The sequence below is a fragment of the Emys orbicularis genome, chromosome 10 (assembly GCF_028017835.1).
Source record: "Emys orbicularis isolate rEmyOrb1 chromosome 10, rEmyOrb1.hap1, whole genome shotgun sequence".
Taxonomy (NCBI): domain Eukaryota; kingdom Metazoa; phylum Chordata; order Testudines; family Emydidae; genus Emys; species Emys orbicularis.
In genome coordinates, this window is record NC_088692.1 from 11,217,996 (window position 1) to 12,371,428 (window position 1,153,433).

The window sequence follows — 1,153,433 nt, forward strand, 5'->3', positions numbered from 1 at the left end:
CTGCTTCCTTACGAGTAAACCAACCCCCCTCTTCCCCTTGCCAGCTCCCCACAGACACTTTTTGAGAACAGCCTTCCTTCCCCTTTCTGAGGCGCTGGAATCCAGCCTCAGCTCTGAACATGGTGCAGTATCCTATCCCCTGCAGTTTGGAGGAGCTACAGTTCAGCTGGTGTGGTCCTACTCCTTCACACCACAACCAAGTTCTCCACAGGCATGAGAGAAGAGAGGGCTGTATGCTGAAACAGGACTGGCTGGACAGCCTGTCACTCGTGGGGAAATGGGACAAGCAAACCTGCCCCCATCCTTGAGGACATTTATGCAGGTACGTCTTTGTACGGGAGTGATGCCAAATACTCAGGATGCAGTTCAAACTAGAGACAATAACCATGTGCCAGTGATCAGCAAATAGGCTGCTTTATTGAAAGCAAAGAATGATGGCTACCACAGGGTTTCCATGGTAACTATCAGGTGTAATTCCCTGAGAACACGTGTCATTTCTTTTCCAATCTATTTCTTTTAAACACATACTAGTTATGAAAAGCAGAGAGTGACGTTCCAGATACTGGAACACATAAATTAAGGTAAGTGATCGTTAGAAGACATTTCAATTTCATTTTCAAACAGATTCTCAGAAGGTTTTTTTTTTTCCGATCCACAGAAAATGTATAAAAAAATTTCAACCCTAGATCATTCTGAATTAACAAAAAAAACAGCACAGTAAAAAAAAATTACTGTCGCAATAAGATATTTACAGACGCACCCATTATGGGCCATTTTCACTCAGCCTCTCATTGGAAACATACAGTTCTGCCTTTGCCCACTTATCCATGCAGAGAACAATTAGCCCTCACCCACTGAGTGAGGAAGGCTTAGGTCAATGTTAGTGCAGGAGCAGGGGATTTGCACAAGCCAGGAGCGTCTGTCCACTGGAGCAGGTTATGCAGTGAACTACAGTTGTCTCCCTTCAGCTGCTGATCCTCCATTGACCAGAGGGGGCACTGTTGAGCAGTGCAATGCGCTCCTTTTCCCAGATGCTAAGGCCACGTCTACACTACCCGCCGGATAGTAATCGATCTATCGGGGATGCGATAAATCGATCCCCGAATCGATGCCCGTACTCCACCTCGGCAGGAGGAGTAAGCGGAGTCGACGGGGGAGCCGCGGCGGTCGACTTGCCGCCATGAGGACGGCCAGGTAAGTCGAACTAAGATACTTCGACTTCAGCTACGCAAATAGCGTAGCTGAAGTTGCGTATCTTAGATCGATCCCCCTCATAGTGTAGACCAGCCCTTAGTATAGAGCTTCCACAGCACTAAGGCCCAGATCCTCACAGGGATTCAAGCTTCTGACTCCCACTGCGTTCAGCAGGCTAGCAACCATGATCCAGCATTTATCTGGAGTCTCCAACAGGCCCCTAGCTACTGGGCCAGCCCAGAAATGGTGCTTGGGAGAAAGGGGTGTTTCTTGACAGCTGCTTGCCCAACTTCTCTCCTCCCCTCAAGCTCAGTGGTGAATGGGACCAATAGCTGTGGCAAAGACTTATGCGTTCAGGGCCTAATGCTGATCTCACAATAGCGACGGGACTAACTCCATTGTAGCCAGTGGAATTGCACCAGTGGGACACCCGCATCGGACCCTTAATGGCAATCCTCCCAATACTCTTTATTTACCCTCTGCCTGAGCACCTAATGCCCCCGGACAGACCCAGCCTGAATGTTTTCGCTCCACTGAACCTGAAGTATTCATTGGTATAGACAGTGCATTCTACATACGTTAATTGGCCCTGATAGACACTAGTGTTAGGGACAAAACATGTGTAGCACTTTTTCCCCTCCGCGAAGATGCTCCAGAGGCAAGGGTAAGTGGGCAGAGACTTTGCACTGAAGGGAGACGTTATGTCTCCATATAAATATAGCATAAACATGGACACAGCATGTATGCATCTCTTTGCAAACCCCCCCCCCACCCCCTTTATAAATGTCTTTAAATTATCCTATATAAATACTGCATAGCTTTATAGTACTGAAAATATTTCAGCGAGGCATAGGGAACTCCAGTGAACAGAGTTAACATTGATTCTCGGCTTCCACCACCAACCCCTCTCCTTGCTCCTCTTCCCCCAGCCTGTCTCCCTTCAGTGCTACAGTGAGCTGGGATTCGGAGAGTCCAGCTCTAAACACCACAAAGTACAAAATTCCTCCAGGGCATTTCCTGGACTCAGCTCCAATGTGTCCAGAGAACTGCCCCTGGAGCCAGCAAACTTCCCCTGCTCCCCCCAAAATACAGCCAGCATTGGAGGGAGGCAAGAAAGGGGAGCAGAGGGGTGGAATTAACCCCCCCTCCTGCCACAACTATTATCAATGAACCTTCATCTGAAACAGTATCCGGAGCCGAAGGATGAAGGGTTGGGGGAGAAAGTGAATGGGGTGGGTAGGTAGTGGACTAAAGCAGGTTGGGTTTATGGGAAGCAGGAAGAGAAGGGAGTGAGGGTTGGGCAGAATGGGATAGAGAGAACATTTAAAAGTAAAATTCCAGCGGAAAAAGAAAGCCGTGGCCGTAACGAGCCGGCCCAGGGCACACACGTATTCCACATACATTCTATGAGAATTGCAAACACTGCAAAGCAACATGGAGAGCCACGCAGGCTGGTGTTCAGGACACTTACCCTTCACAAGCCAGCCTGGCCCCTGGGCCACACGGGTAAGTGCTCAGGGCCTAGCCTTTCCCACGTACCCCCGGCCTGTCAGAGGAGGAGGCAGACAGCACCCCAAAAATCTGCTCTCCCCACCTGTAGGGGAGATGAGGGGCCGCACAGCAGCCTATAAACCACACACACTGTGCATTAGCACAGCAATAATAACCATTCGCCTCGCAGCAGGGAAATCACATGCACACATACAGGTCCCACAAGCCCTTCGGATACCAGGGAAACTTGGGACGAGGTTGACGGGGACATGCGTCTCCTAGTACACCACATTCAGGGGGCACCATGGCGTGTCTGGGTACAGCAAGCAGTGAATGGAGCGGAACCTGCAAGAGAGGGAAAAACCAGCGATCAGCACCCGAGTCAAGACCTGCTCACAACACTTACACCTCTTTCCCATAGCTGCATGCAGCAGCCGTGCGAAGGCTAGTTCTTTGAGGGTCTGTCTACACTGCAGCTCAGAAGTGGGACTGCAGCACGTGTAGACAAACCCAAACTAGAGCAAAGCTAGCTTGAGTAACGATCGCAGTGAAGCTGCACCAGCATGGGTGGTGGCCATGTGAGTATGGACCCAGGATCCTACACAGGCAGCTTACAGCTAGCCCAGGTACGTCTACAAGTGCTGCAGTCCCACCTCCTGATTGGCTGAGGGTCATTTCAACTGCTCTTTGCCTGCCTTTAAAGCCCAGGCTTCCTCGTTGTATGGGGGTAAAAGGAGGAACACGTCTGGTTGCACACGAATGTGGGGGTCTGAGGAAGACGCAGCTCACCTGGATGGATCCTCATCAGCGGAGAAAGCTCCCTTCATATGGATGGAATTCCTCTTGTTTTCAAACATGCCATAGCTCAGCGTCACCTGGAGAGCACAAAGGTGAAGGTGTTGCTAGGGCAAGACGCTGCTCTTGACAGAGGGGCAGCATGGTCCAGTGATTAGGGCACTAGCTGGGACCTTGGAGACCTGGGTTCCAGATCGTGCTCTGCCACAGACTTCCTATGTGACCTCGGGCAAGTCACTGCGTCTCTCTGGGCCCCATCCGTACAATGGGGATAACAGCCTTGCCCTGCCTCACAGGCATGGTAGGAGGGCAAATACATGAAAGATTGCAAGGCACTCAGACACTGTGATGAGGTACAGTAGCGAGGTCGCTGTCTCATTTACAGCACTAGAGAAAACCCCAAAGGAGAGCTCTAGCAGAGATAACCATGCCCCCTCCCGGGGGTTTGGAGCCTCCTTCCTGCTGAGGTGGTGTCATTATGGGTTCAATCCCAGGTTCTCAAGAGTAATTTCTTAAGTTCCTGGCCTTCCTGGCCCATCGTGCACTGGGGTAAGAGGCCTACTGCTCATTTCACACAGCTATCCTGGTTCTGTGCTCATGCAGGAACAGGTGAGAACAGAAATAACCCCGCTCCCCTGTTCTACCTGTGATCATTGCCAGGGCTCTAGGATCTGACTATGTGGCCCTTCCCTGGCCTCTGCACTAACTCTAAAGTGCTTCTTGGATGCAGCCAGGTTTACCTGTTTGTGAATTTCTGTCTTGGGCACCTGGTGGAGGTTCTCCAGGTGGGAGTGGAAGAGATTACTCCGGATAAGCTTCACTCCTAGCACGGACTCTATGATGTACCCGATGGTGCAGTCATCTGGCAGGCGGATCTTCTCTGCTGTGCTCATGAAATGACCCCCACTGTAGGAGACAGAAGGGAGCATGTGAGTTCACTCTGCACCGAGTTAACTATCCTCAACGCTGCGCCAATGGGTCCCAACCCGGAGTTGGAGACACGCCCTACCTCCTGATGGGGTGGGGGTAGGAGGAATTCAGCCTCTCTGCCCTGTCAAATGACCTCAACCCTGGCTTACAGAGAGAAATGTCTTTAGGACTAGAGCAATTTAGTCTCCCTCCTAGCTTCTTTGTGGGTCTCTTCTGAGCACCCAGCCGGATGATGTGGACTTCAGACCACTAGATATTGGGATGGAATCAACCAAGTCCACAAAGAGTTGGACTTCAGGATGCAGTTGAATTTCATTGATCTTTGATCTCCTGTATCCTCCTCCATCCTGACCTGCACAGAGGTAATCCAGGATTTTCTAGAAGTCTTATGAAACATCAGTGCCAAGTGCTGATCCCCTTACCTCGCCCACGGGCTCATCTTCAGCGCCAGCCCGCGACTAATACAGAAACCTGCTCCCCCAGTGGCAAACCAGAAATGAACAGGATGCTGCGAAAAAGACAGAAGGAAAACAGCGAGGCTTAAAACCAGTCCTTTTCCCTGCCTCCTCGTGGACTTCTTACTAATTTAGGCAACACAAAGAGAATTCTCCCAATTGTCTCGACTGCTCCCGGGTGGGTTAAACTGACCCAAACCTCCATCCCCACACAGGAGGCACAGCCAAGCCTGGTGTTGAGGAGTGGGTCCCTGTTAAAGTCCATCTCCATTCCGAAACGATGACATTTTTCAACATATCACCAGCTCAGTGAAAGCTGGAAACCCCCCTCTTTGGGCTCAGTTGGCCGCTGGACTTTTGCCTCCTGTTAGCCCTAGTAAACCCACTGTCCTACTCTCTTACCATCTTGTTCTCACTGATCCTCTCTGTGGCTTGAATGGGTCGGTCCAGACTAGGTTTGCCGATGTAGATGTCCTGTGTGTGGGGGTAGCCAGACAGCAACTTCACCAGGGTCCGGACATTCACATAGTTATCATCATCCACATGGCAAAACCACCTGGAGCAACAGAAGCAACCCAGTTAGTCCGGTAATACTCAGCACTCCCAGAGCTCCTTCCAGCAGATTGCTTTACAACAGTAGATAGCTGTTATCCCCATTCGGCACAGGGAAAATGAGGTGCAGAGAGTTTGAGTGATTTAATCAAGGCCACGCAAGCAGAACCCTCTCCTAACCCCCTGCACCAGTCACTAGCCCATTCTGGGGCAAGGCCTGTCCGTGGAAACGGAAAGAATCAGGCAGCCACATTGTAGCTGGTCACCAGGAGGCTCTGCAGCTTGAGTCCTCCCCCGCATTCCCAGCACTTTCACCTGGCCACACATGCAGTCTCATGTGTGTACAAACTGGCATGCATACGGACACACCCCACACGCACTCTCTCGCTCGCTGTCTTTCTCTGGACATTAATTTCCTTCTTACTTTCTCCCGGACTCGATGAACTTGTCGTATTCCACGGCCATCTTGCAAGACAAAGCCTGGCGGCTGTGGGCGGCGGAACAGTTGGTGTTGATGACATTGGCTGTGGTGGGAAGAGGGTGGGGGAGAGAAAAGGGACAGTCAGTCCGATGAGTCTCTCTCTCGCGCCAAAAACACAATCAATCTGCTTGAACGAACGAAACTGCCTGTCCACCACCCAAGGCTGCCCAGGAAGCAGAGGTGGCAGGGAACAGCCCCCTCACTGAGTGCAGGGTTCACAGACAGCAGCAGGGGCAGCTACTTTCCTCGCACATAAAAGGGAAGGGTGGGGCAGAACGAAGACAGGCCAGAAAGATGCCGACAATCCTGTTAGCCTCTCTGCAGCTGGCCCAGAAAGGCCAAGACCCCCCTAACCTACAGCATGGCTAAGGCCAGCAATCTCGGATCCTAATGAAAAGAATACGGCTGTATTTCACAGGCCTAGTCCAAGTCACTGCAGTGTTCTGTACCGGGACTGCATATCCTTATAAAAGGCTTGGCACGGCCCCTGTCTAAAGTATACAGCAGAGAGCGTCCTCGGGGGAAAAGCCTGGAGTCCCCAGGGAATTGTTTCCAAGGCTGTGTGAGATATCGGCCCTATCTGAGCACTACCCGTGCTAAGCACACATTGGGCCACCACATCCCTGCATTGCAGGGCTGTGCACTCAGCCCCCAGAAAGGGGGCGGGTGAAGCCTGTGAACTGGATCCTCTACTGGGGTCTGTTAGCCAGAATCCTGGCCTATTCATCCTGCATTTTCCCAGCACCGGCCACCTGTTATTTGCTGGGCCATCTCAAAGGGAATTGATTCAGGGCCTGAAAGGGAATCATTTACATCAGAAGAATAGGGAGGGCCTGCCCCAGACTCGAGAGGAGGGGCTGCTGAATAAACACTCACTGAGTAAGTCCCTTTCCCGCCCTCTGTGGAAAGCTACTTGGGTTCTAGTTAATCACAGCGCTCTGATGGGAAAAATCCCTAGAAAGGCACCTTGTTGCTCTCCCCTGCCTCAGAAGGGAGACACAGGATCAAACCGCTGCAGGGCAGATGGCTGCACTGACCGCTTTACCAAGGGCAGGTGGGGGAAGGGACGACGGCAGCATCGTTTGTGACCTCCATTATCTCTGACAGGGGAATCTCAGCTGGGTATCTTCCCCAGAGGCCACCACTGTAACAAACCGCCTCGTTCTCAGAGCAGCGTTCTCCTCCCCCTGAGATCCTCAAGGGGGCGCCACCACTGCATTCAATTTCTGCCCCGGCCTTGAAAGCCACCACCGCATTCAATTTCTGCCCCGGCCTTGAAAGCCACCTCCTGAGTCCTGGCTTGGAGTAAGACCAGGCCAAAGGGCACAGTCGGGGTGCTGTGAATTAGTAAAGGGGACGGCCAATGATTTCAGTGGTGTCACACTGACATAACAGAGGCCCAGACAGCCACAAGTGCCCAGCACCCACCAGCTCCCTTTGTGACACACAGGGCCAGCTTTTTCAGAACAGGTCAGCACCCAAACTGCTCAGCTGTTTCGAAAATCTGGTGCCAGCTGTGGGCGCCTCTGAAAATTTCAGCCCAAGTGCAAAAGTTGGCCCCTTTAAGAAAAGTTTTCTACCATCTAAAGCTCCCCCCATCCCACCCCCCAGATGGTTTAGTCCCCTCGTTCCTGAAATCATGGAGCGGGAGGGAGGGAAGTAACCTGGGAGGCTGAACTAGTCCAGCCTCAGAGAGCAATGACGTGTGCATCTTGCGCTTACTGCTGGATTCAAAGAGCCCACTGAGGTGCCTAAACTTCTACCAGGCTCGCGCCAGCCAGAAAGGAGACCAGAATGGGATTGGTTGACTCACCTGTGCGTTTCTTCAGTTCCTCATCCTCCCCATCGGTGAAGATGAAGGTCTGAAAGAGACGATAACACGTCATTAGAATTGACATAACACGGGCCTGTGGCTTTGTGCCTTTCCCCTGGGGGAATTTACTTCTGCTGCATTCCATTTTCCAAAGATTTCCAGGCAGCAGGTGCTGCTGGAGGAAAAGGGCCTGCTACTGACCATGGCTATTGCCCGACCACCCTAACTGCGGGGTAGGAAAGGGCAGAAAGTGACTTCAGCACTATCAAGGCCTGCTGGAAGGGGGTGTTGATCAAGCTTTTTGTAATGGTTCTGTCTTAGCTGCACTAGAGGCTAAACCATTCAATACCAATCAAGGGGTCAGGGGGAGTGGGTGCTTGTCACCCATTTCTTCTTAAGGCCCAAACCTTAACCCTAGATCCAAGCACCCCTGAACTTGGAGGCAATTTGGAGGCCAGCTCTGTGGCTCCAGCCCATCTCTGCTTCTCTTTAAGGAAGCTATTGGGTTAAAAATCTCAGCCTAATGAACATATTGATCACAGCCCATCATAGAGCTAGGATAACAATCAATACACTCATTGGAAGTGGGGAAGAGGGTGGGCACTAGGGCTGTGAGCTGGGATCGCTGGACTGAAGGAAATTTTGAAAAACGGTAGGATTTGAAGGATCTCAATGAAACACACACAGCAAACTCCTCCCTGACAAGAGGGAAAGGTGCCTAAGGTTTCACCCTGAAAGCAGGTGTTTCCCCTTAAAAGTAGCTGGGTGAGATGCACACCCGCTGCGCCTTCCTCTGCAGGGAGCCAAGTGTCCTCATTTTAATCCCCCTCTCTGCCCACCCCCTATAAAAAAAATAAACAGCACAGAAGGCCTGACAGGGAAGCAAAGGGTTAAAGCTTCCCTTCCCACAGGGGAGAGAAAATGGAAACTCTGTCTGCACCGCCTGCTTCCCAACCTCCTCTGCGGTGGAGGTGCTGCCCCCCCAGTTTGAGCTGCAGTCACAGTTACTTGGGTTTCACTGTGTGTGTCTGCCCAGATCTCTGGAACGTCATTTCACTGCCAGGGCCCAAGTGTGTAACAACATGGGCCTTCAGCACAAAGCCACAGGGCAAGGGGCACAACCTAAGAATGCAGCGGAGGCAGCCGCTTGCAAGGCGGTGGCCTTAGTTTCTTTAATTGTGTTGAGTTTTCCATGATCTTGCTGTTAAACTACAGCATATGCTGTGAATAAGCACCAGTTAGATGTGGGGTGGAGAGGAATGTGGGGCTGAGTGGAGGGACCTACAGTCACATGTAATGAGATGCAGCTGAGCTGTGGCCTCACGTAGCGAGACAGCATGCTAAGGAGCCACTCTTGCTCCCATTGAAACCAGTGGGGTTCTGTCACTGACTTCAGTGCTGGCTCAGGCCCTGAGGTTCACGCATGGAACTGAGTCCTTTCAAAGGCTTGCCCTGCTCAGCCCACCTGGCTCTGCTAAACAGTGTGTGCACCGGCCTCTGCATGGCTATAAGCAGGTGTGTTTGCACTGCTTGCCCATGGTGTGCGGAGGCGGCCTGCTGGCTTCATCCCACACCTGTGTCAACAGCATGTGCCCACTTGGCTGTGTCCCGGCACCCTGAGCTAGCACCTCCGCCCCCTTCTGAGGCCTCCACGGCCCGTCTCATAGCCTTTGTTTATTGAGCTGGAGGTCAGGTGGCAGCAGCTGCTCCGCTCTGGCACGAGCCCGGCTTCGCCCAGCTTGCTGGGGCCGGGGTGGCAGCCTTGATCAATGCAGCTCCCTGCACCTGTCTGTGTGCTCGTGTGTGCAGAGCGGGGCGCACCTCCACCCCTGCACTCAGCCAGCTTCCCAGGTAACTGAATCGCCTTCAACTGCCGCTTGGCCTGGTGCCCAACGGCAAACTCCCCACCCCCCCCTCCTCCCCCAATTACCTGAGCCACCTGCCTGGCTGCACTCCCTTATTTACATAGCTAATTCTCAGCGTATGTTGGCTGGCTCCAAGGGACCATCTTACTGGTTTACCCTGGACTTTGGGGGGGGGGGGGGGAATGGGGAGGAGGGAGGCAATAGAGGGGGAGGGAGGGGTGAGAAAGCAATCTCAATCAATCAGCGTGTAGCAAACAAAGCCAGAGAGAGAGAGAGAGAAGAAACCACAACCAGCTGCCAAGCGCTGTAAAAACCAGACACGCACAAAAGCGCAAAGGAAGAAAGACAAAGAGAAATTGGAGGGGGGGGGGGGGCAGAGGCCTGGGAATGATGAATTACAAGTGAACTGGAAATTCATCGCCACCCATCAGTCAGTCCGGCCCCACAGTGGGCTTTTTTTGTTCTAGAAGTGGGGGACAATAGCTTGAATGCGTCTGCCTGACTTTACTCAGTCCAGGAGAGTTAAGCAGCAATGTGTTTGCTCCCCCATTAGCATACAGCTGGGCTGGTTAACTCGGGGGAGAGGGAGGGGAAGCCAAGTTTGTTTGCTCAGGTCCCCGGGGCAGGGAAGTGGCTGGGAAGAGCAGACATTACAGGGCTCCTGAATGGAAGGGGGGGGGGGGCTGGGCTCTGGGCTCACTGGGCGGTGGTTGCAAGTGGCCTTTTTGGTATAAGAGAATAGAGCTGATCTGAGGTGTGAAAGCCAAACTGCCAATGAGAGCGTGTAGTCATCAAGCAATTGCATATGTGCCAGTGCTTCCAGGAAAGGCACAAGATGGCTCGGACAGACAGCACCTGAGACCGGGGGGGCGGGGGGGCAAGAGTGCACATGGGCTCTGCTCCTTCCCTGAGAAAGGGGATCCCGCATGGGGGGAACCTCAAACAAAGGGCTAGATGGTGTTACAACGCCTAAGAAGAGTTTGTTACGCAAAGCAAAATAAGGAGGCTCAACTCTCAGGGTTCACAGCACTAGCTGCTCAGTTACAGGGGCCATGGAGGAATGTCCCTTCTCATAACATGGGCTAACAGGCATGGGGCAGTAAGTTGGAGGGAGCGTCATGGAGGGCAGGGCATACGCATCGCCTCGCTGTCAGTGTCAGGAGCAGGATGCGGCACTAGTGGTGGTATGGCCCATGCTAGGTTCGGGGCTGGGGAACGGGACAGTATGACTTGGCACAAAGGCAATCGCTCACCTGGCCTTGGGGGCATGGAGGGAAAGGGCAGGCAAGAGAGACACACTGGGGCTGGGGCCTTCTCCTGATTGAGGGAGTCTATAGAGCCCCCACCCCGAGGAGGGGCGAGGCCTGTGGCTGCGCCGGCATTCTGAGATGAGTTTGTTTGGTCTCAGTCACGGTGACCGCCAAAGGTGTGCACCCTCCCCCCGGCACTTGCCTTCCCCTCTGCCCAGTATCCATTTAATCAATCTCTTTGGAATGTGTCAAAGGGGGCCAGCAGACGGGGGCGGGACACCAGAACCCTTGCAGGATATGCCCACTGGGGATTTAATACAGAGGAAAATGTTTGCTTGATTAGATCAGGAACACTGTCTCCAGCAACTGTCTTTGCCTGCTCCGAAAATAACCCCCAAACTAATCCTCCAGCTCAGCTGCTATAAATAGACCAAAGTGGACATTTGTTTATTATTAGCCAGCATTGAAAGTTGTTATTCTGATGATGCCGCCCCTCCCACACACAGGAGACAATATAACTATCTCCTGGCCTCTCAGAGAAGCACTCTGCCATTCCTCCTGGCAGGCAGGGAACTGCACGGCCCCTTGGAAGGAAACTCCGGAAAGTCAGCCTGCCCGCCTGTCTCCCTGCTGCCTGGGCAGGAAGGGTAGAGCCTGCACCCAGCCCTATGTGATACCTCGGAGGGACTATCTCGCCTTTGCAGGTTCACCGCCTCCCACCCCCTTCCTGCATCTCCGCTCTCCGCAAAGCAGGAACCCAGCCAGAAGGTTCAATTAAAACCAAAACAATGACAGCCTCTCTCTTTTTTTTTTAATTAGCTTGTCTACATTTCTTGTAGATGAGATCTCCCGTTCCTGTGACCTCCCCCCCTCCCGGGCAGGTTTCCAGGATCCACTGTAGGACACAGGGCTCTATAGGCAGGTCAGCTGGGAGGAAAGATGTCTGGGGAGAATGGAAGGGAGGAAATAGACCAGAAGAGAGGAAAAGTGGAAAAGAAAGGGGGATGGGTGCGTGTGTGTGTTTGCTGCCAGGATTACAACAAAACCAGGGGATTCGCTGCCTCTCAGCAGCACACTTCATCCTCCTTGGGCCTGGAGAGTCCCCTCTTTAAGGCAAAAATAACAGGAGTACTTGTGGCACCTTAGAGACTAACAAATTTATTAGAGCATAAGCTTTCGTGGGCTACAACCCACTTCTTCGGATGCATAAGAAGTGGGTTGTAGCCCACGAAAGCTTATGCTCTAATAAATTTGTTAGTCTCTAAGGTGCCACAAGTACTCCTGTTATTTTTGCGGATACAGACTAACACGGCTGCTACTCTGAAACCTCTTTAAGGCAGTTATATTCTCAGATCTGCTGTGTGGTTAGATATTCAATGGATGCAGCGCCCCATCCTTAACACTCTCCCCTTCAATTTAGATCCTCTGCTCCTTGTGCCTGCTGGGCTCTTCATTGGAAGGAGACTGGGGCTGCGGGGGTGGAGGCTGGGCATAGGTAGCACCATGCCCACAACACTCAACTGCTTGCTTAGATTAAAAGCTTTTCTAGTCTCTCTCTGCACGTCCCAGATACCCGAATCTCCAGCTGTGATGCTCAGGTCACCCTCACAGGAAGAGAGCCAGGGCATATGCACAGCTGAAGCTCTCTTGCTAAACCACAACAGGACCTTGCACATTCCCACTGATGACTTGAGACCCCCCAACACGTATTTTGAAGCTGCTAGGAGATGGATACAATGAAAAGCCAGGACAGTGCCTCCCAACATGGTCTTCGTTCGTTGGGCAGCCTCATTTAACACTTGAAGAGCCTTCATGGGGATCCCAGCAAATACACAGCAGCAGTGCATTGTGTAAAAGCCACAGTGTCCCAGCCAGAGGGAGCTCACTACAGCGTCTGCAAGGAAATCTTTGGTGATAGGTGGGGAGATGCTTGATTTTCTGTGTAAGCCGTAAGGTGCGAGGATTAGTAGATGCACGGATTAGCCTGTGCACACGTACGCACACAGTGCATCTCAGCTCTGAGCCAGATTCCCCTCTCCCCCCAGTGTAACTCCCCTGACTTCAGTGCAAGATGCTGGACCTGAGCAAAGTTACTCCTGATTGACAGTGGTATAAATGGGAGGTGAATCAGGCCCTGTAGGCCTCAGCTCGATCGTGAGTTGCACCTCCCTAGATCTAGGATTCAGTTCCATAAATGTCTGGAGGACCAAAGCACAGGCCAGCCTGCTGTTAGCGGGCAGAGGTGCTCTGTGAACGCTCTCCCTTCCCCACTCATTCAGAGGCTCTCTCTGGGCATTGGTTATAGCTGCTTCTGCTTTAGGAGAACAAGGAGTTACATGGCTCTTTTCTCCCCCACACTTAAGTCCCCTTAAATTGGTAAAAGAAAGGGCTTTGTCTCCGCTTGCTCAGTGGCTGCATTGTCTGGCCAGGGACCCTGACTCAGGACACACAGGAAGCCTCATTGTTCTAAAAGCTGCAATTTAAAGAAACACAGGATGCCAAATCCTTCTCCAACAATAGCGGCCACCAAAGAATAAGGCCGGGACAATGCACTTTACCCCGCCAGGTTCCTTAAACTGCTGCATAACGGGGCTTGGAGAGACACACCAGGCCACTGGCGTGCGCCTCCCCCCCTTGTTCTGTACCACAGGGATTTGCTAGAGGAACTCCGCTCCCAGCACAGGGTGCTCTATCTGTTCTGCTGCTGTACAGCATGTCCTGCCCAGCCTGGCCCAGCTCCCTGCATGGGGGAAGGAGAGACTGCCAGTCCAGACTGTCACAGGGGGGAAAAGGTTTTTCCTCCATTTCTCTTTTCTTAGTGACTCACTTCCCCTTATTTGCAGTGAAATCCTAGCTCAGCCCTTGCAGTTACTCACAGCTCCCTGGCTGATCTTACTTGGTGACGAACAACAGCGTGGATGGCAGGATCCAGCCATAAGGCTCCTACTCCACCCACCTAGCAACCAGGGAAAATTGGTCCCGACCATCTCTTTTCTTGGCCTTTGCCCAAGACCGAGTCTCAATTTTATTGCATCTTAAAATGGACCAGAAATACCTACAGGGATGACACAGTCTCAGGAGACAAACGTCTGTGTCTTACTGCTGACCCTCTCCTGCATCAATTGCATTGAAAACAGGAACCAACGTGATGCATGTTGCACAAAGGACCTCATGACCATCCATTGCATAAATCTCATCCTTCCCTTTCCCGGTACTGGTGTCATTTCCCCTTCATCATGCGTGACGCTTGGCCTGATCTTGTAAGGGGCCGAGCACCGTCAGCTCCCATTGAACCCAAGGAGAGCTCAGGTGTATACAGCTTCTAGGGCCCAGGCTGGGGTTATACAGTCCTTGGAGCAGGGGCTTGCCAGTGTTATGTGTCTAAAGCACCATGCTCTCCTGCAAGAAAGAATGCAATGACTTTAACCTGGAGGACCGTACCTAAAAGGAGACAGCCCTCCCTGGCCCTAGGATGTTTCGGGGGGGGGGAGGACACCTGTGCGCATTGGCTGATCTGACAGGTGCCAACGGTGTCATTTTGAAATTGGCACTGGGAGGATCGCAACAGGTTTGGCTGGATGGTTCCAGTTCATTGCTGTATCCTCCAGCTGGAAAAGTCACTACTCAGGGGAGGAAGGAGGAGAGAATTAGCAGCTGGAACAGGTTCCTGCCTGGCTTTTGTCCCCTTGCAGCACATGTTTACTGCAAACAAACACAGCTCAAGCCCTGATGGGCCAAACAGCAAGTACAAAACTAAACAAAAAAAAGGCAGTTGGGGAGAAAGTCACCAGCTCATTTCAATGATTAGTTTGATGGTCCAGGCCCCTTTCTTGCCTAGCTGTCTGAGCTGTGACTTCCCCCTGCTGCGGGGGCTGTGGCTGGCTCAGAGACCCCTAATCTCAGAACATGATCCTTTTAACGGACAGGAGCCCGTGAATCCTGAGGTTAGAAGGCATTCCCAAACAGGAGTGGAGCTCGCTCTCGCCCCTTCGCTTTTCAGTAACAGGAAGAGTCCTCCTCTCTGTAATTTAAAATGCTATTATTTTTAATAATCCCCCTTTGAACAATGAGCTCCTTGTGCAATTAGGGACCCACCCCTCTCTCCCCCCAGCTCACGCTCCACACGTGTCTTTCGCAGACTTATATTTCAAGTGCTTTTATTGAAGTCTGAGTAGAAATACCTCATTGCTTGGGGCATGCAATTAAGAGCATTACACGCCCCCAGATCATCGGGTGTCCAAGGATAACCCTGCCCTCCATTTAAAACAACCACCATCTCCCATAGAATACACCCCTGCCTGGGAGATCTGCTTTCATACGGGCCTGAGCCTGAGCAGGAATGAGCATCTACAGCTCCTGTAGACATCAGCTGGTGTTGCAGGGGGCTTAGCACCTCCCAGATTCAGGCCCCATATGTGTTTGTCTTTAACCTGCCCAGGTTTGAAGGGAGAGGAGCTGTGCACTTAACCCAGGGAGCTGTCACTCCCCTCTGGACGGGAGCTGCCACTCCCCTCTGGACGGGAGCTGCAGTGGAGTGGCCAGAACTGGCTTGGCGTAGCTCCAACAGCCCAGTTCCACCTGCTGGGTTGGACAGAGCCCACACCTGTGTTTGGAGTGTAAACAGGACACAGAGCTATACTTGCTGTGTACACATGAATGCATAAGGCCCATTGGGAGCATGTCAGCACACAGCACACCCCAGCAGGCCGTTACCCCCGAGGACAGGGATTCTGGCCAAGGTGCTAGGAAAATTTGGGAACTGCCTGTGCCTCTCTGGAAGGTAAACACATTCCTCTCGAGTAAACTAGCTGGAATAGGTATCAGGACCTGCAATTATCTGCCAGACTTCTGGAAATGAGAATATCCTTGCAACAGAGTTAATCACGTTGCTCTTCCATGCATCTCCTGGGAGCAAGCCCACCAAGCTGCTTGGAGAACATTCACTCGGGGCCCTGTACAAGAAGCGTGGTCCTTGTGCAGTCCTGTCACTGCAACTCCTCAGCCGGAATTCCAGGGGGGGGGGGGCCTGGATGAACTTGCATTTATGATTTTTTCACAATGTTGGGGCTTTTTTTTTTAGTGCAAACACTCCCCAGACCACTCTGCTGCATGTAAAGTATTCAAAGTGCTGAGTCAGCCACAGCTGCAAACTCTCTTCAAAAGATGCTGGCGGGGCGGAACAACCTCTCTCCAAAAAAACAGCCTGTCTGGGCTAGCTCATTTGAAGCAGGGGACTAGGTGCAGGATTGGGGGGCAGGGGTGAAGCCAAGGCCTACCCACTGCTCAGATAAAAGGAGGAAGGGGGGGGGTCCCTACCACGTGATATCATTGCAATATCTTGGATCAGACAGAACACAGGAAACTGAGGCTATTGTATATTGAACAAAGAGTATCCAAGAAGACAACACAATAGCAATTCCCCCTTCCTATCATCTCTCCAAACTGGAACCACCTGGCAAATTTAACCCCTTCTCCCCTATTTTACTTAACCCTTTAGCCGTTCATTTAAAAACAGACATAGCCCTGGGTGTAATTACAAAGAGGAAGGTTCAGATTTTGATTCAGAAGGGGAAAGGGGGGACGGACGGACGGACAGGGAGGGTTGTTCTCTGCTTTGGCAGAACTAGATGTGTTTATTAGCCAAAGGGGATTCTGGGCGAGTCCCTAAGAATTTCCACTTCTGCCCTGCAGCCAGGGTGCAGAGTAACATGAACGCTGAGAGGCTGTTGGCAAAACAAAAGAGAAAGCTGGTCCAGGACCCAGAGAAGGGAGGCCTGACTCAGACTGAGAGCCATACTTTTAGCACAGGCAACTCCTCAGCCGAAAACCCCCCTTTACCAATCCAGAGCATTGTTCATATGAAGCACTGAGCTTCAGCCAGCTCTCTCCCCAGGAGAAGCTTCCAGCAAAAGTGCAGAGCCCGAGGGCAGGAACTCACCACTATACCACCCACACCTCTAGCCCCCCCCCCCCCGCACACTACACTCTAAGGTGCGCAGATAGACCGTAAGCGAAAGCAAAAGAGGAACTAACGGTTGGGGAAGCCAGGGTGCCCCAAAGTTGCTGTTACAGGGCTTCTTGGTAGGAGAGGAAACTGTGCAGGCAAGAGACAGATTCGCTTCCCTGCGGCCTCTCTGGAAGGGGGCAACAAAAGCTGTCAGGCCCGTTGAGATGGAGGGTCAGTTTCCTGGTTACAGCAGCTAGGCCAGTGAGGAAAGACTGGGACACATTCCCACCACCCCCTCGCCAGCTCGCTGTCCTTCCTCCTGCAGGAGTTTTCAGTAACTTCAACTCTCTCTCTCTCTCCAAGGCTTGTCCCTCAAGTGCTGTACAAGAGCATCACTCAGCAGCTTGTCAGTTGGGCACCTCTCTGAGCTGCAGCCCCCCTGGCTTCCTGGCCCTCATCTCTAGGCAACCTGACCTGGACACTGCAAGCTCCAGCTCCCCGGTTCCCATGGAAAGCACCACACAAGAGGCTGTGAAGCCTTTTCTCTGCGCTTGGGAGAAAAGAGGCTTTGTTAGCTTGCCCAGGGGGACAGCGTGAGAGCTGAGACTCAGGACGCTGGGAATCCAAACGGACAAACGAAACAAAACAAAAACCCAGAAGAAAGCCAGAGTCCATGAGAAAAAGAGAACAGCCATTCCCAGGATCATCTGTAGGTGCTCAGGGCATTTATCCACCTCCAGCCCACCCCCCTTCCCAGAGGCTGCAGAACATAAAAGAGCAGCTAAGAGTTTCCACTAACTAACCATGGCAGGGAGAAACGGCAGAGCCACTGCCAGGCCTTTGAGATCTCCGGAGTAAAGGAGCAGGTCCACTCCCATAGAAGCCAGCGGCACTCACAGTGACCTTACAGCTTGTCAGCAGCAATGTGTGACTGAAGTGTCCAATGGAAGTGATGCCGTAAGTCTGCTGCAAATTATTCCTGAGTGAGAAACATGAGCCCACCTCACCGCATGGCAGGCCCAGAGAGAGCCCGTAAGGAAATGGGTGAAGATGGAAGGGGATGAATTGGGGGAGAGAAAATGGGAAAGTCTCATTCAGTTAAGAACAGGCATAATCTGCTTGGAAAGCTGTTTGATGATCAAAATAATTCCAGAGTAAGGAGAGCAAATGGCAAAAGCAAGTTTCCTAAGGAAACAAGTGGATTTACTTTTTTTTTTTTTTTTTAATAAAGTACTAGAATAATGGATAAGACACTGGTGGAGAGTGAGAGACAATTGGTCACGAATACAGGAGGCTTGGGGGGAGAGGGAGAACAGATCAGGGTGGTGGTGAATTCTCTCAGCCAAAGTATGTACTGGTGGCCAGACTAGATGACTAATAATGGTCTCTTCTGGCTTTAAGCTCTACGAAATCCCACAGTATTTCTGGTTACCAAAATTCCCACCCAAACGGACTGTATTCCATAGCGCTCTCAGCCCCAGAACCTGGGGTCAGCTGGTCTCTCCCTCTGTCTGTGCATTTTGAGCACACCCACCGCAGCAGTATCTGGGTACCAGAAATCTACCCAGTACCCTGCAAATGTCATCGTAATTCAGACTCGGCCTCGCACTGAAGTATCTAAGTACATGCCTGGCTTCTGAGAGGATACCACAAGAGGAAAGACATCTCCTTAGGCACCAGAGCCAAGGTGCAACAGTCTACAGATGTTGGGTTCTATTCCTGGCTCTGCTATTGCAACTTTGTGTGTTACTTTCCCTATCTGCAAAACTGGGATAATGTTAGTCACCCTGGTAAAGTGCTTTGAGATCCACTGGTGAAAAGGTGCTATAAGGTGTTATTATTACTGCCTAGGCTCTATATTCAGGTATGGGCCAGATGGTGCCCTCTGAAACAGAAATGCTACTTCCCCGCCATGCAGGAGTTGCTGAGATATCCTTGTGAACAGGCTTTTAATGCAAGTGACACTTCTCTGAAAATGCTGCTTAATTCCTTCTTTAAATAGTGAGCTGACAGCCTAGACATGGCTGCTCCAGGCGAAGAAAAGGGGTTTGATTCTTGCGGGGTCCCCCCCCCCAGCAGTCTCTAAACAACCCTGAGAACTCTCAGTCCCCTCCCCTTTTCTTTATGCTAAAGAGCTCTGGACTTCAGCCTCTGTTTTACATCTGACAAGTCCAGGCCAGCGACACAAATTGCATTTCATGCTCCTCATCCCCAGTCTCCTGGGGGTGGCGGGTAGAGGCAGCGAGATGGGGAGGAATAAACAGGCACCTGATCACTGAACACAGGGTCTCGTTAAAGATCCCTGCTGCTGAGAGACCAGAGCGGCTACGCTTCAGAGGCACTTTAACCCAAAGGCTCCGGAGTGTGTAGGGCCCAGGCCCAAGGTAGGAACGCGTTTCAGAGCCGATTGTGCCGGTCAGCTGTGCAGGGACACTGAATCCATCAGGATGCACCTGAATCCTCCAGCTGGGGGAAGCAGAGGGCCCCTGCTGAAAAGAGGTGAAACTTCTGCTTCACGTTAACTCCCTGGGCAGGCCAGGCTGGGGGGGGGGGGGGGGGGGAAGATGATCCTCCCAAAGCCCCCCCTCCAGGTTTGTCAATAGAGATCAATAGCAATGGAGGGAGAGGAGGGTGGGGCATTGCTGGAATGTGCCTCAATTTCCCTTCCCCGGGCCAAGGGCGGGAGGCTCTGCTTGGAGGCGCTTGGGCGTGCAGGCACTAGCCAGATCATTAGTGCTTCCCAGCGCGGCCTGGCACGGCTCCCTGCTGCTCCCGAAGGCTGGAGAGCAAGCCCCGGCCGCAGGCAGGCTGCAAACCCCCCGCGCCCCACTGGCCCCGGCCCCGCCGCTCACCAAGTCTCTGTTCCGGGAGATCCAGGTGTCCAGCAGCAGCTCCAGCCTGGCCTTGTGGAACTTCTTGGTGGTCTTCACCGCGATGAAGACATCCTGGGCGGTGATGTCCTCCAGGGCCGGCCTCGGGGTCCCCTCCCGGCTCGGGGCCAGGCTGCCGGCGTCCTGCGCCTCCCGCCTGCCTCGGCTCAGCTTGCTGAAGTAATCGGTGAAGCTCTTCACTTCTCGGGGGGCCAAGCCGGGCTCGCCCTCCTGCAGCTGCGGCTGGCGGGGCAGGCCCTTCGGCTCGCCCGGGCTCGCCAAGCTCTGCAAAGCTCGCCTGCCCCCTTCTCCTCCCAGGTCCTCCACCTGCCGCTTCTGCTGATCCGCCATCAGGACCAAGAGGCAGGTGAACATGCACCCGACCAGGAACAAGAGCAGTTTCCTTCCGCAGCTCTTCAGCATCTTACCAACCCCTCACTCGGCTCAAGGCAACGCTGGCTGCACACAGCTGGACTGAAGCGACTCTGCCAATGCCGCTCCTGGTGACTTCCAGATCAGCTGCCTCGCTAATCCCTGGCAGGTGTCACCGCCTGGTGCTATGCCTGGCCCTCTGGCCTCGCTCTCTCTGCAGCGACTGCTCCAGTCCGCCCGCAGCTCAGCGGCAGCAGCAATTTAAAAACTCCTCTCCCCACGCCCCCAGTCCAAACTCCTATGCCAGGCTTTCTTGGGGGGGCGGGGCTCTCCCAGGCCGCGCCCCTAAAGGGGCGGGCTCAGAACGCAGCCACTGTCCTTTGGGCAGGGCTCCGCTCGTTCTTCTTTGGCGGCGAGTCTCCCACGTGGGCGCGCTGCAGGGGGCTGGGAGCAGAAGCCACGGTACTAGCCCGGCCATTGCCAAGTTCTCCCTTATACACCAGGCAGGTTGAGATGCTGGTCCGTGACACCCTCTCTTGAGACAAAGCAGGAGCTGCGCTTAGTGGGTGTTTACAGACCAGCGCCGAGGTGCTGAGCTAGAGAGGGAAGGTTGTTGCAAGAGCTTTTTCTCTCCTGGCAATGCCATTTTTAAGGCAGAGTATTTCATGGGCATGGTCCAGAAACTCCAGCCCTATGCACAGTGCTTGTACATACATGTCACCTCATACAAGGAGTGTTATACACCCCCAAGAAGTGAGCCAAATAATAAGCATAATGATAATAATAGTATTATTATTAATAAACTACTTTAAATTGTAGCCTCGAGATATGCAAACATCTACCCTAAATCACCATGTGATCCTCTTACTGTAATCCTTATCCCTTCCTTAACCCCACCCCATCCCTTCCCTGCTTGTCACATCATTAACACTATCTCCTGATCCCACCCTCAGATCTACTCTCACAGACCCCTCTTCCCCCATCCCCGACCTGGGTGGAGCAGAGCCCACCTTTCTGCCCTAGCAGATCCGATTGCAGGATCAGGGCCTTAGGGTGTAAACTCCTTGGGGTGTAGACCATGTCTTTCTATTTGTTCTGTAACGTTCCTAGCACTCTTCTTGGTGTTGAAATAATAGTAATGTAGCAATGAGCATGTCCAGATTTGAGCACCCCTGAATGTTGGCGGTTTTAAAAATGTAAACTTGGAGCCAGATCTAAATTTTGCAAATGGATTCTCTCTTTAAATGGACTAAACCAAACTCCTGATCTGAATACCTTTGAAATGTAGAGCTTTCAAAGTCCAGATTCAAATGTTGCTGCTGGAGCTCATCTCTAATGGTTATACAGTTGCAGAAGAAAGGTGTGAAAATCAGTCTCGGAGCCAGCTGTATTGCCCAATCGACTTCGCTTTGTCAGCTGAGCTCAGGAATTATGTAATATTATCATAGGGGGCATTTCTCAAAGTTTCTAGACACATTATTCCATTGAGGCATCTCAGGGTAGGCAGTGAAGAAATTGCCTTCTCTACTTTGCATGTGGTACACCAATGCAGCCTTTACCAAAGTGTCTCTGTCTGAGCAATCCCCTTGCCACCCACTTTCAGCTGTCTCTAGCCTCCAGTAATTCTTTCCTCCTTGCCTCTACACTTGCTGTTATTTCACAAAGGTACCTTCATCCTCATGATCTCTGTGGTGATGTTGAATAGTGTCTGTACAGCCCTATTCATTCCCTCCGTATCCCAGACTCACCATCCTCCTCCACTCACGCATGGCGATATCTTTAACTGAATGGAAGCTCTACAGTATCTTTCTCTGTGGAACTGTTCCCTGCTTCCTTGTGCAGGAGTTGTCAGCATTGCCTGCCCTGGCTTCTGTCCAGTTATTGCTGGCCCCAGACCCTGAGATTCTAAAGCTGTGTGTTGATCTGGGACTTCTACATGGCTGTGTAGTGTGACCAAACCAAACAGGGAACAACCTTGTTATAAATTGAATTACCTCTTTGGTTTCTATTTCCCCCACTTTTCAATTTCTGCCTGATTTATTATGGCAGGCAGAACAGTCAATGCACAGGGACACTGATTAGCAGAGACCAAAGCAGGATTGGGCACAGTGGGGTTTTCTCACAACTGTATCCAAGAGGTTACCATGAAGCGGACCACCCAGATCACATACTCAATTCATACTGTAAAGTTTCTCACCGGCCTCTTCTAAGGCTGGCAGTACTAACTCCTCCCTCCCCCCCTCCCCAACACCACTTCATTTCATATTGATCAAATTGAGAATCAGGAGTTTGTTCCCATTCTTGTCTATGGGAGCCTGGGAAAAATCACAGGTTAACCTCTCTGGGTCCTGTCTGTACTAGGATATTTGCTGTGATTCCCCACTGTCTCAGCTCCACTTTACTGTAGGAGAGCTAGCATAGATGGTGCCCACTGGCATTTTAACCATGTCATGTTCTCCTGCTCTGAGCGAGGATAGATGACCTGGTGCTTCGAACACCAGCTGCCACCTGGAGCTCCGCATACACAGTGGAGCTGAGATGGTGGGACATTTTAGCAAACATATTCCTGTGGAGCTATGTGCTTTCAGTTCCCCATGTGGACAATGATCCTTCTTTGGGAAGCTCTTTGAGATCTACGGATGAAAAGTGCCGTGTAAAGTATTGTTACTGGTGTTTAGTTATCATAATCCTCCCTGGAACTATTACTGGAATCTGTTGCTGGGTAGATAGGCAGGGTGGTCCAGTGACTAGGATGTTGGCTGGGTACATGGGTTTGTTTCTCAGTGTATTTGCACTGTGCCTAGCACAAGGGGACTGAGTTTGCCTGGGGTCCGTAGGCACCACCATAATACAAATAATAATGGACTACAGCTTTTTGGGGAACGGACCTTGTCCTGTTCACTGTTTTATGCCATGTTCAGCTCTGATGCTGTATAAACAATGCTACTGATACCAACAGAGACGAAGGCAGGGAGAATATTTTCCAAGGCAAGCATGACTGTTTGCATTTCCCCATATTTATGATATGCATTGCTCTGCTCAACCCTTTAATCATATTCCTGGTGTAGGGGATGCACAGGAAGCCTTTAGACATGGGTTTGTTTTGCATGGCACAGAGAGAGTCTGAGGAGGGAGCCATCAAAAAAACCCTCAGAGAAGCCTTATTTTAATAGACATCAAACCAAACAAATACAGTAACCGAATCCCAAACTCATGACTAAACATTATTTCTGCAGCTTGGGGTTTTGATGTATTTTTTTGGTCTCTGAGTTGATTGCACAGAAACCTCCTGTCAAGAGGCTGCAGAAAAGCACCATAGGCAAGATCCTGAATAAAAACAGAGCCCCTTTCTAAAGGCGCCAAAAGGGAGGAAATGTACTTTCTCCTCAGCCAGCTGCTCATCCATTCTCGAGGTCTCGGAAGTGGCTGGGGATCAGCGCTGCAGACAGATGTTCAGGTCCCTGTCAGGCCAGCTGCTGCACGGCTGCCAGCCTGCCGTCCATGCCAGCAGTCACTGCACAATGACAGCAACAATAACGAGTCTGTCTGCTGCTGGGCTCCGAACGATGTGTCGGGAGTCTGTGGAGTCTCAACACTGCAAACATCCAGACAAGGCTCCCAGTCTTCAGGGCACCATGTAAACTGATTACTGGAGCCCCCCGTCCCTGTTTGCTGCAGGCGGGTAGCTGGAGGTTTCAGCTGTATGCAGAATAAAACCTTTCCACCGAGGGTTAGTGGTCAGCCAGCTGATGCCAACTGCCTGGCAGAGGAGACGCCTGACTTTCTTTTTCATTGTTCCCTTCCTCTTTGGGGAATATGCTGAACTCCAGCTGCATGTCCACAGACTTCCTTTTCAGGCATCTCTCTTCTGATTCCGTCTTCACCCACAGTAGATAAGCCTCCTGCAGGGGACCTGTTTCCCCACCTCAGCTCAGGAACGTCTAGCCGATGGAACAGCCTCTGGGAGATTCTTCTCCTCCCACCTGCTTGTGCCCATCCCAAGATCAACATGGTACCATCCAGGCCTTGGAAGCAGGAGACTGGTGTTCGTGATAAGCTCTAAGTTAATTCTTTCCTGCCCTGTTCATTTCTGTGTAGCCACCGTGGAGTTTGGCATTCAATGGCATTAACCTGTCTCCACATATTTCTCTGTTCCCTGGGTAATCAGGGAGAGGCTAGCATTGCTAAGGTGCCAGCTAAATGCATGCCTTAAGGGAGAAGAAAGGAGTATTGCTTATTTTGTCTTGCACCAACCACTATAGTGCCCCTTTCTTTTGACCTGCTCTGACCGGGAAAACATGCTAGACAGACAGCCCTGGAGACTGGACTCTCCTCTATATACTCAAAACAGGCCCAGCACAGGACTGCAAGCAGGACTGCAAGTTCCATCCCCCCCACCCACACACACACTGCCTCACCAATGTATCCCAGCCCCGATCTAGGGGAACCACCTCTTGGAAGAGAGGGGAATTTGGGCTCTATGATGTCAGCATTTCTTCTTCTGGGTTCTTGCAAGCATGATGCCATTTACGTCCTTGGTCTCCTGCACAGTCAGGCTTGGCAGCCCTAACAAAGAGAGGCACTCTGAACTGGATTTTCTCAGCCTGCCTCCTACAGTTGAGCTGCCAGAATGCAGCCCCCAGAGCGTATGCCCACCCTTGCTCTAGAGCTGCAGGGCAAGAACAGAACTGATGAGCTGCAGGTTTATATTTGAGATGGCTGAACCAAACCCACCCAACTCTTGTTCCGTTTGGATCCCCATTTGTGACTAGAGTAAGATAGATGGGTCAGAGCAGTTGGGGCTGAATTCCCTCCCACTTTGGGGACATTAAACTCTAGCTCCAATGTTTGATTGTGCAGGCCCATGTCTGGCCTTTAACTGCTGTTGAATCCAAAGAACGATCCCTTTCTATAGGTCTCTGAAGACAAATACATTTTGCCAGGGCTGCCTCTGTCTCACCAAGTTTGAGGACCTCTGTCCTACAGGACTGTTGAGCAGGTGGCTTTTGCAGTTAGTTGTGCTCCTGAGGGATGAGTTGCAGTCTCCCAGTACTATTTAAAAAAATTGCAAATAAGCCCATAAGAGTAAAAGTGAATTGATCATCAGAGAGAAATGCTGGGCTTGGCGTGTATACTCTGAACAACTTACATGCTTCGCTGGCCATAGCTTCGAAGTTCTCTCTTGAATACGTCAGTCGCTCTATTATTTATTATTATTTTTATATGCAACCACACCTGGAGGCCCTGGCCTCACTGGCCTAGGCACTAACACATTAAAAGTTGGCCCCTGCCCTGGAGAGGTTACAGTCTAAGTATAAGACAAGAAACAACAGGTGGATACTGTGACGTTGTGCAGTCTACATGGTTTTATAAAAACATGATAATAAGTGAATATAATGTAACTGGGATAGTTTTATAAAAAAATTGATAATAAGTGACTATAATGCAAATGGGATATGCTTTGTGCAAAAGGTCTCTTGTAAGGTATCATTACAAAGCTCATAATCTACTGAGTGTGATCATTCTATTTGTAGAAATGTACCACTCTTGTATCTAAAACTAGAAATATAAAATGTAACTCTGAGAGCCTATTGTAATTATGTAAAGTGTGGGCCATTAATGATGGTTTGGAATCTTGATGACTCCCATTGTCTGCAGATGGCTGTTTACCTGTGAGTCTCCCTGTATATGTGTGTGCTGGCAAGTGAGTAATGAAGTCTTGCAGTGACATGTGATCATGTCACCTGAACTGGAATCCATCTTTAACCTGGTGCTTTTCCAGTGGGGGTGGGTGGAAACCCAGAGGGACAAAGGGTTCCCGCCTTATGCAAAAGATATATAAAGGGGTGGAAGAGAACAGAGAGGGAGAGGAGCCATCATGGAGAATCCCCTAGCTAACACCTAAGCTGGAACAAGAGCTGTACCAGGGGAAAGAATTGTGCCCAGGCCTGGAAGGTGTCCAGTCTGAGAAAAACTTACTGAAGCATCTCTGAGGGTGAGATTATCTGTATTTAGTTTGATTAGGCATAGATTTGCGCATTTTATTTTATTTTGCTTGTGACTTACTTTGTTCTGTCTGTTACTACTTGGAACTACTTAAATCCTACTGTCTGTATTTAATAAAATCACTTTTTATTTAGTAACTTACTCAGAGTATGTATTAATACCTGGGGGAGCAAACAACTGTGCATATCTCTCTATCAGTGTTATAGAGGGCGAACAATTTATGAGTTTACTCTGCATAAGCTTTATGCAGGGTAAAACGGATTTATCTGGGTTTAGACCCCATTGGGAGTTGGGCATCTGAGTGCTAAAGACAAGCACACTCCTGTGAGCTGGTTTCAGGTAAACTTGCAGCTTTGGGACAAGTGATTCAGACCCTGGGTCTGTGTTGAAGTGGACTGGAGTGTCTAATTCAGCAAGACAGGGTGCTGGAGTCCTGAGCTGGCAGGGAAAACAGAAACAGGGGTAGTCTTGGCACATTGGGTGGCAGCTCCCAAGGGGGTTTCTGTGATCCAACCCGTCACAGATACATCAACCAAGGGAGGGGAGCACAAGGTAGCAATGAGATGCAATTTCAGATGTAGCCTTCTTCCTCCTTGGGTAATGATCTTTTTCTTCTTCTCATAGCACAAGAGTTGCATTAATTACTGTTAGAAAAACAGTGGCACCATATTTACCCTTCTGCGCTCTCCACTCTTGATTTTAGTTAACTTCTCATCATCGCTTTCTTGCTGTAGCACAATCAGGACTCTTGGGTTCTATTTCCAGCTTTGTCATTGATGTGGTGTGTGACCTCGGGCAAGTCGGATTGGCCTCAATTGGGTTCAGGCCCTGCCGGCCTCAGCTTCACACATCCGTCTAATGGGGCCAGTAACGCTTACCCCACAGGGGTTTCGTGCGGCGAGATCCACATAAAGCGCTTTGAGATCCCAGGAGGAAGGCGGCTATAGAAATGCAAAGCATTATTATTTCATCAGGCTGAAGACGAAGCCTGAGAAAGGTTGAGCAAAAGACACAGCGAGAGGAGGAACAGCAGGGGATTTAGCTACTGAAAAGGAGTTGGGAAAAAAGCAGAAGAATCTCATTGTGTGTTGGGCAGAGGGGGTCACAAGCAAGTTAAACTGGTTAATGTATTGGAGCAGTTTCCTCAGCACTGCTGTAAGAAAGCAAAGCAGCACGACAAAAGGCCCAGGGAGCATTCTTGTGGTGAAAGTGGGCTCTTTTTAAAAGGATTTAATTTCTTTTCTGTCAATTGAATGGAATTTAGTGGTGACTCCTTCAGGTCTAAGAATTTTTTTTCTTTGGTGGTGGCAGCGGTGGGAGGGGATGATTTCTCCCCGCCTTCCCCCTCCCCTCCGCATTCTTCTCTGTGTGGAGACATTTACAACCCCCTTGCCCTGAGATTATAGCCCTCATTGTTGCAGAGGGAGATTGGCTCAGGGAACACAAATGGTCCCGCCAAAACGCTGATCCCAAAAGAAAGCGAGGGGCACAGGGCCATCCCCGCTCGGCCTGGTTTCTCATGCTCACTATTCAGCCCGATTTTGGCGCGGGAGGGAAGTTAAATAGGGTGAAAGGGGAAGAAAAGAAGGTGTTAGAACATCTCCAACTGATTAAAGGCTGCTCTCCAGCTCTCTCTGAGGCAAGGCCAAGATTGCTCCTCAAGGTCTTTGCCAGCACAAGAAGTGTGTGTGTGTGTGTGTGTGCGCGCGTGCGTGCGCGTGTCTGCTTTCCTTTCTTGGGGAAACTCATTTTTAATTTTAAAAATATGATTCAAGCTAAAAAAGAAGGGGGGAGGGGAAGCCACCTGCAAGAACGATATGGGCATCACTAATCCAGCTTTCACAGATGGTGCATTTATACCATTTCCAACAGTGACTCTGGCTGAGAGAGGCTGGAACTGGACTATCCATGGCCCTCCACACAGCATTCATTCAGCACACCGATAAAGGCTGGGGTTAGACAGAGCCAACATTCCTATACCATTCCCGGCAGCGATACCTATTGGGAGAGGATGGGGCTGGAGGAGCTGTGAGACATCAGACTGCATGCAGCTTGCATCTCACTGGCAATATCTTTTTATCCCAGCTGACAGCAGATAAGTGAGGCTGGGCATGTTTTCGGGATGGAGTGTTCTGGGCCACAGCATTGCCATGACAGAGTGAAATTAAAAGGCAACACACATTTTAAGTCAATAAAAGAAAATTGTTAATTTCACAACGCTTAATTTACTTGTGGGACTCATTGCCACAAGGTATTAATGAGACCAAAATTTCAGTAGGATTCAGAATGGGATTAGAGACTGAGGCTGGGATTTTCAGAGGCGCCTCTGAGAGTTAGGCACCCAAATCTCATTGCATTTCTGGGGGACTCGGACACTTAACTCCCTTAAGCTCCTTTGAAAATCCCACCTTTCTGAATAACACGAATAGCTGCAGCTACCTGAAGAGGGTAAATGTCGAGAAGGGATTAAAATGTCCATGCTTTAGGACATACACTGATCAGTAACTGCAGGATGCTAATAAAAGAACTTCCCCAATGGGCTTATACTAGTGCCTACTTATCCATTCTAGGGGTTTACGCGTTCTCTACAGCCCCTGGCACTGGCCACTATCAGACTCAGGCTCCTGGACTGGGTGGACTGTTGATCTGACCCGTTAGAGCAATTCCTAGGATCCCAGACAGCACAGTGCTGACATTGTCCTGATAGTTCAAGGGTCTAGGGTTAGAGCACAGAACTGTGAGTGAGGGATGCCCAGATCTTCCACTGACCAGGCCCAACTCACACAGCCAGTCCGTGCCTCAGTTTACTGATTTGTAAATCAAGTGCAATTACAAATGTCCAGCGGAACAGCCTAATTAATGCTTGCCCAGGGCTTGGAATATTTCAGATTGAAACGCTGATATTACTAACGGCTGAAATTATTTACTAATGAGGCCAACTAGACATCCCCAGAGAGCTGGAGGGGCACAAACTCTGCTTGCACACTGCATTTAGGCCATGGATTTGCTTGTGTACAAGGCAGGGCAAAAGTGCTGCATGATGACATCACAGTTTATGGCACTGAGCGTGGAGGATGGCCTTATTGTCATGAGAGTAATCGGCCGTTGTAACCATTCAGTGCCGACTTCCCTAAATGGGGAGCCCTGGATTCCAGTTCTTCCCTGTCCTCCTCCGGACCTGTTCCCCTCCCTACTGCTTTTCCAGAGCTGAGTCGGGAGTAGGGAGGCTGGGTCAGGCAGGCTGGGGGCAGGGGTCCCAGCAGGGAGCTTGGGCATGTTGGCTCTTGTTCCTCTCAGCCTGCTGCACCTGTCAATGACCAAACCCCTTTCGCCTCCTTCTCATTGCATCCCTGCTCGTCTCCACAATAAACATCTAAGGAAGCAGCTGGTTCCCAGGTGACCTTCACCAGTCCCCAAAGGGTTAAAGGATTTGGTGGCATGTGCTGTAGCATGGATACCAACCTGTTGGGGTGAGGCCACCCTTTTGAATGCAAGTGTTAAGGTTGGGAACCTGCAGGGAATGAGTTCACCAGCCCATTACAGACAAGGCAGAGGTAGCATTAGCAAGAAATGGCATCTGGTAGGTTTCTGATGCCAATGCTTTGCCCTGAGTCCTGGACAAATGGGCCCAGGAAGGGCAGGACCAGGACATAAGGGAGGGATGAAGTGGAAGCAGGTGGAGGCGCTGTGACACCACAGGCGGAGTCAGACTATTGGCCTTGGACACTCCACACTTCACCCCAGCCCCCTGCACTTCACCCACATGTGCTGGCTGAGTGGGAGTCACAGACACCCCATGGCTGGCTGCCCTCTCCCACCCCCTTTTCTGTCAGGATGTGACATGAACTCAAGGGGTGAGGGAGGCACTGTGGCCCCAAGGTCCTTCCTGGGTCCTGCACAGAGAGCAGGTGACCCATCAGACAGGCTCAGCTGTGCCCAGGCGGCCTGCAGCTCATTGCCACATGGAAGACTCCATTTCATCACGGGCCTGGGTCCCAAGGATCCTGCCATAATAATTCCCTTAGCAACCACAGGGAAGGACATTGTAGGGCCCCAGCACCCGTTGCTTTAAGGCCCAGATGTTCCTGTAGATTCACATGTGATGCAGTTGCTAGGCCAGCTTCTGCCCTCGTCTACGTGCATGCGACTGAAAGCAGAGTTGGTTCTGCACTCAGTGCAGTCCCTGTTCTGGTTATTCGCTTTGTTCCTTGTTACAGCCACCATGTGCAGTCCCTGAGTCAGGCTGTGTGCTGTGGTTATTTAATGGCTCTGGTCACTGGAGATGTTTTCTCAGTACAGTCACTTCCAGTCTGTCTGTGCGATTAATGGGCACAGCTTCTGTATGTGGTTTCAAAATGCAGCTTGCAGCGTCTCCAGCCGTCGTCACTTTCATTGGCTTCCTCTCCATCTCCAGAACTAATTCAAAATTACCCTTCTGCTTTCCAGAGCTCTCCACGAACCAGTGCTGCTCTCTTTCTTTGGCCTCACCCACCCACTCCCCTGGGCACCTGCCCTGCCTCTTCTCTGCCACTTGCCTGCAGCTCTTGGCAGACAGAGGCTGGTGTCCCCCTCCTACTGACCTCCAGCCCCCTGCCCTGCAGCGACCTGGAACTGAAGCCAGAGTCTCTTTAAATACTTTTGCCTCTTTAAACCCTTCCAGGAGAAAGAGCAGGCCAAGAAGTCGGGCAGGTCATGTTCAGACCTCAGCCTTGCTTTCACTGGGGTTGCATGTGTTTCGCTGGGTTTGCATGGGGTTGCAATGGAGGTTAGAAGTCCATGGACATACAATATGGAAGCCATGCAGATTCAATCCCAGCCTCCCTCTGGTGAATAGCACTGGCCCAGGGGACTGAGGCACCACCCCTACAGAAGTCCCTGGTGCAGGGGACATTCTGGGCAAGACAGGGGCATATGGCCAGAGGGAGGAGTGAGTTGAGGCATGGCTGGGGTAGTTCTGCACCACAAGCTCCATAAGGGCAGTGGGAGATAGAAGTTAGGGCCACCTTAGCCTCTGCCCTGGCAGCTCCTAAATAGGGGAGACGCATACTGTCACCCCGCAGTCCTCGTGCCAGCCCTAGTGCTGGCGCAGGAATGAACTTGTCTGAAAGAATAATGGGAATCCCACTCCCAGCTCTTCCCCCTTTGAAATAAGCCTCAGTGTCTCTCCCCTTAGTGCCGTCCCACAGGGACATGCACCTCCAGCCTGCTCCTTATGCACAGTATAGCTGTAGGGAGCTGAGAGAATCCCAAGTCTCTACTCCAGATTGCCCAAGAGGTCCTGAGTTGCCACTCTAAAGGCCCCACTCTTTGCGCTGCGATCAGGTGGGGATGCTGGGTAGACCCATGGCAGTCGTAGCCTCTACAATTGCGAGTGCCACTTGTATGTCACTGAGGCTTCATTATGCTCTTGACAAGCTACATCTAAATGTTGGCTTCTCCCAGGCCCCTGGAATAACTGGCTTTTCTCTGGCCCCCATAGTTCTCGGCTTCTTCCAGGCTTCCAGGTCCCCGGCTGGGCAGTTTGTGATTTGTCAGAGGACTGAAAATAGGTGAATTGGTGAGGTGACATTTAGTCAGAGCTTTCCCCTGCCGTTCCTTTGTGGTCCCAGCAAGAGACTTCTCCACTGCAAACCACAGAATTTGCCTGCCCCTTCCCCATTCCCCTTGCAAATGGGCATAAAGTAACTTCGTTTTTCATTGGATGTTAGTTTAAACAGGCATCTAACTGCTCAGACTTTGCATGATTTCAGGGAGCTCTTTATTGGAGTAGAAGAGAGGCTGATATTGCTTTGTGAAGGGGGTGGGAGTTGGGGGGTGGAAGACAGGATTAAAACAGCTCATTAGAATTTCTGTTTTTGGAAAGCTCACAAAAATGTTGATATGTAGCATGACTAACACAGTGCAAATGTCAGCCCTGCTCTGTGATTAGGGGCTCTCCCTCTGCTAGCAACAAGCTGGCTCCCTTTTAAGGCAACCCTATACAAGAGGCACAATGCATGAATTCCAATGTGGAACGCTAATTGTTCCCCATTCGCTGCTGTTAATTGCTCGGATGAAATGCTTCAGTACACTGGGCTGGAGCCCACATGATTTTCAAATTTAACTGGAAATTAAAAGCTGACACCAGAAAATAGAACGAGCTAATAGAACTAGGAGTCGAGAAGAGAATCATGTTACCTAACCAGAGAGAGAGGGACACTACTGTGACGGGTTGGATCACAGAAACCCCCTTGGGAGCTGCCACCTGACGTACCAAGACTACCTCTGCTCCTGTTTTCCCTGCCAGCTCAGGACTCCAGCACCCTGTCTTGCTGAGCCAGACTCTCCCATCTGCTCCAACACAGACCCAGGGTCTGAATCACTTGCCCCAAAGCTGCAAGTTTGCCTGAAAACAGCTCACAGAAGTGTGCTTGTCTTTAGCACTCAGATACCCAACTCCCAATGGGGTCTAAACCCAGATAAATCCGTTTTACCCTGCATAAAGCTTATGCAGGGCAAACTCATAAATTGTTCGCCCTCTATAACACTGATAGGGAGATATGCACAGTTGTTTGCTCCCCCAGGTATTAATACATACTCTGAGTAAATTACTAAATAAAAAGTGATTTTATTAAATACAGACAGTAGGATATAAGTGGTTCCAAGTAGTAACAGACAGCACAAAGTAAGTCACCAAGCAAAATAAAATAAAATGCGCAAATCTATGTCTAATCAAACTGAATACAGATAATCTCACCCTCAGAGATGCTTCAGTAAGTTTTTTCTCAGACTGGACACCTTCCAGGCCTGGGCACAATTCTTTCCCCTGGTACAGCTCTTGTTGCAGCTCAGGTGATAGCTAGGGGATTCTTCATGATGGCTCCTCTCTCCCTCTCTGTTCTCTTCCACCCCTTTATATATCTTTTGCATAAGGCGGGAACCCTTTGTCCCTCTGGGTTTCCACCCCCTGGAAAAGCACCAGGTAAAAGATGGATTCCAGTTCAGGTGACATGATCACATGTCACTGCAAGACTTCATTGCCCACTTGCCAGCACACACATATACAGGAAGACTCACAGGTAAACACAGCCATCTGCGGATAATGGTCCTTGTTAATGGGAGTCATCAAGATTCCAAACCATCATTAATGGCCCACACTTTACATAATTACAATAGGCCCTCAGAGTTACATTTTATATTTCTAGTTTTAGATACAAGAGTGGTACATTTATACAAATCAGATGATCATACTCAGTAGATTATAAGCTTTGTAATGATACCTTACAAGCAGGGCCGGCTCTGGCTTTTTTGCCGCCCCAGGCAAAAAAGCCTCCGGCCGCCCCCCCCCCCCCATGGGGGGGGGGGAGGGAGGGCGGCGAGCCCCGGCGGGGGGGGGGGGCGGCCGGGGGGAGGGCACCGGGGGGGAGGGCGGCTGGAGCCCCGGGGGGAGGGCGGCAAGCCCCGGCGGGGGCTCCACTCTCCCCCCGGCGGCCGGGGGGGAGGGTGGCGAGCCCCGGCGGGGGCTCCGCTCTCCCCCCGGCGGACGGGGGGAGGGCACCGGGGGGGGAGGGCGGCTGGAGCCCCGGGGGGAGGGCGGTAAGCCCCGGCGGGGGCTCCACTCTCCCCCGGGCGGCCAGAGCGCCGGGGGCAGGGCGGCGAGAGGGCGGCGAGCCCCGGCTGGGGCTCGGCTCTCCCCCCGGCGGCCAGAGCGCCGGGGGCAGGGCGGCGAGAGGGCGGCGAGCCCTGCCAGGGCTCGCCGCTCTCCCCCCGGCGGCTGGGGAGAGGGCGCAGGGGGGGAGGGCGGCCAGAGCGCCGGGGGGAGGGCGGCGAGCTCGGCTGTGGCCCCGCTCTCCCCGGCGGCCGGAGCGCGGCGCCGCCCCCCTCCAGGTGCCGCCCCAAGCACAAGCTTAGTGGGCTGGTGCCTGGAGCCGGCCCTGCTTACAAGAGACCTTTTGCATGAAGCATATCCCAGTTACGTTATATTCACTTATTACCATATTTTCTCTAAAACTATCCCAGTTACATTATATTGACTTATTATCAAGTTTTTATAAAACCATATAGACTGCACAACGTCACAACTACATCAACCTTCCAACCTGGTCTGCAAGGGACTCTGTGAAGCTAGTAGCTGGCTAGAAAGGGACAGCACCTTTCAACATGCTAGATTTTGTGGTATGGAAGCTGTTTAGCCCCAGTGGGAGAGAGCAGAGGTTTGAGGTGCCACGACAGTTCTTACCTGTTGCAGGACAGAAGGAATGGGAGAGGCTAAACGGAGACATGCTCCCTCTAACCAGAAACAGTTGAAAGAGATCAGACATCTTCTTCCAGCTGTCCCGATGACCACTGTGAGGGTAACACACAGTTGAATCCTGTTTAACTCTTCACCTTAGTCCATGATTAGCAGATGCTGATCTGTAGCAGATAGCAGGTACAATGGCTCCATCACCCCATGGAAACGGGGTAAGGAGGGAAATGCAGGAAGTGGCTTAGTTTAAGGGATCTGTTCATCTAGTTGCTCACCATTTTGTCTTACCTTCTAGGGAAACTGGAAGTTTAACTATATCCTTCCTCTTGCAGGTATTCATGTAAAACAGCTTCATCAGATTAATGCACGTGGACACTTTGACCTTTGCTGCATTGGACTCCAGTGTGTGTGTGCTTCCTTTTTAAAGAGATCAGGGTGAGAAGATGAATGAGATGGAGCCTGCATTCACCAACATTTCCTCAGAGCAGTTCCCAGGCACTCTGGGAGTAGTCTATACGTACAGTTGCCTCTGTATCCTTTGGGGTATATTTGTGGAGCTCCATCGACCGCAATGCCAATTTACACCCAGGGGAAATTTGGCACTGTCGGTGAAATCCTGGCTCCATTGGAATCAGTGGGAGTTTTAGGCAGGATTTCACTGTATATGTCCAAAGCCCCAATCTACAGAGGGTGAAAAGAGACTGTGGCTGACCAGGAAAGCTACAAAGCAAGGGATTGAGTTAACAACCTATCCCCTGTAGAAGAATATGGTTTTCTTATCAGTACCACTGGGGAACTGTGTCCTCCCAAACTCAGTGCAATGCCACTGACTATGTTTACACTCCTGCCTTTGCGATCAAAGCACAGGATCGGCTTGGGAACTTCACAGAAGCCACTCATCTCCTCCATGCAGAGTGGTGTGAAAAGCAGGGTTTACTATTGACTCCCTGTCTTTCCTCCCCATCCTTCCTAAGGACAGATCCTTCCTCTTCCCCCAAATATCCATGGCCCCCGGTAAGCCTGCATCCAGCCTGTGCAGTTATCTAGTGCAGAAAAACCAGCTAGTATAGAGGAATCACTTTGCCCATCACTGAAGTGCCGCCGTCTCTGGAGTGAAACCTAGCAACACTACAAGGTAACTCTTTATAAAGGCAAATAGGGTGGCTCCAGTAGCCAAGAATTCCTTCCATGGGGTTCATAGCTCACCTTATGTGACACCCCAGGATCACTGTGGTTGGCAAGAAGTTGCCTGGCTTGCCTATGCCAGAGAAACTTGATTTACCATTCCCAGTTGGTGCCTCTTGCATGCATGTAACCCACTACTTTTCCATGTGCTAATGTTCCCAGTGGTGCACACAGGCAATCATGCAACTCTTTAGATTAGCCGTGCCCTAATCAAAACTAACTGCTGTGTGGTTCTCCCTTGTGGCAGACTCCCCTGGTGCAGAGCCAGCTCTTCTCCTAGGCAGCATTATTGTGCCAGGTCTGGGGACTAAGCTCAATCATTAAAGTGCGACACAGCAGGATTGTGGTGCTGCTCTAAATGCAAACCTCAGTGCAGCCTAAACTACAGTGGTGCTAGTGACACCGCCATAATATATGTGCTTGGATGGCACCTTTCACCTGGATGCACTTTACGGACTGATTGCACATGCTATATAGGCGGCATAATTCTTCCCTCAGCAACCTAGTGAGGTATCACCTGTGGCTGGCTCCACCTTCTCCTTTGGGGTGATGTGTGTGGCCCTTGCACAAGTTTTCAGGTGGGGAGGGGTGGCTCCTTCCTTCCCACCTAGCTTCCCACAAGGGCCACTGACATTCTGGCATATGGTATATAGGACTCACTTCGCCCATCACTAAAATGCAGCCACCTCTGGAGTGAAACCCAGCAATGGCTTCACACCACACAGCAATGTTAGGAGTAGGGTGACTAGATAGAAAGTGTGAAAAATCAGGACAGGGGATGGGGGGTAATAGATGCCTATATCACAAAAAGCCCCAAATATCGGGACTGTCCCTATAAAATCGGGACATCTGGTCACCCTAGTTATGAGGCAGTTTAGGACAGGAGGTGAAGAACAGGTTATCCATTTGAAACTAGCAATGCAGACTAGACCAGAAGATAAAGTCACAGGCTGGGCCTAAGGGAGCCTACAGGTGGGGGAAGGGCATGTGTTCCTGTTTTGCAGCACTTGGCTGCAGCAGTGAATGTTTGTATACTTTGGAAGAAGGGTGGTGAAAGCAAGATCAGATGGGTGAGTGCAGCTCACTGGGCATATCCGTGTTACTTATGATTGTCTCTGGATTGGATAACTGAGGCCATTAAAGGAACTTACCCTGTGGTCAGATACTCCATTTTAGCCAATTACAGTCCCGGCTGTGTGTGCAGCCTATCAGCCAAGGAGGGTTGCCAATTTTGGTTGGAGGTATTCCTGGAGGTTTCATCACAAGGCATAATCTCTCATTAAAGATTAATCTGTAATTCCTGGAGACTCCAGGGCAATCCTGGATGGTTGGCAACCCTACAGCAAAGATTCAAACCAAGACTTTGATGGGTCACTGAGAGCTGCTATACCAGGTGGAAGTCTTCCTGGAAACTCAGCTGGTAGGAAGTGTGCTAAGTATCACTTTGCTGGAAGCTGATCTTGCATTTATCGGAGAGAGGGGAAGGCAGAACACAGATCATGTTTGAGCATATATGATCATCAGTGAATACAGTGGATATGACTGCGGAGAAATCCTAAGAAAACCATTCATTTCTGGCTATGTGGGAGTGCAGGTGATGGCAAATTCCCTGACACATTTGTACTGTAGCAAGGGTGAGCAAGTCCCTACAGTCATTAAAATGAGCACACCCATTCCTTAAGGCAAGTCTACTCACAAATATGCAGTTTGCATTATAAAGGGATTTATTCCAAAGAAAGGCTCCAGGGTGAAAAAGTACTGCTGCGTGTCTCTTTTTAAAAAAAATTCTTTGTAAATGCAAATTGAATGCTTGTAAGTCAATATCTGCTCTTGTGATATTGGCATGCACTGAAATAGTTTCTCAACAAAAACATATTGTAACACAGCTGCTTGTGGATCTGGCTAGTTGAGAAGTACTCAGCTCCAATTGTGAAACTCCATTAAAACTGTATTTGTTTAAAGCCCTTGGGGAGTCGGAGTCGTTTATGACAAGTCCTTCTCTCCATTCAAATCCACCAGAGCTACGCAATGTCCTCAGGGTAGCTAACTCAGCATGGAACAGCTCCTTGGGGAAGGGGATAGTCTGAGCCCCAAACACACACAACTCAGAGCAAATCCACACAGCAACAAGATGAACTTTCAGAAAATTCCTTCAGAAAACGGATGCTTTTTGAAGAGTAGCCAAATGAACACCCCAGAAGAAATGGGCTTGAATATTGTCTCTTGTACCTGCAGATTCCTAGGCCAAAATGTTCAACCATGGCCACTGATTTGAGGTGGCTATGTTTCTGCGTGCTCCCTGGGGACTAGTATTACTGTATTGAAATCACTTCAGCACCTAGAGGGCCCAACTGAGATCGGGGCCCCATTGTGCCAGGTGCTGTATATACACATGGTAAGATACAGTCTCGGCCCAAACAGATTCTAATCTAATCAGACAAGCGGAAGCCAGTGGGCCAGTCTGTTGGCCCGGGAAGGTAGACTAAAGCTCCCAACACCCGCTCAGGCCAAGACCCTTTCCCCAGGGCTGGCTTTATTTACAAACAGTAGTGCAAGTAGGGTGGTACTCTCCAGTACGCAGTACCGGGAAGAGATTTTTAGGGTGTACGGGGTACCGGAAAGACTTGGGGCTGCGCTCTGCTCCTTAAAGGAGCAGAACACAGCTAGGGAGGGCATTCATTCTTTATATGGCTTTAACAGCACAATGCATATGCTAACAAACTTAAACAAAGCAGAGCGCAGCCCCACCCCACCCCTGGACGGGGGGGGGGGGCTAGCCCCAAGTCTTTCCGGTACCCCGTACCCCCTAAAAATCTCTTGCCGGTACTGTGTACTGGAGAGTACCACCCTACTTGCACTACTGTTTGTAAATAAAGCCAGCCCTGGGGAAAGGGTCTTGGCCTGAGCGGGTGTTGGGAGCTTTAGTCTACCTTCCCGGGCCAACAGACTGGCCCACTGGCTTCCGCTTGTCTGATTAGATTAGAATCTGTTTGGGCCGAGACTGTATCTTACCATGTGTATGTACAGCACCTGGCACAATGGGGCCCCGATCTCAGCTGGGCCCTCTAGGTGCTGAAGTGATTTCAATACAGTAATACTAGTCCCCACGGAGCATGCAGAAACATAGCCACCTCAAATCAGTGGCCATGGTTGAACATTTTGGCCTATTTAACAGCCAATTTAACAGCACAATACATATGCTAACAAATATGCACAAAGGCTTTGTTTAAGTTTGTTAGCATTTGTATTGTGCTGTTAAATTGGTCAAGAGTCCTCAATGGGGTCTGTGGGGGGGGGGGGTGAGAAGATGTTTAAACAGTGTTTTTGATTCTGTTTCTCCCCATTGGTCTGAATTATCCACGACATTCATACTGCATCACATCAAGTCCAAATCATTAGAGGAATGCCTCTGCTTGCACTGACCAGAGGATGTTTGGATTCTGATGTCAGCCCAATTCTGCAGCCTGACAGGAATCAGGTGTTGTCCCCAGTGTACATAGAATTCTTCTTTGCAGCCAAACTAGTCTAACATGCATTTTGCTAACTGGAACTGGAGCAGCAAAACAAAGAAAACAAATGCCTCATTTTCCAGCTTTGTGGGTGAGAGAACTATAAGTGAAGATTATAATGCCGGACACTGACGGCCTTAAACCAGCTGCCTCAGGAATCTGCCAAGAACTTTGCTGAAAATATGTCCCTCATCTTAGCAATGGAGCTAAGACTTATCACACATCTGCCCACCTTTATTCGATCTGACAGCTTCTTCTGATCTGACAGCTCAGGCATTGTCAATTTCATCTAGAACAACTTACAAACTTGGAACCTAATCCTGTAAACCCTTAATCATTTGATCAATCCCATTGAAGACAATGGGACTATTTGTAAGTCTATGGACCACTTTTGTGGTAAGAGTTTGAGGAGTCTGTTCTGTTCCTATAAAGGAAGTTGAATCTCCCATTAAAATGCAATGTTTGGGTACAATATCATAATGCAGTTTAGGATACAGTTCTACTTAAAATTTGTCTTTTAATAAGTCATACATATGCTGAAATGACTCCTCACCCAACTCCCATATTCCATATAAACAGACTGAAATACTACATATTTTGGGGGAAAGTGAGTAGTTAAGCATGTTGATGTTTGTATATACAAACACTCATTTCATCACTGTACTGGAAAATATAGCTGAACTTAATTTTCTATGGAATATGAAGAAAGTTTAACAGCCCCAATTGTTTTCTGTGGTAATCAGTGTGAACCTGAAAAAATTACATGCCTTCTAAGAGAGAAGAATCAGTCCACACTTACTGAAAAAAAATTCCTTCCAACTGGTGTTCAGAAGAGTGCTACAAGACACATACATAACTTCATGCGCAGAGGGCGGAGAGGAGACCCTCCCACATTATGACCAGCAAAAAAAAAAAAAAAATCTCAAAGAGGCAGAGGTTCACAGATTTGCAAACCTAAAAACCTGTGTTATGCTTTAAACCACCTCAGCACATACCAGGTTTATGAACATTAAAAAGTGAACGGCAAAGGAACACTGAAGCCCATTAACCTGAATGTGTGCCAGCCCTCACTGACTAAAGGTGCAGTCACACCTGAACAGCTAAAAATTAACCTTGCCCTTTTAAGCTAAATGGAGTCATGTCACTGGCTCCATCTCTGTCCTTACATAACAGATAACAAAACTCCAGTATCAGGGGGTAGCCGTGTTAGTCTATATCTACAAAAACAACAAGGAGTCTGGTGGCACCTTAAAGACTAACAGATTTATTTGGGCATAAGCTTTCGTGGGTAAAAACCTCACTTCAGATGCAGGCATTATATACTGACACATGGAGAGAAGGGAGTTACTTCGCAAGTGGAGAACCAGTGTTGACAGGGCCAATTCATTCAGGGTGGATGTAGTCCACTCCCAATAATAGATGAGGAGGTGTCAATTCCAGGAGACAGGGCCGGCTCCAGCATTTCTGCCGCCCCAAGCAAAAAAAAAAAAAAAAAAGCCGCGATCGCAATCACGACCGGCGGCGGCAATGGGGGGGGGGGGAAAGCCGTGATCGGCGGCGGCAGTTCGGCGGCAGGTCCTTCGCTCCTAGAGGGAGTGAGGGACCTGCCGCCCCCGAATTGCCGCAGGTGCTGCCCCTCTCCCTTGGCCGCCCCAAGCACCTGCTTGTTAAGCTGGTGCCTGGAGCCGGCCCTGCCAGGAGAGGAAAAGCTGCTTCTGTAGTGAGCCAGCCACTCCCAGTCCCTATTCAAGCCCAGATTAATGGTGCTAAATTTGCAAATGAATTTTAGTTCTGCTGTTTCTCTTTGAAGTCTGTTTCTGAAGTTTTTTTGTTCAATAATAGTGACTTTTAAATCTGTAATAGAATGACCAGGGAGATTGAAGTGTTCACTTACTGGCTTTTGTATGTTACCATTCCTGATGTCCGATTTGTGTCCATTTATTCTTTTGCGGAGGGACTGTCCGGTTTAGCCAATGTACGTGGCAGAGGGGCATTGCTGGCACATGATGGCATATATAACATTAGTAGATGTGCCGGTGAATGAGCCCTTGATGGTGTGGCTGATGTGGTTGGGTCCTCTGATAGTGTCGCCAGAGTAGATATGAGGACAGAGTAGGCAACGAGGTTTGCTACAGGGATTGGTTCCTGGGTTGGTGTTTCTGTGGTGTGGTGTGTAGTTGCTGGTGAGTATTTGCTTCAGGTTGGGGGTTGTCTGTAAGCGAGGACTGGCCTGCCTCCCAAGGTCTGTGAGAGTGAGGGATCATTTTCCAGGATAGGTTGTAGATCATGGATAATGCGCTGGAGAGGTTTTAGCTGGGGGTTGTATGTGATGGCCAGTGGTGTTCTGTTATTGTCCTTGTTGGGCCTGTCCTGTAGTAGGTGATTTCTGGGTACCCATCTTGCTCTGTCAATCTGTTTCCTCACTTCCCAAGGTGGGTATTGTAGTTTTAAGAATGCTTGATAAAGATCTTGTAGGTGTTTGTCTCTGTCTGAGGGGTTGGAGCAAATTCGGTTGTATCTTAGGGCTTGGCTGTAGACAATGGATCGTGTGATGTGTCTTGGATGGAAGCTGGAGGCATGTAGGTACGTATAGTGGTCAGTAGGTTTCCGGTATAGGGTGGTGTTTATGTGACCATCACTTATTTGCACTGTAGTGTCCAGGAAGTGGATCTCTTGTGTGGACTGGTCCAGGCTGAGGTTGATGATGGGGTGGAAATTGTTGAAGTCCAGGTGGAATTCTTCAAGGGCCTCCTTTCTGTGGGTCCATATGATGAAGATATCATCAATGTAGTGCAAGTAGAGGAGGGGCACTAGGGGACGAGAGCTGAGGAAGCGTTGTTCTAAGTCAGCCATAAAAATGTTGGCATACTGTGGGGCCATGCGGGTACCCATAGCAGTGCCACTGACTTGAAGGTATAAGTTGTCCCCAAATCTGAAGTGGTTGTGGGTGAGGACAAAGTCACAAAGCTCAGCCACCAGGCGTGCTGTGGCCTCATCAGGGATACTGTTCCTGACAGCTTGTAGTCCATCCTCATGTGGAATATTGGTGTAAAGTGCTTCTACATCCATGGTGGCCAGGATGGTGTTTTCAGGAAGAACACCAATGCATTGTAGTTTCCTCAGGAAGTCGTGGTGTCTCGAAGATAGCTGGGAGTGCTGGTAGCGTAGGGTCTAAGGAGAGAGTCCAAATAGCCAGATAATCCTGCTGTAAGAAAAACTCCAGTGGGGCATGGTGCTGGCACATAGGGTCTCAGGTACGTAGTGTGATTTTTCAGAATCTCTTTTGGGAATAGTCATGTAGGTGAAATAGCTGGTACTTATGATTATGCTATTTCTATGCATGTATATTCATCTTGGTATCTGAAATTATCTAAATACCTTGTGTATCTGAAGTTATCTAAATACCTTGTGGGCGTTACCACAGGAGCAAACATGTAGTAAACAGAGCTCTGTTTACTACATGTTTGCTCCTGTGGTAACGCCCACAAGGTATTTAGCCAGCACATGAAGGGATATGTCAAGTTGAATGGCCCATTAAGGAACACTTAGCTCACAATGGACCTTGGAAAATGCCTGTCTACACTTAATGGACTTTTTGTGAATGTTCTAACTAGAACATGGGTGGGGGTGATGGACATGTAACTTCCCATGTGACTCCAAACAACATCTTTCACAGTAAGAACAGATTTCCCTTTACTTGGCCCTTGGCAGCAGCTAAAAGGCCCTGGCTTGGAAACATATCAATTTTGCCTCTTTCCTGCTCCAGCCTCTGGACTATGAACATATACTAATGGCAGGGCCGGCTCCAGGCACCAGCCAAGCAAGCTGGTGCTTGGGGCGGCAGATTGTTCGAGGCGGCATTCTGCCCAATCCTAGGGCAGCACGGCCGCTTTTTTTGTTGTTGTTGTTCCGCTCTGGCCGCCCTGTAGGGGGCGGCGGCGCAGAGAACCAGAGCGCCCTGCAGGGCAGTCCTCTTCCTTCCCTCCCCGCTGACCGGAGCGGAGCCCTCACGGCAGGAGGCGGCGCAGTGGGAGGGGCCGCGTGGCAGCGCCCCTGCTGTAGCCCTGGCCGCCCCCTTCTCTCTCTCTCCCGCCCGCTCCCTCTCCTCCGCCCCCCCCAGCCGGTCCCCCTGCACCCGCGCTTTTTTTTTTTTTGCTTTGCCGCTCTGGCCGCCCCATTTTTTTATTTTTTATTTTTGCTTGGGGCGGCCAAAAAGCCAGAGCCGGCCCTGACTAATGGGAGCATTCTAACCAAGGGACTGAGGACTTTAAGGTAATCTGAAGCCTTCATATTTCCTTGATCCTTTGCAGATGAACTTATGAGTTGGATATGGTACAGAGACTGTTCCAGCCTCATAGATTGCTGATTTCTCCCTTGCAATGGACAAAGATCAGATCTCTGCTGACTTTCTCACGAGTCAGCAGCCTTTGGTACCTGTAGTATAAGCAGCATAGCCCTTGCTTGAGTGGTTTTGTTCTTTCCTCTCCAAATGTCAATGCCTGTTCCCATTGAACTTAATAGCAAAACTCCTTTTGATCTCAATGGGAACAGGATTTGGCCCCAAGAGATCAGAGAATGTGATTTTGATCAATTGCTTATCTGTCCAGAGACAGTTCTCAGGCACGTTCTGCCAAGTTGATTTTGATTGCCCCTCCTGTATGTCATGCTGAGGAAAATAAGAAAACAATTTGGGCTGTAGTTCTATCAAGATGTACATGGCACACTCAGTTCTATGCCTCTTTTCCATCAAACCCAGATGGTGCAGCATCTTTGCTTTCCTAGTGCCTGGTGGAGAAAGGCAAGCTGGCAGAAGCTTAGTTTGGACATAAGGGAGGCACTGATAGTGTGTTAAGGGAAAGTGGGGTGATTGTCCTTCCTATCCTTCTTTTATTTAAGAAGTTTTCAATTTGGGGTGCTGCTGGATCCTCAATGACACCTGGAAGTACAGGTGGCACCAGGGGCCCAAAGCATCATTTTACAATGATGCAGTTGTAAAATTTTAGCCAGGTAAGGGGGGTGTTGGATGGGACGGGGAGAGCGTGGCGGCCCCGGGCTGGGGGCGGAGCAGGGAGGAGTCACATGGAGGGTCACATGGGGAGGTCACGTGCCCTCCCTTGTGTCCCTCCCATGAGTGCGGTACTGGCAAGAAATGATTTCTATTTGCACCACTGTTTGCAAACAAGGGCAAACAAACTCAAAATACTGGGGTCTCATCACTCAAAGCTTTCCCAGCTGGGTGGGGAGAGGACCCACACCCTTCCTGGCTAATATGGAGAGACCAACACCAAGGATCTCTTCATTCTGGGTCTCTCCTGCCTCCTGTCCAAGCCTAAGAGGCAGGAAGCCTTATATCTGGCTTCCTGTAGGCCAGCTGTTTGCTCCTAGTCATATGCTCTGTGATTACAGCTCCCAGTTTTAGCAGGCCTAAGGGCTGTAACAGATGCACTGGGATGCAGGCATGAGCCTCCAGGCTGACCACCCTGTTATAACAAGCATAGGTGCCGACTCCGTGGGTGCTCTGGGGCTGGAGCACCCACGGTGAAAAATTAGTGGGTGCTCTGCACCCACCGGCAGCCAAGCTCCCCGCCCCGCCCCAGCTCACTTCACCTCCGCCTCCTCCCCTGAGCGCACTGCGTCCCCACTCCTCCCTCCCAGCGCTTGCCACCGCCAAACAGCTGTAACAAGCTCCGGGAGGGAGGGGGGAGGAGGCGGGGAAGAGGCATGGCTAGGGCGGGGATTTGGGGAAGGAGTCGAATAGGGGAAGGGAGGGGGCAGAGTTGGGGCGGGGACTTTGGGGAAGGGGTTGGAATGGGGGCGGGAGGGGTGGAGTCGGGGCGGGGCCAGGGCAGAGGGGGTTCGAGCACCCACTGACGCCATTAGAAGTCGGCGCCTATGATAACAAGACAGACAAAGAGAGGGAGAAAGGAAGTATCATTGTCTTCATCTCACAGATGGGGACCTAAGGCACAGAGAGATTAAGTGTCTTTCTCAAGGTCACATAGGGCGTCTGTGGCAGAGCTGGGAATTCAACCTAGTTCTTCTGTGACCCAGTCCATTGCCTTAACTACAAGATGTCCCAGCCTCGGACAAACCCCAAATCAGTGGCTACTGTTAAAAAATGCGGTCATAAAAATGGGAGCGGGGGAGACACATTCTTCCATTAAAATCCCATTGATCAGGACTACATATGCTAAAAAGGTAAGAAGGAAAAGGATTTAGTGTGTGTGAAAGGGGCTGGACTGAGAGCTCCTGATAATAAAATCTTCTTTCTTTATCCACAGAGTATACGGTATCCCCTTTACCCAGGCCCATCAGCTGCAATGCCAGTCTCCTCACACTATGTGCTTGAACCCTGAGCCAGAGGGAAAGCTGCTAGGGATGAGAGGATCATTTTTTCCTATTTCCTTTGAGGCCTTGTCTACACAGAGGGGACTAGCTATTCCAGAATGGAAGGGTGGGTACTCTTCTCCAGAATAAAAGTCACCTTCTGCTACTGATCTCCTTTGTAAAGCGCTTTGAGATCTGCAGCTGAAAAGTGTCGTATAAGAGCTATTATTATGCCAGAATAATGACTATGCTTTGGAAGTGCCCTAATTGTTCTGGAATAGCATGTCCACACAGGGAGCTATCCCACAATAGCTACTCCAGTCAATTTCCCCATGGAGACCCACCCTCAGTCACTGGCCTGTCTTCTGAAACTGCCAACCCATGAACCATGGAGGTGATGTGGACACCTGCCCACTAGAATCAGGATAGCAGCAGCCAACTTCTTTGAGACAGAGCCCTGAAGAGCCGTCAGAGAGGAACAACCTTTGTTCACTATTGTCCTAGGAGGATTCAAACTGGCAGTGAAGCAGCAAGAGGAAACCATAGTATACCATTATCCTCCCACTGCTTCCCTTCTGCAGTGTCCGCTTCCAAACAGAAAAACACAGCAAGACATCACAACATGCTGCCTGAGCCCATCAGCTTTGAGCATGTGCCAGGGCAGGTGGCTATTTACCACAGTAGGTGGATGTATGGCAGGGCTGGCTCCAGGCACCAGCCGACCAAGCACGTGCTTGTGGCGGCACCTTGTAAGGGGGGGGCTGTGATGGGTTGGATCACAGAAATCCCCTTGGGAGCTGCCACCTAATGTGCAAAGACTACCTCTGCTCCTGTTTTCCCTGCCAGCTCAGGACTCCAGCACCCTGTCTTGCTGAGCCAGACACTCCAGTCTGCTCTAACACAGACCCAGGGTCTGAATCACTTGTCCCAAAGCTGCAAGTTTACCTGAAAACAGCTCACAGTAGTGTGCTTGTCTTTAGCACTCAGATACCCAACTCCCAATGGGGTCTAAACCCAAATAAATCCGTTGTACCCTGCATAAAGCTTATGCAGGGCAAACTCATAAATTGTTCGCCCTCTATAACACTGATAGAGAGATATGCACAGTTGTTTGCTCCCCCAGGTATTAATACATACTCTGAGTAAATTACTAAATAAAAAGTGATTTTATTAAATACAGACAGTAGGATTTAAGTGGTTCCAAGTAGTAACAGACAGAACAAAGTAAGTCACCAAGCAAAATAAAATAAAATGCGCAAATCTATGTCTAATCAAACTAAATACAGATAATCTCACCCTCAGAGATGTTTCAGTAAGTTTTTCTCAGACTGGACACCTTCCAGGCCTGGGCACAATTCTTTCCCCTGGTACAGCTCTTGTTCCAGCTCAGGTGATAGCTAGGGGATTCTTCATGATGGCTCCTCTCTCTCCTTTTGTTCTGTTCCACCCCTTTATATATCTTTTGCATAAGGCGGGAACCCTTTGTCCCCCTGGGTTTCCACTCCCCTCCCCCTCACTGGAAAAGCACCAGGTTAAAGATGGATTCCAGTTCAGGTGACATGATCACATGTCCCTGCAAGACTTCATTGCCCACTTGCCAGCACACACATATACAGGAAGACTAACAGGTAAACACAACCATCTGCGGATAATGGTCCTTGTTAATGGGAGTCATCAAGATTCCAAACCATCATTAATGGCCGACACTTTACGTAATTACAATAGGCCCTCAGAGTTATCTTTTATATTTCTAGTTTTAGATACAAGAGTGATACATTTCTACAAATAGGATGATCATACTCAGTAGATTATGAGCTTTGTAATGATACCTTACAAGAGACCTTTTGCACGAAGCATATCCCATTTGCATTATAGTCACTTATTATCAAATTTTTATAAAACTATCCCAGTTACATTATATTCACTTATTATCATGTTTTTATAAAACCATATAGACTGCACAACATCACAGGGGCCAATCTTCGGATGGCGGAGTGGCGCTCGGGGTTTTTTGTTTTTTTTTTGGTTCGGCGGGATGGCGCTCCGGGGGGTTGTTTGTTTCGGTGGGGCGGCACGGCGCTCGGGGGGGGTTGTTTCGGCGGGGCTGGGTGGCACTCGGGGGGGTTGTTTCGGCGGGGCAGCACGGCGCTCGGGGGGGTTGTTTCGGCGGGGCCGGGTGGCACTCGGGGGGGTTGTTTCGGCGGGGCAGGGCGGCGCTTGGGGGGGTTGTTTCGGCAGGGCGGGGCCGGGTGGCGCTCGGGGGGGTTGTTTCAGCGGGGCAGGGCGGCGCTCGGGGGGGTTGTTTCGGCGGGGCAGGGTGGGGCTCGGAGCAGCGCTTTTTTTTTTTTTTTTTTTTGCTTGGGGTGGCAAAAAAGTTAGAGCCGGCCCTGATGTATGGAATAGAGCCCTGTAAAACACGAACTGTAGTGAAGGCAAAAAGACAAACTGCAGGTAAATGCAGGGCCAGCAGCCATCGCCTTTCCCATTGCCCCTGTACTCTGAGCTCCCTTTCGGTTAAAGCCCCTTATTGTCCTTGACGAGAGAAAGAAAGGGCATCAATGTGGAATTCACAGCAAAGAGCTCAGGAAAACAGGGCAGCAGAGAAACCAGGCCCTTCTGCTTCCTTCTTGATTTCACCCAAATAATACTTGGCATTTACATGAGGGATTTGTGCTTAAAACACACAGTCATACCCACTTGACAGATTCATGTCAGGAGGCTGGGCAGGAGAGCTGTGTGTGAAGGAAGGATTGGAATAGTTTAGATGAGGGATTTTCAGCCTGGGGCTTGCAAACCCAAGAGGAGTCACAGACAGGTGACAGGGGGGTCACAGTCACACTCCCTCCCCTTACTGCTAACTAGGAGGGAGGATCCTGTCTATCCCCGCTATAGAAAAGGTAGGAAACCACTGGTTCAGGTCCACACCACCTCCTGCAATGGATGATGATGGTCAATTTACAACTCGCAGGGTTGATAGGACAAGCAGCTCTGGTTACTGTCAGACACTCGGGAGTGTTGTCTACCCTTCCCCAGGCTGACCCATCACAACAGCACAAAGTAGAAGCAGGTACAAATAAGAATCGTAGCGGAACAGCGACGATAAACCTTCCCAAGATGGCTGCCATCATGCTCTGTCCGTGTGCTGCCCCCTCATTCCAGTCCTCTCAGTTTAAGCTTCTGATGTCTCAGTCCCTTCTGGTGTGTGCAGAATGCACGCCTGTTAACTCTGGCCATCCAATCCATTCACATGGTTCCTGCACAATCTCTCAAGGGCAACAGAGGGTGTTTCTCCTCTTTTCACTTCAAGGAAACTCATAAGCTGGTTTCACATTTGTTTTTGTTTTAAACTTGAGGCTTTGCAGATATTAAAATATAATCCGGGAAGAATTTGCTTTGTGAGGGAACCATGTGGGATTATTTTTGGGAAGGAGGTCAATCGGGGGGCTGATAGGGGGAGGGGGGAGAGATTTTCATTTCCCCTCGGTGTCCCCTTGGGATCCATGTTTATTCTTGCCTAGAAACAATAGCAGCTGGTATGGGAACAAAGTCAGAGACATTCAAAATATTCCAGCTTTCACAGAGCCTCCTGAGCAGAGAATACCCTGTGTGAAGCAGAAACACTAGACCATGCCATCTTGGGAGACCAGGGCTGGGAAAAGAAAAAGGCCTCCCAAAGGGGATGGATGTTGGGGAGAAGCAACACAGGAATATCAAAGCGGTTTAGACCAGGCTGCTACTTCACAGATGACAGGGCAATAGGGACCCGGGGAAGAAAAGCATTAAAACAAAAATTGCTTCTGCTATTGGGCTGTTGAGCCTGGTATAAAGAGTTAGTACTCTGTGCTATAGGTGAAGGGAGGAACAAAACACTGGGTATTGGAAGCCATGAGCCCTCTCCAAATCCAGAGACATGTTCAGGAGATAAACAAGAATTCTAGAAATGTAGAGAGGCTTAAGGTGATTACCCAACACATGAGGAAATAAGGGCAAAAACCAGATCGCAGTGACAGAGGAAGCGCTAAAAGGGCAGGCTGATAAGAGCAGTGAGGTCATCACAGCAGAAGTATTGTAGGAAGACTTTCCGAACATAGCTAGAAGACCAAGTTACACTTACACCCAGCTACATCAGAAGCTGTGTCCTGTTTTTTCAGCGATGTGTAGGCAGTGAAGGTCTTATTAGCCCAATATTTATATTTGATATGAACAGAGGGCCAGATTCATCCCTGATGTAATTACACTGAAATCAGTGGAGTCATGCCAGGATTAATCATTTGACCTAAGATCCTATTATACAGCACTAAGCATTTTGCTTTATTTTAAAGGGAAATGGCTGATTTGATAATTTTTTTTTAAGTATTGGGTGGTGCAAGCTATTCCCTGGGTTTCAAAACGTGGGTGGCCCTGATTCGTAAATTCTTATAGTTTGCATACAGACCTTACACCATGTTGGGCAACCCATTTAGTGGAAACAGCAGGCTCTAGGGGCTTTGGCTACACTGTATTAATAGAAGCCCTTATACACTATACTTTTAGAAAGCGCGAGCCAGAGCCTTAGCTGATGTCAAACTGTGTAGCTCTGCTGACTTTAGTACAGAGATACTGATTGATAGCCACTGAGGGTCTCAACCCTTGGGAATGTGCATTTGAAGCCATTCAAAACAGCCATTTCTCTTGAATGAATATCAGTACGGGACATGGACCATAGTCAGAATGAATTTGAGAAAGACAAGCTGGCATCCTGGCTGTGGATTTAAGTATGACCCACAACATATGGTGAGATCACATTTTCTGCTATGCTAAATATCTTTTAGGACTGCAAGGCACACTAGTGGGATGGTCTCCAATCCACTCTAAAGCCAAATGAGTTTGGGTCAGATGGTTTGTTTGGGTTCCTGATATTTTCGATTCATCTAAGATTGGCAGTTAGGATGCATTCTGCCCTTGTTGTCTGGTCAGTAGCAGTTGTATGTTCAGACTGCTCTTGCTCTGCTAAGTCAAGAAGCATCCCTAAATCTCTGTGTGACGCACAAGTTCAAGGCTAAATACACTATTGTCCCATAATTCTCTGAGCTACCACTTTGGCCATTTGAACCTCCACTGACATTAGTAAACACAGAAGTCCCAAGTACAAAATCCAATAAGATGGCCAAAATAAATGTAATGATCTTGCGAGAAGGGTCAAAATTTTCTTTGTGGTTGTTACTGAAACATTTTGGCAAAGGACAAGGTTCACTTCTTTGCCGGAAGTCTTCCATCAACAGCAACAACATAACGGCCAATACTTGGCTCAGCAATGCTGTTTCGGCACTTAGCTCTTCAGTAGCCTGTTTGAGTAGTCACAGCACAGTTGACGGGTTTTCTATCACAGTCCACTCTAGCCACAAGAGCGATTCATCATGGTCCCCTTCTAAGGAAGCATCCTGGAATGCCACCACCATTACTTTCACTGCCATGCCCTGTGTGCAAATCTCACTACAGTCTCACTACCATGTAGAATTCCATTGGGTAAGTACATCCCGAGCGCGTTTGTCTTGGGGTTTGCTACTCTGCGTTTGGCATCCTTTCAGAAGTTCCCCTTATGAAGCCAATAGAGAACAGCTATATCTTTTCCTTGCAGTTATATTAGACCCATCGTCCCTCTTGGATCACATGCCAGAAAACCAGACTGAGCTTCTCAAGACTCATTCATTTTCCTGTGAGATGTGTTTTTCCAGTGAGCTGTAGGAAGAGGAATCCGATTCAGAAGGAGACTGTGTACATTATGATTGTTTGTGCTGATTGCCGCTTGATCAGATTTGTTCCTCTATTTCGTTAACCCTTTGCTGCTCTTCCTCCTCTTGTGCTAGATGGATCGCTAGAGCCCTCCACTGAATGGTACTTTTTCCAGTGGTTATTTAAAAGCCCTGGAAATCAATGGAAAGACCAGCATTGACTCCAGTGAGCTTTGAATCAGGCCCTGTCGCTAGTAGAAAATCCTTAGTTCTTGCCTCTTCTGAATGCTGTTGGAAAGGGCTGAGCTGAACTGGGCATGAGCTCAGCCCTGCTTCCCAGGAAGCACTGGGAGAAGAACAGGGGTAAAGAGGACCATGTGTGAATGGACACATGGAGCTGATCTGCTTTTCTCCACTTGGACTGAGGAGAGGGAGGTGAGGAGGACTGGATTCTCCAAGGCTGTTTGAAGCAGATGCACAGCTAATAGTAGCTGCACACATTAAAGTGTTTGTTTGGCTTTCCAGAAAGCCTTCGATAAAGTTCCACCTGGCAGGCTCCTGCTGGAACTATACAAGCTCCAGGAATCATGGGAACAGGAAGAACCATCTGTCCATCCGTGCGAGGACTCGAGAGAGAGACTGACCAGCCAAACGTCCACATGATTCATTTAGCTAATCACAGATCCCTCCACCAGGAATAAGGAAGGAGTGAACAGAAGATTTTCCCCTGCTTATGTCCAGGCATTATGAAGGAAGCAGAACTGAGAGCTCCACATGCACTATGCCTGGGTAGGGTTGGTAGACTGAGGTTGGCAGGAAGTCAGGAGAGGGAGATAGAAGGTGAACCTGTGCCCATGGAGAATCCTGTAAACCCTTTCATAGTCACTGTGGCGAGCTGCCCTTTATTTCCTCTCTGGCTGCTGGGTGAAGAATGTTTGCTCAGTAACAGATCCAAAGAAACCGGCTGCAATCCATTACTCTCAAGCCACTGCTCTAATCTTGTAGCAGCACCCATTGCTGGGCCCTGTGAGGATGTCTTACCTAAGATGTCTCCTGTGTATTCCTATCATCTGCCTTCCTATTCCCTTCATCCAGGCCAGTGCAAACATTTAGAAACACCCCTCTTCATGCAGACTCGGCCTGTCATGCCTACGCCCACGGAGAGCCCTCTCTGCACTCCTAGGCTGTTAGGTAGTCCAGGGGATCATTCCTGACAGAGCACCCCATTACAAATCCCTGCCTTCGCAGTTCCAACCTGTTATGCACCCAGTGCTACACATTTCCAGCCCATTAGGTGTGGAGGGTGATCATCCACCACCATCCCAAAGAGAGGCACCACTATACATGGTTTTATATACACTGTATGCACTGCACTGTACCTGCAGGGGGACTCACTCCTCACTGAGAAGGTGTTTATACTCATTGACTTTAAGGTCAGAAGGGACCATTGTGATCATCTAGTCTGACCTCCTGTACATCACAAGCCACAGAACCTCATTCACCCACCCACTCCTGTAATAGACCCCTAGCCTCTGACTGAGTTACTGAAGTCCTCAAATCATGGTTTAAACACTTCAAATTACAGAGACTCCACCATTTACACTAGTTTAAACCTGCAAGTGACCCATGCCCTATGCTGCAGAAGATGACCCACTACCACCCACCGGTCTCTGCCAATCTGACGCATGGGAAAATTCCTTCCCGACCCCAAATATGGTGATCAGTTAGACCCTGAGCATGTGGGCAAGACCCACCTGGCAGATACCTGGGAAAGAATTCTCTGTAGTAACCCAGAGCCCTCCCCTTTTAGCATCCCATCAGCGGTCGTTGGAGATATTTGCTGCTAGCAGTTGCAGACTGGCTACATGCTATTGCAGGTAGTCCCATCATACCATTCCCTCCATAACTTATCCCGCTCAGTCTTGAAGCCAGCTAGGTTTTTTTGCCCCCACTGCTCCCCCTGGAAGGCTGTTCCAGACCTTCACTCCTCTGATAGAAACCTTTGTCTAATTTCAAACCTAAACTTGTTGATGGTCAGTTTATATCCATTTGTTCTTGTGTCCACATTGGCTCTTAACTTAAATAAGTCCTCCTTGGTATTTATCCCTCTGATGTATTCATAGAGAACAATCTCCCCTCAGCCTTCTTTTGGTTAGGCTAAACAAGCCAAGATCTTTGATTCTCCTCTCATAAGGTAGGTTTTCCATTCCTTGGATCCTCCTAGTAGCCCTTCTCTGCACCTGTTCCAGTTTGAATTCATCTTCTTAAACATGGGAGACCAGAATTGCACACAGTATTCCAGATGAGGTCTCACCAGTGCCTTGTACAATGGTACTAACACTTCCCTATCTCTACTGGACATACCTCGCCAGATGCATCCTAGGACTGCATTAGCCTTTTTCACAGTCGCATCACATGGGCAGCTCATAGTTATCCTATGATCAACTAATACACCTAGGTCTTTCTTCTCCGCTGTCATTTTGAACTGATACGTCCCCAGCTCATAGCAAAAATTCTTGTTGTCACTCCCTAAATGCATGTATTTGTAGGGCCCAGGTCATAAATCCACTGGTTAATGGTCTGAATTGGATGTAGGGGCTGAGGAGGGCAGTATCTATGCTCATTGTGAAATACGTTTTCCATGCAAGAATGATCAGTTCAGCCACCCATGCTCATTTGTTTTCTCCCCACTACCCATAGCCCCCCTCCCCACCCCCCGTGTCCCACCTCCTACCAAACAAAACAGGAACAGAAGTATATCAGTACTGGAGAAATGCGGCCTTAGGTGGATTAACCCTTTCACTGCCATGCCCTGTGTGCAAATCGGCTGTACTCTGTGACTTACAAAAGGAAGTGGGCAACCGCAGGCTGTCTGCACAAGGACCTATAGGGGGTTTGGCCTGCACTGAGCTCCTCCAGGAACATCCCAGGAGTCAGGAAGACACATCAGCAGCCTCAGGCCCCAAACCAGACCTGAATAAGGAGGGTTCACAGCCAGGACTAGGTGCCTTTAAACAGGGCAATAGCGAGCAGGCATAAGGCAGCATTGGAAGGCGGTAGTGGCAAAGAGAAGTGAATGCAGGCTTGGTCTTCCTCTTTTGGCAGCCTCTGATAACCGCACTCATGCATTTCCGCTTCCCTTACATGCAGACAGGGTTGCTCACCTACCTACAGTCGGGGTCAAACAGCTGGTGGGGTAGACGTACACCACGGCCACCCCAAAGTACACCATGTCCCTTCTGAGTGTCGCTAGAGCCGTGACCCAGTTTCATTGCGGCATGTCACAACCACAAGCTTTTTCCTCTCCGCACTTCCTCGCCTCCCCTCCCCCTCCCCCCACACCGGCATTTTACTTTTCTCCTTTGATGCTGACTTTCAGGTCTGAAGAGACAGATCTTACCAGGGTATTGTGTCCTCCCAACCTTTCCCCGCCCCATTGTCCTCCCCTGGCATTTGGAAACAAGTGTAACATTCAGGGGAGCCAGCGCAGACAATGCCTGCCTGACAGGAATAATACCTCAGGCAAGTATATCGGGTATCGGCTGGCGCAGGGCACCCGGTAGCTTTTCACTGCAGTCTTTTTTAGGAAGAGCTTTCCCAGTCTCAGTATCTCTCAGATTAGGTTTTATCCCCAGAGAAACTTGCTGTGTTTCCATTGTATGGCAGCTGTGGGAATGTAGAGGCACAGGTTTTGATTGGATGGTTAGGACAATGGAGAATGGCATCAGCATCTTTACTTTGCCAGAGATAACTCTCTTCTTTTAACCCAGATGGCCTGTCGCTCTCCCCCCTTCCCACCCCCACACACTATAAATGTAGAGATGTATCAACATCTGCTTCTTCCTGCTCTCTTTTCTGTATACGGAGACACACAGATTCAAACAGTTATGTACACATGCAAGCAGGAGTGCTGGAACAATTTGTATAGTGGGGGCGCTGAGAGACATTGAACCAAATTGCAAATCTTGTATAAAATGGGAACCACTTCCAGCCAGGGGGTGCAGCAGCACCCCCACCACCTATGCATGCAACCACACAATGCCACATGCAAACATATACACACACATCCAGCACATGCACACACCAAGGGCGAGTCTGCCATAGACACATTCTATCTAGGTTTGCTTATAAAAAAGGAAATAATGATACTCCACAAACCAATGTTGGGTTTGAGGATGCTTAGCCCAGCAGGGTTTTGTAAGGGGGAAGAGAACACCTGGAGGACAATATTTCACCCTTTGCGCTACCACTGCCCTGTGAGGCTGGGAACGCTAGTGCTGACAGTGGCACTACTGACCCCATAAAGGGCAGGGAAGGATATGGCTCTCTCAGGATCCTGCCTCCCAGGGTATCAGTCACATTTTTAATTCCCATAGGCCCTGATCCAGCCAAGCATTTAAGCACATGCTTAGCTTGACTTCAGTGGGACTATCCATGTGCTTACAGTTAAACCTGTGTTCAAGTATCTGGATGATCAGAGCCTTAATCTTTCTGCATAGCCTGCACTCTCCAAACCTTTTGCCATCCTGGCTGTTCTCCTCGGCATCTTCCCCAGTTTCTCCCCTCTATAACCCAGCAGCCCAGACTATATGCAGTTCTCTATCTGTGGCCTAACTGGCTCTGTGTGAAAGGGGAAAATTATTTCCTTGTAGATGAGGAACCTGTTTATATGTCCCCAGGCTGCATTTGCCTTTTTAGCCACAGACTCACACTGACCACCCAGCTTTCTTTTCCTATCAGCTTTTCTTCCCAGAGCTGTTTCTGCATCACAGCTGTTAGCCAATGAGTTCCCCGTGATGTGCTTATCATCGCGGTTCTCCTTTCCGATTGCACTTACCCTTGTTACAGTTCACATTACACACATTACACACCAAGCTGGAGTGTTGCTGTATCTTCAAGAATGATCAGATAGTCTCCCCGCACACACACCTCACACCCAGGCACACTTTTATGTCAGTACAGGACTGGGGGGGGGGGGGGGGGGGATTTGGTGAATTAAGCATTTTGAGCCACGTGCAGGCTTAGTGGGGAAACTGGGAGCACACACACTTTGGGGAGAGAGCAGGCTCCCAGTGGGACTTCCAGAAGTGATAGCTCTGAACGAGTTATCATGGCTCAGATGCAATCACATCTCGGGGAGGGGGAGGGGAGAGCTGTGCCTGTGGTAGAAGAAGAGGGTAGATGGGAGCTCTCTTTTGGCTCAGAAGTACCTCCTGCTCACAGCTGCCAACTTGCCTTGGGAAGCGTGCGAGTGTGTGGTCACAGGGCAGATGTAGACCTGACACAGGGGTTTGACACAGGGTCCTGACTCGTGCAAACTAGGCCAGCTGCTGTGCTGACATCCTCAGTGCAAGAAAAAGGCTCCTTGGCAGAGATATGTATACGCGCCCAATGGGCAGGTCCCTGGATAAAGCCACTTCCCTCCAACACATCTGGAAAATTGATCCCATCTTCTGGCAAACAGACTTTCAGAGGAGGGACTGGGCTAGCAGTGTCCTCCCTTTGGGATATAATAGAGCCAAGGTAGGAAAAAACACACTGCGAGTGGAGGATATAGCTGTTCCGACTGTAACGCCTGCTAAATATTTACACTGGAAGCAAGGGGACCTGATGAGGAAGGGTTATGAAGGGCGTTGTCAGAACCACTGATTCCAGTGAACTTTCTTCACGCTTGCGAAAGGGACCCAAGGAAGAAGCTGTTTCCTAAACAGAGAGAAACTCAAAACAAGAAAGGAGTTGGGACAAAAGTGCTTGACATGAAAGGGAGGCGGGTTGGATATTAGGGACAGATGCAGGGACTGGCACCAGGGAGGCCAATGGGAGGAAGACGAGTCTCTGCAAACAGAAAGGAAAAGGGCTGAGTATTTCCCTGTACCCTAATCACAGCTCCAGGATGAGCAATGGCATGGAATGTGTTTAACCACAAGCCGAGGGAAATGCCAGGAAAAAGGAAGAGAGAGAGAGAGAGAGAAAGTGGAACTGGGTGGCGAAAGATTGCTAATGAGGGGAGCTGGTCAGGAATTTCCCTCAAAATGGTTTTTTGACGGAAAATAGTTTCTGAAAAATTGAAGTTTTCTGGGGGCGGGGAATTTGGATTTCACCAAAATGTTTCCATTTTCCATTGGGAAAAATAAAAACGAAACGTTCCATTCTGGGTGCCATTAGGGTTACCATACGTCCGGTTTTTCCCGGACATGTCCGGCTTTTTGGTAATCAAACCCCCGTCCGGGGGGAATTTCCAAAAAGCCGAACATGTCCGGGAAAAATACTCCCAGCTTTGCCGGCATCCCTGGCTTACCTTAGAGCGGGCTCCAGCGACTGCTGCTGCTCCCTGACTCCTCAGCTCTGTAAGAGCCGAGCTGCCCGAGCACTACCGGCTTCGGGCAGCCCCCATGCCTCCGGACCCTGCGCCCCCAGAGCCCGGGAGGGGAAGTGCCCGGCCGGGAGTGCAGGGTCCGAAGGCATGGGGGCTGCCCAGCAAACCGTGAAGCCGGTAGCGCTCGGGCAGCTGTTTCGCGTGGCTGGGAGGGAGGAGGGGGAATGCGGGGCGCTCAGGGGAGGGGGCGGAATTGGGGCGGGAACTTTGGGGAAGGGACGGAGTTGGGGCAGGGAAGGGGCGGAGTTGGGGCGGGGAAGGGGCGGGGCCAGGGCCCTGTGGAGTGTCCTCTTTTTTTAATTTTAAATATGGTAACCCTAGGTGCCATTGATCCAGGTGGAAACATTTTGGATTGTCAAACTGAACTGAGAAGACAAATGGACCCAAAGAAGCATTTGGTGGCTATGCAGTGAGGTACGTGGAGTGAATTTCCTCCTCGCCTTCGTTTCTAGTGGACATGTGTCCACATTGGCAAACCATTCCATTCGCTCAGCACATGGAAGAGGAGCTTCTGTCTCAGCCCTCCGAGGTCCCCCCAGATCAAGTGTGAAGCACATTGGTGTGGCCATATATTGGGGAGGCTTGCCTGGCTGATGTCCCCCCTTGTGTAGAGAGAGGGCAGCAGGTCTCCAGGTGTGTCAATCTGACACCCTTTATGACCACCAAATTCAGACTCAACGTTGTTTAGGAGTGTTTTCAAAGCATATTCACAATAGATGGAGAAAAAGAAAGAAGATTAGCATCATGGCCTGGTGCCCGCTGCTATAATGCACCAACTGTAGGTAAGCCAATGCAACAGGGACATGGAAAGAGCAAAAATTAGCTTGTCACAGAGCTGCCCATTCTCACAAGGAGAATTGGTGAGAGAGTGGTTTACTCTGCGCAGAGACAGTGGGGATTTACTTAACTCTCTGGTAATAATAATTCCATTGCCGCTGCCGGGGAGGAGGCCCACAGCTATTTTGTTAGCAATTGAAAGTCCAGATCTGGATAAATAAGGAAGCTTGAATCTCTCTCTAGAGGGGGATAAGAAAATAGCTTATTCTCCGGCTTCAGAAGACAGCTAGCCCTTCCTGCTTGACTGAGGTTCAACTCCAGGGAGGATGCTGGGAATGAATTTGCACCTTTTGTCTCAAATTCTTTGTGTTGGCCTGGAATTCTCCCTGGTGCCCCAACCCCATCAAAGCTGAAAGTGCTGCCATGTTATTGTTAATCAGCCAGAGGGCTTCTTGCAAATTACACCGGCTCCTTTGTCTCAGTCGCCTTTGGGAGAGCGGCTGTACAAGGCTCTGGAATGCTGGGACAATGGGACCGGTCAGTTCTTAATTAGACTGGATGCAGAAGAGAGCTGGCCCAGAGCATTGGTGTGTTCCAATCCCCTTGGAGGTATTGGGGCAAGAGGAATGTATGCTGGGAACTGGTGAGCAATCCCGGGGAAAAAAGCCAATGAAGGGGCATGAGGGCGCATGCTGATGAAAGGAGACGTGCAAATGGGAACTTGTTTGTTTCCTTTTCATGCTGGAAATGCTTCTTACAAAGGACCAAGAGTCAGCTGTATCTAAGAGCTACTTGGGGGTGGGAGGCTGCAACTCATGAAGGGTAATTTTTACATCTTGTTTTCCGTAAGGGGCTGAACTACCTGCTATCTAGGGAGCCAGCCAGTGTGTCATCTTCATTAGAAAGCAGGGGGAGTCTTTTGAGTAATGGGGCATGAAACAGCACGTGATTGAACATAACGTAAGAACGGCCGTACTGGGTCAGACCAAAGGTCCATCTAGCCCAGTATCCTGTTTACTGACAGTAGCCAGTGTCAGGTGCTTCAGAGGGAAGGAACAGAACAGGTAATCATCAAATGATCCATCCCCTGTCGTCCGTTCCCAGGTTTTATCAGTTCTTTAGTGTCTCATAGCAAGGCTCCGCACAATGAAGACAGAGATGAACTCAGAGGTTTTGCAGGGTTATGTAGTCTGGTCTGGTCCAGTCCAGGGTACAGACGCTTAAGAACACCATGCAATGTACAGTAAACGCATGCTTGATTAACCCTGCAGTGAATAGGAACATCGTGGTGATGTCTTGCTGTGACCTACTGCCTTTCTAGGGGCTACCATCCCAGGAGCCTCTCTTTACAGCAAAGAGAATCCTTCGATAAAATGCAGGAGTCACCCTGGCTTAGCTTTGATCTGATCAGTTCAGCTCCAGTTCCAGCAATGAAGCATCATGCCATAAATCTTTCTGCAGCATCACATAGACCTTTATCCACATGCATGGACCATACTCACACGGCCAAGGGCGCAGACGGTTCCGTGTGTCTAAGACATGCCCAAGGGAGCGAGCTCATGGAGAACAGGCTTTTCTCAGGGGAATCAGCTGATAGGATTGGGCTCTCCAGAGGAGCCTGAGGGGCAGGGCCAGCGTCTCCAGAGGAGTCTGAGGGTGCCGTGCCCGCTCCGATGATAGGGTTTGATCTAGGACCTGCTGGGCATGTACAGCACTTCAGAGCCAGGATCTCAGCTCTCTGCAGTCGGAGTCACACGATCTGAGCATTTCCAGACACCACAGCTGTGATTTACAAGACTGTTATCCATAAGAAAAAGGGACTGTGACAAGCACTAGCATGATGAGTCAGATGCATGAATAGTCAGTGGCTGGAGCAGCTGGCAGCAGGGCTGCCTCCCAGTGAGATGGGAGCTCACCCCACTGGGGCAGCCGGAGCCCAAAGGACTTTTAAATATATACTTTGAAGGGTTTTTTTAAAATGGGGGTTTGAGGCCTCCCCTCCTCTCCCAGTTCAGGCCCAGCAGCGTCTCCTGTGGAATCTCTTAACAAAGGCCTTCGTTCAGCGTCAGTTAAAATGCACCACCAGAGCCTCCCCCCATCTTGCCACATGGAAGAGGACAGGCCCATCTGCTCTGGGGAGATGCACAGGGTTCTCGGGCTCCTGTGTACAGTACCAGCAGGTTGGGGGAAGGGCTGCTTAAACAGCAATGAATCCTAAGACCAGATGCTCTGATTTGCTAAGGGGGCTGAAGAAACCCTGGACCCAGTTCATGGGAACGCTCCCTTGCCCACCACATGCACATTAACCTCTTCACTGCCACTGCTCTCTGCATGTGGCTCCACAGCCATCCTTAATGCCATGCCCAGAGAGGAAGGAAGGCCTTGTGGTTAAGGCACAGGCCTGGGAGGCAGGAGACCTGACTTATATTCAGGGTTGTGCCACACACTTCCAGCATGACCTTGGCCCAGTCACTTAACAGCTCCGTGCCTCAGTTTCCCCACTTATAAAATGTGGATAATACTAATCCCCTACCTCAGCATGAGGCTAAACTCAGTGTGGGATCTTCAGATTGAAGGTGCTATGGCCCTGCAAGGCATCATTCTTAGTGACTATCGTTATTATCCATTCGTTTGGCGGAACCACTGGGATACAGGAGCCCAATTGTTCAAGAGGGGAAAGGATCTAAAGCCAATACAGTACAGCAGGAGATGGAGGAAGATGGGAAAGGGGCATTGTAACATGGGATTTCACTTTGGTGGTGGCTCACTAAAAAATAAAGCTGACTCACTCCTACTCCCCTCATAGCGTGATTTCTGAGAGCTGGTGCAGCTCCTTCCGCCAGGGCCTTTATTCAAGGATTCTGCAACCCAATCAGCACATGCAGGGAGGGAGGCATGACCAGAACCTTCATCCTCCAGCTCCAAAAACAGGTCCCTTCACTGGAACTGCAGGAAAAGCCATTTAGAAGGTCCCATTAGTAGCGCCCATAGCCTCTGTGTGCAATTCATAAGCAGCTATGAAGCCCATCGGGAGGCACTCACTCAAAGAGAGCCAGTACATGGCACAGCGCCCTTTAACGTCTGAATTTGGGCACAGCTGGGGTGAGGCGAGAGGTGGGAGGCCCTGCTGCAACCATACATGGCAAATTACTTAGCATTCTGGGCACCTTGGTACCCGCCAAGTCTTGATGAATTGGAAAGGGAGCTATTCCCTCTCCCATGCATAGCTGCATCGTAGAACCTGGAAATGCAATGAGGATTATGATGCCAGGTGTTTCAGATCTGATGGGGGAGGAGATGAGCCTGATTGCTGTGATAATTTCTCTGCTGCTCTGGTGTCCAGCCCAATCTGTCTGCTTGTTACCATCCCCTGCCTATTGTTCAGGGTCACCCCTACCCCAGAGAGTACAGCCAGCAGCTCTGCTCCAATTAGTGAGAGCTGGAAACAATGAAGTCTGGCGTGGGGGCACTGGGTGCTGATTTGGCCTCATTTGATTTCCCCACGGACCCACACTCTGGATCGGAGTTTGTCTCTGTGATCTTTCACATCCGCCATCTCTCCGACAGGCACCTGCCATACACAAACACACACTGAACATGTCAGCTGCCTGCCTGCTGCCTGGGGGACAGAGGGGGCTCTATCTGGGCCAGCAAAGACTTTGAAGGGGTATGTGAAAATACCAGCTTGATGGAATGTCTCCCTGTGATACAGGAGCTGCCTCTCTCTCCTTGTGTCCTTCCTGTCACCGTGCACCATGAGTGACCCATACAAACCACTGGGTCTGACTCTCCACGGCCTTGCCCGGTATGGAGCCATTTACACCTGCATAAAATGCTACTGTTCTGATGCACTCGCATGTTCCCTCTACGTTGCACAGGTGGAAACGATAATACAAAGTAAGGCATGGGGCAATCAAGCCCATTGACTTCAATGGTGCTACTCGCATGAGTAGAGGCTACTCCTGTGAGCAAGGGTTTGCAGGATTGGTTAGTTTCACTAGTAAACCTACATTCACCAGGATCTTCTCTTTACCTGCAGCCCTAGAAGCTCCCTTACCTGAGATGAACACTGAACAGCATGGCAGTGTTACTTTATACAGCCTGAAGTAGCAAACAACTATTCCCCTGCAAAGCAGATCTTCAGTATATAGCAAATAGCTGTGTCCTATCAAACAGATATTACTGGTTCACAAGAGTTAAGGTTGGGGCTAGCTTACTGTTCAACAGCTGATTTTTCTAAGTTATACATCCCGGCTCCCAAGCATATATTAGCAAAGATGTATCTGGCGCATACTATGCATACATATCCATTAGCCCTTGTAGATGCAGCAAAAGACAGCAGGGTCTTGTGGACTGACTATGTGACTTGGAACCAGAACTGCTGAGATTGAATATTGGCTGTGCCACTGATGAGCTGAGTAGATTTGAGCAAGACACTTAACCTTGCTGTGTCTCAGTTTCCCCCCCCATAATACCACTAAAGTGCCTGTCTGATGAGGGTGTAGTGAGGACTAGTTAACTATACGTGCTATAATTATTGACTGTGGTAGGCAAGATTTAGGGTTTTTTCTTTTGTGCCAGAGGGGCCAGTGTGTTTCATTTAGGGGCAGGGGACATGTATGGCTGGGACCCCCAACTCCTGTCAAATTGGCACTAAGTATTTACCAGGGAGTCAGAAACTTTTGACTGCTCCTGAGCGGGTTTGAATTCAAACCAGTAACCTACAGGTGAAAGGCTTTTAATCCCTTTATGCAGCCCCCTAGCCAACCAGGCAGCCCTCGTTAGTAGCTCTACTTTGCTTCTTCCCCCTCTAAATTCCTTTTCACCAGATAATGCAGTCCCTCCAAGGCCTTTGCGGTCCCAAGTCTCACTCCAGGAGACCTTACAGGTGGGATGTGAGCCTCTCAGGCTCAGGGTCCTGTTTGAAAAGGTCTTGACTACTGAACCCTGAAAAATCTCGCCCTTTCTGCCGGCTCCTTCCATGCCGCTGGTTCCCACACAGTTCTCCAGCAGACATGTGCCTCCTGGAGAGTCACATGATCTCCCTTCTATCTAGCTTGGTGTTGTGGGAATCCGCTTAGCAAACGGCACTGGCTCCGGGATTGGGCAAAGTTGGGCAAGAAAAGGGCTAGTTCCTGGGAAGTGTTTTCCCACAGTCTGTTCCCCCACAGCAGTGACTGCAGAGGAAATCGTCCATATCTAAATGTGTCCTGATAGCTGCACTAATCTAAGACTGAATATGCAGCTTGTGGTGGGCTTGTTGGCAGTGAATAGGGTATTAGTGGAACACATGGCCTGCATTCAAGATAAAACAATGGGATGTATTCTCTTTGGGCTGTCCCCCTCCCCAGCTCTTGCCTGGCCTATTCAGACTTTAACCTCTCAAGTGGAAACACTGAGCCGAGATCTCCACGGAAGAGGGAAGAGGAGAAATCACTGAGAAATGGGGCCGTGAGATCTGGGGCTGCCAGGCGTAACATTCAAACGTCAGGCGTCTCTTCTTATCCTGAAGCTTCAGGGAGCTTCCTCTGCCCACGCACACCTTCCATTACTGATATCACGGTGCCTCACAAGAACCTTACTCACAGGCATGGACGCTGTGGCCCGGAGAGGGCAAGGCCAACGTGTTCAACGAGTGGCCACTGAGCTGGAGTTCCGCAGTTTCTGGGTGCCCAGGTTGAGACACTGGGGGTCTGAGTGTCAAAGGTGCTGAGTCCCCCAAACTCAGTCAAAGTCAATGGGAGCTGTGAGTGCTCAGAATCAGGCCCCAGGGAGTCTCGGGCTGGACACCCAATGTAAGCAGGTGCTTCCAGAAACTGCGTGCTAAGTGACCTGCCTGGAGTCCATTCTGCTCTCCAAGTCATCTCATAACCCTGCCCTGGGCTCTGTTCTCCACCTGCCAGCCCCAGCTCTGCCCCAGCCCTCTCCCTAGAGCTCCTTTTGCTTCCATTGCCAGTCTTCATGCCTGGAACAACCTCCCATCTAAGGGCTGTCAGGTCCCACCCTCTCCTTTCTTCGGCAAACTCACCTGTTCTGCTGGGTTTTAGTGACTGCACCTTGTTGTCAAGGTTGGACAAGTTGGAGCTGACTGCTTTGGTGGGGGCCCCAGCTTCTGGGCTGACTGGAAATGCCACAATACCATCATCTGAATTTTGAAAATGGAGGTGTTTAATTAATTAGAGGTGAAAATGAATCACATACTCAGCACAGCGCCCCCTGGCTTATTTATTGTGAGGTTACATGCAATTTGTTTTGTGCTGGCCCCACGGTTTCAGTTTTCAGTGCCATAGATCATAGAATCATAGAATATTAGGGTTGGAAGAGATCTCAGGAGGTCATCTAGTCCAACCACCTGCTCAAAGCAGGACCAACACCAACTAAATCATCCCAGCCAAGGCTTTGTCAAGCCGGGCCTTAAAAACCTCTAAGGATGGAGATTCTACCACCTCCCTAGGTAACCCATTCCAGTGCTTCACCACCCTCCTAGTGAAATAGTGTTTCCTAATATCCAACCTAGACCTCCCCCACTGCAACTTGAGACCATTGCTTCTTGTTCTGTCATCTGCCACTACTGAGAACAGCCGAGCTCCATCCTCTTTGGAACCCCCCTTCAGGTAGTTGAAGGTTGCTATCAAATCCCCCCTCACTCTTCTCTTCTGCAGACTAAATAACCCCAGTTCCCTCAGCCTCTCCTCATAAGTCATGTGCCCCAGACCCCTAATCATTTTTGTTGCCCTCCGCTGGACTCTCTCCAATTTGTCCACATCCCTTCTGTAGTGGGGGGACCAAAACTGGATGCAATACTCCAGATGAGGCCTCACCAATGTCGAATAGAGGGGAATAATCACTTCCCTCGATCTGCTGGCAATGCTCCTACTAATACAGACCAATATGCCGTTGGCTTTCTTGGCAACGAGGGCACACTGCTGACTCATATCCAGCTTCTCGTCCACTGTAATCCCCAGGTCCTTTTCTGCAGAACTGCTGCTTAGCCAGTTGGTCCCCATCCTGTAGCAGTACATGGGATTCTTTCTTCCTAAGTGCACTTGTTTGCATGATGTTTGTACTGGCAGCACACCGCTACACTGGAGAAATTGTTCTGGGGGAAGCTGAAAGGTTTGGCAGCTGGGTAGGGGCAGCTGGAGTTTCTGGAGTAATGGGAGGCAATTTGGATTTGTGCATAAACAGATTAGCTGGGTGTTTCTGCCAAAATGATCAGCAGTGAAGTAGTTAACAATGTTGCCATGTTGAGGTTTCAGGGTTAACACCCATTTGAGACTAATGGGGCCGTTTGCACTTGTCTGAGAGCTATTGTTTCAGGCTGTCTGCAGACTCAGGCAGACATCACTGCATTGGTTTGCATTCATGGCATGTTTGCAAGGTTCACTTTACAACCATAAGGACTAGAGACAATGTGGTTTGTTTTTAAATGAAAGTGTGGACTGCAGAACACTTCTCTGTGTGCAGGGCTGGGCTTTGCAATACATCCCAATACTAACCATACTGTACCCTCCTGTGCCAATGGAGACAAATCCTGCGGTCCTTACACAGGCAAAATTCCCACCTCATGCTCATCCCAGGAAGGGGCACCATGCAGTACAGGTCTGAGCCCCGGCCCCGATCCACAGGTGACCTCTGTACATAGATCGGGGAAGGGAGTAGGCCCATAGCGTGTATATGGCAGAGTCAGGAATGGAATCCAGCTCTCTCCTCTAAGCTCCTTTTAACTAGCATTAGCAGCAACAGCGAGAGCACTGTTGATACCACTCCCTCAGCAATACCCCCTTTTCTCTACTCCTGGCTCCCTTCTCCACGCCACCCCACGCCCAGCCTCAGTCCCAGCTGTGTGAAATCCCTTCTGCCCACCTTCCCAGCAGAGCCTGGTGGGCGTGAGCCAGGCAGGTACAAATAGGGGATGGTGCCACTGATTTGATCAATGGAAATGAAATGATCATCTCAGGATTCAGTCAGTGTTGTTAGGGGCACAGGAAGACAGCAAGTTGGCTGGATGGTGAATCCTCCAGCATCGTCCTCCTGGGCCCTGTTGAAATTCGCCTGTTTTAACTTGTCTGTATGCCTCATTGGGGAGATGTACTGGAAAACACAAGGCAGATCCAAGCAGCTTTCTTCACAGGAAAAGCTTTCATCACATAATAGTCTGAGGCTTGTTTGATGCCTGGTTTGAAATGCAGCTGAATAAAAACAGAGAAGGAGTCTGAATACTAATGGCCAGCTGGAATGACAAGAGGCTTTTTCTTCCCTCTTCTGCTGTAGAAAATACCACAGAAATTTTTTTTGGGGGGGGAGAGGAGTGAGGGGTGTTGATTCACAGTTAATCTTAAGACTACGGCTTCCACTGTAAATGAAAGTAAGCACTCATATTCCAGCCTTGTTGCTATGGAGAGAGCAGTTTAATTAACCACAACCCTAATGCCCTTCATGCCACAAAAGTGTCCAGGAAAATATTACAGAATTCTCTATGAGATGCTTCAATTCTGTCATTATTTTCTTGGTTTTTGCTTAGTGCCAGAATTTGCTAGAAGTCCTTGAAGTGCTTAGTACAATATAGTGCAACACAGCTTTGCAAACTGAGCTGGGATGCTGTTGCAAGAAATATGGTATAAGGGACTGGGTTAAACAGAAAAAGAATTACATTTAGACTAAATACATAAGACCAGTTTCCCTGGTAGGGTCTCTACACTGGCTGTGGAACTTGCTTACTGATGGGGCATTCCCAGGGAGAGAGAGCCTGTCCCTCTAAGCCCCCTTTATGTTGCACTAGGACAATACAGAATTGGACTTGTAAGCTCTTTATTTGAAAGTACGCACGTGGTATAAATTTGTTTGGTCTCAGCTAAATTACCTGTGGCCAGTGGAATCCATTTAACTAATCTTATGGACTGTGGCTTAAACAGGACAGAGTGCTGGGGGTCCCAGCTCCTTGGAGCAAACTCCCTTGGCCTTGCATGGCCTGCACATCAAGGCAGGATGTACATCTCTGGCAGTGCCCAAGATTTTACTGAAACACAAGCTCGTCATCCTGAGCACAGCAGCAGAGAGACTCTAGCCTAGCGACTGCATGGAGGGGTCTGGGGCTGCCAACAACACTGAGGTGAGGGACCTGGCACAGGCACAGGAAATACAGCTGTCAGGAAGACTCCAGCATGCCCACCCATCCCTGCCCTGCAGCTCCCCTTTTTGAAGAGGAGAAGTGCTGTTTGTGTTTCAGACAGTGTTGATCCTGTTGGCCAGCCTCTACCTGCCAGCGTCTGTCAGACACTAAAATAAAGAGTAACCCCAGGGCATGAACAGCCCGCCACAGGGACCCCACCCACAGAAACCTCTCCTCCCCCAGTGATGCAATGCCTTGCTAACCCAGCTGCTCTCCTTCACACCAGCCGCCCTGGGGCTCTGCTTTATAATGGGTGGCGGAGTGCTCTCCTTCATAATAAGTAAGAGTTTGGCAGATCCTCAAACATTTGCTCAATCCCAACCTTGAAACTGAATCCACCTCATCAGCCCCAAGGAAACACACCAGGGTGAGGAGCCACATTCCACTCTGCGCTGCAGCCCCTCACAGCATGTCCGGTCACAACCCGGCACAAGGGCTAGTGGTTCCTTCCTTGCAGGAAGGCTGGTCAGCAGTTAGGACGCTAGCCTGGGGTTTGGGGCTCCTGGGGGCTCAGTTGTTCCCTGTTCTGCTGGCTGCCACAGACTCCCTGTGTGATCTTGGGCCAGTAACAATGTCGGTGTCGCTGTACCTGAGCTTCTTGTGTTGCACTGTCCTACTACATGAAGGCCTGGTCTACACTACGCCTTTAATTCGGACTTAGTGGCTTTAATTCGAATTAACTCTGGAACCGTCCACACAACGAAGCCATTTAATTCGAATTAAAGAGCCCTTTAATTCGATTTCTGTACTCCTCCTCGACGAGAGGAGTAGCGTCAAAATCGGTATTGTTAATCCGAATTAAGGTTAGTGTGGCCGCAATTCGATGTTATTGGCAATTAGATGTTATTGGCTACCCACAATGCAACGCTCTGGAAATCGATGCTACTACGGTAGCTTGGACGCACACCACCGAATTAATGGTGCCTAGTGTGGCCGAATACATTCGAATTTATAAAATCGGTTTCCTAAATTCGAATTATATAAATTCGGATTAATCCTGTAGTGTAGACATACCCGAAGATAGCTACATTAAAGGTTGTGAGGTGCTCAGACACTATGGTGATGGTGGCCATATAGGTACCTAATGAAGCTCTTAAAGGAAAACTCTGCTTGACCCTAATCTCCATTGCATCCTGCCATTACAGGGGAACTTTCAACTGAGGATTTGATTTAGGAAGGTGCCAAAAGAGCTAGCCTTTCTGAAGGCTTGCGGTTACAGCCCTGGCCCTCTGCTGCTCAGGTCCTGGACTCTTGGGACCTGTCCTAGTCTGAGGGCCATAAGCCAGGTAAGATGTGCAGTAGCAAAGGCACTCAGTCAGATGGGATAGAGAGGGTAGTGGGATTACGCAGCAAGGGGCTGAATTTATGGCACCCTCTGGCCAGAGAGCTCTGTGACCCAAAAGCCACTGGCTTGGAGACGATGAAAGGCTCAAAGATGATTATCCCCATGGGCAACTGAGATTCAAGGCTGTTAAGTGGCTTGCTCAGGGTCACATGGAAAATCAGTAGCAGAGCCAGGAATAGAACCTAGTTTTCCTGGCTCCCATCTAACCTGCACACACACTTGTGAGCATGGGAGCATTGCTACTAAGCAGAACAGAAATCAACTCTCTCTCTCAGACTGTGGGGCCTTCCTACGCCACTCATGCCATGGTGCGATGGAACACTGCAGTGCTGCATAATTCTGATCGCTGGAACCTGGATCGCTCGGGAACATACAGCCACGGAGAGCTACCGTGCAGGTCAAACCAGGAGCTGGCACAACTGGTGCTGACAAGGCACACCTAAAACAGGTGCCAATAGAAAGGGCTGTGTGCAGTCACTGTGAGCTCCCAGGTACAATGGCAAAATGTAACCTGCCTGGTTGGCTGTGCTTTGCCTCCGCCACAGGGAGCAATGAGGCCAGTTCTTCTCTGACACTGGTTAGGAGTAACGCCACTGAAGCCACCGGTGTGAAGGAGAAGAACAATGGGCCCAGGAAGCCAAGCTGGCTCACTTCTAACTGGACTTAAATCTGAAGATTCAGCCCTGGTGGTAAACTAGGTAGGAGAGCCTCCCTTGGCACAGCAGGAATGGGGAGAGCCCATGTTGTGCGGGTTTGACCTTTCAGTGCCATGGGATGGCACACCCAAGAACTCAATAGGATTAAATCTGCCATACCACGCTCAGGGGCATCAAAACCCAGTGCTGATGCAAAAAAAAAAAAAAATTTGCCTAGTACAGTGAGATTCTACAGGCAAGGTTTTATCAGCCAGATCCTGATCTCAGTTACTCCGGTGTAAATTTGGAGCAACTCCACTGAAATCCGCTTAAGGCAATAGAGTCGATAGACATAAGTGGGTTTATTGGAGATTTACCTCAGTGTACCTGAGAGCAGTCTTTGGCACAGAATCCTAAGGAGAAAACTGGGCTAGCTGGCAGACGAGATGGGAGATACAGTATAAAACAGGATCCCTAGTGGGAGAAACTTGAGGTATTGTAGATGAGGAAGGGCCAGCTGGCAGCTCAGCATTTTCAGATCATCTTGACCTTGTCTGGAGGGACTCACTTCTCTGCCTCAGTGAGGGGGTATTTTTCCCTTGGTGCTTCCCTAATTTAGAACCTCATTTCCATACTTGTGCTCTCTTGAGAGAACTGAGGATTCCTTCACTGTTTTTACAGTTTGTGCTGCTTTCTCTCTCCCTCTGTTTGCCTTTTCCTCTCACCAGTGACATGAAACTGAATTAAATCTTGTTGGGGGAGGGGGGAGGGAGACAAAGCATCTCCTGGGCTTTGTGGTTTCTTTAAATTTTCCAGAGATATAGACCTGATTCAAAATGTCCCTTGAGGTGTTGTCAGACTGGCTCGAGGGGGTTTGTCCTAAGGCCAGGAATGGGTGGCTGCAGAATTAGTAACACACTTCATTATTTCACTCAGTGGGGTTCTCAGTTCTTTTGGTTCAGGTTCTGATCCGATTCTGCCTGCAGCCCCTGCTGAGGGAGTGAGATGCTGGAGTTGGTAGAATTATTTTTCGGAGATCATGCTGCCAGTACCCTCCAGGTACAGGAGAGAGGTGCTGAGTTTGTAGTGCTCCTGTTGCCTGTAGCCTGGGGCGAGCTGGTGAGACTATAGGTCAGCAGGTCTAGTGCTACTGCCAGGTGAGCCAAGCAGATGGTGAGTCTATGACATTGGCGTCACTGAGATGGATTCTGTAGCTGTCCCAGGCCTAGCCAGCTCTGTGATGGGCTTGTTGTACATTTGTGCAATGGTCTGTTACCTGCACACTGTAGGGCACCCACCTTTACCCAGTTCCTAGGGCTCAAGGCATAACCCGGTTGATTTAGGCACCCCCACCCGTGCCCAGTTCCCTAGGGCTCGGGGCCACCCATACCCAATTCCTAGGGCTCAGGGTGTAATCTGGTTAATTTAATTACCCACCCATACCCAGTTCTTAGGCTCAGGGAGTATTCTTCTGCAGGTTTGCAGGGCCTTTTACCAGTGAAAGAGCCTAACACGGTAATATCCTTAACCTCTATTTATTAACAGTTACCAAAACAGAAAGCGAACCCTAAAGCATACAATGCTCACCCCTCCCAATACGACAGACAAACTTTTCCTGATGGGACTCCAGCTTCTGCACGGTGTGGTTGGCAGGGTGTTGAGGTCAAGCAGCTCCGATCTTGGGGCTGTGTCCTGGAGTTGGTTCCAAAGAACTTGCTTTTGGACCCCAGTTTATATAGTGAAACTTGAGTTCTGCCTAGCTGTATCTTAACCAATCATTTTACTAAAGTCTTACAAAATAATTCTTTGATCAATCCTAACATACTGTGAAACAATTCTTTACCCAGTCATACCCCACCACCTTAGTTGATTTACACCTTGCAAAATTAGTTATGTAACAATCAAAAACCAGACAGAAACCAGACAGATAAACAAAAGAGAAGTAGGGACCATAAAGGTAAAAAAATAAAGAAGTAGATCTTTCACACCCACAACTGTTGATAAGTGATTCCTTGCCAGACAAAATGCTATCAGACTAAGTTTTCTTTAAACATCTTAAGAGATTCCTTTCTTATCTGGTGATGGTGGGTACTATTAGGAGGGGTACCTTCTTATCAGCTCCATATTACATTGTTTTGATATAATTTAGAAGGAATGTGAGGATGTGATTTTCTGCCTCCTGGCTCATGGCTGCTGCTGTCCTAATGTGGCTGCAGGCCTCAGACCTTACAGGTCAGAGTATTCAATGCCTTGCTGGTGCTGCTTACCCTAGCACTGGTTAGCTTGTCTCACCTTGCTCTTGTGGTGACCACCATCTTGGCTGACACACCTGAGACTGAAGTCAGGGGCTCCAGCATTGAGAGCAGCTAGAGCTAGACAGCCCAGCTCTGGAGCTGGGGGCTGAAACAGACTCAAATTGTCTGCGGATCAGCACAGAATAGGACACGCAATTCACACTGACCGGTGTTACACTCTCATGCGTATATGTTAATGTCGTGTTTGATGTGCCGCCATTCTGTCTCGTTGAAAGCATGCATCTCTTTCCAGTGAGGTTGGCATGGAGACAGCATGAAGACCGCGTATACTGTATTGCACGAGGAAGCTTGCATGGTAAGATTCCCCTCTTCCTTGCCTCATTCACCAGCTCAGGGACACTGTCGGGGGAAGAACACTCTTGGGAACTGTCCTAGTTTGAGGACCATAAACCGTGGACAATGTGTAGTAACCAAGGTCCTCAGGTAAATGGGGCGGCCGGGCTAAGTGGGATAATGCAGAGAGGGCTGAATTTATGGCACCCTCTGGCTCCTTTAGAGATTGCCGCATTTGACAGAGAACTAAAAGCAACTGACTTGGAAGGGGAAGGATGAAAGGCTAAGAGAAAAGAAAGGATTATCTTTTTTTTTTTTAAAGCAGCGGAGGAAAAGAAGAAACCATAGCAACAGTGGGGGTCCTTTGGACTTAACACTCCACAGACAAGGCCTTGATGTTAACATTCTGCCTGCACTCAGTTTGGACAATCCTCAGTAAATCTTGTTAAGAGGCCCATTTTCCCCCCCTCCCCCAGCTCCACACACCCACACACCCCTTCTGTTCCCTGACCTGCCGTTAGAAAAGTGGTTTCCAGAAGATGGAATCAGTCACAGCCCTGTGTTCCCATCTTCTCTGTGCAAAGGAAGAGGTGGTGGTGAAGGGGGGGCTGAGGGCGAGGGGGCGATCCTGTTAACAAACCTTGGCTAAACAGGCTGCCTCAGGCCTTCCACACAGAGTCTGTCCCCTGGCATTGATATTGAAATAAGGTGCAATCCATCACGCTACCAATAGGCCCCTTTCACAGAGGCTGAAAAGAGCCACTATCAAAAGGAGGGAGAAAAACTTGTCAAGGGGAAGGCCAGACTAAAGCATGGCAGGTGTGGTATGGAGAGGGAGCCTGCTGGAATGAGAGGGTGATTCATTGCCCTTGTCAGGGCAACAGCTTCATGCACTTGCCAGGAAGGGCTCCGTCAGGCAGCAGCAGAGCCCTGTATGCAGCTCCAGGGTGGGGGCGAGGTGCCCCTTGGTATCGGGAAGGCAACAGGAGAATGATCAGATGCAGAGGAATGGGGAGACAGCTGGCTCTGTACAGGCCCAGAGAGAGCACTGGCATGTGGGATGGAAAATCGCCTTTTTTTGTTCATATTTATGGGAATCCCCTTTCTGTAGGCGTCTAAGTAATTTGGAGAGTGAGATTGGGGAATTCTTGTACATTTGAAAGGGAGGCACCTACCTGCATGGTGATGGGGACAAACATCTACTGAGCAGGGCTAGACAGAGACCACCAAACTCCTTTCACTTGTGACCGGAGCCCAGGCCTCAAGAAGCAGCTTTGTATGTTCACCTACTGCACCTCCTGGAGCCACACAAGAGCGAGACCTTGGATTACTGGACATTAGCAAATGCTACTGTGCAATCCCATCACCAAATTAACTGGCTCTAATCCCCACCCTAAACCCCGTTTTAATCCATGTTGCTCCAGTTCGCTTGGGACCACTTGGTTGCCTTATGTGTTCAAGCTTCACAGTGGGATTAGGCTGGTACCCAGTGCCGGCGCAGCAGTCAGGGAGGTGCGGCACTCGACGTTTGGTGATACACTCACCCTGTGCTGGTGGCTGGGCATGAAGAAGTTGAAGATCACATGGCACTTTTTGAAAAATGTTGGAGACCCTATGAAATGAATGACTTGGGCAATGCCATAGACAGTGGTAGAATTAGAACCCAGGAGCTGATGATGCTAAACTCTGGGCTCGAAGTGCTAAACCACTGTGTAGGGTCTAAAATACCTAGTATAACTTAGAGTCCATTCCCCCAATAAGGGTGGGCTATATCAGACAATAAATGGTCTCTACAAAATAGATCCTAACATCCAATGCTATGTACAGCATGAGACACTGCTAACCACACAAAGGCTACGGCATTGCAATATGCAGTCACTGCACTCCCAGTGTCTAACTACCTGAAACCAGGTGCAATGGGAAACCTTAAGTCCTAGCAAACTAGAGATAGACCTGAACCAAAGCACCCAGATGGGAAAACCAACACAGTTTGGGGGAGCAGGGCGGTCTCTGACTCCAGATCTAGAGCTGAAATTCCTAGCAAGCCTTTTGCCTACAATGGGCTGAACTCAAACCCAGGACTCAAACACTCTTGAACTTTGGGGTATTCAAGACCCAGGTCTCAGTTTTGTAGGTCTGGCCCATCTCTGTAAAAAAATAATAGAATTTGTTCTACGCCACTAAGGGCCAGGTCCTGCTCTGAGTAACACTGGGGTCACTCCAGAGTAACTCCATTTCAGTCAGCATAGTTACTCCAGACTCACACCGGGTTTGTCCCCAAGTCTCTATATTCAGTGAGCACTTGGCCTCAGTTCTACCCACCTGGATGCCATCAATGAGCCATCCTGAGAATGCGAAATGACCATCGAGATCCAATTATATCCAATCCACCAGCAGCTGCTGTTTATTTACTAGGCTGCTTCCTACCTATGAAAGACAGAGCAAGGGGACGACGTGCTTCTCATATCCGTTGAAGGTGCAGCTAACAAGGAGCTGTGGTGCACTGGCAGGGCCATTGTTCTGAAGCTAACAGAACTGACTGTGACACTGGATATTTCCTCCTCTAAGCTGTAAACATTGTCAGGCCCTCGCTGCAGCAGGTTTGGCCTTTCCCACAGCAGACAATGCTGATATGTGGGCTAGGGCCCTGGGGAAGCCCACATCTGCCTGCAGAGGAGGGCGGCCAGCTAGAGTGTCCTGTGGGGGAGGGGGCTGGAGGAAGGAAAGCAGGAGGCTTGCAGAACCACACTAGCCCAGGGGAGGCTGAGGGAGGGGGAATTTATTGGTTTATTTATTTAAAGAAAACCATATAAACCTTGTCATTAATTAAGCAACAAACTGAGACACTGAGATCCTCTGGCTTGCAGCTATGAGAGCATTTCGGCTTCAATGGAAAAATCACTCCCCTTCTTACAGTCTTTGTCATGCTGGTGCCATGTTCCAAATTCAGCCTGGGTCTCTCCAGGCAGCAGGCAAGGATTGCAAAACACCCTCCAGAACAGGGATGGATGTAGCCTCCCTATTCAAAGGGGGCACTAGGCTATGCTCTTCTTCCACACGAGGTTGTGTTGTATTCCAGGGAGCAACGATTACTCCCAGCAGCTCCCTTCACCCCATCCCTAATTCTGGCCCACTGTGGAAGGGAGGGACTGGAGAGCGAACCTGCCCTGCACTCACCCTGTAGTGGTGGCTCCTGTCCTGCTGGACTGGGCCCGGCTCCCTGCTCTGGGGGTTGCGACCTGGCACACAGGGTCAGAGCACCATTCAGGTTTGGCCAGGCACCCCTCCGTCATGATGGAGGGGCAGCTGGGCCAAATCTGAGAGAGTGCCACTGCAACCTGGCACATGGAGTTGCAGCCCCACTCAGGTTTGGCACCCTGGGTTCAATGATATCTCTGGGTATGACTGACCCATGAACCCACGCCAATGCCTCCCTTGCTCCAGAACGTGTCCCATTTGCCCCCTTCCTCAAACCTGCACTTTCTTCAGCCAGTGCCCAGGATCTGTGTGAAATCTACTCCTAGAGCAAAGTCCCTGGGCTACATCCCCAGCCCGCACAAATGGATGTTCCTCTATTGACTTCAGTGGTGTGGTCTTGAGTTGTACTAGCAGAGGATCTAGCTGCCTGTACAGCATATACCCAAGTGTCTCCCACCCTTTGTCCGTCTTGTTTATTTAAATTGTGAGCTCTTTGGGACAGGGCCTGTGCGTGCAGAGCACCTAGCTCAATGGGACTCTAAGCCCGGCTATCACACTAATACTAAATCCGATGAGACGAGTCAACTGAGGGATGTAACACGACAGGGGAGTCTACGGAAGGAATCGCCAGTTACCACATCTTACCGGAATTAGGGCATTTATATTAGGACTAGAGCTGTGCAAATAATTACTTTTTCATTTCCCTGGCTGAAGCGAACGACCATTTTTACACAATTCACCTGGGGTGGACCCGAAGCAAAATATTTGACCTTTTTTTTTGCAAACTGAAAAATGTTGGGAAAAAAAAGTAGTTTCGGGGCCAACAAACCATTTTGTTCGCCGCAAAACAAAATGTTTCATTTTCTTTTTGCCTTTTTTTAACCCTGTTAACCAACTTTAATGAAACAGAAGCAAATTTCAAAAGGCAGAGTCATTTTGACTCGAAAAATCAAAGCGTTTTGTTTCAAAATGTTGACACAAACGGTTTTTTTGGAACATTTTCCCCTTTGACTGAAACCATCTGGTGAATTCAACGCAAAGTCTCAAAGAGTTTCGGTTGCCTCGAATTTGCATTCTTCAGCGAAAAAAGTTTGCCTCTGAAAAATTTCACCCAGCTCTAATTAGGACATAGGAGCTGTCATAGTAGACCATCAGGTCTAGTACATTCCTGCCTTAGCATCTTTCAGAGGAAGGAAAATAACCCCATAATGCCTCTGTGCCATTCTGAACATTGAAGGGGCTGGAAAATTCAGATGACACCCTGAACCATGAGATTTGATACCCCTTATTTAGCATGAATAATGAAAAATTCTTATTAGCTATATTATCCATTCCCTTTTAAGACACAGTGCAATGTTTAGCTCTGTGACCTCCTCCTTATTGTTACATATCACAGAGCAACTCACTGTTCCCACAAGTGCTTTACCTATCACTTGAGGGTTTCACTGCAGTACCACGGGTTCATTCTTGTTCCCCACACGTCCATTTTACTAGAATATTTGACAAATGCCTTTTGATTATCTGCCTGTAGACACTACTTTATGGGTGAGATGCGATTTGGTGGGTGGGAGAGGGAAAGAGAGATGGGGGAAAAGGTAAATGCCCTCTTTGCTCCTCCCCAGAGCTTGCCGCAGCTTCTGATACACAGCACATTGCACTTCTGTGACAGCAATCCCCTATATACTGGTGGCCATTGGAACATATCAACAGACCACTCAGTCCATTCCCATACACAGCAGTGTGCAGCCTCCTTTAATCCCTGCTGCGTGTGTGTGGCAGAGGTTGGAGGAGAAGGAGGTCACAGATGGGGTGTCTGTAGCTACCATGAACCTGTGAAGCCCATTTCCTTGCTGAACTTCACAGAATGTTCCCAGGCCAGGGAAAGTCTGGCTGTGGAACAGAGGCTCCCTGCCCTGGGAATAAGCTGCATGATCTAGACATAGAAGTATGAACGCCTCTGTACTGAGTCCTGCCAGTGGAGCAGGCCTAGAGAAAATGAGCCGATTCTACTGTGTTAGACAAATAAACACAGATCTCTGCGCTCACTGGGTTTCGAAGGCAGTGACCGATGGCAGTTTAACAGGTCACCGGGCCTCTGCAGCTACCATCTGCTACTGCAACCTGGGGGTCCCCGGAGACAGCAGCGGAGGAATGCGAGCCGGAATGATGCGTATCTGATCCATCCGCTTGAGGGGAGAGGAGCTTGCCCTCGTGGCCTCAGCAAGTCAACGTACAGGCACAGCACGGGAGCCTCTCAGTGAAACCCTTGGTGTGCGGACAAGAGGGCAAGGAGAGTGCCAGCCCCTAGTGGTAGGGGGAGGGCACAGAGGCTGTGATGGGAGGGAAATGGGACAAGGCAGAAGGGAAAGATGAAGAGAGGAATGGTAACAGGAGAGAGCGATAGAAGGGGGAAGGAGAAGAGAAGAGAAACCACTCGATGTATCTGGAAAGCCAGTGCTGTCCTGAGGCTTTCAGAGACAGTGTGAAAATGGACTGCACAAGGGGGCGATTTCTTTTCCTCTCTGTGGTGTATTGAGGACGGTGTAGGAATTGCAAGCTGTCACTTTAACTGTGTGTGTGTGTGTAATGTGTGTATGGGGGGTTCTGGTGCTGCTTGCAGGCTAGGAGACTCTGTAGGGAAGTGTGCGATCAATTTATCTGCAGAGAGCCAGCAGAAAGCAACGTGGGGTGAATTGTACTTCTTTGCTTTATGGAGCAGCCTGCTTTGTCTCTCTCTGGTTTTAGTTACTGTGTGTTATCATACTAGAGTCTAAGAATAAAAGTAGCGTTATGTTGCAGCCTTCCAAAAGAGTTATATTTGTATCTAACTTTTCTGTGAGTATGCAGAAACATAAAACTCTCCAGCTCCCCGTCCTGCTGTTCTCCCTATATTGTTTCACACCCTTAAGGAGAAAAGGATGCAGAATTCCTCCATTGGTTTCCTTTCTCCTTCCACAGCAAGTTCATCCTTGCTTGCAAAGCTCTGCTCCCACTTGTATTTCTCACCTCTTTCCCTTTGCTCTGGCATTGCACCCCTCAGCCCCTGCCCTGCTTTCCTCTTTGTGCCTTCTCCCTTGCTGTCCCGGCACACTTGGCTCTCCCTCCAGTCCCAGCCTGCCTGGCTCTCTTCCTCCTGTTTTCAAATACCTTCTCAAAGCTCATGTTGGGCCTGATCCAAAGTCCACTGAAGTCATTAAGAGTTTTTCCATTGACTTCAATGGCCTTTGGGTTGGGGGCTTTGTCTTTGAGATCCACAGACATTAGCTCACCTACACATTATAATCCATGGACACTTTCTACCCCCAAAGAAGTGCTGTAGACCGGACCCCTCTTCTGAGTCTGCCAGTCACTTGGTGCCATTTTCTGTCATTCACACTGCAGGCTGCTCAGGCCAGGAGTTGCGTCTGCTTCTGTTTCCTGAACAGTGCTGAGCTCACTGTCAGTGTCTAACAAATAGCACAGAGCAAGAGTGAAGGAAAAATACACCGATTTCATTCCCAGGCCCATCCCCGCATCAGGGGGCCACTGACAAAGGGGTGCCATTGTGGTTACACTGTTTGCCCATACTTAGTATCAGCTCTGCGACTGCATGAGTCGGAACCCGAATCTTTGTCCCCGGAGCTTGCTGGGGATTCACCTCTCACCCGTGCGCCATTAAAGCCTGATGGAATCCCTAGGGTTGTCTTTGTCCACTTGAGAGAAAAGCTAGGACAAGCTGAACTGGATTTCCTAGCCCACTTGGCCCAGTCTCTGGTGTTTACAGGGAGCAACACTGCAGCATTGTAACTGAAGAATCCATTTTCCAAGAGAGCAAAGAAGAAGAAAAAACAAGCTAGTGGCTTGTTTTTAGCTCTCCTGTTAATATAGGGACCATTACACTTGACAACAGTTAGGCCGCTGGTGTGCTGATACTACTGCCTATCTTGCTGGCCAATACTGTCTCATTGTTTCCCGGTAGTCCCCTGTGACGTTGTGCAGTCTATATGGTTTTATAAAAACTTGATAATAAGTCAATATAATGTAACTGGGATAGTTTTAGAGAAAATACGGTAATAAGTGAATGTAACGTAACTGGGATATGCTTCATGCAAAAGGTCTCTTGTAAGGTATCATTACAAAGCTTATAATCTACTGAGTATGATCATCTGATTTGTATAAATGTACCACTCTTGTATCTAAAACTAGAAATATAAAATGTAACTCTGAGGGCCTATTGTAATTATGTAAAGTGTGGGCCATTAATGATGGTTTGGAATCTTGATGACTCCCATTGTCTGCAGATGGCTGTTTACCTGTGAGTCTCCCTGTATATGTGTGTGCTGGCAAGTGAGTAATGAAGTCTTGCAGTGACATGTGATCATGTCACCTGAACTGGAATCCATCTTTAACCTGGTGCTTTTCCAGTGGGGGGGGGTGGAAACCCAGAGGGACAAAGGGTTCCCGCCTTATGCAAAAGATATATAAAGGCGTGGAACAGAAGAGAGAGGAGAGAAGCCATCATGAAGAATCCCCTAGCTATCACCTGAGCTGGAACAAGAGCTGTACCAGGGGAAAGAATTGTGCCCAGGCCTGGAAGGTGTCCAGTCTGAGAAAAACTTACTGAAGCATCTCTGAGGGTGAGATTATCTGTATTCAGTTTGATTAGACATAGATGTGCGCATTTTATTTTATTTTGCTTGTGACTTACTTTGTTCTGTCTGTTACTACTTGGAACCACTTAAATCCTACTGTCTGTATTTAATAAAATCACTTTTTATTTAATAATTTACTCAGAGTATGTATTAATACCTGGGGGAGCAAACAACTGTGCATATCTCTCTATCAGTGTTATAGAGGGTGAACAATTTATGAGTTTGCCCTGCATAAGCTTTATGCAGGGTAAAATGGATTTATCTGGGTTTAGACCCCATTGGGAGTTGGGCATCTGAGTGCTAAAGACAAGCAAACTTCTATGAGCTGTTTTCAGGTAAACTTGCAGCTTTGGGACAAGTGATTCAGACCCTGGGTCTTTGTTGGAGCCAGACGGGAGTGTCTAACTCAGCAAGACAGGGTGCTGGAGTCCTGAGCTGGCAGGGAAAACAGAAGCAGGGGTAGTCTTTGCACATCGGGTGGCAGCTCCCAAGGGGGTTTCTGTGATCCAACCCGTCACAGTGGCGTAGTCGGCAGGATCTGTGCACAGCTGATTGCTTTGTGATACTGGTAGTGATTTTAAGTGAGTTTTAAGTGTGGTGGCTGGAGAACAGACAAAGTGGTTACTGGTTTGTTATTTTCTGTTTGCTTATTTCGGGCAAGGGAAGTAGGGACAGAAAAGGAAGCAAATTAAGTAAGAATGAAGATCAAAAGAAGCTAAAACTAGACAAATTGCAAATTGCCCAGAAAGACTGAACAATGGGCGCTGGGAATGTCTGTTAACTAAGAAGCCCCTGAGCTGAGTGCATCTCAGTTTCAGTGAACTGAAGATGGGTGTGGCCCAATCTCTGTCTGTGCTGAAGCTGACTGGAGTGTCTAACCTAGCAAGACAGGAGGGGAGGGGTGTCTGTTCTGGCAGGAGGGTGTTCTCTGTGGTATCCCAGCTCATCAAGTGATGGTCTCAAGGGAAGACAAATGGAAATTGATGTACAATTTGCCTGGGAAAAGGCTGACCTGGAAAAAGAAAAGGCTGCCCACCAGCCTGGACTTAAGAGACAAAGCAATTAAGACCCAGAAGCATGACCTGGCCGTAATGGAGTGGAAGAGGTGCACAGAGACATGTATCCTGGAGCTGGAAGTTGGGGTCCTGGTGACTGCTGCAGTGGGAACAAACCCCAAGGACTCTAGCTGGAAGTGAAAGGGGGGGGATTTTGCCGGCCAGCGAAAGGTCTCTCATAGCTTGGAGCTGTGAGCCTACAACTGGATCAGGGTCTCTTTCCCTTTTGGGGGACACAGGAGTGTCTGCCCCAGAGGGGAGCCCAAAAACGAATTTTAGGTATACTGCCTCCGCCATGGTCAGTGTCCAAGTCTCTGGCAGTAAGTTCAGGAGGAGGGTGTGACGTTGTGCAGTCTATATGGTTTTATAAAAACTTGATAATAAGTCAATATAATGTAACTGGGATAGTTTTAGAGAAAATACGGTAATAAGTGAATGTAACGTAACTGGGATATGCTTCATGCAAAAGGTCTCTTGTAAGGTATCATTACGAAGCTTATAATCTACTGAGTATGATCATCTGATTTGTATAAATGTACCACTCTTGTATCTAAAACTAGAAATATAAAATGTAACTCTGAGGGCCTATTGTAATTATGTAAAGTGTGGGCCATTAATGATGGTTTGGAATCTTGATGACTCCCATTGTCTGCAGATGGCTGTTTACCTGTGAGTCTCCCTGTTTATGTGTGTGCTGGCAAGTGAGTAATGAAGTCTTGCAGTGACATGTGATCATGTCACCTGAACTGGAATCCATCTTTAACCTGGTGCTTTTCCAGTGGGGGGGGTGGAAACCCAGAGGAACAAAGGGTTCCCGCCTTATGCAAAAGATATATAAAGGCGTGGAACAGAAGAGAGAGGAGAGAAGCCATCATGAAGAATCCCCTAGCTATCACCTGAGCTGGAACAAGAGCTGTACCAGGGGAAAGAATTGTGCCCAGGCCTGGAAGGTGTCCAGTCTGAGAAAAACTTACTGAAGCATCTCTGAGGGTGAGATTATCTGTATTCAGTTTGATTAGACATAGATGTGCGCATTTTATTTTATTTTGCTTGTGACTTACTTTGTTCTGTCTGTTACTACTTGGAACCACTTAAATCCTACTGTCTGTATTTAATAAAATCACTTTTTATTTAATAATTTACTCAGAGTATGTATTAATACCTGGGGGAGCAAACAACGGTGCATATCTCTCTATCAGTGTTATAGAGGGTGAACAATTTATGAGTTTGCCCTGCATAAGCTTTATGCAGGGTAAAATGGATTTATCTGGGTTTAGACCCCATTGGGAGTTGGGCATCTGAGTGCTAAAGACAAGCAAACTTCTATGAGCTGTTTTCAGGTAAACTTGCAGCTTTGGGACAAGTGATTCAGACCCTGGGTCTTTGTTGGAGCCAGACGGGAGTGTCTAACTCAGCAAGACAGGGTGCTGGAGTCCTGAGCTGGCAGGGAAAACAGAAGCAGGGGTAGTCTTTGCACATCGGGTGGCAGCTCCCAAGGGGGTTTCTGTGATCCAACCCGTCACATCCCCCATCTGTATCCATGACTAGGGTTGCTAGACGCTACAGTAATACAAATAACAATAATAATAAACATGAAGGCTGTAGTAGGCTTAACTCTGTGTCCCACCCACATAGCTCAACACCCTAGATAGTGCATATTGGTACCTACTTGGATTGATAAAATGGAGTACAAAGGAGTTAGGCAAATGCACTGTCCACCAGTAGAGTTTCACAAGGAGGGTCACGCAGTGAATTCGATGGACAGAGATTGGGTGAAGCTAGCAATACAGGTGCACAAATTCAATCTTTCCCAAATGTGTATGGGCTTCTCCAGCCAAAAAACTAGACAACTAAAGTGCCAGGCGAAGAGAGAGGAGGAAAGATAGTCTTGTCGTTAAGGTGCTGGCCTGGGACTCAGGAGATCTGCCTTCAATTCCTAGCTCTGACGGTGCAAGCATGGTGTCATAGGGCAGCCCTACCTGGCGCACTCTCCTACCTCAGGCCACGACACAACAGATGTGCCTGCCTCGGTTTCCTCTTTCGTCCACCCAGGAAAGGAACATAGATTCTCAGTGGCCAATACAAAGCCCACCTCTGGGCATTCTTTATTGATATACGTCAGTGCAGTCACTCCCCCAAAGCCTTGTAGTAAAACCATTCTCTAGCTCCCACCGCAAGCATATGCAAATACAGCAGCATTTTCCATTCCCTTCTCCAGGGACATCACCTTCCAAGTCACCCACCCGGAGTCAACAGCAGCATTTTGTTCCCTGTTCCTTTGGTCCCTGATCCAGGACCCCACTCTCCAGGCCTCCCTGCCAGACAGACAGTGACCAGTCTCCTTGCAGCCCTTCCCTCAGGTCTGTATGGCTCCCCCTCATGCAGTATTCCTCCATTAGGACTCCCTGCCTGTGAGTCCTACCCCGGCTCAGGGGATCCACTCTCCTTCAGTAGGCCTCTTGCTTCAAGGCTCAGCTTTCCCCAATACAGTTGGATCTTTCCCTTTTCCGAGGGGCCACTACCCGAGCCTTCTGCACATGCGGAATCCCCTGCTTTGGTCAGTTCTCACCAACACTTCTGTTACAGCTCCCATCCAAACTCAGCTCTTTCTCTTGGGTTTCCTGGAGCTCTCTCCTAAGCAACTCCTGCCAGCACTTCCTTGCTGCTTCCTAGCTCTCGGAATCTCAGGCAGCCCTCACCTGCACCTGACTCTCCCACTCTCCTTCCCTCTCGGGCCCAGGTGCCCTCTCTTCAGTCTACAGGGGGGGTGAGGTGGTCACTGAATGTCTTCCCTCTTGAAGGGCCAGTGCTGTACTGTGACACATGGGTAGGTCATTTAAGTGCTCTGTGCGTAGGTTCCCCATCTGTAAAGTGGGAATAATAATAATACTTTTGTGCGCCATTTTTAAAGATAAAGCCACCAAGTCTTGGGAAGGACTCCGGTGTTAGTTATGTGAGGGTAGAGATATAAAATGTCCTATAACTGTGTAAATTATAGTGAGGGATTCCCAGCCTTGAGACTAGAAAGACTCTTATGAGGACCCAGGGTCAAAATGACCCACAGCAAAACAGTAGCTAGCACATTTTGGACTGTGCAGAGGGACGAGGTTTCGATAAACTGACACAAACCACTGTTTATCTCCAGAAGAAGTTCTGACAAGGCAAACGCACACGGAGCCATAAATTACCTGGGAAAAATCCCACTGTGTAGGAAGTGGTGCATAAAACACAACCGCAACTCACCGTTAATAATTCAAGGAAAGTCACTCTGGAGTTTTTGTTCCCTTTCGACATACAGTGCAGCTATAAGAATGCCTCACGTCTGATTTTAATGAGAGACAATCATATCCTCTCAGCCCTGAACGTTGCAGAGGGGACCCATAGAGATAACTGGCTGAGTCACACAGTGATAAACATGTCAAGAGAATGAAAACTACAGCTTTCTTTAAAAACAAAGGTCCAGATGCTCCGCTGGTGTAAAGCAGCGTGGCTCACTGAAGTCAATGGAGCTGCACCAGTTCACACCAGCTGAGGATCTGGCCCCGCCACACAGAGTGTGATGAAATGGCGCCCGGCAACCAGATTTTCAGTGTGACTGGAAAGGCGTAAGCCAAATTCTCATATTTCCTTATCCAAAATAAACTGTTTGGTGACTGTTATGGATGGGAGCGATTTAGGGGAGGCTTGAAGGCAGATAAGCTGTAGGCATATGTAAAAGGAGACCAGAATTTCAGTGATGTAGGCAAGGGAGAAAGGATGAGTTTCTTGCTGAGATCTGACAAGAGATGGAGAGTGGGTGCAGACAGGGACAAGGAGGCTGTTCCATTGGGCAGAAGCAGCAAAGGAGAAGGCTCCTGCTAAGCAGAGAGCTAGCACAAGCTCCCAAATGAAGCTCTGCCTGCACTATGCCTCTCCCTGGACTCAGTCCAAAATTGCTGCATCATCCCCCTGTTCTTCCAGGCCTGGACTCCAGCATGGCTTTGCCAAAGCAAGGCTATTCCGACCTGACCCATCCCAGCTATTCCAGCCCGGGGCCCCTCTTGAGGGGAGGCTGCCAATGTTGTTGGGTCTGTAAGGTGGAAAAATGTCTCCTGGGAGCTCAGCTGCGATCAGCAACTCCTCTAACGGGTGGCCCAAGTAGTATCTGAACCTACGTCTCCAGAGGAGAAAAGCTAGCGCACTAGCTCTGCCAAATCCTCTAATAACATCTTTAACCATTAGCCTGTTGCCCCACAGGCTTCTCTTCCTAGGCTTAGCAGTGCACGGCAGGGCCTACCAGAAACTGTGTGTGGGTCCCAGGGAGCTAAGCACTCAGCACTGTCCTTCATGTTGAATAGGAGTTAGACCAAAGCCCTTGCTACACCTACTCCCTCCCGCTCAAGACCAGGCTGGGTAACAATGAAGTGAGGTCTGGGCACAGTTGTGGGGGGGGGCTGGAGGGAGACAAATGCTAAATGTGATCCTGTTAGCAAAGGAGGCGCTTAGCTAAGTGCTCCTCTCCTAGGCCTCAGGCTGGCCAGCAGCACCCTTGTTAATGGGGGATCCTTTTGTTCCATATCCTTGGGTGCGTGACAGCGATTCAAGCCGAAACCAGCTCTGCATAAAATCTACAAAATAGGAGGAGGAGAGGGTGTCCGAGGAGGGGATGAGACATATCCAGGAGTGTGTGTGTGTGTGTGTGTATGTATGTGTTTGGACTGCCCCTCAGGGTGTCTTGGGAGGGTGCGCCTGGTTTTCCATGTGGAAGAAGGAGAGATGCAGAACTCCAGCCTTGTTGAAATGATCAGGGGCAGGACGGGGAAGTAGGAGGCTGGCGGTCACCTCCTTTGCAAGATAAACTTCCCAAGCAAACAGCCTCTTTGCTCCCCATTACAGAAGCCACTTGCGCCACTGACAAGCTGATGTGCTTTCCTGTCTGCTCATGGCACTGTCGTAAGATGGGAGACTCAGTGACGACCCCCGTCAGCAGGAGCGTGTGCAAGTGGGATGGGGGCGGGCAGCGGTATTATCCTCAAAGATGCCCCCAGCACATTGCCTGGGTAAAGCACAGATGTCAGCTGGAAAGCTGCTGAAGAAAATGTTGTCCTCGGTCCTCTCCCCATGGCCCTGAGATGAAAGCAGCCAGCAGGCGCTCAGGGCTACCAACTAGTCACTGATTAACCAGCGCTGATGGGATATCGGTCTGTGCAGCCTGGCAGGAATTCCAGGGACAGAGAGACATCCCGTTTTATTGTATTTGCACAACAACTGGTGGTTTACTATTCCCCTCTCAGCAGCAGATGTTTCAGCCACACTAGGCCAAGACTGGGGGACTTGGCTGGGGGAAAAACTCAAGAGACCAAAACAATCTCCCTCGCCTTCCTCCCTGTCCCCCGCTCCCCAATTTCCTCATTCTCTCTCTTTTCCTGTCTTTCTTTTCCCTTCCTCCCTGTTGCTTCATGGCTCTGTCTACTCCCCACCCTATCCTACATGATCTTAAGCCTTGGCATCACGGAAGGGTTTAGCTGAAAGACATGCCAGAGGGGACAAGTCAATGCGCTGCAAACACACAGATGCACTAATAAGACACCACAGCTAAGTGTGTTGCAAACAGCCCTGTTTTATAACTCGCTGTCCTCTATGCAGTACACTCAGTGAAACATGCAGCAAACACATTAGTTATCTGCCCAGGCAGAAGGAAAGTGACAGGAAGGTTACAAGAGAGATAAATATGAGGAAAAAAGGGAAGGAAGAGGAAAAAATAAATATCCCACCAGTTGTTTAGGTAAGACACAAGACACCAGTCTCCAGCAACCACCTAGGGGGAGAGAAAATAGACAGTTGCTGGAATCAGGGGCAGTCAGATTTTTCCCTCCCTTTTATACTTTCAATTAACTTTCATTTTGTTTGTGGATTCTTTTCCTGTCCAGAGGCCGCTGCCAAGTGCTCAAGTCTCAAGGAATTCCGCCGGTGCTGAGAGTGCTCAGCAACTCGCAGGATCAGGCCCGTGAAACACATTGACCAACAGCTTAGAAACCGTGTGCTGCGCTTTCTCCCCCCACAACTGTTTGAACAGAGCTGATTTCCACACACAGACTCCAGCCTGCAAGAGCCCATAAACACAGATTAGTTCTTATCTCTGGCACGCAGCATTGTAGGCACAAGCTCAGTGGTAGAGGGGGGGCTGAGGCGTGGCCCCGGGTGTTCTTGCTGGGAGAAGAAAATTCATTTGAAGACTAGAAGACAAAGGACCTGGGGACAGCGTTTCCTGGGAGAGGAACCCTGAAAAAATGATCAAACCAGAAAGTCCTCTGCTGAGAAGCAGCCCCCAGAGCCCTGGGAAGAGAAGGCAGGCAGGAGATGAAGCAGGGATTAAAAAGCCTATGCGATCAGGAGGCAAGAAGTGTGATCAGAGGAAAATATTGGACTGTTTTATCATTCTTGATAATCAGCTGACAGATCATCCACAAAGGAGGTACCAGTCCCTTCCTGTGGTCTCACCACTCCACACCGCCCTGGCTGGGCCCACACCATGCTGTGCTGCCCTGCCTGTACCGCCCATACAGGCACACAGGACTGCTCTGTATCCATCTAGTCTGCACATGAACTGCTGCTCGGTGTCCACCCTGTCATATACGATGCATGCAACACTGCTCTGTATTATATTATTTGTATTGCAGTAGTGTCCAGGAGCCCCAGACATAGACCGGGACCCCATCGTGCTAGGTGCTGTACAAACACAGAACAAAAAGGTGGTCCTTATGCCATGAGCAGGCATCTGTCCTTTAGGGAGACATTGCTCGGTAATCAATTATGAGCTCCTCAATGCAACACAGCTCTGTAGCCCTCCACGGGACATACATTTGATGTTTATACATCCCAGGGGACACACATGCTACACTGAGCTGGTCTGGATCCAGCTGCTGAATGTGTATACAATGTTCTGCTCCTGCTCTTATGTGCAAAATGCATGCACCACCCACGTACGGTCCTCCAAAAGGAGAATTTCTAGCTTCCTAGAAAGAGGCATGTGACACAGCTCTGCTCTGTCCCCATAGAACACAGCTATATCATCCAGAGTTCATCCTTTACTATGATTTCTACCAGTCAGTAGGACAGGCAAGTATATATATATATATATATATATATATATATATATATATATATACATACACACACACACACACACATCTCTACCTGTTTCTGTGTACAATACAGGGAGAGTGCAGGAAGAACCATTGCTTGGGACATTTAAAAACTACATTAGCTAAAGCACTAGAAGATGCACACCAGAGAGCAATCCTACATTGACCTGGGAGAGACTAGAAGTCCCAGCCATTTCTTCCACCAAATGCCATTCACCAAATCTAGCATCTCAAGCTTGCCCACCAGCCCCTCGCCAAGCCCCATACTCACCACCCTGCCCCCAGCACCAGCACCAGGACCCTAAGGACCAGCCACCCAACACCATGGTTTCTTGCTGTAAGCTTAACCTCATCATCCTTTGTGGATGCAAAAGGACTATGAGGCTAGGGTGATTTTGGGGTTCTGGGTGGGGAAAATTGAGAACTAGGGGACAAGATGGCCGCTTCCAATGTTCTATGGCTCTCATCATCTGTCTCTGTCCATGTTTGTATTTCACAATGTTGCAAGATGGAGTTGCGGTAACTCTGTTAGGGCTGTAGACAGCGAATAAAGAATCAGAAGAGGTTGTAGAGGGCTATCCCTTTATTAGTCTACATAACAGTAACACGGGCAAGCTTTTTGGAGTCCCACTCTCTTTACAAGGGGGAGGGATAGCTCAGTTGTTTGAGCATTGGCCTACTAAAGCCAGGGTTGTGAGTTCAATCCTTGAGGGGGCCATTTAGGGATCTGGGGCAAAAATCTGTCTGGGGATTGGTCCTGCTTTGAGCAGGGGGTTGGACTAGATGACCTCCTGAGGTCTCTTCCAACCCTGATATTCTATGATTCTATAAGGGCATCAATAGGCCTTTGCTCTGGTTTCTAGTCCCTGAAGAAAAGAGGGTGATGATACAGGAAAGCACATTCACTCATTTGGAGCTGTGTGAGGATAGGTGTACTGTTTGTTTAAATCCAGGCAGGAGGGAGGTTCTAGGCAGAGAAACAGAGAGGTTCTATTCAAATAAAGCTCCTTGTCCAGTGCTAGAAGAAAGCAACATGGTGATTCTCTACCATTATCACACAACAGTCGGATTACTCATGCCAGTAGCCTTTGCACTTGGGAGTGAAGTCAAAGGGCCTATTTGCATGAGCAAGGGCTGGTCATCAGTGTAAGAGTTTGCAGCATCAGGCTCTTGCTTTTAGTGAGTCCACGGAAAGGCACCACCTAGGAAATCCTTGGTTCTTATGTCTCAGCCAATTAACACTAGTTGTGCTGTGGTTATAAAAGCAGGAATGCTGGAAGAACACTGAAGCCAGCCTAGTGTGCACACCTGGTACAGATCACGCAGATGGACAGGGGATCCATATGCACTATTAAGAACACAGGGGACAATTTTGACTGTCATTCACAGCAAAACACATTTGCTGATCCCCTATTCTCCTTACTCAGTGATTTTCATCAGGTTATGCCAGTGTAAGCAAGAACAGAGTTGGGCCCTCCGCAAGCCACAGAGAAGAGAAGAGAAGAGAAGAGAAGAGAGAAAGAAAGACCTTTTTGGAAAGCCCTAAACTGGTCTCTTTATCTCCCTAATCTGTATTTCCCCCCTAAAGTCCCTTTCTGTACAGGATGAAAGCGGATTTCTCCCCATTATTTTCGTTTTCTGTGCCCTTTAGGAAGGCACTTGCTTGAGACTAATTGAATTTTCTGCCCATGGATAGAAAGACACGTTGTGGAGTGAGTTAAAGTCTGACGTCAGGATGGGGCGAAGAAGCCGTGTTAACTGGTGTGGGGACAGCCCCTCACTTAACAAAAGCATTTGATTCTGTCCCCTCTTGTTAAGAAGGAGGGGATATTTATTCTGTTTCTTTCTCAAGGTTTTTCCTTTCAGGTCACAAAGTGCCCCCCACGACCAAGCAGGCCCCACCCCACCCCCTTCTCCTCTTTTGTGCCAGAGGCAGCTGGTAGGTTGCAAAGGGGACAGCTTTTGTCTCTGAACACACTTTAACATTTCTTTACAGAACCGGGAAAAAGCTCTCCCCTCCCCACCTCATTCATTTTGTTGGGGGAGGAGGGAGGTAGTAGGCAAGTTAAGGCAAAGGAATGAGAGGGGGTGAAATGTCACAATAGAGCCCAGGATCCAGAGCTTTCACATAGGGGGAGAGAGGAAATACCTAGCTTTGGTGAGCAGATGGTGCTGCGGGGTGGGGGACATTACTGAATTCAGAGGAGGCTTGTGTTGAGCAGCCAGCTGAAGAAAAAGAGAAAGAAAGACATGAAAAAGGCCAGAGCCCAATAAAAGGGGAGTTCAGGGGCAGCTTCTTCCCAAATCCAACAAAGAAACCTCTTCTTTTCAATCATTACCATCCCGGGACCAGGCCCCCAATTAATCTCCCGGCTGCGACATGTGGGGGATTCGCTCGGTTTGTGCTACAAGCCTGTAGGCGAGCCCCTTTTCCTGTAAAAATCACCATCAAGCCACTAGGGAAGGCGATGCAAGCCCCTGAGTCACCCCGGAGCCTCCAAAGCTATTCCAGGTGCAGGTGGCTCACTCTCTGGGCAGGAAACTGTTCCAGCTAGGCGTGAACTGGGTCATTTTACAAGCATGGGCGAGATGCAGCATTGCGGTACTCCAGCTTTACGCCAAGGTAACTGGTGATTTCAGTAACTTGGTGGAGTAACTCAGTGATGGAGCAACCAGGGAGTAACACAATGGTGGAGGAACCCTGGAATAATGGGTGAATCGGGCCCATTCATTTTCTTCAGATGTCTCTGGCTGAATTCAGTGTTCAGCAGCCTGAGGAACTGACAGAAGTTTCCAAAGGGAGGGATAAATTAAATACATAGACATCTGCTTGGCTCGCTGATTGAAAAGTGGAAGGGGAATGATGGTTCAGTCATTAGAGCCGTAACTTCAGACTTAGGAAACCTGGGTTCACATCCCTGCTTCGCTACTGATTCCCCGTGAGACCTTAGTTAAGTCCCTGTGCCTCTCTGTGCTTCACTTTCCCATCTACAAAGTGAGGATAATACTACTTCCCTCCCTCACTGTGGGGTTGTGAAGATAACTGTGTTAAAGCTTGTGAGGTGCTCAGATGCTATGACAATAGTGGCCATATAAGTACCTGAGCTAGACAGGAGATTAAATATGAGAGAGCAGGGGGCAGATTCTCAGCCATGCCAGTGGATATATATTTACCTCAGTGGTCTTGTCTTCCCTGGGGAAAAAAAGATGTATTTTTAATTCAGATTCAGTAGCGTGAGGTAAAACCCCAATGAAAAGTCTGTAACAGTCTCCTCCATAGCCTTTAACTTTGCTTGCTAACTCGTGTGAAAGCTACAAACTGCCTTGTGGTCACTGGGACTTTCCCTCACGTTAGGTAACTCGAGTTAAGAACACACCTTTATTTCATTGTGAAGACGATGCCCCAGGAGCCTGATTATAATTATTACATATTTACATTATGGTAGCAGCTGAAGGCCTCAAATGGGACCGAGGCTCGACTGTGTTGGGCGCTATATGAACACAGAAGAGAGACTCTCCCTGCCCTGAAGAGCTTACAGTGTAAAGGCACGTGAGATGAAATGTACAGATGGGGATTCAGCAAATGAGCCATTCTGCTCCCACTTACAGTGGGGCAAATTAGGAGTAACTCCATTAGGAGTAGTGCCATTAGGGATTATGCTGGCCTAAAACTGGTGTGAGTGAGGACAGATGCAGGTCTTGGGTTTCAAAGTGCAACCTTTGTCACTCACTGGCCATTTCCAACGTGCTTTGAGAAACATCTGGTTCCCACAGGAGTTGGAGGCCTGGCCCTCAGGAAAATCCCTAGTACATAGAGATGTTCATTAGCCAGATTCTCTCATTTCTATGGTGATGCTTGCTCGAGTAAACCCACTTCGGAAGGTGCCCTCACTGCTTCATAACACACCAAAGGTAAATATTTAGAAAACATATGGAGCAGGAAACCACCTTTTAGCGTACCTGCAACAGCTGCTGTGTCTTGAACTACCCATGAATCAAGGTGCTTATGCCTAATCAGGCCAAAGGGGGGGAATTGCCTTCTGAATGGGGAAGAATGTCTTATGTCAAAGGCATCATCACAGCCCTGCCAAAGCAGATCACTCATGGAGCCTGTGTGGTAGCTTTCATTTCTGCCTTCATGAAGGATTTGTAACTACTCAACCCCGGTCACTAGGACTCACGGTTGCATTTAGTCTAAGATGGCATTATTCACTTTCACATTTACATAGAACACCCCCAGTGATGTGTCCCATGTTCCCCTGTGCAGCCCAAGTGCTAAAATAGGTCCACATGTAAATATTTGTCTAAACTATTATTAGAACAGGAGCGTCCACCCAGACAGCAACATTTCTACATCTTACTTTACACGGATGACTCCGCTGAAAAACACACCTTTGGAAACAGTGGTGGATTCCTGACATTGTTCTGCAGCATAACTCTATGGCTTTGGTTTTCCAACTGTGGGGTGTACCCCCCCCAGGGGAGGGCATGATGAGGTTATTAAGGGTGGTGAGGTGGGGCATGGGGCTGTGGATGGCCAGGGCAGGGCAGCAGCAGGGAGCCTGTGCAGGGGGTCCTCAGTGTTTGAGGGCAGGGAGCACACCCCTGCCTTGACAGCAGCCTGCTGTTTCCCCCCTCTTCCCCTCTCTGATCATTGGGGACTTCCTGAGCACTCTCACAGCTGCTGCCCTGCCCAGGCCCAGACACCCAGCTAGTCACAGCCCTGCATATTTTAAACCCTCCAGAGCCTACAGGAGCGAGAGGGTCTGGGCAAGAGGGAAGGGAGAGAAAAATCCTGGTCCACCCTGCGCCATGCTGCCATGGGTTTCTCCAGGGATTGATCCAGCTGGGTCCTGGCCCGCCCACCCCCTGGGGTGTCACTTTCTGCCCTGGATAGGCAGGAGCTGAGGGCGGGAGTGTTATGTGACTCCCACAGAGACACAGGGCTCAGCAAAAAAAGTTAGGGAACTCTATGGAGTGCTCATACAGCTGGGCAGATGGTACAGTAAGTATCTGACAAAGGGCTTTTCAGCATGTTTGCAGATACAGCATCTTCCTTCAGTAAGTGTGTAGTTTTATACAGAAGTGTTGGGAATTATATGGGCAGGTAAATCTATAGGTTAGACCTGCATGCAGGGGAGTAAGCAGCATGAGGCAGGTCTACATTCTTCATAGGCCCAGGTGGAGTGGAAATGTTTTAAAATGATTGAAATATCTCATGTGTAGACTGTGGCCCAAATTCATTGCTGGAGCAAACAGGAGCAGTTCTATTAAACTCAGTTTTCGCCAGTGGTGAATCTGCCCTCTGTTTGCTCAGAGGCACTCATTAGTCCAAAATCTGCTCTCACATACACCAGTGTAAATCAGCTTCAACAGCAAGGGAGAGCAGAATTCTCCCTCATGTGTAGTGTTCATGCACATCCTTAAGGACTCACCAATGCCTATCTTCACGGCAGAGTTCTCTCACCCTAGGAATGCACAAGGAGATGCCTTTACAACCATGCAGCAAGCTAACCACAGGGCCTCTATAAACTTCAGCGAGACAAGTTTCCCTTTCAGCTGGGGGCTGATGTTTTTTACTCATGTGAAGTTCAGATTATTATTATCTATTTTAGGCTAGTTGCCTGGAAGCCCCAGCTACAATCAGGGCCCTGTTATGGTGGTCGCTATACAAAGATAGTAAAAGACAGGCCTTGCATGGAAGAACTTACTATCTAAAGAAGTGCTAATTTGCTTCCTCTGCACCTTGCAGACCCAAAGCTGGGGAATTTGGGGGGTGGTTAGCTCTCCGAAGCATCTCAGAGACAAGCTGGGGTTAGATTCCCTGACAGGGTCTATTTTTTCCATACTGACTCATGTTTGAGAAGTTAAATATTTACAATAGCTGTTAAATATTTATACTGAGCTGCCCCTCAAGTAAGAAGTCACCCTGTTGTAGGCTTCCTTGGGTCTGCCACCATGTCAGTCACATGTCTGCACTCGGCCCATCTTGGTATGGCTCCCAAGTGCAAAAATGCCCATAGCGATGGGATGAAGGGTGGGAAGTTCCTGGGGTGGTAGAAGGGAAAGGGAGGAGTCACGAACTTCAGGACAGTAAAGCCACCAAATGACCAGAAGGCCAATTATTTTGGGGTAGGAGGAAGCTGTGGGTGTCTCCCATGCAGTGAGGGGACAATCTGCCACAGAGGGGTTTATACTTCATAAGGTCACAGAGCATGAAAAGGACTTGGGGAATAAGAGTGGCGGGAGGAAAGGGAATCACACAGGACAGTTGCCGAAAGAAAGAACCAAAGGCTACCAGGCTTACAGCTGCTGGGGAGCGAGTCTTTCATTCCAGGCCCCACATGCACCAGTCTGTGTTTCACAGAGAGAACTGCATGCCTTGGTTCATGTATTGGAGTGCTGCAGCCGGTCTGGCTAAGAGAGCCACGTGCACCTGAGTCATGGAGAACGCGTGTACGTCATAGAGCAGGACTAACCTGCGTCAGTGGGTGGGCGGGTGTGTGGGAAGGCAGAGGAAGACAGCGTGTCTGCTTAGGGGACGCTGGGTTCTGTTCTGTGTCTGTGAAAGACAGAAACATGTTCCTGTCTCGGGAATCTTTGCCCGTTTCCATTTGCAACAGATGCCAGCTGCACCTTTGTCTTCGTTTCCTAATCTGTCCAGCAAGCTGCATCCCAGTGCAAAGATTAGGCTGCACTGCAACACAGCTTTTCCCTACAGGAAACCCCCCGTACGCTTTCTAGATCAGCGGTTCTCAAACTGTGCGTCAGGACCCCATTTTAATGGGGTCGCCAGGGCCAACATTAGGCTTGCTGTGACCCCGGGCTGAAGCTGAAGCCCGAGCTCCATCACCACCCAGGGTGGCGGGGCTCAGGCTCCGGCCCCTGTCCCCACAGCTGGGCTCAGGCTGTGCTCCCTCTCTCCCTACCCGAGGCAGCGGGACTCAGGTTGTAGTCTGCCCCCCACGGGTAATGTGACTTTGTTGTCAGAAGGGGGTCATGGTGCAATGAAGTTTGAGAGCCCCTGTTCTAGATAATCAGTGCATAGCTCCTTACTCAGACCAGGGGGCTCGGTGCAGATGTTTGGTGTGACCAACAGGAGCGTCTCTGTTTGGCTACACTCTGGATTGCCTGCAGTCTGGATCCTCAGGTAGGAGGATGCTGCAGGCATCTGGGTATTGCAATGCAGATTACGCCAATTGGAGAGCAGCAGGGCATGCGGCATGGCAAACACTCATCATTCTCCTGATTTGCTGGGCTCCGAGCAGCATGTGGGAATATACCAAAAGCTGAAGGCTGGTGCAAACATAGGGATCCTCATCATAGTCTCACAGACTTCTTTACATGACACGCAGCCTGGGCGTGGCACGCGAATAGTTGCTTTTCATGCAGGGAATGTCGGTGTGAGGACACCAAAGCTGCTTGCTAGGAAAATCCTTATCATGCTGTTCTACAAAGTGCAAGCAATTCCCAGCGCTTCTGGGAGAAACCTGCTTGACCCAGCAGGGAGCGAACACCAGCCTCTGGAGTTTGTTTCACTCCCGTCTTCTAAATCTGGCCTGTCTGGGGTTAATGTCTGTTCCAGCCAGAGTGCAGTCTCTCTGCTGGAACAGGGCCAGGGGAAAAGGGCCTTCATAGTTTCCCTGTTTGCTTGGAAAACAGGCCCGATGTTTTCTCCAAAGGGCAGGAGGAATGGCGGCAGAGCATTGTTTATCTTGGGCCTGATTCAATGCAGTCTCATCACCCCTGACTCCTCTGCCCCTTGCTTCATCCTGCCCTGGATCAGAAGGAAGGAGGAGAGGCAAAACCTCTCCAGTGTCAGGCGTCTCCTCCCCACGCCAGGGTCAACCTTCTGAGGGCGTCTGCCTTGTGTGAGCCCTCGGAGTGCGCTCTGCACTGCCCTTCCTGTTCCTGGCCCTTTCCTTTCCTTTCTGTTCCAGCATCAGGCTCAGGGCTGGGCCCGCCCTTTCCTGCTTGGCATCCCGCTTGTCGGGGACAGAGAGGATGCCTGTCTAAAGCCAGCAAATTATTCCTGCCCTCTTCCTCCCGCCTACCGCAGGATCCTACCCCCCCAGCATCGTCCCCAGGACATTCAGATTAAAGGACATTTAGGAAACTCTGGCTTTTATAAATCAGTAATTGCTACTGATCTGCCCAATTCTATCCCTAAACCTCCCACTGCTGCAGGTGTGTGTGTGTGTGTGTGTGTTTTCTTGCTCCCACTGCTGCAGGATGCAAGGTGTGTGTGTGTGTGTGTGTGTGTGTGTGTTTTCGTGCTCTCCTTACCCACGCAAACCTACCACTTGTTTGAGAGTCTTGCCTGAATGAGGACATCATGGTCTGGCTTTTTCAGTTCACATTATCAACCTCTGTACCATGCTCTCAGCCTGGTGGGGAGGGGAAAGGAAGATGCATATTTTGGCTCAAGCTTCCTGAAGAGACAGGGGAGAGAAAACACACACATATTTGGCTAACTTTCTAGCCAGCGATTTTCCCAGCGGAGAGATAAAACGAGACAGCAAGAGAAATATCACAAATACAGATCTTCTCAGCTGATCAGAAGTTGTCTTTGGGCCTGGAGGGGCAGCGGGGGAGAGGAACGCTCCACAGGGACATTTTTCAAAAATAGAGTCATTCTGGTACAACTCCAGCAGCACGATCCATCAGACATGACATTACAGCTGCCCCCGCTGCCGAAGTAAAGCTGTGAGGAGTCCTGACCTGGCTGAGACACGCTTGTAGCTCCTCGAACACCCCCTCCCCCTTGGGGTCTGTGACAGCTCTCAGGATGAACAGGAGTGCATGTATTCCGGCACAGAGCAGCCTGGGAGCCCAACGGCAGAAAGGGATTGACCCGTTCACTTCCCGAATGGTCCAGCAGTCACCCCCTCTTGCTCATCTCTTCTCCAGCACGGGCCCTTTTGTTCACTCTCACTGAACGTGCCCATTTCTCCCCCAGCATGGCGGTGTGCAGCTCCTGCCTCTGAGTCCTCCTCCAGAGGGCACCCTGTCTGGGCACTCCGCGGCCTGGTCCACTGTGCACGGGCAGAGGCCTGCTAGTCGTCTTTGCACCAGGATGTTCCCCACACGTGAGCTATGGCTATGAGAGCCAGGCGGCACAGAGTGCCCTGGGAGAGCTCGCTAGCCAGGAGTCAGGGTGTGAGGCAGCACTGGTAGGAACCTGCCCTCTCATCCCCTCCTCCCAGCATGCACCTATCATGACCTCTCTGGTTATGACCCTACCGCCTTGAAAGATCATCTTGGCCACCCAACCCTTTCTGGACCCAACCCATGATCCAGGCAGGAGCTGAGACCCTCCATCAGTCCTTAAAGACAGAGCTATGATTCAGTCTTCCATGCCATCTGCTGATCCCCTCCATCTCCACCCACAGTGGCAAGTATCTTGATTCTCCTCCCCAAGGGTGAGCTCCCCCCGACCACCACTTAGCGCCAACCTCTACCCACACATGTTACATGGGCCCCACAAAGACTAGGGCTAACAGATCATTAGAATCCCCAGAACATCCTCCAAACTCCAATGGCTTCAAACACTGGGCCCCCTAAATTGACAGTTCCCCTCTCTGGGCTTTTCTCAGCGCAGGTAAATGTCCTGGAATGCTGTTCATGTGGCCCAATCTAGCACAAACCAGAAAGGGAGGAGGGATCGGTAGCCCCACGAGAAACACCGAAACGCCCGGTGATTTCTTCTTTCACTGGGAAACGTGATGTTGAATGCAACAGAGGGTCCTGTGGCACCTTTAAGACTAACAGAAGTATTGGGAGCATAAGCTTTTGTGGGTAAGAACCTCACTTCTTCAGATGCAAGTAATGGAAATCTCCAGTATAAATCAGTATGGAGATAACGAGGTTAGTTCAGTCAGGGAGGGTGAGGTGCTCTGCTAGCAGCTGAGGTGTGAACACCAAGGGAGGAGAAACTGCTTCTGTAGTTGGATAGCCATTCACAGTCTTTGTTTAATCCTGATCTGATGGTGTCAAATGTGCAAATGAACTGGAGCTCAGCAGTTTCTCTTTGGAGTCTGGTCCTGAAGTTTTTTTGCTGTAAGATGGCTACCTTTACATCTGCTATTGTGTGGCCAGGGAGGTTGAAGTGTTCTCCTACAGGTTTTTGTATATTGCCATTCCTGATATCTGACTTGTGTCCATTTATCCTCTTGCGTAGTGACTGTCCAGTTTGGCCAATGTACATAGCAGAGGGGCATTGCTGGCACATGATGGCATATATAACATTGGTGGACGTGCAGGTGAATGAGCCGGTGATGTTGTAGCTGATCTGGTTAGGTCCTGTGATGGTGTTGCTGGTGTATAAAGAGGATAAATGGACACAAGGGGGGAGGGGTAACAGAGCAGAGAGGTGAGGGGGGTAGGGGTAAGAGGGAGAGAAAAAGAAGAATAAATCAGTCACTAGCTGAATAATAATTAATGAAGAAAGAGAGCAAAGTGGTATGGAGAAGAAAGTGTGGGTAGAGTTGCCCTTTGGGTATAGACAGGCAGAGACGAACTGCCGTTGATGTGGTAGGAGCAGAGACGGTGCGGTGCCCTCTCTGTCACACACACATATATCATGCAGGGCTAAGGAAACCCAAGGCGTCAGATGGTTTGGAGCCGGACCAGCCGAACTGCTCCGGGGCACTTCCTTTCAGGCCCAACTTCCTTATAATAATAATTTTCAAAATCAAGAGGGGATTATGGTGATGATGATCATCCTCATTAACCTCCTTTCATCAGTGAAATTAAGCCACCCAATAATCCCCTGATAGCAGCTCCAGTAGGGGAGAGATAAGCAACAATAACAAAAGGAAATTAACCTCTTCACACTAACCTTTAAAGGGATAAAGGTCAGCATGCACTCCTAGCCTAATACATGCAGATATTCCTGGCTATTATGCCAAAGAGAAACATCTCCTCACGTACCTTTCCAGCTTGCTCAAAACCCCCAGCCACAAACATTTGGTACTGTACCCCAGTGGGCTGAACATTCCTACATCACCCCCTGATGTGAGGAACTGGGATTGGAGCAGCTGGGACTCCCACTAACCCTGCTGGGAATAAAGAGCTCCCCAATAACCAGCACTCTTAGGCCATTCCCTGTGGTGACTCCTGTTAGGGGAAGCTAGAACTGAAAAGGCTGTAGACACCCAACAGCCAACACTCCCTACGGTGACCCCCTGTTGGGAGCCATTGGGACTGGAGTACCCTGAGCTCCCCCACACCTGGCACTCTTGGACCATGCCCAATAGTGCCTCCTGCTGGGCAAAATGGGAGTGGAACTGCCCACTACCCAGTTTTCCCATACCAGCCCTCCCTAGAAATCTCCTGCTGGGAGGAAAGGAGACTACAATAGCTCACAGTTAGTGCTCCTGCACTATTCCCAACAGTGCCTCCTGCTGGTGCTGGCAGGGACTGAGCTCACTGCAATTCTCCCCAGAGCCATGGCCTTGACAACATTTTCTCCAGTGCCCCCTGTTGGAAGAGGCTGTGACTGGAGTGAATTCCTCCTGGGCTACCTTCTTATACCCCCTCAGTGCTCCTAACATTGCTCAGTGCTACCCGCACTTTATAGTCTTTCAGAGCCCACATAATGAGCATCGTGTGAGAGGAAGGAAAGATATTAGGGGAAGAGGAAAAGGAAGGGGGTAAACAAAGATATTTAATTAGTCCATGTCAGAACCTACATGGCTGAACTCAGCAGATGTTAGCAAGACATATTCACAACATTGACATGACAACGATATGCTAAGATCAATGTGCCCTGAATAGGTTTCAGAAAACACTTATCATCCTACCCCATCTCTCTCGCCTCCTCTGCCTTCATTTGCTCTGTTTCAGCTCCATCTCTCCCCTTTCTCTGTGTGGTGTAGAGGGAAGGAAAGGTTATATACAGCAGGCATGAATCTAGGACTCAAACTGGGGCTCTCTCTCTCTTATCTCCGGACTGGGCCACCTCACACTAGAGTGAGTTGCAGATCAGCCTCCCAGCAGAGGGGCTCACGATGAGGTAGACACACAGCCCTTGGGAGAGGGAAGGAGGAAAGAAACGGATGAGGCCACAGGGGATGGCCCTGCTAATAGAAATCCTCTGTGTAAACAGGGAGAGGATCCGACAGAGATCAGAGATGGTTTTTCTTTCAAGAAAATTAAACATTTAAAAAATTTGAGAACACACGCCCTCACCCCCTGGACAGTAATTAACTTCTTCCTGTGCAGAATATGGAGCAGTTTCCAAAAACGGAGCTAGATGGATTATTTTTCAAAGGAAATGTTGTTGAAAGAATCTTCTGTTATGTCCTAAAGTGGGGAAACAGTCACAGTGACCTAGGAAGAGCGGTCTTGATACACGTGCAGCCACTCTGGATACCCAAGCACACGGTGGCACTGATGGGGACCGAGTCTAGTGCAAGCTGGGGAGGCTCCAATTTTGTGCATTTGGTGTCTATCCAGTGAATATGCAGCTGTTCTGCAATGACTAATTGGAAAGTCCTTGTTGAATGGTTACAAGACTGTACAAATCGATGCAAGGAAAGCTAGTCGACAAAAATCAATGTGGTTATGGAGAAACTCCATTGCTGGTGGATAATTCCGTGTCGCGACAACTTTTGAGGTTTTGACATTTGTTTTCGTTCCTCACTGGAACAAAAACAAAACCGGACTTGTGTTGAAACAGCAGTTTCCCTATCATAGATCTTCTCCCTACCAAAAGCCCGATTGCTCCGTGCAGTTCCTTTATGTGGACGTTGTCCAAACTCGATTTAAGCATCACTTTAAGCAATGGCACAATCTAAGCCCTGGTCTACACGATGAACTTATGTCGGTATAACGGAAATCGCTCAGGGGTGTGGAAACCCGAACTCCCAGTGTGGACAGAACTATGTCAATGGGAGAGCTTCTCCCAGGGATATAGCTACTGCCTCTCGGGGAGATGGAGTACCTATGCCGACGCTCTTCACTAAGCGCTACAGTAGTGCAGCTGCAGCACGGTAAGTGTAGACAAGCCCTAATCAATTTCACTTCTTGAAAGCTTTTCTTGATATGTAGCTCGAATTCTTCTCTTTCATCATTTGTCCTATTACTCCTCATTATAATCCTGCCCATGCTAAATAATTCCCAGCTCTTTCAGATATCTATATACTGCTATTTGCCACCTCAGTCTCAGTCCAATAAAAGATATTACCTCACCCACCTTGTCTCGCTAATATCCTGAGACCGACGCGGCTACAACATTGCATACCTCAGTCTTTACTTAGCCAAGCTAGAGATTTAGCTCTCATAATCTTCCTCTTAAAACAATCCCTACAGCCTGCTGATCATTTTTTGGTGCCTTTCTGTGAACAGCTTCACAACTGGCCAATATCATGCTGGTAATTAGGTGCCTAGACCCCAGCTCCAAAGAATCATTTCAAACACTATGCATGTAGGTGGGAGGACAGGGAGTAATGATTCAAAGAGAAGAGAGAGATTCTCCCTTGGGATTGGGACCAGGTGCATTGAGGGAAAGACTAGGGATGGTCAAAGAAAGAAAGAAAGAAAGAAAGAAAGAAAGAAAGAAAGAAAGAAAGAAAGCCATTTTGATAAGGTACAAGGTTGCTCTGTGCCTGTGAGTCTATGGAGCACAAAGGAAGGGGAATGTGCATTGTTGTCTCCAAAAGTGTTGCAAGCCAATCACCTTTGGCTCTTTGTTCTCTGCTCCCTCCCTGGGTATTATGTTCCCAATGCCTTCAGGCAACTCACTCTCAGGCTCTCTCTCCCCACCATCTGCCACTGCAAATTCCATCAAGCTTCTACTCTCTAGGAATAGAGTTTCAGGCTATTGTAGAAGTAAGTGTGAGAGAAACCCAACCTGGGATTGCTGTAGGGGGAGTAGGACAATGGGCACAGGGTATTCGGTGAAATGCTAGGGTATCATCTGTTCCCAGGTCACTGAACAGAGCTCTACTGTATTCTGGTACATTTCCATCTCACACACAGGAGACATGTGGGTTTAGGAAACAGAACTCCCCATTTTTTGCTTCAGTCCAGAAGGTGTAAGGGTAGCAACCAAGCTACCAGCAGGTGCTATGGGGCTGTGGGGTCCCCTGGCCTAAAGCTTTTGCACCTGGACCCACTGTGTCAGTCTCTTCACCGAATGTCCTTTCTCGCTGACGGACAGATATGGAATGTCAGCCTGTGCCTGCAGCATGATCCCACTGCCTTGTACGGCTGGAGCCATCGGCCACACAGTCCATGCTAATCCCACTGTTTCGAATTACAAAGCCGCCAGAATCCCATGGAGCCACCTCCGATCAGAGGTCAGCGCCGCTGGGCTGCTTTGAAATCTAGACAGGGGTGTCTCCAGCAGGCAGCTTTTAAAACAACAGCTGGAATCCTTCCCAGCAGGGGACAGCGTTGGATGTTGGGGACGGGGATTTGGGACATGGAGCCAAACCCCCTGGTTTGGGCTCGTCCATAGGTATAGCCATCAGTGTCACCAACAGAGTCAGCATCTTACCCACTTCCCCTCTTCTCATTCAGTAGCACTATCAGTGTTGCTGCTAGGAGCAAACACCCAAAGCCTGTTTCATTAGCTGAGATGATATTTCAGTTTCCAACATCAGATGTTGCATGCTACGTCAGTTGTCCTGCTATGACAGGCAGAACAGTGCTGATAGGGGGCTGTATTAATTCAGCTGCAATGGTACTGCCAAATCTGTTTCTCTAAACTGGGTTTCAAATACCCCGAAGTGTGAGGGGTTCTGATCAGACTTTTGGTTTCACCTAGGTTATAGTAGCTACCAACCAAATTCAGATCCATATGCTGAACCCCACTGAAGTTTGAGGGTGTTTGTAGCCAGGGATTTGATTTAGCCAGATCTCTAGTAATAGCAACTATCATTCACAACTTAATAACTAAGTCAGACCAGATTCTCTGCATAGATGTTCTGCCACTGTGTCTTACCGAGGTTGTTTCTGGATCCAACTCCTCCAGATATTCCCCACACATCTAGGACTGGGTACATCATACGGAACCTGGCCCTGGCTCTTTCTGTTAGTGCCTCCTATTAGCTTCTTGTGGTCCTTGGTGTGTCTGTTTCCCTCCTTTGGAGCCACTTGGATTGCCAGTGGCAGGCATCTTGCAGGGCACAGTGGCACTGGGAAGCCGGCAGGCTGAGCCAATTCTTCATGCATTGTAACTCCTAGATAGGGGGTCTGAGGATGAGAGTGCAGGACCATCAATGGGACAAACTTGGTCATGCCCGGCAACATTCCTGCCTTCAAAAGGCCCCTGGGTGCAGGGGCCTCAGTGGACAACAGCCTAAGAAGATCACGTTACTCAGGGGCCTTTGTATATTTAACATCCATGACAGAGCAGCAAAAAACTATTGGAGCGTGTGTGACTGAGCGGGAGGGTCAGATGAGAAACGATCCTGCAGCGCTCAGCCCAGCTTTAATACCTCTTACAGATTAATGACACTTACTGCTTTGAAGAAGAGAAAAAGGAGATGGGAGACTAATTGGGAAGTGATGCAGGGGAAAGCCTGAACCTAATCTCCATCTCCTTCAGCCAGGCCTCAGGGGAATGACTTCTTTCCCTCTGTGCCCCTGGTCCCTTATGCGGGATCTCCAGTCACCCCAATGCTAGATGTGTGTCTTGTATATCAACAGCAGTGGATTTCCGAACGCTTTGCTGCTACTCACTCACCTAAACGTGTTCTCAAGAGAAAACAGACTAATTTCTTGGGTGCTGGGAATCCCTCTGAGCTTGCTGGCTGGGCCACCAAATCGAAGGGCCAAAACATTCCTCCATTGGGAGGATATTACAGACCCAAATCTCTGGAAGGGTATGTGCAAGAACAGAGGGCTACAGTGTCCCTGACTGAGAAGAATCCAGATACCCCCAAGTGCAGGATGCCTGAATACCGTGAGATAAGGGCCTGGGTGAGAGTTTTAGCTTGAGTTGGCCCAGAGAAAAGGTTGGATCTGAGAGACATTGTGCTGGAAGCAGTGGTAAGATTTGGGCACAGCCTGAATGTGAGGAGTGGGAGAGAGGAACGAGTTCAAGCCAGCTCGCAGGTTATAGGCCTGGGGGATGGAGAGAATGGTGGGATTTGAGAATGAGAGGCTGGGGAGCATCTGTGAGGAAGGATAAGGAGTTCTGCTTTGGCCACGTTGTTTTTAAGCATCCAGAAGAAGATGTTGAAGAGACAGGCTGGAATATGGGTCAGGATGGAGAACGAAAGCTCCCAAGTGGAGAGGTAGGTTTGAGAGGTGCCGACATAGAGATGGTAGTTAAAATGGTGTGAGTGGATGAGATCACCCAGCAGTCAGGTGGAGAGAGAGAAAAGGAATGGCCAGAGAGGTAGGTCCACCAGGAAAGGACTGTGCGGCACCAGCCAGCGGAGGACAAGCTGTTGAGTAGGAGGGTGTGATCAATAGTGTCAAACACAACAAAGAGGCAAAGGAGGAGGAGGATGGAGTGCAGACCCGGACAGCTGACCAGTAAAGACCTCCCTTCAGGAGTGTGAATAGGATGGAAGCTGGGATGAACTGGAGGAGAGGAATTCAAAGCAGCGGTTGGCTCTTTCATAGATTCTAAGGCCAGGAGGAGGGACCATTGTGTTCCTCTAGTCTGACTTCCTGTATAGCACAGGTCATGGAACTTCTCCAAAATAATTCCCAGAGCAGATCTTTATACACACCCACTACATTGGCAAGGCCCAAATGCCCACTTGCATGGCCGGCTCTATCAGAGAGTGCAGGCCTGATCCCACAGATAACCCTGCCACACAGCCTGCATACCCAATACGCCATTTGACATTCCAGCATCAGAGACACCCCTATGCCAGTGGCTAAATTCAGAGCTTGAACACGCTTCTTAAGCCCTGGTACACCCATACCTCAGAACCAAGTGCTGCCTGGATAAACTCTGCCTGTTTGCACAGTGGCTGGAAGTATGTTGGCGACCAGCCAGCTTATCTCGGACCCGACTGTCTCCCCTCCACCCACTGGATAAGACACACTCGGCCTGGGAGGGAGTGACAAGCAGGTGACTCACTTCACAGGGTTCTCATTCCTCTTGCCAGCTCCAGTGGCACCACTGGCCCAAGTCAGCATGTTTGTACAGCCTCCCTGCCCCCACAGTGCTTTGCTCACTCCCGATGTCCATCGGCACGTTGCTGACGCAGCGCAGCAGAAGACAAAAAGCACAGAGGGACTGAGTCTGCTGAGGATTCAGCACCTCTTTCAGGATGCTGATGCACCACTCAGTTCCCCGCTGCCCGCACTTCAAAGAAGGAGGAGCATCATTTGCAGGGGTCAGGAATTCCCTCGTTCCTAGTCTTGAGTTTGCCCTGGAAGAGTTGCCATCTTGGCTGGCCTGGCACCAAGGGACTGAACTGGGCCCCATCAATGCTCAAGGCATGATTTCTTCCGCCTAAAGTGCTGAAACAGCCCCATAATCTCCGTGGCTGAAGTACGCAGATACCAGAGGGACACACACTCCCATATGCAAAGCCTGAAAGGCGCTAAAGGATTATCTTTTGCCCACTCTTTAGCTGTATCTGTTTTTCCACTGCCTGCAGCCACAAACATCCCCAGAGCTCGAGCTGCTGAAGCCATGTGCTGCTCCAGAAGAGGGACTAAAGGTCAATTTACTCCTGCCCTTTACAGCAGGAGAAGCGCTTAAGCCTTACGAGCTATATCTGGGCCACTGTGGGCAGGAAAGGAAAATAAACAGGCACGGGAGCTCTGGGCAGCTCTTCCTCATGAAAAAAACAGTCAGAGGGTCAAATCTTCCAGTCCTTAATCAGGTAAAACTTCTATTGCCGTCAGCGCCTCCACTCATAGGTATAAACATGTGCTCAATAACTACCCGCTTCATACTTAAAATATCTGAGCCCTCTTAACCAGGGCTGCACATCCCATGTGCATTGGCTCAGAGACTACATTTTCTGGCATCTGCTGAACAGTGCTCAGCACACAGATGGTGCCCAGTGAATAATACAAATCAGGACAATAATCGTTGACTTTATGGACTCCGTGGATGCAATTTCTGTTCTTTGTTCTGGAATTGGCCTGGATACAGCTGAAACCTTAAGAATTTGAGGCATAAACACATCTGATACTCAGACGACGCTCTCTCATTCCTTCCTTTTCTCAAACTCGGAACAAAAACCAAAAAAACAAAATGGTTTTCAGTTAAAACGTAACATTGCCCAGCAGCCATTGCCCTACACCCAGCATGGGGCAGAATCTGCCAGCCCTAGGGAATGAAGTGATCTCCTCTCATCTGATTCACGTTCTCTCTTTCTTCATCCTTCCTCACCTCTGTGCTGCTTTTCATGCTGTCAACCATAGGAGCCAACTCCGTGGGTGCTCTGAGGCTGGAGCACCCACGGGGAAAAAATGGTGGATGCTGAGCACCCACCAGTAGCCCCCCATCAGCTCCCCCCACCCCCACAGCACCTCCCGCCCGCCGATCAGCACCTCCCACTCCCTCCCAGCACCTGTTTCGTGATGTGCAGGCAGGAGGCTCTGGGGGCAGGGGGGAGGAGTGAGGACGCGGCACACTCAGGGGAGGGGGGTGGGACTGGGTGGGAAGAGGCGGGGCAGGATGGGGCCTTGGGGGAAGGGGTGGAGTGGGGGCGGGGCCTGGGGCAGAGCTGGGGGCCAAGCACCTCCCGGCACTTTCGAAAGTCGGCTCCTGTGCTGTCAACCATGACAGCTTTCCCAATTGCCTGGGACCAATTGCTGGAGTCTCTGAGACTTGGCCTTCTTGGTTTTGCTTCCATCTATCAGAGTCCTCTTTTTTTTCAGCATGCAGCAGAGAGATAGGCTGGTCTGGTGGATAGGGTGCTAGCCCTGAGAGACGTGGGTTCATTTCCATAAGCGCCAACTTTTCCCGGCGCTGGTGGATGCCAGCCTCCTGCCCCGCCCCTGCCCCGCCCCCATCCCAATCCCTTCCCCAAAGTCTCCGCCCCCTCTTTGCCCCTATTGGACTCTTTCCCCAAATCCCCGCCCTGGCCCCACCTCTTCCCAGAGTGTGCTGCGTTCTCCCTCCTCCCCCATCTCTCCCAGCGCTTGCCACTGCGAAACAGCTGTTTTGCAGCGGCAAGCACTGGGAGCTAGGGGGAGAAGCGGGGACGCGGCACACTCAGGGGAGGAGGCGGTGGCAGAGCGGTGGTGAGCCGGGGGGGGGGGCGGGGAGCTGCCGGTGGGTGCAAAGCACCCACCAATTTTTCCCCATGGGTGCTTCAGCCCCAGAGAACCCACGGAGTTGGCGCCTATGTTCATTTCCTTAATGCCCCTAGGGACTTCCTGTATGACCACAGGCCAGTGTCTTAGGGACAGAGTTTCAAAGGTTTTCAGGCATCTAGTGGGGTTTACAAAGAACCTGATCTTCTAGGCACTTTTGAAAATCCTACTAGCTGCCTAAATACCTTTGAAAATCTAGCCCTTAGTCTCTCTGTGCCTCAGTGCCCCACCTGTACAATGGGGATAACAGCACGGCTCTACCTCACAGAGGGGCTGTGAAAAGATATAGGTTAGACATTGTGAGGCGCTCAGATACAACGGTGATGGGGCCACATAAATACCACAGGTAGAGTGGAAACTTCTCTATACCACTGCTCTCCCTTCTCCAGGTACTTTTGGCCCCTTCTTTTCTCCTATCCCCCTCACAGCTCCCTCCCTTCTGAATGTAACCTTGGCTGTATTTCTTCTATGCTAATACTATAATCCCCTGAGGTCTCTCTTCAACACCCTTGTGCAGAGTGATTCCTGTTTTACAGATCTAGGAACTAGAGTGCCTGGCAATGCTTTCAGGCTCATCTAAGGACTTCCAGATCCTTAATTTAATTTAATTACCAGGCCTTTCTTACCTTAATCACCCTGCCTCTGTTTATAAACAAAATACTGCCTCCCTGCCCTGGGGGCTGCAAGCTGGGAGCAGAACCTCTCTTCTGCAGAACTCATTACATTCCACACTCTGCTCAGTGCCTTCGCCAGATGTCTGCACCGAAAGTCATGCAAGCTGGGACTGGAAATCCCACCCAGTAATGAACATATACTGGATGCTTTGCTGCCTCAGCCCAAATTTTCAAAAGTGGCTTCATATTTTGGGTGCTTCCATTTTTGGGTGCCCAAATTGAGACACATCCTTCTCCCCCTTGAACCTTGGGCCCTCACACAGCAACAGGGACATGGCTGTCACTGTGACGATTGATGATGAGACACTGTCCCTGTCGCAAGGAATCTAGGACTCCATTTTCAAAATTGCTCATTACCCAGAGACTCGTATTGTTTTCCCTGGAAGATGCAGGGCGCTGAGTTCTTTTGAAAATCTGGCCCTTCCAGGCTAAATAATCCTGTCATGACGCACCCTGGCTATTTCAGTCTTAGGCCTCTTCTGAGCAGAAGTTTGGAATCCTTCCAACGTGGTGTTTTTTTTTGGGAGGGTGATTTTTGTCCCTGTGTGAATCTAAATTAATTCTAATCTGGCCAAAAGTTGCTAACTCGACCACTGTCCCTATAGAATTGAAATGAATGTCCACAACCTGGAGAGAGAAAGAGAGAGAGAGAGACCTGGAATCAGCAGAAGAAGAGTCCGCATGAGGCAGAAATGGAAACCAGCTTTGGAGTGTACGTCAAAGGCTTCCAATAAAAAAAGCACTGACAACATTTGTGCATGTGTAAATGCAGGTTTTTCCACGTGCAAATGGATACTGTTGTCAGTTCAGTGAGTGCATTTGTGGAAGCCATTGGAAGTTTTACTTCTTAGTTATTCAATGAGAACAAACCCAGATAAGTGCTCCCTGACACCAATGCACTGCTCCAGAACCTGACTATTCCTCTGGAAACAGAGCTGGACAGGGCTGCATGGGATGGAGGAAGATTCACGTTGGAGGGGAGGGGAGCTGAGGAGTTTAACATCCTGCTTTTATTTTCCACCATCTAGAACTCTCTGCAGTATCTGCTTTGTTACTTAAGCCTCCCTTATGAATCTGCCCTTCCAAATGCCATCTACACTAGAGAGGCGACATAGTTGTCTCCTGATCTTATTACAACATGGTATAATGTAGACAGGAGCTAACTGTGACGTAACTGGGTTGGGTAACCAGGCTAAAGCCTCGGACATGCCCTGATTGCAACCTGGAGTAGTCCCATCCACACTACAGACTACAACTGTGCTGACACTGGATCCCTGGGCATAGCTGTATGTGAAGTGTAGACTGAATCCCTCGCGGATTGTCACCAGCACGCTTGCTTTGCAGCCACTGGCCAGAAATGTTTGGGAGCAGCTGGCCCCTTCTTATGGAGAACATTAACTTTTGGTTGTTTTGTTTTCCTGAAATGCTGATCTCTATTAACCTCGCCTTTCCAATCGAGAGCTCATCTTACAGAACGTCCTGGGTCACAGATTGCCATGATTCCTTTGCATCATGCTGGGTGAGAGACAGTCATGCCTGAAGCCCAGATAATGCAGCCCAAGGGACAGGTACAAACCAGACATCACCAGACCACAGCTGGATGACACAGAATTACCCTGCACCAGGCTAGTGCAGGTTAGATGATAGCCGGGGAAATATGAGCATATGCACTGGTAACCACTAATTCAGGAGAAAAGGAAATTCAAATGGAGACAAGGACACATGAAGTCCAGAGTGTCCATTTGTATAAAACTTTTCCATAATGCTCACATTCCAGCTCTGAATTTCAGAGAGGATCATCCCAGATCTCTGCAGCGAGAAGACCTTCAAAGTTAGGATTGCCCCAGATATCTGGAAGGAGATCACCAGCTCTTGGAACCACAGCAAGGTTAAACCACAAACCTTCGGAAGAGAAACACCATTCCTCAAAGCTTTGGAGAGAACCTTCCACTCCCTATAGGGCATTCAAAGGGCTGGAGTAGCAGCCAGAGGGCAGGTATGTTCTGAACCACAAGTGGGGCGCTCTTCTTCCTGTCGTGCTACTGCTGGTTTGAGGATGCAGAGGTTTGTGAACAGCCTTAGAAGAGGCTGTGTGAAAAGCCCCTTTGTGTTTGAGGTGAAATCCCATAGAAACTGCTTGGGATAATTCAGGTTGTTCAGCAGATCCCCTCTGACTGTGAGCAGAGAGTAGGGAAGGAGCATGGCAGAGGAATTCATAACTGGCCCCCTCACCAGTAGGTCAGAGGTGGCACACAGGTTTTTCTTATGATAGCTTTGCCCTGGGACCAATCAAGCCTCTTTAATCACTGTTCATCACACACACACAGACTCACAAAGGCACATGCAGAGCAAGCATTCAGAGACAGACGCACCTAGCAAAATCGTTACTTGCCACTTTAATTTATTTCAGAGCTGACAAAAAAACCCCAAAAACTCACACAATAGTTAAACTTCATAGGCCATGATTAAAGTGTGCAGAGGTCAGCCACTATAAACAGATCCCACCCACCTTCTCCAGATAACCTTCCTGCAAAACAAACCCCGCAGCAGAGCTCAGAATTTATAACACTCTATGCTCCCCTCGCACCTTGCAGCCAAGAAGCGTAAAGGGCCTCACAACCCAGTAATTAATTAAGCCTTAAAGAACCCCTGCAAGGTGGATAATTATTATTCTTCCCATTTTTCAGATGGGGAAACTGAGGCACGGGGCAGGCAAGTGACTTGCCCCAGACCACACATCAAAGTCAGTGGCGGAGCCAGGAGTATAACCTCATAGTCCTCACTTATAGGCCTCTGCTCCAACAACTAGAGAACACCGACGCCAAGTATATAGAGTAGAAGCAGACAGATTCTCGGAGCTCGGAGGCATCTCATACCAGCATAATTCTACCTGTACAATTATACCACTATAACTCCCCACATGAAGGCTCTAATAAGAGGCCTTTTCCCAGTTTAGCTTATGTCGCTTTGGAAGTGACATTTATTAAACCGGAAAAAGGCCCTCCCATTCCAGAATACAAGTGTACAGGTGGGCCATTATAGGAGTATAATTGTACCCGGTGCTCTGACGGCCAGCTTCACCACAGCATTGGAGTGCCTAACAGTTATTTCTGGATTTGATTCTTTCAGCACCCCCGTGAGGCAGGGAAGTATTGTTTCCACTGTACAGCTGGGGGCCTGGAGCATAGGATAGATGGAGTGACATGCCCAAGGTCACACAAAAAGTCTTTGGCTGATCTGGGAGTGGAACCCAGTTCTCCCAATTCCAAGGGCAGAGGCCTAGCCAACGCTCCTTCCCATGCTCCTCATCCCTTATTCTACAGCCGCCACTAGAATCCATGCACAGCGCACATTTTGCATGGGACAATCACAGCCTCTCCACTCAATGCTACGTGCTGTAAACCTGGGGCAGGAGAAGGCCATGACTGCTCAGTCCAAGGTGGAGACAGACTTCCCCGCACCCCTTGGCACAAAGCGACAAGCAAGAGGGAAACTCAGCCTATGTCTGCCATCTCCCCCAGTCGGAGCCCGCAATGATGGGGGCCATGAAAAGGGAAAACAGTCAGACAACATCCCCTCCACCCCCGCCATCCCTGCTTCATTACCCGGGAGACCCATAAACCGGACTGGCAGCAATAAAAGCTTATCAACTTGTAAAACACCCCCCCCCCCCCCCAGCACATATCCTGGGGCAGCTCTGTGATAAGAGATTCAAATGCAGGAAACAGGAGTGAAAGCACAATAGAGAGGGCTCCATAACTAGGTTCTTACATAAACAATGACTGGTCTGCGTGTTAATAAAGGGAAGGCGTATACAGCACCCAGTTCATTAGCTGTGTGTGTGTGTGTGTGTGTTCTGCACAGTAGCTGGCACAGAGGCAGAGGGCCTGTTTATTGAATGCTTAGTTCTCAGCATCTGGCTTGATTTCTCCACTTAATTCTATGTTCTCAGTCCCACCTGGCCACCTAGAACCAAACTGAGCCCTGCAGTAGTGAATGCAGCTCCCGCTGAAGTCAATGAAAGTTGTGCCAGGGCTGACCTTGTCCCTGAGTGTTTATGCCCAAGACGTCAGCTGCTAACGGGAAGGTTAATTGAGGGTACAGAAAGGCCCCGTCTGCCTCGGAGAGTCAGGACACTGCGCCCAGTAACTGTTATTTAAATATATGCAAAGGCAGTCTGGTGTGATTAAGTCTGACCTCAGCTTTGTCAAGTCTTTTCTTTAGCCTTGGACAGATAGACCAATTTGGAAGTAAAACATTTTGTTGGCAATTTAGTTCATTCAAGACTTTGGTTTTTTCCCCATGGACCAGAGAGCTGTAGGTTGAAGTCCTTTATCAGGCCTGAGGCTCACACTCAGTGTTGACACTGCAGGGCAGCACTGGTAGACGTGCCAGCCTTCAACTGGGGATATTTAACCCAGGTGCCTCGTACCAGCTCCAAAAGCTGCCCACGTGGAAGTTCAAGACTCCGTGGTACTCACTGGACAAGTGCAGGATGTGCAGGTCAGTAAAACAGTTTGCATTTTTCAAGAATGTGTGCAAACTGTTGACAAGCTGGAGCAAACTAACAGCTATATGAAAATGATTCGGGCTGCAAGGGCATGGGCAGCTGGTTTTCTTCTGAGACACTCTCACTGCTTCACAGAATGGGAGCAACCCCTGGATCTAGGGCACCAAAGCCTCCACCCTGCCATGTACAGCCCAACTCCACATGCAGGTGTGAACATGACTTAGTGTTCATTAGAGCCAGGTATGGTATAAGCTAGATGCTCCCCAAGCTTTTCACAGAACTCTGCCAAAGCAGACCCTAACCTGTAGACTCTCCTGCTGTTGCAGTCCTCATCCACCGCAGGGCTGTGCACTTTAGTCTTGTCTTGCAGCTGCACAGTCGTTCCAGGCCAGGCGTCTGGGGAGCAGAGACTGCCAATCATACTAAGTTGGGCGGTGGTTTTGTCACATGGACAAATGGCCCCTGGGAGTAGCATGGAATCTTCAAACCCATTTCATATGTGAGCTGAGTCAGGCTTTGAACCTAGGTCTCCAAAGGCGATGGTCTAGTGCATTAACCCAGCTCGGACCCCGCTTCCACCGGAAGGAACAGATTCCACTCCAGCTCCATGAGCTGTTCCAGATGCTTTGGAAACTCCTTTGCTATTCACTAAAAGCTCCAGAAAAATGCCTTAAAACAGCCCAATTTAAAAAAAAAAGAAAAAGAGGCTATGAAGAGCACAACCAAACCCTGGGAGCCTGGAACCCGTCCCCAAGCTGAAATCTGCCTAAAATGCAAAACAGAAGAGACGGGGAGTGCAGGCAGCACATACAAGCAAGAAAAAGGTTCTTAGAGGCCAAAGAGAACACATAGAGCTTTGCCATTGCTTTCAGGCCAGAATTTCACCCACACGCTTTTTCAAGGGACTGCCCCAGGCATTGCTGGGTTAGAATCCCAGATATCAGTCTGGACTGCAGGACAGAAGACGTGTTCTAGCGGAAGTAACAGCCTTGATCCCCCACAAGGAGGGTGACCGCCGCGCTTAACTTCAGCGTCCCCTACTTGTTGGCTAGAGAGCAACATTAACAATGGCCTTGAAAATGTTGGGCTTCAACCTCCCAGATGAGTAAACCACAATGTGGGGGTGGGGGTAAGAGGAGAGACTGCAACATCCAAAGGGGAAAGAAGCTCTGGTGAAGGGGCAATTGATTGAAGCTACCCTATGCATGCAAAATAGGGACTATAACAGAGTCCTTTTTCTTTTAAATAGCCAGGGCCTGGGTTTTGTGAATCTCACAGCCCACCTTGTGCTTTTCCCTCTGGAAATAGAGGAACTAGCTCCCACTGGAGGAGAAAGCTCTAATTGCTGGAGCTGTTTGAACAATCCAAACCTTGTCCCATCAGCCAACATCTCTGTGCAAGGGATGGAACAGAGGGTCACAGGTGTGTACTGGTAGTGTAGCCAAGTGAAAGCCAAACAGCTGGAACTGCAGCATCTAGCACCAGGAGGTTCTTTTGACGTGTTCATTTTTGAGCATAACTGAAATGTAGCAAGTACAGAGCAGGGGCTTGAGTCATGGCTCACAGATTATACGCAGCAGCGTATCTATTCCTGCTTGATGCAAACACAGATTCCCATACTTAATATTGCTCCAGGAGCAGCAAAAACTTAGGCTGGGATTTTGATTGCCTCTGATGGAATCTGTTTGTGGCCCCTTACTGAGCTAGTCTCAGACATCCAAATCCCGAACGTGCCTCTGAACTGTCCTATTTCCTCCCAGTTTCCATTGCTTCCTTTCTGTCTGAAATCCTGATCTAATAAGTGGTTGATTTATAAAACACCCCTTTTTGCCACCACCTCCACCCAAAGTGCTTGGGTGCTGCACAGGAGTATCAAAACCAATGCAATCAAACACCAGAAAGCGAGCGAGACCTGAACACCACCCTGGCTCCAAACACCACCAAACTCTAGAGACGTTCACAGCCAGAGCTGCACTTATTTTCAGCAAGAAAATAAATAAGACGCCAATACTCCAAGGTGCTAATGCAATGCAAATAAATAAATACATAACAATACTCAGAAAAGAGTGGAGGGTCCTAGGCTGGATCAAGAGAGATTAAAACCGTTGAACACATGTGGAAAAAACGGTGTGTTCCAGATGTTTTTAAATTCGGGGAAGAATGATCAGAGGCAGACAGGTGGCTGCAGCAGATCCCCAGTGCCAGGCCTTTGACTCAAGGAATCTTTTCGCTTGCACAAAATGAGGAAAATGTCTGGGTTGCCATCCACTAAGGAGCTCTGTCTTTCAAGAGAAAATGACCCACCCTTGCGCCAGGATTTGAGAAGTTGAATGTTAATAAGTCAGTGCTGAGTCACCTCATGTTGAGTCACCCAGGTCACACCAGGAAACATATGAATTCAGTTCCCTAAATAAAAGGAGATCTTTGCTAACCTTTTCATCTTTCCAGTTTTGTTCTTTGTCAACCAAAAACAAAAAATAAAAAACGGAAGCCCCATCTGCCCTAAAAAGGTCAGAGCCACGTCTCTCCCTAGCAACTGTTTATAGATATAAAGTCTCCAAACCTGCTGCAGAAGTTGCCTGAGCGGAGAAGCTGGATCTGACCTTCCCCAAAGTCCCAGGGCATTTGGATTTCATGCTCTGGGTCAAGCATGTCTTTAAGTGGGGATGGGGGGAGGTGTCACATGGCTACTGCTGCACTTTGAGTGGTGTAACGGGGCCAGTCTCATGCAATATGGAGTCTCTGGGAAGGGCAGGGCTAGAGCTGCTGGGAAAGAAAAAATAGGCCATGATTTGCCTCCTTGTGCATTGGTCTTACTGCCAAGGGGTGGGTGGTGTCTGATGGTGAGTTTTTGCCTGCTATGCTCTGATGCCAATAACTGAGGTAGGTAGAGCTGGCCAGTGAATGGGATACAGAACTCCTAAATGAGGGGCCCCTGCCTGTGTGGCCATCTGCTTTGCTAGTTGCTTAAGGCTGACCTGGCGTTTCAAGGCATTTAACTCCCAATACCAGTGCCTGTCCTAGGCTTCACAGAGCCCTATGCAGAGTAACACTTGCATCATCCCATCAAGCTTCCAGCTCACACGTGGCTAGGTGCTGCTACCGCTATGCGCTCACCCCCACAGAGGTCACCTTCTGCAGGCCTGCAGGCCCTCTCTCACGGGCTTGTGAGTCTCCGTGGCTTTGCTAATCCTCCATCAACCCCACACCTCCCAGGAGAGTCAGCAGGGGCAGTCAAAGCGTCACTTTACAGGGGACGAGGAGAGTGGGGTTTAGGAAAGGGTGGGTCTGATTCCAAACTGTACCTCTCAGGCCTCGTTTTGTGCTGCGCCATCTTTGTACCTCCTGGATTCCTTCTGCGGGCTGGAGCAGTTCCTGGGGTGAGTTGAAGCAACCCCGAGGGGCTGATGTAAATCAGAGCAAGCCCCAGGGGCTGCTCCAATTTATGGCAGCCTTATTCCAGGCTGCCTCTGGGTTAATCAACACCCAGAATAGCTGCAGCAAAAAATGCTCCAACTATTTCATCTCCAGCTCCATCCTTACACTAGGGGCTGTGAACGGGATGAAGCGTAGGGTTGCATATGGTGACTCTACACCACAGCAGTGCCAGGAAAATTCCCCTGGGGCCATTGTAGTCCCTTGACACCACCACAGCTGATTAAAGAGGCCACTGTGGGGTTGGAATCCAGCCTGTAATGTCTGTTGCAGCCTGCGGGTGGGATCAGAGGTGGTGCTAGGGGTGGGGACATGGGGAAGAAGGAATGGGGTATGGACCTTCTGGAGGAGGATTGGTTCCCAAACCCAACTGCAGCAGGCTGACATTGCAAAAAACAACTACAGTGTGCACCAGTAGCCAAGCAGCGGCTTATTGCTTAGTTCCTAGATGCTTTTCTCTTCCAGGGACCGGAGCTCATCCTCTGCTGAGCTCTGTAAGCCGTTGATGTCACTGAGTTCCTTTGTTCTTCAGATCTGGGCGGGGCTCATGCATCTGTCATCATCAGCACTACTAACAAGTCCATAACCTGAGCCACATCCTATTGTGTCCCAGGACTATCCACCGTTGATCTGCCCCAAGGCAAAACCGCACATCCTGGTCTCCATGCAGGAGGCCCGTAGGTGAGAACGGCTTTGTTGGAATGACAGCCCTTGCCAGCAGCTCTGACCCCTCCTAGGCTGTGTGTTTGCTGGGAGATTGTTATGGCAGCAGCAGCCAGGGCTCACACACCTTTCTGGTGGGTAAAGACCATTTGCATGCTTGGAAGTGTGGGAAAGGCCAGTCAGGATTAGGAGGAGGCTGGCATCTGATTTAATGGTGCTGGAAACCTTGTGAACTAGTTGTTCACACGAGGGATCAGCCTCAAATGGTGGAAGCCTCTCAAGGTCTTTTCCCCATCTCTCCCTTTTGGATCTGACCCCAAACCAATGTTGTAGGGCAGTTATTCTCAGCTATACCAGGGCTCCCCCTCCCATCTAGCCAGTGTCCCTCCAACACACACACACACTTTAGTGATATGGGAAGGATAGTGTGGTCACAACCCCCTGATGCACCTGTTTGTAACAGCTAGGTCAATAACCAGCTGCTCTAGGAACAGATTTCCCTCTCTAAGGTACTTAGATGGCCCCTTTACGGTGGTATCTGAGCACCACGCAATCTTTGTTTAAATGTATTTCTCCTCACAACGCCCCTGCCAGGCAGGGCAGTAATTTATCCCCATTTTACAGATGGGGAACTGAGGCACAAAGAGGCTAAGTGACTTACTTAAGAAGTCTATGGCAGAGCAGGGACTCAAACACATGTCCTCCCATTCCCTAGGCTAGCGCTCTCACCACTGAACCATCCTCCCTCTCTGGAGCCTCAATGACATAGTCAAGGTAAGCGGGACTGGGGACCTGCTCTGTTTGGGAACCTGTGTTCTAACTCACTGGGCTTCAAGTGGATGCTCAGCCACATTCCACTAGAAATGAAGAAGCCCCTTTGGCTGCAGATTCACAGAGGAACTGAGCCTCCAGAATAGCTATTTGCTTAAAGCAGGGCTGTGTGGGGGAAGGAGCGGGAAGCAGGCGCATACCGCATAAGGAGAGAAAGGTGCTGATACACCCCTATCCTTGTGAGACAACACCGCTGGGGTCAAAAGGGGTGGGGACAATGCTCCTCACCTCAACGGAGGAAAGAGGGCACTCTGGGCTTTGGGGCTGTACCAGATGCTGTCTGAAGAACACTCCTTTCCAGGGCGTTGAGGTACAGAGACAGCCCCCTCCCCATCGGGGCCGGCTCCAGGCACCAGCAAAGGAAGCAGGTGCTTGGGGCGGCCAATGAAAAGGGGCGGCACGTCTGGGTCTTCGGCGGCAATTCGGCGGCGGGTCCCTCAGTCCCTCTCGGAGCGGAGGACCGCCACCGAAGACTGAAGCGGCGCGGTAGAGCTGCCGCCGAAGTGCCGCAGAGCGGGCTTTTTTCCCCCCCCGCTTCACCGCTTGGGGCGGCAAAATAGCTGGAGCCGGCCCTGCTCCCCATGTGGGACAGAGTGTGCTGAGATGGGAAGAGGTTCTAAGAGAATGCTCCAAGTGAATTATGTCTCACTTGAGCACTCTGTCTTTTCCACTTGCCTTTCTTGTTGTTCTCATTCCCAGCTGCTGAATCACTGAAAGCTGTGTCCCACCTTGCACTACAGGTTCTTACAGCTCCCAGGAGTAATGAGAACAGCTGGTAGGAAAACAGCACTGGCTTAGTCATCTGTAACTTCAGAAATCCTGAAGTTACAGATGACACTTTCCATCTAATAACCTTCAGAATGATCCTCGCTGAGTGCCGGGGGGGGGGGGGGTCCTGCCACCCAAAATACACCAGCCAGTTCCAGTACAACACCACTTCATTCATGAATACTTTGAACCCATAGTCGCCTGGTCTGGTCACTTATTCCTCCCACCTTCTGACTTCCTGCTTCACCCTAAACCCACTTGCCCCAGAGACGAGGCAGGTGCAATGTATCCACTGCTGCTGGGGCAGTGACCAAACAGGGACCGGACCGTAGATGAATCAAACCCTTGAAAGGGTGGAGTTTAGTGCCCACGACCCCCTTATGCCTGGTGCCATATGGAAAGTCAAGTTCTTTGGAGAGGTTTCCAGGTTCAAGGTAAATTACACAAAAGCTGCAGCAGATCAAGTTAGCTAGACATTGACATGCCATTATTTGTACCCACAGCTGATTGCAGGAGCAAAGCTGGAGGCCAAGCCAAGGCCCCTCTGGAAATGTGTCCCTTTGCCTTTTAGGTAGGGGTAAAAAACAGGATTAGCTACTAAGGGCTGCAGATCCCCCCATATTCAATATAGTCTCTCACATGCTAAATACACTAGGAGTTGTGGGGTGCCTTATCCTGAGGGGGCAGGACCTATCGACTAACTCTGGCTACATACTAGTGGGAACCCAATTACCTGCCCTAGTAGCCAGGTATCACAGAGACCCTGGATAAATAGTGAACAGGCTGAATTACCACATGGTCTCCCTCCTTTCCCAGGATCTGTCATTGTTTTAGCTCTAAGCCAGTGACCACCATGAATGGGCACATAGCACACACCCACGTGCAGCCTCAGGAATATGGCATGGGCCAAAGCCAGTCCTGCGACGTCTCCGTTAGCCCTAGTTAGGAAAGACACAAACACCTCTCTAGGAAAGTATCTTGGAGCAGCAGGAGAAATCAGGTCTGCACGTAATAGGGCAATTATTTCAGGCTGATCAACTGTTGGCTATAGAAACCCTTTGCAATAAATGTCATTCCCTCCCAGTCCTACTGTTGACTTTTCTCCAGCTCAGGCCTAACACATTGAGCCACCAGGCTGAAAAGGATTTCGGGAACAGCAGTAATGATGCTCCAAACCCTCAGATCTAGGGGACTGATTTCCAGATTCTGCAAGGAGTCACCCAAATAGGGACTAGAGTCAGACCCTACACCTACTTGTATAAACTGATGAGAGATCCCTTGATAAAGAGATGCCTCTCTAGCCTCTAACATCCTCCCCCTGTGTAACTAACAGGAGAATCACTGGTGTTCCAAAGGGCCTCACCTCTTAAGAAAATATAAACAGATCATTTATATCACTGATGTAACCCACTGACTAGAGCATTCATGTAACAGGTCCTGTCTGTGCTGATCTGCAGAGGGTATGAATTGTTGCAGAGTCCTGACGCTTTAGCTCAAGCTGTAACAGCAGATGATTTTAGCTCTAGAGGTCCCTGTGTGTCAACCACGAGAGTGGCTGTCACACTGACATGTTGGTAGGGATGAGGCAGAAGGGTCACTTTACCCACATTTAGGGGGAATCCTCATATGAGTCTATTAATCCCAAATCATAAACCGAACTCCCAGAGTAACATTTCCTAATCTGGAGTGGTGTGGTCTTCCTTTACGGGGCAGCTTGTCTTAAAAGAGAAACACTTTGTATTTCTCTAGCTCCTTCCATCCAAGGGTCTCAAAGCATTTTAAAACACAGATCCCGGTCAGTGAAGGGGAGTTTTACCATTTCCCTTCAGTGGGTCCCAGCTGATTCAGGCTTGTGGGGCTCAGGCTGCTGGGCTAAAAACTGCAGTGTAGACGTTTGGGCGCAGGCTGGAGCCCAGGCTGTGAGCGGGGGCGGATCTCAGAAGCCAGGCTCCAGCCCAAGCCTGAACGTCTACACTGCAGTTTTTAGTCTTGCAGGCTGAGCCCTGAAAGCTGGAGTCAATTGACCTGGGCTCTGAGACTCTGTGCCACAGGTTTTTATTGCAGCGTACATGTACCCTCTGATCCCTAGTCACTTGTCTGAAAACAATCTTTCCTCCGTCCAACACAAACGGAACTTCACAGTCAGTGGCTCCAGCAAAGATGCAGCCTGGATGAGCCTTGGGGGAAAAGAGAGCCCCCGGCTGCTGTTGCCTAACTGAGAACACTGTGGGACACTGTGATGACAGCCTGAATAATGGAAAAGCTGACAAAACAAATGAGCAAAACCTCAAGCGATGAAGCAATTTCCCATGGTTTGGCTGCCCCTTGTGGACTATGACAAAACGGACACGTTAACAACATATTTGAAACGCCATCAAGATATTTTAATATGAAGCTTGACAGATACAGGGCGGGCCTGGGGGTGTTAACTCTTGCCGCTTCTCTTGCTATGTTGCATGATGCACTATTTTTCTGGGATCCTACTGGTCTGCATCTTAATTATGGCAACCATCTGTCTCATTTGAAGAGAGAGAGAGAGACTGTTGCACACTAAGGGGCTGATCCAAATCCCATCAAAGCCAATAGGAGTCTTTCCATTGGACCATATGGGCATTGCATCTGGCCCTTACAGCATTAGCTTTGTGCAGTATTTTTATTACTAATATTTTTTGCATTAGGGTAATGCCTAGAGTCCCAACTTAGACCAAGGCCCCATTGCATTAAGCACTGTGTAAGCACATAGGATGATACAATCGCTGCCCTGAGGAGCTTGCAAACTAAAGGGACAAGACAGACAAAGACTGGGAAGTGAAAGAGAGGCAAACTGACTTGCTAGTGATCACGCAGGAGATGAATGGCAGAGCTAGGAACAGAACAGAGTTCCCCTGTGTCCTACTGCAGCAGCCAATGAACCAGGCCATACTGCATGAATACCTGCATAGGAGTAGCATATAGAGTGATTTTTTATTCCTTTTACTCAGTTATATGTGTGATCATCCTGTTGCACAGGGCCCCAAATAAGATACATAAAGTAAGATCTTAATAATGTGCATGCCCTCAAATAAGGCACGTAGGAAGTCAGAGTGCTTCATTAATGTATTATTAATAATGATCAGTGTTAATATATTGATGTGGCTATGCAGTAGAAACTTGTGTGATGGGGACTGTGGTAGACTCTCCTGTACTCATGTGATAGTGTCCTTGGAAACAGTGCAGGAAGCTTTAAGGTGTTGCAAGCTACCCACCTGGTACCCTCATCCCTCCATCCACAAAGCCTTTAAACATATTTATACGCTCCTCCCCTAGTGGCTAAACAAACAGTTGCTAAGATCAATTGTGCATAGGGCCACAGAAGGAAGACTACAGGTAGGTAAATAAAGGCACACCTGTCAAACTGGTCTCTGGTTAAGCATCTTTTACAGGTCAGGTGAATGGTGTTTGCTTTCTTCCCCAGGACACATCACTCACAGCAGCCATTTGCCTTCAGAACAACAGAGGCCTTTTCTTCCACTGAACGTGTCGCACAACGTGGGGCCTGCTGTGCAGTAAGTGCTGAACCACCCACCCTCTGCCTTCCAGGCCCCTTCAAGGTGTCTCAAGCTGGGCGCCCAAAAATCCGTTTAGGCTGCAACTTGGTGGATGTGTTGATTCCCAATTTCCCACTGTTGCTACTCCTCGTGCACTGGGACGACAATGGTGAGCACACGAGCATAATCCCACTCCATGTTGTAACTCCCATGCCCTTGAACCCTGCTCAGAACAAGCATAGAGGACACGTTAGATTACAGCCCCGGTGGGCCGTCTGCGCCAGCTCTCCCGCCATTTCCAGCCCTCACAGAGCTTCTAGGGATTAAATGGAAATTAAATGGAAATTAGCTTGCCAAAGCTACCATCTGTGGCGGGAGCTCCTGCGTGCCCATGTTTTGTGTGCTAGAACTAGGTTGGGATTTGATCCTTCCAGGACAGGCCTTTTGCCTGTCATCTAAGTAGGTATTTATAAAGGCCTCTGATTCCAAAAAAAGGCTGCAACAGCTTGTGCAGAGAGAGAGAGGTATAGTGCCCATGTGACTGTAATGAGACTTAAATATGGCACCTCCATATGTAGAAAGAGATATGTTTCCACTTTAGACCCTTCCATTGCCCCTAAAACAGGCTCTGCTAAAACCCAACACAATGGCCTCCTTTGTTTTTAGTCTGGCCTTTTCACAGGAGAACCAGACTGAGAAGGGACAAGCCGGGACATTTTGGAATGAGACCTGTAAGTCACCGCCAGTGGGAAAGCAGGAGAAAGAATGAATCTTATCGAGTGTATAGTCCAGCGCCTCTTCTGGAAAGCAATAGGAATGATTCTGAACTGCCTGCAGCTCGGGATTCCGCACAATGAACGCCGTGTGAATAGCAACAGGCCAGTTCACAGACTCCGAGGAAGGGACAGGGTCTGAATTTGGTAACCAGTATAGCATTGTCTTGAGCTTTGTCTCATGATTCCCTCCCTCTGTCCCCTGAAGCGGTCTCAGATTCCTGCCTGTATTGTGTTGCCCGATGCTGCCATCTGTAGCATAAAACTGGTATTACTGCTCCAGTAGATTTGTTTATTGCAAACATTGCCAGCCGCCTGTCACAATGTGTGTATTTCTCACTGCCACCTAATAGTGAGGTGAATGGAGACTGTTGAATAAAGATGTCTGACTACACACATATCTTCCACAGGTTTCAGAGTAGCAGCCCTGTTAGTCTGTATCCGCAAAAAGAACAGGAGTACTTGTGGCACCTTAGAGACTAACAAATTAGTTCTTTGTAGTGCTGTTGTAGCCATGTTGTCCCAGGACCTACCTCGTCTCTTCCATACTTATCTTCAGACATACGTTTCTTTGACTGAAGGTGTTTCTGTACTTATTTTTAGGCAGCAAAGCAGGTTGATAAAATCATGGACTCATAATTACAGATGGAAAAGACCTATCAGATCACTCAGTCCCACTCTCCATACAGCGCATTATCTTGTCTCTTTTTCAGTCTAGTCTAAAAAAATCCCAAGCCCTGGCACCTTTACCATCATTTTCTTTGGGAGATTATTCCACAGTCTAATAGAACTCATGGTCAGGAAACTTCCCTGCTATTCACCCAAGAATTTCCCTTCCCTATTCCAACCCACTACTTGGAACTTTCCGAGCTTCCAGCACCCTATTTTCTCCCCATTCTGGGTGTTTACACTTTTCAGATAGTGATAGATGATCTTTCCTCTCTGCAGTCACCTCTTAGCCCAGCTATCCATATCTGGTGGGATTTTCAAAGGCACTCAGTGACTTCAGGGTGATCAGGTTCAGGCAAATGCGCAGAATACTTGTATCCGCTGGTGAGACAAAATAACCCATGATGATGTGTTACAAAGGATTGGTCAACAGACTGTAGAGACAATGATTTGAGAAAGAAGGCTGAAGAGGTTTGAGCAGATTGCGCGGTATCAAAAAACTGTATTCCTAGAAAAGTCCTTGACTGGATACCTCGTGGTGGAAGATGGACAAGAGGAGGACAACAGAGGACAGCTGAGAAAACCACTGAGAAAGATGTTGCTGTCATGAAAGCAGACTATAATGGAGCAAGAAATGTGGCATTAAACAGAGGTGGAAACACTGGGATGACTCATGTGTCACAAGGCATCAGAGCGTCTAATCTAAAAAATGTATAACAATGCCAATTGCTCTGGTAAATCCCACCCATTACAACATAGCTGTTTTCATACTTGCTCATGTCTCTCCCGCCAGGCACCTGGTACTCTGTATTGCTTTTCTCTGACTCCCTCCTGCCTCTTGGAGTCTTTCTTACCATGTGCTCTACAAGGGGCCGCATCTTAAATCAACTTGGAAACCACAGCTGGAGCAAAAGACCTGCTTCTTAAGTGTTATATGACCGCAGTGTTCTGGAATCTGCCCTGGCTGCTTCTTGGTTGAGTCAAATGATTTTGACCTATAAAGCCTTAAATGGTCTCGGATCTCCTCCCTGAGACCTCCTCCATGCCATGCAACAGGAGCTCAGAGGGGTGGGTGCTTGAGCTGAACCCCCTGTGGTGAGAAAGGAATGAGCTGGTAGCAGGGTTCTCTCCGCAAGTGGCATTGAGCTCCCCAACTGGTCTAAAATAGCCTGAACTTGTGGGTCTTTAGGGCCTCCTGCAAAGCCTATTTGGGGAGGCCTGACATTTGCAGAGTGGGGGTGGTTTGGTTGAGGGTGTGGGGGGGGATTTTTAGCTGAGGGGGTTAGGGTTTTGTGGTAGCACATCTCAGGTTTGTAGCTTGCCTTCTTTAGCATCGAAACAGGTTGTTGGTTTGTCTTTCTGTTGGACTATGTTTTTAACAATCTGTCCAGGGCACCAGAGCCTGGGATAAAAGCTCTCTTTACGTGCTGGAATCAAAACAAATACATTAAACAACATCAGCCTTGAGGCCCTGCGTGCATGCAAGGAAAAAGACACCGTACAGGTAGGACATTCTAACCACAGCCTGTGAATTCCTGCCAAATCAATCATGGAACATCCCAGGCTACCACTGGGGAAATATAGCACGTGTTTCTTATGCATTTGTACCATCAAAGGAGGGCAATGCACTGCAGCCAGCCACTAGCAATCCCAGCAATTGAAAGGACTTGGGGAAACAGCAAGATGGCACAAGGCATCCCTCAGCTGACACGGAAAACCCTTCCCCTGGCATGGAAAGATCATCCACCTGGAAGGGAGGAATCCTGCAGCTGGTATGGCAAATTCTTCCAAGTCGTTCAAGGAGGTCACCAGAAGACATAAGGAAATCCCTCACAGTGGCCCAGTTAAACATCACTGGCCTGGGAAACCCAACACCTGGCATGACTAATCCAGTTATCTAGTATAGGAAGCCCACCTGAAACAGGGAAACCTTCCAGTAAGCGGGGGTAGAAGAACCCATCCAGCAGGGGAAACCTAGCCCCAGTAAAATCCCACCATGTAGCACAATATGATCCATCCTCCGGCACAGGGAACCCAGGGGCTTGCACAAAACAGCAGCCTGACTCCCAGATGGCACAAGTTACAACCCAGCTGGTTGGGATGATCCTTCTGGTTTATCTGAGGTTTCCCTACAACTGGCATTGGGAACATGCAGTAGGCACAGAAAGACTCCTCTAACCCCCATCTTGGCACAGGGAGTATCTGGCATAGGAGGCCAGTTGGTGCTTGAGAGAAGAGGCATCTATTTGCTTTCTCCCTTTTGGGCAGGGGTGGTGGAGGCATAAATCTGTGGGTTGTGCTGGTGGTGGTGGATGTTTGAATTCCTCATTTCTTACCCCAACTTCCTTTGATAGCAACCAGCTGCCTCAGTGAACCACCCCCATATCTGCCAGTGCTACAGCAGCAATGACGGATAAGCAGGGGGGCTAGATAGCTGTGCTTGAAGGATCACTGGTGAAATATTTAATGTTGATATTAAATGTTGCTAGGCTTTAGAGTTAACATCATGCTGAAGTGAATGGAAACAGTTCACACTTCTCGCAGAGCTATTGTTTCAGGCTGGCTGCAGACTCAGGCAGATATCAGGCAGTATACTCTAACAGGGGGGAAGCAGTGTGGCCTAGTGGACGGAGCACTGGCCTGGGACTGAGGAGAACTGGGTTTTATTCCCAACTCCACGGCTGGGTACCTACCTATTGTTGCCTCAGTTTCCCCATCTGCAAAACAGGGATAATGAAACCGACCTCCTTTGTAAAGGACTTTGAGATCTACTGATGAAAAGTGCTTTATAAGAGCCAGGTATTATTATTAGTGTCACTGCATCTAGTTACCTTCTGTTCACATTTTTACGGTTATTGTTGCAACCACAAAAGCTAGGGGCTTATGTTGTAAGCTTAGATACAGGAGTACATTTATGCAGTCACTTAAAAAACCCTGCAATATGCAGCTGTTATACATGACAACCTAATCACCTTATAGACAGAGGCGTACCTATTTTGGGGGGACAGGGAGGCAGTCCTACCTGAAATTCTGTCTTTGGACAGGTGTAGAGGTATTCCCTGGCTGAAGTTAATTCATGTGGAGATGTATGTTAAATAGGCAATTCCTCACCATGCTTCCAGCTGAGAGAAAGTGACATTACAACAGCTCAGAGGTGCTGGAATTAGGGGTGCTGCTGCACCCCGCTGCTTGAAGGAATAATAACACCCCAAATACATGGTTTCTGCCTTCAGCACCCCCAACTATAACAACTGTTCCTGCACCACTGCAACAGCCATGGGATTCCCCCACAGCCAGCGCTCTGCAGCAGTGCTGTGCAATATGGGTCCCCTGCACTCAGCACTTCTGCGCCGTCCCCCACAGCGGCATTTCCAGAACATTGCAAAGCTGAGCCCCCCCACCTCAGGAAAAGGAAACCAGTTGCGCCCCCGTTCAACCCGCTGTCTTAGGAGGGCAGCCCGGGGAAAGCTTTCACTGCCACTCTTCACTCCCCTCCAGGGTGATGCATTCCACATGCTGGGGAAGGCTGCTCTACAGTGACTCCTGCTGGGGGAGGCGGGGATAGGACTAGTTCTGATTCTCCCATACACACACACTCATGTACATAGATTACTGTACTCCTCCTGCACCATTCCCTATAGTGACCCCTGCTGTGAGAGGCAGAACTGGAATTGCTGGGAGAGCCCCTCGCAGCCAACCACACTCTTACACCAATCTCTATAGCGACTCTTAGTTTTCATTTCATTGCTGTCCTTTGCTTGGTGCCTTTCAGCTCTGGGAAATATCTGCTCAGCCCCAAAATACATGGCTTGCACTGTGCGAAGAGAGGGGTCAATGCAATGTGCTGTTATCAGCAGAGTGTTAAATCCTAATGCGCTGCTGACAAGCCAGGCTTTGTCCGGTTCTGCCTATCGGAAGCAGCAAGGGGGCTGTGAGGTGGAAAAACGGCTGTGACAGAGCTCGAATCAGCTGATTGTAAGACAGGATTACAAATTACAAAGAATGAGAGAAAAACAAATGGGCAAAATTCCTCCCGCATACACAGAAATCATCACCCTCTGGCGGGGGCAACACAGAGGAGGGGGAAGAGGGAAAGAGGCATGGTTACTATTTCCCCCCGAGTAGCTATGTGAACCAAGAAGGCTAATATTTTCCCAATCATGTCTCCCTCTGCAGTCCATTCCTGCCCAGGGCATGGACCACTGGTATAATCAAACTCTCCCCCCCCCAGGTGACTTCTCCCCAGTCACCTCTCTCTCCCCAGGAGTCTTGTCCTAGCCTGTGGCAGAATCTCCCCGGGGATTAACCCACAGGGATTTCTTCCCAGCCATCTCCCCATCCTAACCAAAGGGAGGCCTAGTGCAATAAAGACCAGGTGTTATCTAGGCTTGCAATTCAAACTCTCTACCCTTGCCTCACTGTAATAAAATGATGCCGCCATGTCACCATTCTGGATTGTTTTGTTGCTGTTGCTATTGTTAGCAAGAACACAAGGTCTGGATTAGTGCTGAGAGAATGAACAGTCTGACTTTGCAAGGCAGGCAGGGAATGGATTTTTCCATTCTTCTCCTCCCACCAAGGGTCAGGAGGCTAGCTCGCTCCTCTGTCTCTGATAATTGCCCCACACACACACACGTGGTCAGCAGCCCTTATATCAGGCCTTGCTGGCTGCGCATCCCACCGTGGATCGGTCTGACAGTGGAAAGGCAGGCGAGCAGGATGGCACTGCGGGTAAGGGAGAGGGACCAGCATCTGGCATAACTCACCAGCTCAAGCTGGTGGTCAGTGTCTGGGGTCTGATCATTCAAGCACAGGATAGATAAAGAAAGAGCATTGCAGCTGGGGAGAAAACCCAGAAATCTGGCCAGAGCAAAGCTAGAAACCAACAGGTTCATGGGAGTTCTGCTTATGGGGCTGCCCTTCTGTTTCAGTAATGAGCCCCAAAATGTAGCTCTGTTGTAATCAAGTACAGAAGGATGTTTTAGGGCAACTGGCCAGATTGTGGTCTCAGTTAGACTGGTGTATATCCAGACTAACACCACTGACTTCACTGCAGTTATTCCAGAATTACAGTGTTGTGCTGAGATCAGAATCTGGCCCCCCGTCTAATGGAGCAACCTGAGCAGGTGTCTTTCTTTTGGATGTTAAAATAATCTCTCCCGGGACAACCAGTAGCAGAGAGGAAGTTGCTGTTGCGTGGATGTGGGGCATGTTTCGCTGTATATGCTGTAGTGACTTTAGGGGCAAGATCCAAGTGAAGCCCAGATTGGGATCCAGCATGACTTCCAGCATGACTTCCACCCCGCTTACACCTTACAATCAGCTTTGCATGACCCAAGTGTTTCTAAGGGGGCAAAATGTGTGAGTATCATCATATCCGCTCTGTGTGTATGTGTGTGTATGTGTGTGTGTCTGTACGAGGGAGAGACAACCAGCAGCATGAGAATGGCGGGGAAGTGTTTAGTGGGCTCCGTCTTTAGAAGTAGCAAGACAGGAGGCTGGAGATTAACAGTGGGGCTGTCTGAGATGATTGCGTCTCAGCTCCTGCCCTAAGGACGTGTGTGTCCGGGAGACGCTAGGCAAGGTTTGAATGGAATCCAGTGGCAGAGTAAAGGGACTAGATAAGTGAAGCCCCGGAGTGAGAGAGACTGAATGCTTTACATGACTGGGAGTGAAAACTAGGACTGGAGCAGAACCCAAGTGTCTGCCAAAACCAGGAGTGATTTCTTCCAGTGATGGGGATGAGCATCATTCAGTGGGGGGTAAGGGGGTTGTATAAAAAGGGACCATGAGAGTTTATTATTTATTATTTGTGCTGTGGTAGCACCTAGGACCCCCAGTCACAGACCAAGACCCCTTTGTGCTAGGCACTTGACAAACACAGATGGTCAGTTGTGGGTAGAGTGGGAATACCACTAGCGAAGGGAAGCAGGTATCATTCCCCTGGGAGTATGGGGAAGAGAGAGAGCTGTTTCACATGAATTCATCACTTACTTCAGCTCCCTGTTCCAAATCCTTATGAGGAAGGTACGCTGAGCCCCAGTTCACTGGATGAGGATCTTACTGGGGAGACTATGACACCTCAGGTCTCATCTGCTCAGCATGGACATGACAGATCCCAGGGTATTTTCCAGAAGAATGGTGGCTTGACTAATTTTTCATAGCCAGAATTCCTCTTTTTCCCATTGTGTTGTGCTGAGCTGTGGGCCCGTTTGCTCCTGCCCTCCACCCTTAGTAGAGCCGGCTGCATTTCGGTGGTGCTTCTGCTGTGTGAAGCACAGGAGAGAGAGTCGGCTCATAGGAGCATCAGAAAAGGGAGGAAATGTCAAGCCTTTCTTATGAAAAATGAGTTAGTCAACAGATACATAAATTATTGAGAAACGAACCTGCTCTTTCGTCTTTTACACGAGTTTAACTCCTGAGACCGGACAAAGATCCCAGCCTGGAAAGCATGAGGAGTGTAACAGTGAGTGAGGTGACACTTATCCAGCTGCCCATGTTCCACTGACTGGAAGGAAGCTGTGAACAAATAGGAGAGAGGCCAGAGGAGAGCAACAAAAATGATAAGAGGTTTGGAAAATATGACCTCTGAGGAAAGGTTGAAAGAACTGGGCACCTTTAGTCTAGGGAAGGGAAGGCTGAGGAGGAACAGTTTTCAAATATGTAAAAGATTGTTATAAAGAGGATGGTCATCAGTTGTTCTCCATGTCCACCAAGGCCAGGAGAAGAAGCAATCAACTTAGTTTGCAGCACAGGGAGATTTAGGTTGGATAGCTGGAAAAACTTTCTAACTATAAGGAAAGTTAAGCACATGACCAAGTTACCAAGAGAAGCTGTGGAATCTTCCTTAGTGGAGACTTTTAAGAACAGGTTAGACAACCATCTGTCTGGGATGGGCTAGGTATACTTAATCCTGCCTTAATATGGAGGGATGGACTAGGTGACCTCTTGACGACCCTTCTAGCCTGACATGTCTATGAATCACTATTCCCCTCTGATCAGTTCCTGCCATTCCAACCATCCCTCAAAGCACCTCAAAGTCTCATGCTCAGGCCTCTGAAGATTTGGCACTGTCGAGGATGAGGAGGGGAAGAAGGATTTCCTTGATTTCATAGCAAACAGGATTTTATGCAGGTTTTTTGCAGCAAGAGCTCTGGCATTTCTCTGCCAGTTGGTGCAGAGCAGTGATTTCTTAGCTATCAGCAGATGAAATGGGATTTGCCACCTCAAAACATCTTTTATAAAGAGCTGGGCTGGACTGGAGAGAAAGGGGAATTCTGAGAGCAAAAAAGGTTGAGCTGCTTTATGTTTATTTTATGGCATTGCTGAGTGATAAAGAGCTGGAGGGGAGAGAGGAAGAGGAAGACAAGAGAAAAGAGGAAGAAAAGATGGGAAAGAGAGAGAGGATGAAAAGTGACCCAGTAATAAAGCTGTGGAGGGAATGGGAAAGGAGAGAGAGGGCAGGGGAGAAAGCTGAGATATGTTTCTTTATTGCTGGAAAGCTGGTCTCTCTCACCCACAGAAGTTGGTCCAATAAAAGATATGACCTCCCTCGCCTTGTCTCTCTTCATTGCTGAGTATCACTGACTTGTGTTTTTTTCCGTTCACAGTTCGAGGCATCATACCCAGAGGGGCTGTGTCCTGGTTGGAGTGTGATAGTTAAAGGTGAAACAAGCTCCAATGCAAATATGTAAGGGCATTATTTGCAGCCATTTTTCAGAGCATCATGGTGTCTCATGGGACCCAGCTGCCAGGCTTCATGGGTTTGAATCACTCATTTCTCTCGGTTTTTAGGTTTGAAATTAATTTCCTCTGCAATGCAGGAGACCAAATCGCTTTCCACTTTAACCCTCGCTTCTCTGACTCCAAAATCGTCTGCAACTCCTTCCTATCCAACCGCTGGGGGCCAGAAGAAGTAACTGACACCTTCCCCCTAAAAGCAAAGGAACCTTTCCAGGTAATTCAATATCAGCCCACAAATCTTCTGGGGACACTCCCTGCTGGGAGAGACACATGACTGCCAGCCCCGGAGTGGGGACCAGCAGTACAAATCATTCAATCCTTCCTTCAATGCACAGTTCTGCTCAGTTACACTGTTGTAAACCTGGAGTAACTCCACCGACTTCATTAACTCCAATGACAAAATAGGAGAACAGAAATTTGACCTCGTTCGCACTCTGGGCCATATCCAGCCTGGAGTAAAGATGCAGGTGTAACCCCCTGGGCTCAGTTTAGCAGGGATGTAAATGGTAAGGTCAACTACACATCAGTTATAAGATGACTATAAACAAATGTAAGTGGTTAAGTGGTGTGACTTGCACTGCCATGCTATACAGTGTCTGTGCAAAACAAGTGTAATGTACAAGGCAAGTGGATGGATTAAGGGTATGTGTGATTAGCAGGAAAATCAATTAACAAGAGGGGGTCAGACAAAGCATGCCCCCCTTCACACACACACTCTAAATTATACCCACAATGCCTATGGGGAACTGCAGACCTGATTTATTCTCTCAGAACACCAAAAATCAGTGTAAGCCAGTGGTTCTCAACCTTCCTAGACGACTGTACCCCTTTCAGGAGGCTGATTTGTCTTGCGTACCCTCAAGTTTCACCTCATTTAAAAACTATTTGCTTACAAAATCAGACATAAAAATGCAAAAGTGACAGCACGCTATTACTGAAAAATTGCTGCCTTTCTCATTTTACCATATAATTATAAAATAAATCAATTGGACTATAAATATTGTACTTACATTTCAGTGTATAGTATATAGAGCAGTATAAGCAAGTCATTGTCTGTATGAAATTTTAGTTTGTACTGATTTTGCTAGTGCTTTTTATGTAGCCTGTTGTAAAACTAGGCAATATCTAGATGAGTTGACGTACCCCCTGGAAGACCTCTGTGTACCCCCAGGGGTCCGCCTACCCCGGTTGAGAACCACTGGTGTAAGCTACATTTGTTTTGCACACTCCCTGGATGCCAAATGGGTGCTAGTTACTCTGCTTTGCCATTTCCCATCTCCACCAATGAACCCAAAGCCCCTGTGTCTGCATTCAGTCTAGTCTCTGGGCCGTGGTTTCAGCTACCACTAAGCAAAGGGGTGTTATAATTGTTTCCTTAGTTAGCCTGAATGGAAGGTGCTAGCACACCCATCGGTGTCCTAGAGGTTTGTCATTGACCACAGATCAGACATGCTTTCATTTGTGCTGCATCAGCTTCTCCGGTGATGTTTCAGACCAATACCTGGAGATCCTAACTCTCACTCTCTCTCTTTCAGATTGAAATCTACTCTGACCCAGACTATTTCCATGTTTCCATTGATGAAAACAAAATCCTCCAGTACAAGCATCGGCAGAAACAGCTCTCAGCTATCACCAAACTGCAGGTCGTGAATGATGTCAGAATTTCTTCAATGGAAATCACCAAACGTGGTCTTTATTAGGCACTAAAGCTGGGATGGGATCTCCAGCCTACCCACCCTTAAGAGCCCTGCCCCAGTAGGCAACTGGTTACCCTCTCTCCTCCCTCTCCCACCCATCATCTGCTGTCTCCAGCAGGAAGGATGTTGCTGGAGAACACTATAGCACAGAGTTGTCATGCCCATGATGTACTGTATCCTAGCAATACAATGGCAATACACAGTGAGCTCATTATGTCAGTCAGTCCAGATCCCTAGAGTCATTCTGACGCCATGTGCCCTATGGTGGAGAATTGGAAGTCTAGGCATTTTCATCCTTGTTTGTCGTAATGAACAATGGCATTCCACACAGCAGTTTGTTGTGTGTGGCAGTCTGCACTGAATGGTAAGAACATTTGAATTTTATCCAAGCAAATATTCCTACTCTGGAATAGGGTATGGATTAGCTACACTGCTCAGATGTGGAGGCATTGATCTAGGGGATGTGTAAGAATGATGCCAGCAGAGAGGGGCATGTGCCTACTGGAGCTTGGTACAATGTCAACATGATCACCAATAAAATCTGAAAAATGGCACCGCGTGAAGTGGCTTCTATATTTGTTGGCCCCGTGTCCCACCTCGCAGGCAGCCCCCTGTCCTCCAGGAGAGGAGGTGATTCCTGACAAACGGTAGCAGAGGACTCTGCTCCTTGCTCCTGCCCTCATACAGAATGAGGCCTGTCCAGTCCCTTAGAGAAAGCCCTGGTTTAAAACTCCAGCAGTTGGTCAGGTCAACTGGATTATTCCTCCCCTGGGGCTCTAGCCAGGGTCTGATTCTCCAGCCACAGAGTACAAGCAACTCTCATTGACTTCCGAGGGAGTCACTTGTATCCAACAGTGGGAAAATAAGGCCCTTTGGCAAGAAAGGAGGGTGTGAAACCAAGCTCCTGTTCAGAACCTGGGGAATAAAATTTGTCACATAACTGTTGGTCAAAAAGGGGAGGGGCTTAAAGGAGCACTGAGCCAAGATGATTTCGTCAGAACGCAAGGCAGGCACAACTAGAGTCCATGCCAAGGGATCCTAGAAGGACCGAGTTCTAGCAATTATGTTTTTCAGGATAAGCACAAGGTGCCATATTTTTAGCGGCCAGACTCAATCTCTCTCTCCCTTTTCTTCTTCCTCCCTTCTCAATCCAATGGAATCAACGCACACTCACTTGTTCTCCTGTTTCTCCTTCCCCTTTTCCTCTCTGACATTGTCCACCTCTTTCTCCTCTTTTGGGGGTATTATGTGTCTGACCCCTTGACTGCACTCCAGCAGGAGAAGGGCTGCTAATGGACAAACTTGCATCCAGTGACATAAACACGTCACCATTGTTAAATATGAACATGAATTAATTCAAAAGGGCAACTACAGCTGCCCTCAAATCATCCCCTTGCTCCCTAGGCGTTAGATAGAGTGTGTTCCAAATGGCAAGCCATAAAGAAAGAGAACAAATGGCTGCTATCTGCCATTGCTGCCAAGAGGGATAGACTGTGTACTCATCACAGCTCCTGTACTATCTCTGGTCATTGGAAGGAGTCATTGGAATTATTATCTGTCCAGTGAAAAGTCAAAGTTTTGCTCTGGCCTTTTCAGAACTCTTTAGTTTGATTGGCTGAGGTCATTTTCCTTTCCTTCTATTTATAGTCATAATGATCTAAGAGGAAGGGGTGAATAGTCTGCCAATCACAATCTGCCAATACTGCAAAATCTACATGAGTCTTAAAAGTGTGCGGTATTTCCAGACTATAACTCGAGGACATTATGTTCTCATTGCAAAGACTGTACTGGGAACATAGGAAGGCCCAGAATAGATGTGGTCACATTAAAAAGAATAGAAAATATGTTTTGTAAATGGCAACCAGGCCGGTTACAAGACAGAAGGTGGAAATTGTGATAGATGTACCTGGGTGACAGGAGTCAGCACTTAGTCTCCTTGTTCATCAAGTCCTTACCACAAGCCGAGTCGCACCTTGACCTGGAGAATCCCCCTTTTTTGGAAGTGAAACACTCTTTCACTCTCCTTGTTCATTCCTTTTTGGAGCTTCCAACCGCTCTGAAGTAAAACAACCACTCCTGGGTCCCACTGCCCAGCTGGGGGTCAGTCTCAGAGGAGCGGGCTTATTTCCAAAGGAGCTGCATTTATAGTCTGATCCAGATCCAAGTTACAGTGGCTGAAACCCACAGTTAACTCTGCTGAAGTCAATGCAGTTACACGGGTGTAAAACAATGCAAGTGCAATCAGACTCAGGACCTTTACAGCATAAAATTCGCCCTGTCTGTCCCTGATAACGCTGAACTATATTTGGAAGAAATTGCTCTTTTTATTTGTCCCTGGTGGGAAGTTTCATGATGCTGATTATGCTTCATGGGGGAAAACTGATGAGGCAATTCAGAATAATAATACTTTGCACTAAGCCCCATCTATGTCCCACCACTATATAAATATTCCATTATTCCAATTACTTCAGTCATTGAGCCTGGATGAACAGGGCAAACATATTTCAAGTACAAATAAATAAAAAGAGGTGCCATAAAAAATTAGCCAGCAACATCCGATTGCACCGTGTCTCTTCTAACACACAGTCTCCCTCAGCCTGCCCAAGAGCTGATTGGCTGATCTTACTCATGCATCATCTGCACAGGGAAACAGAGCGCAAACGTTCCTGACACATCAGTGGAGCTGCTGTTGGGGTAGAAATATTAACCACTCCATCCTCACACTGAAACTTTTGCTTCCCTGGCAATGAAAGGTACTTGATGACTCCTGGCTATAGCGTGTCTCATTCTTGCAGATAGAAATGCTGATATGGAGCAACTAATAGCCAAAGAGGATCCCTGGAGGCAAGACATACACCATAGCTCAACTAGGGTGACCAGATGTCCCAACTTTATAGGGACAGTCCCGATATTTGGGGCTTTTTTTTATATGGGCTCCTATTACTCCCCACCTCCGTCCCGATTTTTCACACTTGCTGTCTGGTCACCTTAGGCTCAACGTTATGGAGTTTTCTCTCTCTCATGCCTCAACTGGGACATACCCTCTGGCTCAGAGTCACCCTCTTCGCCCATTTGTTGATCACTACACTTGAGAAGGAGCGTGAGACAAAAAATTAAGCACCCTGATTTTTATGGTGATTTAGGCTTCCTTTGCTGGCCTGCCACTGCCTGCATCAGGCCTCTGGATCAGTGTCATCTACTGCTGCTCAGGTTAGCCTGAGAGGTTTGCTGAGCCCCAGTAGCCCTTCTCAGGAGAGGATGAGGCATGCTGATGGTGGCAGGAGGCTGCTGATTACTGGTCTTTTGGCTACAAGAAAAAGAAACGAGGCCTCTTCCCCCAGCTTTAAACGGGCCTTCATATTAATGGTTAGGGAGCTGAAACAGGTGGGAGCTGATGAACAGGACGCTCCCCCGTAGATATATATGAATCCCTTGGAGAGTTTAAAACCCTGTTAGAAGACAGAGGAGCAGAATCAACATATGTCCTGCAGCCCTGACGGAGATTAATTCACCCCCAGTGCCACTGTTAACACCCCTAGTCTTATGCACCCCCAAAGCAATAGCTTCATTACGTCCCATTTCAAATGACTGTGCACAAGAGCTGGAGCCAGGCTCCGAAGCATCACAAAATGCTCCCAGATCCTGGATATGTGGGGAGAGGCTATCTGTTCTTAAGCCTCCTTAGTGGGGTAAGACATGACTGTAGTTATAAAAACAGAAGCTGCTGCTGTTACTGGTTTACGTAAAAGAGAGAGGAAACCTAAAAGAGATGCTTAGCTCCTATCCTAGAACCGCAAGAGAGAGGAAGATTTACAGGCTGGAAGAGACCATGTGTCTGACAATAGCTGAGACCCCATGATTTCCAGGCTGAAGGAGTCCTCTCCCTGCCTGATACATGTTCAGACTGATTTAGCAAGAGTTTCTGGCCTGTAACTGTCTCAGGTAAATCCCCAGGCTAGAGTTTCTTGCCCAGGAGTTTCCTTACTAGGAGGGAATGCTGAATCTCAATGTACAGGTCGATGAGTATCTTTTTATTGACAGTGTAATTTTGTCCCTAGATGTTGCTACCTGGGGCAATAGAGAAGAAGTCCTCATACCTGTAGCAGGGCCTGATCGTCCTCTCATTTATACTGGTTTTACATCGTAGCTCCAGTGAGTTCAATGGAGAAGAGAATCAGACCCATGATCCATTGCCCCTGATCCTTGTAATGGATTCTGTGCCTGCTCTGCTCCTCTGCGGTGGCCCCCTGGGTCAGGGCCCCTCAGGGCTTCACTGAGTCAGGCAGCATCACAGAAAGGAGCCCGGCAGGTGTCTGACGGACATGGTGTCCGCTGATGCCTGTGACATTGAGAGTCTGGTCATGACTCTGACACTCTTAATAATTGTCACATTTCTCTGTAAACAAGCTCTGGCCGCTCCCCCACAGCCAGGCGAGCACCCTGGCTCACTAATCAGTGACAGTCACGTCCAATCAGCAGAGCATGCTGTCCAGTGACATCAGACTATGTGGTGTTCTCTCTGCCAGCCTTAACAATGGGCTCTTCTCTGACCACATGAGCTGCTGCGTAGGTCCTACCTTGGGAAAGCTAGTGCAGGATGCGGGTGGGATGGGAGAAGTGGCTCATTGCCAGTGCTGACTGGCAATGAGGAATACTGAGGCCTCCTTCTAGTTCTGGAAGGCAGAGGGGGAAGGATGGGAGTGTTTAAAACCCATTTGAAAGGTGGAGATGCAGAGCCAGCACGAGGTCTGCAGCCTTGGACAAGACTGATTTACCCCCACTGCCACTGTAATCCCTTAGCCTTGTTACTAATTCTCCAGTGATCAACTTCTATCCTGCCTTGTTTCATTCCCTGGGCAGTGACTCCTGCTGGAGAGAGCAGAGCTGAGTGGGGCAAGTCACTGAATTTTAGCCAGCAATTTTCTGTGAACGTCAGCCTGTGTTTCTAAATTACTGCCTGGGCCATCATTCTATGACACTTGTAATCCCCCTGCCCTTCCCCCCGCACACCATTGTCACTGAACCTGGTGCTGGGGAGAGCAGAGCTGATTAGCAACAGGCATCTTCCTCACCCACCACCACTCTGAACTCATCTCCGGATCTAGCAGACTCCAGCCTGGGTTTCTCATTTACTGCCCAGGCCTCGAAGCCCCATAAATCCACAGGATTTGTGGTTTCTTTGTGAGGGAACTGAAGGAAATGTGCCTTCTTTCCAAGAAAATGGGTGGGGGGATGGAGAAGTAATTCACTATTCTAGGGTGAGACAGTTCCTAGTGCTACCGGCCAGGCCCAACTGCATGAGGTCTGCCACAGTTTGGATTAGTGAGTCTCAGTGGAGACTGAGTGTGCTGAAAAGGGGGTAGATGCTTTTTCTTATGGAGTTTGTGGGGAAGGGGATTTCTTAAAAACACAGGACAAAGCCTGAAGCATTTGAATCATTTCAACTTGGATGGGACACTCCAGCCTCGTGGCTGTGGGGCTAGGGGTGAGGGCAGCTACCAACCTCAGACACTTGCTGCCTGGTGGCTCTGGAGATTAAAAGCAGGCTTGAGAGAGATTATCTGAAACCAATAGACATAATACAAAGGGCCTGGTATTGGAAGCTGAAGTCCTCAGCTTATTTGACAGTTATACTATTATATAATACCAGTGACCACGGAAATGTTATTTATTAGCCTATCAGGATCCATGTTTATTACACACTCCAGTTCTTGTGGTCTGCTCAGAACCCTCCCCCCTCAGCGTATTTGGATGCAGCACCACATCACGTGTAGCACTGCAAATTAAGGTAATAAAGCTAATCAAATCTCTTGCTTCATCAGAGCAGAAGATGATTGCCTGTTGAGATCAGGAATTAATTCTCCATCCCATCCCCTGAAATAATAAAAATACTTAGCTCCTATATAAAGCAACAGAGGGTCCTGTGGCACCTTTAAGACTAACAGAAGTATTGGGAGCATAAGCTTTCGTGGGTAAGAACCTCATTTCTTCAGATGCAAGTAATGGAAATCTCCAGAGGCAGGTATAAATCAGTATGGAGATAACGAGGTTAGTTCAATCAGGGAGGGTGAGGTGGTCTGCTAGCAGTTGAGGTGTGAACACCAAGGGAGGAGAAACTGCTTCTGTAGTTGGATAGCCATTCACAGTCTTTGTTTAATCCTGATCTGATGGTGTCAAATTTGCAAATGAACTGGAGCTCAGCAGTTTCTCTTTGGAGTCTGGTCCTGAAGTTTTTTTGCTATAAGATGGCTACTTTTACATCTGCTATTGTGTGGCCAGGGAGGTTGAAGTGTTCTCCTACAGGTTTTTGTATATTGCCATTCCTGATATCTGACTTGTGTCCATTTATCCTCTTGCGTAGTGACTGTCCAGTTTGGCCAATGTACATAGCATGTGCCAGCAATGCCCCTCTGCTATGTACATTTAGGCTTCCTTTGCTGGCCTGCCACTAAAAACTACTTGCTTACAAAATCAGACATAAAAATGCAAAAGTGTCACAACCATACTATTACTGAAAAATTGCTGACTTTCTCATTTTTACCATATAATTATAAAATAAATCAATTGGCATATAAATATTGTACTTACATTTCAGTGTATAGTATATAGAGCAGTATAAACAAGTCATTGTCTGTATGAAATTTTAGTTTGTACTGACTTCGCTAGTGCTTTTTATGTAGTCTGTTGTAATACTAGGCAAATATCTAGATGAATTGATGTACTTCCCTGGAAGACCTGGGTGTACCCCAGCGGTATGCCTACCCCTGGTTGAGAACCACGGGACCAATAGATAGACCCAGGATTGCAAACCCAATGGGCAAGATCCCGTTAAGTCTGTTTTGCACCACTCAGCAAGCCAGGTCCCACACGCTGTGTGTAATGCTAGACCACCGGAGTTAGAGAAGGGGCCTAGGCCTGTGAGCAGTGAATTAACCTAAGGTGCATTATCTTCTGCTGCTACCTGCTTTTCTTTCTATGCTCGGGGCTATACCTTATCCTTTCTCCTACTTCCTTTGTTTCAGATTCCACACTAAGTGCTGATCTAACTGCCATGCATATCCAGGTTTACTTTCCTCTTCTTTAACACAACATCCTGTCCCAAAAATAAGATGTCTGGGTGATTTACAGCACCAGCTGCCCCTTGGCTGTCAGAAACAGGAAGAAAACCGAGGCTCAGCCATTTCAGCACTTAACCTTGGCCTTTGCCCTAAGCGCTAGCTGTGTTGCTAGCACATATTGGCTGCCACACTGAGCCCAGAGGTTGCTACCTTCCAGAGGCCCAGCAGTGGATGACCAGCTATACCTTCTGTACATTACCTGGGGTGCTTGTAGGAGAACCACTTCACTAATATAGATTATGCATTATTACTATAGAGAAAAGGCGATCTCCTTGGGGGATCCTTTTCTTATCAAGGACTGAAAACTGTGGATTTTGAACCTCTCAGAATGTGGGGGTGTTTGGTTCAGCCTATTAGAGAAAGCGGAAATATTCAGATCCAAAAGTTGGGTACTCAGATTCCAGGTAGGTCTCCCTTTGTTACCCTGCTAAAGGCTGCAGAACAGGAATCCTCACGATTTCCTGAGTTTGTATAGAAAACATATCAGGTTTTATTTGTAATACATGTCATTTGATCTCCAGACATTGTTACAAAAATGGCCCTACTACAGCAACTATAGCTAACCTAAACCATATAAACCCCAGCAGATCCAAGCAGAAACAAATAGAGTCAGGGTCAAAATGTCCCCTGGGAGATAGACTTACTCCCTCCCTTTGTATTTTACTCGCTCTATTCTCCCTGAAACCCTTTACTGGCAATAACATTTTTATCCCAATAGCTCTTTTCCCTCTGCCTTTCCTTCCTGTCTCTTTCTGTTTCCACTCCATTTCCCTCTGTGCCTGCAGCTGGGAGTGGGTAAACCACACTGTCAAATTTAAAGCCTTTGTCATATAATGCCCCCAATTAGCAGTCAGCTGATCCAACTGAAAATCCTTTGTCATGTGATGACCTAGTAGTCAGTTGCTTCTGCTTCTGGGTGTAAACAGAGGAAGTCTGTTACAGTTTTGCAAGCTTGGAAGTGTTTAGGTAGACTGAGATTCATGTAGTGCCTTGGTGATTGGGAAATTGATGGTCTCTGGATAATCTAGTAGCTCTTTGCCATCCTGGGCTCTTCTTCTCAGTTGTACTGGCATTATTCAGGTGTAATGCCACTGATGTTAATAGTGTTACACCAGTGTGAAACCGGTGTAGCTGAGAGGAGAAGCAGAACCACCTGACTGCTGAGGTTCACCAGGTCTTGTTTATTTGGGCTTCATTTTCAGGCAGGTTCTAAGTATTTCTCCCTGGTGATGAAGGAATGTGTGTTTTACTAAGAGAGTGGATGTGTCACTGGTCATCTAAAAAGAGAAAGAAAAACAAACCTTCACTTCGTTAGACTGACCTTAATTGTAGCCCAGGAGAGAGAAGGTGCAAGATGCTAGTACAGCCTGTTGCTTTCCTGCTGGGATAGGAGGCGCATATAGATTAATGCAACCCTTTGGGGAAATATATGGGTCCTTGAAATTAACAGGAGCTGCAGAATCACAGCCCCTCTGGAAACTTGCATATAAGGTTTGAAATCCTTGACTTTATCAGCAGGGGGGAATCTCAAAAATATCAACATCTGATTTTCACGAGCACCAAATTCACCTCCTCCCCCACGCCCCAAAAAATCCTGAGTGAAACAAGCAGTGGCAGCAAGGCTGGTGCTTTGCCTGAGAGTTTGTTCATCTGGTTTTCCCTTTCTTTCCCAGACACCTCAGTGCATTGCGGTGGGAAATTCACGGCTCCCCTTTGAAAAGCCCATCATGTTATAAAACATATTGATCTTTCGGATGGGGTGAATTTCATGAGAGATGGGTCTGGCTGAATATGAGCTCAAGATCACTTGACAATCTTGCTTGTGTATTTGCGCTGTAAGTTAGATACGTACAGTATTGATTTCTACTGGCAACTAGTTTCAGAGTTAGTACAGCTCTGCTGTTTATATTCACTGGCTCGCTTTTTAATGAGGTTGGGTCAAATCCCCTCCTTCCCACCGCATATGACTCCATTCATTTACATAGAGGTCCTACAGGGGTGAATTTGGCCCAGTATTTCTCTATCACTCCACAGATTTCTATGTGCTTTCCCTCCTGCTCAATCCAACAACAAACTATTTGGGGGAAAATCACTCTTTCAGTCACACTAATGGCAACATGACACGTTGTTTGGTCTTGAATCAATGAACACTAAATCAGACCGATTCCTGTCCATATAGTTATCTTTTTATTCCAGCCATTGCGTTTCTGTACAGCTCAGTCCATGAGACTCCTAGATAACAAGAGTGGCAGCTGCAGAACTTGGCTTACATGTATGTATAAAAACAGGTATCCAGGCAATTCACAGTCATAGACCCAAAAAATGACATATTGTCCATTTAAAGTACTTAAAAGGACACTCAAAAACTTAAAATTAGTCATTCTTTGATGCTTGTAATTATTCTTAGGAAATTGAAAAAATGTCTCTCAATATTGTTCTCTTCCATTTATCAAACACTGATTTCCCATTTGTTTGTTTTTAAATAGATCTGAAACGTACTTAGCTGTTTTGGTGTATTATCTTTAAATGATATAGCAGATGCGAGTCTGACCTCATGCTAGATTTACACTGATGTCAATCCATTAACTTCGGTGGAGTTACTCTTGATCGACACTGATGTGAATGCAGAATCAGGCCCACAATGTCTTGTGCACCAACAGCATCCATCACGCCAGAACATTTCTGGAAATGGATCGTGTTTGATTAGCCAGCAGAGGGAGCAACAAACCCTGGTTTAGTAGGTCCCAGAAAGATGGTTCTTTGTTTTTTTGATGGCTTGGCTATGACTTAGTATGGGCTTTTTGAGTAATGAGGTACTGAGACTCCAGAGGACTTACCCTGTCAGGGTAACTTTGGAGGAGGGTAACATTTAAAGCTAAAGTACTGTAACATCCTCCTTAAGGATATCGGTCCATACACACATAGAGAGAGAGGTCTCTATTATTTTGTTGCTGCCATTGTTCACTCTGCTTGTGTGTTCTATCCCTTCCTCCACCCTGTGTTTGTCTTGCCTATTTACACTGTAAGATCTTTGGGGGAGGGACTTTCTATGCCTCTGTTTGTACAGTGCTTAGCACAAAGGGGGTCCCACTCATGGTTAGACTTAGGCTCACCATAATAATAATAATTTGTATGATATTTAACAGAGATAAAAGAGCACATGGGCCCTGCCCTTAGAGTAAAAGGAAAATAGCAGCATGAACTAGATTCAGGCCAGGGCATGGAACTGAAACGGCATTAGTGACACTGATGGATGATCTCCTCCTCTCAGTGGATAGAGGGTCCACATCCAATTTCAGCCTCCTGGATCTCTCTGCAGAATTCAATACTGTAGACCATGAGACTCTTCTGTCATGCCTGAGAGAGATGGCAGGGGTCCAGGGGAATGCACTAAAATGAGCTGAGTCCTTCCTGGAGGAATGCACCCAACCACTAGTGATGGGAAACTGCCCTTCCACTACTAGATCTCCCACTTCTGGAGTCCACAAGGACCAACTCTCTCTCTCCAGACCTTTTCAACATCTACATGCAAACACTAGGTGAATGATCAAACAGTAAGGACTCAAGTCCCAGCAATATGCAGGTGATACATAGCTCTACCTATCCTTTACCACATACAACCACACCACTGCCACCAAGATGGCCTGGTGCTTGGATGAGATCAGCTCCTGGTTGAAGAACGGCTGGCTAAAGCTGAACCCAAGCAAGACAGAGATGCTGCTGATGGGCAAAGGAAAGCACTTGGAAGAGCTTGCAGCCATGGTGCTGTCTCCTTTGATGGAAGGTACACAACCACAGTTAGTCAATTCAGTCTGCAGCTTGAAAGTTCTCCTAGATTCTTCACTGATGCTAAACTTTCACATAACATCTGCATGTAACGCTCTCTATCACCTCTGGCTGGCTAGGAAACTCCATCCCATCCTGGCGGATGATGACCTGGCCTCAGCTATTCACACCTTTGTCACCTCTCAGCTGAACTACAGCAATGTGACAGACCTGGCCATGAAGCCGTCAGCACCTAGGAAACTCCAACTAGTACAGAATGTTGTAGTGAGTCTTGTCAGCAACATAGGCTACTGTGAACATACCATGCCTGTCCTCTACTCTCTGCATTGGCTTCCCATAGAATTTTGAACCAAGATTGGGGTCTTGGTCCTTATCTTCAAAGCGCTTCATGGTCTGGGTATCTCAAAGACCACCTAAAGCCCTGGGATGAAGACTGTGGTTGACAACTCTGCACTTGTGGCACAATAGAGCTTGCTACACTAAGAGAAAGCTCATCTGTGTCAGAGATAGAACTTTCTGGGGGACCAGTCAAATCTGTGCAATGAACTCCCCCAAGAAGTAAGGACCACCTCAAACCTCACTACCTTCTGCCCCAAGTGTAAGGTGCATTTCCTTTACCTTGCCTTCTTGAACACAAATACAGAGCAACATGTAAATTAAAAAAAACACCTAAAGCCCTACCAAAAGAAGACACTCCACTGCACACTCTTCTTCCCCCTGGGCAGTGGATGAGAGAAAAAACGAAACATGACAGATGTGTAGTCAAGTTGTTTAATGCACTGGAAGGCACTCAGACACTATGGTGATAAGCGTGGTATAAGAACCATATAGAATAAGGGCTTGTCTACATGCAGGGTGAAATCCTGGCCCCATTGAAGTCCATGGGAATTTTGTCATTGACTTCAAAATAGCCAGGATTTTACCCACAAACTTTAAGTCGGTTCATTACTAACATAAGCTAACTTAATATAAGCCATTTCTTAACCATTTTACAGAATGTCCACTCAGGGGTTTGCAACAATTTAACTAAACTGGTGCAAGTTTGTAAGACAAGCCCTAACTAAACCTCACATCACCGCTGTGAGGCAGGCAAGGACCATCCTGTCTATTTTCCAGATCAACTCAGAGGATCCAACTGTCTATTTTCCAACTCAACTCAGCTGAGAATAACACTTAATACCCTTATATTTGGAGAGGAGAAAAGTTTAATTGTGGGGTGTCATCACTTGAGTGGTTTGCTGTAACTGTATGCTGAACTGAAGGAGCTACTCCTCCGTTGCACTCCCAAGTCTAGAAGTAGCTAGGAGTCAGTTTGGCCACTGGCATAAACTAGAGCAGCCTCAAGGCTTCTCTAACCTATGCTGATTACAATGGGTTTTAGGATTGCCAGAGCAAATCCCATTCCAGACACATAACTTCCCGCTCTACCACACAGCCCTGGAGCACCCCTACACTATGGTGTCAGGAAAAGGTGGTATTGAGCCAGCTATGCTGCATTTGCCCTACCCAAGGATCTCTTATGCAGCTGATGCAAAAGGCACAGTTCAGGTTTGAGCATTTGCATTATGTTTACATTATATAGGGAACTACTTACTATGAGCTCTTCCAAAATGCCGGTAAAGCCCCAAAGTGGCTGAATTGGCCTGGTTCTCCTTTCACACCAATCTTGCACAACTGTAATTCCATTGGCTTTAATGGGGTTACTTCTGAATCATGCCTTTGAGAGACCAGAGTCAGACCCATAATATGCAGAAGTGAAGAATGGACTCCTGTATATTTGATTTGGCCTTCATACCAGTGTAAACCAGGAACAGCTCCACTGAAGGCCAACTGGTGTGAGAGGAGAGAGAGAGAGAATTTGATGCTCAGTGTGTTAGCTTCATTGGGATGCTCTAGCAACTTCCTTCTGGCTGCATGCCACATCTTGAGATATTCGGTGACTCTGAACTTGTTATCAATATCCTTGTTCCTCTCTCACCATTATATATTCCTCCCCCCTGCGGTAATGTGTCCTCCTGATCCATGAGTTAGAGATGATTAGGCACTTGTGCATCATGCCAATGCAGTACAAAGTTAGATTCACTGCCAGTACCTTAATTATATTGCACCACTGATCATCTTAAAATGTTGTTTGATATTTTAAACTTTAGATTTTTCAGGCTTCTTGACAGTGGGCCATGTAGGTTGTCAGTAGAGTCTGTGGGGGTTACTACAACTAAATTCATTAGTTTGGGCTTTTGGAATCTTTTAGTGTATGAATATAGGCAGACATAGTCCATGATCTAAGTATAACATCTCTTAAGGGGCACTGGCACATCTCTTTGTTCCTGGCCTTTTATTAACACCCTGTTAGAGTTGTATGTCTACTTGCCTCTGCCGTGTTAATGTTGTGTACAATGACATGTCTACCTTGGGAAAATATGTGATGTGTGAGCAAGGCCTGGGGGCTATGTACATTTCAAATGTTTAGCTCTGGCCTTAGTGATGTAGCCATTTGCTTTTGGCATAGGTGTGAAATTATAGCAGATGTCAGGGATCCAAAAGGGTATTTGTGCATTGCACCGGGAGGGCTGTGTGTGTCTTGCGCTTTGAGGAAAATAGTAGAAGTTGTTTGTCTCTGGTGTCCTACAAATACAGGTATGTGAAACTGAAAGGAAATGGATTTTCACATGACCAGAGCAAACACTGTTCTAAGGCATGCCAAGAGATTTATACCCAGATCACATTTCCCCCTCAGACTTGAGGTTCTATTGCTGATTTTTATTTCATTTCATGGCAGGCAGACTGGAAATATTTCTCTTTCCCTTCACATAAATAGATGAAAATAGATGGAGGTTTTTCCACTGAGTTCAAGGGCATTTACAATTCATTGACAAACAGCTTCCACCTGTGAAAAGGGAACCTCAAAACCAGGACTGGATTATCATCCTCGCCAGCCTTCTCTTCCTCCCATATGGGCAGCATATAGGGAGAATTCATACTTTTTTTCCTCTGGGGAGGCAAAAAGAAGAGAATAAAGACTAACACCCCCCGTGTTTTTAATTGTCTTACCCCCCCCCCCCATGCCATCACTTCAACTTTACTCCCTGATGGAGACCTCACACTTTTTAGTGACTTTATTCCATGATTTAGGCCCATGTCTTAGGGCTTGTCTACACTTGCATAGGTACAGAAATAGGTAAGACAATCCCTTAGTCTTCAAAGTTTTGTTCAGGCAAGGACAAGATTCATCCATCCATCTCTGGTAAGTGTTTCTAGAGGGCCTATTTGCATGTCTGTTTATTGATCTGAATTAACCATAAAGATAGGATTAACCCTATTGTACAGTAAAATTAAGCAATAAGATTCCCAAGTCTCTCCCACAGGGGGCAGGGTTGTGGCTGAGCCCAAATAATCAACCATATCTGAAGCTCCCCGGCTGTCATTCGCTTCTGATCCATTAGCTAGTTATTAAACCTCTTTATCTCTTATTGCTGATCGAAGACCCACTGCCAAACAAGCTTAATTCAGTTAGCTTAAAAGGGAGCATAGTTCGGCCCTGATGGCTTGGAGTTAATGGCTTTTAATAAAACAGCATGAGAAGGTGCTTCAAGTGGGGGGCTGTTTTCCCCCCCTGTAAATGTAAAGCAAGTAAGGAATTTCCTCTTGGCGCGGGGTGGGGTGAGGAATTTAACCCCAACTGAGCACCGTCTCAATCAACCACTGAAGAGTGGGACTGGAGCAAAAGTAGCCGGTGTCCTGCTTTGGACGCTGATTGGAGACATTTGTCAGCTCTTTCAAGCCACTGAATTGTTTCCAGCAGCGAATCGATCCCTTTCCTTCCCTGCTCTGGCTCTGGCTAAGCGAAGCACCGTTTCCAGCCCTAAACAATCTTCTCTCGCAGCGTCTCTCCCGGCTCCCAGGTGCGCGCTGGCTGTAGGAGTAGGGGGCATGAGGCAGCGTTGGCTGGGGCAGAGGTTGCGGCTCCTGGGCAGAGCCCAGTGAAGTAACACCGAGGGGGACAAAAGACAGAGGCTTGCAGCAGGCGGGCAAGCCCTGGCTCCAGGGCCGGCGGGCCGGAGTTCCAGGGACTCAGCTCCCGAAGCAGACCCGGCGCTGGAGCAAGGGGGCAACAGTGGCCAGCCGCCCGCGGAGCAGGAGGGGAGAGCTCGGGGCTCCGGGGCTGGCGAAGGGGCAGCCGGGCTGAGACAATCAGCAAACCCACTCCCGCCAGGCGGGGCGAGCCGCAGGAGCGGATTGGCTGGAGCGAGGGGCTCGGCGAGGAACATGCCCGAGCTGCTGCCAGCCTGAGCCACGCCAGGCAGAGCGGCGCCCAGGTTACAGGCTGCCCCGCCGGGTTCGGGGCTCACTCGGCCACCGCAGCCGGGCACGGAGCCCGGGAAGACGGGGCGCAGAGCGAGTCCTGGGCCGCTCCGCCCTTGGAGCTGTCCGTTCAGCACCCCGGGGATGCGCCTGCCCCTCCGCCAGCAGCCGGTCACTCCAGCCACCAGCCGGGGCAAAGCCCGGGGGCAGCCGGCAGGCTGAGCCGGGGGCCGGGCCGCTGCAACCGGCTGGGGCTTTTCATGGACAGCCCCAAACTTTCCTGCTCGGCGCCTGAGACGCCCCAGGGGTGGAGGAAGCAGCAGCTCCCAGCCGGGCAGCCAGCGCAGGGACTGGGGCAATAGGGAGCCAGGCACAGAGCCGGGGTGTGTGTGTGTGTGTGTGTGTGTGTGTTGAGGGTGTGTGGCTGTTGAGCGATCTGCGTAGGGGGAGTGTTTGTGTAGAGAAGGAAGTGTGAGTGTGTCTGTGTGTGTGAGAGAGAGAGAGTGCAGGGGGTGAGGGGGTGTGTGTGTGTCTGTGTGTGTGTGTATAGGGTGTGTGTGTGTAGGGTGTGTGCGTGTGTGTGTGAGAGAGAGAGATTGCAGGGTGTGTGTATGTGTGTGGGTATAGGGTGTGTGTGTATATGTGTATAGGGGTGTGTGTGTAGTGTGTGTGTGTGTAGGGTGTGTGTGTGTGTGGGAGTGCAGGATGTGTGTGTCTGTGACTGTGTGAGAGTGTGCAGGGTGTGTGTATAAGAGCAGGGGGTGTGTGTCTGTGTGTGAGAGAGAGTGCAGGGTGTGTGTGTAAGTGCAGGGTGTGTGTGTCTGTGTGTGAGAGAGAGTGCAGGGTGTGTGTGTCTGTGTGTGAGAGAGAGTGCAGGGTGTGTGTGTAAGTGCAGGGTGTGTGTGTCTGTGTGTGAGAGAGAGTGCAGGGTGTGTGTGTAAGTGCAGGGGGTGTGTGTCTGTGTGTAGACGGCACTGTGTGTTTGGGCGCAGAGGGGAGCGCGTGTGCATGCCGTGAAGTGTGTCTGATCGCGTGTGCGCCCGAGGGGAGCGGGCAGGGGTGTACCAGGTCTGCGGGTCAATGGGAGCAGCTCTCAGGGCCACTCCCGGGAGTTCCCCGAGTTGGACCCACCGGTCCCGTTCGCTGCTCTCCGCGGCCAGGCGCGCTGTGCTCTGCGCACAGCGTCGGGCATCAATCCATCAGCTGCAGCGCCGTTCGGCCCCGCTCCCATCTCACAGCCGGCTCTGTGCGCACGGTGAGTGCCTGTACTGCGCCGGGACGGGGGGGACGGGGACTGAGCTGTGCGCAATGGGGAGCTGGGCTTGCCCAGAGAAGGGGGCAGGGCTGCTGGACACGGGCGAGGGGAGCTGTCTGCTCAGCACCACACCTGGGGCCATGCGGAAATACAACTTGAGGTGCCAGGTGAAAGTCCAGCTGTGACACAAGCGCAGGTGGAGGCCTTTCCACCCTCCAGGGGCATCTCCCCCCAGCGAGCGGGGCTGACAGGCCTGGGCTCTATCTGGGACAGGATAGTTTGATACTAACAGGCATGGCTCTGGGCTTCTTCCCGCTCCTATCTCTGGGCGATGCGGGAGGACCCGTTTTTCCAGGGATGTAGTGTCTGGAAATAACCACAGACTCCTACAAGCAATGACAGTGCTGTCCAGGGGTCAGAGCCGGAGGTGTCTGCCCAGCATTTACTCAAGCACTTTCTATGGGAGGACATCAGCCAGCCTGTGAATACTGGGGCTGAAATAAAACCTCTCTCTAGTGGCAGGTTATTCCATCGCATGCAGGGTTCTTACACCTTCCTCTGAAGCATCTGGTGCCAGCCATTGTCAGAGCAGGATAATGGACTATGGGTCTGAGCCAATCTGACAATTCTTTTGTTCCTAAGGCTTTAAAGGCTTCGCCCTATGCATGGAGCTGATAAATTCACGGGGAATCCATTTCTGACTATGTACAATTCCCCACACATGATTGAGCAACAATTAAGAAAGGAAAATATTTACAGTAGAACATTCTGACCCCTCTTCATTTACTCTCTTTCCCAGGCTTGTATGAGTCCATCGAAACATGCTAGAACCGCTCAGGGTCCAGTGGTGGCAAAGGAGCTTCCGGGTCATAGCATCATAGAGTTCAAAGCCAGAAGAGACCACCAGTCTACCCCTGAGAGGTGGTGTTTCCTTGGCTGCTTCTTTGTGGCTTGTGGGGAGCAGCAATGAATTCCTCCTTCCCTTTCCCAGAGAGCCACCTCCGCCTGCAGGAGCTTTTGAAAGGAGAGAACGTGTCCCTGCCTGGAGTATGGAATGGGAGCCAGGAGCTGGACTGGGAGGAGCTGGAAAAGATGCTCTTCCTGTTTGCAAAGGAGCCTGTCACCATCAGCCTGACCATCCTGTACCTGCTCTCTTTTGTGGTGGGATTTGTTGGGAACATCATGTCCATCAAAGTGCTCACCAGGAAGCGTAGCAGTCGGATGCCCAGTCTGAGTGCCACCAGGAGCCTCCTTATCAACCTGGCCATCTGCGACTTGATGGTGGTGTGCGTCTGCATGCCCATCACGGTGGGGAACTTGATATACAAAGCCTGGGTGTACGGGGACTTCCTGTGCAGGGCTGTGCCATTCATCCAGGCCGTGTCTGTCTCAGCCAGTGTGCTCAGCCTCACGGTCATTAGTGTGAACAGGTATTACAGTGTTCACAACCCTCTGAATGCCAGGTCCTTCTTCACCCAGAGGAAGATCCTCAGCGCCATCCTGGTGGTGTGGGTCCTGTCCTCTGGGATCTGCATGCCCCTTATATTCATGAACAAAAGGGATGAGATTGGGGCAGTGGAGGGACTGCCATTGGTGTTCCCAATCTGCAGGGAAATATGGCCTCAAGAGAAGCTCAAGCAAGCCTACAACTTCCTGCTCTTCTGTGCCCTCTACTGCCTGCCCGTGCTATTCAATATGGTCATCTGCTTCCTGACCGTGCGAAGGCTGTGGAGCTGCACCAGCCAGTTAAAGGAGTGCAACTCACTGAACCAATCCCTGCCAGCCTCCAGGCTGAAGATCCGCAAGAAGGTGGCCCAGATGGTGGTGGCCCTGGTCCTGCTGTTTGCCATCTCCTGGCTGCCCTTCTACATGATGGACATCTGGATTGACTTCAACATCCCCAACTCTTTGCAGGATGTGACTCCATCTCCCTGGGTCCTGCAGCTCAGACCTTTTGCTCAGTGGCTAGGCCTCACCAACTCCAGCCTCAACCCCATATGCTATTGCTTTGTTGGGAACCTCTACAGGTCAGCCAAAGAAATGAAGAGCAAATACCACCAGAGGATGGTCTCCCTTTTTAACTTCTCTCTGTCTGAAGGGACTGCACTTTCTTCTGTGCCTGAGTTGCTCTCTTACAGGAACTCCACGGACTCTGCAAGGAAAGAGTCCAGCTGCACCCTAGGAATGGGCAAGAGGTGTCAGGGGGACTCTGACCCTAAGAACAACTGTGAAACTTCACTAATGTCCTGCCAGCCTCTGTCTCTAAACACCATGTCTAGTGAAAAGACTTCTCTATAATCTTGTTCAGGAAGAACACCTATTAATACATTCATCCTTACTAAGAGGTGTATCAGACACAGCTGATGGCCATGTAGTAGGTTTTTCTGAATCTGATATTCTAAAGAGGGAGAAGAAACCTAGCATGCCTTCTCCCCATCTCCCTCGCCCCCAAATAAAGACAGAGGAAGGAAAGAGAGATAAAGAGAAAAAACGCGGAGAAAAAGATTACTTCTATTTTAACTGAGATGAACTTACCAAAATGGACAAATTATCTCTATCAGAGACACCTGGACACAAGAAATGCACAATCCTCTCTCGCGTTAAAAGCTTTCACACTAAATAGATAAACTTCCAATCAGATGTTCTCCTCCTGCTGCTCCATGCAGGTTTGATACATTAGCAATTGTACTTTGACCGCTTGCTGCTGCTTACCCTGAGCTGATAAAGTCCAAATGGAACAAGCTTTCCTGGCTGCAAATCACATCAATCGTAGTTGCAAGCAGTAAAGAAACTCTAGAAACCATATAACATAAATAGTATTAGCAGAGAATTTCACACGCTGTGCCACTTGAGATGTCATTGTCTGATCTGCAACACACCAAGCTGCCATACAAACAAATGTTACTGAAGTGAGTTGTCTGTGACATAACCATTACAGTTCTATATTTGGAAATTCAGAAGAGATAATGTGGCCCCAGAGCCCCTCTGAGAAGTGCAGTAGGAAAATGGGCTCTTTTGGATTGGGAACATTTCCCTTTTGGTGGTTTGGATATAACTGGATTTCTGTTAACGCATTTTACACTCAGAAAGTCAGCTCGCCCACCGCTCTACCTGTACAAAGCAAAGACAATGGCATGTGAAAATAAAAGTAAAAGGTGTTTTATAACAATAAAATCAGAACCAAACTGTAATCTGTAGTCCTGGTATATTTCTCTGGGGAGGAGAGATTCAAAGTGCTTTTATTTTCCTAAAGAGGAAATGCAGGTTAAACTGTGTGCTATTAGCACTTCTAAAGGAGTCTTTGCTAGTAAAATAGTAATGATTGTTTCTTTGTACTATAGTAGTGCCTAGAGCAGAGGTGGGCAAACTATGGCCCGCGGGCCACATCCGGCCCGCGGGACCGTCCTGCCCGGCCCCTGAGCTCCTGGCCAGGGAGGCTAGCCCCCGGCCCCTCCCCTGATGTTCCCCCTCCCCCGCAGCCTCAGCTCGCTCCGCCGCTGGCACAATGCTCTGGGCCACAGGGCTGTGAGCTCCTGGGGCAGGCAGCTACAGAGCCCGGCCTGACTCGGTGCTCTGTGCTGCATGGTGGCAGTGGCGGCGTGGCCTGGCTCCAGCCAGGCAGCATGGCTGTAGCGCCGCCAGCCACCGGTGCTCCAGGCAGCAAGGTAAGGGGGCAGGGAGCAGAGGGGAGTTGGATAGAGGGCAGGGGAGTTCGGGGTGGTGGTCAGAGGACGGGGGTGTGGATAGGGGTTGGGGTGGTCGGGGGGGAACAGTGGGTTGAATGGGGGCAGGGTTCTGGGAGGGCAGTCAGGAAGGAGTAGGGGTTGGATGGGGTGGTAGGGGGCAGTCAGGGGCAGGGGTTCTGGGGGCAGTCAGGGGACAGGGAGAAGGGGTGGTTGGATGGGGCAGGGGTCCCAGAGGGGCCATCAGGGAACAGGGGGGGTTGGATGGGGCAGGAGTCCTGGGGGGGGGCAGATAGGAGGTGGGGGCCTCCCCTAACCGGCCCTCCATACAATTTACAAAACCTGATGCGGCCCTCAGGCCAAAAAGTTTACCCACCCCTGGCCTAGAGGCCCAGGCCCAAATTGTGATTTCATTGTGCTATGCAGGGGTTCTCAAACTTCATTGCACCATGACCCCCTTCTGCCAACAAAAATTGCTACACAACCCCAGGAGGGGGGAGTGAAGCCTGAGTCTACCCGAGCCCCACTGCCCCAGACAGGGGAGGGTCAAATCCCCAGGGCTTCAGTCCCAGGCGGGGGGCCTAGAACCTGAGCTCTGCCACCCACGGCAGAAGCCCTTGGTCTTCGGCTTTGGACCCGGGCGGTGGGGCTCGGTCTTCAGCTTTGGCCCTGGGCCACAGCAAGTCTAACACCAGCCTTGATGACCCCATTAAAACGGGGTCACAACCCATGTTGGGGTCCCGACCCACAGTTTGAAAACGGCTGTGCTAGGGATTCTCAAACTGGGGGACGTGACCCCTCAGGGGGTCGTGAGGTGGTTACACGGGGGTTGCGGGGCTGACAGGCCTGAGCCTGGCCATGCACGGGGCTGACAGGCCTGAGCTCCCATTAAATTAAATTAATATTAAATTAAATTAACTTCCCCATGTTTAATTTCTAAGGGGGAGTCACAGTCAGAGGTTTGCTGTGAGAAAGAGGTCACCAATAGAAAAAGTTTCAGAATCACTGGTATATATTCATAACCAAAGACCAAGCCTCTTCCAATGATCTGACAGTCTGAATAGACACAACAGGTAAAGGGTGGGAGAGAAAGATACAACATACAAGTAGAAGATTTGGATGAAAGTCCAGGACCACCTCTTACTATATGTCTGCACAGGAGCGGCGTCAGCTTTTCTGGTGGCACCTTAAAGACTAACAGATTTATTTGGGCATAAGCTTTCGTGGGTAAAAACCTCACTTCTTCGGCATCCGAAGAAGTGAGGTTTTTACCCACGAAAGCTTATGCCCAAATAAATCTGTTAGTCTTTAAGGTGCCACCAGACTTCTTGTTGTTTTTGTAGATACAGACTAACACGGCTACCCCCTGATACTTGCCAGCTTTTCTGCCGCCCTAGGCGGCGGAAGGTCTCGCCCCGAAATGCCGCCCCCAACAGAGGCGGCGGAAGGTTCTGCCGCCGAAATACCGCCGCGGTCGCCGCCCCCAAATTGTAGTGCCCTAGGCAACCGCCTAGGTCGCCTAATGGGTTGCGCCGGCCCTGTGTCTGCACTAGGGTGGCCAGACAGCAAGTGTGAAAAATCGGGACGGGGGTGGGGGGTAATAGGAGCTTATACAAGAAAAAGACCCAAAAATCGGGGCTGTCCCTATAAAATCGGGACATCTGGTCACCCTAGACTCTGCACAGTGCCTACCACAATGGGGCCCCAAATCTGGCTGAGGCCTCCTGGTGCTACCATAATGCTTTGTTCTCTGCTTACTCACTCAGCAGCGCTTGGGAGAGTAGGGGTGTTGTGTCAGTGAGCAGCAAAATGAAGGAAGCAGCCTTTGTGGTAAAGGATTTCACATACTGTGAAACCTAAACTTTGGAAGACTAGAAGCCATCTTATTAGAGAGCAGGGGACTCAGTGTTCTGGGGGAACATACGATTCAAGTAACATTCCACTGCCTCCCAGGGAGCCTTTTGCTTTGAGAGTTCAGAGAAAGCCAGACCGAAATAGCCATCTGTCCCAGCAGGATTTCCACCTTTTTAATGATCATTAAATAACATTTCATGTTACTAATGATATGCCTGGAAAACAAAGGATTGTCTCCTAACAGACAGTTGCATCCAGAGTCTGTTTTCCCTTCTTTGTGTTAAACGGGCACAAAATCACAATTAAGCATTTTTACAGCGAGTGATAAATGTCTCCTGACCGCTGTGCTCAGTGTGAAAATGCCATTTGCATTTCTGCAGGTGATAACTCATGGGACATGGACAGCGCCTGTTGCCGGGTACATAAAAAGCTGGCCTTTTAATACCCTTCAGGGGAACATTTGCAATGATTTTATTTTTTCTTTCAAAGCATATGTTAGTGTTGGTGAAAGATGCCAGGCTGAGGAGCAGTAGGGGCCTAATCCAAAACCCATTGAAGTCAGTGGGCTTTGGATCAGGCCCTATAAATTGAAATCCTCTACCCACAGACCAGGTGCAGCACAGCACTGCAAAACTTCCCTTATGTTGCCTTGATAAATGTACTCAATCTTGTTCTGAAGGATCTGTGTCTAGGGAAATGAGGGGAATATAGGAGTTGCCATATCAGATCCATCTGGTCCAGTATCCATCTTTGAGAATGGCCAGTAGTGGATGATGCAGACAATGGTACAAGGACTCCGCAGTGAACAATTATGGTATAACCTTCCCATGGGAGAAGTTTCTTCCTGACCCCATCATTTATTGGGTTTATTTGTGCCCTGAAGCATGAGGCTTTATGTATCCCGTAACAAATTCTTTAGAATCCTATTGAATGAAACTGTGGGTGTTGTCATTATCGATAAACATTTCTAACCCTTTCATGACTCCTACAAAGCTCTTGGCCTCAGTGATATCTTGTGGCAATGAGTGCCACAGGCCAATCATGCCTGCCTAAAAATATTTCTATCACTTTCAATTTTATTGAACATCCTCTTGTTCCTGTGTAAAAATAGGAGTGTCCAGTTTACCTTCTCTGTACTATTCATTACTTTGTCTCCTTCAAGAGGAGAGGAATAAGGGGGAACATCATCAACTACAGCCTCGGTCTTTCCACAGAGCAATCTCTCCTTGCTTCTTATCATCATTACTGGTACTGGAATCTCCTTCCTGCTCCATACCCATTCACTCCTTGACCTCTCTGCTGAAACTACCCAGAGGCCTATCAATTATCATGGCTTGTTTCTGGGACATGCACACCTGTTTACTACGGAGAACACCAATTTATTTTACTCAATCTACCCAACAACTGCTAAATAGTAATGATTTTCATTCACTATCACCCCAGGGCAGATTTGAATCAGTGATGTAAGAGGGAAAGCCTCTGTGTCCCATGAGACACCCTGTCCCTCAACAGGTCTGGGTCATTCAGCCGTGTCTGTGTGACGCACGCTAGCTCGCTGAGGCACAACCGCAGCATTTGGGAAGGTGGCTTTTTTCCTCCCTGCTCTCTGATAAGACACAGCTATTTATAGCAGACCAGATCCCCTTGGGGTCCTGCAATATCCTTGTTTCTAATGCCTGACAACCTGACAGGCGTCTAAATGCCATTAATGCTTCAGGCCCTGTGAGGAATACACAAGAGACACATCTTCGTTTACCGAACACAGATGAATTCCCTGCAAGGAGCCAAAGCTAAAGGTCTTGCTCATGGTGTGTGGATTAGCAAACTTTTTTCTCTGTAGACATTGGTCAGCGGGGGCTGGATAGTCTGGGAAAGTGCATTTTAAAGATACTGAATCTTTTCCTAGGAAAGCCCCAAGAAGTCCAAAGGAAATGTCGTAACTATCTAATAATCATCAGATAGTCCCAGGAGCAAACGGGCCCAGTTTAAAGAGCTCTGGAAGGAAAACGAAGATGCAGCCAACAGTCGTCATGGTTTCACAGTCTTTGTTTCTCTTTATCCCCATCCGTCCTTGTTTGCCTCTGCTGAATCCCTCACTCTGGGAGCAGTAGGACAGGATAACGATGACCAGAGGATGGCATTGCTGGGAAGCTGAGTTGGCCTTCCTCGTTCCTAAGGCCAGTGGGCCTTGCTGAGTCCAAACACATGAAGGCTTTGGCCCTGGGCCATAAGAACAGCAGCACAGGATGCATTTTGGCTTCTTGATTAAAAGACGACTCAAGGTAACCACGACCAAACTTTCTTCTGTCCCTCCCTAGGGCTCGTGGGCAATCACTGCCCAAAGGTGGATTTCATCAACTGAAAACACACCCACACTTGGATCTTGGTGCTGAATTTAGTGAAAGGCTCAGAAGTTCAGCTTGAGGTTTGGGGTTCTTCTTATTTGAGCTACACTCATTGCTGGTCCCTAGTTACTAACCTCCCATCACATCACATAGCAACGACCCAGGACATGAGGGCTTTGTGAAAGGAGAAATCTAATTATCCAAGCAGTATAACTACTAACTGTTTCCACAGGAAACAGACAGTGAAATAGGTTAAGGGCATTGACTCATTTTCCATTAACAATGTTGTTAATACACCCCAGCTCCACTGTTTACCCTACAGGACCTCACCCTATTCTACACTTTGCCAGACTGGCTGCAATTTTGCCATTTGAATCAATATGGGCAAATATGCTGCAAGGTGGGTGGGTTTAAAGTAACTTTATCTGAATCTCTTTGCTGCTGCAGGAAATCACAGACGGTTGCTCTGTGGTGCCTGGACTGTCCTACTGTCTCTTCCTCTGCCAGCAGTCCTGTGCTCTCAGTTCTGTCTCAAAGCCTTCAGCACCTGCCAGTGAATCACTGAGGAGACACAAAGCTTTCACAGTAATCTTATTCCAGAGACACTGGTTGTCTCTAACTCCTATTCATAAAGACATGGGGGGCTGAATTCAGACCTGGTGTAACTCTATTAAAGGCAGAACTTTATGGGTTACATGGGACATGAACTGTACATTAACGCTGACACAGCAGAGACTGGGGAAAGCTCTTTCATTCATTGACAAAACAAGTGAGTGCTGCTGGAGATGCTGCAGGGGTGCCCCCCCTCCCGCTTTCCTCCCTTCACCCCATTTTTCTTCACTGCTCCCTCAACTCTCACCCATTCACTCCACCCCCTCGGCTTCTCCTCCATCATCTGCCCCTCTATTCCCTTTCTCCATCCTCTTCCCCAATTCTCCATCATTGCTCATCAATGTATTGTTTATTATTTATTCCTCACAAGTATTAGTAATTATTATTAATAATAATAAGTGTGTATATGTTGAGTCACTGATGTGCATAGCCATGAGCAGAGACATTTAATATTCTGGTCCCACTTACACTGCTGTAAATCAGGAGTGACTCCTTTGGAAGCCAAAGATGTTATGTGGGCGTGAATGAGATCAGAATTGGGCCCATGATCCTGCCCCAGAAGTTTGTCATTTACATGGATTTCCTTCAGTCTTCACCGCTTTGATTTTCCCCCATGGCTGGTCTCCAACTGCAGGCCCAGATCCTCAGCTGTGCCAGAGCACCCCAGGCTGCAGATGAGGACAGCGGAGGAAGCATACATCACTGTCAGCCATCTTTCTACTCCCCTGAATTTGGGACAGCTAAGAACCAGTCAAACCCCTGGCATAAATTAGAGCAACCTCAGGAATCCCCAGCTGCCTGGTTTAAAGTTGCTATTCTGGGGGCACAAAGCAGCCTTAGCAGAGGTCAGGATCTGACCCTGTCTTATGATTCACCATCACTTACCCCTCAAGAATCTCAGAGGGCCTGCCCCATCCTTGGAATAATCCAGAGCAGGGCAAGAAGAGAGTTCTCCACAAAGGGGGGAGAGTTCTGTTTGCTCATATTTTACTTAACTAACCCCTGCCCCTCCCCAGAGATGGAAATATCAGGCAGGTTAAATGCAAAGCCAGCAGCACAGGGGTCAGCTTTGTGTTTCTCCTTCAAAGCTCTTTTGCTCTAGTAGCAAGTCCACCACCCAGACACTTGACATACTCTAAACTTAAATCAATGGGAACCGCAATGCCACAGACTGACTGTGGCCTCCTACATTTTCTTATGTCCCATATGGTGGAGAAGGAGGAAGTTCTCCATATTATCTTTTTAGGAATATCATCCGCACCTCAGTTTTCCCATTTGATATTATCCTCCTGACTGCATGGAATTAAAGCAAAGGAGGCTGTTGGGAGGAAACAAACAGGAAATGAAACAATGACAAAGATATGGTACTGCCATAGCTTAAGGAATACCCAGGGCCCTTAAGGAAACAATGGGGGAGCTATTAATTAGGAAGTGCTCACCTGCCTGGTTCCAACCATACTTGCAAGTTAATTTTTCCCAGGCCTGAGCCTACGATCCAGGGGACACCAAACCACTAAAGACCCCTGTCTAGAGAGGAAGTGGGGTGAGCAGGCAGCAGTGGCTGGAGATGAGTCGCTAACAGAGAGAAACATGCAGAGAACCCCCGTCTCTCCCAGGAGCAGAGGGCTGGGCTGAATGGAACTTACCCAAAGCTTGCAAGGTAAGAATAAAAGTTAGGTCTGACCCAGACGAATAGGCCCTTTGTTGTTTTATCCCTATGCTCTGAATGCTATATACCTGTGGGTAATAAATCATATTTTGTATTGAAGAAGCTGTTTGAGCCACTTTAATCAGCTGCTGTCACAGGCTCCCTGAGGAAAGGGGCATACAGGTGCCAAACACAGTTGGGTCTGTCACCTTATCATGGTTGGTAAACAGGGTGACTGCAGCCCTAAGACCCAGTCTAGGACCACGTGGCTCTATCCAGAGGTGAAGGTACCACAACCTGTCACTAAAGAGATGCACTAAAAAGGGTCTAAAGTGCGGCTCGCCCTGTAACCACGATCTGTGTTATTAGTGAAATCCTTAAATCAAGCCTTTGGATTCAATGGTAAAGTATCATGATTGCAGTATATGAGTGTTCTTGTAACAACGAATACACAGCCAAAGTTCTGTCCCAGCATGCACTGGGCTCAGTATAAAATCTGGGATGAACACTGTCAGAGGGAGCCTCATCTTTTGTTGGTCTAGGATCCTGGTCAGGCACGTGGAAGGGGTCCCCAGCACATTACATTCATCTCTCCATTATGCACCTTTTTTGGCATTCATAGGGGACATACTCCAAAACTAACAAGTGGGGCTGTTCCTTATACTTGCATATCTCCTGCACTCCACTCCAGCCAGCAGCTGTCCCAACAGTCCCTTTACCTTCCCTAGCAAGGATGATGCCTCCAGATTCCCTTACAGGGCAATCCAGGATTCAATTCTCTGCTTTCTTGGCAAATCACTTAGTGTCTCAATGCCTCAGTTTCCCATCTGTAAAATGGGAGGAATGGTACTCCCCTGCTCACAGGTGTGTTGTAAGGATAAGTCTACTAGAGACTGTGAAGTGCTCAGATACTACAGTAGTAGGGACCATATAAGTACCTAGATAGATTCAACACTTGCAAACTAACATTTTTCCAAGTGAGGTGTCTCCAAATCAAAGTCCTTCTGCTTGGTGCCCCTTGCTGATTGCAAGAAGCAGCCTGAAGAAATCAATGCCTGGAGCATTACAGTAAAGAAATGGTCTGGGGCTGGCAGAATTCAGGGCTGGTTAGTTTGTCATCATCATCACTGAATGGGGGAAGGGAGTTTTCATGGCGCTGAAGTGTAACCTTTGATTTTGCATGTTTTCAGTGCAGCAGCCTGTTCCTGTTGCATAGCTCCACGTTAGCCAACACACTGCATTTTGGCAGATCAATTAAAAAAAAAAAAAAGGTAAGTACATTTCAAATATCTTTTATGGGAGATGTTTCCTGACCTCTGAAAATACTCAGGAGGTGGGAAGCATTGATCCCTTCCATACAAGCATACAGACAAGAGGCAGATCGGAGCGTACTGTTCCCCACAAAACTCTTCCATGGAGAATTGTTTTATAATAGGGAAGCAGTTATCACTGGGCCTGATTTTCAGAGGTGCTGAGTTTCCATTGACTTTGGCTGGGTTTGTGAGCGTTTAACACCTTTAAAAAATGAGGCCTTTATTATTTATAAACGCCTCTCTGCTCACTGTGCAGTAGCTTCCTGGGTCTAAAATGGGTGTTTCTTTGTGTATGTCCAAATGTGATCAGATGTGTTTCTGATATGCAAATCTTTGCAAATCCTCTCCTGAACGTAAACTGATCCCCATCCATCTCAGGTGCAGATGGCTCCATACAAAGTGAAGGGTTCTCTAGCTTGACTTCCCTTCACCATGCTGTGCAGCCCAGAATTTTGTCACTCTTAGTCAGTGCAGGTTGGTGAGGCAGTGAGACTATTAGTCATTTCTGATTACCTTAGCAAAGCTGAACTTGCGAGGGATGGTCATCCCCGAGAGCACCTTTCAGAGGATCTCCACAGCTGCCTATTGACTATGAGTCAGAGATCCACCATCTGTCTCTGACTCCTGCGTCAGATATGGATTACACATCAAATGCATCCAACTCAGGTGTTGCATAATCCATTTTCCACTTGAGGGGTTTGTATTCAATTCCCAGGTTTTTTTTCTCAGCTATTTGTTGCAGAAAAGTGTGGCTGCTTATGCAAGATGTGAATAAAAAAAAAAGTGTATGATGAATGTATTGTTTAGGCAGATTTATCCCATTATCTAGTGCTCACAAGCCAAGGAGTTGTTATTTCTCAGGGCAGTGAAGGAAAGTGTAATACGCTATATGGAAAATAAAAGAAAGAAAGAAAAAAGAAAGGAAAGATCTAGACAGTGAAGTGAAACCATCTTAAACTAGTTACTGGCAAAAAAACAGAACTGCCAATAATATTAAAGCTCACAAGTACCTGCTTATACATTACGATAAAGATCTGGACAGTTAAACTAATAAAGCTATTAAATCTGCAACAACCACACAGCCTGAGGATCTCAGAAAGCCGTTAACTCTCAGAAGAGGCCTTTCCACTTCCAGAGAGATAAGGACATTTCCAGATATTAACATGCATAAGCAGCAACAGGTAGATGGTATGTGAAGCCCAGATGACAGTATCAACCTAATCCCCTGAAGCTCCAATATCTTTTTAATTGTCTCGACTTCCTCCAAAGAAGTTTGCAGGTTGATGCATGTCAAACGTATTAGTAGGGATGGGTCCAAAGCACCTCCTTGCCTTCCTTCTTATCTCTCACAAGAAGTTTCATTATTTCATTACTTCTGCCTAGTGCACGGGGATCTTTCTGCAGTTCAGAGCATACTCTGCATAACAACTAGCATGGAACCTGCTGTTTTACAGGCTATCTGCCTAGGTACCTAAATGGCACCATTATTGTAATTCCTCAGTGCTTCATGATCATTAATAAATTTATCCTCTCTGCGAGATAGGAAATTAGAATTATCCCCATTTTACAGACAAGAAACAGAGCTGCAGTGACTGGTCTAATGTCACACGGGGTCTCTGGCAGAGCAGGGAAATGAACCCAGGTTTCCTTTGTCCCAGCCCAGTGCTTTAATCACAAGACATCCTTCTTCTAGACTCTCTAGGCTCTTTTGGGGTACACAGTATTTATAGGAAGAACTGACAGGTTCCTTTACAGCTCAATAGTCAAAGCTGGAGTGGCTCACAAAAGCTCATCTGGGGATGGGGAGTACCGCGTAAAAACTGATGGCACAATATGGCAGATGAGCATCAGGGAGAAGATATGCTACAAAGACAGGAAAGGCAAAAATTCTCCTCCTAGAGCCACCTTGGCAGTAGCCAGATTCGGTATTCTGCTCTTCCTACACATGCAGGACTCCCATGGAAACCTGCACATGCAAGGAGAGCAGCACTGCAAAGTCAAGCCTTATCATGAGGCTTGTCCTTTATGGGATGGTAGGTGTCCTCTTGAGAACTAGAGGTTCTTCAAGTGAAGTTGTAGGCAGAGGAGTAGCTCTGTAAGGATAACAGGTTGGCCTCCAGGATTATATGTTCTCAGGAATTTGCAAATCACTTTGTTCGGCGTACAGGTCAAGCAATGATTTTTCTGACTGCCAGCCCTGTAAGCTCCAACTGCGATCTGAACATCAAACAGGGCTCTGTCTGCCTCCCACACTAGCATTATCAGGAATAAATATAGTTGAGCATTTTATTGATGCTCAAGAACCCAGCCTGCGTTCCCATGCCAGTGTTGGTTCTGCAGTGCTAACAGTAGCAAAAACTCATTTGTTTCAGTAGCGTAAACAGATGTAATTCAGTGACTGAAAACACACAGGGCTTGATTCTCCTCCACTCATTCTGCACCAGTGTAACCTGTTGACTTTGGTATACTTATTTCTGTTAGTGTGAGATTGGAACAAGGCCCGCAGGGAACAAAATACAGTAGCTGCGAAGTTACTGTCATACCAGTTGCTGTAATTCCATTGACTTAATGTAGTTACTCCTGATTTACAAGTCAGAGCTGGATCAGGCACTAGAGGCAGAGTAAGGTGGTGCCATTTTTATATTGTCAAATTTACTTCTGAGAACAAATACTAAAACAGCACTTCCTAAGAGTTCCTAGCTTCAATGTGCTCATTATTCTGCCTATGAAAGGATGGAATTCTCATTAATGCTCTCAGGTAACCCTGAAGTCTCAATGTCTGATGGTTTGCAGCCATCAATCTGCTCTGCATGTGCCCTCGGGGACTGACAGGGGCAATTGCATCCTTAAATAAATCTTTAGGCAATTTGTGGCATTGGGTATTGAGTTGCCCTCCTGTTGTCTGGTATTTCCGGAGAACAATGCAGTGGCATGATGAGGCCCCGTACAGTGATAATTCCAATAATAAAGAAAGAGCGAGATTTTCATCCAAATAGGCTTTTGTTGGAACTTTCAGGAACCTGATCCCAGCTAATAATGACCTCTCCATCTCAAGTTCCAAACAGCCCCATTCTGCCCAATTCAGTGAACACCTGCCTGACTGCAGACTCTGCAAACAAGTAGCATTTAATGGGCTATACCAGCCACACACTGTAAACCAATAATCCAGTACCAAGTCGGAGCAAAGCTGCTGCCTCCACACAGCTCACTCCTTTTTAATCCCCCAATAAGGAGCATCTGGTCATAGGACACAGAAATAAACCATTGTCATGCTGGCTACAACAGCGAGTGTGAAGCCAGTATCATAATCCCTGCACTGAACCAGTAATAGATAATTCCAATGCAGAAGTAAAATGCCCATCAACATTGCCAGGGTATATACACTGCTATGTATAGAGGGTGGGGACATAGATGACAAAAAGATATTGGAGTGAAGAAGCTCACACTGGTGGTACCCCAGCCATTAGCAGAGGCACATACCAGATCATAGCTGTTAGGGCAGAGAACTGCTGAGGAATATATCACACTGCTTAGGTGCACATCTAATCCAGTCTATTTCAGGTATTGCTAGGAGAGCCACTACAGGAGTACCCAAGCGCCCTACACACGCATTACATTTCCCATACCGATGTTTGCCGTGGGCATTGGGATGTCTGCTCTTATAGAAGGTGAGTGGAGTTAAACTGAAAAGGGGGGACTGTGCAGAATGACTAGACACAGTGTCCTGGAGAAACCCATTCTACAGTAGGGAACAAGCAGATGTATTGCAGTAACTCCTCAAACAGGGACTTTTCCTTGCTGTTAAGGTAAAGAACAGTTAGTTCTCTTGGACCCTGTCATGTGGTTCACTACTCAGGTGCCTCCTTATGGCCGTACCTTGGGAGTAGCTCTTGACCAATCTGACGCCCCCTCCTTCGGTTGCTCACTCCATCTCTCTCCCTCTCTGGACTCAATTGCTCCCTCTTCATGGCTCGGCCCTTTGAACAGGTCACTATAATTTTCCCCTTACAGGATACCAAAGTTCCACTGGACAATCTGTCTCAGGCAGTCTTCCGTTCCACTGCCCAGACCATGCCACATCTCTAGTGGCTGGCAGGGAACCCGGGCCTGCCCACTACTCTAGGATCCAGCACAGGCATCCTATGCCCAGCAACCATGGTCTACCCAATCTCAGACCTATTGCTGTTCCCCTGGGCTCTTCCTTTCTTCGTCTACTGGCCCACCCCCTAGGTTACCACTGGAGCCTCCTATGGTTACTTCACCCTCTCTCAGGTTCTTACCAGCTTCTGTATTCCGAGGCAGGATCCCAGGGCTTACACTCCCCCTAGACCTGCTCCTTGTCTCTAGCCCACTCCCCTCCTTTCTAGGAAGTGACTGAGAGTTCCTTCCTGTGCCACCAATTTCCTCTCTATATGCCTCTCCCAGGTCTTCACCCAGCTGGGCTTCACCAGCCGTTAGGCCCAGCCAGCCCTGACTCTCCTCCAGGTGCAGCCTGTCACAGGGATAACTGGCCCTTTTTACCTGCTCAGGCCTTGTCCTGTTGGGTAGACCCCCCCCATCCTCCACCACAGTGCCATTCACAACATTTCCTGTCTCAAGTCCATGAAGGAGCGCTCAGAAGCCAGAAGATTGATATAACCGTCAGGCAGGCAGTAAAGTGGGACTAGAGTAACTGAGCTTCCCCTCCACACCAGCATCAGCTACTTCAGTCAGGAAAACAAGAGATGATGCTGAGTATCATCCAGTCCCATTGCCTTCAGGATGTCCGGCCTCTTGTGGCTGGTAATGTTTATGTTACATGGTTCTGAATATACTTCTACTGGCCACCGAGTTGTGGCAAAAATAAACTTCTTTCTACCTTTTTCTGTCCCCAAAGGCTGATGTGCAGTGAACTGTCAGCTGCCTTTCAGTGTAGGGTCAGCTGTCTATAATATGGGCAACATGACTGAATGGCAAAGACCAGAAAACTGATAAACTGATCATGTACCAAAAAAGCTTAAACAACGACCCATAGGCACTTAGGCCTAGAACCATTGGGAGTTAGTTACCTAAATACTTTTGAGGAGCTGGGCCTTATTGGGTTTGTTATAGGAAGTGACAGGGTGAAAATCCTAATAACAGGAAAGGAACATCAAACAGCAGAAGTTCTTTGTCTGACTGAGATCTATATCCTGCTTCAAGACAGCAAATTTCTGTCAGTAAGATGGACAGAAAGGAAATGAGAAAGAGAAAAACCACAGTGTTTCATTTATAACCCTCCATTTTCTGCATGTGCTGATGAGCCCAAGCATGTTCAATCAAGAGGCTTTTGTCCCCAGTGGGTATGTTCTGATAGATTGTTTTCTCAAGTCCTTCTTCAGCTGAGAGAAAAGTTAAGAACTTTCTTTCAATATCTTGGCATTCTGTGCAGTACAAGAGAATTCTGCAACTAAATTGGTTCAGTGGGTGCTGTGTTTCCAGACACACAGACCCAAACATGCACTATGAGTCTAAAATGACTGACTGCAGATTAAGGAAAACTAGCAGCAAGAAAGAACGAATGTAACGCATCCAGGAGAGAGCACAGTGTGTGCCTCTCCTCTGTTAGTAGCTGCAGCCACTCTAAGAACAAGATGGCTGACGGAAATTCACCTGCAGAGGGTTAGTGCCAGGTCTACGCACTGGGGTGAATATCCCACCCCATAGGGCGCTCTTGTTTGGGTAGAACTTTTCTCTTAGGCTGGATTAGCAGGTCAGCAGCATAATGTGACAGCTGCATCTTCATATGATATAAATGCAATGTTTAAAAAAATTAAAGCTGAAAACATGCAGATTAGAGCAGAAGTGGAGGCAAGGCCACAGAGTGGTGGAATACAGGTTTTTTTTGCATGCTTGTGATTTTCTCCCATTCCTGCATATGCAGCTGAGGGTGGGGCTGTTAACGATTATTAATAATGAGCATTAGGCTGGAATGGTAGCTTTACCACCAGCCCTGGCAAAGGGCAGTGCTTACTGGGCTGCCCCTGGAGCAGAGTGAGATGCTAGCCAGTGCACTGGGGGGCAGGGGCAGAGCCCAGATCCTGTCCCTTCCCCACCATCCACCTGCACAGTAGGGAAGGGCGTAGTGGCTCTGAATTACTTGCTGTCTTCCTCATGCTGCAACCTGGCACAGGTAGCCAATGCAAAGGAGTGAGGGACGCCTTCCACTCCCTTATGCCGCTGGGCCATGAGTTAGTCCTTATGTAGCACTTTGAAAGGGGCTTTACAGAGATATCAAAGACATATGGTTCCAGCTGAAGGGATTACAATCAAAAGCCTCAACCTGACAAAGAGTGGATTGGGGCCATGCAGATCCCACTGCAGGATCAGGGCTTTTATTAATGGATGGTTGTTCACATATATTTGAAAGCATTGTTGTTCACCGTTTCCTTTCTTTTTTTCTCTCCTTTTATTGCCAGTTCTTTAAATTACAGAGATGAGATCTCCTCTGGTCTCTTGTCCACGGATCCATTAAACAAAGCATTCAAGCAATCCATATCTATTAAATAAAACACTAAGAAAAGATAAACACATTGAAACTGCCATCCATTAATGCCTGCTGTTCCGAGGCAAACATAAGGATCAAATTAAAGAGGAAAAGCAAGAGGGGAGGCGAAGACAATTACCTCAATGTGTCCCAGTGGCATTCTCCAATAAGTGCGATAAGAGAATTAAGCATCATTTCGATATACGCTGCCTATTTATGAGGTGTTTGCACTGCACAAAGTCACTACGCAAAGTAAAAGAGGGAGAAGCAGCAGCGGAAGAAAAACAATTAAGTAAATCCAGGCATCTACGCAGCCCACAGCAGCATCACCAAGTGCAGGGTCAGAACCCAGATCTCCTCTGGCTAGTCTCTGTGCTCCTAGGGCCCAACCTTGTGAGGTGCTGAGAGCCTTCTGCAAGATGCTCAATGGCTTCAACTCCCATTAATTTCACTGGGGAGCTGAAGGCACTCAGCACCTGACAGAATCAGACCTCTAAGAAAAGACTTACCGGGCCAGATTCTGATCTTGACTCCAGCCCCTTTGCACCTCTCTGGCAGGGAAAGGGGGATGGAAAGGTGGCAGCTGTGGAGGAATCCCGAGCAGGCTCACCCGGGTCTATGAAATGTGAATGCCAGAGGGCACAGGAGAGGATGGGAATTCCAGAGATGGGAGAGGCGCTGGAGTGATCGCCAGCTCTCTGAATGGCCCTTGGGGGCAGGTACAAGTTGCCAGCACATGTTGCATCCCTGAGGAGCTCTGGAGCAGCTGAGGGTCCAGCCCTAAACTATCATCAGATTGACAGAATACGTATAACCCCTTTGTATATCAAGTGTAACTTTGCCTCCTGGGGCCTGGTCCCCCTCCCACCGCCCCCCCCCCCGGCACCAATTTTACACCAGTGTAACTTCATTTCCCACAATGGAGCTGGTCCTGATTTATCCCAGCAAGAGGAGACTCAGATCCTATGCATTTATGCTTTTCACACAGTCCTTCATGGAGGACAAACATCTTCCTTCTATTCTGAGTATCATTCTATCTAGACGTGCAAAATATTAAACTCGCTGACCCTGGAAATCTCCTCCTTCCACATGCCAAAGCTGATCCTTCTCGATAATGGAAGAAAAATAATTAATGCAGCACCAGTAGCAGGTTACAAATCCAAGGTTATTTCCTCCGAGTTACTGGCTGGCATATAAAGGTAACTTTCCCTGACTGAATTATGAGTTTATTAGCCATGTGAGACATTCCTGCAGCGTGAACAGGCGACACGAAATGCAGACACAAACCCTCGGCCGGTAATTGTTCAGCATCCCTCTCCTGTCCAATTGTCAGCCCCAAGATTTGTACAGTGTATAGCTGCTACTTTGAATCAGAGTTTCTAAAAGTTCAGACTCCTATCTCCCCATTCATCTATTTCCCTTGCTTAGCTGTTTATAAATCGCCTAATACCTTAGAACCTCCACTTAGTTCTTTCCAATGCAGTGTAGTGTTTTAATGAAGACACTCTAAGCCGATGGGAGAGAGTTCTCCAGTCAGTGTGGTTAATCCACCTTCCCGAGAGGAAGAAGCTACGTCAGTGGAAGAAGTCTCCCGCCCGCATAGCGCCGTCTACTTGGGGGGTTAGGTTGGTATAACTGCATCGCTCAGGGGTATGTGGATTTTTCACACCCCTGAGTGACCTAGCTATACGGATACAGGTCTGTAGCGTAGACCAGACCTCAGATTCGGTGGATGCGACATCCATTCTCTCCTCTAATCCTCGGAATCTTGAAGCAAGAGTCACTTTCCTGCTCCACCAATAAATGGCTCCACTTTTTAAAGAGACCCCGCATCCCAGCTTCCCATTTTGTGCCTGCGGTTCTGACCCCTCAGATGACTACTGGAGTGATTGATTGTATGCAGACAGCTGCCTCCATAACTTGCGGGGGCAACTATATAGTCAGGCAGCACTTGCACACGTAGTTAATTGTGTTGCAAAATCACTTCCATATTCACAGAAAATTCCAGGCCCTTAACATCAATTAATCATGTTGTTAAAGTTGCTGCTTTATATGGACTGGCTGCCTGGTCAGTGTGAGGTGTACAGAGGTCAAATATGCCCTGAATATATATTGTTAATAAGTTACTATAACTCCCTTTCTGCTTCAATCAGGAAGCAATCAGTCTATTCCACACTCTATGACAAGCAGGATTTAAGCAATCACCTCTTCGCTTTAGTCAGGAATAATTGAGTGTCCTGATTTGAAAAGTACTGTCCAAAGTAAAAGTAGATGTGAAAAGAACCTGGGGTTAAAATTAGCAAGCTAATGCTCCTGAACTCAAGAAAAATGATCATCACCTTTTTGGCAAATCCGGGAGGGATGTGACCTCCTTGCAAATCAAGCACCATCTGTACTGATCTCTGGCAAGGAGCTTAAGATGGTCTGATTGTATATTAAGTTTCTGTTCATCACTGGCAATCTTCTCCTGTTATTACAGCTTTTGGTGGCCACATGATCACGGGCCATGTAGTGGCATTCCTTGGTACACACGCTTCGGAATTCTTTGGTCTTCCTTTCTTATATGTCCCTACCAAGTGACTCAATGAAATCAAACACATAAGGTCTTTAAAACATCTAAAACTCTCTTTCACCCATTAAATGGGATTGGCTTTTTAAAAATTCTATACTGAAGTTCAGGGCTGGCCTCTCAGTCTGATACGGTCAAATTTTCAAAAGCGCCAAAGTCACTTAGGAGCCTAAGGCCCATTTTCAAATGTATCATAGGCACTTCAGGGGCCAGATTTTCAAAGGTATATAGACAGCTGAAGAAGCAGACACCCAGTGAGATTTTCAGGTGTTTCTTTGAAAATCCTGCTAGGCACCTATCTGCTATTCTGACACCTAAATACCTTTGAAAATCTAGAGCCTAAAAAACCTAAGTCTTACTGAACATCAATGGGACTTAGGGTATTGAAGGAAAAATTTTAAAAAGCAACTAAGCACCTTAGAAATATAAGTCCCATTTTCAAAAGTGACTTAGGAACATAGGAACCTATTGATTTCAATTAGCTCCTAATGCCCAGATTTGTAAAGGTATTAAGGTATTTAGGCATTTCTGTGCTCAGCATTGAAATTCCTAACTGATTTAGAAGCCTAAATATAATTTTCAAGAGGGTTGGAGATATTTAGGAGCCTAAATCCAATTCACAGTCAATGGTATTAAAAGGAGACTTAGGCTCCTAAATCAATTAGGTGTTGCAGTACTGAGAGCCGTAATGCCTAAATACCGTTTAAAATCTGGGCCTATGTGCTTTTGAAAATTTTGCCCTAAGTCTCTTTTGAAAATAGGTCTTAGGCTCTTTTGAAAATGTTATCCCTAGTAGCTTATTTTCTCAAGCTGATGCAGAATTTACCTTAGGGCTTGTCTACATGAATACTTAGTTTGCGGCAAGCTGGGGGGTAAACCTACCCCGCACTAGCTTGCCATGCTCTAAGTGTCTGTCTGGGTGGACCCTGCTGCCGTACACTAAGAGTTCCCTAGTGTGCTTTAATCTATTCCTGTTTCAAAACAGGGTTTCAAACCCTCTGTAATGGGTCCTTCAAATACTTTGGCCGATTCTGCATTAGCAACTAACCCATTTTCTACTCCAGTTGAGGGAGCACTGGAGTCCTGGTTAACACCTGTTGTCAGACATGGGTCCGTTTTCCTAGAGTAGCTAGTCAAACACTGAGGTCTGTACTTTGCTCTGTCATCTTGGTCACCCTGACTGGTAATAACGTGGCCGTGGAAGCATTTTGTTACCACTTACTAAGCCAGTGCTATGCCTCTCCTTACCCGAAAGCAGTGGGGGTGCCGGAGTCTGGAGGGCAGAAGCTCTCTTGCTCTGATGCTAGCACTGGTGTCTTTTCAGTCTCTGCTGCCCAGGTTTTATTTTCACCTGCTCAGATGTAAGGAGGGAGGGGGTTGGGGCAGAGCTGGCTGTCAAATGCAGGAATGAGATGGGAAGCATTTGAATTGGTTTGGGTCTCATTGACTGGTGGGGCAGGCTCACAGCCATCCTCCTGCTGCTCTCTTAATGAGCCAGAACTCAAGCTGGACATCTCTAATGGCAGGAAAGGGATCGGCAGGCTGGATTCCAAAAGCCAGGAATAAAACACTTTCTTGAAAGCCCATCAGAGGGCAGGGCACATCCCTCAGGCTTCTGCCCCTTCCAAACCAGCCCCTTTCCTACCTACCTTAGTACTTAATTGCTCCTGTGAATGAGTTACGTTGACCTAAACTGTTGGTACCAACTGCAGACACAACACTGGGCCATAAACTGCAGGTACAAGATGGAGGCCAGACAGCAAAGTGCTGCTTTCTGCTACCTTTGACTACCTCCATGCCTGCTATAGATCCCTGATTGCATTCCCCTCCCGTCTATCTCTGTATGTCGTGCTCTCACGGCTGCATCCCCGGGCTATGGAATTTGGGATCATGGCAGAGGCTGGCTACATTGAATCCATGTGATGAGCATGAGAGGACAGTAGTGCAGCAGCTCTGTGCAAGACAAGCTTTCTTTCCTGAATGATTGTAACTCATGGAGGTTATTCGAGGTTGGAAATACAGCGGGGACAAACAGATCTGGCAACATCACCTCATTTTTTCATGGAGCACTGCAGCCCGTTTCTGGCAGTCCAGGGGTGAGGAATCTGTTGTGCAATGACTCCCAGTTCCCTCTCCCCCACCCCTGAGGTATTGGAGGAAGTCTTGACCATGGTCTTCGTACAAGCAGCCAGTATCGGAGACAGATAGCAGCCATTCAGGGAATTTCTCTCTCAGAGGCCAGACACATTGGATAGCAGGTTTTGTGGAGACTCTACCCTGTCATAATTATGGATAGTGAACAGTCACCATCACCTGTTCATAGAAGTATGTAACATCTCTCTCTCCCCTCCCAGTATTTGAGATCATGTTAGTAATTTAATCCAAGCCAAAGTCATCTTGGACTAAAAGACGTACACCGTGCTCTCCGTCAGTACCAGAAGCAATGGTTCCTGAAGAGTCTAGAATGGCATGTCTCCATGGTACCTACTAGGGGATGTTCTCCTCCAGCCGGTGGGAAAGGAGACCCCAGACTGAGTATGTGGAGAAAGAAAGGATCACGGGGATAGTAGCCTGGGTTGTCCTGCGCTGGGTGGGTTAAAGGACATTGAAGAGGCTTCTGGGACTGAGATTATGAACAGGTCTACCTGGTAGCAGCAGGAGCTGGGGTTGCTCTCCTTAGGTTGGGAATAAGGCAGGGCATACTGTGCTCCAGCAGGGCCATGAAATAAACCTCTAGGACAACTTGGTAAAGAATCCCTAAAGTAGGCTTCAGTCCTAGCCAGGAGTGGGCTGAGGACCAGAGCTCCTCTTCTCCTCTGTCCCACAGAGCTACATCCCCCACTCTCATTTACCATTGAGGTAGGAGGTTTGCTGTAAAACTCACACTGTATCTTGCCCAGAATGTCGCTTACTGACGGGCCTGGACAACTCTGGGTGTGATTCTCCTCTCCTTCACCGCTTTAACCCTCGTGTCTCTCCAGTGACGTCAGTGGCATTACTGCAGACTTACGGCACGGCAGTGTAAGTGACAGCAGAATCAGACTCCCAGTGTTCAGCCTCTGCTGACAAACTGAGTGGGTTCGGCCTCCCACCTTTACGGTGAGCTTGGAGCGGGAATGTGATTAGGGAGCCAGCGCGGCACATATCCTGTGAATACCAAGAGGAAATAGCTTTCAAGGGTGCTTCAAGCCTCACCTTTCATGAGAACAAAAAGTCCCCACCCCTCTCGCCCTGACATCAGCTAACATACACTTTTGGTGAACAACACCTAGCGATGGAGAGATGAAGGATTCAAAGCAGAGAGCATGGGTCCTGGGATTAATTGTCTGAAATAACAGAATTACATAGTGCGACAAGATGATTACATACTATGCTCTGTGTGTACCAACCAAACACCCCAGCCAGACTGGGAAATACACACACACAAAATCTGCTACAGCTGCTCCTCCACAAGCAATCAGTGACCCCAGCTGGAAAGGTCACTCCTTTCTTGTAGTTCAGCTGTTCCCAGTTTTCTGCTAAGTCCTTTACCCACCTTTGTTGGCAATGGCCTTCCTACACCCCCAGAGACAAACGCAGGCTCATAGTGACCCGTGAACAATGCCCTTGGACTCACACACTCATCTACACTTAGGCTTTGTCTACATTGGACTTTCGTCGGTAAAACTTTTGTCGTTCAGGGGTGTGAAAAAAAACAAACACACACCCCCAAACGACAAAAGTTTTACCAACGAAAAGCCGCTTGTTGGGGGTTTCATTTTTTTGTCAGTGGGAGAGCTCTCTCCCGCTCACAAAGAGCGGCTATACTGCGCACCTTTTAGTGGCACGTCTGTGCGTAGTGTAGACACAGCCTAAGCCATCTTCGCCCGTCAAACGCACAGGCATTCACTCCATCAAGCACAAGCACAAGCACAGATTGAGGCTATGTCTGCCCTACAAACCTTACTGAGGCACAGCTAAACTGCTACAGCTGCGCTGCTGTAAGGTCTCCCTTGGAGCCGCTCTTTGCCGCCAGGAGAGAGCTCTCCTGATGGCATAATTAAACCACCCCCAACGAGCGGCGTTAGCTATGTTGGCAGGAGAGCCTCCCTTGCCAACGTAGCAGTGTCCACGCCAGCTCTTTTGTCGGTGAAACTTATGTCCGTCGGGGGGGATGGGTGTTTTTTCACGCCCCTGGCCGACAAAAGTGTTAGTGTAGACAAAGCCTTAGAGCTACACACACAGACATGAGAGACATAACGTACCCAACCACAAAAATCAGCCTGCCCCACCCAATTATATACACACAAGCTCTTTGGGACAGTGACAATCCTTTTGTACAGCACCTAACACAATGGAGTCCTGGTCTATGACCATACAATAATAATAATATAGAGGCAGCCGCACGTCCATGTGACACTGTCGTTCACACATGTACACTCAAAAGGATTGATTCAACCCTAGGATAAGCAGTTGGTGGCGCTGGAAGTGGATGTGGGATGACAATGATTTAGTAGTGATGGTGTGACGCTCAGGAAGGGCTTAATCCTAAATCCACTGAAGTCAGTGGAAAGACTCCCCTTGATTTCAGTAGGCCTTAGATCAGGCCATTAGTGTTCAAGTCTTACTCCATGTGCCTGTCTGAGATGAGTCAAAAGGTGCATTGATTGCTACTGCATCTTGGGTTTAGTGGGAATGTGACAGGGTGGTTGCATTATGCTGGGGACGGGGCTGAAAACCATAGAAGTGATGGCCAGATGGCTTGGTAGTGGTGGTGGAATTTGTGTACCCCTGGGGGTCATGGGCATGGTGATGTGTTGTTTTGTTTGCGTGAGGAGGGCGGTGGTGGTGGGTCTGATGAGGTGTAACTAAAAGGTGCAATTTGAAACATGTTTAGTTAAACCAGTGCAAACTCCAGTGTGGACATTTTTAATTTGATTTAAACCTAGCTCCCAGCTGTTTCACTTAGTTCTGCTGGCAAATTTACAGGCACAAGCTCACCCAAGAGAATCGATTTTAAACCCAGCTTTGTCCCCCCCACAATGGTTTTGTGTTGATTTAAGTGCATCTTCGGTGTGTGCACATGGCCCAGGGGCGTCCGTAATTCTGCCAAGCAGAGAGTGTTTTGATTTTGTGTTACGAGGACATTTTGGAGACTGTGTGATGTATGCACTTGGAATGTCATTGATCTCCTGTAAGTTCCATTTTCACTGCAGTGACCCAAAGGTTAGCAGCTACCCTGCAACTCGGATGCTTTAGGCCTACGTCAAGGAAGACAGATGTCAGGGCTCTACTCTTAATTTCACTGATTATGTGGAAGAAGAGACTATAACCTTCATTCAAGTTTCCTTAGCAAAATTAATCCATGTTCCTTATACTATGGTTGGCAGTAACATAGAGTAACCCCAAGGCCCTAGCACGGAGGGGACAGTAATTCACTGTGACCGTTCAGCTTTCCTTATACACTATGTTAACCCAAATCTGGCTGGAAGTTCTGACACTGACCGACAGCCCCGGGCGCTCAATCAGGAACTCCACACTGCTTCTGCAACAGGCTGCATAAAACACCGCGGAGTACCTATCCGCTAGTCCTCCCTGGGTATGTGCATAGCACCCTGTCACTATGGTCTCATTTGGAGCACCCTAAATAATTCCCTCCATCCTCTAACCTTTCACATACTTGCACTCCTGGGGCAAATCCTGGCCCCATTGAAGTCAATGGAAATATTGCCCATTTTGAAGTCAGTGGGGCCTGATCTTTAGGGAAAAGAAAGTGCTGAGGGTGCATGGGCTGGCTTAACACAGGCTGCCTTTGCCGGGTATGGAGTCCATAGCTGCTGCTGGGGACGGGGTAGCCCTGTTACCCAAATTGAAAGAAGTGAAGCACCCCCATCTACTCAGCTCTTTGCCATTGTTTTTCCCCTCCCTGCGTTTGCTGTTTTCTTATTCCACTGGAATCAGCCCCTCGGTGTGATTGGTGGATCTGGCAGTTTCAGCTTTTAATACGTCCTCAATCATTTCTGGCTTCCCTTCCCTGACAAAAGTGCTCCCTCCCTTGGCCATAAAACATCGCATAAAGCATTTCCCCTCATAGCCTGGCTGGAGAGAACTGGAACAAACCAATGGAAATTTCATCCTGCAGGCTGTTTTCTTTAACCCTGAGCGTGGCACATTCCCCAAGTGTGTCCACGTAATGATGATTCTTGCACTTATAGAGCCCCTTTATTGGATGTCTCAGAGCACTTTATCCCAATTTTACAGATGGGGAAACTGAGGCACAAGCTAGGTAGGTGACCTTGCCCAAGGTCGGTGGCAGTGAGGACAATGGCCAGGTCTCCTGACTCCCATTACCACCTATTCTATTCACCAGAATAAGCTACCCTCCTGGTAGTATCCATGGAGGTAACTGTGGGCCACGGGCCTGCCCTGCTGCTGGCCAGCTGTAATAACAAGTGACAGTAGTGCAAGGGGCAAGTGGGGAGGGGGGTTGGGCTGGAAGGATGGCAGCTCACATACGTATCCTCAAGGACAGTAGACTTGAGAATAGGATGAAATTAGGGGCAAAGTATTCTCACAGGTCTGTCAGGGATGCAGGAGATTCTGGAATCGCTTACTCCCCAATCCATGCTGCGTGACTGGAAGCCATTCAACCCTACCTGAAATGATTACAGGGGGTAGTGCTATCCATTTCACAGGTGGGCATACTGAGGCTCAGAGAGGCCATGTGGCTGAGTGAGTCCGGGGCAGAACCAGGACCACAGCTCAGGCCCTGCACTCATTCCTTCAGGCCAGGCTGCTATCAGGGAAGTTAAATTAAAAGAAAACAAAGCCAATGTCCCTTAGAGCTGGGGGGAGGAAGGGAATAACTTCACAAGGAGCCACGTTGGCCAATACAGCACTGCCTGGAACTCCCACCCCAACACATGCATGGGGAGGGAGCTCTCACCCCTGCTCTCCCCAGCTCCCGGATTGTCTCGGCTGCATAGTCAATTAACCACACAGGAAGGTGAAAGTCAAGAATCATTTTGAATATCTCCCCGCCCCAACCCAGCCTGGTTCTTGTTCTGAAACCAAACCTTGTGAAGCCAGAGAGAGCAGCTCCCCCCCTAGAAACCAGAGACAGACACAGAGGTTTGGTTACTCCATATCTCTTGGCGTTGAGCCAGCAGGTGTACCGACTGCACTACAAACAAGGAAATGAGCGGTAATTTTCCTGTGAGCGCTAGATCTATGCCAGTGGGCACTTTGCACTGCGCTAACCACACGCAGGGCCGTGTAGCCGCAGGGCAGGCAAAGCCATCTTCCCCTGGAAAGATCTGCAATGCAGACACAAGAAAAGTAGATCTGTATAGCAGGAGCGTTTTCGGGAGACCAACGGCACCACCCAATTCAATGTGGTGTTTGGAGTGGGAGACGCACCCCTGCCCATTACTGAAACCTTATTGGCTGTCTTGGATGAAACTCTGGCAGAGATGAAGAGAGACCTGTACTTTTGGGGTGGGCTTTGGAGACCCAATTACAAAATTCAAGCACTGGTGTAGGGGCTTTGTCCATCGCTGGACATTTTTATGTTAATAGAACCCTTGCCAGAGCACCTCTCTCCAGAGAAACGTACCTCTCCACATTCTAATCCAAATGATTAATAACATCCACGGTGCCTGGGTGTAATCTGGCTCTGAGTCACCCCTGGGGAAGAATCTTTGGCTTCACAGGGATCAGTGGAATCTGATAACCCTCATCCCGCATATAGATCAGGACAATAGGCTTACTGCTTCTTCACGGGCAGGTACCAACCCTCTCATCCCCAAGCAGAGAACAACGGATGCATGTACCAGGTAACAGGACAACGCATAGGCGTTGGTTCTTTGTCACAAGGGGAACCAAGAAGGGCACTGAGGTGAAGGAGTTTGCAGTGCTGGATTTCTAACTGGCCCTGAAGCAAAGAAGCCTCTTGAGTTGGCAAGGGCAGATACTATAAAGGACACACTTGGCATTGGGCACAGCTGCATTCTTTTACTTCTTCTTTTATGTTTTGGTCGAGTCCTGCAAAGCTCAGGGATTGAGGCACAAAAACTCACAACACAGGAAGCAGTGGTGCCAATTCAGATATTTCTTGGATGGGGCAAATTCCAGTCCCCGCCCTTCCAGCAGGGACCCCCTTCCAGTCCCCACTGATTCCACTCCATAGGCACCCCAGGTCTACCTTGACCATGGAGTCTCCCCTCTCTCTTACCCCCACAGTGCATGAGCTGGTATCGTCAGGCGTCAAGTTCTTGACGTACAGGAACAGACTCCCCGTGCACCAGGTTCCCATACCATTTGGCCCGGGCGCTCCTCTAGCTGGACGGAGGGGCAGCCAGGCCAAATTTGACTGGCATTGCAAACCTATGTGCCACTCGCTGAAATCTGGCGTGCTTGTAAACTCCCTTGCTTGAATATTCAGAGAAAGTGAATCAGATACCAAGAAGATGGATGCTGAGAAGATAAAGTTGCCAACCCTCCAGGATTGGCCAGGAGTCTCCAGGAATTAAAGATTATGTCATGTGATGAACTCTCCAGGAATTTGTCCAACCAAAGTTGGCAACCCTATGAGAAGACCCTAAACGCACGCACGCACGCACACTAAGAGGTACAGGCACCTGCCTAGGGAACTGAGATGCATTACACATTGCAAACCTGACAATGTCCTCAGCCCACCATCTTGCTTACGGCTAAATATCAACTCAGTGAAACACACAAAGACACAGCTCAGACAGAACAGGGAGCTCAGCAGAGAACAATCAGACAGGCACAGGAAAGTGACAGCAGCCAGGCAGACTAGAGGAAATGGTAAGGGGGATGGGGGCGGCTCTGGCTTGCTTGGTTTCTGAGGCAATTCTGCCCTCTGGTGGTCCACATCATTGACAGTGGTGGAGAGCAAAGATGCAGAACTTTCCTCTGGGCACGTTTCCTGCAGTAACTCTGCCAGGTTCAGCGCTTTGGGTCTAGCTGGTTTGCCACGAGGAGATGCTGTGATGGATGGTGGTACATAGAATGCTCATAGGTTCAGAGGCCAGAAAAGGACCGCTGTGATCATCCTGTTTGACCTCCTGCATAACACAGAACATAGAACTTTCCCTAAATGATTCCTGCTTGAACTACAGTTTCCGCCCTCAGTGCTGCTGCTTCTGTCATTCTGTCTCTGAAGGGCCTGGACCACAACTCAGGTGAGTTTTCAAGAGCAGAGGGGTGTGCGTTTGTGCCTGGTGAAGCAAGAGATACTGGGTGTCTTCCTAGAGTATATTGCTGGGAAGTGGCCAGCCAGCTCTGCATATTAACATGGGCGTTTTAAAGGAAGAGAGAGAGACTTGGAACATTTTCACAATTTGGGTTTGCACAGCACTTTGAAAGTGCACAGTATCATTGGACTGGATGCTGCTGTCCTTGCTCAGCCAAAACTTCCCCCTGAAGTCATGATATAATATTATTTTAATTGGGCAAATGAGACACAGGAGAGGAACACCGCCCACTAAGAGCTGCCATGAAATTATTTCATGCTCCTGGATTTTAAATAATCCCCCTTCTATTCTCCCTCTTGACACCATGAGGGTTACTGTGAATTTACCACATCTTCATATAACTTTTCTCCTACTTCTCTCTCCAACACAGACCCCATCCCCACAAAGACCCCATCCCCACCCTCACTCCCTACTTTACCAGCTTCAACATCATATTAAGTGGTAGCAGGGTACACAGGGTGACCAGACAGCAAGTGTGAAAAATCGGGATGGGGGTGGGGGTTAATAGGAGCCTATATAAGAAAAAGACCCAAAAATCAGGATTGTACCCTATGGGTACATGGCATTAATCTAATCCAGTCTTTCTGCCTCTTTTATCCTGGAGAGATTGTGCTCATTGGTGTTTCAAGAGACCTGTCAACTTCTTATCGGAGTTCACATTGCAATGAGGCATTTTCATTTTAGATCTCCAACTGTTTTTACAGCTGAGGAAACGGAAGCAACAAGAGGTTAAGTGACTTTGCTGAAGATCAGAGCATGACCCAATGGCAGAGCTAGGAACAGAACCCCAGGCTCCTACTTCCTTAATCATATGTCCTGGCTGAAAGACAGCCACCTTCGTAATGCTTGGTATGCTCAGAAAAGGGTAGATGAGTGTGATTCCAATACACGAACACCAATGTGGGGTTTATTAGTCATAAACTGCCAGTTAAACAGCACAGGAAGATGACTCAAATTTCCTCTCACTTCATTTTTTCACTTAGCATGTTACAAGAATTCTCTCTATTTACAGGGAACATCTCCCAGACGAGGATGAGGATGAGAAATGTTATTCAGTGGAACAGAACCTTTAAAAGTCAACAGGCTGCCAGTTAACTCATTGATTGCTAGCATTTTCCATAGTGCCAGCCGAAGGAGAGCAGAGGATAACAGACAATGTATGTCTGTGTATATTTCAGAGGGGTTACTTGCAACATCTTTCCAAGCTGAGTTCCTGATAAGACCTTGCTTCATAGTGATAAGGAAACTATGTTACTGTTAGGAAGACTGCCTCCTTATCTGTCTCTCTTAAAGCAACAATTACAGATGACTGAGTTAAAGTTGCTAGGGGGCTCTCATCCCAGAACTGAACTTTGCAGACTCACCTAGTAAAACCCACATGTGCTGACGTGTTCTCAATTCTTAGCCCAGGGTAAAGTGAAGGTTCATTCTTTTTTATTCTTTGTGCCTCTGAAAAAAAATAATTAAAAACAATCACCTCACTGTGACTTTATGGATGAAAGGTTACACAGGGAAAACTCACGAAAGTCAAAGTTAGCCACCGCAACTCTATTCAGGCCCCTTGCCTGGTGTTCTCTAAAGTTATATATAGTAAGGAATAAAAGTTAGGTGCAGTGTAGCAGTTACAGTTACCATGGGAACCATAACCAGTGTGTGTGAAAGTTCCACACCAACCGTTTGCATCGAAACAGTTTCTTGCATTTAAAACAACAGGAGTGAATGACCATCAACCAAAACTACAAGCCTGGCCCTACAAGGAGCTGATTTGCTTATGGCAGGGGTTCTCAAACTGGGGGTCGGGACTCCTCAGGGGGTCACAAGGTTCTTACATGGGGGGTCGCAAGCTATCAGCCTCCACCCCAAGCCCCGCTTTGCCTCCAGCATTTATAATGCTGTTAAATATGTAAACAAGTGTTTTTAATTTATAAGGGGGAGTCACACTCAGAGGCTTTCTATGTGAAAGGGGTTACCAGTACAAAAGTTTGAGAACCACTGGCCTAAGGTCACCTCGAGCTAGGAGCACTGAACCCACGATACAGATTTTACTAGCCATGTTTTAATCACTGAGACATGCTTAAGAACATAAGAATGGCCACACTTGGTCAGACAAATGGTCCATCTAACCCAGTATCCTGTCTCCCAACAGTGGTCAGTTCCAGATGCTTCAGAGAGAATGAACAGAACAGAACAATTTCGAGTGATCCATCCCCTGTCGGCCAGTACCAGCTTCTGGCAGTCAGAGGTTTAGTGACGAGGGCTGGCTCCAGGCACCAGCCGACCAAGCACGTGCTTGGGGCGGCACCTTGTAAGGGGCGGCCAATCTTGGGGTGGCGGGGGGCGTTCAGGTGTTTTGTTTTGTTTTTTGGTTCGGCGGGGCGGCCGTTCGAGGTTTTTGTTGTTGTTGCTGTTTTTGTTTCGGTCGGGCGGCGCTGGGGGGGAGGGGTGTTGTTTTTGTTTTGGCGGCGTGGCGCTCGGCTGGGGGGTTCGGCGGCGTGGCACTCAGCGGGGGGGGTTTCGGTGGCACGGCGCTCGGCGGGGGTGTTTCGGTGGTGCGGGTTCGGCGCTCGGCGGGGGGTTTTTGGCAGCATGGCGCTGGGAGGGGGGTATTTTGGCGGCGCGGGGTGGCGCTGGGGGGGGGTGTTACAGCGGGACGGTGCTCTTTTTTTTTGCTTGGGGTGGCAAAAAAGTTAGAGCCGGCCCTGTTAGTGACACCCATAGCATGGGGTTATGTCCCTGACCATCTTGGCTAATAGCCATAGATGGATCTATCCTCTGTGAACTGAATTCTTTTTTGAACCCACTTATAGTTCTGGCCCTCACAACATCCCCGGCAACAAGTTCCACAGGTTGATTGTGCGTTGTGTGAAGAAGTACTTCCTGTTGTTTATTTAAAACCTGCTGCCCAGTAATTTCACTGGGTAACCCCTGGTTCTTGTGTTGTGTGCAGGGCCGGCTCTACTGTTTTTGCCGCCCCAAGCAGCGTGCTGAATTGTCGCCATGGACGGCGGGGGCAGTCCATGTGCCGTTACGGCGGCACACGCGTTTCTGCGGCGGCGGCAATTCGGTGGCTTCTGTCTTCCGGCTGAAGACAGAAGCTGCCGCCAAATTGCCACCGCGGGCAGCTGAACATAGAAGTTGTCGCTGCCGCGGAAATGCGCGTGCCACCCTAACGGCACATGAACTGCCCCCGCCGTCCGCAGCGGCAATTGGGCACGCTGCTTGGAGCGGCAAAAACACACGGACTGCCGCCCCTTGCAGACTGCCGCCCCAAGCACCTGCTTGGAATGCTGGTGCCTGGAGCCGGCCCTGGTTGTGTGAAGACCCTGGTTCTTGTGTTGTGTGAAGACCCTGGTTCTTGAGTTATGGGAGGTGCAGAATCTCTTCATTTTCCACTGAAATCAGAAGTCTCCTAGGTGAAAAAAGCAGCCAAATATTTGTTTAAAGTATGAATGAAGCCCCCGTTTTCCTCTCCATACTCCCTCCCCCACCCCAAACTGACTGTTGCTGATCTTCCTGGGGAAAATATTTTCTTTGGGTTTAGACCACGCAAGAAAAAATTTCAGCCTGAGGGTTAATCTTTGTGGATACTTCTAAAAAAGGCTTAAAAGGACAATGCTTCCAGCTCTGACCTCAGCACAATGCAGTCGAACTGCTGCTGCTGCACCAGTGAGCTGCAGAAGCAGAGTACCTTGAGATTTATTTTGTGTGTCAGAAAGGCTGCCCGGAATCCAAAACTCTCTGGGTTTCCCCCTTTTCTAGGGCTCTGCTTATTCAGAGAGAGAAATAAAGCCGCAAAGTCACCAAACGAGATCCTGGGCAGCATCAAGCAGTCAGCATTGTAATGATAGAGACTGATTCCAGCTTTGTCAAAAGAAACTCCTGCAAGAAATCCTTGAAGCTCAGTGTGACAGATGTCAATTTCCCAGCAATATCCTGGACAAACCTCATTGAATTAAGCTGAAGTATTTTGGGGTCCATTGTATTAAAAATGCAATTGTTTGTGTGTTATGGTGAGACTGTATGCTACTTCGCTAGGAGGAGGGGGGTTATGCTAATGAACTTCCTCCACTGATCAGCTCTTTGAAGCTTCACCCTGGGGAGTGGGCCCATTGTCTGGCTGATTACCTATTCAACATCTCTTCAAAGGTTCAAACTGGATTCTCTAGAGACTAGCAGACAAAGAAAGGATGTTGGGATAAAGAACCTGGTGGGGATTTGACGCAGGGCTTTTGTTCTTATGCAGCCAGGTCCTCTGATCCACAGAGGGCCCCAATCCTTAGGGAAGGGTTGGAAAGACTTTGGCCTATGAAGGCCCCTTAAGACTGGGTTCTCATTTTGAGCAAAAAGTGTGATGAACTTGAAAACACAGGGGAAATCCCTGTGGGGGAAGAGGGACGTTTTGAAGGGCTGCTCCTGCCAGAGCCCTTGTTGGAGAGGGATGATCTCTACTAAGCTTATTCGTATGCATGTAGGTTATTTTATTGTTTCTAATATGTTTTCTCTGTAGTGCTTTTACCTTAAGAATAAAATAGACTTGCTTGGAAAGAACTGTGTGGTAACTTATAACTGGGGCAATTATCCTGTGTACCCTCTCTGAGGGGAGAGGCGAAGCAGGCCCGCTTAGGCAGACTGTCTTTTGCTGGGAATTACACAGTGACGGCAGGGACGTGTTCAACCTGGAAATACCCCGGTCAGAAGGGAGAGAGATACAGGCCTCCACCCAAGAGAGGTGATGGCTGGGAAGCCGGAAGCCTACAGTGGGTGATGCTCTTAAGGACATAATTAAGGCCATACTTTGTCAGACCAATGCTTCATCTAGCCTAGTATCCTATCTTCCAATACTGTGCCCTTTGCTGGACCTCTGAGGGGAAATAAAGGTGCAGTTGCCTACAACTGTGACATTCAGTGTTTAAAAAACAAGTGAATGTCCATTTGTTCCTCCAGGCAGAGGATAACATCATCAAACAATCGACACTATTTTAACCAAACTGAATCAATAGAGAAATTACATTTGGAAACTGCTCTATGCTGGAAATTCTCTCCCAGTCCCTGTCCTTCCAGAAGTCTTAAGTCTTTAAATGTCTCTTGTAGAAAGAAGCCAACACTTTCAGCATCTACAACTGAGACAAAATTAGAGATGAACATCCCAGCTCAGAGGCTAAACTTTGCAGCTGGGCTGTATTGCTACAAGCTGAACTAAAACCCTGTATATTAAAAAAAGGCAAACTTTCTGAAAGTTCAGAATTGTAGGCAAACTTAATGGCCCTTCCCCAAGAGAAAAAAAACCACCTATGTAATAAATAGAAACTGGGACACCATTTGGAAACTGCTTGAATTCATATTCACACTTGCTGAGGACTGAAGCTCAGCATCATCTTCATACAAATCCACTCTCTCAGATACTGAAGTCATGTCTACACTAGAAACTGCTGTGCTGGGGGAACGCAGTTCAACATGGTCAGCAATGGTAAGGTGGTGCAATAGGAGAGGCCTAAACTGTATGCGAAGATACGTGTCTAATCCATGATGTATCCGTGCTAAGTGCAAGGCTCCAGTATGGATCAGCAACATGGCTGGGTTCCATCTCATCAATGCTGCAAGGTGTTTTACTGTGTAACAACCTAGGCCCCTATGACCCTAGTTTCTACAGCAGAGGGAGAGCCTAAATGTGCAGACAATGCAAAATGAATACCGAGGAGAGATCGATACTCGGATCTGGAGGTATCAGTGGAGTTACACCAGGGATGATATTGGCCCACTGTATAATGTATTCTTTGTCCAGCTACATGCGATGGTGAGGGCTATTACAACTTGATGCAAGTTGGGAGAATACAAAAAAAGGATGCAAGAGGAGAAAGACGAGTCTTATGGAGAAGAGGAGAGACCGAGGTCTGACTCCAATATGATTTCGGCTTCAGCATTCTGAGCCAGGGACTGGCTACAATCGCTATAAAACTAGGATTTGCAGCAATACCTAAGTCCCTGAAAGAAAAACCTTATCGTGGACTCTGCAGCCACCTACTACGGATGTGTTTGGTTTAATGTTTGGCTGCTAACGCTGGCTCGGTTTCAGTCAGGAAAAACACAGCCAGGCTGTAAGGCCATGGCTGGAGAAATGTCCACACCCACTTATAAATACAGCGTTGACTCTCCCACGCCCATTGCAATAACAGCCTGCAGCTTATGGTTACAGAATCTGAACATTTCCAGGACGTGAGTATTTTTATATACAAGGGGACTCATTTGGAGAGCACATGGAGAAAGTGAAACTCCCTTAGTAGAAAAGTAGAACAAAAGTCCTCATTTGTCAGTGCATCGCAATATACTAATTGCAACCCTAGATCCGATGCCCCTCTGCTTACAGTGAAGTTATTTTGGGCGAGGGAGTGAATGGCTTTGGAGTCCAGGTGAAATTCACTCCTGCACAGAAGCTAAACCAAGGCTTGTGTATGACCTAGGCCAGGGGTCGGCAACCTTTCAGAAGTGGTGTGCCGAGTCTTTATTTATTCACTCTCATTTAAGGTTTCGCGTGCCAGTCATACATTTTAACATTTTTAGAAGGTCTCTTTCTATAAGTCTATAATATATAACTAAACTGTTGTTGTATGTAAAGTAAATAAGGTTTTTAAAATGTTTAAGAAGCTTCATTAAAAATTAAATTAAAATGCAGAGCCCCCCGGACCGGTGGCCAGGACCCGGGCAGTGTGAGTGCCACTGAAAATCAGCTCGCGTGCCGCCTTCGGCACCCGTGCCATAGGTTGCCTACCCCTGACCTAGGCCCTTTGTTGAGTGATTCTCAGGCCTAAATTGTGTTTGCCTTTTGCACAGGCATGAATTTCACTCTTTACGAAGTTCCATTGTATCTGGTCGGGCAATTCTGACATGCTTGTTACCGTGGGATCCGAGCACTCTGTTACCCTGCGTGTGTCTCCGCACAAGGCAAAAATACATATAAAGATGGTGAATCTCAAATGAGAACAAAGAGAATTATGTTAATGACAAAGCAAGACACACTGGTCTAGGATTAATTAAACCAGTCTTTAAAGTTTATGTAGGAAACTGTAATCTGGGATATCTATGAGGAACACAAACCTGGATCTGTGATGTATTTGTATTATGTATTATCAAGATTGAGGTCCCATTGTGGGAGGCACAGGAGATGCCTACACCCTTTGAGTTAACTGATTGCTAATTAACTCAAGGGAGCTAAAGCCTTTGTAAAAGTTAGTCAGGACACTTCCAAAACATTTGTTCCAGGCTACAAATGTTTGTGGTTTACACTAGAGATCGGCCTACCCCAAAGAAAAACAGACCAGACAGACAAAGGTTGTGTGACATAACCAAGGTTATGCAGGAGGTCAGTGGCACAGCATACAATCAACTCCAGCTCTCCGGTACCCTTATTCTAACCAACCACCGTGCTGAACCACCTTAAAATATACTACTTTTAACAAAGCGCCTGGGGAGCACATCGCTCACTAGAAGCTGGCTTGATTTTTTCTTTTAATATTTTTCTGTGCCATTTTCATTCCTTATCAAAGGTGCTGGGTTAAACAACAGGCTCAGCCCTTGAGGCCCATCCCCTGCTTGAACTTGGAACTTGCAGAGAAGTTTCAGAATTGGCCTAGGACCTCACAGCAATTCCTACACCAGCAGACCAGTGCCACAAACACTGAGCGTATTGCAGGTCGGGCTGGAGAAGCTGGGCTGTCAGAGGGAACCTTCTGATTCCAATGTGGGTGAGAAACGCCCTCGACTGCTGGCAGAGTAAATTGCTTTTTGCAGAACTGCTCTTCACTTCCAAAGTCTGGAAGCCCCAGCCATCTCTCCTAAAGCAATCACATTTCAACGGCTGGCTGCCCCTGTGATCCCAGCACCCATTCCTCAGCTTTTGTGCAGTATGTTTTGGCAAACTCCAACCCAGGTCAAATTAATTATTTAATTTCTATGCTATTTCCTTATCATCTGCCCTGGGCTCCCTGCTCTTAAAAAGCACAAGCCTTGATGCTATTCAAGATTCCATATGCTTTCTTGATATTCCCTCTAAGGCCTGGTCTACACCACAAACTTATGTCGGTAAAACTACATTCCTCAGGGGTGTGGAAAATCCACACTCCTGAACAACAGTTATACCAACCTAACCCTCAGTGTAGACAGAGCTATGTCTACAGGAGGGCATCTCCCATCAACATAGCTACCACCTCTCAGGGAGGTGAAGTACCTACACGGACAGAAGCTCTGCTGGTGGCATAGGTAGCGTCCTCACTAAGCGTTACTGCAGCGCGGTGTAAAAGTATTTATCCATCGAGCTGTAACCCTGGTTTTAACAGCCCTCTTGATTTTCCTCCTCCCCAGTCTCCTGTCCTTTATACTTTGCAGACCCACAACCCCAGCCCTGCTCCACTCCCTGTTGAACACTCTGTTGGCTGCTGGCCTGCTTTTGACACATTGGTTTTATTGGCTCTTCTCTATCCCCAGAGCCCCTCCCGTTTTTTCACAGAGAACTGTCCGGGGTCCAAACAAAACAAGGCTCTTTTCCAATCTCATTTTCTTCCCTCCATTTTGAATTCCTGCCACCCAGGGAAATAAACACTGACACTGGAGCTTCTTTGCTGCAAAGAGCAGCTCTCCGAGGCTGTGCCTTATTCATCTGCTTGGCAAGTAAAAAGACAAGTCAAGTCACTGAACTGCGCCTTTTTCTCGTCTGTCAGGCATTCCAATCTGACTTGGGGTGAAAAGACATTAGATGCCGACATGTTTTGGCACCAGGATCCTGCCTAGATCTGATCATTTTAGTGACAAGGGTCTGTGATAAAATATGGAAATATTAAAGACAAAAAGCAATGGCCCCTTAAAGTGATCAGTAATGTCCGTAGCCGGCTTAGTCCCTCTGCCTCTCCCTGCAGCACTGGGGAAAAGGCAGAGCTATGCAGCATTTCCCTGCCTTTCCCAAAGGTTGGGAGAGGGACCAGTTACCAAGATGGAGCTTGGAAACTCAGCTGTGCTGCTTAAACATCTGGGGTAGCTTGGAAGCCATCCCAGATGTGGAGTGCTAAATAAAACTCTGACCCACACACATTTCCCAGTCTGACTCTTCTCTGGGGACAGTACAAGCACTTGAGCTCTTTGTGGGGCAGGCCCTTCTGCAGCCAAGAGCCAGTATGTTAGACTCTCATGTGAACAGCCTTCCAAGTTCGCTCTTTGGTAAAGGAAGTCTGAACTGAGAGGTGTTGCTGCACTTTACATAAGACCAACCATGTTTCACTATCGCTTGCACCAACATAAAGAAGGGAATAATATAAACCTCACTCTGCTCTCTCACCTCCCAGGCAAAGAGCTCTACAAATTAATGAATCACACCCTACAACCCCCCATGAGGCAGGCAGCATCTCGCCCCCTTTTACAGATGGGGAAACAGCACCGCACGGTTGAGTGCCTTGCTCAAAGGCATACAGCAAGGGGAACAGCAGAGCTGGGAGTACAAACAAGCCCTTCTAAGTCCCTGGTCCTGTGCTTTCACAGCTAACTCCTGGTCCTTCTCAGATAGCTGTGTCCTGCGAGGTGCCAAGCTCTCCAAATTCCCACTGAGCTCAAGGACTCGGGCCAGGGGCACTACAACCACTGGATGATGGGGCACAGGGGGCATTTAGGACTCAGCGCTGTGATGATTTCACAGTGATCATCAGTGAGGCAGGAAGAGTGTGTTTACACTGCACCTGGGAGTGAGCTTCCCAGCCTGGGTCCACAGACTCACTCTAGTGCGCTAAAAAGAGCTGTGTAGACAGCGCTTTGACGATCCAGCTCTGGTGCTGAAGCCCAGCCTCCCAAGCCGGAGTTCCAGCTGGAGCTGGAACGTCTACACGGCTGTTTCCAACAAACTAGTGCGAGCCTGTGAACCCAGGGTGGGAGGCTTGTTCCCAGATGCAGTGTACACGTAACCCTTGGGACCTACTGCTGGGCAAACCAGATGTCCACATTAGGAATGTCTGGGCCTGTACTCAGCTGTGTTTGCACCAGCAGTTTCTGCAGAGCTCTGAAATATTGCTGTCGCACTCTGCCAACTAAGCCTGGGTTCAGCTCCCTGCCCTCAGACACAAAGCTCCCCATATGCATCAACAAGGAAGATGGCTGGTGAGAGCCTATACACAGTGGAATGAACAGGATCAGAGTTCGATAGGGGAGCAGTATCTCTCTTGACTATCCAGTCACATATCCCCCCCATGAAATTCTATTAGACTTACCCAGAGATGAAACCAACAGGGTTCTACAGAAATTACTCTACGAAACCCAGAGATTTGAATAGTAATCTCCTTTCTATAGGCTTTTTGGATCCATCCTGCAGAATTCTGTAGCAGGGGTGCGGTTCTCTGCTCAGGCTGACAGGATGGCTCAAACAAGCCGCCAGAAAAACCGCCATTCTCTGCTAAGTGCTACAGCAGCTTTCCACAGCCTCAGCGCACTAGCCTGTCCCACACACCACTCACTGCTCCCCACCAGGACTGTTATTCACAAGAGAACGAATCGTGACACTGAGGCAACGGAAAACAGGATTTCTCCTGTAGAAAAGGAACCGTCAACCGCACGAAGCCGCTTTCTCCTCTGCCAACTGCGTCGGCACCCTCCTGCTGGGTCTTTGGCACACTCATAGGCCTTAGCTGCAGGTCATCACCTTGGGCATACAGCACTGCTCCCATGCCCCTTCGAGTTTAGCGGTACCTTTGCATTTGGGGGAACTGTGTTCTCTGGGCATTGGGGAGCCGGGCCTTCATAGTGCGGCTGAGTGTTAAACTACGTAGGTTTTATTTAGGGTGGAAACATTCAACTCCATTGCTATAAGAAATGCCATGTTTTCAAAGGAGACCCGACTCTGCCAGAACCTCATGGCAGCCTCAGTGGAATTCTCTCCCCACGCAACCAGAATGGCTTTCCATGTGGAGAATTCTCTCTCCTGTGGCTTTTTTAAGGCCAGAGCACCAGATCTAACAGCAAAAATCACACACCAGTCTTGATACTTGCATGATCCTGCTGCTATGCATGTCCCACTTACATTTACTACATCATGGAATAAGGAAAGGAACCTGCTGCAAAAGCAAAGACGAAGAGAAAGAATTAACCAAAGGGTCCTGTTAGAACTGGAACTTCCCTTAGCCCTTTGAAGGGTTTCCAGGGTAAATCCAGTGTGAGCAGATGATTAAGCAGAGGCCGCAGGGCTGGTGTGACATCAGGTCTCTATAACAAGCATTGTAACAAAGGAGGCTACCCCACCTAAGGTACCAGAGGGTACGCTGACGGAGCACTTGGGAAGTTTTTACTTGTCGGGAAGGAACTAACACCAAGTAGGTATCGGGGGGCCTTCAGCACCTACAAAGACAACCAAGGGCCCAATTCTCAGCTACATCCTGCAGGGATGGGAGGTGGAAGGTGGTGGGTTAACATAGCTTTAAACCACCGTTGCATTCCCATATTTGGAGCTTTATGGCGGCTTTAATTTATGCTCTGCTTCCCACTGGTCCTGGGAAACACAGAGTAGCCATAGTGCAGTGCAGGGAGGGCACGGAGCCTTCAGGCCAGCCAGGTACTGACCCCTGCACAGGAGGTAGTTTCCACTCACTCCGAGGCTCCTCTATGCTGCCAGAAGAGTGTAAGAGGGCCTTAGTATAATGAAGAATTAGACCTCCAATTTCTAATAACGTCCTTGTATTGACAAGCCAGCGGCACACTGCAGCGGCAATGGCAGTCTGGTACAGACATGGTGGAGTGGGAGCAGAGGGCAGCTATGTGCACAAATCTCCTACCCACTGAGATAACAGACTCTTCCCCGCGCTTCACAGGTGCCAGTGCTGGAAGAGACCCTCCTAACCCTGTCATCCCTGAAGACCAGCTTCAAAGCCCAGCATTATCTTTGCAGATGCATGCACAGGGCTCCCCCCGTCTCTGGCAGGCCCTTATTGCCCTCTAAGGCCTTATATTACTAGTAACATCTGGTAACAGCAGTTTGCCCAAATAAAACTCCCTTGAACATTTCATCCTTAGTTCAAGGCAGAGCTGTGTTTACTTTGGTAGTTTAACTAGCTTCAGGCTTCTCACTCTGACAGGATGGGGAGGGCTGCACTGGCCCATTTGAGAGCAGGGACGCAAAGCGCAGGTTAGAACGGTCGGAGCCTTGTTCAAGCAGCCAAGTGTCCCTGAAAGAAGATGTTTGAGATGTACCCATTCTGGGACCCACGCTCAGGGGAAAGCGAAGCGGTGGATAGCTCTCCGTGGGAAACAGGACTGAGAGCAGCAAGTTTATTGTGCCTGGGCCATCACAGCCATCACCTGGCACTGGTTTTCTATCCCTGCTGCCCTGGCCCGCGCTGTGACCAAAAGCGAGAGGATCTGCAGCCCACATCCAGTCCTGAACCATGCATTCCCCTTCCAGTCATCTGCTATCAGACTGCAGCATCTCATTACAAACCCACCAATTTAGCTGTGGCTCCCAGCAAGGTCTCACACAAAGAAATCTCTCTTCTAACTGTGCCCAATCCTATCAAGCTGTTCTGATGACAAACCTCACGCCCCCATAATGGGAAGCGCATCCTTAATTTACACATTAACTTAATGCTCTTTGTGGTTAAATTAAAAGTGCGCCGCTCACCCTTTGGTCTCTCAGATACACATGATCCTCCCCTCTCCTCACCCACCCAGGACCCACCATTCATTTTTATCCTCGGCTGGAGAGTTTCCTAGGGGAAATAATGTGGACAAGCCTTTTAAACTAGTCACATGATCTCTTTCCAGTCACTGCACACAACCCCCTCCCCGGTTTTATCTTGTACCTCAGCAGCATGAGATACCGACAGGACACGAGACGTCTCTGCTAACTGCGGCAAAGGTTCTGCTTAAGCAAGAAGAATCCCCCCACACATTCTTCCCCACCCCTTCAGTACTGGCATCCCTCCCCTGCGGATGCTCATTCTGAACCCCACCATAAGGAATTCAAGGGCACGGTCACAACCTTGTGTTTCGCAGTCTCATGTTTGTTGGCAGATCTACCCCACGTTTGTCCTTTGCTATCAAGATGGCTACTCTGCCCTCCTCCCCCTAACTAAGCAGCCAGGTAAATCTTAAATGGTTAAAGCAGCTGCCAACTGAGATACAAACATAATACACACATCAAGCCCTTAGCGGGTTGTAGTATAGCCAGGAATTATACAGACAGTCTGTGAGGCAAATGCCTGTACAACTTTACAAATGTGGGTCTAGCCCTGCCATCCTTATCTAGACCTTCCAATGATTTCAATGGGAGCGCTAGATGGGTAAGGACTGCAGGATCAGACTATGTACATCACGCTGCAGCAGTGCACAGTACATCATGGCGTGTGCAATTGCACTTACAAAACGGTTGCATGGAACACATCAGCTGAGACGCTAAACTGACACCATGTATGGTCTCAGTCACACACATCTTGGAATTCTTCAGTCAGACTGTTCCTTATAAAATCCCGGTATGTTCATGCATCTACTCACAGGCTCAGTCCAGTTAGAAATGCAGCACAGCTTTGGGCAGGTGATCAAGCCTGGACAAACCTTACTTTAGACACGGAGTGCATCTGACAAAGCCAACTTTACTCATACATTTGAATGGGGTGGCTTGGAGGCACCCAATATCCCCCAGGAAATTAGTACTGCCATTACAACTGTCTCAAGCATTGCAGTCAGCCAAGGTTTTAGCCCCTCTATTGGTTACAGTATCAGTACAGGTGCTCAAAAAGATTTCTTCCCCTACCAATCAGTCCTTTTCCATTTGCCAGGCCTGGCTTCCCTGGGTTTCTAATGGAGCTGAAATTAACATGCCTGGTTGTACTCCCCACAGCCCCCATTTGCATCATCAGAACAGTCCAAGAAGTGTGTGGCTTAAACCCACATCCACGCTCACAAATCAGGAGGGTCCATATCTCGGCTCTGGGAACACAGCTGTGTCACCCCAAGGTTCTTGGCGCTGTCTGTAGAATCTCTGGCTTTTTAACCACAATTTCTCAGCAGCAGAGGGGGAGAGGCAAAACAGCAGCAATGAACGGATATTTTGAAACTGGAGGCCATTTCCTGCCAGATGAATGTCCTACGGAAGGTCAAATTTCAAGCTTTATTGCTCTACCCTGTAAGGTCCTGAGCACCCTAAACTCCCATTGGTACCAGCGGTGCCGACAGTGCTCAGCACCTCACAGGTCTGTGGCTATGTCTACACTACAAGCTAGGGGGCTGATTCCCAGCTCATCAGATATGCTCACCTTGAGCTAGCGTGTTAAGAAGAGTAGTGTAGCCACTGTAGCATGGGCTAATGGTGCCTGAAGCCCATGAATACGTACTCAGCGTGGCTAGCTGTGCCACCGCTCCCCATGCTACCACAACTGTACTACTGTTTTTAGCACACTAGCTCGAGGTCTAGCATGTCTATGTGAGATGGGAATCACGCCTCCTGCGCCTAGTGTAGACATCCCCCTCAGTCCCAACTGTGACAGTCATCCTGCTACTTGGCTTTTCCGACTCCAAGGAGCTTTCACGCAGTAGAATGGAATTAACCATAGCCACATCCTAGACTTATGGAGCGGGAGGTACTGGAATTCTTTCTCCAGCAGGCACAGCAGAAAATAAACAAAGGCAAAGGGATCTCCATGCCACCCTTGTGTCTTCCTGATTCTGGGCTGCTGATGAGGCCCCCGGCATAAACTGGAGAGCCTCATGCTGCTCTCATTTGCAGCAGCCTTCCAAAAGTTGCTCCATAACTTGGAGCAGCACAGAATCTCCTTAGCATGCCACACTATGGAGACTCCCCTGGCATCCCCCTCCCCCAACCCAGGGCTTGAGGGAGGATTGGAGAAGCAGTGTGGGGATGACTCAGCACCAAGGATAATCTCCCCTGGCCAGCTGTGCCTCTGGAATGGGGCACAGAGGCTGTGGTGGAGGGGAGAACCTCTCCCCATCTCTCTGGGGAAATACCACTGGGCTCTGAGAGGGTGGAGTAGTTTGCCATTCAAGTCTTGCTGAACATCAGCAATGTGGGGTTTGCAACTGTTTCATGAGCTCCCTGACAATTGCAAAACCAGCCCACTGCCATCGAACATGACACTGCACTAACGAAAACAGTCCCAACAGCAACCGCCTAGCAACCCATTTCTACTCTGTCTGGATCAAGCAACATGCCTCTGGTGATCTTAGCTGAGACCCCAGTGGACTGTGTGGGGGAAATAGGAGGAAATGCATACGGCACATGATGTCTATGGTATGTTTAGCACTAAGTCTGCATTACATTCCCGGCCTCTCATATCCACAAATATTTGACACCCATTAAATTCACCAGGGTAAAAAAATAATTGCCCAGAAGATGGATGAAAACATCCAAAATGTATTTTTAAAAAGCAGGGTTGACCGACTCTAGCTACCCCGCCCTCCAGAAATTAAGGAGCTGGGAATCATCAAGAGACCCCCATTACTACTCATTAAACAAGATGAGATTCTTGAGCATCTTTCAACTTCACAGCAATTTGCTGGGGATTGAAAAAATTAACAAGTGATGAAGTCAGACTTGATTTATTTTTTTAAAAAAAGCTTGGAAATGGTCGCTTCCCTTTAACCCTTCCTTTTCGGTTCACTCTCACACACTCCAGTGCAATGGAGGGCTGAAAAACACTCTGAGGACCTGATTCTGGTATCCCACTGGTGTAACTACACAGGCAGGATCAGAATCAGACCCTCCATTTCTAGTCTGGCCACGAGGTTTCAACCTTTCACTTGCAGGTGACAAGTTTACTGCAGTGGCTGAGTATTTATCAAGAACTGGAGCCAGGAGCATATCTAGCAGAAAGGAGGGGAGGGCAGGCAATAGCAGAACATCTGGGAGGCAGCAACAGGAGGACACAAGAACATGTAAGGAGGGCTGGAGAGAGCCAGAGAAGACGGAAGGAGAGATCCATGCCTGCAGACGCCCCTGGAAGAAAATGAATAAAGGTAAGAAATAAGGTAAGATCATGAGGCCAGGCATGGTGGTAGCATCTGAGGAGCTGAGCAACAGGTAAGTTACCAATATCACTTACAAGCCTGTGAAAGGGTTAAATACTGTAGCCCACAAAATGTTCACCAGCCAATCCAGAGTGCTGGATGGCAAGTCCTTATTTAGTAAGAGCGATGAAAGAAAGATTCAGCCAGAGACTAGAATATTTCTAAAAGCATAAATGTCCTTTGGGAACAGCCCACATGCCTCTGGCACGGCAAGCAACCATCACTCCCTGCAGCGGTGTCCATCAAAGCAGATGATTAAACCTACATCAATCATTTGGTGTAAACAGAGAGTCAGGGGACTAGGACATCATGTCATGAGCAATGGCAACACATCTCTCTGCTTTGCTTTAACACTCATCTGGCAGTAAGTATCCCAGCCACGCACCCCAGCCATGTTCTCTTAATGAGTTTGGGGCTGTGAATGCGTCACATGTCTAGAGATTGCCTGTGTTGAATTAGAGGCCAAAAAAAAATAGGGTCAAGCGGCCTGGCCCTAAAAATAAACACCCAGACTTAGATGGATTGATGCTCCCAGGTGGCTGTTCTCTGTTTAGCTGCTTTTTGTTTATCTGAAACCCAGTTGCTGATATCTGCAGACGGCTTCATCCAGGAGCAAGCTCAGCACACAAGCACGTGGACAGGTAGAAACGACCACATAAAAGAGCGAAGGAATACAGCCTCAGAGCACTAATAATGGCAGATCTGAGAGAACAGCTCACTCCCACGCGGTTACCACAGAACAGGATGCTGTTAACACAGTTTGACTGAACTGCCACACTACCGCTGAGGAAAAAAGGCTTTATAAGTGATCTGGACTTCCTATGGGTGAAACTCCCACCGATGCCTATACACTCACACAGGCCCAGGGAGAATTTCTTCCTGAAACAGGAAAGGGTCTTTAACACTTGGGCCCCAAGTGTCCCATCCCCTCTTCCAGACCCGCTCTCTTTGCCCGACCTGCCTTTGCCAATTCACCAGTCACCTGCTCTGGTCCCCATGCACCATCCTGTCATTGATTGTACTCCAGCTGTGCAACGTCATGCTCAATATAACCTACTGGGGGCCAAATTCATAGACTCATAGACTTCAAGGTCAGAAGGGATCATTATGATCATCTAGTCTGACCTCCTGCACAACGCAGGCCACAGAATCTCACCCACCCACTCCTGTTACAAACCCCTAACCTATGTCTGAGTTATTGACGTCCTCAAATTGTGGTTTAAAGACCTCAAGGTGCAGAGAATCCTCCAGACTCGGCATAAGCAGGGACAAGTGCCCTAAGATCAACGGGGCAGTGCCTGCATACACCAGCTCGGAGTTTAGCCTCGAGTGTTTTGTAAACCCCAGGCACTCCCGGAAGCGGTGCCTCCACAGCACACAACAGCACTGAGACAACACACAGGGGCAGGGACATTGTTTTTCACTCCACCTCTCCCTTCACCACAACGCGCAATTTGTATTAAATATTTTAAATATATTAATTTTTAAAAAGTATTAATAAAAAGCGACCGAAGGACATGGCCGACAGACTGAAAGAGGAAGTCTTCCGATTGCAAAGGGAGGGTGGGGGGTCTTCTGGTGATGCACAGCTGGCTGGAGTATCCTGGATTCTTGCAAATTTGGAAGGGGATGAGTAGAAAAAATATACTTAATTTTATCTTCCTGGGTTGGGAGATTAAGAGGAGGATATTGTGAAGTTTTAAATATTTTTGGTAATCCCCCTTCCCCCTCCTCCAATTTCCAATTGCTTTTAGTCTTTAAGCAGATTTTCTGGTTTGGGGTAGCCAAAGAGTACAAAATCAGCCTCGTAAAGTTTGTAGAGCTGCTGCCTCCAGGCCAGAGGGATTTTGGCAAACCAGTCCTCCTCCCAGCTGCTGGCAGTCCTGTTCCGGTAGCTGGGGGGGAAGTGGAGGAGCCTGTCCACCTTGAGAAGCTGCAGCAGATGAGCTGCGTCTTCGTTGAGGGTCTCCAGCTTCCCAACAAAGTCATAGTCTATCTGGCACGGGTGGCACAAGCGGTAAACCTGCCTCCAGTGCTCATTGAAAGGGGCCATCTTCTCTGTCCGGGGGTCCAGTAAGTACTGGATGAAGTCAGGGAAGGAGACTTTGAGGCCCGCCCTGAAGGCCTCGCTAACAGAGGTGGGGAGGTTGGTGTGGTTGGAGTAGAGCTTCAGCATGGGTATGGCAAAGCGCCGGTAGAACTCCTCATTCTCCAGCTCAAACTTGCTGCGGAAGGCAGAGATGAGCCGCACGAAGGGATCGCGTACAAAGAGGAACTTGGTGTATTTCTTCAGCTTGATCTTCATGAGGTGGCGGGAGAACTTCCCATAGCGGCGCCAGAACTTGTTGAAAGTCAGGTGGGTGCTGGAGTTGTGGACGTGCTCTCGGGGAATGTCCAGGGGGTCCCGGTAGGGGACACCCTGATCCAGCAGGCTCTCACTCAACACGATCATCACCCGCTTCCAGTTGGTGCAGGCCACCTTGGGGACATAGCAGTAGATGATGCCGTGGCGGTCGTCCACGATCAGGTGGTTCAGCTCGTAGTTGGGGATGTCGTCAAAGGAACGCTCCTTAGCGGGGAAGGCGAAGCTGGAATTGGCACAGAACTCCCGCAGCATCCTCCGCCGTTCAGCCTGCAGCTTCTCCTGGTCCAGGCTCACTCTGGCAACGCGGGTGGACCAGTCATAGCCTCTCACATTCTCCTCCAGATTGCCCAAGACAGGCCTGCTGGAGCCTTGAAGTGGGGCCTGCTCCATCTTTCTGTTCAAGGGACCATTCTGCCTCAGGCCAGAACTCAGTAGCTTTTCTAAAAACTCATCCATGTCCAACAAGTCTTCGCGGTCTTCATCCTGAGCAGCGGTGGGCGGAGTGCCCAGGGCATGAGGCCTGGAGAAGGACGTGTGCAGGTAGAAATGAGCCGTCCCCACGTTGTCCCAGTACACGATGATCAGCAGGATCATGAAGACGGAACCCAGCACCACCGAGAGGCGGAACAGCCGTGCTTTGGTCATCCTGGCTGTTGCTGGTGTGGTCTCTTTCTCCTGAGTTCACCTCAGTCTCACACAATGGTGCTTGGGATACCACATTGTGCTGCTGACAAGGAGCCTGGAAGGGTACAAAAACCAAAGTTAGTCAGTCTCCTGAGCACTCTGATGTAGAGCGACCCTGCAGGGTAACGGCTTCCATGTGGCCGTACGTACTCCTCACCGTAAGGTTTTGTGTGACAAGTGCTGTATGAAACATCCTGTTCCCACCCAACTACACACAGACCACTGGCCCTCACGGGGTTAAATGCAGGCCTTCCCCCTTGATGTGGCCCAGCATCAGACGTACAAGTCGACAGCATAACCAGTTGCTGCTACCCCACTTACTGGGTTGCAGGCGGTTGGGGATCAGAAAGTGAAAGTAACCGGCTCTTAGGCATGGTGCTGCATGCATCCAGGTTAGTGCGGACAGGCTCTGCCAAGAGAGGGCTCTGGCTACATTAGAGGATTGTTGGAGTCAAAGTCAGTTGTCATCTCCTGCAATTTTATCGTGAGTGTTGCAACAGTCGGTGTTTTTCTTAAGGACTCCAGCTCCGAGAGTCATGTGATTACTTGAGACTCTCCACTTCCATTACAAAAAAAATAAAAATAAGATTCCAGCCCTCATGAGAGAAGCTTGAAAACATAAACCCCGAAGTCTCAAAAAGCAGAAAAAGTAAAAATTAGCCAGAATTTATTTTTTTTAAACTCATTTTTTAAACCAATATTATTCATGTCGGGGGCCTGCCTCATGATTTTTGAATACTTGACGTTAGCAATCCCATAACGTGGTCTGACCTCCTTCATTCAGATGCCCCTAAAGCCACAATACTGTGTTGAAAATCGAGATTCTATCAGCTGAATGGGCATGAAGGGTGTCATTGCTGGGGACATCAGAGGTCAAAATTCACCTTCCTCTATGGACTGTGAGTTGGCCCAGTGCTATGCTTTATCTAATCTCCGTTTGAATGTATCCCACGGATGATAACTCAATGACCTCTCTTGGCAGTTATTCCCTTGTCTATTTGCTTTTGCCACAAGGAGTTTTTCCTATGATTTAATCCAAACTTGCCTCTAATTTATAAAGGGACCTGGCCCCGATAAAAATCCTATTTAACATTCCTCAGGGTTTTACATTGGCTGTATGACTACTGAGATCATGCAGCTTCAGGGTTGCTCCAGCCAAGAGAAACCTTTCCTGCTTTTCTGGAATGTGTTGAGCAGGGCGGGCCTCTTGTCTGGCCCAACATATTTTGCATTTCTTATAGCATCCAAGCCATATTAGCTAAGCCTCACACACCCCGTGGCAGGCGGTGCTATCCCAGTTACAGATAGAGAAATTGAAGCACGGAGGTTAAAATACTCACCCAACGTCTGTCAACATAGATTGTGTCAGAGTAGGGAACAGAACCCAGATTTCCTAACTTCCCCTCACTAGCTGCACACATGGTCCCAGAGGGAGGTTTGTGGAAGGGAAACAGCTGTATACCCCACTCCCAAGCACGGATGCATTTTTTCTAATCAGGGGATCCATGCCAGGTGAGGGCTGGGGAGCCAAGCAAGCTGAATGCAGTGGCCTCAGCTCCTCCCCAATTTAGCTCTTCATTTAGTCAGACAAGCAGCGGGGAAAAAGCTTGAGAGCTCAGGACTGCCCCACAAGCAAAGCCTGTCCGGTGGCTTAATGGAAGGTAGGAGGGAGCAAGGAACAGACAGCATGGCCCAGTGGACAGGACACTGGATTGGGACTCAGGTTCTCCATGGTCTATTCCTACCTCTGCCACTGACCCGCTGTGTGACCCTGAGCGGTCACTTCACCTCCCTGGGCCTCTGTTCCCCCTCCCATCAACTTTCTGTCTGTTTTGACTATAGAATCATTATAGCAGGAGCTCTCTCTTATAATGGATTTGTACAGTGCCTAGCACAAATGGGCCCCATCTCACTTGGGGCCTCTAGATGCTACTGTAATACAAATGATCAATAATAATACACAAGAGGGGAGAGAGACACTGAGTTGCCTTTTTGCACCTCACTCGGCATGGATGGGGAAACTGGCCAGCTCTGTTTATTGTCAATTTCACGTCTTAGTCGTGATGCAGGAGCTGGATTCTGCAGCATTCAGCTCTCACAAAATCCAAACTGTTTGCACTGAAACCAATTTATTTATTTACTTTTAAGTTTCATGATTTCCCCCCTCCCCCTAAAATTCTATTTATTTTCTGTAAACAAAACCGAGGTTTTGGGGATTAGTGTCGTTCAAAGGTCATCACTCCTGATCTTCACCCCCGATCAACTGCAAATAAGTCTTCTCCTTGCCCTCTTGCAGTATATCGAGACTATTCGGCCACTCTGTCTGCTCCTTAAAGGACCTTAGAAGCATCTTAGACAGTGCTCTTTTCATGAAGGTCAACTCAAACTAGTGAGGGAAGGACAACAGTTCAAACAACTGAGCTGGGACTAAGTTGGTGACATTTGGAAGTTCAATTCATAAACCCCAAGCAATTAGTATTATTCTTTGAATAGCTGTAGTATCTAGGAGCCCTAGTCATGGACAAGGAGCCCGTGGTAGTAGGTGCTGCACAAACACTGACCAAAATAGATGATCCCTGCCCCAAAGAGCTTACAAGTAGCGGTAACACTGTGAGCATTTGTGCACAAGTTAACTTCCTGCAAAATACACGTGATGCGTCCCCCTCATTGATATTAATAGCACTACATGCACATGTACAAAGAAAACAATTCTGAGCAGAGTCATGTTTGCAGCCAGCAGGATAGCAATGCAGCTTGCTTGGCTCAGCAGCCAAGGGAAAAATGGTCTTGCAGTTAAAGCAGAAGGTCAGGAGATCCAGAGTCTATTCCCAGCTCCCTATGGGAGCTTGGGCCAGTCAATTGCAGCCAAATTTTCAAAAGTGGCCTCTGATTTTAGAAGCTCAGCTCAAGACACCTTGAGCACTCTCAGCGCCCACTGACTTCCAATGGGCGCTGTATGCACTCAACATTTGTGGAAACCGGCCTCTTGTTGGGCTCCCAAAAACTGACCTATCCAAAATAAGTGACCACTTTTGAAAATGTTGGTCTTGGCCTCCCTGTCTCCGTTTCCCCATCTGTAAAATAGGTACAATGTAGGTGAGTATTATGACAGGGTAATTATGCTGTTTAGTTCATTAATCTTTGTAAAGCCCTTTGAGATCATTGGATGGATGGCAGGCAGGGGCCAGGGAAGTGCAACGCATTAGAGTGGTTAGAAAGTTCCCAGTATTTTGAGAGAAAGAATCATTTTTCTTTTTTAAAACCTCTCTCTCGGACGAGATGTTACTTAGGAAGGTGAATAAAAAGGTGTTAACTGCACAATCTCACTCCCGAGGAGCATTAAGGCTATCAACAGAGAAAAGCACCAATTAAAAAAACAAAACCCCTAAAACACAAAAGCAGCCCTTTCTGCTGACATCCCCATTCTGTTTAACAGCCTCAAAACAAACCATATCCACATCAATTATGAAAACAAAACCATTTGTGCACATTAAGTAGCTCTGAAAGGAACCTTTTCAAAACCAGCGCTGGGTTTCTTTCCTCCCAAAATGCTGAGGCTGATTGCCAGCCAGTTCACACACACACACGGCCTCTCAGGGCAGCAACAATTCCACGTTGTAAAGGGAGAGAAATTAAAAATAAAGAGCATCGGCCAAATCCGAGCAGCGCCTGGCAACGGTATATTTGATTTAAAATACAACATCTGAAGCGTATTGGGATTCATGGCTAGGAGGGGGTTCTTCATGGAACCTCATGTTCTGCACCCCACCCAATGGGCACGGAGACTGGGATTGGTTAGACAAACTGTGAAATCATCGGTAGTGAATTTTCTCTACATATGGGAAATTTGTAGGGAAGGGAAGAATCTAAACAAGTCAAGAGCAATTGTGGGATTGTTGGCATGCAAAGTTAGCATGGGGTCAGCATCTGCTTTGAGACACTGCTCTCCATCCAGATGAATCAGGATAAACAAAAACAGCAACCAAACCCGTCCCCGGTTTGTAAACTAAACAAAAATGGCGCAGAGGGAAAACTCCACAACAAAGTCCAGTATCACAGCTCTGGGTACATGTGCTCTGGAGATAAGCACACTTCCCTTTTTCCCACGTGCGAGCCAAAGCATCATAGAATCATAGAACTGGAAGGGACCTTGCGAGGTCATCTAGTCCAGGCCCCTGCACTCATGGCAGGGCTAAGTATTATCTAGTCCATCCCTGACAGGTGTTTGTCTAACCTGCTCTTAAAAATCTCCAATGATGGAGACTCCACAACCTCCCTAGGCAATTTATTCCAGTGCTTAACCACCCTGACTGTTAGGAAGTTTTTCCTAATGTCCAACCTAAACCTCCCTTGCTACAATTTAAGCCATTGCTTCTTGTCCTATCCTCAGAGATTAAGAAAAACAATTTTTCTTCCTCCTCCTTGTAACAACCTTTTACATACTTGAAAACCGTTATCATGTCCCCTCTCAGTCTTCTCTTTTCCAAACAAACCCAATTTTTTCAATCTTCCCTCATAGGTCATGTTTTCTGAACCTTTAATAATTTTTGTCGCTCTTTTCTGGACTCTCTCCAGTTTGTTCACATCCTTCCTGAAATGTGGTGCCCAGAACTGGACACAATACTCCAGATGAGGCCTAATCAGCACGGAGTAGAGCAGAAGAATTACTTCTCATGTCTTGTTTACAACACTCCTGCTAATACATCCTAGAATGATGTTTACTTTTTTTTGCAACAGCGTTGCACTGTTGACTCATATTTAGCTTGTGATCCACTATGACCCCCAGATCCGCAATACTCCTTCCTAGGCAGTGATTTCACATTTTGTATGTGTGCAACTGATTGTTCCTTCCTAAATGGAGTACTTTACATTTGTCCTTATTGAATTTCATCCTATTTACTTCAGACCATTTCTGCAGTTTGTCCAGATCATTTTGAATTATAATCCTATCCTCCAAAACACTCGCAACCTCGCCCGGCTTGGTATTGTCCGCAAACTTTATAAGTGTACTCTGTATGCCATTATCTAAATCATTGATGACGGTATTGAACAGAACCAGACCCAGAACTGATCCCTGCGGGACCCCAGTAGTTATGCCCTTCCAGCATGACTGTGAACACTGAAAACTACTCTCTGGGAATGGTTTTCCAACCAGTTTTGCACCCACCTTATAGTAGCTCCATCTAGGTTGCATTTCCCTAGTTTGTTTATGGGACGGTCATGCGAGACAGTATCAAAAGCTTTACTAAAGTCAAGATATACCACGTCTACAACTCCCCCGCCCCCATCCACAAGGCTTGTTATCCTGTCAAAGGAAGCTATCAGGTTGGTTTGACATGATTTGTTTTTGAAAAATCCATGATGACTTACTTATCACCTTATTATCTTCTAGATGTTTGCAAACTGATTGCTTAATTATTTGCTCCATTATCTTTCCAGGTACAGAAGTTAAGCTGACTGGTCTGTAATTCCCTGGGTTGTCCTTATTTCCCTTTTTTATAGATGAGCACTATATTTGCACCCTTTTCCAGTCTTCTGGAATCTCTCCCGTCTTCCATGACTTTTCAAAGATAATCGCTAATGGGTCAGATATCTCCTCAGTCAGCTCCTTGATGAAATACATCCTAGAATACTCAAGCCCTGCTGACTTGAAGACATCTAATTTGTCCAAGTAATTTTTAACTTGTTCTTTTCCTGTTTTAGCCTCTTCTGATCCTACCTCATTTTCACTGGTATTCACTATGTTAGATGTCCAATCACCACCAACCTTCTTGGTGAAAACCGAAACAAAAAGTCATTAAGCACCTCTGCCATTTCCACATTTTCTGTTATTATTTCCCCCACCCCCCTCATTGAGTAACGGGTCTACCCTGTCCATGGTCTTCCTCTTGCTTCTAATGTATTTGTAGAGTGTTTTCTTGATACCCTTAATGTCTCTAGCTAGTTAGATCTCATTTTGTGCCTTGGTCTTTCTAATTTTGCCCCTAAATACTTGTTATTTGTTTATATTCATCCTTTGTAATTTGACCTAGTTTCCACATTTTGTAGGACTCTCTTGATTTTTAGATCATTGATCAACTCGGGTTTGTACCCCCACAAATGCATAGCAATGCAGACAGGCTACAGACCAGGCCCTCTGTTGCAGCACAGCTGCTTAATGCTGCACCAATGGCAGACTGTGGCTGTAAAGCTGGATGATCCATCCCCAATGGGAATCCTCTGCCTAGTGACAGAGATGGGGCTGAACTGAAATCCCCAGGTCGGAACATCCCCAAGCTGTGAGGAAGTTCAGATCCAGGTTCAAATGGGCCTCCCCCTTCTCTAAGGGGCCAAACTAGCCATCCAAACACCCACAAACTCGTCCCTGCTCTCTGAACACTGCCATAATCATCCCAATTAGCATTTTGACAGCACTCCACGCAGGGCTCGCAAAGTGCTTCTCCAGCTTTAACTAGACTCCCTCTGGGAAGACCATTTCAAAGCCAGGAAACAGTCTGGATTTTCAGAGATGCGAAGAACCCACGCTCTCACTGACTTCAAGTGGGGTGGTAGGTGCCCAGCACCTCTGAAGTACACACAGGCCAAGGCGGCACAGTGGGTCAGTGACAGAATGGGATTAGAACGCAGGAATCCCATTACCTAGCCCCTGGATCTACCCACTAGGTTACCCCATTAGGACTAGGCTAAATACTTGCTAATAAACAGAAGAGCAGTGAAAGATTAGGGCTTTGTATCAGCTTTTTAGCTCAGTTTGTCCGAAAACACTAAAAATGCACCATTTAGGGATTTTTTTTTAATGCATTTGCTTGCACTGATGAGGTATGAAAGAGCCAATGACCAGGAGTGGCTGGTGATCTAACTATCGCTTTGCACTGCAGCACCAAGCATTGAGATATGGGACTTGGACTCAGCCTCTTGTTCTGTAGGTCAGCAGGGGTTGGAAGAGGATAGAATACATGCCATTCTGAAGAGTAAGAAGGCAGGTATTACTCAGCAATAATTCTCTAGGCGAGGTCAGTGAAGACGAGGACTGACTGGATCTAAGAGTTGCCTAGGAAGATGCAAAGGGGGCTAAAGGAGGGGTAAACTGTAATGTGTGTGTAGGCAGGGCTGCTGGAATTAGGGATGCTGGACGCACGGCAGCACGCCCTGGCTTGAAGTGGTTTCCATCATATACAGGGTTTACAGTTTGGTTCAATGGCTCTCAGCACCCCCACTATACAAATTGTTCCAACGCCACTACATGGATGTGTGCGTGTTTATATGCCAATACTTAGGCTCGCAGTCTCAGCCCATTCCTGGAAGATTTGGAATGCTGCTGCTTAGCAAATTGCTTTTTTGTTGTTTGTCTGTACCTGTCGGCCTGTCTTGTCGGTAAGACTGTGAATTCTTTGCAGCAGGGACTGTTTTCTATTCTGGGTATGTACAGTGCCCAGAATAGTGCGTTCCCCCAATCCTGGCTGGAGGCATTAGACGCTACCGGGATGCAATTAAATAATAATAATAATGTTTCAAAGAGAATCATTCACTTGCAAACTCTACCCTCCATAACATGGTGCAACCACAGCAGCCTGCCAGCACTGCTGCGAAATCTCCCACCCCAGGGCGGCCTCTCTCAAGTAACGGAAGTGTTAGCCTTACCAAAACGCAGTGTTTAGCACGGTAACAAACCCTCGCAGCCCTCTGGATCATTGGACGGATGTTCATTTTGAAAGCCACTGAAAACATGCAGCTTTACCCAGCCCACCCCAAAGGCTCAAGCCTGCTTTCCAGGGGACAGCACACCATCTGCTAGAGAACAGATTGATTTTCCAAGCTACAGAGCAATGATCAGCGGAGGATCAAACCAAATCCTCTCCTGTTAACTCGGGCAGTGCCATATTCACGGATGGGATTTCGATCAGAGACCCATAATGGGACTTAGTTAAACTAAGCCAACTAATGCCGAGGGGAAAAAAACACATTCTGTCAATTGTTATTTTCTCTCTTTTTCAGTGGCAGTGTGATTTTAGTACAAATAAAAGATGCCAGGCTGAAAGCATTGGAGACTAAAGGTCTCTATATATACACACACAGAGAGAACAGGGCTCTGAGACAGGTGCCTGAGCCATAACCTGAAGAGACAACCTCTACAGGTGAGTAGGGAGTTCACACTATATGGCCCATGCAGCCCTTGGTCTCAAAGCTGAGAATGCCAGCAAGAATACCCTTCAATGCCAATTAAGGTGGTGGTATTTGTGATGTGGATGCCTGCCAAGTGGGAACCGGGCTGAGCACCAAACTCATTTCATACAGGCCAGTTAACAGCCATCGGATGGTAATAACTTTTAGCTACTACTGACCTGGCCTGGATTGGAACCAGTGACTGGCTCTCCCTCTCATTAGTAAGCGCGGCTATTTATCTCAGGTGACAACAGTCACAGATGTCACAGTAACCACCAGAGACAGCAGCTCCTAACCTCTGGCATAGAGCCGGGGTGTTTATCATAGGGGTCAGTGGCCACTGACTCCAGTGGTTATTATTGCAATGGATTCCACGACTCCCTCTTCCCCACTCCTAGGACTGCTGGCTACACTTTCCCCTCCAGAGAAGCTGAAGATGCAGACCAGGCCCTCATCAATAGGGCTTAAGAGCTGTTGCTATGACCCATTTTCTTCTGTTCCTGGTCCTTTAACATTTTTTTTTTGGCGGGGGGAAGGGGTTTGCACGATATAACAGGACATGAGACTTTAGAAAAATTGTAGCTTGCATTTTTTGCCAAGACTTACCACATTTCCCCCCAATGACTGCCAGGGAACTCTACTGTCCGTCACCTGAGCCATCCAGCCCCCTGACTCATAAATCACCAAACCTCCAGTGGGATATGTTTAGTCAAGCGCATTTCAGGTTTTTATTTCAATATATGGTGTAAGACGTTTGAGACCAACTCAGTTCTGGTGATCTGCTTTCTCCAAGAGGGGAAACTCAGCAGATTCTGACATCAGTCAGACCAGGACTGTGCTGACTTAAGCAAAATTCTTTCTTGGTTTTGGTTATTTTCCCAACATTCAAAATAAACTGCTTCTCCCCCACGCTGCAAAAATGTAAAGACTTGTCTAGACAAGGCAAATTTGCATCAGTGTAACTACATAGTGTAGTCACATTGATACAAACCCCTAGTGCAGACACAAATCGGGCTTACGCTAGTGCAGCGGTTCTCAGACTGTGGATTGGGACCTCAAAGTGGGTCGCAACCCTGTTTTAATGGGGTCGCCAGGGCTGGCTTAGACTTGTTGGGGCCAGGAGCCAAAGCCCGAGCCCCACTGTCTGGGGCCGAAGCCAGAGGGCTTCAGCCTTGGGCAGTGGGGCTGAGGTTACAGGCCCCCCGTCTGTGGCTGAAGCCCTTGGGCTTCAGCTTTTGCCCCTTTCCCCCCCGGGGCAGTGGGGCTTTGCCCCTTTCCCCCCCAGGGTGGCAGGGATCAGGTGGGCTCAGGCTTTGGTCCCCACTCCTGGGGTCGTGTAGTAAGTTTTTTTGCTATTGCATCTTAGCACAGTGTGGGCTATATACCCGGGGGGGGTTGCAGAAGGCTGCAATTCATATTGTCTGAGTTTACACTAGAAACCCCTTTTGTAAGGCCAACTGTCAAGTGTTTATAGATTTAGTATTTATAATTTACAGCTGTGATATTTTACTCTGTACTGAAATTTTGCCTCTTGGGTTTCAGGGCAAGTAATAAATTGCTTTATAGCTTAGTAGCTTTATAGCTTAGTAGTTGAGTGGGTTAGCAAAGGGCAAGTTCTGATGGCAACACTAGCTTGCAGCAGCCCACATGTTTATCAAAACAAAGATTTCCCAGGAAAATGGTAATTTACCATTTTTCTTTCTGTCATATCTGATCAAAGTCTGCTGTTCTCTGGTCATTAGAGCCCAGAAGAGGGGGCACAGACCTCAGGCTATTTAATACCCTGTCCCAACTCAAGAGTGAAAGCTTTTTAAAATGTCAAATGGGCTATTTTAAAATTATAACCCTAAGAGTCAGAGAGAAAAAGAAAAGCATAAAAACACCAGAGTGGGGATTTCCCCATCCATTCACCACACCACAAACCCGTGAAGACCAATTAGGGACTGCCAGTTTCCAAAGCCATGGAAATGACCTGAGCTAATATAGGAAACACACGACTGAGTTACAAAACCCATTACACAATGTATTGAAACAAACATGTTATTTGGCTGCACTTGAAAGTGCAGAGTTCCAACACATCCCAGCCAGCCAGGGCTAGGACTATGGAGGAAGATGACTGCATCACTCAAGTATCCTCTAGGACAGTGGTTCTCAAACTTTTTTTTCCACGGACCACTTGAAAATTGCTGAGGGTCTCAGCAGACCACTTAATGATCTTTCCAAATGTGGTTTGTACCATTAGCTTTACCATTGTAAAGCGCTTTGGATAAAAGCGCTATATAAAAAACCCCCTTAACAATAAAACTTTTTTTGTTCTACAAAATAATAAAAGCACACAACTCATATTTTAATATCAGTAGTCTTACCTTTCTAATGCGATGGATGTGCTGTCTCTACCCTGCCACAGCAGCCCCCAAGCTGGGGCTGGGAAGGAGGGGGGTCTCTCCCTCTCTCCTCCACCACAGCAGCCCCCGAGCTGGGACTGGGATGGAGGGGGGGTCTCTCCCTCTCCGCAACAGCCCCCAAGCTGGGACTGGGATGGAGGAGGGTCTCTCCCTCTCTCCCTCACCCCGGCAGCCCCAAGCTGGGGCTGGGAAAGAGGGCCGTCTCTCCCCAGCAGCCACAGTCCTGGAGCTGGGGAAAGTCGCCATTTTCTCTCGCCGCTGCAGCCCTGCATGTCCCAAATGCCCCCCACCCCCTTTTCTCACCCCACTGCCCCCTCCCACCTACCCCCTATTCCCCCCAAGGCCACCACCTCACCTTACCTGCACATCTTCTCCAGGGTCCAGGCCAAGCCTGCGTGGCTCCACTAATTAGGTGGGTGGCCCTTCATTCTCTCGTGTGCAGCTGCCCAGGCGCGCACCTTAGAGGGAACTATCCGCGGACCACCTGAGTGGAGCTTGTGAACCACTGGTGGTCCGCAGACCACAGTTTGAGAACCTCACTCTAGGAGTTAGCCACAGAAGAGAATTACAACTTCAAAAGGATTTACCAGCCCTTTTAGGCATAGCATACCTGCTGCTGATCCACTGGTGAAGGGCTGGGCTACATAAAGGTCTCATCATCCAGGGCCTAGATGCATGAAAAGAAGATACGTGACCTACTACAAATGGCAGTTGATACAGATTATCTTTTATCAGATTTCTGCTCCCTTCTAAATTTCCATGCTAAATCCATGCAGTTATTTAAAGACCTAATATTACAGATCTGATGTCCCAACTGTAGCCAGAACTTGCAAACGTCTCATTTCATCAGCCTGATATAGGGTAGTGAGGCACTGAGCTAACCCTTTGATGGTTGCAGTATAAATACAGAGTCTCTCTACACCGGTTTGGAACCAGAGTAACTTCACTGGCTTCAGCTGGGTCACTTGATTTACAGCAGTCTAATGAGTGGTGAATCAAGCCCAAAGATTAGATGGGGCTAGAATAAGGGCCATAGATTCCCACATCATAAGACTAGTGCCTTTCCCATCAAGGACAAAACATAAAACTCAGTCTCCACGTAGGCACTTCCACTCCTCCCCAGCTATTAGTCTGCAATCTCGCTTCTATTTCTAGCTTCCACTGATTTGCGTTCAGATCCAAGCAAAGAAGGAAAAAGGCAAACGGCTGAATACACAAGAAGGGGTGGGGAATATAGCAGGTCCAAAGTGATGAAGTACAGTTGGACTACATAAAGGGGAAATCACCCACCTCACGCCCATATCTGTATCAAGCAAAGTCCAGTCACAAGTGTAAAAGTTGCTTTAATGCCACCAAGTTCCAACATCTGGGTTTGACAGAGATCAACAGAGCCACCCCCTGGTCCCCATTCCTGACAGTCAGCCGCTTCCAGCACCCTTGATATCCACAGCACTATCTCCCTCCCGACTCTCTGTCAGGTAATATCAGGAGCCCTGTCTGGAGCCAGGCTCCGATGCTGCCCAGAGCCCCCTGGAACCGTGGCCAGCAGCATTCCTAGCCTATTCTGGGGCACCCTGAGCTACGCAGAGCCCTCTGAAAGCCTCACCCACAGCACCTGGCTTTCTGCCTTGAGTGCAGCTGCAGGCACAAGAAGTCACCCCCGCGCTGCCATCCCTCTGCACATACGCGGGCCACCAAGATCAATGACAGGAAACTGGACAGCTGGAGGAGGAACTGAACTGGTGCGTCTGAGCTTCCCCGTTAGTATTCACATTAACAAAACCGACCCAGCATTAAATCCATGGAAATAAACTTGGGGTCGGCAGCACCAATGGCCAGCTGTGCCTAGAGGGGAGGGTCAGGTGCGCTGCACCCCAGGGGTAGTAGGAAGCCAGCCTGTGCCCTGGTGGAAGGGGCAAACCACATACTGTTGGCCAGTTGTGCCCGGAAGGGAGGCGCTGCACCCCGGGAATGGAGGGGGGAACCCCAGCACCGCTGGCCAGCTGTGCCAGGAAGGGAGGCGCCGTTGCACCCCGGTGATGGAGGGGGGAACCCAGCACCGCTGGCCAGTTGTGCCCGGAAGGGAGGCGCTGCACCCCGGGAATGGAGGGGGGAACCCCAGCACCGCTGGCCAGCTGTGCCCGGAGGGGAGGGGCCGTTGCACCCCGGTGATGGAGGGGGGAACCCAGCACCGCTGGCCAGTTGTGCCCGGAAGGGAGGCGCTGCACCCCGGGAATGGAGGGGGGAACCCCAGCACCGCTGGCCAGCTGTGCCCGGAGGGGAGGGGCCGTTGCACCCCGGGGATGGAGGCGGGAACCCAGCACCGCTGGCCAGCTGTGCCCGGAGGGAGTGGGACGCTGCGGACCCCTCGCACCCTGGCTAGGGGGGTCACGGCTCCATCCCAGCGCCCGGCCGGAGCCCCCGCCCCCAGGTCCCGCTCTCACCTCCGCCCGGAGCCGCTCGGCTAGCGGAGCCTCCGGCGGCGGCAGCAGCCCCGACTCCTCCCCCTGAGCCGCCGCCTCTCGCGAGAAGCCGGCCGGGGGGGGCCGGCCAGGGGGGCCGCAGCGCAGGCGCCGCTCGGTCCAGCCGCGGGCGCCCTGCGGGCCTGTCCCTCCCCCCCGCCCCGCGCCGGCCGCTCGGCTCCCCGCGGAGACCCGGCCCCTCGCTCGCTGGAGCCGTTGCACTGCGGGGCTGGAGCGGAGCCCGGGCGCGCAGATCCTGCTTGGCTCCCCCCGCCGAGCGAGGTTCGGCCCCAGCCCCGTGGGTGCAGCCCCCCGTCCCTCTGCTGCCTGCTTCTCCCCCGACCCCGATGCGGGGTACGGAATGGCGGGTAAAAGTCAGGGCACGCCGCAGGGGTGAACTCTTCCAGGGCATCCGCGTTGGAAGCGTTTTCACACGTGGGAATTCTCTAGGCCCAACTCGGTTCAAATTCTGCATGAGTTGGATGGAAGTTGCAAGGGCTGCTACGCCCCCTTCTCCCACGATAGCGGCACTCCTTGCATGGGACCATGGGGATCCAATCCACGGGAACCAACACGGTCTAATGATGGCGGGGGCGAGGGAGAACTGGCTTCTATTCTCCACTCTGCCACTGACCTGCTGTTCATCCGTGGTCAAGCTGCTTAACTTCCATGCCTCAGTTTCCCTATTTGTAAGATCTGGGCAGTACCAGCCTCTGTAAAGCACCTCGAGGCTCATGTGAAAGGCATGATATAAATGCAGAGTATGGATCCAGGCAGAAGGGCCCAGAGTATTTGGAGTTCATCCATCCAGGCTGAACGGCCTCTCTGTTCAGTCTCATTCACTGAGTGATCTATTCATATCGCCTTAAAGCAACTGTCTGCCAAGTCCCTCGCCCCTTCATTGCTTACTGGGACAGCTCTGCTCCCTTCTCTGGGATTTTTCCATGTCTCTTTCAGGGTGCAAATATTTCCTAACGGAACTAAATTGTTTATCCCTGTGGGTGGCTCTCTCTCACATATTCATTTGCATCCTAATAGCAAACAAAACTTCCCCCTCTGCACTGGACTGGAGTCAGCAGGAGAGTTTGTATGTAGCATCTGAGCTGAAGGGCTGCCAGTCAAGCAGCAATGGCAAGCCTACAAAAATGCTATACAGCTTCCCCTCTGTAAACCAGGCCAGAGACTGAGGGATTATAGTTGGCATCGGATTAGAAGGCAGTTTCCATTAATATGATCTGTTGCTTGTGGCTCAGGTGCCAATAGCAACAGGTACTCAAAATAATTTGTGGGAAATGGGAAGCCAAGGATTGCTCATATTCTCCTCTCAAGCAGACGAAGCTAGACGAATATGGGTATAACAATTACAAAAAGAATCTTAGCTCTCTTAAAAGATTTATGGGAAACCCACTGCACTGTAAAACTATATTAACCAGTTACTGGTAGTAGGAAAACTTGTTAGTAGTTATAGTAACCTAAAAATCATTGTTGAATTGGTTACTGATTTTGTAACCACCTTGAAGTAGAAAAAATACTTTAGGCAAGTTTATTTTGTGCAAGTATTTAGTTTTGTGTGGATCGTGGAATGCCGGGTGCCTAGAGATGAACTGACAGAAAAGACCGGTCGTGCAGCAGGGCCTGTTTCTGTTGCAGGCTGGTGTTTTGGTTCTGTGCTTTGGGGGAGAGAGGCCACTTAGAAGTGACCTGCTCCGAGGTAGGCATCTTGGTTGTGCAAATTTGCACGGTGAGACCTGTGATCTCTGCCTGCTGCACCTCCTGTGAAGATGAAGGCAGCTACAAGCTATCCCATTTGTGCAAATTCGGTGCAGCCCTTGGGCTTCCAGCAAGTTGTCAATTATGTGAACCTTAGGTGGGCAAAGTTTGAGCTCTCCTAATTTAACACACCTAAAAGTTATCACACAAAAGGCCCAGAGGAGTTTAAATTCTTGTCTCTTTCCTCACACGTAAAAGGCAAGAACAGGAGAGTCCGTCATTCCAGGTCAGAGGCAATGTCCTTCATCTGAGTTCTGAACATTAGTGCCCTCTCTCTCCTATGATACAGACACTCAGCTTCAAGAGACTGGAGACCGACTCTTTGGAGTGCAGTAACACAGAGTTACTGACTCCAAGTGGCTGAGGTCTTCTTTCTCAAATCTCTACATTCATATTTTTTTAACTTAAATGTAGGAAAATGATTAAAAAACATTGCATACAATGGCTCCGATTCATCTTCAGCTGTGTGGTGTTCCTGGAAAATTAGCATCAGGTTCCATTTGTTTCCAAATGCGCAACCTCCAGTCTGAGTTATGTCCACAAACCAGTGCCTTAGTGTCAGGATTCAAAGTAGCAGCCTGTGAGGGGAATAGGATCTAGCTTCTGAACACTGTGACTTTTCAGAGTGAATCAGCCCAAAGGTATTTAGCAGAGATGTACACATTTGGAACATTCATGGTATTCCATCGTTTCTTGCTCCCATCTGGTTCAGATGGTGTCCTGTAAATAGAAGACTGGCTCAAGGCCTGCTGGAATGGGTTTATTTTCACATGGTCTGTGCTTATTTTATCTAGGTGTGCTTTTTATTTCTTTGCAAGTTCTCCTGGACCCTCTTGTCTACAATGTGACTCATCAAGCTTTCTGCTGTTTAACAGAGAACTCAAAGAGGAGCGTCCATCAGACCTTATTACATTATACTGAAATAGTGAATAATTCTTCATAATACATACTTTGCACTTGTATTGCATTCCATTCAAGGATCTCAAATCAAGCCTCCCAATCCAAGGTGAAGTAGTGGATTATTACTATCCCTAGTTGACAGATGTGGAAACAGAGGCCCAGAGTGGTTAAGTGACATGCCTAAGGTTGCATAGTAAATTAGTGGCAGAACTGGGGACAGTATCTAAGCATCCTGACTCCATTGTCCTGTGCTTTAGGTGCACAAAGACCTTTCATAATTTACATCCCCTTTGAAACTGAATGAAGCCATAAAGATGACATTTCCTTACATGCTTGCACTGAATGCCAAGCGGGTGGCAAAGTGGGTGTGGAGAGAAGCTATTCATATTTGGGAAATAAAGGCAACATTTATTCAATGGAATGGCCACTCTGTGCCACTTTATTTGCAACGTGAAGAAAATAGCAGGGCCAAGAAAGGAAAATGGTAAGTCTAGTATTGATTTACAAAATGCATGTCCCTCCAAGAAACGAGGGGGAGAACTGCTGGAAAGAGGGGTTTGGTTTTTAAGAAGAAAAACACATTGCCTTTGTTCACCTCCAACCCAGCTCATAACAAAGTCTCTGCCAGCCACCAAACCTCTTTTTCAAGCTCCTGTCAGATCTGAAATGCTCTGCACGTGGCCAAGTGCTTAGAACGCCGCTGGCTGCTCCCACTGCCAAACATCTGCTCAGCTGAGCAGCATTCCAGATAGGCTTCACCTTTTCTAGCTCCAAGACAATGCGTATAAACCTCTGAGAAGAGGGCAGGGGATACTTCAAAAGAGTCTGCAATTTCGTTTGATAATTAAATAGCCTCCCCCCCACCCCCATACGTGTGGGAGGTTTCCACAGAAAAGAGAGGATGTGCTGCATGCAGAATCCCAGATGGTGGACTCCATACTGCTGTCTCCTGGACTAAGAATGCTGATGGACAAATGGGGTTTCCTTTTCTTTTGCATGTTATTAACAAAAGAACCCGCAGTTCATCTTAAAGGAAACTAACAGCTGGAGCACAGTGCAAAAAAAAAAAAAAAAAAAAACTGTAGAGAGGCTGTGGGGGAAGCACCAAAGCAGTGTGCACACCTCCCCTTCCGCTTCCCAGCCTCAGAGCATACTGCTTAAAATGAGTCTTAAGAAAAACCCTCCCTACTTTTTAGTACCCCTGTAGTCCTGGTCCCTCGGGAACAGATGGAATCTTGCTCTCCCTGGTGATTTTATTTTGACCTCGGCAGGTTCTTGAAGCTTGTGATTGGTTGGTTCTTCGGCTGGTTGCTGGCACCATCTATGGGCCCTACGTGCGAAGGAAGATTGAGATGTTTTTTATCATCATATTACAGGAGAAGTGTCTTGCCTCAGTGTTCCAGAGTAAAGGAAACACTAAGCCTTGAACCTCACTGGCACGAGGCACTCTCAGCATTGGTCAGAGCTGGAAAGAGATACTGGTAGTTTTGGGGCCAGATGGAAAGCCAGCTTTTCATTCACTTCCTTAAGCGTCTGAGAGAATCTTAGTACAATGCATTAAATAGCAGGAGCACATTCTCATATTACAGCAGTGCTTCCTACATGGATCAGATGGGGATTGTGAACACATCTGAAAATGTTCTCCTCTCCCCCCAAAGGAGTTAGTTTTGGCCAAAGGGGAGGAGGAATGTAACAGAGATGTTTGGAATGTTTTGAGTTATCTGCTGAAGCGTGTGGCTTAAAAGTTTGGCTGTAAGAGACATACCCACAGGATTGCTTTTCCAAGCAAGCAGCTTGTGTGGCACCTACAATGCATTCAGTTACGCCTACTACAGAGCAAGCGTCATAAGGAAGTATTTAATAGCGGAATATTGATGTCTTCCATACTGACCTTTGACCCGCTTTTGTAGGACCTGGCCTCTGGTCTGACCTGCATTGCTCTGCTGAACAGTGCTTGGGGGAGTGTTGCTTATCTCCAGCACCTGTAATGGATTTTCTTCTTGATAGTATGAGAGAGAGAGAGAGAGAGAGACAGAGACCTTTACTAGAAACAATGGGAAAGGAACACAGCTTATGTACCAAGCAATGACCATTCAGTATAGGATTCACTAATGGACCAGCTGAAATAAATGGAAGGGCTGCAAATGAAATGTTAACAGTATCTCTCTTTGGGAAACAAACTTAAAAGGGAAAGAATTTAGCAGTGGTGGAAGGGACCAGGATGGGGATTGAGACTTTCAGAGTCTCCACAGGGATCTGAATGCCTGACTCCAGTTAGAATTTAATGGAAATTGGGCATCCAGTTCCCGACCCTAACCAGCTTTGAAAATCCCACCCTGAAGTCCTCTGTGTTCAGCCACAGATCAGGTGTAGCAGTCTGAGCACAATGTGCCTCAAGCCTGACCTGGACTGGCTAGCCCTTGGGCTGTGAGATGGTTATACAACAGGCTTATTCAGTTTTTGGCCTCTGCTGAGGATGCCAAAATGGAGGCCAGCCAGTTCCAGTTGTGGACTCCTGTCTGCTGGGCACTGGTCAGAAACCAATAACTTGTTTCATATATGACACTGAACAGAAGTGAGATGATAACTTTTGGTCACTACAGTATGGGGACATATTTGAGCCAGCCACTTCCAGAGGAAACGCTTCTGAAATCCCATTACTCATCAAGTCTACCTGAAACACAGTTTTTGTGCGTAAGTATCAGGCTCCTTAGATAAGTTCATTTTCAGCATAAACCTCTGCTGTGGCTTGTTTCTCAAACACTAATCCACATGTTGCTGCCATACAGATGGAGTCACATCAGGAACCTGGGGTCCTACCTGTATGGTGACTGATGGGGAATTTGACCTTGGTGGCAGCAGGAGTGGCATGGGATAAGTTGCTCATGATCTTCAATGGCTGGAAGAGTTTAGCTCGGGGCAGCTGGTCCTCAGAAACATTGTCCATATTGTGGCTCGAGGGAGTCCGATGCTTTGCTTTCGAGATCTGAAAGACACCGTCAAGGATGCTATTGACTTAAACCTCCCAATTCAGGAGGCTCTATTCTCTGACCGTGGGCCACATTACACCAAAACAGGTTCCCTCACTCCCTTGTCAGTCTCTTTGGCTCAGGCTGCCCTTTAGGAAGGGGATAGAAATGGTGTTGGGGATGTGTGACGTGTCAGCGTGAGTTATTCAAAACATTATCTGTGTTATAGCTCAGTGCTCCCTCCATCCTTGGACATAGCTTTATCCTCTGGCACTACTGTATGTGGCCTGTTTCCCCACCCACCTCTGTCTGCTGCTGCACCTATCCCCAATGGCTTCCTTTCACTACTGCCTCCAAAACCACGTCTGCTAAGTCCTCCACCTGGTCTCTACCTCCTGATCTACCTATCCCCCCTGAAGGAAACATACAAAGTGTCTACCTTTTGGGAGATTGGTTCAAGGGAACGAGATCTTTTCTTCCTGGCTTTCCTCTCAGCTGATTTCTCTCGTTCTCGATCCTTCTTCAGTTCTCTCTTGGCTGTGTAGTACAGCTGCTCCTTTCTCTGGGACTCCGCTGAGAGGCTCTCGATACTCACAGTGTCTTTCACGTGAGGCTCTGGAGTGAAGCTGGACTGCAGATATTTCGGCTCCAATATATCCTCCTCAAAGAAATGCCCCGAGGCGAGTTCACTCCCATGATCTCTGTGTCGGGCTCTGGAACGCCGTCTGGCTGCAATGCGGGAGATGCTTTTGGTGCTAACAGCAATCTCCGTCAAGGCCTCCAGACTCAGTGGGGCAAGAGCGATCTCTGCAGCTGACTTTCTCCTATTTAAGTCCAGGGAGGTGGGGGAACATAGCTTGGAGGTCATCTTTCCTACAGCAATGCCAGTTGGTTTCTGCTAAAAATCAAAGCCATGGAATCAGACAATTTAGGATTTGCTTTTTACTTAACACTTAAGGTGTTTTTCATCTTCCAAGCATGTTAGAAACATTAATCACACTCTAGAGAAGTTGGTAGATGTCAGTATATCCATTTTTGCAGATGGGGAAACTGAGTTAGAGAGAGTAAGGGAAATACCCAAGGTTACAAAAGGAGTCAGCCTTGGGATTAGAACCAGGAGTAATTGCCTCTTGGTCCTGTGCTCAGGCATTAGGCCATGTCATAGACTCTCCCAAAGTGTCCACAAATTAGCCCCAAAGGAATCATATGTGATTAGATTCTTAAAAGAATTTTACAAAGGCATCATTACATGAGATGCACCAGAAAGTACCAAACTCCATCCAGCGTCAGCTTTTGTGGGGAACAAGCAACATTCCTGGCCTGAGTATTGCAACATCAACACAACTGTCAGAGAAGCTTGACACCTGAGCAAGAGTCACTTCATCATCTTCCTCCCTCCAGATAGACACAGGTACAAATATTACTTTGTGCCTTTGATGCGCTGAGTAGAAAATACATTGGTCTACAGGAACTGGCTATTGATCTAGAGGTATCTGTCATATCACTTCCCTGTCCCATAATTTATGTTGTATCTATCAAGGTATTTATATGACTCTCATCACAGGAGTTACTGAGCATCCCATGAACATTCATTTATCCTTCCCGCCTGTGTGGTAGGGATTACTACTGTCCCTGTTGTACAGATAGACAACTGGGGCCTGTAGAGATCAGGTGATTTGCCTAGAGATCAGGTGATTTGCCTAAGTCTGTCGTGGAGGTGGGAGTAGAACCCACAGCACTTGAATCCCAGCCTTATTCCTTATCTTCCTCATCTAGAAAACTAGTCTTGGACTCCTCACTGCATCATACAACTTGCAGCCACGATGGGTCTGACTGCTACGTGCACCCTGCTCTTGTCAGAGGAAAGTGCTGTCTGTGGCAGCTAGACCTTGAACTCTGTGCCTGCCAGTACTGACCTGGTGCAGTGGGGTTCTTGGCAAGCGAAAGAAAGTAGGGCTGAGATGGGTATCTGGATTCCCCAGTTTCCTAGCAGGTGTCGTTTTAGATGATCTGTAGCTGTCACTGTGAAAAACACACACACACGGAGGCGTGAATAGATTGAATTACATGTATAAGAGCCAGGCACTGGGCCCTGAGGGGAACGCTAGTCAGCCCTTCTGGAGTGTTTGGAGACACCTGTTTGGATTAACTCCTCCAAAACGTAGGGGAAACCAGGACTGATTTAAAAGCAGGGGCAGGGAGGGAAGATCCAGGGTGGAAAGAGAACTTCAGAACTCAGGGAAACATAGAGAGGACCCTGAACCCACTTAAAAGAGCTTCATTAATATATATTGGTTAAACTCTTTCACTGATTGGTTTAGAACCGAAGTCCCACCCACCCCACCCCACCCCACCCCATCCACTCACTCCCTGGAGAAAATTCTAAAACACAGAGCTATCTAGCAATTGCATAATACAACAGGGACTTCTTTCCTATTGGCTCCCTTTTCTGGGGGTTCCTCTAACATGGTCACTCGTTTGGGGATCTGGCCTCTAGAAACCAAGTCTGGCTTGGGACTCACATTGGAGAGACTTTGGGGGGCTCTGCATCATTGGGCAATGTTCACCTTAGTAAGTATGTTACTACAACATCTTGGTTTCCCTTTTCCTCTCCCCTGCCCTGCCCCCATAAAAAGCTCAATGCAAGCAGCTGGCTGTTTGTACTGTCTGTCAAGTTGCCTCTCACTCCTGTTTTATTCTGTCATTGGTTTGATCTCCGCACAATAAATTGCAATTTTATATTTTCCATGTCAGGTGATACCTTCCTGGGCCTGATCCTGCTCATACCGAAATCAATAGGGGTTTTGTCACTTAGTTCAATGGGATCAGAATTAGGCCCTTCGTGGAACATCTGTGTTATTGAACCAGTGAAGGACTAAATCGGACGGGGTGGGGGCAGAGGTTTCCTAAAGGCTACAAGATTTTTCACCTCTGTGCTTAGCAAATGGCATGTTCGGAAAGTCCAGGACTAGGGCAGGACATGAAAAGACTGCAGAGTTCAAACCAATAGCAAACCCCTGTGGCACATGAGATTCACATCCCTAATTATGTGTGGCAGACTGATATTCCTTTCAACCCACCGATAACAGCAGATAGTCGGTGCTCCAATACATCTGTTAGTCTTAAAGGTGCCACAGGACTCTGTTGCTTTTTACAGATCCAGACTAACACGGCTACTCCTCTGATACTTGATAGTATAAAAGGACAGTGCCGACAGACCTCTAGCCATAGCAGCACAGGTAACACTCTGAAATTAACTGCTGAGATGCAAGGCCCGGGAGAATGGGGCTGATGATGGGCACGTGGACAGAATAGATGGAAATGCATTCACCTCTCTGACTCCAAGACAATGGACGGAAGCTCAAACTTTGCTCCAGAAGGAAGACCCTTCCTGTTGCCAGATAGCCCTTTTCTGGCCTCTTCTTTGTTTAGGTCCAGCTGCTGAGCTATATTCAGAGCAGAGCCACCCTGGGGCCACAGAAAAAAAGGAGGTTGGTGGGACTGTAGGCAGACACAGCATAGATTTTTTTCAGTACAAACCCCTCTTCACTCAGTCGGCTTCTTTACACACAGATCTCCTAATGCAATAGCCACCTGCCCTCTCTCTTGAATCCCTCATTACAACCTGTATTTTATTTTCAGTTTGAGACATAGCTTTGGCCTGGCACTGAAGGAGCAAAGAGAAAAATCTGAAAGCAAGGGGCATGTAAGAGGATTTCCCCACTTCATCTGCATCTGTAAACCCTCCAGCCCACAAACCTAATGGGCTTTGTTTGGCTCAAAAGGCACCAATCCACAGCACAGCACAGCTTCCTACACATGCCCAGTTACTGTTGGAGCCTTTGCAACAGAGCTAGCCTCCTAATCAAATGCAGGGAAGTTGGCTGATGAAGCATGTGTGGTTTCCTTCTTCAGGATTCAAAGCCACAACCTGCCATCACCCATTAACATTAAAGAGAGTGTCTGGAATAATTTTGGTTTCTGTATATCAACGTGACTGACAGCAAGTTTATTATTCAGAGTGAAAACCAATTCTGTGTCAGGTTTATCAGAGACGAGTCATAATAAATGTGAGGAGCTGCCACTGGGGAGTCCCACCTGTTATTACAAGACATTAAGAAGTTGTCAGTAAAATATCACCATCTCAAGAAATACTCACAAAATCTGCAAAATGAGCAGAGACTGGCAATGTATTCCCTTTTCCTTCTGACCAGGAGTTCCTAGGGTTCGAATGCTGGCTGTGTTTAGCATGCAGGACGCCTTTAGAGGTGATGGACACCTTTGGTTATCAGGGGAAGTAGGTTTACCCACAGTAACTCTGGCTCTCCAAATGTATTGTCTCCACAGAGGTCTGCTGTAGGAACTGACTGCCTGGCCACAGAATCTTCTGAGTCGTAGTTGTCAGTGAGGGGGGCATACATATCCCTCAAACCCAATATGATAGGGACTGAGGGGAATACCCTGCCCCTTCCAGCTGTCTCCTGGTTCCTCTCTACCTCCAGAAGCCCTAGGCCTTAAGCTCTGAGACAAACAAGAGTGTAGATCCACTAAATAACAAGAGTATCTCCACCTAAGTAACACCTGAACACTAGCCATTCCTCAGGAGGTGGGCTGAAGAGGACCATCTGCTGAATGGTGACTGACCTATTATCTTCCCCAAATCAGCATGCGATGTGGTATTGAGGCTCCAATCCAGAAAAGCACTTAAGCCTGGCACTGAATGGAATTCGCTGAGCTGGGTTCAGCTCTGCCTTACCCTCAGCGTGCTGGACATCACAGAGTGAAGCAGGAGCAAGCGGGTCAGGGTCCCCTCCTCTAGCTCACGGCAGTGCAGTTGATACAGCGTCCCCAGGGTCTCTGGGACAGGGATGTCATGGCCTGGAGTGGGGGGGGTGGGAAGGGAGAAAGTTAGGGATCACAGCAGAAGCAACAGCTGGCCTGATTTTTCAAAGGTGCTGAGCACCCACAGCTTACGTTAAAGCCAAGGGAGGACAGTGCAGAATTTGGCCCATGAGCAGGAAGGCCTCTAGATGGAATTATTTCTAATGTTCCCCATTTGTCATCAGCTGCTCTCACTCCAGAGCAGGAGCAGTGCTGGAATTTTACCTTTGATCAGCATTTGCTGCTGCTGAATGATTTCCTCGCAGAGCAGCCCATGCTGCTGCTGCCGCTGGATGACAAAATCCTTCTGGCACAGCAGATTCTCCTTGTACAAGGCATTCGCCTGCAACTCCGTGTTCCCCACCTCCAGCTCATGAGCCTTGCAGAGAAGTCTCAGCACCTCTCGCTGGTCCTCACTGGTGATTTGTTTGGGTAACAGCTTCTCCATCTGGGAGGCTTTTTTCTTGGCATTGGCTAAGCGCCGCTCCAGCTCCGACTGAAAAGGAAAATGAGGGTTTGCGTGCACCAGCGGCTCTGCACTGAGGTTTGGTAACATTTATTTATTAAATGCTCAAGATACAGCTCTGGTATCTGATCCGGTCCAGCTATCTGCAGCAAGAGATTATACTTCCCTCTTCCTGGAAATGGGACCTAGGCACATTTTGTTTAGCAGTGATGATGAAGATCATTCATGTTCTGGTATTGCTCACAATGTGGCTAGGTAGTGTCCAAACACACAAGAGGAGACAGTCCCCAGCCTGAAGAATTTACCAATGTGAAATGCTGTCTAAGCATAAAGAATTACTGGAGTACCCTACAAACACCAGCTAATGAATCCACATAGCACCCCTGAGAAGGAGGTACAGAAATATGATTATCCTCATTTTACAGATGGGGAAAAGGAGATAGAGAGAGTTTGTGACTTGCCCAAGTAAGAAGAAATCAGTGACAGAACCAGGATTAGAACTCAATAATTTCTAGCCCCTACCTCCGCTCAGTATCCATGTTATCCGTATTTAAGTTCCTGTAAACATCTCTGCATGACCATCTTAAATACTGGTGTGGTAATTTCCCAAAGCAACACTCCTCAGTGACTCATAACAAATACCCTCTGCTTCCCAGGGGGAAATACAGGTACAATCTCTTCCCCTTGGTTTTATCACCGTAAGTGCAGCAGTGTCCCAAAAGCCTGTGTTACAGAGCCGTCTGTATACTGATACCATATTCTCAACCTCTCAGCTTCAACCTGCAGACAGGGCTCCCAACATCCATCAGAACTAGGGTTATATGCAGAGTGGCCAAAGGGTACGAGAGGACCTCTGCACAGAGTTGACTGCTCGTGTGCATTTTCTATTTCCTCTTTCAGGTCCTCTAGTGTTTAAAGTGCTGGCTCTGCCTCCATGTGATGCCCCACTATGCTGCTGACATCATAGCCACCCTGGGACTCCAGCTGGAGCATGGAACCAGGCTATGGAGAGATCAGGTAAGTGCTTTATGCTTGCTCTCACCTTTAAGGTTGCTGTTTTTCGCAGCTCTGCCAACAGCATGTTGATCTCCTCTCTTGCTACAGTGACTTCATGAGGTTCAGGGGAACCTGCCCCCTCTACTTCTCTGTCTGCCTCCTCCATGTTTTCATCTTCCTTTCCATTCACCAGCTTGTTATAACACTTCCGAGCATGCTGAGTCTTCTCTCGTTCCCAGCTGCCAGCAAAAATACAAGAGTGAAAACCATTAACCACTAAGGGCCCAGCAACAGTCACTCAAACACTAGTTAGCCAGTGACCCAATTCCATATTTGCCCAGTCTTCTGGTGCTTTCCCCATTTCTGCTTGCATGGCAACAGCTGAACTAACTACACTAAGCCTGACAGCACCATGGTCAAGAACATCACGTATAGTAGCCTGCAAACAATGTCCTAGTTTCTGGGGTGGATATAAAGAGAGTCTCCAGTGAGATGTTTAAACAGCAAAGGGAGCACTGCCTCTGCCATCACTACAAGCTGCTGTAGCAGCAGCTGTAGAGAGATATTTACTGGACATACGTAATCTAATGGAGATTGTTTTTCTGAAACTTACCTGAATTTTATAGTGCTATAAAAATGTACAAAGGTGTTGAACAGACTGACAGATAAATAAGCACTGTACTTAGAACTTACCACAACTCATAGTTTGTCCAGTAGCAAGGACTGGTTTAGCTCTATTTACAATGGGAACGTGTACAGCTGCAGTATGGGAAGGTGGAGAGAACACAGCAGAAGTACAGGGCGAGATACCCCAGAGTTGAGGATGTTAAGGCCAACAATCCAGGTTTGCCATGACGAGATAACATAGATTTCAATGAAAATTCAAGTCCAGGTTAGTGATCAGACACAGGCTTTTTTTTTTTTTTGGGGGGGGGGGGGGAATCTACCATTTGCACTCTCAGTTGTGGCTCTAAACTTTATGCTGGAGAAAACTGGCCGAACCACCTGCTCAAGGTAGCATCATTCCTTTGTATGAATGATACTTTTGACCACATGCAGCCTCTATGAATGAAGAACTAGTTTAACTCCTCGCTTACATTTCACAATGGCGGCTAAAGCCACAGAGTTTCCCAGGCTGGAGATCCAGTCCCTCTGGAAAGACACCACCATCTTACATTTCTACATATTGATGTTGCAACTGTAACTGATAACTGCAGCGTGTTGAAACCTGACCTCAACCGTGCTATCTCACTCCCCTCAGAAGCGCTAGGAGGGATTTGGTGCTTGTGTCCAGATGGCAGAATCTCCCTCCTATCATCGTGCAGCACCCAATTAAATCACTATGCCTCTATTAGGTTATTCTGCCCGGCGGTCTGAGACTCTCCTGCCTCAAGACCATGTTGAACTACCGTGGATGTTTTATCCCTTTTATCCAGAAAAGTCTCGTTTCCAAACAAACTCAGATACAGATTTATATATTTTTAAAGGAGTCTCTTCCCCCTGCAGAGCCCTGAAATAGTGATAGCCACCAAATTCTTGCCCTGCAGAACCCCCTCCCCACCCTGGGGAATGAACACATGCAGGATATGCAGGGAACAACTGACTTCTTGCTGGATAAGAGACATTGTTTACAGCAGGGGTCGGCAACCTTTCAGAAGCGGTGTGCTGAGTCTTCATTTATTCACTCTAATTTAAGGTTTCGCGTGCCAGTCATACAGTTTAACGTTTTTAGAAGATCTCTTTCTATAAGTCTATAATATATAACTAAACTATTGTTGTATGTAAAGTAAATAAGGTTTTTAAAATGTTTAAGAAGCTTCATTTAAAATTAAATTAAAACACAGAGCCCCCCCAGACCGGTGGCCAGGACCCGGGCAGTGTGAGTGCCACTGAAAATCAGCTTGCGTGCTGCCTGCGGCACACGTGCCATAGGTTGCCTACCCTTGGTTTACAGGCTCCATCTGTAACAACCCAGTGCAGCAGTAGGAATTGAGGGCACTTGGCTGGAGATGCTCATGTCCGTGCATAATCAGCTCGAAGGTTGCTCTCGCCTTGTTAGTTCAATCTCTCTTGTGCACAGACTTCCTCTAACCACAACTGCCAAAGGGACAGTTATGTGAGCTGTTCTGTATGCCTATGTATGAGACTGGTGTGTGGCATGTAGTGAACCAAAAAAACGGATCGGCAACACTGTTTCTTACTGAAAACGTAGGCTACGTCCACACTGCAATTGGGAGGCAGGATTGCAGCACATGTAGACATCCCTGAGCTAGCTCACTACAAATAGCAATGTGGCTGTGCTGGCCTGGATGGTGGCACAGGCTGCCTGCCTGAGTAGGTCCTCAGGGTCCCAGGCCGGACTGTACTCAGTTGGCTAACTTGTATCGCCAACAGTGCACTGCTATTTTTAGCAAGCTAGATCCACGGACTCATAGAATCTCAGGGTTGGAAGGGACCTCAGGAGGTCATCTTGTCCAACCCCCTGCTCAAAGCAGGTCCAATCCCCAGACAGATTTTTACCCCAGTTCCCTAAATGGCCCCCTCCAGGATTGAATTCACAACCCTGGGTTTAGCAGGCCAATGCTCAAACCACTGAGCTATCCCTCCCCCCATCCAAGCTAGCTTGGGTACGCCTGTACCTGCTGTAGTCACCCCTCCTGATCACTATGTAGACACACTCTAAGTGCCTTTGGCAGGGAGCTGCAGCTATGTTACATTAGGGTTTCTCATAGTGATGGCAGGGATCTGCATATTAACTTTGTGCTCATCAGTAAGCGCCCAGCTATGCAGTGCTCGTACTCACTCGGCAATCGTTAGCAAATGCCTGGAGGTATCAATGTGTAGCTCAATGTTGGTGTGCTCCAGCTCCATGAGGCTGCGGCGCATCTCCATTTGCTCCTTGAAAGCCCCGATCAGCTGCTCCCGTAACTTGTTCATCTCTTGCCGGCTGTACGCCTCCGAATCCTGATGTGCCTCCACTGGGGGAGAAAACAACAGCTCTTCTGTTTCCAATCTGCCAGCTTCTCAGAACAACCCCCTGGGACCGATAAGGCCCAGAAGAGATTCCTTGGGGGCTATCACCCATTCCATGTGTTATGAGGCATGCCTGATACGAACCTTTGTTATTCAGCAATCCGTTGGGTCAGTGGTAGCGTTGTACTTTGAAGCCAATGGGACTATTAACTTTCAACATGTACTTAAGTGCTATGTTGTATCATGGCCACTTAGCCCAAAATAGTTTTCATCGGTGTTGCTTGGGAGGGAGTGGTGAGAAGAAGCCTGCATTGCAGGGGCACTTACCTAACTCTCAGGGAGGGAAAATCAGAATCTGCTGCATTGTTTTCCCCTTCCTTGTTACTTGGGAGCTGTTTTCTCTGAAAACGGTCCAGAGTATTTTTGGCTGAGATCCACTAGCCTTTGGGGGCAAGGGGACTTGTCTATCAGACACCTTTACTATTTTCTGTTATTGGAAGGAACATTCCCCACGGTGAGATCAATTGAAAAATTATTCTGAAAACAAAGTACTCTAGGAACTGAAACAAAGCTCTCTGGCTTGACACAGTTAGTATCAGAGCCTGGAGATGGGCAGCAAAATAATAATGACATGATATCATTTGCCCTTATATATACACTGTTGTCACAGGATCTCAAAGCACTTTTCAAAGGCAGATAAACCTCATTTTCCAGTGGAGGAAATTGAGACACAGAGAGACCAAGTGTCTGCCCAGAGTCACACAGCTAGTCAGTAGTAAAGATTGGAATGGAATCCAAGTTTCCTGACTCCTAGTTATCTGCTCGGACCACTAGACATTGCTGCCTCTTCCACCTTTTTAAAAGCACCATATGTCAGCTCTGTAAATTTAAAAATGGGACAAGGGAAAAGACTTGAAAAGGCCTCTGTAAAGGAGACAAAGACAACTCAGATGTGATAAAGGGAGACTAGAGGGGAGAGTTTGATGAACCCATACTATCATAACTGTATAAAAAAAATGGTTTGCTACAAATATATGATCAGCAACTGGAAAAGCTAGAGCCCGTCTACAGGAAAGCCTTTAAAGAACACATGAAAGGGACACTATGGAGGGTGTATGATAATCACTCTAATCAACAAGATGATTACAAGGAGGCACAATAGACAGAAATGGAACCTGGATGAGACCAGCATCTGCTCCCAGCTCTACCTTGTACATCCCTGAGGTCAGAGCTGGTTGCACTCTTCTCCTTTTCCTGATTTTCAATCTTTGCCTTCAGACCCTCAGTCTCCCTGCGTAGATCTGAAATGATGCTGGTGTACTGTGCAATGTGATAGGAGACATTCAGCAGGTTGCGTTTTACCTGGTGGGTGAGAACACACATGGTCATTAATCCCACAGCCTGCTTTGTCACTTGTCGCACAAGGGCTGTAAAATAAAACATCCCTTCCTAGGAGAGGAGCCCTAGCTCACTGAAAGGGATTCAGTAACCCTCATTCTATGGGATAATTGTTTGTAGATCGTTATCTATCTACCTTCACCCCGCAGGCCTTTCCTTCTGCCACACTCATCAGCCTTCCATTTTCTCTGTCTCCATTCACTCCTTTCTGCTGTCCTCTCACCCATTATGGTATCTGCCCACTGCTTCTTGCCATACGCATTGCTATCTTCCTTCCATCACACCCCGTATGCTGTACGTTGTCCTCTCCCTTTCCATTACACCGGCTTCCCCATCCTTTCGCCATGTTACTAACTCCCTGCTGCCTCATTGTTAGGCCTTCTCCCCACTGCTTTCTTCTGTGTTCTTCACCTTCAACCAGGCAGCCTTTGTTCTCTCTCCCATCAAGCTTTCCAACATGCATGCTGTGCAAACCACTTGCCCTTTCTCTCCCCTGTCATACACTGTTCCTCCTTTCCCAGCTCAGTATGTTTATCCTCCTTTCCCCCCAGCATACCTTCCTTTTCCCTGGGCATGCTTTTAGTCTACACAATTTAGCTCTTGGATTGCCTGCTTGCTTACCCTTGTCTTGATGTTTTTTGCTCGATAAGCATAGCTCAAGGTTGTTCGAGATTCTTCAAAGTAGATGCTGGCAGGACTGATGTGGGCAATCATAACTGTCCTGCTGTTCCCCCCTAATGAGTCCTAAAGGAATGCAACATTTCCACTGTTTAGCTTTAAAAGAATAGAGGCCAGGCATGTTTGAAGAAATAGGAAAGGCATGCACCTCTACCTCGATATAACGCTGTCCTCGGGAGCCAAAAAATCTTACCGCGTTATATTGAACTTGCTTTGATCCACCGGAGTGCGCAGCCCCGCCCCCCGGAGCACTGCTTTACCGTGTTATATCCGAATTCGTGTTATATCGGGTCGCGTTATATCGAGGTAGTGGTGTACTACGTGAAAACATACAGACCCTAAAGAAACACTCATTAAGATGCTCATTTAGATTCCGATGGAGGATATCCACTAAAGGCTATAGGAAAAGCTGGTCAAAACATTTTCAACAAACAGCTTTTTTTGATTATCTGGGATTTTTGCTGGAAAATCTCTGTTTCCATCAAAACACCAAAAACATTTCACATTTTTGATTTTAAAAGTCTACACATTATTTTAAATATTGTTTGTTTTTCAATATTGTGGGTGTGTTTAAATATATTTTTCAACCAGCTATAGCAGTAGGATCAACACCACGTACTTGGGCTGAGATTCATGCCGAAAACAATGAAAGCACCCTAGGATCCATAAACAAATACACCAAATGGCCATGGTTACTCAAGTCACCTCTGAAGTTCACCATGTTACCAGTAACAGCGCACTAGCATAGTCCAGGACTTCCAAACCTTGACCTTTTATTTATGTGGTCACAATAAATTACTGGGTGGGTTTGAAATCCCACACAAGATCCTGGAGTGATTTCCTAAACTTAGAAAGGATAAAGGGGTCAGGACATGAGGATCAGCTCTCAAGTGCCACCAGATTTGTGCACCAATACAAGCCAGCAACCCAACGTGCGGATTCCCTTCCTAACCAGTTGCATACAGTACCTTCAACAAGCGTGTGAGTTTGCTGTCTCGAAAATTGACATACTGGGCCCGACTTCCTCCCTTTTCACTCAAGGCACTGATGCAGTTCCCCAGAGCTAGCAGCGAGCGGTTGATATGGGTTCCCTCCTTCATTCTCTTGCCTCGGTTCTGAGTCTGCTTGGAGAGGGAGAGAAGTCACTTCAGAAAGACAGAGTTGTACTGTGGGAATGGATTCACCCATGCAACGTTAACTTTAGGATCTGCATTTCAAAGCCTGAGCTTCTCTCACAAATCTACATGGAAACCAGGACCAGTCAGCTCTGACATAAGTGGGTGCAGTGTCCATTGAAATCTCAATCTTAATCTGACCCATGGTCTTCATTAGATGTTTTGCAGTAAACTAAAAATCACCCTCCCATGACTTGTTTTCTGCAATTGGGGTTGCAGAACATAGAAGATCTAACATCTTTCTGTGGAAACAGCTTTCCATCCATTCATTCCAATACTGGTCTCCTCAACCGCCAATCATTTCTGTGTATCTCTGTTGATATATAATAATAATGCCTAATTTATACAGCATTTGTCATCAGTAGATCTCAAAGCGCTTTACAAAAGAGGTCAACATCATGCTACCCATTTTACAGATGGGGAAACAAAGGCACAGAGAGGTGAAGTGACTTGTCCAAGGTCACCAGCAGGCCAGTGGGTGAGCCAAGAATAGAACCCAGGTCTCCTGAATCCAACCAAGTATAATGCCTTGACGGCATCCAGCCGTCTGCTTATCCCACCCTTCTTGTCATTGACCCTCCCACTGATTCGTAAATTCTTCCTTCAACCAAGAGGAGTTCAAGCCATGACCTGGATGCTGCTGGAGTCCCTGGAGTCTTAAGCCAAGGCCCATCACCAGCATCATCACACATTTTCAGGGTGAGGACAAAGCTAACCGTTTGTAGATTTTTACTGCTGATTAATTCAAATAGCAACAGATTTATATTCATCTTTCAGGAAGCCACAGGCAAATGCCGTTGTGTGTAGTGTGTTTTGTACATCCTGCCAATTGCACAGCTTGTTATATGTCTAGTTATTTTCTATTTTAAAATTTCATGTACATTTACATGCATGTTTAGTGCAGTCCTTGGGCTCTTGGCAAATTGTCTTGGTGGCCTTTAGTACTGCAAAGTGTCAGTACTTTGCTCTAACCACTGATCTGGCCACCTCTCCTTCAGTATCTCCTTCCATCCATCTAAATATCACTTATCCCCATCAAGTGGTAATGAAGAGTACCAAGAAGTGGCGATCAAAGCCTTCAATTCTCCTGCCTGCTTGTCCACCTCTTTCCCACCTAGTTCCGTATTCAATCAATACATTTTCACTTTCCTTTTGACGTCCATCTACCATTCTGAGCCCTTTGCCTAAGAGTCCATCCGTCTTTTCAGACAGACTGCATACCAGTCTTGTGCATCCATCCTTTGCCTTCCAGCATCTGTCCATGCAGTATTCAACATACGCAGTACTCAACATGTCTATCCTTCCAATAATTCATTGTCTTCTATCCTCTTTTCTATCTTCTCTTCCTTCCTGCAATCCAATGTTGCACGTAGGTTCTATTTATTCTGGCTTCCATCCCTTTGTCCTTCCAGCTACCTACTTATCCATACTCTCTTCATCAATGATACCAATCTACCATTTCTCCTCTTTCCAAATAGCTGCCACTTTTTTTAGGTATCATTTTCAAATTTTCACATTTTGCAGTGAATCATTCACTAAGATGAAACATTCTGGTTCTGATCTCCTGCATTTCTTATCTGTATTTCCTCTATATGCAGTCTATGAAAAAATATTCACAACTGTCTTTGTACGGGTCTACACGTCAACAACACACAAAGGACAATGCATTTAGTTAATTCCTGCACTAAAAAATACATGGCCCACATCACCTGAACTGTGTTGTAATCTCACAGTTTTTAAAATGTCAAATACTCATGCAGTAAGCTTTTCCAGGAGAGTAAAACATGCTCTCTCTCTCTCTCTCTCTCACACACACACACACACACACACTGTGTGTGAGCTCTTTCAGATCTACTCATTTCATGACACGCCAAAGAATTAAGACTTGTCTTGTGAAAGGCTGGTGAACTACAAGCTGTACCTGGGCTGCTCTCTCAGACCCTGCCAAGTCAACCATGAAAAGCCTCCCCACTCGCACTTCCTCATTAATATTCTTCACCCGACTCTTCTGTTTCACTGTGACCTGGAGAACTGCATGTGAGCGGGAAGATGTCTTGTTGGCAGCGGTGGGTTCCTGAGTGCGTTCTTTGTTTCCTTTTGTTAACAGCTGCTTGATCTAAACAATGCAGAAAAATATGCAGAAGTTTAAAGATCTGCTCAGGTAATAGTATGACTCTCTCCTTCAATGACAGCCTCCTAGAGGTGTGATAATGAGTAAGCAAACAAGATAAACCATCCTGCGTGTTTGCCAGCATTGGACCAAGTTCGGGTCTCACTGAAGTCGATGGGAGTTTTGCCTTTGATCTCACTGGGACCATGACTTGGCTCATTGACTACTAATTGTATAATTATTGGGGTTTCACTTTAGGAGGCTTTACAATGGGCTGAGATACGTTCCCCTGGGATGCATTGTGCCTTGGCATGTTATCTCACGTTCAACGCAAAACAACACTGCATGACATAATAGAATACAATAACATGATGCTCCCTAACCTGGTAGCATGGCATAACCTTAGAAAAACTGCAAATCAAAGGTCACGTTAAAGTCCTAGCATAATTTACCTCACAGTACACATCAGTGAATTACAAAAGCGTGTTTCAGTTATCTCCTCTCTAGCTACAAACAATTTTGTTTGATAGGGCTTGTGAACACAGGCCTTGGCCTTCCTATCCTTCCAGAAAACTGGCAGTCACTTAGGGTATGTGTACACAGCAACAAAACACCTATGGCTGGCCCGTGATAGCTGACTCAGGCTTGTGGGGATTGGGCTGTTGGGGCTATTTTAGTGCCATGTAGACTTCCACGCTTGGGCTGGAGCCCAGGCTCTAGGACCCTGCGGGGTGAGAGCGTCCCAGAGCTCAGAAGTCTACACAGCAATGGAACCGCCCCACAGCCCGAGTCAGCTGGCATGGGCCAGATGTGGGTTTTTCTTTTCTGTGTAAACATACCCTTAGCCTATTACTGACCCATGTAGCCGATCTTTACTGCTTAGCTACGGATTTCATCCTGGTTTCTACTATTCTTGTGCCTGCCTGATTACTCCTATCTGAGCAACTCACTTCATTAAGTAAGTCCCCATAGGATCCTGTTACATGAGATGTCTTACACCAAGGAAGGCTATGCCAATATGTAGATGTGAGAGCCTCTTAAAACATCATTATTCTAGCGCACCGAACACCTCCCTCCCCCTGGAATTTCTTTCAGATTTACCTCCTGCGCATTTGTAGTGGAGACTTCAGTAATTCCTGCTATCTGGATGCTACCCCTAGCATCCTCTCTGAGGTCTAGGAATCCAGAGGATGGATTCAGGAGGTCACGGATCACTTCGTTATAAATCTGAAGGTGGAAGAGAAAGGCAAAGGAAGTCTGTATGTTTGCACTGTTTTGTCCTTAGGTCAATAATATATTGTGCTATTTAAAATATATTGTGCATTACATTGGCTTGGTACTTTTTGTATTTCCCTGGAGAGGAGAAGAGGAGAGGCTAGCTGAGCCCCACTCCAGTGCATGGCTGATACAGGAGATAACAGAGATAACATGAATGGATGATTGAGGAAACCACTCAAATGCCTGTTACTACTGAGAGCTGTCACAGAAATAATGGCAGATATACCACTTCTGCTTTACATTTTTGTTACAGGGAGTGTGAGGCAAAAAGCCATTTATCAACTCCTTTATGTATCTTAAATTATACACAGGGTGAGTGCAATGCATTTGTCACTGTCCCCACCGTGAGTCACCAGTAGGGAATGAGCCTGGGATTATCAGCACCAGAAGCGCAGGCTCTTACCACTTAAACCAGAGGCATAATTATTAGCCGGTAAAAGTAGTAGGTTCTTATCCTCTATGTGAACCAGCCTCTCTAGGGACAAATGTCACATTTAGCAGCATGTTATGCATTAGAATAAAAGAAAAGAAAAAAAAGAAACAAGAATTCTAGACTCAAGGTAGGAGTCACCATAGGGGAATGAATGCAGGAGCCCTGGCTCTGGATTCCCAGGTTCTAGATTTATAGTTTCTCTCCCAGCAGGAGTGTCTCTAAGCTATTCTTTTAAAGCATCTTCTACACAGAACTGGTCCACATGACAAAACAAAGACACCTCACCTCTAGGTACGACATGGAGACGGTGTAATCCATGTTGTCACTGGTTGCCTCAATGGCTTTAAAGAGGTCATTTAGGGTGCGGATGTAGATCCCAGGATCACAGTCTGTCCCTAGCATAGTGTAGGTTTTCCCTGCCCCTGTGAAAGATACAGGGAAGAGCCGCACAGATCAACTTCCAGAGAAAAAATATCTTCTAATATAATCCACGGCAGTTTATCAGCAGCCGGATCTGCCCTCCTGTGTGATTATCACACAGACTCAGCCTTGCACAGAGAAACCCTCCTTTCCCTCACCCTTTTTGGAAAGGAAACATTTCTCTCCAATGTTAAATCTATTTTCAAAGTTACTACAGCTTTGCTGTTGCTTTAACTTTTAAACTAAAGATTCACATCTCCCAGCCAGAAGGGTATTTTTGCTGCTCTGCTCTGAAGTGATCAGTTAATTGGCCTTGTTACTTCAGATCAAGTCCCTATAGTTATCGCTCCCCAACCCTGGCTCCAAATCCAGTCCCTGCAGCTATTGCTCCCCCTGTGGTACAATATTTTATTTATGTTACCTGTTGGGCCATATGCAAAAATGGTTGCATTGTATCCAGAAATGACTCCTTCTACCAAGTTTTTGGTCGTGGACACGTACACCTCCTCCTAGTCAGTCAGAAACAGCATAGGTCTTGGGTCAGGCATAACAATATTTTCCAGCTGACACAAGTATCCAATGTCTAAACTTGTCACAACATCCCTCTCTTGTTCTCTATGGTTCACTCAGCACATTCATTTTCTCTTTACAAAGTCTATGGGCTTCAAAACCATTTCTGGCTTCATAGAACAAAATGATTTTGCCAAATCATCAAAACAACTAATAAGGTAGAGGTCTTGCTGAAGTATCTAAAGATGCGTGCGGCATGTCAGGGTCCAAAAATAAAGTTTGATTATTTTCTTAGATTTTGAATTGGGAACGTTTCAGCTAGATTCTTTGCATCAGTGGAACAAAGATGAAAATACTGTTTGTGATCATGTCCTCGCTAGTGCCATCCATGCTTCAGCGGACTGTTATGTTTGCAGCATACACACAGAGAAGTTAGATAAAAAACACAAACACTCTTGCTGGAAGGTAGCAACGTTACCCTACTTTATTTCTTAGAATTCAGAACACACAAGAAGTGGCAGCATTTAGTTCTAGTACAGTCCTCAGTCCACCACAGACACTCTTTAAAAAAGATACTTTATTATAATATAACCACAGATGGGGAAGTTACATACAACACAGAGAATAGATGAGGACACACACACTGCATTCTCTCTCTCACACATACACATATAATATATTTTCATAAATATACAATATACTAATTATCATATAAGGCAGTGTTTCTCAAACTAGGGTCCACAGACCCCTAGGGGTCCACAAGGGTAACACCAGGGGGTCTGCCAGCCCTGCTGATCAACTCCTCCCCCTCCCTCCCTCAACTCCTCCCTCTCTCTCCCAGTGCCTCCTGCACACCAGGGAACATATTTAGTGGTGTGCAGGAGGTGCTGGGAGGGACGGGGAGGAGCGGGGACGGGATGCGCTCAGGGTAGGGGGTGGAAAGAGGAGTGGAAGAGGAGGGGCAGGAGTGGGGCCTTGTGGGAAGGAGTGGAGTGGGGGCGGAGCCTGGGGCTGAGCAGGGGGCTTGAGGGTCTGCAAAAAAAATTAAATCAAAATGGGGGTCCTTGGGTTGCTAACGTTTGAGAACCGCTGATCTAAGGGAATACTCTGTGGGGAAGTAGAAAGGGTCTGTCGCCACTCTTCTGAGATGATTGCATTACTCACAGGAACCGCGGCCATGTGTGTAATACAGACCATCCCGAATAAGTGCCGATAAAGTCTTCATATCACACCATAGTGTAGATGCCAAATACAGCATAACACAACATAATCATTAGCTATATGTTAAATATGTTAAGGAAAAATTCTTTATAAAAATGCATTGGAACTCTTTCTTGTATCCCTCTGCCTGTAAAGCCAGGCACCTTAGCAGGAATTGGCTGTGCCGGGCTCAGAGAGAGAGAGAAAAATTAAAATTCATAAATGTAAAATCTTCAAAAAATGACCCAATATAGATTTGCTGACAATAAATATCACTGTTCTAAAGTCCAGTACCCCAGGCCCTTCCAGGGCTAGAAGCAGGGGCTGTGACCCACTGGAAAGCTGGAATTTCCCCCTCCCAATGGTATAAAGCTCCCATTCTCCTATATCTCTCCCCACGGGGCCATGAGTTATTGGAATTTAATGCAGCGACATTTTTATTTTAAAGCTGCGGACTGAATCTTGTCCATCCTGGACTTCAGACAAAGGTATTATTCCACATGCAAGGGGAGCCCTTAGGGAACCTTGTCTGGCAGGTTGTTCTAAAAGAATGAAGTTCAGGGCTCCATTGCCTCCAACAGAGCCGTGACTATTTCTACCAGCGGTGGCTCTTCCCCGAAGTGTCTGTGTGAAGCTGCTAACAGGTTTGGAATATTCAAATAAGTCCCAGGGAGATGGGTGAACAGGTGTTGCAGGCATAGACCCGTGATAAACTGCACCAGGCATGTCACCTCTACATGCACATGCAGTATTCTCAAGGGGGTGTAAGTCTGGAATGAGCTACCAGTAAGAGGGACCAGTAAGTCAGACCCTGGCCACCTTCAGAACATGCTATGACACCCACCTAGTTAACAAGCCTTCCAAGGCATATCATGTGTCAGGAATACACTGACATGGGAGGGAATAAAGAAATACTCTAGAAGACTCCCTAGAACCTCCACTATGCAGTCAATTCTGGACCACATATTGTGGAGATTAAATACTTGTTGGTTGCTTAGAAGATATTATGATGATGGGCTCTCCAGTAAATCCTTAGATAAATAAATTGCGATGTCTTGATGTCACTGTGATAGACCCGTTAGACATTTGCAGATAGGCAGAACAAGTAACTTCCCTAGAGTCCATTATTTCATACATTAATCAGTTTCTCACCCCTTCTATCGCAGCACACAGCTGTGTGCATCAGTCCTGCCTAACTGGACTAGGGTTCAGGAACATGCCTCCTTTTACAGAGCCTTGTCCATAAAAAACAACAGAGAAAGACAAGAGGAGCACACACAATAGAAGGACCCAAACAAGGTAACTATGATCTCATTCACCAGAGGCCCCAGGAGTTCTGGCTCTCAGCTCCAGAACTCTGCTTACTCATAGTGTAGAGCTGGGTGATGCTGTCCCTAAGGAGGGAGAGATAAAGAGTGAGTTGTATACTGCAGATCACAATAAAGAGAAGAGAGCCTTTGCTGCCTGCTTCTACTTAGCGCTACTGCCTTTTCACTGGACACCACGTAGATTCTGGGATGCACATTATTACTGACATTGTCAAACCAAATATCCATGGAAAGGAAAGATTCCCAATTGTAAACCACACCTTTTGGAAAGGGAGGGAACGTTACCTGGGTCGCTTTGTGATCAAAAACCATATCAAATATAAATGTCTTCTCTCGGGATCGATTGGCTCGCAAGATGTCGTCTGGATCTTCACTTGGGTCCATCAGAACCACCATCTGTGACAAAATAAAGACAGAGAGAAAATCTTTACATCCTTAATTGGGTCTGTAACGGAAATCAAGTGGAAGTTGCAATCAAGAAAAGCCAGTGATTCTCCCAGCTATCTATCTTAGGATCTTCTATAACGTCAATCACTAGTATTCACGAATCATCACAGGAGTGTTGCATTATGGCAATATGTGGAAAAAAACACATACATGCATAATACCAAGTCTGAGATGCTTTGGGGCCTAATTTAGTCACACTGAAGCCCTACAACTCATACAATCACCAGCTGAGGTCACATGGGTAACTAGCAATTATGGCAGAAGACCACCCCTTACTGTGAATAAGAGGAGAATTGGCCCCTTCCATTTTTATTGTTAGGCAAGAGGGTGGGAATTGGAATATTCTCAAATGACAAGGGAACCAATAAAGAAACAAATTAAGTTCACTGGGATCAAAATTGCATGAGGAAAATCCCCCCAAACCTTTCCTGTGTAGGGATCAGTGGAAGTATCAGCTCTACTCAAGGCCAGAAACTTGCTCCTTTTGTGACTTTTATTAGAAAAAAAGGGGGAAAACAAAAGAAAAATATTTTATGGCAGGTTAGAAAACAGGTTTTGTTTTTCCTGATTCCCTTGGGACCAATTTTGCTCACTCACATAAATACATAATTATGGTGGAAAAAGTGTATTCCTTCCCCTCTGCTGGAACAGCTCATAAGAGGTGTTCTGGCCTCAAGGGGGATTAGAGGGGAAACCATGCACCATATCCTCCCCAGGAGCTTTTGCCGTCTCTCAGATAAATACCTAATTAAGTGTTTACAGTGCAGATCATCAACCACCTGATCTACAAAATAGTTACAGCATTTGGTTGCTAATCTGTAGTAAAATCATGTAACTAGATAAGAAAGATGTAGGGCAAATCCCCAGTAGCTGGTCTGGAAACGTCAAGAGCTTGGCGGGGTTTTCTATTCCTCTCCCCCAGCCTAAAATTCCAAAAGTATCCAGTAAACATCCGAGGCTAATTACTTTCACAATTTCACTTGCTAGAGAAAAGCAATTTTTTCTGAGCTAGGCAGATGAAAAAGAATTGAAAATAGTAAATAGGGGCAAATGCCCAAAAGACCCTCTTGATTTGTGCCCATAATCTGTAGTTGCACATGCAAAATGGGTAAATGCATAAGTGTCTGTCTGTGTGATTTAACATTGGATTCCACCCATACAACTGGGCACAGAGAATTTACTTTAGGCGTTTTCTTTGGAAATGTGGGCTGTAATACTTTTAGGCCCTGATCCTGCGACTGATTTCATGTGGAGTCGGGATCTTATATTCCACCTCACTTTAAAGTTTATTTTTAATTAGATAGCAAAAACAAAGTTAGCTTCATTCGTCCAGGGTTAATGCCTTGTTTGATTGACAGGCATTATGAAAACATACACAAAATTATAAACCATTCTCTAGTGGACTGAACTACTGCGGCATAAGCCTTTCAGTTTTGTTTTAGGCATCAGTGAAGGGGTGTAAATGGCTCCAAGTAAACTATACTTGAGATCAGAATAGTAACGTTATCTAAGAAACCACCAAGGATATTCAACTGCCAAAGAACCCATGTTCACTTCATTTGTTACGGTCATTTTCATGGCTAGGAGAGAGAGATTCTCCAGGGTAAAAATTATCCTTAAACCAATGCAATATCTGAATCCTTCCCTGTCCACTGGAGGAAAACAGAGCTCAGGGCTGGTGAGGGGGTCTCTAAATAAGCTATACAAAAATAAAGTTTGTGATTGAGCCAGCGTGATGGCCTTTAAAGAATGATGTGCCACAAATAACTCAGTAAATGGAAACCAGGCTTGTAAGATAATTTGTACAGGGAAAAATAGATTTGTTCCCTTTTCACTTCTTTATGATGTAAAAGGCAGCCTGGATGTTTCACAGCAGTTCCTTGTTCCCACATGACACAGACCTAAGGTCTGCTCATCTGGAATACTGTGTGCAGTACTGTACTGGTCACCCCACCTCAGAGAGGCTATTGCAGAATTAGAGGGAGTTCAGAGAAAGCTGATGAAACTGATTAGGGACCTGGAGAAAATGTCATACGAAGAGAGATTGAAAAGAATGGGATTGTTTGCCTTAGAAAGGTGATGATGAATAAGAGGGGACATGATGAAAGTCTATATAATAATGAATAATCTAGAGAAGGTAAATGGGGAGCTTCTGTTCTCCCTTCTCATAACACATGAACAATGGGACATTCCATGAAATTAAAAGACGGCACATTCAAAACTGATAAAAGAATTTCCCCCCACACACACAATATGTGCTGAAACTGTGGAACTCATTGCCACAGGACGTTGTTGAGGCAAAGATTTTAACAAGATTCAGACAGAGATTGAACATTTCTATGGATATAAAGAACATCCAGGGTTATAACAGTTCATGTTAGCATAAATTTGAGAAGGAATATTAAACCGAATGCTTCATGTTTAAAGCAGCGGGTCTCAAACTGTGGGTTGGGACCCCAAAATGGGTCACGACCCCATTTTTATGGGGTTGCCACGACTGGCATTAGACTTGCTGGGGCCCGGGACCGAAGCCTGAGCCCCACTGCCTGGACGCCCAGGATGGTGGGGCTCAGGCTTCAGATTTGTCCCCCGCTTAGGGTGGTGGGGCACGGGCAAGCTCAGGCTTCGGTCCCCCCTCCTGGGGTCGTGTCATAATTTTTGTTATGAGAAAGGGGTTGTGGTGCAATGAAGTTTGAGAACCCCTAGTTTAAACCAGTCTCTAACTACTAGGTATTTAGAGACCTGATGCAGGAGAGAGATTATCCCACATCTGCCTAATGCAAGGTTTCTTGCATCTTCCTCTGAAGCTGCTGGTACGGAGCATTGTTGGAAACAGGATACTGGACTAGATTGATCTTGGGTCTGAACCAATCTGGTATTTCCTATGTTTTCAAAGTTTCCAAAATTCACAGTTTTGTCTTTGGATATCATGTCTTTCAAGCAGCCCTGGTGAATCCTCCATGGTTTAGTTCCTGGGCAGTTTCATGAACCTAGCCCTGCAGGCAATTCACACAGGTTGAGAATGAGCCAACTCCTGTAGGAGCTCTCTCAAGGGTAATCCCCTCTTCTTCCCTTCCTTCCCCTCAAACAAATGTCATGAAAGTAGCTCAGTTGCCTACCTTCCTCTTGGCTCCCAGCCCTGGGAATCTGGGGACTTCTCAGGGGTCTGCAAATTTTGTAGCTGCCCTAACAACCACTGCCCAGGTTTGCAGAACTTTTAACATCTCATAACCCTTTCCGTGTTCAAGTGAGTCACTGTGTTTGTTCTTCATCATGACAGAGGCACTAACACTTAAGACCCGGGGTTCTCCTTCCAAGAAGCCATTAGCTACCAGCTAAGCTGTAAACTCACCTATGCTGCTTTGCTCAAACCTCACCTGGTCACCCACTCTGTGGGCTATGATAGCAGCGTTTTCCTCCAGCTCAGCTTCATTGATTGGACGAATCCGAAGAGCCACCTGCACACATACACAGGAATTGAGCCGGTTATAAATACTCCCCCAGCCCGCTCAGACTGATCCATCACTGAGTCATTCTCTCTGTTCAAGTGACATGATCACCTCCTTAGAATAACTTTATATTGATATTTTTATTCTCCAGGATTTTTTAAACCACCAGAGAAGCTTAAAATATTTAATTCCCCAATAATTTTCACTTTTTCTTTCGACAAGTGCGAATTCCCACTGCCCCCTCTGTTTCTAAAGTAAGAAAACCCAAGACCATTCCGTTTTGCTTACTTCTCTGCCCACCAACGCCATTGCCATTCACTGATGTGGGGGTGTTTCTGGATGCTGCAGAGCTGTTAGACACACTGTGTTTCTATTGTGTCCCCAAAGCACTGATTACAATTATGTTATTTACTTCTTGTTGTCAGAGTAGTCGAATGTAAGATTTGAACATTTTGGCCTTAGAATTTGAACATAATAAAAAAATTCTCATCACTTTATATATTTAAAAGGGCTAAAACCTAAAACAAACATTAGCTGAAGAAACTAAAGAGGAGCCCTCAAATCTCTTATTTGTTTAATTTCACAACCATATGGGTGAAATTAACCCTTTTGCAGGACCTACAAAATCACAACAGTTTTTGCTCTTTAGCGTCCTCATCTGAAACTATAACGAGCAATAGACTTACAAATCCTTTTCCTAGAACACTGCTGCTAACATCACAATGCTGCCATACAAACTGCAGCAGCCATATGCATTTTAACTATCCAAAGCTCAGGGAGAAGAAAAATAAAAAAAAACAAAGAAGACACACTTAGGAAAGATATTTTATTTTCAAACAGCTGGAGAAAATGCTACCCAACATGCGATTGACACTACATCTGTGATACAGCAGACATTTAACAAGGTTTAAGATTACATCATGTTATGCTTAGTGTGATGTAGAGAGATAGGGCCAAATCAAAATCCCAGATCTAAGCACCCCTGAACTTTGGAAATATTCTAGATTTGAACTCGGCAGCTTGGGGTCTGTAGTAAACTGTTAATTAGTTACCCATAAACAATACATAACTCCATAGAAATCTATGGCTATGTTGTCCCAGACACTCCACTGTGCACATGCCCATAAAACACTGTGTAGAATATATTATGAAAGAGCTCTAGAGCTATGCATATGTAAATAGTTCATAGATAAGGTAGCAAAAGACAGTGTCCAATAATATGTAGCATGGTTCCAAGATTTTGTAGGTCTAATAAATTTGTTGTTGTGGCCTGCAAGTGGCTTCCTATGTGCAGCTCTTTACATCAGCTCTTAAACTATACTACACAAAATACATTTATTGTACCAAATTTACTGCCAGAAGAACACAATACCCAGTTACTTATCCCTGTGTAACAATCACTATGACCCTGATCCTAGGATGAGTTCTCAGCGGGTCTCAAACTTTTGTACTGGGACCCCTTTCACATGGAAAGACTCTGAGTGTGACCCCACCTTATAAATTAAAAACACTTTTTATATATTTAACTGCATTATAAATGCTGGAGACAAAGCGGGGTTTGGGGTGGAGGCTGACAGCTCACGATCCCCCATGTAAGAACTTGTGACCCCCTGAGGGGTCCCGACCCCCAGTTTGAGAACCCCTGGTGTAGATTGACACCTAATCTGTGCAGAACCCCACTGGAGTCAACGGGATTCCACCAAAGTCTGGAGTTCGGGACGCGGGACAAAGGGCTAAATAACAGGACAGTCCCAATTTTATCGAAGCGCGGGGCCCGGGCTGGTCTCCCCGATTTGCCCTAGCCAAGGGATAGGTCTGGGACCGAGGCACTTTTGAAAATGTTACCCTATCTATAGCAGTTCCTCCTCATGCAGAGCGTGCAATGGTGTAAGACTGACAAGCCTCTCTTGCATGTCTGTAACTGCTCACATCCCAAAGCAGGTAAATTAAAATAATTACTTGTAGCCACCAAGGGAAGACAAGAAAGCATGTGGTGAAGGATCAGACTCAGTATTAAGGACTTACTGGCATTATAAGGGAACTCAAAATATTTTACATGCTATTAGACATTATCACATAAGAGATTCCCGTGCCGTGCAATAGTTACTATATGGTTTAGAGCTCAAAGCAGAGATTACTGCACATGCAATCATGTTTCTGACACAAGGTCATGGCAAAAATAAGTCTGAGGAGTGAGAGATTTTTGTAAATTATATCACACACACACCCAGAAACGTGGGAGCAGGATTAATTAAAGAACTGTCTCTGTGCACAATCATTACTGAAAAAACAGTAAATTCCCATGATCCACACAGAGACATGTCAAAATCTTGGGACTCTGATGAGTGCAACCTACCTGCTTTCTACAACAGGCAATTTCAATTCAGATGGAAAAGCTCACACGCTCAGTTGCCTTGGAAAACTCTTATCCCAGGAGTTCCAGCAGGAAACATGGGGCAAACCTGCTAGCGTATCCTGTCCCACCCTCTACCGCTACAGGTCTGTCCCCTGCAGGGTGTTTTCTTTGTCCAGTCCAGTGCTTTCAGCCCTCCGAGGGTTTGTTTACAGGCACCGGGGCTGGAGCGGAGCTGCACGGGGCTCGCAGAAGGGGTCTGCGGGTGCAGCCGGGGATTGCAGAGTAGACGGGAAGGCCGGGTGCCTGACTGCGCCCAAAGCAGCCTGAGTGCCCCGGGGCAGCCGGACTCACCGTGAGCTGCTGCTCCACGCTCGGATCCTTCATGGCCGAGCTGGGGCTCGGAGCCAGGCCTCCGGTCCGCCTCTGCCCCGCGCTGAGAGGGCTGCCCAAGGGGGAAGCCATTGGGCTGTAGGATACAGGGAGAGCGGCTCGCAGGCGCAGCCCCGGGGAGACCTGCGATCCCCGGGCTGCAGGTGACATCAGCGCGCGGCTGTAGCAGCACGAGGCGGCGGCGAGCAGCTCCGAGCTGCACCAGCCCCAGGGAGCCACCGGGCGGGACAGAAGCGCTCGCTGCCCCGCCCCGCGGTGCTCCGGGCGGTGGAGGATGCAGGGTTTCGGCACGACTCCCGCATGCCCCATCAGTGCCATCCCCTGCTGAGGCCGGGTACGGAACCGGCCCAAAGATGCTCAGCACGTGGGTGCGGCCCACACGCCCTCTGCCTGCAGGCTAAAGCGCCTCTGGGCTGTAGGGGGCCTTACCCGGTCAGCGCCTGCAGCTCCAGCGCTGCCTGCTTTTAGCGCAGTTAAACCCGGGCTCAGCCCGGCGCTGGCGCCCTAGCAGCACAGAGCGCAGCGCTACTCGCCTTCTGCCTCACCATGAAGGCAGGGCACCTCCTCTGCCCCCAGCCCATCAGACTCCGCTGCTGCCCCAGCTCCTCCTGGCACTGCAGCTCGGGAAGAACAACGTTCAGGGGGCCGGAACACCAGGAGCCCTGCTGGCCCCTGGGAATTATTCAAGGTGCAGGGGAAAATAAACCCAATCGCTAGCTGCATGTGTCTCCTTCAGCAGGAGTCAGGGACAGCAGGGTTGAAGATGCCTGTTTTCCCGTGGACATTTCCCCCCCCCCCCCCATACTTAAGCACCAACCCCTCAGCTGTAGCAGTGATAGATGTTTGAGGTACAGCCCCTTAGTGAAATATTTGAGTTTAAGAGACTATTGTCCTTTTTCCTAGTGCGAAGTAGAACACTTAATATTGGCAGGTGAGAGGGGTAGGCCTTGCAGCTCTTGGATTTCCCTCTCTACAGTTTGCTGCAAAGTGAAAAACAAGGAATATGTGTTCTATTTTAATTACTGGGGTTTATTAGCATAGAGAATTATACTAATTAAGACTGAACTGGATGAAACACTAGAGCTTTAATTTAGAAGTTAGAGGGCCTAGGGGTAAGAGACAACCACTGAGGTTAGTCAACAAATAAGAAACAAAACTGGGTCCATCTACTTCCATTCACAGCAGGCAGAAGGAAGAGGGATTGTTAATGAAAGAAAAAAAAAAAACACATTTCAGGAGAAAGCCCTTTTATTTTTTTAAAGATTTTAAAAACTGTTTAGATAAACACAGAACTTGACCAATTTTTAATATAATGGGCCCTGAGCTGTTTGTCTTATTTTAACAGTGGTGGGATTAGAGGTTATTGAGAAGTCAGAAAAAAATAACATTAAGTGATTGAGGCATACACACTTTAAAACACAAAACAGGATAGAGCAACTACTAGATAAGCGGAAATTTCAGGATAGGAGATTTTTTTAATAGGCCAAGACCTCTTCTTCCCAGTACAACTCCTACAGTTGTCTAGTGCCCTATCAGATGGAAAATATTGGGGATTTATCACACACTAAGCACACTGGACCGTGACACTCTTGAAGGAGAGGCAGGAACTATAGGAATGTAGATGTTTCCCCTCTAGATAGAAACATTGCAAATGTTCACAGCCTCTCTCTTTTTAAATGATTAAAGAATCTATGACTTTTTCATAAAAGTGTTAGCAGCACTGTTCCAGGTAAAATGCTTAGAATTTTCCTAAAGTCAAGTGTTGAGTAATGTTGCTCTACCACATTGTTGAACAGCTGCATGTCAGTGGCAGGCAGAGAGATTGCAAACTGTGTAGTATAGTAAAAACACTTAAGGTAAGTGCTACAAAAAAAGAAACTCATCTAGAGCAGCAGCATAAGTCACTAGTGTCAGCAGTCAATATTGAAGTTAAAAAACCCAACTAATTATTTGTTGAAAGAGTACTGACTGGACTTCCAAAGTGCCTCATACAACATGAGCATAAGTAACAGACTTTACTACGTCATAAATATTTAAAAAAATACTCCTTGTTCACTGGTGACCTGGAGAGATAAGATGTTAATATCTTTCATCCTGAAGGAGCCCAAGGTTCTTTACAACTTATACAAACTGTAGTATATAAAGGTCTCACTTCATGCATCAGTTGTGTGCTCTGAGAGGGAGAAGGAGTAAAGCATAATAAATCTACTTAAAACCGGAAAGGAAATACAATAGACAGATTTCTTGGCTTGTGATTGCAAGCAGGGCCGGCTCTAGGCACCAGCAAAACAAGCTGGTGCTTGGGGCGGCACATTTTTAGGGGCGGCATGGCCAGCGCCAGAATGCCGCCCCTAAAAATGTGCCCCAGCCGCCCTAGCTCACCTCCGCTGCTGCTGCCACGGCGCGCGAAACAGCTGATTCGCGCGCCGCTACTTGCCCTCCCTCCCAGGCTCTCAAACCTGGGAGGGAGGGGGAGATCCCGAGCGGCCGCGGGGCGCGAAACAGACGTTTTGCGCGCCGCTGCTCCCCCTCCCTCCCAGGCTCTCAAACCTGGGAGGGAGGGGGAGACTCCGAGTGGCCGCGGCGCGGGCGCCGCTTCTTCCCCCATCTCCCTCCCTCCCTCCTAGGCTTGAGAGCCTGGGGGGAGGAGGCAGGGCTGGGGATTTGGGGAAGGGGCGGAGTTGAGGCGGGGTAATTAAAGAACGGGGGCGGGGGGGACGGGACAGCCAAAATGGTTTTTGCTTTGGGCGGCAAAAATCCTAGAGCCGGCCCTGATTGCAAGGTACAAAATGGACACTTGATATTATTTGCATTAGTCTAGTGCAGTGGTTCTCAACCCTTGGCCTGCAGACTGCTTGCTGCCTAATCAGCACACAGTTGCAGCCCATGTGACATCCTCAGGGTGTGTGTCTCTCTCTCCCAGGATCATGATGCTTTAGGTTACTATATCCAAACATGTGTCCAGCAGATCTGTCTCTAGTAGTTTCACTGCTCATTATTGCCAAAAAGTATAGAGTATCCTGTACCAAAAGGTAAAACTAGAAGGCATATTGGACAAGACTAAACTTATTCTTCAAACCCCAAACAATTAAACAGAAATTCAGATCACAACAACATGTTAGGGGAGAATATTTCCCTCTTCAGAAATAGTCAGAACATATACCTGACTAACACTTATCTAGCTGTCAAAATGGCAGACAGTTTGACATTTCGCAGTAATGCGCTTCACAAGCTGAGTTCTGGGACTGGTGATGGGTAGAGGACAAATCACCCCCACTACAGGAATTACTTCAGTCCCATAATAAATCCTGTATGCCAACCCTGAACAACATCTTTGGACTTCCACAAGACAGTTTCTCACTACTGAAGTGATATTAAAACTACTTCCCTTATTTAAAAAGTTACAGTATTCCTTCAACATGTTATAACCTTGCAGAATCACTTCTGAAAGATTAAAAAAAATAAGATTAAGGGATAAACTTGATTATGGATTATCTAAAAAAATTTAATTATCTACATTCAGTGTGGGTATCTGGAATTCTGTTTACATCACCCATGATAAATATTAATTGCTTATTTTTCTGAAGGATGAAAAGTTGATGGTACAAGACAGACAGTATTGACTTGTATTTTCACCATAAAACATGCTCATTTAAGAGCTCTTATCTGCTAAGAACTAGATTCTTAAGGTTGATTTGGTTTTGCTGCTGCTGCATGGAAGTCTGCTCAAGAGGAGTTGATCCAGAAGTTAAGTATTCTGTACTTTCTTCACCACAAGGCATAGGGCTCCAGACATCAGAATATAGGCTTCCTTGCATATCCAAAGGCACACATGAAGAGTGTGTTCCTCTGAATAGATTTTCAACCAAAGCTTGCAAATAAAACCCAGGAAATCTCCCATAATCCTGCTGTTGCCAATAGCTACACCTTGTAAGTAGGTCTCAGAAATTCACACACTGATCTTCAAATCGTTGCACTATAGTTATTAAAAACATGTAAGCCGGTCTGCCACCTAATACACCATGGACTAAATAAAGATCAGTGCAGCCATGAAGGAACTGGGAAACAAAAAACCAAATGCAGTTGCAAATTCTGAACCCTGACAGATTCATATTCAGATAATGATCAACTCTGGTCACTCAAGGGAAGATTTCTACAGAACACACGGACGGCCTTTTTTTAGTATAGGTCTGCTTTTATTTCCACGTTCAACCTGTTGAATCCTGTCACAATCTGAATGGAGGAGGGTACAGCCCACTGTAGTGCTGCTTCAGCACACTAACATACATCATATGAAAAATGGTTTTCCTGCTGATCTTTCCCCATACAAAACAAACACCTGTCCATGCACCTGGGACATAAAAAGAGTCCTCTGCAAAGAGAAGCATTGTGAGCGTGCAAGGTACTGGAAGGTGCACGGATAATGCTCACCTACTGGCAACTGTTCAAAATTGCCAACTGGTAAGCAATGCACAGGAGTCAGACAGCAAATACTGGTGGTGGATTTAAAAAGAAAGACAACCCCCTCCCAAATGAATTAAAATTTAAAAGCAGTGCCTTTCAAATAGCCCCACTGCTAGTTTAAAGGCACTACAATATGTCAGAATGGAGAGAACCTGGTGCATTCACCGTCCAGAGTGAGAGAATATGGATTAAAAATTCCGAAGATGGTGTAGGCTTTCTGAAAATAAATGAACCCTTTTTCAGTACAAGATATGGCGGTGCTGCAGAGAAGGGGAAAAAAAGGAAAAAGTCAGTACTGTGCCTCACACAAAAGACTCAGAACTCTCACAGCTGCTAGCAAGGGAAAGGCAGTTCTATAACTGCACTCCACTTACCCTTTGCTGCTGGGCTTCCCCAGTAACTCATTAGCTGAAGCCTATTTAATCCAGAAGACTGCTTCTCCCCCTTTCTTACCTCCACTCTTCCACATCCCCCAAATACTGGCAAGAGAACATACTTGGCCACTGGAACTAAAAACATATTTAGAGGGTTTAAGTGACATTTGTGCATTTTTGGATGGGTGAGGGGGTTTTAGTATTCATCCCTTACGCTGCTGCGTGCGGGTCTGCTGCTGCCTTAATTCCAGTCACTATGTGGTGAAGTGACTTACCCATGGTCAGACAGATGTCTGAGATGTTACAGGGAATTGAACCCAGATCCCTTGAGTCCTGGGCTAGTGCTGTAACCACTGAACAATATTTCCTCTCTAACACAAGTACACATTTCTCAGATCCAACAACTAGGGCTCTTGTGACAATTTGGGGAATCTGTCTGTATGATTTAGGAACTCAGATGATGAATTCTATGCAACTTTATCAAGCTGAAAACTCCATTCTGAATGACTTGCCCTTTCATTTCTCTGCCACCTTTTTATTACCTCCATGTTGGACTGAAATTCCAAGATGTAGTGGCACAGGGCTAACAGTTTTGATGGTCCTCTATTGAAAAAACAGCATCTTGAGACAAAAGCCTGGCTCCTACCCAGGAGAACTGTCAGGGGAGATGTTGCCTGGCAACAAAGTTACCTGCAGGGGTCTGTAATCACCTGAGGAGGCTAATCAGAGGTAACTTGACAGAGGAGACTAGAAAGTTAGAGGGCAGGAGCTGCTATACTTGGGGTCTTCAGCCATTTTCCCTCAGTTTGAGCTGGTGAAGCTGCTGCAGAAGCCAAATGAGACAGGAGGAAATTCTGCCTATCTGAACACAGATTGTCCGTCAAAGTAAGGGTGTGCTAGAGCAAAGGGTACTGCATTCAGGGTGTTATCTTCTAAGTGATCAGTGCTTTCTTGCTGAAGTAAAAAGCCATGGTGTCTTTAGAATCGCACGCAAAGTCTGTGTGTTTTGTGCTACACCTCATGTTTCCCTGAAGAGTCAACTTGGAACGAGAGCACCCACTGTGGCTGGAGTTCTGGGAGAGGTGTGTTTAAGCTACAAGGGAGCCTGAGCGGTCAGCACTGGTCCCAGAGGATAGGCTCTCAGGAAGGGGTGCTAGAAAGAGGAACTGCATCCTAACAGTGTGCCTAGACACACCAAGCCAGACAAGTGCTCTGTTCAGACTCCGGAGGCCTACAGTGGGATTCAGGGTTTGCATCTCCTTCACAACAGTCTGGCAAGTATCCAAGAAGGAAAGCTCCACTAGATCTGCAACACCTATTGCCAATATTTGGGGGATATATTGGAGTATGCAGCAAGGTAAGCAGCCTTCTGGATTAAAACAGGCTTCAAATAAATGCTTATAATGAATAAGCACTTTCAGTAACACTAAATACAAGTGTTTGTTACATGTTGAAATCTCAGTGGCATTTTTAGGAAGAGGTAGCAGAACGCATGAGGACTTTTGTCATTTTAAGAGCAATACCTGACTTAAGAGTATGCAACAAATTTGTTCAGTAATTAAACCTTCTTACATAGTGCATCAGAACATTGTTTACACCAATTCAAGGTTATATGGTTCCAATAACCAGAACACAAAATTTACCTCTCCACTAGCATAATTATAAACATTTCTCATACTGCATAGGCACTTTCATCAAGTGCCTGCAATGCATCATGTTTAAGAATTGGCTCAGATTCTCAGTCTTTGAAAGGATCAAAAAGAGAAGGACGTAGCACTCTGCAAAGTACCAGTAGATTTACAAGCTGACCTAACCATTCACTTTGAAGAAAGAAAGAACTTTATCATTTCTGGCCACTGGCACTACAATTGGCCATTCAGAACCTTTCAACTGAGAGCGAAGTACAAAAGCCAAGTCAAAGGTATAGAAACATTCATTTTTGCACTCTATAAGCCTTAAGCTTTCCCAGAAAGTGCTTTTACGCAGATTGGAGGTATGCTGCAACAGCTGATAGGAAAGGTATTTCTCAACTGAAAGGCAATCTGTCTTACCACAGTTTTATTGGACTACTCTGGTTCTGCAATGGTAATAATTTCTTCATTGATAAAAAACTCAACCGTCTCCTCTTCCCAGTCATCTACATTGCTGTCCAGCTCATCTGTGTCCACTCCTGGAGGAAAAGAAGAGGCATTAGTCCTGAATACCTCCACCAAGAAGGCAAAAATGCCTAATGTATTTGCTAAAAAGGAAAATACATAGCAGAGAAGCACCTTTAAAATAAGGCATTTTAATATCATCACTGGCCTCCAGCATGTTATGTGCAAAACCATCAGTACTGACCACACTGGGCAGCAACAGTAGCCTTCTCCCTACTCACCACCTCAAGATAGCAGATGGAAAAAACAAAGAATGGGAAAGAGAATAGCTGAGGAGTGAGCAAACCTGCTAGGTCATGAGTCGAGGGATTATTTTTGGCAGGAGGGGGAATGTTAAAAAGGGACCCCAACCCACCAAAGAGGAGGTCTTCGACTCCCAAACACTGATCCACTACCAAAGACTGCTTCTATAGCCTGAGTGATGTTTATTTGGTGCTTTAAAAAAAAATTACTGATAAAGCCACATCTTTACAATGCTGCTAGTGGCTGGTTTACCTCCTCGCAGCTCTAGACGCTCATTCTTCTGTTCCAAATATAATTCTTGTGCCATCTTGCGGTATTTCTTGAACTCCTCCATCATTGTACGTCTTCTTTCTACGAGCTCCTACAGAAGCAAAACAAGAGGTTAATAAGCCCATCAGTAAAGTGAGTCCTTGTGGGATGCATTTGGAAGTGATCTAGGGGTTTTCTGCTTATGAATGCAGCTACTGACAGATAATCATCAGCATTTAAGACACCTTTCTCCAGTGTGGCAAGATGGGTTTATGGTTTCTGTGAAATTTTTATACTAAAACTGGCTAACAGGCAGCCACCAGGAACCCACAAGTCCCAGCCAAGATTATTTAAGTATCTTTACTTAACTCAACAGAAATTCTTCCCGATTCCTCCTCCAACATATACCAGTAACACCATGCTTCAGTTTCTTCAAGTGAAGAACCAGCAAATTTTGCCTTACTGCCTTCCCTACACATATGCTTGTGCTTGAGTTCATAATGTTCCTGGCTGGGTCATGTGGGGACTGAATCTGGGAAACCTGGACCTAAAACACAATGGCCTCTCCTACTTGACATAAGGGATAATGTCTATTAAATTGGAGGCAGCAGCAGACTCAAAACTATATGACCCAGTCAGTGAAATGAGACAAAGACACACTAGATTAGTATGGACTACAAGTGCATCAGCTGCCTTTCATTGATTCATTGTGTCCCAGAAGCGTCTTACCTTTGAGGCTTTGGTTTGGCTTAGACGATCCTTCTGTTCAAAAATCTTGGAGTACCTCTTCAGGTCCTTCTTAATTTGCTGCAACAGAGAACTTATGTCAACCAGTACTAGAGACCACCATAATGTATAAGACAGTGCTACTTCAGGCATGCCTCGGCATACACAGCATTTTTGCAAGTTTCCTTATGTCTATAAAAAAATCCCTCTTCTCTATCATTTATAGTTTCTCTTCCTTGCTTAGGCCTATAGATACCTTCAGTTTTTCTGTACCTGGGCAACCACTGGAGTTTGGATAGCCAAAGTCTGCTCCTTATCCAAGTTTTCAACAGTCCTCTCTGCTCCTAATACCTTTCCTTCTAGTTGCCTCAGAATGTTCTCCCCCCCACTCCCCACACAAAAACAAGTTTGTAATAGGAATAGTGACAACTCAAATTGAGTACTGTTACATACACAGAACCATTTCAACATACAGATTCCTCCAGTGAATTTGTGAACAGCTCTCACATTGCCTTACCACTAAGCAGAGAGAGAAAACTCTACAGCAGTTTTCCATTCCCCAGTTTAAGCCACACCCTTGTGTGACCACTCTTGAATTCTCTACACCAATGCCCACACCAGAAGAGTTAAACTGAGATACAACACCTTTATCTGATCCTGGCTGAGCAGGGTTGGAGGTCGGGGTCTCCACAGTAGCTGGCAGAACCGGTCTTTATTGTTTTTCTGGAGGAGACGACCCTGGAAGGTCCACAGCCAGTAGGCATTGTCCACCTGGAAAACAGTAAGTGAGAAATCTCACTCATGTCTAAGGGTTTTATACTGCGCTACCCCATTGCCATATATCTGAATGCATTTCATGGAAAAATCAACAGGAAAGTCCCTAGTGGGACTCAGTCTCTGGAACGTCTACCTTTTCAGGGTGAACACACTGCTTGGGGTAGGTGTGGGTTTCCCCCCCCCTTTCTTATTTTAACTTTAAGTTGAAGTAATGTTCCTCCAAAAAAAAAAAAAAAAAAAAAAAAAAGTTATATTGCTTCAAAAATGAAGCACCTATGAAGTATCCAAACCAGAGGTGTCCACCAGCACTTCCAAGATATCTGAACTGCAGTAAGAAAGCTCCTGAACTAATCCCAAAGACTAAAAACCTTATACTTGCATATAGAAAAGATACAGTACACTAATTGGAACAACAAGGAAGTAGTTCATTGACACAGGAAAGCAATGAGTTGATATGTGAAATAGGCATGTAAGCGATTACACCAGGAGCTATTACCCACTGACAGATACAAGCAACGCTCTCTCTCTCTCGAGTAGTTAACATAGGAAAAGCCAGATTGACCCTCTTAAATACCCAGGGAGACATCACAGCAGAAACTTTAGTACCTTGTGGCTCCACCAGGACACAGATGTCACAATGTATCGGCCTGTAGGATCCCACTCTACATCCGAGGCTGTATAGTGTTCAGCAATATTCATCACGGTGCAGTCTGATGTATCAACAAATGTTAAGGCACCATTCATGCTGCAAAGGCAAACAATGAGGAACAAGATGGAAAAGTGATCCATGCCCGCTGACTTTCCTCCTGTCCCGTCCGTCCCTCCCCCCCCCCCCCCCCAAAAAAAAAAGATCAGAGGGATCTATACTAGGAGGTGACATTCTTTATGAACACACCCCACAAAATCCCATCAATATTAACAAGATTACCATTTTTTTCATTGCTGGTGTTTAAATGGGTTCTCTCAGGGTTTTTAAAAATCACACCTGTTTCTTCATATTTTTGTGAACAAACAATGGGGAATAGTTTTAACCCTTGTATCCTTCTAGGCTTAAAGTTCCTTAACATGTTTTTTTCCCCCTCCAAAGTCATAAAGAAACCACATTATGAATGCACTTGGGGTACAGACAAAATTTCACAACGATGGTGTAAATATGGTTATTTCGGTAGCAAAGAAAGTAAAAAATAAAACAGATTTCTAAATGAGAAGCAGGGCTTTTCCATTAACATGTGTAAAACCTAGTTGTACACAGAATAACCACATTAGTTTTCATAGATTCCAAGGCCAGAAGGCCATTATGATCTGATCTGATCTCCTGTATAATACAGGCCATAGAACTTCCCCAAAATAATTCCTAGAGCATATATTTTAGAAAAATCTTAACTCTTGATTTAAAAATAGTCAGAGATGGAGAATCCACCACAAACTGTTCCAATGGTTAATTACTTTCACTGTTAAAATTTTACACACTGGATTGTGTTAAACCTGTTAGACTGAAGAACCCATTGTTAAATATTTGTTCCCCATGTAGGTACTTGTAGACTGTAATCAAGTCACCCCATAACCGTTTCTTTGTTAAGCTAAATAGACTGTGCTCCCTAAGTCTATCACTATCATAGCTGAGTGACAGACACCACCGATATGGTCGACTTAGTGTACCCTCTCTAAACACATGCACATCATTTGAAAGCTTATGATGTCTACTTTAAGATGAAGTATGATAGAACGCTCAAGTGGTGCCATTACCACAGAAACAGGGATAAACAATGACACCATCAACATGTTGAAACGACCACTTTGAAAAACGTGTGTGTTATGACCCTATGTATTATTTCAAGGCATAAAATTGGATTTTTTTGAGGTCTCAGAACATCGCAACAATCTAAAAGGATAAAACAAAATAATCAGTTTGTACAGGTGTAACTGAAATGTAACACTGTTGGTGACATTTCTAGTCAACATCATCTTGTCCAGCACGAAGTGTTGAGAGCACATGGATTACCAGCATTCACAGTTCTGTGCAGTGAAGATTGTTCCGACTACAGACAGCTGATTTTGCAGTGACCCTTTACTAGTAATGGCACAAATAAGGTCTTGTAGAAGCTTAGGTGCCATTGGGCCCTTGAATATGGAAGTAGTTCATCCACATTGCAATGGTGATCCAATATTTGGTTTGCCTACGCATAAAGACATCCAAATCTTTGTTTGACAAGATGCTCTGCTGACATACTCTTCAAAACGGTCCTCACATAGTGGGAGTTTGGCCAGTGACTTGCCCTTTTTGATGGCTAGACTGAAATGAAAGCAATTCAGGTCTCTGTGGGTCTCCTTTTCTCTGTCTTGTAATGCAGCCCTGCTACCAGATTCCTTGCTGCAGAAATGGTCACTGGTCAGTCACCGCTTCAGAGATCTCGCCAAATGGGGAGTAAGTTCCCTGTATTTCTACAACGTTAAATTCCGATTCTTTCCGCAATATCAACTAGGGAGGACAGTCACATCCTATTAATGCATGGACAGCAGGAAATATGTTGCAGAAGTCAGGAGGGAGTGCATCTAATTGTATGCACAGGTATGAAGTGACACTTGTCAGCGGTGCCGGTAATGGTGCCAGTTTCAATCCATATGTTATCTGCATGTTCCATTTTTGGAAAGTAATGAACAGCAAGGACCAAACCTCTGTATCAATATGGTTCCTTTGACATCCAGAGACCCAAAAGCGGTACTGGTACATACAGCATTCAGAAGCATCTTTGTCTCTGCTTCCTCTTGAGTACTGTGCTAGTCTGAGCTTCTTTCAACACCTCTACTGGTGATGTATTTTACTACTTCCCCATTGGAAAAGCCTCCAGCAAGAAGGTGTATTTGTACTCTGGGTGCTCCTACACTGGTGCATTTTGAACCATATATTCACAGAGGAATTTTACAAGTGACTGCTTTTTGGACACCAACTTTAGAATCTCTCCATATGGAAGCAGAGGGCATCCAATTACTTGGTATTTCTTGCATCCCACTTTGGAACCTGCCCGGCGTGATCTTCCCGCACTTTTCACAGTTACAGTTATATCTGTCAAAGAGACTACAGAACTAGCTTTATCAAATCCTTCTAGGACCTGCCTCAAGTACTCAGCAGCCAATTCACTGAATGAGTGAAATTTGTCTCCAGCCATCATTTGTATGACCGCCATTGCATCTCTGATGTACACCGTGGAAAACAATTTTTGGACTAATAACTGCTCTGATGGTCTCTCCTTCTCCAGACTTAAATTTGGTGGTCTTGACCATGTGAGTAAATATCTTAATGCCAGATTTCTTGACTGGGCTGAAGCTGTGTCTCCTATCACAATCAAATGCACCTCTCACAAGTCTTCCAATTTGTTCTTCAACAACATCTGCTGTTTTAAGTAGAGACTCTTTTATATCTGATGTTACATGCAGTTCAGTAGATATGTTGAGAAGCACCTCCAGATGTGATTCAGGGTCAAAAGGGTTTGTCATATTGTTGGTAAGAGCTGTAACCCATCTCCAGTACAGAGGCAATGACTTTGTCTTCACTATTTTTTTGTTAAATCACTTCTCATAGCTGTTGCATATTCATAATATGAAGCTGTATATTGTCCTCTCTGACACGGATATGTGCATTGTCACTGAATTAAAAAGCTAGTTTCTATTCTATTTCAAAGGTTAGTACTGCATGGACAGGCAATTACAAATTAAAACCTTCTACCAGGCAGACTCAATGCTATACTGTAGACACAAAAGCTTACAAATGGAGAAGCATTACATTAGGAATTCATATGCGTTTCTATCTACCCACTATGCAGCACAAACTGTGGGCATGCAATCTACTCCTACTGGTGCACAAACTTCAGTGAGAGACTAATCTGGTCAGCAAGTTTCAACTGAAAATATAGAAAACTATGATAATCATTTATTCTTAATTGTCAAAATATCTCACATGTGATGTGAGAACATTTCATGTTAGTATATTGCAAAACATGGATATTCACCATTTTTGCCACACGCTAAAAAGCTTCATCTTTTCTGGAAAAAAAAAAAAAAAATACTACCCATGCAAATCCAATGAAAGTCTTAATACATTTTCATTTGGTAGCTTTGACCAATAAACACTACATTAAGGTGTTGAATTTAACAAACATTAAAAGCTGTAGTCACAATCGTGCTGCAATGTTTCTGGAACTGTGCACAAGAGGACACTCACTTTGGGTTCCATTGTTTCACCTTGCCTAAGGCTTACAGCACCACTTGACACCTCCATATCATACCTCAGCTAAATGTACATAGCATAAGCTTTGAAATGACATATGATGTGGGTGTAAATAAAATAAATATATGAAGATATACCGATCTCATAGAACTGGAAGGGACCTTGAAAGGTCATTGAGTCCAGTCCCCTGCTTTTACAGCAGGACAAAGTACCATCCCTGACAGATTTTTGCCCCAGATCTTTAAATGGCCCCCTCAAGGATTGAACTCACACCCCTGGGTTTAGCAGGCCAATGCTCAAACCACTCAGCTATCCCTGTCTGTATGTATGGTGGGTACATTAAACTCTAAAAACATAGCTTTTTGGAGAATTGCTGCATGCCTAGAAGGCAAATTTTCTAATCTTTCTCATGGCTCTTCTCTCAACCTCTCCAGTTTTTCCAACATCCTTCTTGAACTGTGGGGGGTGGGATAGCTCAGTGGTTTGAGCATTGGCCTGCTAAACCCAGGGGTGTGAGTTCAATCCTTGAGGGGCAAAAATCTGTCAGGGATGGTACTTTGTCCTGCTGTAAAAGCAGGGGACTGGACTCAATGACCTTTCAAGGTCCCTTCCAGTTCTATGAGATAGGTATATCTCCTTTTAAAAATAAATAAATAAAATAAAATAAAATAAAATAAAATAAAAAACCTGAACACTGTATTCCAGTCACACCAGTGCCAAATATAGAGGTGATAAAACCTCCTTACTCCTACTAGAGATTCCCATTTATACATCCAAGGATTTTAAATAACTGGCTAAGAGAATGGTCTAAGAAAGTTACAACTAACATTAGTATGGTTAATGAAAAGGAAAAATGGTATGTACAGGGCATTTATAAGGACATACAAGAAATCTTTACCTTAAGAAGCCAAGACCTGAATGCAATCCCTAACTTTTTGAGATCTTATATGACAGGAAGACAGACTTGAGGAAGAAGTGATTGCTCCCTTCAGTATCAGTTATACTTAGGCCCCTTACAAATTCACAGCCATGAGAAAAAACAAAAAAAAAACAACGACAACAAAAAAACCCACCTCAGACTGTGAAATCTGACTGTTGTGGGGGGGGGGGGGGGGGGGGGTCACGGTAATGCCATCCTTACTTCTGTGCTGCCTTCAGAGCATGGCGGCCGAAGAGTGGCAGCTGCTGGCAGTGAGCCCAGCTCTGAAGGCAGAAGTGATGGTAGCATATGGTATTGCCACCCTCACTTCTCCACTGCTGCCTGTGAAGGCAGCACAGAAGGTGGCAATACTGTGATCACCCCCTCTCCCCACAGTTTTTCGATCCTATTTTGGGTCAGATCCCCAGTTTGAGAAATGCTGACTTAAGGGCGTTACATGTTTTAACTACATATTCATGATTTATGACAACGAAGAAATTTAATATTTAAATGTGTAACCATGAAATTCAAGATGATTTTTAAATGCTATGACTGATTTACCAAAATTGACAGGGCCCCCTAGTTATATTAAAGCCAGAAAAAGCCCTGTTATTTTACCTGAGATTTTGAAAATTCTTATAAAATAAGTCATTTGTATTGCTGCTGGGGGAGAAATCTGAGGGGCTCCCTGAATAAATACATCTTTATATTTAAACTAAGGAAGTAAACAGCTGAAGTGAATTCTAAACTTAGCCAAGAGAACAACATGGTGGGTGAGATTAGAATAACCTCATTCCTCATCTTATATGATAGCAGAAGAGATAGCCAATATAAACACAGGCATCTCATTAGTTGTTTTTATAGACTAAATAAAAATGGATTTTCTGCTAGCCACAGAACAAGAGGTGTTATCTTATCTACTGAACTAACTACCTTTGCTGTAAGGAGGCCAGTTACTTCAGGAAATTAAATTTCAGGCAGAAGAGGGCAAGATGCATATGAAAATACGTAGACGTTACAAACAGGTAAATTTATCTTCAAGAAAAACTCAATCGCTTGCAAACAAATTAAAATCCATGTAGACCTTGGAAAGGCCAACTGACAGATTACCGTATGTCAAAATTAGATTCTTCCAAACAAAAATAATCCTCTTAATACAAGCAGGTTTTCTACCAGAGAATTGACAGATGGTTAAGATTTTGGCTATTTGTCTTACAGATGTCTTTATACAGTAGTGTGATGAAGACCTTTTTTTAGATCTTTGAGAGCATTACACGGGCTTAAAATGAGCTCTCTCAGAATGTCAAGTAGTGATACCCACCTTCTCAGGCCAGCCAATACTAAAAACTGCCCTTGTGGACTCCAGAATATCGTATTTGCCTGCTGCTTGTCAAACGTTTCTGAAAGGAAACAGAATTTGTATTTATGGCAACATAAAAACGATGGAAGTCTCCACCCAATGGTATCAAGAAGCTTAGTAGCAACCACACTGACAGACATTCTAGAGAGTCCTCAAAAAGGCACCTCTGAGCTCTGCAATTAACAAACAACATGTCTACTATAGTAGTATTTTAATTGGAAGAATGAAACCCAACATGGATCTGCTCTCACTGATTAAACTGAAAAGAATGGGATGATCAAACATTCAAAAAAGTGCATGTGCAGGCAGGGAGAATCAGGAATCCTCAAAACCTTAGCACACAAATTGTACCAATTTAACTAAAATTGTTTAGAAATGGATGTAGTTAAATTGGTGCAACCCCTTATGTGGATACCTCTTTTGGCATCAGAGTGCTTTTTCACAATTTACTTTAAGCTGATTCCTTGCGGACTTAAGTTAAATCAATATAAGGCACTCTTAAACCAAAATGGAGGGCAGGGAGAAGGAGAGAATGTCCAAACCGAGAGAGGGAGGAAATCCTTAAAATATTGGGGAGGAAGTATAGAGAAGGTGAATTAATGGAGAGAGGAAAGGAATACCACAGAAAGGTGGTATTTAACTTTGCCAGCAAAAGGGGTACATTCTGCAGCTAGGCAAGGCAGCAAGATTAATATTTTACCAGTGATCTTTTCAATCCCAACCCCCAGACTCTGAATAAAATGGTAATTTGGCCCTCATTACAGAATAAATTGACACCCCTGCCCTCGGGGCTGTTCTCCCAGCCCAAGACAGCTAGAGTGCAGCATGCTCAAGACATGTTCCCTCCCATGCCCTCTGCCAGGGCCCAGAAGTATCATAATCTGTCTATGAAAAAGCAACTGTAAGAAGTCTACAGGGTAAACAGGTTGATACCACCATGTAAAGTGCTTAGTGCCTAGATTCCTCCACCTGTACTCCTGCTGTCAACTCTACTTACTGATGAGCTCTATTTTCCCATTGTTTTTGACATGGTAAAAGGAGATAGAAATTCGGGGAGGCTCTCCATGCAATACAGCAAACTTGCTTCCATTTGGTTCCCAGGCAAAGGCTATGATACTTTCTGCAACAGATGTAAAGAAGTGTCAAAACCCAACATTGTACAAAGAGACAAAATTATTGAGTTAAGTCAGTCATGCTCTACACAACTTCAATTCCAAGCAGTTACTGTATACAGGACTGAAGAAATCCTGGATGCGAAAGAGAACATCCATTATGATGAGCAATTTGGTATTAAAGTACAGCAACTGAAGCAGAAAACAGTCTGCCAGGCAGTCTTTTTAGATTAAGAAATAGCTGGGCAAAGAAAGAGAAGTTTGCCACCCAATTGTCCTTCATCTGTTAAGAGCCATTAGTTGTAGCATTTTACACAATATTTTGTCAGTTTATTCACTGATGAATACTGTACGTATAAATACACAACATCAGCAAAATAGCTAGCACATGTATCTCTAGGATTTACCTTTCATTTCTACCACATCCACAGGGACCTGCTTCTCTCTCATTCGGAAGATCTCAAAGTTGGTCACCACACCCTGTGAAAGTCCACAAAAGGTCAAGTATCTAGTATAATAATTGTACAGAAAGTCATTTTAATACAGGACTATGAGGATGACTATGCAACTAGCCTAGTTTAATACTTCAAGATAATAAATCTAGACTCTTTGGTGCTCATTTCCTTAGAGGGTGGAAGATAACACGGAAAGATCACTTATTTCTAAACAGCACCTTTATTAAAATAGGATTTTCTTCAGCAAGTTGTGCGTTAACAAAAAAGGCTTTCTCCGGCACAGAAGCTGAGACTATTTCAAGAGGACAAACGTATGGTAGCTCATGCAGCGTCACCTGTGGGACCAAAACCAGCTGAAACAAATACAACAAATGCTAAAAGAAGGGGGTCAGAAATAAGACAGGCATACTTTCATTGATCTTGCAGAACCCTGATGGATAGTGATGTCAAGTCCAATGCTCATTAAGTGCCCATGGCACCTCACACATAGCCCTTAAAAACCTAACTGAAAAAATTAGAGGGTTTTGACACCAAGTAATTAATTTACACATTTCTATCAATCCATATTGAAATGCAAAAACCAAAGCAGAGACAGAATCAGTTTTATGAACACACCTAGGAAGCACATACCTGTGTACCTTTAGGAGTCCTGTCTACCTTCACACACAGATAATCTCCATTCTTTTGCCAATGCAGCTTGCAATCCACTACATTGAACAGGTTCCGCACACGGATTTCTTGTCTGGAGGGGAGCTGCATCAGTGTCACCCTTGCTGGGATATCTTTGTCTTCAGGCACCCAAAACGCAATTATGTTACCCCCTGGAGACCACGAGAAATCCCTACAGGATTGAAAAGAAGGAGACAAGATGTCATAAAAAAAAAGTCCAATTTAGTAATCAGTTAAAGATATGTTGCAGCATTCTGCGTTACATTTGATACGTTATGGTGAATCGATCAATCAGTTCCCAGGTAGCGTGATACTAAAGCTAGGCTACAGACAGGAATTCTAACGCTAAATTCAAGTGCAATGAGAACGATTAAAAATAAATTTACCAGGACCAGTTTGGTGACCCTGCAGAAAACCCAGGTTTGATTTGCCATTCACAGGTGGACAAGGAGTGATGCAGAAGCAATACATTTACATCTAGGAAAGGTAGAAAGAGTACCTCATCTCATACTGCAGAATCCCAAGTGATTTGGGAGACAGGTTGATGAAATGAGTTACAAAAAGACAACCCATTAAAGTATGTTAAAAGTACACTTCTCTCCTACAATCTGTCATACTTAGATTTCTAGCTCCCTTGTTAAGGAAGCTACTTCAGAGATCCCCATTCTCTGAGAGGCCTTTTGGAACCCTGGAAAGGTGAAAAAAGGTCAGTCATTTCGTTAGGAATCATGATGAGAATCATATAGAATTGTACAATAAGCCCAGCTACCTCAGTGCCAGCAGGTAAAGTATAGTGCACTGTTACTAAAGACTATGGAAGGCCAAATATCAGACAAGATATCCCTTTATTGATGTAATATCCTTAACTTGAGTTAAATGCATTTTGGTTTATCAAGGAGTACCATTCTGCCAACATGCAGCAGGAACATCAAAAGTTAGGTCCTTAGATCATCAAGCAATTAGATATTTCAGGCATCATTGCTAAGTTCACAAATTGTCACCAACGCATGGAAAGAGAGAAGTAGTAACAAACAGATGTCTTTACTTCTTCCCCATAGGTAGTTTCTCCACAGCTGCAGAACACACAACAGGATCATCGTCAATGAAAGTATAAACATTGACAAGAAACATGCTATCCTATTGAAATTCTAAGTATTAGTTCTATTACTGCACCAAAAGCGTAAGAGTTGAAGAGTAATATTATTCCAGTTGACTGACAGCCAACACACACTGACATAGGCATCTTCCTCAGCAAAAGACAGATTAGCGACTCTTACTGCTGACCACCAATATAGGAAGCAGATGGTTCTGGACTAGATATTAATTCTTCATTGTGTAACCACTACACAAATGCAAAGTTTTCAGTGCAAATAGATATCAGGCTGAAAGGCTGATCCATGACCTAAGAAAAGGGGATGTTCTGGGAAACAGCATTTAACACTCTCCACCCAAAACTACCTCTTATAGAGAGAAAAACTGAAAGAGCTCAGTCTGCTTATCTTTGAGAGGCAAGTTGATTACACTGTATAAGTATCTTCATGGGGAGAAAATACTGGGTACCAAAAGGCTCTTTAATCTAGTGGAGAAAGGACTAACAAGAACCAAATGATCAGAAGCTAAAGTAAAAAACAATTAAATTAGAAATAAGGCACACAGATATGGTTTATTTTAACAGTGAGGGTGATTACCATTGGAACAAACCATCAAGGGAAGTGGATTATCTTTCTTTTGACGTCTTCAAGTCAAGACTACATGCCTTTCTGGGAGATATGTTTTAGTCAGACCCAAGTTGTTGGCCTCAATACAGGGATAACTAGGTGAAATGCAATGGCATGTAATATATAGGATCTAATGGTCTCTTCTGGCCTTGAACTCCATGATACTAGAATCCTAACACAATATCTCAAGAATAAAACAAAAGAAAGCAGAACTCTTCACAAGAGAATAAACTTACTTTATCCCATTGATTTTCAAACTTTTCTTGTCCAGCAAACCCATGGACTGCAAAAAGAGAAAAATCATGAATTTGCAAGTTAGGAATACTTACATAGGTAGGTTATTTAAATTAACACCCTTAAGGAGGTAGGGAAATGTCCCCATTTCATCACTACCTGGATATATAGTATAAAACACTTGTCACTCATCCCCATAATCCTAATTCTTGCATTACCCACCTAGTCACCATAACTCTACAAATTAAAAATATGCATTAGGATGATGAGGCATACTGGTAAATAGAGCAGGTTGCAAGCAACAGTGTTTCCATTAATGGATTTAGGGGGGTTTTCTGGTAGTGATCTGCTGACAAAAGTTGGGAAGTATTAAACAACTATGATACTGTAAGGCTATATTTTCTACACTCCATTAAAAAAAATTAAGTTGCTCTCCTCATCTACTTCCTTCCAACCTTTACTACCTCAGTGGAAAATTAAGGAAGGGGAACAAAACAAACAAAACAAACAACCCCTGAACAGTGGGGATGTTGGGAGCCCAAGGAAAGAGCAAGACAAGAGAGAGGGTGGGTTTCTCATCCTTTAATAGGTATTTACTGGAGAGTCAGATATTTCCTTTAAGCAAATTTTAGCAGTAACTCACTTCAAAATAAAAAAAAGCACCACTTTAGGTACAGCTGACATTATAAATCAGGTTTTATGTAAAAATGCACTTACAGGTGTTTCATAGATGCTGAGGGTGTCTGATGTCATTCGGGCAAAAAATTTACCATCATGACTCCACCTGAACAAATAAGAGGAAGACGAAGCATCAGATCTATCATGTTACCCCTCTAGTAAGAAGAGGCTAGTCATTTAGTGTGATCTGTCCTCTACTACTGTTACCCAACCTACTTAAAAATAGGCCAATGGGCTGAGCTTTCACAGTGGAACCCTCGCTTCTTCTGTCCAGTTAGGGTATCCCAGATGATTATGGCCTGAGGGTCATCTTGTGTGTCCATTAAAGGGCTGAAGGTCACTAAATACCTACAAAAAGGGGAGAGGGAAAATGACTAGCTTCACTTTTCATATGGTGTAACGATCATTTCAGCACAAATATGCTTTCTTCTAATTGTGACAAGAATCCGCTAAGCAAAGTTCAAGAGGCATGCACTGAAAGAGGACACAGCCAGAATTGGGGAACGGGTAGAGTACAAACACTTTTCTCCAATCCACCCCTACACAAACTAGTGAGGGAGTTGAGGGATGGCTTGAGTACACCTCTACCCCGATATAACGCTGTCCTCAGGAGCCAAAAAAATCTTACCGCGTTATAAGTGAAACCGTGTTATATCGAACTTGCTTTGATCCGCCCGAGTGCGCAGCCCCCCACCCCCCCGAGCACTGCTTTACCACGTTATATCCAAATTTGTGTTATATCGGGGTAGAGGTGTATTAGATAGCCACCCATACACCCCTTTTTAATAGAGGGGAAGCTCTCTAGGAGTAGAGTAGTGGAGAGCCTTATTCACCCACCTCATGAACCAGCAGTTACTATGGGGATGTGGAGCAGTACCACAGTGTTCCTACATGTTCTGTCCCTTCTCTTTCAAAAGCTAGAGGGGATGAAGCTTTGTCAGCATTTAGATAGACTGTCTGATGAGATCAGTGTTCCCAGGCAGGGTCCAGCACTCTTTCCAGTACCTTTGTGTGTCAGGGGTGGTGTTAGGCATCCAAGCTATGGTATTGCCTCTGGATTCCTCTGGCCAAAAAAACCACCCAATTCAAGCAAGAAACCCACCACGCCTGGGTGTTGTAAAGGGGAAAACATCATCATCAATGTATGACAACTAATGAGGTACACAGTATAAAACATGATGGCTTGGAGACAAGAATTTACCAGATGGAAGCTTTCAGGGCAGGAACAGGTTTTCCTATTAAGAGCCCAAGCACATCTTAACTACAATAAAAATCTAAAACCAAAATACTCCCAACAAGTCAATCTTTTCATTCAGAAACACAAGACAGAAGCTTAAGCTTCACAAGAGAAAAATAGGTGAAACCTTCACAAAACCATTTGCCTGACAATCTCCACAGATGCCATCATAAAACAAAAAGCATAAAGAATTATTCATCTGAAAATTACAACCCTTGAAGATGCTGAAAGACCAGAACTCAACTCACAGGCATCACTGACTGAGTTCAAAGAGAGAGAGTGTGTGTACCAGACAAACTGAAGTAAATGGGAAGATTTTATTATTAAATACTGTAGATCATTACTCAGTATTTAAAGAACACAATCCATTTTCCAACTTAAGAAGTAGAAAGTCATGTCAAACAGAATTATGGATACACACAAACATTCTAAAAATATTTAATGAAAAAAAGGCAGCAATTCCAAAGAGCAGAGAAATGAAGATTGAAAACCCATGATACCTAAAAGTAGATAAGGCAGAATAAACATGCTTGGTGTTCTGTTCCCTAAGGCGTTCTCTCAAACTGCTTTTATACCATACCTTTCACAAGGTGAGAAGTCGATAAGCTGTACCCCTTGGTGACTGAACCTCTGAATCTGTTTGAACTTCTCTCCTCCCCATAGAGCAATGCCTCTCTGATGGAATGTAGCCAGGTAAGTACCTTTTGGGGACCAGCGTACATAGGTTTCCGTCCACCGCTGCAGATAAAGTGTACAGTATACATCAGAGCTGAATTACATTCAGAAGACTCTCAGTATGTGCAGTTTGTAGCTTCACTCTCCCTCAAGTAATCCAGCAGCCACCATTTACACAAGCTTAAACATGACTGGAGTGCAATTCTTATTTCCTTAGTCTGATTGTTTCCTGGAAAATGCCTTTGAATGAAACTTCAAGTTTCAAACACTCACTAACCAGAAGAATAAAACTAGTGAGCTAGAGGTGGATGGTAGTGGGAAGCCTTCAGTAGTGTCCAGCGCTAGTGAGAAGCTCAGCATGCCACTTGTTCTCTGACTACTGGGAAGGGTGTGTTTTAATCTTCCTAACAAAACGTAGCTCCTGAACCTCACCTAGTGTGAGGGAAAAAGGCATCTTCTATATGAACCTTGGTTAATAAGCATCGGGTGATTTGGAATAATGTTCACCACCCCCAAAATCAATTTCTCTCTACTTCTTGCCTTCCCCTAACCATAACAGAGGAGCTCCTTGTCATCAAAAAAATCTTGTTGAGGTCTCCTTCCCTGGCCTCTAGAGCAGATGACATGTGAGCTGCTGGTGATGGACTGCCTCTAGTACCAAGCCTACCACAAATCTTCAGTGCTCCTTCTCTCAGCAGAGACACAATAAGAGGAGCTAGGGAGTAGCATGCACTCGACAGCAGTAAACTCCCACTCACCACTGATGTGCAAAATCAGAGTTTGACAGATCTCTGCTCATCTAGATCTTTTGATCCGAACATCTTAGTCTGATTTTTATCATCCCTAATTTATAGATAGGGAGGTTAATTGAAATCACAGCAAGGTAGTAGTAGTAGTAGACCAACTCAGTTCACATTCAACTTTATTTCCTTTCTAAAACAGGCAACCCTGCCTCTAAATGAATGACATTATCTCCTTTAGAAGATTAAAAACAAAACAAACAAAAGTACTCTGAACAGCAGGAAATGGAGAAGTTGTTTTCATCAAAGAAAGTCAGTGTTACAACTCTATTCTGCACATCCCAGCACACAACAATTGAACAAGATAGTTATGTCACTACTGCCCCAGTTTCCTGAGTTCACCACTTTTTCAGAGCCTTAATGACCATACTGCATTTGGAATATGCAGCTGTTCTTTCAGGGACACTCACTGGTCTTTCCTCAATTGCGACTGGTTCCTTTGCATCATTCCAATAGATGCAAGTGCGGTCTCCTGACTCAAAGATCACACTGTATTGATCCCTACAGTCTGGGTCCTCCAACCAGTAGCGAAGATTCCCCTAAAAACAGAGTCAGGAGCTAAGGAAGCAAATTCTCAAAAATACCATATTCATAAAAATTCTATTTTATGAGCACATGATAAAAAAAAACAAAGATAATTACAAGCCACAAGTTATTTAACTACAGATTTCAGCAATTTAATTCTCTAGCTATTTTGGCAAAACACATTAGCAATTTGAAATATCAGGACCTCATTTCCCTCTTTGCCCAAGAACTATGGCAAGTTCTTTGGATGGGCTACAGCTCTCCATCATGGGGAAGATAATTCTTAAACAGTAGCAGCGGTCACTATGAAAGCAACATAGCTTTGTTCTGTATTTTTTGTACGAATGCCACAACAATAAGGAGTTTTAGAACGTGGAATATTTTAATTCAAAGCTTCATGTAACATATCCCTTTCATCTTTCAAACAAACAAAAACATACCAAGTCTTTAAATGGCTGTTTCTCTGGGATGTCCCATTCTTCACTGATTATCATGTATCTAGAAGAGTGATTTGATCAGTTACACATATTACAGATGCCTTTGATCAGAAGTAGGCTACAACATGATCTTTAGGAATAAAGACGAGAGAACATGATGGCTACACTCACTTGTCAAAATCAGTGAAAAGGTTGACTCTGAAAGTGTGCTGCTTGTCCAACTTGTATCCATCTGCATTTTTCACAGCATCCACTGCATGTGCTGGGGACATGTATTCCAGGAAAATATACCTAAGATAAAAGAGATAAATGCGATTACTCAGTAGCAACCTGTCTGTAGTCAGCATTAGCCATATGGTGGGTGAATTAACTGAAAAGCTAGTACTCAATCCAGAAGGCAAGATTGAAGAAGTTGCCTTCTCCTATACCAGAACTGGCAATTAATCTCCACTTTGCTCATATAAGTATTTTTCTTAATCATATATACATGACTTGGATCAAATTTTTCTCTGCCTTCTTGAAACTGCGTGGAACAGATTATGAAGGCATATTCACACACAGCAGAACTGCAATAAGTGCTACCATCAGGTAGATGGGTAAGCAGCTCTTCCCATTAGAATGGCAGGACATGTTTGAGAAGTGAGCAAATTCAGAGAGATACATAAAACTTTTCATTCATATGTTCTGGGCCCTCAAAATACAACTACTACTCTCCACCAATGTTCCCTCTAATTTTTATATCCATGTGCGGAATTAATTTTGTCATGTGCACCAATATGGAGTTGTGTGTGGCGAAGGTGGGGCCGAAGGGTTCAGAGTGTGGGAGGGTGCTCAGGGCTAGGGCAGAAGGTTGGGGTGCGGGCTCCGGCTGGGGCCAAGGATGACAGGTTTGGGGTGCAGGCTGCCCCAGGGCCAGGGGAGAGGCGCCTCTCCCTGGCCGTGGCCCTGCACACCCCCTACCTCTCTCCTCTCCAGTCCAGGCCCCTGTGGCTGCACAGCCCTTGATAGCCTGCTGTGTAGCCACACAGCTTAGAGGGAATTTAGCTCTCCACTTAAAAACAACATTATAATCAAACTCCTCCTTTCCAAGTGGAGTCCAGTCTGTAACTTAGAAGAAGCCAGAATTCATGGAACAGTGGACATAGGACCTAATAATGTCCCACAGAAAATGATTTTCAAGGTACCTGGATTTGTTTTGTAAAGTTTATCCTGACTGAGCTGAAAGCCCTCCAGCCCACAGGAATTATTCCAGCCCTACAACTCTAGAAAGCATATACTGAATATTTTGACAACAAATTACATTCTCTCATCTGCCATATTAGGTCTCCAAACCTCAAAGAGAAATATGCTACTCTCCAGCCACCTTAGCAGTCTCATTGAGCTGAAATCTGGGATAGTGATAATCAGAAGAGAAAAAATAGCAAGTAACTCAGTATTGCAAAACAACAACAAAAATACCACCACCCAAAGTCTGTAATTACCTTCCCCCAAGCCCAAGATGTTTGTTCCCCATTTGTTCAACATGACTACAGCTATTTTCCTATACAGCTATAGTCTAGGAAACAATTAAGCCCTTCAGTGTCCTCAGGATCTTGCGTCTGTATCACTGAGATAGCATGCCAAAGTGCCTCTATGGACATCATCCTATTCTGTTATGTCAATGTCAGAATTTTAGCCCACAAATGTCTATTAGCATTCAAAGGATTACCCTGAACAATGTTTCAATCCCATTTACAGCAGGAGTTCTCATTACTCACCCCTTTGTCTTCCCATCTGCTTCTGGGTAAAATTCATTGGTAATTTTCCCAAACTTGGAAAAGATTTTGTGAATCACATTTTTCAGTTTCTCAAGACGGTCTGGTCCAACTTGGGGAACATTATCCACTACAATTACTGAATCGATTCCATCTGCCTCCTGTGGCTGGTCTTTTAGCACATCACCAAGTAATTCTGCAAAGAGAAAGAGGGAAAAACTCAGCACCAATCTCTGGATTGAATGGGGAAGGGAGGAAAGAGATGAGAATTCAATAGCTAGTTACCTAACACCCTTCTCAAACACCTTTAAAAAGTTCAGGAGTAACTGAAAGCTGTATGGAACACTGAGCTTGACTGAGTTTAGTAAAACGTTACCAAAATCCCCCCCGGCCCCACACCATTTTAACATAGGTGTACTCTACTAGGACATGCTCGCTATAGGGCACAATTTCCTGAAGATCACAGATGCTAGCTTGACATGACAGACCAAGTTCCATTGTTTCTCTGGGAAAGATCTCAACACTTTATATTTAAAGACATTGTCCTACAAGTCCCCCAAATTGCTCATGAATCAGAACACTACAACAGTTACCCACAAACCCACACTGAACTAAATGCTGACATCAAGAAAGAAAGAATTTTGACATCACCTTTCCTCCCACATCAAAAAAGTCTTAGCATGATTCTCCATTGGAAGCCCTGTATGTTGTAGCATCACTGTAATTACAGTTGGGAAGTCATGCTCATTCTAAGCCTTTAATTAGAACTTCGGCGATGATGCATGGGGGGGAGGAGCACGTATGTCCCCTCCCCCCCAGATTTCTGCCAAGGAGGGTTCACACCAGAAGGTGGCCAGCAGCAGCCTTTCAGCACTGTGCTGGCAGGAAGGGATGGGAGCTGCTTCCAGCTGGGGTGAGGCCAGGGATGAGGGGTTTGGCGTGTAGGAGGGGGCTCTGGGTTTGGGGAGGTAGGGGCACTGGCTTACCTCGGGTGGCTCCCAGTCAGCGGCGCACCGGGACTAAGGCAGGCTGCCTGCCCTGGCACCGTCCATGCTGCGCCCCAGAAGCGTCCAGCAGGTCCAGCACCTAGATGGGGGAAGGAGGCGCCACATGCTGCTCTCGCCCACTGGCACCACCACCCCAGCTTCCATTGGCCGAAGTGTGGAGCCGATGCTTGGGGCAGGGCCAGTGTGCGGATCCCCGTGGCCCCCCTGCTCAGGAGCCGTACCTGCTGGTCACTTCCGGGATGCAGCCTGGTGCCAGGACAGGTTGGGACTAGCCTGCCTTAGCACCGCCAACCGGACTTTTAACATCCCGGTCGGTGGTGCTGACCGGAGCCGCCAGGGTCCCTTTTCGACCAGGTGTTCCAGTCAAAAAGCAGATCCCTGGTCACCCTATATGGAAGTGAGGAAAATTTGTTAAACCATTTTAAACACGTGGCAACTGAATGCGTCTTCTCAACCCTCTTGACATTCTGACAGGTCATCCGTATCCTGCAAACCCTCCTAGCCCCTCTCCTACAACACCCTTTAAATTGTCTGAGAAAAAGCTTAGCTGGTAGGATGGTACAGTGAGCCTGTGCTTCAAGTTTCTATTTGGAAGAGGAAGTTAAAAGCAAAATAGTCTTACTCTAATATTATGGTTGAGGTTTTACATATACAGAACTCAGGAAATTCAGAGGTATAGTTCCTACAGAATGGACACTACAAATTTAGTTCTCACTAGGGAGACAGTGGTAGTTCAAGCTATAACTGAACTTCTATTCTAATCCTCCACTTTCACACACATATATTAAGGCATAAACATTATGTATGTGCAACGTATCCAAGGTACAATTGCTCTGGGAACCATAACTTTCACATGCACATAAGTCACAGAGCCTCAACAACAATGTTGCATTCATGTAGTTTTTCCATTTCATATAACGCAAGTCGGATTTCTGGGTATCTAATTCTAGGAGTGTCTAGTATATCTGCTTTACCTAGCAAAGCCCAAGATTTATAAACAGTGCATCCCATTACCTCGTTATACTATAAGACAGAAAAATATCTCCTTCAGTTTTACCAAGGGTTCTAGTTATGCTATCTATCTGACTGAGTGGAACAAAGTCTATTGATGAAAAGGCTAAATAGGGGCAGGAAAAGGAGATCTGGAAACAGCAGAGCAGAAATAATTCTGACAATCCTGGTTCCTTCACATACTCAAATGATTATCTGAATTCACTCAATTTATGCCTGTAATTTCCAAAAAAGATGAATCATTGCAAAAAACAACTAAAAATTATAGCTCTACAGAAAAAAGAGATAGGTGTCATTTCACTTTTGAAATGCAATTTAAAGATGCAGTCTGGAGAGTCAGACTGTGTAGACAGCATTCAGAGAGCAGGAAGATTTAATAAGCACCATGAAAACACAAATACCAGAAAACATTACAAGGTGTTGGTAGTGCTTAGAGCTTTAACCACCAGCTTTTGCCAGTTGTCTAGTAACTGACGTGATCAGAATTTTTGAATTATTTACCCAGAGGCTGAAACTGGGAAAGAAAAAAAAGAGGACAGTGTTGGGAAATATCTGGCATTGATAAATGCTTACTCAATTTCAACCAATCAGAAAACAGAAAATTAGGCCGTGTGTTATTTTTAATTTAGTGAATATACAATTAAGTTGTCTGTTAAGCCTGCTATAGTTTGTTCCAAACTGTTCAGGTTTATGCATAACATTACCAAGATTACACAGGACTGACAGTTACTATACAGTTTTTGGCAAACTGTGTTAGCACCACAGTATTATTATAATGAAGGGTAGATAAATGCAAATTATTTTTTTGCTTCTTTATGATGCAAGAAGTCTAAACTCAGATTCCAAGGCCAAAAGGGACCATTGTGATCATCTAGTCTTACCTCCTGTATAATACAGGACACAGAACTACCCCAAAATAATTCCTAAAGCATATCTTTTTGAAAAACATCCAATCTGTATTCAAAATTCACCAGTGATGGAGAATCCACCATGACCCTTGGTAAATTGTTCCAATGGTAAAGTACCCTCCCTGTCAAAAACGTACACACAGTTTTCAATCTGAATTTGTCTAGCTTCAATTTACTGCCACTGGATATTATATCTTTCTTTCTGTTGGATTGAAGAGCCCATTATTAAATATTTGTTCCACATATAGATACTTATAAACCAGCCAAGTAACCCCTTAACCTTCCCTTTGTTAAATTAGACTCAAAGAGCTCAATCTATTTATCACTAAAAGGCATATTTTCTTATTCATTAGTCATTTTTGTGGCTTTTCTCAGAACCCTTACCAATTTATCAACATCCTTCTTGAATTGTGGGCACCTGAACCAGACAGTATTCCTGCAGCAGTCACACCAGTGCCAAATACAGTGATAAAATAACCTCTCTAGTCCTACTTGACATTCCTGTTTATCCATTCCAGGATCACATTAACTCTTTTTGATCACAGTGCAGTCCTGGGGGAATTCTGCACCACTGTGCGTGCGCAGAATTCATGTCCCTCAGCAGAATTTACTTCCCCACAGAACATGATGGGGAAGCAAAGGAAAGCCACACAGGGTCGGGGGCAGGGCTAGTGATGCCCATGCGCATAGTTTTTTGGGGGGGGGAAATTGCCCCCCAAATAAAGGCAAGGCATGTGTGTGTGTGTGTGTGTGGGGGGGGTGATCATATGGGGTCACGTGCCACTGCTTCCGCCATTTCTGTGAGCGCAGAGCTGCCCACCTGAAGGAGTGTGCGGCTCAGCTCTGCTAACTCTGCAGCTGGATGCCACCTCCTGGGTCCTAGTGCCAGTCATGCTCCCTTTCTGTGTGTTGGGAGCCATCCTGTTATCTGTACAAAAGTGAGGGCCTGCAGTGGGGCAGGGCAAGGAGGGGCGGGGGAAAATGAGGGAAGGAGGATGGGATGTGGAAGAGAAAGGGATGTGGGAAGTGGGAGCCCAGCATGTGGCGTTCTCTTGGCAGTAGCTGCTGGGGATCCCCAGTAAAGCAGGCCCATCAAACCCCCACCCCCCCTGCACCTGGACCACCCCGATGAACCCCACGCATCTGGACTCCCACCCTACTGAGTCCTAAGCAACTACACCTGGATCCCCACTCCCCCAGCACCTGGACCCCCCCCCCGTGAAGCCCCCTCCTCCTATGCCTAGACCCCTGCCCCCTATGAGCCCCAACCACCTGCACCCAGAACTCCCCCAATGAGTGTGTCTGAATCCCCTACTGAACTGCCTTCACCCAGATTTCCCCATACAGAATCCTCTCATCCCACACCTGCATCCCCCCCAACATTAGGGTCCTGCTGGGCGGAGCCTGCCTGCCCGCACCTGGAGTGGAGGGGCAGGCTCATCCCTTGTGCTACGTTAGGGTCAGGTGCAGCAGGGTGGTCTCCCACCTCCATGCAGCCAGTGGCCTGTGCTCCCCCACTGCCATGCTGGAGCCTCCACATTTATGTATTGACAAAATTAGTAGAATTTTAAAATATCATGCACAGAAATTTTATTTCGTTGGCACAGAATTCCCTCAGGAGGGACAGTGTCACATTGGAAGCTCATGTTCAGTTGATGATGCCCCACGGCCCTCAAATCCTTTTCAGTCATTTCTTCCCAGGACAGAGTCCCCCATCCTGTAAGTATGGCCTATATTCTTTGCTCCTAGCTGTATACCATTTACATTTAGCTGTATTAAAACGCACATTATTTGCCTGTGCCCAGTCTATCAAGTGATCCAGATGTCACCAGATTCAGAGCACTGTCTTCACTATTTACCACTCCCCAATTTGTGTGTCTTCTGCACACTTCATCACTGATGATTTTGTGTTTTCTTCCACATCGTTGATAAAAATGTAAATAGCATAAGGCCAAAAACTGATCCCTGTGGGACCCCGCTGGAAAAAAAACACCCACTTGATGATGATTCCCCATTTATAAAATACACTGAGATCTATCAGTCAGTTTTTAATCCATTGAATGTGCGCCATGGTAATTTTATATCATTCTAGTTTTTTTTGTTTGGTTGCTTTTTTTAAAAATCAAAATGTCATGTGGCAACAAGAACATAAGAACAACCATACTGGGTCATACAAGTAGTCCATTCAGCCCAGTATCCCGTCTTCCAACAGTGGCCAATGCCAGGTGCTTTAGAGGGAATAAACAAAACAGGTAATAATAAAGTGATCAATCCCCTCTTGCCCATTCCCAACTTCTGGCAAAGAGAAGCTAGGGACACTTTGGAGCATGGTTTTTCATCCCTGCCCATCCTGGCCAACAGCCATTGATGGACCTATCCTCCATGAACTTATCTAGTTCTTTTTTTGAACAAGTCAACCACCACTAATTTTGGATAAAGAATGCATTTGTTAAAAGATTAGACATGTGTCCCCTTCAATTCAGGTGTTAGAGATCACAAAACAACCCTGAGACCCAGCAGAGGTCCTCCAGTGGAACCTGGGGAGATTAGACAACATTAAAATAGGTAACCTTAAATTTTTTTATTTTTATTTTTTTTTAAACGATCTACTATCCGAGTAACAACTAGGATAAGTGAGGAAAGGTTAGAGAGCAACCCCACCTCCCCTTTTCCATTTTGTTGTCTTTGCACACTTGACAGCAGTATGCATAGTCTATGTCACTGTTTCTGCTGCATAGTCAGTTTCTCCTGTTTGTGTTGGGATTTTAAAAACAGAGGAAAGAAACATTCAAAATACACACAACTGTAAAACCATAAATTGCCAGGAGGAATCACAGCATAGGTGAACTACATTAAAACTATTTCTAAATAATTGTTGAAACCAACTACAGTCAAGTTGATAGTACCTATTTAAAAATGACAGATCATATATTTAACAAATTTCAGGATCTCTCAAATATGCGTACTACCCATATTGCTATACATGTCAGAAACCTAGACCCTGCTACAGGCAGACTTGGAGACGCTAGAGGCATTCTATATGGGCTGTCAGTACCGAATCCTGAGTAAAAAAATACGGTTTGACTTTGTGCAAGATGTCAATCTCACAAAGACCTAGCCTCCCTTCACTCATCATATCCAAAAGTGGCATTGCATGCTTTTCAGCCATGTCACCAAGATGGACAAAAGCATCCCAGGACACTGTGCGCTCTCCAATTTCCACTGACATGATAAGGGGTGCACATACTGACCCTACCTGGCATTGCCTGTGGTGCCACCCCAGAGACACAACAGTCCTTAGTAGACTGTGCATTGTATCATGGGCAATGGCATCACACTCGGCATTGTGTAGCGAATTTCTCAGAGCTTAATCCTATGACTCAATGAATTTCTGGGGCAGCATGTAAGAGAACATATTAGCGTTGTGAACACTGACAAGAAGAGAAACAGTACTTCACAAGTCTCTTGTCAAGTCACTACATGGTAGGCCCTTAGGATCTTTAAATTTTGCTTGATCTTTTCCCAGTAAGTTATTTATGTGGTCTTATCCTGCTGATAGCCCACAGCTGACACAGAAGCATGTTTAGCAGTTAATTCCTCCTCACATAGAGGTCTGGGGCAGTGACCATCTTTTTGTTGTGTTTGTGCAATGCATAGTACAGTGGAATCTTGGTCCATGACTAGGGCTCCTAAACACCACCATCACCAGTCTGAATACTACTTGCTTTTAAGGTAACATTTACATTTAGAAAGGGGTCTACTGTATTGCTGACAATGGCGATCAGCAACAGGTCCCCTATGATGGGCCAGTTGCCAAAACTGATTTAACTGCTATTGAGTGAAATCAAGATCATCCTCCACGGATTCCCAAATCACATTTTCTGCAGTGGTGTTGAAAATAGGTTCACCTAGTTTACATTACCTCTTAGTTCAGGACAAACTGATGCAGATGACTACTGTCAGAAACAAATTAATTTTCTAGTGCATACAGGGCTCTCAGGATGAACATCCAGAGTTTGCAATACCATTCTCCTAGTAGCCAAGACAGCAAAATACATGAAAGACATGGAAGTGTAATCACTCTTGTCTGGGATTTAGGTGTTGGTAGTTTAGTTTGTATATGCAATAGACACTTCAGGCCCCAGAGTGAAAGAAGGAATTTTGAAATCTCTGCAGGGACATGACAGCTAACCAGAGAGGATGAATTTTAATCAAACACCAATGTGTTATTTACAGTATTTTTCCTTGCCTTAGCAAGAATTTATATATATAAATATATAAAGAAAACAGAAATGGAAGCATTTCCCAACAAGAAGTGACCAAAGGCCAAAGAAGAGAAACTCCACTGAGAAGAAATGCAAGACATGTTTATGATCAGACAGAACCACTGATTGTATAAGGAAATCTCAGAGTTAAGATTTCTGAATGTCTTAAAGTCTTTTGCATAATCAAGTTCCTAGACATCTAGATAGACTGAGTAATACATATTTAAACTTGTTTTCGGTAGATTCTCCCTGCTGTACTATATACACAAACACAGCTTTATCTGGATTGAATTAGGGTTGTACTGCAAGAAAGACCTACCAGACCAGGTTCCTTGGCCTGCTCCTCTCATGCGGCTCTTAGCTAGCACTAGCTCATAGGGCACAGAGCTAGTATAGCCGGCATGTATACTCCACCCTACAGTGCAGACAATCATGTCAGGCAGGGAGAGGTGCTGTGCTCCTGGAATCTTCAAATGGCAGATGTTCCCTTGGGGACCATTACCAGATGATCTAAACTAGGGAGGGCATGCAGACATTAGGAAGCCATAACTGACTCCCTGATGTACCCCCCCGGCCCGAGATACCTGACATAGCAGAGGATTTGGTCCACTGCAAAGTAAAAGGAATTAACTTACCAGCACAGTCACAATAAGTGAAGAGTCAGTGGATCAGAGTGGAGAGGGTGGGGACTAAAGATATTACAGAAAAAAGGCTAACGTTTCCAATGGCTTTCCACAAGCACAAGATTATTCTTAGTTCAATGACTGAGATGGACATATTACTTCCTTTTTCCTTCAAAAACAGATCATCAAGAGAAAGGGAGAACAGTTCAAGAAGCAGTGAGCAAAGATGCTAGCGCGCCAACCAGCAAGAATTAGATTAAAATCCTGTAACCAGGTTACTTATATGACATTACCTAAACACCAAAAAGAGTTTAGCCCTTAATAATGAAGTGGGAAGGGAGAGCCTACCTGGTTCTGGAATGGAATGAAGATAAAAATTAACACAGTCATTCCAAACTCAGCACAGGGTATGTATACTCCACAATTTAAAAACTCACAGCAGTTGACTCAGGCTCACAGGGCTTGGGCTAAGGGGCTATTTAACCACCTTGCAGGATCCTAGAACCCAGGCTCCAGCAGGAATGTCTACATCCCAATTAAGCAGCCCCTTAGCCGGCACGACCAGCCAAGGATGTTTAATTGCAGTGTAGACATACCTAAAGGGCATCTCCCAAGATGGGGTTAAAAAAAAAAAAAAATAATCTAACCAAGCAGTTTTCACTGTCTGCTTTAACTACTGCACAAGTTTAGAAAAAAAACAACAACATACAAATAAGTTTTAGTCTAAAGCAATTTTTGTACAGTTTTAGAGTTTAACTGTTCCAATGTAGTAAAGTAACATCTCACTGCCCTGCAATATACACACCATACATGTATAGTTTACTAGTGGAAATAACTGATTTTCTTATTTAATTTATATGCAAGTCAGACACTGCACTTAGTAAATATAGGCTCTCATAATGCTGTCTGTTTCAATATAGTAAATACAGGTACAGCACAACATTGCTTACAAGATTCCACTGTGTGCAAGTTTAGCTGGTTTACCAAGGTCTCACTATAGTAAAGAAATGTTTTTTTGAGTAGTTTCTCCACCCCACCCCCAACACAACAAATTATATGCATCTCTAGATAATTACACAGGATAGCATTCAACTACATTTTCCACATAGCCACACAGCTTGGATTCACTAGTACACCTCTACCCCGATATAACACGACCCAATATAACATGAATTTGGATACAATGCGGTAAAGCTGTGCTCCGGGGGACCGTGCTGTGCACTCCGGCGGATCAAAGCAAGTTCAATGTAACACGGTTTCACCTATAACGTGGTAAGATTTTTTGGCTCCCGGGGACAGCGTTATATCAGGGTAGAGGTGTACTAAATAAATTGCTCTTCAGCTATTGCATTCTGAAGATCACATAAGAGCAACCCTATCCACTCACTGATGCAATTACCCCTCCCCATCCTTCTCAAAACATTTCACTCCGTAGACTTTGAGGAGGGGTCCACCAATCACTGGTGTTTGACAGGCAAGTCTGAAAATTCCAGTGCTAGAAAATCCAAAATAACTAAAGGATGAGATCTGGGAATGATCAAGTGAATTACTTCATTGTCTTGGGGTGGCAAATATGCAGATACTTATAAATGTTAGTGGGTTTAAGAAGAAAGGGCAATTAGGTTTACCAAGTATTTTATGGTACATTGATACGAAAGGTACTTAATAGGTTTGGTTTAATAGGTTTTATATGATAATAAAAACACTTCTCTTAACATACTTCTTGTTTAAGTGTATTCGAAAGCAGTACTAATACATTGTACTAATATAGTACTGCTCACATGCACAGAAGTCATCTGCTAACATTGTGAGCCCTTCATGATAGAGACTCTATCCCCACTGTGCATTTGTATGTATAACGAAGTGAGGACCCTATCCTGAAGGGGATTCTGAATATGCTGCTGGAACAGAAACAACACATACTAACAGCGTGGCTGGCATATGCTGGATGTAAGAGACGCCTGCTCTGGGACCCCGGGTGCGAATGCCAAGTAACACTACACACCGCGCAGCAGATCATGGGGGCTTGTGATAGCATCAGCTCGAGCTGTACTCCCCCCCCCCCCCCGGTGCAATCGGACCAGCTGGCACGGGGGGGAACCTGGGGTCTTGAGGACACGAGCCTCCCCCGCACCTCCAGCGGCTCACCAGCTAGTCAGCAAGGGGACCAGGATCCACGGCCCCTATAGAGCCGCGTCAGTGGTGCCCCAGCTTTGCTCTTCTCAGCACAGGGAGCGCTCGGCGAGCCGGGCCTAGAGATTCCCGTCAGGCCGCCCACGAGCGAGAGCTCAGGCAGGACACGGGCGCTCGCCTCCCTCACGGGACGGGAATCCAGGGACCAACGCAGCACGGCCTAGCTTGCGGACTCTACGCCCCCCGCACCGAGGCCCAGGCAGGCACCCAAGGCCCCGGTCTCTGACGGCTCCGCAGACCCGTGGGCCCTGCAGCTCGCCCCTTCCCGCCTGTCCAGTTCTGCGCTGCTCCGGCTGCCTCTGGAGGCCCACCCCCAGACCCGCGCGCCTGGAGGCCCAGCCTGACCAGGCCGAGGCCCCCGGCGGCCCAGCCACGCAGCCCCGGCCTCCGCACCTTCCTCGCTGATGTCGTCCACGAAGTCCTCGGGGTCGCTGAAGGAGATGTCGTCCTCGGGCTCCTCCGCGGGCTCGGCTTCCTCCCGCTCCTCGGCCTCCTCCCGGTCCTGGGGGGTCTGCTGGCCGGGCGGCTCCTCCTGGCTGACGACGGCCTCCTCAGCAGCGGGCGGCTCCTCCTGCGAAGTGGGCGATGGCGGCGTCTCCTGCGAAGTGGGCGATGGCGGCGCCGACTGCTCCTCCTGGGAGTCGGGCGATGATGGCGGCGGCGAAGACTCTTCCTCCCGCTGGGGGGGCCCGTCCGGCAGCTCGGGCTCGTCCCCGGACCCCTCGGCTCCGGCCGCCGCGGGCGCCTGGCTCTCCTCCGTCTCCTGCATGGGGAGGGGGTCGCTGCTGGGCCGGCCGCGCTCGGTCAGGCTCTCCGGGGAAAAGCAGGGGGGAGGGGAGTCTCCTACTGCTGGGCCATGTGCGCGAGACCCGGCGGGCATGGCGAAGCAGAACACACCAACTCCTAGTGTGTGGGGGGGTGTAATTTTTCCACCCAGTACCTTCCTCTCGCCACACGCTCTATAATCACCCGGCCCTCTTCTCCCTCCCGCTCCCGACAACGCCGATCGCGACTTCAATCCCTATCTCCCATCAAAACCAATTCTCCCTTTTTTCATACACCAGTTTGGTTTAGTCCAACATGGCCGCCCTCGTCAGCGGCCCTAGGTGAGGCCTGACTGAACCATCTTGGAAGGTGGAAAGAGAGAGATACCAAATACCCCTCTCTGTATAGATTAAAAATAAAATGCACCCTGGGTATCAAATACCGCAGCATATTTAAGACGGGGGGTAAAGTGAGAAAACGGTATAATAATAGGATAATATATCCCTGGTACTCCTACAAATGTTGTGTAATGGACTTGTCCAACGCGTGGACGCTACCAACGCCAATCGAAGGGAGGGTAATATGGGGCGGTACAAGGAGGAGACACACAGCAAACATTAGGAAGACTATTTGAACCCCCAGTAAGAAGGGGTCACGTTCAGGATGGTACGGTCCAACAAGGGCCGCCACATCAGCGCTCGCTCTCCTTCACGTGGTCGGAAGAGCACTTCCTAGGGAGGTTCCAAGCGCTGGGAGCAGGGACGTGTGACCGCCATGACACTAGAGGCAAAGTATGAGCTTGAAGTGACCCTGGTGTACCAGGGTTATGATAAGTATCAGGGGGTATCCGTGTTAGTCTGTATCTACAAAAACAACAAGGAGTCTGGTGGCACCTTAAAGACTTATGATGAAACTCTGCTTTCTGTCTGGGGCAGGGACCTTGGGAAAAGGGGTACGGAGTTGTTCATCTCCAGGCAGTCCTCGTCCTAATGCTGCACCTGAAAGGGGCGAGGGTATGGGATACAGAGCAATGAAGCTTTAGGGCACCATCTGCAATCTAGCCACAGCCTAAATAAGGTATGGGATGATGAACCATTCACTTGGGGCCCCGTGTGCAGTGAAGTCCTAAATGGATGGCCCTGAGTACTGACATGGGGGAGTCACCGCCTCATCAGAAACAATAGAAACGGGACACAACTGTTTTCTGTTACTGGTGCCTGGATAAGGAGTGGCTGAAGGTACCATTTGCTGATGCAATGAGAGAGAGTGGCTGCCTTAAAACTATTTATTTAGAAGGACACCATCAGTTTGAAATTTAGTAATTTTGTAAATATTACAAAAGTCATTACAGGTGACTACATCAGTTGCTCTGCCAATTTTTGTGATTTTATAATCAATCAGATTTTCACCCTTTTAAAAATATTTCTGTCTCCCCTACCACCAGCAAGGACACTGTCTGATGAAATGACTATTCAGGAGAAACACTGAACGTAATTCTATGTAAAGTGCAGTCAAAGTCATAACATAAAACTGGAAAACAGGAGAAAAATTATTTTTCTCTAAGCTCTTTCCGTGCTCTTTAAGTGTCATTTGTAACAATATTGGGTTTTAAATTTCAGTGTGTTGCCCCTTTAATTCCCACATTTCCTACAGAGGCGATCGGCAAATGATTTTCTGAGCAAGTCCACTTATTATTTATGGGTGCATTACCTGCCAAGAAGCCATGTAAATTCTGGTAGGAACTCTTCAGGCCTAAGGCCAAAGGAAAAAAATGTGAAGTACCATTTGAAGTTTGCAAAAATAACAGGAGTACTTGTGGCACCTTAGAGACTAACAAATTTATTAGAGCATAAGCTTTCGTGGGCTACAACCCACTTCTTCGGATGCATATGAAGTGGGTTGTAGCCCACGAAAGCTTATGCTCTAATAAATTTGTTAGTCTCTAAGGTGCCACAAGTACTCCTGTTATTTTTGCGGATACAGACTAACACGGCTGCTACTCTGAAACCTGTCATTTGAAGTTTGTGACACAGTATGATGTATTCAGAGTGGCATATAAAAGGCAGGATGTGAACATGGATCTTAGAGTTGATTGTGGATATCTTCTCAATTTTAAAGTGACATTTAGGAAAAGAAACTTGAGGGGGAAAAGTCAGGAAATCCAGACTTGTTATTTTGCAAACTAGTCACAAGATGTCACTCTAACTCCTTTCAAATCTAGCTGACTTGGTGTACAGTAACTCCTCATTTAATGTTGTAGTTTATGTTCCTGAAAAATGCAACTTTAAGCGAAACGATGTTAAGCGAATCTGATTTCCCCATAAGAATTAATGTAAATGAGGGGGTTAGGTTCCAGGGAAATCTTTTTCACCAGTCAAAAGACTATATATGTATATATATATATACACACACACACACAGTATAAATTTTAAACAAACAATTTAATACTGGTACACAGTGATGATTGTGAAGCTTGGTTGAGGTGGAGGAGTCAGAGGGTGGGATATTTCCTTTACTGCTAAATTATGAACTAGCAATTGGCTGAGCCCTCAAGGGTTAACTCTCTCACTACAAGGCAGCAGGAATGGAGGGAGGGGGTATGTGTGTGTGTGTGTGTGTGTGTGTGTGTGTGTGTGTGTGTGAGAGAGAGAGATGCGCATTTCCCCTTTAAGTACACTGCCTTGTTAATTAGATCAGCTTGCTGAGACCAGCTGCTGCAAGCTCCCTCCGTCCTGAGCCCTGGTGTGTCCTCCCTGCTCTATGGAAGATGGGGTAAGCAAGGTGCAGGGGGGAGGGAGACACCCTGACATTAGCCCGCCCTCTTTGTTCCCTCCAAGGCAGAGGGCAGGAGCAGCACATGGCAGTGCGGGGAGGGACAGCTGCAATTGCTAGCCTGCTGGGTGGCTGCAGCACAGGGAGCTTAGGGGAGCCAGGAGCTGATAGGGGGAGCTGCTGGTCCACCCTAGTTCCAAGCTCCCTCCAGCTAGCTGCAACGGGCTGCTCTTCCTGCAAGCAGTAGACAAAGCAGGCGGCTGCCAAACGACGTTAGAAGGGAGCATTGCACAACTTTAAACAAGCATGTTCCCTAATTGATCAACAACGAAACAATGTTAAACGTTAACAATTTTAAGTGAGGAGTTACATATTCTTCCCTGGGCCCCAATCCTCAATGGTATTTAGGCATCTAAATAACTTTGAGGATCTAGGCCCTGAAGCTCTTAAAGAAGGAAATTTAGAATGGGCTATTTTTATGCAATGAGGGATCCAATAATAGATTTTTTTTTTTTCAGTTAAATTATTGTTGATTTGCATATCAGGATCTTGACTTTAGTTTGCAGCAACATTAAGTGAAGGTGCTGGGGATGGAGCAGAGCTACCTTCAAACTAACCATTCTTCCTTTTGTTACCACTCGGATTAAACACATGACCTTTTCCCCCTCTCTTTGCCTCTGCAGTCCCCCTTCATTTGCAGTAACTTTCAGCTTCTCTTCTTTTTTTATTTCTTTCCATTTCTATTGAAACTGCTCTGCTGCCCATATGCCAGCTGTTTTTCACTGCTTTTTCAAGGTGTCTCTTTCCATCCTTAATCAGCATTTCAGGATTGGGTGGGTGTGACAGAATGTACCCCTGTGTCCACACAATACACACTGTTGTAATAATCTTTGTATAAAGTATGCCTTGTGAGGTATCATCTGAAAACTCATAATTTGCTGGTCCATATTGTCCTGATAAAATGTGTGTGGCAACATTGTATGTGAAGTTATAAGATTTCTCTGTATAGTGTTATTAACATGTTCCAAACCTGGCAAACAGGTCTGTCTCAAACAAAGGAATTTGTGCTCTGCTTAATTTGCATTTCAGTAGCAAACAGCATCACCAGGCAGGAAGGGTACACAAAGAAACCTCAAACCGGTGAGGAAAAGCGGCAGGGAACATCCTTCTCCATAGACTGTGTCTTGAATCTCAGCCGGAAATGTTTTCCAAGAGGGGGACTGACACTATAAAAAGAAGGAACAAACACTCCAATGTGCCCTCCCTCTCTCTTTCTGTCCATTGATTCACTGCACCAGAACAGATAAAGAAAGCAGCCACTGAACTGCAGAAGGGGTCCTGAGATAAGAAGTTTAGTTAATAAGACTGTTGAGAACATGTGGTGAGAAAACTTTGCTTTGAATTTAACATAGTTTGTTAAGTTGGGCACCAATTGCATTTTATCTTTATTTTTTTGACCATTTCTGACTTTTAGTTCTCATTACTTGTAGTCCCTTAAAGCCTATCTCTTTGTACTTAATAAACTTGTTTTATCTAATGCAGTGTGTTTAAACTGAAGTGTCTGGGAAATTCTGTTTGGAGTGTCAAGTATGTGCATATTATTTCTATTAAAGCAATATCAGACATATATATATATGTCTTGAATTGTCCAGGAGTGGGCTGGGCAGTACAGGACATACTCTTAGATTTCCCCCTCCCTCCCCAAGAAATGTAAGTTGGGGTCACCCTGCAGTATAACTGAGGTTGGTATGAGCCAAGGTATGGTTGGCTAGCTGCAGCACACATAGCTGGGAGTAATTTGCCTACTGGAAGCTGTTTATAAGCAGTCCAGACTGGGCTAAAGCAGCAAAGCATTGTAAAGGGTACCCCAGGTTAGAGAGTAGCGATGACACGGCTACTCATTAGTCTGGATTGTACACTGGTATGTCACAGTGGGGGAGTTTCTAATGCCCAGGGTTTTAAGTACTGACAGTTGGGGCTGATCCTGTAAACTCTCTACATACAGGAAAATGTAGGTAAATACCCACTATGTTTGTAGCATTGAGCTCATTGGCCCCTGCCATCTCCATGGTGCAAATGACCCAAATGTTTTTTTTTCCCCTCGCTCTAGTAATTTATTATTATTTATATTACACTAATGCCTAGCGGTGTCCTATCCATTAGTCCATGTTGCCTCTTATTGCGTTTATCGTAAAAATGAAGGGTCAGTGGCTTATGCTAAAGAAGACCTTTTAAACCCTATTCAAATACCATTTCTGCAGTTGGATTATGTTTTTTCACAATATTTTTCTGCGTGACTCCACCTATAGTGTGCAAAAGCAATTCTAAATGCAGAATGTCATATTCGTATTGGGGCATAATAATAGTTTACGAAGATAAATACAATCCAAGACTGATGGCTAAATTATTCTGCTGTACATTTTGTTTACAAATTATACTGTATATCTACACAGAAAAGAGCATGGGGCCTGATTTTTAGAAGTGCTGAACATTCACAACTCCCTATTCCCTTCCTGTCTACAAAAAGTACAAATGGCCTAGCAGCTCAGATATCCTCATCCCATTACTATCACCCTGTACAGAAAAGGGCTGATCAGCTTCAAGATAGTCCTACTGGTTTGTTAAGAAGATGGAGTATCTGTGCTGTATTCTTTTAATTGAATAGTCAGTTTTACTCCGCTTCCTATTTTATTGGGGGAGCACAGCATAAGAAGTGATAGGGCAAGAAGGAGAAGGAAAAGGAGAATCTTTGGGTCATTCACATCTTTTGGGTGAGGAAGCAGCATGAAAAAAAATTCAAGGGAGAGTAGCATGCTCATGATTACCGAGATCTACAAGTCTCCCTTTGTAAAGTACCTTTCTGTGTCTCAGTTTCCCTATGTAATAATGGGGATACTAATTACCTATCTTGCAGGAGTAAAATTAAGATTAATTAGTGAATGTATGTACAGTAGTTTGTAAATTAAAAGTGAAAAGTATTACTGTACTGTAGGTCGGTAGCATTGTAATGAGAAGATTCAGAATTCATAAACGTTAAATTTTACATTCCCTCTGCTTTCTTGGATGTGTTTTCAAAAAGACCATCATGCAATATGTCTTATTTATTTATACTAGAATCAGCCATATAGTTCCAGATTGAGAAAGAGCTATTGGTAAAATAAAATGGAGTTATGCATGTCTGAAATCCTCATCTGATGTACCTTTAGAAAATACATCTGTATGACAAGTTTTCTCGTGTTTGTATGCTTTATGATGCATAAAGCATACAAACATTAGTCTCTACTGTATTTGTATCTCATGCCTCAGTTTTCATTCTAACAATAACTATTGATACAATATTTTTCCAATAACTTTGGAAAAGATGTTAGATACTTATTTCAGTTGTTTATAGTGGTGTTGCATAGAAGTTGACATGCATCATAGGTTTATAGTGGCTAGAAAGCAAAATATTTTATTGAAAATATTGAATTTTAGGGACATTGGGGAACTTTCTGATTATGTGATCAGATAGCAACAAAACTTCCATGCCATTAACAAAAATTTAGACTCTGCAACAACAACAAAAACCAAAAGTTTTCCTGCAGTCTCTCAAAGGGCAGGGCTATTGAGGTAAGAAATTTAGCCCCACTTTGACATCAATTACAGGTACCGACAGCACTGAAGGGGCTGAACTTTTCAATTCATTATTGATACCAATTTATTTGGCTGCTTAATTTGTTTCTCATAGTATGTGTGGTGATATCTGCAAGGAAGTTTATATCTCCAGTAGCCACTCTGGAGAGCAACCACTTTATAGTATCCCCTTCTGGTTTCCAGTACAGTGTTGGTTCTACCTTTAAGCAAAGGCTGTCTTTGTCAGGTAACTGCTTCTTGTACTGGTCACTTACATAATGTTTTTTTTTCTACATTTTATGTCGTCGTAATGATTTATTATGAATCAATATTAAAATTCAACTGCTTTTACAGTACTCCAAGAACCTCAGTCAGCAGGCAGAGATTACTACCTGTTCTAGTATTTTTGAATTTAACAGGGTTGACTGTGAGAAAGCTGATGGGTCCCAAAATTATCTTGAAGCCATGAAACTTAAGTATGTGTTTTAAGCGCTTTGCTAAATCAGGGCCATTGTCATGAAGTGGTGTTGTGATCGGATGGAATACAATGCTGTCTGGATGTGATGTACTCCTGTCAGAACATCACAATGTTGTGTTGTGGCAGGACCACGCAGCATAATGGTATGGCCTCAGAACGCTGTGGTATGGGTGTCCCCATCTTTCCCCCTCTGTGCCCCCTCCCTGCCTGGGGACCCCCCCCCCCCCCCGTGCTGTGCCCCTTCACTTCTCAGCCTACAAGGCCCAGCAGCCCCGGACGCTTCCCCTCAGCCCGACCCAGGGCAGGCGGAGTCGGACTCTCCAGCCCCCGCTCCGCCCCCTCAGACAGGCGGGCGCTGAGGAGGAAGGGGAGGGAGGGAGGCCGCTGGGATCCCGGGCTCACATGACCGCTGGCGAGATGGACGGGGAGGTGCCCGCAGGCTCGGGGGGAGCCGGCACAGGTACGGAACAGGGGGGGGCTGTGAGGGCTGCTTCGCCCCGGGAGCCGGGGCTGTCTCCCCCCCCCCCCCCCGCCACCACCACTGCCACCCACGGGAGTCGGGCGCAGGAGGATGGGGAGTCAGGGTTTGTCTTCCCCACCACCACCCAAGGGAGCCGGACGCAGGAGGATAGCGTGTGTCAGGGCTGTCTCTGCCCCTCTCCCCCACCTAAGGGAGCCGGGCAGAGGAGGAGGGGGTGTCAGGGTCTGTCTCTCTTCCCCCCCCTAGACCCAAGGGAGCTGGGCGCAGGAGGATGGGGAGTCAGGGTTTGTCTTCCCCACCACCACCCAAGGGAGCCGGGCGCAGGAGGAGGGGGTGTCAGGGTCTGTCTTCCCCACCACCACCCAAGGGAGCCGGGCGCAGGAGGAGGGGGTGTCAGGGTCTGTCTTCCCCACCACCACCCACGGGAGCCGGGCGCAGGAGGAGGAGGTGTCAGGGTCTGTCTCTCTTCCCCCCTAGACCCAAGGGAGCTGGGCGTAGGAGGATGGGGAGTCAGGGTTTGACTTCCCCACCACCACCCAAGGGAGCCGGACGCAGGAGGATAGCGTGTGTCAGGGCTGTCTCTGCCCCTCTCCCCCACCTAAGGGAGCCGGGCAGAGGAGGAGGGGGTGTCAGGGTCTGTCTTCCTCCCCGCCCACCGAAGGGAGCTGGGTGCAGGAGGAGGGGGTGTTGGGGTCTGTCTCTCCCCAGGGCCGGATTTCCAATTAGGCACAGTAGGCATGTGCCTAGGGGCGCCTTACCTCTCTAAAACTGTGTGCAAGACGAAGGTCAGCTGGGGGGACGATGCTGAAGATGCTGTGCCTAGAGGCACATAAGGTGTAAATCTGGCCCTGTCTCTTCCCCACCCCCACCCAAGGGAGCCGGATACAGGAGGAGGGGGTGTCAGGGCTGTCTCTTTCTCTTTCAGTTTAACTGGGGGTGTCAGGGATGCCTTGCTTCTCTTGGCCTCCCCAAATGAGTTAGGCAGGGGAGGCTGTTTGTCAGGGCTGCCTTCTCCCCTGCCCTGACCCCTGAAAAAATGCTGAGAGGAGGCATGTAAGAGCTGCCTCCCCCTCAGGTAGGGTGACCAGATGTTCCGATTTTATTGGGACAGTCCCGATTTTTGGGTCTTTTTCTTATATAGGCTCCTATTACCCCCCACCACCTGTCCCGATTTTTCACATTTGCTGTCTGGTCACCCTACCCTCAGGAGAGCTGGGTCGGGGCCATGTGATGGTGTGTTCCAGGAGTGCCCCATTCCAGCCATTTCCAAAGAGAACTAGACTCAGTGTTGGTCTGCAGAGATGCCTCAGCCAGTCCCATTCCCCAGGGATTTGGGCTGAGGGGTATTGATGTGCCCTCCCCATATCTTGGCGATGACCAAGCCACAAAGAGGCAAACTGACTTGCCCAGTGACTCTGTGGATCATGGGCTCTATTAGTACCTGGTTTACTGGACTAGTCTTTCCAAGGTTTTGACCTCAGGCATGAGTCGAGTCCATTCTCATCTTGTGTTTAGCCTGCCTCCTTGTGTAGGGAGAGAGCTGGTAGTGAGCTCGTGTATCTTGGCTGAGGTTGGTGCCTGCCTGTAAGGGAAGCTGTTACCACTGGAGGGTAGAGAGGGCTAATGGATTGCAAAGTCGAGTATGTTTTCTATTGAATGAATTGTGAACAAGACCACAGTACGTTCAGGGCACTATTTGCATTTGTTAAAGATGTGGATACATTTTTAATGGTTCCCTTCTCCATAATTTAATCTGAAAACCCAATAGTCTAGCAAACTGTGAAACACTCTCACTGGGAGTTATATAGCTGGACACTTTCATAGCTGCTAAAATGAATTTTTTTAGTGTGTTTTGTTTTACTGTGGCTATGTAAGTGGATTCAGTGACACTTTAAACACTTGGTGAAATTTATGATGCATTCTGCTAGGCACCGTCATCATAGACAGTCTGGGCAGACTCTCCAGGATGTGGAACACTTCTCCTTTCCCAATTGACGCAAGCCAAAAATAAATCCTAACTTGAAAAAGACATTCAGCTGCATTTTCTTAAAACTTCAGCATTGGGAGCTGCTCTTAAGATCATGACGTTGGGTGAAACTTGCAGCACTTTCTGCCAGTGTTGGTTATGCAATGAGAAAGGGAGGGAGCTTCTGATGTGCCTTATTTGTTTATTTATTTATAATATATGTTTTTTTAATTCACTAGACTCCTGGTAAGTAAAGATGAGAGGGGGGAGGGACAGTTGTATGATCATCTCCATCTCTCTGAAAGGCAGTGTACGGCCCACTGAAAGCTGATCTATTGGATATTAATCAGATATCAATTGCAGAAGGACACTTTTCTGCCAGTTTTCTCTTTGAGGGAGGAAAGAGGGATACGGTTAATTAATGCAGCTTCAGACAGCTGATCACTAATTATTGTTCTGTGGGTAGTGTTTTGTGTCTGCTCGAAAACACACAAAGGTAGAGTTAACAAAAAGTAAGTAGGTTTTATGCATGAAAGAAATCATAAGTTTGGTAGGATTGCTTCCAGCATCAGGTATGTGAGTCCTTTTGTTAACCCTACAGATATGGGGTTACTGCATTTCTCCCCCTTGGTCATGTTTGTAAAATAAATCTGGGCTGTTGCTGCCAAGGACCAGTGTAAGAGATTAGAACAAGTGTCTTTGTGAGACGGTGTTCTATAGTGCCAGAGAGTAAGCTTGGTTAGGTGTGTCTGTTGTGAAAAGTTCTGATCTGGCTGCTTTAGGAGGCTTATAATGATGAAACAGTGATGGTGTTTTGACATCGGTTGTTTCTAATCTGATTTTCTGTCTAGTGCTTCTGTAACTGACTGACCTGTTCAGCTTCATTTGTCTTCCTCTCAGGGCCGGCTCTAGGCACCAGCAAAACAAGCTGGTGCTTGGGGCGGCACATTTTTAGGGGCGGCATGGCCGGCGCCAGAATGCCGCCCCTAAAAATGTGCCCTGGCCGCCCTAGCTCACCTCCGCTGCTGCTGCCGCTCGCGCGCCGCTACTCGCCCTCCCTCCCAGGCTCTCAAGCCTGGGAGGGAGGGGGAGCAGCGGCGCACGAATCAGCTGTTTCGTGCGCCGCGGCCGCTCAGGGTCTCCCCCTCCCTCCCAGGCTCTCAAACCTGGGAGGGAGGGAGGGGGAGACTCCGAGTGGCCGCGGCGCGGGCGCCGCTTCTCCCCCTCCCTCCTAGGCTTGAGAGCCTGGGGGGAGGAGGCAGGGAAGGGGCGGAGTTGAGGCGGGGCCGGGGGTGGGGTAATTAAAAAACGGGGGCGGCCAAAATTGTTTTTGCCTTGGGCGGCAAAAATCCTAGAGCCGGCCCTGCTTCCTCTGACAAATATTGTATTGTAAACTGTAGGAGTGAATCCTTATTGGGTTTTAGTGAAGGAAGCCTTGGCTGTGGAAGGGAGGGTAGACTGGATGAACTTGCAACGTTACTTTTATCTCTAGCATCGTGGTGTGAGTTTGATGGTCCCTGTTTAGTTTGAGATGGTTGAGCTCTTCTGTAAACCACCATAGTTTGGCTGTGTATGCTCTAGGAAGGCCCAAGTCTGATCTTCTCTACAATAGTGAGGCTTCAGACAGGCTGTTGATGGATTTTCTGTAGCGGGACAGGTGGACTACTAATCTATTTGCCTTTCTTTGTCCCTAGAATGAAAGGTACTTTTTAACAGAATCTAATTATAGAAGGTTAAAAAGTAACTTATATTATTGATGCAAGTCACTCTTTCAGAAAATAGCTGGCACTAGTAAGTTAACTTTTTGGTTGTTTATGCCTGTATTGCAGCTTCTTTGGAGTTGATGATTATTATGGCTAGTCCTGAAAGCCAAGTGCACTGCTAAATCCAGATGTTTATTTTTCTTTAGTGGTAAATCTTTAACTGTGTGTGCAGACCTTGTGCACCAGAGAGGAGAGAATTGTACTGGTTGCAGGCAAGTGGAATTTGCAGTCCCCCCTCCCCCTGAAGCTTTCAGTTCTGAACATAAGGTCTGTAAACGCATTGGCTGGGAATTCTACTCTTCAATAATATTTGGAAGGGGGGGGTGAGAGATTGGTTTAATTGGTGTTGTCTCCAAACTGGTCTTTTGCCAATGCACTTATTTTACTGCATGATAAATCTATAGTTAAAATACTTTGTCCCTAGTTTTCCTCTTAGATAGCTGCTTCATGTGCAAGGGAGGAAAGAAATGATAGTAGAGCAGGATAGTTGTTTCCTTTGGATGGGGTTCTCCAGGCCTGAGTAAACGGGGCAGGGGGACTGCAGAAGCTTGACAGTTTCTAACTTTAGAACTTCTCGTGGAATGTACTTAATGCAGTTTCATCTTGCTGGGGGATTCTAGCAAGGCTGGTGACTTCCTGAAAACCATCTTCAAACAGGAAAGTCTTTTGGACAGCAGTTACATGCCTAGTCATTAAACTCAGGTTATCTTTTGAGTTTAGGGGGCTAAGCTTTGTTTCAGTTACTGTTTACTTGCTTTTTATCTCTTGCCACACCCATACGTTAAGAGCAACAGTTTATTGATCTTGAATTGAGGACTGAAGTCTGCACTGGCCATGACTTTGCTCTCTCTGTAGTCCATGGGAATATTCCTCAGTGGAGTCTTTCCTATAATCCTGCTATTTCTCCAATTTGTAGCTGTATCTCACTTTATTATTATTATTATTTTTATTATTGTAGCTGCACATTGGGACTATGATCTTCTGCCTTGTTTGTGGATGCTCTGTGTACGGTATAAGGATTCCTTGTCTTATCGAGACTTGGAAAATCACTTGGAGAACAAGCAGCATGGTTGAGTGGACAGGGCACAAGGCTGGGATTCAGGAGGCTTGGGATCAATTCCTTGTTCTCCCACACAATCACTGTGTGACATTGGCCAAATAATTTAATTTGGCATAGGTTTCCCTTCTGTAAAATGGGGATAATTATACTTATCCTTTTTTGTGAAGCATTTTGAAGTCTGTGACTGAAAGGTGCTGTAGAAATGCTAATTGTTATTATTTTATTAAACAGTCTTCAGGTAAGACAGTACCCAAATGTTTTGAGTGGTGCCATTAACTCCCTGCCTGATCCACAGAATCAGAAGTGAAGGCTGGAGCAGCCCTTGCAAGTGCTGAAGCTCCAAGACACATGCTTGAGACTAAAAGGTCTTCACCAGGAATGCTTGGGTTGGACAGCCATGAAAAGTGAAGAGCAAGATCTTTCTAGTCCCCACATCATAATGCTTTGTAATTATCTATTATGGAATTGAATAGGTGTCCTTTTTGGGTGTGTGGGAGGTCGGCGTGGGATGGAGGTTGAAGGCAGCTGTATGTTGGAGAGAAGGGAGGAGCAAAGATAGTATAATTCACGCGCCCTCAGCTAACAGAAGTTACAGCTGAAGGGAAACCTAATGGATAGCTTACTTTGAACCTGGTCAGAAGAATGCCTTCTCTTTCATGTTGAACACAGACCTGCATAGTAAATAGAAGATTCTGCTGGACAAAGTGGACTGTGTTCTCCTGGGTCTCGCGCTGGTAGCTTAGATGAATTTACAGGAGACTTAAAAACAAGAAAAACTCCTGACAGCTGAGTATCAAAAGCATGCTAGGCCCCTTGTTGGGGAAAGGATGGGCTTCCTTACAACACACTTTTAGAGTTACTGTTTTCTCTTTGAGATTTCAAATTATGTAAGACCTTTCAACATAAGATGAGGGAGGGAAAACAAATTGAATTTTCAGTTGGGGGACAAGCCAGATGTTCAAGGAAGGTTGGTATGGACAAGAAAAGGGGGAATTAAGAGGTGAGGGGATTGAGAGGGGTTAACTGATATAGTAAATAGATTAAACATACAATCTGTAACTCCTGAGGTTTTTGTGGAAGGGGATGGGAAATGCTGATGAATGATACTTATATTATTGTTTCAATGCTCCTGGCTCAGAAGTGTAAGTGAAACATCTGTTTTTGCCAAGGGGAAATCTGAGGTCTCCCTATGCATAAATGTACAGCTCTGGCTTCCCTCTTTTGAGATGTGAAGCCACCTCTTCTCCCTGAGGCTCTGACCTGTGATAATGATGAGGAAATTTCAGCTTCCTTTCCTGAAGGGTTAGCTTTGTTGCTTCCAGAACGTTTTTTGTCTTCTTGTAGGAAATCTGCTGTTGCTAACATAACTACTTCTATGGCACCTTATATTTGAGGATGCCTGAGCCCTTTAAAACCATGAATTAATTCAGCCTCAAAACACACTAGTGGGGTAGGGAGTTGTTAGTTTTTATCCATCTGTAAAATGGGGATAACAAAGTTTGAGAGTTTGACTTGACAAAACTTGACCAGGAATAAAACTCCTACCCCTTGATTCTATGTCCTGTGCTTTAACCACTAGACCAGGGATTGTCAGCCTTTGGCACGCGGCCCGTCAGGGAAATCTGCTGGCGGGCTGGGACTGTTTGTTTACCTGCAGCGTCCGCAGGTTTGGCCGATCGCCGCTCCCACTGGCCGCGGTTCACCATTCCAGGCCAATGGGGGCTGCGGGAAGCGGTGGCCAGCACATCCCTCGGCAGCACATTACCTGCGGACGCTGCAGGTAAACAAACAGTTCCGGTCCGCCAGCGGCTTTCCCTGATGGGCCGCGTGCCAAAGGTTGCCGATCGCTGCACTAGACAAACCTTCCTCTTTTTAAAGTAAATGTGCATATATGCATGCATACAAAATTGAGGTAGTGTAGCAAAGAGACCTGTACTGGCAGGTGGAATCTGCACAATATGGACTTGCAGGTCTTGTGATCCTATGGATGACCAATTATAGAGAGTGCAGATTGGGAGTCTTCCTGTCTTGTTGAACTAGGTGCATGCACACAGGAATTTATCAATGAGCTGCCATTACTGCAAGGGATGGATGGTATCCGTGACTATTTTTACCCAGATTTGTGTATCCTGACATAAGAGTGCAAAAAGAGCAGCTTCCTTTGAGTTATTCTCTAGGTAAAGGGATGGATTGCAGAAGGTAGCAAAATCCCTTCTGTTTGTTACTAACACTCCCTTATGCTGTCCTGGAGCACTTCATACCTGATATCTCTGGCATATATACTGTCCTATATATGTAAACCTTACTATATGGTGGTCTGCTGAAATCAAAGGGAATGTTTTCACAGGTGTAGCTGTGCAGTTCTACACAGGGCATACATGACCAGAAGGGTTAAATATTTTATTATTTCGAAGAGGGTGCTTTTAACTTCTTCTATCAGTTGGCTGAATGCAGCTTCTCATACCAATGCATTCACACCATTATCCACTAGTTCTGGCCAAGAATCTTGGGTCTGTTCCTAAACTGGTTTCTTTGTCAGTAGAGTGAAAAATGTTTAACAGCTTTAGAGTGTGTTCTGTAGGGTTAATATTAATTCCCTAGTAGTGTTTTTCCCAAAATACTGGCAGCTGTTCTGAAGTTATCCTTTTGTGTTCTCTGACTGTTGGTCTGGGAACACAAGCAGCACAAGTGCAAGTTTAACCTGCTTTGTCACCCAGGTTGTATTACACATACTGATGTTTTTGAACAATTATTGTTAATCCGAGGGCTGTCAAGTGATTAAAAAAATTAATTGCACGATTAATTGCACTGTTAAACAATAATAGAATACCATTTATTTAAATATTTTTGGATGTTTTCTACATTTTCAAATATTGATTTCAGTTACAACATAGAATACAAAGTGTATAGTACTCACTTTATATTTATTTTTGATGACAAGTATTTGCACTGTAAAAAAACAAAAGAAATAGTATTTTTCAATTCACCTAATACAAGTAGTGTAGTGCAATCTCTTTATCATGAAAGTTGAACTTACAAATGTAGAATTATGTACAAAAATAACTGCATTCAAAAATAAAACAATGTAAAATTTTAGAGCCTGCAAGTCCACCCAGTCCTACTTCTTGTTCAGCCAATCCCTCAGACAAACAAGTTTGTTTACATTTGCAGGAGATAATGCTACCTGCTTCTTGTTTACAATGTCACCTGAAAGTAAGAACAGGCGTTCTCATGGCACTTTTGTAGCTGGCGTCGCAAGATATGTACGTGCCAGATGCGCTAAAGATTCATATGTCCCTTCATGCTTCAACCACCATTCCAGGGGACATGCATCCATGCTGACCCACCCATTCTGGGGTTCTGCTCGATAACAATCCAAAGCAGTGCAGACTGACGCATGTTCATTTTCATTATCTGAGTCAGCTGCCACCAGCAGAAGGTTGATTTTTCTTTTTTGGTGGTTCGGGTTCTGTAGTTTCCTCATCGGAGTGTTGCTCTTTTAAGACTTCTGAAAGCATGCGCCACACCTCGTCCCTCTCAGATTTTGGAAGGCACTTCAGATTCTTAAACCTTGGGTTGAGTGCTGTAGTTATCTTTAGAGATCTCACGTTGGTACCTTCTTTGCGTTTTGTCATGCAGTGAAAGTGTTCTTAAAATGAACAACATGTGCTGGATCATCATCCGAGACTGCTATAACATGAAATATATGGCAGAATGTGGGTAAAACAGAGCAAGGGACATACAATTCTCCCCCAAGGAGTTCAGTCACAAATTTAATTAACACATTATTTTTTTTAACAAGCGTCATCAGCATGGAAGCATGTCCTCTGGAATGGTGGCCGAAGCATGAAGGGGCATACGAATGTTTAGCATATCTGGCACGTAAATACCTTGCAATGCCAGCTACAAAAGTGCCATGCACATGCCTGTTCTCACTTTCTGGTGACATTGTAAATAAGAAGAGGGCAGCATTATCTCCTATAAATGTAAACAAACTTGTTTGTCTTAGCGATTGGCTGAACAAGAAGTAGGACTGAGTGGAATTGTAGGCTCTGAAGTTTTACATTGTTTTGTTTTTGAGTGCAGTTATGTAACCAAAAAAATCTACATTTGTAAGTTGCACTTTCACCACAAAGAAATTGCAGTCCAGTATTTGTATGAGGTGAATTGAAAAATACTATTTCTTCTGTTTATCATTTTTACAGTGCAAATATTTGTAATAAAAAATAATATACACCAATTTCAATTACAACACAGAATATAATATATATGAAAATGTAGAAAAACATCCAAAATATTTAATAAATTTCAATTGGTATGGTATTGTTAAAACTGCGATTAATTGCGATTAAAATTTTTAATCATTAACTCACAAAAATTAATAATCGCGTGAGTTAACTGCGATTAATCAACAGCCCTAATTAATACACATTTATGTGTGTGGTATCATAATTGATGCATGCATAGACAATCTTGCAATTTAAATAAGCTACAAAACATTTCAGGAGAGATTGAGTCTGGGGATTATTGATGAGGAGAAGGGATTCACTGAAGAGTTGGGTGTTGGGCAGGGGACTAGAGAATAAGCGGGTGCTTGATAATAGATGAAGACAGGAAGAGTATTGCAGGTTTTAGGAGTAGCATGCTAAAATTGCAATGGGCAACACATGTCTTGCAGAGATCCTCAAGATGGGGTTTCATTCTGCATTTTTTCCCCTAGTGTGCAGTGTGAGCTCTAAACCCCAGGAGGAATCTAAGGGCCATTCACATTATTAACCCTTTGGGAGCTGAATACTTTTCATAAGGTTGCTCTGAACATTAATTTGGGTGGATTTATGCCAGTGTTCTGAGGGTTACAGCTAAACGTTGGAGGATTCAGGATTCCTCCTGCAGGTTCTTTCCCCCTATGGTCCTCAAATTTTGGATGCCCATCTTTCCCCTCCTGTCTGTTTCTAAGGATTGCCATTTCTTGCTAAACCTCTGGTTTGGAGGAGTGCAAGTGTCTTATTGTGGAATTTTTACTTTATTTTATATGTCGGCAAGTAGGATGATGGGGAGTGAATACTGGCATACAGAGGAGGGGGTTTTACATTAGTGTTGGTTGACCCTGTCCTCTCAGGAAATGGGTGGGTCACATTTTAACCAGTCCCTGGTTAAAAGATTGTTTTCCTGTCTTTCTTCCCCTGAACATGAGTTACTCACATGACAGCGCAGAGAACCACTGAGTTCTGTTTGAGGTGCTCAGATAGCCCTGAGTCTACACATGAAATAAGTTATTAAATAACCTGAAGGTGGAAAAGGGTACTCTCAGCAAATTGGGTTTAGGTATGGGGTGGTGATAAGATAAGTCCTCTCTACAATGGGATGTTCAATTGCATGTTTTTATAGATTCACAGATTTTTATTACCAGAAAGGACCATTAGATCATGTAGTCTCATCTCCCTGTGTATCATAGGCCACTAAATTTCACCCAGTTATCCATGTATTAGCTTGTGTTTGGCTAAAGGATATCTTCCAGAAAGGCATCAAGAGATGGAGAATCCACTTACCCTAGGACAAGGGCTGAAATGCTATATTCTGCATCTGGAGACAGTTACTTGAAAGCATGCCCTTGTGCCAGGCCTCGTTACTCTGTAATTTGGAACAAGCACTGGGGTATTTGTTATGTAAATGGTGCTGCCTGTGTATACTGCAGTGGGAGAACTCTGCCAAATAGAAAACCAGTCCGTGTCCCAAGGAGTTTCCAGGCTAAATGCATGAGAGGGTACAAATCAAGAGAACAAACTCAAGCTGTCCCAGTATGGTCACTATTGCTAGAATGCTTCCTGGGAATAGGTGGATATTCAGAAGCCTTTTGGTGATGGTGGTGGTGAGTTTGGTGTGCTTCAGAGGGCTGCTCCAGATGTCTGAGGCAGCATGGAAGAAGGCCTGAAGTCAGAAGTGGGTGAAGTTGCTGAAGAGTGGTTAGGAGAGAAGCTTGGATGGCTCAGAGGGCCTGTGGGGTGTGGAAGGAGAAGAAATACCCAGCTTTTTACACTCAAAGAGTTTCTGAAGCTGATCTAACTAGTGATTAGTCTCCTTGATGAGACAGCATCTCTGTGAAAGAAGCTGTGGCCCCAAATTGTACACCTCCTAAGAAGGCAACCAAGTAATTTAAAATCCCTCTTGGTGTTGGATTAGGAAAGGAGAAATCATCTCTTTCAGGGGCTCTTCTGGTTGTAGAAATGTGAATTAATTCTGTGGATTGATTTTAACATTATGGGATGATTTGTGTCTGTTGGGTACTGTTGACTGAAGGCATTTAATGTCATTGCGAAGCTGAAGTGGTACTGCCTTTGATAAAAGATTTACATATCAAAGTGCTGCCCTATCAAAGATGAAATGGGGGAGGATTCTTCTACTGCATTAGAGAACCTGCCTTTTACCTCACTACCTTTGTCCTGACCTCACTGTCTTCTACCTCTCCTTCCCTCTTTCCTAGTCCAGTAGAAGCCTTTGTAGCATCTGCCTCTTGGCTGGAAGGACAGATATGTTGCAATGTCATCCAGGAGTAAACAATATTAATATTAAATCAGATTGCAGTGATTTCTTCCAAGTTACTGGCATGTAAATCTTCTAGAAGCTATTATATAGGCAGTTGCCAGGTGATTTGTTATCCTGAGCAATGCTGAGGTTTCAAGGCTCGCTTCTTTGAGTCACATTAGCAGGAATCTGACGACTAACTAGACTTGTGGGGTATGGTCATTTGTCCTGGATTTGGTTTGCTTTACTTAAAAAAAGTCAAATATCTGCAGAAAACTGAACAAACTGCCTGATCTCTATCTTGAAGCAGTGTGTCGGTGGAATTGCAGATGAACTAGTTTTTTGCTTTATCTGGGCTTACAGCAAACAGGATGTAAAACCTTATCATAAGGACAGGGCTTTCAAGTTAGGAAAAGGAACCTTTGATTCTGCCTTCTGTGAATGAATTTCCTTTTCCATACCCTAGTGTTATACCCTATTCCATACCCTTCTGTTGAGCTATTGCTTGAAGCCCCTCTGTTACGTCACTGGAGGATGTTAACATCTATTGATCCTAAACCAGCCAGATCTTTTCTGCTCACAAACGTTTAGCCCAGTTCAGCCAGGTGGTCCAGCTCCTGCCTGCTTGGAAGGATAGCATGGTTATAGCTTCCCTTTACAGTGGGATTGGAAACAGGAAAGGAATCTCTATTTCCCATGACTTGGGAAGCACTTATATGAATGTACCTGTTGCATAGTACACCTCTACCCCGATATAATGCGACCCGATATAACATGAATTTGGATATAACGCAGTAAAACAGCGCTCTGGGGGGCTGCGCACTCCGGCGGATCAAAGCAAGTTCGATATAACGCGGTTTCACCTATAATGCGGTAAGATTTTTTTGGCTCCCGAGGACAGTGTTCTATATGGGTAGAGGGGTATGTGTAATTATGCAGTAAAGTCAAGGTGTGTAGCTGAGCTGCAGTATGTCTAGTAAGGGAGTACCCCAGATTATCACCCCCTTTCTGTATTTGGTTGTTCCCCGGGGAGGTGGTCTGTATTTCAGAGCCATTCTGAGTCACTGATAATGTATTGCTTAGAATTATTGGGGAACCGATCTGTCCAAGTTGCACAGGTGGGTGCTTGATTTCATTGTAAGAAGCTGCACCACCTAGGATGCATGACCCTTGATATGTGAAGTTGGAAGCTTGCTCTGAGTGAAAATTTGCCCAGTTGGCTGCCCTATTCAAGAAGCCTCTTGTTTGGAGCTTCAGTGCACGGAGGTGCTAAAGTTATTAATGGGGCTAATTAATTCCCACATACCCCACTATACTATCATAGAGATTAATTAAGTTCTGTCAAGTGAAGTGCCTCCTTTCTTTCTAAGGCAGGGGCGGGCAAACTTTTTGGCCTGAGGGCCACATCGGGTTTCCAAAATTGTCTGGAGGGCCGGTTAGGGGAGGCTGTGTCTCCCCAAACAGCCAGGCGTGGCTCGGCCCCCGCCTCCTATCCAACCCCTGACGGCTCCCCCGGGACTCCTGCCACATCCAACCACCCCTTCTCCCTGTCCCCTGACCACCCCCGGAACCCCTGCCCCTGACTGCTCTCGGCCACCCCATCCAACCCCCCCCTTCCTGACCCCTACCCCCATTCAACTCCCTTGTTCCCTGCCCTCTGACCGCCCCGACCCCTATTCACACCCTCACCCACTGACCACCCTCCCCCCAACGCCCCTGCCCTCTATCCAACCCCCCCTGCTCCCTGCCCCGTTACCGCACTGCCCGGAACACCGGTGGCTGGCAGCGCTACAGCCGCGCTGCCCGGAGCACTGGGTCAGGCTGCAGCCCTGCAACTGCGCTGCCCGGCCGTCCAGAGCATTGCGCTGGCGGCACGGCGCGCTTGAGGCTGCAGAGGAGGAACTGGGGATTAGCTTCCCGGGCCGGGAGCTCAGGGGCCGGGCAGGAGGGTCCCGCGGACCGGATGTGGCCCATGGGCCGTAGTTTGCCCACTTCTGTTCTAAGGACATGTGAAAGTAATATATTAATTCCTACTCTGCAGTTTAAAATAACAGTTTCTTTCCTTCCACAATTTGTTCTAGACAGGATCCAAGAGTGCTGAGCTCGGTATTCACTTAGCTTGGCAGATTCTGCTGCGGTGGGAGCTGCACAGACAGGAAATGCAGGCCTCATAGCTGATTCACAGAACAAATCTGGCCTGTAACAGAGAAGCAGAGCTGGCTTCATGACTAAGTGTAATAGGCGATGCTCAGGGTGTTGTGGAGAGGGCGGTACCAAGTATGCTAAGAGTGGGAGAGGTAGTTAAATGGGCAGAGCCTCCTGTGGAAGGAGTGCCTTGGTTGCTCTTCTGACTTGTGTTGAGGTGCTGTGAGAGGACATAGCAGAGGAACAGGATATTTTAAGACTCCTTCTTTCACTCCGTTTTTCTTTCAAAAACTGCAGTTTTCTCTTCTTTCTTTTAGACTTGGCAAAGCCTCCAGTAATTGAGCCAAAGGATCCGGAACAGCTGCTAATGCAGACGCCCCAGGGAAACCCGCTGCTGCTCTCCCACACCCTACAAGAGCTGTTGAGCAAGGACACTGTGCAGGTGGAGCTTATACCTGAGAAGAAGGGCCTCTTTCTGAAACACGTGGAGTATGAAGTTTCCAGCAAGGTAATGTGGGAGAACACTGGTGTCTGGGAGAACGTGTTCCCGTAGGAGTTTCCATGCAGTTGTTTAACCTGTATTCAAAAGCCAGATACTTTTTTTTGAATCTGTTCAATGTATTGGTGATGCTGGTTTGAGTCAGGCATTCATGTAGGTATCTTTTACAGTTTTGCCACTGCAGCTTAATCCGAACTTCTGCTTTTCCAATATTGGGCCTCTCCAAAGCAGGGACTGACAAATACTGTTGTCGTTTTGTAAGGTGAATGGACATCTTCTGAGGACTAGAGTGTAACTACCAAACTCGCTTGAAGACTAGACTGTATATGAATGCACATATGGCACAGCCAGCAGCAATGCAGGTTCTCCCATGCCACTCCCAATTCACTTCCCCAATCCTGACTGTAGGGACCACCTTTGGAGCAAGAGGGGAATTCAGTTTTTATCCCCTTTGTGAGACTGCTCACTAGTGTCTTCTGTGATGGGGTGTTGTTGTTGTTTTTTTTGGTTTTTTTTTTTTTGATGAGGCTATCTGTCCCATAAGAACTGGCCCAAGAGCACCAGCTCACTCCACACAGGTCACCGAAGAAGCAACTGTCTGACAGTGTTGTAGCAATTTTCAGTGACTACTGTCCTTAGCCAGAGTCATCTTTGGATCACAGGTTTGAGAGACTTCTTATCCCATTACCAATTCCCTGAGCCGTCATTCTTCCAACAGTTCTCTTTCTGTGTAATGAGATTTTTCATAAAGAGGCTTGGGCACCAGCTCAAATCTCCAAGAACAAATCAGACGGCTGATTGCAGAGCAGATACGAGGAAGTCCTAAGAGCTGTCTCCATTGTGCTCCAGTTATTTGTCTCGTTGGGTTATTTCTGAAATTGCACAGCTCTGCGATAAGAACTAGCAGTGTACGATGCAAATGTAATGTGGATGGAGGTGATGACATTTAGTCTTTTCAACATGCTATTCCATCAGCCAAATGTGTTTTTTAAATGACTTGTCAATGTGCCTTTCAAGTGTCTCTCTTTATGTGCTACATCACTCATTTTGGACCCAAATTAATCTCCAAAACCTGGGTGTTCTCACTGTTCATTCCTGCAACCTGACATCAGAAATGCAAAAATCTTGAAACTAAGGTTATAAGGAACTTCAGGCTGTTTTAGGAATCCCACAACAATTCCCACTTTCTCCTCATTCTGCTGCATGACTCACTAAAAAAAGGTCAGAGAGCTGGGTTTTGGAGGGCTGAGAATTATGTTTGCTTAAAGCTATTTTGCTTCCCCTGGCATTAGACCTGGTTTGGTGGATGTTACCAGGAACTGGAATCGTGACTGGAGTACATCAGCATTGAAATACTCCTTAATGATGATAGGGTGCTCATTGCAATTGTATTGTTCCTTTATGTCTTTGTGTGATGCAGAAGAGAGAGAGAGGTTTGGTGGAGGAATTATGTGGAATCACAGCAAGTTTAGGGACATCTATCACCTCCTTCCAGTAAACCACAGAAAACATCTCCCCTTTCCTTTATAAAATGTCTTTGCCCCCATGTTTTGTGTGTATGGAATTTGAAATGTGCCCTTTGCTGAAACTCTTGTTCCCAAAGGGACCTAACCCACCAGCAAGCTATCCAATTTATATTAAGCCATCCAAGTGCATAACTGAGAGGTGGCTGGAGGGTTCTGTGTGACTTTTTTTTACTGTTAGCTTAAAGCAAGTGATCTGCAAATCCAAGAAATGTACCAGCCATTCTCTTAAGTCCCACATGTGGCTTTAACTTTACTGAAATGCTGCTATTGTTTCTGACTGAGTATTGTGAGGTTTCTTTCTCTATTGCAGCGCTTCAAGTGCTCTGTGTACAGGCGATACAATGACTTCGTGGTATTCCATGAGATGCTGCTTCAGAAGTTCCCATATCGTATGGTGCCTGCACTTCCTCCAAAGAGAATGCTAGGAGGTAAACCTGGGTCTTCCTAGTGACTGAATGGGCTCTGGTATGAATGTGCTCATGAGAATACAGTCAAGAATGCACGTGTCTCAAAGAATCCATAGCATTTGTTGTTCTCTGGTTCAAAAAGCAGTGCTGACAGTGTAGTGCGTACCTTGGGGAGGCCAGCACTGCATTGCTGGAAGTCATTTTCAGATAAGACATTAATGTAAAGTTCCACTGGTGACTCTCCAGGTGTCAGTTGAAAATCCTATGGCATTCATGAAAAGAGTAAGGCTAGCCCTAGAGTGAGGGATAGACCTAGAATAGGGTAGAGTTTCAGCTATTTCTTCCCCAGTAAAGTAGGTTATAATGTCGGTGGTCCTGACGCACATTGACGAGCGCAGAATGGCTACTGTACCATTAAGCAGTTGCAGTATGTGCTGTAGCACATTGCTTTGTGAAGTGCTCTGAGTATGAAAGATGCTTTAGATACCCCTTCTCTCTTCTGTGGTGGGAGAACCATAGAGATGGAAAGTGGGGAAAATTATTTGCATATGAAAAGGTTTAAATACTCCAAAAGAAATTAGTTTATAAAAAAATGTTCACATCCCTCAGTGAGAGTGTGGCTTACTCCAACTTTTCTTTGTTCAAGCTTATGGCCTTTATTTACAAGCACAGAGACTGTAAGTAAATAGGTTCTCCAGGCTGTGTCATCTCCCCCGGAAACCTTTCTATACCAATATTGGCCACATGAATAAAGTAACTGTGCATATATAAAAGGTATCTTCCTATCAGAGAGATTCTTGTTCTTCTCTTACAAAAATCACCTATCTCAGGAGTAGCTTTTTTCTTGTTCTGCTTTAAAAACAGATTGTCTAGTTATGTAGAGTCAAAATAGAAACTAAAAAAGATTAATGATGGGTTTGGAATCAGACTATCACTTCCTTCATATTCTAATGGTTACAATGTACTTGTGGATAGTGAAATACTCCAAGCTTGACTACACATCAAAGCTACTTTGGATATATTTTTCTCTAGTCTGAAATCTTGATACTGTTTTTAAGTTATATTTTTATTATTTAATACATTACATAAGTCTTTTATACAGTTTTGTTTTGTTTCTGCTTTATCTGCTAAAGAACAAGCCTTTCACTGTCTTGTCTTCTGCCCATATTGCCAAGCTTAACATTTCACAATAAATTATTCATTTAATTTAAGGAGTCCACATTATGCCATAGAAAAAGAAGAATCAGAAATTAGTGAACGGTTCTGGCACAGGGTTTAAAGTGAACCAGAACAGGCCAGAATGATAATTCTGGAGCTACTCTGGTAGTGTTGTCAATTTCTGCAGAATGTAAGATGTCAGGGGCGTGTTTTTTTTTTTTTTTTTTTTTTTTTAAATATAACTCTTGAGGTTTCAAGGATAATTATTGAATATGATCTAATGCAGTGCAGTCTGTGAGAATTTGAAGACCTACAGCCTGAAACAATACCTGTGAGAAGAGTGACCTGCTCCTGTTAATATTAGTGGAGAGCTGACGCTTAAACCTAACAATAAAATGGCAACAATACTGAATGTCAACACTATTTCACTGCTGATCATTTTATTTAAGAGGATTTATCAGTGAGTACAGATATCATAGAAGTTAGAGACGCAAAACATCTACAAGGTTATCGTTTTCCAGCCCCATATTAGTACTGGATTATTCTCTACTATATATCTTCCACTCCTTTATTCTGTGTATTTCTAAATTATCCAAATGTTGGCACTTCCATCATTTCCCATGGGAGACTATTCTGTAGTCCAACAAATCTCACATTTAGGAAGTAATTTGCCTTCTGATTTTTTCCCCCATCTTAATTTTTCCTTTTTTTTTTTTTTTTTAAATCTCCTTGTTGCTAGTTCTCTCCAGGGTTGTGTATGAGCCATAAAGAAAGGGAGTGGCAGCAGCCACTAGATGGAAGCAATTGGAACGGAGCAGAGTTTCACCACTCTCTCCTTCCCTTCCATGCACTTTGACTTGAGTTTGTCTTTCCATGTGTGGTAGTAAGTACTGATGACCTAGAAAACTTTACAAGAAACAGAACTACTGTTAAAATTCGTCCTGGTAATTGCTGTTTCACTGCATGTTATCACTGGGTGGATATGTCTAGTTAGATTAATAAAACAGGGAAGCAGAATTGCAGAGCACATGGTTTTAGTGGACTTGTGACTCAAGCAACTGAAAATCACTTGGTAGTTAAGGATCATTATGGGACCGCTGGTGGCCAACAAACTCAAGTTAAAGGTGAACTGGGAAGCAAAAGGCTGTGATGCCCTTCACTTGTCCCTTTATGATGTGAAAATGTTGCCAGGGACAATTCTAATAAGCTGTGGTGTGGGGGTCTCTAGGCTATTTGTGTACTTAGAAGGCTGCATGGTTTTCTTTGCAACCCTTTCTTCTCCCTTAAAAAAACAAAGAGCTGCTATTTTTTGTTTTGTTTTTGTTTAACTTTACAAATATCAGCTCTGGCCTTCACTTCTTCCTGGAAGACTTTAGCATGATGTTTGAATTACTTGGATAAGGACATGACAATAGTCTGAAATCTGAGCCCCTCCCATTTCCGGGAGGATGAGTTGCTGAACTTCTTGTAGCCTGACAATTAGGATCTAGGAGAACTGCACCTTAGGGTTTAGTTTATTGTGAATTGTCCTCCAAAGGTCTCAGCAAAGTCTTCCATAGAAAAGAGGAAAACCAGTTTTAACAAAACAAAAAACAAATTAACAACAACAAAACACAACACACCAAACAAAAACAAAGAAAAAAATCCCAACCCAAACAATGTATGGGGCAAGGGAAAATACTTTGAAGCCATCTTTCCACAACATAAAGGAGCAAAAAAGGGTACACATGTTAATTTTGCTTTGCACGTCATCTATTAAAGATCTGGGATGATATACTTGTCGTTGGACCAGAATTTGTAGCTGGTGCTTATAAAAATGATCTGTATTGCAGTAGTGCCCAGATGCTCCACACAGGATAAGAATCCCATTGTGCCAGATGCAGCATAAAAATAAAGGAAGAGAAGCTCCAGCTATGTCTACACTATAGACCTTGCAGCGGCCGCAGTTGCGCTGCTGTAAGGTCTCCCGTGTCGCCGCTCTATGCTGTCGGGAGAGAGCTCTCCTGTCAGCATAATTAAACCACCCCCAACGAGCTGCAGTAGCTATGTCAGCGAGAGTGACTCTCTCACCAGCATAGCGCTGTCCACATTGATGCTTCTGTTGGTGAAACTTAACGTCGGTCAGGAGTGTGTTTTTTCACACCCCTGACTGACAAACGTTTTACTGACAAAAGTGCTAGTGTAGACATAGCTTCTCTGTACACAAGAGCTTGCAATCTAAGGCTCCAATCCTGCAAATTCACACGTGCTTAACTTGACTCACCCGGGTAGTCCTGTTGAGGTAAATAGGTGCAGAAGGGTTTGCGGAACTTAAGGCAAGCTGTAACAAACCATTTGAGGGAGTGGGGGTTTGCAGTGTTCTGTTAATCAATGGCTAGACCAGTGAACCCAGCAGACCTGTTGCATGGAGCTGCCAGAAGGCACAAGTAGTACTGTTCTTGGGTTTTGCTGCAGATGTAAATGCAAGGGAGCAGTTGGACTTGATGCTGCCTTTCCCTCTTTCTGAGCCTGTTGCAATGCCTGATGCATTAACACTAATGTAGTGTTCCCTCCTGTAGCTGACCGAGAATTCATAGAGTCTAGGCGGCGGGCTCTGAAGCGTTTCATTAATCTGGTGGCTCGACATCCCCCTTTCTCAGAAGATGTGCTCCTGAAGCTCTTTCTCTCCTTTAGTGGCTCGGTGAGTATTTGTTGATGATGCCACATGTTTGCATATCCTCCTGTGCACTGGGAAACAGTTACCGAGTTTAGAGCTGCCTATGGCCTGCACATTTGTCATGCCCACAATTGTGATCCTGGCTACAAGGGGCTAGTGGAGCATATCGTCCACACTAGGTACTTCTGACACTGGACAGTGAGATGTGTCATCTCTGCAATGCTGTAGGCATGATCTCTTGAAAATAATGCTCTTTCCTATGGCAATATATGTCACACCACTCCTTATCTCGGATACTCCCCAGAAAGGTATTTGACCAGGGGAGAGCTAAGAAACGTTGTTCTAGGACTTCTCAGTCTCCTAATGCAGACTTTTAGCACAGGAAGAACTTTCTCCTCAGACGAATGCAGCATTTGAGGTGGAGGGTTAACATTTGTATGTGTTTAAATTTTAGGGGAAGAGGGTGATACAGGAGTTGGAAATTCATAGAGAGAGATGGGTCAGGGCCTACAAATGGGCTCAGTATATGGAATCACTTTTTTCCTCTGCCGCTTTGGCATGAGAGGTTGATTTTTTTCCCTCCAGGAGGAAGGGTTAAATGCCATGAAAAGGTGGACCCTTTCCGTGTGTAATAAAAGCAACCATCAACTGTGGATTGTTGCTTTAGTGCATGAGGAGGCCCAGGTTTTAACAGAATTGAAATTGACTTTCATTGTCACTGTGGGAATTGCCAGATGGGTTTAATTGGTTGGTTGGTCGTTTCTTTTGCTTTTCCAGGATGTGCAGAACAAGCTGAGGGAGTTGGTCCAAGGAGTGGGAGACGAGTTCATGACTTGCCAACTAGCCCCCCGGGCCAAGGTATTTTTCTTTATGGTGCATAATTGCAATCTTAATCCCGGTAGCCCATGTTCACAAGGTCTTGTATCTGTTGGGTAAAAGAGAGGGGCTGTAGTTGAAGAGGAAAGGAACAATTTCCACAGAGAACTGTAAGGGACCTTCTTTTGACTTGATCTTCTGTTTTCTTCATCACAAAACATATAGTTGGTTATTTCCAGGCCCAGAATGTCCAGCCTGGGTCTGCTTAGTAAAATGGTACAAAATTAGTATGAGAGAAGTCTTTGTCCAAATGCACATAGTTTGAAAGTTCATCCTGTCGCTTGCTATTCCTTTGTGTCATAATCCCTCTCTGTCTATGAGAGAAGCTATGAATCTCACCATGGTTCATTTGTTTGTTTGGGGAAGGCTGCTGTACCCTAGTTGTGTATCATGCTTGCTGAACCTGACATCACTGCTCCCCTGAGTTGCTTGCTTTTGTGGAAGTTCAGCCTGGGGTGAGGGGAAAATAAAGCAGCGAGTGAAGGGTTAAATGTTGCTTATGGGTTAAAAAAAAAAAAGAGGCCTTTACAGCACCTAGCATAATGGGGCTGTGGTCTGTGACTGGGGCTCCTAGGTGCTATCGCAATACAAATAAATAATAAAGATGGTCCCTTTATTATTCAGCAGTCCTGCCCCCTATGTGTGTATTATTCACAGTGCTTGACACTAGGGACGATTCAAACTTTTACTGATGTTAGCTCTGCAGAGCAAACCCAGCTATGGGAGACTGAGGTGGATCCTATTGTGGCCCATGCGTCACGAGTGGAATTGTTAACTAAGCTCTGGTTGCACAATCTTTTACTGATGAGGTACAAGCCAGAAGCAGCTCAACTCAGCTTGTAATACCTGGTTGAGTTTGCAGGGCTGGAGTCACTGATAGGCCTGGAACATCATAATGCCATTTTCAATGGCTCCTCTCAGAGCATAAAACCATTTTCGGTATCACCAGGTTACTACTCCTAATCTCTCTCTCTGTGACTTATCATGCAACGGAGTCCATTACTAAGCTTTCTTTTGCTGCCTCAGGACTTCCTCCCAGCCGACATCCAGGCCCAGTTTGCTGCCAGTCGAGAGCTTATCCGAAACATCTACAACAGCTTCTACAAACTGCGGGACCGTGCAGAAAGAATAGCTTCCCGAGCCATTGATAATGCCTCAGATCTTCTCATATTTGGAAAGGAACTAAGGTAGATTAGGGTGTGAGGATGCCCTCTAGAGCACACTTCTGTGAACAGCCTTGAGTTTTAAAGAGAGCAAGAGATGTACCAGTAGAATGTCTATGGGGCATGTACTTCTGAAGACGCATGGCACAAACCAGGTTCACTTTTTCCTGTTGCAGAGAGAAGAAAACATAGTGGGTGTGTTCCCCAGGGTGAGGGAGAGAAAACAGCATTGACATTCTGCATCTGATTTACACTTGCATGAAATGGTGCAGCCCCCAAGTACATGGGTGTGTGGTCGTGCACATTCATAGACCCTTTTACGTGCTGTATATGTTCACACACTCCGCATTTTTGTTTTAAATTGAAAACACTAACGGGCTTGCTAGTGCACAGTTCCTTTCATTTTCTCTCGTTTGTGTGTGCATCCACTCACCCACATATACATATCCCAACCTGCTATCACTGCACTTTGCTGCTAACTTGACCTTCTTGGGGAGTAGGTATAAACTTATTGCCACCTGATTGCTAGGGGACTCTATTTCCCCAGAGCCTACTAGTGAGTTTTGAGAGGGGGAAACTTCCAGTAACTGCTGGGATGGGTAAATCATCAGACCAACCTAGCTGCTTAGTGGGATCTTACTCACTGCCTCTTCTTTCCTCTGCCAGTGCTTTGGGCTCAGACACGACACCACTTCCCTCCTGGGCTGCTCTGAACAATAGCACGTGGGGGACTCTGAAACAGGCCTTGAAAGGCTTGTCTGTCGAATTTGCGCTGTTGGCCGATAAGGCTGTACAGCAGGTGAGTTCCTCTGCCATTTGCTTTTCCTATATAATCACAATTGCTGCATTGATAGAGATGTTTTTTGCCTAGTGTCGCCTCTTGATTCAAAGGCCTTCTAGGCATGGGTGCCCGAGAAATTACTCTCCCTTTCTTAGCAGCTATGCAGGCATTAGTCTAAAGCCATGTCCAACTGGCCAGATATGCTACTGGGCTACATGTTCTGACTGATGGAATTAAAAAACTCAAAGGTGTTAAATGAGGAGGGGAAAAGTGTGGGGGGAGCCTTTTTAAAAAGGTTTAAAGAATAAAGTAAATAGTGACTGTCCCAAGCTGTCCAAGAATCCTGCAGTCTGCCTGGCTAAGATCATATGGTGAATATAGTCCGGCAAAACCTGTTTCTGTATCCAGTTGTGACCTTCACCACTTGTTAAACACTACATGAAACTCATTCCGACAGAACACAAGAGGTCTTATTGCTGTTGAAACGGCATAATGTGATGACGAATAACACGAGCACATGACAATCCAAAAAGACAAGTGATAGTTTCTCTTCACTGCAACCATCACTTCATGCTGCTAAAGATGTTCTGGGTGCTTTACAGATAAATAAAACCAGTTTCCTGCACCAAGGAGCCTAAGTTCTAGAGAGCCACATTTGTGACACAGACATAGGCAGGGAAAAGGGGCATAAGAAACAAACAAGCAAGTGCGGAAGTTTAGCTGGTGTCTTGTCAGCTCTGCTTTTTGTTTCATTAAGTCTTCTAAGGAGGAAGTGCTGGTCACCTGGAATAAGTGTGTCTTAAGGAGGGAAGATGAAATCCTGGTGGATTCTATGAGTGCAGGGGTTCCAGACAGAGCTGCATGGAAAACCTCAGAGGACTCATGATGCCAACTTCTTGTTGCAGTGATCAGGCAATCCGAATGCTGTTCCTACTCCAGTTAGTTCTGTGTTCATCCTGGTGTCCAAGCTTAAGATCTCCAGTCCCACTGTGAGAGCTGCTTGATGTAGCTATGTAATGGCTGGTTTGCCCTGGAGATTCCTGTGGAGGGTCAACATACTGAGTGGGTTTGAGGAGCTGTGATGTGAGCTCTTGCCAGGCTTATATGAAATGTACTTGTCTCTTGTTTTCTAGGGAAAACAGGAAGAGAGTGATGTGGTGGAGAAGCTGAACCTTTTCCTGGATTTACTCCAGTCCTATAAAGTGAGTGCTGCTGTTTCTCTGCCAGTGAGACAGTTGTTTAGAACAGTTTTGTGCTTTTTAGAGGGTGTAACGCCAAGTGAATGGAAAACTGGCTGGACAGTCAGTTCAGAGGCAAACTGGCAACATGTAGAGTGAGGGGAGTGATTCTCCCTTGGCTAGCTCTGAAATGTTACTGATCTGTTCTTGGCTCATGAAAAGTTTTGTGGACACCAGACCTTGCAAGGAGTTGAAGATATCCATCTGCTTCACTTGTAGGAATCCGCTAATCTTTTTCATAAGTCAGCAATTTTGGGGGAAGAGGAAGAGAATGAATGAGTGGACCTGCCTTTTACATGTGAAGACATTAGTTCAGTTACAAGTGAAATGAGTTTTACGATCTCAGCCTACTCCTTCAGGGAAACCCTGCAAAAAACAGCTAAATACAGTTCAACACAGTTGGCAGCCTTCCTGAAGAGGGGCCCTGTCCAGGATTGGAATAGCAGGGCACTGCAAGCTAACAAGAGGTTAATTAGCAATGTTTAATATTGAAAAGGGATACCCAGATAGGAAGTTTGGTGTTGGTAAAGTTCAAGGCACATTCACAGAGATGCAGCTTCAGATCACCTGCTGTATCCTCTGTTTTGGCTCAGAGCAGTTCTGGTTCTCATTTAAAAAAAAAAAAAAAAGGCTTTATTTGAAATACTCCACAGTTTAGAAATTTCATGGGACACCTTTCATGCCCTCAGCTGTGTACCTCCCAGATGTGCACGTTCTCTTCTCCCCACCCTCTCCCATGGCCCGCTTTCCTGTATCTAGGCTCTGGTATGGGGTGAGTACTAGTTGTTTCCCTTCTTCCTGAAGGATCTATGTGAGAGGCATGAGAAGGGAGTACTGCACAAACACCAGCGAGCTTTGCACAAGTACAGCATGATGAAGAAGCAGATGATGAGTGCCACTGTGCAGAACAAGGAGCCAGAGTCCGTGGAACAGCTGGAGTCACGAATTGTGGAGGTAGGGCAGATGTTTCTGTGTGTGGGAGTGATGGGTAGCATGTGTGTTGGATGGAAACCTCTTCCTAATACTGCCATAATGTGGCTTATCAGTGCTTTTGGAACAGGCAGAAAGGGTCACCCATAGATCTTGGTCTTATTCAAATTAATTGCTGTGCTGTAAAGAATTTGCATTTGTTCTACTGAACACTTACTGCTGGTGTTTGGTATCCAAAACAAGGTGGTCCAATATAGCTGCCTGTAGGAGGTGCAGAAATGCACAGTCTGCATGGTGGAAAGTGCTTGCTATGTGACCTCTCCAGTTGCTGCAAGCAAAATGGGCACAGGACTGCGTTTTTGATTTTTGGTAAGTGCTTGAGTTACAGGGTAGAGAGGAGAACTTGTGCTCTGCTGGTGTGAGTGGACACTGAGGATGATGCATTTCTTCTGCGACTCTTGCATCACCCTTCTGGGCAATGAGGTTAACTGGGTTTTTTGTGTCTCAGCAAGAGAATGCCATCATGACCATGGAGCTGCGGAATTACTTTTCTTTGTACTGCCTCCACCAGGAGACACAGCTAATCCATATCTACCTGCCTCTCACTTCCCACATCTTGGGAGCTTTTGTCAACTCCCAGATCCAGGGCCATAAAGAGGTAAGTTCTTCAGTCATCTTGCCTCCCTTTCCCCAGTTGAAAATACGTATTTGAGCTGTTTGTTTTTCCCTCTTTCTCAAAGAGTGGGGCTGTCCTTGGGAAGGTGGTGCTGACAAACCCAGGGGAAGTGTAAGTGTGTATGTGTATTTTTTCCAGTCCCCGCACTTCCCAGGGTGACTTTAGCTTTGGAGCTGTCTGAGATAATCATCTGTGGAATGCTGGGTTATTCAATTGTGGATGCTGTATATTTGCTAGATGGATTTGCTTTTTTGCTTTGTGTTAAACAGAAATTATATAGCAAGAAAAAGGACCTAATACAGGGGAGGACAAACTACGGCCCGTGGGCCGCATCTGGCCCATCAGAGCTTTTAATCCGGCCCTTGAGCTTCATTGCCCCACTCCGGCCAGGGAGTGGAGTTTGGGGCTTGCTCCGCTCCAGCGCCCTGATCCTGCTCCCCAGCAGGAGGGAGGGCAGGGGGAGTGGGGCAAGCCCCCGACCCCGCTCACTGGCTGGAGCACTGGTGGCGGAGTGGAGCAAGTGATGGGGTGGATGATGCCCTGGATGATGTGTGTGTGGACCACGGCCCACCCAGACCCACCTGTGGCTACGTCCTGGCACAGCATGTCTTTTCGGATTAAAAAAAAACATTGTCATCACAGCTCTTCGTTCATGGCCTGCCATACAATTTCCATACCCAGATGTGGCCCTCAGGCCAAAAAGTTCCCCCCCTTCTCCCCCCCGCTCTAACAGGTTGCCTTGTTATGTGTTTAAATAAATCATTCAGCATTTCCTAGGTTCAGACTTCTTTCCATGCATTGCTTCATGGAAATGTGTGTTGGGGGAGACAGTTTCAGTGGAGGGCTCTAACCAAGCCTTCAAAACTCTGTCTCTTCCCTGCCTGCCTATTTTGGTAAGGATGACAGGATCTTCAGAGAGCTGCATTAAAGCACCAGTTTGGTGGAGAGGTGCTCTGGATTTACTGGTTTTCCATATAACATTTCTGCATTGGCTTTTGACCAACCTCCAACACAGCTTAGTGCTACCATGAACTCAGACCTTTGAGTGTGCTGTGTGACAAGGTGATGACCCACCAAGCTGTTTTGCTTTCTCTCCTCTAGATGAGTAAAGTTTGGAATGAACTGAAGCCAAAGTTGAGCTGCCTGTTTGTGGGACCCCACAACATGCCAACACCACCATTGTCACCCCCAGAGGGCAACTTCTTTGCCAATTAACGCTCTGAGATCTGACACTGACCAAGTCGAAGTGTGGTCAAGAGTGTGACCTCTATCTCCAGATATTAAAAGGAATCCTCCAAACAGCTATTTTTATACTGCTGCTTTGAGCTGCTCTCTGACTTATGGACAGACTGGAAACCGAATCACATACAGAGAAAGAGAGAGACCATCTCCTGATTTTTGTTCTTTATTTTGAAGTGCCTTGGGGCACGACTGAGATTCATTGCCCCAGAGGCCCTCTGCCTAAGGACTGGAAGTGGCTTGGTACATCACGTGCTGCAGTTCAGCTGTTGCTGAAGTCTCATGCTGCTCATACTAACTACCCTCTTACAGCTATCAACACATATACTGGCCAATGTGTAAAGTGCTGAGTCGCACAGGGTGTCTGAAGCATTCCTTGCTATTTAAGCTTGGGGCCCAACCTAGAGGCATATGTGGGTAAGGAGAGCTGAAGGCTAGCCTCCCTTTCTCCCCAGGTTCATTGGTTAGATGTTTGATTTCATATTGCTAGATCCACATGCAAAACAGGGGGAAACTTCTGGTTGGCTCTCTAGCTCTGCTGGGTGGGTCAGTGCTGGATGTGATGTTTCCCAGTGTGGGAGTTGAACTCATGTCACAGGAGAGCACAGGGCATATTTGCTCATGAATGGTAATGTGTGGCCAAAGATGACCTTGCTGAACAGCATTTCTTACGGGAGTCTGCCAGTCACATGTGTAGAAAATAGCTGATTGAAACTACGATACATCCCTTAGAAAGGGATAACTTTTCATACTGTTGAAGCAGGGCAGTTCTGGGGTGATCAACTTTCCTGGGAAGAGCTGGAGTCTTCACTCCTGGGTGTCTGTTACACGCTGGTATCCTCAGAGGACGGCTGCCTGTAAGATCCCAAACTGGCTAAGGCTGATGTTCCCTCTGATCTACTATCAATTGTTACATAACCAGGACAGGACTGAAAATGTTCAGTTCATCAGCAAGAGTCAGTATTTATCATGGTGATGCTGCCACTCTTTTCTGGCAGTACCACCATGATCATCGTCTCTTGAAGATGAAGACAAACGCCTTGAGGTGAAGGAGGCAATAAGCTTCAAGTGAGTGAAAAGGAAACACACTGACTAGGAAGAATGAGCTGTCAAATTTGGACCATAATTATTTCCCTATTCTAGGTAACTTGCCCATGAAAGGGGGATATATTCAACTTCTCTAATTTTAGAATTCTGATTCTTATATATAGTGTTGGCTAGTTTCTGCTGCAAGAGGAACTAGGATTGAAATAACCAAAGTTACTTGACATATGTCAATAAGCTAATCAGTGTTCTGGTGTCTGGGACAGGCAGGACCCTTCCATCTTTGAGAAATCACCACTGTGGGACAGGGGCTACACTAGATTGTCCTACATAGGACACTGAGTTTGTCTACACTGCAATCATCAGATGTGACTACAGCATGTGTAGGCATAGCCAAGCTCGCTTTACTCTAGCTAGCTCAGCTACTGGGAAAGTGAAGCCCTGGCAGTGCACAATTCAGCGCTGACTGTACAAATGTGTCCAGAACCCAGGTAATTACTTGGATGACTAGCCCGTGCTGAAACCAATGCTGCTCTTGCTTCACTCCTACTCACACACAAGCTAGCTTGATTAAACTAGCTATGTGAACTGCAGCCACACTCTATTAATGCAGTGTAAATGTGCCCGGTGTGTGTCGATTTCTTGGTGCTGGGGCTAGGGAGAGCTGTGGCTTTTGACACTCTTAAAGGGGTGAATGTAAAAACAGGTCTTACACAGAATGCTTTGCTTGTTGCGTGTTAGCAGCTTAAGTGCTAACTCTTTCTAATGCTTGCTCAAAATGTTTCCCTTGCAACTAATCTACCATGCTTTGCAAGAGCCTGAGACAGGTGCTAGCGAATCTTTGGCAGAGAATACAAAGCAATACAGAAGAGATTCTATTCACAAACCAGGACAAATTGCTAAGACCATAAATGTATGTACAGTGTAATAATAAACCACCATCCTGAGTGGTAGACAGGAAACATTTCTCCACTTGACCTTGTTTAGACTAGGAAGATAGGTTGTTTTATGTTAGCTTACATTACATTTTAATGTGATTTTAAACACTAGTGCAGACAGTATCAATGCTTTTAAAAATGTGTTGCCTGGTTGTGGTCAACCCCAGCTCCTGCGCCCCCAGCATAAATCTTTTTATTTTTTTGGTAATCAAAGAGTAGTTTATTTGTTTAATTTAACAGTAGACAATCAAAATAAGAAAATGCTGTACATTGTCTTGGAAAAGTTTGGATCTCCCATATAATCAAATGGGGAGCTGCGTTGCCTGTATCAGTTGTCTGATAGAGGGTGATCGTCAGCATAGCAAAGAGTTGGCTCTAGTAGAAAGAAACTTTGCCCTTTTCACAGTTATAAAAAGCCTGAAAGTGTAACAACTATTTCTAAACTCTTAAGCGCATATTAAATAGTTAGCTGTCCAAGGGATAACTGCTCATTGCTGTTCTTTAAGCAGCAGCCCTTTCAGGCTCTGCCTGTGGAATTCAGTAGGATAATCAGCTTTATATATGTCACAGGCTTAACCTATCTTAAAAAGAAATGTTTAATTGGAGTGGCTCTGAGTGAGAATACATCCATTCGTGCAGTCGCCTTGTCCTAGCCCCTGAATGAACACAGGGATGAGCATACACTGCTTCACCGAGGACTGCAGTTGCCGTTCAACAACATCTGCTGTTTTGGGCAGCTTTCAAGAGAGAATGAGTGCCTCGTGTTCATATACCTGATACAGCCAATGCCACATCCTGGGGGACTGCCCTGGTTACTACTCCCTCTGTGGAGCATCTTCCTCTCATATTGTGGTTCATACAAGCTTTAACTTGCAAACCTTTTTTTATAGACTTAGCCATTCTGGTCTGAAAGCCAAATGGTGGTGGCATGACTACTTCCAGCAGCAGAGAAGGGGCTTCTGCACTTGTATTCTCCTCTCAGTTTAGGGTCAATGCAGTTTGCAGAGATAGCGTCTATTTCAACTTCTCTGCTGTGGAAGAGTGCAGGGTAGAAAAGTCCAACTGACTTCAGTTCTCTATGTGCCATATGCAATGTAGAGGAAAGAGAACCAGCTGCTTCCATGGTCCATGCTATGTTCAGACTAACAAACAGAAATAGTGAAAACAAAACATAATGCATTGAATAAGCAGTTTCCAACACCAGAGCTGGTAGGGCATTAGCTTGCCAAATTTTCTGATAACTGGAATTAGTTTTGAATTGATGTTAAGCACAACAGGAAATGAGTTCAACAGGGCATGCCAGTTAGCCAAGACCTGCTGCTGCTGTAAGCTCTAGCACCAAAGAGTTCATGTGTCTTTCTGAATGGAAGCTTTCTCTGCACATATTGACCTCATGGGGGCTTCCACCCATTTGCGATGTGACTTTGTAGATAAGGCATCCAGACTTATAATTTTCAGTGCAAGTGTCTCTGCACCAGAATGTCTTGAAGAAGCCAGGTCTGTAGATGAGTATGAAGCCGGAGAGGAGAACCTGACTCTTCAGTACAGAAATTAGTTTCCTTTCCACCAAAAGAGCCATGTAGCCTGCCTTTCCTATTGCCACCACTGTTTCTAACCGGAAGGGGACAACATGTGGTGCCCACTCTGACCAGCTGCACAGAAGGGTTTACAGATGGGGAAACTTCCCAAAATATCAATCTCTCTTTCCCCCCCCCCCCCTTACCTGTGACTTGCTGATGGGATCACTATGTTTAAACAGTGCCTTGCTCTCTTCTTGTCTCTGCTCCATCTGCTCTTCCTTTTTGATCATCCATGGAAGTCACTGCTGAATTTGTAACAGGCTAGCTGCACAAGTTCAAGACTGTGACTTTACTGAAAGATGAAGCAGCAGCTCAAGTGAGGACAGAATTCAAAATACTGGTCTCTGCAATAGTATCAGAGGGAATAGAGTGTTTGTAATACAGAATGAATGGCAGGGGTACAAGGCACGAACTCTTATCCTTTGCCTTCAAGCCAAGGCTTGCCACGTGCATGAGGAATGGCACTTTGACTAGTACAGACTATTCAGAGCAGCTGGACGGAGATAGGAAGAGGCAGGCTTGGTTGGAGGATGTGAATTTTACCTGCTTGGGAAAATCCTGTATCTTTGCTTTGCTCAAATAGTCTTATGTATGAAGCACTTTATCAAACTGCAGGAATTAGAAAACTATTACTACAGCTGATAGACTGGAAATGTTTACAGATTATATTACATTCCAAGATTCTATCTCCAATGTGTTTAAAAAATATGTATTTGTAAGACAAAAAAAAACTTGTATAAGAAGTTTAAGAGTGGCTTTATTATTTCTGGTATGGACTGATTAAACTCATTGCCCTGCATGCTGAGTTGGGAGCAGACCCAAGCCCGGTACGGCTCACCTGCTGCTGTCCTGGGGTGAAACCTATTACAAAGCCCCTGCTGAAGGTTCTGAGCTTTATAGCACTTGTTCACTTGTCAGCATGAACAGTTGAGCAGGAGGGACAGTTAATAACCATTTAAACAGTGAATGAATAGTTAAGGTTAAGAGAAATGAGAACCTGGGCAGGGCCTAAGCAATGCTATGCAACCACATTGCTTTATTTTACCCATTGCCACAACCTCCTGCTGCTTTGAGAGGAAAAGAACTAGAGCCATGCACAGTTCCATGCCCAGCCTCCCCAAAATGCTCCACCCTCAGCTGGCCCTGAATAAGAGGAAGCAACACACTGTCCCAGTTTGGAGGATGGGTGGGGAAGAGAATTAAGGGGAGTGCTAGTTCCAGTGCTGTAGCACTGTAATAGTTAACCACTTTCTTCACAGAAAGTGGTTAACTATTACACTCCAGTCTCTATGCTGCCTGGGGGCAGGTCTCCTGCTTCTGGACTATTTTTAAGGGCCTTTCAGAAATCATCTTGTCACTTCCCTGGAACATGAATCAGACCGTGAATCCTATATTCATTTTAGTATTTTAATGTAAAAGAGGGCCATCTGAGAAGGAACAGATTATTGATCTAACTGTTAAAGGAGAAGGGATACCATTGAATTATGGGAGTCATTACCAAGCCATAACTGAAACACCCCACACCTTGGAACTGCACCAGCACAAGAACTGCTGTCTTTTGTTCTCCCTCAAGAGAAAAGCCACTTTTTCTCCTCCACCCATCCAGTAGATAAGTCTCCTCTGCTGAGAAAGGAGCGCATTGCATAAAATGGCCACTACTATGGCATGTTAACACCTAATAGTTGGGGCCTGGCCCAATATGGGCAATGATGTATTTGGTGAGGGCGGAATGCTGCTGTTTCCTCTTAAACCTCCTCCACTTGTCTCAGCGTGTGCTCCAGAATAGTGTCTAGCCCCTGGAACTTAAAATAGCCCTGGAACGACTTCTTTTGGAGCAGTAGGGGGAACCAGTAGACATCATCTGGCCACATGTGACTGAAAGGCACCTGATCCAGTTGAAACCACTGCGGACGCATTTCTAAAATAGGAAGAATAAAGAGGTTTGGGTAAACTTATTTCACTGCTCTTTTGTTTTGATGCTGGGTGTCCTAGGAGGGAAGGAAAGCACTTCCAACAACTATGATCCATAGGCCTGCACAGCTAGCTGGCTTCCTTATGGAGGGATTGTAGGGGGAAATTGTCCAGAGGAAGAAGCAGGACTCAGGGAGGCAATGGGCTGCTAATGTTGCTCAGACAACACAGCCCTACTCAGCCACCACCCGCTTTCTAGTAAACGCTGGCAGGACGCTTCTGGTCAGGAGAATGAGGGCTGAGAGTCCAAAACTAATATTGAGGGTGTGGGGGGGAGAGTAATTCAATGTGCATCATAGAGGCCCACATAAGTATGGGACCAGCATCACCCCTTCTCCACATATGCTTTTAAGTATTAGGAAATAGGGGCAAACAAATCTTTGTGCTGCCACTTGCCCTGTGCTCCTACCATCACTTTCTGTTGGCTCTCCATGAAAGCTGTCTGTCCGGAAGATGTGGACTTCCATGAGCTCAGAGTTACCTACAAACTCGAAGGTGATCTGACCTATCTTCTGCAAGTTGTCTACGGTCAATCCGCTCTCTTCCAGCAGCTCCCTGCAAGAGGGACAGATATCTTTGCATGAGGGTGAGCAGTGGGAAAACACAAACTCAACAGTCAACGTCTGCACACGCACACCACTCTGGGGTGAAGGCAGAGAGACAGCCTGCATCTTTTGCACAAATGTGGACAGAGAAATTGAGGGGGGAAGTTGACAACTTTAAAGCAGGAGTGCCTAAAACTTCCTCAGCTTACGGTCACATTGGCAACTTGTCAGGAGGGTGGAGGATGCACCTGCCAGTGTAAGATGAGAGCAAAATGTAACTCGCAAAGTGCATAGGTCCCAGCAAGTAATGGTCCAGCCTGAATGCCAAATTGCCAGCCTACTTGGACCAAGATGGCTCAGAGCATGCTGGGACCTGCAATCTGCTGGCACCACGCACCTGCATTAGATAACTATTAGAGCAAGGGCTAATGAGCCATTCCTAAATGATGCATCATGAAATCCAGAAAGCAGGGAATTGTTAAAACTTTGTGTGTGTGAATTTTGCTGTTTGGATAATGATGGCGTATTCCAGAATCTACATGGGAGGATTGGCAGAAAATGGCACCCTGTGAGTAGAGATCTCGGTGGATTTAGGACAAGCCTACTGCCCATTGCCGGAAGCAGGCTTATTAAAAACGTTGTATATTCTTGTTATAGGAAAAAATTCAAGTTTAAAAAAAAAAAAAGGGACATTCTGGAGAAATTGGGTAGAGGAAAGATTAGGTTTAGCCTTTTACAGTTGAACTCTGTACTTTTGTATTAAATCGAGTTATTCAGCCATTACTCCTCTTGCAAGGGGCAGATCCTTTTTAAGATACACTACAGCTGGGTGAAAACTCTCCCCACCTCCAGCCTCACTTTTAATACTGAGCAGCTCGATGGGATCCTTCCCCAAGGCAGCACATAGTGCTTTGCAAATATCAGTTTAGTTAAGCCCTCAGACATCTTGGTGAGGAAGGTAAGATATATAAGGATGTCTGCATTTACCAATGGAATTCCGCTACTGCCGAGGCTGAATGAAACTGCTGTTTAATAGCACAGGATACTAGGTAATGGTTCAAGACAGGAAGTCAATACTATATCCAGCTGAAATGCAGGGGGGATTTTGGAAGGTTGGATGCAATGATCAAAGCTGAAATTTGTTCAGAACTGTTGGGTTGGTTTGCCTATTGTTATGAAAAGTGTCAGTTTCTTCTCTGATGAGCACAAATAGCCAGGATTACATCTTATCTGAAAACACCATGCTGGGGGCCATGCCACTGACCCAGAGAAGAGTGTCTCTTTTTTGACTTGTCATCTCCTCTTCCAATGTGCACCTAAGTACCACAAAAGGTCTCTCATTTAAGTATTGATCTGGCTCCCCTTTTAATTCAGATATTATGAATCTTCAGCAGTATTTTATTGGTCAAATATGTAACAGCTTTCACTTGCAGGTCTGAATTGCCAGTACAAAAACCTGTAGTGAACTGTGTTCAGAGGACAGAACTGCTGGGCTTCATTCCAATACTGATGCAGGATATCACCACAATCCATGTGATGCCAAATATTTTACTTCTTATTTAGACCAGTGTAAATAGTGTCAACCATTATGAAAAAGCAAGCAGTGACTACAGTGAACTTTCTGTGTACACCCTATGTGAAAGTATGAGAGGCTAAAGGATATACTTAAAATTCTGCTATGTCTTCTCTGAAGTTGCCAGCCAGCCAGTTCCCCACTTCATCACACAGGGCTTGGGCCACTTGGGGGGAAAAAATAGATTAACTGCTTTATTTATCTTAATGCACTTTAGGCATTTTTTTGCCTGCCCCTGACAGACTAGGTATGGAACTGTGAGCTTAGTCCAGGGCTCTTCCAATGTACAGCAATAACTAATAGTTTGAAAGCTACTGTATATTCAGCTGCAGTATTTAATTAAAGTTAGACCTGACTTTAAAATGAATGTGTAGTTGGATTTTTTTCATTATTTTTGGCAGGGCAGCAACTCCCAAGTTAAGTGTAATGGGAACCCTCCGTAAGGTATCAACCTCTCTCTGGCATCAATCCCATTTTAGAATTACACACTGATTTCACGGTTTGACTAATTTTAGTTGATCTTCCTGGAATAGATTATAGTGTCTAAAATAGATGTTTTCTCAGTAATAGAGCTTAAAGCATCATTTCACAGGCTTCATTTCACTGGGTGTGACACTGCTATGGCTTTCTAAGCAGTTTGATACAAATGTGTACAGTCCAGTTCCCTACACAGTGGCTGGAAACATAATGGGTAAAAAATTAAACTAGAAATAATGAACCAGTTCACTGCTCCCTTAATAAGCTAAAGTGACATGGTGGGCGTTTGGGGGCTCTAGGGGATACTGTGTATCAAGTGAGCTACAGTAGCTGTTGAAGCAGGAAACATAATTTGATACATGTCTCAGATTAACAGTTAGTCATTATGTATGCTAAGCCCCTACCCAGAGACGGGATGGCACAAGAGAGAGCCAGATCCAACAGGCTGGTGCAATTGGTGGCTGAGTTAGTTCCCCAGAGTGACACTGCTGCCAGCTCTGATGAGCTGCTCCAGGAGGGCTCCAGCTCAAACTGCTACATACAGTCCAGAGCAACATCCTTTGTCGGGGTGCTGACCACCCTGCTTGTGATCGCTGAAACATTCCAAATATGGCTAAAAACTCCTACATGTTAAAGCCAAAGCTTCTAAATCCAAAATGGTGCAAGTGGCCAGTGTACACCTATGAAACACGACATGTTGGTCTAGTAACTTTAGAACTTCAGTGCTGGTGTGAGGCTTAGTGTGTGCAGTACTTTGAGAACTTTACAAGTACTTATTAAATGCTAAATTATTCAAAGCATCCATCCCATTTACCCTATTTTCAGCAGTAGCAAGAGCCTAACAAACCAACAGCACGCTGAAGAAAGGAGGCTTATCTCCCTCCCTCCATAAACTGTCAGTAACTTCTCTGAAAGGCTGTTATATAAAATGCAGCCGAAGAAGCCCTGTGAGAGACCAGTTCTCTGCAAAGTAAACTACTCTATGCAGAAGGGAGCTTTGGAATACCCAGAAACAAACAAAACTAGCCAGTGTAACATACCCAGAGATTTACTGTAGCAATGCCAAACTCCCTGCCGTTCTGAAGGAAAATTCAGGCATTTGTGAAAGGGCTGGGAGGTTGGGAGACATGGGCTTATGTCAGAAGAACTCTTCTATATGAAGCTGACATTCATTTTTATATGAAATTACTGATTCAGCGCTCATCTGCCATGTTACCTTCTGCTGCAATCCCAACAGACCTCAAGATAAATAGGAGTGGGCTGGTTCAATCAATAATTGGAGAGAGACCCAAGTGCTGCAGAAAGTCAGTACTGGTGACTCAGTAGCTGGCACTCTTCCTTTGAGCCCTTACTGAAACAATCCCACAACACAGCCAAGGCAACACTGTGCTGCTTATCTTTTGGATGAAATTTAAAACGGGTTTACCAGAGAGTCTCTGGCACTTTTAGTAAAAGAGATATTAACTTGGTATCCTGTCCAAATTACAACTCATGTAATTACATTGTTTAGCACACTATTCATCAGTCATGTCCTCAACTCGTGTAGTGCATAGACGAGACTATTGCAATAGGTGCTACTTACTGCTCAAGGATTTTCAGTGATGGGTGAAGTGATTCTCTACATAACCCTTAGCAACCTGCCATACTTAATTAGTTTACAAAGTGCTCAGTGATCTTTTCACAAAAGGCACTACAGACTTGCCAAGTAATATTTAATTGGGCTGAGGCTTGTGTAATAAATTATGTAAGCAGGGGGAAAAAAATCACCTGATCAGTGCTGCCAACTCTTGCGATTTTATCACAAGTCTCCTGATATTTGATGTTTTTCTTAAAGCTTCAGCTTTTATTTTTCAAAGAAAGTTTCCAGCCCTCAACATTGAAGGTAAAAAACTTGAAAAACGCGAAAGATTCAAAACCCAAACAGCAAATAACCCACCCCCCAGTGTTTTGGCTTTAAACATTATGATTTAAACAATCTCATGATTTTTTAAAAAGGGAGGCTGACTCGTGGTTTCTAAATGCTGGAAGGTGGTGATACTCTCTTGTTACACACCCAACTTGGAGATGCCTGGCCAAATGACACTTTGAATAGTTCAGGGAGAGGGATCACCCATTCTGCCTGCCTCTTCTGGTTGAATAAGGAGCCACCAACTGACCTATCAGCGCCCCATCTGGTCTTGCCTCCCACATCCCCACGGCGCACGTGTGCCCACGCAGTGCCCCGCCCATCTCACCTGTGGGCTGCCTGCTCTATGGTCTCACCCGCTTGCACTTTGCCCCCGAATCCATTCCAGCGCCCAGCCCCGAATCCACGTTTCTTCATGCCCAGCAGCACCCGCTGGGGCTGCACCACCAGCACCAGTGTGAAGAGCTTGCTTGTGAACATCGCACCTGTCTGTGCAAAGGGGAGATGGGTCTGAGCCGGGCACTCCTGGGAGACTGCGATCAGACACCGTGGCCTGCGCCCGCAGCGCATGGGACACACAGGCAGGGGCGCTGGAACAATTTGTATAGTGGGGGTGCTGAGAGCCATTAGCCCAAACTATAAACCCTGTGTATGATGGAAACCACTTCAAACCAGGGCGTGCGGTAGCACCCAATGGGTCGTGCTGCTGTGCCCGGACCTGCCCCCCACTTAGCCCCAGAGATTGCTGATTAAAGCCAATCACCCTCCGCCCTTCAGCGCCCAGCCCATCACTGACCTATCCGCTCCCGGCCCGGCCGCTCTGCCCCCCCATCATTAACCTGGCCCGGCCCGTCTGGCCCCCATGACTAACCTGGTCCGCTCTTCCCCCCCACCCCATGACTAACCTAGCCCGCCCCGGCCTGTCCCGTCCCCGGCTCGGGCCGCTCCGACCCCCATCACTCACCTGGCCCGCTCCGCCCCCTGGCGAACCCGGCCCACGTGGAGCGGCGCTGCGCCGGCGGTTGCTCAGTTGAAAAGGGCCCGACGGGCAGCAGAAGCCGAAACGGGCGCCCGAGAGAGGCTGCGGCGCGCAGAGCTGGAAAGCCGCTTTCTCCCCACCCGGCGCCGAGCCGGAACCCGCGGCGCAGAGCGTGTTTCTGGGCGGGGAGGCCTCGGAGGAGTCACTGGGAGCCGGGCGGGGGGCAGCGGGCGCCCTTCGCTGTGGGCCGGAGCCATGAGCCGGTGAGGGGCCCGGTGGGGGGCTCTGGTGCCCCTCCCCGGGGCGTGGGGGGAGGGATCGGGGAGCTCAGCCCTGGGGTCCTTGCGCGGTTTGATCGCTTTGTTCTTCCTGCGTTAGGCGGGAGGTGTGAGTGGGCGGGCAGGGGGCCCAGCGAGGCGAGTCAGACAGCGGGGAGCAGGGAATTGAATCAAGTGGCAGCCCGGTCCAGAGACACTTGTGACTAGCCACAGTACCGTCCCCTAGAGAGAGGGGTTTAAGGGCGGTCGCTGCTGCTGCTCACAGGGTGCTCCCTGTCGCCGTGGTGCATTGCAGGGGGGCGGGCTGTGACTCCCCAGTGCTAGAATAAGACTTCATTCCATATCCCTTGTTCTGTTCTTCTCTTTTCCCATTGAGCCCCTATTTGGGCCTGGAAGAGAGAGGTGTGTGTGTGTGTGTGTGTGTGTGCGCAAACACCCTTTCCCCAAGGCCTGTTGCATCAAATAGGGCAGGGGTACCACTTTTGTTGCTTTAAAGGAAAAAACTTCAGACTTGTTAATATTTGAAATCTAGAAATAGGGACAGTTGGGGGAGAAAAGGCAGGGAGTCATTGTTGAACTCACTCAATGAACTCCGTTTGAAATCTCTGGAACTGAAAGAAATTTTTGGAAGCAGAGGATTAATGCAGAGGATTAACCATTGTATGCTAAAACAATTATGACTGTCCCAAATGGGGAAATCAGTATGTTATGGGGATGAAATTCTACTGCATGAGTCTGACACTGTGATGTTGATCTGATCTATTCCTTTGCAGCATTATTACATACCATGTGACAATGGGTCATGGCCCCTGAATAATGTGATACAATGTGCCAATGCTACACAGGCCCAAAGCTGATATTGGAATTTGTGATTGTCTCAAAAGCAGCACTTATATGTGGAGTTACCCAATCAGAAAATCTAATCCACTATTTGTGGGGCTGTTACCCTGTCTCTGGATCACATGCAGATTTCTGTTACTCGGTACATATAACTTTTAACAGTGAGGGTGATTTTACCATTGGAACAGCTTACAGAGGGATGTGGTAGATTCTCCATCACTTGAAGATTTAAAACAAGATGGAATAGCTTTCTAAAAACATGCTGTACCTCAGACACAAGATAAGGGTTGGATGCAGGAATTACTGGGTGAAATTCTATGGTCTTGTTATGCAGGAGGTGAGATTAGGTAATCATAATGGGTGGTCCCTTCTGGCCTTGAAATCTATGAATCAATGCTTTTAAAACTGCTGTTATTGGGAAAGATGAAGGAGAATTTACACTAAGTTTATTAGTGGGAAAATGGGACTTTTGGAGGAGTAATGTTAACTAACCTTCTTTCTTAGTGAATTTAGTGTTGGGGTGAAGTTCTTTAATGACCGCTCTGGTGACTGAATGCCTCTCTATATCCACAGAACAGCTACAACATGGTGTCTTTTTACTATGTTTGAAGAACTATTTTTAGGAGAAAGAGGGGCATCCAGATTCATTTGTTTCACGGTACCTTTGCCACTGCCAACAAAGATGCTCCCTGTGCTAACAGTGATGGGGTATGTGTTGCAATAGGTGAACACCTATTCCCTAGAAACTGGACCAAGAAGAACCATTTAGCTTCACATGTGACTGTCTCACAGCAATCCGACGGCCTGGTATTCAATAGTATCGATCTTGCAGAGTTGTTTCAAGGACTGGATAATGTTGATACTGTTCTTAGGATACGAAAATCTCACTGTAAATGCTGAGCTGTTTGGGGGCACGGGACCATCCTTTTGTTCTGTGTTTGTACAGTGCTGTTGCAGAATAGGATCCTGGTCCATAATTGAGACTCTTGGATGCTACTACAATGCAAATAAAAAATAATTATAATAATTAACTGCAGGTGCCCAATAGTCTCTAAAATGAGTCAGTAAATTTCAGGAGTCCCATCTGTAGAAGAGCTTACTGATAGATTGAAAGGAATGAGGTTAGAATTGGAGTCTGTTACTTTAGAGACATATGGTTGTCAAGTGCACAGTGGTTATGCAGAAACAGATTAACTTACCTTTCTTTTTTATAGTTATCAGAGGTTGGTGAGCACTTCCCTTCAGTGCCAAAGGTTCCACACTGCAGCAGGATGTCTAAAGAGCAAAACTGGGGCAGAGCACCGCTGGCTGGAGCGGCATCTTAAGGATCCATTTGTGAGGGCAACAAAACAACATAATTATCGTTGCCGGAGTGCTTTCAAACTGCTGGAGATAGATGACAAACATAAGGTTCTTCGTCCAGGGCTCTCTGTGATAGACTTCGGGGCAGCTCCTGGAGCTTGGAGTCAGGTTGCTGTACAGCGAGTCAATGCTTTGGGCACTGGTGAGTGCACACGCTTAGCACCCAGAAGAACTAGACAAAGCTGACTCAACCTGCAGTCTGTGAGGAGTGTCTTCTGCTCTACTAATAGATTTAGCTGTGCTGCAGACAGCTGAATGTGGGTGTGTGCTTACATTCAGTACAGTCATTAATAGCTGTTTAAAGTATGTGGGGCTTTTTGTAACCATGATGGTAATAAAGAGGAGCAATTCCTATGGGGTGGAGAAGCCATCTTTAGGGAGTACCCAGCATTTTTCAAATGCGGCCACCTGGGCTTTTCTTGCGACCACAGCCTCCTGGGCAGTGATGGGGGTGGGAGGGGGGTAAAGCAGCGGCCCCTCCACCGGGACTGCCAGCAGTGGTTGGGCCCTGCTCCCCTCTGGAGAGACACAAGCTGGAGGAGCAGACACCTAGTTCCCCACCTTCCCGGGGGCAGTGAAGTCAGGCTTCAGCCCTGGGGCTTCGAGCTTCATTCCCTGGCCAGGTGGTGGTGGGCTCTAGCCCTGAGTTCACCTCCCCCCCCCCCCCCCCCCATCACCCTGGCCCCCTCTGCCTCCCCCCAGTGCCCTCCGCCCTGGCTCCCTCTGCCTCCAAACCCACCACCCCCTCTAGGGCTTGCTGGGCGGCTGAGTAAGTCTGCTGTGAAAAGTGATATTTGTGTGTTTGTTAATATCACTTTTCACAGACTTAATATCTAGCAAGTCTTTATATTATTTAAAAAAAAAAAAAAAGACAAGAATGTGCAAAGCACCATATTTGTGTTTCTGTTCTGTTTAGGTCCAGTAAAGAATAGAGACAACTGTATGCTGTTTTTATTATTGAGTTTGCAAAAAAAATCCTACATAAATAAATTACAATGATTAGGACACATATATGCATATATCCTAATTTTCTCTGTACCCCGGGGAGTGCTCAACCCCCCTTCTGCCCCAGGCCTGCCCCCACTCCACATCTTCTCCCGAGCCCGCACTCTGCCCCAGGTCCCGACTCAACTCCACCCGAAAGCCCTGTCCTGCTCCTGCTCTGCCCCCAGCCCGGCCCCCACTCCACCCCTTACGCCGAGGTCTCATCCCTGTCCCACCTCTGCTCTGCCACCGCCCCACCTCTTCCCGCCCCCTCCCCTGAGCATGCCCCATCCCTGCTCCTCCTCTCCCTCCCAGCGCTTCCTGCACGCCGTGGAACAGCTGATTGTGGCAGGCTGGGAGGGAGGGGAAAGAGTTGATCAGTGGGGCTGCCTGCAGGCGGGCGGGAGATGCTGTGGGGGAGCTTGGCTGCCGGTTGGTGCTAATCATCTGCTAACTTTTTTCCGTGGGTGCTCCAGGGCTGGAGCACCCCTGGAGTTGGCGCCAATGCCTATAGGTGCATATTTTTGTTTTTCCTAAAGTTAATTAAGTATTTTAGGAAAAACTGTCAGAGCGGCCACCAGCAACAGTGGGTGGCCACACTGTGAGGCCACCAAAAATGTGTTGTGAGAACCCAGGAGATAGCTGATCTATTGTAGAAGTGGGTAAAGCTCTTACATTGAGCTACTCTATGGGGTATTATAGAGGGTTGGGCATAGGGGAAGAGGGGGTCTGTCCCCATCTCTGCCACTAGCTTAGGATATGTCTATGCTAGAAACATGCTGTACTGTAGATACTTACTACAGTGATGGAAGAGGTTGCTCCATCGCTGTAGTAAATCCACTTCTCTGAGACCAGCCCTTAGTGGGTAACCTTAGGCAAGAAGCTTAGCTTTTCTGTATCTTAATTTCCCTTTCTATAAACATGGTGGTAACATTGACCTCCTAGAGGTGTTGTGTTTTAATTCATTAATGTTTGTAAGATGCTGTATAACAGGGCAAAGAACTGTTGTTATTGGCTGACTCCAGCACAGTCTCACTGTTGACACACTGGGTAGAGATGGATGAAGAGGTTTTCTGGAATATCGATCTTTAAAGAAAGCTTGCTTTTATTTTTTTTTAAATTTGCTAAAAATAACTAGGGTGAGATGAACATAATAAATGAGCATTCTGGTTATAGGAGGACTAGACGGCACTTTGTCAATGTGTGGTGTAGGTTTGTGTATTGAACTCTGGGGAAACTCACGAATATGACTTGTATTGTTAGCAGCTCTTGTAATAAGAGTGATTAATTTGGAGGTAAGGAGGTGTCTTGCATCTTCCATTCTTGCATTAACTCTTTGTTTCCTAGATCCTAACGCCCCTGTTGGTTTTGTCCTTGGAGTTGACCTTCTTCATGTTTCCCCTCTGGAAGGAGCAGTCTTCCTTCCCAATGCTGATATTACAGATCCAGTCACGCTTAAGAAGATCCAGAAGCTCCTTCCTACAGAGAGGGCAGACGTTATCTTGAGTGACATGGCACCTAATGCCACAGGGATCCGAGAGCTAGATCATCAGAAGTTGATTAACTTGTGCTTGATCCTTTTGGATCTGTCCCAAAGTATCTTGCGGCCAAGGGGAACCATCCTCTGTAAATTCTGGGATGGACGGGAAGCCCATCTTCTCCAAAACAGACTAATGGAGCACTTCCAAGACGTGCGAACTATAAAGCCTCAGTCCAGCCGGAAAGAGTCAGCAGAGATCTATTACTTGGCAAAACTGTACAATGATGGAGTGAAACATCAGAAACAGTGATGATTGTGTCTGCCATTATTGCAGTGGTTGTCAGTCACTGACTGGATACTTTGATTTGAAGTGTATTTAAAAAAAAAAAAAAAAAAAATCCCAGCATTGAGACTCTGAAATTGAATTGCTTTATTGTTAAGCCTAACTTGGTGAAATCTGTCATTTCTATAACACTATAGGTGTCCATCGTGGTTTATAGATACAAGGTTGTTGCCCCACTGAGTTTATAATCTAATTAGGCAAGTAAGGACATCCAGTCTAACTCCCCACCTGGGAAGAAAGCTCTTGGAAATTTATATAAAACCTGCCTGTGGGGGATGGAAATAAAAATTAAAACACTAGTTATAGATTTGTTTACATGTGTATGTTTATTTCAAATTGCTACTCTGCGACTGTAGTCATGCTTTGGACAAAACGTAAGGCAGTTGTCAATCTGAGAGTGAAGAGAAGGGAACTATGAGTCAGTTTTACTTCCTCTGCATTTTTCCTAAAAGTTTGTGCAATGTATTAGTGCACTTTTTGCCAAATAACCGTATGGGCTGAAAATTTCCATGTCAGCTGTCTGCCTCAAGCTGAAGTTTTCTGGAAACTTCAGCCAAAATGGTTAAGCTCTTTCTAAGAAAGAGGCTAGGAAAAATGCATGTTTTACCTGTATTAAAAACTTCAGGTGATTTATTCTTTGAGAAGGTCTGTTGTGCCCAGGCTTTGGAGCAGGGCCTTGAAGCTTGGAAGAGGAGTGGCCTTTTTGTCATGGATGTACCTTTTGTTGTCCCTATGACAATCCAACCACACTTAACCAGCTTACAAGCCTCTGAAAAATCAGTTTTTACATGTGCTCAAGTCGAGTCCTGTTAGAGCTTAGTAGCTAAATTCCCCAAAGAGTTTGTTTTCACTTGGCATGCTCCAGTCCTGGGCTGAGCAGGATTTTCCCTGCAATTACAGCTCTTACCTGCTAAGCCCCAAAGTCATAGAAAGCAAAGTGGTGGAGGCTCTCTCATGCAGCCTCGGGAAAGAGCTGGTCAGAGTCACTTGTGCGCGTAGGGGAAGCATAGCTGGGAATCCCAGTTTAGCAGTGTAAGAAGGTTTACAAAGTTCACATTTTAGTTATTGTGGTTTATTTTGGATTTCTGTTTAAACACTTGGTTTGATTAAACTGCACCCTACCTCGAGAGTGGGATAAGGGCATGAATGGCTGAAGCTAACAGTGGGCATCCTTAGTGCTACTGCTGGAGAGGGGAGACTGGGGTGTGAATTGCTGAGTTTCTCAGCCTTGTAGCCATCATTTCTCGGCAGAGGGGGCAAAGGTGCAATTGCATACCAAAAAAGGGTGAGGAAGGAAAGTGGGAGTGAGAAATCATGAATTCTTTATCTACTTACAGAGGGACAGCAACAGGATCTTAAAAAGGGACACAGCTCTTCATTCCCCTCAGGCCTCTTCCTCTTCCAGTGTCAACAGTGCGCTTTGGGCATATTCTTCTACTCCTGACAGTACTAATGCTGGTCACGGGTGTGATTCCAAAGCCAATGCATGCACAGTTATATTGCTACTAATGTTTTTAGTCCAGGTTACTCATTTATTTTCCTCATTTTCTAAGCTCTTCATCTCTTCTGGGAAGGAAGCAAAAAACGTGCTCAGTAGAGGACAGAAATGTGATCAGGTCTGGCTGGCCGGAAATGGGGCCTGTGGGGGGGTGTATGATCCTAGGAGTCCCTCCTGCTGCTTCTGTCGGTGAAGCAGTGGCAGGGGAAGGTTCTCTGCAGGTGTCCTGGTCCAATCTGATAGCAGAACTGCACGGTTCAAAGGAGGGAATGCAGGCATTGTTGTCACTGTGGTCAGGAGTTGTGAAGATCTGGGTGGGCCAGGTGGGTTACTCACTCTCCATGTGGCATGCTGGCAGCACAACTGGAGCATGGTGCCTCCTGCCTAGTTGGAGGAGGGATGGTCACTTGCAGTGGGGCCTCATGCCCTTTCTGGAAGGGGTGTGTGTGTGTCCCCCCCTATTAGAATAACTATTGTTGTTAAACATTTGTATTGCACTAGAGCTGAGAGGCCCTAAAAGGAGTCCAGGTCCCAGGGTGCTAGGCACTGTATGTACACAGCGTGGGAGACAGTCCCTACCGGGAATAGCTGATACAGTCTAAACTACCCAAGGAGGGGAGAGAGGAAATATCACACAAGCACAGAGTGAGCAAGGTCACACAGCAAAGCTGAGTCTGGAACCCAGGTCTCCTGAACCCCAGGCCAGGGTCTGAATCACAAACTCATCCTTCCACTCCGGAAGAAAGTGGCAGGTCTCCCATATACAACGTTGCTATGATACTCACGGGTTTACTCTACCGCGCTGGGGAAATAGGAATTTCACGCGTGCTCCCAGCATTACGGTAAGAGGAGAACGGAGGAGCTACAGCTAGGATACAAGTATAATCCCAACATTACGGTAAGGGGAGGGACTGGTCTCGCGGGAGCTGGGCGCGAGTTCTCGCGAGATCTCGGTGCAGGACAAGGAGGGAGATCCAAGCAGGAGTGAGGGAGCCGGCTGTGGCGGGTGAGTGTGAGAGGCCCGCGCTGCGCCCCGCCGGCCTCGTCTCCAGGGCGGTAACTGGACTGGCCGCCCCCTCCCGCTCCGTGGCATCACGGGACCCTCTTTCCCACAGACCCCCCCGCCCGGGCATCAGCACAGCCCCCCCTTCCCAGAATCCCCCCGGGGCAGCAGCGCAGGGCCCCGCCCCCCTCCCAGAACCCCATTCCCCGGGGCAGCAGCGCAGGGCCCTGCCCCTGCCCCCCCCCCCACAAAACCCTATCCCCCAGGGCAGCAGCGCAGGGCCCCGCCCCCCTCCCAGAACCCCATCCCCCGGGGCATTAGCACAGGGCCCCCCCGAACCCCGTCCCCACAGAACCCCGTCCCCTGGGGCAGTAGCACAGGGCCCTGCCCCCCGACACTGACCCTCCCCCACCTGGGCAGCAGCACAGGGCCACGTTCCCCTCCCCCCCAAACTTCTCTGGGGCAGCAGCAGCACAGGGCCCTGGGTGACATGGAACCGAGCCCCCCAGGGGGGCAGCAGTGCAGGGCCCCGCTCCCCCTGACACTGACCCCCCCCCCCCCCACGGAGCAGCAGCGCAGGGCCCTGCTTCCCCCGACACTGAATTCTCCCCCGGGCAGCAGCGTAGGGTCTGTCCCTCCCAACACTGAACCTCCTGGGGCATTAACACAGGGCCCTGCCCTCCTGACACTGAACCTCCCTGGGGCAGCAGCACAGGGCCCCGCCACCAATGTGCCCCTCCCCTCAGGGCAACAGCATGTGGGTTTTGGCTCCCTCACTTTTACTGTGGCTGACAATTTTGGTTTTGCATGTTGTATGTGTAGGGCCCTACCAAATTCACGGTCCATTTTGGTAAATTTCATGTCAGAGGATTTTTAAAATCTGAAATTTCAAATGGTTGTAACTGGGGCTCCTGACCCAAAAAGGGGTTAAATAAATGGAGATATCTTTATCTCATAGAACTGGAAGGGACCCCGAAAGGTCATCAGGGTTGTGGAAGGGTCGCAAGGCTATTGTAGAGGGGTCACGGTATTGCCACTCTTACTTCTGCGCTGCTGCTGCTGCCTGCAGAGATGGGCAGCTGGAGAGTGGCAGCTGCTGGCTGGGAGCCCAGCTCTGAAGGCAGCGCCACTGCCAGCAGCAGTGCAGAAATGAGGGTGCCATGGTATGTTATTGCCACCCTTACTTCTGTGCCGCCACTGGAAGTGGGACTGACCCGGCTCTGGGAGCGGCCCGTGCCAGGGAAGCGGAAGTCCCGTCCCTCCACTGCCTGGGCCGGGGCTAGCAGCTGGAGCCTGGAGCAAAGTAGGAGTCCCTGGCCCAGACGCCCCCAGCCCTGCTCCTCCCAAGTGCTTGGGTGTTAAAGGGGCCTTGGGTTGGCTGTGGGTGGGTGACCATCGCATCTCCGCCCCCCCCCCCCCGCCCACGTCACCCACCCATAAGGCCGTCCCTGACTCCTCCCAAAAAGTGATGCCTCCCATACCATGCCACCCTCACTTCTGAGTTGCTGCTAGTGGCAGCGCTGCCTTTAGAGCTGGATGCCCAGCCAGCAGCCACTGCTCTGAAGACAGTGCAGAAGTAAGGATGGCAATACCATGACCCCCCTACAATAGCCAGATTTCACGGTTTGTGACTTGTTTTTCATGGCCGTGAATTTGATAGGGCCCTATGTATATGGGAAGAATGTGGAGTCCAGAGCAGGGGTTCTCACAAATTTGTTGGTGGCCTCAGAGTGCGGCCACCAACTCTTGCTGGTGACTGCTCAGACAAAACTGTCTCTCTGTCCCTGCCTCCCACGGCCCTTCAGTGAGAGCCTCCTCCCGCATCCCCACCCCAGGTGGGTCAGGAACTCACCGGCTGCCTGTAGAGTCCCCGGTTCCCCATGCCTGTCTGGGAAGGAGTGGAGGAGCTGCCTGGGGGAGCACTCCAGCAACTGAAACCTGCAGCCATCTCCTCTGACAAGAGCTGCCTCCAGCACTGCACACACCATGTCTCCAGAGGCACTGCCTGGGGCCCCCGAGGAGGCTGTGCTGTGCAGGGTACCGGTCCCCGCTGCAGGGAGGAACTGCTGCTTTGCCCCCACAATCTGCTCCCCCCCCCAATGCTTTGGAGGCTGTTGTGGCTGAAAAAAAATCCACTAGTGGCTGCATATGGCCCCGGTGGCCGCATTTGAGAAACACTGCTCCAGAGTGACTTGAAGAAAGGGTTCAGAGTAGCAGCCGTGTTAGTCTGTATCCGCAAAAATAACAGGAGTACTTGTGGCACCTTAGATTTGTTAGTCTCTAAGGTGCCACAAGTACTCCTGTTATTTTTGAAGAAAGGGGTATGCCTTTCCTGAGTTACAGCAGTGAATAAGACTGTAAGCTGCCCTGGATGTTTCACTTTTGGCTTTGTATGTGTGTGTGTTTACAGCAGAGAGCTCACCATGGAGAACCTGGAGGATAATACAACTGTGTTCTCCACCCTGAGATCTTTCAATAACTTCATTTCTCAGCGTGTGGAGGGGGCATCTGGTCCGGCCACGCCAGGATCATTTCAAAGTACCTTGCATATGCAGTACCAGCAGAGGGTGCAGGTGAGACATCCCTGGCTCACTGACAGCTGTAGTGTCACTACAGTCAAGAGTTTAGATTTCATTTGATCTTATGCATGGAAATGTTTTTTTTTAGTTAGGAGATGAGGGCTGTCCCTTCTTACATTGCTATCCCTACATTGTCAATGATGGAGATAATTTGCACCCAAAATAAAACTCTTTAATTCCTTTCATTTAAAAAAAAAAAAGGTGAGTTATGGGCCTGACTGTTTGTCCTGGTTAATCAAGGGGCTCCCTTGAATTCTTCCCCTTTAAGTTATCTGTAGGCCAACACAGGCATCTGTATTGTGATTTCCCGTCATCCTGCCCCACAACGGAGCTTAACTGATGGCTTGCTTGCAGGGTTGGACAATTTTTCCTGGCTTGCATAGCTCTCTCTTGAAAACGTTCTGTCAGCTGAGCTAAACTATCTGTGGTGTGTTTATGATATTGACTCTGAGGACTGAATTGAGATCACCAAATTCATTCCATTGAGGCCCTTTATGTGGGCCAGAATTGTAGCCCTGGAAGCATAAATGTCCAATTTACTAAACCAGTCTTCATGGATATTATGGTGATGGCATTTCAGCAATACCTAAGAGATCTTAGACAAATCTCCCTTAAAGTTCTTGTGTTCTGTAGCTTTGTTTTGGATCTCTAGTTATGTCTCTGAGTGTAAAGTAAGGGTTTGCCATGTTTATTTTAATTTCCATTGCATTTAAAGTTCTGACTATAATATTTTAATCTCCTTACTCTTTTTTTGTGTGACACATCGCTGATTGTGGAGTCTTTAATGAATGCGTGTTGAGGTCTGGGATTCTGATTGTCTTTATGAAACATGAATATTTCCTCCATGTTCAAAGTGCTCTGTTGATTCCTTCAGTGCTCCTAGATTACACAGGAGTACCAGCAGTAGTTTTACACAAAAAATACATTCATGTAAAAAATTAGGTTGTACCTTGTATGTCTAATTGCAGTGGGGAAAAACCTGCTACTTTGCTCAGCACTTAGTTTCACAGATGTAAGTATGGGGCCTGATCTCTGACCCTTGACTAGCTCCTGTTTCTTCTTCTTTGAGAAGGCCAAAGAAATCTGTAATAGGAGTCTTTTTAGTTTTGTATGTGGTAAGTGTATTCTAGAAGGGAGCTTCTGTAATGATTGGTGTGGGAAATTTGGAGTCAAGTTCCCAAAATTCACCCACACTCCCATTTTTTAGCTATCACTGAGTCCCTGTGCGACCTTGGGCATGTCACTTAACTCTTGGTCCTCAGTTTCCCCATCTGCTAAATGGGTAGTATGATACTTACCTACCCCATATAGGACATGATGGGCTAAATATATCCAGGTTTGTAGAGTAATTTGAAAGCCAAAGCTGGAGGGCATTGTAGAAAGGCAAAATATTATTGCTTTTCTGCTGATTGTGTGTTTTTATGTCTCTCTTCACGTGGAAACTGATCAGCTGGAGGAAGAAGCTGGGCAAATCCGTTCCAAATCTCAGCTCCTGCAAGTGGAACGGGAGAAGATGCAGATGGAACTGAGCCACAAAAGAGCTCGCATTGAGCTGGAGAAGGCAGCTAATACTAATGCTAGGAGCTACGAGGTAGGTATGGCATTCATGCTATCTGACAGCCAAGGCTCCAGTCAGAGCATCTTGAGATCACTAAAACTTTGTTGCATGGCTGACAAATAGTCTGATACTGATCTGACCACCGGATATTCTATAAATGTATTTATTTAGCACTCTGTTGCTCATCAGTATAAAACAAAAGGAGATTCAGGTCTGCTGCATTAAACCTTGTTTCTTCCAGAAGCGTTTAAACTTAATTTGGCACAATTGCAAACATTTGGTATGTTTGACTGTAATGAACTGGAATGATAGCAACACCTGTCATGCAACTGCCATACAAGAGAAGCTGCATTGATAAGACGCTGAGCTCTAGTCAGCGACTATTAGCTTCATTGCCTTCTGGTTGTGTGCCCAAATGTGTTGGCTTAGCTATGTTACTAAAATAAGCAGCAGAGTTTGTGGGCTTTGTCATCCTATAAAGCTCTTAGCATCACTCCAAAGTTCAGCTGCTTTAAAAAAAAAAAAAAAAAATCAATCCAGCAAAATATTATAAGATGCTGGGAGACAGATTTACTCTGTAGCTGTGAAATGGTGGGTCACTGAGTAAATTCCTGGTTCTGCCTCAAGTCAGGTGATCTTGCGATTAAGCCAAGAACAGTTCAAACCTGAATCTAGCTGAGTCAGTCACAGAAACCCTTAAAATACTGGCACAAAAAGGGAGCATCACTAATCCAGCAGTGTGGTAATTACCCTGCTCAAATTCGGTGCTTCATGAGTCATGTGGATAAAGGTTTCAGGAACCTTGCATTGCTTTGCATAATCCTTGCTTAGTATGTAAATCTGTGGCCCGATTTGCTTTGATTAGCAGAGCAATTTGCTTTACATTTTTCAATAAGTGCTAATCAATTTGAGTTAGAAATGAACTTGAAATGGCATGTGAAATGCTGTCAGAGTGCCAATAAAATAAATAAATCTAGCTGAAAAAAACCCAACTAAATCTGCCCCCATATGTTTTGTTGCACTGGTTGTTTATACTGTATGTTTAAAGTTGACTTATTTAAGTTTAAAATATTTTAGACTTAAAATGCTCTAATGCAAATAGAAATTTCACAGAGAAACTTGTCTTGTTACTCCAGATATTAAGGTCCCAGGCTCAGTGAAATAAACTTGTTGTGCAAGGGTAATTGATGTATCCAGGGTTTTCATGTTTGAGCCTATGTAAATTACGCTGTGCAAACCAGAAGCCAACTCTGTGTGCTAACGTCCAAACATCAGTTCAAGAAATGCTTGGAATTTGTCTAGTAATTTTCTGGCTTCATTACCCTGTGTTTCATTCCCCTGTCATTGAGAAGCTTTGCTAGTGAGGGGGGTTAAAGAGTTTGGCTCTGAAAAGCATTGGTTGGTGGGGTTGCCTGTGGGACTATAATGAGGAAGGGGGCAAAGAGGAAAGGACAATGTCTTCACCGTTATGGTTCTTTCTTCTTTATGAAGTCCCTTTACATTTTCCCTTCCCTAGCGAGAGGCTGACCGTAACCAGGAGCTCCTCACACGTATAAAGCACTATCAGGAAAAGGAAGTGGAGGCTGAGGCTAAGCTGAAGGAACAAATGGAGATGAATAAAACCTATAAGAAGAGCATGGAGACTGTGAGCAAGAAGCTGCAGGAGAAGGAGAGCAAACTGGCTGAAGCTAATGAAGTAAGAACATAGCAATTTCTTATTTCACCCAGTGCTCTAGGTGACTTTGAGGGTCACGTGGAATCAGAGCAATCCACTCTTGTTACAATAATTAAACAAACACAGATGAGTTGTGTCCCCTACTCCAAAGAGCTTACAGTCTAAACAGGACAGGAAACGGGATAACAGTTTGGGAGAGGTGAATATGGGGAATATGAGACGACATTGCTTGGAGAAGTGGATTTGGAGGAGAAAAACAGTTGCAGGGCAAGGACATGGAGAGTGTTCTGGGCATGGGGGAAATCAGGATAGAAGTCATGAAGTGGAGAGGGCGGGAAAGCAATGAAGGGAGTGATAAGATGAGAGGGAGTGAAGGAAACGAGCAGGAGAATTGGAGGAGCTGAGATTTAGGTCGGACCAAACTACCAAGAGGGGACATCTTCCAAATAGGTCCTAAATGGCAACTTCCTTTACTAGCATTTGTTAGCTAAGCACCCAAAACTTAGGGACCATGAGGAGGGGTTCAAATGAGTAGATTTAACTTACCAATTGGAATTTGTGGCAATAAAAGTATGAAGACACTGTTGGAGGTTGGAAGAAAAACTAAACCAATAATTTGGAGTCCCGGCAACTGACCTATTTCTATGCCAGTTTTATCCCCACATCCCTCAAATTTGGGTCAGGGATCTTGTCTCTTTAATGCATCTAACGCATTTTGGGTGCAATCCGATATGTTTCAGAATGCTAAAGGTGGGAGTGAGGCATGAGGGTCAGGTGAATAATGGTTATTTGAGCCAATGTGGCTTATTCTTCAACTTTGTGAAGTTCCTTCCTCTGCTTTGCTGTCTATATTTGCTATATAGGGTTCGTCAGTCAACTAGTTTATTTCCGACTTGGCAGTACTGATGTTTGTCCCTCCTTTCAGAGTAGCAGCCGTGTTAGTCTGTATCCGCAAAAAGAACAGGAGTACTTGTGGCACCTTAGAGACTAACAAATTTATTAGAGCATAAGCTTTCGTGGGCTACAGCCCACTTCTTCGCTGAGCCTAGTAGCTTAGTAAAGGAGTAATGGCAAATGCTGCTGTGAATACTGTCTTAGCCATATCTGTTCCTTGTGCCAATCACCATGGTAGCTAGACCTCTACTGAGGACTTGTCTCTGCTATTACTTGGCTGGTTGAAAATATTTGGGTCTCTGTTTTGAAACCCCGCTGCTTAGGAGCATGTGGATGAGGTGATGGTGGGATAGTTGTCAACAGTAAGACAGATCCTCTTGTGAGCACAGGTTCTGGCTTTGAGGTTTGTTTTTTGCGTACCAGTTTGAGGTCATACACTTAATGAATAATGGAAATGTCAATTTGGGTGGCAGATGAAAGAGAGCAAAGAATTTTCTTTGACTTTGTTCTGAGGTGGGTTTGCAGGTCTTATTGTGAATTATTTCTAGATTCAGTGTTTCACATTAGTTAGTTGTTTGATCTCAGCAGTTTGCATTCCATAATGTTCAGCCTGGAGGTCCATTGGTCTATTTGTGTGTTGTTTATTCTTCCCCATCTTTCTGTGAATCCAGATGATCAGCGTATTGAAGGGGAAAATATCTGAGTTGCAGTGGAGTTTAATGAATCAGGAGATGCAAATGACAAGCCAGGAATCTCAGAAGCAGGAGCTGATGGAACAGCTGGATGTGCAACACAAGTGAGTAGGGGATCAACAACTGCCAGGAAAAAACAAACCTTCAGTCTTATGCAGCTGCTGTCATTCAGAAAACGTTCAACAGCTTTTTATTTTTGCTGTTCAAAGGGCTTTTTTGATCTGGATGTGTAGGTTATAAAATTTGCCGGAAACTAGCACTGAGCAGCAATTTAATTCTACCTTAGTAAAAAAAAAAAAAAATCCAAGCTTAAAACCTCCCTTACTTTTCATATTCATGTTGATACTTGATTTTGTACTATGTGTAGTTGAGGGGTGATTAGAAGATCTGATGAGGTGTGTGTCTCCTCTTTCAGCTCCATGTACCAACACTTCTTTTTAGGACCAAGGTTTAAATGACTTTTTATATTATGTAATGTAATCATGTATTTGTTGGTGTGGGCATCGGGTAACTTGATCGTGAGGATCTCTACGGATATATGGAGTCAGTATTTTTTTTTATATGAATGAATATTTCTGCTTTCCTAAGTAGGGGTAATCTGTCTCCACACTGAATATCTCAGTTGCCCCAGAACCTTAAAGAAAGGTCTTGCGGGGCAGTTCTTGCTTTTACACCACAACTGTCCTTGATCGTGGTGGTAAATGACGCTTGAATAAGTGTGTGCCTCTAATATACTTCTATATCTATAATAGATTGTTCCCATCAAGTGATTCTTGTATGTAAATGAATCTCCTATGTCTGCTTAAAACAGAAAATGTCAGGAGGCCAACCAGCAAATCCAGTTGCTGCAAGCAAGCCAGTCTCTGTTGGCAGAACACGAGCAGAAAATTAAGGTGAGAGTGTGTGAGACCCATGCTGAGTGTCTGCTTTTCATTTTTACATAGGAAAAGTATCTGAAAGAGTTACCCTTACAGTAACTGAGAGCCACTCTGTCATATAAATGGCTTGCCTGTTAGGTGGCGTAGAGCTGAAATTGCCTAAATTCAGATTTCAAGGCACAGAAATTAGAGGAGTGGATTACACAGTCTATAATATTCAGCACTTGTACAATAACTCCTCACTTAACGTCGTCCCGGTTAACGTTGTTTTGTTGTTATGTCGCTGATCAATTAGAGAACATGCTCGTTTAAAGTTGCGCAATGCTCCCTTATAGCATTGTCGGTTATTTGGCAGCTGCCTGCTTTGTCCACTGCTTGCAGAAAGAGCAGCATGTTGGAGCTAGCTAGTGGAGGTTGGGAGCCAGGGTGGACCGGCATCCCCGCATCGGCTCCCCTAAGTTCTCTGTGCGGCAGCCACCCAGCAGGCTGTCGATTGCCTGGCAGTTCAGCTGTCCCTCCCCCCACTGCCCTGTGCTGCTCCTGCCCTCTGCCTTGGAGCTGCTCCTGGGAGCCTCCTGCTTGCTGTGCAGAGTGGGGGGAAGAGGGGTGCTAATGTCAGGGTGTCCCCCGCCCTCTACTCCTGCCCCCCCACCTGTACCCCTTCTCCACAGAGCAGGGGGTGCAGGACAGGGCTCAGGATGGAGGAAGCTTGCTGCCAGCAGCTGCTGTCTCAACTTGCTGATCTACTTAAAAAGGCAGCGTACTTAGAGTGGGGTCAGCTTAAAGGGGCAATGCATGTCTCTTTCTCACACACATGGTGTGTGTGTGTGTGTGTCTGTGTCTCTCTCTTACACCCCCCCCCCACACACACCCAATGTGTATCTCTGTCTCTCTCTGCCATGCTGTCTCTCCTACCTCCATTCATACTGCCTTGTAGAGTGTGAGGCTACATTAACAACAATGTGTTAACCCTTCATGGCTCAGCTGAGTGCTAGTTCATCATTTAGCAGCAGGGCCGGCTCTGGCTTTCTGGCCGCCCCAAGCAAAAAAAAAAACCGTGGCGGCCAGAACAGCAAAGCAAAAAAAAAACAACAACCTGCAGCGCGGCCGGAGCCAGGGTGCAGGGGGACTCCCTGCCCTGCAGATGTGCCCCGGCTAGCGGGGGGAGGGGGAGGGAGCGGGGGAAGAGAGAGAAGGGGGGCGGCCAGGGCTTCAGCGGGGCACTGCCACGCGGCCCCTCCCGCCATGCCCCCTACCGGGATGGCTCCGCACCACTCCGGTCGGCTGGGAGGGAAGGACGAGGACTGCCTTGCCGGGCTTGCTGCAGGGCGCTCCCGTCCTCCACGCCGCTGCCCCCTACAGGGCGGCCGGACCGGAACAACAAAACAAAACAACAACAACAAAAAGCGGCCGTGCCGCCCTAGGATTGGGCGGAATGCCGCCTCCTACAAGCTGCCGCCCCAACCACCAGCTTGCTCGGCTGGTGCCTGGAGCTGGCCCTGTTTAGCAGTAAGACATTCCCTGAGAAATATCCCACCCTCTTCCACCCTATGACTTCACCACTTCAACCAAGCTTCACAGTCATTGTTGTGTACAGTATTAAATTGTTGTTTAAAACGTATACTGTGTGTGTGTGTGTGTGTGTAATATATATATATATATATATATATAATATAAAAATATAGTCTTTTGTCTGGTGAAAAAAATTTCCCTGGAACCTAACCCCCCACCCATTTACATTAATTCTTATGGGGAAATTGGATTAGCTTAACATTGTTTCGCTTAAGGTAGCATTTTTCAGGAACATAACTACAACGTTAAGCGAGGAGTTACTGTATAACACTCTTTGTCTTTTCTGTATCAGAGAGTCCAACTGGTCAGAAGCTGTACAGATCCCTTCTGTGTAGATAACTGCTTTGCATCCTTATGTAGCAGATTATTTGGATGCAAACTCAGCCTGGTCTTGTCTGGTCACTCAGGGCTCTGGCACAAATACTTCTAGACCTGTTTGCTTTTTCATGGCAGATGGTGAGCCTTGCAACTCTAAGCTCAGTTCCTGTTCCTGGGGAAATCTTTCCACTGGTGTCAGGGTATCCTTTTTAATATGCATACAAAGTACAGTTAGCTGCAACACTTTTGATTGCAGGTGGACTTGTTGGGGGAAGTATGGAGATGCTCTCTGTCCTGCCAAACTAACTTCTAGGCCAGTTAGGAGTGATTCTTTTCTGTGGTGATAGAAGGCAGTAGAGAGAGAAACAGATGGAGAGAATTAAACTTGACTTTGAGGGAATGCTGATTGTGGAGTTTCCTTTGGTTGGCATTGAATAGAACAAGATTGAAGGGCAGCAGCATTGCCAATTCTACATGGATGCGTCAAGAGAAACTTCTACAGCAGGCAGAGTGACTGGAAGTGGAGGTGGGGAAAGAGGACAAACTGCAGTACTGCTTTAAATAAACTCTTAGTTTGTTGGAAAAAACAATGTGTAAAGTTATACCAACATGAAGAAGGTGTGGACTGCTTGTTGCCCTCTGTCTCCATTGTGTGTGTATGTTCTGTCCTCTCCTAATAAGTCCATCAGAGTACTAATTCCTCATATATATTACCTTATGGTAGGTGAGAAGAGCCGACCTTTGGCTTATTACTCCTTGACAAATAGGGAATTGATGTGTAAGAGGGAGGGCTGATGTCCTTTTAAATGTTAACAGAACCCATTGCTGATGTATGTTGGAGTTAATGTAAGGATAGAGAGAGTGCTAGAGAGAAAAGGATTTGGACAGGTTTAGCAGTCCAGTGAAGAGGTAGCTCTGAGCCTTCCTGAGCTAAACTCAGTTGTCGGCTTGTTCTCATGTCCTCACTTGCCTTCCAGGATCTGGAACAGAAGCTCTCCCTGCAGGAACAAGATGCTGCAATTGTGAAGAACATGAAAACAGAGCTGGCCCGATTCCCAAAGATGGAGCGGGAACTGCTCCAGCTCAGGGAGGATAATGCCTACTTCAGGTGAGAAGGAAAGATCTGCCTTCAATATGGGGCATATGTCAAAAATGGCTATCTTCTGCTGTGGTCCATCCTCCTATAGCTGTCATTTTCTGACTTGGGTGCTTTGCATTATACAGAATGGAAATTTCCAAATAGAATGCTGTGGAAGGAAGTTTAAAGGTCTTCTGTATCTACTGTATATAAGGTTGAGCCAGTGTTGTAATGGTTACTAGTTATTGTGATTTGGAGGGGTCTGGATAATCTCCTTTTGCACAGAGTGAGGGGATCATGAAATGAGGATTGGTCATTTTGGAAGGTGAGACATATTTACCTTCTAGCTTGGATCAAAGGGAAGGTTGTGCATAGTAAAGAGGAGATTGGAGAGGGATCTGATACTAAAGATACTTGCTGATAATAAATCCTTTCTATATGGGATTTGTGATGGGCTATCTCTTCAATCTCACGGCATTTCTAACATGTCTATCCCTGTAATATCTTGGCAAAGATTTTAAATTCTTATTCTGTTACCAGCCAGTCAGCATTTCCATTAATGTTTTGAAGGCATTCTTGTGCCAGTGTATCATTTTGAAAGACTGGCTGCTGAAGTTTATAAATTGCTCAGGTGCTGCCTCTTTTAGAATCTGTTCTGTAGGTTTCCAAAGTACTAATGAATTTTGAAACTCAGTTGTCCTGTGTTATGGAGTAATCTGGCATTACTTTGATATGTTGTTATCATGAGAGAGTTTAATTTCAATCTCTGTGTAAAGAAATGCACAAAAAGTCTGAAGTACATGAGTATCTGATCTTGCCAGCTTCCCTTTACCACAATTTAGAAGACTGGAGTCTAAGCAGGCTCCTTTGAGTTTGCTCTTGATTCAATGACCATTTATCATTGAAACTTTCCAATTGCCTCTATGCAATCCTCTCTGTGTTTGGAAATGTGAAATGTATCGTAGCAGAGTGGAAACAGAAGCACGTTGACAGTTAGTGGTCTTATTTTTGATACCATTGGACTGACTAATGTACCCCCACAAACCCTATATTAAAATAAACTCTGGGCTGAAGAAATCTTCGTATTTGTAAACGGACAAGAGCACTAACTCTTGCCCGTTTCCCTACTTGCTGAGTTCCAGACCTGCATTCATATTGACTTGGGATCATAATGTCAAGACTGTTGTGTTACTTTAAATTCTGTTTTTGTACAATCGGTAAAGCGGGTATGAAATTTTAATATGTTTGGACATAACTCAGGGCATTTGGGAGTGGGAAAACTCAGCCCAGCGAACGCTGCCTCCTGTGTAACCGTCACCTTGTAGCAAAGGTTATAGAAGGTTACCACTTTGGCTCAGTGTCATAATGGCTTCTTCAATGCCTTATGCTTCCCTGTAATTGTGTGTGTATCCAGGAATTTGCACAAGAGAATTGAGTTGCTTTGGTGGCTTTTTAATGGCTTTGCCCTTTCTCTTTTTCTCAGGGAAACGAAGGAAAACAATGGGTTACTTAGAGAGGAGGTGGAAGGTCTCCAGAAGAAATTGGAGCGCTATGAGAAGGTTCAGGCAGCTCTAGTGACCCTTGAATTGGAGAATGAGGTGAGGAGCCAAGAACACTTGCTGTATACGTAGAATTGGGGCCACTACTCTTGCTTGTGTGGGCTTTTAGGGATCTTTAGTTCCTCTATGCATAGTGAGGGTGTAGACAGTGATTGCTGTGGTTCATGGTTCATACTGGCCCAACCCCAAGACGTAGCCTAAGATGTAGAATACCCATATGAGGGGAGTGTTCGTAGTGAGAGAAAAACAAAAGTCTGTCCATTGTTCATCTTAAAGACTTCTCCAAGTAGCAGCCCATCTTCATTGTGGCATCTCCCTTTCACTTTACTCCACCTGCGAATGCCCTTTTGGTTCCTGTGTGCTTACCAGAGGTATTGGTATATGACAGACACATAACGGGAGCCTGTAGCATACCCTCAGATCAGTGCTGCTGGTAGAAGGGGCCACGTACAGTCTTGTATCAATACAATTGATTTCTTTGTCTTGCTGTCGCCAGCAGCACCCCTTTCTCCCCACCCTCTGTCAAAGGTAAAATGATTTTTCAAGATGATTACCTGGTCAAGAAAATTCTTGTGGTGCAGAGCTATTATAAGGGCTAGATCTGACTTGGGCAATCCAATCTGGTACTGGGATTGAAAGCATAGAGAGTTGTGATGCATATCCCTGTGGTGGGGGAGGAGAAATGGGCACAGCAGCTGGTACAGAATTGGCATGTTTGGAATACCGCTTTAATTTCTTTGGTCTCCGCAGTAACAGGATCTAGTACAGTGGGGGTTAATTCACAAGGATAGATAATGGATGGCACAGAAATGGTACATTGTGCCATATAACTGTGGTGGTTGGGAAGGTTAGTGCTGCTGTTAATAGTGTCTTGGGTACACAGAATGATGTTCCAGCAGTGCTGGGCCATGCATAGACGATAAAGTCCACAGGAAGAAAGTGGAAAAGGCTAAGTTGGAAGGAATGGAAAATGCAGCAATAGGAGCTGAGATGTAAGAACGCTCACTTGGGTTTCTTTATTGACTTCTTTTGCCTCCTCCCTAGAAACTTCTGGGAAAGCTGAAAAGCTGGGAAAAACTAGATGAGAGCACTGGCTTAAATATCAGGTAGGTGCTGATGGAGTTAAACCTTCTGTTCCACTTGCTTTACTTCTTAGTGATCTCGATGGCTTAAGCTTGTCAGGCTGTCCACCTTATCAGTCCTCCCGTGGGCAAAGTTGTCTGTTGGTACTCCTCTCTCTCACTGCTATGCAGTATATATGATTATGCCTCGTTAAATACAGTCATACAGTATCTTTTGGGGATTAATTTGTGAAGTGGTGACTAACAGCCTGACCCGGTCCGTTTGAGACTGAGGTGGGTGGGGAGCTGGTTCAGCTCTTAGTTCTCTAAACTTCTTGCATATAACTACATTCATATTAAGAAGGAATTGAGTTAGTGTGACCATATTAAGTGTGGCGCGTTTCATGAGATGTACAGCAAGTCATTTATATGAGTCTGTGATGCATTATTGTAAATATAATTCCTGTAATGAAATCCCAGGAATGTTGCATTAGACTGACCTGACATGTTATTTTCCAAAGTAGCAACTTAGCTTAACAGCCCTTTCTCTTATTATCCTGTGTTTTATATGATGGTAGAGGTGTAATAAACATTTTTCACTTCTAGTGCTGAGAAAATTTCTCTAGGGACAGTGAAATGATTGTAACACTAGTCAAAGTGAGAGTTGATGTGTAACACTGTAGATCAGGGGTTCTCAAACTTCATTGCACTGCGACCTCCTTCTGAAAATAAAGTTACTACATGACCCTGGGAGTGGGGTAAGTGTGGGAGCAGAGCTTCAGCCCCAGGTCCCAGCAAGTCTAATGCTTGCCCTGGCAACCCTATTAAATGGGGTCGCAATCCACTTTGGGTTCCCAACCCACAGTTTGAGAACCGCTGGCTCAGTGGTTTGAGCATTGGCCTGCTAAACCCAGGGTTGTGCGTTCAATCCTTGAGGGGGCCATTTAGGGATTTGGGGCAAAAATCTGTCTAGGGATTGGTCCTGCTTTGAGCAGGGGGTTGGACTAGATGACCTCCTGAGGTCCCTTCCAACCCTGATATTCTATGATTCTATGATACAGAGATTGACATCGTTTAGCATTGAACTAGATCACAGTCCTGGCTCTTCTGATTTGTCTGTGATGTAACCAAAGAGTGGGATATGATGCATCTTCTTCCCAGGGATAGCTGCTGCTTTGCAAGAAGAGTAATCTGCGAAATTAGGGCCATGCTCAGGTGTCACTTTTGCAAGGGCTGTGCCTCTCTACATGTTTCTAAAAGTGTGATTGTGTTTATTGGTGGGAAGAGAGGTGCTTTGCCTAAAAGAACTGCTTTCCTTTGTGCATCCTTGCGTTGAGAGCTATGCTTTAGACAAGAATTAGGCTTGATCTACAACTTTTACCCCAGATCAAACTTCCCCACTCAGGCCCCTGTCCTTATCCCATCAATTGCAGCTGCACAACAAACAAAAACAGTGGAAGTTGTGCATGCAAAATGATGGCATAATTTGGGCCTAGCCTTGTTTGGATTTGGGATACTATATTGGGTACACTGCTACTTTAGGTAAAAGAGGATTGTCTCTCACAAGCAATGTCCCCTTAGTTTTCTCATTCTTTGTGTTGTTCAATGTATGTGATGAGCTACCTCTTCCTTAATGCACATCGGTAGAGAGCACTGCTGAGACCGTCTCCTGCCTCTGCTCAGGATGCATATGTTCAGACTTGCAGGAGAGCGAAGTATTGAGTTCTTCCCACCAAACTTTCTCTCTGCCAGACAGTGGTATGGAAGCTTTTACTTACGTCAAGCTGTTAAAGGTTTAATGAGGTAATTTCACAGTGGGAAGGAAATGGAACCAAGTGACTCTTCCTGCTGAAGTCTGATAACCTCTTCATTTAAAATCAGAATATTCGATGCAAAGTGTTAGTGAGGTTTTTGATTGTGCCGCATTGTTTAGCAGTATTAAGGGTGTTTCTTTGTACAGAAGAACAAATTGCTCTCAAGAAAATCACCTTTTGCATGTGATTGCACCAAGTGGAATTGGGGCGAGTTTTTTATCCAGGCTTCTTTCAGCATGAATTATGTTCATTTTCAGCCAGGAGTACAAGAACCAGTATAAAGGGAGATCATTGTCCCAATCATATTCCTGGAGCGTACCTCTTGTGAAAGCTTGAGGAAAGTTAATTGCTAGACAGTGAGTAGGAGAGAATGGGAACAGTTGGATGGTTATCCCAAAGAGCCAATGCAATGTGCAGTCTGTCTGCTAATAACTAGATAAGCAGGAAGAAAGGGAATGCATTATGTCCCTGTATCTCTTCTTATTAGTTTCTCCATTTATACATGGAATGCAGGGTGCAGGGGAAGAGCGCACAGCCTCTGGCTTTTTGGGGGAGGATGGTTTCTCATTTCCTCCAGCTGTTCTCCAGGCTTCTCTTCTGTGTGCTCGCAATGGCTTTTGTTCACTGATTGCATGGTCCCTGCATGTTCCCTGTCAGATTAGTTTATGAGCAGGCCATTTGGTGTGTAATTTTATCTAATAGTATTTGGAAGGGGCGGGAGCATCTTCTTGGAGTGTTAAGGCCAAACATCTCTGTGCTTATCTTTTTGGGGAATTTTATGGAAGATTTGGTGGTTGTCTTCCAATGCTGCAACTTTGGTGGAAATAAACTATGAAAAGTGCAAAAACTAGATACCTTACTCAAAGGTTGCTCTCCCTGTCCCATAGTCCAATGACCACAAGTTCTGAATTGTTGCCATCTCAACCGGGTGATGGGAATCAGTTCCATCTTCTTTGAAACACGTGATTTCCCCCTTGCCTAAACATTAGAAATTATAGAAGACTGGCTAACGTTGTCTCCTAGCCCTGAATTGTTTTGTGTTGTCCTTCCACTGCTCCTTTTCATCCTCTCCAAAGTTTTTCCTACTCTTATGCTGGTAAGAACAGAACATGCTGTTTTTAATTATACCCTATGTATAATGCAGCATAACTTCAACAGTTTACCAATATGATGGACTTATAAGTTGCGCCCCTCCATACCCAGATCATAAAATCGCAAATGGCATTCTATCTGTTACAGTCCATTTGTACCCAAATCATGAAGCTGTCTGCAGTCTCTCATGCATTTGACCAAGGATTCCTCTATATTCATGTCCTAATGCTGTCCACTTTCCAATTTACTAGACTCTGCTTCTTTGTTAAGAGTGGTGTAGTTTGGGTTTGCAGGAACTCCGTCAGTATTTTGTGTGCCCCTTTGTCATGGACTCCCAGGGATGCTAAGCCTTCAGTTATCCCAAATCTGCAGTTCTTCTGCAACATTAGTTTTCATCTGCAGAATAAATCTACTTGCTGTGTATTAAGTGTATTAGCCTCTTTATTTTGCTCTACAGGCAACTCTCTTTAGAAGAGGCACGGCTGGCTGATATAAACTATTATAACTCTTGATTGCTAGGAATGAGCTGTGATTCTATTGTTCTGTGTCAGTAAAGTGTGTTCCTCTTATTCTGTCTCTCTCCCTGTGGTGCATTGATGACAGTAGATTTTTACAGATCATTGTGGATTGGGTGACCAGGTGGTTGGTTATTTTCAGAGAAGGACTTAGTGAGGGGCACCAGTACAAAACTTTCATAGACTTCAGTGAATATTTGCTTTGCCAGAGGTCACCATAACCTCAGAGACGCCTTCTAATGTAAATAAACCTTGCAGGTGTGAGGCAAGAAATTATTTTTGCAGAATAATAGTGTTTCTGGAAGGGAGTAGGCTTTCTGGGTTTGTAAAAAAGAAATGCATTTAATTTTGATGTGAGTGTGAGGAACTTCCCGCTAGATGGCACATTTTCTCTTGTTGTATCAGAAAAACATTGATTTCACTCCATTGTGGTATGCTCTGACTCCTGTACAAACATCAGTTGGGCACCGTAAAAAGGTCAGGCATTAGTCTAATTAAAATTGTTGGCTTGTTAAAATCAAATGTTTTAAAATCTATTTTAAAACCACACCAGTGTGATCACTTTCTCTGTGTGTATGTCTAGTGGAGTTCCTGTTTGTTGCAGCTATTCTGAACATGAACAGAGATCCACACACAGTTTCTCCAGTGACAGAGTGCAGTACATATCTCAGTTTCTCACCCATCTCAGCAACCCACTTTTTCTCCCTGACTCCCTGTCCTTTCTTTCTTCTCAGACTTGTTCAGTCTAGTTCTCTTCTTCTTCACTGTTATCTCCACAGAATCATCCTTAAGAGGGAAATGTTGTTTGAAATCTAATCATCCTGCCATTCTTTCCTTCCCATTGTTCTTTGTTTATATAATGCTCAGAGTCTATGAGGCACTTGAGAAATCTTCTAATCCAGTGATTTTTCAACCTGTGGTCTGTGGACCCCTGGGAACCCTCTGACTATGTCTAAGGGGTCCACGCAAGGTGGTTGTTACCATAAAACAGTGGTTTTCAAGCTGTAGTCTGCGTCTGCAAACTATGTCTAATATTTCCAAAGGGGTCTGTACCTCCACTCGAAATTTCTTGGGGTCCGCAAATTAAAAAAGGTTGAAAACCACTGTTCTAATCTAAATAAGTTTATAGCTCATCTGGCAGCTCCCTCTTGTACCTGCCTCTTCTTGTCTCTGCTCAGCTGCTGTCTCTTCAGCTACCGGTAAACCACTCACAGCTTAGTGTTTTTCACTGCCAGATCCATCCCAGAATGCTGGTTGCAATAGTTCAGCACTAGAGTAAGGGTGATATGCTTTAGGTGGCTTGCTTTAAAAAGGAGGTACAGCCCAAGATAGGCTGGCTACTAAAATGTTCCCATCTGTTGTTGCTAGTATAGTTAGTTCTGAAGTGACCTCATGCATGCTCTCAAAGCCAGGAGATTAGTGTTTGGAAAGATTCCTGGAAGATTATGCCCATTCCTACAGTCAGATGGGGGGCAGAAGTGCCCACAAATGAGAAGCCACAGGAAGTCTAGGGTTCTGATCACTCCAGAAATCTCTCTCTTTGAAGAGAACTGGTGCAGAGAGAAAAAAAGCAGACAGTTGTGTTCTGTTTTATTTTTAAATTGGTGGCACTGATTTCTGAATCGGACCACCACAGGTAAGATAATCATACAGATCTGTGTCTGTGCAGTAGAACGAATCTCTTAAAGCTGTGGAGGATTATGACATTGGAGGACTGACTGGAGCGATGAAGTGGGGCAGCTTAGGCTTATACAAACTTCTCTCTAGCTAACTCGGTTTCAGAGCTGCGGCTGACCCACAGCTATTAGTACTGCCGTGTGGTTTATTGGTGGTTCCCTCTTTCATGGGCTTTGCTGTCCTGTGAGAGAAGTCTGCCTGCTCAGCCCAGGAATCAGAGGGCAATGGAGTGTTTTGCATTGCTCTCCAGGATTCTTTTCCTTCTTTCTATTTCCATGCCTGGCTGACTCTGGAGGGAGCAACATCTATCTTTCTTCATAGGAAGAAAGGTTCTAGCCTGTTTGTGTAGTCAAATGGGAATGAGGGATAAACTGTGGGTAGAGAGGTATGAGGGAAGCCTGTATATTTGTATCGAATTAGGAGTGTTGTGTTTAATATACTGTGATAATGCTCAGAGGTCACAGTCAGAATTTGGGCCCCATTGATCTAGGTCAGGGATCGGCAACCTTTGGCACGCGTCCTGTCAGGGATAGCCCCTGGAGGGCCGGGCTGGTTTGTTTACCTGCTGTGTCCGCAGGTTCGGCCGATCGCGGCTCCAGGCCAATGGGGGCTGCGGGAAGGGCAGCCAGCACATCCCTCAGCCTGTGTTGCTTCCCGCAGCCCCCGTTGGCTTGAAGCAGCGAACCACGGCCGGTGGGAGCCGTGATTGGCCGAACCTGCGGTCGTGGAAGGTAAACAAACAGGCCCCACCCGCCAGGGGCTTACCCTGACGGGCTGCGTGCCAAAGGTTGCCAATCCCTGATCTAGGTCCTATACAAACACATAGGAAGACAGGTCTTTGCTCAAAGTGTTTACAGTATAAAACTGTATAAAACAGTATAAAAGCTGTAGCCCACGAAAGCTTATGCTCTAATAAATTGGTTAGTCTCTAAGGTGCCACAAGTACTCCTGTTCTTTTTGCGATACAGACTAACACGGCTGCTACTCTGAAACCTGTCAGTATAAAACAAGTAACATATGAAGGGTGTCAGGGAGAGGAATGCAGGTGAGTTGAAGAGCTAATTTTTAAAAACTGAAAGCCAGGTGGAGGAGGAGGAGGAGGAGGAGGCCTCAGTCAGCATTGGAGCATGATGTCCCATGGAGGTCTTGGGATTGATTATCCCCATCATTTCTAATCTTTGCATTTGCTTTGGGCTGAAGCCATCCCATCTCAGTGTCTGGTGTTTAATTCAGCAGTGACACTCTCTGCACGAGACATTTAGGACTCGAATGTCCCTTTCTGTAGTGATGACCCTGTTAGTGTGCCGAGGGTGCCCTCTGAGTTAAATGAAAGAGGTACCAGTGGATTTATTCTTGTACTGAAGGAATTCTTGGTTTAACTGAGTAAATGAGGCAATAGGGAGAGATCATGTGATCTTTAAATCACAGGACTAGGGTTGGCTAGCTTGTGCAATGATATCGCATTAGGGCTGCTTTGCCTGCTTGGTGTCCAAGTGTATAAAGAGAAGCGCAGATTTGACAGGAATTCAGGCCAACGCTTAAGGAGCATTTTCACTTTCCGTGGAGCCTGCCAGCTGCAGGCAGCAGACACCAAACTGCTGACCTGTCACCTAGAGCCAAAGAAGTGAACCTATTAGTCCTGACCTGGTTTTCTTCCTGAAACATCTGTGTGCTGGCTGGCTGACAGATCTTGGGGACTGGTTTTCTGCAATGTCTGAAACCAATTAAGGAGAGGAGCAAGTGTGTGGGTGTGTGCATTTTCCTCTAAGAAAGGATCTAATTAAGTGACAGGTGTCTCTATTTAGTACACTGGTTAGCACAGTTGTAATTTGTAATTACACAGGTGCAGTACTGAATACCGGACTTCCCTTTAGCCAGGTTCCCCTTTTGGAGCGGGGGTGAGGTGTAGGGGCAGGAATAGGGAATCATGTTTCTTGATTTCAGATTTCTTGATTGTGGATTAGTTTCTTTTGCAGTGTTGGGGAGGGAGGAGTGCATAGGAGTTCGGTATCTTTCACTTTAAATCCTGGTAATTATACTAGGCCATACCAAATTTTCTTCCATCTAAAGCTCTGAATGTACTTTGCAACCACGAATGAAGTCTCATAATCTCCTCCTCTCCCACAAGGCAGTAATCTACCTTTCTATGAATGTCCATCTAAAATAAGTGACTGCCAGTAAAAATAAATAAATTTCTGTATAATTATGCTCATGTGCTGACTTTGCTAAAGCTGGACGCCAACATGTTCTGCCTAGCAAATCAAGATTGTAGCAGCTGACCCCTGGAATTACTCAAACATACTCCCACTGCACTGCCAGTTTAATACTGGGCACAGATTAGTGGCATTTCAATGGCAGCCCACCTTGCCTGTTGGCTGAGCTCCGATAGCAGCCAGAGGCACACTTAGTGTTGCTGTCTACCTAATCTTCTTGCCATTTGGCTTCAAGTTATGGCTCTCGCCATTTACGGGTGATTGGGAAGCCAGCTACCTCTAGTGACTGATCCAAACTCCACAGTATTTGGCTCTTCTGTCCCCCTAACTGCCTAGCTCCTGTGGTTATATATTGTCTTCAGAAATAATCTGTGCAATATTTTTGTAATTTAATCAGGAAAATCCCACTCTAATACTCCTCCTAGTACATTAAATACAGAAATAAACTGTAACATGGGTTTATTGGTGCTTTTTTGCCTTTGGACAAATTGTAGATAATATTTTGTGTATAATAATATTTATGTAAAATACTGTGGCATCTTGTTTGTACTCTAGTTTTGGATGAAAAATCATTGTCAATCTGAGAATACAGTCCGACAGTTTCCCTCCTTTCTAACCACTACACAACAACCTCATTATAATTAACTGTACTGAAGGGGGTGGAATGCAGCCATTGTATTTGTTTTTAAAGAAAGTGTAGGGGGTGACCCTGGACATCACAGACCAATTGAAACAGTAGGTTTAAGAATAGTACTTAAATTAATTTATGATAGAAAGAAGGTTTCTGTAAAGAAAATTGTGCTTCCCCAATCTATTAGAATGTTTTATGTCATCAAATTAATAAATAAAGGGACCTAGAAAGCTTTTGTCAAAGTCCCTCACAACAAGTATTGTCATGAAGCTATGTATTTTGTGGCTCAGAAATTGGTTAAGAGACAAAAGACAAAGAATAAACAGTCAACTTTGTTACGTGGCGAAAAATTTAACAGTAGATTATTGTACTAGGTCGGGGGGTGTTTAATATATTCATTAATAGTTTTGAAAAAGGGATGAACGATGAAGTGGCAAAATTTTCTGAGACAAAATGAAGAACGTAAGAATGGCCATGCTGGGTCAGACCAATGGTCCATCTAGCCCTGTCTTCTGACAGTGGCCAATGCCAGGTGCTTCAAAGGGAATGAACTGAACAATCATCAAATGATACATCCCCTGTCCTCCACTCCCAGCTTCAGGCAACAGAGGCTAGGGACACTCAGAGCATGAGGTTTTATCCCTGACCATTTAAGGATAATCAAGGTAAAAAGACGGAGGAATTCCACATGGACATAATAAAGCTAGAACAAGGGGAAGTTCAGTGAAACTGAAGAGCTAAATTGAAAATTGATAAGCGGAAATGTGTAATTAATTTGTGGAATTCATTGCCATAAAATATTGAGACCAAGAGTTTTGCATGATTCAATACAAGGTTAGATGTTTATGTGGATAACGAGACCATCTGCAGTTTAATTAGCCAAACTAACAAAAGTGCTATAAACTCCCATGTTTAATCCAACCTCTAACTGCTTGGTGTTAGGAAGACACTTCCCCTTGGGGCTGATCATTTCATAATTATGCATTTAGAGATTAATGCACCTCTTTCGGAGACATCTTATGCTGACTACTGTCAGAGAATGAACCACTGGTCTGATCTTGAATGGCAATGTCTATATTTTTTTGACCTCTTTCTCTGGTTGGGGTCATGGTGACCACTCTGTTTTAGAGCTAAGTGGCTCTAACTGGGGAAGAAGACAGGTTACTACAGATGTGGCATGTGGAAACTTCATATAATGCATGTAATATATCTGTAATTAATTGTAATTTACGATCTGCGAACATATTGTAACTTGCCTGACTGCTGTTGACAAGGCTCCCCACCTACAACAAGCTGTCTCATCACAGTGGGAATTCCCTGGGTACAGAAAAGAAAAACAAATACAACATGTATGGGAACAATTTAAAAACTACCACTACTATTTTTAATAAGTTACCTCTTTGCACTTGCAAAGGCTCAGCTAAAAAACCCCATGGAATGAGCATTTTATGCTCTCTCCTCTCATGAACACACACTTTTGGTTAACTATAAAATATAGTATTTGTATTCCCCTGTGGGTCCGGGGACAGAATAGGCCCTCTGCTCCTGCATGTCGTAGGAGGAGCAGACTAAAGGGGGCTGCCTGGAGAGGGATGGGCTCTGCCAGGTTAGAAATTTTCCTGAGACACACCATATGATGAGCAAGTCAACCATGTCCATACTGGATTGGTCACAGCCTGGGTTAATAATGACTGCGCCATCCATCTGCCACCAGGGCGGACGCGACAAGTATACTATTTGTGTAACCCCAACAAAGAGGATCCGTAGAAGAGATAACATCACCATAGCCACATGAAATGTAAGGACATTGAGACAAATAGGGAAGTTGAAAGAACTCGTGTACAAAATGGAACAATACATCTGCCACCTCCTAGGAATCTCTGAGGTCAGATGGAAGAACTTTGGAGAGGTACTAATGGAAGAAGGCCATGTACTCTATTACAGTGGAGAGGACAAACATGTCAATGGCGTAGGATTTCTTGTGCATAAAGATATCAAGAATTCAGTATTAGGATGCAGCCCAATGTCCATCAGGCTTATTTCCATCCGTCTAAAGGCAGTACCGTTTAAAATCACAGTGGTACAAGTCTATGCCCCTACAACAGACTACGATGATGAGGAGGAAATTGAGGATTTTTACAATCAGTTCCAAGACATCATTGATAAGGTACACAAGAAAGATATCCTGATTGTACAGGGAGATTTGAATGCTAAAGTGGGCACTGACGCACAGGCAGATTGGCGAGATTATTGTGGTCCTTTCTGTAATGCAGTAACCAATGAGAGAGGATTGAGACTTTTGGAGTTTGCCAGCTATAACAATCTGGTTCTTGTAAACACATTAGGAGCGCATAAAGCATCCAGACAATCAATGTGGCACGCACCTAATGGTCTACATCACAGCCAGATCGACTACATCATGGTGCAAAACCGATTTCATTCTGGGATTAACAGATCTAAAACAAGGAGCTTTCCTGGTGCTGATATTGGAAGTGATCACAACCTTGTGATGCTAAATTTTTGGCTGCGGCTAAGGAAAATCGTCAGGCCAAAGTTCACCAGAACCAAGTTTGACTCAGAGACTGAAACATTGCAAAGTCATTCCAAGCAATGATCGGTGGAAAATTTGCCCTGCTGCTTGCTCTAGAAGAAGACGAGGAAACAATGATGAACAATTTCAACACTGTAATGAATGAGGCAGCAATGGACATCCTTGGGAAACATCTTAAGAAGACAAAACCATGGGTAACAAATGAAATATTACAAATGTGTGATATTAGAAGAGAACTTGAGAGACAAGAACAGCACTGAGGGAGCTGATGAATACAGAGCGATTGGCAGAAAGATCAAGAAAGGAATGAAGGTGGCCAATGAGATATGGATTGAAAAACAATGCTCTAAAATTGAAGAGTATATCGATAATAAAAATAGCAAACGAGCCTTCCAGGTTGTAAAAGATCCAACGAATGAAAGATGGACCAAAGCTAACGCAATTCAAGACAAAGAAGGGAGCAGTCTTACAGAAGAAAGGGACATCATCAATAGGTGGACAAACTACTGCTCTGATCTATACAACCACCAGACAAATGGAAATCCTAGTGTCTTAGCCCAGATTCAACAGAGGAGGATGACTTTCCAATACTGCGTGAAGAAGTGGAGATAGCTGTGAAATCACTCAAGAATGGAAAGGCTACAGGTATTGACAGCATCCCAGCCGAATAGATGAAATTCAGAGGAGAAATAGTAATGTACTCACCAAGATCTGCAACAAGATCTGGCAGACCAGTGAGTGGCCCTCCACGTGGACACAGTCACTAATCATCACTCTGGTAAAGAAAGGCAACCTGCAATTGTGTCAAAATTACCGGACCATAAGCTTAATTAGCCATCCCAGCAAAGTGATGTTGAAAGTCATATTGAACAGATTGAAGCCACAAGTGGAGAATATCATCGCTGAAGAACAGGCTGGCTTTCGTGCTGGAAGAAGTACCACAGAACAGATTTTCAACCTTTGTGTTCTATGTGAGAAGTACTTACAACACCAGCAGGACATCTACCACAACTTTATTGACTTCAAGAAGGCATTTGACTGAGTATGGCACGAAGCTCTCTGGGCAACCATGAAGAAGTACAATGTTGGCTGTAAGCTTATTCTTACCATTAAACAACTGTATGCCAAGGCCAGCAGTGCAGTTCTCGTCAATGGCACAATAGGAGAGTGGTTTCGCACCAGTGTTGGAGTCTGGCAAGGCTGCCTTCTTTCGCCCACACTGTTCAACATCTACTTGGAGCGCATAATGACTGATGCCCTAGAAGATCGCATATGCACAGTCAGCACTGGGGGGCGAACAATCTCAAATCTTCGGTTCGCTGATGACATTGATGGCCTGGCAAGCAGCGAAGATGAACTTGCCAATCTTGTGAAATGATTGGATGAAACCTCTGCAAAATACGGCATGGAAATCAGTGCAGAGAAAACCAAGCTTATGACAAAAAAACGTGACTGGATCATCTGGAGACAGTGAAACAGTTCAAGTATTTGGGAGCAATTATCACTGATGAAGGATCCAAGGCAGAAATTCTGGCTAGAATTGTGCAAACAGCAGCAGCAGTAGCAAAGCTAAAGCCAATTTGGAGGAATAAGAACATCTCCCTGGAATCCAATCTGAAACTGCTGCACGCATTGGTCATCTCCATTTTTCTGTATGCGTGCGAGACATGGACCCTTATGGGAGAACTTGAATGGAAAATACAGGTAGTAGAGATGAGATACTTCTGTAAAATCCTGGGCATCTCCTACTTTGAGCACGTCACTAATGAAGAGGTCCGCAACATCATCACTCAATGCACTGGGTCATATAAAGACCTCCTGATGACCGTGAAGAAGCGCAAGCTGAAATGGTACGGCCATGTAACAAGATCATCTGGCCTATTCAAGATCATCCTCCCAGAGACAGTAAGGGGAAGAGGAGGTAGACAGATGAAGAGATGGATTGACAACATAAAAGGGTGGTCAGGAATGGACTTTGCTGAGACTCAAGCACTGACACGCAATTGTCAGGGGTGGAGACAATTGGTTGTTTGCTCATCAGTGATGGTGCCCCAACGACCAATGCAGTTATGGGAATGATGATGGTGATAGTATTTGTGCACTTCTAAAAGTAGCAAAATTTATCGTCAAATGTTTTGTCCTTCACTAAAAGTAAAATGATACAGGCTAAGCACTGTGGTGAAATTCACGCTGTGCAGAGACCAGAAAAATTCTCACAAAAACTCTCAAAATAGATAAGGACTTTTGCTAGCCCTCTGTACAGTGATAAGTGCTGTGCAAATGTCTGTTGCACAATTCTGCCAGTGCAACTCAGTCTTGACCTGCAGTGCTCATGCTCTTCCACGTTGTAAGGTAGTGGGGTGGGAATATATGGGAATGGTGTTCCCACACTCCCATGCAGTGTACATCTGAAGTCACACTCCATGGAGGATGCCATTTTAAACAGAAATGCACCAGGAGTGGGAGGTCCCACTGATGGGGTGAAGTACCTGCACTTAAAAAATCAGGACTGCACCCTGCTCTGATGCAGGTTGGGGTCAGGAGGAGACTGAAGAGTTGGAGTTGAACTGGAGGAACTTAAAATCTTTGTGAGACAGAAATCTTTGGACAGCTCTAAGGTAGGCAGTTGTCTCTAGATCTATCACATATAATTAATTCCCTCCTGAAACTTGCAGTTATCTAATTGTGGTTCTGCCCTTTCTGCTGAGGCCACCATTCTAAATATGGAGAGATTTTGGAGGTAGCCATAATGTACAGAATGTGACGTGCTGCATCTGCTGGAGGATTGCTCCAAGCCTTTTCCATCTTAGCCAGACTGTCATCTCATGCTAGAAGTCACGTCATTCTTTGCTTTGTCACTGGTAGCCTAGAATTTAGCTGTTCTTTGTGGGATGCCTTTGGCTTTTGAAAGGGAAAAAAAAAGTCACTCGGGCAGATCAAAGCCTAAAGTCTCTTGTTTTCATAATGGTCAGAATGAAGTTTTGGAAAGCATTATGCCAAAGGGGGATTAGGTGGCCTAGTGGATTCATTTATTAGTATTTTACCTCTGGAGGTCTGGCTTCAAATTTTTGCTGTAGTTCACAAATGAAATAGTTTGGTCTGTCCTAGTCCCTAATGGGCATTGGTCCATATAATCAAGTACAGCACAATTTGACCCCAATGACTGCCTCTGCTCCTAGGTGTGTAAAATCAGAATGTTGTAGATCAGGTCTGAAGTGCCTTATTCAGATGATGGACAAACTTTCCCTCTATTAAGAATAGAAACATGTGTGCGCATGATGTCTCTTCTATGGCGGATCCTCTGTGAGTAGCCAAAATCCCCATTTCCCAGCCCTGGAGGGAACCAGTGCATCAGACACATCATTGCCCATTGCTGCTGTATTTCTTGCAAGTGGCGTTGAGAGTCGGTAGAAAAGCAGTTGGGTGAAAGTAGCTTTTTCTCTTTTGAGAGGGTGGTGACCCTTGTATTATGTAAATAGCTTGAACTCTGGTGCTCACTCTGCGTGAAAGGAAAGATTTCCAAAGCGCAGACCTTTTTAAAAAAGCCACTTTAACGCAAACAGTACTGGCTTAATGTAACTAAAGTGAAATTATCATTTAAATAGCAGAGACTAATCAGCAAGGGGATGGTGTGCTGCTGTCAGAAGGCTCAAATGCTCAGACTTTATTTTTATTCAGCCTTTCATTTTGACATTTCCACAAACACAATAACTGCTAAAGTCGCTAGCTCGTGTAGAATTTTAACCTTCCATTTCCATTTAAGTGTGTCTCGGTATTTCACCTTTGAACTACACTGCCCATGTACTCTCCCCTCTCCTGTGCTACAGTGTGCAGCACATAAAAAGTCTTCATGATAGAGAACTGTTCTTAACATAGGTGTAAAAAATTACTCCTGCAAATGCCGGTTGGACATGCTTATGCCGGATGGTGTTGATGGAGCATGACACATAATCTGTTCTTTAAAGCCATTCTCAAGATAGAAATGTGAACATATTGTAAAAACTACTCATTAATTATTATATACTTCAACAAAAAATGTGCCCCCACCTTTCAGAGTCTATAGACACAGTTCCTGCCCCGATGACCTTGTTATCGGCCTTATCTGATCAAATAACAGTTTACCAAGGATTGTGGTGGATTCTCCATCATTGCCAATTTTTAAATCAAGATTTGAGGTCTTTCTAAAATATATGCTCTAAGAATTACTTTGGGTAAATTCTATGTCCTGTGCTATATGGGTCTAGATGATCTACAATGGTCCCATCAGACCTTGGAATCAGTCAAATCTATGAAGTAGTGTATGGGTAACAAATAGTATGGCAGGGAATGGGCAGGATAAGGGTTGCAGTAATAATAACATGTAATAACCGTATTTAAACATACACACTTCTTGATGGCTAATTAAGTGTGATTTAATAAAAACCACACTTATGCTCCAGTGATACCATCTGGCATAAACATGTTCATATTGATGAAGAAACCATTTTATACCAGGATTTAAAAATGGTTCCCTAACATGGGGGAGTGGGGGAGAGAGTCTCTAGTGCAGGGGTGGGCAAACTTTTTGGCCTGAGGGCCACATCCGGGTATGGAAATTGTATGGCGGGCCATGAATGCTCATGAAATTGGGGGTTGGAATGTGGGAAGGGGCTCCAGCTCCGGCTGGGGGTGTGGCTTCCAGGGTGGGGCCAGAAATTAGGAGTTCGGGGTGCAGGAGGGGGTCTTGGGCTGGGGATGAGGGGCTTGGGGTGCAGGAGGGTGCTCCGGGCTGGGACCGAGTGGTTTGTAGGGTGGGAGGGGGATCAGGGCTTGGACCGGGGATTGGGGCATGGGAGGAGGTCAGGGGTGCAGGCTCCGGGCGGCGCTTGCCTCAAACCGCTCCGAGAAGCAGTGGCATGTCCCCCCTCCGGCTCCTACGTGGAGGTGCAGCCAGGCGGCTCTGTGCGCCGCCCCATCCACAGGCGCCATCCCCGCAGCTCCCGGAAGCAGTGGCATGTCCCCCCTTTGGCTCCTGCACGGAGGCATGGCGCCGGCCAACCGGCTCTGTGTGCTTCCCCATCCACAGACGCCGCCTCTGCAGCTCCCATTGGTAGAACTAATCTAAGAGCGATGTGATATTATTTAAGCTCTTTGTTTAACAACTGAAATCTTTCTTCTCCTGCAGCCCCTGTATCAGTGAATATTTTAAAATTAAGCTCGTATGTTTACTAGGAGATTTCCCCCTGCCACCAAACCCTCTTCTCAATCCATATTATAAGAAGGTGTGTGCGCACAGATTCTTTTTTGGGAAAAATATGTATTTCCTTTAGTAGGAAAGACATGATATTTTCTTTAGCATATCTTTAAAGGCATATCTTTAAAGGCACATAGTGGACTTGACAACTTAGTCAATTAAAAATAATTAGAATGAGCACAAATTAGTTTGATTTCTGCCCATGAGACCCCCTGCCAATTGCATTTTCTTGTTTTTAAAGAAGTAGAACATAAGAATTACCATACTGGGTCAGACCAGTAGTCCATCTGTTCCAGTTTTCAGTCTCTGATATTGGCCATATGAGATGCTTCTGAGCATCATGTAAGAATTCTGTAGTCGACAATTATTGGGGAAATGTGTTCCTAACTCCTTTCAGACTGGCTTATGCCCTGGAGCATGAAAGCTGCTTAAATCTGTCTTTCTTTTTTCTCTCTTCTGCTGCTGTGTGGGAGACCCAGGCAAATGGGAAACTGACTGTACACAAGGTGCTGTCAGATGCACAAAATTAACAAACAAAATATTTTTCACTTCTCTAATCTTTCAGTTCTTTGACTGCTTGTCTGTATGTATTTCACTTCTGGTGTGCAAGTGCCCTATGTTCTTGATATCGGATTCTTCTGGCTACCAGTGTCCGTTGAGCTGCACCTGTGCCACGCATTTCCTTGTGGCCACCCACTCTCCACTCAAGGGTATAAAGGGTAGAATAGGGCCCATGGCTGTAAGATAGAACTGAGAGAGCAGTGTCCCTGTGTCTTGCACTTGAGATTTAGATGTGGATTTTGTATAAAGTTACCATCAGTGTAGTTAGATGGGTTCTTAGTGGTTGGGGTAACTATTATAAGCTTTAGTTTGGATTAATGTCTTTTTAATCACCTGTTACTGGCTTTTCAGCCTTAATTACTCACCAGAAATCCCATGGTTTTAAGCATTATTCATTATGCAAGGTACTCATTTCTCTAAATGACAGACTGAATGTTTTTTTGTTTTTGTAAGGGGCATGTCACTGAGAAATATTTTTTGTCATTTGTTCTTCAAACAAACTCCTAAAGTGAGAGATGCTTGTGTAGTGCTTGCTTAAAATGTTTGTAAACAAGTCAATGAGACCTTCAGACCCAGGGAAGCAGGATCTGATTGGTTCTGAAAAAGAGCTCTGTGTATCTTGAAACTTGTCTTTTTCACCAGCTGAAGTTGGTCCAATAAAAGATATTACCTCACCCACCTTGGTTCTGAAAAGTCATCTTCTAAAACACCCTGGCAGGCAATACTTCTGCCTCAGCCTCCAGGGCTCCTGCATCCTCCTTGAAGCAATCCTCTGCTGCTCTGTCTCCCAAGCCTTCCTCCTTGTCAGAAACGGGTAGGTCACAGCACTGCTCCTCTAAGGAACACAAATGTGGGTCTCTGTTCCAAGGAGCTTCTAAAAGACTGAGGGATAAATCCCATCTCCACTTCTAAAAGGCATAGCTTAAGGCCTCATCTGGGTCCCTCTGGCACCTGGAGAGACCCTGATACTAAAACTCCGGTCTAAATCTCAGTCTTAATTTGACTTTGGTATGGAGTCCATGGTTACGTCCAATGAGCTTCCCCAGTGACTGGGGTTTTCTGCCCCAGTGCCGACGTTGCTGGTACCAATAACCTTGAGCTTATTACTCTTGGTACAGACGATGTTGGCACTGAGGTTTACAGTGCTGGTGCATATGACTATCCCAGCAGATCCACTGCTGTTATCTTCACTGGTGGAATATATCTGTGTTAGTACCAGGACCTTCCTTGGCATCGAGTAGGGTTCCACCATCTTCAGATTCCTGCAGGAGGAATATGCCTCAGATCATAGTGTAGAAGACTCTCCTATATACTCAACCCTATGGCCCCTACTTCTCAGAAAGGGATTCTAGGGTTAGGAGTCATACTGAGCGTAAGAAATATTAGAAAGGTTTGGTACCCCCCTACCCCCAACCCTAGCCACCTGCTCAATACCTGTACGGTCTTTATTCCTGGCCATACTGGCAGCCTGGAGCATGCCCCATGACAGGAAACCCGGTTCTTCTGTGCCATCCGTAGTTAGGGTTCCTTGAGGTTTCACTAGCAATAACTTGCTCAACTCTCCTATTCAGAAATTTCACAGTTGCAAATTTCAGAATAGGAACACCGACAATCTTTGGAGGTAATCTCTGCACACATTTCTTCCTAGCTGTCAGGCAAGACTGTTGCACCAACTGAATTTCTCCTCATGATGACTACGGAACTTTCCAAGACGTTCTGTGCAGGATGGCCAAGGTGTTGGAGATTCCTGTATATCTTCACTTGAAGGACTTGCTGTGCTGGTAAACGATGGATTTTTAGAACCTGCACAATTGCTGTGGCAAATGTCAGCATCAATCTCACTAACTTCGAAAAAAGTAAATAAGAAATACTAACTCCCCTCTGGGATTTGAGTATTTTTACTCTCACTAGTTTCTATTAATAGTTACATAGGTCAAGAAAGAACGAGGCAGCAGACTTCAAAATCTACTCTAAAGGAGAAAAAGCTGAAAATTTGAACCTCTTTGGAAGAAAAAGCTCTTTATCAGCTAGTGTACTACTTAGAATAAGCAATTACCAGTCTCTCCTTTCCAGGTACAACAATCTCAGTTGACATAAACTGTAGAATTCTTGGCTAGAATGCCACAGGACCTTAAGGCGATTGTCACAGAAGGTTAGATCATTGCATGTACCTCTTTACAAGCTGCTATCAATGAGTCAGGCAGTGTGTAGCACCAGCGTTAACTGTGTGCTGGTCCTGGCTTCAGCCTTTTGGAATTCCTAGAGAAGTCCAAAATACCACTGAAGACTTTCCTTTTGAGAGGAATGAACTTTTTCAGTGCCAAGACTAACTCTGCACTATATTCTTCAAAGGATTCTAAGACTACGCTTAGATCCTTGTGCATTTACACCCCTTCAGGCCGGAAGAAAACAGCCGAAACAGCAGCCATACTTGAGGCAACCTCTTGTTTCTTCAGGCGACGCATCTTACCAGAGACCAGCCAGGCCACTCAGAAGAAGGCAAAAGTTTCATAGGAGAAGGCTTTGTCTACTGTAACTGGAATCTCAGCAAGATTGATGCCATCTTCTAGGCAGTCCGTTACGGTTAAATTGAGAGTCCGTGTTAGAGGATCCTTACCCTCTCCCCACTCCATTGGGGGATGGCTTGAATTATTTTTAGGGAACTTGGAATGCTATTACTAGAGATCAGTGGTCAGAGAGATGATACAGAAAGGTTATGCAATCCAGTCCCAGGAGCTTCCTACTCCCCACCCACCTTTCCCATCTCTTTTCAGGGATCCCTGTCATGAGAGACTGTTAGATCAAGAGGTACAGTCCCTCCTCACTCTTGGAGTGATAGAAGAGGTTCCACCTCTGGAAGTGGTTTCTATTCTGGTTGTTTTCTAGTTCTAGTTCCCCCGAGTCAGGTTTTTTTCTAGTTTCCCCCAAGTTGGCATCCCATTCTTGACCTGCCACGTCTGAACTCCTTTGTCCGTAGGTTAAAATTCAGAATGGTGATCCTCGCTTCAATAATTCCTACCTTGGATACTTTAGACTGGTTTGCAGCTCTCGATTTGCAAGACACACATTTCCATCCACCTAGTCCACAGAAAATACCTGAAGTTCATAGTTGGGAAGGCACACTACCAGTGCAGAGCATAGTTGGGAAGGCACACTACCAGTACAGAGCATTGTCTGTTAGTTTGCCAACAGCCTCCAGGGTGTTTATGAAATGCCTGGTTGTAGTAGCAGCACATGAAAGCAAGGCATTTTAGTGTACCCGATATCTTGACAACTGGCTGATTTGGGGAAGTTCTCGGCAGGTCACAGACAACATTCAATACATCCTTAAGTTGTTTTCAACTCTGGGCTCAAGATCAACAAGGGCAAGTCCTCTTTTAACAACTACTCAAAGTTTAGAATTTATAGGAACATTGATAGACTCCATTACAATGAAAGCATGTCTGTCTTGTATCAGATTTCGACAACGTGGCTGTTCAGCCGATCAGTGTTCAGCTGATGGGGATTTCCAGACACAGACTTGCTCATTACCAATGAGAAGAGAAAATTCAAAACCATCTGTTCCACAGTGAGTTGGAGTCCTGGATCTCAAGCAGACACATTCCTTACACCTTGGTCTTGATAGCTGAAGTATGTATATCTACTGATTCCTCTCATTCCAAGAGTGTTGAAGAAGGTCAGACAAGAAACAGTATTGATGATCCTCTTAGGCCTGGTCCACACTACCCCCCCACTTTGGACTAAGGTACGCAAATTCAGCTACGTTAATAACGTAGCTGAATTCGAAGTACCTTAGTCCGAACTTACCGCGGGTCCAGACGCGGCAGGCAGGCTCCCCCGTCGATGCCGCGTACTCCTCTCGCTGAGCTGGAGTACCAGCGTCGACGGTGAGCACTTCCGGGATCGATTTATTGCGTCTAGACAAGACGCGATAAATTGATCCCAGAACATCGATTGCCTGCCGTCGGACCCGGAGGTAAGTGTAGACGTACCCTTAGCTCCAGCCTATCCCAGACAGTATTGGTTTCCAGAACTGATGAAGCTCTCATTACCACTGCCCATAGACATGATCTCTCAGGATAAAGGAAAGACTGTGTATTCACACTCAGTATCTCACTGCCCTGGATGCTGTTGTTTAATTGACTTAGAAAGAACTTATTCTTGAGATGTGCAGAACATCTTAATCCATAGCATGAAAAGATGCTACAGAACTTAATTTTTTTCTCCAAAGCCACATTCTTCTGGAGGAGAAGCCACACTCCATACTTCAGATGTTCTTAGAGCCCTATCTTTTTATTTGTATAGAAAAAAACCATTTGGGGTCTCCCCAAGACTATTTGTTGCCTTTGCTGAAAGATCAAAGGGTCAAGCAATGTCAACCCAAAGATTGTCTAAATGGGTTGCAAACTGAATCAAACTTAGTGATAAGATAGCTATCTTAGATCCATCTGGTCAAGATGGGGCTTGTTGCACCAGAGCACAAGCAACTTCTGTAGCTTCTTTCACAAGTGTCCCTATTGTTGACATATGTAAGGCAGCTACTTGGAAAACTATCCATACTTTTATTATGTGTTATTCTTTAGTAGAGACGACATGATCTGATGCATGATTTGGCAGAGCTGTTTTACAGGCCTTAATTAGACTCCCTCTATCAGGTTACTGCTTGCGAAATAAATAGAAATAAATTACATAATATAGACAAGTATTCAAAAGAAGAAAGATACTTACCTGTACAGTGGAGTTCTTTGAAATATGTTGTTTATGTATTCCATGCCCCATCCTCCTTCCCTGCTATTATGGAGACTTATAATATCTGGACTCGGTATTGGTGAAGGAACTAAGCATCTGTTGGCCTTGCTTTGTCTTTTATGCCCTCAGGAAGTGAAAGGATATGTAGGGCACGGACATGGCTCAACAGATGCTGCTGACCCAAATAATTCCGATCTCAAGTACATATGGTATACCAGAAGTGGAATACATATAGGCAACTTACCTCAAAAAACTTCAGTTACTGTACAGGTAAGTAACTTTATAAATAATCTTGACTTGTTACAAGAATAGATAAATGATTTACAGACAGAAGTAGGGTTGTTAAGTTGATGGTGTCTCCTGAAATCAATCCTATTCTTCTTGCACTTTTAGCTGAGGAGATAAAATCAAACACACAAACCTGGTTGTAAACTTGTGATCTGATTTGTTTCTTGCTGCTTTCCCGCCTCTCTCCCTTGCTCTTTGATGCTTCATTTGATATGCTGTTAAATGCAGTATTGTGGGTTTGCTGGCTTACACCTCTGTTCTTCCAGAATTGATGGGGAAGAGTTGCAGACTAGAAAGAACTGCCTGAAGCGAGCAGGCTGAATGAAAGCAGACACTGAACTGGGTCATCCAGGGAATTCTGCCTGAGAAATTTGCAAAGATTTATGTTTTGAAAGCAAAGATGGGAGGTGATGAGGCCCCAGTGAATCTGTGTGTTTAGCAAACACCTGAAATCAATTAGTTTCCTATGATAATTTTGAAAGCGCTGACCTGGACTGTTGAAATGAAATGTTCAGGGCTGCTGTTTTAAATTAGGATTTCTGAGGGACTAGAATGTTAAATGTGTAGAAAATGGAGCCAAGCCTTCTCAGCAGGAGGCAAATAAAACCTGTCCACAACTCAGTGCAGCCTAATCAATTACTATAGGAGGGGAGGGCAGGAATACCCGCTGTCTCTTATGCAGTCGGGTCCAGGGAGCATAACGAGAAACTTTTTTTGCAAGTTTAGTGGTTTTTGCCTAATGGCTGCTGATGTACTGGAATATGTTTTGCAAACTTTCCTAGTATAGTCACTTGACAGTGGAACATTCTCATACTGAAGTCATGTTCTATACGGAGCAGCTTTGCAGTATGAGACTCATGAGCTCTGGAATGGCAGGTGCAAAATACCTAACATTGAAACAGTTCTTAATTTTTATTGTACCTTGTTATAAAGGGAGTTTGAAGCTATAGAGTTGACTCTGAGCACCATCCAGTGTATATGCCATTTTGGCCTTTCTAGAAATGTCTCCATTGTTTTTGAATCTGTCTTCTCTCCTTTTCTGGTTCCTGCCTCATTCTCAGTTCGTATCCGTTCCCCTCCTTATCCCATCCTGATCTCTGATGATGTCAGCCTGGTTTACAAGTGCTGTGTCTTCTGATCAGTGTAATAGAAAATGATTCTCATCATTGTTGCATAACTTAAGAGGTCCTTTTTGGAGTTTGTAGACTGCCACTGAGGTTGAACTCTACTTACCATTTCAGTTCTATTCCAGAAAACCTGATCACATCAGTGATTTTACATGTGAGAGGTCAGGCTCTCTGGGAAAGTGAAGATAGTCAGGAAAACTTTTCTCCATGGCAATGGAATATTTGGGGTAAGGAGAAATCTGAAATTCCAGATTCCCACTCAAGACATATCCTGCTGACAGGAGAACTGAACAATTTCTCCTTCAATGAGATCTCTTCAGCCATGGGTTGGGATAGGAATTGTCCCTCTGTTTCTGTTGTATACAAAAAGCTTTTAAGGGAGGTCTTGGTATCCTGCTGGCTTTTCTTTGGGAGGGCAAGTGCAGGGCATCGTGCTCACTGTCTTTGATTGGAGGTGTTAGTGCTTCATATAGTTGTCCTGAGATGGGGACTCAACTTCTAGTCTATTCATCAATTGGCTTGGGTAATTTCCTGTGATTCTTCACAGATCTGCTATTGACTCAAGTTGAAAGTTGATAGTTTAATCCAGTTAGGAATTCTCTTTTATTCTGTTTGGCTAGTGCATGTCCAATTGGCCAAATTACATTTTGCAGTTGGTCAGTGATTTCTGTGCGCTATTTGTATTCCCAGACTCGATGTTTTGTGGCAGCTGGAGGTTGCCTGCAAATTGAGCATCCACAGAGTTCAGGGCGACGTTGATGACATGAAACCTGCTGGTGATTAGCATCTCATTTAGTCCTGATCGCTTCCAGTGGGATTTTGGCAAGATGTCTCCTGCCTTCTGCATAGCTGGACCACTTGTCTTGGTGACCGAGTACCTATCATCTTGTCTGTTTGGAAGTGGTTGGAATGCAGTTGGCAGTGCCCACAACTGGTATATCTGAAAGTCTGTTAGTAAGAAATAGTTAATTGGAAAAAGAAAATGGTCTAACATGGTATTTTATTTCCATATTTTACCGTGGAGGTGGTAGGATTAGGTGGCTGTGTGTACTATTCTTTCTATACCTTATGATATCTTCAATGATAGAACACCACACTATTTCTCAACTAATCCATTATAACATAATCCAAATTTTTCTTTAACTGTAGATGTGAAAAAACATCTTGTGATATGTTGACATTCGTATATACTTGCACTGTTTTAATTGTAATGGTCCATTATATTCTTACAAACTTGTATTCTTCCATAAGTTCTTTTCTCTCTAAGGTTTTTTTCTTAATTTTTGTTCCCATGTCCTGTATATTTTTATTTCAACCATGATGCAGCCTTACTTAAGTAGAATTCAGGGGATGTGGCAGTTACTTGTGATGCTAACATAGCTGCAAAGTAGGTGGCTTATGGATGACATACTTATAATTCTACATTGTTGTACTTAATCTATCTATAGTATATAGTTAATTGACTGTCCCCAACATAGAGTACCTAGTAATATAAAGTGCGGCACAAGTGTATCTAAGGCTGTAAGAAAAATATGATGATATGTTTGAGAAATTGTGTGTTCACATAAGTAAACTATTTTCAGGCCCTGATTCAGGCAAGTGTTCCTACTTAAGGGAATTTTAGCACATATTTAAGCATATGGTTAAGTTCCATTTAAAGTTAAGCATGTGTTTAAGTGCCTACCTGAATCAGGACCTTAATGCATATACTATAGGGGGCAGAGCTAAGGTTGTGCTTACAATCTTAACGTTGCAATTTACTGACTTTGGGGAGCTTAACCATGCAGTTTTAATATTTTCTTAAGGTATTCTTATGTGGATTTATATAATACTACAATTTTGTGATAATTTGCAAGAAAGAGAGAGACAAGTTCCTCGCACTAAAGAGCTTATACAAACATGACAGGAGATAAAAGTAAGGTAAATGAGATACAAAGAGATTATTGGTGACAAAAACAAGAAAGGAAGTTGTTGATTAAGAAATGAGTCCGAAGGGGAGAAAGACAGTGATTGGTCGATTGGAACTCGGTATTGTTTCAAGAGGAAGGAGCAATATGAAAAGAGGCATAAACCTGAGAGGGGAGAAAAGGAGAGAGGAGTAGGGAATAGGAGCGAATGAGTGAAAATATGTTAGAGATTGTATAGCGTTTTGACTTCTGCTGGGATCTTCCCTGCCTCTAAACAATGTTCCTGTGACTTTTCAAAATGGAAAACTTCTGGCAGCTCGTGGGTGCGTATTAGATTTGCATGTTTACATTCTTCCTACTGCTTGTACAAAGTCCACTTGTCTGTCTGACTGTGTTGACCAGGGGACGATGGTCTACTTTTGATGTCAGATTGGGATTTAGACATGGTACATGGGGCCAAATTCATCCCCCATTGACTTTGATGTAATTACACCTGGTATGAATTTTGCCCATGATCTCTTAAAATCATCTGTTTCTCTCTTTCCCTAGAGAGAGGCCCCTGCAGTCAGATCATTTTTAAACCTTTTCTGTTTATAATGGTTTGAATTTCTCACATCTGTGGGTGTCGTTGCTTGCATTTTTCATTTCCTGCTCTCTCCCTGGTGAGTTTAAGGGGCTTAGCTGAAGAGGGTAGGAAACACCGACCCCCATCATTGCTTGTGTCTCCTCTGTAACCTGTTGTGTTTGTCAGAGGCAGCTTGAGAGTCCAGGTCATCTCGCTGTTGTAGAAGAGCTGCAGTTCCCTTCTGTCTGAACAATAAGCTTTGTATCTGTTTGTACAGTAATGAACTGCTTTTGTTTCCTTCAGAAACGTGCTCTGCTGACTGGAGTGTTTCCATTTACAGACAACCCTTGCCAAATTAATTTTATTTAATTATCTCCCAGGGCTAAGCTTGAATACATTTTGTGTTAAATTCACCATTTCTCCCTCTTCTGAACGGAATGGACTTAATATCCTTGTTAAAATCTGATTAAAACTAAAATTGAGTTTTTTGAAGTCTGATTATCCCATGAAATGGAATTTTTAAACCTAATTACGAATGGATTTGCATACATTTCTCAGCACCATTGAAAAGAAAGTTGAAATAAATTTATTAATGAAATCCTCTTTTGCTGTCTCCTTGGGGCATGACATGATTGCAGGCGAGTGAGGGTGTGAAGTGGGAAGGAGGAGGAGAAAACCCCTCCTTCTTGTGAAAATTCTCTCTTCCCCAAGAAATTAGTTCCAGAGCAGCCCTGACCCAGTCTCATATTTATTCCTTTCTCTGTCACATAGCCAATTTGGGTAATTGATGGCTTTTCTGAGGGTGACTACACAGCTGAGCTGTTTTCATGTATTCAAAGCTTTATGCTTTTTTGAGGGGAGGATGTAAGAGGGAGGGGGACGTGACTATTATGTTCTCTTCACCCTCTTGTCTGAAGTAGCCCTGATGTGACATCAATAAGCAGCTCCCCCTCCTTCTCTGTGGGCAGCTTTATACTTAAACATTTTTTTTAAATTAGGTAAACTGGACGGCTTTACACAAGTGCTGGTAAATGCGCATGTGGGATTTCTGATTATTTAAATGCTGGCCAGGGTTGGAAGATGGAGCTTCCCTGAAGGAAATATTTGAATCTCCTATAGCTGGTCATGCTTGCTGCACTAGGAGTTTGAGCATGGTCCCTCCAGTGCTAGTGGAGAACACGTCTGGTTCCAATCTTCAAGGGTAGCTGTAGTTGGGAGACAAACATACAGGATAATGTTGGTTTTATTTTAGAGGCTAATACTTCTAGCCCCTTCCGTATTCTTTTATTTCTTAGGGCTTGTCTACACTACCACGCGCAATCGATCTAAGATACGCAACTTCAGCTACGTGAATACTGTAGCTGAAGTCAACGTACTTAGATCTACTTACCGCGGTGTCTTTACTGCAGTAAGTCAACAGCTGACGCTCTCCCGTCGACTCCGCTTGCGCTCCTCGTTCTGGTGGAGTACCGGAGTCAACGGGAAAGTGCTCAGTGGTCGATTTATTGCGTCTATACTAGATCGCTGCCTGCCAATCCAGCGCGTAGTGTAGACAAGTCCTTAGAGGGATTTTCCTCTTAGATGAGAGGTAGAGCCCCTGAAAAGACTTGACGTCTTCTTGGTCATTTTCCTTTGTTCTGTGGGATAGATCCAGTCCGAAGAATAATACCTGCGATTAGGCCTTTTATAACTCCTACTAATCCAGTCCAAAGAGTGCATTGTCTCTCTTCAGTATGCTGCAGATTTTGTTCAGTGGTATGATGAGGCTCTTCAGGACAATTCATTATCTGAGTCCAATAATCCTGGATATATTACATGATTGTCCAGTGAATAAAGCACTAACATTTATGCAAAGTGACTCTTAAGCAAAGGAACTTGGCTTTCTTAGGCCTTTTTTTATCCTGTTTTTGGCAGTTTTGTTAATTATGAAACATAACAAGAAATGTGCAGTTCTTATCTTTCCATTCTTGAGAGAGAGTGCTGAAATCAGTGGGTTTCATTAGGGAAAGCATGGCTCAGCGGGGGAGGGAGGGCTGAGCTGGGACTGGAGGGTGCCTTTCCACTAACAGAGGATCAAGTTGAATTCCCAGCACTGCTGAAGTGGTTTGAAACACTCCTTAGTAAATAACAACAAAGTTTGGGATCCAAAGGAACTGAGGAAGGGAGGAAGCCAATGAAAGCAGCTGTGTACTGGTGACTCAAATCTGCCTACTGGTTTCATGGCAGCTTTATTTATTCATTTGTATGTGTTCTCTGCACCCATCCCAGGGGCTGCATCTGTTACAAAATTTATGTAAAACAATTTTAATGCTAAACAGGACTCTCATCCAGGCCCACATTCCAAAATACAGATGGCCTACAATATCTCCCCAATCTCAGACAACCTCTCCCAACTGTGACCAGCCTCAGTTGGCCTCTGAGGTCCTGTGCATACGTGATGCACCCTGGCTTCAGTCATGAAAGTGTTGTATATGCCCTTCGTAGCCAGACTACTAACATGCAGGAGCAGCAAGCCCCAAATCCCAGGGAGGGTTGGGTCTTAGTAAGTAGGAAATGGACAGCTAGCTGAAATCCAGTCTGAGGCTCAAAATCTCTTCATAGTTGAAGCTACGGTGACTGGCTCTGGAATGGCCTCACTGCTCCCCCAGCCCCCCAAAAAGAATAGTGGGTTATAGGTGCCTTTTTATATTGTGGTTTACAGCACACAAAAATCAAATCCTAATGCAGAACTTGTGTTTATGAGGGAAGAGCAGAGAAACAGCAATGTAAAGGATAAAGCAGTTACAATGGTTTCTCTTTCTCTTTACTGGGAAGAATGTGCAACTCTTCTCTAACCCATAAATACATTTACTATTTTATAGGCTGTAGATTTGTTAAGTTTATTAGTGCCTCCCATAGTAGCTTCAGGCATTGAAAGTGACTGAAACTTTATTATAGCAGTAAGCCAAGATGGTGTCAGAGTGCTTGTGACACCAATCCAACCCTTATCTTAATCCCAGTCACAGAAGCCTGTGGCAGAGACGCAGGGAAGTTGTAATTGCTTTTGGCTGTTCTGAACCCTGTGCCTGATGCAGGCAGCTGAGCTGACGTACGGGTTTGATGGAGAGTGAGCTGGCAAAAGGAGAACAGTAATTGCTGAAATGCTGCTGTTTACATCTTTAATGCGATTACACTCCAGCAGTTGCACTTTCTATGAATGAGTCTTTAAATCTGTTTGTTTCCTTCTGAAATGAATTATTCATTATTTGTGGGTGATGGTGATGGGGGTTTGGCTTTCACTGGAGGGTTTATTATATCCATTTAGCATTGAATGCCTTTGGCACACTCCAAGACACAGTTAGTTCCCCACCATGTGCACTTACGTCCATCACTCTTTTTGATGTTGAAACTTTCAGACTACATAATGCAAACTTTTTTATTTTTTGGGAACAGAAGGCTGTTGTGGGGTTTTGCTTGATCTGTAGTGCTAGGCATAAAATGACACAAGGATTTCATTTAACTGATGCATGCTGATGAGATGAGAGAAAGTCTCTGCTGGCATCTTGGGTTGGAGGATTTGGCACGAGGAGGCTTGGAATTGGGGTTCCGTGGAGTGGATCTCCAATAAGGCAGAAGTTTGGAACTAGATGGGTCTTCTGCCAGTGGGGCTGATGTTTTGTGCCCCGTAGTGAAGAGAAGAGGTTAGGGGGCTGGTAAGATTTTTGTGGTTTGTGGCACTGGATTGGGAATTGCTCCTGTCCTGTCCTGGGGGTCATGTTGGGTGTTCCAGCACCCCATCAAAAACTCGGACACTTCTCTGGTTCCGCTTTCTATTCTAGAGATTTGACCCAGCCTAATAGTGCTGAAACTCCTGCATTAGATCTTGCTGAGTCATTTTACATTCACCAATGCTGATGTACTAGTGGGCTTGCATAAAACTTTTGGTTTGAGCGATTATTTGTCCTTCACTTTGAATATTAATTTTTTTGTAAACTAAAAAAAAAAAAAAGTCAAGCGAGAGCATTACTGCATTTGTTTAAAGTTCTGAAAGCTTTTTTTAGCTAAACAGTTCAAAGAGCGCATCTCACTAATCAGAGGAATGTTTCTTGCATCCCTGGGGTGGTCACACTGTTTTAATTGGAACTCGGGCTTCTTTGAAGTCCTTTTAATCCTCCCTGAGCTGGGGGAGAGGGTTTGAAGGCAGCTACTGTAAATCTGAAATTTCTTCATTTTATTTACGTGTGTCTGGGGATGTGTGTAATTCATTTTCCTGAAGTTGTTCAGCCGAGTAGCCAGCTTGTGGACAGCTGAGCGAGAACGGTACTTTGATTAAGTCAGAGGCCTGAGACTGATGGTGGAGGCCTGCTCATTGTGAGAGGTTGTGCGCACAGTGTTTGTTAAAACCAGGACCTGACAAACGAGCTGTGAATGGCCAATGAACAGAGTGGGGAGCAGTGTGGAAACCATGCAATAGCTGAACAGGAGGTTAAGGCCATGCAAAAACCTGAGTCTCAAGTTGAGGCCGGATAAAATGGTAGACTCCCAGAATGCACTTGAAGGGAGGGTCCTTTGGTTAAAGCACTGGTCTGAGATTTGGGAGACCTGAGTTCAGTTTATGGATTATGACACAGACTTTTCAGGTGACCGTGGGAAAATCACATAATCTCGTTGCCTCAGAGGGTCCCCATCTGTAAAATAAGATTACTTTCTTTCTCTCACCCTTTGTCTTGTCTATTTAGATTGTCAGCTCTTTGGGGCAGGGGCAGTCTTAGCTAGATGTGTGTGTTGTACCTAGCACATGGGGCCCCGATTTCAGCTGGAGCCTCTAGGTGCTACCATAATACAAATAACTATGCAACAAATATGCCACTGATCTATGCCAACAGCTTCCTTAACTATTGTCTGTTTGTTATTTTTGTTCCACTATTGATCAATAACAAACATTGGCACAAGCCATTGATTCTTCACATTTCCGTAAGGATTCTTACCTGTTTGCTGAAACCAGCATGATTCACTTTCTGTCGCCACCAGTGGTGAAACACCTGTTGTTACAAACCTTGAAGTAGTCTTTGTGTGAGTTGAAACAGCTTTTAATTCATAGCAGCAGCATAACCCCATTCCCCTACCTGAACATTTCCTAGCACCCCATTTAAACCCACATAAGCACTCTGTTCTTCATTCTAAGTCTAATTTCCCCTGTGACTAAAAAAGGGGGGAGTTTTAAAAAAGAAAAGCTTTAACTAAAACGGTAGCTCTAACTCCTGTTGAAAATGGCAGTTCTAGCTGTGAGACAGAAGAGGTATGTGATTATAATTGGGTGTAAATAAGAATAGTACAGGAGATGCCAAATAATTTCATACGAAATGACTAAAAATATAGTGTAGACTCTCACAAGGACCTGCAGACAGTCATTAATAATAGTTCCTCTTGCCTCAAGATCAGGGATTTTGTGCTACTGCTTGCTAATATGCAGGTCTGATAGGAATCTAGGAACACATTGTGATCAGTAAAAATTATGAAAAGAATGCAAAACTTAAGTAAATGAGTTTACTTTACAAGGATTATCGCAGGCAAATATTAACAATGCCAATCCATAAGTTCTGTGAAATCTATAAAGTAGACAATCAAATGCACATTGCATGTCAGTTGCCAGTTTGAGTTACAGTAGTTAACTCCCTTTGCTATAAGAGAGCAGCTCTTAGAAGAATAATACTCTTGTAATCTATAAAATGAGGCCTTTCTGCTGTGATACCTTCCCTCTGGGGAAAAGTTGTGACAGAAAGGTGTATGTTTGATACATGAGTTTTATCTTAAAAAGAATTCTACTTGCTCTGTCTTGCCCTTCTAGGTTCGTCCAAATAACAAGGTCTTATCCATGCTATTCTGGAATTTAACAAAACAGTCCGGCCCTAATGCACTAATACTTGATCTTTAAGCCTTCCCTAGATAATTCTGGTTGCTGCCTGAACAATAATTTCCATGTAAACTAACTGATGTTAAATTCTAGCAATACCTCGTGCACCCACCCATCAAGTGATCTGCCTTCAAAGCTAAGTTGTTCTTCTGTAGCATAAGGCAAGTATTGTCAAATGTCTTGGGAAGTATCTTTGCACAGTAGCACCATCAGAGGTTCCATAGAATTGCTTGAGGAGCTGTAGGAGAATCTAGTTCCTTGCAGCTGTTTGTCATTGTCATTCCTTTGGTTAATTTGGAGGTTCAGGAGTTAAATTTCCCAGCAGGGATCCCTCCACAGAACCTGTAATTCCATAATGGTTCTCAGGCTAGTGGGAGTGGGGTCTGTTTACTGGCTTCTATCCACTGGTTTGAGATCTGGAGAGAGTGACTTTCATGAATGGTTCCCATTTAGTAGCATAACCCGATTGATGGTCTTGCAGATTCACAATTTCACCATGTTCTGACTGGTAGGAGGTTTTCCTGGGCTTCTCATTTAAGCCCAGTTGTTGGCCAAGGATCTTCCTCGGGTGTTCTAATGACCCTCTATTCTTTGAATGGTTGGACTCATTTGCATATGCATGCTTAGAATTCACTTCCAACTGATATATCTTCAAATTCATTTTGGTCTGGGGTTTTCATATACTATTTTTTGCTCACAATACTTCAAATATCCTGAAAAAATCCATTGCTGGGGTATCGATGTGGGTAGTTTTTATAGTTGTTCTGTTGATTCTAGATCTGTTCTTTAAATTTTTCTTATGGAGCTCTCTCTCATAATTATTTAGCATTTTCCTCTGACATATCTCTGAGTTGTCACAAAGATTATTCTGAGCCCACAATTTCAAATTTAGAACTTTAAGAGTAACTTCCATAGTGACTTCACCATGAAATAGTATACACTAAACATTGGGCACTTCCTTCTACTTTGGCTGTTTCTTTTAATTAAATATTTTACATGAGCTCAGATTTTGTTAAAGTGGTATTGACTGCTGCTATAGTACATTTTACAAAGAAAATAATTTAATTAAACAATAGAGCATTGCATTATTAACAGTGTTTATATTTCATGTTAGAATCTTAAGGACAATAGGTGTAAGATCCCACAGTGCAAGAATATCCTTTCAGCATCAACATTAATAAATATTAGGTTTGCTAGATTAAATTGCAAGTTCGGAAAAACATTTACTCCTTTTATTGCAAAGATTTTGCTAATATATGTTACTCCATGAGTGGCAGTGACCACTCTAGATCAGTGGTCTCCAAACTTTTTTGATTGTGCACCCCTATCAGTAAAAATTTTTTGAGCGCTCACCCCCTGCCGCGCCGGCTCTACCATTTTTGCCGAAGTGCAAAAAAAAAAAAAAAAAAAAAGCCGCTCGGACTCCTGCCCGAACTGCCGAAGCGCAAAAAAAAAAAAAAAAAAAAAAATGCTCCTGCCGCGCGCCCCCAAGAATCCTCTTGCGCGCACCCCACTTTGGAGACCATGATATTTGTCATTCCAATCCCCTGGATTCAGGCACTAATAACTTGCTGAAACTTCCAGATTTTGAGCTGAAATTTTCCAGACATGATTTATAACAGGAGTTAAACTTTTGGAAATTTGAACAAAAATAATTGTCATCCACAGAGTTCATTTTAGAACCTTTGAAAACAATATAGGCCAAAGCTTATAGTCTCAAATTTACTAAAGCCTAGGATTGTCCTTAATACTGAAAAATCCTCCCTGGACCTTGCCATAGATTTTTCATACAAAACAAAGTTGTGAGAAATCCCGGTCGGTGACAAATGGAAAAGACTGGGGAAAAAACAATCATGCCTGCAGGTGCTATCTGGCTGTAGGAGGAATTCTGTTACATATTCTGTGAGAATGCTCTGGGGCTAATGGTGTATCCCAGGATTTCCTACTCCCCCTCCTCCCCAACAGCTGTTCATACTGAGAGCATTTCCAAGGGCTTTGTCCCTCATTGACCCCCCAAATACACTGGATTCTCCCTGCTTCCCTAATAGGGCATGTCTTCACTACCCGCCGGATCGGCAGGGTAGCGATCTATCTATCGGGGATCGATTTATCGCATCTAGTGTAGACGTGATAAAATCGATCCCCGATGGCTCTGCCGTCGACTCCGGAAATCCACCGCGGCGAGAGGCAGAAGCGGAGTCGACGGGGGAGCGACAGCGGCCGAATCGCCGCCGTCCTCACAGCCAGGTAAGTCGACCTAAAATACGCAACTTCAGCTACACTATTCACATAGCTGAAGTTGCGTATCTTAGGTCGACCCCCCCCCCCATAGTGTAGACCTAGCCTAGAGTTAAAGAAAAAATGCTGCAGAGATGGAAGGCCTCAAACATCCTCATGCAGAAAATAGTTGAATTAAGAACTATTTTATCTGGCAGATTCAGAAAAGATGGCATACAAATGACTTGAGAAGTTTGAAAACATAATCTTTATTCCTTGACGTGTATGATCAGTGATCCCTTGTTTACACTGTAAGCCATGTATCACACTTTCACTTTATAGGCTTGATCCAGCCTATTGAAGTCAAGTTCTTTTGCATCAGTCTGTTGCGTGGTTGGCTTAATACACACAGTCCTATTTAAATAATCCATAATGTCACTCTCTCATTTGTGTCTCTGGAACAATGCGTAGTGAAGTGTGATAGTTAGGGCTCTGTGTCTGTCACAGAGGTCGCGGATGTCATGGATTCTGTGTCTTTCCGCGACCTTCTTGACTTCTACAGCAGCCAGTGTGGCTGACCCCAAGGCTGCCCAAGCAGCTGGTTCTGGGGCCAGCCACACCAGAGGCTGCTGGAGCGGCCCCGAGCATGGCCACACCAGTTGCTGCTCTGGTGGCTCCCGGCAGTGATCCCTGGTTGGCTGACTGGAGCAGCCGCAGTCCGTGGCCCCAGGCAGCAATCCCCCCCCCCCCCCCCCCCCCGGTGGCTGGCTGGAGCAGCCACTGTCCACAGCCCCCAGCAGCTGGTGCTGCTGGCTCCGGGCGCCCTCGGCCCCAGGCGCCTCCCTCCCCCGACGCCTCCCCACAGCAGCACACCCACTCCCGAAACCCCTCCCCCAATTTAGTCACCGGTATTTTTAGTATGGCCACAGGCTGTGAATTTTTGTTTATTGCCTGTGACCTGTCCATGACTTTTACTAAAAATACCCATGACTAAATCGTAGCTTAGTGATAGTATATGTTGCCATCAGGACTTATTGTCTGATGTTTCATAATATTTTAAAATTCCAAAAAACAGTTTCTTCTTGTGATGGTTTGGGGGTGGGGGAGGAAGCATCAGGAATCTAGAAAACTATATTTCTGGGTGCTTTATAAATACCAGGGAGAAGTGAAGGATTTAGAATCGGCAGTATTTTTTGAATTATTCATGTAATAAAGCATTAGCTTCTGTGCTGAAAAATCAAAACCCATTCAGCTAAACAGAGAGAAAAGAAGGGTTGCCCCCTGTCACACTTCCTAGTCAACTCTTTGCTGGAACCCCGATAATGTGAAACAGCAGAGCAATTAAAGGGCACTCCTGTGGGTTAGCAGTACTACAAATTGAGCTTATATGTGGATGTGCTTGTCATTATTAAGAGCTGGAGTCTGTTCCTCGTTTCCAGCAAACTTATCTGTGTAGTGACTTAATTGGAATAAAATCTGTATAGTGATTTAATTGCAATAAATCTAATCTCTTGAACATCTCCATAAGGTTAGATAAACAACCTGTTCACACATTCTCACCTCAGAGGGTACAGAAAACATACTGTTTCTGGGTTTAAAGCTTCAAGTTAACTTTGACTGTCAGTAAAGTCCAGTCTTGTATCACTAAAGAGAATCCTTAGGAGAGACAGATGTCAATGACTCTCTTTTCTCTAAAGTTGATAGAGTGACAATGCATATAGCCTCCGGCATTACATACCTCCCAGGAATTCTTCTTGAACATGAAAGTAGACTTCCCAGGAGGTGCATAAAGCCAGAGGCAATATTCACTACTTAGCAAGGGAAAGAACAGTGGATATCTGGTGAAATAGGCACTGTTGGACCTCTCAGCAAATTCTTAAGAGCCAGGCTAACAGTTCGTATGGATCTCCTGGATTTGTGCTTGTATCATCTGCCATGTTCCCTCTGCCATCTGGCCAGATGGTTCCAGCTATTAGAATACATCACTGCCAGTTTGGCTGCAGAGAGATCTGGAAGCCCATAGTGATGACTTGGCTGAGCTGCATCCCCTTTGAAGGACAAATCTCTTATTCATTGCAGCCTGAAGAGCATTGTAATCCTGCCTAAACATTTTCAAATCTAACTTTAACAGCTCTGCTTTTCTTTCCCTGTGGGGCACCTCAAAACCGAAGATTGGATGTCATGTTATGTGGAGTGCCGTGACTTCCGTGTTAAAGGCAAGCATCATCGACTTCATTGTTCTTGAGAATAAACAGAAAACATTGCAATCTTTATTATCAGTTGTGTTCTGTAGTACACAACAAAATATAGCATTGTGCCTTCTTTAGGACTCTGAAGCTTTTCACTTGCAGGGTACGTTGACATATACAATGTGTGTTCTTGCTGAGTTTTGTGTTCCACCCTTCTATGCTTGACATTTGAACAGAATGACCAAAAAAATAGGATGCTACAATAAAATGCAAATAGTGTGTAGCTCCCTATTCTTTAGATTTTTTTCCAAAATGAAAGACTAAGCAGATCCTGTTGAACCCTGGCATATATTGAAGGCAGGACTGAAACACAGGAGACCAGTTGTTGGGATGCCCATACTGATTTAACTTGTGGGATGTGGGGAAACACTGTTTTGGTCCAAAATCTCTGATGCTGAGTGGAATCTCTCTTAGCCACTTGTCTCACTCTTGTTCCCAAATTATGCATTTTTTGATTCATTGGTGCTTTTGTACTTGGTCCAGCAGAGAGTTAGCAGTTAATTGTCCTTATGTTTTCCAAGAGTCCTGCTAAAACACTTTCACACAAGTGAGTCCCTTTCCTGCTCCAAATGGTTAGCCAGACTTTCAAATGTTGGATTTATAGATGAATTCACTTTTCACTTTTGCCAGAAGGAACTGAATTTGCTGATACTACTGTCCAAATATGGAGAGCATTTTCTAGAGGAAGAGACCTCTAGAAGTTGGGATTGCTTGTGGCTCCCTCTTTCTTTCAAACAGTAGTACTATTCCATTCACTGCTCTGTCCCGTCCCCCTCTCCCCCTTCTTTTTTTAAGTGCAGAAATATTAAGCATGTGAAGACTTGTCACCTTTGATTGTGCTGGAGGTATAAGTTTAGGTTTTTTGAGAGTTCTTAAAACCTTAAATTTGAAGAGGTGACATTTTCCCTTATTCAAAATGTCATTAGTCAACCATTAAAAGTTAAATAGGTGTTTAAAAAGCACCAAAATAGGTGTTAAATCACACACAAAAAGTTTTAAACAGACTGACTTAGGCTGTGTCTACACTGCCACTTTCAGCTCTAAAACTTTTGTTGTTCAGGGGTGTGAAAAAACACCACCCTGAGCGACAAAAATTTTAGTGCTGAAAAGCGCCAGTATAGACAGCGCTTTATTGCCGAGAGCCCTGATCCCGGTGATAAAGCTACCACCGCTCGTTCGGGATGGGTTTTTTTATCACTGGGAGAGCTCTGCCCCCGCGATAAAGCGTGTCTACACTGCCCATGTCACAGCGCTGCCATGGCCATGCTGTAACGTGGGCAATGTAGACATACCCTAAAAATCCCTTCCTACCTCAACTTTCAGTTCACTCTTCTTGTGAGATTGCCACGTTACTGTCAGACATCAGAGGCCTGGTCTACACTTAGAAATTTTGGAACGCTGGTTTACACTTAAAAATTAGATCAACTTAGCTATGTTGCTTGGGGCTGTGAAAAATTTCATGCCCTCAGTGCCGTAGGTAGGTCACTCTCATTCCCCAGTATAGACACAGCTAGGTCAACAGAAGGTTTCTTCTGTCAACAGAGCTGCTGCCGCTTGGAGAAGCAGATTTAAAAATTGTATTAAGATGATGTTAAACAAAATAGTGAACAAAGTTTGAGCATAGAAGTTTCTGGTTATCAGGGAATAACATACAGATTATCGAGGGTGCAAAGTTTGGTTTAGGATAAGGTGGCATGAGGAATACATAATCTGCAATATCCCCGATTGGGGGTAAAAGGTTGATGGGTCAAAGTACAGACATTGAGATATGAGGGTATGAAGTTCATAAAGTGGCTATGTTCGGGTATGGATAATAATGAGTGGATATGATGATGAGGATGGATTGACCCTCATTTGGTGAGATTTAATGTTCAGGGAGTTTATGGTTCCAGTTCATATGATCCAACGGAGAAGGTCACTTAGTCCCTTTCTTGTAGTGGGAGAACGATGTCACTCTGACTCACAGCTCCTGGTACTGTCGGTGGCCGGTGATGTGCTCGATGTAGATGTCCCTGGACCATCGGATGGCGTCTGAGACCATGAGGCGCCGCATGAGACGTGCGTAGCGTCGACCGATCCCGCAGGTCCGCAGCACACGATCATTGCAGGGGTCCCAGGCGCCCAGGGCTCCGACAATCAGGGCGTCCATCTGCACCTCATAGCCCTTCGCTCTCAGGGTGTCAGCCAGGGGGGCGTACTTTTCCAGCTTACGAGCTCGGGCTTCGCGAAATGCCGGGGTCCTGTTCTCAAAGGAGACCGTGACGTCGACGAGAATGATCTTTTTCTGGGCCTTGTCGGTGACGACCAAGTCAGGTCGTAGCTGGCTGTCAGTACCGGCGATGGTGCAGTTCACGGAGATCTCCCCTAGGCGTGGCGCGATGGCTTTCACCAGGCGGTTCTGGATGGCGTTGTGGCGCAGCTGCCAGGCTCTGGAGTGGGGTTTGCAGCTGCACAGGACGTGGGGCAGGGTCTCGTTGGGGTAGCCGCACTTTCTGCAACGCTTGTCTCGGTTCCCGTGGTGGACGGCTCCGTTGAGCGGGACGCAGTTGAGCCGGGCACGGTGGATGAACCGCCAGTCGGCGAAACGGGTGAAGCCGCCCCCGGCGAGGAAGTGGTTGCTGGCGTCCCACTTGCAACTACATTGACAGAAAAATCCTTCTGTCTGTGTAGGACACTGATACGCTATAGTGTAGACATGGTCATAGTTTTCCAGCCGGGAAGGAACTTGGATTTCAAAATGTAAAAGCAGAAGAAAAACTTTTTTTTTTTTTTTTTTTTTTTTTTTGGGATAGTGTTGGAAATCCTTTCATGATGCCTTAAAGAAAGAAAGAAAAGCACACACCAAACCTTTTTTATTTTGCAAGTGCCTTTAAGGGGTGAGAGCATTAGCAGGGTTTGGGGATTTGATGAAGAGAAGCAGTAGTGCCTGGTAATCCGTTTCTAACGTTTGATTTTTGTTAACAAGCGTTCCATGACTATCTTTTGTCAGTAACTGTGTTCTAGTCTGTTGACTAGTCACTGTTTTATACTACCTTATGGAAGTGGTTTCTTTAAAAAATGGATTAAAATAAAGTTTTGTGCCAAAAGTTTGGGCATGCCTTGCTTCAATTCAACATGACTTCAAATTAGTGAGTTGCAGAACCCGGAGTATATGTCTGTCTTCCTGCAGAGTTAAAGCAATATGCAGAAATGTTGCATGAAGAGACTTTAAACCCGTTATGCATGAGCAAAAATCACTAATTTGAGCATTTTAGTACAGTGCACTGCTTTGATAAGAATCGCATCCGTCCCAGATGATCTGAGTCTTATAAGCGGTTGATTCTTACAAGCTGTGTATTTTAGTTAGTATAAGAGTGATTTTGTCCCAGTGGTTTTGATCACTATATGTGGTTGATTCTTCTATCAGTGATTCTTATGGAGTGCACAGTATTCTACAAATGTAAATATCTTGGTAGCTTCAATAGTTTATTTAAGAACCAAAAATCTAAAAGGCCTCAATCCTCAAAACACGATAGCCCAAATTTTTTTTTAAACAAGTTAGTCTTATTTTTGCTTTGCACATCCATAGCTAAAGAGTAACTTCAAAGATCTAACTCAAGTCAAATCTTTTCCCTTTGCTATATGACTTTGAAACACCTGCAATAAGATGTGGATGTTCTAATAAATTTTAAATTAAAAAACATTTTAACCAATTTTACTTTTTTTAAAACCAAAAAAAAGTTAGCATCTAGGCTGTTTACTGAGTCTCAGCTCAATGCTTTTAAAAACAGCTAGTTCTAAATGCCAAAGTATTGGAGTTTATAATGGAAATGCTAATAGCCTCTTAACTAAGACAGCACAACGGAGAAACTTTTTGGCAGTTTTCTACAAAATTCCAGTTGAGTGGATGAAGAAAACCGTGGCATAACATTTGCCAATGGAAGCCTGAAAGCTCATTGACTGAAGCAGAGTAACTTGGATGGGCATCCCATTAAGTTAATTTTTCACTTCATTTGAGCAGTTGTGGATTTTTTTTATCATTATTAAATTGCTCCTTTTCAAATTATCTGTACTTCAAAGAAAATCGGAGTGCTTTGGTTAAGTGTAATTTTGTCTCTTGACTTCCTTACTCCAGTTCTAAGCCTTGCTGGGCTAATTTGTACCTTAGGGCAAAAACCTTGTTTCTAAATTGGTATCAAATGCTCTTGACTGTTTGGTTATTGCTTCCCAGACACTGAAAAGGAGGATTTTGCTTTGAGGTTTATTGCAGAAGGAGATTTGATCTCTGAGGGGGGAAAGCAGCATCCAGATTTCAGCTCCTTGCATTTTGCTCAAGAGAGTCAGACAGGAGTTGAATGACTGGAAATCAAATACAGAAGCTGCTTGGAGTCTTTTCATTTGCCCTTCTGTCCATTCTTTATAGTCATTTAGTGGATGAGTAAATACTAACAACCTTGCACCCCAAAATCGGGTCACTAAGTCTGTGTATATAGTTGTGCAATTCAATCAAACTTGCATTGTGGAAGCACAGGTCTGAGTTCTCCATTATACTGTGAAAAATCCTTGTCCATGAGTTTGCGCTGGGTACATGTTACACAATATGAGGAATGGCCTGTTCCGTATGCATGCCTGAGAAATATTGGGGATAAAGCGGGGAGAAACGCTAGATGCTTTAATTTCTTTGAAGTAGCACTGGGTACTGGGAAAATATGGATATGAGGTTGGTTGCTAGTTTTACAAGGCAGATCCTTTCAAAATGATCTGGCTGATTCTCTAATAATCACTGGTATGAACTGTGTTATAGGTACTGGGTGGTGGTATGTTCAGTGAGGCTAATGAAAAGGCCTGAGGCAAACAAATGCAGGAGCGTTCAGTATGTACTGGGATGCTGACAAGTAGTTGCCATCTTTTCATTCACCACTATTCCCATATACCTCTGAAGAGAGAGGACCATTTACATCAGTGAAGGTCCATTGCTAGTAGAGTGAAATGTGGGCTCTGACCTGCCCTGTTCAGTACCAAAGCTGGGCTGGTTTAGTTTCATTGCATGTGCGTATGTTTAAAAAACAACGTGGGAAAAGTGCGAGGAGTTTGGCTTTGATGACCTAGAAGGCACCTTATGTGACCTGGCTGGGATTTTGATGTGAATAGTTTTTGGAATCCGTAATAAAGGTGTGACATAGACGATTACTTGCAAGAGCCTGGTTTTATTTCCTGGCTCCCGTTATTTGTTTAAGTTTCTAGAAAGCTAATACCCTTGTTACATGGCAGAAGGTAATATCTATTAGCTTAATTATCAATGTTCACACTCCTTCTTTTAAATCAAGTAAAACATGTCAACCAAAAATAACCACAATCCCCAAAGCAGCCAATTAATAAAACTAGGTTGGAGGTTATATTGTTGACCTGAACCCTGTGACAGAGGAGGAGGATTTGGCCTCTGATTAGAAATCTGTTGGTAGCTGCTATCTCTGAACATCATTGATTTTCTGATCACTTTCCATTAAAAGACCTTGTTTTGTAGTTGCTTATAAGTTTCCCAAACTTTAACTGAAATCTTCCATGCTGGGAGTCTGCCTAAAGCTGATTTTTTTTTTTTTTTTTTTGGTAAGTTTCAGGCATTTCTCAGAATGAACTTAGAGAACTTTTGTTTTGTTCATGTTAAAAAATTCTTACAACTGTTTCACTGAGAAGTTTTAGTAATTTGGAGCAGGGACACAGAATTTGGCAGCAGTGGTCACCCTGCTGTCAGGGATTTGCCTTTTGCCATTCTTGTGAAAATCTGCCCACATTTGGATGAGTTGTAAGCCTCTGAGAATTGCAGCTCACATATGTTGCACTGACTGGTTAGTATTTGGCAGCTAAATTCTCTGAAGATTCGGCCTGCACTGAGAATGCTTCTTCCACTTACAGCTCTGTGTTGACCAGCCTGAGCGTGCACCTTCCTCACAGAGCATGTGCCATCCCAGGGCTGAGCAGAATTTTTCCTATAATTGCTCCTCCTCATTGTTGGGGCTGCCCTAGTGCTGGGCACCAGAACTGAGAGCCAGGAGATGGTCTCTCCTAGCCGTTCAGTGCTCCCTGTGCTGGTGCCAAGGCAGCACAGAAAAAGATGCAGCCTGTCTGAAATAGAGAAGAGTGATGAGCTGGTGGGGAGACTGAGACAGGAGCTGTGCTGAAGATCTAAAGGTCACAAAGTTTTTGTGCTTGGTACAGGAGTAACTGGATGAAATTCTATGGCCCATGTTATCCAAGAGGTTAGCTGATAAGATCTAATGGTCCCTTCTTGCCTTAAAATCGATGAATGACTTAACTTTGCTAATGCAAATGCAATATGGCTCCACATGATGAAATTTCTGATTTTCAGTTAGCTTTTTATAAAAAACAGTATATTACAGAACACACATACACAACCTGCCTCTCCTAACATTAAAAAGAACATTAAGATTACAAGGGCAGGCACTCAAAAATTAGAAAATTCCAGAATGAAGGTTGCCTTTACAAATGTGATTCATCTTCCTTGTGTGTATGCATTATGATAATCTATAATTACTTGATAACATACTATATTTTCCACATCGGTTTTTTTTGTATGTAACACAACAAATAATTTGCCCTCTAATTGGTCCATCTTTTTAATTGTTTAAATTTGAATGTCTTAGCTTGCATACAAAGATACATAATGATCAATAGTCTCACTTTGCACCTGGTTTCTTGAAACTGTGTCTTTCCCAGGTGACATTTTTGCATGGTATGAATGGATGAAATGTTTGAATAGACAGCTTTAGATTACAGTGATGATTTATCCTGGATATACAGCCACCAGTGTAACTTTGCCAGTGGAAACATCTACTACAGGCAGGCAAATCTGCTATTAGGGGGATTTGCATGGATGCAACTTATCCCAGTATCAGGCAGGGGTACAAATAGTGGCTTACAGCATTTTTACCTGTCTACAGTGTAGGGGTTTACACTGGAGACTTGTCACTGATGGCTGAAATCCCCAGAGTAGACACGGCCTTAATCTGTAGGTTTACAGACTCATCTTTCTTGGTTCCCCTCCCTTCCCCTCTTATGCTGCCACTGGAATGAATTTAGATCTTCAGTGTCTCTGAACCTGCCACATATGTGCATGTGGAGGATTTCAGTCTCTTGATTTCTCTGCACTGCTCCTTGCTCCCATTAAATCTTGGAAGTGCTGCCATCCCCCATCCCTCCCGGGTTCTCTGTCTCATTCCCTTCCAAGTTGGGAGATTCAGATGGCTTAATTTGCTCCATTTTTGCCAAAGGTATAGTTTACTTCTGGCACCATGTAATATGTGTGACATGTAGGAGTTCTGGTAAGAGACTATTTATTTCCTGGCCTTAGTTACAAGACCTGAGTCAGGGTTTCAAAATATTATATCCTTGACATATGGCAGGGGTTCATGTCTGCTGAGTCTAGTGAGTACTGTTACGGAACCACCACTAAGTGATAGAGAAGGTAGTGGAAAGGAAAACATAATTGGTTTGTATGAAAGCAAATTCCCCTTGTCAATTGTAATTCCCCCTGTCTTATCTCTTTTCTGTTTATTCCCACCCCAGCACAGGACATTCTAGGTAGACAGTGGGGAAAGAGAATCAGCATTTCTTGTGAATTGGATCAGAGTCCCAGAGGCTGAAGCCTGGTTTCTGCAGATTGGAAATTAGAGAACTGAATAGCAAATGACCCATCAAGCTAGAGGAAAAGTAGTCTTTGTTATTAAATCTATTTTCCTTCAGATTATGGGAGCAAGTGAAGTCGGCTCTCCACCATTTACTCACATCCGTAACCCTGTGACTCTCCTGCATGCTGCACTGGAAATAGGTGTGAAGCCTTTAACTCCAAAAACAGTGCTTGCTTGATGTGTTATATACTGTGTCTCTTCTTTCAAGCTCAGCTACGTGAGCTAGCCTGAGGTGTTCCATCCAGTAGAGGGCAGTGCTGCTCAGTGTATCAGAACCTCTCCGCATGCAGGCTCAAAGATTCATTTTCTGTCTCTTTTTTTGTCAGGAATTGAAATTCATTTACTTTCTTGAGTTTTAAAAAGTAAACCAAGCAGAATCTGCAGTCTTTGGTTATCTTGAATGTTTAGTCGGTTTGGCAACACTGTTAAGTGAATTCTGGGTCTTGAGACTATTTTTGGTATAAAATCATTGTGCACCATCTACTTCCACTGTGCTGTAAGAAGACTCTCTTTATAGCATGCACTTTCCTATAGCATACGTGCTCATTGGCCATATAAACAGAAGGAGCTGTGTCTTTAGGAGATGTTCTGTGGCATTTGGTACAGGCAGAGATAATTGCAATGCACTTTTTGGCAAACGCTCTTCTCAAGCAGGGAAACTTAACTATCTTAGGATAGGAAATGTGGTCTCTTAGACCCAAGTGAAGTGATGGGGCTGATGCCCCCTTGATTGGAAGGGGGTGGATTAGAGTGCAGCAGGGGCTTGATGTCCTAATGACTACAACTGGCTGTGTGTGCTTGACAATACACAAACTTGTGATAGTTCAGCTGTTGTAATGGACCGTGGCAGCCTTAGCCTATAGCAACAATCTTGTCTGCCTCTCTGTCATTCTTTTATTATGGTCATGTCTGGGACTTAATTGTTCAGTCACTGGCATGTCTATATTCGTTAACTCTTTCCATTATTGTTTTAATTGTTTAGGACCCCTGATGATCTCTCAAGGCAGATTGTTGCCCTGCAACAGAGGGAGCTTGTGCTGAAAGAGCAGAATTCTACCATCACAAACAGGTAGGTGCTGCCAACAAAGAATGTCGTGTTGCAGGAATTTGTTACTTTTAATACAAGTAAATAGAAAATAAAAGGCTGCAGTCCCAGATACTTTTTGTACTTGCTGCTCTTCATTTTGTCCTACCACCTCCAAGAAATCTTCTGTATCATCATTATCTTTACTATGCTGATGGTGAAGGTTACATTTGTGACTGTGACTTAAAGGAACACCATAGATTTTGGAAGGGTCTTGGGGACTGGAGATGTAGAAATGTGTGGAGCACTTTATCCATGCTTACTTCCTAGGCTGAAATGATTTCAGGGTGCAAATGGAATGTGAGCTGCTTTCCCAACCTTTCTCACCATTAAAAGGGATATTAAAGCTAAAGCGACCAGTCACCTGGATGTAGAGGAGGATTAAGAATCCTTGGGTCCATGTGACTGTGATTAGGCTAGTAGAAAAGATCACTTAAAAGACTTGGAAATTTGTCTTGATGGGTGATGGGAGAAGACTTTGAATTTCTGGCTTCAGCTAGTGGCATTCTGATAGTAGGTTACTCTTAGACATTCAGAGGAGCCTGGGTTACTGCACCTTCGGCCCTCTTCCTGAATTTGGGGTTGGGAGTGTTTTTTGCAAGCTAATTTGTTGCCATGATATAGCGGATATAAAATTATCCAGACTCTGCCACCGTAACTAGACTATATAGGCACTGTGGTATTTTACATTGGTGTGGGAACAAGGGAGATATAATCAGTGCATCTGCTGCATTTTGCAACAAATTGTCTTGTGTGCTAATCACTGTTAGACCCCTGATTTACGGTTGGTTTAGTCCAGGTTCTAAGTGAGAGTGTTCAGAGTTTGAACTATAGAGCTCCCTGAAGATCCAACACTGCTTCTTGCACCCTAATATGTAGAACTGGTTTGAGAGGGACATGTCAATTCTGCTTTTTTGGTTACTGAGTCTGGTCAAGCCAGGTTGGCCTGAGGACCAATATCCTGAGATTTCTGCAGGAAATACTTAAAGATCTGGTTCCTTGAAGTAACTCTGTTTGACTCCCTATCTGGATAGACCATCTATATCAAAAGGTATGAATTGTATATTTTGCTTCTGACACCCAGAAAAAGTAAAGGTTGTGTTTTCGTTTTGTTTAACCCTTCCTGGAGATATGACATGAAGGGAAGGAATTTGCTTTAACTTTGGAATTGCAAAAGTTGTTGTCTTAATTCTGGCATCCCACGCAGACTTAACCTATGATAAATATACCTCATTCAGTAGTGGGCCTGTGATGACCTTATCATTGATTGAACTCTTCTGTTGGGATTATTACTTATTTTGTAAGGAGCCACAATCATGGACCAGGACCCGATTGATCTAGACACTGTACAAACACAGAATAAAAATACAGTCCATTTCCCAAAGAGCTTACAAACTACGTAATGACTGAGTCCTTTGTTCTTGGACCCTCTCCAGAGATCTGCTGACTGTACCGTTACTGCTGCAGCCAAGAGTAGAAAAGTATATTTTGACGCAATACAACCTTTAATGTTATATACTTAGATGTTTCATAAGGGGACTGAGTTTGTTTGCCAGGCTGTATCTGTTTACTTCGCAGGCTGAGATGGTTACAGGTGGCAATATTTTTTAGCATGGCTACTCATTGCAAGAAGTAAATGTGATTCTGCTGTCAAGTGTGCTCTCACCCTCAACCCATGTGCTCTCTCTCTCCTGTTTCCTAAGCCATTGGTTTCCTTGAATCCACATGTCTGTTCTTGTTAGAAGCAATACCACAACATGTAGCTAAAAGGTTTTTTGTGTTTGTGGCTTTTTGTGTTGCCCAGGTGTTGGCTGAGATGTCCAAGCAACAGACATGTCTGTGCCCTCCTTTACTAATGACCAGCAGGATTCAAGCAGGGCAATAAAAGCGTAGTATAAATACTCTATAAGTGCTACTGAAACTGTTTAGCCAGTTGTTAAAATTGTTAGCCCAGGGTAAAATCCCCTGGATGCAGCCAGCTAAATTGGTTCATAGTTTGTTGTCAAGAGGCTTAAAGGGGAAAGCCAGTTTGATATCTTTTAAAAAACAAAAACAAATGACCGAAGTAAAAATAAAAGTGGTGGTGATAATGTTTAACAGTTATTGATTTTGGAGGCTGCTGCTCACAGCCTGCCAGAGAAAATGATTTTGTCTAATTTATTAATCGCCAGGAGGAATCTTTTTGTTGAGAAAACAGCCCTTTGGAAGTGCCTGTTCATGCTGGTCACAACTGGATCAATTTAACTTAAAAACAAAAACATGATCAAAATTACTTTTTGATTTTCAAAGGTGCCTTCAAATGAAACAGGCAGTAAAAACTGGCTCAAATTAAAAATTTTAAAATCTTCTAAGACACAATCCTGTGAGTTCAGTTTCTAAAACTGACAAGTTCTCCTTTCTTCTGTCTAATATTTTATTCTGTCTTAAAATACAGGCAATCAGGTACGTTCTAAAATCTTCCATTACGGAGTATTTGAAAGTTCCTAGGAGTCTCTGACAGTAAAGTGCTTTTTAAGAAAGCAAATCTGATTTTTCTTTTTCCTTGAACGACATCCAGAATCAGCTGATTATCTATTCTTTTATTATTTGTTTCCTGTAGTATCCAAAATGTGCCTATGTAATACAATGGCCTAGTGTGTGTGATTATGACTCCCTCTAGTGGTTGGTCCCAATAATTATACAGCCTTCTACTGTCTCATTACTAAAGTAGTTCTCTTTTAGCTTTAGTGGTAGGATCTTGGGTTTTTGGTGCTGAAGGTCTTAGGGTTGAGCCTGCTGACAAATGTGTTACCTGCCTATGTATGGGCCTGTGCACTGCAAAAACATCAAGGAAGGCAGGGTTCCTGCTCCAAAGAGTTTTGATGAGTTTTCTCATTAGTTGCTAAGAGAATGATTTTGGGATCTCTACTACCTGGATACTTAGGAAAATCATGACCAGAAGTCAGCATCCTTATCTCTTTTGGGTAGTGGAGCAGGAAATCACTTATAAGCCCAATTTCCATATTGTTATGGTGAGAGACCTGATGGCCGACAGAAGAGGGTTGAGTGTAAGGTGTGGTTAGTGATGAAATTACCTGCTCATGGACTTATTCCTCATTAGTGTATCTAACTTTTGCTCCTTAGTACCAGTGGTGTAAGAAAGGGCTTTAATAACTAACTGATCAGCAACATCCCACTTGCAGCATGGCAGCACTTCCCAAACGACTCGTGATCCCGTCTGCATATTCATTAGGTCTGGATATGTTTGGTGAAGGTGCTATTGATGGTGGTTGAGTTTTATGGAATAGCTTGTGTGAGCTTTTACAATACTAGTATCATTTTCCTGATACTCATAGTATAATTTTTGCTGGTATTTTATTTTGATTGGGGGAATCTCCTCCCACCTTCCCTGTATGCTGATTATTGTAGACATTTTTCAATCTGCTATTCATCCTGCAGTCTGATAAACAGCCCCCAGTTTCCTTTTAATGGAGAAGAACTGATTGCTAATGTAGTTGAGTATGAGCAGGACTGGGCTTCAGAAAACAAACCATGCATGGAAATGATGGAACGGGGGTAATTTGCTACATGCGATCACATCTTTCCTGCAGAACTGGAGAGCAGATTTAGCTCTATTTGGAGCCTCTTTTTGTTCAGTTTGCCCTGGGAGATCTAGAAAGAGGAGGGTGGAGAGGAGGGGAGAAGACATGGGTAAAATGTGTACACAACAGCATATTGCATCTATGAGGAATGAACAGACAAAACCAATTTCACTTAGCACTTCCCTTGAATTTCTATCCCTCTAGTTCTATAGCAGGGGTTCTCAAATTGGGGGTCGGGACCCCTCAGGGGGTCGCGAGGTTATTACATGGGGGGGTTGTGAGCTGTCAACCTCCACCTCAAATCCCACTTTGCCTCCAGCATTTATAATGGTGTTAAATATATAAAAAAGTGTTTTTAATTTATAAGGGGGTTGCACTCAGAGGCTTGCTATGTGAAAGGGGTCACCAGTAAAAAAGTTTGAGAGCCCCTGTTCTATAGTGCTCCTGTGGTGCCAGTGTTTCCATTATTAAAAAAATAATAAAAGGCCACTGTACCATAAAAGGTTACATTATCGTAACATTACAGCTCTGGCTTAGTGTTTCTTTTTCTGGCTTTTGGGAGTGTAAGCACAGCCAGTGAACGCAAGAACATAAGAACGGCCGTACCGGGTCAGACCAAAGGTCCATCTAGCCCAGTATCCTGTCTACTGACAGTGGCCAATGCCAGGTGCCCCAGAGGGAGTGGACCAACAGGCAATGATCAAGTGATCTCTCTTCTGCCATCCATCTCCACCCTCTGACAAACAGAGGCTAGGGACACCATTCCTTACCCATCCTGGCTAATAGCCATTAATGGACTTAACCACTATGAATTTATCCAGTTCTCTTTTAAATGCTGTTATAGTCCTAGCCTTCACAACCTCCTCAGGTAAGGAGTTCCACAAGTTGACTCTGCGCTGCGTGAAGAAGAACTTCCTTGTATTTGTTTTAAACCTGCTGCCTATTAATTTTATTTGGTGTCCCCTAGTTCTTGTATTATGGGAATAAGTAAATAACTTTTCCTTATCCACTTTCTCCACATCACTCATGATTCTATATACCTCTATCATATCCCCCCTTAGTCTCCTCTTTTCCAAGCTGAAGAGTCCTAGCCTCTTTAATCTCTCCTCATATGGGACCCGTTCCAAACCCCTAATCATTTTAATTGCCCTTTTCTGAACCTTTTCTAGTGCCAGTATATCTTTTTTTTTTTTTTTTTTGATGAGGAGACCACATCTGTACGCAGTATTCGAGATGTGGGCGTACCATCGATTTATATAAGGGCAATAATATATTCTCAGTCTTATTCTCTATCCCCTTTTTAATGATCCCTAACATCCTGTTTGCTTTTTTGACTGCCTCTGCACACTGCGCGGACATCTTCAGAGAACTATCCACGATGACTCCAAGATCTTTTTCCTGACTCATTGTAGCTAAATTAGCCCCCATCATATTGTATGTATAGTTGGGGTTATTTTTTCCAATGTGTATTACTTTACATTTATCCACATTAAATTTCATTTGCCATTTTGTTGCCCAATCACTTAGTTTTGTGAGATCTTTTTGAAGTTCATCACAGTCTGCTTTGGTCTTAACTATCTTGAGCAGTTTAGTATCATCTGCAAACTTTGCCACCTCACTGTTTACCCCTTTCTCCAGATCATTTATAAATAAGTTGAATAGGATTGGTCCGAGCACTGACCCTTGGGGAACACCACTAGTTACCCCTCTCCATTCTGAGAATTTACTATTAATTCCTACCCTTTGTTCCCGGTCTTTTAACCAGTTCTCAATCCATGAAAGGACCTTCCCTTTTATCCCAAGTGCTTTGTGTAACTTGTTGTATGTCAGTATTTCAGGGAATTGTAGAGAATAGGTGATGATGCAAATCATATATACGACACTACCTAAGCAAATTGGGGCACTTGAGACACACAGAATCATAGGACAGAATTTCCTGATCTGTGAATTTAAGTCAATTTCTTTTGACTGTGAGTTGATTTTTTGCTTGTCTCTGAATTATATGGAGTCTCTTGGAGGTTGTTAACATTTGTTAGGTAGGAGAGGAAAATTCCTCCTATAGTGCTGGTGAGGAAGAGAGGGAGAGGGTCGCTGCCACTCTTCCACTGGGCACATTAACTGCAGCACAAAAACTACTTCAGCACAGCTGATTATTGTAGCGGAAAGCGCCGTTAATAGCGCATGATGGAATCTCACCTCTGTTTTGGAGCGTGTTGCTGTGAGTTGTGTAAATAGAGTAAATTATACTTTAGGCCGCAGCAGCAGGAGGTATTGTGGAGCCTGGGTAACTGTAGAATAAAGATAACAATCCAAAGGCTTAGAGGAACAGAGGATAATGAAGACTGCTTTGGGATCACTTTGATAGCTTGATGAGATGTAGCCTATGAGAAATTGGCCTTACTTAGGAGGAGAACTGTGTAGGTAATGAAAGAAACAAGTTTAATTACTAGGCCCATTTAGCTACTGTGATTAGCTCCTTCCCTTTTCCTTCGCTCCTTCTGAGTACAAAATTAATGTTCTAGAAACATGTCAATCGTGGCTGCCTTCCGCCGTAAGCATGTGCTGTGATGAGCTCCCATGCATGTCATCTTCAGGAGATAAAGGAGATGCAGAGAGAGAGAGAGAGAGAGAGAGAGAGATTTCTAAAATCCAGATCTTAGACTTAATACTTCCTACTACTTGTACCTTACTCTTCTTAGTGAGTTCAGTCAACCATTAAACTTTTTCCACTCTGCTTGTCCCCAACCATATTTTTTTTAACTCAATTGGTTGCTCAGATGCTATGGTGACAAGTGCCAGAGAAGGGCCTATAAATCTCCTCTTCATATATTGCACAGCAGTCTTGTGTGTTTATAAACAAGTGTCAGGGCATGTGTTGCTGCAACCTTGACACAAAGAAAGCGCTAGAAAGGAAGGTAGCCCAAGTAAGTGCTACGGAGGTGAGTTGCTTTGGAGGAAAGCTCTGAGCATAAACATTTGCAGACTCACTATGTCCTCTTTGAATAGGCCTCTGGTCATTGGCAGGTCTTAAGCCACAGACTCCAAATATTTTGCAGCAGGTTTGCCTTGGTTTTCTCTTTTCCTGGAACCGAAGCAATCAGGTAGACATGCTGGTAGTGAGTTTAGAGAAGCCTTCCATTAAGAGGTCTATCTTTCTATTGTTTGGCTCTTTTAAATAGCAGTTTCACCTACTCTCCTCCTGATGTCAGACCTACTTCTTGATTAAATTACTTCTGCATATCTCTGCTACAAGAGACTCATGAAGTGCTTTGTGGTCTGGGAACAGTTCTAAAACAGTTCAATGGGAAAGAGGTATGTGAACACTGACAAATGCATCAAATGTTCTTCTTTGAGTAGAAGCAGTTGTGTATTCCATGTAGGTGGGGACACCCAGCTCACTGAAGCAGGAAAACTTTGCCTAGCAGTACCTGGAGGGGCGATGCTCATGGCCTGCAGCCCTACCCCTTCCCCTGGCCATACAAGGGTGGCACCAATTCAACCCCTTCAGTTCCTTCTCATCAGCCATGGATAGAGTTGGTGTGGTGTCTTCACCTCACACTTTTGGTCTCAATTTTCCTTGTATGTAGTAGTAGAAGTAGTACCTTAGGTTTAGTTCAGTGTTAGTTTGCTGCCCTATGTGAAGCCCTCACCAGGGTTCAAGCATTGTCCATCATGTAAGGGTGCTGTCCCCAACAGTGACCCTCACATGAGATACTTGCTGTGTCTTGGCAAGGGATACATTAAAGAGCAGTGCTGCATCTGCAAGTCGTTCAGAAAGAAGACTCAGGTGGCAAGAGACTTGGGGATAAAGCAGCACCTTTTAGAGCAGGCCATGAGGCCTGCTTTAGCACTGAAGCCCTCTTCTGATCAGCAGTCGCCTTCGGATCTGGCAAGTGAACCCGCTCCACACTCAGGTTCGAATGTTTCCCTGAAGATGAAGAGGGGTCGTTCCCCCATCCTGATGCAGTGAGAAAAAGGTCCCATAAAATGAGTTGGTACATTCCAGGGCTCAGGGAGACTCCTCCTCATCTTCTGAGAGAAGTGCTGACCGGCATTGTACTCCCTCCCGCATGTGGGATGGAGCAGGCCTGTCCAATTAGTTCCTGGTACTGTGACGAGACCAGAAATGCCCATAGTGTTGACTTCAGTTCCGGCCATGGGGCATCTGTTGAGTCCGGTACTGATGACATCGGCACCAGCACCAACTCTCTCCATGCTGGCAGCATACCAGGCGGCCTCAGGCCTGCTTTGCATCTCAGTCCCAGACTCTCTACTGGTTCAGGAGTTCTCTGGTGCCATGGCTTTTACCAGGACAGATGCCAGGGGAACAGACTCTCCAGACATGGTGTTTACTCCTTACTGGGCTGGGAAAACAGGCCAGTAGCCCAACAGACTGAGCCACTGACGGCAGAAACCTAATGTTATGGTTGGATTCAGTTCAATAACAAGAGATGACAAATAGCTAGGCTTACTCAACTTTATGAATTCTAGTTTATTAGTCAAAGATTAGAACAGCATGCCACAGAAAGGAAGATCAATATGTTACCACTTCTCTGGGAGATGATAGTACAGCTGGCCAACTGACTCAGAATCTGAGCTGCACTCTACCTCTGTATATACTAGGGTTGAGGGTTTTCACCATTTCTGAGCATTACTTCTTATCATTATCTTCAACATGTTTTCCAAGACTCTTTACAAGGCTTGCACAGACCTTCAGTAAACATGACAAAGTTTGTAACCAGTTGATTATCTTGTTTTGACTGTTCCAGAAGTCAGCAAAACCTTAGAGACCTACTTCACAAGTTATAGCGTGGTGCAGGTCAACAAAATTTTGACTTGTCCTTGTTCTGTGTCTGTACCTAAAACTGAAAATACAGTACTTCACATCTCTCCTTCGTTTAACAGCTTAACGTAAGTGAAAAGCATTTGGTGAAAAGCTGAACATGAATAAAATTAGTAGATACACAAATACATATGTGCTATATATAATATTGTATATGATGCTGGCTAACACTGTAAATCTTCCAGAATTTCTCTTATCTGGCATCATACATATTTGCAGTAGCAGAATACCTAAAGACTAGTGGGTTAAGTGCCTTTCTCAAACCTTGTTGTGTTCTCTTGCTACATACAGAGCAATCATCATCCAGAGGTTACAGCCCCTAACTGTAGTACAGTTTTAGAGTTATATAATTCAGCATTCTAAATATAATATACTATACTTCTTCACCATTGGCTACTTTCTTATAGTGATTACATAACTTCTCATTTTTAATCACACTTATAGCTACAACAAACAAATTCCATGATTTGATTAATACATTTTGCTTGTCAGCTGAATGCATCTATTTTGTATTAGTTAGCAAAAAGCGGTTTACATTCCTGGTTAATAATTCTGTTTGTGAGAGCTGTTTTCCTAATATATTCTGTTTACAAGAGCTCCACAAACCTTGATTACGTCCATTCCTTCTCTGGTAACTACCCCTTACAGCATTTAGCAATGTATATAGCTAAATGTTCACAAGCGGTGTATTTCCATTTTGCCTTTGGCCTGGCTACAAACATCATGGTCCCTTGGATTAGTTCAGTCAACACTAGTGTATCTGTCTGAAAGTGTTCAGATGTGAGACTCCTGTCACGTATGTCCAGAACTTTTTAAGCATGGCTAGAGCCTTGGGTCTATGTCTCACTTCTTTTCCAGGTGAAGCCAAGACTCTTCACAAGATGAATTTTTCTTCTTGGCTCATGCTTCCCATTGTGTTGGTTCTTTTATCTCTTCTCTTGGAAGTTCCCAACAACACCAGGAACAGAAATGCTGTCAAGCCAGGGTCCTTGTTACAGCCCATTAAACCCATATGGCTCTTCTGGCTTCATTTTAAACCTCCTTAAGACTCCTCTTTAGAGCGTCCTTTGAAAAGGAAGGAACGTTAGAAGGAAGAATTGCTATATTATTTAGCCCATAGGCATCCTAAATCTGGAGTTGAGAAGCCATCACATTCTGCAAGTTCATCTGAGCTTGTCTACTTAAGACAGATCTTTGATTCAGAAGAGGAACAGGTTTATTTTTTCAACATTTTTGTCACTTTAACAGAATTTAATGCCATCTTTAACTCTTCATCTTCCTTCTGGTTTCAGTGAGGACTTCCAAGAGATAGTGATGTATTTAGCTCAGGGTTTGGACATTCTAGGTGCTGTCGGCCAATAAAAGCTTCACAAACTTTTGTCATTTTGGAGACGTGATATGGACCCTGCAACAAGGATGTGATATATATTTTAATTCCAGCATACTTCCCTGATGTCTTTGGTCTTTGCTCTGGCAGCCAAGTCTATGGGTGTAAGATCTCCTAAAACAAATCCGAGGACAAAGCATCCAAGAATCTGAAATGCTGGGGAAGATCTTTCTTCCCATCTATTCTTTCCTGTGAGAATTGCCAGTTGGTCCAGCAGTGATGGCATGACTCAACTTATATTTTTGGAATAAACTCTTCGCTGTTGTGGATTTTCACTCTGACCCTTACAGGCATGCTGTGAAAGTGGATTTTTTGGACTAGGATTTGGCCAGACACACATGGCATGCAGACTACAATACCTCTGAAGCAACAGTGTGTTGAATTGCCTCTGCTCTTATGATCAGGAAGCATTCTTAACTTGGAACCTTCAAAATGTCTGAAGAACCAAAGTAAAGGTGCTAAGAAGTCCATGAGTCAGAATGCTATCATCTTGAGCAGATTGAAACCAGAACCAGTTCTTATGTGGAAGAGTAGGGATGTCTTTGTTTAATCTATTTCCTGTTCTTCCCTCGCCTTTTTTCTTCCTCCTAAAGAACATATCAAATAGTGACTTTATTTCAAGAAATCTATTTTAAATGGAAAGTTCCTTTTAGGGGCATTGAGGAAAGGACCCTTTCCTGCTTGAACATGCAGCTTCCTGTGAGGAAGATGATTCTGAAAATATGGCTGATTAAATGTTTTCCTTCCCAGAGTGCTCAGAAGACTTCTGTTCTGTTGGCGCTCTAGCATCACATTTCTTCATATCCATCACAGGCTCCATTTGTGTAAATCAAATGTGTGTGATTTACTGATTTACTGTCTCAAAGAACCTGCTCTCTCTGGTTTTGTGTATGTATATCTTAAACAAACCAACCACTTCAATGAAAGCAAGGGATAGAGAGGCTGCAAATTCCACAGGAAATGCCTTTGAGTTAGGCAGCAGGGATTCTTTTTAAACAACAGTGAGTGAATTATAGCAAGCTGGGAGCTGTCTATCTCCTCAAGTACTAAGTCAGATCCGTGTCATAAACCATCATCCACTGTCTGTTTTCCTCACTTCCTTGGATGTCCCAGAGAACGTCCGTCACGAATATAAATGGAGCCTGTCAGACTTTCTCCCCTAATCTTCTTTAGGCTTGGACAGAAGTTTAATTACAATGAAATGTCCTTTATCTAAAGGAGGAGAAAGTGCTGGATTTTTGATAGTTTCTGTAAGTTATTTTGCTATCAGGAGAAGCAGTTAATGTGTCATATGGGTTCTAGGACAAGGACAGGCTTGCTTTTTTTTCTTTTTCTTGTTTATATATACGGGGCGCACACTCTGGTGTGGTTTATGTGTGGATGTGTGTACGCACATTTACATAATACTAGACTAATGTTTATGTTCACAGCACTTCAGGGCGGTATTAAATACTTTCCAGCATGTTCTGCATTTATATTTATGAAAAGACTCCAGTTTATATTAAGTTTTGCACAAACCCACCCTTTTTCTAAAAACGTGCACAAAATAGCCACTGTGGACCTGAAAATAGTTGTCTTTAACAAATGACCAACCCACTCTTCTCTCAGCAAATACATTCAGATTGTAAGCTCCATGGGGCAGGGTTCTGTCATGGTATTTGTCTCTAAAGTGCCGTGCTTAACAATAGTGCTGTAGAAATAATAAATTGTACACTTTTCATTTCCCCCTTATCCTACATTGGTCCCTATTAGAAGGCAAGGAGGCAAAAAAGAACCGTTAAGGCCAGTATAAAGGCACTAATCTCCTTCCACCTCAATAGGTTTCCTTTGTCCTAGAATCATAGACATCAGCCCCAGATCGTGGCTCATCATACTCATCTTCATTGTTCCCCTCTCCCCCCCCCTTTTCTTTCCCCCTTGAGCTTGGTGCAGAGAATGTTCAGAAATCCTAAAGAAAACAGCTGGGGCGGTGTGATAAGTTTACCCTAATGGTGAGTTTCACTCACTTCTTGGAGTTAAAGTTCATAAAATGTCACAATAACTTATAACAACACATGTTGCTGGGGAAAAGGTATGAAAGGGAGACAGACTGAATTAGTCCAAACCAAAAGGCCTACTGATACCATTCAAGGACTGTGTTAAGATTACGTCTTGTTAACAAGAACTGTGTGAGACTGAAAATCAATTGACCAGAATTGGTGTGTTGGAATTTAGGTCTAATTGGTGGGCAAAATAATAATGGGATGGGCTATTCCACCCATCACTCCCTTTTGGGGTCCTTTGAACAAAAGACTTTGGAGAGAAAAATTGGCTACTGGAGCGAGCTTCACCATCATGCCTGCCACCCCCACTGTCTTCTGGGACCCCCGGACTACTTCATTCTGAGACATGTCTTGACCAGACTGGGCCTGAAAGAGGGACCCAGAAGACCTCATCACCTCTACTGACTCCGGCTGAATCCCAAACACCACTTAGTATGGAGACTTTGTCTCCTCTGCTGTATCTTATCCTTCCCTACCTTATTTCTTCTCTTTCCAATTTCTCTCCTTTTTTCCTTCTGTCTGATAAGCATTTGTCTTAGCTAGCCAGGACTGTGTATTTTGCAACATTGCTATATACCAAACTCTGAACCTTGTTTAAAACTGCTTAATGTTAGGGAGTTTCGGGGTCATGTTAACATCTTTGGCTGTTAGGGATCATATATTCCATCAAAATTAATAACCCCCCCACCCAAGTCATGATTGGGGCCCCATTGTGCTACCCACTGTAGAAGCACATGAAGACATAGAGGATCATGCCCTGAGGAGATGGTGCTAGGATAGCTGAGAGTGGCCACTGTTGTATTATTTTAGATGGAATATATGGGCCAAAGGTGTTAATGTAACTCAGTCACTGTCCAACGTTAAACAGTGTTAAGCAAGGGTCGGGATTTGGTATACAGAGACCGTAGCCTGCTTAGTAAAGTGGCAAACACACCATTAAGCGCTCTAGTTTCCGGTGCCATCCTGCAGGGATTGGATTTTGGCCCTGTGCTATTTAACATTTTTAAATCATTACTGATAAAGTTTGCAGATGATACAAAAATTGGGGGAGTGGTAAATAATTAAGAGGACAGGTCACCGAATCAGAGCGATCTAGAGCACTTGGTAAACTGGGTGCAAGCAAACAATATGTATTTTAATACGGGTAAAATGTATACAAATAGGAACAAAGAATGTAGGCCATACTTGCAGGATGCTGGAGTCTATCTTGGGAAGCAGTGATTTTGAAAAAGATTTGGGAGTCGTGGTGGATAATCAGCTGAACAAGAGCTTCCAGTGTGCTGCTGTGGCCAAAAGAGCTAATACGATCTTGGGATGCAGAAATGGGAATCTCAAGTAGGAATAAAGAGGTTATTTTAACTCTGTATTTGACACTGGTGTGACCTCTGCTGGAATACTGTGTCCAGTTCTGGAGCTCACAATTCAAGAAGGATGTTGATAAATTGGAAAGGATTTGGAGAAGAGCCATGAGAATGATTAAAGCATTAGAAAACATGCTTTATAGTGATAAACTCAAGGAGCTCAATCTATTGAGTTTAAAGAAAAGGTTAAAGGGTGACTTGATTACAGTTTGTAAGAACCTACATGTGGAACAAATATTTAATAATGTGCTTTTCAGGTTAGCAGAGAAAGGTATAATGTGACCCTATGGCTGGAAGTTGAAGCTAGAAAAATTCAGACTGGAAATAAGGTGTACATTTTTAATGGTGAGAGTAATAAACCACTGGAACAATTTACCAAGGGTCACGGTGGATTTTCCATCACTGACAATTTTAAAATCAAGATCAAATGTTTTTCTAAAAGATCTGCTCTAGGAATTATTTTGGGGATGTTCTATGGCCTGTGCGATGTAGGCGATCAGCCTACAGGTCCCTTCAGACCTTAATCTATGAATCTTTTAACCTTCCATTAAAGATACAGAAAAGAGGAAAAACAGTTAAATCATTTGAAATGTAAAGTATTAAATAAGCCTTTCATTTTAACATCTCTTGTTCCTTTTCCTTTGAGCTGTAGAAAGCTTTTAGAAGAAAAAAAAATCCCTTGTTCGAAGTCTCATAGATGGTGGTAACTATTCTTTTTGGGGAAAAAAGTTAAGATGGACAGAACTGTTGCTGCCACTGCTGTTAAAGTCCGATCCCGCTTCCTAGAAGACAAAGCAAGAAAAAAACACACAAGAAGGAAGAGGAGAACAGCAAAAATAAAAATTGCAGCTTCTGTCTCCGGTGTCTCACTTGGAACCACACAGCTGGAGAAACAGAGGCCTGGCATGTGGTCTTACCAGCGACTCCGAGACCTGGCAAACTTGTACCAGCATCTAGCTATTTAGGGTATTGCTTTTAGCTGCCTCTTTGGTCACAGGCTCACAGCAGTGCTGTAAAATATAAAGGCTTGGCCTGCTAAGCCAGACTCTTATTAAACAGATGGCAGAAGGTGAGAGAGAGGAAAGAGAATAAGGTAAGCAAGGAAAAGGACACACAAGATGGGGTGCGAGGGCGAGTGTGGGGGGAGAGCGATAGTCTATCAAACCAGATGGTGTTTGGGATTAGCCAGAGCGGGAGGAGGTGATGGTGTCATTTGAGTTTCCATCTCTTTGGCCTGGTCTGGTCAGGATATCTCTCAGAATCAGGACAGTGAAGGTGCAATGGTATTAGAGTGCATCCCATGGTCCCAGAAGATGGTGGATGTGGTGGATATGACAGTAAAGCTTGTACCTTACCCGTCTCTCATTTTCAGCCTGCATTCATATTCATCCATCTGTTCTCTCCCTGTCTTTTTCTTTTTTTTATTTTAAGAACCCCGAAAGCCAGATTCATTATTTTGTTCACCAATTTTGGTCCATTAATTTCTGGTCTCAGGCTTCTCTTGTTTACTAGATATGATATTAACACTGTTCTTGAGTTATATAAGTAGGCATTTTTGTTTGGACTAATTCAGTCTGTGTGTCCTTTTGCACCTTTTCCCATCAATGCTTGTCGTTGTAAATTATTGTGACATTTTATGAACTTTCACTCACTTTTCACAATTAAGCTCACATTAAATTTGTAGGCCCAATTATTACAACCGAGGGTCCTCTGGATGTTACTGTCATATAAATATTAAATAATAAAAGGAGCTAGACCTGATTTCAACAGTGTCTTGCGTTGTGCCAGCCACAGGGAAGTGGGGAGAGGGTGACAACAAATGATCTGTATTAAGATCTTCTCACAGGGACCAACTCTCTTCTCTCTTCCAATTCTCTTGCACACTAAGAGGGAATATGAGCAAATTTACTAATTAGGATGAGGATTTTTCTCATGGTACGTTCTCTCTGAGGCCAATCTCCTTCCATTAATTTTCTACTTGTCTATACTGTAGAGACCATTGCCCTTTATTCCCTTGTGGTCTCAGCACTTTCCATGGAAATCTTCAAATGCAAAACCAGTCGAATCAATAAAGATGGCACATAGTTCCTCCATCTTATGTTTCTTATGCAATGCCTTTTTTCAGAGATCAGAGCATTGAATGGGAGTTAGTGTAATTCTGCAGCTCTTTACTCTGGTTATTTGTGATTACCTAGCAAAGGTATTTGTAAAAGCTGATTTTTTCCCCACTGTAATTCTCACATTTTGTTCTTAATTATCCATGTTCTGGAAGTTTGTTGATTGAAATGGTATGGGTCCACTGAGTCTTTATTCTAGCTTCTTGTGGCTCTTATTTTGTTGAAATAGAGTGAATGATGACTTTTGTGAGCTAGTGCACTTATATATGAGAGGATGTCTGCCCAGCATTTACCTGTGCCATGCCTGGTTCAAGCCAGTGTCAAAATCCCTTGCCTTCGTGAGAACAACATTCACTAGGCCCTAGATGAAATACACTGTTAAAATTGTTCTGGAATTCCTAGCAACTAGAAATGATATTTAGAGTGAAATCCTCCTTCTTTAAATTACTTCTCTCTTCCTTTTATCCATTTCTTATTACCCCATCTTGGTCATTACCATTGTTTTTGAATAGCTATGTGTGATGATCAACCTAATGATTAACTCTGAGCTGATGAGGGAGAGGAAGACTGTCCCATGTCCAAAGCATCTTTGATGCATGAATACAAAAGGAAGAAATTACAATCGCCTGCTACACAGCAGGCAACAGCACAAAAAAATTTGGCTCTGAAACGGCACTAAAATGTAAAGTCTTGATTTCAGCCTGTCCCCAAGCTTTGTCTAGAGCTCTTGGAATTGCAGTGACTTAACTTTCAAACTGCCGAAGGGGTTCTCTTTTATTTCTCCAGCAAAGTTGCAAAGTAAATTCTGGGGAGTTTTATGTGAACTGCAAATGAAGAGGCCCTTAGGTTTGGTTACTACTTGAAAGTTAGGCTTGGAAGAATAGACCTGAGGATAGGGCAGTGGATTGGAATCCAAGAGATGTCCTGGCCAAGCCAAACTTCTGTGCATCCTTGAGCAGGTCACTCAATCTACATTGTGCCTCAGTTCCTCATATATAAGGGAAGTAGTATCCCCATATCTCACAGTGATGATAAATTCATTAGTGATTGTGAAACACTCAGATATGATGGTTGTGAGGGCCATATAAATTAAAACAAATAAAATCCCTATTCCTCTGCTGCTTATCTAGTCTGGACCTCACAACTTAACTTTTTTAAAAAAAGTAAATTAAATAACTTAATTCATATCTATCTTCATAGAATCATAGAATATCAGGGTTGGAAGGGACCTCAGGAGGTTATCTAGTCCAACCCCGTGCTCTAAGCAGGACCAATCCCCAACTAAATCATCCCAGCCAGGGCTTTGTCAAGCCTGACCTTAAAAACATCTAAGGAAGGAGATTCCACCACCGCCCTAGATAACCCATTCCAGTGCTTCACCACCCTCCTAGTGAAAAAGTTTTTCCTAATATCCAACCTAAACTTCCCCCACTGCAACTTGAGACCATTACTCCTTGTTCTGTCATCTACTACCACTGAGAACAGTCTAGATTAATCTTCTTTGGAATCCCCTTTTAGGTAGTTGAAAGCACCAATCAAATCCCCCCTCATTCTTCTCTCCTGCAGACTAAATAATCCCAGTTCCCTCAGCCTCTCTTCATAAGTCATGTGCTCCAGCCCCCTAATCATTTTTGTTGCCCTCCGCTGGACTCTTTCCAATGTTTCCACATCCCTCTTGTAGTGTGGGGCCCAAAACTGGACACAGTACTCCAGATGAGGCCTCACCAATGCCCAATAGGGGGGAATATCACGTCCCTCGATCTGCTGGCAATGCTCCTACTTATACAGCCCAAAATGCCGTTAGCCTTCTTGGCAACAAGGGCACACTGTTGACTCATATCCAGCTTCTTGTCCATTGTAACCCCTAGGTCCTTTTCTACAGAACTGCTGCCTAGCCACTCGGTCCCTAGTCTGTAGCAGTGCATGGGATTCAGTGATTTACATAACCTAGTAAATTAAGACTAGGGTAGTAGCCGTAATTCTCAAACTCTTTTTCCTTAAGTGTTCGAGGCAGCACACTTGAACAGTCGCAACTAGATTGTGTAACTCTTTGTTTGATGATTTGTATTGGGCTGTGTGTGTTAAAGCTTTCTTGAGCAGCAGAGAGATTCTGAAGTGGGATAGTTGAGAGACTGTGTTGGCTTTATGCTTGCAGATACCTGTATATCATGCTGCAGTTGCTGTAATGCTAGCTGTACAGAATATCTTGGACTTTCAGAAGCTTTTCAGGATAGTGTGCATTTTAAATAGGGGAATGATGGCTTCCTAATGGGTTGTGAAGAAGGGGGAGAGTAATAAAGTAATTCCAGAACGTGCTGAGTTACTTTGCAGAGGTAAATGTCTGTGATCTGAAGGTTTTTAGAACTACTATAAAGCACCCATCCACGGCAAGGACTGGCTGCAAAATATTTTGTCTAAAAATAGATTGTTTTAGCTAGGGTGTCTCAAAGTATTTAACAATAATTGTGTGTAAACTTCATGTTCTGCTCTGTAGTTAATCAATAGCTTATCCAGTTCCCATCTAAACTGTACTCATGCCAGATCCCTGGTGTATACTAGAACCTCAGAGTTACGGACACCTCGGGAATGGAGATTGTCCGTAACTCTGAAATGGTCCATAACTCTGAAGAAGATGTTACGGACTTCAGCCTCTGGGGGAGTTGGGGCTGCAGCCGCAGGAGGAAGGGATGGGGGAGCTGCGTCCCCAGGGGAGTCGTGGCTTCTGACCCTAGGGAGCACCAGGGCTTAGGGCTTTAGACCTGGGGAGAGTGCTGGGGCTTGGGGCTTCAACCCTGTGGCTCCATTCCCGGCTTCAGCCCCGCAATGCCAGGGCTCCACTCTGTTTCAGCTGGGGTGGGGGTGAGGGGGAACGCGCTGGGGCTTGGGGCTTTAGCTATGGGGGGAGCGCTGGGGCTGAAACTAGTGCTCCCCTTGTAGCTAAAGCCCCGAGCCCTGGCACGCCCCCTGGTTTAAAGCCCTGAGCCCCAGTGCTCCTGAGGATCAGAAGCCCCCACTCCCGCGCAGATCTCTGACCTTCCCTCACAGCTGCAGCCCCAACCTCCCCCCTCCCTCCACTCCCCCTGCGGCTGAAGCCATGAGCCCCAGGGTAGTACAGTATATGCTGTTTGGAGGGGTGTCGTGTCCTTCTCCCTCCTCCCCCCCCCCCCCGTCTCTGCTGCCCGTTTGATGACTTCTGGTTTCACAGTGTGTCCGTAACTCTGGTGTTCGTATCTTTGAGGTTCTACTGTCAGACTTGCAGCCTGATATTAGGAATGCTTGAAATAGTACGGCTCATTATATAAACTTGTATATAGTATTTGGAGACCATAATGTAATGTACAGTGTGGAGCAAATATGGTAAAACATAGATGATGTGCAATGGTATTTTTAGTCAATTGTAAATGTTTCCCTAATGCCATAGTTTACCAGTCTGTACAAAAGACTTATTGCCTGCAAAGTTTCATTTAAAAAAAAGTAGGCTGTCTAGTTTTTAGCTGTTTATGGCAAAAAAACAAATGGTCATAAATTGCAAAAAAAAGCTGCATTTTTGCTGCTCTGAAACTTAAGTGACTAAATTGATGTGCATAATTTATTTGAGCATCTGGGCTGAAAACTTGCATACCAAGTTTCAGTTCAGTTTGATCAACAATGGCTGAAAATTGGGATTTATAATGGAAATGCTGACAGATCTGAACATGTGTAAGCTAAACCGGTGCCTGACAAACCTTTTTATTGTGCAGTGCTGATTGTTAAATACATTTTTTTCTGCTTTAATTGCATTTTTCCACTCTCTGCTTAATCTAGGCCTTTTCAAGTCTAGTTGTTTTAGTTGCACGTCAGATTTAAACTCTGTTTTTCATGAATCTGCATAAAACTTGTCAGGTGACTCATGATACTTCTAAGCAGGAAGATTGGCCTGGAGATGTCTCATGCCTTACTTACCATGTTGGCGGTGGAAAGAACAGCTGCTGGAATGTAACTGTTCTATGCAGTAACATGCTCTTAACAGAAGATGGTGCCTTCAGCCTTTGCAGGTGTTTTCTCCCCTCCCCCACTTTTTTTTGCCTAGCACAGCCAGAATGCTGTCACTAGGATTATAAATTCTGGAGCCAATTAGATTAAAATATTACAAATGAAAGGAAAAATACCTAAAAACGGGAGAATATCTTGATGTGCATATGCCTGTCTCAGAGAGCTCTTCCTGGGGAGTGCTCAGATGTGGCCTTTCACCACAGCTCTAAAAAAACTTCCATTAAAGCATGAGGCACTCTTAAGGCATCTGTTGAACTAAGCAAGAGTTAGCTGGAGAAAGTCTGGAGTAAGGGGAAGACGGGCAAGGAAATTGCACCATAATAGCTGAATGTGTGAATTAGGCTCTATTTCTAGGGTCTTTGATTAGGAATTGTAAGGATCCTGATGGGTGTATTGGTGCCTTCAAGATATTTCCTCCCTCCCCCACTCATGAGATCCAATACTGTGGCAACTTTAGTTGGAGGATGACAGGGTGGGTCACCCTTGAGAGCCCATCACACCTCTTCCTAGTTTATGTACAGGCATCACAGGGGAGCAATATGGTGACTAGTCAGTTCCTCCTTTTTTTCTTAATTACAAGAGAAGGAATTTTAGGAGGTGGCAGTGCTCTCATACTAGTTTTTTGCTGCTTGACCCTCTGGTAGAGTATTGTTTCTTGGATGGGATCCCTAAGAATTTCTAACTGCTCTCATACTTCTGCATACATTTGGCATTCCCTGGATTGTGTGGTGCTTTGGCTGTGAGCTAGTTTACTGGTGACAAGGCTTGTCACCTTACCAGTTTTCCAAGACGTGTGCTCAGGGCTACTGTTCTTCATCTCCAGTCTTTCATTTGTTACCTTTGTGTGCTGCTTCAGTGGGGATTTGCTGCCCTTTTTGTGTTTTGGCCTTGGCAACAGGGGGATGGCTTTATAAAGTAAAGCTGTAGACTCAAGTGCAGTGATCAGCTTCTGTGTGCATCTCTTCTTCTGTCTTTTGGAAAGATTGGTTGGCCATCTTGGGAACCTGTCCTTTGTTTCTGCCATGAATATTTTTACCCAAAGTTCAATACTTACTTAGCCATAAATTTCATTGTCTGCAGATTAAGGAGGAATTGCTGGCAACTGGTCAAGTTCTTTTGCTGTAGATAGATGTAAACTCTTTCCCCTGGGTGTCTAGATCCGAAAGATTGCATTTTTTTTTTCAGTATTGTAGTGGGACCTGGCATTTCAATTCCCTTTTAAGTCTGGATGGCTGGTCAGAGTTCACAGGCCTCATACATCATTAGAGCTAGGAATAACATTCTTGAAAAATGTAATTCCATCCCATTAATATGTATGTACTGTTTATACATATTTTCTGTGTTAATATTTAAAACATTATTTACATATTCATAGGTCTTTTAAAAAATTTTATTGTTAAAGGAGGTGTAAATGGGTAAAAATATGAAACTGCTTTTAGTCAAGCAAAAAAAATCAAATCCCCATGAGTAAAATAAACTTTGGAGAGCTTTTCTGTTTCTTAGCCAGGAACAAGATTTTGAAATACACAGGGAAATGTCTGGTTTATTTCTGTTTCTGGCATCTGCATATGAGGAAGTATCAGACCCAACCAGTAGAGTTGCAAGAAATATATTAAAAGAAGAGAGTGAATGTTCACATTTTAAGAAGACATTGTCAGAGTATAACTAATTTTGAAAGGGCTCAGTTGTCAAAGATGTCACAAACGCATATGATAACCGTAATAAAAACCCCTTTCCTTACTCTTGCCCCCTCTGAGCATGCCAAGGGGTATTGTATTAATTGACTCCTGGAAAGCAGAGTGATCATCTTATGTAAACTTGTCTTCACCAATTCCAAGAGCAGAAGTCCTCCCATAGCCCCGCATCTGTATATGGCAGTGTAGTTCTACTTGGTTCCCTTCCAGTTGAAAGCTTACCCATGTGCCATTGATGGTATAATTGTAGTACAGGTTGTCTGACTGGGTCACCCCTCCAAATGTAATGGTTAAATTTGCTCAACTATGTCTCGTGCCTTGTTTATCTATCACACTCTGGTTTTTATCGCAATCTTGCACCAGTGTTTATTTGAGCTGGTTGACCCAGATGGACTTCGATTTCATTCAGAAAGGAGAATCCCTCTGTCTAGCAGAGCATCCATGAGGCAGGTACAACATGTATCATGGTTACACTGGGGCCATCTATACACACATAACTTGGTTCACTGACTCAGAACTGATTAGGAGAGCTGTAATTTAAGGGTCTGGGACTTCAATTTTGTATTAACTAAAAATATTCTTTTCTTTATTGTCAATGAAATCATTTTTTATCATATTGTTTGACTTATCTCCTCTGGGCACGCAGCTGCAGCAGCCAGCCTGAACCTGCCATCGCAATGACTGTTGAGTGAGTCTCGCCTCGTTTGGCTGAATGTGTTCTAGGATAAATGTGTTTTCTAAGAGAAACAATTTCTGCCTCTGGGAGTTGTGAAAACAGTACTCTGGGAAAGGTCTGTTGTGGATACTGGGCAGGGGAGTTTTTGTAGCAAAATCAATTGTAAATCTGAGTAATCTTTTTAAATTGGTGGTGTGGTCTAAGCAGTTTGTATGTTAAATTTAAAAAAATATACTTGTGCTTGTAAATGTTTTATCTACACTTGTTACATGTAATACCTAAGATGACTAGTTGAAAATGTAGGTTAAAAAAAACAACAAACTTTTCCCTCAGTTTAATTTGTCTGTTTGGTAGCACTGTGTATAATCAGGTTCACTGTTTCACCTTTCAAGTCAATGAGTCAGGACTCCATCTTGTTTGTGGCTCTATCATGTGATTGTAAAACCACAAAAATACAAAGGGGAATTGGGGCCGGAATAGTACCTGAAACTACTTTTTGAAAAAACTGATTAAATTTCATGTTGATGGTGTTCCTGTAAAAAGCTTTGATTTGCATGGATTGGGAGTTCAATTAGGAAGTGTCTGTGCTGCAAGAGAAAACAAAGTATAAGGCTGTGTCTACACTGCCACTTTCTGCACTAAAACTTTAGTCGTTCAGGGATGTGAAAAAGCTACCACACCTCGTTCTGGGTGGTTATTTTTTATTGCCGGGAGAGCTCTCCATTGGCGATAAAGCGTAACTATGCTGCCCATGTCACAGCAATGCCGCACTGTAACGTGGGCAGTGTAGACTGTGACAAAGTTCCTCCTCTATCTTGGTGGGTCCTGCGCTTATTGGCGGATTTTCTTGCCTCAGAGATTCACCATGTGGGTTGGGGAACAGCACGGAGACCTTCCCCTCTGGAAGAACCCACAGTCCAGGTCAATTGGGAGGTTTGGGGGGGAACCCGGGCCCGCCCTCTACTCTGGGTTACAGCCCAGGGCCCTGTGGACTGCAGCTGTCTATAGTGCCTCCTGTAACAGCTGCATGACCGCTACAACTCCCTGGGCTACTTCCCCATGGCCTCCTTCAAACACCTTCCTTATTTTCACCACAGGACCTTCCTCCTGGTGTCTGATAACGCTTGTGCTCCTCAGTCCTCCAGCAGCACACTCTCTCACTCTCAGCTCCTCACACTCCGCCCCACAAACTGAAGTGAGCTCCTTTTAAAACCCAGGTGCCCTGATTAGCCTGCCTTAATTGATTCTAGCAGCTTCTTCTTAATTGGCTCCAGGTGTCCTAATTAGCCTGCCTGCCTTAACTGGTTCTAGCAGGTTCCTGATTACTCTAGTTCAGCCCCTGCTCTGGTCACTCAGGGAACAGAAAACTACTCATCCAGTGACCAGTATATTTGCCCTCTACCAGACTCCTGTACCCCACTGGTCTGGGTCTGTCACAAGACATATACCCTAAGTTATGCACTCCTCTCATTAAACTGAAGTGCTGCTTCCTGCATTGGTTTCTCTGCCTATAGAATGTACATTCAGAGGCTCATTTTTTCAGAATGTTATTTAAAAATGTTTGTTCTGATAACGGTAAGGAGAAGCATTGTCCTATGGAGGAAGGGGATTAGGTTGTATCATTCTATAATGTTTCAGGGGTGGGGTGTTAAAAAGTATTAGAGGGACATAGCTGAATTAGTTGGGCAACCACACATTAATTCTAAAAAGCCAGGGTAAGTGTGAAATGATTCCAACCCTACTGTGAAATTAGTGTTTTAATGGCAACCTTTCATTTACTATGGAATGAGAAAACACAAATACTGGTTCAAGTGTCCTTGTAAGTTTACAGCAGACATTCTTTAGCGCTTGTAGGACCTTGTAGCTTGTAGCTAAGGAGTGTTTTCTCTTGTATCTTATAAACAAAATCTAAAAATATCACCTTCTCTAAATTAGTGATGAAGTAAAATCTGGAGTAGACTTTGGGAGAATAAGGATGGATGAGGTTTGAGTAGTCTCCCCTCTCCACTCTCTGAGGCTTTTCTTTCAGTTTTGAGTGAGAACTTGACTAAAGACAGAGCTTTGGGAGCAGCTCGTGAATAGTGAAGCTGTCATGCAGACTGACAGGAGTGTAGTATCTACTCCCTGTAAATCTGACAGTGCTGGTCAGATGTCCTCTGACTCCATTGGTATTGATAATATAAAGTGAGCGACTCTGTTTGTGTGACATCTTTGTTAACTTGTATAGACTTCCAAAAGAATTCTTCATGCGCTTGAAGAATTTGTCAGTTCAAGAGGTCCAAACTTTTCCATCTACTTTGATTTACCCATGGGTTGCCTGATGAGTATTGACCTGGATCAAACCAAGGAGTTAATATAGAATTTGCCACTTCTGATCTGGAAGCGAGCGACCAAGCTAGTTTTTAATTCTGTTCCTTGCATGGTAGCACATATCAGGCTATCCTACAGGCTCTTTAAAAAGTACAGGTTCCTTCCTTCCCAGTAGTCCCCACTATATGAAATTTAAGGCAACCAGTGTTTCCTGTACAAGGTACGTACACAGTGTGGTCTGAGAAGCATGTCCTGTCTGGAATGCTCCCTTGGGTTTGAAAGACTGACATCTTTAAATGAGAAGCCTGTACTCGCAACCAAGCCACCTTGGGTGAAATCCAAGACAGGCTTTCACTCCACTGTCATTGTAGAGCAGGGGTCGGCAACCTACGGCACGCGTGACAAACACGGCATGCGAGCCGATTCTGAGTGGCACGCTGCCTGCCCGGTGAGAGGAGGAGGGGCGGAGGGGCAGGAAAGCACCAAGCTGGGGGAAGAAGCGGGGGAGGGGGGGGGGCTTGGCTGCCGCAGGACCAAGCTTCTGCCTCCTGCCCCTGCAGGGGAGAGCGGGGGGGGGGGGGGGAGAGGGGATGTCCCGGCCCCCTGCCCCACTCAGCCTCCCCACCCACCGCTCTCCCCTGCGGGGGCAGGAGGCAGAAGCTTGGTCCTGCGGCAGCCAAGCTCCCCCCCCTCCCGTTTCTTCCCACAACGTGGTGCATTCCGTCCCCCTCCTCATCGCCCCTCTCCCTGCCGGCGATGGCCCTTGCGAGGGGGAGCCGAGCCGAGCGGCAGTGTGCTCCCTGCTCCGTAGAGGAGGCAGAGAGAGGTAGGGACGGGCCTTGGGGAAGGGGGTGGAACAGGGCATATCCCTCCCAGCCCCCTGCCATGAGCCGCTCAGGGCAGGGGGCTGGGAGCACCCCCACGAGCCGAGCACCCCAGCCCTCTGCCCTGACCTCCTCCCAATACCCAGCCTTCTGCCCTGCACCCCCCACACCCCCCCAGCCCTCTGCCCTGACCTCCCCCCAACACCCAGCCTTCTGCCCTGCACCCCCACACCCCCCCCAGCCCTCTGCCCTGACCTCCCCCCAACACCCAGCCTTCTGCCCTGCACCTCCACACACACCCCAGCCCTCTGCCCTGCACCCCCCACCTAGCCTTCTGCCCTGCACCCCCACACACACCCCAGCCCTCTGCCCTGCACCTCAAGTCGCCCCCAACACCCAGCCTTCTGCCCTGCACCTCCACACACACCCCAGCCCTCTGCCCTGACCTCGAGTCGCCCCGCTCAGCCCGCTGCAGGCCTACGTGAACAGAACCCCAGGCTGGAAGCGGGCTGAGCAGGCTGGCGGCGTAAGATCAGCATTTTAATTTAATTTTAAAGGAAGCTTCTTAAACATTTTGAAAACCTTGTTTACTTTACATACAACAATAGTTTAGTTATATAATATAGACATATAGAGCGAGACCTTCTAAAAAACGTTAACATGTATTACCGGCACACGAAACCTTAAATTAAAGTGAATAAATGAAGACTCGGCACACCACTTCTGAAAGGTTGCCTACCCCTGTTGTAGAGGTAGCAGTTGAGCACTGTGACGGTGACGAGTCTACTCTCATTCAGTAACAATTTCTATTGTTTCAAATTGGGATGAACCATTCAGCTAACCACCAAAAAATTCCATATACCCAAAGCAGAGTTTTTATTCAAAAAGGGAGAAAAGCCAGAGACCCCATGCAGTCCACAAGAAATGTCACTATTGCTATTGAGTTTATGTGGAAGGCATTCAGATACTACAGTATCTGATATGGTTTTATACTGCCAACTGACTTAAATAGCTGCATTGATAAAGTGTAGAAAAAAGCACACTTCGTTTGGCTGGGCTAGAGGGCAGACATGGTGACCAGTGTTCCCTCTAATTTTCCCCACCCATGTGCGGAATGAATTTTGTTATGTGCACCAATATGGAGGTGATGTGTGACACACAACAAAAGTAATGTGGCAGGGTGGGGCCAAGGGGTTTGGGGTGGGGAGGGGCTCAGGGCTGGGGCAAAGGGTTGGGGTGCAGGGGTGTGAGGGCTCTGGCTGGGGGTATTGGCTCTGGGGTGGGGCTGGGGATGAGGGGCTCAGGACTGGGAGAGGAGGTTGGGGTGAGGGCTCTGGGGTGGAGCTGGGGATGAGGGATTTGAGGTATAGGAGGGTGCTCTGGGGCTATGGCAGAGAGAGAGGACTCCCCCAGCTCTCTCTCCCGCAGTGTCACCTGGGCTCAGTGGGAGAGGCACCTCTCCCCGCTGGGGCAGCTCCAGGGCTGCCGGATAGGTGCCCCAGCAGGTCCAGGCCGGGGGCTGGGTTCGGGCCGGGGGAGGGGTGCCCCGGCCATGCTTGGGTCCATGCCACCCCGGCCGCGCCTGGGTCTGGGCCGGGCCACCCAGACTGCAGCAGAGTTGGGGCCAGGGAGGGGCGCCGCGGCAGGTTGGGGGCTGAGCTAGTTTGGTGCTGGGGGAGGGGTGCCCCTCCTCTGGCTGCAGCAGGTGCCCGGGCATGTTCCCTTAGCGCCTGCGTGGCGCTAAATAGGCTGCTGGGTGGCTGCGCAGCTTACAGGGAACTTAGATGGTGACCCAAACCCTGTATATATCATAGAGAAGGTTATGTGCGACAAAGCAAGTGACCTATATAACCGATGTTATGGAGAGGTGGAAGACGGGTATAGTAGATTGAAAAAATGTTTTCTTTTACAAAATTCATTTGAGGGGGAAACTGACAACACTTCGGAATGTTGTGTACCCACTGTGCACTCTTGACTGGCCCAGCAAATCTCTCTGGTACAGACACTACTGTACAGTTCCTTCCTAAAGTACTCAGTAGTGAAAGCCTTCATCATTGCTGTCTGTCTCATCTAATACAGTGCTTTGTAGAAAGTGAAAGGTTTCTCTAGCTTACAGGGAGGAGGAAGATATTGGGATGAAAATTCAGAGGTTGATGTAAGGATTGGGTAAAGAAATATCCAAAACTCAACGGGCTATACCAGACAATATATTTTTTTTCTTTTTTAGCTATAGCTCTCCTTTAGCTTCAGTGGGGAGTTCTAGTTAAAAATTGATGGCTTGATATAAAGCCAGGGTTTTTGCATGAAATACAGTGCGTCTTCTGCATTGTTTTACTAATTGTTTCCAGCTGCTGTCATTGTTAAGGGAGTTCTCATGATCTATTGGTTAGAGCAGTGGTTTTCAACCTGTGGTGCATGGACCCCACGGGGTCAGCAGACTGTTTAAGATTTCCAAAGGGGTTCACACCTCCATTCGAAAGTTTTTGGGGTCTGCAAATGAAAAAAAAGTTGAAAACCACTGGGTTAGAACAAGAAGACCTGGGTTTCTAGTCCCAGCTCTGACAGACTTGCTATGTGACCAAATCAACTAACCTCTGTGCCTTAGTTTTCCAATCTGTAAAAAGGGATAATATGTATCTCTGTAAAGCAATTGATTTCTGTAGATTGAAAAGTACTATAAAAAGTACAAAGAGCAAATATTTATTTGATTATTCATTAAAGGATATTTTTGGAGGCTGCTAGAACTTGCTACTTCAGGACAGAGCATAGGAGGTATCTATCTGATATATTCTTCTATAGTTGCCCAATGGAATACCATGAGGAGAAGCCACTATACCAGGGGTGGGCAAACTTTTTGGCCCAAGGGCCACATCAGGGTTCCAAAACTGTATGGAGGGCTAGGTAGGGAAGGCTGTGCCTCCCCAAACAGCCTGGCCCCTGCCCCCTATCCACCTCCTCCCACTTTCCGCCCCCTGACTGCCCCCCCTCAGAACTCCTGACCCATCCAACCCCCCCTGTTCCCTGACTGCCCCCCGGGACCTTCTGCCCCTTATCCAACCCCCCACTTCCTGCCCCTTTGACATGCCGCTCAGAGCCCCAAGACTGGGAGCCGCGCTGCCCAGCCGGAGCCAGCCACGCTGCCGTGCAGTGTAGAGCAATGGTTCTCAAAGCCGGTCCGCCGCTTGTGCAGGGAAAGCCCCTGGCGGGCCGGGCCGGTTTGTTTACCTGCCGCGTCCACAGGTTCAGCCGATCGCGGCTCCCACTGGCCGCGGTTCGCCACTCCAGGCCAATGGGGGTTGCGGGAAGTGGCGCGGGCCGAGGGATGTGCTGGCTGCCCTTCCCGCAGCCCCCATTGGCCTGGAGCGGCGAACCACGGCCAGTGGGAGCCGCGATCGGCTGAACCTGTGGACGCGGCAGGTAAACAAACCGGCCTGGCCCACCAGGGGCTTTCCCTGAACAAGCGGTGGACCGGCTTTGAGAACCACTGCTCTAGAGCATCCGTACAGGCCGGCAGCTCTTGTAGCTGCGCTGCCCGGCAGGAGCTTGCAGCCCGCCGCCCAGAGTGCATGCAGCACGGCGAGCTGAGGCTGCAGGATAGGGGAGAGGGGAGGGGAGGGGCCGGGGGCCAGCCTCCCCGGCCGGGAGCTCAAGGGCTGGGCTGGATGTGGCCCGCAGGCAGTAGTTTGCCCACCTCTGCGCTTTACAATACTGCTGTACATCCTGTGCAGTTTCTGGAGTGGTGATAGAAGGGGTAAGAATGGTTGTGATGATAACTTTGTCTTGGCGCAGTGACACAATTGGTTACTAATTAGATCTATATCTGTTTGCTTCTATGTGGACTTGCTTGTTCAATTTGCATTGTGAAGCTTCTTGGTGCTGTATATTCAATGAATGTGAGCATGGATAAGTCAGGGTGCAAATAAATAGAGAAGAAACAGAGATGGGGAGGGGAGCTGAAGTAATTTTCTCCAGCTCTATCTTTTAAGAGAAATTGGGTGGAGTGGGAATTGAAGAGAAAATGTGCATTCATTACCACTGAACCAGTCTATGTTGAACACAGGTATGGGGATGACAAGTGATTCATAAATATTTCAGATCACCATTTCATAAACAAATTTAAGAAAACAAGCATGAAGAGCTGTGGAAGCAGTGCTGGGGAGGGAAAGGCGGGGGAGAGAGGACGTGTGTGTGTGTGTATGTGTGTAATGTCCCCTGGGACTGGGGCTGTGGTAGGCAGGAGATGGAGAAATGATAATTTGAATTTTAAATTGGCTTAAAGTCCCTTAGATTTTGCAGTCTCTGCCTGCTCCGTATGTATTGCCACTGGAAGACAAGCAAAGGATGTTTAAGACACCCTCATTTCTATGCTCGGCTAATTTTATTGTCCTCCAATATTTTCTAGCTGTAAAGGTTGCAGACTGTATTACATTTAAACCAGTTTTAATATAGTTCGTCATAAAAAGGTGAGAGGCAGGAGAACAGAAACATTGCCCACTGCAGTGATGTACTCTGTGCAGGGCCAGTGCTCTTTAGTCATTGAAAGGCTTGCTTTAAACTCTAAATGATCAGCACTTAGCTATTGTAGGTGGTTCAATAAAAATCAGGAGTCTCTCTCCTGCAGTCGAAATCAAGTTTCATTTTGTGATTAAAAAAATCCTCCTTCATCCTTCTGCCAGTCGCTCTGTTGTCTTCTACCACACACAGATGTGGGGTTTGCACTCTTGTGCATAAATACAAGCGTGAAGGGAAGAAGGTAGGATGGAAGAGAAACGCAGTTTCTTTTGTTTTCATATAAAGATGCCCAGGAAATTTGTAAAAATGGAATGAAGCTAGGGCCCTTCACAGCTGATTGCTCATTTTTGCCCAAGCATTATGAATGGTTTCCCTTGGTATCTGGATTTGTTTTCCCTTTGGATTTTTCTCTATTCTTAGAAGAAATAGAGAGTCACAAGAGACCACTACTTAAAGCAGGCACAAAAGGGATGCTATGCCTACGAACTGAAAGTAGACAGTGTAGAGTTTCTGCTTTCCCACATTATGAATTGGCTGTGATCAGTGCCAAGTGCCATACATCTGGCAGCTCTGTCATAACTTCTCACATAGCAGCTAAAATGTCAATATATTGAGAGGGGGAGGAATAGGGCAGGGGAGAGACCCTTTCCACAAAATACACTGTAGCCCAGGGGAATGTATACTGAGCTACAAGCCAAGAGACTGTAAGTTATAGCCGCAGCTTTTCAGCTGGCTGCTGTCAGTGTGTCCTTAGACTTCACAATCCATATTAACTCAGGCTCCTGCACCTTTCCTGGTGGAGGTAACTATCATCAACCCATTTTAAAGCTAACATAACTGAGGAAACTTAATTTAACTTTCATAGATAACCTTAATTATGACATTTGCTAACTCTGAATGCTTGGCTTTGCAACCTTACCATTTTTTAAAGTATAGATTTAAAAAAAAAATCGTATGTATCTATAGGAGCCTATCTTAAGTTGGTGTGGGGACCTAGTAATGGTTATAGTTGTTGAAATTACATTGCATCAGAAGACATATTTAGAAGTGAATGTTATGTTTTTATTGTTTGTATTTTGGTTGATGGGAGCTGTCCTTTTAACAGCAGGTTGTGGTACTTGATTGTAAGATATGTTTGCAGGAACTTCAGAATAGGGTGTGAGAAATGTTGCCTGTGTCCTGAGAATGGAAGATCCTGCCTGTGTGAGTTCCAAACAGGTCAGAGCTTGGTTTAATAAACTTACTTTACCAGAAAGGAAGCTTCATTCTTGAAAGTGAAACATTAGCCCTGACTGGGGACTGGATGCCTGAGAGCATTGCTAATGAGCTGCAGGGCCTTTCACCTGTAGTTCACCAATTTGAGTCCAGCCCTGCTCAGCAGAAATTTAAAAGTTTTCCCCATAATGGCCTGTTTGGTGGGTCTCACTTCCAGCTTCCACATTACAAACTTGTATCCATTATCAACCACTTTACACTAATTGGCCCACTTGGAACAGAGGCCAAGAAATGCCCAGGTCATGGAGACAAGCCTACCCTTCGTCTGGTCCTTTGAGGAAGTCTCTCTGCCCTACCCCAGATCAAAGTGAGGCCTGCTTGCCAGGGTATCGTGTTTGGAAAATGTGACTTGTCTCTTCCTTGTAGATAGAGGATTTAATTAATCAAGGCTGTTAAACTGACACCTTTCATGACACAATTAGATCCACTCAGTTTTTGAGAACTGAAGTTTGATTATATGTATGTTATTTGTAAATATGCAAATGAGCTAATTAATACATTTGCATAAAATGTAACATGGAGCTGCACAAAATTTGGTAGTAGTCACATGTGGTGGGGCTGAGTGGGAAGCTATTATTCCCAAACCCTTGGTGGTGGGTTGGGATTATGATGATGTGGAGATTACTGTGTCTGAATCCATGTGTCTGAGTAGTTTTTGCTAATATGTCTGAGTAGTTTTTGCGAATGGTTTAATATAGCTTCAGCTGTATAACTGTGTTTAAATTATTTTAACAACTGGCTGAGGGCATCCACACTATCCTTCTGGGAGCCATTTCAGGTTGGCTTTGGAATGCATGAAACCGGTATCTCATGATTCATCAGATCATATCCCCATCTGACCATGTAGTTGAGTGGGTTAACCCTTTTCTTCCCTTTTTAGACTTGCATTTTGTCCTGGTTCACTAGAAATGCCCCCAGTCTCCTCTGTATTAATTTCCTGCTGTGAGAGTGATCACTGTGTTTGATTCTGCATGCATCTTGTTGCATTTTGAAGATTTTTTCCCCATATTTTAAAGGTTACCTGAAAGGAGAAAACAAATAGTGTCCTATTTGCTGCTTTATAAAGTCTCAAAATACCTTTTTTTAACACTTTTTTTAAAACAAGAAATTCCGTTTTTGTCTACTCTGTTTTTCCTGGAAGACTCTTTATGGCTATGGCTGGAAAACTAGTAGGATTATTAGATCACATGTAGGAAGGAAGTAAACCTTTAACAATTGGGAGAAGAATGGGATTTAGACAGACTATTTAAAACACTTCAATATTGTTTAACACTCTCTAACTGATGAAGCCTGCTAAACAACCAGTGGGGCCCCTTGACGATGAAAATACAAAAGGAGCGCTTAAAGATGATAAAGTCATTGCGGAGAAACTAAATGGATTCTTTGCTTCAGTCTTCACGGCTGAGGATGTTAGGGAGATTCCCAAACCTGAGCTGGCTTTTGTAGGTGACAAATCTGAGGAACTGTCACAGATTGAAGTATCACTAGAGGAGGTTTTGGAATTAATTGATAAACTCAACATTAACAAGTCACCGGGACCAGATGGCATTCACCCAAGAGTTCTGAAAGAACTCAAATGTGAAGTTGCGGAACTATTAACTAAGGTTTGTAACCTGTCCTTTAAATCGGCTTCGGTACCCAATGACTGGAAGTTAGCTAATGTAACGCCAATATTTAAAAAGGGCTCTAGGGGTGATCCCGGCAATTACAGACCGGTAAGTCTAACGTCGGTACCGGGCAAATTAGTTGAAACAATAGTAAAGAACAAAATTGTCAGACACATAGAAAAACATAAACTCTTGAGCAATAGTCAACATGGTTTCTGTAAAGGGAAATCGTGTCTTACTAATCTATTAGAGTTCTTTGAAGGGGTCAACAAACATGTGGACAAGGGGGATCCGGTGGACATAGTGTACTTAGATTTCCAGAAAGCCTTTGACAAGGTCCCTCACCAAAGGCTCTTACGTAAATTAAGCTGTCATGGGATAAAAGGGAAGGTCCTTTCATGGATTGAGAACTGGTTAAAGGACAGGGAACAAAGGGTAGGAATTAATGGTAAATTCTCAGAATGGAGAGGGGTAACTAGTGGTGTTCCCCAAGGGTCAGTCCTAGGACCTATCCTATTCAATTTATTCATAAATGATCTGGAGAAAGGGGTAAACAGTGAGGTGGCAAAGTTTGCAGATGATACTAAACTACTCAAGATAGTTAAGACCAAAGCAGATTGTGAAGAACTTCAAAAAGATCTCACAAAACTAAGTGATTGGGCAACAAAATGGCAAATGAAATTTAATGTGGATAAATGTAAAGTAATGCACATTGGAAAAAATAACCCCAACTATACATACAACATGATGGGGGCTAATTTAGCTACAACGAGTCAGGAAAAAGATCTTGGTGTCATCGTGGATAGTTCTCTAAAGATGTCCACGCAGTGTGCAGAGGCGGTCAAAAAAGCAAACAGGATGTTAGGAATCATTAAAAAGGGGATAGAGAATAAGACTGAGAATATATTATTGCCCTTATATAAATCCATGGTTCGCCCACATCTCGAATACTGTGTACAGATGTGGTCTCCTCACCTCAAAAAAGATATTCTAGCACTAGAAAAGGTTCAGAAAAGAGCAACTAAAATGATTAAGGGTTTAGAGAGGGTCCCATATGAGGAAAGATTAAAGAGGCTAGGACTCTTCAGTTTGGAAAAGAGAAGACTAAGGGGGGACATGATAGAGGTATATAAAATCATGAGTGATGTTGAGAAAGTGGATAAGGAAAAGTTATTTACTTATTTCCATAATACAAGAACTAGGGGTCACCAAAAGAAATTAATAGGCAGCAGGTTTAAAACAAATAAAAGGAAGTTCTTCTTCACGCAGCGCACAGTCAACTTGTGGAACTCCTTACCTGAGGAGGTTGTGAAGGCTAGGACTATAACAATGTTTAAAAGGGGACTGGATAAATTCATGGTGGCTAAGTCCATAAATGGCTATTAGCCAGGATGGGTAAGAATGGTGTCCCTAGCCTCTGTTCGTCAGAGGATGGAGATGGATGGCAGGAGAGAGATCACTTGATCATTGCCTGTTAGGTTCACTCCCTCTGGGGCACCTGGCATTGGCCACTGTCGGTAGACAGATACTGGGCTAGATGGACCTTTGGTCTGACCCAGTACGGCCTTTCTTATGTTCTTATGTTCTTATAATAGTTGGGAGGAAATACAACATTCTTGCTCTTTCTAATAGAGACTGAGAAACTTGCTCCAGCTTCCTGAGCCTCCAAGGGGAACACTGTCAAAACAGGAAAGAAATGACTTGTTATTCCTGATATTTCTGAAGTATCAAAACATCTTTTTTTTTTGTTTTTTTTGGTTGGGGGTGGGGGGAAGGAAAATATTTCAGGCCGCCTTTATACATACTCAAGAAACAAAAAAGGGCCCAAACCAATTTTCTGTTGGTTGCTGCTGCTTCCATCTGCTCTGTGGTGTTGAGATTGACTGTTCTTCCCTCGGTGCTAAGGGTTCTTCTGAAGGTTTCTCTTGGGGTATCTCACTGCCTCTTACCAGTTGGTTTCCATTTGATATCTTTATGTGGGAGCCTGTATATTGGCAGCCAGAGTACATGGTCCAAGTATGTTTAGTGTTTCTCATAGACTTTAAGGCCAGAAGAGACCATTAGAATAATCTAGTCTGACCTCCTTCACATTGCAGGCCAAAGAACACCCCCCCCCACATCCTCATAATAGACCCATAACCTCTGGCTGAGTTACTGAAGTCCTCAAATCATGATTTAAAGACCTTGTTACAGAGAATCCACCATTTACACTAGTTTAAGTTTGAAAGTGACCCGTGCCTCATGCTGCACAGCAAGGCGAAAAACACCCAGAGTCTCTGCCAATCTGACACGGGGAGAAATTCCTTCCTGACCCCAAATATAGCAGTCAGTTGGACCCTGAGCATTTTGGCAAGACCCAACAGCCAGAGAAACATGGGAAAGAATTCTCTCCAGTAATTCAGAGCCCTCCCCATCTAGTGTCCCATCACTGGCCATTGGGGGATATTTGCTAATAGCACTTGCAGATCGGCTATATGCCATTGTCATACCATCCCCTCCATACATTTATCAAGCTCAGTTTTGAAGCCAGTTGGGTTTTTTGCCCCCCACTTCACCCCTTGGAAGGCTGTTCCAGGACTTCACTCCTCAGATGGTTAGAAACCTTTGTCTAATTTTAAACCTAAACTACTGCTTCTGGTAGCAATGAGCTGCTGATTGTGGCTTCTCTGATCTCTCTGTTGGTAATGAAGATTTTCCAGCCAGTGCCCAAAATCTTGTGTAGGCACTTTATTTTTGAAGGTATCTGGTTTTCTGTCTGACATCTTGGTAGATCTGCAGGTTTTGCAGCTGTATGTTAGCATTGAGCTTTAGTGTGCATTGAAAATTCTCAGGTTTGTTCTGGTGCTTTATGTCTATGATTTCCATAGATTAAGTTTGTATATGCTATGGATGGCTTTGCAATCCTTGATGTCACTACTTTTTTAAGGTCTCTATTGGCCAATATGGTGCTGCCCAGGTAGATGAACTGCTCTACTTTCTCGATATTTTTGCCTTCTAATGTGATGTTTACTGCTTGATATCTGGGTTTCAAGGATGTTTGTTCTAGCATAACTAATTTTGAGCTCTGCTTGGCCTGCATTTGTTGCCAGGTTGTCTGTTTGGGCTTTTTGTATTTTTTGGAGGGTGCTGCTCAGTACTGGAATACCATCAATAAAGTTTAGGTCTTCTAAGCTTTTACCGGTCTGCCCATTCTATACCAGTGTTTGTGTTGCTAATATACTTTGTTATCCAGTCTGTGGAAATGTCAAACAACAGTGGGGATAAATTGCCGCCATGTTTCACACCAGTGTCCATGCTGAACCACTCCGCTCTCTGGTTGTTCACCTTTACAGAGCATTTCACATCTCTGTACATGGCCTTCATGACAACTTTGGCTGGGATTCCGTAGGACTGAAGAATATTCCACAGTATGTGTCTGTGCAGGCTGTCAAATGCCTTTTAAAAATTGATGATGAGTGGAGCTTGCCATTCTATACGTTTTTCTATGGTGGTCCTTATTGTGAATATTTGATCTACACAGGATTTCTTAGTCCTGAATGCAGCCCGTTCTTCTCTAAGCTTTGCATCCACTACCTCTTTCATCCTGTGTAATATCAAGCTGCAGAAAGCTTTCCTTACAACAGAGAGTAGTGTAACCCCATCCAGTTGTTACAGGCAGTAAGATCACTCTTTTGGGGTATTCTGACAATGAGTCCATATTTCCACTGGTCAGGAGGGGTGTCTTTTTCCTAAACTTCATTGAACAGTTTGGCCAGTTTCATTAGGATGATGGTCTAAAGTGCTTTTAGGATTTCTGTGTGATTTGGTCATCTCCCACCACTTTATTTTTACTTTCTTGATTGCAGCCTGTACCTTGAGTGTCAAGTTACTTTCCTTGAAATGGTCTAAAAGCTGTAATGAAGGCAGTGTTTAAAGCACTCTGTGGGGAAGATGGGGTTCTGTTGGCTGGTGGGACAAGAAGAGATTGACTTACACTTGAGCTCTATGTGGCTCTGCGGAGGTTCTGTCTGTCAGTTGTTATGGTGAGCTGCCTAATACCAGACTTGCATCTTATATGTGAGTTCGTGAGCGGTGCATGCAGTGTCCTGAAGAGGCAAATATTGCTCTGGAGACCATAGCTTGAATATAAGATGCCTGGAATCTTGTCATGAGAGGAGATTTTATGAGTGGAAGAAGGAAGATGATGTGACCCAAAGTTCAGGCCATTTGAAGGAAGACAGAAGAAAGTGAGGAGGGCATTGTTAGGGCCTATGGTTAGAATTTTGATTTTATACTGTAGTATGCGCGGGCATAAATTGATGTCTGTGTCTCACCATTTAACCCTTTAGTGGTGGTTAATTTTCTGTTGACTAGGCCAGTAAGACTGACTGCAGTAGCGGTTACCATCATACTGTTTGATAAGAGAGAGCGACTCCATGCATCTGAAGAAGTGGGTTTTTTACCCACGAAAGCTTATGCCCAAATAAATCTGTTAGTCTTTAAGGTGCCACCAGACTCCTCGTTGTTTTTATAAGAGAGAGTGGAGACCCTTGTATGCTGCTGATTCAAGCGGAATCTCCTGGAGATAATATATTCAAAATGGGTAACCCTCTGCTGGGCTACTTTAAAATCTTTCCTTTTGAAGAATTTGTAATAGGTACTTTGCTATCTAATTTGTATTTTAAAAAGTTTAATTATGGAGTGACGTGTGAATTGACTTTCCTTCACCTCTTGGATCTGGTGATTTCTCAGGATCCATTAGTGGAGCATTGTGTTCAGTAAATGTGGAAACTGAACAGTCCCTTTCACCTCAGAAGAGTAAGTTCCCTTCAGAAGAAGGTTGAACAGTGTGTCTTGTATCCCAATGCTTATGTTTTCTGATATACAGTAGGGGTGATCTTTTTGGCTTTGTGGTCCACTTGTTAGCCAATTCGGCTCGTTTCCCCCTGGAGCTTGTTCAATTACCCCAAGGAGGCACGGAGACAAGGATACGGACACCAAGCTTTTATTTACGATCAGCTGACGGGTGCTCTTTCATAGCCACTGCCAGAGGAAAGAGACACACCTTACTGGCTCAGAATGCCCTCTTATATACTAGTGTACAAACATGTTTACGTGCAACGGTATACATTTCCTAAATTTCTTTTTGGACATACTAGGGGTCTGTTTAACATCTTTCCCCTAGGTATTTTTGTGTACGTGTATCTAAGAGAGATTACATACATGCAGAGATCAACTGGGATAATAAACAGAGGGTGTGGATTAACTGATGTGATAAGCAAAGGAATGCCCCGAGCGAATAGCTGTCTTGTCTTTAACTATTTCTCTATCAGTTATCCCCCCTTAAAAGCATTTTGAGAGCTTCTAGACCCCCCAGTCCTCCGTTTTTACTGGTTGATATAGTGCCATCATTCGCTGATATACAATCTGATTAGTCATGCGTTTAACTAATGCAACTAAACAAGGAGCAAAGCAAGCTAGGGTTAATAGGGTTGCGATACAAAATACAACAAGGAGGAAACCCTTTCGGAGCCATCCTATTTGTGGTAGCCAGGAGGTAAACCAGTCTGTGTCCCACCCACCCCAAGTTTGGACTGGGACATGGGTTAACTTTCTTATTTCCTTTGTTAGCTGTTTTACCACCTTTTCATTATCATCTATTTGTAAACAGCAATTGGACTCGTTTAATTTTGCACAGACCCCTCCTTCTTCTGCCAGCAAATAATCAAGAACCATGTGGTGCTGATAAATTGCATTTCTCATTTGGGTTGACTGATCAGCCAAAAGGTCGAGTGCTGTGGCTGTCTGGTTAGTGACTATTTCCAGCACAGCCTGCAATCTAATTATCCGGTTTAGGTTATAAATAGGCTCCCTGGCCCCAGATACTAACTCGCTAGGGTTCCAAGTGGCTGGTCCATAATGTTCTATAATTCTTTCAGGAGGCCACTCCTGAGCTCCCCACTTTTGGGAACTCCCGGCGGTTAAAGAGGAGTCCACGAACCGCTTTTCTCTAACTAGGTCATTATATACTTTGACTCCCAACTTATTTCCCAGTGTTTGGGGTAGCAAAAAGAACAGGGGCCTAATGTACCCAACATAACATATGCCCGTCCAATTTGGAGGCAACCTCCTGTAAGCATATTGCCCGCAGATCCAATAGTGACCTTTTAGGGCCCAAGTCCCTTTAGCAAAGGGACCATCCCAGGTTTCAGAATCCTCCAATGTTGTGTCAAAATATAAAGAATTGCCAGCTCGAAAAGGCGCTCCCGTAATGGTAGGTTCACCTTCTGAGTCACAGTAGTGGCATTTCCAAGCTCCGGCCCCCGCCTTCCAGATACAATTACAGCCTCGTCCGGGCTTATCGGTGCTAGACCAAAAATGATTGAAGAAGGTCCGGGTCCCATTATGGTGCTGCCATGCCCACTGATACCACCGTACCACATGATCTTTACTAGTGGTATTGTCTCGCTGACAACTTAGAACGAGAGCATCAAAGAACCCGTCTAATCCTACTGCCTCACAGCCTTTGCCCCTGTGATGCCAATAGGAACATCTTACCCAGCTGCTATTAGAAAGTTTCACATGGGTAAGGTTCCATCGTCCTTGGTACCTGGAACAATCATACGTGTTACAGTTGGAATCATAGCAATCGTATCCTAGGGATAAAGTCCAATCACATTTGCTTTCTCCTAAGTACACTCCCCCTTGCCTCGTCCGGTTAAGGCAAAAGGTTCCTATTCCGGAAGAATAGAGTCGCCAGGGACTACTATCCTCAGTCCATATTCCCGTTCCTTCGTGTACTATACTTAAGTTACTGACCCACCATTTGGGTTGCACCGGCTGAGCTACCCAAGGCCATTCATTTAAACCTCCTGGACCCCCACATACCCAACATTTACTAAGATTAAAAGAGCTTGCTACTGTTTCCCCTAATTGTAAAAACCTATTTTCCCAACCATAGCAATAATGGGAATACATAAACAGAAATATTATAAATGACTTCATTGCTTCTTTCTTTTAAACAGTCCCTTTAGTCCGTCTAATCCTTGGTACTCCCAGATGGAGTCTTCGCCTGTGCCACCCCGGGCTTCCGGTGCCAGGGCGGGCAGAGGGCTGGTGTCCTCTTCTGTTGGCTCGTTCTCCTGACTTTCCTGGTTAGGGTTTAGAAAACGTTTTACCCGTGTATGGTGTGTCCACTTGTCGCTTCCAAGGATCTTAACTGCAGTCTGGCTGATGAGGGAGACAGTATACGGGCCGTCCCAACGTGGAGTGAGGGGATCACGCTTCCACCTCCTGATAAGGACTTGATCCCCAATCTGGAACGGATGCACGGGCTGATCCAAGGGGAGGGCCTGGAAAGATGCCGCGTATCGATGTAGCTGTAACAAAACAGATTGCAGCCCAGATACCTGTTTCCATAAAGAATCGTTCCCCACTTCCCAGTTTACATCTTCCCGGAATCCTGGGATAAGTACTCGGGGGGGAAACCCAAAGACCAGTTCAAAGGGTGAAAGTTTAAGACCCTTACGTGGGGCCCTTCGAACGCGGGTCAGGGCAAGTGGTAGAGCATCGAGCCACTTTAAACTGGACTCTGTACATATTTTAGTAAGAGTGTCCTTGAGAGTTCTGTTCATTCTTTCTACCTGTCCTGAGCTTTGCGGCCTCCAGGGTGTATGCAATTTCCACTGTATACCGAGGGCCCGAGAAACCTGCTGAACCACTTGTGAAGTAAAGTGGCTCCCCTGGTCAGACTCAATTACCTCGGGGAGATGGAAACGAGGAAGTATTTCATGTAACAAAGCCTTAGTGACAGCTCGGGCTTGACAATGTCGAGTGGGATAACATTCTACCCATCCAGTGAGCTGATCCACAAACACGAGTATGTATTTATAGCCCCTACAAGGAGGCATTTCAGCAAAATCAACCTGCCATCTCTGAAAAGGGAAAGCAGCCCAGGGCCGTCCTCCCATTGGGGCAGGAGGGCCGCACCCTTTTTGGTTTGTTCGCTGACAAACAGGACAATTACTGACAATTCTTTGAGCTTCCATGTGCATGCCCAGCCCCTTAAGGGATCGGGTAGCTAAATCAACCATGGCTCCCGACCCCAGGTGTCCCTCTCCATGCAAAAGCCGAAGAATTTCCTGAAGCACTGGCCGAGGGACAAAGATTTCTCCCCCTGGTAATTTCCACCATCCAGAGGAAATCTGCCTGGCTCCTGCAGCCTTCGCATGGCAAATTTCCTCAGCTGTATATTGGGGAGGAGGAGCCTCAGCCTCTGTGTCCTGGACCATCAGAAGCCAAGAGGCCCCGTCTTGGGCGGCCTCCTTCGCAGCCTGATCAGCTAGGTGATTATACCTACGCTGCTCGGCCTCAGGGGCTTTTCCATGGGCGCGCACATGTATCACGGCGACCCGGAGGGGAAGCATCAGTGCCTCAAGAAGCACTTTAATGAGACTTCCGTGTGCAATCTTCTGGCCTGAAGCTGTAATAAACCCTCTTTCCTTCCATAGGGTTCCGTGCGCATGCACCACCATGTAGGCATAACGACTGTCAGTGTACAGGTTAAGAGTTTTCCCGGTTCCCATTCGGAGAGCCTCTATAAGGGCCACTAGTTCTGCTGCTTGAGCGGATAGATTAGGGCTGAGTTTAAACCTGTGCACTCCCTTGCCCTTAATCACTACCGCTGCCCCAGTAAACCGCTTGCCGTTCACTACATAGCTAGATCCATCAACATACCCCTCGATATCGGGATTGGGCCAAGGCAAGTCCGAAAGGTCAGGGCGGGGTTTGGTTTCCTGTTGCAAGACTTCAACACAGTCATGAGTGGGGCTAACCCCACGGGAAGTCTGGGGATCAGGTAGCAAGGTAGCTGGGTTAAGGGAGCTAACGGTCTTAAAAGTTAAGTTAGGGGCCAGCAAAAGCCCTACCTCATACCTAGTATGTCGGCTGGGATTTAAATGTTTTTCTCCTGCGCCTGTTCCCAGTATTTGAGGTACCCCGTGGGGGACCACAACCTCAGTGTCCCCACCCAGGGTCAATTTTTCGGCTTCCTGGACAAGGAGGGCAGTGGCCGCAACAGCCCGTAGACAGGCAGGCCACCCCTTGGCGACAGGGTCCAACACCTTTGAATAATATCCAATAGGTTGCCATGTTGGTCCCGACCTTTGGCATAGGACTCCAGCTGCTACCCCCCCTCTTTCATGAACATACAAGGTGAAGGGTTTCCGGGGATCTGGGAGGGCTAGAGCTGGAGGCTGAACCAAGGCTTCTTTAAGCTCTCGAAATGCTTTTCCCATTTCCCTACTCCATGTCCAGTGAAGCAGACCCTCCTTAGTCAAGGATTCATATAATGGTTTAGCCTTTCCCCCATAATCAGGGATCCAGAGCCGACAAAAGCCAGTCAATCCCAGGAAAGCCCTTAACTCACGGGGATTCCGGGGTTCAGGGCTGTCAAGTATAACCTGGATTCTTTCCTTGCCCAAACTACGTTTCCCTTGGCATATATGATATCCGAGAAAGGTAACCTGTTGTTTAACCAATTGAGCTTTTTCCTTTGAAACCTTATACCCCTGTGCCCCGAGGTAGTTAAGGAGTTTTACTGTCTGTTCTTTACAGGCTGCTTCTGTTTCAGTGCTTAAAAGCAGATCATCGCAGTACTGAACTATATTGCATGAGGGGTGGTTAGCCAAAAACGGAGCCAGGTCCCTTTTCAACTGGCTGCCAAAAATCTCGGGTGCACAAGTAAGTCCCTGGGGGACCACAGTCCAAAGATACTGAGCCTTGTAGTGAGTATCTGGGTCCTCCCATTCAAAGGCAAACAGCCTTTGAGATTCCTCATCAAGGGGTATAGAAAAGAAAGCATCTTTTAAATCTATCACAGAGAACCAGCTATGGTTCTTAGGGACCTGTCCCAAGATAGTATGAGGGTTTGGGACTACCGGATAGGGGGCCTCTATTAGTTTGTTAACCTGCCTTAGATCTTGAACCAATCGGTATTGCCCATTAGGTTTAGGGACTCCTATTATCGGGGTGTTATATGGGGACGTACCTTCCGTGAGCCACCCATACTGCAGAAACTTTTGAATAAGAGGTTTTAACCCAATCCGAGTGGTTAGCTTAAGGGGGTATTGTCGAATTTGAACCGGGCTGCTCCCTTCCTTAAGAGGGATATGCACCGGTAAGGCATTTCTGGCACGGGCTACGCCTCCCTCCTCTGCCCATACTTCTGAATGGACCCCTTGCAGCTGGTTCTCATCCCTCCCCCGACCCCCCGGAGAGAGATTTCTAGCACTCACGAGTGCCATCTGGTAGTTAGAGGCTTGTTGCTTAGGAAGCCTGACCTCCATAGTTCCATTATCAAATGAAATTTCTGCCTGTAACTTAGTGAGGATGTCTCGTCCAAGAAGTGCTATGGGACAGGAGGGGCTACAAACGAATTGATGGGAAATCTGATGGTCCCCTATCTTTATGAGGAGAGGCAAAGTCTTTTCCAAAGCTGTAGTTTGTCCCTCAATACCCTGTACCATTGCACATCCCTGAGCCCTACCTCGGGGAGCCTTGTTAAGGGGGAGCAAACTAAGGGTGGCCCCAGTATCAATAAGGGCTTCTATTGGGCGGCCCTCTATTCTGATTTTTACCGTGGGATCCAGGCTGGCGGCTTGTGCTGCCAGGAGGGGCCGCTGGGTCCCCCGGCCTCCCTATGGGGAGGATTCTTTCCCCGGGAGTCCTGTATTGTAGTAGAAGATAGGGAGGGGCGGAGTTCTATCCTTACACTCCTTTCCTGTAACCTGTCGTTGGGGGCATTCATTTTTCCAGTGCCCTTCTTCCTTACAGATGGCACACTGATTCCGACCCAGACGGGGGCCTTTTCCCTTTCCCAGTGGCCCTGTCCGTCCCTTACTTTTGCCCCCTTTTTCCTCATATCCTCCCCTCAGGGCCATGGCCAAGGCGCGGGCCCCTTTCTTTCGCTCTTCATCATCCCTTCGATCGTAAACCTTCATGGCAATTACTAACAGTTCCTCTATATTTTTGCCCACCGCCCCCTCCAGCTTTTGCAGCTTTTTCCTAATGTCCTCATAAGATTGCCCAATAAAGAGAGGAATTAGTACCTGTTTCCCATTAGCACTTTCAGGATCTAAGTCTGTGTATCTTTTACAAGTATTACAGAGCCGCTCATAGAAAGCAGCTGGATTTTCGTTCTTTTCCTGTCTTATGTTATACAGCTTGGACCAATTCGGGGTTTTTTGGATACAACGTTTCATTCCCTGTACTATGGCCGCGGCGTATTCTCTATGTTTAGGCTCGCCAACTTTATTCTGTGGCCAGTCAGGGGGGCTCTCAGGCAGCAGAGCATCCACCTCAGCCGAGGATTTCCCTTGCTCAAGTAACTGTTCGCGAGCTTTTGAGAGAACCAGGCGTCTCTCTCCTGCGGTTAATAGAGTATTAAGCGCAACTCTCATATCGCCCCAGGTAGGGTTATGAGCCGTAATTAAGGTCTCAAATACCGCAGTTAGTGGGGCGGGGTCCTCCGAAAACGGGGGATTCTGCTGCTTCCAATTATATAAGTCACTAGTGGTAAAGGGAACATATATCATTTTAAGGTCACCACCGTGGTCCAAAACCTCTCGAAGGGGTGCTTGAAATACTGCGTCACCCTTTTTACCCGATGGACTAACAAATTTTATCTTCGTTTCCCCAGGTGGATAAGTGGAATCTATGTCCCAGTTCTGGGAGCCAGCCTTGCCCCTCCTTGTACGACTAGCTATCGGGCTGCGTAGGGGGGTTGGGGTGGACTCTTCTTCGGAGGAGTCTTGGCTACTTGACTTATCCGCTGCTTGGTCACTCGGCTCCTTTTCAAATTTTACGGGTGAAGGGTCACTTGATTCCTTTCTTATTTTTACATTTGGAGCGTTATCCTGAGGAGGCGGGGAGGGGCCCCCATTTTGGGGTGGGGAAATGGGAAGGCCAGGGTACAAGGGAGGAGGAGGCATCGGATCGGGGGCCGAAGGAATTACAGCTGGCGGGCAAGTTTTCTTAACAGGAGGACAGGGTTTCTTAATAGGGTCACGGGCCAGTAAAGTTTTAATGGTCCTTGCCTTACATTTTTGTAACCATGGGGGAGGGCTAGCCACCAGGTCCTGCCAGATGTCTATATAGGGGTATTGGTCCCAATGCCCATCCCTGATCACAATACTATGTACTGCCTGTACGGTCTCTGGCTTGAGTGTCCCCCCCTCAGGCCATTCTACCCCAAATGTTGTCCATTCAAGAGTACAAAACTTTACAAGATTATCCTTACATAATGCAATTCCATAATCAGTATGGTCTCTAAACTTTTTCCAGTTATTTAGCATACATCTTAAGGGTGTCCCGGAGGAGGTACTCTGTCCGGACCCCATCGTGCTCTTATCCAATTTTCGAGATAAGGAAAAGACAGGGCTCTAGCCCTAATTTAGGGAGACACTTGGTCACGAGGTTCGGCTGACCCCCCTTGCAATCAAGATATCCTGGTCACCGGGTTTCCCCTCGCAGGAGTCTTGGGGCGGCTGAAGTCAGCTTAAGCCTCGGACCTGGTCAGTGTTACTTTACATAAATAAAATCACAGTCTTTTATATTTTTGGTTTCCAGCTGATCATTAAGAGGAAAAACAAGATTACTCCTCCTATGAACAGGAGCACTCCCTGGGGCTTTTCTAAGTCCCAGTAATTATCCAGAATGGCCCACGGACTCGTAGAGTTAGTGGAATTATACATGGGCCATTCCTTATTTACTTAACAACACAATAACACAATAACAAGGTATACACAGAATACAACAATGCCAATATACCCTTCCTTTCACAGGCTGCCTAGAGGGTATCTACCATCCAACCCACACTTCGGGGGCGTTATTCCTCAAAACCCAGGAGGTAAACGCACTTACCGCCCGGAGTGGCCGCGTCCGGCAGTTGGATCTTCCCTTCTTTGGAGCCGTCCTGCTTCCGTGTCTTTTGGAGTTCTCTTTAGAGGGGACACAGCCGTCCCGGCCAATTGTAACAACCTGAGGCCCGAGCAAACCAACGCTCAGGGTGGCCACTCCTCAGAATTGCTCTTGGTCGTCGGTCAGAGTCCCCTACAGGGAGAGAAGTCCCGGCGGAGTCGCCATTTTGTTAGCCAATTCGGCTCGTTTCCCCCTGGAGCTTGTTCAATTACCCCAAGGAGGCACGGAGACAAGGATACGGACACCAAGCTTTTATTTACGATCAGCTGACGGGTGCTCTTTCATAGCCACTGCCAGAGGAAAGAGACACACCTTACTGGCTCAGAATGCCCTCTTATATACTAGTGTACAAACATGTTTACGTGCAACGGTATACATTTCCTAAATTTCTTTTTGGACATACTAGGGGTCTGTTTAACATCTTTCCCCTAGGTATTTTTGTGTACGTGTATCTAAGAGAGATTACATACATGCAGAGATCAACTGGGATAATAAACAGAGGGTGTGGATTAACTGATGTGATAAGCAAAGGAATGCCCCGAGCGAATAGCTGTCTTGTCTTTAACTATTTCTCTATCACACTGATTGAATCATTTTCGAGAAGCCTAAACTTGCAGACTAATTTGCCAGAAGAGATTGGAACCTCCAGGATAAAGTATTTTGACACAAGGAAGTGTAGTGAACTTTGCAGTCACCATTTCCTCTGGCTACAGAATCCTGCTAATGATTCTGCTCAATGTTGCTGGGAGTGAAGTTTGCTTGTTAGTGTAATGATCGCCTCTCAACACAAGTCTGAGTCCCAGGTCGGAGGATCTTTTAGAATTGTCAGGGATTCTATCATGGTAGCGTGCTGGATGTTTCTGTGCAGATGTTCCAAACCCTACCAGAGATGTCTTATGATTACATTGAACAAGTCCCTTCACCTGTGCATACCTCAGTTCCCTCATCTATGAAACGTCCCTCACCAAGATGTGAGCTCATTACATAGTGTTTTGACATCCTTCAGATGGAAGGTGCTGCAGAAATGCAAGGGTAAGTGCATTTTGGAGGTGGGTGAAGAAATCCTATATCCCTTAACTCCGGAGTGTGTTTGTGAATCTTAACTAGTATTTGAAAATATTTGTCTGAAAAATGCTATATAAGTAATGCTATATTGTCCCTCTAACTGAACGAGCCGCCACTGGAGCCTGAAATCCTCTTGAGAATATTAATCTCCATGAGAAATTTTTTGAGTGAGGCTGGCTCCTTTGGTACTGGTGCCTTATTGTTTCTTCTGGCTGCCTCAAGTAGGTGCCATGCAAGTTGGAGTTTGTATTTTCATATGTGTTCTTTTGGTCTGAGTGAGCAGGTGAGCTCAGCAGCCCCTTATCGAGCGCCATATACTTTGAATAGTGACCAGACAAACGCTGAAATAAACTAAGCAGCTCACTGAGATGAGGCTAGCTAGAGATAAAAGGAAAATGCTGCTTTTACTGTGGCAGTCAAACCTGGCAAGTTGATTGAAACTTAATGTATGTATGGCACCCTCCCCTGTACAGAAAGAGTGTGAGGGAGGGACATGTCCCTATTATTACGACATTATTTGTATTCCTGCCTTAGTTCTGCACCAGGACCCCACGGTGCTAGGCGGTATACTCCATCAACAAGAGTAGCCAACATTGCCAACCTCAAGAGATCAAAAATCCTGTCAGGCTCCAAAAAATTGACTTAAAAATATTGTGGGTTCTTTTTATTTGCTTTCTGTGTTTTGAGTCTTTAGGTTCACACCTGGGTCACATTTTCAAGCATTTTTCTGCAACTGCAAGGGTTAGAAACTCTTATTTGAAATGAAAGTTGATATTTTCATGTCATCAGCTGCCTCTAGGAGCCGGGGCTACAAGAAAAACACCAAATTTTGCAAGTTTTATAATAAAACCACAAGCACTGGCAACAGATCTAGATACAGTACACTTCCTCAAAATGGGCCATCAGCATATTTTTAGCACTCTAGGCCACTTCTGTGAGAGTTCACCTGAGAGGAATGGTTATTAAAGTTCTTAATCTTCTATTTGAATCAGGACTTTCCTGTATGAGTGGGGGATGGAAGTGTGATGAAACCATTTCTAAGTGCCTCTTTAATTAGGGGAGAGTTTTCTCTCTAGCCTTTTGCAAAAATTGAAGCATACATTTAAATCTGAAGACATTGCTGACTTCCAGGACAAAATTCAGTGCTTTCCCTTCTGGAGTTACAGGTTTTGGATGATTTTGAGGGTTTGAACTCTGAGTTAGCCAGGAACAGGAGGTCTGGAGGGGTTACTGAATGTATTATTAAAAAGCGACAAAGAGTCCTGTGGCACCTTATAGACTAACAGACGTATTGGAGCATAAGCTTTCGTGGGTGAATGCCCACTTCGTCGGATGCATGTAGTGGAAATTTCCAGAGGCAGGTATAAATATGCAGGCAAGAATCAGTCTAGAGATAATGAGGTTAGTTCAATCAGGGAGGATGGGGCCCTCTTCTAGCAGTTGAGGTGTGAACACCATGGGAGGAGAATCTGCTTTTGTAGTTGGCTAGCCATTCACAGTCTTTGTTTAATCCTGAGCTGATGGTGTCAAATTTGCAAATGAACTGAAGCTCAGCAGTTTCTCTTTGAAGTCTGGTCCTGACATTTTTTTGCTGCAGGATGGCTACCTTTAAATTATTGTGTGTCCAGGGAGATTGAAGTGTTCTCCTACAGGTTTTTGTATATTGCCATTCCGAATATCTGACTTGTGTCCATTTATCCTTTTACTTAGGGACTGTCCAGTTTGGCCGATGTACATAGCAGAGGGGCATTGCTGGCACATGATGGTGTATATTACATTGGTGGACATGCAGGTGAATGAACCGGTGATGATGTGGCTGATCTGGTTAGGTTCTGTGATGGCGTCGATATGTGGGCAGAGTTGGTATCGAGGTTTGTTGCATGGATTGGTTCTTGAGTTAGAGTTACTAAGGTGCGGTGTGTGGTTGCTGGTGAGAATATGCTTAAGGTTGGCGGGTTGTCTGTGGGCCAGGACTAGCCCGCCTCCCAAGGTCTGTGAAAGCGAGGGATCGTTGTCCAGGATGGGTTGTAGATCACTGATGATGCGTTGGAGAGGTTTTAGCTGAGGACTGTAGGTGAAGTTCTGTTGGTTTCTTTCTTGGGCTTGACTTGCAGCAGGAGGCTTCTGGGTACACGTCTGGCTGTGTTGATTTGTTTCCTTATTTCCTCGTGCGGGTATCGTAGTTTTGAGAATGCTTGGTGAAGATCTTGTAGGTGTTGGTCTCTACCTGAGGGGTTGAAGCAAATGCGGTTGTACCTCAGCGCTTGGCTGTAGACGATGGATCGTGTAGTGTGTCCGGAATGGAAGCTGGAGGCATGAAGGTAGGCATAGCAGTCGGTGGGTTTTTGGTCTAGGGTGGTGTTAACGTGACCGTCACTTATTTGTACCGTGGTGTCTAGGAAGTGGACCTCCCGTGTACAGGGCTGGTGCAAGGATATTTTGCGCCCTAGGCGAAACTTCCACCTTGCGCCCCCGCCCTTCCGCACATTGGTTCATTGAGGGGCAAATCCCAATGAGCCTTTATAGACCCCAGGGGCCAGCCGTGCCCAGGGGCTGCTCCCCAGACCAGGTTCCCCCCTCCCCGCCCCTTGAACTCCCCTGGAGGGTGCACAGCCGCCCCCCGAGTCCACTCACTGGCTTTGCCGGGCTTGGGTCGCTGCAGCAGCTCGGCAGGGAGGAGCCGCCTTCCGGAGGCACTGGAGAGCCAGAGCGTCCTGCTTGTGGCGGCGGCGAGCCCCAGTCATGGAGGAGCCGGTGCGGCGCAGGGGGCAGCAGCCCTGCAAAGGTGGCGGCGCGGCTAGCGGGGAGCATCAGTGCCTCCTGCCCAGGCTGCGGCCCGGTGCCCCCCCCAGGGGCTGCTGCCCCCCTGCGCCGCGCCGGCTTCTCCATGGCTGGGGCTCGCCACCACTGCAAGCAGGATGCTCTGGCTCTCCGGTGCCTCCGGAAGGCAGCTCCTCCCTGCTGAGCCAGGGCACCGCTTTTTTAGGGTTACCATATTTCAATAATCAAAAAAGAGGACGGGGGGGAGGGGAAGAGCCCCACCCGAGCCCCGCCCCCATCCACTCCCTCCCACTTCCTGCCCCCCTCTGAACTCCCAACCCTCCCCCACCTGCTCCTTGTCCCCTGACTGCCCCCTCCTGGGACCCCTGCCCCTAACTGCCCCCCAGGACCCTACCCCCTACCTAAGCCTCCCTGCTCCTTGTCCCGACTGCCCCCTCCTGAGACCGCCCCCCTAGGACCGTACCCCCTACGTGTCCCCTAACTGCCCAAACCCTTATCCACACCCTTGCCCCCAGACAGAGCCCCGGACTCCCACGCCCCATGCAACCACTCCCCGCCCCCTGACAGGACCCCCAGAAAACTCCAGACCCATCCAACCCTCTCCCTGTCCCCTGACTGCTCCGATCCCTCTCCACACCCCCGCCCCCTGACAGCCCCCCCAGAACTCCCGACCCATCCAACCCTCCCCCCGCCCCCTGACTGTCCCCCGGGACTCCCCTTACCACCATGCCGCTTGAGCCGCTGGCTCCACATGGAGCCAAACCAAACAGGCTGCTGAGCACACAGCCCCTTCCCTGCAGAGTGCTGCGACGCGACGCTGAGGCGGGGGGATGGGGGGGAAGGGGTGGAGGGGGTCTGCCTGCTGGAGGCCAATGGGAGCAGCTAAATCAGGCCCAGGCGCCCAATCAGCCACGCCGCACTCTGTGTGAGTGGAAGGGAGGGGAGGGAGGAAAAATCCCAGATGCCCCCAACTACTTGGCGCCCTAGGCGACTGCCTAGTTCGCCTAGTGGTTGCACCGGCCCTGCCCGTGTAGATCCTCCACACACAGCTGTACTTTTAGGTTGCTTGTATTAGGCTGTTCTGGAAAAAGGATATGTAAGTAAGTAGAATGACTAAACAAAAACCAATAGGCAGCAAGTTCTGTTCAGCAGAAGAGAACCTTATAAAAACAAATTGAAGAAAAGTGACAATGTCTCTAATCTGGGGATCAACCCAGCCCTCAGAGACTTGCCTTCCCTCAAGCATTCTCCCCCTCCTTTCTCTAGCAGTACCTCCTTACAACCTTTGCCCTGAATAGTGAATACCTGTGAAAGGGGAGGGGAAACTGGAGGTAACCCCTTGTGTGCTAGATTCCGGGTAGTGCCGCTACACCCTTATGCAATATATGTCATAGGAAGCTCTTTAGGGGGTGACTGTTCATTATTTCACTATTCAATTACAGAGGTCAGGAGTTACTTAAATTTACCTTAGTCGCCTTTAATTTCTGCTCTTACTTCGAACATTCATTATCTTTAACTTTTTTTTTCCCCCCTTCCTTCATTTCTGTCCTTTCTTGTTTTTCCTTTGTACTAGGTCAGTCTATTGATTTTTGTCCTTTGTTGTTGTTTTTTTTTTTTTAGCTCTGTATTAGTCAGCCACTACTTAAAATGATCAGCAACTTCCACAACAACTTTTTTTTTTTAAAGTTTCCAATATCTGATTTAAAATTACCAGTTTGAACTGACCATTGGTTGACATGTAATGTTCATTTCTCTACTGCATTGGTTAAGTATTTCCCTGACTACAAGAGCAGAAAATTAGAGAGCTCTGGTTAGTGGATTCATCCTTGTCCTCACTCAGCATGGCCCCCTATATAAATCTCAATCATTGGCTTCCTCTAGCAGCAGGAACAGAGATTCATATGATGCTGTGGTCATTCAATCAGCGTTGGAAGTGCTTTCATCTTTTCCATTCCATTCCATAAATGCTTTCTTCCTTGTTCTGAATTGTAGATCTCTGGTGTCCCCATTGTTATAAGGGTAGGGGAGGAAGAGAGGTCATCCCATCCAGTTAGGTGTTAGTTGTTCAGTGATGATGCACCCTGTTATTCCTAGAGATTCTGAAGGACATTTTTTACGTGGCCCTAGTGGGGAGGTGCAAATTTCGAACCCTTGAATGCAGTTGGGGAAAATGAAGTATAGGATGGAAGACAGAGAAACATCTGGATATTGGCTGGTTACCAATTGTGATCTTGCTAAAACCAGGAGAGCTTTTATTCAGCAATTCATTTATTTTTACCTCTGATGCAACAGAAATCAAAGCCGGCTGTTGGCGGCAGCCTGCAGTTTTGTGTTCTGCTGACTGCCGAACAGTTGCAGAGCCCTACATCCCTGACCTCTGCAGCCACTTCACACATCTCATACAACAACAGCAACTGGCTACTCGACAGACAAGTGAAGGTACAGGCACCTCTGATACAGAGGTACCACGTATGACCTGAGGGTTGGGGCAGAAATCTAGCATTCTGTGAGGCTGTGGATACTTAATCTTTTTTTTTGTTTCTCTTCATAACAGCCACACAGTAGTGTAACACAAGCATCTACTTGGTTGCTTTATTTTGCTCTATTTGCTGTATTGACGTGAGTTAATAGGGCAGAAGCAGAAGACAGGCTGGGCTCAAAGCAGAGAGATTTTATGACAAAAGGGATTGTAAAATAAGAATTACAGTACAAAGGGTGAGTACAGAAGGGAGCTAATGGCTGGCCAGACCACACGTTAGGCCTGCAGTAGAGAGAAGCCCGGAGCCATAAACTCCTTTTTGAATGAAATATTTTTTTCTTCGTTTTCAGCAAATCAACATATGCCATATAACATTAGTCATTAAATACTTTTTAGTTTCTCTATTACTGTCTGTTTGGTTATTACAATAGTGTAGATTTGTGATGGGGTTCAGGGTGCAATCCAGACCAGTAAGGGTTTGTGTCCCCACTTGCCCTGCAACCCGGGTGCCTTACAATGCTTTGCTCCTGTAGCGCTCAGTATGGGATGCTCACAACCAGCCTACAAACATGCGGGTCGCAGCCTGAGTGCTTGTGTGTAGACAGACATGGTTCAGTAGCTCTGACCCAGCAGTTTGTCTGCAGCCCCACTCTGACTTATCCACCAGCCTTGGTTACAACCAGCAAGGTGACCCCAGCTCACTCCTAGTCACAAATTTCCTCAAAACCATGTGCTTTGCGTTGTTCAGCCATCTCCTGGACAGTTCAGAGAAATAATATGGTTGGTTTGTTTCCCTACAGACACAAAAACACATCACAACTTATTAACTGGGGTAAATATACCCTTCTATTTAAACAGTACTGAGTTGGTGTATAGTAAGAATTAAAGACATTTATTAACAGGACAAAGGTTAAGTGATGCCAAGTAAAAGGATTAAAGTTAGTAAGGGTTACAAGCAAACAAAAGTGAAAATACACATCTAAAATTCTAAAGCTTAGTCTAGCAAGATACAGTCTTTGCTTATGCAGGTTTCTCAGCTATAATCAGCTCCCAGAGACTTCAACTACCCTGCCCTTTGGTTGAAAGACCCATCTTTCTCAGCTTGCAAGAGCTCTGTTCCTTTGTGTCTATCTAATGATGGATGCCAAAGATGGCTTCTCTCTTTGCTTATACAGTAACTCCTCACTTAAAGTCGTCCCGGTTAATGTTGTTTCATTGTTACGTTGCTGATCAATTAGGGAACATGCCTGTTTAAAGTTGTGCAATGCTCTCTTCTAACGTCGTTTGGCAGCCGGCTGCTTTGTCCACTGCTTGCAGGAAGAGCAGTCCGTTGCAGCTAGCTGGTGAGGGCTTGTAACCAGGGTGGACCGGCAGCCCCCCTATCAGCTCCCCGCTCCCCTAAGTTCCCTGTGTTGCAACCGCCCAGCAGGCTATCAATCGGCAGTTCAGCTGTCCCTCCCCCCACTGCCATGTGCTGCTTCTGCCCTCTGCCTTGGAGCTGCTCCCAGAGACTCCTGCTTGCTGTGCAGGGGGAGAAGAGGGAGGGCTAATGTCAGGGTGTTCCCCTCCCCCCTGCTCCTGCACCCCGCTTACCCCTTCTCCATATAGAGCAGGGAGGGGACACGGACAGAGAGAGCTTGGGGCAGCAGCTGCTGTCTCAAATTCCTGATCCACTTAAAAAGACAATGCACTTGAGTGGGTCAGCTTACTTAAAGGGGCAGTATGCATCTCTCTCTCTCTTCCACACACAAGGTGTGTGTCTGTCTCTGTCTGCTATGCTGTCTCCCCTCCCTCATGTTCGTGCTGCCTTGATGAGAGGCTACATTAACAACAATGTGTTAACTCTTGAGGGCTCAGCCGGGTGCTAGTTCATAATTTAGTAGCAAGGCATTCCCTGGGAAATATCCCTCCCTCTTCCACCCTCTAACTTCACCACCTCAACCAAGCTTGACAACCATCATAGCTGTGAACAGTATTAAATTGTTTGTTTAAAACGTATATTGTGTGTATATCTATATAATATATAGTTTTTTCTCTGGTGAAAAAAATTTCCCTGGAATCTAACCCCCACTATTTACATTAATTCTTATGGGGAGATTGGATTCGCTTAACATCGTTTCGCTTAAAGTCACATTTTTCAGGAACATAACTACAACGTTAAGCAAGGAGTTACTGTATCTTCCAAAGTTCAATGACTTTGTTTCAAGAGACAGGGTGACTTCATGTTGTTCTTCCCTTCCTCTGAACGTCCCATCCCCTTATATGTAAATGGAGCTTCCATTGTTTTGATTTCCACCATGCTTAATTTACACAGCAGAGGGTAAATAGCTGCCTTCTCTCCAAGCTGGGAGGGAACCTGTTTCTCTGTTTGGCCACAGACTTTAAAACATAACGTTAAGTATCCATATTTTACTCATATATTGTTAATACAAACATTTCACAATGATATTAATCACCAGTGTATCCCTAGCTTTCAGAAAACACCTCGCTCTGTAGTCTTTTATAATAATATAATATTGTATACAATCAGTTGATTCAATTACTTATCTACTGACATACAGCCTTCCCTTGTTTATAGACCAGTAAACCTTTGAAATGGATTCTTCTGAGGGTTACCTCTCAAAAGTAAAGTTTATTCAAGCTGTGAGGGAGGCAACATGGACTCTGGTGGTGAAGGAAGCGCCATGCTTTTTCTTCTCCCACTTGTGTTTGCTGAAATGCAAATTGTTCTGTTTCCTGCCATCTCTTCCCTGTGGTGCTGATGATCCTCTTTATTGCTTATATGGAAATTGAGGTTTAGGATAGACCGGTTTAACAACCAGGACCGGCTCCAGGGTTTTTGCCGCCCCAAGCAGTGGGGGGGGGGGAGCCGCGATCGCGATCGGCGGCACTCCAGCGGCAGCTCCACCGCGCCGCTTTCTTCTTCGCCGGGAATTCGGCAGCAGGTGCTTCCCTCCGAGAGGGACTTGCCGCCGAACAGCCCGACGTGCCTCCCCTTCCCCTTGGCCGCCCCAAGCACCTGCTTGCTGGGCTGGTGCCTGGAGCCGGCCCTGTTAACAACTCCCTCTGACATGCCTGGTTAAAACATACTTTAATCATAATTTTAGCATATATCCATAACTCTTAATACCCACCACGTACATACACTGTGCAAGAATATTAACGATCAGTGAGTTATTAGTTTTCAAATGATATTTCACGTCATATTTTTTACAGACATTATTACAGTAGTGTGTAGGGTGTGAATGTAGTGGTGCTTAGTGTCAAAAGATTGTGGTCCTTTTTAGTACTTGTCACAAAGCTATTTTCATATTGCTCTTTTATGAGTCATTGTTTGATAGATGGATCATTTTATTAAAGCAGAGAGACTCCATTTCTAATGACTTTAGGCCCACATATTCCCTTGATTTCGCACTATACGGTATGTTAAAAAAATGGAAATGGGTGTTTTAAACAAGATCTCTAAATCTACAGATGATTAGAAGTTGAAAGCAGGACAAATTCTGATTAACAGTATATTAAGATCCGAAATGATTTAGATGATTGACCAATTGGCATATGCAGTGCAAAGTGAAAAAGTTTGAAAACAAATAGTTTGGAAAAAAGGAACTAATTAAAAAAATATGAGCTTGTGATACACGCAGCTAAAGAGGATTTTGGGGGGTTCTTGTGTTCAATTGTTAAAACATCATCCTAGTGTGCAGCAGTAGTCTGAAAGGCAAGTGAAATATTTGGTTGCATTAGCAAATGGTTTGAACATCAAACAAGTTGATAATGTTACTGTACAAGGCATTGTTGGATCCTCATTTAGAATGTCAATGAATTTTAAAAAGGATATTGACAGGGCTTAAAATCAGCTGGAGCCGAGCTCCAGTAAATATTTTCAAACTCCTGTGTACAGGGAGACTTTGGCAAACCAGTAAAGTGCCTAAAACCACTATGGCTTATTGTTAAAAAACAACCTAGTCAGCAAGCTGTAAATTAACCATTCAGCAAACTCAGCTTGACCAAGGCAGGAGGGGAGGGGTTTTTGGGGTGCCACGGAAGGGACAGCTTGACCCCGCATCCTTCCTGATAAGAATTGTGTTTAAGTTGCTGATACATGCATTTTAAAAGAGCAAGAATGTCTATTGGGGTCTCAGAGCTGCAGACTCTGGAAAAACCCACACCTGGTTAATCAATAATCAGAAGGAACCTCTTGCTTGAAACTGCTTACTTAACAAGAATAACAGGAGTACTTGTGGCACCTTAGAGACTAACAAATTTGTTAGTCTCTAAGGTGCCACAAGTACTCCTGTTATTTTTGCGGATACAGACTAACACGGCTGCTACTCTGAAACCTTACTTAACAAGGTTTCTTTAAGGGACATGTCATTCTATTACTAGTGTATAAATAAGGGGAAAAAGCTTGAGATAGTTGGACTCGTTTGGGGACTCTTTTGGACTCTCCCTCTGAATACATCTTGCGGTCCCCACCGGCAGACGGAAGATTTGGCCACCGGAAGTCTGCCGCTGTGTCACTCGAAAGCCCCACTCAGCTTTGGTAATTATCAAGGATTGGGGGTGTTTTACTAATCTTGTTGCAGACTAGTGTAAGTGCTTGAGACTAGTAAAGTTTAGCTTTAAGTGAAAGCACTCTTGTGTTGTCCTGTTTGTGCCAGCCATCTATCGGTCGGACGGCCGTGTCTCCCCTGATTTATTTCCTGACGCCTCCTCGCACAGAGTAAAGTTACCAAGAGCTTTGGGTTGAAAGAACCCTGGGTAATACCTGGGAGCCCTGGCACCGCTCTACAGGGCTGAAGACCCGAGCCCTGGGGCTCCAGGAAATACTCGGGGAGAATTTAAGCCCTGGATATTGATATTGCCTTAGGCAGAGAGCAGCCTCGGATAACACATTAGAGCAAGTGTAAAGAACCCAAGTTGTTGGGGCAGTTTTAGAAAGTTGGTCTGCTGCTCACTGAAGAATAGATGAAAGGAGACATATGATATCTTTTTAATTATGAAGAGAATGAGTTTAGATCAGACATGGGCAAACTATGGCCCGCGGGCCATATCCAGCCCATGGGACCGTCCTGCCCGGCCCCTGAGCTCCCGGATGGGGAGCCTAGTCTCTAGCCCCACAACCGCTGTCTCCCCCCCCCCCGCCGCCACACGGGCTGCACTTTGGCCTGCCGCTCCTGCTGGGCAGCGTGGGGAGCGCAGTGGCTCTGGCCGGGTGTCGCGACTGCGAGCTCCTGCTGCTGGTAAGGGGGCGGGGAGCGGGGCAGTCCTGGGGGGGCAGTCAGGGAGGAGGGGGCGTTGGATGGGGCGGAGGTTTGGGGGGGCAGTCAGGGGATGGGGAACGGGGAGGGTTGGGAACGGGGAGGGTTGGGAGTGGGAGTCCCGGGGGGCCTGTCAGGGGCGGGGATGTGAACAGGGGTCGGGAGGGCAGTCAGGGGGCAGGGAGCGGGGGGGTGGATAAGGGGGTGGGATCCCGGAGGGCAGTTAGGAGCGGGGGGGGGTCCCGGTAGGGGTTGGTCAGGGGATGAGGAGCAGAGGGCGGTTGGATAGGGGGCGGGGGTCCCGGGAGGGGGTGGTCAGGGGACGGGGGTGTGAATAGGGGTTGGGGCAGTCAGGGGACAGGGAGAAGGGGGGTTGGATAGGGGGCGAGGGTCCTGGGAGGGGGCGGTCAGGGGACAAGGAGCAGGGGGGGTTAGATGGGTTGGAGGTTCTGAGGGGGGCCGTCAGGGGGTGGGAAGTGGGAGGGGCGGATAGGGGGTGGGGGCCAGGCTGTTTGGGGGGCACAGCCTTCCCTACCCGGCCCTCCCTATCCGGCCCTCCATACAGTTGCGCATCCCCGATGTGGCCCTTGGGCCAAAAAGTTTGCCCACCCCTGGTTTAGATGGTAGATTATTTAGATAGCATGACAGAGTGCTGGGAATGAGCAAGTGAACCAGCACTCTGGTCACTGTTTAACCAGTTAGGCTCCTGGAAGGGCCTGATTAAGGAGAGAAGTCATTATCAGATAAGGTTGGGGCTGGGAAGCTAATGAGCTAATTAGCCTATTAACAATGAGACTGGATAAAAGAGGTGGTGAACCGGGGGTCTGGTTGGGGGAGTGGAGAGAGTGAGAAAGAACAGTAGGGCCCAATAAAAGGGAGTTTAAAGGAGACTTTCCTCACCTCACCTTTGGAAAAGGGGTAGTAAAACTGGAGGATATTGTAACTAAGTGTGTCTGCACAGTGTTGAAGGTGATGGAGTGAAACACTGTAAATAAGCCGCATGGTGATATCGACACAAGAGAAGGTCTCTGGGTGGTCTGTGCGAAGCAAAGAGGATGGGAGCAGTAGGTACCCCATCACAGATGGTTTAGGAATTAAAAAGCTAGAGCTTCTATTAAACATTAGGAAGCTAGGAGTGAATGGGATGCTCAAGCAGATCTATTTGATACAAAGGATGATAAATGTATGGCATAGTTTATGGAGGAAGGAGACTGAAGCACTGGGTAGGTACAGTGTAAGGTCTATTTATTTGGCCAGGCTTTTGATTAGTTTTCTAATTGGGTTTTGTGGTTTTTGGTAGCAAGTGGTTAGCAGGTGGTTCTGTTATATTCAGGTGATTGGTAATTGATTGTTTTTATTGATGTCCGGTGCCTTGGCAATGAGCACAAATATACATTAAAAAAAATATAATGAGACCCTGACTAGTTGAGCTCTCAGAATGCTCCTGCTGTGTCTGGGTGTGTGTGTGTGTGGGGGGGGACAATTTGGGTAGAACTAGAGGGATAGAGACGTCTCAGTGAAATGAAGACAAAAATATTAAAAGTATGCCTCAGATTAATAATGTAATACTCCATAGTTTCTCATGTGAGAGAACCCCAGCAGGAGTCTTTTCATCTCAGTGACTATGATCATCTCAGGAGAACAGAGAGAGAGCAGCAATAAATGAAGCTTCCTTTTTACACCACCTCAAATCTCATTTGTTCAGTGGGTGAAAACTTTTATAGCTATACATACAGTACATGGACCCCTGCTTGGATGATATGGAGATATGATAATAGGACAATGATACAGGTATATATGTAAATGTCTTGGTGGGTGTGCATTTCACATTGAACTTTAAATGGGGCATAATCTAATTGGACTAAAGGCTTACTGACAGGTATTGACTTTTTAAAATTGGGTAGTGTCTTAGGGGAGAGAGGTTTTCAACTTAGAAAACAGCTGTTGCTGCTGAAGATTCAGTCTACAGAACTAGCAGAAATGGGTGGATATAATGGATTTCTGCAGACTCTGAGGGCATGTCTACGCTTGCCATTTGAAGCTCAGAAAGTCCCTTTTTTGTGCAAAAACCGCAGGAGGGTCTACACTTTCTAATGACTTTTTGCGGTGAAACTCAGAAGTTTCACCGCAAACAGAAAACCACCTCCACAAGAGGTGTACAGTTCTTACCGGTGATACTGTTGCGGTGATGTGCAAGTGAAGACACGTTCTTGTTGTCTACACATATTTTAGCCTCCGAAGGATATCCCACAATGCCTAGGTGACCACTCTGGCCAGCCGCTCTGCTGCTCTGATGCCAGGTAAACAGACGTCCACCCCTCCCCCTGTAAAGTCCCGGGAATTTTGAAACTCCCCTTCCTGTTTTCTTGGCAAGTGCTCACTTATCATCTGGCCAGGTGACAATGGCTGCTCCACAGAGCAAAGGATCCCCTGCTTGGAGCAACGCTGAGCTACTGGAGATGATCAGTGTTTGGGGAGAGGAGGCTGTGCAGGGACCCAGGATGCTCCACGCTCACCCCCTTCCACAAGACCTATCCTCAAAATGGAGAGAGCTGAACTGTGGGATAGCTGCCCTCAGTGCACTGCTCTCATCGGTGATGGAAGTGCTGAAAATGTGAACATGATCTGATGCCTGTGGAAGTAAGTGAGAACACAAACCAGCGCTTTTCTTTTACCAGTTCCCTATCACCGATTAAACTGACAGTGCAAGTGTAGACATAGCCTTAGAATGCTGTGGAAAGCACAAAACTAGCCCACAATAAGTCTTTTCAAATGTGTGTGAGAATTGGTTTTGTAGCAAGATTTTTCTCTATTATATTTTATTATTTTGAAATTAGATTTTAAAAAAAGGTAAATCAACATCAATACAAAAAAGAGATGGAGAATATACAGTTAATTTGCTAGTGATATTTTTGAAAAACTTGCCCCTGAGTATTCTGTTGATGAATGTGTCCCCCCTCAAATTAAAGTGAATAAGATCATTCACAAAAATAAACAATAACGGAAAACAAATGAGTCTTCAGTCCCTCAGTACAATCCCTTCACACCATTCAGTGTAAACGTATTCTGCTGTCTGTTTCCTCCAAAGTCAAAACTTTTCCCCAAATGGCGTTATATTTTGATATGTCTTCCTAGAGCTTGGAGACTAGGGTGACATCCTGGTCTTATGGCAAAACTCCCCTTGACTTCAGTGTTCATTTGAGTTGAATTTCAAAATCTGTTGCAGTCATCGGTACCAACTTAAGTTATCCTTTTTAAAAAAATTGCTTGATATTGATAGAGACAAAAATAACCATCTTCTGAAATGTAGTGGTTTTGCTGCAGTAAATTTTTATGGAATCAGTTGCATGGCCTTGGTTGTCCTTTAAAATCCAATTTTCTCCATGTTATATGTGATATTAGTCCTAGTGGAATGAACTATTCTCACCTTTAGTACCCACTAATTCTAGGCCACGAGCAGAGAATATGCAAACATATGTAGTGAGTTGTTAATGTTAAGTATTATAATTTTCTTTAGTTGGTCTGGCAGGAAACATGCATGAGTGCCTTTAATTTTCAAATACCTTGAATAGTAGGGAGAAGGGGCAACATTAATGTAATTATACTTGGACGCAATCTTACTAGTGGATAGCTGGATCACAGTCCGTTTAATGTGACAGTCTGGTTCAGAACTTGATGTGAAGTTAATACCTCATCATACGTTTTCTTGGTTTTGTGGCTCAGTGCATTAAACGAGTGAATAGATAGAGTGGATGAGGTTTCCATATTTGTGGTGGGGCAGGTGGTGGCTGAAGCAACATGGATGAGACGGTATAAGCGCCCTTATTGCCAGATATTAGTAGAAACAATCTACTTGCAGGAATTGGAACTACTGGGAGGTGGCTTGAAAATGGGCATTGAGAGGCCTCACTGTAATAACTATCAAGATGTTGCCTTGTGCATATGTTACAGTATTTTTTGGTCATGGTAAAGGATAGCAATTGAATGAATAATGGTAAATTGTATGGTGCATATCAGCTGTAGCATTTTAGGCATCTTATGCATAACAAGATAAAACTCATTAAAACATAATGATTATAAAATTGCATAAATTCAGCTTAAATCATAGCAAGCACCATGGTAAATGCTTTTCTAAATAGTCGCCAAACTTCTTGTAAAATAGCCCGAATCTGTGGTGTTTCTCACTAACAAAGGGAGGGCATGCCACAGACTGCAGGCAAGTGGTACTCAAATATGCAGAGTACCTGAACTGTCTTTGAAAATCTTACACTTTCTGCCCCTAGAGGTGAGATGGCAGGTGTCAGAAGCTCTGGAGGGGATTTGGAACCCAGTACATCTCAGGTTTTAAATGTTTTAGTACCTAAGGCTGGGTTTTTCAAAGGGCTTTTAAGAGAGATGCATGCCTAAATCCCATTGAATTTCACAGAGATTTGGTCACTTAACTCACTTAGGCTCCTTTGAAAATTCCACCCTTAAACTCTATTCAGTCACCAATAGGCAAAGCAAAAGAATGACAATAAGTAAGCCTAATCTCTCTTCCCAGTCTCCTCTAGAGTCTAGACAATGGTTCAAATGCTGAATTTCTGTCCCCAATGCAGGTGGTGGATCCATTTCTAGCAGACCTTACTGTATCCAGAATGCATTGCAACATTTTTACTGTAATGTGAAGGAATGCATTGTGACTGCAAGATCAGTATAAGGAGAAGGGCTGTAGTCTGGTAACGTTTATAAGATGAAAAAACAATCCTGTCCCTCGTGCCCCAAGCTGACACTTGATTTTTCCAAAGACCGCACTCGGTTGAGGATCACACCTAAAGTGTGCAGCAGCTCAGTCTGCTGAAGCTTCTTCCCATCAAAATCAGGAGGCCTGGGGAAAATGTTGCTCTTTTCACACCACCTGCCTGAACCAATTATCATAATTTCAATTCTTTTGAGATTGTCTCTGCAAGTTGTCAGCTACTGCTGAATTTCAGAAATATAATTCCTTAGACCTCATAGGCCTCCTCTCAAAGTTGGACAGTAGAGGAAATGTAGCTGGCTGTGGGTTGCATAGTAATGATTATCCAAGCCATATCTTTCAGATATCTCACTCAAAGGTGGTAGAGATGCAAAAATGTATTGGAGCCTGAACTGTTTCTGAGAGCACACCTTTTACAATCTGAGCCAAGCTGACAAAAAATTCCCCTCCATCAGTGTCTGGGTCCTCTTTGTCTCTTAACCAAAACCAGTTCAGTACTGTCCCATTCATACACCTCAGATGATCAAGCAGAATACAGTGATCAATCATACTGAAAGCTGCAAGCAGATGATGTAATATAACCCTCTCCCTCCCTTCTGTGCTAGCCAGATCATTCAGAAACCTGATAAAGGCAGTCTTGCTACTTTCTACACATTTTGATTGATAAGATTTTGTACTTTTGAATTTGATTTTAGAAAAACATGTCTGTCCTTAAGCCTCTGGGCACAATTACACGAATAGAACATAATTTAACATTTTGCTGCCCGCTATTGGCTGCAACAAAGAACAGTCCTCAAATTTACAACTACTCTCTCTGCCATCACAAGTATGACAACCGCAGTCTGAAACTTGAGCAGTCCTACAAACGATGCATCCGTCACAATTAATCTGTCTCTGAAAAAAAGCAAAGCCTTTGTGAACAGATCGGGTTTTCATTGTGGCCTGAAGGTTAACAAACTCAAGCTGCTTTTGGACCAATAGAAGAAGCAAGTACCAGAGTAAAAGACTGTCAATCTGGACTGGAATTTCATAGGTTGTTACTTTCCAGATGTTCTTGTGGCTTTATTGACACAGCCTTTTTCTAGTTCTGCATCTTAACCAAATGCTACGTGGCAAGTTACGGACTGGTTGATAATCACAGTAATTTTCAGCACAGCTGGATAAAGCAAGTCCTCTATTTAGATAGAATAAAAAAAAAAGCAAGCATCATAGCTATTGCCTTTTCTAGAGTCATGGCAAAATGCCCTTGCTGCTGTGGTAGCTCGCGTATTGACAGTTTGGGCATTGGTGGCAATCAAAAAGGGAATTTATTGGCCAAGGATACAGGCCATATGTGGAGGGATGGACTTATGTCAGTGGTTCTCAAACTGTGGGTTGGGACCCCAAAGTGGCGTTAGACTTGCTGGGGCTTGGGGATGAAGCCAAAGTCGGAGCCCCACCGCCCAGGGCTGAAGCCCACAAGCTTTGGTGCTTCCCAGGGCGTTGGGGCTTGGGTTTTGGCTTTTTCATGGCTGACTATATAAACTCTTTGGGTGTGACCCAGACCACCAGCAAAGTCTACGATGTTGCCCCGTTGCAGTTGCTATACAGCCACGCTAAATCCATTCCAGCAAGTCCATTAGCTAGTAGAACTTGATAGCTAACTAACTGGAGTTCTGCTCTTCTTGGATACTGAATTCTCTTATAAACAGGGACTCTCAGGTTTACAGTTACATGATTGAGATGAGCTCTGCAAGTGCTTTGAGGAATGCCATGCTGACATGTGACCAATCAATCTGGAGAATCCTAAAGCTTTGTCCTACCATGCATGTAAAGGCCAGATGCTCAGTATATCTCGTCTTACACCTGAGCTATGCTCTACATTCATTATGAGATCAGATTGAAACTGATTAAATGTTCACTGTGTATTTATGTTTGTTCCATCTTTGAAGTGAGGTCATTGCTCATTTCAGTAATTTTCTTAGGAAAATTGAATATGCTTTTAACTTCTCCAGTGTTTTGTAATACCCAATTAGATGCCTGAAAATAAAATTTCTCTACTGACTTGGTGATTTTTCTGGTTGCCAGACAGTGGGTTTTTTTGTTTCAAATGTCCAAATCGTCTAGTATTGTTCACAGGTTGGTTGGTTAATGTCTCAGGTAATCTTACTAAAAGTTGCTGATTACTGGGTTTGAAAATTCATCCATTATGTACTGAATTGTTTTCTGCTAGAAAGAAGAGATTTCTGAAGTAATAGGGTATTTTTGCAGTATGCTTGCAAGTTTCCACTGAGAAAGGGGCTCATCCATGTCATCTCAGACCCTGGACTGAACTTGGTGTACATTAAAAAACCAACAAATCCCTAGTTCAATTGCAGCATGGGTTTTTAAAATCCTCCTTTTTGTATCTGGGAGTAACTCCGATGAAGTGGGCTGTAGCCCACAAAAGCTTATGCTCAAATAAATTTGTTAGTCTCTAAGGTGCCACAAGTACTCCTGTTCTTTTTCCATTAGTGGCTTGCTTTGTTTTGCTATGCCTGTGTGTTCTTTCTTTGCTCTAAGAAGTGAGCTGAAACCATCAAGTCTCACAATAGCCTATTGGATGGTGTGTTGCTGGATGGTGGATGGTGTGTTGCTGTATGATTGAAATATGACCATGTACATCATTGTTGCTACCACTGTTAGACACTTGCAACAAATCTTGTACAAAGTATGTCATGTAAGGTGTCAATGGAAAAGTTATGTTTGGCTAAATATGATTATCCTGTTTAAATCCATATGTTATCACTTTAGCTGAAGTTATGAATATTGACTGTGTATCTATGGGCTGGTCTACACTAGGGGTGGGGATCGATCCAAGATGCGCAACTTGTAGCTGAAGTCGAAGTATCTTGGATCGAATTACCTGGGGTCCACACTGCACGGGATTGACGGCTGCGGCTCCCCCGTCGACTGCGCTACCACCGCTCGCTCTGGTGGAGTTCCGGAGTCGATGGTGAGCGCGTTTGGGGATCGATATATCGCGTCTTAACGAGACGCGATATATTGATCCCGGATAAATCGATTGCTACCTGCCGATACGGCGGGTAGTGAAGACGTACCCTATGTCTTAAATGTGTTGTTCCTGGGGTAACACCCACAAGGTAGTTTACATCCAGCCTAGCCAGCACATTGTGAATGGACTTTTCAAGTTTAATGGCCCATTAAAGGACACTTCACTCTAACAATGGGCCATAGAAGAAGCTTGTCTTACCTGGTGAGTTTTCTGTGGGCGTCTCAGCCAGAATATGGATAATGGCTGCCCCTGTGGGTCAGCAAGCCCTGTAAGGACATGTGATATATTCATGTGACCCTGGACTCCATTTTGTGCCAGTAATTTTCCACAAACTGCTGTGAGCTTAGTTTTGGGACAGTAAAATTCCAAGCACATGGCAGAGGGTATAAAAGACCCTTGAATCATCTCCATGTTGCCTCTTTCCTGCTCTGATTCTCTGGACTGTGGATTTACAACTAAAAGGAGCATTCTAATCTATGGACTGAGGATCTTCCAGTCTTTTGGAAGTTACCATTGACTTTACAAGCCAGCAGTTTATTCCATCATTGCTACAAAACTGATATAAGAACTTTGCAATGATTGTATGTATATGATCTTTTAACCATTTTAACCTGCTTCTTCTTTTCTCGTATCAATAAACCTTTAGATTTTAGTTACTAAAGGATTGGCAGCAGTGTGATTATTGGGTAAGATCTGAGTTATATATTAACCTGGATATGTGGCTGATCTCTTGAGATCGGAAGAACCCTTTGATTAAATTGGTTTTCGATAACCACTCATCATAAACTCTAGTGTCTGGGTGGTGAAATAAGGGCTGGAATGCCTAAGGAGACTGCATTTTTGACTTCTTGTTAACCAGTGTGGTGAGGCAGAAGTTCACTTTTGTTACTGACTTGGTATATCTAATGATAGAATAACCACCAGTTAGGGGTGAGTCTGCCCTATTTCTCATCAGTTTGTCCTGATTCTGGTATTCTCAGCTGTGACCCACTGAGGCACGGTGACAGATGGTTACAGTTTTGTCACTGTTTGACCATGGCTGGATTTGAAACAGTTGTTTCGTAGTGAAAACCTCTGTATCCCATTGCTAATCACCAGACCCTTCCAGTTCTTCCAGAAACCCACCTGAGGATAAATGTAAGTGATGCATGTTCTTTTTTATAATGTACAGTGCCTTTTCAGGTACATGTAAAAGTGTCTCATCTGGAGCTTGACTTGGCTGTTTTATGTTTCAGGAATTTGTGTCTAGGAACTTAAGGATGAACTGAATCTCAGATTAGAATGATAGCTAGAAATTGTGGTGATGTGTTGATGAGCCTTTGCTTGCTTGCACCTGTAGATGTACACCTTTAGCTCAGAGAATTTGCCTGTGGGTCTGGATTTTAATCTTGCCTCCATCTTCCTATATTTTAACGAGGCGTTTGCCTGTGTATTTAAGATAGGCCTTCGGGAAACTTATTCTGTCCTGATACTCCCTATGCTGTACCTGCACTTCATTTCCTGGGCCTGTCAGTCCAGCCTCTTCGCTTTAAGAAAAACAAAATCTATTTGAATCTGTATTGTGCTGCTTCTATGCATAGGCAAAGTAAGCCATATCTAAAGGATCTTGTCTAATGACTGCTTTTTTAATTGTAATATTTGTCTCTGGAGAGACTTTCTCTGAGGCTAGGTCTACACTGGGGGGGGGGGTCGATTTAAGATACGCAAATTCAGCTACGCGAATAGTGTAGCTGAATTCGACGTATCCTATTGGACTTACCCCGCTGTGAGGACGGCGGCAAATCGACCGCCGCGGCTCCCCTGTCGACGGCGCTTACTCCTCCTGACGAGGTGGGAGTACGCGCGTCGATTCGGGGATCGATTTATCCGTCTAGATGAGACGCGATAAATCAATCCCTGAGAGATCGATTTCTACCCGCCAATCCGGGCGGGTAGTGTAGACTAGCCCTGAGATCATAGTTGATTTTCTTAAACCTTTTTCCTATTGACTTTTTTCACACTGGCCTGCGATGTCTTAATAGCTGCATTTCAGTTTGAATAATTTCTGTGCTGTATTTTCCTAGGATGTTCCCATATATTTTTCAGGCTTGGCAAGCTTGATGTTTTGCTAATTTTAAAGGGGTTTGTGGTAGAAAAATGTAGGGCAGAGAGTTCCTAAAGTTGGTGGGCTCCTTCTGACATATACTGTTTTACGTGTGTATTGAATTCCTTTAGCTTTTACTTTTTCATCATGAACCTTGACTTCCTTTCCCTGCTATTTAATTGCATAACAAGGTGCTTGCACTGCTTCTTTTACCACATCTGGGTCTTGTGGGGCCTGTGGGAAATGTAAACAGTTAGGTTTTCCCTTTGCAAACAGTAAGGAATTTTAGGAATGTATTGACTCATATCAGCAGGTGGGAAAGGAGGAGAGAGAACGGGTTTCTTCTAGGTACATATGTACATACCCTCTCACTTGGGTTGCAAATGTCATTTTATTAGACAGGCTGGCACAACACTTCTGAATAGCTCACAAAGTTTATGCTCCCCACACAGTGTCTCCCCAGACAATGTCTCTGAAATTAATTTGTGCCTTTTTATATAGAGAGAACACCATAAAATATCCTAGTATATAAAACAGCGCTACATATATTTTTGGATTATTGTATTGGAAAATTTGAGTGAGAGTATATAATCTTATATTTATAAATCACTCCCACACAAAATATCAATTTACCAATACCAACAAACATGCAATTAGATCTATCTTAAATTGTCCCTAAAACGGTCACTCATTTATATTTCTTGATAAGTTGATGACCAGCGCAAACTTGTAGACTTCAGGTACAGAAAAGACAAATGCCATCTATGCAGATTTTCCTTTGAGGCCTGTTAGTGGAAGATACTTTTGTGCACACTCTCACAGTTCTGACTGTGCTTAGGGGCTCATCTAACAACGTCAGTTTAATAAAAATAGGCTAACTATTTACACAACGTTTTCCACAGGGGTAGATGGGAATGTGGTTGTACTCATATTCTACTCAAGCTCTGCCCACAATACCAGAGTAGCTGGACGTTTCCAATTAATTTTAGCAGAAGCTAAAAGGCACTTAACTCTGAAGTCTACTGATAATTTATTAGTCCCTTGAGAAGAATGGGGTATTCCACATATCTGTGTCAGGTTTTCTGTCTGAAGGCGTATTAACAGAGCAGTGTACTAGACACCGAACAAAAATATGAGCCAGTGCTTGCCTCAGAAGAGTGTTACATTCTTGTTACATCTTGTATTAAATTGGATTGTAAAAACAAATAAAAGCAATGGGAGGGGGAGAGTGAGGGTAAGAGTGATAAGAAATGTAGCTCCATAGATTAGCTGTATGCACAACTAGATGGTTTCAAGCCTGGGAAGAGTTTTAAGATAACAGAAATCCCTGGTGGACACTCTACCATTTTACAGGTGAGGAAGCTGAGACAGAGGATACGTCTACACTGCAATAAAAGACCCACAGCATGGCTGAGGTTGGTCTGAGTCAGCAGAGTCAGGCTTGTGGGGCTTGGGCTGTGAGACTATAAAATCACAGTGTAGACGTTTAGGCTTAGGCGGGATCCTGGGCTCCAGCCTGAGCCTGGATGTGTATGCTGCTATATTTAGCCCTGTGGCCTGAATCAGCTGACCTGGGCTCTCAGTCTCCCTGCCTTGGGGTTTTTATCGCAGTATAGACATACCCAGAGAAGTTCAGTGACTTGTCTGAGGCTAACCAAAGGAGTCATCAAAGCTGGGATTAGGACTAAAGCAGTCCTTACTCCCAACTGTGTTCTTGCATCATTGAACTATGCAGTTCTCAATAAAACACTTGGAATATTGACATTTTTGGTATATTGTATAAGGGAAACTGTTTCCCTTGGGTTGAGGAGGTGGTCTGCCATTGGCACTAATACCTGAATCAACAAGTACATCCAGATTCAGTCTCTAAGGTGCCACAAGGACTCCTCATTGTTTTTGCTTCTCCAGTTATTTTCTGGGCATTGTTTTGCAACTCTAGTTTGTAATAGTCTTCTTCCCACATTGGTATTTGAGTTGGTCTTTCATTTGCAATCCCTGTCCCAATTATAAAGTTTATTCCCACAAGGCCCTTGGGTTTTTCTGATCCTTTTTTACTCACGGGGCTAAGCTTTTTATTCCTTTTGAATCTCTTCTTGCATGGTTGAAGGGGAACTCCAGGACTGATACCAATTCAATCTTATGATTCATTTGGATGGCAACTTGGTCTAATAGATAAGGCACTGGGCTGGGATCTGGGAGACCTGGGTTCTGTTTCTGGCTCTACTGCTGATTTGCTGGGTGATACTGAGCAAGTCACATCCTCTTTCTGTGCCCTGCTTTCCCATCTGTAAAATGGGTGTAATGATACTGACCTTCCTTGTAAAGTATTTTGAGATCAACTGATAAGCTGTATACAAGTTAGATAGTGGTAATATTATTGGGTAGGTGGTTTGTAAGAGAAAGGGCAAGTCAGTATTTTTCTCCTCGCTTTTGCCTTCTCAGAAGCTCACATGCCTGAGTCATCAGCACAGGAAAGAACGTTTGGGTGCTTCCCAAATCTGGTATCATGCCTGTGACCTGCTTGAGTTTAACTGCATAAGGAGCTGTGCTGAGACCATTCTGAGCTTGGGTAATTCATTGGCTGAACACCACAGAATGTCAGCTTGGGGATTTCACATACTTTTTAGCTACTGGATGTCTTACCTTTCCCATCCCTAGTCGTGGGATTTTAGGTCTCTAAAATATGGATTATACTGGGTGAACCTTCGGATGGTCTCCAACACTTTAAACTCATAAAGCAGACAGTCATGATTATGACCCCTCTCTCTCTGGTTGTTGAGATTGACTTGTTCAGCATGCATAAACATTGAACACTGTATTATCTGGATCAGATGTGGTTTAATCAATAGTGACGCACAGTTGAAAAGCTACTGGTGAAGATAGGACAGGCAGAAGTAGAAATCATAGGTGAGTACTGAGGAACATGGATGCATGTATCTCTGCATCTTTATCATATGGTAATTTTCATTGAGTATATTTAATTTCATTGGAGCCTCTCAAAATCTTTTGGCAACATTGTGTTTCTTTCCTTTGAAGTAGATACTATCTCAATTTTAAAGGTGAATAAAGTGTGGTCTTGCCTATGCTGGGTATTTTGCCCTGATTATAGTCGTCGGTGGCTATTCACCGATGTGGTTGCACCAGTGCAAATCCCTAGCATAGGAAGTCAGAACTTCTATTCACATTGGTGTAGTTTTAGTCCAGGTTGAAACGGGGTAAGCTCCCCCACTACTTAGTGCCTTTGCTTGTCTACTCTAGGGGTTTTCCCTAGTGCAGCTGCATCAATGGCTGGCCATGAATGGGTGTCAGAGTAAATCTGCACTATAGGCAAGGTCTAAGAAGTTAAGTCACGTGAGTCAATGGTAGAGCTAGGAATATAAACCAAGAGTCCCGACTCTGTCCTCTTCTGTAACCACTTAACATACTTTTTCCCTACCCGTATACATGTTAGTAAATAGTAACTTTTATGATTTTTGTATGTTAGACACTTATTCTTTTATATGTTAACCACAAGCCTTTTTATTTTGTGTCTATATATTTATTGCCCTATATGTATTTAAACTAAAAAGTTCTTTGTCCTTCAATTGAACCTAATGGGTGAAGGAAAAATGAACTCAATAATCGAATGTGTGTAATCTTTTAACCCTGGATTTTACCCTGACTTTACTAATGTAGCCCAGGTGTCCAGGGAAAAGACCTTTCAAACTAATGAAAGTGTCCACAAAAGTATGTTATAAACAAAACGGGGTTACTTGTTATTGCAGATGGGTTCTGTAATGGCGTAAATGACCTATTGAAAGATGTTTTTAACTCATTGAAAACTATTGGTTGTGTCAGCTGTTAGTAATAATGACTGGGTTATAGATTCCTTTTTACTAATCAGTCAGGTAAACTGAGAACCATAAAGACAGGTTTCAGAGTAGCAGCCGTGTTAGTCTGTATCCGCAAAAATAACAGGAGTACTTGTGGCACCTTAGAGACTAACAAAGGCATCCCTATATGCATCCGAAGAAGTGGGTTGTAGCCCACGAAAGCTTATGCTCTAATAAATTTGTTAGTCTCTAAGGTGCCACAAGTACTCCTGTTATTTTTGAGAACCATAAAACTGAACACATGGTAAAATTAATCGGGGGAAAGGATTTTTCCATCCAAAAAAAGGAGTTTAGTTGTGTCTCATCCTATAAAAGGAAAGAGGGTTGGAAAGTTAGACTGGGAATGAACACTGTCAGCATTCCACCAGGTTCAGAAGAAATGACCATCTTCCCTTCACCATCTACAGGGGGTGGGAAAGCATATATTCTTTCTGTATTCTGTATAATTAGAGCCTTGCAAATCCACGGATATCAGTTTTCTATCCGCATATATCCGCATCCGCTGATGCAGATATCTGCGGATTGTTTTTATAGATTGTGTATGGATGCGGATCCAAATTTTATATCTAAAGTCCTGCAAATATGTGCTTTATATCCGCAGATCATTTCTGCAGATTGTGAATCAGATGCGGATACAAATTTTGTATACATGCAGGTCTCTATGCATAAGGTTGTATTAATCTTTCATTAATAATATTTGATTAAATAATTCCATTTGAGCGTATTATTTGACTCTCTCCAATCATTATTAAGTTCAAACACGCAGCATGTTGTGTCCATGCTTTGTTAAATATATTAGAATGAGTCTTCTAGTTCAATACTAGCATGTGGAACAGGTTGGCAACGGCCACTTTCTCTCCAGTGCTGAACTATCCTGTATGAAATCTGTGGTAAAGCATAGGATGGTCAATATTGCTATTTCTGTGTCCCTCTATGCCGGGGTGGGCAAACTTTTTGGCCCGAGGGCCACATCTGGGTGGATAAATTGCATGCAGGGCCATGAATGTAGGGCTGGGGCAGGGGTTTGGGGTGTGGGAGGGAGTGCATGGTGTGGGAGGGGGTGTGGTGTGCAGGAAGGGGTTCAGGGCAGGGGGTTGGGGTGCGGCAGGGGGTTAGGGTGCAGGGTGCAGGAGGAGTTTGGGGTGCAGGCTCCAGCTTACCTGGAGCAGCGCCGGGGTGGCAGCAGCGTACAGCGGGGCTAAGACAGGCTCCCTGCCTGCCCTGGTCCTGTGCCACGCCGCTCCTGGAAGTGGCCGGCACCACGTCCCTGCAGTCCCTGGGGGAGAGGGGGTAGCTCCCCCGAAGCTCCCATTGGCCGCAGTTCCCCGTTCCCACCCCCACCGTCCTCAGGGGCTGCAGGGACGTGGTGCTGGCTGCTTCCGGGAGTGGCACGGAGCCCGCTGCGCCACGGGGGGGGGGGGCAATCCCACGGGCCGGATCCAAAGCCCTGATGGGCTGGACCCGGCCCGCATGCCGTAGTTTGCCCACCCCTGCTCTATGCCTTTGAATAATGTGTGAGCAGTTTGTTTATATCTGATATTTCCTTATTTGTGCTCAGTGCTGTCATATTATTGGTATAGGATGACATCAGACTCCTACATTTATCTTTTAACGAAGTGCGAGTGCAGTGCTTGCTGTTAAGCCCTGTGCTGCTAATAGCATAGACTGTGGAAACAAAAGGGTGCTGCTTAATTCTGAGTTTTTATGTATTATTTTTTGTTTGTTCCTGAATTGTAAACAGATTTGCTTCCTGTGTGGGAGTAGAGCAAGGCACTTGCCTGATTGATTCGTTACTTGCAGGGACATAGAGCCAGGGGGATCTATTGATTCCCCCCAAGCCAGCTGAAGTCAGTCTGTAATGCACTTATTTGCCCTTTAACAGACTTCACTTTATGTACTCATTTCTGAGTTTAGAAAGAAAGTTCTTTGAATTCACAGTCTTATTTAAGATGATGTTCTGCATATTATGGTAATATCTTTAGTGAGTGAAGGACTGCTGGCAGTGACTGTTCCCAGGTATAGCATGAGCCAGTGCTATGCAGGTTCTCCATACAATTCAGCCAATCTCTTTGATCTCTTGACATTCCAGTCTTTGATTCCAAATAGCTCTGTCACTACCCTTCTGTTCTGATTTGCCCCATTATTCCCTTCTTCAGAGATTGTCCTTTTCTGAACAGACTGCCAATTATTCTGAATCTGTGGTGTGGTGTCTTTTGTTGTGTAGACAAATCTGTTGGAGGCTTTGTCTACAACACTCAAGTAATTTATGGCTAAACTCTAGAGTCAAATTCTGGTCTCCACTGTTGGTGGCAATGACTTTCGGATAACACCTCATCCTGTCTCACAGGGAGTTAGGATTCATCATATAACCCTCTCAGGTAGATTTATTGGGCTTCAAAATTGAGTAAACGCCTATTATGCTTAACTGTCCTCTTAATTTCTTTGCCCTCTGTTGCAGCTTTATAATGTGTGTGTAGAAGGCCTGAAAAGTGTTAACTATTTTGCCTGTTTTTTTCATTTTAGAAATCTCTGAAATGTAAGTCAAGGTGTTTCCTTGTTTTCCTGGAGAACTGTGGAGTCTCATGTCTTTTGAGCTCTTACACCTTAATTGGGGTGAGGGAGTATTGAATTTGTAAATAAGACATTGTTTCCCTGGTGTTCATTAGTCCCTTGAGTTAAACATGTTAACAAAAACAAACAAAAGCCAGAGTTTAGGCAGTGTGACTGAAAATTCCTTCCCATCTCAGTAACTCAGTGTCTGACTCATGTGATATCATTTCACTAGTTCTCCAATCACCCGCTTCCAGGGTAGCAAAAGACCTGTATTTCCAAGGTGGATACAAAAACCAACAACTTTTCAACAATCTGCCTTTATCATAAAGAGGAAACCCCCCCCCCCCCAACCACACATGATTTTGATTTCCTTTTTTGGATATCTTTAAAAATCAAATGGCCATTATTAGAGCAGCGCTGAGTGGGCTGTGATGTTTGATGGGACTGTAGGCTGCCTCTCCCTCCTACCCTCTCAGGTGCTGTGTGACCTTGATGCATATTATCTCATACTTGGCTGTGTGCAGCCTTTCTGTCAGGGATAGTGATGGAAAGAATAAAAGTAGCTTTTTAGATAAACTTCCAACTTTTTATCTTCTAAACTCAGTCCAGCCTTGGGCGTTGTGGATAAAATAGCTTGGAAAACTGGAAGATGTGCTTTTTCAAAGGCTCTTGCTGATGCTGGTAAAAGGACATTCTTTGTAAGAATAATCTATTTCGTGGCAGCTGAGTTTACATAGAGCTATCTGTATTTTAGCAGAGGGGAATAGGGTTGAATGGGCATAACACTAAAATGCATTTTAGAAAGATTCCTGAGTTGGTTTGAAATACACAGCATCTGCCATGAAAGCTGGGGTGGAGACCAACAAATGGCTGCAATTTCTCGCCCAATTATTTTAAATGGGAACACAGTGATTTGAAGCCCTCTGAATTTCTTCACTGGCAATTCCATCAGTGTCCTAACCTAGAACTCTAACTCCGGCCCCTTTTATGTACCTCTATCTTGAGATGTAATCCTTGAGAAGGCAGGAGAAAATGTCATAAGTAAATAATTTTGCTAATGAGTTTTCCTCCCTGAACAACGAAGCGATGCCAAGCAATACATTGGGAAGTGCCAAGCAGGAGGGTAATGGCTCCTCTGTGCAGCCTGTTGTAAACAGGATGTGGTTTGTTTACTGGCCCTATCTGCTCTCTGTAGTCCTCCGGTCAGAGCTGTGCAGAGATGACTCCCACTATGGCCCAGAGGAATGGGAGGTTTGTGAGCAAATATCGACTATCTAGTCAGAGGAAAATGTGGCTTCAGGTTTAGGAGCAAACAAAATAAAGCTGTGTATCTTGGACTCTTCCATGCTGTCCTGGGGTATTTATCATTTTGACTGCATGGCTGCATTGTAGTTGACTGCAGTGCAAAGGGAGTTTATTAAACTGGGAATAACCACTCTTGGGTGACTAACTTTATGAGATTATCTGAAAGATGGTGGTGGGTGGAGATGGGCTGGGAGTGATGGCTCTTTTCTTCCTCAGAGAGTTGCATTAAACTTTGAAGAAATACTTTTGTATATATTGCAAAAAGAGTCAACTCTTCCCCTGCACTGTAGGTTGATCAGTAATTTAGCTCATTAGCCTTTCCTTTCTGGAGATCTGGGTAGAAATGTTGCATTGGTTCCAAGAGAAACTAGCATAGTCTCCTGCTAATTGTGAGTGGATATAGTTGGCTGTTTAAAAAAGGGTTTGGTATAGCTGGCAGTTTTTGCCCACCCATAGCCCAGGACTGGTGTGAGGGAAAATCACATAACCCCGGCTCTAGTCAGTGATATTAGTTCTTCATTTTCATGAGTGCTGAACTGACTCTCAAAAAATAAACTACTTCCTGTAACAGGGTGTTGTAATCTTCTGTAGATCCACTCTGTGATCAGATGATGGAGCTCTGCATGAAAATATAGGGGAGGTGGTGTAGTGGCTTTGTAGGTAGAAGGAGATAGGTTCTGGGGCATGTGGATCCTGGAGGGAAAAACCCAGGAGCAGCCTCACTTAGGTTGAGCTTTATACTCTTATTCCAAATGTCAGTAATAGAACCTCCCTGGGAAGATAGGTGAATTCAGGCTCTAGCCCTAAGATGTGTGTTCTTCATTTAAGCAGGCTAAGGATTTAAGGTAAAATTTTCAAAAGTGTCTAAGTGGTTTGGGAGTCTGTCCCATTTTTTTAAAAGTGACTTAGGCACCTGGTAGCCAAAGTCTCATAGAAAGTCAATTGGATTTAGGCCCTTAAATCACTTTGGCACTTTTGAAAAATTTGTCCTTCGTCCATTCATGCAGCCAGACCTTGTACCTTGATAAGGAAGGGCTCTCAATGAAAGTCAGTAGACCCAGTATTGTTTCTAAGTATTGTATGGGGTCTCCTAACTGTGTGTGTTCTAATTCACCATGTATTTCAGCCTTTCAGTACAACAGGTTGGGGCAAGAATGGAGCCAGCAACATGAAATCTGGATCTGTCAGTTAATATTGATGTATTTTAATTTTTGAGGTTTAATAGATGCATGCAGTAAATCTGTAGTGCTACTTATATCATACATCTGAAAGTCTTTATTTGTGTATTTCGGAATTTTCCAACACCTTTTAAAATCTGTTCCTTGGTTCCGAGGCCTTGTGTTATCAGTTTGGGATTTATCCAGGTATCACGGTTCACATTTTATTTTCTGGGTTGCACAGACTGCTAGCTGTTCCTGTGTAAACAGAACCTTTCTTTTTGACAACTTGTCTCTCTTACACTTTTCTGATAGTATGCTAATAATTCAGTGTGTTCTCTTTGCCACCTATAAAGCTGAAAAATGAATGGGTTAATTGGGGCAAGGAGTAGAGAGGAAAAATATGTATATGAATTATGTGCTGTGAGCTAAGGTGATCTGCTTGTATAGTATTTCTCAATCTGAAACTGAGGAACAATTTACCTTCAGAATATGAACAAATTATTCATCTAGGTTCCACCTAAACCCTCTGTGGTGCAGATCTTTTAAAGGTCTGTGGGTGAATTCAGAAGGTCTTGGGCCTGGTTTATCAGAAAAGTTTCTGTTATGTCCTATTCTGAATTCATTCTGACAAAAGACCAGAGGTAGAAGTATTGTGGGCAGGCGGAATTTATATGCATATTTTTCCTTTTCTTCCCCAATAATTAAGAATAATTTAAAATAGAATGAAGTCTGTGACAGCGTACCCCATAAGGCTTTATGGGGGGGGGTGTTTATAAATGTATGTATGATATAACTGAAATATGTTTTGTGCTGCCTGTGCCATGTAACATATCTCCGTAAAGGTTATGGTCTACTATATCTATTCATCCTTTGTACTTCTATACCATTTTCTACTTGAGGTTAAGAATATGGGCTGTATGCTTGCTTGATTTCTAAGTAAGCTTGGTGAGGCATTTGGTCAGCTTCTTTAGGAAGGAATTTGCCAGGTTAAGTACCTGATCAGGAAACACTTGGGGAACAATGCATCTTGGAATGCTCCAATCCACATAAGAAGTCTTCCTGGAGACATGCAAGATACCATGTGGACAATGGCGTCGGCCTGTAAAGACTGAGTCATGCAGGGGCAGGTGACTTGCCCAGGTGCCTCCAAAACTCCATCTTGGAGCTGGACTTTGCATAGGAGGGAGGAGGGGGGTCTCCTCCCACAAGAGAGAGCCTATTTAAGCCTGGGGGAGACCCCTCCATTTTGTCTTCAGCTGGCTAAAGAAGGAGCTTCTCCACCCCCCCCAGGATACTTGAAAGAAACTGAAACAAAAGACAGACTACAGGGGTTGTGAGAGATTGCTGGACCCAGGCTAAAGGGAAAGTAGCCTGTAAAAGGGAGCATTCTGGAACTGGTGAGGAACTTATCTGTATTTAGTTTGATTAGGCATAGATTTGCGCATTTTATTTTATTTTGCTTGTGACTTACTTTGTTCTGTCTGTTACTACTTTTAACCACTTAAATCCTACTGTCTGTATTTAATAAAATCACTTTTTATTTAGTAATTTACTCAGAGTGTGTATTAATACCTGAGGGAGCAAACAACTGTGCATATCTCTCTATCAGTGTTATAGAGGGCGAACAATTTATGAGTTTGCCCTGCATAAGCTTTATGCAGGGTAAAACGGATTTATCTGGGTTTAGACCCCATTGGGAGTTGGGCATCTGAGTGCTAAAGGCCTGGTCTACACTAACCCCCCCACTTCGGACTAAGGTACGCAAATTCAGCTACGTTAATAACGTAGCTGAATTCGAAGTACCTTAGTCCGAAGTTACCGCAGTCCAGACGCGGCAGGAAGGCTCCCCCGTCGATGCTGCGTACTCCGCTCGCCGAGCTGGAGTACCAGCGTCGAAGGCGAGCACTTCCGGGATCGATCCGGGGCACTTCCGGGATCGATCCGGGATCGATTTATCGCGTCTTAACCAGACGCGATAAATCGAACTCAGAAAACCGATTGCTTACATCCGGACCCGGATGTAAGTGAAGACGTACCCAAAGACAAGCACACTCCTGTGAGCTGGTTTTCAGGTAAACTTGCAGCTTTGGGACAAGTGATCCAGACCCTGAGTCTTTGTTAGAGCAGACTGGAGTGTCTGGCTCAGCAAGACAGGGTGCTGGAATCCTGAGCTGGCAGGGAAAACAGAAGCAGGGGTAGTCTTTGCACATTGGGTGGCAGCTCCCAAGGGGGTTTCTGTGATCCAACCCGTCACAGTGGCGTAGTCGGCAGGATCTGTGCACAGCTGATTGCTTTGAGATACTGGTAGTGATTTTAAGTGAGTTTTAAGTGTGGTGGCTGGAGAACAGACAAAGTGGTTACTGGTTTGTTATTTTCTGTTTGCTTATTTCGGGAAAGGGAAGTAGGGACAGAAAAGGAAGCAAAATAAGTAAGACGGAAGATCAGAAGAAACTAAAACTGCACAGGGTACAAATTGCCCAGAAAAGCTGAACGCTGGGCACTGTGAAAGTCTTGGTTAACTAAGAATCCCCTGAGCTAAGTGCATCTCAGTTTCAGTGAACTGCAGAGGGGTTGTGGCCCAGCCCAAGAAAGCAGGAAAATGAGTACTAGTGATCTCAGTTTCAGTGAACTGCAGAGGGATTGTAGCCCAGCACAAGAAAGCAGGACAATGAGTACTAGTGACGCTGCTAATAAACTAAAGCTGGCCAGGCTGGTAGCAAAAGAGAAAGAAAATGAACATAAGAGACAGTTGGAACTAAGACAATTAGAAATTAGTGCCATGGAGGCAGAACATGCAAGGGAAGAGGCTGCCCACAAGAGAGCTATGGAGGCGGAGGCAGCGAGGGCAGCAGCGAGAGCGGAGGCAGAACATGCAAGGGAAGAGGCTGCCCACAAGAGAGCTATAGAGGCAGAGACAGCTGCCCACGAGAGGGCTAGGGAGGCCCAGAAACATGAACTGACTGTTATGGAGTCGAGGAGACAAAACCCTCCCCCTGCTGGCTCCGCTTCCCCAAAAATCCACAAATGGGAGCGACTATGTCCACAGTATGACGAGTCCAGCAATATCGCCGAATATTTCATCACCTTTGAGAGACTGTGCACCCTCCATGCCATCCCTGAAGATCAGAAAATGACCACATTGATAGCAAAATTGTCTGGCAGAGCTCTGGACATATTCAATAAGATGCCCATTAATGATGCTTCAAACTATGGTAAATTTAAGGAACTGGTTTTAAAACAGTTTCAGGTTACACCTGAAACCTACAGGGTTAAATTCAGGAGCCTTAAGAGGGGATCTGGATTAAGTAATGTGGCTTATGCCAATGAAATGAGAGATTTGGTAGATAAATGGGTGCGGGGGAGAGGCATTACCAGCTTTGAAGGGATGTGTGATCTGGTTACTCAGGAACACTTCCTGAATATGTGCAGTAATGAGGTAAAACAGTATTTGTGGGACAAAAAGGTAAATGCAGTGGGTAAATTAGCTGAGTATGCTGACTCTTATAAACAAGCACAAGCTGCAATCAAACATAAACCACTGGTGGAGGGGTATAAGGTTGGGGGAAAGCAGAATCACCGTTTTACCCCTGGGTCTGGGAAAAAGGAGGCTGGGCAGTCACCCCCCCATTCTCCTGTTACTCGTCCCAAATTTCCTGCACAAGCAGGGGATCTCAGACGGTGCTTTCACTGCAATTCCCCAGGGCACCTGAGGAGTAGCTGCCCCAAATTGAAGGAGAATAAACCTCCCTTGTCCCATGTTAGCTCGGTTGCCTTCAGCCCTGAGGCCCCAGAGGGCACCCCCACCTCTTATCACACCAGCTTGGTGGACATGGGGCCCAGTGAAGCGGACAGGGAACACATCAAGGTTGTCAAGATCGATGGCATGGAGTGTCTGGGATGGAGGGATACGGCGGCTCAGTTCTCTCTGGTTCGACCAAGTGTGGTCCCAGATGCTAGTGTTCTGACGGGGCAGACGACCCACATTAAGGGGATGGGGCCGCAGAGGTTCCCTGTGCCCCTGGCTAAGGTTCATGTGGAATGGGAAGGTATGGAAAGGGATTTACTGGTGGGGATGCTCGAGGACATCCCCGCGGACATGTTGCTGGGAAATGATTTTTTCAGCAGAACTAGGACTGTTAGTGTGGTAACTCGCAGCATAAAAAAAGGCTGTGAGGGGGAGGCTGTTCCGGCTGATGACTGTAGGTCTGATGCAGCTGAACAGCCAACACCTCCTGCCCCAGGGAACATGGTGGTGGGTAACTCAGAGGGAGTCCCCAGGGATGGGGCGGGGACCTTGGAACCCATAGAGGAGTTGGGGAAGGGTCTCATTAACAGAACAGTGCAGGGAGGCGGGGTACTTCCAAATATGGGAGAGGCAGAGCCAGGCCTCTTTCTGGCTGAGGACAACAGGCTCCCAGGGGTGGGGGCAGGGGAGATGCAGTCAGTGCCCAGGGACGCTATCTCAAGGGTTGTCTGTCAGGAATTTGCAGCTAAACAAAGGGCGGACCCCTCCCTTGAAAGTATAAGAAAGTGTATCTCGGAGGGAACTCCAGGAAGGGAGGGGGGGGAGAAGTTTTTTGAAGAGGACGGAAAACTGTACAGGCAGGCCCCTGTAGGGAAAAACCAGGGTCCCGGGCAACCCTATAAGCAGTTGGTTGTACCCAGCCAACACCGGGGGGAATTAGTGCTGGTAGCGCATGACGGTCCCTTTGCTGGTCACTTGGGGGTACAGAGAACATATAACAGGCTAAGGAGGAATTTCTACTGGCCAGGGATACAGAATGATGTGAGGGATTATTGTAGGACTTGTGCGGTGTGTCAGGAGAGGAAGAAGCCGGGGGGACCCCAAAAGGCTCCGCTTCGTCCCTTGCCCATCATCCAGGAGGCATTCCAAAGGGTGGCAATAGACATAGTGGGCCCTATGCCACGCCCCACCCGGAGAGGGAACAAGTATATCTTGGTGGTAGTAGACTTCGCCACTCGGTACCCTGAGGCAATTGCACTGTCTAACATAGAAGCCGAGACAGTGGCAAGAGCCCTGCTCACCATATTCAGCAAAGTGGGCTTCCCTAAGGAAATTTTGTCAGATCGGGGGGCAAACTTTATGTCGCAGTTGTTCAATGAGCTATGAAAGGTGTGTGGAGTGAAACAGCTTAAGACGGCCCCCTACCACCCCCAGGCCAATGGGCTGGTGGAAAGATTCAATGGGACCCTAAAATCCATGCTGGGGATGTATGCCAAAAAAAGGGGCCAAAGTTGGGATGAACTATTACCGTTCCTGCTGTATGCCTACAGGGAGGTACCCCAAGAGTCCACAGGCTTTTCTCCATTTGACCTTCTGTATGGAAGGAAAGTGAGGGGACCCCTCGATCTCATCAGAGATACCTGGGAAGGATGCAACACGGTAAGGGAGGAACCTGTGACTAAGCATGTCCAGAGGTTCAGGAGGGAGTTGAAAGACATGATGGAGATTGTACAAAACAACCTCCAGAGCAGTCAGGCCAAGCAAAAGGCGTGGTATGATAAAAATACTTGTAAACGCACTTTTGATGTAGGAGATTTGGTCATGGTACTCGGCCCTGCCAAAAAGTTCAAGATGCAAAACTCCTGGGAGGGGCCCTTTGAAGTGGTGGAAGTGGCGAATGAGGACACCTATAAAGTTAAAAAGCCCCTGGATGGTGCGGTACCCCAATTGGTACATGTAAACAGACTCAAGGCCTATCACAGCAGAGTGGCCGAGGTAAACATGATCTGTTGCGTCGAAGGGAAAACTGAGGCACACCCACTCACTGATCTGATGGCTGAATGCCAAGACGGGTCGTCCCTTGAAAGTATAAAAATCTGTAGTGAGCTAACACCACTCGAAAGGAGGGAAGCATTGTCAACACTGCAAAAGTACAGTAAGGTATTTTCCAACAAACCAGGGAGGACGCACTTGCTGTCCCATAGGATCCTCACAAAAGGGGCTCAACCTCCTCCTTCCAGGCCTTATAGGGCCACCGGCAAGGTGAAGGAGCAAATTCAGGCTGAGATACAAAGCATGTTGGACTTGGGGGTAATTAAGGATTCCGACAGTGCATGGGCTTCCCCTGTGGTCTTGGTCCCCAAAAGAAATGGCACCGTTAGATTTTGTGTAGACTATAGAAAACTCAATGCTGTCACTGTAACAGATGCATACCCCATGCCAAGAATTGATGACATGCTGGATGTGCTGAGCCAAGCCAAGTACCTTAGTACCTTTGATCTGACCAAAGGTTACTGGCAGATCCCTCTGGAGGGAGAGGCGCAACAAAAATCAGCTTTTATCACGGACATAGGGCTCTATGAATTCACAGTGTTACCTTTTGGTCTGGTAAATGCGGGTGCCACCTTCCAAAGACTGGTCAACAGAGTGTTAAATGGCTTGCAGCATTATGCTAGGGCATATATAGATGACATTGCTGTATTCAGCAACACCTGGGGTGACCACAGAGAGCACCTAAAAGTCGTGCTATCAAAGCTCAAAGAGGCTGGGCTAACTGTGAAGCCCTCCAAGTGCAAGATAGGGGCAGCCAAAGTCCCTTATCTGGGGCACTGGGTAGGGGGGGGTAAAATATCCCCCGACCCTCTTAAGGTGGAAGCCATCGTGAAATGGCCTGTACCCCAGACTAAAAGGCAAGTCCAATCCTTCATAGGCTTGGCAAACTATTACAGGAGGTTTGTGGTGGGGTTCAGTGACGTTGTGTCCCCAATCACGGACTTATGTAAAAAGCATCAACCTAATAAGGTCAGTTGGTCAGAGGCATGCCAAAAAGGCTTCAACAAGGTAAAAGCACTCCTGTCCGCGAAGCCTGTGCTGGCCAGCCCTGACTTCGAAAAGCCTTTTGAGTTGTGCACTGACGCGTCAGACACAGGGTTGGGTGCTGTGCTGATGCAGACAGGGAAAGACAGTAAGAAGCATCCCATTGCCTTCCTGAGCAAAAAACTGTCCCCGGCCGAACAGAATTACTCTGTCATAGAGAAGGAATGCTATGCCATTGTGTGGGCCGTCAAACAATTAAGACCTTACCTTTTTAATAGGAGGTTCAAAATTCTAACTAACCATTCACCTTTAGTATGGCTTCACCGAACTAAGGGCACCAACTCCAAACTGCTACGCTGCAGCCTGGTCCTACAGGAGTTTAACATGGAAATTACTCATATTAAAGGAAAGGAGAACTGGGTAGCAGATGCCCTGTCCAGAAAAGAGGAACTTTAGGTATACTGCCTCCGCCATGGACAGTGTCCAAGTCTCTGGCAGTAAGTTCAGGGGGAGGGTGTGACAGCGTACCCCATAAGGCTTTATGGGGGGGGGTGTTTATAAATGTATGTATGATATAACTGAAATATGTTTTGTGCTGCCTGTGCCATGTAACATATCTCCGTAAAGGTTATGGTCTACTATATCTATTCATCCTTTGTACTTCTATACCATTTTCTACTTGAGGTTAAGAATATGGGCTGTATGCTTGCTTGATTTCTAAGTAAGCTTGGTGAGGCATTTGGTCAGCTTCTTTAGGAAGGAATTTGCCAGGTTAAGTACCTGATCAGGAAACACTTGGGGAACAATGCATCTTGGAATGCTCCAATCCACATAAGAAGTCTTCCTGGAGACATGCAAGATACCATGTGGACAATGGCGTCGGCCTGTAAAGACTGAGTCATGCAGGGGCAGGTGACTTGCCCAGGTGCCTCCAAAACTCCATCTTGGAGCTGGACTTTGCATAGGAGGGAGGAGGGGGGTCTCCTCCCACAAGAGAGAGCCTATTTAAGCCTGGGGGAGACCCCTCCATTTTGTCTTCAGCTGGCTAAAGAAGGAGCTTCTCCACCCCCCCAGGATACTTGAAAGAAACTGAAACAAAAGACAGACTACAGGGGTTGTGAGAGATTGCTGGACCCAGGCTAAAGGGAAAGTAGCCTGTAAAAGGGAGCATTCTGGAACTGGTGAGGAACTTATCTGTATTTAGTTTGATTAGGCATAGATTTGCGCATTTTATTTTATTTTACTTGTGACTTACTTTGTTCTGTCTGTTACTACTTTGAACCACTTAAATCCTACTGTCTGTATTTAATAAAATCACTTTTTATTTAGTAATTTACTCTGAGTGTGTATTAATACCTGAGGGAGCAAACAACTGTGCATATCTCTCTATCAGTGTTATAGAGGGCGAACAATTTATGAGTTTGCCCTGCATAAGCTTTATGCAGGGTAAAACGGATTTATCTGGGTTTAGACCCCATTGGGAGTTGGGCATCTGAGTGCTAAAGACAAGCACACTCCTGTGAGCTGGTTTTCAGGTAAACTTGCAGCTTTGGGACAAGTGATCCAGACCCTGAGTCTTTGTTAGAGCAGACTGGAGTGTCTGGCTCAGCAAGACAGGGTGCTGGAATCCTGGGCTGGCAGGGAAAACAGAAGCAGGGGTAGTCTTTGCACATTGGGTGGCAGCTCCCAAGGGGGTTTCTGTGATCCAACCCATCACAAAGTCATTCCCCAAATAATCTGTACTACTACTACTACTAATAATAATAATAAAAAAAAGCTAGCTACATGCAGCAACTATAACAATACAGTGGCAAGTGCTTCAAGGGGCAATTTCTCACATAACTCTTTAAGTATGAAGAGATGCTAAAGATTTTTTAATGTGACTTGAAAGAGAAGGCCTTCGTTCAGATTGCAGCAAGCTAACAGCACTCATCCCACAAGAACGTGGTAGCTGCTGTAATTAACCCTTGTATCAAACTACAACTTAGAATGTATTTGTGCTTCTGATTGCATTTGACCACTGTGCTCTCCTGCTCAACCCTGGAGGAAAAGTAGTTTGGCAAGAGAAGAGTCTTCATGAGTAAATTAAACACTGCAAAAATGAAACTCTTGTCAGCCCAGCATGGGATAGCCTTCTTTTGTGAAAACACCACTTAGCCATGAAAAATTTAAGATTTTCACATCTTAGTACAGGAAATACATGGTTTTTTTACTTGTCAACCAGCTAGCAATCTGTGGAGGAAGATATAAACCTGACTATTAGTAGTATTACGATGATTACCTGTCCTTGATTGTAGGTTGTTGATAGCTAAGGGAAGCAGCCAGGGCATAAGGTCTAAGTATGGTGTTCTTAGGAATTCTGAAATGCGTCTTTCCCCATGAAATTATAAGAGGAAAGAGAAATGTGAAAAAATAAACAAAGAATTAAAAACAAAAAGGGTGTGATCTATTCTGCCAGCAGTGAAGGAATCTAGATGTTGATGCTGGGTTTTGAGAGCCAGTTTATCAAATGTTATTTGGGAAGCTTGAAGAATCAGAGTGGCTTTTTGCACTGAATATGTCCTGTAGAGCAGTACCATAGATTTGTTCAAAAACCTGACACTTCTGTTAAGATACCCAGAAGATCATGAAGTTTTGAATGATGGTGTTCAGCCAGTGTTGTTTGCTTCTCAGGCAAGGGCTAGTATGTATGTGTCATTGCTTTCATCTAGAAACAAAGGGATGCTATAAATTAATTCAGTAAGGCAATAACTTTTGAGATATCCCTGACTGATTAAACAGGAACTTCGTGCTGGAATAGACCAGTTGTCCATCTAGTCTGGAGTCCTGTCTCTGTCAGTTATCTAAATCAATGAATGCTTCAATGGAATTTGAAAAACACTGTAGTGTATCCGTTCAAATATGGAGTACTACCTAGACAAGGACTGGCTTGTGTGGTAATTTCTTCATAACCCTGGAACTTTTATCCTAGATGGTGTAAATGTAGATGCTATTTAATCATAGCAATGTCTAATTCTTTTCTGACGTTTACTAGTCTATTTGTGTCAATATGAAGTAGTACTGAGTCCCTTTAATATGTGCGTTGCTAAAAAGTTTCCCCTTTTCAGTTTAAAATGTGTTGCTTTTTAACTTAATGAGTGTTTCCCCCTTTCCGCTTGTCATGTTGTGTGACATGGAGACCTGAACAAAACTGAAGGTAAATTTTGGACTTTGGAGCTGATGTGGGACCCTATTAAAACCTCCATTCATTAATGTGGGCATGTGATTTTTAAAAAGTGATGGTACTCTGTTGTTTGGATTTGGTGCTTTCTGTGCCTTCAGTATACCTGACCTTTTCCTAACATTTTCTGTTATCTATTCAATACCTAGCTCTGCCTCCTGTTGTCCTTGGAAAATTGATTACCAGTGTAAGCAGAATCCCACAGTCTATTCTTGTAAAGATAGAAACAGAGTACCTGTATCTATTTAGTAAAAATATTTCGTTATCCTTGGTAAAACTTTCAATAAAATGGCACAATGTTTTTTATCCTTTGTCTCTATACCTTGTATATTGGAAATTATGCTATTTCAGGTACTTTCTGAAGTTTGCTGTTAATCCTTTGTGCTCCTTTGTTTTTTCTTTTGGCTTTTTTAACTTTACCAATCTTCTACTTTCCCAGATTCTTTGTATATTTTTTTAAAATGTTCTTTCTTGTACTGTTATTTACCTCCCTACTTAGTCGCATTGATTTATGTTGCCCTTTTAGCTTTTTCGATTTTACAAGGAAGAAGCTTGATTTGTAGCCTCCCTAACTGTACATTAAATACTTTTCACTTACCCACTGTTGATTTTCCATACATATTATTATTGAATTCCAGGCAATTTCCTTTAAAGCTTTAGAACTTTATAAACAGACTTAAATTTAATATTATTTTAAAGTCCCATATTTACTTACCCTTTCTATGCATCCCCATTGACATTTCACATCTTATGATCTCTAGAGCCTAGGTGTTCTCCTATATAAATCTTCTTTACACCTGGTACTAATTCTTTAGCAGTGACACTCTATGACTTGTTATATTCATGGTGATCTTCATATGGGTCATGCTATTGTCTAGGATTTGCAGTCTATATTGTCAATAACTGCCCTGCTTCCACAGATATCGTCTCTGGTCCAAGCTCTAGGCCTTCTTTGAACTGTTTTTAGCTTTCTCACTTGTATTCCTCTTACCTTGGAGCAGCCCACATACTTCTGCATTATGTCCCATGGCATAGGATCATTATAAGTCCCCTTTTCAGCATTTTGTTATGAAATAGGTTATTAGACCTATAACTTTGCATAGTACTTACCAGTGAGACTTAAGGTCTCTTATAGTTGTATTGTACATTTTGTAGCTCAAACTGTATAAATTTGCATGGAAATTTCTCCCCTTCTCCTTAACAAAATCTAGAATTTAACAAAATTTGGTCATTTTTGACTTTCATAAAAGTGTGGGGGCAAAAAACCCCATGATTTCTATAATTTGGTTATTCTGTAAATTGAATATATGTATTGTGTTTGGAAGGGGTTTACATCATGGATTTCCCACTACCTATGTTATTTTGATAAAGCAGCTTTAAGTGCCAGCTATTTTCTTTTGAAAAGCATTGACTGATAATGTTTAGGAAAACTCTCTCTCTCTCTCGCCCCCCCCCCCCCCCAATATAACTGATAATTGATCTAAAGGAGCAATCAGATCAGGGAACTAAATAGAAATATCTTCAAACATCATTGATGCAGCAGGCCATAGTGGCTACTGACTCGTTACAGATGACTTAAGTGAGCATGAAAACCGTAAAATTGAGAGACAATTAAAATTTTAATGAAAGAATTTTGACATCAGTGAGTTACATTAATTTAGTCCTTGATTTGCCACAGCCATTTTAATGATCTTTTAGGTCAGGCTTTGAGCCAATGGTCTAAATAGGTCTGGATTTTAAGGCTTTCATGCTCACTTAAGACTCATCTGTAATGAGTTAGTAGCCACTATGCTGCATCATTGATGTTTTGAAGACATGTTTAATTCTTTGATCTGATTGCTCCTTTGGATCTGTTATTGTCATTTTAATAATTCCCTAATTAGATGTTTACCTGATGGTCTAAATTAGTTTATTGTGGGGAGCATGCAGTTATGGAATATAAAATTATATAATTGTTGTTCTTTTTTTAAAGCTTTCTTCCATGGATAACACAGAAGGAAATACAAATATAAAAACTATTTAAACCCACAAAATAATTTTTTTTTTCTCCAGTAGTCACCCAGGAAAGCTGCACTGAGGTTAAACACAAAAACAAACTCCCTCCCTCATTTTTGTACAGCTCTTGTAGGGAATGAACACAGTTCCATTATACATGTGACACTGCAGAAATGAGTGTTGAAGCTGAAGGTCTGGGCAGACATTTGGGCCCTTAATTGACACCAGTGGACCTTTTGTCTTAATGTACTGTGACATTTGGTTAAAGAGCCCTTCTTAAATGAGCCTTAATTCTAGCATTCTTGGCTTCTGTGGGTTTGTTGGACCTAAAAAATCACTAAGTAGTATGTGTCACAGTTCAGGGAAAACACTTTTATTTCCCCTCTATGGTCCAGCAAGGGTTCCCACTCTTACGCTTCTCGCTGCCCAGCCATTGCCTCTCTTGGTCAGAGACGTGCTTCTCTCTCTCTTCTGACTGGGGTATTTCCAGGCTGCACAGCTCCCTGCCAAATCTGTGAATCTCATGAGTCTGTGAGCTCCTTCTTTGTACAGTTCCCCCCCCCCCCCACCCCCCCCCCATCTGTCCTGATGTAACAGATCCTCCTAGAGGGATGCAGGGAAACCAGCTTATCTTTAAAAGTTCATTGTTGTCTTTGCCCATTTTTCAAATATTCGTTTGAAGCTCATAACACTTCCCAAGGTTTACATTAGTCACGTTACATACGATCCCATAAACATTTGCATTTTTAATACCAGCTCCTAAGATACCAAACCTTAATTCAGTAAGGTTTAACTTAATTCAATAAGTTAGTCCAGGATATTGGAGGAGATTGCAATATCTGTCCCAATAGGTTTTATACCTGAATATTTTGTTCATCCAATTACTGTTAATATTAGCAGTGACTCTCTCTGCTCACAAACAACCCAAGAATGGAAGAATTTGCTGAAGGCTAATGTTATGCCCATAAGCTATCATTTGTATTAGTAGGGGTTCACTTACATTGCTGGTGGAGGGGGAAAATCCTCTTGTATTTTTCTTCATTTACCTTGAATACAAAAAATCCGTGCAATTAGTAAAAATGGTTGTTCATTTTGTGGTTTGACATCTGAAAAGTGATGCAAGGTTTTTCTTTTCAAAAGAGAACCTAGAGCAAAAAACCTAGATTACTTTGAAAAACAGGCCTTTCCTGGTAATCAAGTGTTTACAGAAAGATGTTTTGTTCAAACTCTTTCTGGGCTCTGTATGTTTAAACAAAGAGATTTTAGACTTAAACACAGCTGTTCATTTGAAAATGAAAAATCAAATTAAGCAGAACCCGCTTTTGAAAGCTAATGCTGTATAGCAACTGAAACAAAGGAAGAAAATACTGTGTTGTACATTTCACTTAAATAACTTTTTTAAAATAAAGTTTTCAACTAAAAAGTGTGGTTTCAAAGCCGCTCATCTCTTGCTGTATCCCGCAATAGAACATCTGCGCTCATTCTGATGCGGATGAATGACATGAATTAAACTAAAACCGTTGAAGTGCTCTTTTTAACATAATTACACCTTGTTCATTTTTGAGACACAATGCAGGGATGAAATGCCAATTAAGCCTGGTATGTTAATGAGATTGAGACTGAATAGCGGATTAGAGCGGACACAAATCCCACTGGAATTGATTTGATATAATCCCTCAAGTTTGTTCTGTTTTAATAGAAATGTTATCGTACATGTGAAAATCTCCAGGCACAGTTTAAAAAAAAAAAAAAAAAATCTTGATCCACTTTGTTGGGATTTTACTCTGGAAATTGTAAAATTGGTTCAGTCTAGGTAAAAGTTGGTTGGTTTTGTTGTTGATATTCTCATTACTACTGAGAAAAGTTTTTCCTAGGTGGTTAATATATGGAGATATACCTATCTCATAGAACTGGAAGGGACCTTGAAAGGTTATTGAGTCCAGCCCCCTGCCTTCACTAGCAGGACCAAGTACTGATTTTTGCCCCAGATCCCTAGGTGGCCCCCTCAAGGATTGAACTCACAACCCTGGGTTTAGCAGGCCAATGCTCAAACCACTAAGCTATCTCTTGCCTTGTATGTTGGCTCAAAATTTCCTTTTGCATGCACGTAAGATACAGCATGGAGTGCCAAGCAATGCAGATGTTATTTTGCTACGTAGCTCTCAGCTTGTGAAGGCCCGAATATGCAACTCCAAATAAGGGAAGAAATGTAAAGGGATGTATTTCTTCAATAAGAATCATGGTTTCTAAGCATCAAGATTCATCTTTTTTTAAAAAGTTATTTTGCTAAATAGAAAGATGTAGAAGAGAAAATATATAGACAACAACGCTTTCAAATGTAATTTAAAAGCCAGGGATTGGTGCATGCATATGTTACATGTTTTTGAAATTATTACACAGTGTAAATTATTACAGACTAACTTAATGACCTCATTAAAATTAATTAAAGTAATTTTTCACTGGTCCCTATATTCTAAGGAAAGACTCCTTGTTATATTTAGAAGCATATGTGTTCTCTGATGTGTACACTGTAAGGATGGAGTGCATCCATTAGTCAATATACTCAGTCTTTCAAGTTCTGCAAAATAACTTCATAATAGCTGTTATTGATATATCTGTTTTCCAATGGTTGAGTGGTTCCTTTATGGTGAGTGGTTCATGTACTAATAAAAACATATTCAGTGTTAATTCAGATTTTTATACGTTTTTGGGGAATGATCTGTTACTTTTCCCCTAAACAGAGAGGTGGTGAGACAGTTTGACAGAGTGAACGTAATTGCTAGATGTAATGGGTAGCATCGAGTATAATATTGTATCTAGTGTCCTGGTAGATTCGTGAAGTAAGAAATAGGACAGATGATCTAGCTTTTCTGATATGAGCGATATAAAGTACCAGCTGCTTGTGACAGAAGTAAATTTGGGTCCACAAGAGACTAGAATGAGTGATAACGTTGAGATGTTAAGCTCTATTATGAATCATTGCAATTCCTGGCATCAAGTGTTTGCATCCTGTCCTATTTGTAGGGAGTCAGCTAAAGGGGCAAATAAACAGACTAAGCTAAATGTTGCCCTTCAGTGGTAAATAATGGGGTCAAGTCTCTTAGAGAAGCCACCATCTTCTTTGGGTTTACTACTTTACTACTTCCTTTGCTCTATCTGTTCTTCATAATGTAAGTCAACATGACTGTCAACAAGCTTAGCCGCACATTTGCTCAAGACCAGCTCCTGAGTGAACAGCTGATTGGTGTTGAACCTGAACATGGTAAATGTCCTGGTGGTTGGCAGAAGAATATACTCTGAGGAGTTTTCAGCCACTGTGCAGTCTCCTCTGGTTGAAGATTCACATTCACAATTGGTAAAATTGATCCACACCTTTTCACTGCTCCTGAGTTCCTCGCTGTGGCTAAGCTCTCACCTTTCAGCATCCGTGGGTAATGCATACTACCATCCACCTCTGGCTCCTGGTGGACGATGACCTAGCCTCAGTAATGCATTCCTTCTTCGCTACTTGACTGGGCTAGAGCAATGCAGGTTACCAGAGCATGAAACCACCAGCCCTCAGGAAGCTATAACTTGTACAATATGCAGCAACATGCTTGCTCATTAATGTGGTCTATGGGGAGCAGATCAAACCTGCGATCCACTCTTTATGTTGGATCATCACTGAATATCAAATAAAAATCAAGGTCTTGGGCCTTATCTTCAAGATGCTTAACTGTCTGGACCTGAGATGTCTAAAAGATTGCTCACAGTGATAACTGAGCTCCTTGGGCACAATGAAAATGTCTACTGTCAAGACAAAGATAATTCGAAATGAGAGACAATTTTCTTAGGGGCTGGCCCAAGACTAGAACAAACTCTCTGGATCTAAGAACCACCACAACCATATTGTACAAATGCAAGGTGCATTCTTTCAACTTTGCCTTCACTAATAAAACAACACACATTATGTTGGAAAAAAAATAAAATGCAAATTTTAAAAAACTACATGAATTGTTTCCCCCTGGGGCAAGGGAGAGAAAAGGAAAGAACCATGTGCATTTTGTGCAGTACTGAAAGGTATTCAGATACCACAGTGCTGGTCATGGTATAAGAACCTGAATAGAGCAGAATACATTGTGAAAAAGAAAAACCAGTTCTGTAACTCAGTGTATCATGCACCTGTGCAAACTGCACTGGCAACTGTTTCATTGCCCTGGACCTGATTCAGTGCGGGATTATCGATATACTTACAAGATGCTGGTTTTGACTTGTCTCTTTACAGATTAATTTAATCTTTTTTAATTTGAAAAGTGAGGCATTGGAGTGTCCCAGTTCATGGCTACTGTCTATGCCTGTGAGTAGGATAAGGGAGGAGTCCCATTTCTGGACTTCTAATTTTCCATGGTGCTTTAGGGTAATGCTGTGCTTGGGAAGCTGACACATCCTAGCATCCGTATCACTTAAAAATAACAGGCTGCTTGCCTGCTGTCTGCTGAGTGGAACAACAATGATTGATACAGCTAGCATAAATCAGATTCACCTGTGTGCTGATAATTAAAATGGGATTTGGAACTGATGTCTTTAATATAAAAAACATTAGGAAAGTCGAAATGAGGCATGTAAGTATAAAACAGTTATGTTTTCAGGCTAAGAACTTAACAAGAAATAAATTCATTTACCAAGAGAGATGGCTTAACAGGACTGCCTGATTATAAAATGTGTAACTGCAGCTCTCTCCCTGACACTTAACATTTTTTTCTCATTTTTATTTCAGCCTGCTACAGCTGCGGGAGGTTAAGACTGGAGTGGTTATGAACTCCAGGATAGCCTGGTGCTCTTATGTTGCCCCTAGACTAGAGTAACTTCTGCTGGCAGAGGTTGGGTCTGGAGTTCATTGTCAGCTGTCTGCTTTCAGCTGCTCTCACTTTGTATATTCAGCCCAGCTTGTGTTGGAACTGTGCTTATTTTCTGCTCTTTTCCAGGAATGCTTCAATACATTATTTTTTAAAACAGAAGTCTGGGAAAATGAGCAACATTTTATTCCATGTTGAATCTTCCAGGGTTTGTTTTGTCTCTATTGAATGTAAGACATATAATTTACACACAGAGCTAGAATCTGCCACTGAACAGCTGGGGTTAAATTGCTGTGCTGTTGAGCAGTCAGACACTATTATCTGTGGTGCCTTTGTCCCCACTCACTTAAAATGGGGAGATGATCCTTATTTGTTTCAACACAGGTTTCTTGTAATCAAACCTCAGTGACTTTAATAACAGATATTGCCTGTCATGCAAGCTGGGCTGTGAAGCGCTGATCATTACTTATCTGACTGTAGAAGTTTCGCTCCAGGCAGCTGGTTAGATAAATTCCTATCTTTATCTTTAGGTTTCTAGATACTAGCTACATATTCCCTTCTCCATGATTCTTTTCTTGAGTGTTTTGCAGTGAAGGTTCCCCATGGTATTTACTCACTCTTCGATATTATCGGGGTCTAGATACACTATTAAAGGGGTCTGCGAGTTTTGGGACCCGGTTTTGTCAAGTTTACAACTAGCTAGTAGTTCAGCTTTGATGTGTGTTACTGAGATGTTATCTGTGTTTCTGAAGTACAGAGCAAACAGAACTAAGATTAAAATTAATGGCACTCTTAACCTATTATTATCCCAAATGGGTAGTGGAATTTTCTGCTCTAACTGAGGCATTGTTTGGAAGCTCTCTCTCTTCAATGGCATTTGTTTATTACCAACAGTTTATCATGTAGACAACTGCGAAAGCAGCCTGTTATATTTACCGCCTCAACGATAATTTATGACTCTATTCCTGAAACATTTGTGCATTTTCACTTCTGGTTTAGATTTTGCATTACAGGATCTCTGCTGTCTTTGGTTTAGGTTTTGTAATGGCACAATGGTTAAAAGAAGAGGGTAGTGAAGTTCTGGTCTAACCGTAGCCATAATGCTATTTTCCTGGGCATGTGAGTTTGAAGGTTTCTCAGAATCAGATGTGTTGATAGTACTAAAGCACGTAGTGCCAAATGCTGCTCTCGCTGAAGTCGGTGGTATAGTTTCAGTTCATTTGGTGAGACCATGATTTGGCCAGAAACTTTGCACCAGAAACCCTGGTATAATGGTAGTTAATGGATGGAACAGTAATAATTATATTCAACTTGTCCATGCTGATCTGAGTGCTCAGCTGTGAGGCAACACACTTCTGAAAGGACAGCATATGGCTTTATAATAAATTAAATGAATGTGGAGTTTCTAAGACTGTGTGTTTAACCTGGGAAGGAAAAAATATGTCCATAATATAATAATTTTACCAAACTTGGATCTTCTTAAACATTTCCTCAGATTAGGAATATAAAAATATACCTGGCAAAATAAAGAGGGGCAGTTGCTGCCAAATTTAAGTAAAATTAAAAAGCCTTTCCTGAACATTTTATTCTGATCGTTGGTAAGTTATAGAGATGAGTCTGTTTACTTGTTTTCTTTGACCATGTTCTTTTGGATTAGTCATTCATAATATATGGTGAATATCTGTTAGAATCGGAGCAGAAATTGAGACTTTTGTTAGAGCCCATTGAAAATGAAACATTGTTTCATTGGAGCTTTCCCTAATTTAAAAGGAAAAGAGCCTAACAATTCAAAGTTGGTGTTGAGAACTCCTGGTAATTAGAAAATTATTCTTCCAGCTCACATCTGACAGGGAATTGTAAATTGCATACATTTACAAAAGGGGAAGAGAAAGGAATGGAGTACAAATTGGCACCTCCTCTCCCCCTTATCCTCCACTGATGGGAAAAGCAGTTAATTAGGTGATTTTTCTCTTCCTCTGACATGTGTAAATGAGAATCTGTTAATAACGGAGCTGTAACATAAATGATAAAAATTAAAACAAAAAAGTCAACTTGTCAAGTATGCTCAGGGTGTGAAGGTGAGTCTCTGGGGAATGCTCTAAGTGGAGTGTTCTGAGATTACCATGCTTGAAATGCTAGGCCCAAGCCAGTACCATCTTTCCAGAAATCCCTCCCATAAGTTACTGGGGTTTACTGCTCTGGTGATAGTAGTGAGAAATCTGTCATTTGATGCAGTCCTTCTGAGCTCCTTCTGGTCTGACATAATTTATTTTTTAAAACGTGTGTGTGTGTGTGTGTGTGTGTGTGTGTGTGTGTTTTTCCAAGATGAAGTTAAAATAAAAGTGTGGTGGTGGAACTCAAGGAATGCTTGGTGTGCTACTACAGTGGCAGTATCATTGGTGTAAAAACAATACAGTGCCATAGTTGTGTTGCCCACATTGATGGCAGCAACTATCAAAATAAATTTGGGGTACATCTGAAACCCTAATACTGCCTCCTTTTATTGTGGCTGGTGTTGCAGCAGCAGGAGGACATTCAAAAGAGGGGATAGAAGCTGTAGTGACCTGTTGTTGGGCCATAGTACTGAGATGGCTAGTCCTCTCCTGCTTCTGAGTTCAGTTTTAGGGTTTGGGCCCAACTCTAATACCCTTTTTTTAGGAGGAGGTGGCATCCTCTCAATCTCTTTGCCTTTTCATTGTATTCACAGTACGGATCCCACAGTTCTATGCTATTTTGCTCCTGCCCGGCCACTTGGAAGCCACATGGGAATCAGCCTTCTCTTAGTGATAGCTTTTGGAACCCACAAAAATCCATCGTTGCTTCACTCTTTTTCACCTCTTTTGTCATAAGGGATAGGAGACTCTCATGAATGCTAATGAATCTGCCTAGCCTTCCATGACCGGTGCTAGAAGTTGAATGCCCGTCTTGTGACAGCAGCATGCTGGTGCTAGGATGTTCATGGATACAGACTTCACTTGCCATGTAGAATGCTTGCTGTTTATTGCAAATTTCAAATAAGACTTCATTTCCTTCACTCCCCCCCCACCAAAAATAGTTTGAACATCTGAAAATGGAGATAATATTTCTAATGTTGGCTATCTGCACAGCCTACAGAAGAAGGCAAGAGAGGAATAGATGTTCAATGTGAACCAGGGAAAGCCATCAATAGCCATGATGGGAATGTTTGCACTTGCTCAAGGCCTGAATTAAACTGTTCCAGGAATACTACTGGCAGAGAACCAGAGCCCTCCCCCCTTAAACCAATGTTTCATATCATGAAAGGGATAGGCTGGCTGTTGATTCTTTATATTAGAAAAGGAGAATTACCAAGGCTTACCAAACAGTGAGTGTCGTGATCAGAGAGACTGTAGGTACTTAGGTTACATTACGTTAATTCTCTCCAGAGACGCACCAGCACACTTCTAGCGAGGTGACTGTGAGACTTTTGGGAATTCACAGGTCAGGTCTCTTTCTTCCACTTTTTCCTTATGATTTTGGTTGCCATTATCCATGCAGTAGGATTCATGGCTCAACAGCTAAAGAACTTGCTTTGTTTTTTTGAAAGGAGAGGCAAGCAGGTGGCAGATTGGCTCATCAGGGCAGTGAGCTCTCTAACTGAGGATAAAAAAACTTTCCTCAGTGCCTCTAGTTCATCTTAATCTATAATCTTGGATCTGGAATGTCATTATTGGTGGTAAAGAGGGACATGGAACAACATTGGGCTTGCTGTCCTCTGAGCTCAGCACGTGTTTTGTTTCAGTGGCAGAGCTATTGTCAGCTCAGTGACCAGTGGGTTTTTAATCAGCCCTTTCCTTTTTGCGTTTGCACTCTGCCCTACTTTCCCATTAAATGGTGATCGTGCATTGTTGAAGAAAGCAGTCAAGTGTAAATTTCATTTTTTGCTTCAGCTAATGCCACAGTTAGAGGCGGATTTACACAACTGCGAATATTCCCTGACTCCAGGCAGGAGGCGTAAAATCGATACAGTTTAAATGTTTTAACAAAATAAAATATGAGAGGGGGTGGTGGTCTATAGGAGTGATTTAGAGAATACTGACTGTGTTGATTACAGAACCTTTCCAGTTTCACCTACTAATGATGGCTTCTGGTAACTCTAACCGTCATGCCAAGTTTACATAAAATAAATCGAACAATACATGTTTTCCCTCTTCATGAATTTAAGGATGCAAAGGACATTAAGGTATGGGTTTATTGGCAGCAGCGGAGGACCTTGCTGTGGGTGGAGTTTCTTTCTTAGCCAAGTGTTTGATTCTTTTGCTGTGAAAGTAAAAGGGATAGAAGTGAGAATGACTTCCTCGATTGGATACTTTATAAACTTTGTTAAATCAGGGAGAACTGATTCACTTTTCATTGACTTCGACCTCGGGGTGGTAAAAGTGTTGTTTAAGGTGCTTTCTTCACATCTTGCAAATTGACAGTGCCCTAAGTTTTCTGTTAAGGGCTGTATGTGAGAGAGTGAGCCATAGGCTGAATCATAGAAGTTAGAGATGAAAAAGAATGTTGCATCATCCAGTCTGTTCTACCCAGTGCAGGATTGTTTCCCTACAGCCAGGGGTGGCTCCAGGCACCAGCGCAGCAAGTGCGTGCCTGGGGCAGCAAGCCGCGGCGGGCGGCGTGCTGGTGGCGGAGAGGGCGGCAGTCAGGCGGCATGCCTGCGGGAGGTCCGCCGGTCCCGCGGCTTTGGCGGAAATTTGGTGGCGGGTACGCCGAAGGCGTGGGACCGGCAGATCACCCGCAGAAACGCCGCTGAAGGCCGCCTGACTGCCGTGCTTGGGGCAGCAAAAAACATAGAGCCGCCCCTGCCTACAGAACATTCCCTAGTCTCTCTTGTCCAGCCTAGTTTTACAAATCCAAATCCTGGGGCTTCTGTCACTTCTCAAAGGAGACTGTTATATAACCCAACAGCTAAAGACACCGGGGGTAAGTCAGGGCTTTCTTTCTTCTCCCCATCCATACTGGACCCAGAAAGACACTGCCAGCCCAGCAGCTTTTTCTCCCATCCTCTGTATGAAGAGGCATATCGGCAGCTGGGAGAAACTTGCATTTGAGGGGGAAAGCTGCAGACTTTCAGTGCTCATTCACCAAAGCAGGCAGCACCACTTATGGATAAAGGCGCAGAAAGTATTTAGGCACTTCCCAGCTCCCCGAGTCTTCTCTCACCTTGCCTCGCCTCCCCTTCGATGCAAATCCTCTGGACTCAGTGGTACCCATCTGGGAAACCAGACTCACAGGGACCTTCATAGGCTCCTAACAGCAGCATATTCACTTGATTCTGAGACTTGAGCTCTGGACACTTTTTTCTCATTGGCTGTTGGTCCCCCTTCAGCCTCACACTTCTCCTATCAGTGCAGTCCTTTACCTGCTCAAGCCCTCTCTACTAGCTGCTTCTCCCCCTCCAATTCTTCTCTCCCTTCACCAACTTCTTCCTTAATATCTTCTTCCCTGCTTCTACCCCAATAGCTCACTAATATAAATTTAAAAAGCTAAAAATATATTTTAACTGGGCAAGGGGGCGGGGAGGAATCCTTCACAAATAAAATGCCCATTAAGCTGCATGCATGCATAACTAAGGGCTTGTCTACACTACAAAGTGAAGTTGACATAAGGCAGCTTATGTTGACCTAACTGCGGAGGTGTACACACTGCAATGCTCCTCCCGCCGATTCAACTCTCATGCTACGCCAACATAATAAAACCACTTTGACGAGAGGCGTAATACTTAGGGCGACGTAGTTAGAGTGCCGCAGTGTCAGTGTAGACCCTGCATTGCTTATGTTGCCCTAAGTGGCCTCAAGGAGGTGTCCCACAGTGGCCACTCTGGTCACCAGTTTGGACTCTGCTGCCCTGCAGTCAGGAACACAGGCATGCGCCCCTACCCTTTTTGCATTTTTGAAATTCTTCTTCCTGCTTGCTTGGCACGGAGCGCTCACATAGCATCTGCGTAGCTGACCATGACGGCTCCCCGGAGCAAACACGCTCCTGCCTGGAGTACACCAGAAGTGGTGGATCTGCTGGGTCTGTGGGGAGAGGAGGCTGTGCAGTCACAGTGCTGCTCCAGCCGCGGGAGCTTTGATATCTAAGGGCAGATTGCTCTTGGTGTGGGGAAGGGGTACGATAGGGACATGCATCAGTGCCATGCAAAGATCAAGGAACTGAGGCAGGTGTCCGAGAAGTCAAGGGAGGCCAATAGTCATTCTGGTGTGTCACCAAAGACATGCTGCTTCTTTAAGGAGCTGCAAGCTATCCTTGGTGGCGACCCCACGTCCACCGCCAAGAGCCCCAGGGATACTTCAGGGGGGCTGGAGACAGTGGCCAGGTGAGTGAACCCTGAGTAGGACGTGGTGGGACAGACGACAGGGACATATGATGGCACGGTGAGCCAGAATCTCATTTTAACTCCAGAGGGGTCTAGCGAGTCCCAGCACTCCAGCTCTGGCGTGCCTGATGCAGGAGAGGGAAGCTCCGGTAAGTACTCGTGCTTCGATACTGTCGGGAGATGTGAGATAGTGCTCTGCTTTTTTTTAATCAGGATAGAAGAGGGGTTGAAATACAAACTGCACCCTATGCTGGTTATGTGCTTCTCATTCCCCTGTGCAGCTAGGCAGAGCGGGTCCTGCGGAAAAGTTTGTTTATGCCACACTGGGATGTATAGTAGAAAGATGCAGTTAGAGCATTCTGCTGCTAAGCAAATCTATATATTCCCTTCTGCTGGAGATACTCATCCTTATTGCCTGCCTTCCTTCCTCATTACTCACTTTTTGATCATTTGTGCTCTCTTCACTCGGGAGGTAATATTTTGTGGTATCTTCACGTCGTATGTTTGTCTAATATAGTTTATAAGCTCTTCTGGGCAGGAACGGTTTCTTAAAAAAAAAAAAATCTGTAAAGCTCCATGCAAAGTGTTGACAATATATAACTGTTTAATGATCCAATCCAGTAATCAGGGATCCACCTTCTATGTAGGAGAGTATTAAGCAAGTGTCCAGTTTTCAAATGAATTCCTAAATATTGACAGGGAAAATTCATTTTACTTTAGAACTAGTTGGGATTGAAACCTTCATGCTTTGAGATATAGCTACACTTCTGGCTGCATGTAGAGAGGACAGATACTGCACTGTCAGCTAGCACGGTTATAAATAACCGTGTAAACGGTGAGACACCGCTTAAGTGTTTAGAGAAGAGTGCCCCTTGTGACTGAATGGCTACATGGACTCTTTTTACACCCAAGCAGTGCCTCCATGCTGTTTTTAGCAGTGCAGCTCCCCGCTGCCGGAGCCTTTTCCCCTACTTCCCCCCAGCCAGAGCCTTTCCCTACTGCCTCCCTGCTTCCGGAGCCTTTAACTGTGGTGCGTAGCTACACACCGCAGTAACAAGTGTAACACAGCCTGCCTTTCACTGTGGTGTGTAGCTACACATATAGTGCCTGTAGTGTACGCTCTGCCATAAATGTAGACACAGCCACAGTGTGTTATCCGCCAAATCATCCAGCCACTTACAGCCTGACTGCGTGTTTAATTCACAAACCATTTAAATGATCTGTCGTCCTTCACAAAAGAACCCCAGCATTTACAGCCCTTGTGCATGTTAAACTTTCATGAAACGTCTTCAATTAAAATGAACCTTTTGGAGCTCATACTGTTTATATGCAAAAAAATGGTTATTGCCATAAAAATCCCAGGAGGGGAGCTGAAAAATGCAATAAAATTTCACACTGTTTAATACTTATCACCCCTGGGTATCTAGTAGGTTTCCACTAACTAAATGTGAATGTGAATTCCATTTTCTTTAGCTGCTGAATCTGCTTTATCAGCCAGTGTGCTTGTGTTGCTGCCCACGGAGAAGACTGTTATGAGTCTCTCCCTTTGAAATGCATTGCATTTGTTCAGATTTCCTCTGTCCTCACTTAGTGAGCTACGTTTCTTTAAACTGGTTTATTTCCAGTGACATGACTGAATCTCATATTTGGGCTCATTTGGTCAATTCTTGGCTGCTTTTGGACAGAACTTTGTAGAAAGTCTGTAAGGAAAAGAGAAGTTGATTATCCTCCCTTCTCCCCCAGGGCAGCCTGAAGTATCAGCATCAGAGCTGGATGTCCCAAATTTATGGTTAGGATCCCAAATGGGACCCTCTGTTTCAGCTTCTGACAAAATACGCTTTAAACACCACTTAACCTTTCAACTTTGCTGAAGGGCAATATAGTGAAAGTTTTGAGCAAGCTGATGCTTCTCTGGTTCCTTCTACCTCATCCAAATCTCCAAACCCCTCCTTCACCCAAAGTCCTAGGGAGGCTGCAAGAAGAGTGTTTAGGCTTCCTCTGTCTTCAGTAATTCAACCTCAAGTGTGCTATGCACACCATTAGGCTGGACAGAAGCAGCAAAATACTTTTCGTCATGAAGAAATCACTGTGCTATCCGCGCCACCTGACGCCACCATCTCCGCCTCTTTCCTTCCCTTCCATAAATCATAATTACTGTGTATTCTCTCTAGCTTGGCTTCCACTGAGACAACAGGGGATACCCAGTTTCCCATCCATAACCTTGGAACAGCACTAACCAGATTTGTCTGCTCTCATTTCTCTTCCGTTATCTGAAATTAAGGTGATTTCCCCCCCTAGCTGGCTGTCCAGATCCCAGGCCTATATCTCTTTTATTTATTGTATTTCTGCATTGTCCCTACAGATACTGAGTGAAGACTTTGCCCTATCTTACTTTTGACACTTACTCTGTAATGACTTTGGTGCTTTATGAGATTTTTGCCTTTCACAGGGAGGTATTATTATTCCTGCACTAAATGTGATTACAACAACAGTGTGGCTTTTCTGTTGTATCCTATATATCTGTTTTAGGTACTGATATGGTTTCCATTACCATAATATCTGAGCTCCTCATAATTTTCATAATGCATTTATCCTCATGCCTTCCCTCTAGGTAGGGAAGTCCTGTTATCCCCATTGTACAGATAGGAGACCTGAAGCACAGAGAGTCTTAAGTGACTTGCCCAAGGTCATACAGAAAGATTGTGGTAGAGCAAGGTCTTGAACACAGGTCTCCTAAATCCTAGGCTGGTGCTTTAACCACTGGGCCATCCTTCCTCTTGCCCGTGTCATTTCTGCAGTTAACTTTTAATGACTGATACAAATGCAAAACATGAAAGCAGTGAGTGGGAAAGCACAAAATGCAGTAGCTATTGCCCCATCAGTTACAGATGGAGGTGACTGTCAACAACGAGAGGTTCATTCCTACTTTTTGAAGTAAAGTATTATTGCAGAAGCAAAAGTAATTGCCATTAGAGTCCTAAGTCTGGCTTCAGTCTAAATAAATCCCAGTCACATCAGATATTGGTAGCCTATTTTGATTCATACTACAGGTAACGTTTCGCTGAGGGCTTGCATGCATGCTTTTGAAAACCTGTTAAATCATTAACTTCAGTTGCAGCCAAGGTGTGAGAGAAAATCCTTCTAAAATGTGATAAGTTCGCAATGGTATCAGTTGTCCAAAGGAACTGTCACCACTTTAGAGAAGGTTTTTGCTTTTAGAATTAGTCATTTTTAGCCATGGGGGAATATGAGCATTTTAAATATGCAAAAATTACATTTTTGTAACTCCAAAACCTAATAGGTTGACCACGTTAACTTTGCTACCATACTGAGAACTCATATAATGGCACAACTTTGATTGTAGAGGCACATTGTTTCATATGTATAGACAAGTGTATGTACGGTATACAGTTAGGAGTACACTTTGTAATTACATTGCTTATAGTGCTAGTAGCCTCTACATCAGTGGCTTTCAACTTCTTCCATGCTGTGGGTCGCCCATCCATTTTGCCATTTCCGAAAGGAAGTGGTCACACATCCCTTAAGCCTCTTTGCAACTCCCATATTGAGAGCTCATGCTCTATCTGTTTCCTCCATATAGGTATAGACAGTGACAGCTGAGGAGGCTGTTTTCTTCCCACAGAAATGTAGCTAGGTGGGGAAAGGAAAGTATAATAGTATCTGACTCTTGCATGACACTCTTCATCCATAGATCTCAAAGTGCTTTAACAAAGTAGGTTAGTATCATAGCCCAATTTTACAGATGGGGAAACTGAGGCACTGGCTTTCTTTGTATAAGGCCTGGGTCATGAGTGAGAATAGTTTGTATGAAGATTGCATGTCGGGAGTGTTATTTCTAACACCAGATATGTGTAAGTGTGTTAAGGGTTTGGGACCCTAGGGGTGAAGAGTGATTTTATTTGTTGTTGCTGGCAGATTAGTCTGAAGTTTTTTGGTACTCAGGGTTAAGATTCATCTTAGTTGAGGTGTGGCAACAAGAACGACAACACTGTATAAGTTAATTGGTTAGGTATACGTGTTGAATTCATCCAACCTCTTTTTGTTTATAAATACCTGCTATGTATCATATATACACTATTTGAAAATGCAGCATGAAAGATCCTTTCAAGATATGAATGGATATTACCAGCAGCTGTTGTACCTAAAATAAAACCTCTGGAGGGGGAATCTAAGTTAGGCTATGCAGTACGTATTGTTTTGTTCTTTTTATACCACTCACTTGCCAGTTTTCCCCAATCTAGGGCAATTCTAATGGAAACTTTGACCTCATTTCTATATGTCCTAGCAGAGGGTAAAATCTCTTGGTCTTTGTACTACTGTGCTGTTCAGTACAGGTGACTTCAGAGTTGCAGTGGTCTGGAATTTGGAGTAAGAGCTTTACAGTTGAGTTTTGTTAGATGACTGCTGGCTGACTGGGCGTTTAAATGACTGCTCTTTGGGTTTTAATGCTCATGCAGTGTATAGTGGTTGCATGGGGGAAATAGTGTGCTGTTTCACACAGACAAAAGAAAAAGGGTGTTTAACACCCTGCATGAGGAGATTTGCATTGGAAAATGAGATGAAAGTAGAGAAACACAAAAAGCTAAATTAATCCCCTCAGCACAGAATGGGTTTCTCATCTGACTTTAGGGTGGGTTAGGCTGCTTGCCCTCTCTGTTACCATGAAAAATGAGGAGTCCACTTACATCTGTAGATTTTACTGTTTTGTTTCATACTGGATCTTGTGTTCATTTGGAAAGTGTGAATGGCTGGACTGGTTTTTAAAGTGCTAATGTCCGCTTTTGGTCCAGATCTCTCTCATTAACCACTGCATTGCAAGAATCTAACAAAATTAGCAGGAGTGCTGTAAACAAATAATTCTTCTGCTCTACTCCACGCTGATTAGGCCTCAGCTGGAATATTGTGTCCAGTTCTGGACTCTGCATTTCAGGAAGGATGTGGACAAATTGGAGAAAGAGCAACAAAAATGATTAAAGGTCTAGAAAACATGACCTATGCGGGAAGATTGAAAAAACTGGGTTTGTTTAGTCTGGAGAAGAGAAGACTGAGAGGGGACATGATAACAATTTTCAAATACATAAAAGGTTGTTACAAGGAGGAGGGAGTAAAATTGTTCTTAATTTCTGAGGATAGGACAAGAAGCAAAGGGCCTAAATTGCAGCAAACACAGTTTAGGTTGGACATTAGGAAAAACTTCCTAACTGGCAGGGTAGTTGAGCACTGGAATAAATGGCCTAGGGAGGTTGTGGAACCTCCATCATTGGAGATTTTTGAGAGCAGGTTAGACAAACACCTGTCTGGGATGGTCTAGAGATAATACTTAGTCCTGCCATGAGTGCAGGGGACTGGACTAGAAGATGACCTCTCGAGGTCCCTTCCAATCCTACGATTCTCTGATTCTGTGAAAATATACATTTTTTTTTTACTTCAGTTTTAAAATATTCAACATAAAAAGCCAAGGTAGGAAAAAAAGTCAGTGATGTAAAGAAGCAAAAGGCACCAAGTTTAAAGATGTTTGCCATTTAACTGGCCAAGATAGGAGAGGGCAAATTTGTTTCGCCTCTACTCCCATCCCACAGTCCTGGCATTTATAAACCCTTCAGAGGGACCATTGATACCACAAATTGTACTTTCATCTTGATCACTTCAGTGACTTTCTCATAGTTAATTTGGTTCCTTTTGTGGGAAATACACATTTAGGTGGCTTCTTTTCAGCATGTCTATTTTATCTGGCATTGCAGAAAGTTGCTTCTTTACTGTGTGGGGAAAATGAAATGGACTAAATTGGCATCATTCTTGCCTGGTCTGGTAAAGCACTCAGTCATTACTTATAGAACTTTGAAACACAGTGCTATTGAGAGATATACACCAGATCTTTTGAATCAGTCTCTACACTTGTCCATTTGCGAGAGAAAGCAATCGAAAGGTAGCCTATTAGACTCACTGTACCTTCACAGATATTGTAAAGACATCTGGCTTATCAAGCCAGAAATTACACCATCTAAAGAAGAATTTTTAGTTGACCACATGGTTGTAGTGACACCAGACAACTCACTCAATGACATGCAAAGTCATATTTTAAGGTGCAACAGTTATGGAAAAATGCATAGCTGAGGAAAATCATGTTATATGTGATCTTCCCTGTAATCCTACACTAGAATTTAGTCATCACTATTCCCTGGTTTCTGGTGATCTGTTTCACCCTGGCGTCTGAGATTATTTCTCTTGAAATGGACAATTTCTCTAGCAAATGGACAAGTTTGGAGACTGATTCAAAAGGTCTGGCGTGTTCTAGGTCTGCCAGTTGGAGTGTGTTTGGTTTATTTCACTTGGTGTGAGTTCAGATATCCTGTGAAAAGGTCAGATTGTATGGGTGAGAGGGAGTGATTGTGCCAATGAAATCTCAGTTCCACTCTCCATGCTAGGCCCCAACCACAATCAGAGAAGCTGGATGTTTCCACTAAAATTATCAGCTCTGAAATTTACATTTCAGTATAATTAATTATCATTACTATTCTTCACAGTTAACACACTAGATTAATGGGGAATTTCACATTTGTCTTTGAGCTATGTGTGCAGACTTTAAGGCTGTACTGATTATATATCTGTCATGTTACCTTCCCAACCATATGGACTATAAGGGTACGTCTTCACTTACATCCGGGTCCGGATGTAAGCAATCGGTTTTCTGAGTTCGATTTATCGCGTCTGGTTAAGACGCGATAAATCGATCCCGGATCGATCCCGGAAGTGCCCTGGATCGATCCCGGAAGTGCTCGCCTTCGACGCTGGTACTCCAGCTCGGCGAGCGGAGTACGCAGCATCGACGGGGGAGCCTTCCTGCCGCGTCTGGACCGCGGTAACTTCGGACTAAGGTACTTCGAATTCAGCTACGTTATTAACGTAGCTGAATTTGCGTACCTTAGTCCGAAGTGGGGGGGTTAGTGTAGACCTGGCCTAAGCTAAACAGCCTTTAAAATCCTGGAGAAATGGATAGGGCCAAGGGAGAAATTCTGTTGTGGTGTATCCCCAAGTACCATCTTAGTCTGAATCCTGATCTGAAATGCCTTGGGTGAAGGCACACCAACCAAGCACCCTGTCTGTGTACAAAGCCAAAAAAGAGTAAGAGCTGGAATTTAAACATAACATCTGTGTACTTTTAAGATTAGACTAGAAGTTCAGCAATCGGAGCTGTTCTCTAAATGTAAACTGGGGTTTAGGTAACATGGCCACAGATTACTGTACCAACAGGTGAAACCAAGGTAGTACATATTTTAAATCTTAAATTCAGTTGTGCAAAAACCCGAGGCAACTGAAGTTATTATTTGCTCTTAGCCCTTGTTTTGCTCCCTTAATATTTAAAACTACTGCCACATTTTCAAAAGTAACCACTAGGTCTTTGTTCCTTGGTTTCTGGGTGTCAAACCCAGGGTCTGAATTCCGGAAGTGCCGAGCACTCACAACTCCTATTGATTTCAACTGGATTTATGGGTGCTCAGGACTTTTGAAAAACTGGGGCCAATATAACTTGAGCTCTCAAAAACGAAGGCATCCAAAATTGGCTGTTGTCATTCCCTGAAAATGTAGGGCCCTAGTCTCCCCCATAGACTCGCACTCCTTACCTTTCAGTCAATTCAGGTGTTACTTTTTGAGCACAGTACCCCACCAGCTTTGCAGGCCTTGGCTTCCCTGTTTCTGTACCACCATTCACTTATGAAACAGGTGAGAATAACAGCAATTAAATAATGTGAAACTGATCTCTGTTTGCAAGATTCAGCAGGGAGTCTCATGAAAGCAAGTGCAGATTGGTCATGCTGCTGTATGGATTAGTTTGCTTTTCTCTCTTCAGGCTGCTGTTTACTGGCTGAATGATTAAGATACCAATTAAAATACATTGTTAACTAGTTTTATAAAAATAGGTTTGACTATATTTAACACTATTGCTTCCAGTGCTCTTACAGAAGCTTGAAAATGAAATATTTCCCAGACTAATTTGTTCAATTTCTACATGACGAATATCTGTGTGTGTTTCTCTCTCTCTCTCTCTCTCTCTCTCTGTCTCTCTCACACACACACACACACACACACACACACACACACACACACACACACACACACACACACACGCCTTTCTTGATGCTTCTAATGGAGTGAAAGCCAACATGGCTACTGTCATTACTTGCTTCTGCAGTGGCATCTACAAGGGCAGGAGGAATGTGCACAGTGCTGAGTGTAGTATTTGCTATTTAACTGATTATTGTAGGACCTCATGGGGAGCTTATAATTGTATTTGCTGTTTCAAACCAAATTGTTGGCACTTCTCTTGATTGAGTGGTGGATTAAAAAAACATTTTTAAACCAAGTAGAACCTGAGGACATTTTGGACTAGCCTATAACAGTTCTTAAATGTGCATAAGAAGTTGTAGACTAAATGAGAGCATCCTATTTTAAACAAAGATGCTGAAGACACTGATTTAGTTACACTTTCCATCTTCAATTTGTGGAAGGGGGAAAGAAAATGTCATTGAGTGTGTCTGCCCTGGGTGAAGATATTGGATCTTATATTTGGCACTGACAGGTCTTTTTGGATAAAAGAACTGTTGACTACTAGGGGCCAAGCAGTAGCAGTTTGGGGTGTAAGATGGGAGATGACAAGGTGAAATTGTTAGATGACTGGTGACTCAGTGAAGGTTTTTCCTACACCTACAAGGAAGCTGGCAATAGGTTTGTAGTATAGAGTGGTCCATGGGGCATTATTGTTTCTCTAGCTTTTTTTTCTTTCTTTCTTTGTGTGCATGGAGATGCTAGATGTTAAAAGTACTGGATACCATTACAAAGTTTTATTTTAATTGCTTTTGATGTGTCAACTGCACTAGAATGCTGAGGGCCATTTATCTGTCTTTAATTTGTATCACGTGGTTAACTTGGGTGTGAGTATTTCTTGCATTCTAGAGACAATATTCAGCTTCAGGTTGCCCAAATTAGTTCAACCTTGCAATATGCCATGAAAATTTACCCAGCACAAAATTTACTTGTATATCCTTATCCTGTTGAAGATAATGAAAAAGCTAACGACACATTACTTGTCTGTTTTAAAAAATAAATAAATACAATGACTTGTCTCAGGTGAGCAGAAGTTTTTTAATTGTACGGCATTTGGTGCTATGTAAATGTTAAGGATTATTATCCATATGGGAATCTGCATTCTCTTATTTCAAGGTAATGTTTTTTTTTTTTTATAACATATACATCACCCCAATGGATGAAATTAACTGTTTTAGAAACCCCTTAAAAGAACTGGATTCACGAAATTTCAGTTCTGTTCAGAAAACATTAAAGGAAAAGTGTTCATTTTAAATTTGACTCTAAATAAAATTCTTTGCAAAAATAAGCTCTGCAATAACCTACAGCTAATAGAAATGTTTCCACATATTTTGTAAAAAATGAAAGCAGTTGTTTTTAAACAATTTCCCCATCCATATTAAAAACACAGATATTGGAGCATTGATGAAAGTGAAAGATGATAAACAAAAGTGAAGCTGACTTAATTGATTTTCATTGCTGAGGGAAGTGAAAGATATAGCACCAATAAAGACAAGTAGATTGGGTTTTTAAAATTTACGTAACATAATCCAAAGTTTTATAAACAACATATGTAAAGCTTATAACATATAATTTTGAAGTTTATAGCATCTCTTTAAAATGATTCTCTCACGTTTAAAAAACATACAATCAGTAATTTTGTTTATTGGAGCCATGAAATCATTAGCCTCTAATCAGATTTATGAATTTGGTAGAACGAGGGCTATTTTATTAAACTGGTTAAAATAATTCTGTGTGGAACTTTTGTTTATTGAAGATATTTAACAATTGCATTAAACTGACAACATTCCTGTGAAGTTGTTTGACTTATCTGACCATTATGTCAAGCAGATTTGCATTACACTAAAACATCTATTTGTAGAATACATTGAACATGTGAAAAGTATATAACTTTTGTGATTGTGATTTGTCTGATAGATAACCATGGCAGTAACCTGCCACGGGAAAGAACTTTGACTGGTTGTATGAGTTGACAAACTGGTAATGCCAGTAGCTTTTACAAAACTGATTTCAGAGCTATGAAAAGCTATATGCATAACTTCAGTATGTCAGCTCAGGCCTTGGCTACACTTGGGGATTCACAGCGCTGCCGAGGGGAATAGCTTGCAGCGCTGCGTGCAGCGCTGCAGGCGCTGATTACACTGGCGCTTTACAGCGCTGCGCTCAGGGAGGGGGGCGTTTTCACACCCTTGAGCACAGCAAGTTGCAGCGCTGTACAGCGCCAGTGTAGCCAAGGCCTCACTTGTGTTTTTAACTTGACCAATAGTGATGGCATTCAGAGTTGCATTGCGAGTTACCCTTAACACTGGAGCATTTTTATGCAGAACACTTACAGGAGCATTTCACAAATCCTTGACTGCTTTCATCACAGAGCTCATGTAGAGTTTCCCAGCCGCAGAGCTCTCTGTTTGGAGCATCATAGTACCTTTTAGATGAAGTTTAGCCATAACCAAAATTCAGTCTGTGAACAACCTCACCTGTGTTCCAGTGAGAGATTAGTGGGGTGATGTCTTTTCCCATAGTTTGTAATTGTCTCCTGAAATCATTATATATATATTTGCTAGAAACCAACCATAGTTCAGCTTGGAATTGCCTTCATTGTTTTCACACAATGGCTAATTCTTTTTTCACTGGGTTGATGAATTTGATAAGATGGCTGGTTTAATGTATTTGTGCAAGACTCAGAAGAATTTTAATTATTTAAAAAAATGGATATTTTTATGGTTTCATGAAACTATTAATTCTTACATCAGTTTCATGAAACTGTTAATTCATCCATTTGTTCTAACACATATTTTAAGGTTTGGAGTAGAGACATGCAATCTGGCACATTTGCTGTAGCAGATATCTGTCTGTAATGTATGAATCCAGATTTTGAGAGTGATAATCTCACAGACAGATGGCAATACTTTAAAGGTATTTTCAACAAAGAAATTGTATAGATAGAAGCTTTCTCCTTTTTAACTAGCCTGCTTCGCCTGCCTGATTTCTTTGGTGATTTGTTGTTTGAGCTCCAGTGATAGTGATATCACAATTTGCAACTGTGGCAGTAACTGTATAAATGCACCAGTGATGGAAATCGGTGCATTCCCTAGTCCCTCCAGTCAAAGCACTGTTGAATCCTGTCGGTAGGCTGTCAGTAATGAAAGAGACAGAGCGTGATTGCTCATTGTGCCTAAGCTGGAGCTCTTGGAGCTGTTTGTTCTTTGCAGAACTTGTTTTCTGTCTCAGTCATTATGTAAAAGGCCAGGAGAATACCAACCCCCTGGTTTGAGTCCCTAAGACCCTTCTGAAGTATCTGCAGTAACTCTAACCTATTGCAGTTGCAAATCCTCCTGCCATTCTGCAAAGTGACTGGAGAGGATGTGAAGTGCAGGATGCCGAGTTGCTGAATACTTCTTCCCACTTTCCTCCTGCACCTTCCTCTTGAAGGAACACCCCCCCCCCCCACACACACACCCAACAACAACCAATTTGTCTCATTTAAGAAGAGCAACTAGGGTAGAATAAGTGTTTCCTTCTTTGAAAACTGCACTCAGGAAATTGCATGTAAGAATTATTTAACCCAGCAGACTTTATTTTTTTAGAAACACCATCATTTTACCCAAATCACCCACCCACTTCACTTTTTCTGCCTTTCTCTCTCCAGTGAGTCCAGATTCTTGTGAATAAAGTAAAATAGAATCCCCTCCGCGCGCCCCCTCCCCCCCCCCTCCGATTTTTTTCTTCTTGCTTGAGAGAATTGATATGGAGAGAGAGCTTGCTAAAGGAAAACTGCACTGTTATTAATCACCTTAATTTCCATCTCCAATTAGAAAGAAGAAATCTTGAAACACATCATATAATAAGATGGCAATTTCCTGTTGCCCTCTAATGTTTAGTCATATGTGGGTTAAGACCAAGGAAATGTAGTTTATAATACTTATACAATTACAGTATGAAAACTAGTGCTTTACATTTTCAAACCACCATACAGAGGTTAACTAAACTCACTATGCATCGGGCTTATGTTTTTCAGACTTGTAATTTTGTGACTCACAACAAAAGTTGGTGGCTAAACACTGTTAAATCAACCATTTAAAATAATTGATTGTACAACAGCTTGGAAAGTGTAAGCTTTTCTCATGCATTCCAGTGGTGAGCACCTTTTTCTGTGACCCACAGCAATCACCTGTTCAGCAGAAAGCCCAATCTGAAGTATCAGTCAGAAAATGGCAGTACCACACATGATAAAACAATGACAGCTATTTCTAAAAATGGTGGATTGAAAAGTATTATATGTATACTCTTAGTGCAGCTCTGATACTTGGGGGAAGACTTTTTCAAAAGCACAAATAGCAGTTTGATGCCAAACTCCCATTGACTTGCAATGTGGGTTAGGTTCGACCTTTGAAAATCTCTCCCTCTGAAATAATATACCTGACTGAAAACTACAGTTTTCCTTTATGACTCTGATCCCATCTCCAGAACAAATTACCACTTCCCTTTCTCCTCTCCTAATTTTTCTCAAGGCTTCGGACTAAACTATACAAATGCTGACAGGTTGGTTTTATTATCAATAACTTCAACCTATGTTGTACGGCTGTCTGTCTGTTTGCTTGGAGAGTCTAAAATAAACTTTATATTTAGAAAAGAAATAGCACATGTTGGCCAGAGCAGCCTTGGGAACTCCTTGGAAAAGTCATGTCTCCTTAAGTAGGTTCATCCTAATTTGGAAGCATTTCTTTTCTGCTACTACTGATGGCAGAGTAATAATTCATACTGTCCATTGGAGTTTTCTGAGATTACTAGATCCTTAAATTCTAGAAGGCATCATCATCTAGAACATTTGACATCATCAGTAACCAAAAACTCCTGAATTTAAATCCCAGCTCTGCAATGACTTGCTGTGTGACCCTGGGCAACTCCCTTATCCTTCTGTGCCTACATTCCACACTGACAGGGTGGTGATGCCTACCTGCCTTACAGAAATGTGGTGAGGAGTACGTAGTTAATGTCTGTGTAGCGTTTTATAAATTCAAAACGCTATATAGGCTGTAAGTACTATTAACATGCCAGAAAAACAAGCTTATTTGCCATTCTTCAATATACACCTCTACCTCGATATAACGCTGTCCTTGGGAGCCAAAAAATCTTACCGCATTATAGGTGAAACCGCGTTATATCGAACTTGCTTTGATCCGCCGGAGTGCGCAGCCCCGCCCCCCCGGAGCGCTGCTTTACCGCGTTATATCAGAATTCGTGTTATATCGGGTCGCGTTATATTGGGGTAGAGGTGTATTCCCATATCCATTTGAGCTCCAGATATGCTCCTCATGAATTTCCTTTTGTCAGAACTCTTAGCCTGTCTTCTTGTTGCAACAAAACTCCTGAATTGCCTTTAGTTGAGCATCTGATGGGGTTAACTATATGGTGGGCTTGAAGAGGGGAGTGTTCTGGCTATTAGTGTGGCAAAAAGCATTATCTATTATTTGTCTCGCACTTCCATAGTGTCTTTCTTCAAAGAACATGAATGAGCTTTACAGAATGTTTGCACCATATAAAATACGATCACTCCCTTTTTACACATGGGCAAACTGAGTCACAGAGATTGTGACTTGGCCGAGGTCACATTAAGTCAGTTAACTATTCAAAAATAGAATCAGAGTCCTAACTCCTGGTGCCCTGCCCTACACTACAAGAAACAATCACACTGGTCTTATTTTGTTTTCTAGTTGTAGTGGTTTGGTTCCAGATTCTAGGTTCTGATGTCTTGTGGCCTAATCTACCACTGTTTCTCTGAGGTTATGACTGCTGTCTAGAGTTTACTCATTCTAAATTGGATTATAGGATTATCATTGCACAATTCATCTTCTTTTCTCAAGCCTTGCAAATTGGGTCACCAGGTCTCCAATCTAGTGTCCCATAACTGATGGAACATTGGTGGAGTATTATGTTCTGCTTGCCTGTGGTGAGAAGTGGGTGTTTGTATAGGAGGTTTGCTTAGTAGCTCTCCCTACTGTGTAAGCCGAGAACACTTTTATCAATTCCTACAGGAACTAACCCTGCCTTTTTAAAGGTCACTCCTGTCTCAGTCAGTTCTTAAAGTTCAAAAGGAAATAAACTACTTAGGGCTGGCATTTTTCAAGTCAAGTGTCAACTTTCCAGGCCCCCAAGACAGGGAACACGGAGGAGGTAGAGATTAATAACTGAGCCGCTTGGCTGATACAGTGATTGTGCAGGAGCATTCCCTGTTTCTTCTTGGTTCTTTAAGGGTGTGGGGAATCAAATGGAAACATTGCTCAAATAGCTCACTTTCTCCTTTTCACTTTGCAATATCAGAAGCTATTTAGAAGTTTTCTTTTTTCATTAGCGCACTGACAGCGAGTGGAGGGTTTGTCAGCTGCAGTGAAGTAGGACACAAGGAACATTTTATGACAATGCCAATACCTAGAAGTGCCTTCAACCCCAGAGCCCTATTATGCAGGGTGAGGGAAAAATGAGGTTTCAGGAGGCATTTGTATGGTGAGGTCTCCAAGCAAGTGCTACCCCTCACTGCATTGACTTCTCTTGCTTACGCAGGGGACAGCAAAATCAATAAGGAAATAAACAGGGAGAATGGGCTTTATTAATCAGGTACAATGGAGGCAGCAGGGGAGATTATAATGGAACACAGGTGGCAATCGAAGGGAGAGCTGAGCATAGACAATCAACTGTAGGCTGCCAAAGTGTCTGTATTGATTGTGGGAGATGTAGGGTACAGAAATATCAGAGCTGCTAATTGGGATGTTGGATATCTCCAGAGAGTGAGCAGTGTGGATTCCTGTTGTAGTTTTTTATTGCATTTTGTAACAAAATTTCCCCCTTGTGTAAGTGCTTTGCTGGCACATGAACACTCTCATTTAAGGCACACATACACTCTTCTTTACAGGTGGAGACCTGGATATTCCCACCTTCACACACTTTCAGGATGTGAGTGAGGGAAAATAACTCTTCTTCCTTGCAATAGGGTTTTATTACAAAAATAAGGTTGGCAGCAGAATTATGTTCCTTCTCTGCTTTACCTCCAGAAAGATGAAATAGAGAACTGTTTTTAAAGATATAAGTAAAGGGCCTTAAAGTTTTTCAAGCCAGGCACTAATCTACTCTTAGCCTTACTGTGTGGGCTGAGACAAGGTATTGTGATAATGAAACAGCTATCAATACCTTGGGCAAGTAGAATGTTGTTAGTTGGGCTCTGTCTGAGATTTTTCCTTGGCTTCTTTTCTTTGTTCATTTGTTGACTGAAATGTCTTAAAAAGAACATTGTCCATCTACACAAAATGTCATAGCGAGAAATGGATCCTGAGTAAATCTGGGGGCAGGTATAATGAAAAAAAGATTGGATTCAGAGTCCTTTTTGTCCATTAATCCCGTTAGACCAGAATGTTTGTGCTGTGCACACAAACCTGATTGGGGGCTGGGCACAGATTAGCATGATTGATTTGGGGACAGAATTTCTACTTCTCTACCCACTACCCTTATCCTAAGTACTGTATGCAACAGACCAGGCACCACAATCTTAGCTCTGTCTCCTACCAACACCAGTCTTCTATTACCCTTTTACCTGACCTTCTGCATGTACCCGGTTACTTAACTAACGGCTTCCCAAACCACCAATTGTTATGCCCATCATTCAAAACTACAAGAGTTGGGTAAGAATAATCTGATAAAGGGATGTATGCAGACAAGGGGAGAATTAACAGTATGGTGTATGTGGTTTGTGGTGTATGGTCGTCTTGGTAATGGTAAGAGGTGTGCTTACGGGTGGAGCAATAGAGGGTATGTACTATTTTAATTTCCTGGCTTTTGTGGGTTGTCAGGAATGTTGTGTGTTGCTAAGCGGATTCCAAACGGGTGGGTTTTTTTGTATTAATAAATATACGTACATGTTTCTGCAGTAGATAAAACCACAGCAATTGACTCTAGGAGAGATTTGCATCCAGGATGCCCCGTGCTTTCATCTGCCTTCAATGTTTTGGATGCTACATTTCCGAAGTTCACCTTCTTATCACAGCGTCACAGAAAAATAAAGAGCCTGACCTTTCTGCTCATCCAGTAGAGATCTTGAAACATAAAATCTCAATGTAAGGGCTGTTTACTCCTCCTCCTGACTGATTTCTGTCTGAAATATTCATTGCTGGGAGGCATCATGGTATATAATGTTGTTTTATTAGTCATTTAGAAATATGGATGCAGTAGAATTGATGTAACTGAGCTCTGAATTTAGTTGCTCTGACCGTTCATTCTTCTATACACGATAGTTTATTCCTTTAGCCTGGTGTTGGTTTAAAAGGCTCTTTAGGCCAGTTGGGTGGGATGAAGTGGCAGTGGGTAGGGCTTTGTGCCCTGCGGGTAACTTGCAAGAAGCGTCAACCCTGTGAAAGACCCAAGTAACACAAGTGACCTTGGGCTTCTATTTTTCTGGGCCATATAAGGCATGCTATGCATTTGGAGCTTCTTGGGGAGTAGGGGCGGGTAGGATTCCATTAACTGTTCTTTAATTTAGCATCCTATAACATTGGATCCTATCGTTCCATACTAGAAAGAATTGCCACTACAACATGTGGTGGCTTTGAGAAAGGGTTTGTCTATGCTTAGCTATCTGGGGCATAACTGGCAAGCAGAGTGAGGGATTGTAGTTGCACTGTGTAGCCAGGATCTGTGAAAAGTGGGCTTGTAGAAGTGCGAGTCATTTCAAACAGACTCAACTACAGGTAACACTGCTCTACAGCCAAAATGCTTCTGAAATAAATGTAGTCAAACTTTACTAATTCTGGGTCACTGAGAACGAAAATGATGCTTAAAATTGTTGATTGGCTCTAGTTTTCAAGATATGCTATTGGGTCAGTATATACGACCCTTGACTTGGGAATGGTGGAGGATAAGTACGTTATAAAGGGAAGGGATCTCAATTTAAACCAGAAATGACTAAAATACATCTTTGACTGGATCTATGAATAAATCTATGACTGGGTTTGGACAGTACTTGCTTATTAGGCAAAACAATGAATGATGCAATCTGAAGCTGGTATTGCGTCATACATGATCTGAATTGCATCATGTTATTCCCAGAAGTCATGGATGATGCAATCATAACGAAGCTTACATCACTCTGCTGAACAAATTGCCCTATATCAGCTCTAGAAATCATACAGTGTCGTGCTCTCTTATTTGTCAGTGTTTGATTTTGCAAAGGGACACATTTCTGTCTAGCCAAAGTGAGCAGAGATGCCTCGTACTTGTGAGAACAGTGCAGATAACTTCTGCTATGTTTGTGGTGAAGTGACTTTTGCCTCACAAAAGCGCAGTATAACCACTATGGTTAAGAAAGCCTATCACCTTTATTTTGGCTGCAAAATTGGAGATCAGGACAAGAGGTGAGCCCCACACATATGCTGCAACACTTGTGCAACAAATCTTCGCCAGTGGTTGAACAGGAAAAGGAAATCTATGCCTTTTGCAGTGCCAATGATTTGGAGAGAGCCAACAGAACATACCAGCAATTGTTACTTCTGCATGGTGCCTCCAGTTGGGAAAGTTGTGTCAAAGAAGAAAAAGTGGACTGTGCATTATCCAAACATTCCATCAGCTATACGCCCAGTACCCCACGGAGAAGGACTGCCGGTTCCTGATGCACCAGAATCATTCTCACTTGAGTCGGACGAGGAAGAAGATGAAACTTCTGGTCCTGAACCATCAATGTCACAGGACCCACATTTTCTCCCATCCTCCTCCTCTGAACCACACCTCATAACACAAGTGAACTGAATGACCTTGTCAGGGATTTGGAACTACCCAAGAGTAAGGCAGAGCTGTTGGGCTCCAGACTACAGCAGTGGAATCTCCTGGCAGGTGATGTTAGGGTTTCCATGTTCCTTGACCGTCAAAAGGATCTTGTCCCATTCTTCTTCATGGAAGGTGATCTTGTAGCCTGCAACCACATCGATGGTGTGATGGCAGCCCTCAACATCGTTCACGATCCAGATGAGTGGAGACTGTTCATTGATTCATCGAAGACGAGTGTTAAAGCTGTTTTACTGCATAACGGCAATGTTTTGCCATCAATTCCAGTTGGTCATGCAGTCCATATGAAGGAAACCTATGACAACATGAAACAACTTTTGAGGTGCATAAACTATGACCAACATCAGTGGCAGCTTTGTGGCAATTTGAAAGTTGTTGCTCTCTTGCTTGGTCTGCAGACTGGATACACAAAGTACTGCTGTTTTCTCTGCGAATGGGATAGTCGTGCAAGAGATTCCCACTACATCAAGAAAGATTGGCCACTCCGACAGTCATTGGAGCCTGGGAGGAAAAGTGTTCAGCATCCACCACTTGTTGAATCAAGGAAGATTTTGTTACCACCCTTACACATCAAGCTGGGTCTGATGAAGAACTTTGTCAAGGCCATTGACAAAACACAAGCAGCTTTCAAGTACCTCCGTGGAAAATTTCCAAGGTTAAGTGAAGCTAAGATAAAGGAAGGTGTCTTTGTTGGTCCTCAGATTCGTGAACTTCTTCGAGATGATGCATTTGACCATGCACTGCGTGGCAAGGAAAAGACAGCATGGAAAGCCTTCCAGTTAGTGGCAATAAATTTTCTCGGAAACAACAAGGCAGACAACTACAGGTTGTTGGTGGAAAACCTCCTCAAGGCATACAAAAGCCTTGGTTGCAACATGTCACTAAAGATACATTTTTTGCACTCTCATCTAGATTTTTTTCCACCGAACTGCGGAGCAGTGAGCGACGAGCACGGCGAGCGATTTCACCAGGACATTGCAACAATGGAGAAACGCTATCAGGGCAAATGGAGCCCATCAATGCTTGCAGACTATTGCTGGACAGTGACAAGAGATGCTCCATTTAATGAATACAAGAGACAAGCCAAGAAGCGCCGAGTAGACACTGAATAGGACTAAACTATGTACAGAATAGTTTTTTGCCTTTTGTTTCATAATACATGTTATTTATATAACCCTTTTGCTGATTTTTAAAGTATTACATAAACAGGACAGGTGAAATATTATCATGTAAAGCAACCATAAACACATGAAAAGATCTAGGTTTACAATTTATGATTAAAACTCTACTATCTACACAATATACATAGACATAAAATGTAAAAACTTAAATATCTTAGAAACAGTAGCCAATCAGTTGTTTTAATTGTCATATTTGAATTCAGCGCATCAAAATACATAATAAATAGCACATTTTATCTCTGAAGCAGACGACTTCTCAAAAATTGTAGACCAGTGTAATCAGTTTGATACTCATTCAGATTGTTCTCCTTTGGACAGATTCCAGCTCTCTTTTACTGGATGGCTGATACCAGACACTTAAAGCCTGATTTTCATCCACCTTTATAGCTGTGTAAAGTGGATGTGAAAAGTGGTTAAAATAGATTGCAACAAGCTAGGTAGCTCTTGCTGCACCAGCCAAGGAGGTGGGGGAACTATCCACTCTACCTCCTTTACTTTAACCCTGGGCATAAAATGCTACCATTCCGACCTGGTAATGTTACATTCAGTTTGCACAGGTGCAGATGCTGGTGCAGGGCAATATTAAATTTAACGGAGGTCCCAAAGAGTTCTGGAGTGACTTCTTTGGGAGGTATAAGTTGTGAAATCCAGAGTTGCCCAGTGGTTGACAAAGCAGACTTTTAGCATGCTTTTGTTTGATTGGCTGTTTTTAATTTTTTTTTTTTAATATTCTTCATTCATTACTTTTAAATAGCACAACATCCTCCTGTGCTGCTATATTTAGTGCAGTTACTGTCACTCTGGACTGCTTTGCTATAAAGTTCAGAAAGTGGCTTCAGTCACTGCTGTCCAAACAAGTGAAAGCCCTTTTTGATTTTCTGGGGAGGATGAAGGGATGAGGGAAATATGTAGTGAAATTAATTTGATGCTATGAAAGTGAAGGATAGAAAACACTGACTATATGTAAGCATTTCTAGTAGTTAACCAGATGCTTTCCCAATCATCTCTGCACTTTGATCCTAACCATCTATTCTGGACAGATACTGTCAGTGGTGCCTAATTGTGCGCTGGTTATCTGTTGTGGACAAGTATCTATTAGGAACTCGGTTGTGATTAGGGTGACCAGATGTGAAAAATCGGGACGGGGGCGGAGGATAATAGGCATGTATATAAGACAAAGCCCCGAATATTGGGACTGTCCCTATAAAATTGGGACAGCTCGTCACTCTAGTTGTGATATTCATACTTATTGCATCTTGAGTCAGACTTTTAGAGACAAAAGGCCAGTGTTTAGTTCCTGGGCAATAGTCTTGCATTTTACTCAGAATTATGATTGAAGTCCCAGTTGTCAAAGAATAATTTTTCAAGTATTCTTTCAGAAAATTCTGTTTCTATAAATGCATTCAGTAGCCTAAGAAAAGCATTCAGCTAAAAAATGTGAGTGAACAGCAGTGTATGATGCTCATTTCATGCTGGAATACTATAATACGCATTGGAAATGAAGTCTGATTGGAAAAGGTCATCACAGACAGTTGTGTGGAGCCTTCATTAAGCAGTAATGAGTCACGAGTCTGTAAGGGCTCCTTGTCATTAGATTGCAATGGAGGGTTTAAGGTTTTGTTTTTATCATCCAAACACTTTCTGACCCTCTCTTTATTTTATTGAAATAAGCTATTATCCTATTGTCAAGAGTGTAGAATTTCAACAGATTCGTTTACTGACAAGTCAATTCTGTTTTCCCATTTCCCTCCTCCTTTCATTCCCAACCTCCAGGCAGATTTTTGTTCTTCACTCCTCTCTCTGTCAGTCCCCTCCCCCTTTATACCCTGCAGCCTCCTCAACTCTCAGACTGCCCTTTCCAGAATGATGTTCCTCCTCTCACTGTAGGTATTACTTTGACTCTATAACAGAATCTTAGAACATTTTCAGTTGTTCTTGATCTTTGAGCCCTGTGCATCTCCTCTTTACATGGACACTGTGGACTTGAGTTCTGGGTCTGACAGCTGGAGGAAAAGGAGAGTGTTCATCAGATTTGGAGCAGTACAAGGAAATTCCCAGCTAATATTATTATAATCATATTTATTACAGTAATGCCTAATGGCCACCCAAGAGTGAGGCCGCATTGTGCCATGCATTGTAAAGTAGTAGACAATCTCTGCCCCAAAGAGCTTACATTATAGATAGACAAGATCTGCAGGGTGTGAGCAGAGCTAGAACACACAAGCAGAGTGAACAAAGTGATGGCAGCAAATGTCATGTTAGTTCCACATTTTTTGGGGTGTGTGGTGGGTGTAGTTAGGAAGGGGATCTGTTAAGTGGAAAGAGAAGGGAAGGAGGGGTGAGGGGGGCAGGGGAGAAGAGAAGCGAGAGGGGCAGGTATGGGGTGAAACTGAGGTGAGAAGATAGGGAGGGAGAGGGTGGAATGAAGAGTTATCACAGGGTAAAAGAGAGTCTGCCAAAATTGTAGAAAGTTCTCTGATTGTCTAGAGGTTTCTGCTTTTGCTCCTATTCGCTCAAGTCTCTGGCTTGCTCCTCTCTGCAGTTTTTCCCTGTGGGAGAAAGCACTGCTTGCATCTTAGTGCCTCTAGAATAGGGGAAGCCCCCTGCATAGTTTTGGGTCCAAAAAGGTGGCCGTGGCTGGTCCCCATTTTATCCCCTCCCTCCAGTGCTGTTAACAGAGAATTGTGAAAGGGGTGAGAAAATAATCTCTCTGTGGGACATAGCCCTCTCAGTCTCCACTTCAACAATGCAGTCAGCTGAGATCCTCCAGGCAGAACTGTGCAATGGTGCCTCTCTCGGGGCATTATCCCCCTGTGAACAGACAGTTGGCTGGAACAGTACTGGCAGGGAAGTGCAACAGGGCTGGTAAGAGCTCAGGACAAAAAGTGTCAGGCACTGGCTCTCTTCGTCTCCTGCCTGGCATGAAAGTGTGTTCCTCCAGCACACAAGTGTGTGATTACTGGTTGGTAACTGATGGGGCAAATTGCATTATTCATTATGGTTGGGATTGAATTGAAATTGCGAGGGCAATTTTCTCTCTCACACTTCAAGGTCAGATGAGAGTATTTACCGTTCTCTCTCTGTTTATCTGTGAATGCAAATTGAATTTGGTGATGCAAATTGATGAAATGTTAGAAATATAAAACTCATCAGAGGTGACATGGAGAAAAATTACTGGGTAGAGCTGGCCGGTGGCTTCGCCATCCCATAAATGGGCTTCTCCTTTGATTAGTAATTATTCCAGTCTTTGCTTTCTTTCATTCTCTTGGTTTTAGTTGTTTTGATTTTTTGTTTTCAAAAGAAAAACCGTAGTGACACTCTGAAGCATTTAGAATCAGAATTAGATGGTGCAAATAAAGCCAGCTGCAGAAAGGCTGCTTGTGTTACAACAGGGTTTCTCTTGAACTTCCTTTTGTTTGTTTGCTTGAAGTGTTTTTCGGTTCACTTTCCTTTCTCAGGAATTTTGCTTTCACATGCCCAGGCTCCCAAGGCCTCCACAGAATGCTTCGTCCCTGATGGCTGGAGTGATAACTGAAAGAGAAGATACAGGCGGTTCTCACTTCTAAACATGGCAAACTCTCTGAAGACTCCTTGTATTTCCTTATTGGCACACAGCTGTTGGGAAGAGGTGGGGAGAAGTTGGCCAACTTTTCTCTCCAATCACTGTTACCCATGGGAGTAAGTACACAGGGCCCAAAGGTTTGGATATCCAAAGGGACCCAGTTCCGTGTGACCCATTGTCTAAAGCACGGACTAGGAACCAAGGGAGCTGGGTTCTGTATCTGGCTCACTGGGTCACCTTGAACAAGTCACTCAACTCCTCTGCTGAGTTGTGTGTCAGATACCACTTAGCTGATTGACCAAGTCTCCTGTAAATCAGGGAGATTCTTCTTTACAACCAAAAACCTCTTGACTCCTGATTTAATCATGTTATTTCCCACATACACATAACTACAAGCATCCATTTATGCCAAATTCAAAAATTCTTCTACATTACCCAGAGTCCTATGCATCAGCCATACATGTGTATCAGAATATGCTGTGAAGTCAGAGTGGAGGGGCCACCCAGACAATGGCCTGATGACCTTTTTGCTGGATGAAACCGGAGTGCAGCGGTGGCTCCAGGCACCAGTGCTCCAAGCGCGTGCCTGGGGCGGCAAGCCGCGGGGGGCGCCCTGCCGGTCCCTGCGAGGGCAACAGTCAGGCAGCCTTCGGCGGCATGCCTGTGGGGGGTCTGCCAGTCCCGCGGATTCGGCGGCAATTTGGCAGTGGGTACTCTGAATCCGTGTTACCGGCGGACCTCCCGCAGCAGGCATGCCGCCGAAGGCAGCCTGCCTGCTGTGCTTGGGGCGGCAAAAAAGCTAGAGCCGCCCCTGCCAGAGTGGCGCTGCAGCCCCGTGGACCAGATAGCTACGCTACACACTGAAAATTTGGCCCACCCACCATCACAATTCTCCCTGAAATTAATTTGAAAATGTTGGTCAGTGTGCTCCTTAGTCCAGACAATGTTTACTACTAATAATAGCAAAGCTTGACAATTATCTAGGGCTGCTTATTTTTAAAGAATTTCACAAGCATGGACTGATTAACCCTCACAACTCCCACTCAGAGGTATTATCCCCATTTTAAAATTGGGTCTCAGGTTCAGGTTCCCTGTGTGGCATGGCTAGCAGTGCAGAGGTAGGACACAGGTGTTCCTGTTTCCCAGTCATGTGATCAGGCCAATTGACCACACTTCTCTGGTATAGCAAAAGCCCTTAAAAAAACAATGAGGAGTCCGGTGGCACCTTAAAGACTAACAGATTTATTTGGGCATAAGCTTTTGTGAGTAATAAACCCACTTCTTCAGATGCGTGGAGTGAAAATTACAGATTCAGGCATAAATATATATTGGCACATGAAGAGAAGGGAGTTACCTTACAAGTGGAGAACCAATGTTGACAAGGCCGACTCAGTCAGGGTGGATGTGGTCCACTCCCAATAATTGATGAGGAGGTGTCAATACCAGGAGAGGGAAAATTGCTTTTGTAGTGAGCCAGCCACTCCCAGTCCCTATTCAAGCCCAAATTGATGGTGTTAAGTTTGCAAATGAACTGTAGCTCTGCAGTTTCTCTTTGAAGTCTGTTTTTGAAGTTTTTTTGTTGAAGAATGGCTACTTTTAAAGCTGTGCTGGGGCAAGTCCCTTAAGCTGATTTTTCCCAGAGCCGATCTCAGTGTCTGTGTCTTTCTGCAGCAGGGTGTGACCCAGCTTGTGTGTGTGCTAGAGGAGGTTTAGGAGCCTGGCTCAGCAAGACAGGTTAAAGGGGGCGTATGCTAACAGAACAGGTGGGCTCCATGGTATCTCAGCACATCAGGTGGTATCTTGAAGGGGGGCAACCTGTCACGGGGTGCTGAAATGTCAAAGATGAAATATACTTTCTGTACAACAGTAAAGTTCTGAATGCCGGCCTGCTCTTTATTCACTGCATCTGTCCATGTCAGTAAAAGAGTTGTCCTTACAAGGTTCCTTTATTTCTAATCCTAGTATGACTCAAGACTTCCTTGTGTGTAGGACAATGGAGTGATGTGAACTGTTTCCTTTCAGGTAATTTGGGGTTTATGAAAGGCAGAATGATAGGTGATGACTAGACCAGTGCTTGTTTAGGAAAGTGGAGTTAGTATAGAGTAGGCAGGTGGGGTGTTCCTTTCCTCCTGACTCCTTTGCAGGTTCTACATAATGTATTTATTATACAGTGCATTTGGTATTTTCTATAGCTCTAAAGCTGGTGTGTCCAAACCTTCTGGCATATGTTGACCTACACAGTGATTTTAGTTTAAGATACTATGCTGAAGCTATTAACAATATTCGTTATTGTTACTGTCCTTTACAAAGGTAAACTATCTGAGTAGTAGATGGGGTAGTTATGGGCCTCACCACCTTCCATTGGTGTGCAGTGTGATGGTAACTTCCAGGTGGAGAACAGTGATGGGCACCACCATTACAGATGATTGACAGGTGAGTGGAGAAGAGGGGAAGCAGAATAGTGCCAATAGAAGAAGCTGAATTTGGATCCCCACCTCCGGGTATGAAGGAAATATGCAATCTGGAATGGTTTTATATCAAATAAGGTCTCCTTTCAAATGTTTGTTTTCTAGTTGGCCTGCCTTAAGATATGTTGATTTAGGCAACCTTGTTGCTTCTGCAGTATCCTGACACTGGCATTGTCCCATTTAAAAAAAAAAAAAAAAAGGCAGCATTTAATGTCTGACCACAGAATTTTTTTTTGTCATGGGAAAAATTTTCTGTCTCACTGATCTCAACCTCATGGTTTTTCCCTTATGCTCTTTTTTTCGCTATCCTTCCTTTTCATTTTCTTTGGCCTTCTCTTACCTGATCAACATTTTGTTGCTCTTACACGCCCCTATTGTCCTGTGTATTGGTCATTCATATCCTGATAGTTTAACCAGAGACAACGCCACATGCAAAAGATACAGGATTGTTGTATCTGGACTTGGAGACTGAGCTGTTTCAACACAAAATCATTGGCTCATTGGAGAGGACCAGATGTGATAGGATCCATGCAGGTGGGCTACAGGCAAAAATATTCTGTTGTCAAGTCGGCAACATGAAATCTTGATGGGCTACAATTTGGCCTCTCATTCTCTAGTGTTGATTTATAAAATGGGGGAGAAACAGGAAAGGGAATGGGACATTTCAGCTTACTTAAATCTTATTTACCAGTCTCTCATTTAATTTAGGTCCCTTTGTTTTCTCTTGCCATTTATAGATGGACAGACACTGTGTGAAGGATGTATATAGCCTGGATCCTGATTTGGGGAATAACTTTCCTCTAGCAAATGTATTGCTGCAGCACACCTGGCTTTTCTTTTATCTCTTTGTTAGTGTGTGGCATGTGACCTGTTTACCTTTGCTTCTGTAGTTCTTGCAGTGCCTTTGTCTCCTACATTTTCCTTTTTCTATGTCCCTGACATCTTCTTTCCCTCTGTTTTTTTACGGTACTTTTAGCATCCATAGTATGTAATGTGGTCAGTGCACTGTTGTTTGTCACTTTTCTTCCTATCTGCTGTCCCTGGCAATGTGTCTCTGTACCATGTTCTTCTGAGTTGCTGCATGACTCGCACTGTGTTCCCTTTTTTTGACATCGGTGCACTGTGGTTGGCCTGTGATTTTCTCCCTGATTGGCTGTATAGAACAATATTTCTAGCTTCTTGTTTGCCCTCTGTGGTGGTTTTCGCAGTATTCGTTGGGTGTTAGGTTGGTTACTGAAAAGATTCAATGATAGAAACAACGATAGTTTTATGGTTCACTGAAGGAGAGCTGACAGCTGCTTTTGTAATTTTTAAGGAGGTTATTAAAATGTATCTTAGCTGCTATATTCATTGTCTGCCTTTGCTGTTCTTTGAAAGGCTAAGTATGGTCTTGAAGGTGAAGTTTTATCATTAAGATTATATTTAAGAGTAGAAAGGAAGAGCGAAGTATGAGGAGAGCTTCTCAACAGTTCAGCAAAAAGAACGAGGAGTACTTGTGGCACCTTAGAGACTAACAAATTTATTTGAGCATAAGCTTTCGTGGCAGTTCATTCAGTGGATGGGGCAAGGAGCATAGGGACTGATAAACAGAAACAAATTTTCCATGTGAAGGCCAAGATGATTTACTTTGAACTTGCAAAGGTTTTGGAAAGTGGCAGCATGCTCAGCGTTTAACTGAACTTTGGGAATTTTGATTTTTTTAAATTAGTTTGGTTTGAGTGAGTGAGTGGCATTAAAGAGCCAGAAATGTCATCAGCATAGAAGAATGTCTGGGAGTAGTGACATAATGGAGTTTGTTGCCGTAAACCTGGCTTTGAATCCTATTTGTGTCACTGGGGAGGGTAAGTTTGATATTGTCCACCTAGTTTATAGAAGACATCTGTTCCTGTTATGATCGCTGTACTACTTGGTAGAATTACCAGTCTGTTCTTAATGACTCAATCTTTGCTTAGGCAAGTCCAGATTGTGGTGTGTTGGAAGACTTCTGAGGACTTTAAATATTGGTTTTTCTATTGTGTGGTAGCCTATGAATACTAAAACTCAGTCCAGAGGAATGAAATTGCATTACTTTCCCTTGGACAATCAGCTTCCCACACTTAAATTTTAACTGACCAGCACAATTGACCTGAGACCGAAAGCCTAAATGACCTACCTCAGTTTCCCTCTTAACACCACTGAATGCAGAAGAAATGGACAATCTGCTCATGTGGCCATTTACTTTGCTGTATTCTTCCTATGCTTACTCATTTGTCTCCCATACTGCAACTGAGGAAGAGCACACGGGGCTAGATGTGTGTGCTCTCCCTGTAAACACTTTTTATTAATGCTAACAAGGAAACTAGGCAGGAATCTATTTTCATTCTGAGCATCAAGTGAGAAAATATCAGTCAGTGCACTTAGGATTTATAAAAGCAGGTCAAAACGTTGAGGGATATACACACAGTTTAATTAAAACAAACAAACAAACCCTTCATTGGGCTCAGGTCTGGAACAGTAGATTAAACCTAACCAGTAAATTTAGCAGGGAGGAGAGGATTTCTATATCATGTCAGACAATGGGTGGGTCTTGCATTGTTATTCACCCTGGATCATACGTAATTTGAAATGTGCATGGGAGGATTTTATTCTTATTCTTATTATTTTATTTTTTGTGAAATTGGTATTTAACAGTAGAACTTTCCAGATTGACAATAAATGTTTGAGTGTTTCTCTAGTCTCCAAAGGGTTACAATAGTTTTATTAATGTGGTACTCATCATATGTTAATAGCCTGATGTGTTCTATACTTTCTGGGTACTCTGTTTTCCCACAGGATTCTTGATCATGTTTCATAGTATTAGAGGACTGGAATCGGGCTTTCTAATGTTGACAGCTGAGGAATATCTTTTTGATAGAGATTGATTTCTGCACATTTGCAGAAGGCTATAATGTAATGGTGGATTTATCCAAAAAATGAACACAACAAAAATTAGATTCTCTATTTACCATCTGGAATCCTTGATTGCTGACCAGGAAAAATGCTGATATTTCTATTAAAATCCCAATGAATTTGGGATATTTGCACGGAGCTTATGATGGGAGAGGGAATCAGCCTGTTAGTGAGAGGCAGACACCATCTATGTCCCATCAATTTAGACGATGCTGTTGAGCACCGATTTCTTTTTGTGTAACTAATTAATTAAAATAGAGCCAGGGTAATAGTGGGACTCTGGTAATTAAATTATTCATTTTCAAATGCAGATTTAAAGCCCTCTTAATGAACTTCCCACCTGAATACACAAGTGAAGAATCTGTTTCACACTGCTGGATTATCAAATTGGTCTGTGAATGGTTCCAAATTAAACTGGAACTTTAAATAGCCTTTTAATTAATCTAGAGTTTTAAAATGCATATTTGTTGTTAGAGGGAAGGATCAGAGGTCGGGAAATCACGGATTGTGGATTTATGGCAATTTCCCAGTAAAATTCCCAAAGAGAATAAATTGTTCTGGCAATCAGGATGTAGGAGTGCCACTTTTCTGACATATCTAAACAGTTCCTGAATAATGGTGATATTTTATTTGTTGAAGGATATTTCATCTATTTTCTTTTGATTTATAATGATAAAGAGCACCTGATATTGGTGCTTTTAGTCTGCTTGAAGTTTTGTGTTTGGTACACAGTAATTTTCACTTTCAGGGCTTGTTCACACTGAAAATACAACTGTTTTTGTACTCTGGTTGTGAAACTCTCTTCTGCCTGAGTTAAATAAAGCTGAGTTATTCCTATAGTGCAACTTTTTTTCATGAATCAGGTTTGTTGCCAACATCTACTATAATGCCTAACTGCTTGTACTAGAGCATTATGGGTGAATATAGACAGCTATCCAGTGCCTCAGCAAGGAATAGGGAGCCCAGAGGATATGCGCACAGAGCAGCTTCAAGAGCATGTCGGTCAATGCTGTTTGAGATGCCTTGCTGCACAGAGAGCTGAGAGGAAGGGGAAATCGGCTACACAGGCATGGTTGGGAGTTCTGTTCATGTTGCAAAATAAGTGCTGTTACCCAGTCACAGGAACACAACCTATGTGCCAGCTTAGGCTGCTGGCAAGAACACCACATGGATAGTTGCCACAATTACTAACCAAATATTAGCTATGCTTGAATGCAGATCAGGTTTAATGGCAATCACTTCTCTAACTAGTTAATATTTAAAAGTTGTGGTAATGTCTAAGATCCATTATTACACTGACGCTGAAGAGTTAAGTATTTATCCAAAGGTAAAATAATCGATTTTCAGTGTAAAGTATATGTAGTGTTTTATGACTTTGTATATGTAAAGCAATATAATTGTTTTGGGGCTAAGCAGTAAGCTTGGCCATTGGCCATTTCTAATATCTCTTTGAAAAAAATGCTGATAATGTGTTCCATTGCTATTAGTACCTCCCCTAAGTTTTTCTGACCTACATGGGTATGAGGTAATATTAAGATCTGACAGGTATCTTCTGTCTTTTAGTGCCAGGATATTAGAGAAGGCTCGGCACCAGCTACAGGAAGAGGTATTACGGATCCAGAGCCAGCTACTGGATGAGAAGAAAAAACGTGAGCAGCATGAAGGTCTTGTCAGACGCTTGCAGAAACGAGTGCTACTGCTTACCAAGGTATGGCATCTGGACAGAATTTAGGAATGCAAACCCTTCTCCCCACCCGTAGATACTGTTCCTGCAGTCCTCTTATTTCTTTCCTTGTCTGCTTTGTAGTTGATGATTCAGTACTACTTGGTCTCAGTGTAGTGGATGCTGTAACAATGACTTAAGTCTTGTCTTTGGGTCTGCTCAGAGTAAATACACGAGTGTCAGTGCTGGTGCGTGGTGCTTGTGTAGGCTGCGGTTATGTAGGTGACACACCTCTTAATGTCATCCTTGGCATCTGTGTTAGGAAAGAGAGTTAAGTCTATGTTACCATAGGTGTATTTGTGTCTGAGTCACTGAATGGAGTTTAACTTCACTTCTCTAAGCAATCTCATAAAAGTCAATAGGGCTGGTCACGTGAGCAAACTTACACACATGTATGTTTGCTGGATCAGGCTCTAAACTAGATGTGCCAATAGCTGGGAGAAGCAAGACAGTAGGAAGGAGAGATGAAGGTAATAAGTTTATGTGGTAGCTCAGCTCAATGAGAGCTAATGCACAAGATATAGTGAGGATGGTGGTGATGCAGCTTTATTAAATAGATGCGTTATTTGGATTTGAAGGTTGAAATTAGGCAGAGTAATTCTTTCCAGCATAGTACAGGGATGTGGCCCACCAAAAAAAAAATAAAAGAAAGGAGATGTTGTGCTGCTACTGCTTCAGTCTTGAAATTAGAATGTTGACTATAGGATCTTGATTTGCCTTAATTGTTCTGTGCTCAATTCTGTAATTCCGTGTCAAAGCTGAGCCAATGAGGCTGTGATGTATAGTGTACTAAGCAGGGCTTTCTGGAGCGTGAAGCAGCTGTTTCACAAGAGGATATTAGTTAAATCTCTTTCTGGCTGCAGTATTTGATACCATGGAGAGTCCAGTAAGTGAGAAAGAGACAGAACTGCTGTCGCTTTTCTTGACACATTGTGGCAGGCATTGCATTCTGAGTGGCTGGCAACTACGAGAGGAAACCGTTTCTCCCCTTGGCTCACTGAGACGACAAGCAGCATAGACAGGATTTTCCCAGCCCTATACACTTCTGGTTTTGGTATGGGCTGTAATGGGATATCTGTGGTTGTAGACATAGTTGGGTAATTCCAGGTATTCGGAAAAAGAATACAGTACTTGATAAGACATTGGCAGCCTTTAGATACCTGTACTATATATAGATATATAGATATATAATAGAACCTCAGTTATGAACACCTCAGGAATGGAGGTTGTTTGTAACTCTGAAATGTTCGTAACTCTGAACAAAACGTTATGGTTGTTCTTTCAAAAGTTTACAACTGAACATTGACTTAATACAGCTTTGAAACTTTATTCTGCAGAAGAAAAATGCTGCTTTTAACCATCTTAATTTAAATTAAACAAGAAACAGGTTCTTCAGAATAGTGTCAGACCTGAGCAAGCAGTTATAAAAACAGTTGCCCAGTAAACTACCAAAATATTTCTTTTGTTAGCCTATTTCCACTCTTCAGCTGACAAATATGTTTTGTGGTAGAACAATAGGATACAGATTGGTTTTTAAAGTTCTGGATTGAAAGATCACAGACCGTTCCCTGCAACATACCATGTGGTGGTCCATATCCTAATTTCTATATGGAAGACATGGAGCCCCTTTGATTTGTTCTTCTCTGTGGTTTTATTTCTCACAGAAAAGGAGAAATCACTGGAAATGTCCTACCTGAATTCATAGCAAATAAACTTGCTTTTTGAAAGTTGAAGCTTTCAGTGTGTTGTAGAATATTTCATCTGAGCTACTTCAAAGGAGAAAGGGATAACTTTGTCCTCAGAAAATCTGTTTTGTCCTGGATTATATGGGATCCTTTGTGTAGAACCACACGCACGGTCAGAGCTAGGGCAGGAATTTAGGCATTGTTTCCTCAGCGGTGTTTCTTTTAATGGTTGCGCTGCTCATGCAAAATTAGAAAAAGGAATTTAATTTAATTAAAAAGAAATTATGATCTTGTGGTTTAAAATGAGATTGAGCAAATAGATTGCCTTTAAAAATAATAATTTCACAGTGAAAGCGTATCACCTAGAGTAGTATTTAATCATCTAATTAGTGGCATCAGTAGTAGACTGTACTGCTGTCTGTGTCGTGAATAGAAAGGAGGAAAGAAGGAAGGGGAGTTCACTTATCCAGCTCGCTGGTGAATCTAGTGTGATTTGTTAAACAGGACTATAAAAATCACATTTTGGGAGAAGCAATATTGTGTGTGACGTGGTCCTTACTGCTCCCTGGTAGTGTGTGTATGTTGTGGTTGTCACCGCCTGCTCCTTTGAATAGGCAAAGAATCAGTTACCCTATCCTAGCAAATAAGGAGACCCAGCTGATTTGATAGTAAAAATGTTATGCAATGACTGTATCTTCCTTTCTTTGTGGATCAAGGCAGACCTTGTGTGTCATAATTCTGTATTTATCACTTACTTAAAATCAACCAAAAAGGAGAAGCTAGTTCTTCCCTTCCATTGTAGTAGTGTTTAATATTAATGTAAAAAAGGTATCCACTCCTGCTCCTTGACGCTGCTCTAGGAGCAACTTGCTCTGCTGCTCTGACCCCTCCTCAACCTTTCTTGGTCATTCTTTACCTCTTCCTTTAGTCTCAGTCATTATTTTTTTTAAAACCATTCTAAAGTCCTCGCTTCACTAGGCCTCTCTCCTTCATTCCCCGCCTGCCACAGTGTCTCAGCCTCACTTGGTGCTCTGATCTCCCTGTTTCAGTGTCTCTATCCTCTCCTCCCTTTGCTCTGGGTCTTCCTGCCTCATTTGCCCACTGGTTCCTTGCTCTTTCCCATGCACTATAGACGCTTCACTGTGACTTAGTCAATAATCAAGATTAGCATAATTCTCTGCCAGCTATCAGTACATGAAATTTTCATGAATCACCTCTGACTTCCCTGGACTGCAAGTGCTAGGCTTGGAAAAACAAGTGTCTGGGCATCGGTCTTGGGTCTTTGATACAGCATCACTCAGATTGCTACTGCTAAACCACCAGTCTGGCTCTATCATTTCTATCTCTACCAGTGGAGTAGGTTCTAGCATGTGATCCTGGGCTCTTGGTGCAGACAAACAATCAATTAAGACGCGTTAGTCCGTCTATACTGTGTGCCTGGCAGCAGTTTCCTGGACTTGAGTTCAAATACAGTTTTTTACATGCATGTTTTAAATTAAGTATGAAGGCTAGATTCGGTCGCCCAAGGATTTTTCCGATATCAATGTTGGTTTAAAGGCTTCCCCGAAAGCCACTATCCTTGCTAGACAAGAAATTGTTTGAAGGGGTATATTCATTCATTTTCTGTCTGCCACAGTTCCCCTTGGCTTAATCCTGTGTCTGTTTTGGTGGTGAAGTTTCTCTGTGTAGCTTTGTTTATGCTCAGAATTTTAGAGAAATCTCTCACAACGGCTCTAACTCTGGAGCAGCTCCACTAATGGTAGCAGTGAGATTTCCCTGAAATTTGGTGTGACACAGCCTGCCTCTCTTGTCTCGCCCTCCCCTGTTTGATTTGATGCCAAATTGGCTTTGAATGCCATATTTACTAAGGTAGCTTTTTGTTTGACTTGTGTGTTGTCCTTAAGCTTGTGTGTATTTCTTTCTCCTTTTCAGAGTTTTGCACAGAGCTTATGGTCTTTGCTTTCTTTGTAGGAAATAAAAGGCAAAGCTGCCACAGCTGGAGTTGAGTCTTTTAGATTTTTTTTTTAATGACATTTAGGTCTCTCACAATTGTCCCTTTTTGAGATCCCCGGTCTGAATATAAGCTGCTGACTGAGTTTGATAAAAGCAAAGCCCTGAGATGCTTGTTTATTGCGTGATGTGAGGACAGCTTTTGACATACATTAGTGGAGGTTCGAGGACAAATTGAAGCAGGAGTCAGGTTAGAAAACAGAAGGGGTGGTATACTTCCATGCTTCCCAGAGTCTGCTCAGGTGGGGTGGTCAAACTGGGATGCCACTCGTAGTAGTTTGGGTGGAGCTCATGATGTGGTCAGACTTCACCTTTCTTGGGTGTTTTAATCAGTAGTAAAACAGCAATTAACTATTTTGGCATTTAATGTGCCATTGAGTTTCAGGGTTAACTCCCTCTTGAGGGGAATAAGGACAGTTTACACCTTCCTTAGAACTATTATTTCTGCTGTATGCAGATTTGGGCAGACATTATGGCATCATTTTACATTTGGTTCCCTTTAAAGTTAGGGCTAAAGAAGCAGGGCAGTTCTTTGGTGCATTTGGCTCCTTGCCCCACTGTGGCAGCACAAAGGAGCTAGAAAGCAGCTGCATGTAGTCATCTGAGAATTCCCTTGATACTCAGGAGTTCTCAGCTGGTGCAGTGCATCACTTGCCTGCTCCTGGACCACCTCTCATGGCCAACCCCTGGCACAGGGATTGCGACAGCGCCTGGAAGGTTGTGCTGAGGGTGTGGCCAGAGTGCAGTGTACTCTGAATATTCACAGCTAGTCGATGCTGGTTCTTTGGGGCCATTGCTAGCTGCCACAGGTCAGAGCTGGCCCCAGGCTCTTGTAATCTGTACGAAGACTGAGACCAGCATGGATTCTGAGAAATAGGGACTCCCTGATGGCACCTGACCCTCACTTGCTGTGGTGAATTGAAACATGGCACAGCAGAGAATCTGGTAATTTAAAACAAAGGAGAGCTCAAAATCTGGAGCCCAAGAATTGGCTACCAGATAAAAATATTGTCAAGCCCCTGCAAGCTAGTCTAGATCAATCCCTGGACAGTAGACTTTGACTTGAACTTCCACTGCCCTGGTCTTATTCATTGCTCTCATGTAATGAATTTACACCATAAGCGAATTAGCCTTATTTTTCTGAATGTTGTTCTGTTTGTTTGTAGTGTCTCCTTCCTGTTTGTAGATTGTCTACCTTTGGGTACTCTACTCTCAGCGGGAAAGGCCATAAATTTCCATTCTCCTTTCAGTGTGTTCAACCAGATCATGTGTTCTGCTTATAAATCTACTTTTAGTGAGACATAATTTTTATGGTGGTGGTTTCAGTTTAGGATTAAGTAAGTATTGATTAACTAACACACTGTCTGATTTACACAGATTGTCCCTGGAAGGCATCTTCTCAAAAGTCAATACTAACTGTATGAGTGAGTCTCAGAGCCTAGAACTGCAGAGATCCATCAGAAATTGAGCTGTGTGATTAAATTGTTCTTAAGCATGGCAGATTCAGAATTCCTGACTTGATTTACCACCCGATTTGTTTTGTAGCTGCACAGGATTCAGAATAACACTGTTGGTTTCTTTGCCACGTTGGACTCTGTGTCCAGCTCTTCCTTGGGATAGTGAATGCTCTTTTCTTGCGGCTGGTCCTAAGGAGTCAAAAAGGTTCTTCCTACTCTGGGAGCTCAGTGAGATAACCCCTTTTATACTGATCTATAATTTTATTTGGGCTGTGAACATATTTAACTCTGCCAACTTGATTGTTTTCAATATAGCGGATGGATTGGTTAAACAAAAGCTCTGCAACAGACTTTCCTCTGGGTCTCCCAGTGCATTTTGTGGTGCAGTTCTGTTTAGACTGTAAGCTCCTTGGGGCAGGGATCATGCCTTTTCTTCTATGTCTTGAATAGTGCCAAGCTCCCCATTGGTCCTTAATGAAATAAGAAGTAATGGTTTCTAAGCTGGTTCCCACCTCTGATTCAGTCTATGATCTCTTATGGATCATCTTGAACACTGGCTTGTGTTCTACTGAGTCTCAACTCTTCCTCCACTGAAACCCTTGCCCCATGCTTTTATTTTCTCTCATCTTGACCCTTGCCACTCCCTTCTCTATGCCCACCATAAGTCTGAGCTCTGCAGATTCTAGCAGCCACACAATGCTTTTGCCTAACTTTTTTGTATACGCAAAGAGGCATAACCACATCAGCCATATTTTCAGACAACTCAGCTGCCTCCCCTTCACTTTTTGATTGAGTACGAAATTCCACTCCTTATTTTGAAAACTCTTTCTGGACATGCCCCACATGCTTCACAGACTCCAGGCCAGGGACACCCCAGAAGCAAGGGTTACCTCTTCTGTGTTTGGGTGGCAGCTGCATTCAGAGGTCTTCACCCATGGGATAACACCACCCTGTCCAGGAGGATTTACCAGGCCTCCTTAGGAAAGGTGCTGAATGAGATTGGCCCCTCCTCTTCTTTAATACATAGTCTGTACTTATGATTGAATCTGAAAATACTGTGCAAAGGAAGGTACACATTATTATCCTTATTTCACAGATGGGGAAACTGAGGCATAGGGGGAAGTGACTTACTAAAGGTCATGCAGCAGGGCACTGGTGCAGTTGAGAATAGAACCCATGACTTCTGTCTCCTAGTCCTGTGCACTATTTCCTGGAAGATGTTCCCTTCCTTGGCCCACCAATTCTGCCAACTGGCTCCCAAGTGGAATGGGGTTGTGGGTTCCTCCTCTCCCTAAGGACTTTCTGCTGTGAGGGCTCACAGAAACCTGGCCTGTCATTTCTCTTCCTCTCGTTTCTCCCTTTTCATGTGTGGAACTGGCCTATTCATCTCTCCCCAACTATTTTGCCATGCTTAGTACAAACTTATCCTCTGAAGCTCCTGCCATTTGGAACAGCTTTTCGTTATCTGTATTGTTGATTCCAATTCCAAATCACTCTTCAGATCTCAGGTTTTGATATTGTCTTTCATGGGTGTACCTCTGAATTTCTGTCTGCCTCTGTTTTGTTTAGCTTGATAAATACGTAATGGAGCTCAAGGGTAAAGCATTTGGGGATGTGGTGTGCATGGAGAATGCTGTAGAAAGAAAAGTTTTATATTATTGATTTGCATCAGTGTAATCTTTGCTCTTTTAGTATCATATATACCACTCTTCTCAATGGCATATGGAATGTTTTTATTAAATAAAGCAGTAGAAACCAAATAAGGCTGATCTTTCTGCACCCAGTTTCCCTCACAAACTAAACTCAACAGTCCCAGGAATCATTTTGGTTACTTCTCAATGCCCCATTACAATCTTTAGTCTTCCTATAATGTGGTGATCAGAATTACACAATACGCTCAATGTAATCTTAGAATAGTCTTATATAGTGCCAGAATAAGTTATGCTGATTTATACTTTGTGCTTCGTTATATTCATTGCAAGTTCTTATTTGCATGCTTGACATTTAAATATACTGTATTTTGAATGTGTGATTTTTATTTTGAGACCTTTATTAAGCAACTCCAGTCTAAGGGTTTAATTGTTACTGATAGCTAAGAGTATAATTGCCTTGATAAAATATCATGACTATATTAAGCTAATGGAAATTGCTTCTAGAATTGGGTGAACACAAACCATTTTACTATTTGAAAAAGGCTGTTTCAAGAGAGCCACTAATATCATTCACCGATACATTCGCAGAATCTCTTTATTTTAGAGAACGAACAGACGAGATGAAAGGGATGTGTTCTGGGAGGAAGCTGTTTGCAGTAATTTAGGGGCAGTATGCGAGAACAAGTATAATTGGAAGGAGGAGGCATCTTCAAATTAAAAAGAAAATATTGTAATGGATACCTAGTTGGAGACCTGAAGTGCTTTGAGTGGGGAAGAGAAATCAATATTCCCTGATACAGACATGCTTTTCTCCTGCTTCATTTTTCCTTTGTAAGCCTAATCTATTTGCCTGATTCCATGATGTGTGTGTACCTGACTCTGATTTCATTTAGTTCCTCTACTTTCCAGCTAAGAAAGTGACAGTGGAATGTAGTTCTGTTAGGCTCTTGTTAGTCTGCCACAGAATTACTCTTGAAGGCTTCAAGGCTCCCTCACTTGCTGACTTATCGGACTGGCATTCTGGTTCACATCTACATCTTCATGCAGTTCTAGGGCCAGAAGTGGTCTCCAGACCAGAAATGATTCCTTCTACCTCTGCTTCACTTACTATAACTATTGGAGAGACAAGGTGGGGGAGGTTATATATTTTATTGGACCAACCCCTGTTGGTGAGAGAGACAAGCTTTTGCGCTTACACACAGTTCTGTGTAAGCTCGAAATCTTATGTCCAATAAAAGATATTACCTCACCCACCTTCTCTCTCTAATATCCTGGGACCAACACGTAGAGCCCTCTGCAGATACAAAATCTGTATCTGCATCCGATCTGCAAAAATGATCTGCAGATATAAAGCGGATAGCCACTGATTTGCAGGGCTTTAGATATAAAATTTGGATCCGCATCCAGCCACGATCTGCAAAAATGGTCCACGGATGCAGATATCTGCAGATATAAAGCACACGTCCATGCATTTGCAGGGCTCTACCAACACGGCTACAACAACAGTGCATATAACCACTAGAGCAGTTTGAAACCTTGGGCTGTCCTTGTATTGCTTCTCTTTTAAGTTTGTTTTTCTATACTAATACTGCTCAGACTTGTCTTGGTAATATCTCACATAACTGATTCATTTTATTGTCCTAATTTTTCACAGCTAGAGGGTAAATCCTGCTCTGACTCTGACCTTGGAGGTTTCCTGATCTAGGTACTGGTGGAGGGCAGGATTTGGGGGAGGCATCCAGGTGGTATCTGTTATGCTGGGAGGGGATTTACTGCTACACAGGTCTTCCCTGACTTTCCCTGTAAGCGGGGAGCCGTGAAAGGGCCCACAGAGTTGACTCCAGCCATTGCTCTGGGAAGAGAGTTCTTCATCTTGGCCTCTGTGCTCCAGCAGCTTGCACTGGGTTCTGGATTTGCATCAAAGTGCGCAAAAGTACTTATAGCAAGTATCAGAGATGATTTCTATGCAGAGAGATGCTAGATTACTGTGTCTATTGTGTTTTATAAACACAGGCTTGTCCCTTTTCTCCTATTGATGGTGTATCTGACAGTATTTTTAATTACAACAAAGGTGTTTAGAGCCTTTTAAATGTGCTATAAACCATGGGGTCTATTCTCAGGGGTTTAGAAGTAAGATTCCTTCTCCCTGAATGATGACTAGGTTCTGTTTTCTCCTAGCAAAGGAACATTAATATATTCTAAGAGGTTAGATTATGAAAATTAGAAATACACTCATAAAAGAGGAATTTATTTGACCTTCAGTCTCCACATTTCCTCTCAATAAAGGTCTTTGTGGCCTCAAAAGCTAAAATATTTTATATTCAATAAAAGAAAACTAAGTTAATCCAATGATATAGCTGAGAATTTAAACACACCAAAGTCAGGCAATTCAAAGTTATGGTTCTCTCAGCAACCAACCTTTTTATGCATCTCCTGTGCTCTCTTGCTGCATGTTCTGTGCAGTTTATGCCTTAAGCCCCCAAGTCTTGAATTATGAAAGGTGGTGAGTGGGGATAGAAGAGAAGCCTGCTGGGAAGTAGACTGGGGAGGAGGAGCTGCAGTTGAGGGAAGTAGGGCAGACAGCAGAGACATCTGGTGAGCAAGATGAAGGCTGACGTGAGCTGGTAATTACAGTAGCTGATTGAAGTGGGTGGGGAAAGGCTTGGGCAGCATCTAAGGGTAAGTGAGGGAAAGGAATGATTTTTGGGCAGGATCCAAAAGCATTTAGAGCATGGTTGTGATGGGATCCCCGGTGTGCAGCCTGGGACTGTGGGACCGCTGTACCCTTCTTAACTCTCCAGCCTGGGTTGTCTCTCACAACGCTTTGCTAGTGACAAGCAGCAAACCCCTCCAGGTGCTATCATCACTCAGCACAACTGTATGTGGAGTCCCACACCCAGCTAGATTGCATGAATGCTCTCAGAGTCACTCATGAATCACACAGCGTAAGGCACCAGCCAAATCCCCCCAGCTCCCAGGCTTGTACCTCAGGAATATACTGTTTTGCACTACTCAAGACGAGCAGTGCAAATTTATTAGTTGGTTCACCACTTCATATGGAAAGTGGACATACACCAACCTTTGGAAACCTGAGCAGGTTCATCAGACACTTCAGGCAAACTCACTGGTAAAGATAAACCGTTAAACAAATTTATTGACTACAAAAGATAGATTTTAAGTGATTATAAGTGGTAGGTTAAAAAGTTAGAGTTAGTTACCAAAATAAAATATAAGCACGCAGTCTAAATTCTCAACCTTATTAGACTGGGCAACATCTAGATTAAACAGTTCTTCTCACCCCACTGGATATTGCAGTCCTTAATATACAGGTTTGTCCCTTAAATCTGGGCAGTCTCCTCTGTTGGAGTCTTCTCATTGTCTTTGTTGCTTGCAGCATAGGTGAGAGCAGGAGAAAGGCCAAGCATGGGGCCCCTGTGTTCTGTTGTATAGGCTCAGTCCCATGTGCTTGGAATACACAAGTCCAGGCATGTCTGGTGGGCATTGCTGAATCCCCAGGCAAAATTGAGCAATCCCCTGGTGTGGCCTTATGCTGGTGAGTCATTGAATTGTACAATGGCTATTGATGGTGCTTTGACACCCACCCAGGCGTTGGTTACTTTTCTTTCTGTTGTCTCTGGGGAGCTAATATCTGAGCGCTTCTCAAACCCACAGCATATTTTAGTGACAACCATACAACACGCTCTCATAACTTCATATGCATTAATGATATACATATTTAGATAGAACAGTGACTTTCAGCAGATCATAACCTTTCCCTTGATACCTCACACTGCCTACTTTATATGCAAGATCATAATTATATATAAATAAGGAATATGGGGGTTACAGGACATTCCCCCAAGACACAGAATGTCACAATGTCCATTGTGTCTACGATAGGGGATCAGCTGTGTGAGAGGTTTACACAGGTCTAGCATAAGTATGAAGGTGTTAGTATCTCTGTGCCATTTAGAGAGTTACCTTCGCTGTGAAGGCTACAACATTGAATTCCTCGACTTCTGTGCTTTTAAATCCTCAGATGTAAAACTGGGCTAGCAGAGTTTACTCTTTTTCTTTTAAAAAAAGAAGTGGAGAGAGAGACAATCAAGTGATTGCACAATTGGCTTATTTCATGGGCGATAGGAGGCTCTAGTAGAGTTACACCTCCATCATCAGCCAGTCAGAGTATCTTTCTTTCAAACAATGTCCAAGGGTTCACTGTTGAATTTTAAGGGGTTTTAGAATGGCTCTCCACCTAGTATTGTTCAATAATAACTTTCTTGTTCAGTGCCTGTTTGCAGCACCTCTCTTCGACTGTTGTGAATATTTGATTAATATTTTAGAAGGAAAATGATTCATCTTTGAGTGATTGCACATGTGCATTCCACTCTTGGTGTGCGCTCACCCCACACACCATTCTTACCCCCCCATGATGGCTGTTGGAATTGCATGGCTTACCTTGTCTAGCTGATAAGTATTTAATTAATAGTGTAGATAGGGTTAGATTCTTTTCCAATCCCTAGTTTTGGGGTTTCTGTTTCTCAGGTCCAAGGGCTGCCTTGGTCACCAGGCTTCAAACCCTGCATTTCTTGTGCTTGGCTGTTGCCGATGAGCAATCCACACTCAAGCTGCTTGAAGTGTTTAGGGAAAGCTCATTTTCAGTATCGTTGCCAGATTTGCAAAGACTTTAAGCCCAGGACAAAGAAAGACAGAAAAGCCAGGCTAAAGTTTTTGCTCATGGAGGTGGCCCTGAGACCTCTGTCAAAGCCTAGCCGTTCTGACTCAGCACCGAGTGCTTCGACATTGATCAGGAGTGCGCCTCCTATGTTGTATAAGACCCAGCACCGCTTGCCCTCCCCAGTGCTTAAGAAGAGATATAAGGCCTCTAAACAGATCATTGAGAGAGGAAGTTCGCGGCACCAAAATCTTCTCAGCATGGGGATAAGCGTAGAATGCAGCTGAAACCCAAGCACTCCTCTATACTGGTAGTGCAGAAACCAGCACTGTTGATTCCAGCACCCACCCACGGAGTGCAGGGCCCAGAGGGGTGCCTTCTATGTCTGCAGTACCTCAGCAACCTGAGACTGTCTTGGTACCGACCATGCCCCGTGGGTGTTTGTGGCAGCAAAAGATCTGCTGAGCCTATCAGTACTGGTGTCGCTGGCAGTGCAGGAGACCGTGCTTTTGGTACCAGCAGATGGAAGGGCGCCAATATCGTTGGTGCAGCACACGGTACCGCGACAATCTGCATTGTCTCAGACTTCACACCTATGGTACCATGAAAGGAAAAGCCCACAATGTTGGCTGCTCTTCACTGACATGGCACCAGTCTCTGGCACCATCAGGAGCAGCCTCTCCTGGGTCAGCAGAGGGTGATTCTTTGTCCTCGGAATTGGAGATTGGCTCCTACGTTTCCCATCTCACCCCTGCCGATGCGTATAAAAGAGCTATTGAAGAGGTTGGTCTCAAGTTTGGGGATCAAGGTGGAGGAGGTTGAGGAGTCCTTACTGATATTTTGTTCACCACAGAGCTGTTACGGGTGGACTTACCTATTAATGAGGCAATTTTGGAGCTGGTTAAGTCTCTCAGGCAGAGCCCTTCGTCCCTTCCTCCCACCTCAGAAAGGGCTGACCTTAAATATTATGGTCCTTCTGTGACGTTATCTGATTAAAATATGACCATATAGATAATAGTTGCAACCACTGTTATATATTTGCAGCAGATTTTGTACAAAGGTTGTCAAGTGAGGTGTCTATGAAAAGGTTGATTTGCTGGTTATGATTATGCTATCTGTATGCATGTATCATTTTTGTATTTGAAGTTATAAGTATTGGCTCTGTACTTGGATTTCGAATGTTTGCTCCTGGGGTACCGCCCACAAGGTAGCTAGCCAGTACATCTTGGAGGGACTATTCAAATTAAGTGGCTGATGGGAGACGCCCATCTACACTGAGTGGACTGTCATGTAAATGTGCAGTCTGGAGTGTAGGTAATGGCTTCCTGCAATGAGTGAGCGAAATTGGGCATGAACATGTGACTTGCCCATGTGACTCCAAACTCCATCTTGTTGCTGTAATTTTCCACAGTAAGAACAATGGGATGCCCTCCACATGGCAAAAGCTATAAAAGGCCCTGGAAACACCTCCATTTTGTCTTCAATCCTGCTTCTTACCTCTGGAGTAACTGCTACAAACTGAAGCTCTGAACAAAGGACTGAATGACCCATCCAAGCTGTGGATGTATTCCAGAGACTTGACTTAAATCAGCAGTTTATTCCATCACTGCTACAAGCCTGAACCAAGAACTTTGCAATTATTGTATCTATTTGATTTTTTTAACCAATTTTAACTCTCACTTTTCCTTCTTTTTATGAATAAACCTTTAGATTTTAGGTTCTAAAGGATTGGCATCAGTGTGATTTTTTGGGTAAGATGTAAGTTATATATTGACCTGGGTATGTGGCTGGTCCTTTGGGATCAGAAGAACCTATTATTTGATGGGACTGGTTGTAAAGAACCACTCATCTCTGAATCCAGTGTTTTTGGTGGTGATATAAGAACTGGAATGCCTGAGGAAACTGCCTTTGTTTTCTTGTTAGCCAGTGTGGTGAAACAGAAATTTACTTTTCTTGCTGGCTTGGTATATCCTATGGGGGATTAGCCACCAGTCTTGGGGTGTATCTGCCCTATTTCTCAGCAGTTCCTCCTGTATTTGGCATCCTCAGTTGTGACCCACTCTCATTTTCTCAATCCCCCTTAACCCCCCGATTCTCTGGTGGTGGTAGCAGCCAATGAACAGGAACGGCAGGGCCAACAGGCGGCAATGCCCACATCAAAGGATAATAAAGAAACATCTGACGAAGTGGGTATTCACCCACGAAAGCTTATGCTCCAATACGTCTGTTAGTCTATAAGGTGCCACAGGACTCTTTGTCGCTTTTTACAGATCCAGACTAACACGGCTACCCCTCTGATACTAAAAAAAAAAACCCTAGATTTTCTTGGTAGAAAAGTTTATTCTACTGGCAGGTTCCAATTCAGAATTGCCAGCCAAGAAGCCCTTTTGGGACATTATGATTTTAATGTTTGGGGCTCCATGTTAAAGTTTAGGGACATGTTGCCAGACGGCGCTAGACAGGAGTTCTCCACTTTAGTTTATGAGGAGAAATCTGTAGTGAGAACTTCACTGCAGGCTGCACCAGATGTGGCATACTCGGCTGCTAGGACCATGGCTTCTGTGGTTTCCATGCACAGGAGCTCTTGGATGGAGTCCTCGGGGCTTCTGCAAGAGGTCCAACAAACAATACAAGATCAGCCCTTTGAAGGATCTTCACTTTTTTCAGAGCAAACAGACTCTAAGCTCCATGGCTTGAATGACTCTAGGGTGACTTTAAAGTCTTTGGGGTTGTCCTGGGACTTGATCAGGCAGGCATTTCCCCACCAAGCAAAGTGACTTTGTGTTCCACAAGATCACTAGCTCCCTCAGTTGCATTTCTTGTGCAAGGCCCTGTCCAGGAAATTTTGTAGAGCGGCAATCTAGTCTTCCTTCCACACCTTCGCATCCTGTTATGCCATCACTCAGCACTCTAGGCACAATGCTAAATTTGGATGAGTTGTACTCCAGTCTGTGTGTTTATAGACTCCATTCACTCCTCCTACCTGATAGCTTGTGAGTCACCAAGAGTGGAATGCACGTGTGCAATCATTCAAAGAATTAAAAACAGTTGCTAACCTTCTGTAACTGTTGTTCTTTGAGATGTGTTGCACATGTCCATTCCATGACCTGCTGTCCTACCCCTCTACACTGGAGTTGTCAGGCAAGAAGGAACTGAGAGATCTCTGGAGTGGCTGCGCCCTTTACACTGGTATGCAGTGGCATGCAACAGCACAGAGAGCATGAGCCACCCCGACAGATACCACTGAGGGAAAAATTTCTGACAATTGTGCATGGAGTGCTCAGACTTGAAGAGTGGAATGGACATGTGCAACACATCTCAGAGAGCAGTTGCGGAATGTTAGTAACTTTTTTTTAAAGAAACACAGGATAAATTATCTTTGACCCTAACTTGTTGTATAAAAGAGAAATTAAATGGTCCCTATTTCATGAGTATTTTCCACGCTTGTATTTCAAACAGAGAAGGCAGCATGGTTTAGTATGCACTGAGCTATGTGGGGCACTAGTTGCTGGTGGTCTGTGGAGATCTGGCTAGTCATAGGATTCTAGCTGCCACTCCTTATTTTCAGCAGGCATTCATCTTAAATGTCTAAGAATAAATTGGGTAAATATCTTCCTAAAATTACTTCTCTGTGTAAGGAATTGTGTAGTTGCCACAAGGCTATAGGATAAGATAGTGAATTGCACAGGAGATGATCAGTAACTGGAGAGGCAGTGCCTATTAAGTTGTGAACTATACAGTGAAAATGCTTGAGAATCCTTGGTATACTGAACTGAGCACAGGCCTGGGAGCAAAAATTGACTAAATTATAATTCTGCCTTTGACACTGACTTGCTGTTTGGTCTTGGGTGAAGGTCATGTGTACTCTGACTGCAAACAATGGAATTTACCTAGAAAGCTGGCATTTTGTTGAACTGCTGTGGCATTCCATGTTTTGGCTGTTGAATCTGCCATTTCTCTCTGCTTCACCAGGACTTGGCTGTTGCTTCTTCATTCTGTGAAGCTTTCACCACAAGGGGGAGTGCATTGCAAAGCTCTTATTCTGATGTGCTGCTGCCTGTAAAAGGGGAGCCATAAAGTAGAAAAGCAGTTCTTCTAGAAAGTCAAGTATAAAAGTATAATAAAGCAGACCAAGAAAGAATTTGAAGAACAGCTAGCGAAAGAGACAAACAGTAACAGCAAAATTTGTAAAGTGCATCAGAAGCAGGAAGCCTGCCAGTCGGTAGGGACACTGTATGATTGAGGTGCTAAGAAAGACCAGGCTGTTGTGGAGAAGCTAAATGAATTCCTTGCTTTAGTCTTCAGTGCAGAGGATGTGAGAGAGATCCCCATATCTGAGCCATTCTTTTTAGGTGACAAATCTGAGGAAGTGTCCACGATTGAGGTTGTCAGTAGAGATGGTTTTGGAACTAATTGACAAAATAAACATTAATGAGTCACCAGTACCAGATGGTATTCACCTATGAGGTTTGAAGAAACTCAAATATGAAATTGCAGAACTACTAACAGTGGCATGTAACCTATGGCTTAAATCAGCCTCTGTAACAGATGACTGGAGGATAGCTAATGTAATGTGGATTCTTGAAAAAAGGCTCCAGAAGCAATCCTGGCAATTACAGGCCGGTAAGCCTAACTTCAGTACCAGGAAAATTGGTTGAGACTATAGTAAAGAACAGAATTATCAGACATATAGAGGAATATGATATGTTGAAGAGTTAGCACAGTTTTGTGAAGGGAAATCCTGCCTCACCAATCTATAACATTTTTTTAAAGATGTCAGTAGGCATGTGGACAAGGATGATCCAGTGGATATAGTGTACTTGAACTTTTAGAAAGCCTTTGACAAGGTCCTTATGTGACAGGTTGGATCACAGAAACCGCCTTGGGAACTCCCAGCCAATGTGCCAAGACTACTTCTGCCCCTGCTTTCCTGCCCTGGCAGCTTAGGACTCCAGTACCCTGCCTGGTTTGAGCCAGACCTGCTAGCCTGCTGCAAACCCAGACCCAGGTCTGGACCATGTCCCCTAACAGTTGTAGGCTTAAACTGAAAGCAGCTTACAGAAGTGTTTCTGTCTTTAACACTCAGATGCCCAACTCCCAAATAAATCCGTTTTACCTTGTATAAAGCTTATACGGGTAAACTCATAAATTGTTCACCCTCTATAACACTGATAGAGAGAGATGCACAGCTGTTTGCCCCCCCGCCCAGGTATTAATATATACTGAGTTAATTAATAAGTAGTAGTAACAGACAGAACAAAGTGAATTACCAAGTGAAATAAAATAAAACACGCAAATCTAAGCCTAATAAAGTAATACAACTGAGTACAGATAAAATCTCACCCTGAGAGATGTTTCAATAAGTCTCTTTCACAGACTGGACGCCTTCCTAGTCTGGGCACAGTCCTTTCCCCTGGTCAGGACCGGCTTTAGGCCGATTCCGCTGAATCGGGCCCCGCGCCTAAGAGGGCCCCGCAGCTGTCCACCCCGCCCCCAGCTCACTTCCCCCTCCTCCCCTCCCCTGAACGCTCCGCCCCCTGCTCCTCCCCCTCCCCTGCTTCCCGCGAATCAGATGTTCGCGGAAAGTCTGAAAACAAGCAGGGGCAGGCGGCAGCAGATAAGCTGGGGGGGGGGCGCGAGGAGGGATCCGGGGAGGCGCGGCCCAGTCCGGTCCCGGCCGAGCGGCTCCCTCCGGCCCCGGACCCGGCCGAGCACCCCCGGCCCGGCGGCTCTGGCTCCAGCCCGGCTCAGATCCCGGGGCGCCGGCCCCAGAGCCGGCCGAGCACCCCCGGCCCCGGCCCGAGTGGCTCCAGGCTGGGTCGGCTCGGCTCGGGCCACAGGGCGCCGGCCCCGGTTCCGGCCGAGCGCGCCGGCCCAGCCCCGCGGCTCCGGCCCCGGTGCCGGATGAGCACTCCTGGCCCGAGTGGCTCCGGCCCGGCTCGGCTTGGGCCCCAGGGTGCCAGCCCCAGCGGCTCCGGCCCGGACCCAAGCCCCGCGACCCTGGCTGGAGCGTGGTCCGATTCCTGGGGGCGGGGCTTACCAGCGGCAAGCCCCGCCCCCAGGAATCGGGCCCCGCTCTTGCTAAAGCCGGCCCTGCCCCTGGTACAGCCCTTGTTCCAGCTCAGGTGGTAGCTAGGGGATTCCTCATGATGGCTCCCCTCTTTGTTCTGTTTCACCCATTTATGTATCTTTTGCATAAGGCAGGAGTCCTTTGTCCCTCTCTGGGTTCCTGCCCCCTCCTTCTCAATGGAAAAGCACCAGGTTAAAGATGGATTCCAGTTCAGGTGACATGATCACATGTCAGTATAAGACTTCATTACCTACTTGCCAGCACCCACGTATACAGGGAGACTTACAAGTAAAACAGAGCCATCTGCAGACAGTTGTCCTGGTTAATGGGAGTCATCAAGATTCCAAATCACCATTAATGGCCCACACTTTGCATAATTACAATAGGCCCTCAGAGTTATATTTCATATTTCTAGTTTCAGATACAAGAGTGGTACATTTATACAAATAGGATGACCACACTCAGTAGATTATAAGCTTTGTAATGATACCTTACAAGAGACCTTTTGCATGAAGCATATTCCAGTTACATTATATTTAAACTCATTAGCATATTTTCATAAAATCATAGAGTGCAATGTCACACCCTCACCAGAGGTTCTTAAGCAAAGTAAGCAGTCATGGGACAGAGAAGGTCCTCTCATAGATCAATAAGCTGTTAAAAGATAGGAAACAAAGGTTAGGAATAAATGGTCAGTTTTCAAAATGGAGAGGGTAATAGCAGGGTCTCCACGGATCTATATGGGAGCCAGTGCTGTTCAACATATTCATAAATGACCTAGGAAAGGAGGTGAACGGTGAGGTGGCAAAATTTGGAGATGATACAAAATTACTCAGGATAGTTAAGTCCAAAGCTGACTGCGAAAAGTTGCAAAGGGATCTCACAAAACTAGGTGACTGGGCAACAAAATGGCAGATGAAATTCAATGTTGGTAAGTGCAAAGTATTGCACACTGGGAAAAAAAATCCCATCTATACATACAAAATGATGGGGTCTAAATTAGCAGTTACCATTCAAGAAGATGATCTTGGAGTCATTGAGGATACTTCTCTGAGAACATCTGCTCAATGGGCAGCAGCAGTCAAAAGAAAAAGCTAATAATGTTAGGAACCACTAGGAAAGGGATAGATAATAAAACAGAAAATATCATAATGCCATTATATAAATGCATGGTATGCCTACTCCTTGAATACTGCATGTAATTCTGGTTTCCCCATCTCAAAAGAGATATATTAGAAACAGAAAAGGTATGGAGACGGGGCATGAAAAATAATTAGGGATATGTAACAACTTCCATACAAGGAGAGATTCAAAAGATTTGGGACTGCCAGCTTAGAAAAGAGAAACTAATGAGGGGTATGATAATGGTATATAAAATCATGACTGGTGTGGACAAAGTGAATAGGGAAGTGCTATAGACCCTTTCACATAACACAAGAACTGGGGGGGCGGGGTGTCGCCCAATGAAATTGATAGGCAAAAAGTTTAAGACAAACAAAAGGAAATACTACTTCACTCAGCACACAGTCAGCCTGTGGAACTCATTGCCAGGGGATGTTGTGAAGGCCAAATGTCTAACTGGGTTTGAAGAAAAATTATATAAGTTCATGTGGGATAGGTCCATTAATGGCTATTAGGTAAGATGGTCAGGGCTATGGGTGTCCCTAAACTTCCAACTGCCAGAAGCTGGGACTGGGACTGGATGACAGAGGATGGATTTCTTACAATTGCCCTGAATCGTGGCACTGGCCACTGTCAGAAGACAGGATTCTGGGCTTGATGGACCTTTGGTTTGACCCAGTACGGCTATTCTTATGGCTAGCTAGGACCACCCTTGCCTATCTTGAAGGTAGGTGCCCTGGAGAGAGAATGTGGCAGCCAGAGCTGCAGGTGCTGATTAGAAATCTGTGTGAGTGGCAGCATGAGTCGCATCCTCTTGGGAACAGCAGGTGCAACAGCAGGGATCCCTTCTCCCTCCTCCTGTCTCTCCCCATGGAAAGGTATGGGTGTCAGCAGGGCAGAGGGTCCAATACTTACCCAGCAGCTGGGTGGGTCTGTTTGGAGGGCAGGGTAGGAGTAATGAGGATTAATTCCATGTGCTAAACGTGAGGATTTAATTTAAGAAACTGCATGAATGTGCAGTAATTTACTCCAATTTATGCTATATAAAGTGAGCATCCACAGAGTGCATGCTGAAAGAAATAGTGATCCATTAATTGTATAAATACCAAAGTCATTTTAGCTCTAATTTAACATGTTCCATTTTAACTTTAAAAAAAAAAAAAAAAAAGGTGTCTAGCTACTTCTGCTTTTTGGGAGGCTCACCGGTGGAACAGACGGCAGACGCTTGCTCACTCTTACTAATTTAGCATTTGCTCTACTTTGTAAGATTGTCCTTTCACTTTCACAAATGAGGAAAAGTTCCTTTTCATTTTAAAATTTAATTTTCAGGTGTTAATATATTGCCCTTTGAGGCTACCTTCCTGGGCTGACATTTCTATTATAGTCATTTAAAAAAAAGCAAAAGTCCTGCCTATTTTGTTACTGGGAAATACCATTTGTAGTGTTATTAGAAAGCTGACTTTTTCAGAAATATTGTTGCATTATCCCTCAGGAGGTCAGCTGCAACTTAGCGTTGAGGAAAAAAATACAGAAAGAGAAAAGCAATTTCAGGAAATATAATGAAATCTAAACAAAATGCTTTTATCCCTCTCCGTTGTGAAGGTGTTTATTAAGATAGGGTTTGTGGGAGTTTTGGTGCCTGGAAGAGAGGTGCTTGTAAGCTGCCTCAGGCAGTAGTTTAAAAATGGAAAAGGGGGACGGGGAGGAGTTGTGACCTTTTGCATGAAGTGAATGTGAAAACGCAAATGGCATTGCTTACTCCAGTGGCATCTCTTCCCCTCTCTCTCCTAATCCACCCCATGATTTTCCCTTTTTCCGACTGAGGTGTGAATATGCACTCGAGAGAGCGAGAATGATCAAAGCCTCTTATTTAAGGCTATGTGACAGCATTTGACAGAATTTCTGTTGCTCAGAGCAGTCCTCTGGAAGTAATTCATTCTGCAATCCCTTTAAGAAAAACCTTACCTTTAGTTCTCTCATTTGCTCCCAGAACAAATGCCAGGCTTGTCACTCTTTCCCCCCCTCTTCTTCATCCCCAGTTTGGTGCGACTGTGCCTTTTATTCTCCCTGAGCCGATGCTTTTCGTGTTTAGAGCATCTTCTTGGGGACCAATGCAAATCCCATGGCAGCTCTCTGCTTTGGGTAAGTGTGCCATTTGTGCTGCGTTAGTCAAAGGAGCTTTAGTTACTGTTTGCTACAAGGAAACTCCTATTTAAATAATTTTGTATATTCCCAAGCAGAAATGTAACACATAATGGCCATCTCTCTGTGGAATGCATTGGCTATGACAAGAGGCAGTGACAATGACAATAGCACAGCTCACAGGTAGGTCAGCAAGAACAGAGGGAAGGTGCATAATGGGGCAGGTTTATCATATTAGAGGCTACAACTTCAGCCTCTTCTACCAATCAAAAGAAACCATTAAAAAAAAGAAAAGTAGTTTTTAAATAAAAGCAATATTTGTTATCGGCCAAGATGTTTAGCACTGAACATCTTTGCACATCAGTTTCCCACATGAGATGTTGATCTGTGGCTATCTTTCTGGCCACCTACCTCCATCCCTTTTTCTACTCTCATAAATGTAAGGGAGGAGGTTGAAAATGCTGGCATTGGTGAGTGTCTCCTGAGTGGAATGCTGCACAATTGTAAATAATAGCTGCTGTATGCTGGCGTTTGTCAAACCAAGTGTGTGTGTGTGTGTGTGTGTGTGTGTGTGTGTGTTTATTTATATATATATATATAATTTATATATATATATAAAAAAACAGGGTGATAAATATAGACACTGACTATTCTATTTTTTACTTGATACAAAGTTAAAATTATCATATGGAAGATAGTGTTAATTGTTGTGAACTCACTGGCACGGAGTGTTAGTAGTAAAACTCAGAGGAAAGCACATTCTACTGAAATCTGCTTTCAGTCACAGTGACACCGGGATGGTGGAGGGAAATCTTTTCACTTGCAAAGGCGATGGGGATGTCTTTTGGGCTGTTTCACTCTTTATACTTTTTCATCCTCTTCTGTCAGAATCAAGTCCAATCCTGCTTGCTTCCAGAGCTCATTCCGTTCCTACTTCATTTCAAGGCTCACTAAAAAACCCCAAGTTCTGTGTTCCTTATTCAGACCCTAGTATGTTCACTAACTTCTAAGAAATGTAAATCTTGACACTACTCAAGCACTGAAGAAAAGTAGGTCATGTGAAAATTGATTGTGGCATTCAGAAAGCTCACAGACGATACAGCTTCCAGAGGTTTTCTGTTAAAATAGGTTTAATTTTTTTTAAATCTGAAAGCAGTTTGAGACTGTTCTGAAATATGACAAAATGCAGCACTGGGTTAATTGGTTTCCAGCAACTATTCAACAGTAGCCCTGGCTTATTAGAATTGCATCTACGTGGAACTTGACAACAGATTGAGAAATTAATGCCTGTGATATAATGTGAAGAAAGCAGTTTGGGTTTGTTTGTAGAAAGGGGCAGTATTGGGGAGTTGGCCCAGGATTCTGAATTTCTTCCACTTTATTGCCACCATTCCTGGGCTCTCTATTGTGATGACTCTTCTGTGCCTGAGTTGGTCAACACTACTCAAAGTGATACAAATGTGTGTTTCTGGTCCAACTTACTTGAGCCAGCTCTTGTATAAAATGAAGTTAGTTATGGATTTAAAAATGCACTTTTTATACATATGTATCATCTTCTTGAAAGACAGCATATCTCAAGAAATGGCATATACATTTGTAGTAATGAAAAAAAGGTGTGACATCCATGGGTTGTTGAGTTGTACCTTTGTGCTGCACATGTCTGGTGTTTCTTTCCCATTCTTCATGTGCTTTGCACGAGGGGTCATACTGGAACGTGTAGATTTACCCATTACCTTTTTTTATTAACTGTTTATTTCAGAAGTTTTAACAGATTTTGATATTTACATGGCATAGATTTGTAAAATAAAACAGTAATCATTACAACAGTAAGCTTTTGTTTAAAGAGACATTCTACAGGATTATACTCATCAGATCTGTCTAACAAGGTATTACCATATTACAGAGTGAGCATCATTACAACATCTGTGACATGTCGTTTCTAGAGAGTTTATGAAATCGAATGGAATCTCTGATTACACATATTTAACAGACCAGGCATGTCTATCAATTGTTAATATTCAGAAAAATTGGACAGGCATGGTGGTTTCTCTGCAGGTGAATGTACTTTGCTGAGTATTGAATAAATGGTTACCAAATACCTAAATATCTATTTACTGTCGGTCTATTTTGTTTGGTGCATTAATATTTCCATAACAACATTTTCTATATTTTTCTGAACCTTTCTTCTAGAGTTGGACTACTTTTCTTTTTCCAGGAGAAAGATCTCAATAGCCTATCAGTTAGTAGCAGATGAGAGATTAATTCTTCATTTTCTTGTGTGTGACCATTTCCATTAGGCAGCCCCAGGGGGATTATCAAAGGATCGTTTGTAATAAACATCCAACAGTTTGTGATATTTGGTTATGAATTTCATCCCAATATTGTCTAATCATTGGACATGACTACCGTATTCATAACATCTCCTATTTCTCCACAATTTTGCCAACATTTATCCCCATTCAGTATCTATATTTATATCTATAATAACTTGACTGGTGTGAGGTACCACTGAAATAATATTTTAAAGACATTTTCTTTTACTGTGCTACTGATTGAAGTGCTTGTTCTCTATCCTGTTCCTCTCGGATAATTTGTCTATCCAGATCCTTTCCCCAGCATATCAGATCTGCACAATTTTTTTGTTAGGAAAGTGGTCTGAAAAGATTTATATAAATTATTTATAATTTTTATTTACTAATTGGCAAGATGCCATTGCATCTGTTAAAGTTAGCTATCTGTATATAATAACATTTCTAGAAAGTTGACAAACATAATGCCTAACTTGAAAGTACTGGTACCATGGAAGTGTGGGCCAGTTAAATTTAGTTTTGAGCTGTAAATGAACAATGTTTCTTTACTAAATAGCTGGCCAATCATTTGTATTCCATGGCTCTTCCAATCTTTAAACCTCTCTGGGTCGTGATTTGCGTTAAGATCTGGATTATTTGCAATGAGTGTCATTGGCGAGGGAACAGAATTTATCTCTAGTTCTATCCCAAACTCCTAGAGCAGCGTTTGTTTAAAGCATGTGTATAAGTTTCTGGAGGGTGTGATTTTTTTTTTTTTATTAATCCATGGTAGCCTCGTGATGTCTACTCTGCCACAGTTTTCTTGTTCAATAAAGACTCAGTTTTTGGCTGGGTTAAAGTGCCCCCAGTCCACTACTGCTTTGAGCTGGCTGTATTGATAGTACCCTAGAACATTTGGAATACCTAGTTTACACTGTTTAATGGTCTCTACAAGGTATCTGCTCTCACTCTTGGTCTTTTCATACACATTCTAACAACATCCTCTGTATTCCTAAGGTTTTATCTGGGATGATTACAGAAAGATTTTGAAACAAGAAAGATAACCTTGGCAAAATGTTCATTTTGACTGGAGCTATTTCCTAAACCAAGAATGTGCTTACTTCCCCCCAGCACTCCAGAACTTTTTTCGTTTGCTGAAGCAGTGGTTTCACGTTTAAATCATAGAGCTCTTCTAGGCAGGTTGAGATTTGAATTCCCAGGTATTTTATGGAATTTGTTGTCCATTTGTACCCAAATGTTTAGGAAGAATAACGTCTCTGGATCTGGCAAATTTGTAGCTAGGTTTTCAGATTTGGCATGATGTACTTTAAATCCAGATGCTTTTCCAAAGTCATGGATTTCTTTAGATACTAATTGTAGGGAAACATTTGGTTTAGATAAAAATATTACATCACCTGTATATAAAGCTGTTGTCTGATGCGTTCCTGCAAGATTTTTCCTGTGATAGATTGATTGATCCTAATCCTCTGTGCAAAAGGCTCTACTCATCTCCATCTTTGTAATATGTAATGGGGGATAGAGGGGAAATTTTGTACCTTATTTCACGAAGACTCACTGGCATGCAGTCACTTCCAAAATGTTCATCAGTTGTCAAACAAAGCAGAGGGGAGAGGAATGTATAGGAGAATAAAGAACTAGATGGCATTCAGTGTAGCAATACTTTCAAAGCGTGATCTTATATGGTGTGTGATGACATGAACTAAGATAATTTTACTGTCAGTCAAATAAATACTTTCTTCCCAGTGAGAAAGTTCACACTTGTGCAAAGGGTCTGCATGAGGTCTGCACCCCACTTAAGTCCCATGTAAGCACTCAAAATAGGATGTAAGTTGCACGTAGTCCTTGAGCTGACCTTCTGCAATGAATTTTATTCAGTGTAAATAAATCAGCTTATAACACAGTAGAACAGAAAGCTACCAGCAACTTGTGGTCTGCTCTACTTGAGAATTCACTCATATTGTGAGTTACATTTTTACAAATTAGTTAAAATTGCCACTTTCTTCATGGAAAACTTTCAGAATTGCTAGGTGTATTGATCCAGCATACCTAATTCCCTTTTCACACAGCTTTCTTTCCAATTGTTGTGAATAACCCTTGGAAGAGAAATTCCCCTTGTTACTTATCTGTCCCTTCTGTTTTGCTCCTGTGCCAGGGTTGATTTTTTTCCATATGGTATGTCTAATGGAGGGACGTTCTAGCTATTAATTTTAGGTACTTATATGGCCCCAATTACCATAGTACCTGAACGCCTCACAATCTGCTCAAAGTCCCACAGGAAGGCTGTGGTAGAGTTAAATCTAAGCTGCTAAATCTTTGGCCAAAATAAAAGGTTGCTTTGCTCCCATTGATTCTCTCATGGAGCCCTATGATGCTTAGATCACCTGACTCCAATTTTTCCTTTTACCTGCTCCTCTCTTGAGAAAATCACCCTCCTTCAAGGCTTGACTTTTTTGTTGCATCACATACGTGCAGCTCTACATCCCTGATGTCACCTCTTCCACAGTATTAATATTAGCACACTTCTGCTTTGAGCCCTGTCACATCTCAGGGGAGATCCTGGATCATTTTGGGGAATCTATATTGCCATGGGAGGATATTGTTGAACTTGGTTTGTATTTGGAGATGTTGGTTTTTTATTTATGTAGACTGGCTGGAGTCCTGTATTTGCAGTGATGAAATCCCTACTTTTGGGCTATAGGTTTATTGACCAGTTATCTTCTCAGGTCATTGTGTCCCACAGGGAGGCCGAGGTCACTTATGAGAGAGATTGCACTTAGTGTAAAAGCTGTATATGTGCACAGTGCAAGTAATGGACATTTCCCCCCCACTTTGTATTAACCTGCACTTGCCTGTGTTCAGTTTATTTGCCTTGTTTCCCAATTGCTAGTTTTGTTAGGTCCTTATGGAGTTCCTCACAATCCTCTCTAGATTCAGTTAACATTATTAACATTTTGTGTTGTCAGCACATTTTGCCATCTTGCTTTTCACCCTCTCTTCCACACTAATATATATACTGAATGAAACTACTAGTACTAATCCCTAGTGCAACCTGTCAATTGCTTTCCATGCCAAGAAATAACACTGGTCTACAATTTTTGAGAAGTCGTCTGCTTCAGAGATAAAATGTGCTATTTATTATGTATTTTGATGTGCTGAATTCAAATATGACAATTAAAACAACTGATTGGCTACTGTTTCTAAGATATTTAAGTTTTTACATTTTATGTCTATGTATATTGTGTAGATAGTAGAGTTTTAATCATAAATTGTAAACCTAGGTCTTTTCATGTGTTTATGGTTGCTTTACATGATAATATTTCACCTGTCCTGTTTATGTAACACTTTAAAAATCAGCAAAAGGGTTATATAAATAAAATGTATTATGAAACAAAAGGCAAAAAACTATTCTGTACATAGTTTAGTCCTATTCAGTGTCTACTCGGCGCTTCTTGGCTTGTCTCTTGTATTCATTAAATGGAGCATCTCTTGTCACTGTCCAGCAATAGTCTGCAAGCATTGATGGGCTCCATTTGCCCTGATAGCATTTCTCCATTGTTGCAATGTCCTGGTGAAATTGCTCGCCGTGCTCGTCGCTCACTGCTCTGCAATTCGGTGGAAAAAAATCTAGATGAGAGTGCAAAAAATGTATCTTTAGTAACATGTTGCAACCAAGGCTTTTGTATGCCTTGAGGAGGTTTTCCACCAACAACCTGTAGTTGTCTGCCTTGTTGTTTCCGAGAAAATTTATTGCCACTAACTGGAAGGCTTTCCATGCCGTCTTTTCCTTGCCACGCAGTGCATGGTCAAATGCATCATCTCGAAGAAGTTCACGAATCTGAGGACCAACAAAGACACCTTCCTTTATCTTACCTTAACTTACCCTTGGAAATTTTCCACGGAGGTACTTGAAAGCTGCTTGTGTTTTGTGTTTTGTCAATGGCCTTGACAAAGTTCTTCATCAGACCCAGCTTGATGTGTAAGGGTGGTAAAAAAATCTTCCTTGATTCAACAAGTGGTGGATGCTGAACACTTTTCCTCCCAGGCTCCAATGACTGTTGGAGTGGCCAATCTTTCTTGATGTAGTGGGAATCTCTTGCACGACTATCCCATTCGCAGAGAAAACAGCAGTACTTTGTGTATCCAGTCTGCAGACCAAGCAAGAGAGCAACAACCTTCAAATCGCCACAAAGCTGCCACTGATGTTGGTCATAGTTTATGCACCTCAAAAGTTGTTTCATGTTGTCATAGATTTCCTTCATATGGGCTGCATGACCAACTGGACTTGATGGCAAAACATTGCCGTTATGCAGTAAAACAGCTTTAAGACTCATCATTGATTCATCGAAGAACAGTCTCCACTCATCTGGATCGTGAACGATGTTGAGGGCATCACACCATCGATGTTGTTGCAGGCTACAAGATCACCTTCCATGAAGAAGAATGGGACAAGATCCTTTTGACGGTCACGGAACATGGAAACCCTAACATCACCTGCCAGGAGATTCCACTGCTGTAGTCTGGAGCCCAACAGCTCTGCCTTACTCTTGGGTAGTTCCAAATCCCTGACAAGGTCATTCAGTTCACCTTGTGTTATGAGGTGTGGTTCAGAGGAGGAGGATGGGAGAAAATGTGGGTCCTGTGACATTGATGGTTCAGGACCAGAAGTTTCATCCTCTTCCTCTTCCTCGTCTGACTCAAGTGAGATTGATTCTGTGCATCAGGAACCGGCAGTCCTTCTCCGTGGGGTACTGGGCGTATAGCTGATGGAATGTTTGGATAATGCACAGTCCACTTTTTCTTCTTTGACACACCTTTCCCAACTGGAGACACCAGGCAGAAGTAACAATTGCTGGTATGATCTGTTAGCTCTCTCCAAATCATTGGCACTGCAAAAGGCATAGATTTCCTTTTCCTGTTCAACCACTGGCGAAGATTTGTTGCATAAGTGTTGCAGCATATGTGTGGGGCCCACCTCTTGTCCTGATCTCCAATTTTGCAGCCAAAATAAAGGTGATAGGCTTTCTTAACCATAGTGGTTATACTGCGCTTTTGTGAGGCAAAAGTCACTTCACCACAAACATAGCAGAAGTTATCTGCACTGTTCACACAAGTACGAGGCATCTCTGCTCACTTTGGCTAAACAGAAATGTGTCCCTTTGCAAAATCAAACACTGACAAATAAGAGAGCACGACACTGTATGATTTCTAGAGCTGATATAGGGCAATTTGTTCAGCAGAGTGATGTAAGCTTCGTTATGATTGCATCATCCATGACTTCTAGGAATAACATGATGCAATTCATATCATGTATGACGCAATACCAGCTTCAGATTGCATCATTCATTGTTTTGCCTAAAAAGCAAGTACTGTCCAAACCCAGTCATAGATTTATTCATAGATCCAGTCAAAGATGTATTTTAGTCATTTCTGGTTTAAATTGAGATCCCTTCCCTTTATAACGTACTTATCCTCCACCATTCCCAAGTCAAGGGTCGTATATACTGACCCAATAGCATATCTTGAAAACTAGAGCCAATCAACAATTTTAAGCATCATTTTCGTTCTCAGTGACCCAGAATTAATAAAGTTTGACTACATTTATTTCAGAAGCATTTTGGCTGTAGAGCAGTGTAATCCTATAGTACTACTTTAACTAGCTCTTTCCCAGAGACAGTTGTTTAACTCTCATACTATGGTTATCAAATCAGGGATGCTTGTTAGTTTATTTAGACTTTGAAAACCTGTGGCAATCAGTTCTCCTTTGTTAGCTCTACCTAAGAATTCTAACTAGCTAGGAGCCTAAATTACTCTAACAAAAGCTCATATTTACCTGTCTATATTTTATCCTATTACATTCAACTGTAGCAGATGCTGTGTTATTCTCTGAGCCTTCTCAACTAATTTTCCTGGTTCTCAGGTAAAGTTTGCTGGTTTACGACTGTAATTTTCCCAGATCATCCTTAGCTCATTTTTAAAAATCAGATATTTTCCCACCATAGTAGCTGCTGTTCTTAATGACAAATTACATTTTTTGTAAGCGCCTCAGCTACTCTGGTCTTGGGTCCCTTTATAGCTCTTGGGTTATTACATCTGTTCCATACTGCAGTTTAATTTCTTGAGAAGTTTTGTTATCTCTATATCCAGTAATGCTTTTTCTTCACATTTTGTGAAGAGTAAGTATGGGGGTAGGAATTCCATCCCCTACACCACCCCTCTGGTGAAAAACATAGTGGAGAAATAATTTAGCTTCTCTTCAATCTCCTTATCTTTGATGGGTCACCTTTTATAACCTGATGGACTAGCAACCACAGAGTTACTCAAATGGTTCTTATTTCTGATGTACTTGGAGAATTTTTCTTTATCTTTAGCTATTCATCTTAGCTATCCTCCTGTAGTGTTCTATGTCTACATTGTGGTAAGTCTGGATGCCTTTTAAATTAAAATGGAAACCATCATTTCTGCATATTCATTTCCATTCAAAAAACCCTCTGTTGCCTAATAAATATATTTCCATACCTGCTTTTTGTATGCTCATCCAGGCACTGAGCCTCTTTGAATCCCTCAACGTAGATAGTCCTCCACATGAAACTGATAACATTTTTAAAGAAATACTATCAATCTTGTGGACTTGTGACTTCTTTCTAATTGATATGTAGGTTCCAGGATCTCTTGCTATATCCTATTTCACTATTAGGTACTGATGTGTATCATGATCATAGTCACGTAGAGATAGCAGAGAATGAACCTAACAGCCTTGCAATCAGTAGGCAAATTATGGTTCTCCTGGTCAAAGCAAACATAGCTAGATTGCCTGTCTTTTGTGAATGAAGTGATATTGGGCACTCAGCAGCAACTGTAGGCAGCACTATTGGAGGACTAGACTAGAGCTGTTCTGTATAATCCTATCTACATTTCAAATACTATCCACAGTATTATTGAGATCTTTGAATTTGTACTTGATTTTGAAATAATTGAATAGTCTCATTTCTGATGTACAGTCTCAGATTGATGGTGGCATAATAATCCAAAGCAGAGCAAGCAGATAGCAGAGAAATAAATGTCTTTGGACGATCAACAGTAACAATACTGCTTTTCATTTTACTTGTAAGAATCAGACTACAGTTCAAAAATGGAAACCCCATGTTCTCTTGTCAGGAAAACCGATTATAAATCTTAGTTGCCTATGGAAAAACAATCAGATCCCCCCCCTTTCCACTCCCAACCCACCCCAAACAACCTGGTTGTTTCAATTCCTTCCGTTGTGTACTTGGCTGTAGTTCACAAGCTTAATTCAGATAGAGCATGTCTTTGCTAGAAAATTTCAATCAAAGTTAGAACATGAGTGACTCCTTGAACTCATGTTAAATAGTACATTGTTAAACATGGTTTAGCAGTCATAGAGATGGGGACTGTTGTGCTTCATATCACTCAGCTGATCATGGGTACACAGCTTATCATTTAAGAATTAACTTCTTATTAGAGATTGCTCTCTTATACCAGCCAGAATTGGTTATGCTGGAATTAACCATGTTGGAATTCACAGTTACTGCCTCATTAGAGGACTTGTTCCTTTTTGGTCACAAAATCTCTTGAGTCTACCATGCTGTTAATCCCCTATGCTTTTTGTACAGAAAGCTGGTGTGGATTCTGTGGATAAAGTGAGGTGGTAGCTCTTGATAAAAGAACTGCATATAAAAGAGGGGGAAAGAACTCCACAAACTTTGACATTTGGTCTTTATACTTATTGCTGGTTGAATGACAGATAAATATGAAATGGTGATGAGACTGATGGGCTTGGTGAAGCAGTGCATGAGACAGTTACAGACTGATGCTGTATAACTGTTTCCTGACTCTGAATGTTGTTTCTTCTCTCTGATACACTGTTGTGCGTCATCTTTCTCTTGTTTCCTGTGGCTTTCTTCTTTACTCTTTGCATCCTCTGGGTGTAAAACAGACCAAGTGACATTCCAGGTGTACTGGATGGCTCAGGGTATTGGAAATGGCAGATAGAGCCTTCCATTTCTAACATAATTGCTCCCTTCTGATGGCTCTTTGGTGGCCTCTGGGTCCTGGTGGGCATATGTCTGCATCATAAACACTACTAACACCACTGACATAACTAGCACCCTTACGGGACTCAGATTGAATGGTCCAAAGAGATATAACTACTCACCCAGCCCTAGAGTTGGCCTCTTCAGCTCTGAGTTGTGACATGGTGGCTGGGCAGTGTGGAGAAGCCTGCTGCTTCCACTTCCAAAGGCCCATCTGACCTGCTAAATATGGTCTTTGGAAACAGGTACAGAGATCTCAAGTGACTTATATTTAGCCAGTCAGATTGGCCTTTGGAAGTGGAATCCTGCTGACTTATGGGAGTGGGTTTTGGCTATTTAAGAGTGTCCACTGTCAGAAGGTTTTGTGAGCGGAGAACTGCCCTCCATTTCTGTTTGGTTTTCTGCTTCTCCCTCCCTCAAAATTTGCTTTAAATTTACTGTAGTACAGAGTAGAATGAATAATCTTGGCCTCTTGAGGAGCAATTCCAGTTTGTTGGTTTTTAGTTATACTGTTATACTTGTTTCTACCCAAGTCCTGAAGGACTGTCTACAACAGGGGTAGTGAATAGGCACATTATGGGCCAAATCCAGACCCCCCAGATGCTTTTGAACGGACCCCAAAGTCTTTTATTTACTACTTATTGTCATTATTATTATTTTCTCTGGAGTCTGGATCTTGACTATACCTTGACCAAGAAATTTGGACCTTGACAAAATATACTTGACTATCCCTGGTACAGGGATAGCTGCCTCACTCTTCAGTATCTAGGAATCTCCCTTTCCTACAGGCTGAGGATGGAGGTGTAGTACTGGCACCTTGGAACCAAAGGCTGGTTAGCTGGCTGGGTGGTATGTGTGTGAATGGGATTTGGCGCTGGTGCCCCTGAAGCAGAGGAGGATTGGATTGCTGGTATGAAGAGAACTGTCATCTTGCTGATGACATCTTTGCTTCCCATCCAGACTTGGACTGATGACAGGTTTGATAATAGCAGATGGCAGTCAACGGGGCAACATTTAATAGCAGAAAAATGTCCAAATATTGTTTCCAAAGTTGCCTTTTTTGTTCTCTGCACTCGTTTTGGTCTGGCAAGGATCCAGAGATAGCATTGAGGGACCTCCTAAGAAGATCCTGTGTAGAAAACTGTCAGAACAGATTGCTGTACGGATTTGCAGAGGATTAAAGTTAATTAAAGAGCTCTTCCTTGCTTTCATTTCCTCGTATCTGCCAGCTATTTACATGCTAATGTAGGGCCTGCCAGGGAGAATAGGAGAGGTGTCAGCATTGGGCATATTATCATACACGGAAAAAGAAAATAATGAGATGAGCAATTTATATATATATATATATATATATATATATATATATAAAGACTTCACAATTGAAAGTCAGTAGCACTGTACTTTTGCATATTTTTGGGAGTGTGATCTAGCTGAATATAATTCACTCCATTAAGGTTACATCTTGCACTGAATAATTTAATACATTATACACTGTAATATTTCAACATAAGCAATTTTATAAATAAAGAGAATGAAGTGGGTAAAAAAAATCACCAAGTTCTAAATGAGAAGCTGTTTTCTGCAGAACTAATAAGTGATTCTGTCAGGAAAGTTCACTTAATTTCCTGGTGGGATTGCTATAAGTGCTTACCTTCTGTTGGAATGATAGGGCTGAGTGCCTGGGGAGGAAATGAAGAAAGAGGAAGTGGTAGTTTTCTGCTCCCTTATGCATCCCACTTTTGCCATCATTTCAGGGGTTTTACTAACAAGTGAGTTTTTCTGCAAGTTGCATTTGAATGCTGTGCAAAAAGATCAGAAGACTTGCCTGCTACAGAAGAGGCTGAACAATATTGATCCATATTAACAATTCATCCTGCTCCAGTAGAAAGAAAATAATTTTTTAAACTTAAAAATCAGCCCCTTTTCTCCCACCACCCCAAACTCACAGAAAGAAATAGATGCTTGAGGAAAAAATATAAACCTTATTGATTACATTTTAAAAGAAAACAATCAAAAACCCTGTACTGCTGGGCATAGAAAAGGAGGACTTCCAGGTGCCCAAAGCAATCCAGATAGTTTTGATTATTCTATGTAATTAAATTCTAAGGAGCAGGGGCAGTCAACTACAGAATGGTTTCCTGCAGCTTGTTTTCCATTGTGCAAGTGAAATATTAAGTGATTGGGTTAGCAGAATAAAAGATGCAGTTGTGGTAGGATAACACTGAGTTGTGATTCTTCCCAGGCTGGTATCTCTTTTGTTACATGTGATCCTTTGATATGAAGCCTCTGTTGGAATATGCCTCTCCCTTTGTTTTAGCCCTTTTTGGTTACTGCCGTGGGGGGGAAAGAAGATGGTTTTGCTGAAACATGTCAAATGATTTTATGGATTTCTCAGGCCTTGAAAGTCAGTGTGACATTTGCGAAAGAAGAACATAAGAACGGCCATACTGGGTCAGACCAAAGGTCCATCTAGCCCAGAGGTAGAGAGTCTCCAAAGGAATTCCTTTCCTAGGTGGAAGAACTGCAGTCCTAACAAAAAAGTTGCAAGTCATTCTCCGTAGCTTTTAAAAAAGTCTTAATGCATTTTTCTAAACAGATGCTGAGAGAAGGATGTCAGAAGAAGGATGGACTGGGATTTTGGCGTTTGAGTTAATTTCTTGTACTTGATCTGCTCAATCCTGAGCCAGCCCAAAGGGACTCAACAAGATGAGATGTTCCCATGCAAGAGACCTCCAGCTAAATTTCTCCCTGATGTAATACCACTAGTCATCTGAATTATATCAGGGGAAAAAATTGGTCCCTGGTATCTAGAATTTGCTAAAGGCTGGTTACCAAGACCTGTGGAGGTCTGAATAAATCAGAGGTCAACATGTTGCAATATATTTCTCAGAACAGGGGAAAATAGTCTTTTCAGTATCTCTGCTGGCTAAATCCTATGGTTAAGCTGAATTCAGTGGGAGACCTTGGTTTTAACGGCCAGTGGGAAGAAACGAGAGTTAAATTATTGATGAAGGGGAGCATAGAGACAAAAGAGAGTGATGGTCAGTGTGAAGGAAACAAATAAGCGGAACCAGATAACCTGTAGAATTTCTGTAGGATCTGAGATGCAGCTGTCTGCCCTCCAGTAGGGAGGTCTGACAGTCCTTTGTGAACCAATAACTAAAGGAGGTGGGAACCAATGCAATAATAAACATAATTTATTTATAAAGCTAGAGCTAGTAGATCTCATCCTTTCACACCTGGTTTTTATTTATAGATTTGAAGAGGGAAACAAATGTTCCTGCTTTTTGAACTCCAAATCAGTTTCTTAACTTGGAAGGAGCTGGTTATTGAACTAGTTCAATAAGCTGAAATGATGAAAACATTCTCTCTGCACCTGCAGAAGAGCCTACTGGTGTCAAAAGCTGGTTTAGCATGTCAGCAAACTCTGATTTCAGGTATTTAACTAGTGACTTCCACCAATTCAATACGTCTGACTTTCTGTAAAACTTTGACAGCAAACATATAATTATCGACAGGGCCATTTTTGAGCAAGTATGCAGGAGTCCAGTACACTCTTGATGTGATTTTTAAATTATTGAAATTTCATTATGAACTCACTAGCAATTTCTTGTAGAGCAATATAAAACAGATTTTCAAAAACGCTACAGCAGGGGTCAGCAACCTTTCAGAAGCGGTGTGCCGAGTCTTCATTTATTCACTCTAATTTAAGGTTTCGCGTGCCAGTAATACATTTTAACGTTTTTAGAAGGTCTTTTTCTATAAGTCTAAAATATATGACTAAACTATTGTTGTATGTAAAGTAAATAAGGTTTTTAAAATGTTTAAGAAGCTTCATTTAAACTTAAATTAAAATGCAGAGGACCCTGGACTGGTGGCCAGGACCCGGGCAGTGTGAGTGCCACTGAAAATCAGCTTGCGTGCTGCCTTTGGTACGCGTGCCATAGGTTGCCTACCCCTGCGCTACAAGATTAAATAGCTTTACCCCAAGTGAGGATAGGGTAAAGAAAATATAGGGCCCCTACCCAAGATTTTCAAAAGATTTTGGGTGCTTATATTGAGAAACTTAAAGGAACCTGATTTTCAGAAACTGCTGAGCTACAAGCCTCTGATGAAAAATCAGCCCCCTGCAAGGTGACTCAAGTTAGGCACCCAAAATTCACCCACTATTGTCCCACCAATAGCCTGAGAACGGTAGCCCATGGACCTGTTAGGCTGGGCAGAGAGAATGTGCAGAGATGTCACCAAGCAAGCATGATTGCATGAAACTGCTGGTTTTTAATATTGCTTATAACTTTTATTTTTGAAACTGTTTTTTGCAATCCTTCCATGCTTACTACCTTTCAGATCTTACACGGGTGTGTGCTCACGCCAAGGACAAGGCTTTAGACGTGTTGGATGTAGCCCCCATTTTATTACATTTTTGACAAGGGGCCAGGGGACAATGAGACAATTTTTCATTCACCCGTAACTCAAAAATGACCGAAAGATTTTTGCTGAAACTTAAACAAAACAGCACTTTTAAGCAGAGCTCCAATCTGGTCTGTTTGAGCCCCAAAGGGTACTGGTTAAGAAGCAGTGTGGATAAAAATCAATTAAAAAAATAGATTTTTTTAAAATTTAAATTATATTATTTTTCTTTTAAAAAACAAACCTGTTTAAATTTAATACAAAATATACCAAGGCCTAAATTTAATTTAATCTCATAACATATTTAAGTAAAAAATAAATATGCTGAATCCATGAACTTCTATCAAAAACTTTGAGTTAAAGGCTGTTTTTCTATATAAAGAAATAATTAGGAAAAACATCTGATGTCCGAGGTCAAGATTTATAAATATGGCACAATAGTCAGCCTAAGTAATTTAGCAGACTCCCATTTTGAAGAGACTTAGGCAAGTAGGAATTTAAGCTCATGTCACTTTCATTTACGCATATTTGAAAGGTTTCCCAGGCTGACCTGAAATAATCACCTGAAATGACCTAGAGAAAAGCTCTGTATAGCTCAAAAGCTTGTCTCTTTCACCAACAGAAGCTGGGCCAATAAAAGATATTACTTCATCCATCTTGTCTCTCTCAAATAATCAGTTTAATTTACTGACTACAGTTAATCCTTCTGTTTAATAAATCATTTAGTTGTACATGTGAAACATGTTTTGATAAGAAAAGCTTATGTATCCAAAACACTGAAGGTAGTTTAGTTTAATAAAAATAAATTTTATATGCAGTTTTGTGTGGTTAATTAAATTCCAGTTACCATCCTAATGCAGCTTGATACTAATCATGAGCAAAAAGTTAATTATCTAGTAAATAAGCTTGTAAATCGATCATTCACCATTGTATAATGTACTAAAATGTACAATTAATAAGAATCTGAAAATATGAAGCCTTATAATTGCTTAAATAAATGTAAATAGTTTTAGCGGACCCTGCTAGGTAGCAAAAAGATGCATCAAATCTAGCGTAAACTAGCATGTTTTAGTGGTTATGTCAATTTATGTCAACCAATGAGAATGCACGTTGCTTTAGAAAATAATTGAAGTACAAATGGAGAATTTGATTAAAATTGTTAATTTAAACTGAGGTTTTCTACTTGGTAATTTAAATCGCCTTGATTTAAATCAATCCACCCTGAAGTTATGTGCATGTGAAATTGACCATGTTTTCAGCCTTCACTAGTGATTACTGCTGATCACTGCTGTAAGAGCCAGTGAAGGGTTTGTCAGAGTATCCAGTAACCTGATGTCTAGCAGAAAAACCCATCTAACCCTATGAATGTTAAATGTGTATTTTGCTTCTACTTTCTGCAACATTTCAATCTCTGTGGAATGTCAAGTCCTGACAAACGTAATTTTTTTCCCATTGGGAGAAAAGCATAAACAAACCTTCGTAGAGCATCTCATCAGAGAACTAATAACCCATCAAGTGCCTTTGTGTCTCATTTATGGGACACTAGTTTTTCACTCTCTCTCTCTCCCCACCTCAGATACTTCTAATTTGTGCTTTTGTCTGTGGGGATTGAGGACAGCGTATGGTCTTCAGAATACAGGTGAATGGAACAATTGTAACTACTTAGAGTATTTTCCATTGGCAGGTTGATCTTCTGATGGTTTTTTCATGATTTTGATTTCTGGATTTTAGGGCCAGGGGAAATGGAGATGGAATAATGCTCATTCACATACTGTCTGACTGATCCTCTTGAGCTGTCAAGTCTTGCATCGAGAAGAACCCTGATAAGAATAAGCTTATTTAAGATTTGTCATTCTAGATTGAATGGGAGATCTTCCTTCCAGTCTCATTTATCCTTTTAAGTGGGTTGTAGTACTGTGGCTGAGGGAGTTCAGCCATTGGATAGGAATGCAGTTTGGTCCTTCATATTATGATTTTATCATGGTTTTTCTATAACCAGAGTTGGTGAGTCTGGTGTTTTGTTTTTCTTATAGTCCTTGAATATGTCAGTGTTTCAGGGGGAGGGATAGCTCAGTGGTTTGAGCATTGGCCTGCTAAACCCAGGGTTGTGAGTTCAATCCTTGAGGGGGCCACTTAGGGATCTGGGGCAAAAATCAGTACTTGGTCCTGCTAGTGAAGGTAGGGGGCTGGACTTGATGACCTTCCAGTTCTATGAGATAGGTATATCACCTTATATTTATGTAGAGGTGCTTAAAAATCTGAGTAGATGTTATGAGTTTCCAACTTTGGGATTCATTGTAGCTCTCAGAATTTTGCTGTCCCAGTTGCCAGAATAGAATGCTGCTGCTATCACAGTGTCGCATTGGGTTTGGAGTCCAGTATTAGGATTTGTCTTTTTGATGCCTTCACTGCCTCTCTGGTACTACCCTGATTCTTCAAAGGGATCTGCTACTGCAGGTCCCCACTGAGTTAGTATGCTGCACAGGGGTAAATTTCTGTGCTAATGGATTCCACTGCAGGATCAGGGCAGAAGTCAATATTAACACATTATTTTACCATCTCTTTCTGGGGGCCAAGTCTAAACTACCTAGCCTTCCTTCTGTTGACCTAAAGAACAATGGTAACCCCTGCCCACCATCCACCCCATCTGTTGAATGTCTCCTTGTTTGTCTGATTTCTTTTTACAAAGTGTTTCCAGAAGGTATCACCATATTTTTACAGGGAACATCTATTATTACAGCCCTCTCACATGTCCTCTGGATAGAGCATTTATACAATAAACATACCAATACCTACTGGTAAATCTTTTAATCCAGCACATTATATAACCATTGTTCTCCATCATTTGCCATCTTGACTACTGCAACCTTTGGCTCTTTACTGTTCCTGACATGCAGCTTGCTTCCTCAGGTCTATTCAAAAAATATTGCTACTAAGATCATCTTTCTGACCTATTGATCTGATCATACACCTTGGGGGGAGGGATAGCTCAGTGGTTTGAGCATTGGCCTGCTAAACCCAGGGTTGTGAGTTCAATCCTTGAGGGGGCCACTTAGGGATCTGGGGCAAAATCAGTACTTGGTCCTGCTAGTGAAGGCAGGGGGCTGGACTTGATGACCTTTCAGGGTCCCTTCCAGTTCTATGAGATAGGTATATCTCCATATATTTTATTTGGGTTACTCCTCATGCTTCCTCTTCTTCACTGCATCAAATACAAGTTTCTAGTTATTAACTTAGCCTCTCCGCAACTTAGCCCCTTCCTAGTTAACTTCTCTTTATCATATTCTGTTGCAACAATGTCAGAAGTGTCCACCTATGTTTCTAATTTGCCTATAAGAACCTTTGTGCCAAGCTGCCCTGTGTGCATGAAATACCTTCCCTGTACTACTCCATAGCTCTGCACATTGCCCTCTTTAAGATCCTTTCTCAAGACCTACTTCTACTATGATGCCCGTGGGAAACTGCCCTCTGATAGAGTTTTTATTTTGTCTTTTTTTTATAAGAAAATAACTGATTCAAAATCAGTTAGCTGTGTACATATCTGGCCTAGGCAATCAATACTTAATATTTATTATTTGAATTATTCTTATTACTGTTTTTCATATCCTCCCATCCCTATTCCTTCTGATTGTTTTACACTCATTTGATCCATCTTGTCTTAGACAGGCTCCCTGCTCTCAGTTTGTGTCTGGCCCCATCCTGGTCTTGAGCAGCTAGTAGCTGCCATTACAGGGAGAGCCTGGTTTTGTTCCTGTTGCCCTGGATTGGCACATGCTCAGTCGCTCTGGGGAGAGGATGGTGCATTTGCAGTCCAGTCCGGTGAAGGAGCTAAGGCATGCTTGAGCATGCCCATTAAGGATGAAATCATCGGTGAGTTTAGCAGCTAAAATAAAAAATCTCTACTGAGCATGTGCAAAGTGACTTTTTTTTTAAAGGGCTTATAACTTGGGCAGATTTTTCACAGGAATGGCAAAAGGCACACAAAGGTTACCCCTTGTCAAATTTTAAGCTCCTGCTTCAAAGTATGGGGGCACTAGAGTTGTTTAAAGAAAAAGTTATTTTTTAACATCGACAAAACAACGTTTTTCCTTAGCCTTGTTCTCAGAAATGCCTGAACTGTTTTGGCTGAAATTCCTCTCCCCACCCTCCCCAAAATTAATATTTTATAAAAGTCTGTGACAGACACCTGGCATGGAAAATTTCAGCCCAAACAATTAAAGTTTGGCAAAGTTATAAGCAACAAAATATAGGGTTTTATAATGTGAAGTGTTGGGCAATCTTAATAGGGGATGCTACCAGCCCTGCCTGTAACAGTGAGGTAAGACTCAATATGCTGCTGTAGCAAAAGACACTTGAGATATTATTTATATAGAAAATAAATAAAAATAGCGGCATGCTGGATGTACAATAGGTATCTTTTCCCTTGGCAGCATTTTGTTTGTGTCAAGATCTGTGAGATTCCCTCATGGGTCCCTTGATTTAGGAGGCATAGCAGAACATGTGCTTCCATTTAATTTGAAAGGATGTGATCATCAGTGTGGTATGTCTGCAATTTGTAGGCGGCCTGGATGGTGGTGGAAGCTTGTTTCCTTTGACCAAGGAGCATAGGTGTGTGGATTTTGAGGTGGGTAGTTGGAGGCGATGCTTTCTGGGAATTCAAGGTTTGGCAGACAGTAAGAATTCACACAGTGTGGGCCAATGGAAAGCAATTGCATCTATTATTTTGTTCCTTGCTTGATTTTAAGTCATGAAGGTCTTTCTTTTTTTTTTTTTTTTACTCCCCCTGCAAATTTTAATTTTTAATAAACTTTGCCCAAGTAGGATTTAAAGCTTATCTCACAAGACATATTTAGAGCAGTGCCATGGTGAAGTGATTTGGGAAAAAAATACATACAGCTGAAAATAGGATATTTCTGCATGCCTGCTTCAAACTCTAGCAAGAGTTTTCATTATGGAATAACTTGTCGTCAGACTAGTCACTGTGCAAGACCGGAATTACTAATTAACAGTCAGAACTTGTGCCTTTTGGGCGTGCCGCAGATGGGTTTTACTGTAGCCAAGAGTTCTGTAGCCCCCGCTTCAGTGATGCGGGCAGGCAAGGGGTGGTGTAGAGGGAGGGAAGAGCAGGCAGTTTCTGTTTAAATTCTATAGATGAGCAGGAAAGGTTAGTCTGTTGATAGCAGGCTGTGTGTTGACTAAGCAAGTGCCTTTCAGGGCTATCAGCAGCCTTGGATGAGGGGGAGGGGGACCAGAGTTGGTGAAAAGTGTAGACACTGGAGGCTGTAACATTTTGTAGACTAGCCTGGGGGGACAATCTGTCAAATGGGACAGGGAATAAGGAGGTGGAATTTTGCCATAGTCTGACTGGAGAGGATTTAAAAACAAGAGTTACCATTGCTGGAAGATAAACAGAGCTTGTCACAAATCTGCCAGTCCTCAGCACTTGCGAGACTTTGTAACTAATTCAAAATAGTTAAGCTTAATTGTGTGCATGGCAGAGGGAGAATTCAGTGCATCTGTTTTAAAACTTACTGAAAAGCTCTTATGAATTATAACCCTGCAGTCCTGAGTTTTATTCTGCTAGGAGTTAATTATGGGAAGATATGGTTTGAAAACATAGTAAGTGCTCTGAGATCTGTGGGACATTCATGCTGGAGACAGGAGCAGAACCTGTGCCAGGGCAGGTGGTTTGAGCCTCTGCGTGTTATCTGCAAAACACAGGGAAACACGTACAAATGTTCTGACCTCTCTCTTCAGAACAGCATTACAGCTATTCAAAACACTGACTGCCAGGAAGAGCTTTCTTGTTTAACCAGCTTCCTCTTAGGGTTTATCTGAGTGCTTTTATTTGTTTTTTGTGTTTTGGACTAACCTCACTGTGTGCAAAATTCTTCTGTGTTATTACACTGACAGCTGATCATTTTGGCCACTGCTTGGATGCTCCCAAATAATGACGGGCACTTATAGGAAACTGGAGAGGTTTTTCACGGGTGAGGATTTAATGTGCCTCCTTATGGATTTCCCATATTGCACCACCAGTGAAACCTGAACCCCTGAGTGTGTGTGAGGGGAGTAGGGTTGGCCTTTTCTGGGTTTGGAGAGGACTAAAGTCTCTTTGTGTAGCCAGTCAGCTGTGGGCTTTCCAGCTTCTCCAATAAACTAGTCCAATCCCAGTGCTGACTAGATGAGACAATGTGAAAGGGAAGAGTTGTTGAATCACCGTTGCAGTATTTATCACATTAAAACTGTGTTTTGCAGTGTCTCCTGTTTGTTTCTTCTTAGATAAGTATCTTGTGGGGCATGCAGAAATTAAAAAATAAATAAATGAACCAACAAAACTTAATTTCCAGACTGAGATTTTTCTTTTTTCCTGAACCAGGGGCCATGCTGCAGATGATTTCCCTGTAATTAGAGCAGGCTTGCTAATTGGGCAGGTCAGTCTTGACCTTTGCGCTCTGCCTGACTCTGTCTCATCAAGCACTTTTATTTCAGCCTGTAATTAGTCATTGTGGAACAAATAACCATTAAGTGGAATCTCCCTTAATCTGTATGTTTAAAATGGCACCTGAGCCTCTTAAGCTTTTTTCAGTCACTTTGGGTGTATCTTCTTTGCAGAGTTAGCCTGGGCTCTTTTTTTGGTCCTGGAGGCACTGCAATACCAGGTCAATGCATGGGGTGGACAGAGCAAGCTCCTATTCCATCCCCCTGTTTCAAAAATCAATTACCAGGCTGTTGTCCCTAACTTCCCTCCTGTCCACACGCAAAAATCTCTCACCTGAGTTTAGTGGTGCTTTTAACCTGGTCTAGCTGGCACGGCTGGGGATATAGGTTAGAGCCCAGGTTCCACTTTCACTTGGGATGATAACCTCCCACTTGGCAGTGAGGACACTGGCTAAATCACAAAGTCCTGATAGTCCTTCCCACAATTCCATGTGTGTCTAGAAGGACAGATAAGTTCTCCCACAATTCACTGGGAAAGAATCACTGAATGGCTCAGTTTATTGCAGCACAAAGAACCATGGGACCTGCCCCTGGAAGGGCCTAGTGATGCACACAGGGGAGACACAGTAACTTGGGTAGGACTTTGCAGAGTGACTGCTCACAACTTAACCTGCGTGCTTAGACTCATGTGCCAGTCACATGGGCTAACTCTGCAGTGAAGACATACCCTAGGGTATGTCTACACTGGAGCTGGAGATGTAATTTCCAGCTCCGGTAGATGTACCCATGCTAGCTCTGATTGAATTAGTACACTAAAAACAGACTGTAGCCATGGCAGTGTGAGTGGCGGGATGAGATTGCTGGGACACTGGGTAAATCAGAGCTAGTAGGGGTATGTCTACCAGAGGTGAAAATTACGTAACATAGGAATGGCTGCAGTGGGTCATTCCAGTGCTCCATCATCCTGTCTTCTGAGAGTGGCCAATGCCAGGTGCTTCAGAGGGAATGAAGAGAACAGGGCAATTATCAAGTGATCCATCCCCTGTCATCTAGTCCCAGTTTCTGGCAGTTAGAGGCTTAAATTCACCCAGCACATGAGGTTGCATCCCTGACCATCTTGGCTAATAGTCATTGATGGACCTATCCTCCATGAAATTATCTAATTCTTTTTTGAACCCAGTTATATCTTTGGCCTTCACAACATCCCCTGGCAACGACTTCCACAGGTTGACTGTAGGTTGTGTGAAGTATTTCCTTTTTGTTTGTTTTAAACCTGATGCCTCTTAACTTCATTGGGTGACTCCTGATTCTTGTGTTCTGTGAAGAGGTAAATAATATTTCGGTATTCACTTTCTGCATACCATTCATGATTTTATAGACCATTATCCTATCCCCTGAATCGTTTCTTTTCTAGGCTGAACAGTCCAAGTCTTTTTAATCTTTCCTCCTTTGGAAGTTGTTCAATACCCCTGATAATTTTTGTTCCCTTCAGTGTACTGTTTCCATTTCTAATATATCTTTTAGGACATGGAGTGACCAGAACTGCACATAGTATTCAAGGTGCGAGCATACCATGGATTTATATAGAGGAATTATATTTTCTGTCTTATTTCCTAACATTCTTTTAGCTATTTTGATTGCTGCTGCAAACTGAGAATAGTAACAGCTAATTTAGACCCCATCATTTTGTATGTAAACTTGGGATTATGCTTTCCTATCTTCATTACTTCGCACTTATCAACATTGAATTTCATCTGCCATTTTGTTGCCCATTCACCCAGTTTTGTGAGATCCCTTTGTAACTCTTCACAGTCTGCTTTGGATTTAACTATCTTGAATAATTTTGTATTCTCAAACTTTGTTGCTCCTTTTTCCTGACCATTCATGTATGTCCTGAATAGCATTGTTTCCAGTACAGATCCCTGGGGGACCCTGCTATTTACCTCTCTGCATTCTGAAAACTGACTATTTATTCCTACCCTTTGTTTCCTATCTTTTAATCAGTTACGGATCCATGAGAGGACCTTCCCTCTTATCCCATGACTGCTTACTTTGCTGAAGAGCTTTTGGTGAGGGATCTTGTGAAAGGCTTTCTGAAAGTCCAAATACACTGTGTCCATTGGATCATCCTTGTCCACATGTTTGTTGGCCCCCCTCAAAGAATTCTAATAGATCCTTTGTTTCGGTCTTCACCGAGAAGTGTGAAGGAATGCCTAACATAGTGAATGCTAATGGGAAGGGGGTAGGTTTAGAAGATAAAATAAAAAAAGAACAAGTTAAAAATCACTTAGAAAAGTTAGATGCCTGCAAGTCACCGGGGCCTGATGAAATGCATCCTAGAATACTCAAGGAGTTAATAGAGGAGGTATCTGAGCCTCTAGCTATTATCTTTGGAAAATCATGCCTCTAACCATCTCTTACTCTGTTGTTTAGGTGTGGTGGCATTTTTCTTTCTGTGTTTCTTTTTTGGGTGTATATTTTTTTTTGGACATTTCTCCCCCTACACTGATGTTTAATTTAATTACATTTTATTTCTTTTACTGAGTGGTTCTGCTCTAGTCACTTCTTGGACCAGATCCTGTACTCCACTTAGGACTAAATCAAAAATTGCCTATCCCCTTGTGGGTTCCAGGACTAGCTGCTCCAAGAAGTCGTCATTAATGGTATCTAGAAACTTTATCTCTGCATCCCATCCTGAGGTGACATGTACCCAGTCATCTCTGCATCCTGTCCTGACGTGATTTCAGTAGCTGAAATCCTCTATCACTGGGTTTTATGTTTTTGTAGCTTCTCAAATCTCCTTGAGCATTTCACAGTCATTGTTGCCATCCTGCTCAGTTGGTTGGTAGAATATTGCTACTGCTATACTCTTATTACTCAAGCCTGGAATTTTTATCTATAGAGATTCTGTGGTACAGTTTGATTAATTTAAGATTTTTACTGCATTTGACTCCGATTTCTTTCACATATAGTGCCACTCCCCCACCAGCGCGATCTACTCTGTCATTAGTATGTTTTGTACCCTGATATTACCATGTCCTATTGATTATCTTCATTCCATCAATTTTCTGTGATGCCTATTATATCAATATCCTCATTTACCTCTCCATCTCCAGTATAGACATATCCTTAGTGGGAAGGGAGCTGTTCTGAGGTTTTGTCAAGAAGTTGCAGGACATGGATCAAGATGCAGGTCCCTCTTGCTGGGAGTTCTTGCTTCTAGTCTCCTCTCTCCCTAGAGGGAGGAACAGCATGGATCTGGTCAATCTCAGTTATGGGCTTCTGCTGTTGCTGATTGAGTCTTTGGATCTGAGAGGGATTATAAAAGGGGTGCTTGTTTGCAAGGTAGGCTGAGTAAGGATATAGTTCAAAGAGGAGGAATTACATTGGTGAATGAGGAGCTATTGCTTATGTGGGTATTGGCCCAACTGAAATTTGTATATATTTTTTGAATGGCTTGATCATGTGCTTCAAGCTTTGGAGAGGCTCACTATAAACATCAAGATAAATAAATTTTAGGATCTTCCTTCATGTAGCAGTTGAAAAGCAACATTACAGGTCAACGTTCAAGTTTGTCATCCACTCTGTGGCATCCGTGACATGGAATTAATAAAGGGTGTCTCTCTATAGAAGGATTTTAGAGAGCAGGGATTCACTAGAAGTTCCATGGGCATGTTTGGGTCATCTCGATTATCACTTCAAAAGTTTTTTTTCTCCTGCTGATGATCGCTCATCTCAATTGATTGGCCTCTTACAGTTGGTATGGCTACTTCCACCTTTTCATGTTCTCTATATGTATAAATATCTTGCTGTATGTTCCAGTCTATGCATCCGATGAAGTGGGGTGTAGCCCACGAAAGTTTATACTCAAATAAATTTGTTAGTCTCTAAGGTGCCACAAGTACTCCTGTTCTTTTTGCAGATACGGACTAACACGGCTGCTACTCTGAAACCTATCTCACAAATGTTGCCAGTCCGTGTTTTGGGTGGTGTTGGCTTGATGCTAAGTGATATCCTGGAATGTGATATTTTGATGGATTTTTCTGTATCTGATAAGTGAGTCTCATGTAACATGAGGACATTGATCTTCTGTTTGTTTAATAGCTTGGTCAGGTAATTGCATTTTGCAAGAGAGCGGCCTTCTGCATTGAGGCAGCATACACGAAGGTATGTTTCACTTTTGATATTTGCCCTGAAAAGAGGCATTTCATTTGAAATTGTTGCTTGAATTGCTTTCTAGACTGCAAGACCTTTGATGAGTGTTTGGTTGCCATGTTGATGGTATTGGTCATGTGGAAGCACTTAACAGGAGTGAGAAGGCTTAATATAGGACCCCTGGATAGAGCAGCAAATCCTAGAGGAAACCAGGAGAGCTGAGAGAGGATAGGATGTATCTTCCCTTTTTTGTGAGGTTGCAGTTATCTTCAAGAGTCTTGCAGCATTTAATCTGTTGTGGTTCTCTTAAATATCTCACTCTTCCCCTATCTTCACCTATCCCCAGGGCTGCAAGTCACCAGCACATGTCTTTCAGTGTTAATTTGTCCCAGTTTGCAGTGATAGCATCATTAGTGGAATGATGCTGCTGCTGTAATTACTGTGGGATTTGTACACAGCAGTGCGCTATTTCATTGTGGCGTCCCAACTCTTTAATCTACGCAGGCCATCTGCTTTATTTCTTAACTAAAAGTTGTTTCATTTCTGCTTTGGAAGAGAGAGTCTGTTGCTCCTAATCTCTGCTCTTTAGAAAAACAGTGCAGCAGGAGTAAATAAAATTGTACACTGTTACTCAAGTGGAAAAGAAAATCCCTCTTTGATAGGTCATGTTCATTTTCTGAGACTTTTTTGAGTTCATGCCATATATTTTTGCTGTGTGTAAGTTTAGCTCTCCTCTATGGCTTCAGTGACATTAAGATCAGAATATTATTAAGCCCAGTCTACAGTATGGATAGCAACAACTATGTTTAAGGCTGACACACATGCCCATATTATAAAACCCATCCGTTGACTCTCCAGGGAAACTGGTCTGTATTACAGTTAAAACCAACCAACTTTCAGGGGAATTCCTGCTGAAACACTGCTAGCAATAACGGTTTTTTAAACCTGGTCCTAGCTAAACATTTACAATTGTAGTGCAGCCAGAGCCTGAGATTTCAATATGATTGGAAGGTCTGCTCCTTTCCTTGAATCATGTAGGCCACTGTCAGAGATGGAATACTGGACCAAATAGAATTTGAATTCCAGTCTAGTAATTCCTATGTTCTTCAGTCAGAATGACTGGAATGCATTGGGCTCCAGCCCCTTCACCCCTGATATATCCCCTGACTTTCCCCAGAACAGCCTCTGTGCATAGGACTGACTATGCCAACCATTCATTCATTAGCTGAGGATTTCCTTACCCTAAAGGAAATTCTCAGGTGCTTCCTTAAGATGCTTACTCCCCTTTGTGCCACACTTAAGAGGGGCCTGGCTTCTGATGTTTAAGGGAATGTTATTACCTGAATTTTGATAGTCTTCCTTTGGTTTTAGGGTACAGCCAGGCCATATGATAGTGATATTGAGTGATAATCCTTGCCATGCAGTTGAACAAAGGGTTTCATGTGTTTGGGAGGAGTTGAAATAGTTGTAGAGTAGCTGGTAAAGTGTTTGAAAGTGTTGGGGAACTGGAATCCTGAGCTGTTACTAGCATCCTGAAAGGTGTGATGTGTCTCTGAATTTTGCTTGTGCCATCTAATATGCTTGTTAGAGTTTACATATTTGTCCCTAAATGAAATTAGGAGTATGGTGACCCATGTCTGTAAATAGTACAGAATGTGTTTAAGGAATAATCGCCTGTGTCTATAACAGTTTATTTGTCTCCTAACAAGGACATAACCTATTCCTGGAGTCTAGTCTTTCCTGAGCACTGGAAGCTGTTACAGTCTAAGACAGTAGAATAGTGACATTAAACCTCTAAGGTATGCATTTATTTTTTTAAAAAAGACATTTTTTCTTATGTTAAAGTTTGGAGTGGAGCAATCATTCAGAAAATGTAAACCTCTTTGTTTTGGATCCTCTTTTGTTTCCCTCTTTAATCTAAGCTGCTGTCTTTCCCCTTCCCTGTGGGAAGTCATAGAGGGTAAATAACATGGAAATTTATTTGAAGATGGAGACATCAGAGGTTGGCATGGACAATTAATTCATTGTTAGACAGAATTAATTTTATTTGATCCCTACATGGTGGTGGTACTGCATATAAATGAGTTAGCCCACAAGTGAAATCACTGATAAAAGCTTGTTGAAGGAAGGGAGTTTTGTGGTGGAGGCAGCAGAAATCTCCCTCCCTTAGCATAGAGTCAGGAACAGATCACCTTCAAGTAATTAGCTTCACCCACTGGGGGAGAAAGTAAATGTTAGCTGTCATCTCCTGGGGGTGTCTGACCTAAAACCCACCCTCTTCTGCTGGGCAGTTGACCAATGGATCCTCAGGTTCCTCTTTATTGTTTATCATCCAAGTCAATCTACTATTGATCACTTTAACAGAACTTAGTTTGGCTGGATCTGTTAGTACTAACCAGTGACTTAAATGGAAATACTGGAAAGGAGAACCCTCCTCTCTAATCTCCTGAGCACATCAGGAGATTGGGGATGGTGGAACAAAAAGCATTTTGGAAAAGTTTATAGTCCTCAAATATGGTTACTTTGGGTAATGGCCTGATTATGACCTTGCCTTTCACCAATAGCGACCTCAAGAAAGGCAGCATCTCATAGATGGTCAGCAATCAGCTTGTTCCTAAATAGCCACAGTTTCACAAATATATCAAAATATATGTTGTATTATTGCTGAATTCTGTTCCTGGTTTTGCCACTGATCTGCTGCCTGACCTTGGGCAGGTCACTTCATTTCTCTGTGCTTCAGTTTCCTCATCTGTAAAATGGAGGTGGTGATATTGACCTGCTTTGCAATGTACTGATGAAAAGCACAATAGAAGAACTATTTAGTATTGAAGTTATTTAGAACAAGAAGTTGCTGGGAATTCTCTTTAAATGTCCTTCTCTTTACATGTTCATCTTTGCCTGCTTTCTTACTCCTTGTATTTCTCCTGTTTGCAGCCTGCCCTGCTTGCTCTGCCCATTTCTCTCTAATCCTGCCTGTTCTCTCTGTATCTCCTGCCTGTGGAGAGTTGTGGTACCAAAGATGAAAGGTTTTGAAAATAAGAACTATGGGATGAGGTGGGAAGCACTAAACACGGTCAACTCAGAGAGACCTATGGGAAGACTCTAAGTATGTGAGGAGATGTTATAAAGGGGGACAAGATCAATTATTTTCATTAGGCAGTGAGATCAGAAGAGGAAACAATGGGCTTATTCTATAATTGGGAAAATGAGTCCTAAAATATTTAGACAATGGGACAAACCGGGGTGTGGAAAAAACCAGGGTATGTGAAGAAATTCAAGGCTGAACTGAGCATCCATTTGTCAGGGATGCTTTAAGGGTAATGAAATCAATTCTGCCATGACCAGGGCGGAAGACTGTAGAGAGGAGGAAGCGAAAGAGAGCCAGATACCTCCTGGTGTTACATACCATTAGCTGGAGGTGGAAGAGTGGTGTGAAAACAAGCATTAGTGTTCAGTAACTGTCCTCCCACTTGTCAGTGAACTGGAGGTATGCACTATTTAAGTGTGTAATGATTGCCTTAACCACCTAGCACAGACAAGCAATCATTTCTTGGTCAGTAGCCTTGTGATTGTATAATGCATGTTGGTTAGAAATTCAGTGGAAGCCACATGGATTTTTCTTAACCCTGAAATGAGCCCATTTTACATCTGTTTCCCATCGCTCTCTCTCCGATGTGAGACATTCTGACCTTTGTTAGTGTATAAGTGACTACACTTGTAACATACCAGTGGATACAGGTGCAAATCTCTACTGTGTAATTTCTACATACAAATTAATATCAAGCTGAGAATAATCACTAACATAAATAACCCATTTACATAAACATTGCAGACAAACATTTATCAGAGCCATCCTTTGCTATGCAACATGATGTCTTTCATATGCGCACACATGTGCTAAAATACGTGGTGTAATTTATGTAAGTCACACTGCCCATATATTAATAATTGAAACGCCTGAACTTAAACCAGTAAACTTAGTCTGTGTTCAAGGGTGCCTATTTCTTGTTGTGAATGGTGGAAGGGAGGTAATTAAGGTTGATAAAGGGAAGAGATGGTTGGAGTGTAGATGTGGTGTTGCTTTTCTCTGTTTGCATTGTGGGATAAATAGTCCAACAACCTTAACTCAAAGTTTTAAAAGGTGAGGTTTTGGGGTGGGGGTGGGGGGTGTTGGTGAGGATATATGCCTATATCTGTAATAATCTTTGAAGTACTAGAGCATTGAATGTAAAGAAGAATCATATTCGCAACTCAATGCAGTGGCTGATATTAAGAAGGCAATTACATATGATTTACAAAATAAAAAGAGCCCAGTCGCCTTAGTGCATGATACCTGCAGGGTTTAACAGCATTCTCTCTAATCTTAGCTAATAAGAGTGGTATATAATATTAGAATTTCCCTGGTCAGAGAGCCCATTAGTAGAACAGTGTGAGAGCTATGTGTGTGCTGCAAAATGAGAGCAGCTGCTTGCTTCTTGTTGCCACAGGAGGAGGTGGAGAGGCTGTTTCTAAAGGGTTGGTTTCCCCGCAGGGTTTTTATATATAGTATTCAACTGTTAAGATGTAAAATTCATATGTGTCAGTAAGAACTTAAAAACAGGTATTAATAGTGTGAATTTTACAAGCTGCAAATGGAGATGGTCTGCCTTATTTATTTATTTTTGTTCCTCTCAAGAGTCCTGAATTTTGCAAAAAGTTTGACTTTTCTTTTGAAATGAAAAAGGAAATTGCCAAGAAGTTCAGACTCCATATTTCCCTGACTCTTACCAGCTACAGATTCTGTTCATGTCTTTATCGTTCATACCCACTGAACTGATATTCTTCTACCTGCGCAACTCAGAATTTAAAAACTCAAAACAATTGCAGTCTGCATAGTGTGTCCACAAAGAAAGATATCCGCACACAATCCACAATCAAAGCTTTAATTGTGAGGGGGCTACAATTAAGATTGGATTTGTTTTAAGTTCCAAGCTATAATGATCAATATTAAAACCAGGTGGGTGTAACCAGTAGGATGTGCAGCTTTAAAAGCTCTGTAAAATTTGGGGCCTGAACTACTGTTTAGAATAATAGAAGCTGACACTTGTGTTCCACTTTGATTTGTAGTGTGTCTCCATGTGGTTCCTGTATTTTTCTTTATGGCAGCTATGGTAGTCTACTCTGTGTGATGTGCTCTGAGTTTTCAATGACTCAGTGCTTTTATGTTATTACTCCCCTTCCCATTCATTCCTGACTCCTCTTGTTCATAGGGTTGGATGACTGTGTTTTTGAGATGCTGTAATGGCTTCTCTTGGTTCCTGGAGCCAAACTAATAAATTGCTGACCATCTAATGTGGAGCACAAGCCACTCAAAAGTGATAGTGTGGGTAGCTCCTGTTTGACTCCTAGTTTGGAAGAGAAGTAAATCATACAATTAAAATAAATGAGCTGTAATTTGCAAGAAGAGATCAGTATGAAATTCAAGTGGAAGTGCATTAAGAAATCTGTTCCTTCTTCTACCTGTAAATTTTGCGAACATTTTACTAGAAGGTAGAAATTGCACAAACATGCCTATTAAGAAACATGTAGCACTTCTGTATAATCCACCCAGCCCTTTCAGGCATGGAAATGGGGCTTCACCAATAAAGATGAGAAATATATAGCACCATTGTACCATCTCCTAATATCTTCCTACAAGGTAGTGTGGCCACAGAACTGAAGAGACCTCCTTGCTTTGAGAAAGAAAGATCAGCAATCTAGCAGAGAAATGTCTGAAAATGACATTGTCCTCGAGGAACAGAAACCAAGGCAGAAGTTGAACTCTTCATATTGGTAGGGGAAGAGGAGGCAATAGAAACTTGTTTCAGAGTGGTAGCTGTGTTAGTCTGTATCAGCAAAAACAACAGGGAGTCAGTCCTTGTGGCTCCTTAGAGACTAACAAATTTATTTGGGAAGTGGGTTTTAGGCCATGAAAGCTTATGCCCACATAAATTTGTTAGTCTCTAAGGTGCCACAAGGACTCCTCGTTGTTTTTGCTAATAGAAACTTGATCATACTGCAGCTGGTAATGGGAGACATGAGTTACCTTTTGAGCTGCTACTGTTGTAGTTCTGCCAAAAACGTGTTTTTAAACCTGGCCCTTCCCACTAATTACTTTTATGTCTGGGGAGATTTGATATGCATAATATAGCCAATACTGTGTGCCCAAGTGACTGGCAGACATTTCAGCTATGATAGTAGTGAGACAGTAGGGATTGAGCAAACAGTTGTCCAATACTGCACGGAAACAGCCCTTCAGAAAGAGGGTCAACCTTCATTTAAAAAAAGATACACCATTCTACAATAAGCGTCCCAAACATTTCAGAAATATGATAATAAGTTAAAGTGATTTGGGGCTATTCCTGTGGAGTTCTGCTGAATATCTTTTACAGGGAAAATGGTAATTCCTTTGTATAGAATAGAAATAAAACTTGCTTAATTTGTGAGATAGCACTGCATTGGTATTAAATTGCTGAGTAGGCTATTTCTGAAGTTTGGTGTGTGTGTACCGTGACACTGTGGGAGACTAATTTTAATAACTTCTAGAATGGGATTCAGCCCATTTCTGGGGTTGCTACCAGATCTAAGGATCCAGTGTTGGCACCTGCCCAATATTGTGTTGCGAGCTTGAGAGGGAGGACCTTTGTCTGGCTTTAGTAGGTTCTCTTCCCACCCCCCCCCATTTCTCGGTAAAGTTATGTGAACTTGTTCTAGGGCACTGGCATTAACAGCTGCAGAATAGACTGATAGGAACATCATCTACAGCCACAGGAGTCCTCCCTTCTCCTCCCTCCAAAGTATCTCCTTGGATTCCTGCTATCTTAAATCCAGATGACAAATCCTGTGAGCTAGCCTGTCCATTCCGGTGAGTCTGAGATGGGTAGGATCGATATTTCTCTAAATGTAACTGTCAGAGCTCCAAATGTGTGGTCAATGACAGACCAGTTAGTCTGATACCTACCTTTGTGTGTCTTGTCTCATTTATATTCAGTCTTGAACTTGCCAGTAACTTTCGCAGTATGTTTCAGAAATGCCATTGGAGATGTTATGCAAGGAGAGCAAGCCCAGCATATCTTCAGAAATTGTATGATTTCAAAGAAATACACGTATACACTTTTGGTACTTGCAACTTGCTAGGGTTCAATAATGGCTACTGTCTAATGTATATCTCGGTTTAAGTGGGTGCTAATTATAAACTATTTCTCAGTAACTCATCACATTCAGAAAATAACACTAAAAGGCTTCACACATAATTGAAAACACTCTCTTGCCCACATGTGGCTTTGAAACAGATGCTTTGCCATGGGCAGGCTGTCCCAGTGCTTCCATATGGTACTGGTTGAGTTTGTCATGTCTTGCATAGTGTGATGTGCATACAGAGATCAAAGCTGAAAGCATTTAGAACTCTCTGCTGCTTTTTATGCATTCCTTTTCTTGTGTACTTCATCAGTTGTGTGGAAAGTTCTAATGCACTGGTAATCTCTTCCAGTGTATGGTGGTGATGGCAAAACAATGTATTAAGGAATAATGCCAAAGTTACGCCTTCTTTTGGTATGCTAGTGGTTTTAAACGTGTTGAGTTCATGTGTATTGGGGTGGGAAGTCAGATCCAGAGTCTAAAAAATAATGGTGGCCTGTGAAATAGAAAGACTTTGCTTTGAGGTGGGTGAAGGGAGCTTTGATGTGGTCATAAAGTCTCCCAAAGTGATTTGGTCTTATCTCCCTTTGTCATCTCAGGGCTGGTCTTCGCTACCAGGACGATCGATGTAGAAGGGGTCGATTTAGTGGGTCTAGTGAAGACCCGCTAAATCAACAGCAGAGCACTCTCCAGTCGACCCCGGTACTCCAGCTCTCTGAGAAGAGTAAGGGAAGTTGACTGGACAGCGTCTCCCATTGACACAGCGTAGTGAAGACACTGTGGTAAGTCAACCTAAGCTACGTCGATTCCAGCTATGTTATTCACATAGCTGGAGTAGCGTAACTTAGGTTGACTTACCGCAGTAGTGAAGACAAGCCCTCAGTGTCTCTGAACTGACGTTTTTGTACTTGTGGCTTTAAGTGATTTTGTGTTGATTGTGGAGGCTTTATGAACCATTTAGGCTGGATGTTAAGGAATCCTGTTAGAGTTGTTTCAAATTAACCTATTATTAACACTTGGTCTTTCAAAGTCCCTCCATGTCTTGGAACTTTGGTAGGATGAAGTTGTATTAGCGCATGATATCACTAAGTCACTGAACAACTGGCTAGGCTACGTTTATCCCAAGACACTTGGAGAGGAAAGGCATTTTATGAAGTTATATTGATGGCGTTTTGTAAATGGAAGTACAGGAGCCAAAAATATCATCAGGTATGTTACTTCATTTTAAAGTTGAATTTCCTTTGAGTTGAGAATAATAACAAAAAATTAGCTCTGATATAAATGCCAACACACACAGCATTGGAATCCTTTGCATCTACAGATTTGAACATATAGCATTCTGAAGGTTTTTGTGTGTGCAGGTATTGCTGTGTTAATGGGCACTCAGTTTATCCTTTTATTTGTCCTCATGAGATCTCAGGTTGTTGCAAACTGGAAGATTCTCTCATATTGGCAAATACTAAATTAACTGTTCTCTGCATTGATCTCCTGTTGGGTTTAGTGTTGGAAGCTAGATTTCAGCATGATCTCTTGGATGCTAAGAAAGTTTTGCTTCACCTGCCTGTTTTGTTGTTGTGTGAAAAAGGAGATTTCACTCTCACCATTAATTCAGTTCTGGCATTTACCAGTTTCTCCATCATGTCACTCATGGGGCAGGTAGGTATTCTGCTCTCTGGGGCTGTCACGGACTCACAGATCGTGCCCACTCTTGGCCCCGTGCGGTCCGTGGGGGGTGCCTCTTTTAGTGAGACAGCCCTTCTCGGGGGTCCACTCTCTCTCGGGGTCAGGCCCCTCCACCTCCTGGATCCGCACCTCTCGGAGCCCTAGCACACCTGTTTCTTGCCGTGGGCCCCCTCGGGGAGTCCACTCGCTCTGGACCCCCTGGATCTCCACCCCCCAAAGGGGTTGATGCCACCCTGTTCTCTAGACCGGAGTGACTCTCAGCCAGCATGAAACAGGAGGGTTTATTGAGAGTTGAACACAGCACAGGAAACTCTCAGGGCCTCAGCCCTGGCCTCCCTCAGCCCAGCACATCCCAGTCTCTCTGCATCCAGGTGGGCTCTGCCTGCTCCCCCTCTCCAGCCCAGAGCCCCCCTGCTCCCAGCTGGGCATCTGAGATCACCGGCCCCAGGCCCCGCCTCTGTCCATTGTCTTCTCTCCAGGTAAACAGGGTTGTAAACCGGGGCCTCCTCTCCTCGCTTCTGTCCTCTGGCTGGAACTGGCTGGTTAGGTCACTGGGTCCTCACTCTGCAGCCCATTGTCCTCCCACTGGCCAGAACCGGCTGCGTCTCCTCAGCTGGGCCACCAGGTCGCCAGGTCACCGGTCGCTGGGGTATCCATCCTCCCGGCCATCGGCTGGGTCCCCAAGTCCTCTCTCCGGTCCTCTGCAAAACACACTCCCTCTCCCCTCACCTCGTTAAACCAGTAATACCCAGGGAAACTGAGTCCCACCCCCTCTGCATGCAAACCATTGAAACTCCACAGAAAACAAGAAAAAACCCCACTTCGTCATAGGGGCAATGGTGGTTTTTCCTTTTGCCCATTTATTCTGGTTTTAATAAAGCTTCCTGATTCAGCGATTACACTAGACCTGACTCATTTTGCTTTTCCACTCCTGGGCACAACTTGAGCAGACACCCCATGTTATTCTAGATTACATGGTGGATCCTTTGATGTGTACTGACTTCCGCTTGGTATGAGAGCAAGAGAGACGAATTCATTGTCACTTGTGACAAAATAAGCTTTTGAACTTTTTTACTCCAATCTCCATTGCTGTGTAGCTTTGCTGAAAGCACAACAGAAGCAAAAAATTATTAGGAGTGTTTATAATTTTACAGTAAGATATTAATTAAAAGAAGGCTCCCATAGGCTTTGTTTTTGCACGTTTAATCATAATAATCTCTCAGACATCTAAAAACAATGCATTTCTCAACTAATGTTTTCCCTTTTTCCTTCTGGTAAACTAACTTTTTTCCTGGTTGTTTTTTAATGAAGCTTGACCTCAGTATTGTTTTGCTTTTTGCCTGATGGTTTAAGCACAACATCCTTGATGTCCGCATAATTTTGAAGAAAGATTTTCTTGGTTTATAGCTGCAGAACCAGTGGAGGGAGAACAAAAGAAAATATTGTCTTTTGTCTGGATGAATTAGCTAGTGCTTGCATGCCTCTTTGAAAATTGAAGGTGCTCTCTAAATGCTGAGTAACATTATTGTTAGGTCCTGCATATAGTAGCTTGTGGGGTTTAATGACAATGGATTATTTTATGCAGTATTTAAAATCTGGAGGACTACGTAGTGTCTTTTTAATGAAGATTGAAGATTCTCGCATTTCTATAGAGGGGTAGGAAAAGGTCCAATGCATGTACATTGTTTTTCCTGATTTATACCTGGTAACCCCTCGGACATTGTAGAATTAGAGGAGGTTTGACCAAAGGGCAGTGGTAATCATTAAGGGTCTGGAAAAACTCATATGAGGAGAGATTGCAAAGATTGGGACTGTTTGCTTTAGTAAGGAGTCGAATAAGAGAGGACATCATGAAAGTATATAAAAATACTGACTGATCTAGAGAAAGTAGATCAGAAGCTTCTGTTCGCCATGTCTCAAAATAGAAGAACAAGGGGAACATTCAATGAAACTGATAGGTAGGTGGCAAATTCAAAACTGATAAAAGGAAATACTTTTTCACTCAGTGTATAATTAGATGGTGGAACTCATTGCTACAGGAAGTCTGGAAGGTCAAGAATTTATCAATATTCATAACATTTTTGGAATGGCTGTTAAACCTTCCTCTTAGGGGGTTAAACCAAACTCTAACTATTACAGATGAGGATGAACCCATGTGGGGGACAGATAATACCACATCTGCCTATTTCGAGGTTCTTCCTCCTCTAAAGCATCTGGTACTGGCCACTGTCAGAGACAGGAGGATACTGGACTAGGTGTACCACGAGTCTGATCTCAGCATGGCAGTTCCATTCCTAGTTAATGGCCCACAGTTAAGTTTATTACTGGGATAGAATGCTTATACTGGCAAATGTCTGTCCTACTGTAAAACTGGCAGGCTTGTTTTGATTACATGCAGAAGGCCATTTCAGTACTGCTGCTTAGGGGGTAGGGGCCCAGAGCAGTCACGCTTTATACCTTTCACTTCGCTATCCGTTTGAAAGCAAGCCCTGAGGGTCACTATTGATGAATTTAATAAGATCCATAGTGCTGGTGCTGAGCAAACTCCGCTTTAGGTGAAACAATAGAAAACTGCTCTTACAGGAGGTTGAGAAGGAGAATATTCAGACTTGCTCAGTCCTACTTATTTTTAACCTTTTTCAGTGACTGCACTTGGTTATTTATTCAAAGGCTCACTTTAGATACTCATTTACAGGTTCAAAATATAAAATTTTAAACATTTAACTAACTAAAGTAATGTGAAATTATATGTCCTAATATTTTAGTTGTAACTGAATTTTAAATATGAAACAATAGCTCTTGGGTTACCCAAATAACTCACTGATATTCTTAAACAGTGCCTGATAGGTCTTTGGGGTGCATATGAAGTTAAGTGACACAATGTTACTGTCATTCCCAGAATACATTTGGATCAATTTCTTTAGTCATGTAGATGGCATGTGTGCATTACTGTGATGATGCATTGATCTTTCAGGCTTCACTGTCATCACTGCCACCTCCTACGTTGAATAGCACTTTACATTTTTCAAAGCAATGAATGGGACCACTAGTGCAAATCAGCTACTGGTATTTTTACCATCTTGCCATGTAACCCTGCTCAGACCAGATCTACAGACAACCATCGTTTCAGAACACTAGTACTGGTGGAGCTGCTACAGTAATGTGGGAAAACTTTCACAAGGCTCAGTGTTGGCAGGTAAACACAGTTCAAAACCAATGCGCGGAGGGTAGAAAAAGCAGCAGTGTGGGTGCACTGGACCACCTGTCAGATAAAGTGAATCGTAAGTCAGTTACACTAAATATTCTGTCTGTAGTGTAGATAGGGCTTTTCCTGTTACAGATGAATACATCCCTAATCTGCTGTCCTCTTGTGCCTAACAGTCTAGAACACAGCCTGTTTTCCGAGTCTAGATACCACCTTGTGGTTGCCCATTGCTATGACTTGAAGCCATAGTCATCCAGTAGGAGAATGCCAAACCCCTCCCAGACATGTCCCTGCCTAACGTTCCATTTACAGAACATTTGCACAGTGGAGGGGATGAACTGCATTTGCTGAAGAAACTAAGTACAGGGTCAGGGAGCAGAGTGTAATTTCCTAACTAGAATTATTTAAGGATAATGTAGATGTGTTGTGTGCAGTGACCTGAGAGATAATTTGTCATTTATAACTTGTCAAAATTCAGGGCTTTATTCAAATTACTGTGCATCTGTACAATGGGGGTGAATGTGGTAAAATATTGTGAATTACATCATGGCATATCATTTAGTAGGATGAATGTTTTTAAAATGTACAATTTGAATCAATGAGTGACTAACCTTAACTTTTTAACAAGGAACCATTCTGTTGCTTAGTAGTAGTTGTATTCTGCCCACTTGAGATGGGTGACTTCCCAGCTAGCACTGATTAGGGTCCAATCTGTAGTGATATGGAGAGCTTGGCAAGCCAAAGACAGGGTTGATCCATTTATGTGATGTCCATGTAAATTATTTATTATTTGTATTATGGTAGTGTCTAGAAGCTAGGGTTCCATTGTGCTAGTCACTGTATAAATGTATAGCTAACAGACAGTTCCTGACCTGTAGAGTCCCCTCCAAACTAACGTATGGGGATTTTGCCCTCCACTGTAGACTTTCGACTGCAGTCAGTTTACTCCAGCATTCTAATCCAAAAATATTGTGTGAGGATATTTCATAATCACCCTCTCCCCATACCCACTTAAATCCAACAACTCCCTGTTCTTTGGGACAATTAATTCTTAAGGGTGAGAGGTAGGGAATTTTCCCTACCTTATGGCTCTTCTGTTTCCTTTAAGCATCTTTCAACTGCATTTCGAAAAGCAAATGGCAACTTCTGAAGTTTGCTGAAGGAACCTAGGATACTGTCATTCTATAAATAAAGTATCCAGGTCTTCCCATGGGCACATGGCCTTTGCTCAGAGGCTTCCTGTTTTACCAGAGTATTTAGTGCCAGCAGTTTTCCACGAAATATTGCTGATTTCATATTTTTACTTTAAAAAAAATCTCCTACAGGGTAAATGAAAAATTAGGGTTTCTGTATGTTTGTTTGGAGAGCATGGGAAGTGTAATTATGATTATGGGCAGAGCAGAGTGTGGTGTGTGATGAGCATTATCTGTGGTAGGCATGGGGCTGAAGTCTGCTTGGATAAATAGCTGATCTTGAGACATTGTACTCCTGGCTGGTGGTGATGTTTGAAGCATCAATGCAAACCCTTATTTCCTTTGTTCTTTTCAAAAACCTGCTGCTGCAGTATTTCTAGAATTGTTGAGACTTTGAAAAGGAATGGGAAATTATTTTAAAAAGCAACTTAACATTCCGTATAGAGCTGAAGGGATAAACTTGTTCATCTGACTCACCAGTGCTCTCAAGATCTCTGCTATAAAAGACTCAGTCTGGTGTTTCAAGTCTGCCTGTGTATATAAGCAAGCATACGAACAGAAGAATGGCCAACTGGATCAGACCAGTGTCCTGTCTTCCAACAGTGGCCAATGCCAGATGCTTCAAAGGAATGAAGAGAACAGGGCAGTTATCAAATGATCCATTCCCTATCGTCTAGTCCCAGCGTCTTGCAGTCAGAGGCTTAGGGACACCCAGAACATGGGGTTGCATCCCTGACCATCTTGGCTAATAGCCATTGGTAGATCTATACTCCATGAACAGATCTAATTCTTCTTTGAAACCATTTATACGTTTGGCCTTCACAACATCCCTTGGCCACGAGTTCTACAGGTTGACTATGTGTTGTGTGAAGAAGTACTTCCTTTTGTTTGTTTTAAACCTGCAGGGTATTAATTTCATTGGGAGACCCCTGGTTCTTGTGTTATGTGAAGAGGTAAATAACACTTTCTTAGTCACTTTCTCCATACCATTCATGATTGTATAGACCTCTATGATATCCCAACTTAGTCATCTCTTTTCCAAGCTGAAGAGTCCTAGTCTTTTTAATGTCTTCTGATATGGAAACTGTTCCTTATCCTGAATCATTTTTGTTGCCCTTCTCTGTACTTTTTCCATTTCTAATGTATCTTTTTTGAGATGGACTGACCACAACTGCATGCAGTATTTTGGCTGTGGGTGTACCATGGCTTTTTTATAATGGCATTATGATATTGTCTATTGTATTATCTATCCCTTTCCTAATAGTTCCTAACATTCTGTTAGTTTTTTTACTGTCGCTGCACATTGAGCAGATGTTTTCAGAGAACTATCCACAATGACTCCAAGATCTCTTTCTTGAGTGGTAACAGCTAATTTAGACCCCATCATTTTATATGTATACTTGGGATTATGTTTTCCAATATGCATTACTTTGCATTTATCAACACTGAATTTCATCTGCTATTTTGTTGTCCAGTCAACCAGTTTTGTGAGATTCTTTTGTAACTCTTTGCAGTCTGCTTCAGACTTAATTATTTTGAGTAATTTTGTATCATCTGCAAACTTTGCCACCTCACTGTTTACCCCTTTTTCCTGACCATACATGAATGTGTTGAATAGCATTGGTTCCAGTACAGATCCTTGGGGGACCCTGCTATTTACCTCTCTGCATTCTGAAAACTGACCATTTATTTCTACCCTTTGTTTCCTATCTTTTAACCAGATATTGATCCATGAGAGGACCTTCCCTCTTATCGCATGACGGCTTACTTTGCTGAAGAGCTTTTGGTGAGGGAGCTTGTGAAAGGCTTTCTGAAATTCCAAGTACACTATTTCCATTGGATCATCCTTGTCCACATATTTTTTGACCCCCTCAAAGTATTATAATAGATTAGTGAGGCATGATTTCCCTTTACAAAAATCGTGTTGACTATTCCCCAACAAATCATGTTCAGTATATGTCTGATAATTCTGTTCTTTCCTATAGTTTCAACCAATTTTCCTGGTATTGAAGTTAGGCATACTGGCCTATAATTGCCAGGATCTCCTCTGGAGCCTTTGTTAAAAATTAGCAGCACATTAGCAATCCTCCAGTCATCTGGTTGAGAGGATGGTTTAAGTATAGTTTACATACCACAGTTAGTAGTTCTGCAGTTTTCACATTTGAGTTCCTTCAGAGGTCTTGGGTGAATACCATCTGGTCCTGGTGACTTATTACAGTTTAATTTATTAATTTGTTTCAAAACCTCCTCTGGTAACACCTCAATCTGGAACACTTTTTCAGATTTGTCCCCTAAAAAGAATGGCTCCCTCACATCCTCTACAGTGAAGGCTGATGTAAAGAATTCATTTAGCTTCTCCACAATGGATTCCTTGACTACTTCTTTAGCACCTCGATCATCCAGTGGCCACACTGATTGTTTTGCTGGCTGCCTGCTTTTGATGCTTTTGCTCTTAGTTTTTGTGTGTTTTGCTAGTTACTCTTCACATTCTTTTTTTGGCCTGCCTAATTACACTTTCACACTTGATTTGCCAGAGTTTATGCTCCTTTCTGTTTTCCTCATTAGGATTTGACTTCCAATTTTTAAAGGATGCCTTTTTGCCTCTAACCAACTCTTTTACTCTGTTGGTTAGCCATGGTGGCATATTTTTGGTTCTCTTACTAATTATTTTAATTTGGGGTATACATTTCATTTGAGCCTCTATTTATGGTGTTTTTAAATAATTTCCATGCAGCTTGCAGGCATTTGTGTCTTGTGATTGTTCCTTTTAATTTCCATTTAACTAGCTTCCTTCTTTGTGTAGTTCCCATTTCTGAAGTTAAATGCTACTGTGATCAGCTTCTTTGGTATCCCCTCCCCCCCCCAAGGATGTTAAATTTAATTATATGATGTGTGCTGTTACTGAGCGGTTCAACTATATTCACCTGTTGGACCAGATCCTGTGCCCCACTTAGGACTAAATCAAGAATTGCCTCTTCCCTTGTGGGTTCCAAGGACTAGCTGTTCCAAGAAGCGGTCATTAATGGTGTCTAGAAACTTTATCTCTGCATCCCATCCTGAGGTGACATGTACCCAGTCATTATGGGGAATAGTTTAAATCCTTTATTATAATTATTATTATTGAGTTTTCTGTTTTTATAGCCTCTCTAATCTCCCCGAGCATTTCACAGTCACCATCACCATCCTGGTGAGGTGGTTGGGAGTATATTCCTACTGCTATACTCTTATTATTCAAGCATGGAATTTCTATTGATAGAGATTCTGTGTACAGTGTGATTCATTGATTTTTGCTGTATTTGACTCTATGATTTTGTTCATATATAGTGCCATTCCCCCACCAACATGACCTCCTCTGTCATTCTTATGTATACTGCACCCTGGTATTACCATGTCCCGTTGATTGTTATCATTCCATCAAGATTCTGTGATTCCTATTATATCAATATCCTCTTTTAATACCAGGCACTCAAGTTAACCCATGGAAGTATTTAGACTTTCAGCATTTATATAAAAGCACTTATAAAATTTGTCACTCTTTAGTTGTCTGACTTCATGTGATAAGAACACAGCATAACATAAGAACGGCCATACTGGGTCAGACCAAAGGTCCATCTAGCCCAGTATCCTGTCTACCGACAGTGGCCAATGCCAGGTGCCCCAGAGGGAGTGAACCTAACAGATAATGATCAAGTGATCTCTCTCCTGCCATCCATCTCCACCCTCTGACAAACAGAGGCTAGGGACACCATTCCTTACCCATCCTGGCTAATAGCCATTAATGGACTTAACCTACATGAATTTATCCAGTTCTCTTTTAAACGCTGTTATAGTCCTAGCCTTCACAGCCTCCTCAGGCAAGGAGTTCCAAAAGTTGACTGTGCGCTGTGTGAAGAAGAACTTCCTTTTATTTGTTTTAAACCTGCTGCCCATTCATTTCATTTGGTGGCCCCTAGTTCTTGTATTATGGGAATAAGTAAATAACTTTTCCTTATCTACTTTCTCCACATCACTCATGATTTTATATGTAATTGAGTAGTACTCTTTTTCATTTTACTGTTTCTCTTCATGTCATGCCTGTGCTTTATCTCCTCTTTACTAGGATATAGAGAATCCCTGTTAAGAGATTCTCCCCTGTGGAATGTGTCTGTCTGAACCTTGTACTCCCCTGCACCTGTCGGTTTTCTCTCAGCCTGTAGTTTATAAATTCCTCTGTGGCCTTTTTAATTTTACATGCCAGCAGTCTGGTTCCATTTTGGTTTAGGTGGAACCTCTTTCCTGTATAGGCGTCTCCTTCCCCAAAAGGTTCCCCAGTTGCTAATAAATGTAAAGCCTTCCTCCCCACACTATTATCTCACCCATTCATTGAGATCCTGCAGTTCTGCCTGTCTAACTGGCCCTGTGTATGGGAGTGGAAGCATTTCAGAGAATGTTACCAGGAAGGAGTGTTGGAATTCTCTTCTTCTCCAGTGCTGATACAGTCTTCAACATGTACTAGGTCGTTAGTTCACATCTGCCCCCATCCACTTTTTATGGTAGCATCAGCTCAGAATACAGTTCAGTTCATTTTCTTGATCTTCTGCCATAGAAGATTGGTTAATGGTACTTAACTAGTTAAAACTATATGAAACTGGTTGTTGCAGGAGAGATTTAGAGGCCATCATAGGGGAGGTTACTTGCTAGGCAAGAGTAAAAACCAGGAAAAGAGGGAATATGTAAGTGTGAGTTCACCCTTTAGAAGCAGCTAGAGGAACAGAATTTAATGCAGCCTTGCAAAAATATACTTATGTGGGCTGAGTAAGATATTTTTTGAATGCAGAAATAAAATATTAGTTTTCCTCATGTTTTCCATAAATATGGATGAGTAGATTTTGTGCCTAGGCAGGTAATATTTTCCTATGTGATTCCTCTTTGCTGTAATGAGAATCCAGTGAGAAGTTGTGGGTGAAGTATTCTTTAAATTTCCTTTAGAATAGTTACTTTGTCATATAAACTGTGAGAATAGTGACTGGTAACTGTTTCAGAGTATAAGAGAGTGATTCTAGTCCAAGGTGATTGATCAAGGGATGTGAACACACGAGACTATACTGACGTGGCCAGATTAATTGTGGAGGACTTGATTGAATAGGTGTGAATAGGAAATATGGTAGGAAGAGCTCATCTTGAGCTGAGGCGCCAGCCGTAAACCGAGACAGAATCAGTGAGTTCATATTAGAGAGGAGTTAGGTCTGAGTGGGAATAGAGTCGCATGGATGGATGGAGGTGATTGACTAATAGAGGTAGAAGTTAAATGAACAAAAACACAATAAAGTTATTTTATAAATGTGGGGACTAGAAAGCACATCTAGTCACGTTAAAATGCCTGTGAAATTAAAAGAAGCCAAAAGAGAGAGACGGCATAGGTGATTTGATCAGATGGTATTGTTTACTGTACAGAATATAAATTGTATGACTGCTTGCCATGTGGCATATATATGTGCCATGAGCAATGTAAGGCTTTCAGAGACTCCGTACAACTTCTCTGGGTGACAGTCAGTGAACAGAGGATTTGTTAGAGAAAGAGATTAAAACAGCTGCAATGGGTTTACTCACCCTGGTCAGCTGCTGGGAGTGTAAGGTAGAGATGCTCCTGCAGTGACGAGGAGTCTGTGGGAGCAGAGGAGGGAAGAGGAGTAGAATAACAGTTGCCTGAACAGACATGGTTATGACACACACATCAATGGATAATCCATGTATTTAAATAAAATTACAAACAAAAAGGAACATTCAGATTGCAGAGGCAAGCACCCAAAAGTTAGGAAAAGCCAGGAAATGCCAAAAATAAGGTTGTCTGCAGAGTCCTAGCCCAAGCTCCCAGTTCAAATCACCACCCCTTGGAGTCATGGCTCCAGACCCAGTCTCCTTGCTCAGCCAGTGCTACTCTCCCTCCCTGGGCTCCCTGTCCGAGTCCCAGTCTCCTGCATAGGCTCCTTTTTCCAGGCTCCTTGCCCAGCTGGGCTCTTGTCTCCCACTCAGGTTCCTGATCTGATCTCAGTACCCCCGCCCCAGTCCTAGTCTCTCCCTTTTCCTGTCCCACCAACCAAGTTCTTTGTGCCCTCTACATTTCTTTGTCCACACTGCCTGGGTGCCAGCCAAGGTAGCATAGAGAGCACAGGAGACAGTCTCTCTCTACTCTCAGTTCCTGTGCTGGGTACTACTGTGGCCCCTGCCAGTGTGGAGGAGCAATTGCAGGGAAAGTCCTGCTGAGCCCTTGCAGCCCTAGGCTTAGAGCATGCTCAATGCAGACAGAAGCATTGGAGAATTTTGTTGCCAAACTCGAACAAGTTTTTACTGAGCATGTGAGGAAAGAGATTTTTCAGTGGGCTTATAACTTGTCTAACTATGGGTGTTTTTTCATGGGGATGGAAAAAGTCACATCCCTGACACCAAGGCAACCCTCCTGCCAAATGTTGTAAGATGTATTTATTTTTAAATGTGGGCAAAACATATTTTCCCTCTTCTCATTCTTGGAAAATGCTGAACCAGTTTTCTTGAAATATTCTTAGGAGAGAAAAACACAGCCTGAGACAGAAAATTTCCACCCGAACTGTTAGCTTGGTAAAGCTATAAGCAGCTGAAAACATGGTCGTATAATGGGAGGTGTTGGGCAGCTGAAAGAATAAGTGGCATTATGAGCTTCATCTATCGTTAGTGGTCCCAGACTGGATTGATCCCATGTTGAGATATTGGGTTTGTGACTCATGCATGGCAGCACCAAGCTCTGTCCCTAGGCTGGGAAACTGGTGTTAATCCTTCCTTAATAACTATATGGTATGTTCCTTAGCTAGAAAACTGCTTCATTGGGAGATAGGCAGAAATGGCACAGGGTCAGAGAGAAGCAAGAATGTCAGTTGTGGGGTGGGAGGAGAACTTGGTGGTGGGATATATAATTTGTGGGAAAGGCTATCATGAGGATCCTCAGTTCACAGCTTGTCAGGAGAGACTGTGAACTGTTGAAGAACCCATCTGCTTGTCTTATCACCTGTCTTTCCCATTCACGTTACAAATGGCTGAGGTGGACATGGGATGATAAAAGCACATGTTCATTTGATTCTGAGAGAAGCATTGATTGAGTTGAATGAGACAGTATATTTCAGAGTTTCCATGTCAGGTTATACCATAGCCTCAGCCCCTGAGAATAAGACTTCATTCTTCCAGGACTAAAAATGCAAGCAGAGAGTATATGTGTGGAAGGACATATATGGGAAGCAAGAGTAATCTAGAAAAAAATTAAGCCCTCTAAGCTGCTTGGTGTCAGTTCAAGGGTAGCGAGAGCTGCTTGATATTTTTATTATGGAGTTAGTCTGGCTTTTTTAAAAATACTCTTTTAATTGAGGTCTCAACTAGAGAGTCATTGATATGTATATACATGTGTGTCTGCCTTTAGTTCTAATTTACAAAGTAGTGTGAAAATTGTCAGCTTCAGAGAGAACTATTGAGAGGTTTCTGATGAGGAAATTATTTGGTGGTGCATCCGATGAAGTAGGTTGTAGCTTATGCTCAAATAAATTTGTTAGTCTCTAAGGCCTTGGCTACACTTGCAAGTTACAGCGCTGTAAAGCCTCCCCCAGCGCTGTAACTCACTCCCCGTCCACACTGGCAGGGCACTTGCAGCGCTGTATCTCCCTGGGTACACCGCTGCAGGTACTCCACATCTCCGAGAGGAATAACAGCTGCAGCGGAGTGGCTATGACTCACAGGTGTGAGTGTAAACGCTTGCAGTGCTGTACTAATCACCTTGTCAAGTGGCCAATCCTCTCCATTGTTGTGACCGGCTGCAGGAATGCGGAAGTGCCGGTTTCAAAGCTTGTACCACAGAGAAAAGCAAACAATTTGCAGCTTGCTTTGAGTGAGTAAATGAATGAGCAGGGGGCCGGGAGTTCAGAACTTGCAAAATAGAGAGCTGACATGCTCCAAAAAGCACTCTCTCTCCCCCCACACTCCCTGTCACAATCCACCCCACCCCCCCATTTTGAAAAGCACGTTGCAGCCACATGAATGCTGGGATAGCTGCCCATAATGCACCACTCCCAACACAGCTGCAAATGTTACAAGTGTGGCCACACCACTGCGCTGGCAGTGTGGACAGACTGCAGCGCTTTTCCCTACTCAGCTGTACGAAGACAGGTTTACCTCACAGCGCTGTACAGCTGCAAGTGTAGCCAAGGCCTAAGGTGCCACAAGTACTCCTGTTCTTTTTGTGGATACAGACTAACACGGCTGCTACTCTGAAACCTATTTGGTGGTTTGTGACTAGAAACCGTTGGCTGAAAGATGACCAGCAAAAGAGGTAGAGAAGGGTGAGGGAGAGGAGAGGCTTGTGCCTTTTTTGTAGTTGTTGCTTTTATGGCTAAGGAAGATTTGAAAGGCTTTTCTCAATTTTGTTTTTACATTTAGAAACCTAGGTTTTGTCCACCCTGCAAGATGCTGTAGTGAAATTATGACATCACAAGAGAGTGAAAGCTGAGAACGGAAAGGATTTTTAGTTGGATTGGTTACTTAAAACTCTTTGTTTTTTATTAACACCAACTTAATGTACTACTGGAAGGTGCTCACATACTACAGTGCGAATTGCAGTACAAGAACCTGTATAGAATAGATTATACTAGAATAGCATCTCAAAGATGTCTGTCTGTCCAACCGAAATAAAAGGTGGGTTTTAAGCTCCTTTTTACTGCAAAAACAGCATCTTGTGAGTTCCATTTATTCTCTATAACTTTGGCCATCTTTGGAAAACCAGGGTGGTACATCATAGAGTCTGAAGCTGTCCCTGCTAACAGGGGAAAGATGTTGAGACTTTTAGGCCTTTTCTTCACTAGATTTATTTTCCTAAAATTCATTAATTTGTCTCAAAAGTTCAAAAATTTTGGCCAGTGTGTTGAATTATTTCCCCCCAACTGACCTAACCACTAAATACAAGGAATAGTAGATTAAACTCTTTTATAATATAACTTGTAAGCAATTGATGTGGTGGCCGCAGGAATGCTCTGTGACCACAAATGGGATGCAGATGGGGAGGTAGTAGTCTGTGAGATGATCTGTCTATTAACATGCAGTCTGACCTACAAAAAGGTTTGAGAACTCCAGCCTAGGAGAAACCATTCATTTCCTTCCCATCTTATGTTGCCTGCTGGGCCAGTTGTTGGTCGTTTTGCAAGTTAATTGTTGTCTCCTCCCACTTCCCCCAGGAGGAGTTTTACTTGTTCTTTTATGCAAGATCTTTTTCCAGAAGAGCGAGTTATTAGATTTCCCTGGGAACACACATTTAGCAGCATATTTTTATATACTTCAGAATGAAATTTGCCATGTATTTATATTAAAGATTCTATTTTGCATGGTAACTCAAATTGTCTTGCATATGCACATACTGCGGCAGTCAAAGGGCACCTATTACAATCTGTCCCAGTCTGTCGCTATATAGGTCACCAGGCTGTTGCGAGAGGACCCAAGCCAGCTGGGTCAAGATAGTCTTATCACTGTTTCTAGCTGTGGAACTCAAGGGCACATTCCCAGGCTCAGATCTGACACCCTTCCTTCGGACGTGGGATGCCTCCATCCAGCTGCCACAACCAGTAAACCAGTGTCTGAGACCTTCAAAGTCTCTGCCCCTCCCTCCCCCCTCCCCCCCCAGTTTCTTGTACATGCTCCCTAGTTTGTGGACCGTCTGGAGACAATGTGGTAGGAAAACAAGGAATACAGGCTTAGAAAAGGAGTTTGTCAATCATAATGTTTTTACTCTTAAAACGCTTGAGAGTTACAGATCTTTGAAATAACAAAACTCCTGGGATGCACCACTGAGAAGCTCCAGGGCCTCCCTTCCTTGTCATGCTTTCCTCTCTGTGGGCCCCTGTGTAGAAGAAACATTGTTCCATAGGGGTGGGCCAACCAGCAGTTGAGAGACCATCAAAATTCATGGTCCCCGATTGCATTCTTGATGGCTTTTCAGTGATAGTCCTTCAAGGAAGTGTCCAATATCTTTGCTGGGCAGGGCAGCTGTCTGGAATGCAGTACAATAGGCTGCCCGGCTGCCCTCAGGCCAATGTAGAGATGTGTTTAGCTCAATACAAAATAGAGTTCCTAATTTGATACAGATGTATCCCGTCTGGAGAGACCATCAAAATTCATGGTCCCCGATTGCATTCTTGATGGCTTTTCAGTGATAGTCCTTCAAGGAAGTGTCCAATATCTTTGCTGGGCAGGGCAGCTGTCTGGAATGCAGTACAATAGGCTGCCCGGCTGCCCTCAGGCCAATGTAGAGATGTGTTTAGCTCAATACAAAATAGAGTTCCTAATTTGATACAGATGTATCCCACTCTGTCATATCATCTACTCCTGATGAATTGATGAGCCAAAATTTGCCTATTGTTGTACCATTACTTCTTCACATTTATGTTAGAAAGCATCTAACCTAAAGATTTAAGCTAAACCCCAGTTCTCTGAAAAGTATGCCATATATGAAGCCATCCCTTTATAGAAATATATATCCATCAAATATGTTGAAAAGGATTTTGTTCACTTGACATTCTACCCACATTACTTCCATGGTGTCCGTTTTGTTTGGGCCAGGGAGATTTGGCTGTATTAAGCCCGATTGTGAATGGTGACTGTTGAGGCCTTGCTTCTTGTTTTGAAATTTCCTCTTGTTTCCATTAATTGGACTTAGGAGTCTGAAAGGGGGTGGGGGGAAGGGAAGGAAAGAACTTCAGTTGATTTCCTCATAATGAAAAAGTCTATTAACATTCTCTTTAAATCGCTGTTAATTAAGCAAAAGGCGAGTTTAACACTAGGAATGGGAACGCTTCCATACCATCAAAAAGGCACCTAGTAGAAAATATCATTACAATTCTACTTTCCAAAGCGACTCTTTCAGGCTCCAATCCGCACAGAAGCGATAGAGCAAGCGAACTGTGTGTTTGCTTTTGGATTAATATTTGAAGTTAACTCATGTGGAAATAAAGCGGATTTTACTGTGACTAGACTCTGTCATTAAAAAGCCATTATCAAAGCAGACCAGTACAATTCCTGCTCTTTTATTGCTAACAACAAAACAATCTCTTCTTAAAAAAAAATAAACCCAACAAAAAACAAAACAAAACAACCCCCAAGTCCCCCTCTCCTCTCCCCCCCCTCCCCCGATATTTTCTCTTAGAGAATGGTTGAGAAGACTAAACAGAAAAGAACCTTGGTGAAGTGAGGCAGTTGAGAGATTTATTGATCAATAAAGCAGACAATTACAGCTTGTTTATAAAGGGAAAAACCCCCCTCGGCCCTGTGAGCAACACTGAAACTGTAATAATGATAGCTCTGGCATCCAGCTTGAAACTATAAAAGTCAATAGGAAGATATAGGATTTCAATAAAATTATGACACTAGATAAACTTTACCCCAGGAACAAATTTTCCCTAGGTATGTGACTGACTCCAGTTAGATTTGTAACTTTAATTTCTATCTTATTGATTTTTTTTCCTCTACAACTAATTAGAAAATCAGTGGTGGATTCTGTATGTGTGTTTGGGGAGGAGTTAATAAGCACCAACAGGAGTAGAGGAACACTCCAAAAATGAGAGGGTCAAATTGCTTTTTAAAAACATTTTTGTAAGCTATGTTTTACTCTTTCCTTAGCTGCCTCTCCTGTTCAACCCAGGAGTCCCCTCTCGCTCCTATGTTTGTGTTCCTTGGAGACATGGTTGGGCACTCTAGACACTCAATGTTACTCTATCAGTGGTATGAGATTTGTTAATAGAGAAGACTGTAGCTATGTAGTTTATATGTTAGCAGCATCTCTCTCCCTAGAATCCACCTGTAGGAGGCAGAAGGACCTGCTAATAGTATTGTAGCTCCTGGATCACTACTCTCTGGTGCCTGCACTCTAGTGGAAAGTGACCTTCCTTATCTTGAAGCCATTTTTCCTGGCAGCCAAGTTATGGATTCATGTAAGGAAAGAATTAAATGGGAGGCGCATGGAGAGAAAGTTGATTCTGAAGAGGGTATTCTGTGAAGATGCGATTCTGTAGGTGAATGTAACTGGTTTCCAAGGGATTGAGCCAAGTTCATGGCTGGGATTACAACTCAGCTTTCCCTCCCATTTAGTCTGCATACAGCAATGACAGGACAAGAGTCTCTTGGTGAATCTCTTATAATTAATCATTTCTCCTCCTCCTGCTGATCTCAGAAATCTCCTCTTTCAAACTTATTCACCAAGATGTTGCAGAAGAGAATGAAGAGATACATGGAAGCAGCAGTTGCACGAAACAGGCCAGTTTCAGACCACGATGAAGTAGAACAAATGAGCTATTTGTGATAAGACAGATAGCAGAAAAGTACATGGAACATACCAGAACCTGCTACAACAACTTTATAGGCTTCAAACAGACTTTTGATAGCATTTGGCAGATGGGATTATGGCAAATTTTGACAATATATGGTATCCCCAAGAAATAGATCAAGCTGATATGGGCTTCTTGTAAATGTTTTCGGAGTGCCATGAGAGTAGACAAGAAGCTGGTGGAATGGCTCAGGAAAACCACAAGAGTGAGTCAATGCATGCTATCACCAGATTTGTACAACTTGGTCTTGGAAGTAGTAATGGCTATAGCACTGGGAGATGAAATGGGAGAAGTCATGTTATGTGAGAGGCTAGCAAATAACCTTAGATTGCAGATATTGAATCATAGCACTGAAGAAGGAGGATTTACACAGAATAGCTGACAAGGTAGACCGGGAAGCAGAAGATTTGGATTGAAGAGCAGTACGGAGGAGACAAAATTATGGCAATAGGAAGAGGTAAAGATCAAAGCTGGAGACAAAGAACTAGAACAAGTGGAAAAATGTGTGTACCTTGGAGGATGAATATTGAAGAATAGGAATTGTGTAGATGAGGTAAACAGAATAGATTAGCCACTGCTGTATTCAGAAAACTTTGCAAGACCTGAGACGTTAAAGACATTTTGATCAAAATGAAAATCAGCATATATGAAACAATTGTTACGATGACACTGCTGTATGAGTCAGAATGTTGGAGTCTGAGGAAAGCTGGTAAACGAAAGATATTGATTGCAGAAATGAACTGGCTGAGGGGCATACTAAGTTTCAAGACTGGAGAAGAAAATGAAGTGATAAGAAAATGGCTAGGGCAAAAAATGATGCTGTTATAGAAGATTCAAGAAACATGACTGGGATGATTTTTGCAGATGTCAAGAATGGACCAGGAAAGGATACCATACCTGGTGATTCACATCAGAGTGCGAGGAACTAGAAATAGAGGAAGACTGAGGATACGTTGGATAGACATGGTGAAGAATAACATTGAACAAAAAGGTTTAAAGATGAATGAAGCTGTGAAGGTAGCATAAGACAGGAAGTGGTAGAACAAACTTCTTTTGGCCACTTTGTCACTGCTGAGCTGAGAGAGAGGAATCGAAGAAGAATATGATGTTTTAGAATCCTGTGCAAAGTCTGTGTACGTGTTATGTGTTACTCTTATCACATGCACCTGAAGAAGAAAACTGTAAATCCATAGTGCCCTCACAGCTGGAGTACTGGGAAAGAGTGTGTTTAAGCTAGAGGGCAATTTGGGGGGAGGAGGAGATGTCAGCACTGGTCCCAGAGGCTGGGCAGTTGGACAGTGAGATCTCAGCTCTCAGGAAGGGGTGCTAGAAAGAGGATTTGGAACCCCAAAATATGCCAAGAGAGACCCTAAGCCAGTCACAATGCCTGGATTCTGTTCAGACTCCAGAAGCTTAAAATACATGAAAATACAGCATTTGGATCACTTCCCAGCAGGCTGGTGAATGTCCAATAGGGGGAGTCAGCTAGACATGTGACAGGGGTCATTACATTATTACCCCAACGGCATGGGAAAGCTAGTGCATGTTTCCTCGCATGCTCATCAGGTCAGGGAAATCAGGTTAGAGAGCAGAGCCAAAAAATGAGTACAGTCCACTAAAATAAATCAGAGAGCAAACACTTCTGGCTGTGTGGCAGCTAATCACTCTTTATGTCACTACAGTTCCTGGCTTCTCAACTGAAATGACCAACAATCCCTTTACAGCAAAACTGGAAACTAGGTTTTATTATCCAACTATTCCTTGAACACATGGAAAGGAGTGAGCTGGAGAAGGAGGAGAGTGAGCCAACCAGGACTAGAGCAGAGCAACAGGTTGATTGGAAATGCTCTGTTGTAGGACATAGCTGAGCTGTTGGCAGTGATACGGTTAGCATGGCAATGTCTGTAGAACAAAATGATCTAATCAAAGGGCAGTCCCTGTGTACCACCTGCTGGTGACCCAAAATCCCTATTTAGTTGGATCCCAGAAATGTCAGTTCTGATGATGGGTTTTGTGATGTGGACCTGTCCCCTCAGAACTGGACTAGCAGCACAAGCTTGTTTCATTCTATCCAACAATGGCTTGATGACTACTTTTGGTGATTCTCAACCAGGCTAGACATGAACCAGTGGCTTAGAGGTGACAGGGTCCCCCTCTCATCGTCTTTGATCTGAGAAACCCAGTCTTCCTTGGGGAGAAGTAAACAGCCCATAAGATACTTTAGTGAGTGGATTTTCTTAATCTAAGCATTCAGAGACACTCTACAATTTTTCCTGCTACAGAGTTCAAAAACAAAACCACAACACATGGTTCTCGGGGCAGGTGTGGCTTCTCTTGACTAAGTGGCAATGACCCCAGGATAAGGCTGGAGTACATGCCACCCAAATTAGGATAATCTCAGCTTCTTTCTTTAGTGATGCGGTAAGGTGGGTGGTCCTGTGAACACTTGTTAGAATTTTGTTATGAAATAGTAGGATTGGGGTGATTTACCTTGGTCAAAGGCAGTTGGGCCTCACAAAAATACCCTGAAGTGCAATTTATTTATGTATTTATTTAATTTTTTGCTTTTGGAATGGACCACATTGCTCTAAATGTCAGGTATTTTAAACCAGATCTCTTGGCAGAGAATATCCCCTATAACAGGGGTTCTCAACCTTTTTCTTTCTGAGGCCCCCCTCAACATGCTATAAAAACTCCATGGCCCATGTGTGCCACAACAATTGTTTTTTCTGCATATAAAAGCCAGGGCCGGCATTAGGGGGTAGCAAACAGGGCAATTGCCTGGGGCCCCACACCACAGGGGGGCCCCATGAAGCTACATTGCTCAGGCTTCAACTTCAACCCCTTGGTGGACATCCTGAAGCCTGCTCATGGCCCCCCAGGGGGCCCCGGACCCCTGGCTGAGAACCTCTGCCCTACAAGGCCTCTGAAAGTCCACCCTATGTAAAGTGATACAAGTTGAATGCTAGGCTATTCTGTGCTCAGTGTGTTGTTCAGGAACAAAATGTAAACATCTCCAATGAAAGGTTGCTCATGTAAAACTGTGTTTGTCAAGTGCTGCCACCTCCCTTCTTGCTAAGAGTTAGAAGATAGTCTTTCTGTGTAAATGGGAAAAGAAATAAATGGGGTCCCTAATTCTTCTCTGCGAGAGCTAACACCCTCCGGATAAACAGGATTTATCATATGCTAAGCATGGAGCTTTCTGTGGGGGCCCCATAGTAGCCGTACATCACCAACATCAGACAACATATACTGCCTGCCTCAAAGGCCTGGTTCACACTACCCCCCCACTTCGGACTAAGGTGCGCAAATTCAGCTACGTTAATAACGTAGCTGAATTCGAAGTACCTTAGTCCGAACTTACCGCGGGTCCAGACGCTGCAGGCAGGCTCCCCTGTCGATGCCGCGTACTCCTCTCGCCGAGCTGGAGTACCGGCGTCAACGGCGAGCACGTCCGGGATCGATTTATCGCGTCTAGACAAGACGCGATAAATCGATCCCAGAACATCGATTGCCTGCCGTCGGACCCGGAGGTAAGTGTAGACGTACCCAAAGATGCTGATGGAGAAAATAAATGGGAGTAGCAATCTGAATGGCAATTCAAAACGTCAGGTATGTTTAACATGCAATTTCCGTTTAGAGAGTGATATGCATATAGAGATTAGATGGGTGATAAGGTATTTAATCTCCTTTTAATCGCATTGGAGAATTTTGATGTTTGTCAAGTCTGAGAATTCAGGTTATACAGCAGAGCCAAGCAAATAAGTGTGGTCCTCTGGAATAAACCTGAGAGCAAAAATTCCTCCGGAATCCTCTGCACTGACTGTTATGTTGTTGCCAGTAAACCCTGATGTATAAATGCATGAAATCTGTTGGTATAGAAGCAGTTATGGGCAAATTTTATTACAAAAATGCCAAAACAGTATTAAAAATTCATTTAGCTTTACAACTGTGCAGCTTAGACTCCACACCTGGCCACCTATGACTCCAGACCTGGCCAATGTTGCGATTTTAAATCTGAAGTACGATATAAACAGTGCTGTCATGGACATTGGCAATGTGAGCTTCTTCACAAAAGTGCCTCCCATCAGTGCCGCTGGCAGCAAGCGCTTCCTCAGTGCATTGAAAAGTACCAGACAGGACCTCTGTGATGTGAACTTTCTCTCACAATGCCCTATAAATAATTGAGATAAATCTGCCAGTGTTTGCCAGCTTAACAGTTCTGAAATGCTTCTTCCGTAGCCCGCTCTCTGGGGAGGTATCCAGTCAGGAGTTATCAGCGTATTTTACTTAAATGACAGAATTACAAAAGTGGTTCTCTCTCTCTCCCTCCTCCCCTCCCCCCCACAAAAAAGGGCTACATTTCCAAAATAGTATGTGTGATGCTAACAGCTCAACCCAGCAAGTCTGTATACTGGGACTGTCTCCTGCTTCACTGTCCAAATGTCAAACACTTAAATACAGTGTGTGTGTCAGTGCGCGTGGGGAGAGGGAGGGATGTACAAATTCAAGGTGTGAAAGGCAAGGTGGGAGATGCCTGCTGAAAAGGCTGCAAAAATGTGTTCAAAACATTTAACATACTGAAAGGTCAACTGAGAAGGTTGAGGTTGGTTCAGCCTTGGGAAGGGACCTTGGAACTAGACAACAGCCTAGAACTGGAGGAACAGAGTTAATGAATGAAAACAGGTTTTAACATAAATAATATCTGATTATTGGGCTTTGCTCAGACCTGCCTAAAAGCAAACACTTTGCCGGAGAGAGGGAAGTTCTTGCCATAAGCTACAGGAACAGAATTATTGACCTGACACATATATGAAAGGAAATTTGCTTTCATGCTGGCCCAGGAGGAAGGGTACCTTTACCAGCCGCTTAATCTGTAAAATATCTCCACAAATACAATAGAGAAATAGTGCAGGCAGTGCTGTCCTCCTCGTTAGGACAACCCGCCTGGAAACTTACCTTTTCTCAAGGCAAACTGCCTTCACCCAAGGGAAAATGATGATGAAAAAGCTGTTTCTTGGCTGGCTATTCCAGAGTCAAGGGTTAGAACACATCAGAGAATTTACTGGGATGTACAAATTTGATCTTTGGATATGCTTACAGATAAAGATACGGTTGCAACACTCTCATCCTCTCTCCTCTCCCTAGCTCTCTAGCCCTTGTTTTCCTCTGCACATCCTTCATCAGTGCCATAGTTGGACAGAATAGTGTTCTCTCTCCATTATATCAAGGACTGCCCAACAGCTGTTTCAACTGCAAAATCAAACGGAACCCCATCAAATTTAAACATCAAAGATATCCGCTCTCTGGATCCTTTCCCAGAGGTCCCCGTCCATCTCTGCACCGAGAAAGCATCCACAGTTAGAGATGATTCATTACTAGGACAAAGAGTCGCTCTTAAGATACAAGACTTGGCTTCCAATCCACTGCTGAATGATGTACACTTCAGAACAGATCCACAGACATGTTTTAGTAGCTTCCTACATTGCTCAGCTAGCAAAGTGAGGACCAGAGAGTCTTTATGGGATCAGGACAACTTTCTGAGGCCTTGTCTACACTGCCACTTTACAGCGCTGAAACTTTCTCATTCGGGGGGGTGAGAAAACACCCCCTTGAGTGATGCTAGTTTCAGTGCTGTAAAGTGACAATATAGACAGTGCCCCAGCACTGGGAGCTACTCCCCTCATAGAGGTGGTTTTTTTACAGAGCTCTCCCTCTCCCAGCGCTGGTGCCGCGACTACACAGCCACGTTAAAGTGCTGCCGCGGCAACGCTTTAACGTTGGTAGTGAAGACATACCCTGACGGTATGACTTCTTTGCCTCTAAAGGAGTAGGGGACAAGAGGATGGGTTCTTGCCTGTCAAGGCTTGTCTCTGATTTGAAAAGCAAACAAGCTATGAGGCAATGTATAATTTAAACCACAGTGCAAGCTTTATTCAGTCATTCTACTGATAATACATCAAAACAGAGAGAAGTTCTAACTGAAAACACTTCCTCCTGGTGCTTAGCTCTGACCTTCATTTCTGAACACAAATACTGTAACAAAATCTATTCTCAGGCTCCCAGCAAGTGGTCCCTAGCCCCGTTTTCTCAATTCCTCTTCACCAGCACAACCCATTCAAATTTCCCCCCTATTTTCTTAAGATCATGTTAGTCTAGCTTCCCAACCCAGCAGTCCTTGCTGAGAAATCCCTCCACTGACTAGACAGTGGCACATTCCCTGCCTCACTGGCAATCTCTCAGATGATTCCAATGTGCAACACCTTGTGCTGTCCTGCTTGCCACAAGGTGAGAGGAGACATTGACACCCACTGTGTACTGCACTTTGTATAGCTCTTTAACATATTCTTTCCATTGGTTATTCGTTGCTTGTTTGTCCTCAGTTATTTGCCTGAACATGTCTTTCATTGCTGACATCTTCAACTCATATGTCCCACTCTGTTCTCTTATCTTGCAGTATAACCTCTGTGTCACATTTCTTTGTGCATATTCTTCTGCTTCTTTGCATTGTTTGCTTATCCATTTGTTTCTGTCACTCTTTGCATTCTTTTTTTAACCTCTGTTCAACCTATTGTATTCAGCTCTTAGACTTGCATCTTCCTTTTTATTCTCCTTTAACTTCCTATGCTTGTCACTCAACTGCAGCACTTCATCCATTATCCACCTTGGTTTCTTTGTCTAAAACATCATTGTGCTTTACCCAGTAGAATGAGAAATAGACAGATCTATACAAAAACAAACCCTACATGCATTTCCCTGCCTCAGTTTCCTCACCATTCAAGCATTTATTGGGCTGAGGTCTGGTTCCTCTGGGATAATCCAAGATCCTTCTGCTGCAACTTATGGTTGAACCATAGAGTCTCTCTCTTCCTAGACCACCTTTGGTCCCACAGATAAACTGAGTCCCCCTGCTACAAAAACATGCATGTCTCTTCCCTTCTCCTGCCTCAAACTTCCTTTGTCTCTCTCCTCGTAAGAGTCCTTTTAAAACCCCTACTTTGTCACCTCCATCTCTTTGGGAATTTTCCACTCTCCAAATGCCCAATCCCCTGTTGAGGATTGGAGAAAACTGGTTCTCCTCGTTTTAGCCAACCTCCTTAGCATGCCCATTGTGTAGTCAGAGTACAGTCATTAGTTAACTACCTCCAGTTGTCCTTAGTCTGATGGATACTTGCTAAAGGACCTGACAGCCATGTTGGATTCTACATTTACATAGAGACATTGAGTGATACAACAATTTTCTTAGTAACTTCATAGTATCAACCAGACTTCATGAGTTGTACATACAATTTCCCCAAACAATCATAATCTCCACTGTGGGACTGCAGGGATTTGAACCCAGGTCCTTCAGTATCAGAAAGTGTGTGTCTAACATATGAACTGAAAGAACAACTTCTTAGCTGGGAACGGTAATAGTGAAAATAAAATTGAGAACCTCCATATCTGTGTCCATTTTAAGCTTGTAGGGGTATGGACCACTTCCAACTTTGCTTGCCTCATGCATTGTGGGCACTAATGGAAATAAATAATTAAGGTTTTCATTGGTCAGTGCTTTCTACTGGGGCACTTCTAGTATCCATTCATTTTTTTTCTTCCGCTGTGGATTAACCTAAATTTTTAATGACCACATTTGAGAAACCCTTCATAAAATGAGAATTTAATCCTTCCACTTTAAAGGTAAAGTACTCTTTCTCCATGTAATCCTATCCAAATCCTGTTTGGTGTGGTGGATTACACTAAACACATCTATGCTGTGAGAATAAAGTACTTGCTTTATATTTAAGGGCTCTTCATTAGAAGACGTCTGCACTCATCTTCGACTTCACTGATGGCAGAATAAAGTTCCCTGATTTAGCTCCCATAACTCATTGCTGTTTTCCCTGAACAGCCACGTTGAGGTGTCTCCAAGAAGCATCTTCTACTTGAGGGCTCTAATTTCATTTGTTCTTGGTATATACGTGTAAATGGCAAAAGTTATACTGTGTGCATGTTATCATCTAAAAGGGATGTATGTGTTTATGTGCATTTCCAACTCTCAGAGCAATAGATTTTTATATCTCTCTGTTTGTGTGGTGTGTGTATACAAAAGAGTAGTGGAAGAACTTTCTGACCAAAATAATGCTCTTCACCATGTTGGAGAGCAATAGTAAAAAAATGTTAAATTTAATTGGATGTGTCAGTTTGAAGATGCAGGCTGCATGTATCCAGTGGAAAGTCTAACAGTCTGTTTTTCTTTACAACAGGAGCGTGATGGAATGAGAGCAATTCTGGAGTCATACGACAGTGAGCTGACCCCAGCTGAGCACTCGCCCCAGCTGAGCCGGCGCATGCGTGAAGCAGAAGAAATGGTGCAGAAGGTGCATGCGCACAACGCTGAGATAGAGGTAATGAAGAGGCACTGTGCTCTAACCCCACTATAGACAAAATCTATATAGCAGTGGGCCACAGACTCTGTGGTCAAGAGCTACAGTAGGTGTTCTTTCCCATCTGGTTTCTCTGATTCTGTATACAGCGTGCTTGTGCATTTGGAGGGGGATGAAGCCACCTGTTGTGTTCACATGCTGAGTTCACATGGTTAAGTTGCCTGTTGGGACCATTTGCAAATCCTTTATTTAATTGGCATTCAGAGAAAACTACAAAGTCAAAGACAGAGTTTGCAAAATGCCTTTTGCAAAAACTTTTTAATGAAAGGTTTTTAAGAGTAGGGGTGATTGGGCGTGGGCTCAAAACACAACTTGCAAAATCAGCACCAATATGTATTTATACACGCATAATAGAATTGTATTCTCTCCTACCATTATTCATAAGAACGGCCATACTGGGTCAGGCCAAAGGTCCATCTAGCCCAGTTGTCTTCTAACAGTGGCCAATGCCAGGTGCCCCAGACGGAATGAACAGAACAGGTAATCATCAAATGATCCATCCCCTATCACCCATTCCCAGCTTCTGATATACACCTCTACCTCGATATAACGCTGTCCTTGGGAGCCAAAAAATCTTACCGCGTTATAGGTGAAACCACGTTATATTGAACTTGCTTTGATCCACCGGAGTGCGCAGCCCCCCCCCTTCCCCCCCGGAGTACTGCTTTACCGCGTTATATCCGAATTCGTGTTATATCAGGTTGCGTTATATCGAGGTAGAGGTGCTTTACTGAGAGCTAGGATAGAGAGTGGATGTGTTACAGAACAGGAGACAATGGTCCTCATAAAAGGCCAAGTAGGGTACAATGGCTTTCATAAGGGCAGAAAGAGGAAAATGGAGTAGAGTAAGAGAAGAGTTGAAATACTACAGGGAGGGAATTACAGGTATAAGGGACGGCATAGAACAAGGCACAAAGCACTTAAACGAGGGCAGAGATGGGATTTATCTGAACATGAATGGGAATGTTAAGAGATGGTAACAAAGATGCAGACAATGGCAGAGCTGTTAGAGACTTGACAGGTTATGAGAAAGTCAAGGGAGATGTAGAGTTTGGATGCCTACAGAAATAGAAGAAGTGAGGGCACCATGTATTTGGTGATTCTGTGGCAGCAGAATTTGTTGCAGAATTCATGCCTTGCTGAAGACTTCTGTTCCAGAATCTCATCCTCTCAGTTACAGTCACTTGGCATACCTTAAGTAGTACAGATGACAATAGAGGATCTGTCTTTTGAACCATGTGCATTGTTTAGTGCTAAAGCTGATGAGCTGCACTCTTTAAAGGATTCTCAAGTGATTTTGAGATCTTTAGGAGTGTATATATCAGCACTTGAGAGACCAGCTAGCCTTCAACCCTATCAAAAACAGTCTTTCTGGTCATATCAGAGACCATCTGAATCACCCAAAAAGAGACAGAGATATCAGAAAAGATCATCTGTCTCCTCTTCATCAGCTGCTTGTCCACTATCGTAGTCTTCATGGCAGCAGATTTGACTCCATATATATTTCCTGAAGGAGCATCCATCCCCTCGCTGGGGTTCCCCCAAGACCTTTTCCAGGCTCAAGCTGAGGGGGTGGGTTCTGGGCATACCACACATCCAAAGTTACACAGCAAACTTCTTCCTTTAGATACATTTACACATTGCATTGCATTTACTGTACATTGCCTGACACGTTTTGGGATTGGCTGGTTACTTTGTAGGAAATGATCCCTGTACAACATGCTCTGTCCATATACTGTCCATGTACGACTTACTCTTTGTCTCATTGTTACATTCCCAACTTACTTTGTCCATTGTAAATGGTTCCCTGGGTGTTCCTCCCCGTCTTACCTAGTACAGACATTCTGTTTCCAGACTGCTGATCCATATACCTCCCTAATCCTATCCCCCAAGAAATGAGGCCTCACCCGTGTCCAATTACTCATGTCAAGACAGGCCAACATTCCACTGATTTTGTTTTTCTTTTCTATATTAGCATATGTTTTATGTGCATTATATTTTTGATTTGTTTTGATTTTTATAATTTTATTACTCTGCAATAATTAAGTAGTTAAATAAGTAGTTGTAATTATTTGAACCACTATTGATACCAGGCTTAAAGTATGAACCAGTGGGTGCAAACTTACTTTTTATGGTATAGCCCAGTGATTCTCAACTTTTTTTCATTTGCGGACCCCTAAAAATTTTTGAGTGGCAGCAAGGACCCCTTTGGAAATTAGATAGTCCGCAGACCGCAGGTTGAAAACCACTGGTATAGGCCACCAGGGTGTAATTTTCTGTTATAAGCGTGCTTTGCTTTTAAAGCATTTTTGTGTAATTTAAACTTTGCTTTAGTTACATGTTAAAAAACTGGAACAATATTTTTTTTTCATTTATTACCACAGGAAATTTAGGTGTGAAACAGCATATAGACCAATTAAAATAACATTTCCTGGGTTTATACCAGAAGTGTGTGTGGGCGGGGGCGGGGCGGTTAGCCACCATCCTAACTATGCTTTTAAGCTTTGAAGGGCTGTAAAGACTTCAGTGGCTCAAAGGTAAACTACACAAGAAAAAACGGTGCCCTTTACTGTTTTTATTTTGTTTGAATCTCCCCTTCCCCACAAAAGTGTGTTCATTCTTGTTGCATGTCAGGAAACCTATCTTTCCTCTTTTTATTAGAGACCCCTTGCAAGATCTTCAGAGGACTTAGCTTGTGACCTCACATAGGGCGGAACCTTGAGTTGTAGCTGCTAATCCCTATGGCTACATCTACATGAAGATCTTTAGGGAATTTACTAATCCAGTGCAGTTCCACTGGTGCTAGCATGGGTGACACAGAGGAGACACAGTGCCTATCGTGGTGGAGGGAGGAATGGAGGGGGGCACACAGGAGTTCTGCCATGGTGAGGAAAAGGGGAATGGGGGACACACAGTGCCTCTTGCATGTGAAGGAAGGGGAAATGGGGGTCACACAGGGCTGCTGACATGGGGGAATGGGAAAAGGGGAGGGGGGACACACAGCCACTTGCATAATGGAGGAAGTGGGGGGTTTCAGAGAGTCCCTGAAATAGGGGAGATGGGAGAACAGCACACATGGAACTTGTATGGGAAATAGAAGAACGTAAGAGCTACTGGGGTGTGCAAGTGTGCTTGGCCTGCAAAAGTAACACAGTGCATGGCCTAGTAATTCTAATGTTTTTTTTTAAAAAGGCAGAAAAACACTTTAAGGGGAAAAAGTTTGAGTCAGTCTCTGTACAGCGCATAAAGGCAATGAGCATAACTTCCTTTATGCATTGTAGTTTACCTTTAAGAAAAAATAGTTTGTCCTCTTTTCCCCTTTAAAGAATAATGCCCTCACCTACCTGTCGTGTGTTATCCCAGGGTTTTTCTTTATCTGAGGTTTTCATTTATTTAAATCTATTCACACATTCCCAGCAACTAGATTCCTTTGTTAGCCCTATAGCTATCTGACAGCTTTTTACTTGTGCACTGTAGAGAAAAGGCTGTTTTATGATCCCCCTGATTTGTTACCAGCAGCCACGCCTCCTCCAAAGAAATCATACAAGAAAAAATGGATTTTCTATCCAGGCATTTTCTTATATATATTATTTTTCCCCCCATGGATTGTATCAGCAGTTCTGTATGAGAAAAGAAGACATCTAATGAATATGAAGCAGTGGTTGATAATGATACAGTGAACAAGGCCAGGGAGGCAGGAAGGTTGGAGTATTATCTGCTTTTTGCTCTGAAGGAGATGAGGGCTGGATACTCCTTTGCAGGATGTGTAAGTTGAGTTTAAGAGGAGGTGGTAGCAATCTTCTGTCAATGCTAAATAGAGATAGCGCATGAGAGAGAAGCGTTGAGTTCTGGTAGTTTGAGTGAGAAGCTCTGTGCCTGGAACATGTATCTGAGACTATGTCTACACTCTGAACTGGGGGATGTGATTTCCCTGTTCACGTACACATGCCCACACTAGCTCTCATCGTGCTAGTGTGAGTCTAAAAGGCCGTGCAGCTGTTGAAACTGGTGGATATGTACTCGGCACAGTTCAGCCCCGCCTGCACTGCCACTACCTGTGCTCTCGTAACTGCACTGCTAATTATATTCATGCTATGTGTATGTGAGCAGGGGAATCACACCCCTAGCTATTAGTGTAGATGTAGCCTGAGTTACTAGTACTCAAAAGAGTTAGGGGTGTGTGTACATGTAAACACACATGAATGATAGCTGTTTCCCTCCCCAAGATCATCCAGTTTTTCTGTCTCTCTCTTTATCTCCCTCTTGTGTGCTCCCATGTGGTTTTGCCCTATGAAATATTAATTGGTGGTGGTGAGAATATGACGTTCAGATGTAAATCAGAGAATTTTTTCCAGGCTTTGGGCACATTACAACATTGATTTCAAACAGTTGCAATAAAACATGAGAACAGGATACCCAGCCTGACCGACATCCATCAGTCACAGAAGGAGAACTCTGCAGATGATCTGCAGTATTTTCGCAACCCCCAAATACCACCCAAAACAACTTCCTTAAGCCCCGTCATCAGAACCTCCTCTCCCCCAGAATAAGTCTGGGAGAACAGGTGGATCTTGAAAGAATATCTTTGAAGTTCATCAAATGCATGATCTGGCAAACCAAGGGGGCATGCAGATTCCCTGGTTTTCAGTGAGGGTACCCTGTTTGTACCAAGAGGATGCTGTCAGTTTGAGATGATCTGAATTGCTGAGATAATGCATGGACAGAGAAGCATCTGTCATAGCCAGAACCCAAACCAATTAGGGCTTTATAAATCAAAAAACACACCGTATGCAAGGAGTATGCGAGGAGTTGATCAGTAGCCAAGGTATATATTGTGGCCCAGATGTAATGAGCTCTTGGAGCAAAACCCTGCTTAGCAGGTGGGCCATGCCATTCCACACTAGCCACAATTTCCACATATCTAGACCATGTAGCCCAAATGGCTTATAGCGTGAAGCACACACATGCACTGATAAATGCAGTTTGGGCACCATCTTTAATCCAAATTGGATCAGAACTGTAGGAACAAACCTTCACAGACAGCTAAGTGTTAAGTAGGACCTGTTTGTGTTTATACACATCCCCACACCTGCAGACACAAGTCCATAAATGCACACTTTGTTCTGTATTTTTCTGTGCCCTATTATCTTGAACACACAGATTCAAGAATATGCTTTTCCAAAGCTTTGAATGTGAAGCAGGCAAAAGAAGAATGCCATGCAGAATTGTGGCCAAAGAAATGAGCAGAATACGGCTGTCTGTTCTGAGTGGTTAATGACCTGTCTCGCCATGTGTATAAGTGTGTGTTCTGGAGAGTACAGAGAGCTGAGATGGGATGACTTTGCCTCTAGATACCATGCCAATTGGAGCTCTATAAATACCTAAAATAAACAGAATCCAAGCTGTGTCTGTAACTAGAAATGGATTTTCATTTTGACACAGTGACGTCAGCAGCGTCAGTGGCAGCCACTAACTTGATGAATTTTTACTTGCCCAGCATCCACTAACCTAACCTCCGTGTGAATAGGACAAATCAAGAGATCCTCTGACTAGGGGTTTCTGTTCCGGCAGTAATGATTATTCTGAGAAAGCCCTGTGTGAAATGTAGGGTTTGAAAGGTTAACGCCAGCTGCATAAAAGAGAAATCATCATAAATACAACTCCATTAATAGCCATTTTATTACAACACATTTGGCTCCATATAAAACATTAATGAAGAGAGATTTGCAGGGAAGACTCACACTGACACCTTCAATAGTCCCCAGCATTTTTTACGTTGAGAGATTTATACTGTCTGTGAGCTCCATATGTACTCTGATCAGTTAATTATGAGCCTGACAGTTTCAGCACATCGAATGCCATATGCTCTGATTTTGTTCACCAGGGAGATTGGGAGCTGTGCTGGTAACCTCAAAACTCACTGACCAAATATCATCATCATATCTGTACCTAATAGCTATGGCACAGCTGCTGGTCGTGCAGTCTTGGCATTGCCAAGGCTTGTAATGTTAGTCATAAAACTGGTCTTCGCAAAGAGAGGGACTTAGCAGTCACCCTGTGTTTAAAGTGCTTAAAATTTACATGCAGATGCAATAAAATGTTTATTTGGATAATTAACAGCTTCTCCTTGTCTCTCAATCAGCCTCCCTCTCATTGTTTCCCCTCTTTGCATCATCTCCTTTCTCACTCGCTTTCCTCTTCCATTTAACTCACCCTTTATTCTCTTCTCTGTATTGATCTTCCTTCTACCCTCCTATGTTGAATCTTTCTGCTTCTCTTGGCCCTAAGGTACATGGCTTCTTTACTTAGAAAAAAGGAGTTTCTGTGATGATGGGAACCTGCTGGAGAAATTTCCTTCCTTCTGTGCAAGGGAGAGAGAAGTTTATTTTAATTCTCAGATCTCTTCTTCCTCCACCCCCAACCACTGCCACCCCATTTTACTGCACTATTTTCCTCAATGGAAACTGACACTGGCAGACAAGCACGTCAGATGGATGCCCATAAGAAGCAAGTCCTAGTCTCTAGATATTTCTTGCCATTCCAGTGTGGCACTGCCTTCACTCCCCCAGCACACTGCTGTCACTGAAGCATCTCATCTGCAGCTCAGAAGGGAGCAAACTGACTCCTCTGGAGACTATGTTAATGTGCTCCATGCATCAGCTACTGCTGACCACTGAAGCAATCATAGAGCTGGCTATCTTCCACTGAGAGAACAAACACCTTGCCTAAACAGCCCTCCCATCATGAACACTTTGTCATCTTCTGGTAAGCCCGTGCAATGTTTTGTGTTTCTTTCCTCTTAAGATGGAGTGCAGGTTGGATCTCCATCCTTCAGTGTTCTGCAGAATGGGTCATCTTGGATTTTCCCCCCACTTCCACATACTGTATCTTTCCTCGCCCTGGCTGTATCCCTGTCAGGTCTACAGTTTGTCAGCTTCCATGACATCCCTCCTCTTCTCCCCATTACCCGTCATTGTGTGTTGTTTTGGGGGTGAAATGCTAAGACCTAATATAGCACCTTTTACTGAGGATCCCTAAATACCTAACTTCTGTTATGCTTCACAAACATCCCTGTGCAATAGTTATCTTGAATACTACATGCAGATGTGGTTGCCCCATCTCAAAAAAGATATATTGGAATTGGAAAAGGTTCAGAAAAGGGTGACAAAAATGATTAGGGCTATGGAACGGCTTCCGTATGAGGAGAGATTAATCAGACAGGGACTTTTCAGCTTGGAAAAGAGATGACTAAGGGGGGATATGATACAGGTCTATAAAATCATGACTTGTGTGGAGAAAGTAAACAAGCAAGTGTTATTTACTCCTTCTCAGAACACAAGTACTAAGGGTCACCAAATGAAATTAATAGGCAGCAGGTTTAAAACAAACAAAAGGAAGTATTTTTTCACACAACACACAGTCAGTCTGTGGAACTCTTTGCCAGAGGACGTTGTGAAGGCCAAGACTATAACAGGGTTCAAAAAAGAACTAGGTAAGTTCATGGAGGATAGGTCCATCAGTGGCTATTAGCCAGGATAGGCAGGGATGGTGTCCCTAGCCTGTCTTTGCCAGAAGCTGAGAATGGGCAACAGGGGATGGATCACTTGATGATTACCTGTTCTGTTCATTCCCTCTGGGGCACCTGGCATTGGACACTGTCGGATACTGGGTTTGATGGGGTGTGTCACAGAAATCCCCTTTCGGACTGCCACCTGATGTGTTGAGACTGCCCCTGCTTTCCCTGCCAGCTTAGGACTTCAGTGCCCTGCCTGGTTTGAGCCAGACACGCTAGCCTGCTGCAAACCCAGACCCAGGTCTGAACCACGTCCCACAAACTGCAGGCTTAACTGACAGCAGCTCAAGAAGTGTTCCTGTCTTTAACTCTCAGGTGCCCAACTCCCAATGGGGTCCAAACCCCAAATAAATCCGTTTTACCTTGTGTAAAGCTTATGCAGGGTAAACTCATAAATTGTTCACCCTCTATAGCACTGATAGAGAGATATGCACAGCTCTTTGCCTCCCCCCCCAGGTATTAATAGATACTCTGGATTAATTAATAAGTAAAAAATGATTTTATTAAATACAAAAAGTAGGATTTAAGTGGTTCCAAGTAATGACAGACGGAACAAAGTAAATTACGAAACAAAATAAAATAAAACACGCAAGTTTATGCCTAATACAGTAAGAAAGTGATTACAGATAAAATCTCACCCTCAGAGATGTTCCAATAAGCCTCTTTTACAGACTAGCCTCCTTCTAGTCTGGGTCCAGCAATCACTCACACCCCCTGTAGTTACTGTCCTTTGTCCCAGTTTCTTTCAAGTATCCTTTGGGGGTGGAGAGGCTATCTCTTGAGTCAGCTGAAGAGAAAATGGAGGGGTCTCCCAGGGTTTTAAATAGACTTTCTCTTGTGGGTGGACACCCCACCCTCCCACTGTGTAGAATCCAGCTATAAAATGGAGTTTTGGAGTCACATGGGCAAGTCATATGTCCATGAATGACTGAGTTCCTTACCAGCCAAGCCACATTCTTGGGAAAGCTCAGATGTGGAGGCTATTTAAAATTAAACAAGTACACAGCCAATATTCATAACGTCGAATACAAAAATGATACATGCATACAAATAGGATGAATATATTCAGTAGATCATAACCTTTACAGAGATATGTTACATGGCATATGTAGCATAAAACATATTCCAGTTATGTCATATATACATTCATAAGCATATTCCCATAAAGCATTATGGGGTGCAATGTCATGTTGGGCTAGATAGATCTTTGGTCTTACCCAGTATGGCCACTCTTATGTTCTTACGTTCAATGTTGTTCCCATTATGTAGATGGGGAAAGTGAAGCACAGAGATATAGTGATTTGTTCAACATCACATAGCTGCCTCGTCTGTGCAACGAAAATTTCCCTCCACTCTAAAATGGATTTTAAAACTGGTTACTGCTTCAATGTAGATAGGCTCCAGGCAGCTCTGAATTGTTTTGGCTAAACCAGTTGCTGGCAGATCTGGGGAAAGAGCCCAAGGTACTGTTTACTTTAGGGGCTTATCTCCACACAAACCAGCCCTGGTTTAACTAAAGGTGGATTTTTGAAACTGATTTAGTTGGTGCATAGACACACTTTTATTACAGTTTGGGAGGCTTATGTTGATTTAGTTTAACTCGATTCCTTACCAAGGTAAACCAAAATAAGTCTATAAACAGAAATCAAATTGTCAACACACAAACTTCCATCGGTTTAGCAACACGTTTTTAATTAGGCCAGTGCAAGTTTGTGTGTGGACAAGCCCTAAGAAAACGAGCTGTTACCCACTGCTACCAGATATTGTGCATCTTCTGGTGTTGCTGATTTGGTGATGAAAATCAGCTAGCTGCTGATGTAGGTAGAACAAAACCATTTTCCAGCACTGCTGTGTTGTGCCACATCTCTCTTGTGCTTTCTTAAGCAGTGCTGAAAAGGGTTTGGTTCTTTGGACGTTAGTAGACTGCACCACTCTTTGTATCTTCTACCAACTTCATCTGCAATTATTTGATATTTACTTTCAGATCATTGATGAAAATGTTGAACAATGTAGGGCCTCCTACCGATGCCTGTGGAAAGCCATTAGAAACACCTTCATTCAACAATAATTCCCCATCAGTATCTACTTTTTGAGATCTGTCAGTTAGCCAGTTCTTAACTAATTTAATGTGTGCTGTATTGATATTCTCCTTTTTCTTCATCAGAATGCCATGCGGTATTAAGTCAAACGCCTTACAAAAGTCTATTACATCTGTGCAGTTATCTTTATCAACCAGATTTGTAATCTCATGAAATAAGTTAATTCAGTGTTGAACTATTTTCCATAAAACCTTTTTGACTAGCATTAAATTATAGGCCTATCATTTAATTCATTATCAATTGAATCCTGTAGTAGCTTTTCTATTATTTTGCTTGGGATTGATGTTGGGGTATCTGGTTTATAGTTACCCAGGTCATCCTGCTTGCCTTTTTTTAATATTGGTACAACACGAGCACTCTTCCAGTCTTCTGGAATTTCTCCAGCATTTCGAGATTTATTAAAAATTAACACCAGCAGACCAGGCATCTCCTCAGCCAACTCTCTTAGGACTCTTGGTTGCAAGTTATCTAGGCCTGTGTGCTTAAAAATGTTTATCCCTGGTAGATGTTGTCTAATATCCTGTTCACTTACTCATGTGCTGAAAAGTACTTCATTATCCTCATGAGTCGAGTAGATCATCCTGCATTCTAAATGCAGATCAGAAATAGTAATTGAACATGTCTGCCTTTTCTGCATTGTTATTGACAATTTTACAATCTCCCATCTAGTAATGGGCCTTTCCCATTGCTAAGATTTCTTACATTCCTAATATAATTTTTAATAACCTCCTTATTGTCCTTAGACCTGATAGCTTTTGATTTTGCAAGTCATTTGCTTTCCTTGTCAATGTTTTGCACTTCATAACTTCTAGTTTATATAAATTGCTATTTCCCCCTTTTTCCATGTATTATATATCCCTTTTTTATTTCTTATTGCTGCCTTCACTTCACCACTGAACCAGGATGGGCTTTTTTAGCCAAAGTTGTCCTCTTCTTTAATTGTGACCTTTTTGGCCATCTAATAGACTCTTCTTAAAGAGCTCCCAATTTTCATTCACATTTTTCTAAACTCTGAGGCTGCTATCTGTCAAATCCTTGAGGCAGAACTTCCCATAGTCTGTGTCCATAGCTGCTGGGCAGTAGCCTGGAGATGTCATCTTGCCTGGTAGCTCTACAGGACTGGTTTCTGGACCCGTGGGCCCTCAAAGTCCCTAGGCAACCACCAACTTCCAGTCCCGTGATTAATTCATCTGTATCCATCATAATGAGGTCAAAAAGAATTACCTCATGTTGGGTGCAATACCTGTAGTTGTTAGAAAACCATCATCTCTACAATTGTTAGAAACTCTAATGATGTTTTACTATAGATTGCATGGGACCTCCAGCATACATCTCCCCAACTGAAATTCCCCATAACACAGTTCTTCTTAGCACATATTATGCAAGACGTTAAGGAGTAACTAGTCGTGTTCTCTGGTTTGATTCGATGGTCTGTAACTGACCCCCACCAGTACTCCCTCCTGGGTTTTGTTCATTAGCAATTGCTCCATATACATTCAAGATCCTGCATGTCTGAATTATCAATAATTCTATAACAGGTAATGATGTCTTTAGTGTATAGTACCAGTTCAGCCTCCCCATCTCTATCTTTTATTTCTCTATTCTGCCTGAACAGGTTATATCCAGTGATTCAAAAATTCCAGCCACGCAAATCATCCCACTAGGTTTTAGTAATGCCAGTTATATCAAATTTCTTCTCATCAGTGAGACTTTCCAATGCCTCTTGCTTGTTACCCAGACTCCTAGCATGGGTACATAAGCAATTGAAAAATCTCTTCTCTTCGCATTCTTTGTCACATTGGTTTAATTTATTCACAATATGCTGAGTTTGAATCTGTACCGTAGTTGCCTGTGAAGCACCATTCCCTTATGTTAGTTTAATGCCCTCCTGGCTGCTCCAGCTGCTCTCGAGCTGAGCAGATTAGCCCCCCACTACATGTGAGATTAGAACAGCCCTCTTTTCCACTGGAATGTGACCCAGGGTCCACAACACCAAAACCTTTAGGTTCACACTAGTCACATAGCCAGTGTTCACCTTCACTATTTTCAACCTGCTCTCTTCTCACTCGGAGAAGATCCCTTTGATTTTCCTCTTCTTCAGCTCCTTTCCAAGGTCCCTGAAGTCCTCTATAATCTGTGTAGTTCCATGTGATAATGAGTGATTGATTCCAATGTTATCACCAGTAGAAATTTGCCACATGACCTCATAAAGCCATCCAGACTTGTGCTTACATCTGGTATTTTCGCTCTGGGGAGAAAGTATGCTGTCCTGATGTTCCTGTGTCTCATTGAATTCTCTGTCCGCTCATCTTAATATGGAGTCACTGATGAGGATTGTTTGCCGTCTTAAAATGGGTAAGAACTTCTCTTGGAAGTGGAGAAGGAACAAGAACCAGTGGCTGGAATGCTGAAGCCAAATTAAAATTAGAAATTAGACACAATTTTTCAACAGTTTGGGTGGTTAATCATTTGAAAAAACTACCAAGGAAGTTGTGGAGTCTTCATCTTTTGATGTCTTCAAGACTGGCTGCCTTTCTGGAACATAAGAATGGCCCTACTAGGTCAGACCAAAGGTCCATCTAGCCCAGAATCCTGTCTTCTGACAGTGGCCAGTGCCAGGTGCCCCAGAGGGAATGAACAGAACAGGTAATCATCAAGTGATCCATCCCGTCGCTCATTCCCAGCTTCTGGCAAATATAGGCTAGGGACACCATTCCTACCCATCCTGGCTAATAGCAATTGATGAACCTATCCTCCATGAATTTGTCTAGTTCTTTTTTGAACCCTATTATGGTCTTGGCCTTCACAACATCCTCTGGAAAGGAGTTCCACAGTTTGATTGTGCGTTGTGTGAAGAAATACTTCCTTTTATTTGTTTTAAACCTGCTGCCTATTAATTTCATTTGGTGACCCACAAAAATATGCTTTAGTCAAATACATGTTATACATATGCTTTAGTCAAATACATGTTATTGGACTCAATAACGAGGTAACTAGGTGAAATTTAACAGCCTGTGATATACAGGTGTATACAGGTGATCGGACTAGATGAGCTTAATGGTCCCTTTTGGCCTTAAACTCTATGAAACAATGAACCACTTTCACCATCAGTTAAAAGCGGGGGGGGGGGGGGACATCAAGAGGGACCTTTTGCTGACAACCATTATGTGGGGGTGTGTATGGATTAAATGACTTTTTCAGGTCCATTCCAGCCCTGCATTTCTGATCCTACTAGTGTAGCTGGAGCCCCAGGGCTTTGTTCCTAGTTCTCTGTTGTAATGAGTAGACCACATGCCCTGGCCTTGCCTGCACTGGGAATTTTCCCCCAACATTTCTTTCTGGTGCTAATAACTATTCATTTCCACCTATGTTAGTAGTGCTGGGAATATAGACAGGGCTCCTGCTTCTGCCAGCTTACAAAGTACATTGTATTCTGATCATATTCAAAACAAGTCAAATCAACCCTCTGCTTTGTATGTAGGTGGTGGTAGCAACAGTCCTGTCTACTGGTCAGCGTGTATTATGGTTCCCCTCTCTGTCTGATCCACAACTCTTGGCTAGAGAGCCTGGCTCTTTGGCTCAAACTGTAGAGACACCCATGCTTTTAGCTTGGGGGAGGAGAAAAGGGGGGCATCCCTGGTTCAATCCCTGATGTTGGCCAAAAGTGTGGCTGTCACGCTAACACCAATGGAGTTGAAATGGTGTTAGCAACAGTGGGAGACTTTAAAAAAAATTCCCTGGCATAGACAGGAACCCCCTCCCTTCCACCCACCAGATAGTTTTGTGTCTAGTGATAAGGTTCCTGTAGCATAAAAAGCTGCTGCTGACTGAACTCGGTCTTCCATTATTCACTTGGCCTTTTGTTTGTAAAACAGTTGCTCCACACTTTTTGCTGTCCAATCCTGAACTCCTTTGGGTATATCTCCTTTGAAATTATTTAATATGTAGTTTGCCTGGAGTGGTCTTCTCAGCGATAATAGTGGCATTTGTCAGCAATTGCTGACGTTATGAGCAACCAAATTCAAATGAGGCTCAATCTGGGGAGCCTGGATCAGCCTTTAAATCCACCTGGCCTTGGGAGACCAGAAAACCAGATGAAGAACTAGGTCTGACTTTCTATAGAGGATTTTAAATTGGCTGCTTTTTTAGTGAAGGTTTGGAAGGAAGAGATAACTAATATACATTTATGATTCATTCACATTTACCACAACGGATGAAAAAATAATTCATGTGGGGCTGAGAGTTTTGATGTGCTCTGTGTTGTAAAGTTTGTTTGCCTGTTTCTGGAGATTTAGCATTTACAATTAGATGCCTTTACATGTATAGGCGGGGGCGGGAGGAGAGCATATATTCTGAGTAAAACCATTCTTACAGTCCCCACCAGATGGCAGCAGATAAAGGCTTCACAGTAGAAGAGCTTCCTTTATGCAACATGGTACATACCTAGTGCTCTATATGGCGTAGGACAAGAGTAATCAATTATTTTTTGTGAAGGTCCAGCTTTCTTGGTCAAGGTATAGTCAAGGTCCAGACTCCATAGAAAATAATAAAAAGATGATGATGATGATGATAAGTAAATAAAAAGATTTTGGGGTCCGTTCAAAATTGTCTGGTGCTCTGGATTTGGCCCACGGGTCGCCTATTGACTACCCCTGGTGTAGGAGCAGGGTGGGTGGGATGGTGTGGTTGGATGCTTGATGCAAATAGCTCTTTAATGATAAGGCCCACATAGGCACAGGTTAGAAGGAGAAAAGCTCAAATTAGCAACCAAAACACCTTTGGGGAAGGGAGCTAGGGAGAGGGCAAGGTAGTTTCCAGTTTTTAACAGGTGAAAGCTTGAAAGTATATAGATGTGGGTATATGTCTGTCTCTGTTCTCCAGTTTCTCTTTACTATTACGGTGACCCTGCATAGTTACACTTGAGTTCCATTTTGCGCTTAAAGGAGGGATTCAATCAGGGGTGGCTCTATGTATTTTGCCGCCCCAAGCACGGCAGTGAGGCAGCCTTCGACGGCACGCCTGCAGGAGGTCCGCCGGTCCTGTGGCTTCGGCGTACCCGCCACCGAATTGCCGCCGAAGCCGCGGGACCGGCGGACCTCCCGCAGGCATGCCGTCAAAGGCCGCCTGACTGCCGCCCCCGCAGCGACCGGCAGGCTGCCCCCCTGCGGCTTGTCGCCCCAGGCACGCGCTTGCTGCACAGGTGCCTGGAGCCGCCCCTGGATTCAATCTCTTTGAAACTTTTTCAAGCTAGAGACATTATGACTCAAGGACTGGGGCTCTCTTCATCCCCCTTCATGTAGTTAGTGCTCAACCTCTCAATTAGAAAGTCAATTACAAACTAAGGGTCAGATTCAGCAATACCCAGCTAACTGGCTGGTGCCACTCTGGCTGTTCTGTGCTATTCTGGCGAACTAGCGAAGCAACCCTTAAAATATGAAATTAAATATAAAACAACAAAATCGATACTGCGTGCTGTCAAATCATTAGACGTGTTGCACAGTGGGATCATTCTTTGTGGGTTTTTTGGTTAGTATAGCTATATGAAACTTTTAAGAATTTACAAAAATCAGGAAATTCCCACGGGGAGGGAAAGGGACTACGTTAAGATGGAGTTAAGGTTGAAAGTACATATCCAGTATACTGGGGTGAACAAACTACAGCCCACAGGCCAGATCCGGCCCACTGGCTGTTTTAAGCCGGCCCTCGAGCTCCCGCTGGGCTTGCCCCGCTCCAGCCAGGGAGCAGGGTTGGGGGCCACTCCATGTGGCTCCCAGAAGCTGCGACATGGCCCCCCTCCGGCTCCTACGCGCTCCAACGGCCCTGCTCCAATGGTCCCTCCGGCGCTCCAATGGGAGCTGCAGGGGTGGTGCCTGCGGACAGGGTAGCGTGCAGAGCCACCTGTCCACGTAGGAGCTGTATAGGGACATGGCGCTGCTTCTGGGAGCCGCTTGAGGTAAGCGCCGTCCGGAGCCTGCACCCCTGAGCCCCTCCAGATGCCCCAACCCTCTGCCCCAGCCCTGATCCCCCTCCTGCCCTCTGAACTCCTTGATCCCAGTCCGGAACCCTCCTGCACCCCAAACCCCTCATCCCCAGACCCCGCACTCCAAGCCGGAGCCTGCACCGCTTCCCATACCCTAACCCCTACTCCATCCCTGATCCCCCTCCCGCCCTCCAAACCCCTCGGACCCAGCCCAGAGCACCCTCCTATACCCCAAACTCCTCATCCCCAGCCCCACCCCAGACCCTGCAACCCCAGCCAGAGCCCTCAGACCCCCCTCCCCACCCCCTCCAGTCCCCTGCCCCAGCCTGGAGCCCCCTTCCGCCCCCGGAACTCCTCATTTCTGGCCCTACCCCAGAGCCCGCACCCCCAACCAGAGCCTTCATCCCCTCCGGCACCCCAACCCCAATTTTGTGAGCATTCATGGCCCTCCATACAATTTCTATTCCCAGATGTGTCCTTCAAGCCAAAAAGTTTGCTCACCCCTGCAGTATACCTTAACAATTAATTACAACATCCCTATTTTTATTTAGTTATAATTTATTTTTAATCTCTTAGCTCTGCCCTGTAATAAAATCCGGAATTGTGAGGAACGGGGGAGAGGGGAAAAAAAAGGTTTTAGAAATCAGTTTTAAGTTCTTTGGTAGCAAAACACTAAAATGCCTTAATCCTAATAGTATTGCCATTTCACATGACTGCAAGGCAGAGGTAGGGTTGTTTGGATGCCTTAGCTGTGCATTTCCGTACTTCAACATGTTTAGATTTCTTTTAAGTGTAGTATGTTTAGATTTCTTTTTTTGTAATTTTAACTGTGAATTTCCCTGAGACGTTTTTAACCTGTAAACGTAACTCAATTTTAATGTAGTTTTTTTGTTTTGGGGTTATAAAAGGTCTCCGCTTCTACAGATTCCTAAGGAATCTGGGATATCATCTGAAAATTACTAGAATAATTAAAATAGTACTGGGCTCAATGGCCCAGAAATAATCCAATCTGGAAAATGGACAAAAGGGAAGAACCCAGAAGGGAAGAACGGGTGGAAATGGGAAGCCGTCATAATTGAAGATAAACGGGCCAGATTAGAAAAGGCCTTGCAGTCAGCTTGGTTCCATCCTATTCGTGCTTTATTTGTTTCTACAATTCACGCTTTTAAAGGGACAGTTGACTTCAAAATCACACTTCTTCCTGAAATTTGTAGTTGCACATAACAACCTCAAGATCGTTATAGACAGATTCCTGGTGGTTTACTTCTTTTCTTTTTTGCATTGGGCAGCACTTTGTATAGTTATGCAGTTTCTGAAAGATCCTTATGGACATCTACAAAGGAGCAGAAAAAAGTTGTAAAATTTAACGCTATTTTTTTTTTTTTTAATATCAGGGTATATTCCTTAAAGGTACCCTATAAAAAAACAGGGATTTAAATAAAAGTCAGTTTAAAAAAACCCTCAAATAATAAAGAAGCAAACCTCAAGCTAAGCTTTCCCCCCCAAGCCTGGCTGTTTCTAGGGTCTCCCTGCAGGCCGTCGCTGTATCTACCCCAAGTTCCTTCTGTCTCAGAGAGAAACTTCAGTGCTTCTAATACTTCTAGATTGGAGCTAATTGGGCCCACCAGATCTAACCTCAGAGTGACTCAGCAAAAATATCCCTGCATCTCTCTGCAGTGTTAAAATAGCTATCATCAGGATGGTGTCGTTCTTAAACCCTTGCATTCCCATACAAAGTTCTAGTTAACCACCTTGTTACATATCTCAGGCACATTGGGTATGTCTACACTGCGATAAAAAACCCATGACACCAAATCTCAGAGCCCGGTCAGCTGACTTAGGCTTGCAGGGCTCCCGCTGTGGGGCTAAACATGGTAGTGTAGATGTTCAGGCTTGGGGGGTATTGGAGGACCATGGTATGGGGAAGGTGGGGAGGAGGGAACACAGAGCCCCTGCCATAGGCAGAATGAGGGGCACAGAGAGCTGCTGGCATGGCAGGGAGCATAGGAAATCTTGGTATGGCAGGACAGGGATTGGAGGGCACATAGAACCTGTTGACTGGGGGAGGGGGGTGAATAGGGGACCCTGGTATGGGGTGAGAGGGGAATGGGGGGACACAGATCTCCTGGCAAGAGAGGAGATTTGGGGGCCTTCCTATGGCGCAAAGGAAGGAATGGGAGGCATTGGGGAAGGGGGGTGAATGAGGAGCGCACAGAGCCCCTGGCATGGAGAAAAGGTGGGAATTAGGTGGGATGGAGGCCACACAGCTCCTGCCATGGTGTGGGGGAAATGGGAGTGTGCATAGAGCCACTGGCATGGGGTGGAGAATGGAAGACCCTGGTATGGGGGGGATAGAGGAATGGAGGAAACACATAGCCCCTGTCATGGGGGGGGGGTGACAGGGAAAGGGGGGGGTCACAAAGCCCTGGGTATGAGGGAGGGCATGGAGGAAGTGCAGAGAGTCCCTGAAGTAGAGGGGCTGAGGGGAGGGCATACACAGAGTTTATGATGGGAATGGAGGAGTGCAACAAGCCCCTGGTGTGTGCAATGTGCTCAGTGTACAGAAGCTATGAAGTCTGCAATCCCCTAGTTGGTCTAGAAGGCCCTCATCCAGCAAAGCACCTCAGTATATGTTTAAGTCCATAACTGTTCAACAAAACACTTAAGAATATGCTTAGATGTTTTGCTGAATTGGGGCCCAAGAGTGGGGATCTATTGCAATTGGTGTGTTTTGGACAATGTCTAATTATCTACATGTAATAATTGTTCTCCAGAGGTATAATTTGCAGTTGCTTCCATGCTCATGTCTATCTGTCCCTCAGAACTGGGGTTCTCTTTACACTGCAGCTTTCTGTTTTCCCCCTCATTGAGAAGGAACTCATAATTGGGGCAGCAGGAATTTGTGCTCTTTCAGCAGGGAGCATTGTACAGTGGACAGCACATCTCTAGTTTGGAAGTGCTAGCCTGGTTTCATGTTGAGATCATGGACCAGGGTGTGGCTTTATTGCAACTTGTACTTTGGGGAAAGAATACTTACAGGTAAATCATTAAAAATGTCTCCTTTTTTTCTTTGGCATGAGGCTAGTTCTTTCGAATTTGAAATAGCCTGACTGGAAGCAGGAAAAACAGAAATGTTAGCTTATAGAGGTCGGCACCATGCCATGAACAAAAACTTAACGAAGCTGCAGATATAGATCTGGAAAACCTAGTGGTCCCAGTACGTTGTAAGGAACTATTCAGTTCTTTCACATTTGGGGACAATATATACCTTCAAGTCAGCGGCACTGCTATGGGTACCCGCGTGGCCCCACAGTATGCCAACATTTTTATGGCTGACTTAGAACAACGTTTCCTTAGCTCTCGTCCCCTAACGCCCCTACTCTACTTGTGCTACATTGATGACATCTTCATCATCTGGACCCATAGAAAAGAAGCCCTTGAGGAATTCCACCATGATTTCAATAATTTCCATCCCACCATCAACCTCAGCCTAGATCAATCCACACAAGCGGTCCATTTCCTGGACACTACTGTGCTAATAAGCGATGGTCACATAAATACCACCCTATACCGGAAACCTACTGACCGCTACACTTACCTACATGCCTCCAGCTTCCATCCAGGACACACCACACAATCCATTGTCTACAGCCAAGCTCTAAGATATAACCGCATTTGCTCCAATCCCTCAGACTGAGACAAGCACCTACAAGATCTCTATCAAGCATTCTTAAAACTACAAAACCCACCTGCTGAAGTGAAAAAACAGATTGACAGAGCCAGACGAGTACCCAGAAGTCACCTCCTACAAGACAGGCCCAACAAAGAAAATAACAGAACACCACTAGCTGTCACCTTCAGCCCCCAACTAAAACCTCTCCAGTGCATCATCAAAGATCTACAACCAATCCTGAAAGATGATCCCTCACTCTCACAGATCTTGGGAGACAGACCTGTCCTCGCTTACAGACAACCCCCCAACCTAAAGCAAATACTCACCAGCAACCACACATCACTGAACAAAAACACTGACCCAGGAACCTATCCTTGTTACAAAGCCCGATGCCAACTCTGTCCACATATCTATTCAAGTGACATCATCATAGGACCTAATCACATCAGCCATACCATCAGGGGCTCATTCACCAGCACATCTACCAATGTGATATATGCCATCATGTGCTAGCAATGCCCCTCTGCCATATACATTGGCCAAACCGGACAGTCTCTACGCAAAAGAATTAATGGACACAAATCTGACATCAGGAATCATAATACTCAAAAACCAGTGGGAGAACACTTTAACTTGTCTGGTCATTCAATGACAGACCTGCGGGTGGCTATTTTACAACAGAAAAACTTCAAAAACAGACTCCAAGGAGAGACTGCTGAGCTGGAATTGATATGCAAACTAGATACAATCAATTTAGGATTGAATAAGGACTGGGAATGGCTGAGCCATTACAAACATTGAATCTATCTCCCCTTGTAAGTATTCTCACACTTCTTATCAAACTGTTTGTACTGGGCTATCTTGATTATCACTTCAAAAGTTTTTTTTCTCTTACTTAATTGGCCTCTCAGAGTTGGTAAGACAACTCCCACCTGTTCATGCTCTCTGTATGTGTGTATATATATCTCCTCAATATATGTTCCATTCTATATGCATCCGAAGAAGTGGGCTGTAGCCCACGAAAGCTTATGCTCTAATAAATTTGTTAGTCTCTAAGGTGCCACAAGTACTCCTGTTCTTTTTTCAGAGGCTTTGTAATTTATCCAGTTGATTTAATCAGTGTTAATGTCAAACATGCCCTGATTCTGGTAAAAGCTTTTCAGCAAACAATCTGGAAGTGTTGAGTTTTGGAGAAAACCAGCAGTCACTTCATAGTTTAAGCTATAAATTTTTTCTCTTGAATTTTATTTATGCTGTTTAATAAAACAAGCAGTAATACTGAACAGTACATGTGTCATGAATCCAACTGTGATGACAATAACCAATATGCAGTGCATGACATTCTTTCGGCATATTGAGCTGATTTATGTTTTCAATTTATTTAAATCAGTATAATAGTTATAGTGAGCTTAGCTTTGACAGATGTAGATTCAGATTTCAGCTCTGTGCAAGTCTGCACAAAAACACCAATTTATTTTTTTTAAATCATTGATTTTTATCCACTATGCATTCCCTTGTCTATACCCCAATACTCCCATTCACAAACATTGCACCTTGCCAAACCACTACACTTTCGTAAAAAGGACTGCTTTTTTTTTTTTTTTTTTTTTTTTGAACTGCAGGTACTTGGGAAAAGTTACTAAACTTTCAATTAATTTTAATTTTTAAAGAAAGCCAATATGTTGGAGGACATGTTACACTAGAATAGTGACTATGTATAAAATTCATTTATGGAGAGGTACAGTGACTGTGGCAGTGGACAGAATGAGTAGATCTAAATGTGAAGAGAATTCATTATATACGAAATATGTGTAAAGGGAGAGATTCTTACAGGTACCTTGATACAAATTGAGGATGTGAGGACTGCAGCTATACATTCATAGAATCATAGAATATCAGGGTTGGAAGGGACCTCAGGAGGTCATCTAGTCCAACCCCCTGCTCAAAGCAGGACCAATTCCCAACTAAATCATCCCAGCCAGGGCTTTGTCAAGCCGGGCCTTAAAAACCTCCAAGGAAGGAGATTCCACCACCTCCCTAGGTAACGCATTCCAGTGCTTCACCACCCTCCTAGTGAAATAGTGTTTCCTAATATCCAACCTAGACCTCCCTCACTGCAACTTGAGACCATTGCTTCTTGTTCTGTCACTTATGATGTATATGAATAAAAATACAAATGCCTGCAGCCATATCAATTTGTGCTGCTGTCCTGTCAGAGCCCACAGGCTAAACAGGGTTATAGAGACCTCTCAGGATCACCCAGAATAGGTGCTGACATCTCTCAGTCCTAAGTGAAATCCTCAGCAGAGAGTTAGGAGGTACTGTGATGAAGACTGTCATCCTGGGTCACTAAAAATCACATGACACATAGAATTGTTAAGTCTAGTGTTATAGACAAATCTGTCTTGGGGACTCATAGACTTTAAGACCAGAAGGGACTATCATGATCATCTGGTCTGACCTCCTGCACATTGCAGGCCACGGAACCTCGCCCACCCACTCCTGTAATAGACCCATAACCTCTAGCTGAGTTACTGAAGTCCTCAAATTATGGTTTAGAGACTTCAATTTGCAGAGAATCCACCATTTACACTAGTTTAAACCTGCAAGTGACCCGTGTCCAATGCTGCAGAGGAAGGTGAAAAACCCGGAGGGTCTCTGCCAATCTGAACCAGGGGAAAAATTCCTTCCCAACCGCAAATATAGCAATCAAACCCTGAGCATGTGGGCAAGACCCAGCAGCCAGGCACCTGGGAAAGAATTCTCTGTAGTAACTCAGAGCCCTCCCCATCTAAGTGTTCCATTACTGGCCGTTGGAGATATTTGCTACCAGATGAGCTGCATGCTGTTGTAGGCAGTCTCATCATATGCTACACTCCATAAACTTATCAAGGTCAGTCTTGAAGCCAGCTAGGTTTTTTGTCCCCACTCGTCCCCTTGGAAGGCTGTTTCAGAATTTCATTCCTCTGATGAATAAAAACCTTCATCTAACTTCAAGCCTAAACTTATTGATGGCCAGTTTATATTGTGTGTTCTTACCTGCAGTTTTAAATGTATGCAGCACTTTTCTTCGCTTCCTAAATAGCTATTTCATTCTACTGCAGAGATGTCTATACATCAATGGTGGACAGTGTGATCCTTGTATATAACCTATATGGCTCTCCACATGCCCAAGCAGTGCCTCCCATGTCTACACTACTATTTTTAGCAGTCCAGTTCCCCACTGCCTCCCCTCTTCCAGAGCCTTTCCCTGCCATATGGAAAGGCTCTGGTGGGGGGAGGCAGTGGGGAAAGGCTTCTGCAGCTCCCCACTGCAGGAGCCTTTTCCTCATTGCCTTCCTGATGCCAGAGCCTTTCATGGAAACATGTGGGTGTGGATGCAGCCACCTTTCATTGCAACGTGTAGCTACATGTGTAGCGCCTGTACTGTATGTTCCCTTGTACATAGACATAGACAAAGCCAGAGGGGGAGAGAATGGATTACCCACATGGGCTGATATCACTGGTTCCATATTTTTTTAAACCACTGGTTGTAAGTATCCCAGTGTTATTGAATTGCTGGTTGTATTGCTGGTTCCATTCACTAAAAGATTTCTCTGAGTGGGCTTCCTAATTTGTACACCTGCTATAGACTGAAAGTGTCTCTCTATGACCTAGAGATGTTGAAAATGGAAGGAGGCATTAGTAGGAGGTGTTACGTCATCCAGTGTTGACTTTTCACTTCAGGATGAGAATAGTAAGTGTGTTGAAATTTCAGCCCCAATATTTGTGCACTGTGAAATATCTATTTCATTTGTGGATATTAATTTAGGCATATACTATATATATGCATGTGTGCGCATATATGCACACGTATGCATGCATGTAATTTGTGTTTATTTGTGTCTTTTGCTATGTAAAGTATATAGTTAGCGATGCAGATGTTGTGTCTGATGGGACACAAGTGTTAAGGCCTTTGGAATGCATAAGGTGAATTTTTTCATGCTAGTATTGTCAGTAGCCAAATGTAAGGGTAATACAGTTTCCTAACTGCTATATACAGATATATATATAGGGGTGTGTGTGTGTGTGTGTGTGTGTGTGTGTGTGTATATATGTATATATGTGTGTGTATATATATATATGTATATATGCGTATGCATCTGTGTATATTGCGTGTGTTTAGAAAATTAGTAGCTCTAGGATTCTAATGTATACATTTTCCTTTATGACTTTAAAGTAACAAAGCATACATGGAAAAATGCTGCAGTCTTTTTATTCCTTTCTGTAAAAGGCAGAAGAAGTATTCTTAACTGTACCGACAAATGGCATTTATCTTCACAGTGCAGGCATGACCTTATGACACACAAGTGGCATATCCCCTTTTTTGAGATAACAAGGGCCCTGCTTTTCAGTCTAGACAAAGCTAAAGTTCATGGTATCTGATTTTTACAGCTCAGCATCAGCCTCTTGATTTTAAATACACTTTATATTATTGTATTTGGTACTGATACTAGTTTCTGTTGTTAGGGAGTTGAATGCTACTAACACTTTGAATCAAACTCTCTTCCTGACTTATCATGAGTCGAGAAAAGAACATTCAGGAGGGAGAATTTCACTAATCTGTACTTTCATGGGCTCCAACATTCTGAGAGCTGCTTCATGGCACACCTCCAGCCAGATGACTGTACATTATACATGCTTCCAAGATGACCTCTTCTGCAATTAGAAAGTGCATGATGAGCAGTTTGGGCATCTGTCAAGCTAACAGTCAAGTGAAGTGGTTCTTTCCTGATGTCAGGAGTGTGAATGAGGCACCTTGCCATTCAGACAGAGTAAAACTTCGCAGCTATTTAGCTGCCTTTTTATAAAGAGAGACAATTTAAACATAAAACTGAAGATTAGCAAAATATATGTTCAAATACCCTTCCCTCCTTCCTGTAAACATTACAACATGGAACTAACGCAAGAACTATTTGCTTTTAGTTTGCATGGGGTATGAAGTGCCTGCTGTGTAGTTACATCCATTGTAGCTCCTAGCCACCAGTTGACAGAAGCTTGTCAAGTATGATGTAATTGTCAATTTCAGAAAACTGCCATGCACAAGAAATAACACTGCAATACTTTGTGTCTTGTCCTAATGATGAAAATTGCCATGTAGTGGTGAATTCTTATCCTTTCCCCCTTTGTCAAATCAGTTTGCAGGACATGGAACAGATTTGTCAAAATTCAGAGACTGGATGGCTCAGAGGATTGGTAATTGGACAGACAATAGAGCCTTTTTTACCATTACATTGCCAATTAAATCTAACTAGGGTCAATAGTGATTGTAAGTTGTTACTATCTGATGGCTATTTGATTGCTGCTTTGAAATGAGTTGTTCAGCCCACTTCAGAGAGTACAAGTGTTCATATCACAAAAACATCATCACCCCAATCTGTACTGCAGACCTATATTAGCAGTCCCAGCAGAAAGGCCAAGGATTGATTGGACTGCATCTAAGACTAAATACCACTGTTCGTTCTCCATAGAGGTAATTGCTCCAGATGAAAATTGAGAGACACTGGTGGGGCAGCATGGAGAAGCTTGTACTTTTGTTTCTCATGCTAAAGCTATTTTGTGGATAAAAACAGGACTTCGATCTCCAGAACCATCCATCCAACTCTTTTCCTTAGCATTAAACTCACCCACAATTTTTTACAAAGGAAATTAAACTGTCAGGTGAATTCATTATGGTTGGCAATCCTGGAATGTGTATTACAAATGGCCAGCAGCTAGAATTGAAAAAAAGATAGCTTTTTTTTTTTTTCTGTTCATGGCATCGGAGGTTGTACACGTTTAAGATTAAGGAGAATAAATAAATGATGGATTGTGGCGGTTAATGCATATCACTAGTTTGGTAGACAATTCTGATAACTCCACAGTCTTCACTTTCCCCACATGTCATAGGTGAGATAATTTTACTCATAGCTGCAATTACAAATATGTACAGAACCATAGGTGCTGACTCTGTGGGGGCTCTGGGGCTGGAGCACTCACGGGGGAAAAAATAGTGGGTGCTCAGCACCTACCAGCCACCTGCTGATCAGCTGTTCGGTGGCGGGCAGGAGAAGCTTGGGCATGGGGGGGCAGGAAGAAGCAGAGTGGGGGGGGGTTGGGGAAAGAGGCGGGGGGGGGGGGGCTTGGGGTGGAGCAGCTACCCGGAAAGAAGAAAGTCGGTGCCTGTGTACAGTACCATGATAACATTAAACATCATAGAAGTATTTAAAAATTAAGCTATTTCCACATTATCAACTTATGTGTATTCATTGTTGGAAATTTTCCTACATATTTAAATAAAAAAAAGTTCCTGCCTGTTAAATCAATAGCAAAGCGAATAGATCATGAGTTGAGTATTCACTGGTCTAACAGTGTGGGTGGCATGTAAGTCACAAAGTTTTATTTCTACTCTTTGTTTGGATTAATACCAACCCACAAAGGCCTGTCAAGATGGCTGCATGAATTCTTCCAGCACAATACTTGAATGACTATGCCAGTGGTATCCAGGAGTTTCTGCATTAAGACCCGGCATTAATGCAGATGGTTTAGAGCTTTCACTATAAAAGCTAGAGGTGCACCTCGGCCCCTCCTGTTCCATTCATGTGGCAGAGAATAGTCTAATCTCCTATGGGCTGTGATGCTTTGGTCTAATTTCGGGTGCAGGTGCTGGGTGGTGCGGGTGGCCTGTGATATACAGTAGGTCAGAAGAGATGACCTAAGTGGTCTTTTCTGGCCTTAAACTGACTTTCTCAGTGCCTTGTTTTCCCCTTTCATTGCGTGGGGTTGATGATAATTATCGCAAGTGCCTCACAGGGCTGCTGTGAGGAGCAATTAGTTTATGCAGTGCTTTGAAAATGTAAGCACTAGTATTATTCTTTATCATTAAGAAAGGTCTAATCTATCATTTGGGGGAGATGTGTGTCCAGAGAACAGGTGCTTCATTATCATTTTCTCAGATGTAGAGTATTACTGGTAAGAGTACGCTTGTTTTCTGCTTTATGTTTATTTGGAAATCAAATATTGTTTTAAATGAACTGTTGGGCTCATGAAAGATGCTGGATTCACCAGAGTTTTCTTTCTGTCCACAGAATGGTATAAAATGACAAGCGGTAGTGCTAGCTTCCTTATTGCTAATACACCCACATTTGTTTTTCTATTTTATTCAGCCCTTGGCAACTTTGCAAGATGGTCAAGTAGGAGGCGGCAGTCGCAGAGTAGGCTTTTGTGATGATGTGAATATTTGGCCACTAAAAAGTGGACTGAAAGTGTCAAATCTTTTCACATTGACCACTGAAGAGCCATGAGTTGGTAATGACGTTTGGTCACTGCTGACCTAGGCTGGATTTTGCTCAGTGACAAAGTGTAAGACTCTATATCTGATTAGCTGCTAAGTCATCCAGCAGCTGATGTGGTTTCAAATCTAAAATAGAAAACCTATGTCTGTTAAACTTCCATCAACATCACAGTGTGTGTAGAGAGAGAAATAAAAAGCAAGGAACACGACAAGAGTGGAGAACTATCCTATTATTTTGACCCTTTTGCCCCATGCATTGGTATGATTTTGTTCTCAATTTTACATTCCGGTAGGTCAGTTGAAGTTAGAACAGCTGTCAGGGCTGATCAACTGTACCAAGCATACTACCACTTTTATCATCTCTTCCATTGGTGGCAAACTGCTGGCTACCAAGACTTGTATTGTTGGAGATATCACCCTGGTAATGCAAATTAGATTGGAATCTGATCCCTGTGTACAGAGTGCTTTGGGGTTTTAGGAAAATATTCTTATCCTTTCCTCATCTTTTGTATCTCCATCTCCTCTCTTTCCGGCTATTTTATAAATTGGATTTCATCCTAAAAGAAACTCAAGAGCTTAGAAATTTAAATTGGCTTACAAACTGGGTCATTTCACCTGCTGGTAGCAGTTGTTTTACAGTACTTCACAACACTATCCACTTTTTCAAGACAAGAATAGGAGAAGAATCTACTTCTGCTACTACTAATAATGGCTATATCTGACGTAGAATGTTTGCTTTATTAAGCAAATTCAACCACACAACTAGGCTAGAGATCTGGAATATTCTTTCGGCTGGAGAGACCAGTCCTACACTAGTTCTGTCTACACCTTAGAACGAGCAAGGGTTATAGTTACAAGCTTTACCTTATCATAACAAACAGTCATTGGCTAATCATATCCTGAGGACAGGACACCGTTTCCTAGCAACTTCTGAGAGGTGATTAACTCTTGTGGATCAGATATAGCACAGCTACCTTAAGGGGTTGAAGTTGGAAAGGAAATTTTAGATAGATATGTGATTCCACTGTTTTTTGAATGAGTAAATGAACACCGGGGGAAAAGTTTTGCCAGGTAACTTGCAAATAAAGACGTCAACAAATAAACTTATTTTAGTTTCCTCCAGCCATCTAGCCTAGTTGGAGCTGACTGGCACAGAGGGAGAACGTATCTCCAGGAATGGGGAGGAGCAAGTGCCTACCCAGTAGGAAGGAGATACAGATAAGATCCCAGAATGGCAGAAAAGGTGGCCATCAGATGGTATCTGCTATTGTTAGTATTTTTTCCTTCGGTATGCGGATGAAAATGCCAGTGTTGATAAGGATGCAGACTTCAGACCTGGAGTCATGCTGTCACTAATCTTAGGGAGGTAGAATGAAATTACCTAAGCTAGAATTTGTCCAGGACATCACAAACACCCTCACTATTGCAATAAATCCCGAGGGATATTTGTAACCACAAATTGCCAGGGCCCCTCTTTTATTGTTCGTCCAAAAGATAGTGCTCTAGCAGCACAGTGCCTCCTAAGACTGGGATGGTTTAGCACACAATGAGAGAAGAATCTTAGTTATTGCATCACCAAATACCATGTCCTGCAGTACATACCTAGGTGATCATTTGAGGATTCCCGTCTGAATAATGACCAGGCTCTCTTCAGTTTAATTTTTGAGATTTGATCACAGCACAGTGTAGAGCTAGGCAACTTTCTCTTTAGTATTTTGCTTGAAATGATTTGTTTCTCTCTCTCTGTTTTTGCTGCTTAGAGCACCGTGAGCTGGGACTTGCCTAACGTATTATAGCATCCCCTGGCATAGACACAAGCCTATTTTGGTTCTGGCTTGAGAAGATTGATAGTTTTGTCATACTTGAAGTTTGTACCAGACTATTCTTCCACTGAAGGGTTAAAAACTTAGCTAGACGAACAGTAATAGAGAAGGGGACCCCCTCAATGTACCTACTGCCCGCTAAGATTGCTCATTTAGCAGCTGTTTTGATATGGGAATGTTTCTGCCCAGGAGGAGTGCATTAGCTGTGGAGTTTCTTCTGTGGTGTTCCAGTGATGTGGAATGACTCCCTTGGAGTCCACCACCATTGGGAATTCACTCATGTGTGACCATGAGTTGCTGTCCCGGTCTACTGCATAACTCTACCAGCAGTAGACTTGGCAAAGTTTCATCAGTCAGGCTGCGCTTCGGTGTTGAGGAAGCAGATGCAAAATCACATTTTGTTTGGCAGTGTTTCTTCTCCAGGGGTTGCAGCACCGTTTGATTTGAATGGAAGACAACAGACCTACGGAAGCAGTATAATATCCCCAGTAGATCTTTGCTAATCCTCTGGTCTCCATACTCCTCCTCCCTTCCAACATCTGGAAGGAAAACATCAAGGAAAAACAGGAGGAAATGAGTTTCTCTGTTGTTGGGTTTCTCCCTCGCGTCTCAAAATTTCACTGCACTTCAGAATGCAAAATCAACAGATGCTTTATGTGGTTCTGAGCTGTTCTTATAAATCAGGCACTTTTTGCAAACACAGGAACCCCTAAGCCCCTCTGTCCATCAGAGCTGCACCAATGTACCTTGCACTGAAAACTGCTCCAGGCTAACGCCAGTGGGGCCTGATCTCCAGAGAAGGCTTCCTGAATATGTTTTAGTGATCATTCTACCCTCTACCATCTCCTCTTGTTGCCTCTTAGTGCTGTGTTTCTTAGCATCTCTGAATAAATCCCCCACCCACCCCCATCCAGTTGTCATCTTGAGCTTTATATTTTATGTCAGAGGTGGAGGTGGACTTGGCCTTTGGGATACAAAGAGTAGGAGAGAGGGCAAGAAAGTGCTTCATCTGAACACAGTGGGGACTTCATGCATGGACCTAAAATAAAGTGTTTGATGTTTTTACTGACTGAGCCATCTGGGTTGTGCCGGATGCATTTTGTGTCAGTGGCAGTAATATCTTGCACTTGGATATCTCCTTTCATCCAAAAATCTCAAATCACGTTACAGAGTAGATGTTCTCTTTTTACAGATGGAGAGACTGAGTTTCAGAGAAATTAAATAACTTGCCGAAGGCTTCACAGCAATTGTTTGGCAGAGCTGGGAATAAAAACTAGATCTCCTGACTGTTACAGAGCCATGCAGCTGATTTTGGGCCAAGGTTAAGTACTTTCATGGGTAGTCAAAAAAAAAAAAAAAAAAACTCCTGGTTGAAGTCATTATATTCCACTTTGTCATATGAACACGTGGGTCTATTAAATGGTCCCTCCCGATTCTGGATGAACCCCTTCACACAGCAGTAGCACTGAGAACTTAGGATGACCTGTAACATTATAGTAAACTTGCTATCTGCAATTCTTGACATCACCAGCTAGTGAATCTGTCACTTAAAACAAAACAGAGCAAGAAAGATTGGTCTGTCCTTGAAACTTGAGAGCAAGGGAAAGATTTGGCCATTATCTCTCTGTCCAGTAAATCTTGATAGCGACTTTGACAGGAGCCTGTAGCTCGCAGATGTTTTCCCTGTGTCTTCAGTAATTATAAGGGTGACTCCAGCAATTTTCCAGTTTCAAATATAATTTTTTGTGTGTTAACATCTGAGTTCCTTTTCTTTATTCATGCATCTAACGCCCGGGGAGTTAACCAGCTGCCTATATGTCTCACACTTGGGGGCGGCATTTCACTACTACGCATCATGTCCAGTAGGAAGTTATTTCTCTGTAACATCCAGCAGCTCTTGCTTATATGAGGGAAATAGACTTTATTACTCTGTACAAAACAATGTCATTCCTCCCTTATGTGGTTGAGTTGCCATTGGAGGCACAGGGAATACTGATGCCTTGGCAGCCCTTGGGGTGACTTTTTTACACAGGTTTGAATTTCCTTTGGTTTAAGTTGCTTCAGTTTCTCAAGGGACTGGAGAGGGTGGTTGAGACCAAACTACATTAAAACCCATATAAGCAATTATCTGTGAAACCTATTTTAATTACAACTCTCCACATGTGGTAAGTCACAACAATAAGAACATGATCTCTGTTTTGCTCGTTACGACATTGCTATAAATCAGAATGAGCTTCGCTTCTACAGCAGCAGTGTATAAACTTGTGTGTTTGAAAGTTAGTAGGGAATTTTCCTCCACACTTCTGTATGGTTATTACAGAGAGGTTGATTCCCCCTCACCTCCGTCCTCTCCCCAACTGCTGTGAAATTACATTGGGTACATTTTTGTGTTTGACACTTTGGGGACTATTAGAATTTATTTGTAGATGTTATTTCCCACATATGTCGTGTGTGTGCTCTTGATTTAATAACCAGAAGAACTTTCCTGAGAGCAGTAAAATGACTTGAATCATTAAAGCAGTATGGAAATTATTTAACAGTCTCTGATATTGAACTCCTTCACTTTCAGTTTCCCCAATAATGCTGCTGCATGGAAGATTAGCAGTCGCCAATGGAAGGCTTCAAAGTCACATTTAAAATTGCCCTAGACCATTAAATCCTGTGTAAATTTGGAGGACACTGTGGAGCTAATGAAACAGCTCCAAATCTCTGATAATCTGCACCAATACTGAGCTAAAGGATTGATGAGAAGATGTTGTATAGCATGGTATAAATGGGCTATATAACTTCAAAGGACTAAGCAGGCAAAGGGAATTTTTAGCTGTTGAAAGTTGCATCTCTTGGCTGCGATGTCATAAATTGGCATGTTTCACTAGTGAAAATTTCTTTTCATTTCAGCTTTCACAATATTTTAATACATAGGATTGCAGTATGCAAATAAACTGAAGTCTAACTGTGACTGGCTGAGTTACTTCTGTCACAATCCCTGCCGCCCACACGAATGAGCTGTTCACAGCTGTCTCAAAATCAAAGTTTTCCTCCTGTTTTCTCTCACTGAACAGAATCTTACAAAAAATCAACATGCAGGAGGGCACCAGGGACATTTTATATGTGATTTTAACCCTTTCTTCAGTACAATCTCATGATACTGTTCAAGCATTCTAGATAAAATATAAACTCAGTGAATATATACATCTTCAGATTCTTACATTACAAAATAGTCAAATAGCAGTTTCATGACCACAATGCCTCATGATCAGTTGAGTGCATGCATGCATGTGTTTTATAACCCAGCCACCTTTTTAGTGTCATCCTGTATTTGGCCTAGATCCTCGGACGTGCAGAATTCTGCTTGGCTGACCTGGGGAGTAGTGGGGAAGGGAAGAGGTGGTGTAACACTGTCTTTCTGCTCCCTCTCTCCCCACCAAATCATGGGGTAGGGGTCAGTGTCGCAAGTTAAAGCAGACAAAGAGCACAGCGTGCTCCAGCCACAAACTCGTGGGAATTTAGCCCAGTCAGAGGCTCTGGCCCGATATTTCTTTTGTGTATATTACACAGGTAAATATGCAAAGTTATACATAGGTTTTTGATTAGCTCACGGCAAACACCAGAGTAACAATGAAGTGTTTGTGATATCAGACCCCAAAAAACGGAGCCTTATTTAGGTTTCCTGTGTTTCATGTATTTGAAACATGATTTTAAAATAGCGTTTTTAAGGTAATTTGCCAAAGAAGCACACAAGGCCACGTTATATGGTGGGAATTTGGGGCCTCCTAAGTAAATTGGCCAATCACCTCAACGGATTTCTTCAATGTGCATGCAGCGTTTCTTTAAAATACTGCTACGGTCAACTTAGGCTTTTGTCACATTGCAAAAAATGTTACATTTTGCAGCTATGTCATAACCCCTTTAGGCTTGGCTTCCCCGGGTTAGTTCATGAGGCAGCTGCCCTGATGGGAAATTCACCACCATCCTCACAGCCCTTCTGTTAGGAGAGAGGGAGCTGTAAGCTGTGTCTGGGGCTCCACAGGAATCCCGGGAGAAGACGCTGTACAAAAAATGTGCTGTATCAGTGTCTCCTAGATGTCCTTTTCAGTAAGTGCTGCAAACTACAGCTTGTGTCACTGAAACCCCAGCACCACCAAGAGGTCGCTTGTCTTCCCTGGGGACCTTGGTCTGGAATTCTGACTAGGAAAGTTGGCACAAGCCAGGAATAATCAGCCATGTATGTGCATATGTATATTACTCTGATAGTGCTATGACTCCTCCTTTTTCTCCATGGTAGTGAGATTCTGCATATCTCCATTCATCATCAAGGACAAACATTTATATTATGACTGTATGGAGTTTCTTCATATTTCCTAATGAAGACACAAGCCTTGAAAGTGTTATGCCTCCAAGTCAAAGTTGTTTTGATTTATGACCTGCGTGTAACACACATAATTTTTAATTGTGTCTCTCTTTGGCCGCTGCTACTAGTGTGTTTGTACCTACGTGCTCCTGAATGTGAGATACTGAGGAGTAAATTACTGCGGGTTCACAAAGGGTGTACTTAAATTTGCTAATTGCTCATAGAATGGAGGGGGTTTTGTGGTTGTTGCGAAAGTTTGTTCACTAGAGGTTGAGGAGCTTAATTTTCCCTGCAAGTGTCTCTGTCACTTGAGCAGCTTGTCCATAACATAGGGCAGCTGGCTCACATTCATGCTCCAGAGGAGAGATTGGGGCCATTGATGTGGCCAGTTTAACCACCTGCCTTGTAATTAACAGATTGTTTGGGGCTTGATTCATTAATCCTCAAAGCTCTGTAGTTCTGACCAAACACTTCCTACTCCGGAGCTGGCATTAATGGCTGTTTGACAGACACAAGGAGCAGATATGCAGAGAGCAGTGGTCTTGACCTTTTTGATTCACTCCTGTCTGGTATTTTCCCCATGTTTGTGTTTACTCGTGAAGGTTTGAAATATGGCTGATGTAGCTACAATTGCTGTTTTGGAAGGTATTTGAGAAGAGCCATTAACTCAAAGAGCACAGGGAAGTAAACTGAACAATTCAGAAATGTCTCCCTGGTATTTGAATTGGTTCCCATGCTCACAAACCATTTATATTATTGCTTCAAAGACTGGATAGCATATCCAGAATATGGTCAGCTTACAATTTATCATACCTCCTAGGAAGAGGATGTAATAGTTCTAAGAACTGGGTTACATTAGGCAGTGTTGTCCCATTGGATGAACACTTTAAATTGACAGATGATTTCCCCCTCACACTCCCTCACCTCAAGGCTTTTTAAAGTGATTTGTTAAATGCTGAGCAGGATGTTTTTCTGGCATACTCTGCTTAACTGATTTTGATTGCCTGGACCACACTGTGTGGTTAGTGGCCAAATTGTTGGTTGGCAACTTACTTGCCTATCCAATTCTTTAACCCAGTACCTTCACATTCCTTAAAGCTTGAGTAATGTGGCCCATGGGAATTGAACATGTACGTTAAGTAATGGAAATTTCTTGGGAGCTGAAAGATAAAACATTTCCATTTTTGTCTGAAAATTCAGTGTGCATGTCCTTGCTACTGAGAGAGATCCTCCAAACACTAGAGTGATGGGTACAGCATAAAAACCTGGATAGAAGAGACAAGTCACTTAAATGTGGGGATGTCGCTTTTTTACAGGAAAAAGCTCTGAGATTACAATGGCAAACTTTGCTCCAGCTTCTGCTGTATGTTTTATTCTTCTGGCCTGAATGGCGAATCTGATTGTGCATCTTGTGAAGGGGATATACATTTCCATTAATAAGGTGGAAAGTGGGCATGACAAATTGCAAAGAGTCTTAAGTGGCATGAGACCATGTGGCATAAATTGGTCTTGGGTGCAGGGCTGAAAATGTATGAATTGAGCAACCCACCTGTTCTGTACTGGAAAGGCAAGCTACAGGAACCAGTACAATAACATTCCCCTCAACTCCTTCTGAGGGCACCCTGTAAATACCCTCCATGTGCCTGATTCAAGGGGTGCAACAGGCTGCTATGTGCCATTCAAGGTCTCTCTCCAGCTGCTTCCTTAAGCTGTTGCAGTGGCTTCCAGCTTTTCTGAAGTGCTCTGATTAAGTGAGATATTGGGTAAGTTCAGAGCCTCATTTCTCCTTTATAATTAAAAAATGTGTGTGTGTGTCATGCCGCTGCTGCTTAGTTTGCATTTTCCTGTGGCCTAGTAGGAATATGGCAGTGAATGATGTTGCAAGCATCTTTCCTGTAACAGCTGAGCTAGGTTCAATATTTGATTTGGGCTAATGAAAGGGCTAGGGGGTAGGGCTAACATTTCAGGCTTTTGTGATAAAACATACAGATCAGCTACTTCACAGCCTGGTAGAACAGTCCCAGCGGACCACTACTAGATTGGTACATTCAGTGCTTGGCTAACCCCCAGTGCATGTGGAAGAGAGAGTTGGGTGATAATGTCTTCCTGATATACCTATATTGTATATTTGCAAAGGTTCTCAAATTATGATAAGCAGATCACTTTCTGTTGGCTTGTGGAATGCTGGTTGGGGCCACCTTCTTATTTCGAGCTGCTGGGTCATATTAAATGACAGTTAACAATACATTAAATATATCTCTATTACATTTTTATTTGAGCAATGGCTGTAGTTGCCACTGTAATATAATCATGAATGATATCTAATTCTGCTCCTTTCTAGCACTCTAAATAATTCCTCTCCATCCTTGATATTAAGACACTTTAATGTTTTCTCATGGCAATTATGCATTTTGTACACTCCCATATTCCTCCCAAGACTTATGCCTCTGAGTAAAAAGAGTTAAAATGTATAGTTTGGCATTTTTCATAAATGGTTTCCTCCAGCCACCTAATCATGTTTGGTTGCTGTTCTCTGAATTCCCGGTAGTTCCTCTTCCCTTCTTGGCACTGAGCTGCCCAGAAACAAATGCAGTAGAGAGAGCCTATTTTGTGATATGTTGCTTCTGTGATTACAGCCCAAAATCATATTGGCCTGCCATATACCACTGCAATTCGTATTTAACTTGCTGTCCACTTTTGCCTCTAGGTTTCTGTTGGCATAACAGTTTGAGAGGTCTGTTCCACCCATATGTATGGTTTTTTAAGTTAAATCTTACGTTATTTTCTGTCCATGTTTTTAATTTCTCTTGATCCTTTCTTTGACCTCTTCAAAAGGTTTTTTTGCAAACCTGCCAAACTTCGCATCTGTGTATTATGTTAATGTGCTTTGTGGATCCCCTGCTCCAAATTTCAGCCAAGTTGTTAAATAACACCACACCATAACGCCCATTCTCGTGGCTTCCCATTACACAGTTCCCCTAATTGATACATTGCCATGATGACATGTTGTATGCTGCCCAAACAACAGATTAAGCCTTCAAGTAAATTAATTTCACTTGTTTGAGCAGCAAGACACATGGATGCTTCTTGTTTTAAGAACAAATTTGTTTCCCCACTGTTTAATTTTACCAAGGCTTAAGAATTTGGTAATGGAGCACGAGGTCTTAACTCTAGGTCACTGGTTCGAATCTCAGACAGTTAGTCGCTCAGTGTCATGGTCAGGTGGGGCAGAGAGGAGACGCTTGACCTAATATTATCCCTGCTGTATTTGTTCTCTGGAGAAATAGAGGACTTCATTTTCCTGAGTTCTCAGTATAGAACTCTTCACCAGTGCTCATTTCTCATTAAGGAAATTTTATGTCAATAAATCAAAGTTTTAGAGATATTCCCATGGCTGGACTTTTCACAGGTACTATGCTCAAGTACGTGAGAGGGATGGAGGGCTTGTCTATCCAGCAAGTTACTGCGCAGCAAGCCAGGGTGTGAATCTACAGTGCTCCGCTTGACATACAGTGGTGTCCCGTGTGGATACTGCTACAGCACAGTGAAGGTAGCAGAGTGCAGTTACTGCATGGCAAGCTGGTGCACTATAGATTCACAGCCTAATGTTCTGCACAGTAACTTGCCTTATAGACAAGCACTTAGTTCCTCCTATGTCTTTTTGTTTCTATCAGAACTGTGCATGTATGTCATTATTTCTTGTGAGTCGGGAACTTTGCATGTTGTTCTTTGCTTCAGTGACTGCACTCTGCCCTGCGTCTTAGTTTTGGAAGGTATGTAGGTATCATATTTTGCATCTTGGACAGCTCTCCTCCTAGCCAGTTTGCAGGAGCTTAATATTAGCCTCAAGTTTGAAACTGAAGAAAGAAGTGGGGAAAAGTATATGTACACAGAGTGGTAGGGGAGAGTCACAGTGCGAATTCTAAGTAAAAAGCGGGTTGTAAATGTGCTAAGCATCTATAATTTGTTCTCCACTATTACTCTGTGTTGGGGACAAATTCCTTATTTTGGAAATACAGGGCTGGTGGAAAGTATCCTGTGAAACACACACTTGTTAAAATGTTTGGCAGGGTTTGTGGTAAACGTAATTGACTTTCCTAATATGTTCCTCCAAGTACCATTTAGATTTAGAATTCTCTTGGGTTAACAACCTTCAACATCAGACTCCTATCTCAGTCAGCGTCACACTAGCCTTAGTGAAGTGCCCTCACACCTGGGCATTTCAATCTGTTCATGGATTGCTTTTCAGCACTCTTTGTCTTTGGTCTGTTTAACGTTTCCTTAGTCCAAGACAGACCGTCACAGACCAGAACTAGTAGTAGGTGTAACCAGTGGTTATCAACCTATTTACCATTATGGGCCTCACATGCAACTTTCTATGTGTTATGTGGGCCGCATCCACACAATATATATACTACCTGTATGGCCCTGAGTATGTCACATGGGCTGCAGCTGTGTGCTAATTGGGCCATGGGTTGAGAACCACTGGGTGTAAATGTAGAGTAGAGTTTCAAAGTAGCAGCCATGTTAGTCTGTATCCGCAAAAAGAACAGGAGTACTTGTGGCACCTTAGAGACTAACCGAGTCTGGGAATGGTTGGGTCATTACACTAATTGAATCTTTTCCCCCATGTTAAGTTCTCCTCACACCTTCTATGGGTCATCTCGATTATCACTTCAAAGGTTTTTTTTTTTTTCTTCTGCTGCTGATAGCTCATCTCAATTGATTGGCCTCTTACAGTTGGTATGCGTACTTCCACCTTTTCTTGTTCTCTGTATGTATAAATATCTTCTGTCTGTGTGTTCCATTCTGTGCATCCGAAGAAGTGAGCTGTAGCCCACGAAAGCTTATGCTGAAATAAATTTGTTAGTCTCTAAGGTGCCACAAGTACTCCTGTTCTTTTTGTAGAGTAGACTGTAACCCTTAATCATGTTTTAGTTCTAACTCAGGATGGTGAAATAGTCCTTGTCTGATGGTTAAAACCCTCTTCATGTAGACCTGAGTCCATTAGAGATGTTGGAAAGTTTATTTACTGCCTATCCACTGTGTTCATTCCATCTGTGTGTATGTTGCAAAGGCTATTCCAGCATATATGGCTCTTTTCTGACTCTAACCTGGTGATAGAATTCTACCTGATTAAATATTTGTGGGGGGAAAATCGCTCCCAGGTGTCGGTGAATTTACAAACGGTCTCCTGACATTTCAGCATTCTTGTGGTAATTTCAATTTTGCTTCTCTCTTGTTTGTGCTTGCTCTTTATGTCTGCACAGGGCTGCATCTCCTGTAGTGTTTAATGAGTATGTTTCATTTCCCTACACCAGAACCCAGGTTTATGTTAAAACCACATTCATCTTGTCTGAGTGCCTGTTCCTTTAATAACATGACATCCTTATAGGGTCTGCAGAGCTAGAACCTGTAACTTTCTTGACGCTTCCACTGAGCTCAGGGCTGAGGCAGACGTGGGCTCTGCCTAATTGCAATGTTTGTTTCTTTGTTTGGGGAATTGACCTACACATTTTATGCTGAACTCTGAGGCTGTAATTTTTTGTTTGCTTGTATTTCAGTGCGATTAGCTTTTGTAGCTTAATGTTTTTCATTTCATTGTCATGAACTGCTTGTCGTTCACTTCTTTTGGATACGGTGCTCGTAAAGTCTATATCGTGGTGTAGAGATGTCATTATAGAGATTCTGGAGGGTTTATTGAATATCTGCCTGAATTAGTTTGTTTGAAAAAATTTAGTTCGTATTGCATTGTTTAGACTGTTTAAATGTGTTTTGCTTTCCTCCTTTGAGACTATCCTTCAAGCTCCGTGCTAGCCACGGGAAGACTGATTGGAGGCTAGCATGGTGTCATGAAACAGAAGAGGCGGAAAGAAGTGACAACAAAGTATTGTATGTGATTTCTCTGAACTAATTCTACAATACCAGTTTCCTCTAGCGTTTTCTCTCATAAAGGCCCATCATCACCGAAGAATCATAGGATCCTACCAAAGCTCCTTCACTGGGATGGGTTCACCATTTCCACAAAACTGCATAGGGGTATCTTTAACTCAGAAGAGATGCCAACTCTGAACCAAGATTGGCTTACAGCTTTCTCCTAGGGGAACCCAGTTCCTCTATCACTGCGCCAGCTTAGGGTTTCTTTGAGAGAGCCTCTGCCAGGAAAACTGTGTAAGACTACTTTGCAACGAGAGTTCATCAGCCCCAAAATATTCACCATGCCGCTGTCTCCTTGGAGAACCCAAGCCACCTTCACTTCCCAGGACTCTACAGCATCTTCCCATCAGGGTTTCTCTACAGGAGTTCCTGAACATACCTCTGTTTAGTCTCCATGTGACGTTGCACCCCATAATGCTTTATAGAAATATGCCGATGAGTGTAAATATGACATAACTGGAATATGTTTTATGCTAGATATGCCATGTAACATATCTTTGCAAAGGTTATGTTCTACTGAATGTATTCATCCTATTCGTATGCATGTATCATTTTTATATCTGAAGTTATGAGCGTTGGCTCTATGCTTGTGTTTAAAGTGTTTGCTGTAGGAAGCACATAAGGCAGTTTTGGTCACCATAGTGTGAAGGGGTTATTCAAGTAATTGGGAGTACTTAGCTAACAATGGACCTTGGGAGTCGCCAATCCACATCTAAGCTTTCCTGGGAACGTTCAAACTAACATGTAAACAATGGCGTCTGCCTGCAAAAAGCTGAATCATTCATAGACATGTGATTTGCCCAGGTGACTGCAAAGCTCCATCTTGTTGAGGGGATTTTACACAGGAGAAGAGAGGGGTTTCCACCCACAAGAGAGTGACTATATAAGCCCCTGGAAACCCCTCCATTTTGTCTTCAGCTGGCTCAAGAGAGAGCCTCTCTACCCCAAAGAGATACCTGAAAGAAACTGGACCAAAGGGCAGTAACTACAGGGGTGTGAGTGATTGCAGGACCCAGACTAGGAGGAAGTCTAATCTGTAAAAGAAGTTTATTGGAACATCTCTGAGGGTGAGATTTACCAGCATTTAGTTTCTTACAGTATTAGGCTTAGACTTGCATGTTTTTGTTTTATTTTGCTTGGTAATTTACTTTGTTCTGTTAGTTATTACTTGGAACCACTTAAATCCAAATTTTTATATTTAATAAAATCACTTTTTACTTATTAATTAACCCAGAGCAAGTATTAATACCTGGTGGTCCAAACAGCTGTACATATCTCTCTATCAGTGTTATAGAGGGTGAACAATTTATGAGTTTACCCGGTATAAGATTTATACAGTGTAAAATGGATTTATTTGGGGTTTGGATCCCATTGGGAACTGGGTATCTGGGTGTTGGAGACAGGAGCACTTCTTTAGGTGTTTTCAGTTAAGCCTGCAGCTTTTGGGGGAAGTGGTTCAGACCTGGGTCTGTATTTGTAGCAGGCTAGCGTGTCTGGCACAACCAGGCCAAGGTACTGAAGTCCCAAGCTGGCAGGGAAAACGGGCTCAGAGGTAGTCTCAGCACATCAGGTGGCAGTCCCAATGAGGTTTCTGTGACACAACCCGTCACACTCAAGTTCTGCTTCACAAAGGCAGGAGCTTTTGAAGTCCTCTGCCTGAAGGCTGCAAAAATATCTGTGAATAGTCTTCAGTACATGCATTGCCATGAGAGGCAATATGGTCCAGTGAATAGAAAACTGGATTAGGGTTTAGGAGACCTCGATCTATTCCCAGCTTTTCCAGTGACCTGCTGTGTGACTATGGGCAAGTCGCTTCCTTTCTCTGTGCCTCTGTTTCTGCACCTACCCTTGTCTTTCATGTGTCTGTAGATTGCAAGCTCTTTGGGGCAAGGACTTTTTCTTGTAACAAGGCACTGATTTTGATTGTAGCCTCTATTCACCACATTAATACAAATAAATAACGGTCCTATATGTCACAATAGATCCTGTGCGTGTATTATTGGGGGCTCTCTACAGTGTAACATAATTAGATATGTTCATGCTGTATTTCATGCATTTGTAATTTTTTTCTTATGGGGAGTTTCATTCATTACAGGATAATGAATGATTACCTCTGCTCCCTGTCTGGCTACTTTCATGGTGTTTGAACTACAATTGGTACCCTATTTGGCAGTCTTGTTAAAGAGGTCAAGGACAGAATAGGCCCAGAGACTGACCAGCTGCACATCTCTAGAAGCAGATCCTTTCAGATTAGAGGCACGTTATCAAGGTGGTAGGGGGAAAAAGCTCAGCTGCAGTCAGTTTTGTATTTGTTTTACATATAACTAAAGACGTTTCATCTTGAAGGCTTGTAGCAGATCGCTGACTCACCGGCGCGGTGCCTCCTGCTGGTCATCCGGGAATTAGCTCTCTCAGCCCTGGAGCGCCCTCTATGGGCTGGTGTCTCGCCCTCTGTTACCTACACCTCTGCAGTCCCTTTATCTCCACCACGTATAGGCCCCACATCCCTCCCGGACCACGGTACCCCTTACCTTGGGGTGCTGCCCCTCACCCAGGGAACCACACTCTCCTGAGCCATTTCAGTGACCCACTGCCTCACTTCACTTCAGTGACCCACTGCCAGTCTTCATTTAGCCCCTTTACTCGGGGGCAAACTGCAGTCTGGAATGGCCAATCACCACTGGCTAGGGGGTTGGACCTGCTGCCTTTCCCTGCAGCCCCAGTACCTCCTTAGGCCTTCCTGTCAGGCCTCAGCCTGGGAGGTCGCCAGGCCTGAGCTCCCCAGCTCAGCCTGCCCCTTCTCCAGCACTGCTCTGTTGAAAGTACCCTGTGCTCCCAGGCAGGCCCGGTCCTTCCCACCCCAAGGCTGGAGTGAGACTGCCTGCCTCCTAGCTCACAGCCCTCTTTATACCAGCCCTACCCGGCCCAGATTGGCTGCTACCTGCCTTCCCCTTATTGGCTCCTTGGGGCAGCCCTTTCCCAGAGCTGGTTTTAACCCCTTTCTCTCGGAATGGGCTATAAATCCAACATCTTTCACCAGCCTCAGAAAAACACAAAGAGAAGAAAGTGCATAAATGTGTGGGTTTTTTCCCTTTAATCAAATAAAAGAGACTTGAAAACCTCAAACTTTTAATACATCATCCAAGCAGAAGCAATTCGATGGGCCCTGCGGTGTTTGAGGTATTTAGGTGCTACTTAGCTCAGTCCACATTTCCCAAAACTGGAGTGCTGGGCACATAGTGGTGGCAAACTGTAATAATTAATAGTCTTACTGAACAAAGATCATAGTGGCTAAAAACACTGTTCTGATTTTTATTTTCTTGAAGGCTCAGCTGTCCCAAGTTTTGGAAGAAGTGGGGACCCAGAAGCAAAGAGCAGATATGGTATGTGTTAATTTTCTTTTACTCCTTGTTTTACAGTGGTGAAAAAATGATGTGCAATTTTAAATGCCTTTTAACAATGTGGATCCCGAATTCGAGATGTGAACAGGCAGTGAACCTTGCAAGGGGGAGAGTGTGTGTGTCCCATTAAAGAATATCACAGGTCTGTCCCCTTGTCTGTCTCCATATTTACTTGGTACAAACCCTGCATTCTGCTGAGATTACTCAATGCTGCTTCTCCTTCGAAAGCCTGTATTCTTCCTGGCAATTTGCCTTCTATTCATTAGCAGTTCTAGAAGGAAAATATGTATTTTACTTCATAATGAATCAGATATTTTCCTTGGGTTGCTGCAGTTTGTGTTCGATGTAACAGAATACTCTGCAAACTAGTTTTTATTATTTGTTCATTTTTCAGTTGCACTTGTCTCAGTTAACTCTAACCTTCTCAGAAACAGGAAATGGGCCAGAAAACCGGGAGAAGGGAGGTTGTACACAATTCAGTTGCTTTACTATACGTGATCCTTCATATTCAGGAATGAATAAGACATCAACATTTAACCATTCAAGTCCTTGTGGTGTGCAAATGAGCAGGTCCCAAAGCTTCAGCTGCAGAATTTTTTTTATTGTGGACAAAGCTGCATGGTCCAGAACAAAAAGATAAACAATATAGTATTGTTTTATGTTAAATTGAGTGCATTTTAACACTCATGAAAGTGAACTTGTAGGACTGGCAACAGTCAGCAGATTCTGAAGAAACCTCTGGTCTGAAACCCAACTGCTATGCGACGCTTCTGTTATCTTCCTATGGGCCTCCACACAACTCTGCTAATGCACGTTGGTCTTGATCTTCAACCCTCTTGCTATTCTTGTAATGAGTTGACACACCTCTGTCAGTGCCTCTTAGCTTGGCTGTGTCCTTCTTTGATGTTTCAATATTGCACTTTTCATAAACAGAGACTACAAGTTGTGTCAAACAGTGCGGTGGCTGGGTGACATGAACAGATCTTTTTGAAGGTTTAGTCAATTTCACAGTGACTTGAGTCAGATGTGAGCTGAGAACTCCAGAGAAAACACTATTAATTCCATATATCATCTAGTCTCTAAATTACATGGGCTCTCAGTTTTAAATTCAGTGCGTTTAGCACTGGGCCTGTGCTCGCTGGACATATGAATAGAAAATTGTTACATCCTCCAGGTTTGGTGTGGTTTTTGTAAGCATCTCAGAAATTACTCTGGCTCCAGTTTTCAGTTGCATATCTCCCGTAGACAGCTTGGAGCACTAAGTGTGCTAGCAGATAAGATTGGGAAAGTTGAATTCCTTGTATTTACATATGAAAAGGTGTTGTACGCTATTGTTGAGGAGGGGGATACAGGAGTAAGCAGTGCCCAGTGTATACTCTTGTGGAGTTTTAATTTAACAGAACACTGGAGGTCTTGTGGTTGTCCTCACAGAGCCTATGCCAGTCTGGTAGGAAGAGGCTCCTGACTTCTGGCCCTAGGCTACGGTAGTTTGGAGTATGGATTGCAGAGTGTTGAGATATGAGCTTTATTTAGATTGGTGAGTTTCATTCAGTAGACCAGAGAAAATTGTTCCATAGCATGTAACAGTCTGTTTTCTCTCTCCCATACTTATATCCCATTTGAAAGAAGCTGACTTATTGTAGCTCCTCTTCAGAACTGGAGGTTGGCTTTGCAGATGTTTTCCCTCCTTCCACAAATAAAATCTCCCTCTTGGAGAGGGATGTGTCACTCCTTTTATTTCTTTAGGGGTGACATGGTAATGTTCCCTTTGGATGCTGCCATTCCATTTCAGACCACCTGAGGTCTCAAAGGACCTGCTACTGAACAAATGTTCTCTCCTGGCATGTTTCTCCAACTCTCTCTCTCACCTAGGTGCCCTTATTTTCAGACTCATTTTAAATTGACACGTCAGCAGTTGTTTCCCTGATTTGGATTCCTTACATCTCCCTTCCCTTTTATCCCCCTCCCCATTATTTACCAGTGATCTTCTTCTTGTTAGTTTGATGCTAAGCTTCTGTGGCTGAGAAGATACAAAAAGGCTGCTTCTTACCCTATGTTCTGACAAATGTGGATATTGCTTTTCACCAGCTAGTCTCTGCATGAGCTTAGTCTACGGCTGTAAGTAAAATGGAATAAACACCTGTCAGGCACTATCACACAATCCAGTGGGTCTTTGGGCTGCTGATTGGGATAAGATGCTGTGCAGGTGACATCTCTGCAACCACCTTAATGAGTGCTAATAGTTCTCCCACACTGCTCACAGTGGTGAAGATGAAATGATGTGCTGTGAGTTCAGTGGTGTAACAGATTTTATCTCACCAATGGGTCTGAGTGGGTGTTTGTAGTTATTCTACTGTGGGCCCATGATAGGTAACTCATTCTGGACATACTGATATTTAAAATCAAAGCCTCTGCAGCATTAGTGCACTGGGAGAATGGCCTGGACTAGAGTGACTGCATGCTCTCCACTGCCAGGAGGAGAGGGGCCCAGTTTCAGGGAGACGCGTGGGCCCAGAGAATTCTAGAAGAGTGGTGGCATGTGCCGCTTGCTGACAGTGCACCAAAATGCACTGTATCAAAAAGTGTAATAGACATGTTGAGCTAACTGGCATAGTGTATTGCAGCACATGATTCAATTATTTCTCTGCTAAAAATCAGTTTACTACTGGAAAAAAAAGAAATGAAACAGCTCCAGCTAATTGCAGTTGACAAGACAAAGGCAGTTTGACTTTCCAGTATTAATTAGCAAACCCATACTAATTAGCTTGTATAAGCACAATTCACGCTTCTTTCCCTAAATGCAATTAATATGGCAACTGAAGACGTCTCTGGGCTGTGCTGCTATCATTAACATACTTCACCCTAATTAGACATGGCCAGTAGTGGCTGGAGAAATGAGTTTGTGAATAAGCCATAAAACACGCTCTAATATTTTATACCCTTCAGGGAACTTGAACCTAGAATTTATTTTCTGATTTAATAGAAATTACCCCCATCATTGAGTTGTTTAATTATTTTAATAGAACTTTGATTTTCTTTCCCACTTCCTTTAAGTTATTTATTTTTCCCTTATTTGCTTTTTTTGGGTGTTTGTGTTCCCATTGTGGGGGTGGTGTCTTTCTGCAGAGGAGTTGTGTGGCATGTGATTACAGGATGGTCGGCAGCCAATCTGTCGGGACTTCACCAAAAACTGGGTGATCATTTGTTCCTGATTTTGCAAAAAAAAAAAGTTCAGCTGCTTTGTTCTTGCTGAAAGAAACTTTTATTTTGTTCTTTTCAACCCATTTTTCTGCAAGTTTGTTTTGTTGATTATGTCAGCGAAGGAGTTTTTGAAATAAGTTAGTTCTCTTGAATAGCTTTCTCTACAACTTGCTCATATATCAGGGGATCGTTCAGTGTGCTCATCAAGACCTGTAGTTCCCTAAGTTTGTGGTTCCAGGATCTTTATATGTGTGGCAATTTAGTTTAATGCTGTTTGTGGGCATATTGGGTTGACAGTGTACAAGTCTGATTGCCGTTTCCTCTTGCTGAGGCATACACCCAAGTATTCTTTGCAGGAGGTTTTGTTTTTTTGAATTCCTGACTTGTTTCCCTTCACTCATATCCTCTGGTACTCATGACAGAATTATCTGGCTCGGGCACGTTATCCAAATAGTGGCTGGGATCTGTGATCTCCATCTCCCTTTAGTCCCTTTAGCAGGTGGCATTTGTGTCTAGACCTTTTTCACCATTTAATCTCTGAGGGAAGTGATGTTGGTGTTTGGGTATCAAAGAAGCATGCCTGTGTTTTCGTTTTCCAGAAGCGCTCTGGGCATCTCAGGCTTTTGTCTCAAAAAGGCAGCATGGCTTCCAGGGCAAATGTGAGTTCTGAAGGCTTCAGATTGGTGATTGGAAAAGATTCTTTTTTTATCTTCGTACAGATTAAAGGGGCCAGGTAGGGGAGTCAGAAGTGTTGCTGAGCAGGGTAGGAAGCAAAGGAGATTTGGAAATGTAACTAACAAAATAAATTAGAGGAACTGGAGGCCATAACAGAAGAAATTAAGAAAATGATGGGAGAGGGATAGAGAGAGAACATAGAAAGGTAAATACAAAGACAGGGTGATTTACAAGCTGGGAAATAGCCCTGGGACCAAATCATATAATGAGTATGATGAAGGTGTAGCAATGTGAAGTGCCTTAAATTTCAAAATGCTAAACTGTATTTGTGTCTTTAGGGATAACCAAAATGGGATAACACTTAATTAAGGAAAGAACATAGAAGAAACAGGAATAGTGAAACTGAAGTGAACAGCATTGTTCTGCAACAATTAAGAACTGGAAAGAGACATAAAGACCATTACAGAAGCTGAGCTGAGAAAGAACCAGCGTGCACCAAGGGGTAGGCAGCAGAAATCCACAGATTAGAAACATTTAGTAAATGGAGGAGCCTACAAGCCTTATCTTGGATTTGATATTTGAGTGAAATACCAGCTGAAACAAAAGAAACTCCCACATTTTGGTCTGTGCGTAATGGGAGTGATAATACAGAAGAGTGAACCTCAAAACAGAAAGACCTATGGTGGCTGGCTGGGCATTAGGGCTAAGAAATAAAATATCCATTGTATCCATATTTAATAATGAAAGGTGATCAAACATGCAGTTAGAAATATCACCAGGACAACGAGAGTGATACAGGCGAAGGTTCTAAGAGACCGATAAAGCCTGCAGATCATCTACAAATAGCTGGCAGTTAAATCCCTAGGAATTAGAGCACTAAGCTGCTGCAGGTATAAATAAAACTGAAGCTAGTGTAGAACCCCGTAGATCACCCATGTGGGGGGATGGCTGTAGAAGGACAGGGGTTTTTTCCTTTTGTTTTTCAGACACAAGCTGCAAAAAAGGAATGATCAGTGAGATAGGTTAACATCTATGAGAATGCAAAGCTTTGGTTTCCAAACTAATTTAGATGACAACAAATCTCCGTAATATTTCTACAAATCCTAGCTTCTTATACAAGTCTAGCAAAATCAAGACAGATGACTGCCTGGGTATTCAACTTAGCAACAATGTGATCTTAACAGACATGTAGTTAAGGCAGTTTAGTGAACTATCCAGTGCTAAAATCGGATTGAAAAGGATGAATGTGGTTATAAAAATACAGCAAAAACTGATCCCAGATGAGATAATATAACAGTTTAGATACAAAGGGGGAAAGAATGGATGGAAATTTGAAAAAGTTCTTGATGGTTTAAGTATTTAAACTAGGCTTCTTTATACCTGGAATAACCAACACATATTTAAATTTAGATGGGCAAATTCAAGAAGTTAAGGAAGAATTAACAATAATCGTAACAGTGCCTGTGATACAAATGAAGGTCTACATGAGTAGAGCAGAAGTGATAGGATCAATCAGTTAAGCAAGTTGTTGGTTGTGCTGTAGAGATCAATACAAGAATATTGTAATTTGAAACAGGGGGAATGAACAGCATGAATCAGAAGACAAGGGAGAATGGTAAAGAGGAGGATCCAATATCACCACCACCACTAGAACAGCGTTGTGAATGAACCCTGCTCACCAGGAGAAACGTTAACTCCTCAATCATGTGCATTGAATCTGAAAGAGATTGTTGTTTAGGATCCCCTGGTGTACCATTACCTAACTGCCATGCTGATTGGCGGACTAGAAACATGTACCGAGAGAGAGAGACTTAAAGGAAAATTTAAGAAGGCAATCTTTCCCCTGCACACACTTTCTCCTGTCCTTATCCTTTAAATTAGGGGTATGATTTTGCACTTTCACTTGGAGTTTTGTTCCTTCAGGAAGTTGGACTGATGGGAAGGGGGGAGAGCTATGTATTGTAGGGAGGGGTGACTGATTTCCCTCCCCCACCCCCCCATCCATTCTACCTAGATATGCAGCCATAGCTCTCAGGGTAAATTCTTTCTTAGGGGAAGGGAAAGAAATACAATGATTCTGAGACTATATCTACCCTAGTACTATTCCTAGAAAAGAGCTCAGCCTCTGTACCCATTATAATATTCGTAGGAAACTTGTCCCTCTCTGTTCCCTGTGGAGCGGTGTATACTAACCTGTAAGGCATGGAAACAGCATCTATTTCTGACTCCTGTTTTAGCAGATTAAATGAATGGTCCCTTGCAAAATTCCTTCTGCTGGCATTTTCTTCAAGTTCTGTCTCTGGAAATTCATGCTCAGTACACAAGACACTGGCAAAATCAAAAACATCTGTTGTATATTACTGGGGATGGAACAGTAATAGAGACAGGGAAACGTCGTGATCTTGAATAGGTGAATAAATCACGTATGACACAGGGAGGGGATCAGCATGCTGCACTTTCACATACTGGTGTATCAGTGCTACTTTAATTAGGTTAGAAGAGGAGACTCTGTCATTCGATTGTACTGGTTTATTTCTGTTTTAAAAATCCATCTAGGCACATGGGATCAAACAGTACATTCTCCTCAAATTAAAAAGAAATAAACTGTCTGTTTAAAAGTCCCATTACACAAATGAACCTGCTGTTGGAACCATTAACATTAAAGTTTTATGGAACTCGGCAGTACCATTTGGTTTGAGCAGGACAGTTTACATTTTCTCATTGAAGACAATCACAGCTGACATGGGGTTAAGGACTTTCATGCAGCAGTGGAAAGCACTTGAGTAGTTTCCAAAGCAGAGAGCGCCTTTCTCTTTCTTCTTGGGCTCCTGGCTCCTCATAGGAAAGGGAAACTTGGTACCAGAGCTGTATGGTGGTTCTAGCTCAGATGATGTTCCTGAAGGTCAATCTCGTTGTAAAAAATGTGGCTGTGGTGATTCAGTCTTGCCTCAGTGCTACATGTCCAGCCTTGGAAGCTTCACTGTAGTGTAACAGAGTTGTTGCAGTGTTGGCTTAATGCTGCATTTCCATCCAGGAGTCTGGCTGTAGTATCCTAGAGTTGATAGTTATAACTTAGTATTATTTACATTCTCTGATCCTAACAATATTGTTGGGGAGCCTGCTGCTCTAGAGTAATGAAGTAGTACTTGCTTTATTCAAGATGCTTCTGATTGTTTGAGAGCTCTTGGAATCGCTGGTCATTTGATTCAGTTGTGTTGAGGTATAATTTCAGGATCCTGGTGATGCATGATTCCTCGCTGTCTTTTCGAAGTTGTGTCTCAAAATAATTCATGCGGACTTTCCTTTCTTTACCAGGTAGATAGTTCCCTAGTCACATCTCACCTGGATTTTGAGGCTTCAGTCTTTTCTGTCAAAACTTAGGAGTTTGAAGATGATGCTCTTCAGTCTTTCAGATGTCTGAGTTGATAGGCTACTGGAGCCATGACCCCAGGTTCCCTCATTATGGGTGAAATTCACTTCTTCCAATGGACCAGCTCCACTGAAATCCCCTTAGGCCCTATTTTGAAGGCTTTAGTGGTGCACAGGCCTTGTGTTCTGCACAAGGGTGAGTGTCATTCTGTAGGCACAATCTCTCTCTGCACAAGGATAAAGAGGAATATTGAGAATACTGCTGGCTGGGCGGTTTCAGTCTGGGCTCTTCACCCATTCCTCCCTACTTGCTGAACGTGCTGTTTGTGAAAGGTTTGTTCAGTAAGTAGTACCTCTGCAAGCAAACTCCAGAGGAGTAGGAGGCTTTAATAATAAAACCCACCTTCTTTACATAGCTGATATTTTTGCCTTTTGGGAGTTTGTTATATAGCGAAACCAGTGAACTGATTGGGGTCTGATTTGTGTTCTCCCTAATGGACTTTCACAAACAAGGCAAACCTGATAATTAGCAATAGCAAAAAGGGATATTTCATTAATTAGACTGAATGAAAAACCTATAGACTTGAAAATCTGTCAACTTGGCTTTCCCACCTAGTACCAGCAGGGCCGGCTCCAGGCACCAGCCCACCAAGCTGGTGCTTGGGGCGGCACCTGGAGGGGGGCGGCGCGGCGCTCTGGCCCGAGAGCGGGGCCGCGACCAGGCTCGCCGCCCTCCCCCCGGCACTGCCTCTGGCCGCCGGGGAGAGCGGAGCCCCGGCCGGGCTCGCCGCCCTCCCCCCGGCGCTGCCTCTGGCCGTCGCGGAGAGTGGAGCCCCGGTGGGGCTCGCCGCCCTCCCCCTGGCGCTCTGGCCCCCGGGGAGAGCGGAGCCCCGGCGGGGCTCGCCGCCCTCCCCCCGGCGCTGTGGCCGCCGGGGCTCCGCTCTCCCCGGCGGGGCTCGCCGTCCTCCCCTGCCGGGGGGGGGGGGGGGGGGCGGCGGGAGGCTTTTTTGCCTGGGGCAGCAAAAAAGCCAGAGCTGGCCCTGAGTACCAGCACCTATAAGAGCATCTGCAAGAACTTGGTGAGGATACTGAGGTTAGGGCATCCCTCCCCCACTCTTGTAGACGATTCTGATAATCTCAAATGATCAGGGTCTCAATTTTACCTCTTCTTTGAAAGACATCATCTCCTACAGCATAGTGTCTACTGTGATTATTCTGGAATATTAGATTAGTGTTGTTTGAAAAGTGCCAGCTACTCATTCACGAACACCACTTCCTTCAGCACCTAGGTTTTCCTAGATCTCTCACTCAGGTTCTGACCAAACCTGACCGTGCTGAGCTTGTGAGTTCGAACAAGAACACACTGCAGTGTGGCAGAACTGCTGGAAGAGGAAGGACGCACCTGTGATAGTGGGATTTGGATTAACATCTTGGCACTGTGGTCAGATGCTGCTGATGTGATCAATGCAGTTTCAGATCATGACTTTTCCATCGTTGTGTAATGACCCTCCCATCAAGGTTTGTCAGTGGAGACTGAACCCTTAATCGTCAGGGCAAAAGCACAGACAGACCACCACCACCTAAGGCAACAGCACAACTCCAGTAGTTGTAGCACTAATAAACTATTACCTCTATGTAACCCTTCTCCGAGGTGTTGGCACCAACAAAAGTTGCGTTCAGAGAGTTTTAAGAGGAACGCCTAGGTAACAAACACTAGTGGCTCCTCCCACTACCCATAATTTCTGCGATCATTAAATACCTTCCCTGGCAGCCCTTAATAGGCACTACCTTCCCACTCACAAACAATGAGTCTGCATACAAAACAAGGACAAATGTATTGGGGGGGGGAAAGGGAATACAGCATCAACTTGGGAAAACACAACAGCATAATTATATGAATGATAAATAAAACACTCCTCCATGATGATTTTGGCAGTAGTCCATTAACTCTGTTCCCTACGTGCTGCTGTGAACATCCAATAGGCAAATGTTTCCTAACCATGTCACTTTATCTTTTCCCCATCTGCTAAACCCCACTCATGGTTTAGATCAGAGTAGTCCAAGTCGTGCGGTGCACTCAGACGGACACAGACCTGTCTCTAGTCCAGTCCCTTGGGAAGTGCTGCCTGGTCTTGCCCTGAGATGGCTCCACCTAACCCATCTGTAGTAATTTCAGCTTTACTTGGCTGGGTACAAGGGGGTTCTCCAGAGTTCACTCAGCCCTGCTGCTGTCCTCTGCAGCCTCAGCCAGGATCCCTGTCTACATTGCACTGCACTGAAGAGCTGCCTCTTTTATCTGCCATTGAAGAGTTTTCTCAACAGCACAGGATACTCCGTGATGTGGAACCAGTAGTATATGGGACCCCTGAGCAGAGTCCTTGCCACTGGCAATGCACTCCTTGCCACAACACAAGGAATGCTTTCCCCTCTTCTGTCAGTTGTAATACACAACTCTGAGTTTGCATATAGTGACTGTGACTCTCAAACTGGAGGAATTCTGGGTAGAAAGCATATGCAAATGAAGCTCTCTATAGCCATTCTTCCCCCTCTTCATTCATACATTGGATGGAGGAGGGGAGGGGAGGAGGAGAGAGCTCCTTCCTCTCTGGAGCTTCTGGGGTTCTGTGTAGAAAAGCTTATGCAGATGAAGCAGGTCGATGGCCGTTCTTCCCCCTGCTCATCAATAGAAGGGGCAGAGAGCTCCTTACCCTAGAACTTCAGGCCACAGGGCTCACATACATGTAGATTAGCCAGTAGAAGGAGGCATGATGCTTCTCTACAAACCTGGTGAAGAGTATTTGTTTTACTTGCGCACATTGATGCTGTGAGGAATATTGTGTTCCTTGTTAAGGGCAGGTGAATGTGGTCTAAAGGGTATGTCCTGCAGTGCTGAAGTAGCTGATCTGTAACAGATCTTGATTTCCACTAAAAAGGATCACATTTGAAAGTCTTGCTTTCCAAAACTTCATGTCTATTCAGAAACTGGGCGATGGTTCACAACATGCCCTGACCTTTACAATGCAGGATTATGACTGAAATGATGCCGGAACAGAAACACCAGGAATTTCCTCCTTTGTGGTGCAGAAGAGTATGGGTGGAGAGCTTTATAAGATGTTCCCTGATTTGAAAAGCAAAGTCAATGCTCTTTAAATACAGAGCCTTTCTGTTCTCCATGCACTCTCATTGAGTCTGTGATGAATCATGTGCTATCTCAGGGTGACAGGGTTTGATTATATTAGTTGAGTTAAAGCTTCCTCTAGAGAGGAGTGAGGTCTTTCTGCTCTACTAGGTTGTTTCTGGGAGGGAGGGAGAGGTATCAGGTGTGAGTTCCTCGATTCTTCTGGGATTTCAGTTCTGTCTGACCTGGAAGAGAGAAGGAGCCTGGAGAGACAGCAGTGATAGTTCTGCACAGAGATCATGCGTGTAAACAGGGCACTTGAATTCCTCTGACCACTGCTCATCGGGGGAGGGGCAATAATCCTTAACTCAGTGGTCCCCAACCTTTTTCGTCTAGTGGGCGCCAGACGACGAGCCACGGAGGATCGTGGCGGCGAATGAGCATCCACTGAAATGCCGCCGACAAGCGGCAACGTCAATAGGCATCGCCGCCGAAATGCCGCCGAGAAGCAGCGTCATCCAGAAGCGTCGCCGCCGAAATGCCACCAAAAATCTGTGACATTTCTGCTGTGACGCCTCTGGATGCTGCTGCTTCTCGGCGGCATTTCGGCGGATGCTTGTCCTCCGGCCAGTACGCGGGCGCACTTAGACACCCCGGCGGGTGCCATGGTGCCCGTGGGCACTGCGTTGGGGACCCCTGCCTTAACTCCTCCATGTGTCATCCTGAGGGAGGAGAAGCAGCTCTCAGATCCGTCTCCCTCCCATTCCCACAATACTTATGAGCTATACCGGGGAAGGGCATTTTGCTTTCTTCAGTGCGTAGGAGGAATGGCTGTTGGGTCCTCTTTCCCCCTTTCTGGCACCTCCAGAAAAGGAAAGAGCCTCTGGGGCACCTGTCCTGCGGTGGGACTGACACGGGTCTCTGACTTTCTGGGATGCAGTTTTGCAAACACTTCTGAGCACATGTAGCCCTCGAGCGATCTGATTTAATGGGGGCGGGTGAGGTAATGTGCTGTAGTTATGTCCAGAGATCAGACCGCTGACTAGGTGCCTTTGTTTATGCTCATAGATGATTGTGGGTGTATAAAAAAAGTCTAAAAAGGCTAAAGTCTAAAAATAAGGCCTCAAGAATGTGTCTTGTTAGCCTTTGCACTCATAGATGAGTGCAGGAAAAGTTGTTTCCCCATTATTTATTTTGCCTTCCATCTGGGCTGTGTCTCTGTGGCATTAGAATAGATTGTCAGCAGTGTCTGTGCTTTTGGCTGCCAGAGGTGTGGTGGTGGTGGTCGCAGTTGGGGTGTGTGTGTGTCTCTCTCTGAACTGTTCTATCAGGGCAACAAAATCCTTTGGAAGAAGCTGCAAAACCTCATTTATCCACAGAGACTAGAAGATCATATAGCAGATCTCTTCCTATGACCTCTTGGTAAATAATGAATGGGTTCATCCTACCTTTTTTGGAGTCTCTTAATTGAGGCTGACAGCACTTTGTTGTATTACAGGCTCTGGCTTGTCAGGAGACTTCTTACTTATTTATGGATATTTCATTAACCTCTAATGACTGGCTGTATAAAAGCAAGTTCTTGCCAGGCCCCGTCCTGTTGGTGCTGCTTCCAGTGCTAATATTTTCTACTGCAGATCATTTTACACTTTCCCTTCCCGTTTGTCCTGAGCCTAGGAGGTTATTGTTGATGGCAGTCGGAGCATGTGTCCCAAAGGCTGGGAAAACAGGTTTCTGTTTTTTGACCCATGCTAAAGCAATGGTATTCAATGGTGTGTTGCTTTCTGGTTTTCCTTTTGTGATCACTTGCTTTGGTAAGGATAGTGTTGATTGAAGAGGGCCATAGGCACACGTTGCAGGATAAAATGGGAAGGTCTGACCCAGAAGCGCCTGCTTTATTCTTTGCGTTGTGCTCCCTTTCTTTGCTGTAGCAAGAGGGTTTTGTGATGGCTCATTTCATTGGAAAACTTGAGTGCTTCTAAATCAACTCTTCCACAAGCTGTTCTTGGGAAGGGTTTGAGGAACAACAGTGATGACTTCAAGCATCTGCCAGTGTTTCTTGGGAGCCATTGGAAGCCCCTGCTGAGAGAGCTGCTTCTTTCACATAATGCTAATTGGCTTCCCTCCACAATTCCCCGGCTTCCTATAATAGGGAATTCAGAAAACAGGCTGAGTATGGCCCCAGCTCTCCCTCCTTCTTCCAGCCAAGACAGGAGTCAGAAGAGTGCCTCCAGCATAGAGAACACCTGCAAAATTGTGACTGCTGTGTTTGCAGGAATGTGAAAGAGCTTTGCTCAAACTGGCCCCAGTTCTGAGGGGGCTGTATTTGTGTTCAGGGAACCACCTCAGGACGAGATGTGTTTGAAACCTGAATCAAGCACTCAGTCTGCCAACAAGGGCTTCTTAGCTTCCTATGGAATCAAGCAAGGACTGACTTTATCATGCATCTGTCCTGGGAGACACAGCTGAAGCACAGAGCTGGAGTTTAGACTTCTTTCTTTCCCCTTCGTCCTTTCTCCAGGTTAATTAGTTGAAATACATATGCTCATTGACAGTTTTCTTTGACCACTTATTTGATGACTTGCTGGCAAGAAAACTAATATGGAAAAAACTAAAATAAGTGAATAAGTAAGCCACCATCAAATCACAGTTCTTTGGGTGGGATGCATTGGCAGTTCTTCTGTCATTTATTGCTAGGAATAGTGCACGAAATCTATTGGGGCGGAGCAAACTTTGTACACGAGGAGGTGGAATATCTCTGCAGCCTCACTGGTGGTTTTGGTTCTGAATTAGTTACTAGGAGGCCCAATTTTAGCAGACATCCCTGCTCCTTTGAGGGGTTTATCCTATTCTCTTGGGAAAAGCACCCTTTTGCTGCTTTGTCGAAAGCTGGAAGACTTACAATGCACTGGTGCTCCGGACTGCATTAGATGGGATTCTGGCTTACTGACGGCAGAAGCTTTGTCAGGTTCCCTGCAGAGATTGTTATTCAATGTTACGCTGTTCCTAACCAGGGGTAATGGGAAGGAGGTGTCAGCCATTTAAGTCTAATTACTCTGGAGCTTCTTTGCTCTCAGTGGACACCAGCTGTTTTGCTCTCCCTGGCGGGAGGAGCTTTCTGTAATAATTAAAGAAAACAGTCATCTAAAAGCTGGTGAAAGTGGTGGAGCGGGTCTGATAACAGCTGAGAGGATCTGAGCTGATGAACATGGAAATGATCCCCCTGCAGAATGAGCTGTTAGAGGTTGGAAAGGGGGCATTGTTTAGAACCTGGGTTGTTTCACAAGCTTTTGCTGACGCATGCACCGCTGTTGCAGATGGGCTCCATGGTTGGTGCTGGAGGGCAAAAAACATGCAATAGGAGATGGGAGTGCAGCTAAGCAAAGAGGAGAGCGAGGATCCATGTTTGCTCCTGTCTCTAGAAGTGAGAAGAGGGGAATACGAAAGAACATGTATTCATGCCAAGCACTCCGGTCTTATGAATCTCCTTGTGCCCACTTGGCCTAGGCCAACTTCTTCTAGCTCCATGAGGAGGGTGCCCCCTGTGTTTCCTTTTCTCAGGATGTTACTTCTCCCCTGGAAGTTATTTCCTGAATGTCTGATATCAGTTTCCTTCTCCTGGAAACACCCGGTAGTGCTTATCCCTAGGGTTGCCAGGCATCCAGTTTTTGACCGGAACGCCCCGTCGAAAAGGGACCCTGGCAGCTCCGCTCAGTACTGCTGATCGGGCCGTTAAAAGTCCGGTTGGTGGCACAGCGGGGCTAAGACAGGCTCTGCGCAGCTCCTGGAAGCAGCTCGCATGTCCTAGGCGCAGGGGCGATCAGAGAAGCTCTACATGCTGCCTCTGCCCCCAGCGTTGGCTCCACAGCTCCCATTGGCCGGGAACCGCAGTTAGCTCCCTAAGTTGTGGCCAGAATCAGCATGGGTTGTTGTTCATTTGTGTTTTTTTTTTTGCATAACTTCTAAGACTCTGCTTATCATAGTGGTCTGAGGTTTTGTGCCCAAGTATTAAAACTCTTGGACAGCTAGTTTTATGTAACACACATGCATCTCTGTATGTACACGCACTCAATTTTTTCCCAGTGGAATTGCATCTCTCTGTACCAGGGCTGAATTGGGCCTATAAATTTGTTTGCAACTTCACCCAGTATGTGCCTGCAACTTCACAGTGTAGAAGGAGATGTTTTGGGGGAAAAGCCATGGACTGCCTTGCAGATCAGGGGCAAAGAAAGGAGTGGGTGAAAGCTCATTAGGGCTCTCTTGGATTAGATCAGCTAAACTTTATTGGTTCACGTACCACTTTCTTTAAAATTGTGAAATGAATTGGGTGACTATCAAGTGCACGTACCACAGTTTGGGAACCTCTGGATTAGATGAATTAGTTAAAACCTATGCTGTGTTTTGAAAATACAAATGCTATTTCAGTGCTAAGTCTGATTATTATTATAATCTTCCCTTTTGTGAGGTTGCTGGGGGTGGTGGTGGAGTGGTGACGGTGAAGAGTGACCTTGGAGACAAATTTTAGATCACAAAGCTGTGTTTCGTTGCTGGCCGTAACAAAACCCAGCGTTCTCTGTTAGTTCCGAAAAGCAAGGCACAGAGGTAAGGTGCATCTGGGGGGAATGATGATTGCAATCGATAGCTGTTCCTTGACAGCTGAAGTAATTTTGTCATTTGTTTTTTAAGACTGTCCTGGCGGGAGGGGAGGGGTTGCCTCCTAAAAGTGAACAAGCCCTGCTGATGGGATAGATAGAAACTACCTCATAAGCAGGATCCTGGGGGTGGGGACCACATGACAACGAGGGGAGGGGAAGGTGGCTGCTGCAGGCGTCCGGCAGTGACAGCTCCTTCTCCCTTGGCACTTTATTCGCTTGTAGCAAGCGCTCCTAGTAATTACGCCTCTTAATTTAGGAGAGCGAGTGGGAGAAAGGAATATAAATTTGTGTATTAGCTTTAGAGATTGGAAATAGGGCAAGCGAACCTTCTCTCCGGGAGATTATATTTGGAAATGAAATAGAGTGACATTCAGTATAAACTTGAAAAATTGCTCTCTTTAACAGCAACAGGAGGAAAAAAACACCATCCATATTGCATTGGAGAGAAGCTGAAGTCTGTGTGTGTGTGAATAGATATTGCATATATACACATATATTGCATACACACACACACACACTCACATCTGTCTATCTGTGTGTATATAGGCAATTATATAGACATATATATGTTTTTAGGAACCTATCTGTTGGAAGACTATTTACCCTTAGCCCTCCCTTCCCATTGATAAAGGACACTGACTTTGTTGTTACAGACCAATTAGCCTGTATAGACAGTGGGATTCGGGGCATGTCTGATCCAGTTAGCTCTTGTGTTTTTAAAACATTTATAAATGCGTTGTTGTTGTTTTTTGCTTTGTTTCGCTCAAGTGTGAAATAGTTCTAAAGCACCATTATTTGGTCTCCAGTTTTTCTCCATGTGGTCCTCATGCTCAACAATAGCATCAAGGATTAGCTTTCCTAGGAAAAAGCCCTAACTAATCTTGTACCTTTTAGCCCATTTCTCAATGGCAAGTCATGTAGTATTTTTGTAGCCAATACTGCTGTGTTTCTTTGAAGAGGAGTTGGGTCAAAGGTGAGCAACTTGCTGCTCAGCTATTGAGAATCCGGTGCTGCTTGGCTCTTCCCAAATGTTTTCTGCCCCTGATATTTTAGGTGACATTTTCATTCCCCTGTACATTGAGGGTTCATGGTGAAGGTGGTAAGAAGTCTTTTCTTTGTATGGAAAAGCTGATCAGAAGGGATTGAGTCTGGAGTTTAGAGCCCTAGTAGTATTGCCATGTACCCAAATGACTATGGCCAAGGGAGAAGGAGCTGTTACCACCAGACACCTACAGTAGCCACCTTCCTCTCCCTGTCATGTTGTTCCTCACCCCTAGGATCCTGCTTATGTGGCAGTTTCTATCTATCCCATCACTAGGACTTGTTCACTTTTAGGAGGCAACCCCTCCCTTCCTGCCAGGACAGTCTTAAAATGGCTGTCACAAGGGATGTGGGATCTTTGTTCAAACACCACATTTGTTTCTTTGGAGGCAACTTGAGACAGGAGGTCAGACTTGCTGCACTGGCATGTTGGAAGGGAAGTAAATAAAATTCATATTTATTGATGCATCCTTTATAGATGATTACAACTGATGTTACTAGAATAACTGACATCTCAAGTGTCTGTTGGAGAGTGATGCATTTCATTTTCAAAGCTGAGTGTGTGGGCCATATAAGGGCTCTTTAGAACATAAGAATGGCCATACTGGGTTAGATCAATGGTCCATCTAGCCCAGTATCCTGTCTTCTGACAGTGGCCAGTGCCTGGTGCTTCAGAGGGAATGAACAGAACAGGGCAATTATCCCATCCCCTGTTGTCTGATCCCAGTATCGGGCACCCAGAGGCTTAGGGGCACCCAGAACATGGGATTGCTTCCTGGACCATCTTGGCTAATAGCCATTGATGGACCTATCCTCCATGAACTTATCTAATTCTTTTTTGAACCCATTATAGTTTTGGCTTTCACAAAACCCTCTGGCAAGGAGTTCCACAGGTGGACTGTGCATTGTATGAAGAAATACTTCCTTTTGTTTGTTTTAAACCTGCTTCCTATTAATTTCATTGGGTGACCCCTAGTTCTTGTGTTATGTGAAGGAGTAAACACTTCCTTATTCACTTTCTCCAAACCATTCATGATTTTATAGACCTCTATCATATCTAGGGCCCTACGAAATTCACGTTCCATTTTGGTCAATTTCACAGTCATAGGATTTTAAAAATAGTAAATTTCATGATTTCAGCTATTTAAATCTGAAATTTCACAGTGTTGTAATTGTAGGGGTCCTGACCCAAAAAGGAGTGTTGTGTGTGTGCATGTGTGTGTGTGTGTGTGGGGGGGGGGTTGTGGTACTGCTACCCTTACTTCTGCGCTATTGCTGGCAGCAGTGCTGCCTTCAGAGCTGGGCAGCTGGAGAGTGGTAGCTGCTGGCTGGGAGCCAAGCTTTGAAGGCAAAGCCGCCGCCACCAGCAGCAGCGCAGAAGTAAGGATGGATGGCATAACCTTGCGACCCCACCCCCCCGCAACTCTCTTTTGGTTCAGGACCCCCAATTTGAGAAGCACTGGTCTCCCCCGTGAAATCTGTAGAGTATAGGGCAGGGGTCGGCAACGTTTGGCACGCGGCTTGCCAGGGTAAGCACCCTGGCCGGCCGGGCCAGTTTTATTTACCTGCTGACGCGGCAGGTTCGGCCGATCGTGGCCCCCACTGGCCGCGGTTTGCCGTCCCAGGCCAATGGGGGCGGCGAGAAGCGGCGCGGGCGAGCGATGTGGTAGGACCCTAATCATATCCTGTCTTAATCGTCTCTTTTCCAAGCTGAACAGTTTTCTTAATCTCTCCTCATATGGAAGCTGTTCCATACCCATAATCATTTTTGTTGCCCTTCTGATGTCCTTTTTACATTTCTAAAATATTTTTTGAGATTGGGCGACTAGAATTGCATGCCGTATTCAAGGTGTGAGCATACAATGGATTTATATAGTGGCATTATGATATTTTCTGTCCTATTATCTGTTTCTTTCCTAATGGTTCCTAAAAATCTGTTAGCTTTTTTGACTGCTGCTGCACATTGAGCAGATGTTTTCAGAGAACTGTCCACAATCACTCCAAGATCCTTCTTGAGTAGTAACAGCTAATTTAGACCCCATCATATTGTATGTATAGTTGGGATTATGTTTTCCAATGTGCATTACTTTGCATTTACTAACACTGAATTTCATCTGCCATTTTGTTGCCCAGTTTTGGGAGATCCCTTTGTAACTCTTCGCAGTCTGCCTGGGGCTTAACTATCTTGAGTAAATTTTGTATCATCTGCAGACTTTGGCATCTCACTGTTTAACTCTTTTTCAAGATCACTTATGAATATGTTGAACAGCATGAATATGTCCCAGTACAGATCCCCGGGGGACACCACTATTTACGTCTCTCCACTCTGAAAACTGACCATTTATTCCCACTCTTTGATTCCTTTCTTCTAACCAGTTACTGATCCATGAGAGGACCTTCCCTCTTATCCCATGACTGCTTACTTTGCTTAAGAGCTTTTGGTGAGAGACCTTGTCAACGGCTTTCTGAAAGGTCAAATGCACTATATCCACCGGGTTACCGTTGTCCACATTTGTTGACCCCCTCAAAAAATTCTAATAGATTAGTGATGCATGGTTTCCCTTTAGAAAAGCTGTGTTGACTCTTCCCCAACCAAATTATGTTCATCTATGTGTCTGATAATTCTGTTCTTCAGTATAGTTCCGACTACTTTGTCTGGTATGAAGTTTAGGCTTAGTGGCATGCAGTTGCCAGAATCACCCATGGAACCTTTTTTAAAATTTGGCATCACATTAGCTAACGTCCAGTCATCTGGTACAGATGCTGATTTAAGCAATAGGTTATATACCACGATTAGTAGTTCCAGAATTTCATATTTGTGTTCCTTCAGAACTCTTGGGTGAATACTGTCTGCTCCTGGTGACTTATTAGAGTAGAACCTCAGAGTTACAAACACCTCCAGAATGGAGGTTGTTCATAACTCTGAAATGTTTGTAACTCTGAACAAAACTTTTTTGTGGGTCTTCCAAAAATTTACAACTGAACGTTGACTTAATACAGCTTTGAAATCTTACAATGCAGAAGAAAAATGCTGCTTTCCCTTAATTTTTTAGTAGTTTACGTTTAAAACAGTACTGTATTTGCTTCTCTCTCTCGCTCGCTTGCTGCTGCTGCCTGATTGTGTACTTCCAGTTTCAAATGCGGCGTATGATGACTGGTCTGTTTATAACTCTGCAGTTCTGCTGTACTGTTTAATTTATTCCAAAACCACCTCTAAAGACCCCTTAATCTGGGACAGTTCCTCAGGTTTGTCACCTAAAAAGAATGACTCAGGTGTGGGAATCTCCCCTTTGTTTCATTCTAGTCTTCAGGTACAGACTCCTCCCTTCCAAGCCGGCCTGGTTTTGATACATTTAAATATTTATGTATTTGAATAGCTGATTGAATTGTGTTGAGATTTGTGGCAAACACAACCTCTCAGTTCACCTTTCCATACTGTCTCCATAGAAATTCACTTCTTATTTATCTCCGCCTTTTAAATTCACCTCTTTTGCTGAGGAAGGCCTTTCAAAGGATGGTGCCTCACTCAGCCCATTATTTACCATAATAAACTTTAGATGTTGATAATGGATTCACCACTTCCCCCTTTTTTATAATTCCCCAAATGCTGAATTAGAGGCAGAACATCTTCATCTTCAGTATAAAGTTGTTGAATCGGCCCCTCACTGTAACTCGTTCATTTAGATCACATTGATTATTGTAACAGTAACTATGTCTCCAGTCATGTAGTGTTGTATGAAATCTGTGTCCATAAAGTGGGCAAATAAACCCCTGACTCTTTGTTTTCATCACCCAAACAAGTGCTTATTTTAACACTGAACTGAAATATTTTTTTAAACGAAATGCAAAACACAAAGGCTGCTTTGAAATCTGGGATCTTAAAGCTGGGCACAGAAATCTGTATTTCAGTGTGTATAGCTATGTAGCCTGACTTTCACAGGCAAGTTAATATTCAAAAATGTCCCATTTTTTGATTGGGAAATTTAGGAGCTTAAGTCCCATGGGAGTTCCAGAGTTTGTAAGTCACTTTTGAAAATGAGACTTGGACCTAGTCTCCACCTAAAACATAGGTTGAGAGACAGTTAAGCCAAACTAAGCCCTGGTGGAGAGAGGTCGAGGGAAGTTACTGCCTCTCGAGGGAGTGGATTTGCTACTGTGACAGAAAAACCCTTCCATCGCCGTAGCAAGTGTGTGCGTTTCAGTGGTGTCACTGAAGCTCTGCCACTGTAGCACTTGTAATATAGGCTAGGTCTACACTACCCGCCTGAATCGGCGGGTAGAAATCGATCTCTTGGGGATCGACTTATCGCATCTCGTCAGGACGCGACAATCGATCCCCGAATCGACGCGCTTACTCCACCAGTGGAGGTGGGAGTAAGTGCCGTCGACTGGGAGCCACGGCAGTCGATTTTGCCGCCGTCCTCACAACAGGGTAAGTCGGATCTGATACGTCGAATTCAGCTACGCTATTCGCGTAGCTGAATTTGCGTATCTTAAATCGACCCCCCCCTGTAGTGAGGATGTAGCCATAGATACAGCCTTAGATTCCTAGGTCACAGATCATTTTGAAAATAACTGACATGAGCAGCCACACCCCCAGGGAGCTGTGAGGACTTAGCACCCTGAGAATCAGTATTAACTCAGGTTTCAGAGTAGCAGCCCTGTTAGTCTGAATCCGCAAAAAGAACAGGAGTACTTGTGGCACCTTAGAGACTAACAAATTTATTAGAGCATAAGCTTTCGTGGGTCTCATTGGCAGAATATCTGGGGGGATGGAGCTTAAAAGTGACAAATGCCACAAGTGTAACTTGAAACCAAATATCTGAAAATGAAGGATCTGTTTTTCTTACCAGCTAGTAGCCCAGTTCAGAGTTGTGTGTTTTTCCTTCCATCTCTAAGGATCTCAGACACTTCAAGCAGAACAGGGAAATAGAACAGGCTGAATTCCTTTTTTTGCTGTCGGTGTTTGTAAAGTCATCAACACTTTCAGGAGAACCATCTTGAACTCCTGTCCCCTGGCAGGTTCAAAGTGGGGGAATGGGAGGAGAGGAAAAAACCATTCCATTTAATTCTAAACGTATTAGTAATTTCCCCTCTATTCTGTAAATGATAAGGCCTGAGATGTGTTTTCTGTTACTGAAAACATCATGGCAGTACACACCATATAGATAATGGCACCTTTAATGAATGAGTTATTTTAAATGTTGGATGTGCCCTGATCTCATCCAATCAATAGCTCTAAAGTTGGCCAGAAATTGGGGATTATGGACATCAAGAAAGCTGCAAAGGAACTGGATAGAATGGAATGGAGGGAGGGGGAGGAAAAGAGGCTCTGACGTATTCTGGTTAAAAGGCCATTGCATGATCAAAATGTTAAATACCAGTTTATTTTTTCTCACCATTCATGGCCTCTGACATTACTCATGGTTCTGCCCTTTCCCCCGGTGTCATAAAAACCTTGGCTAACTTAAAAAATAGCCTGGCTTCTTCTGGAGCCAGTAATATATTCTTTGGAATGGGGACAAATTAATTAGAGGGCCTAATGCTGAGCAGTTTGAGCTCCTGAAGCGCTCTTGGGAATAGTTTGAGCTTAGCACCTTTCTGGATCAAGCCTGTTATCAGGATAGGAGACACAGTAACATAGGGATGCATACCCACCCTGGGCTGAGATTCCCACCCCTGCTCTGGCCTCCCTGTATGCCAGGTAAAAGGGCTGGAGCAGCATAAAGGAGCTCTGAGAGTACATCTGCACTGCAGAAAAGATATCGTGGCAGCGAGTCTCAGAGCCAGATTCGGGCTTTCTCTAGGATACTAAAAATAGCAATGTAGACGTTCCTAATCAGGCTCCGAGACACACCCCGTCACCAGGCTTAAGAGCTTGCGTGGGAACCTCTACATTGCTGTTTTTAGCCCTGAAGTTCAAGGCCAACTCACCTGTAGAACTGGGTTCTGAGACCTGCTGCCATGTTTGTTTTTTGGATTTTTTTTTTGGGGGGGGGGGGATTCAGTGTAGAGGTAGGTCAGAGGTTTTCAAACTGTGGGGTGCACCCTCCTAGATGGGCATGGAGGCATATTTTAGGGGGACAAGCAGCAACATTAGCCGGCTTGTGCCTGCCCCCATTGCAGGACAGGGAGAGAGTGCCACGTGCACCCCTGGACTCACCTCAGCAGGCCACCCAGATTTCCTCTCCTGGCAGCCTCTGCACCTAGCGCTGGCTCCGCCCCCAGAGACGGTCACACGCGCCACCCCCCACCCTGAAAACCTGAGGGGGGAGGGCAGAGAGGCAGGTATTGGCCCTGCTCTAGGGTGCATCCTGGCTGCAAGGTAGAAGCAGCCTGCTGCTGGGGAAGCCTTGGCTGTGCCGTTATTAAGTATCTGTGTATCTGAAACTTACAGGTGCAGGTAATTTCATTGAAGTCGTGTTAAGGTCTGTGTTAGATTTATGAGCAGGGTATCAAGAATATTTCTGGATGTGTCTATTTTTGGCTGGGGGGGAGGGGGCAACCAAATATTGTAACTCAAAGGGGAGCTCAGCTCAAAAAGTTTAAAAACTGCTGACGTAGACGTACCCAAGAAGCCCCAGATCTAGCTAGAGGAGAATTCCCCTGTTGCAGGCTCTGAATAAGACAGCCAAAAGCTGTCTTCCAAAGACCCCCTTGCAAGCACAGGTGTATGGGGGTGAGGAACATTTTGGGGGTGGGGAGGCAGCACGTAGCACTGTGGAGTTTCTGGCAGCATTGTGGCCCACAAGAAGCCAGGGACAGCTGCTGGGATTTAGGCATCCTCCTCCTCCCCACATCCGTCCAATTTACACCGTGGATTTTTCTGGCCCCTGGAGCAGCTCAGACTTGGGAGGGCACAAAGGTTACTTAAAACCCTCTTACCTCACCCCCCCACAACCCCAGGTTGCTCGTAGAGGCACCGCACGGAATCTCACCCGGGTTCTAATAGAGCTGCCTAGGAGGTAGTCGCTGTATAGTTACTAGAAGTGTGACACTAACTCCTTATCAAATAGGACTTACACTGACACTGTGCCCTCTGGAACAGATATGAGCACATGTGTACACACAGACACATCTCCCCTCTCCTCTTCCCATTATACACTCAAACTCTTTCCCTCTGCACACAACAAACACATGCAACCCCAAACCACAGAAAACAGATTCCTAACCCCCCATCTTCTCCAAAGGAGCCGGCAGTGATTTATTGGTTCATGTCAGGTGGCAGGTGGCAGTTGGACTCAAGGCTGAGGCCGCTTAGCCTTTGATAAATAGCATATTTACCAGTGCTCCATCTTCAAATGCTATCCACATGTGGCCCAGAAAGCAGCACAAAACTATAATAACAAACCTCATCCCAGCCTTCTGCAGAGATGGGAAGCAGAGTGTATAATGAATGTTTCCCTGCTAGAAGTAGGTTGGAACTGAAGTCTGCTGCCAGTACCAGTTCCTTGATTCTCATCCCTGGAATTATCTAGAGTGCTTGCTTTATCCCAGCCATCTGTAATGAACTGAGCTGGGACAGATAAGCTCAGTAATCAGAAAATTGAGGGAAGCATTCCTCGCTGTGATAATCTTGTCAGCCGGCTAATATACATGAACATTTTTACAGCATAATGATGCAGGAGGGCTTTTTGCTTCTTTCTTCTTTCTCTTTGCTTGAAAGGGTTTTGGCAAATAATGGGAGAATATCCACATCTAGTGTTCCAAAAAGGATTTTGGCTAGAACCTCTTCCCCCCTCTTTCTCCTTTGCTTTAGCCCCTGATGTATCCAAAGGGGTGGGGAATCAGGCTAGCCCTGTCCCTAGCTATAATGCTGCCATGTTTTTCATGCCTTTCCTGCAGCATACAGGTGTGCAAAGATACATTACACTGGAACTTTGTTTCTGGCTGAGCAGTGTGACTAGGCATAGCTCTGCGGTTGAATCCATGCTCTTTTTGCCCACCTACCCACTGTCCCCTTCTTGTAAAAGCAAGACACTGATACCAGCTGGCTGCATTTGGACCTAGTACACCAGTGCAGAATTCTGATGCTCTACACGTCTAATCAGTACAGTTGAAGGGTACTGTTTGTTAATGTGTTATCTCCCTGATGTTGAATACTGAGCCCTCTGTGTTCATATGGTTTGCATCTCTAATTAGGGTTGTGTTGCTTATTATTTCCCCTGTAAATGGAAAGCATAGCATCTGGCCATAGATTTATGAGGGGGAGTTAGCGATCAGGAGATACAAGACAGTTGCTGAAGGAAGAGCCAAAGTGTGAGGAGGGGAATAGGTGTACAAGAACAGACAATGAAGAATGAGTGGGGAGGATATCCAGGCTGGGAGGAGACATAACAGGGCCGCAGGGTGTCTGAAAGTTACTTACGCTCAGAATTGGTTGTCTCTGCTTAGAATGCCTGAGGCTTTTAGGATAATAGTTTAATAGCAGGTAAAATATACCATTTCTCCCTCCCCTTTGCGGGGACTTTTGGGCACTGGATGGGGGACACAGATTTGCATAGCCAAAGGAGACCAAAGCGATTGCTACACATTCCTCCCTCTGCTCCCAACCTGACAGTTATAGGGGCTGAGTAAGAGATTCCATGTGCTCAGATTGTGGCTTGGTTTCCCAGCCTAAAGGGAGCTGAGGCAAACTGTTTTCTTAATTCTTCATCCACTGTTTCTTCCCCACCCCACCAGGGCAACTTGTATCTGAAAGGGTTGGAAATTCTCCCCTGTCGGATGGGTGCAGTGTAGAAGCCTCGGACAGAAGTTAGACTGGACAAGGCAATCTGATCAGCTTATTTCCTCTGGGAGTTATTGGTGCTCAATGAGGTTGCATTGCCAGTATAGAACTTCAGGTGCTAGGCAACTCCTAGTTTCGTGCAAAGAGTTCTCTGCCTCGATTTACTCACCAGGGAATGGATGGGGAAATATTCAGAAGAGGAGCAATGGCTCCGCTTGAACAATATGAGTCCTCCCTCCCCCCTCCCTCAGCTGCCCCATACAGCCTTTGAGCAAATGTGGGGCGAGATAATTGGAGGTGTGGCAAGAGAGGGTGTATTAATTGGGGAGCTGGTACTTGGCACATGTAAAACTGTTGTATTTCACAAAGTATATTGGAATGATTTCTATACTGAGATGGAGCTGGCTGTGGAGTATGAAATGGCTGCCTCCCTGCTGTTTCTCAGCATCATATTATGAGGTGAAGTTGGTTTCCATTTCTGTTGTCTCTAAGCTGAAGAACCACATGACACTGGACACAGCTGCCTGATGGAAATGAAGGCACTTATGTGCCAGTGGGATCATAGAATTTGCTGTAGTGGGATGGATTGTGAGCCATCAGGTTGTTGTAAATGCCTGATGCTTCAGAGGAAGGTGAAAAAACCCATAATGCATCTGGCCAGTTGTACCTCCATGAGAAGTAGTAATGATAAATTCCTTACTGCAAACTTATATTAGAAAAATCTGTGCGCCATGGTCCATACTTCAAAATATTGAAGTTCCAGGACTCCTTACTCCCTGAGAGTCCTGGGCATTCAGTAGTGTGATTCAGCAGTGTGCACCCATGTCTGTCATGTCTCTGATAGATGAACTAACCTCCTGTCCTATTCCTGCAGTTGGAAGTGGAGCTAAAGAGCCTGAAGTCTCAGGCATTCACAGCAGCTCAGAGCACCTTCATCACTACTGAGGAAGTGAACGCACTCAGGTGAGCATGTGCTAGGAGCTGTTCCTTCTATTTGTTACACAATTGGGGAGAAGGGAAAGGACCAAGTTGATGTTATAAAAGGAAACAAATGCTGCATCCTCATCATTTATTATTTCTATTGTGGTAGCACCTAGGAGCCCTGGTCATAGCCCGGGACCCCATCTGTAAAAATGTGACACCGACACCCCCCAGTCGTCAGCAGGTGGGATTGAACCTGGGACCTCAGTGCATGAGCCCCTACTGCATGAACTAAAAGCCATCTGACTCTTAGCTAAGGCTGTAGAGCAGACTCATTAATCTCTAAGTGGTCTCGGTGTCACTACATGGGACAGAACACCACACCCAGGTGGTGTGTGGGTTACACAAACACACAACAAAAAGACAGTTCCAGGAAGCTTACAGTAAAAGTAACTAAGCTTTAGGGCTGGTCATTACACTGACCTTTTCCTGATAGGATATTTTCATAGTAGAATCCTTCTTTGTCCACCTACCTTCACCTCATGCTCATGTCACCCACCAAAACCCCATAAGAAATTCCAGGAGCCATGGAAAAGCCCTGGGGTCTCTATCCTTTCTTACACGTTGTCATTTTCAGACCTTGGGTTTCTACATGCTCTGTTTTGGAATCTGCTTGAGTCTCTTGCCCTCTGTTAATTCATGTTGCGGTGGCTCCTTCATCACCCCATTTACTTCCCTCCCTGTGGAACAGCTTTGCTGTTTGTTTTTTATTTTTACTGGATCTGGACTTTAAGTACAGAACCTGTTGGCATCCATGGAGAGAGGCTTAGAAACAGCCTTTTGTAATACTGATGTGCTTCCAGGGCTGGAGAGAAAAGAAAAATGGTTCCCCTAGTGTGCAGTTGCAGATGGCAGAGGGATACATGTTGTGATTCAATGAGAGAGAAGTTACAAAACAGCATTTCAGCAGAGGGATACATAAGCACTTACAAAAGCTACAATGAAACTAGACAACCTTTCAGTGTATTTATTAAAGTATTTACAGCTCCCATTCCAAGGTAGGTGAAACAATAAATACCGAGCGCAGAAAGTTCATCTGTATCCAGAATGTTTTAATAAAGTTCCCTCTTTTTAAACTGAGCCAATCTGTTCGATCTTGACAACTTGCATTTGTGGTTCTGAACTGATGTGAGATTTTGGCTGGATTTCCTTCTCTTAATTCTTTTCTATTTTCAGTTCCATCATTGTAAAAGTATTGCTGCCTCTCAGGAGCGAGAGCCGGATTTTGCAGGAGGCACAAATTATTGGCCTGCATTTTATGGATTTTCTAAATGTCCCCCTCCCTGCCCGGCTTGTTTTACAGCTCTAGAAGGGTTGTTCAGTATTAGAATGGAATGGATTTGAAAATGGCCAGTGTTCAGCTAAGCTGTTCTAATACAATAGAGAGCTCTTAAACTGCCCTTTGGGATGTATTTCTCAGGGACAGCTCCCACAAGATGGAGTGGCAGAATTTTGGAGGCCTCTCTCCACCAAATCATCTTTTAATGAGATGGTACTGTAGGTCACACCGTGGTTTTGTTCCCTCCTCCCATGAGGGTAAATCAGTTCTTCCTAAATCCTTATTCATGATGTGAGTGTTGGTTTGAGACTTAATCTCATTCTGTCTTTTGCTTTCTCTGGGGGGCACACAGGACTAGCCTGAAGCATGGTGTTTGCAGTGCTACAGGGGTGTTCAAAATCTCTCCAGCAGCAATAAAACTCATCCCTTATTCTGATTAATATTATGCTTCTCTATCAGTAAAACCAGCATCCTGTTTGCTGTCTTCTGGGAGCTGGAGGCTTTCAGGATGTTTCTTCAGTAACTCCCCAGTCTCCCCCCTCTCTCCTGGTTAGTATGGACTGCAGCACCCTTTCCATTTAGGAGCAATTCCAGTCTCTCTATTTTCACCTCCAAGATTCATTATTCAGTGTTTATCTTCATTAAACAGCATTTGCCATCTATTAACTGAGCAACTTCAAGGACAGCAGAAAACAAAATGAAACAGCTGGATTTCCACATATTCCAGGACTTCATGAGATTGCCGATGCCTTCCTTACAGTGGAAATGGATCTCATTTCTCACTTTCTCCATTTTTTCCCTGGTTTGCAAACCTAGCCCCTGGACTGAGGCAGATTTCACAAACAGCACCGTCAGGTCCCTTGCAATGATTTTATTACTGAGTGCCAGTAGTGTGCTAGGTGCTCTGCAAGCAGAAGAAGCCCCTGTCCTGCTCTTTAAGGCATGGCAGTCTAAATAGAACTCCAAACTGTGGTGGGTTTTTTTTTTTTAAGTGTGAGTCCATTGCCTGTCAACCCCATAACTCTGCTTCTTTCATTTAAATTGTGCCTGAGAATTCAAATAGAGTGTCCCAGAAGTGGACTCCTCCCCAGCAAAGCCATTTATATTCTGGAACAGATCTCCAGTGAGGAGCAATAAATTGAAGGCAAAATTGAAAGCTGTGTCAAGCTAAGAGGCCAAGTTTCTGGGGTTGCCTCTCATAGCAGCACCGTCCACCTCCCTCCCCCCGCCCCACCACCCACACACCACAAACACTTCCAGGACCACACACTTCTGCAGCTAGGGTCACCTGAGACATTTGACCCTTCAGATCTATTATAAGATTATTTTTGGTAGATTCCCAGTGTAGCTAAACCTTCTTTGTTCAGATGGAAGTCTGTCATTGAGCCATTTTTTGTTGCCAGGGTGGTGCTGGTGTATTTAGTAAAATACAGAACATGTTCCAAACCCTGATGATGGTGATTTGGCGGCTAAGCAGGCCTGAGTGGTGTGGCTTCTGCATGCAAGGATGTGAACCTGGGTTTCTTTCATTTCCTCGTCACAATTTTATGACTCTCTTTGCAAGGTGGATGGAAACGGAATAAAGTTGCTCACTTGGTTTCATCCCTTCCCTTCTTGCTGCTCAGCATGTGCAAGTTTTGTGGGCCATGGGTTTCTAATAGAAAACACACACTGTATGAAGTGTTTTCTTTCAGCTGGAGGCCTCTTCAATCTGGGGCTAGTGGGCAATTTCTCATCCCCTTCTCTACACAAATAGATGGACTGCTCTGCTGCTGTAGTCTATTTTCTTCTCATGAGCAGCCTACTCCAAATATTATTGTCTTCCTTCTACTTTCTGTCCTGCAGAACATGGACTTCTCTTCTCTGCAGAATTAGGGAGAAAGCACTTTGTTTGTGGCTCCAGAGTTACCCAATCTAGGAATGGGGTAGTGTTCCACCTCTCCTGCTTCTGGCATCCCCCATGCACTGGGACTGGGAACCCGTAAAGAGCTCTCTTACTGTAACACAGGTAAACACTTGCTGTCAGGGAATCATGAGACATTTTCACAGGGTTCCCCCTTGTATGGGGACCAGGAATAGTTTGTTGTGGTTGTGACGTTTCCGGAGGTAGCTGCACCTCTGAGCACTTGTGGTCCTCCTTGTGGCCACCTCACTTAGATCTCAGGCCTCTAGTCATCTTTCTTGAGGTGGGATCTCGCTATCCACTCCCTCCTGACTGGGGTCTTAGGCTGCAGACTCCTCCAAATCATTTAGGGTATGTCTACACTACGAGAGTATTTCGATTTTACTTAAATCGAATATGTGGAATCGATATTACAAAGTCGAACGTGTGTATCCACACTAAGGACAGTAATTTGACTTTGTGAGCCCACACTAACGGGGCAAGCGTCGACATTGGAAGCGGTGCACTGTGGGCAGCTTTCCCGCAGTCCCCGCTGCCCATTGGAATTCTGGGTCGAGCCCCCAATGCCTGCTGGGGAAAAAAATGTGTCGAGGGTGGTTCTGGGTAACGGTCATCATCCAACCGTCACTCCCGCCCTCCCTCCCTGAAAGCGCCGGCGGGCAATCAGTTCGCGCACTTTGCTGGTGAATGACAGCGCGGACGCCACAGCACTGCGAGCTTGGAGCCCGCTGCAACCATCGCTGCAGTTATGGCCGTTGTCAACACCTCGCACCTTATTGTCCACCTTTTCCAGAGGCAGATGCTGAGAAATCAGGCGAGGAGGCGACGGCAGCGCGGTGAGGACATGAAGTCTGAGAGTGGCACAGACCTCTCACAAAGCACGGGGCCCCGCGCCGTGAACATCATGGTGGCAATGGGTCATGTTGATGCTGTGGAACGGCGATTCTGGGCCCGGGAAACAAGCACGGACTGGTGGGACCGCATAGTGCTGCAGGTCTGGGATGAATCACAGTGGCTGCGAAACTTTCGGATGCGGAAGGGAACTTTCCTGGAACTTTGTGAGTTGCTGTCCCCTGCCCTGAAGCGCAAGGACACCCGGATGCGAGCAGCCCTGACTGTCCAGAAGCAAGTGGCCATAGCCCTCTGGAAGCTTGCAACGCCAGAAAGCTACTGGTCAGTCGCGAACCACTTTGGTGGTGGGCAAATCTACCGTGGGGGTTGCTGTGATGCAAGTAGCCAACGCAATCGTTGAGCTACTGCTGTCAAAGGTAGTGACCCCTGGAAACGTGCAGGTCATCATAGATGGCTTCGCCGCAATGGGATTCCCAAACTGCGGTGGGGCTATAGATGGAACTCTCATCCCTATCCTGGGCCCGGACCACCAGGCCAGCCAGTACATTAACCGAAAAGGCTACTTTTCAATGGTGCTGCAAGCACTGGTGGACCATAGGGGACGTTTTACAAACATCAACGTCGGATGGCCGGGCAAGGTTCATGACGCTCGTGTTTTCAGGAACTCTGGTGTGTTTAGACGGCTGCAGGAAGGTATATACTTCCCGGACCACAAAATAACTGTTGGGGATGTGGAGATGCCTATAGTGATCCTCGGGGACCCAGCCTACCCGCTAATGCCCTGGCTCATGAAGCCCTATACAGGCGCCCTGGATACTGAAAAAGAACTCTTCAACTACCGGCTGAGCAAGTGCAGAATGGTGGTGGAGTGTGCTTTTGGACGTCTCAAGGGGAGATGGAGAAGCTTACTGACTCGCTCTGATCTCAGCGAAACCAATATCCCCATTGTTATTGCAGCTTGCTGTGTGCTCCACAATCTCTGTGAGAGCAAGGGGGAGACCTGTATGGCGGGGTGGGAGGTTGAGGCAAATAGCCTGGCTGCTGATTACGCCCAGCCAGACAGCCGTGCGATTAGAAGATCCCAGCGGGAGGCTTTGAAAGCTAGGTTCCTCAGTGAGCAGGGTAACCTGTGACTGTTAAGTTTGTTTAAAGAGAAGCTGAACCTGCCCCCGTTTCTTTACCCGGTTAATGTTGACTATCCTCTCCAGCTACATACCCCGTTCACACCGTCCCCCCCCTTCCAACACACGTTTAAAAATAAAATAAATGGAACTTTGTTAATGAACCCCATTTTCTTTCTTACGGGTTTCGCGGTAAAGTGTTGAAACTGGGACGCAGACTGTGGTGGGGAGCGGGCGTAGTGATGGAAAGAACGCTTCTAAACTCGAGGAATGACAGGCTCCTGCTCCTAGAGCAGTCCGCAGTGCTGGACTGGTTGTTTCAATGGAGCCTGCCACCCCTCCTTTTCGGGACTCTGTGTGTGGGGGCTATGTGACTTTGTGGCGGGGGAGGACGGTTACAGATCCTCTGCTGCGTGGCTCTGTGATCCAGGATAAGGACCGCTGCATAAGATCTCTAACCGCCCTCCCCCGCCACAAAGTCACATAGCCCCCCCCCACACACACAGAACATGAAAACCACCTCCCAGACTGACCAGGGTGCCTAGTGACTGCAATGTGTGTGTGACCTGCTGCTGAACCTGCCCCCATGTCTGTACCCTGGTAAAGGTGACTGTCCTCTCCAATTACCAACCCCCTTCTACCCTTCAAACACACTCTCCTCTAAAAGAACATGATGCAAACAGTAATTAACAGAAATGTTTTTTTTATTAGCAACTACACAGTTAGGGGATGAAACTGGGACGGGGGCTTGGGTGAGGCGGGAAGGAAAGGACTTATCAAATTTTTGGGAATGAGAGCCTTCTGGTACTTGAGCAGTCTGCAGGGGTGGAGTGACAGTTTTCACGGCCCCTGCCGCCCCTCCTTCTTGGGACTTTGGGTGAGGGGGGGTATGGGACTTTGTGGCAGGGGAGGGCGGTTACAGAGAGACTGCAGCGGGGCTCTGTCCTCCTGCCTCTGGTCCTGCAGAACATCCACAAGGCGCCGGAGCGTGTCCGTTTGCTCCCTCATTAGTCCAAGCAGCGTTTGAGTCGCCTGCTGGTCTTCCTGCCTCCACCTCTCCTCCCGTTCAATGTGTGATCGATGGATTTGCGACATGTTCTCCTTCCACTGGGTCTGCTGGGCCGCCTCGGCTCGGGAGCAGCCCATAAGTTCTGAGAACATGTCGTCCCGTGTCCTTTTCTTTCTCCGCCTAATCTGCGCCAGCCTCTGGGAGGGGGATGCCAGGGTAGGTCGGGAGACAGTCGCAGCTGTGGGATGGGAAAAAGGGAGTGAATTCCTCAAAAAGATAATTTTTTGTGAACAATGAACATAGTCTTTCTCTGTGAACAAGACCATGCACAGCACCTATCACATGCGCACTCAGGACAAGGTCAAATTTTCGGCCTTCACATTCAGTGCCTGAGGTCTTGCAGTGGAGATCAGACAAGCGGGGCAGGACAGAGGAATTCGGGTAGCAGGCTGACATGGTAAGCCGTAGACTTTTGGCTGCTTAAAACTTAAATTATAGCAGTGCCCTCCTTTCACGTTCAAAGCAATGCTCCTAGCGTTGGCCAGTTCCTGCTGCCGGCAATCCGGCAAGCATGAACTCTGCCCCTGTCCCACCCCGTCGCGGCTGTCCCCGGGAAAGAGCCCTGTATGCTGCCCCTCTCCCGCCTCCACCGCGTGGCTGTAAACCACCGGTTACAGTTCTGTAAAGGAACAGGCAAGCAGTCCCAATAGTAACATTCCCCTAATTCTAAGCAGGTCACCATGAGCGACGTCACTCTGCTGAGGATTTCAGAGACCGAGAAAGAATGCATGCTGCGTGAAAGCCTGCAAAAACCAGGGCCGTATGCCGCCATGCTCTGCAAGGCAATGATCCCAGAGTACTTGATGATAGCCTGGCGCGGAAAAGTTTCCTACCACGGAGGACACAATAAGGCCGCTCTCCCCAGGAAACTCTTGCAAAGGCTTTCCAATTACCTCCAGGAGAGCTTCATGGAGATGTCCCATGAGGATTTCAGCTCTATCCCCGGACATATAGACCTTATTTTCCAGTAGCTGCACTGGCAAGGACTAAAAAGTAGAGCGCCTAGGGCACACTAATTATGATAAACCGGACATTGTTAGATTCTTTTGCAGTAGTTGCACTGCCAAGGACTTAAATGTTAAGCGCCTAGGGCAAACTAATCATGAAAAACCCATTGTTAATATTCCTGTTCTGTTCAAAATAAATGTTTACATGTTTAAAACACTTACCGACTGATCCTTCCCCTGATTCAGGGTCCGGGTTAACGCCTGGGGACAGTTGGTAGGGGATCTCTGTGAGGGTGATGAAGAGATCCTGGCTGTCGGGGAAATCAGCGTTGTAAGCGCTGTCGACTGCCTCGTCCTCCTCATCTCCTTCCTCATCTTCCCCGTCCACTAACATCTCCGAGGAAGCGGCCGTTGACAATATCCCATCCTCAGAGTCCACAGTCAGTGGTGGGGTAGTGGTGGCGGCCGCACCTAGAATGGAATGCAGTGCCTCGTAGAAACGGCATGTCTGGGACTGGGATCCGGAGCGTCCGTTTGCCTCTTTGGTCTTCTGGTACCCTTGTCTCAGCTCCTTGATTTTCACGCGGCACTGCGTTGCATCCCGGCTGTATCCTCTCTCTGTCATGGCTTTTGAGATCTTCTCGTAGATCTTTGCATTCCGTCTTTTCGATCGCAGCTCCGAAAGCACGGACTCATCGCCCCACACAGCGATCAGATCCAAGACTTCCCGATCAGTCCATGCTGGGGCCCTCTTTCTATTCTGAGATTGCATGGTCACCTCTGCTGGAGAGCTCTGCATCGTTGCCAGTGCTGATGAGCTCGCCACGATGTCCAAACAGGAAATGAGATTCAAACTGCCCAGACAGGAAAAGGAATTCAAATTTTCCCGGGGCTTTTCCTGTGTGGCTGGGCAGAGCATCCGAGCTCGGACTGCTGTCCAGAGCGTCAACAGAGTGGTGCACTGTGGGATAGCTCCCGGAGCTATTAGCGTCGATTTCCATCCACACCTACCCTAATTCGACATGGCCATGTCGAATTTAGCGCTACTCCCCTCGTTGGGGAGGAGTACAGAAATCGAATTTAAGAGACCTCTATGTCGAACTAAATAGCTTCGTTGTGTGGACGGGTGCAGGGTTAATTCGATTTAACGCCGCTAAATTCGACATAACCTCCTAGTGTAGACCAGGCCTAAGATTATCACAGCAGGTCTGACTTTAGTTCAGCACCAGTAGTTTTGTTCTTTCGGGGGCAGTGACTGAGTTACTGGTGACCAGCCAGGTGTCCCAAAACCAAGTACTATTTATTCAGAACAGAAGCATTACAGAGAAAAGGCATCTTACAAACAGTAAACATCTAGCTTATCCGTGTCACCATCTTCCACATGGAAACCCTGTCAGTTTCCAAAGTACTGCAGGGCCTGCCCCTCTCTGTCACAGTCTCATGTCCATTCTTGGATTAAATGTGAATGGCCCTCTCCAAGGTCAGGGCTGTTCTTTGTTTACCAGGCCTCTTGAACCAGGTCAGACCTATACATGCTATTTCCCTTAGGGGATGAAATTTCCACAGAGTAGATACCTGCATTAGGAATTTGCTCTAATTACCCCCTGCCCTCCTGATATTAGTTCCTGCAGAAAACCCTTTGGCTCCCCACATTTAGCCAGGAATACAATCACTAGCCAACCCATAAAGATACATATAACATTTGTAAAATCAATATAATAGTTTTTAAATATTCTGTGTGTCCATAGCTTCTCTCGTAGTGGACCATGGCAGAACCCTTCACATGGCTGACAGCAGGTGGGTGGGTGTGATGAGGGAGGGGTTTTGGAGGGTGGGAAGAGGAATCATTGTGCCCTCCCCTCCTTCTCCATTACAGCGTTAAGGTTTTGTCTACACTATCAAGTTTTGTCGACAAAACTTATGTCGACACCCAAAAGTTGACAAAACAAAAATTGCCAAAGGGTGCTCACACTTGCTCCCTCTGTCCACAGATCATGTCCACATTGTGTGAGCAATGCATTGTGGGTATGTATCCCACAGTGCAGTTTTGTGGGAAGGCAGAGCTGATCGCTGCACATCTTGGGAGGATTCCCTCCCAGTTCTCCCACAGCCTCCTCAGCTTCCAGGAGCGGCATCATGAGTAGCTCTGTGAGCTCTCCATGCTGAGGAATGTCAAAGCAGGGCAACAATCTCTCCTTCCTGCCTACCTGCGACAGCAGTCTGCCTGCCCCTGTGTTCCTAGTGCAGGGCAGAACAGGAGCATTCCAATGATTTGCTCTTTGTTCCCCAAAGGGAGCAGCACACTCAGCTGTCAGATCCTTCCCGCAGCTTTGAAAGGGGAGGGGTGCATGCCTGCAGGGCAGCAGAGATCAAAACACTGAGCAGAGCAATCAGGGCAGGCATTGTGGGATACTGGCGGAAGCCAGTTCTGTTGACAAAACAAACAGCAGTGTCTACACTGGCTCTTTGGGCTTGGCTACACTCGAAACTCCAAAGCGCTGCCGCGGGAGCGCTCCTGCGGCAGCGCTTTGAAGTGCGAGTGTGGTCGCGGCGCCAGCGCTGGGAGAGAGCTCTCCCAGCGCTGCAGGTACTCCACCTCCCCGAGGGGATTAGCTTACAGCTTTACAGCGCTGGCGCTTTACAGCTGTTTTTTCACACCCCTGAGTGAGAAAGTTGCAGCGCTGTAAAGCGCCAGTGTAGCCAAGGCCTTAGACAGTAAAGGGAGGGAAAGAGAAAAAAGTCTCTCCTAGGGGTGAAAGTTTTTTGTTGCTGAAACCGGGCGTTTTTCCCGACAAAAGTCACATTGCAGTGTGTGCGCTCTCACTGGTTTGTTGCCAAAAGGCAGTTTTTGGCGACAAAACTTGGTAGTGTAGACTAAGCCCTAGAGGAGCTGTCCCTGTGAGGTTCCACACGACCAGTTCACACTGCTGCTCCTTGTTTGTGGTGTGTCTCTAGTCATTGGAGTCTAATGCCTGCTGCCAGTGGGGATGCAGGAACTAGGAACATGCCTGTACTTACATTCTTTCCCTGTACAATTTGCCATCACAAATTCACTCTGGCAGAAAACAGGTGGAAGAAGAATACAAACTCTCCAAATTGGAAGGTGGGGAAAGAAACCCCACTCCTCATGAGGGAATTATTTTCACTGCTAACGTTTACCATGGGCCTCAGCACATCATTCACCTTCAATCCGATGTGCCCGCTGTCCTGGACTAAGCCCAACCCAACCAGTTATCTGCTCTCCTGAAGGAACCTGAAAAATTGAAGGGAACCATCAGAAGCCAAGGAAAGGACCAGGAAAGGACTGTGTGCCTCCAGGCATTTCCATATAAACTTCACTGTTAAAAGCTAAGTTCTGAAAACAAATGCAGGATAGTCACAAAGGACAAAGAAATCCACATTAATCCCCTAAATCTGTATTCACATCCTGTGAGGGAGTGAAAGCTTTAAAAAAAATCTTTTGTCTCCTTTTTCTTTAGTATGGAAAGTAAATTTTCAGTGAGAAGCTTGAAAGACTTTATCAGTTTTTCTCCTTCTCCTCTCGAGAACAAAGTGCTCTTTCGTCAGCCCGTTTATAGCTCTAAATGTGAAATTCTTTCCCAACTTTATTACTTCCGAGGAGACAATAAAAGCCAATATTAATCCTGTCATTCCACACACCCCTTGTCCCCTATAAATCATATTTGCCATATTCTTCAGATCTCATAATGGGAAAGGGTGGTCGAACAATTTAGTTTGTTGACCACAGGGTATAACAAACCGTGTTTAGTCAGTAATCCGTTTTACTTGGGTTGTGATAAATCTGCAAAGGCTGTTGTTTTAGAACAAATAAATAAAAGTAATACATTAAAAAACAGCTTTAGTAAAGACTTAAGTGGCAACAGCTGAAGGACCTTTTCAACTGGAACAAATCTGAACTTTTTCTTTCCGCTGTCAAACAGAAACTTCAGTAAATCCTAAGTGTTGTCTATGGATTTAGTGAGTAGGTAGAGTTACAGTGATTCAAAAGAAATTCATGTTCTTGCCAATGCCTGTTAGTCACACTTGCTGGAAATCTCTGCTCCATTCCCAACACCATCTCATTGCCATCTGGATCCCTTAATAGTGTCTTCTCCACACATACATTTTCTGTTCCATTCAGTAATTTCCAGTTCAGCAGTAGCTTTTCTACATGGCAGTTCCCTCTTCACAGATGGGGCATACTGTGAGAGATGCCCCTATCAGTGGCAATACTATGCTGCCAGTCACACTGTGCTGTGCTATATCTGCCAACATTTTAATCTTATAAATAAGGACAATAAGGAGTAAAACAGGAGCACCTGTTCGCTCCATTGGACTCTGAGAGTTTTCTGGAAGGAGAGAGTTGGAGAAATACTTCATTTTTTCCTGCTTAAAAAATAGGAATGGTCAGTCTGTCTGCCTCAGGTGTTACTATGGCACCCATCACCATAGCATCTAAGCACTTCCCAGATAAATGAGATTTGCATCCTTTTTCAAACCATGCTTTCTCTGGAGACCCATTTGATATTGGAGGGCAGCAGGAGCCCTCATCTGGTACCACAGTGTAGAGTGCTTGTTCTGTAGGAGGCAAGAGATAAACATAACCCTTTAGTTTTGGAGGGTGGGTGGTGATGAGAGATTTGTCAGAGGTTTTGAGCCAAAATGCAGCATGTTGAATATGATGATGTCATTGACTCTGAACGTCTTGGGTATCTGATTCTGACCTTCAGTAGCTGCTATGTTGTTTCCTTACAGAAAAAATTCTCTCTTCCTTTGGTCTGTCCTGAAGGGTTAAAAGCACTTTTAAACATAGTGTGAGGAGTAACCCTAAGTTACATCTGAAGATGCTGTCATATGGCAACATCTTCTGGAAAAAGTAGGTGCCCAGGACGTTGGTGGTTTATATGTAATGACAGTTGAGAGTGCCTCTCACCCTTTTCACCAACCACTTTTTACCTGAGTGATGTATGACTTTTCAATGTCTAGAATGTTATTAAATAGCTTAATGTGTTTTTTCTCTTTAAAAACCAACCCCACACACTCTGAAAAAACACCCCCTCCCCCGAAAATAAACATTTAGCAAGAACAAAGAGGAACAGAAGGTTATACATGTGTGACATGGCCAAGGTAACATTGGTGTAAGAACTGTAAATATTGAATTTCCTGATGAGTTGGTCTTTTACCTGTGCGTACTTAACGTTACAATAATGGTGTTTTATTCTTTTCATTTAATGTGGTGTCTTACCATTGGAAGAATGTTTTATGACAGGTGTGTGATTTCTGTCTTTGGGTCCTCCTTATTTTACTCTTTCCAGTGGTGGGACTAAAGCAGGGTTAGAGCATTGGGAGTTTCAGTGTATTTCTCCCTCCCCCCCTCTTTACAGGTTAAAAATTGAAGAGTTGGAGGCTGAGCGAGGGCAGCTAGAAGAAGAGAACAAGTCTCTGGAAATGAAATTGGAAAAGCTCACTCTCCAGGTAAGAGGTGGGGCAGGGCCAGAAGGGCTTATTAGCTTGGCACAGTCGAGCCTTGGTGGATGGGTATACTGACAAACTTCCTGAAGCTCCTTTCACAGTCCACAGATCCTTCCCCCACAGTCCCCCGCCAGAAGCCCAAACCGAGCCCATCCCACACACCCTTCTCTGTGTACGATGTTGTCATATTGAGATTTTGGTGGTGTATTCAGGCATGCAAGAACAGATGCTTTTTCCAGTATCCTTGGGTAGAACCTCTTCCGTTTAGATGCCGCCGAACCTTTGTCTGTGCTAGCAAACTTCATAGCCATAACTAACCACTGCTGCAGCTCTAGCAGTACTGGGAGCTGTTGTTTAGACTGTGTTTTCCACTATGATGACAGGTTGGTAAAAATGCCTTGGCGCTGTTTACATTACAGCTTCCCACCATCATTACCATTAGTGCTGAGCAAAGCTTAATAGCTTGCGGCCTTATCTGATAGGAGCTATTCAAGTCCAGAACATGATGATGGGGTATGGAAGGAACAAGTTGTGGTGGCAGTGATCCACACACTCTTCCCAAGAGGAGGAAGATATGAAATATGAAATCTGAGTGAAAGAAAAGCTAAAGTGCTGATTTCACCATGGCACTGCAGGATTTTCCTATCTTTTTGCTGAGGCTGATGCTTCGCCCATCTCATAAGCAAGAGTTTCAACTTTTTTATTCTGGATACAGCAGTGAAGCCTTCCTCTCCCTGAAGCTGGCAGCAATAGAAGGAGTTGTTTACTTGGGCTGCTCTCATCTCTCTAACACTGTTACTCTGTGCAGAGGGAGGGGTGGGAGTGTTGCATTTAAAGCATCTTCTGTTTGAAAGAAGCCGGAGTGAGCGAGAAGCGAAGCCTACTTTGTGTTTAATCAAAGGCCATCCTGCTCTGAGCAGTGTTATCTCTCTCTGATGTGCCGAACAGCCCAGCCTTGTAACATTTCATTCTTTTAATTTTTCTTTCTTTCTCTCTTTTCCCCTTTTTGTGTAAATTGCTTTATGATGGTAGAAAACCTGCAGGTTTGAAATTACCTGAATTTCAGACAGACCATTGATTTTATCTTGACACCTATTAGAGGCAAATCAAATCTCTTTTTTATTACCAATTCCTGGAGACGGGGGAAGTGACAGCTTTGATAAAGCGGGGAGTTGAGAGCTGCTGAGCGCCTCTGCCGAGCCGTGGTTAGCGCGAAACCTGTCACCCAGCTCTCCTTTAATTGGGTTTCTGTCATCAGAAGGAGATGAAAACATTGGGTTTGGTGTTCTGATGCTCCAGTCTCCAAACATACACAACAGCAGCTTTGGTTTCAGAGCAGGTTACAACTCATTCAAATCCTATTTAATCTGTCCCCACTGCCTCAGGGTAGCTGCCAGCTCCCAGCACTGGGGCCATCACCATTCTGGCCAGAGTAATTCCCTGTTTTGTTTGGGATTCTGAGAGATCTAGTGTTTATACTCAGTGTCAGCAGTGCCAGTAGCCCAGCCCTTGAGATGCTAAAAGCACCAAGCTTCTAAGCTCTGTCTGCAGCAGGAAAGGTTCAAAGCCTTTCAGATAGTTTTGCTAATTGTCTTATTTTAGACAGAAGTGGGTGGGTAGGTGTGGTCATTTCGGTAGCTGAGCTCATTTAATGTTGTGAAAATGATGTAATGATAAAGGCTGGGATCAGGACATCAAAGACAAAGCTGAGACAGAGCCTTCATGTTATAATAAAACCACTAGCCCACCATGTAAGCAGACTTAGGTGGCGCAGTGACTGTTGTATTCTTCACAAAATTCACAATTCAAATAGAAGTCGTTTGAACTCATCCCAGACTCTAGTAGTGCATATCACAATAGTACAATTCAGTGGCAGTGCTCAGAACCCCAGAGTTTAACAATGGTGTAGTGCAGATCAGAGCTATGTGAGGGGACTGAAGAGGGACAAAAAAGACCTGGGGATGTAGGGAAAAGGAAAAGATGTGAGGAAGACAAGAGGACAGGCAGGCATAGAGAAGGAGAAGAGGTCATCTGTCTGAGCAGGTTCAAGAAGGAGAAACCAGCCCCATCAGTAGAGGTTAGATGGAGAACCCACCTGAGGAGAACTGGATTAAGTTAACAACATTCTTGGTTCTAGTTTGGGAGGGCTAAGGCTTGGACTTAGTTATTTGTTTAACTTCTCCTTATCTTCCCACTCTTTGTGCATACCTTATAAGCTTGGAGTTCTGGTTCCTTTGAATCAGGAAGTGAATAGCAAGGAAAAGAGAACACTATAAATTAACTCCTTGGGCAACTGAGATTTCTCCAACTGGAGATGGATCTGTGCAAGTCCGAGTGCTGAAAAGATGTGAATTACTGACCAGTACCCACCCAGTTGAGTGGTCAAGAGGTCAGAACTGCCTACAAGGAAAAAACCAGCCTTGTTAACAGGGGTTCTGGTCCTGGAGGTGCAACAGCACCCCCTGGCTTGACGTAATAATAGCAGCCAAATGCACCATTCCACCATATTCTGGGTTTCTGGTTTTGTTCAAAGGCTTTCAGCACCCTCAGTATAAAAATGGCTCAGTGGCCCTGCCTGCTAATGAAGATTCATTATTCATTACTTGAGTGCCAAGTCCCCAGCAGGCCCAGGCTAAGAATTACATCCTGTGTAAACACTTCTGTTGGCTCTAGGCACTGCTGTGGACTGGGTTATCAGCTGCTGAATCCCATTAAATATGGGTTATCCAGTTATTAATCTCTTCAGTCAGATAGTGCAAGGAGAATATGTTGGAAAAAGTTAATTCCGCACTCAAATGGCATCACTGGAACATGCCCAAGTCAGTTTATTATTTGTTGCTCATTCCTCAGGTAGAAATCAAGGAGATGATGTGTTAAAATAATATCTTTGTCAGAAAGAAGAGCAAGAAAGGAGAACAAATGGCAATGTTACAAAATAACTTCTTTAAATGTACTGAAGAAAAAGTTCCCTAGTGAAATTTCAGAAATGGGAAAAACAAAGGATCAGAGAAAATAAGGAAGTAAAAGAGGTAGAAGACAATGAACAGATTAAAAAAAACCTCTGCCAAATCTTAATCTGTAGCACTTCCTTTAAAAATAAATAAATAAGCCATTATTGGAATAAATGACTGCAATAAATAAAAGTTACTTACAAGAGAGTGTATAAAATTTGTTGATGTGTTGGGGAGAGGGGTGTGATAGAAAGTGAGTGAAATCAAACATAACAACTTAAGTGCACCAATCTTTATTTACTAAAGTCTGATCAGTCCATAAAACCATATGCAGTGAATTCAAATCTGAAGGGATATGTCCAGCCTTTAGTAGCCAAGAGTTCAGGACCACCAAGGTTTGACTGTATTGACACATGAAAAAGTTATCTTCAAAAAAATTCTCACATATTGTCACATGCCTGTGTGTCGGAGTATGGTCATTTTGCCTTTGCCTGTCCCTGAATTGTCTGCTGGCACTGATTCTGCATTTCAGTGAACAACTATATGGCACTAGCTGGGCCAGAGGGCAGATATGTGCTTTGAAAGCTATTGTTGTATTAGGAGGTATGTGATTTATCCTCCCCGAGCCTGTATTAGCAAGTGAAGAAATTGATGAATATCTGCAGCAGCGTATATAGTATCTGACGTCTCTTTGTATTCTCTGCTTGCATGGGGACATCTTCAATTATGGCTAGAAGCTCCATCAACCTTCACACCCTTCAATTCCCAATACCCCTTTGGCTCTTGACACCTAGCTGTGGGCTGCATTGATTTTCCTTCACTGGCATAAACACAATAGCATGGATATTACTCGCTGTCCAGATCTTTACTGCTAATAAAAAACCTCAAATTACAAAAAAACAGAAAAAATGTTTGGATAATAGGGAGACGACATCACTCCTTTCCCGTGACACATCTAACTGAAATCTTTTGAACCCAAGGTAGGGGGAGATCAGCTGGTATGAAGGCTGAGAGATCACATACATTTAAGTGTTCACCCATCTGCACCCATTTCTGCTATGGCGACCCCTGCTGGAATGGGAGAGCATATCTGCTGCTGTGACTTGCTTTTGCATATTGTGGGCAGTGTTGCTGCTGTCTCAGAAAGTGGCTTAGTTTGTTAAACAGTCCAGAACACTTCAGGCAATCTGCCCTCTACTCATTGGGAGAAACTGCAACTTGAAGCCAGGAACAAAAGGGACTGATCAAATCAGTGCTTTTTGGATAAAATGGGAGGAAAGACTTCTGAAGAGTGCTCAATTAGCATTTATTACTGCTAGGAGCCTTGTGTTTACAGGCAATGGAGCGGATGGTGAAGTGTTCCTTATGCAAATACCACTCTCCTGCTTTTCCTGCTCTCCTCAGCTCTTCGAGTTGAAGGAGAAGAGATTCTTCAAGTTTGGCTGCTTCAAGGAAGATTGATTAAAATCAGCTGCAGTTTGACTTAATTGGATCCATATGTTTGGAGAGGGAGCTTGACTAGTTAGAACTTCTTGTAATTAGTTCACAGCTGGTTGGTGAGAAAAACAAAACTTCGGTTACAGTTCAGAGAAGTGGATCTGTAAAGATAAAGAACATCTTCCTGTCTTTATATTCGTACTTTTTCAGGCTTTGTAAATTGTCTAGTCCTCTAACCAGGCTAGCAGTCTGATTCCTGTGTGAGACACAAACTGGGGTGTGCAATTTGCTTTTTTGTTTCTGGATGAGAAGAATCAAATAAAGTTGGAATAAAAATAGATGCTGATAGGCAAGGAAATGTGACTAAGCTCATTTGGAAGACAGGAGAGACTCCATGTTGTATAGGGCAGAATCAGGAGTATTTCTGGCTATTTGTGAGTCTTTGGACTAGGTCAAGAGGCTCTGAACAGGATGACTCTGGAACCAGATACTCTTTGATTGAGAGCCTTCTAGGAGTAAGAATTAGAATTGAATTTATTTATCTACCTTCCTCATTAAAATGTAATAGAATAACAAATATATAGTTGTATATTGTACTAATATCCTTATAGATACTTAAAAAACAATTGAGCGTGCAAATTAACCAGGGAGGAGAGATTGAAGGGAGGGTACAAACTAAAGGGCCATCAGTGGGGATTGTGAAACCACTTTTGGGGGGGAAATACCATCATTCAAGGTGCTTTTTAAAAGTGAGGATGAGTAATTTCAGAGGGGCCAGTTCCATACAATAGAACCCTCCTCAGCAAAAGTACCATCACTTACTAGCATCACACACAGTGGAAGGATCTCTAGGCTTGGTCTCCACTAGGAGTTAGGCGTTGTCTATGTGGGGAAACTGACCAGAACAGAATTCTGAAAAGCTGTCCACATGGGGAGGCTATTTCAAATAGCTTAGTCTGAAATAGCTATTCCAGTCAGTTTCCGAGATAGACAAGACCTTTTCGGTTTGTTGGTAGGTGTTAGCTAAAAGATGCTAATGACTGCATTCTAAAAGTCTGATGTAGACAAGGAAGTAGACTCTAAACTGGTCAGTTTCAAGCCTGGATGGAGCCTCAGCTTTAACTTGACGAGCTTAGCACATGTTAAATAATAAACTGCCCTGTCTGGTTTAGACTCTTAGAACATGTATGTTAGCACATGGTAGCTAACACCTTCTAACATGCCTGTACATCGGAGCCTAATCAAAACCTGTCTGATTGGTGGTGGGAGAGCACACACTAACTTATTGTCTTCATGGAGGATGCAGAAGCTGCAGAGGGATGTTTCTCCTCTTTTAAGCATTAATGACTCATTATATAGTTAGGTCTTCACCCTCCAGACAGTAACTAGTTGGGAATTAAGGGCCTCAGGCAAGTTTAGGTCACTTAATAGTCTAACTGCTCATTATGTAAAGAATGGATGAATCATTTACATTGTTATAAAACTTAAAGGGACACTGTCAGCCATTCTAGGTCTCCTAATTGACCTATCAAACATGCATAAATCTTATTCCCTGCCTAATTTGTCCTGGTGACTTCTCTTTCACAAACCACCTCTCTCTCCCCTTTGTCCTTTCTTACATGCCCCCAGTCCACATGAGACTCCACATCACAGCTTGACCTCAGTGAAAACGTTCTCTGTACCCACACTTAAACACCTATTCCTCCTATCCCCCTTTCTTTGGCGAGGGCTTCTTGGATGCAAGAGGATTTATGCAAACTGCGTGCATCTTTTCAACCGGGCATGGCTTTTTGGATGATTTGTCATTGATGGGGCTGATTACGTGTACCCCTGGTTGAGAACCACTGCTCTAATCCTCTGTGTTCCCTTCCCAGCTGGAGTTCTGTTACATTTCTTACATCAGTTATAGGCAAAAATCCTCTTTGGAGCGTGACATATTGCACCACATCCTTCACTGTTGTAAATGGACTTAGGTCCATTGACATCAGTCGAGCTGCACCCATTGACATCAAGCTGTGAGTCTGGCCCTCTGTTTGTGAGACAAAATAAGTTCTCAAAATATTAAGTCACATCTGATTTATACAGCTGTTATTTCCTTGATCAAACTTATGGTATTTGCCATTAAATATTGACCTAATACATCACTTATTGTGCAGGCACCTAGCTGGCAGATCTTTCAGTTCACTGTCTCTGTCACAATGTGTATTCAGGCATTTGCAGCTGCCTTAACCCTGTTTAAAAGTCTCCCTTTGTGACCTGTGTGCCACTCAAGCTTTCTGTAGAAATGTAATCTTAGTTTTATTGGCAGCTGTGTATGACTAATTTGCAAAGGTGTGATGCATCCCCATTTAAAAAAACAAGTCTTTAAACCTGATTTTAGTTTAAACTTGCTTTACTTCCCGGATGATCCACAGAAAGGAAAAACTGTGGCCACACTAGCCTGCATATGGGTGTGTATCACACCAACAGTTTTAGGAGAAAGGATCACTCCTGATTCTGCACTAGGCCTTATTCCACTTGAAGATTCCATTGTCTGCCGGCCCCACTCAGCCCGCTGCCGGTCTTGGGTTCCGTCCGGCCCCTGACAGGCAGGGTCACATCTGCCAGCCCTGCTCAGCCCGCTGCTGGCCTGGGGTTCCATCCATCCAGGCAGGCAGCGGGCTGAGTGGGGCCGGTGGCCGGGACCCCGGCTGGCAGCAGAGTGCCACTAGAAATCAGCTCGCGTGCCGTCTTTGGCACGTGTGCCGCAGGTTGCTGACCCCTGGCATAGGCCATGCAGGAATCACTTGGTGAAATTGTATCAGGGCCCTAATTTCTGGGTGAGATTTTGGAAAGACATTCAGTCTTGACTTGCACTTCAAGCGATGGAGAATCCTCGCTTCTCTAGGTAAGTTGACCCAATGGTTAATTATCCACATTATTTTTTCCACAGTCACCTTCATGGTTTTTTTGCACCTCATCCTGTATATACAAAACATCCTTCTTTGTGTGGTCCACAAAACAACTCAAAGGTAAGCAGAGGTAGTGATCAGGTAGATCTGCCATTTGAACGACAAACTGTTTCTTGGCTTGATGTTGGCCCCGCTGAATGTGATGTGCAAAATGGGTGCCTAATAAAACAGGGACACCTGCAGTACAAACTTGCTAATGTTTGTTAACATCAGGGATTAAAACCAAGTGCAGAGATGCACATTTGTGCAGTGAAGTATTGACATGCACTGCCTTTTTTTTAGAAATATGGACACTGACTATTAAACCCCTGAAGTTCCCAGTTGCACTGCCAGAGCCAGCACTGCATTGTTTATTACATATAGCACCTTTGTGGAATTTCTGCAGGCACTGATTAACATTCACATAATACATTTAACATCACATAACAAAAATACATAATAAATGTCTTAACATTCTTCTAGTGTCTCTGAAGACATCAGCAGTACTGCTACATCACACAGCTCATTTAATGAGCGGAAGGGGAAAGAGTGCACATTGGTTTCCTGAGCAGCTCGCAGACATGAAAAGGTCACTGTACCTACCTGAGCAGAAAGCACTGGCATGGAGAAGTCACCACACTGCACTAGTGCATGTGAGCAGAAAGCAAAGCGCATTGCCAGATCACTGTCTAGTGCACTCTAACAAGTGACCTAAATGTGAAGCAGAGGTGGTTGCACTAGTGCGTGCAAATGGGGTACAGGCACAAATTAAAGGTCACTGCATTGGTGCACATGAAGAGGAGGTAGTTTTGCTAGTGCATCCATACTGGATGCACCGGCACAAAGAAAAGGTCATTGCACTAGCTCACACAAAGAAGTTGCTGCCACAGTGCACATCAACAGGGGTCCCGAGTACAAAAAAAATCACTGCTATATTTATTTATATATATTTATATATATATTTAAAAGTGTGACCTGCAGGAGTGGTGGACTGAGGTTGCTCTTTCTTTTCTGATGCCTAATCACAGGGTATAGATCATGGCTACAAAAAATGTACAGCCTGTCACGTGGCAAGGATCAGTATCTACTAACTCCAGTGACTACTGTGTGCACAATTGCAGTTGTGACTAACAGAAAGCATGGTTATGGAAAGGTACCTTCCCTAGGGCATTTGTACAGGGAGCAGAACCAGGAGAGAAGCAGATAAGAACTAAATATGTTCAGTAAGGCAAGTTACAAATAAAGTACAGAAATGAATATCGTTAGATTTGTAAAATACCCCCAATACACAACCATCAGGTGCGATTACAGTGGCTGTAATATTAATTAATAAATATCAACTGCAAAAGACTCCTACGCCAGAAGAAAGCTGTACCACAAACATCTCCTCAGGGTAAAGCCAAGCTGGAGTAAACAAAATATAGATACAAAACCATTTTGAAAAGAGACTTCACTTTTAAGGGTCTTTGATTTGAGTTGTAACGCAGCTAAAAACAAGCAAAGTTTTAGAAAACAATTCAGAGGTTAACAGTGACTACCCTTCTATGTTTTTTCCGGTTACATAGTCATTTGATTGCAAGAATTACTTCAATTATTGTTCCTTTATTTTCTGTTCTGCTGCTGCTGTTTTGAACTCCATTGTGATGTCACAAACACTAAAAAGAATGTCATTTGGAACCTTAGGGAAAGTAACATTTAGAAAGGTTTTGTTTACTGGGGCTTTGTATTTTTTGTCTTGGTTTCAATGAATAAACACCATGTCCAGAGGAAGCTACAGCTCTCTCCAAACTTGGCTCTTCGTTTTCAGTTCCTTTGATGTCATTTCAGCCTTTGTTTGATGACCCAATTACTTTATGTATTTTTATCAAATAATTCAAAAGGTATCACAATTCCTTCCTGTCGTCGTCAGTGCTGCTGCTTCTGTTAGGTTCTCATTTGATCCCTTATTTATTTTATTTTATTTTATTTTATATTATTTATTTGCCTCTGGTCTATGTGAAATCAGAGGCTTACGGTGATGTTCTCTAATTCTTTTGTTGCTGTGAAAGAAGAGCAGCCAGGATATGCACCAGGGTTATGGGAGAAGAGTCGGCAGGGCCGGCCTTAGGATTTATGGGGCCCTAGGCAGTATTATTAAACTGGTGCCCCTATGCCCGACAGCAGGGCCGGCTTTAAGCCGATTTGGCCGATTCCCCGGAATGCGGCCCCGCGCCTAAGAGGGCCCCGCAACGTCCGAGGCTGCCGGCGGAGCGGGAAAAAAAAAAAAAAAAGCCGCGTCCTGCTTCTCCCCCCTCCCTCCAGCGCTTACGCCACCATACAGCTGATCAGCGCAAGCCTGGGAGGGAGGGGTGAGGAGGAGAAATGCGACGTGCTGGGGAAGAGGCGGGGCCAGGGTGGGGATTTGGGGAGGGATCCAATGGGTCAGAGAGGGGGCGGGGCTGGGGGCGGGGCCAGGATGGGGCTTTGGGGAGGGATCCAATGGGGCAGGGAGGGGGTGGAGTCGGGGCAGGGCCGAGTCGAAGTTGGGGCGGGAGGGGGCGCGAGAAAATTCGCATCCGGCGTGGGGCCCCGCACCTGCTAAAGCCGGCCCTGCCCGACAGCAGCCCGGGCTCGCATGTGTATTTTAGATAAGGGTGGTCTTTTGAAGGATTTATTTTAAAAACTATATGTCTGAAGATCCAAGCATTTAAGGCTAAAGATGAATACTCAGATTGTGCATCTAAAAATCTATGCAAGGATTTTTTAGAGATGTGATTTTTATAATCTTCAGCAACACACTAATGAAATATTTTAAAGCAAATTTTAAACTAAGGTCCTGTAGACTAACATGTTCTGAGTAAATATTACAGTCATGCACAACGGTTTTTGTCAGTAAATTCAGAAACGGACAGTACATACCTGGGGGTTGGCAAATGCCTGTTAAGTGGCTTCATTACCACTTGAATGGCTCTTTAACAGTTTCAGTGTTGTGTTAATAGGGCTGGCAGGCTGGAGGCTTCTTCACTTTTAAGTACTAGATCCCCTCCAGAGGAAGACTCACCAGGCTGCAGCAGTCAGCTGTGGTGGGAGCCTACAGGAAGGGTCAGAACAGGGATAAGAAGAGGCAGGAGGGTGGACACTAGACCTAGGGGTGCCCCCAAATTTTTGGGTGCCCTACGTAGTGGCTCCATATGCCTAAGGACGGCCCTTGGAAGTTGGAGTCTGTCAGGTGGTTCTTAGTGATTGAAAAGGAAGAAAGTCACTGGGTAATTTCCAGTTTCACAGTAAGGGCGGACAGTTAAGAATAGTGTCAGAAGAAGGTGGATGAGAAAATGGGGAGGTACTTTGAACCACCTTCTCCTATACTGAGTTATTGAAGTTTGAATGTTGCATGGTTGGAAGTGAACCCCTGGCTAAGTAAGTGGTGGAGGGTTTAGATTTTGTGGAACATTGATCCACCTTCTATGGGGAAAGCATGCTGTATAGATTAGATCAGTGGTTCTCAAACTTTTTTTTACTGGTGACCCCTTTCACATAGCAAACCTCTGAGTGCGACCCCCTTAAATATATTTAAAAGTGTTTTTAATTTATAAACGCCATTATAAATGCTGGAGGCAAAGTGGGGTTTGGGGTGGAGGCTGACAGCTCGTGACCCCCCATGTAATAACCTCATGACCCCCTGAGGGGTCCCGACCTCCATTTGAGAACCCCTGGATTAGATGGCCTCCATCTCAGTAGAAGGGGAACTGATCTTCTCAGGGACAGGCTAGCCAGATTAGTCAAGAGGACATAAACTAATAACACATGGGGAGAGTAAAAAGAGGGGAGAAATGAGCACACTTTTAGCACAAAATTAAGATGTTGGGAATATAATTATTCAAGTAATCAAAGGACACAGAGAGAAGAATTCTTTGCCTATACACCAGTGTTAGAAGCCTGGGTAACCAGAGGAATTGGAATTATTCATTCGTGAGCATAAACCCGATCTAGTTGGTATTACTGAAACCTGGTGGGATGATTTGCATGACTGGAATGTTAAAATCAATGGTTATAACCTCTTTAGGAAGGACTGAGGGCTTGTCTACACTGACAGTGCTACAGCTGCGCCGCTGTAGCGCTTAGTGAAGACACTACCTAGACTGTCGAGAGAGCTTCCCCTGTCAGCGTAGTTTATCCACCTCCCCGAGAGGCGGTAGCTATGTTGGCAGGAGAAGCCCTCCCATTGACACTGTGCAATCTACACCGGGGGTGGCTTGGGAGAATTACGTCGCTATGGGGTGTGGATTTAAACCAACATAAGTTTGTAGTGTAACCCAGGGCTGAGTGGGCAACAGGGAAAGAGGAGTAGCACTTTGTCAAAAATGACATTACCTGTTTCAGAGTCACTGGCAACTCGGAAGGAAATTATCTTCAATGCTTATGTCCTAACAGATAAAGCATAAGATATATTATTCGTTTTTGTGTGCTCCAGAGCACCAAATCACACTAGGGAACAGGATAATTGGCTCCTTAAACACCTTAACTATCATGTGTTTGGGGGGGGGGGGGGCTGCATGATCCTGGGGGACTTCAATTTGAGTGACATGCTGGAGGTCTCACGCTGCCAGTACTAAAACATCCTTGGACTTTCTAAATATTATAGATGACAATTTCCTCATTCAAAAAGTGTTCCACCTGACACAAGGGAATTCTGTATTCGACCTCGTCTTGACAGATAGAGGATTTGATCACAGAACTAAAAATTAGTGGTAGCTTAGGTACAAGTGATCATGAATTGATCACACACAATTGGGAATTATGTTTAAGAACACTTTACTAGATTGCCCAAAACCTCATAATCCTACAGTTGAGGAAGGAGGCTGTACAGGTTTCAAAAAACAGCCTGACTTAGAGGGTTAGTGAAAGCAGCTATAAAAAACAATAAGTAACAAATGGAAGAAAGGAGCAGTCAGTAGTAATGAATATAAATCAGAAGCTCAGAACTGTGGAAAATTGATAAGTGACACAAAGTAAAATCTATGGTCAGTAAAGTTAAGGATAATAAGGAGGAATCTTGTAAGTATATTAGGAACAAAAAAGAATCCTAACAATGGCATTGGTCCATTATTAGGTGGAAATGGAAGAATTATCAATAATAAAGCAGAAAAGGCAGAATAAATATTTTAGTTCTGTATTTGGGGAAAAGTGAGATGATGTCATATTATATGATGATTATGACTTTCCATTCCAATAGTAACTCATAAGGATGTTCTATAGCAGCTACTAATGTTAGACATTTTAAAATCAGCAGGTTGCAGATAACCTGCATCCAAGAGTTTTACAAGCATGGCTAATGAGATTGCTGGATGGTTAATTTTGATTTTCAATAAGTCCTGGAACACTGGGGAAGTTCCAGAAGACTAGAAGAAAGATAATGTAGTATCAATAATTAAAAAGGATAAACGGTCTGACCCTGATAACTCTAGTCTGGTCAGCCTAACATAGATCCTGGGCAAGATAATCATCAGCTGATAAGGGATTTGATTACTCTTCTTTAATTCTTTATTAATTTCATTAATACCAATCAACATGGGTTTATGGAAAATAGATCCTGTCTTGATATCTTTTTTTTTTTTAATGAGCTTACAAGTTTGATTGATAAAGGTAATAATGTTGATGTAATAGACTTCTGTAAGGCATTTCACTTGGTACCACATGACATTTTGAGTTTTTTTAAAAACCCTTAAAATGACACAAAATTAACATGACACACATTAGATGGATTAAAAATTAGCTCACTGATAGGTCTGAAAATATCATTGTAAATTGTAAATGATGATTATCATTGGGTGGGTGTGTTTCTGGTGGTGTCCTGCAGAATTGGTTCTTGGCCATATGTTGTTTAAAAATTTTATCAGTGACCTGGAGGAGAACATAAAATCATCACTGATAAAGTTTGCAGGTCACTCGAAGACCAGAGAGTGGTAAATAAAGAAGAGGACAGGTCACTATACAAAGCGATCTGGATTGCATGGTAAACTGTGCGCAAGCAAACATTATGTGCTTTAAAACAGCTAAATCCATACATCTAGGAACAAAGAATGTAGGCCATACTTACAGGTTGGAGGACTCTATCCTGGGAAGCAGTGATTGAAAAAGATTTGGGGGTCATGGTGGATAATCAACTGAACATGAGTCCCTGTGTCACGTTGTGGCAGAAAGGGCTAATACGTCCCTTGGATACATAAACAGAAGAATCTTGAGTAGGAATAGTTTATCTCTGCATTTGGCAATGGTGTGACTGTTGCTGGAATGTTGTGTCCAGTTTTGGTGTCTACTGTTCAAGAAGGATGTTGATAAATTGGAGAGGGTTCAGAGAAGAGCCACGCGAATGACTGAAGGATTAGTAAACCTGCTTTACAGTGATAGACTCAAGAAACTCCATCTATTTAGCTTAATAAAGAGAAGGTTAAGGAGTGACTGTATCATAGTCTATAAAAACCTATGAGACAAATAAATATTTGATAAAGGTCTCTTCAATCTAACAGACTAAGTTATAACACACCACAATCCAATGGCTGGAAGTTGAAGCTAGACAGATTCAGACTTGAAATAAAGGGTAAATTTTTAATAGTGAGGTAATTAACCGGTGGAACAATTTACCAAGGATTGTGGTGGATTCTTCCATCACTGACCATTTTTAAATCAAGATTGTTTTTTTAAAGATATGCTCCAATTCAAAAGGATTTATTTTAGGGGAGTTCTGAGGCTTGTGTTATACATGAGGTCAGACTGATCACAGTGGTCTCTTGTGGCCTTGGAATCTATTGTGGGAGTAGTTCACAATTTGGTTGGAACGGTGGGTCACAATTTGGTTGGAGGCAGTTAAGATGCTGCTGTTGGTGTGTGAGGAATTCTGATTTGAGTAAAAACAGTAAAGTTTTAATGTCACCATTTGTATTAGATGACAACATTCTTAATACCTAAGAAATAGACTGGTCTCTCACCTGCCTGAATCCCAGAGAATTCCCCAAAGAAAATGTGCCCCTCTAAAGAATTCTATGTAAATTAAATATGGGGCAATGAACTTGCCTCTCTCAGATGAGCAGTTGGAAACTCAGTGAATCTATACAGCAGCTCTGCTAAGTAACTGGAGCAAAGGTCAAGAATGTATCCGAAACAAATGATGTAGCCGGGCAGTCAATGCTGAGCCAAAACACAGACTAATGCTACATTGATTACATTCACTTCCACACTGGAAGAGCTCTATTATCAGATTGGAATAAAATCTCCATTCAGCATAAACTGCCAATTATGGATCTGCTTTATCTTTGATTTAGTTTGAGGCTCTGGAAAAGCAAAAAGTGGGACCCAGTGCCCCGTCATCCAAAAATGTACATTTGCCGTCCAAAAGACTGCCTATGTTTTATTGCACTGACATTCCCCTGATCCTGTCCCTACTGTCTCTGTGGCAAACGGTGGTGCTGAACTGAAGCTGTGGAATTATTGGCCTACAATGGAGGATTTAAATGATGAAAATATTTAGGTGTCCGATCAGTTTGATTCTATTTTTATTTAAATTTAAAGGGTTAAGTATCCACACAGACCAAAAAAGGTTGTCAGGCTTTTGATAGACATTCTGCCCAGATCTGATTGTCAGCGAGAGAGACAGGAGCAGCAGAATGGACATTGATACTCAGAATCTAAGTAGAAGGACATGGTCCCTTTAAATCAGGATGGATACTCAGGACAGCTGGATCGGGGAATTGCTGTCTAGAGGTTGTCTTTTTTTCTCAATATGTAGTGAAAGATGGTGCCAAGTGTTGAAAAGGAAGGTGGTGTCTTTATAAAATTGCATCCTTAAACATGTATTGGAGGTTCCTGGGTGATCTGACGTGTCTCTGCAATTCACCCAGGCGTGGACTTGGCACATCAAGTTCACCATTTCTCACTGCCAATTAATGTTTAAGCCTTATGGGGCATTAAGTAATGCAGAAGCTGTATCTCTATGGGTTTTTTTGGCAGTACACGCAAAACAGAATAAATGAAAACTCCCTGAAAAATAGTGTACGTGTATTGGACACAACTTAGAACGCTCACTCAAGGTGATGACCCTTCCAAGCAAAGTCGGTATTTCAAACATTAGGTTCGTCATGCTGCGGACTTTAGAGAGATCAGAAACAAACTTGAGACAGCAACAGTGTTAAGGCTCCGTATTGCAGCGTTTGGAGATGTGGAGTGCTGCAGGCAAGTATTCTCCATAAGGGGTTTTCAGCTCTGGAACCACTTTCCCTCTGAACCCCCACAGCTGACATTTGTTGATGGCACTGAAGTGTATTATGCGAGAAAAGGATGGTTAGATATGTGGCGGCCCTTAGGATTGTGATTACAGTGGTAATCATAAATACTGTATTTAAAAAACATGTTTGAAATATACCAGCAGTGTGTTTATTATATATGTGTGTGTGTGTGTATATATATAATTTGTGTGAATATATGAATGTTTTCTTGTTTTAATCTTTTTCAACACACTCAGAGTACAGTCTGCTGCTAGAAATAAGTCTAAATAAATAAACCAGATTAGGGGCTTGTGAATCAAACATGAGTTGTCAGGAGGACTCAGTTAATCACTAACCCTTCCCATCTCTAAGAATTGGATTATCTGGGTCCAGACTCTACGAGATTCTTGTAGACAACAAAAGCCCTTTACACCATTAGAACAACGTAAAGAGGCCCTAGCATAAATCAGAATCAGGCCTTTTGGTTTTTGCTATGTATCATGACATCAAGCAGGCTTTCTGCCATGGCTTAGTCTCTCAAGAATGGTGCTACTTAAGGTTCCTAGATACTGAAATGATGGAATTGATGTCCTCTCACAAACTATATCTGTGTTTCTCTTCAGGGGAGTGGGGGGAAATGGTGATATACAAGCAGAAGAAACATTTCCTCTCCCTAGTTGTTGTTGTTTAGCATTTACATCATAATAGTGTCCAAAGACCAACTTCTAGTGCTGGGTAATTTTAATGGCTGGAAGGTCCTATGTGTTTCCCAGGTCTCTGGGCACTCCTGAGCAATATGATGCTACTAATGCTAACCACTGGGGGATTGATCCCTAGTCCAATCTGCAGGTTTCTGTGGAGTCCTGTTACCACTAGTATAATGCCTAGTGTCGGTTAAAAGAGTTGAGCGCTCAGGATTACAGCTGGCTGGAAATTTTCCAAAGAAACGTAGTTTAGTTGGGAAATACCAGTTTGGTTGTGTGAAATGTTTCTCTGAACTTAGTACAGATTTGACAAAACTTCTGCTGAAACAGAGGCGGGTTTCCTGGCAGGATGCGGGGTACCCATGTCTAGGGTCCTCAGCTCCAGGGCAGTCCCACCATGCAGACTGCCTAGGGACCATTGCGCTGCTAGGCTGCCTGCTCTGCTGCAAACTGGCAGGCCCCGCTGGACGAAACCAAATTCAGAAATAATAGAACATTCTGTGAACTGAAAACCCTGAGTTTCAGCCAGCTGTCCTCAGTCCCATGCGTCCCCTGCTGAATCCCTTCTCCACTAGAGCTGCTGACCACACCCTTGCGTCCCCTCCTCTTCTCACCCCCATCTCCACTCACTTCAATTCAGTAAAACTTTGTTGGCATGGCAAGTTGTCCAAGTGCTTTCAAAGGATAAAAGGGAGACAGACCCCTCATGTATGCATGGGAAATGCAATAGGTGTCCTCCTGCCTGGCCACATGCCCTCTGTAGGACTCCAGCCTGCATGGAAGCTGTGCTCCTGAAGGTTATGTAGCTTACAACGCTGAATTCACTGCTGCTGGTTTGGAACAGTTTACACAACATCCCACGGAAGCTCTTAGGTAGTCTAGCTATGCCCCATAGCCATTCTTCTTATTGTTTCAGTTTATCCATAAATCTCCCTTGTTCTTTTCAGTCCTCAATGAAGATATGACTCTTACCATTTGGCAAGTCATCCATGCTGCTTGGAGTCCTCCTTGCAGTGGCAGGAAGAAAAACAATTGAGCTTGGAGTTTGAACAGGGAGGCAGATAAGATCCCCATTAGATTTTCACAGCGCATGCAGAATACAATCCTCACTAATAGGTTTCTAGCACAGTCTGACAAGTCATTGAATTGCTGAGTGAAAAGGAGGGGAGGGAGAGGGAGAGGGAGAAGCTGATTTTTGTACAGGTCCCAAATTCTTCAAGAGAGTAAGAAGTGAAAGGCTGTTTCAGTGTGTGTGATCCAGGGAGATGTTTGTCAGAGATACAGGGAGCTAATTAAAATGTCACTATATGTACATGAGGGTGACGAGGCGGAAAGGGCTGCTTGCCTCTTTGGTTCAAGGGGCTCGGCTGTGTCTTTGCTCCTATCTACAAATTGTGTAATCTGCTGCAGCAAGTAATTTATGCTTTGGGGGTAGGAACGAGGCCACCGTGAGAGTCTGGCCTGTTCCTCTCTCCTGGGTATGGCAGAAAATAAATTAAATTTTTTCTTGCTCCACTGAAATTAATAGGGCGGTTTCACTCCAGCTGGGCAGTCGCAAGGAGGAATTTTCCTCCTCTCCCCTTGCAGTAAGTAGAGCTGCACTATGCCTTGCCTGGACCAAGTGCTGGCAGAGGCTGGGGCTGGGTTGTCTGTGGACTTCCCACAACTTGCCCTGGAGCTGGAACACACCCTGGGTACTGCAATATATAAGCACATGGATGTAATGAAAGCATCCTTCTCCTTGTAGCTTTGTTTAATAGCACTTGACTTAGCAATAGTGTGACTAAAGGTGATAGAATCATGTACCCTTCAGTAAGTTCTTGTACAAATAGCAGACTTGTTGTTTCAGGTGGCAAAAGGAGTATAACAGTATGGAATCAAATTGGGGGGGGGGGGGAATGTAGGTTGATCATCAGGGAAGTTGCCTTAGTGGTGAGATTAATTAGAATGCAGAATGATTGAAATTGGACTGGACAAAGCATTGGATAGTGAACTGACTTTAAGGTCAGAAGAAACGATCATAATCTAGTCTGACCTCCTGCACATTGCAGGCCACAGAACATCACTCACCCACTCCTCTAATAGACCTATGACCTCTGGCTGAGTTACTGAAGTCTTCAAGTCATGGTTTAAAGACTTCAGGTTAGAGAGAATTCACCATTTACACTAGTTTAAACCTGCAAGTGACCCATGCTGCAGAGGAAGGTGATTCTCCCCCTTTCTCCCCCCCCCCCCCCCCCCCCCCGCCCGCTGTGTCTCTGCCACTCTGACCTATGGTGATCAGTTGGACCCTGAGCATGTGGGCAAGACTCAGCCAGACACTGGGAAAGAATTCTCTGCAGTAACTCAGAGCCCTTCTCATCTAGTGTCCCATCACCGACCGTTCGAGGTATTGCTAGCAGTCGCAGATCGGCTACATGCCTTTGTAGGTAATCTCATCATACCATTCCTTCCAAAAATTTATTAATCTCAGTCTTGACGCAAGTTAGGTTTTTTGCTCCCACTGTTCCCCTGGGAAGGCTGCAATGAACAATCCTGCATTCACAGGGACTGTGCAGGTCAACATATAGGTCTCTTCTGTATCAAATATCTGTTATTTCTGGCATCGTTTGACACTTTGTAGGGATTTTGCAATAGAAACAGACATGGTACTTTGGTAACAGCATGCTTTTCCTCATTTCAGCTTGGCTGGTGGAAGGGACCTATATCATCAACCCATAATCTTCCCCATTCATGCCGCATTGCCTTCAGGCCCTTCATTATTATAATGAACCTCTTCATTGAGGAGGAATAGGTGCTGCTCCACCTTGGGCTCCTTTCATGCTGTTTTGAGTGCTAGGTGAATGCTAACCCCAAAGGGGTTTCTTTCCCTCTGAAGGACTTTGCTGTTACTGGGTAGGTTAGTAACACCTTCCCAGATGATTAAATGTTGGGCTGGGGAAGCCCCAAGGCTGACTGACTTCTAAAGCAAACGCTTGTGTCCCCCCTTGCACCTGAACACTTTAGTTAGTTTCTGGATGTCTAGTGTACAGAAATGGAGCTCCGATATGTAAATACATGAGGAGATGGGTTATCACACTTCCAGCCCTTCTCCAGACACCTCACTCAACTCTGAATTTCTCAAGACTAAGATGATCCAGGAAGCTAGACTTCAGGGGTAAGTTTAATTGCTACTGTTCAGTACATGGCTGGGGTTAAGAAGCCGATCTTCAGGTCCCAAATGACCATTGCAGTAACCTCCCAGTTCTTCTCTGCTACTTGCAGCTAATCAGGAACCGTTCATTTCCCTTCATTGCCAACAGCATCTCTTCTCCATAGGTAATCTTCCCCATTTTGTGCCCACAGCTTCTGTCCATTTTCACTGTTTGCTTCTGGCTAGGGCTATGTTGTTCCTCCAGGACTCTCCCTGTGTTGGCTTTAGGCTGCTGGCTATTGTTTGCCATATAGAATGGGAGATCATGTTAGCACAAGCAGCTTACATTTCCGTGGCTATCACCCAGCTGCTGAACGCTGCAGAGAATCAGGTCACTTGACTGGCAGGTCCTGACAGCAGAGTGGATTAGGCCTGATGAGTAGGGCCCTACCAAATTCACGGCCTTGAAAATGCATCACAGCCCGTGAAATCTGGTCTTTTTTCCGCTTTTACCCTATACTATTCAGATTTCATGGGGGAGACCAGCATTTCTCAAATTGGGGGTCCTGACCCAAAAGGGAGTTACAGAGGGGTCAGAGCTGGGCCCCTGGAGTGCGGTGGCTGCTAGCTGAAGCTCTGAAGGCAGCGCCGCTGCCAGCAGCAGCGCAGAAGTAAGGATGACATGGGATGGTATTGCCACCCTTACTTCTGTGCTGCCTTCAGAGCTGGGCAGCCGCAGAGCGGTGGCTGTTGGCCAGATGCCCAGCTCTGAAGGCAGCGCCTCACCATCAGCAGCACAGAAGTAAGGGTGGCAATACCATACCAGGCCATCCTTACTTCTGCGCTGCTGCTGGCAGCAGCTCTGCCTTCAGAGCTCCAGCCAGCGACCGCCGCCAGCAGCAGGACAGAAGTAATGGTAGCAGTACCGCAAACCCCTACAATAACCTTGGGCATAAGCTTTCATGGCTAAAAACCAACTGAAGTAATGTTTTTTTTACCCACGAAAGCTTATGCCCAAATAAATCTGTTAGTCTTTAAGGTGCCACCAGACTCCTCATTTTTGTGGCTACAGACTAACACAGCTACCCCTCTGATACTTGATACAATAACCTTGTGACCACCCCAAAACTCCTTTTTGGATCAGGACCCCTACAATTACAACACTGTGAAATTTCAGATTTAAATAGCTGAAATCATGAAATTTATGATTTTTAAACTCCTATGACCGGGAAATTGAGCAAAATGAATTTGGTAGGGCCCTACAGATGAGTGCTTTATGGCAAAAAGTTCCCTGACCTCAGCAATGCTATCCCCCACCCCATCCTCACCCCTCTTCTGAGTAAATAACCATTTGATTATTTTTCACAGAGGTGGGGGGGGCATTGTGCCCATTTTCCCTTTGTTTTTATCTCCAGATTGTTGTAAGTAAGCAGGGGGAGTTGCTGTAAGAAAAGGATGAGCCTTGTTACAAAAGAATTGCAGTCACGCAGCTGTGCAGTGAATATGTAAAGATTGTTCTGTGTGGCTTGTATTTCCTGGATTATTTTCTTTCTCCTCCCAACCTGACCTCAAATGAAATTCCTCCACTTCATCTGTTTCTTTGGGCTGGGCAATCAGCAGATACAATCTGGGTCTGTAGGGAATTGCATTGGCCTGGCATACAAAACAGTCGTGCAGAAATGAGGAGCCAAGAGTAGTGGAGAACAATACCAATAATGGAAGCGTAAGTGAAATGACAGGGAAATATGACTCAATAAGATTCATTGGGGATCAGATTCAATAAGTGTTAAAATGATGTGAAGTTTACGATCAAAGGCTTACCTCAAACGTTTTAATGACCGTCATTTAATCCCTTTAACGCAGATAGATAAGGAGTTAAGTGAAATCTACAGCACTCCTTCTCCCTCTGAACTGTTTATGAACCTGTTACTGGACATAGATCACTGGGAAAGGCTCTGGCTGGGTGTCAGCTATAGTAATTATTGAATTCTACATCATGGGCTACCATTCCTTATATACTGATTAGCCTACAAGGTCAGCAAAACTTAATGCAAAGGCCTAGCTCTTATGGGCCTAGGATATGTCTTGGAAGCAATATGTGATGTTGCTCAGAGGTTTTAAATGTGCACATTTCAAGTAAGAGATTGTGCGTGAGAGGTTGTTTGAGGTGGGGGGAAGTCATCAGTATTTTAGGTCCTTGTTTTCAATAGGATGTTGTGTAATTCCCAAAGGGTGCACTCCTCCAGCAGTCCCACCAGTGTAAGCTGTAGCACAGATCAGGCTAAGTTTGGCTCGGGCATTTTAACTACCATGTCATCTAACCCTGACTGAGCCCACCTGAGCCTTGTCCTCCTACAGCTTCCATTGGTGGAACTGCACTTGTTGGGAATTAAGAGATCTGAAAAATCCTAGTGTAGACACAGCAGAACAGTCTTCTCGCACATTCAGTGCTGGCTGCGCTTTACCCCCCTTCATCATCTTCCTTCTTGACTCCACCAAGTTTGGTTCATCTCCTTCCTATTTTTTCCAGCAGAGCTCTGAAAGAGAGCTTTGTGTGTCTGATAGTGGTCGATCAGTCAGTCAACTGCTCGGTGGGGCTGTTTGTGCTGAGATTTCTCTGTCTTTCAGCCATTTGGCCACTTCTGTCTGAGGTACTTGGAGCCAATTGTTCACTCACAGCTGAAGTTCTGAGTGTGTGGGGGTTTTGTATTTTGGAAGTATTTATTCCCCCCCCCCCCATACACACACACACACACACACACTCTGCTCATTATGCAAATGTGAACAATACAGTTGAGTCATCAGGCCCCTGTCCCCCCACACACTTCCTCCGAAAACAGCCACTTTCCTCTCTCATTAAACACTTAGTCTATGTACACATATTTTTCGCAGCTGTAGAGAAACAAGCAGAGGGGGCTCTTTCTCTACTCACTGCTCTAGGCTTGTTGACCTGCTGGAAGCAAAAGAGCTGCTGCTGCTGCATTGTTTAAGGCAGTGTTCCAGCATTGTCAGTGCATGATTCAGACATACTGGCAGAGTTAGTATCAAGCGGGTAGGGAACAGGCAGAATTGCCCAGGGGCTGTGGGACATCTTGTTTTCCTCTTCCACTGAGCATTGCTGTACTGTAGCGGTATTGATCAGTTTGGAAATAGGTAGGTGATAAATGGAGATTTCAGGTTATTTTGGTAGCTGTCACTGCAATGGATGGAACTGTTTAAATCTAGCCTAGAATATTTCACCTTTATTTCTCTGTGTTCTCTCCTACCCTGGGACGAGTCTGTTTCCTTACTGCTAACACACAGTAACAACTGAGCCATGCAAAGGGTCTTATTCCTCACCTCTTGTTCCTAGCGTCCCCTCATACTCTACAGTGGAGCGCTCACCTAGTTATTCACCCCTAAGTTCTCTCTCCCCTGCTAGCTCTCTCTGCCTCATCATCTAATGTGAAAGACTTTTGCCTGTCTTGTACAAAGGGGATTCTCTAGGGTGCATTTCACATCTGCTAAGAATTGTGCAGCTACACGTTTAAGAGAAACCTTGTGAGAAGCTGCCATATCCACAAGAGTTCTGCAGCAGTGCTGAACAAGCTAGTTGGCCTGTCGTGCACAGGCAGTTGCATCTAACCCCCATGACATAGTGGGAAAGTCTCTTTACAATATTAGCACCAGAAGTCAGTATCCCACCTCACCCCAGTTCCCTGTCATTCTTTATTGTCCTGTCATTTTCCTAGTGCCTGTTCTGAGAGCTCAGATGTTGACCGCTTGAGATCTGACTTGTGGTAAATAATGCATAAAAGATGAAGGTAGGGGACGGATTGAAAGCCAAGTTTCTCACTCTTTGGGGTGCCTGCTGCAGTCACTCACTGTTTTATTGCAGGAAGCAGAGAGTGAACAGCTACCCACACTAGAATTGACCATACAGTGACACACACACCTGGGATAGTTTCTCATTTCCAAACCCTCGGCTAGAATGAACAAATTGGTAATGCACTCGCCTGAATCAGAGATTACTCTGTGGGTGTTACTTTAGTTAGGGGCTTTAGAATCTGTGAGAGACCCATCAGCAGCAGATGCACATTCCAGCAAAAACATTCCCATCCATGAGGCATACATTAAGCTGACTCCTCCGGGAGCTTGTGGACAATGATTGGCTCGTGGTGTCTAGTGTCTCTTGTTTGCTTATTTCCCTATGTCTGGGTGAACCAGCTTATTTCTAGACAGTAAAAAGCTTTGCGAGTGCTGATGCAAATAACTGTTCATGGGAGTGTTTGCATCAGAGAGGCTTGGGCTTCTTGGCTCTTTGTGGGTTGGGAGGTGGATGGAGTGAGGTTGTTACAGTGGAGCAGGAGAAAAAGATCTTCAGTAACAAGGAGAAGTGAGTGGGGATGGTGTGTGCTGCCACCGCCACAGTCAGCCCAGCAGCACTTCAGTGCCAGGGATGCACCCGAGTATGAGAGTGTTCCTGGCCAAACTCCATGTGGAGAGGAGGGAGAAAGTTCTTCTGAGACCTGATGACTAGTGGCAGTGAAGAAGAGCCAGAGACTGGGGAAGCTCAATGGACAGGGGGAGTGAGGATGGCAGGCATGTGCTGGGCTGATTGGAGAATATCGCAGGAGCCAAGGTCCAAGGAGTGGAGCAATGGTACCTGGAGAATAGAGCGACAAACCCCATCCTAAAAAAATAGATTACTGTTGAAATTAAGCAAATAGATTTTGTGTCATTGAGTATATGAACCATAGCTGGAGAGGGGAGGAGGGGTGGGAGCGGAGGAACAAGGAGTATTCCATGGCAATAAAATAAATTAATGTTGCCATGGAATTTAGGGGTTGTTGCTACAGAACTTGTTTTCATTGTGCTGCAAGGTAAGCACACGGGGCCCTGATGATAGCAGCTGCTGTGCTAAAATGCTACTTGGAGGAAGTGGTTGAGGGGGACGTATTTGATGTTACACGCGCAGGAAAGGGTTCTGTTTTGACATACATCCACAGCACCGTGTTAGATTTCTGTTTGACCATCCATGAGGCGTACATTAAGCTGACTCCTCCAGGAGCTTGTGGACAATGATTGACAAGCCCAAAGCCCTCTTCTACCAACCCCCAAATTGCCACCATCACCCTGTTGCTGTGCTTCTCTGAATAGCATAACATGGGATTGGAGCCCTGCTGAATACACTCAGCCGCCATATCAGATCATCTTTGCTTCCAGAGGTTTATTTCTTGCTCCTCCTCAGAAAGGGAAAGGTGCCCATGGTATTTTTAAAGCTAGCATCTATGTACTGTGTCACTGCTCTTCACATATTTCTCTGAGATGGTAGTTCCCATCAGTGTGTCTAGCATTTGTGTGCCATTTCTGCATCTGTGCTGTCGTTTTCCTTTTTACCAATAGGCTGTTCATCACATGACCTACCTAAAGCCTGCATCATCTCCACTGATGAGCCTCATTGGGTCGGCAAAGGTCTTGAATTGTGATGTGCTGATAGAAACCCTGTGTGCCACCGTGCTGCTCAAAAAGTCAGTCCAATGTATGGTGTGTGGAATTTTACCTTCACCTGGCAGTAGGGAAGTTTGTGCTTTTACTGAAGATCTCAGTGGACATGACATGCAGTGTAAGACTAGATGATGTGAGTGCAGAGTTTCTGGGACTGTACCTGGAACGCTCCCCCTTTGCACCTCCTTGGAGGAACTCCATCAGCACCAGCCTGCTGCAGCTGCACAGAGGAGGGTATATGTGGGAGATGGCTGTCATGCTCCACCTTCCTTACATTTTCATACCATGAAACCACGGAAGGGAAAGGAAGTTGTCAGCCATGCTCCTGTGACAGCACACAGGTTTTCCAGTGTATTGATTACAGGGTATTGCTTCTCCAGTCCATATGTGAAGAACAAGGGGTGCTGGCTGACCTGTTGTACTGCTGACCCAGGATGCACTAGCAAATGTGTTCACTGGTTTGACCCCTGATCCATGTGGCATGGAGCCATGTCCACTCTAACTGCTTTATGACACTTCAGCAGCACAATGCATCATCCTCTTTGTTTGTTTTAGTCATCTGTTGTCTTGTTGCCTTCTAAGATTGTCCCACTCCCTTCCCCAAAGAGCTTATGACATTTGGGGGGAGGGATAGCTCAGTGGTTTGAGCATTGGCCTGCTAAACCCAGGATTGTGAGTTCAATCCTTGAGGGGGCCATTTAGGGAACTGGGGTAAAAGTCTGACTGGGGATTGGTCCTGCTTTGAGCAGGGGGTTGGACTAGATGACCTTCTGAGGTCCCTTCCAACCCTGATATTCTATGATTTTTGTTACATGTTTACAAAGTGCTTGACTTAGTGGGTCCCCAGTCCCTGGTTGCAGCCTTTTGGTGCTACCACGATCCAAATGAAATTGTTTGCTCTAACAAGTAGCAATATCATGCCATGTATAGAAATAAGATAAGCTCTCTGCCTCAACGAGCTTGCAAATGTAAGTTAAACATACTGTAAGACAAGGGCTGAAAAAAATAACCGCAAACCCACAATCCCTAAGGGGAAAGGACAGTATGCTGGGCATTCGGGGGAGAGGTTATAACATGTTCCAGTATGTGTTTTTGTTTTTGCACCCTTGAGGTTATAGACATTTGAATTCTCATGTTATAGTAACTTGGGGGGGGGGGGGGGGTTGTTTTTGTTTTTTATTGGCACAGGAGATGCAGTTGCCGTCCCATGTATAGATTAGTGGCCAGTGCTTGTTTTCTATGACAATTACCATTTTATGGTCGGCTGCTGGAGCTGGCCTTGGCCAGGGGCCCCCACATACAATTCTAAGGTTCTCCAGGAAGATGGATTTTGAACCAACCGCTAATAATTAATTACTATTTGATCCAAAATTCTGTTTGATATATGTGAAGTACCAAAAGATATCTTGTCATTACTATGGCGTGGTCCTGATAGAACCAAAGTGACCCAAGAATAAAATGGAAAGGTTATGGCTTTTGGACTTCAAGACATTATTCCTAAGAACAATACTATTAGGCCACAAGAGTACATTCTAGAATGATTTGCAATAAAAGAAGAATGTACAGTGCGGGAAAAGCAGGAGCTTGTGGTATACTAATGAGAAGGAAAGTAGGTGAGCGATTAAGTTGGGTATGTGATAAAGACTGGAAAAATACCTTGGAGTACAAGGTGACGAAACAAGATGGAGCGTGATAAGCCTGACAGTTCCCTCTGTGGTTTTGCTCCCCACTCACCAAAAGCCTTTTTTAAACTATAGTTTTCCGACATGCTGAGTGGGGGATTATGTTTGCGTTCATGATGATGCATGTATTTTAGTTGCCATTGGGGTTGTGAAAAAGTTATTTAAAAAAACAAATAAACAAGCCAGTGTATGTATTCAGGATCATTCTGCACTCAAGTTTTTTAACTTCTCTGCCACTCTGAAATATTTAAATGAAGGTAAATACACGTTTGAAAGCATTTTTCTGCTGGAAACATTGGTTTTCATTTAATTTGTGTGTAAATGAAAATTTTGCTACAAAAGGTTAAAATGGATTTGCTGGACCATGTAGGTTATTGTTTTGTCTATTAGGAACCAATAAGAAAGTTATAGAAAACTGTGCTGTCAGAGAGGCGGGTATAACTGATTACTGTTGGGTGTAATCAGATTTCATTGGATATTGAAGAAAGGGGAGTGGGTTGACTTAACAGATTTTAAGGCCAAAAGAGGGACCATTTATTATGATCTGCTGCATAAAACAAGCAACAAAATTCCATAGTGATTCCTGCATCTAGTCCAATAACTTGTGGTTGATCCGGAGAATGACTTTTAGTAAGTCATCAAATATTGATTTAAAGACTCTGGATGGAGTGATTGAGTATTTATCAGTGCCCTTGGTTATCCATCCCCATGGGTAATTACTCTGTTAAATAGTTGTCTTATTTACAGTCTGAACTTTGCTGACTTCAACATCCAGCCATTGGATCTTGTTATGCCTTTGCTCAATTAAAGAGCCCTCTAATATTATATATATCCTCCCTGTGTAGGTAATATATGCCATGATCAAATTGCCTCTTAACCCTCTCTTAGTAAGTTAGGCTGAGTTCCTTTAGTCACTCGTAAAGCATGTTTTATCTTCAAGTGAGAATCCCTAAGGGTATTCACTGTGGGTGCATGGGTGCTGTGTGTGTCAGGGACTGAAAATTCTTCAAGAGCAGTGTCTGTTGGTCCACACCTGTGCCCTGCACCTCCTTGTGCTTTCATTTGAGGGCATAGAGGGCAGTGCAGTGATCATGCCCCAGTTCTTTTTCTGCTGCTCGTAGTCTGGGATGGAACCTGCTGTGTCTGTTTTTGGGATTTCAAGCCCCTTATGGAGCTTTCCTTGAGTTCACATTTAGATCTGAGACCCTACCACTCCACTCCTATTTGTCCGGAACTGCTGGGTGTTGCACTGCCGGTGTCCAGTACTGGTGGTTTGGAGTCTTCCTCCAAACACCAGGACTCTGTGAAGTGGAGACACAGGACAGACAAGGCAAACTTGCCCACAAGAAGAGGGAAAAATCCCCACATAAGTCCTCAAAAAAGAGGCCCACTTCACTCCTTACTCCAGTTCTGTGCCCCGAAATGGACTCATGCAGAGCAAAGTTACTGATGGTACCAGGAGCTCACAGTGCCCCAAAACTGTGCATGGACAGACGGTTAACAACACCTGTGCCTCATGTGGACAGGAGGGACTGTTTCTCCCCTGTGCCAGTGGTACCACCAATGCACAGACAATCTGTCTCTAAGACACAGCCCAGGACAGCAGGCAGTTCGCCTTGGGCAGGCCCTCAATATGCTCTCCTGGAGAATTTAGCTATCTGTCCATTCCTGGAGTCCCCAGTTTTAGTGGTTCAGATACTGTTGCAGGAGGTACCCACTCCCTCAATCCAACATTTGCTGGTGGTAGGACCTAGCCGGAAACTCTTTCCTCACCACCTGCTTCTCGTGATCTCATCGCACTGTACACCCAGCCCCAATGATGGAACAGGTACATTCATCGGACAAACGCCAGCCTGTACAAATGCTTCCTCCAGCTAGCCGATGGAGGTTTATCAATCTAGGCAAGGCTTCCGATCCACTCTACCTCCCCGTCCTCACCAATAGCAACTCTGGCCCAACAGTCAGTGGTACTCTCTGTGGGGGCACCTCCATTCCCCTATGATCCATCACATCAACCTCATTGGAGCCCCTGGGATCCATGCTTCCAGGCATTCCAGTGTGAGGATCCTGAATTCTGCTCCCAGCAGTGGCCATCACTGGTGAAAAAGCAGAGTTTCTGTGGGAGCAGTTGATGGATAAGGATCAACTGGCCTCTCCCTCACCTCCAGATGATTTTAACCAGTACCAGGACCTTCTCAGGAGAATTTCAGATACTCTCCAAATTCCTTTGGCACAGGTCCAGGATTCAACCCACAAACTGATAGACATACTTTAGACAAGTTCATATTAACACCCTCACAGTTCATCGGGGTGGACCTAACTCAGTCACAGCAAGGGCCTACTTACCTCTGGACTAATTCCTAGAAATGAGGGATCTCAACAGTCAGACTCTTTCCAATTTTGCCACATCCTTCTTGTAGTGTGGGGCCCAAAACTGGACACAGTACTCCAGATGAGGCCTCACCAATGTCGAATAGAGGGGAATGATCACGTCTCTCGATCTGTTGGCAATGCCCCTACTTATACAGCCCAAAATGCCGTTAGCCTTCTTGGCAACAAGGGCACACTGTCGACTCATATCCAGCTTCTCATCCACTGTAACCCCTAGGTCTTTTCTTGCATAACTGCTGCCTAGCTATTCGGTCCCTAGTCTGTAGCAGTGCGTGGGATTCTTCTGTCGTAAGTGCAGGACTTGCACTTGTCCTTGTTGAACCTCATCAGGTTTCTTTTGGCCCAATCCTCTAATTTGTCTAGGTCCCTCTGTATCCTATCCCTACCCTCCAGCGTCTCTACCACTCCTCCCAGTTTAGTGTCATCTGCAAACTTGCTGAGAGTGCAGTCCACGCCATCACCAGATCATTAATGAAGATATTGAACAAAACTGGCCCCAGGACCGACCCTTGGGGCACTCCGCTTGATACTGGCTGCCAACTGGACATGGAGCCATTGATCACTACCCGTTGATCCCGACGATCTAGCCAGCTTTCTATCCACCTTATAGTCCATTCATCGAGCCCATACTTCTTTAACTTGCTGGCAAGAATACTGTGGGATACCGTATCAAAAGCTTTGCTAAAGTCAAGGAATAACACATCCACTGCTTTCCCCTCATCCACAGAGCCAGTTATCTCGTCATAGAAGGCAATTAGGTTAGTCAGGCATGACTTGCCCTTGGTGAATCCATGCTGACTGTTCCTGATCACTTTCCTCTCCTCTAAGTGCTTCAGAATTGATTCCTTGAGGAACCAGTCTATGCCTGGGACCTGAACCTCGTCCTTTGTGTCCTCATGGGACCACATTGTGACCTGTTAGCCTCTTGTTCCTTCCTGCAACTGTCCTTCAAAGTCGCCTTTCTGTTAGCTATTCCCCTCTCAGAGATTTGCAGACCAGCCACCTGGGGCTCTGTGCACACTTTCACCAGGCATTATGCTCTAGTCCAAATTTCAGCTGCAGATGCTTCCTTTGGCTCAGAGATTCTCCACTCTGTGGTAGAGCATCCTTCCTCTCACCCTCCTCCTCAATGAGTACTGTTTTGGAGTCGCCCACAGTGAGTATCCATAGGGATGAGTACTTAAAGAAGAAAGGAAGGTTACTTACCTTATAGTAACTGGAGTTCTTCGATATATGTGGTCCCAGTCGGTATTCACGACACATCCTCCTTTCCCTCTGCTCAGGTCAACCTGATTTGTAGTAGAGTTGGGGGGGGGGCTGTTGGTCCATGCCGCTCTTTATGCCCCCGGATGGAAGCACCAGGAGAAACAGGGTTTAGGCGTGGACCAACAGACGCTGTCGTTGAAGATTTTCTGGTCCTGGGTGCACGGAGCATATGCATACCCACAGTGAATAGTCAGAGGGACCACACATCCGACACTTCCATGCTAGTTGGTTATTTCCCGTTAACAATGATCTTTTGATATATATCAATTCACCAGTATTTAATCCACTTAGTATGTGATATATTGATGTTTGTACTGTGCTAATTTTAAAACAGAATGTCTTGTGGTATTAAGCCAAATGCTTTACAGAATTCTAAGTATATTTTGTCAACACCATTACCTTTATCAACAAAATTTGAAATCTTGTCAAAGAACAATATCTAGCTTATTTGCCAAGACCTATTTTCCATGAAACTGTGTTGATCAGTAATAATTATATTTCAGGTCCTTTAATTCTTTGTTCAGATTTATGATCTGGAAAATGGACAGGCACCCGATGACTTGGTTCTGTATAAAGCTGGCTAGCTCATTTTTCATTCTTCACTGTGTTGAACTCACTAGATATAGTGGTTTCTCATTCTAACTGTAGTAAATGTGAAATGTGCTGATCAATACTGCAAATGGGTGATTAGCGATTACCAAACACGGTGTGAATTTGTCTGACTCAACATGTCTAAAGTTAGAGGAGGTGGAAGAAAAGAAGCAATTGAATGGATTGATGTAGTGAAAAGAGATAATTCTTCTAACGCAACATGTAAACATTGTCAAGAGTTGTTAAACAGGAAGATCGTAAGGAGTCATGCTCCTTTCAGAATGGTTAAAACGTTGTTTTCTCTGAATTCTCCAAGATCAAGTCTGCTACTTTTTTGGATCACTTTTTCGATGAAATGAAACTTTGCCCGTTGAAGTGGAAGAGCAGAACATAGATGAGTTTATGCAAGTAAGACATTTTTATGCCATTGTTATGGTCATGCTGTCATGAGTGGCTCATGACCATGAGTGCCAACCTCAGGGCAGACTGTCAAGAAGCAGGGCAGAGATCCCAAATTGGTTCTATGTGCTATAATTAGATTTCACCAACCGGGTAACAAATGTGAACTCCTAAAGCACAACAACGGTCATACCATGGAGTCACAGACAGTCCTCTTGGGCATTCCAGTCTATCTTGGCACCCAAGCAAGCTGGACTTTGTGATAGCTGGTTGCTATACTACACCGAAGATCACAAAATATTCAAGTTGCTCCCAGTCCCACAGACCAGTCACTTCCTCCAGGTCAGTTTGTACCTTAGATCTCTCACCAAAGACAGTGCTTGTAGCCAGTCCTGTAATAAACAAACTAAAGATGTATTTTAAAAAGTGAGAAAGAAATGAGTTATTACAATGTTAAAGCAGGCAAACATATATAGACAAATGAGTTACAGTCAGAGTTGTTGTAATCTGTCAGCTCTGAATGTCTTTTAGGGCTAATCCAGGTTGGCCTTGGGGATCTCTGCTTCTGTTTCGTAGTTCTGGTCCTGTCAGAGTCCAAACAGCAAAAGAGATGAAAAATTTTCTTATCTCAGGTATTTTTATTTCCTTCTTCCAGAATTCAGGCTGATGGGACAAGCCCCTTTGCACGTCATGGGTGTGAAGGGGCAATTAACAAAGTCTGTGTATTATGATGTCCCACAATGGCCCATTTAGTTTTGATAAGGCTTCTTGACGGTTAGAGGGTCCCTCCTGACTGGGTTCACACTTTCAAAGCAAACATTTTTATAGTCGTAAAGCAAAAACTTTAATATTACCTTTTAGCATGTGATAGAAATATTATACCTGAGATTAATGCATGCAGAAACTTACAAGCATTTCATAAAGACTAAACACATTGTTATAAGTTCAGTACCTGTCTTAACCATACTAACATACAGTTGAAACAGACTGGTTTCCAGCAATGAATTTGTCAGTGCCTGGCTGAGGCCTAAAGCCTTGGAGAGAGCTGGTGCCTGGTCTGCCAGCATCACAGTTATTATCATAGCTACATTTCAACTATGGTTTTTAAGTTACTATGTTCTAGGATGCCCAGCAGGTATTCAACATTGGCTTTGTTCAGGAGTTGTTTTTGTTTATCAACAGGAGTTGTTTTTGTTTATCAACACATGTCAAAAATCAGTTAGTGGTTATGCCATTGAAAACAACTGAAAGGCAATGGAACTGAATATAAAAGGATGCAGCCTTCTTTTATGCCAATACCTCCACTTCCAATGTACCACAGAATTAGCAAATAAAATAAATGATTGAAGGACTTTTAACTGGATCTACTTCAAAAAGATTTAAATTCAGTTCCGCTTCTAAATGCTGCAAATGAAGAAGTGGAAGAAAAATTAAGCAACTAAAAGACATTGACATTAAGAAAGGTGGTTGGTCAAACATGAGGAATGACCGTGTAATGGTTACAAAAATCCACAGAGGCAAAAAGGATTTGATCCTACATCCAAAAACATTACTGGAGAGCAATACGTCCTATACTTGAAGATGCCCTCCAAGAATGCACAGTAAAATATGACAAGGAGTGCTTGCCATTTGTGCAGACAACAGAAATAAAATGGAAAATATGAGAGAACTTACATGCAGCAGCCTGAATTTCTGATTTATGGGTGTGCATCTTGTTGGGAGAGAAGTGGTATTTGACACAGTCCAAAAGTATGTTGTAGAAGTTCAGAAACTTTTGCACAACAACCATCTACCTCCTGGTTGGTTAACTAAAAATAATGAATGCCCTTTTTTTCTCATATGCACCACAAGTTGATATCTAGATTGTTCGGCCATCTAACTGCTGCATCATCGAGGGTAGAAAGGTGTTGCAGTCCACCCTCCAATCTTCTAATTGTGCACTACTCAACCTCATATTTGACCATCTGCATTGCTGCTCTGAAGTCACACTGTGAAGATTGGGTTAAGTCAAATTTCCACATCGTGACAGCCTCTTTGGTCATTCCAGTCAGTGGCCCATTAAGCCTAGTCCAGGATTTGCATCCCAGGTGCAAACAGGGTGGATGTAGGTTATAACTTCTGAAATTTCATCAGCAGGCCCATCTCTCTATCCCAGAGGTGCTGCCACTCTGCGAGAACATAGCTGTCAGCATGATATGCCATTGTTCATCTGAGGTTGGCACAGGGCTAGCAGCACTGGACATGAGTGCATGAAGGGATGCTGCCAAAGGACATTGCAAAGTCAGTTGGGGCAAGTCAGCAGGACCTGCAGATTGTAAGTGTTTTCTTCTGGAGGCAGGCAGATCTTCTTATAGGAAGTGTGTGTTGCTTATTTGCACCTATTGGAATCATTGTCAGTCTTGTGTGAGCAGGTTGTTTTTATCCTTCATAGCTCTGAATGCAGTTTTACGGGGAATGGCATCTTGTCAAAGTTTTGAGGGAGCTATATAAGCCAACACATATAAATTAGCTGTTAATGAGTGGCTATGGCATCCACTAATGATATGGCTGGCCGTACTCCATTCTATAGCAACAAGATGTGTGTGCTGACTTCTGCCCTAAACTGCCGCACAATGTTCTGCTGGAGCAAATACCAGAACCAGGCTGAGGTTTGTAAAACATTTGCCTCTGTGAGAGGTGATCTTTTTCTTGAAGTATTCTAGAAAGGACCAGTAAGTTAGACTGCAATCCAGTTTGACTCCTAAATAAGTGACAGCTGGCTGTAAAAGGGAATGGACTATCCTCAACATGACTGTAAGGGGTTGATTGGCCAGGCGATTGTTCAGATGGATGTTGTGGCCACCGTCTTAGGGTACATGTACACTACCCGCCGGTAGACGTGATAAATCGATCCCCGATCGCTCTGCCATCGACTCCTGTACTCCACCGCAGCGAGAGGCGGAAGTGGAGTCGACAGGAGAGAGGCGGCAGTTGACCCCGCGCCCCGAGGACGCGAGGTAAGTTGACCTAAGATGCGTTGACTTCAGCTATGCTATTCTCATAGCTGAAGTTGCGTATGTTAGGTCGATTTCCCCCCCGCCCAGCCCCCCAGTGTAGACCAGGCCTTAGACTCACTTACCTTTGTCAGTGGAGACTTACATTATGTGGCCAGAGCATTCATGTCCTGGCAGAGTGATCCTTGGATATCATGTAGATCCTTACCCACTTTAGCGAGACAGATGTTATCTGCACATACGTACTTATCAACTTTAGTTATTGGTAGGTCACAAGTATATATGTTTAAAAGGATTGGAGCTGGAATAGAACTTTGTTGAAGTTGGTTACAGAGACACCTGAGCTGGCTGATTTGTCTCCAGCTTTCAAGATGAAGCTCCGATACATTATCATTTCCATAATGAATTGCACCATGAGCTTACAATGAATAGTAGCATTAGCCCCACATGCCAGACAGTATCATATGCAACTGACAAATCCATCGGAACAGTGCCATTATGGTCAAATGATGCCCCAGTTTCCTACTAGAGCACCAGGAAGTTTGTCTGTGTATTTGCATCCCCTTACCATAAGTAAGGTGAACTTTAGACTGAAGAGGAAACTTGATGAAATCATAGCCTGCATGTTATACAACAAGGAATTCTTCAGAGAGGCACTGTATTTTGAACGAGGTTTTGGAGGGACGTGATAGATTACATGTTGACTCTACTTTCATGGACTCACTGGAAGCCTGGCTTAATTTATGGTAATTAACAACAAAACTGAAACTACCCAAAGACAAAATGGAAAAAATTATTCAGAGAAACTATGGAACCTTTCCTTTAATTTGCCGATGTGACTGATCCAAAATATAAAAGTCATGGATTGATCCCAGAAAAAAATAGAGGTTTAAAAACATGGCTGCTGAATATAATCCTGAATTCAGTTGTTTGTTTCTAGTATTTAAAATAATAGACTATCCAGATTTCTACTACAAATCTATGTTTGTGAAGATAATTGTTTCACTGTTCACTGCATTCAACACAGTGGAAAATTGTGGAAGTAAAATCATGGAGGACAGGACAGTTGGGAATGAGAATTTTGTCATTTTAAAAAAAAATTGCAGTCTTGTCCACACAACTTCGCATCTGTCAAGCATGTTTTTGAGCATATTCAGGTTCATTTGGTCTAAACTTTGTAATATGCTAGGTGCTGAACAATCAGATACCTTGTTAAAGATGTATTGAGATCTAAGAACAGGTACTGGAGAAGTAGTAACTCTAGTTAGTTAGTAAACTGCGGACTCTGTTGTTGTATTTTTGTGTTTTACTTAAACTTTTCATTTTGGATAATGTGTGCCTTTTTATGTTCAAGGAATAAATACGCTTACACAGTGAATCACGTAATGCGTGTGTTGCATTTCTTTTCATAAGACCTTTGTGCATGTTTTCAGTGTGCCCCCCCCCCCCCTCCAGGGTCTAGGTGAATACAGTCATGTCAGTCTAGGTGAATACAGTACAATTACTCATTGGAAAGGTGGATAGGTAGCTAAGGCCTTGTGGAAGGGTGGACTAGGTCCGGAGGCCTCATGGCCCTGTGTCACCCTGCCCCAGAATAGAGCAGAGAGAAGTCCTCCAGGCAGCCTAGAGTGGCTGCAGAGGAGCAGTCAATCAGAGGGGCTGATGGAGCAGCCAATCTGGGGCCAAAAGGGCCTTTTATAAGACAAGCAGCAGAGCAGAGAAGTTCAGTTGCTGTGTGGAGCTCGAGGCGTGAAGACGTGGTGCCTGGAAGAGCAGCAGTACCATGGACAGCTCACTGTGATGAGCTCACTGAAAACAGGACTGAAGTGCCAGGAAAGCTGCTGAAGACTGGGTGCCTGGCTGGCGGGAAGAGCAGCAGGACCAGTGGAAGATCACTTCGGGCAGGCTGAAGCCCAGAGGGACTGAGTATAGAACCTGTGCAGGCCAGCGAGAGTACCGAGATGCGCCCTGCTGGTCTGGTTGAAGACTGAGCTCAGAGAGGCCTGCTAAAACAGCACCAGCTGCGGGTACTGAGCTAGGCCCCGGCTGGGTGGTTGAAGAAGGCAGTGCTTCAGTGTAGCCTTAGTGCTACAGCCCCATACCAAGTCCATGCTAAGAACTTGGACTGTATACCCCAGAAGGGGGGATAGTGTGTGCTGCTCAGCCAGAGGGCTGAGTTGCCAAAGACCCACTGAGAGAACCATCGGCCAGGGGGCACTCACTAGAGGCAGATGCCACCCCGTTGTAAGACCAAAAACCAAAAGAAAGCTCACCCCCAACCAACCAAAGGGGTCGCCCGCGAGAGTTGGATGCCACCCCAAAAAAAGACTGTGATCGCAGGCATATCCGCCAGAGAAAGGAGGCACTCGCGAGGGCTAACCCTGTTACCGGCTTTGTCTACATGGAAGATTATTTTCAGTATAAGCTAAGATGTGAATCTAACCTGATATAATTTATATTGATACAACCCCTCATGTGGACACTCTTATTTTGGTATGAGAGTGGGGTTCTTTGATTTAGTTTGTCACTTGGGTAGCGAGGTTTAAGCTAAACCAAACTCTTGCAGCAGAATAAGTATAACCCTGGTTTATATTGATATAATTATATTGGTTTAGCTGGTAAAACTTTCCCATGTAGGCAAGGTCCATGTTGTCATCCTTGTTCTGACTGCATAATATAACCCAACACACTTTTCTCTCACTCTCTTTTCCCTTCCATTCTCACTTTTTACATCCTGGTACATTACAGTTGAAATTCCCTTTGTAGCCACCCAGGATTTTTCTCATGTGCTGAGGTTTTCCAGGGTCTCATCAAGATGACAGGTAAAGCAACAGTAAGTTACCAGCTCTTACTTTCTCAAGCTGTACATAGCTAGTAAGGAGGAGTATTGATTTAGTTTTGATGCCATGTATTTTATAAATATGCATGAGGATTTGGGGTTATTTAACTGTGCTTTTTAATTCTCCTTGCATTGCTGACTCTTTCAGTCAAGGATTTCTTTGTATGCACAGCAAGCTGCTGTGTGACAGCCCTGTTCTCACTGGTTGGGACCTTTCCAGTGTTTGTTAATCCCAAGTCTGCAGAAACGTTAGTGTTCAAAGAATAAAAGGATGAAGTATCTCTCTTCTGTGTGAGGAACAGAGCCTGTCGCTCTCAGGAGACTGGAACAAGCAGGCATGGGACCAAGGGGCACCTCCCTCCCTCCAGGGGGAAGGAAGAACAAAGGAGGCACCTGATTCCCTTCCTCCAGGAAGAGGAGAGAGGTTCATTTAGCTGAGGGTTCTTAAAGAGTGCTTAAATGAAGGACATAACCTACAGAAATGGAGAAAAGGACAGAGATTCTTCGGGGAGGGCAGGAAAATGCAGCAGCATCCATTTCCATTGGGAAGGTGGAAGTGGTAGAAGCCTCTGGTCTATGTTTGGAATGGCGATTCACAGTTCCCTTGCTCTGGGAAGAAAAGAGCAGACCAAAGAGGTATCTATATCTTCAACACAGTTAAGTGAAACTAGTGAACAATGCTAGTAAACACTGTAGATAGCTATATGGATAATTACTAAGAACCCATGGTTAAATTGTGTATGTGTCTTGTGTGTGTGTGTGTGTTTGTACACTCTTACAATAATGAGGTGTTTGGAGCCGCCCTCCTGACTTTCCCAGACAAAACAATTCATTATAAGGGGAGTTTATCTCCTCATTAGGAGTGTGTGAGTGGTGGGGGGATGGTGGCTGTGGAAGATCATATCTTCCCACTTGGAAAAGCAAGATTAGTGGTGCTTCACTGACCACAGAAAGTGGCTGCAGCAAAAAAATAAAAAGAGGAATTTGGGATTCCTCTTCATCTTTCTCTCCCCCTCCCCACGTAAGTGATAATTTCTTTTTCTCCCCCCACTCCCTTTGCTCAGCCAGAGCAGAGGAGCAGTGGGAAGTAATAATCCCCTGGCAATGCATCATTTAGCACCTGTCTGATTGGTGGAGTGGCTTCCTTATTAAAGATTAGCTCCATGGAACCTGTTTATATGGCGTGAATGTTTTCTGTAAAGCTCAATAGGAAATTATTCCATTGCTGACAGCGGTTGTCAGAAGTGGGTCCTCCAAACTATTCAGAGTCTGTTGCATTTTCCGCAGTGGTGTTGAAAAAAGGTTAGTCTTTTCTACACTAGAAGTTAAACCCTTTCCAACACTAGTTCAGAGAACCTATTGCTGACAACCACTGTCAGCAGAGGGTTAGTTTCCTAGTATAAATGTGACTTAATGGGAATGAAAGACCATTGAAAGGTACTGAAACAATTCAGGACTTCCACTGCACTTCACTGCCACGCTGTAAGTGTAGACATATCCTGAGTTCAGAGCTCCCTGAGTTCCAAGCATTAGACCACAACCTAGTGAGCCTAAGCAGTATGTGATTTTCTTTTCTTTCTTTTACCCAACCATCCCCACTCTGAATCCTCTTGCCATGTTTGTTTGAACATGTGATTGTTAGCCTGCATTTCACATTCAAATCCCTTCCTCTGTGGGGTTTGTACAAAGTGCATTGCATTCCATAGAGCATATCCAGTTTGGTGCTGGGTACAAAAGAAACACCTGTATTGAAAATGTTTCAGAGTAGCAGCCGTGTTAGTCTGTATCCGCAAAAATAACAGGAGTACTTGTGGTACCTTAGGCTAGGTCTACACTACAGCGGGGGTCCGACCTAAGATACGCAACTTCAGCTACGTGAATACCGTAGCTGAAGTTGCGTATTTTAGGTCGGCTTACCTAGCGGTGAGGACGCGGGAAAGTCGACCGCTGCCGCGCTGCCGCCGACTCCGCTGCCGCCTCCTGCCGAGGTGGATTTCCGGAGTCGACGGCAGAGCGATCAGGGATCGATTTTACCGCGTCTTCACTAGACGCGGTAAGCCGATCCCCGATAAACCGATTGCTACCCGCCGGATCGGCGGGTAGTGAAGACAAAGCCTAAGAGACTAACAAATTTATTAGAGCATAAGCTTTCGTGGGCTACAACCCACTTCTTCGGATGCATATAGAGTGAAACATATATTGAGGAGATATATATACACACATACAGAGAGCATGAACAGGTGGGAGTTGTCTTACCAAGTCTGAGAGGCCAATTAAGTAAGAGAAAAAAAACTTTTGAAGTGATAATCAAGATAGCCCAGTACAGACAGTTTGATAAGAAGCAAGTGTGAGAATGCTTACAAGGGGAGATAGATTCAATGTTTGTAATGGCTCAGCCATTCCCAATCCCTATTTAGCCCTGAGTTGATTGTGTCTAGTTTGCATATCAATTCCAGCTCAGCAGTCTCTCTTTGGAGTCTGTTTTTGAAGTTTTTCTGTTTTAAGATAGCCACCCGCAGGTCTGTCAAAGAATGGCCAGACAGGTTAAAGTGTTCTCCCACTGGTTTTTGAGTATTATGATTCCTGATGTCAGATTTGTGTCCATTAATTCTTTTGCGTAGAGACTGTCCGGTTTGTATTGAAAATGGCATCTGAAGGGCTTCAGCATGTCTGGTAAAATTTAATGTATCATGAATATTACAGCAGTGCTCAAAATGTGCTACATGTTGTACAGCCACATAGGAAGATCTAGTCTGGGGTTAGAGAGATGATAGTCACAGTGCGAAGAGGGGGTGGGGGTGTTGTTTGTGATACATCTAGCTCCAACTGCCTCTTTGCCTAGTTGCTAATTTGCTGTAGGCACTGCAGTACGAGAGCGTCTAGGGAGGAATTTCAATGAGGAGACTCTAGTGTGGCCTTGCAGATCAGCTCAGGAAGGTGAAGGTGCAGAGGACAGAAATGGTTGTGGAAGGAGCGGATGAACAGGGGGTCAAGGGTAGCATCCGTGAGGGGAAGACGTGGTTGGATAAATAAGCAGGGAGGAGTTACGTAGGTCCATGCATGTGAGGTCAAGACTCTTAAACCTGATGTGCTGGAGAAGAGCACTGAGGGGATTTGAAGGAGGTGTGAGACACATAAGTCAGATCAACAAGGTACAAAGAACATCTTAGCAGCTGTGGTTTTTAAGGACTGGAGGGGGGTGATGTGGGTGCTGGGAGGCCAATGAGGAGGAGGATGCAGTAATCAAGGTAGGCAGGAAGAGTGGTCAAGAGTTTATATTGTCTGAACAGAAATAAAAGGCTGGATCTCAATGTTGTGGAGGGGGGAGCAACAGGATTTTAACACAGTCTGGACAAGGGGAGAGGAAGGAGTAAAAGACAACCTAGTCAGATTCTGCTGCCAGTTTCCAGTGTTGTGACCCCTCTAGAGGACTTTCGCCTGAGGGTGATAGGGAGTGGAATTTGGAGAAGAGGGAGGAACATGTATGAAATAGGACTTGAACAAGCATATCTTTTCACGACATTCCATCGGCCGCCTTTTCTCAGCTCTTTCTATTCCAAGTGTGTGCGCTTCTGGCAGAGCAGCAGGGAGCAGGTGGTGTGTGTTTGTGATTGGTTAGTTTCCTTCGTCTCATCTTTGCAGTTCATCTCTGTGAATACAGTTCCTGTTCTGAGGGCTTTAAAGATCTCTTAGTGTGGTTATCTTCTGCAACAGAGGGAGCTGGGGTTTGGTCAGTGTTTTGTGCTTACATACTTTGGGTCTGGAGGGAATTCTTGGATATGGTTTAGTCTGGGTTTTGCTCTAATCACTTTTAACAAGCTTGAGCAGTGAAACAAGAGTAAGAAACTGAAATTGCTTTAAAATGGTGTTTTGTGGGACGGGATAACACTTTATTTTGTGGCTGCCATCTGCTAATATAAAGTGGGCAAACAGGCTTCTTTATCCCCTTGCAGCAGAGAACTAAACAGAGACACTGCCAGAGGAACCACAAGTGGAGACCAAATACTCATGCAAAAGATTAGAGAGAGCCATTTACAGGCAAAACTGCTCACCCACACAGCCAGGCTGACTCGACTCAGTGCAAGAACGTGGGATAATCTACAAAAATGGAAATGAAGACTCCAGATGTAAGCATGAGAGTGCTGAGAAGAAGAAAAGACCATATGTAGGGCAGGGTGTTCAGGAACCCTTTCACTCCTCCCCTCTTGAAAGACCATCCAAGCTTTGTTTTGCCTTTTAGCTCTCCATTTAGAGGTAGTTTTCCCAACCATCGTCCCCTGCAAGTGGATGCAGAGGTCATTTGGGATTTTCTGCCAAGGGGGTATTAAACCATCTTTCCTATCAAGTTGATATAATTTACTAAGCAACGTTAGATTCTCCTGATTCCTGCTTAAGTTCCTTTGACACGGTCCATAGATTGCATACACATCTAATTCCAGAAGCCATATGGATTTCTCTTATAAGAACAGGCTCTTCAGTTGAGAAGAAATGTTGTGTGTTGTTGTTTGTATTCTGGTAGCACCCACAGTGTCCTAGGAACTGTCCACACAATGGAATAGACAGTCCCTTCCTGAAAAGCTTACGATCTTTCTCAGTTGGGAATATTGCCATATGCTCCAGTGCAAGGTAGAAAAGATTAAACTCTGCTGTCCATATGTTGCACCAGAATCTATTGTGCTCCCCAGAAAATCTATTTTTTTTTAAATTTTACTGGCATCAAGGATATAAAAAATATATTCAGTATACTGTGCCACTTGTGATAAGTGCATATCAGATTAATCTGTGGGTGTTGACATGTTTTCTCTCCATGGCAATGGAACATAGTTGCAGTACATGACAGTGTAAAATCAGTTGTTAAAAATCCTTGATAGCTGTGGCAGATGTTGCTTCAAGCCAATCAGAACCTTGATGAAGTGTCTGAGCCTTCTGCAATTTAGTTTCATTAATGAATAACAGACCGACTAATTTGCAGTAGTTGAGACCACTTCCTTTGCTCGCAGACCTCTCTTCTCAGGAACTCTGAATATCTGCAGCATACTTGTAAGATTAAATGCATGTGCTGGGCATTCAGGGTTTGATATAAAAATGAGTCACATTCTTTTAAGTGCTTCATTCACGCCCATACACCCCTCTCAATAATTTGTGAGTAGATATCTTGAGAGAAGCTTTTATGGCTTTAGGAGAAGGGCCTACCTGAGTCAGGAGTTTGTAGCTTCGAAACACTCACACTGAAATGCCAGAACCATCTTCAAGTATAAACACGTTCAAGATGGCGTCACTGGGAGTTCTCTCTCATCTACACTCTTTCTATAGAAGGGATGTCTGGTTTTTTTTAATAGATTTTAAGGATTCTTGCCCTCAATCGTTAGTTCATCAATGGACTTGTAAAGCTAAGGTTTTCCATTATTGCAAGCCAGAACCTCACCCATGAGTAGCTCACCCATGCTGTGGCTGTGTGTCCCTACGACATTTCAGAAGATAGAACCTGTCACTGGTCTTGCCATGACTGTTACTTAAGATGTCTGTGTGGGATCAGGACAGAGATGATATGGTGATTGTAGTTGCTCAGCATTCAGTGAGAAGATTTCTGTGGGAGTCCACCCTTTCCCTCAACTAAATTCCCAGGCAGACCTGTTTGGAAAGCTAAAGGCAGCACATCAAAACAACATGTTATGAGTTGTGGAACATATGAACTTAAGAGGCATCAACTCATCTCTATGGAGAGGCCTGAGCATCATTGAGGCTACCAGAGCTGAGCAATTCATAGAAATGGGTAGAAGATATAGATCCATTTTTGCACAGATATGGTTTTACTGCCTCAAGCACCAAATCAACTAGTTAGCATCTTACTTTCCAAGAATGAATAATTCATGGTACTGCTCAAGTGTCAGCCACACCTGGTGGCAATCAATCAAGTCATTTATCACTTCACTCTAAATTGACAGTCTTTGCACTTCTTTCTGTCACATCTGAATTACCAGTTCAACATTATTCCATGAAGGAAGATCCAGTGAAGGTCATTATTGTGTCTAATTCTTTGTTACTTTCTCATCCCTACACTTCTCAAATTTCAAGGGCACTGAAGGGAACTGAGATAGAAGAAATGTGGCCTGCTGGGGATCCTAGCACTAAGTTCATTGTACCCTTCACCAAGTTTATTGCACTTATTAGCAAAATGTTCAGTACACCTACCCGGTTTGAGTCACAAAATAATGTGCTATTGAGGAGAACAGACCTTCTACCTACACAAATGCCAGATGGACTGAGGAATCCTTATTATGTTTTTCTGTTCTTCCAACAAGAGGATTGTCTGCAGGCCTCACGTAGGATCTCTCTCCAAAACAAGTCTCTCATTTCCCTATAAGAAATGCTCTGAGCCTGGGACGAGCCAGTTGCTTCTGCACATTAATCCCAGTAATCCAAACTCCGAACAAGCTTTTCACAGTTCTCTGGAGACCACAGAACACGTTTTACATCAAACTGAAACATGTAATAAAAAGATGCCTCTTACTCTGCTTTGGTTCAATACAGAAGCAACATCCACAACAGATGGCTCCTGAGTTGCTCGGGATTCCCATCTCTTGTTCAAAGAATCCTGTGTATTGTACACTCTTGAGAGTCCACTCTTTCTCCTCTCCCCGTTGCTTAAGATTAGGTGTGGTTTGCCATACGTGCAACCCTCCAACATTTTGTGTCCCCTACTTCAAAGTCAAAAGAATGAAAAACAGCGTCAGCAATATTTGATAGTATATTGCAGGGGGGGGGAAATCAGTAAATCACGTCCTGTCGAGCTGTTGGGATTCCAGTATGTTGCTTGCCTTTTTCCAGGCCCTTGCTCCTGACCATCATGGGGCTCCAGGCTCCATTTTCCCTTCAAATGGTGCTGGGATTTGGATGCTCCCTTGCAGTCTGGTATCCTTAGCCGCTGCCTACCATGTCTGTGCCTAAAGCCAATCCAGATCATTTCTGGCCTTCTGAAATTTAGAAGAAAACTTCACGTGAAAGGCGTCATGGTACCATTTTTGCGGTCTAATATTAATGTATACACACCTCTGAACCCCTGTTATCTGAAGTTGTGATGTCCCCTACTATGCAAAATTTGCATTGGACAGTTTCCCCATTTGTCTGAAACCCTGGTATTGTAAATAAATTCTAGATTTCCCAAAAGAGCTTCTACTGAGTGCTATACATTATTATATTTTGTATGAGAGGCAGTGTGGTCCAGTGGCCAGGAAGAGGACTAGGATTCGGAAGACCTGGCTCTGTTTCCAGCTCTGTCACCGCCCTGCTGTTTGATCTTGGGCAAGATAACTCAGCTGTCTGTACCTCTTTCTCCTCCCACCCTTAGTCGTCTCGTCTATTTAGATTGTAAACGATTTGGGGAACGGGCAGTCTGTACAGCTCCTAGCACACTGGGACCCCATCTCACTTGGTGCCTCTAGATCAGGCCTGCACAACTCGTTAAGCGGCGAGGGCCATATTACTCCAAAGAAAACAGCTGAGGGCCGAAACCCCCCAGCCCCGCCGAACCCCCCCCCAGCACCGCCCAGCCCCCCCGAAACACAACACACACACCCAGCGCCGCCCGCCCCACGGAAACAAACCCTCCTTCCCCAGCACTGCCCCACCGAAACAGCGGTATTGAACCTTGGTAATATGTTATAGCGGGCCCCTAAGGTAGTATAATTAAGGTAAAAGAAAAATGTCTTTTTGCTAGAAGTAGAATAAGATCTTTCCCCCACTTTGTAATCAATTGCCCTGTTGAATGAATGAGGTGTGAATGAGGAAGGTGTGGAAGGCAGGCACCTCCAGACAGCTGCAACCCTTGGAAAGGGGATGGGAGCCAGACCAGATCAGTAGAACAGGTCAGCCACTGACTCGCCGCTCACCTCCTCAGCCCCCCTCCCCCGGCTCGCCTACTCACCCCCCGCCACTGCCCACCTGCTCGCCTCCTCAGCCCCCCACCCCCCCTGGCTCGCCTACTCAGCCCCCATCCCCCGCCGCTGGCTCACCTGCCCCCCCGCTACGGCCTGCCCGCTCACCTCCTCAGCCCCGCCCCCGACGCCGGCCTGCCCCACCGCCACTCCCTGCCCGCTCACCTCCTCAGCCCCCCACCCCACCCCACCCCACCTCCTCACCCCCTGCCACTGCCTGCCCGCTCACCTCCTCAGCCCCCCTCCCTCACCCACCGCTTGCCTACTCACCCCCTGTGGGCTGCATAGTGAGCTCGCCTACTCACCCGCCATGGGCCGCACAGTGAGCCCACGCGGGCCGCATGCGGCCCCCGGGCCGCATGTTGTGCAGGCCTGCTCTAGATGCTACTACTATATAAAACATATATAATATTTTAGCCCTAGGGGAAAATAGTGATCCGCACTGTATAGAATAAAGAGGAAGCCAGTGTCCCTATCCTGATGCTGGAAGGAACAAAGCAAATACGATAGTGATCTTTCCCAGAAATTTAAAATGAGATTGATTCTATCATGGCCGTAAGATACTGTCTTCATACCACAGCAGGTTTTTAAATGTGTGCCTAGCTGTGAATGAAGTGTAATGTCAGACTAATGAATTCACCAACTATGTCAGGAGAGCTGGTGAGCCCCTAGGACTGAGATTGCGTTCCAGTGCTGATTTAAGAATATGTTCTGGCAAGGGTATGTGTTATAAAGGGAGGGAATCTACTGGGCTGGGAGAGAGAGAAGTTTTGTGACAATGCCTTAGAAAAGCTAGACCTTATTACAGAAAGAAATTGGAGTAAACAAACTAGTGCCTAGCAGGTCAAAGTGGTCTCGACAGGGAAGGTGTCAGTAATCTCCAGTATTGTCTGGTTTTTTCGTATCCAGCACGAGTGTGTGAGAGGAGCTAGGTTAAGGTGCTCAGATACTGCAGTGGTGGATGCAGCATAAAAGCCTAGTTGAAGAGAGTGGGAGCCACACCTTGGATCTTGTAAACATTTTTATGGGATGAGTGTGTCTGGGGATACCAGCGCCCTCTCACCAGCAACCAGTGCGGTTAACTGTGATTTTGAACCTCTTGCCTTTCCTGGAAAGCAAAGTGAGGGCGAAGACTGGGGAGAAAACTGCCTGACTCTGGACCTGCCAGTTAGCCTGCCTGTGTAATAGGGGAGGGGAAGGAGAGTCCTGTGTTCAAATGATCTTGGGTAGGTCGCTGCCTCAGGGAACAATCCACATTCATAGATGCTGATGTGTGGTATGTTTGCCAGGGACAACTTGCCTGATAAGCTGGGGGGTAGGGGGCGGTGGGATGTTCGGGATTCCAGCTCCTGGAGGGTCATGGCCACATGGTGTAGAGTTTGTAAGGCTATTTTCTTCTTCAAGGGTGAGGGAAGGCAGGAAATAGCCTAATCCTCACCAGTGTGCGCCCCTCCCCAACTTTGATTTGTTTGAAAACTTCTGCTCCTCAGTCTGTTCCTCCCCCCAATTCTGAGTAATCTTTACTCTTTGTCTACATGATCACAGGCTTCCCAGCCAGTTCTCAGCACTGGCTGCCTCTCATCCTCTTTAGGAGGCAGCTGCAGGGGGTGGTGCTGGGAGAGGAGTGCATGTTAGTTACAGATCAGACAGCCAGCAGGGGGCCACGGAGGAGCTGTAGGGCACTACAGTACTGCGCTCAGAGTACAGCAGCCTGCCAGCTAGCAGCCTGCCAGCGACAGTGTACGCCCACACACATGCATACCGCTCTCACACCCAATCCCAAGCAGGCTCGCCTTCCCTCACAAACACCCCTGCTGTCACGCACACCCACTTACACAGATACTCTCCCCCTCCTTCCCTGCCAGGACAAAACCTAGCAGCCAACGTTCAGTAGGGAAGTTGCAACTAATTCCTAGAGGGGGAGCAGAGTGCTTTGAGCTGCTGGTCCTTTTCCTGTGGGGAAGGAGCCTCAGAGAGTGAGGAGCATACCTGCCAAGAGCTCCAGGACACCAGGCCTGCCTGGGATGGATGTTCAGAACGTGGCACTTCTATACCCTTTTACTTTGTCTGCAGAGTCCCTGTCACCAACGTGTTTTCCATGTGAATATTACTAAAACAGGGAAGCTGAGTAGCAGTGAGAGCCACTAGAGGGCACTAAATCAACTGTAAGATATTTAACCCTTAAAGTTCTGTTTCCCTCGCTGACATTCTGCTCTAAAAAGAAAGAGGGGAAAATTGGTCTTTTATTTGCCTTTTTTTTCCCCTTACTGACTGATTGTGAGATCAAGGAGGTAGTGTGAATTCTAGCGGGTAAGTGGTGTCAGGAAAATGTCAGGCAACAGGTTGTACGTTATTCAGATGGCTGTAGAATTAGTTAATAAGATGAAATTGGTGTATATAACACACAGCCTTTAGGATCTTCAGTTAATACAGACCAATGTAATTGAAATTGTAGAAAAATCAATGTACATAAGCATAAGAATAAGATAAGTACAGTAAAGTGGGTCCTTGCATTGTTCAGACTTAGTCTTACACTGGGCATATTTAAACCTTATGGAAACCATCAGAAACAAAAATGGAAGAAAAAAAGTAAGTAGAGATCCCCCAAGAGGATGAAGTGTGGGGCCAGACTTCCTCCGTGATTAACCCATGGCGTCATCCCAGTGTCCCACCTCAGGATGGGTTTGACAACCTTTTATACACCTTTCCCTATTCCACCCACATACATCCAGGACCATATTGAATCAAGTCAAGTATCAGCCCTTTATTCATATTTGGTATTCTAGGAGACCAATTGTAGGGTTCTGGTTGTCCATAATTACATTTCCGATTATTAACCCAAGTATTTGCGTCAGTCCCTTTTGCAATAATTTAGGTACATCAATAGTTAGCTCTTACTACAAAAAGCCTCTAAGATGCTACCTCTTTGTTTGTTTTTTACTTATTTATCACCAAATGCATTACTAAACTATCACAAGAGACATATTGTTAAATTTTATAACCTTAGGTCAAGCACATATAATTCCATAACCTTCGGTCAGGCACATAATACTCATGCTATTTTATACCAACTGCCAAATTCCGGAAGGCCTCACTGTAATCCCGCAACATTTAATGCTTAAGACCTATCGCCCAACCTATTGTTAATATATATATTTTGGTTCATGTACTGTTTGTTACAGCTTTGATAACTTCCATATTATTTTACCCAAAATTATAAACCCTCCAATATCAGGTCAGGGTCAATGGTCAACAAGATTAGTAGGTTGAACAGGCTTTTTGGTTAACATGGCCATAGAAGAAGAGTTTTTACTTTTCAGAAATGCAGACATTGGCCACTTTAGTTCCTATTGTTTTACCAGATGAGCCTACAACACAACAGTGTCAAACGAAATCTGGAACAGACTCTATAGCAAGCATCGCAGTATCTGTAGGGAATGTTTCTAGTGGAGAGAAAAAGTTCCTGAGAGTCAGGACCCCTGGGTTCTCTGCCTGGCTTAGCCAGTGAGCTGTTGTATGGTAGTGCTCAAGTCCTTTAGCCTCCCTGTCCCTCAGTTTGCCTGACTGTAAAATGTTTAAACATCTAGCACATTTTTAGTGCTAAATAAAAAATGAAGTTGGGATAATATCTACCATACGCTTGGGTTGAGATTAATTATTGTTTGTAAATTCACTTTTGAAACTCAGATGTAATGGAAATGTAAAATATTATCATGTTAAACACCTTTTTATGCAGTCCATATTTCTGGACTTCAGCTAAGCAGGATGCAATGAGAGCCAGGGTGAGCAGAGGTTTTGCTCATTTTAGAGTTATAAAGCTTTCTGCAGTCCAGGTGAAGATCATGTCTTTGAAACCACAAGTATAATATCAATGTTGCCCTCTCACTTTGAAGGGATATAAATCCATTATTTTAGGATTTGACTCGCTGGTTAAACTGCTATAAATCTAATTCACCTTCAAGAAAAGTGTAAAATGAAATATCTCTACTTGCTTGGGACAGACTGATACAACTCACTAAGGACTCCACCACTGGAGTCCTGTGGACATCACAGACTTGTACTAATAAATTAGGCTGGCACTGTGTGTCCTGCTGTAGTTTAAGGCTTCATTATCAACTCCTGCTATCAGGGGATTTAAAATGCAACGATAAAACTTCATTTCTGGAGTTAAACTTAACAATGAAGGTGTCATCCAGGAGCAAGTTCTGTTCAGTTGAAACAGTGGTTCTCAAACTTTTGTACAGGTGACCCCTTTCACACAGCACACCTCTGTGTGTGACCCCCCCTTATAAATTAAAACACTTTAAAAAATATTTAACACTATCATACATGCTGGAGGTGAAGCAGGGGTTGGAGTGGAGGCTAGAGCTCGCAACGCGCCTCCCCCCCCCCCCAATAACCTCGTGACCCTCTGAGGGGTCATGACCCCCGGTTTGAGAACCCCTGAGTTAAAAGGTTTTTATTGAGGGAAAGCAGCCCCTTCTTTGACTGGTTTTCATTGCTGGAATTGTGACATTAATGCTCTGTAAGTGTACAATGTCCCATGTGTGTCACTGCTGTGTTTTGCCTCCTTGTGCAGTGTGTGGGGACTCGGACCAGTTACACAGTTTGCATACCATGTTTGGATTTTGCAGGGTGACTATGACCGCAGTAAAACCAAAGTGCTTCACTTCAGCATGAATCCAGTAAGCCTGGCCAAGCAGCAGCGAAAGGAGGAGCAGCACCAGCTCCAGGAGGAGTGTGAGAGGCTGAGAGAGCTGGTCAGGGTCCTGGAAGGAGGAGGCTCCATCCCTGGGAATCTGGAGATGGTTGGAAGTTTGCAGTCACCCCAAGAAGTTGCAGGTACTTTGCTGGCCTCTAGCTGTGTGTCTATCTATCTCATATATATATATATACAGTAAATGAAGTGACCTTGGCTGGGGAGTGCTGATAGAGGGCAGAAAGGAAATATCTCCCTCCTTTCATGGCTGGGCTTAGCGCTGGAGGTCTCGTGGATAGCAGAAAATAATTCAGCTGTGGAGAAATAAGTGGCTGAAATCTTTTCTGACCTGGTTTAAAACAAACAAATATTGTTTATCAGTATATATGTGCCCCATTAATCACAGCGAAATTCACTACTCCATGAAAATAGAGTACATCTACATGTCACAGAATCTCAGATCCTCCTGAGGTACAGTCTTTCTTCCATTCAAATACAGGACTGAGACCTTATAATACAGTAGCTGTGAGGTTCAGCACCCTCCCGTACACAGTCAAAAACCTCTGTAAATCAAGGTAACAAAATTAGCAAAGTCTGACTTGTCACCTAAAGCCCTGAGAAGTGACTGGGCAGAGTTGATTCACACTGCAGAACCCAAGAGATCTAACTATTGAAACTCAGACCCATATGTACTTGCCCTCAAAACTTCCTTGCTATAGCTGAAGAGAAAAATAAATCAGTCTACACAACGGAAGGAAGGGCTGTGGGGAGCTAACGTGTTGTGACGCTGGCAGTGCACGTAAGGCTGGTGCCTGCAGGGAATGATGCTCTTTAAGGTGTGTGGCCCAGAAGACGGTGCTTTTCTCTAAGGCTGCATATGTAGGAAATTTGTGACCCGTGAGCAATCTCAGCCTTGGTGTAAAGAAATCCCCGATGGAAGTGGTTCTTATTGTTGTGGCACTGAAGTATTCTGAAAGTAGCCTGCTAGTTTTTCCATTAGCTCAAATGATAGTATTTCATTATTGGCTTTATCCCAACATCTCGGTGGATTATGGCACTAAATAAGTACAAATAATTACACAGAAAATCTAGGTGTCGGAGTGAGGTATGGCATTGACTGCTTCTCTGTGGGGAGGGAGGGTTAAGAGGTCACTGAGGTTTCAGGTACAGACTCAGTCCATCCGCACAGTTGTTTATCTATTCATGGTAGCACCCACTAAGTGCTAGGTGCTTTCCGAACATTTAAGGAGGACGGTTCCCATTCCAAGGAGTTTCCAGTGTAAGGGTCCCAGAGAGAGAGGGAATTCTCAGGGATGGTGTTTGCACTGCAATTCAAATCTGAATTTTACTGTTTAAATTACAATAAGCTTGGCTGTTTAGTGCCTGTCTCCCTTTCTGCTTCTGCATAGTCTAGTGTGTCTAATGCTGCAGATCGATATGTGGGTGTCACTGCTCCCCAAACCCAGAGGGTATTGTTACCATCAGCGGCAGAGAGGATGCAGAGGTGAGGCCATAATATTTGGCTCTGCCACTGCTGAATGAATCTCTGAGGTATAATATAGAGTAATTAGACCATTTCCTCTGGCGGGGGGGTATATTTCTCGTATATGCCCCCTGTGATTTGCTGTTCATTTTTATTCTACATCCCGTCCCTCAGTTTGCTTGTAGCTGTTCGTCAGGCGTCTCTGTGCCAGAATGCTACCAAGTTTGTCTCTAGCTCACAGGGGATACATTTTTAAGTTGTTTTCTATTCTTTCTTTGATTCTGACAGTAAAACAAACAGCTCTCTGGGTTTCAGTTTATTTTCAGCTTGTCATGTCTAGTGTGTTTGTGTCCCTTCTCTCCCAAGCCCTCTGCTACGTCATTCTGACTTTTGTTTGCTGACTTGTATGGAAGAGAGACCGTCAGTTGCAGTGTCTAGCTGGGGTCAGATATGCTTTTGGCTGCAGTCTCTAGTGATTGTTTATCACAGTCACAGAAGGGACCCCTGCAGCCTCCAGTTGTGTCTCAGTGCATAGGGAAGTATTCAGGTAAACAAAATAGAAAAAACAGCTAAGAGCAATGCACCAAGGGGGACCCCTGGACAGACTGTGTGATCAGAGGGAACCGACATACTATTGGTTTGTATAAAGGAGAAAAAGAAGAGACCCCTTTTCTCATGTTTCATGACCATGTGTGAATCATTCTCATGTAGAGACACTGCTGACAACAATGCAGTAATCAGTTTAACGCCTTTATTTTGCTGCAGAACCATGCTTGTTTCTAGTGGCGTATTCTTGTTGCCATTGAAAAGAATGTTAATATTGAGATGTGCCCAGGTATGTTGGGCTATACAGGTGGAGCACTATTTGAAGACATGCATGATACTGTTACATCACTTAGCACTGAAAGGGCTAGTTACGCCTGTTTCTCTCTGTCCTAGGGATGCTTAGAAAACATAGATGAATATGTCACCAAAAAAACCAAGCCCAGGTTTTCCCCAGGTGGGGAATGAGAGATCCTCCTCTTTCTCTTTTCATGGGGATGAAATCATAAGAACATCGCCTACAGGAAATGGTGGTGCAGCAGTCTGCTATTTGCCTTCCAGTGTAGCTTGTATACAAGATGCAACTGAATGGCTTGCTGGGGAAACTCTCTTTGTTCACATTGACTGTCATTAGTGTTACTGGAGCTTATGGTGAACAGTAAGGGGCTGATTTTCACTGAAGCCACAGGGAGCCGATGTTTCCATGCAAAATGTCATGAACTGAATATTTGCATCACTTTTTGGGACAGTTGTTGTATCTACCTGTGCAAGGAGATGGGCAAGTCCAGCACTCTAAACTTTGGAAGTGGGCAAACCCTCCAGGTCAGGGCTGAACTGCATTGGTGGAGTTGGATAGGGGAAAACCTCGGACTGATTTCTCCTCCTACAGGAAAAAAGCGGCTGGGTAGGTCAGGGTCAAAAAGACAATGAGGGGCCATGTATAACTTTGCATTCTAGCGCTTGGCAGGTAGGTAAATATAAACTTTGATTGTCACATTCTGCCAAGCCTTGTCCTTTGGCAGTACCCATATACACTGAATGGGTCACTGTCAGAGATGAGAACTATGGGTGGCCTTTAGCCAATCGTCTTTGCTATGTTCAGCAAGCTTGTCTGATCTGCAATTATGCTTAAGGTTTGAAGGATTATAATTACAGCAACCAAAAAAGACATTAAGGACAATGATGTTGATGGTTTTGATAATAATGTGTTAGCTATTATTAAATTTCCTCTTTGGGCTGGAATGCAGCACGTTTTCTCTGACCACGGTTCCAATTCCTGGAGAGGTAATAAGGAAATTATTATGGTGGACGCTAAAGCTCATTAAATGCGACTCTATTAAAAATCAAGGTTATATTGGACTTTAAATCTCTTTGAGCATAACCACTGGAGGCTGCAGCACAGGTTGGCAACTTGCCATGGAGTTCAGTGGTCCTTTTCTCTCATTTATGCCGTAACAGTCTCTATTAAAATGGATAAGATGGCTATTGCAAAGGAGAATTTTGGACAGTATGAGCTATAACCACTTATTGTCCTCTATCCTGCAGTATAAAAATGGGACACAGGACTATGTAGTATTAATGGGGCAGAGCTGTGGCAGCCCCATTATTGGAATGGGCTATAACTTTATGGGTGGTTTGTTTCTCTCTTGGTGCCTTCTCGGATCTGGATTGTCTAACAGTGGAGTGTGGACCAAGGTCAACCTGCCATCTGGGGAGCTCTAATTTTGCTGTCCCAGAAACAGGAGTGCAAACGATAATAGCTTTGAGAAGGTGGGGGAAGGGAAGCAGTGCCCAGGCTTGGAGTAAACTCCAATCCTTTTCCCTTCTCTGTTTCCTAAATTCCTTCCCACTCCTTTTCCTGTTCCATGCTGTGTCTGCTGCATAGCAGAGGCTTTCCCCATCATCACTGCCAAGGCAGGGCCTTGCAACGGAGATTATTAATTGGAATTAAATTGGGTAATGAATTAATATTAAAATAATCTAATTTTGTTGAAGTGACAAGCCAGGGATGGCAAAATTTATCACTGTCCAGCATTCCTGCGCTGGTGATGAATGTGTCTGACTGCAAAGGAGGCCAGAAAGGGAGCGGGTGGCATTTCAAAGTTGCACCTGTCTGCCCACTGTTGGTCCCCGTGTTTCCTGCTACCTGTTTACATTAGAGGGCCTGCACCTGTAAATTAAAAACAGAATCTGTCTGACAGCAGATAGTTAGCGGATTTTTCTGTGCTTTAGTTTCTTTTGCCTACATCCATATCACGCTGTGCTGTTTTTTCCTCAGATCTTGCTAGCTAAGCAAGGTTGGGCCAGGTGAGTGCTTCAGGAAGTGATGTTGGTGCCTCAGTAGGTGGCACTCTTCCCTCTGAGTCAGTAACCAGCCAATTCCCCATTCTGATGATAGGGAGCGTGGTACTGTTGCAGGTGCCTTCTTTCTAATGAGACCTAACATCAAAGTCCAGGCCACTTGCTGTCACTTAAGGTGTCGTGTCACTTTTTGCAAGAGTAGGTTGTTAACCTCGGTGTCCTGGCCAAATTCCAACCAAAATCTGCTTACCCTAAATCCCCCTGCAGTTTATAGAAGCATTTTGTCACTTTCTGTCTTAAGCTGTTTGTAGTGCTGCTGTACGCTGATAATCCGCTGCTTTCTTCCACTGCAGAGGTGGCTGCGTTTCAGTGTTGGGGAAAATGATCCTGAGCCCTTATCTGCCTCACAGACATGATGCGGCGCTTTAATGTCCAAAGCATTTGGAGAACCCCAGATGAAAGATTCTATAGAAAGGCAGACTGTTGTTAGAATTATTGGAAGGCAGTGTTGCCTAATGGATAGAGTACTGGACTGGGACTCAGGAGACCTGGTTGTGCTACTGGCCTGCTGGATGACCTTGGACCATATGAGGAGAGATTAAAGAGGCTAGGACTCTTCAGCTTGGAAAAGAGGACACTAAAGGGGGATATGATAGAGGTATATAAAATCATGAGTGATGTGGAGAAAGTGGATAAGGAAAAGTTATTTACTTATTCCCATAATACAAGAACTAGGGGTCACCAAATGAAATTAATAGGCAGCAGGTTTAAAACAAATACAAGGAAGTTCTTCTTCACGCAGCACACAGTCAACTTATGGAACTCCTTACCTGAGGAGGTTGTGAAGGCTAGGACTATAACAGCGTTTAAAAGAGAACTGGATAAATTCATGGTGGTTAAGTCCATTAATGGCTATTAGCCAGGATGGGTAAGGAATGGTGTCCCTAGCCTCTGTTTGTCAGAGGATGGAGATGGATGGCAGGAGAGAGATCACTTGATCATTGCCTGTTAGGTCCACTCCCTCTAGGGCACCTGGCATTGGCCACTGTCGGTTGACAGGATACTGGGCTAGATGGACCTTTGGTCTGACCCGGTACTGCCGTTCTTATGTTCTTATGGACAAATCACATCGCCTCTCTGTGCCTGAGTCTCCCCATCTGTAAAATGGGGATAATGATGCTGTTGTCCTCTGTATAGTGCTTTAAGATCTACAGATGAAACGTGCTATACCAGAGCTAAGTGTTATAATTATATTACTTCTTGTGGTGTTAATTTCTCCATTTCAAGCTACATAGCTCCCATGTTGGTGTGAATGAGCCGATAATGGACTGTTCATGAGAGAAAAATCATCCTGATTTCCCTCCCTATCATAACCCTGTCCCATCATTCCAACCCAGGGCTATATATGGCTAGTTGGTATTGCTGTGTGTACCTTCATTTGCCCGACGTGGTTCCTGCATTTCAGTATTGACTAGGTTATAGTTGGTATCTATACATTGCCTGTAAATGCCCTTCACATTATACTGAATGATAATATGTTATAACAGCGGTTCTCAAACTGTGGGTCAGGACTCCATTTTAATGGGGTCGCCAGGGCTGGCTTGGACTTGCTGGGGTGCAGGGCCAAAGCCCGAGTCCCACCCCCCAAGGCTGAAGCTTGAGGATTTCAGCCCTGCGTGTTGGGACTCAGGTTACGGGCCCCCTGCCTGAGGCTGAAACCCTTGGGCTTCAGCTTCTTCTCCCGCCTCCAGATCAGTGGGGCTCGGGCTCAGGCTTTGGTCCCCCCTCTTGGGGTCATGTAGTAATTTTTATTGTCAGAAGGGGGGCGCGCTTCAATGAAGTTTGAGAACCCCTGTGTTAGAATGAAATTGGACAGCCCAGAAATAGGGAAAACATCTTACACAATGAAACCTCAACTCTTTGAGTGCCTTGTGCGTTCCGAGGACCAGCAGCTATATGTCCTTTTAACTGCACATGCTCTGCTCTTCTTTTGCTGGGACACTGAAATTACTGCATGTGCTTATAAGAGCCATATCCCCAGATGTGTATGGAAGCATGCTACTCAGAAGGGGGTAAAAGCCAGACATACTTATGGAAACCTTGCAAGATAAAGAATACATTACCTTTCCGGGATATAAGTCCTCTCCTCCAGATGGATGCCAAAGCTCTTTAAAGACAGCACAGGGATGAAGTCACCCACCACTGAAATACATCTACCTCTTCAGTGGAAACAATGCACCCATTCTATGGCAGCACACCACAGGTCAATGGAAGAATGAAAGAAATGGGATCCAGAGCCTTGCTTAGTCTGTGTGCATTGAAGAACTAGAACCTAGGCAATCCAATGGTAGCCATAGACTGAATAAATCCCAGGGGATGCCTCAGTCTTGCAAGTTGTTGGAACTGTATGAATGATGTGAGGCTCTAGTAAGACACTGAAGGGACTTTAAAAATCCAACAGCTGTCTGGGGAGTCAGAGGTTTGTAATAAATCCTGTAACTTGGTCCTTTTGTATCCACTGAATCTGTAATACTTGGCATCAATCAAAGGTTACCCCATGGAGTGCACTTAGCCTTCCATGGCGAGCAGAGGAGCTGCACGTTTTCTTCCTTCCCCTTCTCTTCAGTAGGGTTCATGTGTGGATTTTTAAAAAGCTAGCGGTCTTTTTGCTCATATGTGGGGGGGGGGGGGGGACATGCCGTGCTGTGTTTATAGAGCTCTAGAGATCCCTCACCCTATATACAGTGTGTTTCTATTTTATGTACTTAATATGTTTTAAAAGCACCTGTCAACATCTCTCTGGGCACTGTATAAAAGTTAAAAACAATAATTAAAATAAAAGTGGAGCCGTTGGCCCAGAGAAAAGCAGCCACGTTGCCAAGAAAAAAAGGCAGCAAACTAGCCCCAAAAGGAAAGGTGATGAAAAAGGAAATATAAAATAGGTGCAGATAAAGCGACCCAAATAAAAAGACCTTGGAGCCATTTACCAAGGGACTGTGATGGGCAGGGAAAGAGTTCCATAGACAGGACCCTGAATCCCTTGCTGTTGATCTAGATGAAACCTCAGAATGGAGACCTTAGCAAACATCCATCAGTCTTTCAGGAACGTACTACGGGGGTGAAATAGTCACTCATTCTCTGTGTAGATACCATTTTAATCACAGTAGACTTATATGACATAGCCTTGTTTTTGTCTCTGAAAGGGAAGGTTTGATGTTTGCCTTGGGTAGGGGGCAGAGGTAGAAGGAACTATTCTGGCTTCTGGGACCATGTAAGTCAAAGGACAGTGGGTGGATATTGCTGGAGAAGCATACACTGGGATAGGCCAGTTTCTGACTTACACCTTGCTACATGTGTTGATGCAGAAGAGACACAATGATAAAAACTCTGCATTTTTACATCTCTGCTCTGTGGAGGCTCACAAGCAGGGCCGGCTCCAGGCACCAGCTTGTCAAGCAGGTGCTTGGGGCAGCCGCTCCGGAGAGGGGCGGCACGTCCAGGTATTCGGCAGCAATTCGGCGGACGGTCCCTCACTCCGCCTGGGAGCGAAGGACCTCCCGCCGAATTGCCGCCGCAGATCGCGATCGCGGCTTTTTTTTGTTTGGTTGGTTTTTTTTGTTTTGGCTGCTTGGGGCGGCCAAAACCCTGGAGCCGGCCCTGCTCACAAGCCAGGACTGATTGTGATTCCTTCCTCCCAGACCAGCAGTAGCTGAGAAAAATGTGTAGGGGGAACAAGTAAGCCCCATTCCTTGCTGTCAAAAGTATCCTTTCAGGCTCCAGGAGTATCCTCATCAGTCTCTCCATCACTGGAGGAAGTAATGCCAAAGAGACGGGGAGAGAAATCATTGAGCAAGGAAGGGATCAAATGGTCCCTTTCCTCATGTTCAAATTCCTCCCTCCCCTCCATATCTGGCACCAGATGCAATCTGCTATATTGTGGACAGGACCCAGGATGTCCATGGTTCTTGTATGTCTGTCTCTGGTGATGGTTTCTTTATAATCCACATACAAGATGTCAGGTGTCAATACATTTAGCCTGTAGGCATCAGTAACTTGGCAGTTCTATTTGCTTAAGAGCTTTGCCTTCTGTGTGTTTGAAACCAGATCCAAATATGCTGATTGTACAGCTCCCGTCTTGGTGTCATTGTTGAATGTCTGGATGCTTCTGCTGGATTCTTCTTTGCAGCCCTGCCGATCCCCTTAAGAAACAGAAATTCATTGTGATCTCAAACTGCCCTTCGGATCCTGTGGGATTGTAATATAAACTGCCTGTTAAAGCAGTTTACATCACAGAGCAGCCTTTGATTAGGAATGATGTGCCATAAGGCCTCTGGTTGTACACAATTGAAAACGCTCTTTCATTCATCAGCAGGAATGAGAAGAAAGGCTTGTGCTGATGTCTCAAATTTGGGCCTACACAAATTCACTGACATTAGAAAAACCAGCCTGCCAATGTGGCAGGATGCTCCAGCAGGGGAGAGTCTTTGATCTTTGCTCTGCGCATTGTCATTGTATTGTTTCTCCTCGAAATCAAAGCTTGTGAACAGGCCCAGAGAGGTGGAAATCTATTAGAGTTTGCTATGGGTGTAAAGTTACAGAAAAATGCGCTGAGACTCATACTGTCAATGAGGGAATGGCTTCTTGGGCGGCGGTTATTCAGATTTTATTAGAGCGAGTGAGGGAAGACAGATAGGAAAGGGAGAATACTTGGTTTATTGAATTTATACAAACTAACTAAATCCAAGATGGTGGTGCTCCTGCACAGCAGAAAAACTTGCTCAATTCACTTTTTATCTCCAGAATCCTGAATTTCAATTTCCAGGTCAGCATTCTTGTTTGGGAGCCGAGATCTGGCTACATTCACGCAGTAGAGGAATCCACAAGCCTGTAATTCCAGATGAGTGGAGGTGGGGAAAAAAGAGCAGCTCTTCTTGCTCCAAAATCGTAAAGGGGATTGAGGTTCAAATAAACTGCATAACCCAAAGGAAAACAAGCCATATGGGCTCGCTGTCTGCTGGGTTTGCTGTGCCTGCCTGTCTGTGAAGCCGTTTCCCCTGGGAAAGAGAGTTTTCATTTGTACGCCCAACATTTTAAAATTCTTGCTCCCATGCTTCAGGGGCTGCACATGAAGTGAAATATAGCTGGGCTCAGTATTCTAGAGGAGCGGCTGTATATAAGAAGTTTATTTTTGACAAGTAAATTGATGACACTGCATTAGGTGAATGTGATGTGCAAACTTGTCACTAAAGTGTAAACATGGTGACAGCAGGACCAACAATTCCCAGCTTAATCAAGTAAACTGAGTAACACATTCTTTGAGCTATGAGGTACTAGAGACTGATTTCCATATTAAATGAGAGAAACACCGTAAATTCAACACTTAAATTCATATTTTAATCACACAAAAGTCAGGAGATTCAAAGCTATGATTCCCACAGCAATTAGGTTGTCCCTCATATGCAAATGTAGCATTTTCAATTACTTTATTTATTTTGAACTTAATGTGCCTTAAAACACATGCAATGTCAGCCAACCTACAGCCGTCATATAGGGTTGCCAACTTTCTAATTGCACAAAACCGAACATCCTAGCCCTGCCCCTTCCCCGAGGCCCTGCCCCCTGCTCACTATATTCCCCCTCCCTCAGTGGCTTGCTCTCCCACACCCTCACTGGGCTGGGGCAGGAGGTTGGGGTGAAGGAGGGGGTGAGGGCGCCATCTGGGGGTGCAGGCTCTGGGGTGGGGCCAGGGATGAGGAGTTTGGGGTGTAGGAGGGGGCAGCAGGGGCTCGGGGTTGGGGCGCGGGTTTACCTCGGGTGGCTCCCGGTCAGCGGCACAGCAGGGGGGCTAAGGCAGGCTTCCTGCCTGTCCTGAGTCTGCGCTGCACCCCAGAAGCAGCCAGCATGTCCGGCTTCTAGGTGGAGGCGTGGCAGGCAGCTCTGCGCACTGCTCTCGCCCACAGGCACCTACTCTGCAGTTCCCATTGGCTGCAGTTTACGGACAATGGGAGTGCAGAGCCGGTGCTCAGGGCGGGGGCAGCACGTGGAGCCCTGTGGCTCCCCCGCCTAGGAGCCGGACCTGCTGGCAGTTTCGGGGCACAGCACAGAGCCAGGACAGGTAGGGACTAGCCTGCCTTAGCTCCGCAGCACTGCCGACCAGACTTTTTAACGGCCCGGTCGGCGGTGCTGACCAGAGCCACCAGGGTCCCTTTTTGTCCAGGTGTTCCAGTTGAAAACCAGACATCTGGTCACCCTACTGTCATAGGAAATATAACTTTGAATATCCTTACTTTGAAACTGGACTGAGACTTTGAGGCAAGCTTAAGAGTTTCTAGTTCTGTTTAAAAATAAAGAATAATATAAACAAGACACAGACAATCTCACCCTTAATGTTGCATTAAGCAGTCAGGCAGGGCCTGATCAAAACCCCACTGAAATCAATGGAAATTTCTCCCATTTATGTCAATAGGCTTTGAATCAGGCCCTTAATCCCCTCCTCTTTTTTTAAAGGAATAAACTTTCTTTAATTGCCAGGTCACACAAACACACTTGCACCATTAAGAAATCCATCAGTCTATGGATTCAATCCTTGCTGTGTATACTGGTTCACCACTAATCATGTATTCAGGTAAACACTCAGTATACAGCTATGATTATCTCTGCATGCTAGTGTGCTGATATATCCGTGCTTGTTCCCTGTACTCACTGAAAACTATTCAAGTGACACGTCTGAAGACTTTTTTAGACTTTGAATTAGATTACAAAAGAATATGTCTGAAAAGTTTGACTGATGGATGCACTTTTCTTCCTAATAATGAATAATAATTCAGACCACTGAAAAATGATCAAGCAGAGTTTTGTTAAGACTTTCCAGATCAAACCTCTTCTGGGCTGAGAACAAACAGGTGGAATTTTAGTTTAAAAGAAAATCTATTTGGAAAGTAATCAGTGTATGTAAATAGAAGATTATAATTACTGTGCCATCTTATCCATGACACTATCATCAGTACCATGATGCTGTATAAATTCATAGTCTTTTGAATCTGGTGCTGAGATAAAATGCATGTTCTTCACTTAATATATTCAGATCTACCCTCCCTCCACTGCTAATGCCAAGATGGACTTGGCAGCTAGTCCAGAAGGTTAACAAATGAGGACCCTAGAGGAGCAGTGGGAGGGGAAGTTAGTTCCAAAGTTATGGACCCTTCCTGGAGAACATCCAGACAGCATCCTCGTCTCTTTTAAACTGAGGGTGTGCTCCAGCTCAAATGCCACTGCTGAGAGCAGCCTCAAATGGGAAAGAAGGCAATCTCTACACGGGTCTGTGCTACAAACTTACGGCAGTATCGCTACATCACTCGGGGTTGTGGAAAATCCACCCCCCTGAGCAACACAGTTATGCCAGCCAAACTCCCGGTGTAGACAGCGCTATGTTGATGGGAGGGCTTCTCCCGTTGACACAGTTGCTGCCTCTCAGGGAGGGGAGGTAGCTACGCCAAAAGGAGAAACTCTCCCGTCGGCATAGGTAGTTTCTTTGCTAAGCGCTACAGCGGCGCAGCTCTAAGTGTAGACAAGCCCTCAGAGACAGAGGTTTAAAACCATCTCAACACCTTTAAATGAAAGCCAGCACCATGAATTCCCCCTGGAAATGTATTGGCAACCAGTGCAGAGTCTAGAGCACTTCTGTTATGAGCTCTCTGTCTGCAACAACCTAATAAGTGGGCGGCTGATTCTGCGCTAGCTTTGGCTTCCATGTGGTCTCATCTTGTATTACAGTGAATAGTCTAATCCCAACGTGACAAAGGTATGGTTTGCTGTGGCAAGGTTCAGCTCAGAGAGCAAAAGTCACACCCATCTCTGTTTGATTGATAAAAAGGCTCTTGACTACAGCTTCCATCTGAGCATCCAGGACAAAACCAAACCCTCCTGATATGATGCATGCGCTCCCTTAGTCAGCAAATGCTGATACAGTCTTCACCAACTCCTCTAGCTGCTCCCCCCAGCTTCTCCACATCACTTCAATGCTGTCTGGACTGAACCTCAGTTTGCTAGCCCTCAACCCGCCCAGACCCATATAGGCAATTGGTCATTCATTCCACTGCACGAGTCTGGTTGGACATAATGGAAGCACAGAGCTGGATGAAATAAGCCTGCAGAATAACAGCAGCTGACTGCAGAATATCCCCTCACTGATTCTCTTAATAGTCTCATACACATATTGAATAAAGGGAGTGGCTAAATGCATCCCTGCAATATCAAGTATAGCAGGTTCCCTGGGCTGGTAACTGCCCAATCTTACCCTGTTAGATGATGAGATAATACCATGATGGGTACACAGTATAAGAACTTAAATAATATAAACTAGAGACCTCCATAAAGAAAGGATCAGAGGCACTCGAGCGACTTCATCCATCCTTGCTAGAGACTGCAGATGTGACATCAAAACTTCATGATTAGTGGCATCAAAGGCAGCTGACAGATCTAAAAGAATCAGCATAGGCACTTTGAATAGGTTGATAATGTTGATGATGTGTAATTCCCTTATTAGACTTTGTTGTATTGTTATCTTTGACTATAATGAAACGAGAGAGAATTTGAAAAATTGTTTTTAAAAGAGCAAACTTTAGCAGAGCAGGGTTTGGAAAGTGTATCTTAAACTGGCAGTAGTGTTCACTAGGTCTTCTCCCACATAATAGGGGTATGCCAAGGTGGCTTCATCCTTGGAGTCCATTTTAGCCAGAAACCTGTGGTGGATGGGGTTGTTTCCCTTGACACGTGAGTCAAGTTCTATCACCTCCCCAAGACATGGGGCATATGCCACAGGGGTTTGTTAGCTCCCCAAAGCATGGGCTCGGGTATCTGTGGTGCTCCTAGATTGGCAATTCTTCCACACCTTCATCCTAAGCCACTGTTTTCTGCTTTAGGATCCTTCCCTTTCCACACCCCCAAAATAGATCATTGGATTTGGGGCAGTGCTAAGTTGGGACTGACAACACCAACTCTTTCCATGAATCTCGTTAGAGTTTTCAGTCAGACCGAAAGTTTGCCAGGTCCCAAGGTTTGGTTCCAGCTGGCGACATTCTAAGCTAAATGCAGAGAACTTGTGCAGTAGCTGGAAATGAATTCAAAATAGTAACTACAGTATCTTGACTACACTTTGGCTAGATAGATGGCCAAGAGTCCCAGCTCTTTAACTCCATATTTGTTAAAAATTGAGACCCATCCATGTCCCAGTCCCTGCAGTATTATAACTATATCAGCAGCTGCCCCCTTTATTATTGTAAGCATAGGTGTTTCTTAATGGTAGGACAAATGAACAGTTAGCAAAGAGTAGGAGAAAAGTGTTTAGAAATCTATACACTTGCACTGAAGGCTTATAAAAATTCTCCCCCTGCTGTGTGCATGGTTTAAAATTGGAATGTTTGACACTTAACAGAACCTGGATAATTCTTTGTTGTTTCCCTTTAATGTTCAGAATGCAAGGGAAGGGTTTCTGTGACAAGCTGGAGAAGTATTGCAATGAAGTTGAGGCTTTTTCTAATTAGAAAGTCCCTCGGATGACTTACTTTCTGGTGGTTGGAGTGCTGGCTGGTTTGTGTGTGTCAGCAGCGCTGGCCAGTACAGCGGAGTCCTGTCAGTTCAGAATCTGTTTTGCCCTTCAGAAATCAAGAGGTGCAGCCTATTTGCTCTAACAAGGAGAGTCTGTGATGGGAGAAATTATAACTGCAGCCAGCCGTGCTAGCGACTTCACCATCTGTTGTGAAGGCTGTGGCTTGAATGCCAGCACTGTCGGTAGCAAGCATAATGATGACAATATTTTGCGCTTCTATAGCACCTTCCCTCCGAGGGTCTCAAAGTACTTTCCAGACGTTAATTAAAGCTTCACAACATCCTTGGGGAGGTAGGTAAGGTTCTCCACACTACCCTTTCCTTGCTTGCGGAGTGGAAGAGAACGTGTCACTAATGTTTGGGAAACAAGTCCTTCCGGCCTTCCATTACCCAGCTCAGGGAACAATAAAGCCTCGGACACTTGGGTTAGTGCAGGTGAATTTAAGTCAGTGATGCAGTTATGAAGAATAGCCTGGCAGGGGTTAACCACATGTTGGAATCTGGTACTGGGAATGATCTTGACATTCCTGCCGTTTCTGCTGGCTCAAACTGGAAGCATCATTGACCCCTGAGCCCAAAGATAGGTTCAGGTCTGACTTTGGAAGGGACTCTTACTCCTGACCTCTGCCTCCTGGAGAGTACTGTGGAAATGGTACTCCAGGCTTGTGAGCAGAGGGAACTTCGTACCTCATTGTCCCACAACAGTGGCAGTTTGTTTTGCATAGTTGTTACTGCCTCTGAGGAGAGAGTTTCCTTTTCCAATAATGGAGGGCGATAGAGTAGTTAGGGGGAATAACACAGTCCAACCTGAGCCAGCCTACCTATCTGAGCAAGTTTCTAGGGAACTGAGTATCCCTTTTGCGGTTGGTTGGACTTGGCAGGGCTACTCCTTCCATTCAGAATTCAAAGTATATAGATATATTCAAAAGGTATTAAAGTAGTACATTCTCTTCAGCACCTCCAAGAGGAAATGCACAGTTATCAAATGACATTATGTGATGGTGGGCAGGGAGGAGGGTGAAAGACAATTATCCTCAAAAGTTTGTAGATAGGCTGAAATAGGGGGAGCCCACGTTGTGCTAAATTATTCATAGAATCATAGAACTGGAAGGGACCTTGAGAGGTCTTCTAGTCCAGGCCTCTGCACTCAAGGCAGGACTAAGTATTATCTAGACCCATCCCTGACAAGTGTTTTTCTAACCTGCTCTCAAAAACTTCCAATGACAGAGATTCCATAACCTATTGCTGGGTACTGTGTGTACATATGTCTGTTATTTACTTAATTTTAAATGCCAGGTGCTAAAGGGCATCGGCATCAATTAACTGTTTAATTGAACTTGTAAAGAAATCATGTAATTTAGTTATCCAGTTACAGATATGCACTTAAGAGAAGCGGAAAACCCCTGGCCTTTCTTTTCAGTCATTCTATTCAGTACTCTTTGTCCATTATTTGCTTTTATTTTACACTAGTGTCTCTCTGGAGCAATGTCTATATGCCGTATTTCTCTCAAATGAAGGAATGCTCTTTCTCGCTTCCCACTACATGCTGCTTCTGTTGCTCTTTATTTTTGGTTGATTTAGCTTCTGCTTTCTTTGTTTCCCTCTAAATTCCTTTAATTGAGTTTGGATGAGATGCCTATGTTGGTCACGGTGCCAGGATTTGGGTACTGCCTGACTGGGATTATGGGCAGAATCCAGCTCATACTCTCTCTCTTCCCAGTCTGCACACCTTTTGATGCATGCTCTGGATGTTTATTCTCTTGACAACAAAATACCTTCCCAAGCTTTCCTCTCCAGTCGGATAATTTTCATCGTCAAATCCGGTAGTACATTGCTACAGTGATATAAATAATAAATGATGATAACCAGTAAAACACACCTTACCAAGAAATTTTGTGGTGAGAGACCTGCTCCCTTCACTACTGATTAACAGTAGGAATTGGTCTTTCTTTAGCCCTTCAGAGCTTGTCTCCCTTCTTCTGTATATAAAGATTTATTCAAAAGTGTTCATTTCTGTTTAATCACATCGTAAAATGTTGTTTTCAAACTTTTCACTTTCTTTCAAGGTGCCTTAAGCAAATAATAGTCACAGTGCCGTATGCTTCTGTGTCCGGTGTGGGTTTTCTTCACAGGCAGAACTTTTTTCTTGACCCTCACTTCTTATCACTGTTCTCACACTGGTATCAGCAACTGTTATGTCACTTAAGTGCTTTTGCAGTTTCCCATGTTTTACACCTCCTGCTTTCTTGTTTAGGTGCTTGAAGCTGTTGACATATTTTTCTCAGATATTCCAATACCTTTCTGAAAACAAGATGTTATTCTGCTTCTGAGCTCGGAGCTTAGTTCTTTCTTCATGCCCATGTTGTCTTTGTCCTCTCTGATAGTAATACTTATCCCTTATGTAGTACTTTACTTCTTCAAAGCACTGTATAAACATTAGCTAATCAAGTATATATAGATCATGCCCTAAAATATGGTAAAGGAAAACTGCAGTGGAATATAAAACAGTTTGCAGTCACTTGATCCAATGTAAAACCTGATTTAATCACTAATAATTTCTTGAAAATGCTGTGCCTAATTACATGTATCAAGACAGGAAGATCAGGACACAGCAACCAGAAGCACTGGAAGCTGCAGACAAACAGATGTAAGTTCTGTATTATTACTAAGGTTGTTTTGGATGTATATACTAAAATAATAAGTAAAACAAAAAACCCTCTCCTGTGTGGCTGCAGCTTTCTGATCTTTCCTGTTTTAATACATATAATCAAGTCTACATTTCCTGTTGGAATTTTCATTAAAGTTGCAGCCCCAGTGATTACACAGCTGCCTAATTCAGATCAGTGGGGTGCCTGAAACATTTTCAGATATTTTTAAATACTGCTGTATAACTTCCTTATTTACAGTATTATGATTAAGTGAAATTTTCTGAAGTCATCTAAGGCATTAGTACATGTGGTTTTCTTTTAATAAATCTTTCTTATTAAACAGCTGCAAACAATACAAACCATAATTCACCTTTTCCTTATCTATTACTTCTCGGTATGGCATGTTTGTAAATTTTTATGGCTAATTAAAATATGCATCCGATTACATGATTTCTTAACAATTTCTATTAAGCCATTGTTTGACTTTTGGTTTCAGAACCTTAGTACAAATAAATAGAATGGAGAGAGCAGCATGACAAAAAGCACTAATAAAGTCCAGCAGATGTCCCTTGTTTTCAGCCCATAGTACACTTTTGGAGGTAATTGTTGATAATGTACATCAGCCAAAATACTTGGAGTATTTAGTCAATATTTACTGACACATGCATAGCCAGAGAAAAGATCAGAATACCCAAAAGATGAAAATGCATTAAGAGATCTCCAGATGATGGTGAGGTCCTCACCTCACCATCCTGTCCTGTTGCACTGGAAGAAAATATATGGATTATATTATTTCCAACTACTTTGGTTTAGAACTTTCATGTGTAGTGTTCAAGTCTGCACACATTATTTTGTTCAGTGATTTAGTCTGTTAATTTTAATTTCTTTACTATTTCAAATCCCTTTTTCTTGCTATTTCGAAGGCACTGACACAATAGTGCAATGTTTGAGTTGCAAACTCTACAGGAAAATATCTAAATCAAAACATTTTGGGAAGGGATGAAGTAGCAGATGTTTTCCATCTCTAACTATCTAGGATTCTCTAAAAAAGCTAACAAGAATGAAAAGGTTTCTATAAATACTAGATATGATAAAAGCTTTTAGTAGTCTTGGTCCTAACCTACTTGATAGTATTCCTTTAATTTTATTTTTCATTAAAAACGCATCTTAGTTCTATTTCTTTAACAATCTAGTTTTCCTGGTGATGGTGGCAGCATGGCTCCAGAGAATAGGGCACTAGACATGGAATCTAGATATACAAGGTCTGTACCTAGGTCTGCAATGGCTCCCCCGTCCCTTTGACTCCCCATATATTTCAGTTTACCCATTCATAAAATTGGGATACCAATATATGCAAAGCCCTTTGACCTCTACAGATGAAACCTGTTAAATAAAGACTGAGTATTATTCATTATTATGTTATTAACATTAGAATAACATCTCACTCATCCAAATCTGAGTAGAGCTGTAGAAGTAGCTTACTGCATATAGAAACAGAAAACTCAATATTATGATATAGGTATTGTTTTCTCTAGGTACCTCAACGTATGCAATTATGGAAAATTAAAATGAGTGCTTTGAATGTGCCATGGAAAGGGAATAGGATAGAAGAAGATGGAAAAGGCAAAGGGCTGCTGAGGCTTGCCCCCCTTATCACAGGAAATTGATTATATGGGACTGCCCTTTGCGTCTTAGTGGGTGATTCCCACTCCGTGCTTCAGAGGGAGAGGACAAATGTGCAGGGCTGTGGATTAGAGTTACAGGATTATTGCAGAGATTACTCGTGTATGAGCAGGCCAGCATATAGCGTGGCCTTTAGTGTTAATTTTTCTTTATGTACAAATTTACTATGCTACATCATTGCGTAAACTTAGCTGGGCAAGTCTACTAGCAGTTATTTACAGATCTTGGGTACAGAGAACTTCTGTGTGTGTCATTGTAACAGACTGTGCTCACCATCATGGCGCCTCCTGCTGGTTGCTCCGGGAATTAGCTCTGTCCATCAGCAGGGCGCCCCCCTCTGGTGGTGTCTCACTCTCCGTCTGCTTCTCCACCGTCTTCACTGTTTGTGAGGACTCCTGGACCGTGGCCTCCTCTTCAGGGCACGGCCCTCCGGCTGTGCCCCAATTCCGTTGTCTCCCCCCTTCCGAGGGAACCGGCACTCCTTCGCCCGGCCTTTCGCCACAGTGGCAAACTGCAGCCCCTAGTCCAGCCCCTCACTCAGGGGCAAACTGCAGTCCTTTGGCTGGCCACTTTCTTCAGCGGCCGGTGGGACAAAGGTGGGGGCCAGGCCCAGGGACCCTATAGCTGGCAGCTGCTCACTGCCTCTCCTTCCCTTCTGCCGATACCTGCTTTCCCTGGGCCACTTCCCCGTAGCCCCAGCACCTACTCGGCCCCTGTATCAAGGCCACAGTCTGGGAGCCAGTCAGGCTGGAGCTCCGCTTGCTCCCCTGACCCTGCCCAGCACTGCTCTGTCCCAGGTACGTGTCTCTACAGGCAGCCAGTCCTTCTCCCTTAAGTTCCAGGGAGAGACTGAGCTCCTCTCTGCCCTGCAGCCCTCCTTATAGGACCCAGCCTGGCCTTGATTGGCTGAGTTCTGCACAGCTGCTCCAAGGGCTGCTATTAACCCTTTGCCAGCCAGTGAGGGGTAACTGCCCCGTCACAGTCATTCTCCCTCTTCTTCTTTGCTCCACCAGTATGATTTTATCTAAAACTCCAGCCGATCAGTTCCAGCATTTGGCTCCATTAACGGTGAGCAGCACTTTGTCCATGATACTCAATTCCATTGACTCCATCTGGAAGAATTCATGGGAGTGCAGAATAAAACCCTTTTTTTAAAAATAACCCCTAGTTTAAATGATTCTTGCTTTTGGAAATCTAGGATACTGAAGAGAGGACCTGTGTGTGTGTGTGTGTGTGTGTGTGTGTGTTTTTCACACCTTCAGTGTGATGATTCTTGGGAACTAAAGAGTCGCAGCTCCATGTACATTACACAACTCCTCTCCTGCACTAGAAAAGAAATACCCTTGTATTGCATAATAGCGCAGGATTATGGAACTCCATGTCTGGGAAGACCTCATTATGTAAAGAATAACCACACCTCTCCCCTCCCAAGTGCCCACCATTGATTTAGAGTAGAGGAGAGTGAGGTGCAGGAGACTGAAGCAACACAAGGGACAAGCAGAAGATCGTCCTAACCAACGATGTGCACAGAAGAGAGGAAGGAAGGCGGAATCAGCAGGATGGATATGGGGAGTGTGAGTTCAGCTGGAAAACGATAACAAAAATATTCTGGGTTAGCTATCCTTGGAGCCTTCTACAACAGCTGTTAGCAGAGCTCGCTGTGATAAGCATCTCAGACTCCCAAGGGATTCCCAAAGTGCTCTGTAAACTTTGCAGCTATGCAAACTCTATACAGGGATTACTTCATCCATCACTGAAATACATTCACTCCTGGAGTGAAATTTAATACCACAGAGCAACACTACATGGTAGTGAGGGCAGGAATTGAGGCATGCCTTTGTTGAGTTGAAACCTCAGTGGGAATTTAAGTAGCCAGAATGTTATTACCTTAGTTGGAATTTGTTTAGGACGTTGTAGTTAACATCCCATCTCTTAACAAAAAATGCCATGGACTCTAATGATCCGGACCTACATTATACATCTCTGAACCTCCAGGAGCAGTGTGGTTGCTAACACCGTGCTGGGACCTTTCGGTTCAGTACTGATTCGGAATCAGAGCGCCATCAATTGAATCACAGGATGAGACTTAGTTAAAAGGTCAGAATTGTGTCTGCTTACTTAAAGGCAAATATAATCTAGTCTCTTCTCCGAAAGTGCTTATACCAGAGATATGAAAGTCCATGCGCCTGAGACACCGATGTAAGGGCTGGGAGGCTAAATAGGCTAGTAGAAAAGCACAGCTTCCCAGTTTGGAAGAATGATACCAACAGGGTTGGGTGAGGTGGATGAAAGCTACAGCTGTGTTCTGGGGTGCATGGGGGGAAGGAATGTTTTCATGACCGCAAGAGCAGAAGAGGAGAAAAGAGAGGTGGTGACTCCCTTTTTCTGCTGGCCTCCAGGTATAACAGAAATGAGACGCTGTTTGTTCCTTGTTCTGAGAAATTCTGCATGTGTCAAGCATCCCAGTGTAATGATTTCCCACTAGCACTTTCCTGATTTTTCAGTCGTCTTCCATGTTCTCTGTGGCCTTCAGCAGTTTTTGAACTAAGTTTGCAATCCTTTGAATTTTTCTCTTCTGCAGTTTGTGATTTAGAAGAGGATTAAAAGGCTCATATCTATAGGGAGAGAAGAGCTTTCCCTTCAAGACATGCATTGGCGTTCATAACTATTCTGTGTGTTAAGAGATTTGAGATGGTATGTTGAATGATTCTGCATCTGCTGTTTGGGATTTCTCCATTGTTACCAAATTCCATCACTCGTCATTAGCAAAGGGATGTTACATTGATACTATCCAGTTTTGTAGGCCCCATATTACTCATTTGCATCTGAATTATGCTGAGCGTAAATTTAATTATAATCAGCTGGGTTGCTTGTGCTCCATCAAACTATTTCTATTGTGTTTGCTTATCGCCAAGGTTTTGCTGCTTTAGAATTCTGCTGTAGATGTGGTTTTAAAGTTGTCAAATTCCAGGGCCAAGGTATGAGTTTTACCAGTAAGCAGAGAGAGATGTGTTGTCATAGTATGAGCACAGGTCTGTAAGCCAGGAGTTCCTGAGTTAGCCCAACTTAATTAATGCTGTAGAATTAAGCCACACATTTGATTTTTCTTCCTCAGTTTCCCCATCTGTAAAATGGGGACAGTACTTACCTCAGATTTTTGTATGGTATAATTGTTTGTCCAGCACTTCAAAGATGAAAAGCACAACATAAGTGTTAAGTATTTTGTTATGTATTTAAATGATTTATGATCTGTGCAAAAATGCTTTATTTTTGCCCCTAACACAAGGTCACCTGGGAGACATTGCAGCTGGAACCAACCAACCAAAGAAAAGATAGAAGAAAAAAAAATTCCACATGGGACCTTGTGTGTTGTTACATAACAGCAAAACTAGCTGTTTCAGGACATTTGGCAAGGGAAACCCTGGGTCAAGAGTTTGGGATACAATGGCATATTTATATGCATGGAGCTAATTTCCTTTAAGTTATTCATTTCACTTAGGGAATTTCCTAGCCTTATGAGAGAGAGTAGGAGCAATGATTCATTTATTCTTTGTCTCATTCAGCCCCAGGCAAGCCTGAAGATTCCCTGCCACTTATAGTTCTGCTTTTTTAACTGATTCCATTAATGGAACTTAAGGATTTTCTTCTAGCATGAAAAGGGTTAAGAATTCTCTCCTCCCCCCCCCCCCTTCCATTCCCTCCCATCCTCTTTATATGGAGAGTTCTTTCTTTCTTTCTTTTTGACATCTCCAGCTGTTTCTACAGTCTTTTCCCCCTAATCTGCCACTATCTGAGGAATTCATTACATTTCAAATCAGAAGACTTGCTGCATACATTAGCAGGTTTTAATAGACTTGCCATGACTCAAAAAGGAGCGGGGGGGTGGGGGGGAGAGAGAGAAGATTGTCTTGCCGAAAGCAGACAGATTGACTCAAAAATGACTCAGTCAATAAAAGATGAGTTTTGAAAAGGCTTCCCTTTGCTCAAAGGGAGCTCATATTCCAGGGAATTAGGTTTTTCTAAGCCCACTGTCAGAAATTAATAATACATACAGCATGTAAAATGGATTTAGCCCTGTACAGCCTTATACAAACATATCTTTGACTTGCTAAATGTGGCATGACTACCAGGATTTCCCAGCCTTTATCCCAGGAGTTTGTCATCTCTCCAGAATGGTGACCTCAGTGGAATTTTTAAGCACATCAAAAAAACCCTAGTAAATGCGCTTTTCATTTAGAATGTGTTCCTGCTCTTCTCCCTGCACCCAACTCCCCCTCTAGGAGCGACTTTTATTTTCAGTGAAGATTAAGCCAAAAGCTCTAGTTAAATTCTCAGGCTGTAGAGACCCCTTTACCTAGTGGCTTTCAGCACCTTTACAACTAAGTCGGAGATATAGAGCTTTCTGTAGTATAACCCAAACCCCCAAGTCTGTACATTTTTTCACTGTGGCTAAAGCCCTATAGGCCATTACAATGTATGTTTCTTGCAGCGGTTGAAGGAAGCTGACCTGTCCTACTAGATCTGCCCATAATGCCCTCCTTGGCTGCAAATACATAGGGTCTTCTGTGGCACAGGCTTTTGTCAGAGCTAGTTTGAACACATAGAGGTCTGATATCATCCTCTTCCCCTTTCCCAGCTTGACCCCAGCTGGAATTAGTACCAATCTTAAAATATTTCATGTTTTGTTGGACATGGGCTAACTTACTTGCGTTGGCTAAAATCCAGCTAGCACGGGTAACGATAGCAGCGAAGATAGTGCAGCATGGGCTTCAGAACACACTGGCTAGCCAAATATGTACCAGGGTCCATGTTGGGATTGTACATGTACACTGCCATGTACACTGGCCAAACAGGACCGTCTCTATGCAAAAGAATAAATGGACCCAAATCTGACATCAGGAATTATAACATTCAAAAACTAGTAGGAGAACACTTCAACCTCCCGGGTCACTCAATAACAGACCTAAAAGTGGCAGTTCTTCAACAACAAAAACTTCAAAAACAGACTCCAACATGAAACTGCAGAACTGGAATTAATTTGCAAACTGGACACCACCAAATTAGGCCTGAATAGCTGGGAGTGGTTGGTTCATTATAAACCTAATTTCCCCCATACTAAGTTCCCCCTTCTGTTACTCTCACCTTCTTGTCAACTGTTTGAAATGGGCCACTCTCATTACCACTACAAAAGTGATTTTTCCTCCCTTGGTATCCTACTGTTAATTGAATTGTCTCATTAGACTGACCTCCCACTTGATATGGCAACTCCCATCTTTTCATGTGCTGTGTATTTATACCTGCTGCTGTATTTTCCACTCCAGGCATCTGATGAAGTGGGTTCTAGCCCACAAAAGCTTACGCCCAAATAAATTTGTTAGTCTCTAAGGTGCCACAAGGACTCCTTGTTGTTTTTGCTGATACAGACTAACATGGCTACCACTCTGAAACATGTTGAGATTGTATTACTTGTGCCGGAAACCACACTGCACTGCATTCATTGCTGTGTCACCCATGCCAGCTGGATTCTGGATTCAAACTAGCTCCATAGGATTAGTCAGTGTTCAGCTTTTGCTATGTTCACATACCCTAAATGCTTAATCTAGACCAGTGGTTTTCAGCCTTTCATTTGTGGACTCCTAAAAAAATTTCAGATGGAGGTGTGGACCCCTTTGGAAATCGTAGACATAGTCTGCAGACCCCCCAGGCTGAAAAACACTGTTCTATGGTAACAACCTTTCGCGGACCCCTTAGACCAGGGGTTCTCAAACTGGGTATCGGGAACCCCTGCGGGGGTCGCAAGGTTATTACATGGGGGGCTGGAAGCTGTCAGCCTCCACCCCAAACCCCGCTTTGCCTCCAGCATTTATAACGGTGTTAACTATATAAAAAAGTGTTTTTAATTTATATGGAGGGGTCACACTCTGAAGCTTGCTATGTGAAATAGGTCACCAGTGCAAAAGTTTGAGAACCACTGCCTTAGACAGAGTCCGTGAACCCACAGGGGTCTGTGGATCACATATTGAAAACCACTGACCTAGACTATCCCTTGCTTCAGCATTGAGAATGGCCCAAGTGAGCTCTGAGTGCCTTCCAGATGTGTTGTCTGTTTTAGTACACCACCTGGTGAGAATGGAGATGTGTAGCTACAGATGGTGGGACTGTAGCAGAAGCTTGCTGTTACTCAGATGTATTTCATTTAATGCATGCTGGGCACCGGAGGGGGGGTGTTTTTTCTGTCTTCCCTCACTTTTCATTCTTTGCAAATCCCAGAGCCCTCCTTTTCACCATTCCAGAGCACTCTACCCACTGTTGCAGTGTCTTCTGCATCCTGTTTATTAGCACAAATCTTCTCCCTGCCCTCTCTCATATATTCTAAATTTCCCACTGCCTATCTCTGTAAGCTGTTTCCAACATCCTCTCCTCCTGTCATGCCCTTTCTTTCATCTGTCTGTATCCTGCTAAGTATTTGCATCGTTGTCCTATGCTCACAAAAGGAGCTGTATGAAATGCATTGCAATGACATGACATCTCTGTAAAAAACGCCACGGTTCCTCAAACACTTGAAATACACCCTCCAGACTGTGTGGAGCATCCTTTTAAAAGAAGAAACAAATATTATGAATGGCTCCATTTTAACTGGTATGCACTGTACAGATATTTCCTTGGTTGGAAGTGTGCAAAACTGGGCATAGTCTCACAGGCGCCGGCTTTTTCCTCTGCCCGGGGGTGCTCAACTCCTGCTCAGCCCCAGGCCCTTCCCCACTCCATCCTTTCACCCAAGCCCCCACCCCCACCCTGCCACTTCTTGCCCCTGCTCTGCCCCAGGCCCCGCCCCCACTCTACCCCTTCCCCTAAGGCCCTGCCCCGCCTCTTCCTGCCCAGTTCCGCGCCCCCCCCCCCCAGCACTCCCTGTCTCGGCTCCCCCCCCCCCCGCCTCCCCGTCCCCCTCCCCCCGCCTCCTGCATGCCCTGGAACAGCTGATCCATGATGGGAGGGAGGGGGAGAACGGGGAGCTGGCTGCCAGTGGGTGCTAAGCACCTGCTAATTTTTTTCCGTGGGTGCTCCAGCCCTGGAGTCAGTGCCTATGCATAGTCTTCATGTGTTCACACATTCCGTAGGGGATTAAACTTCTTAGAAGTGCAGAAATGCACCAGAAGATTGCAGTGTCAGTTCTTTCTCCCACCCACTTTTCCCATCACCACAAACAGCTGGTCGGGATTTCCTTGTGTTACTCTAGGTCCCTCAGCAGAGATTTCTGAATATGGGTGTTGGCAGAGGTGAAAGTAAGCTGGTATGGTCCGGTCTGGCGTACCGGCAAGAGCCAGTACGCTGTGCCAGACCGGACTGGCTTCCCCAGGTTGGCGATTTAAAGGGCTCAGGGCTCCCCGCAGCGGCCGGAGCCCCTGGCCCTTTAAAGTGCCACCCCAACCCCACTGCCGGAGCCCCGGGGTAGCGGCAGCAGGGCTCCAGTGGTGATTTAAAGGGCATGGGGCTCTGGCCATTGCGGGGAGCCCCGGGCCCTTTAAATCACCGCCCGAGCCTCTCTACCGGAGCCCCGGGGTAGCGGCGGCAGGGCTCTGGTGGTTATTTAAAGGGCCAGGGGCTCCGGCCGCTGTGGGGAGCCCCAGGCCCTTTAAAGCGCAGCCCGAGCCCCGCTGCCAGAGCCCCAGGGTAGTGGCGGCAGGGCTCTGTCGGCGATTCAAAGGGCCTGGAGCTCCTGGGCCCTTTAAATCACCCCTGCAGCTGGTATCTCCGGGGGTGATTTAAAGGCCCCAGGGCTCCCAGCCGCAGCTGGAGCCCCTGGTCCTTTAAATCTTGATTTAAAGGGCCTGGGTATTTAAAGGCCCCGCCTCTTCCGGTTGAGGCCACACCTCTTCTGATTGAGGCCACACCCCCTGCTCAGGACTCTGGCGTAAGGGTAAGTCCTTTAAGTTACTTTCTCCCCTGGGTGTTGGTTCATAAGAGGTCTGCATCCAAGACACAGTACCAAAAAGAAATTTTCAAGACTGGTCTCCCTGCAAGCTGGTAGAAAGAACTTGCTGGTTCAGCAACCACAAAACGCTTCAGTCAGCAAGGGCTCCTCCTCAAGTTTTTGTTCCTGAGGTTTGGGAGTGCATTGGTTAGAATAAGGAAAAGAAAGAAATGGTTACACTTAACTGGAAAACAAGCCAGTGCTACAGCATGGGATGTAGAACTTTACTTTCTCTGAGGTCTTCTCTGTAACATTACCAGGTTTCCTTCCAAGAAAAAGCCCCTAAATTCATGTTAGATATATCATCATCTCCTCCCCACCATATAGCCTCCCGCAACTCAGGTGCAGTCAGGAGGGTCAGGTTTCCTACTAAAGACATATTTCTGGTGAAATTACAGAGAAGATCAAAGCCAAAAGAACAAGCTTCATTATTTCTTTTGTTTTGCGTTTGTTTGCATTTCAGTTCATTTTCATTTTCATTTGTTCCATGTTCTCTTGACTTGGGAAGGGAGTTTTCCCAGCGAATATTATGTCACTTTAGCCTCCAGCTGTTGTGCTGGGACATAGTCACCCAATAATCTCGTTGGGGATAATTGCTGGTGTCTTTTCAGATCATTTTTGTGAAAGGTGACAAACTGCTTGCCAGAGTGAGATGTTAATAACACAGAGGTGCCCCTTGTTTGAAAGCCGGTGCAGAAATTACCCAATGCGGTTGTGTGAGAGTCAGAATTGTAATCGTAAGATGTGAAGAACGGATCTGTTCATTTGCATATAATTCCAGGGCTTACGTGTCATCTTTGTGTAAACCATACAATTTCCAGCGCAGTAGGGAATGTGTGCTCATAATATAGAGAGACAGGAAGATGGGCTTTCCCTCAGCATGGATCATGGTTAAAGAACTGTGTCATCTGTTTAAGGAAAATAGAAGGCAAGAGCTGCTAGCGGGGAAACAGACAGCAGTATGTACTGCTCTTGTGTCCAGTTTTGTCCCATCTGAACACTATATTAGGAGAAAGGGAAGAATCTGCTTCTTCGTTGTTTCTATTGCAAATCAGGTATAATATGTTCTCTTAATTCTATCACAGGCCTTTGGGATGTTTTTCTTGTTCTTCTGGTGGACAAAGACCTCTCAGCTGTCTTTAAACTGAGACTGATCTCTGTATGAGACATCTAGGTCAGACACACAGACCCTTTAAACTGAAGGATAGAGACTTTTCAACCTGTTGCAACTACATATGGTTCTTCCATCCTTTTTTAAGAAGGAGAGGGTTTTTGGAAAGTGGGAATGGCCCAATTAGAGGGGGTCGTTATGTGATACTGAGTCAGAGTTCTTTGAGTATTTGATTTTTATTTCTCTCTCTCTAATAAACTAGAAAGCCACTCTGCCTAGCCAATCAGCTGCCAATGATAAACTTAATAATTAGAGCCTTAGTGCCCAACTTCCAAAATTTCTAATAAAATTATATGAATATTTAATGCCCAATTATTAAATATTTAAAAATTTAAAACTGAAATAGTTTGAAAGTTAGCATGTGATGAATAATTCAAAAGTCTGAAAATGAAACTCCGCTTTTGGGCTGAGCATGATGCTACCTTATCTCCCAGCCTAGCAATTAGTTTGGGTCCTACTGCCGGTCTTGGGACAGTTTTTGCAGGATCTGTGGAGACTTCAATTCTGCATTACTAAGGGAAGCAGAATTAGTGCAGTGTGTAGTTATGGGAATAGCCCTTCACATTAACATTAACACTTCAGGATCATGTGATGGAAATACAAGATTCAAAGGCACGATAATATGATTGAAAGTCTGGCTATCCAGAAGATGGCTCTGTTACCAAGCATCTTGTCCACCTCTGGGGAAAACATGATTGTTCAACCTTACATTTTTGTCACATTCCTGCAGTTTTGCTATTTGAAAGGATTTTCCCCTGTTGCTGCTTCGCTGCTCCATGGTGAACCATCATTTTGTTCATCCTCAGCAATATTATCTTTAAAGAATTGTTTTCATAAAGTGGACTGCAGGAAGTAAAGTAGAATATGAAAAATGGACCAATAAAATGGGTCAGCACCTGCTTTTCTTTGAGCTTGAGAGAAGAGGGCAAGGGCATTTTAAAGCGTGCACAAAGGAAATGTCTAGTGTAGTTAATTAGCAGATGGACCCCTTCGGGGCCCGGTTACTAGAGCATGAGGAACAGAGGAGGGTCTGGGGGGAAGTTGAACTGTCTGGTGTAAAGAGGCAGTGCTTCCTTGGTGTGAAATGTGTTTGAGGTGGTGTCACTACTTTTAAATCTCATCAAGGAGTTAAATATAAATAGAGGGATCTAATGGAGGTTGCACCTTCTCGCTGAAAAGTTCAATATGTGAGAATCTCTGTTTAAAAATAAAACAAACAAAAAAGAGTTTGCAGTGGTATTTGTTTCCTGCTGGGAGGGTAAAATGCTATGCATTTTTTCCCTCTCGATCTTCTAGGAACCACTGGCTTGCCTCCTTGCTGCTCACAGCAGAAGCAGTTCCATTAGTCTGGGGGCATGAATACAAACAAAATGCCAGTCTGACCTTTTGGCAAAACTGGCTTACCTGGGGAGTGGAGGGAGTTGTACTGGCTCTGGGAAATGAGTGCTGGAACTCGTAACGATACATAAAGTCCATCAGGGGTCAGAAGGGGGATTAGTCTAATGTCTAGTGTAGCACACTTGTGTATGTCTTCAAAATTTTAATTTTACTGAGGAAAATAGAAAGGAGCATAAATTCTGGCAAGTCAAGTGTAAAAGAATAATTAGGCAGGCAAAAAAAATTGAAGAGCAACTAGCAAAAGACTAACAACAAAAATTAAGAAACAGGAAGCCTAACAATCAATCAGTGGGGCCACTGGACAATCAAAGTGCTAAAGGAGCACACAAGGAAGACAAAGTCATTGTGGAGAAGCTAAATGAATTCTTTGCATCAGTCTTCACTGTAGAGGATGCGAGGGAGATTTCCACACCTGAGCCATGCTTTTGAGGTGACAAATCTGAGGAAGTGTCCTAGATTGAGGTGTTAATAGAGAGGAGGTTTTGGAATACATTGATAAATTAAACTGTAATAAGTAACCAGGACCATAGGGTATTCACCCAAGAGTTCTGAAGGAACTCAAATGTGAAATTGCAGAACTAGTAACTGTGGTATGTAACCTATCCCTTAAGTCTGCTTCAGTACCAGATGACTGGAGGATAGCTAATGTGACAGCAATTTTTAAAAAAAGACTCCAGAGACAATCCTGGGAATTACAGGCGAGTAAGCCTAACTTCAGTACCAGGTAAATTGGTTGAAACTGCAGTAAAGAACAGAATGATCAAACACATAGATGAACAGAATTTTTGGGGAAAAGTTGGGGGAAGTCTAGGTTAGATATTAGGAAAAACTATTTCACTAGGAGGGTGGTGAAGCACTGGAATGGATTACCTAGGTAGGTGGTGGAATCTCCATCCATAGAGGTTTTTAAGGCCCGGCTTTACAAAGCACTGACTGGGATGATTTAGTTGGAGTTGGTCCTGCTTTGAGCAGGGGGTTGGACTAGATGACCTCCTGAGGTCTCTTCCAACCCTAATGTTCTATGATTCTATGAACACGGCTTTTGTAAAGAGAAATCATGCCTCTCCAATCTATTAGAATTATTTGAGTTGGTCAGCAAACATGTGGACATGGGCAACACAGTGGATATAGTGTACTTGGACTTTCAGAAAGCCTTTGACAAGGTCCCTCACCGAAGACTCTTAAGCAAAGTAAGTAGCCATGGGATAAGAGGGAAGGTCCTCTCAAGAATTAGTAACTGGTTAAAAGACAGGAAACAAAGGATAGGAATAAATTATCAGTTTTCAGACTGTGGGGTAGTAATAGCGGGATCCTCCAGGGATTTGTACTGCGACCAGTGCTGTTCAATATATTCATAATGATCTGGAAAAATGGGTTAACAGTGAGGTGGCAAAATTTGCAGATGATACAAAATTACTCGAGATAGTTAAATCCAGAGTAGACTGTGAAGAGTTACAAAGGGATATTACAGCTCTGGGTGACTGGGCAACAAAATGGCAGGTGAAATTCAGTGTTGATAAATGCAAAGTAATATATATTGGAGATCATAATCCCAGGTATACATACAAAATGATGGGGTCTAAATTAATTGTAACCACTCAAGAAAGGTCTTGGAGTCATCTTGGATAGTTCTCTGAAAACATCTGCTTAGTGTGCAGCAGCTGTCAAAAAAACTACCAGGATATTAGGAACCATAAGGAAAGGGATAGATAATAAGACAGTAAATATCATGATGCCACAGTATAAATCCATGGTACCTTGAATACTGCGTGCAGTTCTGGTCGCCCCATCTCAAAAATATATATTAGAAATACAAAAGGTGCAGAGAAGGACAACAAAAATGATGAAGGGTATGGAACAGCTTCCACATGAGGAGAGATTAAAAAGACTGGGACGCAGTTCAGCTTGGAAAAGAGACAACTAAGGGAGGATATGATCAACATCCATACAATCATAAATGGTGTGAAGAAAGTGACTAAGGAAGTGTTATTTACCTCTTCACATAACACAAGAACCAGGCTTAAAACCCAATGAAATTAATAGGCAACAGGTTTAAAACAAACGTAAGAAAGTACTACTTCACACAACGCACAGTCAACCTATGGAACTTGTTGCCGGGGATGTTGTGAAGGCCAAAGATATAACTGGGGGTCAAAGAAGAATTAGATCTGTTCATGGAGGATAGGTCCATCAATGGCTATTAGCCAAGATGGTCAGGTATGCAACCCCATGGTCTTTTGGTATAACTACGTTGTTTAGAGTTATGGAAAATCCACACTCTGTAGCAATATACTTATACCGACCTAACCCTCGGTGTAGACAGTGCTATGTTGACAGGAGCTGGAGTACCCGCACCAACCGGAGAAGCGCTCTCATTGACAAAGGTAGTGCAGCTGTGCCACTGCAGTGCTGTAAGCGTAGAGAACCCCTAAGCCTCTGGCTGCTGGATGCTGGTTCTGGATGACGGGATGGATCACTTGATAATTGCTCAGTTCTGTTCATTCCCTTAGAAGAATCTGGCATTGGCCGCTGTCAGAAGACAGGATACTGGGCTAAATGGACCATTGGTCTGACCCAGTATGGCCGTTCTTATGTTCTAAAATAACAAATATACCGGGTGAGGGTGGGGTTAAAAGTTTTATCAACCTGAGTTTTTGCTAGCTACATCCCAAGTGAGAGCCAGTAATGGCTTTAATCCACCCAGCCCCAACAGGTGTTCAGTATATGCCACATATTTTCCAGAAAAGCTGTTTTAGATTTCTGGGCTTAGAGAGTTGTAAATGTTTGGTTTTGGTACTATTTTTATATCCCTTTGCATATACAGACAGGCTACCTTAGTATCATAGAGTCCAACCATAAACACCGGGGGAAGGAGGGGTTATTGAGAGAAAGGGAGACGTTATAACTTACACAACTTAGAAACCTATAAAAATTATCTAAAATAGCCTTTCCATAAATAGCAATGTCAGGATTTTAATGTCCAGTATCTGGGGAACTTTCTGGAGTAAAAGTAAGAGTTCTTTGCCCCTGTGGGAAGCTAGAAATTGCTCCTTTCCAATGGCATAAAGCTCCCGTCTCTAACCCTGATAAGTGATGAAGCAGTGAACTTTAAACATGCCTCTGGTGCAGGATTGGCTATTGTCCACCCTGCAGCTTGGACGAGTGTGTAATCCCTAGGGGAAATTCCTCGTACGAAGGGTGCCTGTGAGGGAGCCAGAGAAAAAGGGACTAGAGATGTAGAGTGCAGCAAGGTTCTGTAGGGTCTTGAAGAGCAAGATGGGATGAAAGTGATTCTAGAGTATTGTGCGACATGCAGCAGCTGACCAGGGGAAGCAGAGACTTCATACATTAGACTTTGCAGGGACAATGTCTATTCTGCGCAGTCCAGGAGCTTGCAGGGACTCTCCCCCGGCAACTGGAAGGGGGAGAGAAGGGCTGCCTAGCCTCCACTATTGCTTAACTCCTCTATACCTGCTATATGGAGCCATGTCAGTGCGGTATTAATTTGGGAGAGGAGGTTTGGCCTGAATCTGCTCCCACTCCCAGACCTTTATGAATTGGCTGAGAAGCTGAGCAGCCTCCCTTCTCTGCGCTGACCACAGTAGCCTACTGGTCCTCAGCTTTTTCCCTACTGTGACACGCTCTGCCCCTTCCCAGATAGTAACATGGGAAGGGCAGGGTGATCACGATCCTCAGAACCCTTGCAGTAGCCATTCGATCAGGTGTAATTCTTCTGCATAGGTAGAACTCCATTTGCAAAGAGTCTTTAAACCTCTCTGATCTCTGCAACTGGAAATGGAGTTTGAAATCCTCATGTATATTGGTAGGGAAAACACACACAAAATCACTGGACACCTTAGAGTCAGTATTCAGGCAACCCATGGCAGTAGAGATACTTAGTTAATAAATATCAGAGGGGTAGCCGCGTTAGTCTGAATCTGTAAAAAGCAACAGAGGGTCCTGTGGCACCTTTAAGACTAACAAGTATTGGGAGCATAAGCTTTCGTGGGTAAGAACCTCACTTCTTCAGATGCAAGTAATCTACTTGCATCTGAAGAAGTGAGGTTCTTACCCACGAAAGCTTATGCTCCCAATACTTCTGTTAGTCTTAAAGGTGCCGCAGGACCCTCTGTTGCTTTTTAGTTAATAAATGCTATCTTTGAAAATTCTTCCCGAAGTTATGTGAAGGGCTTGGTGGTGGATGGAGATTGTGGGGGCAGTACACAAAGGGAGGTGGAGGCTGAGCCATATAGTATATGCAGTTTAAAAATAAGCTAATGTTGACGGATAAAATAAATACCATTTAGGACTCGATAGCTGCTCTAGTGGAAGTGAGCAGCCAGTGCCGCCTGTTTAGTTTAAAACTTTCTTTTACCTCTAAGAAAAGTTATAATTCATGGTTGTAATGTTACAAATTGCAAGTTTCCAAAGCCTAAATCAAATCCACTAGACCATGTAGTTGTAGAGAGATATAAGCATGGTCTGGAACTGCTATGCCATTCAGATTGCATGTTCTTCCCCTCCCACTTAACCCCACCCCTGTGTGCAAACAGTCCCATAAAATCTAGCAAATTTTATTTCTAGAGAGCTGTGATCATAAACTTGCCTGGATCAGAAAATACTCTGCTCCTGTCCTATTAGCCTTTATTTAATACAGTGCAATTTATTTTTTATATGGCGTCCTTCACACAGTATCACAAACTCTTTACAGAGCGTGTCCATCATAAACTACAGCTGACAAAGGTTTCAGCCCAAGGTTTAAACAAGGGAAATGACTCTAAGGGGTCCAGGTACATGTAGGGTGACCAGACAGCAAGTGTGAAAAATCGAGACAGGAGGTGGGGTGTAATAGGCTTCTATATAAGGAAAAAGCCTCAAATATCGGGACTGTCCCTATAAAATCGGGACATCTGGTCACCCTAGGTACATGGGGCAGCACAAGAGGGTGGCAGAGCATTAAAAGGAGGAGCAGAGTGTAGGTAGATAAGAGTTAGAGAGGAATATTGGGGTAACTCAGCAGCAGCTTTGCAAACTCAGTAGGTTATTATGGAAATGCATAGAGGCAGTCTGGGTAAGTGAGAGAGGAAAAGGCTGGTACAGTCTTGCTTCTTGGAGCCAAGAGAATAGTGCCTCTGCATCTGATCCCAGACCCTGTGAAACTGAGATGGTGCTGACTTCCACTTCTCTATTTCTAGAATTATGAAACTAACTAGTCCTTGTTTAACATAGAATAGGGTTGGTAAGAACTAAGCATCACTCATAGCGACATTAGCAACCCATTCTTAATGCAATCTTGCAAATGGAGTGGCTTAATGGCCTAGAGCAGGAGTGGGCAAGCTTTTTGGCCTGGGGACCACATCTGGGTATGGAAATTGTATGGCGGGCCATGAATGCTCACGAAATTGGGGGATGGGGTGCAGGAAGTAGGGAGGGCTCCAGCTGGGGGTGTGGGCTCTGGGGTGGGGCCAGGGATGAGGGGTTTGGGGTGCAGGAAGGGGCTGCGGGCTGGGGATGGAGCAGAGGGGTTCGGAGTATGGGAGGGAGCTCTGGGCTGAGGTACAGGGTTAGGGTGTGGGAGGGGGTACAAGCTCTGGGATGGGGGCGTGGGTTCCAGGGTGGGGCCAGAAATGAGGGGTTCAGGGTGTGGGAGGGGGCTCCGAGATGGGGCAGAGGGCTGGGGTGTGGGGGGGGGGTTGAGGGCTCCGGCTGGGGATGAGGGGTGCAGGAGGGTGCTCCGGGCTGGGACCGAGGGGTTCGGAGGGTGGGCGGGGGATCAGGGCTGGGGCAGGGGGTTGGGGTACAGAAGGAGGGCAAGGGTGCAGGCTCTGAGTGGCACTTACCTCAAGCAGCTCCCGGAAGCAGCGGCATGTCCCCGCCCTCCGGCTCCTATGCGGAGGCACGGCGGCTCTGCACACCACCGCATCCGTAGGCGCCACCCCGGCAGCTCCCATTGGCCGCGGTTCCTAACCAATAAAAGCTGTAGAGCCAGTGCTTGGGGCAGCAGCAGCATGTGGAGCCCTGTAGCTGCCTCTATGTGTAGGAGCCAGAGGGGGAACATGCCGCTGCTTCTGGGAGCTGCAGCAGGCACAGAGTGGGGCAAGCCCCCGACCCCGCTTCCCCGCAGGAGCTCGAGGGCTGGATTAAAAGGTCTGATGGGCGGACATGGCCCCCGGGCTGTAGTTTGCCCACCCCTGGCCTAGAGAGAGAGAAGGGTGTGGTGTTGAGTGAGATGCGTTTTTCAGTTAGCCTGTTAGAATGAGTGACCCCAGACACTCAGAAACAGAGCAGTGTAACCTTACCCAGAGTTAGTGTGTGGAGTTCAGGCATTTCTAAGCAGCTGTTTAGATCCACTCTGGTGCCTTTCTTGCTGTTCTCCGGTTTCCAGGATACCTGTGTGCTCTTTGGGGTGGGGTCTATAGGCAGCAGAGCCTAAGGCCATGTCTATCGTAGAGAGCTGACAGTGGCGCAGCTGTACGGATGCAGCTGCGCCCTGACGGGAGAGCGCTCTTCCGTCGACATAGACTGACCTAATTGAACTCCTCTCATTTGGGTCCAAAGCCAGAGCCTAAGTGTTTCCATGGTGAATCTGTGGCTCATTTTCAAACTTTGTGAGCATTAAAAGCAATGGAATAAAGAGCAGTGACATTTTCAGTGTGAAAGACAAAAAAACACCCACTCCATAATTTATTTATCCAAAATAGTATGAATTGTTCATTAAAGTTGATGTGAGTGTTTGAAAATACAAGAAGTTTGAAGAGGAGGTATTATTAAGAGGAAGTTAATAATTCGGAGCTATTGATTTCTTAACAAATGAATGTGATTTTTCATAGAGGGTTTTTTTCCGTGGCCCTCTTCAATATAGGCTGGATTTTGTCCCGGAGTTTGCCCTGAATGCCAAGCACTCCCAGCAGTATAATTTTATAACTCATCCCCACGCTCTTTACTCTTCCTCCCTCCTCTTAGTCTTCTCCAACCAAAATAAACTGTGTTTGCAGTGCCTGAATGAAGAAAGAAGCAAGGCTTAGTCCTATCAAATATCCTTCCTTATGTTCTTGCTATCTTGTTGCCCCAGAGCCCTTCTGCACAGGATGGCCTGTTGTCCCCTCTCTGGGACATGAAGTGCATCTACCCAATGTGCCATATCCATTGAAGAGCTCTGCAGAGCACATCTGCAACTTCGTGAAAAAATACAGCAGTCAAACACAGTGACTGTAATGAGTGCTCCAAACATAGGGGTTTGAGTTTTCAAACGCTGTCTTTTAAAGATATAATTAAATGTAATTCTCCAAAAGTTGTGAAGGAACACGAGAGAATCAAGCCATTCACTGTTCTTGTCGGTGGTGGATAGTGTGGGTGGCAGCGGTAATGCTGCCATCTGAAACCTGCTCTACTAATACACCTCCACCCTTCCCTGAATGCAGCCTCCTCTCTTGAACTGTGTCTTGAACCTTGTGCAAATTGTGGTTTAAAGCAATTTTGCCTGCCTATGATAGGGATTTGGCTGGACATCAGTGGCTGAAATCCCCAGTAGCGGCGAGGTCTAAGAATTATATGTGCACCATCGGCTTAAACTCAGGAGCAAAGCATACAATGAGCTGTAGTTTATGTAAACATCTTAACTTGGGGCAGAAAACATTAGAAAAGACGTTAATTAACCCCCTAAAATCTGTTATTTATGAAGCTCCTAGTAGCCTTAGTCATGGACTAGGACCCCATTTTGCTAGGTGCTATGCAAACACAGAACAAAATGACAGGCCTTGCCCCAAAGAGCATAGTCTCAATGATCTGTTCTAGGTGCTTATATGGCTCCCGTTCCTTGGAGCACCTCAGAATGGTTAATGAATGTAATGTGTTTCCCTTCACAGCACCCTGGTGAGGAGGGGAGGTGCTGTTATCCCTGTTTTAGTGATGGGGAACTGAGGCATAGAGATGCTAAGTGACTTGCCCAGGGTCACACAAGAAGTTTGTGGCAGAGCAGAAAATTGAACCTGGGTCTCCCAAGTCCCAGGCTAGCACCCTAACCACTGTAGGAAGGCTTTTACCGACAGAGAATCACCTGGAGGGTGGAGCTATTGCAAATGTGGGTTGGGAGCCCTTGGGACAACCCTTCAAACAAATATGTTTGTTAATATAAAATGCAAAGGTGGGAGAGGAAAACCGGAACTGAAAATGTTTAGAGACAGCACTGAACACAATCCTGAATGAATTTGGGAATCACCCAAGCGAGAGGCACCACTTTGGAAAGCAAGTCATGGCTGACATTAGTTAGCAGCAGCGGACTCAGCTGAACTGATGCTGAATGTGACTTAGCTGCAAGTGTAGAAAAAGGCAAACAGGTTTTAACCCCAGTTTTTGAAACAGTGCTGAACACATTTTGTCTTTGTCTACACTTGCAGCTAAACCACATTCAGCTGCTGTATCAGTTGCTGACACATGTTATCAGCAGTGTGTCATTTTCCTATTGTAGACAAAGCCCTTTGGCAGGGGCCTTAGAAGTGATGATAAGCCAGACCTAATGAAGAAGCCTGAAAGCATAACAAGGCTGTGAAGAGCAGCAGCAGGGAGGGGTCTGACAGGCAGGGTTAGAGGGGGAGAAAAGGAGGCTGCTCTCTAGAAATGTTAGGCTGTTACTGTATTCCGGTTAAACCTGAGATGTACCTACCTAGCTTCAAGTCTTGCTGTGTATGAGACTGGACACATTATGTAAAATGCCTCCTCTGTTTTAATCTCAGAGGTAGCAGAGAAATGGTGTCTGAAGACTACCCTACTCAAGACTCCTGGTCACAAGTTCTGCACTAAGAAGTCTTCTTCCATAAGGTGCCCTGCTTGCAGGGCTGCAGTCCAGGGGGCACCCGGCACATGCATAATGACCATGCTGAGAAATTAGTTTAAAGGACAAAAAGGGACCAAGATCCTAACTGTTCATTATATCAGCGAGTAGCAAGAGACCTCAGTTGTGTACAGAGCCATTTATCTAGTTCATGAATTAGAGCCCTGTCCACCTCCTGAGTTTATAAAATTCAGCCAAGACATACTTTAAGATCTGCAGGAAAGAGGCATATTTACTTCTCCAAGGCTGTCCTGTGTTTATTAGAAATTTTTAATTTTATCCACGTCGGATATCTGAGATATATTAAAGCCAGTGCCGTCTCTGACAGTGGTGAAATATGACCACTGAAATGTGGTCAGTGAATTTTTACTTTCATATGTAGGATTTTATCCTTAACAGTTCTGTTTTAGGAATGCAAAGCTGAATGAAGACTGGGAGAATATTGAGGTCAGAGCTGCCAATTAACCTCTTGATTTCAGAGGCTGATTACTCCATTAATCAAGGGGCCAGAAGCAACAAAGATGATGGGAAGGGTTGTAGCTGCAGAATAACAATCCCACGAAGGACTGATTTATGTCGTACAGTGATGAATGTGGAAGAAAGGGAAGAGCGGGTGGTCAGGGATGCACCGACTTCTCAGGTTCACAAGCAGGTGCAATGTATCAGCAAGAGGGCCTCTTGTGCTTGTGAACAGGGTTTTGTAGTACTTCACTTGCTTTATCTCCCTTCCAGGATCAGTAGTTTCCTTTCATAGCAGTGCCTCAGTGAATAAGTTTTCACAATAAATGTCCCTCCTGGGCAGTTAGATTTGAAGTCGGGTTGGGGCATAGGGGTGGTGGATTAAATAACGTGGCGTCTGAGGGCTCGTCTACATGGGGACATGCAGAAAAGTTAAAACAAAGTAACAAAAAGTGTGACATTAAAGTGCATTAGTGTAAGCACATTATATCCTGTGTGGATGCCCTCAGAAATAAAGTGGACTTAGGCTATGTCTACACGTAAAATGCTACAGTGAAGCTCACAACAGCAACAGGAGGGGTTTTCCCATTGCTATAGTTAATCCACCTCCATGAGAGGCAGTAGTTAGGTCGACAGAAGAATTCTTCCATCTGCCAACACTGTCTACAGTGGGGGCTAGGTCGGCATAGCTACGTCTCTCGGGGATGTGAAAAATCCACACCCCTGAGAGACGAAGCTATGCTGATGTAAGTTTTCAGTGTAGATCAGCCCTTCCTTTGCTTTAGCTTAATTCACTTCTAAATTAAGCAAGACTGAATTAGGGCCATTTTAATTCAGAATAAGTGTGTCCACACAGGGATTTAATGCAGTTTTCAGGGCTTTGGAGCTGTGCTCCGGCTCCGCTCCAGCTCCAGGCAAAAACCTGCAGCTCCACTACTCCGGAGCTGCTCCACACTCCAAAGCCCTGGTTTAACTAATCCACTTTAAATGTTAGTTTGTCTTAACTTTCCTGAGCTGTCCTAATGTAGACCCTTTTGGCCCACCTGAGATGCTTTAATGAAACACTGTAGAATATAAGGGGATGCTGAAGCCCGACGAGGTGTCTGAAGATGATCTCAGGTTCAGGTGAACCTTGGCCCTTCCTAAGCTGTGATTTCTGAACATCAGTGTCAAAGAGAAGGCAGGAGATTTTTGAATGAGTCTATTGGTTTGTTGTTAAAAAGCATGAGCCTTTTCTTAACCCTGGACTGCAGTGTTGATACAACAGGCTGACTTGGAAAGCGTCTCCAGTGTATATTTAAGTAAAGCCAATTCCTGCAATTAATGGGGGATAAATTGAGGTTTAGTTACTCAGAAGACACCTTTGGTGAAAGATTCTTGGTAATTGTTATGTATGTTCTTGAAGGATTCACAGCGGTAGCAGCTCTCTTTGGAGTATTAAAATACATGGGTGAGTGGCAGACAGCCCCTATGGGCCTCTTTTCCAGAGACTAGTCCAGTTAAGGCAGCAAACTGGAAGAGACAATGGTGTTCTTCAGGCATTTTGTAACAATAAAACCCCCTTCCACAAATCTTAAGGGATTGCTAGACAGTTTGACAATTTGAGATCAAAGCACTTACAGTCAAGTCAGGTGTGCACTGGAAAAGATTTCCCCTATTACTGGCTTCCTCCAGACACATTTCTGTACAGTTGTATCTGCAACTGACTAAAGAATAACAGCTTTTCTACTGTCCTGCCTCTCCGAAACTTAAACAGTTGTCTTGGGATCTGTAAAGGAAATAAGAACAGAGGAGGGGAGAGTACGGTATATCTTTGAATTTTTGTAGATCATTGCTAAAAGGTAAACCCAGCAAACCCACCCCACCCCCATGAAAAATGGTCTGTCTCTCAGATCCCAATTTAACTTTTTATAATGACCCTAAAGTACATAGCATATCATCCTTCCTGAGCTGGGAGAGGGCCTCTCAGCTCCTGACTTCTCATACCTTGCTTGCTTGTTCTTTGAGTAATTAACCCTTTCATCTCATTTGGCTTGGCTAACACCCTAATTATAATGCAAGATCCATTTTGTGCTAATGTAACTTATACCAAGATACCCTTTTTTTGCTCTCCTCCGTTTCCTAGAGCTGAAGAAGCAAGTGGAGAGTGCAGAACTGAAAAACCAACGGCTGAAAGAGGTTTTCCAGACCAAGATCCAGGAGTTTCGCAAGGTGTGCTACACACTGACAGGATACCAGATTGACATTACTACTGAGAACCAGTACCGGCTCACCTCCATTTATGCTGAGCACCAAGGGGACTGCTTGCTCTTTAAGGTAGGCCTGTATTTCCCCCACCCCACCTGACTCTTTGGGGTAATTGTGATCAGCATGCCAGAATGCTCTCTCCATTCTAATTGCTGAGAAATGTCAAGTTAGTAGCTCCTCTTTGACTGTTCCTCTTTGACTGTTCCTCTTTGACTGCCTCCTGTATTTGAATACAATGAGAGTGGAGATGCTTCCTCCTTTTAAAGAATTCTGTGAGAAGACTTTGGGTCTAATTCTTCCTCTCACTTATACCAGAGTAAATTGGGAGTAATTTAGGCTATGTCTGTACTTAAAATGCTATAGCGGCACAGCTGCAGCACTGTAGCACTGCAGTGTTGACGTTCATTACAGCGACAAAAGAATCCCCCCGTTTGCTGTGATTAATCTGCCTCCCCTGGAGGTGGCAGGTAGGTGGATGGAAAAATTCTTCCGTCAGCTTAGCACTGTCTACACCAGGGGTTAGGTCAGCAAAGCTAGGTCTCTCGGTGGGGGGGGATGGGTTTTGAGAGACGTAGCTATGCCAATGTATGTTTTCAATGTAGACCAGCCCTCAATCAAAGTCAGTAGAGTTAAATCAGTTTAAAGGAAAGGAGAATATATCTATGCATGATGCTCCAGGAACCTAGCCTCAGAACTCACCATTTTCTACCATCAGAGAGATGTGCCACATCTCCATATCCTCTAACCTGGCCAGAAGGATGTGTGTTTAGCAGTCTACTCTATGTCTAGTTCAGACATCAACAAGTCATTTACGTGCCATTTATTTACCCAAGATTAGTTGGAATGTAAAACCAGCTGCCAAAGCCAGCTACAGAAATACGTTTCTGTATACGTTGTTCCCCTTTTACAAATCTTTATGAAGTACTATGCTGGAATACTGAGGATTTTTTAATTAGCTGGTTTGAACTGGCTGAGCAGTTTTCTGGCAAGAAGGGAGTGGTGGGGAATAGACATAGGCACTGAGGGCTGTTTATATATTCTAGGTTAATAGAAGGTTATTTTGTAGTGCTTTCCAATGGAAATTGTTTATGATGTGGTCTTCCACCACACCACACTCTTCATCGCATCCTTTTCTTCTTACAGTCCTAAAAGTCACTTCTTTAAGGAGTCTTATAAACTGTAGCCTTGTAACAGGGTAGCTGGCTCATTACATGAAACTGGGCTCAGTTCTCCTGTTCCAGTCCAATGCTCCCAGTTGTGCCAGTTAAGAGGGTGGGACAGCACCTGGGGACTATAAAAGGTCAGTCAGAAGTTAGACAGGAGCGGGGCAGGAGATGAGACCTGCCAGAGACGGAATGTGGTTCTTGGGAGAAGGCTGAAGGCAGGAGAGTGGCAAGAGGGGTCTGCTGGCTACTGTCTCCAAGCCACAGAGCTGGGGCAGATGGCTGGAGAAGGCTGAAAGCAGGAGGATCAGCAGAGGGAGATGCCTGCTGGTTCCAAGCTGGAGAGCTGGAACCAAGCAACACAGAGGACTGAAAGAAGGGAGAGCAGGAGAGGGGCTCACCCATAGTCACCTTCTTGCTGAAGAGCTGCACCCAAGGACCAGTAAGAGGGCCAGGGGGAGAGAGTGATCCTCCCCTGGCAAGGATTCTCCCAGCACAGAGACTGTGGGCATTCCTATTGGGAAGAGTGGGATTGCATCCCAGAAAGAAGGTCTGAGGTGGTTGCTGTCTTGGCAGAGTGACGGAAGAGGACGTATAAGGAGCCTAACCATGAGAGAAGACACTAGGCCATGGTGAGAACAAGGACTATATGCACGTGGGTGATAGGGACTATGGTTTGGGACTTTTGTTGTAGACTGTTTGTACAAGGTTGTTGTAATAAACTGGCCCCCGTAGGAGTATTTTTTAAGTAAGTGCCTGAAGCGGAGTCCATTGGGTTACCCAAGAGGGAAACTGAGTAGAGGGTCCACTTGCGAGGCTGCCCTGAGGCCCCGAGAGGGCACCTGGAAGGAGGCCACTCGTTTGCAAGCCTAGATAAATGTATTTTGAGAAATCTCAAAGCAATATAGCACATGAGGTGCATGCAGGACTCCACCATGCAAAGGCAAAGCCTTCTTATGCTTTTCATCCTCCTGCCTGCCCCCGTGTCGTCATCTCCTCTTCTTGTCTTGTCTTACATGGAAATCTCTAGGGCAGGGACTCATCTCTGTTTCTGGGAAGTGCCATGACATCTATAGCACAAATAAGTAATATAACATTCTGATGCCCTTTGATGGGAAGAGCCATAGTGACCTGGCTATATGGCTAAGCTTTGGATACTGTCTTCCATATGAGACTGTTATCTCATAGGCAGCAGTCTTGGGTCGCTATATTAGATAGCTGAGGTGTGTCGTCAGAAGCATCGAACAATTTAGTTACACCCTTACACTGGTTTAATGCGATGGGTTTTATTTGAACATACAGTAAAACGCCTGCATCCTAATCTTCATGCTCCTCCTATCACGATGCATAAGACTCTTACTGCTATTTTTTGTCATTCTGTTCTAAATCGTGAAGTGATATAATTAAAAACAAATCATGAAAAGCAGCCCACATCTCCCCTAGTGTCTCAGTGTTGGTGATAGCGCCTTGCCCATCACAGCAAGTGTTAACAGCCTAAGTTTACAGTGCAAGCGGGAGCGCTTTCTCCCTTATAGAAAGTAGGCAGCGCTAACACATCCTAGACCCGGGAGGTCACAGAGTTTTACAGAGGAGCACTTCCCCCCACCCCATGGCAACTGCAGTTAGCACATAAAATCATATCCACTCCCAGTTGGTCCCATGAAGGCATGTGTCTTGTTTACAGGAAGGAAGAGGATGCTGGAGAAATTCAGTAAGGGAGGAGGAGGTGCAAGCAAAACTTGCAAGGATTCAGCTTCAGCAGACTTCAGGCCAGTGTGTGCAGGGCCTGAGTCTTATTTTGTTTGGTCATGAGATTAATATTTTCCTGTCACTATACATTGGAGCTCCAAAACAAAACCCACCAGTCACAAGGCATTAACAGTGAAAATGAAGACAGAAGTGAGGAACCTGGGGAGGAACTAGGATGAGGCCTAGCAACAGTAAGATGCTTGGCTTCACGGTTTCTGATTTTGTCCTGGACCAGCTGGGGAAGAGAAGCTGCAGAAGGAGAACACTCTGCCTCTAGGAAGAAGCAGCATCTTGTATCACTTTGGAGAAACTATCCTTGGACAACCAAGGAGCAGCCATGTCCCACCCTCCTTGGCTGGAAGGCACTTCACATGCATCAGATCCCTGAGGACACCTTCACCCCTTCCAGAGAACAGTTGGCAGCTAAGACGGAGCAATGAATTCATATAATAACCTTAACACCTCTGGAATCCTATGTTCAAACATGCCTTGTCATAAGTTAAATGAATATGGCTCATCCCGGCTCCTAATGTCTTTGGCCACATTATACCCAGCACCATATAATTTGGTACAACTAACAGCGTTTTCTGTAAAGAGGGCAATGGCTTACTAGCAGAGATGTTACAGGCAGGTCAGGGCTGAGTGCATTAGCAAAGCGGTGTATGGGAAGATTGCACATTGCCCACCTGAATTATAGCGACCCAGTGTCCTCATTCATTTACCTCCAAATTCTTCTTCACGCCGTACCAAATAAACTGGCCAGTTATTGGAAAATACTAAGTGAGCAGAGACTCTTATCACTAAATACTGATCTTGCTTTACTTTCTTCACTTACGGCTTCATTCCCAAGTGTTTCCGTAGAACTAAATTGGATGTCACCAGACATGGCAGGAGAAGTTTAGAGCTCCACCATTTTCAGGAGGCACCCTTCCAGAACAGTCTCCCAGAACGGTTGATTGATTTATAGGGCTTCCCTTGCATGTTGTACCTCACGTCCCAAAGGTGAGGAATGTGTTGCCTTTGTATAAGAAGAGCAGATTTGAAATTCCTGTGACAACAGAAGCCCCGCAACAAAATCTTGGAATGTTTCTCATGTCTTAACCAGTTGCATCCCCAAAATCTATTGTTCAGATTAAGAGCAAAATATATACATCAAATTCTTTCTTGGGTGAGGACAGACTGCTGATGCCCAGATATACAATAAGGCTTGGATCCTGATTATGGCTTCTCAGTGGGGTTGTAAGTTTATGCTGTAGAATCTCTGAGCTGTAACTGACTGTGGGTGTTTGTGTGCATTGCATTAAGCTAGAGAGGTCACAAAGCAGGAAACACAGTTTGTATTTATTTCACTCAGGCAATTTATGGTGCAGGTTCTATATAATTAGGACCAAACAAGTCCCTTCACACTTTACAAGCTTCTGCAGCTTGTCTGTAAACTTTAGGGCACGTTTCAGTAATACAGCTGGTGGCATTTAATTTTCATTGAAACTTGAAGAGTCAGCTATGCAAGAGTAGCTACTGTAATGGATGTAACCCCTTCATAGCAGAATGATGTGTGAGGTATTTCCAGGCAGAATTTTCCTCCGTTGTGGTTGGCCACACTGGCTTGTATGCTGTAACTTTCCAATCAGTTCATGATGTAGAAAGTGGCTGCTGAGGTATGTGTTAGAGCAGCAGTGAACGTGTTAATTCAGAATGACTCGCTATGAGAATAAGAGACTGTCCATAAATGAACACTGAATTCCAATGAATTTTTTATCAATGCATATTGGAGATCCCTATAGACACAACAGATGAGCTCATCAAGATGAAGGATGTTACAATGATTTTCAGAACCCCTGCATGTGTGCGCACATAGGCTGGAGCATCTCAGACTTCACAGCCCTCTCTCTCTCTCTCTCTCTCTCTCTCTCTCTCTCTCTCTCTCTCTCTAATTAAATGCTATGAAAAGTCATGTACAGACTTCTTACCAGTAGTTTAGTTTCAGATGATTTTGCAGAAGGTAATGCATTATAATTATTGGGTTACTTGGCAGTTTCATATTCTGTCACTGTAGCTGGTTCATTAGATACTTTCGTTTGTAATGCATATTCTTTGCTTTCTGCTTCCAGGCAGCCCAACAAGAGCTACACGGGCTGCACTTAGTTTACTTACTGCCTTCATTTTTCCCGCACTAATCAATTTCTATATAACAAATCTGTTCTATCTGATGCCTATTTCTAAACAAACAAATATTAAATGACCAAGAGAAACTGCCAAGAGTAAGCTTAGTTGAATTTTTATTAAGCCGAAGGGTGGGTCACTATAGCTTAATTGAGCACACATATATATATATATATATATATCATGCTGTTTACCCTGTTCGCGGGGTGGATTCTAAACAAGCAGTGGGAACAGGGAGAAAACAGCAGGGGAAATTGTTAGAGGCAAAAAAAAGGCTTTGGTATGAAGAGAGATTGAAAAGATTTTCGGATTGTTTAGAGAAGTGATGAGTCAGAGTGGTCTGAGAGGCGCACACAGTAACGAATGGTACAGAGAAGATAAATTGGGGGCCTTTATTTACCCTTTCTGTATTATGTAAGAGATGGGACTATCAAAAGAAGCTGAAAGGCAATACATTTAAAACTGATGACGGGAAATCCTTTCTTACACAGTGGAACCCGCTGCTACAAGGTACTGTTAAAGCCAAGAGCTCAGTGAGAGTTAGAAAAGCATTAGACATTTATGCAGCCCAAATGAGAACATCGGTCTTTACATTAGGTAAGAAAAAGGGATATATAAACCCTTTTGCTTCAGGGCATAAAGCCATTCCCTAACTGAGGAGGTTAGGCAAAACTTCCAAAATTGTCTGCTACACCATTTCTTGCATCTTCTTCTGAAGCATCTGGCCCTGGCTACTGCTGTTGACGGGGTACTGGCCTAGATGGGCCACTGGGCTGATCCAGTATGACAATTTCCATATTCCTATGTGAAATTTGACAGTGTTTAGAAACCTTGATGGTTTCAGGTTCTCTGCTTACTCAAAAAAGGCCAGACCAAATTACCTAATGATCCTTGTATTAATTATTTGGGCCCTATTTGGTTGACAAGCAAGTTAAAATCTCTCTCATTTTTTTCATTATCACAGTGAGGTTACGTTCCTGATCTGGTAAATATCAGCCTATCAGTTTCTCATTCTCCCTTATTTTCCATATCCTCAGAGTCTAATCCTCTAGGATGGGGAGCTCTACCTGGTTCCACCTCTTAGTTATGAAGTTCTTTGCTGCCAAACTTATCATAAGCGAGCACAGCTCCCCATAATGATTCTTTGGGAAGCATCCCCGAGATGGAGCTTTTATGGGTTTAAAAGGAGACTCCCCAAGATTTTCGAGAGAAAATAAAAACGGAAGCATTGTGACTTCGTATGAGAAGACAGCATGGGGCTGGCACTGCTCGCTGCAAATAAAACCTTTATTCGAGTCCAGGTGGAGTGGGTTTCATGGAGTAATATAAAACCAGCAACTTCTTTGAACCACACTTGTTTAAGTCGTTATTTAAAGGACTGGATTTGCAGATGCATAAAAAGCAGCCAGCCCTACAAAACTTCGTGGCAATCTGAAGAGCTAAAGCTGGCTTCTCATGTGGTTTACTTTTGTTTACTGAAGCAGAGTGAAGGGGGTGTGGAAAGAATAAAAGTCACTTCACTTTGGAGGCTCTTTGATGGAAGAAGGGCAGTCAGTAAGGCCAGACGCAGGCTGTATGCTAATTGTAAATGGGGAATGTTGAAGTGTAGCTGTTACGGTGCTGCTAAGGACTGGGCACGGGGAGCAGCTGTAGGTAGCTTAACAGAAACTTGTTTTGCTGACCTTTACTTCCGTTCTGTCTGTGGTGATCATTGCCCCTCCAACTCCCTTCTCTGAGAGTTTCCCCTCCTTTGCTTACTGCTTATAGCATTTAAGGCTGGTTGATTGATTTAGAGATTGGACAACTGTAAGCAGGATCAGTCCCCTTCCCAATAGTGCTTAATGCTAAATTCTCATCCCTTTTCCGCTCTCAAAATGCATGTGAGTTCTGACGTGCATGCAATAAAGGGATTTTCCCTTGTGTGATGAGGATGAACAGTGTTGATAGCTAGGTAGTTCACCTAAAGTCTTATTGATTGTTTTTGTTTCTATTACCGTCACAGGGTACAACATTCCATGCAAATGTCCCTTTGCAGGGACACACGTGTTACAAAGCCAAAACATAAAACAATCTAACAGTATTAAAATAACCAATAGTAAGATAGGAGACATGATTCAGAGCAGATGTGGACTTGTGTGTATTGAATGGAGAAGCCGTGAGTGAGCTGTGCATTCCCAGAGAGTGCTAATAAAACCTTTATATCGCACCCTCATGCATCCTGTGTGCAATACTAAGTAGATATGCCATGTTACAGAACAGAGAGCAGCATAAAAACCTCAGAAAATGACCTAAATTAGCTGTTCTATGTCTAAAAATGATATGGCGAACAGAGTTGCTGCTTCCTGCCACTTTTCCGCCCCTCACAGCCCACTCGCCCCATGACAGCCCAGCTTCTCTCCCTGAACCCCCAGACTCCCACTCACCCCCTCCATGCCACCTGCTGGCCTAGCCTGCCTTTTTGGAGTCCCCAGAGTTAGGAGTGGTGCGGTGCCCCTGTAGGGCTAATCTTTGGACTAAGGGAAGCAGGCTGAGCACCCTCAGTGAGCAGTAGTAGCATTGTCAGCTTTGGAACTAAATGAGGTTATAGTGAATGAGAAGAATAACGTTGCGGTTAAGTTACATACCATGAAAAGCTGCCCTATGTCTGAGCTGTTACCAGAATGTGTGTGGAGTCGGTGTGACTCTCATGGGTTAGCTAGAGGGATCCAGAAAAACATTAGAATTCAGGGGATGTTTCAAAAAGGGCTCGTTTTTAAATATTTCCTCTGGCAAAGTTATTTAGTCTTTGACCTAGAAATTAGAGTAGAAATTTCAACTAGCCTAGGAAAAAGTAGTGGGTTAAAGTGGGAGACAAAATGCAACCATTTATGTGTGAAATAGACAGTTTTAATCCTTCTTTAAGTACAAATCTCAATGCAGCCTTAACTGTAGAGTAGCTAGGGCCCCTCCATAATTACTGTATATGTCTCAAGATGAGCAGTGTAATAAGTGGATTGTTTTTCCCCATCTGCCCTTCCTCTCTGAGTGTTGTGCTTGCTCGTTATATGTGGGTGACGTGAGCTGTCAGTGGTGTGGAAGCTCTGGGGCTGTGTACATGTGCTTAGCATGCTTGCAAGATCAATTACCTCCACTTTAAACTCACCAATAAGTGTCCTTCAGTAGCATGTCCCCAGCTGTTCCTTTCTTTTTGCATCTCTCTCTTTCCCCTCCTCCTCTCTCCTGGGTGAGTCTCAAGAGTGAAAAGAAGTCACAGTTTTGATAGAGTGCTGTTCTTCCAGCAGCCGTCTCGCACTCTTGCACACACAATCAAAAATAGCAGTGGTGCTCATCGGTGGAGCAGGACAGGCAGAGAGAGATTGATTAGAGATTGCAGGCCTCTATTAACTCCTCATTCTTGTTAATTACACGTTATTTTATTTTTATATTTTGTTTTTCAATTTCCCTGTGTGGTTTCTGAGGATTTAGTTTCTCCTCTGCTCCAGGAGGCACACGCCATTTGTGTGTGAGCGTGATGCGTTAATGCCAAATGTGCTGCAAATTGCAGCAAAGGTCAGCCAGGAATTTTTGTGGTCTCCGAAATCAACAGCTCTAAAACAGAATATAGCAATCAGTCTGTTGGGGTTATATGAGTAAATAGAGTATTTAAACCTATGCGGCATCCCCCATACCTGCCTTCATTCCACATTGGTACATTGCTTTAATTCTTGTCCCTGTCTTCATCTTGCTCCAGTCACTGCGTGGTCCAGTTCCTGCCCCAATCTCGATCTGACTGCATGTGTTTCTTCCTGAAATAATTTCCCTTTCTCCTGACTGAGTCTTAAGTGTGTATTTTTTTCCCCTTTTAAACTAGTCTGATCAACTCAAGAGTCGCAGAATCCAAAGGAGAAACCAACAGAAATAAAGCCTGTTCAGCATAGAGCTCTCAGGAACCACAAGCCCCAGTCACCTTTCGATCTGGTATAGTGTCTGGTCTAAGGGAGTCAGTGAAGAATACCCTCCCTGTCACTCTTTACCATGGCAGAGGGTGGAGAGAAACCCCACTAGGCTGGTAGTCAGTGATAGTTGACCTAGAATTCTTCCAGGTCTCAGTGACTGAGTCTGTGCCTACTGAGAAGAGAAGGGGATGAGTGAGGTTTTCTGAAGGACCTGCATTTTACTTTACGGTGTAATCCAGGGGAGAATGGAGACACATTCAGGTTTGTCTCTCCATGTAGGAAATGGCTGTCATGCTTAAGTACTGATCCAGTTACACAGCCTTTGGCTTTAAAAGCTGAAAGCCATTTTCAGGGGGAGATGTGAGAACTAGGTCGTTAATGTGGAGTCACTCGTGCTCTGTCTCTGTGTTTGCTTTGTAATCTTTGCTGTTAGCCATGGAGCTGCTTTCCCAAGTGCCCTGCCCCATGCTTACTCAGGCCATGATGGCAGGAGCTCACAGATGGGATTGTGGATGCATCATGGATTTCCTTGGGCATCTGGAGCCCTCGCCAAGCAGCTCTGCCAAGTGGTTAACATGAGCTCGTCCCCTCCCTCCATGCTCTCCTCAGGCTGGATTCTCTCTGTCTCTCTCAACAGATGAACCAGTAAAAACTGGGCAGCCTTGAGGTTGTCCCTGTATGTTCTCTGCTCAGCCTGACTGCAGCCGTCCAAGCACAATTCGTGACACTCCCGTTGGCCTCATCTGTGCGAGTGAGCGCTGCAGACATCAGCCGGCCCAGCTGAAGGACCCCTGCCTTGTTCAGCATCTGTCTCCTCCACTCCTGGCATAACAGTAATTAACCTAATTACCAACTTGCCAGTCCTTTGCACGAGTCTGATTCTTCCCCTCCTCCCCCGCCCCCATCTCCATTTTCTCATTAAAATGTCTCTTATTTAGTGAAATGGGCTACGATGGGAGAGGTGGGGAGCATTGTGACTGGGGAGCATCACAGGCAACTGTGGCAGTTGTTCCCCAGGGTGGAAGGTTATACTGAATGGACAGGCATTGGGAGAACGCTACACCAGAGCAGCCAAGACTGGCATGGGGGCCTGCATAGGTGCAGGGGCATTTGAGACTTTTGGGGTGTGATCCCCGGCTCGAGAAGACATACCAGTGCTAGCTCTGATCAAACTAGCATGCTAAAAACGGAGTGTAACCTTGACAGCCAGAACTGCAGGAGGGAATAGCTGCCCTGAGTATGTACCCACCTGAGATGCTAGGCATGCACTTGGGGTGGCTAGCACTTTATGCCGCCGCAGCTACACTCTGTTTGTAGGGTGCTAGCTCTGTCAGAGGTGTGTCTCCTCGAGCTGGGACTCTCACCCCCCGCTCCAAGTGAGACGTACCCTTTGTGATCCTGTGACAACAACAAAGACTGCAGGCCAGGCCAGGGAGTTCCAGGAGCTGAGCTGCCGTCATGTCAATTATAAGTTTGAAAGAAGCATAGTCTGTTCCTATATGAAAATGTGGTCACAATCTAGTTCACCACATGCAAGCCACCACCATAACTGTATCTACCTGGTACCTTGGCTAGCTGTCTCAGCAGAGAACGGTGTCTGTATCTATTCAGTATTGTGCTTGAGCGGGGTGCTCTGTACAGGGTGACCAGACATCCTGTTTTGGCTGGGACAGTCCCTATTTTAAGCCGTATTCCGGCTGTCCCGCCCCCCCCCCTTTTTTTTCTCCGGGTGAGCAGTGATGCCAGCTCCAGCCTTGCGTGGGGTGAGGGTTCGGCAGGGCTTGGGCCAGCCCCATGCGGAGGCGGGGGCTCAGGCTAGCCCACACGGTGTCCACATTTCTCAAAGGGAAAACGGGTCACCCCAAGTCTGTAAAACTCTGTGACGACCCAGGTCTGGCATGTGTTAGTGCTGCATACTTTCTATTCCCATCTCTGCCACTAACTTCCTTTGTGACCTTGGACTAATCACTTAATCTACCCATCTTTCTCCTCTTCTGTAAAATGGGTGCAGAAAAATACCATTCACTTACTTTGTGGGGGGTTGAGAAGCTTAATTAAATGTACAGCGCTTGAAGCAGTGTAGAGATACCAAAGTGCTTGTATTAGCAGTGAGTAGACAGGGCAGACTGCTTCTTAGAGGTGCCTTCAATCCCGCTCGGGGTTGAGGGTCGTTGGTGGGACACTGTGAGGAAGCCTGCGTGGTTGCTGCCCAGGCTGCTCTCTCTTTTCCGTGGATACCCAGCACCTTTCAGCAACACTAAATTCACTGCAAACTCGTTTTTTTAAAATCCTTGGTCTTTTCAAAGATAGTTTTCAGTTGGAGTTTGTGTGATCGGTTCACTTGAGAGGAAAGGAGATGACTCCAAGACGGCGAGTTTGGGGAATACAAAGACCTCATTACAGAACACATGAAGTGGTTGTTTTTAAAAAGCAGCTTTTGATGCCTGCTTCTCGTTTTCCCTGGTGCTGTTGTGAATTTGCAGAACATGCCGAGCCGTGTCACCAAACCATAACCCCACTGTTTCATTCACAGTTCTTTATGTACAAAGCCTCAAATGAAAAGAAGGAGACTTTGATTTAGGAAGCTGAGTTCTCTGATACCAGGGTATCTCCGCAGATTGTCAACTCAGCTGCAAATTCCCTGACTAATTCTCATTTCATTAAGGACTCCTTTGGGGAATGTGCTAAAGGGGAGCTGTGTTGGTAGCCCTTCAAGTCCTGGACTGAAGGAAGTGAGCAAGTGTTTGCTATTAACATACAGGGTAGGACGCCACCGTCTATGTGGACGCTTGAACTCTGTTTCTTCCTTTTGTTGATTTGTCACAACCTTAATATTGCTCAATTATTACAAAACCTTGTTTATTCCAACCTCACTTAACCCACGCAGTTCTGACTGAACATATGTTGTTTTAGGAATAGTCTTATTCACAAGAAGAAGTAATCAATAAAAACTAAGAATAAAGAGAAATTGCACGTTGCCTGTACAGAAAGATTCTCCTGGAAATGGAGGTTAGAGGGAATAGCGCCGACATGTCCCAGCAACAGTGTATTGGAGATAATATGCCAAAGCATCAAAACAGCACTGGCCTGTAGAAAGAATAGATATTTGGACTTCATTATGCATTGATCCCTGCCTGAAACAAGGAGAGCGAAGAGGACAGGTTCTCCCATGACTTGGTGTAGGATAGTGGCAAGCCACTCTGCTTGTGCCAAAAGGCCCTAAAGCCAGTTTAGCCAGCTGCAGCAGGATAACCTGAAGGTAGTGGCTCTTACACCATCCTTTCCTCCTGGCTGCTGATAAAGAATAAATTAGGATTGGATGACAAGGCTTCTGGCCAGTTTTCCCAAGGCCAGCCAGCTCAGCTGGGGTGAATACAAGCAGGGGCACTTGAGAAGTAGAATCAGAATGGAGTGTATGTTCTGGGGAGGAAAGGTACTTTATGGTCACTGTCCATTCAGCCCTTTGGCAGCCCTAGAGAGGCCATACCACTCCAAGGAACAAGAATAGGGTAGGGAGCCCAGATCTCCTGAGTTTTGTTGGGCACTCTGATACTGCTACATTGACCCGGGGTTTCTAAGGATCTAGAGCACATTGCATAAACCAGCCTGTAGGCTTTGGATTCTGCACTTGGGAAAAGGGGCCCATTTAACCCATGCCTCAAAGCCTGTCAACCAGCACATGGTTTATATGAACTTGTGCTTCTCTGAAAGGTGCTGTCCCCTGCGGCCTTTCCCTAACCAGGGTTTACCCTGCATTTCCTTTTTCTGAACCCATCTGAGCAAAAGCAAAAATCCCAAATAGTGCTCTCCTCTGTTACACCATTGCGTCTTCCGCTTTGCTTCCAGGCATCTCCAGTTTATTCCATGCCAGTGATTGCTGAGGATGGTTGGAAGCACACCAAGTGTTCATTCAGGGCACGCCTCAAGATTCGACGCACTTCACAGCGTGGGGATTGTAGGCACAATGTACCATGCTATCTCTTCAGATTCATTTATAGTGTGCCATGTCCGTGTGTCATATGGACCTATTATTCTTTGTGTCACACTGGGTCAAACCAGAGGTCCATCTAGCCCAATATCGGCCAATGCCAGGTGCCCCAGAGGGAGTGAACCTAACAGGTAATGATCAAGTGATCTCTCTCCTGCCATCCATCTCCACCCTCTGACAAACAGAGGCTAGGGACACCATTTCTTACCCATCCTGGCTAATAGCCATTAATGGACTTAAACTCCATGAATTTATCTAGTTCTCTAGTTTTAAACTCCATGAATTTATCTAGTTCTCTGAGGCATTTGTGGATGTGGAGTGTGGTTGCTATAATAGTAACATGAGTCCCAGGCTATGTTACTGACCAACACGCTGTGAAATTTCATTGTTACAAATATTTGTAAAGGATCTCAGTAAATAACTTGGGTGAATTGGAACAGAAATGAGTGTCAGAGTGTAATACGATTTAATACATGTACTTTGGAATTATAGAAAAACTAACCTGTTCCCATATTTCCTTCTTTTCACTGACTCATACGTGAATCAATCCAAAATGCATTTACAAAGGATCTGCATTCAGTAATTCTTTCGGTCTATCTGAGCGTGATTAGTTATAGGAATAGGTGATTTCTCTGTTGACACTATTTTAGGACCTTGTGTTTCATAAGCAGAATTGAGAACTACAGTGCCTCTTGTTTGCCAACCGCATGAAAGCATCTTTAGGGCAAGTAATTCAGGGACTTATTTCTTGTCAAGTCTGTTTGTATAACCATCTTAACTAAAATGTGTACTTCCTTCCACCTCCTTGGGGAAAGTAGGGAAACTGAGAGCTGAGAAAGGCTTCAGACTTTAATAAGTCCCAGGACTATCCTTTGGGGTTGTCCCCAGTTACTAGTTAAAGAAGATGAGCCTGCCTGTGTTTGGGGGGGAATATGTCAGTGTGTACTGAACAATGGTTTGCACAGTATAATGTGCTCTTAATCTATGTTGAACTGAATCATTTGAGTATTAGTGGTAGCACTTCCATGTAACTGGTTAGCTTGGGTCTATTTGAACCTGTTTGGAGGAACTGCCATAAACATCAACTTCAGAGTGAGGGGTTTGCCGCCCTTTGTGGTAGGGCCTGAGTCAGTGTTTTGTTTTATAGCTGTGTCACTTTATGTAGTCAGGAAAGCTGCATCTGGATCTGGAGAGGGAACCTCTGTGTAGATGATATTTACATGTTGGCAGGAAGTGATATTACTGTGTGCAGAATGGAAGCTCAGTGACCCTGCACTCATGTAATCCAGACCGGATGTGGTGAGTTATGTTTAATGAGCATTTCTCCTCACATTTTCTACAACCTATGGTCCTTATCCTGCAGCTGTGATGAACCTTCAGCACAGGCAGGATGCAGAGGTAAGAGGAAGTTTGTGTGCCGCTGGTAAAGCTTTGATGCTTTGGGCGGGGGAGGGGGGGGGTCAGGGTTAAGATGCCAGTTTGCAGACACAGTGAGATGCAGGACAGCTGTCCTTTGTTGTACTTCATATAAGGTCGTTACATCTCCTTTTATTTCTCTTATGGGGGGAATTTTATCACATTGCACTGGGAAAGCAGGGGAGATGTCCTTGGCTTTTGGCAGGAGAGTTGCTGAAGCCCAAAGATGTTTTTCTTTGTGTAATTCCATTAGTGTGATGACAGTTTGGTGTTGGAACAGAAAAAGATCTGATGAAAGGACCACTCTGTAAGAGGGAATGACAGACAGAATGGAAACAGTAACTAGCAAGGTAATAGACTGTGATGGATCTATAATCTCTGAAGCTGCTGTAAGCAATAAATTCCTAAATAGTGTCCTTTCAGCCTTAACCTATTTATTTGCAAAGTGCTAAATTTAATTTTCCTTAGTCTGCAGGAAAGCAGCATCCCAGGAATAAACCTTTGGCCCAGCCAAGCTGCTTGTTCCAGCATTTCCATTTCCTCTTGCATCTGCGCAGAGCAGCACGTCTGTTTCCGTCTTAATGTGCCACGTTTTAAGGTGTGTGTGTGAGTAGCACATAATTGACGTTAACCTTGATATAAGGTAGGGAGTCTCCTGCTCTGGGGTTCCTTCAAAAGAGAGGGGGATTTAACAGCCACCAACACAATGGGCAGTCTCTGTAGAGAGGCCTGAACTGAATGAGAGTGGAGAATGAATGACCCTGTCCTGCAAGTGGCAGGGTTGGCCATGCTGGAAGTGTGTGGGGAAGCTAGCATTGCCATGACTGATGCTGGGTCTGTGCTGTGGCTAGAGGACCATAGTGCTGAGGGCTGTCAGCCCAGAATCCCTTGAGTACTAATCATCACGTAAAGGCCACCTATTCTGCAATTTTTAAAAAGCCAACAACTTCAGGAGAAAAGTGGTGAGTGCGCCAAGCTAAGCAACCGGCATTCTGCACATTTACACCTTAAAGCATCACTAGGCAGGGTTCTGTGTGTTTCCAGTGCTCTGTGGTGTTGCAGCGGGTACTGTATGTCTCATACAACACATAACCCAGCTGGAGGCATCTGAGCCAGACAGGTCCCTGTTTTCTCCAAAAATTCACAGTTTGGTAGAGCTCTTTAAATACAGACTTAGCAAATTCTCCATTGTCTTGAAAGCTGACTCTAGTGTTCAGCAGAACTCCATATTTGGGCATTGCTGTTCCAATCTAGGGCTTGGCTACATGGAGACTTAGTGCATGGCAAGCAGGGGCATAAACCTACAGTACCCTAGCTTGCTGTACACTAAATCATAGGACTGGAAGGGACCTCAAGAGGTCATCTAGTCCAGTCCCCTGCACTCATATCAGGGCTAAGTATTATCTAGACCATCCCTGTTTGTTTAATCTGCTCTTAAATATCTCCAATGATGCAGATTCCACAATCTCCCTAGGCAACTTATTCCAGTGCTTAACCACTCAGAGAGGAAATTTTTCCTAATGTCCATGTAGCAGTGCGCAGACTCACCCCTGCAAAGCCTCCTGCTGGTCGTCTCTGGGAATTAGCTCCTCCAGCATCTGGAGCGCCCTCTACAGGCCAGTGTCCTGCTGCCGCTTGGCCCCCCATGTCCCTCCCGGACCCGGTGCCCCGTTATCTGGGGTGCTGCCCCCTGGCAGGAACCCCTTTCTCTCAGGGCCTCCCCTCTCTGGGGAACCCCCAACCCTCTAATCATAGAATCATAGAATCTCAGGGTTGGAAGGGACCTCAGGTGGTCATCTAGTCCAACCCCCTGCTCAAAGCAGGACCTAATCCCCAACTAAAGCATCCCAGCCAGGGCTTTGTCAAGCCTGACCTTAAAAACTTCTAAGGAAGGAGATTCCACCACCTCCCTAGGTAACCCATTCCAGTGCTTCATCACCCTCCCAGTGAAAAAGTTTTTCCTAATATCCAACCTAAACCTCCCCCACTGCAACTTGAGACCATTGCTCCTTGTTCTGTGATCTAGTACCACTATGAACAGTGTAGATCCATCTTCTTTGGAACCCCCTTTCAGGTAATTGAAATCCGCACCTTGCCTCAGTCGTGGGCTACTGCCAGTCACCAACTAGCCCCCATTCCCGGGGGCAGACTGCAGTATAAGCCACTCATCACTGGCAAAGAGGGTTTGGACCTGCTGCCTCTGCCTACCTGTGGGCTGCCCTCTGCAACCCCCAGTACCCGTTGGCCTTCGGCTAGGCCGCATCCTGGGGCTTTCCAGGCTGGAGCTTCCCCAGCTCCTCTGCCTTTCCCCAGCCCTGCTCCGCTCGGGTCCCTGCAGCCAGGTCCATCTCCCTCTACAGCTAGAGGGCTCACAGCCTTTTTATACAGGCCAGCTGTGGCCTGATTGGGGTGTGGCCCAGCTGCGGCCGCTTCCCCAATCAGCCCAGCTTTTAGAGCTCCCAGCCAGCACCTTGCCCCAGGGCTGTTTTAAGCCCTTCAGGGCAGGAGCGGGGTAACCACCCTGCTACAGTCCAATCTAAACCCCCCTTGCTGCAATTTAAGCCCATTGCGTCTTGACCTATCCTCAGAGGTTAAGAAGAACAATTCTTCTCCCTCCTCCTTTTAGATACTGAAAACTTGAACTTGAAAACTTTATCCCCTCTCAGTCGTCTCTTTTCCAGACTAAACAAACCCAATTTTTTCAATCTTCCCTCATAGGTCATGTTTTCTAGACCTTTAATAATTTTTGTTGCTCTTCTCTGGACTTTCTCCAATTTGTCCACATCTTTCCTGAAATGTGGCGCCCAGAACTGGACACAATACTCCAGTTGAGGCCTAATCAGCGCAGAGTAGAGCGGAAGAATAACTTCTCGTGTCTTTTTCTTACAACACTCCTGCTATTATATCCTAGAATGATGTTCACTTTCTTTGCAACAGTGTTACACTGTTGACTCATATTTATCTTGTGATCCGCTATGACCCCCAAATCCCTTTCCGCAGTACTCCTTCCTAGGTAGTAATTTCTCATTTTGTATGTGTGCAACTGATTTTTCCTTCCTAAGTGTAGTACTTTGCATTTATCCTTATTGAATTTCATCCTATTTATTTCAGACCATTTCTCCAGTTTGTCCAGATCATTTTGAATTATAATCCTGTCCTCCAAAGTACTTGCAACCTTGCTCAGCTCGGTATCGTCTGCAAACTTTATAAGTGTATTCTCTATGCCATTATCTAAATTATTGATGAAGATATTGAACAGAACTGGACCCAGATCTGATCCCTGCGAGTCCCCACTCATTATGCCCTTCTGATAACTACTCTCTGGGAATGGTTTTCCAACCAGCTTTGCACCCACGATATAGTAGCTCCATCTAGGTTGCATTTCCCTAGTTTGTTTATGAGAAGGTCATGCAAGACAGCATCAAAAGCTTTACTAAAGTCAAGATATACGACGTCTACCACTTCTCTCCCGGCCCCCCCTCCCCACCCTACCCCCCGCCGCCCCATCCACAAGGCTTGTTACCCTGTCAAAGAAAGCGATAAGGTTGGTTTGACGCGATTTGTCCTTGACAAATCCATGCTGTTATCACCTTATTATCACTGGCCATTTGGAGTCTGCTGTTCAGCAGTGTGTCAGAGCACACTAGTAACTTTTAGTGCATGGTAGCATTGTCCACACAGCATCCAAACCTGGGAGATAAGTTTTAAGCTATGGGAGATATGGGAGATAAGCTATGGGAGATAAGTTTTAAGTTGTGCGGAGTGCTGCTCTTCTGGGCATGGGAGTAGTTCAGCTCTTACTCCTCCAGTCATTTGGGTGCTTCAAATGTCTTTTCAGCTCATCTAAAAATAAGAATAAAAACAAAAATATCACTTCCACCACCTACCCTTGTGTTGGATGACAGAGAATGTCCTGCCATTGGCCTCACTCACTGAGCCCCAGCATTCCTCCTGGTCCTTAGCTCAGGCTGGCACTGATGCCTGAATGGAGGTATTCCAAACTTCCCAGGGTTGGATTAGTTGGCAGCCTTCTCTCTGTTTTCACTCACACAGAGGTTTAAATCTTTGCAGAGGACTATGGGAAAGGCAGTCTTTTTTTTTTTTTTTTCTCCCCGTTTTATTTCTGCCATTTTTTAGCATCTTAAGAAAGAAAATTGAGTCTGTCTGCTTACTCTTCTGTCTAAATCTGGAAAACTATTCTGAGCTTCTAGGTTCTGCAGTCCTCTGGGAGCTTAGAGAGATTTTTCTCTCTCAAGTTTGTTTTAAAATAAACAAAAGTAACAATGTTGATTATTAGGGAGTCCACTGCAGATAACCAAGCATAATTCCTTGGCCTGCTCATTCCTCTGATACAGGGCTAGGCAGGATAGAGAGTGACGTGACCAATCACAGCTCCTCCAGATCCCAGGGGAAGTCCCACCAGGGCCTCTGCTTTTCTGGGGTGGGGAAAAGTTGCCAGCCTAACCAATGGATACTGTGTGATCTATGCCTCTCTCCCCTAGAAATCCCCAGTACTTTGGTTGTCACTCTGGCCATTGGTGGGCCATTACCTGGTGGGAAGATAGTCCGTTTGAGACTAGAGGCCACTTCTCTCTTATGATGCCATCCGGTGCTCTCATCAATTTAAAAATATAGTGTCATAGAAAATTTCACTTGTTACACTGAAATTCTGTAGGCCTAAAATCAGATTGAAAATGGATAAGCAAGATATCTCATTTACTCATTAATTTTCATGTTGGGATTCTCCCTTGTCTACTGCACAGTGTAAAAAGCCACAAGCGGTTATGCCTGGGAAGACCCAAGGTTATTCCTCTCTGTGGAAAAATCAAGGGTTGATGGGGAAGCACAAGTGAAATAGTTTCTCACACAAAAATAAAACTTGGCTAACTTAAAAACACATTTCCCTTACCAGATCTTCCCCCTTTGAGTTAGATCTATAAGGGAGACTTTACATGCAAGCCTCTATTTGAACAACATGCCAGAGGCCCCCAAATTGCCTGAGCTTCTTCCATCTCTTTGGGACTGAAATTATAACCATTGAATTAATTTTTCAGAAAGCAGTGTGAAAATTTGTCCCACCTGTCAGGCATTCATTATTAATAGAGGGAAGAGAAACATTAGACGAGGAAGGAAAGGCTCTCTGCTTTTCAGCCTGCAGATCTGCCCGAGTCTCTTCCATGCTCTGTCCAGTGAAGTCCGTTTTATTTCCATCCAGGGCATCTTTCGATTATATTTTCCCTTGACTCTGCCTGAATTTATTCCACCCCCCCCCCCCCCCCCGATGAATAGGCGAGACATGAGTCGGCTGGAATGGCTCTTTTGTGTACACACAATCCCAGCCCTCATCTCCAAAGCATCCCTTGGAGAGTTACGGGGGCTTCAGTGCATGTGTCATCTCTGCGCTGACAAACCGCTCTCAGTACCTAGTGGAAAATCGGCAGGCTGCTTGTTCACCTGCTCCATCAGCTTTAAAGGGGACAAGCCCTGAAATGCAGCCAAGATTCCAAGTCTTTCTGCTCCATTGCTGGCTGCTTCCCTCCTCTCACAAAGGGGGTGTGGAATTGTTTTTTAATTAAAGGTATTATATACCAGCAGACTAATTAGAAATTAAAGTGATTTTTCTGCCGTATCAGTGGAACAGACCTATGCCAGGCTACTGCTGAGGGGACCTGGGAGTTCTCCCTTTAACGGATTGCAGGCAATTTGCCTGTGGACAGCTATCTTATACATAATGGATGTTCTCACAAATTTCCCCAATTCTCAGCCAGAGCAGGTGGTCTTTATTTTACCATCCAGAACAAATCAGGAACAGCCGGGCTTTTCCATCCACAGCTGATGTGCAAAGAGGGGCAATTCCTCATCCTAGTCCCCAGATGGACATTTAAGTCTTTCTGTGATTATGGATTATGGGTTTTTTTCCCCACTTTGAGCTCTTCAGAAATCCTGTCAGAGAAATAGGATCATTCTCGACTGTCTCATGGTTGCTGTTGCATAGTCCTGCCTGTGAAGTGTAAACACAGGCATTCAAAGATGGGTAGGCATGTTTGCGCAAGCAGGAAACCTCTCCAGGCTATACAGATGAGCTGGTATTAGCATATGCTCACCAGTGTCGAAAGTGGGACAGGCCCAGATGTGTGCGCATTCACATGGTGACAGAAAAACACCAAGGCCTTCATACTGTCCAGTAAGTAGCATAGTAAGTGGATGATCCTTAGCACCATTATACTAAACTTCAGAAATGAGGATATGGTTCAGTGGATTGTCCTTGCTCCCCAGTGACTATATTAGAAGAGAAATCCTCTCCCAGAAGAAAGCTGCCTTGTATTACAAGCCCATGAGTGGTGCAGAGGTCTTGTACCGACCCTCTGCACAGGTTGGAATTTCACCCTGGATGCAGATGGAAATAGCCTCAGATTTGCCCTACCTACAGTGCCTCTTACCCATCTCATCTTCTCTCTGTTAGAAGTGAAAGCTTGACTGCAAAAAGATCAAGGTGAAATTTCCTAGCTGCAGGGAGTTTCGGCCGGCAACCACCAGGTTCAGCTGGAGAATGGGGATTGGTCCAACAACCTTTTCCACAAGTCTAAATACAGCAGCTAAAGATGCCTTCCACTCAGCGAGAAGAAAACACAATTACTAAACTAGCAATTTGGCTCAATGGGGCGTGGGAGCTTGTCCTACCAGTTTCTTGCTGCTGTCTATTTCCAACAGCTTTTCCAGGCAGGTGAAGTCCAGACTAGGGCTTTTCATTTTAATGACTCCAGCTAAACATACACTGCTCCATGGAAGTCGCAGACCCAAAACACACAGACTAAAGGATGCACATTAGCTCACCAGTACAAAGAGGAGAATGTGCTTGCTCTCTTGAGAAGTGCTGTGTGCCCTACCTTCTCAGCTGGGTACTTGCTGTGAGTAATGTGTAGCAGTGGCCTGTTCTCTTAGAAGCTGTGTTCCCAGTTCAGTGCTGATAGAGGTATATGTGTTTTCATATTGTTTATTAGTCATTGTGTCTTATAATTTAGCTCTGTGCTCTGCAGACTGCACAGAGGTTCCAGGAGAATATTATTTGAGATGATTTTGGGGGCAGAGGCAGGAAGGGGATTGAAGGCATGGTTAGAAATAGCTGAATGTTTGTTTCCAGTTCAGCAAGTTTTACAGTTGTGTGCTGTGATAATTGAAGGTTTGCTGTGAAATCCTACAAGCCTGTGCTAGAGGAGAAAATGTGGTCTGCCTGTCCCCAGCCATGGACTTGTGCAAAGTCTCTTGCTGCCAGTATGAGACCAGGAGCTACTGTTTGGCCTTAAGGCAAGGGAGGAAATGAGAGGAATATTAATGATAGCTTATCAAGACCTGAATGTTTTCAGGGTAAGACATGTTTTGCAAGGCAGAGGTATTGTTCTCTAAGGTCATGGAGGAGACAGCTCCTGAAGGTTCTGGACTTGTATGACAGTTCCCAGGTGTAGTTCTGTAGCAAAGGCTGAAATGGACCTGTTGAGTTCTGCACACCCAGGTGGTTTCTTTGTATATGTAGGAAAAAACCTGCTCAAGAGAATTTTGCAAAGGAAAAGTGTCTCTTTCCCGACATCCACATCCCAGCCCGAGCTTCGCTGTGACCTTGTCCAAAACCCACTCAATGGAACTGAAAAACAAACCAACAGCTCCAACATAATGAGGTCTGTTCAGTCGCAATTTGTGTAGCGAGTGAGAACATGCTAAGAGTAAAGGAAAATTCAGCTGCCAGAGCTAACCGTTGCTCAGCGTTTCTTATTAACTATTTTTAGATATCCCAGTCTTCATCGGTGGGGCTAAAAATTCCCAGGAGTTAAGTGCCCTTGGGTAAGTCCTTCAGCAGGGCATTTACTGTTAGATAGTACCATGCCTTCTCACTGGGGATGAAATGCCCATGTCTTCAGAGACCCAGCACAAGACCTGGGCACCCATATACGTCTTATTTTAAATAGCTTAAGCAAAGGATGTATTAAGCAGTAATTAAGTAAATTTCACCCAGGGTCACCTACATGGGTCCTGCTGGTGTTTTGAACTTAATATGGAGAGTAAACACCAAGAAAGGGAATGGGAGAGCAGTGGAAGAGAACCAAGATGGGCGAATGAAAAAGAGAGAACAAATCTCTTCTGGATGCAACGCAAGATGTTAGCGACAATCCGAGATACTGAATGATCTGAAGCCCAGTTATTTGAAAGGTTGCTTCTCACCCTACTCCCTGGGCTGCTCTAGCTGTTATGGTCTAGATCCTGAAAGCTTTTCTCAGCAAAAGACCTTTGTCTTTGGGACTTGCTGTCCTGGAAATCCAGAAGAGCCAGATTTCAACAAGCCTCAAAGAGGCTTGCTGAAGGGATTTTTACTTAATTTAGCACATGGTTAACTTCACTTTTACCTTACTCCACAATGACAGTGGCAGTACTTGTGCTACTCGTTATGGGGAGCTCTATAGTTCATGTGCTTTATATGAGTTGTTTAGATAACTGCTGAATAAACCATCCAAACAAGGGAGCAAGAAGGAGACAATTGAGTGCAGTCAGTGGATGGTGAAAGAACAACAGAGAAGAAGGGGGACACTTTGATGGTCTGTGAATGGAGAAGAGCTGAGAGGAGAAAGTGAGAAAGACAGAAAACAGGCAAAAGAAGAGAGAATCTGAAGGGGAAGGAAAAGCAAAATGAGAAAAGGGAAAGAGAAACAAGGGAAGGCCTGACACAATATAGAGATTAATGAGATGTGGTTTTATCCATGTTCTTTTGTACATTTGATTGTATCTCTCTGGCAAGCACTGCACAGCTGTGTTAATGAGACGGTGGCGGCAGGCGGTGATAGCAAGAATGAGGTTGCTGATGGGGGACTTGAATCAAATCGCTGTTGTCACTGTTGGACGCATGACTAAATAAACAGTACAAAATATTGCTCTGTATCCAGACTCGTTGCAGTCTTGCAGAGTCACTTGACTAGAGGGGCTTAAGGCACACTGTGCTAGCGCTGAGGCATTCTCTGTGGAACGCCTACAGTGACCTCTGTCACTGAGGTCTGTAAAGCTGCTAATTGTTGATCTAGTCACATTTTCGTACAGCCCGTCACCCAGCCTGGGAGTTGGCTCAGATATCTGTTTGGGAGAGCAGTCCTACAGGCCTTATTTAATTGGTACTCTACAGCTTTCCTCCAAGAGCTTTGTTACTGCTAGCTCATCTTCCAAGCGTGGGGATCAGCAGAGGCAATTTTCAAAGGAAAAAGAGAGGTTATTTACCTGTGATTGGAGCACATTTTCGCCTCAGAGCCGCTCGTCTCCCTGGAGTCTGGGAGTTTTTGCTACACCTTTAACCATAGGCATATGCTCTCCATCTATGATGCAAATGCAAAAATCTCACTGCAGAGGTGGAGTCTTCTGTTCCTGCAGATGTTTCCAGCTTGGTAGGGTTCACTGAAGCATTCCAATGAGATGGGTGTGATTTAGCCTAACCTGAAACCAATTTTTACCTTTCCATCCCCTGTGCTGGAGAAGATCCCTTATATCAAGAATTGTTGCATTTCATGGGCTCCTTATTCATTTCCTTTTTCTTTTCCAAGTTCATTGAACAGTAATGTGCAATTTTCAACAGTGCAGCTTGCACAAGTGTCCTCGGGTTGCTGAACTGACTCTTAATAATCACTAGAGAAAGCAAAAGGGAGGGGATGTTCACAGAGACCCCCAAAAGCTGCCCTTCTCTAGAGTATGACTCAGAGAAGCAGAATGCTGAGATGTCCATACCTCTGCACATTCTGGGTTATTATTGATGGCAGGGGAAAAGCTCTGTGGAATTATACACACTGGCTTCTGGCAGGAGTTCAAAGTCTGGTGGATTATCCACTGAGCTAGCGACAAGGTGAACAATAAGGGTTTATATTAAGGAATGTTTCTCCTGCCTTCAGCACGTCCCCTCCAGATCACACCCCGTTCCTTGATTGCAGTGTAATCTCACTCATTACTCTGTGGCTGTAACCTCCTCTCCCTGTCTCCATGGCTAGGCAGTAGAGAACCAGCAGCCAATTTGTGTCCAGAATGAAGGTTCTGACCCTCTCAGCTTTCCTTTGCTCTGATTGGCTGCTGGAAGTCAAAGGAAATAGACTGGAGGCTTTATACTAGTTGTTAGAAACAAAAAAAAATTCTGATCTCCAAATTGCCTGCTTAGATGTTTTGTTTTCCTGTGGGTATAGAGACAATGCTCAACAAGGATGGAACGGGGTTTGAAGTCTGTTGGATTTGACTGCCTTCAAGGAGGGGAAAGGACTACGATGTTTTCATACATGTTTTGGAAGTGAGGCTAGAGCAATTCTATACTCTCTAGTGTGAGTGAGGTAACTATACCTAGTGGTTTCACCTGCTCTTCGGAGAGAGTGAGAGGTATTCACTGGTGGTTGGAAGTTGATACTAGCAGATTAGTGTTCAAACTTTCAGGTGCAGGGCTCACCAGGGAAGCTAGAATTGTATTTTTTCTTTCAGAGAGGAGGTTGGGAATTTTGTCCCAGCTGAACTGAGCACGTGCTGTTGGGCAGCAATGGATCCAATTGCACCCTAAAAATGTCCAGATGAGTTTTGTAGGAGAAGGCGCAAGCTGTTGTGGGGCATGTTTTTCTAGATGTTTGTCACTTTGGACTGTCAGTTTAAAGGGAAGCTGCAAAGATTCCTTGATGGTGAAAAGACTTGTTTAAGATGCCAAATCAGTAACGGCATATAAATGTAGAAGGCACTGATCTGCTTACCCAATATTACCTGGTGGAAACCAGACCGGACTTCCAGCAGGAACTGGAAGTGATGTAAAAATGGTACACTCATCAGCCGGGGAGAATTCCTCACTCTCCTTAAAAGCAACCCTCATCGTAGCCAGGACCAGCGTGGTGTTGCCTGTCTCTGTCTGAAGGATGGTAGCTGCATCATGGAGCCTTCAAGATGAAATATACGGCATAATCTGGAGGAGCACCCCAGGCTTTAAGAAGGACACCAAGACCCCTCTCATAGTCCTGGGAGTAATAAGAATTTGTTGTATTTGTGGAGTGCAAAATTGCAGGTAATTATATTTTACAATGAAATATAAAAACATCTGTTCCTCTTCCACTCACTTGCCAAGTCCTGAATTCAGGAGTCTCTGTTGTTTCTGCCACAGTCAAATAATCCGGTTGTCACCTAAAATATTGCATAGAGTGCAGGTAGAAAGAAAAAATCTCATGGGGAAAGTACTTGTGATTTAAAAACACGTAACAACATCTGTAAGAAGAAGGGGAATGGGGCGGATGCGAGAAGAAATCATGTTCAAACTCCTGACTTCAGCGGAAGCTGCTGGTGCTCTGCCCCTGTGAAATTCAGGGCACCCGTACTCTAGAGTTGGAGCATTTCATTCATTGAACTGCACCAAGTAAAGAGAAGGTAGATGCTGCAGTAATTTTCCCCTTTGTTGAATTAGGGGAAGATTTCATCCAGTTTTGTTCCAATTTACTGTGCGGTAGCCCTCACATCTGCCCATTTTCCTCATTTGCCACATGTACAGCATCATCATGTTGCGTCTGATTGCTTTAAGGTGTAAAGCTGCAACTGCTGTTTGGGAGTTTTCATGATGCTGGGGAGCCAGGGCAAACAAAAGTTTAACAAGCCAAAGCACTTGGCTCTCCTTTTTTCACCTGCTGCAGTAACTCAGAACAATTTAGAATTGCCCACTAAAAGGGACATTGGCTGAGTACAACTATATTCAGTTGGGTAGCAACTTCATTGGGGTTGCGGTTGTTTGCATCCAGGGTTCACACCCTGCCAGTCCCTCTCACGTCCTACCCCAGTCCATCTCTGTGTCTCTAGTCTGGAGGAGTTTGTTTATATATTTTTAGCATAAATCTCAATGTATGGAGAAGTCCTGAGCTATAAATATTTATCTTAATATTTATCTTTTGTTTATCCCATCGGGGAAGCTCTTGGGTGATGGCAGAGATCCTGTAGCAGCTGCAGCCTTTCTTCTCTTACCAGTCACTGAGAAACTCTAATGATAGTTTAGCATGTTGCAGATAAGAAGAATGTACTCCATTTAGACTAGACTTGCACAGAGTAAATTGAAGTAAAAATAGATTACATTTTTCCATAGTTCAGTAGCAAAAAATCACCCATCATTTGCCTCCTCTTCCTAGACTCATTACAAGAGAGAAATGCTCAATCTCAAAACCCCTTCATTTTTAGAGGGGCTTTGTCCCTCTTCTCTCCCCACTGATTCTTTTAATTCATTCCTTAAGGCAATGCCTTGCACGGGGAATACAGAATCCTGAACACAGGAATTGGTGGTCTCTCACCGTGGCTGGGAATTGGACTGAATGCTGGAAATCCTGACCTCTCCGGAGATGCACTCAGCATGGGCGTTGGGGTTAAGCAATATTAAAGATGCTTTCATTTGGAAGCTATGCCCATCTTTCTCCTCTCCTTCTATTAAGAGGCTTCAGGTTTATTGCTCTCTTGGGAGCTCAGAATAGTTGATTAACTCATTACTCACTAGTTCTTGACACACGGAACAGAAAATGCCACACTGATTAACAATTTTCATTCACCTCTCTCCCCCCACACACACCTTTTCACTCTAGAGACTTTTTCAAGCCTTTAGAGGTTTTAAACTTAAATCCATTTTTAATTTCATTTTTCTGATGGTGAGCGCTAATATGTGAAAACTTTGGGCTGTGTGGTTCAGTGGCAGGATGTGTATCTGACAAAGCATTTGGAAAGTAAGTGTGATCACCTGGAGAGAAGAGAGGTGCTGGCTTGTGGAGGAAGCCAAAGGCTAGCAGCAGGGTCTGCATGACGCAGGAAGGAAGCAAATAAAGGCCAGACTTCACACGTTTGTCCAATGCAGTGCAATGTGCTCTAGCAAAAAGGAGCTAAAATCCACTGCAACTCGCTCGTTGACTGACAGGGGATGTGTCCAACCTCTCAAAGCGCCTCTTACCTGTGTCACTTAGAGAGTGATGGGGGGAGAGCCAAATCTTCCCAGTGCTTGTAGCCAGCTGTGCAGTACAATGGGAGGCTGTCAGATCTGCCCCCGTTGGGCAGCCTTACAGTGTTGTAAATATTCATATTAAAGCAAAAGTCCCAAGCAGATTAGTTGAACGGATGAAATCATTGTCAGTTGTGCTGCCACTTGTAAAGCCATTGTGTAGCACCCAGAGCACTAGGGGTGCAGGATGCAGACCTCCTGTTCTTACTATAGGTTTGTTCTGTATGTATTTGTATTACCATCAAAGGCTTCCACTGCCTTCTCAGCTAAAGCCTCAGCAGAGTCTAGGTGCACTTTATCTGGCAAGCAGAGCTGGCTTTAGGACTGACTTGGTCCAGCGGTTAACACTGGTGCATGGGACACTTTGGGTATGTCTACACTACATCTGAGAGTGAGACCCCCAGCCCGGGTAGACAGATTCTCACTAGCAGGGCTTGAGTTAGTGTGCTACAAATAGCAGTGTGGACCTTGTGGCTCTGGTGGAGACTCAGGCTAGCCCCCTGAGCTCAGACCCATGGGGTCGGGTGAGATTGAAAGCCTGGGCTGCCACCCAAGCCCCAATGTCCACACTGCAATTTTTAGTGTGCTAGCTCGAGCCAAGCTAACGCTAGTCTGTCTGCCCTGGCTGGGAGGCTCGCTTCCAGCCGCAGCGTAGACATACCCTACAGTTCAGTGCCTGGTGTTAGAGTGCCTGGACCCGCAGGGCTATAGGAGAGGTGCTCTTAGCCGTTAAGGCATGGTTTAGCTAATATCCCTCTTCAGGAAACCTTGAGATTGGGAAGCAGATAGGGGCAGGCTCTCAAGCGTGTTCTGTCCAGCTCTCCATGAGGAATTGTGGAGTTGTGGTGTTGGATGTGGGGAGTTGTGGTGGGTCACAACCTCAACATGAGTCAGCAATGCAATGCTGATGCAAAAAAAGCAAATTCAATTTTAGGTTGCATTAACAGAGGCATAGCATTCAAGTCATTAGAGTTGAGAGTACCGCTCTACTCGGCACTGGTTAGGGCTCATCTGGAGTGCTGCATCCAATTTTGGTCACCAATGTACAGAAGGGCTGTAGAGAAACTGGAAAGGACCCAGAGGTGAGCGACAAAGATGATCAGAGGGATGGAATGCAAGGCATATACAGCAGACTCTCGCTAGAACATGCGTCTTTATAGCGCGAATTCAGTTATAGCGCGGGACCATGCATGGATCCCAAATTTAATTACTTTAATTGGAATCCATGGTAACGCAGTCCCCGCGTTAACGCGGGACCACGCATGGATCCAAAACCCCGCGTTCTAGTGGGGGTCCGGTGTAAGCAAAGGCTGAAGGAACTGGGCATGTTTAGTTTGGAAAAGAGGAGATTAAAGAGTGACATGATAGCGGTCTTCAGCTACTGGAAGGACTGCCACAAAATAGAGAAAATTTGTTCTCTCTTGCCACAGAGGGCAGGACAAGAGGCAGAACTACAGCAGAGCAGATTTAAGTTAAACCTCCGGAAAAACTTCTTAACTGTAAGAACAGTAGGACAATGGAAGAGACTGCCTAGAGAGTTTGTGGAAGCTCCTTCACTGGAGGTTTTCAAAAGGAGCCTGGATAGCCATCTGTCTTGGATGGTTTAGACACAACAAATCCAGCATCTTGGCAGGGGGTTAGACGAGATGACCCTTGTGGTCCTTCTAATCCTATGATTCTGTGAGGGGAAGCTGCTGTGATTTGGGGCTGTGAATACAAGGGGGAGATTGAGGTACAGCATTTGAAAACAAGTATAAAAAGAGTTGTTTTTACCTTTGGAGTTAGCACTGCTTCACACTGCATGGCCAACAAAGCAGGCCAGTTAGTCAATGAAAACGTTTCTCCTATTTCTATCCTTCCAGCAGGCCAGCAGTTGTGTTTTTTGTGTGTGTTAAAGTACTAGCTGCCTTACCCTGCCTCTCTGAAATATATATTCAAAGTGTATTCAACTGACCTAAGCACAGGACAAGAATTCAGAAGTTCCTGGATTCTAGTCCCAGCTCTGTCACTGATTGCGTGGCCTTGGGCAAGTCACTTAACCTATTTGTCTCCATTTCCCCATCGGTAAAATGAAAATATTATTTACTCACCTCACATTATGCGACTCTGGGTTTGTCTACACAGTGCCAGCAAAGCATGTTAGAGAGGACTATGTTAATGTGAACTAGGTACCATTTAGAGTGCTCCTACAGGGTCTACGCTGGGCAGTTAGAGTGCAACTCATTAGAGCGCTTTACAAGTCACACCCCTCTGGCGTGTTGCTGTGCCAGGTAGATAAGCCCTTAATGTGTGTTGAGTGCTTTGAACTTATAAGATGCTATTGAAGTGTTGAGTGTTATTGCTAGCAGGATACACTGTAGTATTCATATACAACAAAGAGGTTTAATCTCTGCTTAAGATGCAAATCTCAGTGCAACCTAAACGATGGAGCCACTGTGATACCTTTGTAATTAATTTGTTCTTAGGGTTTGGTAAACCTAGCTACACAATGGAACACCTTGTGAATGTGTAATCCTCCTTTTGAATCTTTCTGAACTCTTGATTTCAGTGCTACCTAGTGGCAATGAGTTCCACAGGTTAGTTATATGTTATGAAAAAAAATTGTTTCTTTTTATCAGTTTTAAATGTATTGTGTTTCAGTTTCATTGGGTATCCGCTTGTTCTGCTATTGTGAAAGAGGGTAAATACTGTAGCTACGCCATTCATTATTTCATTTTCTCATTTAGGCCTGCTCTTCACTGCTGTTTTTACCTGGAGGTAACTGACACCTGTGAGTTATCCCAAGGTAAAAACAAAGTGAATATAAGGCACTTGGTGAGGTCAGCGCTATCCCTGCCTGGTAATGTCATCTGCATAATCTTGCCACCTCTCTGTTCACTCTTTTGTCCATACAGTTCATGAATATATTAAACAAAACTGATTCCCTGGGGCACCCCACTGCGAACTTCTGCTTTGTAGAAAGTTGACTATATATTACACCTCCTCTTTTCCTGTGACTTTTAGCCAATTTCTAGATTACAATAGAATCTCACCTCCTACCCCATGCCTGCTTTGTTTCCTTAATAGTCTTATCTGAGGGGTTTTTGCTCACAGGCTTTTGGAAAATGCAAATAATTAAACCTGCCCTGATTTTACAGCATTACTAGCATCCAAGAGAGAGGTGTCTCTAAATCTCTATTGCTCCTTTAACCTCTGAAGTACTTTCAGTCCCAGACCGATAAATGTCTCTAGACCATCACTGCTCCCCTGTAAACTCCCTCCCTGCCAGTGGACACTTAGGTAAATATCCATGTGTAGACCTACAAATGAAGCTATAATAGCATGTAAGCATTACAGCATGGTAAAGTATTTAAAACCCTATGCCCCAAATAATCCACTCTTTACTTCCTTTGGCAAACCACTTAGAATCTAACCTCATAGTTAGATTATCTTTCATTGTCGTCTCAATCCAAACTGGCTCCTCTGTTCTCCCTGGCTGAAGACAACTAAAGGCTCATTTTACTCTACAAGACCAAGGCCTGTCTAAACCATATTATGAAGATCTGAACAATTTGGATGGTACCATCACTCCCCCACATCTGCCCCATAGCACCAGGAAGCAGGAGCGAAGGAGCAGAGCCCAGATTCCATAATCAGTAGACAGGTTTCAGAGTGGTAGCCATGTTAGTCTGTATCAGCAAAAAGAACAGGAGTACTTGTGGCACCTTAGAGACTAACAAATTTATTTGGGCATAAGCTTTCGTGGGCTAAAAACCACTTCGGCAAAGCAGCACGCTCGAGTTGCCAGGAAGGCTAGACATCAGAGTTAATTTCAGAAATCTACTATGTTTGGCTTCAATGTTTAGGACTATTGTGTTGGAAACGTCTGAGCCCTCCTGTCACATCCAAAGAGCCAGTGATGTTTTGACAGTCAGTGTCTCATATCACAGCAATTAAATGTCACTGGAGGGTGGGGGAACAGCTTGGGCAAGACCATACCAGTTGAACCCACTGAGAACTAGGTTTTCTATTCCCAAAAGACATCTGCTATATATTGATTGTGCCAGAGATGCCCGGGAACATATTAGAGGCTGATGTAGATGGAGGATGGGGGGAGGGATAAAATATGCATTTTATGAAAACATGCAGATTTGGTGAGTTAGCTGAAATTAACCCCTGAGTCACTAATGCCAGATGGGGAGAGCACTTCCTTTTACTGTAAGTGTTGGGTGTTTTTCTGTGTGTCTTCCTCTGGCATCAGAAGACACTTCAGCTCCTCTAATTTAGCTTCTGGGCCAGAGCAAGAGCTTAATCCAGCTCTTGGAGTAATTTCTACCTCCATTCCAGCTGACTAGATTAGACCATAGATAGTACTGGGAGAGAGGCAGAGCCTCAGCTCAGGGGGCGATGGAACGTAATTACAGTAGATGAAGGGCACTCTGCCGCTTTTCCAAGAGTGCTGAGATTAGACTGTAATCACTGTTTGTAAGCAGACAGGAATGAGGGGTAATCAGCCAGGCAGCCTTGACACGTTATTCCAAGAATTAATATTAGCTTCCAGAAGTCGCTCAACAACTCATCCTTGTGTGAAACTGCGGGTCCTGTGTGCTTACAGCTGGAGTCGCTCAGTGGGAAATGGTGTAGGTAGTGTTAGCAGTGAGTGCACAGTTCACTCCAGTCTAAGCTGCTCCCGAGTGGAGCTGCTGTAGTGAATGGTGCAGGAGCACTGACTATGGGAAGTGTGTAGCTACTCCAGGGCCAGTCTCTCCCAGCAGGCGCTGTAAGAAATTGTAGGGGAGTACCGGCTTTGGGGAGACACGCGGCTCTTCCAGTGTGAGCTGTCTGGAGAATTCAGTAGTTACTGGCTTGAAGTTACTGCAGCACTATCCTCTCCCAGTAGGAAGCAGTGTAGGTTGTTATACTGGAATTGCAGCCTTTATTTCTGCTTACAGGAACAGTGGGTTTCTGTGCAGTGAGATGACTCTTCTTGTGATGAGGAGAGGGAGGTGTCTGTTGTTTTCCTAAGCCCCCAAAGACAATGGCAGCTGCAAAATGACCCGCATCGCTCAGAACTGGAGAAATAGCCTTTTAATTTGTAAAAACATCTTTGCAAGTGTGCTTGGTACTGCTTGAAATCCTGTCCCTTAATTATAAAGCCTGCTGGTATCGGTGAGAACAGTCAGTACAGACACAAAGCTAACACCAGGCAGTGAGCGTCTTGATGTTCCTCTGATGTGAAACAAGAAGAAGAGAGGGAATGAAAGAGCTACAAATCTGGCCAGAAACCATTAGGAGAGCAAGAAAGGGTATTCATAAAAGTGCTCCTGTGTGTGAAAAGCAAAAGACAGAATTAGAAACCCCAGAGGAGACCCCGGGAGGGACTGATGAGTAACGAAGTAGATGATGATGTGCCTGTATAACTCCGAGACCCGTGGGGGTCATTTGGGTTTCAGAAAAGCGATCTGTAGGTGTAGCTCAGCTCACTAGCAGGGGCCAGTACAGCGTGAGAATGCTGACCTGCCTCGCTGTTCTGCTTTCAGCAGTTCAGAATGCTCAGCTCCGTTTCGAAATAAATCACCAAGCATCATATTGATTGTGTCTCTTCCAGCGTTTGCCACACATTGGTTTATGTGCGTTGACTTTTTAATTATGCTGCAGGTTTGACAGGTCACTAAATACTACATGGCTTTATGGGCATGATTACTAATGTTTCAAGGGGCAAAGGTTAGCTGCGATTATTGTAATTCACAGTAATATCATTTATGTTACCGTCGCGCCTAAAGGCCCCAATCTGGACTGAGGCTGCATTGTGCTCTGGAGAGCTTGCAGTCTAAAAAATAAGAACAAATGAAGGGTTAAAGATGGAGAATAACATGCAAACCAATGAACAAGGTGGTGACTGGTGCAGTTTTGTTACGTGTTTTGTGGTGGTTGGTTTGTTAACTGGGGTAGAGAGAGGTCGAGGGAGATGGCAGGAATGGGACAGTTAGTAAGGGGGAAGGAAGGAGAAGAGGGGCAGGCCCAGCCTTGATCAGAAGCCAGGGTTTGGTGGGGTTCACGGCCGTGGTGAGTCGTAGAGGGATTTGAAAGAGGACAGGGCAGGGGACGCTCGGATTATATCAGGGTGTTTTCCTTTGCGTAAGGGATAGGCTTGGGAGGAAGCACAGGCATGTTTGAGATCAAAGCTGCCCACGAGCCAGTAAGGGCTGGAATCCTTGGCAGAGCGAAGGTGGCTGTTGATGTCATGGTAAATGAGTAGGCAGCTAGGTAGAGCGGGGCTAAATGGGGAAGAGCCTGTGTGGGAAACAAGAAATTTGTGTTTGACGTGAAGAGGAGGGAGCCAATGGAGCGACTCAAAGAGGGGGTTGAAGTTGGCAGAGCAGCAAGCCACAGCAGCGATCCCCAGCAGCAGCAGCGGCATTCTGAACAGACCCGGAGTGGACAAGGCCACCGTAGTCAAAATCAGAGAGGAGCAGGTGCAAACCCCTGCTCCTTTATGCTGATGATTTCACTTCATGGGATCTGCCCCGGCTGCTAATTGCCATCACTCAGTGTCACTGAACTACCAATGGCGAGGGTGGAGCGAATGACAGGTTTCCAAGGGAGTTTTGAGACAGTGCCAACGCAGGCCTGGTGCAGGCGCACATTGTGCAGTGCTTGAGAGCATTTCATTCCTTGTGGGCTCTCGTCATTCAGATGGCAGGCGGCAGGCACCCTGACCCCTCCTGGGTGTCACTCCATTGATCTGTTTAGTTCCCATAATAGTTACTGTTCAACACTGATAAAACTGGGAGGAGAGGGGCACTATTTTCTCTGGTAGGTGGCCTCTGAGAGAGGGCAAGGGGGTGGGTTTGGTGTTGACTATCAGATTCTAGAAATACATTGTGTTCTCCATCCTGCTGCTGCCTTACTGAGGGCCTGGGACATAGATCTAGTTCTCAGAATCTTTCCACATGATTGTCACGTTTCCCTGAAGACAGGGCAGTAGGAAGAATAAATTCTCAGGGTGGGAGGGAGATTATCTTTGGGTGACATTCTCTCTGTGCATTCACTCCGTGCTCATCTCCGTCATTTTTCAGCGCATAGATGTTGTATCTCAAGTTCCTGGAGATTGGTGTCAGTGTCTTTCCTGATGGATTATTAATACATCCCAAAGCCCTCGTAGCCTATCTAATAAAAGCAATATGTGTCCTGGTACCTAGCTGCACGACTAGAAGATTTATGGCTAAGAACAGCAAAAGAGCAACTGGGGAAGTAAAGGTGTTGCTCAAAGAAACTTTAATATCTCCAGCCCCAACCTTCCATCTCTTCTATCTCATCTTTACCTAGGAATGTGTCAAATTAGGGGCCCCAATGGGAGCAGAGAGGGGATGTTATATCAGTGCTGCTGTAGTTGGGGTTGTCTCCGCACTTCTCATTAGAAACCTCTGTTTTCAGAGGAATATAACTAGTCTGTAAAATCCACTCTGGGCAGAAACTTAACATAAATGATCCCTGCCTGGGATTAAAATATTTAAATTTGAAATGTAAAAATTTTTGCATCTAAATGTTAACATATATGAAATTAAAGGGACAGCAGCATTGCCAATCTCAGGCGTTCAAAAATCATGAGAAGAATCATGAGACTAGTTGAAATATTAGATTTTTTTTTTAATTGGGGTTCATGTTATTTGTCTTCTGGTACCTGAGGTCATGTCTACACCTAAACCCCTACAGTGGCAGTGCTGCAGCTGTGCCGCTGTAGCACTTCAGTGTAGACATGACCTGCCCCAGTGGGAAGGTTTCTCCCATCAGTATAGGTAATCCACCTCCCTGAGAGGCGGTTGCTTGATTGATGGAAGAATCCTTTTGTCAACCTAGCGCTGTCTACACCAGGGGTTAGGTCAGTATAGCCATGTCGCTCAGGTGAGTGGATTTTTCACCTACCCCAAGAGATGTACCTATGCTGATGTAAGTTCCCAATGTAGGCCAGCCCTGAGCGTTTACAGTAAACTCAGGTCACATTTTGGAGGTTTTCTCTGCAACCATGAAGTCTAGCAACTTTCTTTTTAAATGAGAGCTGAGATTCTCACCTAACCACTTGATTTCAGGAGCTGGAACTTTAAGAAAAACACCAAATATTTCAAAACTCAAGATACAATCATGAGAGTTGGTGAAGCTTGGAGAGTTGAGTAATTTAGGTATCTGTTTCTGGGCTTTTTTAAAGGTAGATTGATCAAACAAATTAAATTAACGCATAAAAAAATCTCTAGGAATGTACATTGAAATTGTATGGTTGGACCCTCATAAGTTAGAAAGTTCTAACTAAGCTAAGGTGCTCTGTCTCCAATAACACAATAGAACATCATACCGTTTTTTCTGCACCCTTACATTCACATGTAGCTAAAATAAGCTGTGATCATAAGCTTTTAATATTTAATTTCCTTGGCTGCTTAATAAGGAGAAAAAGAAACTCTCCCCCAGTCTGTAATTAAAAAAGCAATCAGCAAAGAGGAATTGGTGTGTATATATATCTCAATCCCTCGGGCCTGCACGTCGACTACTGTGTATTAGAATTGCAAGCTAAAAGGTAAAGACCCTCCGCTGCAGCTGCATCGTTACGGAGATATACGGGAACAGCTGCAGTTCAGCTGCCCGTATTGGGCAGGATTTATTATTTGTGTTACCATAACACATAGGTGTCCTAGTCATGGAACAGGACCCCAGTGTGCCAGGTGCTGTACAAACAGAACAAAAAAACATTCCCTGCCCCGAGAAACTTAAAATCTAAGGCTAAGGCTATGAGTACACTCAATCCACTACAGCGGCGCAGCACTGAACACAGTAGTTCGCTGTAGTCACTCTCTACAGCGACGGGAGGGGTTCTTTTTGGCACCTTTGTGTCTTCCCCCATTCTGGGTCCAGTGTGGAACCAGCCCAACCCTCAGTATATCAGAGCGGTGTTGAAGCCTCCTGGCTGCTCTAAGCTAAGCCTGGCTGCCTATGGTCCCAAGTGTCTATTCCGCCATCTGCAGTTCACCACAATGTAGACACATGCTGGCTATGCTTATGACCTCTTGTTCCCAGCCACTCCTCTATGCTGGGGGCAGAGTGGTATATGGAGGTTCTAAGCCACCGGGATTCCCCCATCCTGGGAGAATCCTCCACCAGCTGAATAGCCAGCTCTGCATCTGCTTTTCACCATCGGAGTTGCTCAAAGCAGCCATATTGGGCCAAAGATCCACCCCGAAAAGTGTAACTCACCTCTGTAGTTTCACTGTCCAAGCTGAATGAACTGAAAAAGTAAATATAACTATTGAAAAGTAAATCTAAGTTTACTTCACTCAATGTTAATAATCTCTAGTGTGGTTGATAACACCTGTATGGAATTAAAACTGGGAGTTTTATCTTGACAATCTATTTTAAAAACAAAACAGAAATGTCACAAATATCTTTACTTGCCCTCAAACTCGGAAAGTTTCAAGTTACAAAGTTGAAATGTGACCACTAGAGAGCATAGAAATGATAATACAGGAAGCGTCCTAATGGAATAGCCCAGTTGTCTCTCTAGCCCAGTATTCTGTCTCCGACGTTGGGCAGTGCCTGATATTTCCAGTGGGAGGCATTAAAACAACACACTGCTCCTGTTGGTGAAATAATGTTTCATGGGGAGAAATTTCTCCCTGACCCCATTTGTTAATCTGTTTCTGCCCTGGAATGTTGAAATTATGTACAAGATCTTTTGGTCATAGGTACATCTCAGTTATGTAAATACCTAATCTCTAAGTGTTACTAAATATTTTTCCTCGGATATCCTGCAGCAGTGAGTTCCATAGCTTAATTAAATTATATGTGGTGTTAAATATTTGCATTCCCTTTAAATTTTATTTCCTTTCAATCCTGCGTGCCTTTCTGTTCTTTCTTGGACAGGTAAATAAGAACTCCCAGCTAGCCCTCAATATCAGCGCTGTTATTTTATACACGTTTGATGCTTCTCTTACTTTATTCCTTTCCAAACTAAATACTCACTGACTTCTTTGTTTCCTTATATGAAAGCTGCCTTCCCCCTGCCTGTTATCATTTCCATTGCCATTCCCTGGACCTTTCCTACTCCTGTGCCTTAATTAAATGAGGGAATTTTATTTCAAATGAAGAAATACCATTAATTTTTTAAATGGCATTAAAATGTTTTCCACACATTTCTCCATCTCCTGCTTTATACAGCCCAATACCGTCTTTGGTGTTTTTGACCACCAGTGCACATCGACACTTTCATTAAGTCCTCCGCAGGGGTGCCTGTCTCTTTTTTCTGAGAGAGACAATCCCTTGATGTTTCTCCTAAGAGGTTCTAACTATTTTAGAACCCAGGAGTGTGTTCCAGTAGCTTTAAATTGTTACCTCCGCATCCATTATTTTGCACTTACCTGGGTTGAATTCTACCTGCCATCATGATACCCATTTGCCTAATTTAGTGTGGGAACTCTGTGGTTCCACACAATCCTTCCTAGCCTTGACGAGCCCAAAAAATTTAACGTGGGTAGCCATTTTTGCTGCCGAGCCCCTTCATATGAGTAATTAAAGATATACGGGACACCACCAGTCCTAGTGCTGGTCTCTGAGTGCACCACTGCTAACCTCAAACCACACAGGGGACTAGCCTTTTATTCCTGCTCTGTGTTTCCTATTGTTACCCAGTTTTTAATCCACAACAGGACTTTAACTCCTTCTCTGTGATTACTAAATTTTCTTAATAGCCTCTTTGGAGGCACTTTATCCAAAAGCTTTTTGAAAGTCTAAATAAAGTGTCTCCAGCCGTTTTCCTTTATCCACTATTTTCTTAACTCTTCAAAAGAATTCTAACAGATTACAGAGGCACAATTAACCTTTACCCAAAGCCATGCTGGGTTTCCTGATTGTATTATAGTGCTTTAGATGCTTTATATATTTCTTTAATAATTTTCTTCACTACCTTTACTGGCACTTGAGTATGGCTTACTAGTATAAATTGTTAAGCTCTCCCTTAGCGTCCTATTTTAAAAAGCCATTAGCCACTTTGTCTTCTTCTGGCATACTTAGTTGTTGCATGCTTTAATGATGAATTCCATATGTATGTGATGTCTGTTTATGATATAGCCATTTATGGTGTCTAGATACCATGGTGACAGGCACACTAAAAATGCCAACCTCACTTCTGATCTGCAAATCACCGTTGAGTTTTTTTTCTCCCTTGGGTCTTTCCTAAACAGAAAATGTTCCTATTGTGCTGAGTGTTGCCAGCTGATGTAGCAATTTTGGGATGGGGAGAAGTATACGTAAGAGACCACAAAACTGCTTTGCACTTGCTGCCAGGGCTAAAATGTGACCCCACATCCTGAGGTAAAAGACTTGTGTATTAAACAGACTGTGCTACTAAGCCCTGAAAGTTTAGGTTGAATTAAGACTTGCAGCCTAGAGGTTGTTTCCCATTTCACAGTTTAAACTTAAAGAGCTAATGTCTGAAATAAGCAAGTTTAGCTTCACTATTTTGCATATTGTCATCTATCTCATAACAGAACAACACAGGAGGTGACTGACACCAAACTTTTCCTGTAGTAACCACTGGCACTGCATTGTAGAACTAGATTTAGGGGCTGCAATGCAAACTGTTCTCCATTTGCTAACCAATGAATGTTCTTGGTGATCTGTGGTCTTCGGTCTGCCTGCTAGATGCTTACACCGAGTCGTACATTCACAGTCATTAGAAAGCATTACAAGCTCTTGGAGAAGATAAAATAAGACAAATGGCTTGTGTACGAGTCTGTATTTCCCTGGTTACTTCAACACCGAGGCATTTGCATTTGACATCTGCTCCATCAAAAGGTCCTGTTTCCCAGAACTGATAGTAGTTGGTTGCTTGTCAGTAATTTAGATAGTGATGTTTACAGACGCCCGGTGTGTAAAGTCTCAGATGGTGATGTTCCTGTATCTATAAACCCAGCAGTAAAAGACTTGGAAGCCGAGTAGGGGGAGGTTTACATAGTGTGTCTGTAATTAACAAGATCAACTGTGCCGCTTTACAGACTCCCCTCAGCTCATGTTAGAAGTGATGGTGCTAATTGATTATTGTAATTCATTACAAATGTACCTTAATTAAATTACCCATCAGTGGCTGTAAGATTAATGATGATAACCTAGGTGAGCCCACGATTAAATTTAGGCTTGTAAACTTTCTCAGTTATAAAAAAGTTTATTGGGAGCAAAGAAAGGGGAGACTGCAAAGGATGATGAAAAGGATCAGACTGGTTTTCTGGTACACACAGCTAGTCCAGCTATAGGCTGTGTTTCGTGGGGTTCCTTCAGTGTGGGACAGAGAGCTCAGGCCTTGTGAGTAGAGGAACGCCTGTTAGGTTTGTCCCACAGCTATCAATCATACATAGTATCTGAGCACTTCACAGTCTTTAATGTATTTATCCTCACAACACCTCTGTGAGGTAAGGGGTTATCCCCATGTTACAGATGGGAACTGAGGCACAGGGAGGCTAAGTGACTTGTCCAAGATCACACAGGAAGTCTGTGGCGAAGCAGGTACATAAACCCGAGTCTCACGTGGTCCAGGCTAACTCCCTAACCTTCCCCTCCCCCAACCATTTAAGGGCTACTTTGAAGTAGTTTAGCCCCCAAATGAATGGGTTTTATAAAAGGGGAAACATAGGAAACCAAACATCATAGGAATACAAATATTTTGGTGATTTTTCTGTTACTTAATTAAAAAAAAAGTGGGAAGGGTGAGGTTTAAATGTTGTTCTTTGGTGTATGCGGGGTGGGGAAGGGGTTGGTTGGCATGGGGATGAATTTAAAAAATTGTTGCAATGCGAGAAGTCTCAATACAACACTGGGAACCGGAAAAGGAAAGCTGAAATGGAAAGTGAAACTGGCCAGTCTAATAATTAATAATAATAATTAATAGAGATATCCCATCTCCTAGAACTGGAAGGGACCTTGAAAGGTCATCGAGTCCAGCCCCCTGCCTTCACTAGCAGGACCAAGTACTGATTTTGCCCCAGATCCCCAAGTGGCCCCCTCAAGGATTGAACTCACAACCCTGGGTTTAGCAGGCCAATGCTCAAACCACTGAGCTATCCCTCCCCCCAGTCTAGTTTCTCTGCCTAAACTGAGTGCAGTGCAGAAAGTAAACAATCCCTACCAATAGTGAAGAGAGAACTAGATGTTTCAGCTTCTTTCGCTCCTATTTCAGGTGGCAGTAGTAATACAGACAAGTACATTTTTCGAAATATATGATTTTTATCTTGACAATATCTCTTTTCAATAAATTGTGTGTAGTAAGGTGGCATTGCTGTGAATCCTCACTGGGGTGAAGCCAATGCCTGCTGCTAAACACTTATTGATCCCTTGAAAGAATGAATGTTTTCTGATATGGCTCTCCTTTGCGCCTCATATTTTGCATGGATCATTACTTGATGTTTCTGCAGAAATAGCATCCAGAAATTATATCTCCTCATCTACTTCTAATGTGTTAATCACCCTGGTATTGAGGCACCAGATACACAAACTGCAAGTTTCACTCTTGCTCACATAGAATTATCTCCTCTGTTCTCCTTTGGAGATCTTTTATTCTAGGGGTGGTCTTCAGAGGATCTTGTTTGCAGGAGGAAGAAAACTCACCAACCAGTTCAAAGATTCTAAGGCCTAAAGGGACCACTGTGATCATGTAGTCTGATCACCTGCATAATAATAAACTCACCTGAAATAATTCCCATTGGAGCTAGAGCAGTGATACTCCGACTGATGCTTGTGAGCCACAAGTGTCTCTCTAATGTGTCTCCTGTGGCTCTTTGCAGCACATTATATTAAAACACTGTGTGATTTAATTATTAACCAATCTAAGTTATTCACCAATGAGGATGCTTATATGTTGTTAACCAATTGTAGTTGATCAAATAATAATACTTGGTCAGTCATTTTGCTGTGAGGATTATAGCTAGATAAATTAGATAGATATAATTCACATTACTGTGGCACCTTTGAATAATGTTAATTGCTAATTTGGCTCCTGAACCAATGAGGTCTGAGTATCACTGAAGTAGAGCATATCTTCTAGAAAAACATCCAACCTTGATTTAAAAATTTCCAGTTATAAATCTACCAGACCCTTGATAAATTGTTCCAATGATTAGTTATGCTCACTCTTAAAAAAAATTAGGCCTTACTGCCAATGTGAATTTGTCTAGTTTCAACTTCTAGCCATTGGATCTCATTATACCTTTGTCTGCTAGATTGAAGATCCCATTATCAAATATATGTTCCCTGTGTAGGTACTTATAGGCTCCGATCAAGTCAACCCTTAACCTTCTCTTTGTTAAGCTAAATAGATTGAGGTCCTTGATACAGTCTATCACTGTAAGGTATGTATTCTAATCCTTTAATTATTCTAGTGGTTCTTCTCTGAACCCTCTCCAATTATCAACATCCTTGAATTGTGGACACCAGAACTGGACACAGTATTCCAGGAGCAGTCGAACCAATGTGAAATACAGAGGTAAAATAACCTCTCTACTCCTACTTGAGATTCCCCTGTTTATACATCCGTGGATCGTATTAGCTATTTTGGCCACAGCATCACATTGGGAGCTCATGTTCAGTTGATTATCCACCATGATCCTCCAAATCTTTTTCAGTCACTGCTTCCCAGGTTACAGTCCCCTATCTTGTAAGTATGGCCTACGTTCTTTGTTCCAAGATATATAACTTACTTTACATTTAGCCATATTAAATATGTCATGGCTGCTAATGAGGTGAAAGCCTTTGCAAAATGTTTTGAATTCATAGAATCATAGGAGCATAGGACTGGAAAGAACCTCAGTAGGTCATCTAGTCCAGTCCTCTGAACTCAAGGCAGGACTCAGTAATGACTAGACCATTCCTGACAGGTGTTTGTCTAACCTGTTCTTAACAACCTCCAGTGATGGAGATTCCACATCCTCCGTAGGCAATTTGTTCCAGTGCTTTACCACCCTGACAGGAAGTTTTTCCTAATGTCCAACCTAAACTTCCTTGGCTACAATTTAAGTCCATTGCTTCTTGTCCTATTCTCAGAGGTTAAGGAGATCTATTTTTAACCCTCCTCCTTGTAACAACCTTTTATGTACTTGAAAACAGTTATCATGTCAGTTTTCTCTTCTCCAGACTAAACAAACCCAGTTTTTTCAGTCTTCCCTTATAGGTCATATTTTCTAGACCCTTAATAATTTTTGTTGCTCTCCTCTGGACTTTCTCCAATTTGTCTACATTTTTTCTGAAATGTGGCGCAGAACTGGACACTATTCCAGTTGAGGCCTTATGAGCACAGAGCAGAGTGGAAGAATTACTTGTTGTGTCTTGCTTACAAAACTCCTGCTGAGTTTCCTGGTCGAAAAGGTACCCTGGCGGCTCCAGTCAGCACCAGTGACTGGGATGTTAAAGTCCAGTTGGTGGGGCTGGCAGGCTCCCTGCCTGGCTCCACGCAGCTCCCAGGAAGAGGATGGCAAGTCCCTCTGGCTCGTGGGGGGGGGGGTGCAGCCACGAGGGCTCCGCGTGCTGCCCCCACCCCAAGCGCCGACTCCACAGCTCCCATTGGCCAGGAACCTCAGCCAATGGGAGCTGCGGGCAGGGGCAGTGTGCAAAGCCCCCTGGCCGTCCCTCCACCTAGGAGCCAGAAAAACATGTCGCCGCTTCCCGGGAGCTGCCTGAGGTAAGCTCTGCCCGGAGCCCATACCCCAAACCCCCTCCAGTGCCCCAACTCCCTGCCCCAGCCCTGAGCCCCCTCCTGCACCCAAACTTGCTCCCAGAGCCAGCATCCTGCACCCCAACCCCCTGCCCCAGCTCAGAACCCCCTCCCACACCACCTCCCTGAGCCTGCACCCCGAGCCCCCTCCCATGCCCCAACCCCCTACCCCAGCTAGGAAGCCCCTCCTGCACCCAAACTCCCTCCAGGAGCCCACACTCTGCACCCCTGCTCCATCCCAGAGCCCCCTCCTGCACCCCAAATCCCTCATCCCTGTCCCCACCCCAGAGCCCACACCCCCAGCCGGAGTCCTCACCCCCTTCAGCACTCCAACCCACTGCCCCAACCTGGAGCCCCCTCCCACACTCCGAAACCCTTGGCCCCAGCCTGGAGCCCCCTCCTCCACCCCAAACTCCTGATCCCTGGCTGCACCCTTCTCCAGAGCCCTCACCCCCTTCCACACACCAACCCTCTGCCCCAGCCCGGTGAAAATGAGTAATTGAGCAAGGGTGGGGAAGAGCATGTGACGGGGGGTGTGGAGTGAGCGGGGGGCCTTGGAGAAGGGGCATGGCCTCAGGCGGGTCAGGAGTGTTTGGTTTTCTGCAAGTAGAAAGTTGGCAACCTTAGTTACACTGTTGACTCATATTTAGCTTGTGATCCACTATGACCCCCCAGATCCGTTTCCTCAGTCCATGGGCATCAGAAAGAGGTAATGTTCCCACAAAGGAGAATAAAACGAGGTTCACACAGTAGTCAAAGTTTGGCAAGAGATGCCAGACAGTAGAGGACTGTTCCAGGTTTTGTCGTAGAATTTGGACCTTAGTGAATTTTTTCTTCTTGCCGAATACGCTTGCTGGTGGCAACTGTGCCTCAAAAGTCAGAGGGGTGTCTGGAGCGTGCTAATACGGCAAGTGATTCGAGCTAAGAAAGCTATTACCACATTTGTGCTAACACTCTCCAGATTCATGGATTCTGAGGCTAGGTTGTGACACGCAGGCAGCTCTTATTAGCTGTGCAAACTTAATTAGCTCACATCAAAGTTTGTGGAAGACATTTCTCTAGGGAGCCTGTGGTTACCAAGAGGCTCAAACTCTGCTTGGAGGTGGTGCTATTAATATTGAAAGTACCCATCTCAGGGTTTTGATGACCTTGCTTGTGTTGATAAAAAGATGCATTTTCCAGGTTTGGCTGGTTATTTTCAGCAGTTTTGTATATACTACTGAAGTGATTTCTCCAGGGGGGAAAAGAAAGGACGGAGGGCGACAGAGATCTGCTACAAAGACTAGTCCACTGAAGCCATCCATCCCTGCACTGGGGTTTCAAGGCATATGCTATCAAAAGCTAAGATATATAGGCCAGCAATAAGCATTTCTACCAGTGGTATCAATGGATCTGGGGAAAGTAGGATGGGGCTGGGGACTGACTTTTTCCAGAGTCAGTGCAAATCAGTAAGGGGATCGTGTCCAGTTCAGCAGCCTGATGTCGGCTGTCAAATCAATAGGCTCCTCTTGCACGCAGGCAGCACAGTCTGTCGACTCCGCACAGTGTAAAGGTAGCAGGGTAGCCTGCAGCGCACAGTGTCCTGGTCACATGTCATTTTTCCTTCGGAGAGTTTATAGCTGCTTCCCACAATCCAAGCAATGTAAATACCTGTACAAAGCACTGCTCAGCAAAGGATAGCAACCAGCCAGCTCAGCTCACCAATCGCAGGGAGCCTCATCCACAAAGGCTGATCACTGCAGGCGGATTCCGTCGGCTAACATCAGAGCACTGTGTGTTTGGCCCACTTCTTTCTCTTTGCAGAGCCGGCTGACCCTGCTCTGCAGTCTTGCTGCTGCACCTTGATCTGGCTTGTGATTGCCTTACAAAACTAAAGATTTTTAATCAGTTTCCCTTTGTTTGTTTGTTTTTGTTTTTCTCCCCCATTTAGGTCACAAACCTGTGTGTGCACGTGCGTGTGTGTGTGTTACTCTGCTTGTCCTTTGCTTTTTTCCCCAGCCTGCTCCCGCAACAGGGATTGTTAGATTGCGGGGGAGGAGCTGGCTCACATGGGCAATCACTGAGACTGTCCTGTACAGCTGAGCTGCTGAGAAGGGGGGTCAACACATTTGGCTTGAATAGGCACCCTTAGCGGCACACTCAGCAGAGAGGGTAAAGATTTGAACGGGCCATGGAGACTGACCTACTTGGTCAATCAAGGACGGGGTGAGGAACGCTATTGGTTCGTTGTGGGGAAGTTTGCACTGCTGCTTGCACCTTTCCTATGGACTTCTGTCTCCAGAACTGTCAGTCTGGCACCTTTCAGACACACATAGACCAAAGTGGATTGTGGGTGGAGAAGGCACCAGCTTGGATGATTCCACTGGGGCCACTCCGGAAGTGGAAAGGAATCAGACATGGACTCTTCAGAAGCGGGCGGATTCTGGGGGATAGAGCTGCAATTTCACTCTTATAGAGCTGGGTTTTGGCTATTATTTCCCCTCACTGCTCCCTAGGATCATTATTTATGCACCAACTCCGCTGGGCTGGGCATTGTATGTGGATGCCAGATTCTCGCCTCCCAAAACAAGTGTCCTACTCTCAGCTCACCAATGGTCAGAGATCCCGTGGTGGTCAGAGGAAACACTACAAAGACACATAGAAAGCATATCTCAAGAAAACCGATGTGGACATCACAAGCCACCAACCAACCTCAGTGGCACCACATTCTCCATCAGGCAGTGGCACGCTTCGAGGAGAAACGCCTTGCCCTGGAATCTGAAAAGACAGAGAGAAGGAAGGGAAAAGAAGAACTTTCTCCCAGAAGGCAGCTGATACACCAGGAAATGTTTGTACCTACTGTGGGCGGATCTGTGATTCCAGGCTTGGACTCCTGAGTCATTTCAGGACCCATATGTAAATCTGTGATAGAGATCATCCTCGAATCGAGGAATTGCCAATGATGATGATGTTTCCTAGGGCACCGTGCCCAGCTTTGGGATAAATTAAAGATGGCTTCTGGCTATTGGTCAATAGTAATGTCCCCAGTTTTGCCCCTTCCTCCTGCCTGCTGGATGGTTTCTTTTCATTCTGTGTGTTGGCCCCATCAGGGTAGCTGTGGGGACTGGTGAAGGCCTAATCCCTCCATCCTATCTGAGGAGCAAGCAGCAGGGAGAAGGAGTAGCCGATGTGATAAGTAGTCCTGTCTCAGGGCATAGCCAGTGCCTGGAGTCAGATGTTTTTCCCCACATTGGCCTGCAACTAGTGTGACTTCACATGCACTGGAGCCATCCCCACCTCCCCTGCAAGCCTGGCTGAAGTAAACTGAAGTACAGCTTTTCAAGGCAACACGGTACTCTAAACACCATAGGCTATTGAAAGTGAGGGTGCCTCCCATCGAAATGAGACAGCTCTGCGAATGGAGCGCCTGGCAGCCCCTATATTGCGTAGAAAAGCCTTGTGAGGACTGAGCCTGCCAAACTCTCTATACAAAGTCAAGATGTTTTCTTCAAAATAAATAAATAAATCTCTGCCTCAGCTGATGCCTATTTCAGGCTGATTAGCAATCTGAGACAGTAACAAACCCTTGGCATTTGCCTTCACATCACAGGAGATGGTACTCCCTGTAGGGCAGAGCTGAAGTGCTTTGGTTTAGAGCAGCATAGGAGAAGCCTAGGACTGAACAAGCATTGAGACTGAATCCTCCTCTCACCCTATGTGTGCCGGGTCCTGCCAACTTGTAGTTAACGGTTTTTGATTCTGTGGTATGTGATCTGAGCGGTCAGCAGATGGGCAGAGAGTTCAACCTGATTCTGACTGAGCAGGACTAATAATAAAGACTAAGGGGAAGTTGCCTCGTGTCCCATCCCATATGGTGGCTCCTGCTGTTGCTGTTCTCTTGCGGGAAAAGTTGTGAGCGGCCTTCTGGTCTTGAGTCCAGCCCCTGTTCTTCCTACTTGAATGAAAGAGTACACTGGAAACACGTGCTGTATCGCTGTCAAATGCATGTTGCACACAAGTGGGGACATTTGATATTTGGTTCTGCTGATATGTGTGAACTGATGCTTCCTCTTCCCTAGTGGACACTTCCTCACTGTCTGGCAGATGCTAGCCTCTCATCATGGTGATGTAGCCCAGTGCCCTCCACTACTATCCAGTGGCAGTTTTTGCCCTAGATCTCTGGTCCTGAAGGCAAAATAGGTTAGTGAAAATGAATTGTGAACAGATTCTTGCAGGTTAGTTCGGTCATTGAGGAAGGAGCTGAACAACTAAACTGGCCATTTGGGTAGCTCAAGCTTATTCTCCTTATTTTATGTTGGAAGCTGTCACTCAGGATTAATCATATGTATTCACTGTAGCTTCTGAGGGTACATCTACACTGCAGCTGGCAGTGTGCTTCCCAGCTCAGGCAGACAAACACATGCTGGCTCTGCTCGAGTTAACGCACTAAAAATAGGAGTGTAGCCGGGGTAACACAGGTGGTGACTCGGGCTAGCCACCCAAGTATATATCCAGGGGCTTCTGGGCAGGTTTGTACTCAGGAAGCTAGTCTGAGCTGTCACCGGTGTGTGCGCTCGAGCACAGCTGGCGCATCTGTTTACCCGAGCTGAGAAGCACACTTCTCACTGCGGTATAGACATACCTTAGGCTTTCCTCAGCCACAGCTGAGGTACTTGGTAGAATGAGTGATCTTTCAGGTCCTTCTGCGGCACACTTGGCTCACAGGAAAGGGCAGATTTATTTCTGGACTCAGCATGCCAGTGTGGGAGCATGAGGGGCAATGCAGGATGGCCAGTACTCCAGTCTCAGGAGCTTTCCAGTGACTGTCAGCAACGAGTGCGGGTAACACCCAAAATGCTTATGAGCCATCATCCTAACACCACAATGGCCACCTTTTATCTGTAGCATGCCAGAAACCCAAGTTAGATGTGATATGACCGTGAGTGCCTATCTGAAACGCTCATCACCCTCATGCTGTCTCCCTCTCCACCACCCTTCCCGTGCTCCTCTTGTCCTCCTGCATCCTTTTACTTTCTCTGTCCCTTTCTCTGCTTCCCCCTCCTTGTTTCCCAACTCCTCACCACACACACTCTCGCTGTCCTGCCCTAAGCCTGCCCAGTGAGGAGCTCTCCTCATGCTGCTGCCACACATGCTGCACCACTTGTGGCCTCCTGTCCTCCCCAGACTCTGGAAACGTGGGCAGATGCCAGCAGGTTGGCACATGGCTCGCAATCCCATCGATTCATTATTACTGCTCAGACCTATTGAAATGTGAAAGGACACAGCATGCTGTTTTGAAGAGTTCATAGTACCAGGAAACCCTGAATGCAGGAGGTCACACTGGTGGTCCCAAGAGGTTTACAAATAGCCACAACTCCAGTGTTCCTTAGAATAAGATCATGATTTCACTTCCAGCTTGTCCTGCTCTCTCTTCCCCAACGAAGTGACTATTGAAATGCTGTAGAAGCAGGAGCAAAATATTGCAGGAGCTCAGAGCTACCAAGCTCTCCCAGCCAGAATGATCTAGGAGTGCAGGCTGGCTTTGGAGGAAGTCCTGCCTGCTTAAGGCCTAGTTCTCCTAGCAAGGAATCCTTATTGTGATGATTATAGTGCACTAGTTCTGACAGGACTTAAAAAGAACTCTTGTCTTTCCAGGTATCACAGCAAATAGTGGTGTAGGAGCTTTGGGTAAGGGGGAGCTCATACCTCTTCCTCTCCTAGCAAGAGTCCCTGTAGAAAATGTTATTGGAGCGCTATCTTTAGTTGGCAAGTATGAAAGAGGAGGCTTTACCAGGAATGGTGCTGGGTTCTTTGCGAGACTTAGCAGCAGCGACTGTTGTGCCGTTTCCTTCTTTCTCTCAATTTCCCAGAATAACCTTACTGCATCTTCCTTGACAGCAACAGACAGGGAAGGTTACTTGTGCGTGAATGGCTCCTGGTCCTTTGCTGATGAAGGTTTGGAGTTTCTGTTCTCATTCCATCTGGGGAAGCTGGAAGGGAGACAGTTGTCTGAAGCACATCACTGGGTTACCTCATTGTAGATTGACTGGGAACGGAAAGTTCTGAAGAGCACTGTCGGTTGCCCCTGATTCCAGCAGAGGGGATTGTAATGAGTTGTGTTCAGTATTGGACTTTGCAATTCAAGATAACTCTTTAAATAGCAACATTCCTCAGTCTGTAGTCACTGGCTCAAAGCCCAGGGAAAATAGTGGGTTGAAAATACGAACCGCTAACTTTTATTTAGTGCTTTCAAACTGTACATCTGTTTGTTTGAAAACATTAATCAATATAACCACTGGCAAAAAATTACCTGCCGGTACTCCTCAGTCTTACCTGTGTGGCTAACATGGCAGCTGTGAGTTGTTTTCCGTAGGTAATTAAAAAGGCAAAGGGCTGAGGTTCAATTATTTGACTTTTTCTTTTCCTTTATTTGCTTTTCTTCACTTAATATAAAAATTGGCAACAGCTTTATCTGTTCTGGTTAAAAATGGTTTCTCCTTGGACTGTGGTCTTCTCTGATCTCACAAGCTAAGTAGGGTCCGGCTTGGTTAGCACTTTGATGGGAAAACTCCGGATGGTGCAGGAAATGGTGTGGGTGTTTATGTAGCACTCTTCCTTCGGAGTCAGAACTGAGCCCTAGCATGGTATTGAGAAATGCTGTGGTGTTGAAGGTTTTGCACTGTAGAAGAGATAAAAAGTCACTTGTGGTGCTTAAGGTCCCATGGCACTTTTCAAAAGAAATGAGGTGCTAGCCCCAAATTTTAATGTAATTGCATTCTGCCTACCTAAATTCCACCTGTATGTTCATCTGGACATAGATGGTATTCTTTGCTTCCTGTTCTGAACTCTTTTAGTGTTGATGTATGCTGTTAAGCAGGGGCAGAATGGTAAATATCATCAGTGGTATTTCAAAGCGCTTTACAGACAATAACTAATTAACCCAGCTTGATGCTTATGTGGGTGAAGTGATCCCACTGTGCTGTTTGTACATCAGTTTAAGTTTGTACATTGCTCTGAGATCATTTGGAATGAAAGGTCCCATGCACGTGATCATCATTATTATTATTAAAATGTGCACGGTGCCAGCCTCTCTTCTTGGATGCCTATTTTGTGTGAGTTCAGCACAGCTGCCTCCCACATCCCAGATGTTCTGGTTAAAAGTGGCAAAGAAAGGGCATGGGGTCACTGGAGGAGCCTCCTTGAATCGTGCAAGAAGCATATCAGGAAATCACCAGACCCTTCATCGCATAAAGCTTCTTGAACAGCAGGTGTGAGGCCCGTGAGTACTGTAGTTATCTGAAGCAGCTGGAAACATCTGGTTTGGATTTCTGACTGAGGATTACATGGATGACTGAGCTAGCACAAAAGATTCTGACTGGTACAATAGCTCACATAGACTAGATACATAAGTAGTGAAATTCTTGGTCAAATTTTGCTACTATCCTTCACCTTGCATGTTTTGGGAGGGACCATTCCATTTTGCACGTGAAAGCTGCAGCATAAATGGGGGACAGATTCTCAGTCATCTTCCCACCTTTTATTCTGTCTGAGCCAGAAGAAAGGGACAACACTTCTGATCAGTGTAATTTACTCATTGTCACACTTTTGATTGCTCCTTAGGTTGACTTAAATTGTACCCAGTTCTGTTTTCTATTCCTCCAGGGGCTTGTGTTATCTGTTGGAGAAAGTGTATGGGAAGCTGGGAGAGGAGGAAGGAAAGGAATCCGTGGGACATATACTTTTATTTACAACAGTCTCTTCTGATTTTTATACATCATTTTGCCGGACAATGTCATTGCTTTCTGAATGATGCCCCCCATGTGTGTTATCTGTCACTCCTATTGGGTGCATCCAGACATGTCTGTCTTACTACCTGGGTGAGACCTCTTCTCTCCAGCCCATGGCAGGTCTGCGTCTTAGCAGTGTGATGACATAAGAGTGCCCTCCATTGGCTTTTCCTTCCCTCTCAAGTGTTTGCAAAGCAAGCAAGCAAGAAACCTTGGAACGTTTCCTCCATTACTGTGAGCTCTGTTTAAAGACCCTGCAAGCTCTGCTGTCCATAATTGCATAATTTCTTCTGAGTGGTTTCAACAGTCACTGAGCCACTTTGGTAGGTGAAAGCAGGCAGAATAATGCAGTGTGTCAGAGTCTGTAGAGGAGTGCTGCTGAATGGGGAATTGGGATTAAAGAGTAGCAGAGGAGGAGATTAGAATCCAGGAATTGTTGAGAGAATGGGACATAAATCTAGTGGGCAAAAAGGAAGAGTCAGAGTGAAGAAACAGCCAGCCTGTATGTTTTTAACAAGTGCCTCTAATTTGTTCTATTCTTGTGATTCTCCCAGCACTGATGGTTTAGTTGAGGCCCGCAATTTGGAAATAAATTTAACGTTTGTTTTTCAACAGCTCAGTGCCCAGGAAAGCATCAGATAGCTTCAGTTTCAAATCAAAATGAGATTGCTGTGGTTATGCTGTTGTCGTACCCGTTCCGCTGCTGTGGTCTCTGTGAGCAGGAGGCATCTTTGGGGAGCAGGTCCGGCTAGGCTTGGTTGCTATGGTAAAGTCTCTGCTGAAGCCTGTTCTCCATCTGTAATTGCTATTCAGCAGCTGTTTCCAGTAGTCGTCTCAAGGAACTCATGCAAGTTAGGGACATGAAGTCCCTCACGGTATCTCTGCCTTCACCAGGGCTCACCTCTGACAAGTGACATGCATTAGCTTCTAAACTCTCCAGTAATTAAGCTGGTTTGAGACGCATTTTGCTGAAAGTTAAAGCTGCGGGACGGGGGGGAAGTGGCAACTTTAAAAATCAATATTGCAAATGCAATGCAAAACAGTGTAATTAGCATGTTTTGCAGGGCCTATTAATTCCTCTGAAATGCTGTTTATTAGGCAGAAGAACTCGGGAGCCCATCAGTGGATTAAACAGGTTCTGTAATGAAATGTAAATGGTGTAATTGGGCTTGTTCTGAAAGTATTTATTCTTCACCTGCGACCTGCTTGATTGCGGTTTGACAACACGAAGGAGTGTGCATCTCTTCATTAATGACAGCTAATTCCCCAGAGCTAATGGAGTGGGACGCCCAGCCGCCTGGTTCCGGGAACGGCAGGTCGTGTCTGGAGCTCTGCAGTGATTGGCACCAATCCGAGCACAATGTAACTTTAATTACAGTAATTCCAAATCCAAAGCAAGCATTTAGCTGCCGGAGAGAGGCTCTTAATTTTGCAAATAGATGCTGTCTAATAGGCTGACCTTTTATTAGACAAATATTGGTTTAGGTAAGAATGCCATCCTCCAAGAGGCAGGTAACATTGCTGGCTCCCATTAGCTCAGTGAACATGACAGGAGTATAGTCTCACTGCCAGGTTAAGCATATGGATTGGCTCATAAAGTATGACGTACAGAAGCCATGAGGGAAATGTGGTGCTGTGCAGTATTTAAATAGTCTTTACACCGAGGCATGGAATTCCTTTTCCTGGAACAACTGGTCCTTATGAGTGAGTGTTTGTTCTGTAAACTACAGGATTTTGTTTCCTTCCAGCAAAACCATCTTATCTGAGCTGAAAGATGTGGGATACCTCCAGATAGAAAAGAGAGTTCCCTCTGGTCTTGACTCTCTTGGACAGTGTGTGCAAACTGGAGTTAGACACACTGCACTCTTTCATCTTACATTACTGCCATTTCTCTGTAATTACCAACACTTGTGCTTACTGCTATCTACGTCCCACTCACTTCAGCTCAGGTGTGTATGTATATCTATGGATAAGCCACAAAGTCTCCCTTTTACCTTATCATCCAGAACACAGCTGTGTCCTTCAAGGCTACCGTGGAGGTGAGCTCCCCTCTGAGAAGGAACGGGTGGAGACAATGAAGGACTGATGTGGAATAAGGAAAAAAAAATGGGCCTCCTCAAAGCTGATGAGTCAGTAAGGAGAACCTCGCTTCCATACCTCCACCAAACTATGCAGTGTCCAGCCGTGTCTGCTATGCCATTAGCCTCCCTGTAAGCAGCCGCCTTGTTAGAGTAGAAATGAGCCCAAGCAGCGAGGATGATATCCAAACATTCCCAAAGCTAAGAAGGTGGTATGTGGATCCAGGGGTAGGCCTTTGGTTTAGGGCCATCTCTACCTGAGGAAGTGCAGAGTCGTGTGGTCTTTAACGATTGAGAGTGGAAGCAGTACAATGCTATCAATAAGTTGCCTTCTTTTTTTCTCCTCTGAGCTTTCTCCTTAGCCTCCTTCCATCTGTGAGCAGTGTAGGAAAAGGTGGGAGTGAAGCAGCATTAGTAGATCTGTTTGCATTGAGGACCTCTGAATCAGCTGGTGCTGCAATGAGTAGACATATCAAGGACAGTGTGGGAGGGAAGGTTGGAATGCAGTTGTACTCCAGGTAGAGTCCAATGGAAGAAGCTGTGATTGTTCACTATTTGGCTGCCTGAACAAGTGAATGAGAATCAGCAGTCAGGAAGGATTTAATGAATGTCAGAGAGAACTGCTGCGGGATCAGATGCCATTAGGCAGTGGCATCTGATACTTACTAATTGGCTGAAACCAGACCAGCAAAGAGGAGAAGGTTGAAGGCAGAATGGTGAACGGGAGAGGACAGGAGGAAGTAACATAACAGGCCAAGCTTGTAACCTTTTACCAGCAGATGGCTACCACTCCAGACTAATTAATCTTGATACAGAGACCACTATCCCTGGATGAGGTCACACTCCTGTTCATGTTTATAACGTCCTCTGTGCTCCTGAGGACTAATTCTGTGCTTCACAGCAAGTAAATCCACAAGCACACTCCTGATAGCCTTGGGCTGTTACAGCAGCAGAGCCTCTGACTGCATCACAACTGCCATGGAACAGAACTCCACCGCAGGCAAACATGACTCGATGGCTGCTACCCTATTCCCTAACGTATGGAAGATGTAGCTGCCGAGCCCTGGGAAGAAATCTGACTGGAAGGGCCAAGAGCAGAGTTCCGTGGCGAGCGGAGCAGTAGCATGTTCCTGGGTCATCGTTAGGAAGGCCGTAGTCTCCAGGTTTATTGATTCCCTTCATGGGGACATCCACTAAAATGCCAGCCTGCACCATCACAATTCTTTTCTCTTCTAGTCCTGTGGGGTGACTCAATGGCCTGTCCCTGCCTTTTCTGGGTAGTCTCAGCTTTGACCCTGCAGTCAGCAAGGGCTTTGGTGTGCTAAACATTTTCAAATATTTTCTTTAACAGGTAGACTCAGACCATAGGCAAAAACTAGCCAGGACCACATCTGGCCTGTAATACCAACAATAAACCCAAATAGGAGATAGATGTTATTTCTATAAAGAAGCCAAATCTTCAGTGGTGTTATTTAGACTTGCAGCTTCCAAGCTTCTTGCCATCCTACAGAATTTGACTCTCCAAATTCAGTCGCTGTTTGGTACACACCAGTTGTGTGAACATTGGAAGTGTTCAGGTCCTGACTCTGTCTTGTCTGGGTATTTGGGGTTGCCTGAAAGAGAGTTATAGGTCTTATTTTTTTTCAATAACATATGATCAAGCCCTTTGTGCCTAAATTTATGCATAGGCACAGAACCCTTGTGCATGCAGCACAGGAAAATTACTCAAGTGTTTTGCATGCAGAAATCAGAGGAAGCAGCACTGTCCAGTGATTAGACCTGTATTCTGTTCCTGACTTGCTGTGTAAGCTTGGGCAAGTCACTTGACATAATCTGTCTGTGCTTCAAAGCTGTATGTAGAATACAGATAATAAAAATGCCCTGTATCTAAAGGAGATAATGATACTTGCTTGTCTTTTTAAAGCACTTCGCAATCATCAAATGAAAAGCGATATATAACGTCAAAGTATGATCCTCGTACCTGCAGGGTGCAGGACGTGAATGATCAAAAGCCAGAGCCGTTGCCTTCTGGGAATACTGTACCTTGTTAGGACCTGTCTGGCTGCCCTTCCTGACCATTTATTTTTATGATTTAGGAAAAAGGAAGATTAGGACAATCCCTCCAGGAGCTTAGAGTGATCTGCCATCGTTGTAAAATCAGCCAGTCCAAAGCGAGTTGTGTTAGGTTGAGTGGGGCCAAGGCATCAAGAGGGCCTAATGTCCATATTGTGACTCCACCCAAGGAGCCTTGGCTCTTGATGTTTGGACATAGTTGTGGCTAGTCAAACATTTGTAAGGCAGGATGATGAAGCCTCAGATTGCCCTTCTCCCTTCTTATCCCCCTTTCTAATCTCTCTTTTCAAACCCTCTCCCCCCCACAAACACCACCTCTTCTTCCCCTTCTATAGCTCACCCTGCAAAAAAACAAACCACACGCTTCATGACATGTTTTAAGAGTCTGTAATAAGCTGTTTAAAATACCCCTGTAGCCTTGTAGAAGTACAGGGCAATGGAGTGCTTTATCTGTATATGCCCATTCTGCTGGCCTCTACCCTTTGTGCTGGTCTCCCTTCATGCATTTTGTCTATTCCTAGATGGAAAGCTCTTCAAGGAAGGGACTCTGCCTCTCTTACATTCTCGCAAGCGTGCATTGCAATTTGGGCATTAAACAACAAATAAATAATGATGACAGAGAGCCATCAACAGGATTAACTGTTGCTCCCATAAATAAGTGAGACTTCTGGCTTGAGAGGGAGCAAGTTTCTCAGCCTGTCTGCACTCGGGGCGAGCAGCAGTTTCTGGTCATTAATGTGGAACTTTGATCTCTGAAGTAAGAGATTGTTCCCTCGTGCCCCGTTGGCATGAGGCGCCAGTGACAGACTGACAGCAGTAAAGCATGGCCATTTGAGAGGCTCCTCCAGCATTTTACTGAGATTAGAACTCCGACAGGAGCCATTAGAAAGCAAGAAGTGATGGAATGGCAGGTTATGTGACCACTGTGACTCATTAATGTAACAAAATTTATGTCCAGAGTACTGAGCAGTACTGGTGGGAACCAACTCTTAAGAGTTGATTTCTTTCCCTTCCCCATGCTGCTATTGCCTAAAGGCCTCCGTGGGAAACACACTGCTTTCTTTAATTGCCTCCTGCTTTTACAGTGAGCATCCTGGATCCATTTGTAGAGCTCTGGCTATGTTGTTGGGACTGGAGTTAATGTTGTCCTTCTGCACCTGTAAAGTTGTACCTCTTTAAGACCTGGTCTACACTGGGGGGGTGGGGATCGATTAATGATACGCAACTTCAGCTACGAGAATAGCGTAGCTGAAGTCGACGCATCTTAGATTGACTTACTTCACGTCCTCGCGGCGCGGGATCGACGGCCGCCACTCCCCCGTCGACTCCGCTTCCGCCTCTCGCCCTGGTGGAGTTCCGGAGTCGACGGGGAGCGCGTTCGGGGATCGATGTATCGCGTCTAGACGAGACGCGATACATCGATCCCCGATAGATCGATCACTACCCGCCAATCCGGCGGGTAGTGTAGACAAACCCTTTGCACCCACATTTGTGAATGGCAGCCTTCTGTTAAACCAGTAAATTGAAAAAGCAATCACATAGGAATATGTATCTTGCAGTCTCTAATCTGTAGGTTTGTTTGTTGCCAAAGTCCCCTTTGTCGGGGAACCATGGGGGCAAGAGAGAACCACAGAGGGCTGATGGGGGAAGGCTGTTCCTTATTGAATACCAGTCCGCTTCCAGAAAACCCACAGACAACAATTCTAAAGTGAAGGGGGAGAAATGAGCTCCCACTGTTGTTAGCACAGCCGTAGGACTGGTCAGTAGAGACTAGATCCTTTCAGCTGTAGGCCATCAGGTCAAATCTGGCCTAGGTCATTAGTGACAGAAAATCATTCCCATTGGACAGCAGCTTCTCTCTGTGAAAGAAGTTCCCAGAGAGAAGGAACCTACTCAAAACAGAAACCACCACCCTAGTTGGCAGGTTGTCAACACACTACAACCCACCATACTAGCTGTTGGCAGAAAGGTTGGGGATTTGACTGAAGTATCCTTGCTCAGCGCAAGGGTTCAGGCGTGCTGGCAGGGCACTCTGAGAAAGCAGGCACTGCTGCCACCTTGCGGCACTTGTTCTGTGGATTATTAGCGTTGAGTTTCCACTGTTCACAATCAGTTCCTTCCACCAGTGCTAAATTCACTTTAAATTAAACAACCCAGACACTACTTGGAAAGGCGGCCCACATGCTGAGCTTTATGTTTTTCACTGCTGCTGGGGAGAAAAATCTCTGCTCTTTATAACTGGGAAGAAATCCAGAGAAAATGGGCTTTGGAATCCTGCTCTTTAAACAGACTGAGATAGTGTTTTAAATCCTCCATTTCCTGAGCACTGTTAAGTCCTGTTGTGCTAAGTGTCAGTTCAACATTTACAGAAGAACACCTGAAAGACAGAGGAGAGGAAGAAAAGCAGCAGAAGAATTAAGCAAAAAATCCTATTGTTTTTGGTACCATTTTTTGCATTTTATTGACACCAGGCCATGACCTCTGCCTTCCCTCCCACGTCTGCCTCCTTCACATAAAACAGATTAAAATGATACGGGAAGAGCATGGTCCCCTCACAGCACCTTCAGCATGTTTGCTGCATCCCAGTTGTTTCCTCCTTTGCTGCTGTAAAGTTGGATCCTGTTCCTCTTTATCCTGAACTCCATTAATCTGAGATCAGATGCTCGTTAATTGTCCAGTCCCTCCTAATATGAAGTTATAAACTTGCATTGCTAGTTGCTGGACTGGCCTTCCCCTCTCCCCCCCCCCCCCCCCCATATACCTAGTATCGACCCTGGCACCCCCTCCCTTTGTCACTCTACTGACATAACCATAACATGACTGCACAGCCCTGACATAGATGTAATTACAGTCATTTTTGATGTCTGGAACCACCATTACCAGTCAATTTAGAGCAAATCAAAATATGCCTGCGACTGCGCTCCAGTTCACCGAGTGAGGAGAGATGATTAATGATAAATGCAGCCTGCTAGTGCCTACCATGAGCTTCTTGAAAAGTCACACTTTTGCTACCTTGAAGTTGTGCAAATGTGGTAGGAATCAAAGAATCAAGGTGACAGCCCAGCCCAGCTGTTCCCACCCTGCTTGCCTACCCCTTCCAGTGAATAATGGAAGGATGTCACAGGGAAGAGACAGTAGTACCAAGGAGTTGTGCTGCTGTATGGCACTTGCTCCATCACTTGCACACAGGCTATTTCCCTATAAAAACGATGGTGAAACCTAGAAGTACTGAGCAGCTAATGTTGGTGCTAGCAGGCCTGATTGAAAGAACGAAAGAGTAAGAGGGCAGTGTTGAGTTGAGGTCAGAGAAAGCAGGGGTCCCAGGTACCGTGGCAAGGAGGAGAGAGCATGTACTTATGGTGAGCTAGCAGCAGCAGTGAGAGAAGAGAGGACTTGATTAGAGCAGCATTGAATGGAGGGAAAAGATCAGTGCTTGTTAAGAGCAGCATTGGAGAAGAGATGTCCCATGGATAAAGAGGAGCACTGAGGGGAAGGGAGCCTAGATCAATAGTCGTACAGAGGAGCAGTGGGCAGGGAGAGGACATGCTGTAAAAGTAGTGTGTCCAGAAGAGTGCAGGCTTGTCTACACGGTCAGCTAGTGCACGGCAAGCTGGGGTGTGACTGTAAAATGCTCTAGTTAACCAATGATTTACATTTGGAGCTTGGCTCCAGGCCCAGACACAGCATCTTTTCAAAAGAGTTTCAGCCCCTCCATGGATGGGATGGGGGGCAATCAGTGACACACCGGGGAGAATGCTGTTTATTATTGAAAATCCTGCAGTGGGCTTATTGCTTTTGCTCTTTAAGAGGCTGCTTGCTATCTCAACACCTGTCTCCTTCTCTCAAGGCGCTTTGCCAGCTGTTCTCTCCTCCAAGGCAGTTTCGCTTTTTTCTGCCTATCATGCCAATTACCTAAATATAATCATCTCTTCCCCAATGCTAACTGGGTTGCTTCTTCCCAGATCTCTTGGACAGTTCTCTCCTCTTTGCCCAGTTCTCTGTCACATGTGCTGTCCAACGTTGCTAGGCACCTGTGCTTGCTCTCATCCTTGAACAAATTCTCTGCTCTCAGGGCTTGTCTACACTGTCAGTTAGCATGCAGCAAGCTGGGGTGTAAATCTACAGCGCTCTAGCCTGCCACACTGACTGACTGCATGGACACTATTACCATGCACTAAATGCTCCAGAGTGTGCTGTGACATCCTAGCGCGTTACCGAGCTTTTAGTGTGAGGTGGCAGGGTCCACATGGCTAGCATCTCTTTTAGAAACAGACACTCAACCTTGATTTAAAGAGCTAAATATGATCTAAGATGGGGGAGACAGAATAACGTAGAGAACTGATGAGTGATGCAGAGCACACAGCACAACAGTTGGCATTTTGTCTTATTACCATTTTTAACTTGGTGTGTCATGAAAACAATGGGAATTCTTGTTGGGTGGCATCCTTTTCTATTGCCTGCGACTTCAGTGCTAAAAGCAGCGAGAGACTAAAGCTCAATCTATATAGCTTTAAAAAGAGAAGGTGAAGAGGTGACTTGATCACAGTTTATAAGTACTTACATCAGGAGATTTCTGATAGTGAAGGGCTCTTTCATGTAGTCAACAAAGGTTTAACAAGATCCATTGGGCTGGAAGCTGAAACTAAACAAATTCAGATTAGAAATAAGGGGTAATTATTACGTGAGGGTGATTAACCATTGGAACAACTTACCTGGGAATGGGGCGGATTCTCCATTGCTTGACGTCTGTAAATCAGGATTGGTTATCTCTTTCCAAAAGAGCTAAACCAGAAGTTATGGGCTTGATGCACGAATTGCTGGGTTTATTTCAGTGGCCTGTGTTGTGCAGGAAGTCAGACGGGATGGTCATCATGGTCCCTTCTTTAAAAGTGCGGGAACATCACTGGCAGGCAGGGTGCCTGACAATGGAAATATAAATCATGAGAGTGAGACACAGAGAGAAGCATATTCAGGCCCTTTTTTAAAGACTGACTAAACAGAAAGGCACACAGAACTGTAGCCTTTATTAACAGCTAGATAATTCTGCCAGGATGAAAGTGGCTTTGCTCTGCTGTAACAGTGACCCAGCTGCCAGCTTGCCTTCAATGGAGGCAGTCAGAGACGCAGTCTAGCCACATATTCGTCTTAGTGTAAGAGTGAACATTTGTGGTTTTTTGTTCTAAACAGAGCCCGTGTACGGTAGCTTTCATCTTCCAAGCATTTTCCAATCCTAATTAATCTTCAAAACCTCCAAGTGAGATTGGTTAATATTACTATACCTGTTTTACAGATGGGGAAAACAAGGGCCAGGGAAGTGAAGGGACTTGCTCCAGGCCATAGGAAGAGAAATGGTCAGAGCTTAGATTCAAAGCCAGGAATTCCTGGCTCCCAGACCTGGGCTCAGTCCACCAAGCAACATGTCTCTAAATAAATTTAAAGGTAAAACTGGAAAGGAAAAAAAAAAGTGTTGCTGGTGTAGATTGGCTTTTTTCTTCACTAATGATAACACAAAAGTGGGGGCATATCGGGGGGGGGGGGAAGTAGAAGTCTTAAGTCACGACTCTAAAAAGCCTGTTAGTGAATCCTGGCAGCTCCCCCTGTGATTTGTGTCCCCGTCAGCCTGACCATGTGTTGAGGAAAATCTCATGAGGAAAATCAAGTTGAAAATTAAATTTTAGATGTTCAACCAACCAATTAAAAAAGCAATCACATAGAAACATGCATTTTTAAAAAGTTGTTGTTTACTCTGTCGTAATTAATTTATTCAGCAAGTAAACTTTTGTTTGTGCAAAATGGTTGTTAAATTGATCATGAGCAGCTGAGGTGATGGAGATGCACTTCCACCCACAGAGGCATATGGCACCGGCGTTTTCTTTTTGTTAAAGTAACAGACCCCTGCAGTCAAGCTTAAGGTCTGAAGTCTGGTTTCTCTTATGAAGGCTTATGCGAAGGCTTTTAACCCGTCCTGGATGCATAACCTACTCTGGACCAAATACAGTGTGGTTTCATGGTAAGGGTATGTGCCTTGCAATCAGGACTCCTGGGTTCTATTCCTGGCTCAGCCACTAACTTGCTTGCTACGTTAGTTGAGTAATTTTACTTTTTTGCCTCAATTCAGCTATTTATAAAATGGATGTAATAGCACCTATCTGATGGGGTGTTTGACATTTATTTAATAAAAGTTTGCATCGTCTGCTGAGATAGTTGGATAACATAACCATCAAAAGTGATTATCATTTAATTATGGTATTTAGCATCAGCAGAGGGAAAATAAGCAATGATTTCCTGTGTTTTCCTGAAGCCCGTGTCTACATTTCTGTAACTTTTGTGGGTTTTTTTGCTTGGAGCAGATTCCACAGGTCAGTTTTCCTTCTCTTAAGCCATAAATGTGAACTTTTCTTGGTGTTCAATTGTGTCAAATTCCTTCGGAGTTCAGAGGATTTCACTATCTGATCGGTCACATTTTCTTCATGAAATGGTAGGTTCCATGTCTGTCTTTTATTTCCTTTGCATTTTAATGTATCAGTTGCAAAAGCAAGAGGTTTATTTTAGCAGGGAATTTCTGAAAGGTGCTTGACAAAATCTTTCTTCCCACTCTCACCACTTCCAGGCCCTTCCTCCCTCACTGCCATCCTCCCCTTCTCCCCTCCAAAGCAAATGCTAGTAAAAATTTGAAAATAGCAGCCATCATCTGCTATGGAGATTAACAAAGTGATCATGGAGTGTGACACTTCCATAACTATTATTGCTGCATTACATACCATCCCAGCAGCAAGACGGCTGGGCCGGGCAACACTAACACATGGATATTGGTTCTTTAGCCACTCTTGAAATCCCCCTATAGTGAAAATGACGAGTGCAAATTTCTAAAATGAAAGCAAGGAGGAGGAAGCAACTGTTCAAACAGCCTTGCAGAATGTTTTGTCAAACAGGAAATAAGAGGGCTTTAAAAATATATAGATACGCACTAGTCAGCAGCCTAGACCTACCAGCCTGAGGCCAATAGGAAAAATGCAGAAGGTGGGTCACCAGTGAAGTCCAGGGGCAATATATCTAACACCTTGACTGCTGTGTATTGTTTTCTCCAGCAGCAGCATTGTGAAATAATTCACATAATTCTTGTCCACTGCTCCCCATAGGGTTCTAAGTAACAGCAGTGAAACTGGCCGTCGGAAGAAAGCCTCTGAAGTTGCTTATTCAAGGTTTGAGGTTAATGAAATAGCCAGATTGAGTGTAACAAAAAGCTGCGTCGTATTTCTGAAGCCTGGGTAGAAAAAGTTAGTATTAACTTAACATCTTAAGAAATGAGGTTTCCCTTCCATTATCCAGGAGCAGTTAATATGGTGGGGAAGTGTAGGAATTTGGGGTTCAGAGACGAACTTCCACCTGATATTTCTCCCCTCACTCCGTATTTGCTCAGCAGAGCATGGGGACTGGAAGCAGCTATTGTAAGTTTGCAGTTGCCTGAACTTTTCTTTATTAATTAATCCCATCTTTATTCATACAGCGCTTTCTTTGCTACAGACAATGGGTAATAAACACAGATCAAGCAGGCAGCAATGATAAATTATCTATTTAATAATTAACAAATTAGCCCCAACAGGTGGAACCAAAACAAAATCTTCTGTAAATACACATAGCACAAGGCTTGTCTTTCCTGATTTGTCAGCCATGCAGTGTTCCCATGTATTTCAGAATAACTCTATGATTGCAGGTTTGGGTCCTTCACCTTCCATGCTTGCATGGCTGGAGTTTATCTCCAGATCATCTATGGCTGTTTCAAGATAGCATTCTCAGTGTGTTGGGGTGAGAAGGAATGATGTGGAATTGTGGGGGAACAATGGAGATACCTCATGGAGGGAGCAATGATGGAGGGAAGAGGAGATTTTAGAGATTTGCTCTAACTTCGAGATGTAGTGCATAGAAAGGGAACACCTGTCCATTGTGATCAGTAACAGAATGGCAGAAATTCTGGTTCTCAGTAGCACTTCCAGCATTATCCTGCAAAGAATAAAAAGCCAACACACAATCGACTTAAATAAATATAAGGCACTGCAGTCCTATGAACACAGTATGAGCTGACTTCCCATACATTATTTAGCTCCACTTATTATTAATGATCCTTCCCTAAAACCATCATGGTTCCATCGCTTGTGAATTTATAAGGTCATCAATAATGAGTGGAAATTAATAATAGATATTTAGTAAGTCCACTGGATATATTTACGGCTTTCATAATGCATTCAAATAACTGGTTTGAGGTGTAAAAATAAAATCAAAGCTTCTTCTGTGGGCCTTCACCTTTGTTATTTTGAAGTGTTACTATTTTAGTAGATACTCCTCCCTGCTACCACTTCAATGTGGCCATAGTGTCTAATAGCACACCACCTGCCACCATAATGCTCATAAAGGGCTGGATCAGAATAGGAAATACCATTATGTGAAATCTAAAGGTAGATGATCCACAAATGGTTAATTATCAAAAACAGCACCAACAGTTATGCTCTGGTAGGAAAGCACTCCTTTCCAGTCTCCTCTCTTGGTGGTGTTTGTTGGAGACTAAAAGATGACTCATGTGAAAGACAGAGGAAGGGATAAAAGTAACAGTTTGTCTTATTTTTCCTCTTCATTTTAATCGGTAATTGTATGTGGAGCAGTCATCAATGAAAGCTGAAGAAGGGCTGTCCAAAGTCATCCAACATATATGTCAGGACCTGAGACTCATTAGTGCAATGCTGTTCTCCTTTAATGGCTCCAGGGTAGCAGCAAAAGAGTTAAATTTTAAAACCTTAATTAATGATCAGAGATGAGAAGGCATAATTGTATGCAAAGGCCATTGATTAGATCTTTGCGGAGTGTCATACTGTCCCCAGACCTGATGGCAAGCATTCTTCTCCAGATGCCGTGGGAAGGAATCTATTAATTATGAGGTAACTAATTCTAATTTGGGACCATTCTGACATGGAAAGTAAAATAAATAATAATTCTTATTTAATTTAAAAGGGCTCGGGTTCCCATGGTGGGTGTTGTGTCTTTTAAAACTAAAAAAAAGTCTCTGGAACTGCCCAGTCTAAGCGTGGTAGATGGAAAACATCTTCTAAGCACACTGCCTGATATTCAGAGGGATGGCATTTAGATTCTTTAAATTTAGAATTTAAAATACTTAAAATAAAAGCTAGTTTGGTGGCAATGAGGATTTCTATTTTATCCCCCTAATAATATCTCCCAATTAAGCCCAAACTGTAATGTGTGATTGGCTGACTGGATTGGAATCAGAGTTCGCACCCCAAATGGCTGTTCAGGTTCCACCAGGTGGGAGGTACTGAAGCAAGCATTGGGGGCTCAGTATGCTGCATGCATGTTCAGGGAGAGTTTGAAAAGACTTTGAAGCGGTAGGAGAGGGTGGGACTCAAACAGGTGAAGATAATAACATTTTTCCATTGGCTAGAACCAAAGTGTGGTGATGAGGAGTAAAGCTAAGGAGAGCTCTTGCCCTGATGGGCTAATTTCCAGCAGCGCTGAGCTCAGCATGTGGGAGGGAGCCCTGCATTTCCCACTGTCCTTTAGGATAGTTTTATAGAGCATTTGCTCCTCTGTCTTCCCTAGCCTCACACCCCACTATTCCTAGTCATTGTTCTTTCTTTGGGAGTTAAATTAACAGGCTGTGTTGAGTTAAATTCTCTCTCTCTTCCATACTCTCTTGCTCATTTGTTTTGCCCATGTTCAAAGCCCAAGTCTGTTGGCTGCTCTACTTAAGTGGCCTAAGTTAGATGGGAACTTGTGCAACCGCTTTTTCCATTGGACGACGTTGTCAGATCAAGCCTGCCAGTGACTGATGTAGTCTAAAGTCAGCAAGTGTGTATAGTGGATAAATGTGCCTGACGCTTTGTGATAGAGCTGGTAATTACATTTCACAATGAGTGATATTAATAGTGAAAGGAGGCTTTGGCACGCTGCATGAGAATTGGTCATATGCTGTAGGGGGAGAGGGAGTCATTTTTTAACCTGACGAATTACGGAAAAATGGGCTTTCCTCAGAATGCAGAGCGGCTCTCTTGGACGTGAAGCCTTCTGAAGAGCTGTCTGGGCTCTGATGAGTGCTCCTGACATTGAAAACTGCCTGTTTATCCCCGCACAGTGTCCCTGTTACTCTCCCCTCTTGATCTATCACCCTGTGAACGTCATGCTTTGTTTTTGGTAGTTAACCAGACAGTGTTGACAAGAGGTAAGGCTTGGCCAATGACCATGGACCTCAGAAGATCTGATGATCTCCTAAAGCTTTAAAACCAGGATTTGGTGGTAAGGGAGAGAAGGGGACGTTATCCAGGAAGGTTTTGATGTTGGTCCAGTGTGGACTCTTCTTAGACGATGGGGAGATTTGTGGAAGCCAGCACCCTGCTGAACATGGCTGTATCTCAACAGGGACTTGGGAACAGGTGTCTTCCTGTGTGAAGGATGCACTGTAATTCTAGTGGGCTCACTGGAAAGCAGCAGGACCTTTAGAGCCTCAGGTTTGTGATAGGCAGTACTGGCATGGTTGTCACTGCAACTTCCATAAACATAGTTTTTAAAGGGAAAAAATATTTTTTCTCCAAATTCCTTTCTTTATGCTGCTGTGCTCAGTCCCTCCTCCCATCTCTGCTTCCCTCCTTTTCTCCCAAGCAGCATTCTTTAATCTCCTAAAGCCTTTGTCAGCATTTACTGTGCACCCCAACAGTGCTTCCGCTCTAAGGGCCCTGTCTCTGTTTCTTTGCCACCCCCACATTGCTGCTGGGGTGTAGATCTAATTCCATATTTTCCTGTTAGCTCTAGGACAGGATCTAACATGCCTTAGAGCAAAGGCGTAAGTGCTGACATGCTCAACCTACAAAGCCCCCAGGCTGCCTCACTCTCTACCATGTTGTGCAGTCTCTCTTGGGGTTCTTGAAAGGAACAATCTGCCAACCCCAAGAGGGAAGACAACAGAACAATGGAAATAAGCCTTTGCCTGAGAGAATAGCCAAGATATGAAGTTATTAGGAGTGCTCCAGAACCGGAATGATTTAACGGCATGATTACTTCTGAGTGCAACACTTCACGGGGCTTTTTATTAGATTTTCTCCCCTTCTTTCCTTCCAAATGCTGTAGAAGCATGCTAGCTTGGAACAAACACCTGGGGCTGTTATACTTTATATCACGCAGTTTAATTAACTTTTAAATCATATAATGTCACCCAGATACCTTTTTAAATTCCAAATTCTATGAGCTTTGGAGAAAGCAGCAGTGGCTGCAGCTCTATTCAGGATGCTGATCCTGATAAAATTACCTACAAGAGACAATAGTGTTAGCCTCCCTCACTTCCTAGCTGCCAGGAGTGCACGTATTCAAAGAACGGGCTCTAAAAAGATGAGCAGTGGCTTAAGGACTTGAAAATATGGCTTCATCGGGTCAGTATTTGGGTGGGGTCCTTGTGTTCCTGAGCTAACAGGACCGTTCAGTGGAGTCTGACACCAACTTTTATAGTGGGTGTTTTATGACCTCTAATTCTGTTGGTTGTTATGCTCTGCGATTCCTAGAATAACATGCCCAGCAGAAGGTGGACACTCCGCACCTAACAAGGGCCGGCGAGAATGCTCAAGGGTCTCATCGTGGGCAAAACTGGGAACAGGAGAGATTGTTCCTGGAATTTTTTGTCTGAAGTTCAAACATTTTTGGATTTATCTGTTTGTCTTGGTCATAAAAGATCCTATGGCACTATTCTCCCATTTACTAATGTTCTTCCCATCCCCTACCATAAGAAAGGGCATAATATATACTCCCTGCCCCTCCCACCTTTGGAGCAATTAGACCTAGGAAATATATGCAGTAGTATCCATCCCTGGGGCATTTTCCAGCTATTGGGTAAGAATAAAGGGGGGGTCGTCTCTGTCCCACGGTTAAACCATAAGAAGAGGGCTAAGTTTCTATCCCATGCATAAGGTGTACCTCCTAGAGAATTCATAAAATAACTGTGAGGAATAACTCTTTGGAATAAGGTTAATAATCCAGAAGGAGGATTGTGAGTAGCGTGGTTTAGGGGGCAAGATGGTGATGGTAATGGGATTTGCGCAGCACTTTGCATTTTCAAAGTGCAGTAGAAACACTATCAGTTAGGAGAAAATGAGTTTGACATGGCAGAGAGACTTCTAAAAAGAGAGGCCGGGGAGGCAGCAGGAGAGGTGGGGGGAGAGATTTGAGATTAACTTGCAGGGAGAGGTATCAAAAGGGTTAATATGCTGGAGATCCCAAAACAAAGTACTTGTTGGGGATTGGTCCTGCTTATTCTATGATTCTGTGATGAGGGAGAGAGCATGCAATGCTGAAGAATAGAAGGTGGTGGTGAAAGCGAGGTTTGGCCATAGAAATTGGGAAGGTCTTGTTTACAGTAATCTCACCGCGGTCAGTTGAGGCACTGAGCTGATCAGCCTCACATAAGTTTAACTTCATCCTCTTCATCTTCTTTTAAAGTTCCTTCTTTAGTACGTCGGTTCTTTTTACTGATTCAGCGCTGCATGTTAAGGAGAATGTGGTGCACTCTGCTGCAGCTGTTCTGGCCTCCCCTTTAACAGAACATTTCTTTGGACGTACAGAATTAAAGATCCTGGACATAGCCCTCAGCTCATACTGATTCCCAGGGACCCCAAGCACAGCTCTAACTAGTTTTATGTGTGCTCTGCAACTCCCAGATTTTACATACAAGGATTTTCCCTGTCCCAGAAGTCAGAAATCTTCACACAACCTGGTGTGCCAGTCAAACCAAAACATTTCCAAGGCTGCTAGTGTGCAACGTCTTCCCGCATGTGATAGTGAGTGAGATGGTTGTTATAAGGCTCTTGACAGACCGAAGTGATGATAATGCATTTGTGGGACATTAAGCTCCCAGAACCTCTGTGCGCTAGTCAATGTGCAAGTTAAAAAAACGCCAATATCTCTGTGATAGTGAGAGAGGTTGGTGTTTGTGAAGCAAGTTTTTGTGGTGAGCTGCTCTTCGGTGATGCATGAGAATACAATAGATTCAAAACCAGGCAGGACTATTAAATTAGAGCATTGTATTTTGATCCCTCACCGTCAGTGCTTTTCAGGCATTTTTTTTCCATCTTTTTCTCTGTCTGTGAAATAGGAGTGAGCTGACGTGGCTGTTTCCCATCTCTGCGTTGCCGAGCATACACTGACTTTGTCTCTTTATGTTATTAATGGGAAGGTCAGAGGCAGGACTTGGGGGGGTAGTGAGCAGGAGCTCCAAGGAGACAATCAATAGGGGGGATGTGGGGGACAAGAGAGCCGGAGAAGTGCGATAACATCTACCCCATGTTTAATATGAAGGGGAAACAGGCACTGGAGTGGGGGTGGGGAAGCCAAGTCAGGGTGATTCTCTGCATGATAATGAGTACGTGATAGCAAAATGACAAGTCAGCAGAACTGGACTACTTGGTAATGTCCAGCTTTTCAATTCCGGGCAGGTACTGCTGCGTTTGCAGCTGTGACTTCACAGGAGCAGGAGGCGTGCATCTGTGAATACCAAAACTAGGAGGAGAGGGCAGGGTGAAGAGGAGGAGAAGGCTGGGAAATGGTATCTGTTAGCTCTCAGCTGGTTTTAGCTCAGGATAAGCATGAACACAGCAGAGCCCCTTGAACTAGGTCCAAACAGAATGCAGGGAAAGAGGAGTTCCCTGGATGCTGTTCTGGCCATTTGGCTCTGGTTGCAGGCCAACGGAGCTGCAGTTGCAGCAGCAGGAGCCTATTGCTGCAGAGTAACTTCGAAAACGTAGTGCAGTTATCCTGTGTTTTCAATGTGTGCTCCCTGGCTGTATTACAAGCATCCTACAGGCTGGTTATGAATAGGACTATAATGGAACTGTACAGTTTTTTGAGCCAAAAATTAATAGTCTTCTAACAGAGTGTTACAGAAAGAGCTGAATGAGTTTAAGCACACATCATCTAAGGCAGCAGAAAGGGAGGAGGTGCAATGATGTCTGGTGGTAAAGGGTCAGCTAGATAGAGGATTTTCCTGATAATGTGAATGAAACAAAATGATATTCCACACTGATTGGTTGGTGTAACAACAAACTCCCTCTCCCATCACCTTGTTAAACCAGTAACACCCAGGGACACTGAGTCCCACTCCCTCTGCATGCAAACCATTGGAAAACCAAGGAAAACACAAGAAAATCCCCCACTTCGTCACAGTTGGTTAAACAGCCAATTTCATGAATGTGATTTAGGATGCCTTTAAAGAAAAACTGCAGAGATATACCCAATTATCTACCCAATAATCTCTCTGACTGGGCTTTATTCTGATATTCCAAAACCCCTGAGTAGTGTCTAACAGATACTGTTTAAAAAAATCAGTGTCCTCCCATAGAATGTGTAACTCCTTCTCTCCCAACCCTTTGACTGATTTCTCCCAAAAAATTATACCTACCCAAGGCTCAGGACAGCAAGACAAATATTTAAAGGTTTTAACATCTATTATCCTGCAGTCATGCAGGTCTAGAACAGGAGCTTCAACCCATCAGAAAGAGAAGATGAAGAAAAAGATGGCTTTCTACTGAGCCCAAGAACTCACATCCGTCCCTGGAAGTGCCCAATATTGTGACATATATCCCTGTGTAGAAACACTATTTTAGGTCATTTTTAGAGAGCGCTCTCTCTGTCCTATACAGCCCTATACAGTTGGGATCAAGGTAACTAAGAGAGCTTTACTTTTCAAATGGAGGGATGTGAAAAGTAGTTTGAATAAAATTCTGTTGTACTTTAAAACATTCCTAAAGTAGGCTTTGGGAATAGCTAGTGTTTTATGGCTCTTGTTTCCATGTATTCTAGACGTGTGGAATACTGAATTCAGTGGAAGCACAGTTCCACTGTTCAGTGTGGGTGAGAGTTGATCTAACTCTGATTTTGGTGGTCCTTTGTCATGGCTGGCTTGACTGGATGTGTGGCTTCAGGAACTGTCTGAAGACACCATTCTTGGTCAAATGTTTCTGGGTTATCTCTTGATGCTGCAAGGCAGAATCTCTTGGACTTTCTCTTTTCAAGACAAGAAGCTGTTTAACATTAAAACTGATTATCCATTTGCATGTTTCAAGGAGAGTGGTGGCAGCTCCAAGACCTTTGGGGACTTCGTTTTCTTCTGTTTTTGTCAGCACTTACCCAAATCTCTTCAGCACCTTTGCCTTTTCTCACTATCGTTGGCATTTTCCTTCAAAGCACTCCAGAGCTGTTCTGATGGCAATGATTCCACATTGGTCCATGGCTTTTCCCATTCTTTTCACCTCCTCATTCTAAATGTAATTGTGGATTTAAGAAATGTTTGGAATTTCTCTAGGATCTGAATCAACTAGGCAACTGTGAGCTGCATTCATGGAAAAAGTAGATATGTTTGATGATACAGACATATTTGTTTAAGAACCCTTCCTTGATAATAAATTTGGGATGGGGGATTGTGACATATGAAGCATGACTGAGAAAGGATTCCCTCAAAACTGAAAGAATGACTGAGAGATCTATTGTTTTGAGGCACCTACTGCTGCTGATATTTCAACAGAGGGGGAAGATACTTGACAATTTTTTGGGTTTTCATAGAATCATAGAATATCAGGGTTGGAAGGGACCTCAGTAGGTCATCTAGTCCAACCCCCTGCTCAAAGCAGGACCAATCCCCAGATTTTTGCCCCATATCCCTAAATGGCCCCCTCAAGGATTGAACTCACAACTCTGGGTTTAGCAGGCCAATGCTCAAACCACTGAGCTGTCCCTCAGGTTTTATTCAGGCTTGTCTCTGCATATGTGCTCTACACTCCTAAATTCACTTCACGGTTTGTTAAAGAGATTCCCCTGTTTCTTCCAGTTCTGCGCACTAACGGTGTGTTCATTCTGAAAGGGCTTGTTAGTATCTGATTGAACTATTAATCCTTGGAGAAACTGCTGTCCCCAGATTTTAGACAGACACCTGCCTGTGAGAGAGAAGTGACAACTCAGTGTATCAATAGAGGGCACACAATCTGCACTTTCCATAATGTGCATCATTTCAGGGAACATCTTACAGGTTCTACACAAGTGCTGCTTCCAGGGCCGGCTCCAGGCACCAGCGAACGAAGCAGGTGCTTGGGGCGGCCAATGGAAAGGGGCGGCAATTCGGCGGCGGGTCCCTCAATCCCTCTCGGAGCGAAGGACCCGCTGTCGAATTGCCACCGAAGAATGAAGCGGCGCAGCTGAGCTGCCGCCGAAGTGCCGCCGATCACGGCTTTCTTTCTTTTTTTTTTCCGCTTTGCCGCTTGGGGCGGCAAAAAAGCTGGAGCCGGCCCTGGCTGCTTCCTTTCCAGCTGGTTAGTGAGGTGTATGCATGTCAGTTCACACACACTTCTGATCCAATATCCTATAAATAAGAGGAAGATGCAGGCGGTTTGCCTTTTTCTCTTCCTCTTGTGCTTTCTAGTTGCCTCCTCCATTATATTCTTTGCTCATTTGTTCCTCAGACTCCTTCATATCAGTCTCTGAGAATGATGAATGGTAAAATGAGGTATCCAATAGAGATGACTGTCATTCCATCAATGCACAGTGGGATTCCGTGATGATCTCAGTACTTCCCCTCCTTCGTCTCTTACTCAGTGGAGTATTCCTGGAAAAGCAGGCCTACCCCCTTTGATTGGAATGTCATGATTGCATCTCCGCTACTCAGAAACCGGAGTTGGGGCTTTTAAAAATGTTGTGTGTCTGTGCTTTTAAATGTAAACCCTGGCTATTCTTTCTGTCCACTCTGTTCTTTATTTGAAATCTCACCAGGGCCAACTGATTAGAAATGAAAAAGATCTAGCTCTTCTAGCCCACCCCTTGGCCAATTTGGGATTGTTCCTTACAGTATGTTTGCAGATGTTCTGTTCAGTTTCAGGAGAGTCTATCCTGTTGTCAAATAGACATTCATGTTAAGAAATATCTCCAGTATTCGCCTCTCTTTTTTTCCTGCTTAATTTAAATTCCTTAGAACTAGTCATACTCCCTTGGACTAACCTCCATAATTCCCCTCTCCCCTTGAAACAGTTGTAAGGAATCATCCTACCTCCCAAGGCAAAATGCTGAGAGACACGGTTAGCCACCAGCATTCTGGCTGGCACTATTCAGCATTTGTGTGTGTCACACTACCAGAAATGAACTCAGGACAGGGATCAGGAGAATGCAGTCCACATGGACAGGATCCTGTTTCTTTGGGGAAGGAGATTAAATGGATCTAGTGTTTAAAGCATGGTATAAATCACAAAAATATCACCTGGCACCAATTACATTTTTAAACCTAAAACTTCACAAACTTTCGAAATTATTTCCATTCTGAAGAATTCTCTATAAACGTCTCTAAAAAGTCAGCAAGAGAGCCAGGTTATTTATGCAGGACCTATACAAAATCCTTGATGTTTGCCTTTGTCATCCTCCTAATGTTCACTGTGATGATTCGCTTCTAGTTGATGACACTGGTGCATAAGTAAAATAAGCCTTTTTAATTTCAAACTCCTTCAGAAACATATACAGGGAAAAAATGTAAAGCTTACTAACTAAAAAAGGCCAAAATCAGCAGGAAAAGAGAGATTATTTTCAAAGGTGTCCTTTTAATTAGAGCAGTAATTAATTCGCTTTCTGTGACACATACCTACAGATTATTCTTTTAAAATATTCCTAGTTGAAATATTATGACTTCAAGATACATACAGTAGGAGATGGGCGAATAGAATACAAATCACGAGGCTGAAGGAGGAAGTCCAGTGCCAGATATGATTTGAAAATTCTTTTTAAATTAAAGTGGTCATTAGAAATCAGAGTCCTTCTGACTTGGCACAAAAATCTCATTGTAAGGAAAAGAAAATCTCACGGTATAATTCCAGATCCATGTGACAGTGTTGAGAACAAATAGTGGCTCTGTGCAGGCACGTGGGTCTGATGAAGCAGAAAATACAGCTAGCACATTTTGCGTACCCACATTTCAGCAGCTATACTAATTTCACAGGGGAGGCAGCATTTCCTGCTTTTGATATAGGCAGAGTTTTTGTACCTTCTCTGACATTGTGGATTTCAGGGGCTTGTGCAATCAAAGTTGGATATCGCACCAATCCAGGGGCCAGTGTCAGTGGGATCACCATCCCAGTTTTTGTGGCTGCAGTTTGGTGATGGAAGTGCTGGCTTAAGTTGCGCTCCCAGTTTAGATGGAGATGGTGCTGTACGTTTAAGCATCATGGGAATGTGGCTCGGGTACTAAGGTTGGATTGATGCATTCTTGTTCAGCTAATTCCTCTCAAACCAGAATGGGCACTGGCCACTGGCAGAGACAGGATACTGGGCTAGATGGACCTTTGGTCTGACCCAGTATGGCCGTTCTTATGTTCTAAAAGGGCCAGAGCAGCACTTGCAATCATGCCAGTTGTTTGAAAGGTGCATCCTTGATTTAATAGCAGGTTCCAGCAGTGCTCTGTGGGGGCCATGATCACCATCCCAGTTCAGAAAGGGGGCTGGAGGTGGGACGATGGCCCCGCTTCACCCAGGAAAGGATGGAGAGGAGGGCCAAGGCTTCCCAGTTGAGAAGTCAGGAGCTGGAGCAAGGACAGCTTCAGTTCAGACAGTGGAGATTGGCTGGCGGAGAAGGGAGGCAGAGTCATCAGGAGCTAGCAGGGTCTCGGGGGGAAACTAGAGCCAGCCCAGTTCTGGTTATGCGGGTTGGCAGGTATGTGGGGCCTGGGAGAAGGACAGACCGTGGTTCAGGGGAGGTAAGGTTGGCAGGTGTGAGGGGAATAAGGCCGGGGTGGCCCCAGTATTGGTGGCAGGGTCTGAGCAGTGTGAGGGCAGGGGTAATGAAGCAGGGACAAGAGTTGATGAAGAGGGGAGGAATGGCTGGCGTGTGTGTGTGTGGTTGGGGTTGCATAGAGGGGAGTATACATGGTAAATTTGGGGTGAATCCCAGTACCCGTTTCTCCTGTCATTTCGACTAAACTCTCGAACAGTTTCTTTTTAATTCTCTTGGAAGCCCCTGTGTATTGCTCTGTGTGAGAGAGCCCGCAGCAGTTTGATCCACATTAATTTTGTCATAATCCTTCATCGGTGGTTGGAGTTCAGTTTCCTGTTGCCTTGTAAAGCCAACAGAATGGATTCAGAACTGCAGGGGGGCAGCTAATGGTGTCCCTGTAATTAGAAGGGTGAGGATGGGCCTATAGAGGGGGATTTTCCAGAGGGCACATCCTCTGTGCAGGTGAGGCTAGCACTTCAGAGAGGGACTCTGCGGTCACAATTGCATCTCTGAATTCTGCTACCCAAACATCCTTTGATTTCTTGTGGTGGTGATTAAAATTGCTCATTTGGGGATATAAAAGGAGTTGAGTGCTAATTGCAAATACAGATATTTCCAGGCGTAACCTGAAATAGGACCAGGAAGGTACAGTGTGTAACTCGGCAACTCTGTGCAAAGAGGCCATAGTGCTGTGGTGGGGAGATTGGAGGGCAGAAGTGAATAAAAGCTTAAGGAGGTTTTCTTCTCCTCTAAACAAAATAATGGTGAGGAATAGCTACCAAGGCTGAGCCTGAGCTGCTCACAAAATAATCTGCCATCTAGAAGGGAAGTGTGAACATGCAGGAGTGATAAAGAACTCATTTTGTGCTTGATATTTTATATATTTTGTCTGCTCTCTGCACAGACTCCCAAGCCCATGGAAATGCAGTCGACACATCTCACCAGCCTGAGCTCTAGTGGCATTAATTAAGGGAGAGAAAGAAGGACTTCCTTTTCCCCTTCGTCACAGAGAATCCTGCACACGCCTTTAGTCCCTTGTTTTTCCAGGGGGCCAGCAAGCCAGGGAAATTGTTTTGCTTTGTTTGGTGCTGTTAATTAAACTGGACCTGAGAGAGCCTTGGCGAACAGTAGGTGCCACTGAATTTGCAGAGAGCTTTGCGGCACTAAGATAAAGTGCTGTAAACCTAGCAAAGTACTTTAAGGTAAGCCCCTGCAATCTATGAAAACCTCGTTTAGAGGAGACAGGAGAAATCTCACCGAGCCAGGCTCTGTCCAGATGTGCAAAGCAGAAATATTCCCCGTACTTCTCCTGCTCACTAGAGTGGTACAGAAATTCCTTAAAAAAAATTTTTTTTTTTACTTCGTGTGAAAATGTCTCATTTTGTGACCCCCAGAATTGCACATTTTCATGAAATTTTGGTGCACAGGGTAGTCATAGAATCATGTAAAAAATGCAGGAAAACATTTTCTCGTGAAATATTGAGTAAAAGGAAGCAGCCATCTTTGAAATGTTTCTGCTGTGTGGAGGTGAGCGGGAGAATATGAGCACACAGACACACACCTTTTACTGATGGACATGGGAGGAAAGTGAAAAAGAAGCTCTGTGCACAGCTGATGGTCATGCAATAGGGTGTTCTTTAGGAGCTCCCATGCACCATCTACTGCACACCCATTCTTCTCCCTTGTTGCCAACAAACAGCAACCCCTTGTGGTATTAGTGAATTCCTCTTGATCAAAGGGTCCCCAAACTGTGCCTACTCAAGAGTTCCATTGACAAGCTGCCAGAAGGAGGAGGGATGCATGTAATTTGTATAACATGGAGTTGGTGGCCACCAGATGCATATTTAAATGAAGTCACTCAGCATACAATGCTCCATCCTAATGGAAGCTCCTACCTATAGTTTCTGCAAGCTGTACCACTGTATAAAGAGCCCTGGGCCTCAGTGTAGCGTACCCCATGGTTTATAATTTGCCCTCCTCCCACTCCTTGATAAATATGCCTCCTCCTAATTGATACTTGTTAGATTTATTTACACCTTCAGTCCTAGAGTTTCTTCTCCAAGTGACATAGGCAGAGACTAATAGCGTTGTGTCCCACTCCTGTACAGTAATCTTTCTTCTTTTTCTGAATGCAGTTTGAATTTCCTGAGCATTTCTCACATGTTCTCATTCAGCCCATGGTACTGAATCAGTCCAGATTTAACTTTCCTAGGATGACAGCTGTTTTCTGTTAGACAGTCCTTGCCTTTGTTTGGTCTAGAGGGATTGTATCTGTCAAGGAAGTATCCATGCAGATTCTGTATGGGATATAAATGGTTAAATCTGTCCCAGCCTGACCTCAGAACAATTATTCTTTGTTTGATGGTACTTCCAAGTTTTCAGGACAGCTGAAGGTGATGGAGATGGCGGCTTAATTGAAGAAGGTCAGAGAGTTGCATGTCGTCTTTACATTAATATTCTGTGCATATTCCTTACTAAACCCAAAGGCTCTGTCCATTGTTCCTCCTTGGCCTTCAAAGAGAGAGCTCCTTGTAAAATGCTTAACACCAGATATTAAAGGGGGAAAAGAGAACTGAGAGGGGAATTATAAACCCAAAACAAATTGCTATCAAGTAGAAGTAATTAGTTGCATGGGGGCTGAGATTGAGTATGTGGCCAGTTGTGAGATACCTCAGCCATGGAAAGTCTGGAGTGCAGCTCTTTGCTACGTTAATCATCAAAGACAGGCAGAGGACACTCAGCTTCTGAAAGCATAAAGTCAGAGATCTCCTGATATGTACTGCAGTGGTTCTGTCCCTAGTTAGCTTTGGGATACTGGTGGAGCAACAGCTGTAGGGAAATCTCCTGGTGCTTGTTCTGAAACGATCCATGGTTCTGGAAAAAGGATGTTTTTGCAGAAAAGGAGGCAGGCAGACTGATTTGCGATTAGCGCTCCTTGTGTTTGTGTAAGGATCCCACAGGACTGACTCATTCACTTGAGGTGCTAGGATTCAGAGGTAGTGTATTTGGGGACCTCAGGTTATCAGTCAGGTTTGGAGAGCTGGGGATGTTAAGTGAATTTAGTAGTTTTGAAAGATTCTGAATTGATAGCAATGGGTAGCCCTGTGAGTCTTCCCATAGGCCTCAATCATCTTCTAGAGTGCCAGAATTTATGGGGGCATCAGCAAGGTAGCTAATACTCATGGTACTACATGCAATGTGGACGTCTGTCCACTAAGAATTGGATATAGACCATCAACTTGTCACCTTAGATTACCAAACAACAATGATTTTTCATTACTGTTATCCTGCCCTAGATTGAACCCCATGATATAGGGGTGAAATACTCCAATCTCATTGCCAAACAGCTGGCCAGCCAAAGGATGTAACATGTGATTCTGCCTCCACTTCTTTCCTTAAACTCACCAGTATTATGGGCAGAAATGTCTTAGTTTAAACCCATTCTTTCTGTGAATGTTCCGTATATCTATATCCTCCTTCTAAGCAGCAGAGTGGGTGGGCTTGGAAAAAGCATGATGCTGTTGCAACCGCCCTCCATGCAATGTGTATGAAGTGGCTTGTATAGACTTTTTGAAGTTTTTCTAAGATCATCTACCTCCGTTTGGGGTAATTGCTAGTCCCAGGATCTAGTAGTGAGCATCTCGTTGATGGAATATAAAAGTGAGCAAAATGTCAGTTCGGCACTGCATGAAGGCTTCACTGACACACAGGCTGCTTCTGAAATTGCTGGCATTTTTTTCAGTTAATTGCCTTTTTAATCATAATGAAATTGCTCCTATTTGCATGAATATTCCAGCAGCAGGATCAGTTTGCTGTTGTCACAGATTCTCGCAACATATCATATTCATAGTTTTGTTTAATATGCCTCATTTTTGAGAATCAAACTTTTTCTGTTGTTCATTCTGCCTGCCAGAGGATAAGAAGTGCAATTGCTCTCTTATATATTATAATAAATTGTTCTCTTTCCTCTGGCGCCTGGTGCCAGCACGCCTATGGGTGCCTCACAAATTGGAAAACAAAATACATCTTAAAACAAAAACATAGACAACTTGACCTAATACATAAATACCAACACCAGCACAGAAACAAAACACAGGCATGCACACACGCCAACGCCAGCCAGGCAATAACTAAAAAGCCTTCCTTTAAACAGTATAAATCTAAAAAGTGCACAAAAACAACTGGAGTGTCATGCCGAAGGATGCCAGAGATGTACCCTGGTGTACTGTCTCATGTTAGTAGAAGACAGAAGAAATGATACAAGAAGGCAAGCTGTGGGTGATTTGTGATTGTGATTGGCCCTAACGCAGTGAAAAGCACCTTCCACCCCACAGGAATACCCACCGCGTCGGAAACCTGCCCAGCAGGCACACAACTTGTGTAGACAGCTCTACATGTTCCCAGAAGGAGCTCCCGGTGCAGGAGCCAGGCATGGCTGGGGAATTCCTATGCCCTGTCTATGCTATGGAGCCATTGCTCTCAGGGCCGAAAGTTAAGACAGTCCTGGTGGCTATTCTAACCAGCACTGGAGATCTAACTGGCCCCCGCAGCCTGAGAAAAGGGGAGTCCAAACTGCTTCCTTTTTGGCTCCTGTGCCAGGTTTAGCACATTGGGGAGTGGATTTTAAAGGTGTGGGAATCGGCACACACACACACACACACACACACACACACACACACACACACACACACACACACACACACACACACACACACACACACACACACCATGGAATGTTCCAGGTGTCTCAGATGAAAGCTCTAGAGTTTTGGGGGATTTACAATGAAAAAAAATTTTAAATGAAGATTGCTGTGAATGAACACCACGCTGGTACTGACCAATCCAATTCCAAGGGCTTAAAGTACTCCGAAATAGACGAGGCAGGGAGTCGTATTGGGTTGTCCGTTTTCAGGCAGGAAATCTCATTGATTTCCATGAGGAGTGCTCCAATAAAATTTGAACTTGGATGCTTCAGTACCAGCGAATTTTAGTAAAAAGCCATTGTCTGGAAGTAATTTAAAAAGTAATTTGGCTCACTGAATCAAATGCTACTGTTTGAACTCCCCTGATCCTAATTGATCATTGGCAAAATAGCAACTTTACAAACCTGCCGTTAGAGCAGTTGCTGCCCTGGTATCTTCCTGGTACTACATTTAGCACCACAAAGAATAACATCACATTCCCTTATGTTAATTCTAGGGTCCCAGAGCGATGATGAGAGATAGAGTGAGTGAGAAAAATAAATCAAGTGCAGTCACGTGGTTTGTTCAAAGTGAGTCTTTGAGGTTCAAGCATATGAATGAGGAAAGAACATTCTCCCACAAGGAGCAGAAACTGCTAGTCTAAAATTAACTGAACCATTCAGCGCACCAATAGGCGATTGGTGAATCTCTATGGGTTCGTCGCGCTGACAGAGCTATACATACATCTGTAGAGGACTTGGATGTAATCTGCTCTATGCTCTGAATGTATCAAGTGTAATAAGTTCCTGGAATTTGGTGGGTTTTTTGTGAGAGTGATATCATGGGCTGAGCTGTGATGAGGGGCATGAATGGAGAGACTTTTTCTGAAATGTAAAATTTGCCACTTCTTATTTAATTACAGTCATGGCTGTTGCTATGTCGAAATGCTGCTTAAAAAGCCTTTGTGAGTAATTAGTGTCAAAAATATAAGATCTACAAAGCCATAAACTCACAGCTTGGTAATATTACCAAGTACTAATTAAAAAAGAAAAAAGAAAAGTCTCTCTTTCATGATCAGATTTCCAGCATAGCAAAAGATAAAAACGCAATTTGCAGATGATAAAGAACCGGGGGAGACAAGGGGGAAGAGGAAGAAAACAGTCAATACAAACAAGGCTATGGAATTCAAAATGACTTGGTTAGATTAGAAATTGGGGGCTAGAGACCCAAAAAAAAAAAAAAAGATATTCTCTGAGAGGGTCCTAAGCTACAAAACAATGATAAACTGGAAGATCTGGTATTGTGGATGAGTGGGATAAAAACACTCTTATATTTGGGACTAAACACTCTGACACAACTGTCAGCAGCCATAAAATATTACATGAACATTTGACTGGCATAAATGGAGATATCGAACACAAATCAGAGGAAATTATTCTGGCATTTTATGAGGGATGGATGAGATCAGATTTGGATTCCTCCGAGCAGTTCTGGACACTTTATTATAATGATAGTATAGAAGTGGAGGCAGTCCAGCAGAGGACAACCAGAATGATATGCAGGGACTTGGAGAATTTAGTTATACTGAGAGGAGGTGTTTATACCTTAATGAGATCTCTTCTTAATCTCCTGTTTTCCAGAGGATAAAAAAAGCCCTGCTGGGAATAAAGGATCAAGGCTGTTTGGGTTAATGTCAGATATATATGTGTCAAAGGTCATAAAGCTAGTCTAAAGAAGGGCCAGAATCCTATGAAATGTAAGCAAAATTATTGTATGTATATATAGCATATAATAAAGCATTACAGTTGTAATGTTTTGCATTTCTGTGGTGCCTTCCAATTTAAGAGCTTCAAACACTTTACAAACATGAATGAATTAAGCCTCCCAACACCTCTGTGAAGTAAGGCAAGTATTAAGAATCTAGGTGATTTATATAAAGAGACACAGTAAGTCATGGACGTGTTTTGTTTTGGGTCAACTTTGTGTCGCTGCTTATTGATCAGTTGAACATAAGAATGGCCATATTGGGTCAGACCAATAATCCATCTAGCCTAGTATCCCGTCTTCCAAAAGTGGTCAATGCCAGATGCTTCAAAGGAAATGAACAGAACAGGGCAATTATCAAGTGATCCAGCCATCCCCTGTTCTCTAGTCTCAGCATCTCGCAGTCAGAGGCTTAGAGACACCTAGAAAATGGGGTTGCATCCCTGACCATCTTGGCTAATAGCCATTGATGGACCTATCCTCCATGAACTTATCTAATTGTTTTTTGAACCCAGTTATAGTTTTTGCCTGCACAACATCCCCTGGCAACAAGTTCCACAGGTTGACTGCGTTGTATGAAGAAGTACTTCCTTATGTTTGTTTTAAACCTGCTGCCTGTTAATTTCATTGGGTGATCACTGGCTCTTTTGTTATGTGAAGGGGTAAATAGCATTTCCGTATTCACTTTCTCCATACCATTCATGATTTTATAGACCTCTATCATATCCCCTGAGTTGTCTCTTTTCCATACCCCTCATCATTTTTGTTGCCCTTCTCTGTACTATTGCCCTTTCTAATACACCTCTACCCCGATATAACGTGACCCAATGTAACACAAATTCGAATATAACGCAGTAAAGCAGTGCTCTGGGGGGGCGGGGCTGCGCACTCCAGTGGACAGCCCCGAGGACAGCGTTATATCGAGGTAGAGGTGTATATCTGATTTGAAATGGGGCAACCAGAACTGCTCACAGTGTTCCAGCTGTGGGTGTACCATGGATTTATATAGTGGCGTTATGATATTTTTTTGTTTTATCATCTATCCCTTTCTTAATGATTCCTAACATTCTGTTAGCTTTTTTGACAGCCACTGCACATTGAGCGGATATTTTTAGAGAACTATTCACAATGACTCCAACATCTCTTTCTTGAGTGGTAACAGCTAATTTAGACCCTATCATTTTGTATGTATAGCTGGGATTATGTTTTCTAATATGCATTGCTTTGCATTTATCAACATTGAATTTCATCTGCCATTTTGTTGCCCAGTCACCCAGTTTTGTGAGATCCCTATGTAACTCTTTGCAATCTGCTTTGGACTTAACTATCTTGAGTAATTTTGTATCATCTGCAAACTTTGCCACCTCACTGCTTACCCCTGTACTGGTCCCAGTACAGATCGCTGGGGGACCCTGCTATTTACCTCTCTTCAGTCTGAAAACTGAACATTTACTTCTACCCTTTGTTTACTATCTTTTAACCAGTTACTGATCCATGAGAGGACCTTCCCTCTTATCCCATGACTGCTTACTTTGCTGAAGTGAGGGACCTTGTCAAAGGCTTTCTGAAAGTCTAAGTACACTATATCCACTGGATCACCCTTGTCCACATTTTTGTTGACCCCCTCAAAGAATTTTCTAGTAGATTGGTGAGGAATGATTTCCCTTTACAAACGCTATGTTGACACTTCCCCAAAAAATTGTGTTCATCTATGTATCTGTTGACTCTGTTCTTTACAATAGTTTCAACCAATTTGCCTAATACTGAAGTTAGGCTTACTGGCCCATAATTGCCAGGATCACTTCTGGAGCCTTTTTTAAAAATTGGTGTCACAAGCTATCCTCCAGTCATCTGGTACAGAAGCTGATTTAAGCAGTAGGTCACATACTACAGTTAGGGTTCCTTCACAACTTTTGGGTGAATACCTTCTGGTTCTAGGGACATAGTACTGTTTAATTGATAAATTTGTTCTAAAACTTCCTGTATTGACATCTCAGTCTTGAAAAGTTGCTCAGATTTTCACCGCAAAAGAATAGCTTAGGTATGGGAATCTTCGTCTCATCCTCTGAATCATTTAGCTTCTCCACAATGGCCTTGTCTTCCTTGAGTGCTCCTTTAGCACCTCAATCGTCCAGTCGCTCCACTGATTGTTTGGCAGGATTCCTGCTTTTGATGTTCTTTAAAAAAAAATGTTGCTGTTAGTTTTTGAGTCTTTTGCTAGTTGCTCTTCAGATTATTTTTTTGCCCTGCCTAATTATACTTTTACACTTGACTTGCCAGAGTTCATGCTCCTTTCTCATTTCCTCCAGAGGGTACACGTTTGTGGCTGGAGCAGAAATTGTCTCCATCTTTCACTATGCACATTTTTGCCTGGCAAATGTTTATAATTTTCTGACATTTTGACTTTAGATGATCCCGTCAATGTGGCATTTATCAGTTAGTGGAGGGCAGTCCAAAGTCCTTGAGTCAAGCAGGTATAGAAGGAAAAAGGAGAAGTAGAGGGCAGCCATCCAGTGGAGTGCCATGTCATTTGGCAGAAAGGCTCTTTACCTGACGTTAACACATGGTGCTTTCAGCACCTGATGCACTTTCATATTTTAGATGCATTTCCTGGTCCCTTGGCACCAGCAGTTGTAGTTGTATCTCTGTCGCAGTTCTCGGTCCCAATGGAATGTGCGTTAACAGCATCAGAGGAACCTGGGGCAAAGGGAAAATTTTCAGCTCAGGGATTCCTCAGGAAAGGGGAGAATGCTATCAGCACTGCCTTAAGAGCATCTGATGATATCAAAGCACTTTCCAAGGCGGGGAAAAGCCTTTTGCCCCAGCCTGAATCCGCATGAGCGGCTCAGGGAAGGGGGAAGATTTCACTGCCGTAGTGTCTAAGGCCTATCTCTTGGTCTGATTTTCAATTTCCAAATTGTGCAATAAATGTAACTGAAGTTTCTCTAGAGTGGGATGTGCGACTGTGTTGTGAACATGACAGTTACCCAGAATGAAGATGCTGTTTTTTCATGCAAAGCAGGCTGGACCTGTGCTCTGAATTCAGAGGTGTGTGCTGCTGTTTTCACCTTGGCAGTGGTCTTGCAAGGGGACCATTAGTATGGGTGGCAAGTCAGCGCGAGGCAGAATTTTCCTGCCAGTTAACGAGCCAGACCTGCCTGACCTTGAAGACATTGTTTTGTTTCCCTGGCATAGCAAATTAAGTGATATTTGGATTGAGGTGATTCAGGGGGGCAGCTGGACCCTGTAAATTGGTCAGGGTAGTGCTCAAGTAAGTGGATTGGAACATATCCAGTAAGCACTATTATTACACACTCTTTGGTGCTGCAGACTCCCTATGTTTTTGCCTAAATCCTGTTTTTTAAAAACAAGTGAGGCGCCTAATGTTTCTTTGAGATGTTACATCTTCTCTCTATTAGCGTCTCTTATTCACCTACTACCCCTTGCGGGGTTATTAAAATACAGCTTAGCCATGCTTCGACAGGTACGTCTTTAGGCTCCCATGAAGCAGCTCAGGTGCTTGGGAAGTAGGTTTTGCTATATGCTGTCAGTGCATGAGCAGGTAGGTTCTAAGCAAGGGACATGTAGGAGGAGGCTGCATTTATGAAGGAGACAGAGAGCCCTACAGTCGTCAAGTTGGAATCAAAGCAATCCAGTTGAGAGGAGAGTAGGCTGATGTGATCTAAAACCCACTCCCCCTCTGGCCTTCCCCCCCACCTCCCCGTGTGGGGGTGAGCCTGTCTGCTGGTGGTGAGGAGCATGTATTTTATACAAGGCCATCGTGGGATCCACAAGAAGACACAATAGTTATTTTTTTCTGTGCATTGACTTCATCCTTCCTAGAAATGGTTTCAGCTTTTCTGCTGGACTTCACACATCTTATAGCAGCTGCTACAGAACCACTTACTCATAGACTTTAAGGTCAGAAGGGACCAATATGGTCATCTAGTCTGACCTCCCGCATGATGCAGGCCACAAAAGCTGACCCACCCACTTTCCCTTAACTCAGCTGTTGAAGTCTCCAGATCGTGATTTAAAGACTTCAAGTTGCAGAGAATCCTCCAGCTTATGACCCCTGCCCTATGCTGCGGAGGAAGGCAAAAAACCTCCAGGGCCTCTGCCAATCTACCCTGGAGGAAAATTCCTTCCCGACCCCAAATATGGCGATCAGTAGAACCCCGAGCATACAGGCAAGATTCTCCAGTCGGACCCTCATTTTACCAGCTTCTTCTCCCACTCTAAGAGGAGCAGCTGTGCTACAGCCTGGGAATTCCCCGTTGAAGATGCTGTTTTGTTGCTTCACTCCTATTCCATTGGCTATACCGGTGAGGCACATATCTGTTTCCTTGCTCGCTCGTTCTCAGGGGCCCACCTGGACGGTTTGATTATTAATGTGTTTTCATAAGTGAACACAACTCTCATTATCAGAGCCACCCTTGACAGCACACACGCAGTTCAACATACAGCGAATTGGAAAACTGAGAAAAGCACAGTCCCTTTATGTGCACATGTGCGCCTGCACGTTAGTGTGTTTTGTGTATATATAAAAAATATTATTTCTGTCTACGTGCACATTGGGCTATAATTTACATTCTGATCCAAGGCAGTAAACATGAAGGATACAGAATCCACAAATTCAAATCTGTCTTTACTCCTGTGCATGCTTAGATAAAGGGCAAAATGTAACTTCCACTAATGTGAATCCTACAATCATACCATTTCAGCCCAAAGTGTTGGTGGGAGGGTGTGATCTTGTGACTATTTGTGTATTTCTTGATGCTTAGGACAAATCTTATAGAAAATATATCTGCCTTTTTGTCCTGATTGCCAGAACATTGGGGCCATATTGTATTCCTTCCTCTGCACAGCACATCCTAGTGGCTCTGTCTGAAGCTTGAAATGCTTAATTTTAGTTTTTAAATATTTAAAAAAAAAAAAAAAAAGCATTGGCCACAGTCCAGTTAAAACTAAGCCTCAAACATAGTTGTAGGACTTCCTGGGTCAGAGGGGAAGAGTTCAGGATAGTCAGAGAATAACAATCATAGAATATCAGGGTTGGAAGGGACCTCGGGAGGTCATCTAATCCAGTCCCCAACTAAATCATCCCAGCCAGGGCTTTCTTTGTCAAGCCGGGCCTTAAAAACCTCTAAGGAAGGAGATTCTACCACCTCCCTAGGTAACCCATTCCAGTGCTTCACCACACTCCTAGTGAAAAAGTTTTTCCTAATATCCAACCTAAACCGCCCGCACTGCAACTTGAGACCATTACTCCTTGTTCTGTCATCTGCTACCACTGAGAACAGTCTAGATCCATCCTCTTTGGACCCTCCCCCCTTTCAGGCAGTTGAAAGCAACTATCAAGTCCCCCCCCCCCCCATTCTTCTGTTCTGCAGACTAAATAATCCCAGTTCCCTCAGCCTCTCCTCGTAAATCATGTGCTCCAGCCCCCTAATCATTTTTGTTGCCCTCCGCTGGACTCTTTCCAATTTTTCCACATCCTTCTTGTAGTGTGGGGCCCAAAACTGGACACAGTACTCCAGATGAGGCCTCACCAATGTCGAATAGAGGGGAATGATCACGTCCCTCAATCTGCTGGCAATGCTCCTATTTATACAGCCCAAAATGCCATTAGCCTTCTTGACAACAAGAGTACACTGTTGACTCATATCCAGCTTCTCATCCACTGTTAACCACTAGGTCCTTTTCGGCAGAACTGCTGCCTAGCCACTCGGTCCCTAGTCTGTAGCAGTGCATGGGATTCTTCCGTCCTAAGTGCAGGACTCTGCACTTGTCCTTGTTGAACCTCATCAGATTTCTTTTGGCCCAGTCCTCTCATTTGTCATGGGGTATGTCTACACTACGAAATTAGGTCGAATTAATAGAAGCCGGTTTTATAGAAATCGGTTGTATACAGCCGATTGTGTGTGTCCCCACATAAAATGCTCTAAGTGCATTAAGTCGGCGGACCGCGTCCACAGTACTGAGGCTAGCGTCGACTTCCAGCGCATTGCACTATGGGTAGCTATCCCACGGTTCCCGCAGTCTCCGCCGCCCATTGGAATTCTGGGTTGAGATCCCAATGCCCGAATGATGCAAAACAGTGTTGCGGGGGGTTCTGGGTACATGTCGTCAGGCCCCTCCCCCTCCGTCAGAGCAACGGCAGACAATAGATTCGCGCCTTTTTACCTGGGTTACCTGTGCAGACAACATACCACGGCAAGCATGGAGCCCGCTCAGCTCAGCTCACCGTCACCATATGTCATCTGGGTGCCGGCAGACGTGGGACTGCATTGCTACACAGCAGCAGCAGCTAACTGCCTTTTGGCGGTAGACGGTGCAGCATGACTGGTAGCCTTCATCGGCGATCTGGGTGCTGGCAGCTGTGGGGCTGGCAGCCGTAGGGCTGCATTGCACCAGCCCCTTACCTTTTGCCTTTTGGCAGTAGATGGTGTATTACGACTGGTAACCGTCGTCATCGTACAGCAGTGGCTGGAACTCCGTATGTCCCCCAATCCCCCATCCCCCCAGTCATATTCTGCTGCCTTCACAATGACGATGATGGCTATCAGTCGTAGTATGCCATTTTCTGCCAAGCGCCCTGTTGGATCATCGCACATTAGCAGAGTCTTCCCTGAGCAGCAGATCGTGCAATAGGCCTGAAGGCCATCGTCATCATAACTGCCAAGCGCCCAGTATTTGCTGCCAAGCACCCAGAAGATGCCGAGGGCTATCAGTCATGCTGCACCGTCGTCTTAAGATGTAAAAAATAGATTTGTTCTGTATTCATTTGCTTCCCCCTCCCTCCGTCAAATCAACGGCCTGCTAAACCCAGGCTTTTGAGTTCAATCTTTGGGGGGGGCCATTCTGTGTGACAGTTGTTTGTGTTTCTCCCTGATGCACAGCCACCTTTGTTGATTTTAATTCCCTGTACCTGTATGCCATGTCGTCACTCGCCCCTCCCTCCCTCCCTCCTTCCCCTGGTCCGTCAGATACTAGTTTCGCGCCTTTTTTCAGATCAGACGCCATAGCTAGCACTGGGATCATGGAGCCCGCTCAGATCACCGCGGCAATTATGAGCACTATGAACACCACGCGCATTGTCCTGGAGTATATGCAGAGCCAGAACATGCCAAAGCAAAACCAGGACCAGCCGAGGAGGCGATTGCAGCGTGGCGATGAGAGTGATGAGGAAATTGACATGGACATAGACCTCTCACAAGGCACAGGCCCCAGCAATGTGGAAATCATGGTGTTACTGGGGCAGGTTCATGCCGTGGAACGCCGATTCTGGGCCCGGGAAACAAGCACAGACTGGTGGGACCGCATCGTGCTGCAGGTGTGGGACGATTCCCAGTGGCTGCGAAACTTTCGCATGCGTAAGGGCACTTTCATGGAACTTTGTGACTTGCTTTCCCCTGCCCTGAAGCGCCAGAATACCAGGATGAGAGCAGCCCTCACAGTTGAGAAGCAAGTGGCGATAGCCCTGTGGAAGCTTGCAACGCCAGACAGCTACCGGTCAGTCGGGAATCAATTTGGAGTGGGCAAATCTACTGTGGGGGCTGCTGTGATCCAAGTTGCCAGGGCAATGAAAGACCTGGTGATATCAAGGGTAGTGACTCTGGGAAACGTGCAGGCCATAGTGGATGGCTTTGCTGCAATGGGATTCCCAAACTGTGGTGGGGCCATAGATGGAACCCATATCCCTATCTTGTCACCGGAGCACCAAGCCTCGAGTACATAAACCGCAAGGGGTACTTTTCAATGCTGCTGCAAGCCCTGGTGGATCACAAGGGACGTTTCACCAACATCAACGTTGGCTGGCCGGGAAGGGTACATGATGCTCGCGTCTTCAGGCACTCTGCTCTGTTTCGAAAGCTGGAGGAAGGGACTTTCTTCCCGGACCAGAAAATAACCGTTGGGGATGTTGAAATGCCTATCGTGATCCTTGGGGACCCAGCCTACCCCTTAATGCCATGGCTCATGAAGCCGTACACAGGCAGCCTGGACAGGAGTCAGGACCTGTTCAACTACAGGCTGAGCAAGTGCCGAATGGTGGTGGAATGTGCATTTGGACGTTTAAAAGCGCGCTGGCGCAGCTTACTGACTCGCTCAGACCTTAGCGAAAAGAATATCCCCATTGTTATTGCTGCTTGCTGTGCGCTCCACAATATCTGTGAGAGTAAGGGGGAGACATTTATGGCGGGGTGGGAGGTTGAGGCAAATCGCCTGGCCGCTGATTACGCGCAGCCAGACACCAGGGCGGTTAGAGGAGCACACCATGGCGCGGTGCGCATCAGAGAAGCTTTGAAAACGAGTTTTGTGACTGGCCAGGCTACGGTGTGAAACTTCTGTTTGTTCCTCCTTGATGAACCCTCCGCCCCCCCCCCCCCACCCGGTTCACTCTACTTCCCTGTAAGCCAACCACCACACCCTCCCCTTTCCCCTTCGAGCACCGCTTGCAGAGGCAATAAAGTCATTGTTACTTCACATTCATGCATTCTTTATTAATTCATCACACAACTAGGGGGATAATTGCCAAGGTAGCCCGGGATGGGTGGGGGAGGAGGGAAGGAAAAGGACACACTGCAGTTTAAAACTTTAACTCTTATTGAAGGCCAGCCTTCTGATGCTAGGGCAATCATCTGGGGTGGAGTGACTGGGTGGCCGGAGGCCCTCCCACCGTGTTCTTGGGTGTCTGGGTGAGGAGGCTATGGAACTTGGGGAGGAGGGCTGTTGGTTACACAGGGGCTGTAGCGGCGGTCTCTGCTCCTGCTGCCTTTCCTGCAGCTCAACCATACGCTGGAGCATATCAGTTTGATGCTCCAGCAGCCGGAGCATCGACTCTTGCCTTCTGTGTGCAAGCTGACGCCACCTATCATCTTCAGCCCGCAACTTGCTCTGTTCATCCCGCGATTCAGCACGCCACCTCTCCTCTCGTTCATATTGTGCTTTTCTGTAATCAGTCATTGACTGCCTCCACGCATTCTGCTGTGCTCTGTCAGCGTGGGAGGACATCTGTAGCTCTGTAAACATGTCATCACGCGTCCTACGTTTTCTCTTTCTAATCTTCACTAGCCTCTGTGAAGGAGAAACATTTGCAGCTGGTGGAGGAGAAGGGAGAGGTGGTTAAAAAAGACACATTTTAGAGAACAACGGGTACACACTTTCACGTTAAATTTTGCTGTTCACATTACACAGCACATGTGCTTTCGTTACAAGGTCGCATTTTTCCTCTTATATTGAGGGCCTGCCGGTTTGGTGTGAGAGATCACTCACGCAGTGCCAGGCCACAGATTTCAGCTTGCAGGCAGCCATGGTAAGACACAGTCTTTTGGCTTTTTTAACCTTCTTAACATGTGGGAATGGTTTCAAACAGTAGTGCTCTCATTTCCCATACCAAGCACCCGTTGGGTTGGCCATTTAAAATGGGTTTGCAATGTAAAAGGAGGGGCTGCGGTTTCAGGGTTAACATGCAGCACAAACCCAACTAACTCCCCTCCCCCCCACACCCAATTCTCTGGGATGATCACTTCACCCCTCCCCCCCACCGCGTGGCTAACAGCGGGGAATATTTCTGTTCAGCAGAGCAGGAACGGGCACCTCTGAATGTCCCCTTAATAAAATTGCCCCATTTCAACCAGGTGACCGTGAATGATATTACTCTCCTGAGGATAACAAAGAGCGATAAGGAATGGATGTTGTCTGCATGCCAGCAAACACCGGGACCATACGCTGCCATGCTTTGTTATGCAATGATTCCAGACTACGTGCTACTGGCCTGGCGTGGTAAAGTGTCCAACCATGGCGGACGGGATAAGGCAGCCCTCCCCAGAAACCTTTTGCAAAGGCTTTGGGAGTACATGAAGGAGAGCTTTCTGGAGATGTCCCTGGAGGATTTCCGCTCCATCCCCATACACGTTAACAGACTTTTCCAGTAGCTGTACTGGCCGCGATTGCCAGGGCAAATTAATCATTAATCATTAAACACACTTGCTTTTAAACCATGTGTAAGATTTACAAAGGTACACTCACCAGAGGTCCCCTGTGTGCCCTCAGGGTCTTCGGTGAGTTCGGGGGTTACTGGTTCCAGGTCCAGGGTGACAAACATATCCTGGCTGTTGGGGAAACTGGTTTCTCTGCTTCCTTGCGGCTGTGAGCTATCTACATTTTCTCCATCCTCCTCTTCCGAACCCTCTTCCCTGTGTGTTTCTCCAGTGAGGGAGTCATAGCACACGGTTGGGGTAGTGGTGGCTGCACCCCCTAGAATGGCATGCAGCTCCGCGTAGAAGCGGCATGTTTGCGGCTCTGCCCCGGACCTTCCGTTTGCTTCTCTGGCTTTGTGGTAGGCTTGCCTTAGCTCCTTAATTTTCACACGGCACTGCTGTGCGTCCCTGTTATGGCCTCTGTCCTTCATGGCCTTGGAGACCTTTTCTAATATTTTGCCATTTTGTTTACTGCTTCGGAGTTCAGCCAGCACTGATTCATCTCCCCATATGGCGAGCAGATCCCGTACCTCCCGTTCTGTCCATGCTGGAGCTCTTTTGCGATCCTGGAACTCCATCACGGTTACCTGTGCTGATGAGCTCTGCGTGGTCACCTGTGCTCTCCTCACTGAGCAAACAGGAAATGAAATTCAAACGTTCACGGGGCTTTTCCTGTCTACCTGGCCAGTGCATCTGAGTTGAGAGTGCTGTCCAGAGCGGTCACAATGAAGCACTGTGGGATAGCTCCCGGAGGCCAATAACATCGAATTCCGTCCACACTACCCCAATTCCGACCCCCTAAGGCCGATTTTATCGCTAATCCCCTCGTCGGAGGTGGAGTAAAGAAACCGGTTTAAAGGGCCCTTTAAGTCGAAAGAAAGGGCTTCGTCGTGTGAACGTGTCCAGGCTTAATTCGATTTAACGCGGCTAAAGTCGACCTAAACTCGTAGTGTAGACCAGGCCTAGGTCACTCTGTATCCTATCCCTACCCTCCAGCGTATCTACCACTCCTCCCAGTTTAGTGTCATCTACAAACTTGTTGAGGGTGCAGTCCACGCCATCCTCCAGATCATTAATGAAGATATTGAACAAAACCAGCCCCAGGACCGACCCTTGGAGCACTCTGCTTGATACCAGCTGCCAACTAGACATGGAGTCATTGATCACTACCTGTTGAGCCTGATGATCTAGCCAGCTTTCTATCCACCTTATAGTCCATTCATCCAGCTGATACTTCTTTAACTTGCTGGCAAGAATACTGTGGGAGACTGTATCAGAAGCTTTGCTCAAGTCAAGGAATAACACGTCCACTGCTTTCCCCTCATCCACAGAGCCAGTTAATTCTCCCAACCCTTCTGCGATCCTATTAATATTAATTCTAAGAACCGTGTTGGTCTATTACAAGACAGAAATGACAGAATTGTTGTTAATAATGCAGAAAATGCAGTAGTGTTCAATAAATATTTCTGTTCTTTATTTAGGGGGAAAACAGTTGATGTAGCCTTATTATATGATGATGCTCAAACGCGTTCCATTCAAATAGTAACTCAGAATGATGTTAAACAGCAGCTACTAAAATTAGACATTTTTAAATAAGCAGGTCTGGAAAACTTGCATCCAGAGGTCTTAAAAGAGCTGGCTGAGGAGCTCTCTGGACCATTAATGCTGATTTACAATAAGTCTTGGAATACTGGGGAAGTTCCAGAAGACTGGAAGAGAGCTAACGTTGTGCCAATATTTTAAAAAGGGAAATGGGATGACCCACGTAATTATAGATCTGTCAGCCTGACATTGGTCCTGGGCAAAACAATTGAATGGCTTATACAGTACTTGATTAATAAAGGATTAAATGAGGGTAATATAATTAATGCAAGTCAACATGCATTTATGGAATATAGAGCCTGTCAAAGTAATTTATCATTTTTGGAGATTACAAGTTTAGTTGATAAAGTTAATAGTGTTGATGTAATATATTTAGACTTCTATAAGGCATGAGAGTTGGTGCTGCATGACATTTTGATTAAAAAAACTAGAACAATACAAATGCTAAGGCACAAAATGAGTTACACCTGGCAAGGGTAATAAAAGACACCAAGAAAAGGTTCTTTAAATGCATTAGGAGCAAGAGAGAGACAAAGGAAGGCATAGGTCCTCTACTTATCAGGGAAGGAGAGCTAATAACTGATGATATCAAGAAAGCTAAGGTACTTAATGCCTATTTTTCTTCAGTCTTCACTAAAAAGGTTAATGATGGCCGATACTCAACACAATTAATATTGACAACCAGAGGGAAGAAATGCAAGCCAGTATAGGGAAAGAACAGATTAAAGACTATTTAGATAAATTAGATGTATTCAAGTCAACAGGGCCTGATGAAATTCAGCCTAGGGTTCTTAAGAAACTAGCTGATGCAACCTTGGCGCCATTAGCAATTATCTTTGAGAACTCCTGGAGGATGGGAGGCTGGAGAAGGGAAAATATAGCACCTATCTTTAAAAGGGGGAACAAGGAGAACCCAGGGAATTATAGACCAGTTGACCTAACTTCAATACCTGGAAGGATATTGGAGCAAAGTATTAAACAATCAATTTGTAAGCACCTGGAGAATAATAGGGTTATAAGGAATAGCATGGATTTGTCAAGAACAAATCATGCCAAACCAACTTAATTTTCTTCTTTGATAGAATTGCTAATCTAATGGATAGAGGGAAGCAGTAGATGTGATATACCTTGGTTTTAGTAAGGCTTTTGACACATTCCGCATGACATTCTAATAAGCAAACTAGAGAAATGTGGTCTAGATGAATTTACTATAAGGTGGGTTCACAACAGGTTGAAAGACCGTACTCAGAGTAGTTATCAATGGTTTGCTGTCAAATTGGAGTCCTGCCGGGATCAGTCCTGGGTCTGGCACTATTCAATATTTTCATTAATGACTTGGATAATAGAGTGGAGAGGATGCTTATAAAATTTGCAGATGACATCAAGCTGGGAGGGGTTGCAAGCACTTTGGATGACAGGTTTAAAATTCAAAATGACCTTGACAAATTGGAGAATTGGTCTGAATTCAACAAGATTAAATTCAACAAAGACAAGTGCAAAGTACTTCACTTAGGAAGGAAATATCAAATGCACAACTACAATATGGGGAATGGCAGGCTAGGTGGTAGTCCTGCTGAAAAGGATCTGGGGGTTATAGTGGACCACAAACTGAATGAGTCATCAATATGATGCAGCTGCAGAAAAGGCTAATATGATTCTGGGGTATATTAACAGGAGTGTTGTATATAAGACACAGGAGGTAATTGTTCCGCTCTACTCAGCCCCGGTGAGGCCCCAGCTGGAGTATTGTATCTAATTATGGGCATCTCAATTTAGGAAGGATGTGGACAAACTGGAAAGAGTCAGAGGAGAGCAACAAAAATGATAAAAGGTTTAGACAACCTGACCTATGAGGAGAGGTTGAAAAAACTGGACATGTTTAGTCTTGAGAAAAGAAAACTGGGGGGCAACCTAGTAATAGTCTTCCAATATGTTAAAAGCTGTTTTAAACAGGCTAGTGATCAGTTGTTCTCAGTGTCCACTGAAAATAGGACAAGAAATGATGGCTTAATCTGCAAGGGAGATTTAGTTTAGATATTAGGAAAAACTTTCCAACTATAAGGGTTGTTAAGCTCTAGAATGGGCTTTCAAGGGAGGTCGTGGAGTCCCCATCATTGGAAGCTTTTAAAAACAAGTTGGACAAACGCTTGTCAGGGATGGTCTTGGTCAGTAGTCCACCAACTGGTCGATCACGATCTCTGGCAGCGTAGCAGGGCTGCCGCTAAGACAGGCTGCTTGCCTGCCCAGGCCCCACGCCGCTACGGAAGCAGCTAGCGTGGCCCCGGGGGCCGGAGAGCAGGAGTCTCCCTCCATGCGCTGCTCCTGCCTGCAAGCACTGCCCCCTCAGCTCCAATTGGTCAGGACTGGAGAGCTGTGGCCAATGGGAGCTGCGGGGGCGGTGCTTGCAGAGAGGGGCAGCGCGTGGAACCATGTGCCCCCCCCCCCATCCCGGAGGTAAGTGCTGCCTGGTGGGAGGCTGCACCCCAGCCCTGAGCCCCCTCCCGGAGCCAGCACCCCATACCCCCTCCTGCACCCCAAGCCCCAGCCCTGACCCCCCTATGCACCCCAACACTCCGGCCCAGCCCTGACCCCCAACCCAGAGACAGCACTCTGTACCCCCTCCTGCACCCAACCCCCTGCCCCAGGCTCAGCGCCCTCTCCCACACAGCGAACCCCAGCCCGGTGAAAGTGAGTGAGGGTGGAGGAGAGCGAGCGACCGGGGGGGGGGGAGGCAACGGATGGAGTGAACAGGGCGGGGCTTTGAGGAAGGGGCAGGGCCTCGGGGAAGGGGCGGGGTAGATACTGGGTTGCCCTTAAATTTTAAAAGTGATCTTGGGCATAAAAAGGTTGGAGACCACTGGTCTAGGTTTACTTGGTCCTACCATAGCACAGAGCTGGACTTGATGACTTCCTAAGGTCCCTTCCAGCCCTATGTTTCTATGATTCTATGAAAATAAACATGGCACACATTAAATGGATTAAAAACTAGCTAACTCACAGATCTGAAAATGTAACTGTAAATGGGGAATTATTGAGCCGATATGTTTTTAGTGAGATCCCACAGGGATCATTTCTTGGGCCTAGCTATTTAACATTTTTATCAATGACCTGGAAGAAAATAAAATCATCTCTATTAAAGTTTACAGATGACACAAAGATTGGGGAGTGGTAAACAATGAAGAAGAGAAAGTAATCTGGATCGCTTGGTAGGTTGGTTTGCATTTTAGTAGGCCACGTGTAAAGTAGTACATCTTGGCACAAAAAATATAGGCCATTCTTATAGGATGAGATCTTTATCCTGGGAAGCAATGTCTGAAAAAGACTGGGTGTCATGGTAGATAATCAACTGATCATGAGCTCCCAATGTAACACTGTGGCCAGAAGGGCTAATGAGATCCTGGGATGCATAAATAGGAGAATATTGAGTGGGACTAGGAAGATTATATTATCTCTGTATTTGGCACTAGTGCAACCACTACTGGAATAATGAGCTCTTCAGTATAGCAGACAAAGATACAATGGCTGGAAGACAAAGGACCAATAACAAGATCCTATGGTTGGAAATTGAAGCTGTTCAAATTCAGAGTGGAATAAGGTGCACATTTTTAATAGTGACAGGTTTCAGAGGGTAGCCGTGTTAGTCTGTATCAGCAAAAACAGCGAGGAGTCCTTGTGGCACCTTAGAGGCTAACAAATTTATTTGGGCATAAGCTTTCGTGGGCTAGAGCCCACTTCATCAGATGCATGAAGTGAAAAATACAGGAGCAGGTATAAATACATGAAAGGATGGGGTTTGCTTTACTAAGTGTGAGGTCAGTCTAACGAGATAAATCAATTAACAGCAAGAATCATAACATTCAAAAACCAGTAGGAGAACACTTCAGTCTCTCTGGTCACTTAATAACAGACCTAAAAGTGGCAATTCTTCAACAAAAAAACTTCAAAAACAGACTGCCATGTGAAACTGCAGAACTGGAATTAATTTGCAAACTGGATACCATCAGATTAAGCCTGAATAAAGACTGGGAATGGTTGGGTCATTACAAAACCTAAACTTAATTTCCCCATTACTAATTTCTCCCTACTGTTACTCACACCTTCTTGTCAACTGTCTGTAATGGGCCACTCTCTTACCACTTCAAAAGTTATTTTTCCTCCCTTGGTATCCTGCTGTTAATTGATTTATCTCGTTAGACTGACCTCACACTTAGTAAAGCAGCCCCCATTCTTTCATGTATTTATACCTGCTTCTGTATTTTTCACTTCATGCATCTGATGAAGTGGGCTCTAGCCCACGAAAGCTTATGCCCAAATAAATTTGTTTGTCTCTAAGGTGCCACAAGGACTTTTTGTTATTTTTAATAGCGAGGGTAATTAACCATTGGAACAATTTACCAAAGTTTGTGGTGGATTGTCCATCACTGTGAATTTTTAAATCATGATTGGATGGTTTTTTTTTTCTAAAAGATAATGCTCTAGTTCAAACAGGAATTAATTCAGGGAAGTCTTATGTCCTCTGTAATACAGGACATCAGACTGGAGGGTCAGAGTGTTCCCTTCTGGCCTTATCTATGAATAGCACTAGTAGAATACAGTTAGATTGCTTGATTTCTCCAGTGCATCTTACAGAATATATAGTTATTGAATGCTACCATAAAGCAACAGAAAAGAAGGGGAGAGTGGTATTGTCAAAACCACTTGTAGATTTGGTCTAACTGTTTCCATTTAAGTCAATGTGAGCATAGCTGCTATTTAATGGGAAGCCAATACAATGTGGAGCACTGGTGTGATGTGCTCTGTGATGTGCACAGTAGGCTGAATGGTCCATCTGAAGCTTCCACGTGTTGCTACACATTCAACTCCAGGTAGAGTGCATTGAGGGAAACACAAATCACACTGGCTAGGTTCACATCCAGTTGGAGGTTACTACTGCTATGTGAGTGTCTAGCAAAAGAAACCTGTTACTGTTACACCTCTTGAGTAGACAGGGGGCATGTTCCTTTAGTGGAAGATCAGAGCAAAAATTTTTCTAGGTCCTTTCCTTGCCTCCAGCACCTCTGTCTTATCCAGACTGAGCTTGAGCCGGATGCTTTTCATTCCAGGTACTTATCTCAGTCACTGAGGCATCAGACTGATGCCACTGCTTGTGTTTAATGATAGCAGGCGGTAGAGCTGGGTGTCAGCATATTGACAGTGAAGCCTTTGGCACCTCATGGTCTGACATAAATGTTGATTGGGAAGGTGGGAGAGGATAAAAGTCTGCAGGGACCCAGCCAAGTAAGAGTTCTGGGCAGGAGGAACAGCTGCCCATCACATTCTGTGGTGATCTGTCTGAGAGCAATGAGTGGAGCCAGCTTAATGCAGTTTTGTTCACTGCTGCCAGGTTTTGTAGGCCAGCCAGAAGTGTCTCATGGCCAATGGTACCAAAAGCTGCTGAGAGATATAATCATATCCGCATTGATGCTGTGCCTCCCCCAGTGGCGATGGTGTGATCATCTGGCAGTGCTTCCTCCATATGATATTCTGGTCAGTTGCCTGACTGAGTCTTGGGTAAAAGCCGTGGTCAAGTGCTTGTTGCTGCCTTCTCAAGAACATTGCTCAGTAAAGAAGGATGAGAAATAGGGAGCCAGTTGGCAAGATTGTATGGGAGATGGCTTCTTGAGCACTGGCAAGTCTATGGTGTGATTTAGAGTTGCTGGTAGGCAGCTTTCTTTGTGAAGTCAGACTGTTTCATTCAGCAAAGGACATAGGTGCTTCTTTCTGGCTTTCATTTACCTCTGTATAAACAAGTTCATTCACTTTTGGCAGCTCCAGTTTCACCCAACACTTTCAGGACATTTGCTTGCTAAGTGGAGCCAAATTGTGTTCAGGCAAGTCTTTGTCACCAGTATATTTGACTTTCCTTGAATCTTGAGAAAATGTCCTGGATTTGGCTGATCTTTTCTGAAAAGTAGGTTGGAAACCTTTAGCAGTAAGAAGTACTTGGGTCCAGGATGAATTAAAACCAGTCTGGTTTGACTAGTAGACTCGCTGTCTTGAATAGTTCCACCGGTTGGGATTTTACAGACTTTAAGGCAGCAAAAAGAAGGATCTCTAGGACTGTCACAGCCGTGGTGCGGGATAGTAGGAACTCTTTGTGCTGCAGTCATTAGTATTCGGTGTGAGTCTTCCAAGATCAAAATTCTAAGCTCTTGTTTCCGTGATTCAACTGATGTAGGTTATCTCTGAACCAAGGTGACTTGTGAAGGCAAGGGGCCTCCAGGACTCTGTGTAACTGTGGGTGTGGATAGCAGCTGATTTTACTGTTTTAGTAGTCCATCAACTCAGCTTTTGCAGCTAAACGCTGTTCAGTGACAGTGTTCTGGAAGCTTGCTGGGTCTTTGAGTCTCTGGGGAAGGGGAACCAACGCCATCATGACCTCCTTCTCTTGGGAGGAAGGGAACGCCTTGACCTCTCTGTGGAGGAGGTATCATCAGACTTGAGTAAGGGTTCCATCACTCCACTCCCAGTATCTGGGACTGGTGGTCTTCTGGGCTTACTATGCTCAGTATGTTCTGTTTGAGGATTCTGAGGGAACTCTAGCATTTTAGTCATGCTTAGAAGCTCCTCAATAATATTACATGGTTACCTGTTGGTTCCTGTTATTATAGTACTGCTGTCCTTATTATTGCTATAATAATTTTTGTATCATTTTTCTGGATTTCTCTTGGAGGGGCACCAGAAATGTGACACTGTTATTTAGCCCAGCAATGGGCAGGGTTCTGTGCATCACATAGTTTCCAGTAGCTGAGAAAGGATAGTGACTTCTTCCTTGAACCTGCCTTCATCAAAGTCCCCAGCTCAGTTTGAGTTGCATGTTTGTCTGATCCTTTTAAGAGTTGGGAATGGGTGTTTTGAAGTCTCATGTCTGTGAACATGAAAGACTTCCTTTCTACTCACTGTGCAAAGGGCAGGGCCATTCCTGTCTCTCTTAATCAAAAGTGTAATCTAAGATCTCACTTCTCATAAGAAATTTATTAAAAAGAAGAAAGAAAAGATGCAGCATTTTTTGTTTGGCTTCACTGCTGGTTTGCTCCCATTTCTGCTTTTGTGCTGCTTTCACCCCTGCCTTCACCAAAAGAGACCCCACCTTTACTCTCCCTACATCTCTGAAACAGACATTAAAAGTTTAATTGCAAACTGTAGAGCTTTGAGAACAAAAATCATTGTATTTGATTCAAGTGAAATATTGATCGTCCTTGAGCTCCAGCACAGCAGATATTGGCAGTGTTTTGTCAGCCCGGGGACCAAGCAGCAAGATCACAGCAAGGAAATAAATATTCCAATTGAAAAGAAAGGCGCTTAGCCAGGAAAATAACTGCCGCATCTCTCCCTCTCCCACAGCTGCTTCACAAGAAACGGTCTGTTGACCTGATGTTAATGTTGCCAGTTTACAGTAGGCAGCATTTCCCTTAAACAAGCAACTGATGCAGTGAAACTAGGGAATCGAGGGGGTGGAGTGCAGATTTGCAAAACATACTGAGAAAATCAGAACATACCTTATGTGTCTGGGGAATAGGAACATGCCTCAGTATGTGAATAACTCTGAAATGTATAGACATATGCTCTCTATTCTCAAGGACTGTGTGTCTTGAATCACACTGAATTATGGTGTCTTCAATAATACGGTAAAGTAAAAATATGTGCACCTACACAGAGACCACTGCATCTGGCCATACAGAGCACCATCTTCCTGTGGAGCACCATCCTTTTGAAAAAGAGGAGTCCATTAAAGAGCTTGATTCAGGCATTTCTTGAACCAGTGTGCACAGAACTAGTAGTTTAATGAATAGACATAATGCAGTTGGTTTTGTCCATCTTCAAGCCACAGGAGATTAATTCTTAATTAGCAGAGATAATATTTTCATATTACTTCAGTTAAAAAGAAAGACCAAGGAAAGAGAAATCCAGAAAGCATTAGCACAGAATTGTTTGTTCATTGGGTTTTTCATTGTCTTCCATGAGACCCATTCAAACTGTCCTCCTCCTTTCTTTTGTTCCCCTCCCACCACATGTTTCCTTCCTCCTTCTCCCCTCACTTCTCTCATTCAGGCCAGGAAAAGCCACCTCCAAAGAACCAATTTAGCATTAACAGAGATTAGCAGCAGTAGTGAGTCCAACATTTGAATAGATTTCATATGTAGGGACAATGGGGAGTTGTATAAATGCAATATGAACTGCCAGCAATTAATAATGTGAATAATTTTCACATACACATTGTGCTTTACAAACATCAATTAATCCTCACAACACCTCTAGTAGCGGGTAAGTGTTTCCATCCCTATTCTGCAGATGAGGGTATTGAGACAGAGATGAAGTGACTTGTTCAGGGCCATGCTGGGGAATCAGAGAAAGGACTAAAACTCAGGAGCTCCTGACTCGCAGTGCCTAGATCATGTTGTGATTCTTCAGATTATTCTGTAATATATCCATATCCTCTCTAGGAGTGCTTTTCATTAACACCTCAAAGCTAGTCACTCAGGAATGAAGAGATTACCTCATCCTATCAATTCCACTCTCCAGATACATGATCAACAAAGATAATACTACCGCTGCTGGAGTTTCTACATGTATTTCATTACTCTATGATAATAGCTACCTACAGTAGTACCACAGATGGGCCTAAGCCAAAATCCTGGTTGTAGACTGCCATGGGGCGCAACACTCACCACTGGACTGGTGCCTTCTCCTGGTCACTCTTGAGATTAGCTCAAGGATGATGCCCTCTGTCCACGGTTTGCACCCCATCACTCTGTCTCTGCTTCCGCCAGCAGCCTCTCCAGGAACTGCCGCGTCCTCTTCATGACTCAGCCCTCCATCCATGTCACCATCTGTGTTTCCCCCTTCCGGGGGTCAGTACCTCGCAGCCCATTCAGCCAGTCACTTCCCTCAGTGGCAAATGGGGGGGACCCAGGCCTGCCTGCTACTCCAGGTCCTGACCCAGGGACACTGTAGTTTGCAGCTACTTGTTGCGTCCCATCCAACTGTTCAAATACATTTCCCTGGGCCACTTGCTCATGGCCCCAACACCTTCTTCACCCTTACTTCAGGGCCTCTGCTACTCAGTCCCAGCTAGAAGCTCCCTCTCACATCCCCAGTCCCTGCCAGCAACTGCTTTGTCCATGGTGCTAGTGCCTCTTTTATCTGCTAGGATCCCAGTCCTTACCCCTGGAGCCCCAGACTGCAGCAGCCTAACTCTGGCCCCATAGCTCCTTTTATGTGAGCCCTGCTAAGCCTGGATTGGTTGCTCTGAATGGTTGTGGCCCACGCAGCCAGTCTAGACCACTCGGAGGACTCACCTCCACTGCTCCCTGCTGGGGTTAACCCCTCCCATGCCAGTGTGGGGTAGACACCCCATCACATAGACACACACCCTAAACAAGAGGGCACTTTGAATCCAGATCCATACCTGGTGACTCTCACCATGTCAGCTTAGTACAGTTAATAACTTCTGTTTAGCTGAAACCTAAGAATGAACTCTTCACACATGGAGTTAATGAGATGACAACACCTACTTGAAATCCAAATGATCCAGCCAAATGAAATAAGATTCCCCATAGAAATGTATAAACTAGTCTCATGAGTGTGAATTTAAGAATTGTAATACAGGAGTAGAGCAATGCTTCATCTAAGCTAATATCCTGCCCCTGACAGTGATCTATGTTAGGTGCCACAGTGAAGGCATAATAGAACTTTGGGGAAATTTCTTCTGGAAAACAGTTGGTAAACATTTATACCCTAAATTACAAGGATTAATAATGCTTATACTTTTTATTTTAGCTAGTAATGCTTCTCTTATCCATGCACGTTTCTATCCTTTTCTTAAATCCTGCTGAATTACAAATCTCAATAGAAGTGAGTCCCACAGATTAATTATTAGAGCTAGCTGGAAAGATTCAGATGAAAAAGTGTTTCACAGAGATGGTTTGATTTCACTGAAGTTCCAACAGAGCTCTACCTGGTTAGCTGCCAGTTTGGCCACCTGGCTCCTCAGCAGCCTGGATTACCAGGGGACACAGTTCCAGGACCACCCAGGAGGACTGCCTCAGAGCCAGGGGGCGCCCTTCCTTTTTGTAGAGAATTTCAAAAATTTGGGGTCATAATCAGAATGAAAACAAATTCAAAATATCAAACTCTTCCGTTAAATGGAATTAACTTTTCTCCGCCAAGCTGTATTATATATTGTGCAAACATAAATAAACAATTCTATTTGATTTTTGTCATCTTGTATTGGTAAATAGTAGTCTCTGACTGTCCTTAATGTCTTATACCTCTGCTTTATCTCCTTTCATTCTTCTCCATTCCACCATAAATAATCCCAATCACTAATTACTGTTTTTGGAGAGAACCCCCTCTCACCTCATCCTATAGTCATTTTTGTATGCCTTCTCTAAACCTTTTCTGTTACCATTCTGCATTTTTATGAGGAGGTCACCAAAGTGTTCAAGGAGAGGATCCCTATCAACTTCTATAATGACTTGATAATATTTTTCACATTCTTCTTCTGTCCTTTTCTTTAATACGCAGTGGCTGACATATTTGCTGTTTTTAATGCCATTTCCCGTTGAGCAGTTGTCATCTTTAAACTGGCTACAATGACTCCTAGTTCTTGTTCCTGAGAGGTTACATTCATTTCAAAATGCATCAGCATGTTAAAAGTCCTTTAAATTGGCATAACAATGTGCATGACATTGCACTTGTCTATATTGAATTTCACCTGCCCAGTGACCTACTTGTTAGGTCCTTCTGGAGTTCCTTAGAATCCTCCACAGTCTTGACTAACTTAAGTAATTTTCTTGTTTCACAATTCTCCCTCTCTTCAAAGTCATTAATGGTACACTGAAGACAATCAGTCTTAGCCCTCTGATTACTGGTGTCTTCCCCAGAACCTCATAGAACTTAGCAGTAGGCCCAGTCTAGAACAATAGTCCATACCCACCTGATATTGGAAGGGGAAGGAAGAGTTTGAAATCCAGACCTAAACATTTCTCAATTTAGAGTCTAATGCTCTAATGCGCTGAGCTAGAACCCCAATTCAAAACACTCCCACGTTCTGTGCCTGGTGAGGAAAGGGGTACTGGGAAGAACAGTCAAATCTAGACTTGGAGTCCTGATCCAAATTTTGCGACTTGCACCTGTGTCTGATGAAAACAGGATGTGCATTTCTTATGGCAGTCTTAGAGAGCAAAACTTTAACTCACAAACTTAGAGCACTGTTCTGTGAGGCACCCCGCTATGGATTTATTTCCATGCTGAGAATTGGCCATCTATTTTTAATCTTTTTTTCCTCATCTTTTTACCAACTTTTAATTTAAGGCAGGACTGTACTTCTCACTGTGCAGTTACTAAGTTTCCATAATAGGCTTTTGTGAGGGACTTTATCGAAAGCCTTTTGATAATCTAAATAAATTATATCCACTATTTGATTAACTCTTTCAGCTGTTCTGTTTCAGCCTTGTATTATAACTGTACTGATTTTTTTCCTCGGGATTTTTTCCCCCCCTATATACTGAACTTGACCAATCAGGTTCAGGAATAGATTTTTTTTTAAAAGGGAAAACATAGCAACGACAGCATGGCAACAGCAGCTGCTGCACAAAAGCAAAATAGAGAAATCGACTTCCGAAACATGAATTCTCTGTTAAATTATTTTTGTTGGTTGGTGAGTGTGTGGGAGGATTATAACTAAATAAGTGAGAAAATAGCTTACAAATAATTCATAAGATACTTAAATTGAGACGACACCTTAATGATTGCAGCTGCCTTCTGGCTAGCCCTTGTGATGTATTAGTGTCCTCACTCTTGAAGATAAAGGTCACATCAGATCTAAGCTCTTGTACATCAGCATGTATGTAGTATTCCATCCAAGAAATAGCATTAAGGAAGCATTAAGGTTGAGTAATCAAGTCAGAAACATACAGTTGTGGTTGAAAGCACAACAATAATTTTGGTCCCTTGTGCTTCTATCTGGAAGAAAAGGCTCTTCCAAACTCTTGGAGGCAGTGTGACCTGATGTGTGACCTTAAGCAGGTCACGTCACCTCTCTGTGCTGCCTTTCACCCTTTGTCATGTAGGCTGTAAGTGCTTCAGGGCAGGGATTGTCTCTTCTTGTGTGTTTGTGCCCTGCCTAGCTCCATGGGGATCCAGTCTCAGCTGGGACTAGGAGGCAGTACTGTAACCAAAAATGATAATTGGGATTTACTGCCAGCCTGTTGTCCAGACTGCAAAATATTTTGCCACCGGCTCCCCGAAGACCTCTAATTCTAGCCATGAGCAGGAGAATTTTTTTAACCTTAACTTTACCAGAAATAACTACTGATGAAGCTTTGAAAAGCAAGCTTCCATTGGCCTGGAGCAGCGAACTGCGGCCAGGGGGAGCCGCGATCGGCCGAACCTGCGGACGCGGCAGGTAAACAAACCGGCCCAGCCCGCCAGGGGCTTTCCCTGCACAAGCGGCGGAACAAGTTTGGGAACCACTGCCCTAGACACCTAAAATCTGTCTATCAGCTTGTCTAGCAGTGGAACAGTCAGTGGTGACAAGACAACAGCTTCTGGATGAACAGGCTGGTTGCTAATCTATACTGAACCAATAGCTAGGATCTCTGGTTAAAACAATATGGTGACCTTTAAAGGGATACGTCATTTTGTCCCCCATTTGTTGCACTCTCCATAGAACCACTACTGAGATCTGAGATTACAACAGGATGCTAACTTCAAAGGGCCGCCCCATGACATGGCTTATATTGTGTAGTTATGTAAAATCTATTAAACATTATTGTTTGCAAAAATTTACATATTATACATTTTTCACAATCCCCTCCAACCCTACCACCCGATAGTTTAGAAAAACTCTGGGCTAGAGGGTAATTCAGGCAACTGGGAGTCAGGAGTTTTGAGTTGTTTCCATGTTTCTACCACTGACTTGCTGTGTGAGCTATGGCAGGTCATTCCATCTCTCTTCGCCTCTGTTTCCCTGTCTGTAGAATAGGACTAATGCTTACCTACCACACAGAAGTGTTTGGGGATAATTAACTAACAGTTATGAAGAGTTTGAGCTCTTCAGCTTACAAGTGTAGAAGTGCAAATTACTGCTATCATAGTTACACTTGCTGTTGTGTGTTAGTTTATTGTTGCAATTTTGGATATACAAAAAGTAGCAAAAGAAGTTATTGGTGCTCTCCAGAGAACATAAAAACAAAGAAACAACCACTAAAGTGTTTTGGTTGCCTCTAAGGCTTTCAGAAATGATGTTAAAAGCAAGCAAGCGAAACATTGGGCTTAAAACAACTTCACTTTTATCTGTAGTACAATTTCTGTTTTAAAATTACTTCCTCTTAACATCTTTGTTTACAAGTCTCAGAGATAGCCCTTACTTTTGTTTTCTCATGTGTGTTTGTCTTTCACTTGGCGTGCACAAAAGATTGAGAGAGAGAGAAGGCATCTATTCATACACATACAAGCACTCCCAACTTGAATTGTAAAATACGATCCAGTTGGTCAGGATGGGATCATGTGATCTAAAACACTACCCTCTCTTAACTGATTTTGTGCACCAAAAACTGACTAACCAGCTGTTTGCTAAGCTCGGGTTAGGTGACCCTGTGACCTTTTATAGACTATCAGCACGTTAGCTCCGTTTCTGATGTATATTTACAGAAAAAACACTATGAATTTGAGATGACTAAACTTATAACAGCATTTGGGTCACACTGCCTTGTTATTCTCTTTGCTTGTGTGTGTGTGTGTGTGTGTGTGTGTGAGAGAGAGAGAGAGAGAGAGAGAATAGGCATAAAGATCATTGTTAGATATATAGCAACAGGAACACTTCCTGGTGCCTTTTGGGGCATGCAAAGGCATTTTTGTTAGCTTTGATTTTTACATGGTGTTTCAATCCTTTAGTGCTGGAGCTGGTGGTTGTAAAGTAAAACTGCTGCCCCACTGTAGGTCTTACTTTTTGGTCTGGAAAAAAAAAATCACAGGAAATTTGTTTGTAATAGGGTTATGTGACCTCTGTTAGCCAATGACGAGACTGGCCAGTGGTGTGGCAACTAGTGAAAAATGGAAAACTATTTTTAAGCTCAACCATTTGATAGCGTTAGGCCATCCAAGGCAGGTAGACTTAGTACAGAGAGAAAGGATGCTATCCAGGTAACTCGCATAGCATCAAAGAAATTAGAGATAGAAGAGGCCTTTTAGGTCAAGATCCCCCTCTGCCAATGCAGGATTTTGTAACAGTGAGGATTGGTCCTAATGGGGTTGGCCAAAATTTCTCATCCCCCACTGTTGTGCACTGTGCTGTGTGCTAGTTAGTTACCATCTCTCACATCAGTAGTGGCTGCATGTGAATGCTGCTGAACGCACAGTTTGTAGAGTGCAGTTTGTACTCCTTTGGGAACAGATATGCTGTATAACTGTAAAATGCTCGAGTCAGTGCAGTGCTGTCCCTTTAAAAGTGTGGGGGAAACATGAATTGTCATGATGCTTCTGGCGGGTAACATTTTGGATTCATTCTTCAGACAGAACAAATCCATGCTGGCACTTTCCAAGTTTAAAAGCTCCATTTTGGGTTAGAGGCCCAATGCTCAAATACTGCATGCTACTGCAGTTGCAAACACAATCTCCCATGGGCGGGGGACAAATGCAAGATGATGGCTTTTGCAGAGCGAGCCCTACCAAACACTCTGCTTTGCTTCTCTGGGTCAAAACCACAGACTGCCCTCTGTGTATGTGTACATTAATAGTTTTGAATGGGAATTAGTCTTAGCCATAAAGTTCACATCCAGATCAGAAAGGGGGTGGGGGTAAAGAGAAGTGGGTTGTAGCCCACGAAAGCTTATGCTCTAATAAATTTGTTAGTCTCTAAGGTGCCACAAGTACTCCTGTTATTTTTCTTTTATTAGTGTCACCTTTTTTATACTCAAGCTTCAATACCATGGTGATGGGGATCACATATGTACATAGATACCATAGTACTGTCCTTAAATTCAATTAGTACATTAATATTCCACATAACGAGCAAGGCAATATACGAGGCCTTTAGTCTGTGGATTTAAAATGTTTGGAAAATGTTATATTTTCCTCCTGTCTATAGCTGATTTGCTGCCAAAAGAAGATCTGGGTCTACAGTTAATTTTAGAAAGGTTAACTCTAGTTACAAAAATAAACCCAAGCATGGAGAGATGAAAACCAGATGGATGGGGAATAATGGGCTCCTGGTCTGCAGAAGTCATCGTAGAAGCCGATTTGACAGATAAACATGCAAAATATATCCCTTTTTTCATTTAACACTATGCAAAGGGGGTGATGTGCTCTGAAAGCTCAAGTTCTCCTCAAATGACCTTGCCACCTTTACAGCATATGCCACTCCGTCCTCCAAGAGGCAATAGAATGTATATATGTAGATTTGTAGATTGCTAGTGGGTTTTCGGGAAGATTGCTGAAAGACTTGGCACAGGGAAAGGGCAGATTTTAAAGAGCTCCGAGGGCTGGAGAGATTGCTGTTTGAGCGGCTTGGCTGCCTCGAGGTCATTGCTAATTAGTTGCATGTTGCTTAAAGAACTGAACATTAAATTTTAATGCTGGTATGAAAACAGCCACCAATCACGCTGTCTCCCCTTTGTGTCCATGCTGCTGCTTGCTTTGCTGTGGCATCTGGAACAGAGAATAAAGTCACACCAGGGAAGGGAACAGAGCTACCTTAAAGTGTGTTTAAGAACACCGAGGTAGTATCGGCGCTCAGATGACAGAGGCTGTAGCATGACAGCTGTTACTGAATCGTGCATACAGGCCCGCTGGCAAAAGGCATCAATTTGTATGATATCTGGGTGTCTTTTCTTCTGTTTTCATAATTGCCGAGATGATGTCTGCATAAATCTTCTCCTCACTGCACCTCCAGCTACAGGAGCTGAGTGGAGGGTGGCAGACTGTCTGTGGAGAAACACCAGCATTGAGGGAGAGTTAATGAAATGTATGTCAGCCAGAAAGGCTTCCTACCAAAGAGGGTGAAGAGCACAGGCAGATTCTTCGGAGTCTGCTGTAATCACATGAATGCCTGAGAACCGGCAGTGCTGTCCTCCCAAGTCCTTCATTGGTTAGGGACCAAGGACAGTACAAGGAGCCTCTTTGGGTATGTCTACACTTCAAGCTGGGGTATGATTTCCAGTTCAAGGCGACATGCCCATGCTAGTTTTGATCAAGCTTGTGTGCAAACAATACAGTATAGCCATGGCAACACGAGCAGCGAGAGGGGCTAGCTGCCCCGAGTACGTGCCTATGGCCTGGGATGGGCAGTTAGCTCCTCACACTGCTGTGCCTATGCTCTATTTTTAACACACTAGCTCGAAGAGTAGGCATACCCTTTAAGGGAACTTCAGTAAATCTACCTCGGCCCTAACCTGTGTGGGCATCTTTCCAAGGGATGAAATGAAATTTACTTTCCATTTGCGTTCAGTGTTGGGCTTCTCCTGCTATTCCTTCAGAGATTTAACTTCAACTCTTGTTGGGCGGGTGAGATGGGAATTCAACTGCTCTTCAGTCAGCCATGGGCTTCCTTCCATACGTAACTGATCTTAGGTGTATGCTGGAGGAGCCACTGCCTACTGGGTGATAAGGGAATTCCCTCTCTTTGTATTACAGATTCACAGAATCTGTGCTACACCCCAGCTATTAAACAGTCTCTTGGAGGAACCCCTTCAGCTTTATGCAGTGAGTTCTTCCCAGCGAGTCCAAGTGAGATAACTGCTGGTTATAGGCTTGTACACTCTTCAAGGACCGATGCATCTCAGCATGTATTTGCAGTGACACCAGACAGTCTATTCAAAACAGTAGGTTTATTAGTCAACTGGAACAGCCTCCGAAGTCCTTAGCACAGAGAAGTGAAGGTCAAAATAACAGTCCATCTGGCCAAGCCAAAGCAATCCACCAGCCAAGCTGTAATGGATTTCATTTCAGGCTCTGGCTGTCTCTGAACCCTTAGTCCGTTCCAGATGAGAGAAACCAGTTTCTTTTAGAAGCCCAGTCTTTATCCCTTGCTGGTCACCTCCCAGTCCTTTGTCTCCAGGCAAGGCTATGCTGAGTTCACAACCCCACCTGTTGGAGCTTACTGCTGTTGAGTGTTGATTGTTCATTTGTTGGGGCTTCTGTTGTCCATCTGGACCCTCTGTTGATCTGGGTTGGTTTCAGCCAGTTCCTTAGTGACCCATTTGTTGTGGCCCAGACAGCAAGGTGACACACCTCATGTACTGCATGCACTGCCTCCAAGAGCAGACTTAAACCTTTTTCCTGCACTAGGTAGCAATGCAAAGTACAGGGGGAAACTGAGGAACATATAGGAGTCATAAAAATATTGCAGAAAATTCCCACTTCCTCACAGTTTAACTCTAGGCTTCCCAGTACAAGCCCATTCATTTCAGGTCTGACTTTGAGAAAACATACAGTAACTCCTCGCTTAACGTTGTAGTTATGTTCCTGAAAAATGAGAAACGATGTTAAGCGAATCCAATTTCACCATAAGAATTAATGTAAATGGGAGGGCGGGGGGTAGGTTCCAGGAAAAAAAAAATTCACCAGACAAAAGACTATATACACACAGTATAAGTTTTAAACAAACAATTTAATACTGTACACAGCAATGATGACTGTGAAGCTTGGTTGAGGTGGTGAAGTCAGAGGGTGAAAGAGGGTGGGATATTTCCCAGGGAATGCCTTACTGCTAAATGATGAACTAGCACTTGGCTGAGCACTCAAGGGTTAACACATTGTTGTTAACAGTAGCAGGGCCGGCGCAACCCATTAGGCGGTCGCCTAGGGCGCTAATATTTGGGGGGCGGCGACCGCGGCGGCTGGATCTTCGGCTGCCCTGGTCGTTGGCGGTATTTCGGGGGCGGGACCTTCTGCCACCTCTGTCGGGGGTGGCATTTCGGGGGCGGGACCTTCCGCCACCTCTGTCGGGGGCGGCATTTCGGGGGTGGGACCTTCCGCTGCCTAGGGCGGCAAAAAAGCTGGCGGTGCTCCTGAACAGTAGCCTCACACTGTATAAGGCAGCATAAATGGAGGGAGGAGAGACAGCATGGCACACAGAAACAGAGACACACATCGTGTGTGTGTGTGTGTGTGAGAGAGAGAGATGCACATTGCCTCTTTAAGGACACTGACCCCACTCTAAGTACATTGCCTTTTTAAGTAGATCAGCAAGTTGAGACAGCAGCTGCTGCCGGCTCCCTCCGTCCTGAGCCCTGTCATCTACCCCTCCCCCCCCCCTGCTGCTCTATAGAGATGGGGTAAGCGGGGGGCAGGAGCGGGGGGGGACACACCCTGACAGCCCCCTCCCCCTTACCTCCCTCTGCACAGCAAGCAGGAGGCTCCCGGGAGCAGCTCCAAGGCAGAGGGCAGGGGCAGCACATGGCAGTGGGCGGGGGGACAGCTGAACTGCCTGGCAATTGATAGCCTGCTGGGCGGCTGCCACACAGAGAACTTAGGGGAGCGGGGAGCTGATATGGGGGCTGCCGGTCCACCCTGGTTCCAAGCCCCCACCAGCTAGCTGCAATGAGCTGCTCTTCCTGCAAGCGGTAGACAAAGCAGGCGGCTGCCAAACAATGTTAGAAGGGAGCATTGCGCAACTTTAAACAAGCATGATCTCTAATTTATCAGCAGCATAACAATGAAACAACGTTAACCGGGATGACTTTAAGTGAGGAGTTACTGTACTGTATTTTGGGTGGCAAGTTAATTGATCTGCTTAGTGTCCCAGTCCCCAGTTTCTACTGTGCTTGGATTTGCCAGTCTTGGTGAATCATGTCATGAGTAGAGTCACTACTAACACCAACCCCATGTGTTCAAAAACCATGAGATTGGATTAAAAGTACTGAGTGTGTGTGTGTGTGTGTGTGTGTGTTGGGGAGGGGGGTTATTTACGTTCTGGTTTGTGACATTTTAGGAGCAAGCCACCTGCCCCCAAAGTGTGTGTGAGCTTTTCAGGGTCAAAATCCAGCCTCAAATACATATGCAAAACTGAGTCCTCATTGGCTGCTCAGAGTCCCTCTCCCCTTCCCCTCTGCTACCCGCGGGTGGAGGAGCTGTTATTCTATCCCTCTTCCTCTCCCTGCCACTATCTTCTTCACTCCCTCAGTCTCCTCTGCACCACGTTGGTTTCCCTCTGGCTCCTCACACGACATCATCCCTTTAGTCTCCTGCTCCCCCCCATTCTCCTGCTCCCTCCTCAGTCTCCCCATGCATCCTTTTGTAGTGTCACCACTGCTCTCACATTCTCTGTGTCCTATTGGGGTGTCCTGTCTAGCCCCTCCAACCATGGATTGGCAGCCATTTTGCCTCTGGGCATGTCTTTGGTCTCATTGAAAAGGGGGAGGTGGCAGTCTTCTTTATTAGTGATAGTCTCACTGCCTCATGCAGATAGAGTGTAGTGAAATGGCAGCCATCTTGACTGGAGAGGGTGGACGTTTTGAATAAGGTGGACGTTTCGAATAAGTTGTGAGTTGGTGGCTCTTAGTTGTTTTCATGAAACAGGTTAAAAAAAAATCAGAATTTCTAAATTCACAATAAAATGATGAGAGTTGACAACACTGAGCCACAGAAGTTTCAAGAGTAACTGAGGTTACTCTGATGCCAAAATGAAAACTTAGCAATGGTAGACAGCGATTATATAGGAGTCATAAAGCACCAAGATTCAATTCTATGCAAGGACAACTGGTGACAGGTTGAAGTCTGATATTTCATGCCCGGAGCCTCAGAGAGGGTCAGACTCTGAGGCTTTTTTATATCTTCGTGTGGCTATATTTTTCTTTCTCCTCTTTGAACAGTGATTTTACTCTGGGTAGTACAGAATGTGCTGCTCTGCAGTGATTGCATACAAGGGACTACGGGCGTACCATTGCTTTTCTTGATTTTGGGTTTAAACCCAAATTTTGCCCAGGGAGCCAGATTACAACTAAATAAGAACTAGAAGAGGGTAATGAATAAACTTGATGCAAATTACTGATGTAATCTGCCGTCTGGCCCATATGTTACTTCGCCCTGCACAAACCCTACACTGCTTGGATGGATAGGAGCAGGCATACTTTTTATACACCACCCAATCCCATGGTCAAACTCCTAAGGTCTAATATCTGATTGTAGTTAAGTTAATCACAATGGGTTCCCTAGGACAGTGATGGTCACAACATCTTTTGGTTCAGTTCTCTATCCTTTCCCCTTCCCTGCTCATGACAACACATCCATAAGGCTACCAAGGAGATGAGAAAGATAAACGTATTAATCACACACTGGTGTCTGCTGGATAGTAAAGTAACAGTCGCTCCAGTGAGACATGCCTCACAGGCATCTCATATAATCTGCTCATTTAACCATTCCTAGCCCCTCTCTCCCCTGATGTGCAGTCACCCACTGTCTCTGGCAAAGAGAAAAGCCCATCTCCTGAAACGAGAGGAATTTGTTTTTCAGCTGGTAACTAGTGAATCCTGAAGTCTGCACGACCCCCTTGCTCCCTGAGTCACATTTGTCACTGCAGCCACAGGCTTGTGTCTATTTTTCTGCCTATTTGTTATAATTTGGAGAAGGGAAAATAAGGAAACTAGAGGCCCCTGGCAGGAACACAATGCAGAGAGACTGAGCTGAAGAGTGGTGAGTGTCTGTGGAATCAGTGTTAGCACTCAGTGAGTAGTGAAGATGCAGGCAACGTCTTTCTCATTGGTGAGAGTCGTATACTTTCTCTTGAAGCTCAGCAGTTCATTGCACCAGCAGCAAGGTAGTTTATGAAATGTTTCCATATAAATTCACCTTAATACCACTTCCGTCTCTTGCGCTCACACAATATTTTGCAAGCTTTGTTCTACATGTTCTCTCACTTGTTTTAGCATTCAGAACTACAGTTCAGAACAGAATTAAATGGCTCCCTGTTACAGGAAGCAGCAAGCACAGAGACCTATTAATCAGAGCCTATACAGATCATCCTAGTCCACCTTCTTCTTTCTCAGTTGTTAACCTCGTTGTTCCTGGAAGAAGGTATCCTCTTTCCCTTTTTCCTTCCAATTCTCCCAGTGAGGAAGAGAAGAACTTGAAAAATGAATCTGTCTGTTACTGTAGCTAGTTCCTCTTCTAAACTGGGGACTCTCAGTTCTGTTCCAGGCCCTATCACCTCCCTCAAGTTGTCTGCAGTACGGGGTCCATGCTGGTTTTTGGTCTTCTCATAGTGTGCCTTTTGGGGAGCCAGGTGCTGGCTGGCTGGAATTGCAGCCACATTTCTGTCTTAGTCCAGAACCTCATGCTCTGATTTTATCAGAAAGGATGGAGAATCTTATCACTAGTCTCCAGAATACCTTTGGACGGGAGATCTCAGTAGGAGAGTCCACGGCTGCTATTTTCCTTTATTTACATGGAGAGGAGAAATGTAAATTTAGCTAAACAATAGCCCCTAGCATTGCAGTGTAAAAGTGCAGAGTCATTTTAGAGGAAGTAACAAGAGATTTTTCTGTGTCTAATTTGTCTGTCCTACAGTGGGTTGGCATTCCACTTTACAGAGCACATGTGGTAGAGGCTGTTAATGCTTGTTAACCATTCACTCCGCCTTCATAGCTTGTTAGCTATTCACTCCGCAGTCTGACCGTTCCGATATGGTCACTGCACAGGTGGTCAGGAAGTTGCAGCGTGGACATCCTAGCAGTCCAGATATTCAGAAGCTTTTCTTTGACACCATTCATGTTAGGACATGTATGTCCATTTCTCTGTAGGTGTAGTACCAATGGCTGAGAGGTTAGTACCTCTTCCTTGCTTCTAGAACTAAGATACTGTAGCAGCATTGATTTTTTTAAAGGTATCGAACTCTTTACCAAAGGACAAGGAGGAATTTGGTTCAAAGACATAAGTCCCACGTTTGGGATTTTTATTGGTTGGTATTTGAAAAAAATCTGTGGATTCCAAACCTTATTCTCTTAAGCACTCATTTTCTTTTTTGATGGAAGACATTTTTTAATACCTCAGAGGTAGGTCCAAACGTCAGCTATTTCTACTAGCCAGAGGTCTGGTAGGAAGTTATAACATAGAATCTTATGCTTAGCCTTGCTGGGTACGTCTCCACTGCAATAAAAGACCTGCAGCATGGCCACGGCTGGCCCTGGTCATCTGAGTTAGGGTCATGGGGCTCGGGCTACGAGGCTATAAAATTACAGTGTAGACGTTCTACAGAGCCTGAGCTCCAGCCCAAGCCCAAACATCTACATTGCAATTTTTAGCCCCGCAGCGTGAGCACAGGTCAGCTGACACAGTCTCTGAGACTCCGTGCCGCAGGTTTTTTATTGCAGTGTAGGCATACCTGTAGGCTACCAAGAGGATTTTGTTTAGGGGATGTCCCCTGGGTGTATTTTTATCTCATTAGAATATGGTATTTGTCTCTTCCTATCCTAAACTGTTGTGTAGTGTTTCTATGTGCCATTAAATAGTTGCCAAATTCCACCCCAGAGGTGGCTGCCTCAGTGGTGGGGTGAGGTTGTGAAAATAATAGTTTGTAAGTACATCCTTCAGGATCAAAGGTGCTATCTGAATAAACGAATGCAAGAAATCAGTAGTACTTATCAAAGTACTTAAAGCCTGAGACCTTTCCTCTCATTTTTAGGGTGTCACTTTTTACTATCTAAACAGCAGCAATTTGTGGGAGACCTCATGACAGAAGAAAAGTCATCCATCACACACTTTTTCTCTCCCCAGGACTAACATCCACTGGTTTACTCCCCAGGAGAGAAGTGGATACAGTTTGACAAATGTTGGTATTCGTGTTTAAATGTCCCTTTTTGCCATCTCCTGGGGCCTGTGCAGATAAGTCAAAGCGCGTGGTTGTGTGAAGGAACTTGCCCATGTGCAGCGCTCCACTTACTTGTTTCCTTTGACACTGAGTTAGTGTAATAGCCGGTGCTCAGTCAGTTTTATCACTTGTGTATATAAAACCTGGGTCATGTTCCAGATTAAAGATGGAAGTGTGTCAGCTAGATGCCTGTACTGAAGAGACAGGAGTTGTGGTTCATCTCAATATTGAATAATAAGCAAGAGACAGGAAGTGTTTGTCATAAATCTTGACATGTGCATGGGGTTGTTCCTCCCTCACCCTACCCCAGTATTCAATTTTCATCCTGGGATTGCCAGGCACTTGGTCCTCTTCGCTCAGCAGTTAAGAGCAGCTTTTTCATTACGTTCCCTGGAAGGCACTTTATAGAGACGTCCGTCCCCCTCTGCCTCATAAATCCACTTTATATTTCAGGCTTGCAACATGGGGATCAGAGGTCTTTGGCAAGAAGCAATTATTATAAAGAACCAGTTCTCCCTCTTTTAGGTTACAAAGAGAATATTATGGGGAAAGGGAATTTAGCTGAAGACAAGGAGAGGTCATTTTTGTGAAAGGCAGTGTTCCCTGATTGATGGACAACCACACAGCCTTATTAATGCTCGGTCGTTAAGCGTCCCGTAGGGCATGCTAGCATGATGTCACAGGCTAACAAAACCTGCTGGTTACTACAAAAATAAACGAACAGAAGCAATAGACTGGGAGTTCAATAAACTCATAAATATTTCCAGGCACAACCACATCTTGTGGGCAAATTTGTTTTTTGTTTTTTTTAATATTTCTATCATTTTAAATGAACAGCCTCTAATTACAGTGATTTGCTAGCTACCTGGGGACCTGATATTTGAGCAGGGTGTAATGCTTATGAGAGATTGATTAGTGAAGCATAATTCAATTGGGGGATTTTGATAATGATATCGCCACCCAAGAGAGCCAAGTCTGAGCAATTATACGGATCCTCAGAACCCTCCTGATTGAATTGTATAACTTCACTAGTCAGTCTCCCTGTCAACGCCCCCCCACCTCTGTGTGTCTCCATCCTTTAAGCTTTGAAGAGATCTTCTAGAGGCCTGTTTAAAGGGAAAAAGATACTTAGCAAGAATTACCCTCTCTACAGAGTAATCTCATGGTGCAGACACTAAAGAGAAGGCTGTAGTGCACCAACTCCAGGGAGAAAAATGTGGCCATTAAATCCTATCTCTATATCCCACCCTGCCCTGGCCTGAATTTACAACATCAGCCCTAGCTTTGAAGGAGGAATTGATTGTGGTATTTTTAGCTGAGCAGTCAGACTTTGCAAATACTTTTATTTGTGTGTGTTCCTTTGGGAGTATGTGTGCGCGCACACAGACTCTTATACATGAGCTTTGTTTTCAATGTGTACTCTTTGCTGGGCATTGGAAGCCCGAGAACAGGCTTAGGGCCCTCTCTGAGGCTGTACTGCCTCTCTCTCTGACAGCTGCGCGTGGACACTAGGCCTTTGACATTTAGAAAAATCTCAGAATCTAAAGCAAGAGGCAGGAAAAAAAAATATTTTCTTGTTTAAAGGTCAGAGCCGACTGCTTTAAAAAATGGTTTTAAAATTGGTTTGTTGGACTGTGACAAGATTTAACCATACTAATGGATGGAGAGAACATGTGATCTGGGGTAGGCAGAAAAAGAGAAACCCTGCAGTAGACTGGCTGAGGAAGCTATTAAAAGTAAGTCATGCAAACTAAAGAACTTGAATTAGGGTTTTTTTATGGCTGACAAGAGAGCAGGTGTCGTGTCCAGCTAGGGAGCTGGCATGCAGGTTGTGCAGTGGGCTATGATAACACTGCTGAGTGATGCGGTATTAGGTGGGGTAAGAACGTTGCAGAGTTCCTAAGAGATACCCAGGTCGGTGCCAGAGGAGTTTTATAAAGTGAAAAGAGTGCCACAGAGCCCTGATTAAAGGAGGCTAGGTCGTGTGGGGCTCCTCGGCTTAGACACAGCAGAGCTGGGGCCTAGACGTATGAAAGGTAGTGCAGCAGGAGCAGGGGCGGCTCTGTTTTTTGCCACCCCAAGCGTGGCAGTCAGGCGGCCTTCGGCGGCGTTTCTGCAGGTGATCTGCTGGTCCCGCGCCTTCGGCTTACCTGCCGCCAAACCCGCGGGACCGGCGGACCTCCCGCAGGCATGCCGCCGAAGGCTGTCTGATTGCCGCCCTCACGGCGACTGGCACGCCGCCCCCCGCTTGCAGCGCTTGCTTCGCTGGTGCCTGGAGCCGCCCCTGAGTAGGAGGTTCCATCTTGTGAGGAGTGTGTTGCAGGAGCCGAAGGGTCAAAGTTCATACAGTGAATAAAAACGCCTTTGGAGCAAGGAGGTATCAGCAGATGAGTAAGGTACTAGGGGGTGAGGAGAGCAGTGCAGGTGTCTTGGTGGATGAGTCCATAGCACAAGAGGGAACGTGTCCTGGGCTGAAGAGAACGGTATGGAGAGCCATGGGTATTAGGCTTCAGAGTCCTGCCCCCTGCCACATACAGGATTGTTCCCTGCAATGTATTCAGAGTCTTGGTGCGTTAGGAGATCACACAGCAGGTGATCCCATAGAGCGAGAAGAGCAATGCAGACATCTTAGCAGATGAGATGGAGCAGCCCCAGTAGCTTCCCTGAGTAAATGTCACTGGGGCAACAGGTTACTTGTTCATTAAAGCACCTAATAAAACGTAGCCTTGAAAATAAAGGCGCCCCATTCACTTTGGAGTATTGCAGAGTTTCATCTGCACAATAATAGCTTATGCTCTAATAAATTTGTTAGTCTCTAAGGTGCCACAAGTACTCCTGTTATTTTTGCGGATACAGACTAACACGGCTGCTACTCTGAAACCTGCACAATAATAAAGTTCCTCACTGTGTCAAGGGGGTAGAGAGTCACTCTGCCAATCCAGTTCAAGCAGCACATCCTCTTAGGCCTTAACCCTTTGTATGAAAACCGTCACACTGCGAGGACCCGGTAGCACACGCTGCATACACGCGTCTGAATGCTCAGAAGTGTGTTCCTCCTACATCGTGCATCTATTATGTACATCACCCATGGATAGAGCAGTGGATTTTCATATGAAAAGGAGGTGATTGCCCCACTTTGTGGTGAAATCCTGAATTGTATCAAACATCATGATGGGATTGTCTCCTCTTCTCCCTTTCCCCCACCCTTGTTCTTCCCTGCTGCTTCTCCCGCCAGCCAACCTTCTTCTTCTGGGGCCTCTGTAGCCCAGCTTCCCTCTCCCCTCCCTCCTTCTCTTCACAGCATTCCAGGGGTGCAGCTTAGGCAGAGGGCAGTGATGTGTTTAAGGGTCATTCATTTGTCAGACTTTCCCACTGCAAGGTGGGAAACTGAGGCAGAGGACACTGCCCAACACACTATGGGGTCGGATTTGTTTATGGTCTCAAGCTTTTGAATGTGCTTGTGGTGTTTGCCCAAACAATGCTTGGCTCCCTTTCCCATGTGTTGGCCAGCATTCTGTCACTTTGTCTGACCCATGTGTTGTGTGACCTCTTGCCGCCAGCTGGTTGGTCTACTAAGAACCGATGACAGTTCACACCAAGTTTCACTCTATAGATTTTTGTACATTATTTTAATTTTCTAGTTGCAAAAGTGTTCCTGGGGACAGGGGGAGTGTGAATTGCTGTCTCTGTCCCACACATCCGTCCGAACCATTTGAGTGTCTTGTAAACAGCCAAACAAAATGTTATCAGACCTTTAACATCATCATCACCAGGCTGGAGAGAGAAATTTTAGCCCAGAAGATCACTTTTTGGGAAAGTTTATAAGTAACAAAGGCTGAGACAGAAAGTGTAATCTCGACCATACCTATACCAACACTGGCACAGTCTGAACCCATGTATATGTCCTGCTGAAGTGACAACAACAAGCGGTCCTCCTTTGTTCTTCACATGTCGCTGCATCACTTACAAACACCAGCATGGTCCTGGCAACTGCCAGGGGTGACGTCCTAACAAGGAGACACTTTACTTTTTGCAGCATCTAGTGTCCCTAGGTGTTGTGAGCATAGTCTGCTTTAGATCATTATTGTGATGCGTGAGGGTGATCCCTGCTGGAGGTGAGAGGAGCTAATGTTTGCTTTCCTGTGATGCTCACGGTTACAGAGAGACTCTTAGCCTCGCTGTAAGTGCAGCGATTGAATGCATACAGGCATTGCTCTTTTTCCAGGCCTGCAGCAAGACTGATCATCCTGGCATTCATGAGAGGAGTGGGGTGGGAGAGGCTACTCTGCTCCTACCTACCCTTCTCCACTTTCTGTGCCTTTCCGAATGCCAAAATAAATCTGCAGTTTGAAACACAGATATTGACTGAAGTGTTTGGCTGCAGATGGAGTGAGCAGAGTGCGAGACAAATAGAAAGTTTATCCTGTGACTGAAAGGGAGCCAGCAGCTCCCTCGCTGGGCTGCTCACCTCTCTCGGGCATTCACTTTCCATGATTAGCTTTAGATCCCACTCAAGCCTTCATCTCCTGCACAGACAGATAAATAGAGTGGAACAAATGGAAAGGGCACACAAGTTCCAAGGTACCTGGTTCTCTTAAAGGACTGAGTGCTGACACAAGGCTTTATCTGTAATGCAAGTCTCTGCCTTAAAAAAATATATAAAAAACTATAAAGCCTTGAATAATTTACCAATTTCCAGGGTTAAAAGGAAGATTTATGATGTTTTCTTCTGACTGGGAACAGCTAATCTTGTCGCTTATGGAAAAGCAATTGTACTAAAGACTCCTTTCTCTGAGGAGGTTGAAAAGCGACTGCTGGAAGTTCATGTCGCCGCATAGTAGACGGATCCCACTTGTCCCGTTCATACAACATGGCCAAAAAGCTGCTTCTGATTTTGTAATCACTCAATAGGGCAATGCACCCTAGAAGTACAAAGCATAGTGGGGTTCTTGGAACTCCTAGCCTGGGTCATGCACATACCAGTACATAGTAGAGGGTGTTTTGCCCCATTTAAATTGCTTTCCTGAGAAAGATCCTTTATATTTCTGAACGCAGAATGGAGTGATAATGGAAACAGGCCAAAACTGAAATGTCTGTTCCCCAAAATGTTGGTGGGTTGGATAAAATAGAACCTGGATCTGAACCGCCCTGGCTTTGGTTTTGCAAACCCTAAACAAGCCACCTTGATTTGCCCATTAACCAAAAGTGAAAAAACTAGGCCCATAACTTAGGTATCATCTTTGACTCGGCCCTTTCAGTGGACCCACATATTCAGTCCAACTTTAAGTCATGCTGCTTTTTCTTACACGTCTCTAAAAGTAACAACATGCTAACCATACGACTGTGAATAAGACATTTTCGTGGTTTTGGTCCCAGATTAGATTGAGCTGATTTTTAAAGACACATTAGACATTTTTTTCCTCCCATCTGCCATCACTACTGAGCAGATTTAAGGTTCTTTAGGTCCCCTAACTATGCATTTCCTTACCTGACCATATTTGGCCTTTTTTTTTTTTAAAGTTTGGTTTTAACTCTGAATCTCCTGGCTTTTTAATGCTTGATTTGATAATTACATTCCTGTAATGTATTTTACCCTAAATTACTGACGTACTCTCAGCCTCAACGCTATCATAACAGTGTTTTTGTCTGGCAATTTTGCAAAATTCAACTCAGCCTTGACTATAAAGACAAAACTGGTGCCTCCATAATATTTGGACCTTCCTCTCACCAGCCTAAACTTTAGTGTTTCAGGTCACATAGAACCAGATCCAACACCCATGGGCTTGGATTTGCAAAACCAAAATCTGGCCGCCTCGGCACATCTCTGATTGATAGCATCTGGCCTATGGTCTAATTCAAGGCTGTGTGAGAGCTCCACACTGTGCCTGGGCTTGTGCATAGATTGCAAATGCATATCCCTCACTGACCTAGTTCCCTTTCTCCCTGTCATTTGCCAGTTTTTCATCTTTCCCAGTCAGTCTCTTCAATTTGTCCCTGTCTGGCCCAGTTTCACAATGGATGCTCAGAAAGCAAGGCGGGTGGCTCCACTAAACAAAGGATTACGGCTCTAAACTTCACCATCTGGAGTAGTTCATAAAGAGAAATGAACATTAAGCTGAACTGAAGTGGAAGAGCTTTAAACAAACTCTTAATTTACTTTTCCACTATAAAATCTTGTTTAAATCCCCTCCCCGGCATTGATGTGACAGGGGCTTCCTCTGTGCCTTGCACGCTTCACAATCAGAAGTGACATTTACATGAGAAGTTCATAATGAAATTAATCCTGACTCCTGAAGACATGAAATTGGAAACAAACAGATCCCCGGGGCCTTTGGTGCTTCCCTGACATTATTGCTGCCCTTCTAGCAGGCGAAGATACATGCTGCCTGCGCGCACAAACACCCACAGCTCAGGTCATCGATATCCCTTTTGAGAGAGGGCGGTTCCACCTGAGCTGCTTCAGGGTTTCCCTTCTGCTGCATGGACTGTGGATAGGGAACGTCCTGTTACTGAAGCAGGTTGGACTGTTAGGCCGTGCTTGTGTTGCCTCTTGCTTTGCTTCGTTAAGGGGGTAGATGCGGAGCAGTGATCATTCCCGAAAGGGAAATGTCTGGGGAGAAAAAGTTGAATTTCCGTTGTGATAGTTTTGCTGGTTTATTAATAAACAAGCAGATTTTGTGCCGCCTGTGGCATGAGGGGCTCTCAAAACATCCTTTGGCTCCTCTTGCATTTTGCTTCTTTATCCTTTTTATAACCTGTGTTATGACGAGAGGAGATTTTCCCCGTGTATTGGGATTCCACCCTTTTATGTGTGTGTGTCTGGAATAATTTCTCCCATCAGCAAAGCACCTGGGTATGTGAAGCAGGGCTGTCTATACTGTGATAAATAACTCACAGCACCGAGTCTCAGAGCCCAGGCGCTTGGGTTGCAGGCAGGCCCGGCTCTGGCTTTTTGGCCGCCCCAAGCAAAACCGGGGCGGCCAGAATGGCAAAGCAAAAAAAAAAAAAAACCTCCAGCGCGGCCGGAGCCAGGGTGCAGGGAGACTCCCTGCACTGCAGATGTGCCCCGGCTAGCGGGGGTAGGGAGAGAGAAGGGGGGCGGCCAGAGCTTCAGCGGGGTGCTGCCACGCGGCCCCGCCGCCTGCCGGGAGGGCTCTGCGCTGCTCCGGTCGGCTAAGAGAGAAGGACGCGGGCTGCCCTGCCGGGCTTGCTGCAGGGCGCTCCCGTCCTCCACGGCGCCGCCCCCTACAGGGCGGCCAGAGCGGAACACCACCCAAAAAAAAAAAATGCGGCCGTGCCGCCCTAGGATTGGGCGGAATGCCGCCTCCTACAAGCTGCCGCCCCAAGCACCAGCTTGCTCGGCTGGTGCCTGGAGCCGGCCCTGGTTGCAGGGCTATAAAATTGCAGCGTAAACGTTCGGGCTCAGGCTGGAGCCCTGGCTCTGAGACCCCACTAGTTGGCCGGGGGAGGGTCTCAGAGCACGGGCTCAAGCCCAAGTCTGAATGTAGACACTGCAATTTTATAGCTCCACAGCCCAAGCCAGCTGACCCAGGCCAGCTACAGCCATGCTCTCAGTCTGTTATCGCAGTGTAGACATACCCGAACTAAGGGGGCTAGTTAAAGGTAGATCATTGGCTCATTTAAAGGGAATGTTCATTGAAAACATGTCTCCTTATCCTCCAAGAGAGGAGGGGCTTAAGGGCTTTGATTCTTACTGGAGAAAGAGCTCTTTGAATATTTCCTGCCTCCCAAGACCAGGCTATTCAAAGATTTCTCTTCTAAAGCATCCCTGGTTCTGTATTTTCTGCTGTGACTGCATATGTTAATTGTTCAGACCCTTTAAAGTTTGTTTTCAAGATATTTTAAACATTCTCCCTACTGCCTTATAATTCATTATTCATTTGAGGCTCACATGGGGGGTATTGTTCAGAGATTTTGGAAATGCAGAACTTAATAATGGTCCAATTAAATCATGTGTTGAACACCTGCTCTGCAGTAGATAACGTTACTTTGATTAGAATAAGATGCACGCTGAAGGAGACTCCATAGCGAGAGTGCTAGAATTCGTCAGCATTTGGCATGAAATAAAACCCTACTGTATTAACAATTTCTTTTCCTTTTCCCCTCCCTCCACCTCTTCCTTCTCCCCTCAGGCCTCCAGCTCTTCTGGTGGGAAGATGCAACTTCTGGAAACTGAATTCTCTCTCACAATCCGTGAGCTCATTGACCTGCACCTGCTGCACCAGGACAGCATACCAGCATTCCTCAGCGCTGTAACCCTCGAACTCTTCAGCCGTCAGACCTGTGCTTAGCCCTCACTGAATCCCAGCCTTGCACTTTCTGGACGTGGATTGTGAATGGACGTGTGACTATCATTGTTTCACCACTGACCAGCCTAGTGCAGTGGAAAGGGGATCCATGAGCTAGCCATGCCAAGTTCTTTTTGTTTCTTCTGCTGCATTAGGTTGCTTCCAATTTCTTTTGAAGTCCCCTCTCTCCTTTTCTCCCCAAATGCTTCATGGCTGTTTGCAGAGGCAACCAAGGAGTCTGAATGAAGAAGGCATTTCCTGCTTCCTCCGGAGCTGGAGTCACATTCCTTTGGCCCAAAGTCCAGTTACTCCTTGACAATGTTGGTCCAACCCAAAGGCCTCTCTTTTTTTATGTTGATTTTACTAAACAATCTCTCTGACAGCTCTCAGCCCACCATACACATGCAGATTTCCACAGTAATATTTCCAGGGGAGAGCATGTATAACTCCAGGTCAGAGTTTCCTTTTGCCAACTCCCCACCCCCCTATTTATGAACATTGAGACCTTTTTATTAAATTGCCAGCCTCTTATGTGGCCAGTCTCAACAGGAGTCGCTGTCGGGAAGAGCGTGAGAATGCTGGCTTTGGGGAGCTCACAGCTGCTCAAGTCCCAGCTTCTTGCAGGACGATCCTGTTGAATTGGGTCTCAACCTCTCCCAACTGAAAGCTCTTTAAAACAGAGACCACGGGCTCTAGGGGAGATGACAGCTCAAGCTGCCACCAACTAATGAGGACTAAGGGTTGGCTTCTGACATTTGTGGAGGACTGGAGTCATGGATGGATAGTGGGGCCTTCGGATACACCCTGCTCTCATAGATAGCTCGCTGATCAATGAGAGTTGACAATCTTTCAAGACATAAAACTTAGCGAGATCTAGTCCTTCATAACTCCAGATCCTGGTTTGCCAGAACTCAGCACCTGTGTATACCCGTCTCTCTTTCTCCCTCTTGTGCTGTATGTCCATTGCTTAGACGTCACTTGAGTGCTTTTCCTTCCTTGCGCAAGACTCTCGGGCGGTTGCTTGGCTTATCTCAGGAACACAGGGAAAGGAGCAGGGAGTGGATGGCCTCTTCGTGGTGTATTCACTGTATTGTTGTTTTGTAGCCCAGTGTCCATAGCCAGGGTTGTCACCTTCTTGTATTACTGGGTGTAACCCTCACCACCACTACCACCTCTCTCTCCTGACTCTGCGGAGGGATCTTTCTGACAGCTCTGAAATGTTGTACTATGATGGAGGGGGTTGGTTAGTTTGTTTTTCAGAATAAAGTGTCACTTCCCCATCTAGGTGTATGCTTCTTTTATCGAGCGTTTGCACCTTCTGTGGCGTCAATGGTATCCGTTTTGATAACGGATGGTCAATCAGTGATGCTTGGGTTGATTTTACCACAGGAAGGGAGGGCGTATTACGCAGCTCTTTGGTTCTCCAGGCACATCTCATCAGTGCCAGAAACGATACTAGTCTAAGCCATTATACAACAGAGATTCCTGCCAATTCAGTGGCTTCCCCTTGCCATCCCATTATACTCTATTCCATAACCCTGTGGGAAGGCAGTTCCTCGTCCGTTCTCAGCAGGAATCATATAGGAAAGTTAGTTCTCAGGACACTCGCAGCAACTCTAGCCCCAATCTTTCCCCGCTGGAGTAACTATAGCAAACAAAGTTGGCGCTACAAGCACAAGAAGAAGAAAACAGTTGCTCCAGATCCAGCTTATCATAAGTGGTGGAAGGAACAACTGCTATGAAGGGATCACAGCTCTCCCATTCGCACAGTGGTTACAGGCAGTTAGCATAGCCATTTGAGTGAAAACCAATAGCAAAAGTTTGCCATTTTCTCTGCTGCTCGGCGAAGTCCTGGTTGGAGATGGATTGCCTGGCATTCTGTGCCAGGGGAATGCTGTCTGCTTCGTATGCGCACCGTGGAACCGAGAGTCGCCTTCATCAGTCATGGAGAAAATGAATCATGACATCAGCCGCACTCGACTTCTCGGCCAACATAATAGCGGAGCCTGGCTGCTTCTGGAAATCTTTCTCCTGGCTCCTCGCAGGAGAAATGAAGTAATTAATAAGTTTACAATAAACCCACTATCTTAGAGAAACAGAGGTGATGTGAGAAGCAGTGCTGGATACTGGCAAGGGAAGGGAGCCTCCTGCCCATTAGAAAGTTGCCTCGCAAGGGTGAATGGATAATAGGCTGGGTTAGAAGAAATATCTCTCTTCCGAGACTCCCTCAGTGTGGGGGGGAGACATTGAGATGAATTGCTGCTTTGAGCCATGTGTTTCCAAAGAAGGTGGTTTGTTCAACCAGGTTTAATAAACCAGCACTCCAGTGAATCATAGCCTCTGCCCCTTATAGAACAGGGCTTCTCCCGGGCATCCAGGGGGTACTCTGGTGTCTAAGAGTCTGCTCTCTGCAGACAAGAGCTGGTGGCCAGAGGGCAATTCATTTGTACATACACTGCCCCTGCAAGTGGCATGCCTGGCTTCAGAGAGCACATGCCAGTGTATTAGCTCTCCTGTTTTCTTCAAACAGCAGCTCTTGCCTTGGCACACAAGAGGTGCTCTGTTTGGAGGCTCCCCGTGGAGCAGGGCCTTGCAAGTGAGTAGCAATTAGCTCTGCATCAGACAATGACCTTTGGGAAACTCAGTTCCTGTGTGGTTTGCTCACTGGTGCGGGAGTGTTCAACTGAAAGTGTCGACTGCACACAGCTCTACACCGAATGAGAGAGAAGCGTTGTCTAGTGGTTAAGTGTCAGGGATGGGAATTAAGAATTCCGACTGCCTAGTCTTGGCTCTGACACTGATTTGATGTGGAGCCTTGGACAAATCACTTAACCCCCCTGATTTAGTTTCCCCCTGTGTAAAGTGAGGATTATAATGCATACCTATCTCACAAGGGAGTTGGGAGGAATAATTCTGATGCTAAGAATTGCAATGATTATTTATTACACGCTGAGCCACTTGGAGCTAAACTCATCATCTCAGGCTAGGTCTACACTACCCGCCTGAATCGGCGGGTAGAAATCGATCTCTCGGGGATCGAATTATCGCGTCTCGTCGGGACGTGACAATCGATCCCCAAATCGACGCTCTTACTCCACCAGCGGAGGTAGGAGTAAGCGCCGTCGACGGGGAGCCGCGGAGGTCGATTTTGCCGCCGTCCTCACAGCGGGGTAAGTCGGCTCCGATACGTCGAATTCAGCTACGCTATTCGCGTCGCTGAATTTGCGTAGCTTAAATCGACCCCCCCCCTGTAGTGAAGACCTGCCCTAAGAAGCCCCACTGCTGTGAAATCACACGATGGCATTGCCTCTCTCACTGCGTTACTCCTACTAAAAGGGGAGGCAAAATAATCACATAGGCAATAAAAACAGAGGCATGGAATGGGCCCTGATGTACTGTAGCTTTAAACCGCTCCTGGATCTGTCTAAGTGCCATGTGTGTCCGAGTCATCACCAGTGAAACTTGGGTCCTGTTTGGAGAGCAGTCTCAAAAGCCTTGGCTGATCAGTAATAAAAGTACAGTCGGAGGGGAGTGGAGGGAATTTTAACAAGAGTTTATGTATCCCACTTGGGGTTAGGTGCATGCTAGCTGCGTGTATGTGCTATAAACTGTAAAATATGAGTATCAGAGGGGTAGCCGTGTTAGTCTGGATTTGTAAAAAGCAACAAAGAGTCCTGTGGCACCTTAAAGACTAACAGATGTATTGGAGCATAAACTTTCGTGTCGGACGAAGTGGGCATTCACCCACGAAAGCTTATACTCCAATATATCTGTTAGTCTTTAAGATGCCATAGGACTTTTTGTAAAATATGAGTTATTAATGCACGGCGATGGAGCCTCATGTTCAGAACTGATTTGGTGGCAGCTTTGCCTAAAGCTTCTCTCCCTTGAACTGCTTGCAAGACCCTGTGCTTTTCCGCTGATCGACTCCTTCATCCACATACGTGTATAAATATTTGACAGGGAAAAAGAACCTGGAAGTTCTGCCAGAAAGTCCCTGAAAAGCAAGAAGCTCCTAGTAACGCAGCCACTCCAAACTTCATGCATCTCTTAAGAGGGCAAGTTGCACCTGTGGAACTTCAGCCTTAGACTCTGGCTTTGTGTTTCTTTCTGGTTCTTTCTTGGCTTGGGAGTTTTTGCTTTGTTTGTGCATTGGGTGGTTGGCTTTGATAAAAGCGTATGCCAGAGAAAAGAGGAGTCTAAAGACCACTGCTGGAACATTTCAGTTCAGATCACTGGCTCATGAAACCTAATTACAGATCACATTTGTTTGGATGTGTGATGCAGGAGAATATCGGGGTAGGAGAGGGTGGGGAAAGAGGGCAATGATCAGGACCAAAGGAAATGGAGGGAGGTGAGGGAGGCAGCAGTGGGGGAGGTGGTGAAGGGGAAGGTGGGGCAGCACAGCTGGTGAGGATGATGAGGGGGTGGCAGGGTGGGGATGGTGAGGAGCAGGAGGATGGGGCAAGCTGAGGAGGGTGACGGGTGGTGAGGAGTGGGAGAAGCTAAGAGGAATCATAGACTCATAGAATCATAGAATATCAGGGTTGGAAGGGACCTCAGGAGGTCATCTAGTCCAACCCCCTGCTCAAAGCAGGACCAATTCCCAACTAAATCATCCCAGCCAGGGCTTTGTCAAGCCGGGCCTTAAAAACCTCCAAGGAAGGAGACTCCACCACCTCCCTAGGTAATGCATTCCAGTGCTTCACCACCCTCCTAGGGAAATAGTGTTTCCTAATATCCAACCTAGACTTCCCCCACTGCAACTTGAGACCATTGCTCCTTGTTCTGTCATCTGCCACCATTGAGAACAGCCGAGTTCCATCCTCTTTGGAACCCCCCTTCAGGTAGTTGAAGGCTGCTATCAAATCCCCCCTCATTCTTCTCTTCTGGAGACTAAACAATCCCAGTTCCCTCAGCCTCTCCTCATAAGTCATGCGCTCCAGACCCCTAATCATTTTTGTTGCCCTCTGCTGGACTCTTTCCAATTTTTCCACATCCTTCTTGTAGTGTGGGGCCCAAAACTGGACACAGTACTCCAGATGAGGCCTCACCAATGTCGAATAAAGGGGAACGATCACGTCCCTCGATCTGCTGGCAATGCCCCTACTTATACAGCCCAAAATGCCGTTAGCCTTCTTGGCAACAAGGGCACACTGTTGACTCATATCCAGCTTCTCGTCCACTGTGACCCCTAGGTCCTTTTCTGCAGAACTGCTACCTAGCCATTCGGTCCCTAGTCTGTAGCTGTGCATGGGATTCTTCCGTCCTAAGTGCAGGACTCTGCACTTGTCCTTGTTGAACCTCATCAGGTTTCTTTTGGCCCAATCCTCTAATTTGTCTAGGTCCCTCTGTATCCGATCCCTACCCTCTAGTGTATCTACCACGCCTCCTAGTTTAGTGTCATCGGCAAACTTGCTGAGAGTGCAGTCCACACCCTCCTCCAGATCATTAATAAAGATATTAAACAAAACCGGCCCCAGGACCGACCCTTGGGGCACTCCGCTTGAAACTGGCTGCCAACTAGACATGGAGCCATTGATCACTACCCGTTGAGCCCGACGATCTAGCCAGCTTTCTATCCACCTTACAGTCCATTCATCCAGCCCATACTTCTTTAACTTGGCAGCAAGAATACTGTGGGAGACCGTATCAAAAGCTTTGCTAAAGTCAAGGAATAACACATCCACTGCTTCCCCTCATCCACAGAGCCAGTTATCTCATCATAGAAGGCAATTAGGTTAGTCAGGCACGACTTCCCCTTGGTGAATCCATGCTGACTGTTCCTGATCACTTTCCTGGAGGAGCGATGGTGAGGGGCAGGAGAACCTGAGGAGCACAGCAGGTGGGTGAGAGAGGCTGATGAGGGGAGGGGTTGGTGATGAGGGAGGTGTGAGGAGGAGCTGGAGGATAGTGGGGAGGGAAGAGGGGCTGTGGGAGATGGTTAGGAGGAGGGGATGATATTGGGGGCAGCAAGGCAGGGTTGGTGAGTGGGAGAATGGGAGAAGCTGAAGGATGGTGAGGGAGGGGTTGGTCATGAGCAGGGGATGGCGAGAAGACAATGAAGTGGGGAGGTGGGAATGGGACGGTGAGGAGGTGTTGAAGGAGAAGCTGGGGGATGAGGGGGGCATTAGGTCAGGGGTGATGAGGGGAAGGTGGAGGAGGATGGGGTCAGCAGGCCACGGATGGTGACGAGCAGGAGAATGGAAGAAGCTGGGAAAGGATTCATGGATTTGTAAATTAAGAGAAAAAAAACAAACTAAACTAAGGCTGTGTCTACACTTACACTGCTACAGCAGCATGGCTGTAGCTTCAGTACAGGTACTTACAACAGTGACCAGTTCTCCTGTCACTGCCACCTCCCTGAGAGCCGGTAGCTAGGTCAGGGGAAGAATTCTTCCATTGACCGAGCACTGGCTATGCTGGGGGTTAGGTTGGCTTAACTGTGCTGCTCAGGAGTGTAGATTTTTCACGCCCGTGAGAGATGTAACTTTTCAGGGTAGACCAGGCCCTAAATGCTCTCTGTCCTACTGTCGTGGGAGATCTGGGGAAATCAGCCATTCCAGGCTTGGCCTCTCCCAACAGGAGACAGAGTCTGTGTAGGGAACAATGGAGGAATCTTGGCTATGGGGGGGCTTGCTAACTCCAGTCACCGCCTCTCCCAGCAGGGGCCACCAATGAAGATGGTTTGGGATGGGTCACTAGCATTGGGAGAGCTCAGTCATTCTTGCCCAATCCTCTCACCCTACTGCTCTGAGCGTAAGGAAGAGTGCAGGAGTTCCTGGGGAGTTCTCAGCTACTCCTGTCCCAGCCCCTCTCAGCAGAAGTCTCTGAGAGAAGTGGGGTGAAATGCATCAGCCATTGCTGAAGTGCACACAGTGGATGCCAGTCTCCAGCTGCATTCGTTGCCGTAGAGATCGAGTTGGAGAATACTATTTTCTGTGCAGTGGTTGAAACAGCCTGAGTTTTACATCCTGTCTCATTCCCCACCCTAAGAATTTAAAAGTCTCTCTCAGTCTCCGGTTGGGCTAATTCTGCAAAGGGCTCACCACAGAGTGGGGTGGAGAGGACCGGGCAGCAGTCGCTTTATCTTCAGAAGCCAAGAGAAGAGGAAAAAGCTTCCTATTCTCCTTTTATTCTTGTCATACAATACTTGGGAAGGGAGAGGAGGCAGAGCATTGAAAAGCTCTCATTCTGGGGGGTGTTCTTTCTTGTCATTTTGGGTCAGGGCAGTGAAAGATCTTTTTCAGGCTCCAATGCAGCCTCCCCCACTCTATGTGGTAGTGAGAAGCCTTGTTTTCCTGCCTCCATCCTCTCCATATGCAGATTAAAGACCTGCTCTCTGTTGTAAGACTGCTGTTCCAATATTTAGAGCTGATTTGCAATAGGAGCCCAGCCTCTGGCTACAGTTGGGCAGGTGTGTTGCCTGCCTTGGGAGCATGGCACATTGGCCATGGTTGGTGGCAAAATGCCACCACTGAAGGACGTGGTTTAATCCAACACAGTAATTTGGCATATTCCCAAAGAGACAGACACATGACCCGTTGACATCGCATTGAGACGCTCCCAATGATTCAGAGAGGAGCAAAGTCTCTTTAGCTTCTCCTCCATGTAGAAACTATGCTCTACACCACACACCTGCAATGAACACTCCAGTTCCTTTCATTAGAAATATGAGCTCTGAATGCTAAGCTCCTTGAGAACGCCCAGTCTGTGTGCCTGCTGAATTCTAGCATGTCGTTGGCTTTTCATTTGGTTTTGTTTGTTGATATTTATGAGTGGATTCTTAAATCTTTGATAGCAGGGCAGGAGCAAAGCACTGCCACGCCTCTGAACTCCAACTCTGTTGCAGTTAGGGCAGTCTTGTTATCTGAGCAAATTTGATCTGGAAATCATCGAAGGATAGTGCCTACCACACGGGGTGCCCAGATGATATTTGTTCAGACACATTTTTCTGATTGTAACTGCATTTTTAAAAACAGGGCTAGGCTCAAGCACAAGTGACGGGAGTGACTGCTTGGAGCACAGGGACGTAAGAATATTCAAATGGGCTCCCAAGTGCAAATTCAACGTGCACCCCTCTGCAAGCAAACTATGAAGAGCCCTTTTGCCAGTCACCCAAAATGTGTCTTAACTCCCACCACCCTCATCATATGCCAGCAGGCCCTCGGCCAGTGGTGGCGCTGTCTTTCTGCACCCCACCTCCACTACTAAAGACCCTAGTAGTTTTCCTGACTCCCCTAGGACCAGGAGAGGTCTAACCCCTGGTGACTTTGCCCAGGTTTATTGTCACAGCAGCCAGGTCAGTAGCAGACAGATGGGCAGGCAAGCAGCTTCAGGGGAGGAGCAGCAGCCTCTGATGACTGCAGGGCCCTATGGATTCCCGGGGTTTTGGAGCATCGCTGAGGTGGGATTAACACCCACATTGGGGCCACTCTCAGAATCATGGTCTGGCCCAGTCCCTTCCCTGTCCAGCAGAGGGCCTGAAGGAGGAGCAACACCCTACCGCTTACATAGGAAAGGTCATGTGGTTAACCCAGAGATGGGAGATAGGAGATCAGGATTCTGACTCTGGCACAGCCTTGGACAAATCACTTAACCTGTTTCTGTCAAGGTCTCTGTAAAATGAAAATAACACTTCCCTATCTCTCAGGGTTGTTTTAAGACTTAATTAACCAATGTTTGTAGAGTGCTGTGAGCTTCTCAGACTGCAGCTGAGTTGTTTATTAGCATCATCTCATTGTTCCACTAGTGAGATTGAAGGTGAAGGCAATTTGTGGCCTGGATTTCTCCCGCTCTGTCAGCCTGAGCCCTGGCATATTGTAAGAGCTAGCCTCGTGCAAAGGGGATGACAAAATATTGTAGCCAGACATGGGCACAGGTGGCAGCGTTACAGCTGTAGAATCCCTTCCTGGCTCCAGGAGGAGGGACCCTGCATAGAATCATAGACTTTAAAGTCAGAAGGGACCATTATGATCATCTTGTCTGACCTCCTGCACAACGCAGGCCACAGAATCTCACCCACCCACTCCTGTATCAAACCTATGTCTGAGCCATTGAAGTCCTCAAATCATGGTTTAAAGACTTCAAGGTGCAGAAAATCTTCCAGCAAGTGACCCGTGCCCCACGCTGCAGAGGAAGGCAAAAAAATAAATAAATAAATAAAACACCCAGGGCCTCTGCCAATCTGCCCTGGAGGAAAATTCCTTCCCGTCCCCAAATATGGCGATCAGCTAAACCCTAAGCATGTGGGCAAGACTCACCAGCCAGACACCCAGGAAAGAATTCTCTGTAGTAACTCAGATCCCACCCCATCTAACATCCCATCACAGGCCATTGGGCATATTTACCACTAATAGTCAAACACCAATTAATTGCCAAAATTAGGCTATCCCATTATACCATCCCCTCCATAAACTTATCAAGCTTAGTCTTGAAGCCAGATATGTCTTTTGCCCCCACTGCTCCCCTGGGAAGGCTGTTCCAGAACTTCACTCCTCTGATGGTTAGAAACCTTCGTCTAATTTCAAGTCTAAACTTCCTGATGGCCAGTTTATATCCATTTGTTCTTGTGTCCACATTGGTACTCAACTTAAATAATTCCTCTCCCTCCCTGGTATTTATCCCTCGATATATTTATAGAGAGCAATCATATCTCCTCTGCTGATGGCTTTAATTTAGGGAGGGCTCGGGTTTTTAGGGCCATAGCTAGTTCCAGCATGTCAGAGAAACAAGGACAGGAGATGCAACCACAGTCCTTTTCATTTTCACACCCCCTGCTGAGGGCTTGGAGACCACAGAGAACAGCGTGACTTGGGCTGATGGGAGAACACGTTGACGTAAGATGGGAGCAGGGGACTTTGCTTTCTTAGGACATCACCAAGGTAATGCTAGAGCTTGTCAGCCAACAACACATGGTACTGTTGGTGATGCAATGCAGGCAGGTTTGGTTCTGTTACAGCTTTTCACTATTAAAACATGTTAGGATAGTGACTATTATGTCGGATATGAAGCAATTGTAGCTAATAGCTGTAAGTCTCCAGCAAGGGAGCCCAGTGGATTGAGAGGACAGCAGGAAAAGTGTGCTCTGTTTTGGTGTCAATCAATTTGTGCTGTCTGCCATGACGGTGGATTCAGCGACAATGCTGAAAATTGCATGATATTTAAAAGCTACAAAATGCACCCACTCTGACCAGGAAAGGGACATTTAAAAAAAATCAGAAAAGCTTTCTCACTAGATCTTTTTAAAACATTAAAATCCCCTCCTTTCCAATGGAAAAGCTTTTTCGGGCTGAGAGGAACGACTGAACGGTGTATGATGACATCGCATTGACACAAGTGTCTAGAAAAATAGGGTACAAACGTATGATCTGTTCTGAAAAAGAGCCTTGGCTAATATGAAATATGCTGATGCTACTTTTAACTTAGTGACTCAGGTTTGTTACAAAATTGATGGAAATCCGTATTTGAACTTGGTTGCATTATGGGGGGGGCGGGTTCTTCTTTTACATTTTTGTCAGAAGATTTTCGATTACTCTGGAGAATGTCAGAAGTTAGTCTGAAGGGGACAAGGAGTTGCTTTAATTGGTTTTGATCTAAAAACTCTAGCATCCAAAAGAACTGAGGCAGATTTCTCTCCAGAAAGAGACTGAGGGGAAATCATTGGAGAAACCCTCCATTAAGCTGGGCTGCTGGTGTCCTGGGTGGTGGAATGTTGACCCTTTGATAAGCCACAGGCTCTGCAGAGAGATAGGAAGAGAGTGGTGGCCTCTTCCTCGCCAGGCTAGGCGTTCAGTATTGTCACTTCCAGGGCACAAGACAAGACTTGCCTTATTTGTACTACCTTGCCCTCAATGTTGCACGGCAGCCTATCAATGTAGACCCTGAAAGACAACTCCCATGAATGATACCATGTAGGAAAGGAGCTTAAAACAAGGGGCAGAGTGCAGGCTATGGTCTTTCCCTAGACAGAAAGAATGCTGCTCTACATTTTGTATATAATACTTAGATACTGCGGCAATGGGAAATGCCCGGAATCATTACATTAAGTAGTGCTGGATACTGTCCCCCTCCTCTCACTCCCCGTGGTGGTGGAGTGCAGGCACATGACACAGCTCCTAGTGGAGCTGAGGAGGAGGAGTGGGGTATTAAATTGCTTCCTGCTGGTTGACCTTGCTGATTGACCCTTCCGGTGAGACTAGAGAACCTTTGTGGCAAATGGCTCCAAAGGGAGCGTCGGGATATAAAGTAAGCAACATAAGGGTGTTCCTGAAAGTGAGAGCTGGAGAACCTTGGAGAAGCCACATGCTCAGATGACTGGCAGGACAAGCCATCCCCAAAACCTGAGAGAGAGTTGTGGCGGAGTTTCTATCTGGCCCTGTTTCCCACATACTGTATAACACTTGCTGAGGCACATGTCTGCTCAGCACTACTCTACCTCACTCTGTTTCATGGCCCAGGTTCCATCCCTCATAGTTATTAGTGTTACTAATTATATCTGATACTGCTTCCATCTCTTTTTGACACTCTCCCCTTTTGAAGTCTCTGGCTGATTGATTGATTTCTCTTTAATATGTTTTGTTATAATTGATTCCTTCTTTGGTTTGTTTGTTGTTGGGTTGGGGGCGGGGGGTTGGATTCTCCCATCCCCGTCTGTTCTCTCTGCCTCCTTCCCTCTTTCCTCCCCAAGGCTGGAATGATGCCAGAGCCCATCAGGAGGTCATCAACACACAGACGGTAGCTGGGTTTAAATAAGGACTGGATAATTTTATGACCATTAGCAACATTTGCTGCTATGCAAGCTAAAATAATAAGGGCAATGATATCCTATGCTTCAGGGACCAAGCTGATTGCCTGCAGGGACTGAGAAGGTAATTCTTCCCCCCTCTTCCCCCCCCCCCCCAAATATTACACATTTAGCTAAATGCACTGGATGGGCCTGGGGAGGGAGGATGCCAACTTCTTGGGGAAGCATCAGGCACTGGCCACTAATGGAGGCAGGAAAGAAGCCTCATGTTGCAAAGCTGAATCCTTATGTCTAGGAAGAGTGGACTTAATGGTGGCATCTCCCCCCTCAGTGCTCCCATCTAAACTTCTGGCAGGTGAATTTCCCCCCCTCGGTCATTCTCTTTCTCTCTGGCCTCCTCCATCCTGGCTCTCCTCAGTGTGCTTCTCAGTCTCTCTCTCCTCTCCGGTGTGTGCACCTCTCTCCTTGCTGGGCTTGTTTTAGGAGTCACGCTCCAGCCCTTTGTGATACACTTGATCCGCTCTAACTCTGATCGCACTGTTACCAAACAGAGCCACATTTGATTGGCCCGCTCTGAAGCGACAGCGCCCCGGCTATCATTTATTGGAATTCTTCTTTCTTGAAAAGAGGGATGGGAGGGGTGAAACAAGCAAAAGGAAAAACCTGACAGACATGTTGAAGTGAGAAGGGTTGATAAAAGGTCCCCAGATAACATCTCTCTCTCTTGGGTTGATTTAATAAACCTGCAGTTATAGTTTGTCAAATCCTCCTCATGCTGGCTGCCAGGTGGGATTGAAAAAAATAATATACCGAGGGGAGGGCTAGGAGTTCTCCTTTGGATAACAACACTTCCATTTAAATGCCAAGAGCCACCTGATATCACAGGCGCTGGCTTCTGGCCTTTCTGAAATTGACACAGTATCTTTTGTATATTACTCAGTCAAGTGTCTGGCCCTGCGATTCATTCCCCCCGAAAGATATCAGGCTGGATCGGCAGCTAGCTCCATTGCCTGCTGCCCCTTTTTTAGTGCACAACCCTGAGGTGATGCTGAGAGGATTACAGCTCTAACAAATGACTCGTTAACTACACTAACTCATTAGAATATGCCAAATACAGAATAGTTCTTAAGCAGGCTAATGACTGATTTTAAGGGATTATTGCTGTGGCAAACCATAATTAACAGTTTATAACAGCAGTTCTTATATAATTATACTCAGGAAGAGCTGCAAGGTTGTGTAAGGTTGGGGAGTGAATGAAGAGCCATGCACCAGGACACCAATGCCAGGTTCATGCTCCCAGCCTGTGAACGCCGTGGGGGCTGCACGGTGGTATACCGGGGTCCTGCCTCTTGCTGTTACGTTGGTGTGAATCAGGAGTTAATCCCCTGAAGACAATGGATTTACATTGGTGCAAAGTGGCCCTAGGACAGAGAGTATTATAGGATTAGGGCAGTGGCTCTCAAACTTTTGTACTGGTGACCTCTTTCACATAGCAAGCCTCTGAGTGCGACCCCCCTTAAAAATTAAAAACACTTTTTATATATTTAACACCATTATAACTGCTGGAGGCAAAGCGGGGTTTGGAGTGGAGGTTGACAGCTCGCGACCCCCCATGTAATAACCTTGCGACCCCCTGGATTAGGGTGACCATGCGTCCCGTTTTGGCTGAGTTTTAGGCCTGTCCCGGCCGTCCTGACATTTTTTTTTTTTTTTTTGCAAAAGTGGCATTTTTCCCACATACAAATGAGCCAGTTAGCAAGAGCAAATGGGACAAATGCCCACTTTTGTCAAAGAAGTGGGGTGTGGAGGAATGTGGGGGGAGCAGCGATGCCAGCCCCACGCAGGGGGGCAGGCAGGACTCGCGTGAGCAGCAACTCTAGCCCCAGCTTCGCACGGGGGGCTGGCAGCGCTCGGGCCAGCAGCGGGGGGGGCCCTTGGACGAGCAGCTCAGGCCAGCCCCACAGGTGGGGGAGGGCTCGGGCTAGTCCCATGTAGTGTCCCATTTTCCCTTTGGAAATATGGTCACCCTAGATAGGAACCACACACAAAGCACTAGCGCCAGGCCTGGATCCAAAGGTTCTAAGCACCATAGACTGACTGCACTAGTGACACAATTTAAACTCTTGGGCCACACTGGCACAGGGAGGTGTAATTTGCAAGCTGGCAGCTGGTTGATCCTCTCGAATCCCAGGGCACAGTAACCCCCCTGGGGGGGCAGGCACTGGTACCTCCACTTGCCTTTTTTCTGGGTTTCCATCGGGGCAGGGCAGGTTTAAAGCCTGCTCTCAGAAGCTGCTGCAGGCTGTGCTAATGCAGTGCATGCTACGCTGCCCTGGCCACAGCCCTTCCCCGGCCAGCCCCACCTACATTTCGGAGGATGCTGGATCTCAGCCAGTCACCCACCTTTTGCTGTAGCAGCCACGATTGGGGTGGCAGGCTCCGATGTTTTGCACCTGGATGTTCTGCTGGTGGAAATCTTGGCTGACGATGGCTCTTCGGGTATATCTACACAGCAGACTGTCAGAGGGGTGATTGCAGCAAGCGGAGGCATAGCCGAGCTAGCTTTGATCTGGCGAGCTCCAATAACAATGGCAGTGAAGCCGCAACAACTTGGGCCTAGCAACTCACGTCCTGGGTGGGCTTGCACAGCCTGTTCTGCCCGGGCATCATTGCTGCTGTTAGTTGAGCCAGCAAGACCAAAGCTAGATTGCATAAGTCTACAAGTGCAGCACTCATACTGTTGGACTAGCTTGATAACTGGTATATTTCTGATATGGGAAATGTAAGAAAGAGTGACTCCACAGCAGAGCCCGGGATTTGGACTGACCATTAGAAAGGATCATGTCTCTCAGCCTGCTCTCTCAACCGGCTGAGTTTGTGCTAATTGAAACAGGCCTGCCAGTTTGCAAGGTCTGTACTAATTGTAGAAAAACATCCAGAGACAAAGAGTTTGCTGGTACAACTTTGTTTTCCTGAACTCTGGAATAAGATGTATGAACCCCCCCACTCTTGCATGCTTAGCTTGTTCGTTTCCTTTTAGATATAACAAGTGGGATGAATAGACTTATTGAAGTCTGCCATGTCCCAAAAAGAACAGGAGTACTTGTGGCACCTTAGAGACTAACAAATTTATTTGAGCATAAGCTTTCGTGGGCTAAAACCCACTTCATCAGATGCATAGAATGGAACATATAGTAAGAAGATATATATATATATACACATACAGAGAACATGAAAAAGTGGAAGTTGCCATACCAACTCTAAGAGGCTAATATCTTCTTACTATATGTTCCGTTCTATGCATCTGATGAAGTGGGTTTTAGGCCACAAAAGCTTATGCTCAAATAAATGTGTTAGTCTCTAAGGTGCCACAAGTACTCCTGTTCTTTTTGCGGATACAGACTAACAGGGCTGCTACTCTGAAACCTGCCATGTCCCACTGATTTTAGAATGGTTATGTTAAAGGATGGGTAGGTGATTAAAATGCAGATGTGACAGGATATACATTGGAGTGTGATTGTATGTATCTATGATTGAATGAGGAATGAAAGATTAAAGGTTGAGGTGCCAGCCTTAAAATAAGATCTCTGGCTGAAGAAAGCAATGGACGAAAGAGCCCGATAACCCTGAGGGCATACTTGCCCCCAGGACAGGAGGGCTGAAGAACAAGATAACAACATACTGTCATTTCCTCATTGCTGCATGATTGACTATCACCTCAATCGTGAGAACAGTGATTGATTATCACTTCAAACATGAAAACAGCATGATGAAGCAAACCCTATAAACTTGTATGAGGATAAATCCCTATAAGAACAGACCCTGAAGACTTAGGACTTTGAGTCTGATTCTGCAAACCAACCTCCAGGAGCATCGGATGCGCATCTGACAAGGCCCTGCTCCACCCTCGTGTCCAGGCCACCTAGCCAGTGACTTGGCATGAGCAACTCCTAGGCTGGTAACTATAACAACTTTGTAGAACTTGTGTGTGTATGTGAATGAGATGTTATAGCTATAACTGATTGCTTACTCTGATTCTTTCTGTATTCACAATAAACGTGGCATTTGGCCGTATCCCCTTTAATAAGATCCTCCTGGTTTTTATTTTATTGGTATAACAATACCTCTGACTGCGGTGTAGACATCCCCTGTGTGTGGGAGAAACCTCACACCATCACACTAGTGCCAGGATCACAAACTCCCAACCTCTGCTGCACAGGATACCCAGAAACCCACACACAGTCTCAGGAGCTGCACTAGTGCCGATTTCCTGACTTCCCAGTTCACTCTGGACTAAGACTATGTCTACACTATGGAGTTTCGTCGACAAAAGTTACGCCGCTTTAGTTAAACTGCTGTTGCATGTCCACACTATGCTCCTTATGTCGGCGGAGCGCATCCACCCTAGCAGCTCTTGCATCGACACAGAGAGCAGTGCACTGTGGGTAGCTATCCCACTGTGCAATTGGCTGTAGGGTGCTTTGGGAAGGGTTTGCAATACCTCATGGGGCAGGGACAGCGTCACATGATGCATGTTTCTCAATCCCATGGTTCCATGGGCATCCTACTTGATTGCCAGCTGCTTTTCAACTGAAGTGTGTGGGGGGAGAAGGGGGAAGAGTGTATGACAGGGAGCATGTGTGTTGGGGAGGGAGACACAGAAACAATGTGCGTGTTCGGGAAGTGTGTGTGAGACTGTGTGTGGGGGGAGTGTATATGTGAGAGAAACAGTGTGTGTGTTGGGGGAGAGTGTGTTGGCACGTTGTCTCTTTAAGTTCAGACAGCAGCTTGAGCAGTCTCTCCACCCCTTCCCCCATGCTCTGCCTGCAATAGCAACATTCCACAGTAATGGGTCTGATTCCCTCGTTCTCCCACAGCCTCCTCAGCTACCCGGAGCAGCATCCTCAGCAGCTCTGTGAGCTTTCCAGGCCAAGGAATGGCAAAGCTTCCCGGAGCTTTCAAATGGGAGGGGCACATGCCTGCAGGGCAGCCGAGTTCTGAACAATGAGCAGCGCGGTCACGGCAGGCATTGTGGGATACTAGGGGAGGCCAGTTATGTCGACATAATGAATGGCAGCAAAAAGCTTGATGCCTCTCGTCGAGGTATTTGGTCGGCGAAGCAGCAGAGTGGTGCCGCCAAAAGTAGCTTTGTAGTGTAGACACCTCCGCCTTTGCCAACAAAACTGTAGTGTAGACAAGGCCTAAGACAATCACTGTACCCAGTGTTCAATGTAATGAATGATCTTGTCCTCCTTGTTTGTCTCCTCTTTAGTGTAATACTGTAATTAGCTTAATTAGCAACAGATTCATTTTTTGTAACTTAAAATGGAAATTAAATTTTGCACCAGGCTTACAGGCTGTTAACTGGAATCGAATAATCAAGCCCGACTCCAAGTCCTTGAAAATGAGAATTAAAAAAGGTCTGAATTTGCATATTCATGTTTTTAATAGGGTTCAGAAGGTATATTTGCAACTGATGAAAAGGATTAATTAAATCTAATTTGCATGGGAAGAGTTGTTTAACCCTTTGGATCCCAGCAAGACTGACATTAGTATGAACAATGCTGCTGTAGGCTGAAGAGGTATGACTGAACTGCAGTGAATCTCCTAATAAAAATAGCCGTGATTGTGCTCAATGTTTTCCTCCAAGTTGATGAGTTGCCTTCATAGCAACATCTTTGAAGAGTTCAGAGCTCCCAGAATTACCACCACCTCTGGCCATTCCTAGGTGTTCAGTGCCTGATCATCATGGTAGCAATGCTGCAGCTTGTTTTCAAAATCACGTGATGTGTTAGTCTGGAGTTAGCTTCTGTTCGGGAAATTTGGAATAGTGGCAGGTTCACTTCTTCCTATCCTTGTCCATTAACATCAAATACCAGCCCTGGCCTAAGGTCACAGGGCAACCCTGCCAACCTCAAAACCGCAACTTCTGATAGCAAACACAAACGACACACCCTTCTTGGCAATCCCCTGCAGTCATGAGATCAGCAGGTGCTAACCGTGCCAACACTGTCCAATCTTGCCTCTTCTATGAAAACTCAGAGATCTAGTTGCTCGCACACGCACAGAGACTCCTGCACGGAGTGAGACTGTGTCACCTCCCAGGGTGTAATATATGTTATATCTGCCTGAGTTACGGTGACTGCATCAATCACAAGTCTCAGATGAGAGCAGAGCTCTGAGTCAGAGCCTGGGTCATACTAGTAAGTGACAATAAGGCATGCATCTCACTGCAGCAAGCGGTGTGCTGCATTTTCCTGGTAACGTCTTAGCTGCTAATTATTTTTGGGGTGGAAGTTGCTGTACACGGTGCACTGGCTTCATTAAACAGATATGGCTTTGAAGTGGAGTTTGGAATTGATGTCGGCATATGTAAATGTATCTGGTGCCACAGAGAGGATAGGTATAAATGATGCATGAGGTCCAGGGAGTGAGTAGCTTTTTGTTTATACACACCCGTTGGGCTTCGTTATGCCTGAAATCTGCTGAGAAAAATTAGCCGCATATTGTATAGTGCACGGATGAGTTATGCAGCGGCAATGCATGAGCCTTTAGCAGAAGCTAGCATGATGCCATTAACAGCTCTCACCCCAAATGTCCCTGGCTCCTGGAACGTGTGTTTGGAACCAACATGTTTCCTTAACTTACCAGTTCTTAACATCTTTCCACAAACACTCTCACACACAAAGAAGAGCGCACCACGTACAGTAAGTCCTGTCCAAACCCTGCAATCCTAACGCAGGCACAACTCCCATCAGTTAGCGTTTGCCTTGAATAAGATGTGCAGGATTTGCATGCAGGATTTGCTCATGATGCTAAATTCATGGAGGTCGCCATTATGTAGTCTCTGCGTGTGCTTTTAATACAATTAAATATTTCAGGGCCAGGTTGGAGATTTTAAACCCACACATCAGCAAAATCAAATTTACAGTCACTAGGACCTGACCTTTACCTCCTTTGTGTGATTGAGTGTGTTTTTTTCTTATGTAGCACCGGGCAATGTGGCATGCTACAGTACTAGGCAGATATTTTAATTCTAAGTATGGACTGTGTGTGTGGATGCATAGTAATGGGCCATTGATTAGAGAAATGAGGCATTCCTCCAGGGATATTAGAAGGAATGTGTTGTTACAAAGGGACAAATACATTCAAATATGTCTTGTAAGTGCACATGATTCGTCGACGTTAATAGTAAAATGTCTGACATTATTATTGAATCCTGAGTCTCTTCCAATAAATATTTTATCCTGTTGTGAACTGGCTCATTTGTATGTGAGGCACTGTCTTCTACTCGATGAACTCTGCACCGTATCATAGGCCCCATGCTGCTAGTGGCTAACACAGTCTCTGACTCAAGTGGTAAGGGCCTGTCATTTTGGAGTGGGAGGAGCTGGGTTCTGTGGTTGGAATGATCATGGTAGTAGTGACAATCTAAGTTTTTAGGCAAAGCAGAGAGGGCACATCGCTGAGGTGAGGTGACTTTCCTGAGGCAAATGAATCAGTTGCAGGATAGATGTTGGAACTGAGGATTTTCTGACTCTCACATTCATTCCTCTAGGTCACAGTTTCCCTGACCTCGATTTTATATTACCAGGGACTTCTATTGGAAAACTGAATTCATGGGCCTGAATCTCAGGGCTTTTGAGCACAGCTTCCATTGACTTCAACTGATATTGTTGGAGCTCAATTCCTCTGAAAATCAGGCCCTATGCTGTTAAGAGTCCATTGTCTCCTGGCGCTTATTCCCCTCTCTGCAGGTCATAGTCTTTGTCTGCGATGTCTCTCTCAAAACGTTGCCCACTTTTTCCATCCATGTAGTTGTATTCTAACCCTTTTGAGATAAAACTCCAATCTGTGTGTTTTATTATTAAAACCGTTAAAAAAATGTGAAGAGAGTATTATAGAAGAAATAGCGGCTGCCATTTTAGGAAGCATTACATTCCAGGGATCACAACGGGAGCCATTTTGGAAAGCATTCTTTCCCATTGGCTGTCATTTTGGATTAAGGGTGTAAATGAATTTGTTTTTGGTTCTCAGCTATTTCTTCAGGGTAGTATGCACAGGGGAGATGTCAGAGCTGGATGTTGGGTGGTGGGCAATATTGACAGGAGGTGGTTGTTTTGGGGTGGCGTGCACAGTGAATAAAGTAGAGATGAGTTGGTGGGATGGCTGTTGACCTGAGGGAATGAACGTGGGGTAGAAGGCAGAGCTATACAAGGTATTCAGAAGGAATGGCTGCTCACCTAGGATATATGATGGAGGGACTAGACCAGAGTGAATGGTGTGTCATAGGCAATGAGGAGAGGATAGCTATGTTTTGCTTTAACTGCCTTTCAGATCTTTTTCGTCTCTCATTCACGTCTGGTCTCACTAGAACCTTTTGATTGACGTCAGGACCAGCATTAGCACCTGTGCATTGGTCGCTTCCATTAAGCAAGCCTGAGCTAGCGGCTGATAGTCTAGGAACTCACACTCCTCTACCCTTCAGGTTCTTATCTCCGCCTGCTCCACTGCGGCTGTGAAAACAGGCTGGAAATTACTGTGATGAAACTTTGTAGTCCATTTTCTCAGCAACAGTTATGAAACCGCTTGCTCATCAAACATTGCGAGCTGTTTACTTTTTCAATAATACAAACAGAAAATACCTCTGTTTTTTACTGCGGTTTGAAAAGCTGCCCAGTACCTCTGGTTCCTGTGCTTGCCAAGCAGGGGAGAGAAGAAGGCTGCTTAATCAATCCACATCACCAGAGGCTGAATCACTTGTTCCATCCATTACAGGGGATGTAAATACATTTGGACCGGTATTCACTGGACTGCCTAGGAATCCAGCCAACCATCCTCTGTAGCCCACAGCCTGCCAGCAGTGTTCAATTGCCCTTCCTTTTCCTATAGTTTTGTCACCCTTAACCCTGACTGAACGGTACCTCCCCACTCGGTAACATTTCTCCTTCCTCTCTAGTCCTGAAGAAAGGACCCCAGCAGAGTCCAGCTGTCTTCCCCCTTCGCTTTCCTTTTTTTTTAAATAGTGGCTCACACATCCTCACCTGGGGTGAATTTGTGCCGTTCCATTGACTACACCGGTACACAGCAGCTGTGGACCTAACCTTTTCTGGGACTCTTCCTTGAAGCCAGGGCAGCAACAAATACAAGATAACGCCCAACGAGGCATGTGCACACATCACATTGTGTCTAACTTTGTATCCTAAAAAACAGGGGTGAGGGCCACTCCTGTGTCTATGTCGGGCTCCTGAGTAAACTCCACCGTGTGGAAACATGACGACTACAATTGGGTCCCAGAATAAGACACCCTGAACGTTGGGTGTGTCTGAAACCTGGATCTGAAGATTGCAACTCAGGCCTGTCTCGGGTCTCTGATAAGATTAAAGCATCAGATCTGCCACAGGCTTCTGTGTAGTTGACTGGGTCAGGACAGATACTAGGCATGGTCTGGACGTTGCTGTATTGGAGGGTGTGATAGAACGTGCCAGGCTTTCTTCGTTTTTATTCTTCAAAATGTTTATTAGCAAAAGCCATTCTTTTCCTTATGCTTTACTGAGAAGCTATGAAAAAAACAAACCAACCCTCATTATCTTTTGGACAAGCTCAAGAGCAATTAGTTAATGGCTGGCCAGGATTTGACGTTGTAAAGCACACAGTAAGTGCTAAGTAGTATTATTTTCCATGAAAACATTTTTCTGAGTATTTAATTTAAATAACCCCTCCAATTACATGAACTCTTTCCATCAATTCCATCCAAATTAAATGCAATGCCAGTTACAGTTCAGCCATCCCACTTGATTTCTGGCTCTTTTCAATCCTGCCCATCCCTTTTACCTGCAATATTAGGCTGAAGTGGTCCTGGTTCTGTGTCCAGTGTCCACTCTCTCTCTGCTTTTGCTGCTTAAAATCAACCCCGTCCCCATCACAGGTACATGCTGTACTTTGGCGTGGGATTCCTTTTTGCTCTTACATAAATTACCCCCCTAGTTACGCTGTCTCCACTGGCTGGCATCTCGCATCTGTACCTTACACTGTTTTGTTTTCCTCTATTCTGAAAAGGGTGACGCGTCAGCCGCTGAAAGGGTGACTTGTCTGTCCCATGCCCTTTATCGCCTTGGAATCTCACTCCATGTAGGTCAACAGCTCTGCCACTGAACCCAAAACTGCTGGAGATAAAGACAGGACAGCACTGGCTCCTATCTCCTCTCAAGAGTGGAGAATGAATCCAATTAGCCACCCATTCGGCTAGCAGGTGGGAGCTGTACACCATTGATTGATAGATTTTTGTCAAGGGGAAGCTAGGGGGAATTGTTCCTTGGCTCTAAACCTTCAGTAAGAGGGCATATATATTCCCTTCCTCTGTGTGTTCTGTGATTCACACTGTCTTTTGATAAATGGCTAATGACGTGGCATTTCCTGTGGGAGCAGCTTCCAGACCTCTGTGTGGGCTCTCCCAAGCTCCCACACCAAAGCATTGCTCACATCATTCTATGGAAGGCTGGACATTTACCTACTGAATGCTACTTAAATGTATCCTGCCTGTTCCCTGCTCAGTACGTTGCATTCTACCATCGCCAGTCTCCTAGTTAATGTCTTACTCGGTACTTTGGAGTCTGCATGTGAAAGTGGTCTTTTAGGGGCTGTGACCTCCCCTCACAGCTGGGACACACGCGGTGGAACAGCTCAGAAGGCTTGTCAGCTGGCCGCAGTTGAAGTATCTCCTATGCAAATTTGGGAGGGGGGAGATAGTCAAGTTTGAAGTCCCCATCCACCAGTAATGCTACATTTCCCTATAACCCCTTAGGCTGTCCATTCTGCCAGCCACTCTCACCCTGACTGGGAAAAAGTTGGTATGTACTGGGCAGTGGGACGCTCTGAAACGGCCAGCCACCCACTACTACAGATCACATATCTGAGTTAGTACAAGAGTCACCGACCAAGACTGTCTGTCCCCTGGTAGTGGGCCTGCCCCTGTTGTCTGTGATGGGTTCGGTGTGGTGTTTGTGCCTCTCCATTATGATACGTTGTCTCCTGCAGCAGATCCTGTGCTGCATTGTCTCTGTGCATTTTTCACCTGTCTTCACTGGGTAGAACGTCTATACGTGCCTGTTGGTATGTATGTGTGTGCACCCTACCCCCCACTCTGCTGCCTCCTGCCACTCTGGGTGTGGCCTCCTCCGTGGCTGGTCCCTGAGCGCCAGCAGGGGGCTCTGGAGGGTCAGGCTGCATTCAGAGAAGCAGCGTAGGCTTCCGCCGAGGCGTGTAGAAGTGATGGGATTGTTTCCCTACATTGTCATTCCTCGCTCTGATGAGCACTCAGAAATGTCAATAAATTCTGACTCGGGTTTCCAAACTCCTGTTCTGCTGCACTAAAAATAGACCAACGCAGTGCGCGCTGTCTTCAGTCACCCTCATTGATCTGCCTGTTCGTGGGACTGGTCCAGCAGCACAGCTCTCTGCGCCAGGACCGACACTCCCTCACCCTCCACCCACCTCCGCTTTGTGGGATTGGGCCAGAAATCTCTCTCCCCCTGCCCCCTCCTCCCGTGCTAACTTGCTTCTCATTCACACACGGTGATTCATTGCCATGCACACAGTGAACGCGATGTGGAGCCGGGCGAGAGTACCAGCGTGGGCTCTTGCAGCAGTGGATTACTAGGTTTGTCACTGAGATGAGTTTGGTTGCCAGCCCCTCACTTGGCAGTCTCTGCCTATGGAAACCCAGCCCTGGTGCAGTGCAGGGATGGCAGGGTCCAGGAGGCGAGGGCGGAGGTATATTGGCAGAGCTGTAAGAAGCCTCGGAGCTGGAACAGCAGAGTTTGCAAGACTCAGGACAAAAAGATCAGAGGGGACTGCAAGTCAGGGTTGCTGTGAGTGAGAGGATTGCTGGTTCCATGGGCAGAGCACTAGCCTGGGAGTCAGATGACCCAGGTTTAAAGCCCTGCTCTGCCACAGACTTTGTATGTGACCTTGGGCAAGTCACTTGGCACCCCAGTTCCCCGTTTGTAAAACGGAGATAACATTTCCCTACCTTCCAGGCAGGTTGTGAGGCTATGTACATTAAAGATTGTGAGGTGCTCGGATACTAGGGTTATGGGGGCCATATAAGCACCTAAGCTAGCGAGCTAGAAGTGCGTTGCCGAGCGATCTGAACTTCAGGCTAGGAACAGGGGTGCTTCAGGTTCAGAGTCTGATGCATTGGCAGAGCTGTTTTGGGGAAGGCTGCTAGGCCCCTGCCCACCCTATCTTTACCATGTGTGCGTCTACTCAGAGGAAACCAACAATGGGATAGCAAGAGGTGCTGCAGATTGCCCGAAGGCCTTGGCAGAGTCAGGAGGGGAAGAGGGCTCTGTGGTGATCTACATTACAGACCTGTGTTCCCGCCGTGTCTGCACCCTGTCCTTAGCCCCAGCGCAACCGCTTGGGAGGCCCGATCTGGAACAGCTGAGGCTGTATCAGCTGGCCTGTCAGAGATGTGCAAGGGGAAGCTTGAAGAGTAATTCCCACCCTATGGCAGGCTGTAGGCAGCGCTGCTCCACCAGCACTCACGGAAGCCAGAACCTTCTCCAGCTACTAGAGAGAAGCAGTGGCACTCGGCTGTCATCGCAATGGGTGCAATCAAAATACCCAGAGAGTCACTCCCCCTGTGTGAGGTGGGTGAGATGGGGACTTGCTGGGGCGTTACAGAGCTGTCCCCTGGCTTGATTTGATGCAAGTTAGCAGAGTCCAAATATTGCTGGTGTCTGCCTGATCCCTATGCAGCAGCTCTCCATGTGTCCAATGAGTTAGTGACCTTCCTCCATTTCCTAATGGCCATAGCCACTGTCACCATCGCCATCAGCAGACTCAGCTGAGAGGTCAAGGCCATACCTGGAGACTCAACTACTCTCCAGCCCCTGCCCCCACAAGGGTGCTCTCCAGGAAAGGGCTGGCGAAAGACGCTTGTGCTGCTGCTTGCTGTTCTGTGTCATCTATGAATAAAGAGCTGACTTCCCTCTCCAGAGCAACCCAATTCCCTTAACGAAATGAAATGAGAGCGGCAGCTGCTAGCACTGTTTCCTTGGGGACCATGGGTAAACCCCATGGGTCCTCTCTGTTTGCTCTGTGGTGATCGAGGAGTAGTCTCACAAGATAGCATCTGATTGGTAACTCAAACTCCCTAGCCATGTGCACCTTGCTTGCTACTCCCCCTGCTGGCCAGCCTGTAGTTTCAGCCAGGAAATGTTACTTTAGTAACTTACAGTGGGACCCAAACTCCAACTAACAGCCACAACCCATGGTTTGCACATGTATGTTGTGTGATGGAAATGTTTTGCACATGGGTGTGTCTGTGAGGGGCCCGAACAGGGGCTGTGCAAACCAGATAGGCATGCACCTTTTGGAAAAGCTGGCCCTAAATGTGTATCTATATATTTACATTCATTTTGTCTGATTTAGATCCCACTTGAAAATTGTGGGTTCCAGATTTCAAACAGAACTTGAAACCTGTGAGGTTTGAGTTCCTTTTGTCTCTGGTAACATGTGAGTCCTGAGCTGTCGGCTGCAAGGCACGAATTACCTTCAAACAAGAACCTTTGTTGTTTGCCTGGCATGGGATGTCATGCAGTTAGAATGAGGGGACTTTCCATTTATTTCCCTTGAGGAATGATGCCTTAAATGAAAACTGTGTTGTACACATTTTGAAAAAGTTTCACCAAAAGCAAAAACTTGTGAAAGGTTTCGCTGTTTCCCAGCCGCTGCCGGGTTCCGATGATCCTTCCTTTTATTCTTACGGAAACAGAGCAGTTTTATAAAAGCAAAAGACCTCTCAGGAGAATTGGACATCGGGGAACTGGGTTTGGAATAATCTGGGTTAAATAGTAAGATGCAGGACCGGGGGGAGGAGGGGGACGACTGTCTGGTTCAGCCTTTGTGGAATCAGCTGCACTAATGACCTAGCCACCACCAAGATTTGTCCTCGTTTCTCTCTCTCTCTCTCCAGCGTTTCCTCACTCTTCTTTCCGAACCATTCTCTGAAAAGACCCAAAGAATCGAGGACTAGTTTTCCCCTCCTCTTTCCTTTTTTTCTGGCCTCCCACCCCGGCTCGTCTCCCTCACCTCATTCTCTCAAACACGCATTTCATCCCTTGCCCCCGCCCCCCAAATTCTCCCCTCTTCCAGCAGGGGGCTTGATTGTCACAGACCTCACAGCTGTCAGATGTTCCCTTTACCAGCTCCATTGGGACAGAACTCAGGAGGACGTTCTGCTCTGAAAACATGGGCCCTTGCCACATGGGCTAAAGGCTGTGAGCTGTGGAAGAATTAGGGGCTTCTCTCCTGCAGCCTTTAGGGCAGAGGTTCCCAGGCTGTGCCCTGGGGATCACTTTCTCGTCGTTCATGGACAAAATGCCTGGTCTTATCTCAGAAAGGACAAAGTACTGATCACAGCTGAAAATACATTAAATAGTTTCCTGGTGTTACTTTTCCATCAGCCCTATTGCTGTAGTTTCACAGGATGCAGTGAGCTCACCAATTGACGGGGGGTGTCTGTATAGTGGTGAATGGGGGGGTGCAGACAGGCCCATATGGGCGAGAGTTGGCCCGGTGATGGCAAATGCGAGAGCAGAGGAGGGGAGAGGAGCCGGGCGTTAGTAATAGGAAGAAAGGTGGGTTCACAAGACTGCCTCTTTGCTCCAAAGGGGAGGTAATCTCACTCTTGACCACATCTGACATTCTATCCAGTAGGGAGCAGTGTTGCGTTAAACACACCAGCCAGTTCAGTCAGGTGGATGGCTAGAGGATTTGGAACATGGCTTGCACCCCTGCACAAGATTATGGTTGTCACCGATACATTCACATTTCCCTTGCGTGCACACCCTGCTCCCGAGCCGAAGCAGGTAAGGGCGAATCTCGGTTTCATAGCCACACTGGAGACTGTAATTACGTGACGGGCTGTGGTACAGTGAGGGCTGTTGGAACAGGGACATCCTTCCCATTGGTGGCAGAAATAGGTTTGCTTAGCAGGGAAATCTCTGCCCCCTGCAGGCAGCCCAGTACCGGAGCCCCTCAGTGTGGGTGCCTCTGCCCCCACCATTCCTGTCTTCTGCAGCTGGCAGCACATCCAGCGGAAGAGCCCCCTTCCCAGGGTTAGTGATGACTGAAGACAACGCCCTTCAAATTCATCCAGGAGTCAGTATTTCCAAAGAGCAGGCACGAGGCTCTGTCTCTGTCTCTCCCCCTACCTACGCAGGTCAGGAAATTTCATGGGGCCATTCAAGAAAAGCCAGTGATGGGTCCCTCTGCTCCTTTTCTCTGTTTCCTAGCCTCAGGGAAACAACTGCTCACTCATAAAATCTCTCTTTTGACGGCTTTACTCTGTGCCTTCCCCAGCCTCTCAGGAGACTATCTCCTGTCCAGCACACAGGGCACAGCTGTTCTCTCTCGCTTCCTCTGGCTCTCCCTTTGTAACTCCCAGCCTCTCTCTCTATCTCTCATCTCCCTGCTCCTTTCATCTCACTCCCTTGCTCCCTTCATGGCTTTCTTTGCTCTTTCCCTCTCTCCAGTGGCACAGTCAAGACTGCAAAGCGGAGTGACAACGAGCAGGCACCGCCGCATTGTTCTGCTCTCTCCATAGACACTGAGAGGCCATTGTCAATCTGGGGCATCTCTGTGGACGTTTATGCTGCTGTAGCTGGCAGCAGGAGCCGACCTGCTCTGTTTCTGTTTTGATTCGAAGGCCGCTGCTCCCCAGGTCCCCTTCAGGAGAAGCCCAAGCCTGAAGGAGATAGTGGAAGAAGTCCTTCTCCAGGCTCCCTTTCTCCTGGGCCTGTCAGAACTTCCACACCGGGTGGCTGACACCTGCGAATGGGCTATGGGGCTGCAAACCCCTTAGTTGATCTGGCTCCTGACATTCTCCTGCCTTTGCCATTTCTTTCTCCTCTCATTTATTTATGTGTTTATTTTTAAATTAAAGCACTGGAGACATCGTGTGGATTTGGTGTGGGTGGAAGTTACTGTCTATGCTGGAGTCCTTTATTTGTCCACATAGAATCATAGGATTGAAAGGGACCTTGAGAGGTCAGCTAGTCCGGTCCCCTGCACTCATGGCAGGACCAAGTATTATCTAGACCATCCCTGACAGGTGTTTGTCTGACCTGCTCTTAAAAACCTCCAATGACGGAGATTCCACAACCTCCCTGGGCAACTTATTCCAGTGCTTAACTATCCTGACATTTAGGAAGTTTTACCTAATGTCCAACCTTAACCATCCTTGCTGCAGTTTAAGCCATTGCTTCTTGTCCTATCCTCAGAGGTTAAGGAGAACCACTTTTCTCTTTCCTCCTTGTAACAGTCTTTTATGTATTTGAAAACTTATCATGTCCCCTCTCAGTCTATATACATAATATCAGTTTTGGAGCAGCCCTGTAAACTTTGCATACAGACCAGCGGCTGCTAGTCTGCTTCAACCCTGCTCTGGAAGGACATCATCTAGCAGTAAGAGGGGGGCAGACAGATCTGCCTCCTCATTGGTCCATGGAGGGACCCTGACCTCTGTCTCCATTCTAGGAATGGGCTGGGGCCTGGACTTTCTGTGGCTGGGGAGGGGCAGCTATGTAGGTGGACATCTGCACTCCTGTGTGCAGTTGGAGAGTACGGTGCTTGTCTTCTGGCTGGTTTAAGCTGCTTCTCCACTCTGTGACGCCCTCGTACTTCTCGCGCCAGGTCTTGGTCCCTGAAGGCCGTGGGATTCCTCTGGGAGACTGACAGGAAGGATTGCTCACAGGGCCATAAACCTGGATGGGTTTTATCCCATCACAGCCCCTTCAGCATGGAGGCTCCAGGCTCTGTGTTCCCTTGTGTATTAAAACTTGCTCAGGAAAAGCCCCAGTGAGAGGTTCAGGGATCCTGGCCCTTCAGCTTGTGCATTTGCTGTGGACTCTCAAGCCCAGGTGAGGCTGTGTTGTTGGAAGTGCAGGAGAACTAGTTGGGGTTACTACCCCGGGGCACTGCTCTTTCACTCTGAACCTCCCAGGGGAGGAGGAAGGTCAAGTGAGGAGAGGGGGACTTTTAGCTGGAGTCCCCTGTTGGGTCAGTTTGTCTCTGAGACACCTTGTGCTTTGGGGTGAAAGAAAAGCAAGTAAAATGAACGATCGCAAGGGCCATGGAGCAGGCTTGCACCAGGGACCGGGATCCAGCGCATTGCAGGGCAGGGGACTGGCTTATGGATAGACCCACCTGCTGTAGTGGTGGGGAAGTGCACCTTCACGTGCGCCAGAGTCTGAGGAAAGCATTTCTGCTAGCGACATCTCATCTGTGCAAAGAACCAGGAGATGGCGCATGCACATTGTCTACCACCAGAAACGGGAATATGGACTGCACCCAGGCTACTGGCCAGGGAGCGGAATATGGGTCAAATACCTACACTATGGCCATGGAACGGCCTATGGGGCACGTACCTTAATACTGTGGCCAGGGACTGGAATGTGGGACTCAGACCTTTGTGCTGAGGACTGGGCTCCGGGTGGTGGGGAACACCAATGCTTGTGTTGTGGCCGGGTTTGGGGGAGTGTAGCTTGGCTTTTGCTCGGGCCCAAAAGAGAGAAATGGCCCCTTCATTTGTAACACCTACGCTACAGGGAGCTGGGGACAGTGCAACGTGGGGCTTTCTCCTTGGCCCCCGAGTCTTTGAGCCCCATCACTCACTGGCTAGAACTAGAGACTGGGCTGTGAGGAGCCTTCAGACTGCCAAGGCCTGCTATACCCGGAGTGCCAGGGTGTAGGGCACCTGTGTGCACTCACTGGCGCTGGCGTCTGACCTACATTGACTACACCCAGGCAGCTGCAGAGCCTTGGCTTCAGAGCGTTTCCTGCCTTGTAACTGCCTGGCTACCTACAGCTCCTTGACTTGGGTTGTGGCGTGAAGACAGCACATACCCTTAGGCAGTGCTCTCTTCCTTGCCCTGTAATCACAGCTCATCCTGAGCTCCTAGGGCCAACTGAGTCTGTTATAAACTCCCCCGTGACTGAATGCCCCAAATCCATGCACCTCAGGAGATGCTGCAAGCAGGCCAAGGGTGCCCTGCCCTCAATCAGTGTCTCTCTTGTTGATGTATCCCTCTGCAGTCCCAGTTCTCCAGGAGGCCCTCAGTAGATGTGAAAAGGGCGGGAACTTGGGTGACGAACTCGCTTAGTCGTCAGTACTAAAGCAAGGGATGATATTTACTCCCATGGGGAAAAGGGTTGGAGCCAGGGATGGGATTCGGGGGGTGGGTGGTTTCCCTGCCCTACCCCCAGGGCTCACCTCTGTGACAGGTGAATAAGATGCAGGCCCTGGAAGCTGTGTGCCTGGCAGAAGCTCTGGGGCACTTTGAGGAGCTGATGAAACCTGCCTTTATTTATGCTGAGTGAATATATTCCTGGGGAAATTGTCTGTCTTTTATAATGAAACCCCGTTAATGGCTTGTTGTCTACACAAATAACCACGGGGAATGAACTCGTGCACTTCTCAGCCTGCTCTGTGTCTCCCTCGCTCAGCTCACTTTCTGAACAAACATAACCTTTTGCAAGAACGTCTGTCAAAATCACTCTGAAATATTGAAATAAGACAATAGGACACAGCCTGTTCCTGGGCCCTAGTGCCTGCCAGCTTGGGCTAAGTGTCCTCCTGAAAGGTGACTTGACAATGGCAGCCCAGACACACGTTGGGAACAGAACACAGTGGGCTTTGCTTTGGATGCAATACTCAGGCTTTCTCAAATCACTGCGTCACATGGCCGCAGGGCAGTGACTGTGTCAGCAAATGCGATGGCCACTGTAGGCTTAGGCCTGGTCTACACTTTAGGTTGACTTAGCTACTTTGGTCAGCGGTGTGAAATAGCCACCCACCACCCAACCAAGGTAGCTATGCCGACCTAACCACATGTGTAGGCACAGCTAGAGCAATAGAAGAATGCTTTGGTCAACCTAACTACTGCCATTTGGGGAGGTGGTGGTCCTAAACTGATGGGAAAAAACGTCTTCCATCAGTGTAGGCTGTGTCTACACTATGGGGTGATGCCAGTACAGCTACAGTGCCGTAACTATGTTGCTATGGGCCCTGTAGTGTAGATATACCCTCAGAAAGAGCTCACCACGCAACCACCGTCTGTAGAAGCTGTTGTATTGACAGAGGGCACATTGGACAGAGTCCCGGTGTTACTACCTCAGGGATGCCCAAAAGATAACAAGATTGTGTTAATGTCTCATTTGAAGCATGGTGGTGCCTCCATGCAGTACAATCTTATTCTCTGCTGAAATGTCCGTGTCAGGTGTGAGCCCAGTGCTTGGTGTGGGACTTGCACTCACAAGAGGAGCAGAGAGAGAACTAGCCATGTTTTGTATCATGCATGTCGCAGTCCGTCCCCCATGCTTGTCACCATGAAAGATCCTGAGATTATCCACTGCTCTTCTCCTATAAAGGGCAGAACTCATTCCCCACGAGTTACAGCGGGTCTGAATTTACACTCGGAGGCTGCTTTTCCCTTCCAACTCAGCCCCTTCCTCACAACAGGGACTTCTCCATCAGCCCGGCACATGGGCTTAAGCCTCTGCAGTGGTGCCTGTCACTGTGTCCCAAGGTCCAAGCTCGACGTGGTGAGCTCTGTCTCGTGGAGGTTTTCTTGGGGCTGAAGAGATGTTGTTAATGTAGGTCTTGGCTTATTGGACCCACTCGGGTGTTAGATACTGGCCCTGCAGCACCTGTTTTAATGTTAGAGCAATGGCTGGTTGAGACACAGGCTAGCCCCTGTGAAGGGCCACTGGTGCTTTAATTTCCACCTGGACATTGTCTCAGTGCTAGTTTGTCCTGCTGCAACTTGTTCCCGCTGAGCTTCTCAAAGGCTATTACACTCATGTATGAACTGAGCCTCAAAACATGCCCCATACCAAGTAGGGAAAAGTGCAGCCTCATTTTAGAGCTAGGGAAACTGAGGCTCAGAGCTGTTATTCGGGCCCACATTTTCAAAATGGACTGCTGCTTTGGGGTGACTCACTATTTCGAGCTCAGCCAGAGACACCGAGAGCCTGACTTTTCAGAGCTGCTATGAATCTACGGCTCCCGCTCAGCAATTCAAACATGGGCCCCAAGGTGCCGCAGGTCGGGCAGTGAAAAATGAGTGGCCACGTCTGCACTGCAGGGTATGTCTACCCTGCAGCTGGGAGCGAGCCGCCCAGCCCGTGCAGCTGGACGTGTACCGGTGAGGCTTTTGCTAGTGCACTAAAAATAGCTGTGTGGACGGTGCGGCCCTAGTGGATGCTCAAGCGAGCCACTCTAGTTCAAGCCCACCCTAAGCCTGGGTCTGAGCTTGGTAGCTAGCCTGAGCCTCTCCCAGTGCCACAACATCCACACAGCTATTCTCAGCATGCTAGCCTAAGTGACTTCCCCAAGGTCAGCGTCTGAGCTGGGCGTAGACGCCTGGTGTCTTGCCTCCAGGCTCTGTACTAGACCACACGTCGTCGTCTTGCTAATGCCATTGATGTCACCAATGCTGATGCTGCCAAAGTCAGCTGCTCTTCAGAGTGTGAGAGTGACCTTCCAAAGCCACGCGAGAGACTCAGTGGTGCCCATGCCTCTTCCGCCCCAGAGACACCACAGAGGTGCTCTCCTCGCCGAACTCGCCTGGGACGCTGCCCTTTGTGCGGCACAGAGCTCTGGAGAAGAGAGGGCTGTCTATTGCCCTCAAACAGCCAGTGCTGCCTCATGGGGGTGGGCAGGGCTGGGACGTCCCATGTATTGCCCTTCCCATTCATGTCCTTTCAATTTAGCTACCCTAGCCAAGACTGAGACGCCAATACCCATTGGAGCTATGTCATGCACCGGAATAGCAAAAAATGTAAGAGGCAGGGCTGAGGTGGTTAAGGGGTGCACAGGTCTGAGGGCCTGAAGTCACTTTCGCTTGGCACAGGAGCAGGCTCTGAATGTTTAGCACCTTTTCATTCATACTGGGGGAAAACCCACCACCTGACTGCATCTCTCTTGGAGGAGGAGATGGGGAGACCATTCACTTCCACCCCCAGAAGCACGGATGACTACACTACAGAGTAAGGGGGTGAGGCAGGCTGACTCATTCACAATGATCGCTGCCATCCATTAACTATGCAGTACGCTCTCGCTGGGGAATAGCAGATAAGTCATTCCTGCCGCTGCCTCCTCGTAGGCTGTAGACATGCAGGAGGAGTATTTCAACATCACCCAGGGCAGGATCATTCCAACACAACTCGCAGGCTGCAGGAGGGCCAGTAGCAGGGGACAGGGCCCATATCTCTGGGATGGGCCAGTAGCTAGCGGTGCTAAAACATGCTCTGGGTCCATCAAGCTATTGGCTGGATGCAGGAATCACTGGGTGAGATTCTCTGGCCTGTGTAATATGCAGGAGGTCAGAGTAGATGGTGTCATAGTTCCTCCTGGCTTTAAAAAAATCAGTCTATACTCTAGTACCAATGACTTAGCCCTACCCTAACCTACCATTGCCCCTTCCCACAGAGACGGGTTCCATTTTATGTTCAGAATTTCCACTGCCTTCTAAATACATCCAGCTAAAGAGAGAGAAAGAGAGAGAGAGACTGGTGTGTTTATTTGGCAATCAAATGGTGCCTGGTCGGTTGCACCAAATGGGCAGAGAGAGGTCCCTCCACTCCGGTCCCCTTTCCAGCTCCCAGAGGAGGCAGGCTCCCATCCCTTGAATGGAATAACGAGAGGGACGCTGGTTTTCTATTAGAATGTGCCTTTTTTCGTAGTGCACTTGGAATCAATCAGAACTCGAAACACAGACATTCACCGGAGGGAAAAAACAAAACAAACAAAAAACCAACGCCCACCCTCCAAAATCCCACACCAGCATCAACCCCCCCGCCCAAACAAACAAACAAAAACACCCTCCAAATCAAACCCAACCTCTTTGTCTAAAATCCATGATTAAAACCTGGTACAAACAGGTGAATATATATATATATATTTAGTAGATGTAATATTATTTTTTCTCTCTCTTTCTTGTTATACAGCAAACATTGCAAATATAGAAATTTTCTCTGTACAGTAGGACAACTTCGGTTTACAATGCAACATGTGGTAAAACCTCCCAGTGAATAAACACATGAACGAGCCTTCGACTGGATGAAAGTCTAAGCTGGAAGACTCCATTTGCAAAAAGCCCAAAAGAACTTTCTCCTTCTGGTCTCTTTTTGGTTTTTGTTTTGTTTTGTTTTGTTTGGAAGGGAAGGAGAAAGAAGAAGACAAACTGTACACAAAGAATCCACAAAATCACAGAATAGGGAATCATGCGATGCAACATTGGAATACTCCAGACCTCAAATCTCTGCCCAACCGCCACCCCTTTTTATATATTTTTCTTTTTTTTTTCTTTTTTTTTTTTTAAAAAACCAAAAACTTTTTTTCCACTCCATAGGTTTGTTTTTTTTAAGAGTCTTTGTGTTCAAATTTGGTGCGTATCTCATAAACATGAGATCTTTTGTAATCTCTTTCTCTCTCGTATATTATATAGACTAATTATAGATTTTTCTCATAATTTATGGTTGGTTGGTTGGTTTGTTTGAAAGACAGTCTGGATAAAAATAGCTGCTGCGGGTTTCTTTTGGTCCAGTTAGTGTTAAGTCACGAGCTGCGTGAGGACTCAGGACTTGTGCTGGGCAGACACACCTTTCCAGTAGTCTAGGATGTCGTGAAGATCCTCATCTTTGGCAAACTGGACCTTTTTGCGCAGGGCGTGGCCGGCCGCCATATATTCCTCCTCGTCTTTGTGCCGCTTCCGGTTGAGTTTGAAGCGCTCCCAGATGCTGTGCGATGGTTTGCATGTGTACTCTGGGCTGGAGCTGTAGCTCAGGTTGTGATACTGGGGAGAGAGCTGAGAGTAGGCCAGGTCTCTGGGGCGGGGTCTGGTCAAAGGTTCCAGAATGGAGGGCTTACGCCCGCCCATGCTGTCGTGCTGCTCCCCCTGGTGTGAGCCCGGGTAAGAGTGCCGATGTTCGCTGTACTGTCGGATCTTCTCTGCCTCTGCTCGCAGAATGGCCGCCGCCGGTGTCACAGTGAGGATGGTGTCTGCGGTTGGGGATGTCTTCTCAATGTACTTGGCTTCTGACTTGTGGCCGGAGCCCTCAGAGCGGAAGGATCTGGGGCTCCGTATGGAGCCGCTGGAAGAAGTGCTGGAGCGTTTGGGAGGTGCCTCCATGCTGTGATGTCTCTGCAGCGGGTGGCTGTAACTTTCCTTGTACACAGGCGACAGGAAGCCATGTTTGCCAGAGATCTGTTCCGATAAGAGTACCAGCTGAGGCTCAGCGGTGGAAATCGCCCCCGATTTCACCCCCTGGAAGGAGGTGGACTCTGATTTCAAGGCATCAATGCAGTTGTTGATAATCTGGTTCACCTTGTCCACCTCCTTCGTGATGGTGGAGATCTCAGCCACGGAGCTCTGGCTGTCAGGCGGCATGGACAGCTCACACTCTCGTCGCTCGGGCTGCTCTCCTGTCCGCACTTCCATGTAGTTGCCCTTGGTGGCCTTGGGGGTCTCACTGCTGTCTATCAACTTGTACTGCTCGACTTCCCCAGCAGAGGGCAAGTAGGGGATGCGGGTCACTGTCTCCACACCCAGCATCTGCCCCTGGGACAGCTGGGTGATACTGGTTGTTTCTATCTCTGGCCCATACTTTAGCTCGATGATGGTCTTCTTCATGCTGCCAGCTGCCTTCTTGTGCTTCTCCTCCTGCTGACGCCTCTTACGGAGGCAATAGTACACCACCCCCAGAACAATTACCATGCCGAACAGGCAGCCCAGGATGGTCATGATATAGTGGGTGGCAGTGGAGGGAGTGGGCACTGGGTCCTCTCTGCTCATTTTGTTTGGGGAGAGGGTGAGGCAAGTGTGGTTGTACCTTAAGACGTGGTGGAGGGAGACCACACAGTAGGTGTAGTCTCTTTGTGCTACAAGGTTAGTCAGCTCAATGTCCTCCTTCTGTTTCTTCAGCTTGGTGACGATGGAAGAGAAGCCATTCTCGTACTGCGCCAGGATGTACATCTTGCTGAACGGGTACGGGATCTGCACCGTCAGCGTGGCCGAGTTGTGGGTGAGATGCTTCACCCGGATGTTGGGGCGCATCTCCGTCTCACCCATGGGCGTGTGGAGGGAGACCTGGGGTGTCGTGCCATCCCCGGAGAAACACTCTTCATCAGAGCATGGGCTTTCTGACGGAGCTGTGGTCACTTGGTACCTGGGTGGGATAAAGCGAGGTATCATGGTGTAGGAGCTGCCAGTGCAGAGGGTGGAGAGCATGCCCAGAGCATTGCGGTAACCGGTCCGGCCTTGGCCTAGCAAGAAGTAGCCAGTGTAGTCTGGCGGGGAGTCGCACTGCATGCGGTCATAGGTGCGCGTCATGTTGGTGAAGCCTTCCAGCCATTGCAGGAAGCCTAGGAGTTCACAGGAGCAATAGAAGGGGTTGCTGTAGAGTTCACAGACTGAGAGTTTGTTCAGGCCCCTAAAGGTGTTGCTGTCCAGTCTCTGGATCCTGTTCATGGACAAGTCAATGTTCACTATGTTGGGGCACTCCCAGAAGGCATTGGGGGTGACTGCCTCAATGAGGTTAGCCTGGAGGTAGAGGTACTCCAGCTTTCCTAGGCCCCGGAGGATTCCCTCGGTCAGGTTCCTCAGGCGGTTGTAGCCAAGCTGCAGCACCTGGAGGTTAAACTGTCCTGAGAAGGCACCATCCTCGATGTAGGAGATTTCGTTCTTCGTCAAGTTGAGGTATGTCAGGTTACCGAAGCGGCTGAGTGAAGAGTACTGCACGCTTTTGATCTTGTTGTCGTTCAGTCGCAAATCCACAATGGTGCTGTTGATTTGCTGAGGGATGGACTCATAGGGGGGCTGATTCTGGCTGCATATAGCCAGCCAAACGAAGCCCTTGTCGCCCTCGATCAGCCAGCAGTCTGCCCGCACCCCGCCAGCGTGCAGCAGAGAGACGGCCGCCACGCACACACACAGCGCTGACGTCACTGCCCACCGACGACCTGCCATCTGGAAGGGCAACGCGGAGAAGGAGTTCCCTTATCTGCTGGAAGTGGGGAAGGGTGCTGAGTCGGAGAGCAGGGAAGCCTTGGGTTAATGTTCCTTGGGCACCTTTGCTTTTCTCTCCCTTCTCCTCATGGTTTGGATCCAGTGGGAAGTGTCCAAAGGAAAAGGAGAACCTCGTTGTCCAAGCTGCCCAGTGACCACCCACGGGGTGCCACCACCACAGGCTTATGGGGGGCGATCCTATGATATTGGCCCTTCTGGCATCTTGTCGGGCTTCTGCTGAAGTCAGGCGGGGCTGGGTAGGTACTTGGAAGGGGACTCTCTCTGGTTTAGAGACAGGCTTTTCTTTCACTTTCTACAGTGCCTCTCCTTGTTTTCTTTTTGCTGCCCATCTCCAGGTTGGCACCGGGCTTCTTCTCCATCTGCCTCTCCGTGCATCTGTCTGTCTGTCCCTCTCAGCGCCCTTGTCTGGTCAATGGGCTCACCTGCAAAAAAACCAAACAAAACCAAAAAACACAAAAGCGAGACAAAATAATGTTTAAGGGCATTTGTTACACTGCAGCAGCTTCTGGGGCAGCGATGAGACTGGCTTTCCCAGCCCTGCTTTTCCATTAGCACTAGGTGCCAGGTTTTTTAACATGGCGTTCATTATTTATTTATTGGGGGGGGGGCACACATAATTGAGTCTGCAGTTAATTTTAGGCACAGATGCTGGAATTTCGATGTCTAATGATGTGACGTCTGTATGCACAAAGCTGGTAGTTAGCCATCTACGTCCTGGCATTTGTGACCTCAGTTATGGCAGGATTTCACCCACTAATTGGATGCAGGTTGAGGCTTCTTCCAAATTCTGCCTCTCTCTAACTGTGCCTGTAGCCGCTTGGTACCTAGGATAAAACCCAGCACTGGAATCCTAAGCTGTTTCTAGGAACGTGGGTGGTAACTCCAGGATATGTTTGTTTCCAGGGAACATCCGAACCCCACCACTATCTTGATCCTCACCCTCCCCATCATATTTGTCTTTGTGGGGGTGACTTCCAACCCTCCTCCCCCTTTTGCTGTCTCCAGGATCTCCTCCCTTGGATGTTCAGTGTCAGGAGGGGAGGAAATTCCAAGTGGTCACTCCCCCAGTCTTTTAGTAGCCTAACACATATACAAAGGGCAAAGAGAGACCCTTCCTCGCCCACTATAGCTGTCTCTGCTCTAAGGCCGGGGGCAAGCAGCTTCCCTGTAAGACTCAGGAGAGTGGACAGGGAACCCTTTGGGGATCCCGGTAACGTCACACTACTAAGGAAAACCTCAGAATTCCTCGTTAACTTTTGCTACAGAGTTCTGAGTAGCGCTGCTCAGCATTTTCCACTGAAATGTTTTCTGGGTTTTTGAGTAAAGGAAAATGTTTGCAGAAAGTGTCTCTGCTTTCCTCGAAGAATGATGTCTCATTGGAACACGGAAATTGGAACATTTGTTCGGTTTCCGACAGCTTTTGGCCAAAAACATTTAGGTTTTGGCTTTTCAACAAACAGTTGAAATTTCCAGTGGGAAAAAAATCCCATTTTGAAACCAGCTCTACCCCTGAAGGACTCACTAGCTAGTGTGCTGTGCCTTATGGGGGACTAACCGCCTCTGAGCTTACTGCTCTTGAAGGAGAAAGAGGCTTTCCCTTTACTGCTGACCTTTGGTTGAGAAAGCTACTTCCTGGCCTTGAGATTTGGTGGGGCTGAAGCCATGTCTGGAAATCCTCCATTCCAGGAAACAGTAGGAGGAAGAGCAGAATCTACCAGGACCTGGTGAAGCCATAATTGGTAAGTAGTGGGGTGTCCTGGGCCTTAATAGGGGTGGTAGTTTGTGAATTTATCTCCTGTGAATCTTCTTCTGTCACATTTGCAAAATTTAGCAAATCTGGAACCGGGGGCTCAGGTAGGGTGGGCCCGGGGCTCAGAGTGGGGTCAAGGGTTGCTGTGAATATTTGCCAGCTAGAACACTAGTACTCACGCTGCTGTCTGGGAACCCCCCAGTGGCCCATGAAGCACTTCCTGAAACTCCACACAGTGAAATATCTTGAGAACCACGTGGGAGGGAAGGTGGGTCCAGAAGAGAGTCTCTCTCTCCCTTTCACCAAGGGCTCTGCAGAACACATAGGTGGTTGTCCCTAGGAACAGACACGCTCCCAGGATTTCATATGCTCACTTATTATACTCACACCCAGCATTCCGGTAGAGCTCTCATCAAAGCTAGCCTACAGCCTGGGCTTGGCCAGGTCCTCTGCTCCCGGGTGTCAGGAAATGACACCTGGGTCATTTGAAAGCAGCCAACAAACTGGTTCATAACTCACAAGTGGAAAAGAAACCAGCAAGTTGCCTGGATTTCAGACCCCAATCCGATCCGTGCAGGTAGAACCTGGTTGCATGGGAGAGCATGCAAAAGTTGCCTTCTTCCCAGGGTAGCTGCATGCTGCTTGGGCCTGTCCTTTCCCAGATATTAGGAAATAACAGATTGAAAAATTAAGCTGCTATTACTCCCTAGGACTTGTCTGGCAGTGGAGCTGTCGCTCATTAACGTGCACTTTTAACTAATCCAGTCTGTTTTCCCACCTCCCACCCAGCACTGGGGTAGCTACATCACTCTGTGCTGGGTGGGGCAGGTCGATGAGTCGTATGAAACATGGCAACAGTGGGAATTTCAGGCCAGATTCTGCCTCCTCCCATTGAGCAGGACCTCATGCTGAAAGCAGTCCCGCTGAAATCTGGCCCTTATTTTCCATCTCAGACTCACAGAATATGAAACAGAATGTTTTTCAAAGCTGAGGACCCTGTTAACCAGTCACACTTTATAGCCTGGTAAACAGGCCAGTAATAAACAGTTGATTTGTCCTTACTGAATAGCGAACAATGAATATTCCAAAATGGAACAGTTTGTTTTACGTTACATGAATAACAAAATCTGCTCTAACTTCAGCTGTTTGTGACAGGAGACTATCCAGCCACAAGTCCCCCCCAGCTGGAGAGACCTTGATAATGTCTTTGGAGAAAGCCAAAAGCTACTGACCATAGTGTCCCATATGTAGGCCAGGTCTACCCAAGAAACTTTTGTCCGTCTAGTAATGTTAGGGGCGTTTTTGGTGACATTTCTATACCAGCGAAAGCCCTAGAGCGGAGGCAGTTAAACTAGCAAAAAAGGTGCTTTTTCTGGTAAAGCTTATTTTGTTTGGTGCATGGTGGAATAAGTTGAATCTCAACTGGGAGAGTTTGCCAGTATAACTATGTCAGCAACCGTCTTCTAGTGTAGACTAGGCCTTGGACGCAGCATGGAATGGAAAAGGAATTCTGCCCTCGAGCGTTTCAGTGATTAGCCTCAAACACCTTACATCCTCCCTTCGCTAATGGAAGGAGCCAGAGGTTAATGACTACAGCACAGGTCTGGGAGTCACATAGATGATACTCTCAGATATGCCACTGTATCCCTTGTGGCCTTGGGCAAGTCAATTAACCTTTCCATGCCTCCATTTTTTCTTCAATAAAATGAGGACAATGAAACTACTTCCCTGGTTCACCGGGTGGTGGGAGGCTGAAGTAAAGCACTTGGAACCCTTGATGAGAAGATGGGGAGCTCTCACCTGGAGCTCACGTTGTAAACACACGCCACTGAATGTAATCTCTGTTCACATGTCATGTGGGCTCTGAGCTTCCTCTCTGAGTTCATCTCCTGCCCTGTAAGCCCTGCCCCGCCCCTTTGCATCCTCTCCCAAAGCAGACTTGGAAGAGAAGCTCACAGCTTGTTCCCATTAGGGGCAGGCAAGTTAAGTTGGGGTTGGAAGCCATGACTGATGTTCTTTACTCTGTATATGACACCTTTCACCCAAAAGCTCTCGACATGCTTTACAAGCCAATTGGCTGACTAGGCTGAGATTTTTTGCTTACTCGTGTGGTTAGATTTTTGCTGGCCTAAGAGCCTTCTCCGCTCCGTTTATGGACGGCTGCCAGCCACAGCCGCAGCTCCTCGCTTTCCCCTGTCCAGAGATCGCTCACGTGTTCCCTGGGGAGCAAGCCACCCCGAAAACGGTGTGAGAAGTGCACCCCCCGAGCCATGCCACCCCCTAAGGGCTGGTGTGGTGGGTGCTCTCTCCCCACCCCCACCCCCGTGGGCTGGGACCTCCCTGAGACCCAATACCTCCTGGAGCTCCTGCTGCTTTGGTGCACCACAATACTGCCCCCACATGGGCCTGTGCATTAAAGGCACAATCTGACCTTATACACACTGCAAGAATCCCTTCACTCCCCACTGTTTACCCATCACACAGCAGCACCACACAGGACATCAGGGCAGGGAATGAAGAATCCTGGCTAGTTCCTTCCTTCTCTTTGGTGGGCAGAGTCTCTGCCTCCTCAGTCTCCGAGCTCCCACTTTAGCCTCACCCAGCGCTTCTGAGCGGAACCCTCAAACTCTGGGGACGTCTGAGCCTGGATCTATCCCCCAGAGTGGCTCTGAACCCAGCCCTTGAATCTTGGAGCGGTTCAGCTCTGGATCTCCATGTTGGCTTATCTCTCAGCCCCGGGCCACGTGGCCCACGGAGCTGTACTTTGGCTAAAGGAGCAGGAGCTTCCAGGGAAGGAGAAAGTGGAGACAAAACCACAGCGAGGATAACACAGCTGAACCCAAGACGCCTTCTCTTGCAGCCTGCGCTCCTCCCAAGTCTAACCAGGGTGGAGAAGGCTACTCGAACAGGTTCAGAAATGCTCATGCTGGGTGTTTGCTTTTGCTGCCTGTGTGCTGCCTATCCGTTGATTTCTCTCCAACAACAGAAACTGAAAAAGGCATTCTATCAGCAGCAGAGTTTAATTCCAGCTCATTAAAGCAAGCAATTTGCTGGTTTATTTGCTTTGCAAAGTGTGAATAAAATGACAGCATTAAGGAGATGTAACAGAGGAAAGAGGGGCTAAGCTCCCTCTTTATTAGATTGCCGGGACATGACTGGGGAGCTGAGATGCAGGCCTTGTTGTTTTGCACCAAAAAGATAATTGCTCATTTTGTTGGCACTTGGCAGCGTGCTTCCCGGCACTGTCTTTGGGGTGGGACCAATGTCAGGCGAGGGGCTGAGCATCTTGCAGTGCAAGGGAAGCAGTTAAAGGAGACCTGCAAAGGGTTACTAATTTTGTTTTATTATAATGGATAAAGAAGGCGTAGAAGTGTTCAGTTTCTGCTCTGCTCTGGGCCGTACTTCCCACAAAAAGTGTTTCCTTCTGTTTGCTCTTCCTTTAGGAATAGTGGGCTGGATTCTCAGCTGGCGTCAAATGGTGTAAAGTAGCTCATAGTCTAGGCGGCCCCACCAGCTAATAATCAGATCTATTATATCTCACCTGCCCTGTTTTGCTGGAGGTTTCCTTGGAGGCCTGGGGAAGTAAGCTCTCCCTGCCCTCCACTGAAAGGGTATGGGGTTTTGAATCTCACTCGGTGATCTTTGCTCCCTGCTGTTTGAGTTGGTGTTGAGAAAAAACAACAAAATCTCCACAGGTTTATTCAGCCTGACTAATAAGTTCCTCCTCCCCTGACCCTGGACGACTCCTCTTTCACTCTCTTGGTACTCGTGAGGTCATAATTCTACCAGTTCTGCAGTCATCCATAGAGTCTTCCAGAAAAAACAGGGGAGAAAGAACCGTATTTCTAATGTAAAAACCAACCAGAAAAATAAAACATTTCAGATCTTTTTTAATCCATCATAAAGAAACAAAAAAAGGAACAAAGACACTGCTTCCCTATGGTTGGGATAACAATACCCACTGATTTGACATGATTCATTTAATCTACACCAGAGATGTCTTGCCCTTTGGTTTAATATGGCTTCGTTCTGTCAGGTGTACGTTATCAGTGACACCTTGGCTGTCTACTCCTCCCTAGCTAAAACAGCTGAAGCTCTGCTAAGCTTATCTCAGGAGAACTTTACTTATTGCAGGTAACAAAGCATGGATACTGCTGTATTTCCATTTATGAGGGAATATGGTCAATTTCGGTGCTTGAGAAAATGGGATGCTAAAGCCAGGAAACAAGCTCTGTACGTTTCCCTCACACCCTTCTGCTGATGCACCTCACTCCTGACCTGTGATAGCCCTGCTACGCCCTGGATCCACACGCAGCTTTGCTGCTCCTCGGTCCTGATCTGCAACACCCTTATTATTCCATTCCTGGGCCCTTTACACATCCATGTCAATGGCACCTCCTACAACCAGGGACTGCTGTGGTTTGTGGTATCCAGTAGGGACTGGACGGAGAGCATCAAACTCATCACTTCTGATCTCCAAGAGCTCCAGAACCAGATTTCTTGAGACTGAAGGGGCATCACCCAGGCTCCAGAAACAAGCGTCAGGGTGGTTGGGTTTTGTTTCCATCTCTTGACGTATGGCATCAGTAAATTAGACCCGAGTGGCAGCTGCAAGGGAGCCACCACTGAAATAAACAAAGCAAAGAGGGGAGTGGCGGGGAGAGGGATCTGGGCCGCAGATCTAATAACACGCAGTCTCTGGCACTTGATTCTTAATTGTATTATTCTACTGAATGAGTTATTTCAAGCTGTGGATTAGATTTACTGACTAGGGGCAAAGAGCCAGATTAGCACGCACCCTCTCTCTCTTTGGCGTATCCTTTCTTCCATACCTCTGTTTGTCTCCCTACCTTCTGACTCCATCTGGCCATAGGTCAGCTTCTCTTAGATCCTCTTTCACAGTCACACAGGTCAGGTTATCAATAAATGAAGGAGCCGTACTACAAAGAGAGCAATAGCACCGTGGCAGTGATACATTACAAATGATAAATGTTTAATCATGCAAAGAGGTGGAGAGGGAAAATTTGGCTAACAGGGACCAAATGTTAAAATGAACCCAGGCTATTCATTATGTGTAAAATAATACGAGGAGACAGCTCTAAGATGGCAGAGAAAACATTTATTAATGATGAAGTTTCCCCTAAATGGCTTAATGTCCATTCCGTATATGTCAGGTGCAGAAAGAGTGCTCGCAGGCAGGGTTTCTTCTAATTCATATTCCCGGGATCAGTTTACACTCCTCCTGCCTGGTGATATCGGTTATCATTGCCACTCCATCGAATAACAAAGGTGCCCAGGCCAATCAAATCCAGGTTCCTCTTCAGTACAAAGGTAACATTTGGATTCCTCGCTAAGCGCTCAATACGGCACAGCTTGGGTTTGCATCGTTGTAGTAGTAGGATTTTATGTTTGTATTTTGTATAATTTAGAATGAAGGATAAAAAACAAGAAGATAATAATGTAGCGTGTATTGAATGTATTGATTTATGATTTGACCATATCCTGCCAGCCACCCTTTTTGAGTAGCAGAAAGGAATGACCTAACAGCCATCGGTAGAGATGCATCAGCGAGAATTTCTCTGTGTCTGGACGGATTTCAAGGCAGTAACAGACCTTTGGGGGTCACTACTTTGTTGTAGGTTTAGCATTTTAAAAGAATGCCATGATCGTTTTTCTTTTGCATTTCAACTTGATGGTCCGGTTCAAAATGTTCTGTGTAAATTAATTCTGTTTTGTGTGTGAATGAGGAATGGGTGTTAAGAGATAAGTGTGAAGGCCATCACTGAACCAGATGTTCTAGGGAGAAACCAAAGACAGACACAAGGGCGCCAGGAGGTTGCAACACGCCCTTATTGAAATGTCAGAGGAGGGCAGATTGATGACTCTAAAGATGAGACAGGCACCTATCAATGGGGACAAGATAGCTGTGATCAAAACCAGCATGGGGTAACTCCCTGAGACCAGGGCCGCCCAGAGGATTCAGGGGGCCTGGGGTCTTCGGCGGTGGGGGGCCCCCGCCGCCGAATTGCCACTGAAGACCCGGCACTTCGGCGAGGGGCCCGGGGCGGAAGGACCCCCCGCCGCCGAATTGCCGCTGAAGATCCGGAGCAGAAGAAGCTCCGGGGGCCCGGGCCCCACGAGAGTTTTCCGGGGCCCCCAGAGCGAGTGAAGGACCCCGCTCCAGGGGCCCCAAAAAACTCTCGTGGGGGCCCCTGCGGGGCCCGGGGCCTGGGGCAAATTGCCCCACTTGCCCCCCCCCCGGGCGTCCCTGCCTGAGAGATTTGATGAAAGAACAAGGTAAAGGATGAGAAAGACAATTTAAGAAAACGAGCACTCATCAAAGAACAATTGATTACAGCACGATGGTAAAAAACTCATTGGTCCCAATGAAGGAAAATCACTATATAAACGGGGTGCAGTGCCATGAAACTTTGGGTTCGTCCTGCCAAGACGTCCCTGGAGCATTGTGTCATGACCGACAGAACCCGGCTCCTACCTACCCGTGATCAACCTAGCTGGCCACTAGATTGATCTGGACTCTGGACTGGTAACTACACCTCTACCCTGATATAATGCGACCCAATATAACATGAATTCGGATATAACACGGTAAAGCAACGCTCCGGGGGGCGGGGCTGCGCACTCCGGTGGATCAAAGCAAGTTCGATATAACGCGGTTTCACCTATAACGCAGTAAGCTCCCGAGGACAACGTTATATCGGGGTAGAGATGTATAACATCAACTGTGTGTGTGTGTATGTGGTGTGATTGAATGCACATGCTAATTGTTGTATCTTCAATAAACACGGCGTATTGCCTTTTCCCCTGAAAAAGATCCCGTGTGCTTCTTATAAGCATAACCTCGTGGCCTACCGTCTATACTTGATCCCCAAGGCTTTTGGGCCAGGGCTGAGGCCCGGCACCTCAAAGCGTGGCAGTTCAGAGTCCCGGCACCTCTGAGCTTGCTGTGTCGGTTATGAAAGTAAACAGATTGCTTGAGCCCCAGCCCCTTTCATTACAAATTAAGTCCTGTTGATCCCCCAATGCTTCACGGAGTCAGATAATAGCGTTCCCCAGTCAATTTCACTCGCTCTCCCTGCTATTATTTATTATTTAAGAGGCAGAGGCAAGGGAGGAAAGATATGTTTTCAGCTGAGGTTTGAAGGGAGATGAAGAGGCAATGAAGCAGAGAGATGCAGGGAGGCTGATGCATGAGAGAAGGCTTTTAGTGAGACTGTGGGGAGGGGCACAGAAGAGGTAGGGGCTAGAGAGGTGGAGGCAGCAGGGAGGTGGAACAGACAGGCCAGTTCTGTTGCCCTTGGTCTGTCTGCAGAAGTGCCATGAACACAAGCAGGTGCTCTCTGTATAGACTGAGGGCAATATATGGCCCTGTGGGTTATTCCCGTGCAGTGTAAGTTCAGGGGAGCTGGCATTTTGGGCTGTCATTGACACATGTGAAATGAGTGCCGAGCGGAGGTCAAACACTTCCAGTCTGATTTGGTACATTTCACACTCACTTTGGACTGATGGCCATGACTCCACTCTGGGCAGGATGGTGGAGAATCAGGCCTAGCAAATGCCACTTTGTGGAGCTCAAAACTTGTCCCTTTCCACAACGGAGGGTACAGTTCGCAGAAATTTCCATAAAATCAAAATTTTCAGCAGAAAAATTTTGATTTTGCTGAAGTGTTTCTAAACAAAATATTTCATTTTGGGTCAGCGCAACATTAAACTGCATCTGCCTAAAGTGCTGCAGTGCCTTATGGGAGTTGTAGTTCAGATGCTTCATGCCCCCATTCTCTCCAATGGGCCGGACTCCTTGGCTAGACTACAACTCCCATGAGGCACAAAACACCGAAACAAAATATTTCCATTTAGAAATGACTAGACATTTCTGCATGGGCATGTTTCATAACTTTTCATCCCAAATCAGGACGAAAACATGTCAAAATATCGGAGTTTCCCAGACAACGAAAATGCTGATTTTCTCGGCTCACGTCTGCAGTCATTGACGCTGCTGTATTCCACCCCACACTGCTTAGCGTTCCAGGTCTAACAAGATTGCAGCCCTAGATAGTACAGCTGCAAATCACTGAGTAGAATAATATGCAGTGTTCAAGTAAATGCACAGAATATCTTCCTGGGTAACTGACCTTCTAAAACCAGCTGGTTACCTGTGCATTAAACCAACCTCCTGAAATATCACAGTGAGCAGAGTAAATGTCATATCGAGCTTATGGTAGAGCAGTCAGCTCTTAAAGAAGCAACAAACATAACCATAAGAAGAAAAGAATTAGAGGAAGGTGCAAAGTTTTCAGCGGATGAGGAGAAGCCAAGAACTCTAATCAGGGAGATGCAGATATAACATTTACAGAAAGGAAAAATATCTTTCAATAGGGGAGAATTCCCCTAAAATTGACCAGACGTGCCTTGTATTTAGAAATAATGTGCCTGATTTGCCACTTCATTACTCTAAAGTATTACTGCGGTTAAACAGACATAAAACTGGAGTAATGGAGTGGTGAATCGGCCCCAATATTTCCCCCAGAATAACACAATGATAAACATTAAGGCATTTTTACTTACGGTTCCTCCAAGGCCTCAGTACAATGGAGCAAGCTAAGAGGTAAACAAGGGAACAACTGCCCTATTGTTCTTTCATGGTGAAAGACGCTAAACTGTCTCTTTTCTCTGTGCTGTCGTCTTTGCTCAAACCTTTGCTGTTACTTGAATAGTGTTTTTACTGCTTGAATTTTTAAATCTATTCTTTTGTAAAAGGCCCATATGAATCATTCACACTCCTGATAGCAAAGTCTGCTTTTGTTCAGAAGAACAGCTCTGTGTAAGCTCTAAAGCTTGTCTCACTCACCAACAGAAGTTGGTCCAATAAAAGATATTACCTCGCCCACCTTGTCTCTTTGGTCAGAAATGTTTTTGGCAATGGAGCCAAAATATTAAAATAGCTAGTCAATTTTTTAAAAATGAATTTAAAGCAGATTTTGGTCCTATACCTGCCCCTGAGTTGTCCTGCAAATTTGTGTGGCTTTTATAATCACATTTTCCTAGTATTTTACAAAGTGATTCTCCCTCCTCTTTTTTGCTATGTGAACGATCCATATGATATGGGGAAACTGACATAGGTTGTAATCCCACAATTGGATCCCTAGGTGTGGATCCTTGTGACTATACAGGGGAAACCGTGAAACTGATTATAGATGAAGTGTTAGCAAATACACAAAGGAAGTAATCTGAAATATATTAAATCTGCTAATCTCTTTCAGTTCTAGTATTATCAAGGGTTACCTGTAACAAAAGTGTCAGACCGAAGACTGATTTCTAAGTTGATGGTGTCCTTTTAATGTTCTACTTTAAAAGAAAAAAAAAACAACAACAAAAAATCTTGCATCACAAACAGATATATAAATCCTGGACAGAATCTGATACCAAGGTCCAATCTCAGGCACAACTGGGGAAACTAAATTAATTCCTTAAAGGGTTACAGTCACAATAAAAATAATACTTAAGAAAATTCTTTCCTGTGTTACTAATACCTGTGGAGCTTATTATAACTGAAAGAACTGCAGACAGCTAGTTTATTTGTCTCGCTCTTGCTGTCTTTTGTGTGTTTCATTCAGCTTGTGCTAATCTAGTTCACTTTACTATAAGCTGAGGTTTCACTGTCTGGGTTTTGTTTGCTAGCACAGTGCTATTCTGTTTTGTGTTGGACTAAAGCTGCAGAGGTGCTCCTTTACTCCTCTACATAAGTTACCTGCATCCCAGGTTCCAGCATGGAGGAGAGCAGCCAACTGGTGGTGGGGAGTGGATGGGCAGGGGCAGGGAGGTGCCTTGACTCTACCCTCCACCCTACCCACCACACAGGTGCTTGCCAGCACAGAGGGGGAAGTGAATGGTAGTGGGGAGAGGGCTAGCTCAGCTTACTTCCCCTGCTGGAGCAAGTGTGAGCAGGGACCTAGTTGTGACTTTCTGCCGCTGACATGTGACTCTGTCCTGTTCCAAAGGCTGCACAACTGTGCTCTGCCCCTTACTCAGAGCTTGTGGTAGCCCTGTGCTCTTGCCCTAGGTTGGAGCTGCTGGGCAATTGCGTGCCTAGCTTGTAGGAAGGATGCTTAGTTGCACTGGATTGCTCCAGCCCCGTCCTGTTCCATGTGCATACAGGGCTCGTAAGCAGGCAGGGGGTGAGGGGTTTCCAGTCTGCTGACGACACCCAGCTGTGCATCTCTATCTTGTCCGGTTTGGATGTTGAAGTTCAGCGCTTCTGCCAATGTCCTGGATCCTGGATGAGCGCAAGGTGGCTGAGATAGAACATATTTAAGTGTGTGTGTGTGTGTGTGTGTGTGTGTGTGTGTGTGTGTGAGAGAAGCCCACCTTCGCCGATGCAGATTACTTAGCTGTGAACACAGGTGCTGAAGGGTACTCACAGCTTGGCAGCCGCATGCACGGTTCCCCATCTTGAGGGCGCAAACCCAACACACCTGCAAAAAAGTCAGGTTGGAAGCAGTGGCCTGCTGAAAGTGTGGCCATTTGTGTGGCAGATTCCAGCCTGGGGGACACTGGTCTGGTGTGAGTTAGAACTCTGAAAAATGAGGTTGTATAGGAAATGCTCAAGCTACCTCAACCAGAGGTGGGCACGCTGCTACAGGGAGTCAGTGTGGGCCGGTGGGCTGGGATTCAGTTGACTTGAGCGCTATTCCTGCCTCTGCCACATGGTCTTACACAAGTCACTTCACCTCACTGTACTGTGTGTCCCCTCCCACACATTGTCTGCCCTGGCTATTTAGTCAGTGATGAGCTCCCAAAATCCTAATTACCGGGTCCTCAGCGGCACTTCGGCGACGGGGGGGGTCTTCACTCGCTCCGGGTTTTTGGCAGCATTTCGGCGGCGGGTCCTTCACCTGGAGCGAGCGAAGACACCCCCGGCCGCCGAAGACCCAGTAGGGAACCGCGCAGTGAGTACAAGCCCCAGGTGCCTGTCCCCTCCCCCCCACCCCGCATCCGACCCCAACCCACATCCTGCCCCCGACTGCCCCACTCAGAACCCGCAACCCATCAACCCCCCCCCACTCCTTCTCCCCTGACCACCCCCTCCTGAGACCCTCCACCCTAACTGCCCCCCAGGACCGTACCCCCTACCTAACTCACCCCACTCCCTGTCCCTTGACTGCCCCGACCCCCCATCCACCACCACCCCGACAGACCCCCGGAACTCCCACGCCTACCCAACCCCCCTCCCCGTCCCCTGACCGCCTCCCCAAAACCTCTGCCCCCTCCACCCGCACCCTGTCCCTTATCCGACCCCTCCTCCCAGCCCCGGCCCGGCCCCCTTACCATGCTGCTCAAAGCGGCAGGAGCTGCAGAGCTGCCCAGAGCGCTGGCGCGGAGGGGGGGGGAGGAAGCGGGGGAGGGGCCAGAGGAGCCTCCCCAGCTGGGAGCTCAGGCGGGCCGGACAGGACAGTCCCGTGTGCTGGATGTAGCCCGCGGACCGGAGTTTGCCCAGCCGCCGGCCCCTTTAATAACCGGTTCTACTCAGGCTTCTAAATTTAACAACCGGTTCTTGCGAACCGGTGCGAACCGACTCCAGCTCACCACTGTATTTAGTCTGTAATCTCTTGGGCGGCACGGACTGGCTCTTACTGTGTGTATGTACCGTGCCTAGCACACCAAAGCGCGTCTTGGCTGGGGCCTTTACTGTACTACAAAAAATGCATAATAGATAGAGAGTGAGAATCACACTCCATACCTCTTTGCATCCCTGCTGGGTAACAACAACTTCCATAGGCCGTGGAAAGCTAACGGACAAGGCACTGGGATATGCCAGGATGCCTATCATTGGCATAAGCATTTCATATGCAGGTTGCCCAAGATGAAAAAAACCAAGCTAACCCAGAACACTCACCCTCTCTGGAGGAATGGAGTTTATCGTTAATAATCTACTGCTAAAAGGGTAACATCTGTTTTGGACAAATTGTAATGAGATTTCAACCCCAGGTGGAGGGAGGACTCCACAGTAATAAATGACTTGCTGTATGTCTAAATAGTTTTAATTTTTTTTCTGGCAGAAAGAGCTGCTTTTCACCTCAGGCTTCCGTTCGCCAGCTCTTTTTGTTTAATGATTGCTATTAATTTCCAGGGTGGCAGATGGATTCTAGTCTAGTGGTGTTTGAAACGAGAACAGCAGCCCGTGAAGGTGTGTGCTTGCCATGGGTATGTCCGTGCCACGCGTGTCTATCTGGGCATGCCACGTGTGTGTTTGCTTCGGGGAAAAGTTACCGCTGCCTGATGGATGCTCACACATGAGTCTTGATCTCTTTCTCGCCTTTGAAAGGGAAGGAGAATTGAATTCTGTGCTTCCTGTCACTGGGTCTGCTGCTTTAGGCCCTGATTCAGCAAAGTACATTGAGGTCATTGGGACTTCAGGGTGTGCTTAACGTTAAGCACGTACTTAAGTGCTTTGCTGAACTGGCGCTTTAGTGACCTGAGAACAGTCTCATCAGAGTGGGGTAAATGCTCACTACCAATACATTGAACCAGTAGTTCTGCTCTCAGTGGTTTGGTGTTGTCAGGTAGGTTGGGCAGAGAATGTGGTCTTAGCCCATTTGAAAACCATTTCTGTAGCTCCGGGGTGGGAAAACTACGGCCCGTGGGCCGCATCTGGCCCTTCAGATGTTTTAATCCAGCCCTCGAGCTCCCGCTGGGGAGCAGAGTCAGGGGCTTGCCCCGCTCCGCGTATGCCATGGCTCTCGGAAGCAGCGGCAAGTCCCTCCTCCGGCTCCAACACGTAGGGGCAGTCAGGGGGCTCCGCATGCTACCCTTGCCCCAAACACCACCCCCACAGCTCCCATTGGCCAGGAACCATGGCCAATGGGAGCTGCAGGGGTGGCACTTGCGGACACGGCAGCGCACAGAGCCGCCTGACCAGAGCCTGCACCTCTGGCCCCCTCCCGCGCCCCAACCCCCTGCCTCAGCCCTGATCCCCTCCCGCCCTCCGAACCCCTCAGTCCTAGCCCAGAGTACGCTCCTGCACCCCCAACCCCTCATCCCCAGCCCCATCCCCCAGCCGGAGCCCTCACCCCCACACACACACCAACCCCCTGCCCCAGCCCGGAGCCCCTGGGGTGTTGCAACAGGCTGCAATGGTCACGACAAGGCAGCAGATGGGCCAGACCCCCTCCTGCCCTGCCACAGTGCCTCGACCCTGGTCTGGAGTCAGAGGGGAATTCACAGGCCACGTCCCTTTGTCTCCTTACTGTGGCTGTGCCGATTAATGCCAACTGCGTGAGAACTGGATTGAGTCCAATACCCGCCTGTCTGTTTTGGTGCCCATCACTATCTAAGCACCAAACACAGGCCACCCAATAGCCATCAGTCACAGCTTGCGACCACAGTCCACTTGAGCTGGATTTGAACTGGTGACCAAGCGATAAAAGCCTCTGGGTGCTGGCCTCAGTCCCCTGAGTTAGCCAGTCTGCCAAAGCTGGGACCGTCAGTGGGGCTATGTCTACATTACGCAGCTTTTAGCGACATGGCTGTGTCGCTATAAGGCGCGCAGCGTAGCCGCTGTTTGTCAGCTCTCCTGCCGACAAAAATCTTCCACCCCCAACGAGCGGCATTAACGTTCACCCCAGTGCTTGTTGTCGGCAAAACTTTTGTCTTTCAGGGAGCGGGGGGTTAACACCTCTGAAAGACAAAAGTCTTGTCGTTCAGTTGCCAGTGTAGACAGAGCCTGAGTCTTGTAGGGCGTGGGAGATGGGCCCATCAGACTGATCTGGACATGAATGGCAAACCCCGTCGTGGTGAATCATGTGGTCTCACCACTCCCAGTGGCAAGACTTACATTGGGTGGGAGCTTCCCACTGACCAGAGGGAGGGAAAAAAGCCCTAAAGCCCTAAGAATGGAGACTTCTGCTCCAGTCCCACTGCTGCTGCTGGCTCTTTCCTGAGAGATGCTGGAGAGATAATCCTGATTAATGCCAAGATGTGACAGCTGGGTTCTCCCTCGTTTCCCATCCCCCCATTCAGAGCCATTGCACAAGCCCGGCTTCCCGTCAAGCCTGGCATAAAGTGCCGGGTAGTGGACAGATGCCAAGGGCCATGTTGTGTATCGGAGACGGTATGACAAGGAGCCCGGCTTAAGTCTTTTCACTAGCTGCCCGGTGCTAGTGTCAGTCAGTCAGGTGCACGACTATACTAGGATATCAGCTGGCCTAAGGGGGGGGGCAGAGGGAGGGGGCGCGGAGGTTTCTATGTGCTAGTGAGCCAGGCCCTCAGGAACTGATGACAGGGGGCAGAGATAGAAAGTGCAGCATCTCAGGTGATGCAGATAATCTCCTTTAATCTCCTGCTCAAAATAACCCAAAGTCAAGTAAAGGAGGGATTATATGGCCTAACACTGTTATCGCTTGTGTGTGACAGACTTAGCTGCCTCTGAAGGCTTGCGGAGGGGGAAGAGGAGGAGTAGCATTACTGGCCTTTTGGAACTGCTATGTCTATGAATAACCTGCGTTGTGAGCCGCTACCTCAGCGGGGAGTAACTCTGGCTGGTGCAATCCACGGGGCCTGTTCTTGTAGAACGCACAGGAATCGCCCCTCGCAGAGGAACCAGAGTCGGCAGTCAGCTGGCAGAATCTCTGGTCTGCCATATGCCGTCAGAGCCTGCCTCCCTCACTCCCTGGGTCTGCTGGGACCGAGAGCCCAACCACAGCAGTACCTCACCTTGCCTTTGAGAGACCCCCTGGCAGGGCAAGCCAGGGTGGCGTTATGGGGTGAGTGTCAAGAAAAACCTGTGTATTGGGCGAGAGGAACAGCTGGGTATGAACTTCAGTAATTGGAGAGGGAGGAGAGAGGTTCCAGATCAAGACAGGGCTTTCAGACCAACAGCAACATCTGATCCTACATGCCCATTGGCTCAGTGCTACTTACATTAGTTTGTTCTGATTTCCTTAGGGGACAGCAATAGCCCAAAGCTGGGCAGGAATTTTCTGACAAAATATGTTTTCATTGGAAAATGCTGATTTGTCGACAGCGACACTTTTGTGACGCTGTCATTGGAGATGGTGTCTCGGGTCCAGGATGGAATTGCTGAGCGAGAGAGAGAGAGACACCCCCGTCCCAGAATAGCCGTAGGCGTGGTGGTTTGGGCACTCACCTGGGATGTGGAAGACCCAGATGGTTCCTTGCTCTGCCTGATTCAGAGCAGGACCTTGAAGCTGGGTCTCTCACACCCCAGGTTAGAGCCCTCACCACCAATAACTTCAAAAGGGCCTGGTTTTGGCCCAGTGTAGAATGGGCATTTTTCTGACAGCTCAATCCGCTTTTCAGGATGGCGAGACTGTTTCCCACCCAGCATTAATCAACACCCTCAAGGAGAGAGAACTATCAACACTTCCATTTTACAGATGGGACAACTGAGGCACAGAGAGGTTAAATAACAGAGTGAGTGATGGGCAGCATCAGGAACAGAGCCCTGGCTGCTGATTGCTAGTCCCCTGCTCCAACCACTAGCCCATGCTCCTTCCCTGCTCCCTGCCTCCTTTCATCTATCGCGAGCCCCTCTCCTGGCGCTGTCTGTCTCAGTCATTCTTTCTGCATCCCAATCAAGTGCTGGCAGGTGACTTCCTGGCCCTCCCAGCCCTTTGGGGGCATGCCAGCAATGTCCACCTTGGTGTCAATCCCCTCTGTACTCGAGCTGCTGGGAAAAACGCAACCGAGCAGGCTCATTCATAAGCTCTCAGTGCCTCTCAATAATGGCTGCAAGGCAGTGGCAGTGTGGAGCTGGCCTTAAGCAGGTACTGGCAGGGGGGCGGGGGGAGAGCGTCTTCCTTTTAATGAGACTCTCCCTGCTTAAAAGAGAGAGCAGGAGAGCGGCCATGGCAGTTTAATAAACTCCAGCATACAGATTTAATCAGACGGCTCATCGTTCCTCTGCACTGGGATGAATATATTAAAAACGATTCAAACTTTCCCCTTTTGTTTTTCATTTGTATTATGTGCTTCGGTGCGATAAAACATCCCGGGGCCAACGCACGAAACAATAAAGGAGAGATATTAAAGGGAAGGATAACATTCATCTAGCGCAATGCGGCCTTATCCTCCTCAGGAAGGAAGGTTGCACGCAGGCGCAGTATTAGAGGGCACGGCGCTATCAAACCCAGCACCAAGAGCGACGCTCAGCTTGGAGACACGCACAGGGAACGTTCTCGGGGCTGGTGGAAGGCGTCGGCCTACTCGACTTCCAAGAAGTGGATGGCTCCCTTTTGGGGCTCCACCCTTAGGCCTCAGAGGAGGGGAGGGGCCACAAAGACACAGAGGGCATCTTGGGACAACTGAAAATATAATGGATGGGGCTGCGGTGCTGAAGGTGTCTCACGGACAGTGCTGGAGGTGGAAGGCTTGTGTCTAGCTACAGACGGGTTCATGGGAGTAAAGGGCTCCTCACATTGCCCCACGTTACAGCTGCGAGAAATTTTGGGCCAGACCTTCTTTTTTGACAAAGAATGCAGGTTGCGTAACATCAGACCCATTTGTGACTGCATGTGGGTTTTGCCTTCGCAGACAGCAAATTGTTTAAAAAAAAAAATCCAAGTGTTGCCTCGCGACGCTTCCGAAATGAGACTTTTTGATTTTTTTCAGTTTGAAACGACTTTTGGTTTCAAGCTTTTCTTTAGTTTGATTTTTGAAAATCAAAAAAACCTTTTGAAGGGGTCAAAAGTGAAATGAAATGGTTGTGCTCTCAGTCCAAACGAAATGTTTTGTTCGACCCAAAACAATGTTTTGAACTTTTGGATTCCCTGAAAATTTCAAAAATTCTCGTTTTGGGGCTGGCCCCGAATTATTCATTTTCCTGACGTTTTGAAATTGCCAATGAACTAAAAAAAAAAAATGTTATTCACCCAGCTCTATGCCACCCTCCAGACCTGGAGAGGCCCCTCTAGAAGTAGGAGGGGAGAGAGTTGTCTACACAGTTGTGGGCCTCTCTGCTGAGTCTGCCAGCACAGGGGCCAATTTGATGGAGTTTTTTTGGCAAGAGGGGCACCTGCCATCTAGGAAATGAAGCACAGCTCTGAGCTCATTGCCCATGGGCCTCCACACAGTCAGCACATGGTGCCAGCTGGGGCCTTTTCATGAAGATGGAGGAGTTGGCCATGATTTATGCTTATCTGCTAATCAAATCTATTGCAGTGACCTTTCTATTAGACAGGAGTTGAAGCTTCACGCGGGAAAGAAATGCATGTCCTCTTCCTAACCCTGCTCTCTACAGGCGCCTAGCTCCCACCCTGCCCATCTCTGCATGGTTTGGCTTCCTCAGTCAGAATCTCTTCCCTCTTTCTTCCTCCTTCTCCACTTTCATGATCTGACTTGCTGAATAACCAGCTTCCCATCGCTTCAGATCTCTCTCGCCCAAGCTCTCTCCTATCGCCTTTTCCTTCCGTTTGATTTCATTTGCTGTTTGTCCTCCACTCGATTTCTTTGTCTCCCTCCCTTTCACCATGCACCTCTCCTCTGTGACAGCATTTCCTCCTGGTTTCTGCTCTCCGTTAACTCTCTCATTCTCCTGCACTCTCTCCTCTCACTCCTTTCTTCTTCCCATCAGTCGCTCTTCCCCCATCTCCATCACACACTTTCACTTCCTGCTCCCTTGTCAGGCTCTGACTTTGAGCTGGAGCTAGAAACTGGATCCCAGGTGCTGTTTTTTCCTAATTAAGTGGAAATAAATGTCTGCGTTTGCACATTGGAGCTGCAAACCACCCAAACATTCCAGTGAACACTGAGCGTGGGAGTTCTGAACAGGAGGGGGGCGCTTTCGTGCAGCACCCCTTGCTGCCTGGACTGCACACTGTTCTGGGCCTTTCATTGCCTCAGAGAGACTGGCGGTTCAGTGTGTGTGTGATGTTTGTTGTCCGTTCATCATTGTGAAGAGAAAAAATGAACACCACTTTGTAAAAACCACACTTGTGTGTGCTTACATTCTTTGTGTGTGTACCTGGATACATATGTGTGGGCAGATCTTCATGATGTTTGTGTGTCTGAGGCCATCCCTGTGTGTATACATATGTATGCATGTACATCTGTGTGCACACAGCTCTGTTCATGGCTGTTTGTATGCATGAGTCTGTGTGTGGGTTCGTATGAGAGTCCAGGCAGTTCATGGCTGTCTGTCTGTCTATGTGTGCCTGTGTATTTATATCTGCATACATGTTTGTGTGACACTCTGCATGTGTGCATATGTTCATGTGGGAGGGCATCCATGTTCATGTCATCATGCACCCGTGTTTGTGTGTAGGTCAGAGATTAAAGCCGGTTCAGGAAGAACATTTCTGTGCCCACTCCTGGGCACATCACCCGTGCCAAATAACAGAGAGCGGCTGGCGCAGTTTCCAAAGAACGACTCCCCCTCCTTCCCTCTCACTAATGCGCCTTTTCAGGGGGCCTAGAGCTGCCTACATGGAAACCTCACCTGCTCCCCTGTCAGAGAAGCTTGGCTCACCGTGGCCACCGCTCAGCTAGCAGGGTTTGTTTTAAGAAGCTGTAACTCCTCACCCTTTTTCTCTCTTTTCTGCTCACCAGTCGGGCTAAACCTACCCCCACCCCCGAGCAATGTGGATTGAATTCATGTATTGGGCTGTGCGGTTTCCTACGCAGTGCCTGTAAATGTTTTTAGAGTAAGGCTACTCCTCCCACCCCCTCCCCACCAGCCTGGTGCTGTTCTGGATGGGCTGGCTGTGCTTATAGCTTTTAGTGGCACTTTTCCTGTGGGTATACATGTCAAAAGTTGTTCCTACATGAAGAAATAGTGGATGATTTCTGGCTCAGCTATTTGTTCTGCTCCCAGACAAGAGGCGTTGGTTTTAATAGGCCGGGACAAGGCGTTGCAAGGTTGTCTTAATTTTACACAATATCCTAAAACTTAAAGCCATGCCTGCAAGTCAGCTGCCAGTTGCATTAGTGCCGGGTGCATTAGCTCCTGGGAGGAGCTTGTATATGGTCTCTCCAAAGTGCTATGGATGGGCAGGCTGCATGCCCCGGGCTAGCTCTGAAATCAGAATTTTGGCAGACTGCTACAATCCGTCTCCCATCTCAAGGAAGTAGCAACAGCCTGCCCTGACTGAGGCGGACGGCAAGATGGTCTTGTGGCTAACACATGGCATTGGGAGTCAGGAGATGTCAGTTTCACTCCTGGCTCGATCACTGATTTCCTTTGTCATCTTGGGCAAATCACTAAACTTCTTAGTGCCCGAAGGTATGGCCACACTATGTTTGAATACCCGCGGCTGCGAGTCTCAGAGGCTGTGGCTACAGACTCAGGCTTGAAGGGCTCGGGCTAGGACGTTCAGGTTTGGGGTCTGAATTCCACCACCCTCCCTGGCCCGAGAAGGAAAGTTAGTGAGCGGGAGGGGGGTTCTTTCTTTGGAAACAACTCTGAGCCCTATGTCTGCACAGCTGTTTTTTGCACCATGGCACGAGCCCAAATCTGTAGACCTGGGCTCTGAGACTCGCTGCCGCCAGGTCTGAAAACTCAGTGTAGATGTGTCCTCAGTCGCTTCATCTGTAAAATGGGCCCGATGATGACACTTCTTTAAGAGGTGCTATAAAAATTCCAAGGAATTCTTTCCTTTAAATTGGAAAGATGCTTCTAACCTGAGCCATATATTGTCCGCTGTAGGAGCTGTTGCTAGCGTCCATTGGTGGTTAAACAATATTGTCACATTTGGCCTCTAGCACTCACATATATTATTGCATCGTTATTTCTTTGTGTATTTGAGTCAATAATTAATCACGTTTCTGTTCCTATTATTATTTAACTGAGTTGTTAATTGTGTTTTAAATGCTATCTTTAGGTGCTTATGCATGATAGCATCTTCGTGATCCCTTTCTTAGTTGTGATGGATTATGCATTTTAAAAATCAATTAAATGTTTGTACACTAAAAGGTACAGTATTCTTCAGTAATGCTCCTGCACATTACAAGAGTTACTAGAGCATGGTGGCTCATTATCATAGAATGCTGCAGTAGTTCTTATAAAGGTCTATGTAAATATACATGTATGTATGAGTGTGTACATGTGGTTTGTTCTTTGCTTGTGAGTATTGCATAGTGTGTTGGTGTGTATTAGGGGAGGAAGTGTCAGTGTGTTGGTAAAGTGTCAGTCAGTATTCTCCCCCGAGCACAGGAAGTTGTTATTGGTTACTTTCATATTTCAAGAGATGGTTTCTCCTAGATCAGGGAGTCTCAACCTTTTTCTTGCTGAGGCCTCCCTCCATATGCTATAAAAATGCCAGGACTCAGTGGGGATTGGGGGAACTCAGGGCTCTGGGGGACCCTTGGGCATAGGCATAGTTTTACCTCTATTTTGGGGGAACGCAAGAGCTGGCAGGGCTCGAACCAGGTCCGCACAGCGGGGTACAGGGAGGAAGTGCCACCTCCACCCGACTCACTCAGGAGGCCACCCTGCCTGTCTGGGCTGTGGGGGGACGCAACCAAAAATATAACTCAAAGGGGGGACTCAGTTAAAAAAGTTTGAAAACCGCTCAGGGTACAGGGAGGGGGTTAGCTCAGGGTGCAGGGAGGGGGTAGGTAGGGGCTGTGTGTGGGCAGGGGGTAGCTCAGGGTGCAGGGAGGGGGTAGGTAGGGGCTGTGTGCGGGCAGGGGGGTAGCTCAGGGTGCAGGGAGGGGGTAGCTAGGGGCTGTGTGTGGGCAGGGGGGTAGCTCAGGGTGCAGGGAGGGGGTAGGTAGGGGCTGTGTGCGGGCAGGGGGGTAGCTCAGGGTGCAGGGAGGGGGTAGGTAAGGGCTGTGTGCGGGCAGGGGGGTAGCTCAGGGTGCAGGGAGGGCGTAGCTAGGGGCTGTGTGCGGGCAGGGGGTAGCTCAGGGTACAGGGAGGGGGTAGGTAGGGGCTGTGTGCGGGCAGGGGGTAGCTCAGGGTGCAGGGAGGGGGTAGCTAGGGGCTGTGTGCGGGCAGGGGGTAGCTCAGGGTACAGGGAGGGGGTAGCTAGGGGCTGTGTGCGGGCAGGGGGTAGCTCAGGGTGCAGGGAGGGGGTAGCTAGGGGCTGTGTGCGGGCAGGGGGGTAGCTCAGGGTGCAGGGAGGGGTAGCTAGGGGCTGTGTGCGGGCAGGGGGTAGCTCAGGGTGCAGGGAGGAGATAGGTAGGGGCTGTGTGCGGGCAGGGGGTAGCTCAGGGTACAGGGAGGGGGTAGCTATGGGCTGTGTGCGGGCAGGGGGTAGCTCAGGGTGCAGGGAGGGGATAGCTAGGGGCTGTGTGCGGGCAGGGGGTAGCTCAGGGTGCAGGGAGGGGGTAGGTAGGGGTTGTGTGCGGGCAGGGGGTAGCTCAGGGTGCAGGGAGGGGATAGGTAGGGGCTGTGTGCGGGCAGGGGGGTAGCTCAGGGTGCAGGGAGGGGTAGCTAGGGGCTGTGTGCGGGCAGGGGGTAGCTCAGGGTGCAGGGAGGAGATAGGTAGGGGCTGTGTGCGGGCAGGGGGTATCTCAGGGTACAGGGAGGCGGTAGCTATGGGCTGTGTGCGGGCAGGGGGTAGCTCAGGGTGCAGGGAGGGGATAGCTAGGGGCTGTGTGCGGGCAGGGGGTAGCTCAGGGTGCAGGGAGGGGATAGCTAGGGGCTGTGTGCGGGCAGGGAGTTAGCTCAGGGTGCAGGGAGGGGGTAGCTAGGGGCTGGTGCAGGCAGGGGGGGAGCTCAGGGTACAGGCAGGGGGTAGGTAGGGGCTGTGTGCAGGCAGGGGGTAGCTCAGGGTGCAGGCAGGGCGTAGCTAGGGCAGGGGTGGCCAACCTGAGCCTGAGAAGGAGCCAGAATTTACCAATGTACATTGCAAATGAGCCACCGTAATACGTCAGCAGCCCGCTATCAGCCTCCCCCCCCACCATCACCACCCCCAGCACCTCCTGCCCACCGGCAGCCCTGCCGATCAGTGCCTCCTTCTCCCTCCCCGTGCCTCCTACCCACTACCATCAGCTGTTTTACAGTGTACAGGAGGCTCTGGAGTGGAGGGGGGTGGGGGGAGGAGCAAGGGGGCAGCAGGCTCAGGGGAGGAGGTGGGAAGGGGCGGGGGCCTTGGGGTAAGGGGTGGAGTGGGGGCAGGGCCTGGGGTTGAGCAGTGGAAAGTTGCCACGTATAGCTCCAGCCCCTCCTATGCAAGGAGCCGCATATTAACTTCTGAAGAGCCGCATGCGGCTCCGGAGCCACAGGTTGGCCACCCCTGAGCTAGGGGCTGTGTACAGGCAGGGGGGCTCCCAGCTTCAGCGGGGGGTGCTGGGGCTCCTGGCTTCAGCCTCCCTCTGCTCCTGGCTTGGGGGGGGGAAGGTTTGCCAGCTTCAGCTCCACATCGCTCCTGGCTTCGGGTGTTTTGGGGGGTGCTGGCATCAGCCCTGCGCCGCTCCCGGCTGGGCTGGGGTGCCGGCTTCAGTCCCGCACCGCTTCTAGCTGCCGGGGGGGGGGCCCTGCTCCTGGCTGGGGCAAGAGGGGGGACCGCCGGCGTGAGCCCTGCGCTGCTCCCGGTTTCAGTGCTGGGGCTCGGGACATTGGCTTTCAGCCACGAGGCTCCGCGGGCCCCCAGAAAGGGCTTGCGGTTCCCCAGGGGCCCCGGTCCCCTGGCTGAGAACCATTCAGGATTCCTGGATTCCATTTCTGACTCTCCCATTGACCTGCTGTGTGGCCTTCTCTTTAACCGCTGAGGCTAGGTCAAGAAGCAATGGGCTAAAATTGCAGCAAGGGAGATTTAGGTTGGACATTAGGAAAAACTTCCTGTCAGGGTGATTAAGCACTGGAATAAATGGCCTAGGGAGGTTGTGGAATCTCCATCACTGAAGGTTTTTAAGAACAGGTTAAACAAACATTTCTCAGGAATGGTCTAGTTATTATATAGTCCTGCCTTGAGTTCTGGGGACTGGACTAGATGACCTCCTGAGGTCCCTTCCAGTCCTACACTTCTATGCTACCACATAACAGCTCCGTGCCTCTGTTTCCCCATATGTAAAATGGAGATACCTTTCAGGAATGATTTGAAGCTGATGTTTGTATGATGCTTTGAGTGCTGCAGAGGAAAAGTGCTGCAGAATTGCAAAGTATGGCATATATAATTCTGTTCTATTATCTGTATGCATGTGTGTGTGTGTGTGTGTGCACGCGCCTCTGTGTAAACACTGGTATGTGTGGTTAGGGGTTTATGTCTATGCCGTAGGGGTGAGGATTTGTGTGTGTGTGTGTGAGTATACACACACACCTGTGCAGGTGCTGTTGTGTGGAGGCATTGGTTTGCAAGTCTCTGGGTTTTTGTTGGTAGGTGTATTCCTGTGGGGGTACCTGACATGTTTGTCCTGGGCGGCGTGTAGTGTGAGGGCAGGTACAAATACATACGTGTGTTTGTGCAGCTGCTGTGTACGCAGGGAGATGGTGTCCAGGGCCGGCTCCTAGTTTTTTGCCACTCCAAGCAAAAAAAATTTCCCGCGCCCCCTGGCCCCGCCCCAACTCCGCCCCTTCCCTGCCCCATTCCAACCCCTTCCCCAAATCCCCGGCCCCGCCTCCTCCCCCGGGCTCGCCGCATTTCCCCTCCTACCCCTCCCTCCCAGGCTTGCCTGGGAGGGAGGGGGGAGAAGCGGAGCAGCGGCGCGCTCGGGGGAGGAGGCAGAGGTGAGCTGGGGGGGGGAGCGGTTGCCAGGCTTGCCACGCGAATCAGCTGTTTTGCGGCAAGCCTGGGAGGGAGGGGGAGAAGCGGAGCGGCGGCGGTGCGCTCAGGGGAGCAGCTCACCTCTGCTCAGGGCCGGCTCCCGGCTTTTTGTGCCCCAAGCAAAAAAAAAAAGGAGCCGGAGTGCCGCCCCTTGGAAAGGAAAGTGCTGGAAAGTGCTGCCCCAAGCACATGCTTGGAGCGCTGGTGCCTAGAGCCGGCCCTGATGGTGTCAGTAAAACAGCTCTGGAAGGTGCTGGGATTCCTGCAGCCTCATCTGTTCAGAGACATTTGTCACTCACCACCCCCTTCCCCATCCGCTCCATGCAGCATAAAAAGCCCCAGGTGCCCCCAATACAGCTGTTGTGAGCACTCGTTAGGGAAAATCACCAGTCTTGTTAAATGACAGAGGGACTGTTCGTATAAGCACCGGAATAGGTTCATATTAACTCTCCCACTTGCACTGATGTTAATGAAATAAAGAAATATGATGGTTCCAGACTTTTAAACTTCTTATGGCTTGATTTGCATAATGGCCACCGCTACCCTGAGTTAGGAACTGATCTGTCTAAAAATATTGTTTCACTCCTCTATCATTCAGCTCGAGTGGAAGGCACAGATTGGCCCACAGGGTCTGTTTCCTTACTGATGGAATAGAGTTTGCCAAGCACTGAACATAAAAAGCTAAAATTAGGACTCAATCCAACATTGTCAAAAAGAAATTGGTTAAAAGTTATAGATCAATAACTGTTAACGTGACTATATTTTAAAGATAGATCATGTTTACTGCTAATGGTTTAGACGTTCTCTTACTTATTACATACAAGAGGGTTCTTTCTTGCCGGATGAAGCAACGGAATGTTATTTCTACAAAGAAGCATTAGCCCGTGCCAGTTTGCTTGTGATACTGGACGCAAAGGGCTTGAAGTAAACCAAGTCTTGCTCTGACGGAAGGGAGGCAAGAGAAAGAGATCTGGCCAGATACCATTTGAAAAGTCACTTTAATTTTGGGGGGCTGGGGTAAAGATCCTGCCAGACTATTAGGAAAGATTAGACAGATTTTGTGGTGAAGGCATTAAACTAGGACTCTAGGGCTGTGGGTTCAATCCCACCTCTGCTTCAGGCTCCCTGTGGGACTCTTGTCAAATCGCTTAATCTCTCTGTGCCTCCCTCCCCCATCTCTAAAAGGGGGATTATAGCAACACTTCCTCTCTCTGGCTCGTCTGTTTACACTGTGAGCTCTTTGGACCAGGGACTGGCTCGTATTACATGTATGATCAGCACCTCGCACAGTGAAGCCTCAATCCCGATTGTGGTTTTTAGGCTCTACTGTAATATAATTAGGGGGTTTGAGGTATGGAATAGCTTCTGTATGAGGAGAGAATAAAAAGACTGGGACTGTTCCAGTTAGACAAGACAACTAAGGGGGGTGATATATAGAGGTCTATAAAATCATGGATGGTGTGGTGAAAGTGAATAGGGAAATGTTCTTTATCCCTGCACATAACACAAAAACCAGAGGTCACCCAATGAAGTTAATAGGCAGCAGGTTTGAAACAAACACAAGTACTTCTTCTCACAGCGCACAGTCAACCTGTGGAACCAGTTCCCAGGGGATGTTGTGAAGGCCAAAAGTAAAATTGTATTGAAAAGAGAACTAGATCTGTTCATGGAGGACAGGTCCTTCCATGGCTATTAGCCAAGATGGTTAGGAACGCAACCCCATGCTCTGGACATCCCTAAATCTCCAAATGCCAGAAGCTAGGACTGGATGACAAGGGATGGATCGCTCAAAATTGCCCTGTTCTGTTCATTCCCTCTGAAGCATTTGGCATTAGAGCTCCAAAATAGGAGAGCCGCTAGACTGTAAAAAGGGGAGAATCCCCAAGCCCAATCCCGAACCTGCTGAGCTAAATGACAAAATGCTCATTGACGTCACTCAGAGCAAGATCACTTCTGAGAGGAGCGGACACCACAGCCGGTACTAACCAAGCCGTGGTTCTTCACGATATAGAAAATGTATGATGTGAAAATGGCCCCAATTCACATGCTTAAGTGCTTTGCTGAATCAGGGACAATATGAGTGCAGCCTTGGTTATGGGAAAAATAGTAACATGGAAACCCTCTCTATGTAACATCTAGCTGAATGAATTACTGAAAATCTAGCCATTACCCACAAAACTGATAATGACGTAGCTGGCTCTGATGCCGGCTTTATGGCGAATTCTCCCCAGGGACCTGAGATATGTTTGTCATGCTAGAAGGCTGCTGGAATGGGCCACGCCCAGTGCTTAATTTGTGCCAGGCCTTGCCAGGGCTGAGCCCCGGCACCTCCGGGCTTGGCAGTTCATAGCCCCGGCACCTCTGGGCCTGGCAGTTCAGAGCCCTGGCACCTCTGGGCCTGGCAGTTCGGAGCCCCGGCACCTTTGGGCCTGGCAGTTCATAGCCCCGGGACCTCTGGGCTTGCCGCGTCAGTTATGAAAGTAAAAAAAATTGTGTGAGCCCCAGCACCTCTTTCATTATAAATTAAGCACTGGCCATGCTCATCTGCTGTTGGTAAATGGACTTCCCTCTATCTGGGACAATGTAAGGGAGGCTCTGGCCCAGGTAACGCACATCCATGATACGTAACTGACCACATTTCTTGCCTGTATTTGTGTCTTCATTGAAAGCACTTACTGTGCTGTTGCTCACTAGAAGTGAGACAATACTAACAATTCTCATAAACAGCCCTTTTAAATGAAGCCCCTAATGTGCGCTTGCCCTAGCTGAAGTATCTGCCCCGTCCTACTGCTCGTCTACCTTCCCACTGCATCGTCCAGCCTGTTTGTTACCCCTGTTTGCTGCATCACGGCTCAGACATAAGCTCTTTTGGGTAGGGGCCACGGCTTTCTGTTTATGCTGTACAGCGCCCATGGCATGAAAGCACTGTAAAAATAACCAGTGATCATTCTAGTCACATAGAAATGCATGCGATGCCCAACACTAAATATGAGGGCGCACTCGATCCACTGGAAAATGTTTGATTAGCTCTAATGGATATTGTCTCTAGGGAGCCTAAAGAAATAGGCTGTTTCAACACTTATCATCCCTGGATTTGGCAAGGTCAGGGTGTTGTGCCACTGACCAGGCCTGGCTTTGGCTGGGCCTGCATTTGGCAGCATTGGGGTGCTGATTGTGCATAGTTACATTAGTGGGTATTAAGAGAGGCTGTAGTCTCAAGATAAATTAATACTACGCCCGGATTCCAAAGCAATTCTTTATTCTAAAACCTGCCTCCTAATTCATTTGATATTTATCCATAAAAGCTTGGCTTTTGTTTCTGAGAGCCGCAGTCTTCTGTTAAGGCCAAGTTCCACACGGACCTGACTCAGCAGAACACGCTCGACTGAACCTGTGCCTGAGCGAGTGTACACCACTGCTGGGCCTGGATTACAACCGAGACGCTGAAATCAGACTGACCGCCGGCCTTGCATTCTTAACGGCGTCCCAATGGGATGGGAGAGGGGCAGTCAGAGGAACGAATGGAGAGATGGACAGAGAGATTGATGGGGAGAGGAGAGGTGGCGTGCCCAGTGCGTGCCCTGTCTTTTCTGTTTTGTGCCATCCACACTCTGTTGATTTAAAGTTCAGTAAATCTGTGATGGGGGGAAAAGAGCAAAACCTCCCTAAATAAACCCCATAAGCAATTAATTTTCAGCTTCGTTGCTCAGCAAAACTCTGGGGGGGAGGGAGGGTTACTAAAACTCAGCTGATTAAAATATCATCCCTCCAGGATGCTACAGGACAGGTGCGGTTCCCCCCACACCAGAACAGAGGCACTTCTGGTCAGAACTTTGACTAAGTTTATCTTATGCCTTGGTGCACAGCCTGCCTCTGTGCTCCTTTTTCAGGGCTGCCTGCTGCATTGGTTCACCGCCATAGTGGTGTATACAGTGTATCTTAGCTTCTGGGCATTGCTACGTCTGGCCTCAGTGTTTGTGTTCATGGGATAGCTCTGCCCTAGAGTGTCTGTCATTCCAGAGGCCTCTACCCATTGTGAATTTAGCACCTGATCTAAAGTCTATTGAAGCCGCTGAGAATCTTCCCATTGACTCCCATGGGCTTTTAATCGGGCCCTTACTGTTTGGTCCTCCATGAGTGTCTAGGCTGGGCTTTTAATTTCATCTTCCAGTTTGGAAGCCCAATGCTGCTCATTCCTGATTGCCTTATGTGGGATGCTGAGCACGCTCAATCCCAATGAGACCGGGCCCCTGGGCGAATTCAGTACCTCTCAGGATCAGGCCCATGAGGGACGCCTCTCAGGATCAGACCTTATTTATTGATCTGTCTTGTGCTCCTCACTGTATAGTGCTCAGAGTCTGGATCTCCCATTAAAGTCTCAGATGCAGCCAGGTGTGCGAAAAGGCTCCAGAATGACCTGGTCTGCGCTCTGGGGATAGATGAGAGTCTGGCTGACCCGGATGAAATCCCTGCCGATGTAGATGGAGCTGGGTGTTTGAGAAACCCCATTCTAGGGCAAGGTTAATGTCAGAATGAATGGGGGAAAAGAGGGGAGCTGAAAGAACATCACTAGGATTTTGCTAGACACTCTCGCTCTGCAGATGATAACTTTCATCCAGGTTTCACAATAAGCCAGAGGTCCCATGGATCACCTCTAGCCAACAGAGACCTTGCTGGTGATCTGCGGAGAGCTGGCTTCTCCCTATTTTCACCTACTCCAAGTGCACTGACAAACAGTGCAAGAGAGACTCTCCTAATATTCATTTTGCAGATAAGCAACTGCTGCAGTTGCCACAGGGATCGGTGTGGTGTGAATGAGGTGCTCTGTTCAGTCATACATGGGAGTCAGTTATGAAAAAAACAAATCTAACGAGAACACCAGCGACTCCCAACCCTAGCTTTATGTTAGCAGGCAAAGGAATATAAGAGGTGAGGCAATTCACACACCTTGGCAAGAATGGGCAAGCCAAGAGGGATGTCCAGAAGGAAATAATGTCACAAACTGCCAAGGTACCAGCTGCATTCACCAGCTTAAACAAGATTATTTGGCCATTACAGACCAAACTATGAATTTTCAACTCAAATGTTATCTCCACCTCAACATATGGATGTGCACGCTGGAAATCCACCAAAGGTACAGACAGACATCTAATGGCCTTCCAATGCAAATGCCTCCGGAAAGTACTAGACATTAAATTGAATGAATTTATAACGAATGCCAAGGTTGTCAGAAAGTTCAGCAACCCCCTTATCTCTGAGGTCTTGTCTACACTATGGAGTTTTGTCGACAAAAGGCATCTTTTGTTGACAAAACAGTGAATGCAGACACTCTGAGATGCGACTTTTGGTGGCAAAAATGCCCTGTTTTGCGCAAAATTTTTGTCAACAAAAGTGCCAGTGTAGACACCACGCTTGATTTTATTGCTTTAATTGGCCTCCAGAAGGTGTCCCACAATGCCCATCCAGACCGCTCTGGTCAGAAGTTTGAACTCCATTGCCCGGCAGACGGGTAAACAACCATCCGCCCCTCCCCGTTAGAAGCCCTGGGAATTTTTGAAATTTCATTTTTGTTGGCTTGGCATGGAGAGGTCTCATTGCATCTTGCAAGGTGACCATGGCGGCTTATCACAGCAAACGCTCTCCTGCTTGCACCACTGCGGAGCTGCTGGAGCTGCTCAGTATATGAGGAGAAGAGGCTGTGCAGACCCACCTGTGCTTGAGCCATAGGAATTTTGACACCTATAGGCAGATTTCTCTAGGCTTGTGCGAAAAGGGCTATGATCCGGACACGCTGCAGTGCAGAGCAAAGATAAAGGAGGGAGGCAAACTGTTGCTCTGGTGCTGCACCTAAGATCTGCTGGTTCTATAAGGAGCTGGACGCTATCCTTGGTGGCGACCCCACCTCCACCGCCAAGAGCCCCATGGATACTTCAGCGGGCCTAGAGGTGGCGGAAAGAGGACCTAACCCAGAGGATGAAGTCATTGATTAAGAGATGGAGTGAGACGATGATGTGGAACTCCCGGCAGGGTTGCCCAGTGGGGCAGGCAGCCAGGAAGTGTTCACCACTCTGGAGGTGTTTAGCCAGTCTCAGCAGTTGCTCTTCGGCAAGCAAGAAGCAGGAGAGGAGACACCTGGTAAGTGGCTGTGGTTTGTGTAGTGTGGAGATGGGTCCAGGGTATAGAAATGTACATGGCTGGCTGTGTTTTTGTGTGCTGGACATTTCCCTGTGCAGCTAAGCAGTACGGCGGAACAAGTGTTGATGCACACCGGGATCTCACGGGAATCCTCCAGAGAGATCTCCAGGAAAGTTTCCTGGAGGTACTCGGCAGTCCTCTGCAGAAGGTTCCTTGGCAGAACTGCTTTGTTCCTTCCCCCATTGTAGGAAACTTTCCCATGCCATTTGGTAATCACTTGTGCAGGGACCAAAGCGGCAGATAGGCGAGCAGCATAAGGAGCAGGGCGGAAGCCACAAGCATGGAGTAGATGTACCCTCATTTCCCTGCTTACTCTCAGCTCCGTGTGTGTGTTGTTTCTTGTGCATTAAAAGCAAAGTTTTTGAACGGTAACTCATCTTTATTTGTTTCCTACAAATTGAGATAGCAGGCACTACCAATACATACACAGGCAGTTTAATCATTTGTTTACTGGAATGTAAAGCCCCAAATTTCACCATTGCTTCCTAGGAAAACTACATGTAATGTAACATTGCCGCACTCATCACAGAGATATACATTACTGGTTCTCATTGTCAAAGTGTTGCCTCAAAGCCAGCCTCCCTGATTCGAATTGCCCCCCTCTGGGCCTCTTTGATAGCCTTGGTAGCTGACTTCTCAAAATCAGCAGCCAAGTGCTCTGCCTCAACCCTCCACCCCTGAGCAAACCTTTCACCCTTAGCTTCACAAAGTTTATGCAACATACAACACGCAGCTATGGCCATGGGAATATTATCCTCACTGAGGTCTAACCTGCCATAAAGGCATCGCCAGCGCACCTTTAATCTGCCAAAGGCACATTTCACTGCCATCAGGCACCTACTCAGCCTGTTGTTGAACCACTCCTTACCGTTGTCCATGTTTCATGTGCCATGACTGGTAAGGGGTACGCAGGTCTCCCAGGATCACTATGGACATTTCAACATCTCCCACTGTAATCTTCTGGTCTGGAAAGAAAGTCCCCACTCGTAGCTTTCTATATAGGCCGGTGTTCCTGAAGAGGCGTGTGTCATGCACCTTCCCGGACCACCCCGCGTTGATGTTCATGAAATGCCCCCGGTGATCCACAAGCACCTGTAACACCATGGAGAAGTACCCCTTCCTATTGATGTACTCCATTACAAGATGGTCTGGTGCCAAAATTGGAATATGTGTACCATCTATCGCCCCCGCACTGTTAGGGAAACCCATTTCTGCAAAGCCATTCACTATTTCGTGCACATTTCACAGAGTCATGGTCCTTCGTAGCAGGATGCGATTAATTGCCCTGCACACTTGCATTAACGCAGCCCCAACGGTCAACTTCCTGACTCCAAATTGATACGTGACCCGCTGGTAGCAGTCTGGAGTCACCAGCTTCCATGTAGCGATTGCCACGCGCTTCTCTACCGATAGGGCAGCTCTCATTCTGGTGTCCTTACGCCATAGTGCTGGGGCAAGCTCCGCACACAGTTCCAGGAAGGTGGCTTTCTGCATCCAAAAGTTCTGTAGCCACAGCTCATCATCCCAGACCTGCATGACGATACGATCCCACCATTCAGGGCTTGTTTCCCAAGCCCCAAAGCGACGGTCCACTGTCTGCAGCTGTTCTGTGAATGCCAAAAACAATCTAAAATTGCTCCTAGCCATCTCACACAGCATGTCAGGCAACTGGGAATCTTCTTCAGTTAGGAACATTGTGATTAACTGCACGGCCATCCATGATGTCTTAATGACAGTTATCAGAGCATAGGAGAGCAGTGCGGGATCCATCCCTTCTCACAAAGATGCCGGGGTGCACAGGAAACAAGGACAGTTGAAAAATGCTGCGAAAGAAAGCTGGAAGCCCATGGAATGCTGGGACAGAAAACAATGCATGATGGGACATTGAGCCCAGTCCCAAGATGCGCTGCGATCTGCTCCGCCTTCCCACAAGACCTAGCAGCAGAAGGTGTCAACTGTGGGATAGATACCCACAGTGCATTGCTCACACGGTCGATGATAGTGCCCCAACTGTGGACGCTCTCTGCTGACAGAGGGAGCGGGTGTGAACATGCAATGCTGGTTTTTATTATAGCGCTTTTTGAGTGTCGACATAACTTCTGCCGACAAAACTCTGTAGTGTAGACAAGGCCTCAAGAGAAGGTGGAAATAGCTGGGACACGTGTTCAGAATGAAGCCAGAGTATCTGCCATAACAGGCATGCCAGAGGCAGCTGGGAGAACACCTCGGAAGGGCTGAATGAAAGAATTCCTTCATTGACCAGTGCTTAGAGTCAGAAAACTCCTGGAACTGAACACCACAGAGAACATACAAAGAGAGGCCCAGGATAGACAGGGATGACGGAGCCTTCTTTGTGCCCGAAGTGAAGTTTGACAGTGCAGGGAGGATTCAGATCTCCAGGGCTGAGCATCTGCCCTCTGAAAACCAGGACCCTCGAAGGTCTCTGAAGTTGGGCATCCAAAAATTGTGGCACCCCAAATTTTGGCCTAAGAATATAAGCAGAGGCCGTTTAAGAGTGATTGCAGGCAGGGCCCTCCGGTCAGACAACAAGTGAGCTGGATGGAGTCACACAGCCTCTGACACACCGAAATGTGCCCAAGAGCAGCTGCGACTGGTTTTACTGTGATGCTCTGCCATGTGAATGATGCAAAACTTGTTCTTGGAACCCGAGAACAACAGCCCCATAACTCTTCTAGCTCTGTTTTATATCTCAGCCTGCCCTTTCCCACCTGCAACAGGCCATCCCCTCGCCTGGCACCAGCATAGATCAGAAGACAAATTGCTTTCTCTCTGTCCTTTATTTGGGGTGGGGGAGGGGTCTCAAGCCACAAACGTGCCGTGAGTTCCCAAACAAGTTTCATTGTCTTCCTCCTGTTTTAAAGAAGGCCGTAACAATTGCCTCTTTTCCATGTTGACGGGAGTTTCTCCTTCATTATTCCGATCCTTGCGAGAGATAGCCAGTGGCACGTTATCTTTTTCTTGCTGCTTGTACCACTGGCTGAGAAAAGCAGTTACTTTATTTACATGTAGCGATTTGTTTTGGGGGAGACTGTCTATTCTGTATCGGTTCTTATCCAGCCCTTATCTGGGTGCTTTCCGGTCCTGCATTAAGTGACACGACTCACATGCGTTTCATTTTCTCTCATCCGCTCCCCAGGGGCAGAATTGAGTGTGCTCGGTACGGTTTTGTTTTTGTAAATGTTTTGCAAATGGCCCAGATCCTGCGCTCAGCTCCTGGGGGAAGAGGTGCGGGAGAGGAGTGGCCCTTCCCTCAGCTAGAACATTCTGAACAGAAACGAGCCGATATTAACCTGGTGGAACTCTGAGCAGCGCGGAGGTATTATTCATGTAGCGGCTAATGGAGCTCGCTCAATCCATAAAGATTTTAAGTCAGGGGTTTGATGTTAATTACGGATCCAAACATTTAATAGCCTGTTACGCTTCCACCAGGCATTTTTTAAATTAAAAAATGATATATTGTATGGGGGGGGGGGAACAGAGAGGAATAATTGGATATTGTTTTATTCATAACTGTTAGCAATGGGTGCAACATAGGGCAGGGGAGACATTGACGAGATAGCACAGTGGCAAGTGTGGAGAGCTTCCTCACAGCAGTGCCCTGGTGACAAACTATTCTGAGCACATATGTGAACAAAAACAGACACATTAGGGTTGGGAAAACCTGTTAGACCATCTGGCCCATCCTCTGCGAATGCAAGAATTTCCCCTACAGAATATTCATAGAGCTTTCTCCAGTCCAGTTTTAAATGACAGACACTATGGGGCTTCCGAGGGGAGGAGGAAGGTGCGGTTTAAGTGTCAGAGGCGGCTAAGAGCATCTATAAAAGGATACAACTCAGCAGTTCTTGGCGGTGTGGGACCAGCATCTTGGCACCACATACCTTTGGCTGGTTAAAAGTGGTTTAAGTACTTAAAGGACCAGCAGTGATTTCCTTCGGATGCACGTCCTCGTTCTGCCAAGCTACACTGTCACACAGGATAGACTGAGCTGGCCTGGGCCGATGATTCAACCCATGGGTCCCTGAAGTCACAGAAGAGGTGAAGTCTCACTCTGATCTCACCTCCACCAGTTCTACAATGGTGTAATTCTACTGAAGCTACTCACAATTTATGCTGTTGTCTTTTACTCTTATGCCACAATTTTGCTGGAAGGCAGGAAGTATTGCCCAGTGGTTGCAGCGCTAGCCTGGCCTGTGGGAGACCAGGGGTCCATTCCTGCTCTGACATCCTGGGTGACACTAGGCAAGTCACTTAGTCTCTAGATGCTTCACTTTGCCATCTCTAGAATGGGGATAATAATATTTCCCTGCCGCACAGGGATGTTGCAAGGTGCTCCGTTACTATGGTGACAGTGGCTATAGAAGTGCCTAAGATAGCCAGAACAGTACAAATACCGGGCATGGTGTTGGGCAAATAACTTTGCATACTGAGTATACGCAAAATGGGAACACAGTGAGCGCTACGAAAGGACTCAAACTATTTAAAGGGATATACCCAATTCCTATATGCTACGTGCACCCAAGCGTAAAAGAGAGGAGAGTCAGGCCCAAGAGCTAGGACTGCATGAGCAAACACTCCTCATCTACACACCCGTGGGCAAAAGGCCCATTGCCAATACCAGAAAGCAAATGTTCCGAACAACATTGTAACACAAAGTCCCCGCAGATGTTTAGCCGATCGCATTGTTTGACCAGCTGAACGTTCTGATGCCCAGAAGAGAGAGCGTGCCCAGCGCCTCGCTAGTGACGGATTGTTCCTTTGTCTTTGCAGAATGCGCCGCTTGTCTCATGATTTTTTTTTTTTAATTTAGGGGCTTTTTAATTGAAAAATGTCTAACATCTGTGGCTGCTGAATAACACCTGTGCACGACACGGTTGCTTTTCATCGTCGATTGTCAGAGCGCTCTCGGTTTGGGCAGCCCTGGGCTTGCTTTGTGGGCTCCTCTGAACTATTCGTGCGGGGAGGATACTCGGAGGGCATATAATTAACAGGCAACACAAAACAAAATACAGCTTGAAGAAAAAAAAGAAGCTATGAGAGGAAGCCATTCTAACAAGGAAGAGCCCGGAGGCAAGCAAGAGACTACTTTGTGATACTTCTTCCTAAGAAAAACAGGTCTAGATACATATTAAGGGCCTGACTGTCAGATTTATGCACGTGCCACTGAGAACAACGTCTGGCCCATAATCTTTATGGCACCATGCAATAGCAAGGCCAGAGAGGTACCATTCTCTCCTTTACGCCAACCCGTTGTGGGACCAATAGCAGCGTTACCATTTTGGCATTTGCCCCAGAGCTCTCTGGGATCATTGGCTCCATGGATACAACTCCCTTTCTGTCATTTACACGAAATCTCCATGGTAACCATCCGTAACTCAGAGTCACCACTCTAGCATTTGCACAAGGTCTCTGTGGTATCCCCACCCGTTGCAGTAAGTTACTACCACCCCGATGGCTGCAGAGGTACGTGAATGGGCTGCAGGAACTTACGTAGTGAAAGACGAGGTGTAACAAACCCATTTGCTGTGGACAACTGACAAAATTATTAGCTAAATCACAGACAGCCCTGGATGGCAAAGAGCCAGAACCTTGATTTTTCACCTCCCCAAACTACAGCCCTCGAGTACCTGCACTAAGGGGAACCTGGGTAGTTACTACTACTAGTAATAGGGCCCTAATTCTCATCATGGATACAGGCACCAGGCGGCACTGACATTTACTCGCCCACTTCTCTAGTCAATGACAAGAGGCTGCTGCGAACACCCGTCAGCCGGGTCATGTGATGAAACACTAATGATCGTGTCTCAGTTCCCAGTTCTGCATCGCCTGGTTGGCTTTATGGAGGGGGAGACAGACGCTGAACAGCCATTGACTTTCACTGGCAGTCCAAGTCAGGAGCCTAACAGCCCGCAGGGCCTTTGAAATCCCCTCCCCCCAGGAAAGCTGTCTGCTGCCAATCGGTTTTCGGCCAGGGCTCATCTCAGTCGCATTGTCTAGAGGCAGTTCTGCTGAACACCGCTGAGCCTTCTACACCTATGGTTGCAGCTGACATTTACTTACACAGGAACAGAATGACACTGCTTACAGCAGCCGAGGAGATCTCACGCATTTGCATATGGCATTGCCAGTGGCACGAATGAGCAAGAAGTACAGGGAGTGAATAATACTCTGTCTAGCCCAGACACAAGATGAGCAGCTGGGTAGTTGAGAGGTTTGTTGCTGTCAGTAGCCACCTTGCCTACAGCTCTGTAGGTGTTGCATGACTGCTCATGCCTACAGTGTAAGCCTGGAATCCTGTTTGTGTTAGACTGCAAGCCCTGCTGTCGCTGTATCTTGATCCTGCAGTCCCTCCCAGTCAGGGCCCTAACGTAAGATCAGAATCTTACTACCCGCTGTAACAAGAACAGTACTGCTGGCTCTACTAATGACCCATCCCACCCCCCTACCCAGCTTGCCACTCGTGGCATCCCCAGGGAGAACCGGGAGGCTGCAGGCATTTGAGAAGACCAGGGGCACCAAACCAACAACATAGCAGGCAGAACCTCGGCAGCAAGAGCAGCCGGCGGTGATGTTTCTAGCCAGTGCCCCACCTACATGGTGCAGCGAAATGCTAGAGCTTTGCTCGGTCCCCAGGTCGGTGATACCTGCCAGCCTGCCTCAGCTCATCGGCTGCAGCTGGAGCCCAAGTTCTCAGCCATGGGCTGACCCCTGAGGTGTTTCAGCAAGCAAACCCCACTGCCCCCTTCTGGCCTCAGCGTAAACACCCACATCCCACCGCTGCAGCTGCCAGCCCTCCAACGGGCACTGTAAATACAGTGTATATGGGTAACACTGACCCCACCACCAACCCTCAACCAGGCTTCCAAGCACCCTGCCCTGCCCCGGTGGACTTGGACCATCTGCCTCTTCTCTTCTCCCACCACACCGCCCCCCTCGCCGGACCCGTCCCTCTCATACTTTGCAATCTCAGCAGCAGTCCCCCACCTCGCGCTCAGGCTGCGAATTCCCCTCCTCTCTCCGAATACATTAAAAAAAAATCAATCTAATTATACAGCAAACATTAATTATAACTGAAAGACTATTGAAAGGGATTGAGCTGGCGGAGAGTGCTAGTACTCGGTTAGTCACAAAAACTGACTAAATACCAAGCAGCCAGGGCTGGGGCAATGAGGAGGGCGGAGGGGTGGTGAATGGGTCTCCCAAACAGACGGGAGGTGGATGGTAGAGAACTCAGTTTTCATGATGTCTGTGGACAAATTCAGGAACAGATTGTTGAAGGGGCCCATCACTTCAGAGAGCGCGCGTGTGTCTGTATGAATGCCTCACCTCAATGTGCACATGTGGTTGTGTGTAGGAATGCAGCACTTGGGCAGGCATCTGATGAGCGTGGGTAGAAAAATACACTGCTTCACTGGGTGTATGTGAGAGAGCGAGCATATTTGTAGGAATGCATCGCTTCAGGGTGCATGTGTGTGTGAGGGTCTGTGTAGAAATACATCACTCTGGTGTGTGTGTGTGTGTGTGGGATTGCATTGTCTCAGTGTGTGTTGGCACTTGTGTGAGTGCATGTAGGAATGCAGCACTTGGGCATATGTGTGTGTGGTGCATGTGAGTATGGCTGTGTGTAGGTGTAGAAATACATTGCTTCACCATGTGTGTGTGTTGTGGTGCATGTGAGCATGGCTGTGTGTAGGTGTAGAAATACACTGCTTCACCGTGTGTGTGGTGCATGTGAGCATGGTGGAGTATGGGTTTAGAAATCCATTGCTTCACCCTGTGTGTGTGTGGTGCATGTGCGCGTGGATGTGTGTAGGTGTAGAAATACACTGCTTCACCGTGTGTGTGTGTGTGTGTGTGTGTGTTGCATGTGAGCATGGCTGAGTGTGCTTGTAGAAATCCATTGCTTCACTGTGTATGTGTGGTGCATGTGAGCATGGCTGAGTGTGGGTTTAGAAATCCATTGCTTCACCGTGTGTGCATGAGACTGAGGTAATGGTTGATGCATTCTGCAGTTTTTAAAACAACAGTGTCAAACTGTCCCCAATCCCTCACACTGCTGGAGCCCTGCCGCCTCATGGATCAGGGCCCCTGGAGCTTTATTGATTTACAGCTTTGTTCCCTGGCATAGCCTCGTGAGAGTCACTTCTTGTTTGTGGGGGGGGGACCCCAAGCAAACCGACTGTCTCTAATCGCCCTCTCTAGAGCTGCTGATTCTCTGAGCTTTCCCAGTGCACTGGAGGAGGATTTGGGAAAGAGGCTTGTGAAGGACATAAAAAGCCACTTGCTACAAACATGCTGGAGGAGCCTGACCCTAAAGTGTTCCCTGTGCTTCCTAAGGGGCTGCGCACCCTCAGCTCTCACCACTACACTGGGGTTGGGGGTGCTCAGCACCTCTCAGGATCAGGCCCTAAATTTGCAATTTTGCCAGGTGAAATGCAACAGGCGCCCCTTGGATCCTGCCTGCACCTGGTACCCGGGGTTATAACAATAGAATCAGACAGGTTTCTGGAGGCACCCATGGGGTGCTCAGTATTGGGTGGCATGGGCATGCCCTCAGCCTTTCCCATATGTCACATTCTGTAGAGACAACTCAGGCTGGTTATATGCATTGTGTCCAGAGTAGTGCTGCACTCATCTTCCAGACCCCAAGGGCTTTACAGGAGCGCTGTGAGTGAGACAGCTGAAATCACCAGGACCCAGAGGAGTGAAGCCTCAGCTGGAATGTGGTAGTGAACAACAATCACAGGGACCTCTGGAAGGAAAGCAAGACAAGAATCTCAGATGGACAGGCTGGTTCAGGTCATCAGCAAGGAGACAGGAAGCTTTTTTTCCTCTAGGCCACCAGCATGAATGCAAGTTGGGTTGGCCATAACCATCCAGCAGGTGTTCAGTAGCTATCGTGAAACGAATAGCTGGTCTCAGCCTGAGACCCAGTGGACAGGAATACCCCGCATCACAAATGCCATCATCTCCCATGGCCTGTTTACTGGTGGTCCCAGCAGAGAGGCCAGTGAGACTGAAGCCCTGTCTGCACTGCCTTCAGGAGATGTGATTGCAGCAGTTAGATCAAAGCTAGCTCGAGTAACAACATCAGTGAAGCCACAGGGGCACAGGCTAGCGGATCAAGTATGTACCCAGGGTCCTTGGCAGGGCTAGCCTGTGCTACTGCCATTGCTGCCAAAATTAGTTTGGGTGTATCTACATGTGCTGCAATCCCACCTCCAGATTGCAGAGTAGACATACTCTGAGTCAGACTGGAAAGACGACTCTGCTGGTAGCATTAGAGGTGGTTCCTCTGAACCAGGTCTGGACTGGCACATTGGCAGGAATCTTCACCGTCACTGATCTGTGTTGACAAGAGGACTTTAGGCCCCAGGGCTGTCATCCAGCAACTTGTAGCAGCCCTTGCCTTATGGGAAGTGCAAAGATACTGGACAGTCTGCCTGGTAGGCTAGTACTGACGGAGGTGGACATGCTAGCCAACTGAGCATCAAGAACAGTATCAGATGGAAAGAAAGTTTGGAGAGCATGAGGGAAATGTTAATGGGTCCCTGTGATGCTGAAGCATAGTTAACTGCTGTGGTGCACTGGTAGGGCCAGGTGCCTTGGGTTTTTAGTAGATTAAAGCCTTCACCCCTTGACAAGAACCAAGCTACTGATCTGCAAACACACCACTACCTCAGATTGCTTCCCTATGCAAATCAGATGGAGGGAATCCAGGGCCTCATGTATTCAACTCTTCCCATTCACTTCAGGCGATCCTTTCCCTGAGATCTGTCCTGATATCCCAAGCCCTCACTCATGTGGGATACTGTAGTATCAACTCTGCAGACAATCCCAGGCCTTCAGTCATATCTATCCCCGTCACTGCCCCAAGCACCCTTCTTGGGGACATCCAGTCTAAGGAGCAAGTCACTCCTCCCACCCTTCACTTCCATTGTACTATGCAGGCCCCTTGCCCAGGCTATCTCATGGCAGCCCCCTTCCATGGCTCCCCCAGGCCATATAAACCAATCAGCTCCATTGCTCGTTGGTCCGGGGAGTGTTTGAACCAAGTCCACAGTGGTTCTTCCATGGCCCAGTGAGGCGGTGGGCATCCCCACTTCAAGACTGTTCCTGAAACAGAGCAAAGCCAACAACTCCCCAGATGTCCATCTCATCTCTTTTGGGGGGCATGACAAATCTGACTGGAATCTGCCATGACTTGGATGGCTAGGGGAGCCGGGCATGCGGCCTACACGGAGAGGGGAAAGGAAGGAGGGACTTTAAGTCTTGATTACTGCTGTCACATCACAGCCCGGATGTCAGAAAGCTCCATTATTTATAAAGCCTGTAGCTGAGAAAGATGCCTGAAGCGCAGCTCCTGTCCCAGCCATTCTCTGGGGTAGAGCTCTCCTCCTGACACCTCCACTCGGGCCTGTTTATGGAACATGCTAGCCTCCAGCAGGCAGCTGGCTTCAGGGGATAATTACAGACATATGGTTGCTCCCCATGCCTTCCTTTCTTCCCCCCCTTTTTCTCCTGACAGCTCGACAACAACATCCCCAGGGTGAGCTCAGGTTCAGGGAACAATTACCCAGGGGTGGGCAAGCTCTACCTCGCAGACTTTGCAACGGCACCTGCTGCTGAGCAAACGCCTAATAAGTTTCTGCTCTTCCACCTGGGGCAGGGGAGCCAGATCCGCTGGCACTGCTCTCACACCGGTGGAGGATGAGAGGCAGCCGGGAGAAAAACTCTCAGGCTCTGTGGGAAAGAGGCTCGCAAAGACATCGTGCCGTGGGCTGGGTGGCTAATCGGGCTGCACGGCAGCAAAAAAGGACGAGCTGATGAGGCTCAGCACGAAAGGGGCAGCATGGGGTTGAGCCCGCTTCCGGCTGTAGAAACCCACAGGGAAGAGAGCAGGGCGGGTGGGACGATTAAGGGAAGGCCTCAACGGGCCAGAGAGGCTCGCCCTGGCTCTTGACATGCCAATGGTGCAGAGCCAGACACAAGATAAGCCCTGCTCTGCATACCCTTTCAAATCTAAATAGCTTATGAATAATTAATAATCCCTTATTCCCAGTGCCATAATCTATATTTAATTAAGAAAATGACTGAGCAAGGGGGGGAAAGAGAGAAACACTGTGAGATAAGATACAATAACTACTGTAACAAAAGGCAGCTCCCACCATGGCCAACAGCCCTGGGGACCTCCAGTGACCTCAGTGCAGCCAAGCCGACAGCAGTAAAGTTCCCAGCAAGGTCTGGCACAAAAAGCGTCTTCAAAGGGCAGGCATGCTGGGAATTCAATTTGGGGTGGGTGTGGTGTACAGGAGCGTTTGCAGCTAAATGGGATCCCGTGTTACCTGTTGGGCACATTATCCCCAGTTGGGTCACAGGTCGATGCCTATTTCAGATGAAGGGCTGTTGGCTGGGCACTCCGAGTGCTATTGGTTTCCAATGTACCAGAGCAGCAAAGTGTTCCATGCCAGCGTACTAGAGTATTCAGCACCAGCAAACCAGCGCATTCCATGCCACCCCCATCAGCATGTTCCCCTCCAGTGCCCAGAGCATGCTGTGACTCCGTCTGTGTCACGACACCGAACATTTTCACTCCTGCGAGTGAGCACATTCCTTGCCACTAACGAGAGTTATATACCATTGTGCCCCAGCATTCCATGCCATCCCGCTGCAATGTTCCATGCCCGTAAACCAGTGTTCCGTGCCAATGCCCAGGTCAGCACATGGGGCAGCCCATGTTAATGTGCCTGACAATGCTATGCCAACACACCAGAATGGTCCATATTACCATTTAACATTCCTGAGCACCGCGGCACATTACAGCACCCGGCTGGAGCGGTTGCCAACCCAGTGATGAAGTTCTCTAGTGCCAGGCAAGAGACAAATGTTTGATTCGTTCCCTGCTCGCCACCCTCCTGCGTGCACAGGGCTGAGAGTGCTGGGCATGCAGCACATGTCAGTGCTGGACAGGAGAGCTTGTCTTACTCCACGCAAGACCATACCTATAGAGAAATGAGAAGGGGCAGGGTGGAAAGTGGGAAAATGAGGGAATGCAGCAGGTAAGAGAACCCTAAAACGTTTCCAAGTATTTTGCATCTATGCCCCTAGACCGTTCCCACCCACACCCTGGCACACTCCCCACATCCACAGCTGGACTGTTCCAACCTGCACCCCGGCGAGCTCCCGCACTCACCCCTCAACCATTTCGGCCTACGCCCTAGAGTGTTCCCCACCTATGCCCTGGACCGCTGTGACTAGTCCAAAGACTTCCTCTCTGACCATACCAAAGCACTGCCTGTCCCCATCAGAGCACTCAGGTGACATTCAAGTTGGAAGCTGCAGGGTTAAACCCTTCCGGCTGCTTGGTGCTTTGTAGGTGGAGTAGGATGACAGGGTTTTTTTGCCTCTGCTTCCCCAGATTGTCAACAGTGGAATTCAGCGCAGATCTTAAACGTTTGGTTACAGGAAAAAAAATCCCTTAATCCATATGTTATACATTATAAATAGGACTTCTGGTTTTAGGTTGAAAAACAACAATAATCACTGCTAAAAGCCTGCCGAACAAAAGCACCATATTGCTGCTGGGCTAGAGGCCTTTTTTTACCTAAAGAAACCCAAATATTTTTCCAACTGTTCCTGGACTCCTCAAGCTGCCAGCGTCTTGCTGCTTCTAGGCACTTTCATAATGGGAAGCTGTGTGAGGCTGACACGTGTGGGTGGAGGCACCGGGAAAGTTGTGGGGCCACGGTTAAAGCAGATGCAAACAGGAGGGTAGCACTCACTGCACCAGCGGAGGGAGATTAATGCAGGGGCCCAGTTTACCCAAGCTGGGAAGGAGGGGGGACACCCCTCTGCTTTTAGCTGCACTTCCCCCGCTCCTCCTACTGTGACCCCAGATTAGGGCATAGCTACATCTTGACTGGAGCAGCTATGCAGATTCTGGGAGCTGTGTGGAGCTGGTGGCTTGGATGCATGCATAGTGGGAGTGGTGCCAAACTGCAGGTTGGGCTGGGTCAGCTCCACCAGGGAATGGTGTGGGGATGGGGGCCAAGCTGGCTGAGTGACCCAGGAAGTAGCCATACAATGCCACGCTGAATAACGTTTTTCCTTTGGATACAGGAAGAAGAAAACAACTCAAGAAAGAACAAAAGTAAAGTTTATGTGAGAGAGGGCAGTGTGTGTGTGTGTCTCCTCTGTAACATGCTCACACAATGGCAGCTGCCCCTTCAGACAGCAGACTCCGAGAACTTGAAAGGGGCAGTTCAGAGAAATTTGATTCTTCACAGTTATATAGTTAAAATAAAATATATGCAATGTCTTGGCCTTGCTACAGGTGCAACTGGATGAAAATCTTTGGCCTGTGTTATATAGGAAGTCAGACTGAATAGCTACATATACAAGGCACTGCAGATACAGAGCGGTCCAGACATGCGCAATACAAATGATCAGAGGCCTGGAAAGACTTCTGTGTGCAGAGGGATTGAAGACGACGGCTGTTTAGAGAGGAAATGAATAGGTGGGGACATGAGCGAGAAGGTAAATCACAAGGAAAGCAGCGTAGGCTGCTGAATGGGACAGGTGCATGTGCATTGGGCCAGCGGAGAGCTGGGAACCTGGCTAAGTGCATGCAGACTGGGGAGACGGGCCAGTGGTGCAGGGCCCTGTGTATTTTGCAGTTCTGTGGGCATGGTGTTTGCACTGTGCTCCAGGACCTAAACTTACCTGGAGGCAGGTGTCTAGCACTGATCATGCTATACATATTTAAACGTGACTTACCTGTGTACACAAGGTGCAAAGCCGTGTCTATAGTAATGCTAGTTAGAATGTCTTAACTAAAACAGCCATTTCCCCTTGTCTAGACATGCCCAGATGGTGTGAGGGTCTGTGGCCAGGCTGGGTTCACACTCACCAGGGACAATGTGGGGGGCTGGTGGCTAGGAGCAAAGATACACTGAACACTAGACTTTTCATGTCATTTCTGGGCAATCCCTCCTTTCCCTGCTTTGTTCCCACAGCCTAAATGACCACACACTAGCAAATACACCTCTACCCCGATATAACGCGCCCCGATATAAAACGAATTCGGATATAATGCGATAAAGCAGTGCTCGGGGGGGGGGGCGGGGCTGCGCACTCTGGTGGATCAAAGCAAGTTCGATATAATGCGGTTTCACCTATAACGTGGTAAGATTTTTTGGCTCCCGAGGACAGTGTTATATCGGGGTAGAGGTGTATTAGCAAGCAATCCCCAGGCCTCCTACTCCCACCTGCCTCCACCCCCAAGAGCCAGTGCAGCAGAATGAGGCATGAGATGGCTGAGCCCCGCAGCCTTCCGAACTCCCTCCCGTGCCAGGGCAAGCGAAGGCCACCGATGCACTGGCAGATAATGGGGAACCCAGTTTGCCCTGGGAAGAACTCACAGCATGAAGGCTGGCTGGGTGTATAAGGCCCTGATTCTTAGTTACACTTTGATGCCACTCTGGCATTGTAAAGGGGACTTAAAGTGGGCAGAAATGGCTCTCTGAGAATACCGCCGTGCACAAGGCTTCTGTGGCTGGTGTAGAATTGGTGTAAGGGCCCTACTTCAGTCTGCTCCCCAGCCCCCGGCATATGGGATTAGAGGTGTGGTCACTATAGCTGGTATCTGCTTCCCAGGGCCTGATGGGGACTCTGGGAAGCAAAGTGTAAGTCAGAGCAGCCTCAGAGGCCAGGGCAGGGCCTGGCGAAGCTCAGAACACAGGGAGTGCATAGGTGGCTTCAAGCCATATTAACTCTTCTTCCCTTCCAGCCTTGCACAGGAGCAGAGTAAAGGAGACCCAGGCCCCTCGGAGAGTGCCAGTCGCTCTCATGGCCTGACAGCACATGCCATATTTGTCACACCGGGATTGTAGAAATACCCCGAAAACAAACAGCAACTTGGTTCCCGGTCAGGAAGCTGCACAGACAGACAGCAAAGCCAGAGGGTGCCTGGCAGAGCCATCCCAGTGACCAGAGGAAAGGGACTGCCTGGCCATGTGTCACCCCCTCCCCGAGGAGTTCTCCCCCAACCTTGCCTTGGTTTCACTCACCCCGGTGTTGTCTGACAGGGAGGAGAGTGAATGCCTGGGCTTGACTGCCCCCAGGAATCTGCAGGCATCTGTCTCTGGGCTTCGCAGGGAGCGCTGGGATCTGCCAGGCAGGCACCAGGCAGATTGATTTTTCACACAAGTGTCAAAAATAGAAAAAAAAATAAGTAACATTTTGAAACTTCCAAGTAAAGCTGATAAATTACAGGGCCCCAAGGCATCGCTTCTAATTTCCTCCATTGCCAGGACATTGTACGGCACTCTTCCAAGGAGCCCGGAGCCCGCCGGCTGGCTGCTCCATCTCATCTGTCATGTCCTTAATAAAATGATCATTTCCTATATAGCACTTTTCATCAGTAGATCTCAATGCGCTTCACACTTGTTAATGTATTTCTCAGCACAGACCCCTGTGAGGTAGAGGAGCGCTATTATCCCCATTGTACAGATGGGGAACTAAGGCACAAAGGGGCTAAGTGACTTACTCGGTGTCACACAGGAAGTCCAGGGAAGATCAGGGAATTGAATTTGGGTTTTCCACATCCAGGGCCAGTGCCCTGACCCCTGGACCATCCTACAGGCACAGCACAGCACCCTGGAACCAAACAAGGGCAAGCAAATGACTCAAGCAGATTGGATGCTGGAGCTGGTGGAGCTGATGTTGTTTTATCAAACTCTGAGTCTAGGAGTTTTAGTCCATGAGTCACAGGGCTGGCCAGTGTTACACAAAACTAATCTGGAGCCAGAATCCGAATTACTGCAGAAGCGGCTCCTGATGCTGGATTCCTACCTGGGTGCTGTTTCAGGAACTGCCGTAAGGAAGCTCCTGCTCTAAGCCTGCATCAAAAGCAGGTTTTCATGATGTGGTGCTGAAAATATTCTGCACTCCTGTCCATACCAGTGTCCACACCATTGTTTGCACTGGGTTCCTGGTCTGAGTGGAGATGCATCTTTGCAGTTTTGCCTGACACTGGCTGGGCACTGCTGGAGTCTTAGCATGGCACTGCTGGGAGGAAATTCACACCAGTGAAGACTTATCTAGCACTGAGTGCTGAATATTCCATGCCGGTAGTTGTTATGGAGCAATAACAAAGGAGGAGCTTTGGAGGAGGGGAAGGGAAAGAAACGAAACCAATTTAATAATGAATATATTGTATAGACCTGCCATGCCACTTGCCTGCTGGCATGGATTAATATCCATAAATCAAAGAAGAAGGGACCATTCTTAACGCTGGAGATGGAGGCTGGTCCTCAGAAAATGGCTAAGGGGGTATTAATAAGGAGAGACATCTGGGAACAGCTTCAGGTGCATTGGCTACATGCATGGGAAATTCTGCAGAACTGCTGTCAGCTAAAATTTATTCCTGTGCTATGAAGTACACATGGTCTGAAGAACTAGAGCTGTGAAATCAAGGATCCAGATATAAAGGACCTCATCTGGATCAAATGTGGCCCCAAGGAGAAGGAACCGGATGGCTCATTCTCTGCTTCACAAGGAACGTCTAGCCTTCCTTTATCAGGGCAGTTGCTGTTGAGCTGGTGGGTCAATTCATGAGAGTGAAAGTTGGCCCATCCTATTGACTTTTTCCATATCCTCAGCGGTAGGAGCATTCTGGGTAAGTGGCAGGAGAATCTAAACCTCATCCTTAGGAGGATGCTAGTTGGGTGCACGTGGGATACTCTACCGACCGTCTCCCCCTATTGAACAGGGTATGCAGCAAATAAATAGATTGACATTATGCATAACCTGAGTCGTCCAAACCCCAGCTAGTCATTATGCCCACAATTGGAAAACAGAGATCCAACATTATTCCCACTCAGATACCTGATATCTTAGCTTACTGCTCAGTGCAGTTTACAAAGCCAGGTTTTCATGCACTAGCCAAAAGGTTGTGGTTGTGTTTCTAACAATGCAGGGGATGGCTCAGTGCAGACTAGAATTCAACATCATCAGGATCTGGACACTTGCGCTACAAATCAACACATGGCAGCTCTACAAGACCCGGCGCTTTATGCACAGATCCTGTCATGGAGCTGGGTGCAATGTTCCCGTTTTCTGTTCTAGGTTGCTGAATCAGACGACTAAAGGGACAATGTTAAGTCATGTAGGCCCCAAAGCCAAGTTTTGTTTAACAAGGGGTTGCTGGGGGAGGTAGAGGCTGCAGAACCCAGTGTGACTAGGGTGGTTGTGGTATTGGGAAGACACTGCAGTGATCATTGCATTTCTAAAGACTTGTATCCCGCCCCAGCATGGAAGAACAAGGTGTCACCCCATGAAACGGGCAGACGGTGCATTTAAAGAGAAAATGCTTATTAACACAGCACAGCATCAACGGGCTGATTTCACTGCTACAGAGGGGCACTGAGGGCCAAGCTATGTCAGGCTTTTTTTCTTAAGGGCTGGAGAATTGTATGAATGTTATTAACATCTGCCACTGTCACTAATGACAGGGAAATCAAACCTCATGCTTCAGGGAGTGGGCTGGTTGCAGGCAGGAATAGCCCCCTCCCCAACTGCATTGTGGGATGTTTTCAGCTTTGAGTACTGACCATTGATAGGTCAATGGGCTGATCCACTACAACGTTTGCTGTAACCTAATTCCGGCCCAAGATTTTCAAAAGTGACTAGTAATTTTATGTGCCTCATTTTGGGGGGGGGGGGTGTGCCCAACTTAAGAGACCAGTTTTCAAAGGGGTGTGGGTTGGCTATTTAAACACTGAAGCACCCCACACCCCTAGTCACTTTAATCCCTACATGACTGGGCTCTGATGAGATGCTCACAATGTTCCTACTGAAACACAAGCATTCCATACCTGTGGCTGGTACAGACAGACATTCCTTATAGTACATCTGCTGAGTAGCACCTGTAACTTCTACAGACTGTAAGTTGGTTTTCTTTCTCTGTAAATACTTGTCATTAGAAAGGAGATATCCAGGCTACCTTCTCCTAACTTGCTGTTACTAGCAACAGAGAACAGGAGCACTGATAAGGATGAAAGAAAGTTCAACTGTCCCACCCTGCAGATGCTGGATATCAGCCATATACTACTACCAAAGTCTTTAGATTGCACCATTAATTCATCTTCCATTAGAGATTGGAGGCCAACATCAGTGCCCAGGCATTAGGGTTCTATATAGCCTAGAAATAAAGTAGGCTGGGTTCTCAAGCCTTTTGATAGCACAGACCACATCTGAACAGCAACAGTGTGTCTTGAATTTTCTCCCCTCCCATTCACGCAGACAAGGTCCTCTCCAGGGCTGGCCTTAACATCAGGCAAACTGAGGTGGCCGCCTCAGGTGCCAGACTGTAGGGGAACGCCACTAGGGTTACCATATTTTAATTTAAAAAAAGGAGGACACTCCGGCCCCGCCCCAACTCCGCCCCTTCTCTGCCCCCAGCCCTGCCCCAACTCCGCCCCTTCCCTGGCCCCGCCCCTTCCCCAAAGTCCCCGCCCCAACTCTGCCCCCTCCCCTGAATGCTCCGCCCCCCTGCTCCTCCCCCTCCCCTGCTTCCCGCGAACATTTGATTTGCGGGAAGCCTGAAACAGGGAGGCAGCAGGTAAGCTGGGGCTGGGGCTGGGGCTGGGGCGAGGCGCAGCGCGGCCCAGTCCGGCCCCCCCGGCCGAGCGGCTCCCTCTGGCAGCCGGCCGGCCCAGGCCAAGAGGCTCTGGCCCCGGCGTCTCCCGCCCGGCTCGGCTCGGGCCCTGGGGCGCCGGCCCTGGTTTCAGCCCACCCTGGCCCCGGCGGCCCCAGCGGAGCCGGCCCCCGACCGAGCACCGCTGGCCCCAGCGGCTCTGGCCTCCGGCCGAGCACCGCCGGCCCCAGCGGCTCCGGCCCCCGGCCGAGCACCGCCGGCCCCTGACCGAGCACCGCCGGCCCCAGTGGCTCCGGCCCCCGGCCGAGCACCGCCAGCCCCCAGCCGAGCACCGCCGGCCCCAGCGGCTCCGGCCCCCGGCCGAGCAGTGCCGGCCCCAGGTTCCAGCTCGGACCCAAGCCCCACGACCCCTCCCTCCCTATTTTCCCGGACATGTCCGGCTTTTTGGGATTTCCTCCCGGACGGGGATTTGAGGCCCAAAAAGCCGGACATGTCCGGGAAAATCCGGACGTATGGTAACCCTAGACACCACTAGGACCCAGAGTGTAGAAAATTGTGTCTGCTGCTGGTGCATATGTATTCTCTCTGCTCTAGATGCACAGAGATGGTGGAGCGCTGTGCTGGAGGAAGGAGGGCACAAGAGACATAACAGGCAGGCAGGAGAAAAGGTGAGAGGGAATAACAGAAAGCAGCAGGAACTGCAGGGAGCGAGAGGAGGAGGAGGAGCCTCTTATGTACCTCTCTAGCACCCCCAGGAGCCTGGACTGATTAACACCAGCTTCTCAGGGAGCTTCCTGTTTCCTGCTGCTTCCCTGAACCCAGTTGAGGAGAACAGGCAGTCAACTGACGTAATAGGAGCCAGTTAGGCCCTTAACATGCTGATATCTTCCCTCACTCAGGCCCTGCTATCAGCCTGCTTATTTGTCCCCTTCAATTGAATGTTGAGAGCCGCTCTAGCTGGCACAGAACAGCAGTCATGAGTGAAAGAAGAAAACGCCCCTCTGGGGCAGCATTCAGAAAAAGAAAGAAAGCAAAGGAAGCTTTTCTATCTAAGCAGGAAGGAGCTCTCCTGAGATACATAGACACAAATGTTCACGGTGAGCCTTCTGGCCCCAGTGAGGATGTGAGTGGTGAGGAGATGCCTGATCTTCCAGTTAGTCAGAGTGCAGGTGACCTGGCAGCTACTGCAGCATCCATATCTCCATCTCAAATGGATGTAACCATGCACATTCCTGAAGAAAAGTGTAGATCAGAGAAGAGTGTGGTGGAGGCGCAAGAAACAGCTGCTGCTGAGTTTAGTTCTTTAAGTCTAGATGATCCAGGACTGTGGACCCACTTGAGCAGTAGCCTGAAGGACTTCCTTGTATTGCATGGGCCACAGCAAGTGAAAAACTTCATGTTCCCCAAAGACAATGAAAATAGAAGTTTCCATCCAACACATTACTGGCGTGAAATTCCCAGGTGACAAAGTGGAGAGGCCATGGCTTATGTACTCAAAAACCCAGAATGCTGCATACTGTTTTTATTGCAAACTCTTCCAGTCTAATGTTCCAGCCGCATTGGGTTCTACAGGAACAAAGGACTGGAAAAATCTGGCTAGAAATCTGGCATGCCATGAGAAGGCAGCAAATCACCAGAGAGCATTCCATAGGTGGAAAAGCTTGAGATGAGACTAAGGTTAAAGGCCACCATAGGTGATCAGCATCAAGAGAAGATTGCATCAGAGTCTCTTTACTGGCAAAATGTTCTGAAAAGGCTCATTGCCATTGTGAGAATGCTTGCTACCCAAAACCTAGCACTGTGTGGCACTTCAGATCAGCTGTATGTGCCAAACAATGGAAACTTCCTTAAAATTGTGGAGCTGATGGCTGAGTTTGATGCTGTACTCCAGGAGCATCTAAGAAGAGTCACCACCCAAGAAATGTACACAGGCCACTACCTTGGAAAAACAATTCAAAATGAGATCATACAGTTACTGGCACCAAAAGTCAAACAGAAGATTGTGGCAGACCTGAAGTCAGCAATATATTACTCTGTTATTCTGGACTGCACACCTGACATCAGCCATATGGAACAAATGACTTAAGGGTGCGTTTTGTAACAACAACAGAACCTAGTGAAAATGCCCCTGCAATGGTGACTGTCAGAGAGCATTTTCTACAATTTATTGACATTGATGATACTACGGGAACTGGTGTGACAAATGTGCTTCTTAAAAAGCTGGAAGATACGGGAATTGCGATAGCTGACATGAGAGGTCAGGGCTACGATAATGGTGCCAACATGAGAGGAAAGAACAGAGGAGTGCAGACACGGATCCGAGAGTTAAACCCTCGAGCTTTTTTTGTCCCATGCAGTTCTCATTCATTGAACTTGGTGGTCAGTGATGCAGCATCAACTTCTAGTGAGGCTGCTGAATTTTTTAATGTGATTCAAAGCATCTATGTATTTTTCTCTGCATCAACTCATCAATGGAAAATTTTGAAGCAACATCTGGGAACATCCTCTCTGACACTGAAACCACTGAGTGACACACGATGGGAAAGTCAAGTGGAGGCAATAAAGCCTATCAAACACCAAATCGGGAGGATAGATGATGCCATAGTTGCCATTATGGAGGATAATGCTATGACAGGAACTGTTCGTGGGAGGGAAATGGAATCACCAGAAACATACATAACTTCAAATTTCTGTGTGGCTTAGTGTTGTGGCATGACATACTGTTTGAAATAAATGCTGTAAGCAAGAGACTCCAAGGTATTGACCTTGATATATCTGGAGCAATGGAACAACTAGACAAAGCAAAGTCATACCTACAGTCTTACCGGTCAGATGAGGGATTTCAAAACGTTCTGAAGAGTGCACAGAAGTTAGTAGAGGAACTTTACACTGAAGCTATTTCCCCACCCATTCAAGAATACAAGAGTCACCGAAGAAGAAGACATTTTGATTACAAGGCACGGGATAATCCCATAAGAGACCCCAAACAACAATTCAAAGTTGAATTCTTTAACCAGGTGCTAGATTGTGCAATACAGTCAGTTGAAGAACGTTTCATGCAGCTCAAGGAACACAGCAGTATATTTGGGATGTTGTATGATATTCCAAAACTCCTCACTATACCTGAAGAAGACCTACACCAGCAATGCAGGACACTAGAGACAGTGTTGACACATGATGACATGCGCTATATTGATGCGAATGATTTAAGTGATGAACTGAAAGCCCTTTCAAGATACATTTCAGCAGGATCAACTCCAAATGCTGTTCTGTAATATATGTGCTCAAATAAGATGACCACCCTCTTTCCAAATGCTTTTGTTGCTCTGCGCATACTTCTAACACTTCCTGTAACAGTTGCCAGTGGAGAATGCAGCTTCTCCAAGCTGAAGTTAATAAAAACACATCTACGCTCCACAATGACACAGGAGAGGCTGGTCAGCCTTGCTACCATCTCAATAGAGCATGAGCTGGCCCAGACTGTGGACCTTCAGGAAGCAGTTCAAATCTTTGCAACCAAGAAGGCACGGAAAGCACCACTTTGATTATTCAAACAGATAAAAATGCCAGTGTTTACTATGCAGACAAGAAAAGTTACATTTGCTGTTCAGGCGTTTGAAAGTTAAGTGTTACTTAAAATTTTTGAACAATGTATTTTAAGTTGTTAGTTCTCCTTTATTGGGGTAGGTAGCAGAGCAGTACCATGAGAGGAGTAGAACAGGAAGAAGGCAGAATTGAGACCTTTCAAAGTTTTGGCTCAAGCGAGAGGGCAGGGGGGAGCGTCATTTGAGCTCCCCGCCTCAGGTGCCAAAATGTTGTGGGCCGGCCCTGGTCCTCTCTCATTCACTGTCATGTAGACTACCTCCTCTCCCTTCTGCATCAGCCACCTTCTCCTTGTCACAATCATGCCCTCCCATTTACAATTACCTAACCTCCCAGTGGATAGTGCAGCAATTGCCTGCATGCAAAAGTAATATTAGAATCATGATTTAGCAACTGAGCCCAGGAACGAGGAGGAGGGGCCAGAACCATGTTCTCAGCTAGCTTTCCACAATCTCGCAGCAAGGGACATCAGCCCAGACAATTCCACTGGGATCAAAATCAGATATTTACAACTCAGAGGATTCAAGTATCAGGGCTGAATCTCGGTCTCAGCTACACCCAGTGTAAATCTGGAATGACACTCAGTGGAACGACTCTGGATTTAAACTGGTGTAACTGAGAGAAGAACCTGGCCTTCTGTAGCCATGTCATAAAAATGCTCAATACCCCAACTGCCCACCCAAAACATCCAAAGATGTTCTTATGTTCAAAGAGCAGGAACTGTATCCAAAACCATGGCCACTATGCCCTAGCCACCCTTCCCTGGCGTTACGTCACATCTGCCAAGTCTGCAGCTCAGCTTCAGAAGAGGAACCCTCTGAAGGGACTCCAAGGAGAACGAGCAGAACATCCTCAGAACCATGAAAACCACCCAGTCATTATGCTGGAGCCTCTGTACATAAATCTCTCTTCCCAAATACCAAGGAAACAGCACTGGGGGTAAAAGAAGTGGGTGGCCTAGGGCTAGAAATTCAATTCAGAGACAGCCTTCCACCCCCCAGTCCCTTGCCAGGGCACAGTGCCCCCTTAGCTAGGCCACCCGACCCTTTTTCATTATCGAACCACCCTCTGTATGGCAACGCAGGACTAGTCCTGCACCCCTCTCCCTTAGGAATCAGAGGGGACTAGGGTTAGAAGCATGGAGTTGACCCACTGCCACAGTAGGACACCTGAGGATAAGGTGTATGGAGACAGCCCTTCTCAATGTGGCTGGATAGCAGCCTGACCTGGAGACAGCCAGCTTGCAGTGTGAGACCAGGAGCCTGAGCATTAACACCAGGCATTGCCCTCTCCAGCAGGTTTTCTTGATGTAGAGATTTCCCAGTGACACTAACCTCCAATAACATGACACAGCCCCACCTTTCAATAGCCCTTGGAATGCTTTGTACCTAGGGCTGATGTTATGCCAAGGGTCAGAGCTGTTCTCTCCATTGCAGCTAAGAAGAGGGCCCCGAGTGCCAGGATTTCATTAATCGTAGTTAGTACAGTTGTTGTTTTTTTTAAAAACCCTTGAAATCTTCACTTTCAGAACATCCTCATCTCACTCCCCTTCTCTTTTCCCTCCCCTCAGCTCACGCTGTAACGTGCCAGTCGCCATCTCTTGCATTTGCTTCCTGTCTCTATTCCCTGGGCCGCCTCCCTGCATACTCACTGACCCACTTTAACTGTCAGATGTACAGTCGAGCGGCTCGCTGGAGGGCAGGGATGGATTCACAGAATACATTTACAGAGCCAGGGAGCCAGTCAGAGAGGAGGGAAGTGAAACAGTGTCAGAGAGAGACACCCACACCCACGAGGGAAGAAAGGGGAGGAAAAGGAGCGAGAGATGGAAGTGAAAGGAAGGGTATGTTAGTGTTAGTGATACAAATGGAGCTGGGGATATAGGAAAAAGGACAACAGCGAGGAAGAGAACGACAGATGAGGCGGAGGGGGCAAGCTAACGAAGGAGAGGCTGGGTTAGTACAGAGTCCTTCAGAGAGGCCAGCCACACAGGCGAAGATGAGGGAACAACACTCACAAGGGAAAGCTGCCATTTTGGGTGTTGTGCAGGTGGGGGTAGACGGTTCTGGCACCCACACGGGAGTTGGGGGGGGGGGAGAAGGGAAGGTGCAAACATACTCTATCTCAAGGGCCTGGGGCTGAGCAGGTCACAGTAAAAAGTCCTCGTCATGTTCTACAGAGTGACTTTGACCAATGCATTTTTCTTGTTCTTTCCACAGGACATGCACAGTGCTTGGCTATTCATCTGGAGTAGCTGGAGTGGCCTGGTACCCTATATATCTCCTTACCGCAGCAGTGCCTGCTCCATACACCTTTCCCTCTGGGCCCTCCTAACTCCACCCCGTGTTTCAGACTAGGCTCAGCCAGCTTCTGTCTGCAAATCTTGTAAACTCTGGGGTTGTGAGGTGAGGGGACACCATGCATTCTGGCCTGTCTCTGACCACGGGGGAAGGCTCTGGGAAATGCAAAGTTTGGAACAGAGCATCTGCCCTGATCCCAGCAGGGAGTGGGAAACCTGGAAGCCCTTGACAGGATGACAACAAAGGCAGGGAGTTGGTTGGGGTAGCGGTGAGGGAGTCAAGGTGGATGCCTGCTTAAAATTAGGAAGAGACAGTTGAGGGGCTAAGGAAACCAGTTGGGTGTCTGGAAAAGGAATCTGAGGGGGAAAAAAAGGAGAGAGCTGTGAATCAGAAGAAGGAAAGGCTCAGGATGGTACCATATATGGTGAAGGGAAAAATGGAGAGAGAGAAATGGAACGATTATAGGAGCGTCCAAACATCTTAGGGCTTGTCTGACTGAAACCACTGAACTATTTGAGGTTTGCCCTCACTAGATGGAACAGCCACAGGTTCAGGCAGTAAAGCTGGCAGGAAAGGGAACTACTGCACCAGGGTCCCGGTGGAATGAGTTAAATTCAGTCAAGAGATGCAGACGGTTCGTAAGAGCAAACCTGAGCAATGTGAGCAGGCTGTGCCAGGACTGCACTCAGAGCTAGAGACAGACAGAGCCTTTGGAGAGCGGGAAATTGCTACTTGCCTGTGTCGCTTTCTGGTTTCCCTGGTTTTATTCTGTTTTGTTTAATTAAGTCACACGAATGTGGTGTAAGTTCTATAAGGAAATGAAAAGGTAAATTAACATTCCAGAGGAGGCAATGCCAGCAGCACGTGTGACGCTGAAACAGCAGAGGGACGCAGAGAAAGCTGGGACAGGAGGAGGGAGGAAGAGAAGAAGCAAAGAGAGAAAGTGGAAAGAGGGAGCAAAGGGTAGGGGGAAAAGGGAGAAGAAACCTGCAGGGTGGGCATAGAAAGATAAAAATCAGGAAAGGGAAGAGGAGGCGAGAGGAGGATTGTGCAACGGAAAAGGGGAAGAGAAAACAAACCGAGAGAGAAGGAGAGAGAGGCAAGGGGAGGAGGAAGGACTGAAGGGGAAGAGAAAGAGTCTGAGGGAGAAATTGTTATCATTGCTATTTCTACAGCACTCATGTCCTTACTGTCCAGGGTTCTTTCCAACCAGAGAGGCAACTATAGTCCCTGCCCCGATGATCTCACATTCCCGCGGTAGCCATGGCACAAGAAGTGAGCACTACGCCAGGTGTGGAGAGATGGGGGTAGGGGGGTGGATGGAGAAGAGATATAAACACGAAGTCATGGGGTTACTTAGCTGTTACCCAATGTCCGGTTACAATCAATGTTCCCTAAGATGTACAAAACTCCACCCCCTCACTCACCCACTAAAGGCCCCTGCCAGGGCACAGTGCCCCCTTAGCTAGCCAGCCCACCCTACCTTTTTTCATTATCGAACCACCCTCTGTATGGCAATGCAGGACTAGTCCTGCACCTCTCTCCCTTAGCAATCAGTCCCTCTCTCTGTTACGTTCCCGGCATATGCACAGACAAGTTATATAAAAACATAAAATATTCTTGCTGGAAGGATGCAAAGCAGCCCTCCTTTATTTCTTAGAATTCAGAACAACAACACTCAAGCACTCCAAAACAGAGAGAGACAAAACAGGCTGCTCCCCAAAGAAGCCCAATTCACCCACTTCGTGCTATGCTGGCTTTCTGCAGACCAACTGCTCTAGCAATGCCCAGATCACATTCCCCCTAGCCTGCAAGCGGGACCAGAAAACCCATTACAATTTAAAATTATAATTTGTAATTTTAAACACACTTTTGGCTGGGCTAGTCTCCCCTGGGCCACACTGGAGTAATCACTGTGACTGGTGCTATTTCTGGCTCTTAGGAGGCTGTTCTCCTCTCCACCCCCAGAGCAGTCCCTTCTCCATCTGACAGAGGATGTTAGACACGCAGCCCAGAGATATTCATATGTGATGTAGGGTTGCCAATTTTGGCTGGACGTATTCCTGGAGGTTTCATTACATGACATAATCTTTAATTAAAGATTAATCTTTAATTCCGGGAAACTCCAGGATAATCCTGGAGGGTTGGCAACCCTAATGGATATTTAAGAATGTTTGTGACAATGTGAAAGAGACTGTGAACAGACTTGCCAATCAGGGTCAGCTGGAGTAGCTTGGAGAAGCTGATCAGTGTCTGGGATTTCCTTTCCAAGGACTGCATTCCCAGCAGCCACAGGCTGTGATAGAGGAAATACCCCTGCCCAATTTTCAGGCTCCTCTTCCCTTGTTTACACACAATGCTGGGCTGCTCAGATAGATCCCCAAGAAGGTCCTGTTGAGGCTAACCTTCACCCTTAACTAGAGACTTGGCCTGGATTTTCTCCTGTGCCTCCGCTCTACTTGGGGCAGGATGGGAGCAGGAGCTGGTGCCAACTCCCTGATTCTCACACCCTCCTGAGAGCCTGAGCTGCTTCCTAGCAGTTTCGACTTGCCTCATGGATGTCGGGGATCTAATACACTGCACCTGTGGAGGATAGCATGCCAACCCGCTCCGTCATGCCCCTTCCAGGGTTTTGACCTGGCACATCTGCACTGCCAGAGAGTTTCCCTCTGACAGGAGAATTTTCTGCTGGCTTACTGCAGCCAGTTTCTCGCCTTCTGGGTGGCACAAAGGCAATGGATCTGTGTAGAAAGCCTGTTCCTTAATCTCGTGGCGACAATCGATGGGTCTTCCAGAAAATTTGTTTTAACAAGCAAAGTTTACCCCACTCTAGATGTAGACAGGGAGGACAAGGCATAGAGCTGGGCGTGGGAGGGGGGGAGAGGGCGGCGGGAATGGCTTCTGCCACTGTGTCCCTACCCTTGTGGGCTCACTTTTTGAGGGATGGAGTTTCACTAGCACCAGTGTTCATGGACACCCAACTTTAAATTTGCACGTGTGTGCATTCGCGTTGGGAGTGCCGCGGGCTCATTCAGGCAGGGAACAGAAATGATACCATGTGATTTGTCTGACCAATCACAAACAAACAATGCTGCTGGCATTTGGACTGTTGTGTATCCTATGCGCCCAGCGAACTGTTTGCCAGCAATCCACGGAGTGAAACAAGTTAGGGGGGGAAAGTGTCCAGTGACTGTGACTAATGAAACCTGCTCACGGAGTTCCCAAAAGGTGCCGAGCACCTGCAACTCTCACTGAAGTCAGAGAGGTAAATTCGGAGGTCCTCACTCAGGCAGGGCTCATCATCTCTCCGGATCAGGCCCTCGATGACTATTCCTTTCCTGACTATGGGATACGCAATTATGAACCTCAGCCATTGGCATGCAGAAAGTCTGAAGTACAGCTTTGCCAGTGGTGGCTAGAACAGTAGGCATGAAGGCAGGGGATCCAAAGGAAGGTTTGGAATATCTTGTATAATTGTGGAAAAACAGAGCAGGTGACATTAGAGGACGATGGCAGGCCCATTTCAAAGAGGGAGGCTTGGATCCATGTGAAAGGCTTGACTGCAGCTCTCTGGCCTCGGTTTGTCTCCCCCCAGCTCATAGTCCCTGTCGAGAAGGTTGATCAGGAGACAGCATTGCCTAGATTCCACCTGGTGAGACATGGCAATGTCTGTTCAAGGGATTAACCAAATGCTCCAGATTGGTCTGTGAACAAACCGAAGGTGAATGCTGAGCAGCAGTTTGTAAGACTAAATCTCTTTTAATGCTGGTAAGTGAGAGGTTATAGGACATTTGTATCCAGGGCGGGCTGCCTTTCACAGGGCTTACAAATGCTGAGTCACAGCAACCTATGACACCACTGTGGTAACCAAGACAGTTATTAAAGTGAGCATGAGAATCGCACGCACATCAGGCTGTGTGAAGGAGAACTTCAAAAGGGCTGACAGTCAGGGAGCCCAGCAGTAACCTTTTGCTAATTAGCTGTCTTGATTTCCCTGCAGTTTATTTTTATACATCTCAGGCTCCAAAACGCATTTACAGTAATGTCATAAAGGTCACGGTAAATAAAAAGCTTCCTGACAATTATCACCACCAATCCCACAGGCCTTTCAGGAATGACGTGGCCATGGTTCACTCAGGACAGGGAGACTGATGATACCACGATCACATCTTTGTCCTGCAAGAGGATTTGCCGAGGCTGTGGCGATGGTGAGGGCAAAGAATGACTATTCCTGTCAAGCAGCAAAGTCAGAGAAGATGAGAACTTGTTAAGGGCGTGGTGAAGGTAGAGGAGGAGACATCAGGCCGCGGAAGGAACAGCAGCACAAGGCGGGTGTAAAGTTGTGAGATGCAGGAGGGGGATGGTCAGAGAAAGGAAAGGACCGGAAAAGATAAACTTACTAACTATAGACTTGAGTCCTGACAGACAGAGAGAGACAGAGAGACAGAGAGAGAGAGCGCCGAAGGGAAGGGCAGGGCGATAGAAGAAGACCAGTCATTACAAACCCATGAGGAAGGACATATGTAGAAGACAACACATGGGAAAGGAAGAACGTACATGGAGATTGATTTTGTGGCTCCAGGCATATGGGGGAGCATGGAAGAAGCCACAGAGATGAGAGTGGGGCAAGGGAGGAGAGGCAGGAGTGACTTTTGGGGGGACGGCTCTTGGAGGAGTTTAAGGAAGAGATAATGTCAGGGGTCCAGTTCTGAAGAGCCTTAAGCTGTGTCTACACTACACACTAAGCGCAGGCTCTGGCTCCGGTTTGAGCTCAAGGCCCCCTTCTGTCCACACATAACTCAGCCTGACTCGGGTCAGCAAGCACTCGGGACCTGGGTCTTAGGATCCTGGCGGAGAGTCAAACCCTGAGTCCCACTGTGACTCAAGTCCAAGCCCTGTCATTTTGCAGTGCAGACCTGAGTCAGAAGGTCCGCATAGTGCAGCATGGATGCACTAGCACACCGGTGAGACCTGGGTCCAGCAATCCAGGGTTACAATGCAGTGTGGATGCTCACGCATGGGCGTGGAAACACGGAGTCCACAAGCCTGGGCCCCACAGTGCAGACGTACCCGTAGAGGCACAGAGCTGATGCTGAATCTTCATCCAGGAAAAGATGGAACACCATGTGGTGGAGCCACTTGTGAAGTCAAGTTGGGATCTGAGTGTCATTACAGTGCCTAGCCACCCCGCCTCCCTGTGCTATTCTCGCCAATCCAAGCAGTCTGGTTTTGCATCTTCTTTGAGCCAACCTTACCCCTCGTTCTACCCACTGTTACCACTGAGATCCCAGTTCTCTCTTTACGTTCATGGACCATGACTTACGAGAGTACCACAAGGTGGTTGGTTTGCTGTGATGTTTCTCCCATTGGCATAATTAAACCACACCCAATGAGCGGCGATAGAAACTCTCCTGCCAACAGAGCGCTGTGCACACCACCACTTATGCCAGCGTAACTTAGATTTTTTTCAAACCCCTGAGCAACGTAACTATTGCCGACATAAGTGGTAGTGTAGACATGGCCTTAATGTTCCCTGCTATCTGAATCTATTCCTAGAGAGTCCTCTGAGATACAGCATTAACTGGGGTGCTGGGCCAAACCCCAGGCCAGAAGTTTAAAGACATGAACTTTGACCTCAATTACACCAGTGTAACTCCATTGACTTCAGTGCAGTTATTCCTGATTTACACTGAGTGACAGCTGCTGCTTCAGGCCCTTTATCTTTGAGAAGACTCTTCATCTTGTGAGTCTAATGACTAATGGTCCTGGGCAGGCACTTAGCTGGTGGAACTGACAACCAGTGACCTGGGATCAAATGACTAAGGCCCACAGTTTAAAAAAACAGTGCACAGAAATGTGCATAGGCTTTTGAGATTTTCTTTTTTTTTAAATTGGCCCCGAGTCTTTCTCCTCTGAGCATCTAGAGTTAGATACTAATAGAAAAGGAGGAGGCTGGAAATTTTGCCTTTCAATCCTAGATGTTATTTGAAATCCCAGAAAAAACTGGGAGATCATCGAGATGGAAGATGGCTGTGGAAATTACATTGGCTTCACTCATTGTTCTGTTCACCCAGGCGCGCGCGCACACACACACACACACACACACACACACACACACGATTGCATGATCTCATACAGATTGTTCTGATCTCTTTGGCTCCTTTCTCACTCCTACCCTGCAGCACAAAGAACCGTTTGTACCTACTCGGGGCTCGGTGGCTGCTAGGGACAGGCAAGAGAAGTGAAGATGGGATGTGCAGTTATCAGAAGAAAATACAAAGGGTAGGAAAACAACTTCATTATTACCGTGCTGTTCTTTCAAGCACAAACCACTCAATATTGGGTCCCAATGGATCCCAAGCACAGAAGATTAGTTGAAGAGAATTCAGAGTTGAAAGGAGAGCTGTGCTTGTTGTATTAAGGATAAGAACCTGAGCAACGCTCATCTGCCCCCAGGATCACTAATATTTTATTCAGGATGTCTCCAAATAGCTGTAGAGGGGTGGCAGGCACCTGAGGTGAGCCCCAAAACACTTCAAGCAGAACTCTCCCTCCTTGTCTTCTGCTCTCCAAACCTGTCTTCCTTGGTAACGGTGCGAAGGGCTGCCCTGAGAACTTGTCAGAGAACTCACTGCCAACTAAACTCCAGGCTGTTATTTTCTTTGAACTGGAATGAAAAAAGCCCCTTGAATTTGACCTTTGACTCTTTTTTTCAAAACAAGTGTCTTGAATTGAACAGACAGATCAACATGAAGTGCAATTTCAGCAGAAAAGCTTTCGCCTGCTTCATTGTACTGCTTTGGTCCTGCTGGCAGCAGCTGGGTCTTGGAGTTCTGAATCCCAGCTGCTTAGCTCTAGACACCTAGTTCTAAGGGTCACACCATGACATCCTTACTCAAGCAACGTCAATAGGAATTTTACCTGTCTAAGGGCTGAATAAACATGAGCGAGACGTCCCAATTGACTCTACAGTGCTAAACCCTCTAAGCTCACTTTCCAAATACCCTTTCCTAAAAGGCTAGATCCTGATATTTTCAGTTCTCAATCCCATTCTTACAATTAAAGGTCACTGTACTTTGGATTCTAGATTCATTGCTCTTAGCCCTGGTCTACACTGGGGGCGGGGGCGGGGGAGGGTCGACCTAAGATACGCAACTTCAGCTACACGAATAGCGTATAGCGAATAGCGTAGCTGAAGTCGGAGTATCTTAGGTTGACTTACCTGGCCGTGAGGACGGCGGTGAGTCGACCGCTGTCGCTCCCCCATCGACTCCGCTTCTGCCTCTCGCGAGCTGGAGTTCCAGAGTCGACAGGGAGCGTGTTCGGCGATCGATTTATCCGCATCTACACGAGACGTGAAAAATCGATCCCCGATAGATCGATCACTACCCGCCGATCCAGCGGGTAGTGAAGCCCTGCCCTGCGATTATATTTGATCATGAACTGGATCGGTAATGAGATACAGGGCCTCGTTTCCAGCCTGACCTTAACTAGACCTCAGATTTTACTCTCACAATTTTGCTGGTGTGCTGTAGGTCATTTAGGGACCAATTTTCTGGAGCAACCTGCAATTCTGCTCCTGCATCTTTGCACCTGCAAATAACTGCAGATGCATTTTATGACACTGAGGTATCCAACTGATCTGGATTGCACCAGCAAATCAGCTACACTGACACCCCAAGTGTTATCAAATGTATCTGCAGTTATTTGTGCCCACCAAACTGCAGCAGTAGCGGAAGAATCACATGGCTATAACGTAGCCATGGCCTGGCACAGAATGGACTTCCACCTCAATGGTCCTTTACAAGTCTTCCTTCGTCAGGAGTCAGTATGAGAGGATTTAGGCTTCTTAAATCCCACCAAACTGCACCCATCTTTATTTGCAGGAGCAGTGTCTCGAGACACTGGATTTATGGCTTATTACAACAACTATAACTCGCTAACAACTCCCCACAGCTGCCTTCCCCCTCCCACTTCCTTTCCCCCTATGACCGGAGGAGTGTTAACGGGCCACTTCACCTTGAGTGGTCCCTTGAAATATGTGTTAACTATTTACTCTAACCAATCTGTTCCACTTGGTATTGAGCTGTGACACTGTATGTTCCCCAGACCTGAAGAAGAGCGCTGCATAACCTCAAAAGCTTCTCTCTCTCACCAACAGAAGTTGGTCCAATAACAGATATCACCTCCCTCAGTTGGTCTCTCTAATATCCTGGGACCAACACGGCTACAACAACACTGCATTGTCATCTGATGGCTGTTTATTGGCTTATGTGAAATAATTAATTGTCTCACTTCAGATCCCAGCAATTAAGTAAACACCTCCGAAAACATACCATCCCACATGGCCCCCTTGTTGGCATTCTCCTAGGACCAGGCATGGAGACTGAACAGAATCAAGACTGGAGGTTTTTCTAAAAGACGTGCTCTAGCAAAGCCCAAAGTTACAGGCCAGATGCAGGAATCATTGGCTGGGTTCTGTGGCCTGGTACCAGTCAGGAAGGGCTGTTTCTGAGATCCAAGGTTATATGTACAGTATTACTAAGCACATAATGGCTGCTGCATATGTCTATCCAATCGCTGCACCACCGCCTGTATGAATCATTACTATGTGAAGATCGTTGGGAGACTGAAGTATGAGAGACGCTATAAAATCCCCAACTCAATCCTATTTTAATAGTCAGAGGAGAGTGGTTATCAGACAGACAGGGTCGGCTCCAGGCACCAGCTTAACAAGCAGGTGCTTGGGGCGGCCAAGGGAGAGGGGCAGCACCTGCGGCAATTCGGGGGTGGCAGGTCCCTCACTCCCTCTAGGAGCGAAGGACCTGCCACTGAACTGCCGCCGCTGATCACGGCTTTTTTTTTCCCCCCAATTGCCGCCGCCGATCACGATCGCGGCTTTTTTTTTTTTTTTTTTTTTTGCGCTTGGGGCGGCAGAAATGCTGGAGCCGGCCCTGCAGACAGACAAAGAACAGTTGTTTCCATTGAATTTCAGGGGTGGGGAAGATAACCAATGCCTTCTTTCTATGGTGCAGTAGAGATACAAGCAACACACACAGAGTCTATTACCTTTGTGTCTGTGCGCCTGCATCGCTTAAACAATCGATTAGCTGCCTGAGCACCGCAATGGCTGCCATCGGCTCCAGATCAGACAGGTGTAAACCGTAGTGCTCAGCAGAGAGATGGTGGGTGGCCAAGAGTGGGATTTTCTGCCTGCACTGAGAGCTGTGACAATTCTTCGCACATGCCTGACTGCATAACTCACTCTTCATTTGGCTGACACTCCAAAAAAAAAAAGACGTTTGGAGGATGTTCCATCTAAATGATGTGAAATGGTCCCGGTGTATCCGAAGGGGCTGGCCGTATTGAATCTGACACCATGACACAGTGCTGTGGAAAGCAGAGAAGGTTCACTGGGAAAGTGTCAGCCCGGTGCACCTCCATCGCACTTCCCCTTTCCTGACAGGTTCCCCTCTCTCGTTACCGCCTCGGTTATTTTCTCCAGGACTGACTTTCCCCTGCTCTGAGATTGCTGCCAGTTTGGCTTCCGAAGATACACGGGTGATACAGGAACACCTTGACGGATACAATACAACAACCATTACTGACAATGGAGGATTAATGAGGCAGAAGCATCCGACCTGCTGCTATGGCTCCAACTCCTCTCTCTGAGCATGCCTCACTCCTTTCTCTTTGCCATCCAGGAGGGCAGCAAACACCCTCAATAAAGGACAGATTCTAGACTTTACACCACTGTTTTGACTAGTTATCTAGACTGCATGGGAGTTCCCCCAGGACCTATCCCTCAACATCTCATTTGGAAGGAGACAGCACATTGGTAGCATGGTGGAGCACCCTGCGGAGCTGGCATTCTGTACAGTCTGAAACCTCCATGGAGCACCGCCTGCTGGCTAACATGTAAGATGGCACTGGAAGAACTTAGCTGCTTTTTCACCCTCCCCCAACTCTGCCTACCCCTTCAGTTCAGGGTCGGATACTGTGCCTCCAAGTGTTTCCCACTTGTCTCACTGCATGTATGGCAGGAGAGAGCCAGGCAGTGGCACCAAGAACTTCAGGGACTTGTTTAACATCCAGTGGTCAAGACTCAAAGTAGCCAATGCACAAAACGCACAATGCACAAAACGCCCCCCCCCCACCCCGGTCTCCCCTGTACATCCATGCAACACTGCCAGTGTCCTCAGACCTTGGAAGGAGTGGGTTTGCGGGGCTTCCCTCGTCATTTGCTCATCCACAGGCAGTGACCTGCCTCTAGTGGTATTGAATTAATGCATTTCATACACAGCGCATCTGTTGTGCTGGGTGGGGACGGGGGTGGGGAGGAATGCTATTCAGTATTAATTTCATGGAGCAGCATGTGGGACTTTGCCATGAGCTAGATGATGGAGGACAAGTCTGCTCCATCCAATTCCCATTTCTCCCTCTCTAGGCCTGCTGGTCCCACCCATTCCAATTTGTTCTATTCAGCCATTAGCATGAGGCCATTTCCTGTCAGGGAGGGGACACAACCAAAGGCAAAAAGAATAATAATATCTCACCTTTATATAATCCCTGCCATCTCCGAGCAGTTTGTTTTACTAATACATACACAGAGTTAATTACCATTACCACGGTATTGCAGGTATTCCTAGACTCAGTAAAGGGAATACCATGTAATACCATGGCAAGCACATCGCTTCCACCTTTTCTGTTATTTCTACAGAGTCGTAAGTGCCAGGCACTTTACAGAGAAATAAAAGACACCATCCCTGCTGACAGACATAAATTTCAAAACAGGGGGTAGGTAGCGTTTTACTTTCCGGCATTAAGGCTGAGCATTTCAAAACTGCCTCTGGGATTTGCCATTAAAGTTAATCAGGACTGGGTATCTGATTCTCCACGGTGGCTCTGAAAAATCTCAACCTCAAAGTCAGCCTAAACGTTTTAACGGCCCTCACTGTGCATGTGTAGAGATCACTCCACTCACCACAGACATGCGGCCACCTCGAGGTGGAACACAGCAGCTGTTTACCAGTGAACAGCCACACCATACATAGAATAGTGTCCTATTAAAATGGGAGGGGAATATCAATAAACAAGAAGCAATTTACTCAAGTTGTGATGGGGCCAAAACGGAGGTTAATATTGCCATGGTTGCGTTAATGGCTACAAGTGATAAGGATCTGCTAGATTTTATATATCCTCCAACAGGCAGCACCTTCCTGCAGCACCATGCACCACAACCCAGTGCTGGAGACTTAGTTCAGTCCAGACTCAGAGGAAAGACTGCACTTCCAGACACAACACTTCCGGTAGCATCTGATTTTCTCTTGGCATTCTCCCATCCAAGCACTGCCCATCATCTCTGCTGAGATGATGGGAGGGCTTTTTAAAGCTCCTAGGCATCAGAATCCCACTTTGAAAAATTGCTCTAATGGCTGTAAGGTGGGAGGGAAGAATGGGGAAGAAAGAAGATAGGTGGAAATATAGAAGGGATGAGACAGGAAGACACGAAAAGAGAGGGAGGAATTGTAGAGGAAGACTGACTTCTTTAATAAGGCTTATTTACTTCCCCCAAAGAGGGGTAAAAATAGCACCATTTAAAGGCAAACTAGCAATAATAATCATTGTCATTATAATCATAATCTCAAACTGTTAGCTCTTTATGTACTAACGAGCTTAATGGAAAATGCTTTCCACACATCAAACCATTTTGCATTTACTTAGGGCAAATGTGCCTCTTTAATATCACTTGGTAGTTAGCGCCAATTTCTTCTTAAAAAAAGAAAAAAAAAAAAGGAGGCCAAAATTTTCAAAAGTGACTAGTGATTTTGGATGCCCAACGTGAGGCACCCTAAAAGGGTCCAATTTTCAGAAAGTTAAGGTGTCTCATATTGGGCACCCCAAACCACTCTTTACAGCTGCATGTTATATACCATGATTGGTTACATATAGAGAATTTAATACCAACTAGAAACCGCCATAGCCTTGCCCCCAGGCAACGCATCAATGTTTAAACTGGCCCCACCAAGGACCTATAATTTCTGGTCAAGTGAAGTTGCACTTGGTGCAGGACAAGTGACTTTATAGCATGTTTGCAGTGCCCAGGACCTGGGCCCAGCCTGGGGCTAGCTCAGTCCCCAGCACGAGTTAGAGCAGCCTCAATTGCTCAACCATGGAAGTCTTTAGAAGATGTATCTCTTTTAAAAGGGGGCAAATCTGTGGCACTTTGCTCTCAGAAGAGGAAGAGGAGACTCAGGAGAGCATATGACAAGCCTGCAGCTGAAGAAGCCAAGATACAAGTGCTCTCTACAAGCCTTTCGAACAAGGCGCGTCATTCCCTCCAATCCAAGCAGGCAAGATAGAACGCAGGGTATCAGCAAGGTGGTAAAGCAGGGGCTGATCCTGCAGCCTATATTCAACCCGATCAATGAGTGTAGGCAACTCCCCTAGGACAGCTAATAGGATCACGTCTAGGCCAGGGGCATGTTTAGTTCTTATATCTCAGGACAGTCTCAGAAGAGGTTTCAGCATCGTCAATTCTGGCGCTACATGATTGTCAGGTACTGCATCAGGCTGTAAATAAATAAATATCCTCTTCTGCCTGGGGACACCTTTTAATCTTCCTGTTATATTTTATACACTGTCCCCGCGTCTCAGCTGGGTTACACTGTATCTAATTTGAACATCTGACATATGGGGTTGTATTAAACCAAGGCCTTCATTTTATATTAATCATCAGATATAAAAATACTGCTAGCTCAATCCTGCTTCTCAGGCACCAGGCCAGAGCTGCTCTTGCTGCTTCCACCTCCCTACACCAGCCTGAGCGCTGCACCATAGGGGAGAGGCTCCCACTACCAGAGGGCAGCTGTGTTTCCCAGCTCCACCTACCCTCTGGGTTTCTGCATCATATGGGGGCTCCACAATAGCCCAGATGGTGGAGGCTGCAGCAGACATTAGCCGAATCAATCACGCCCCCACTCCTGGCTGGCCCCACTCACTTAGCAGGCCTTGCTGGCCCCTTATGGGCTGTCTGGTGGAAGGACAGTTGCAGATTTGTGCCACCACAACCTTTCTCCAGTAGACTTTCTGCCCCCAAGAGCCCTATGTCAGGGTCTACACTGGCAGAAGCTGCCATACGTGAATCTGGCTCTGTATCCACAGTCAAGATCAAGGGTAGTCAATTATTTTTTGTCAAGGTCCAAATCTCTTGGTCAAAGTATAGTCAAGGTCCAGTCTCCAGAGAAAATAAATAATCATAATCATAATGAAAACAACAAGTAAATAAAAAGATTTCAGGGTCTTTTCAAAAGCATCTGGCAGTCTGGATTTGGCGGTCCGCCTATTGATTACCCTGGTCTAGATGTTAGACTAAGGTAGATATTCAAGTGTGAGTGTGATGGGAGAGATGATAGATGAGATAGACTATTTCTCTATCACCATATGTATCTTTCTGTCTATCTGACAGGCAAGCCAATGTACATGTTTTATAGCCACATTTCCAGGAGGCTCATTTTCAGCTGCTGCGTGCTGCCTTTCACACTGGTTTATTAATGTAGGCCTGCATGGGGTTATTAAAATCCATTCAAATCCAATGCAGGCATTCCGATGTTAATGTCAATGGCTGAGAGGCACAGAGGATGGGAGTGGGAGGGAAAGGTGCTTTGATGGCTAATTTCCAAACAGGCTGGTTTAACAAATAACTCAAAAAAGCTCAGAGGAAGATTCAGGCCGTGGGGAAGAGGTGAGCTATGGATGGTGCCCTTCTGGGTCATGATGCCGCACCGAAATCCCCACAAATTCTCCGTCTCGTTGCGGGTCTCAATGTGAGACCATGTGCTTCTCCTTCTCCAGGTGGGAGCTGCAGTTTAATCCGATCAGCCAAACCATTCTGTCTGAATTTTACTTGTCAGCATTGACTCTTTGCCTTTTGTTTCAGAGGCACTTTCGCAGCCAGGCTCAGGCTCTCTGTCGGTGAATCTGCTGGAGTGGTTGGCTCCGGTATGATGGTTACACCCTTCTTGTCCAGGTTTGATTCACAGGACCAGAATGTCAGGAGGGATTGGGTTACTGCACTGCGAAGCTTCCCATCGCAGACATTTAAGATTTCACACATCTCCTCCTCTTTTACTGGTGCAGGGAGGTAAACATCCTCTTGCGGGAAGGGACTGTGTTTACCTGTGTGTCTGTGCAGGGGCTTCTAGGGGCCAGGTCATAATAATAAAGGCAGCTGTAGAATTTGCTCCCATGGGAGGTCAGTGAGTTCAATAGCATGGCTGCATTTTTAAAAGCTCTGGGTAATTTTAGGAGCTATGAGTAGTTACCGTTAGGCAGGCTAAGATAAAAGCAATCAGAGCTTCAGGCTGTAAGCCGATTCCTTGTGAGTATCAGGAAGGAATTATCCCCCTCTCCCATATACACTATTTGAATATTTGGCTACATGCATCATCGGAGATTTCATGTTCCTATTTGGCATCAGGTACTGCCTGCTTGCTAGACACAGGGGAACAAAAGTCTGATCCGGACAGCACAGAAAGTCTGACTGCAGAATATGAGGGGTGTGCATCGGAATCTGAAACCCTAACACTCGGTGAGGGTGGTTGTGGAGCAGCAAGTCCAGTTTCTGCTGTTCTCTACCTATGATGCCCCAGTAGCAGATATTTGCCCTAATACTTTACATATGGATGTCAGATCACAGACTCATTCAAGTTATAGAGGAGAAAACTGAGTTCATCTCCCTTCCCCACCCCTGGCAATGCAGGGTTGTCCCTTTCAGCACATCTTTGTCCAGGCAGGTTTTAAATGTCTCTAACAGTAGAGTTTCCACGGTTTGGTCAGAGATTAATCCCACACTCTAATAGATCTCTGTAGCTGGAAGTTTTCCTGATGCATACAGTAGTGGCCTAATTTCATACTAAAGAAGTGCATGGGACACAATTAGGTCTATATATGTGTGTATATATATATATATATATATAGGGCATGTATGACTTAAATAATACTAATTTAGTATTTGTCACTTCATAGAATTTTAGGCCATGCGGGACCCTTATGACTAGGGCCCTACCAAATTCCTGGTCCATTTTGGTCAATTTCACGGTCATGGGATTTAAAAAATAATAAATTTCATGATTTCAGCTATTTAAATCTGAAATGTCATGGTGTTGTAATTGTAGGGGTCCTGATCCAAAAAGGAGTTGGGGTGGGGGGTTTGCAAGGATATTGTAGGGGGGGTTGCGGAATTCCTACCCTTACTTCTGCGCTGCTGCTGGCGGCGATGCTGCCTTCAGAGCTGAGCAGCTGGAGAGCAGTGGCTACGGGCAGGCCAGGAGCCCAGCTCTGAAGGCAGAGCCGCTGCCAGCAGCTGCGCAGAAGTAAGGATGGCCTGGGATGGTATTGCCACCCTTACTTCTGCGCTGCTGCCTGCAGAGTTGGGTGGCCGGACAGAGGTGGCTGCTGACTGAGGGCCCAACTCTGAAGGCAGCAGCGCAGAAGTAAGGATGGCAGGTATGGTATTGCCGCCCTTACTTCTGTGCTGCTGGTGGTGGGGTGCTGCCTTCAGAGCTGGGCGCCCGGCTAACAGCCGCTGCTCTCCGGCTGCCCAGTTCTGAAGTCAGCGCAGAAGTAAGGGTGGCATTACCATGACCCCCCTAAAATAACCTTGTGACTCCCCTGAAACTCCCTTTTGGGTCAGGACTCCCAATTTGAGAAATGCTGGTCTCCCCCGTGAAACCCACGATGTTTTTGACATAGGGACATCTGGACTGAGCCCATCATCTCATTTCCCACTACAGGCTAGCAAGCTGCTGTCAGAGGGCAATGATTTTTAGCCAGCCCTTTTTATTCCTCTAATAAAAATGAAGATAACAAGTCTGACTGCTCTCCAGGACACCTACGTGGTTCAGAACCTCCATCAGCCAATCACATGCCTCCTTCCTTCCAGCCCATTAGATAAAGAGGTTATATTCTGAGGGCCCAGCATTAACTGGTGCTATAACCTTCCCTTTACTAATGTCACTTAGCAGATGGAGTCATTGAGAGATCCTTCAGTTTAAATGAACCGCTTGCACCAGAAGGGCCAGAGTCTGGGCTACTGGCAGGGTTTTCACGGCTGATGGCCTGGAAAAAGCGGGGGAAGAAGAGGTTGGCAGTGAGATTTCATGGATGTGGCGCCGGTACCCTATGCCAGCAAAATTACCAGGCTGAAATCCTGGAGCTAGAAAGGGCAAAGCTGTTCATAGCAAACAATTTAATTGATGAATGTAGCAAATTCCCCACAAGAAGGCTTCGACTTTTACTAATCTGTTCATTGCGTGAAATCATTTGGCAAACGGTTTATGCAAACGTGTCAGCCTAGGGGTTACTCCTCAGCCTCCCGTACTTGCTATCCAAAATTCACCTGCTTGTGCTGTGCAATATTCTTGCTGTTTTCTGATGGGATGACTCCCAAGTCACTGACTGCTCTCAGGGTGGCTCTGCTAATACTTGTGTAAATACTTATCTGTGCAAATATTCGTGGCACTTTCCCTTCCTGCTGCAAAGAGCCTGTGAATACAAACTTGCTTGCACGAATGTTTGCGGGAAATGGTAAGAGAGACCACAAATTCTCCCAAAGCCAATGCGTGGCTTTCATTGGAAGGTATGTTCCCAGACATTGGGTTGACAGCATTTGGCCAGCTCTGCTAGCCACAGTTGCTGCCTAGGTTGGGGCAGAAGGGAGGTGGAACAGACAGAGGGAGAGGAAGGCCATTCATCATAATTAACCATTCTGCAGTGAGCAAAATCCATCTCTTGTTGTGTCCAAAGAGACCCATCCCAACCTATTCAGCTTAATAATTCTCAAATCGCTCGTTTTCTCCTATTTTGTGGCAGGAAGAAAGCCCTTATCCTGCTCTTGCTGCAAGTTCTATTTTACATCCTTGATAACTCAACATTAGACTTTATAACAGTCAATTGAGAAAGCCCTGCGGGAGTCTTTGATATAAATGCCTTCAAGATGCAGGGCTTATAAACTGAGATAACAAAACTGTCTTTTGTCCTTCCTGCCCCAGGCCTGCTGTCTTAGCAATGATGTTTGTAATTCACTGCCAGGGTCTGGATCTGTCTCCGTCAATACACAGATTGCTGTCTGTCTGTCATGCCTTGCCAGTAGCCATGTGTTTGTGACTGGGGGTAAATTTTCAAAAGCACCTAATGGGATTTAAGTGCTGAGATCCCACTGACTTTCAATTAAACAGAGCCTAAGCCCTGGTCTACACTGTGGGGAGGAAAGGGGGGGGAATCGATCTAAGTTACACAACTTCAGCTACGTTATTCACGTAGCTGAAGTTGATGTACTTAGACCTACTCACCGCGGTGTCTTCACAGCGGTGAGTCAACTGCTGCTGCTCCCCTGTTGACTCTGCCTGTGCCTCTCGTGCCGCTGGAGTACAGGAGTCAACGGGAGAGCACTCAGAGGTCGATTTATCGCATCTAGACTAGACACGATAAATCGATCCCCACTGGATCGATCGCTGCCCGCCGATCCGGCGGGTAGTGTAGACATACCCTAAGTGGCTAAGTCACTTTTGAAAATGGGACTTAGGTGCTTTTGAAAATTTTGCCCCTGGATTAGGAATTTTCCTATCTTTTCCTGCCTACCCTCCCTGACTGTTACCTCTTTGTTCCATCTGGCCTCTACCTCTGTCTGTGTGTTTCCAGGACTTCTGTTTGTCTGTCCCTAGGACTGCTGACTGTATAACCATCTCTCAGGGTTTGTCTATAGCACTAATCTAGACACTTGCTATGGCAAGGGAAAGGCTTTCTTCGTCCCTGTAGTAAATCCACTCCCGAGAGAGGCGGTAGCTAGGTCAATGGAAGAATTCTTCCATTAACCTAGTGGTGTCTCTACCGGGGCTTAGTCAGCTTAACTACGTCTCTGAGGGATGTGCATTTTTCACAGTCCTGAGCAATGTAACTAAGGTGACCTATGTTTTAGGTGTAAACCAGGCCTGTCTCCAGGGCTGCTGATGCAACACCTTTCACCAGTGCTCAGTTTACTTAAAAGAATAAAAAAGTGGAGTTTGGTAAAATAAGGTAGTTGCCATAAACCTGACTCTACTGGAAATGGCGGCTCTAAGCAAAGCTTATTCCTGAAGTTGTTATTCTTTTCAGTCTCAACAACCCATTTAAGTAATGTTTAAACTCACTTTTTAATTCCATCCTTGCTCAAATTCGTCTGTCTTCCCAAGCAATAATGCAAAAAAATCTTTTTATCCAGCTGTGCATTTTCCTATACAAATTTGTTTCCATTAAATTGTTCCCTTTTGTCCTCTTAAAAAGCATATTTTAAATAACAGTGCAAAAAAAAATTACACGCTGCCAAAAAAAGAGTACTTCACTGGGCGCCTTTATACAACAGTTATCTCTCTCAATGGATGGATGAAAACCTTTAAAATGGTCTTGAGGTGGAGACAAGAAACACAAAAATTCCTAGAGCTCCCCACAGCCAGACATTTCAACAGCCAACACATGGCATAGACTAATCTTAGAAAACTAAATTATAGAGGTGATGTGAACCTAATGTTCTCTTTCTGCTTTGTAAAAAACCACAGTTTTGTGCAAGTTGGGGTGAAGGCACATACTGCACTTCGGTTTTGGAAAAATCATTTGTTCCGTAATCCCTAAATTCAATGAAAGAATGTAAATTCAATCTTAAAAAAAGCCCACCCAACTTTCTCCCCAAAAGGCACATTTTAGATAGAAGGGTCATAATTCACGAGTCAAGATGTTTCCACCATTACTGCACAGCAGAGCTGTTTGAATAGTGTGTGTGTGTGTGTGTGTGTGTATGTGTGTGTGTGTGTGTGTGTGTGTGTGTGTGTGTGTGTGTGTGTGTGTGTGTGTGTGTGAGAGAGAGAGAGAGAGAGAGAGGAGGAGGAGGAGGAGGAAAATGAATGAGTATTTCAAGAATTCACTTTGATCTGTCCATTTTCTAGCCGCTTCATACTCAGTGAATACACGTACTTGACCCCAAACTAACGTATGTATTGTAGGCCATGTGCAGCTACCTATTATCCAACTGGAATGACCAGTTTGGAAGCTTGCAGACTGGCCACCTTCATGTATAATGCATATGCTGCCTCTTCTTCACTTGTGATTTCCTGTAAGTGCAGTTGAATACCAAAGAGAATTGCAAATAACAAAGGCAAAATTTGCCAAATGCGTTTCTCGACTGCTATTTCAACTAGCTGCAGCTCATAGGAAGGCGGGGGAGTCTGCAGTGTTTCCCTAAACTCATCATAGACAATAATTTTGAGATCTCCGCCACTCTTTTGTTAACTATGGGCATGGCTGACTTCGTAAAAGTGGCCACTGTATCTGGCCTTCAATTGAAGATTGGCTCAGAGTTTGAATATAGAACACCGTCGAACTTGTGGGGTGTATGGATTGAGGGCTGAGGTTTGGGCCATCTCTGATACTCTGTGGATGTGGTTCCCTTGGTGAGTAGAGATAGATGCAGTGATTATGAGGGTGGGTTAGAGGGTAGCACACAGCATGCTTTTGAAAGTGCTTTGTTTAATTCTCCTTGAGGTTCCACACTGGGCTGGCCCAGTAGATGCCACCCAGTTTTCAGCCAATGTGGCCAAGTACAGGGGTTACGATGTTATTGTCACCATGACACTGTCCACTCCTAGCAGGCCCAAGAAGAGTACACAGCTAATCATCTCACCCTTTCATTGCTTCCCTGTGGATGTGAGCATGGTCCATAGTTAGACTGCACACACAGAAACGAGGCCTTCTGGGAACAATCCCAGGCTCTAAGGGTTTTCAGAAAGGAGTGGGAGAGAAACATATCTGGGTTGCTGCCTGCATCTGTGCCAGGATACAAACTAGCCCAAGGTTTCTCTTTTGGAATCACCCTCAGGCTCTGTTTCCATGTCCCTGACCTCTACCAAGAATGGATTTGGCCTTTCTGGTTTGTTATATCTGCATGATCCCCTTACACTGCTTCCCCTTCTTCCCCAGATGTTCCACATCTGCCTGTTCATTGCAGTTCACTCCTTTCTCCTTTGGAGTGATTGAAAAAGTCTCCTCTTACCTTTGTGCCTGTGTCTCACTGCTGGTTCCTGACATCAGAAAGCTGCGGCTCAGTGGATTTTTCCCGGCTGATGTCATGAATGTTGCCTAATCATCACGTGGATTTGCTGACGGGCTCAGGGGACTCAACATTAGGGATCCTTGAGGATGCATCACCACGCCCAATATTTGAACTACAAGAAAAAAAAATATGAGAGGGAGATACATCAGGGACATACAGGAGTGCCAATGAAAGCAATGGATCAGTCACTGCAGAGAGATCAGAGCTATCAAACAGTGGTTTGCACAATGGCAAAGACATCCGACATGAAACAACATAAGACAGAGAGGACATCAATTAGCAAAAAGATCAGCTGTTGGACCTGGTAAATTAACAGGAAAGCAAGCCAGCCCCTAGAGGAGGAAGAAATCGAAAGAGACCTTTGGAGCTAAAAGGAGACCTGGGACAGACATAAAAACAGGAAATATTTCAGAAAGAAAAACAAATTCTGTGCAGGATTTAGGAAAACAGGGCAGTGAATTAAACATCAGAGCAATGGCTAGACCTGGGGCAGATCGACAGAGAGATCAACAGACATAGAACAAATATCAGAGAGATGGACAACCTGAGACAGGCAGCGAGAGACAGACAGACAGATCTGGGACAAGTACTAGGCCATATCCAGTGGTGTCAGAAGCATGCTAGTTACAAGCATGTTTAAATACAGTTGTTGCTCACAGAGTTCTGGCACAGTTCCTCTGACCTGTCTGGATAGTGATTTTTTCCTGTGAATTCTGCCCACCAAACCATGCCATTGACCAGATAGTCTGCAGTATGATTTTATTGTATACAGCCATAAAATCCACATCCAGACTTGTCAGAGAAATTGGGCTAGAACCCCGTTAGAAACAACTGTGTTTTAAACATGGTTTTAACTAGCACATTCCTGATCCCATTGAGGACAGGGCTTTAGAGAGATAACATACCTCCCCTCCTCCCGAAGGAGAAAAGACAAAAGAAAGGCATCTGTGAGATGGATAGACCTGTGACAGATCAGGGACATGGGACAGAGGCTGGAAGACACTAGAGACTTGTGAAAGACCAAGAGCTAACATTACAGAGCAGGAGCAGGCCAGTGACATATACCAGGCAAACTGCAAGTCATCAGAACAATGGAGAACACAATTGGCTAATCAATCAGAAAGACAAGGTTGAGAGGTATCAGGAAAGGCAACAGATACTTGGAGGTCAGTTATGAAGTCTAGTATCGAAACAGGAAGGGAGGACAATAACTCAAAAGCAATGACTGCTTTTTAACAGTGGAACCAATATTGGAGAGACGAGGCAGGTATTTGAATGCAGGATCAGTGTTTGGAGTGTAGCAAATGTCAGTGCGGAAAATCATAGCGAGATGAGAACGACTCTGGAATAATGAATCTAGTATCTGAGAGACAGATACACCTTACGTGGAAAAAAAGCTGAACAAGAGAAACTTTAAAGAGTGGCTCCGTTTTGGAAACAGCCCATAAAAATGACCCAGGGGAATTCCACGTTAATTACCTCTCAGGGATTCCATACCAAGTTTGCTTAGGAGAGAGGGACAAAGATTTGCAGGCCTTGCAAATTCCACCAGGATCTGAAAGTAAAGCTGGGTATTTTCCAGCTCGTGCTTCATCATCAGTAACCTTGACTCAAGAGAGGCCTAATCTAGGTGTAATTAAGGTGCAATGGAAGTGCATACCTCTATATACCTCAACATCTAGATTCTGCAAGTGGAACCCTAATTCTGTTGAAGACGTGCAAGCCAGAATAGGATTTATTTCCAGCTCACTCTCCCACAGCGGGATGGGCGCAACAGAGACGGTAAGAGTTCAAGGTAGTACAATTTATTACTGGTACTAAACTAAGCAGAATACACCCAGGGAGCAGATCTGTTGAGCACAAAGTCATTGGTATGATCACTATACGGAACTTAACTGCACTTTACAAAGACTTCGCATAGTCTTTTTAACAATGGTTAGATCTGAGCAATTGGAGCTGAATGAACAATTCACAGTGAATATCTATGTCAGTTTTCCCCTCTTTTTCAATCCATGGGATGTTCACACTTAGATTGCAAAGTCCTCATATTTATTTATTGTTAGAACTAATTTGCAATTTCCCCCCTGTGCAAATATCGCTCTAGCACAGAGGTGGGCAAACTACGGCCCACGGGTCACATCCAGCTTGCGGGACCGTCCTGCCCGGCTCTTGAACTCCCGGCCAGGGAGGCTAGCCCCCGGCCCCTCCCTTGCTGTCCCCCCTCCCCTGCAGCCTCAGCTCGCCATGCCGCCAGTGCTCTGGGTGGCGGGGCTGCGAGCTCCTGCCGGGCAGGCTGCCAGACATGCTGCTCTGAGCGGCATGATAAGGGGGCGGGGAGCTTGGATAAGGGGCAGGGGGTTACGGGGGGCAGTCAGGGGACAGGGGGCGGTTTGATAGGGCGGAGATTCGGGGGGGGCGGTCAGGGACAGGGAACACGGGGGGTTGGATAGGCGTGGGAGTCCTGGGGGGCCTGTCAGGAGGCGGGAGTGTAGATAGGGGTCAGGTAGCCGGGGGGTTGGATGGGGGTGGGGTCCCGGGGGATGGTTAGGCATGGGGGGTCCCAGGAGGGGGTGGTCAGGGGACAAGGAGCAGGGGGGGTTGGATGGGTGGGAGGTTCTGAGGGGGGCAGTCAGGGGGCGAAAAGTGGGAGGGGTCGGATGGGGGCTGGGGCCAGGCTGTTTGTGGGGGCACAGCCTTCCCTACCCGGCCCTCCATACCGTTTTGGAACCCCGATGTGGGCCTGGGGCCAAAAAGTTTGCTCACCCCTGCTCTAGCATTTCATTGGAAATATTCTTTATTTGAAATTCACGCCCTGTTGATTAGTTACATCACCCAGGTGGTACAGTTTCTGTTCCCCCGTCGGATGATTTATGAAATGGACTGGTACGGCACTGTGAATTTCAAATCTGGCAATCAAATATCCAATTTGAAATTTGCTTTTGGCGAGCAGGTCAGCATCTGAGCGTCATGTTTGTTTTTCCGGCATAGCAGTGCTAGTAAAGCTTGGCAGTTGGACCATGCATGGAAGGCAAACATGAGGAGGCCATAAGTGTGACTGAAATTAAATTCATTTTCAAATTTGAATGAACATCCACAGATCATTGCCCACCTCCTCCCCCACTCCACGATTTGCTTAGCTCTGCCACTGACATGGCAAAAACGGGCAGTGAAACAAGGGGCTTGGCATCCTAACAATGGATTAAACTAAAATGACAGGCATTTTAACGGGACGAGCCATGCCTTCTTCCCAAGAGTCCCTGGGAGTGGGGCTCTTGCTGGAGGCCTGGATGGGCATGGCTCCTTCCGGCCTTAAACTCTTCATAGTTCTATGGGATCATCTAGGTCCAAGTTCACCCCAGAGTCTATCACACACAGCACCTGCTGCAAGGCCACTGTGGTAACTCCACCCACCCTCACTGGGACACGAGGCACTAGGCTGGCCCAGGGAAGTGTGGTTTACCTCTCACTGCACCAGCTTCAGGGATCTACCCCACCGCCCAGGAATACAGCAATGCCAGATTCAACCAACGGTGTCCTGTCTTGGGCAGTGGTGTATGCCAGATTCTTCAGAGGAAGGTGAACTCCCACCCCTCATATAATGCACCTTGTGCAATGCTGTACCCGGGGCAGTGAGAACTTCCTGCCTGACTGCTGACGGAGACCAGAACAATGGGTTGTAGGACGGAATGAGACACAAGGCATAAGGCAGAGATAAGAAAGCCAGAGGGAGAGAGAAGCACCAGAGCAATACATCAGGCTGTTGAGGCAGAGCACATAGGAGATCGATGGGACGGACATTAGACTAAGGGAGCCAGCAGCAAAGAGACAGGATCCTTTCCATTCCTCTCTCTATCTGGACAGTGGTAAAGAATGTTTTTTTTTCATTTAATAACACCTTATTGTTTTAAAATGAGCCACCAAGCTATCGGAGTTCCCCTGGCATTAGCGATGTATTTGTGAAGGGAAATGCTGGTGCTGAAGACTGACTCCTAGCAGGATTTTATGAAAGCCTCTTCAGGCTCCTAGTAATTTGCAGCTGTGGAAAACAAACACAGACTGATACAAACACAGAGAGAGGCAGAAAGAGCGCGCTCTCTCTCTCTCTCACACACACACAGAGCAATTCATCAGACCAAGTGAACTCGAAGGGCTTGACAAACTCTACATGGATTCAATTATTTTTTAAAAGTCTATAGATGAATAATACTCCGTGAGACTGAGAGAACCAGACTAATTTTGTGACTCTCCAGTTTCAGCCTGGGGAGGATGGGAGCTGTTGCCCTTAGTATGTTAGTGGGAGAAGGCTGAGGGAGAGAAGGCCGACCAAATTGCTCTTGCTCTTTCAAGGTGACATGAAAAGGAAAAAAAAATGGGTGTGTCCTTTTTTATTCCTGCCTGTGTGATGCAATTAGAAGGCCCGAAGGGTTTCTTTTTCCTTCTTCTTTACAAGGTTTTTCCCCTGCTTGCTTTCTTAGATTAGAAATTCAGCTCTTCTCTGCCTTGGAAAACTCTCTGGCTGTTTTGCTACTAGCATTTTTGAGACTGTCTCCCACTGCTGCATCACCAGCAGTGCAGCTCCACCACTGGGAAATGACTTGGCAGCTGCAAAGCCAGTGGCTGGTGCATGCTAGCGCTTTCAACATGGAGCAGTGTGGTGACAGTGCAATGGTGGGAGAAATTAAGGAAAACCCTAGTGTGAACAAGAGCGATGGAAGCTGGATAATTAGTGAAATGATAACATCATGAGAGTGGAGGGAGAGCTCAGCTGCTGAGAGGCTGCTGAAAACAATCTGTTGCTTGTTTTTGTTAAAACCTATTTCTTTTCAATGCCTAATTAACAACGGAAATGATGTCTTTGGGAAAGATTGAATACTCCCAAGCCTTTCAGTGAGGTCTGAGAGCTCCCAATACTCATCTCTGAGACATCCACAAAGACCAGGGAAGACCATCCTTGACATTTCTGAGGTGAAAAACCTGCAGATGAGAACCTAACTCCCCAATCCTCCATCCCATTCCCACCATTCCAAAATGTGCGCACGCACCCTAGGGTGACCAGAAGTCCTGATTTTATAGGGGCTTTGTCTTGTATAGGCACTTATTACCCCCCACCCCATCCCGATTTTTCACACTTGTTGTCTGGTCACCCTAACAAACACACACTCTCCTTTCAAGCCTTCTTTAGCCATTAGAAAGAAGCCAAAAACGGCACACCCGATTTTTCAAAACTCTTAGCAGGTCTCCATGGCTGCCCTGAATGCTGTTAGCGGACTGGTCTGGAATGAGCCCAGACTTCAGTACCGAGAAGGGCTCATCCTGTCTTCTTCTCTACCTTGTTTATCTTCTGGAGGGGCTGGGACAATGCAAATGGATGGAGGTGCGAGCCTCATTTCTGGAACACTTCCGTTCAGCAGCAGGAAGAGCCACTTCAATCATCAATTGCCCCAAAGGCTCAGTACGCTGCCACCATCTCTCTCTCTTTTTAGCCTTACTGGGAGGAGAACTGAGCCCCTCGTTCCTTCCTGGACGCCTGCCTCTCTCAGCTGCTGCCCGAGGCCTCCTCCCAAGAAGGCAGGAATTGCTCACATGCTGGCTGGCTATTGCTGAGCCACGAGGCTGACTCCAAACCATTTAAAAGCACAGCAGGAATTTTAATTATGCCCATGCAGTGGGCCCTGATCATTACATACACCATAGAGATGTAGTTACTGGCTTGCGGGTGATAAGAACCCCGTGACACACTCCCTCTTGGTCAGGAATGGTTTGTGCTCAAGGGGTTAAGACTGGGGCCTGAGAAATTAGAAAATTAAAACTAAGCATCATCATTCAGGAGTCAAAGGGCAAAACCAGCATTTAGATTCTCACATGGTGGGCGCTAAAGACAAGAGATACCTAGGTAGATATTCACCTCGAGCTCTCGGCAGAAACCACCCTGTGAATACAAGGCTACCCTGGGCTCCTGTGATGACGTTTCTATTATACATGCCTCCTCCAGCAGTTTCAGGCCTGAAGTATCTGTCTAATGTTTGTGTAATGCTGAGCAGCTCCACTACCCCATGCAGTTAGATTAGCTATCATTATGTCTTGAGAGCACTGGAATTACCAAGTTGCAAAGTAATAGATTGGTACTTATAAGGCACAGCTGGACAGCTTTGGATTAAGTAAAAAATTGGGATGTCTTGTTCTTAACTGCCTTGAACTATCCTGAGCCTGACATATGAACAGCAGATTGTGAAACTGAGCCCTGTCCCTAAATCAGTAGAACATCCCCTTCCCCATCTTCTCCCCTCCCCACCCCCAATGCCCCAGCCATTGCTTCAAATCTACTACCATCACCTAACCTCTTCTGGAGGGTAACCAGATGACTCCAAAAAACAACCAATCACCCAACGAGACAAATTCAGCCCTGCTGACTGACACCAGGCATTAACTTGGCCCAAGATAACCAGCTCACTTTCTGAGGGAAGAAATCACTACCAAAAAAAATAAAAAAACAGCAACCTCCAGACATGCTTGGAAAATAGAAAGCTGCTATTTAATTGAGCTTTGCTTATGTCAGGCTGAATGAGCCAAACCCATTGCAGTTTCTGTTATTCGGCATCTATCAAAGTGCAATTGTGAGTCAGAGGAGAATATTCCACATGGCTGAAAGGTCAATGGGTTTTGGCTTTTTCCACCTTGACATAAGCAAGGCTCCATTACATACGAGCTCCCTTTTTGAAAACATCGCAGCGGTTTTGATTTTCTTTCCGAGGTGATTCTTTTCCTTGCAAGGCTGCTCTAGGTGGTTATTTGTTTATTTCTGACACTTCTTAAATGGCTGTTCTGCCAACCTACTCAACTACGGCTCGGCTGTCGGGTACACTGAGACAGAGCTGGAGTAATTCCAGCTAAATCTGCAGTGACACCAACCGTGAGCAGAATCTGGCCCAGCATCCTGAAGAATATTTAGGACCAAATCCTGCTCCTGTAAGACACTTTTTCAATCACACCAAAGGAGAAAGGCGTGAACTGCAATGAACAGGCAGGTGTCCTGTTGAAGTCAAGGGGAGTTTTTGATTGATTTCAGTAGGACCAATGCTTGGTGCTTAGACCCCTTGACCCATGAGCCTATGCAGATCCCTATCAATGGTATGTTGTATAGGCACAAATTGCAGGGCTGAGGCCTTAATTACAACTTGGCTGGGGAGTGGCAGGTGTTTCGAGCCAGCCTCTGTCTTTATAGGATTGTATATTTTCCAATACTGATTTCCATCACATGCCTGACTTGAAACTGTAATAATGAACAATTGCTTTCTCCCTTCCCTTCTGATCTCAGTCGTGGAGTCAGGGTCCGCTGGCACTAAACTCAAATGCAAAACGGAAATCACTGCACAGTGACATGTCTGTGTAGCTTCGCTGTCCATTTATTTGCCTTTTCAAAGAGCTGCTGTGTTAAGCAAACATCTTTGCCTGGATCCTATCTGGAGGAGTTTGTCTGGTACAGCATGGTTCCTGTTGGGGCCGGGGAGAGTGACTGAGTGTGTGTGTGAGATGGTGGCGGGTGTGTACCATTCTTCTGCTGCGTGTGTGTGTGCGCGTGCAAGTGTGTGTGTAAAATAGCCAGAGCTGGGAGAATACCTCAACCTTTTCTTGAATATTTGCTTGAATTACAGCAGGGAGGGTACACGTGGTGGCTGCCATACTGACATACCAGCGATTGAAAGGGTGACTTCCAAAGCTCAAAGCACAAACTGCTACAATTTGAACTAAAGAGTCAAAGTTGAGGCTATAACAGACTCAGATTTCTGCAGACTGGAAGCAGAGGGGCACCTGTAACACACTCACCCGTGGCTAACACTCACTGTCGTGTTGGCTTTCAACAAATAATTGAACATTCCTGCCAGTGAACCCATTTTGCTAGAGTAAAGAGCAAATTTGAAGCGAATCATTTCAGACCATGAAATCTGAATTGTAAACGTGAGTATTTGCACTTGATGAGCCTAAGCACTGAGCTCACCCATTCAGGGAACAGAAACCTTCCACTCAAAACTAACCAACACAGCTCAGAACTTGACTATCAACGCCACACAACAAGCTGCTCATAAGGATGCTGCACAGCAAGATTTAACAGTGAAAATTGGTCAGCAAATAATTGTCGATAAAAATATATTTTTGAGACCATCATAAACTGCTCCTGGACAATTCCCAAATGAGAAAGAAGCTAAATCAATCTATTTATTTAACTATCTATGCTAGAAGTTATTCACTGATAGTAATATTTTCAAAAGCACCTTGGGGCCGGATTTTTAAAGGTATGTGGGCACCCAAATATGCAGATGGGTGCCTAGCAGGATTTTCAGAAGTGCCTAGGCCCATGGGAGTTAGGCACTTACATGCTTCTGAAAATCCCACTAGCCATCTATCTGCACCTCTGGGTATCTAAATACCTTTGAAAATCTGGCCCTTAGAGTCTAAGGGCTGGTCCACACTAAGCCCCCAGTTCGAACTAAGATACGCAACTTCAGCTACGTGAATAACGTAGCTGAAGTCGAAGTATCTTAGTTCGAACTTAAAGGTACTTACCACGGGTCCACACGCGGTAGGCAGGCTCCCCCGTCGACTCCGCCTACTCCTCTTGCGGAGCAGGATTACCGGCGTCGACGGCGAGCACTTCCGGGATCGATTTATCGCATCTAGACAAGACGCGATAAATCAATCCCAGAAGATCGATTGCTTGCCACCGAACCAGCGGGTAAGTATAGACATACCCTTGGTCTCATTTCAAAAGTGACAGACTCCTAAGTGCCTAAGTCATTTTGAAAATAGGACTTTGCTTCCTAAGTCACTTTCAGAACTTTTACCTTTACCGCTAGTGAAAACTCACCATCTTTCCAGAGCATCCTAGGAAATGGCTGTACAATGTCAGAACTGTTTGCAATTCTCCCCAGCATGTCAGAGTACTTTGGCCAGGTTCTCCAATACTTTACAATGAACTGGCACAAGGGAGACAGAATAGAATTTAAAATATCTGTCAGACAAGAGGCCGAGATACAGAAATTCTTTATCTCCCCTCTCCTCTCTCACACACATTTACAGTTGTGGTCTGAGCATCTGAGTGAGAGCCGGGAACTCCTGGCACCTGATTGTCTCATCTGATCCACAGCATTCTCATTCGACACAAAACTGCATCTAATCCTCTCCAAAAGAGAGTAAATTATACCAAGATAGTTGCTACTTCATAATCCCGGGGGAGAAAGGGAAGAAATAATGCAGTGCACAGGTCTTGCCTGTTTTTCAAGTGTCCTCTAGGGAAAGTGGGTGTGGCCATTCATTAAGGAGGTGTGGCCAGGGCCAAGCCTCTTACTAAGTATAACCCTTTCCAGTATTGCCAACCCCAAGCATTCAAAAATCCTGGGTCAGGCCCACCCTAATCATGAGATCTAAAAAATAATAAATGTTGGGTTCTTTTTATTTGTTGTCTATCTTTTGAGCCATTAGGGGCCATGTTTTCATACTTTTCTCTGCAGCCATGAGGGCTAGAGACTTACTTTTTTTTTTTAATGAAAGCTGAGATTCTCACATACTCAAATGATTCCAGGAACAGAGCCCTTATGAAAAACACCAATTAATGCAACACTTGTGCTAAACATCACAAGAGTTGGCAGTTCTGCCTTCCAAGAGCAGTATAAAAAGGGGAACAAGTTACAGTGGCTCAGGGCAGTGTTTCTCAACCAGGCGTATGCATTCCTCTGGGGGTACGCAGAGGTCTTCCAGGGGGTACTCAACTCATCTAGATTGTTTTTCAACCTGAGGGTTGCAGCCCACAGGGGGGTCACAGGGCAGGTTTAGGAGGGGTCGCAAGTGCAGGGCTGGCATTGGGGGAGACAAGCAGTGCAATTGCCCAGTGCCCCATGCTAGGGGGGTGCCGCAAAGCTAAGTTACATGCTTCAGCCCTGGCTCGCAGGACTTCGGTGTCAGCCCCGCTGCCTGGGGCTCGGATTTCAGACAAGGCTCCCAAGTGATAAACAGGCTCAACTATCACTCTGAAATATAAGTACAATAGTTATAGTCCAATCGATTTATTTTATAATTATGTGGTAAAAATGAGAAATTAAGCAATTTGCCAGTAATACTATAGTGTGCTGTGATACTTTTGTATTTTTAGGTCTGATTTTGTAAGCGCATAGTTTTTAAGTGAGGTAAAACTTGGGGTGCGCAAGACAAATCAGACTCCTGAAAGGGGTACAGTAGTCCGGAAAGGTTGAGAACCACTGGCTCAGGGCACTTTGACACCCCACAGGGGAGATGGTGTGGGCCAGGGGCACTGGACTACCACTCAGAAGACATGAGTTCAAGTCTTACCTTTGCCATTGCTTTGTTACATGACCTTGGGCAAGCTGCTTCCCTCCTGGAGCCTCAGTTTCCCCATCTGTAAAATGGGGATAATGATACTGCCCTCCTTTATAAAGTGCTTTGAGATCTATGGCTGGAACGAGCTAGGTATTATTATTCACACATAACCTGTCCTAGATCAAGTGTAGTCAATTAGTTTTTGTCGAGGTCCAAATTTCTTGGTCAAGGTATAGTCAAGGTTCAGACCCAGAGAAAATAATTAAAAAAATTAATAATAATAATGATAGTTCATTCAAAAGCATCTGGCGGTCTGGATTTGGCTCACGGTCTGCCTATTGACTACCCCGGCCTAGAGATTGGGACTGGCACCTTTAATACATCAAAATAAGACAGGCATAAATAGAGAAGAAGTCATACTGCATGGGTCACATGATCCAGGATGGCGTACAGAAGATAACTAAGTAGCTCTGCTTACCAGGACATGGGGTGAAATCTTAGCCCTATTGAAGCCAATGGGAGTTTTGCAACTGTCATTGGTGGGGGCCAAATGTTTGTCACCAGGACACATTGAATTTCTAGTACCCCTGCTAGATCAAGAACATGGTAACCTCTCAGAGCCCAGGGAGCAGAGCTGGAAGCACAAAGTTTCTATGGGGTCTGCTGCCAGGAAGAATTGCCCCATTGTAGCCTGCTCATGGCCCAGGCCTATAATGGCAAGGACCTCATGGGAAACCCTAAGCTGCAATGCTGAAAATCCCAAAAGACATGCAAAAAGGTATAAGCCTGGTTAGAGAACAGCCTACTTCTGAGCACAGAAGAGCAAATGATATTCCAAATGGTGTGGAGAACTTCCAAGAAAGGCGTTGCCACATTAGGGGCACAAGGACAAAGAAACTCCAGCTCAAATCAACAGACAGCAACCTGAAATTGTAAAGGTGCAGGAAAAACTGGGCACTATGGAAAAAAGAGTGAGAAGATTGAGGCTAGTAGGTCTGCCTGAGAGGGGAAGGAAGAGGACATAGGTTACCTTTTATAAATAGCTTTTTAAAGGTTTCAGAGTAGCAGCCGTGTTAGTCTGTATCCGCAAAAAGAACAGGAGTACTTGTGGCACCTTAGAGACTAACAAATTTATTAGAGCATAAGCTTTCGTGGGCTACAACCCACTTCTTCGGATGCATATAGAATGGAACATATATTGAGGAGATATATATACACACATACAGAGAGCATGAACAGGTGGGAGTTGTCTTACCAACTCTGAGGGTATGTCTACACTACGAGGGTAGTTCGATTTCACTTAAATCGAATATGTGGAATCGATATTGCAAAGTCGAACGTGTGTGTCTACACTAAGGACAGTAATTCGACTTTGTGTGTCCACACTAACGGGGAAAGCGTCGACATTGGAAGCGGTGCACTGTGGGCAGCTATCCCACAGTTCCCGCAGTCCCCGCTGCCCATTGGAATTCTGGGTCGAGCCGCCAATGCCTTCTGGGTAAAAAAAATGTGTCGAGGGTGCTTTTGGGTAATTGTCGTCATCCGTCCGTCACTACCGCCCTCCCTCCCTCCCTGAAAGCGCCGGCGGGAAATCAGTTCGCGCACTTTTCTGGTCAGTGACAGCGCGGACGACACAGCCCTGCGAGCATGGATCCCGCTGCGACCATCGCTGCAGTTGTGGCCGTTGTCAACGCCTCGCAGCTTATCATCCACCTTTCCCAGAGGCAGATGCAGATAAACCAGGCGAGGAGGCTACGGCACCGCGGTGAGGGCCTGAAGTCTGAGAGTAGCACAGGCCTGTCAGAAAGCACGGGACCCAGCGCCGAGGACATCACGGTGACAATGGGTCATGTGGATGTTGTGGAACGGCGATTCTGGGCACGGGAAACAAGCACGGACTGGTGGGACCGCATAGTGCTGCAGGTCTGGGATGAATCCCAGTGGCTGCGAAACTTTCGCATGCGGAAGGGGACTTTCCTTGAACTTTGTGAGTTGCTGTCCCCTGCCCTGAAGCGCAATGACACCCGGATGCGAGCAGCCCTGACTGTCCAGAAGCGAGTGGCCATAGCCCTCTGGAAGCTTGCAACGCCAGACAGCTACCGGTCAGTCGCGAACCACTTTGGCGTGGGCAAATCTACCATGGGGGTTGTTGTGATGCAAGTAGCCAACGCAATCGTTAAGGTACTGCTCTCAAAGGTAGTGACCCTGGGAAACGTGGAGGTCATCATAGATGGCTTTGCCGCGATGGGATTCCCAAACTGCGGTGGGGCTATAGATGGAACTCACATCCCTATCCTGGGACCGGACCACCAGGCCAGCCAGTACATCAACCGAAAGGGCTACTTTTCAATGGTGCTGCAAGCACTGGTGGACCACAGGGGACGTTTTACCAACATCAACGTCGGATGGCCGGGCAAGGTTCATGACGATCGCGTCTTCAGGAACTCTGGTCTGTTTAGACGGCTGCAGGAAGGTATTTACTTCCCGGACCACAAAATAACTCTTGGGGATGTGGAGATGCCTACAGTGATCCTCGGGGACCCAGCCTACCCGCTAATGCCCTGGCTCATGAAGCCCTATACTGGCGCCCTGGACACTGAAAAAGAACTGTTCAACTACCGGCTGAGCAAGTGCAGAATGGTGGTGGAGTGTGCTTTTGGCCGTCTCAAGGGGAGATGGAGAAGCTTACTGACTCGCTGTGATCTCAGCGAAACCAATATCCCCATTGTTATAGCAGCTTGCTGTGTGCTCCACAATCTCTGTGAGAGCAAGGGGGAGACCTTTATGGCGGGGTGGGAGGTTGAGGCAAATAGCCTGGCTTCTGATTACGCCCAGCCAGACAGCCGGGCGATTAGAAGAGCCCAGCGGGACGCGCTATGCATCCGGGAGGCTTTGAAAGCTAGGTTCCAGAGTGAGCACGGTTACCAGTGACTTTTCAGTTTCTGTACAGAGAAGCTGAACCTGCCCCCGTTTCTTTACCCAGTTAATGTTGACTATCCTCTCCAGTTACATACCCCCTTCACCCCCTTCCAAAAAAATAAAATCAGTTTTATTTTGTTAATGAACACCGTTGTCTTTATTACTGTTTTCGCGGGAATGTTTTAAACCTGGGATGCAGACTGTGGTGGGGAGCGGGTGTAGTGTACTGATGCAAATGATGCTTCTAAACTCCAGGAATGACAGGATTCGCAGTGGTGGACTGGTTGTTTCAACGGAGCCTGCCAGCCCTCCTGAGCGGGACTGCGTGTATGTGGGGGCTATGTGACTTTATGGCAGGGGGAGGAGGGTTACAGATCCCCTGCTGCGTGGCTCTGTGATCCAGGAAAAGGACCGCTGCATAAGATCTGTAACTGCCCTCCCCCGCCACAAAGTCACAGAGCAACCCCCCCACCCCCCACAGAACATGAAAACCACCTCCCAGACTGACCAGGATAACTAGTCACTGCACTGTGTATGTGCCCTGCTGCTGGACCTGCCCCCGCCTCTGTACCCTGCTAAAGGTGACTGTCCTGTCCAATTACCAAGCCCCTTCCCCCCCTTCAGACAGACTCTCCTCCAAAAGAACATGATGGAAACAGTAATGAACAGAAACGTATTTTTTATTAACAACCACACATGAAACTGGGGGGTGAAACTTGGACGGGGGCTTGGGTGAGGCGGGAAGGAAAGGACTTTTCAAATTTTGGGGAATGACAGCCTTCTGGTGCTTGAGCAGTCTGCAGGGGTGGAGTGAGAGTTTTCACGGACTCTGCCGCCCCTCCTTCTTTGGACTTTGGGCGAGGGGGGTATGGGACTTGGTGGCGGGGGAGGGCGGTTACTGATAGACTGCAGCGGGGCTCTGTCCTCCTGCCTCCGTTCCTGCAGAACATCAACAAGGCGCCGGAGCGTGTCCGTTTGCTCCCTCATAAGTCCAAGCAGCGTTTGAGTCGCCTGCTGGTCTTCCTGCCACCACCTCTCCTCACGTTCCATGTGTGTCTGGTGCATTTGGGACAAATTCTCCCTCCAATGGTTCTGCTGTGCTGCCTGGGCTCAGGAGCAGCCCATTAGTTCTGAGAACATGTCCTCTCGCGTCTTCTTCTTCCTCCGCCTAATCTGCGCTAGCCTCTGGGAGTGTGATGCCAGGCTGGGTTGGGAGACAGTCGCAGATGTGGCTGTGGGAATGAGAAAAAGGTAGTGAATTCCTCCGAAAGATAAATGTAGTTGTGAACAAAGAACATAGTGTTTCTCTGTGAACAAGACCATGCACCGCACCTATCACATGCGCACTCAGGACAAGGTCGAATTTTCGGACCTCGCCTTCAGTGCCTGGGGTCTTGCACTGCCGATCTGGGAAGCGGGGCAGGACACCGGAATTTCTGTAGCAGGCAGACATGGTAAGCCGTAGACTTGTGGCTGCTTAAAACTTTAATAGTAGCACTGGCCTCCTTTCACATTGAAAGCAATGCCAGTCTCTGCTGCCAGCAATCGGCCAAGCATGAACTCTGCCCCTGTCCCACCCCCTCGCGGCTGTCCAAGGGAAAGATCCCTGTATGCTGCCCCTCTCCCGCCTCCACCGCGTGGCTGTAAACCGGCGGTTACAGTTCTGTAAAGGAACGGGCAAGCAGTCCCAATACTAACAGTCCCCTACCTAATTCAAAGCAGGTCATCATGAACGACATCACAATCATGAGGATCTCAGACAGCGATAAAGAACGAATGCTTCGGGAAAGCCTGCAAAGACCAGGGCCGTATGCCGCCATGCTGTGCAAGGCTATGATCCCGGAGTACTTGATGATCTCCTGGCGCGGAAACGTCTCCTACTTCGGAGGACACAATAAGGCCGCTCTCCCCAGGAACCTGATGCACAGGCTTTCGAATTACCACCAGGAGAGCTTCCTCGAGATGTCCCTGGAGGATTGCAGCTCTATCCCCGGACATATAGACCGCATTTTAATATAGCTGCACTGGCAGGGACTAAAGAGTGGAGCGGCTTGGGCAGCAGAATCATGCAAAACCGGACATTGTTAGATTTTTTTTAAATAGTTGGGACTGAATAGTTAAGTGCCTAGGGCAAACAAATCATGAAAAACACATTGTTGTTATTGTTAATATTCCAGTTCTGTTAAAAATAAATGTTTAGATGTTTAAAACACTTACTGCTTGATCCTTCCCCTGAATCTGTGTCCGGGTTAACGGCTGGGGACGGTTGGTAGGGGATCTCTGTAAGGGTGATGAAGAGATCCTGGCTGTCGGGGAAATCAGCTTGGTAAGCGCTGTCGACTGCCTCGTCCTCCTCATCTCCTTCCTCATCTTCCCCGTCCGCTAACAGGTCCGAGGAACCGGCCGTGGACAATATCCCATCCTCAGAGTCCACGGTCAGTGGTGGGGTAGTGGTGGCGGCCGCACCTAAGATGGAATGCAGTGCCTCGTAGAAACGGGATGTGTGGGGCTGGGATCCGGATCGTCCGTTTGCCTCTTTGGTCTTCTGGTAGCCTTGTCTCAGCTCCTTGATTTTCACGCGGCACTGCGTTGCATCCCGGCTGTATCCTCTCTCTGCCATGGCTTTAGAGATCTTCTCATAGATCTTTGCATTCCGTCTTTTGGAGCGCAGCTCGGAAAGCACGGACTCATCGCCCCACACAGCGATCAGATCCAAGACTTCCCGATCAGTCCATGCTGGGGCCCTCTTTCTATTCTGGGATTGCACGGCCATCTCTGCTGGAGAGCTCTGCATCGTTGCCAGTGCTGCTGAGCTCGCCACGATGTCCAAACAGGAAATGAGATTCAAACTGCCCAGACAGGAAAAGGAATTCAAATTTTCCCGGGGCTTTTCCTGTGTGGCTGGTCAGAGCATCCGAGCTCGGACTGCTGTCCAGAGCGTCAACAGAGTGGTGCACTGTGGGATAGCTCCCGGAGCTATTAGCATCGATTTCCATCCACACCAAGCCTAATTCGATATGGCCATGTCGAATTTAGCGCTACTCCCCTCGTTGGGGAGGAGTACAGAAGTCGAATTTAAGAGACCTCTATGTCGAACTAAATAGCCTCGTGGTGTGGACGGGTGCAGGGTTAATTCGATGTAACGGCGCTAAATTCGACATAAACGCTTAGTGTAGACCAGGCCTGAGAGGCCAATTAAGTAAGAGAAAAAAAACTTTTGAAGTGATAATCAAGATAGCTCAGTACAGACAGTTTGATAAGAAGACTGGGAATGGCTGAGCCATTACAAACATTGAATCTATCTCCCCTTGTAAGTATTTTCACACTTGCTTCTTATCAAACTGTCTGTACTGAGCTATCTTGATTATCACTTCAAAAGTTTTTTTTCTCTTACTTAATTGGCCTCTCAGAGTTGGTAAGACAAGTCCCACCTGTTCATGCTCTCTGTATGTGTGTATATATATCTCCTCAATATATGTTTCACTCTATATGCATCCGAAGAAGTGGGTTGTAGCCCACGAAAGCTTATGCTCTAATAAATTTGTTAGTCTCTAAGGTGCCACAAGTACTCCTGAGCTTTTTAAAGGAAATCTTTGCCATAGACAGGGCCGCCCAGAGGATTCAGGGGGCCTGGGGTCTTCGGCAGCGAGGTGCCCCCGCCGCCAAATTGCCGCCAAAGACCCGGCACTTCGGCGGCGGGTCCCGGAGCGGAAGGATCCCCCGCCGCGGGTCATCGGGGCACTTCGGCGGCAGGTCCCAGAGCAGAAGGACCCCCCGCCGCGGGTCTTCAGGGCACTTCGGTGGTGGGTCCCGGGGCAGAAGGACCCCCCGCCGCCAAATTGCCCCCGAAGACCCGGAGTGGAAGAAGCTCCGGGGGCCCGGGCCCCGCAAGAGTTTTCCGGGGCTCCCGGAGCGAGTGAAGGACCCCGTTCCAGGAGCCCCGAAAAACTCTCATGGGGGCCCCTGCGGGGCCTGGGGCCTGGGGCAAATTGCCCCACTTGCCCCCCCTCTGGGCGGCCCTGGCCATAGAGGCCTCTGAGCTTGTATTTGAATGAGAAAGAGCACACCACAGCCTTTTGCTAAAACCACCTGATGACAAACCGCCACGAGAGGTGGTAACAAAGTGTGTGAAATTCCAAGATAAAGAGGCAGGTTTTCAAATTAACCACAGTAGCGGACGCTAATTTACAAGACGGGTGGCGGCGGAATCCTATTCTTCCCTGCTGTCTGGGGTGCCACTTAGAGACAAAGGATGCAGTTTATTCCTGTAAAATGATAACTGAAAGACAAAGGATCTTCCTTTGCTTCATGTTCTCCTACAAGACTCTCACAACTCTGCTTCTCTGGCGCAATGGCACTCTCCACTGGGGAGGGATAGCTCAGTGGTTTTGACATTATCCTGCTAAACCCAGGGTTGTGAGTTCAATCCTTGAAGGGGCCACTTAGGGATCTGGGGTAAAATCAGTACTTGGTCCTGCTAGTGAAGGCAGGGGGCTGGACTCAATGACCTTTTGGGGTCCCTTCTAGGAGATAGGATCTCTATCTCTCTCTCTCTCTCTCTCTCTCTCTATATATATATATATAGGCAAAGTTTGTCTGTGCAGGAAACAGAACCTTCTCAGGGGCTGGTATAGGATACTGGGATGAACTCCCCAAGTAGCTAAGGACCATCCCAAATCTCAACACCTTCTACCCCAAGTGCAAACCTCATTTCTTTGTCCTAACTATAAATACATAGCAACATGTACATTTAAAACAAGCAACCCCTTCCCTCCCCAAAACCTAAGCCCCTACCTAAACAAGACACGCCACTGTACATGTTTCTCCCATTTGGGAGGGGATGAGAGAACAAATATGTGACAGTTGTGTAATCACATTCCTTAATGCGCTACTGGAAGATGCTCAGATGCTATGGTGTTGAGCACAATGTAAGAACCTAGATAGAATGGAATAAAATTCTATTTAGGGATCTTTTGAAATTCTTCAGAAGCTGCTATGGTTTCCCGGATCTTCTGGAAAATAAAGATGAATTTAATTCATCCATGGTAAATCCAGTAGATCTCCACTACATAGAGAACCCAGAGGACGGGAACAGAGGTGAACTCCACGGATGGAATTTTCAAAAATGCTCAATATTAGCTTCATTCTACTCCCATTGAATTCAGTTTTAATAGGAGCAGAGGAAGGCCAATGGTGAATGCTTCTGAAAATCTCACCCTAAAATCTTGGTCATATATTCTCTGTATATTCCAGGTCAAGTAGGGATTTTTTTAAAAGAAAAGATAGCAGTGTCACCGAAAAGCTGTTGGATGAGAATGTGCTGCGAGTTTATAATTCTACTATTCTTGTATATTGAGATATGTTAATGCATGGGGAAGACAAATTTGTTCCCTTTCCTTTATCATCTATACAAAATTTGCATTGGATCAGTAACGAACATCTGAAATAGGGCTACTGGTATGAAAATGTTGGGTACTGTTCCAAGTTACTGTTCCAAGTTACTGTTCCAAGTTACTATTATAATATCCCTAGTAGCGAGTGAAAGGAACTGGCTAGTTGGCCAGCTGCAAAAATTTTGTATTGTTTAAGAGTGGGCAATATATCTGATAGGCTGGGCCACTAGCACTGCCTATAATTAAGGTTCCCTTACAACTCATTACAAGATCCTCTTTCAGTTACTTATAACTGACAAATGTTAACCGTTTGGATTTCAATCAAAACAGTTCAACCATTTCTGAGAACAAGGCTAAGAACAAAAATGGTGTTTTGCCCATGTTAAAAAAATTCTGGTGACCCTTTCTTTGAACTGCTCTAATGCCCCCATGCTTTGGAACAGGGGCTTGAAATTTGTCAGGGGAGTGATCTTTGGGTTAGGGAAGTGTCTTTTTGCCGTTCTCATGAAAATCTGCCCAAATTTGGCCAATTTATAAGCCTTGAAAAAGCACCATTCACCCATTCTTAGAGAGTTTAACAGCTAAAACCGCCATAGATTCCATCCCTACGGAGCACGCTCCAGCCTGTTAGAGCTCCTATTGCTGACCAGCCCCACAGGGCAACTGAATCATAGAATATCAGGGTTGGAAGGGATCTCAGGAGGTCATCTAGTCCAACCCCCTGCTCAAAGCAAGACCAATCCCCAGACAGATTTTTGCCCCAAATCCCTAAATGGCCCCCACAAGGATTGAGCTCGCAACCCTGGGTTTAGCAGGCCAATGCTCAAACCACTGAGCTATCCCTCCCCCCAACTGAAAATGCTCCAGCCCAGATCTACAGGGGTGAAGCTGAGTTTTCCCTGCAATGGCTGTTTTCAGCTGCTCCAGACTGGGGTGGGGCTGGGCACTGGAACCAAGAGCAGGGAGCCTGTGTCAGCTGGGCTCTCACTAGCCCTCTCTGCTGGCATCTAGGCAGCATGGAGGAGGAAGTTAAGCCAGGCCAGGGAGAGAGAAAGGAGAAGATGTGGACAAGGAGGCTGGTGGGACTGGAGGAGGAGGAAGAAAAACTAGGACTGGCTGGGAAAAGAAACCGGCAATGGGAGCTGGGGGTGCAGGAAGAGGAGGTTTGGACTGGGAGCTGGTGAGAGAAACGGGGTGAGTGGGAGCCATTTGGCTGGAGGGAACACACTGAAATCAGATGAGGGGCTGAAGGCAGGGGGAGAACTGAGACAAGGAAGTGGTGGGGGGGAAGGTGGGCATGACTGAGATTGGATGAGGAACCTGAGGATGGAGACTAGAAACCAATAGGCAAGGGAGAAGGGAAAGACCAATTGGAAGAGGAACCAGGAGTGGGGAACTGGTGTTACCTAGGGTTTTCGGAATCCAAAGCAGTGGTAACTTAACTGTTTCACTCCGCAGTGTCAGGAATAAATCAATGGGAACACAGAGCTTCCAGCTGATGAAAGATTGATACCAGTAAGCGTGCTCTTATCTAAAACTACTATTTATTAGATTTAAGCACACACAGACATAAGCAATAGGTTTAGAACATCCCAAATAATTACCTAGAATCCGAGATGGTATTGAGTAATTAGCAGCAGGTCAGTGATGGCCAGTCACTTCCCTGCCGGGGAGTATGGTGTCAGGAAAAAGCTTCTCAGGATAGCTTCAGAGAACAGTGCCAAAGTACTCTCTAGTGTCTAGTCTTTTTATAAATATTTTTTACAAAACACACAGCTCATAGTGACCCTTACTGGGTCATCACCTCTCCTAACTTCAATAAATTACTTATCAACAAAACATTCCTAATAATCTTAGTCATAATAAGCTTCTATATTAAAGGCACCCCAAATCAAGGTCTCCATCCACTTATTTTCTTTCAGTCTCAATTTGTTGACTCTTTTCTCCCCTCCTCCCATTCTAATTAGCAGAAACTGCAAGCCTGCAGCTAGTATTTGACCTTGCCGCCAGAAGCCCTGCTTGTCCAAATTAACCCTGAACTGTGTGGTATTCTATTTGATTAATTCATGGTGGCTGAATGCACAAATATGGTTGCTTGATCCAATTCTGGGGTAACATCCCTCTCAATTCCAAGGCAACACTGGGACTGGCTGGACATGGAGACTGGGACCTTGATGAGAAGCCTGGAGAGTGGAGACTGGGACATGAAGCCAGGGGTGGAGAAGAGACAGGGACAGGTTAGAAGAGTGGGAAGGAAGGGGTCAGGCTTGGGGGAATGAGCAGAAAAGTCTGTGCCTACAAGGGAACACTTCCCACCACAACCTCAAATGGCACTGGAGATTCCTGGGTCTCACCATTCCTCTGCTGTCAGAAAATATCTGTGAAACCCACTTACAAAGTATGTATCTCATCCTCCTCTAGTACTGGTCCACAGAGAGGATGACAACCTACTGTTGCTATCATTGACTACATTAGCTCAAGTGGCAGAGGTCTGTATGGTGGATCTAAAGATTCCAACTCAGCTGATGGACCATATGAATGTCAATACCAAGTCACATAAATTAGGCAAAAAAAACAACAACCCATGTTAAAATTGAAAGTTAGGAAATGCCAGAATTAAAGTGGCACAGGCAACATTGTCTGCATACATTATGATACAGTCTTTAATTACATGATCACATACTGAGTGCTTGACTTTGCAACCTTAGTAGTGTTCTATTAACATAGTTGTTTTATGTCTATGTGTGTGTGTGTATATATATATATATAAAATATTATTTAATCCTACCTACTCACGAAAAAACAAAAAATACCAAAACCCACCCTTAAAAAAGAAAATTATTGTACAGCTGGGCAACTAGCCAGATCCATTTGTTCACCACCAGGGATATTCTATCTTTGGCAAGAACCCAACTATTCCATCCCAGTAGCATGATCTCAGGATGGATAGATAGATATTGCTTATATATAATGCTGTCTCCACTGACAAGCACTTATTTGGGAACAGGTATTCTTTCTATCTGTTTGGCCTGATATTCATTAATAGCAGGCACACAATTCTGGTGTTAGCGACTCATAATATTGACTCTCATATATATATATTCATTAAGCAACACTGCCTCTGTTAATTAAGTCTATTAATTAGAATTCCAAGAGACTATTTTATAAGTATATGGTTCCAATAATACTTATAAAATAGTCTCTTGGAATTCTAATTAATAGACTTAATTAACAGAGGCAGTGTTGCTTAGTGGATAGAGCACTGGAGTGGGACACTGAAGAGCTGAGTTCTATTCTTGGTTCGGCCACTGACCTGCTGTGTGACCTTGAACAAGTCACTTTACCTCTGTGTGCCTCAGTTTCCCATCTGTAAAATGGGGATGATAGTGACCTCCTTTGTAAAGCTCTTTGAAATCTACTGATGAAAAGCAGTATATAAGAGTGTAGGACTTTCCTTATTTTAAAATATAATGAGTACTAGTCAAAAGGAAGCTCTGAAATGCAGCTGGTAGATATATGGACAGAATTAAATTCTGGAGAAAGACTCCACAATTTCATTCAATATCCAATATTAATCTTCCATAACAGAGATTAAGTATGTCGATTGAAAACATTCATATAAAAGTTTATAAAACTTACAAAGACAATATTATTTTTTCAGACAATCCCATGTAGGCTATTGAACACAATATAAAGGAGGAAAAGCAAAGAATGCACTAGATATTAAATGGTGCCCTAATACAGAACACAAAGCTACTGTCACAGATTTATAAAGATGTTCTGGAATATATGAAATTAAATGATTCAGGGTTAGTAGTGATGCCACTGTATAGAAAGCACTGAAGGCTGTAATTACAGGGAGATTTCTAGGAGTTCAGAAAAACAATTGTAGAGGATTGCCTTCCTTGAGAAAGAAATAAAAAGACTGGAAGCTCTACATAAGGGCACAGGAAAACAAAAGCAACATAGAACACTAATACGTGTAAAAGGAGATCTTAATATATTGCTGAGTAAAATGGCAAAGCTGCAAATAAAACTTGTCCAAAGATTTTTCTATGAAAAGGGCATTAAGATAAAAGAGGATTGGCTTACTTTCTAAGAAGGATGCACCTAGGAAAGTTATCTGTCAAATTAAATTCAAACGGATATGGCAAATACATAAATAAATAAATAATCTGAGAACTGTGAAATCAGGTTTTGAGGATTTCTATGCTAATTTATATATATCACAACATGTAAATTCTTCAGAAGAGATACATTATTTAGAAAAGAAGATGCAATTAGGTCAGAGAAAATGCTATTCCAAACTAAAATTGAAAGGGCTACAAATAGCTTAAAACTAGGCAAACACCTGGGACCAGATGGCTTCACTGATAAGTAGAGCTGGTCAAAAAAATTTCAGAAAAAATGTTTTTCTGGTCAGAAAATACTGGTTTGTCAAAACCAAAACTTCCTGTGAGAACAAATTAATTCTGATGAAATTCCATTTTGAAAAGAAAAAAATAGAAAAAATAGTGTTTTGATACAGTCAAAACATTCCTCTGATAATTTTGGAACAGAACATTTCAATTTTTGTTTCCATTTTTTCTTTATAGAATATATTTTGTTTTAAAAAAGTAAATGTCATAACCAAAATGAAACATTTTGATTGATCCCAAATAATTGTATTTAAAAAAATTCTATTTCATGGGAAATTTTTAAATACATTGTTTTCATTCCAATTCACAATAAAAACAAAAATTGAAATAATGGAATTTCCTGCAAAATGGAAATTCTGGTTCCTGCATAGTTCTAGTGCTAAGTTTTAAAAAATGTTTTCCAGGAATAAAGCTCCTTATTGAATAGGGTTTGTAAAGAAATACAAAAAAGGGCAGACTCCTGGAAACTTAGAAGCATGCTACCATTTCTCTGATACACAAAGAAGGAAAACCAACAAACAAGCATAGGTTCTTTTGGCTGATTTCACTTCTAAACATAGACATTAAAATTTAGGACAAAATATTGACACAGAAATTAGATACCATAAACAAACAATTGATACATAAAGACAGGTTATATTTCTGGAAGACAGCCTTCAGAGAATTTACAATGCATAATGGTTTACATCCACTCATCCTGGATAAAGAAACAGCAACTTGTCAGTATCTGCAGATACACAGAAAGCCTTTGACTGGGTTGAGTGGTTTTCCTAATGCGCTCTCAAATTATTTGGATTTGGTCTCAAATTTAGAAACTAAATAAATACCATATACTTTATCCAAAGACCTAACGTGTTGGTAGATGGTTCCCTCACCAAATAAACACTCCCCAAGAGGACACTTCTATTTGCCTGTGCAATGGTGCTACTTGCAAAGAAAATCAGAGCAAATGAGAATACTACAGGGACCTGTATTTTAAACCAGATATATAAAGGTGCATCTGTTCTCTTGCACATCTACAAAATATAACTTTTACTGATATATTTAACTCATTCAACAGATTAATTCCATAAGCCTCTCTCACAAAAAATTTGGGATGAACTAGATATATCCCAGAATCAAATGTATGTTACCTGGCTAAGTGGATGATGTGTCATTTGTATGAACTGGCTTCTAACTCTTTTCTACTAGTGTTAGATGCTACCTATAAAAATACCTAAGATCTTCTTCAATAAGTTAGAAAAAACTTCAAGTAGAATTTTACAGGCCTTTAAAATACAAAGTCTTTGAGTCAACAAGAATTGATATGGCTGCCTGTGGGGCAGGTTGGTATTAGGCTTCCCAAACTTAAATATTAGTATTGAGCAGCAAATTTAAGAACAATAGCTGACTGGCATAAAGATGAAAAAGGATGCACATTAATCCAAAAGGAGAATCTCCAAATCTCCCCAGACTTTACCATGACCAAGCGTAAGGAGTCTAGTCTTGAGAAGCATCCTTTATCTCTGGGAGCACTAGAGATCTGACACCTGATTCCCTGTTGCCCGGTGTGGAGTCAATTACAGCAGTGTAGAGTGGGTATAAAATGCCACCAAAACAGAACGGTAGTGTGTTACACCCACTTTGTACTGGGGCAAATGACTTCACAAAGTGCAGGGCAATGGAGAGTTAGGCGCTTGAACTCTCATACAAAATGAAACTGGAATAATACACAAGGTAAGACCAGTTACCACAATTAGAGAGCCTCCAATTTTTGCCCCAAAAGGCCTCAACAATTGGGAAAGTAGCCTAGCTGAGAAAAGTATACTATATTAATTCTTATTTGTATGGTGATAGTGTCTGGGAGCCACAGTCATGGACCAGGAGCCCAATGTGCTAGGTGCTGTCTAAACACAGAACAAACATCTTACAATCCAAGTATAAAACAAACAACAACAGAAGAATAAAGACAGACAGGCAAGTACAAGAAAACAATGAGACAATATTGGTCAGCATGATAGGCAGTGGTCTCAGCACACTAGCAGCCTGACCACTGTCAAGATGTTTGTAGGCATCAGAAAAATATTTTAAAAATAAATTAAAAAACAAACAAATGAGAAGGCTCTTCACAACTCCCTTTTGGACCTCTCTCTCGCTGTATAGTTTGTAACAGAAAAAAATAAAAATAAAATGGAAATATCTCAAAATCTAGCTGATTTGAAGACAATTTTACTCCAGGGTTGTCAGTGGAAAGGACCCACAGGTAGAATTTATAAATGCATAGAGAGTTTGAGCAGAATTAACAGAATAAGCCATCAAGATAAATGTGGGGAAAGCAATTGACTTCCAAATGGAAGAGGAAGAATGGAGTGAGACAATAACATGCGCCAGCAGCAGTGCTATTGCATGTAATTTGATAGCAATACAGAATAAGCCTTAATATAGCTTCTATTATACTCTTTCAGATTATGGGCCTTGATGTTACTGACTCATAAGTAGCGCTGGAGAAACAGCAATGGAGAAGGGAGCTTAGAACATGTAATTTGGTTCTGTCCTAAAATACAGATGTATTGTCAGAAAATAGTAACGGTTACAAAAAAATATTACTGGAATGAAAAGTATTCAGTTCTCTCTGATGGAAATAATCTAAGGAATAAGTGATACTGAAATAGCAAATGCTAAAACACAAAGTTTTATAGAGATGTTGTCCCTGTCAGGGGAACATGCCCTGATTCAGAAAAATTAAGCACTTTCTTAAATTTAAGTACATGTCCCATTCAGTAAACCACTTAAGCACATGTGTAAATTTAAGCATGTGCTTATACCCCAGTGAAGTCAATGGTGTGTGTGTGTGTGTGTGTGTGTGTGTGTGTGTGTGTGTGTGTGTGTGTGTGTGTGTGTGTTCTGCTGACTCGGATCCACGGTAAGGACATGGAAGGCTTTGCCTTCCTGCCGTGATTTATGGAACACTGTGCAGCAAGTTGTGGAAATGGAGCATTGGACTTAATTTCAAAACAAACTGCAGAACTTTAAAACTCGATGGTCTCCTTTCTTGGGTTACATGACAAAATATCCTCACACCCTCTGGCAGCGATGAAGGGAGACGTGGATGAATGGACAGTTTAAGATGAAATTGGGCTGAGTCAAAAAGTCTGCCCGTGTGCACTTGTAGAGATTCCTTGGGTGCCTTTCTGTCAGTGGAGTAAGGTGTAGCATTCTTTTGTACACAGGATAAGGATATTAAAAGCTGCATAGGGTGAAAGTCCCTCCACATACGTCGGGTCCATGTATTCAGGCTTATGTGGGTGGAGCATGGGGAGACAGTTGCAATTCCAGTCTATGGGCAGCTGGAGTATTAGGGTCAACGGATCTGAGTAAACACGGATATGTGGGCCCCCCCTTCCCAGCGTGGCCTTTCTTGCTGGCCCATGTGGGACCATCCTGCATGGAGACTCTTTCTGTGGTGTGCAGCTGCTTAGCCAGCACATCCTTTCATGTGTCCCCTCAGCAGTGCTCAGGTGATGTAGGGGGCCTTGCCCCTGCCCGCCACATGAGAGCGGAATTGCACCCACACTGAATCCCAGCTATTAAGAGGGGCTATCGAGCATTTATACTCTCTGGGTTCAATTCACATCGTTTGATCTTTTTTTCACTTTACCTCTTCTTTGTTTTTAGCTCCATCTCACAGCTGCTGTGTACATGTGTTAAACCTAAAATGACAGTAGCTAGGGATGGGATTTTCTAAAGCACTCAGTGTTGCCCTGACTCTGTTATCTTTGAAGTCAATGGGACTTTTATTTTGACTTCAAGGGGAGCAGTTAGGCCAAGACAGAGCATTTCTGACTATAGCAAATGTACATATTCAGGCAGCTAATGATATCTGCTAACAGTACAAGAATGGGATGTATTGATAAGACTTCAGTGAAAAAGTTACATTAAAAACATTTAGCTTTGAACAGAGAAGTGGGCTTCAAACCAGTTAAACAGCCAGATACCATGAGACTGTCTACTCCGGAATTCTGAGGATCTCAGAAATGTAAAGAGAAGAGGGATTAGTAAGGGAAGAGGATGAAACAAGGGATTCTCCGCAGGAGACGACACTGGGAAACTGACAGATTTATTAATGTACCAGGCACTCTTGGAAAGTAGAGATTTTTAAAAGTGACTAGTGATTTTGGGAGCCCGTTTTTGGGAGCCCAACTTGAAAGACTTTCAAGGGAGCTGACTTCCAGAGTGGAGGCTCAGCACCTCCCAAAAATCAGGCCCTCTTGACATGTCTTAAGTTGGGTGCATCAAAGTACATAATGCATCCAAAATTACTAGTCACTTTTGAAAATCTTGCCCTCCTTGTACCGTACCATCAGAAGCAGCACAGCGGGAGGATATGGGAAGAAGGATACGCTCGCCAAACTCCTTTTACTGGTACACTGACAGAGAGACACCCCACTCCACAGAAGCAGTCAGCTTTCCTGTCATGTGCTTAAACACAATGGCACCACCAGAGGCTTAAGAGGCAGGCAGACAGCAGGATCATTTCTCTTTTCCATGTCCCGGTTTCCACATCACTGACAACACAGAAAACAACTTAAGAGGGAATTCAGAGAATCTGCTGAAATGTACACAGAGGAAAAGGCCCGTTTAGGTGAGTGAGTATGTAAATAGAAAGAACGAGTGGCTCATAATCACTGCAAATTGTTACTTAGCAAGGGATGTAAACAACTAAAAATATGTAGAGAGGGAAAATGGTGATGAATTAGTACTAATTACTTAAACCTAATTAAAATAAGAATGGTTCAAATTGAAATATGTTAATAGCACTGAACCTGCCGCTTATGAGGGAATTTAAATACAAATAGGTAGAATACTAATGTAGCTTCAGCCCTCACCAGATGGGGGTAGAAAGTCAGTGTTTTCTTGTGGGTATTGACTGCAAGGATGTATTATTTATGATTTCTCCTGGAGATGGAATTCCTAGCAGGCTCCGGTCTCCTGGTCACAGGTAGAAATAGATTGGCTTGGATAATGGACATGAAGTGGAGACAATAATGAAACAAACACGGCTATATCCCTCAAAGCCAGATGGATCCTGAGATCTTTCCTCTGACTGGAAAGCAGCTGAACTGGGAGAGAGAGTAAGACAGAGGGCATAGAGTGAGGCTCAGCCAGACTGAAAGCATGAGCAAGAGAAGGGAGAAGTGAGAATCAGAGAGAGCAGGAGAAGCGGGGAGGGATTAAATGAAATAGACGGAAAGAGATGGAGAGACAAAGAGGGCCTGTGGCCTTGACAAGGCATGGTTGGCTCCAGTTACATGAATCTGCTGGGGTATGAAATCTGCCAAAGGTCACTGGATTGCTGTCTTTGCAATTAAGATAAGAGCAAGCCTCGAGTTCCAACCTAGGGCCTGGTCTTCCAGAGCATGTGTATTAGGAGCCCGGAGCAATGCTAGTGGTTATAACTGTTCAGATTCAACACCTGAACCTAGAGCGAGGCACTGACTAGTCAGTCTCTGTAGTGGGATGAGGACTCAAACACGCGGGGTCTCAGTCTGTGACTACTGACTAAGGCTCACTGTCTGAACAGCCTCCCAACACATTGCGATTCACAAGCTCATGAGTGTCAGGTGCACAACAGTCACCAATTCCCAAGTGTCGGGAGCTTGCGTCTTTCCTGGTACACCAACAACCAATCATCTCCTCAGTGTATCCCAAATTGTACCTCACAACCACTCAGTAAACAACCATGTGTCACTGCACAAGGGTCACAACTCCAACTCTCAGATGCAAAATGCACACCTGATTGTCAGCTCAGTGAAACTGTTGCTACGATTGGGTACCAATTTTGGAGACCTTGCCTTTCTATATGACAGGTCGTGCACACTGGAGTTCTGGGTGCTCAGCGCTTCTGGAGATCAGATCCAAAGAGTCTCAAGTTGGGTATCTGAAAACGGAGCCAACCAATGCGAGAAGCCCCATCTCATAATATTTGCCTAAGGCAATGAGGTTTTTCCATCACATGGGTTTTGTACTGGTATAATTATGCTGCTTAGGGTGGGACTTGCTGCCTGTAGTAACAGAATTTGCTGTGTGTTTCTCTCTGTATTTCACAGGATCTCTGCTGAGTGGGAGGTGAATGCATTCTGCTGGGACTGCAGGACGCGAAGCAGTTGGTTGTGTTTACTTCCTCTTTCTGCCTGGTCCCCAGGCTCACACTCCTGTTGGTGATAATCCCTGGTACGGTCTTTAAAGCATGAGATCCCAACCCTAGAAAGCGCATTAAGAGGAGAGAATTTGCTCAGGAGACACAAGGTGGGACATAGCTGCATGGAAGCCTGAATAATGACACAGTCTTCACTTTCACTATAACTGCAGGGTAATCCATTGAGGCCGATCAGACCTGCAGCGCCAGGTCCCAGATGGCATGCCTCCAGTTTATGCATCCAGCAGATTAGTATTGGGAATGCAGTTACTGGGAGCTCCTAAAATCAAGGCACTGATGTCCTTCCAAAGTCAGGGACATAACTACGAACTCTAGCAACTATATAGTCTACACTAGCCTTGAGTGTAAAAACGCCTTACTGGGAGGGGCGGGAAGGGCCTAGTGCACATGCTGCTCAAAGGGCCCTGCCTTTTTAACTCCTGTGTCCCCTAACCCTGCTCAGAGTAGGTTTACATGACACAGAGGTAAAAGTGGTGGCAGTTGTGGGAGCTCTGTCTATAGCAGCACTCCTGAGGCGGAGCCGCGGGTAGCTACGGTGGGAAATTTTAGGCAAGAATCTCTAGGGTAAAAGAAGGCCCAAAAAACTGACTAAACTCCCCAAGTCCCATCCCAGTGAGCGCTGGGCTCAGGAGAAAACCTGCAATGGATTTCCTGGGGCAGGGACTGAACTATGGCGATGGTGATAGATTAGGTTGCTGAATTGGTTGTTCCAAAATCCTGATCACGGGCATGGATGGAGGATCCCTGGCATATAACCACTAACACACCCGAGCACTGCTGTAAGGACTCACACACCCTGCAAAGCCCACAGATCAGCGTGCCAGTAACATGATTTTAAGTCTCAACCCTCCAGCACAGAAACAGTCACCTTCCAGTGAACTAGTGCTTGCTTTAAAACTCCCTGCCTTTCCCCCTGCACATTGGAGCTGTAAGTGACAGGTCCCTGTGAACCCATTACATGGGTCCTGGCACTGTCAGCTCCACTCTGCCTGACCCCATGACTCCTAATGAGGGGAAGTCCTGAGCATGGTTGTGAAGGAGATTCCCTCTACAGACATAAAGCAGTCAAGTGAAAGACATTTCCTCTGTTTTTCTGCTGCGCTGTAATGAATCCTTCCTCCCACTCAGGTCGGCTAAGTAAGAGAAGTTACTGTGAGTAATCCCTCTCCAGCATCTCTTGCTGTAGTCGCAAAGAAATCACATTATCTTTTTTTTTTTCCCCTTGGACAAGAAGGAACTCATCAAATTGCAAACAGTAGGGAAAAAAACCCCAACAAAACCACCAAGAAATGCATAACAACCCCCCCCACCACTTGACATTTGCATTTCAAACGCTTATATCAGCTAAACAAATAACAGTAATTATACTATTTGCATATTTTGTTAAATAATTGTCTAAGTTAGGTGAAGAGTGTGTGTGCGTGTGTGGAAGAGGAAAGAGCTGACGCTAGCAAGCCTGATGAAGCAAAACAGCTGTTTCTTCTCTCCTTAGGTCCTGTGCTTGTTTCACAAAATGGTGATGAGATTTAAAAAAAAAAATAGCCCTTCCTGTATAGGGAGTGACATGAGAGAGTGCGGAGTCAGCTGGGAAGTCTGGGGGATGGGGAGTGCGTGGCTGTGCAGGTTCAGAGGTGATTTAATAAGCCATTACACTCCTAGCTGTTTATTCAATTTACCAATGGAAATCAAATGTAGCAAATAGCAAACTCAGAATAGGTGGGAGGCTCTTCGACATGCCTCCTTCTACCAGGAGCTCCTGGGGTGAATGTCATTTCCCTCCCTCCTCAGGCTCCAGAGGCTCAGGGTCTGTTGTGAGCTCACCCCAGTTACACTGGTTACTGAAAATTTTCCCTGGTGGGTTTGCTAAATATTGCACCGAGAATAGAAAACGTTTAGCAATTCCCATTACGTAGAACCTTTGTGGTGCGCAAAGCATACTGGAAAAGTGTGCCTGGGGGAGGGCGATTCCTGCTGGAAACAGCGTGGGATCTGCCATGCACTCACACATACTCACCACTGACTCATCCAGTTGTGTATTCACCTGTACTCCACGCGCACGTACACACACACACACACACACGTGCAAACACAGACTTGCCTTTCCATTCATTCTGTCCTTACTCGTGGTAAGTTCTGAACATCAGTTCTAACGCTTTCTTAAACACCTGGGGCCAGATTCTGTACTGGCTATCCACTGTGCCGCTCCACTGAAGTGGGTCAGTGCAGACTTTGGCCATAGGGCACTGGAACACCCTTTGCACAAAAAATATTCTACAGCCCAGGTCCACAACACAGCAGTGCCCCTATTGCAAGCTGTGGTGTTTTGCACCATTGCTGAAGAACTCAGTGGGACATTATAGTGTAGCTCAGCATCTGAAGACTATAGGTAAGGGAAATACCATCATTTTGGGGATCCCTTCTTAAGAGAAAGACCCTCAGAACCCCCCACTCCTCAAAACATCCCAATCCTCATTACTTAGGCCCCAAAATATGTCATCCTGGGGGTCACCAGGAAGGGATGCCTAGAGCCCTTGTGGCCCATGGACCCCAATCTGAGAAGCACGATGAGAGAAAGAGATTATTGTAATATTTGCATTTGTCCAGGCTGTGAGGAATCTGCTTTCATGGCATGTTTTGCCAGATTTGTAAGTACCCATTGTAACCCTTAATCTTACGTCCCTATTCTCTGGCTTTCTACTATGTCCCATGATATTCTGTGAATTCACATGAAGGGGACATGACTGAATCTCTCCGGAGAAGAAAAGTGGTAGCTTCTGAAGAGGTCTAGTTGCCTCTTGGGACTGGGCACTTAATAAAAGTCTTGGCCCAAAGCAGCTTTGGTTCCCAGTTGTCAGGTGAGCAGGATAGCTCCTTGTTAACCATTACAGGACCACAAGGTCTTGCTCAGGCAAACTTCCATTGAGTGAATCCTGATTAAGGACTTCAGGATCTGGTCCACAATGAGATGGAAGGGAGATTAATACCAGGAGACAATGGGAAGGTGAAAGGGTGAGTTTAAGGTTCCTACCATCCCCACAGCAAAGCCCCGTGACTTTCTGGAACATCACACTCAGGCTGTCCAAGTAGCTCGGTGGATTTTTGTTTTCAGCCAAACACATTCTTTTCTGTCTATCTGATGATGCCGCCTGGAACCAGAGCCCATGAGTCCCTTTGCTGCCAGTTATTTTTTCATCTCCATATCCCCTGGAATTGTGCAAAGCCCTCTCAGCTGTCATCCACCTTCCTGCTCAAGTCCAAAGGCAGATGGCTAATTGAAGGGGTTTTCTCTAGTTCCTAGTACAGAATGCCCTGTGAATGCTTTTTAATCGGCAGAGCTCTCCTCCTGACGGGCTCTCTCTTCTATCCTCTATCCACCGACACCCTCTTTTTATTTATTTATTTTGTAAATCGATGGACATGAATTAAGTGAACTAGTGGAGAGGTGAAGAACCTTCTGCATCTCCTCACAGGGTTTAAAAAGGTGGAATTGAGCCAGAGCCAGTGAATCTTTTCACACCTGGCTGGAACCAGGTCAGGCAGTTAATGTGTTTCTCAAGCTCAGCGGCTACTTGCTGGAAACACACAAACACTGCTCAGCTATTTAAGCGCTGGAGGCAGGGAGAAGAAATTCCAACAAGAGACATATGTGTAGGAAAGCAGACAGGGATATGATGCATGGAAAACTAAAAGCAATGCAAGTGTGGAAAGCAATAAAAAACAGACAGCGCAATAAAAATAGTTGTGGATTAATAGGCGAGCCCAGGAGAATCTCACCGACTTTCAAACTGTCACTCACAGCCCCAGCCAGGGTGAGTGGTTTTATTAACCAAAGGGGTGAGCATTTGTGCCCTTCGGAAATAAGAAATTGCAAATCTGGAGCCTAAAATGATCCACATGCGTCCAGTGTACTGGGAGGGAAAGCAACACCAACTCAAACTCCAGTTCCATATCACCCCGCACCCCGTTTGTTTCCAGAGCACAGAGCAGACCATCTCCGAGAAGCTACAAAAGAGGCTCTGAAATATTCTGTGGTTGAGATCTCTTTCAGGTTACACCTTTTTATTATGGGGCTGGGGGTGGCTATCCCACTTGAAAATGAGTAGAACTGGTCAAAAATAGTCATTTTTGCTTTTGGCAATTTTCACAGGAAATTAAACAATGTTTGCTTCATTCAAATCTTTACTGAATTGATTTTTCAGGGAACTGAATGTTTTTGGTTTCATTTCAATTTGAATTCTAATGGAAATGAAAAATTATCAGGTTTTGGGGGAGGGGGAGATGATTCCTTATCTCCACCCCCTTTCTTTCCCTTCCAATAGAAAAATGGGGGACGGGTGGTAGAAAAAAGGAGGAAATGAAAAAATGCATTTAGATTCAAATCTAATCTAAACAAAATGTTTCATTTTGATGAAAAATACTGACTGATCCCCCAGCAAAAAAACTTCCAGCAAAAATCTTCAGATAGTTCAATATGTCCTTTTTGTAGGAAAATACCTATTAGATGAAAAAAATTTAGTCCAGCTCTAAAAATAAGCTACCTTTGTGGTGAAGGCCTTTCCCTGACTAACTGCACAATGGCCTGGTCCTCCACAGCCTTGCACCATCCTTTACACCTGTGGGAAGTGAGTGCAAAGCAGGGGTGATATGCCAAACACCCAGAGCGGCACTGTGAAAAGCAGTGGTGAATTAAAACAGAGTAACCACTGCAGTCAATGGACACTGACCCATGTCATGTTGCCATACGTGTTACCTTTTGTAACGCTGACCCAGGGCAGACGACTGGGGCCAGAAAATGAAGTTTGCTGCCAGCGCTCCTATGCGTCACTCTTTTCTTCGAGAGAATCAGACCCCTGGTGGTTTTGGAACCGCTCCTCTGCAATAGATCTGATTTAGCTACTTAAATCCGGAGGATCTCATCAAGAAAAACAAAGGGCAGCTGAAAGTCATTTTAATGGGGTGGCCTTGACCTGGCATGTTGCACTTTGCAGAATGAGTGCAATGAAATGGAGTGAAGGGAGTCCTGGTGAATGCAGTACTGGCAAGCTACAAGCTAGAGACAGTGAAGGAAAGTAAAGATAAGCACAGAGTGCATGTGCTGTGATTGAAGAGGGTGCCTAGACAGAATGGCTGAGACTGCCAATGATCTCAACAGGAGGAGGATTGGGCCCTGTTTGGGGACTTCTAGGGTGGCAGTATGGCTAACCAAGCATCCAAAAATCGTGAGATTGCTTTAAAAATCAGGAGATGGTAAAAATATACAAAGGTTGGGTTCTTTATATGTGTTTTCTGGTTTTAGAGCCTTTATCTACCTTTCCCCCATAGCCACAAAGGTTATAAAACGGGGGGTTGTGGAAGCAGAGCAAGGCCTGACAGGAATTGGAAGGGAATTTCAAATGCAAATAGTCTTTGTTAGCAAGAGTCAGGCTAACTGTAACCCTAATAACGCGAGATTTGTAGAAGTGAGGATTGTGTGAGGCAAGTGGGAAAGAACTGTGTGAGAAGTTGTTGCAACCTTGTGTAGATAATGTGTAGCCAACATGGTAGACTAGAGTCTAAATAAGTGAGAAAAATAAGATATCAGGATGACCTATGTATAAACAAAATGCAGCTGTTGCTCATTATTGTCTGTAACAAAAGGTATAAATGCTTGCTGTAATTGTTTACCTGGGAGAGACCTGCCTAGGAGGGGGAGACCCTGTGTCCTAGTGCACTCTCTCCCTCTATGCAATTGATAGAGAGAGAATAAAGTATCTGATTTTGCTGTACCCAACCAAAAGAGTGAGAACTCTGTTATTCTCCGACATATACTAATCAGCATAGATGGCTCTTGCAATTCAGTGATGAATCTTGTGATAGTTGGTGTTCTTCTCAAAAGCCCCAGCTCCTGGAATCATGTGATTAAGTGAGAATCTCAGCTTTTCTTTAGAAACTTACGTTTGTTTTTAGCACTCATAGACATGGAGGAAAGCTTGAAAGCATGACATGACCTGAGTGCACTTTCAAGGTGCAAAAGCCTGAAGGCAAATAAAAAGAATCCCACATTTATTTATTTTTTAAAATTCATTGATTTTAATCCAATTTCGTGTTCTTTTGGGGGTCTGACTCGCTATTTTTTTTAACACTTGGTGTTGGCAATTCTGAAACTTATTTTTTAAACTGAAAGCTGAGATTCTCACATATTCACGTGACTCCAGGAACTAGGGCTTTAAAAAAAATGTCCTGTGTGTGTGAAATGTAAGGATCCAGGGTAGAGTGAGTGGCAAGTATCAAACACATGGCTCTGGCGAATCCAGTGCCTGTAGCATGCAGTGCAGTGAACTCAGCCTGCATGAGTTCAGTGCTTGTATAACAAGCAGGTCTGCTGGGCAGAGCGAGTGCAGAGTGACTGGCCATGGCGACTACGCAGCGTGTACGGTCGCCGCAGTGAGCAAGTGACAACTGGACTGACAAGCGTGAGTAGAGCCGGCTCAGCGCGCGGCGGCAGAACAAGGGACTGTGGAGAGTGGGAGTGACCCCTGCCGCGGCAGAGGCAGCGACTGGTGCCAGTGTAGAGGCACTGGGCCAAACTCTGCTCTCAGGAACACCAGGGTAAACCGGGGAGGACTCCCCTGAAGTTAATGGGGTTACCCCAGGGTGAAAGAGGCATGAGGTCAGAGTCACGCCTAAGGCACCGAGTGAACAGAGTAACTGCAGTGCTGAGGCTGCAGTCCTGGCAAGTGTGTGTGCGTACTGTGTACACAGTAACAAGACTTTGGCTTCGAGCACGTTGGTCTTCTGCAGTTCATAGTAAAGCCAGTCCTTTTGGGGGAGGTCAAGCTGAACATAGCTGTCTGGGGGTCGGGCTAATATAGCCATGTTTTAGGGACGGGATGTAGGGAAGGTAGATTTGAGGAATTCCTGAGGCCTCGAATAGAAACAATGACATTGTTACAACAAAAGGTTTATTCCCAGGTGCTTGGGAGCTGTCGCTTCCACAGACGATGAGCCATTTAAGAAGAGCTGATATCTTTAGAAATATTTGAGGAAATCAGATTTCATTCAACGCCCCCTATGAATAATGAATCAAATATTTGACTCTTGAACACTGACCTCAACAAAATGATTCAAAGGGGAAGAAGGTCATAGAACTGGTGACCCCATCTCCAGTGGTTCTTCAACTAGATGAGCATGTTGCTGCGACAGAGGGCTTTGTGCTCAGGCAGCTGAGGGCTGGGGGAACGAACTGATGTCAAAGGGTCCCTAACGCAGCAATGGCTCTGCCGACTCAGCCGGGGAGTAGCAGAGACACAATCTGGCTCGGAAGCATATCCAGCTGGGTTGTCTCTCCAGTGAGTTCTGAGTTTAACAGCACTGTGCTGTTCCCCACCCCCCGCCCGCCAAGCAGGGAGGAGAACGAGGAGAAGAGAGAGAGGCACAGCGACAGAGAAGGTGAGACAGAGAGAGGAGAATAGACCGAAGGAGAGAAAGGCAGCGTTAGAATTAGGCCAAGGTCTGACGGGCTGAGTCCACGTACTTCTGATGACTGGAGAGCAGATGACATGACAGTGTGCACTTGAGTTATGACAGCTGAAACCTGGCACTGGGAAGAGCATCAGAAATGGGGCTATTTGCCGAAGGAGGTGTCATTGTTCTGTTCCGCCGGTTCAAATGCTGCTCTCGGTTACAGTTACACCTCTACCCTGATATAACGCGACCCGATATAACACGAATTTGGATATAACACGGTAAAGCAGCGCTCCGGGGGGGGGGGGGGGGAGAAGGGGCTGCGCACTCCGGCGGATCAAAGCAAGTTCGATATAACGCGGTTTCACCTATAACGCGGTAAGATTTTTTGGCTCCCGAGGACAGCGTTCTATCGGGGTAGAGGTGTACCAAAGTCAATGAAGTTACTCTGGATTTACACGGGAGTCACCAAGAGCCGACTTTTACCCAGTTTCTTTAAATCAAAGAGAACTCTTTCTTCTCCCAATTAAGGTTTGATAGACGAGGCAAGCTCCTAAATTTCACCTAGACAGGATCAGCCTGCACAAGCGCAGCCTCTAGAAAACACCCAAACACCCTTTGATAGAATGGGCCATTCAACACCAGCCCATGCACACACAGCCAGTCACTGACAAACTGAGAGGGAGGCAAGACTTAAGTGAGCAGCAGCTTGGTGGCTAGATCAGGAAGGCAGGAAGACACACTGGTAACGAAACACCCCTGTGATCTTATGCTGACAGACACAAAGATCTGTTCCTGCAGAGCCTACAGGCAATGTGGGATCTGAACAGATCAAATCTCCCAAGCCAGATCAGTGACCTCTGTGCAACTCCAAACTAATTGAGGTCTCTTTTTCAGCTACATGTGCAATGCGTCTCTCCTTCATGCACGTAGAGAAACGTGTGCGAACAGAAAGCATGGCTATTTTCACACGTACGTGGCTGCCACCCTTTCACAAATTCCAACATATTTTCCTTCCTGCTCAACCAAGAGTTTCCCAGCTCGAAATGAATTCTATTCAGTTCAGCCTGTCAATCTCTTTTCAAGGAGCCATTCTAGCTTGTGGTGGGATTAATCCTGACAGATACCCAGGAAAACGTTATTGCATCTGGGTAGGGGAAGGGTTGCCTGTGGAGATGTAGGATTGGCAGATTGAGTGAAGTGCAGGTATGCTGGAGAATACAAATGTTCTCCTTTTGTGTCGGGACCTAGCACATCAGTACTGAGAGCTGTGCATACATGGGCCTATGCATGTGTTTGTTGAAGGTATGTGAGTATGCAAACGGGCATGCACACTTGTTTGTGTGTGAATTTGCGTGTGAGCACAAATGTATACTTCTGAATGAGGCTGTTTGCCCGCCTTTGTGTTTAAGTGTGAGCATGTGCATTGTTAATGTGTGCAAATGCTGCACTCTCTTCTAAACAGGACTGGAAAATCCGCTGTCAGGAGTGAGTGCACGTCGCCTGGACTATGTCAAGACACTAAAACATGCATAGAGAGGGGACAACAGAGGAAGAAGGACTTGATGATGAAACTCATTTGGGATGGAGAGGCTAATCTGACCTGACCCTCTACACTTTCATAATCCCCAAGCACAAGCCCTAATAATATTTCTTTCATAATTCCCCTTGTAAATCCATGTCTATCTTTTCTCCTTTTAATTCTTAATAAGTTCTAACTGGCTGAACACCTGCTTTAGCTGGGAAGAGGCAGGAGTTTTTGTGAGTGATGAGATGAAAAGTGCTGAGCTGGAATAGCCAGCCGATGAAGGACTGTTAGTACTATAGGCAAAAAAACCACACTTTGTCCTGCTTCCGAGACTCTGCTGTGGTTTCACACTGAAACAGAGTCTCTGGAAAGGGCATTCAGTGGAAGGAGGAGTCCTTGTCAGCTGAACGCCTCATGACAACAGGGAGGGCCATAGTTCAGAAAAAGACATGTTTGATGCAATGGATTCCACAGGGCATTGCATGGGTGAGATGGAAGAACACAATTCAAGGGCTTAGGCTGGAGATCGCAGTGTGATGTAGAGATGACATTTTGGCTACATTTCTTTTTCTTCACAGCTGACTGCCCAATTCATGTTCTAATGACAGCGCTAACTCCGCAGGGAGCTGTGTGCTCCACGGACCAGCAGCCCACATGGAGTTGCGGAGAGGGCTAATATGGGAGGCAGAATACAGAAGTGAAGAGGCTCAGAAGACAGGTCAGGGTGGCTACCATATCAATACTCCTCTCAGATCATCACGACAGAAGGAGCAATCCTGCAGGCCTTACTTGGTGAAATTCTTATTAGAACTGGTCGAATATTAAAAAAAATGATTTGTTTCTATTTTGTATTTAAAGTGCTGAGTTCAGCTAACTTTTATCAATGGGACCCTATCATTTGTTATTCATGCATATTTACATAATCACCTGGCATGTGTCAAATTGATGGTGGATAGGGCTAAATGTTTCACAGCTTCTAGCTGCTATGAATGAATCCTCTGATCACTAGGACTGGTGGGAGGGTGGCATTTGCTTTTCCACTCTTGTGTGCTGTTCACTATTCATTTTTCCCTAGATAAAAAAGTTTCAGTCTTCCAATCAGCGATGAGAAACAATACCACATGACTTGCATTCCCTACCACATGCCCCAAATAATGCGCAGAGAACAGGTCTCCATAGGCTGCACCAGTTGTTCTGCAGACATTTGGGAAGAAAAAAAAGTGCTAAGTTGGTGACGAGTATCATTGACCATGTGACTTCAGTGAGTTTTGACTACCACGTCTTGTACTACTGAAACCAATGGGAGTTTTGCCATTAAATTTGATGGAAGCAGGATCAGGCCCTCCAGGAGTAAGGATTGCAAAACTGGGCCTGGTATCTATATCAGAGAGCAAGGGATATAGATGGGGAAAAGCAAAGGATGCAGAAAACGAAGAGAATGTAGGAACATGAACTCTCCTCTAAAACAATCTGTGGCAAAGTCTTCCTATGCTGCTTTGTGCTTTTAAGTGAATGAGGCTAATTAACTAATTGCTTAAATTATTAGGACTGTTTTTACCCTGGCATGAGAAGTTGGCATTGTCGCTAATTTCTTAAGACTCAGCGACAAACTCTTGCTTATCAGAAAATTAGTGAATCAAACTCATTGAAGAGAGAAAATGTGAACAGGAGAAGCAGTTGACATAAGAAGACTGGAGAAGGAGTGTGGGGGAAGGGATCTTTGTTACAGGGATAGCTAAGAGCAGGAGTAGTCAATAGCGGACCATGGGCCAAATCCGGACTGCCAGAAACTTTTGAACGGACCATGAAATCTTTTTATTTACTTATTACTATCATTATATGGCTTAACCAGGAGATCTTCAATGATCTAAAAATAAAAAATGAGTCCTATAAAAAGTGGAAACTAGGTCAAATTACAAAGAATGAATATAAACAAATAACACAAGTATGTAGGGACAAAATTAGAAAGGCCAAGGCACAAAACGAGACCAAACTAGCTAGAGACATAAAGGGTAACAAGAGAACATTCTCCAAATACATTAGAAGCAAGAGGAAGACCGAGCACAGGGTAGGACCGTTACTCAACGAAGGGGGGGAAACAATAACAGAAAATGTGGAAATGGCAGAGGTGCTTAATGACTTTTTGTTTTGGTTTTCACCAAGAAAGTTGTTGGTGATTGGACATCTAACATAGTGAATACCAGTGAAAATGAGGTAAGATCAGAAGACCTTGACAAAAAATAATTGACTACCCCTGGCCAAGAGCATCTCTGACTGAAGGATCTGCATTTGGTTTTTGCCACTGACCAAAGAGCGCTACCTGCAAGTATCCCGGTGCTGAAATCCCCCACTACCCAAATCTGCCCACAGGCTAAAACCAGAAGACCTCTGTTGGATGGATATCAGTGACTGATCAGTAACAAGAGCATTTCCTATTGGATCACCATTACCAGGCACATAAACAGTGTCCCCGACAATCCCACTCTGTACAATGCTGCCAATTGTGTATGTCAGATGCTTTCCTGGGATCCTATACAAAACATGTTGTGCAGGGCTCCATCCACCTATGACTGCCCCCTTCTTTGGATACCCACAAATGCTCACCCTCCCCAGACAACATCCTGCCTGGTAGCAGTCCTCCTAGGACTGTGATACCGCCTTGTGGCCCAGGAGCAGACTGAGCATCCATCTTGCTTCCCTGACCTGGGACAGAGGCTGATTTGGGAGCAAAGGTGAATATTGGAGAAGAAGGATTAAGTTTAAAGGTTAAGTCAATTTTCCGAGCTCAGATCTCTTGAACCAACATCAACAAAAGAAGGACCCTCTCAATGTAAAGAGTGCCAGCCCTCTTAGAAGGAGATATGTCCTGCATACCTAGACACAGCAAAGGCTGTGCACTCTGCATCAGACCATGAAAACAACCCATTTTCAAGCCTTGTTTCCTTGCTGTTGCCTTGGGGAGTGAAATAACTGCAAGCTCAATCCTGCGTGTGCGGCTTCCAGAACTAATTGGCGTTTGCTGTGTTACAAACACTCAGTCTTGCAGAGCTTGTGAAAGTGAACAAGAACCTAACTAACCAAAACACGATAGCCCTTATTATCGCCCTAGTGAGCTAAAGGAAGCACATGGTCAGGAACACAGGCCCAGACACTGACCTGGCTGTGACTATATTTATCACAGTGCGCCCATCAGAGACGCTCTGGATTCATGTGCAATATATACAACAATACAATAGAACTTGTCAGCCCAAACGGTCTCCCCTGAATGACAGCCTCAATTTGACCTCAAGAGTCAGAGCAAACAGATGAGCCTTGCACCGGGCCCTCTAGGCCAGTACAATTGTTTTTGTTTTGCTAGACCAAAAGGGGAAGTGAATTCCAGACCAAAAGGCTCTCTGTGAAGAATACATTGAGTGTTCAGTCCCGCACAGTAAAATACCTAGGCTTGTTAACAGAAGCGTCCCTGCTGGACTCAGTGGTATGGAGGGAGAGAGATGATCAGCCAGGAGCTGACAATGTGGGGATTTATGAATGAAGATCAGCACCTTGACTTGCAAATTGAAAATCAGATGTTATATGGCTCATGTGGCTAATAATGTTAAGCACACAATTATCTGTGTTCCACACACACACACGTCTCACGTCACTTGGGTCTGTCTTCCTGCAAGTGCCAATCTGTTTGGCATGACAAAGACAGACAAAATATGCCACCGTATCCATAGGCAGCCTTAAGCTTCCCCTTCCAGAGGGGAGCCAAAGCTAGTTCCCAAGTGGATATTCCAGTAGACTCCATTAGAGTCCGCCAACTGATGTCTGTTAGCCCTGGTCTACACTGGAAGGGGAGAGGGGGGATCAATCTAAGTTACGCAACTTCAGCTACGTGAATAGTGTAGCTGAAGTCGACATACTTAGATCTACTCACCGCGGTGTCTTCACTACGGTGAGTCGACTGCTGCCGCTCCCCCGTCGACTCCGCCTGTGCCTCTCGCTAAGCTGGAGTACAGGAGTCGACGGGAGAGTGCCCGGGGATCGATTTATCGCATCTAGATTAGACGCGATAAATCAATCCCCGCTGGATCGATCGCTGCCCGCCGATCCGGCCGGTAGTGAAGACATACCCTTCGTTTCTCCTGAAGGACCAGTACCCTCAGGAAAGCTCCTTGTACTGTGTACACATAGTAAGATAGCTGAGTTTTGGAAAAGAGCAGCAGGCCTATCAACTGTAACCAGATGGAATCCTGCTAAGACAGTGGTTCCTAACCGGGGTGCACGCACCCCCTGGGGGTGCGAGATGCCCTTTCTGGGGGTGTGAGACATGCCAGATTTTTTTAGAAGGTAAATCATCGAAAACAAAAATTTAGCACAGGCACGTAAGTACAACTACTTTGTTTCATCAAACCTATGTATTTATTAACATTATACATGTTTTAACGATTACTGCGTTAAATTTTAACGGCAAAATTAAAATAAATATATAATTCTCTCTTTCATTCTATAGTTATGATATATTTAGGTTTAAAGAACTGACCTACTTCAGCGATTTTTTATGAGGGGTGCGAGAACATATTTTTGAGAACCAAAGGGGTGCAGGCTGCAGTAAAGGTTAAGAACCACTGCGTTAAGGCTTCCTGCTCAACCAACACATGCCCAAAGTTTGGGCCTCATTGGTCTGTTCTGGGGCGTGACTGAGGGTAAAAGCTTTTATTTTGGAAGTACGGGTGTGCTCACTTCTGGAGCTGCGAACACTGAAATGGAGCATGCAGAGGATTAAATAAGATATAGTCCAGTGTCCCAGCCACCAGCTCGGTGGGCAGTCAGAGGAGACTTATGGCACACAATATATGGGCTTAGACAATTGGAGACTTGGGGGAGATTTAGACAACCCCCCCCCCCAAAATTAAGAAATTGCATTAATAAATAATGTAAGCACCAAGTTTGGAATAGAAGCTCATTTATTTCACTTTATTAAAAGTGGACAAATGTAGTCATGGCACAAAGCTACTCCTTAAAGGTATATTCAACAGCTATTATTTTATTAATTTTTAACTCTAGCTTCCCCCCAAAATAAAAATTGTTGTCTCCAAGCCTGCTGTAGTTCCCAAATACAAGTTGGTGTGATTCGTTAGTGGAACTACAAAGCTCCAATGTAATATATGGATCTATGGGCCAGACCCTTAGCTACAGTAAATAGACATAGCCCCATTAACCCCAATGGATCTGGCCCAATATATACCCTTGCAAAATTTCTGCTACACCATGCACCAAAACAGACCCTTGCCCACCCCCCAGCAGACTGTGGAGCAAGGCACAGCCTTCTTTGGGCCAAGGTTCTGCCCAGAACATTTGCCCCTCCTGCAATCTCAGAGGGAGTCTTTCCATTGACTTCATTGGGCTTTGGAGTGTGTCCTTAGAAATATGAGCTCTTGGGGGCAGGGACTGTATCTGACTATGTGTGTGCAGCACAAGGAGCCTTGATCTTAGCTGGGGCCTCTAGGCACTCCTGGAATAACCAATAAGTGCGTAAAGCACAGAACTGAGTGTCAGGAAACCTGGAGTCTAGTGCCAATGTGTGACTTTGGGCAAGCCATGTTACTTCTTTGTCCCAGAGTTTTCTGCGCTGCCCAATGGAAATAGCAATATCCCCGTTAGACAAAAGAACTTAGTTCAATGTTTGTGAAGTGCTTTGAGATTCTTTACTCCATCAGGACTGTTCTTATTGTTTCTGAAACTGGCGACCTAGCAAAGAAATTCTAGTCCAGATCTGATCTGCCCAGCCAAAAGGGCCGCAGCCAAGCCTACCCCGTCAATGCCATCCTTTGCCACAGCACTCAAAGCAAAAAAGAATGCACTGCCAGATATGCCACTGGGGCTGCCCACTGCCCTTGCACTCAATGCAAAAGCAAGGAAACTATATTACCAAGGCTGCTCCACCCTTTGCCCCATAGCAAAGAACCAGCACCCTACATCTAATATTGCCTGCTCTGCATGCATCTGGTGACCCTGCAGAGAAATAAGGACCACAATGGGGCTTTGAAGACCACTTGAGCAGAACCTTATCATCAGCAGCTGCAGACATTGTAACCCCACATGCTGCATGCCTCTGAAGGCACCAGGGGTAGAAACTGCAGCATCCTTTAAAATGGTGCAGCTTGCTCTCCTCCTGAGTGACAGCCAAACCCTCAGCTGGTGTAGAAAGGGGCCCACCTTCGCCCCCTGTTGTATGGCTATTGGCTCTAGCACACATGCTTACACACCTCCACAAGGGAGCCAGGATCTACTCCAACATCCATATGGTCAGAGCCGTCCTCTGCACCTGCAGTAAGGTGGCAGAGAGGCTGGAGAGGCATTGGTGTCACCTAGCAGAGAGGATGCCAGGAAGGTCTGTCACCGTTTCGGGCTAATGAGGACAGGGACTCTGCTATCGCCCACCCTGCAACAGGCACGTGCACGGCCACTCCATTTGGGAGTTGATTGTTATTTGTGTGCGTTTCCCGACAGTAACCCCACTGCAGGTGTCACGGTGAGGTGACGGTAGGGAGGGAAGATGCCTCGGATTCAATTTACCAAGTGCCACTCTCCAGCGCTGTTGCAAGTCGGAATCGATTTCCCAGAGCTGCCCTTTGCATATTTTAGCCAGAGGCAGATTTACATATATTTAAATACAATACAAATCCACCCAGTCACCGTCAGAAGAGGCCAAGAGCACCTCTCTTTTTCGTAGTGAATGTAATGCTCATGAAAGGTGCCAGAGCAGGAGCAGCGGAGAGGTCTGCTTATCCCCAGACCGGATACAGCCCAGGCAGGGGCAATGCATGCAGCCCCCACACTGCCCACCAGTGTGCCTGAACCTTGACCTGGCAGCTCCATGGGTTGTGTTAGGATTGTGCTCTAAGCAGGCACAATCCCGCAGGGAGCTGGGCGGTGAGGGTAGGGCAACCACACCATCCTTGGAAAGGGTGGAGTGTACACTCCCCACCACCTAAGATCAGTTCCATTAGCCAGTGCAGAGGAAGGCTCTGATCCTCCCCGCTCTGTGGAGGCTTGCACCGCTGTAAGCAGCATCTCGGAGCAGTCCTTGCATTCACAGTTGTGCAAGGATTACCCTTGCACGGTTTCCCCACACCCTTGTGCAGGGCTGGGAGTGCATTTTCTTCAGAGCACCAGGCAACACCGATGGTATTGCAGGAAAAGGATTTAATAGATCAGACTCCAGCCCAGTGCTGACTGAGAAAGCAGAACTTCAGCTCAAATCCAGGCACAACATGCCTCTAGAGCAGGGAAATCCCTTAGATATTGCAGAAGTTTCATGGGAATACCCTGCTGGGTAAAAAATAGGGCATTGGGAGATCTCTGTGCAGATACAGGAGAACAATGCAACACTTTCAAACACGCGCTTGACAAAAAGAAGCACCGTGTTACGTGATTAAATCCCCCAAGTACCTGCAGGAAGTGGGAAATACATTCTGCTCGTCAGAGGTGTAAAACGTATTCACCTGTTGAAGGAATTAATCCTTTTTCTGCGAACAGAGAGTGGCAGAGCTGGGCACGAGGAAATCCTGTCTGAAATGAATCCCTGATAAAGAGGAAACCAAGTTAAAAGGAGAGTGTTCCTGCCCGCCAAGGCTTTAGGTTTTTAAAAGGACTCCAGTGGAATTACTGTCTTAGCCAGCTATTGTGAGCCGGGATTTCAGAGAAACCACTACTCGCGGCAGCAGACCAAGACTAAAACGACCCGCATCTAGAAATTGAGGAGAGGGGAACAGAGGAAGAGAATGGAGGAGGTGGAAAAGAGAAAGAGAGACAGAGAGATGCAGAGGAGTAAAAGGGAGAGGGCAGGATATGTAGACAAGGAAAGCAATTGGGGGAAAAGAAGGGAATAGAAAGATTTAAAGACCACCCGATAGTTGGCAATTGCATCACAGAGAAGAGTAAGATTGATTTCTGGAGATTTATGGATGAACGCACAGACAGGAGATGAAAGGTGGCTATCAACCTGTCAAGGCTGTATCCCCACTTTGAACTTTAGGGTACAAGTGTGGGGGCCTGCATGAGGACTTCTAAGCTTAACTACCAGCTTAGTTCTGGTCCGCTGCCACCATTCCCTTCCCTGGGAAGCTTTGAGAAATTTTTCACCAATTCCCTGGTGAATACAGATCCAAATCCCTTGGATCTTAAAACAAGGAGAAATTGACCCTTCCCCCCTCCTTCCTTTCACCAACTCCTGGTGAATACAGATCCAAACCCCTTGGATCTTAAAACAAGGAGAAATTGACCCTTCCCCCCTCCTTCCTTTCACCAACTCCTGGTGAATACAGATCCAACTCCTTGGATCTTAAAACAAGGAGAAATTGACCCTTCCCCCCTCCTTCCTTTCACCAACTCCTGGTGAATACAGATCCAACTCCCTTGGATCTAAAAACAAGGAAAAATCAATCAGGTTCTTAAAAAGAAGGCTTTTAATTAAAGAAAAAGGTAAAAATCATCTCTGTAAAATCAGTATGGAAAATAGCTTTACAGGGTAATCAAACTAAAAGAGCTCAGAGGACCCCCCTCTAGCCCAGGCTCAAAGTATAGCAAACAAAGATAAACACTCTAGTAAAAGGTACATTTACAAGTTGAGAAAACAAAGTAAAACTAAGACGCCTTGCCTGGCTTTTTACTTACAAGTTTGAAATATGAGAGACTTGTTTAGAAAGATGGGGAGAACCTGGATTGATGTCTGGTCCCTCTCAGTCCCAAGAGTGAACAACCCCTTAAACAAAGAGCACACACAAAAGCCTTTCCCCCCCCAAGATTTGAAAGTATTTTGTCCCCTTATTGGTCCTTTGGGTCAGGTGTCAGCCAGGTTACCCGAGCTTCTTAACCCTTTACAGGTAAAAGGATTTTGGAGTCTCTGGCCAGGAGGGATTTTATAGTACTGTACACAGGAGAGCTGTTACCCTTCCCTTTATAGTTATGACACAACCCATCTATGAATAGCCCTAAACCCCGGCACTCTCGGACACGTGTCCAAAGAGCACACAACAGGCGGTACAACAGGAGGGCAAAAGGAACGCAGGCAGAGAACGGGCCCTGCCAGGTCTCCAGACACACAGAGGGGCAGCCCAGCCAATGGAGCGCAGCAAAGGGAAAGGAAAATGTGTGTGCATGGCTGTGATAAACCTGTGAGGATGGGGAGCTCCTTGGAGAACAGGTGGACACTTTGCTTCTCTCTAGCAGATCCCATTGCTAAAGATTACCCTCCCCCAAGCCCCCTTCCCCCAGCATGTCCTCCTGATTTCTCTTCCTATTGCTTTTCAGGCCCTGAATGCCATTTATTTTTGCTTGCTTGATTCACTCATTCATTGAATAAAGGCATCATCATTATTATTATTATCCTCGTCATCGTCCTCCTCATCACACATTATATTATTTGCATTGCAGAGCTGGAAGATTTCAGGTTGAGGCAGGAAATTTGTGCAAGTTGTTATTACTGCAATCAGATGAAGTGAGAATTGGATCTGCGAGGGGCTGCCAGAGTGCATCTCTCCCAGCGGGAGGTGGAGGCTCTGGCCAATCACGGGAGGCCGCGGCTACACTGTGCAGGGCCTCTCGTCAGTCTCAGACATGTCTTAGGCATCCCTCCCCCCTCCCCACTCAAAGCTCCCAGCAGAGAATGGGGAATGTGTAAATGGGGGGAGGCTTCAGAAAAGGCTTGGCGAGATTGCACATTTTCTGCCTTTCTGATGGTATTTATTAGGCAACGGAAAATAGCTATTTTACCATCTGCCTTGTAAAAAAAAAAAAAAAAACCAACAACCACCCTCATTAAATTAATGGAATGTGCAGCTGCTGTGTGCAGCGTTCTTCTTCCTGCCATTGCCCCCGGAGAATCCCTGCTCTTGGAATCACACCGACTGGAGCCGCTGACGGTAGCTGAGTCTAGCTGGGGGCTGCTGGCTCCGAAGCCAGGTCACACATACTTGGGGAGCTGGAACTAGAACGCTGGTCCACTCCAAGGCCACAGGCCTCTACTCCCACCCACTGAAGGAGAACTCTATTAGCTCTCTCTAACGGAAGGCCCCTGGTCTTCTCAGTAAGCCCAGTCACTTGATGGTAACATCTCTCCCTCACGGATACACACAAAGGGCCTGGTTCCCTCACAGGCTCCCGCTGCTTCATGCCACTCCAGCAACACGCCGCAGGTGTCAACTAATGCCAAGTGGCATTGCTCTCGCTTTAACTGACCAGCTCAGCGGGGTGTGCAATCTTTTTGCATCACCAGAACAGTACAAAGCAATCGCAGCCTGACGCTACGGCGGTTGTCATTCTTTGGGGGCAAGGACCGTCTCTCTGTTCTGTACTGGTACAGAACCTAGCACAGTGGGTTCCTGATTTGTAACGGGGGCTTCTAGGTGTTACAGCAATGCAAATTATAACAACAACAACATTACACATTGCACACTCCTCCCCCACAACACAATTGTCCAGTTCTTTCACGTGGGACTGGTTTCACTAGGCTAAAAGAAGTCTCTTCTTTGGAGCTAAGTCTGGTTTTAGTGTTTTTCACTTCACATCTGATCCTCTGAGGCGCTGAGCACTCTCAACCTCTCCCAGAAGCCAATGGGAGTTAAGGGTGCTCACCAGCACCTCACCTGACTTCATCCACAAAAGTGGCTGCGCCTCTCTCTGCGCCATGCACCCAGGAGCTTTCGTGAAGTCCAAGGTGGCATACGTTGTATATATCACTTTTGAAGGAATAATCAGCTGTGTGTGCAAAAGTGAGCATGAAAATTTGGAGGCTGGCTGAGAAATATGTTCCAAAACGTCCTTCACAGATGAGCCTTCCCTCTGCGTTCTGTGTCTGGGAGAGTTACCATTATTATTATTTGGCATATGCAAACCTTTCAGCCAAAGGATCTGAGCCATCTTCTCACTTGCCTCCTCAAGCCCAGGAAGATTTGGCTTATACCAATCCTAACTTCTGGAGAATTTTTTCATGGCACTGAGTAATGCACCCCTGCTGCCACCAGACCTATCAACTCAATCCTACTTGGCACCAACCACCTGCTTCAACACTGACTGGTTTAAAATCAGCTTTTCATTTTGACTGTCTGTGGAGTCTGAAAGGGGGGGAAAATATTTGACTATGAGGAATGGTTCCAGAAATCCCTGTATCTGAGGACACAGGGGAGCAGTTCCAAATTTTCTGCATCTCTGAAGGCTTCTAGGAGTTACTGATGCCACTAAGCGCTTTCCTAATACAAAATGACTTGATGTGACAAAATGGTGTGGCTCTTGACACAAGATGCACACCTGGATGTTAATACTTCCTGATTCTTATTTGGTTCCAGCAATTCATTCAGCACCAAGGACAGTGGCCAACTGGTTATTCTTCATCTGAACCAATAAATCCAGCTCAACATGATACCTCAGTGCTGATACAGCATATTGCTCATGTGCATCTCCTGGTGCTGTAAACCCTCTTGCTTCCTCAAAGATCTTCTGGGCATTTGGGTTCCTTCTTCAAGGCTGTGATCAATCCCTCGAGTCCTCCCCCAACACCTATATGTGAGGGTCTCTTGCTTCCTATAGGTAGATCCTTGACCAATATGGTCCTTTATGTGCCTTCCTGGGTTTGACGACTTGGGGGGAGGGTGGTCTTATCTGTATGGCTTCTGAACTGTAGATGGTTTTATGAACTTGTATCATGAAATTACTGTGTTGTGGAAAGTCTGTATCTATGTGGACCCACTTTTAGTTAACAGGGTTGCGTCATGTCTCTGCCAGGCCAGACAGAATGGTGAGTCATCAGCACTCAATGATGGTCTATTCAAAATTAAACACCTTTGGACAATGGTTTTGCTCTAGCTGGGAGAAAACACTTCCTCCTCTGGTCTGAAGGGAGAGGGGGTTGGAGGTAATGGAACATCATCGGGCGGGGGGGAGAGGGGAGGAGGAGACAAAAGAAGCCGGTGACCCCAGCAGCAGTCTATAAAGGGAGGAACTAAATGTAGGGGGGAAGCCATTTTGCACCAGAAAAGAGGAGGGAAGCTGCTGCAGGGACAGGCTAGGCAAGGGGGTGGAGGATTCTGCTTGCCTGATGGAACACAGAGGATCTCCCAAAGGAAGGGTGAGCTAGTGATAGGCTTTGCATTTAGCATGTTTGATTGTTTTCTATGATCTGTGCTCTTCTGTGCTTTATGTGATTAAATACAGAGGAGCATAAAGATGTTAGCCTGGCAACATGGGTGTGTTTGGACTGCTTCACAACTGCTGCGTGCCCCTAAGGGAGTTACACTGTCAACCAGAAACTTCCCTCCTTAGGGGTGGAGTTCTGGGAGAGGGGGGTGTTTAAGTACCGGGGTGTGTGAAGGGTCAGCACTGTGCCCAGAGGGGCTAAGTGGCTGGAGGTGGGTTCTGACACTTCGCGAGGGGTGGGAGGCCAGAAAGGGGAGCTTGCTAGGATCTGAGACCCTGAGAGACATCGTTAAGCCAACTTAAGCCCCCCCTATAGACACTGCTAGGTTGACGGAAGAGGTGATGGATTTATTACAGTGATGGGAAACCCCCTTCCCTTGCTGTAGTAAGTATCTGCACTACAGCGGCACAGCTGCAGCTGTGTCACTGTGGTGTTTGTAGCACAAACATGCCCCGAGGAGCCTCCTGCTTCTAAACCTACTGCAACATCCGTGAGGGAACCTGGGAAAACCTGTTTGGAAGATCTAGCCCCGAGACAGTGAACAGACACCATCTTGGTAGGCTTGGCCTGTTGGAGAGACGCTGCCTCAGAATCAGCAACAGAGAAAACTAAAAGGGAAATGGCCTCTTGTATTTCACTTTAGCAGAATGAAACGGTGCCAGTTATACGCCTGCAATGTGGTCCAATTACTTTGTGCCTAAATAAATCCTGACATAATAAACCCTAACACCGCCAAAGAAGCTATTACTATCCATCATAAAAATAATCCACATTGAAAAGCAGAGATAAACACCTCTCCCCAGCCGAATAACATGGCTCTAGAGGATCAGTTCCAGTCAAGGACCATAATTTCATGTTTACCCAATCGATGAAGGCAGCTCCAAAAGGAAACTCTCTAGTTCCAGGCAACTTGCTTGTTTCAGTTGTTTTTTTCTCCCTTTCCTTTATGTAGTTTCCTGAGACAACCATGATTGGGAAAGAGACAAAGAAAGACCCACCCTAAAAACCGGAGATCAAACTGAAAATTCAGTAGGACGCTCTCTCGTCTTGATTTACACCCGTGCGTCATTCCACCCTTAAATGGCATGAGCGAAGGTCAGAGTGGCAACCTGGCTCTTTCACCGCAACTCCGCATTCCCTGGGCTGTTGCGTGTTAATAGCAGAACTTCATTGCAACTTTCCTGTCATTGGTAACATAAGCTTTTTTGACAGTTGTGTGTAGGTTTTGTAACTGCCTGGGGCGGCTGCAGGCACCAGCAAAGGAAGCAGGTGCCTGGGTTGGCCAATAGAAAGGGGCGGCACGTCCGGGTGTTTGGCGGCACTTCGGCGGCAGCTCAAGCGCTCCGCTTTAGCCTTCGGCGGCAATTCGGCAGCGGGTCCTTCACTCCATTTCTTCCTCGGCGGCACTTCAGCGGCAGCTCAATCGGGGTTTTTCTTTTCTTTTTTTCTTCGCTGCTTGGGGTGGCAAAAAAGCTGGAGCCGGCCCTGGTAACTGCATATATATGTACAAGCATGTGTGTATGTAATACACAGGCACACATGTGTGTGTCCATCCATGTGTATAGGTTTCTAGTAGAGCTGATCAACATTTTTTGTTGAAAAGACCAAAAATGGCTTTTCAGGGAGAAAACAAAACCTGGAATTTTTCTAAAAATGTTCAGGTGTTTTGGTAAAAAAGTTCAGTTGGTGGATTTTGAAAAACTAAACATTGCTTCCCACACTGAAAATCCAAAAAATGTAAGGGGAAATTTAGAAGTGTCTCACTCACATGCTCGCATAAATAAATTAATAAATGCTTTTTAAAATGTCATCTTTTAACCAGCTCTTGTTTCTTGTATGCAAGTACATGGCAAATACAAATGTAAGTATGTATTTGTGTGTGTGCCCACACATGTGCATTTTGGCTGTTGTGTGTGCAGAAGGACATGTTTCATGGCCCGGCATGCAGATGCATGTTGGCAACTGTATGACTGTTTTTCATGTCTGCATTTGAATATATCGCATGTTCATATGTTTTATATGCATATCATTACTGGTTTCAGAGTAGCAGCTGTGTTAGTCTGTATCCTCAAAAATAACAGGAGTACTTGTGGCACCTTAGAGACTAACAAATTTATTAGAGCATAAGCTTTCGTGGGCTACAACCCACTTCTTCGGATGCATATCATTACTGTGCACATATATGATAGTGACTATGCATTATATATATTGTAGCTGTGTGTGTACACATATGTATGTATTGTCAATTATGGATGCGGGTGCATGTTGTACATGTACCTAATGTTTTCAGAGGCAGTTGGATGTGGACACACTCAGTCTGTGTGTGCATGCGCACATGGGCCTGGCTCTGTGTGAATGAGTCAGTGCTCGGTGATTGTATGTATGAGTAGGTATTGTGAACACAGGAGTGTGTTTTCACATATGTTTGAGCATATGGCAGCTAGCTGAGGGAGTGAAAGGCAAGGCACATCTCACAGATTTCAGGTGACTTGCTAGCTCTGGGAGGATTGGTGGAGTAGAGGTCTTATGTAGTAACTAGAATTCTCTGACGCCTTCTCCAGTAATCAGGTCATAGTCATCGGCTGCCTCTGTTCAGAAGAATGTTTCCACTTAGTGCTCCAGAGGCATTAGCCAAGGATGAGCTCCAGTGATTAGTCAGTTTATAAACTTTGCATACATCATCTCGGAGCTTCTTAACCTTCTGTGGGCTCTGTCCAGTCAGGCAGGATCCTGTGTCCACCCCCTTTCATCTGAAGAGGCAGTAAACTAAAGGCCTCCTTCTTCACATCCCCCTGTAGGCTGAGACACGATAGCGGTGATGAAACGTGGAGCTAACAGTGATGACCCCGATGACCCCGCTGCTGGGCCTACAAATAAATAATGGAAGGGCTAAGGAGCTATTTCCTTTCATTACCGTGCTCCGATTAAGCTTCCTTTCCCGTGGAGATAGCTTATGTGCGTAGGGGCCTATATGCGTAGGGATGTGTGTGATTCTCCACAGATTTGGCAACGCTAACAAATGTGAGTGCCTGCCGATGATTAAAGGAAACTTTCCCTTTTAAATTGCTTTGATTGGGGTTGATGGCTTTGTGAAGTCGGACACTCAGCTCTAATGATCTGTGAAAGTCTCCCTGCTGTGACCGCCGCTTCCTGGCTGCAGTGAGAAAAATTCCACAGAGAGACCCAGATCAGAGAGAGAAGCACGTCATTTGCAATGAGACCTCACATGCTCAGGAGTTTGTCTGTCTGAAAGACGAAGCCCTTGGTCTGTAATAGGAATGGGGGAAAAGATCATTTTCTGCTGGCTTTTGTCTCTCTGCTGAGGGGATGAAAGGAATCAAGCTTGCTTCTTCAGCTGGTTGGCTTGGTTACTGGGAGGATCAAAGGGACTAAGTGATGGCAGACAGTCTGCAACAGTTGCAGACTTCATAGATGGCATCTGTCTATCCTCCAGGTACATCCCTCCTGATGCTTGTGACATGTCCTCTCCTAGCACTCTTTTCAAATGCAGGGATTATTTGTTTATTATTTGTTACTGCAATACCATGGCCCTTTGCAATGCAGACATGATACATGTAGTTACATTGCAGTAGCTCCCATAAACTACATTCAGGATTGAACGAGGCACTGTGCACACTCATGTGAAGACACGGTCCTTGCCCAGAGCAGTCTACAGCTGGAGCAGAGATGAAAATACTAGCATAGCAGCGGGAGCAGAGTTGGATCAGATCTGAGCACTAAGAGACAAACAGGTAAAGGACTGATTTGGAGACCATTCATTCACATGGAGAAAGAGACAACGAGACACGTATTGAAACAAACAAAATCATTACAACACATGTATGCATGGTAGCTGTTCCCCATCAAATATCTGCAGAGCCACCATGCTGTCCTCCTCTCAGATCCCTCCTCAGCTCTGCCATGATGCCTCCAAACAACTCACTGATGGTAGGCGGCTGGTTTGCTGTGACCACTGCTTATCATGCTGATCACAACTGTCTTATCGGTGCCTTGTGCCCCCTCATCTCTTGTTATAGCTCGTCTTATATTGTAAGCTTTTCAGGGTTGTATCAGAAAGCTGTACTCACCCCTGGACAGCGCTGCCTCCTGGTGGCTCTGGGGATTAGCCCTCTCCCAGGCTGATGCCCCTTCTGGCAGTGGCACTCCATCTTTTCCTCTCTCTCTATGCCTCCCCCCCCCCATTGCAGGAACTGCAGCCTCCTCTTCATGACTCTGCCCTCTGGCAGGGTCACTATGCGGTTTCCCCCTCTGGGGGTGTCAAAGTCCTTCCACATGAATAGTCTCAGGCAGTCTTCCAGGGGTGGCTCTATGGTTTTTGCCGCCCCAAGCACGTCAGTCAGGCGGCTTTCGGCGGCACGCCTGCGTGCGGTCCGCTGGCCATACAGATTCAGCGGCATGCCTGCGGGAGGTCCGCCGGTGCCGCGCCATCGGCGTCCCCGCCGCTGAATTACCGCCGAAGCCGCGGGACCTGCGGACCTCCTGCAGGCATGCCGCCGAAGGCAGCCTGACGGCTGCCCTCACAGCAACTGGCAGGCCATCCCCCATGGCTTGCCGCCCCAGGCACGCGCTTGCTGCGCTGGTGCCTGGAGCCACCGCTGCAGTCTTCTCTGTCACTGCCTTAATGGTACCACTTCCCCAGTGGGTGGTAGGGGAACCCAGGCCTGCCCATTACTCCGGGTTCTAGTCCAGGCACCTTATACCTGGCAACTGAGGGCTGTTTTCCCTCAGACCCTGTTGCTCCTTCCTGGACTCCTTCTGGTTCCTCCCACTCTCTGGTTGTACCAGCTCAGACTCCCTCCTGCCAGGGAGTAACTACAAATTATAAACTCTGTAGCCTCATACACATCTCCCAGGGAGTAACTGCAGACTACTTCCCTGCAGCCCCCTTCTGTTGCCAGCTTCCTGGCTTTATAAACCTGGCCCAGCTCCTCCCACAGCCAGGGCCGACAAGAGGGGGGGGGGGGGGAGCCAGTACAAATTACCGGGGCTCGGCGGTCCGGAAGGGGGTCTGGGGCCCGGCTCCCCCCCCTCTCGTCAGCCCTGTTTAGCCAGTCTGCCCTTGCTGGGGGGCCAGAAAAATTTTTTCACCTTGCTCTCGGCGGCCCTGCCCACAGCTGTACTTCATCAGCCAATTAGACCATAGCCCCCCCGGCTGTCCTCTAAGTGTAGCCTATAGGTTAAGTGGACTAATTTCCCCCTTCAGGCCTTGTTTGGGGTGGACACCCCATCACTGGGGCAAGGATCACCACTTTGTTATCTGATTGTATAACAGCTAGCACAATGGGGCCGGGGCCTCTAAGTGCTACGGCAAAACAAATAGATAATAGTAGGATCTGGATGCCCCGTCTCTCAGAATAGACACTGTACACCTTCCAAGTCACATGATGTTATTGATATACACTTCTTCATCACTGTTGCTGATAGTCTGTTCTTACTGGCAGGGCTACAGAAACACCCACCTTCTGGTATGAATGGGACTCAAATGGAAGCAGCTACATTTATTGACTCCTTTATTCACCACCTTCTCCCTGTCATTACGTTTCCAACAATGCCTGAATTCAAAGCAAATGTGAAACATACACCGACAGTTCAATCCCTCCCCTCAGGCCAATTACCTTTTCTGGGCTCCTGTTTGTGAGGTCTGAGATTTGCCTCAGCAGCGGAAGAGTGAAAGATCCATTGGGGGTCTAAAATGGGATGACCAAGCAGCATTGGCACAAAACTCTGGACAGTGGGCCTGAGGAATCCTATGGAGAATGACCCTCAATATGACATTGTTGGCTCTTAATTCTTAAGCCTGCTTTGGAAGGATTTCAGCAGATCCTATTTAATCACTGCAGTCCCTTCATCTCCTCTGTCTCTGTGGTGTGTAGTGTTATGAATTTTCCTCAGCCCTCTCATCAGCTAGTGTACGGCACCCACCCAAGTATCTCCTTCTAAGAACTGGAATGCTCTCACAGGTTCTTTTCCTCTACGGTGCCCAATAAGCAATAGAACATGGGTGCTTGCTCCCTCTGTTTCAAACCAGCAGCCGCACAGACACAGAGAGAGACACATGAATCCACAGAAAGCGCTCGCTCTGCTGTTTAACTACAGCAGTGGGCTGAAGAGATGCACTTTCAGTTCTCAGTGCTTTTAACTCACAATGCCTGGAGTGCTTGTTTACTAACGAGTAGCTCAAATATCATTTGCTTAATTTTCACCCTATGTACACAAGGGGACTCTATTTCTTCTTAACAAAGGGCACAGCTTCCTGCAGCCATTGGGTTTCACTATGCATAGCATTAAATATTTAAGCGCTTGTCAAAATGGTATAACAATTTTTGTAGTTTTGTTCCATTAGCTGTGTTTCCAAAAGCCACCACTGGAACTAGCGAACATTTATTTCTGTTGAATCCAGCTTAGAAGTTATGATCTGAGAAGCTGTGAGATAGGACAGTAAGTTCTGCTGCGGTGTCTATTTTTCCCTGTTACTGCTTGGGTGAGACACTGCTGGCTTTGAAATATTGTTTTTATTCCTCACTTAGAAAAAATAAAATAAGAGGATTGATTCTGCTGTCTGCTTGATTCTCTATTGCCTGCTAAAGAAGTTACACAGGGAAGCCAAATAACTGATTTTTATGTAAGTTTGGGGTTTGTCATTTTAGATGTCTCACTTAATTTGTGTTAGTCAGTTGCTAGATCCATTCTTTCTCTCCTGATTTGCCCTGAAGTGTGAAATGAGGTATTGTCCTAAAGTCATTTTCATGTCAGCTGGGAATGTGTATATGGCATTACATTATTTTTAATACTATAACATAAGACAACAAACACTAAAGAAAGCAAGGAATGAATATATTTGTTCACATTACAAGATGGGACAATGTGAATAAGCGGTTAGATCAGGGGAATGGAGATTGGAACTCCTGGATTCCTATGTTTATTATTAATACTACAGCACTCCCAAGCAATATCGGGAGCCCGCTGCGCTAGGTGCTGTACAAATACATAGAAAGAGACAGTCCCTGCCCTAAAGAATTTACAATCTAAATAGGCAACTTAAACAAGGAGGGATGAGGAACGGAGGAGGTAAGTGACTTCCCCTAGGTCACACAGCAGGTCAGGGGCAGAGCGGAACCCAGATCTCCTGAGTGCCAGTCCAGTGCCCTAGCCCGGGACCATGCTGCCTCGCTACAGCAGGCTGACGTGTCACTATGGGTACGTCACCACTGCAGTAAAACACCCGTGCCTGGCCCATGTCAGCTGACTCGGGGTCACAGGGTCAGGCTGCAGGGCTATAAAATTGGAGTGTAGATATCCAGGCTCCATCCCAAGCCCCAACATCTACACCACTGCTTGATAGCTCCGCAGCCCAAACCCCATGACCCTCAGTCAGCTGACATGGGCCAGCCGCGGGTGTTTTATTGCAGTATAGATATACCATCCTGAGGTCACTACGGGTAAGAACCAAGGGGAGCTTTTCAAAGGCACCAATAGCAATAGGGGGCTTAACTCCCATTCACTGCCACTCTTCCAGTTCATTCTTTGCTATGCTTATCTTAAATCTATGTGACATGCCTGGATAATGCAGTGACTGGAGACCTAAAAATACCAAAGACAGATAAACCTCAGGAAAGTCACTTTCCCATCCCGTGCCTCAATTTACCTGCTCTGTAAAGCAGAGACCATGCTGCTTATCCAGAGGCTTGGAAGGATTAGATTTGTATTGTCAAATGTCCGTAAATGCTGATTTCACCACACACGCACACAAATGTCCATCAATAATCATCGAAATTTGAAGCTAGGCAAAGTAAGAAACATGCTGCTTGAGAACTTACTACCATGTGATTTAAGGATATTTACTTGGCGTAGTTTGACATGTGATGTTGACAATTTGTGTTTCAACAGGTATAAGGCTTTAACTTTTTGAATCTCAAGGTCTGCTGTAATTAAAGGATTATTGCAGGACACCCACTATTGTCTGACCACCCCCATCATTTCCTGCAACGGTGACAATTTAAATGGATAAAAATAAAAACTGCTTAAACCCCAGGATTTTGCACAACTGTGAAAACTAATACAAGCATTAAAAATAAACCAATATTAAATGATAAAAAACGAAAAATAAAACTCTGCCAAGCCTGCTTATCCACAATGCAGGGGTATTAGGAGGTGTAATTATATTGTTTTTAAAAAGTGCTCGGAGATGCTCAGACAAAAGGGTCTATGAGCTTGATCCTGCAGTCCTGATCCACTGGAATCCAGGAGACCTTGTTATCTGTATTCATGAAAAACTCCCACTAGCTCTCAGGTGACAAGAGATCTAGACGGATTCCGCCACCTGATGAAATTAACAGCTGGTCTGAATGGAATACAAAGGTCTTTTCCTGGGCCTCACATAGAACCATTTATTGGTCTAACTTAGGGGAAAGAGGAACATTAAAAGAGCAATTTATTTTCCCAGGAACTTTCAGAATTCTCAGTTCTCTCCCTTTCTCACTCCTTATTTCAATATATCTGTGTGAGAATAAAAAAGTGTTTCATCCTCCCAGCCCCCTTGTCTTTGCTTTGATCCTCCGGCAAAGTTGTAATCCCCTGTTTGTGACATCACAGTCAGTTGCTATGGGAATGTCACAAACTCAGCATTATGACTTCACAGCTGGATTATCTAGGAGAAGATGGAGTGCAAGGGAGACAGCACTTGTTTAAACAAAACGTCTTGGGTAATTAGCAAAACTGGCAAGGAAAATTGTGATAAAAACACAAGATAGGAGCATAAATCCATTTTATAAGTATGATCCATTTGAAAGTGATCCCGAGTGAGAAAGAACTCTTTAATGGCTCTTGCATTCTTAAGTAAACTGAAAAAGTCAGGGAATACAAGTATGAAATTATAGTGATTTGTTTTATTGAGCTTTTCACTGGATAATTAAGGAGAGGATTATAAATTGGAACATTAAAGGGCATTGGAACGCTCAGCCCTGGTCTCCATTTTAGTGATTCCACTTTTGGATCGGCAACTGATTGCACCTAATTTGTGTGTGCAAACAAGAGGTTTCCATGTGCATGTCTGATGCACACCTACGCTTGTGGATGCTAGCTGGTGCACACATGAAGCGAGGTGCACCAAGCCAGGTGCGCAGGGGCTGAAAATGTGCCCCTGGGTGTACACAGACAACAAGAATGGTAACCAGTGGAAGGTGAAATCTGGTGGCGGTGGTGATTAAGGGTGGTTAGAACCTGACATCACAACATCTGATGACATACAAACTGTCTCGCTGCTTTTTGTCACTGGCATTTCATCATGCCACATTTAATTAAAGAGGTTGCATGTTGCATGTGCTCATGAGTGGGTTGGATGGAGAAAACTAAAACCAGCTCTGGCTGTCTAAGGGTACATCTACGCTGAAATAAATCACCCTGCAACAGAGAGTCTCAGACCCTACATCAACTGACTTGGGCTCACGGGTCTTGCGCTATAGGGCTAAAAATAGCAGTGTAGATGTTCAGGCTCAGGCTGAAGCCCAGGCTCTGGGACCCGCCCACCTCACCAGGTTTCACAGCCCGGGCTCCAGCCCAAGCAGGAATGTTTACACAGTTATTTTTACCCTCTGAGACTCGCGGCTGCAGTGTGGACGTACCCTTAAAGTATGAGGGGGGAAAGTGCTGTGAGGAGAACATGTCATGGATGAAATACCTGGTGATGGACCATCACTGCCCTGTGGCTACTATAGAGGAGAACAGTGGGAGAGAACTGAAGAGCAGATCAAACCCAGAGGCGGTAGACATGCCCCCTCTCTAGCGGGGAACAATGAAAGTATTGCTCATTATTCCAGCTCTAATTCCCCCTTCTCACGCTCTCAGAAATTATGCACATGCATATCCATAAACAGTAAAGAAACATCCACATAGACAGTCACCCCCCTGCATATTGAAGACATTAATAAATAATGTATTTCAGAACTTTATTACCAGTGAGGAGATTACTTTATGTAGTTGCTGGGTGGAAAGCCCCATCCCCAAAGAAAAAAAAATCTCCTCTGTACACAGCCAACATGCTCTCCTTCCAAATCACACTAAAACGAAACATGGTAGAATGAGCCACACATGTAAACCGAGATGCAATTGGAAGGAGACAGGTCAGGGAAAGGAGTAAACAAAAAGAGGTCTGCAACTAGAGTCCTTGATTTCAAAAGGGCAGACTTAAAAAAATTATGGGACTTACTTAGAGAAGTGGACTGGTCTGAAGAACTCAAGGATCTGAATGTGGAGGAGGCTTAGAATTACTATAAGTCAAAGTTGCAGAAGCTAGCTGAAGCCATCATCCCAAGCAATGGAAAAAATGTGTGGGGAAGGGTTGCAGACCAAGCTGGATGAGCAAGCATCTCAAACGGGTGATTAAGAGAAAGCAGAAAGCCTACAAGGAATGGAAAAGGAGAGGGATCAGTAAGGAGAGCTACCTCTTGGAGGTCAGAAAGTGGAGGGATAAAGTAAGAACTGCCAAAAGCCAAGCAGAGTTGGACCTTACAAAGGGAATTAAAACCAATTGCAAAAGGCTCTATAGCAGGGATTCCCAAACTTGGTTCGCGACTTGTTCAGGGTAAGCCCCTGGTGGGCCGCGAGACGCTTTGTTTACCTAAGCGTCCACAGGTACGGCCGCTCGCAGCTCCCAGTGGCCACAGTTCGCCGTTCCCGGCCAATGGGAGCTGAGAGAAGCGGCGCGGGCCTGGCCACCGCTTCCTGCAGCTCCCATTGGCCGGGAATGGCAAACCGCGGCCACTGTGAGCTGCGAGCGGCCGTACCTGTGGACGCTCAGGTAAACAAAGCATCTCGCGGTCCGCCAGAGGCTTTCCCTGAACAAGCTGCGAACCAAGTTTGGGAACCCCTGTTCTATAGTCATATAAATCAAAGGAAAACAAGGAAAGAAGAAGCATTCAGGATGAGATGGAGATTAAAGTTAATTTGGGCATGGCCCAACACCTAAACAAATACCTCAGGAGAGGTATTTCCAGCAGCGATACGGAAGTGTTGGCACCATTATACAAGACACCGATGAGACCTCATCTGGAATACTGTGTGCAATTCTGATCTCCCAGGTTTAAGAAAGATGAATTCAAACTGGATGAGGTGCAGGGAAGGGGTACTAGGAGGATCTGAGGAATGGAAAACCTGCCTTATGAGAGGAGACTCACAGAGCTTGGCTTGTTTAGCCTAACCAAATGAAGGCTGAGGGGAGGTATGATTGTTCTCTGTAAATACATTAGAGGGATAAATACCAGGGAAAGAGAGGAGTTATTTAAGCTAAGTGCTAATGTTGACACAAGAACAAATGGCTATAAACTGTTTAGGCTTGAAATGAGACGAAGGTTTCTAACCATCAGAGGGGTGAAGTTCTGGAACTGCCTTTCAAGGGGAGCAGTGGGGGCAAAAAAACCCCTAACTGGCGTAAAGGCTGAGCTTGATAAACGTATGGAGGGGAGGGGATGATGGGACTGCCTATGATTTGTGGCCCATTAGCAACTGCCAGTAGCAAAAATCCCCAACAGCCAGAGATGGGACACTAGATGAGGAGGGCTCTGAGTTACCACAGAGAATTCTTTTCTAGGTTTCCGGTTGGTGGGTCCTGCCCACCTGCTCAAATGATCACCATATTTGGGATTGGGAAGGAATTTCCCCCTGGGTCAGATTGGCAGAGACCCTGGGAGTTTATTGCCTTCCTCTGCAGCCTGGGGCAGGGGTCACTTGCAGGTTTAAAGTACAGTAAATGGCGGATTCTTGGTCTTTAAATCATGATTTGAGGAGTTTAGTAATTTAGACCAGGGTGAGGGGTCTATTACAGGAGTGAGTTGGAGAGGTACTGTGGCCTGCGATGTGCAGGAGGTCAGACTAGAAGATCACAATGGTCCCTTCTGGCTTTAAAGTCTATGAGTGTCACAGCAAAGTTTAGCCCACTTTCAGCTTAACCCATTTCCTTTCAAGTTCTGCCAACTGCCCCACTCACTAAAACAAAGAGCCTGTTTTGCTGCTCACCATCATGAATTCTTCATGCACCTGTGTGTATCTATGGGGCTGTGTTTGAGTTGATCTCAAGCAGCAAAATCCACAGCTGGATTTCAAACCCCCAACGTTTTCCCAAATTAATCTATAGATTTGGTTCAGAGCCATCTATTACACGTTACGCACACTCACAGCCTCCTCCACCAATTCTCAAACATGGATATCTTAATAGGTTGTTCAAATCCCACATTCGGATGCTGAAATTCAGCACTCACGGAAGAACACTTTACTTATCTGGGTGTTGATTTGGGTTTCTATATGTGGGATTTACATGTCCTACTAAGCAGCCCAAGTTTGAAAATTGGGCCGACTGGTGGAATCCACGTAGAGTACATGCAGATATAGGGAACTCTGTTTATAGAAAGGCCAGGAACGTTTCAATGCATTTCAGTGACCAGATCACAATTCCAGTCAGCGATAGTAATCTACAGTTGAGAGTGATACTGCTCAGTGAAAATTACTTTCAGAGATGGAATTCCACTGTATGAGTGTTCACACAGACAGACCAACAGAGAAGCCTAAAGGAAACAAACTAAAGCATTACGTATTACCTACAAACCATTTGTCCGAGAGATTAAAAAACAAACACACACAAAACCAGGTAAAAGTTTGTCTAACAGAAACCTGATTCTCTTTGACATTTCAATTAGCAGTTCTGACCATCTTCAGGGAATAAAGCAGCTTGAAGCTGTCAGTTCAATCTGGGGCCCACCTAGCTGATTAGAGAAGGGAAAGTAAAGAGTCCTGGTCAGTACAGAAATACGTTTGTTTGTTTTAAGCAAACTGGTATGACTGTATTATAAGGAAGGGAAAGTAAAGAGTCCTGGTCAGTACAGAAATACGTTTGTTTGTTTTAAGCAAACTGGTATGACTGTATTATAAGGCTGACACCATCCTCAGCTTGAGATATTTGCTGACGTGCCAGTTTGCCTTATGTTACCTATCTCCAAGAGATGAGGCAGATCATAGGCATCATCCAAATATCATTGTAGGGGTTTCTTGCAGGAGTTAATGGCCAAAAACATTCAAAGCTAGAACCTTAAAGCTGGACACCTAAATCCAGATTTGGGTACCTACAGGAAAGTGGCGTGGTTGTGAAAGGTAGCTGCAGCTCCCAGTTGAAGCTGAATGCTCAGCTTTTCTGAAGAAATAGGATGCTTTTATTTAGGTGCCTCCATGTGAATCTAAGCTGTGATTTTAAAGGGCCTGGAGAGTCTGCGTGAGTTTTAATGCATCTAACTCATTTAGGTCCCTTTTGAAAATGCCAGCTTTAGGCACCTGTGTTTGAAAATGTAGTTCAATGAGAGCGGCATGCATAGCTCTGTCCATTTAACCTTTACCAGAAACTGTAAGTGGTTTCTAGGTCAGAGGGGGCAGCAATTTTAGATGGGATGTTCCATTTGACCTCAGGAAGGTGGAAATGGCAGGGAATGTGCATTGTTTGATAATGATGCTGCAGGGAGTAAAGGTAAAGCAGTATCAGGCTTTGGTCTAGAATGGAATTTTCAGAAATGGTCAGCCTTGGTCTACCTCAGGTCCTCCTAGATAAGCACAATGGTCCCTCCTGGTCTTACAATCTATGAAATTCTGCCTCTATTGTCATCAATGGGAGTTTTACTATAAATTCAATTAGAGCAGATTAGGCCAATATTGAACGCTTGTGAAAATTTTGCCATTAGTTTATATTGTCATTCAGAAATGACAGATACATAAGAACAGCCATATTGGGTCAGACCAATGGTCCATCTAGCCCAGTATCCTGTCTTCCAACAATGGCCAATGCCAGGTGCTTCAGAGGGAATGAACTGAACAGGCAATCAAATGACTCATCCCCTGTCATCCACTCCCAGCTTCTGGCAAACAGAGAACAGGGACATGGTGTTGCATCCCTGCCCATCCTGGCTAACAGCCATTGATGGACCTATCCTCCATGAACTTATCTACTTCTTTTTTGAACCCTGTTTAGTTTTTTTCCAGGGGATGTTGTGAAGGCCAAGACTTCCACAGGTTGACTGTGCGTTGTGTGAAGAAGTACTTCCATTTGTTTGCTTTAAATCTTCTGCCTGTTAATATCATTGGGTGACCCCTAGTTCTTGTGTTCTGTGAAGGAGTAAATATCACTTCCTTATTCATTTTCTCTACCTCCGTCAAGATTTTATAGACCTTTATCATATCCCCCTTTAGTTCTCTCTTTTCCAAGCTGAAAAGTCCTAGTCTTTTTAATCTCTCCTCATACAGAAGTTGTTCCATACCCATAATCATTTTAGTTGCCCTTCTCTGTACCTTTTCCAATGCCAATATATTTTTTTGAGATGGGGTGTCCAGATCTGCACACAGTATTCAAGATGTGGGCATACAATGGATTTATATAGAGGCATTATTATATTTTCTGTCTTGTTGTCTATCCCTTTCCTAACATTGTGTTAGCTTTTTTGACTACTGCTGCACATTGAGCAGATGTTTTCAGAGAACTATCCACAATGACTCCAAGATCTCTTTCTTGAGTGGTAACAGCTAATTTAGACCCCATCATTTTGTACGTATAGTTGGGATTATGTTTTCCAATGTGCATTACTTTGCATTTATCAATATACAGAAGAAAGAGCAGCTATGTTCCCATTGGAGCAGTACTGGTCAAAGTGCTTCCCAGGTATTTTCAATGGTCCATTGTCTTTCCCATGAAGAGTGACCAGGTTTGCTTACATGTTGTATAAGCCAGTTTTAGAGATTCTCTTCAGCGTTTGTTCATGCTGCTATGAACAGCCTCTTTTTGTTGTTGTTGCACCTAGCAGGCTTTGTTCCTCAGAGAGGAGGAACGTAGGGTTGGACAACACATAACAGTTTGTACCTGAAGCTGCATCCTTCCTTTCACACCCAGTGGTTGTGAGTATGTGGCAGTCTCTCAGTAACTTTCCAACATCCTGTAGCTGTGGACAGATTTATGTACTGATCATGGTTGGAGCAGCTGATCGAAACAGTGGAGAGAAACAGGATTTTTAAGATTGACTTTTGGATGTTTTTTATCCTGATTTTGCCTTCTTTCTTTTTAAATTTGCGTCTACATTTGTATAAATTTGGCTCTCTTCCCTTCTGGTGATATTGTCTTTATTAGAGGCAACTAGTCTAATCCCATACAAATGTCAGGAGGATTCCTGAATCTTTCAACACCCGGGCTGCACTGGCAGTTTGCTGGGACTCAGAGGGCCGTACCCAATTTCCAAACAAATTTGCACGTTATTAAAAAAAAACTGCAATGGACCCATTTTCTCCTCCCCCATAAAGTGAAGTCACAGGACACGTTAGCACCTCAGAACTAGGATGATTGGAGCTGTAGAAGCATCCAAGATAGGCAGACAGACTGACCTATTCCTCATGGCACATTTTAGAACTCAATGGGCTGTGCTCATTTATCAGGCCCCGCTTTGACCAGCTCGTTGTTAGAAGGGCGAGACGATGCCTTTTTCCCTTTAGCATCGCGAACTCTTTCCCTGGCGAAAACGAAGCTGCGAAAGTCTGCAGTGTTGCATTGTTACCGCGAATTGTCGACTGATGATTTTGTGTCTCACGTATACACTGAGAAAGAGGAGCTAATATAATGCAATTTTCCATGTTTAGTGCATTATTACAGTGGCTGCCTCTGCTGATTAGTTCCTATTTTTCTTGCCATCTCTTCCTGCACAGCCCTTTTATTCTGGCCTGTTTATCTGCATAGCAAGCCACCTAACCATACGGCTGGCGTAGCCGCAAGCAGGCTCAGAACTATAAATTCTCTTCCCTTCGGAACTAAATTTTGCAAACCTCAATCTCACTGGTATCACTATTATTTGACTGTATCTGATTTAACAGGAACCAGCCATTATTTTTGTCAGACTTTCTGCCTCAAAAGATAGAGAAAACTAATCTGACTGGAGGATAATGATGGCCCTTGCACTAATGATCCTCGTCATATTTTCTTGTAATGAAGCCAGTGTTAAAACAGGGACTTTTTGTTTACCTGATTCTCTACGGAATTGCAAAACCCTGACCCTTCGGCACATGAGGCTCCCCGCCAGTAAACAATATTTTACTGATCTCCTTAGGGATTCATTTCACTGCCAAATAGCTCAGCACGCTTCCTCATTGTCTTAACTTATTACCCAAACAGCGAATAAACAGCCGGAGCAGAGTCAGTGGCTCTCCAGTAACATGACTTTAACTGATTCTTGCATTCAATATACCCCTATAAATCAGGAACGTACTCTCTCATTCATAATTATTATTAACTGAAAGGCTTCCAGGAAAGAAATTACCTATCTCATATATATGTTTCTAATCATCCTAAAATATGAGACTGCAACAAATATTTCTTGCTGTGCAGTTCTCTTAATACAGTGACAAGGTATTTTCCCCATCTCTAACATCTATGATTTCCATTTTAACTCCCATTTTCCTGCCTCTGAGTGAGCTATTTCACCAGCTAGAAATCATTCACAAAAGCACCACGCAAAATACGATAAACTCATGGCAAGCAGACCATCAAGCAGCAATTTATTTGTAGGGGTTATGGGGAACTGAGCCTAGGAAATCCCCTCCCCTCTAAGCTATGTCTTCCCTGGTTCTAAATATCCAACCGTTTCCTAGGCAGGGAATGTATTTTTCCTTCCTCCGCTCTCTATTTTCCTGCGGTTTGCATTATCGTTATTTGTTTAACATATTATGACGTGCTATTTGCCTTGATCTGTGGCTCGGAGACCTTTGAGTGCCTTCATCCACCCAGTTAGGAATTTCATAAATAAAATTACCAGGCCAAATTCTGCTCTCAGTTACACCAGTGTAAATTCAGAGTAATTGTACTGAAGTCCATGGAGCTGCTCCAAATGAATACCACTGCTGCTGGGAACAGAATTTGGTTCACTCTTTTCAAGATCTGAAAGACATATTCAGACACTCCAATATCCCCTTTTTTATGGATTTTTTTTTGTCCATTACAAAACATAACCCCACATTTCAAAACTCATGCATCATTGCCCTGGTTATAGGCACTTACACAGAAGAGACTCATAGAAATCTAAACAAAATGCTATTGAGGATATGGAGCGTCTGCTACTCTGGGATTAATAGAGACAATAGTCATAGCTTTGATCAATAAGGTTTGGCAGTATTTGTAGAGCCTCTGAGTTCACCGCCTTCTGATATCTGTCCACAGTTCCCATTCAGCCCAGCATGAGTTGCATGCAAGTACCCATGGTCAAAATTTAGACTGCATATACCAAGTAGATGAAGTGGGAGAGATTTGGTACTTTTTGTACTAAGGAACAAACCACAAAATGGTCCCCACTCAAAGCCAAGATATTTAGAGTTATGGATGGAGTGACCCTTTGTTTATGGGGTCTCAGAGGAGAGGGGCAGGTTGAGGTTAAGCTCCTCAGGGAAGGGACTGTCTACTACTCTGTGTTTTGTACAGTGTCTATAATGGGGCCCCATTCTTGGTTGGTCTTAAGGCACTATTGTAATCAATATGATTAATACATAAAATAATCTGTCCCTAACTCCGCTCATTAGGCCTCGGTCTTGCAGTGTTTTTAAAAATAGGCCTGACACAAAATCCTAGATATGAGCACCTCAGAACTTTGGATGTGCTCAATTCTGAAACCAAACTCTGCAGTTCATGGCCATGGCCATGTTCCATTCTTAGAGAAGATCCCTTGTTCAACTTCTTAATATATGAATAGCAGTAGGGAGGCAGGGCAGGGAGGTAATAAAAATGATTCTCTGTCTTCAGCCTCAGTGAAGAAAGGGACCAGATCTGTATGTATGTCCCGTTTAAATTATTTATCACTTGTATTGGTCAGCAGCTATCTTACTGGGCTTATGCAATGGCCTACATTTTCAACAGTGATTAGTGGTTTTGGGTGTCCAACCTGTGATACCTAAAAGGAGCCTGATTTTCAGAAACTGCTCAGCACCCCTGGAAATCAACCCTTATAGAGTGTTTCAAGATGGACACCCTAACAATTGAGGTTCCCAAAATCACTAGTCACTTTTGAAAATTTAGGCCATTAGTATCATCAATGCAATATGACCGAGTGTCAGCAAAAGCACATTTAATTTAGTACAGAGCGTGTCCATTCACTTGAATGGGATTTTGCAAGGTTAAAACAACAACACTTATTAGAAGTAGTAGAAAGAGAAGGTGGGTGAGGTAATATCTTGCCTTTCTCACCAACAGAAGTTGGTCCAATAAAAGATATTACCTCCTCCACCCTGTCTCTCTAATATCCTGGGGCCGACATGGCTACAACAACATTGCCTTAGAAGTATTCCAGTAGCACCAGTTGAGATTGGGGGTCTATTAGGCACTTTTAGGCACTGGCCAATACCTATAGTGAGAGAGGGTTCCTGCCCTGAACATTTTAGAATCAAGAGAGAGGTAGACTCGAGAGAGACAAAGGAAGAGCTCGTATCCCCATTTTACAGATGAGAATCTGTGACTAGTCCAAGCTCAGCCAGGGAGTCAGTGGCAGGAGCCAGGAACTGACCTCAGAACTCCCCAGTCCCCATTCACTAGGCTATCCATCCCATCCCATCCCATCCCATCCCAAACACCATAGACTCATAGACTTTAAGGTCAGAAGGGACCATTATGATCATCTGCACAATGCAGGCCACTCCTGAACAACGCAGACCACTGAATCTTACCCACCCACTCCTGTAATAAACCCCTAACCTATGTCTGAGCTATTGAAGTCCTCAAATCATGGTTTAAAGACTTCAAGGTGCAGAGAATCCTCCAGCAAGTGACCCGTGCCCCACGCTGCAGAGGACAGCGAAAAACCCCCAGGGCCTCTGCCAATCTGCCCCAGAGGAAAATTCCTTCCCAACCCCAAATATGGCGATCAGCTAAACCCTGAGCATGTGGGCAAGACTCACCAGCCAGACACCCAGGAAAGAATTCTCTGTAGTAACTCAGATCCCACCCCATCTAACATCCCATCACAAGCCATTGGGTATATTTACCGCTAATAGTCAAAGATCAATTAATTGCCAAAATTAGGCTATCCCATCATACCATCCCCTCCATAAACTTATCAAGCTTAGTCTTGAAGCCAGATATGTCTTTTGCCCCCACTGCTCCCCTTGGAAGGCTGTTCCAGAACTTCACTCCTCAAGCACATCTATTAACGATGCAAAATAGACCAAAGCCCATAAATACAGGGTAAAACCGACACCGTCTAATGCTGCAGCGTCATTGCAAAGCACGAAGCACTGCGTTTGCTTGCACACACGTTTTCTTCCCAAACACCCCAAGACCTGACCTGACATCTGAGTGCCAATTCATTTGGCCCAGTGCTCAGAGAGAGAAATCGGAACCAGGGTGAAATATGCGCATTTGTGCTGCTCTTTCTGAACCCAGCAGAAATGCAGGAGCGCCGCCAGCTTTTTTGCCGCCCTAGGCGGCGGAAGGTCCCGCCCCCAAAATGCCGCCCCCGACAGAGGCAGCGGAAGGTCCCGCCCCCGAAATGCCGCCCCCGACGAGGCGGTGGAAGGTCCCGCCCCCGAAAAACCACCGATGACTGGGGTGGTCGCCGCCCCCCAAATATTAGTGCCCTAGGCGACCGCCTAGGTCGCCTAATGGGTTGCGCCGGCGCTGCAGAACTGTAAGTGTTTAGAACAATGGTCGGCGAGGAAATGATATGCTAAGTGTCAGCTCACTGAGATTTGAAATGGCTAAACCCTTAAGCCCTGAAAGTTAAGGTTAGTACAAGGGGGAAAAGGAATAGAGCCCTTCGGCAGCTGCTCTTCAAATGTCAGTATCTCTGCATTCTTAGAACATGTTGGTTTTCATTATATCCAGGGAAAAACTCAGACTGAGAGTCACCCCCTCTCCATAAAAAACACTGCGGGGCTAACCTTTGGGGTGTGCCTCCTCCGGCCCCTTCCCCTCCGCCTCATGCATAGGTAATATGGAGTGGCAGGAATTCACTGTATGACGCCAGGCCTAATGCTGAGATCATGGTGGTCAGACCTGGGCATGCACAGGGTCATGGTGGCACATGGTCTGACCATCACCACCCCTGCATGGTAGGAGCATGTCTGGATGCTGTCAGCAGCAAGCTGGCGCCATGGCGATGCTGGTGATCCTAGAGGCGGTCGTATATTTACAGTGTTCGGGGCTCGCAAATTCCAACCCGGGGTGGTTTTAAATCAATCCAGAGAACTGGGAGTTCCAACAGAAATCAGAAAAGGGGAGAAATAGAAAATATCTAGTCAGCAGGGAAAATAACCAGTCCCTCTTGTTGCCAGTGCAGGACTGAAGCTCTGGGGCTTCCACTCTCTTCCTGTTACACGGACAACAAAGCTCACTATCAGGAATTCTATTCTGCCTTCGTGTGTCCTTTCTGAATCCCATCCCATCCCACTCTGTTATTGCCCCCCTCCCCCACCATATACCACGCTGAGTGAGTCCTTTCAATCCCTGGCATTTACAGCCTTCAAACATTTCTAGACTGTTGTCACATCCCCCTACGTCGGCCGAACTATAGCCAGTTAGTACTTTTAGTCTTCCCTCATAAATCACACTCAGCAGCCTCCTGATCCTTTCTCCAGCTCTTTGATCCCCAGCTCTGTTTACGTGGTGCCAGAATTGAATGCAATGGGCCAAATTCATCCCTCAAGTAACTCCACTGAAATCAGTGGATTTACACGGACAAATTTGGCCCACCGTGTAGGCATCGGGGTGAAATCCTATGTGCATCGGGGCAAAACTCCCATTGACTTCAACGGGACCAGGATTTTACCCCAGATCTGATAGCTTTTCTCTATTACCTCCCTGCTCCGTGAAATGATGCCTTCTGATTATGCAGTCCCAAGTTATTTGGGCCTTTTCTGCTTCCTAGTCAACCTGCAAATGCAGGTCGAATTAGGGTGACCAGCTAGCAACTGTGAAAAAACGGTGGGGGGGGGGGGGAGTAATAGGCGCCTATATAAGAAAAAGTCCCAAAAAACAGGACTGTCCCTATAAAAATGGGACATCTGGTCTCCCTAGTTCTAATATGCTGTCTACTATCACCCAGAGGCCTTTCCCAGAACTGCTGCTTCCTATGTATCTCCCTGTCGTTAAGGGGATGTCAGCACTGCACAGTTAACTTGGGCTCTTATCCAGGTTTTAGCCTCAACCCCTCTACCATCCACATAGAAAAACCTCTGACCTACGTTTGCAGGTGCTATAAACCTAGGGTAGCTTACAAGGCTGCGGGAGGTGTGTGTGGGTGCTAGAACCCAGGCTCCATTTTAACTCAGGCTGGAACCCACCCACTTTGCAGTGAGGATGCAGCTAAATCACTCAAGTGTTGATAGTCCTCTAATTATTATACCTTCCCACAATTCCCCCGAATGACAGACAAGTTCTCCGGCAAAGGACACAACTAACTAGGAAAGAATCCTAGAGCATCTCAGCACGAACAACCATGGAATATGCCCCCAGACATACATGAGTGAGTGCAGAAACAGTAAGGACACACTAACACAGGTAGGGCGTTGCAAGGTGGCTGCTCACACCCAGGCTAAGCTAACCCAGGCGCCAGTCACTCAGGCTAACAGTGCAGTGTAGACTTAGCCTAGGGTGACCAGATGTCCCAATTTTATAGGGACAGTCCCAATTTTTGGGTCTTTTTCTTATATAGGTTCCTATTACCCCCCACCCCGTCCGGATTTTTCACATTTGCTGTCTGGTCACCCTAACTTAGCCTAAGTAAACGTGTTGCAGATTATTTCCCCACAGATTCGCTACCTTCATTTTTTGTAGCTGTCTCTCACTTGGTTCTTTTCTGTTGTTTCTAATCTCTCAAAATTCCTTTGCATTGTTTCTCTGTCCAAACGGGTATTTGCAACTCACCCCAGTGTTGCAGCATCTGCAAATTCAATTCAATGTCCTGTTTATTTCCTCTCATCCGTACTGAAGATGTTCAATCAGAGCTACGTAACACTGAGCCTGTCTTGGCCCCCACTCCAGACACTTCCCCACAATTCAGTACATTGCTAGTCATCATTGCTCTTTGTTTAGGGTCATTTAGCCAGTTTTCAATCTGCACAGCAGTGCTTCTACACAAGCCAATTTGAATTGATTTTTCATGCAAGATTTCATGAGACACAATCTCAAATGCTTTACTAAAATCCATATCTATGATGACAGACCTCATGGCTGCAGTGCCACAGAGCGCTAATACAATGACAACCTAAATAGTGCTTGTTTCTGCTACTCTGGGCTGAGACAACAGGTGTGACAGGACTGAGACAGTATCATTCTCCCAGGTGTGGACATATAGAGATGACCACTGTGAAGTGTCTGCTATTAGAGAAGTACTTAGAAGTGAAAGATCCCTTCTGGGAAGATTTTTGATCATGGAGATTCCGTTGGGCCACATTTAAAACAAAAGCTAGGAAAACCTCATTTCCCTGCCAATACTCTCATCCATTCGCATCTCCACAAAGAGGAAGTGCATCTTCGTCTCCTGATAAGGCCGTTGCTTATCCTATTCCATGCTTTGACTCTGCGTCAGTCTGGTGCCATAATAAATTGGGATAAATAACAGTGGGACAAAACCTAGTCTCCTTGAAGCTCTCTGCATTTTTTTTTTTTTTTGACAGGGTAGGAGGAAGACAGAAGAGATTTTGAAGCCCTGGTTCCGAACCAGCCCCTGTGCTTTTTGGTTCCAGGAGACCCTGATTTCTGGTCCTTGTTTGTTTGCAGATGGAAATCTCCTGGGATTAACTGTTCTCTAAGTATTTCAGCTCCCCCAAGGCCAAGCAACAACTAACTCTGAAACAGTCATCCACAAGCAGAAGAGCATGGAAGATCCAAGCAAATCACTCCAGTCATTTCTGCTGTGCTTACTGTAGACCTGCAGCCTTTTTCTGCCTGCATAGCCATTGAATTGGGTGACGGGTTCAAGGTTACTACGCCCCATAATCAACTGCAACTAGGAAGCATTTCTCACCACAAACTGCTGTATGACAACACAAGCATTGAGGTGGTCAAGTGCCAGTCAAATGGTACAGATAGAGAGAAACGACAGTCACTGCACAGTGGGTACCACTTGTCACTTTTGTACCTTCCCCCACAGGTAGTTTGCTGCTGGGGTCTCACAGACCTTTCGGAGGTGTGATCATCATTAGTGCTAATTAGTGTTATGAGATCACAGCCCCCACCGTGCTAGGCACTGTACACACACAGCAAGTGAATCTAACAGAGTGGGAGGGGAAACAAAGTCAGGGAAAGTAATTTGCCCAAGTTCACTCAGCAGTTCAGTGGCAGAGTTGGGAATGTCTAGGGAACTTGTAATGATAATGGAATGATAAATTATCATGTTATTGCAAGAGTCAAGGAGAATGCTGTCACAAAAGGGAGGAAAGGGGGATTTATTTAGGCTCTAGGCACCCTGACACATCATTATTGATCCAATAAAATACCACCAGCTTTAAAAAAATCATTTCACACCTGCAGAACTTCTTTTCCATCCCTTCATCATTATGGGAAGCATCGCCTTAGGCCTCTCCATAAACCGTATGGAACAGATTTTGCAGCATGCTGAGCAGGTCATCAAATCTGGGCTATTTTAGACCAAGTTGGGGAGCAAGTCCCAAAGTCCTGGAGCTCTCCCACAGAATGACTTGCCTGCCACCCAGGTTCTTTTAAAACATGGGGGAGGGGACAGGAAATCCATCTCAGTCACCCTCTGCCGGTCACAGGGCAACCACTCCATTTACGGTATCGCCAGTGGAGATATGGTTCAATCCGAGGAACTTAGAACAGGTTTACTTAGAACATTGAAATTATCAAGCCTTCTAAACTGCAAGTCCAATCAGAGACTTCATTGCTAATTTAAGGGACGTTATCGTCATCTCCTGAGTCTAAGACGAGCTCATGTGACAGGTACCACCTCATTCCCCATAGCCTCTGGCCTCAACATCAGGAAAGCCGCTAACCCTGGAATAAACTGAAGCCCAGAATCTTGTTTTTATACCAATTGCTATACAAGGCTAGGACGTGCAGAGAAGCTTAAGGGCGTTAGGAGCAAGAGGATGATCTAGTGATTAGGATCATAAACTAGGACTCAGGTTCAATTCTTTGCTTGGCAGCAGACTCCCTGTGTGTCCTTGGACAAGTCACTTAATCTCTCTGTGCCTCAATTCTCCATCTGTACAATGGGGATTATAGCATTTCCCTACCTCATAGGGGTGTTGTGAGGAGAAATACATTAAAGACTGGGGGGCACTCAGATACTACAGTAATGGGACCATATTAATACCATAGCTAGTTAGCTAGGTTCCCAACTCCCACTGAATTTCAACGGTATTTGGGCATCTCACTCCCTTTGGATCCTTTCTGGTTTTTAAACATATCTTTGTTTTTTAAATGATTTCCAAGGAGAGCGAATGGAATCCATGGAAATCACAGGGTTAGCTCTTTACAGGATATTATCAGGCACACAAACCAGGTGCATCTTTTCTTCTTCCTTTTATCGTAAGTGCCAAATTCTCAAAAAAACAATGCTCTTTGTAAAAATTGCAGCTACTATAAAAAAAATGTACCTGCCGCAGTAGGGCAAAACAAATGAACAGAGGGTGAAAATAAATAGGCTCCTCTGGTGTCTATAGGCAGGAGATGTTGTCTCCCTTAGTACTTCATTATTTTATGGCATATACGGAAAGTATTGGCGTTTCACCACCTTGGACAGCTCCATAAAATATGAGCACAGAGGCTAAGGCAACCCTGGAGGACAAGTGAAGACCATTCCTGCCCCCTCTTGATTTACATGCATGTTGGCCGGTGTTCTCTGCTGGATGTATATTTCCCCTGGTGAGAGGCTGCTGAGCACGTCAACACATCAGAACAGATTTGCCTCTAAGAAGGCTTTCAGTGTCACCAATGGGATCCCAGGGAAACAACTCTTTTCATTGTGGTTATTATTACTTCCCTGTGTTGTGATAGTGCCAGTCACGGACTGGGATTCCACTGGGCTAGGCACTGCACAAACACTGATCAAAAAAGACGGTCCCTGCCCCAAAGATCTTACAATCTAAGTAACCTAATTGGCTACCTCTCCATTCCTTATGTTCCCTGGGCGTATTGCAGCAGAAGTCCAAAGAAATGAGAGTGGTTTCCCATGGGTCGTTATAGGGCGGGTACTATGTTGGCATATTTTCCCTAAAATTTTAGAAAACTCCTTGCCAAATGATTACTCACCTAGACATGAAGTATAACCAAAATTTTGTAATTGCAAAAACAATGTACAATGGCCATTTCAAAGGCAAATTGGTTTAATCCATAGCATTGTACCTCTTCCTGAGTGTATCAAATATCACAGGCCAGATGTTCAGCCATTCTGAGCCATTCTGTAGTGCAATGGGCACTTAAAGCTGCCTTTAGCAGCCAGCTGATTATACCTCAGCACAAGGCGCCTGGAGGGTGTGGCCATGAGTGGGAGGGACAAGGCCAGAGTGCACAGTGCTCTGCACAATCCTCAGCCAGTGGAGAGGTTCGTAGAGAACTGCTCTAACCAGTGCAACTGGAGCAGTCTTTAGGCTGCTCTAAGCTATGCTGAAGGTTGTTTTGGTCTCCAGTAAGGCCAAAGATCAGGGGAAATATAAATGTGGCGTATGGCACAAGTATGCGTTTAGATCAAGGGTGAGCTTAAGCACAGCTCAGGACTGAGATCCACATATTGTCTAATATACATCATATAGGGCTGGATTCTGCAAGGTACTTGGCTCACATGCTTAAAATTAGGCCTGTGATTATCACATGACTCACATGCTTATGTACTGACCTGAATTGGGGCCGCTGACTGTCTGCTTATCATAGCCAGGGCTCTCAAAACATTTTTTCTACATTTTCAAATCCCCCCCCCCTCCTTTCTTTCCCCCCCAGGACAAACAGCCAGCGTTTTTCAGCATGTCAAATTGGACCTACGGTTGTAGTCAGTTAATGCAATTGATGGTAGGTCACATCCTTTTCAACCACTTTTTTGTAGCAAGAACAGGTGTATTATAATACACATGTTCTTACCCACCAATGTCTTCCAACTATGTTACAGTCATGTACCTGTGAGGTTCATAACTGGTGGCATAATGGTCATTTTTAAAGAACCACTGATAATCACATTCGGCATCTTTGTCAGGATCACTTGCAAAACAAAAAACACTGATCTAGACAACTTTACAGAAGAGATATTTAATCCCAGTGGTGCACATTATATGATGAATATACTAGAAATCCTAAACCATGTATCAGCGAGCAGCGGTCGGCAAACAGGGCGGCTAACAGGGGAGTTTAAGTGGGAGTTTACAGGGGGAGGTGGAAGGGGAGGCAGGAGGGCGCGGTGGTCGGTGTGCTTTGTTCCCTCAGAGACTGCAGGCAGAGACCATAGCAGCCATGAGCCAGGCAGCAGGGGACACAATGCAGATGAAAGCATGTAGCAGCTGCGGTATGTATATAGTCCTACCAGGTGCAACAGATCAGAGGTATGTTTGTATGAAATGCCGCCTACTTGCTCTGTTAGAGGAAAAGGTTCGGGGGTTGGAGATGCAGGTAGAGACCCTGGTAGAGTTTAGAAGGGGGTTTGAACAGCTAATGGAGCAAAGGCAAGGGGTAATTGAGGGGGAATGCTCAGGGGTGCAGGTGGAAGCGGGGGCTAGGGTCTGTGAGGGGGAAATGTCGGGGGGAGAACAAGAGCAGTGGAAACATGTGACCGTGAGAAGCAGGCCAAGGAAAAGGAGAGCTAGTGAGGGGGAAATAGAACTCAGGAACAGGTTTGGGTGTTTGGCTAACGAGGAGGGGACACAGCAGGTGGTAACTGATGGTGGGAGGCAAAGGAAGAAAAGAAGGGCGGCTAGTCCAATAGACAGGGGGGAGGAGTTGATGGAGACGGCATCAATACTCGGCCCCGGGAGGATACAGGATGGCAATAGGGGGACTATAAGGGTAAATGGAGACAGACAGGAGTTACGGCCGCAGGGAACAGGGGATAGACTGGTAGATTGCGCTGCCCCTAGGCAAAGGCAGGTGTATGTGATTGGGGACTCTTTACTGAGGAGGTTAGACAGGCCAGTGACCAGGGCGGACCCAGAAAACAGAAGGGTGTGCTGTCTGCCGGGCGCTAAGATACGGGATGTGGACCTGCGGTTGAAAAGGATCCTAAAGGGAGCAGGTAAGAACCCCTTGATCATCCTTCATGTAGGAACGAATGACACAGCTAGGTTCTCGCTAGAGAGAATCAAGGGAGATTATGCCAGGCTGGGGAAGACGCTTAAGGAAGTTGAGGCTCAGATTATCTTCAGTGGGATTCTGCCTGTTCCTAGAGAAGGACAGCAAAGGGCAGACAGAATTGTGAGGATAAATAGCTGGCTGAGGGAGTGGTGCTATAAGGAGGGCTTTGGGATGTATGGCCACTGGGAGGCGTTCGGGGACAGACAGCTGTTCTCGCGGGATGGACTTCACCTGAGTAGGGAAGGAAATAGACTTCTGGGAGGGAGGCTGGCTCATCTCATCAAAAGGGCTTTAAACTAGGAACTTGGGGGAGAAGGTTGGGAGATGTCCAGTTAATCTCCACGCCAGATTCCAACACTGAAAATGAGGGAAAAGAGATAAGCACAGATATAGATAGGGGTAGGGAATTGGACATTAGAAGGAGGGGGCGGATGGACACTAGGGGGTCCGTACCAAAGTGCATAACTAATGGGAGAAAGGATAGACAGCATACGGTAAGATGTTTATACACCAATGCGAGAAGCCTAGGTAACAAAATGGAGGAACTGGAGCTCCTGGTCCAAGAAATGAAACCTGATATCGTAGGAATAACCGAAACATGGTGGAACGGTAGTCATGACTGGAGTACAGGTATGGAAGGGTATGTGCTGTTTAGGAATGACCGGAAAAAAGGTAAAGGTGGGGGTGTGGCACTGTATGTGAATAATGAACTAAAATGTAAAGAAATAATAAGTGATGGAATGGATAAGACAGAGACTGTCTGGGCAATGATTACACTGGGTAAAAGAACTACTAGAGCCTCCCCTGAGATACTGCTTGGGGTGTGTTATAGACCGCCGGGATCTAGCCTGGATGCGGACAAAGAACTATTTAATGTTTTTAAGGAAGTAAAAACTAATAAGAGCTGTGTGATCATGGGGGACTTTAACTTCCCGGACATAGATTGGGGAACAAATGCTAGTAACAATAATAGGGCTCAGATGTTCCTAGACGTGCTAGCAGATGAATTCCTTCAGCAAGTAGTAGCTGAACCGACGAGGGGGGATGCCATTTTAGATTTGGTGCTGGTGAGTAGTGAGGACCTAGTTGAGGAAATGATAGTAGGGGATAACCTTGGCTCGAGTGACCATGAGCTGATTCGGTTTAAACTAAATGGAAGGATTAACAGAAATAAAACTGTGACTAAGGTTTACGATTTCAAAAAGGCCAACTTTAATAAATTAAGGCAACTACTTAGGGAAATGGATTGGGCTAACATACTTAGAGAGCTAAAGGCAGATGAGGCCTGGGATTATTTCAAGCTGAAGTTGCACGAGCTGTCTGAGGCCTGGATCCCGAGAAAGGGGAAACGGTTAGTGGGCAGGAGAATTAGACCTAGCTGGATGAGCGGGAGTCTCAAAGGGGAGATTAAGAAAAAACAGAAAGCGTACAAAGAATGGAAGAGGGGGCAGATGGGCAAGGAAACCTACCTTATTGAGGTCAGAGCATGTAGGGATGCGGTGAGAAAGGCCAAAAGCCGTGTAGAGTTGGACCTCGCGAGGGGAATTAAATCCAATAGTAAGAGGTTTTATAGCCATATAAATAGGAAGAAAACAAAGAAAGAGGAAGTGGGACCGCTGAAGCATGTAAATGGAGTGGAGATTAAGGATAATCTAGGCATGGCACAATATCTAAATGAATATTTTGCGTCGGTGTTTAATAAGGCTAATGAAGGGCTTAGGAATAGAGGGAGCGGGACACAGGGGAATAAAGGAGGGGTGATTGACATTACAGTATCAGAGGTGGAAGCCAAACTTGACCAGCTAAATGGGACTAAATCGGGCGGACCGGATGATCTCCATCCTAGAATATTGAAGGAGCTGGCGCGAGAAATTGCAAGCCCCTTGGCGATAATTTTTAATAAATCTGTAAACTCGGGGGTGGTACCGATGGACTGGAAAATAGCTAATGTGGTTCCTATTTTTAAGAAGGGGAAAAAAAGTGACCCGGGTAACTACAGACCTGTTAGTTTAACTTCTGTAGTATGCAAGGTCTTGGAAAAAATTTTGAAGGAAAAAGTAGTTAAGGACCTTGAGGTGAATGGCAATTGGGACAAATTACAACATGGGTTTACGAAAGGCAGATCGTGCCAAACCAACTTGATCTCCTTCTTTGAGAAAGTAACAGACCTTCTAGATAAAGGAAATGCGGTGGATCTAATTTACCTCGATTTTAGTAAAGCGTTTGATACTGTGCCGCACGAGGAATTATTGGTTAAATTGGAAAAGATGGGGATCGATATGAAATTCCAGAGGTGGATAAAAAACTGGTTAAAGGGGAGACTGCAGCGGGTAGTACTGAAAGGTGAACTGTCGGGTTGGACGGAGGTCACCAGTGGGGTTCCTCAAGGTTCGGTTTTGGGTCCGATTTTATTTAATCTATTCATTACTGACCTCGGAACCGAATGTAGGAGTGGGCTGATAAAGTTTGCGGATGACACAAAGTTGGGAGGTATTGCCAATTCGGAGAAGGATCGGGATATTCTGCAGAGAGACTTGGATGACCTTGTAAATTGGAGTAAAAATAATAGGATGAGATTTAATAGTGAGAAGTGTAAGGTGATGCATTTAGGGATGACTAATAAGAATTTTAGTTATAAGTTAGGGACGCATAGGTTGGAAGTGACGGAGGAGGAGAAGGACCTCGGAGTCCTGGTTGATCGCAGGATGACTATGAGTCAGCAATGTGACGTGGCTGTGAAAAAAGCTAATGCGATTTTGGGATGCGTTAGGCGAGGTATTTCTAGTAGGGACAGGGAGGTGCTCCTTCCGTTATACAAGGCGCTGGTGAGACCTCATTTGGAATACTGTGTGCAGTTCTGGTCTCCTATGTTTAAAAAGGATGAACTCAAACTGGAACGGGTACAGAGAAGGGCCACTAGGATGATCCGAGGAATGGAAAACCTTTCCTATGAAAGGAGACTCGAGGAGCTCGGTTTGTTTAGCCTAACCAAAAGAAGGCTGAGGGGGGATATGATTGCTATCTTTAAATATATCAAAGGGATTAATACCAAGGAGGGAGAGGAATTATTTCAGCTCAGTAGTAATGTGGACACGAAAACGAATGGATATAAACTGGCCGTGGGGAAGTTTAGGCTTGAAATTAGAAGAAGGTTTCTAACCGTCAGAGGGGTGAAATTTTGGAACAGCCTTCCGAGGGAAACGGTGGGGGCGAAAGACCTTTCTGGCTTCAAGATTAGGCTTGATAAGTTTATGGAGGGAATGGTTTGAAGGGATAACGTGATTAGAGTCAATTAGGCATTAACGTGCAATCGCGGGTAAAATGAGGGTCCGGCTGTAGAATCTTGCCTGTATGCTCGGGGTACTGCTGATCGCCATATTTGGGGTCGGGAAGGAATTTTCCTCCAGGGTAGATTGGCAGAGGCCCTGGAGGTTTTTCGCCTTCCTCCGCAGCATAGGGCAGGGGTCGCAGGCTGGAAGATTCTGTTGTGGGTGGGTCAGCTTTTGTGGCCTGCATCATGCGGGAGGTCAGACTAGATGACCATATTGGTCCCTTCTGACCTTAAAGTCTATGAGTCTATGAGCTTCACTGGGATTAAATATCGCTTCAATCAATGCTGCTATTCACTGTACAATGCAATAGATGGTTTCCCTAAGTAATGCTGGAGTGGAGTATTGTTTTACTATTAATCAATAGCTACATGCAGGGCATCTGAATTCTATGGCAATTTCCGAGATGGGGGGTAGAGAATTTTGAGGGCGATATGTATAGTAAATAAAGCATGTTTTGTAATGCTAATACTGGCCACAGAACCCACTATGAGGTAGAGAATTCCAGTGATCCTGGATGCTCACAGTAAGCACAAAGGGTATGATATTACACAGCGCTAGGCTGGACATACCAGTAAGCTATAGACTCATTTCTGAAATGATGCTGTGTACTGGTTGAAGGAAACCATATCATCATTTATAAAGCAATAGAGGCATAAATGGTGCTTTACACGCATGTAGGAAGAAATGATGCCTGCCTCAAGGAGCTTACGAACTACGTGAAAGTGATTATGCGATCTAAGAGTGAAACACTCACCCTACTGAAGTCAATGGTAGCTTTGCTGTTGACTTCAATGGGGCCAAGATTTCACCCCAAGTGTTTTAATCCCATGGCAATAATTGACTGATGCTGCCCTCAGATCCAGGCGGGGGGTTATTGCTTGACCCGAGAGATGAGATGAGGGTTGTGTTGGGACCCAGCAGGAGTCAAATGAGGCACAGAGGAACATGGATAGTGGTAAGGGGTAGAACGTTGCTGTCTGTATGGGCACTATTGACCAGGTACAGTGAAGAGCACTGGGACCAGATCCTGCAAACTGGAGTATGGAGCTACATTGTGTACAAATAGTGTGAAAAATCACATACACACATATTATATTGGGCTCTCTCTCACCCATTAGCTGGGTGGCACATGAGTGTGGTTTGAGGGAGAGGCTGAGGGAACAGGATTGAACCATTATGTTCTTTTGGTGGACGCTGGTCCACCAGCCATAGGGGAGGCAGGTGCTACTGGATTACAGCTCTGGCTCCATTCAAAGTTTGGCGTTTTAGATGACATGCCCTGACTTCATTCCACTGATGCGCCAGTGTATATTTAACAATGGGGCTCTGGCCACAACCCACTGTATTGAAGGTGTGTATATGGGAAAGAGATGAATATGTGTACATATGCGGGTGTCTGGCTAATAAGAGTGAGGCAGTATGATGATCTAGTGAGCAGAATAAGAACCAGGAACCCTTGAGCTCTCAGCCTAGCTAGTGGCCAAGCCATTCAGTTTCTCTGTTCCCTTAAGGGGACTGAGAAGATTAAAATTTGAAATAAATATGGCCTGGTGTAGCTCCAGCTCAAACGTACTCAGTTTACGAGTCAAGAGAGGGTTTTTCCTAACCATCACCCCTGCAAACTGACTCTGGGCTCTGCCAGTCACGCTGGCTTCGTTTGAGTGAGCGATGACTAGTCTGCAAGCCAAACCCCTGTCCTCGATTACAGCTGGGTGTCCCCCAACATTTTCCATAGGGTCACTCAAGTGTAAGCAAGGATAGGGCTTGACCGGTGGTTGGAACATACCTAAAATTTCTGTTGATGATGTATGAGCCAGAGGAGAATTCAGTTCTCCCTCCCAAAGTGGCATTTGCTGTTTGGGGTTAACAGCCATAAAAAGTACCAACAACTTACTTTTGTTACCAGAGTAAGCAATTTAGACTCTACTCAACAGATCTGCCTTTGTGTATAAGGAGGTATCATTTTTAGACAGTCCCTCATCAGAACAGAATCACACTTTAAATGAGTTTGTATCTGTAACATGCTATAAAGGTGCTAAGTGTTATTATTAAGCAAGCTGTGCCGCTATCTGGCTCCTTATAACAAAGAAACCTTAAAGGCAATAAACAATAGCTCAGTCTTATTTATGATCTTTATATTTCCTTCAGTGTGTACCCACTACCAGCACTAATTTGGAGGGTATTCCCTAACTTTATTGGTCTGCCCTGGCATATAGCCAATCTATTTTAAGTATATATATATATATATAGCCACTGTTGCCATAGTATCTTACTGCCTGGCAATCTTTAAAGCATTTATCCTCACAACCCCCTTGTGAGGGAGGGAAGTGTTGTTATCCCCATTGTACAGATGAGGAACAGAGGCACAGAGAAGCCTACGGTCACACAAAGTCTGTGGGAGATCAGGGAACCACGGTCTCAGAGTTCCATAGGCTGGACCATCTTTCCTCTCATATATATAGTATATGGCTGTGACAGTCTGGGGAATGTGTGTGTGCAATTATGGATTCCATGTGGTTTTATGAACACTATTTGTACTTGTAACGGTCATTCTGAATTAGATCATCCATTTGGTAGCAGGAGCCTGGCATGTAGTGAGGAGCTAAGTCTGGAAAGGTGTGACAAAGCAATCAAAGGCTCCTCAGCCTTGAATGGCTCTCACCTGCTTCAACAAGGAGATTTCTGCTAGCAGGGCCTTTGTGTAGACTAGCTTTTCACATAAACCTGGCTGGAGAGTAGCTGGGGTGGGGGGAGGACTTGGAATCCTTTTATGCCTGAGCACATGCCTGGAAGAGCTGGTGCAATTTTTCTCCAGCTGACAAGGTGTCAGAGCCTGCTTTAAAAAGAGACGTGCTGTAAGCCAGGAGAGCCATTCCAAAGCTGGAGGAGTGGGGGCAGGAGGGGCTTTGGCACCCCAACCCCCAAAGACACTAACCAAACCCAAGGACTCTGAGGAGTGGTGAAGACTCAGAGGGGAGTTAACTTGTAAACTGTGCAGAAGAATTAAGTGTGTGGGTTTAAGAAGTTCCTTTGCAAAGTCTGTGTTCAATACTTTACCTGACACGTGTCCCCAGAGAGTTTAACTGTAAAGCAGAAGGCCCACTAGGGTGGAGCCCTGGGGAAGAGTATGCATAAGCTACTGGGGAGACTTAGGACATTCAGCACTGGTCTTGGGGCTTAAGGTAGTTGGACTGCAGAGAATCATATCCCAAGGAAGAAGGCCAGACAGAGAATCTGCATGCCAGGAGTGTGCCTCAGAGGCCAGGCTAGAGACAGAGTCTGGACTCTGCCCAGACCCGGCTGGCTTGGAAGCACATGGGATCCAATGGTTGGGTCCAATATAGCAGACTGGTGACTGTCCACACACTGGACTTAGCCAGCTGACTATCCGGAAAAGTCATTAGACCCATAGATAAAACATATATTTAATCAAACCAAATTTAGTGTCAAGCTGTGCATTCAGTTATGAGACTAAATGTTTGAAGCCAAATCTTCAGTCTAGGTAAATCAGCATAGCTTCATTGATTCATTGACCCTGATTTATACCTACTAAGAAGAACCCCCCTTGATTTGAAATCATAGCACACAAGAATAGCGTGTTCCTTGAGTGAACTTCCTTCTTTTTCTTCGTTTCCCTTTCACTTTCTGATGATTGGCAGAGCACGTCTAGCTTATTTACACTGCAGATATTGACTTATGCAGCTTTTTCCCCTGTGGTAGATTTTGGGGATGAGTTAATTTACTCAAGAGAACAATTTAAATATCCCCATCACGTAGGTTTGCCAGGAAGCCTTAGACACCTGTTGGGTATCTAAGGGCAGGATTGCACATGGAATGTATCATTGTATACAGGCAGGTTTCTGAAGCATGAAATCCATATTTAAATTTTGCACATGGGTTTCTGACTTCTTATAGCTCTTAGTAAGAGCCGTATCTCAGTATTTGCAGCTGGAGACACCTTTAACAAAAATCTTCAGCTCCTATTGATCTGGAAAAATTCATGCATTTTTACTCTCATGTAAGTATAGGCCTGGTATTCACAGCACTTCCCACTAAAGTGCAATACAGTAGGTGATAAGCCCTGAATCACTCATTGCTAGGAACCCTACACTTCAGTAAGAATGGACAGAATTAGGATAAAAAAATACCCTTAGACCCTAACTAACCACTTTAGCTGCTGAAGATTACAGAATCCCATTTTAGTGATATCAGAGTGCATTTTCCACAGCAGAAATGGGAAACATCTATTTAATCCTGGCTATAGAAAACCAGTAAAACTAAAATAACAGGAGTACTTGTGGCACCTTAGAGACTAACAAATTTATTAGAGCATAAGCTTTCGTGGGCTACAACCCACTTCTTCGGATGCATATAGAGTGAACCATATATTGAGGAGATCTATATACACACACATACAGAGAGCATGAACAGGTGGGAGTTGTCTTACCAACTCTGAGAGGCCAATTAAGTAAGAGAAAAAAAACTTTTGAAGTGATAATCAAGATGGTTCAGTACAGACAGTTTGATAAGAAGCAAGTGTGAAAATACTTACAAGGGGAGATAGATTCAATGTTTGTAATGGCTCAGCCATTCCCAATCCCTATTTAGCCCTGAGTTGATTGTGTCTAGTTTGCATATCAATTCCAGCTCAGCAGTCTCTCGTTGGAGTCTGTTTTTGAAGTTTTTCTGTTTTAAGATAGCCACCCGCAGGTCTGTCAAAGAATGGCCAGACAGGTTAAAGTGTTCTCCCACTGGTTTTTGAGTATTATGATTCCTGATGTCAGATTTGTGTCCATTAATTCTTTTGCGTAGAGACTGTCCGGTTTGGCCAATGTACATGGCAGAGGGGCATTGCTGGCACATGATGGCATATATCACATTGGTAGATATAATTAAAAGCCTTCTTTTAATTATAAGAGGGGTTGTTCGCTCTTGGGACTGAGAGGGACCAGACATCAATCCAGGTTCTCCCCATCTTTCTAAACAAGTCTCTCTTATTTCAAAATTGTAAGTAAAAGCCAGGCAAGGCGTCTTAGATTTACTTTGTTTTCTCAACTTGTAAATGTACCTTTTACTAGAGTGCTTATCTTGTTTGCTATACTTTGAACCTAAGACAGAGGGGATTCCTCTGAGCTCTTTAAGTTTGATTACCCTGTAAAGTTATTTTCCATACTGATTTTGCAGAGATGATTTTTACCTTTTGCTTTAATTAAAAGCCTTCTTTTTAAGAACCTGATTGATTTCTCCTTGTTTTAAGATCCAAAGGGGGTTTGGATCTGTATTCACCAGGAGTTGGTGAAAGGAAGGAGGGGGGAAGGGTCAATCTCTCCTTGTTTAAGATCCAAGCAGTTTGGATCTGTATTCACCAGGGAATTGGTGAAAGGTTTCTCAAGGCTTCCCAGGGAGGGAATCCATCGAGAATGGTGGCAGCGGGACCAGAGCTAAGCTGGTAGATAAGCTTAGCAGTTTTCATGCAGGCCCCTACATTTGTACCCTTTTGGAGAGATTGACCCTTCCCCCCTCCTTCCTTTCACCAACTCCTGGTGAATACAGATCCAAACCCCCTTTGGATCTTAAAACAAGGAGAAATCAATCAGGTTCTTAAAAAGAAGGCTTTTAATTATATCTACCAATGAGATATCATGGCCCCTCTGCCATGTACATTGGCCAAACCGGACAGTCTCTACGCAAAAGAATTAATGGACACAAATCTGACATCAGGAATCATAATACTCAAAAACCAGTGGGAGAACACTTTAACCTGTCTGGCCATTCTTTGACAGACCTGCGGGTGGCTATCTTAAAACAGAAAAACTTCAAAAACAGACTCCAACGAGAGACTGCTGAGCTGGAATTGATATGCAAACTAGACACAATCAACTCAGGGCTAAATAGGGATTGGGAATGGCTGAGCCATTACAAACATTGAATCTATCTCCCCTTGTAAGTATTTTCACACTTGCTTCTTATCAAACTGTCTGTACTGAACCATCTTGATTATCACTTCAAAAGTTTTTTTTCTCTTACTTAATTGGCCTCTCAGAGTTGGTAAGACAACTCCCACCTGTTCATGCTCTCTGTATGTGTGTGTATATAGATCTCCTCAATATATGGTTCACTCTATATGCATCCGAAGAAGTGGGTTGTAGCCCACGAAAGCTTATGCTCTAATAAATTTGTTAGTCTCTAAGGTGCCACAAGTACTCCTGTTATTTTTGCGGATACAGACTAACACGGCTGCTACTCTGAAACCAGTAAAACTAAGTATTTTAGGAGCAAGAAGGAATCTGTGCAGTTTCTATATCCATTTTGTTTTAGACTTATAAGTAAGTGTGTTTTATAAAGGTAGATTTTATCATCTAAATATATAGATGTACACACACTAGGCCAAATTCTCCCCCATTTATACCAGAGTGACCTTATTAATCCCAATGGGGTTGCACTGGTGTGGCAGAAAGAATTTGGCCCATTTATTGTACCTTGTTGGTTCACTTTTGAATCCAGGAGTTTGCTTAATATAAAAGCTTTCTCTGCCATAAAATTTGCATCTCATCAGCCTGCATCACCAACAGCTCCCCAGAAACAAATAAAAAGAATCATTGTAATTAAATGCCAACAGAATGCTCAATGCCGTACAGACCATGGTGGATGACACAGTCCCTGCCCACACCGAAGGACCGAATCCTGTGATGTTCGGAACACCTCCAACCAGGTGGTGGGCAACATCAACCCCCATTGACTTCAGGGTACTCAGCACCTCTCAGGATTGGGCACAAAGGGCCGCATCCTTTAGGGGACTAAGCTCCTAATGAGAACCTGCAACTCCCATTGAAATCAACGATGCAAGATGTTGAGCATCATTTTTTGAGTGACGCCAAGCACCCTCATCTCCCACTGAACTCCGTGGGAGCTGAGGGCACTCAGCATCTCAGTCAGTGCCGCTCGGGAGTGTATGCTAGTTAGTCAGACAAACCATTTCAGACACAAAATGACACAGGGGAGGAGGGGAGAGGAGGGAGGGTGACCTCTTAGAGCACAGCAAGTTGGTTTGTTTTGTCTATTAGGTCCATCAGAGCCTGTTTACTGAGGCGGGCAGGCATTGATGGGCTTGGTAGAAGACCTGAATTTTAAGGAGGAGGGATCTGGATGCATAGAGCTGTGCAGGCCAGCAGTAGGAGGAGAACACAAAGAGAGGGAACTGGGCAGAGCAAAAAGGGCAAGAAGGGGAGGTGGGAGATACAAAGGCAGAGATAGAGGGTCTGAGTATGACTACACTGAAAAAAAGCTATGTTCTAAACTCGGGTTAGCAGCAGGAGTTCAAGCCTATAAGGCAGCTGGGGTCAAACTCAAGCTTCTGACCCAAATCAAAAGCCCAGTTGCTCTGTCTTCACTGCTATTTTAACTCCAGGTAGCGAATATGGGTGAGCTAAGCCCAGTTAGTACACACTTTTTTTTGCAGTCTAGACATACCCATAAGCAAAAGAGTAGCACAGGGCCTTGAACAGGAGATGAGGCGCTGGAACCAGATGATGTGGAAGAAGAGAAGAAACCAGTGGAGGGATCTGAAGAGGAGACAGACATGTCCTAGCCAAGGAACCAGTCATTCAGTGGGTCACCCGGCTTTTGTTCTTCACTATGAATACAGTGGATTGGATTAAAACAAAAAGTTACTTTTGCTAGTGCACCATATCCACAGAACGCTTTGCCATTTGCTCATCACATATGCATGCATATTACGATTTTCATTCTGGGCTCCTCCGCGGATGAAATATTTAAATGGTTTATACATAACTATCCATTCTCATTTAAATGAGTCATAGTCACACATAAATCTGACTTCATTTTACTTTATCTTCCTTCCTTTTTTTTTTTTTTTTTTTTTTTAATTATTACTCTTCTGTCCTACAGTCTCACCACTATGGGCTCTGATGAGATGTCATAGGCTAAGCAGCATGGCCCAGTCAGTATGCGGATGGGAGACCTCAGAGGAAACCCAGATGCTGCAAAATAATGAAATGGCTCTCTCCTCTGTGTCAGTATTGAACCAGTGCCCAGTTTGGGGGCACTGGTGTGATTGAAGGTGCCATCATGTGGAAGGGGTGTAATGCCACGAGTAGTCATTTAAGAGCCCATGACAATTTTAGCAAAGGCATCCTGACCAAATTTCAGTGTAGGAAACTATATTTTCCATGCCTAAAAATTACCCTGCAGTTTCAATCAGTAAAGTATTCTTTACCACATGCCCTGATCCACTGGTATTGTCACTGAACAATGTTATACAGCTCCTACATTCCACCCCACAAGAGAGTAGCTGCATTTTAGTGGTTAGTGACATTGTTATAAGAGCAAGTGCAGGAGAAAGCGCCAGTCTGTAGAGTGCTTTAGGATGTGAGGTGCTGTATAAGTGTCTGTTTTCCTTCGCTAAATGTTATTAACTGATATAAGGAGGAGAGGAGGTGGACTCATACTAGAGTCATGGAGTACAAGGCTGGAAGGAATCACCCAGATCATTTGGTCCAACACCCTGTATCTAATGGGAAGGGCCCCAGAAAATTTCCCACCCCCCATCTTCACCGTGATGCTTAGACCTAGATGTTCCAATGAAGGCTACACTGACTTCATTACACGTACCCTGATCTAAGATTATTTTCTGTTAAGCAGCCCTGGCTGAATCCCACAATAGCAAACAATTCCCCAGAAATGTTACTGACTTGTAAGTACTTTTATTGCTATGGTTTCAGTGATGCATTTATGGGCACAAAGCCCAGCTGTATACAACTTAGGGTTTTGAATGCAGAAAACCCACTATTTCTGAATAATGCCAATTTGTGGTTTACGCAGCATAATTCTCCTTATGTCAGCAGAAAGGAAGCTCTTTACCATTTCTAACCTCGTGCCTTAGAAAACCTAGGGGATTCTTTACAGGACTTCTTGCTTTATAGCTTCATTTTCTAAACCTTCTTCAAAATGCAGATCAGATTAAAGGAGTACAGTAAGGCAATGAGCACGTATAGATCACTCGAGTCAGCTAGAAGTGACATGAGCAAAGCACTGGAGAACGTGTTGTAGGAAATAATCATAAATTGGCAAAAGGATTCATCAGAGGAGCGAGCGGGTCCATTCAGCTCTAATTTCTGTTATTCTGCATAGCACTGCATAGGTTCTGACATTAGATCCATGGATGACCAAGGCAGACGGAGAATGCAGAGTATTGGGTGGGGAGGGGAAGATCTCTTGCTCACTGGTCTGAAGAGCCACTGTAATAGTGCCCATGTTAGTATGTGTACATATAGGCTCTCTCTACACAGCTCACAGTACCAAGCTACGTAGCCTGTGTCGACAGGCTCCTGGTAGTGGTCTAAAAATGGCTGGGTAGACAGCGCTCTGACGTTGTGGCTTGATCTGGTGCTTGGGCACTGAAGCCTCCCTCCCTCCGTAGGCTTCAGAACCAGAGCCACAACTTCAAAGCGCCGTCTACACAGCTATTTGTAGTGCTCGTGTGAGCTCTGCAAGCCTAACTCTATCGACCTGGGCTGGGAGGTTTGCTCCCACGCGGGCTGTGTAGACATATCCATATCGGCCTCAGTTTAACCCGTACTTAAATCCCATTGAAGTGAATGCAGTGTTCTGCAGAATCAGAGACAAAGAAAGGAAGTATATTTGGTGGTTAAAGTGCAGAAGTGGGAGTCACGAGATCTGGGTTCTAGCCCCAGCTCTGTTACTGGTTCACTGCATAACACTGGCCAAGTCACTGCTCCTCTCAGTTTCCTGTCTGTAAAATGGGAACAGCTGTTCCTACATCACAGGGGGCGATGAGGCTCAATTCACTATTGTGAGCCACTGAGACTCTCAGAGAAGGGACGATAGAACTTAAAGGCTACTTCTAAACTCTTCCCTCTGGCAGGCCATTTCTGCACTACTTAATGAGCAGGCTAACCAGTAGAGGAGGGGCTATTCCATATGCAGCTTTGGGTTGCATTTGAATATCTGTCTTCATATTATTCTGTGGCATATGATCAGGCTTTACAACAATACACAGGAATTTCCCCTACAGAAAATAGAAGCCACAACATTGAATGGTGGGGAGGGGAAGAACAAGACCATGAGTGTGCTTGGTTCCAACTCATCCTGAACTAATTAAAATGAAAAGTGTATTACTCTGCTCACCCTAGCAAATTAGATTTAGAGTGCACCAGAGGGTGCGTTCTCAAAGCAGCTAGGGGGTATGTAAACATGTTAGTATTTTTATAGCTGTTCCTGTTATTACGATAATGGTTGGGGGGGAAATCAAAACAGGATGGGACACAACCAGTAAATCTTCACAGGAAAATAAAATCTCCAAGTTTTTTCTTAAAATCAGTAGGGAGGAAACAAGCTACAAATGATTTTGCAACTAAACAGAGAGAAGAGAGGTTAGTGGAGGTGACCTTCCCCAGAAAACTATTAGCAAAATTTAGGCTTATCAAACCGATACTAATAGCAAGTAATGTTAAAAACACCTCCAGTGTTTGGTCTCTGTGGTGTCATTGGTTTTGCTTATGACTGGTTTGCTTGGAAGTTTTAAGAATTCCAGCCCACTCTGATTTCTTTTAATGTGAATCACTTATGCAAACCCTGTGTTCTGTTTTGGGTACTTTGTGAATTAGGAAAGCTGACGAAATGTGATGATTTATTGATGTTTCCTTTTATTTCTCACACTCCAGACTTCAGAACACTAATCTCTGTGGCTCATGAGAAATGTTAAAACAAGGGAATAGTAAATAGGAACCAGGTCAGGCACCCTAAATTTTCCACCCCACTTCAGCAGGAAGAAGGGAGCAAACCAACAGATCCAGGGGCAAGGAGTACAGAAGGGAGAAGCCCCTCTATGGGCATCAGATTGCATGGCAATCATGGTTTAGGTTTAGGTTGCAGTGGGGGAGGTTTAGGTTGGATATTAGGATAAACTTTTTCACTAGGAGGGTGGTGAAGCACTGGAATGGGTTACCTCGGGAGGTGGTGGAATCTTCTTCCTTAGATGTTTTTAAGGTCAGGCTTGACAAAGCCCTGGCTGGGATGATTTAGTTGGTGTTGGTCCTGCTTTGAGCAGGGGGTTGGACTAGATGACCTCCTTGCAACCCTGATATTCTGTGATTCTATGTATAAAAATAGCCAGTGAAATATACAATCAGGTGACAGAGGGTATTAGCCTTTGGAACCCTCACGTCTATCATCTGTCTGGGGCCAGGACAGCAAGTTTCAGGATCCTATATTCATCTGGCATAATTGGGTGCGACCACACTTCATATTATATCGCGATTACATGTATGCAGTCAAATAAAGTGTTAGTCTAAGTGTCTGAACCATCCAACAGCTGAGGGAAGAGCACTGTGCAAGTCCATGAGGAAACCAGGCAGCACTCACTGATGGGTGCAGCCTGCCATATATGACCTACATCTTCTAACTGACCACAGCGGCAAAGGGAGGGAGACACAAAAGCCCCAGTTACAGTCATTGGATCACTCCACATCTGAAGCGATTGAGCTTTACCCAAAGATGGCGTGGACGATCAAAGCCCAGGGGCTGGGCTGTTGGATCTGTCACGAGATGGGGATTGGCTAGTACACCATCTGGCGGTGACAGCAAGGTTCCTTGGAGGAATTGTCTAAACAGGGTGCCTTGAGCTAAGATGGCGGCTCGGTGGATTCAATACATCTTGAAAACAGGGCTAGAGGCAGCACATTTTACATGGGGACTTGTCACTTGATGTCAGGAGGAGCGATGTTGGACAGAACTGGCAGCCCGGCCAGGTTGATTGGTCAGCACCTGTTATTATATGCATGGTTTCATTCAGCTGAGCATCTACTAGTCCTGTGTAAAAAGAGCTGAGGCACACTGGGGAGCAGTATAGCAAAAGGCAAGCTCAGAATTTCTTAGGGCCTGTGCGTTGGCTCAGATAGAACCAGCTAGTTTGCTGATCAGGCTGGTTTTTTTGCCTTTATTTTCAGTGAGGTCTTGGTAGTTTCAGTGAAGTGTTCCATGAAAGTCAAGGAACGGTCCAAAGTAACTCCTAGCTACACAGGCTACAGGCCATGGTCCGGCCCGTGTCCATTCAGGAAGATGTTAAACTGTTTGTTAGTATAATGCAGCTACATTCCCGTTGGACACGCTGCAAGTATCAAAGCTGCAACTAGCAGGCCACATCTTTCAGATCCTGGCCAGCACAGACTCTCAAGCAACCATTAAAGTCCTTGGAGCAGCACCCATTTACACTGGCTAAGGATCTGGCTTGCCTGCACTCCTGTATGCCGGGCACATAACCAGCAGGGATGGATCGAGGAGAGGACAGAGATGGTTGCTTTCTGTAGTATCATTTCCAACGCTGCCAGGGGATTCCAGCTGAACGTTAATGCTGACCCTGTCTGTATTTCATTCTGTTGGTTCCCTTACCACAGTGTGCAACCCTTTCCCAAAATGGGGGCTGGGGAGCGTTGACAGCTATGTAACTCAATGGCCTTAGCAGATGAATTCAGGCAACGTTAAAAGTTCAAGGGTTGGAGTTGCATAAAAGGCAAGAGGTTATATTTTATGTATTGGTTTTAAACAGAACCTGTAGCGCTACCATCGAGGAGCTGAGAGGCATCTCCTCTTCCACTGCCTGCTGGATGTGGGATTTGCTGTCCCGCACAGCTTCCCTGAGAGAAGATGAAGCTCAAAGCAGCACTATCTCAGTGCCTTTTTCTCCCACTTTTTGTAGGAGTTAATCTGTTCAGTGACAGCAGCATGAGCAGCTCTGTTCCTTTAACCTCTGACGGACGCACTACCTGCTTTTAGGATGACCAGATAGCAAGTGTGAAAAATCGGGACAGGAGGTGGGGGGTAATAGGTGCCTGTATAAGCAAAAGCCCCAAAAATCAGGACTGTCCCTATAAAATCCGGACATCCGGTCACCCTACCTGCTTTCCGTGCCACAGCTGGGTATGATTCCATAAGAGACGTCTTGCCTGTACTTTGGAGGCAGAGGGGATATGGAGTAAGTGCCTTTTTTTTTTTAAGTGTCATTTGGGTTTAAGGTGAAGCTGTAATAGGCACTCTTCTAACCCAGATTTTCTGTTCAATAATGCCAGCAGTAGCCAACAGAGTTGCTCTATTTCGTATCAAAGTCCCTCTCGTGATGCTCAGCCTTACCTAGATTAGACATTTTAGCAGATTTTGGGGATGGCTTCTTTTGTGCTCCAGGAAGAGTAACCACATTTGCTTAGGAGCTGATTTAGGATTCGCCTTGGACGGTCACTATGCTGGTGACACACTTGCTTTTCCTCACCAGTGCAGCCAACAAACTCATCTACCTGGGTGTCAGGTGGGTGAACACTAAAGAGATCCCAGCCCTGTAGCCATGGGCACACACAGAAATAAAAAAGGTCGGAATGTTGATAAACTGACTGAACTAGCTGCCTCGTTGGGAGATAGACTAGATACATAATAATGTTAATGGACTAGAACATGGGTCACAGGTTTACGGTTGCCCGCTAAACATCTTGGCGAACCGGCGGCATTTAACAGAAACCAGCGCTGAGGTGAAGCCAAGACATTTATCCTGTGACAATATTCTATTGCAGTGACTTTATTTTGAGGAGCCCACATGATTGATGATTACAGCTGCTGTCATTTGGTTTGATGGATTTTTAGTGCTGTAGAGTGACATTTGCTCAATGTAGCATTCTTGAAAAGCCGTATTCTGATTAGCATACAGAAGAGACTTGCTCTGTGGGGTCGGCCAATCAGACGCCAGCTGATGCATAAAATGTACACAATCCAGAAAGTTTCTAGTGCTTTGAGGAATACAGGGCTAGGAGCCAGATTCTGTTTGTGGAAACTTTTTTTAATGGTAAAGCTGGGTGAATAAAGACTACGACGCTAATATCATAAGATATATGGAATTTCAACTGTTTACATTAGCTGGCAGGGAAATGGATTGCTGGTTAAAGCACAGGACGGGGAGGCTAGAGACCTTGGTTCTAGACTTGGCCCTGCCACAGACTTGCTGTGAGACCTTGGTCAAGTCCCTTAAACATAAATCTTCAAAGTTTTCTGCTATTTTGGGGTACCTAAATGTTGGGATGCCCAACTTGAGAGACTTTGGGCAGACTTTTGGACATACTGAGAAGCCACACCTTAAATCAGCACACCTGAAATCAGCACACCTTAAGAAAAAAAGAAAGAAAGAAACAATCGAGCCCCAGTCAAGCATCTTAATTGGGCATCTAGCTTGAAATTGTTGGCCTTAGCTTAGATCAGTGGTCCCCAACGCGGGCCATGGCGCCCGCTGGGGCATCTATGTGTGCCCGCGTACTGGCCAGCGGACGAGCATCCGCCGAAATGCTGCGGACAAGCAGCGTCATCCAGAGGCATCGCTGCCGAAATGCCGCCGATTTTCGGCAGCATTTCAGCGGCGACACCTCTGGATGACGCTGCTTGTCGGCGGCATTTCGGCGGCGACGCCTATTGATGTTGCCGCTTCTCGGCGGCATTTCGGCGGATGCTCGTCCGCCGGCCATGGTCCGCGGTGGCTCGTCGTCTGGCGCCCGCCGGATAAAAAAGGTTGGGGACCACTGGCTTAGATACATAGAGGTTATCTCCATCTGTAAAATGAAGATAACAACAATTATCTACCTCACAAGGGTGTTGTAAGGTTTTCTTTACATTAATTAATAAGTTGATTAATTAAAGTGGTTTCAGATCTTCAGATAGAAGGCTTTATAAACTTGAAAGTTATTCTTCTAGTCAAGGGCTTGGTAAATTACATCTGCCCTCCAACTTCACTGAGGGCCTCTCTGTTTCCCCATACGTACAGGAAAGTTGCCAGAACTACATCACAGAGAGACACGTATCTTCACAAGAGAGGGTCACCACAACATTTGTGTCTAGTGTGGGCCCCAAGAGGGATCCCCAACTCAGTGCTGGTCAGTTCCTGCTCTTCACTATACTTATTATAGATTTGAATTTCATTTTGCCATATTTGAAAACTGTCTCTGGAGTTTAATGATTTGAAATTCACTCGCCACTGAAGTCAGTTGAATCACTGCTGCTGCTAGTTTCTACCAACAGCAGGCTGTGATGGTCTTTGGAGATGGCCTTTCTTTCCTGACACCGACTTGGAGGAAGATGATGGGGGAAGAAAACCAGAGGAAGGATGTGAAAAGGAGGAGATGGGGGAGAATACAAAAGATGATCAGGAAGAGAGGCGCAATCGTCTCACAACTGAATTATGTACGTGCAGCGTGAACATTTATATGGCTATGTTGCATGTATGCCAGATATATAGCTATCTCAAGCTATTTTTCCTCATAGGAGGGATATATAGAGCAAAAATATAATAGCATGTCTCTGGAGGACATTTTTTCTTCAGGAACAAGTGGGTAAGGGATAATTCCTGAGTGATGTAGGTACTTGTGATATTTATCTCCACTTGGGAGGAGAGGAGGGATAACTCACAACAGAAATGAGCTACAGTGTATTATGCATGCACAATGCACTGTTCTTTTCTCCCACTCTTTTTTCAGGACTCAAAAAGCTTCAGGTGACAGTTATGGAGAGAGAGAGAGAAAGAGAGAGAGAGAGAGAGAGAGAGAGAAACACATTTCTGGCTGAAGTAGGAATGAAAGGGTTTGATAAACTGAAAGTGAAGCAAACCGCTTTGAGAGACCTTTGCGGGTAAGTGAACGTCGGCGTCAGAAGAGCCAGAGTTAGTGACATTGCACAGGGCTTTGCTTTTTAATGGAGCAATGACTAGGCCGATTTTCAATTGGTCTCCAAATCCGCACCTGCGAGTCACAAATATCCCTCTGGTCTTGCACATGTAAAATGTGCATTGCTGCAAGCACAGAACTGGCGGTTGCAGCCAAAAATTTGGCCCAAGCTTATAACTTGCAAGCGGTCTTCATCAATAACAAAGGGGTATGGTATACTAGAGAAAAAATAGCACATGAAACTCCCTCTAGCTGAGAATCTGGCCCACAGGGTTTCATCTCTCTGTTCCTCATGCTCTCAGAGCACAATCCTGCAAGGTGCTGAGTGGCTCCTGGGAGCTGCAGAGCACCCTCGTCTCATTGAGCTCTGTGGGAGTTAAGGAGGAGACATTCAGAATCTTGGAAGACTGGGCTGTCTCTCTAATGATTGGCTTTGCTTCATGCTGTATAGCCTGCTAGCATAGAAATATTCATAGCACATCACTCAGATACTATCAAAGAAATGGCAGTTCATGTTTTGCACATCACAGCTGTGTATTACGAGTCTCACTAAGCAAGGAGAAAAACTGGAAACAAAATCCACAAACCAAGCAAAATAAATATAAAAAGGCAGTAAAAGTAAGTTGATGGTGTTGCTCTAATTTGAGCAAACATTAATTTTAAATGTGTAATTGAATTAATGCATTTTAAAAAAAACCCAGCAAATCCTGACCATGGATATAAATACATTATAGGGTTCTCCTGTGACATCACATCTCTTTCACGGTTTACTACTCACAATTTATTTTAATGTCACCAGAATCCCAAGGAATTATTTATGTCCTTGTCACTCACCATTGTTTTTTTTTATTTATCCTCTATATCTATATCCTCTCTCCACAATTACACTCCCCCATATGTAGACATCACTTCCACGTGATAAATTACCGAGCTGTGTAATAAATTAATTTAGCATGTGCCTTTGACTGCCTTGCAACACTAGGCCAACGAACCTAGCTCCACAGGACTTATTCTATGAATCCAGACGTCTGAACAGCTTCAGATGCTTCTTTTTTAAAACATTAAATCATGCTACCACAAATGTATTTCCTTTCTCCACCCCCTCCCTGCAAAAAATGTGAATCACCCCCCAGAACTCTGGCGCTGGGCCCATAACAGGTAATATCCAAGTCTGAACCAGAGCAGTTCAAGGACCAGTGTCTTGGGACTCGCCAGTGGCTTCAGGTTCCTATTTCTAGGACAGTAATGGGAGATTCCTAGCTACCCAACAGCACGCACAACAGTTGCTTCTACCCTTGGAAGGTCCAGAGATAGCAGTCTTTGTGTCTGTGACATTTTTAGGCCTAGAAAAACTACTTCAAGCTATTTAAGGAGGGGCTTCACATGTATTACCTGTCTCTGAGTACTTTGGAGTTGGGCTCATGGCAACTAAAATACACCATGCTCTGGAGGAGGAGAGTCCCAATTAAAATTGTTTAAAACTTCTTCCACTTGCAAGGTAATGTGGCAGAAGCAAAATAATGTATTATTTATATATGCACACACACACACACGCAAAGTGTATGACAAAATACATAGACAATGCCAATGCCTCCTACTGTTATGTACATGAATATACACATATACTATACCAATTTATGAACATAGTTTATAAAAGGATATTGGGAACCTTTGCCATGAACGATGCCACCAAGTGCAAAATTTTATTATCGCCACCTGCCCATTTTACAAAGGTATAGAGAGAAACCAGGTGCCAAATATGCCTGTGGTTTAACTCAATTTAATTGGATGAATGAATGAATCTGGCACAAGAAATCTATGCATTTACTGTAATAAACCTAAAAGCGGATAGAAGCCGATACAGTACATCACATACATTTCCATATACTTATTACCATTGATTTTTAAAATGACGTAGCTCCAAAAGATTACACTTGTCCAACTCCTAGATTTAAATGCTATAATAGGATGCAAACTATGTAAATATTTTTCAGAAGTATTGGGTCGTACCTGATCCTCAGCATGTGTAAATTGGCATAATTGCATTGAATTCAATAGAGCTACGTTGATTTATACTTGCTGAGGCTTTGCTCACTAAGTGTTATTATGAACACTGGACAAATCTATAGTGTATTTAAAATGTTGCACGTGTGTATTATGTTCTGTGAAGCATTAGCCATAGGTCCTACAGTCCTTACCACCATGTTAGTCCGATTGCCTTCAGTAAGACTATTCATGATGTGCACCAGCAACTATTCACATGTGTAAAGGCTGCAGGATTTGGGTCTATCAAATGCATATTCTTCAGAGAGTCATTCTGGTCTACGCCAAGACAACTTCTCCTCCCTCGGTCACCAGTATTGCAGATTGTCCATCTCTTTTTACACCTCTGTCTTCAGTTCTTCCCTGATGCTATCCAAAGCTAGAGATACCATTCAGCCGTGTCGAAGTGAGGAGCTATTCTGACAAATGCAGTTCGCCGTGAGTGATTTCATTTCCACAAAGGGCTTTCAGAATATTTTTTCAGGCTGCTGTATCCTCTTGAATGTTACATTTAACTCCCATGTTGGGGATCATGCCAGAAGGGTATTACAGAAGGTGCTGTCTTAGCCAGGCTAAACTGAAATGGCAGATTGAGAACCTCCAGCTGATTTGGTAGATTTTTTTATATGCAGATTGACATGGATACTCTACCTACAGCTCCTTCACCTGCCCCTGTTTTCTCCTGATCTCCTTGCCCCACTTAACCTCTCATTCCCTTCTGGCTTCTTCCCCACCCCATACCATGCATATTCCAGTATCTCCAACCTCAAAAAGCTAACCCTTGGTCCCTCACCTGCCTCTCCAGCTACCATCCACTTCCTTTCTTCCCGTTTATTTGTGTTACAGTAGCATGGAGCCCCAGTCATGGAGCGGGACTCCATTGTGCTAGGTGCTGTACACACATTCACTTCCACACTCACCAAATGAGCGCCCATCTTCCCCCTCTACTCCACCCCCTCTACTCCTCTGAAACTGTTCACACCAAGATGTGTAATGCTCTCTTCCTGGCTAAGTCTCAGGGTCAGTGCGCCGTCATTCTCCTTGATTCCTAGCTGTTGTTAACACTGTTGGTCATGCTCGACCTCTTGCCCTGCCTTAGTTTCCCACAGCTCTGCTCCTCTGTCTCTCCCCTACCTTTCCTCCATCCTCCTTCACTGTCTTTTTGGTGGGTCGTCCTCCTCCTGCTGCTGCTGCTTTCAGTGGCAATCTGCTCTTAGATTTCTCTTCCCCCTCACCACCCTTTCCCTGGGTGAGCTCTCTGTTCACACACATATCGATTGGCCATCCCAAAGCAGATGACTCCCAAGCCTACCTCTCTCTTTCATTCTCCCATTGACATCTCCTTCTGGGAGTTTCACCATCAGCTCACACTTGATGTAGACAAACCCTGAACTCCCAGTTTTTCCCCTTCCGACCCCCGACTTCGTGCTCTGTCGCTGTTGATCACACCTCTGCTATCCCTGTCACTCAGGTTCTTAACCCTGTGGCCAGCTCAGACTCCTCCTCTAGTTCACTCTTCCCATGGGGTGGTGTCTAAATCCTGCCGCTTCTTCCATCAAAACCTCTTCTTTCTGTTCAGATAGCTAAAACTCTCATTTCCTGTCTTGATCACAGGAATTTCCTCTCCTTCCCCCTTCCAGTCTGTACAATATGCCGTCACCAGGATGATGTACCTGGCCCCTCCGTCCATGTCACATACACACACCTTTGAATCCCTACACTGGCTTCTCCTTCTCCATTGCAAATTCAACTTCCTTGTCCTTGACCTCAAAGCCCTACCGACCCCTGCCTCTCCCCGCTTCTCTGAGTTTATCTCACTGCATAGTCCACTCATTCTCTAAATTCCACTAGGGATGCTACCCAGGTCACCCTATTTGTCTGCTTTTCACACAGGCCCAATCAATGGGATTTCCTTCCCTTCGCTCCACATGGAGCAGCTTTCCTGAGCTGACACATCAGACCATTATCCTCTCATTTCAATGCCAGGACACCTACCCAAAATGGCTCTGCTAAGACATTTCTAGTATATTTAATATTTGAAGTCTCTTTGTTCCAGCCTGTTATGCACTGACTAGCCTTTGCTGGTAACCACATAATCCCAGGCCTTGTCCGTCCTTGGGATTAGCCTCAATTCAGTAGCTGGTGTCCAGCAAAGGCTAGTGCTGGTGGAGCAGAGGGATTTAAAAAGAGACTCCCCCAGGAGTTTGCACTGATGCAGCTGTATGGATTGCTGGTCACCAAACCCTACAGCCCAGGGACAGACAAGACTTTATTGATGTTGCTTTGTTACCCTCCCCACACTGCGGTATCACATCCAGATTTAGATTATACAAAGCTTTGGAGCTGTGACCAGAGGGCTTTTGTTTGTTTGCTTGTTTCTGCTTGGACTAGGGAACAAATAAATAATCCCCAACGTTCAGAATAATACTCCTCACACATCAAATGAGCACGAAATCTGACCTTTCCTAGTTAATCCTTCCTGGTGAGGCGTTAGATCTTGTGCTGCCTGATGATCAAACAGGATTGCGTTAAGCAGACATGGAGAACAAGCTCTTATCTAGATACGATTTCTCTCCCCTCCAGGGGATCCTGTTCTCTCTCTCTCTGACTCCTCCCTCCCCCAGTTGCATGAAATCAGCCCAATCCATAATCTAATCTGGCTGGGACTCGAAGGTGGAAAAAATCAAATCCTAATGCAGTGACTGCTCTGAGTGGAGAATGAAGCCACTCTCAGGGCACCTCAGGTGCCACTTCTCAGGGCACCTCATTGAGGGAGGGGCAGGAAGCTTCTCACCAGCAAGCAGCGGTACTCACTGAGCTCCTGCACATTGATTGCCACAGCCTCAGCCCGGGGCTTTGGCTGGAGAAATAGCAGGGCCTCGGAGGGGTTGGGAAGGTGACCCCTTCTCGCGCATATCCCCTTAGTCTGTGTTCATGTTACTTTAAAAGGCTCCGTGGTTACACAAAGGGGTAGGAGTATGTATTTCAGTGTCACAGGGTGTTTGAATGTGAGACAGTCGGGTTGTGCATGCCAGTGTCACGTTGTTTTGGAGTGTGAGAGAGTAGGGGTGTGTGTGTTAGTGTCATAGTGTGGGTGTGTCAGTGTGAAGGTGTGCTGGAGTTTGAGAGTCTGGGTGTGTATACCAATGTCACGTTGTGTTGGATTGTGAGAGAATCGGTGTGTGTCAGTGGCACAGTGTGTGGGTGAGAGAGTGTCCAGGTGTGTGTGTCAGTGTCACGGTGTGTGTAAGGAAGAGAGTCCAGGTGTGTGTGTCAGTGTCACAGTGTGTGTGTGTGAGAGAGAGAGAATCCAGGTGTGCATATCAGTGTCACAGTGGGCGTGTGAGAGAGAGAGTCCAGGTGTGCCTATCAGTGTCACAGCGTGTGTGTGTGTGTGAGAGAGTCCAGGTGTGTGTGTCAGTGTCACAGTGTGTGTGTGTGTGTGTGGGTGGGTGTGAGAGAGTCCAGGTGTGCGTGTCATTGTCACACTGTGTGTGAGAGAGAGTCCATGTGTGTGTGTCAGTGTCAGAGAGAGAGAGTCCAGGTGTGCATGTCCATGTCACTGTGTGTGTGTGAGAGTCCAGGTGTGCATGTCAGTGTCACAGTGTGTGTGAGAGAGAGTCAGGGTGTGTGTGTCAGTGTCACGGTGTGTGTGAGAGAGTCCAGGTGTGTGTGTCAGTGTCACGGTGTGTGTGTGTGTGTGTGAGAGAGAGTCCAGGTGTGCATGTCCGTGTCACAGTGTGTGTGTCAGTGTCATGGTGTGTGTGTGTGAGAGAGAGTCCAGGTGTGTGTGTCAGTGTCCCGGTGTGTGTGTGAGAGAGAGAATCCAGGTGTGTGTGTCAGTGTCACCGTGTGTGTGTCAGTGTCACCGTGTGTGTGTGAGAGTCCAGGTGTGTGTGTCAGTGTCACAGTGTGTGTGTGTGTGAGAGAGTCCAGGTGTGTGTGTCAGTGTCACTGTATGTCTGAGCGTGAGACAGTCGGTGAGTGTGTCTGAGGCACAGAGAGTGTCTGTGGCTACAGAAGCCAGAAAGTGCAAACCAAACACTGCTGCGAGCACCACTGGCTGCAGAGAAGGAGAGAGAAACAGAGGGAGCCCGGGGGAGGCGGGGAAAGCCTCTCAGGGCCGGGCTGCGTTACAACCTTCCCCGGCTCCATGAGTTCTTCCCGGGTACAACAGGGGGCTCGCAAGGCGCCAGCTCTGCCCAGACCCCGCGCGGTGCTCACAGCCCAGGCTGCAAACTGGGACTGGCAAAATCACACTGGTCCATAGCTGTCCCCCTACACACGCCTTTTCCTGCCCTAACCTGGGGGAGACGTGGCTGCCAACGTGGGGCTGGCGGGGTAACAATACAGTGCGGCTGCACAGGTCTCTGGCCCCACTCCGCAAATGGCAGGGGCGAGCTGGAAGCTGGAGGGAGCCGTCGGGGGAGAAATTGCAAAGCCGGGGCCCGGAGCTGCGGGCCAGGGGGCACTGCTGTCTCGCCAAGGCCGAGCACGGGCCTCCCAAAGAAGGTATCATCCGCCTGGGGTTAGGGAGAGCTCCCTTTCCATCCCGCTAGCCAGCTCCGCCTGGCATCTGGGGCCTGGCCATGGGATCCCCCCTTCCCCTCAGCCACCAATCTTCGCTATGCAGGAAGCGGCCGGCTCGCTAAGTCCCGGCAGGGTCCGGAACCCAGCAGGTGTCTGGCCGGAGCAGCTTCCTCTTTCTGCTTCCTGGCCGCCCAGTGATCCCAGCCCCTCAGCCCTACAGATTAGCGCCGTCGGAGAGGAGACAGCCGGGGGCCCTGCTCCCAAACGCCGGCCTGCAGCCAGGCGAGGAATAAGCGCCTTTCCTCCAGCTCTCCCAGCCTTTGCGCTGCGAGCCCAGGGAACCACAAATCTGCGCCCTGGAGTGTAATGAAGATGCAGCGAGTTACAAGCGCAGATCAATGCCTTTGGGGAGCCTTCGGGGCTGTTTTCTTCGATTTCGCATGGTAATGAGATTTCGCATTTCAGATCAGTACAAATGGTTTCCCCCTTCAGAAGGGAATGAGCTGCCTGCTTATGGCTTCGTGTGAAAGCTCCAGCGACTTGTCCCTTCGCCTTTGTGTCGCCAAAGGTGCAAACACGCGAATACAGCGCCGGGAAGCCTGCTCCCCATAACCCCCCTGGATTATTACTGAGAATCCACCGTGGGGTCCCGCTCACGTGTCGGAAGGAGGGAAGAGAGCCCCCCAGATCTGAGCGCCGCTGGCGAAAGCAGCCTCCGCTCCCAAGCAAGTCCAGGGACTTGCACCCCTGTGGGAACTACCTGTGTGAGTGAGGACAGCCCTGCGCTTCCTCCTCCACAGAGAGCCCTACTCCCTGGCTGGGTGTCTCCCCCCCTGGGGCTTTGCCCTGCCAGGCAAGGGGAGACTTCCTGCCCTGCCGGCACTGCCCGAGTGCCTGAAAGGTGACGCCGCTGAGACAGGCTCTGTCCGTGCCCGGCACATAGCACTCAAATAACGATGGCTCTAGACACACACGCACCCCGTGCACCCTGGAGCTCACCCCCTGCAAAGCCACTTCCATGCCGGACGGGTAGAAAGAGATTGTTCCGCCCTCAGAGTTAAAGCCACTAGCCTCCTTGCTCGTCCACTTCGTCTCCCCCTGCTTTGTCTTTCTAGCTTAAACAAAGCCCCCCGGAAAGGCCACGAGGGAACGGAAGGCGGCAGGGAGAAGGGAGCGAGCCAGTGGAGAAACTTCCTGGGAAGTTTTTGCAATTCCACATTTTGAAGGAGGAACCCCACCACCAGCACCTCTATAGGGCCTGGCTTTGCACAAAGCCCAGCAGCTCCCGTTGGGAGCAATGCAAACCTGCGGCGAGCCCCCGGGGTCTGGCCAATATCCACCATCAGCCCCGGGGACACCCACGCACCTGTTGCCTTCGCCTCCCTTCCCCCCGGGTGTGTGCGAGGAGCTGCCCCGGGGTGGAACGGGAGTGGACCTGCGCTGGCAGCAGGAGTTACCCGCCCTGGAGCCGTCTCCTTACCTGCGCTCCCCGCCAGCCCAGGTTTGCTGCCAGCTCTGCCTCCTCCGCTCTCTAACTCCCGCTCGGGGCTCTTTATGGAGATTCATTCATTCATTGCGTTCCCATCGGGCCCTCGGCCGGTCCCTGCCTCTCGGAGGCAGAGCGAATGAGGCCTCGCCCATTTGGAGCGACTTTCTCATTAGAATGAAGAACGCGCTCACAGCCCCGCGCCGGAGAGGGGGGGACACGCCGGCCAGGGAGCAAGGATTAGCCCCCCCCAGGAATCCCCCCGGAGAGGAAATGGGGGAGGGGAGGTCAGCAGAGACCGGGATGCTGGGTATGGAGGCTACCCCGGGGGGCATTAGCCGGCGGTGACCTGTCCCGATAGACCTGGGAAGGATGGGGAGTGTCTCTGCAGCACAAGGACCAGCTCTGGAGCAGATTCTCTCCCCAGCTGATAAGCCCCTGTCCTGTTCTCATCCTTCGCTGTCCATCTCTCTCGTTTCTTCATACTGCGCCCATCACCGCGGTCGCCCTAACCCGGATTTGCCTCTGCCTTCCCCCAGCGGTTCCCAACCACCCCCCTGATGAGCACACCTCGGGGGCTCTGAATACAGCTCCGCACAGCCCCGACCCTCCCCTGGGAGCCCCTAGCGCTGGCCATGGAGAAGGGGCTGCTCCTGTGAGTCAGTGGCACTCGCCTTTCCAGGGCCAGTGGGTCTGTCAGTCTGCCCCTGGGCTAGGGAGGGACACCCTCCTTTGCAGCCCCTCTCTCTGCGCCGGGAGCCATCTGGCCGGCTCGCCAGCCAGCTCCCCAGAGAGCTCTTCTTCCCTCGCTCTTTACTCTTTGTTTTCCTTCCCGAGCTCATGCTTCCTGTCCCGTTTTCATCCCAGGCTTTGATTTTTCTCTTTCTCTGTACCCACAGCACGATCTCAGCCTCTCTCTACAAAGCAGCTGGCCAATTCAAGCGGCATACAAAGGAGCTGAGTCAATCCCAGAGACCGCGAATGGAGATAAATCCTTATGCATGGGGGAGAGAGGGCGAGCCGGAGGAAGAACAGCCCCCAGAAGAAAAGCACTGCAACGGGGGGGGGGGGAGGGAAGGGGGCAGCAATCATTAGGCATCCTACCCCAGATCTGCACAGGCACAGCGATGCGTTCACACCCCTCATCCCTGTTCCGGGCGCAAAGGCAGAGCAGCTTACCCTGGTCCCCTACTTACACAGCGCTCAGTGCCCGCCACCAGAGTTTCTTGTAGGGCTTTGAGCGGCCGGTCAGAGAGTAAAGGGTCCAAGCAAGATCATTTCCAGGTTCAACAGAGCTGGGGTGTGTGTGTGTGTGAGAGAGAGAGAGTGGGTGTGGAGGGGGAAGGAGGGAACAGGGATATGCGGCCAGTACAGTGTGGGAGAGACAACGCTGTAAAGTGTCTGTCTGGCGGGTACCCCGGTCCGTTTCCACGTGGCTCCCTGATTCCCGGCCTTTGGCCTTTCCCTGCGAAGTCTGGACAGTGTTGTGTCCTGTCGGATGCTCACTGCCTTGTCACCTCGTTTATGTGACGGTTCTTGGCTGCAGTCCCTGCCTTTGGAAATCCACTAGATGCGGCTATAAAGATTTTAAGACAAGCCAACGCGGCCGGACCGTTCGACTAATATTCCCTTTTCTTTCCTTCCCCTCGCTTCCTGATACAGGCCCTTCTCCCAGCGCCGCGCCCCAAGTATTGGACCGAAAGCCTCTGCTGTTCTCTGGGTGTGGCTGGGGGCAGAGGGGGTCAGCTGGACCCCGCTTTCCCTGCAGACCTAGCCAGACGCGGATCAGCTACGCACCCCGGTTCGGTCCTGGGCATGCAGCTTCCTCCTAAGATTGTGGGAGCGAGGTAAAAATGCGGCCTAATTATTTATACAGTAAATGTAAGGTGAGCTGAGGAACCTCTAAAACAAGACTGCCGCCTGCAATCCCTTCAAGGCGTCTTGATTCCCCCCACCCCCGCTTCACAGCGTCTGGGTTTTGGCGCTGCCGGAGACTTCAGAGCGACAACCCATTAATTTGGGAACATTCTGAAATAATTCGAAATTCACCTCGCCAGGCACCGACTGCTCACTCTACGGCTCCCTTAATAGATGTCATTTATATATACGGCGGCACCCCCTTTGAAACCCTGGAATCAATTTATATTAATGATCTCTTTATTCACCACGGCAAACTTTTAAATGTTTAATACAGTGCAAACTGGCAATGAAACGCATCAAACTAACAGAAGGAGGTTGGTCCCGGTGCAGAGGGAAGGTGTCTGCAGCTGAATCTTGAGTACCGTAATTACAGAAAGGGCAAGTAAAGTGTACTCTAATGAAGAGTGAGCTAAAAGGTCACTATCCTCTGAGTTGCTGTTTGTACCTTCCCCCCACTGGGAGAGCCTGTTGATAGCAGAAATTGAAAACCTGACAAAAGCACCTTTTTATGAGTGGAAATCAAGAGACGGAAAGCCGTCCAGCTGGGAGTAACACAGCTGAACCCCTGGGCTGGGTGATCTCAGACTACTCGAAGATATGTATTAGGAAAAGCGATAGCTAGCTAGATTGAGCCGGCGTGGCTAATGCAGCAATGATCAGCTTAGAACTCGATGAGGGCGAGTAATTGATACAGCGTTTAATCAGGAGCAAAATACCAAGCAGAGCTGGAGAGAGATGGACGATGGAAGGAGATGGGGATCCAAGTCTGGATGCTGTCTAGCCCTCCTAGGAAAGTGACTACAACAGCAGAGTGACATCACCACAACATAAACGTCGGTGTGTTCTGTGACATCACTGTATGCCAAACCTTGGGCTCAGGTCTTTAGGAAGCTGGGCGCGACTGACAGGCTAAAAACTTTGGGTCAGGCTGATTTGTGAGAGGGGGCCCAAGGCCCTGAGAAATAGAGGGAAACCTCTGGCCATTTGGAAATCCCCACATTACAAGAGAAAGAACAGACTGGATCATCTTTGACACTCCAAATCCAAACCTCCCTGCCACGGAGCAATGCTTTAGGAAGAGAGAGATTTTCTCGCAGGTGGATTTGGGTGTGTGGTAGGCCGGGGGAGAAAGCCCAGACTAACAGTAGGCGGTAAGGAGCAGTGGCGTAGTTTGGAAGGTCAGTGGTAGCAGCTTCCCGACAGCTCGGAGTAGGAGCAGAGCCGGAGAAAATCAGCGCGCAGCGCGCTGCGTTTGGGAACGGGAGAAGTTCATCATTAACTCCCGAGTCCCCAAGATTCCTACTCCCGAGTCCCTGGCACTTGTCCCCGCAGTGTGACCCACCAGTTCAACAGGGCGCACCTAACAAACACTTCGGCCCGCCTAAATGAGCCCCCTGGCCGGACCCAGGGCAGCTGTGAGCGCTGGAGACAGGAGCAGTCCGGTTATTTAGTCAAACCGGGCAAGTTACAGGCCCGGAGCGCTGGTGTTGGACTCTGCCCCTGGGGGGAGTGCAAATGGAGCAATGCAAAGTTTGGCGAATGCGAGGCCGGCTGATAATCAGGCTGGAAGGAGAAGGCGAGGGAGGCCCTGACAAGCCAGGGAAGGGGTAAGCGACTCGCGCAGCCAGTCAAGGACGTTGGACAGCAGCAAATGCTGCTCTCCCAGCGATTCCTTCCGGAGAAGGGGGACTCGGAGCGCCCAGAAGGAACGTATCTGCACCATCCGCTGCGAAATGGCCCAGCCCCCGGAGCTGGAGCAGCGGGGGATACAGCCCCGTCCAGGGCTGGAATGAATTGGATGCGGGCTGGGGAGAGAATTACTACGTGAAAGGGCTGGGTTTGCATCCGTGCATAGATGTCGCTCCCCTGCTCCTCGCGGGAGCAGGTGGCAAGCTGGTCGCAGGGAAGCTGACATTTCCAGGGGGAAGAAAACAGCAACCTGCGAGTCAACCGGTTCTATTTTTGCCGAGGATGGGAGGCGTTATTCAACCGAAGGCAGCCCCGAAGTGAGGTGTTATTCCAGTGAAACGGAGTGTGAAGGAGAGTAACAGTAACAGCACCGCGGCCTCTTCCTCCCCATCCCCCCAAGATCAGCGAGGCCGACCAGGGACGAGCGGCCTTCACCGCACAACAAGGAAACACAAGCTTTAAATAAATAAAGAGCAGAACCGGCATGACTCGTTTATTGCATCAAGTACAGCAACTCTGGGGCTATCAAGCTGTAAAGCAACCGAGATTTTAAATGGACTGGAAGAGATTTCAAGGGTCCATCCGTGTGCATCGCCTGTCCAATAGTCTCCTAGCGCCCAGCCTGAGCGGGGTGTTTGTGTGTGTGTCAAGGCCCAGTTTAAAGATCCAGTTCACGCTGAGGTGGGTTCTGGGCACTGGGCTAAGGGGGGACTGGCCTGGCTTCATTCAAATGCATCATGAACATTATTTGGCAACTCTGGTTGCGGCTTAACAATGGGCTCCCTGATTGGCAAGCTACTCGGCCCTCGGTGTTTATCATTAATTCTGTTACGGAGATGGAACTTTGCAGCAACATCTGTCATTATAATTAAAGCCGCAATGCATTCATCGGATAGCAACGAAATCTCTTGTACAACCCGAAACTACACAATCTAATAGAGGAGAAAACCCACTGGAGACCAATCAAAGAGATGGACTGTCCATCTGTCCAGCCTGGCTTTTATTATTATTTTAAAACTTAGCCAATCCAGGGGACTCTTTTAGGGGACAGGATGAGATGCCAAGAAGAGAGGAGCATTTAGGTTCAATAGTAACGTTTTTCCTTTAACAAGGTTATAACTCTCTGCAGTCCTCATTTCAATTAGAGTCACATATTGTTGGACCGGGGATAAGAGGTGATTAAAATCCAAGCCCACATTTGCGAGAGAGTTCCCCCCCCCGCTTGTTCGTTTAATTAAAACTATATGTGTGGCACGTTTTTGGCTGCAAAAATAGAATTCATATTAAAGAGGACATGTGGGGAGCTAGAGCGGAGCGCCGCCAACTCAGAAGCAAATTAGCAACGTGTGATTTAAAGAAATCTATTGATAAAACACACACACACACGCCGAGAAAGCCGAATTTTAAAACCCAAGCAAAGCCCTCCTGATTTGCAGGACTAACAAGCGCTGAGTTGCATTCTCTCAGGAATAGTAACCGTCAGGTCATTAGTCATTTTCGACAAGTTCCAAAGCGATCAGTAAACAGCTTTATCTGAGCACAAGTTAACCTGTCAGGAAGATTTCAATCGGCTGTTAAGAAACATTTGGGCATATCGCTATTATCCACCCACCCTTACAGCGCGCGTCCGCACACACACACACTCACGCGCCCACACACACACAGAGGCGCACACACTCACGCGCGTACACACATACACACACACACACTTTAGTGGAGGTTGCAAAACTCTTCCCTCCTCTGCCGGCAGACAGTGAGCCCCGCGAAGCCGTGCGAGCTTCCGCCTCCAAAGGGCTACAACTTTCCCCCCTCCCCACCCAGCACTGGGCGCCGGATCGCACTTAGCTCCGGATCACCAGACCTCGCTGAAGGCAACAGTTGCATTAACCTTCCTAGGGGCGAGGCCTCCGGGAGCTACTTTAAGGCTGACTAAAGTGCAGGGAGATGCAGGCGGAACCATTAGCTTCACCGAGGCTAGGGAGAAACCTAACTCCGGCTAGGAGCGAAGCGGAGCGGGGACAGCCTCTGGGGGAGTAAGAGGAGGGCTGCAGGCAGCGGCTTCCCAGTTCTTTATACTCCACAGCCTCCGGAACTGGGGAGCCCTGTTAGCTGCTGGGGGGGGGCGATCCCCTCTGCCCCTGGCTTGGGCTCCTGGCTTTTGCCAGGGCGCCGGAGTTCCGCGCGGAGGTAGGGGCGCTGGGCCCTGTCCGCCGGTGCTGAAACCTGCCCGCTCGCTCCGGAGCCAGGACCCAGGTAGCCGCCAGGGACGCCGCAGAGCCCCGGGGACTTCAGGCGGGGAGCGAGCGGAGGGCAAGCCGAGTTCAGCCCGCAGCTCGCCCCGCCAGCCGGGCCGGGCTTCGGAAAGTTGGGCGGGTCGGTGCGGCCACTCGCGGGCTGGGCGTTCGCAGCGTCCCTGCCGGCAAAGGGGGCGAGCTCGGGAGGGGGGCAGTCCGGCGGCTGGGCGCCTCTCCCAGGGCGCAGGAGCGGCTCAGGCTGGCTCGGCAGGCGGAGTGCTCGCCTGGGAGAGCCCCGGGAGACAGGGCTTATCTCCGGCAACATCTGCCGCGGGATGGGGCGGGGAAGGGGGAAGGAGGCAGCGCTGGCCACGAAAGGGGGCGAGCTGCAAAGGGAGCGCGGAGTTGGGTGGGCGGGCACCGGGGCTGGCTGCTCCCGGCGCACCGTACGGAGCGGCCCCTTTTGCCAGCCGACCCCGGAGCCGCCGGGGGAAGGCAAGCGAGCGCCCGCTGCCCCGGTACTGCGGCAGGGGAGGGACGGGAAGGGAAGCCAGGGACACGGCGTCGGCTGCTGGCCCCGCTCCCCTCCCTCGCAATCCCATCCAGCCCGGCTCACCTACCTGCCTGTGACATGGGGGGAGGGGTCCCTCGGCCGGGCCGGATGGTCCTTGATCTCCGCCCGGCGGGGACACGTTCTCCGGCCGATCCACACACCCCGCGCCGGCAGCTCCCACTCCAGACGGCAAATTTCAAAGAGACAAATCCCAGGGCTGGACTCGGCCTGAGAACGGAGCGGGCTGCAGCTCCTCACTGCGTCAAGCAAGGAACCTCCAAGATCCAGGAAACGCAACGGGATTCATGCCAGGCGAGCCTCGGTTGACAGCGCTAGGCTCCGCTGTTTGGGGGGTTTAATTCGATCTATTCCAAGGCGGTCTGGGGCTGGAGAGGGGCCATCCAGCAGCGGCGATGCCCTGCGCTTAGGTAGTAGCACATTCTTGCCGAGCGTGATCAAAGGTTTAATGTAGGAGTCCGAGTGGGGGGGAGGGGCTGGGAGCGGGGCGGGGGAGGAGGGGGGGAAGGGGGTGTGTAACTTCAGCACAAGGCGCGGGTTGATCCAATGGAGCGTTAGGTGAAGTTGAAGCATCAAAGCTTCTAATCAGATTGTTTGGCCAAGGCTGTCTGTAAATGAGAAGGGAGGGAAGAGCTCCCCACGGGGAAAGCCTCCTCCCCCCAGTCCCCAGCCGGAGGCTCCCTCCCCTGCCCAAAACTTCTCTGCCTCTGCTGGCTGGGTTTGGATTCCTCACGGGGCCTTACCCTGCATCTCGCTCGCTCGCTCTAGTAAAAATCCCACGTTAGGAGGGAGGGAGATTAACATCGGGCCGGGCCGGGTTTGGGAGAGGCACAGACACGGTCCTCAAGCCGCAGCACAGGCTCTGGGCTCCCGGCAAACTTTTCGGGTAACTTTTTCGGGCTGCTGTTTCCTTTCCGTTCCGACCCTGGCTGGGACCGGGGAGTAATTAGCGACCCACCCCACTCCTCCGGCAGGCGCAGGCTGGAAGAGATGCCAGGCTGAAGCAGCTGCTCGTTAATTGTCCGGGAGAGAAGGGGATTAGCCGGAGAGAGAGGAAAGGGATCACCAGCTTTACGCAGCTGGGGATTGGCCAGGGGCGCGGCGTCGGGGGTGGATCTGGCCTGGCAAAGGGTGGGCTGGGTGTTAGGAAGGGGCAACCTTGGCTAGGGAAGTCTTCGGGTGCAGAGCCAGAGCCTTGGGCTGTATCAGTGTCTCGGCCCCTCCTGTCCTTTTCGGAGTCCCAGCGCCATCCCGGGTCCCGCTAGCAAACGAGCTGCCGGCCGGCATAACCCAGCCCAGGCTGGGGGATGTCTCCAGTCCCCAGCGTGGGGGCGGAAGTTTCGCCGCACACGGAGGAGCAAATGACACTGCAGGGATGTTGCCCAGCCCGCTGCAAAGCCCGGCGGGACCCGCGTAGCCCACAGCAAGCCCGGGGGAGGGAGGGTGATTTGTCCCCGCGCTGGGTCGGAGGGGAGCGCGGCTCGCAATGGTCCGTCTGGGAAAGGGAACAGCTGGGATAACAGGATGATTGATCCCCTGCCCCCGTGTCTCTAATAACTCCTGGGGTGCGGCGGGGGGGGGGAGTAAACACATATCCCCCCCCGGAGGAATCTTGCCCTCCCCCCTTCACTGCCTGCTGGAAATGCTGCCTGCTTCTGTCCCACGCGCTTCAACAGGTGTTGGGCTCCGAGAGCCGCTTTTCCAGCTCGGGGCAGATCTCTGCTGATGAAGCTCTTGGCCTCTCCCAGCCCTCCTCTCTTTCTGTACCCCCTCCAATGCAAAGTCACCGGGCCCCTTCCCCTTCTCGGTGTGATGAAGTGACAAAGGGCCTCTTTAATAACCAATGGCCGAAATAAAACCGGGATTAGCCAAGAACAATTCACCCCGCCGCCGCGGATCAGACACGTTCATTGAGACTTACTAGTTGCGAGAACCAAATAAACAGATACACCTTTAGCTGAGAGAAAATGCATCCCCCATTGACAGGGGCTCTTGGCTTTCCTAGGAGTACAAGAGCAGCTTTCCTCTCCATTACTCCTCTCATTTCCGGAAATTAATGAGCTGGAGAACTTGTCTCTATCGCAGAGAGGCCTCCACACACATCAAAAACGCTCAACTCATTTGCCACACAAGCCTTTGAGTCAGGCATGTTGCAGCATTAGCCCTGGAAGGGGTGGGGGGATGCAAAGAGATAGGCGAGATAGTGAAGAGCTGGGCTCTTCATTTCTTTCGGCTCAATAATAATAATAATCAAAATACAGCCAAGAAATGAGGCAAAATGTAATAAAGCTGGGAGACAGCCTGGGAACAAGCGAGATGGTGGCGCGTCTCCAAATGACAGCTGGCAACCTGGCTTGCTACTTAGTCAAGTTAAAAACACGGGTTTCTAAAGGCAGCAGCCAAACAAAGGGAAGCAAATTGTATGGAAAGCAGAGGGGGTGATGGACAGGGGCAAGGCTGAGTCTGTCCAGCCAGTGGTTCTCAACCTATTTACCATTGTGGGGCCCCTACGTGGCTCACAATGTGTTATGTGGGCTGCATCCAATACTACCTGTCTGGCCCTGAAGATGTCACATGGGCCGCAGCTCTGTGCTGATTAGGCCACAAGTGGCCGGCAGGCCACAGGTTGAGAACCACTGGTCCAGGAAGATGCACCCTGCCCTATTCTACTTGAGAGGGCTTCTCTGCTCCTGGGCCCTGGCTTGACCTTCTGGCCCTATTGGAAGCCTGCTCCTTGTATTGATATTTGATATCTTTGGGCTTTGGTGTTTCTTCTCTCGAATTCATGTGTTACTGAAACTACTAGAGGAATAGAATTAACCATTACTGTTTGTATTGCAGCAGCACCTGCAGGGCCAAGGGCCTTTTGGGCTGAGCATTGTACAGACCTGCCTTTATAGGCCCCTTTTCAGCTCCAAGCATTTCACAGAGCTGGGCAGCTATAATTATCCCCTTTTTGCGAGTATGGGGGAGGGAGACAGAGATGAAGTAACTTGCCTAAGGTCTCATGGCATGTCAATGGTAGAGGCAAGAGTAGAACTCAGCTCATACCCATGGGATCATGTTGTTCAGCCAGAGGCCTGAAAGTACTTTACAGATGGGGTGGGCCCCACCTTTAATCTATTAGCCTCATTTTACAGAGGGAAGAAACCAAGGCCCAGAGGAGTTCAGGGTTCTTCCTTTTCCCCAGTTAAGTCAATAGAAACCCCCCAATCAACCCAATGGGCAACGGATCCAGCCCCTAAGTAACTTGCCCATAACCTTTCTTCAAGGCAACATAAGCAGGTGAGCTAATTTTGGCCTTTGGCTTGGATCCACAGATCTCTGAGGCATTTGATAAATGCCTTGGTCAGGGACTGGGGGAAAGTTAAATGAAGTAGAGTGAAACCCGTTAATAATGGCTGCCATTGGGATTCCACCTGGACTGGCCATCAAAAGATGGCTGCACAAGCCCCTGTTCACCAACTAACCTTTCTGAGTCAAGTTCACGACTCAGTCTTCAAGGCGTTCCAGGTTTGCGTGTGCGCACTGGGGGATAGAAGGCTGGTTTTAGTCTGCACGGGGAAGGGGGAACAGAAAAGGGTAGATGGAGATGTGGATCCCTGCATTCTGGACTCTATGTTCTAAGGAGGTGCCCAGATACCTGTGCGGTTTTAGCCGGCCAGGCTGCTGCTCAGTACACTGTCCTGTGCCTCTCTTGCTTTACCTGCTCTTAGAGAGGTCTGTGGATCCAGGCCTCCTTTTAGTCAGATCCCACCTCTGGATACAGTATTATGTGAACTAATGTTTTCACTGTACCATGCGCACTCCCCCATTGAGCACTTTTTCTTTGGCATGGTCCTCTTTTGGTCGTCGTCCCCCCCCCCCCACTGTGATATAGTGCCGGCTAATCAAAGCCTAGTTTGGTACAGCAGCTTCCCTTCCAGCAGCATTAGTGGGTGGCATAATACACCAGTGATGCTTATGGGACTACTCAGGTGAGTAAGGGCAGGCAGGATCAGGCCCTCAAATGGGAGATCTGTGAAAGCCCATGGGAGGCTGCCACTGGGAGATGACCGTAAGCACAGGTATTACTCTATTGCCATGCTGGAGATCAACAGGCTGCAAGGCCCATCTTTTCTCCCAGCCCTTTGAAGAAGTAGGTGGGCTGGGGAGTTTCAGCTACGGTCGGTGTTTAACATTCACCTTATTTATCCCTGGACACGATCAGTTTGTTAGGGGTGGGATTTCCAAAAGGTCAGGTTTGTACCTAGCTCCCATTGGCTTTCAATGCTTCAACCCCTATAGGGCATTTTTGAAAAACCCACCCCACGTTCCCCTAGATAAATGAAAACGTTTTACAAGGACATCATTTGTAAGCGTTGCGAGGGTGGCAGGGGCACAGAACAGGGCCTGTTGGTAGAACGTAGTGACAAACTGAGATAAATGAAGAAAGAAAAAGAAATGGGAACTTCTAAATAAGCTGCTCCAAATGCATTCATCCAACAGGAACTGACTACTGTACAGCCTCTAGCCCTATATTTAGTAAGATCTAAATCAGACACTGATAATATTATTAAAGACAGGAAGAGGTAAAAGATATAGTCTGGTTCAGATGACTGATCTATTTACACTCGCAGAGGGGAGGAAAGAGATGGTACAATGAAGATATCAGGGGCCAGAAAAAGCTGGATTGACAGTTTCCCCTTAACAGCAGAATAGACACACTGTTGACACAGCAGGTTCTAAAGAGTCCTAACCCAATTTAGCAAGCAATAACCAATAGACGGTGATTAATAAAACATTTGCTGTTTCACCCGATTATGTGGAGGTGGAGTAGCAATGAGAGAGCTATTTGTCACAGCTCTCATGCTGGCCTCTGCACATCAATTGGTCCACGTGAGACTGGATAAAGTAATTGGCAAAAGATGTACATGATAGACCAGTGGCTAGTCAGTGGCCCACTTACCTGTGCAAAGTGGGTTTTGGATAATAAATTGGGTAGAATAATGAAATTGATCTGTAGTGCGACCTTGGGCACCGCTCTGTGCTTCTGTTTCTTTTCCCATCCTTTGTTTGTCTTGTCTGTTTAGACTGTAAGCTCTTCAGGGCAGAGACGGTCTATTACCCTGTGTTTATGCTGCACCTAGCACCCTGCCCTTCCCAGCCCCTGATCCAGATTGGTTGGGATCAAGGTGCTACCATAATAATAAAACAACCTCTGTACTCAAAGAAAAATTAAAATGGTTAAAAGTTGACATAGACAAGACTAAAAAGGGGACATTTGTATTCCTTATATTTTTGTCTGCAGCATTCAATCTCTTATGCTCTCAAACTGGAACTAACCTAGTCTGGCTACCACTGTAAATCAGCAGAATAGCTGTGTACCTTCAAGTTGGGTGAACCTCACACTCCATTACAGAAGAGTTTCCCCCCAGAAGCAAATGCTTCAAGTAATTTAAAATAATAAATGTCAAAAGGCAGCGCTGGTGGGACCCATAGCAAACCATTATATGGTCCCAGCAAAGGAAAGTCAAATTGGCCTTGACGCAGATTTTAGTTTCAAGAGGCTAATGCATAAAACTACTGATTGTGTGTGTGTTCAAATAATAAAATATCTTGACAATGTGCTTTAAATAAAAAATGGAAAACGCTGCTTGTGACATAATAGTATACACCAGCTCTAGAGCAAACAACAATACAGTGGACTAGATCCTCAGCTCTTGTAAATTGACAGAGCGCCAATGATGGATGCTGATGGAGCAGTGTCTATTTACACCAGCTGAAGATCTGGCCTTGCATCTCGAATCTCCACCAGTCACTTCCTTCTAAGAAAAACTGGGAATAGAAACTTTTCTTTCAGTGGAAAGAGTGAATGAGCCCATGTTCTGAAGCCAATTCTCCGTGTGTGTGTGTGTGTGTGTGTGTGTGTGTGTGTGTGTGTGTGTGTGTGTGAGAGAGAGAGAGAGATTTAGGCTCCATCTTAAAATCATCAGCTTAATTGGAAAACAAAAGATGACATTTTACAGGCTTTTAGTCTTCTGAGTGGACTAGAGCCTTACAGAGCCAAGCTATTTCTGTTGGGGAAAAGAGTTACCATGTCTTCACAAAAACTATATTTTAAGATGCTCAGTCTTTGTGAGGATAAATATTTCTGCACATCATTACTCCATTTTTTCAGCATGCTAATATCGCACCCAGGGCAAATCACATCTGCTGGAAACTTGGCAGCCTGGATGCATTTGTATAGATTTTAATGGGGTTTGATTTTATTGTCCATTGTGTCTTCAAAAAAATTTTAAAGTCAGTTTGGTGCCAGTGAAAGAGGCCAGGTGTGGCAACTGAGCGTCTCTGTTTAAGCACACCATGGGCAAAGACAGGGCATGCTTTAGCACACTGGCCTGCCAATGTGCCCAACCATGACCTGGAAGGCTGGTTAGAGGATGATTCAGTCTCTACGGATATAGCTACACTTAAAACTGCACAGTGGAACAGCTGCAGCATTGTAGACACTCATTACAGCCATTGGAGTGGGTCTCCCATCCTGTAGTTCATCCACCTTCCTGAGAGGTAGTAGTTGGATGAATTCATCCATCAACCTTGCACTGTATATACCAGGGGTTAGGCCAGCATTGCTGTGTCTCTCAGGGTGTGTGGCTTTTTCACATCCCATGAGAGATGTAGCTCTGCAGATATAAGTTTTCAGTGTACACCAGCCCTAGGCCCATTCTCTTGGTCTGATAGCAGAGGCCTGGTCTACACCTCAAACTTACGCTGACCTAGCTGTGTCACTAAGGGGTGTGAAAAAATCCACACCCCTGAGAAACGTAGTTAAGCCAACCTAAGACCCAGTGTGAACAGCACTAGGTCGCCAGAAGAATTCTTCTTTCGATCTAGTTACCACCTCTCGGAAAGGTGGATTTAGTTCATCTCAGACGAACCCTTTTCATCTCTGTAATACGTGTCTATGCTACAGTGGTAGAGCTGTGCTGCTGTGGTGTAGACACATCCTGAGACTGCCAGCAAGAGTGGAAGTTGGCACCAATTGCAGTAGTGGTTTAGGGCTGGTCTACACGGGGAGCTTACATTGGCATAGCTACATCTCTCTGGGGTGTGAAAAAGCCACACCCCGGAGACGGATCTATGCCGACCTAGCCCCCACTGTAGTCAGTGCTAGGTCGAAAGAAGAATTCTTCCATTGACCTAACTTCCGCCTCTTGGGATACTACAGAGATGGAAGAACCGCTCCCAGTGGGTGAGGTGGTGTCTACTCTGAAGCACTACAGTCTCCAGTTGTATGGACACTGGTTTCACTAGAAACTGGATTGAGACCACTAAACTTATTGCACCTAGGACACTGAGCAACCAGATGATGGTAAAAACTGTCCGTATCTACCAACCCAGGCTCTAGAGATGGAAGACTCTTACCAGTGCCCTGAGCTAGCCCATCCCCCTCTCTTCCATTGTTTGCAACGCACTCTTTGAAGTGTGGAAATAAAATGTCACAGGCTCGATTTGGGTTTGTTCAGCTTGGAAGGTGTTGATTGCCATCTCCCTGCCATACCCATATTCTTACCCTAGCCCAAGCCAATGTGGCACTGTTGCCTTACTTCAGATTTTGGCAACAGGATTGTCCGTTATGTCACCCTCAATGTTAACATGGTTCCAGGGGTGATTTATCCCATACCCATTGATTTCAATGCTACGGCTTCCAGTGATTTCAGGGGACATTTTATGAGGCCCGAAGATGGGAGTTTGTTAGCTGATAAACCCACTACCACTCTACAATGGCAGCCATAGAACTATGATCATTTACTACCAGAACCACAGTTTCAAGTTGTGGGTTTTTCTAAAGTTTGAGTGACAGAATGATGAATTTAAAAAGATTCTGAGTCCAGGGCACACGAGAGTCACATAATGCATTACATTATGGGCCTAAACAACATGTTAATATTACAGAGATGGCATAGCACCTTCCACCTGAGGACCATCAAACAAGTAGCTGAGTGAACAATTCACAGTGAATAATTTAATCAATGAATTTTGCCCTTTTTCCTGTTTGAAAATTGTCTGTGAAGAGAATGCAAAGTTCTCAAATGTATTTGTTGCTCAGAATTATTCACAAGTTCCTTCAGTGAATAATTTTGGTTCGCAAGACCTCTCAAACTGTGAATGTTACAAGCAAATATACAATTCAAAATGTGTTCTGTAGCTAATCATCATGGCACAAATTTCAAATTGTCTATTTGGATGCAATGTTCACAAGTTACCAGGCTGGTTTGTTATGGACTGCAAATCAGCCAATCAGGAAACAGGAACAATATCAGCTCCCCATTTGACAGCTGGAGAAACTGAGGCATGGCGAGACTAAGGCCTACATTTTCAAAAGTGGCCACTGATTTTGGGTGCCTGGTCCGAGACACCTAGGACCTGTTTGTATGAGGTGCTGAGGACACGCTGCTGCTGAGTACCTATAACTTGTCCTCAGGTGGGGTTCTAAACTCCACCTCTGCAAATTAGACTCTAGGGCTCTCACTTTGGGGACACAAACATTGAGGCTCCCAAATGTAGCGGCCACTTTTGAAAATTTAGGCCTAGATGCCGTGCAGCAAGCCAGTGTCACAGATGGAATCCTCTGTCCTATGCTTTCACCATAAAACCCAGACTGTCTTCCATAATAAAGTCCCTTTGCTATCTCAGTTGTCACCCATTGTAGCAAGCAGATACCTGGCTGGAAGCCTGCCAGACAAGAATCACATTTTTTATTATGGAAATGCACGTGGAAAGCGATTTTTTATTTACACAGCATCAAGTCATAAATTTCTTAGGCGCTCAGATTCACCCCTTCCCAAACCTTAGAACAAATAATCAAAACTCAGCCTACGGGGCTCTCAGGGCTTTAAAAGAAAGCAGGCAAAGCCATTACCCTCACTTTGCATAGTAAAAATGATATGCATAAAGCTGCATAGAACAATCCTGCAAAGCTCAAAGGAAACAAATGGGTGACTTACTCCATGAATTTCAATGGGCCTTTGTGCAGTTGGAATAATAGCCAGTAAGACAGTGAAGCATTGCATAGAAAGATACTGAGCAGTTACACACACACCCACCCTCACTAATGCAGTGTAACATTGTGCAATATTGTGTAGAAAGAGATTGCACAGAAATTATGCAGTGGAAGCCGGAGTCATGCTGTGAGATAAGGCTCTCTTCATGGAGTTGGCTTGGGCATGTTACAGTAATAATGATTTGTTTTTTAACGAGGAGGAATTACCCTATAACTTCCCAGGAAAGTTGGCTTGGCCATCTATTTATCCAGGACGTTTGGCTCAGACGCAGCATCTGGTTTGCAGTCAATTTCCTGCTCTCTACCCAATTTTTCAGCTGGGTTGGCTAAAGCACAAGGAGGTCCCATGACTTGCCTGAGGCCAAAGAATGAGTCAGTAGCTCAGCTGGGATTAGAACTCGGGCCTTGAGTGAATACTGTAACCAAGTTTCTTATTAGTCCTAATAGCTGCCTTCCGATTGCAGCCATGGCTACAAAACCAGGAAAAAACCAATCTCGCTTCAGGTTCCTTTAGATAATGGGCACAGCTGAAGGATAAATGCAATCAATTGGCGATCACTGCCTTGTCAGGAGACAGGGCCTAAGGTATGTGCTGACCCCCTTTCACATACACACTTTCCAATCCACATGCTCAATCTCACGTAGACCCTTCTTTCTTCCTATATCCAGTTCTAAATAAACCCACACCTACACCCGGTACCCTGTTCCATGGAGCTGACCTCCAACATAGCATCACATTTCCCACCAACACCCGCCTGCCCCTAAAGTCTTGTCCCCCAAGCAGCCTCAAACTGAGACATAAACATGGACTACTCCTCCACAGCCCTATAAATCCTTTCTCCAGTGACAACCTCCATATGGCCTCCCACACATTCCTGCTTGCAGAGCTGTACCCAACACTGCCACAACCCTCAAATCCCCCTGAAACATGCACTCTCCCTCCTCCCACCCACACAATTACACTAGCATATACTAGGTAAGAATATCCGCTCGTGGCTAGTTGTTACAAGGAAGACAGTTTGCATACAGTACATGATAGGCACTACAGAATAGACTATGATAGATCAAGACGATCTGATACTAGCAACTGGCTCCTTTGGGGACATTCTGCAATGCAAATTCAAGCTCTTCTCTGCAGTTTCACCACCTTGTCTTGGCTTCTCTGTGTATTTTCATAAAAGTCTAATGTGAAATGGAAAGATTATTTGTGAACAGTCAACGTCGGCCTTAAATGTCACCTCCAAGGATACGGCTGGAGGACAAGTGTCGTTCTGACAGTGAGGGATGGATCCTAACCTCCTGAGTATTTGTTGTCTGTCATGTTAACCTGGTTGGTAGAATGGAATTCAGGCGGTCCTAGAAGGAAGTATGCATGCTCAGTGTACCAGAATGGCTGGCGTTTTCCAGAGACGATTGTTTGGAGAATATCTGCTTTACTAAAAGCATCATAGTGAGAAAGAGAGCACGCTAAATAATTATCTGTCTCCTTCCCTCTCCCCCCCCATTTTCTGAGCAATTCTATTCATAAGGCCCAACCAATGCTAACTGGCCCCAAATCTGCATCAGTAGTTTCTGACAAGACCACTTTTATCTCCTCCCTGGACTTGAATGACCTGAATGCATGGGCTACCTATGAAGGTAACTGTTCTAGCTAACGTGTGCAGTCCAAAATTGAACACATTCTCAAGAAATCATTTGTAGAAGAATGGCAGGTGGTGATAATACTGTCGGCCCAACTTTCAAACTTGGACACCTTCACAGGACAGCCAAATCCTGCATTCCCGTGCTAAAATGGACACCTTGGTGGAAAACACCTCTTGCTTATGCCTAGATATCCATCTGAACATACTAAGGTAGCATTTGAATGTCCAGTTCAGGAACCTGAGTTTGAAAATTGCCTTCCCCATATGCAGGTCTCAGTTCCTCCCCCTCCTCCTGGCATTTGCCAATCAGCAATGCTATGGCTTTCCTGACTGATGCAGCAACCAGCATGGGAGACCCTATCACCATCCCAAACCTGTAGCTGGATGGATCGCCTAGCCCTGGGAAACTGGAGTGAGATGAAGGTAGAAGTGTGGATGCTTGAGAGGTGTGACAAAACGAGCGTTACCACATAAGGGAGGTCCCAGTAGAAGGCAGTACCCACCATCATCTAACGGGAATGTTCAGGGGTTTCCTTTTTCTCCCCTGGCTCACAGTTACCCAGCTCTTCTTTAGGGAGCTCTACACAACCTTGAATTCCAACCTGTGGCAGCGTCAGTATAATCACTGTTACGGAATGGAATGCCTGTTGGCAAGGTTAGACAGAATCATCTCACCCTATCCATGCTAACGGGAGACTCTATAAAGCTCAGAAATACCACCCAGTGCTGAAGATGCATTTTAACAGCTGAATTAAAGGAAAGAATGGAATTAGTTAACGTGTTAATGCTTCTTGTATAGCAGAGGAGCTTTTGACATTGGCAATTGGCAAACACTGTCAAAGGCATACAGCAAGAGACTTGTTACCATCATAAAGGCTTAAAACACTGGCGGGGGAGCCGGAGGGAGGGGAATAGCAGAGACACTGGCCCCACGCAGGTTGTGGGGAGAACTGTGAGCAAGGAACTGTGGATGGCAGGTATAGCAGTGTGGTAGGCTGGGGTGGAGTGGGGGTTATGGCAGGTGTTGGAATGGACCTAGGCAGGAGCTGGGCTGTGTTAGGCTGGATCCAGATGGCAGTAGTGGTGGGGCAGTCCGGAGGTCATTGCAGGCTGCTAGGGCAATACATGATAGGGAGGTTGTGGAAGCACCTTCACTGGAGGTTTTCAACAAGAGGCTGGATGTCTTGGATGGTTTAGACATCATAAACCCTGCATCTTGGCAGGGGGTTACACTAGACGACCTTTGCAGTCCCTTTTAACCCGGTGATTGCAGAGGTTTGCAATGAGATTGTCATTTGGCTCCTATATTCTGAAACATCATCATCTTGCTTCTGCTATGCCCTGCCCCTTCCCATGTGGAAGAGGGCAACATTAATGCTGCTACATGGATTGGAAGTTGGACAATAGAGCTGCCTTCTTTATCACCTGACTGAGCAAGCCCACCAAAATCCTTATCAGCATCTATCCTAGGTCCCTTCCTTTCTTAGTCCCTAGGACTTTCATTATCTTCAGGTAGGGTTAAGAAAATAAATACCAGACATGGGTGGTTTCGTATTTTTTAAAATACATTTGGCTTTTTTTTTTTTTTTTTTGCTTAAAAGCATCCCACACTTTGCCTTTACCAATAGGTCTGTGAACTATTCCCTCTGAACCCATTCCCACTGAGTCCACCCCAAATCAGAGCAGCTACATGCAAACCATCAGCCCAAGTCTACAAACCTGCCACAGACCTGAGTTGATGCTGTTGGCACAGCCTTGCAGAAGCTGGACAAGATCTGCTAGGTCATCGGCTCCCTTTCCCTGCCCCTGCAGGATTGTTCCTTGTGACACATTTTCTAGTATCTAGACCAGTCTAGGGTTAAAAGCCCCAAGCAAAGGGGCTTCTAGCACTGCTTCTCTGGGGTGATGTAACAGGGTCAGCACCCACCCCTCACGAGCACCCCCTTTTCTCTGGGCAATACAATACACCTGCAATCACAGTGTTTTTCGGGGCAGCATCCACCTCTTGTGGGTAGCTCTCTTTGGTTGGTTGAGTATGAGCTTGATTTCAGTTTTAGTTTTTATACCAGGGTGGCACCCACCTCTCACAACCCCCTCCCCACCCCCAGCTGATGGTTCTCTTGGCAGGTCTTCAACGACTCAGCCCCCTGGCCGAGCCAAATACACTGTCCCCCCTTCTGGGGTATACAGTCCAAGTTCTTATCTCATCCCTGGTTTGGGGCTGTAGCTCTAAGGCTGCTCCCAGAGGCACTGCCTTCTTCAACTACCCAGCCAGGGCCCATCTCAGTACCTGCAGCTGGCGGTGTTTTAGCAGGCCTCCCTGGGCTCAGTCATCAACCAGACCAGCAGGGCCCATCTTGGTACCCTCGCTGGCCTGCACAGGTTCTATGCTCAGTCCCCCTGGGCTTCTGCCTGCCTGCACTGACCTCCGCTGGTTCTGCTGCTCTTCCCGCCCGCCAGGCACCTGGTCTTCAGCAGCCTTCCCTGGGCTTAAGTCCTGTCTGCAGTGAGCTGTCCATGGTACTGTTGCTCTTTCTTCCAGCCAGTCTTCACTTCTCTGCTCTGCTGCTTGTCTTATATAGGGCCCTTCTGGCCCCGGATTGGCTACTCCATCAGCCCCTCTGATTGGCTGCTCCTCTACAGCCACTCTAGGCTGTCTGAAGGACTCCTCGCTGCTCTATTCTGGGACAGGGTGTTGCAGGGCCATGAGGCCTCCAGCAGAGGGCCTCTGGACCTAGCCCACCCTGCCACAGGTGACTATTCCAAGGATGCTGAGTTACTAGAACTGCTAGGTTCTTAACTCAGGACTCCTGGGCTCCACGCTTGGCTACCCTCATTGTATGACCATAGGTAAATTACAACTTTCTGGGCTCACTTTAGTCATATATAGTATGCTAGAATAATGATATGTACCTGCATGAATTCATGTTAGTAAAATGCTTAGAGATCCTTGGAAGAAAGGGGCTATATAAACACAATGTAGAATAAGAATAGAATTACTTTGCACCTATGTAGTATTTTTCATCTTCAAAAGGCCTTTCTAAACACTAACTGATGAATCCTCAGCAATCTGTAAATCAGTACTCCTGTATGCATTATTAGCCCCATTCACAGAAGGGAAAAATGGAGGCATGGAATGTTTAAATGACTTGCATAAAGCCACAGAGGGAATCGTGTAAGAGCTGGGTTTAGAATTAAGGAGTTGCTTCCCAACTCTGGGTTCAAAGCAACACCTCCCCAAGAATTATGATTATACTCAGTTCAATAAATACGTGAACTGCTTGTCAACAGCTGCGGGGAGAGTGAAAGGACAAAGAAAATCCCCCCAGCGAAAATGGTATTTCTTTGAGATAGGGAAAAAAACAAGCCAGCTGATGCACATTGGCAATAGGAACAGTTATTCCACTAGATATGCAAACTCTTCAGACCTAGCAATCCCCTTGGGTGCACTGAGCATTTATAGATTGCTGATTATAAAAGCAGTAAATGAAAGGACACCTTTGAGTGAGTGTTCATGAATTAAACTGTCTCTGGGTTTGTCTCCATACAAAATAAAGTAGCACAATACCAACTAAGGCCATGTAACTATACAGCTAATAAAACACGCCAGAGATGCCAACTCCTGGAAGATAAGCCCCAGTGGGGTCTTTAGACTTGATTTTCAAAGCATCTGAAAGCTAAGAGCCACATGGAAAAATGCACATGCAATGACACACTCAGTTTTCATGACTGATTACCACAATTGTGCATGCAAGTTGGATATTTGTGTTTGCAAATGGCCAACTGGACATCTAATGACCATTTGTGCACACAGTGCTGGAAATTTGCACACAAATTGGGCGTGCAATTGCAAGCAGACTTTTGCCCACAACCTTGGATTTATGATGCTCTGATGTTTAGAAAAAATCAGGCCCTTTGAGTCTGCAAAGCAAGAGACTGTGACAGCAGTAAACAACATGAGCAGAGTACAGATCATAACTGGAGATGGGCCCAGGCCAGAAATTCAGATGGAAATCCAGACTTCTAACACCCCAAACTTCACATTAAGGGATTTGGTTCAGGCCCAGCTCTTATTTTAACATTGACTAGAGAAATAGTCTAATCATTAGTACACCCAGAAGGGTTAGTAGGAAATCTGGATTGACCTTTATCCACAAGACAGGCCATTTTCCCTCCCAAGCACCTTGGAGTGGAAATCTCCAGAACATTAATCTTTTCAATTGTACTTAAACCAATCTGACTGCGGCTTTTAAATAAGAGTCCCGGGAGTAACACCGACACAAAAACAAAGCACTAGGCCTCTGAGTGCGTCGCTTTGGTCATTTTCTTTTAATTGACACCGCGGTGTTCAAAACTTTGCAGTACAATGCGGTGCAACGTGCCACTGTCGAGAGCAAACACATCCAGCTAATTCCAATAAAAAAGAGTTGACACAGACTAATTCGGTGTTGTAGAGAAAATTGGCTACATCTGCTGAGTTCGTCTAATACTATATAACCAAAGCAAACCAGCAAGAGCAACAAACCAACCAAACAAAAACAGCAGCTTCTCTGCTTAGACCGGTAAATCAGTCACTATTAGCATTGGAGAAGCCTTCATCTACCATTGCAATCAGACCCTTGCAGAATATTGCTCAGATCATGGGGGGGGGGGGGGGATTGGAGGGATTCTGTATCCTCAATTCCAAAATCTGATTTACCTGCCCAAATGAGGACAGGCATGCAGGGAAAGCTATGGGAAGAGAAAAAAGGGAAGAGAGAAATCACTCAGAAACCATTACTCTTGGTAACTAAGACTCAGGATTGTTGATGAAGATGGCGAAACCCATTTTACTGTGGTCTTCCACTTCCAGGGGGATAATGGGACAAGAATCATCGGCAGGGCAATGGAACTATCATGCTATAAAATAGTTGTTTTCTACCCCGGATCTGCATGCGCTATTCCTATTGACATAATTGGGAGTCCCACTAGCAGGCCAAGTGCAGTATAGGCAGAAGTGACAATACCATGGGACATTGAGAAGCACTGATTTGTATTGCCTAATCTATCTGTCCAAGGTATTTATAGGACTGTAAGCATTAGGTAAACTTTGTGAGATGTGGGTTAAGGAAGGATCCCCATACAGCCAAATTTATCTTTTAAACCTCGGTAACCATAAATAGCTGGAGCCAGAGTGATAATTGGTGGTTCCTCCAGCCAAACCAGTAAAATTGATCTTCAAGCCAAGAACAGACTCTTGTTAATTCACAGTCTGTGCTCTCTCAGTACGGTCTAACCTAGACAAAGCTGGGTCTGCTGTCATAGTTATTAGCCTCCTGGGAATCCACACCCCTTTCTCTGTGCCACAACTTATTTATTTCATCAAATCACCGGCAGCAACCACCTTTAAGACACACCTGTGTCCTAACTAGAAGCATCTCAGCCTATTGGCTGGGAGCAAGACACCAGAGAAATACCTGGAACACTTGCAGTCTGGAAGAAAAGGACAAGTGGTTCATGCCAGAGACTGCCTATGGTGGGCAGATAGGTCCCACACTGGTAACGAGAGGGTTAATGATAGGACATGGACCCAGTTGGTCCTGCCCCACTAACCTGCAGCAAAGGTCAGGCATGGAGAGGGGAGTTAAAAGGAGAAGAACTAGCCCAGGCCTGACCAGGGAGGAGAGGAGAGCTCGGCTTCTCTTGATGGGAGGGAAGCTTGATTGCAGCCCAGAGGCTGAGCTAGCTTGCCGGCAGGATGAACCCCTGCTAGAAGGAACGACCAGATCCTGGGGGCTGCATGGACTGTTTGGAGACAAGCCCTGGATAGAAAGGCAGGATCCCACCGAGGGTTCGTCAGATGACTCTGTTACCTGGAAGGGGTAGGACCGAACTGTGCCTTGGCTGGAAGGCAAAAGCACTACTGCCTCAGATCTCACAGAGACAGCGACCTACCGGCAGAGACCCACAGCTGGGTGAGTCATGCCCTGAGGGGCCACAAAGGGGGCGTCAGAGAGGCAACCAGGTCACACTGCCAGACGGGCATGTTCCATCTCATTATCTCACTCAGACCCAATGCCCTTATGGGGGTATCCCCTCTGCCTGAAGGAGGAAGTGGTACACATTTCAAACCCACCCAGCAAAGAATACAGCATCTTTCCATCTGGGGCATGGCTAGTGTCAGATCTTGCAAAAGAAATCCTATCAGGTTATGGATCCCAGTTTTATTATCTAGTAGAGAAACCAACGACTGAATGCCCCATAGAGGCAGTTACTCTCACCTTTAGTGGTAGTTCCTCTGGGTAAGGTTTGAGACAAGTTAGCAGGGCATTATGGGGAACGCTTGTGTACCTGCTCTGGTGATAAATCGAAGGCTTCAGTTTCCAGGGATGCTAGTCTAAGAACCTTCAGTAGCACGGCAATTCTCTTACAGAACTATGGGCCTGATTCTCCACTCTCAGCAGTGTCAAGTCAGGAGTAATTCCACTGAAGGCAACTGAGGTACATTAATGTACATAATCAGGCCAGATGGAGAGTATGTAATTGGCTCATGGTGAGGAAAAGAGGAAGGGGAGAGGTAACAGAATCAATTTTAATACATAGGCTGAGAGACCTCCAATTTTGGCGTAGCTGCCAATAAAGGATCTACTTCGCTGATCATGTAGGGAAATCTCTTTGGAATCAAATTAAATATTCTTAATTTAATTCTCTCAGAGGAAGAAACAAAAGGTTTATGATCAGCTGTCAAATGGTCTGCAGCTACAGCACCAACAAAGTATGACAGAAGCAAGATATAAAAAGCCTCGGAGGTTTCCTTTTATTGACTGGAAATTCTGTATCTCATGTCCTATTTATCTTTCAAACTAGCCAGCTACAAGCCATACAATAAGGGAATTGAATATGATCATTGGCAGAAAGCATCTACCCACTAAGTGCATGCCAGTCACAGATACCTGAAAAGACCCATTGCTCACACAAAATGGGATTTAACAAAACAAAACACCTGATGTCAGACCTCCTAACCCACTCGACTAGAGGTGAGCGAGATTCAGATTTCCTGCGTTGCTAAATGAATTATCTTTCTATAATCCAGCATTTAGGTCACATGGAGTCAGACCTCTGATTTATAATCACATACTTGAGGATCACAGGCTATGAAAATTATTGCTGTGTTGGCAAGAATAAATTATGCAAAGCAATGAGTTATCTGGAAGCCCACAACACGCACGCACCTCGGTGATCTATCGCTCTCAGTGCAGATGTTCTGCTGCAAAGACATTTTAATTAATACATCGAAAATACATTTCCTGGCTTGTGTGAGATGGAGATGAGCAGGGAAGTGACGCTGAGGGGGGAAAAAAATGTCCCTCCAACAAAAATCAAAAGGGAAATGTAATGACTCAGAACTGATCTGAACCAAGTGGGAGACGATCATGCCCTGCTATTGCACTTGCACTGAACTACGTGCAGTAATTGGAATGTTGGGAGGTGGTGAATGAAAATGGTTCAGCTCTACCACAAACGTGGCAAAGTACTTACATTTTATTTGTTCCACGCTAGGAGGGAGTGCTCTCAAATCCTCTATCTGGCTTCTCCAAGCTCTCCTGGCCTCAGCCTTGGAAGCGTTCATGCATGTGCGATAGAGATGGGCACAAAGGTTAGCTCAGGATCCAAATGTCCTCAACGTCAGAGACGTTTGGACCCAGGGGTTTGGTCCTGGTCCATCTCGGTTTTCAGAAAAACAAGGGGGAAGATCCCTAGGTGGCACAAATTGTCACAGCTCCATTGAAATCCAATGTGTCCCAATAAGTCCCGATGGCCTAGCATTCCCTCCAAGGGATAGCTTCCTGCCCAACCAACTGTCATTTAAAGCAGAAACTAAAACATCAATCCTGAAGATTTATTTGGGCAGATCTTCCGGAAGTTACAATTAAATGGAAAGATGGAGTAGAAAGGCTGTCTACTTGGACGACTGCTGGATAAAACATTTTTTTTCACTTTTTCTTCTGAAAAGTTAATTTGAAGAAAACAATCTTTAGGCCTCAAAGCAGACTAGAAGGAATAGGACATTCAGCTTAATTAAGAGAAGGATTTCTCCCCCCCCCCGAATATCTGAAACTGCTGCTTGGATGAGGAGAGCCTCCCATATGGACCAAATCAAAGACTGTAGAGGCAGTAATTAATAAAAATGGGTAATGATTGACCATCTGTCCACAGTGTTTGTTCTCTAGCACAGGACCAGCTTCTAGTCCTCATTAGGTATTCATCCTCTGAGATGCTACAGATGTTAGAGGTGGCATATCCCATTGGATCACAAAGCAAAGGAGGAAATTACCCCATCAGAAGGTAGTTTAATGACCTACAGAGGGTGGGGGAGCACAATGAGGGGGGGGTCATATACCAAAATACTGATGTTAATTGAGGTTTACAGTATGAATGTTCAGGTCAGTTTAATCAGTTCTGTGGAAAGGGGAGGATGGAGGGAGGAGGAGGAGGAGGAAGACAGGAGACACAAAGGAAAGGCATGAGAGAGAAAAGATACAAGCCACACAAAGGAGAGACGCCCACCGAGTTACAAGGAGCACCTCCAGATGACTGACTCAGGGCCAGATTTCACTTTCGCAACCTGTTTACATGGGAGTAACTCCTCTGAAGTCACTGCTGTGGATTTGGTGTGAGTGTACAGAGAATGAGGCCCACAGAGCTGGAAGTTTCCCTCTCCTCACTGAGTCACTCCAGGATGGACGGGTAGGAGGAATCTGCCTCTCTTTGCCTCTTCAGAGGAGCAGAAGCAGGGTCACATTTTCCAACAGAAACACGATCCCTTTCATTTTTCAAACCCGAAGGAAATGAACTGTGAGAAGGAAAGATTCTGGGCTCTGCATGGGCCTTTTAAACCAAAGCCCCTTCTTTCCCCCAGAGCTAAGGGCAGAAGATTGGGCTAATGCTCTGGCACCTCAGCTACCGAGAACAGCCTTGGATATAGGTACAGCCTGTCTGTTGCAGGCATTTCTAGTGCTCCATCTCTGGCCTAGGCACCAAGACACTACAGAAATGAGGCTTGTGCTAAGTGTGTCCCTAAAGGCTTCGGTACCTCATCACTGCTAGCTGCCACCATTCGTACTCAGAATGTTGCTTATCCCCTTCCTTCCATCCCCACACACAAGTGAGAAGAGTTTGGCTTCATTCTTAGCGGATAATTGTTACAGCAGAAAAACCACAAAGGTAATTTGGCCCAGTTTTGTCTGACTGGGGATTTCGGTTAGACACACACAGACACACACAGACACACACACACACACACACACACACACACACACACACACACGGTACTGAACTAGCAAGGGCGGCTGTAAACAGGATTACAGTGCATTGATAAAGCCGTGTGGGGGCCCCATCAGGGGAATAGCACAGGGTGTTGCAGGCCAGGACTGAGATACACCGGCAGAGCTGCTTGGACTAGAGCAACAGGTGCTGCTTCAGGTCAGGATTGAGTTACACTGTGTCATTAGAGGTAACCGGTAAAGATTAAAAAAAGAGAGCGGGGTTTACTGCGTCTGAGGCCCTTGTGTGCATTACAGGCACTAGCCTCTAGCACACTGACACTGGGGAGCACTGGCACTCTGCCTCGGGCCAGGAGCCTTGTCAATGCCTCATAGGCACCATTCCAATGTAGGTAGCAAGAAAGCAGGCTCCCTCTACTGGCACTTTCTGGAGAACATCAGGCAGATGGAGCTAAAGATGGTGGGATTTCAAACAGAAAAGCAATCGATGGTAGAGGAGAGGAAAAGCACTTCTCTCCATTGAACTCCTACTCTCAGGAGTCCTTGCTCACTGGTCCAGAAGGCTGTGCCAAGTGGGAGCCCTGATTCAAACCATGCCTCATTCTCTCAGGGGCTGACCCAGTTTTATTCATTTCTAGTTTCCAGCCCTCCAGCTGGAAGCAGAAATGATGATGAGAAAGGCTTGTTTGCTCAGTCTTTCCAGCAAGGAACCTCCTGAGATCTCCCACTCATGAGATTCCCAGCCCAATTTTGTAGAGTCATGAGCTGCCCATAAAACCCAAACACGGAACCTTTGAAAGCTCACCCTTTAGTGACACTCCAAACCAAGCCTTCCATTGCAACCAGAACTCCCATCTCCTACCCAATCGGGAGACCTGCTCCTCCGGCGTGGGCTTAGTGAGGCAGACATTGCCACATGAGCAGAATGATTTCATGCCGTCGCCCATGATGACATCAATGCCCAAACCAGAGTCCTGCCTGGAGGGCGTTGGCAAGTGCCTGGACAGTGTCCAGTTAACACAGGAACGAGACAGCAGGAAAATGTCAGCTGGTGATCCTGACGTTGGGGCTGCTATTCAAGAAACAGCATAGTCACTGGGAGAGCTGGACTGTTTCCATTCTGATTAAGGCACTGGTGACTCAGACAACTTCTTCCACAAAGCATTTACTATCAAATGTTTGAATTATATTGTCCAGCAGCAATTACCATGACAAGTACTTCCTGCTTGGAGGCGGTGGGTGGGCTGGTCCCTGAAGTGTCCTTCAGAGCCACTTGGTATGTGGAGGAGGTAGGAGGAAGTTGTGATATGTGATTCACTGCTAGTTGGTATCTGCAGGGCTGTGGTGGGTGTCAACCTCCTTTTGGCTGTAGCTGGGATTTGCTTATTAGGGAGGAGGTTATGAAAACAGAGTCTGTTTGGGAGGCATTGCATAAAATACAAGATGCCACACCTAGACTCTGACCCAGGAGCTAAACTGAGCTGGTGCAGGTAGGTCGGGTGAGAAGCAATTCTGTAAGATAATTGTTACCTACAAGATCCCTAGAATGAGAGACCGGAGCACTGAGCTACAGGTCTAGCCAGCAGTCTTGACAAGTGCTCAGAAGTTACCATGGTGCAGGCTCCCTCATTATAGGAAGCAGAATCTATGATCTAGCAGAAACAGGACAGAGGCTGAGCTATCAGAAAGAAAGGCACCTTAGCAATACCTGTGGTCTGACAGATGATATCCAGGATCGCTTCGTTCCACTACAGGCCTTTCATTGCTGACCTCTGGGCATGGCAGCAGCTCACCATGTCCATCCAGTAGTGTGACATGTGGCTGGGGACATGACATTCCCAGTATTTATTATGGGCCCGAATTAGGAATTGTAAATCCAGACCTCTGTCTATTTCACCCTGGGAATGATGTCATGCCCGCAGAGGAAAGTCACGCTACAAGAAGAGTGCGATAAGATGAAATGAGACAAGCTGCCACCACACCCACAAGTCTGCAGGGAAAAGTCCTTGACAAGGTGATATGTACCCAGGTATCCCTGGAGAATGCATTACAACTCAATCCCTTTAATACAAAAAAAAAAATCACAAAATGCTTTACAGAGGACTTTAACACAGCCCAGATGACCCTAACCAGCCACTGTGCCACCCTTAAACAGGAAACAGGGCCTGTGCTAGAACCTGGATATATCCATGGGGGGTAGGGGGGTGAAATATATCTGGGATTAACCTAAATAGCTAAGGTACCACTTTTAAATTGTAACAGAAGAGCTGGAGAGAGAGCCCTGCTTTCCACAGGAAATTCTCCTGTCCTTGGGAGGAGCAGGTGAGCCCTTCTGTTACCTTTAATAAGGGAGTTTAGTGATTTTATCTGTTTATAGAGCAGGGGTAGGCAACCTGTGGCACGCGTGCCGAAGGCGGTATGCAAGCTGATTTTCAGTGGCACTCACACTGCCAGGGTCCTGGTCATCGGTTACTTTACATACAACAATAGTTTAGTTATATATTATAGACTTATAGAAAGAGACCTTCTAAAAACGTTAAAATTTATTACTGGCACGTGAATCCTTAAATTAGAGTGAATAAATGAAAACTCAGCACACCACTTCTGAAAGGTTGCCGACCCCTGTTATAGAGCATCTTTCAAACCAAAGGATTCCAAAAATGACTTCTGACCACTTCCGGACAGAATCACTGAAATGCAGCCTCCTTGGGGGCAGGGGTAGGGGTTGGGGTGGGGGGCAAGAAACCAGCAAACACCACACTTTGTTATCCTGAGGGAAGGGAAGTTTGATGAGAGCAACAGGTTTCTGCAGAAAGTACCCTAGGATCTGACATGGCCCCACAAAGTATGACCTTGGGAATATTTTTATGGTCGTACCTAAAAGACTCACACACTGTAAACTGAGCTCAGTGTCTCTACCTTGGAAGGAGGATGAGATGCATTGATAGGATTTGAACTTGTAGCTCCAGGAAATGCATTACTCTGGCTCCACCACTGGAGTCTTGCAGAAAGTTGCTCAAGGAACAAAGCTCTGAGGTATTTCCATAATCTCCATTCAAAAACCTTTCTTTCCTGCCAGTGTCCCGGTGTGGGGGAAAAGCTATGTCAGAGATAACAGGGAGGAGACAGATGGGAAAGAAGGGAAGAGACAGGGGAGGGGGAAAGAGTTACTTGGTGAATAAAGGGCAGGAAGGTTGCTGAGAGGCCAGAAACGCATTTCTCCTGCTTATCCTCTGCCACAAGAGGAGAGTCAGTGTATTGGGTAGGCCAGGGCTGGAGCCGGGCTGTTGAAGAATGAGTGTGATGCGTATCTCCCAGGGGATCTTTTCCCCTGCCAAAGCTGTAGTGTAGATAGCAGCTGTAGCAGCATAAGATGAAATGAAAGCCCCCCTCAGCCAGCTGCAGAAATTTCTGCGATTCTCGCTGAAATTGAGTCTGTGAGGCTCAGGTGTTTGTAGCCGTTCTCCTGCTCCCGGCTCAAAATGAGAAGATTAATCAGAGTAAAGGTCTCTGTTTCCTGTGATGAAAAGCAGGGTCTCATTATCGCGTTTAGACACGAGATTGATCAGCCTTCTCATGGAGTAATTGATGGCGCAGTGGCCAGGGGATTTGGAGACTGGCGGGGAGAGAGGGTGAGTGGAGGAGGGATTTATAGTCACTAGAATAGGGGTGGGCAAACTTTTTGGCCCAAGGACCACATCGGGATTGCAAAACTGTATGGAGGGCCGGGTAGGGAAGGCTGGGCCTCCCCAAACAGCCTTGCCCCCACCCCCTATCTGCCCCCTCCCACTTCCTGCCCCCTGACTGCCACCCTCAGAACTCATGACCCATCCAACTGCCCCTGCTCCTTGTCCCCTGACCGCCCCCTCCCAGGACCCCCGACCCCTAACCACCCTCCGAGACACTGCCCCCTATCCAACCCCCCCTGCTCCCTGTCCCCTGACTGCACCAACCCCTATCCACACCCCCGCCCCCTGACAGGCCCCCCGGGACTCCCACGCCTAGCCAACCCCCCCGTTCACCATCCCCTGACCAGCCCCCCCCCCTGAACCTCTGGCCCATCCAACCGCCCCCTGCTCCCTGACTGACCCCCAGAACCCCCTGCCCCTTATCCAACTCCCCCACCCCCTTACCATGCCGCTCAGAGCAGCATGTCTGGCAGCCACGCCGCCCAGCCGGAGCCAGCCATGCCGCCACGCTCCCTGGCAGGAGCTCGCAGCCCCGCTGCCCAGAGCACCGGCGGTGCGGCGAGCTGAGGTTGCAGGGGAGAGGGGACAGCAGTGGAGGGGACAGCTGCTAGCCTCCCCAGCCAGGAGCTCAAGAGCTGGGCAGGATGGTCCCTGGGCCGGATGTGGACCGCAGGCCGTAGTTTGCCCACCTCTGCACTAGAGAAAGGAACAAAGCCCCTATTGGAAAGCACAGGGCGGCTGAAGATTGGAAGGCTTGCTTGCGTTACAATGATCCCCAAACCCTGCAGCACCCAGATTACACATACCAGGGGGACACGATAGAAATCAGCTGGAAAGAAGGATGTCTCCATTTCAATCGAGAGCCTACCCAAGGGACACGGGTCCCAGCCCTGCAAACCTTTTAGGCTATGTCTTCACTGCAGAGTTAACTTGGGTTCTGACCTGGGTCTTACTCCCGTTACCCTTAGCCCCCTCCAATCCGCACACAAAACCTTCTCACCTGAGTTTACTGGTGGAATAAACCATAGGTGCCGACTTTCTCTTTACCCGGGGGGTACTTGACCCCTGCTCTGCCCCAGGCCCCGCCTCCACTCCACTCCTTCCCCCAGACCCCACCCTGCCCCACCTCTTCCTGCCCCTGCTCCACCTCTTCCCCACCCTGTTCCAACCCCTTCCCCAAGCGCGCCCTGTCCCCACTCCTCCCCCTCGCCCCAGCACCTCCTACACGCTGCGGAACAGCTGATTGCAGCAGGCAGGAGGGCTGGGAGGGAGAAGGAGAAGTTGATCAGCAGGGCCACCGGCGGGTGAGAGGTGCTGGGGGGAGGAGCGGCAGCTTGGCTGCTGGTGGGTGCTAAGCACCCGCTATTTTTTTCGGCGCCTATGGAATAAACCCAGGCTAGCTGTCCTGGCTGGGGGCAGAGGCTACAGCTCGGGTGCTCCTTTCACTCAGGATGGGAACCTGCCCACTTTGTGCCGAGGACTACGGTTAAATAACCTGAGGGCTGGTAGTCCTCCAGTGCCTTCCCACAATTCCCTCTGTGTGCCTAGAAGGACATATTCTCCCATAATTCACTGGAAAGGAATCCTAGAGTTGCTCATCTTACTGCAGCACAAAGAATCCTAGTGACACACACCGGGGGGAGGGCAGCACCAGGGAGGACACATCAACTCAGGTACTGCATTTCTAGGCTAACCTGAGTGCTCAGACTTGGGCACCAAATACCCGAGTTAAAACTCTGCAGTGAAGCCATCCCCTTAGGCACGTGTATGACTTTCCTCACGCATGGAGTTTTATTGAAGTCAATGGTGACTATTTGCATGAGTAAAGCGATGCACCTTCTTATGTGCTGCGGGATGGGGGCCATGAGGGGTGCGTGTTACATGGGGAGAGGGGCATGGGCCACAATGGAGGCTGAAGACACCGGAGAGTAAGTTTACAAAACTGATATGCCAAAAGGTTTGTACAGAGCGAGTTACAGCAGCGGGCAGATCTCACACTGCAACTGATTCAAAACAGGGTAGGCAAAGGCAGTCTGATGAACCCACCACCGAGGCATTGAAATCAGCTTGCAGGGGTAGAGTGCTTAGATAGAAGATTGCATGCAAATATGGAAACAGCTTTGATGGGGAGGTCAGGGTGAGGAAACAAAAGACTGCAAGAATTCCAGCTTGATCGCACCGGACAGTCAGGGCAGGGAAGATCAAGGATGTATTTCTGTGCCTGCCACTGGGCAGCCATGTACAGAAATCTGATGATGTATTACGACTTGCGTGGATGTGATATGCGTGGATTTGGCCATGAGGAGTGATTAATTCCTCTTTCCATGCCTCTTAACTCACCCTCTCAAATTACTTTTGACAAAGCCTAGTCCTGCATATACAGAGGGGATGGGAGAGAGCTATTATTTGAAAGTTGAGAAAGAAAGAAAGAAAGAAAGAAAGAAAGAAAGAAAGAAAGAAAGAAAGAAAGAAAGAAAGAAAGAAAAGAAAAGAAATCTTGTCAGAACTTTACAGAGCTACTTCCATCCTTAAAAATAAACTTGCAATTCTTCTCTCTGTGGCTACTTTGTGATCCAATCAACTGGGAACTCACACGGACCGGACCGTAAGAAATGTTGCACAGAGGCGGGATCTCGGAGCTCCATGCTGGGAATCTCATTGGGTAGCCAAGTGATTTTATTTGCAGCTCCCTCACCCCTTGATTGACACACTGTAATAAAGAGACTTGCCACATAATTACTATGCATTTGGGATGCAGTGCCACTATTTTTTTAACCCAGTGACAGCTTTAAACAGCAGTGGAGATATGTGTTTATATTAATGCCATTAGTTATTTTTATGCATTTTGCTGAAAAGGCTTTTCCATAAAATGATGATACTACACACAGCAGCTAGGGCATCTATTAGACGTTTCTGTCTGGACTTTTAATATGAATGACGTAGGTGCACAGGCGAAGGCTGAGTGGCTGATCCTGCATCAGACAAGTAGCCCTACTGGCTTCGCCGTGGCTGCTTTTGGGAGTAAGAGATGCAGGGTCAGGTATCACTACCTTAGATGTTATATACCTCTTCAAATGGCAGCGGGACGGAGCCGTCAGATGAATGGAGGCTGGACGGTCCCTAAGTGGGTACCGAGTTGCTCATCTGTAGCTTTTCTGATCACCTCGGAATGAGTTTTCATGCTTGTAAAGGTGAGGGACTAACAGAGCCAGGTAAAAGGTGGGCAGGTGCACTGCAAACTTCTGCCATGCCGCTCTGCCAATGCACCCCAGCCTGCATCAGCCCTGCTGCTCCTGTCCTGGAGTCCTCATGCAGCTCTGCTAATGCATCTCAGTCCCGACCTACAACACCCTCCGCTATTGTATAATAGGCAATCCCAGAGCACGGGAAGGCTTCACCCGTTGGCTCACTCAGCGTCACCATCATGAAGGTGATTGCTGCGGATGTGAGAGAGGGGTGACTGGTCCAGATGTTGGGAAGCGCTGGAAGCCTTATGCGTGTACAACGTAAGTGGCCACAGAGGGCCCCATTCGTGCAGCAACCCTATAGCACAGGGGTAGGCACATGTGCCGAAGGCAGCACGTGAGCTGATTTTCAGTGGCACTCACACTGCCCGGGTCCTGGCCACCAGTCCGGGGGGCTCTGCATTTTAATTTAATTTTAAATGAAGCTTCTTAAACATTTTAATAACCTTATTTACTTTACATACAACAATAGTTTAGTTATATATTATAGACTAGAAAGAGACCTTCTAAAAACGTTAAAATGTATTACTGCACGTGAAACCTTAAATTAGAGTGACTAAATGAAGACTCGGCACACCATGTCTGAAAGGTTGCTGACCCCTGCTATAGCATGTGTGTACATGCACACACACAGAGTCCACCACTATCCAAAGCACTATCTGTCCATCCTCAGTCCTGGTTGGCAGCAGGAGGAGATTTGATTCCCTCCCTCTCTCTCTCTGCTTGGACCGTTGCACTTTGATTCCACCTCCTGGCTCCCCAATCTAGTGGGAGGAAAGAGAGGTCAGAGCTTCACCAACAGGTCTCTGAGGTTAGGAGCTGGCACTGCTGCCTGAGAGGAGGGTAACAGACAGGCAATGGCTGAGGGTGTGGGTGCTCTGGGTAGACACAGGAGGGAGGGATCCCCAAAGGTGGGAGGTAGCCTAAAAAGGCCTCTCAAGACCAATGGCCAGGATGGGTTAGTGAGACTTAGCTGTAGAATAGGGCTATCAAGAGCACAAGTATATACAGAGTCAGGGACAATCTACCTCTGGACAGATGCACTAGCTCGCTCAAGAGATATTTTGCATCTCTAGTCTAATATTCTGTGAGCATGATGGGAGCAAGGAGCTGGGACCTTACACACACACACACACACACACACACACACACACACACACACACACACACCTTGACTTTGCGACAGTCCCCATGGCAGGGTGTCTGTAAGTCCGGGCCTCACCTCAGAAAGCACAAACACAATTTCAGCCAGAGTTGGCACAGTCCCTCTCATATTCCACTCCCAGCTCAGAGAAGGCACTAAACTAGGTTTATAACAAATCAGACGAGGAGGATGACATTTAGTAGCAAAGAAAAATAATCATAAATGATGTTTTTTATTAAAAAACATTACCAGGAAAGTTTATAGTTATTTTAAAAGCTGCCCCCTCCCCATCCCCAAAAAAGAGGTAGAAATGCAATAAGGGGGAAAAGGAGACAGGGATATGAAAATTAAAATAAAGAAAATGATCAAATAACTACATATAAATATGTGCCTCAAGTCAATAACATCCAGGCTTCATGCTTGGTTTTGTTTTTTCGAATGTTCGCATATCATAAACTGATACATATTATCCTGGAATCAAAATGAAAATGGGAGATGGTGAAGATGAGGTGAAAAATGATCAGTCAAGTATGGCAAAAAGGGCCATTCCATCATTGTCACTGAAAACTGCCTGGGCCCTGAGACTGAGAAGAATTCGTCTCCTCAGACGTGAGGGAGCCGGCTCTTTTAGCAAGCCCCAGGAGAAACGGGCTATCATGAGACTGGCAGGACTCACTAGGTTTTGCGCCATTTTTGAGAAGCAAAAGAGTGAAGTGTGACCACTGTGTTCACAAAAGGGAATTGAACTGTGGGATGAAATCTTGCCTTCAGATGCACAGCACAATCCCCCGGACTCCCCGTGTGGCTGAGGGCAGAATGTGCTCCAGGGTTTGGCTGGCCAGCATAGTCTGAAAACTTTACAAACAAGAAGTTCAGGCCTAGGTTAGTTGTTAGACTTGAACGTGGTCGTAGAAACAGGGCTTCCTCCCCTGGCCACCAAAACCGTGTCTGAAAGGGTTTTCACTGGACCCGAGTTTCATCAGAGTGTGAAGTTCCACCCAACACCAAAGAATGGTGCAGAGTCCAATGTACACAGAGCCAAAGGCCGAGAGGAACATGGCTGAAGAGTGACAGAGACAAGGCTCTACATTGGCTGTCTGCCATAGCCGCATCTGAGCTCAGTGGGAAGCCTTACTGCCCGGGGAGTGGAAACTGTCGTCTTCCTACTCACACCAGTCTCCCGTCCCCTCCACGAAATCCACCCTCCCTGATCTGCCGTGAGTCAGGCAAGACAAGCGGACTCACTGAGGCAAGAGAAGGAGCTCAATCAGAGTCCAAGTGAGCTCTTTGCTGCAAGGCCAGCCTTTGATGTAGGCCTGCTTCAATTATCCCTTCCCCCTGCTCTGAATCCCCAGTGGAACTGATCCCTCCCGCACCATCTCCCTGGCTGCTCCGCAGTGCGAGCAACCTCCGTCTCCCTTGGCGGGCTAAGGAGGGAGTCAATCCGCTGGTTCTCCAAGGGGATTGACAGCTGTTAATTATAGACATTCCTGCAGAAGTCTGAGGATCAGGTTTCTGCAAAAAGAGAGCAATTAGAGCCAAGGGAGAGATTGTCTTTGAGGGGAACCGGGGAGTTCGTTTTGTTGGACTGTCTCAGGGTGACATGCCCAGAAAGGGAAACAGCGAGCAGACGGCAGGGCTGTTTCCTTGTCCAAAGGGAGCAAAAAGAGAAATCAAATAAATAAATAAATAAAAGAGGCTTAAAGAGCCGGAGAAACAAAGGAATAGATTTAGCTGGATTCTGTAGGCTCAGCTCCAGGCAGGGGAAATAGGGAAGGGGATTACTGCACAAAAGTTCACAGCTTCAGTCTGTCTGACAAGTATTATAAAATGCTGGAAAATGCAGAGAAGCAAATTGAGCTGTGGTTTCCTTGATGTTAGGCAGTGGCGGCCTACTTGCTGAGAGAAGGAGCATGGCCAGGGTTTGAATGGCAGCCTCTCCCCCAGCTCAGAACTCTCTCTGCTTCTCAGTTCCCCAGTGTCAGTTCCCAGGGCTTGGGAAATAAGGCTGCGGAAATAATCACACATGCTCCCTGCCCACAGAGCAATTCCAAGCCTTTCTTTCAGGCCTATTAGAACGTGTGCCCCTCTGGAGGCGGTGGCGGGGGGGGGGGGGGGCACAGCAGCAGCTGAGCCTCAAAAGCCCATCCTGAACGGTGACTGGATTGCAGCCTCTGGGTAGCTCTCCAGCTTGTGAACCATGAGGAGATCAGTGAGAACTCTTGCAAGTCAGTTCATTTCCTGCCCCAGGCCGTGCACCACACTGTAGAGTGGGGGTGAGAGGGAGAGCGTGGTCACCTGATAGCTATTGATGCAAGAACATGGAGGTTGGTGTCAACCAATATCTTTGTTCAATTACCTTCCAGGTCTGTGCTCTTAAAAAGTGCAAGACAGCCAGACTTTCCCTTCGGAGACGTTGCCAGCCTCGCTACTTATGGCTTCATATTTGTATTGTGGTATGTAGGGGCAAGGTTGCGGAAGATTGGCGAGGAGCTAAGTGGGGGACCGAGTACGTGACTGAATGTGAGCGGAGGATGGAGGCCGTCCAGTGAACTTTGTCCGACAGACCCTGCCAAGATATAGTTTAGTGTAGTTCAGCAAATTTTTGTCTGTAAACATGTTAGTTTATATAATAAGTATGAATGTAACCAGCTGTTACAGCTGTTGACCCCACATAACCTCGAGACAAGCACGGAGGATATAACACCACAGAGGACTCTCCCCAGTGGAATCCTGCCTGGCCAGCTGTCCCGGATGGTCAGAGTCCCCTGCAGCCCCTCGGCGCGCCCTACGGACTCCTCGCGCAGATTGGAGCATAAGTTCTTCCTTCAGTAAAGCGTTGCTTGCTATGCTCAGGCTTGAGTGTCCTTCTTCCGCCGGTATCTCGGCCCCTTGGGGGCACATGGTAGCACCCACCCTAGACCCCAGCCAGGCCCAGGGCCCCATTTTGCTCAGCCTTGCACAGGCCCCTGTCCTGAATTACTTACACAGGTGCAGGAGATGAGGGGAAGGAAGATCAATCTATTGTTTTGTATAACGACTGAGGCAAAAAGAGACCAGACCATGCCTTTCATTTGGGCTCATTTATTTCCAATGAGACTGCATTGTCTCTGCCACTGCACTGCATAAAAAACACTGCAGCACAGAGGACTTAATCTTGTCTCTCTTTACCACGTAGCTCATCATTTGCACGGCTCCTTCATTAACAACCCCCCCCCACACACACAACCTCTGTGCTTCCTATTTATACCTGCCAGCTTCCCAATAAGCACTCCATTAAGCAGCTCATCTGCAGTGGCTTCATCCTCAGACAACTGCGTTCACGGTTGTTGTTAACCCTTTGATGCACCAACACACTAGCAAGTTGCAATGCGATCAACTGCAGCGAAGTAGGGGTAAGTGGCAGCCGTCTTACGGCTCGGACGAGGCGGTCGTGCAATACATTCTATTTCTTCAACATGAAGAATTGTTAAGATGTATTGGGGAGTTATTTATTGTGCTACCTTGGAAATGCAGCCACTGGCTTTCTCTAAGGGCTTCTGCGCATCCCCAGAAACACTTACCATTCTAAATGAGCTGTTATAAATGAGAAATAGGCTTTCCTTTTTCAAAAGCCATGCTCACATCTCAGGCCCTTGTCTATATACAAAAGTTGTACTGGTCTAGTTAAGCAACACAACCTCCCTAATATGGATGTTATGCAGTTATAGCTGTATAAAGAAGCTTTATACCATGATAGTTATTTACATAGAGGAAGAGGAATAAACTATATCAGGTCTAAAGCATCTCTATACTGGTATAATTGCATGCACATTACTGGTCTAATTGTTTCTGTAAAATATCACCCCTCCAACTGGCATAGTTCTACCGGTACAAAAACTGTGTAAACCAGGGACAAATGTTGCCTCTGAAAACGGAATCACTAAGACGCCTATCAGACACCCCAATGGTGCAGGTGTTATTGCAAGCAGAGGATGGAGCTAGCAAACGTTCCCTGGGGTCATCCATCCCCAGGTCTTGACTCTGCTTCCCCAGTATTTAATGTACTGTTCTCTCTGCACTATCTAGCCTCACCCGCTGCAGAATTTTGAAGGGATCCTTTCTAAAAAACCCACTTCCGGCATAAACCCTCAGCCAAGCTGCCCGAGAAAGCCCATGGCAGGAGGCATGTAAAACGGGGGCCAAACAAGAGCATTACTCTGTAAAATACTCACCAGTGCTGTATTTCATTGAAGGACTTAAAAGACTGTAACTACCTGTAGGAAGCATGTAATTAAGCGGGCAAGGACGGGAGCCTTGATCCCCTTTTAAATACTTTGTGAGCCCTCTAGTGGTGCTCACCAGCTTCTGTGTTTTAGAAGCTGCGAGAAACCAGTCAGAGCAGCAATACGCGTGTAGCTAGGTCTTGCATGTTTGTGTATATTTACCAAACACAGTTATTTGGGATACAACTGTGCCCTTCACATTGTTTTTGCTGAATAAAAAGCAAAACAGACAACACTATCTTGTTCTTTGTAATGCAATGTTATGACAGCAGGGAAGAAGTTCAAATGCAGTGTTTCCACAGCAACCCGAACATGGCCATACCGCAAATCGAAACTAAAGCTCATATTATCCTATGGGCTGTATGCCACACAGCATGGGCAAGGTTGCTAGGCAGGGAGGGTGAACATGTGGAAAGTCCTATGTGTAACACACAATAAACCAGGGGCATTTTTGTCTCCCTCTAGTGGCTGGATCACAAAAGAAGGTTTATCAGCTGGGCGGCTTGTGGAGTCAGCTGAAAACAAACAACGTTGGGCGTTGCATTTTGTTTAAGCACGGTGAGGTTTGGGGGTAGTTGCGGCCCATTGCTTTTTTCTGCTTATTTAAATGGGCTGCTTTTGGTTTGTCTGCACTAGCTAGTGAAAAATGCCCTGCACGTGGCAGCGGAGTGCTAGGTGATACCTGCAGAACTACCAGAACAGCTCAACGATGGATGTGGTAGAGTCTCCATCAATGGAAGTCTTTCTGGGGGAAGTGGATGTCTTTCTAAGAGATATGCTCGAGCGCCACCAAAGCTCTTGGGCTGAATGTAGGAAGTTCTCTGGCTTGTGTTGGGCAGGGGAGGTCAAACTAGATGATCACAGCGGTCCCCTTCTGCCTTAAAAATCTATGACTCTAGTATAGCCGCACGTATGCATGGCCGATGTTAGTGACATGTCTCCATTCCCTTTGGTGATGTGTCCAACATGTCTGAGCTACTTGGTCAAGCAGAGGTTTCTTCCCATGGAACTACAGGGTGGATTTTTTCTGAACCCAATCCCCCAAATCTCTCAGACTAAGCAGCCTTTTTCATTGAGGGAAGGCCTGCACACAGAGGAGCATTGTGCATCATGTGCTGAATGGGCAAGCGTGGTCTCCCACCCTCCCGTGACATGAATGCCCACATCCCGTCATGTCCTGCTGCTGGTACCTGGGGGATACGCCCTCAGTTCCAAGAGCTTCACCATCCCTGCTGATTGCCCTGCTCTCAAGAGGTGGGACAGAGGCAGCCCTAGATGGATCATGGCTCTCAAGATAAGGATCAGAGTCTGACCAGCTTTAAGAAATGCTGCAAAACCTTACCCTTTCAAAAAGCCTTTCTGTCATCAGAATGACAAACACCGTCACCCCCTTCTATCCACCAAGCCTACCAAAACCCCAAAGCCTGCCCCATGCAGAGTTTTACCCTGGAAAGGGAGAAATGTCAGAGGGCCATAAGTCACGTAGCGGACTTCATTGTTACTCTTGATTTTACATGGAAGGTGCTCAGATACTAGTGAGGGGTGGCAGTAAGAAAAGAAAAGAAAGATCCAGACCACAAAGCAGATGCAGGACTGAATGGAGCAGTAATAACCAGTCCCATCGTCCATGAGTCGCTGTTGAGAGGCAAAGCGGTAAGATGGTCAATTCATGTGCCCAAGTGGCCCATAATCAAGCTCTTCCCCTAAGTCAAGTGACATTCAAGCCATGTGAGATGTTACTACTGTCATTGCTCCTTCTTCTGCATTTCTTTGTGTGACTACGTGACCCCCCCATCTAAAACTTTCAGCATCAGATAAACAACTCCCAAGGGTCAATTAAGATGTCTTGAGATGATTAGAGCCTGACACTGATGAAACCCAGCCGTAATTCGCAAATTAAAAAAAAAAAAAAAAAACTTTTGATTAGTACTCAGCATAATTCCCTCCAATTATTCAAAGTTCATGACTACAGGGGGTGGAATATCTCCAGGAATATTTATTTATATCCCTATTTTTTTCCAATCAACTTTGTGAATCTAGTTAATCATCAGCACTTGAACTTGTTAACTTGGAGAGTTTTGCAGAGCTGTCACTCTGCCTGATTGCTAGTGGCAGTTCAGAGTGTGGGGAGCAAAGAGAATCCAAATTTGAGCCGCAAACAGCCCACCCCCTTCCAAAATATCCCAGAAAGGAAAAAAAAAAACCCAGTTGTTTTCTCCATCTTAGTTCAGCACCGAATCACAGCTTGGTTGCCTGCATGTTCTACATTAATCTGTCAGGCAAGGCTTGGCAAAGACATGAATACTGACCATCTACTGTAAAAGGGATGAAATCATTTGTTCCAGAAAAGAAACTTCTGTCTGCAAGTTTCCAATTATCTGGGCAGAAACAGCCCAGGCAATGCAGATCAATCTGAAAACATGCCCCAAAATAATGCAAGCAATGAGTGGCCTCGAGCAAACAAGCAGGCTTGCTGGCTGCTGGAGTTAGTAACCCAGAACCCCTGCCTGCCTCCATAGCCTGTCCTGTTCCTGTTGTGTCTGGAATGATCCTGCCTGAGCAGTTTATGGCCTCTATGGACTGCAAGCAGAGGCAAGTCATAAGCCTTGAGTAGCTCTGCAAGCCACTGTTACCAGGGCCACCCAGAGGATTCAGGGGGTCTGGGGCAAAGCAATTTCGGGGGCCCCTTCCATAAAAAAAGGTTGCAATACTATAGAATACTATATTCCTGTGGGGCCCCGGGGCAAATTGCCCCACTTGCCCCCCCCCCCGCCCCCGGGCAGCCCTGACTGTTACATGTACGTAAGCTTTGCCCAAATGCACAGATAGTATGAGAACAACTCTTCTTCCCTAAATTCTTGTGGTGTCATTAGCCGGAGGAGTAGAACCTAGAGTCACTTTCACTATCATATTATCCACTGAGTCACCTAACATTCAGCTGCTTAAAAAGAGAGCATGACCTGCTTCCAAAGCTGCCGAAATCAGAAGCAATCTGGGCATCCGACACCAATCCTTGTAATAACCTGTCCAAGTTGTTTTCCATTAGCCACGCCTGTCTAACATCCACATCTTGAGTGCAGGAAGGTTGCCCGTCTTGGACCAGCTACATTTGCCTTATAGGACACAGCCACAACCGTGTCACTTCTTGCTTCCACCCTGCTGCACCTTGATTTTGAATGGGCCTAGTCACTGAGCGATGAAGGGAACGGTTCTGTAACAGAGATCAGTGGGAGCTGAGGGTATTCAGCCCCTCAAAAGATCAAGCCCCAACTGTGGGCCTAATCCTGCAGTCCTTACTCTAGCAAAATTCTCACTGAAGACAATGCAATTTTTTCCTGAGTTAAGACAAAGGTAAAAGTGGAGAAACATCTCAGGATTTGGCCCTGTGTTATTAATTACTGGCCACAAGTGATTTTAGGGAGGCACACACACTGTGTTGCTTAGAGGCCTGCACTGTTGTGTCCTCACACACTCTAAGGGCCTGCCCTGGTGTCATTTTGTCCCACGTAAGCTGCATTGCTGGAGGGCCCGCCAGTTTTGGTGAAGGTGGTGGAATGGTCATCACCTTCCTGCTGATTAAGGAGAAATGCCGAGGCGTTCCCGACTTGAGAGAGCAGGTTCGCTAGGTTAGGAGCCGCAGCTCAGCAATGGACTCTCCTCCTTCTACTTCATTAAAATGTTCTTACCCACAGGAGACAGTCCTTAGGGATGGAAGGAGTCAGTCCCAGCTCAAAAGCTGCATGCTTAAACCTTTCAAAGCCATTTTTCATTGGACTTTTCTAAATTCATCACCGCAGACTAACGGAGAATTTCCCTCTAGTTTTCATATGGTTTTTTTTTTTTTAAATTTAATCCTTCCCAGCTAGAGCCCTCTAGGAAGCTCCTAACCCTGCTTTAATAACATGCTCATTAGCAAGGTTATTCAGGGAGTGGTTTCTATTTGACACTCCAACTTCTTTCCAATTAATGTTGCCTTAAAACAAGCAAACCTTAAAAAAAGAATATCAAACAGCTCAGAGTCAGCGCTGCGGAAAGCCAGCAATTTCCCCTGGATTTTCATCTGCTTTCGCTCTGAAATTTGGTTCTTATTTCTTGCTGAGACAGAGCTAAATTAGAAGACTCTGAGGATGTAGGGACCCCAAAACAACATTTAATGGCTAAGGGGACACTTCAGAGATGCTATTTTGTATTATTGTTACAAGGACCACGGGAATGGAGCACCCTCTCTCCAGCTCAACCATTAAGTCAGCTC

At 45.7% G+C, this 1,153,433-nt stretch overlaps 11 protein-coding genes across 13 annotated transcripts; 5 read left to right on the forward strand and 6 right to left on the reverse strand.

Moving 5' to 3' along the window:
• Nucleotides 1–2,963: 2,963 nt before the first annotated feature.
• On the reverse strand, nucleotides 2,964–20,066 carry LFNG (LFNG O-fucosylpeptide 3-beta-N-acetylglucosaminyltransferase). The gene is made up of 8 exons (XM_065412058.1): nucleotides 19,626–20,066; nucleotides 7,712–7,760; nucleotides 5,842–5,941; nucleotides 5,268–5,421; nucleotides 4,833–4,918; nucleotides 4,221–4,386; nucleotides 3,475–3,560; nucleotides 2,964–3,030 (listed from the first exon to the last, which is right to left on the reverse strand). Exons 1-8 carry the CDS (start codon nucleotides 20,064–20,066, stop codon nucleotides 2,964–2,966), a joined length of 1,149 nt encoding a protein of 382 aa, XP_065268130.1.
• Nucleotides 20,067–127,695: 107,629 nt separating this feature from the next.
• Nucleotides 127,696–132,419, forward strand: GRIFIN (galectin-related inter-fiber protein). The gene is made up of 4 exons (XM_065411517.1): nucleotides 127,696–127,707; nucleotides 130,587–130,666; nucleotides 130,771–130,933; nucleotides 132,255–132,419. The coding sequence occupies exons 1-4, from the start codon at nucleotides 127,696–127,698 to the stop codon at nucleotides 132,417–132,419; spliced, it is 420 nt and encodes a 139-aa protein (XP_065267589.1).
• Nucleotides 132,420–149,843: 17,424 nt separating this feature from the next.
• Nucleotides 149,844–151,175, forward strand: LOC135884247 (galanin receptor type 1-like). The gene has a single exon (XM_065411514.1). It carries the CDS (start codon nucleotides 149,844–149,846, stop codon nucleotides 151,173–151,175), a length of 1,332 nt encoding a protein of 443 aa, XP_065267586.1.
• A 44,931-nt stretch (nucleotides 151,176–196,106) lies between these two features.
• CHST12 (carbohydrate sulfotransferase 12) lies at nucleotides 196,107–210,835 on the reverse strand. Of its 3 annotated transcripts, none has more exons than XM_065411521.1 (3): nucleotides 210,763–210,835; nucleotides 208,929–208,985; nucleotides 196,107–197,805 (listed from the first exon to the last, which is right to left on the reverse strand). In XM_065411521.1, the coding sequence occupies exon 3, from the start codon at nucleotides 197,709–197,711 to the stop codon at nucleotides 196,452–196,454; it is 1,260 nt and encodes a 419-aa protein (XP_065267593.1). In that variant the 5' UTR covers nucleotides 197,712–197,805; nucleotides 208,929–208,985; nucleotides 210,763–210,835; the 3' UTR covers nucleotides 196,107–196,451. The 3 variants fall into 3 exon arrangements, with proteins under 3 accessions (XP_065267593.1, XP_065267594.1, XP_065267595.1); XM_065411522.1 differs by lacking the exon at nucleotides 210,763–210,835 and adding an exon at nucleotides 209,934–209,952; XM_065411523.1 differs by lacking the exon at nucleotides 208,929–208,985 and having other exon boundaries at nucleotides 210,763–210,814.
• A 3,868-nt stretch (nucleotides 210,836–214,703) lies between these two features.
• LOC135884861 (kinesin-like protein KIF19) lies at nucleotides 214,704–243,057 on the reverse strand. The gene is made up of 20 exons (XM_065412419.1): nucleotides 242,869–243,057; nucleotides 240,090–240,170; nucleotides 236,551–236,661; nucleotides 233,649–233,736; nucleotides 233,093–233,229; nucleotides 232,198–232,323; nucleotides 230,908–231,102; nucleotides 228,780–228,935; nucleotides 227,755–227,877; nucleotides 226,944–227,097; nucleotides 225,566–225,740; nucleotides 222,809–223,001; nucleotides 221,526–221,796; nucleotides 221,176–221,297; nucleotides 219,751–219,887; nucleotides 218,336–218,441; nucleotides 216,859–217,317; nucleotides 216,271–216,436; nucleotides 215,342–215,449; nucleotides 214,704–214,780 (listed from the first exon to the last, which is right to left on the reverse strand). The coding sequence occupies exons 1-20, from the start codon at nucleotides 243,055–243,057 to the stop codon at nucleotides 214,704–214,706; spliced, it is 3,174 nt and encodes a 1,057-aa protein (XP_065268491.1).
• Nucleotides 243,058–247,089: 4,032 nt separating this feature from the next.
• Nucleotides 247,090–279,581, reverse strand: EIF3B (eukaryotic translation initiation factor 3 subunit B). The gene is made up of 19 exons (XM_065411561.1): nucleotides 279,095–279,581; nucleotides 268,698–268,890; nucleotides 267,112–267,231; nucleotides 266,944–267,001; nucleotides 266,389–266,517; nucleotides 265,084–265,241; nucleotides 263,483–263,614; nucleotides 263,306–263,372; nucleotides 262,591–262,637; nucleotides 260,598–260,808; nucleotides 259,920–259,992; nucleotides 259,398–259,520; nucleotides 258,362–258,440; nucleotides 252,503–252,641; nucleotides 251,765–251,890; nucleotides 251,123–251,200; nucleotides 250,397–250,505; nucleotides 249,797–249,915; nucleotides 247,090–247,631 (listed from the first exon to the last, which is right to left on the reverse strand). The coding sequence occupies exons 1-18, from the start codon at nucleotides 279,579–279,581 to the stop codon at nucleotides 249,812–249,814; spliced, it is 2,433 nt and encodes an 810-aa protein (XP_065267633.1). The 3' UTR covers nucleotides 247,090–247,631; nucleotides 249,797–249,811.
• A 7,149-nt stretch (nucleotides 279,582–286,730) lies between these two features.
• On the forward strand, nucleotides 286,731–313,390 carry SNX8 (sorting nexin 8). The gene is made up of 11 exons (XM_065412619.1): nucleotides 286,731–286,788; nucleotides 300,583–300,773; nucleotides 302,601–302,718; nucleotides 306,414–306,535; nucleotides 307,289–307,369; nucleotides 308,414–308,574; nucleotides 309,217–309,349; nucleotides 310,465–310,533; nucleotides 311,374–311,523; nucleotides 312,008–312,157; nucleotides 313,277–313,390. The coding sequence occupies exons 1-11, from the start codon at nucleotides 286,731–286,733 to the stop codon at nucleotides 313,388–313,390; spliced, it is 1,347 nt and encodes a 448-aa protein (XP_065268691.1).
• Nucleotides 313,391–318,703: 5,313 nt separating this feature from the next.
• NUDT1 (nudix hydrolase 1) lies at nucleotides 318,704–324,434 on the reverse strand. The gene is made up of 4 exons (XM_065412638.1): nucleotides 324,413–324,434; nucleotides 323,777–323,937; nucleotides 319,357–319,502; nucleotides 318,704–318,894 (listed from the first exon to the last, which is right to left on the reverse strand). The coding sequence occupies exons 2-4, from the start codon at nucleotides 323,926–323,928 to the stop codon at nucleotides 318,722–318,724; spliced, it is 471 nt and encodes a 156-aa protein (XP_065268710.1). The 5' UTR covers nucleotides 323,929–323,937; nucleotides 324,413–324,434; the 3' UTR covers nucleotides 318,704–318,721.
• A 194-nt stretch (nucleotides 324,435–324,628) lies between these two features.
• Nucleotides 324,629–329,752, forward strand: MRM2 (mitochondrial rRNA methyltransferase 2). The gene is made up of 3 exons (XM_065412350.1): nucleotides 324,629–324,690; nucleotides 326,760–327,049; nucleotides 329,239–329,752. Exons 1-3 carry the CDS (start codon nucleotides 324,683–324,685, stop codon nucleotides 329,679–329,681), a joined length of 741 nt encoding a protein of 246 aa, XP_065268422.1. The 5' UTR covers nucleotides 324,629–324,682; the 3' UTR covers nucleotides 329,682–329,752.
• A 2,418-nt stretch (nucleotides 329,753–332,170) lies between these two features.
• On the forward strand, nucleotides 332,171–892,454 carry MAD1L1 (mitotic arrest deficient 1 like 1). Its single transcript, XM_065412141.1, has 19 exons — nucleotides 332,171–332,218; nucleotides 334,626–334,788; nucleotides 336,245–336,385; nucleotides 337,869–338,048; nucleotides 339,593–339,717; nucleotides 340,425–340,506; nucleotides 343,359–343,489; nucleotides 344,943–345,057; nucleotides 346,063–346,124; nucleotides 351,101–351,136; nucleotides 390,029–390,115; nucleotides 518,499–518,643; nucleotides 598,679–598,819; nucleotides 640,933–640,989; nucleotides 666,666–666,754; nucleotides 679,328–679,418; nucleotides 729,024–729,231; nucleotides 769,308–769,498; nucleotides 892,296–892,454. Exons 2-19 carry the CDS (start codon nucleotides 334,639–334,641, stop codon nucleotides 892,452–892,454), a joined length of 2,190 nt encoding a protein of 729 aa, XP_065268213.1. The 5' UTR covers nucleotides 332,171–332,218; nucleotides 334,626–334,638.
• Nucleotides 892,455–926,843: 34,389 nt separating this feature from the next.
• Nucleotides 926,844–929,234, reverse strand: ELFN1 (extracellular leucine rich repeat and fibronectin type III domain containing 1). The gene has a single exon (XM_065412760.1). It carries the CDS (start codon nucleotides 929,232–929,234, stop codon nucleotides 926,844–926,846), a length of 2,391 nt encoding a protein of 796 aa, XP_065268832.1.
• Nucleotides 929,235–1,153,433: the final 224,199 nt, after the last annotated feature.

Coding starts and splice junctions, on each gene's coding strand:
- LFNG (XM_065412058.1), bottom strand. CDS start 20,066: ATGCTGAAGAGCTGCGGAAGGAAACTGCTCTTGTTCCTGGTCGGGTGC. Junction 5,422..5,841: donor TTCATCGAGTCCGGGAGAAA/GTAAGAAGGAAA, acceptor CTGTTGCTCCAG/GTGGTTTTGCCATGTGGATG. Junction 4,919..5,267: donor GGATCAGTGAGAACAAGATG/GTAAGAGAGTAG, acceptor TCTTTTTCGCAG/CATCCTGTTCATTTCTGGTT.
- GRIFIN (XM_065411517.1), top strand. Junction 130,667..130,770: donor ACAAGCTCCAATGCAAATAT/GTAAGGGCATTA, acceptor CTCGGTTTTTAG/GTTTGAAATTAATTTCCTCT. Junction 130,934..132,254: donor AAGCAAAGGAACCTTTCCAG/GTAATTCAATAT, acceptor TCTCTCTTTCAG/ATTGAAATCTACTCTGACCC.
- LOC135884247 (XM_065411514.1), top strand. CDS start 149,844: ATGAATTCCTCCTTCCCTTTCCCAGAGAGCCACCTCCGCCTGCAGGAG.
- CHST12 (XM_065411521.1), bottom strand. CDS start 197,711: ATGACCAAAGCACGGCTGTTCCGCCTCTCGGTGGTGCTGGGTTCCGTC.
- LOC135884861 (XM_065412419.1), bottom strand. CDS start 243,057: ATGTCACCTGCAGCCCGGGGATCGCAGGTCTCCCCGGGGCTGCGCCTG. Junction 228,936..230,907: donor GGTCTGAGAGAGCAGCCCAG/GTACAGCTTGTA, acceptor TCCCTCTCCAAG/CAGACTCAGAACCGAGGCAA. Junction 223,002..225,565: donor CATTTGCTAACGATTGCCGA/GTGAGTACGAGC, acceptor TTTTGCTGGCAG/CTGGGAACGAGAGAAGACTC.
- EIF3B (XM_065411561.1), bottom strand. CDS start 279,581: ATGCCCGCCGGGTCTCGCGCACATGGCCCAGCAGTAGGAGACTCCCCT. Junction 263,615..265,083: donor GACTTCTCACCTTGTGAAAG/GTATGGTATAAA, acceptor CCCTTTTTGTAG/GTATTTAGTGACCTTCAGCC. Junction 259,521..259,919: donor GGATGTGGTAGAAATGAAAG/GTAAATCCTAGA, acceptor CATCTGTTGCAG/AAAGTATCATAGCCTTTGCC.
- SNX8 (XM_065412619.1), top strand. CDS start 286,731: ATGACCGCTGGCGAGATGGACGGGGAGGTGCCCGCAGGCTCGGGGGGA. Junction 306,536..307,288: donor TTCTCTCCTTTAGTGGCTCG/GTGAGTATTTGT, acceptor TTGCTTTTCCAG/GATGTGCAGAACAAGCTGAG. Junction 309,350..310,464: donor CCGATAAGGCTGTACAGCAG/GTGAGTTCCTCT, acceptor CTTGTTTTCTAG/GGAAAACAGGAAGAGAGTGA.
- NUDT1 (XM_065412638.1), bottom strand. CDS start 323,928: ATGTTCACAAGCAAGCTCTTCACACTGGTGCTGGTGGTGCAGCCCCAG. Junction 319,503..323,776: donor ATAGAGCAGGCAGCCCACAG/GTGAGATGGGCG, acceptor TCCCTCTTGCAG/GGAGCTGCTGGAAGAGAGCG. Junction 318,895..319,356: donor AGAGCCAACAGAAAGTGATG/GTAGGAGCACAG, acceptor TTCCTATTTTAG/AAATGCGTCCGCAGTGGTTT.
- MRM2 (XM_065412350.1), top strand. Junction 327,050..329,238: donor AGTCAATGCTTTGGGCACTG/GTGAGTGCACAC, acceptor TTTGTTTCCTAG/ATCCTAACGCCCCTGTTGGT.
- MAD1L1 (XM_065412141.1), top strand. CDS start 334,639: ATGGAGAACCTGGAGGATAATACAACTGTGTTCTCCACCCTGAGATCT. Junction 336,386..337,868: donor CTAATGCTAGGAGCTACGAG/GTAGGTATGGCA, acceptor TCCCTTCCCTAG/CGAGAGGCTGACCGTAACCA. Junction 729,232..769,307: donor GTCACCCCAAGAAGTTGCAG/GTACTTTGCTGG, acceptor TCCGTTTCCTAG/AGCTGAAGAAGCAAGTGGAG.
- ELFN1 (XM_065412760.1), bottom strand. CDS start 929,234: ATGGCAGGTCGTCGGTGGGCAGTGACGTCAGCGCTGTGTGTGTGCGTG.